The sequence below is a fragment of the Rissa tridactyla genome, chromosome 1 (genome assembly GCF_028500815.1).
Source record: "Rissa tridactyla isolate bRisTri1 chromosome 1, bRisTri1.patW.cur.20221130, whole genome shotgun sequence".
Classification (NCBI taxonomy): Eukaryota; Metazoa; Chordata; class Aves; order Charadriiformes; family Laridae; genus Rissa; species Rissa tridactyla.
The window spans coordinates 4774112-5787729 of NC_071466.1; the positions used below are offsets into that span (position 1 = coordinate 4774112).

The window sequence follows — 1013618 nt, forward strand, 5'->3', positions numbered from 1 at the left end:
GATATGGTGATGTGACTGTAATAGACTTGGTTCAGTAAAGCTTCTGCTGTTAATTAAGAAACTTTCATCTTTGAAGTGCAGTAAAAAAAAATTCTTATTAACAAAGGTATGTTAGGTCAGTAATAAAGGAGATTTCCCTTTGAACATTGTATCTAATCAATCCAGAGAGAATTAAAACAATTATATTTTATCAGAAACATGTAGAGGCAAGGATCAACAAGGGGGATGGAGTGAGACTTTGGTATTAATTACAAAACTGTTTTAGGAAATAATCAATCCTTTGTTAATCAGGGCAGGTATATGAAATGACAAAGAAATTATTTCTCAAGCCACAAGGGTGAAAATCATAGACCAGGGATTATGGGGATAAGTCTCTGAATTGTAAAGCAATCATATGGGCCTTTCTTTGCATTTGAGGTTGTATTTCTAATTGTATTCTATTCCAAATACCACTAATTGGCTTAGAAGGGAAACACTAAATGTTATAAACCGTAAGAGACACATGAATTAGACCATTTCATTTTTTGGTGTTCCAGTTAGACTCTTGGAACACATGATTATTATTTTTGCAGTCTTAATTTCTGAATATATTTAACTTGATTTGAGGGACAGAATACATTTCGTCTCCTCAATGGTTTTTGTAGTAAATCCAAACAACATTGTTGAAACCAGAGCCACCTGAAAATTTATTGTAAATATCATCAAAAATAGAACAAACCAACCAGATCGTGTACTAAAATAAATCTGAATTACAGTATTTGTTCACAGTCATTTGAATAATTTATTTTTATTTCAGTGGATTTTGATGATATCCTCAGTTCACTGACCACACTACCCAACAGAAAGAAAGCATAATGATAAAAAAATGTAAGAATCGGGGATAGTACTAAACATATCAGTTATTTCTTCTTACACAGGACACTCTCATTTCCAAATCTGACAAATTCCTTAGACACACCTCTGCTTCCTAACATATGATTCAAGTAAATCGTGAAATAGGAAATAAATCTCACTTGAGCTAGATCTTTGGAAATAGCTAAGCAGCAAATTAGGCACCATCCCTATAGTGCTGTTACAAGAACGTCTGAGAGAGGATGTGTTTGTCCTGTTGTCTGTTGTATTGTGTCTGGGCTGCCCAGGGAAGTGGTGGAGTCACCAACCCTGGAGGTATTTAAAAGACGTGTAGACGTGGTGCTGAGGGACGTGGTTTAGCGGTGGACTTGTCAGTGCTAGTTAACGGCTGGACTTGATGATCTTGATATCTTTTCCAACCAAAATGACTCTATGATTCTATGATTCTATGTCATAATATTTAGCACCTAATTTTGATGCTTATTTAAGTTTCTTAGGAAAAGATTCCAGAGGTGTTAGAAGCACTTTCCTACGTATTTTCAAGTAGTTCTCTGACTTTTTCTTTGATGTTTTTCTGCTAGTGCTTGGTGGGTGCATCACAATCTGCATATGTGTGATAGTTGAAGTGCTAATATGAATTCACCCCTTTTTCTATTTTATGCCAGTTTACAATTTTGTAGCTGTCCACATCCCTCGGAATTTGCATGTCCTTGCTAGTCTGTGTGAGCTGCTTATTTCACTGTCTCTGATATGTGGTAGCTCAGTGACTAATCTTTCCATTATGGTACAGCCCAGAGATGCCAGGTGCTATATTACCCACCAAACACACATGTAACGAGAACTTTTGTTACAAGGAGCTTTCAGTATATGTAAATGCAACACTCAAGGCAGAAGACTGTGGAGAGGAAAATGTTATGCAAAAATCATAGAAGTCTCTAACCAGCTGCAGTTTCTTTCCAAATCCCTCAAGACTCAACATCCTGTGGTTGCTTTTCTGTAGTTGCCTTTTTTTTTCTTTTTTTTTTTTTTTTTATTTTATTCAGACTGTAAGCTCCTGGCAGCAAGGTATTGCTGTTTTGCTCAGTCTCTGTCCATGTCTGTATGGCAGGAGTCTTTGTGCTGTCCCAGAGAACAAATAACAGCAGCTAGGACCCCAGTGCTTCGGTCCCCAAGTGAAGGATTCAGTGGTGGATAAAGTGAATCTGCCCATTTAATCTGTTATGCAAAATGGAAATTTATTTGACTGACCAAGCAAGAAGGAGGAAGTTGACAGATGGGGACTGTATGAAATCAAAGACCAGTTGATCAAAGATTTTTTTTCCTAGGAATCTTCAAATTAAGGAAATGGTCTTCAAACCACCCGTTCTTCCCAGTTCAGTTCTTCCACTCTTGTTAATACCCATCACAATGCTGGTTTTCATTGGAAAAACACCTCCAAGTGTATTAGCTTATCAGAGATCTGCATAAGCGTGGCTTTTAACTAGTAACTCATGGAAGAAAAAAGAGGATGCAATATTATTCTTCTGTGAAAAAAAGGTATCTTTTTCTGTCTTTTCTGGTCACATAATTGTTCAACATTGGTTTTGCTTTTTCCACATTCTGTTTTCATTAACTAAATACCTGTCCATTTAAAAAAAGACTTTTCCCTCATTTACCCTCTTTCCTCTGACAGAGATATATCTCTGACATGTTATTTTCTCACCCGTTGCAAGCACTTGCTGGATTTCTTAGACTGATCTCCAAGTGTCAGCTACACAATGCCAATGTGAATTGGCACTCAGGCAATTTTCACAGCTGAGCCAAAGTCTTAACAGCTAAACACGGCTTTTCTTCATGCAGATCCTCCCAACATCATCTCTCACCATATTCTGACATATTGTCCGTAGAAAGGGGGGCTGATTTTGAAAGCTAGCAATAACCTCTGACAGCTATACCTGAAGTTAACTGAGTACCTTTCCATTATTCAAAATATACCTGCTTTTTTCCCCCTCAAGACCTTCATTCACCAGAATGTCTCTAGGCTATTTCTGTTAAGGTTTGAAAAATGGCTTAGTGTGTTTTTTGATGCAAGTTAATACAGTGATAAGCACAGTAAAGTCTCCAGGAATAACAAATCATTAATTTACTTCAGAAAATAAGACTTCAGTGATGAATAAACCCCATAAGGATTCTATAGTTTTAAGCAGTTTCACTGGCAATGAACATCTGAACTGCCTGAAAGAAAAGTAAAACACATTACTAAACCAGTAATTATTTTACACAGTTGATCAGCAATAAGCTTTAGGATGGAGGTTGCTTGACAAAGTAGTTTGAGATGAGACTTCACTAAAATGGATGATCTTTGTTTTAAACACATTATACCCCATAATTATAGGAGCAGATAACTAGAAGAAGCAGTTAAGAGGAGCGGAGAAGAAGGTTTTAGGCAAAATAAATCATTTTGCACTGTCATTGAAATGTAGGCAATATCATGAGTCAGGGCCCAGTTTCATAGTTATTAATAAACTGAGTGAGCCCTGCTGATGGAAATGCTCACAGTGAAATAATCTGAGTTGTTCTGACATTTCTGGTCTGGACTTCTTCGGACCACACTTGCTGCCTCTGTCATACCAGAAGCAAGACAAAGGCAACCTTCCACCTTATCTTCATTTTGCTCATTACGCCTGAGGTCATTTTCCCAAATCTACCAATCATCATTTAAATTCTCTCTCATATAAGTTATTCTTCAAAGACTATTTGAACTGATAAGAGCTAAATGTCACCAAGGCAAATAACTAATGCAAGATCCTAAACTCACTAAAAGCCCAGAGTATTACCCTTGTAAGACTGTGGGCCAGACACTCTGATGTTGAGAGAGATCCTTAGAAAACTGCCAAGTTTTCCATTATATGAAATTTTAATTACCAAAACCAAGATATGAGGTGCTCTTCATCCAGGAATTGTGAAGAATACATCTATAACAATGTGTAAGGAACAGTAATGTGTGAAGCAAGGCTATTCGTTACTTCTAACCAAGGGAAAACTCCTAAATGGCCAAATAACTATTTTTTATCACAACTCCAGGTTATTTGTCAATATATCCACATGATACCTCTAAGGAAGAAAATTTAAAACAACTCTTTCTAAAGTACGGCGATTCAATTTTACTCTCAAGTCGCAGTTGCACTTCTGGTGGTTAACTTCACTTCTACAATCAAATTCATCCTGGATTTATGGATCCAGTTCTAAGTGCCATGACATTATTTGGGCCCTGGTCCCAGTTTAGGTGCCAGTGCTGCACAAGGAGTTTGACAGCTTTGCTTCTACTCTCTTTGTGCAAACTTGCCCGAAGAATGAAATAACAGAATTATGCAGAAAAAAATTAAATTATATCATCCTTTAGTAGCTGGGGTTATGTTAGGCTTGTGTACTGAGTAGAATTAGACTTTTTTTTTATTCTTCTATGAGTTCTAACATTTGAATTTCAAAACTGATAGAGCATGCAGATCAGGAATGTGACATTTCTGAGGTATTTATAAAATAAAATGAGAAAATCAGCACTATTTATCCTGGTTGTTCTTCAAGTCATGTTATTCTGGAAAAAAAAATCAAGGTTCTGTGCTTAGTTATCTGAAGAAAAACCATAAATTTCCAGACAAATGATAAATCCTTATGGATTTTTATTTACACCGAACTGGTAATCACCCTGACATCAAGTGGAGGGGATTAAGATTACAGGTACAAGATGATGTGTAATAATAATACTGTTCCTCTGCACAAATGCTCAGCCTGAATGGTCTCCTCAGGGACTCTACCACCCCTTGAAATTCAAGAAAGGCACTGATTCAAAGAACTTTATGGTTCTGGCAGTTAAAAAGAGAGTTAAACTCCACATAAATGTTAGTACGGTGCTCATACATGCCCTGAATGCATTGTGCATACAGCCTCATGCAAAGGAAGACAGATTTTTTTAGAACTCCTTCTTAAAAACCGGTTTGATTTACAAAGGCAAGAATCCTCTATGCAGAACGATGCATCTTTCCCAGCAGCCTGTTTTAAAGGATGAAAAGATTAATTCATCCTTCTCTTGAAAACAACAAATGGAAGGTAAATAACCACGTCAGCGAAGGAGAACTGGTCTGCCCAATGGGGACATTCCCTCGTGCACTACTGTAAGGATATGAAACTCAGAATTTCGCTGCTGATCAATAAAATAGATCATTTCCTTTGTGTGAAGGTTGTCTGGAGTGAGATGGCTACAGAAAACCCCTATCCTTCTTTTCTTATCCTTATTTATTTCCTATAGTAGGTCCAGAGGAGCAAGGTGCAAGAAGAAAAAATTAACCCTGACATTTTATTTTTTTCATGCACAATTAAAAAATACTTTAGAAAATAAAACTTAAGTGAAAGCCCCCAGAGCAGAACTTAGAATTTCAGTGGTGGGTTTATTAACAAAGAGTTGGTTGGCAATTAATTAATTGCAGTAATAATTTTCTGCATTCGAAATCACTCACATCTTAACCAGAGGGTCTCAAAGGAACAGGAACACTGAAATGTCTTGGCCATGATACAAATAAGAAAATCTAGCCAGGCAAACTGTAATACATAACAGATTGTGTGAACCTTGTTCCATGAATGAATCAGAGCCATGACATCCTTTTGGAGATAACCTGCTGGCTCTAAGATGGTGAATTTAGTCCTGCTCTTCACAGCTTAATGTCAACCTTACAAACAAGCTTTGACAATTTAAAAAATAACATGGAAACCACTTGTACACATGGAATATGATCCATATCTCACTAAGTTTAATGGAAAATCTCACTCCCATTGATGCCAGTGATCTTTGAATGCAAGTTCTCTAAGGGATCTTCTGAAAATAGTAATGTGGAATGTTTTATTAATAATTTAAAATTAATTCCTCCATAATCAATCTATTCAGGCTATAAGTACAAAATATTCACAAAATAACAAGAAATCAGCAGACTTTTGTGCAAAAACGTGCAGTTTGTTTCTTTCTTACCGTTCCCAACAGGGGACTTTTTAGACATGAGATTCTTCCGTAAATCTTCAGGGAATACACACAAATACAACTACATCTCTTGTAGCTGTCAGAGTTTGCCCAGCAACTGGGTAATCTGGCCAAAAATTTGACCCATTGAATGTATTTGTTGGTTAAGATGCAAGAGAAATAGAAAAAATGTTCTTGCTTTCCAAGTCTTACATTTTTTTCAGGCTTCTGAAAGCAATTATTTTTACTGATAAATTGAATGATTTTGATACAAAATAATTTATTTTTTAGACTGTGGAACACTGGGATATGACATGACACCCATTCAAATCAGATCTCAGCCATCACCAGGGCCTTAATCTTAGACGGCACTTTGGTATCTCTTGCTGTGTGCCTACTCACTCCTAGTCCACGAGAACAGGATCTCCAGGCTGCACATGTGCCAGACTGCTGGAATGCCTGAGCCATCTCCAGAAATAGGACTGCAGCCATACACCGAATTTTTTGCTGGCTGACTTTTCTCTTTGGCTTCACCTTCAGTTCACTGCATGCACACGGGCTTTGTGACCCACCTTCGTATGTCTGCTTTGTGGTGCACCCCATGTCACAGCCACGCTAATTCACTTAAAATTTGCTGGGGGCTCTCCATGCCATCCCATGTTTCCTGACATTGACATCCTTCTCTGTAGTGAGAGTCTCTGGATCTTTGAGTGAGACTCAATGAGTTTTAATTTACCAAAGGAGTGACTTTGTGACCTAATGACCTGAAATACTATGGAATGATTAGGCAATTATTCTGCATGTTTAATTTATGCATATTCTGCATACTATAAAATTAATAGTGTTCATAGCAACAGAGATGCAAAGCAATCATAAATGCATTAGATTTAAAGGACTATTCAAGATTTCTTGTCTTCGTAATAGTTAGTAGGGAGCCAATACAGAATGAATGTGAATTCAAGACCAGCCAGTGCACTTGGAGATTATTTCCAGGTTTCTCTGGCGCTAATAATTCTTTCTACTTACTCTTTACTTAACTTTTACTATAATGTTAATTATGCAAATTAACATGTTCAGATAGCAGGGAGACCCTCTGCAAAACAAAAATAAGTTTGAGGCTGTTTTCTTCTTTTCAGATCAAGACCACAGCTTAAAAACAAGGTACCTTCACCTTTGTACAAGGCAATTCACACCTTTTCTTGGTGTTACGCTGCAGATAATTATATTTGAATCATTAACAGCAGAGAAAGAGAAGTCTTAATATTGAAGAAATTTGGGGGGGGGGAGGCAAGGACAAAGAAAATGAAAGTCAAATTGAAGGAAGCGTGTACAGAAGTGGACAAAAAGGGTGGTGAAGGAAAATAACCTGATTTTTCATTTGGATAACTGAGAGAGGCTGTCAAACATTTTCACCTCCAGGGCTTTTTTTGAATTAGCACTAGTTTGACAGTTGCTGCTGTGAGGTGCCTCAGGATTAAAAGTGTGGAGAATAGAGATGTCATTCTGACTCCAAGAGAAGATGACATTCAGTAGATTTGTATTGGATTGCATCTTTATCACAGTAAAAAGCATGTCTCACTTGTTCTACTAAGTGTCTTGCTTGCTTTTCATTTTCTGGACACCAAAAAATGCAGGCTGACAGTCTGATTAGCTCTCATAACTTCCGTTAATGATTCTTCATTCAACCACATTTTAAGGGATATTTATTCTTTAAGATCAAGGATATAAAGGACAAGGCAATAATGCTATACCAATTATTGTCTTCTTTCAGCTGTCCCCATGAAATACAGAAATTATTGTTATTAGATCAAAATGTGAAAATATTTATCGGCATCATCACTGAGTGTACGTGTTGTATCCCATGACAGTTCTGCCTGCAATTGAACCATTTGGAAAACAGCAAGGGTAATTATATTATCTATGTCACATTTCAAAATAAGTCTGAGGATTCATTAAAATAGAAAACAGTGTCCCGATACGTTTTTTTGGTAACTACTCCTAATGTTTCACTAAGGAAAACAAACTAAAGGAATGTCCTCCCCTGGATTTTAGAAAGACTAGGAGGGGAAGGAACGGATTAACTTGCAGGCAAATCTCTACACCTCAACTCCTCCTTCTTACAAATACAAAAATGATAACATCCCCATAAGAATAATATTTGCAGCGATTTTCAAAAAAGATACTAATTTTGAAAATTTGCCCAGGATACATCTGAAAAGACTAAGTCACAGGATAGCATGCTTAGCATTTCTTAAATGTAAGATTTTTAACATGCCTGATATTTTGCAGCTAAAAATAGGATCATCTTAGCGTGGTTAGTCCCTTGTGAAAGTATGGCATCCCAAATTTTTCTGAGCTTTTTATTTTTTTTCTAAAATTTAGGATTCAATATTAATATGCATAAAATATTAGTAAACTAGGAGTCTCTTTAAATTAGGTGTTTTAATTAAGTGGCATCTAGATAGTGGGAAATAAAGAGAGTCTTAAAACATGATGAATATGCAGTTCAGAGGCAGAAATAGCAACAGAATTTATACCTGCTGCAGTGTTAGTGTTAAAACTTGCACTTAGTAGTGTCCTTTCGGTAAGTATTATCAAATCAGCGTAGAAATTTAAGTATATTAAAAAACAAAACAAAACAAAACAAAACAAAAAAGCAACTCACTCAACTTTATGGGAAATTTATACTTTAATTCTTTAGCCCACCTCACTCTTCAGCTGAGATAATTATTTTCACTTATGACAACCTTACAAAAAGCAATAATATTCCCTACTCAGGTTTTACTTAGCCTGATAAAATAAGACAAGCATTTTTAGATGCCTGTGGTAAAACAAGCTGTTCTTTTTGTTAAACCTTTCTATTTTCCCTGAATTTACTTTCTGATTTCTACTGAAAATGTGTTGCTTCGTGCACTTTTGTTTCACATTTGCTTTTTCTGTGAGGGCCTTATAGTGATGTCTTTCAGACATCCTATGAGGGACTAAGGTCTTTCTTGCCATTTCTGAGCAAAAATCTTCTAACTCATTTGAGAAATTTTGATTACTTACCCCTGACTAAATTTCTTTTCATTTCTATTCTTTTCCTCCTTTAATCTAATAGTTCTTCCATGATACTTAGATTTTGTGCCTGCAGGGCTGTCCAGATTTGAATCATCAGTAACTTCTCTGAACTCACATTTAACCTCTTGTGCCAAGAATATTAACAAAGCTTTCACAAGACTCTTATCCAGATCACTTCTTGAGATTCTTTCCTTTTTTTCTGTTCCGCATTCAATTTATAAAGCCCTTTGCTTACCTGTAAAAATTTTTTAGCAATCCTAATTTTTTCCTATTTCTACATTAATTACACATATGACAGTTTATGAGGTACATCACCGAAGCCTCGATTAGATCTATTGCACTTCCTTTGTTAAGAGAAACAGCTGTCTTGAAAAGGACAGATCAGACTAGACATTTTGTGGTTTATCAACCTTTCTATTAATTATCTTTGCGTAAAACCAACTAAGCTAACCAAACTACATAACTTAGGTAAATAACACAAATATTTTGATTGTGATGTTACCTCCATAGAAGTTGTAACCCTCAGTTTGTCATTAATGCCTTAATCTAGTGAGAGAATTATGATTGATGGAAATATTAATGTCCCCAGTCCATGTGTATATCCTGTACATGTAAATTGAACTGTGATCAAAGGAGAAGGAAAAAGCAAGATTGTTGTCCAAAGGAAAGTAAGTTTTTTTTAGATTGTTTTTTTACCATGATCTTCTGATGGTGATTTGAGAAAGTCTCCCAGAAAAGTATTTATACCATGTTCTGATCACCACAAAGTCAAGCTGTCATCTTAAAGTTGTTGGGTTTGTGGGGTTTTTTTAAGTGTATTTAATTTCAACTAGGAATAAACTCAACCTGTAATCCAAGATACAAACACTTGTTAGGCTTTTGGAATTTCAGTCCCATGGTTGAACTTTTTGCTTGGGACTTGTCTCAAATGTCCATGTACAAAGACAAAATTGAGCAATCTACAAAGATATGGCTTTTTCAAAAAGTAAAATGGAGTAACACTTCATGGATTGGTTTACCTGTTATTTTCCTTCTGGTTTCTTTTCCTTGTAAAATGCTGAAGTTGTCACATCTATAGGACTGAAAACTGAGCTCCTCCACAGAGGAGTTTAAGCACAGGCGGACAAGAGGCATGTCTCTCCCTCTTCTCCATACCTTGCCCCACAACTGGAGAGCTTTCTCAAGAAAGTGAAGGAATAACTCATTCCTCATGTTAGTCCTTTCAGACTTCTGTCTCCTGAGATTGACAGCAGGGATGTTCACTGTATTTATATGGCCACTCAACTGATCAGAACTGCCTTGGGACCACTGGCTCATTTCATTTAGTCCAGAGCTATTAGAACACAATGACCACATTCTGTCATTATTGACCTCAACTGCATTTGAACGGGTGTAACAGAGAGGAAAGGCTGCTAATCCCATTATGATAATGCATCTCTTGGGATAGTCCATCTGCAAACTTGCTGCAGAATTTGGAGGAATGGTAGAATGGAAAACTGGAGGAGACATAAATTACCAATGCAATGAGGGAAAAAAAAGTGGATACAGACATGAAAATTTCACTTGTGAGTGCATCAGAGCACTTATTCTTTTGCAGTTGTCCTATTGCTTACCATTAATGTGTATCTTTCCAAAGCATTTCCCTTACCAAAAACCCAGCTATCCTTATTTTCAGGATGGGAATTATAATTCTACAAGGAAGAAAGGATTTTTCATATATAGAAACTTTGTTTTAAAAAATCTAGATAAAATTACTGTTAATTAACCTTCTCTAGGCAATGACAAAATGGTGTAGAGCATTGTTATTATTTATTATAATCTTTACAACAGAGTAACTTCTGGAGCAACCGGATATACATATACCTCTCCTGTCCTCAGCACTGGGAAGACAGAATGATTTACAGTTATGCCCTAAATTGCTTACAGGCTAAATAGAAGAGAAGGCAAACTATTAATGGAAAATATGGAATATTACATGCCATATATCTGTAAAAATGGTTAGGAAACTACTGCATTAATTCTACAGTTATTTGGGAAAGACATTCACAAAATGGAACACAAAAGGAATGATGGCGTTAAAAAGACAGCCAGGAAACAGGACAAAAGAGCAGGGATAGAAAGATAAGGGCAGCCAGTGAGAAGATGACTGGAAAATTTTGGAAACTGTGAAGAAAAGATCAGTAGGAGGATAAACTTCCAGGACAGGCAATCCTACTAACAGGTCTAATATAATCAAAGTGTACTATTTTTCCCATATGTTCATAAAATCAAGTTAAAATGGTGAGTTAAATTTTAAAAGCTTGGTGAGAGACAACTAGACGTGGCCAAAGAACAGATTTCTGTTCACTAGAAAAATGTTATGGTGTCCAAATACTTTCATCTGATATTAGATTAAAATTCCCTCTACAGCTTTATTAGATTGGTTTAATAATTTCATTTATATATTTTACCATTGTAATATTTCTTCATTTGTTATGTAATATTCATTTTGAAACAAAAATGTTTCAAAATCATGAAAGTTTTTGTTCCAAGAAATCAAAAAGTCATGTTATAACATTTTCAAAGGGTTTTACTTTCTGTACAATACCATACAATACAATTTTGACCAAGATGATATCATTTCACAAAAAAAATAAATAAAATAAAATGGAACTGGTTTTCTCTGAATACCACTGAATGAGAGAAAACTATTTGCATGGAATTTTTCCAGCCAGCTCTCTTATTAACATCTTCAATTTCCTGTGCTAGAGTTATAACTTTAATTAATTTTATAAATGGAACTTTAATACAAAAATTCAAGCCATGCTGTGAATATGGCAGGAGAGGGACTGGTCAATTCTCCATCCTGCAAGCCAGAATTTGTATTGGCTATAAGGAGTGGCACTAATGTAGATGCTACAGCTCCAATTGTCCCTGAGCAACTTACTGACCATAGACAACAATTTGATGCATGAAAATAATTTCAGAGGGCACAGAGTTGGGTAAAAATATATGAATTCTGAAATGTTCTGAAAAGTTGGGGTTGTTCAGCCTGGGGAAGAGAAAGCTCTGGGGAGACCTTATAGTAGCCTTCCAGTACCTAAACGGGGTCTACAGGAAAGATGGGGAGGGACTCTTTGTCAGGGAGTGGAGTGACAGGATGAGGGGGAATGGTTTCAAACTGAAAGAAGGGAGATTAGGAAGAAATTCTTTACTGTGAGGGTGGTGAGGCACTGTCCCAGGTTGCCCAGAGAAGCTGTGGCTGCCCCATCCCTGGAGGGGTTCAAGGCCAGGTTGGACGCGTCTTGAGCAGCCTGGTCTGGTAGGAGGTGTCCCTGCCCAGGGCAGGGGGTTGGAACTGGATGATCTTTAAGGTCCCTTCCAACCCAAACCATTCTGTGATTCTATGATTCTATAAATGGAGGAGAACTGTGAAGAAATAGCATGCAATCTATCAGCTTTACCTCTGCAATTGAAGGACAAAGCCCGCACTTGCTCTTTTAATTGAAGATTTACTTCATTTGTATGCGCTCCATTTCTATGGGCATGAGATGACTCATGTGCACACCCCCACCCCAGAAGTGTCAGGTTGGCTTTAGCTTAGTAGGTAGAAAAAGACTTTCTCTCTCCTTCAGGAAAAGGCAACTCAGATCTACATTTTTTTTGTTTGATCTTGCCCCTTACATTTACTTTTGGTCAGGGGAAGTGAAGAAAATTGGCAGATTTTTGCTCAGTTTCACTGGGATGGGAAAAAACAGAGAGAGAAGGAAAAATTCCCTGTGGTATGTATAGCTAAACCATTGCCATAATTTGTTTCTCTGTGATTCTCAGAGGATGTAAATCAACAAAATTTGCTTCACTTGCATTATTTAGCATTTTTCTTCCTGTGAAAACTTAACTTCAATGAAGATCTGATGATTTATAGCAACTTCTTCACATTTTAAGATGCTTGATTTTTGTAAAGGACACTAATCTTTTGCAATGTAGAATTTTATGCAACACCTTATTAGAGCAACATAGAAGAGATTCTGCCTTTGAGACACATGTTCCTTTTTGTTTTCTCCCTTTGCTGAGCCTCAGCTACATGACACGCACAGTAAGAGCACACTACAGCTTTAGCAAATGAAGAATGTAACTCCTAGTAAATCATTCTTTCAAATGCAGAAAACACTTCCATAACAGAGAACATATGAGATATTGAATGATATAGCTTTATTCCCTCTAACAGTTTTATTCTATCTTTTGTCTCATGTAATAACATTTTATTTCCATTAAACTCTGTCCAGCTCTGTGTACAGTAATCATATAGTTAAAAAAAAGACATATCCACCCATACGTAGACTGAATTTGAATGACAGCTGATCTTGACTGAGACCAGAGTCATTAAATTTAGAAGGTATTTCAGGTAGGAAAGTTTGATTAATATCAAACAAAGCCCATTTAATGCTACACCCTTTTCAGAATGGAGTGGCACATTTAATAATTATATGAAATGGCTTTAATTTCCAACACCTATTCCACATCTTTTTCATTTCCATAAGATTGACAGGATAAGAATACTTAATGCCCAAACAAGAAATGCTAATACTCATAACCATCAAACTTTTCGTATTTTCTCAGTGTAACTCCATGATCGAAACAAAAATTGTTTCCTACATTATTTCCTCCATTATGTTCCTTTCAGTATGGAAAAGAACAAAAAACCACATTCTTTAAAACTGTAGATTTACTAGACCTACAACCGAATTATTAATACAAAATATACCAAAAAAGATGTATTGAAGATGTAAAATCCCATCTCGACAGAACTATTTTAAGATTAAATTGGTTTGTATATTTCTTTTATTCATATTTATTCAGCTATCTTTTGCAGTCATGAATAATAAATGTATATATATAACAAATCTCCATATGTCAAATAGATGTCAACACACTGAACAAAAATTATTATTCCATGCTACACTATAAATGGGTGTCTGAAACTGAATATGTTATTTAGTTTTCCTCTTATTTAGCATCCCAAATTGTAGACAACATCCCTTGAATTGGCTGAGATGGCCCAGACATACTGTCTTGTAACATAAGAAATGCACGCATTTTGGTGATCACTCCTCCCACTGCATGCTGTGATGTTTCTTCTGTAATCTTTGCCCTTAGACACATTGCACTAAAAATCATTAAGGGATGTTATGGACTGTCTATGCCTTTGACATGGGATTGAGTGCCACAAAGCCAGCTGGGCTGAAGGATGGATGCAGGACTTCTCCCAGCGTTTAGTTTCCTATACGTAACCCTGAGAAAATCAAGACTTCTGTCTCCCTTCTTGGTGATCCCCTTATTTGCTCAGAGTCCTTTCAAACCTATTTTTGGCGGAGGGCAGAATAATAAGAACAGAATAGAAGGGAAGAAAACAAAATGAGTTAAAGGAGTAAGGCAAACTCTCTTGTTCTAGCTCAGGTGTCCCAGGACATTTCCCAGCACAGCATTCTGGCTGTGTACTGAACTAAGGTCTATGCCATGCAAGATGATGAAGTGATGTCTTTGGGGCAACTCCCTGAACTTTCCATACCCATCAGCTCCAATATTCACTCATTCTCATTTGCAAGAAGGAGAAGAACTCATTTCTAACTCCCCTTCCCTACAACCTTTTCTGTTCTTTGGGGGATAAATATGGGTGACATTCTTACTGGCAAAAATGAAAAAAATGAGCAGGATTAAACTCAGTAGCTGTGATGTCAATGGGTAGTTTCCATCTCTGGATTTCCAGAATGATTTTCTAATTTGCCTCTTTTTGAAAAATTGTCTACTTTGTATCTCTCTGACTTAAGCTATGTGTTGTGTGAAGTATTCTTGACTAACAGCAGTGCAGAGCACAAACTCAGTAGTTAATAATGTTATAATCAATTGGAATAATTATATTATAAGTAATGCATTATTTTAAATAAGTAACACTACTAACATGCAGAAATGGACCTATTGGACATGGACCTGTTGGAAAGGGTTCAGCAGAGGGCCATGAAGATGATCAGAGAGGTGGAACACCTATCCTATGAGGACAGGCTGAGAGAGTTGGGGTTGTTCAGCCCGGAGAAGAGAAGGCTCCGTGGGAATCTTATAGCCCCTTCCAGTACCTAAAGGGGGCCTACAGGAAAGATGGGGAGGGACTCTTTATCAGAGAGTGTAACAATAAGGCGAGTGGGAATGGTTTTAAACTCAAAGAGGGGAGATTTAGATTGGATATCAGGAAGAAATCCTTTACTGTGAGGGTGGTGAGGCAGTGGAACAGGTTGCCCAGGGAGCATGTGGATGCCCCATCCCTGAAAGTGTTCAAGACTAGGCTGGATGGGGCTTTAAGCAAGCCGGTCTGGTGGGACCTAGGTGATCTTTAAGGTCCCTCCCAACCTGAACAATTCTATGATTCTATGAAACGTCTTGTTTTCTGCATTAAATCACCTTACTTTGGTGTCCGTTGTCTCCTTCTCAAGATAAATATGAAGTATACCTGATGAAGACATGCTCTGTTCTGTGATTTGGTCATACTTTTCTTTGCACATCAAGTTAGATTCTATGGCTGTTGTGTAAAGAATTCTACATGTCATAAAGCATGAAAAAATAATTGTCTTTTCATTGCATATGAGCATGTAGAGGAAGACTCTGGAGACAATAAAAATGCTGCTCCTACTTGATGAACAAGGAGGGTTGACCATCAGAAGTATCACCTCTCCAAACACCCATTAGGTTTAAATTTGAGAGTTCAGAAAGATTAGGAAAGGAGAAAGAATCCCAAGTTTCATTTTTTCTCTATCCCTTTATGACCTTAAAATACTTTGTAAAGCAATGCAATATTTAAGAAGTTACTAGTTATGGAGTAAGTCCTTATCATTATTTTATTTCATGACTACCAAACAATGAAAACCAGAATTAGAAATACAAACCAGTACTTACAGGTATCCTAAGCCTAACCTTCAGATTTATTCACACCACATACCTGAAACAGTACTGATCCAGATTTTATTGAAATCCCTTTGGTTTGCAAATCTGAAGGAAAAATTCTTTCTTTCATTAAGTACTAGAAGCAAAGAAATAAGACAAAAAGGGGATTTATTTTTTATGCTTTTAATATGTTTCTCACTTTTTCTTATCTGATGTTTCTCACCGCATCATTTTATATAATAAGGCAGTGTTCGTCCTTTAGCAGTTTTATTTTCAATGTAGCAGACCCTGAAATGTTTACATGCTTTAAAAATAACTCCACAAACTGAGACAGATTTTTAATTTTATTTTAGTTATTCCATTTCTCTACTCTTAGAAAATGTCTTTAAATGTAAACATTTTAAAAGGTCTTTTCAGTCATCAGTTTCATTCTCCATTTTGAGGATACACATTCAGGTCTGTGATTTTTTCTTTTTTTTTCTTTTTTTTCTTTGACACCTTTTACGCTAAAAGAAGCAAAACACAACAACCTATAGATTTTTATTGCAAAACTCTTCTGTGTCAGTACATACCCAGAAAATATACATATTTTTAGTTTCTTGTTTTGTTTGGGTTTTCCACTGTTCCTGCTCCAAAAGTGCAGTGTACCTTTCTAAAACTTTTAAAATCAATATTTATTGTATATGTGCTGGTCTGGAACATGCAGTTGTGATTAAAATTGCCCCTTTTTTGCATTGTTAAAAATTTTGCCATCTTTCAACATAGAGCAAGAGTTGTATTAAGTATCTCATTTCTGTCACTTGTGCTAAGGGAAATGTGTGCTGTAAAGGTTAGTGAATTAGTCCTCTTGGGTCCCCTTCCTGCTAAATAAAATCTGAATTCTGTTATGCGGGGGTTTTCACACACTTTAGTTGGAGAAAATGCTGAGCCCACTTTCTCTTTCATGAATAAACTTCAGTGAACTATATTAATCCATTAAACACACAGAAACACTGATGGAACTAACCCTGGAGTAGCAGGGAACAGACTGGGTGACTTAATAAATCATCCCCCATTCATCATCTTTGAGATTTGGTAAACTGCATTACAGAATTGTCTTCAATTACGTTACTGGGGTCCTATGCAGAGATGCTGCCTCCGCCAGGTTATATGTTCATTGGCCCACATGAGCAAGACCTCTAAAATAAAAGAGGGAGGGAGAATCAGAAAAGAAGGAAAAACACCTTTCTTATTTCTTCACTCACAGACATCCCCCTGATTCAAGAATATCTGCTTCTGCCTTCTTAAAACATGAGAAATATTCTAGTTATTTACAATTGCACAGGTTTTTATGTCCCTATCATCGCCATAGCTAGTGTGTAGGTCTCTTCATTGGTACTCTTCTGGATCAGAATAGCCCGCTTTTGGCTTCAAAAGTCTTTTGGGTACTGGAAGCAGACAGTGGGTGGCAATAATCATAAAATGAGACTTATCTCCTGATTGAGTTTGAAGGACATCTCAAATAAAGTGCTAATCGTAGAACTACTCCAGGCTGATGGTATCATTTCCAGGATGGAGGAAAGCAATTTCTTTCTGTCCCATTCTCTCTTCCCTTACCCTTTTCTTTCAGATTGGCAAATTCTCCCTTCCCTAGCCCGTTCCTTTCAGAAAAATGGGCAGGGAGGAGCACTCACGTAAACTTGCCTTCCATACGTGGTTGTGAAGTTTCTGATTTGTTCAGGATTTTAAGGACTGTATAAATTCATTAGTTGCGTGGAAAAACAAGGTGACAAATGTATCTGCTCTTTCCAGTGTATTGCATGGAACAACATCCCTGCAGTTAAAAAGCCTACCCATAAATAAAGTCTTTTTTACAGGTCCTACTAGGAAGCTCCAGGCCAAAGTCGGCCTGTGGTACAACACAAGAGTGAATTCTGAAGTCAGCTGTGAAGTTGGCTGTAAAAAAATCTTCATAAGCACGTTGGAAGATGATCCATGATGAACATCTTCCCTGAAAGGACCCAGCCACTAATTGCCAAGGTAGAACCCAGTTACTAAAAAATTAGTCCATATTACTACATGAGGTTAAATAATAAGGAATTTCCATTCAGCAACCTAGGAATAAACAAATAAGTATCTTTTCTTATTTATATATATATAAAACACATATAAAGATTTCCATACAGTTTTTTCTAATGCTAAAACTCAAGCAAACCAGAAAACTTCATCTTGATCCAAACCAATATGACAAACAACAGACATGTATTTGTAGTTTACAACTAACATGTCATAACTTTAGTATTTTTTTTATTATTATTTTTTCTTTTTAATAATGGTTTTAAACCTTCTAAAGCAGGTCTAGCAAGTGAAACAGAAATAAATGAAGTTGAATAGAAAAAAAGTATAAAAATAATATTTTTCATTACATTAATCCTTTCTCTGGCCCATATTACCTTATAGGATCCACTGGTATATTTGTTAGTGCAACAGAGGAGGGTGAACATTGGCTGAGGGCAGAGGTATATTACCACAGACGAAACAAGAAGGATATTTCTCAAACTTGCTTTCCTATATGAAAAAAATATACTGGTGAACTACTTACTTTGCATTAATTAGTCTCAAATATATAGTGTACGTACCAGTTGCCAACTTGCTATATTCTGACTGGTACCAATCCAGTCTTATGAAGCAATTACATACATGTCTTCCTCATCAATACGCATATCTACTCCCTGTGAAAGTCAAGGAAGAAGGGAAAGAGTTCTTAACTGCAATCAGACAATTAAAGCAGAAATGAAAAATTGAAATTATTTCATTTCTGTGACATGAGGTCAATAATCCTATTAGTCGCTAATGCATTTATACTCCCTAGGTGGTCACGCTGATAGCATTACACCTGCATACTTGCAGCACTGGGCTAGTGTTCCTGGATAAGTGTATTGAACCTCTATTGTAATGGTGATTTACTTGTGCAGTAGAATTATTTTTATTGTGTAACTAGTAGATAAAGTTCCATCCCATTTTGTACTGATGCACTGCTCTTGTATGGAGTGCCACATCAGCAAGAAGGGGCCATGAAGGTGCTTCAAGGAGAGAAGGAAGGAGATTAATGGACAGAAATTATATGTCCACTAAAAATTAAACCCATCATTTGCAAAGACTCCTGAGTTTTCCAAGACTTCTGCCACCATCTCTACATTCAAAGTGAAAATTTTTATATTTTTTTTATAGTTATTCTGATAGCTTGTATCTGGGATAACCTAAGGACATATATTTGACAGTGTGGATGCAGAGACTTGAAGAAGTTTGTAAACCTTAACACTTGATTTTTCCAGCTATGTTACTTTGTCTAAAACCTTATGGTCAGTGCATGAATGTTGCTAAAGCTAGATCAGGTTAGCAGTGACTGTTTAACAACATCTGGAAAACCTCTAAGAGTGGGGATTCCACAGCATCCCTTACTCCTGTTCCGGTGTTGTGCAACCCTTTTAGTGAAAAGCATCTTTCTAATGTCTAGTCTGAACCTTCCAAGCCACACCTTCTTTCCATTCCACTTTGTTTTACCATCTGCCACTAGTAAGAATTGGACACCATCATCTTTATAACTCCTATTGAAGTAATTGCAGGGTGTCATTCTGCTCCTTCTTTCACACATCTTAGTCACAAGAAGCACACCCATCTCACTGGAACTCTCTACGTTCTGTACTCAAGGCCCTTTATGACATTGGTCACTCTTTGCTGACTTGTTTCTCCACATGGTTCTTGAATTTGAGGGGTCCAAGACTGAACACTGTTCCAGGTGTAACTTCACTGGCGTTGGTGAGGAGAATAGTACCAACTCTTAGTCTTCTGGCCATGCTTCTCCTACTGTATACAAATATGGAGCATGCTTTATTCACAGTCAGAGTGCTCCTGGCTCCTGCAAAACTCAGTGTCCACCCACTGTGCCCAGGTCCTTTTCAGCAGAACTCCTGTTCAGCCTGTTGGTTACCAGCTGTACTGAAAAATGCCTTTATTCTGCTCATGTGCAGGACTTTTCTCTTTGGCAAACTCCATGCAGTTTCTGCTCACTCAACCTTACAGTTCATCAAAGTCCCTATAGAATGAAGCTTTTTTTATTTGTTTTGTCACTCACTCAATAGTGTAGTATTGACTTTGCTCATTTAATATCTAATTTGTCTTGTCTAATTTGTCTGCCTAATTTCTCTAATCCTTTCTGACCCTCCTGATACTCTGTGTCTTCACAGTCTCCTCTGGCAACAAGCTCCAGCATGTTATTGCTTCCCTCCTATGTGTTTCTACCCTCAACAAAATCCAGGGATTTTAATATTCATGGCAAAGTCTGAACCCTTCTAGGGATTATGGACATTTGGAAAGTTACAACATATATTGCAGTTTCCTCAAAATCTATTTATCTTTTTATTTTGGGTTTTGCTTTGTTTTTTTTTTCCCCCCTTACAATATCCATATATGCCGGTCATTAACATTTGAGGTCCATGGGGACATGGTTCTCCAAATATGAGCTGTTCAGCTCTACCGCTTGTCTTTTGTAATTAAGTCCTTAATTCAACATAACACCTAAGCACATCCATCAGCACGTTCTTTGCATGTTTTCTTGAATAATGATGATGCATGCATTTTAGAGCACTGCTGAATTAGGTCCTAAATGGGGAAACTGCTCATTTACTGGCTTTTTGGTTTTTTTGTTTTTTTTTTATTTAAAGTTCCTCAGTGTGCATAATGAACCATGTTTACAACAGGTACACAGACTGTGTTGGAACAAGGTCCGATACCACAACTACAGAAACACTCATCTGTTAAGTCAACCTTGTTGGCAAATTGAGGAAAGAGAAGGGTGTCAGTGCAGGCAAATACGTCCCTTCCTTCTGTGCTACAGAGAGAGAGAGCAGGAAAATCATTAGGCCCTTTTAGAAGAGAAAACAAAGAAAAAACCTTTACTTCTTTAGAAATTTTTCAGAAGAACCTCTACACTACGGGGAAGAGAGAATGCTTTGAGTCACTTACCCAAGTTGTCAGAGAAGATGTTATTTCAACATCAAGTGATTCGTCAGGGAAGGAAAATGTAACAAGTCAGAAATCTTTCCAGAAGGACTGGAAGTGAGAGCTGTAACTTTTATTCTCCAGATTCTATCATCATAAGTGTTTCTGTATGATAGAAGGAAGTTTTGATTAAATACTCTCCAATCTGATCTTTTTTTTTCTTTTCTTTTTTTTTTTTCCCCTCCAAGAGTGCTTCTAAGTTCTAACATTCTAAGGGGCAGTTCAGGTGAAAAAAAGGCACAAAACACAGCAAAGAAATGAGGTGAAGGGGAATAGAAAGGTGGAAGCCAGTGTGACTTTGACTCCACTGTCATTTCCCAATATTGTCCTTTGAAAGAAGCCAGAAAGGGCAATTTTTTCCCCTGTTTAAACCATTGACATCCTTGGAGGGTTCTGAGATGTCAGTACAGAGTGAAGCACAAAGAATGGAAATAAAACAAATACATGTTTAATTATGCTTAGTAGCTAAACCTGACAGTCCTGGTCTGTTCTTCCGACAGTGACAAACCACTCATGTAAATAGAGTATCTAAAATAAAATGAGTATAGATAATTTAAGATCCACTTTAAAAAAGACTTCTAATATTCCATCAACTAAAGGGATATGATAGACTACCTCAACCTTGCTGTAACCAATACATGCATTTATGTCGATTTTGTGAAATTTCTAGCCAATATTTAAGGCTGAAACTCTCAAAAGCACAGGGTGAAATTATATGCTACTGAAAGTCAATAGCTATGTAGTCACAGACTCTTAGAGCAATTCAGGTTACAAGGGACCTTTGGAGGTCATGTAGTCTAATCTTCTGACCAGATCAGATTGCTAAAGACCTTATTCCCAAGGACAGAGACCCCACATTTTCTTTGGGTACCTTTTCCAGTGTTTTTCTAGTCTCCTAGTGGGAAGATTTTGCCTTACATCTAATCAAATTTTCTCTCGTTGCATCTTCCCCTTGTCCTTCTGCAAGCATCTGAGAAGGTCCTGGTTACATCTTCTCTAACCCCCCCCATTAGGTAGCTGAAGACCACAATAAAATCTCCCTTCACTTTCTGTTTTTAAGGCTGTCCGAAAACAATTCTTTCAGCCTCTGCTTGTACACCACGCATGCTCCAGCCCTGCACCATCTGCATAGCCTACCGCTGGACTTGCTTCTGTATATCAATAGCTCTGCACAACTGAGCAAGTATTGCAGATGAGCTCATGGCAATTTCAGTAAATTTCAGGTAGAACATGAAGAATTAAAATCACAACAAAAAATGTGCAAGTTTGTTTGTTTTGTTTGTTTTTTTTTACTGAAAACAGATGTGTGCCATGAAGCCCCGTTCAAGAAACATGACAGTTTAACTTCATACTTAAATACGTGCTTGAGCTAGCAGTATCCTTAATAGCTTTTTGAATGGAGGCCTTGGTTAGTAATTTGAACTTTTATCCACAGAAATAGTCAGAAGTTAAACTACTAGACCTCAGTGTTTATTACATTTAAATGATTGAGTCTTTATTTGTTTTTAACCTGGGGAAACAAAAAACAGGTAATAAAACTAAAGCCACCTGAAATATTGCTGGTTTACATTTTCTTACTCCATTTTCTCCATGCAAAGTCAAAAGTGCATTAAAAAGTAATATTGTGCTGAGCTCACAAATATGCAAACGCCTTTAGATATCTTGTCTCAATAAAGTTTATAGAATGCATTCCCAAAGGTCTGACAACAAAACAGAATAAATCGCAAGGCTCATAAAAAGATAATGCATGCCATTTTTTTGCTTACATAAACACAAACAAATGCAGTGAGAGGCAGGAGTGACTCTGAGAGGCCTCTTCTATTCAAACTAATTTCTCTTATCATCTCATATATTTGTAACGAATTACCACTAACTAAAGCAAAACTAAATAGCCGATTGTGTGAAGCACATGGACACTTAAAAAAAATAAAATAAAATCCTGCATTCTTGCAGATTCTGTGAGAAATAGTTTTTTCCTTTCTTTTCTCAGTTATTCAGATTAGCTGTTGAGGATCATATCCTGTGGGGACCCCACTCTCAGTACAAAATTAAAAAAAAGCAAGAGAAAAAATGTCAGATGTTACAGCACAACAGAAAACCCCCAGCAAAGTCCGTTGTTAATTCGTAAAGAAATGAAAATACGTAGACTTTATGTATTCAGAGCACAAATATCGCAGGGAAACCCTGTTCTACATCAGAAACTGGGAAAGTTTCTTTCCTCTTCTGTGAGCAGGAGCTTTATTGAAGCCAAGAAAGAAGTCAGGGTTTTCTTTGCAGGTACAATCCTGGTTGAAAGTAAATCCAGCAAAAAATGTATACAGTATCTAACCCTTATTAGCTTAGTTATAGAAGTCTGACAGGAGTTGCTAGCGTGTGATTATAGTTTACCTATAATTACCTACATCCTGGCTAAGGATTTATGTGTTCTAATTATAGACATTTTTTTAATGACAGGAACACCTAATTAGAGAGTAGAAACACAGATTTATTTACATACAAACACTCACATACACACAGACACATTTATTTTATATTTTCAAGCTGGATAGCATCACCGTGTGTTTCTATGGCTCTTAGGATAGCACTTCAAAATCTAGAAATTTTGGGCAGATTCAGACTTTGAGTAAACGTTGTCCACAGTTAAATTGTTTCTAAACCATTCATAGTGGGTCAAGATCCCTTGTATGTACCTGCATCAGCAACGTACAATACTAACAACAAGAGGGAACTCATTGCACCTAACAGCAGCTGTCAGAAACTAGGCATTTAGTCTGAGCTCCTCCGCAGGATTCATTGAACTTCCCTTAATTACCTGGTTTGGGATCAGATGAGTAACCTCTTTCTCTGAACAGAGGGGGAATCTATTTAGATGGCTTAGACAACATGCCTAACTTTTAGACACCTAAAATAAAGCGAGAGGAATTCAACTTCCGTGGCAGATTCATCGCATTTTAGCAGGAATCCCTGAAGCAGTGTATGTCGCAGAACGGCATAAGTGTAAAGGTATCTGCATTAGCAATGAGAGTAACCTATCAGCAATGAGAGTTAATACATTAAAAATTTAAGTAACCTAACACTTAAACCAATCAAAATTTGCTCCTGATTTCTTCACAAATTCACAGTTGCCATCTAGGCAATGTTTGCATATTTTGGGCCACCAATATTGAATGTAACCAAATTTCTTAGTAGCATTGTTGTGTTTGTGATATTCTAAGGTTATGAGACGAGGCTTCTAGTGAGAAATTACATTTTTGATTAGATTAACTGATAGTATCTTGGGTGAGAAGGCACAGGGAGGGAGAGATTACTTTTTACATACATTAATCCTTTTTGGGATCTGAAATAGCTGCAGAAAACTGAAACTTAGTAGTTTATTGTGTTCATATCACATGTAAGAGGGGATGACCATGAAAAGGCACTGTGGCTATGGAGGTGTTTTAAAACTTCCAAAAGCCACCAATGTGGAAAAAAGTGTTGGAACTGCCTGATTTAAAATTAATTTTTTTTTTTTACTTGACTAATCTGATCTCCTTTTATGATATGACCTGTTTATGATCGAGGGAAAGGCTGTAGATGCTGTTCACCTGGACTTTAGTAAAGCCTTTTACAGTGTTTCCCAGCCTTCTGGCATTCTGACGGCAATCTCCTGGACAAACTACTCATGGCTTGGAAGAATGTACTCTCCACTGGTTAAAAAACTGGCTGGATGGCCGCATTGAAAGAGCTGTGGTGAATGGAGTTAAATCCAGTTGGTGGGCGGTCACAAGTGGTGTTCCCCAAGGCTTGGTATTGGGGTCATTTCTCTTTGATACCTTTATCAACAACCTGGATGAGTGGATCGAGTGCACCCACAGTAAATTTACAGATGACACCAAGTTGGGTGGGAGTGTCGATCTGCTTGAGGGTTGAAAGGGTCTGCAGAGGGATCTGGACAGGCTGGATCAATGGCCCGAGGCCAATGGTATGATGTTCAACAAGGCCAAATGCCGTGTCCTGCACTTGGGTCACAACAGACCTGTGCAGCGTTACAAGCTTGGGGAAGAGTGGCTTGCAAAAGTGGCTTGCCAGGCTGGAAAGCTGCCTGGCAGAAAAGGACTTGAGGGCATTGGTTGACAGCCAGCTGAATATAAACCAGCAGTGTGCCCAGTCGGCCAAGGCGGCCAACAGCATCCGGGCCTGTATCAGGAACACTGTGGCCAGCAGGACTAGGGCAGTGATTGTCCCCCTGTACTGGGCACTGGTGAGGCCCCACCTCAAATACCGTGTTCAATTTTGGGCCCCTGACTACAAGAATGACATTGAGGTGCTGGAGTGTGTCCAGAGAAGGGCAACGAAGCTGGTGAGGGATCTGGAGCACACGTCTTGTGAGGAGCAACTGGTATTGTTCAGCCTGGAGAAAAGGAGGCTGAGGGGAGACCTTCTCAGTCTCCACAACTACCTGAAAGGAAGTTGTAGCAAGGTGGACGTCAGTCTCTTTTCCCAAGTAACAGGCAACAACCTCAAGTTACACCAGGACAGGTTTAGATTAGATATTAGGAGAAATTTCTTCACTGAAAGAGTTATCAAACATTGGAACAGGCTGCCCAGGGAAGTAGTGGAATCACCACCCCTGGAGCTATTTAAAAGATTCGTAGTGGTGCTTAGGGATGTGGTTTAGCAGTGGTGACGTTAGGTTTACGGTTGGACTTGATGATCTTAAAGGCTTTTCCAACCAAAATGATTCGATTGTATGATTCTATGAAAATAACATCTTCATCTTATATACAAATATTAACTATGAGTCTTCGAGACACACAGAAATCAAAGGAATTGGTTGAGAACATGATGGAATCATTCTTTGAGTCATCATACAGAGTGGGTCATCCTCCAAAGGTTAAACTCATCATCACATGTCACTTGAATACAGAAACCAAGATATTTCGGCTTTATTAATTTCTGCCTGGCCCTCAAATAATAAAGTTGTGAATACAAATATCATGTGGATGCAATGAAATGCTTCTATTGTGTTTCACACACCTTAAAAATAAAATTTAGCTTCAAACTTATCAAATTAAAACAAGAAATTCTGAACTATTGTATCTTTGCTTCTACTTTCTCTTGAGTATGCATCCTGTTAAACTAGAGTAAAACTCTTTTCCCTTGATGTGTGTTAACAACTTTATAAGTCAAATGTGTATCTTTGCTGTTTCTTCTGAACTAATTTTTCACTTATTTCTTGATTGGTAAACCAGAATGCAAAATATTTTGCCTATTTTTGGTCTATCTGTAACGTTATTGAACAGCCTTACATTTACTGAGGGGAAGGAAGGGGAGCAAAATGGTGGAAGAAAGAGCAAAGAGAGAAAGAGAAAGCAAAAAAATTCCATTCCATGAATCATTTTGTCCGAGATTAATGTAGGCAGCACTGTCAGAACTAGTTAGACCTAGATTAGATGTAATTTTTTTCCCCCATCACTATTTTCCATGGCTTCATTGCTATTAAGTATGAATTTTCATCATATAAACCACATCCTTAGTATTTTAATATTTACTATTATATTTGTAGTTGTAGTCATGAAGTCATGATCAGATGGGGTGCGTTTTTTTTGTTTTGTTTTTTTTTTTCCTAGCAATAAACCTCTGAGAAATATCACTATCTCAAGGATACTTTTCAATATCTTACAATATGGCTGGGGTGTTATGATTCTTCCATTCACATTGTAATAACTGCTGCAAAATCAAAGCAATAACAGCCTATTTTGCAGAGTTCCTGCCTAATAAGAATAAGTACTCGTGGACATGCAACTTCCATTATCATCAGTAATGGAACAATTACAATGTAAATCGATGTGATGTTTCAGAGTACCTATAATTTGCATATTATGCATGAGTTTAAACTTCCTGAAGGTATTTAAAATTGAATTATAAAGGAAGGAATGAACATTCTGTATGGCAAGTTGAGGTTCTTTCAGCAGCTGGATTACAAACAAGGAACCATATCATTCAATTTTTAAGACCTCAAGGTATCATATAATGAAGCATGTCTTATCCGTCTATTTAATACCGGTTTGACTTGTGAATATGTGCAGATGAAAAGAGATGTCTATTTTTTGTTCCTTTTTAATTCCTATCCCGCTGGTCAGCAGAAGCAACAGAGCCGATTAAAATCTTTCCACTCACTTGGGTTTTGTGGTTTCATGTTCAAACATGCCCAAACCACGACACTAGTATTTTTGGCTTGGTCCTACAGCACCTGAGATTCTCACGTGGTCCCCAGATAGTTATCAGAAAGGTTCAGGAGCCTCTGTGTTGGATGCATTCAGTACGGAGTGGCTGTGGGCAGAGGTATCTATAAATACTAGACTAAAGTTTTCTATGTATCCTGATTGAACTACTTTAACTATCCTATATAGTCGAAAACCTTCAGTCACATGGGTGAGATCATGCTTATAGTGGTATAAGTCATACTTATACTGGTATAAATGTGCCTGTACCAAAATGACCCCTTCCCTTACAAAGAATGTAAGATACACCAATACAAAGTACTTCTGTAGCTCCATAACTTGCCTATTGCAGGGGTAGCATGAATTTATCGATCAAGAATCACACTCGTCAGTGATAAGGTTATACTCAAAGTAACTATGTTTAAGTGGAGGGAGCTGAGGTCAGATTTCTGATTCTGTGTGTTCTGATTTGTCTTTTGGGCCATTTAAAGTGTTTATGCTGTCCAAATCCTGAATCTCTGGATCTCCTAAAATTTTGGCTCCGAAGAACGGATGTCCTCCAAAAAAGCCATGCAAATTCCGTGCAAATTACTTATTTTGTTTAAGTCATGGTACAGGTCTCTGATAACTGCCTCTTCCTCTTAAACATTCAAATGGGATTGTGTGTGAGGCCTAAATTAATAGAGAAGACCCACTGAAGGGCACTGAAATAGTCTGAAAGACAAGCCAATTCTTGCAACCTGTCTTTAGCCCATCTACGACATGAATGTCTTCTTTAATGGACCATGCACCAATTAATTCAAGTATCATATAATTATGGAGAAAGGAAAGTCTTTGACTCATTTCTTCAATAACATTTTTTGCGACAACAGGTGACTGATACTAGAGTCCTCAAAACACCTTCCCCTTGATTCTTCTTATCTCAGGGTTTATTGTTCCTGTCCCTTCCCTAAAGGACACTCAGTCCACAGCTGACAATGAACATGTGCATCTGCTGGGGGATGGGAACTACTGGATTATTTTCTCCGCTCTTTGTTACAATTTCCTTTCACTTTCTGGAGTTATACGAATGCAGGACCATGCCTCCCGTTGACTGATTACTGGCAGGTTTGATTATATAAATAGCACTCTACAATTCAACAGCGTTGCAGGTAACAATGAAGGATTTCCTGGAGATGTATTCTTCCTTTGCAGTCTCATTTATCAATGTACAGTTTCTCACATGCCATTTATCATCTGCTTTTCTGTGCTTCCCTCGACATCTGGAGGATTTGTAGTCTGCTAAGTGGAGCAAGGCCTTGTCTTGAATACCTTACCATCCCTGGCCAGGCAACACACTCCTGATTTTTCCCGAGTTTAACTTTCTTTAAATAAACTTGACAGGTTCAATATATCCTCGCTGCAAAGGATATATTTAGAGGAATCAAAAGTAATAGAGAACAAACTGAAAAGCTACAGCTGAAGGAAAAAGAGTGAGACAGAGAGAAATGCACCTCTAATGCGTGTATGAACTTATAATAACAAGCAGTTGTGATAATTGCATGTCTTTTAACTCAAGAGGGCCATAAAATAGCGTGATGGAATATACGCATGAGTGCCAGGTGGGAAGCAGGTCTTCCGTTTTGCAAGTACTTTCAGGATTTAGAGATGTAGGATGTAAAGAAGCTCCTTGCTCTCATTAGTTATGAAAGCAGTTATGCATTCGTGCATTTGGAAAGTCTACAGGATGGTTAAATATGTCTCTGCCTTACAGATCTTCCAGTACTGAATATCTGGGAAACAAGGAGGAGAGAAAAAAAAAAAAAACAAACAAGAGGGAAAAAAAGAATAAAAAAGGTCCTTTTAGAAGAAATCAAGTTAAGAATTCACTTTAAAATTTGAAAGCATTTTGCTTTTATAGTGACCTTTCAAAGTTTTATTTTCATTTTCAAATGTCAAAACAGGGCATTTTGACAATTGCAAACCATGATTATTTTCTTTAAAACTGAAATGTGGTATTTTTCACAACCAGTCCCTTTCTGCAAATGGTTTCACTTTTGAAGAATATCATTATTTTCAGGGCTGGGGAAGGAAAGCAAAAGATAAAAAATTTCTGGAAGACGATGACATTGTGTATCAACAAAGCACATGCCTGGACGAATGGGGGCTACCTATGCACTTCCAGAAACCAAAAGGTTCAGCCCCCAGGTGAATAATAACTTTTTGAGCTTTACCTGGTTGCCCAGCCTAATTGCAAATAGCACCTTAAGCAAGAAGGGCAAGTATGACTGAACTGGGAACTGGCCTGCCCTGTGTCCATTACCTGGACTAGCCAAATCCCTGACCTGACCACCAGGTGGAGGAATTATACAGAAGAATATGTTTTCCCTTTGTAATAGCTGTTGTCTGCATTGACGTTTATCTGTACAGATTTTAGCATTCCTGACTGTAGTCAGCATACCAAAAGTTGGCAAAGGTCCAATAGCTTATCTTGAAAAGCATCGTCATGGAGGGGGTATCTGACACTGTTGGTTGAAGTGTTGGGATGAGACTTAGGAGACATGAGTTGACTTTGTGGTTGTTACAGACTTCTATCATCTTGTGGGAACGTCTTCGGACAGTTTCACAGAGGGTCTTGCTGTGTTGCTGATGCTGCATCTGAGCAGCACCCTCAGCTCAGTAGGGCTTCCACAAAGTTCATGTTGCTAAACCACAATGAGGAATGGGCTGACTCCCTTCTAGGCTCCCTTCCAGGCTCCCTTCCATGATTCTCTTTTATCATAGGTCCTTCTCTGTTTGTTTTGGATCTCCAGCCTTTTTAAGATACTTTTCACAAAGGTTTTCAGATGTCCCACCTATTCTTCCTTAGAACACATCCCCATTCTGTACTTCCATGCCCACAAAATCTCACATACAATCAACACAGGAGTGCAGCAACATTAAACGCATGGATAGGACTCAGGTATTATTAAGTCTTCTTGCAGTTGATGAGTTTTAACTAAACTGACTGCCTTGCCTATTAGCTGCTTTCTTCTTCCAATTCGCCAATATAAATCAAAAGTAGGTAATATTTTGAGATCTCTGTTCATCACTCAAGCTCTCTATTTAGGGTTTTGTGATGCTGCCTGTCATAGTAGTGTTTGATCTCATTACACACCAAATCAATTAACAAAAGCCAATGTCCCAGTGGACTGTGAGGAAGAACAACATGACAGAGAAGATTCTTAAATGGTGTCAATTATGACAATTCCACCCAAGCAGATGGAAATGTGAAGGTTTTCCCCAGATGTTGCATCCAAGATTTCCACCCCCCCAGAATAAAATCCCAGATCTGTCATCCCACTACCATCTCTTCAGAGAGTTCATACATCTTCTCAATGTATGTATTATGCTAAAACTTATATGTATCTAAAAGTATATGCAAATTCTTTCAAAATCTTCTAGAGAGGCAGAAGTACTGAATTAAAAAGCAGGAAAAAAGTGTAATAGCAACAAAAGCCCCAGCAATGGTTAAGGCTGAAAAATTTCTTGCCTCCATAATACCACTTAACACGTTTGTCAATCTCTTAAAAGGAGTTTTTATCAGTGGACAGTGGATTAGTCTCAAAGAAACTTGGCAAGGTTGTCTTTGAAATATCGCCATTCAAGGTTTCTGATAAGAAAATTAGCAAAGGGCAAATAAAATAAACACAGATAGTTTTAGTGGAAAGCTTTCTGTGAGCTGCTTCTGTCTTTCTTAATCAACTAAGAATAGGCTGTGATTACAGTAATCATTATGCAATTAATCACTATAATTACTTTTTATTGGAATAATAGTTTAAAAAGCAACTAACATATTTTCTGTTCTTGCTTGACTGGAAGACATTAAGTGCTTGTCAAGAAGTTACTAAAATTATGTCTTTGTAATTTATTTTTCTTTTTGTCATCTTATTATGTGGTGTTTTTTTAATGTAAAAGTAACAGTGCAAGTTTATGCCTGTCGTATACACAGACAATATTCACACAAAGCAGGGGATGTGCAGTTCTCCAGTGGTAATAGGATGCTATTTTTGTGTACTTGGCATGCCGCGTGTTTCTATATGGCGTGTACTTACATGTAGGTGTCTATAGTATGGTTACAATTATAGATGGCTTTGCATCAATGGAAAAAAATCCCAACAAATTAACAGTTAAAAACCACTTCTTATTGTGAAACTGAAGTTTTATCCTTCCTGGACTTTTTTTTATTGTGACTTTAGGCTGAAATTAGGTCTTAGCATCTGAAGGCTGGGCTATGTTTGTGGCGTTTCCTAAGCTCGACTAGGGGACTCAGTCCCTCCAATTACTTCTTACTTTAAGTTTCAATGTAATGAAGACAAGGAAAGATGAGAGTTTGCCTCAGATAGGACTGCAGTTAGTAAAGTTTTATACGTATATCCTTATTTCCATACAAAGGCTGTCATGGGTGGCTTACAGACTGGGTTAGGCTGGGATTTGGTGTTCCTTCTTCACCTCTTCTCTCTCTGGAACCACTCATAGTCCTGAAGGCCACAGTGTCCCACTCCTTCTGCCACAATGGCCTCTAATCCCTAGAAATCTCCCAGAAGATTCATCCAGGAACATGCTGTCTAATCCAGCCCTTCAGCCTTCGTGCCTTACACTGACCTAGCTCACAGACAAGGATGCCTTTACTATTAAAAGGTGTTTAATAAGATGTTCCTTACAGAGTCTTTGCACGGCGGTGAAAAGGTACAATCCTTTTCTGTCTAGTTACGCTGCTGTTTTATACCACCCTTACTGTTAACGTGAATAAACCATGATATATCCTCACAGACAACTACGTGCACACTGAGGGGACTGATTTGCTTCATAGAACTCCATGAAATACAGCCAGGACAATATGGTATATACATGGAGCTGTATAATTAAGGAAGAATACTTTTTCTAGAAGGCAACCAGCAAGCCGTGCACGACTGAATCCACTGATAAACGATTTAAAACTAGACCCACCTAGACAATGTCGAGGCTTCCAAAATGCTGAGACATTCCCGTAAGTACGTCATTTTATGTTCCTTTGAAGAATGACCCCCAGAACCCCAACTCCTGGACTATGTGCCGCCCTACCAGGGCAGCCAAGCAAGCTGTGGACCTAAACTCACACATGCCTCTGCATTATCACAAGTGCACAATGAAAATCTCCAAATTTATGCCTAATCCTGGATTTTTAGGATGCATAAAGTTGTGCAGGCAACAGTTAATATGCCAGACTTGACCATCCCTTCCATATCTACAATTGTGTATCCCAGTAAACATGTGTACAGCTATGTATGCCTATATATCTCAGTGAATTTCAAGCACACATTCTATCCAAAGATTTTCAAATACCGAAGAGGTAAAAAATGTAGAAAGTATTTTGCACTGACACTTACTTATAAAAAAGTTAGTCTGAAATACTGGTGCAGAGCATGGATTTAGTTGCTACGAAATTATGCTTTTTAAAAGCACTTTCACTCCACCCACCTTTTTGAGGTGGATCAGCAATGGGTATTTCTGTATTTCCCCAGGCAGGGGGTAAAAATGCTTTTAAATAGCACCCTCTGATTCCCCTCTAATGTTGGACTCTGACAGCCTACTACTCACGGGTGAACACAGTGAAATGGTTGTTAAATAGCAATTCCTCCCCACGCTCCCATCTTTCCGAGCGCGTCCCCGATTGGCAGCCCAGGAAAAATGCTCTTAAATAGCATTTCCTGCCAGTGTGGGACCCTGATGGTACATTTCAAACAAGAAGTGAACCAACGTAACTCGAGTTTACCCTGGAATAGATTTTTACAGGTGATTGCTGGAGCATTTAGGCAGTTAGGGGAATTAAACTTGGAGCGAAGCTACTCGCGCAGACACAGACACATTCTTAAAGAACATTTTTATTTGGACAGATTAACATTTTCTGACCTCTGGAAAAATTCTGACTCTCCTAAGGGGAATATAAATGCATTGTCTACATTAGGGTTTTAATAGACACAAGTTAACATGTCTTCGTAGCAGAACTTTTCTCTGTGGATGACAGTGACACAGCTGGTCATAGAAGAACTTTGGGTAAAGACATGTCAGAAACTTTTTTTTTTTTTTCTTTTTCTTTTGGTAATGGAGAATCCTGTTACACTGTTGACAGGGAATCCTGTTACAGTGTTCATCACTGAGGTTTGGGAAGTTCTTTGTTCTTTTGACGAATGAAGGCAAGCTCAGCAGTTTCATATGTGAGTGACCTTATGTATGAGTTTGAGGCTATTTTGGACCCTTTTTTAAAGTCTGTTTGATTTCTTTCAAAATGAATATAAGCTTTGTTTTTTTGTTTTTGTTTTGTTTTGTTGTTTATTATTACAAAATAAAATAAATGTTTGTGAAATGTCTACCTTTTTATCATCTGTATCTATTAATAAAGTATTGCATGAATTCACAAAGAATTTAAATTGCTCTAAACCTAGTATTTTCAACAATATGTTTGGCAAAAAATGTGGGGCAGTTTTAGCCAAGTATGATGACTAATTTCCTTCTCTGGGCTTGAAGCTGTTTCCTAAGCAGTTGCAATGACACACGGTTCCAGGGATGTTTGATACGTAAAAAAAAAAAAAAAAAAAAAGTGTCTCCATTTTGTTTTCTACCTGTTATATTGCTGACTTTTAAAACTAGTCGTGTCTGTAGAGGGGCATTTTTCATAGTCCTTGATATCAGTTTCATTAACTTGTCATATGTAATTTGTCTTAAAATTTAGAGGGAAAAACAGGGAAGTTTATGTCAAATTGTCACTAATCTTGTTCCAGTTTCATATAAGGTTATGATGCAAGTTTTACACGTTTTGGCAGGAAGCATTACATCTCCACATTACCTTTGCTATAACGTATTTTGGGTGAAGTGAGCAAAATAGCACGTGTTGGTTTCACTGAAGCCAAGAACTCACTCTTGGCTACACTAGCAACAGGATTTTGGGCACAAAGTTTTTGGGATTTGTCAGCACTGTAGCACCCCTTTTACTCATGTCGTAGAATCCAGATTTGACAAATTTGGTGGATTACCACTCCCTGCCCCTAAGGCATTGCCCCCTCACTCCCCACCGCTGGCCACCTGTACCCCTGCAAAGGCTCGTGTGGAAAATTAATGCTCTTTTTCGGCAGAAGTGGGAGTGGAGCCCTATTTTCAGAGCAAAGCATAGGACAGCTGTCCCCATTGCTACACCTTAGTGAAGCCCTTTGTTACCCAATGCCCCTCACTGTGTGTGGAAGCTGTTTCTGGAATGAATCAGGAGTCAAAGACCACATTTTCCATTGAAAAATACAGCAGATATGCCTTGCCAGCAGGGAAGTGCCAGTTCTGTTTCTGTCTCTGTTTTGTGTTTCACAAGAGCAAAGATCTGAGATTTACCACTCCAGCGCTGTAAAATTCAGGAATTTATCTTCATTGTGACAAAGCAAGAATGTATTTTGCCTTTGAGTCATGTAGGTGAACACCTGTTAACTTTGGGTTTTGGCTTTGAACCAATGACAAACTTCATAATACTCTCAGTCAAAAAGCACCCAGTTCCACCTGGTTTGGACATAAAACCCAGAAGCTTGTCTCAGCATAAGCTAAAATAAAGGCTCAAGTTTACTTGAAATACTTGCAGAGCTTTTGTTTCCTTTTTGGTGAGCTTGGGTTGATCCATGACAGAACCCAGTCCCATGAAGTTTGCCTGGCTTCTGGCTGCCTCCAGGGAATTTTTCGAAAGTGAAGTAATAATATTTTTCTGATCTCTAATATGTTTTTTAAAATCATATTTTAATAGCTATTTCTGTCTCTTCTTTTTTTTCTTCTTTTAAAAAAAAAATTAATTATGGCAACTTAATAATGCCTTGCAAAGCACCAAAGTAAACCGAGTCCTTTAAAAATGCTTTAGGGTATGGTTCAGTCATTATGAGCTGGTATTTAGGAAGAGAATTATCATGTCTGGGAATTACAGACACAAGGCCCTGCACGTCAACAAGATAAGAGGAAATATGTCATATTATCTCTGGATACAACTTTTTACACAAATAAGCACCCAGGATTTTTGAAGGTTTTCTGTAGCAATTCATTTCTGCTCTCTTGGCACCTGCTGATGAAAGGGGTGTCTGAGTGACGGTCTCAGATTTCTTTAGATCAGAACAAAACTGATACTCAGTCTTTCAGTGTAGGGCAGAGAAAAGAGAGTTTTTCTTCAAAGCTGAGCCACATGGAAGGACGACTTTGTCAAAAAGAAATAGGGAAAACAGGAAAATTAGGAAGGGCTGAGCATGGCCTGTTTGCAGTGCTATAAAGTCACTAAAACCTTGAAGGTACCTAAAATATTTGATATTCATGCCACTATATCAAAAGGTTTGGACTGCCATTAGGTATTAAAATTTGTCATTTTAAATTGCTTTTTTGCCAGCACTAGCAATATAGATATTGAAATTTCCTCAGAAAGTGCTTATCTCATCAAGAGTAAAATTATAGTATATGAAATACTAATTACAGTATTATGAAGAAAGGTGAACTTTCCGGTGACATTTTATCTATTAGTGGAATAGTAATGTTCTTCTTTCTTAAAGCAGAAGCCACCGATAGTGGTTTCTGTTATTTTCTTATCAGAATCTTTTTTACGTATATGTATATAAAACATGATTTTTTAAACCTTCTTAAGAATCCATGATTCCTCAGAAGCAGTTGAGTCTTAATCACACCTCAATCACAGTTCATCGGTATGCACCAAGAAATTCTTCCTAATGTCTAGCCAGGAGGATAATATAAGAGGCTCTTCCTAGAGCTATGTAGTATCATGCTACTGAAAAATTAGCTGTTATTTAATTTTGAAAGACATGTTATGAAGTTCTGTTAGAATAGAATAGGGAATTCTTATTATTATTTTTGGTGTGGTTTATTTCTATTATCAAGGAACCAACTGATTTAGGTGATATGCAAACTTATTTCAATCTTTGTTAAGAACAGGTACCATCGTCCTTTGAAACATGATTAAGTTGGGGTGATGTCTTCATTTAAATATTCATCTTCATTTAAATATTCGTCTTCCTTTCTATGTGTTCAAACAAAATCATTTAAGAGGAAAGCTACGCTATTTTTACTTCCAGAACATTTTCTGGTTTCTTTAGTGCATTTTTTGTTTGGTCTGTGTTTGTTCTTGCAGTGTGCTCAATACTGTCAAAGGCAGTCAGTCTGATCTCATGAAATGTCATACTGGGACTATAAAATATTAAATAAGTTTGTATAAGTTTTGGATATCTAACAAAATCCACTTCATTATGTTTCAGCTCTACACAGTTCAGTTGTGATTTCCTTTGGCCAGACTGAAAATAACATTTTTTAAAAAGTCTCAATAAATATTTTATCTGACAAATTTATCTTCTCTTTCCATTCATATAATAGTATCCTCCAATAGATAAGCTTACTCACATGTTTTTTTCACATACAGTTAGGGGTTTTTTTCCTCTCCATATGCAAAGGCAAGCCTCAAATATCCTGTGTTCACTGTGTTAAACTCCAGCTAGATGCCTAGCAGAGATTTATTAAATCAGTCACAGGTTTTGCTTTCCTGGTTGACAGCAAAAAGGCACAATCTATTCAACCACAAATACATTTACATGAGTGTTTATCACTATGGTTCCACGTACAATTTTAACATTTATTTTTGGTAAATATTTGAACACTTATTCTACACACAGTGCAAATAGAAACATGTAGACAGAAAACAAAACAAAACAAAACACAAATACAGAATCAATGCATTGGAAAACCACATGTTTTTTTCACACCCAAAATCTTTTCTTCTCTCAAACAAATTATTCTGAAATTTTCCAATAGATTTTAGTCTTTGTTTTTTGATATATACTAGTCTCCAAAATTTTAGTCTGTGTTCAGTCATTCCTGGAGCTGAGTAGACAAATATTTTGGGTACAGACCTCTCACTTGTGGAATTGATTTGATTGCATATCCCATGAATGCTAGAGTTTTGTTGCTTCTGATCACGATTGAGCTGTTCAATGTGGCTTTCAGCTGGGCCAATGGATCTACTGCCAAGGAGTTTAGTGACACACAGAATTAGAGTAAGAATCTATTAATTGATTAGAGCTTTTGTCAGGAGAGTTAAACTATTTTAATGGCTATAATGGGGAGTACTTGCCTTTATCTATTTATTTATTTTAAAGCTGTGGCCAATTCTCTATGAGAACCAACCCAATCAAGTAAGAAACACCCATAAAAAACAATTTATAGGTACTGTTCCTGCAAACCTGATATGTTACGTTCATACCGATTTCAGTGGGTGGGCTGTGCTTGTTGCATCTGCAAGCCTCAACTCGCGGACAAATCAGACACTGTAAATTCCTCTTCTGACGGGGAAGAATAGGAATCGTGAGCTGTGTGAATGAGCTGCAATCTGCCAACCATCATTCCACTGTATTTCATCTCCACTTTTAGCATCTTTTATGTAAAAAGGGAATATGTTGCGCTGAAAGATGAGTTTCATCGACAGGAGCGGGAGAACGAAAGATCATGAACCCATTGTCTTTCCAGGGTTTGACCACACCACCATCCTCCGAGTCACTACACCATCATTATGACCATTATTAGCTCCCTCTGATCGATGGCAGGCAGGCGAAGCAGGTCCTTGTGCTGCAAGAGGGCCTGCTGCTAAATACAGAACCACTTCTAATAGCTCTGTAAATCAAATGCACTAAGATAATAGTTTTCATCTACAGGTCTGAAGGTTGTTTATGGAAGATGAAGTACTCAAAAAGATACATCATCTTATTTCTCAGAGTAACCTGTAGCAGGCAGTTAAATCCTAAGGAGGCATTTTCCCAGAATCCATTTGCTGTAAAGAAATGGCTATCTCAAACAATAAATACAGGCCTTGAATTCTTCACCAGCTCAGCAGAGTGGTAAAGGAATAACGCATATTCTCTGTTGTTGTAATGAATGATCATTTTGTATACATGTAAGTAAAAAAGCAATATTATTGACTCTTACATTTAAGTCTTTCTGCTGAAATTTGAACCTGCAGACAACACACTAGGTGATGTTTTCATACATCAGATAGCCATTTATCCAGATATTGAACACATTATTATTACACAATTTGTCTTACTGTGACTTGGAATTGTGTCCATCTGCACATATTTAAAATGAAATGTGGTCAGTTGATTAAGTGGAGGAGAGATTGATTTTTAGACTAAAGCATGATGACAATAAGTTATTTGACTTTCAAAAATGTCAGCCTCAAGTATGCTTGACACTCCCAGCTTCCACAGAGCTTCAAGAAATCTGTATACATTTTAAGGTTAAACTATTCTATGACTATTATTTGTAAAAATAAGATTTTCTTCAATCATGTTTTGTTTCCTCCATTTATCCTGTCTCTCTGCCTGCCTGGATGTCTTTGGGTTGTGAGATCTCAGTGTAGAGTTGGGAGGGATTGGAGACTATTATTCCATATAAGATTCTTCTTCTGAAAATATGCCTTAACAGTAGAATTTTCCTTTGACCAAAATGTGTCCTTTTTCTGCTTGGTTTCCATTTCTACTCAGTATGTGGAGTAGTTTGAAAAATGCTGTTTTCTTTACTTTGTTAATAGTCTCTGTAAAACAATTCAAAAGAAAACATAAAATGGCTAAAATACTATTTCATATAAAACAAGAACTGATGCTTTCAGACATGAATATATTACCTGATAATCCTTCCTCCTTATCTGCTTACATTACCCCCAAGCTGTCTTCTTTTTTCCAATGAAAATTTATTTTTAATAGATCAGGACATTGTGAAATCCAGGGGTTTTTTCCTTAGAGATGTTGAACCTTTTGCTTTTATCAAAGACTTTTTTAACAGACAGGTACATTAAGTAACATCATTTTGTGAATATTATAGTAAGAATTATTCCTGCATAGCACTCTAGAAGTACATGTTAAAAGCTGTAAAAAAATAAAAAGCATGTGCAGCTGTAATTGTTTTCAGTTTGTGTTAAGAAGACTCACGTACTATGACAGTATATAGAAGAGAGAGCTCCTATTTAAAAGACAGTTCTTATTATCTGTCCTATATAAAAAACACAATAAAAGAGAATTCCCTACTACAAAAAAAGTGTAAAGAAAACACAGCTGAAAAGTATAAGGGAAAGAAATTAGACAAATAGTCTTTCAGACATTCAGATTATATTTTGGATTTTAAGCTGTGAATAAATGGCCAGGCTTTGGTTTTGTTTTTTTTTAGAAATCTTTCTGTATTATGAGGGTTGTACAAGACTTTTATAAGCACTTTGATCCTCAGAGAACAAACATTAAGGGTAATAGGAGAGCTCTTTCTCTCTGGGTCTCTGAACAGAGTCAGATTTCCCAAGGGGTAATTCTCTCAGGAATTAGAAAGCAGTTTGAGGTCAAGTTTCCTGAAACAAGGATTGTGTTGTCTGACTACATTTTTCAATGCCTCAGGTGTGTTTGTGTGCAGAACACTTCAGATATACACAGACTGCGTTACTGACCTCGCTGTTCTTTGAAACCATCATCCAAAGCATCCTCTGTTTGAAAAAAACAAGTGTGAAAAGCAGAGAAAAGCACCGTTTTGATACCGTTTTGCACTTCACTGTGTAGAAACCTTTCTGCAAGGTGCATTGCACATTGAGGATAACGCCTGAACAACAGCTAAGGCTGCGATCCTGCAGCTGAGGGCTGGTCCATGCTCTCTGGCAATGAGCGTTCACTTGGAGCTGTGTGAGGGAAAACATTTGCAAGCAGGCAAACAGGACATTTTACACCTCAGCAAAGAAAGAGAGGAGAGAAAGACCCTAGCAGGATGGCTGTTTAACGGAGGATTTACGAAAACACACACCATTAAGTCACAAAACACAACAAGGTCCTGGGGTAACCTTGGACTGTGCAGGAATCAGGAAGACAAGTCCGTGATATTTTTTTTTTAGCTCTGAATGAGCAATTTAAGTGTGAGCCTAGCTCTAAGTACACAGTCCCATTTACCTCAGTGGGAGTATTCATATGCTTAAATTTAAGCATATGCTAAATATCATGTACAATTGGGACCCATTTACATCTTTAAGTAGGAGAAGCAGCGTGGGTGATGGAGTAAGTCATTTCTGGAGCGCAGGCAGGGATATACATAAAATTAAAAATATGAAGAACAAATGAGTAAGTGGTGTATTAGAGTGGTAAGTGTCTGCCTGTAAATTGTTAGCAAACACAAGCCATTAACACGAAGTCACATGTTTCCAAAAAGGCAGTGTGGAGAGTTACTGTTAATGCATGTCATAAACATCTCTAATTATCAACAGACAAAAATGCCCTCAATATTAATAAAAAAAAAAACAAAAAACAAAAAAAAAAACAACAACGGAATGAGTACGTGGTTGTGCATGTGTAGTTTTCTCATGTCTCACTGTTCGCAGATATTTTCTTCCTTTGATCCCTGCACAGCAGGCTTGTGTGTGGGTGTCAGGGTGCAGGGATGGTGGGTGGGAGGGAGGAAAAACAAGACGAGGATGCTTCTTGCAGCATTGTGCTGCTGCCCGTGCTCCCTGTGCACAGCTCCCTTCGTGGTCCCATCCCCTGGCAATACTGATGCTACTGTAGCATCTTCTACTGCCATATTCTCTGAGAGACAACAGGTAGAGACAAGACAGTCTGTGAGACCAAGATGGCAGGGGAACAGCGAGGTTCATATGATTAGCCCAGACAATTTGCCCAAGTTGTAGTGAAGCACCAACTCAAACGGTTTGTAGTATCTTCCATGTGCCTTTGATCTTACTCATTCCACTTTTCAAGCAGCTCGACTACAAGGCGTCTGACAGCACAAGAAAGTATACTTCACCCCATCTTTCTGAGCTGGACCAATATTTTCCAGTAGCTTTTGATTTTTCTGCTCTTGAAGCACCAAAAGGGCGTGCCTCATCCAGATATGTTTTCAAAAATTAGTTATCACCCAGGCCTGTTTGGGCAGCTAAAAAGGAGAAATCAGTGGCCATTTCCACTAGCCAAACTCTTCCCAGTCCTCTCCCCCAAATAAATCTGAGTTGCAAGAGTTTGAACTGATCTCCTCTGAAGTGAAGTATCAAATAAGCAGCCTGTGCTAAGCGCAGATGGAGGCACAAGGCACCATCCCTCAGCAAGGACTTAATCTATCAGCATGGTTCATTCCTCCTGCAGTAAATTTGACCCAGATTCAATTATTTATGAGCAAACAGCCTCATGCCTACAGTTAACAGGAGAAACTGAGTATTAACATTGGGGACACATATGCAGTTCATTGTCTGTGTGTAGATTTCCAGTTGTAATTTAGTAGACTTTTTGTGAATATTTGGCCTATCAATCAGCTTTGAAAGCTAATTTTGGATTTAGGTTAGCATTGCTCAAATATAATGCTGTTATTTCTTCTTTCCACTGCTTCACGGAAAAGCCACTGATAAAATTTATATTCGTAAGTTCTGTGTCTTAAGGAACTGGAAGGAAAATTAAGTACATGCTGGGACACTTACCTAGACATAATCACTGAAGGTACATTTCTTCCAATTCTTCCCCTGATCTTGAACTCTCACAGCACAATCATTTCTCTGTGTACAAGCACACAGTTGGACACAGCAACCAGGAATGATAATACCGAACGTATAGGTTTTGTGTATACATTTTTTATCTCTGCATGCCACAAGTAATTCAGTGATGAAACCACTCACGAATGCACATATGTAATTGTATTTATTTCTCTGTGAAATCCGTGACATTTCGTTCTGGAGAGCAAGTTCTATTCCATGTTTAATTACAAAAAAAAAAAAAAGGCAGAAAGGAAAAAAAAAAAAGGAAGATATCAGATAAATAACAGATCCCTTTTTTCTAGATGCTGGAGTATTAGGAATTTCTTTGATTTAAAGGCTGCCTCATTGACCAAACACAGCACAGGCGGACATATAAAAAATAAAAAAGTTGCAACAAAAGGCATTCTGAATCTATCACTTTTATGTTACGCTCATCAGCATGGTATGAGAGTGCCAAGTCTGCACACAGTCTGGGTGAAGGCACAAATAGGTAGTGTAAGCAATATCCTGTAGGAAAACCATTCTCCTCAAACTACTGCCTGAGCGACTGTAAAAAAATATGCCCTTGTGTTTCTGGGTAGTAATAGAAGTGCCAGAATCAATTATCTCTGAGAGCTCTCGGGCAGTAGGGAGAGACACGTCTGACGAAGCAAGGTGCGCTTGCCACGCAGTTAATTGGGTCTAAGATATGTAGCACAGACAGCAGCTCCCTCTGTTATTGCAGGATCCACTTTTCCTCTGGTCCTTTAACGGGCAACCCCATTACTAGAGCTGAAGAGCCAGGAGTTACACGCCCAAACAGAATGTTCCATACTTAGAGGGCAAGTTAGGACCCTCTTGGGTTATTTTTATTTACAAATATCACACGTAGACGTGCACTTGGGACACACAATGACAGACAACCAGTAGGACATGGCGTAGAGCTGCTGCTGCTGAGAAATAGCAGAGCTCAGGGTGATGAGGTCATTTTGAGGGCTGGCTGTATGTATCCACACCGAGCGTGCTAAGCAACACATCTGCTTATTGAAGCATTCATAAGCTGCCTGTTAACATCATTTATAGTGTGTAGGATGCCTTGAACTCCTGCTGGCTTTCCTGAACAGAGATCTCCATCAGTAGCACCTCAACGAGGCAGACAGATATGGTACCCCAGAACCCTAAGAGTTTCTAGCCTAACTCATACACTCCACAAGAATAGATTATGGAGAGAGGAAGAAAACCTTTCCATAACAAGAGCTGCTGTGTTTGATGCTTTTTTTTTTTTAATATAAACTACCTTATTAAAGAAGCCTCATAATATAACAAAGAAATTTAAACTATAGAAGGAGAAAGACGTCTATTTACAGTTCTATAAATAGACTAATGAGGTATTTTTTCAAACTTAAATCTCTTTTCCTTCCTCCTTGTGTTATTAATTGATGTTCAAATAAAATGAATTAGCCTTATGACTCAGAAGAATACTCCGATCTGACAAATTAGCAGCTAAATTGTTTTGGTGCAGTATTTCAGTGATTATCAAGAGGACCATTAGTCATTGATCAACTTGCTCAAGAAAGATGACAAACCATCTTGTCAATCATTTTGCCGACAGTTGAAGCAACAAGAAAAACAATCCTGCTTAAGGCACCTCAGCACAGCTTTGAGGATGGAGTGGGTGTCTTTGTTTTGCTGTAGTACCTGATTGACCTCATACCTGATGTAGAAAGTGAGTATGCACCCACATCAGCAGAACCGATCTTGCTCTGAAATTTTAGCATCTGACTGTTTAGCAAAACTAGAGCTTCCAACAGGGTATGAAAACCTATTAATTTCTGTTGGAATCCAATGGAAATCAAAACTTGTCACCAAAATGGGACCTGAGGACACATTTATACACATAAAAAGAATAAAAAGAATTTTAAAAAACAGAAAGAAAGGAAGCCCTGCCCTACATCAGGTACTACACTCTATAGGCAACTGCTATATGCCACAGGGGCACAGCACAGCTCACTTTGATGCTGATCATCTTGTCTCTTCTACGCCGTAGGCTTGCAATACACAGTTGAGGCAGGGAGGCACCAAAACTCACTGAAGAGGTGGCTAAACCAAATGGAAATAACATTTAGTCTAGAACAAGCAACAGCTTGCTTTTATTCAGAAATATTATCTCTTTTTTGCACAATAATGTAGAGGAGAAAAGAGTTACCCAGGAGGCTTGGTGACTTGTGTTAGCTACTTTTCTGAGATGGAAGTAATTCATGCCAAAAGCTTCAATTTCAGGTGCCTGTTGTGGCAAGCTGAAGTTGGGTGGGAAGTCTGTTTCATTCCTGATCAAACTGGACCTTAGGCAATCATGAAAAAATTTCTTCACCTAAAGGGTTTTCAAGCATTAGAACAGGCTGCTCAGGGAAGTGATGGAGTTGCCATTCTGGAGGTATTTAAAAGACATATAGATGTGGTGCTGAGGGACATGGTTTAGTGGTAACTTGGCAGTGCTGGGTTAATGGTTGGACTCGATGATCTTAGAATCATAGAATCATAGAATTGTTAGGGTTGGAAGGGACCTTAAAGATCATTTAGTTCCAACCCCCCTGCCATGGGCAGGGACACCTCCCACTAGATCAGGTTGCTCAGAGCCCCATCTAGCCTGGCCTTAAAAACTTCCAGGGATGGGGCTTCCATCACCTCTCTGGGCAACCTGTTCCAGTGTCTCACCACCCTCATGGTGAAGAACTTCTTCCTAACGTCCAGTCTGAATTGTCCCGTCTCTAGTTTTAATCCATTCCCTCTTGTCCTACCATTACCCGACATCCTGAAAAGTCCCTCCCCAGCTTTCTTGTAGGCCCCCTTAAGATACTGGTAGGCCACTATAAGGTCTTCTAGGAGCCTTCTTTTCTCCAGGCTGAACAACACCAACTAACACTATTAACAATCTGAGAGGTGGTAGCCAGGATAAATTAAGCTCATGACAAGTTTAAATTTCCACAATGAATCAAGTGTAAGTCATAACATCAAGTTATGCAGTAGCTAAACAAAGTTTCAGACAGAAGCTGGTTTTCAGAAGACTTCTATTTTCATATAACAAAAATGGCTTTACCTATGTTATAGCTGGACAGATTTGAAAAAATAAATAAATATGGGAATGATTAAATGTTGAATTTGAAAGCCAAAGTTCTTATGTATCTGAAGTAACCTTCCAAGAGACCCATACTTAAACAAGCCTTAAAATCACATTAAAAAATGGAGAAATACAGTGTTTTGATAACTACTACAGTATTCTCCTATTACTATTATTGTTTATTTAATGGCAAATTACAGAACTGAACTGAAATTATGGCTCTACTGTGCCAGATGCTTTATGTGTATAAGGCTGTATGCATTGCTGTGTCATCAAAACACAAAATTCAAAACTGTTAATGTGGCTAAACATCAAACATTTTTAGTTTAGTAGGAAGAAGATCCACAGGCTCAGTGCTTAAAGAAACTTAAATCTAACTGTGTAACCCCATCCTAGCATGTCAGCTGTAGCTAAAAACCTAGCATAAATAAGCCCACTTCTGACATGTTTTCTATTTGTGTGAATCTTCTATAGTCACTTCCTGTATCCTTAATGTCTTCTCTGTCTTTCCTTCAATTTTGTCAGAAGATCTGATTGGCAAGTGTTCTTTGCTACTGGTTATTGTTTGCTTCAGAAATCTCTTAAGGGAATTGGTGACATTATGTCACATGTAGAGGGGCATAGGTGGTCCTGGAAATATTGTATTCACTGTGCAAACATTGAAGAGTCTCTCTATAACATTCACAATTCAGCATGGCTCAACATGCATGGTAAGGGTGACATATCCTAGACTCACTAAATTCCTGTCCTTTTTGGAAACCAGAAATGTAAGCAGATATGCAAAGTCCTTTAATGCTTTTCTTTCTGAGACTGGCAGTCAGAAAAAAGTATTATATGAAATCCAATTTATTTTAAATATTAGCCAGATGTATCAGGCCCTTTTTTTTTTTATTTTATGATATTATTTCTACTGATGACTCATATCTAAATCTACAAGTTATTTGAAGTTTTATTTTAAAAAAAAGTAGTTCATGCCTGCTATTTTCTTTGGAAGCTAAATACTTGCTTAAGTGTTTCATAAATCTTCTTGATCTTGACTGTTAACTCGGAGTTGAGAATGGTTTTAAACTCTCTGGACATAAGATTGTCTTCAGTATTTAAGCCATAGATGCGAACTGACACATTTAAGAAATTCTGGTGTATGTATTAGAAATACTGGTCCTGGGATGGGCACATAAAGACCTTATTAAGAGTCCTAAAAGTAAAATAAAAAAAAATAAAATAAATTTTAAAAAACCGAGCCAAAACCCAACAGATGTGTTATTTAGCCTGAGAATGGAATTTAAAATATGTCAGATGACTTTGAAAATCTCAATGTATTTGCAGTTACCCTTTTCATAAATGCCTTTTCTATCTAGTTCGATAGGATTCCACTGATGAGACTCTTTGCTGGAAAACTGTTTCCTAAGCTAAAATCCCTTAGAGTTATTGAACATGAAAGGCTATCTTAGGGCCAGTATTTATAAAAAAAGTTCTCCCATGGCATAAGATTCAACATTTTACGTGTAAGAGTTTGTGTGTGTAATATATTTATTTATACTTATCTAAACTTAACATCTTTTCACAACATGTAGAATAAATCTCCCTTTGCTCATGAACTTCTCAGTACTCCTACTTGGACTACATATGCTTAGAGAAAATATTTATATTTTTCTGAAAACCACTGTGATCATATTGAGATACCAACCAGCTAATGAAGTCGATGAGGATATGCAAATGAATTCCGATTGGGCTCCTGCTATCTGTATCTGGTGTGTCCCCTCACATTACCATTAACGTGACCTACAGTGTAATATGATGTGACAACTCTTAATATCAAATGAAATGACACAATGTAATATGACAACAATGTAAAAGAATACGCTGCATTCAGACTGGGTTTTTACCCTTCATTTCCAATGGGCTGTACACAACCTAAAATAACCCAAAGTGATGAGATGACAGTATGCAGCAACTGCTCTACATACTTAGGGAAAAATACAGTCTACCATCTTACCAATGTGTTTTCAGGCAACTCAGATTAAATATTGCTTTTGTAAATAAGACTTGTGTAATCTAATTATTGCATTAAGTTGCATATGGCTCCAATGTAGCTTGAGGGCACTGACCTCATTATGGACCTTAAATTGGAGGGATTTTTTTGAGTTTGAGTAAAAGTTGCAGGACCTGGGACGCTCTTCATTCAAATTTTCTCGATCGACAGACACCGTCACTACTAAATGTGTTACTGTCATTTAGTCAGCCATTTGTACCTCCTACCTGTATCACAAGCCTTCCTTTTCTTATTTTGGCATTAGAAGGGGTTATGCAAGAGGGTTGGTCTCTGTCCCAGAGCTAATAAACAATACACTCTCACATGACCCTCTGGGACCTTTTTTTAAATTCCCCATCTAAAAAAGTCAAAACTGGTTAGCACAAAGAGTAAAGTTATCGTGTGCATGAAGGGGGGCTGCTCGTGAATAACAACATCTTATTAAACTGCAAATAGAGGTCTTCAAAACACCCAAGATGCATCCAGGCGTATCTACAGTCTAAACAACAGCACTTGAACGTGACTGCATGGCTCCTTTTTTTTAAACATATATACACTTTTGTGTTCATTCCATCTTTTCTGGTGGTTTGACAGACCAGGGTGTCTTTCTCCAGGGAATAAAGTGGACCTCACTGAGAGCAGAAACACCTTTAGATCTGAGCTTACTCTATTGAATTGCCTTGGAGGGATGACATAGAGACATGCATAGCCTTGCGACAAAGCATGAGTTGGAATAAGAAATGCTTTGGAAACAAAAAATGCATGATTTTAATTCACATAAAGATGTATCAAGTTATCTACCACAGGTTACAGCCCTTTGCCATAAGTGTGGAAGGATATTTGTCTCTCCTCAGGACTAATGCATGTACTGGAACAAACCTCTGTTTTTTCACATTATAAAATCTCTGTTTCCTCTTGGAAGAGCAAGAGTTTGACCTCTTCGGTAAATAGGATTAAAGTTCTTAGAACCTTCCAGGCATTTGTTAGTTATTACTCACAGCATCCTACTAGGAAGATAAGAAATTGCTGTTGCTCCATTTTATATGTTGGGAAAAAATAGAAGCACAGAAAAGCTAAGGTATTTACCAAGTCTTTTGTCTGTGTCTCACTTAACACCAGGGACTCTGGACTATGTGATTACATCGTACTTGAAATGAATACAGGAAAACATTATCTTTAAAAGACCAAAAATGGTGAAGCGTTTTTTCTTCTTAAATAAGAACAATTATATTCATATTTTTAATATTCATTCCATTGTATTACTTCTGGGAGTAAATAGGTGCATATTTTATGAAGTCTTAGGAAAATCTGAAGCTAAACCTCTGAGAATAAACCTCACAATTTTGTACAGCCTTTCAATGTTTTGAGCAGTGCTTAAGCTGCTAAATATTAACAGCAGTGTTAATGGTTTTCTGCCATTGCACACAAGCTGAAAGTCTCTGTTGTAATTTTCTATTAGGAATTTTTCAGATGATTCTTGCTGCCTGAGGTGTTACTTGGGTTTCTGCAGTCATTCATAAAACTCAATCTTCTACTTTGATATTGACCAAACATACCCCTCACTGCTGCATGCTGACACCGGTTTTGAATTCCAATCAGATTGCCTTCATCACTGAGATTCTTCCTTCTTTGCCATTTGCTAGTACCTGAATACGGCATCAAACATCCAATGAGAAACATGAGATTCTGAAGACGGGATATGAAAGCATAAAAAGAGTAACAACACAGAAACTTTCTTTCTCTTGTGATATGGAACATCTTTTTCTCCCTGTCAGATGCTTCACATCTGTCATAGACTATTTGATACCCGTGCATTCATCACATGCTGTGTCTTAGATCAAAGGTCAGGCAGTTCATATCATCCCAGTTCATCACAAAGCCAAATATGTGTCTTTGCAACGGGGCCAAGGAAATATAGGCTAACAAACCCAACAAAATATAGTGAAGTCTTTGACACTGCTGTTGGTTTGTGGTCCAGGAGCAGACAGGGGCTTCACAAGTTTCTTGGTGTGGAAATCATTCAAAGGAAACTTGACCCAACTACTTAAAAGACAGAAAATCCTGATATTTGTGGTCACTTGAGGATGCTTTCCCCTTTTGATTCACTTATTCTTTCTTTTCCGTGAAGTTTGCTTGTAGGTCTGGGACAAACAGTAACTTTCCTCCTAAGTTCTGTTGGAATTCCACATTGGTGGGATTCCCTGGAGCCTCTGAGTCTGCAGTTTAGACAGGCAAGACAGAGCTTCCAGGTACTCTCACTTTGATCATTTTTTAACCATTATACATGTATTTTATATTGTTGTTTTTTTTTTCTTTGAATTACATAGTCATTGGCAGCAGAAGAAAAGAATTCAGCTTTTGTTTTCTTCAAAAATGCGGCAAATGCTCAACAAATTCTGAACTACGTCAATTACTAGATGAGATTAGGGCAATAGTATTCCAAAGGTCAATATTATTCATTTAAAGGCTCTTTACCGGATGTCTTTTTTCCTTAGTGCTAGCTGTGTGCTCTAGGAGAGATGAAACACTGAGAGCTGTGGGAAGGGTCAGGCTTTGGGAACCAGCCAAAAAGCATCAAATGCTCCCTAAACTTAACCTGAGATGGTGTACCCGTCTTCTTCTCTCCCACAAAGAGAAAGGAGCATCTATGGACCTCTGGCCTTGAGGGGATTGTGTGGAGTTTATTAGAGGTTATTACATGCCACAAAGACAGATACTGTTTGATAATAAGCAAGGGGAAAGGGAGAAGACAACACAGTGAGCAGGGAAGAGACTTGTATTCAAACTCCTTCTATTTTATGGACTATCTGAATTTCTCTGTTTCTAAACCTCACTGTTCTACTAGCTTTTCAAATGAAAAGAATATGCTTCAGAATACCAAAGTCTTTGTGGTGCTTTTTGAATGTTCATTTTAAGGAAAACATGTAGCAGATCCTTCTCAGAGCTCTTTTTGACTCTAGGTCTTAACATTTCTTTGTCTCACGTGTAATTCATGGAAATCTGCACACTTCTGGGTAATGTGGACCCGTAGATGTTGCCATTGGATTCAGTTTATTTCTTCCAATGAGCCTGAACATTAAAAAAAAAATAATAAAAAATCAACAAAACAATAAAAAAGACAGACCAAAATAAAAAACTCAACAACTGTTAGATGTTTTCAAGTGGTCCAAAAAATGTGAAGTATGTAAATACCACTGTTATTACTAACATCTCATGTTTATGTCTCAGCCTTTGTATAACAAAATGTGCATAGGTTTTAAAAATTGCCTGTGCTGGGAGCCATTCATGTGCAAGGTCATTCTATCATCACATCATCTAATTTTATCCATATGAAAGTTAGTCATCAAAGGTAATTATCTACAGCCAACGCAGAGAATGTAGTACCTCCACAGGCAATTCATCCTACGTATGGCAGACATCTACCCTTGAAAGGAATGAATTGCTTGGTACCGATGCCTGTATCTCTTCGTTGCATTCAGGGGGAATTTCAGTAATTCAATTATATTATCTGCCTAAATTTTTTTATGGCCAAATTTAAGCAGAATAAATGGCAGTTGAGGCAGATCCCTCTCAAGAAGAGACTGAGATTCCAGCTTCAGCTATGTGAGGTCTAGTGATTTTCAGAAGACCTTAGCATCTGCTGAGGGATTTGCCTCATAAAAAGCCCCGTTCAATTGGGCTGTTGAAGGGCTATAAGCTTCAGAAGGAGCCTTGGTGAAAATAGCCTTCAGAATCTACAAGGAGGGAGGGATGGATTCATGCATGAATGCATGGATGCTAAAGGCTGGTATAAAATGAAACAGCTAATTGATCCTTGAGGCTTTGAGTGTTTAATGGTAATAAACAACACCCTGAAATAGTGCAGTAATTTGAACATGCCAAATTTTGGAGGTTTCTTTGAAGTGTGATAGAAAGCAATTTGAATCAGCATGAGAGTCTGAATCAAGCAGTGTAAGCCCTACCAGAACCCGCAGGGGCTGGCGTTCTTCTGACTTGATAAAAGGTTTCTCGAGGCATTAAGTAAAGTCCGTGGGGGGTGGGAACACAAACACAGACAGAAGCCACTGAAACGTAAACTCCAGTTTTCCCTTCCCTCTCAGCTCTCTTCCTTCTCCCCAGTATCAGTTTGTCATGAGGTGCTTAGTATCATAATGTGTGGTAGAAAAAAGAAGAAATATATTCGGGACTTCTTGGAGAGAAAGTTTCTATGATGGAGTACTTCTTAAGGTAATACTCCATCTACTTGTAGCAAGCTCGGACACAAACAATTTCAAATGGGACCAAACCCCTATTTGAATCCCGTGGTTTTGGCCACATCAGTGTAACTCAGGTTCATCAGTCTCTGACAAAGCAAAGCCTGTAGCTCATCTCTGGCAGGTTGGAGCTGAGATGGAGGGAAGTCCTTCCGCCTCCCTGCACAGACCTGGTGCATTCAGCCAGATCAATACATGCCATTGCCAAGAAGCATCTTTTGGGGTGGTTCTTCCTTCCAGAAGTGCAGCTTTTGTCACAGAAAAGGGCGAGTTCTCTCAGGTGCAGCTGAAACTCTGCACGTAACGACAGCTCAAGTGGAAAGCTTTAGCTGCCGAACGCAGCATCAGAACAGCTCGGCTTTAAAGCCCTGAGATTATGTAGAGCCACAGTATTTAGGGCCTTTAGGGAAAGAATACCAGACAAGTTAGATCACTATGAAAAATGATCACTAGAGACTACAATACAAAATAAGGTATATAAATAAGTGTCACACAAAACCGCCGTAGAAAAATAAGAAACAAAGCCTGCAACATTCTTCTACATAATGGCTTTATAGAAACATTACAACATTACACAAAGCTTGGAGTACAATATGAACCCCTGCAGACTCTGAAATGTGGTAAGCTGTAGGGTACAGGAACCCACAGAGCAGCAAAAGCAAAGGTTTAATGGTATTTTAAATGTTATGACTATACAGAAGGAGAAATCTGCAATATAATCCTTTTCAGAATTCTTTGCGCGCAGCAGAATAGGCGTGAGCTCTGATGCTGTCCTCTAAATCCGGCTGTGACCCACCGAAGAACAAATGCTGGTAAGGGCAGCAGTTAAGGGAAATAGTTTGCAAAGGCAGAGCTTAGGACATCATCGAGGTCTGTGCTGCTTTTGTTCTCAGCGCTCCTCTTATTGCCGTGCACCATTGACACGCACATACATTTCCATTTTGAACATGCACTCCCCTTGCCATGAAATATTTGGCTTCCAAAGGGAGAAAGTTGCATGGTCGGACTCCATCGCATTTGTCCTGAACTGAAATTCACTCCCATCAGAGGATCCTGGAAACCCGAAGGAAAGGGTTTGTGTTTCTAAAGTAGGGTGCTGCTACATTAAAAAAAAAAAAAAAAAAAAAGGTTTCCGTGGAGTTTCATCAGCTGGAATTCAGACAGTGCTAATACAAGGAAAATACTTTAGCGATGGATATTGTCTTCTCTTCTGCCAGACAGATCTGCCTGCCTGGCCCTGTAACCCCCAGGCTTTCCTTGGCATGAGTCAGATGGGAAAACAGGAGAGGGCTCGTCACATGAGAGTGACATGAAAATGCATCGAATGTGCTAACATTCTCTTTCAACATACTTGTCCTTTTACAACTGAATATGATAACCGAAAATGTTCTTGTTTTAATTTACATGGCCGTGTGATTATTTTTTTCCACATCTAAGATTTGTTGCAAATTTCTTCTTGAACACACAAATCTCAAGATTGAAGAGGGAAAATTCAGATTAATGTAAGCTGTTCAACAAGCAAGAAAAGGAAAACAAGAAAAAAATGGAAAATAAAACATACTTCTGAGAAGACATTTATTTTATTGTCTTGAAAAGAAACTTTGTCTGTCACAAGTCCTGTTATTAGCCAGCTGTTTAGTTAACAGAAATATTGATCAAGCCTGTCACGCTTTCTTTGTCTGTCAGGAACAGGAGAAGGTGCTGACCCCTTGCAGGAAACCATAGTGACAGATCTGTGATTTGATAATCGCTTGTTCAGGAAAGATTTCACTTTGTTCCTTGATGTGAACTCTGGCTACTTGTTTTCCTTTGTTTGTTTTGGTTTTTTGGTTTGGGTTTGTTGTTTTGTTGGTTTTTTGTTGTTTTTTTTGGTTTGGGTTGGGTTTTTTTAATAATTTCAAGTTTAGCTTGTTAAAAGCTTCAGAGTTAGATAAAGAAACATAATATGATTATCAGTCTTGGAGAGTACACTTTCTAGATTTTGTCTCTGTTTAGTTCAGGTGACTATGCCTATTAGGGAGAAGTTATTTGGTTTTTCTCTCCTATTTCTCATGGAATCACGGAATCACAGAATGGTTAGAGTTGGAAGGGACCTTAAAGATCATCTAGTTTCGACCACTCTGCCCTGGGCAGGGACACCTCCCACTAGACCAGGCTGCTCAAAGCCTCATCCAGCCTGGCCTTGAACACCTCCAGGGATGGGGCAGCCACAGCTTCTCTGGGCAACCAGTTCCACTGCCTCATCACCCTCACAGGAAAGAATTTCTTCCTAATATCTAATCTAAATTTCCCCTCTTTCAGTTTAAAACCATTACACCTTGTACTATCGCTACGCTCTCATAAAGCGTCCTTCCCCATCTCTTCTATAGGCCTTCTTTAGGTACTGGAAGGCTGCTATAAGGTCTTCCTGGAGCCTTCTCTTCTCCAGACCAAACAATCCCAGCTCTCTCAGCCTGTATTCACAGAAGAAGTGCTCCAGCTCTCTGATCATCTTTGTGGCCCTCCTCTGGACCCTTTTTAACAGGTCCATGTCCTTCCTATACTGAGGACTCCAGAGCTGGACACAGTACTCCAGGCGGGGTCTCATGAGAACAGCTTTTGAGAAGATTGCCTACAGAAAAATCTTGTTGAATTGCTTTTTTCAGACCGGAGCTGTAACTCAGCAGCCATTTCCTACAGCCCTTCTTACTGTTGGATCTCAACACAATGTTTTTTGGAATTGGGCATTTCCCATCCTGTAGTGGTTGGGAAGCTCAAAAAGTACCTCCCATGTTTTTTTAGCTAGGCACAAGGCCTGATTCAGGAGAACTTTCCTGTTTCTCAAGTACCTTAGGAAAACCAAACCTCCAGTTAGTTCAGCTTCATTTGCACCACTTGGAAATCCATGGGAGCAAGACGGTGCACCGTGTAGAGCAGAAAAGATTCTTTCTTAAAATTGCGAATAATCAAATAACTAAATTAGGCAATCCTCCTGTAATTATTTTGTTCCATTAAATGTTCTATCCATCAGAAATTAATTGTTGTAATTAACAATAGAAGTATTCTCTCTGTTCTTTCTATGTCACTGAAATGATCCTCTGCATGCCATTACTTGGCATCGTTAACTGAAATGAAGACTGTGTGTCTTCGTTTGATGAACAAGGCTGTCACCTTCTCTGGATTTTTCTGTATTTTTAGTCTGATCAAAAGTAGTCAAATATTTTTCCCCACAGCTAAACTACAGCAGTTGTGCTCAGAGGTTATGCACTCTTGAAACTGAACCGATACTTCTACGGCAAACTTCAGTTGCCTTTGAGATAGATAAACTACATTTAAACCAATTGGCTGAAAACAGTTATGATGCTGAAACGTATTATTAATGTAGGCCAAAACTGAAAGAGAGATTAGTTTGCCATTCTATGGTTTGGTATCTGATTGTGATTAATTCTTGAGGATGTTTGTGAATTGTCTTGAAGGAAAATTTTCAAAAGAGTCTAAGAAAACACTTTACCCAAATCCTTTCCCATTTTGGGAAAGGGAGGTTCAGTTTTTTAGAATCCTGCATTAATGTTGAGATGCTGTTATTTTTCAATACATTAGATGTTTTAGTCTGGAGTTCCCATCCGATTACTAATGAGTGGATTGCGTCCTCATATGGATTATCTGAGACCCAAGGAAATCCATTTTTCTGTATTCTAGCCTTCAGTGGTTAAGCACCTACAACACAATTAATTCCCTCCTAAAATAAGGTGAAACGTGAAATCCATTTGACTGAAATTTAGACTATGAAAAATTAGGTATGTAGACTAAACTGGGGTTCCTTCTGTACTCAGTGGAGAGAGATAGAATCATAGAATCATAGAATTGCTGAGGTTGGAAGGGAACTTTAAGATCATCGAGTCCAACCTTTAGCCTACCCTGACAAGAGCCACTTCTAAACCATGTCCCTAAGTGCCCCATCTACCCTTTTTTTAAACACCTCCAGGGATGGTGAATCCACCACCTCCCTGGGCAGCCTATTCCAATGTTTAATAACCCTTTCAGTGAAAAAATGTTTCCTAATATCTAATCTAAACCTCCCCTGACGTAACTTGAACCCGTTTCCCCTCGTCCTATCCAAACAATCCTAACCCAAGTATTCACAATAACGAGCATGACCGTACCCTCTGAGGATGCCTCTGTTTTCTTACTGACCATAGATAGGACCTGAATAACGCCTAACTTGAGAGAGCTAAACCTTGATGAGGTAAATCCCAGCCTTACTGACAAATATTTCCTTATCCAATTCAAGAGACATCAAAATAACATTTTTCACATCTAGGAAGTATCTACGATTCCATGGCAACCTCCTCTGCCAGTATCTGTGGATTGACATCTCGTCTGTCTGTCTGACGTAGACCCCGTTGCAGGAGTTTGTTATTGCTTCTGTAGTATCCTGAGAAGCAGTTTAAAACTCCTTTCATTCACACCAAAGCAAAGCAGGTGTAATTCAGTGAACCAAGAAATAACTCTTTGTGCAAGAGCAGAATTAGGACTTTTTTAAAGGAAACAGCTACTGCAACAGGTATATTAGGCATGTCATGTATACATCCTCCTAAAGACATGAAAGAAAAGGCTAAGGAGAAAAAGAAAAATCAGAAAAAAGAGTGTCACATAGGAAGGAGCTGGCCAAGAATATTATCTGCATGTTTCAGTAACTGTTGCTTTTTAATTTTATTTTTCAGATACATAAAATAGTGCTTTGGTCTCACTATTTTTGAGCTTATTGCATATTAATAGCCTTTCTTCTAAGAAGCTAATGGTCATGCTGAAACCTCCAAAAATGTAGAGGATCTCTGCTCAAAGCTACGGGTTGCAAGGCTTGCTGAAGATGATCTTTTTTTAAGGTGACGCAGTGAAATGATATCTTGACTCCCAATCATTTTTGTAGCTACCAGACTGCTCATGCTGTTATTGCCTTCGCTCTTTTCCCTGTGTCAGTGAAATATTTTCCTCCTCCTTTTCTTTAAATAAACTGCACTTGGTTACACATTTTGCGAAGTTCTATCTCACCTTCCTGGAATGTGGCCCCAATAACATCAAAGAATAATTTTGTAACCCAAGTTTAACACAGGACACCCCTCCACCCATTACTGTTGCTTCAGCTCTTCTTTGATATGTTTTAAATAACAGCCTGTTTTCTGCTGAGCACAGCCCAGTGCCTCTAATGCTGTGGTTCTGAGGAGTTTTAGCAACCATAGATGGTGCTGTGCTGTAATTCTTTGATTTTTTTTTTTTTTAAGTAGCTAAAAGAGGCATAGAGACCAGCAGGAAAGAATCAGTGGTTTTAGTTTTCAGACCAAAAGGATAAAAAAAAAATAAAAATAAAAATGGATTGGATTAGTTCAAAACAAACCCAGTGGGTGTTCTGGTGTACTTCTGAATTCTCAGCTTCTTTTACTCGCTCTCTCTCTCCAATATATATATTTTTGTACTTCTGCTTATTTCTTTCCCACAGCTCTCCTCTGACAGCACCACCACCTCTGGCTGTCCTTTTCATACTGGTACTTACTGAGTAGTCCATTTTGTGGGTATCTCACAGCTTGCCACCCTCATTTATTTTGTTTATGTGAAGAAACATATCATTGCAGGAGCTTTTGTTCCTATTTAAGTTTTTCGGTGTCTGTCTTTTTGTTGTTCTCTACTAATTATTCTTCGTGCAACAGATGTTTCTGAAGTTCAACTGGAGATAAACTTAAGATCATGAAATGCAGTATTGATCCAGAATGTGGTCTGAGTTTCTCCAACTAGGAGGCCAGGTTTTTTTTACCAAACAAAAAGTGTAGAAGCTTACCTGAAAGCCCTTTGAAATTCGGAGTTGTCTTTAAGATACCAAGCTAGAAATGCCCTGGGAAAGCCACTTCTGAGACACTTTCTGTTTCAGTTCAGCTGAAAAGGTCTAGAAGCACCCTGTCATAAGATATAACTCCGAAAATTACTGCAATGACTATAAATCATAATTTTTAAAAGAAATTTATATTTTTACAAATATCTCCCCAAAAGTTCCATTTAGCTCTGTTTTTTGGCCCAAGACTGTAACTTATTACTGTGCCTTAAAACCAGTGCTCCATTCCTAGGTGTTACGGGGAAAAAAACCTGCTCAATTCATGTGGTTTAAATCAAATCAGTATCAAGGAGGTCTGTCGATTCACTAACGACACATCATTATCTTGCAATCAGCGAGCTATACAGTCAGGATCAATCCAGCAATAAAACAAATAAACCACAACACGAGACACTTGCAAAATGCTAATGAACGCCTACGCATTTCGAGACACCCTCCTGTAACTTATCCCCAAAAGCTGTAATCGCGCCCACACGCACCCACGCGGACGCACCGTGTTGAACGCGCACAACTCCCTTCCCCCAGGATGTGGGGGTTACAAGCACGCATCCCTCTTCTCAGAGCTATTTTCACACCCTTCCTGTTGGAGACGTGATGGTCGTACCCCTGTGGGTACTCACACCAGGACCTACAGCCCCTTAATCCTGCATCGAAGCCTGCACACACCAGGTATGGGTCTCTCCTGGCTGCGCCTGCACTACGGGGTAGAAAGGGAACTGTATTGCCTTTATCCTGCAATTATTTTGTTAGGTTGTAGGCAGCGTGTTCCTCTTCTAGCACCCATTCTTGCAAACATACGTGCACGCTAGTTGATTCTTCTACCGCTGTACATCACAACGCAGTGCCTGTCCTTGGGAATCCTGCTAAGTGCTCAGGTGGACTATTTTGTGGCAGTGAGCGCCACGTGATCATTAGTGATTAGTTATTTACTTTTTCATCTTTTGTTAACTATAATCAAAGAAAGATATGCAGCACTTTCTTAAAAATTCCCTGAAATACCACCCTGGGAGACCTCAGTTTACAGGAAAATTCTTGGGTTAATAAAAAGGGAAAAATCTTTCAAAAAACATATTTTCTTTAATACGAGGATTTCTGAATTGTTTTTTTCTTTGCTTCCTGCTTGGCTAAGTATCTTCATTCTTTTTCATCTTGCAAACACAAGAAAAGGTCCAAGTAATTTTTTTAAAGGAAGAGCTTAGTAAACACCAACTGGACTCCAGAGAAGCTTTATTTTGATTTTAATAAATATCCATGTTGTACAGCCCTACAAATGTCATGGGCTACAATAATATTCACATTCTTTCGGACTGAGAAATAAAATGTATTGATCTGAAAAACAGAAATACTGCGATTTGCTTGCAGTGAGTAAAATCTATATTATACTTCTATGGTCTTTGTTTTGGTTACCATCATTAGAATATTTGAGTGTTTAGCTGATAACAGGTAGGCAAAGTTCTGCTCAGGCTAAGATCATTTTTATATGGGGATAGTTGTCGCAAATTTCATTCTCTTTATTATGGAAAGATCTGATCAAACAGGGGAATTCTGATGCAGACAACAAGTGGTTCGATTCAGTGCGGATGTTTTCTGGAAGCTTAGTCAACCTGTTCATCTCCAATGAAATGATTCTTTTTCTGTCTGCTGTATGACTTATGCTTAAATAGTTAAAAATTATTCTGGCAGTTGCTGAGGCACCTAGAAGGAGAATCTCTAAGGTATTTGCAGCCTTATTTATGAATTGCTTCGATGAGCAGAGTTCACCGACAGCCAAGGGAGCAACAGGTACGTTTATGGCTCATCTTGATACATGGGGGAGGTCAGTAACCAGCTGAGACTGTACATTATTTTCTTCCATTCAGCAATATATGCAGTGAAAAACAGCAGTGCAGTGTAGAGGTGAAAAACGCACATGTCACCATAACTACATTCTTCTGTGGGAGAGAGAGGAAAAGATTCTCAGGTGCTGGAGGTACAAGAAGATAGGATGAATAATATGATACTTAAAGAAAGGTATGTGTTGTAACGGTAAGAAAGTGTCTGTGCTACAGAAAAAAAAAAAACCTTTAAAAGACCTTACCTGCAAATATGAACTCCAGCAGGAGCATGTGCTTAGTCTGATGCACAAGAGGTCTACTTAGAAAGTCTAGAAAAAAAGAAGATTTTGTTAAGGCGAGACACCAGTTTATGATTGCTCTTTATAAATACACTGGTCAGGGAAGCATCAGAAAAGAAGAAAAAAACCTAGAACCACAAGGTGCAGTGGGTAATAAACTGGTCATAAATGTGTTTTAATTAGGAACTATGATGAAAACGTATGCACTAAAGCAATCTGGATCCAGAAGAGTAGGAGCGAAATAACCTCTGAGCTAGTTTCAAGATGTAGCTTATATTCACAAAAGGGATCCTGTGACACAGAGAGTGTGCAGAGGACTGGATGCACTGACCAAAGAGATTCCCCTCCATTACATATCCCTAAACATCCAAATTTACACTGAATGAAAGCCTAACATTTCAGATGATTTCTTTCTGGCAACTTCCACTGCAGGAAGGTGGTGTGGAGGACAGGTTGGTATGTGTCCTTCATGTGCGTGACAGATTTCAGAGAAGAGTGTTTGCCTTCCTTGAATTCTTTGGGACCTGCTGGGGTCAAAAATGTATAAATTATCACAGCCTCACAGCTTAGACACTGTCCTGCTCGCAATCATAGAATCATAGAATCATTTATGTTGGAAAAGACCCTTGGGATCATTGAGTCCAACCATCAGTCTTTTGAATTTCCAGGTGCTAGATACCAAGACATGTAAACATATCAGTGGAGTGAAGGGAAATATAAGGGAAGGACTTACAGATCTAAAGTCTCATCCTTTACCCATCTTTTGACAATTTTCTGACCTATTGAGGTGTGCAGAACATTAGAAACTCACAGTCCCAAGTCTTCCACTTTTTTCCATAAACCTTTTTGTATCTCACTGTTTTCTACTGAATGGGTGGCTACTCTCCCTACTTTCAAATGCCTTCTTCAGAGCTGTAATTTTTAACACTCAACTCGAGCTACTCCTCTTTTTCTCTCTGTCCTAATTCTAAGTTTAAATGCTGAAATCTATATGCAATTACCACCCAATTACCTTTACTTGTGATAAATCTGCTTCCTCCCACCCACTTTCCACCATCTCTTGTTATGATTCTTGTTTCTCTACTTTGAGCCAGAGATCATGTCTTTTTCATCATTTCTGAAGAGAACCTCACAAATATAGGATGCTACATAAATAGTTATTAGTGAGGATGAAGAGGTCAAGTTCTCCTAAATAATTCTACATTTTAGAGCATGCTGTGATTCGCTCAGCTTTCTCAATCCTTATCTCAGCCTCTTATCCTCCATGGACCTTTCTGGAGAAACAGAAGAAAAATGGGCATTAGATCTGCTCCTTTCGAATAACAAGTTCCAGATTCTGCTTATTGCTTTGTTTACTGCGTTACTTACTTGGACACATCATAGCATATTTATCTACCTAGGGGGTTATTTGTCTAATAGAAAAACACAGCAGCTCTAGGACTTTTTTTTTTCCACATTTATATGATAAATATTTACATACGTATTAAAAATTAAATCTCTAAATCATGCAAAACATGTAGAAATAATTTCTGATCTGTTTATGTAGTCGGCCAGGATACTGCAAATAACATAATCAGGTTGAATAGCATGTCTAAGCCTCCCTGAAGTTCAGCTTATGGAAGGGAAAGTGTACTAATAGATAGTTTTTATTTCCAGATTCATTCAATATAGGTCAAAGAAATACATAATTAATAGAAATCCTTTTTTAGGGGTTAGAGGATTCTTCTATATATCTGGGAATTTTACCATAAGGAAAGAATTTGTACAAAGATGAGACCTTACCAGGGAATTATTTATATTTTTTTTAATATCTTCGGGTTTCAGTGGTTCTCTGAATTTTTATTATTAGGGAATATCGTGTTTTGTGCTGGACTGGCCACTGAAGCAAATGACAGAATTTTATTTAACTTTTGGTTTGTTTTGTTGAGTTACATCTACTTATACCAACATTTCTCAAATGTTCAGCTAGCAACCGTTTTCAGTCATAGAATAATATAATCATAGATTCGTAGATTCTATGATTATATGATTAACAGTTTTCAGTCACAAACCATTATAGTTATATGACTATATGTTTTCTATATTAGTTGATAGGTACTGTTTTGTATATTAGTTGATAGGTATTATCCGATAACCCTATATTCTATTGATAGTCTTTCAGTTTAGGACTATTTAATGCTTTTTTCCCCCTATATTATGCAGGACATGAATAATTTCTGAAAAAGAAGCACAATTCTTCTGCATTTCAAATTTTGGAAACCCTTATTAGGAAATATATGTTAAACTTACCTTGGGGTCTTCCTCCAAGCACCTCTAACACTGCTGCATCAGTTCACAGAGGTTATGGGAACAAGATCTAATCCTTTCTATGCTGAGCTGCTCTACGCATTACCAGCAGAATCAGACATCGAATTGAAAAAAGTCTTATTCTTAGTTTCCCCATTTCACCTGTCAATTATTTCTTGTAATGTATTGAGAAGAACACAATTCTCATGTTTATCAACAACAGCAGTTAGTTTTGGACACCGCTATTAAAATGTAAACTTTTCCTCAAACACATCATCTGCCACTATTTACAAAACTCTGCCAGCCTCTTTGCCGACAACTCAAGAGATATGCACAAAGAAGTTCAATGGATGATGCATAATAGATTTATTATTCCTATATTTAGAGCAAGTTTAAGGAAAAACATGCTATTAGTTTTACTTCAAAGAGAGGCACTCACCCAAAGAGGCTGAAAAACACTATTTTTTTTTTTTTTCAAATAGATGAGAAAGAAAAACAGAGGAAGAAAGGGCACAGAGCAGAACTATAGTGCTCTTAAGTTTACTTAAAATTCTCTGCTAGAAATCCTCTGCTGTTTTTCAGCCGTTCTGAAAGCACAGCGCGTACCCAATCACTCAAGCCCAGCGCCTCAGGACCCCCATCACTCCACAGCTGCAGAACTACTGAACTGCCACAGGTTCACAGCAAAGCGAGCCAGCACTTCAAGCCCTTGAAGCTCACTTGTGTCTCCTTAGACCAATATTCACGAAGTGTTCAATTAATTACTGTGACCAATCAGGTACCACTGTGGCATCTTATACCCCGGGAAAATAGAAACACACAGGTCCCACACGGGGAGGACGGGAGTTTGAAAGGTAGGGCTACTGAGAAATGTAACATAATTGAATACCCTTGAAAAGACAAAACTCCTTATAACATTACTTAGGCAGTAATTTTGATCCAAATAATGTCATTAAAATTATTTAAAATCCTTTTAGATAAGAACACCCACCCCCGCACTCATCTCATCTTCAACTGACACCTGTCAAGAAGAAACTGTGGGGGGAAGGACTGCTCTTTAAAAGGAATTTAAATAATGTTAATACATTGCTCAACAATATTTGGCAGACACTTTTCTTCCTAACAGCTCTCTTCTTTGACCCCCATGTGCTTATGCAATACCCTTGCAGAAGAACCAAGAAAATATAATAATACTTCAGTTGGAGTTAATAATTTCATTTTGTTTATTTTGAGGGAAAGAGCACAAGTGGTAAAATAATGCTAAACTATTTAACTCTTCCTGTAAAAACTAAAACTGTATGAATAATACAATATACTAGCTATTGTAAAAATATTGCATTTGTCAACACCAAAGTCAGTAACAGTATATACTGGATACAGCGGAGGTGTCAAACAACCTTCTCAAACAGCGTGTCGGTATTTTAATTAATATGTTCATTAATGATGATGAACAGGGATTAAATTCACACAAATTGAAGAAAGTTGTGGAAAAAAAAAAACAAACCCAAAAAGAAATAGAAAGAAAAAAGGACCAACAGGGGTTAGAAGCATAAGCAGAAATCAGCAAACAATGAGATTCACGTTTTGGGAGGAGAAGTAATTTGTGTACAGGAAATAGTCCATGAAAGAAAGGAGTAAGAGGAAATATTAAAGTACAGAAAAATTATGTAATTTTTCTATGTCATGGGGTTCATACTACAAGATTTACAAAAAATTTATATTAATAAATCTTTCTTGCAATAATTAGTAAAAAATGTGGCCTTCCATATTCACTATTTCACATAGAGTAAGAGCAAATCAAGAACAGCAAATACGAACAGACAGAGAAATGCGAGGGCTAGGGGGAACAGTTTGTGGGGAAAAATTAATGGGATTACGTTCTGATTTAAACTGAGGGACAGAGACACTCCTGAACACTAACACCTCTCAGAGATGACTTCAGTTTATTTATCTTTGGTAATCCAAGCCAGTCCTTAGCTAGTCCTCTACTTTCCTTCAATAATCTGTGGAAGAAGTCAGGGCTGTTCATGCTAGCCTAAAACTGGCAGAAAGAATCACTGAGGTGATAATTTCATTATTAGGAGGGGATTACGTCCAGAATCCGTGGCAGTAATCGTGCAAAGGGAGGTATTACCTTCAGCAAAGGACCCAGATGGCAAGGCGGGAACAGAGGCCTGACCTTTGGTCAGATAAGATCAGGTGCAATGAATTCCCACCACCAAAGTCACCATCAGTTTTGTAGAGCTGCAATCTGTGGTGCACACTGTGCTCATTATGAATTTAGGATGGTTGCAGCAAAGTGAATATTTTAAGGAGATCAGTTTTGCATTGGTGGAGAGGCGTCATGGAGGACCAAAGACTCATAAGGCCTTCTTCTACTATTAGCTTCTAGCTACCAAATGACTGGTTCTGTTCTACCCTCTTGGACTCTTTGGGAATATGTGTAGATGAGTTACGGGTGGATTGGTGACATTGGCAGCGATTGATGGCCAGCACTGAGACAACCGCGGGCACCAGGCAACAGCAGGTGGAAAGAGAAGCCAACAGTAGCAATCAGCATGTGTCTCTCTCCCACCTCCCGGTGCCTTCAGTTGTGAATCTCTTACTGTCATTTTAGGCAGTAGTATTAAGGCCATAGTCAGAATAGAGATGCTTCATTTAATAAGAGATAACCAAAGAACAGCTACAAGGTCTTGTGATCTAAATACTCTAGGTTCTTCGTATCTTCCCTTGTGTTTTTTGTATCCCTTTTTTGAATACTCATCCCATTGGGAAACTCAGGAGAACACTACTTAGGTGGGTTTTCTTCTCATCGAGCAAAAGGATATTTCTTTGACTTGGTCTTAGCAAATCAGGTCAGCAGGTGGTTACCTAGGTCAGGCCTAGAAATGCCACACAACTCAGGTACAGAAGTTGGTTTTTTTTCTGTGTGTATGTGTGTGTAAAACAAGAAAGAAAAAAAAATAGTTGCAGAAAAAATTCATCTGTATTTGAAAGTACCTTAAAATTTTCAGATTAGCGGTCCAGTAAGCCTCGTATACTATTTTGTTATTGTGACATCACATTTAATTACAGAGTTTTGAACTGGTTCCAATTTTCCTTTCTTTAAAAAAGTCTTAAAAATAGAAAAATAAAATAAAATAAATAAAATAAAATAAAATAAAATAAAATAAAATAAAATAAAATAAAATAAAATAAAATAAAATAAAATAATAAAATATATATATATATGTATTGAGTGCATTTTGGGGTTTCAGATTAACTAGAACATACAGACAGATGTTATGTGAGCTTCCAGATGCTGTCTGGCACGCTGCCTGCGCTATGTGAGTTACAATACACCTCTGTCCTGTTCCACGTGTTTGGCGACAGCCATACCACATTCAGCTCCTGGCTCTCTATAGAGCAGAGGCTGCCAATGTAGCAGAAATGTGCCAGGGGTATGGGTATGTGATGTAGAGAAGAATGGTTTACATTTGTACTGCTTTCCTTTCTCATTACCATCTCTTATGGCAATGAATTTATGAGTGGCCATTTCCTATTCCATCAATCTTTACCAGGACACTGAAGTATCAAAATTGTAATGACTCATTCAGACTGGGAAAGATAACGTGAACATACACCACTTTGACTTTATCACTGTTCTGTAATTCAATTGCCTGTGTTTTTTTCATTCTCTTTGTTTTTTGACCTTCCTGATCTCATAGAAATATAAGCTTACATTGTCCAAATGCACGTGTCTGAAGTTCTTTCAGTCAGAAAAGATAAGGAAGCTGTTTTTCAGTACTCCTGAGTGACCAGAATTGTTTAGTTTTATGTTCCAATGATTACAGTCCCCTGTGGTGAATAAAGACCCCTGTGCTTGCATCTGTATAAGCACTTAGAGTAAGGTTGTCCCTGACTCTTGGTGTAAATGTACAAAACAGAAGGGAAATGTGTGCTAAATATTTAGAATTTGGGACTCGACAAAGAGAAACGTTGGCATACAAAGAAACTGCCACCACCCAAGAACTAACTGGGATCATGGCTTTTCTCCTCAATTATTTTACTGTAGGATTCCCACACAATCAAGGGAGAAAAGGGGGCCTGTCTAGAGGGAGACGGATATCATGGTGCAATATATTCCTGAGGTTGTTCAAGCGAGCAGTCTTGTAGCTCTACAGCAATTGGAAGTGGATTCTAAATAAGTCACTGTAGACATAAGTATCTACTCTACAGACATCTGGAGTTAGGTGAGATAAACTCCTTCCATGGACATCAGCAACTTACTGGTAGCTCTCCAAGGATGTGCACTTACACCATAGAAAATATGTATAATTCAATTATACTGGCAATGACATGAATCCATGACGTTGTTCTCTGAGGTGGAGGTAGATATGTGCATGAGCAGGTAGCTCCGAGCCCTGCAAATCTTTGCACGGTGTTTGATTATGAAAGAGGGAAAAATGTTTAAACCAAGCACAGCTACACAGCAGAGTAAGAACATTTGAACTGCTTTGTACCACTACTCTTAAAGAGATAAAATTGATATTGTCATCATTAATAGAAGCAAAACCCAAGGAAAAAGGGTGGCAACCACTGAAGTAGGGCAATCTTTTTACAGTGGAATCAATTAAATACATGCTGCTCTCTTAAAATGCACCACTTCATTTTAAGGAGCTTAAGGTATGAATAACAAGGCCATAAAATGTTAATAACTATAATAACTGTAGCTTCTACAATATTTTTTAACTGTGCGGAACTGTAATGTGACCAGTAACAATAAAAAGAACTTGCAGAAATCACTTGGGTTAGGGAAGGTTGAGAGATTTTACTGAGAAAGCTCTGTTCTCTCACCTCTTTGACCTTGAACGAGCAAAGGTCCAGGCAAGTGAAGTGACCAGGTAGATTTTTCAAGCCACGCTTTAGGAATAGCCATTGTATTTATTTTGTTACTGCTGTTTGTATCACTGTAATGCCCAGAGGCCTCGTCATGAACTATTGTGGTGAGCACTGAAATACACAGATTAGAATGACAGTCTCTGTCTCTGAGAGCTTGTATGTAAAGTGTAAGGCAAGAGAAAACAGCCTCATGCAAAGAGACAAGACAACACAAGGAAACATTTTCTTTCTTGGTTGGTCTGATAAGCATTGTCTGATTTCTTGAGGTTTTTGTTGGTTTTTTTCCTCAGCAGGCTCAATGGTAAAGAAAGAGCTTCATAAGGGATTTGCAGGAAAGTAAAGCTTTGCAGAAGATTTGAAGGGCTCTCATCGGCCAAGGAAGCTGTGTGGTAGGGGTCCCAAAAATGTCTTTTACATGTCTGGAAGGGGGCTGATGGAGACTGGACACTAGGCAGTAGATCTGAGCTGATGGAATGAGGAACGTTCTTTGGAGGATATATGGGAGAGAGAGAACAAAGGGAACTGGGAATCATCAAAGCCAATGAGGGGTAAAAAAATCTTCAGATGTGCTGAAAATGGATAGCAGGCCAAGGAGAACCAAATGAGGTACTCAAGCCAGTTTCTGACAGCTTGGAAAATGTTTAGCATTCCCTCCCTGCTTTGCTGCCTGCAAGGGCACAGCTGTAAGGAGAGAGAGGCATCTTAGAAACATCACCACTGCTTCAAATTCATAGAAAATACCGTGGACTCATTCTGCCTTTGAGAACTGCCTGTCCATCACAAGGGAGAAGCACCTGAAAAGAACACTCTGGGTGGCCTCTTTCACCCAACTTTACATGCATGCTGTCAGGGGTTGCTGAGATCCATAAGCCAATAGAGGTGGGACAGCTGTAGCTCCTCACCAGGAGACTGGTCCCCTGCTCCAGCCAGAAGTGAGTCTGGGCACGTGTTCCCAATAGGCACAAGCCTGGCCACATGAAATAACACAGTCAGGCAGACTCAGCATTCGCATGAACACAAAGAGTACCAATGGCCTCATCCTGTTCTCTAGCTAAGAAAAAGGCCATTAGTCAGAAAAAATACAGACACATAGATGTGTACAATGTGGATGCATCCATAGAATCATAGAATGGTTCAGGTTGGAAGGGACATTAAAGATCACCTAGTTCCAAGGCTCTGCCCTGGGCAGGTACACCTCCCACTAGACCAGGCTGCTCAAAGCCCCGTCCAACCTGGCCTTGAACACTTCCAGGGATGGGTCATCTACAGCTTCTCTGGGCAACCTGTCCAGTAAGTGACCTCAGTCTGCCTGGTAGCTGCCCCTGGACCACCAATCTCACACCTGCCCCATTTAGAGACACACACACACAAAAGCTGTTACCTCAATCAACTCCCAAACCCTACAGTCTCCCCAGCAGTTGCCTTGGACCTCCAGTCCTGCCAGTAGCCAAATCTGCCAGCTGTATCACTCCCAGTTAAACACACACCCCACTGGCTCCTGATCGCTTCACCCTACTCACCAGCTAGTCTGGCTTGATATTTACCGGTGATGACACACTGCCACATGCACTTGCACTTGCTCCAGTTGCTAGTACCGTAGACCCAAGGACCTCCAAAATTAAATGATGTTTCTGATGATCCTATACCTTGTTCTGTTCTGGGCTGCTCCAAATCAATACTTACATACATCTTTGCAGAGACAATCTTAGAAAAGCAATCCATTGATTTCATTCTTCTCGGCAGCCAGGAAAGTATATAACCTATTATGGCAAAATAAGTGTATTGCACATTTTGCCTGAGAAACTATGACACGGGAGAAAGAAAGCGGTTCTTGCTGCTTGCCCTCAGAAGCCTCAAGACTGACTCTTCCTTCAGAAAGAAGAACAAATGGTAGCACAGAATGCAATTTACCAACACAATCATCCTCCATTCAGAGAACACAAGATGAGTAGTTAAAATGTTGCTTGCGCCACCCTCTCTGAAATGCTGCGTTGCTCTCACAGCTTGTGAGGCATGGCTGTGCAGAGGAACAGGGTAGTGGTGCCCTGCCTTCCGTGGACAGATGTCTCTTCTGGGAAGTAAAGTAAAATGCAAGATATTATTATACTTTACCACTAAGCAATGCTGTTTCCTTTGTCACCTCCAGTATTTAATTCTTATTGGGCAAGGAAGTGGTCATAGGAAAAATGGTACATCAGCAAAGCCAGGTGATTTCCACTGCTTATATTCAGTTTTGTGATTTTAATAGAGGTTGAGTCCACATGTGGAATGTTTCCAAATGGAAACATGCAGAAAGTCCAAATGTTTCCTGTAGAACAGGGAAGGAAGGAAGGAAGGAAGGAAGGAAGGAAGGAAGGAAGGAAGGAAGGAAGGAAGGAAGGAAGGAAGGGTGGGTTTCATTTGAAAAAAAAAAAAAAAAGCCTTTAATTCGCCTTCTTTTAGCATTGACCTTCCTATCAAACGTTCAAGCCCTAAGCATTGTTCAGACCTGTCTTTCCCATGCTCCAGCATGATCGTACAGGTTTTCGTCATCTCTCACTTCAGCTCTTGCATTTCCCACTTCGCTGCCCTTCTGCCTTCTCTTGCACCGTGCCTAGGGCTGTAATTCACACCTGTTCAGGTTTCTTGTCTTCCTTTCAAGTCTCTGACCAACTCTGCTTCGCCTGTGACCTGTTGGCCATTTGCCATTTAGCTGCAGTTGTCCCTTGCTTCAATCCCCTGCTTGTGTGTGTTTCGCAACACACTGAATGCAGCAGAAAACACACACTGCTTATTTACAGGCAGACCAAAAACTTCGTGGCCAAGTGGAGATGGCTCCAAATTCAATTTAATATAGTGTGTCTGCTGCTAGACAAGAATAAATTGCCTCCGCTCACTGTCTGTGGGAAAGTGAACTGCGTCTAGGCTAGGATCTGTTTTGACCTTACTAAGAAGAGTAAAAACTCTGGACAAACTTAGTGTAGGACAGACCCCGGGACAGTGCCTCTAAATGACCTGCTTTGCAGCTTAGAGCGTAGGCAGTGATGACCCTTGACCACACCACCTCTCTGTAGGACTTAGCAGTGCTTATTGTACTGTGGCAAGCACCAGAATATTACTTTTATGTAGACCACAGGTAGATAAAACTCATATCTTTACTGCTTTTGTCCATGTATCTTTTCAAATATTTTAATCTGCCACGAATGAGTTCATGCTAAATATCGAGGCAGAGAGATTATCTACATGCCAACCAGAAGAGGAGCAATCACCTCTTTCTGTAAGAATTTGTTTGCACAGGAGATCATGGGAAATTAACTCCAAATTAATTTTTAATGGTTTAATGAAGCAATGTAAATACATACTATTAGGAAACCAATGTAGATATAATTTAGGTTGCTTTAAATCATTTTGCATCCATATAGTTACATAATTTGTCTAAGTTTTCCTGACTTTTGCTGTAGACATGACCTCTGAGCCTTCCAGAATTCACAGTTCTCTTTGGTACCATGAAAAGCCACGCCCAAAAATCTTAAGAATAGATGTAGTCAGAGGTGTTTCCATTGAAAATTCCAGTCTGTATGTAAAGAGCAAAATCTCTAAAAGCTATTTTGGGATGAAAAATCTAACCACAGAAAATTTCCATTTTTCAACAAAAAGTTGCCAATTTGAGGAAGTTTAGGAACTTATTTTTTCTGTTCAACCCCTTAAAAGAAAGTTTCTTTTTTTTCTTTTTTTTTCCCCTGATTTTTATTTATCTCAAATTTATATAGCAAGAGAACCTTCAATTGAAATAAAAGATGGGCATTTTTTGTCACAGTATTTATAAATCAGAATAAAATTAATTAAAAAACAAACCTCTTTTTACTGTCATTCTACCATCACTAGCATTGTTGGGACAACTTACGTCAATGGCTCTGACCATTTAGAGTGGATTTGAGCTTCGATTCCAAGAACTGTACACAGACAAATTGCAGTATTCAAGCAGCATTGCCTCCAGGTTTCTGCTTTTTTTTTGTTGTTTCTCATGTGCTTATTGCAGAACCAAGTGAAACGGGCACATCTCCTTCCACTGTGCTGAAATACCCTTCAGGCAAAAGGAAGCCTGCAGGATATGAATCCACATTCTGATGAATCCACTCTGAGTCCATAACTTTATCATTAAGAAAGTGCAATTTCAAACAATCTGTAGATTCAGTTAGTAAATGTATTTTTGAAAACTTCAGCTCAAATTTTGTTGTCAGGTGACAATGGAAAGGACAGCCGCTGCCTCTGAAGACATCAGGGGAAAACAAAGGGGAAACACTGAGAGGACATGTGTTGATAAATGATCAGGACGAGGAAAAATGTGTTGATAAATGATCAGGACGAGGAAATAAGAGAAGAGCTGGTCCCTTTTAGCACCAGAGAAGTCTAGCTGTTATGGTAGTTTCAGGTCATCTGGGTCACTAGAGACCCCGCAGCAGATTTAGGAACAGGGCTACCAGCAAATTAAGTTATTGCAAAGGGAGGGATTCACATGACTAATGCAGACACTCAGTGTGTGGGTGTCTGCACCTGTACAGGTCACATTAGACTCATTTCACAGCATATGGACACTCCAAAGGTTCAGTTCATCTCATCACAGACATCCAAGAAAGGTCAGATGAATCACAGCATAGAAATATCTCTCTCCAGTGACAAAAAAAAGGAGCTTTGAAAACCAGCTAAGGTGCAGACACACCCCAGATGGTTGCAGATAAAGGACAGTAGTCTCAGCCTGTCATCTTCGATCACCCGAACTGAACTTTTCAGTATGTCTGAAGTCTAATTCTATATTTTTACAGTGCTTTCTGTCTTCCTTATAGAAATGAACACCCTGCAATTGTGGTCTGTAAAACATCTCATTAAGCTCCAAGCATAGTGATTTCTTATTCAGAAGTAATGAAGTGGGTTTACACTGTGGAAAAGTTACAGATGGGCATTCAGTATTTCTGCAACGGGAACAAAATTAGGAACAAGGAATTGTCTCCAGTTTCTGATCAGGATGGACTTTGGGAGAGACCATAGAAAAGTCTCATGCTGTGGGGTCTTCTATTCAAACTTTGCTTAGCACAGGCAAGCTGTTGCTAAGTATGGGCTAAAATAAAATTGTTTACCATTACTTTTTGGTTCTTCATGTCTCTGTAGCAAAGCAGCCACCCCACTGCTGACTGGGTTGCTCGCCACCCTTCACAGGCCACTGTTTTCTTCTGCCCATAAATTAAATGATGATGAAATAGCTTGCTGTTGCACCTTGCCCTATGACATGTGCGTTACAGAAGAGAAGTCTCTAAGAAACGCTACGTTAAGTCTCTGTACTATAACTGTAGAGCACTCTTACAACAGATCATATTTTGCATCTGGGAGAACTGGGAAAATCCCATGTCTGACACATTAAGATAGCAATGGATTTACTGTGCAGACAGTGGTCACCTGCACGGCATCTATGCAGTAATTCTGCTGTAACATCGATACTTTGGTCATTCTGTGTATTGCAAACCATATCCAAAACTATGTAAGAAGTTCTTTGGTCTTTCTTAGGTGCTAAGTAACACTAAAAAAAAAAAAAACCAAAAAAACCCAACAACAACAAAAAAACCCCAACAAACAAACAAAAACTCAGTAACAGTGACGGATACAAGTGAGGAAATCACTGTCAGTTTTGAGAAGCTTTTGTATGCCCTACGTGATACTTAAGTACTACCAGACATTTAGAAGTTTCTTTTAAGGTCATATCTTTTTTTAGATTTACCACTGGGAAAAAGAATTAGAAGGGGAAAAAAAAATAAAATTGAACTTTCTGCCGTCAGTACCTTGGGTTGACAGTGAAAGGTAAGTAGAGAGGAGAAGGGTAAAAAGACGCTCTTCTGATTGTGTTATTTTTTACCAAAATATAATTAATCAAGTTGCAAATTGAAGATGAGATTTCTGTCTGAAACATCGACTTCTACCAGGATTTATATATTCACAGAGTATAATTTTAAAAAGACACTTCAACAACAATAAAATCTTTAATACAACTGTCAGCAGTCTATCAATTAATGGCTTGTTGTTGTGCCTAAGGGGGAACATTGTGCTCAGGTGGTGTGTGATTCTTACCGTTTACCAGGCAAACTGTGTAGTTACCACCAATTTCAGAAAAGTTCTGTTTAGCCATGTAATCAATTTTCATAGATTTGCTTTTTAATATCAGTGAAGCACTCCTGCCCCCATACTTTAGTTTCTACTGTGTTTCAGAAAAAATATCTGCCTGGGAGACATGGCAATTACTGATATATTCCTGGGGCACATTTAAAGAATGGAGGGAGGAGAGAGTGACCAAAATTAATTCCTTCAATCAAAAGAGATGGCAACCTTGTCTGAAATGCACAAAAGCATCAATGAATGATGTACTCCAGCCCTGCACCGATGTCCTTTTTTCTCTCAATGTGTCTTTACTCTGAGAAGAAGAAATGCGTGCTTTAGCCTGCTAAATCAAATCCTATTTTTTAATTGAAATTTGGTGAAACATTAAGTCTTGAATTCACACAACTTCAGTGTTGGCATTGCCTGCAGAATTTAGTTTGGTAATATTGTTAACCTTGACTCCCTTTGGAGGACAAATTATATCTTAAAGGTACTGACTCACCTCCTGGAGGAGACCGTCTCATTCCACAAAGGATATATTTCACCCAACATTTTCCAGACATGATTATTGAAAATAAAATGAAAAGAATTCTTATCTCTTTTCAGTATCAAATATCTTCCAAAAAATGTGTTAAGTTCCTGCTTGTGCTATAGAGAGTTTTGCAGCCAGTCAAAGCTGGTGCAGCATTTGAGGTGAGTGTGACAAAGCATTCTGTACCTTTCTCACCCATGTCCCACAAGACGGGATTCAGTTTCTTAAACTTAGTTGTCTAGTATTACTGAAAATTCCTGGGGATATCCCATTTGATCTAGAGTTGCTGTTCCAGAAGATGCCTACTCATACCTACCAGCTCCAGGGAGATGTTTTGGATAACCCGGCACATCTAAAGTGTTATTTCAGTATTTAGGTAACTGAATCCTTTCCCCTCTTTCCAATCCAGCAGTGTAACAGCATCCTTATCAACAAGACAATTTATGAACTGAGTAATGAGAAGCACATATTTACAGAGGGTGGGAAGAAGAAACTCTAAGACGTGATAATCTTGGTATTTATATACAAGCCCTGAACTCTGGGCAGCTACAGTTCCTCTGTCCACCTCTGAGCTATTTCAGAGCTTGGAGCACGCCCCATGAATGTGAAATGAACTGATGCTTTTCTAATTGTTTTTACACAGTTTATCCGTGTGACATGAAACTGGGTGTTGTTGCTGATGTCTTTTCTTTTGAGGAGAGGCATGAAGTGAGAAAAAATTATCTGATAAGGATTTTGTACCACCATACGAGCAACTTGCAGTCATACTTTACTGGTCAAATAAGGTTCGCTCTCACTTTTGTCCTTGTCTTACAGCCAGTTTCACGTTCAAAGTTTCTGAGAGAGGCATTTGAGAGGTTTCACATATATATTTATATGCTATTGTGTGCAGAGAAATGTAGGCTTTCAGAGCATCCTGAGTGATTACTGTTTAAGAGTTGGGTTTAAGCAGGAAGTTCTGTCCTTGTCATTTTTATGATACTTGCAGTATTTCAAGAGTATTATCACATGCTTTGGACCTCAGCTAGGGATCAGGAAGATAAAATTGTCCTTCTCTCCCCATATGCCATGGGTTATATTTGTATCACATTTGCTCTAAACATATTGATTACCTGATGACTGACCATAAGATCAGTTTAGAAGTACATTAGGTGACGTTTCATGGGCTGTGATAGATAGGAAGTCCATCCCAGTAACAATGAATTTAGCAGTTCCTTCTGGCTGAGGCATATTCAAAGCAATGAATGCTTTGAATACGCCCATGGATGTTTTTTTTTTTCCATGGATGGGAAGGGATGAAAAGCTTTTATGATAATGTTAATTTGTATCAAAATTTGGACAAACAACCAAACTGTCTCTCATGGTTCAGCGCTGATAGGATTTTCTCCTGTGGTAAGAGACCTCTTGGTGCTGGAGAGCCAGCACTGACAAATACTTTATGCCAGGAAGTGGAAATTCCAACCTTTTCCTTTTGTTCCACTGCATGAGATGATGCAGGAAACAATAACAAAGACTTCATGTGCATGTGGTCTTGTAAATTATTTGCGCTTAATGTTTCCAGAGCACTTTTGTTTTTAACGGATGTCTTCTAAAACAAAGCATTGGTTTTTACATATACAGTTTCTTCTCTTCAAATCACTGGCCTATCCTAACTGTGGATGCAGAGTATACAACTGGAGAAGTCCTTCTTGCCTTGCAAACTCTTAATTTAAAATACACAGACATGCTCACACCTTTGGAAAAGTTCTGCAACAGCAGTTTCTCATAATGCATGAACACTGCAGAAAATCGTATGCAAAGGACCAAGAACATAAAACCCACAGGCTGAAACTCATTTTGTGCAGCTGTAATCAACTGGGTATGGCAAATGCAGGGAAAGAAAATGTTGTACTCATATTACTTAATCATAGACAGAAGGACAGGATTTCGGTACCTGGATATATGTGTCTGGTGATATGTTAGCTGTGCAACGTATCCCAGCTGGACTCCAGCCCCTGCTCTACAGGGCTCAGGGTTTCCCATGTCTTATCTTCTGTGGGACTATATAGGGAGGTACTCCCTGCCCAGCACCCTGCCAGGGGTCCCTGCATCCCAGGACGTTGGGGTCAGTGTTTGTCTGTTGTGTCCTGTCACTGAATGTGGCTGAGAAGCAGGACAGGAGGATGCTGCGCCCCAGGCTGGGGAGAGATAACCAGGAGAGCAGGATGGAGCAAACTGGGAGGGAGGTGGGCTGCTGCAAGCACTGGGAGCCAGTGGGCAAACACACAAACAGGGGCCAGAGTGATGGAAAGAAAAGGAAGGTTCTCCACCCAGTGCTTGTAGAGGGAAGGTGGGAAGAAAGGGACTTCTTTTATGAGGGAGACTGGGTGGGGAGGGGATTTGTTTCAAACCCTTTTACTTTTTTACTAAACAAGTGCTGTGGCTTCTCTGTTTTGCAAAGTTTGAGGATCTCCTTTATATCCTTATAAAACTTAGCTTTAGGTTTGTCAAGCCCTTTTGGTGTTTTGGGGGGCCCTCTGTTTAAGGACGAGGTGCAGACAGACCCAGCTCTAAGCCCTGGCCGACTCTGGGACTTACCAGAGACACTTTCCAGACCCACAGAGAAAATTGGCCCCTGAAGCAGGAGGCCATAGAGTCACTATAAATATCTCCATTTGCCAGTCCACCGTTTCTTTTCCCTGCCTCCCTTTCCTTTGCCTGTCAGCTCTTGGTATCCTTTGCCTTCCCATTGCTGCTTCTCCTCTATCCCAGATTCAGGTCTATCTGTGAATTAAGATATCAGCAATAAAGTTTTTTTATCATATTTATTCTATAGTCCCCCTCATAGCCTTACTTCTCGCACCACCCCGAGAGGCAGTGAAGGATTGCATAGAAAGAGGGGTTGTTTCAAGTGAGTCTCTGGGGAGCCACGGGTACTCCTGAACCCGGGGCGGTTGCCATAGAGAATCACTAACCTGTCGCTAGATAATAAATAACATGAGAGTCAGGAGAAGGTCATACCAATCCTCTCTCTTTTTGTAAACTATCTTTAAAGTGTCTGGTCAATGTCATGTCTCACCTGTTCACCTAAAAAGCCGTTTGCATTTCTCCTCTATCTGCTTCTGATGTGGTGCAGTAAATCTGCAAGGCGATGCCGTCTCCATCACACAGCTGTAGCATTGCCCTGTACCCTCGCTGCCTCCCCAGGCAACAATTCTGTGTAAGAAAAGTCTTCATTATTTCTACTCTAAAGTAGTTCACATTTGAAGAAGAATTATGTTATCTTTATTATTTAAATTCTTTATTCCCCCCCTTTCAATACAAACAAATGGTCTGAGCTAGGACAATTTCAACAGGATATTTAGCCAAAGAAAATGCACATCTTCAATAAGGAAAGATATTTCTCCCATTCCTGATCACTGCAATTTCCTTTCAGATTTTCCAATCTGTCGTGTTTGTGTTTCAGCATTTTATAACTAATATCACTGTCAAAGTTGCAAAGCACTTGCATTTAAAATTATCTCTGCTGGCAGATGCACCTGAAACAGCCGCAAACTGTTCCTGAAAAGAACTAAATAACTTGGTCTTTACCCTTTATTTACAAAGGGGAATTGACTTTCTCCAGCCCTGTCTGGCAAAAAGGTTATTTTATCCTTTACTCTCACAAGCCGTATTTGTATGAAACCAAAGCAGTCCCTTAGGATGAAGAGAAGCAGCGGTTCCTGCCTGTCTAAACCTGGTCATTGAACAGAAATATCAGCCTAAGAAGCTGATGTAGTTTAGAAACCTGACCAGTTTGAACAACAAAAGGTTGGGTTTAATTACAGCTGGACCAAGTTTAGCGGTTGGGCTGGGGAGTAAAATTTCATTGTTATTTATAAAAAACCTCAAAGCGCAGTATGTCGTGCATCCATCTGATGTCAAATGATCTCTCCAACACTTGTGGAAGTTTTGGTCTTTGTTCCCCTGAAGATAAATGCAGATAATCAGACGGTACAGAAGCTGTCTTTTTGAAGTTAGAGGGAGATTTTGGTGTGGGCAGGGATAATTTGTGAGGGACTGAGACTGTATTCTTGAGATTCACTATTTGAGAGAATAACCATAGTAAAAAACAGGAAAAGGAAAACCTTTAAAAGTTCCAAAGATTGACATTCATTACAAGTCTTTTAATTCTTTTGTTTTCAATTGGAATTCTGTTTCAGAAATTAAGAATTTCAAAACAGTGATGGAATTTCAAATGAAGAAACAAAGTTAAAATGAGCAGTATTATTTTCAGTTAATTCAAATGTTTTTTATTGGCCTGAATGCTCTTTCAAAGGAAATGTATATTACTTGACAAGAGATTGTTTGCTTTGGCTTGACTTCAAAAGAATATATTTTGGTTTTATATATATAAAAATGTTACATACATAAAAAAAAAAATCACTTTTATTTATTTTAATCTGGGTACCAAGACCAAGTCTCTTGTTTCTAGGCTGTGAGTTAATGCAAATGTCATGAGCACATGAGATGTGAGAAGGGACTGGGGAATCCAATTTGATTGTGTCAGCTTTGGGAAAGCATGAGCTACATTCAGAACAATACCCACTTCTAACCTCTGGATGCAGAGAAATCTACAGAGCCAACTTGTTGAATCCATCACAACAATGCTTCCATTTATCCTTTTGATGGGAAATTGTGACTGAAATAGATGCTTTGACTAAATAGTTATGTACAGCTGGTAACTAATGCATGGTTGTCTGTAGAAGCCTGAACAAGGTTTAATGAAGCTTTATTGCTTTTCATAGAGCTCTATTGTTTTCAGCTCTTCTGGCCTATATTATCCACTAAGATTATTTTAAATACTTCTGACACTTTTGTTAAAGGAAAGACACATCTGCTGGTCTTTGAGACCTGAGGATTCCTACTCTCTTGCTCTGCTAGATGTGAGCCTGCTGCTTTTCCCATTTTGGGGTCCAGCCCTCAGCGAGGCTGAATGTGTAATCCCATTGCACACAAGGGGTATGAACGCAGCTGGTGGTTCACTTCAGTGCAAACAGGGAACCACACCTTTACTGACACCTGCAGAAGCAGAAGCCACAAAATATCTCATGGACTTCAATAGCACTGATGGCCCCATCTTGTGCTTTCCTCTCCAGCTTCAGGCTCCAGGTCAGGTTTCAACTTTATCCCCATTTTGTATCCCACTGCCTCTCCATTTCCCTGTTTGTTCTTCCTCCGTCCACCCTTTCTCTGCCCTTGTTTCTTCACAAATAAACAATCCGCACCTAATTGTTTCTCCCTATTGGCTCCAGTTTTGCCAAATCTGCACCCAAATACCATATTTCTAGTATGGTTACTCGTATAATCTCAGCCCTATCTGCTCTTACTGCTGCTGTTGTGTGGGTACTCTGCTCCACAAAAGGCCCTCAGCACCCATGTCCATGTATTTGTGGGGTTTGGCTGCCTCTCATCTAACTCATCCTTAACCACCTAGGAAATCCACCCATCCATCCCTGCAAGCTTTGGCCAACTTCTCACACCGTAGTTTTTTATGTCCCGTGGTTTCTTGTGTCATGTCCAGTGTTTTTTCTTGCTCAACCTTTGAGCAGAGCCTAGTCACCCAGCTTGCATACCTTTACAACTTCTTGTCCCTAAGTTTTTACCGCCTACCTTTAAGGCTTGATCCAAAACCTATCAATCTCAATAGCTACCTTCCGTGAGCCTGGGATCAAATCTTTAATGCTGCTGCCTAACTTTGAAAGATAAGTGGGAACCTTTAATCCTAAAAGAGCAGAGCGGGCAACTTTTTGCTACCATCTGGGAACAAATCATTTTCTCTGATCAGTGGAAGTAACCTTCCACCTGAAGCAACTTTAGTAATTGGGAATCAGATACCACGTCCATCTGCTTAATGTGTTGCTTCTTTGGTTCTACCATCTGGCACTCAGGTAGAGGTGGATTAAAAGCATGATCTTTACAATAAAATTGATTCCCCTTGGGTTGAATTTCCCAAGTAACTATACTATCATTATCTTTACAGTGCCTGTGTTTGACTTTCAGACTAGAAAAGCCTGATTTAAAGCTGTGTAAGCTATATATGTGTTACACTTGTTTTTAATTCCTAACTAGAAACCATCAGAAATGCTTATTTCTGACATTCCATGCCTCTCAAAATCATTGCAAGAATTCCACTGATTTCTGAGGCAACAAGAAAGATATCAAGATATCAGGACGTCTTCAGAAATCAGAAATAATGGAATAACATTTCATATTGACAGGACTGATTCCTTTTTAGTAGACATTATGTATCTGTAAGGGTACTATGTAATTAACTCATTAATTCAGCCATAAGTATACTACCTAATTAGGTACACATCATAGTCCCAGAAAATTTTTAGAAAAATGTTTACATTCAGGAGTCCCATTTTATACAACAACTATTCATTCAAAACCACTTAAATTATTTTACTTTGTGGGTAAGGGTAGTGTTTCCAGGACCAGGGTTCAGCTGAGATCAGAATCTACTTCTGGTGTCCACAAGAAAAATTGGAAATGACGATGCATTGGGTGAACACTGACATATTGATTTTACTTAATCTCTTGGCGTTGATGACATTACACAGCCCTATGCTTTCTAAATGCAGTCCCCCTCTTGCCCTCCAAAATTGGTAATGTAGTCTTTAATATATTAACAAGGAAGAGAAGCACTACATCATTAAAAGCAAAGTTATTCTTTCTCTTTTGTGATATGTTATTCTCTGACATTTCTGACAATTCTCTCTTTAAACAAAGTTCGCAAATGCATTTCTTTGCTTGTATATGTATCAAGTTCCACAGCTTTGTAATGATTGGCTTCTTGCCATAAAAAATAAAAGCCTATAAAATAATTAGGAAGTACACAAGCTAATAATAAACATTAGATTTTTAAATGGGCTTTAATTAAATTATTGTAATCTGATTATATATGTTCAAACTAACTTTTTAGGAGTCAGCTTTTTCCTAGATATGTCTGTCCATAGCCAAAAAAAAAAAATAAAAGGCACCATCTTTTGTTTATTGTGAAGGACTAAGTACTGCAGAAGAAAAATTTTCTCTCCCTTAAAAAAATATTAACAGAATGCACAAAACTAAATAGCCTCTGGTGATAAGTCAAGTCCTTCTCAGACTGTTGGTGAAACACAAGTTTAATCAAGCAGTGAAAAACATGTGTTAGGTTCTGGAGTCCTGCTACTCAGCACTGAAACACGGCTATCTTGATTACAGAGGGAGGGTTATGATGAGTCCAAGAAAATACAGACAGGAAGAGATCAAATTTGAGATTGAGAGCTGTGCAGCTTGTCCAGACTGGGATAAATCAATCTCAGTTAGCTTGTGTTTCTAAGTCTAGACAAAGCCTCTGTGCAAGGCAGTAGGGGGTGAAAGAAATGCTCAACTAGATGACCTCAAGCAAGGATGTGAGCTTTTGTAAGCTCTGTAGCAAAAGGGACCAGTTTGCTCATAAATGAGATGGTCAGAGAAGGAACACTAAAGAAAAACGTGCTGATAAATAAACAGCAAGTGGCACACAGGAAATCTGAATGTTAATTAAATTTTCAATGTAAACATTGGACATTTGCAATGGTCTACATTATCCCGAGTTCAGCCAGAAGAAGAAGAGTTAATTTTCTCCTGCCATATGTCATATACAGGAGTACCAGCTTCACCATTGACTTATAGTAGATGGTGAAAATCAAGAGAAGTCTAGTTGAACTCTACGGAAAATCTGGAATTTAAATTTATAATGAAAAGTGTTTAAGAAAGAATTTCAGACCAGGTTTTACCAACTCAAACACAGCCTACATAGAGCTTTTGCTGGGTGGACATTGAACAGCTGTCCAGATGTGTTTGAATAGTAGATCACTAGACATGGGCACTCACAAGCCTAGCATGCTCCAGCAAGGTTAGGACACTGTCCACTCCTTGCTGGGTTTCGTACCCTTACGTGTTGTGCTCCAAAGAGCATGATCCCAGTTGTCCATGGCTCTTAAGACTTCTACAGAACTCAGTGGAAGTCCTATTAGTTTAAGCATGCTTTTTGTAGGAGGAAGTGTGCAGCTTCACAATGGAACCTGAAAAAAGTTCACTTGATAGTAAACAACTCTCCCTCCAGCCTTCATAGGCCTTTCTGAGCAGATAAGAAAATAAATAATCCATGAATAAGTGACATAAAAAGCCCATTTATGTGCATATCTCTGACTGTTTACTTTCTTGAGTGTTCCTCGGTGGTAGGTCTGGGAATGGCCAATGTGGCCAGTATGGCCCAGTAGGCTGATATGCCCCTGCAAGTACATCCATCTTCTCCTCCAAGCTGCGTGTTTTCTCTGCCCTGCTCACACCTCAATCTCCCTTCTTCATAGCTTCTCTCTTGCTTCCTTGCATTTCCCCTTAGATAAACCAAATTGTCCAAAGTTTGACACTTCCTGGTGCCTTCTTCCTTCTCACTTTACAGTCTTGCATCTTCTAGTTCCCCCCACTACCCAGACACACACATACTTTCATAGCTTTTGCATTCACCAAGGGCTGTACTGATATTGTAGTTTGTTCTACCACTGTTGAAATTTCGGGGTTCAGATTCAGCCTTCTTCTCCCACAGTCCTCACCCATCTCACTGTTCAGTCTATTCCCATGCAAACAAGAGTCATCCAGGCTCAACAACATTTTTCTTCACCCTGGAGACAGACGGCACAGCCCTGACAGCCTCCAGCACCTTTCCCACGCAGCAAAGTCTTCATCTCCAAATACACATCTAGAATTCCTAAGTTATTAAGAGTCAAGTTATCCAACTCATTGCACTCTTAAACACTCAAAAGAATTCTGTAAAATGAACGAGGCTTGCAGTGTACATGATGGGGCAATGAACTGTCAAGTTTTATCAGTGCGTCTTTACAGAGAATTGTGTAACTCGCCACTTCGCTATTCCCGAGTATGCCCTTCTCCTAAATCCATGCCACTGAAATCTACGCTGTACAACACCATGCTTTTGTGTAACTCCCCCTATCAATAGGTGTAATGGCTTACTTCTTCAGGTCCTGTAAATCTGTGCTGGCTCATTTAATTCCGTGGAGCATCTGAACTACCTCAAACCAGCACTTAAAACATGAGTGTACATTTTTAAATGTATACAAAAAATAGCCGCTGCAAATTAATTCAGTTCCCTGAGGGGTCCCTTCTAGACCAATGTTCCTAAATAGAATTCATTATTTGCAAAATATTTCCCAGATCTACACAGACGAACTGTTCTAGTTCGCAGTCTAAGATTAATGATTATGACTGTTGTTTTAACTTTTAACTGAGTATGTGTGAACTACAAAACTCACACACCTTCTCATTCCAATAAAGAAAAATGAGAAAAGTGCTAAGCATGCAAATGAAGATTTTTTTTTTAAATCACCTCTCTTTCCCTTTCAATACAATAACATTGGATTTTTTAAGAAAATCAAAGATTATCATTTTAATGTAACTCTTAAACTAAACTACTTTTAAAAAAAAAAAAAAACCAACTCTTCTTAATACTCCTAATAATCCTATTCATGTTCTCAGATGGAATAATAAAGGCTGCTAATTTTTTTCACAATGTTCATTTTGTAATCAAAATTCTGCTCTGAGGAATTATCACAGAGATGCTGCCATGTTTGTGAAATGTAGGCTTCATTGTATTAAGATAAAGGAGGTTCCTATTCATGCCACAGATTGCTTGTCTTTTGAGATATATTTTGTCGTCCATTTAGTCCATTTCCATAGCATGAAAAGAACAGAGAATTGTAATTAAGTGCAGTAACGTATACAACACTGTAATCATAATTGCTAGAATTATATTCACAATTTTCCTCACATGTTTTGCAGATGCTTTCTCTTTTATCCACATGCCATGTAGTTCATGTTCTCATTTTGTAGAAGTTGCCATCAATTTGTTGCCACATGTTTTATGTGTCACCGTGGTTTTTTTCCTCCTCCTTTGTGGAGGAGAACAAGGGCCTGATTCACTAGAAATGTCCCGCAGATTCCATTGTTTCTCCGGTTCTCCGAGCCCTGAGGGGTACCTTTCATTCTGCATCTGGTTTGTCATTTGCTCAGCCATGCACTGGATTATCCACTTGAAAAGAAACTGCACCAATTGTGGGCTCAGCCCATCAGCCTGAAAGTTCAAAAAGTGCGAAGTACTTCTCCCCAGGAACAAACTGCGAAATGTATTTGAGATCGGAGGTTTTATTAATTACAAGTGGCATTTGTAAGCCTCCTGCTGAAGCCTGCCATAGCGCTATAAGTGGCATCATTTGTGCCAATTTATAATGTAAAATGCAAGGTCTCCATCCAGCTTTAGTATTAGTTACAGAGTCCTAGGTGGGATTTTGTTATTTCAAAATTCATAATATCTCAGGATCAGGATTTTTTTCTTCCCTTGCTAAAACAAATTAGAAATGATGCCATGACTCTTGGTTGTTATCACTGGCAGCTCACCTTCTAGAGGAGGACATATAGCAGACTTTAACATCTGTGAAATGATGGAGGGAAGACATGCAATAGGCAGAGTAAAGCATCAGATGGCATTAACATCTCACACTGGCACTAGACCTGAACTAGCAGTCTGGCTCTATCACACCTCCAAAGAACTGTAAGTTTTCCCCCAGATGGCCAAGAGCCTTTGTTCCATCACAGGAAATGAAAAGACCAGGCTACAGGGACCTTTCTGCATCATTTCTCTGTTTCCTCACTTCCACCCAGTATGTCAAGTGTTCTCGATATTTTCTGCAGGTTTTATTTTCCCAATTATTTATTATTATTATTTTTAATATTTGCAGAATCTGTCTTCCAAGAAATGCGACACTACCGGGATTTCCTCTTGCATCCAGAAAAATCTTTATATATATCAGTGGTTACTATTTTGAAACCTTTTTAATGGATGAGGTTTACTACATTCAGAGCACTTGAAACATCTTGGACAAGAAATAAGAAAAGTGTTTTCAGCGACTGACTTCTCCCCCAGTCCCTGTATGGTTGATGTAATCCCATTTTCTTAACATCTTCTTCCTATCATCTCAAAGTCCTCTGCAAAAAAGAAATCAAAGGTTACATGTGCATCTTTCAATGGACACATACCAGTCTTACTTTTACTTCCCCAAGGTATCTTTTGTACAAAGTTAGTTAGATCTTTAAAGCTTTACATGTTTTCTTGCTCTGTTTTTCATTTAAACTTTTGACTGGCAGGCATTTCCTTAGGTACACCTTTTAGTCTCTTAAAAAATAATTTGTCGAAATCAAAGGAAAATTGGGTTTTCATAGTGCTATTTTATCCTTCAGGAATGCATTCATGTTCCATGTTTATATTCTTTATTTATCATAGTTAAACGCATAAAATATTAACACTGAAACAGAATCCTTGAGGGACAGCGAGCTGAAAGAATAGTTTGGGATAGAGAGAGGGAAAGCATCCAAGAACAGAGATTTGATTTACTTAGTTACTATAACAGCTGAAACACAGCAAACATTTTACAAGGAGCCACAGTGTTTTTACGCTGGAGTCAGCAGAGCCCCTGACAGAAGATTAGCGGAACTGGTGTTCACCAGGGCCTTGTGCTTCAAATGCTTGCCAGAAACAGAGTCCATGGTTGGGTTCACTGGAAAAGATCCTGGTGGGGTCCTGAGGTCCGAGAGTTGCTCCTCCTGGTCACTGGGAGTCCACTGTGCATGCAAATCTTAGCATTTCTTAACACTGTTTCGTGTGAAATGCAACCCGTGTTGAGATATGCACTTAGAAATGATTACCTTAGAAAAGGTAATTTGCAAACCTATAAAGAGTGGAATAGGATGCCTGAAGCAGGATAGTGATATTTCGTCTTACCATATCTTCAGTCTCAGCTTTTCAGTCTTTAGTCTTCGGTCTTAACCCTCATATCTGTCCTCTAAAGCAGAAAAAACATTTTCATGCTCATTTTACAAATAAGAATAACTAAGGCAGAAAAAGAAATTTGTTTCCTGCCTTAAGCATCAAGGAAATCAGCAAAAAGCCAGCCTTGCTGACTCCGGCTAACTCCCAATTAGGGAGTTAATAAACAGGCTTACTCCCAGTCTTATACACAGGTCGCCTCACTCCCCTCCTTAACAGGGTATAAAAAACCAAGTGCTCCTGCACTGCCAGTTCCATCCTTGTGCTCCATCCTTAGTGTTTTCTATGATGGAAACCATGATAAAATATCCATCATAACAGCTTGGAAGTAACTCCATTTAAAATACATTTGCTTCTGTGTCTGTGTTGGTGGTAGAGATGAAATAGGAATTTATGTGCGGCAATTTTCTGCATCACAATGCTGCTCCTTTAGAGGTTGAAGATAAACTTTTCTGAAATTACCCAGGTATTTTGTGCTGCCACTACAAACTTTTGTCTAATTTGCTCTTCATAATCTGGAAATGTGTTTCAAATGGAAGGAAGGAAGGAAGGAAGGAAGGAAGGAAGGAAGGAAGGAAGGAAGGAAGGAAGGAAGGAAGGAGGGAAGGAAGGGAGGGAGGAAGGAAGGAGGGAAGGAAGGAGGGAAGGAGGGAAGGAAGGAGGGAAGGAAGGAAGGGAGGAAGGAAGGGAGGAAGAGAGGAAGGGAGGAAGGGAGGAAGGGAGGAAGGAAGGAAGGGAGGAAGGAAGGAAGGAAGGAAGGAAGGAAGGAAGGAAGGAAGGAAGGAAGGAAGGAAGGAAGGAAGGAAGGAAGGAAGGAAGGAAGGAAGGAAGGAAGGAGGGAGGGAAGGAGGGAGGGAAGGAGGGAGGGAGGGAAAGAAAGGTGAATAGACTAGTTGAAAATTTGGAAAACTGTATACTGAGTACTCTAAGTACTGACAGATAAATAAAGTGTTTTCCGGGGGCGGGGCATTGGGGGAGAGGGGGAAACAACAACAACAAAAAAACACTCCTTTTTTTTTCTTTATGTCCTGGAGCTTCTTTTCTCTAAAAACAAGTCATACATGGATTAAAATCTGTCTGGTAAGAAGCCTCTTCCCTAGGAACATACTTGCTTCTTGACAGGTTTTTGGGTGGGGATTTTTTGGATCCCAGAATCTAAGGTTAGCCAATCATTAGACTACATTAAATAAAAAAAGTGCTTCAGTTGCATTTTGCACTCAGTCAAAACAGAGAGGAAAGAGGCTGCATTTTCTCTGTGAAAATTCACTAAGCTATTTTTTATCCCACAGTACAGGATTGTAAACAAAATAGTTTTGTAGTATCCATTTCATTTATGAATGCTGAAAAATTTCAAAGCTAAACCCATAAAGTTTTGGATTTGCTTCATTTAAGTGACCTGTATTTTGACATCACATCAAGCAAAAAAAATCCACTTTAACTGGCAGTGTGTAGAGAGACTGTCTAATGGGAAGCGGGTTCAGAAGGGCTTCAGAAGATCTCTATTCATTTTCCCCTTCATCTACAGACTTGGTGTGATTTCATCTAGCAAATACACCAAAAGATAGCACAAAGGTAGAAATACACAGAGAGTTCATAGAATCAAAGCAGAATTTGCAAGCGATACATAGACAGTTCCCAACGGACTGGCAAAATATATATTTAAATAAAAAAAGCCTCTTCAAGGGTGTTTAAGACTTACAGCTATTCCTAGTTTCCAATAGAAAGTTTTTAATTTCATTTTCACTCTCAGACTCCATCAGGACTATAAATGTATTACTTGTATTACTGGAAGCCGAAATTCACACGATTGTCAGGAATTTCACTTTCTCCTGAGATTTCTGCAGACTTGGGAGGTTTGGATGTGCTCCACTGGAGAGGCTCAGCTCTTGGAAGCCTATCTGAATAACACTGATTATTTGTCTACATGGTGAGAAAGAGACCTTCATGAGATGCCTAATAATTATTACTGACTCTAAGTCTTTGGGTACCCTTTCTTTCTTTGGGGCATGAGTATGCAAGTACATACCAAGACTTGGTCAAAACACATGCCTGAAAGTTACATGTAACTTAAAACGAGTAATTTCAAACGATTCTTTGAAGAGCCAAGCATTTTCCTCAGGTGTCTCGCTGCTGACCACCATTCCCTGGGCTGATGTGATGTAGCTCACCCTCCACTGAATGAAGAAAGCAAATCTGAACATGATGATTCAGTGATGTGTTGGGGAAATCTAAGCCAGTTCTGAGTTAGGTGGAGAGAAAATGAGTGTTGGAAAGAGTAGTTATACTGAGACAAAGCAGAGGCTTACGGTGGTCACCCTCCATATCATCACCTTGCTGATGCTGTCATACTGCTTTCAGTTCTAGAGTCAGCCTGAGGAGTTCATCATGCCCAGGCATAGTCTGAATTTCCACAGCCCTTGAGGTATAAACTACGTAATCCTCTAAGAACATATCTATGTTTCCCTAGCCTGGTATGATGCAGGCTCTGAAATCAAAAGTGAAAAAGTTCCTTTGGTCTCTACTGATCATCAAGCTGGAAAGAAGGAAGAAGCATACATTTGATTTAAAACCAGTTTGAAAAGAGGACAACGTAGGGAGTAGAAGCACAAAGACAGAGCAGTTGCCCTGGAAATGGGAGCTTGAGAGTATAGACTGAGAGTGGGTACAGGGAGGTAAGGGAGCCGGGTGCTCTGTGTGCATTGCAGATACGTGGGACACAGGAGAAGGGTATAATGCCACCATGGGACCAGGGGTCAGTGAGGAAACCGAGGTCACATAACAAACAAGAGGCAACAAGATGGACCGTGAGAACAAAATCGGTTGGATGGGATTAGGACTACTGGGAAGCGTGTGAAAGCAGATCTGTGGGGGGAAAAGAGGATCCAAGAGTAGATACTGTAATTGGATAAGAAAGGAGGGAAGTGGAAGGCTGAGAATAGGAGGGAGGAAAGAGACTGTCTGGGCAAGAAGTCTGGGAGCAGCACTAGGAAAGACTGGAATAAGATCCTTTCATTGGCAGAGTCATAATAAATAAGGAAAAAATGAACAGCAGTTCAGAATCACTGACATTTTTGGTCATCCAGCCAAGCCACTCACCCTGGTGGTGTTAGAATGGGGACTCAGTCAGTGCTTGGTACAACCAACACATGCTGATAGTCTGCACACCCATGAGCAGTTGGTTTACTGGCATGGTGCTCCTTCCTTTTCACATCCTGCAGAGGCTGCACCGGTGGGAACTCTGCAAGCCACATTTGCAGCACAGAGCCTCCTGGGACCTGCAAAACATGTGCCAACCACCCCTTAAGAGGAGCTTCTCTGCTATTGTCATTATCCCTCATTTTAGTGACAAGAGTCTGTGAAATGTAACTCAAGTTTCCAATCCTACCAATGAATCATGTAGGTTTTAATACTATGCCAAGGAATGAGATTTTGTTTTTTATTAATTTAATTCCTGAAAATCTAGTAAACTACATGCGAAAATCCTCCCTAAAACCATAATTATAGTAAGATTGCAAAAATCAGGCACGCAATAGTTAAATGCACAAGAAACCTTAAATCATCTTACTCTTTTCTGATCCTCCACCCTGCACTGGAATACAGCTGGAGTGCATTAATATTTTTGAAGCACTTAGAATGACAGAAAATCCCATATGGAAATGAAGAGAAACGTTTGGCTAGATAGTGTTCAGGAAAAAAAGACAAAAAAACCAAACAACCCAAACCAACCCACACACTGCATAAGAAAGAGGAAAACATGCTTTATCATTGCATTTCTGGACCAAGTGAGACCGGGTCATTCAGAAAAATACTATATGATCACATAGTTAAAGACCTGTGTATATATGTTTATTTAAGGGGACACAAGCAATTAATATTCTCTGGGGAACTTGACTTTCTGTTTGCTAATATTATTAATATTAATACAACGCAATCAGTTAAGGACATGGCTGAAGGATGTTAATCTACAAAGCAAGAATTACTGCAAAAACTACATAAATTTTTGCCAGTATCTTTACTATTCATTTATATGAATGCATATATTTAAAAAACCCACAAATAATAACTTCATATGCAATATAAAAACCTCTACTGAGGAAATGTTCCACTTTCTAATATTTCTTCCTCTGAGGTCAAAACAAGAAAATAGAGCACCCATGACAGATGTTTCTTGTAATGCTTAGTTTTACAGTACAAAGGTACTCAGCCCCTGGACTGTAAGGCCCTCTACAGAATAGATCTGCCACCTGAACAAATTAACTATAGGGTTGGTCTTTTTTCAAAAGGTATTTCTGATTAATGTTGACAGATCACTGTGGCACTGATGATCAATTAGTTAATGTTTGTACAGTACTTTGGAGATGTAAAGCTCTATAAGTACTGAGCATTGCTATTATGACGAGTACACTTCAAGATCCTTAGGTAACTGTTGGGAGTACAGTAGACACGATCTTAATCTATTAATAGCCCTTTATAAGTGCAGTTGTTCACAGACTGCCAAAACATCGCTATTGTAGTATAATTCTTTTTTCTTTTTTTTTTTTTCCCAGATAGCATGGGTGTTATGAATGTTAATAGCAAGGAAGCAAAATTGCTCCTGTCATCTTCTTCCCATTTTTGTATATACAGTATATGAAAGAGTCTGTCTCCTTAAAATGACAGGAGAGAACCACATCCCCCTAAGACTCCAATCATCTGCATAAGGTCTTTAATTTGGGATTTGAGTGCCAGATAATTAGTAGTTGAGGTAGAATCACACTGCTTTGTGAGTCCCATGGCCCAATTAGTAAATCAGATTGTAAAAGGTTACTAGAATGGGCCTTTAATCTTACCAGCATTTTACTGTTATTGCATGCGGTAGAACAGAGCATCCTGTATCACGGAGAGGAGGAAGGAGAAATTTAGTGTCATCGCAGATAATCTGCTGGTGTAAATTATTACAGCTCCTTATTTACATCTGCTGGGAACTTGGCTTCTGGCCTTAGAGACACTGTACACGGTGTCTGCAAATTGGTCTCAAGTAGCCAGTGAGAGTAACTGAAAATGTACCCAGTGAGGATGTGTGCAATGAAAGGCAAAAAACTAATAATCCAAAAGCTGGTCATACTTCAAGCAGGTGCTCTTAGAAGCACAGGTGAAGGCCATCCCCATGTCCCGAAAGACGAGCCGACGGGGAAGAAGACCAGCCTGGCTAAATAGAGAGCTTTGGCTGGACCTCAGGAAAAAAAGGAAGGCTTACATTCTCTGGAAAAGGGGCTTAGCAACTTATGAGGATTATCAAGATATAACAAAGCTATGCAGGGGGAAGATTAGAAGGGCCAAAGCTCAATCAGAACTCAGCTTGGCCACTGCAGTTAAAGACAACAAGAAGAGATTTTTCCAGTGTATCAACAGAAAAAGGAAAACTAGGGAAAATATAGGTCCACTGATGAATGAGACGGGTGCCCTAGTGGTGGAAGACACAGAGAAGGCAGAGTTACTGAATGCCTTCTTTTCTTCGGTCTTCACTGATAAAGCCGTCCCTCACACATCCCATACCCTGGAGGCAAGGGGGAAGGTCTGGAGAGAGGAAGATTTTCCCTTAGTTGAGGAGGACCGGGTCAGAGACCACTTGGCCAAGCTGGACATTCATAAATCCATGGGCCCTGACGGGATGCACCCGCGAGTGCTGAGAGAGCTGGCAGATGTTATCGCCAGACCACTCTCCATCGTCTTTGAAAAGTCATGGGGAACAGGAGAGGTCCCTGAGGACTGGAGGAAGGCTAACGTCACTCCAATCTTCAAAAAAGGCAAGAAGGAGGACCCAGGGAACTACAGGCCGGTTAGTCTCACCTCTGTCCCTGGGAAGGTAATGGAGCGACTCATTCTGGATGTCGTCTCCAAACACATAGAGGAACAGGAAGTTATTGGAAGTGGTCAGCATGGATTTACCAAGGGCAAATCATGCCTGACCAATCTGATAGCTTTCTATGATGTTATAACGGGTTGGCTGGATGAGGGGAGAGCCGTAGATGTCATCTACCTTGACCTTAGCAAGGCTTTTGACACTGTCTCCCATAACATCCTCATTAGGAAGCTGAGGAAGTATGGGCTAGACGAGGTGACAGTGAGGTGGATCGAGAGCTGGCTGAGTGACAGAACCCAGAGGGTTGTGATCAGCGGCACAGAGTCCAGTTGGAGGCCTGTAACCAGTGGTGTCCCTCAGGGGTCAATACTTGGACCAATTTTGTTCAATATATTCATTAATGACCTAGATGAGGGGACAGAGTGTATCCTCAGCAAGTTTGCTGATGATACCAAGCTGGGAGGGGTGGCCGACACTCCAGAGGGCCGTGCTGCCATCCAGCGTGACCTGGACAGGCTGGAGAGCTGGGCAGAGAAGAACCTAATGAGGTTCAACAAAAGCAAGTGTAGGGTCCTGCACCTGGGAAGGAAGAATGCCAAACACCAGTATATGTTAGGGGCGGACATGCTGGGAAGCAGCTCTGAGGAGAAGGACCTGGGGGTCCTGGTAGACAGCAAATTATCCATGAGCCAGCAGTGTGCCCTTGTCGCCAAGAAGGCCAATGGCATCCTGGGCTGCATAGGGAAGACTGTGGCCAGTAGGTCGAGGGAGGTCATTCTGTGTCCAGTTCTGGGCTCCCCAGTTCAAGAGGGACAGGGAACTACTGGAGCGAGTCCAGCGAAGGGCAACCAAGATGATTATGGGACTGGAGCACCTCCCTTATGAGGAAAGGCTGAAAGAGCTGGGACTCTTTAGCCTGGAGAAGAGAAGGTTGAGGGGGGACCTGATTAATGTTTACAAGTACCTAAAGGGTGGGTTTAAGGAGGACGGAGGCAGGCTCTTTTCAATGGTTCCCAGCGACAGGACGAGGGGCAATGGGCACAAGCTAGAACATAGGAAGTTCCGTTCAAATACACGGAAAAACTTCTTTACAGTGAGGGTGACAGAGCACTGGAACAGGCTGCCCAGGGAGGTTGTGGAGTCCCCTTCTCTGGAGATTTTCAAGACCTGCCTGGATGCAGCCCTGAGGGATGTGCTTTAGGCAACCCTGCTCTAGCAGGGGAGTTGGACTAGATGATCTCTAGAGGTCCCTTCCAACTCTGAAGATTCCGTGATTCCGTGATTCCGTGAAAATCAAACAAGCTTTCCAAGAAAAAGAAGTCAGTGTAAACTCAATTAAGGTCAGTGAAAAAAGAGCAAGAAGACAATTAGGGCAATAAAAATGTATATTTGGGTCATTCTCCTGTCTCTTCACACACAGACATGCACAATCACACTCTCACACCTCCAAGCATGTACCCGCGTTGGTAATTTCTGAGAGAGGGCTTGTCAAAGGGGCGCATTCAGAGCCAAAGTGAAGCTGCAGGTAAAGGTCGTCGCACGCCTGATTTGGAGCTCCCTGTGTCCAACCTGCCCTAAGAAGACCCCACACCTGAAATGGGGCCAGCAGGAGCTGGAGGGACTTGCTGCCAGTCTGCACTGATGGGAGGGAAAGTGACTGTCAGAGACACCCAGAGTGTCACCCAGGAGGACAGGAGAGCGGGAGCAGCGTGGGTCAGGAGAAGGGCACCCCATCAGCCCTTCCAGATGTGCAAGGTCTGAGGGGAGGGGAGAAGACATGCTGGCAGAGGTGGTCCAACAGCCTTTACCTAGCACATCGCTGCATGGTTCTGGGCAACCAGTTCGTCTCTGCTCCCTGCTTGCTCCTTCTGCAAAATGAAGGTGCCACCTCTGCGAAATGCTGTGGGAATACGAAGTGTTAGCAATACTAATTCTGTTTACAGGAATATTTGTTCCTCTTAGTGCTACAGAAGCCTGCTATTAGTCTCCAGCTCTCATTTATTTTTGCTCAACAGTGTCCACACAATCACCAGTTCTCATTATGAAAATAATTGCTGCCTGTATCACTGTGTTTTTGTTTGATAATATATTTCATGTTCAGGAGGGCCTATTAAAATTATCTAGTCTGACCTCCCACATAGTGCAAGCGTTATATTCTCACCGAGCATTCTTACAACAAATCTCACTTGGAGCTATTAAAAATATCATAATATGTTCATGGGCCAGGGTGCCATTGTACCAGACACATAACAAGGGATCACCCCTTCCCCAAAGGGTTTAAAATTTAACCGGGTCCTGCAGTAGGGTGGGAGGGAAGAAATGTGTCTCTCCTTAAGATTATTAAGAGAATCTGTGGAAAGCCCAGAGAATAAATCTTCTAACTCCCAGTGTATTGTTTTACCCCCACAGCCATCCTTTTCGTGATGAATAAAAGAAAAACTTCTTTTGTTATGGTAATTCTCTGTCACCTCTTTTTTTTAATCAGTGTAATTTTTCAAGATAATATTCAATTTATTTCCTGAGAAAGAAGTCAGACTTCAAGTCCTCTTCATAGAATCAAAGCGTCGTAGCATCGTCTAGGTTGGAAGGGACCCTTAAGATCATTGAGTCCAACCGTGAACCTAACACTGACAAAAACACCATTACCCCATGTCCCTCAGCACCATGTCTACCCGGCTTTTAAATACCTCCAAGGATGGTGACTCCACCACTGCCCTGGGCAGCCTGTTCCACTGTTAGATAGCCCTTTCAGTGAAGAAATCCATCCTAAACCTCCCTTGGGGCAACTTGAGGCCATTTCCTCTTGTCCTATCACTTCTTACTTGGGAGAAGAGACTGATCCCCACTTCGCTGCAACCTCCTTTCAGGCAGTTGTAGAGAGCGAGAAGGTCTCCCCTCCTCTCCTTTCCTCCAGGCTGAACACTTACAGATCCCTCAGCTGCTGCCCACATGACTTCTTCTCCAGACCCCTCACCAGCTCCGGTGCCCTCCTCTGGACATGCTCCAACACCTCAATGTCTTTCTTGTAGTGAGGGGCCCAAAACTGGACACAGCATTTGAGGTGGGGCCTCACCAGTACCCAGTACAGGGGGACAATCACTTCCCTAGTCCTGCTGGCCACACTGTTCCTGATACAGGCCAGGATGATTAGCCTTCTTGGCCACCTGGGCACACTGCTGGCTCCTATTCAGCTTGTTGTCCACCAACACCCTCAAGTCCTTTTCTGCCAGACAGCTCTCCAGTCACTCTCCCCCAAGCTTGTAGCGCTGCATGGGGTTGTTGTGACCCAAATGCAGGACCCGGCACTTGGCCTTGTTGAACATCATGCCACTGGCCTCAGCCCATCGATCCAGCCTGTCCAGATCCCTCTCAACAGCTGAGGTCCTTAAGAACCTCAACATTGGTGTCACAGGATTTCTGCCCGTGCCATGGTCTGATCTTTCCCTATATTACACACCACCCATCACTGTCATTGCCAGCAAAGTAGCCTTATGAAGATGGAAAGCCTCCCATGTTAATTTTCAAAGCCGTGCTCTCAACTGGCTGCACAGGGCATTAGCCTCACAACTCCCATTAGCCCCCATTGTGGTAAGTCAAAATTCAAGTGCCTAAAGGACGTCAGGCCATTGTACGCTCGCGGTAATCAGGTTTGCTGGTCACTTAGCCCCAGCTGCACTTAAAAATGTGTGTTTAGAATAAAAATGTTGGATAGTAGCAAAGCTGAAATACTTGACAGCAGGGGGGTTTTTAGGCCACATAAAATACACTTTAGATGCCAACATACAAGGAGAATTGTCCCAGATTGCTAATGCAATGTCAGAATTTAAGTAGGCTTTTACCAGCACAGATGTTGGTACTGTCACAGCAATTAAACTTTCCAGCTAGGCTTTCCTGCGTATGCAGAGTTATTTATATGATTGTTTGCACTGTCCTGAGGCCACAGTCTCTCTCAAGCCTCCGTTGCACTGAGTGCGGGATGAGTACAAATAAAGAGACAGTCCCTGCCCTGTCGAGCTTCCACTCTGCAAAATAATGTCATTACTTCTCGGCTCGGGGTCACAGTTCAAGGAGAAGCACCCTGGCTGGAGGGGAAATGGCAGGAGTTGCTCCGTCTTCCCCCTTTCACAGAGGAACATTACACGTAATAAAAGCCGGCTCTTTTCTCTTCACCCCGTGCTCCCGGCTGTCAAACTCTGCTCACTGCCATGGCATCTGACAAGCAAACTTTTCCTTCAGCCTCACCTTGTTTGTTTCGGTTTTGTTTTTTTGTTTTTTCGTTTTGGTTTTTTTTACAGGAACGCATTATTAGCAACATAAATTATGGTCTGAGGTCAGTCTTACCGAGCACACAGGATTAAAATTGCATGCTTTAAAATAAAAATGTCAGTCTGGCAGGTGCACGTGGCCAGCTCTGGGGAATATTTTTGACAAATGTGAGATTTCTTTGAAAATAGAAGCTTGGAAGGGAGAAGTATTTGCAAATTTGGTGCAAGTTTGATTAAGTAAGAAGTTACTAGGAATATTTTTTCCTGGCTATTCCCTCATTTCTTTAAAAAGACCTATGCTGCCAAAAAAAGGGTACATGAAAATTTTAAATGACAAACATTATGGCAATAAAATAGAGCATTCCACCTGAATGAAAAATGAAATATATGAAGTTTACCCAAAACAAAGCAAAATATCTTTTGGGAAAAAATAGAGATGGAAAATAGTATTCTTTAAACTCTACTCCCATCTTAGTTTTTTGTTTCTTTCAGTGACCAGGCCTCAGAAATGCAGCAGTCACACAGCTCTGTTTATTACTTGAATTTTAGGGCCATTCTTATTTAAATGACTGAGAAAAGAGTTTCGAGGAAAGGTCATTTGTATTTGGAATTGTCCAGACACAAATTCCTAACTCCAAAATAAAATTACAGAAGGGTTAAGGTCTGAGGTCAGGTTTGCGTTCCTCTCCAGATGCAATTCAAACCCCATGGGCTTGTGCAGTATGTTTAGATTTGCAAATACAACAGACAGAGAGCAGCTATTTAGATTATTTCAGGCTGGCAGTGGGGCTGAAATGAATTTTTCCTATCCAGGTTTGAAGGTACAGCACATGTAATAATTAGAGCTGTAAAAAAAAGTGAAGGTCTTCATCTCTTGCAACTGACATGGCAGATCTGCTTGTTAGCCTTTTATTAGCTGTGAAGTTGCCATTAAAAATTTGCATTGCCCGAGACCATATGGAAACTTCAAAGTTCAAATGACAGTACAGAACTCTTGTTTAGCCCTGGTACACTGCCCAGCAAAAAGAGATATTTTTCTTTCCCCAGTGTTTGAACTAAACTTTTGTACTGTTATATTGACACCTGATGGACTGGGGAATTAAGCACATCAGCAGAACACCATGAAGTGCTCAAGGGGTAGCAGGGACATTCTTCAATCCTTTTTTTAGGGAGTGATGCCACTGATGGTCATAGGTCACTCTGCTTGCAAAGTTCCTCGCCCTACTTCCCCTGGCCCTTAGATGGCCAAAGCAAAAATGGCAAACTAAAACAAACCTCTCAAAATTCTCGTAAGAAGGTTTAATTCTACTGTTTCCGCTCATGATGTCTTTTTGGTAATCCAGAAAAGAACAGCAAGTGTTATTCTATGGTGAGGGGCTCATCTCAGGCAGCAGGGGTAGAAATTTCTCTTTTGATCAGTGATATTTCTACTTTAATTTGCACATGCACAGACTGGAGTAGATCACATCTGGACTCACTCGAGAGGTCTGACAGCTCTGCAGGGTGTCAGCTCCTGGATGCTCTCAGTGAGTCTTGTTAGATTATTTCTGCTAAATATTTTGCAGCCTTGAACTACTTCTTTCTTACCTTAGACCTGAGGATCAGCCCTGAAGTACATTATTTTTCCCTAGATCTGTTGTTTGATGCTGGCACAAACAGGTGAGTTACAGAAGCAAGACATCAGAACAACATAAAATTGCAGGCATCTATTCACTGAGGTTTGAATGTTCAGCAGAACAGCTATCTGCAGCTCTCTTAGTCTTCTGCTATTTCTTCAACAAATTTAGGGAATACAAATTTTGGCTGAACATCAGGTCTATTTTCTGTATCAGAAATACATTGCACACCAACAGTAAAGTGGAATACCAGACAACTAGTTACAGCTAGAGTCCTTTAGCGTAACTTCATGAAAAAGGCATACTTGGTAGGACAGAGGGCCCCCAAGGCTGTGCAAAAGCAGTCATAAACATTAGCCATAGATGAGAACAGCGGAGAAATTCCAGACAAACATTCTGGCTATGATCAGACCACACATGTATTTTCTGATAGTGCAAGAGACTATTTCTGAGAAGCTGTGATTGCAAGATTACAGCTGGATTTTGCTGACAGCATCTTTGGCTTTTTTCTTCCTTCTACGATCATTGCTAAATATGAACAAAAATTTGCTCCACTGTCCATAATTTGAGGCATATGAAAGGGGAGTATAACACACTAAGCAAAAGACAATGCTGTAGGGGTTGGAGTCCCTGCTCCAGTAGCAGGCTGTTCATTTTCTCCATGTATAAACACCTTCCTACTCCATCTCCGAAGTAATCATCTATTTTCTCCATGTTCCCCAATATTTATATCAAAAAATTCCAACTGACCAGTCAACATCCCAGGGCCCTAAGTCATTGGTAGTCTGTGCAAGTAGGACTTCTACAGGCATGTCAGCAAGACCTCAAGACCGACAACTGTGTGACAGTTCCTCCTGTGGTCCAAGGCAGCCCAGAAACTGTTCGAACATATTGACTTAGGTCTGTGACTCTCTAATGAGTCCCACTGTGGTCTCACTGTTGTTTTTAATGTTTTCAGAGGACTTGCCTGTCGAAGCATATTCTGTAATTACACACCTAAGCCAAACCCAGTCTTGTGCTGGCTCACGTTCCAGCATTGGAGAGTGCTGCACTTATGTGATTGACCCCACTGGGGCAGGCAGTTTCCTTCCCAGACATATAGTTGGGACCAGCTTTCACTCAGTCATCAGAGTTTTGTTACAGGAAGCAATGCAAAAATAAATAAATGGTCATTGCTTCATCTTACAGGGCTGCAAGACCACTTGAATACACCATCTTGCTTTTCTGAAGCTCCTGGCAAAGCACGCAACCACATGTTGTGTTAGTTAAGGTGAAATGCAAGCTTGGTTCGCTGGGTGTGGGCTATCCATGTAAGGCTTTGCCTTCCGATAAGCCCAGTGAGCATAACTTCAGTGAGGCTTGTGCTTTGTTCTAGCATGGGAATGGACTCAGTACATTGGATATGGTGTCAGTCTTATCACCAAACTCTACTGGGCCATGACGTCAATTTTCGTATGCGGTCTGCCACATGTTCAGCGATTTTCAGAGGCAAAACACAGCTATTTTCTCTCCCTCTGCAAGTCTGGTGATAATTTCTATTCTTACGTTGCTAGGGTATCCCACAGCAGTGACTGTGATGAAGTAGTGAGGTTTGCAAGCTGTAGTTTTCTACCCCCAGATAGTGGAGTGACTGAAGATATACAAGTGGAGACACCAGTCAAACGCCACATCAGCTGGTGCAAGTAAGCCTGTTCTAGAATTTGGGGGTTTTATTGTGTTCTTTCTTTTTGATACAGACTCACATGATGTCTCATCATTTTTAATACAGGCTTCTGGGCAGTGCGAAACAAAGGAAAATTCTACTAATATGCAATTATCTTCACTGAGAAAAATATTCAAGAGTTTAAATACTCTCTTTTGTAAGATATTCTTTAGAAAATTTACCTTTGTGGATATGTAATAAAATGGGTAGGCAATATCTTTGAGAAAGCTGAGTTTGCCTTTAGGGAAGAATTAGACAATCTAAAAATTCCTCTCTGAAATGTCTCTTTTGTTGAGCAATTGAAGCTGCCATAATTAAGCAGTGTTTTGTTCTCGCACAGGTTTGTTTACATTTGAGAAAATGCAATGGAACAATTAAAATTTAATAATATGGTAAATAAGATCTGAATAATTTATTCAGAGCAAATAAAATGAATGTTGATGATCACATTTTTTGAGACTAGAAGAAAAATCTGACTTCTAAGACTGTATAGAAATGTTTTTCTTTTATTTTGAACAAACATGTTTATATTGGATCCATCATCAAAGAAGAAAATACAAGTATTTCTATTTAGGGATAGAAGTACATGTAAAGCATAAGCTCATTCAAAATTAGATAAACTTGAATAATATATAAATTATGATATAAATTATGAAATAGCAAATACTGATTTTGAAATATCATATGCCAATTTTTTGCTAAAAGTAATTTTATATATGTGTACTCTGTTGTGTAGTTATGCATTTCTTTATACTTTTGCAGCGGAAATAGTAGAGTCTGCTTTTTTTGCTATTAACAGTAATAGGATCTGTACCATTAGCTTCAATAGCGCATGACCAAGACTATTATTATCATTATTTGTTACAAAGGCCTCTAGAAGCTCTAAATAAATAAGTAAATCAGAATCACATTGTACCTATGTATAAAGGCTTACAAGTTAACAGCATGCTTTGTTATACAAACTCTACCACTTCTGATGAGAGCCTTTTTTCAACAATGTGTATTTAGCTTTTTCTCTGAAATAGACTTAAATAAGTCAAATGATGCATCTTCTATTCACTTCATAAAATATTTTCTATCTTGTAATTACTTACTTACAAAATAAATAAAGAAAGTCTTGTTTATTTTCCTCCAAATTCATTGTTTTTAAATGCAGAGGAATATTTTAAATCCAGAGGAATACTTTCATGGGATTTGCGGCTCAAATTAGTACATTCAGCAAACATGTTCATGGATGGCTGCTTAACTCTGTAATTCCTGGCTTCTGGTGATTCATGGGCCAAAAACATGAAATAAAAATTGTTTGGTCATTTTTCATACAAAAAATAGCAGCAGAGTGCCTCAGTGAAAAGCAACAGGAAAAATCCTTCAGAACTTTGCCTTACTCTGCCTTCAACATCCAACAGCCCAATGCTTTAAATTTAAAGCACAGCCATGGGTGTGAGAAGATGTCTAGTCCAGCAGAGTAGAATTATTGCTGCAACTCTAGGGAATGCAATAGTAACAACGGCTAAACTCATAAAATGTTGAGTTGAAGACATATGTGGACCATCTGAGGTTTAACGTTTCCTGCAACCTATGGAGAAGGCAAGGCAGTGCATAACCAAGTCCTGTGTCGAGGCTGTACTGAACTGAAAAGCAGCTTTCAAACAGCACATCAGAACCCCAAGAAAATTAAAAAATGGCTTAGTGCACGCGGCACTTTTTAATTGAAAGGCTGAGTCTGTCTTCCGTACAACCTGAATGTTGTATTGCTTATTTTTGTAGATTCATACGTAATAAGAAAGAAGAAAAGCTGAGGCCAATAGCATTATTTCAAGCTACCGATAAAAACAGTGAGCCTGTCAGACATCTGTTCAAATTTCAGGGTTATTTTCTGTCCTTGCAATAGGCTGTAATATATACTATGCGACATCCACAGCAACTGACAGTTATTCATGTAAATAATGAAAGAGAAAATAAAAGAGTCAGTCTGATGATACAAAATGATAAAAATGAATAATCAAGATGAATACCCAGGATCAAGATACAAAAGGATGACAGGAAAAAGGGGCAGGGAAAAGAAGACTCCGATCAGATTTTACACCACCACGAGTACCGTTTGGTGACATCTTTAGCCTGCTGAAGAAGTGTCCATTTTGAGTCTACAGCCTTTCCTGTGAGAGTGACATATTTTACTGGATGGCCTGCATGTGTGATTTGATCCTGTAGTCACTCAACTAGGTCATTCCAGTGGTGTGTTATAAATTAATAATCATGTTAAAATAGAGAAACCAGCACTGCTATTGAAATAGGCAAGATGCTTCTTTCCATGTCCTGTGTCTTCTTCCTTTCTGTTCTGGCACAGTCCTCTAACCTGACATTAACCTGGAGACAAAATAAATTAAAAAAAAAAAAGAAAAAAAAAAAAAAAGAAAAAAAGACTTATCCTGCTCCTGATTGCCCAACTGCACAAAGCTTAATGTTGAATACCGTGGTGTAAGTTTTATCTTTTTAGTCTGATAAATGAAACCCTAGAGCTTGGGCCTGCTAATCCCTCCTCAGTGTATTACTGGTGCAATGTCTTGGAAGGGTGTGAAGGAGAAGGATCACAGAATCACAGAATCACAGAATCTTAGTGGTTGGAAGGGACCTTTGAGATCATCGAGTCCAACCACATAAAAAAAAAAAAAAAAAGAAAAAAAAAACCACACAAAAAAAAAGCACCCACCAACTAAACTCCACACCCACAACCCCACACACAACACCCCACCACAAACCAATAATCTTGGGCACTAGAGCATGCCCTGAAGAGCCATGTCTACACGTTTCTTAAATACCTCCAGGGATGGTGACTCCACCACCTCCCTGGGCAGGCTGTTCCAGTGCCTGACCACTCTTGCAGTAAAGTAATTCTTCCTATATCTAGTCTAAATCTCCCTTGCTGCAGCTTCAGACCATTTCCTCTGGTCCTGTCGTTATTCCCTTGGGAGAAGAGGCCAACCCCTGCCTCTCTCCAGCCTCCTTTCAGGTAGTTGTAGAGAGCAATGAGGTCTCCCCTCAGCCTCCTCTTCTCCAAACTAAACATGCCCAGTTCCCTCAGCCTCTCCTCATAGGACTTGTTCTCCAGACCCCTCACCAGCTTGGTGGCTCTCCTCTGGACATGCTCCAGCACTTCAATGTCTTTCCTGTAGTGAGGGGCCCAAAACTGAACACAGTACTCGAGGTGAGGCCTCACCAGTGCCGAGTACAGAGGCACGATGACTTCCCTACTCCTGCTGGCCACGCTATTCCTGATACAAGCCAGAATGCTGTTGGCCTTCTTGGCCACCTGGGCACACTGCTGGCTCATGTTAAGCCGGCTGTCCACTAACACTCCCAGGTCCTTTTCTGCCGGGCAGCTTTCCAGCCACTCAGCCCCAAGCCTGTAGCGTTGCCCGGGGTTGTTGTGACCCAAATGCAGGACCCGGCTCTTGGCCTTATTAAACCTCATCCCATTGGCCTTGGCCCATTGATCCAACCTGTCTAGATCCCTCTGTAAAGCCTTCCGACCCTCAAGCAGATCAACACTCCCACCTAGTTTGGTGTCATCTGCAAACTTACTGAGGGTGCATTCAATACCCTTGTCTAGATCATCAATAAAGATATTGAACAAGACTGGCCCCAAAACTGAGCCCTGAGGGACACCACTGATGACCGGCCGCCAACCAGATTTTGCTCCATTAATCACAACTCGCTGGGCACGGCCATCCAGCCAGTTTTTTATCCAGCGGAGGGTACACTTGTCTATGCCATGATTCTCCAGTTTCTCCAGGAGAATGCTATGGGGGACGGTGTCGAAGGCCTTACCAAAGTCCAGGTAGACAACATCCACAGCCTTCCCCTCATCGAGAAAGCGGGTCACATGGTCATAGAAAGAGATCATGTTGGTTAAGCAGGACCTCCCTTTCCTAAACCCATGCTGGCTGGCCCTGATCCCTTGGCTGCCCTGCACTTGCCTTTAGAGCTCACTCAGGATGATCCTCTCCATGATCTTTCCCAGTACCGAGGTCAGGCTGACAGGCCTGTAGTTTCCGGGATCCTCCTTCCGGCCCTTCTTGTAGATGGGCATCACATTGGCCACCCTCCAGTCATCCGGCACCTCTCCTGTTGACCAGGATTGTTGATAGATAATGGTGAGAGGCTTGGTGAGCTCTCCTGCCAGCTCCCTGAGAACATTTGGGCCCCATAGACTTATGCGTGTCCAGGTGCATAAGTAAATCATTAACTACTTCCTCCTGGATTACAGGGGAGTTGTTCTGTTCTCCATTCTTATCTTCCAGCCCAAGAAGCTGAACACCCTGGGGGTAGCTGGTCTGACTATTAAAGACAGAGGCAAAGAAGGCATTAAGTATCTCAGCCTTCTCCTCATCCTTGGTTGCAAGGTTTCCCCCCGCATCCAGTAAGGGATGGACATTCTCTGTCACTCTCTTTTTGTTGATGTATTTGTAGAAACTTTTTTTGTTGTCCCTTATATTAATTGCCAGGTTGAGTTCCAGCTGGGCTTTTGCCTTCCTGATTTTTTCTCTGTATGACCTAACATGATCTCTGTACTCCTCCTGAGTTGCCTGTCCCCTCTTCCAAAGGTGGTAAACCTTCCTTTTTTCCTTAAGTCCCATCAAGAGCTCTTTGTTCATCCAGGCCGGCCATTTTCCCCGCCCTTTAATTTTGCGCCTCATGGGGACAGCCTGCTCCTGGGCCTTTAGGATTTCCCTCTTGAAGAGGGATATCAGGGCAGATCTCAGAGAACTTGAACAAACCACCGACCTGCTGAAAAAAACCGAGGTCTGCAAGTCTCCTCTGGTCAGTGTTGAACGAGATGTCCATCACTTTTGTAGTAAGTGAAAAGAGCCTTTGACTGCGCATTATCTATTTATGGCCAATGACATTTAGCTAGCACATTGTGCCCAGAGAAGAGCAAAAACAGAGTCTTTTTTGGCTTTGGTTGGAGAATATGGGTTAAAGACTTGTTCTCCACAAATGTGGCTTAAGTAGTTTGAAGAACAGAGCAAGCAAGGGGGTCTCCACTCCACAGTTCCTTTGGGCATAGTGTGACCTATCTGCTGCTGAGCAGGAAATCAAGTATCATAAACCTGTACACCCTGATAGGAGAGGTGTGAGGGATGATTTGCCTTCTTCGGCCAGGCTGGAAGAGTTCCTTGCTGTGGTCACCCAAAAGCATAGCTTTGAAGCTTGAAAGCATAAAATTGGTCTTCAGGCTTAATAAACTGCATGGTAAATAAGCCACCATGACACTGGCTGGAGTGAGCTCATTGCGGCCACTTGTGTTTCACTGCAGAATCACGGAATCACGGAATCTTCAGAGTTGGAAGGGACCTCTAGAGATCATCTAGTCCAACTCCCCTGCTAGAGCAGGATTACCTAAAGCACATCCCTCAGGGCTGCATCCAGGCGGGTCTTGAAAATCTCCAGAGAAGGGGACTCCACAACCTCCCTGGGCAGCCTGTTCCAGTGCTCTGTCACCCTCACCGTAAAGAAGTTTTTCCGTGTATTTGAACGGAACTTCCTATGTTCTAGCTTGTGCCCATTGCCCCTCGTCCTGTCACTGGGAACCATTGAAAAGAGCCTGGCTCCGTCCTCCTTAAACCCACCCTTTAGATACTTGTAAACATTAATCAGGTCCCCCCTCAACCTTCTCTTCTCCAGGCTAAAGAGTCCCAGCTCTTTCAGCCTTTCCTCATAAGGGAGGCGCTCCAGTCCCATAATCATCTTGGTTAACTCATCTTGGTTAACTCAAGGCTTAACCTACGGTACCAAATTTAAGAATGTTGGACACACAGTGTTAACTGTCTGAGGCTACTAAAGCCCATTAGCTAGCTGTTGTTTTATTAATTGCTGTAAAGTCCACAAATAAAAAGCTCCAGTCACACATTAAGTATACAGTGTAAATCATTTGTACCTGCAGATCCTTTCTTTTGTAAAGCAAGAAGTCATGTGTACCAATAATAAACAGCAAAGTCCCAACAAAATCTCACTAAGAAACTGGTCCTGTCAGTAGGTTTTATTCTTGCTCATCCGTCACCACTAACTCTTGTGCTTTATTCTACAAAAGTTTCCCTTTTTTAGCTCTTTGCTATCAGTGAGCACAAATGCTTCCTACAGATGAGGAGATATCTTTCTTTCTCCGTCTGTTGAGGCATTTTCTTTGCTGTGCTCTGGAAATTTGCCAAAAGGAAAGGAGATAACACTTCTGAACACAGGGTGGATGGCAGACGTAAATCTGACAGAGAGATGGACTGCAGCAGCTGACTGATGATGCAGAGAGTTTATTCTTACTGAATACGAGATTTTCTTCTTCCCTTTGTGTCAGTGAGAACAAGGATAGTTCAAATCACTCACCGAAGGAAGCGCAGGGTTTTTTTAATTATGTGACTTTTGTCCTTTTTGTTTTGGCACTCCAATTTAATGAAGCCTGACCCTACCACTGCAGGTGAGAATTCACCAGGGAGCTAAGAAAGTGCTGCACAAGGTGTCTGCCGCGTCTGCCTATACTTGCTAGCAATAGCCACTTGCATCTTTACTTTCCAATGCGTTTAGATGACACAGTTAAAGAGAGGTGGTCTTTGAAAGCTGCATGGTGTTTACTGGTTTAATGGCTTTTGAAAAAAACAGGTTCCTTTGTTCAGGGTAACTTGTAAGGTTGAAGTTCTGGGTCATCAATTGCCTTGCTTATAAGATATGGGAATAGTGGAAGACAAATTAATGATTTGAAACCATGTAGTATTTTTTCATGGAAGACTCAGTTTATCCCTTCCAAATCAAGCATGTTTGAGGTCACTAAACCCAGACTGGTGGTTGACTCTTTCACGTAAAATATCCGTTCCAGCAGCAATCAGGTTTTGGCCCAAGAGAGGGTTTGATGCGTGCATCAGTATTTAGTGGGGAATTTCTTGTTAATTGTGATACATTTGCTTTAAAGAGCAAATACAGATACTAGTCTGACAGGATGGGATTCATTGAGTGGTGGCTACTGTGGATGGATGATGCTCTTGAATTCACTGACTTGAGAACCAGATCCACCTTCCGATGCCTTGTGGAAGTCAATGGAAAGGTTCCCACTCTATCAGAGGTTTCTGGATTAGGTGCCTCCTGCAGAATTAGAAGTAGCTCCTTCTCAAAGAAAGACAAGTAAGAAAACAAGCTCTAAAAACAGTTAAGGATGCTCTTCTTTATTTTTTTTCTGAGGGCTGCTTTAGGCATTGTGTTGAACAAGTATATAAAAACAGCCTCTTGTGAATTACAATTGTTATATATTTCCTTTTAAATAAAGACTTGGCTCTTTGCCCTAAATAGCACAAAGGATTTTTTTTTCTTTTATTTTATTTATGATTTTCCATTAAATTACTAGCAGAACATTAAGCTTAAACATCGGCTTTCTTCCCTAGGGAGAAGACTGATATATTCATGTCTGGGGTGGTGTGTTTCAGTCAGGCTTTTTTTTTTTCCCATTTATGCTGTGTTTAATCAAGCTGCTTTTTTTTTTTTTTTTAATAGTGCTTAGATTGGACAAATAGCTATTTCTTATAGCTAACTCTTACTTAGCAATTTATGAGAAGAGGCCCTTCTTTTACTGTCCACTTGCAAGTGTTCAGTGAAGTTACTTTTCATTTTGCAGTTATCTTTGCCCTCTATGGTCCTGTTATATATACCATTGAAATATCTTCCTAGCTTACATGTGTTGTTTCAACAGAGATCATATAATTAAATAGAAGAATGACAGCATGAATATACATTAGTCTAACTAGGTCAGTAACAATGATGCTTTACTGGCACAAGCTGTAAAACCAGGTCCTCTGACAGTAGGGACATCATGGAGTTGCATTAATAGACCTTGCAGACATAGCCTTGAAAGCTCAAGAAGTCAGATCCTTCTTTCAAGCACTTCCCACTTTATTACAGTAGCTGCAGTGACTGCAGTGATTCAACAAATGCCAAACTGGCCACTAAGAAAGAGCAAGGACAAATATCTGGGTAACAGATGTCATGTCCTTCTCCCAGATCTGCTGTGAAGTTCCTATCCTGTGCATCCCTTTGTCTCCCAACACCACTATTGATCACATGAGGTCTTGTCCTGCTGAAGGCTGGATCCAGCTGAGCCCAGAAGACCATCTCCAAAGACCCAAGTCCTTGCTTGGTTTAGGTGTTGGTTGCTCTTACCTGTTTTAATTGCATGACCTTCAATATGCTTTATATTTTTGCTATGAGGCTCGCAACACTTTCAAATGTCTCTTCCATATATCTTAAAAGTTCTGTGGAAACAGCTCTGAATGGTCTGCCAAAAGCAGGTGAGGATGAAATAAGAGCAGTCATGGGAATTATAGAATTGGAACCCAAACCTTAGAAATCTACTGCTAGCTGGAAAAGTAAGCAACAAGGAAAAAAGCAGGCAGGATCATTTATTTATTTTTTTTTAGAGCATGTGATAGAACTGTACACTGTGGGAATTAGCTCAAAAATGTCACGGTCTAGTATAGTCTCAATAGGACAAGGAGCAGGTAGATTAGTGGCAAAAAAATAACACAGTGTGTATACACCTTTCGTACAACAGGTATGTGAAATTTGTAGTTCTTGAAGGTACGTGTGCCCTGGGATATGTCAAGTCTCCGCCTTGCTTGTAACTCATGAACTGCTGGCTGGTCTTTTGATTTACCTAACTCCAGATAGAAGATTTAGGTAAATATTCTATTTGAAAATATATATAAAAAAAAAAAATCCTTTATCCAAAAACAAAACAAAAAACCAAACCAAACCAAAACACAACAAACACAAACCAAAAAAAAAAAACCTAACAAAATCATATATTAATAAAAGAAACCACAAGAGTTGTTAAATATTAGCATTCTGATTTTAGATTTTATTGTCCTGCCTATAACAGAGAAACAAATATTACTGAAGGAACTCGGGTAGATGAGTTAATGAACTGCAGCTACAGGGATCATGTCCTGTAAGCCCACTCAGCTCTCACTGTGGGATGAATCTGACTTTCCTGTCATGGCAGAAAGTGGCCTCCTCACCTCTCTGAGCCTGTATTTTACTAATTACACACTGATTTTTACTCCAGCAATACTGGAGACCCCGTTGAATTTGGGACCTCACTTTGCTGGGAAGCTTAGATGGGGGAGACAGCTCTGCTGTGCCACGGAGCTGACAGCAGAAATAGATAAGAGAAAAAAAAGTATGGATGAGAGGGAAGGTTAACTTAATCCTATTTGAAGTGATATTTTTATTAACTGGTATGTCGTTCTGAGTAAATGATTTCCTAGAAATGGTAAACTGAGAACTGCGCTTCCTTTGCAGCAGTATCCTTGAAGAATCACCTATTAATAAGGTACTTTTATGAAACTCTGCATTAGCAGAGGCCCACAGCTGGACTGAGAAATCTCTCCTGAGCTGGATGATCCCAAACCAAGCTGAAATCTGGGAGGAATCCGGTCTGAGAAGTGTTTTTTTGGTAGTCTTGTAAAACAACAGAAAGGCTAAGTGTTATCACTTGGGGTATACAACCAACTCCTTCAAGAAATTGTATTATAATCCACCAAACTAGCCACAGAATTAGGCTGTGCTCAAGATTAGTTTGAGCCTTAGATATGCATGAAAGCATATGCAAGTGTTAACTTAAGCTCTTTAACTGTTGATTTTTCCCTCCTCAGACGTGCTTTTGCAAAAGTTGATGTGAATCCACCCTTTTATAGTGGGATTCATTCACTGGAAAAAAAAATAAGCACCAAGTAAAAACATCCACAAAAGGTTTTTCACCTTGATCTGCTGCTAATCAGAATCATTGCTTTCCTTATAGTTTCTAAAGGAAATCGCTAAGCTAGTTTCAGATACCCTGACGGGGTAGTGAAAGTGGTTTGATTCTAATTATAAACAATACTTCTTGCTCCAATCAATGTATGGTCCACTCCTGATTTTGCTAGATACGATGGTAAGATGACCCCAGCAACTGAGAAGGAGTAAATTTGGCAAGGAAATTGTCTCCGGATTGTTGGTGGGGTTTTTTTTCTGATTTTTTTTTTCTCCTCAACTCAAGTAAGTCTCAGTCTGGCCAGGGAAGGGGGAGGAAGAACTGGTGGCAGCATACCATAGCCGTATCAATGGGCATTTCCATTTCACTTAAAGAACAAGAGAGACATAATGACAGGGATAAAACGGTGTTTACATTTCCCCGGGTGACCAAGGCAGCTACCTCTTGGGAGCTTTAGGTTTCATGTTGTGAAGCTAATACGCTTTGTCGCAAAGCAGAGCATGTACGATAGTCCCAGCTCACCAGGGTTTCCCCCACTTCACAAAAACAATCAAGATGCTTTGTTCCAAACTTCACTTGAGAGAAGCCTATTTATTTTGCACTGGGGAAAATGAGATATGCATCTCATTTAGGAGAATGTCCTAGAGACACCAGCTTGGCCAAATTGATCTTGTGCAGAGCTGGGAGTAATAATAATACCCATAAGCTAAACCTTGGTACATAAAATCGAGGCAGATTTTGTTACTGAGGCAGTGTCTACATATTTTAAGAAAATAGAGTTACTAAGGTGTATCAAGGTTTATTTTAGTGAGAAGTTTGTAAAGACTAGTATATAGCTGAGTCCTCGATGACACAGCAGTTATACCATCACTCTGAATTGGGATGCTATGGCTGAAGGTAGGTTAGATAACTGAGGTAGGAGAAGGGATTATGATATGGAATCATAGAATCATTTAGGTTGGAAAAGACCCTAAAGATCATTGAGTCCATATGTCACCATCCAGCCTAATTATGGAATTATTAAGAGTGCTTTGTAGTAAGGATTTAAAGATGCGTCGCTTTTCAAGTCACTCTCTGCCCCAGGACTCCTGTGGTCACTCTGTTTTTCAGGGTTCAGCATTTTCCTTCCTTAAGTCACTTCCCCAAAAGCCAGACTTATCCCACCTTCTCGACAAGCTGTAATCAGCACCAGGTCAAAGCAATTAATTCACTTCAAAGTGAATGTAGCTGCACAGACCCATATGGCTGCTTCCCATGTGACTCTGTAAGCTAATTAGACTTGACTTTATTTTGCCCTCTTCCATTTTCTTCTACCTGAGGACCCAGTTCTCCAGTGCCTCAAACTCTACACCCATGTGCAACCCCTCTGAAGTCAGCTTCTTGCCAGTAGGAAGTTTTCCCGTGTATTCAACCTATTTTTTTCCTATATTTAATTCAATTACATTGTTTTAACTGTGCCTTTGTACATCTCCTTAAACAGCAAGGTTTGGCATGGGTACAAGAAGTTTATAGCTGAGTAGATTTAAAGGGACTACGGTGACCATCTTTGTAGAGCAATGGTCTATATTTATTAATGCCATGTTAGGGCAGAGAAACCAGGGCAGTTCTCCAGGATCCAAAGCACTTGGGGTCAGCAGGTCAAGTTAGATGGCAAGGGGGATTATCCAACATAGAAACAGCTTCTGCTTGGGGCAATTATGCACATAATGCATGTATTTCTACATTGCAAGTCAGTCATGAGCTTCAGACTTCTACCACAGTTGTACAAGTGTTGGGGTTTTGGCCAAATTGGCCAATGGCCGGAGACAGATGCTTTCCCCCCAGCCTCTCATACACGGAGAGGAGGAGGAGAGGTAAAGAGATTTACAAGTTTAGAAGAAACTAAACTACTTTAATGAAATATTAATAATAAAAATAAAAAGGAAAATAATAAAATAGATACAGTATATACAAAACCGCATTAAGCTCCCAGGATGACGCCACCGGCAGGCACCGGGGAAGTCCCAGGCTGGACTCAGCAATGGGTGGGAACTGGATTCTACAGATGGAGTCAGGAACACAGGGATTGGGATCAAAGGCAGGTGAACAGACAGGGTCCTCCTCGTATGTCAACCTCTGAAGGAAGAGAGTTGCCCCTTTGATCCCTCAGCTCTTATACTGAGCATGGGGCAGATGGGATGAATACCCCTGTTGGTCAATTTTGGGTCACCTGTCCTGTCCGCTCCTCCCTGCAGGTGAGACCCTTCTATGCTTTTCCGCTTCCGACCTTCCAAAGGGGCAAATAACGAAATTAGCTGACCTTGGTTGTTATAGCAATAAGCATAAGCAAGAGCCTCTGCGTACCATTCTTTGGCACTAACTGTAAACATTGGTCTTATCACTCTGAAAACGAACTGTTTTTAGCACAACATGCTGTTAATTTCAGAGAGTTAGAAGAGGCCTAGCTAAGAAATAAAACTACTGAACAGAAAATTGGTTCTGTTTTACCTCAAACCAGGACAGTCAGATAAGGGTGTACAACTGTTCAACCCCTGATTGACATAACTGCAACACCAGAAGAACCGCCAGCTTCAGCCACAGGTTTTGCTCGCGAAAGTATCCTTTCTGCAGGTATATCTTGTTTTATCCAGAGGAAGACAATTTTATTTTATCAGCACAGGGTACAACACTGTTGATTAAACATAGCTGGAATGTTTTAAATGGTCAGTATACCAATTTTGCTAACTTGCAAAACATTCCTAAGGTTGACATGTATTAATACGACAAAGTGATACTTCATGTTGACTTCACCTGAGTAAATTACATCAATACAGTTAGCAATAAAAGGCACATTTCATTGGGTTTCTACATTTCATTGGAAGAATTGTCTCATGAAAGTGCTGATTCCTTCTACAAGGGTTGACTTTAGGGTCACTAGCCTAGAGACACATATTTGTCTAATCTCTGTATTTCTTGGGGACACATACAATCTATGATTCAATTCTATCTTATGTAGACATCATGAATCCCAGAATTTTTATTTAATGCCATGACAAAATTAAGAAGCCAGTCCTATTATTGTTTTATTCTTGGATGGTGCTCAATTTTATAGTGACAGGAACAACTACAGAAATAGGATGGAAATGAATGCTTTGTTTAATTTGTGTTTGGTACACAGCGCTAGAAAACAAAACAGCGCTAGAAAACACAAAAGTTGTGTTTGGTACACAGCAAAGCTAGAAAAGCCTTTTATTTCATCCTCATGACCTCCTACTGCAGGACTGATCCCTATATTATATTTTTCCAGTCCTTTGTACATTTTAGTTTTAAATGCCATGGTGAAAGGTCACAGTCTGAGAGATTTCTCACAATATGAAGTTCTCCCTCAGGTCAGTTAAAAAAAAATAAATAAATCTCTTTCTATGTGTGACCTTCTCCCCAAACAATTTCTCTCCTCCAGTGGGACACTGAGTGCTGCCAAATTCCACTGAAGTCAATGGGCTATTACATGCCTTCTGAAACTTGCCAGAAGCAGCCCTTTGACATTTACAGACTATGCATTTTGTAGAGTAGATTTGGGTATAAAAAATGCAGATTTGGTTCAATGGTGTTTCCAGCAACTTGAAAAAAAGTATTTCAGACAGAAAAAAATCTTTTTGTTTGACCTGTCGCATCACCTTTCATTTCAAGTTCTCTTAACCCTTTTTTAAACTCTCTTTAAAAAATCGAACTGAATTTTGGCAAGAAGCATCTTTTGGAACTGGAAAGTCAGAACATATTGTTTTAATGTTGAACAAGAGCATGCAAAAAAAATTCTTTTTAAGAGCTTCTTAGATTCGGTGAGGTTAGGTTTTAGCAGAAATGGATAAGTTAATTTGGAAATGTTCTGACCAACCTGAATCTGCACATTTCAGACAAAAATATTGCCTGCCACTTTTGTAGGTAGCTTTTGGGCTCTAATCCCTTAATAGCATTATAATCTTGGAGGACCTGATATTAAATTTTGAATATAAGCTGGTACCTGTAGCACTATCCTTCCTGTATTCAGAAATACAGGCTGCAGGAGACAGATCCAACAGGATCAATGCTTTCGGTTGTACCTCTTCTCACTATCTATTCATTCAAAGCTCCAGGATCAATGTTTTTGGTTTTAACTGTTCTCACTATCTATTCATTCAAAGCTCTTCCCCCCCAAAAAACCCCATCCATCTAAGAACCTGTATATCCACCTATTGTTTTCTGTAACAGAGACAGTGGGAAGTGAAGCAATATAGTCTTTGTATTAGGTATGAAATAGTTAACACTCTGAAGCCAAGATCGTCATTTGAATCCCAATATACCTCCTATTTAATCCATCTGCTGAAGAGGGATGCAATTTCGTCAGTCATCAGGCAGGAGGATTTTAGCTATGCCCATAAAAATACTTGCACGAGTTCCCTTAGCTAAATGTTAATTAAAACACAGGCTTTGCAAGAAGTGGCCTGGGAACTCCAGTGGTTTCTCTAGCTTTGCTATGTCAGGAAAACGGCTCTCCTTAAATGAAATATTTAGAAAAGATTGCTATGCCTTCGAGCCACAGGATAGGTGGTCGCTAGACCTGATTGCCATCTTGTCTGTGCCATGGAGAACTCGTCTGATTTATCTTCCTTCTGATTCGGTTCCCTCAAGCACAAAACTCCTCTGATAGCACCTGCCTGTTCACCCATGAGCACTCACTGTGAGGCTTAATTAAGAGACGCATGTAAAGTCTTCTTGAAATCCTTGGGTGAACAATAGATACAACAATTGAGTTTATACTGAATATAAATATAGTAACATAAATGGTATGTCAAAAATACCATTTTAGACAACTCCTTCTCAGGGATGTTGTTGACTAAAAATGGTTCATGATTGTTTTCCCTCAGCTGACATAAACTGAATCCAACAAAACTATTGCATACACCCTCTATAAACCAGCAAACAAGCAAATAAACTAGAGTGTTTGGTGCCAGAAAGCATGCAGCAATCAAAATAGGAGTTTTTATTTCTCAAAAACCTTTTAAATCTGAAAGATTTACCTGGAAACTTTCAAGAATTATAGCTGAGGGTTTTTTTTTTTTCCCTGAGTTTCCATGAGTTTTTATTTCTTCTGTTTATTACTGCAAGAATCCAGAAAGAAGCAAATCTCCTTATAAGTTTCCGTAATGGGTTTAATTTGTTTTCATTTAGTGAGTTAACAAGGTGATTTCAAACAGAATGCTTTCAGGGTATGCGTGTAATAGCTGGCAGTTTTCTTCTTTTATACTTTCACATATAGACAGTGCTATGGAAGCCATAATGTGTACAGTACAATAGTAACACTGTGAAAACAGCCTGCAAGCCCCAGAACTTACAGTATTTCCTTGTCCCACAATTATTGAAAAAGCAAATGATTTTCTCAATCTTCTAGCGACTCAAAGCCCAATTTAGAAAAGTGTATCCTATCTTATTAAATGTACACAGTTAATTATCCCATGCAGAATTTACATAACAGAACAGTGTCACCACAGCAGATCAAGCCAAATTAGTGAAAAGGAACAGTACCAAACCTTCTGGCTTAATGAGTTTTACTCACGACAATAACAAGTGCTAAGACTTCCCCCCGACTCGCCCCCATGTATATAATTGACCATAACATCGCATGGTTAATTATTTGAACATTTAATCTCAACATGAAAAAATGCAGAATACATTACCACTTTCTTTTGTGAACAGCTTCTGTAATTAATTTTGAAGGATTAAAATAACTGATCATAGCTTATACTGCCATAGAGCTGTTGATACAAACTGTGAAATTATTAGTTTGAGTCACTCAAGTCCCCACATATGTGATTCCTTCTTACAATTCTTAGTATGTTCTGATAGCTCATATGTCTTTTTACATGGAGAAAAAAATTTCCTCTCCTGTTTTTAGCAAATTTAACACTTGCAGTTCTTAGTTTCAGATCCCCATAGAGTTTAAGCAGAAGGTGTATCCTGGGAGATGAAATGTCTGCCTCAGGTTTAGGAGGCTGTGAGGTGAAACCTGAAAGGGTTTTCCTTATTAAATGTTCTGTGTGCCTGTTTTCTTCTCACCGTAATATGAACGGCAACATTCGCACCACATAATTATCTCTATTGCCTGTAAAGAGGCTGTATCTGACTTGAACATTTCAGCTTTTTCTTTTTTTTTTTTTTTTTTTTGTCTGCCAAAGAAGCAAAACCTATAGTAAATTAAGTCCGATTTACATGAAGTTCTGTGAACATTTAAAGCTTGGTATGTGTTTTGTTTGAACTCTATAATCCTGGAATAAAATGCTTAATTAACCTCTTTTGGAACATCCATAATGTTTCCATTAATTTCATGAGTCTGTGTGGGCACCAACTGCTGGCTAATTTACAAGAAATTGTTTGCTGCCACCTTCCAAAATGTTCTGTGTAAGCTAGTGGATGTTCCTAGATGCAGATGATGTCATTGTTAGTCTTGTTATTGGTGTTTACGTTAAAAAAAAAAAATAAATCTTTTCTTTCCTTTGCATTTATTCAGCTCAGGGATATATCCTTTACTGCTTGTTTTTCATTTTTGGTGGGTTTTTTTTAGAATCATAGAATCATAGAATTGCTGAGGTTGGAAAGGACCTTTAAGATCATCGAGTCCAACCTTTAACCTACCCTGACAAGAGCCACTTCTAAACCATGTCCCTAAGTGCCCCATCTACCCGTTTTTTTAAACACCTCCAGGGATGGTGAATCCACCACCTCCCTGGGCAGCCTATTCCAATGTTTAATAACCCTTTCAGTGAAAAAATGTTTCCTAATATCCAATCTAAACCTCCCCTGACGTAACTTGAACCTGTTTCCTCTCGTCCTATCACTTGTCACCAGGGAGAAGAGGTCAGCCCCCATCTCTCTACAACCTCCTTTCAGGTAGTTGTAGAGGGTGATAAGGTCTCCCCTCAGCCTCCTCTTCTCCAGGCTAAACAACCACAGCTCCCTCAGTCGTTCTTCATAAGGTTTGTCCTCCAGAGCCCTCACCAGCTTTGTAGCCCTTCTCTGGACACGCTCCAACACCTCAATGTCCCTCTTGTAGCGAGGGGCCCAAAACTGAACGCGGTACTCGAGGTGGGGCCTCACCAGTGCTGAGTACAGGGGGATGATCACTTCCCTAGTCCGGCTCACCACACTATTCCTGATACAGGCTAGGATGCTGTTGGCCTTCTTGGCCACCTGGGCACACTGCTGGCTCATATTCAGCCAGCTGTCAACCAACACCCCCAGGTCCTTTTCTGCCGGGCTGCTTTCGAGCCACTCTTTTCATGCAATACAATGGTTAACAACATTAAACACTTCTGCTGTTAGCAGACTGGATGTTTCTTCTGCATTAAACCCTTTAATGGTTATCCTTGCTGTGCCTTGATGGCTAGCACACAGCCGGAAGCACTTGGAAGTGCTTCCTTATGAGGTACCTCCAGTGGGACAGGCTCAAACCACCTTCTCCAATGTGCTCCACCAAGCCTTGGCTCCTGCATTTTCCCATCATGTGTGGCTGTGTAAGGAGCCACAAGAAAAATGCCCTTTCCTTTTACCGTGTTAAGAGAGGAAGGAATTACCAGGGAGGTATTTATAAAGAAAAATGTGTACTTATTTAGAAATTACGGGCAATCAAGAAAGGCAAAGACTGAACATAAAAAGAGGGGAACAGATGCTGTGAAGAAGGTCTGTGTGCAGGTCGAGCTGTGTTAACTGGGTACAGGGAAAGTAAGAAAAGGAGTAATGGACGTGGGATGGCTAAGGAGAGTTTTCATAAAGTGGTGACCGGTTTCCAACTGGAAACAAAGACTAGCCATGTTTGGGCCTTTTTGTGGAATATGTTGCCTCAAGGTTTTCCCTCCCCCAGGAAGTGATAAACTCATAAAACTCTAAATCATAGTGATTAACTCTGCTTGTTGAATGGGAAAGGAGATTGGGTGGAGTGAAAAAGAATAAAAAATCAGTGCACAAACTCGTAAAAAACAGTTAGAAGGGGGATAAAAACCTGCAATTCAAGTGACACCAAAAAATCCAAAATCATGTCTCAGCTTTTTCAATTTTCCCCTCATCCCTGAACCTCTGATCTGTACTACTCTGCTCCAGGAAGATCTTCCCTTGTCTTCTGGATACGATTTAAAACTGAGAGACCAAGCTTTTGACACTCTGCTGCAAGAAAAGGGCTTTGTGTTATGGCCAACATCCAAAATACCTAACATTTCAACTGCTATTTTTATTGGCTCCAGCTTATTGGCTAGAATAGGGGGGAAGACGAAGACACAACGGTTGTGTGCATCCTTTGACCTCTCCACGAGAGAGAGGATATGTTGCTGGGGATTAAGGCTAGCTGTAACAGGGTGCAAGGACATCATCTGTTTTCTGGCAAATTGGCAGCTATAGCCAGTATGAGTTTCTCATGTTCTTACTGGGCAAAGTTTAAAATGGCTGAATGTGAAGGTAAATCTTGGCAGCACATGCCTCAGGGAGGGTCTGAGCAGCGGAGAACCTTTTGTGAATTACACTAACTTTAATGTTTCCTTTTAGAGATATGATTATAGGCAATCTGTTACTCCAGAGATACTTCTGTCTGTTTATTCTCTCACATGTATCAACCACTGTGGAATAGGGATAACCTATTTTCTTGATAATATACTACTAAAACATCATAAAAACAGGCACAAATACTCCTATGGTACGAAATTGCAGCGTGATAGCCACAGACAAAGCAGCCAACCACTGCTCAGTGGTCATCAGTGTAGCAACGCGCCAGTAATTCTTACAAGTTACTTCGACAGGTGAAAGGGAGAGGAGGAAAAAAAGGGACTGATATGACAGTGCCTTTTGAGACATTTCATTAAGAGCAATGTTGGATGCACTACGGTCATCTTCTTTCAACCCCAGAAGGCTCCGGCTTCACTTTATATGACTCACTCCCCCCCAGTGCTCAGAGCGTCGTCTTTCTTGGACTTTCTCCCATTATCAGGAAGCTATTTCACCTGAAATTTCCCCAGCTTGCTACACACCTGTCATCACGGCAATTTTTATCTATCTATCTATCTATCTATCTATCTATCTATCTATCTATCTGTCAAATTACTCTTTTTTTAATATATTTGATTCCTTGCAACCACGTGTAAATTCCCTGACTTCTACCACCAGCAAGCAGTGGTGGAGAGGAATGCTGCAGCACTGGCTTTGGACCTGAGATGCTGCTGTGTTACGCAGCATTTGCAAAGCTATTTTGCCTCCCTTCCCCATGCCTGCGAGCTGCCAGAAGACATATTCTGATAATACTTGTGAGAGGCTTAGTCTGGGACCAGCTGCAGATTGTCGCTTGCTGCTTCTGAGTACAAGGCAAAACAGGAGAGGATTATGCAGCTGAATGAGCAGCAGTGATAAGGGAAATTCAGGATGAAATATGCCTTATTCCTGGAAAACCGGGCAACATCTGAGGCTGCAGACAGACCATTGGTATGAGAATCTCATTGAGCAGAGAGAAACAAGTGACAGTAACTATCTCAAAGCTGTCTGCTGCCCCTAACTGCTAATGCACTCTTCCATGTCAATTTGGCACAGAAAAATCTTTAGCTACAGTGCTGTGCATGAATATATACTAGTGTGAAAAAGATACTAGTATGGGTATCTTTGCCTGCAGTCTGAAGAGGAGCAACTCAGAGTTCATTCATGCACCCTGGTGAAGGCTAGTCCAAAAAGCAGTGGGGTGTAAGGACTCTTTGCAACTTGATTTCACTTGTCTTTTTGAAGAAAAATGAGTACACTGTCAACAGGAGATGGATGAGGTGAGCCTTCCGCCAAGAACACCCCTCACCCTGCCTACCGCTTGCTCATAAAGCCTCAGCTGATCTCTCTGACCATAGGAATGAGCTCTTCAACCATCTGCTGAGCATCTGCAGGATGGTGTTCGAGTGTGTGTTTCAGCACCTTGCGGCCCGTAGCATACACTTAATATTTGGCTTGAGAGACAGCATGCTTGTACCTTTCCTGTATTGGGGTTGACTGCTGCTTCTATAAAACTTCCTGTGCAACCGAGGCAGTGAAGTGATTTAATCATCTAGGGACACACTCAGCAACAGGCAGGGACAATACATGCAGAGGCCTTGACCAGCCCTTTGGAAAAACATATGGACCTCAGACCCTCAAGGAAACTGTCTGAATCCTGTCCACCTTGAAAAACCCTTGAAAGATTTCTTAGCTCTCTTTCCTTTTCTTGTGAGCTTTGGCCAGCAATTCCATTTGTATAGGATGGCTCAGAGACTTCTGAATAAATAAGGGAATATTTACTTCTTTCCTTCTCTCTTTTACTTGGAGATATCATTATCTGTTCAAGGTTCTGTTGTATTGCAAAGAATCAAGGTGGGTTTTGATGTTCCTGGTTTGCAGACAGTGGCTAAAACATGGGAAAAATCATCAAATGAATAGCATGTAAAATGAAAAAGAAATCTGGCAGAAAATCTATAGAAGTGAAGTACCAAACCATCCAGATTCAGGCAGGAATTTAGGACTTAGTCATAAGAAAAGTGCAATGCAGGTGGGACATTAAAATTCAGTACCTGGGAAATTTCAGTGAGTGTCACATGAAACATAGGCTACTATTATTTTGATGTGAAAGAATATTTGATCTAGAGAGCACATTGGTGCTGTTCTTAGGCCTTACATGTGATGCATCTCATCTAAAGCATGTGTTACTGGTGTTATAACTGTCCGTTCTGCATGGGAGATAGGCTAGCTGGCAGCAGACAGAGCTGATATTTCAGGCCTAAAAGGCACTTGTATTCACTTCATTACGTCCAAACCCTTGGTAGTTAGCAAACAAACCCTGTCTCTGAGGCACTTGATGGTACTTTCATCGCTGCGATCCTTAAACTATATCGCAGCTATGCAGAAAGCAAGCACTGTGTTCTGGTAAGCCTTATTTTTTTAGGACCTATTTTACCTTTGTCTCTCCTCAAAATGCAAGCAATTGAGACCATCATTCCAGCCTGATTTTGTATCACTGGTGAGCACTACACATTTTGATCATGGAGGTGTTAGTGCAAGACACTCGGGGAGGGTCCCAGAGTCCACCACTCCAAAGCTCTGTTGGAGAACGTGGTGGGTGACAATGGATGTTCCCAGCAGGGAGCTCAGAAAGGAGGTTGAGGGATCCTGGCACTGTCTATAAACCAGTGCCAAAAGGCTTTGAAGGGTCTCAGTTGCCCAAAGCAATGTCCTTAGGAGCCATAAGCAAAACCCAAAATGCAGCACTTGAAAGCAAGTCAGCTTTAGCCTGCATTCCCCCAGGAATGAATTCCTGGTAGCCTGTCTTTGCAAGGCTTTTGAAATGGAATTGATTTTCTTCTTATGATACAAACCATACTTTTGTCCGAGATTTCAGTTACTGACTTACTCACATGCTGGTTGTGTGTGATAAAACAGAAGCAGACAGCCTGCTTTGTCTTGTCCAACTTCCTTCGATACATTTTATTCATATATGTATTTATCAATTTATTTTAAAAAATCATGCTGAATAAGAAGGTATGCATTTGGGGTTTCTGCTGAATCTTTCTTTTTAGCACCCTTACAAGATTTATTTGAGGCTGGCACTTGTCTTTCCCATGTCTTGCACACATGCCTGCCTGTGGCCCTCAAGGCACTGCTGCTTGGGCAGTCCCATGGTTGACCACGCAAGTTATTCCCGTGCACAATGGTGGCTTTGTAAGATGATCGCTGTCTTTCCATGTTTTATGTTCCTTGCCTGTTGGCTTCTGCTCACAAGTCCTCCAGCTTCACGGCTGCCAAAACAGAATATTTTCAGCTTTTCGTTGCTATCTTTTCCCATTCTGTAGTTCAAATAGAATTACTTTTGGAAGGATTTCTTAAACACCACTTATCAGTTTTACTCAAGTAAGCATAATAGATAATCCATCAAATGCCAGACATAGATTGTGTGACTCTGACTCTCACAAACTCACGTTTCTCTGTGGTCTTTTTCTTTGAAAAGAAGCACAGACACACTGCATGGTTATGTTTAATTATTTCCAAGAGGTGATTTCTTATTATTTCCTATGCTTCATGGAAGCTTTCACTCACCTCATCTGGCTTGTGATTTAAAAGCACAGTATAAGCAAATTTTAACTTTTTGACTTGGATGTGAAAACTCTAAGACTCATGAAATGTCAAGGCTTGGTAGGATACGTTTTCAGAGATGTACAGTATAGGCTGCAAAACAATGAATGGCACAGGGAAGGTAAAACACATTTCAAAGTGTCTTATCACATAAAAAAGAAATAAGAGAGCAAACTTTGAAATGAAAAGGAGGTGGAGGGCATATGGTATAAGGAGGATATGTAGCCTAGGAAACACCTTGCCAGAAAAACCCATTTGGGGCTGGGTGTAAAGCCTGGCTCGCTGGCTGGGTGCATGCCTTAGCCACCTTCTGAGCGTGTTCTGGGACAGACCAAGCTGCGTGCACACCTCCCTTCTTTCTGGATGCTAAACTTCTGCTGTAGGGCATAAGCTTATGCATTAGCTGTTAGAATAAAGGGAGTTATACTGGCAGAGACCTCTTATATTTTCCTCAAAAGCAGTGTGTGTCTGCTATTGCCAGAGACTGAATTCTGGATATAATGAGTCACTGGTCTGACCCAGAGCAGAAACTCCTTTGAACCAAAAATGATGTATTTATGTATGATTTCATAATTATGTCTCTTGCTCACCCCACAGATCCTTCCCTTGTTTTGACTGTTTCTCTTGAGGTATGCATACAGCCAGGCTTATCCTGACTTGTGGCTCCTCTCACCAGATAACGACATGAGGAATTTCAGGACCGAACAGATAACAAAGAGAGAGTAATATATATGCAGATGGGTAGCCAGTTCAAGCCTCCTCTCAGACTAATCTCCAATCTTTAGTTGCGTCTTTCACAATCTAAGTTAGGTTCTGTCTGTCACAGAAAGTAGATGGCACCCGACAAGTCCTCTACTGCCCGTTATAAACTTTTCAGGACCACAGGCTGAAATCATTGGGGAGGCTTGTCAAGTCCCAGCAGACCTCTTATGTTCTGGCTTAAAAGTTTATTCCATGCTGCTCATTCGCTGCAAACAAGAGGAAGAGTCTTCTGTCGACATTCCTTTCCATTATTTTATTCAGTAATTGTCTCTGAAGTATTGCACTCACTCGCCATTGTTCATGTTCTCGCCTTTCAGGTGACCATGTGTTGTAAAATTATTTTGAATCTTTTTGTGGAGATTGTAGTATGTAAATATACAATGCTGTGCCAACACTGAATTAAGGCTTAGGTCATTAAGAGGCAAATGCCTCTTAATGTTTTTGATTAACCCTCTTTAATTTTTTGTTCATTAGCTTATTTGTCCTTCTGGAAAGTGCTATTAAGTCAAAGCATTCAGTGTATATTTGTGCTGAAGGTGTGTGCAAGGCAAATGGTTTACCCAAGGATTCAAAAGTAAACCATGGTCAGAGCTCAAGAGTGTTTCTTGCAGGTGGAGGAATGAAATAAGAAAAACAAAGGAAGGCTTTGACAAAAGACATAACCACAATAAAAGCACAGATATGTAATGAAAGAGAAATTGATAAAGAGGGGGTTTTTTTAATAGTTTTTAAAAAGACTACTGCTGTTTCAATGAATAATACAAATAGCTTGTTCAAGAGATTTGATATTTTAATGGTGATTAGGCTGGTAGAAGCAGATTTGGGTACATTGCTGGATATTTAACACTTTGTTGAATATTGAATAGTATTTGCCCAAAGCCATTGTTTATTCCTAAGATAATAAGTGTGTACGGAATTTGAAAAAACAAACAGGAGAAGACAAGGTCCATGCCCTGAAGAGTTTATGGTCTCAGGGTCTGCAGAGTACAGAGAACACAGCACAGAACTAGACAGCTCTCAACATCTCTAGCATTATTAGCTAGCACACCATGGTGCTATCTTTAAATAGATTTATTCAGAGGATAAGGCCTGAATTAGAGTACTAAGGCAGACACTGTTGTGATTTTATTTTTTAAAAAAAACTAACAACAACCAAAACCACAAAAGCTACAGAATTACCAGCTACAGCTGCCAAAACCCACTGGCAAAATAAGGTTAATCCGTGAGTTCAAAGAGTGGCAGGTTGAATTTCAGAAAAAACAAGCCCTCCTGTGTTCTTTGGCAAAAAAACCCCGCAATGATGTTCAGAATAAACATTCACAGCAATGCTAAGTGCACGTTCCCTACCCATGCTAAGTCAGTGAAGCTGCCAGGCAGGCATGTATGGATTCAGCTGAGCATGGAAAATGGACACTGTCATGGTGATGGCTCGGTGTCTGAAAAAAGAACTTTTTCCATTTAAAAGTTAGCCTTTTCATATTGATTTCAGCAGATCTAAGGAATAAATCAGATGAGTTTTGTTGAGGGAAATGAGTGACTTTTGAATGTATTCTCTTGCTAAGTTTCAGCCAAAAACACCTTGTTGCCTTATGTCATTTCTTACATCCATGCGGAGAGTGCACAGGGAGTGTAAAACGCTCACAGATAGTAACAATAGCTTTTTACGCTTGTTTTGCACCTTTTTAAAATACCTCTACAATGACAAGGTAACAAAGAACAAGTTTCAAACTCCACAGGCTGAATTTTTCCACCAATTCCACGATAACTCATCTTTGAAAAAACAGCCAGGGGACTTACAGAAGGTAATAGCCAATGGTTCTGCAAATGCACACACCTCTATTTTATTGCAGGAAGAGGGAAAGTACTGAGCGGCAATTAATGCATCTGGAGAAAGGGGAGTCTGTGGCTTATATTCACACATGCACCAGCAGTGTGTGGAGTCCAGCATGTGATTTTATTTCACAGCGTTCTAAAGCATAATGGTACAAAGACAGTGTTTTGCATATCTGAAAGCTTAAACTCAGGTCCTCTCACAGTCTTTGTAGAGTTCAGTCAACCCATGTGTGCAGTAATGCTTAGCTACTTGACAGAGCGATAGGTACGCTGGGAAGCTTTGAAGATATTGAAGTTTGTTGGTGGCCGGGGATCAGAGGAGCTGCCTGGCCCCCGTTGCCTGATGTGCCCAGAGACCATTGGGCACAGAAGGTGGAGGAAATGGGGTGGCTCAGGGAGTCAGCTCGCTGATTTTCAAGCTGTCTTTGGCATGCGTTAAAGCAGCCTGAGGGACTGTTTTAAACAACTCCAGTTGGGAATAAGCCAAACACAGTAGTATTCTGGCCAAGTCCCGGCACTCTCCTTTCTCCAGGGCCAGACAGGATTGATGGTATATTAGCAGGGTTCATTGACTGTGTGCCAGTGAGGGATGTTATAATGCCAAGAGAAATCTCAGCTAGTGAGATCTGAAGAGCTTCCAGGCTTTAGGCACTGCTATATGAAGTTTATCTGAAAAACAAGTCCTGAAAGTGTGAGGTTCTGGGTATCATGTTAAAAATTAGAAAGAAGCAGCAGAAGCAAAAGAGACCAAAGGGGAAGGAGTTGGAAAGTTCAGTAATAACAAGCATTGCCACTTGGAAAAAATATTTCCTGAATGAACTAGCAGAGCTTGTGAAGAGCTATGAAGTCGCTTTGGAATGGCACTGGCTTGGAAAGAAGACCAGTAAGGTCATCCAACAGCCATCCAAGGGACAGAAGATAACACAATAGCAGAGCTAAGCCTATCCAGGTTCTGCAGGTCCCCGTAGTCTCTTTGCTGCTCGCTGGTGTTATGTTTAAAACTAGATCCTCTCCCTGCTCTACGTCAACCCTGAACCAGCACACGTGAAGCAGAAAAGCTAATTCCTCGTAGATCTCAGGATTTAACAATATTTTGGCAGAATGCAAAAATGGATATCTTGTCACAGTAATCAAGTTCCATTCTAAGGCTGCCTTGGATTCTGCAGTATGCTAGCTCCTAGAGATCTTAGTTCCCTTGCTAGTCTCTGTTCCCTTCCTTACTCTTTTTATTGGAGAGCTATTATGTCACCTTGCTCCTGAACTAATAATATCTGACTAATATCCACTCCAAAGGTGTTGCTGACCAGTTTATTTGCGTTAGGTTTGTATTTTGCTTAAATGATTATAAAGAGCAAGAAGGGGAAAGGACATTTTGTATAAGCAGCAATCATATCCTATATCTACTTTCATCTTGTTAAGCAAATATACTATTTTAGTCCCTTCTCATGTAATCAATTCTCTGTTCTATGGCTATCTATCCTGATTTTTTGATTTTTTTTTTTTTTTTGCACAGGTGCCTATCTTTATGGAACTATAAGATTTCAGCAACTAAACTTACTATTATCTACCTCTGCAGGCATTTCCAGACCCATGGGTTACTAATATCTGAGCACTTGTAACTTTACAGCAATAGGCTGTTATGCAGTTTAAATAATAAATGTACAGAAGTCGAGGGCACAAAACCACAAATATAGACTGTAAATGTTCATGTATTGATGGGCAGATTCTCTTCTACTACCTAGATAAATTTTGAACCTGAAAGAACATCACAATTTTTACATGTGTTGAGGCTTGGAAAGCATCTGGCAATCCACTGAATTTCTGGCTAAGCCGCCAGGCAGGCAAAAGTTTATCTCTTACTGTGTAGAGGTCAACCGTATGGTTGGTGAGCACACAGCAAGTGTGGTGCTTCCTGGAGGCATCTCACTTATTGTGTAGGTTTTAGCGAAGTTAGGTTGCCACATCCAAGAAGTGTAGGAGAAATTTTTGCTTGTGTGCAGAGTTCAGTAACACAAGTACTGCAAATCTCACTCATCCCTGAAGCATCAAATTCACCAAACATTACCATCACTTCTCTGAACACAAATACAGCACCTATAGGCACTGGCAAGGAACATGCCCATCTTTCCACTGAGGCCAGTGGTCGTCTGCATGAAGAAATGGTTCAAGACTGAGAAACCTTTCCTGAAGTCTAAATTTGACAAAGTAGGTAACGTAAATGTTTTTGCCACCCCAATTAGTTCCTATAGTTCTCTTCAGTTTTTTTTATTATTGCTTTGACAGATCTCTCTAATTTTTTTCTGTAGTTTAGTACATTTCTTATCACCACCATCATCACCACTGTAGTTGCTATTATTACTCTTGTTATTATTTCAAAAGGCTGTTCCTTACCTCTTATCAACCTTTAATTAATTGCTACAGAGACATTGCACCTATATGAGCTGTTGCTCTAACTCTTCCTGGCAATGCCAGCACTGAACAGAGGGTGGATGTTTAAAAAATCTGCACCATGAAAAAGGAAAGGCTTTGAATCACATTGGCATGTTACATCATCTTCTTCAAGGAACAGATTTTTAAGGATTATTAATTGGCAATTAACATTGACAACCGGCATTAGAGGTAAATTATTCCATTTAATTCTGGATGAGAGCTGTCCTTAAAGAGTATGTTTTGGTGAAGTGAAGACCATTATTACCATTGGCACAATTTCATATATTCTTGTCCATTAATGGACCTCTTTTCCTAACACCAGGCAACATTTCAAATAGATGTCCACTGCTTTCCCAGATTCTCTTTTAATTATCAGTTTCTTCCTCCCTATACCCAGTGGGCGTTAAACTGGGCCTTGGCTCAGCCCTGGGGGATTTAGTAGCTTTGTGATATCTTACTGAATTGTTTCTGGATGCTTGGTGCAAATTGAAACCTGTGCCTCTGGGAAAAGAGATGTCTGAGAGGCCATCATGCTCTTTGGGTAATGCGGAAAGCCAAACTTCAACTTTTTTTATGTCAGAGGATTGTTCTCACATTTTTGAGGTTTCATTTTCAAGTTCTGTGCTCCACTTTTTCCCTTTCTTCGTGTATTGTTTGTCACTGCATGGGACTAGCAGCCAGATCTTGAATTGGGGTGCATGGCTAACTGATGCTGTACGTTTTATTAGATATGCCCCTAATAGTTTTGCACGCACATAAGCCCTGAAGGAATCATCATACCCTATAAGATGTCCTTTTGTATAACCCTCCTGTCTATTTGCCCTTGTAAATATGTCACGAACAGAGTGTTTCATTAGTATCTCCCACAAAGATGTTCAATCATGTTTTAAAACTCCCAGACATAAAAAATCGACTTCTTCATTGCTTGCTCTTATGATTATTCAATCGCCCAAACTTCCACTGAGTTCCCTGAGCTGGTGTTTCGCAGTTTTCTGGCATTTTAAACTTGTGCAGGAACACATATGGTCTTCTCTTTGCATTCGATCGGTAGGTGTTACTCCTAACAGAACTGGTCAGGAATTCTTAGTAATCAGGTGGGTACCATTGCCCTCAGAAGCCCATGCACTTTCTCTGTTCTTGATCCGTACCTGAGAGGCAATTCAATAGTAATGTTACCGTGGGACCTTGCAGCACAGCAGTAACATACCTTTTTAACACATGAATGCTTTGTGACAAAGTGATGCTTAGAATCTTTCAATAAACACCAGTCCTATGGGTTTTGTAATTTTTAGCCCTTACTTAGAACTGTTCTTGCACATAGACGTCCAGGTCAGACAGCTTGCTCTGGAAAAGATGAACCACTGGCAGTAAAATAGCTACTGCTCTGTCTTCCTAGAAATGCTGGTTGAAGGAGACCTCTGGAGGTCATTGGTCGAACTTCCCACCCATACCGGATCTATCATCAACACCAGATCAAGTCGGTCATGACTTTAGACAAGTCTAGAAAATCTCCAGGGATTGTGATTCCATATCCACGCTGAATGACTACTTTTTTTTTCCCCCATCCCTTTTAAAATGCTGTAGGCTGCTATCGAATCTCTCTTTTGCCTCCTCTCTGCCAAACGAAACAATCCCAGTTCTCTCAAACTCTCCACATAAGTCACTTGCCCTGGCCAGTGATCACCTTGGAAACTCTCTGCAGCATCCCCTCCAATTTCTCCCCTGAATTACGGAGGTCCAAAACTGGACCCATTATTCCAGGTGCAGCCTTACTGGGTCGAAGTAAAGAGAGGTACTAATTGCTTTTAATTTGCTGTCCTAATAGGGCCCATTATGCAGTTTTGGAGTATTCCTGGTGCAAATACACTGACCTGTGCTCAGCCTGGTGTCCACAACAACCCCTAGGCCTTTTTCAGCATCTTCCATTCACATCAGTTGAATTCTGCCTGCTGTGGTCAGGCCACAGCTCAATTATTTAATATCCACTTGTTTTGGTCTTGTGAAGTACGATCTGGTAACTTTTGCTTTCATTAAGGATGTTGCTTCCCATAGCCTTCTCCTGAATTTATTATTTTTTTTTATAACCTCAGTTCTCTTAAAGACACTTGTCATTTGCTCCTGCATAGCATTAAACAAAGCCATCGGTCTTCAGATTCAAGGATCTTCGTGACCTCTCACCTATCCACCATTTCTTATTTACTAGCCAGAAGTGTCCACCCTCAGCAGCTACCTGCCATGCCTTCAAAAAGACACTTTTGCACTTTTCAAATGGTGCTTTTCATGAGTAGAAAGAGCTTCTTGCAAACCTCTGTGAAATTGTTGAATACTTATCTTTGTGTGCATATACCCCCATCTATGAAGATATAAATATATTTAATATAATAGGAATCTCAGATGGATTGCACAAATCGCTCATAAAATTTCTGTGATGCCTGTTGAGGATGCTGGATTGGAAATGTCGTGTGGCTCTGGGTCTCACTCCTCTGCAGCCCCTCAGTCTGTCCATATCTCAGTTTGGTTTCTTGTTTCATCCTGCGATGATAAGCACTGTAGTCAGAAGCTGATTTTCTTTTCTGTGTATATTTAGACACTGACTAATACAATTTAACCTGCTGCTTGAGCAGGTGTCCAGTCATTATCATCATAATAATGATAATGATAATAATAAACCTAAACAAGGCTAATTTTAGCAGACACCTGAGCTCGGCTTTCTGAAAATTAGTCATTCAAAATTCTAAATATCTAGCTTACAGTCTGTCTGTTTTTTCTTTTGCCATATGTAAAAAAGGGATAAAGTACTTATCTCCTTCCCTGGAGAGTAAATATATGAAATAGTGCTTTTATATACCACAGTGACAAGTTCTTATAACTAAAAATGCAAATGAGAGAGCCCCATTCACATCAAGATATGAAAGCTAGTCCTTTCTTCTTTAGCATTAACAGAGAAACCTTGAACTGCTTCCAGCTCTTCCTGCAGCTGGGGTGGAGATGCAAAAATTTACACTTCGCTTAGGGAAGATAAAAAACAAAAAAATCAACACAGAGCATACCAGGCAGAAGACTGCAGATTTTTTTTTTTTACTTATTTTAGATATCTGCAAACAAGCCAAACGCAGCATGTGTTGCGTTAGGTTTTCCCGCTCTATTAGCTTGCATTCCCTGCAGAAATATCCCGTTTCTCCGCTCTGCAGCGATGCCGGGCTGCAGCCCTGCAGCACGCCGGAGGCTGGGGCAGACACAGCGCTGGAATAGCAGCGCGCTGCGGGAGAGACACAACCACAGCCCTGCTCAAAGGCTGAAGTGCACCTCCTACCTCGACTGCCGTTTTCTCCAGAAAAGCCAAATTTCCCATCACAATACATAGAACACTTCTGAAGCAAGCATGCAGCCTAAAGGGGATAGAAACATGCTAGAAATAGGTCCCATGAGCAGTCAAGAAAGCTAGAAGGGTGAGGGTAAGTGGTATTTAGTGGAGGTTGCAATAAAATACAGGCTTAACTATTCTTAAGTTCTTTTTACCCAAAGATTTCTTAATCTTTTTAGAACTAAATTGAGCCTCTGAACACCTCTGTAAAGTAAATAAGGACTAGAGATGGAAATAAAATAAAACAATTTTGCCTTGAGGAAAATTTTGATATTTCAGTAGTTGTTCTCATCTTGAAATGTGAGCTGAAACAAACAAACAAACAAAAAATTCTCAAGGAACTGAAAATTCGAAAAAATTCACGATTTGTAGTTATGAGATTTCCTGACACATTTCCTTGCCTGCTTTCAGAAGAAAAGTCTTGTGCAGTCAGAAAATCAGTCTGGTCCTCTATCCACAATTCCTTCCTCCTCCCCAAAGCAGTCTTGAATCGTTTAGCTAATACAGCCAAAGATTTCAGAGACTTCAAGTTCCTATAGATTTAATTCAGATTTACAGAAAGAATTTAAATTAATGTCCCAGTGGAAACATGAACTGCAACAAGGACTCAGCAGTCATCTGCTTCTTTGGCATCCCCTGGTTAATCAGACACTGGTCCTCACTGGCCAGGCAGCACGAGCCTGTTTCAAAAGCGACGGCATTTTACAATATAGACATTAAATTAATAATCATAGAATCACAGAATGGTTCAGGTTGGAAGGGACCTTAAAGATCATCTAGTTCCACCCCCTGCCCTGGGCAGGGACACCTCCCACCAGACCAGGCTGCTCAAAGCCCCATCCAGTCTGACCTTGAACACCTCCAGGGATGGGGCAGCCACAGCTTCTCTGGGAAACCTGTTCCATAATCACTGGTGTAAGGTGAGACTGTGTGTATTTGAGGAAATTATGAATTACGGAGCAAGGAAAGTGTTAAGGATTTTTTTAAGCAGTGCATTTAAGAAACAAATCTCTAGAAAACGGCACTTTCTTTGTTCTGTGTCCCATAAGCAGCTTGTTTTCTATTGTCTTTTGCAGGCTGCAGAGCTGAATTCGTATTTAAAGGCAATAACTTGGCATTACTGAATTAAAACATTAAATTTGTGTTTAACTGATCCAAAATATTTTTTTTCGGCTGCATTGGCATTTAATTTGGGTGGCCTGTTGACCCTGTCCTCTATGCAAGATTAACATAGCAGCTACTCAAGGTGTTGCCATGCTCCTCTGTAGGCAGTGTGATGGGGGACAGTGCCGTGTCGCCTGAGACCATTTAGCTTTGCATCTGAGAGGTAACCCATCCAACCTACCAGGCCCACAGCATTGCAACGGGGCCCAAATTAAGCGTAGGCAGTTACATGGTATCCAGTTTGAAGATTCATGGTCCAAAAATGATGTGTTTTGTTAGTCCAAGAGTCCAACACATTCCTTTTTAAGTCACGTCCTTTCAGGTAACAGCAATGTCATGTCTCCTACCAATTTTTTAATTACAAAAAGCTATATAAATAAAAATTCCAGCTCTCAGCTCTCCACTAGTCCTAATCGATAGACTGAATCTACTTGGTCGGTGAGTTAGCTGAGACTGTAATCATATCCCGATTTCACTTTCATTGACGTAAAGTGAAAGTGACTCCATTAGAATCAATTGAGTTACATCAGCATAAAGCACCTTTAAAAGATGTTGGAATTGGGCCCAATAAGAGCTTACTTGCTGCTAACCTAGAAGCTGCTGATAGATCAGGATTACAATCGAGGAATCCAGGCTATTACTTTAACCGCTGATCCACAGCAGAACTCTCCAGGTCTATTTCCTTTATTATAATTATGAAGTATATATATCTAAGCATCTGCCTCCTGTGTAAAGAAGATAATGCCTTCTCAATCACACTGTTTAAAGTCCTCCTCTACTTTCTTGCAGAAACCTGTTTCACAGATTTTTTTCTTAAACCACCAACCGAAGGACACAAATGTTCTTTCGTATTATTCGGCAAGTAACATTTGGGAAAGCAGAAGCAGAGTGACAATGTTTTGTACGTGCCCAGGAAGTAAGAGGTGATATTATAAAGTAAGGTTTTGGAAAGCTAAAAATGAGCAGTGTAAAGCATGAGAAAGCAGCTGTAACTGTCAGTTTAACAACAGTGACCATATTGTAGGATTTACTGTCAAGGTGGATTAGTTCAGCAGTGATATTTAAAGGTTTTAAAGGAGAAAATTCTTATCTGAAGATAGTGTTAATTGTTTGTTTCCAGACTGCCCACTGAGACTATGGCCATCCACAGTAGGAGTTGGGGAAAAGAGGGTCGGGGGCTCCTGGAGTGCCAGAAGACACAGAGATACACTCAGGGACAGCAGAGCAGGGTCTCAACAGCCAGGGCTCATCCCATCACCCCCAGCCATGCTCAGACTCAGCCCTGTGATGTCCAGGAATGTCTCCTAAGCCCTGAAAAAAGGCTATTGGTACCCAAACTGCCTATCAGGAATGATCCTTGGACTGTCCTTGACCATGAACAATGCCTAGTTGTTGCCTGGGAAGATTGCATGAGGACCATGCTGAGCACAGAAGAGATCATTGCATGCCAGGGCTCAAGCCTGGATGTGGTGGAACAGCTGTACATGTGCGACCGTGGTTTTTGCTGCCAGTCAGGGAAGGGTTTAGGATTAAGCTTGACCAGGGAACATTCACTACCTTCATAGATGTTGATACCTCATTCCCAGGCTCGGCTCTGGGCCATTCCAATTCATGCTCTTCAGGATAAGTCCTCTTGCGATTACACTCACCGTGGGCAGATGGTCTTGAGGCAGCATCAATGGTGTAAATACAGCCCTGGCTTTGTCTGTACCTGTGCACTTGTCCTGTGTGTTCCTCTATCCCAGCAGTTAGAGATAAAAACGGCAAGATCTCCACTCTGATCTCTTCTCCAAAAAGTTGTGTTGTCACCAATGACTAGTGTGTAATGTACAGCATGAGAGCAACGAATGCCCAGGGTGTATCCAGCCATGTGTTTCCTCTTTTAAGAACTGCAAGTAAAACCAATTAGAACTGCAAAGCAATATTGACATGCTTAGTGCTGCTTTATTTCAGGATTATTTATTGAACTAATATGACTATGATTTTTTTTCTCTTAAGGAACTGATGCTATAATTTGGCTAGCCCAGAACCGGTCCAGAAATAAACCTTCAAAGCTCATTTTTATGAGCGACTGGAAAAATTGAAGTGTACTAGGAATAAATTATCAGTTTCTGGCAGTCATTGTCAACCCTGGATAAAGGAGAACCTGTGTTAAACATGTTTCCGATAGATGAGGGCTTACATAAAGTATCCAGAACCGTAAAACAGAATTCTACTTCGTTAAAAACTAAATAGTGTGCTCTTCTATGCAGTGTACTTGTGGTTAAGCAGGTTGTTTGGCATCTATTGATGTGTTCCTTCTTCCCTGCTGTAGAAAACTACATCAACTTCTTTAGGACTGGATGGGAAAGCATTAGGAGCAGATCCCCAAGTGCAGCATTTTCCTCTCTGAAGGTGCAAAGCTGGCTGACTGAAGCAGCTACACCGTAGTCACAGGAGGCCCTTAAACTGGGTCCCCGTAACCACAGGCAGATAATTTTGTCATGCATCCCTCTTCATCCTTCCTAAAAAGGTAACAATCATCCACAAGAAATCATTTGGAGTTTTGAGGAGCTTTAAAATACTACATTCCACACCGAGTCTGTTATTATTTCTTCTCATCTGGCTTCAAGGTTTATATGCAGTTAAAACAACCTTTGTCCTTTGCAAGCAACCTATTTTTGCCAGTAATTCACTCTGCTACTCTGACCTTATTTGCTGATGGCATAATTTGTCTTGCAACCCTACATAAATACACTACATCAATAACATTTTCTCAAGGCTATTTTCCCCTGAACCACACAAGAGTAAATTGGTTATTTTTCTTTTCAGCAGAGCAACAGATAACATTATAACTTTCCTTGTAAGGTTCTAATGTAAAGCAGGCATGCAGACAAGGTTTGTTTTGTTTTTATAGCTATTTTTAAGATGAGGACAAGGTGGTAAACTAAAGCTAAAGTTCAGGGGTTTTTTTAAATCTACAATTGAACATAACCTTTTCCATTCTCATTCAGTTTGCACAGAGGAATAATTTCCAAAGTCGTGTGGGAAGGAACAATTAAAGTTAAATGTTAATTTTCAAAAATAAGACCCAGTTTGCCTTCTATTTTCTGAATTGCCCCTGGAATACAACTCAGGCTCAGCCTCCTAGGGGAAGGCATTGGAAACAAACCACTGATGTGGCGAGTAAGTAGAAAAATATCTCATAAAATCAGACTGGTCTTTCTAAATGCTTGTGGCTTAAGGTAGCAGTATTCCTCTTCAAAGCTGCATTTGCTATCATTTTCTTTCTTGTGGACTGTGGACTCCTACAAAGGGGCCAGATTCTGCACCCCAGTTGGCAAGAGCAGAAGACATTCGAGTCTCTCTTAGTTAAAAGTACTGTTACCCAATGCCTTTATAGACTAAGGGGAACCAGGTGACAGTTTTCTGAGCAAAGTCACCAGCCTTAGTGACTAGATGTCCTGGTTTGAGGTAAAACAGAACCAACTTTCTGTTCGGTAATTTTACTTCTTAGCTAGGCTTCTTCTAACTCTCTGAAATTAACAGCATGTTGTGCCAAAAATGGTTCGTTCTCAGAGTGATAAGACCAATGTTTACTGTTTGTGCCAAGAAATGGTACACAGAGAGGCTCTTGCTTATGCTTATTGCTATAACAACCAAGGTCAGCTAGTTTCATTATTTGCTATGATGGAGGGTCGGAAATGGAAAAGCGTGGAAGGGTCCCACCTGCAGGGAGGAGCAGACAGGACAGATGACCCAAAATTGACCAACAGGGGTATTCATCCCATCTGCCCCATGCTCAGTATAAAAGCTGAGGGATCAAAGGGTCAGCTCTCTTTTTTCTTCAATGACCGATGTCCGAGGAGGACCCAGACTGTTCATCTGCCTTTGATCCCGATCACTGTGTTCCTGACTCCATTTGTGGAATGCAGTTCCCACCCATTGCTGAGTCCAGCCTGGGACTTCCCCGGTGCCTGCCAGTGACGTCATCCTGGGGGCTTAATATGGTTTTGTATATACTGTATCTATTTTATTATTTCCTTTTTATTTTATTATTAGTATTTCCTAAAGGTAGTTTAGTTTCTTCTAAACTCATAAATCTCTTAATCTCTCCTCGTCTTCTCCCTGTGCAAGAGGTGGGGGGAGAGCATCTGTCGCCGGCCATTGGCCAATTTGGCCAAATTCACAACACTAGACTGTTGAGGTCTGTGCCAGAACCCGCCCATTGGCTATACCACACAGCACTTTCCACATGAGTATTCTTGTTTAAAAAGTCCATAGGCAGAGTTTCCTCCCAGTGTGAGCACAGGGCATGAGGCTGCTGAAATTTTGCACCCTCCAAGGGGAGAGCGTGTGTGGATCTATCATGCTCCCAGTTTCATGTGTGCATCCATGTGTGCAGCATCTGTAAGATCAAGCCATGCCCAAGATCTACTGCCTGCAGCAGAGAGACCTTGACCTCCAGGTAATCACAGTATCTTAAGTTAAGCATATATAAGCTGTAAACCGAAGTCTTTAATAAAAGTTCAAAGGATTCTTTTGTTCCCAATGGGATGCAATTTTCCAAATTAAATCTGGAAGAGCCAGCTAATTTTCTCTGTATCAATAAACACCATTCATAGATTTCAGTGGGCTTAAGGGAACACTCTGATTTTATGTCCAGTTCAAACCGTAGGAGTGGCACACACTAGTTCCTGCCTAAAGTGCAATAGCCAAAGTCGCAGTAAAGTGTGGGGTGTCTTACGAAACAAACATCCAGTCCTGGCTCTGTAGTTTCTAACGATGAAAAATTCACTGCAAAAGTTTGAAAGTGGTTCCACTGGTTAATCCTCTTCATTAATTTTTTTTTTTCCCTGCTGAATTTAAGTCATATTGGTTTTGTTCTGCCTTAGTATTCCAGATTGAAAGGACTTCTATTGAATTCCTGCAGTCCACATGGATACTTAGAGACACCATCTAGTCACCCTGTAGTTTTCTCCTTGAAAAGACAGAGCACCTCCCGTCCCCGAGGACACCACACTGCAGTCTAGGTTTTAGTCATTCCCCCTGCTCCCCTCTCAGTCCTTTCCAGGTTTTTAGCATCTCTCTTAATGCACTTTTACCTGAAATGGATAAATTATTCCAGGAATGGTTTAATTATTGTCAAAGGCAGATGCGTTATAATCTCACAACTCCTACTCACTATTCCATATTTCTATCCATTATTCCTTTTGACTGCAGTGTCACCTGGGATTTCATAATTAGTTGATTATCCGCCATGTCCCTAAGTACTTTTTAGAGCCACTATTACCCAGGTTAGCAAACCCATACCATTATTGTAGCTTACATTCTCTATTTCTATATACATGGCCTTTGGCCATATTGAAATAGATATTGTTTCACTGAAATCAGACTCTTTATATCGTTTCTCATTAACCACTCTCCCTCCTCTCATGTCACCAACAGATTTTTCTCAGTGATAATAAAATTTCACTGTGCTTCTTAAAAATTCCAAATAGCATAGAGCAAGAAGGTTCTCTGATGAACCCAGGGGAAACACAGGTACTCACATACAAGTCCATATTAGTAATGATGTTTTCAGACTTGTATTTCAAGCAATATGTTTTTAATATAATGTGCATATTATAGGTCATGGGGGTTTTATTGTTTTCAGAATTTTTGTCATTTGAATTTATGAAACAGGATCTCTCATGATACCAGGTCAAATGTCTTGTGGAAGTCCAATATATTATGTCCAATATATCACATTAACAATATTCCTCTATCAGTCAAACTCATCAAAAACATCTAAGTATGATAAAAATACCCATTTTGTATAACACATGACAAATAGTTGTTTGTTTGGGGTTATGGGGGTTTTTTTTATAATTTTTATATTAGTTTAGTTCTGTGTCTGTCATTCAGTTACTTTGTATAGGTTCACTGCAGTATAGTACTATTTTCTGATTTTGGATTTACATCTTTCCCTTTTATAAAGAAAGATTTAATTACAAGATCTGTTCCATTTCAAGTGATATTTTGCTTCTTTTTTTACTCCAATTCTAAGCTAATGTGTTGGTTGGTTTTAAGTACATCTTACTCTAAATATATCTAATCCAGGTATTCTACTGATCCTGTGAGAAAAAGTATTTTCTTTATCTTTTTCATTGTTTAGTCTTGGAAAAAATACCTTAAAACCTAGTTGCACAAATTAACTCTGAGAAACGACTCCTAAAGTGAAAATGAAATATTGAAAGAACTAAAAATCAAATCAAAACAAACAAACAAAAACAAAATAAAACAAACTATAAATTCTGTAAGATTTTGATACAAGACATTTGTATCTAGGAAATTGTTTGTACCTATGAAAACAGATTTTCTGCAAGAAAACAGTGATTAAAGCAAATTACTTTCAGAATCCTAAATACCTAGGTATTTCATCCATATTCATACCCCATTAACTGATTCTAATTATTGCTAATGCTAAAGGAATCCCAAATAAAGAAAAAAATACTTATTAGTGAGTTGATCATATTTTTAATAATTCTGATAATTCCATACAATTTCACCTAGAAAAAAATATTTTTTACAACATCTAGTCATGTTAGCATCTTGGCCCCTTATGGCATTATGAATTCCCTGTCCAAACACTGAGATGCCCTATTACCTCCACCAAGAGCTGTTGAGAAACTGGGAATTTCATTTGTGTCCTCAAGTATCTCTTGATTAAACATCCTTGTTCTCCACACAAGAAATGCTTTCGGGATTTTGGTATATTTTTTTCTAAACCAATCTTTCTCTTCAAAGCAGTACAGTGAGGGTGGAATTAATTTGACGCAACTATGCATCCCCTCTATAGATGTCTCCATCTGAGATTGCTGCCCTGGCTTCCATTTATAGTCGATGGAGGTGCTTTTAGGGCACAATTCTTCTGACTGAGTTCAGATGTCTATTTTAGGAGAGATGAATTGCACTTTAGCAGGGTCTCGTTGTCTCACTGCTGGGAAAGGCAGGTTGGGGTTACTGGCTCAGATGTAGCTGTATCCACTGCACATATCTCACATTAGGTGAGGTGTTTTTGCAGAATGACTTATACCAAGACCTACAATTACACGCAGTGCTGTTTTTCTGGATCTCCTTAGCCTGGGAATGTCTCTCTGGCATACAGGAGAAGGAAGGTTGAGCTTACTTACTAAAATCCACTAGGAGTTCAATTAACATGGAAAAACAGTATTTCTTGTTAATTTTCTCTAAGTCTACCTAGATAATAAACATATTCTTTGGATGGGGGGGATCATAAGGATAATCATTACCCTTAAAATCCCTTTGTGCTGCCCAGCTGTTGAAAAAGAGATATAACACAATTAAGAATCAGCCTTAAGGTGGAAAAGAAGCTGATTTACACCAAGCCATCTCCCTTTAGCAAATATTTTCTAGAGAATATTAAAAGACAGTAACTGAGGTGTAAGACTGTGGAAGGTTTCTCATGGCAGAAGAGTATTACAGGTGGATCAAGTGCCTGGAAGTTGAAAGCACGCAAATTCAAAGTAGAAACAAATAAAATATATTTAACATGGAATTATATTTAACATGGAATTAAATTTCTAATTCTAGCAATGCTATGCCCAAATTGGCTTTAAAGGTTATACTCCAGTAAAATGAGAAGTGACTCAATGAAGATATCACTAGATTGATTTCTATGGCGTGTTTATGCAGATTATAGTGGGTGACCGCACAATGGTGTCTTTCTTATGCAAAGTCCTCTTCTTACAGAAGTCATTGACGGAACGCCCGTAGTGTTCATTAGGAGCAGAACTGCAGTCTTAGTCTCTATTATGCTATACCTCAATGTCTCATAATATCTGGTTTCTCAGCCTCTGTGAGTTTTTCCAGGGTGTGTTTAGTTTATAGATGGATTTATTTTATTTTTTGAGCTAATTTTGTACGCTGATACCTGGAGAGGGTGCTAGAATGTGAATACATAGAAATTGCTAATATCACAGAAATTCAGTTGAAGGGAAAAACAGGAACTACTGAGCATTATACACTGCTTATTGCATTCAGTAAACTTACAGCACTATACAAAAAGGTACAGACTGCATGTAATCTGAGCAACTTAAAATTCATCGTTTAATTTTCTATCCGTTTACTAAAGGCACAAGTGGCCGAAGTGCAAACTTCTGGAATAACCTAAGACCTATGCTCATAATAAAAAAAAACAGCATAGATTTCTGCAATTTTTTGAATATCCGTCATTTTAGATGAAGAGGGAATTAGGACACATTAGCATACAGCATAGCATGTGTTTGTTTCTGCCTGTCATGTTGATTGGTATTTGTCTTCAAGCCCACATGGAGATGGCTTCTCTTTTTGAGCAGAACACAAATGTTTTCTGTTATATTAAATATCATCAGGTGTCCAGGGCTGCACTGAATAGTCAGTTTTATAACAGTCTGTGAGGAACAGGTTTTGGAAGAAAAGCAAAGGAATTTCTATTTTCTTTATGTAAGTTTCTTTGAAAAAATAAAAAGTTTTTGTGTTCTTTTGCTTTCCTTTTCTTTTTTTTTTTTTTTTTTTTCTTTTCAGTATATATATTTGAAATTCTACCATAAGGGAAATGTCAGGATTTTCTGAATCAAGATAGAATAACAATAAGCTCCATCCGTTTCTAATGAAGGCAGCTGGTTTATTTCCGTGTAGGCATGGAAAGTGGATTCTCTATTAGCGCAGTATTCATAATACCATTTGAACAGACTTTTTCTAAGTTCTCATTATACCATATATTGCAAGTCTTCCTTATGGGGAAAGAGGGAGGAGGGGAGAAAAAAACCCCACAACAGTTCTCTTTTCAGTTCAGTGTAGTATTCACAATGCCATTTGAACAGACTCTCTCTGAGTTGTGCATTGCTTACGTAGGTTGCAAGCTTTCCTACTGATGAAAAGAAAAACAGATTTCTTTTTTTTACCTTGGTTTTCAAAGTAGTGGGGAGTGTCCTTGAAATGCAGGCTCAACTCCTCTTCTTAGAATCATAGAATTGTTAGGGTTGGAAGGGACCTTAAAGATCATCTGGTTCCAACCCCCCTGCCATGGGCAGGGACACCTCCCACTAGATCAGGTTGCTCAGAGCCCCGTCCAGCCTGGCCTTAAAAGCTTCCAGGGATGGGGCTTCTATCACTTCTCTGGGCAACCTGTTCCAGTGTCTCACCACCCTCATGGTGAAGAACTTCTTCCTAACGTCCAGTCTGAATCGTCCCATCTCTAGTTTTAATCCATTCCCTCTAGTCCTGCCATTACCCGACATCCTAAAAAGTCCCAGCTTTCTTGTAGGCCCCCTTAAGATACTGGTAGGCCACTAAAAGGTCTCCCCGGAGCCTTCTTTGTTTATGGATTATTGTACCACATGGGAGCAATTTAACCAAGTCATGATTGGACTGTAATCCAGAAAGAATTAAACAATTACTCTTACCCTGGCTTATGTAGTATCAGGAAGAAGTGAAAAAAATAAAAGGAAAAGAACTCAAAATAGCCAACCTGCTTTTTAGTTGACTGCATTTTTAACAAATTAATTGCTTTTTGTTCTCACATGGGAGAAGCCATGCAGAAAAGGTATTGCATTTGCACACTGGGAGAACTGACACAAGGTTCTCTGGTAGGTGATAACTGATGGGTAATAGCAGCAAAGAGACTGAGAGGGCATTATAAAATAAATTAAAAAAAAAGACAAATCAATGCAAAACCAGTTGCATAAAACCCAAGATTTTAAATATGGGCCATTCCCACACTTGTTGCAGCATCATGGGATCATAAGAGGGACAATTGGAAGGGACCTGTGGAAATCATCTCCAAGCTCAGAGAGGGCACGGCCAGTACTAGACAAGGGCAGCCAGGGATTTGCTTAACCATCTTACTTCAGCCCAGTTCAGTCATGGCAAATATTCTGGGCTCCAGGATGGTCATGCTGCCTTCTTTACTCTGGCTGATTAAATATCAATTAAAAAAAAAAAAAAAATTAAAAGCCCCCACCAGTGACATTTACCAGGTTGTGATACGTAGGGGAAAAAAAGAAAAAGAAAAAGAAAAAGAAGAAAGAACTACCGAATTTCTAAGTAATAGAAAGGATTGTAGTGGCTGCTTCGTCTGATATCTAATTCATCTGGTTTATTAATCTCTGCGCTATGCTGGTGACTGAGAAGAATCTAGCTCTTATTCAGCACTCCATTAGTAATGATTATATTTTTTCTGCATAATGGTTTATAAACTTCGTTGTTATATAGGTAGGTATTTTAAGTCAGCGTCATCTAACCAGCTATAAAATGATGAGGTGTACTGCATAGAATCTATTCCAATTTTCTGTTAACTACTGTGTAATAAGAAAATGAAAAATGACCTTTTAAAATATTTAGAGTGTTGTCTACAATAATCAACAGTATTTCCATTCAGATCCCACTTATTAGACTGCTTTCCCTAAAATCTAAGATATAAAGTTAAGCTCTTCTGACATGTATCCTTGATTCAATATAATTAATTATGGAAGATCTTGGAAGTGGTTGAAACTGAGTGCTAAAGAGCATAATGCAAAACACAGAGTATTTCAGAGTTCATTTCAAGAGGACCTCCTCATAAAGCCTTACATATACAGAGAATTGCCTGTATCCCTTTGCCTTTCACCCCCCAGTCATAAATCTGAGGCTGTGCAAATTTGAATCCAGTTTTACAATTTTAAAAAAATATTTTAATGAGGAATAGCAGAGCCAAATGAATTTGCAATGAAGGTGGGTTTTGCATGAATGCAAAAATGTCATGTTATTGCTGATGAAAATGCCATTTTATTACTGATAATTTACTGGTTTTCTTTCGAAACAGCTTATATGCTTGGTGCAGAGCAGACCTTGCGGATGTTTCGCCAGCAGTTCCAATTTTCTTGGTGCATGTCTCAGGGAGAAATACTAACTGTGTGGTTCAAGTCAACTGTGGAAAAATACAGTCTAAGAACATTTTAAGAACCCCAGCTGGGGCAAAAGTGGCTATCGTGGGGACTGTGAAAGGCACTAAGGTTGTGTTTATTAACACAATTAACACCTTACTTCTAACACAATTCAGTGAGCCACGGATACAACTTGTGCAAAAAAACCTGCTCCTTCAGTAATTTGCAAATCCCACCAGACTATCATTCTGTCAGCCACGGCTGCTCTGTTAAACAACCTTCCAAGTAATCAGCTGCAGGAAACCTGAAAGATATATTATGATGCTATGTATTAATTTACCAAGTTCCTTAATAAGCTTTAAATAAACAAAGTTATCAAGCTAATTAGCATTTAGGGGAAAATGATGTTCTTTGAATCTCTGAAGTTCTGAGACTGGTTAAAATTCACTCAGACAAAGAAAAACAAGCACATTCAAACAATCACAGAATCATAGAATTGCCTAGCTTGGAAGGGACTTTAAGATCATCGAGTCCAGCCATCAACCCAATGCTGCCAAAACCATCACTAACCCATGTCCCTCAGCACCACGTCTGCCCGGCTTTTAAATACCTCCAGGGATGCTGATTCCACCACTTCCCTGGGCAGCCTGTTCCAATGCTTGACAACCCTTTTGGTGAAGAAATTTTTCCTAATATCCAATCTAAACCTCCTCTGGTGCAACTTGAGGCCATTTCCTCTCGTCCTGTCACTTGTTACTTGGGACAAAAGACAGACCTCCACCTCACTACAACCTTCTTTCAGGGATTTGTAGAGAGCGATAAGGTCTACTACTGAACAGCAGTCTAGAAAGCAGAAAACCAGTCTTAAGTGTTTGACCTAAGATTTCTGCAACAGTCTAAAAAAAGCCAAAAAGGGCTCGATTTTTCTAAAGTTGTTTGAAATTGGAGCTACAGAGGGAGCCTTGCTGGGCATTTTTTAAACAGTCCTGGTCTCCAAAATTGATGGTCATCACCAATTTAAACTAGCATGGTAGTTTGTAAAAAATCCTTCAAGGTCCGGGATGCATAGTCTGCTGGTCAGATTCATAGAATCATCGAATCATGGAATCATAGGGTTGGAAGGGACCTCTGGAGATCATCTAGTCCAACTCCCCAGCCAGAGCAGGGTCACCCAGAGCAGGTTGCATAAGAACATGTCCAGGCGGGTTTTGAATGTGTCCAGAGATGGAGACTCCACCACCTCTCTGGGCAGCCTGTGCCAGTGCCACCCTCACAGGAAAGAAGTTCCTCCTCATGTTTAGGTGGAACTTCCTATGTTCAAGTTTGTGCCCATTACCTCTTGTCCTGTCCCTGGGCACCACTGAAAAGAGCCTGGCCCCATCCTCCTGACATGCACCTTTTAAGTATGTATAAGTGTTGATAAGGTCCCTCCTCAGCTGTCTTTTTTACAGACTGAAGAGACCCAAATCCTTCAGCCTTTCTTCATAAGAGAGGTGTTCCAGTCCCCTTATCATCTTTGTAGACCTTTGCTGCACCCTCTCCAGCAGTTCCCACTTCTTCTTGAACTGGGGAGCCCAGAACAGGACACAGTACTCCAGGCCTCACAGTACTCAGTACTCAGTACACAGTACTCCCAGCCTGCCTCACCAAGGCAGAGTAGAGGGGGAAAATGACCTCCCTCGACCTGCTGGCCTCACTCTTCTTGATGCACCCCAGGATGCCATTGGCCTTTTTGGCCACAAGGGCACATTGCTGGCTCATGGTCATCCTGTTGTCCCCCAGGACTCCCAGGTCTTTTTCCAGCGAACTGCTCTCCAGCAGGTCAGTCCCCAACCTGTACTGGTACATGGGGTTATTCCTCCCCAGGTGCAGCACCTTACACTTGCTTTTTTTGAATTTCATACGGTTCCTCTTTGCCCAAATCTCCAACCTGTCCAGGTCTCTTTGTATGATGGAACAGCGTTCCGGTGTGTCAGCCACCCCCCCCAGCTTTGTGTCATTGGCAAACTTGCCAATGAAAACATCAGCCTTCACTTGCTTTTCTAGATCCTTACAGGTGTAGAAGTACAGAATTGCAACTGAGATGTAGATATCTATGTCGGAGGATCTGATTTCTCTGAGCTTCTGATCCTCCTTTGTTAGCTAAGTATGATAGCATTATTGTTTTCTTCTCCACTCTTACCAAGATTATTATTTCAAAGGATTTTAAGGCCCTGAGGTATTACAGAAGTTGTGTAAATACATAAAATAGATAAAAAATATGAGTGTAAACAGTAAACTTGTTTTTAAAGTACACTGTAATCTCTAAATACTCTGCATAAATATTTGATAAATACAAAATTATTTATTACATCTATATATTATGTCGCTTTATGTAGCAGCGTAGAAGCTGAGTTCAACATTTCCACTAAACTAAAAAAAAAAAAATAAATAGGACTATAATAATTTTCTACATTAACATATAAACATGAAAAATGAAAAAAAAATTAGTTGTTTCATGCAGATAAAAGCTGTGTCTGCTAAGGAAGGATGCACCTCTTAATGTGGGTAGTGGATATGGGGAGGAATCAGCACAGGAGGAGCAAGAGAGAAGGGCAGATAGAGCTCCTTGGGAGAGATACCCTCACTTAAGAGCTAATAGTCATGGAATTACTTTCTTGCACTGAGTAGCAGTGTAACAGTATTAAGAAACTGTAAGTGTGGTGTAATCTTTCTTGGATTTCTTATATGGAATATTTGGTCTGAGTATCACCTGTGGGCAGGCAGTACTACCTCAGTGCTCTTCATCCTGTGCTCTTGGGGGGTCTCCTGGGATCTCTGCACTCCTATTAAAGCCTCTGTGAAAGGCAATTAAAAAGCAAGCCTATTGGCACCAGGCTTTACTTTACTATAAGGGGACCCATATCTCTGTTGGAAGAATGAGCAAGGTGCTGAAAACTGAAAGGTGTGGAAGATCATTTCTCTGGAGAGAAGGGAGTCATCAATAACCTTCTCATTTATTTTCTGCTTAAACACTCTTTTGTCTCTAGGCACGCGTTAGTTGCATTACGACATGGATCACATTCCTGCAAGGCTCTTATTTATTTGTATTAATGATGGCTTAGGATGCTCTGCTTGGTCAGGCTCTCAAAACAGTCTTACAAAGAGAGCTTAAGAAGTTTTATCCTGACCCTGCACTGACAAGCGGCTTCCCTACTAATCCACATTTGTGTGTGTGTGTTATGTCCCCTTGAGCAGTCTGTAATGGGCAGTCATTCTCAAAACTAACTGGATTCCCAGCTTTGCTTCAGAGGTGCCCCATTCAATCCCTGGTTGTAACTTAAAGATTGTTGCACCGGTTCATTCCCTTCCCTTCCCTTCCCTTCCCTTCCCTTCCCTTCCCTTCCCTTCCCTTCCCTTCCCTTCCCTTCCCTTCCCTTCCCTTCCCTTCCCTTCCCTTCCCTTCCCTTCCCTTCCCTTCCCTTCCCTTCCCTTCCCTTCCCTTCCCTTCCCTTTCCCCTTCCCCTTCCCCTTCCCCTTCCCTTCCCTTCCCTTCCCTTTTGCTGTTCTATGCAAATGACATAGTAATAAATGTTGCTCATGTACTGAAATCCCTAGAGAACATATTTCAGGAAAAAAGGCTGCATTAACAGGGCTATGTTGTAGATTAAATATAACTGACATTATAAAAGGAGGGGAAAAAAAGAGAAATTATTTGTTTTCAACACTTTGCAAATCATTAAACTAATTCTTCTGCATGTGCCTTTCCAAAAGTGACTAGACCTCTTCTCATGTTGTCTTGCTCCCTAAATCAAGCAATACTTAGTAAATAGGACTAGGTTTCTTTGTGCATTCCTCACGTGAGAACTCTTTGAAGATTTTTATGCTGTTGCCTGAAGTCAACTAAATTCTGTTTCTTCATGATTCCTAAAGGAAATCAAATCTGGTGGAACAATTTCTCAGATTATAACATCATTTCTGTGGAATTACAGAGGGGAGACATTCCTCGAGGTGTCTGAATAGCACTGTCTGAGGTGCTCAACGTGCTCCGCACTGCTGATGTGTCCTCAGATCTTGCACCTTGTCAAGTACCAGTGATGCCCAGAGAGATGAGAATAAACCCATCAAAATTTAGATGTGCCATTGACAAGATTCCCTGACTCTATCATCCTGCAAGCAGATGTAAAGGGAGGGGTGGAAGCATGTAAATCACATATATGTTTGCTAAGAATTCAAGAATTGTTTTTCCAGGCAAAAACAATTCCCCAAAATTATATGTAAAGGTCCGGATTCTTCTTTGCCTTGACATTTGTTGTCCTTCAGAGCAATCTGTACCACTTAGGAAACATCAGTAACTCCATTTAATGTTTGTGACATCTCATTTAGCGGTGGAGATTCCTGGCCGTGAAATGGACATCAGTCATGCAGCAGTTAGAGGGTAGATGTAAAAAAAAAAAAAAATAATAATAAATCTGCTTGTAATGAACATCAAAGAGAGGGCCAGAGTGATGTACAGGGATATGAGGGGTAGAAGCTGTTTTCTGAGATGGCTGCCGTAAGGACCAAGTTCCATCACTTCTGTTGAGCTGGATCCATAATATGGGCTGCTTTTTTGGGGATCGTATCCCTCCAGAAAAGCCGTATCACAGAAATTAAAAGCAGAGGCTTATACACAGACTATTTTTAAAGCAGTAATAGCAGATCAATCCAGGACTTCATTTCTGCATTTCAAAACCAGCCACACTGGCAGTGTCAAAATGACACAGCACAATGTAGAGCTGGTAATAGACCAGATGCTTCTACTTCTTACCCTTCAGCTATGCTTCTTTAAATTTTATTAGAACATAATAAGCTCAGCTAAAAATATGCTTTAATATGTCTGCATTAGTTAACAGCCTGGTAGGAATTCTAATTATTATTGAGTTTATCACGGAGTACTAAAATATGCTCTTCCTTTAAATTTCTAGAGACCACTTAAGCTGCAGATTGTTAGCTGTATAAATATTTGTTGATATTTCAGATGCATAATTCATTTGTTTCCCCAAAAAAGCTGCGTCGCCATTTTTGAAATACTATTCAAATGCTGCTATTTAGTGAAAGCTATGCCACTTAGCCAGTTAGGGCTGTTGCAATTCCAGTGGGAAGATGAAGAGATGGGAATTTGGAGTTTGAAAGATAGCTGTGATAATGCATTTAAAATTATTCCGGGATATTCACTTAAGTGCTGTGGCTTTATTTCTTTTTTTTTTTTTCCTAAAAAAAAAACCCAAATGCAACTCGTTGTAAAATATAAGACATAGGATTTATAACTGACTAAACAATGTAAAAGTATCAGTTGCAATGATTGCTCGTACATTTTTTTTTCCTCATAAGACACAGTGTTACTCCTGATATTTTCACTTGTTTTCTATGCAGATGCTATAGGAAACCAGTGAGCTATTATTGATCAGGATTAGATTAGGAACAGACACATCATCCCAGTTTACATCTGGCTGACAAGGCAGGCACTCTTTTTGTCTTGTGTAGTTCAACACATTCCACAGAAAAAATGTGGTCACTAAGTACTATTTAATTATAAATAATATTTCAATTAAAAATCATAAACAGATTAACATAACAGCAAACACTCTTAGTGTCTTTTCCCTGTAATGCTTGTGGAGTTTTTCTTTTTCTTTCAGCCTGGATTTATCATTCTGTACTCAACTTGTAGAGATTAATTCAAAATATTGTATTTAAATTGATTTTAATTTTTTTCAATTCATACCACCTTTGACTAGTGCTACTTCCTTATTCTCCTAACCTTTACATTAGCTGCTGAGTTCCACTCTTAAGTGTGATCAGAGTCACTGTGCGGATGCCAGGATTTCTCATAGGGTCTTCTGTGTGTCACCTTTCTCTCTTGTACCTAGAAATGTGTGAGATAAACATGGAGAGATGAGAGAGGGAAAAAGACCCATACCCAAACAACCAAAAAAGTCCCCTCCAAAATCCCCACAATATAATATGCTGTTTTAATATAAATATTGCTTGCAGATATGAGTCTTTAATGCAGAAATAATAGTAGTCTAGCTCTGACTTAGCTTATTTGCTATATTATCATATGTTCAATCTCTGATCGTTGACCCCAGTCTCCATTTCCAGCTCAAAAGTTATATTTTCACTTCTTTTACATTTTGTCTGCAAAAATATCAAACAACGTTCTTTTAAAAAAATATATTTTAGCATACACGCCCTCTGCAAATAAGAAGCTTTGCAAAAAAAACCCAAAACCAAACCAAAACCCTAAACTGAGTAGAATTCCTGCTTATTATATGCTAATTCTAATCCTAGATGTTTTCCCCCTCCTGGACTCTCTTCTTTTTTGAGTGAAATTTCATGTACTCTTTCTTACTCTTCCCCTCCATAGTAGCAAAATTTTCTCCCTCCACTTCCACCCTATCAACTTTCTTCTGTTAGCAAGACCTGATGTCCTGCTGCTTTTCAGATAAGCAGGAAAATTCACCAAAGACAAAAATGGATTGTGACATGAGTGGGGCTGAATTACCAAAGGGAGGGAGAGAAGAAAAATATCAGCAAATATTCCTCTAATGACACTTGTCATTTCCAAATGAAAGGAGCTGAAGGAATTTCTCATTAAAAAATGTTTCCTGTATGAATGCCCATATGAGCTATTATTTAGGGGCAAAAGCTTCTCCTCTGAAAACCCCTTTTTATACTCAATATTTAATTGCAATGTGTTCAGCTTCCTTACTGTGATCTACCACCACTTACTTGTTTCTTCTCTTCTTTTGATGTTCAGTTTTAATTCCCCCCTCACCAAAGCATTCATTCGCTTGATTGGTCTTTAGCTAATGTTTTCACCACATTCCTGAGCTCTTTCTTTTTCCTTCCCAACTGGTTTGTTTTAGTTTTTCTTTTCTTCTCCTTCTAGTCATCTGCAAGGCTCTATTTTTCATCCCGTCTTTTCATCTACATCTTCTTCTAGGAAATATCATTAAATATAAGTTTGCCTCCCACTGTACTGAGAAATTACAGACTCAGACTTATCCCTCTTTGTCCAGATAAAATCCCACCTTGACTCTCCAGCTTGTCCTGTGGTCGTGCCTGTAATGGCCACTTCAAGATCAACGTGACTAGACCAGGGTTCTCCATGTTTCCTCAAAATCTGTCTTGATACTTTCTTTCTTAACTGCTGGAGATTATTTAAAGTAACTTTATGTAGTTCTTATCACCAACTACGTGACAAATGATCATTCACAGCACCCCAGCCAAAGGGACTAAATTTCTCAAAATATGTCAACTCAATAGTTTAAGTCAGCGAGATATTCACAATGGACTCCTGAAAGAAATCCAGATACTGGTCTGGAGTAGGTAACCACAGTTTGACCCAAGTGATAAAATAAGTGGAGGTGGAAGAGCAAAGGAGAGCTCTGTTTTTTTGTAGTTTTGATTTTTTTTTAATTGATGTGAGTTTCAGTGAAACAAGACGATATTTTCTTCCATAAATAATTTCAAGTGCTTTGCTGCTACAATACTGTGTGCTGATTTATTACTATGTGGAAATGAACACCTAATTATAAAGGCAAATGGCAGTTTACAACTTGGGTATGAAGTCTTCCTTAGACAGTTCTCAATGAATAGAAATTGTGCATACAGATATATGGTAAAATTTTGCACTGAGTGCTTAATTCCCTTTCCTTCTATGAGAGTCTGGATATAAAATCAACAGAGATGTTATGTTACACTTTCTTGCCTCCTGGCGTTTTCCAGGAAAACCAATGTAAAGTTTGAGTTGACCTTGTTTTAATACATTGCAAAAGTATATGCTTGTCAAAGAAATATGACATTGTACTAATAGTCTCTTCCGTTAAATTGCAGCCTATGTAGTATTGTGCCTTCATGCAAAACAATTGTGAACTATTTTGTGTAATCTGTAGAAAAAATAAATTTATTAAACATAAATTAATATTTTACTTATGTACATACCGATATAAATGTATAAAATTCATAGTAACAGCCTCTAATCTGCCTTTAAAAAACCCACTAAGAAATTTTAGACTTATTTTTCTAACCCATGAGCAATTTCAGAGGGGAGCAAGATAACAGGGCTTCATGCTTTCTGTTCTCAAGGGATTTTCTTTTTTCTCTGATATCGCAGTGGTCTGAGTCTGGTAATCTCACTTTCAAAACCCAGGCTGAACCCTCTTCACATGCATCATGCTGTATAGGCACAGCAGCTCAGGTGTCTCTACTTCCTGGATATCTGCATTGCATTCCTTACTTTGGTGAGCCTTGCGAGTTTGTGGAGCTCAACAGGAGTATTGGACCTTGGGGTATTAACCCAGCAAAAGTAGTTGTAGTTACCAAGCCCACGGTCAAGCAATTGTGATTATTTTACTTGGCAGTCTCCCAAAAAATCTTTCATACAAATCTATGAACTGCAGAGAACAAACCATTAAGATAAATGCAATTTGATTCAATTGATAGAGTTGTTGGGATGTCAAAGTCTATGCAATATAGTCTACGTAGCAAACGTGTTCTAGCTGGAGGTGTGACCAGCCCTAAGGAGCTCACATGCAGCAAATGTAATTTAACTGGTGTTGATTGGGACTCAAAGATTCTTGGAAATCCAAACTAATGCATAAGATATTAAGACTTATACCCTGTCCCTTTCTTCATGAAATAGATTCCTAATAATATTAATAGAAAGATAAGGATAGTAGTCTAGGAGAAATTAACATACTGGAGACCAGAACAGAATAGCCAGAGAATAACACTTCCCATCTAGCCTGGAAACAAGATCATCACTAAAGCCCAAGCAATCAAAATCATATTTTGTATTCATACATCTTCATACTAACCAGCATGAACCCTCAGTTAGCAGACACTATGCAGTGGGTTTGCACACTGTTTCTCAGACAGGAATTATTTCCACAGGAACGTGATGCTATTTTTCCTGTAGGTAACAGATGCACCTTGCAATTGAGGTCTTTTTTTTGTCCTTCTTTTTTTTTTTCTTTTCTTATTGTCTGTTATCCCTAATGGAAGTCTCAACTCTCAGGAATCCAGCCTTAATATATTTTATTTATGCATAGCATATTTATGCATAACACCTTTTGCTGAAGGTTCAGCAGCTGTTAGAAACCAAAAAAAATCTTGAATAAATAAGGAAAGGAATGGACAACAACATGGCATAGGTTATGCCATTCTACAAACAGTGCTGTCCCATCTTAAATGTCGTGTAGACCACCAGTCTCATACTGCACATGGCAGAAACAGAGATTTAGAAGAAATGAACATGGAAAAACTCAAACAAAAAAGTAGAATTTCTATGTCACTGGGCAGAAAATTCAAACAAAACAAATAGCCATCTGAATGTGTAATGGGATATCAGCTTCATCAGATTAAACATCCAAGTGAAAACTTGTTCTTGACATAAGTAGGATTCTGTTATCAAGAAGAATTGAGCTGCGTTTACCACCACCAAGGATATCCATAAATGATAGTGAAAGCAGAAGAATAATTTATAAGAATATAAAATGACAGCATTTTTTTAGGCTTTAAAATCACTAAAACATAATGTCATAGAGTAATCTAAGTTGGAACGCATCTCTGAAGACCATTTTGTCCAGTCTGTACCTCAAAGAAGGGCCAACCTAAATCATATTTCTTGGAGTCTTTTCCAGTTGGATTTTTAATGTATCAATGATGGAGATTGTACAACCTCATCACGCTGCCCTCTCCAATGTTTCATTACCTTTCTTATGATTGTTTCTCCTAATATATAATCAGAACTTCACATGCTGCAGCTCATCCTTTGCCATTTGTTGTTCTGCTCTATATCTCTAAGTGTCTGGTTTCATCCAATTTATGCTCTCTGATTAGATAGTTATAAACAACAGTAAGGTCTCCCTTTAGCTTTCTTTTCTCCAGCTTGAGGAAATCCAGTTGTCTCAGTCTCTCCTCACATATGGGTATGTGATTGGCTTTCAACACAAGGAAACGCTGCTGGCTCACATTCAACTTCTTGTCCACCAGGATTCCCAGGTCCTTTTCTGCAAAGTCCCACTGCCCAGATCATTAACACTGATTTTAAGCCAAATTGGCTTCTGGACTGACCCCTGAGGAACATCACTGGCTATCAGAAGTTTGCTGGGCTTCATGCAGTTGAGCACAACTCTTTGACCCTGCAATACCCATTATCTTGAGGTTTACACATTCTTCTGTTTCATCTGGTGCTGACGAGTTCTACAGAAGTCTCTGAACACACAAGCATTATCCAGTGATCCAGTATGATCTTCTAAGAAATTCTTCTCCATTTGTCATATGATTTAATGGACTATTCAATAGACTTTGATCTCTGGAACAATATGTTTTCTCATCAATAGAACATGCAGAACTATTAAAAAAAAAAAAAAAACTAGAGTAAAATGCTAGAGTAAAAAGCATTCAGCTCTCTCAAGTTGCAGCAGTGTTCAGATTTGGTTTCTTCTTGCAGAATTCTGTGAATCTTATTTTCACCATGAAGTTTCAATTTGTGAAAGTCTTTTCTTTTTTTTTTTTTTTTTCAAAATACTACAAGCAGTTTCTGTCACAATTGAATTAGTGTGATTTGCTGCTCTGCCCCTGCTTGCTACCTGCTGTACTGCTGTGCAGTTAGCTCTTGACAAATCAAAGATCAGGGTATGAGTATTGCAAATCAGATTTGGAAAGTGTACAATTAGTTTTGTATATTATATTACTTCATTCTAAATAATGATGATTCATTCACTGTTCTTAAAATAATGAGAAAAAAACGAAGGTAAGGGTGATATTTTGATATACTACAATAAAAATACAAACACTCTAAAGAAAAAATCATTATCTTTATTGCTTCATGTAAGAAACGGAAAGACTGATAGGTGATTTTTTCTTACTCTCTAGTAATATAACAGCAGGAAGTAGGGTGTTGTCTCAAGTGTGCCATGATGGAGTGGGTATTTCTTCCTATAGCATCTGCTGCAGAACCACATGAGATGGGATTTTTGGTGTTTGGGGTGGTTTGGTTTTTTTGTCATTTTTTTTTATTTTTTTTTAATGCCAAGTAAGCAGATCATTAGTATTTGAAGTGAATTCAAATTTGTTTTGCATCTTTGGCATGAATTTTTTTCCTGCCATCAAAGTTCCTCTTCAGTTTCATTTAGTAATCTTTGTTGTTTTTTATTATCATGCCTAGGATAGTGGGAGCAGAGAGTATAAGAACTCTTAGCTGGAGTGTCAAATAAGGGAGATTCTACATTGAGAACAGCTTTTCCAAGATAATGGAGGCCAGATGGTAGCTTTGGGACTTAGAAGCTGAGAGAAGTAGCTGGAGCTGTGTCAAGATAAATAGTTAAAAAAAAAGAAAATACTAGAAAAAAGAAAGCAAGAGAGATTGTCAAGTCAAATCAGCAGGAGTAACTATTTGTGCTACCATTCTTATGTCTGAGTGAATAGAGGTATTACTCACATAATAACCTGGCAAACAAATCTAAAGCCAGGATGAGGGACAAGGTGAACATACTAAATATTTGGATACCCCTATATAAATATAATTCACTCCATTTAGCTGTGAGATGTTGACAACTCACAACATCATAACACAACTTTTGAAATTTCCATCAAGTTGGAAGGGGGAGTTGAAGCTGTTACCTATCCAAACCCATGGGATAGGAACTATGTGTATATCAAAATGACAAGACAGCGTGACACATTGAAAGGCAAGTTATTTTCTACCTGTGGACCTTATATCCTGATACAACTGCACCAGTCTGAAACCTGCACTGTGCCACCGCCACTCTGGAACCAAGGCAGGGGCTAGTGCAATTCCAGCTTCCTATTTCAGAGCCATCTTAAAACATATTGAGGGATAATAAAATGATCTAAAATGAAAATAACTTCCAGATTATGGAACTCTCCCTTTTTTTCAGACCTGACATACTCAACCCCACCCACAGAAGTTAGCCAGGATTGCCCATAATTAAGTTTCATGCCCAGATGTACAGCTTTAACCATAGAGTTATGGGTTTGTCATCTTCCGCGGCAGCTAACAGCAGTCAAACCATGACTGTTGTAAGTCAGCTGTCATTGTGCTATACCATCACAAAGGAGAAAGATATATTGATCCCCTCTTTTCTTACGGGAAGTGACACAAAATACTGCTATAGATATATATGAAAGAATTTTACGGTCCAAACCAGATCGATCCAAATCAGGTGTATAGAAAACACTTTTAGTAGCAGGCATTGGAAGCAAGGGTTAGCCTCTGCTGAACACCATTCAAAGCTGGAATATGTTGTTGATACCATGAATTGATCTCAAAAACTAGTGACAACTGTTTTTCATTCTTGAAGCATGTTCTTGCTGGAGAGACATTCCAGAATAACAAGCTTTACAACAATTTATGGATTGAGAGAGAGATGAAAGAGACTTTAGGGCTTATTGAAGCTAACTGTAGCTCTTAGCTAATTGTTTAACACCAACGTTCTGCCCAAGTTTATAAGAGAAAAGAACAGCAAAATTTTATATATCTGACTTGCTTTGGATAGCAGGAGAGGATAACAATTTGCGGAGTGAGGGAGTTGGATTCTTTTCATATACAGGTGTGTAAAACCTTTAGTACTTAGATGATATGTTTCCTATCTATAAAACTAGAAGGGGAAGTTCCTTTATTAACAGAAGATTGAACATTACTAGCTGGAAGGGAGGCACAGAATGGATTTTCTGAGCATGCTTTTCAAAACTCTTTGAGAGGGCCTAACTGCTTCCATTCTCAAAAGACAAGAACTGGTGCATTTGGGAGCTTTTGGAAAACAAACCGTTAGACTCAGGAGGCAGAAAGAGAGGAAGGATTTTACAGCTGAAAAATGCAAAAACGTGCCTCTCTCTTCTGAAATATGTTGCAGGCTGAGGAAGTCCCTGTGTACACTGACAAGGTGTGTGAGAAAGAATTTCAGTGCACATTTTTGTTTTCACTCTGTGTTATCCCGTGTTTCAAGAAAGAACTACCATTCATGAATATTGGGTTTATGACGCACTAGAGAGGTTATGAAAGTCTTTAGAGAACATACTGGTATATTTGCTACCTAATAACTTCAACAAGCAGTTAATGTATTTTAAGTAGATATAGTAAAAATTCTCAATCAATTTATTTTATAATGAAGTTTAAGAGGTGATTTCATCACGGTCTACAAGCACTTAAGTGAGTAAAGCCATCTGATGGTAATGGCTTTTTAATTTACTGGAAAGTCATAATGAGTTTCAGTGGGTAGAAGCTGATGCTAGATAAACCCAGACTAGCAACAAGGTGCATATACTAAGTAAAGATAATTATGCATTAGAAAATCTTCCCTAGGTGTATGATGGATTCCTCACCACCTGAAGTCTAAAAGTTGAGACTGGACATCCATCAATGAAGCTTGTGACAGTTCAAACAAAAGCCATAAATTTGATACAGGAATTAGGGAGTGAAGTTCTTTGCAATGTGCTTGCCTAGAGATCAGACAGGTATTGCCCAGAGATCAGACTGCAGGAAGTTCAACCGGGCCAAATGCAAGGTCCTGCACCTGGGTCATGGCAATCCCAGGCACAACTACAGGTTGGACGGAGAATGACTTGAGAGCAGCCCTGAGGAGAAGGACTTGGGGGTGCTGGTGGACAGGAAGCTCAACATGAGCTGGCAATGGGCACTCGCCGCCCAGAAAGCCAACCGCATCCTGGGCTGCATCAAAAGAAGCGTGGCCAGCAGGTGGAGGGAGGGGATTCTGCCCCTCTACTCCGCTCTGGTGAGACCCCACCTGGAGTCCCGCGTCCAGCTCTGGAGTCCTCAGCACAAGAAGGACATGGACCTGTTGGAAAGGGTCCAGACGAGGGCCACAAAGATGATCAGAGGGCTGGAGCACCTCTGCTATGAGGACAGGCTGAGAGAGTTGGGGCTGTTCAGTCTGGAGAAGACAAGGGTCCCAGGAGACCTTATAGCGGCCTTCCAGTCCCTAAAGGCAGCCTACAGGAAGGATGGAGAGGGACCATTTATTAGGGATTGTTATGATAGGACACGGGGTAAAGCCCTCAAAGAGAAAAAGGGTAGATTTAAATTGGATATTAGGAAGAAATTCTTTCCTGTGAGGGTGGTGAGGCACTGGAAAAGGTTGCCCAGGGAAGCTGTCAATGCCCCATCCCTAGAGGTGTTCAAGGCCAGGCTGGATGAGGCTTTGAGCAGCCTGGTCTAGTGGGAGGTGTCCCTGCCCAGGGCAGGGGGGTGGAAACTAGATGATCTTCAAGGTCCCTTCTAACCTGAACCATTCTGTGATTTTGTGATTCTGTGTGATTTTAATGGTTTGTTCTGACTTTAAATCTACGAAGACTAGGCAAATGTTGAATACGTTCTTTTACATTACCCAAAACCTCCAGATTTTTACACATAATGAAATTGCAGAAACAGTTTTGTGTAAGATCACCAATGTAAGACAAAGTGTACCAGACAAGAGGTGACACAATGACACATTTCTATCCTCCTGAGCTTGGTTTCTAACATGGGTTTCAAGGTGGCTATCTGGAACACAAGAATTAAGTCTGTTCTTGTAATGACTCTCTAGAGCGTAAGACAGATATACGAGTCTTCGCAATACTGAGGATGAATGGAGGAAAACATCAACATTCGTTTCCCACTGCCACTTGATTCATTGCTGAATTTAGCTCTGGACACCTTTGCTATATCTTAGACAGTAATCCCTACCATGTTTTCCTTTTTTCCAATTGAGAAAAAAGAATGTTGTGATCAGAAACTGTAGATTTGATATAGAAAGTAATGACTAAGGTTTTTATTACAAGGCCAGTATCAGTAAGTCTGTATTTTTTCTTCTTCCTTTTTTCTAGTCTATTTTAAATAAAATAAAATAAAATAAAATAAAATAAAATAAAATAAAATAAAATAAAATAAAATAAAAAAGACTTGTGAGGTTAGTGTTGGAAATGTTGGATGAATACATAGTTTCAGACTGAAGACTGAATCAATGGAATTAGAAATCAGAAGTCTTCCTTGCTTTTTGTTTACGGTGTCTGTTTGGATGACAGAGTAAAAGAGATGGTAGGTCTTTTCTTCCTACAAGAATACCCACCAGAATCTATTCTAATCTTTCTGTTTAAGAGTACAGTACAATATTTTTTTTGGTTTAGCTCAATCAATACACAATCATTCTGCCCACTTAATTTACTGGCTCCTAATTTCTCTCAGAAAAGACAGAGAGTTTAGATACTCACCCGCACCTAGAAACAAGCAATCTTCTCTATGTGCATTTTGTAGATGCAGGAACTGATGCATCTAACTCAGGTTTTAGAGATACTATATAAAACGTTCAAGGACTTAGCCTTTCCTAATAATTGAATGCTAATTAACGTTATTGATTCCACTTAATGAGTCACAAACACTGAAAAAAGTGTCAGACCTGAACTGGGCTATGTCGAAATATATAGAACTTCCAATATTTTTATTTCATTGCTATTTAAGTATGCACCTGAAGAACATCTGAAGCAGTGTTAGAGAGCAAAGAATAATGTTTTCCAGCTGTGTGCATCAGTTGGATTAGAGCTGACACGAGCGCTCTGTGTTAGTTGGTCACCATTTCACATAGTACGTCTTCAGCTTTTCAATTTATGTTAAGAAGGGCTAGGCTAGTGGAGCACCTGGGCCCACCTGGAACAGTGCCCCTTCTCCAGCAGCGGCTGGAAGCAGACCATGGGAGAAAAGGATGAACTGAACATGTGTATTTGATACTTCCACCTGATACTTTCCCAGCCTTTAACCATCTTCAGCTGAAGGGATTTCCTGAATCTGTTTAGTTTAGTTACCATCTAGTTAATCACAAAAGATCCTTTTTCCAAATGCTTCTTCAAGCAAAATTTTTCTTATTTCTTGAAGCTATGCGCAGAAGACATGATCTTTTTTGTCATATCTTGGTTTGGATATAAAATAGCATTTCTTAAAAATAAATATAATTGTGAGCAGTCTAGCTGGAGAATAAGGGTATGCATAAGGCGTAATAAGAAGACATATTTTAAGAACTTGCATGTGTTCAAAAGGGTTGAACCACTAAGGTCATGCAAAGCAGGGAGAGGGAAAATCTCCCCACCGTCAGTTGAGATATGAAGGTAGTCACTGGGGAATAAACATTAGGAGTCTTGACATATACCTCGTACATAATAATAGGTATTTTTCTGGTCCATTATTTAAGCTCTCAAAAAAAAAAACAACGTAAAAGATCAAGACCCTTAAGTGTCTTATTCATCAGAACAGTTGGTAAATGCGACAAGAAAAACAAATTTCATTTATTTGGCTAAGTATTATTATTAAGCAGGCAGTTCCATTGAACTCAACCTCTTTGCTTTTCTTAAATGTGAGAAAATTCAACTTCAGTGATACATTACTGTATGCTCAGCGTGAAGGCTGATACTGAGCAATGTAGCCCACGTTCACATGTACACCATGCCCACTCTGGAAGTGTTTGGACGTAGCAGAGGTAGGATTACCATATCTGATTTTAAACATCTGCTATCAGAGATAGTTATCTACTATCTGAGATAGTTATCCAAACTCCAGTTATCTTGAAAGAAGAGAAACAGTGTATTTTAGGGTGAAAAACATGTCATCTTAAAGAAGAGGTCTAAAAGAGACAGATGTCTCGTACTGTAACGGTGCTACTCACTCTTGTTGACTAGAAAGAGAGCCTAGGGTGACTTGCTCAGATGCAGATGTCTAACTTAGGTGTGATGAATCTCTCCCTAGGGTCGTTGGTGTCCCTCCTTGTTAACTGTAGAAATAAACCTTCTTCAGATTGAAAACTTTTAGAAATAAGCCTTGTTAGGGAGCCTGATATCTTTATGGCTTTAAACCACTATAAAACTTTTGTCATTCCAAGCATTTGTGAGCAGCAATGAAAGAACTTTTGAGCTGGAAATCACATTGCTGTAGACTTTTGCACCATTGCCCTCCTCAGGAATCCTGAGCTTTCTTTCATGAGTTGGACATAATCTCATTTTGTAATAACACTCATCTGTTCTTTTCCCACTTTCAATGTTTGAGACGCTATAAAATACAAAGATGCCCAGAGAGGGATGTAAAAATGCTGAGATTTTCTCAAGTCACAAAAAGCTTCAGTTCAGTTCTGTTTCCACTGCGTTCATAGGCATTCTTCTTCTTCTACTAGTATGTTAAAATACTTAAAATCCTTATGTTGCCATTTCTTTCAAGCTAAAACTTGTCCTGTTGGATTAATTTTGGTACAAACAGAAAACACAGAGCTTTAGTCTTTATACAGGGAAATAATACAGAAAACAACAACAAAAAATATGTTTATGAACTGAAGAAAGATAGGACTTTGGATTTCATTTTGCAAATATGTAGCACCTAAGTTGAGAAAGTTGCTTTCCTTTTCTTTGCAGCATGAGTGACAGATTTCTAACTATTGTAAACCAGAGACTAGTTGCCAGTAAATACGTTTTATGAATGGATTGGTGTTAACTGACACTGGCAGTGCCAGCTAGTAATACGTAACTGGGTCATTACAGTGACCGGATACATCACCACATGCAGTTTGTCAGTCCCTCTCTTCCCATAAAATCTATACAGCATTCACAAGAAGATCTGAGCTGCTGACAAGGAGCTCAAGACTTTATGTTTAAAGCACAGATGAACCCTGGAAATGAATAAGTGATTCTTCACATTACTAGATAACAGGTTTTGAGCTGTCGTAGAAGAGGTGGTTTCATGAGCATTTTACCATGCTATATGAAACTCCAAGGAGAAAACTTCTTTTTTCACATAAAGGAATAGCAACAACATGGTGAAGAGTTGTTCTTTGCCCTCTCAAGGATCATTCTTCTTTCGACCTCCATGTGGATGTCTGAATGCAAATAAGTGCCTATTTTTCAGAGTTGTCCAGTTCCCTTTTTTCTATAGTTTTTTTAAGATCTTGTCTTCCATGTAGTGTTAGCTCAGGAAGCATCATCTTTAAGCTGGCCTTTGATCAGGCATAGAGATCTCTAAATGTGGGCCACCCAGACAAGTAGGTGGAGCGTGGTTTGACGTTTCAATGTAGTGATGCTGAAAAAAAATGATGCAATGATGAGTCAAGTGCTGAGTGCTGCTTAATACAGCGACCCTGCTGTTAAAGTGGTATTTTGCAATATAATTGTAATAACTTGAAAGGAATGGATGCTACTGTGAAAGAGCACTGAGAATGCCAGCAAGAGACCAATTTTATCTGGTCTGTATGTTTGAGGTAGGTGTTTGTTTGCAAGAGGATTGACTGAGGATGTCAATTAGCCATAAAATGATACTCTTTGGGGGACAGTCAGAAAAACTAACAGAAGTTAGTTTCCTTGTCTGAATTGCTCTCTGGAGGATCCCTTCCCTGAACTGACTGTTATGGAAGCCTGGGGAAATTAGTTGTCCAAGGCTTAAGTTAGCCTTTGTGAATATCTGTCTGTGAGGTATATCAAAGTAATATGTGTAAATACCTATTGTTAGGGTCTGTAAACAGTGTCTGCTCCTTCATATCACACTTAATAATATACATAGTAATATACAAACAAAATGGATGTAAACATAAATTCATTCTGAAGTACATAGAGTTGTAATACTTCCTTTGTCAGCAAAAAAAATCTGAGGAGGAATCAAAGCGCAGGTGACCTGAGGCCTTAGAGTAACTTGAATTACGATAGATAGTTGTGTGGCTGAAGAGAATTCAAGGCCAGATTTTCATTTCATTCCATCTACTTTAAAGCTCTAACATCTTTCCTGCTGTGCTCCTCGTCTATTTTATTTTTTTTCCATCTTCCGCGTGTGTGATTTAATAACAAAATGGATAGGAGAAATTAGGTTCCTAAGTGAGAAGGTGCAGGAGAATGATCTATATATATACGCATGTTGATTTGCCAGGTAATTATTTCAACAGCCTTTCAGTTTCATCAGAGATTCTGGTACAAGTCAGAATGTCACTTATTTTTATTTAAAGGTTACAAGAAGGAAAATGAGAACTGACATCTTCTGCAAGCAGGCCTGATTTATCAAGTATCAGCTGTATCTCCAATGTTGCTCAAAGCTACATTAGCTTGGGTTTTGTCATAGATGAGATCTTTCCAGCTTACTGAGGGGCGATGACCACACATTTTGCCTTGATCTGTTCTGCTTACAAGATTTTTCTGATTTCCAATCATACCTCTCTAATTAACCACTGTGAATATGTATATGTTTAAAATATTTTAATATTTATATATTTTAAAGTGTTATACATTGCAACAGTACCTGTAAATCCTGAGTCTTCTTGATGCCTGAGATTGTTAACCCCATCCTAGATAAACACTATGAAGGTCTGATATGTCTTAAAAACTGATGATAAATTACAGTACAGGCCTCAAAGATAGCACGGGCATCAAATCCAGCATACTCCTCCAAACTAAGGCTCCCCGGGAAAGCCTTTCACCAAGTTGCAAACTCAGCACAACCAGGAGTTTCTCCATACTTTGAGGCAATAGATTTCTGATCAGCATCGTCTCGTTTCTTTTTAATGCAGCATCTTCAACGTCCTGCTCGTTTTCTTCCATCAAGTTGTTTGTTGTTTTTTTTTCCCTTGGTTCCTTGGAGAAATAACATTTTTTCATTTCAATGAAAAGCAGGCCAATTCCTCTTTGAAAAATGCTTCGAATCTGAAAAAAAAAGGTGTCTTTTTAGCAAGCACTGTAATTGAATCCTTCTGGGAAAGTATATGAGTTGCTTCTCTTTGTCTTTTCAGCTCCAATAAAGACTATTTCAAAGTGTGGAAATAATCTCTTTTGGCTTAAGGTACATCTTTGATGTAAAAGTGAAAGTTTGATGTCATTGTCTAAAGATGCACCAACTGTGTAAGATGTCTTGGCCCTCAGCTGCCTTGCCAAAAGAATGTTTTTCTATAGGTCCTGCGCTGTATCTGCCACATCTGTAGGTCTACTAGATACTCTAAAATCTCTCAATTGATTCTAGTGATTTTATTTAGGAAAACTTGAGTCAAGCTCTCCAAGCAGGATTTAGTTTCATGTTTGGATACCTATATATCAGATGCATGTGCCTACTTGTGAGTATCTACTTGTGAGCTACACATCCAAGCTCCCAACACAGAGATCAACGGTTTGGTTCAGTTGCCTAAATCCAGTATTCTAATTCCATTTGACTCATTTAACTGTATCCAGAAAATTCTCATAAGGCCTACAGCCTTCTGAAACAGCATCTGGAAGCCAAGCAGAATATGCTTGGTTGGACTCGATGATCCCAAGGGTCTTTTCCAACCTAAATGATTCTATGATTCTATGCTTGGACATCTCATACCTACCTGTAGCTGGGCATCTGGATCCCACCAATGCAGTCACGTGTTTCTCAACAGCTATACAGTTCTCCCTAAAATAGGCATTTAGGGCATGATATAGAGGCTTGAACAATGGAGCATACCGTCATTCCAGAGGTACTGCAGGTACATCCAGACCTTTTATACGATGCTGGGAGATGTGATGCAGGACCTCTGAGAGATACGTTCTTTAGGAACAGGACCTGAAGACCAAGTGGGTTACTCTATTACCTTTTAGTGATAGAGGAACAGTATGCCAAGGTAACTGGGCTGAGTCTCTACTGGCCAGTCAACTGGACTGCCTTTTAGACCCTCTGAAGTCACATTGATGACTTTTTAATTTTAGAAAAATCTCCATAGAATTTACATCATCTAACTCTAAGCTGAGTTCCAGTCTAAATCACATTTCCAAGCAGCCAGTTATCATGGGAAACACTTCTTTTAGCAATGATATCAAGATGCGGAGTTATCTATCCATCTTCCCAACCCTGCTCTACCTTCTGTTCTTGTCCACATGGCAAAATAAGACACTGTCTGTAAGTCCTGAGAATTCAGTGCAAAACAATCAATAAACACATTCCATACAACAAATCTTAAGGTTTCTTGTAGTTATGTTCCTGTAACTATTAACATTCAGCGTGAAGTTATGATTTTATTTCTTAGTTATGACTCAAAACCCCTTCTTGGACTGCAGTTGGCTATATTAGTTTTCACTTCAAGCTGTTGATGCAAATGTCCACTTTCTCTGAAAGTCAGAGGTACTATTTTGGGAGGGTGGCTTTCTATTCTTTTGTGAATGATTGTCATAGATAATGGAAAATGGCAGCTGGTTTTGTTCTCAGTAGAATGTATCTGTAAGTAATTATTAAGGAAGACTAGAGCTTGGTATGGTTGATTGTCTCTTCCTTTAAACCTATAAATAAAAACTGAGACCAATTAGGGCTAAAGGACAATCTGGATATAATTTTGTGTGCAATGCCTAACACAGCAGGACTCTAATTCAAATGGTGTTATATGCAATGATATGATATTTCCACAGTTCTGTAATTCCCAGATTTGAGCAAGCCTGAAAAAGCTCAAATGCTATAAAAAGTTATTTCTAACCAAAATGGATATCTGGGAATGCTTGGATTGCATGAATCTATTATTTTGTGATGTGTGGCACAGGTTCCCGCATACAAGGATTACGCAAAGCTCTGGAAAACATGTTTTTGACATATCTTTACTCCAAGTAAAAACCTATCTACTTTAAGACTGGCCCAAGTATAAAATAGTCACCAATGCAAGGTCTAAGGGACAAAAATGATATATTCAGAAGTTAATTCTCTTGAATAAAGCTGTTAGGCAAGAAAAATAGAATATAAAGAGGTAGGAAACCCTCCAGCAACAGTGGAAACACTAACAAGAATTGTTTAACATAAATAAAAGACATTCAAGACGACATGTCAAAGCACAAGGGCCACTAGTTTTGCAGGGACTAGGCTACCCAATTATGCAATTCATGTTGGAAACAAATGGCATCTTATAATGCTCATGACACGTTAGATTCTTAATTCTGAACTGCAAAATGCCTAACTTTTTAAATTTGAAATGCAGCTGTGTCAATTAGATGCAGCATATAGTATTTACACTTTTTAGTAGTACAACTGAGGAAAAAAAAAATCGAACTGCAATAAAAAAGATCTTCTGTATGAAAATGTAAACCAGTTGGTAGAAAACTTTTGTACAATTGTGGCCTGCAATTTGTCTTCAATTTAAAAGGTAGAATTAAGAAAAACAACAACAACAACGACAACAACAACAAAACCTTACAGACATACTTGCATCTTTAACTGCTCTGCTCTCTTGTTTCACTCAGGATTCAGATGAGTTATTAGTCTTCATAGCTTGTTTAGCTCATTTTTAAACATATAAAGCAAACCGTAACATTTGGAGGTTGGTGGACGTGGATTTGTTATTTTGGTCCAGTAATGAAACTGTGCATTTAGATCTTTGTTCAAACTCTCACTTTCTCACCAGAAAGACAAAGGCTTTCAATAAGTAACGTTAGGTTGACAAAATTTGTGCTTCTTGTGATTAAATTCTGGAAACACAGAGGCAGGTCGGTTAGCTCAGCTGCCTCAGCAAAGCTTCAGGTGTTCTAATGTACAGTATGAGGTATATCCCTAATGTCCCGTTTCATTCCATAATGCCTGTCACAGACTGCACATCCCAAAAAAGCCTTAGTGTGTCTTATTCCTTTGGGTTTGTGCTTGATGCACTTCTTACCCTACAGTCTCAGGGAGGAGAGGAGCCAGTTATTCTCATTCATTTGAAATCTTTCTTGCTTTGTTTTGTTTTTATCTTCCTTTCCTCTCCTCCATCTAAACCTGACTGTGAATCTGCTCCACGACTTGCGGTTGTAACTCTTTTCCCTCCTTCCTTTTTTATCTGTCTTCCACATTCCAGCCAAAGTAAAGCATACCTGTTTTATGGCAGGTTTGTGAGACTTTTTGCCCTTTTCAGCCAGCATAGGAGGCATTTTTTATTTTTTTTTAATCTGAAAGAAATTCCTCAAATTTTTTAGTACTTATAATTTACTTGTTATGACCTCTCATATTTTCTCAAGTAAGGGAATAAGGGTCATGTCTAAAGTGTAATCGAGGCAGTATCTCAGGGAAGGCAGAACTGAACCCTTTACTCAGTTCAAGAAGCTGATTCAATATGTATTTTGAAAGATTACATACATCTACTCATTCATTTGAATTCAGTCATGAGCAAGGCCTAAATACTACTCACCTCCTTTGTTCAAAGTTCCTGAACTAGTTTTCTTGGATGTGACTTCAAATACCAGTCTGCTCTGCTTTTTCCAGGTTCCTCCAAGCAGTCTCTCTCATTCCGGTGAAATAATCCTGTAGAGGATTTATTGGTACTGAGAATGATTTTAGTGTTTGAGCCTTTTATTCCTGTTGTACAAGAAATTTTGCCCCTCTCCCGTTACCCACCCAACTCCTCTGCCCCAGTGTCACCAGGTGTGCAGTCCTTGATGCTGTGTTACAGTCATAGCATCACAGAATAGTTTGGGTTAGAAGGGATCTTTAGAGGTCATCTAGTGCAACCTCAGTCTAGGATTACTGTCCCTTACTGACAACACCATGGAGGAGCTGGAGCCATCACCATAAAAAACAAACAAACAAACCAACAAAAAATCCAAACAAACCAACCAAAATTACTCTCACTAGGACTCATTCTGATGACTAGCACAGATGTCATGTTAGACATCAATCCAAATGCTGAAAGCTAGGTTTCCAGTCTACCTGGCACAGAGTGTTCAGAGATGGACAACTACAAGGTATGACTGATCCTGTTGTGTCAATAAGTTATTGTGTAGCAGATGTTCTTTCTGTGCAGTTGTTTCTGATTTCCCCCAAGCCATTTCACCAGTTTCTGCCAAGCAACTATACAAGATGTTCTGCTTTCTTTCATCAGACCTAGGAAACCTGATAGCGTTAGGTCTTCTAGTGCCTGGTGATGGCTGGATTTTTTCAGCGATGTATATGGGGAAAACATTTGCGTAAGGCCTCCATACCATGCAACCGTAATTAGTGTAGGGAATGAAAGCCCTTCTCTTCACTGGAAGTTTGAAGCGTTTGTAGTGTTTGCAATATCAAGGAATCAAAATACTATCTGCAAGTTTTTTGGACTTCATGTATCCTTGGCCAGACTTCTGCTTTCTTCATCTTTGCTAACTGAGTGTTCCGTCAGCTGCAATGCCTCTCCAATTTTGTTCCGGAAAGGGATGGAGGAAAAAAAAATACATATACTTCTTTTCCTAGCTACTGACTGGCTGGTGCTTCTGCTTAGATTTGCCAATGGTGGTGATCTGAGGCAGGGCTGGTATACCATCTCTAATTTATTTTGACCATCTGCTTTTACTACTTCTAATTGGTGCGTGTTAAGAGAGAGAATATTCTTAAAGAGCGTTTAGGCTGAGGATGCTCCTGAACTCACTAAAAGCAGATTGAAATGCAATATTTGTTCTTTGTTGGGCAGACCGGGTGGTATCTCAGCAACCGTCTCGTATTTGGCAAGATTATTGCTTTTGCATAAAGTAGTTACACGTGCTAGGGTTGTTATTGGTACGAAGGATGCATTAGTAAAAGCGAAAGATCTCTTTTAGCAGGTTCTGCACACTTGTAAAATATTTACATAGTACCCTGCATATACTGAAGTTTCTTTGTAAACATTGAGCTTTATGTGTCCTACTAATGCTTAAAATATGGAAAGCGTATCCAAATAGGGGTCTTGAATAGGGGTTTGTGCACTCTGATCCCTCACCCTGAAACAACAGCCTTGAGCGTGGTCAATTTGCTTCTCTCGTCATCTCAGTGGAGACCTTGATAAAGGTGTCCGAAGTCTAATCTGACATACTCTTCTGATCCTAAAGCCGTGTTTTTGCTCAGGGACAGTTGTTGTATTAAAGCCTGAACTCTCATCTGAGAGCCGAACTTCACAACCATGCAGGAATTTACCTTCTGAACCACTGCCACGTGGCAGATTGCAGGAATGGGAGGCAGCTAAACGGAGTTGAAACAAAAATTTTTAAATAATTTATATTTTTTTGTTGTTCTTGTTTCCCCTACACTTTCTGTGTGGGACTCTAAGTAAACTAGCTGGCGGTCCAGTCCCAAACAGACCATCTACACAACCTGTATGAAGAGAGAGGCATCCCCACGGGTGACCTGATTTGCTCTCAGAAATGCCTCTCTTTCTCTACCAGCTTCAGAGCAGTCTAATAACTAGCTTAGACCAAACTTTAAGGAGGTAAAGCAGAGCAACAAAAATCATCCTTTTTTTTTTCAAATAATTTTGAGTTTTCTGGTGAGATTGGATTTTCAGGCAGCACCAGAAAAATCTCTACAATCAAGTAGATGGACACAATGCAGTTTATATCCATTTCATAGGACTAATATGTTTTTTTTTTTTTAATACTACAGATTAAACAACCCTTTTTGACGAAGAAAAACCTACTCACCTGTCAGCAATTTGCTGTGTTATTTTCAAACGTAATTTGCCCCAACAGTTAACTTAATTAAAATGCCTTATAATAACAGCTACGCTCTTCTAGCAGATACTATATGAAAATTTGGTAACATATAGTATTTCTTACTAATACTGTACTTGAATTTCTTATTTGCAATATTCCTCAAAGAATTATAGGGGTTTTTTTGTCTTTTTCATTTTATAGGACGCTGGTAATAGTATATGGATTCTTTGGAGATAGAGTATTGTACAAGTTTTGGATGAAATATCTACCTAGCAAACAGCCTTGCTGGTAAGCAGTTTGTATATTCTTTCTTCTCTTTTGGAATATTTCATGTCAAGCTATGCAAAGGAAGGTTTATATCATGTTCAATTAGATGTTTACTAAAAACAAAGGATGTTTTAAGTATTTACTGCTCCCTTTCTCTTTAACAAATAACTTCAGAATTACTAGATTATGTTTCTGCCTTCCCTTGAGAGAAATATTTTTGATTTCCATTTTGTGTCATTGTGCATCATGAGGCCTTGTGGGCTGTTTTATCTACAGGTGTTTCCTCATAAGAAATGTGCAAAGTTCAGTTTCATGGACTTGTGTAAAAGTCAGAAAGCTTCTTTCTACTTCCCCCCGCCCCCCCCTTTTTTTCTGTTTTTTATTTTTGGAGTGTTCTGGTTGTATTTATTGTAAGCGTTGTGGTTTTGGCTTGTTGTTGATGCTAAAGCGTGCTTATGGGGCTATAAACATCAGTGCAGTTTTTATTTGTAGCTGATTATTGCATGTCCGATATTAAAATTATTTAAATAGAGATTATCAAGAAAATCACACATCATTTAAAAGATTAGTTGTAAGGTCAGTAGCCGGGAACACCTCGGTTCTAGTCCTGTTACTACCTATGGTTTATTGTATGACCTTGAGTGAGTCATTTCTGAAGGGGGGAACTGTGTTTCTGTGAGGAGATACAGTAATGTATGAATTGAATTACTCTTCTTTACATAATTGGAGAGCTCATTAGGTAGCTGTTAAGAATGACTAAAACCCATTAAGCCTGATAAGACTTATTTCTTCCAAAAAACTTAACAAAAATGAAATAAGAGAAAATATAACTTCAGTTCCTGATGGAGATGCTTTAACTCTTGCATTTCCAATACTGTCCTCACTGCTGATTACTGCTTCCATCAATTGGGTGTAAAATCTGCACTTGAAATGTTGTTAGGGATTTTGTACCTGACAATGAAGCAAAGATTTATGGATTTGAATTAAAGAAGCCCAAGGTGAAATCACCAGATTTGACTTGCCAGATTGCTGTATGAGATACATGTTCTAGAGACTGATGAAACACAAAGGACACTTTATTTGATGCTAGCTGCAGTGGCTGAAATACTTGCCTCTTTGAATTGTCACTAATTAAAACCAAATGGGTCTTCTTTGTTAAGCCTTTATGGGGAAGAGAGAAAATGTCTGGGAAATGTATTTGCGCTGTATTTTCACATATTACCCGGATATGTACCAGGAGGAAGAGATGAAAACCTTTACTTGGCAAAAGGGCACTTATTTCCACAGACAGTGCTCAAAACTCAACTGGACGAGTCCCACAGCAACCTCATTCAGTCAGGCTTGCTCTTGAGCAAGGGTTGGAGTAGACATCCATCTTCCAACCAAGCTTACTCTAGGGTCTGTGAGTGTGTGTATTTAGTTGATATGTACGATGATCAGAGAACTTTTGTATTATGTACACACACCAAGGTACTTTACTTAATCTTCAAGACAAATTACATGATTTAATATCCAATGGATGCGACCAACGGCATTCTAAAGATGCTGAGGGAAGATGGGGAGCCAGAAAAAAGGAAGAGGGATTTCTTTAGTAAGGTTAGCATCCAACTGTGGGAGATAATTAGGTACCTAATACCATAGGTGTGCATATAATTTGTTCTGTGGTTTTCAGATATGCTTTTAAATACTTTTGGTTTAGAATATGACTTGCTCTCAGAAGTCTGTGTGATCGCTGGCTGCTTTGATCACTGGAGGGCACAGATTTCTACATGCTGGGCAAAACTTAAGCTCACTTGGGGAATCATGACTGATTTTACAGGGGGAACTCTGTGTCCAGTCTCCTTAGTAGGGGGTTATAAACCCCACAGGTGAATATGAGTGAAGAATACTATGTTGCTGTAAAAAGGACAAATGTCATTTTACAGTGTGAATAAAAGTCCAGCCTGCAAAATGCGAAATAATCCTTCTGCTCTGCTCTAGTATTGGTACAACCTCAGGGAACATCCATCCTGGGATGTTTCAAGAAAGCTATGGACCAACTGGACATAGATCTCAGAGGAGAAACAAGGATGAGCTATGAACGGTTCATGAGTGAGACCTAAAAGAAAGGTGGCAGTGCTTGAGATGGTTTATGGTGAAAGGGCCTTCATGAGCTTCAAATACATGATAGGCTGTTAGAAAAAGAAATAGAAATTTTCTTCTCTCCACTGTATTCATACTGGAGAGGGCAAAAGGCAGGGAATTTAAACTGAAGCTAATTCAAGGCAGGTAGCAGCAGAAATCTTGGACACGTTGGGAAAACAAAGTGCTTGAATAAACTGCTTGGATGTGTTGTGGAGAAGGCACTGGAGGGCTTTCAGGTAGAAGAAACTTCTGCAAATTCATCTTCCTTGGGATAAAGGTGTGGGTTAAGTCATCTCCTGGGGACCCTCCCCTGCTCATCTCTAATTGGCTGCCCTTCACTCTAGAGCACAAATTATCAGATGCAAAATTGTTATTCTTAAAGGAAACAGTTGTGTAGAAAGGGGGACAGAGAGGGGGAAGGGAAACTGTGGATAAATTCACCTCTATAATGTACATTATAGTGGGCAATTAACGCAATTTGCAGCAAGTAAAATCCGTACTGCCTAAATTAGGAGTAAACAACATCAACTTGTGTTCAGTGGAAGCTGAATCTCTGACAGGATTCTCTCATTTACAATCATAAATATTTCTCAAACTACACTCTCAATCTGTTGAAAATATGAAGACAATATCTGGCTACCCTGTTTACTTCAAAATGGTGTGGTTTAGATACCCCATCTGAAATCAACAGCCCCTATATTCCGTACATTATCAGACTTGACGTGTCTACTGATTTAGGTTATAGATCAATGCTTTTAGCAGCAAATCAATGTCATATTGGGGATCTCAAGACTTCTGAATTGACAAAATAATTGTGATGAACATACACAGCAACTGTACTACATATGTGGGCATAATATTATTTGGGATATACAAGGAGCTAGTTCTGCGGCTGGAAACAAAATTATGATGAACTCAATCGATCAATTGCAAGAAGTAGCAGATCTGTTTCCAAAGACTAAGAATCATAATCTGTTTAGCAAATAATCATGTTGTTTATATGCCTCACTGCTGCGTGTATGAATTGACAGATGACACACTTCTCTGTATACCTCAACTGTATAGAAATATAAGTAGTTATAATAGTCCTTTTCTGTGTTACTAGTAGAGTCTGAAACCTCTTTGAAAAGGGCTCTTTAGAACCGAGCTCTGGTTTTTCATTTTTCTGCTCTTTATCTGTACTTCGCCAGCTTGAATAATGCCAATTAGAGCTGCTGCTGTACAGTCACCTTTTAATTTTCTGCTTCTCATGCCTTAACATACTCACAAATCTGGGTGTTGACTGTTCTGCTGGATTGTTTGACTGGAAAAAAAAAATCAATTTAAAATAAAAATAAGTGTTCTTTTTGTCTGAGAAATTTCTGGTCTTAATACCCTTGATGCTCATCCAGCACAGGTGCTCTACTATGTAATTACTGGAAACAGCTTGAAAAAAAACCACTGAAATAGGACTGGTAACCTTGAAAATACTACCATTACATTAGGTAACGGCAGTTACAAGATTGCATATGTATCGTGTTCTGGTCTTTCACTGCCTGATGACTGAAACTATACCACTAGTACCGACCAAAAAAATAAAAATTCAAATATCCTTTCAGAAAACATTTTCTTGAGTTGCAAATGATTGGAGAGTGGAGTTAAAAGTAGAGATTCGCTCTGCAGAAATCACAGCCAGCCACACCTGAAAGCCTTTCAAGATTGAATCCATTGATCAAAAATGCTTTTAACATTCCCATTTCCTTATGGGTTAAACAATAATAAATATTGAACAGCTGCAGTTGGAGCATTTTCAATAAATAAGGAGTTAAACGCAACCCAGGGCAGAGTCTGGGAGCTCTCACCAATACTTGAATACTGCAAGCTGGTTCCTATTTTATAGCAGATCCCAGGTCACGAGGAAGTGATTAATCCTGCTTTTGCTGGAGCAAAAGGTATAGTTTTCCTCAGGAAAGGTTTAAAAATGCAGTTTTACCTTAGAAAAGTTACATTCATCATCATCGCTGCCTTTCTGACATGGCTGTATGGACATTTGATGCCTGTTGATGAACAGTCTCTTTCTCCAGTCCAGAATCACCCATAGAAGTCCGTTTTACATGAAAATTTGCTTGGAATTTGACTCTTCACAGCTCCCTTGCAGTACCATTGCAGTTGTTTAAATCAAGCTGGGAAGGTTTTTTCTGGCTTTAGCACTGCACATCCTCACTTAAAGGTGGCTTTTAAGAGAGAAGGGGACAAACTTGGTGGCCCCCAGTGATAGGGGTCAAGGGGCGGTAGTTTTAAACTAAAAGAGGGTAGATTTAGATTAGATATAAGGAAGAAATTTTTTACCATGGGGGTGGTGAGACACTGGCACAGGTTGCCCAGAGAGGTGGGAGATGCCCCATTCCTGGAAACATTTAAAGTCGGGTTAGACAGGGCTCTGAGCAACCTGATCTAGTTGAAGATGTCCCTGCTCACTCCAGGGGGGTTGGACTAGGTGGTCCTTAAAGGTCCCTTCCAACATTCTATGATTCTGTGATTCTGTATTGCCAATGGGTGAAGGATTCTGCTTGCTGTACATCAACATTAGGTGCAAGTAGTGTTTCTTTAGTTGGGATTAGTGGGGAAGATAACAGATGCCAGTTAAAGTAAGACTGCATGGCCCTGTGGAATATTTCAGTACAAAAGTGAATACAAATTGTCTTCAGGTAGGCAAAGAGGGCTGACAGGATCAATGCTGGGTTCTAAACTGAGCAGTAACATGGTTTCGCCTATTTTTCAAAGAAACAGTTCTTGTACCCTCTGCCTTTTACCAGCTTCATGTTTAATCACACAAATCCAGCTCATCAAAGAGTTTTAATTCAACTTGAAGAAAATTGGACTTTTGTATATTTCTGTGGAAAATTTTTGCCAAGTGATAGTGAAGCTAACTGTTCTTGGACATGTGTTATGTATTCAAAAAAACCCCAACTGTTGTCAGTCTAAGATGATGGGTGTATGGTACAACGCCAGAATGCTCTTTTTTTTGAAGGTGTGTTTGGATTTGTGTTTGGATCTTCTTGAAAAGCAATAGTTCATTCAGCTCAAAGCATTACAGTGATTAACCAAATATTTTCCAACAGAGTCTGGGAAGCTACAGGTAAGGTGATAGTCTGTAGATTTCCTGACTCTCTTAAAAGTAAAATAGGTTCTCTTTTGCCAGAATTGCAAGAAATTGAAGCACTCCTTTAGGAGTAAGTGAAATAACCCAGTTTGGGGTCATTATCTATTCAGTGTTTTGCCCATTGCAACCCTGTAGGAAGAAAAGGTGAACAAAGGAGAGGTGATTGTGTTACACACTGGTTCACATCTATGTACACGCTTAGAAGAAATTATTTGGCCGCTCAAGATTCATGTAAGATTGTGGTGATTCAAGTACCACCATTTAGCTTGGTAACCTGAGAAGTAGAAGATTTTATACAATAAACTCTCTTTTTCCAACTTCTCCTGAAGATTCCTCAACGAGAAGGGGGAGGTGGGTGGGGAGAGGAAAAGCCACTTTAGATTAGATCTAATCCACCTGGGAAAAAAGGGTATGTTCTAAGGTGGTGAATTTAACACAGAAAGCCAGAAGAATGTGAAGAAAATCATGAAAGAAAGTGAAGTGGGTTAGCAGTATGTTGTTTTTCTACATTATTTCAGAAGTCTGAAGATATTAGCTGAGATTTTAGATTAGTTCGTAAGCAAGGATGCCTCAATCTCACAAGACATCTGTTTCTGAAATTAAAAAGCCAACAACTTCAGGATTATACACTGTTAGCAATCTTCGCTTAATAGAGATCCATGATTCAAAGAGATATGTGACTTAAAATCTACTAGGGAGCACGAAGCAATTAATAGTTGGAACTTTTTATAGCACCTTTTATCCAAAGATCTCAAAACTCTTTACTGGCTTTAATTAGGCCTCACTCCATGCAATATCCGCCTGGAATAGAGAAATGTTATATTTTTTCTTCTGTATATAGAAGAACTTGAGACACAGAGGTTAAATGACTTGACAATGATCATGTAAAAGCAAATAGTAATGATAGGAATAAATCCCAAGCCTCCTGCCTTCCAGTCCCATGTTCTATCCACTAGCCAAGTTTCTTTCCTCTACATTAAACTCAAGGCTTTTTCTTATCTGTCCTGTAACACACGCGATTTTGATTACAGGATCAAAACCCAGGCAATTAGAAAGACTTTCATCCTTTCCAGAAAGAAAAAAAAAAAGAAAAAGGATATTGAAAAAAATCAGTTAAATACCACTTTTTGCTCTCAGGTAGAGGAGGAATGGTTCCTGTTTACTGCAGTGAGAGCTGTGAAAGATATGGAAAAGCAGACTCTAGAGCTAAACATGCTGACTTTCGAGGTAATGAATAAGGGTTTGTGTTTCTGCCTACCAGGAAGAATAGATTTTGGGGGAGGGTGCGGTTTGCAAATAGTATAAAATGCAAGGAACGATGCCTACAGTATGCTCAGGAATTCAACCTGACAAAAAAATCTTAAGGCTGTGACGGAGATAGTCTCCTGGGAAAAGACAATAGGGAATCATCTCATCTAGGTATAGCCCCTGAAGCTATGAGAGACACAGGCATCTATCTACTTATGCAAACTCAACGTCAGAGTCCTTGGCAAGAAGCAGGGGGAAAGGAGGTCAATGTGATTAAATTAGCAGATAATGGAGATAATTCTGTTGTTGCGTCTCTAATAGCAACTTGACTGAGGATATTGGATCAGATAACATGATTTGTTTCTTGTAGCTTAAGGTACGTTTTGAAAATGGTAGGAAAAGGGAAATAAGCAAAAGAACTAGGTTAACACTGGTAGTCTGGATAAAAGCTGTGTTGCTTCCATCTCTCAGCAACCTAATTTGAAAGAGCCTGAACTTTTTATGTCTAGAATTGGTTGCTGATAATGATTATTGACAAGAGAGAACCGAGTTCAGACCTTACACACAGAAAACCAGGTGGTTCGTGAAAACTTGATTCATTGGCCTTACTACAGATACCTTCATGTTTAACTTTATGTCAAACCCCGGAACCGTGAATCCATTGTTTTTCTCCCTTTTTTCACTAATTTCACTCTAACAACACACATCGAATACTGGCCAACCAGTGCAAATAGTTTTTACATTTTTTCAGCACTCAGAGAACATAACAAGTTCTGTGTTGAGGTATTATGGGAAGCAATGTTCAGTCAAATAGTATGTTTAGAATAAATATTTAAACACTTGCACTGATTGAAGTATTCACCATCCAAGTGATCCTGAGCACCGTTATACAGTCAGGGTGTAACAGCTTTACCCAGACAAAATAAGCCAGCACATTTTCATTTCAGAGGCGATGCTGTGAATTAATTCACAAGGGTTTGTTACGGAAACGTACTCGCCAAATGTTCTTTGTGAATAAGCTAAAATACCAACAGTACAGGTTAGGAAATTAGAAACCGTTTGCATTCCACTTAGACACAGAAAAAGAAGATGGCACTAGAGTGATTCCACTGTTCACACTTCACAAAATCTGCTGAACGTAGACTTGACTTCTAAATAAATAACCGGTCTTTGCAGATCTCATCACGGGTTCTAAAAAGGCAGATGCAGCCATTGCAAATGATTTTGCTCGGTGTTACATTTGTCAAAAGCTGTCAGAATGTAGTAAAAAGGTGTTTATATAGAGTAATATGCTGCTTGAACTCCTGTACGTCTCCTAGACTGGAGATTTTAGATTGCTGATTTCTAAGAACAAAAGAGTTCCAAGTAGGCCTGATATTTTTCTGGCTTTACCATTTGTATATGGTGCACTTCTACTTATTTACACACCTATGAATTACAGCCAACACTCAAGGACTGAAAAGGGATTCTAATCAGATAGAAAAAGACCAATCTGCTCCACACTGAAATATGGTTGTGTAGTTAGATGTTAGGTATTGCATGCAAAATAATCATTATTTTACCCTTTAGGCATGTTCAGAAATGAAGTTTGTAGACAATCAGGGTTGGGGAGGAAGGGGAGGATTTTGGCATGTGCTAAACCAGCAAGGTTTGCAAGAATTTTTCATACAAATGTGTGTGCCTACTATCTTCTACGTCGTGTCTCTGATCCACTCATCAAGCTTACCTGATCTTCAGAAAAAAACAAAACCAAATCAAAGTTGTTGAGTTCGATGTAATATGCCAATTTAAAGTGACCATTTCAGAAAACAGTATATTACAGTATTTTCATATGTAGCAGGAAATATTGTCTTCATCTGGAAAACAAATAAGAAAGACACATGCTACTTGTGAACAGGCGCCTGCTGTTTGGTCTGGTTGCTGACTAAATGAATACCATAACCAGTATAGCAATACAAATTTTATTTGCTCTATTTCTTTGTGAATATCATTAACTGAAAATTATTTAAGAAATCCATAAGCTACTTGCAGGCAAACATGGAAAGCAGAAAGAAATTGTCATGAAGAGAGTATTTAATACTATATTTTGCCAGCAGGTCTAGTTACGTTCATAAGCATGCTAAATAGGGAATGAACTGGTGACAGAAAATGATACCTTCAAGACCATGTGTGAACCAGTCTTATTTAGTGTGAAAATTATTAAAGATGTACCAATGCTTGGAAACTGAGCTTTCCTATATTTTATGGGACAAATTATAAAAATGAAGATATTTTTAAAAAATTACGAGAACACAAACCTGCAAACACTGGGTTTTCTCTTTCAAAATTTGGAGCACAAGGAAAAAATTACATTTATCTTTTGATAACCTCTGCAGACACTACTTGATTGTCCTAATTTTTCTGAGACATCCTCAGCCATGTTGCGGGGGCAGAAAGGTCTCAGAAATCCCTGAACTGCAAATTGCTAGAGATTAGGAGTTTATTGGGGAATAAGTTGGAAAAATCATGATGGATCTTCTCTATTTTTATACATCTATCTGCTATAACCATTGTATGATAGACGCTCATTCTCCATTGTAGAAATTAAGACTGCCTTTCTTCTGAAACACTCAGCATTTTCTTCATTTCCTGCTGCATTAGAACATGTTGGCAAAGATCGCATTCTCCAAAGTCTTCTATTTAAAAATAAATTTCAGAGGGAGAATTATTTTCTACCACAAGCACAGGTCAGAATTCCATAACTAAGCTTGATTTGAATTTTGCACTTTGAAATTCAAACACTGTGTAAGATATGAAAAATGTAGTGTATCTCCCCAAAATTACAAATCTTATTTCATATACACAATAAACCTTCTGAAATTCTGCAAGTTAATCTTTACAAAGCACAGCCATGTTGCATATTTTGTCTTCTATCATTATAATAACCTGGGCCCTTTCAATTTCCCATATGGCTAAAATAAACTACTTTGTGTGGTGATTGCATATAAATAAATTGTTTTAAGGTTGATGGTATTTTTTTGCCATTACTCTAGGTCCTTTGACAGAGGGTGATGAATAATATTCTTAAGGAGAATTTCATGATGAACGACCTCTTCAGAATTTCTGTTATTTTTTCTTATCTTTAATGGCTGCATGGCTGTTCATAGCCTAACTCCCTGTAGGGATGGGACCTGGATACACAATTTTTTCTATATTCCTACCTTCCTTTGCAAGCAAATTTGAGTGTACAGCTAGGGAATAAATTTAAGTGTGATCTATAGACTGGAGGTCATGGGACCAAGACTGCAAATTATAGTGTAGATGAAGCGCACCTTCAAGATGACCACTGCCCAATAAAAATGATTTTTAAAAATGTGAAAGTCCTAAAATTCAATGCAATCTTCCAACCTGGACTGTTTTTATTTCACTGGGATCATCCAAGCCAATCTGGACAAGTTCTAATCTCTTTCATAGTCTTGCTGAATGCTCAATTAAATCTGTCATTGGGGAATCACTTACACTTTACATGCTAACAATTACTGTATTGTTGTGAAGAAACATCACTTCTAGTATCAGGTTAAGTATTCACACACTCCCCCTAAAGCAGGAGCAAGAAGTTGTTTCCATGTTTTAAACAGTTAAAAGCATTTCCATGTTTTTAAAATAACGGGATTTAGCTTTGCTTTAATTTTGGGCACCAAAATTCAGAACCTTTTTTAAGCTACACCCACAAAAATATTTAGGTTCCCAGTTCCAACCGAAGGACTTGAAATCCTAATGCCAGAGAGGGCTCTAGAACTTCTTCAATGCAAGAAAAGAAATTGTGAGTTGTAGATCAAATTTAATTTAATTCCATCATCTGGAATAACCAAAATGTATAGCCAATCGCTGTATAATTCTGATTCAATGGCAAGCTTTAAGTAGAATCTGTTTCATGCCTGGGATTGGCTTGGTTGATTTAGAGAGATTCATACCCAACTGCACTTTGAGAAAGGAAAGAAATGTCGATACAGAGATATACAGACGTGCATGTGCATGCACACACACACACACACACACACAAATTAGAGTCAGAAGAGAAAACAACACCCTTGTTGTTTGTGACTGACAGTTTCTGCATTACCTCTTTAATCAGGCTTTTATTTCTATCAAGAATACCTTATACTTTCATCACATTTCAAACACATGTTAGAGTTGAATGTGCTACTGAATCTTCAAAGGAATGAATAAACAGAGGGTTTGTGTAGAACTAAATGGACTGATATATTTAGTGATTTCATCTACACTATAGTTTGCAGTCTTGGTCCCCATGACCTCCAGTCTACAGATCACACTTACATGAATTAAAATTTAATTTTTCCTTTTTTCAAAGGAAAAAAACTTTTTAAAAACCTCAAGAACACAGGAAAACATTTCTTAAATAATAGTGACAATTTAAAAAAAAAAAAGGGTGGAAAAGCTATTCAGTCTGAGCATTTCCTTGAACTGATGAAAAGGATATGAACGTAAACCCACGTGGTTAAAATTAAATCAGCTGTGTTCAATTCACTGCCTTGAACTGCGGGAGCTGTACCAGTTCCCTAGGTCAGCCTAGGGATGTTAATGTCTCCCTGGTCCCGCCAGCCTTTGATACAGAGTTACATGTCTATGGATGCTGCCTTAGTAAGGGGTAACGGCCAAACTTTAGCTACAGGCCAGTGACTGCAAAAGCTGCACACAAAATCATATCTATTTAAACAGGGGCTGCTAACAAGAAGTCTGTATTTTACTACCTCTTGATGTTCAAACTGTCTTAGATTCTACCAACATCATCCAAAAGTGGGGTAGAAAAGTCTTTTCACTCTTCCCATAGGAGAAGATGTGTCTAGAATACAGAATTTATCCATCTGCATTTTTCTGAGAGGACTGCAGAGTGAGAAGTAATCATATTTTACATGTCAATCTCTTACAAATTTCAAGCCTCCACAAATAGTTGCTCAAAATGACAACACTCAATAAATGTCTTATGGCTAGTAAGCTAGAATCACTTGCAGTATAAAGCGAAAGGGAGAACTTCACTGTTACCCTGGTGAATAACACTCTGCCAGGAAAATTCCTCTCTCAACAACTCAAGTATGAATTATTTGAATGACAAAATTATGAATCACAGAATTGTTGAGGTTGGGAGGAACCTTTGGAGGTGATATCATACAACCTTTCTGCTCAAAGCAGGGACAGCCAGAGCAAGTTGCTCAGGGTCTGTGTGAAGTCCAGGTTTGAATATGTCCAAGGGTGGACATTCACAAATTCTCTGTGCAACTTCTTCCAGTGTTCAACCACTGTTACAATAAAAATAGTGTTTTCTTGTGTTTAAATGGAACTGTGCATATTTCAGTTCTGCCTCTCCTCCTGTAACTAGAAGCTAATAAGAAGAGCCTGGGTCCATATTCTTTACTCCCCTCCTCACCCTGGTCAGGTATTTGTACACATTGCTAAGATTCTCCTGAGCCGCCTCTATTCCAGACTGAAAAGTCCCAGCTCATTCAGCCTCTCCTCCTAAGTCAAACTGTCCAATACCTTAATTACCTTCATTGTCCTTTTCTGGACTTGCTCCAGTATGTCCATATCTCTCTTGTGCTGAGAGACCCAGACTTGCATGGGTACTCAAGATGTGGCTTCATCAGTGCTGAGCAGAGGGGAAGGATCACCTCACTCAACCTGCTGGTGACACTACTAATGCAGTCCAGGAGGCTAGTAGGACACATTGCTAGCTCACGTTCAGCTTAACATGTCCATTATGACACCCAGGTCCTTTTCTGCAGACCTGCTTTCCAGATGATTGGTCCTAGCCTGCCCTGGTGCATAGACTTAGTCACCTTCAGAGGCCTTATTAGACATTTCCCTGTGTTGAATTTCCCATCAGACCATTTTTCCAGCCTTTCCAGATCCCTCTAGATGGCAGGAAGAACCTCTGGTGTATCAGCTATTCTTCCTAGTTTTGTATCACCTGAAAACTCTCTGAGGGTGCACGTTGCCTCATCTAGGTCACTGATGAAGATGTTGAACAGTGTTAGTGCCAGTATCTACCCCTGGGATACACCACTAGTGACTGGCCTCCAACTAGACTTTGTGTCACTGATCACAACCCTTTGAGCCTGGACATTCAGACAGTTTTTGATCCACCTCAGTGTCCACTTATCTAGCCCATACTTCATTAGCTTTTCCATGAGGTTTTTACAGGATATAGTGCCCCAAATCCTTGCTAAAGTCAAGAGAAACAACAACCACTGGTCTCCACTAAACCAATCAATCCTCATGAAAAACTGTCAAGCTAGTTAAGCAGGATTTCCCTTTCATACATTGATGTAGACTACCCCGATCTCATTCTTATCCTGGAAATGGAAGCCAGTCATCTCAGCCAACAGTTTAAATTTCTTGGCCTAGACTATCAATAAAGGATTTGGTGTTCAAAATTCTGAAAGCCATTACACATGCTTAAACACAAGTGTCTTGCTTTGAAGGCAGTGTATTCAGCATCCAAGAGAGTGCAGGATCTATAAAAAGAATTCAAAAACTGGCAATTAACATGATCACAAGTGGAGATAATGAAACAAGTTCTATTTCCCAGTTTGGAGCTGAGATGACTTTAGTTGGGGCACATCACATGAATGGTTCAGAATGTAAATCAAAGGATTATTACTTTCTCTTTCAAAAAAAAAAAGATTAAAATTTTATTAATGTTTATCTAATGCAGGTTGAGTTCAAAAAACTTTGAGGTCAGTGTAAGTACTGAGGTGGGTAAGGAACCGTCTGCTGAGATATTATAAAAGGTGTGCTGGAAAAGGGACTATAGGCCCAGAGGGAAGATATTCATGGAGTTGGTACGGTTTAGGGCGTTGTTTTCATTTCATGAATAAATTTAATGACCAGTGAGGTGGTGAAATGTCATTATCAATTCAGTGGATGGACTGAAGGTGCAGGGCAAATTGGATCATTTTGAGGATGGGAAAAGGAGAAGTGGGAGGACATTTAATAGTAAAAATTAAGATTCCAGCTTTTAGGAACTTGTAACATGAAGTAACACTTTGAACTGTACATTTTTATCTGATTGGGATAGGGACAGTTGTGTTTCTGCCAGTCAGTCACAGAATACCTTTCAGTAAGTTGTGTAATATGACCAAATATGATTCTATGATCCAAGGAAGGAAAGTATTTACACTACCATCATTTGAAAATATGAACACATTTGCAACAGGTATTCCTCTCCTAGAATATCATGCATAGATCACAGTTAGGATATTCACATTTAATAATCTCCAATACAAATTGGAATTGATGCAGAAACAACTATGCAAACAATATGAGGAACAGAGAAAACAGTTTGATCCATTTGGTCTGAAAAAATGAAAGCTGACAGAGGGCATGGATTCTACCTACAAATACGTTAAAAGTACCAGGAAAAGATAAGAGAAGACAAATATCTTCTGCTTATGAATTAACTTTGACTAAACTTTCAGAAAAAAAATATAGCTTTTGAAGAGCTTCCAGGCAGAGTAGCAAAAACAAAATACTTAACTCGGTCTTCACTGGCAATGTCTCTTCCCACACCTCTCGAGTGAATGGACCACAAGGCAGTGATTGGGGAGCAAAGTCCCTCCCATTGTAAGAGAAGATCAGGTTCATCACCACCTGCATAACATGAACATACAGAAGTCTATGGTACCTGACAAGAGGCATCCCAGAGCCCTGAGGGAATTGGCTGATGTAGCTGCCAAGCCACTCTCCCTGATATTTAAAAAGTCATGGCAGTCAGGTGAAGTCCTCGGTGACTGGAAAAAGGGGAACATTTCATCCATTTTTAAAAAGGGTAGAAAGGAGGACCCTGGGAACTACTGACCTGTCAGCCTCACCTCTGTGCCTGGGAAGATCATGGAACAGATCCTCACAGTAGCTATGCTAAGGCACATGGAGAACAGGGAGGTTTTCAAGACAGCCAGCACGGCTTAACCAAGGGCAAGTCCTGCCTGACCAACATAGTGGCCTTCTATGATGGAGTGCCTACTTCAGTGGACAAGGGAAGAGCTACAGATGTCATCTATCTGGACTTCTGTAAGGCCTTTGACACAGTCCCCAACAACGTTCTTCTCTCTAAATTAGAGAGATATGGATTTGATGAATGGACTATTCAGTCCATGAGGAATTGGTTGGATGCATCCAGGGGGTAGCGGTCAACAGCTCAATATCCAGATGGAGGGCAGTGATAAGTGGCGTCCCTCAGGGGTCAGTATTGGGACCAGTACTATTCAATATCCTCATCAATGACATAGACAGTGGGATCAAGTGCACCTTCAGCAAGTCTGCAGGGGACAACCAGCTGAGTGGTGTGGTTTAGACATTTGAGGGACATCCAGAGCGACCTGGACGAGCTCGAGAAGTGGTACCAAATAAACCTCATGAAGTTCAACAAGGTCGAGTGCAAGGTACTGCACCCGGGTCGAGGCAACCCCTGGTATCAATACAGTGTTGGGGATGAAAGGATTGAAAGCAGCCCTGCTGAGAAGGACTTGAGAAGGACTTGGGGATGTTGGTGGATGAGAAACTCAACATGAGCTGGTAATGTGTGCTTGCAGCCCAGAAAGCCAACCGTATCCTGGGCTAAATCAAAAGAAGCATGGTCAGCAGGTCAAGGAAGGTGATTCTGCCCTTCTACTCCACTCTGGTACAACCCCACTCAGCTCTGGAGCCCTCAGCACAGGAAAGACATGGACCTGTTGGAACGGGTCCAGAGGAGGCCATGAAGATGACCAGAGCGCTGGAGCACCTTTCCTGTGAGGACAGACTGAGAGTTGGGGCTGTTCAGCCTGGAGAAGAGAAGGCTCAGGGGACACCTTATAGCGGACTTGCAATTCTTAAAGGGGGCTAATAGGAAAGGTGAGAACAGACTTTTGATCGGGGACTGTTGTGATAGGACAAAGGATAATGGCTTTTAAACTAAAAGAGGGTCAATTCAGACTAGATAGAAGGAAGAAATTTTTTACCACGAGGGTGGTGAGACACTGGCCCAGGTTGCCCAGAGAGGTGGAAAATGCCCCATCCCTGGAAACATTGAAAGTCAGGTTGGATGGGGCTCTGAGCAACCTGATCTAGTTGAAGATGTCCCTGCTCATTGCAGGGGGGTTGGACAAGATGGCCTTTAAAGGTCCCTCCTGACCCAAACCATTCTATGATTCTATGAACTGTTTGATCTAAGAGGTTTGGGCGGTTTGTGAAAGGAATTCTACAGCAGCCTGATAGAGCAGAAAAAAAAAGAAAAAAAAATATATAATCCCGTCCCATTTCCGATGCTTTTGAGGAAAAATAGATCAAATACTTCACTGAAGATAATGTTACTCTCACCAGTTGAATGAAGAGTTTGGCTTCCTTCTTGTAAGGTGTTCTGTCAGCTGAGCTAAGGCATATAGCATGAATGGACCATATGCTAAACTCATATGATAATTCTTGTGAGATAAATATATTTAGAAAGACTTTATTAATACAGTCATCAAGGTTGCTTTACAATCTGCAGGGTCTCTTATAGTCCTGAGCTCTGGGTATGATTTTGAGATCCACCAGAGGAATGGTTGATGCTGTTGACTCCCCAGGGTTGTGGGCTCCTGTTTTCTACCCCTGATGCATTGTGATGCAGCTCGTCACACAGCAGACACTGCTGTGGTAGAGGAAAGAGAGTGGTTGGAGAAGGGAACTGGGGAAAGGTTAGAATATTTTTCATTAAAATGACAGGTCTATACCTCTGATCAGAGATAAGAAAAGTCCTAACTGTCCTATATTTGCAGTGAAAGAGATCTTTATATAAGCATTTATTGGCATATATCAATGGACAGTCACTCAGGCAGCAAAGCTCTATTAGATCACTTCGTTAATCTCTTTGATAATGCAGTATTGTTCCCTGACGTACATTTATTCACCTTTTGTTCAGTCTACTTTTAAATGTCAAGAAATGGGGTTTATATTATTCCCCTTTGGAGATTACTCTACAGATTAATAGGTCTCACTCTCTTTCTTCCTCTTCTTTTCCCACTTCTCTCAACACTCAGCCATTATTTCCCATTTCTCAATTTTATCCCATAACTCATAGCCATACCCATTATTAGACTAAATTAATTCTTACCCTTTTTTTAAACTAAAACCTTTCAAATAGCTGTAGGCAGTTATGATTTTCCTCTCCACATCTCTAGGCATGTTACTATTCTTAAAAACAGTGAATAGAACAGGAGTGGAAAGCAGCCATTTGGTGACTACAGATCTTGGGTATTAGATTACTTTTTGGGTTACCACACACAAACTAGCATTGCAAACAAGAGATCACTTATACAAAATGTGAGAATAGAGATAATTAATTGCTTACAAAGGTGATTTATATGGTAACAATATGAAAAATTGCATTTTGCACGTCTTCTGCATAGAAATTGCACATCTCATAGAAACCAGCTAATGCCTCTCAGCAATTGTGTCCTGACTTAATCTTCACACATTGCCTCAAATGAAGACTTCCTGAACTTTTGCCACCCCTCTTACTACCTGGTAATTATAGCATTTAAATTGCTTTGCTTCAAAATCTACAGCTGTCACAAATTTCTTATTTCCCTGGAAAGAAATTAAAATCATTCTGTCTTAGTAAGTAAAATTCAAAAGTGAACAAGCAGAGACAACAAATGGCTGTAATTTTTCCTAAAGTGTAGGCAGTTTCTAAATACTCTGCAGACACATTGCATTAGAACCTAGCCTTCTTTTCTTTCAAATACAGAATGGGATGTATCAATGGGTGAAATCAATGGGAGAGTATTTATTTTTGTTGTTTAGTGGGAATGAATTTATAATATAATCTAGTATCTGATAAGCAGAGAATGCCTATTACTGCCTTTCACAACTATCTTATAAAAGGCTGTAGAGTTTCTTCTTTTTTTTTCTACAGAAATCCATGCTAATGTTCAGGGCCTCAGGTGATATAAAGCATTAACAGGGATACCATATTTCATTCTTTCTGGGGGGGAATTAAGGGATTTGTCTTTTTGTCTTAACTGTCTTCTGTAGAAAGATGATCAGAAGAGCCGAAAGAGCAGAACCAGACTGTTCGTCTATATATACATTTATACACAAATATAGCTGTGTATGTGCTTGTGCATGCATATATATACATATATATAATGTAATATAATATGCATTTTTAAAGTCTGATTCTGTTGATTGTACAGGCCAAATCAGCCTCCTCATTAAATCAATTTCAAAGGGAAATGAATATATTTAAAGAGTGAGACATGTCTAGCATTTCTCCTGATGAGCTAAATCCATTCTAAGTACACTAAAGTCATCAGAGTTGCTGCGGGGAGTCAGTCATCTTGGTGTTGGCATAGGATTAGGAATGTGTGGGGCATTTGCTTATTGTTCCTACTAATTACACTCACTACTTTTCACTTGCAAATGCTGCAACACTAAACTGTGCTCCAGCTCACAGAGATAACACTAGCACCAGGCTGGACTGGGATTCTGTGGATCTGTGTGCACAAATAGTGGTGCAACGTAAGAAAATGTATGTGTAGGAACTGAAACAAGCTTTGAACACTAGGCTTTGATGGGCGTATATACCAGGAGCAAGATTTTCTTCCTCCAAAATTCTTATTCGAGTAGGTAGGGATGCAAGAGTCTTTTTTCCTTTACATGCTTTTTCTTCCCTTTACCAACACAGTCAGAAAAAGGCAAAAAGATTACGTTGTACCAGGACCATATAATCATGCTTGCAGTTTGGTGGAGAATGAGTGAAGCCCTTAGTTTGTCAGCTGTTATGTGTCAGGCACTTTATTGAAATGGGTGTGACATCTACTGACATTTGCACTTGGATAAAAGTTCCTAGAAAATTCTGGTTTGGTCTCAGATATTTGGTCTTGGTATTTCTTTCCTGTAAAATTGCCTTCACCTTGAGAAAACTGCACAGTCTCCTGAAACAGGGATAACACAATGGTTAGGACTGAGGCATCCTTTCCAGGAATTCTCATACCATTTAGGAGCAATGTGGCCTAACATTTGAAGGGAGGATTCAGTGTTCAGCATAAGTAGTACTTTGTCCAGTATCGCAGAAAATCAGAAACGGTGTCTGCCTGCCTCCCATGAAGAGCTTACAGTTTCAAGGTAAGAGATATGACAGAGAGAGCAAACAAAGCATGACACAAATATTTTTTTGTCTAGGTCAATGGATATGGCTTCTATGTTTAAGTAGAAGTTTAAGTGGTTCGTGTTAGGAGAAAAAAAAAACAAACAACAAAATGGAAACATTTTTTATTTTATTTTATCAATTAACAATTTATCAAATTAACAACTGTTGATTTTTTTTAATTATTTTTTTTTTCTAAGGGAGATGATAGAGCTTAAAAGCATTTCAGCGTGGTTACTTAGAGGAATACTTTTTATTGTGTTCCCCTACTTGTATCTCCCGTCACACCCAACCTCCCCAGGCTAATTCCAAGCATAGTGATCAATATAAACAGGATCTACAGAGAAGGAGAAATAGATGCCAAGTCCTAAATTTTAGTGAAAACTGGTGGCTGGGTATAGAAAGGAAACTTTAAAAAGGTCCTTATCAAAGAAAGGCTCTGGGATCACTTCAGTGAATGTCTGTTACATGGCCAGTGGGGACACCCATCCATGAACACATATCTGAACTAGTCACAGCCCCTGCTTCCTGCCCCATCAGCCATGGAAGGGGGAGGGAGCTTTGATCATGATGAGAAGATACCAAGGACTCTGCAAGGGAACTGAAACTCTACATCCCGCAATACTTCTCTGGAAATATAGGGAAGGCAGCTGAGGAGCTGGCATATTGAGAGTTACTGGACACATGTTTTTAGGAATACAAGCTTCATTACCCCCATTGTCCGTGGACCAACTGTGTAAATCATCACACAGGAGTTAGCACGAGAAGAGCACAAGAATTCTTGTGGCTGGGATCTGATTCTCAACAAAAAGAGACAGAGATTTATTTTAGTAATCTTCAGAATACTAAACTGAGAAAAATAGTTAATAATCTTCTGAGAAAGCATAACAAAAAGCAATGTCAGCTACTGGGGTTTATGGGAAGTGATGCAGGGGAACTGTACCTCATTCTGAACTCGGCTTTATTTCAGATATGCAAACTGAAAGCTTTCTCTGGTGTTTCTCACTGCATTTTCATTTGGAAACTAAGATAATATAAGGGTGGATGAACAGACGGTAAGGTGGAAAAAAAGTGGCTGGATCACCAAATTCAAAGAATGGTAATTAATGGCTCACCATCGAGCTGGCTGACAGTATTGCGTAGAGTATCCCAAAGTCCAGTGCTGGGACCCATACTGTTCAATATCTTCATCAAAGGCCTAGACACAATCAAGGGTACTTTCAACAAGTTTTCAATATCTGGGCTTGTTTAGTCTAGCAAGCAGAGACAAACAGACAGATCTAGTACCAGGCAGAAACTATGTGGAGGGGATTTTCAGAGAAGATCAAACCAAACTCAAGAATCTTGGAAGTAAAAGATGGTGAAACAGAGAATCATGGCCACGCACAGTGGCTTAAGAGGTTTGGATCGGTTGTTAGTTTTAAAAAAAAAATCACTGGGAAGGTAGTACAGCACTGGAACAGGTTACCCACAGTGGCTGTGGAGTCTCCATCCTTGGAGAGTTTCAAGACCCCTAGATGAAGTTAAGGGGTGGGCCACAGCTGGTGATGGGGACGCTGGCACAGCTTCAAGCAGGAAAGCAAACCAGAGAACTCCAGAAGTCTCCTCCAGATGCTCTTTTCGTGAATCTATTGAAGTCATGTTTCTCCAGTGAATACAGTAAACCTCAGTAGAAAAATTAGCCAAGCCAATAATTCCTTTTAAACTGGACTTTTCCTGCTGTGAAATTAGATCTTTGCCATTGTTAATGCATATAAATTATGTTATATCTTTGGGTAAGGAATGGAAAGCAAACCACAAAGCTTGTTTTAAAGACTTACCAGTGAATATATTGGAACATAAACTACCTCAGCTAAGGTGCAAAATGGAAATAAAAAGGACAAGGAAATGGTAGGGGCTTCATTAAGGAGAGAGCAGTACAATACTTGGAGAATAAGGTCATAAGCTCTTCAAAGGAAAATAGTGCACCTCTGACCTGTTCAGATTCCTTGAAAAAGTTAATAAAACAGTACATAAAGGTGACTCAATGGACATAACTTATTTTTGTATTTCTTTATAAGGAACTCTCAAAGAGAATAAATCTCCACGGGGTAGGAGCATAGTCTTGCAGTGAATCAAAAACAACTTATAGTGAAATAAAACAATGAATGGTTGTAAGGAGAAGGATTCTTGTGTTTCAGTCACTCTGGATCACTTTCATAGGTCCAGGTGATGTGAGGGATGGAACAAAATTAAGAGTGGAATATTAGCCTTTGACACTAGGCTGTCTTGATTAGTAAAAAGAGAATCATATGGTGCCCTTAAGAAATACAAGTTCATTAGCACTCATTATCTATATTACAGCAGACTGTAGTAGCCTTCATTGTTACCTTTCTGAGTTAGACCCTGTGCAATACAATATACATACAGTGTTTTCCCCAGTTGTCCCCCAACAGAGGAGTGGCTTCATGACAGTGTGTGAAACTCAGCTTAGAGCTAGCAAACATGGTCAACGTGCATTACAGTTGCTCCTGGGCTTTAAGCTGTTTGGGTTTCCATAAAGAAAATAGATGTGATTCTTCATTGTTTGGACTGTATGTTGTTTAGTAGCTGGGAACAACAGAAAATGGAATTGACTTGCTACAACCATGATTTGAATGTATTTCACTACCACTTCAAATTGTCCGTGTAAGACCAGGGCAGGAAGAGCACAATCTCAGAAACATCAGTATTATTGGTTGTACAAGTTATTGGTCTTCATGCTCACTGAAGGAACGCTCAGGAGAGAATACTTGTTCAAAATACTCAGGTCTTAAGAATAATGCTGCTTTTACTGAGTAAACATCGTATTTGGTGAGTATTCAGGCAGAACCAAAACCTTACTTTGCCTGTTTTTACATAATACAAAGAAGTCTTTTCTCCCCCTTTTCTATATGTCTATGGGTATACAAACAAAGACAATTTAAGTCAATCTTCCCAAGGTCAGAGGACATCATCCTGCTGACTCTAACAGGGGTCCGATTCAGCACACAGCATGTAAAAACACATCAGCCAGAGACATAAATTTGGACTTCAGTAAGATCGAGATGTGAAAAAGAGTCTGATGCTCATCATTGAAAGACAGATAATGTATTTTCCAATACAGGTATATCCAAAGCTTTACTACTTCTGAGAGATTTTATTTACCCCAATAGTGCTCATAAATAGAGGGAGAAGAAAATGCAAGTCTGTTTCAGTGCAGTTGTATTTGACAATGCTCCCAGTTTCAGACATCTCTTTGGTAGGTAGTGGGCAGCGGGAGGCTGGCCATAACAGATGCACAGTGGCAGAGGGCTTTCTTGAAGGGCAACAGGCAAGAGGTAAGACAGTTGTTAGACACTGCCAATATTATACCAAGCTGCACTTTGTGGCCCAAGTCTGAGATGACGGAGTTGTCCATGTGTTTGAGAGATGGCACAGAAATACATTTAGACCATTCTCATCCAAGATACGGGGGGGTGGAGAAAAGCGAGAGCAGATTACAAAATTTATATTCAAGCTAATATAGTTATCGAAGAACTTTAGATTTAACCAATGGTAGGGTGACATAAAACGCTTTGCTTGAGCCTAATGTCTAATAAGTGCTTAAGGTGAAATGGAATGACAAGGCAGTTTTAATAAAATTAACCTGGATCTTGTCTTCACTTCTGCGTTCTCCTCTGTTTTCATTTTGTCTGTTCTTCATCCCTTCTGTTTTCTCCTTCTTTAGGAGGCCAACATCTGCAGATTTCCTCCAGAGCTACTCTCTTACTTGGCTTAATTTTTCAAGGTGCAAGTAGTCCTGTTGACTTAAATGCATAAGTCCACGTGTCTGTTCTGTTGTTATTCAGCACTGCTGAAGATCAAGCACTTGTTTCTTCTCTGATCTTTTGCTTCTTGATTTCTGTCATCCCATACAGAAAGATCTAAGTCACACTGAGCTTTGCTTTGACTTTAGCTGAACAGTCTTAGATACAGCTTAATAACCAACCTGGTTCTACAGCTATTGACTTCCCGGTTAAGTAGAGCAATGACTTGCCAAGCAATTTTATAATTTATTTACTCCTCTTTCCTGCTTAAGGTAGTTGCAAGACACATTCTCTATGTTCCTGCTTCTTGCATCTCTCCTCTTCTACTCTTTTCCCTTATCAAGTAAAGATTCACAGCTTTAGCAGAACTTTAGGTAACTCCTACGCAAATTAAGCAGCAATTGAGTCTTTCTGCAGGGGTTAACTACTCTGCAAAGTCAATGGAAACTAATACATACTTCTGAAATCTTCCATTTGCACTGGGCATCTGAAGCATTATGTGCTTCAACAAGGCCAAGTGCCAGGTCCTGCACTTGGGCCACAACAACCCCATGCATCGCTACAGGCTTGGGGAAGTGTGGCTGGAGAGCTGCCTGGCAGAAAAGGACCTGGGGGCTCTAATTGACAAGCAGCTGAACATGAGCCAGCAGTGTGCCCAGGTGGCCAAGAGGGCCAATGACATCCTGGCTTGTATTAGAAATAGTGTGACCAGCAGAAGGAGGGAGGTGATTGACCCCCTGTACTCAGCACTGGTGAGGCCACACCTTGAGTATTGTGTCCAGTTTTGGGCACCTCAATACGAGAGAGACATCGAGGTGCTGGAGCGAGTGCAGAGGAGGGCAACGAAGCTGGTGAAGGGCCTGGAGAATAAATCTTATGAGGAGCGACTGAAGGAGCTGGGACTGTTTAGTTTAAGGAAGAGGAGGCTGAGGGGAGACCTCATCACTCTCTACAACTACTTGAAAGGACACTGTAGAGAGGTTGGTGCTGGTCTCTTCTCACAGGTAATTAGCGATAGAACAAGAGGGAATGGGTTCAAGCTGCAGCAGGGTAGGTTCAGGCTGGACATTAGGAAAAAATTCTTCCCAGAAAGAGTGGTCAGACACTGGAATAGGCTGCCCAGGGAGGTGGTGGAGTCACCATCCCTGAATGTGTTTAAGACTCGTTTAGATGTGGTGTTAGGGGATATGGTGTAAGGGAGAACTTTGTAGAGTGGAGCTGATGGTTGGACTCGATGATCCCAAGGGTCTTTTCCAACCTAAATGATTCTATGATTCTATCTCCCTCATTTAATTTTCTGGAGATTTTTCCATTTGTGTACACTGAAGGGACACTGCTGTGAAAACCTTGCTGTAAATTGGTACCTGTAGAACACGATAAAGGTAAGGGAAAATCTGTCTGTGTTTATCTGAAGCTTTTGATATTTTACAGTGATGGTGTGCACTGCTCTTTTTATGGGGAAACTGTCCATCCAGAAGGAACAAAGGTGGGAACGTGCACTCCCAAGACCTCAGTTTTCATCCATGGCAGAGGAATGTCCAGCTGCACTATCAGGTGCTTTCCTCAATATATGATAAACATGGAAAACAAACACTAAATTGCTCCAGCTTTTTAAAAATCTTATTTTGAGAAAATACAAAGAGGCAGGGCACTTTCCTGATGTCGATGACTAAGAAGTCCAGTTGAACACAATTCGAGTTATCCGCAGTTATTGATCTGTAGATCTTGCAATTCACAAAACATTTTCAGGTATGCAGAGTTTCCTATTCCCTTTCCCTAAAACTTCTCAGTCCATTGAAGCAACAAAAAATATTAAATGTAGCACATAACTGATAAATTTAATCCATCTTCTAAGTAAGAGGAGTAATTTAGGCCATCTCCTAAGTAAGGTTAAGTAAAGAGGCAAACAAACACAGGGTCAGATTCACCAATAAAAAAAGTTTCATGGAACTTGAATCAGGATGAATTTATGTGAGTGTTCCTGCTTTCGTTTCAATTATTTTCAGCGAAGAATCTTAAACATCAATAAAAATTATAATTTAAATTGTAGGGACACTTTAGACTAAGTGAACCCATCAGACATTGGGGAGAAAATTTTACTTTTCATGGTTAAACTGGTTACTCATATAGAAGTTTATCCCTTTGTGCTGATATAAAAATAGTTCTGTTTGGCTGAAAGATATTTATTTATAATGTTAGCCAGGAAGAGGCAGTTCTAGGTAATGCTGTAAATTATCTATGGATTCTTTTTTCTTTTTTGTTTGTTTTTTTTTTCTTTTCAAATATACATTTTTTTCTCACTTCTTTTTACAAAATTAAACTACAAAGGAAGCAGAGATGGCATATACCTCATCAGAGGAACATTAAAGTTTATTTCAAGGCTGTAGAGTTTCACTTTCCAGCATGAATATTCTCAGAAATATTTCAGCATTCAATAGCTGAAGGGGAAATTTTTTATTTCAGCTGTAGGTACAGTTGCAACAAATCAGGCAGTTAAAAAAGGTTTTTTTGTTTGTTCACAATCAAGAAAACTTGCTGAAAAAATGAACAAACCTTTATAGCAAGGCACTGCTGCATGACACTTCTTTTCAGTGTAGGATGATAGCGGCTTTCACAAGAGGCTTCCTGATTGACGTTTGAGTGGGTGCAACATAAAAAAAGCCTTGCTTTTAACTTATGGGTTGCAGTGTTGTGACAGACTTTGGATGTCTTCACCTCAGAAAGTATGTGGGAAGGGAGGTATCTTGTTATGTCTCTGGCCTGAAACTCGGGCCAAGATCTAATTCTGCTCTTCAGCACAACATTCCCACCACATTCAACTCAGATCCTCCATGGGATTTAGGTGCATAATTTTCATTTGTATTCATAGGTCCAGTGGAAACAGATTTTTTGAAGATTCCTAGGTCTATAAATTGTTTAATGACTACAAGCTTGGCTACTGGCTCCAGCAAGTTGATTTGAAGTGCCCATGATGCCTTTTGAAGTGAAAATCTGGAATTCCAATGAAATTTAGTAGCTATCTAGAGTTACACTGTAAGGAGTCCTAGGACCACAGATTTGTGTAAATATATGAAGTTTAGATGGTATAACAGCTTTCTTCAGCCACTCCAAATTGATAACACCAGGTTTTCTAGTAATTTAGACAAATGAACAAAAAATTTTTAGTAGTAGTAGTCATTAGTGTCACTGTCATTGGTGGCAGTAGTGGCAGTAGGGTGAGAACAAGAAGAGGAGGTGTTTCTCATCTTTCTTATCGTGGTTCAGCTAGTTCCTTTCCAAAATAAATCTCAGGTCCTTACTGTCCAAGAGGGGGCATTAATTTTAGGTTAGAGATAAAACTGAGCTTGGGACTGAGGTGAGGAACGTCTTCTATCTATCTGTGACGTTTAATCTGTACCACAGGGCAATCAGGAATGCGACAGGTCAAATAAGAGAAGACAAGATGAAGCATAGTTTTGCACCCCAAAGACAGGAAATACTTGCCTGGGAAATGTCAGTCTTGAGTTTTGGTGTCTGCTCTTGGAATAGCTTCTATGTTTTACCTTCAGGAGTCACTGGACGAAACGCAGAATTTGTATATTTAGCGTGCTGCTAAAAATGTCCTTACCACAATCCAGAAACTAAAAATGCCCTTGCCTCAAGCTGTATCTCTCTCATATCTGTATGGCTCACAATCAGCTATAAAACCTTTTTTTGGACATAATGGGACATAGTAACTAGAGCCTGAAATCTCTAAGCCCCTCATCTGCCTGAAGGCCTGAAGTCAACTTTTCAAGATGGAGCATGACCTTCATTCTCTATAGACTTTCATCTTTACGTAGCATCTTTACATAGCAGTGGCAATTCTTCGCCATGATATTCACTGTGGAGCAAGTACAGAAGGGAATATATAGTGTATACTGAAAAGGACCTTCACTCGCATTGCCATCCTGCCCATTTTATGGAATAGAGCACAAACAGGGCCAACAACAGTGCTAAAATCAATAAGGACATAACACCCACTGTTGTCACAATTTAAACAGCCACAGGACAATCTGTTTTAAATTAGTACATGACAAATATTATAGTAAGTCTAAAATTCAGTGACTGACTCATGGAAACGGGCTCAAGCCAGTTTTAAGACAATCCAGGCTTCAGGGTAGCAATGGCATCGTGAAGCCTACTGTGAGTAACCATCACAGTATCTGGACCTTGGCTGGATTTCCCAGTCTGTGCTGTACTGAAGTCCCATTGCTATAGCCTGGAAGGTAACTCAGCTAGTTAGTTGGGTATATCTAGCCTTTCTAAGGTGCACTGTATATTAAAAAGCTTTGAATTCTCCCAGAAATCCTCACTTCAATGAACTCGACCAAGAGAAAAGTGCAACTGAGAAACCTTTCCACCAGGTGGCAGGAAGTATCAGACACTGAGATGGCATCAGGCATTGTTATTTTTAACTCTCATATTTTCAACTTGCAGAAGACTTTTGTTGTGGTTTTAAACTGTGGTATATACATTCGAACTGAAAATGGCTTTTAGCAGGATGAAGGGACCCATACTGGTTAAGAGCCGGTGATCTCCAAGACAATTGACTTGTGGATAAGATAGAAACTTATAGTTACGAAGTAGTTATGGACTCTGAAGTCTTAAAGTCCACTAGTTTAGTATTTGATCAAAAAGTTCCTTCCATTTCCTCTGTTTAACACTTGTGTCTGGTTCCTGCATTCCAGTCAGTGGACAGTCTGGTTATTGTATGACAGCAAGAGGGTGGCTATAAGATCATGGGGATCACACTGATGGCGCTTATGGATTGGAAATGGATATTCTTTGACAGTAGCTTCGCATCACCCTATAAAATGCATGTAGAAGAAATTAAGGGGGATTATAAATGATTGAATTGCAATTGGCATATGAGTAAGGGTTTTGGCAACTACAGGAGGGTGATGGGATAAAGATAACTTCTGGCAACACTCCAGAGAAAGCTCTATGCATGGAAGCGGGATGAAAAGCTGTGAGAGGAAAAAGTAACCTCAGAGGCAAGGGCAAATCTTGGAATTTTCATCCCTGAAAGCAAAGCGAAGGATGACAATCACAGAGCTAGAGACATTGGACAGCAATAACTCTTGATCCATATTATGCCTTCAGGCTTTGAAGGATTCAGTAGGAAAAAGTTATGGTGTAGCCAAGACATGACAGAGCTGAGACAGGCAGATAAATGGGAAACTGAAGGATAGAAGAGTAAGTCAAAGAAGATATAGAAATGTGTGTCATCTAAGGAAAAGTGATTGCCTATATAAGCCATCTGTGGCCAGAAGCCTATGAGATACTTTCACAAAATTTTCAGAATATATTATCTGGAGCCTTTTCAATAGTTCAATCAAATACCAAACCAAGATCTTAATATTTCCCATTTTTATGAAGGCTTAAATATGACTGAAGTCTCAAAATCATTACAGGTAGTAGTCACCAGAATTCAGTTTGGCATATATTCTACACTTAGGCCAAAGTGTGACATTGGGCCAAGACATTCCTTGCTGTAACCAGGTTCACTTAGCAAAGTTATAGACAGGGTGTCATCGACCCTACTTAAAATAACAAAAGATAATTGTACATAACCCTTACAAAGGATTCTTATCTTCAAAGAGCTTTGTTGTAAGGACTTAATCTTTACAAACACCCATAAAGAGAGAAACTGAGTCTGAGACTTGTCAGAGGTTAGAGTCACACAGTATTGGTGAAAGTATTGGTAAAGCTAAAGTATTGGTGTCACACAGAGGATTCAAGTCTGTAATTCTCCATGTCTTGATCTGAGATCAGTAGGTAATACCTTGCTCAAATATGACATAGAAAATCCTATAAGGATATGGAAAACCATGTAGATGGTTGGTTTGGAGCCAATACAATACACGTTTTCAAAAGTTGTCTAATGATCAAGAGTTGCCTTGCACTAGGGCCGATAGTGATAGCCACATGTATACCAATAAACCGTAAAGGAGAAACATTCCTGGGGACTGGAATTCAGCTGTTCTATTGTACAACAGTTAGATTGGGATCTAAGCACACTATTGTCCCCCCAAACTGTTTATGGGCATGGTTCAGATTTATTACACATCTGAGACCACAGGCAGTTTGCATACAGCTATTCTTTTCTGGAGACTGAGAAAACCTAACAACACAAACATGAGCTCTTATGTTCCAGTTGGCTTCCAAATCAAGGATCAGTTTTGGGCAGATCTAGATGAGTCCTGATGTCCATCTGTGGCAGTGCATGTATCTCCACAGCCTTTTTTTTTTTTTGGCAATGACCATTAGGCTTGAATCGGTACAAGTACTCAGTTTCACAGGAGTCACTGTTGCACACTAATGTACACCTATTCTCTCCCTAAACAAGTCTTTGTGCTTTCCTTAGGTCTCACTCTAGACCAGCCACCCCTTTTGTCCATCTTGTTCTCCAGAGATTCTCCATCTCCATCATAAGGACCACAATAAGAAGCAGCTCACTGGAGATGACCATTCAGGATCCTCTGACTCTAAAAAAGTCATGAACATACACATATGTCACTATTTCTACAGCTGTGGTCTGATGATCCTTGTTTTCTTTCTGTATAACAAGATTCATGGCACTAGAGTGTACTCAAAATAATTTTTTTTTTTTTTGCTATGAAATGACCCAGCTTCACTTCAATCATTGACGTACTTCACGTACAATCACGTACAATCATTGACAAAAAAAAAAATCTCTTATTCTTCTTTTCTTCTTTAAAATGTCACTAAGAGGTAGGATATAACCTGCAAAATTCACCACCACCACCACCAAAAGTCAAAAAAATAATTCAAAAGTAAAGAAAACACATCATAGAGCTGCCAGAGGCTCCTGCACAGGCTTTGTCTCACACTTCCAGCTTCTCCACTCCCTCTTTCACCCAGACTTGTCATCTCTGGTAGACCTGGTTTCTCCTCTGTCACCAGGAGCAACCACTCTGCCTTGTCCTGTCTGATTCAGCAGCAGGCTTCAAATCTCTGCTTATGCCTCAGTTCTCTCTCCCCTATTCCTTATTCATGATTGAAGCGTGTGATTGTATTATTTACAGTAAGTCTGTAAAACGCTTGTGGAAACATTTTCCTGGACAGAATATCTGAACCAAATAATTGCATTTTAAGTACCTCTCAGATTCCTTGTGGGAGATGGAAATGAACATAAATATGCAATTTACCTCATCTTCTTATTTCCTTACCTTTGTAATCTTAGACAGGAAAAAAAAAAGAAGTCAGGCTTTTTCTGACTGCAAAACCAGAGGTCACACACCTCTGAATATTAACCATGTTTTTGCAGGGATCATTTCTGTGGCATTCAACAAGACTTTCAAACTCGGTGCCCTAAGTTCATCATTCACTGGTACTACGATGCTTTTCTGCCTTGGAGGATTGAGCCCAAAACACTGAGATGAATGCCAATCTCTCTAACTGAAGCCCTATTAGCAATAGAAACTATTTTGAGTACCTAATAAGGATGAGCCTCCTGGAAAATACAGCTGAATAGTGAGAACAATAAGAAGGGGAGAAATGATGTATTGTGGTTATTAACAATAAGGCAGTCTGTGAATGAACACTTGAAGGTAGCAGTGAACGCCCTCATACACACCATTTTAGACTCAAAATGTAAAGGCAGCAAGGTTTCCAAAGGAATATTAGCTCCCGAGGAAAGTACCTACAGGGAAACAAAAAGAAATGGAAAATTTCAGAAGGAAAACAGCAAGGAAATTGTGAGTATGGGTCAGTCAAATGAGAAGGACGGACAGAAAAGTTGCTCCAAGACATGATGTGTAACACAGCCTGTGAAAGCATCTCTGTGGGTACAGCAATTCCTTGTGAGATGCAGGGTAACAAATTGTAATACTCTGAATCTCGCTGGCTGATGCAATACCCTGTTAGGGAGAGAATCCAGCATAAGTTGTCCATCAAATTTACTGTATGTGTGTGAGATTAAATTCTGCAGGGAAATGAAGGGGAACTCTAGGAGTGGGTGGTTGAAAATGTATCGCTGAGCATGTAAAAGGCAGGTTCAATATCTGCGAACAGTATTTTGTTAATCTGTTAAAGTAACTCTGGCACGTCAGCACGTTAGAGCAGGGGCAAAGAAAGCACGCTTTTTCTTTTTTTTTTCCTTCTTCTTCTTCTTTTTAAAAATTCAGTGGTCCTGGCACTGTCACTGCTCCTTGCAAATAAAACCCCTCCCCAACTCATTTACTGCTACTTGTGCAGTGCATGTGGCAGGGGGAGTAGCTGGCCCCGGCAAATTATAAAACCAGGCTTGCCAAAAATCCCTGTTGAGATGGTGGACAAAGTCTGATTCTGTTGTTTTCAAAAAACTGCCAAGTGCATCTGAGCCATTTCCTCTATAAAAATGAGTTATCTCGCGAAAGACCTCCCTTTTGTCTTAATTCCCATACATAAAGTTAGATTTGTTTCTAAATGAGTTTGTATGATGTATACTCTACCACAGCTGTCTGTATTATTTCTAGGTGCAGTTATTAATGCAGAGCATAAAAAAGCAAGGGTTTATTTTTATATCACAGAGAGTTTCTTCAGGAAAAACATATAATCCTGTGCTTTCAAATTTAGCCATTTCTTACAAAGAAGCCATATTTCTAATATATTTGTTATCATTACTGAAATAAAAAAGATTTAAGCATTATTTATAATTTCCGGAGGTTGGTTTTACATTTGAAATATGAATATTCAGTAACTTCTACTTGGTTAATAATAAAACTGACATAATTATAACTAAATTTGCTCTTCATCGTGGCCAAGAAACACAATAAAAGAGAAAAAATAATAAAAGACTAATATTCCTAAAAGTCATTACTGATTTGAACTGATGATTTGAATGTAACTTGTTATCGACGCGCAAGAAAAAAATTTAAAATCCTGAAAGATCTTTTTTTAACTGAAAAAAACCAATCAGATAATGCCAGTCTTTGTAAAGCAAGGGTCCTCATTTGGGTAACCAAACTGAATTGATATTAGTTTTAAGAAAAAAATCCCATCAAATTTCTGACTATATCTGTGTGTAAAACCAGTGGCTTTGTAGCTAGCCATCGCATGCGGAAAAATAAGTACAACCCTTTCCCAGCCTCAAAAAATAGTGAAAAAGTTAAAAAATAGTGGTAGCATATCATTGGCTAGTGCATACAGTTGCATAATCAATGTGTAATTAATTACTGTGATCCCCCCATATGCACCAATCACACACTACAGATTGCACTGGCTGAGGGTGACTTTAATCTTCATTTCTTCTTGAAGTCACAGCCCTGTTGCTATTCAAAGACCTTTCTAGGACCGAGTAAAACTACAAAATGTAGTGCTAAGGGTTGATAATTCACATTTTGTTCCATGTTATTAGTCAAAAGGGTAGAAAAAAAGTGAATTTGAGTGCTTTCATGAATCTTCTAAACTGAAGATTATGCTAGCAACTTTTTTTATTAACACAATATAAACTGGGCAGCTAAATTCTTGAGCACACTTTTCTTAATCTTTTTTTTCAGTCATAGCGTAGCATTTATTCCACACAGATTCTTTTGTACTACATCAATGTCTGCTTATCGTCACTCTGTACCAAGTTCTCCTGTCCCAAAAGAAGATCTAAATAGGTCATTCTGTAAGGTTTTTTTGTCTGGGTGATTTTCCTGTCTTTATGTCTTTGCAGAACTGAGTCCTAAAATAACAAATAGAAAAGAGTGAATGGAATACAAGCTGAAAGGACCATTAAAAAATAGTATGTGATGCTTGCTGTACTTACAGCTATGTGAAAATACTCTTGCACACCTGCTAGTCATTTTCTACAAGTATCGTCATGGAACGATCCTAAATTTCTACAAACACCTGAATTAATAAAACTTCATACGTCAAATGGTTGGATATTTTGATCTTATCATCAGTGTCGGTGAAGAAACACAGGTTCCAGAAAGTGAAGAAACCTGACAAATAATGACTTGGAGTAATAGTCCTAAGTCACCAGTCCAAAATCTTACCTTGAAGCACAGGGTCAAATAACCTAATAGCGCATGGTACCCTATGATACCTTTCCACAGCTGTCAACACTTCCCAACGTTGCAGGCTGGGCTTTTAGCTCCAGTCAGTCTTGAGTGTGTTTGCCATGAGGGCATCTGTCATACTGAAGTCCCACTGATGCCTCAGTGGTGACAAGATACTAGATTGGTGTTAATCACGAGGCAAAGGCAGAAACCGAGGGAGAAGGGGAGGCAACATTAATCATATGCGTAGAGAGCCTGCTGAATACAAATGGATGCAAAACACTCTTAAATTCTCTCCCATACGCTGGCTGCAGTCAGAAAATTTCCCCACCCTTCTACCTGTAACCATCAGACCAAAATTCCTCACTTCTGTAGTGCCTTCTGTGAGTCTTTCCACATCGTAGGATTAAGATGGAATCATGTCATGCTTTGGCATTATATTATTCTGCACAAATATTTCAATAAAATAAAAGCTGACTGTAATAGAAACTCTGGTAGTCACTGACAAGCACCTGCAACACATCAAAATGAGATAAAACATGAAATCAGCATGCACCTCAAATGTTTAGGAAGATATGCAAATGGCAGAGAAGCTACAATCAGAGCCATTGCAAAATCACAAGCGGCAGAATGAAAGGACGGGGGTTGTAATCTAGTCATCATGCAATGATTTTCTTCCTGCTGCATAGCTTGTTAATTACAAATCTATCAATTACGGTGCTTGAAAAGCCCTACCTCCCCAGTACTCAACGAACATTTTCAGAGGCCAAATGCCACTCTTATCTCTTAGCAGAATGAAGAAAATCGCCATTGCAGGTTGGAAGTTTAATACCACTCACCAGCACCATTTTTGGTGCCCTGATAGGGAAGGGGAATCTTCTTCATAGTGGACTTTGACCTGTGTCGGCTGTTGATGCTGCCATGAGGTCTCTATATAGATTTAATCTAGTTTCATAATCTCCCTGGGAGAAATCCTGAGCCTGGGGAGATTAATGGCAACCTCACTGCCTTAGTTCCCAGCCTGAGATATGGAGATGGCACACGAGGGTATTGTAAAAAGGAATTTGGGCTACACATGTACCTTAATTAACAGATGCAGAGCTCCACTGCAGAGATTGCTACATTTAGTCATAAGTGAAACGGCTCCTGTATATGTTGCAGAGCTCATAAAGTGCTTTGGGGTTTGGGAAGTAAAAGTTTGCATAAATCAATGTATTTTTATTTTGTGATACAGCCGAAATTACATACTTGCTCTCCGAGTCTGGAACCAGGGAAAATTTGTGTAGGGTCATTTCTTAATTCTCTTATTAAAGCAGTGCTCACTTGCTTGTAGCAAGATATTTATGGGATGCTTTGACAAAGCAGATCACTACTTTATATCCCTGTGTCAAGGACCCCATCATCGTCTTGAGCATCCTCATATTCAGCAAGCAGATGTGCACTTCCCATGAGCTGAGCTCTGAGGTTTGACAGACTACAGTAAACATCCACTCAGTATGTGCATGGGAATCTTTTTGATAGATGGATGAAGAAAATGGGTATTCAAAAGGGACAGGAAATAACAATTCCGCAAAGCACTGTAGAGACTCTTTGAGTGTTCCTCCAGCAAGCATACAGTTTATAGCAGGATTTTACTAATGATTCTCTGTCTAATTACTGTCTGCAGTAAAATAATTTGTTTTATTCATAACACTGAGGTCAGGAAGAATTCTCTATATGTACAGTGCTTCTGAGTGAAATTTATATTAAGGAGAAAAAGGAAATACTTTAAAAGCTCTGTGTAAGTAACTCAGTATCAGCCAGTTTGCACTCAGGGGTTTACTGCCTAACAATTTTTCCCTTGACTTGATTTTACCTGTGTTCTAGGATGGACCTACCAAAGTGGTTATTGACTATGTTGTGGATTAATATTTTTTTTCTTTTGTCATTTTGAATTACTATGAATTGGCCTATCGACGTCAGATTTTGCTGAAATACTCGTATGAAACGTAAATTCTTCCGCTTCCTCTGTGATGCCCTCCCAAGTCTGTGCTTGTGCGTGTGTGGTTTTGTGTGCATAAGCAATACAAAGGAAAAAAAAGCAAACTGTAGTTTCTCCTTCACATACACAACACCCTTCTCCTCAGCTGTCCTCTGCTTTTGACATATTGCTGGGACGATTCCAAGGAGGCTTGTTTTCTTGTTTTATATTTAAGCAGGATTTGCAGCAACAGATTTCATGACACTTCCACATAAGGTGTGTAAGAGTATGGTGCCTCATTTCTTAAATAACAAATAAACCAAGGTGAAACACACTGAAATACTTTCACGAGAAAATGTAGTAAATCAGCGACAAAGGCTGGGAACAGGAGAGCATGATTCCACTCCTAACTGTAATTAGGAATAGAAGAAATGTCATTTCTAACACAGGAAGAATGATTCAAATCCTTTGGGTTTTTTGTCAATTCAGGTATGGGAGTGAGAAGGCTAATTATCTGCCCAAGGTTAAATAAAAAAAAAATGGTACCTGAAGTATACTCTTTCCTTGCCGTGTGCTGCAACTATATGTTCGTTTAATAACTTCTGAAGTCAATGGCAGCTCTTTCATAGACTTCAGTCAATGCAAGATCAGGCGCTTGCTATCAAAGAGAGGATTTACAATTAATGTCTAGTGTGGATAAAGTGGAACATGGACATCCACAATCAGTCCTTCTCATTGCAAGTCCTTTGTTTTTTTCATCTTTTTATTCAAGGGTGCTGAAGAAAGCAGGCTGACCCTTAAAAGCCACTCCTAACTTAGAATCTCTTGATCCATTTCTACAGTTGGAAGGACATGCCTGAAACCACATTAAATGATTTCAAAGAAAAATGAATATGACCCTTTCTCTTGCTCTTTATTTTGCTTTTTTCTCTTACAGGAGAAGTAATTTGGGGGGGGTGGGTTGTGGTTTTATTTTTCCGTAAACTGTTTTCCACAAAAAGAAAAAAAAAAGCTAAACACTGAAAACACTATACCTTGCTACATACCTGACCAAAGCATACAGCATTCAGGGTTGTATAACAAACCCATTGAAGAAGAAAGGTCTCTTTACTGAGAACACAGAACTGCATGATAAGATGTCAAACACAACTCTCTTTATCACAGTTGCTAGCCAGCATAAACTTAATGGCTAAAACAGAACTTAAAGCAACCCCAAATAAGTTTCCTGATAAGAAACAGCATTGCTTTGTTACTTCAAATCTTGTTAATGGATCCTTACTATTTTAAATTGGCTGGGTGCAGAATTTGCAACCTACTCATCAGGTAGAAGCCAAAAAGAAAAATAGCTCCTTTTGCATGACGAAAGTAAAATCTCATTTAGTTTCTCCTAATGATAATGATTTGGACAACAGCCATACTCAAGAATTTCTCTTCCCTCTGGGGTAAACTGGTCTCCAGTCAGTAAATGAAGAATTGAACTGCTTTGTTCTTTTTATATGTAAATTTGTACTTGGAAAATCATCAACTAATTTTAGTCTGTTTGGGTTAAAGTGGTCTGTGTGCCAAAAGTTACATTTGCATTCTAGTTTGGCTTCCTTTTGTCTATCAAAAAACTGATATACATATATATATATATATGTGTGTGCGTGTGTCTGTGTGTTTGTATATAAAAATATATGTCTGTATTTAACTCTATGCTAACTAGTTTTCTCTGGGGTATGCAGATTCCCACCACACAGAATTCATGCACAAAGTACTGTAAAATGGGGATTTCACTAACAGGTCTCTAATCTTACTACATCAGGATTAAAACACTTCATTGTTTATAGCTGTGCTCTGCTTCAGGCAAAATCCTTAGTGTCCATGTAATCAACAATACCATTAAGCTTTGCTTCCTTTCAAAGATAACTAATGAACTTCTCCAAATGTGGAAATTCTGTGTTATATCACTTATAGGTGGACCTGGATTTGACACAAAGACACTGACATAAACCCTGGAAAAACTGTTGCGAACAGCCCTTTGCTCTTTGGTAGCATACAATAAACACAAGCCTTCTCCTTACTGGCTCAAAACTTTCAGGTCTCACTTCAGATCTTCAGAAATATTTTAGCCTCCATCCACTCTCTGTACCTCATTGCTATCTTAAATATTTCTATGAAATCGTGCCTCTATTATTTGATCATTTATTTATAGCAAAATCATCAGAGAAGATTTCTCTTTCTAGCTTTTCTGAAGATCTTAAAACAAGTAAGCAAAAATAAATTAAAAAGAAAACCCACACCTAAAGGATTTTGGAACTAAACTTGATTCATTGTCAGTAGGATTGATGTCCTTTTGAAAAAAGAAATCTCCTGTCTGAGAGTTCAGAGCAAGTGATCATAGTGTTTCCTAATTGTCTACACAGTCTATAATTATTCTTTATCCCAATACCCAACAACCAAGCACCGAAAAGGCATGCCTGGCTTGAGGGTTTTTTTAACTATTATTCTCAATTACATTTTTCCTTCCAGTGATTAGCCTTTTCCAGTGATTTGAAAGACAATGGTGAAGAACTGACTGCTGAAGAGGTGACTGGTGTCATTGCAGAAAGCTGTTGAATATTTTGAGAGCTATGGCAAAAACAGCACTGAGAAAAGAATTTGATTGGGCTAGATAGCTGTGTTGGATTTTTCATTTAATTTGTTTTGATTTGCTTTTTTAATCTCAAACAGACCATTTGCAGCATTCTTTGGCAAAACACACCGTTTTAAAGACACAATGCTGAGAATAATGTTTTCCATGAAACACGAGCTCAACTGACTACCACGTTTCAGATATAATTACAAACTGGTATCTCAGCTGCACATCCTCTGAAAGCTGACAAATCTTTTTAATTTCATGAAACCCAGGTCATCTTATGAAAATATATGCTGAATGCAGAATTCTACATGGGTTTGACATGAAGCCAGGCAAAACAAAGGCTTTGACAAGCTTTCTTATTTTCAGTTCCAAAACTCAAACAAAACAGAGGGAAAGGATCACGGACCCATGCAGATTAAAACCCTGCAAAATATTCACATGTACTCCTGAAACCAGAAATTTCTGAGCTGTCTAAAACCAACCCCCTGGAGATGATTGAATCAATGTAGTGAAACCAAATAGAGAAATAAAACTATCAACCCTGAGAACATCTTTACTGTGCTCTTAAGGCAGCATGTTCTAACTTTAATGTGTTTTATCAGGTACTGTACAGTGTCTTCTTTGCCACAAGCAGAGAACAGCACAGTTCCTAATGAAGAAACTCATTGGTAGGGCTTGTCAGCACCTGCAGGATTCAGATTTCTTGATTTTTGTATCCCAATTATATAAAAAAATTACTGTAGACCAACAGAGCTTTAGCCTGTCACTGAAAACTCGAGGAAGATGCTACCACACAAATCACAGAATGGCTGTGGTTGAAAGGGACCACTAGAGGATGTTTTGTCCAGTCCCCGAAATGAGTCATATTTTGGGTTTTCTAATAATCTTTTGGGAATATAGAAAGGAGTTTTCTGTTAAATTCCATACACAGACTAGGTAATATTCAAATATCCCCATTTGTGATTATTAGTTTTGTAGCTTCCCATTTTTACCTTGTAACCCACAATGACTGTCACAGGAGACATCACAGGAGAGGAGGCAGAAAGAGGAAAACTAATAATATGTTTAAATGTCTATTTGCTCCAGCATTTTAGTGCTCTTTGTACATGTTTTTTAATGATGGTTCATGTATACATACTGTAATCAGAGCTGGTTGGCCCACGGATAGCAGCAGTGTATTGCATTTTATGTATTCCAGATATGTGAGACAGGGAGAGAGATTCATTGATTGAGACTCTGTATTTTAAGTGTTACTATATTTACTAGATAACAAATTAGAGATTTGTTAGACAGCAGGCTAAGTAGCTGTCTGTGAATCATGTATTTATTATGCATGACTCTTTCAGAGTCGTTGGAAGTCGAAAAGAAAGACTCAACTAGGATATGAAGGGGCATTCAGTTTGGAGTTGCTCGGGGACCACAGCGACGTGTCTAAGCAACAGCCGCTGTTAATAACGGTCCCCAGGTTACAGTCCCGGGGCTTGCATAGGAAGTTTTCAGAGATATTTGCAAACACTAGTAATATTATACAAATGGATAGACCAGGGCAGAGAGTGTCTTAACAAAGTCCCCATCAATATCTTCAACATCAGTGGCTACTGGAAACAGCAGAGAACACCATAAATCTGATTTCCATTCCTGTTCCTCACCTGCTAGATAGTACATTACATTCACTGTGTGAAACTTCTTGAATGTAAAGTAATGTTGCCTAGACGCAAAACTGTAGACCATTTCATTTCCTTCCCTTCCCATTTCGACATAACAGGGAGTCTCATTTCCTGTCTTGAATAATTCTGGGGATCCTGCTCACAACGGTGGTGCTCGGCTCCAAAGATGGCAGCTAGGTACAGGCCTGCAGTGATGCTGCCATAAAAGTTAAGGAGAAATAGGAAAGGATATTGTAAGTCCAAGAGAATATAGTTTTCGCTAAAAGGTAATTACTGCCACTGGAACAGTGCCAGAATACTGAAGAAAAATACAAGAAAGAGCACAGTTTAATCTCCTTTCTTAAAGCAGAAGCAATTCAAACAAAACAATAGCTCACGGTGAATAGGAGAATACAGTAGCCATGCTGCACATCTAGCTTATTTTTCCTAACCTGAAGCCATCGAGCATCTCATTAATGAACCACTTGGAGGCCAAATCATCTGGTATGATCCTTGACTGAAAGTTTTATATGGACAGATCTTAACACTGACCTTGTCCTTCTCATCACTGAAGTTATTGTATTTAGGAGGAGCCAGATCTAATACTAAGACTTTACAGTGTCAGTATCTCATGAGGAATAATAAATATAAGCAAAATGAGAAAACTGTGATGGCTTCCTTCAGTGTTCTCTGACCCACACTGATCCTGAAGCTAAGGGCAATTACAGTAAATCTCAGTAATTCATTCTGACCATGGATATATTTCAGGCTAGTCCTTTTTCTGTACAAATTCCTTTAAAGTAACCCATGAAAACCAAGATAGAACAGCTGACTGTAACAAGACGCTTGTCCTTTGGCAATAAGGTTCCAGCTTGTCTGATGATGCTGTTATGGAAGTCAAATAGGTCGAGCAGACCATGTACAAACTGACTGACAGATTCCATCCACCGTCATTACCAGAAGGGAGTGTACAAAGCATGGCAGAGCTTGAAATGTAACCTAGTTTGAATGTCAACCAATAATTGCTTAAATTTAGGAAGGTGAATGGATAGAATCATAGAATCATTTAGGTTGGAAAAGACCTTTAAGACAATCAAGTCCAACTACAGAGTGAGCTAAGATATGGCTGTCCAGTGGCTGATAGAAAAAATGGTCTTGTACGGACAGTTTTTGGAGCAAAATCATAGACTCATAGGGTTAGAAGGGACCTTTGGAGATCATGTAGTCCAACCTGCCAGAGCAGGGTCACCTAGAGCAGGTTACACACAGGTGCACACAATAAAGAGGTGATTATAGTCTTTAAATTGTCTTTACTGTCTAAAATGATACTTCAGTAGTTGAGAGGTCAGATTGAGGCAGGTTAGGGAAAGGACAGCAGAAAAACCGCACTGGGCAAGGTCTGGCAATGATACGAAGATCTGTGTTTTACCTGTGAAAAGACGTACCTACAGATTGTGGTGGCTTCCAGTCCAGAAAATAAGAAATTGAGAGTGACAATTCAAAGTTTACAAAAGGAAGGAGTGACATGTTTTTTCCATAAAATTTTAAAAGAATATACTCATTCAAAAAAAACCTTCATCACATGCTAGAATAAGAATGGTTGTATCGCGTTAGAACGAAGGTCCCTCTATCCCAGTATCCTGGCTCTGAAAGTGGCCTGGAGCAGATGCCTGGGGAAGGGTGTAGGAACAGTGCAAGCTGATTCTCTTTCTAGGACACTCTGCCAGGCTCCAGCTCTTCACGGGGGATTTTATTTCCCTCTGGATAACTTTGTCAGATCTGGAAGCTAAAATTGCCAATTCAAGCGTAAAATGGGGATTTTAAGGTTAAAGGCAAATCTAGCTGTGGAATCTCTAAAGAAGCCTCTGCAATACTGCTGCTCCCGTAAAAGCAACCAAATATGCACTCACAGTTCCTATTGAAATCAATTTGATTTATGCATGAGTGTCTGAGGGCAAAATATGCCCCTGTGAAATTTCTCATCAATATATAAAAGCAGGTGCTTTCCCAGAAAAACAACTTTATTTATATCTCTAGGATCCTAGTATAGTCATTTTGGGTTTAATCTTTTCCGGAACACTGTTATATTAAAAACCTTTTCGGTGGCATCTATGGGATTAATAATATCTGTCTTCTACAAAGACCTTACTTTCATTACAGTGATAAAATATATAGTATTTTCTTGTATGCATATATTACATTTAATTCAAGGTACCCAAGACATTTTTTAAATAAAACTTAAATGAAAGAATTGCTTCACCCATCAATGAAATGATCTTTTAGGGGTGAAACACAACAGCTGTTTAACATCACAAAGCAGTATCATTGAATAATTTAGTTCACAAATTTGAGAAGAAAGGAATATTTATTCAGAGGAAACTCCAGATGGAATTTAGGAAGGCAGATTGTCATTCCAAGCCAGTGTTACAATTTTAACCAAAAAAAAAAAAAACAAAAACCAAAAAAAAAGCACCCAATAATTCCTGCAATACTTTTACTCTTTCATAATGTTCTGTAAAATGTTAGATAGCAACAAGATTTTGTCTATTATAAAATATATCACTATAAGTCTACCATTATAAGACTTGGCAACCCCATCCCTTCTAACACGACTCAGAAGGCTGCCACAATTTATGTCAGAAGATATAAGGATGTAAGGTTAAATACACTGGATCAGATCATTAATCTGTTTAACCCAGCATTTATTTTTTTCCTGCAGCAATGGCTAGTGTCAGCTGTTTTCATAGCCAATATTAGACATTAAATATATCAACAACCTATAATCTGCAATTATGGAATAAACTACTAAACAAATTTAATCCCACCAATTAGCTGTTGACTTACATTTAGTGTATATCCCTTGTCTAGGTTAAAGCTCTCTAACGTAACTGTGAAAATTTTCATAAACAGTAAAGTTCACTTGAATATGAATGTTTGCAGCCATCGAGCATATTCCATATAATCTTTATTTATATTACTGATGACCCTGTAGATACGTGCAACATGGTCTGATGAGAACTTCAGTAAGCAATTTCCTTGCGTGCAGAATTTGATCCTAGTACGGCATACTTCAACTTGATAAAACTAAAATGAACTTTGACTGTGTCTGAAATTCAAATGGAAACATGCTCTGGAAAATCTGATGGTATATTAGAGCATCAATTAGTGAAACCAGTCTTAGAGCACTAAGAGCTTCAGTTAGTTGTACCTAACCTTGCTGCTCTGACAGGAAAGTGCATCTTTTTAATTCCAGAGCTTCCAGTAACGAAGTCCCTCACCAGAAAGTTATTTAAATAGAAGTCTTAAAAGCCTTGAGGCATAGAAAGTTATTGTGCATTATGGATTCTTACAAGAGATGAGAGTAGCAAAGGAGCTCTAAATCAGAAAGAGAAAAAGACAATTTTAGGAAAATGACATGTAAAGTTTCCGAAGTAGGGGTCCAAAATAATGCCCAGAAAATTTTAAGGGACTTTAAGTATGTGTGTGTAATGGAAAGGAAGAGGAAGGGAAAGAAGTTCATAGTCCAAGAATGAAAGGAAAATGGAAACGCAAGCTGAGTATTTAGAAAAGTGCACTCAAAGATATGTCATAGAAATTCTTGTCATGTTTTGAAATCTTCACTTTTGAAAGTGGTCTACATGTGAATGCACTTGAGATTTTATGTGTTATGCAGTGTTGCACCTCATTAGAAAGAATTGGTTTGGGATTCTCTGAATTCCTTGGGCTCCTCCCTTCTTTAAACTTGTTGGGAGCTGTGTTGGGCTCTTGGGCCATTCCACTTCAACCTGTTACACTTGTGCTCTGGAGCTTCTGAGGGACTTTGTAAGATCGGGGTCTTGCTCTCTGCAAGATCCAAGCTGATTTTAAAACATGCTTTCAGGAGAAAAGTCCTTTGGTAATTAGTAAAAGTACATTTAGATTTTGAGGACAACTAACATGCAATGATAGGTGCTGATATGATCATTCTGCTACATTAACAGAGAGTACAACTTGTAACACAGATTGGTTCCACATTATACAGCAGTACCTGAAAGGTACTTCATGCCCCAAAGAGCTTACAGTCTAAGATGAGCAGCTACCAGTGACCACAACAGCTAGGGAAGCAGAAGGTAGTAGTGAAATTATAATCAGTGAGATAAGCTGATGAGTCATAGCTCATCAGCTCGTAATCCAAAATATAAGATACTAACACTGTCGGTATCAGGCAATTCATCATGTATGCTCTGCATTGTGCTTAAAGTCTTGCAAATATGGACAATTGTGGGCTGTGGGAATTTTCATCTACTCCTATTGTTGAGTGAAATTTTAGTCATCAAAGGAAAAGCAAAAGAGAAGATCTTAAAAGCTCTCCCAAGACACAGTGGGGGTAGGGGAACCTATCCTGGTTGGAGCCCAGACCATTTTGTGTTTATGATCAGAACAGAGCGTGGCACACTGTTACCAAGTAATTGCAAGAGGTGATATGATGTACTCTGCACTATTGAGGCTCTGAGCAACCTGATCTAGTTCAAGATGTCCCTGCTTACTGCAGGGGGGTTGGACTAGATGACCTTTAAAGGTCCTTTCCAACCCAACACCTTCTATGATTCTATGATTCTATTTTGATGTTTCTGAGAGTTACCCCCAGACAGATGACATCACTTGCTTCTGGACTATTGCTAACAAGTCATAAAATGTGAAAAATGTCCATATCCCGGTAGAGGTGTTGTGGTTTCCTGGATATCACTAAATAGAAAAAACCAAAAGAGACTCCTTTCTATTAGAGAAGCTAATACAGCTGCTGAGGAGGTGTCTCATTGTACCACAAACTCTTAAACTGCTAAATAGATGTAGATTTAGGTATGGAAACGAGCTGGTAGTTTATGTTGACAAAGTCGTGGAAGAGGGCCAAGAAGGGTGTGCTGAATTGCCAGAGGTGGTGACATGTCACAGGGAATGGTCCAACTGCCCCAGCACCTTGCAGGGTCTCAGTCTTGTAGGTGGGAGATGGGCTGTGGTTGAGGCACTGAGATGCCAGGTAAAAGGGCTGTTGGAGGAGGTGATCAGAGCAGGCTGTGCAGTATCAAGGAGGACAAAAAAAAAAGAATAACAGATTGTTTACAAAGTCCTTGGAGAAGCAGAATCCAAATCACATATTGCTTGGAAAGAGGGATAGTTAGAGGCTATGTCTAAATAAGAGGAGAATTGATACAGCCAGATTGAAGGATGGAAGTTTGTGGCTTTTAGTAATGGAAAGAAGGCTTTCTTTTTGCCTGCAGATGTCAGATGTGCACTTACAGGTATGCTTGTAACAAGTGAAGAGGATCAAATTTCCTCAGGGGAGGTGTCCGGGCCAGCAAACACTGATCCACATGTTGGCATTCAAAGGAAAGAGCGGATGGTCATGGCTACAGGTGTCTGCAGAAGACAGAAATGCTCATCTGCCAACCAGACTTCTTGTCTCAGGAGGTTCATCACCTGCTGAGGCTTGCTGAAATCTATCCATACTTTAGACGATTACCCGTTGCTGTCATCCTCTTGAGCTTATACTTCTAAGCATCAAATGACCTTGCATGCATAAAGAGCAGCTACAAGCCTCTAGGAGAGACCCAGGGTTGTTCTTTTTAGTCACATCAGTCAAGAGGAAAGACTTAGGTAGGAGTGAATGTTATCTTTCAGAACAATACCTGGTTGCACAGATGGTGTTTCAGGCATGACCTTAGCTCTAATTACTGTGGAATCCTCCCAGAGGATAAAGGACTTCTGGGGAGAGATGGGATCCATCTGACGAAGTCAAGCAAAAGCATCTTTGCAAGTCAGCTTGCTGACCCAGTGAGGAGGGTTTCAAGAGAAATCTATGAGGGACGATGACAGAGACTCATGACAAGTAGAGGTATAGGGAAACTCAAAGGCCAGCGTGATGGCAGGGGTCATGGGTCTCGCATTTCACTTGAAATAGACACATGATGGATCTACCTTAAATGTCTGTACATGGACACATGCAGCATGGGAAATAACAGGAATTACTAGGCTGCAGGCTACAGGGCTATGATCTCACAAACATGGACAGACAGGTCTTATGGCTGCACAACTGAAATGGGTGAGTAATGCCTTTCTAAAAGAAAGGCAAGAAAAAGGTGTCACATCCCCCCTCAACGTGAAAAGCAGCTTGAATACATGGGGTTTTGCCTTAAAATTTATAACAAGATAATTAGGAGTTTATGTGTAAGGATCAGTGGGGAGACCAACAATAGTAATATGGAGGATATTACCTGGACCTGCTCCAGATCACATGACGAAGAAGAGGGAGCAGATACGGCTTTACTTAGAAAGATGGAAGAAGCACCACTAGTCCTAGCCAACCGTCCTGACATTGCCTAGAAGGATAACCTGAGGCCATTTGCAATGTAAGAGGTTTTCAGAGAGCATCAAGGACACCTTTTTGACATGGAAGAGCAGTGACCTGACTAGGGGCTACACTCTGCTGGGCATGCTTTTCACCAAAAATAAAGAATTCATGCAGGATATGAAAGCTGATATCAGCTTTTGCTGAAACAATCACTTTCAGATAAGTGAACAAGACAAATGCAAATGGTAGAATTACAGCTCTGGACTTCAAGACAATATATTTGACCTTGTTGAGGAACTAGTTAACAGGATGCCATGGCAGATTGGCTTGAATTTCAGAGGGGACCAGGAGACACTGGGGGCTCACTGGATAGAAAACAATTTTGCAGAAAAGGACTTGGGGGTACTGGTAGACAACCCATGGAGTGTGAGTCAATGGTGTGATCTTGTAGTGAAGAAAATCTATAGTATATTGAGCTGTGTTAGCAATAGTGTTGTCAGCACGCTGAGGGAGGTTCCTTCTATTCAACACCCATAGGACTGCTTTTGGAGTTGTGTGTCCAATTTGGGCTCTGCAGTACAAGAAAGACATAGACATGCTGAAGTGATTCCAGTGAAGGCCACATAGATGTTTAGAGGGCAGGAGGACATGAAATACAAGAAGATCTTGAGACAACTGAGTTTGTTCAGCCTTAAAAAGAGGAAATAGGGATATCTAGAAGTTTTTATTAGGAAAGCGTACAGGAGACAGAGAAAGAGACTCTCTCAGACATGTGTAGCAATAGGATCAAAGCCCATGGAAGCAAGTTGCCACATGAGAAATTATGATTAGATATAAGGAAAAAAATTCGCATCATGAAGATAGTGAAATATTGGAAAAGATCCTAATTTGGAGATTGTGGAATCTCCAACCTTTGAGATATTTAAGGCTCAGTAAGATCTGAGCAAACTGACCTAACTTCAAAGTCTTTTATAATTGCATAAATCTGAACTGAAACTGTCTAGAAATATGGAAACTTATGAAAATATGTGAAATTTTTAGTCTGCAAACATTGGCTGCAAGCAATCACTGGCTACAGTAAAAGCAATTCAAAAGGTTTTGTTTTTCCAAATTGAGTTTTCTGTCATTCTTCTTACTCAACTATTGACTATGAAAATATGCTTCAGAAATAAAAAGGATGCATCATAGTCTACGTAAGCATGAAATATTTTCAAAGGATTTAAATAGGAATGTGAGTTTACTTAAATAAACCTGTTAAAGATGAAGCTGAAGAGCCTGTCTTGCAGTTTTTTGATTGGTCTCTGATAAGAGATTGGATGTTGGCTGGAACAAAAACACTCAGAAACTGTTATAGAGTCTGAGTTAATTTTCCAAGAAAAAGAAGTGACTCAGTTCTGAAGGAAGCATATGGAGGTTATTGACAATAGTAGCATAAACGTGGATGAGAATCCGTATTGCTGAGAGCTGGAAAATCTTGGGAAATTTAGAGACAAACAAGAACAGCACATGGAGCAAATGCCGAGGACCAGCACAAGCTAAGACAATGTCAGGTGTATTGGGAAAATGGAATAAGCTACAATAGATTTTGCAATTTTTCAGAAGTTTCAAGCACCATCATTGCATTTGGCTGTGGATAGCACAATGCTAAGGTAGTGCCCTGTAAGGAGGTAGATAGAGTTGTGACAAAAGTTAAGTCAACTAACAGAAATTAAATGGGATATTTAAACTTTTAGGATGGATGTTACTGTATAAGCCATTCTGTTGACAGATGCATTCTGCAAACTTTAATAGAAGAGCTACAGATATTAGAAGGGTAAAGAAGTAAAATGTGAGTGAAAGCTTGTATTGCGTAAGGGCATATGTGTCTTAGCTGTATGTGTAAATAAAAAACAGAAAAGATGCAATCTGTAATAGTACTAGCATAGAGGAAAATCTTTCTGGGTTGAAAGTGCGTCTTATTGATGTTCTCAATAAAACTACCTTTGTTGAAGAGGAGAGTTGAAAAGAGTTTTAAAAGGTGTATTCCTGGGAATAGGTAGGCTGTTAACGTGATAAATGTAGATAAAGAAGCCTAATCTTTGTGCTGTGTGGAGAGTTGTCCTTATATAAAAAGTGAAAGGTAGAAGAGGAGATACACAGGCTTGTTTGCACTAAGAACGGCAGGGCAAAGCTGAAAAGGAAAAGTGCACCTGTTATTGTAAAGGGAGGAAAACCTGCACCTCACTAAAAGAATTAAATATTAAAAGTATTGTTCCTGGTTTTGACACATTATGTTTAGTAAGACTCTTGGCAGGTGCTCTTAGAAAGAGACTGTGTAAATTCAACACTTTCTATGGGACACATGCTTTCCCCAAAATGCATCTGGGTTTACTGAGGTACTCAAGGCATTTATCGTCATGAAGTGTGATCTTCTGAAAAGTTGTACTTTATCAACAAGGGCTCCAAGGTGCTTTGGCACGAGTCAGACACATGAACAGAAAGGATAAGCCACGTAACTTCGTACATTTGTGGCCACCACTTCTATGTCAGCCCTACAGACAAAAAGAAAACACATGTATTCCTTGAAGTAGTGAACATTATAATAGAAATTCACAGCTAATCTGAAAACTTTTGGTCAACAGACTAGTGCGTGTATCTATTCATTGCACTGGATACCATCTTAGATTTTGACAAAAGCCCAAAATTAAAGATACACCAGCCATGAGGTATTGACGTGAGACCAAACTAAGCCGTCTATGAATACCTCCAAAGATAATCTTCTCAAGATGCAGTCATTAGCATGTTTTCTTCATTACAGGAAGTCACAAAGCCTGTGTGTCAATGCCAACAAATAACAAAGGAGTCTTGGGCCTTATGTCATGAGAGTAAAGATGCTCTCAAGGCTTGCTGAATAGGCTGGAAACACAGGCTGTGTTATGGAAAAGACCCTGACAGAGCAGGAGAAAGTGGTAATTGGGAGAAAAAATTGCCTGAATTTGCAGCAGAAGAAAAAAACATTATTCTGTACTAACTGTCCCAAGACCATTGAACCCAGAAGATCCCACAGCAAAGCACAAGACTGAAGTCTAGTCCTGCTAGATGTGACGTACTTCACAAAGTACCAGCCAGACACAAGTTAGTGGGCATTGCCTGGTGCAGCGTGAGCTGTAGATCACGCTACGTTGGAGCAGTTGTGTCACTGCTTCTTCCTCTCAGCATGTCAGTACTGCAGTGGGTTAGAAGCTGCTGGAGATCCGCACTAGTGCCTTTCACTGTGCATTGAGATAAAAATGGAGTTAAGATCTGGAAACTCTGTTTTGAACAGACAGCTTCTTTGGTGAGAAGCTGAAGGAGGGAGACTGGTGGAATCCATATTTTATTGCTTTCTAACTAAAACACCAAAAGAATGAGTCCAGTTGAGTCACTGAGAGCTAGTCGCAGAGCAGTTCCTGAATACAGCTCCCAATTCCTCTGTCTCATGTAGTCAGCTTTCTACCGGAGGAGAGCAGCTGGGTGGACATGTTGTGGCCAGGAACAAAGTGCCATCTCCTGGCATCTTGACGGTCTGTGAGAAAGCATGGTGGCCTCTCACATTCTCTTCAGAGATGGGCTTTGAACTCTGGGGCAGACAGCCCAGGCAAACTCATGACCTGACACCTTCGATTTCTCATGTGACATGTAAAGACAGCTATTAGTGCAGAAACTATCCAAACAGGCGATTCTGGGCTCCTAAAGCAGGAAAGAAACATGGATCAGGGAAAAGGGCAGCAAAATCTGCCTGTGGTGCTCACTTCTTGTACCCCTTGTTCATTCTTTATTTAACTGCTTTTTGAGGCAGGAGTTGAGTCTTTGTGTACAGCATCTCATCTCATCTGCACGGCAGATCTTCCAACATTGCATCAAGGTAGGAACAGTCAGATACGGTACAACTTGTGGCCACACACTGCTTGCGCTGCGCAAAAGAAGGTCATCTTTTCTTCCTAGGTCATAAAGATTGTCTTTCCCTAATTCTCTGATTCATTTTCCAGCCTAATATCCTGGCTTTTAGTCAGCTTTGTTATGCATGGTCTATTGCTGTTTTAATTAGCTGCATTCACTGCCATAAGCAGATGAGACATATTTTGGATGCAATGGAAAACTAAGCTTATTCAGCTACTCTTATCTTAGGAGTAAACTAGCCATCTAGTTTTTTGAGGATTGCGTGACTAGGAAAAAATACTGTTTGAACCAGTAAGGTATAAAAAATCTCTAGACCGCAATCCTCAAGACAGTAAATCAAACTCATAAACCACAAGGAATCTGATGCATACCCTTGATCCAAAACAGTAATTTGAGTATTGGTGCTTCGATATTGCTCCTGGAGCAACCATTTTACTGGGATTTTGCTAAAAATATTACAAAGATAGTAGGGAAACTGTAAACTACGTTTCTCAATGTCACCGTATGTAATCCTTCAAGTGCTCATGTTAGGAGTTTGTTCATCCACTACAAGTCCTCCCCATCCATGCAGGAAAAGGAAGAATCACATACAAAATGCATAAATAAAACAGAAAAAAATGCCAACTTTTGCTATCAGAAACCTAGATGTCTCCCACTGTGCCTGAATCCATTCCTGTCCCCATTTGCACACACACAAGAAGAGGTCTGTGGTTAGGGCGGGTAACTGGGTCAATTGCCCCAAAACAGAATTCAGAGAAAAGAAGCAGTTGGTTAACTCTTGCACAACCAGAAGCATTATTACTGGTGGATCCTTTGTATACGATCCATCCCCTTCCTTCTCCAACCACTGCTCGGCCCCAACTTCTTGTATACGAGCTCTTCATTTTGTGCAATGTCTGAAATTAGACTCAGCTTTAGTAAGGCCATGTCTTACTAAACGAAGCGCCCAGTGTGCTTTTGCAAAATGCTTTATCAATTGAAATACACTTGAGTATTTGAGGTGTTCAGATATTAACCAAATGCTTTGGAGTTTACAGAGCATGATAGCTATCACGAAATGCAAAACAGATCTGACAATTCACATCTGACATTCAGCCTGGGATATATCTTAAAGACTGTCCTTCTTTCCAAACACAATAGAGCATCCACCCATCCTCTCAATTGTGGATCCTTTTTTAAGTGTGTCAAGTTGGACACTCAAAATAGCCTTTTTTTTCTCAGTGTTTTGGCCAGGGGTTTATATTCTGTATCCAGTTTACTGCAGCTGCAGTAAAAGAGGTCTAATACGTTGGCTTGTCTGAATAGGGCTTGGTTATATAAAACCATGGATATTGTGCTAGCAAAAGATTTCCTGATTGCATGAAGAATAGAGTGGCCAAAGAACAGAATGTTTAAATAATAGGTACTAAGAAATGACTCAAGTGCAATGATGATTATACTAGAGCTTTTATGTGTGAGGAGGGAGTAATGTTGAGCCTGTTCTGTTTTAAAAACTGTGATATCATGGCTAAAGTATTTAGACCAGAACAAAAAATGTTTTGAAAAAAGCTTCATAATAGATTTGTGTTGCTGGGCCAGACAGAAATGAGAGAAGATGTCTTTAGATTGTGCTAATTCCACTTTTAAAAGCTGCAGAAATTTGTCATTGATCTTAGTGGAATGGAATATGACTGTGTGAAAGAGAATGGCTGTGGACTGCTTTTAAGGAGGTATATTTTTTCGGGAGCAGTGAACAAAAAAGACATCCTTTATAAGGATTTTAAGTCAGTTCTTATTGTCTAGGAACAGCAAAGAATCTTAGTGCTTAAGAAGCAGCTCTTCACTGATGGAGCTTTCCTCCTTCTGATTTGACTGCTTAACTCCATACAAGAGCTAGAAAAACATTAAGTCACAAACAATATTAAGTCACATTTGAAATCCCTGATTCAAAGTTTTCAGTGGGATGAGATAGTAGTGCACAGGCCTTTTTCTGGCTCTGTGCATAGGAAATAACTTTCACCCTTCTTGCAGAGGAAGGGTTTTGATCTGCTTCCGACACCACATAAAAATATAAAAATAGTCACAAGTTTACCAAACTTAGAAAAATTCTGAGATAAATTCAATATCACGTATGAAATAGAATGTGTCTGTACTTTGAGTATGACCTAGTTTTCAGCCTGGAGCTTCACCTTGGTGAAGTCTACTGGCATGTTGTCTCTGTGTTTTGAAGTTAGGACCTAGACAAATCTCAGTGCATGCTCTATTTCATACATAGATATTTCCCTTGCAGACATCTCGGATGTGACTCAGCTCCAGCTTAAAACAAATATACTTGTATCGCTGCTTGTAGGTATCTATGTGTACATTAGAGGCGTCATTCAGCTCCCTCTGTACAACTCTCACACTGTCTGTGACATCCTATATCCTTGGGACTCTCATGGGGCTTCCAGCTATTCCAGCAGATACAACTCTTCCACAAGGTCTCTGTTGCGTCCACCAGTCCTCTGTGAACACTTTGGATGCCCTAAGACATGTGAAGTGGCATAAGAAATCTTGAGCAACCTAATTCAACTCTATGTCTTCACTGAGTACAGTGACCTTAAACACCCAGTACAACAGTAAAAACTTAGTCAAGTGTTCCACTCTGCTATTGAATTCTAGTCCTAAAGTTGGATGAGGTGAATTCCCTGCTTTCTTTCCAAAGCTGTGCTTGTAGGTAAGGTCTGAACTCAAACAGAGTACATACAAGCCAAAAGATTGTAGCTCTGCTAACAGATGTTATCAGCGTACCGTCACAGAATAACTGAAAGATGCCAGATGCTCCTTTACTTTTTGCTCTTCAGTTAACTGTGGTGATCACAGGCTGATGCCTGAATGCAAAGAGCCAGTCTCTATGAAGTCAGAAGTTGGAGGGACAAGGCAGTTATCAAGTAAAATTTATCTAGCCTTTTTAGTAATCAGACACATATGATTTTCCATTATCTTTTATAGAGATAGACATGACTCCTACTCAACTGAAACAGAAATTCTTGGGCCTCTTCCATGAATTGGAAATCTTCTGACATCTTGTAAAGCAGCTGGTGAATGTGGTTTTGGTTGCAGAAGTAAATGGGGTTGTTCGAGGGTGGATGTACATGGCAGGAGCCATGATTTCGCCATGGAAAGGATTTTGTCTCAGTATGGGCTCAAAATGTTCCCCATGTACTCAGTGAAGCATGTCGTCCCCTCAGCTGTGCCAAAACCACTGTGGGGCTGCTCGAAGTGGGAACCCAACCATACTTTCCATTTAGCACGAAAAAAGAAAAAAAAGCCCAGGAAAAAATGGTTTTCATTGGTTTGTTTTCTAAAAGCTGAAACTAAAGTTTCATTTATTACACATCCCAGTTACCATCACAGCTGGTGATGTATGGGAGAGAAGTGCTTTGATGGACGTAGGCTACAATTTTTTGGCCATGAAGAATTTTGTATGATGAAGCCATGGCTTAATGTTGAAGGTACATGAGATATTGTCACCAGGACCACAAAAAGGTTAGAACGTTTCTGTAGCCTCACACCCTAACAGCTTCCTCTTCTTCCCTTTGTCACTGCTTATCCACCTCCCACCCTGCTGCTTCCGAGGATACAGCTGCATCAGGGGAGCACTACAAACCACATCCTTCACATGACCCAAGTTAAAAGTAAGCCTCCTTTACCCAGAATGGTTTACTGAATAAGTTTTCAGCCAAGTTATATCATTATAAGAATCAACATATAGGATCAAACCACTTGTCCCTTTAGCCCTGTATCCTGTCTCTGGCAAGACAGAGTAGGCAACAGCTCAGGAACCTCTGGTGCAAGCAAAAATAGTGTTCATTTCCCCTAGCAGTCCTTTAAGCAGAGCTGTGGGAATGGTAAAACACAGTTTACAGGTGGAAACAGGACCATGCAGAAAGAAGGGGGCAAAACCACCAATCTCTCTATCACAGCTTTAGCTATTTGGCAATTTTGGACATACGTAACATGAAGAAAACAGTCGTGTAAATTGTCTACTATTACTACTATTTATTCCAGATTATTTTCTTATTTCTAAAAAAATGTTGTTTATGAATATCAGGGATTATGAAAGTTAAAGGCATCCACATGACTTTCTCTTCAGCTACACAGAGCCTAGACACTAAATCATACCTATTCTGCAGAAACCCTAGCCAAAATTCCTTCAATTTTTTATGCAAATGTGCTTTGCTCCCTGAAAAAGTGTTAAAGACCTTCATAGGTGGGAATGGTATCATTCTTTGAGACATAACAGCTTCTTTGATTGAAACGTCTCTAACATTTTTCATCAACCTTGACTTTGAACGCCTTGTGTTTCTGCATGTTAGAGCAGAAGTTGCCGAAGAACAGAGACGGGAAGAGTTAGGAATACAATTTTGAAGGTAACTTCTTCTCAAGGTCATGGGTCAAAGAAGAAGCCAGAGCAATGTGAACATTATTAAATCTTCTGTACTGCAAGTATCTTCTAAATATGTATATATACATGCACAGGCTGGCTGCAACTTGAGTGCATTATCATTCATTACCCGCCCATTGGGGACCATTGGGATAGTATCAGAGAAAAGAAGAACAAGAATTGTAATAAGACTTCATGACTGCGATTCCAGGAGAACAGTACAAGCCTTGCTGAAAGTGCAAATAACAATTAGCTCTTCAATCTCCAGGGAGCCAGGGGGTAAAACTGATGGAACACCTGAGAAATGATTCCTGAAGAGATAAAATCATTCAAAAACCTTAAGGAAATTTGCAAGAATGAGGCATTTATGCTGTTGGTTCCATTTTTAGGAACTTAGAGAAAAGGTTACATTCAGATCCTGGAATGAACGCTTTATTAATTTAAGCTGGTAGCGTTGCTTTCTTAAAGGCGACACTATTCAAGGTCAAAGCTTTGACTCCTTGGTTGTGTCTGTGAATCCTTCCACATACTTCCTTTATAAGAGAATAAGCAAGGGAAAGAAGAGATAAACAAGGAAATACTTTTTCAGCTTTGAAAAGTGAAGTCTATTTTGGATTTCCCGTCATTAAGAAGTCAGTGAGTCCATGAAAAAGCAATATTTCAAATGTGATTTGTCAAAAACATGCAATACTTTCATCCAGCTCCAGCAATTACTATCTGCTGAGACAAGTAACTTGCAAATGCTGTTCTGAGAATTAATACCTGGGGTGTGTTTCCATTTCTGCCATTGCATGAAACAGTATGTAAAAATTAACACTCTCTGCCTTTGCCACAAAAAGAATGTGTTCCACACACTGCAAGGAGTAGTCCAGATGGAAAGGGGCCTTGCTGTCTCTCCAAAGCAAGAGTTCCGAGCATGATATCTTAAATTCATTTCCTAGTGAAGTGAATAAATTCATGCCACTGGAAATTACTGCCATGGAAAATTAAAAAGGAATGCACGTAAACTCAAAAAAAAAATCATGCAAGTAAATAATAGAAATCACTGAAAAATACATTGTTAGGAACAAGCATGAATATAGATAAGCAGACATCACTGACTGTCATTTCAAAATCATGTAGAAAAATGTTATCTTTTCTCTTCTGGTGGTTGATACTGAACACCAGAGTAACAAGTCTCTGCTTGCCATGAATAATGCAACTAATATATTTCCTAAGTGTGCAGAAATATGAATTTGTTCAATAAATAACATAAGTACCAGTGAGAGACAAATTAAGAGTTAAGCTTCGGAAATGTAAAACAGCACAGGGACAGCACCTGTTACTAAACTAGCTAACATTTTCTTCCATAGCTCTTCATTATCACGTGTTTGAAACATTGCTGTTTTCACTTGCTTTTGCCTATGCTTGGCATTTGCCTTAAGTGCTTATAGATGTAGATTTGAACAGATTGGTAGCAACGAGAGGATGATACGGTCTGCACTTGGTGTTTTCTTCCAGGCTAAGGCTTTTTTATCAGCAGGCATGAGTTTCGAAACTTAACTTTGTGAGACTAACTTCAGTACCACGTTGCCAGTGCACGAACCAGCACTTTACGCAGTGTGTTTTGTTATTAAATTTGAAAAATTAAAGCCATGATAAGGGAGGAGACGGGGAGAAGGGAAAGGGCAGGAGAATGAAGAATGATCTAGATTAATTCATTTACCTGCATCCAGGAAAATTAAAAAAAAAAAAAACAAACACAACAAACCACCAACATATAAAAGATATTTACTTACCATACAAATGAAAAATGGCTTATAAAACCTATTTTCTTTACCTGATGCTTTCCTCCATTAAAAATCACAATAGGATAGCTGAGTTAATGTAGTTATCTCCTGCTGTAAATAGAAAGAAATGCTCCATTATTCTAATCTTGCTGCGTTGGCCAGTGTTGACTCTTTAAATGCTGAGTGCAATTTGTCTGTTGTTTGATAGAATCCAACACCTCTTAAGTACTTAGCCCAGTGTGTCAAGATTCAGACTAGAATTGATTTCCTTACAGCTGTGTTATAAAATCCTGCAAATAAGTTTTTTCTGGAAGAAATGTTGACAGGTCCTTAACTAGATAGTGCTATTGAATGCCAGTATAATTAGCTGGGCAAATCACACAAAGTATGCAGACTGTCATTCATTTCTGGCACTACGCGTGTTATCAGGCCTTACTAATTTTGCACCTGTCTCTTCTGTCTTCTCAGCTGGAGACTAATATCGGAGATATTTTGACTTAGACAGCTGAGAAGTCCGATTGCCACGACTTGGTATGAAGTCCATTCAGAAAAAAGCCACATTGCCATGGCGATGGCTACTTCTGCTAATATTTCTTTTTCCTATCAGTGTTTTCAAACTCCTACTATTTTTGGTAGGAATTACAACTACAAAGTCTGTAAATTGTTGGTATCCACTTGTTTTGTTTTGCTGCTTTTTCTCCTTATGGGTGGCTCTAGTTAGCAATAAGCAGTATTCCTACAGCTGAACAAATTCCCTTTCAGATTCAAAGAATTTCAAGCAGAAGACATTTAATGATTTAAATGCTCATTATGGGTTATTCAACTTGTAGAAAATGGATGAACCTAAAAAAAAGCAAATGTGACATCCTCTGAAACAGAGAAGCTACTCATATTACATCCAGGGAAATAAAGATACTAACTACGATGTAAGGAAAGAGACTTGGTGTCTCCTGAATTATTTTGATTTCCTAATTCAATAATTCTACACTTTAAGAATGATTGGAACAAAGGAGAGAATACAAACAGTTTCCCTAAGAATATTTTTTTATTATCATAAAAATGTTGGGCTTTTTTTCCCCATCCTTCCTTCCTGCAGTTGGACAAAAATTTTGGAAAGCCAACACACATGATGAAAAAAAAAAAAAAAAAAAAGATTACCAAATAGCCAGCCAATGAGATGCAGGAGAGATGCAGCGGAGCTTATTTATCCTGTTTAATGAAATAGGTGACTGCAACAATATGCATCCCATTTAAGCTTACAACCTTCCCTGTCTAATTTCCTCACCAGCCAAGACTTTGACTTTTTTCTGTTTACTGTAGTTATCTGTGTTTGCCTGGTAGGGTGCTAAAGGCATAGAATGCAATTTTGGTTTCTCTCTGTGTGTTCTGTCAATGCTGTATATGCAAGGCTTTGCTTACACCATGTAACTCCGTTGTATATGTGAGCTACATCTAATCACTTTGCAAAGCCAAACAATTACATTTCAGTGATTTTAACAATTGTGTTCTCTTAACCCCTCTGGAAATGCAGCATGGACTATAACAAGAGAATGTTAACTTTCTTATAGAAAATTAAGCTTCCTTACAGAAATCTTTCTTGAAGTATGTAATCTTTATTAAATTCCTTTGCCCAACTTAAAATTGCACAGAGAGGATCTCACTCATTAAGTATTTCATGCTAAGGAGATTATTCCATCTTTTTGTCTTAAAGTCTTCTGTCTTAATTTTGCCTTAATCTCTTCTAGAGATTTCTATTCGTTCTAGCCCTATTAAATTTTATGGGACTCTTTTTTCATGGCAGAATGAGCTGTATAGACAGTTAGCTGCTCGTTGCCCAAATTTTCTTCTGACGAAATGTTGCTCAGTAGGATGCCACTTTCCAGATTCTATCTCTTCCTTTAATTTCATATTGTTCTCCAAAACCGCCCCACATTAGTAAGGTTCACCAAGCACTTCCCATTCTTTTCCTCTCTGCACAGTCGCTCACATCCAAATTTGGATCATCAGTCAGATACATTGTCTTTTTCTTATCCATCGCAGGAGTGAGGCGCAGAACTGCAGCATTAATGAATCCTGATTAACTTTGTCTTCGTTGATTTGGAAATGTCTAGTAACAGGGGTTCTTTTTTTCTTTCTTTCTATTTTTTCTATAGATATAGTTAGTATAATTAGGTAGAAGACAGTTACTTTATCTTTCAATGCGCATATTTAGATGCTAAGTTTTGAATATACAAGTTATATAATGAATATATGAGTTATATATGAATATATAAGTTTTGATGATCGTGTTCTGTTCATTATGTTTTACAGTGAAATGTCTTTGCAGTGTCCTCAGTAAATTCTTCCACACATCTGGATTTTTTTTTTTTTAATAAAACACTGCAAACTTCAAAAATTTTGACTGTATCTGGTCTATATGGATTAGGCACACCTCTTTTTAGCCAGTAAAACATCAGTTGAATGGTTATGACATAAACTGGTCATTTAATAAATAGGGGTGTTTGTAAGGAGGGGGAAAGGTATGTGGGAAGATTCACTCCGAGAACAATCCATCTGAGCAAATCTAAACTATTCCCATACCGAAACTGAATCTCTCAACAGTCCACCTAGACAATGACTATCCTCCCATGAAGATTTTAGCTGTGTCTGCAACCCTCTGAATCCAGCATAGACGCTTTGAGAGCTTAAAAAAATGAATGGTGAAGGGAGTGAATTAGGGTCTATTCGCGTTCAGAGTATATTTGCCTCCTTCATGTTCCAAGGTGACTTTCCATTTAGAAAAACAGAAAAAAAAAGAAAGCGCTAAAGATCATCTTACACTATATAGAGTCCTTTGGCTATAGAAAGTGTGACTTTAATCTGTAAAAAAGGTTGGGTGGAAGTAAGACTGTACAGTCTCAGTAACATGTATATTCAATTAGTTAAGAGCTTGTGAAGCTCAGAAAACTTGCTTCAATTTAACTGAATCAATTTGCAACTGAATTAGCCTGATAGTGTGGACCCGATGCATTTAGGTACATTTTAACCCTTGCTTGAATTGCTTTGCAAAGGTATGCAAAAACCTCAACGGAGCAAAACCAGATGCTAATGGCAGTTAAATCAGCTGAAGTGCATCTACATTAGGAGCTCGTGCTGCCTATGCAAGAATGCTTTAAAAACCGGCTCCTGCTGCACAAAATACCTCAATCATCCGTAAAAAAAAATAAAAATAAAAGGGTAGAGCTGTGGCATTGGCAAACCATTGCTGTTCACCCTGTTGTTCTACTGTCCCTTTCCCTTTACATTGTCTGTTTGGAGGCTTTGCTGCTGGAAGGAACTGTTAGATCCCAGGCTGAGGACTTGTGGCTCCACAGCTGCATTACCATGGTCTAACAAATTTAACAAATTATTCACCGACAGGGAGCCACAGGAACAGTTGTGGGGCATGCTCTTGGCCCACCCTAGAAGTGATGTAATGCACTGAAGCTTAAAATTCATTGAAGGAGCTTTAAGCTAAGTCACATTACTTCGCATTTGGGACACATTAGAAGCATGCACATGGGCCGTTACCATCCAAAAATACACCCCATCTAAGAGACAGTAACCTATTAGGCTCCCATAGCTCCTTCATGTGCTGAAGCCATAAGTCTTGTCTCCTTTATAATATAAGCCATAAAATTTCAACTAGTTGCTCTTGTACTGGGCCCCCGGTAATCTCTCTGGGGCAGGAAGCACCATCTCAGTGTCATTGCATCCCACACACTAATGAGCTAATTCAGAGCATCGTGATGTAAACCAGACAGCGTCTGCAAGTTAGGGGGGAGTTTTAGTCTGGCTTTTCAGGAAAGGGCCTGCTGTAGTCCCACTGCGTGTGAGCTCCATCCTTCAATCTGCTTTCTTGTAGCCTCTGAACAGACTGGCTTAACTGAGACAAGTTTGGCACAGAGATAAAGGATAAACTGTATATTTTTTTTTATAAGATTCATGCAAATAAACAGCTATATAATGGAGTGATGCCCTAAAAGTCCCCCTGCTGAGAGGAAGGCTGTGCTTTTCGGTCAAGCCCATATTAGAAACTAGAAAATCCACTTGGGAGAATATGTTACAAATGACCTGATAGGGAAAGACTTAGCAGAATTTGCATCTTATTACTTCTCAATGAATCTACGGAATCTTATCTCATGCCTGAGGAGGCACAAAAATATGAGTGAAACTTTGTGGTAGTCAGACCTCCACAATGTCTTTCTCCCATTTAGGCTGTTTAATAGCTAATGTGATGGCTGGTGTCAAGTTGTGTCTTGGTGTGGTTTGCTGGCTCTCCCTGACTTAGTTGTCCCAGTAGCATCAACAGCATCAACACTTTGACCATATTGTGCATGACAGTGTAAAAAGTTTGAAATGTCTGCATCACCAGGAGTGTAGTCTTGATGCATGATGTCCAACAGAATTTTCAGATTTTTCCGGCTAAGATTTTGTTACCAGTGATGCTCTCTAACCTGAGCTACAGCCCTGCTGCATCACAGCCCTGCCTGTGCCTGGCTGCTAAAGCTGGATGGGTTGCTCCTCCGTCAGAGTGCCCTGGTTTTCTCTGACTTTGCAAAGCTCCAGTTGCAGGGTGCTGCCCGGCGATGAATTTGTCATTCATCACAGATACTGGAAACATCCCCCAATTAAAAAAAAACAGCCTCCACAATTACAGGGTACTCCACAAAACATGAGTAGGCATTACAGGTTTTGGCTGGATTGTATCTTAAAAAAGTCTGTATAGGTAATATTCTTAGAGGAACTTTAATTTCTCCCTCAATGAAATACACATACATTTCTTCATGCATGTATTAATTTGGAAAAGACTGATACATTGGAATTCTGTATCCCATCTTTTATTTTTAATAATTGGAACATTCTTATTTGTATTGTTTAATATTTTAATACAACCATCCCCCCAGCACGAACTAGAAGTACAAATGTTGCACGTGACCTCCGAGATGGGTGTCATGACCCTACTAAAGAAGAGCTCAGGGGTTGCTTGTTCCTTACCTTTTTGTTTGCATTATTTTCAGATGCAGGGTTAAAATATGGCTGTTTGTAAGGGAAAAGCACGGCTTTAAGAAGACGTGATCGTACAGAGAGGAGCATAAGGTCAGGTGGAAACTGCTGCTAGGAGCCTTCAAAATTCAAGTTACTTTAAGTAGGTGATTCTTATTGTATATGTTAACCTCAAGGGACAATTGTTGTGGAATACAAGTGAACTCAGTAGCATACAATAGGAAAAATGTGGTTAGCAAACAGTATGTATCTGAGAAATGAGAGGGTCCTTATATGACCTTCAGACATCCTCTGTGTGAGTGGGTAGAAAATAAAAGATCCAAGTGCACGCATAGATGTATTAGCACAGATTTAATCCAAGTCTGTGGAGTAAGGGAAAAAAAAAACTTTCATGTATTACTTGCTTGTGTCTCCAAAATGTACCAAGTGTCCGATCTATTAAAGGAGGGGAAGGAAACTGCCTTGTGGAATTGGTGATTTTGAAATATTGCCATTTAAAGCGCATTTGAGCACCTCTTCAAAAGCAGAGGAAGAATCCGCCAGGCATCATTAGAATGAACAAACCCTTATACACTTGATGGTGTCGAGTTTTGCATGTCACATCTGCTTCCAGGCCTCTGGTAGCAATTTTTAGATTGATTTAGAGAGGTCCCGTTTGTAATAAATTGTTTCATTCCGTATTCACACCGGGGGGGGCAGCTGCTGCTGGCTTTCACAGCATGAGGGACTGTGTATTTCAATGGTGATGTTAGCAGATATGAGGTTTCTAGCTTTCTTGAGATTTGCTGCCAATCTGGGCCTTGTCTTTCAGAAGGTTTTATTACTGCTCCTTTTCCTCCTCCTGACCCAATAGTCATACCATGGCATGGTACATAAAAGGTCATCAAACGGCTGAGCAAATGGGTTTGTACTGAATTTTCAGTGAACTGGACTAAGTTTTGAAGATGGTCTAAGTCTGCAGGTCACTATTTTCAGCGTCCGTTTACATCTGCGTCTTTCCTTGATATTTATGGTAAACTTTATAGCCAGTACAGCAATGCAGGTAGCAAGAAGTCTGTGAAGAAACACTGCTTCAGCGACGTGGAAATTGAAGATAACTGGAGGCACATTTCTCCAAGGGTTCAGGGAAATTTGAATTTCAGAGAGCACAGATTTTTCATCCCAAACACTGTAACAGCAAGAAAACTAGATGCCTTTGAGGTTACCTTGGCCTGGTCAGAAGATAATTTCACCAGAAGACAACATAACTGCTAAAACCATCATTTTTGCTACATTAAAAAGCAAATCTTGCAGGTGCCTGGTGACCATGGGGAATACATCTTATAGCTGTAGTTCCTGAGCCTTTGAGGGTTTCTACGATTTTCTGCTCAGCAGCACAAGGTACTATCCACACAGCAGCTCCATTGCCAGGTGCCAAAATTCAGTTTAGATGCACTTTCCACTAAAAACAGGTTCATGAGACTTACACTCTCTTTCCAAGAGAGACCAAGTTTGGTGCATAAACTGGTATACCTCTATCCATGCTAAAAGAAAAAAAAACAAAACAGTCATGCAGAGAAGAAGACAAAGGTTCTTCTTTACAGCCTTGCAACTAGCAGCTGTGCTGGGATAAGCGTCACAAGCGTGGGGACCTTGAAAAGGGCTCTTTGCATCTTGTGGAATTAAACCTGGTCAGATCCTGACTGCTACGTGCTGCGAGCAGCTAGATTTGTAAGGAAGGTATTCGAGGCTGTGAAAATTGGCAGCCTGTGGGCAGGTGATGGAAAGCTAAGGCAGGTTGGGGCGTTTAAAAACGTCTTTCCATTCAGTCTGCAGTTTCCCCATGTATCACACAGATCACACCCGTAACAGTGAGGACTTAGAGACCCTTTTTTGGCTCACCTCTTGTAAGCTGGTTTTGCAGAGTAAACTCTTTCTGAACCTTGCAAGGAAGAGGTGGTGGGCATGCAGCAACAGGGAGGAGCAGGGCTCTGGGCCGAGTCACTGTCATGTCCCCAGGAAACTCTCCTGTAAGAGCTGCTCCACCGCCTGGCACTTTAACGAAGCTCTTAGGTAGGAAGTGAAGGGCTTTTAACGCATTTCATTGCTGCACATGCTCATTTCCAACAAAAATAAACTTCGTAAGACTTTTTCCCAAAGATCACAGCACACGGAGATGACTTGTGGCTCGGCTCTGTATTTACCTATTCCCCTGCCCTTCTAATTGCCAAACAAGCCTGTGCAGGCACTGAGGGGAAAGAATGATCTTCATATTCTTCATTACTCACTTGTAGCTTCACCTCCCATGAGTTATGACTCATTTTCTCACTCCTGGGACATCTCTCATATAAACCGATCATACAATAATTCACCAGAGGGGTGAAAAATTAACTTGTCTTCTTAATACAGAAGTTAAGAAAATAGGCTAATATTTCATTTCCCTAGAAGAAACCAATGTAATAGGAGCAGGCAGGTCATACTCTGGAGTGCAGACCAAGTGAAAACATACCTCAACTAAACCGAGGGACTGGTGATAGAAAACTAGCCCGAGTTTGCTGCGTACTCCTGAGTTACCGCCACGTTTATTTTTCAGCCTATGTTATTCCTTCCTCCCTTCTTTCCCCATACCTTTAGAAGTTACTCGGCTGTGGCAGGACTGTAAACTGAAGCCTCTTTCCAAGTATGTGCGTATGGAAAATGTAGTCATTTGGCACTGAAAACGTCCCACAAGAGACATCATTTCTGCAGTGGAGACAGGTGCTCCATATTCCTTTTATTTTTTCTTTCTCTAATGTCTTGCATCATTCACCATGGGAGGGAGATATTCAATTGACCTGCTGTTGGTTTAGATGACAAATTAATTTCATGTCAGCCTCCAAACAGCCCGTTAACGGTAATCACCTGGGACCGCCTCAACCAGCGTAGAAGAGACATTTAACTCTTGACAGAAAGGTAAATGTTCCTGGATCCTGTTGCTGAGCCATCCAAGCCCCGTGGCTCCGCGCTCCACGTTGCCAGGGGGCACGCCTGGCATTTGAACTCAGCCCTACCAAAAGTTTAGATTAGCTTCCGAGTCGGTATTTTCCACAAAGGGGAAATTAAATAATGAGCCTTTATTGTGAAGGCATACAACCCTCTCTCTTCCTATTTATTATACGCTCTCCCTGGCGCGATTACGCACAGCGAGAAAAGTCTTGCTGCTTCCCACCGAGGATTGCTGTGACAGAGAAACACCACTCACCAGCACAAGCCCATTAAGTTTTCATCAGACCCCCTTGCTCTCTTTTTCATCTTTCTTGTCTCCTGCCTTCCCCGCTCTCTTTTATATTCTCGCTTATTCCTACCTGGTAATGCTTCATTGCTCTCAAGCCACTACAAGTACCTCGCTTCACCTTTGTCTTGGCAATCAGTTTGTTGCCCATTTCAAACCACTTTCCCAGGCAATGACCACTGGGGGTTATGGTCTGTCACGTCAAACCCGAGCTGCTGGGCTGGCTTGAAGGGTAGCAAAGTGTAACAGTGAGCTGATGTTGCAAGATGTTTGTGCCTTTGTTTACCTGTGTAGAAAATATGGGTGAAATTACTCCTTTTGCAAACAAAATGGTCACCCTGAGGTGTTTTGTTTTGTTTTTTTTTTTGATAAGTGCAGGAATTGTTATACAAAATAAATTATAGAAAACGATACAGGCTCTTCCCACTGTAATTTTAAATGTGTCAGTAATAGGATCGTCCCCATAACGCAGTGTCCCAGCAGGACCTGGAGACACTTACATGGATTTTGGCCACATCGTGCTGTACAAACATAACAAAAGACATGGTGGCTGAGAAAGGTGCAGAGTCACAAATTCAACCCCCATTGTTCCGGGGTTTATTGTATAGCCATCACAGCTATTGTACGGTATGCGTGCTGCACATTCATCTCCCGGGTAAAGCATAACATCTGTTTGTCAACACACAGCAATAATGAACGGTCACAGAGACACAAACGGAAAGAAAAGCCTCATTCAGCTCACACTGCAAGGGAAATGTAGGTCAGTGGAATATCATTACTGAAATTGGAACTTATCTGGGACACCAGGACTAATAAAACTCTTCTCCGACAAGTGCTGTGCCATCATTAATGACCACGACAGTCTCTCCTGCCTCTCTTCTGAGAAGTTGCCTTTCAGCACTGGAAGGCCCCCGTTCAATACTGGGTTACATTGTTTGATTCATTTTCAGTCTCATTACCAAATTACAGGTTTCTTCAACCCTCTGGCTGTCTTCCATGCATATGCTGCCCGGACCTGAGCCGCCTTAGCTGTATGTTATCTAACAGGATCACAACCCTGCTAGGAATGACCTATATTTGGCTTGTTCTCCAGCGTTTAATTTTGAGCAGTAAAAGCTAATTTTCTTTTGTGTTGAAAGAACATATGGGTTCATTGTGAGGGAGAAGAATTGTTTGAGCGCTCTATTGAAGTCGGATATTTTTAGGTGCGTGTAAGATCAAAGCTCTGATATCTCTTGGTGCAGTAATACATGTACCAATATGTAACAGCAAAAGAATCTTTTTCCATGTCTCCATTCAGAGCATTTTCATTACATTTTAGAGCTGCCTTTGACATTTTTGTGCCATATACAGCTCTTTAATGCAGCATTAGCTGATGTGAAGTGTGCCAAGCCCATTTAAGCACAGAAAGTGTAGATACAGAATGAAACAAGTTTTATCAAGAGACAGAGAACTTCAAAGTTTCCAGAGGTTGAGCTTAGATAAACCTTATTAAAACATGATAACTGTTGAAATAAGGTTCAGACTTTCTCGAGCAGTTTTTGGTAAAACTTGTTTCTCAGAATTCTGAAATACTGGTTAAGGGTATTTCACACATTAATTTGTTCTGTCTGCTTCAAGTCCTGGCTTCAAGTCAATAGAAATGCATCCAAGCTGTCAAGTTTACATCTAGGCTTTACCAGAGTGTGAAGTTGTTTATATCTAGAGTTCTGGAGCCAGCTGACATCTACACACTTAGGAAAATTAATTCAAATTAATTGGAGGTGTGAACTTAGAGCATCGCAGTTCAAGTATCTTAAAACCCCATGTGGAAACTCTTATTCAGATGTAAAGTGTCCTCAGTTCTGAATATAATCTTCCTCCGAGATGAGCTATATCTAAATTCACAACTAAGATCTAGTATCATCTTTTAAAGCAGAACTGTTGACAAGGAAATTTCACAGGTGCACCAAATAAGTGATAAACAAACTACTTCAGATTTAGGACTGGTTTGGTTGTCATAAAGTCATAAAAAACATCTCAGCCTTTATCCAATCAAGGAGTTTTCAGCTACTCCAAGGGAGATAAAATAAAGGTCATGTTTTATGACTCATTAACAGCCATACTTTTAATCTGAAATGGATTGAAATAGCAGAGTGATGGTTTGTGTCTAATAGATCCGAAATCAATTGATTTTCAGTAGCAAGTTTGGATTTTTCCATCTGAATTACTAAAAGATCCAAAACTACGATAAGCAAATAATAATACCACCATTACTTCAGTCCAACTGTTATTTCTTTCATATCATAGTCTAGCAGGCTGACTAGTTTATCACCAATTCTGTTGTTTTCCTCATGTCATAAATTCCGGAGGTGAACCTTCTTGTGTACTTTGTTTTGAACGCTCTCTAGATTGCACATTTGCTGGTAACCATAAACTTTTAGCCTGGAGCCCCAGCGTTGTCCCTGGGTTGGACTCCCAGGGATGTTTTACGGTGCAGATTTCCTGCCTAGTACAGCAGCTCTCAATGATTCTCTGGGAAAAGGGAGGGAAACAGCAGCTTTTCACCTTTATTCTATCTTTTTTTTTTTTTTTCTCTCTTTCCCCTATTCCATATATCTCTGTCCCACTGAGAGTGTTCCCCCTGTCACCCACATAAAGAAACAAACACATGCATTAAATCAATGAGGAAAAGGGAGGCATCTTCTACCAGTAGCTCTTCATGGAGTAGCAGATCTCTTGAGTGCACTCCTGGGACTGGCTGGTTGGGGAGAGACTGCAGTTTAACAACACATTTTGTATGATGTCCTGTATATCTTGAAGTATTAAGCATTCCATATTTTCCTACTTTCTCCACAATACTCCATAATTTACAGACTTCTACACCATTCTTTCATCTCAATGGCCTCTCTTCCCACATCCATCTTCCAGCTGACGACCAAAGTACACCACCTCCCTTTACAAGTGACTACTGTGAGAGCTGACTGCCAAGTTGGAAGCATAGCACCCATCTATACAAACAGCTTTAGAGGTGATCCTGGAAACTATGGGCTGATAAGCCTGACCGCTGTCCCTAGTAAGATGCTAATATATAATAAAGAATAAAATCAGTGAGCATACAGATAAGCATCACCTGTTGTGAAAGAATTAGCTCGGAAGGGAAATTCTGTTTTACTACCTGCTCGAGTTTTACCATGAATTTGTAAGCACCTCAGTAAAAAGCATAGAGTAGTCATAATGTATTCATATTTGGAAAAAAAAAAAAAACCAAACCCTCTGGTAAGTCTTTGAGACAAACATTATTAAAGAAAGTAAGTTGCTATGGGAATGGAGGAAAGAATTTCTGAAAGCTAAGTAAAGGATAGGAAGGAAAGGGTTATTAGTTGCTTTTCAGGATGGAGAAGACCCAGCACCGAGACGCTCCCAGGACTGGCGTAAGCAACAGTATTATTTGACGTTGTCATCAATGCTTGAGAAAGCAAAGAACAGTGAAATCTTTCACTTTGAAATGATATTAAGCTCTATCAGGTAGCCAAATACAGCAGCTTTAATGAGGAAACATAGAAGAACCTAACAAAACCAAGTAAAGGCGCCAAAAGTTGGCAGATGAGCTCCTATGTAGAAAAATACAAGGTAATGAATGAATCTAGAGAAAATAGTCTGAAACACAGAGGCATGATGCTGAACTCAGAAAAGACAGTTGCAAGAAGGAGATCTTGGAGTCACTATTAATGTTTCCCCAAAACAATATTTTCAACATGTTGTGACACCCAAAAAAGTCAATAAAATTTTTTGTGTCATCAAGGAGAGAAGACAGAGGGCATTACTTAGCTGCTTTATAAAGCAGATGCGTACCCACATTGTGAATACTGTGTGCAGGTCTCATTTCCCCACTTCAAGAAGAGTACAGTGGATGTGGGCTGGAAATAGAAAAGGGCAGCTAAAATGATCACGGGAACCAAGGGACTTCTTGAAGTCATGAAGACAGTGGGTAAAGTGAATTTAGAAGTGCTGTGATCTAGTAATACAGGAACGTGGGGACACTTAACCAGGGCATTCAGAAGATGGGGTTAGCACAGATAAAAGCACTTTTTGAGCCCCCCAGGCAACTGCAGCTTTCTTCATGAGATGTTGTAGAGGCAGAGAGCAACATCAGGATCAAAGAGGGGCTGGAAAAATTGACACAAAGTCCATGAACAGATATTAACGGGAACAAGTAGAGCTTCCAGCTTCCGTAGTTCAGCGATTGCAGGCGCTTGGTAAGCATAGGGGAAATGAACTGCCATGGCTGGCCAAGCTTGTGTGCTCTCTTTATTCAGAATCACCTGCACTCATCAAGTTTCCTCATCAAAGACCTTTTAAAAAATTGTAATCAGAGTATTAAAAGCAGTAAGTGTAATTATATGCCCACAGAGTACATAGTCGTACAAGAAAGAAAAGATTGCTGGCTCCTCGCCTGTACCAGCACATAACCTGTCTAGATACCTCATAAAGTCCACTACCTTTGCATCTCTCAGGCAAGTTATGAAGGTCTTCTTGGAGATCACACAGCTACCTACAAGTGTGGACAATAACAAAACCTCACTCTGTCACTGCCTGCTTCTTCCTACCCTGGAAAGTCTCCAATGTCCTCTTTCCTGCAGATGTATATCCTCTTCAGAAGATTACTCTTCTCTCATTGTCCTCTACCTTTATTAAGATAGTTAGCAGGAGACAAAATATAATTAAAAATGTGTTTTAAAAACCCTTAGAAAACTACAAGAGCTCTAACAGATTTGGGAGGCACAACTTCCCCTGAAAAAAAAAAAACATTTGTCCTTTTCCATTGTCTCCCATTTGTCCATCTGTCTTGTGTTTCTATCAAATTGACCAGCATGATTTTATTGATCTGTGGTTTCCAACACCTCCTTTTCTTTTCTTTTCTTTTCTTTTCTTTTCTTTTCTTTTCTTTTCTTTTCTTTTCTTTTCTTTTCTTTTCTTTTCTTTTCTTTTCTTTTCTTGTTTTTTTTTTGTTTTTGTTTTTGTTTTTTTTTCACATTGGTGTCCCATTCTTGTAGTGGTCACTCTGTTTTAAGCAAAAGATTACTCAGCATAATTAATAGCAATTTCATACCTGAGTTGTTCTGGAACTCTTGGGTGAACACCATCTGTTCCTGGTGATGCGATACTGTTAATTTCATTGATTCACTCTTAAAACTTTTCGACTGATACTCTAATTTGAAACAGACCTTCAAATTCACCTCTTTTTAAGGAAAATTTCTGGTGTAAGAATCTCCCTAAACACATCAACATTGATCATGGAGAAAATTTCCTTTTTTCTATAGCTCTGTCTTCTCTGTATGATCTTTTTCCTTCTTGATCATCTCTCAATCCTACAAACTGTCTGGCAGATTTCCTTTTTCTGGGACTGGGGAAAAAAGTTTTCATTTTTATGGTTTTAGCAATATGTTCTTCAAAATGATTCTTTTTTTTTCCCTTTTGTCCTGCTGTGTTATCCTTTTATATTTAACTAGTTCTCTTCTGTTTCCCTTTTTTGGAAGGTTTCATCAGCTTTCTGAGGGATATCTTTTCCGTTCAAATAGGTTTTTTCGCCTTGCTTGTTTAACCATATCAGCTTCGGGGGGTTGGTCTTTTTTTTCTTTTTTTCTTTTTCTTTTTCTTTTTCTTTTTTCTTTTTCTTATCTTTATAGTCTTTTTGATGGGTTAGCCCTTTCACAACAGTCTCTACAATTCACCCCCAGCCACGATGTGAAAGGACAAAAAATTCCACATCCAAAATAGTGTCTGCAGTCTGACACAGATACATATAAATAGCCCCCAATTTCAAACAGAACTCATAGGCTGCACAGAAATTCCCTGCTGAGCTTTTAAAATGATTCTCACACTTGCCTTACTATGGAAATCATCTTCTTCCAAGGACCAAAATTAAACAGTAATAGGTTCCCTTTTTAGTTGTTTATATATTTGATGGAGGTGCTGTTTCTATAAATACACACAGCAATTGCTTAAAATTGATTCCATTGCTTATTTAACAACTTTAATTTTCACTGAGTGCAGGGCTTAAAATGCTAGCACATGTCGTGTTCGCCTGGGTCAATTTTAAGAATAACTTGATCTGCTATATTTGCTTCCTTTTTAGTTTAGCTTTCCTGGTGTAGGTTGAAACCTGCCCTTGAAAGTGTGGATGGCTCCCATTAATATCAATGGGAGCCATGTGTGTGCACTGAACGACTAAATACTAAATTTACCCCCTAAGCACTTCCCCCATAATGACTGAGTGTCCTATTACAAAGTCATTTTTTAATTACCTTTTTTTGCACAAACTTTTTCTTTTAATATATTCTAACTGATGATACAATTAATTCTCTGAAGTAAGTGTCATTGCATAGTAATTGGAAATACCATTAGTGTTTTCATGCACTTTCCACAGTGAAACTGCTTTACAAATATTTGCTTACTTTTTCTCATAGCATTTTTGGACTACTGTGATGTAGCTATATGAACATTTCCCAATTTTATATTTCAATACTTGCCTCCAGCTAGTGCTGCAGAAGTATGGCAGAATACATACTTTTACATTGCCTGTAACTTTTTCCTGATTGAACTTCGTTTTGCCTCTTTGTGTTTTACAAAGCTATGCCACAGCCACATCTGTGTTTTCATTCTGAATTGGATTCCTCCATAGTCGTAGACACTGCTTGCAATTAAATGCATAGAACCTGCTGCTTTAATTGAGTTCAGTCCAATTTGTCACTTCAAACTTCGGAAAATTATGTGTAAGGAAAGATTTACTTGCCAGTTTGATTCAGCTAAAGTTGATGGAAAACCTTTTGATCACTCAGCCATTAAACACATTTCAGAGTTGTGCCAAGCTAATTGCTTGAGCTTGCTCGAGTTTATTTGTATTTAAAACAATCTCAGTTGATATTTTCCAGGGCTGTGCAAACCATTATCTTTGCATGCACTTGTGTTTCCTGCCTTAAGAGTTTTGGGGGTCTGATTCTGCTCTTACACACCCACTGCTGTAGATCAAGTAAAACTCTGTTGTCTTTGGGAAAACCAGGGGGGAAATGGTACAGTAGCGGGTGCCAACCCAAATTTGTATGTCCATCTGTTAACTGGTGCAATCAGAAAGTGACAGAGCCACAGCGATGTTTATTCATTGCAGAGCACCTGCTTCTGGTTATGACAATAAATCTAATGGTGCCTCAGCAGCTGAAGTGCAGACATGCCCTTTGGGATCTTGCTGGACCAGGGTGGAAGCGTCCACTGGGAGCACAGCTGTAGATCACCAATAACGAGGCCTCCAGCTTTAGGGGGTCATGATCAGCTTTGTTGCTGCCTTGCTTCTAAGCATTACAGTGGGGTTTTTTTAATCCCTTCATTCCTGGGTAAAAACAGTAATAGGAACTGCAAATTGGTTTTGCTCATTACTTGAAGTAAAGGAAAAGCCTATGTTGAATTCAAAGTGCAGGGCACAGAGTCTTCATCTTTAAGACATTGTTATAGGTCAAGTAATGCCAATTTAGGGATATTTCATTAAATAGTATAAAACAGATTTATGTTGTCAGACCAGTTCCTTAAAGAAAGATAGCCACAAAAGAAAACTTTAATACTTAAGCTGTGCAGATCCTACAAGCAGGCTCGATCGTCTGGGTACTACAGAAATACATGTGATAATTTTCCAGGTTGAGATATGGAAGTGTGAAATGTGCATGCCAGAGGAGGAGGTGGAGGGGACGGTCATTACTGTTCTCCAAATTTCCATTGGATACATTTCTGAAAATAAAGACTAGTAACTACCATCACTTGCCTTAATTTCAAGAACAGGGATCTGGTCTGCTTCTTACCTGGTGGTGGGCCACAATTCTTAAAGGAATTAGGACAATTAAACTCTCACTGGATTCCCTTAGAATAACTGACTTGCACATGCAGAGACTGAGAAAAACATCCGTCTAGTGCCATAGGAAATACAGGCCCAGTTCTACTCTTCCTGGAAACACAGGTCCAGTTCTACTCTTCCTAATCATGCTTGTGTGGTTTTTAGCTGATCACTGGGTTTCTTTGCCATATAGCTCTCCTATTTGTAGAAGGGAAATACCAATGCTTCCTTACCTTGGAGGTTTGTTCATAGGCTATCAACAGGTCATGGACAATTTCTCGGTTATCTTGATAATGCATAAGGTGATTCAGACTGGTCATGTAAGCATTTTTCACCTCAAAACTCACTTCTCCCGTAGAACTGACAGATTAAGGCTCTGAACTTTAAGAGGAGACGTTGTCTCAACCTGCTTCACTGGCGAAGTTGTTCACTTTCTAGTAAAGGATAGGCCATCTTATTGTCTTGTTGGTCCCCAGCTGACATGAAAGCACATTGATAGACACATCAGATCTCAGTAAGTCAGCAACTGAGCTGGCGGTCCTCCCCCTGACCCTTAAAAATTCAGCATAGAGATATCATGCAAAGAGAAAGATAATTCTTGACAGTGACATTTCGGTGGTTCCCTTCTCCCTTGATGAAGTATGAAGAAGTTTCATTAGAATTGCAAGTAGTCACCCTTTGGCATGAATATTCTCCAGAGCAATGCTTTCTGTTTGGGGATCAGTGTAGTGGAACAGGCTGATAAGAGTGGCACAGAAACACCAGTTCTAGTCAGAGTTCCTTACATTTGTTAAGAAATTTGGAATAGTTTTTGGATTGGACCTGCATACCCAGAAATCTGTACAGACATCTCCTTTCACTGTTTTTTATGGGTGTAAAAGTACAAATAACACAAGAATGAATTTTGTATATTGTTTCAGGTTGGCATTTACACTGTGTTCTCATTAAGGTTCTCTCTATATTATTTTAGATTACAGTATTTATATTTATAGTCTTGATTTCCTGGACACGATCTCTTAGGATACACTTGACCTAGAGCATACCACTTGGAAGTGAAGTTTTGAGCATTTACCTACTATCACATAGGTTGTCTAAATTACCAGAAGCAGAATAAAAAGCCCAAATGCAATCTCCAAAGGCAATTGTGTTTTGAACCCAGGGAAGCATCTGGTAAAATGTTCTTAACAATATTTGCATTTTAACTAAATAAGCAAGTGTTTACTAGGCACAAGAGAAGGAAAATAAAATTCTGGCTGCATCCCAGATTAGCAGACAGCTCAAAATGGTGAAGATAAATAAAAATATCTTGGTCTGGAAGACTCGCAGAAAACAGCCTCTCATAGTATTTTTTGCATTCCTCTGAATATCTCAGAATCTCAAAACTGTCTTTGTCAGGATTTCTTGATGTCCTGCTTGCCTTTTTTCTGTTCTTAAAGCTTCATCTTCTGTTATCGCTTATTTAAAATCCACAGCAACAAACTAGGAAATGTCTTTTGCTACCGTGATAGTGCATTTACATGCACCTACATACCTGGACTGCCATCATTTTCTTTTAGGTTATCCTTGGTGCAGCTCTGTTCTTAGCCACCACAGCAAGTTTGCTTTGGTGGGAGAGTTGGTGTCTCATCTACTCAGAGCAGGTCTACACAGTCCAATGGTTAAAGTGTTGATGTGTCTGCACAATAATCCTACTCTTAAAACTGTAATGGTATCTTGCACCTAGGAAGGTTACAACAGGAAGCTTGAATAAAATGGTAGTTTGGAAAATATCAAATGAGCTCTATGGAGTCTCGGTGCTTGGTCAGATGAGCGTTTACTGTGTGCTTTACTGGTACATCAGCCAAAGTGCATATTCTGGAGAGTCCTCTGTCTATAAGCAGAACGACCTTCTCATGGAAGGTCTTGCTAGAGGAGCAGGCACTGACTTTGGGACATGGCTTGATCGTCTTCTCCAGCAGCAAAAGTAGCTCAAAAATAAATAAGATGTCTCTGTAACTACATAGTCCCTACACGATGATGCAAGAGCCTGTCCCTCACTGCCCACTGTTGGTGGGAATGTTCCCCAGCTTCCTCATTACTTCCTTTAAGACTGTATTCGATTTTTATGAGGTACTATAGGTTTATTTGTGTGTGTGTGTTTAGTAGAAAGTATTTCATTGTGTATTGAAGTGCAAGGAAGAATTCTTCATTTAGATTAGTGTTGTTTTAATCATAGAGTCATTGAATGGTTAGAATTGCAAGGGACCTTGAAGATCACCTAGTTCCAACCCCCTGACATGGGCAGGGACATCTTAAACTAGACCAGGTTGCTCAAAGTCCTGTCCAACCTGGCCTTGAACCCCTGCAGGGATGGGGCATCCAAAAATTCGCTGGGCAACCTGGGACAGTGCCTCACCGCCCTCAGAGTGAAAAATTTCTTCCTGATATCTAATCTAAATTTCCCCTCTTTCAGTTTAAAACCATTACTCCTTGTCCTCCCTGATAAAGAGTCCCTCCCCATCTTTCCTGTAGCCCCATTTAGGGACTGGAAGGCTGCTCTAAGGTCTCGCCAGAGCCTTCTCTTCTTCAGGCTGAACAACCTCCACTCTCTCAGCCTGTCTTCATAGCAAATGTGCTCATGTAATGGGCCTCCATAGCAGAGTGCTACCTTCTACAAGAACAACCGACACTTTCCTATACAAAGAAAAAGAAAATACAGGCTGAGAGAGCCAGACTAGGGATCTGATACAAAGAATTAGCTCACTTCTCTGGAAAACTTAGCAGGTGTAGGTGCATGTGCACATGTGTGCATAATTGTATGCAGGAGCGATCATGATCGATTTAGCAGAATGTTCTTCTCTGATTTTGTGTTTAAGAAGAAGCAAAAATTAAAAATTGCCATTGTCTCCAGGCAGTTGGCTCCATTGGCATACTGCCTGAAAGACAAACAGGGAATGTGTTGTTCTATAATTACCCATTTCTGAGCTCTCCCATGAGGCTGGAATCCCATCAGCTATCCAGAAAGTTTTATCTCTTTCCTGTTATCCTGGAATTACTGAGCCTACCCTTGTGCAGTTTCCTCACTCCTGGCTTCCTTACAGAATGAAGGTAGCTTTCACAGGAGCTTTCCTACCAGTGAGAAAAGCTTCATGACCACATCAGTTAGTAGTATTCATATTAATAAATATTTTTGTGGAGTCTGTGCCTCATACAGACTTCAGTGCATCCCAAATACCCCTGGGTGGAGAGCAAAGTCCCTATTGCAAGCTGTGAATATGCAAATGAAAGTTTCCTTCTTCCAGCTCCAAAAAAAGCTTCCTTCTTTCTGCTGGAAAAGCAGTTTTCGTGGCTTCTAGGCAAGTTTTTCTTGGAGATCCTATGACACAGACGACAACTGCAACACTATAAAAAGATGTCAAGATAGCAGCCTTTCAAAATGAAACGTCACTAATCCTAAGGCTAGGTGTATGGACAAGGAAAATCCTGACTTCCGCACGCTGCTCCCTTAGCTCCAGTAATCCACAATAGAACAGGTAGTCCATGCTCTCCATAATGCATACAGTTTTATCTACTGAAAATTATAGCATGGATGAAATTGTTAACAGCATAGAAGGCGATATGGAGAAAGAAAAGTTAATAAGTCAGCAGTAACATCATGTGTTTTTTTCTTCTTGGGATTATGTTGGTTAGTGGCATTCATGTTTTCAAGGTTCTATTAATTTATATATATACATACATTATTTTATATGTATATGCAAAGAAGTTTGATGCATATATATGCATCATGATGGAGGTATGAAAGGCCTAATTCCACAGCACAGTTAAAGCTGCAAAATTATTCCACGATCCATCAAGAATGACAGGAATAGAGTTAAAAACACTAAGTTACATCTGGGACTTTCTTATAGCCACCCTGAAATGCATGTTAACCTACCTTGTTAATTCACATTTTAAGGTTTCTCTGTGGTAGTGCTTCCACAACAGCATCATTTAGATTTTCCATTTAGCTTCCTCAGAGGGGGAGTTGATAGCATATATCTCCTTCCCAAATTATTCTTTTTCATAAGAAGGCCATGGGCAGTCAGAGTATATAATGGGAGTTGTGTAATGGGAGTTATGAGGGCTATAAAGCACCTCTAAACAAATTAGACCTCTAAAAAAAAAAAAAAAAAACAGGAAAAAAATCAAAGAAACAAAAACCATTAGCCTCATTAATTTCATAGCATTCCTGAAATAACTGACAGTAGCAAGGGGACCAGCACTGATGAAGTATTACCCTGATAAGGAGCTTAAAAAGCATGTTGCAGAGAGACCTGCAAACTGAATTTATCACTTTCTTATTTGCAGTAGGAAGTATGAAGCTGCTCTCTTTGCACCTGTGGCTAATTATTATAGCCCTAAATTGAGGTTACATGGAATAAGGAAAAATATGCCCAAGAGGAGAATCTGGACTGCAGAAAATAGGGGATAGATAGATAGATCGAGAAATACACCTCCTGAATGCCAAATCCAGGGGAAGACATGGATGGAAATTCTGGCCCTAATGAAATGCATTGGGTTTAAATGGCAAAGTTTTGTTAGCGGTGGGGGCTGCAGGGGTGGCTTCTGTGGGAAGACACCAGGATCAGCGAGCAACTGATCAATACTGGCGGTGTCTCTGTGATAACATATGGAAGAAAGGGTAAAAAATGCTGTTCAGTGGCTGTGAAAGAGAGGAGTGAGAAGAATGTGAGAGAAAGAACTCTGCAGACACCAAAGTCAGTGAAGAAGGAAGAGGAGGAGGTGCTCCAGGTACTGGAGCAGAGATTCCCTTACATCCCATGGAGAATATCACGGTGAAGCAAGTTGTCCTCCTGCAGCCCATGGAGGACCACTCTGGAGCAGATATCCACACTGCAGCCTGTGGAAAGCCCACAGGAAAGCCTGTGGAAAACAGTTTCCTGGAAGGAACTGCAACCTATGAAGAGCAGCCCAGCAGGAACAAGTTTTCTGGCAGGACCTGTGGCCCGTGGGAGACCCATGCAGGAGCCATGCATTCCTGAAGAACTGTACCCCATGGAAAGGACCCGTGCTGGATCACTTCTGCAGCCCATGGCAAGTACCTACATTGGAAAAGTTCATGGAGAACCATATCCCATGGGAGGGACCTCACACTGGAGCAGGGGTACAGCATGAGGAAGAAGGAACAGCAGAGATGAAGTGTTATGGACTGACCACAACTCTCATCCCACTGCACTTTTCACAGGTGAGGAAGTGGAAGAGTCGTGAGTGAAGTTGAGCCTGGGAAGAAAGGATGAGTGGGAGGAAGGTGTTTTTAAATTTGTTCTTATTTCTCACTATCCTAGTCTGCAATTAATTAGCAATAAATTAAATTAATTTCCCCAAGCTGAGTTTTTTTTAGTGAGTAAATGGTGAGTGATCTCCCTGTCTTTATCTTGACCTATGACCTTTTCATTGTATTTTCTCCCCCAGTCTTGCTGAGGAGGGGGAGTGAGGGGGAGCAGCTTGGTGGCCACCTGGTGGCAAACCCAGGTCATCCCACCACATGAAGTCTAAAAATCTTGCCATTTGGTTCCCAGAGGCTTCATCCTGGTCCCCAGAGAAGAAACAATCTGAAGGGTAAATCGTTTATTTAAGTTAGCCCATAGGCAAAGCCAGGCAGGTAGGAAGCCCCAGCCTTCCTGCCCCTCTGAAGAGAACCTTCATGAAGACAGGACTGCGTGCTCGTTCAGTCCCTGCTTCCCACATACACAAAGTGATCACAGGGGATGTCTGCACTGCTACACATCAAGACTATGTCCTAAGAGCAGGCTCTCAACCCTCCCTCCTGCCCTGCAAGGGTTATTGCTTACTGCCTTACCTGGACTTCCAGAGCTACCCAAAGAAGAAGAATCTGAACATGTTTGAAAACCTTTTTGCAGTTCCTCCCCTGTAGCAGGTGTCACGGATAGAGGCAAGGCTGAGAGTGCTCCAGAAGTTTTGCAGAATTTGATGAAACCTGAATTTCACTGAAAGACCGTTTGGCCCATAACCAGCAGTAGATGCCGGGTGCTGAGGGAGAAGCAAAAGGACAAAGCAAGCATGGAGCCGTCTTTCCTCCAGCTACCAACGATCTGCAGCTCAGGAAATACCTAAGCCAGAGGCAGTTTCTGTATGTCTAGCAATCTTCAAGGCTCCCTTTATAGTCAACAGAAATAATTAGGCTTTTCTAAAGCCTAATTATCTCACCATAAGGTACCTATTTGAAATCAGTCAAATGAATCATTCCCTAGGAAGACTTACTTCTTTCCAGCGACTGTAAGGAGGAGAAAGTGAAAACTAGCTTGCATGCAGATATCTACCCTGCAGATGAAGTGAAGTGAGGTGAGATGACTGCTAGACCTGCAGGTGGCCAGCCAGCAGGGTGGAGGTAAACCTTCTTGGGACCTGAAATGTTTAAAACAGAGCAGAACTTGCAGTATAGCAATTGCCAATGGCCTCCCTACACAAGAGCAAAATGTCAAGGATTATTTTATAGCCCTCTTTGCCCTGAGCACATTGGAGGAAAATTGGTAAAAATAAGTGCGTATTGTCTAAAGAAAATATATAAAATATCTCTTTCTGTAAAGTAGGTGCAGAATAAGTAACAGATTGGCAGAGTACCCAGTGAAGAGTACACAACTGTGCTATTCCTTGAACTTTCAGGGGGGTATGATGGGGCTGTGTGTTTCATAATTCATCTGAGAGTTTGTCTGCAGTCAAGGCAGAGAAGAGATCAGACATCTTCAAACTCTTCTGTTCCATTAGTCGTTCCTCTGATCAGCACTAGTTTCCCCGCGCTCCCTCCCTCCCTCCCTCTGTATACTTCATGTGATTTAAAGAGTAAAATTCCTGCTTCCTTAGCTCTGAGCTGCAGGGGGGCTCACTTTCCCAGCCAAAGGATGCACAGTATGGGGGTATGCTTTGCCGATCTTTTTCTTTTGAATGGGTTTTGAAAACTGATGATGTGATTTTAGCAGATTTTCACTATAGGACCTTTCAGGGTCTGCTGTCTGGTGGGTTTTGTATTTGGGTGATTTGAAAACAAATATTTGGAGCCAGGTGGCTTGTTGCAGAAAAAATGTTGATATAAAGGAGGAAAAGGAGCAATTATTTTAAAGTTTGCTTTCTCTCCTGTGGCTAATTCACCCAATTATAAGCTGATGACTGTTTGCTTGGTTCAGGAAATGGGTCAATGAAAGGTTTCCTACAGGCACAAAGAAAAACTTGCACTTACTTTAGATAAAGAAAAACAAGCAAAAAAAAAAAAAAAGTAGTTACAGACTGTTCCGCCAGCAAAGTCTCAACAGAGACAAATCCAGAAAGATCAGCATTGCTGTCCTCCAGAGATCTCACTTGTAAAATAAGCTCTTGAAGACAGAAACTATCCTTTTATTTTGTGTTTGGGAAATGCCTAGGATTCTGGATCTGCAACCTGCATATGAACTTTTCAGTAATTGCAATATAGGAAAAATATGATAACAAATCAAGTGTCTGCATTCTTGTTGGACAGCGTAAGTGGGGCTCAATTAAATGAAGTGAGACTTTTGTTTGCCTTCAGCTTCAATTGGCAAAGCAGGACTAACTCGATTAGTCCAGAGGCAAATGCCACACTGGGGTGTGTGAATAGGATGAGTGGCTTTGAGTTGAATGCTTGTTCATATTTTCTTGGCTTCATTCAAACCTAAAACTCCAAAGCCATAAGAAAGAGCAAAAAAATGAAAAGAATATTTCTCTGGCAAGATTTAAAAAGCTTGGCCTCTTTTCAAATGAATGCAAGAAAACAATAATTTAAGCCAATACAGAACTGAGCGGAGAAGGGACCAAATGTGAAAAGGCTGAGAAAAAATGTGCTCCCTCACCAGGATTTCATCTGCCACCTTTGCTCTCCCCTGCACGACCTCTCACTCTGTAGACTCACAGGTCACTCTTAAGTTTGTCTCAAGTCTGTTCACCTCTGTAAAAGTCATGTGTACAGAATTAAACTCTTGTAGTTCATTAAAGCACACCAAGGTGAAGGTAACTGTAATTGTACATAATTAACTTTTTTTTCCTGTTCCTTAATAGTTGAGATTATGGATATTGTTTCCACAGTTTGCAGTAATGAGCCCTGAACTCCCACTTTCTTAAAAAAAAATAGAGTATAATAAGGCAGCTGCTCAATGGTTTGTAAAAAAAGCCCACTTTCTTCTAGATGTCTGTGTCTCGGCAGAAAATTCCACCTTGCAGTGGAGGTGGGAGGATTTCTTCTCCATGGCTATGCTTTGCAGACCCAAGTTGATCATGATGTTGTCATCACAATTAAAGAAGAAGTGATCAGTGACCTGCTAAGCCACTTGGATGCGCACAAGTCTATGGGACCGAATGGGTTACATCCAAGAATGCTGAAAGAGTTGGCAGACATGCTCGCCAAGCCACTTTCCATTATCTACCTGAAGTCATGGCTAATTGGGGAGGTCCCAATGGACTGGAGGGTAGCAAATGTACCACCCATCTACAAAAAAGGCAGAAAGGAGGATCCGGGAAACTATAGGCCTGTCAGTCTGACCTCGGTAGCAGGGAAGGTCATGGAGCAGATCATCTTGAGTGCCATTACAACTCATATAATGGACAAGCAGGGGATCAGGCCTAGTCAGCATGGGTTTAGGAAAGGCAGGTCCTGCCTGACGAACCTGATCTCCTTCTATGACAAGATGACCCAATTATTGGATGAGGGAAAGGCTGTGGACATTGTCTACCTAGACTTTCAAAAAGCATTTGACACTGTCCCCCATAGAATTCTCATGTTAAAACTGGCAGCACATGGCCTGGATGAGCATACGATCTGCTGGATCAAGCCCTGGCTGGCTGGGCGGTCCCAAAGAGTGGTGGTCAATGGAGTTAAATCCAGCTGGCAGCCGGTCACAAGTGGTGTCCCTCAGGGCTCGGTGTTGGGACCATTTCTGTTTAACATCTTTATTGATGACCTTGATAAGGACATAGAGTGTATCATCAGCAAGTTTGCAGGTGACACGAAGCTAAGCGGGAGTGCTGATCTACATGGGGATAGGGAGGCTCTACAGAGAAACTTGGATAGATTGGATTGATGGGCCAACACTAATGGAATGATCTTCAACAAGGCCAAGTGCCAGGTCCTGCACTTGGGCCACAACAACCCCACGCATCGCTACAGGCTTGGGGCAGTGTGGCTGGAGAGCTGCCTGGCAGAAAAGGACCTGGGGGCTCTAATTGACAAGCGGCTGAACATGAGCCAGCAGTGTGCCCAGGTGGCCAAGAGGGCCAATGACATCCTGGCTTGTATTAGAAATAGTGTGACCAGCAGAAGGAGGGAGGTGATTGTCCCCCCGTACTCAGCACTGGTGAGGCCACACCTTGAGTATTGTGTCCAGTTTTGGGCACCTCAATATGAGAGAGACATCGAGGTGCTGGAGCGAGTGCAGAGGAGGGCAACGAAGCTGATGAAGGGCCTGGAGAATAAATCTTATGAGGAGTGACTGAAGGAGCTGGGACTGTTTAGTTTAAGGAAGAGGAGGCTGAGGGGAGACCTCATCACTCTCTACAACTACTTGAAAGGACATTGCAGAGAGGTTGGTGCTGGTCTCTTCTCACAGGTAATTAGCGATAGAACAAGAGGGAATGGGTTCAAGCTGCAGCAGGGTAGGTTCAGGCTGGACATGAGGAAAAAATTCTTCCCAGAAAGAGTGGTTAGGCACTGGAATAGGCTGCCCAGGGAGGTGGTGGAGTCACCATCCCTGGATGTGTTTAAGACTCGTTTAGATGTGGTGTTAAGGGATATGGTGTAGGGGAGAACTTTGCAGAGTGGAGCTGACGGTTGGACTCGATGATCCCAAGGGTCTTTTCCAACCTAACTGATTCTATGATTCTATGATGAAGCATCATAGAAATGGGTAGTTCAAGCAGGTCAATTTATTTAAAATTACTTAAAATCTACTGCGCATACCTCAATGTGTCAAGGAGTCATAAGGAAAGCCTGTAGCTACGACAAAAAAGAAACCACAGAAGGTGTTAGCCAGTTGCTGCATCATTATTTCGTTGTCCACCTAGACTAGGCCTCTTGGGATGGCCCAAAGCACAGATATTTGTGTTGCCTCTAAGTGTAGGCACGCCCTACATCACTGTGCCCATCTCTTTTCATTCATCCACCATTGCTGTCACAGGGTACCTGCTCCAGAGCAACAGAAGTTGTGGGAGATGTTCCTCTGAGCTCAACAACTGGTCAATTTAGGTAGCTTGGCTTCTTCCTGATCCTTCTCAAGGTCTTTTAAGCGTAAACAAGATCGTTAAACATTTAATTTGACATTTATTGTTTTTAAATATTCATAAGCAATTGAATATTAAGGACACACCTACTGCAGAATTCAAGCCTGACCGAACCTCTCATTGTGTGCCTGTGAAAGCCGAGGCGTGAGCACCAGGCAGATCTGTGGTATATGTTGTACAAATCCCTTTTGTGACTAAAAGAAACAGACTTTACCTAACAAGATTCTCTTGTGGGATCCAGTTAAGAGGCCTCTCTGACCTAAAGAGTTAATTTAAATACTAATGAAACCATTACACACTTTGCTACGTCGTTGATGGATTTCCGATGCACAGGAGTCTTTTGGCCAGGACAGAACCTAAACCACAACATAGTCTGGAATCTGGGCATAGGAAGCTAAGTATAAACTGGAGCAGCCCTAAGGCCGCTCTAATTTATGCTGGCAACGAAATGAATTGCTGGAGTACGAATACAGCATAAAGCCTAATTTGCCTTCAACCTGTCCCCAAGCAAGCTATGCCAAACGCCTTGAAGAAATAAGGATGTAATCAAGGTCTCACTGTTGAAAGGATCTCTCTGACTTTATTGCAACATTTTCCATGTAATAATATTTCTCTACTATGTTTTCTTATTATCACTCTTTTAGTGCTCTCATATTATCTATCTGCTTAGAAAGTGTTTTGCCTTCATTGTAAAACCAGCACTCACATGCCCAATAGCTTTTTCATTAAAAAAAAAAATGCAAAAAGCTTTATTTCCCTTGTGTAGTTGGAAAAAATACATGAAATGATATCACCTAACTTTTTTTTTCCCCTGACGGGCAGGAGACTCTTTAAATGAGTGGGCTAATATTCTACAGATTAGGAAATGTAGGTTCTTAGTGGTGGAGAAGAGGCTGGATGCGCACTAGAGTGGGCATGTAAACTGAAAATGATTAATCCTGAAAGCTGAATCCAGCAACAACATAAATCCAAAAATATTCCACTTTAGAGAGTTGTTTGCTATAATCAGATTACAGGATTCTCTGTAAGATTTCAAAACCTTTCAAAGAAGCACTTCTGCAAATGAAGCTCTATAGAATGCTGGTAGGGAGGATCTTACAGGCAGCTATTTTGTTTTAGCACATAATTACATGTAATTTGTCTAAATATTTTGTTAATTGTTTAAGTTCTTAACATATTGCAGTGTGTGCGTTCCTTTTCAGTGCTTTCCCATTCACTTCTTAAATAAGACAGAAAATGTCATGTCTGGGTTCCTCTTTTAAATGTACTCCTTTTGTACATGATAACTCGATTCCCTTGGCTTAAAACACCTCAAATTACAAAGCACGTGCATTCTTCAGGAAACACATGCACACCCCCCACACAGAGTATATCAGATGAAATTGCTTTAAAATAATCCTGTAATTTTTCCTGAGCAATGACAGATACTTTTTTTAAAGAAAAACTGTTCCCAGGAGACATTTTGATAAGAGCTTTAAGTTGATTACTTTTTATATCCTGTGTCCTGTTTGGCTGATAAGCTCCCAATCTCCATCCTTTCACATTGTTTTTATCTTCCTGTGCTGAACCCATCTACTCAATGTCATCTTGCAGTTGGCGGCATGAAGGTGGCGGTGGAGGGGAGGGGGAGAGGAAACATGAGAGTGGCACGGTCCAGCACCAAGTCAGAGATTAGGGGTCAGTCTGCCCACACAGATAACTGCTACACTCTCAGGAATTAAATTTGTTAATCTTTGGAATGCTGTTCATCTTTCATTAATCATATAAGCTATAACAGAGCCTTTGATCTAAATGCAGCATAGCCAGAAACATCCTGCTTCTTTTTTGCCTGTGATCTATGAAATCTGAGTTGTTGGGAGGAATGTCCTGCCCCCGTTCTTTTCAACCTGTCTCCTAACCCTCTCCTACACGATTTACAGAGAAACGGGGTGGTTTCATGCCGAAGTCATTGTGCCGGAGTTTCAGCAGTCTGGATTTGGCCCTTGGCAAATGCTGTCCGCCACTGTCAGCAGAAGGGTGATTCTCTTGATCCACAGGTGTCTTTTCACTGCTGATCTCCATGGATGGTATTCAAACAACTGTGTTTGGTAGTCACCACCATCAGCTTGGCTCTTCCAAATGCACAGTCTTCCCAAAAGAGGATAGAAGTCCTGTCCTGGATTACACCAATCTCAATATGCTTTCATGCAGTCAGTGACTTGCTTCTTTACTGTTAAAGGACACTCAGATGTTTAGAAGGACCATGTTCCATGAGTACTTTACTAATTTCATCAAGATTGTTCTTTTTCTAACTAGTAAAAAAAGGGTGGAAAAAAGATGTTGATAGACTATGAGGTTTTACTATTTAATCTTTTGTAGATTAGTACACCATCCGGCATGGCTTCCTTGCAGCAAAATCAAAATTGTTTGCTGGTCTATATTTTCTAAACGTATGATATGAAAGCACTGTGAAATTGAATCACAGAATCTCAAACACCACTGGCATTCTGAGATTCAGTCATTATGCTGTTATGAATTGGGCGTGGATTATTGACACAACGAAAATACAGTCAATTTAGGTAGTTAGTAAAAAAAAAAAAAAGAAAATGAAAACAACCAACCTCATCTTATGTGCAGCTATGCCACAAAATCCCTTCAGGTAGCAACTTGGTGGAGCTTCACTGACTTCTGAGGGACTCAGAATTTCTTTCAAGGGATCATGCTCCGGATTCCAGCCCCAAGGCTGGTTCTGCTTCCTGGAAATGTGCAGTTCACAATATGTACGTTAGGATTATAGGGTCAAGGAGATGTAGTGATAGGGAGGGGAGAAAAAGTAGCACAGAAACTTGAGGGAGAGGAAACGTAGTACAGAAAATTTGTGGCAGCACCAAATGACCTGAGCTGGTGTCTTTCAACATAGATGCTGAAATGGAAAATGATACAAGACTGACAACTCATCAGCTTCTGGCACCCATAAGACCCTCTACTCCCTCTTGTGCACTGTGTATCTTCCTGAAAATTCAGTCTTGTCCCCATCCAAGCTACCTCATTAGTCTTGTTCCGGTGGATCCCTCACAATGGGTTTTATTCCCTTCCTTTTCCTGCTATGTTGCCTGGTCCTCCCCAGTGTGAGAATGGTCAAGTCTATACCTTTAGCTCAAATTTATTCAGTAAATTGTCACCGCCTCCCTCTGAAGTAAAGATGTATTGTGAGACACTACTTGCATTTGTCTAACTGAGAAGCAGAAAGACTGTAATTTGGCCAGACTTACACAATTAGCAAAGAATTAAATCTTCTACGCCATGTTCCAAACTGTCCCCTTAACTGTGAGCTATTCTTACCAAAGATTTTCCCTCTGCTCTGCCGTACAGATAGGAGTGCTGTTCCTCTAGGAAGAATGAATCTCAATATTTAATTTCATACTTTGTACTATTTACTTTAAAGAGTCACTTCTTTCATCATATTCAGCAGCTATAATAAATAGAGGTCCTTGCTAGAACACTGATTCACGGAAAATATATATGTGCGGTCTCTTACATTTTCAAGTAATATAATCGATATTAATTGTTGTACTGTAAAGTAAGATTCATTCTTCACTATGAATGGGATGGAATATGAGTTTCATTAAATCTTCTCTATTTCAGTGCAATACAACAAAAGCCAAGTTAAACTGCAGCTTTGAGAATTTCTGCAGATGGTACAAATGGAATATATAAGAACTTAGTAAAAAAAGTCATGTTTCAAAAGTGTCAAAACATAATTCAACATGTTTAGTGTGTCCTTGTAGAATGACAGAGAGAGAGAAAATATAATCAATTGATTCATGATTGAGACAGAGTTGAGACCATCAGGTTTACACTTGGCTCTGCCACTGTTTTCTCTGAGTGACTTCTGGCCAAGCCATTTAGTTTCACCATGACTCAGTTTCCCAGTTGTAAAACAAGGAGCACTTGTGTGCCTACAGCACCCAGCTGTTGTGAAGATCATTTCTGCAAAATGCTTGGTTAAACGCAGATGCATAAGAGTCCTGTAAGGTTGGCAGAGAGCTTTTTGCAGTTTGCCTGAATCGAGGAGAGACAAGATGATATGAAGAACAGAGGTGTTAAACATCCTTCCTGAGGGCTGAATCCATTCTGCTTCGTATGTTTATGGCACATTCAGATTTGGCAGAATCTAAGGGATGGGGGGTTTTTAACATATCTGAAGTATATTCTTTAGTTGGGAAGAAAAGCTTCCCAAATGTACGGAGCCACTGACTCAGTGTTTATTTTATTGAATCAACAGCCAAAACCCATGTCTTTGGGATGTGCATATTTCTCACCTCTGTTTTATTTGGGAAGCTGTGCTAGAGTCTAAGACTTTCTCATGCAATCATTCACGATGAAATTATTGGTCATTTTATGAGACAAAGGTAAACCCCAAGATGGAAAACTGGGAGTTGCTATAATAGAGAAATGTGAAACAACAAAAATAGGAGAGAGTTGAATGAAGAGAAGGTATCAAAAGAAAGATGAAGAATATAAAAGCTGTGATTGTGAAGGTGAAAATGCCTTTGAAAATGGGGATAGTTGGTAGGATACAGTTCTTATTTATTTGGATAATGCTTTATTTTGGTCTTTACATAAGCCTTTCATTGGCAACAGGGGATGACTGACCCTCAGTGCCATCATGGTTAGTGTTAATGCTAAGGCACCCTGGTTCACACAACCCCAGTACAGAAATATTATTCAGCCTTCGCTAGCAATCAGTTTGAAATTGCTGACAAAGAATAGTAAGTTCCCTGAGTCAATGAAATGTATTGAATTCCACTGCTGTTTCCACTTTGGAAGAATGGATTCAAGCATTCCTGATTAAGATAACATTTTGAATGCTATGAATAGGAAAAAAATCTCCACTGTGAATATTTTGGAATGATAAAAAAGCCATCAGCCTAGGTTGAGATCTGAAGTACCCACAAACCAGGGCAATGCATCTGAATATATTAATCTATTCCTTACATTTACGATATCTTGTTAATCTTTTCTCCATATTTACATATGCAAGAGAAAAACTGAAAGCATTCATATTTTGTAGCACAGTAGGCATACTTTTATTATAATTTTTGTTTTGAAACAAAAATTAGCATTTTTTGCTTTCCAAATTTTCCATTTGCCCTTTTTGCGTACCACCTAGGTGGCTATCCTGTCATTTTCAACTTCATGAAGAGGTAGAGCTCAGTACTTTATTCATGGAAATGACAGACAGCAACGCCTAAATCTCTTCCTCCAGCAGCCTCCTTGTTAGGCACTGGGAAATTCACTCACTCTCTCTTTCAGTATGTTATAATACATTGGATGATCAGAGGTGAAGCCTGGAGGATTACATCCAGAAAAGATTCAGGCACCTAATACCTACCTTACACTGAATTTTAGTGCTGACATCCCTTTGAGCCATCCAGAAATTAAATCAAATGACAAGCTGTCTACGCCACACAAAGGAGAGTGGCACGGGGAAGCCTGACTTGAGAAACTGCACCAAATCCGAGATTTCTCTAGCTGTGTCAGCACTGTGCCACACCCACAGTAATAACTCTGTTTTACACACATAACACAGACAGAAATGCATCCATGTGGCTCATAAAACCACAGCAGAAACTGGTACTGAGGGCTCATCTCTCCCACAAGGTGCTTATGTCACTGAGTGATGATCAAACCCTTCTTGCTTTATCTTGGCCACCCAAAACTTGCTTTCTTCCTACCTGTTGGTCTACCTTCAGCAGGGAGATGTAGCACACCTTCAACAGCCCTGTGTGTACTCAGGGCACTCTGCAGACCTATGAATTGTATCTCCCATGAGCTGAGAAGGTCATTTAACCCAAGTTTCTCACTTGCTGAACCAGCCCTAAGTTGGACATCACCCTTGCTCATCCACTTGTCTACAGCAAAAGAAATGACGGAGGTGTTAAAGTGTTGGAGACAGTTTTGGCACCAAATCTTAGTCTCATAGTGGCTCAGGCCAGCAGTGACATGCCTAAGAGGCAGGATTTGAAACCTTCCATCAGTCTTTCTTTTAGCCTCATGCTAAAAGAAAGAGGCTTTGAGCCTCTTCTGGCTCAAAGTTGTGAATTGTGTTATCATGGGCTGAACTCTGCCTGGCATTGTTTGACCTTTTTTTTTTTTTTCCTGTAAGATTTTTAAGATAGGTAGAAGCTCTGAAAAGCGAACAGCCAAAAAATAGCACAGTTAGTTGTTAATTCTTAGAAACTTATTAGTGGTACTTGGGTTTTAATGCTTCTTCTTATGTGGATTATTATTTTTACTTCAGTCCCAGTAGTCACTGAGATGAAGTACCGAATGAAACACAAAACAAATTCTGGTGGAAAAAAGAGTATATTAAACAGGGGAAAAAAGGGAGTCAGAAGTTGGTCTTTCCACATGTTGGATGCACTCCAGATTTACCATTGGAAGCAGAATGGGTCACTTCCATTAAGCCTACTGACAATGGAGCTAGAGAAGTGCCTGACTAAATACGGTTATGTGTCAAGCTGTGTTGTATGGAGACTGAGCAAACACAAAAACAAAGCAAAGCTCCAGGAGGTCATCTTAGAAAAATCCAGTGATTAAGGAAACGATTATCGGGAATGAAATACTGACATTACCTTGCTCTTGAAAGCTGGATCAGAAAGGGAGATAGGAGATGTGTTCCTCATATATCAAAAGTATTAAAAGGGATTACCGTTGTGACCTGTAGCTGAATACCGTCTTGTCCTCTAACAAAAATGCGCAGACTCCTGGAAGTTAAACTGAAATGGTAGCAGGCCTGTTATTACTTAAATGAGTAAAGAGTCTTCATGATACTGCCCTTAAAAGAGCATGGTATATAAAGGAACACATGGCAAAGATTTGCTCTGAGCTGTATTGGAGTGAGTGGCACTAATCTGTTGTGATATAACAGCTGACTTAGGGACATTCACTGATCATCTCCACTGCATGACTCTGTAGAGTCTGAATCTGATCTCAGCTGTTTAACAGACACATTAAAATTGGAGTGGGCACCAATCACTGCCTGTTCATTGCAGAATGCTTTCATTGCTTACCTGTAGCAAGACAAATGCAGCTTCATTTGCTTGGCTTGCAATGGATTTATGTTCACAAGAGAAGTATCTGAAGACGACACAACTAAGAGACCAAAGGTCTAAATTCTTTCTTGGATCAAGATCCATCTGGCAGAGGTGAAAGCAGGCTGAGAAGGAAGTGTAAGGGCAGTAGGGAATCTTTTGAATCACTGTCTGCAAGATTAATATAAGGATTAATGTTTATGACAGCTAGTGATGGCCTCTCAGGAGCATTTTTTGGAGCGTGGTCCTATTTTACCCCATTTGCCCTCACACGTTCACATGGGTTTTGTCCCATGTGGAATACCAGATTTCTTATGCTGATTTTATGATAACTGAAAATATTTCCCTCTCCTGCCTGTTCTGAGAATATTTTTATAGAAGTTAAACATACTTAGAAAGAAGTGTGTCTTTAATGAAGTCAGGATACAGACATCAGTCTGAAAATTGAATCATTTTAAGATATTGACATGCAACAGATATAATGGAAGTGTTAAAATGTTTACATGGGCTTGTGCGTTTTATTGTTACTGATACTAGGGACTGCATTTCCAAAGCAACTAGCTATTTTGAGTGCTCAGACCAAAATACTTCATAATGCCACTATATTATTAGAGGGCCAAAAAGGCTTTCTGAAAATCACCCTCTTCAGGTGTCTAAGCCTGACCCCTGAAAATTGAGCCATCCAAGTTCACCAATGTTTTGAAAATATAACCTCAAGTAATGCAGTCCTACTTTTAAAGTCCCACTCTTTTATCACTCGTTGAGATGCATCCTTTGTAAGAGAGGCAGGGTGTAGCAAGGATAAAGCTAAACTGTTCCACACTCCTCGAAACATTGTGGGATAGAATTAAACTGAAATCAGTTGTTGGTTCACTGAACCGTAGGAAGACATTCAGCCTTGGGTTTGTTTTTTTTTTCCCCGTCTGCAGCCACATGAAATTTAAGTATTTTATCTAGTCAGAGGAGATAGAGAGAGAAATGTAACTCCACAGGATGGTATCTCAGGCTGGACTGAGTAGTTGTCTGTATGTAGCTACCTCTCTCCATTGGCCAGTTTGGAGTAGACTATTTCTCTGATAAGTATTTTCAAAGACTTTGGGTCTGCTGCTTTGAGATGCTGCTGGGGAAGTATCATAAACTACCAGACATAAGATTCGCCTCCCCTAACTTTAGATATCTACGGTGTAGGTGACTGGACGTAAGCCGGTTGACTGGACTCCCGCCAGAGTGAGTCCAGAAAAACAAGATAAGATTCATCTAACTTATTTCAGAAGTTTGTTTTAAGATGAAGTGATTTGGCTTCTAGAGGTGTATTTTCTCTGCATGAAGTCAGAGAAGCAGAAAGGAAGCCCAGGTTGTCTAACTCAGATGGAGACATCTACACATTGCAGAAATTTGTGTTTGGGTAAATATTCCTCCTCCGTAACCACATCTATGTTCTTCAGATAACACACGACAATAGCTTCCTTAGCTTTAAATGCAAAACTTAAATAACTTGTAAACTGTGCTTGTTTTGGTAGATCAATAAAGCTGTTATCCCTTGTGCATTTCTGTGCTTTATCATGTAATTTTTAAATTCATGCCATTTGTTCAATAGATTGTAACATACCCTTGTACTGTCATTACAACCCGAGTCTATATTGAAGTGTATGTAAGCACACCATACCCAACATGTAGGCCCAGATCCAATTTAACATACAAACAATGTGAATTCTGTATGTCACCACTTTGTAAAATATGACTTAAATGAGGCATTTTTTAAGAAATGAGAAATATTCCTAACAAACACCTGGAGCATGTGTCTCAGATATTTCTTCACTGTTTTCATGTCAATATGAAGGAAGAAGAGTTACGGTTTTCCTTGTATGTGGCACCAAGTGTAGAACAAGGAAATAGAGTTGATTACATCTTCATTCAAAACTATTTTTCCTAATTTTTCCTTTTGCTGTACCAAATATGGTTGGGATGGTTGAATCACCATCCCTAGAGGTGTTTAAGAAACTTCTAGATGTGGCACTTCAGGGCATGCTCTAGAGGCAGAGATTGTAGGTTGTTTGGTTGGACTGGATGATCTCAAAGGTCCTTTCCAACCATGAAGATTCTATGATTCTATGATTCTATATCTAGAACATTTATAAATGTTCTCTAAATGTTCTGCTTTACAAAGTGTCCATGGCACTCACTACAGCCAGCATAACAATGCCAGGAAACCACAGGAATGCTTTTTAGATGAGCTGCTTTCAGTGTAGTCTGTAGAAAACCACTTTGGGGTGAAGTTCTGTCTTCACAAAAGTGATCTAACCATTACTGAGGTCAATGGGACCAAGACTTCACCTTCTTCCCCTCTTTCCCTGTCTCTGACATTGGAAGACTATTAATGAATGTGTTAATTAGTGTTTGCTTAGGGCTTTGGAGAGGCAATGCACCACCAAAGTGCTCATTAGCAGTGGCAAACATCAGAGTTTGTGTCCCCACTCCTTGCCACGGGAAGCAAAGCTGCTCTCACTGTTCGTCCATCAACTGTAATCTCTGCACCATCCTCCGGGTCATCCGGGTTGTCCAGCAGCAGCACTTCCATCTAACAATATTAATTTTCCTGTGGTAGATATTAATCAAAATCCTCCTGTCAACCTCATTTCAAACTTCAAATACATTTTAATCTGTTTTTTGCTTCTTATGCTGTGATGGGAGGGAGGGAAAAGATCAAAGAAAAAAACGGTGCAGAAAAGGGGCACAAGCAAATCAAATTCTGTGTCAGTGGACAATAATCCCTGGAAACGTTCAAGTTCAGGTTGGACGTGGCTCTGAGCAACCTGATCTAGTTGAAGGTGTCCCTGCTAACTGCAGGGGGGTTGGACTAGATGGCCTTTAAAGGTCCCTTCCAACCCAAACTCTTCTATGATTCTATGAATTATGATAATAAAACGTATTTCTAGATGAACTGTGTGTTTAAATATTAGTCTTCGGAATGAGTATATGCCTCTGCAGTTATGTTTCCAAACTCCTGAGAACAAAGCTCATCGAAGGTGCTCAGGGCGCCCTTGGCTGGAGCAACGCTAGCGGGAGCTCTGCGGTGTGCCAGCATTTCCCCCAGCACCTCCATCTCCTTCCACACCACGTAGGATCTCGTGAGGTATTTGAGTGAAAAGTGCTGGGATGGAGATGACACAGTAAAACTGAAAGAGGGAGAGAGAGTGAGTGCCAAGCTCTAGGGACTATATAAATATATTATAAAGCTCTGGAACACTCAATAATTAATCCTGAGCAAGAAGTCTCTCTCACTTTCTCTCTTATTTTCTCTTTTTTTTTTTTTTTTCACTGTGGAAGGAACAACAAAACAAAGGCTTAGGAATTCCCTCCCCCCACTAAACTCAGTCACTAAAGCAAAAACCAGTTTAGTTTAACCCTTCATATACACAAAGTTATCCTATCTGCTATTTGCTCACGTATCTTTTCCCTCTGTTCCCAAACTCCTTCTCCTTTCCTTTGCAGCTTTTTTTAACCCAGGACAGTGGGACCAACTTGCCTCTTCCTTTCTGTTTGCCCTCACACTTCTTTTAATCACAATTTCTGGACCAATCCCAAATGTCGCTTGTCCTTGTTTCTTTGTGTAGTTCAACCTTCGGCGGCGGCTCTTGCTTTCAGCATTGCGTGCTGCAGGTGATGTCTACATCAGCCCTTTTCGCTGCCGAACAGTCCGGGTTGTCTCATTTTCTGGTCTCCACCTTGGACTTTGCCCTCTTAATTTAACTGCGAGGCAATAAGGCTGCAGGATGTGTCTTAATGTCGCTGCTCGTGCGGCAGACCCAGATGGGCCGATGCGGTTATGTGACACTGGGAGGTTTGTCAACCGCGATGCGGCGGCGAGATAATGGTATTAACGGCATTCGGTGTCCCCAGGCTGGCGCTGGCTCGTCTTGGTCTGGTCCATGCTGGCTAACAGGAGACGTAGACTTGGGAATTTGGTTGGGTTTATCTAGAGATTTGTCTCTTGTGCCAAAATATAGTCACCCTTTCCCAGGAACCACTGCTTGGGCTTCCTAATTTCACTCCTATGTTGTTTCTCAAGTAGCATGTTTGCACACACGTGCGCCTGCAGAAAGAGTTGCTGATAGTTTAATCAAAAGTACTGATAACAGAGCAGATCTACTAACTGCCAGAGCTTCCTCCTGAAAATAAGCTTCTTTTAATATCATCAGTGTTTATCGTTTCCTTTATGTTAGAAAAATGCCCTGAATTGGGTCCCTCTTATGTCAGGCAACAAGAATAAAACACAGTCCTTGACCTGAAAAAAACCCATCTTTGCAGGCTGAATAAATAAAAGGCAAAAGAGGCAGGAGGAATTCCTGCAGAAATGAGCAGAAAGAGGAATGTTTACAAATGTCATGTTGGATTTACAACGCTGGTACCTCTCATTTTTGCTCAGTCTTTGTTGAATCTGACTTTCTTTTGTCTGTTGGTGGGTATATTCTACTGTTGGTGGGTATATTCTACTGTGTGCTCGCGGCTGATTCAGGCTTTGGAGGGAAGGCTGAAATCCATGGAGTTATTTTAAGGCAGAAATTCAATTCATGATGGTTAATGGAAAAGGGGAACTGGGCTTCAGCTTATTACTCCATTTCATCTGGAAGATGGTCCTGTGGTATGACTATGTCAATGTTACTTTTGCTAAATAAAAGCCTGTGCATCTGAAGTGGTTTAAATACAATAACATACACCAAAAAAAAAAAAAAAAGGAAAAAAAAAAGAAACAAAGCAAAACAAAACCCCTAAACCAGATTAAAATGACATGAATAAAATAAAATAAAATAAAATAAAATAAAATAAAATAAAATAGAAAAAATAAAATAAAATAAAGTAAAAAAAAATCCAGAGCAACCTACTATTACTACACATCACTTGGAGCAGGAGTTACCACCCTTCTCTTCCATCTCAAATCATCATATCCCATTAGCGACACTGAAATGAATGCCTCTTTATTTTTGCCACATCACACACATTTATACATAAAGCCTGGTAATAAAAAAAGATTTTCTTCCTTTTAGTGATGCTAACATTGAGTAGAAACATTACTTTCATTGTCAAGCAATGGAAAAGTTGAGAATTAGCTGATGCCTTAGTTTATTCAAATGTAATCATAGCATAATGGTATTTATTATTACCTGAGGTATTTCCATAGCTAATTTTTCTGAAAGAGCATGTCGTGTAATGATCCTAGGTTTTACATGGTTCAAACCTTTTGCCTCATCTTCCCCATCCATAAAACATCTCTAATGACTCAGATTTTTTTTTTTTGTGAAGTACTTGGAGATTTAGAGATGAAAAGCAATGACAAAAAAGGGGTAGTAGGAACAGAGCATAGGATTTAAATTCAAAGAAATTCAGAGACGAACAAAAAATACTGCCATTGATTGACTTACAACAAGTCCTTCAGTAAGTAAATGCAGCGTAGAAGAAATTTAAATCACTGAGTTGAAAATTCAACCTTATCGAAAACAGTTATGTCTGACTGAGAGTGTTGTTTTTTTTTCTCGCAGGGATAGTATGGCCAGCCCTGTAAATTGTACACCATCGTCTAAAAAAGTTTTCGTTAAACCATTTAATGATGCAATTAATGTTGCAAGTGGCACCTTGGCTCCACTAATTATTCAGGACATGGCAAGAGACAGAAAAACAGGGAACTGTCGTAAGTCAGAAGGAGAGCTAGAGCAATGTGTAATCCTTGTTTTTACCAACATAAGCTCTTTAGGGATTAGGGATTGTTATTATATTTGTGTCTTGTTAAACTGAGTACCTTGACTGTGCTGAATAAATACTAAAATAACTAAGAACAGCGAGCATCTGAAACATGACAGAGAGCAGAAAGAGTGCAGAAAGTAGAGGTGAGATTGGTTTGTTATTCAGTCGCAGCTATAGCCTCACAGGAATTGTGAGCTTTTAGGGTTTTCGCATATGCAAACTAAAGCGCAAATGTTTGATTTGGGCCACCCAGGATGATTTCCCTAGTCCTGTGTATTCAGCTGAGCGAATGAATGAAATCAATAAGTGTGAATGTTTATCAAATTACATTTGGACCTAATGAGAGAGAAAGCTGATCATCATGCTCGAGAGAGAGCAAAGGATGTAGACTCCAAAAGAGGATGGAAAAAGAAAGAATTAGGTTCTGCTCTGCTTCATACCCAGCCTTTATCACCGCACGATCTGAGTGCTTTCCCGTAGCGCATTAAGCAGTATGACTAACATCTGTCACATCAAGACCTGTTCTCCCTGTCACTTTTTTCATCACCACCACTCCCCTTGAAAAGTGGGAGAATTTGATGTGCAAGAGACAGCTTCATTTTGGAAGGTTTTGGGAGGGTGGGAGGGAGTTTTGTGTGCCTTTTTTTTTTTTTTTTTTTTTTTAAATGCACAGGCAGCTCTCTCTTTATGTCGGGGAGTGCAGCAGAGTCAGATTTGAAATAGAGATGATAAGGTCTACAATAGTCCTGCAGAGGTTTGTTGACCTCTCACACACTCACCAGTTCCTAAAGGCAGAAGGTTTCTCTGAGAACTTTCAGAGAAAAAGGCAGATTTTGAGTCTGATCCAGGACTCAGTGGGAGGGTGATATCCACAGATTGAATCACAGAAGTGTTACAAACCTGAAAATCCCATTGGTCGGGTTGTATAAGGACTCTGGGGAGACTCCAAGTCCGGGTCAAATCTTGAGGTTCAAACTCAGCTCCTAAGTCCCACACAAGTCAGGAAGAGTTTTGCTGCAGAAGAAACAGACTGAGGATTTCACAATTTGGTCTTGCTAATGATAACACTGATAAAACTCCAAGGATTGTAGATATTGATTCTGTTATACTCTCTTCTCCACAGATGATAGTGCTGATGCTGATTTGAACTGCATTGGCATTCATGAAGTTATTTCTCCCTTTAACACTCAGATAACTGGAAGCACGACCAGGATATCTGTGTTTCAGATTTTCCCTGAAATGTGGTTGCTGGGATTTGTGTTGTTTTTTAAAGAGAACAAAATATATTCAGTCAGACTGTAAAAGAGAAAATAATCCATTCCAGTGATTTTTTAATCTTTTTTTTTTTTTTTTCAGAATCATTAACGTCTTCACTTGGAGATATTCCTCTCTAAGAGATGTCACCTATTTACATTTCACTTGCTTTCTCTCAGTTTTCTTTTGCAGATATGTTAGAACTTGTCTACAAATCCCATTGTGGTGTTGAAAATCATTGATCTGTCTAAATTAAGACTTGTATAGAGATTTCACAGGCAAGAGATTCACTGTAACCGTCATGACTTTATTGAAAATTTTGCTTTTTTTGATCTTTCTTTTTTTGTAATTTGCACCTTCAGAAATGATGGCTTCTTGTGAAGACGTGAGCTTTCAGCTAAGTATAAAAGGAAAATTTGGAAATATGACCCCAGTGCAGGCTTTTGATAACTTGCTGATATTTTCAGGACAGTAATTAATGATTTTAGAATATTCAGGGTTAACCATACTGCAGGTATTCAGAGCAGTTATAAGAAGAATGAATCAGCTTCCCCTCTCCCTTCCAGGACTACCAGAAGTAAGGCAGAAAGTATAGCTGATGGTATTGTCACAGAAAAAGAGGCGTGAGTTGGAAGCATCCAGGAGCCCGGAGCTTATCCTATGGTTCTGATCCTCAAACTCCTTCCAGGGTACATGAGTTAACTCCTCATTATTACTGATATGGGGCTTGAAACTGGGAATGTGTTAAGAGGAAGGATGGAAAATTAATTAACATAGTGAATTAAAAATGCTCAGAGGCCTGTAGCACCTCTGCTGTGAGGACAGGCTGAGAGAGTTGGGGGTGTTCAGCCTGGAGAAGAGAAGGCTCCAAGGAGACCCTATAGCAGCCTTCCAGTACCTGAAGGGGGGTTTATAAGAAAGATGGGGACAAACTTTTTAGTAGGGCTTGTTGCAATAGGACAAGGGGTAATGGGTTTAAACTAAAAGAGGGGAGATTCAGACTAGATAGAAGGAAGAAATATTTTATGATGAGAATGGTGAAACACTGGCCCAGGTTGTCCAGGGAGGTGGAAGGTGTCCCATCCCTGGAAACATTCCAGGTCGGGTTGGACAGGACTCTGAGCAACCAGATGTAGTTGAAGACATCCCTGCCCACGGCAGGGGGGTTGGACTAGATGACCTTTAAAGATCCTTCCCAACCCAAACCATTCTATGATTCTATGCAGACTCAAACTGGAATTGCGGAGGGAAGAGGGATATATTGCGAGCTGCTGCAATATTAAGGGTCTGGCAGATAGTAGGTTAGAGAAGCACATAATTATTTCTCATTGGGTATTTTGGTTGGAGGGGGAAAGGTGTCTACACCATCTGGCAGCTTCTTTGTGATTCAGTCCCAGCTGGTTCTTCTAGTGAGGGCTCCCAAAGAGACTAGAAAGCTGGCCTTGCTCGCTAGAAACAAGTTGGCTCGTATGCTCAAAGTCAGAAGAGGCTGTTCAAAAATCAAAATTCTGGAGGCTCACACAGAAAATTTTAATAACTTTCAGACCAAATCTCATGACTTTGACAGTTCATTTCATCAGTTCTGGAGTTCCTGTGATTGCACGGGAGTTTCAGGGCAGTCCTCCTGCCCTAGAAAGGCTTAAACACACGCTTACTGCTACCTGCTGAACAAAGCCCTACAAACACCATGCCATGTATAGACTTAAACATGTCTGTGAGTCTTTGCAAAACTGATGTCTTTAACACAGATGCCAAAAGTTCAAATGAAATCATTTATTTATATGTTTATATGGATGGAATATTAAAAAAAAAAGCATTGTAAAGCATATGTTTCCATTATTTCAGTTGTTATTTTTTATGTAGGTTTTTTCTATTCGTGGTTCCATCTGATTCTTGACATTTCAATGTGGTGCAATAAGGGCTGATACTCCTTTGAAAAAGTAATAACGAAGTTTCATTGTCTGTGTGGTTAGGACTCCACTACCACCTTTCCAGTTCAACTCTTGTAACTTCCATTCCACTTTTAGCACACACCCTCCCTGAACTCTGCTTGAGCTGCTGCAAATAAAGCAATCGTCATTGCTTCCTGGGACGGACTGTCCCCTTTCTTCTCCCTTTTCTTTTCATCTTTAAAATCATCTGCAGGATGCGGTTGCTTTGCATCAATTTGAAGCACATTGTTCAGGAGCCCGCGTAGCCCACCCTGGCAGCATCTCTTTCCAGCTCGTGCCATTTCATGTGCGCTGCCTCTTGCACCTAGTTTCACTCTCATCTCAGAGCAAGCTCCAAGCATTGCATCCCCCTCTCCTCTTTCATTTGCCTCCTTTCAGGCTCGCTGCTCCTGAGAAGTGATCACCCTCCCTCTTAGCGATCCTCCCTCAGTCACTCTCGATGTGGTAATAATTCACTAGTGCAAAAGCTGAATATAAAAATTGAGGATTATAAAAGATTAAGGAGAGCGACGTAATTAAATCAAACCTGTGATCTCTTGTTTCTCTGACTCTCTCCTCTCCCATTTCTCCAAGAAACACTCAGACCCTTACTCTTGCATTGCGAGGCAAAATTCAGTACGGGAGCAACAGGGGTGTGTATGTATGTGTGTGTACGTGTTGCAGGGGGACAATCAGAAACACAACACCAAGCCCTAAGATCTAGAACCTGGAAATGGATCTATACGGACACTCCTTTTTACATCCTAGGAAAATTATGACAGTGTCTTCTCACTCAGAGCACCCAAATTCCTGTTGAATAAGAGTCACTGCTTGTCCATCTGTTTGCTTTTTTTTAATTAGTTAGACTGACAAGAAGCTGCCTGCCACATTTTGTGTTGAATTCATTCTATTTAGCATGGGCTGGCTGCAAAACAACTCCCTGCTTCAGTCAGATGGAGAGACCTGACAGATGGGACAAATTTCAAGGTCATTTTTGCATGTGTCTGTGGGTATATGTGGCCAGAATAACCTTCACTGTGTCACTTTTATTTAAACACTTCCCCACCCCCTGTCCCTTGTCTGTAATATATTGAAAACACTACAACTTAAAAGTATTCTGCAAATACAAACTCATTTTCATAGCCTTGACATCTTTTAAATATGTCACCAAAGTTTATTTTGCTAGCAATAAAACCATAAAATGTGATAATTTATGGAACCAGCGGTGTCAGTGTATGAAATTAAGGAACAAGTGGTGAGTGGAATCAACAAGAGAACCAAGTAGTAGCAAAGACCCCAATTTTTATCATTTGGAGTCCCATCAGGCCCTGCCCTTGGGCTTGAACACAGCAGCGGTAGCTATTCTGTAAAGCCAGGACATCAGATGGCTTGAGAACGGCCAAAGGCTTTCATCTTAGATTCCCCTCTATTGATACAATTCTTCCTTTATGCAAGATGATGGTCAGAGTGAAGTTTTCCACTTGAGTCTATCAAGTTTTATGTCCTTGGTGAAGAACACTGGGTGGTTTACAGCCTGGGATCCTTCACCATCCTCCAGACTTCTTAAAACTACACCGTGTCCTTTCAGGGAGTCAGCAGAAGAATCCTTTGGACACCTACAAAATACATGACTGTGACAGTGCACATATGTACACGTCTACTCACAGTCCCCTAGGATGTCTGTACGCACATGCACTACAAAAAGGTAAAAAGAGGGTAATTACTTGTAAAATATATGGCAGGTACAGGAGCAGAACACCTTTTCCATTCAGAGCCAACCGTAAAAGAATGCAAACCCCATTCAGTTTATGTGACTGAGCAGAAAGCTGAGAGATCAGCATTTTTTTTGAAGTGCAGATGTAGATAAAAGTTATAAAGATAAAGATTGTATCATCTTCAGTCTCTCAGAGGGAGTCAGTTGCAGCTGAGCTGGACATCCCAGGGTGATTCTGCGTGTCCCCTGGAAGGTCAAAATCTTTTGTGCTATTTTCTTCTTGTAAAAAAATACAGTATTTCATTTTAATGTGGTGGCTTATGTCTGAAACAAAAAGCGTTAACGTCTTTGTTCATTCTTAAAAGTGTTTCCAACGAAACTACTCAAAGCTTGTTTGCGGTATTTGAAAGTACTATAGCAGGTTCTATATATACAACGTCAGCTCTTTTTTGCTATACTGCTTTTAAAACATACCCATCGTGGTTGAATCTGGTTTTAACACATCAAAACAAGAAAACACAAATCTAATCAAATGGATTACTGAGGATTAACTAAAGTGGATAAGGACCTTTTTGCGGGTTCATAATCATAATCACTTCTAGTTGCATAATATACCTATCATGCCATACCAAAATAATTTATTCATACTTAAAGAGTTGTATAAGCTTTTGTCTGAGCATTTTCCTTCTATCCAACAATAAAAAAGGATCACACATTACTACTCAGTAAAAATTGTTTTTGTCACAACGGATGAATGAATAGAGTAATGGATTATTTTAACATTACTAATAGTCAGTTGCAGGCTTGAAAAAAGAACTGTGTAGGAGAGAGATCATTTTAGGACTTATAAGAAGTAAAAAATGAAATTATAAAAGTGTACACATATATATTCATACACACATATACACACACATGTGTACACACATCAGATAAATCTTTTTTCCTTTTTGTCTTCCAAACAAATAGTGTAGACAAAAATGTTTACATTTGAAATATTTGTGATAATACTGAAAACTCCATAACTACAAACATCCAAAATTGTTGAGTGTAGCTATGTTCTTCAAATAAAATTTTAGCTACAGTTGGACTTGTTTTGGATGCCTCAGCCTATAAGAATAATGGTGATGTAAAATCTGACATAATCTCTATGCTCTAAAATTCATTCTGTAAATGTAGCCTGAGATGGGCTTTCTTCTAGTCTACAAAATCAAGCTGTGTGTAGCAGATAATTAATGTATTTCTAATCACCACTTTTTACTGACTAAAGGTGAAAATTGTATTATTTGAAAATGTGTTATCTGCTATGGGTGAACAATACATTTTCAAGATTTACTAATCCTTGTCAATGCTAAAAGGATGATGAGGAAAAAAAGTGAGCATCAACACATCAGGGTAGTTTTCTGAATAGATGTGTTTTTCTACTCTGGGCTGAATCATTAAGTACAAACCACTCAGTATCTAAGTAAAAGAAAAAGAAACTGAACTGTAATTTTTAAACATGCAAAATAGTTGTGAATGAGAATCAGTATGATCCTCTGCTGTGACTTTCCAACAAGGGAATGTGAAGGCAAGGGACAATCATCCACCGTGTGGGTGGTGGGAGAGCTGAGCATCTCCTCCCCGAGCCTTGTGTGACACGGCAGGACCCCAGGCAAGGCGTTGGGACAGGCAACTGCCACTGCACACACTCAGACAGCAGAGGGGGGGTTGCAAAGAGGCACAAGTCCCTTGGCTTTCTAAAGTGCAGAGGCTCTCACCTGCTGCAGGAACCCACGGGTTGGGGCTAGCTATTTTCTGGGATGATTAGCTGAGTCTGGAGCTCCGGGTCAAACACTTGGAGGGAGTCCACAGTCTTGTGTTGGGGGAATGGATGGGCTGCCAGAGCTTCAACAACAGTAGGGACACCCTCAGTTCCTCCCTGCCACAACTTCAGTGATGCAGTTGTCCACAGGGGACCTGACACTCTGGTAGATCTCCTCTAGTTTTGTGCTATCCCATAGCATAGCACTTAGTAATTTCTGTGCCAATTCTACAGCCTCTGCCTGTGCGTCTTTTGTTTTTCATATGGGTATGCTGTAGCTCAGTCTTAAATTAAACAGTTTAACTGATGAAGAGCTAACATGAAATGTAGATACATACTTTGAGGAGCTAGTCACGCTAATGGTTTAGCCTGAATTTATCTAGTTTCATCTTCCAAACATTGGCTGGTACACTTTGTTTGTTTTTACTTCTTCTAAATTAAAGATCAGTTTACAGTCAGAAAGCTCTTCCTTCTCTAAGTGCACATAACCCATGACCAGGTCAAGTCTCGGTCATCTACAAGTGTACTAAATAGATTGGGAAACTATGATTTCCCCTTAAAAGCATATTTCCCTATCCTAGATTATCCTTTTAAGATAATTTCCAAAATCTTTCTCAATTAATATATTTTTGGAAGTGTGATTGCTGGAAACAGGCAAGGAAAAACCTCACAAGTCCTGTCACTAATAACATTTCTGTACTCTAACTTGATGCATAAGCACCCAAAGATTTTATTTGCGTTTTTTGTTACAGCGTGACATGTTTTTTACTTTCTTCTTTTTTTTCAGTTGGTTATCCAAGAAGAAGCCTTAGATCTTGTTTCAGCGTAGCATATCCCTGCCTTTTAAGTATGGCCTGTACTCCTCATTCCTAGATGCATTGCATTTGTCTGAATTGAAATGCATTTTTTATTAAATGTGTCGCTCCTCACAAGGGTCAGGGTATCTAAGACCGTCCTTCTCTCCCAGTCTGCTGATTTTTATCCATAATGAAACTGAATGAGTGGGAGATGAGGTTTAATGGTTTTTTTAGTAACTTCTTAAATTCATTTCACTATGTTTAAACAAGCGCTAAACTTCATTTCCTCTCCCTAAAATGATGTAATCAGACTGTCGAGTCTCGACTTGTTTTGATGGTAGATAGTCCTTGATTATTATTAATGCAAATGGTTTAATATCCCCCCAAGCCACAGCCAACCTGCATGAAAAGAAATGTTCCCTGGCTACAATATCAGGAAAGCAAACCGAGCTGGCCTCCTCATTGCTAATTTGGAAAAGAAAACAAAAAGACTTGCAGCTGGCCACAAATTTCTCGCTTGTACCCCAAGCAAAGTTTGAATGTTGCATTACTTTTCTTTTTATGAAAGTGTGAGTGAGATCTGCTAAAACTCCATTCAAGCTTCCTTTGAAACATATTTATCTTTTGAGGGAGGCTTTTTTTGGTAATAAAAATATTATCCAGGGGAAGCAGAGTTACATGCATTCAACAAATTTACAAGGTGATATTGTTAACATAGATTTTACTGCCAGAGGCCTTGCCAAGGGCCATACCTTTTCTCCCTGATTATGTGATTTCCTCTTGGTTTGTTCAGCACACTCCAGTCCGTTCTTCCTTCTGGTCTCTCCGCAGCCCATTTCTCATGCTGTTTCTCTGCTGCGTGAGCTCCCATTTCAGGCAATATAAAGCCTGCCACAGGCCATGTGCTCAGTGCTTTCATGCTCTATGAAGTGACTGCTCATGCTGGCACCTGAGTCTAGAAGGATGTAGGTCTTCCTTTTTTCTCCTCAGCTCATTCAGTTTCTGCAAGATTAGCATTTTCAGAATAAAATCCCATCTTTGCTCACGTTCCTTGCCCTAAGGCACAAAGCAAAGTGCTTAGGATGATGCACAAGAGTTTCCAGAAGGGAAATAAGTAAGGGTAAGTGATGAGCAGCCACGGTGTCTGTCCTGGTGTTGTTCATTTAGTCCAACACATAGACACCATGGCTGGTCATCACTTACAGAGTCTTCCCTTACTAATTGTGTGGCAGAAGATTTCACCAGCACATTCAGGATTTTTTTCTGGGAGGTGCTTGGAGAGAGTGTAGATGCTGTTATGGATCTAGTAGGACATCTAGGAAGTGTACAGTAGGGTTAAGGGCTTGCTCGTTTTAGAGAATGCTAGAGAAGACCACCACAGGCTTAGAGTAGAGAGGCTGGTGCATCACTGGTGTAAAGGTGCCAACAAGTCTTTGCTGTTTGGCTGACATGAAACAGAGAGGTCTACAGCAGCTCTGCTAACTTGGCATAGGGGCTGTTACCTTACCAGACTTTAATTGCTTAATCATCACTCCTTGTTTAGGGGCCGCTTCCATGCAACCCAAACAGATGGACTGCTTTGATATCAGTGTGGAGATGACTACATTTTTTTTCTCCTATAAAATATTTTTAGAAGACTCTTGCAATTTATTTTTCAGTTCTCACTTGCCAGTTTTCCGTGCCTCACCATTTTTCTCTTTCCTTCCTCATGCATTCTGCTTCATGTCTGTCTTTGGAAAGAACAGCTTTAATACGCTACATGCATTATCCAGCACCTCCACAAAGAACAAAAGGAAGGCTAAGTGCTAAAAGAGGGAGGATGCATACAAAAGGAGCTCAATGTATTTATATATTATAATTAAAGCTATTAAAATATTTCTGTATCCAACACTGACATTCTGTATCTTTGCAGCAGCTGCAGGGTCAGAAGAAAACTTGAGGCTTTACTTACAGGCCTCCAGGGAACAGCAGCTTCTCAAGGCCATAAATGCCTTATTGCCGTCAACATGGCTTCTCCGCTTTCAGGGTTTTTCTGAATTGCATAATAAGGATCAGTGCTGAGAAAGGCTGTGTATCTTCAGTAATCATTGACTCTTGTTGAACCGAGAGGCCTTGGGTCCTTGAAGGATCCAGTTACTCACTGATCATTAAACTGATAACAACTGCCTCCTCTTAGAGTTGGTCATTTTTCTTGTAGTGCTGACCCTCCAGACAAAAGGAAACAAAACAATCAACCACCAACCCTGTCCCTGCCTCCCCACCGAAAACAAACCCAAAAACCAACCAAAAAAAAAACCTCTGAGAAAAATAAGGATAATTAATCTCAATTGAAAGAAATAATGGATTAAATTTCCTTCCTCTGACTCCTCATTATTCATAATTTAAATATTTAGAGTGTTTTGGGTAGGAATATATAAACCGTGGATAATAAGGAGGCAAAAGATGAGAACTGGCATGGCACTTTTTCACTGAACAGGTCAGAAGTTCAGGTAATGTGCAGCTCACTGTTCATCAGATGCCGAATTCATCTCCACACGTAAAAGACAGATTTTCCCATAATGGCCAGTAAGACACAAGCCTCTAAAAGCTGATCTGCAACTATATATATTTATTTCTTTCTATATTGAGGGATCTTATCAAAAAGTAATCCCCCTTTTCTTCTGAATGCGGTAGCAAAGTGGCCCCTAGCTACATGTTTTTGAGGTGAAAGCATTTTCGCCTTTCACCATTTGCTCTGAAAATTTGATAGGGAAAGATTGGGAAAGAAGTCCGTTTGTTTCTGAAGACCTCTTGTTTTGGATATACTCAGGTCAGAAGGCTTTGACTTGTAAAAGAGATAACAAAGTGGAATCTGGACTTGGACCCCCACAATCAACTGAAAATTTCTCAGAGCCTTATCCAGGCTCATCTCCCAGGAATTGGAAATCTCAATTTCCAGGCTATGTCACGTCCATACTCCTAATACTTTTTCCATGAGCGAAGTTAGTTTAAAATCATCAGACAGCATATTCTGTTCCATGGGATCGTTCCATCCATTCTCTCATCTCTCCATTATTTTCTGTTCATCATTTGCCTTTTATGAATTCTGACTTTTTAGGAAAGTTTGCTTCTATTTTTTCCCTTCTAATTCCACCTCATTTCTACTCTGTGCCGTGGCTAAATTTTCCTTTTCCTCCTCTTTTTCACACATTTTGTACATTTGCCATCGATTAGCATATCTTTGTCCTTCATCAAGATCCCATTGAAATCTCTGCAAAACCTCCCATAAAAGTCACAAAGAGCCAACACAGTGCCTTAGTCGTCACTTTCCCAAGTTATTCAGAGGCTGTTTCCTCCCAGATCAGTCCTCCTACCTCTTTAATTGGTTGAGTCGTTACCTCTGAAGTGCCTCCAGCTCTTTCTGATAATGAGGTGTTTCAGCTGAACACCTTTCCAGATGTGTAACTGGCACTGGGCACAAAGGAGAGGCTGTTACCACCTTACACAGAAACATGGTGGCAACTCTGTTTATGCACTCTGGAATAAAGTTTTAATAGTTTTTTGGGGGGATTGGGTTCTGTTTGATCTTCCCCCCCCCCCCCCCCCCGTTATGTATCGGTTGCAAATTTATGTCTAATTTACAGGTTAGAAATGAGCAAATGACTTGAGCACATTTTCAGCAGCTGTAACCTGCCATCTGAGGTGATGATATTTCATTCCAGTGTTGATTGTTTCCCTTCAAATTGTCACTTGAGCTGCTGTTTTAGAACTGTAGGTTGCCCTCAGCTTTCTGGTCATCATTTTGAGGATCTGGCTGAAGCACTTAACAGGGTGAAGATTGCCCATTTCTGCCCCATGGTGATGCTTGTATCTGCTTGTCTGGTTTTTCACAAATGCTTGACCTATTATTTGACCTAGGTGACTAGTACAGATCAACTCTGAAACAAATACTTCAGAAATTTTAAGGCCAGAAGGGAACATGCTCATCTAATCTGACATTCTACAAGCAAAAGGCCACGGAGTTTGACAGGTAGCTCCCATCTTCTGGCTTAGCTGAAATATGTATTTTAGAAAGTCTTTTCTCAGAGATTTGCAATGATAGGCAGTCTGCCTTATCTCCCAATGACTAATTGCCCTAACTGTACCAAAAAAAAAAAAATAAAAAATTATGCAGTATATCCAGAGTCAATTAATCCAGCCTCGGAGTCCAGTCATTAGATCTTGTTGTTTCTTGATCTTTTAGATTGCTATAATAAATCTTTTACCCATGTAAGCAATTGCACTTGCAAAGAAAATGACAAACTCGGGGGCTTAGATATATTGTCTACAGATGTGTGTTAAGCAATAAAAAGAAGATTTAAACTGAGGAAAAAATAAATATTAAATTGTTGATCTGTTTGTGGAAAATACATTTTCCCCATAAGAGTATTAAAAAGAGTGGATAAATTGCTCATCATAAATAATTGGAGAAGGCTGACTAATGGCCCAAATTTCCTTTGGCATTTCTGTTTTCCCCCTCCTCTTGGAAGATACTACCTCAAAACTTAGGAGGGCTGTTGTTTGGTGTTTTGGTTTTTTTTTTTTATTTTCCCCCAGATATAATTTGATTCAGTGATGACTTCCCAATAAAAGTGGTTTTGTTCTGAAAAGAAATTGTGAAAGAGAAAAAGAAATCAAATGTTAATTTCTGTTCACGTAAACTAATGGCATCAATGAGAAGTAAATTTGAATAGAAAGTAATTCATAATACAGCAGGGGTCTGGTTTTCTGTCACCATGGAATGTAATTAAAATGGAGCTTTCATAGATATAAATTTGGAGTAATCAGAATTTTCCATCTGTTACTGCATCCACTTGTGAGTGGTTCCAGGTCTGGGGGATCTAGCTTCTTCCAAGGCAACTGTTTCTTGACTAAAGCAAGCTGCCCAAGCAGTGGCCATTTCACTTCAATTGCAAGCTGCACAAAAATTATCGCTTACCTGGAGATGGATGATCAAGGTAGGCCTTTTCTGCAATAAATGGGGTGAGTGTGTGCTGAGTGTGTTTACTTATGGTATACAGTTTCATAGCTTGTTCTGGCTCTGTAGAGCCCCTAGTATTTTGGCAAGCAGCAGAGATATCAGCCTCCGAACTCCATGCCAGCATCCTGTGCACCATCTGCCAAAAGGCAAATGATGGCTTGAAGACCAGGAAAGCGATGGAGAGCTGCTCCAACTTCATGATTCCTTTGGGCAGCAGGGAAGATTGCTTTGGGTTCTCGTTTGTAACAGCTCAAACACATACCCTAAAGCCCTGAGTGGAAACATAAATATGTGCTCCACTAATCAGAATGGTTAATTAGTTCCGAGCCTCCTTTCATTTGTGCATTGGGCAAAGGGGGCTATGGTAAACACCCTGTCCTAAAGAACCCACAACAGACGTTAAAATATGAACAATGAGCAGAAGACAAACCCATCATGAACTCAGGGAGAGGATGAGGACTGCTGGAGAGGCCAGTGGTACAAAAGGTACCGAGATCATCCACAGCACATAAAGACACAGCTCTGGTGCTATAATTAGATTAGGTGTCTGTGGTTTAGATATACCTGAAATGAGTCATTAACAATCCTTAGATAAAGCAACATTAATGTGATCCCATCACGTCTGCCACCTTTCACTAGACCGTGAGATTAGCCCGGGACAAAACACCTGGAAAGAGACTTTAATGAAGGCGTCTTTTGAAAATTCTTAATGGGTGGGATTTAAAACCAATGGATTATAAGCCTTTATTAACAGCTCACCTGTAAATCCTGATAATTTTCCTTTCTGCATGTTTCCAGTGTAATATTTGCACACCCTGATTATAAATTTTGAGGAAATAGCTTATAACTGTGCTTAAAATGCAGCATTAAAGCAGTTAAACAGCCTCCTTATTAGCATTAGAACTATAGTCAAAACACATTATACTTGGCTAATAAATTTATTTTTTATGTAATGGAAATGCCATCAAAGCATAGTTAATCTGAATTGAATTAGATTATAATTGGAGCTCTTGTGCACAAGGAATGAAAATGATTCTTTATTGTTGCAGACTGACAATGCAGCATTTGTTACTCCCTCCTCACTACCCTTCTAAGTGGCAGCTGTAATGTCAGTGTGCGCATCTCGTAAGCCGTGCATATAATATTACTGTGTCTCTGAGCACGGAGCGCAGCGGTAAGACAGAGGGGAATGTATTGCTTGGGGTGTAATTCATCACACTTTCACCCCGTTCATTCAGAGGGGCATGTACTTGAGAATCAGTCTTGTGCGTAAGCGTCCTCACTTTTTGCCCACACTTCTGGCTACGTATGTTAGTGGGGGTGGTGGGAGTGTGAGTTCCCAGGACTCACAGGAAAGTCTCAAATCGTTTTTTACCACGTTAAAGGCTGAGTGGTAAATATGCACCCCAAGACTGAACCACACTCATCAGACTTACTGACTGCTCACCCAAGTCGCTGAAGTAATTTCCCCAAGACTTTATACGTGCAACTTACCTCTCCAGTGAACAATGCATGGTAACAGCAGCAGCAAGCGATGGGAAAAGAGGAAATGGCCTCAAGTTGCACCAAGGGAGGTGTAGATTGGATATTAGAAAAAATTTCTACACTGAAAGGGTTATCAAGCATTGGACCAGGCTGCCCAGGAAAGTTGTTGACTCACCATCCCTGGAGGTATTTAAAAGCCGGGCAGACGTGGTGCTGAGGGACACGGTTTAGTGGTGGTTTTGGCAGTGTTAGGTTGGTGGTTGAACTTGATGATCTGAAAGGTCCCTTCCAACCTAGACAGTTCTATGATTTTATAAAGGGATGCTCATATCATGGAGTTTCTGGTGTCTTTTCATCATCTGCAGGGCACCAGAGAAGGATCCACACGCTATTGTAGTGTGCACAGATTCACTCTTAACTGGTAGACCCACTGCAAAGCGGTGATGGAGCGAGGGCAGGATGTGCGGTGCCCCGCTAACAGGGAATTTTTTGCCTAAGAGCATGTGTGTATGGTGAGGACAGATACATCCCTGCTATGGGAGGAGAACTGGTGGCAGCAGCAAGAGGAAATCCAAAGCAAAAAGCAAAGGGTAGATGTCCCCATTCAGGACACTACCACGCTCATCACCATGGTACCTAGGCACGTCGTCAAGGAAACAATGTTAGGACCTTTCTAGCAGCAACTATGTTTAGTGACACTTACACTGTCATTAATATAACTCTTCCCCTGATGTGGGCATGAGGTCTGGGAAGAAGAGGAAAGCAGCAGGGAGTGATTCTCTTTTTTTTTTGTTTCCCTATGCTAAACCAAAACAAATGAGCAAAATGCACTTTACCCACTCATAAAACCAGTTGGTGCTGTAAACAAAGAGAAAGCAGGATATTAATAAAGTGTAACTCAGCTGAGAGTGAAGGGAATATCCCCTGTAAGCCTGTCTCATTTCTATGTCGTCTATCCCAAATTTACAATGTGGCAATTTCTCGTTGCTTGTAAACCATTAAAATTTGCAGCACAGTAAGCAGCTAATGTAATTTTGCCTGCGAGTGGTATCATATCTTGGATCCGCAGGGAGATGAGCATACTCGTGTCTTATCATTGCCTTCTGCGGTAGGTAAAAGTGCCCAGTGCTGTTGGGCGCAGGCCCAGTGTGAGTTAGTTGAAGTTCATTACTGACAACCTGGGGCTCAGTTCCACTTATCTGCAAGTTCTCATTTAGCTTGAATCATCACGGTATCAGAGCATCTTCCAAAAAAACACGTTAAACAATCAGATTAGTACCCAGCACCTCTGGTTTTATCTCTCTTTTCTCTTTTTCTCCCCAAGAGTAGCACAGGGCAAAGAGGCACTTTACTTAGAAAGATGACATTGCACCAAAACCCAGAATACATCCCAAGCCAGCCTCATAGAATGTTGTTAATGCTTCAGTCAAACACTGAAAAACATAGAAAATCCAAAATGAAGGTTGCCTGTGAGACGTTTATTGCCTCTTTTATTTACTATTAATTAAATACACGTTTTGTTGGTAGGGGATTTATTTTTTTGACTCCTTATTTCCTGCAGTACCAGAGGTGGAGAGTGCTTAGATGTTTTTCTTTATGATTTGGGTTTTTTTTTTATATGTATAAATAATTATAATAAACATATCATACACACATATATAATTTTCACCTTTTTGTGGCTTATTGACTAGAAACAAAGAAATTCATTTGCCTATGTTATTTTCCGAGGCGTCCAGCACTTTTGTCCCCTTGTCCTTGAGGAAAGATAATTAACTGATATTTATATTTTTCTATAAGGTAAGGGTAAAGTGTTAGCTCCCATTTTCCCTTCCAGCGCCTGGTGTCTCAAAGCATAATGCCATATAGCATGGCCCATATTCACCCTGTCTACCTCTGCCAGTCCCTGTTTGCTCTCCTCACCACCACTCCCAGCCCCATCAGATCCCTGTTACCATTTTCTGCTTCACTTCTTTCCGGTTTGTTTTTTTTTTTCCCAATCTGCATTTCAGCCTTACGGCTTTTGTGGTGGAATGGGATCAAGATCAACATAGTTCCTGACCCCAACCTGGGGCAACTGAGAATAACCATCACAACAGAAAGTCTGGCTTTACCCTCTAGACCTGTTTTGAAAATACTTGGCCATTTTACCCCAATGGTGTGTTGAAAACCTAATCGGCGCTCAGAGCTGTGAAAGGAAAGGACGTGTTTAGCAGAGGTGGATTTTTTCGAGCAGGACGTGGTTTGTTATAAACCAGAGCGATATGCAGACACCAGCAGCACTGGATCTGAATACCTTCTAGAAGTTGCTGAATGCCTTGGGTTACTGCTCTTGACTTCAGTTAATGCAGGATTAAGCTTTGATTGTCTTCAGCTCCCACCGACATGCGTGAGAAGTGAATTTGCTCAGCATCTTGCAGGCTCTCGCCATAGAGAATCCATTTTGAAATGCTGTATGTTGTTTTCTAGAAATGATTTTACAGTGTGTTTAAACACCTCTATTAAATTATTTTCTTCCCAAGAAAATACTTGCTGCTCATTCAGTGGCTGGAATTGATTGCCAAACCAGTTTTGGTTGGTTTTGTTTCATTTTGTTTTCTTAGCAGCTCAACCTACAGAGGAATAAAAACTAGTCTGTTACAGAAAAAGTAAGATTAAAACAAGGGTCAAATCTTCCCTTTCCTGGTAAGGCCAAAAAAAATTACATGGACTTTAACCAAAGCAGAATGAATCTATGGAAAACTATACCATGTGAACCCTACCTCCAGCTTGTTCATATATCCACAAGACGCATAGCTGCCCAAAGCAAGAGGATGGCTTGAAAACTCATGAAAGCCAGTGATCCACACTCTATCGCCCCATTCCCAGCAGTTGTCCTGTGTCTGCACCTCTTGCTGTAGGGCTGAAAACTATTCAGCAAGAAAGTCAGTGCTGTCAGAGATAGCTTAAATATACTCAAAAATGATTAAAGTTCAATTAGATGTCTAAAATACATTTCAAATCCTTCCTCCTGTTGGAAGGAGTTGGAGTGAAGGAGTCTTAAGAAAACCTGGGTGGCCACCCTGGAGAGTGTGAGAGGAAAAGTGGACCAGCTCTAGCGCTGGCAAGGAGACATGCAGAACTTCATATTGTACATTCGTTTTGGTCCTCAGAGATAATTTTACCCTTGCCTGGTTTCTACTGCTGTTGAACACTAACAGCAGAGAAACCCAACCACTGGAGAGCTGCACATTGTTACTGAGGGTTGCTGAACCATGGTTTGGTCTGGGCCACAACCATGAACTATGTCTGTGCCTGGGAGAATCTTTGGCAGGAAGCTTCATCTCAGCCGTGCTCTTGCCCCTGGTGCCTCCTGCAGCATGGAACCCATCCAACGCATGCTTCTGCTGAAATATGTTTAAGCTCCTGTTGGATACGGGTCAGACAGAGCTGGTCACGTGTCAGCAGCCCGGCACCTGCAGCCGTGTGGGGTCGCAGCAAGAAGGATGCTGAGATGGAGTCGTGCAGTGGGTATCAGCAAATCTAGTCTCATACATCACTTTGATAAGCTAGTGGGGGTGGGAATTTCTGGGAAACCTCAAATCTCTTTGTGGCCTTCACTTTTCAGTGTCTCCATTTAACAGCCCCCACACACTACTACTGTCTGTCTTGTCTAATTTAGAGTGTAAATTCTTCAGGGCAGGGACTGTCTCTCACTGTGTGTTTGTGTGGTGAGGCCCTGATCCTGATTGGCAGCTCCGACTACACTACAAATCTATTTTAATATAACCCCAAATTGAAAATTCTGTATCTCTGAGCCTTAAGGGATGTGGGACTATATTCAGGAAAGCAGAAGCTCTGAAAAAATACCGAAAGGTCATTGCAGAAAATGTACTGAATATGAACTGTGAATGTGGAGCTAATGGCTGAGAGACAAGGCTAATTTCGCTCTTGGTCACATGCAGACAAGTTGAACAGGGTGATGGAGGCATCGCTAACCACGTTAGGATACTGGGGGAAGCTGGGGCTGACGTGTGTCTCCATTTCTCACGCCTACCATTCCAAAAAGTTGTTGAGAAAATAGAAAGGATTTCAGAAAGAGATAAAAGATGATTTAAAGGCTGGAGATATCACCAAGATTCAATTAAATGAGGCATCCAAGTGAAGGTCATAGTTGCCATAGGAGAGTTAAATAGTTACCGGAGAGAGACAGACACCTTCAGGGGATATTCATGTTTGAGGTTAGTTAAACTGCCTTCTGGAGGAGGCTCCACAGATTACAGAGGGATGCTCAGGCAAGTAGGCACAGGTAGTCGCCTGAATTTGCTACCATCAATCTTCCCACCCCAAGAAAGTATAATTTTGACACTGAGTGTATTTAGCTTTTTGGAAAGAAGGTTAAGAGGAGACTTGCTGACACTGTGTAAGTACCTACACAGGAAGACAGTTTTCAATAGGATAGGGCTCTTTCATCTCTCAGACAAAGGTATAACAAGATCCAGTGACTGGAAGTCAAAGCCAGACAGATCCAAACTCAAGATAAGGTGCAAATTTTAGCAGCAAGAGTAATGAACCTTGGGAACAATTTACAATGGAGGTGTTAGATTTTCCATGAGTTGAAGGCTCTAAATCAAGATGTGATGTCTCTCTAAAAGATACGCTGTAGCTTAGCCATTAGTTATGAAGCTGCATAAATTGCTAGGCGATATGTAGAAGGTTACATTAGATGGTCATAAAAGCCCCGTCTAGTGATAAAATGCACTAATCTAAATAATGATACTAAATATTCGATCATAACAAATTGATTTTGCATATACTGAACTAGCTCAGTGTTACTCAGTTAAAATTGCCTGCACTTTTACGACCTGATGCAAGCGGACAAAGTACACGGCTTCCTCGGCACCCCAACACTGGGCATGTATTCATCCCTCCCTGCAGACCCTACATTCATCCCTTCCTACAGACTGTTTACAGTCTAATGCGTCTTCTCCTGAACTCACCATTTCTCTGTGTAAAGGCTGTAATATTGCTCATTCACACATATATATCTACACACAAACACACACACACACACATATATACATCAAGGGTGCCTTATGGAGTTTGTTAAGAACCTCCTTTAGGCTCCTGAGAATGGTTTTCAGTGCTGAGGTCCCTCTGGTCTGGAGGAATTGCCTATTTCCCAGAGATGCTGTAATTCTCCTGGACTGCACTCTCCACTCTTGATGGAGTATATGAAGACAAATAGCTTAGAGAGCCCGAGTCAGTGAAACAGTAAGGGTGAAGAACATGGTTTCCTGAGCTTTTTTAGTTGATTCAGCTAAAGGAGAAGCATAACCACAGGAATTACTTGCACTATAACCCACTCCTCCACTGCTCAAGACCAATAGCTATAGGTGGTTTTCATCGCCCAGGTGGCTGCAGATGAACCTGAAATGTCCACTGGAGTTGAGATAAGTTGGTGTTTGCTCTAGAGGGTTCCTGTTCTGGGCAGATGGCATGGTGTGCTGCTCAGCACTGAAGCTATCAAAGTAAATTTTGCTGTGGTATGGGAGATTAAACTTTGTTTTGCTATGCATGCAGGACAGCTGTCTATCATACGTGCCTGAAAGGTGTGCGAGGTGTTCAGATAGGAGGAAGCCACAGCCAGCTACCAAATGAGAGCAGGATTTCAAGTGCCAGGATACTCTGAATATTCATTACTGCGGTTTTGGGTTTGGTTTTGTTTTTTAAGAAAATGATGAATTTGAGGAAAATTGAACAAATAATTGCTGTCTGTGACAGCTGCAATTAATGTGCTAATAAGGTAAGGTTTCTGAAGCCCTTCTTTTCCAGCAACTAAGAAATTTCAGATACTTACCCTACTACTGCATGTTGTCAGTGATCATTCTGTAGGAAAAAACAGTTATTTGGGGAGCGTGAATACTCTGAAAATGAAAACTAAGCCACAAAGAAAAGTTTCCTGGCAATGTCTATTATGAATCCAGAAGGACATTAAGGCAGACAGGAGGGAAGTTCTTGTGGCTAATTCACTAACCTGGAGGCCAGGAGATATGGGCTTCATCGCAGCTTCTTAAACATATCCTTCTGACCTTATTGAGGCAACTCAACCTCTTCTTGTCCTCAGCTCCTGTGAATAGCACTTGTTTTCCAGTACCCTGCTAAGACATCTCTGTACTGTAAGCTTTGCTATGCTTTCTGAGGCTAGATAATACCCAGACCCCGAGAGTCTCAATCTCAGATGTTGCACATCATCTTTATGAAAAATTAGAGGAAAGGGTGCCACCATCAATGCGAATGAAAATTTAAACACTGCAACCAGCAGGAAAATGTGCACGGGTTTGCATTCCTGGAAGGGAAGAAGCTTCTCTCCATGGAGAGGGTGAAAACAATTAGCAGTCACCATAATTTTCATCCCCACACCACAAAAGTACTTTACGAAGGCTGATAAGTACCATTAACCCCATTTTACAGATGGGTGGGAAACAGCATCATGGAGCAGCAAAGTGAGTTGCTCAAGGCCATATAGTAACTCAGCAGAAGCTATGCAAATAGAAACCAGGTCTCCTGATGCCAAGCCTTATTCCTTGGCCCACACAGCTTCTACACAGGAGACCTGACCTAATTCCAACATCCGTGAAAGCGGCATCCTCCTTTGCAACAAGCCTAAGCAGGTATATGGAATGAATGAATGAGCCCGCTTCTCCACTGCTCACCATTCCTGTGCAATAATTGCTCTGCAGACGTTTTTGTGAGCTTGATAAATGTTTTATTTACATGGAAATGTCTCGGCTAACACCCACAGTAAACACCAGGCGGTAGTCAAAACGTTACTACATCTATTATCACAGAGAGTGGGCTGAAAGATATGTCCGCGTCTGCTGTGAGCAGGCCCTATTTTATTAGTACTGCGGTACTTCAGTTGTTGTATGGGAGATGAGCCATCCACTTTCACATGGTGGTGACCATGATTTAAGGGTTCCCACCCCCTGAGGCTAGTTATTTCTCTATTGTATATTTGAAACCATTTTTAAATGACATTTGCGACTAAGGGGGATGCTAATTGGTAGGGCTAGTGCGTAGTAAATCAGGTGTCCGGGCTTGGCAGTGGTTTGGGAAGTGCTGCAAGTACCTGGCGTGTGGGTCCCTCATGCAGGCTTTGCTCTGCAGGAGACACGGTATGATCATGACAACAGCGGGCAGGGAGCCGAGAGGCTGTTTCTAGTCCTGGCTTTGCTACCGTGTCTGCGTGAGTCATGTAAGGCTGGATCCACCCTTGCTTAACTCCAGGTGTTTCACCAAGCAGCCTGATTTTAGAGTCTCAGGGCTCTTCTGTCGTTGATGGATTCGTAAGATCTCAGTCTCCCGTTGGAGCTGCCTGTCTACGTTGACTGACAAAAAAAAAGCCTTTACACTCATGGTTAGTCTCTTCCTTACAACTACATGATTTTGTGCAATTCCAGTCTTCAATGCTTCATTCTTTGACTGCATGATGTCAGATTACTAAGCGTCTTTCATTAAATGTAAGGGTCATCAGCCTCAAAGTTTCACAAACTGAATGCTGACAAACTGAGGTGACTGGGATTTTATTTCTTTAGGGTTTCCTCTGTGTTTTGCATACGTAAAATGGGTATAATGACATTCTATTTAATTCAGTGGAGATGTGCATCACAGAGGAACTGAAGCCTGCATTACTGATGCATTTGTTCTAACCCAGATTTTATAGCCTGATTCATATTAGCAGCAGATCTGTAGGATAAAAGTAATACCTTATTTAATAATGACCGATACCGCACGCTCCAGGAGACCAAAGAACACTTAAGGTGTTTGGGATTAAAGGCATAGTGGTGTCCTGCATTGGAAAATACCAGCAAGAAGAAACATTGATGCACAGAAAGCTGCCGCCAAAATACAAGTCCATGATGGATGGAAAGTGCTATGGAAATGCTAAGTAAAATATTATCATTTGTTATTACAGCTGCAGTGTAATGTGGCCATTTTTTATAGCTGAACATGTCATCTTTTTTCTTCTTTTGTCTCATTGTAACTTTCAGGAAGCCATAGGTGATGTGCTGGCTGTGTAGCCCTGTGCCTGCATACGTACACGCATAAGTACAGGTGCTGATTTGCATGAAAGAAAGCAATGGAACTCTTTTATGTTTCATGTTGGAAATATAGGGAGAGGTTGCTTTGTCAGCAGTCTGAAGTCCTTTGGAATTTGGCTATTCAAGACAATTTATAAACATATTCTCCAAGACACACCAAAAAAAAACCCTATTCCTGAAAAAAAAAGTACCTAGTGTTGTGATAGCCTGGGGTAGGGATAAGTGTGGGGATGGTCTAACATGATTTGGAAAAAATCTCTATTAATGAGAAATCTTCTATATGACTCATTCCTAGTCTGTCTGATTTTTATTTGTGGATTAACTTTTTACCACTGACTAATACCTATCCATCTCACTCATTCTTCTTTAGCATTATTAACACACCCAGTAGCTGTGCTGCTATTTCACAGAAAATATCTTCCGTTGCAAAATTCAAGTGCTTAAGAATGTTTTAATATTTTAATAGTGCAATATTTGAGTACTATTATTTACCTCAATACCGATACGTCTGACCCTGGTATTTTGCTTACTAGTTATAAATGTGGATCATACAGATGAACTTAAATTTGTCAGAAACAGGAGAGTATAAACATTAAGGGGCAAAGGGGAGATGAAAAGAAAACCACTGGGTCGATCTTCTGAACATTTTAAATGGTTGTACACTAATGTAAGATGTAGGGGGAATAAGCCAGAGGAACTGGGAATCTTAATACATAATTAGAATTATGTCTTAATTGGCTTAGCAGAGGTTTGCTAGGCTAGTTCACATGACTGGAATATTGATGTAAAAAGTTACGGCTTGTTCAGAGAGGACAGCGGAAAAGAGAGAAGATGTGGTTTATAGATCAAGGACATATCATTGGCTCTGAGAGCCAGAATTCAGCATGAGATGGACTTGCTGAAACCGTCTTGCTGAAATAGGATGGCAGCCATCAGAGCGGTGGGATGGGTTGGTAGTGACCATCAAAGCAGGCAAGTGAGACGAATGTCTTGAATAGATACCAGACTGTTTCAGACCCCAGGGACTGTTGTCAGTAAGGGACATTGACACCAAACATCAACCAGGATAGAAACACAGCAGGAATAGTAAATTTCCCAGGTTGCTTTGGAAGACGCTTTTTATCCCCCAAAATTGGGATGGTTGAAGTGAGAAAAAGCTCTTGTAGCTTCTCTTCTGACCCATAGATAGGAATTGGTTGAGAAAATAAAATAGAAAGATGCTGAGAAGAGGGTGAGATGAGAGAGAACCAGAAAGAAAAAAGAAAAGAGGCTTTAAGAAAGGAGAAGTCAATAAATTCAGCTAATTGGTAGAGGAGATTTCATGGGAAGGATATCTAAGGGCAAAGAGTTCCAAAAAGCTGACTGAGACAACTCTGGGGCTCGAATTATCATGTGGAAGGTGTAGGAAGGTTAATAAGAGCTTGTCTGATGCATGGTCATCTCCTTTCTATGAAATTTAGGAAAGAAAATACAGAGAAAGTGGAAGATAGGTCAAATCATTGGGAAATAATATAAGCACGAGCACATAGGGACAAGATCAGAAAGGACAAAATGTTATGCAAAGGACTTACAGCGATATAAAAGCATATTGGGTAGGTGCATTAGTAATAATAAGAAGAGGAAGGAAAGAGCATGAAGAAATAACCCAGCAAAACATGTTTATTTTTAACTTGAATTAGTTAATTTGTTCACCATGCAGTCCTGCAAACTGTCGTACTGGCACCAACGAGTGGTAATGCAAGGGAAAGAGGGATGGCAAAGGGAAAGAAGGAGGAGGGGCTGGGAGCTGCCAAAACCAGTTCTGTCACTAAAAGAAACATAAGTGCAGGACCATTACTCAGTGGACAAAGAAAGAAAATAACTGATGATGGGGGCCGAAGCATTTAATGCCTTTTTGCTTTAGTCTTCCCTAGAAAGATTAGCTGCGACTGGGTGACTAACAAAATGAATACCAGAGTTGAAGGAGTGAGAACCGTCAGCAAAATAAGGAAGGTATGGTAAGAAATTGTTTGGACTAGTTAGATGTTTTCAATCTATTTCAATATTCTGAGTCTGATGTAGTTCCTCGCAGACTATTTAGGAAATCAGCAGAAGTGCTCTGTTAATAGTTACCTTTGATAATTCTGGCACCATGATAAATTCCCAGTGTAAAACCTATTCCTTAACTTCAGTAAGTTTTTTGAAAGGCTCTGAAACATCAGCCTTTTTACCAAAGCTAGGCTTAGATGAAGCCATTAGAAGTGGATGCGCTAGAAGGATATTTTTTTTTAGTGAAAAGAGGTTCCACACGAGAATTGGCAGTGGTCACATCTTGGTCTGATTCTGTTCAGTATTTCGTCAATGACTGGGAGGATGAAATAAACCCCATTTCCTAGTATTGCAGATCACACCAAGCAAGGAGAGCCTGCAAACATGTAGAAAAAAATTATAGATACATTGAATTCAAACTGATTTTTGTAGATACTCTGAAATAAGGAAGGCAAGTATGAAGAGCCCCCTGAGGAGTGATCAGCTGCACTATTACAGGGAGCAATTCTGCCCATCTGTGTCTGAAGATGGGGAGAACTTTGGGCCTAAGTTGAAGTTTGGGCCTAAGCTTGTAACAATATACTGCAGGGAAAAAAATATCATACCGGGACATGTAACCAGACGGATGTGCATATCAGAAGCATTCATTACTCCTGATTAATAATTTAGCAGGAGTACCATGGCCAATTTGGCACACCACACTTTTGTGTGAGCAACAAAAATTTCCAATGAAAGGAGCTGAAAATTATCAAAGATCTCAAAAATGTGTCCACAAAAGAAAAATTGAAGAAGTGGGACTTGTTCAGCCAAGAGAAGTGAGGGCTGAGGGACAGTCTTAAGGTTTAGGGTACGAAAATAATGCTGCAAAAAAGGACGTGAACACATACTGTACATGATCACCACAGACAATACAAGAAAAAAAATATCCAGATGAAACAATTTAGTTTAAGAAAACTTTCTACAGCTAAATGTAGATAAACACTGCATAATTTTCCTAGAGTTAAAGTGCACTTCCAAGAACAGGCTAAATAAACATCTGGGTGGAATGATATAGGCATGGCTTAGGCAAGGGATGGATTAGGTGGCATCTTAGGGTCCCTGCCACTTCAGTCCTCTATGATACCTTCTGAGTTTAGAAAAAGGGTTCAACCCAATACATGTAGTTCAAAAGAACGATGAAAGGTTGCATACTACACTGTATTTTTCGCCTGTTCATCTCCAAGCCCTTTGCAAAAGAATCACAGAATCATTTAAGTTGGCAAAGAACTTTAAGATCATCAAGTCTAACTGTAAACCTAGCACTGACAAGTCCACCACTAAACCATGTCCCTAAGAGAAAAGTATTACTGGGTACAGGCAGAACAGAGAAGCTGTACCCTCTCAAACAAGGAAAACAGGATTAAAGTCTGGACCAAAATGCAAGTCCCTTGAATCCTCAGTTACTTAAAGCCACCACTGCGTCTGCCAGGATAAAATATATCTCAGAATAATTGCTTGTTGGATTTATCTCAGAGTGGAAAGGCTCATCTAATACATCCTGAGTCTGCAAAACTGACTAGGATGTGGAATGTGTTTTCTGGTACATGCTGCTTTCAGGAGGATCCCTGAATAAAGTCCAAACCATCCTTCACGAGATATTTGGCAATCATGGTCCTAAACCTGACAAGAAGCCAAAAAAATCTCATAAATGAAGATTGGTTTTTTTTTTCCTTTTTTTTTCTTTTTAACAACATGGTGTACTCTGCTGATTTGAGCCAAATCACTTGATCTGGTTTTTGATGATAAAGTCTTCCTATGTCTCTTAGTAGCAGGACAGGATGTTTTTCCTGCGGGGGGAGGGGAGGGAGGGACTGTAAAGGTGAATGCAACCTCTGCGTTGCACAACAGCAAAGCTAGGTTGAAACCCAGAATCATTTGAGCTAGGAAGCAAGGGACTCTCCTGGCAAATGCATTATGGCACGGAGACCCTTGTTGCCAGCAAGCACATATGCAGCCGTTCTCAGCAGGTTAACAGGCAGGCATCCTCAGGGCTACCTATCACCAGAGCAACGCTGTGAACTCCACCTTCCTCAAGCCAAACTGGTTTGCCACCACCTAGACAAATGGCACTGCTGAAAGGGCCTTTCCTCTCTGGGTCCATATACAGCCCATCTGTCCCGTCTGAAAAAGCCAAGACTTTTTCAAGGAGAATATTTATACCTGCAAGGATAACCACTGAGAGTCTCGGTAGGGGCCGTGGGAAAAAATAAACTGTTGAAAGTCAGGAGAGATTCGTTTAAAGGCAACTAGAGTTGGGAAAAGATGAGAATTTCCCCAAGCGTATACCTGCCATATCTTTGTGTATTTGTGTGTGCACGCGTGATAGCTTTCATCATGAGGAAAAGAGGAGCAGCAAGCGGAGATGTGTGAGAAGACATCTTCAATAGAAGACTAGGGACAGAAAGACCTGGCAAACTGTAAAACAATCCACCCCCGGGGAATTTCTACCCCTGCTTTACCAAAGGCAAAAAAAAGCCTGAGTCTCAGTTAATTTGCATGTATTTGAGACAGGTATGACCCTCTAAATGGTAACACTATTGGCCCTGTTTAAAACTCTGATTTTGACGTAGCTGTTGCAGAAGCAGAGTAACACGCTGGTCCTGTGAGACTCCTGCAAATCCCAGAAGCTGGCAGCATTCACAGCACACTGTAAGACTCCAGGTTTTTTTCCGAAGTTTTTGGCCTATGATTAATTGGTTTAATTTTGCTTAGCAAAGTTCAATTTGTGCTTTACAGGCACCATTAGTATTTGAGTGTCTGCTTCTGTGGTGATGGATGCCATGTAGAGTTGGGTAGGAAATGGTTTTCCTGTCCCCACAAAACTCTTCAGGATTTAAAAAAAAAATCATACTGAAGTCAAACCAAGCCCTCCTAAGAAGGGGATGGAAAAAAGCATGCACATGTTTTGCCATTAGTAATGATTTGATTTTCAGAAAAGCCACTTCAGACACCAAGATCCTCCTGTGGGTCCCTGAGGCAAGTCCCTCTCTCTCACCCTCCAGTGCCCAAGCTCTTTATGTGAATAAATACGTGTTTATTGAAGCAAGGACTTTGGTGTGCGGATTTCTCACGTCCCAAATTAGTTTTTAACCATGGGACTAAAGAGCTTGTCTCTTTTATGGCCAAATGAATATTTCATTATTTATACAGCTGCAAGAAGACCTCACTGGTCACCAAGCAGCCAGGTCTTTTGGGGTGAGTGACTTTCTGCTTCACAGCTACATATCTGCAGCCAGAAAGCTTTTTTTCTGACAAAAAGTTTAGGCTGAAGCTGATGTGCTGTTTGTGACTGGCGCCAGTTTTAACAAATTTATATTTTTACATGAAGGAAAGAAAAGGAGATTTTATCAAAAATTGCAGGCCAGCAGCTGTGTTCAGCAGCAGGTCCCATGCAAATCCATGGCAACCATGGCTTGGATTATCGAAGTGCTATAACGTGGATTATGTGGAAGTAAAATGGACATACACAAAGCTCCCAATAGCCAAATAAAGTCGTTCTGCGGCATTTGAGACTTGCTGTTCTAGGAAAACCTGGTTTCTAGAAAAAGTGGGTTGGATGTGGCAAGCTCCTTGTTCAGCCTGAGCCAGCTCTGTGAGCTAAATTCGGTTTACAGTGGAGTAGAGTGCTTGCCCTTTAATTGAGAAAGTTAGTTAGGAGATTATCACATCTCATAAATGGCTAGAATCCTCAAGTGGCAAGATGGTCGGGTGAAAATACATTTTATTTTTAGTACATTGTTGCTGTGCTCTAGTAATAAAATGCAAAGTGCAGGAAGGCAGCAATTTAAAGGGGAGATTTTAGAAAGGAGGACTGAGGGCTGCTATTCACACCATTACTAAATTCTTCTCCCTGTCCAAAACAACGTGATCTGAAATGTGGCGGGTTGCTCATTATTTATCTATTTACTTACTTGTCATGGGATTCTCAAAGCTTTTGTTTTGCACAAAATGATTGACAGCACAGTTGACTGCAAACTTCTGATTGCAGAGTCTTGGCATTGCATTAGCACCTAGAGACGTCAGTTGAGATCAGGACCGTATGTGCATACATGGCTATAGTGACAGGCAAGGCTTGTCTGATCAGCTAATGATTGATTTCAGCCAAAAATGCAAGAAGATGTTTTGATACTACTTTTTAAGTAGTATCAAAACTACTAGTTTTGATGGCTAGTCCAAGGTGACAGAAAAAGTCACTATGACACAGAGGAACTGAATCCAGGTACCTGTAGCTAATCTGTGAGATTATTTTTTTTTTCATCTCTGATTCATTGATGAGCAGCGAAACAATTTGATAGAAAAGCAGAGATTAAATTACCCTTCCCTTCCCCTTCCCTTCCCTTCCCTTCCCTTCCCTTCCCTTCCCTTCCCTTCCCTTCCCTTCCCTTCCCTTCCCTTCCCTTCCCTTCCCTTCCCTTCCCTTCCATCTTCCCTTTGAACTGTCTTTGAAAACAATGTCACATTTTCTCACTTCTTTTTTTTTCTAGTAGGCAAACCTACATTTGAGGAATAAAGAAAATACACGTTCAAAATATTTGTGGCTTATTAAAATGATCTGAGATGGTCCCAAGGCTATCTTTTTCTCAGGACATGATAATAAGGAAAACCTAGCAGCCACTTTAATTTGATTAAAAATAATTAGACTCATAAGCATAAACATGTTTCATATCATGAGGTGTAGGAAGATCTAAGCACTGTGGTTTAAAACACCAATAGCTGTGCAAATCACAGAGTCTTTCATGGGATTCACTGAGTCCTTAATCATACAAACTCCCAGTGTTTTAAGAGCCATTCAGTCTGGGAAAACAAAGCTGAGTCTGAAGGACAGAGATTTCCCTGGTAAATGTCTCGAACCAACCTCTCTTTATGAGGTGTGTGAGGAGGTCACCAAACCAAATCAGGAGATAGAGACCAGGGGATAGGGTCATACCCAAGGAGTTTAAAGAATTGTAAGATGGCTGTTGTGAAAAAAATACACAATAAATACAGGGAAACTCAGCTGAGACCAAAGCCTTTAAGAACAAGTGGTGAAACTCCAGTCAACAAGAATCATGGGATTATGGGAGAAAGAGCTGAAGAATAAAGTTTTTGTGGTTCACTTCGCTGAGATGCAGAATTTCATACTAGGGCTCCTGAGGTTTATTGCCTTTTCAGCCAATTCACGTGTGCCTTGGAGGGTATCCTTCAGCGGGGACTGTCATCTGCTTTAAGGAGAGGAAAGGGCTAACAGAGAGGGCTTGATGGAGAGCATCTGAACTTGAGAGGAGGCAGTGCAAAGACAGTCTCAGTAGCAACCCTAGTCGTAGAAGAAAGTTGGGCAAGGTCAGTACTAATGCAAGAGAAGCCCCGAGGAGAGAAGAAAGGATCTGAGCCTTGGACGCACGGCAGGATCTGATGATGAGCTGCTGAGAACACACAGGGCAAATGTGAAGAGCCAAGGGCTCACAAGATGGGCATCAGGGATAGAAAATTTTACCTACAGAAATCTAGCGAGTCTGCAAGTGTCATCTCTGTCCCTTATCCCTTTCTGTCCCTCTCCCCACACAGGGAGTATGGCTCAGGTAACAGGATCCACTGCTTGTAAGAAGGATGGGTCAAGGATCCAGTAATTCAGGACATGTCAGCCATACCAAAATGTTCTCCGTGGTTTGCAGCTTTATTCCTAGTCCTACTTCATGGCAAAGCCACACCTCTACTAAGGACCCAATTAAGTACAGCGGCTTTGATGCTACAGTACAGGCCAGTTAAGAAAATATACCTATCCCTGCCACAAACTTGGTCTAGGACCTTGAGAAGTCTCTTAACCTCTTCATGCCTCTGTTGACCCATTTATAAATTAAGAACAATAATATTTTTCTCTCTGATGAGATGACGTCATGAAGTACAATTCGTAGAATAGGTAGAATTGATGGAATCATAGACTGGTTTGGGTTGGAAGGGACCTTAAAGATCATCCAGTTCCAACCCCCTGCCCTGGGCAGGGACACCTCCCACCAGACCAGGCTGCTCAAAGCCCCGTCCAACCTGGCCTTGAACCCCTCCAGCGATGGGACAGCCACAGCTTCTCTGGGCAACCTGTTCCAGTGTCTCACCACTGTCACAGTAAAGAATTTTTTCCTAATACCTAGTCTAAATCTCCCCTCTTTCAGTTTAAAACCGTTCCCCCTCATCCTATCACTACACTCCCTGATAAAGAGTCCCTCCCCATCTTCCCTGTAGGCCCCCTTTAGGGACTGAAAGGGGATATAATGCATCCCCGGAGCCTTCTCTTCTCCAGGCTGAACAACCCCGGCTCTCTCAGCCTGTCTTCATAAGAGAGGTGCTCCAGCCCTCTGATCATCTTTGTGGCGCTCTGCTGGACTTGTGAATAGATACCAAGTCTCCTGAGCTCCTTAGAGTACAAGATTCATGACAGATTTTTACTCTGGGTTCCTGAAGCCTTATGCAGTTGTTCTGTCTGCCCATTTGTTTATCAGTACCCTTACTAAAAACTGAAATCATTGTTGAATTAATCGTGTTGGACAAGGGCTAGAAGTCTCCAAGAAAATATAATGAGCTACTGATAAGTTTCATGAAAATTAATGGGAGAGTAGGAGGAAAAGACTAAAATTAATACCCTCTGAGTCTGGGAGCAAACCTCAGCTGGTGTGACACTGCCCAATCAGCCTGTATGTAGTGACCAGCCAGTTAGCACATGTATATTTTGGAACCAGCCACAGCATGTGGTACCTTTCGCTAGCTGGTAATTGCTAGACTTAGAAGAGAGCCTGGAGGCATGGAGGGTACCGAGGGGAAATTATTATCTACAGGATATCTGCAGGCTTTGGAAGTGGAGGCTGAGATCATAGGGAAGTCAGAAAGGAAGGGAAAAAAATGGGGCTGTTGTGGTGGAGGGGGATTGTAGATAGAGAAGAACAGAAACCCGTAGGGTTGCAGGCACTGTTACTTCCCCTACTTGCAGAAATACTTGTTAATTATTATCAGAACATCTGTTTACTATTTTGACTGGCTGATTTCAAAAGAGTTTACAAAGTGACAGGAAGTGGAACAGAAATGCAAAACACTTTTTTTGTGACACCCAATATTTATTTCTGAAAACACTCATTAGTAAGGGAAGCCTCAGAAACACATTTCAAAAATGTATATTTAACTCAAAAGCCCAAAATATAGGAATAAAATCAGCTTCATCTTTGATACTGACATTCAACAGACAACTTTGAAACCCTGTTATAGAATAAATTTGAAAAACACAATAGCTGCTAGGAGTTTTTCAAGGAATGAAGCCATTGTAGCTGTGGGATCAGGTACTGCTCCTGCTTTGACAAGGAAAGATTTGGGATGTCAAACATTCAGCTTGCTGCAATGCATATCACATGTTCAAGTGATGTTCAGTCAGTAAGGAAAGGTAATTGCCAGCAGCTTTATAACTCTGTACCTCCCTCTATATGGTGCTAAAAAAGATCAGCATTGATGTTGGCTTCAAAGAAGTCTACATGCTCACTACTTTATGATAAGGGGATAAGAAGTGTTTGGCATGAAAGCTGAACAGTAGAAGAGGTGAAGCTTGATGGTGGTGGTGGTTGGATCGGTAAGGCTTAGTTTTCATGAACATAAATGATGTTTTATGTCCAGGATCACAATTGGAAAAGGATTTGTGTCTGTGTGTGTGGTCTCATTATTTATAAAAAAAATATTATTACAAGAATGTCTAACTGATTTCTAAATGTGTATAATAGTCATATACCAAATCTGGCAAAGAGGTGATGACAAGTCAAAACTGGCAAACCAACTGAGCTACTAGGAAGTTTGCTATGAGGGTCAGGTGTCACAGACTGAATTTGAATAATCTCAAGGTCTGTGAAAAACTGTCTTCTATGATTTGTTCAGACACATCTCTATTCAGGTGTAAATCCAAGCTAACCTTATCTTTTGTACGCCCCTAAGTAAAGAGAAAAGGGAGGGAGAAAGTTGTACAAATGCTATTTGTCCATCTTTGGTTTCACTTTGAGAATGTGAGGAAACTGTCCTCCAGAATATGCACTTTGTGCGTGTTTAGCTTAATGTCATGTCATTGACTACTACTCATGCAGCACATAAATGTTTATTTCCAGGACAAAGGCAACTCCTAGTATTAGGAATTGGTGTTTGGCCAAAACATATTTACTTTTTTTTTTTTTCCTTAATGAAGTAAATCAACCAACTCATTACCTATGTGGAGAGGTGGGCATAGTTGTAACTTATTTTACGCTGCCAAATCGGCAGACTATCAGATTCCTAAATGCTGGTAACCTGTTTGTTTTCTATGAATCAAGGTGTCCTATCCATACCATTTCCAATGACAAGAGTCAAGTTATAGAAGCAGCAGAGAAAAAACGAGTCTACTACTGATGCATGGGAGAAAAGGAAAGTTTTATGATTCAAACTCAACAGGAATAGGTGGAATATTTTTATGTTTTGAATGTTCTGATATTTTGGAGACCTGAGCTACTTGCAAAGTTTTGGTTTAATGGATATGAAGGGAAACCAGAATTTAGCCTGTAAGAGAAGTACTGTGTTCTGTTCCAAAAGAAGAATTGCTACTACTCATTTTGTGTCTGAAATCTTTTATAGATTCATAGAATGTGTTGGGTTGGAAGGGATCTTTAAAGATCATCAAGTCCAACCCCCCCTGCAATAAGCAGGGTCATCTTTAACTAGATCAGGTTGCTCAGAGCCCCGTCCAACCTGACTTTGAACACTTCCAGGGATGGGGCATCCACCACCTCTCTGGGCAAACTGTTTCAGTGTCTCACCACCCTCACTGTAAAAAAGCTCCTCCTTAAATTCAATCTAAATTTACCCTCTTCTAGTTTAAAAATGTTATCCATTGTCCCATCACTACCGGCCCCAGCTTTCTCGTAGGCCCCCTTCAGGTACTGGCAGGGGCTCTAAGGTCTCCCCAGAGCCTTCTCTTCTCCAGGCTGAACAACCCCCAACTCTCTCAGCCTGTCCTCACAGCAGAGGGGCTCCAGCCCTCTGAACATTTTCGTGTCCCTTCTCTAACAGGTCCATGTCTTTCTTATACTGGGGCCTTTAGCCTTCCACTAAAACTTTTCAGGCTGGATTTTTGGTTTTGGTTTTGGTTTTTTTTTGGTAGCCTACCAAATACCCTGTGGTTTTATAAGAGACACAATGCTTCTAGTGCTCCAGATGCCTCTTCCTATGAAGTTCACAGACCTTCCCATATCTTTAAGGTTCTTCATCCTTGTGTTTGCCCGATTCTTAGACTATTTCTCAACTTCTTTTACCCTTTCACTCAATTTTTCCCAGGCTCTCCCTACTAAAGAAAATTTATCTGAAAATGCTACCAAAAGAACAGAGAGGTCCTCTTTCAAGAATCTCTCCTCTTCAAACCTTTCTACGCTCTCCACACATTCAGGGAGCAATAACATCTAAAATACCTATGTCTTGGTCAAGAACAGGCTCTGCCTTCCAGATCTTCACACAGTGAAGTTCTACACAAGCCCTCTATTTGCATGAACAAATGCAAGGGCAGCTTTTTGCACAGATTTTTCCATTCATCCCTGCCAAGCAATTCAGCGCTGCCATGCTCCAGAGGGATCTACATAGGAACTTTTGTGTCATCAGGTCTTTCACATCTGTAAGCATTACCCTGCAGAAAAAGGCTGAGGTGTACTGTTGGAGTAGTCCGGAGGAGTTTCCTCTCCCAGTGCTTATATACTATTTCTTTTGAAGAGACAGCTTCCAGGACTATCATTCTAAGAAGTTTTCAACATCTACTTTTATTTTAAATTTTAATTAAAAGGGAAGTTGGAAAACCAGGCAACTCAGTTAGAAATATAATCCAATGAGGCAAATTGGAAAAACAGACTTTATTCTTTAGGAGTGTTTAAAATTGGCCAGTGAGTTTAACTTGAAATCCTGTGTGCATAAGGTGCAAGTGTGTATATGTGTGTGTGTATGGATGAATGCATATATAAGTACAAATACATAAGAATCCTCAGGAGCTTATACACTATTTTTACATTATCCATCAAGGCTGGTTTTTGCTTTCTGTAGTTAAGCTGAGTTTTTTAAGTTCGTGAATCCAAGGCATCCTCAGAAGTATCTGTATATGAACTTGAGCCAAGTCCTAAGGGAGACTTGCATGGCATTTGCACACCCTGTTGACATTTAGAACAAAAGTCAAGCCCTGAAAACATAACAAAATTATGGGTTAGCTCTCTTTTCAGTGCCTGCATAAATTAGCAATACTGTCATCCTTGTCATTTAACACTATGGCTGCATCAGCGTAGAAATTCATATTAACAGCTCTGACCCACTGGTCGTTGAACCTTAAGAATGGGGAATAGATTTCGCAATGGGCTGCAGTGACTTTGCTTTAGAAATCTGTGCAGTGCTTCAGCAGCTACCGTGCATCATGGACTTTTTAACCAGAAATCAGTGGTGATGGAAAGAATGAAAAATTGCTGGGCTGTTTTTCTGTGTAGGAACACATATTTACTCTTAATTGTATTAGCGGCCCAAAATCCTTGTTCAAGTTCTGGATCTCTGCTAGATGAAGAATGTAGTCTTCTAACAATCTTAACTTTAATATAATACTTAATATCGATCCTGCTGATTTTAGTGGCCAAAGAGAGCTTGCCCAAGGCCACCTGCCTTCTTGACAGTACTCCTTTCCTTCTTGAATTGTTTCGCTGAATTCAATGCGGATGATCTGGCAAGCTTTGAAAGCATTCTACCTTAGATAGAGAGCCTGAGATTTTCAGCATCTTTGGTTTAAAAATATGCTTCTGAAAGAACTTGGCTCCAGCCCCTTTAGCTGCCCAAATTATATTTAGAGTCCCACTTGGCATCTACCTGACACAGATCTCAAGGCAGTTTTACAAATCACTGCTCTCCTCACCTCACAAAGAAGTGAAGAAGACTTGAGTGCACAGTTGTTCAGTTGTTGAGTAGCAGTTGTCCAGGCTCCCGGTCTGAAGAGTTATGCTCTGAACCACAGTGTCCCTGAGATGTTAGAAAGTATATAGTCTGGAATAAAACTAAACAAAGGTATCTTGATTCGGTATGAACGCTACTGTGGTAGGTCTAAAGAAAAAAACCAAATGTATAAATACAAAAGCAAGCTACTGGTTAGCATGTCAGTAAAGAAACTTCAATACTAAATATAGAGAAAGCGTATACATAGTATTAAGGAGACGGGTGTATTTTATCTTCCATCAATGCATAAAGCTGTCTGAGTATAATAATTCTCAGCTGGGCCTACCTCTGCATACATTGCTTATGAATTGTCACAAACAGTTGTACAGAGCAAAGCACAAGACAGAAGAACAGAAAAAAGCTGCAGGAAAAGCCCAGTCCTAAGCAAGGACACCTCTGGAGAGACTCTTACACATCTTACTGTGTAAATCCACAAGAAAAGAGAAGTGATATTTAGCTCTGTAATATTTCTTGCAGTTCTCAGGTCTGATAGAGCTCTACAAAGGTGATCGTCAAACGCTGCAGCTCTTCTGAAAACTCTCTTCTCCTGTGGATGGGAAAACATTTGCTATAAAATATTTTAGCAGAATTAGCCTTCTTTCTAGCAGACCATATCAAAGATCTGTGAAAGATTCAGAAAATACATAGTATTTAATAGGCCAAGAGAAACCGAGGCTTTGAAATGCCTTGTCTAAGGTCTGAAACTTCACGGTGGTATCTATCCCCTGTTCAAACCTCTGTGAGCATCGTGACTCCTCTTAGGGCCATGGATGCTACAGTACCTCTCTATTTGCACCCCTGCTCTGCATTAATGTATACAGACTAAAACAGTTTCCTCTTGTGGATGAACATTGTTATATTATTTTGTATTTCACTTCTACAAAAAACATTGCATCTTTGGGGTTTTTTTTAATATTCTTTTTTTTTTTTTTTTTTTTTTAAAATCAACTTAAGGACGGAATAGCATCTTTGTAAACAAAATTAAGGTCAATGTTTCCTCCCTAATCAGTCTGTCGGCCTCGTTCTTTCTCCAGCAGGATGATGGACTGGTTGTAGCCCTGCCAAAATTCTCTGTCCTCAGCCAAATGTGACAGTCCCTGGGGAGCTCCTGGTCCAGTTCTTGCTTTGCCTCAGGTCTCTCCCTCCATCACCACCCCTGCTCAGGCTCACTGTGTTGCAGGCAGTCACTCTAATGAGATGAAGAATATTTTCTTTTTCATTCCCTCTGCAAGGGAAGTCACCATTGAACTGTATTCCCTTGACGATTTTATTTATATTCCTCTTATTTTTCCTGGTTAAGGGAGAGTAGTAATGACAGGGAATGCTTGGAAAATAGGATGGAAACCATTTTAAAAGTTATTTAGAGAGATTTAACTGTTAGTGTTCTTTCCAGTACAGTTCCCTAACTGCAGGCACATTCATTGCCAGATTAATGCATACAGGGTTATCAGGCATGGACCAAATGCTATTGCAAATAAAGTGTCTGTGCTGTGATCAGTGTGCTCTATCATTTAGTTAGCTTTCCTTGCTGGAAGTAAGAAAATCAGAATTTCTTTATCAGGAAGAAGGAAGAAAGAAGACAATCTGTTGTTTACTATTCATTCAGAGACCATTCCTTTTAATATACATCATAAAACATTCTGGCTAACTTTTAATCTTTTTTTTTTTCTCTTTTTTAATTTTTTCTTTCCTTTTCCTTTTCCTTTTCCTTTTCCTTTTCCTTTTCCTTTTCCTTTTTTTCTCCTTTTTCTTCTTTTTTGCCTTCTTCTTTATTTCATTTTTTCTTTTCTTTTTTAATATGAATAAAGAAGTGCCTATGGAGGTTGTCATCAATTTGACACAATAAGTGGAAGCCTAATTTTCCACACTTCCAATGAGATTTAAATCTCAAAGGCATGAATGGCCACTGCAGACTAACCTCATTTCTGTAATTTGTTTGGCTTTAGCGCAGTTGTACATTAGAAAAATTTAGTCATTATTTTCAAACGTGAGCTAATAACCCATATTTTCTGTTTTGTACAACTGCCATTGTGCGATTTCTTGAAATTCAGGTGCAAAGCATTTAGCTGGGGGGGACAGTGCTTAGATAGATCATCATCTTCTTACCCTAAATTTTCCACTTTGATTCAATAGCTTTTCTACAACAACTTCTGCCTGTGTCATAGATCATCAGTAGGAATTCTGCCTTAATATCTAGGAATATATTGATATATCGCGGTTTTAGTCTCTTTCAGCTGTCTTCTTCCATCAGCATAACAAGACCTATCCTACTAGTTTATCCCTCTAATCTCTGTAGAAATGCCAGCGTGGACATAGCCTGGGATGCCTTGGGCTGACCTTGGCTGGATCGCCTTTCATATGTCCCTCAGGCTGTCATTTGGGTTTTTATCACATGGCTTTCTTCCTACTTGCACTTGGGTGAAGAAGAGCACTTTGACTTATCATATCAGAGAATTAGACTGGTTCGGGTTGGCAGGGACCTTAAAGATCATTTAGTTCCAACTGAGCTACAGCTACATGAGCAACATAGTACAGCATAGCAGGAGCAGATTCATACACTGAAGGAGTTTATTCTGAAGACCTGACATCCCTGTTATAATCTTTCTGGTGTGTTGCTTCAAGCTAGGTCTACTCTAGTCCCATGGAATAAATGCTAATTAGTGGCTGGAACATGTTAAGTGAACTTCTGAAGACCGTCTCCTCCTTCACTTCTATCTGAAAGGGATCCAGGTTGCTCCAAGGCAACTCTGAGATGCAAACCCATTAACAGCGAGTGGGGTCCATCAACAATTTGCCTCAATAGCACCCTCCTGATGCAAAGTAAAATGTCGATGTAGGTGCAAATATGTGAGGAACAGAAAATGCGTTCCTTTTTATTTCCAGCTGCTTATTTAACAAAGAAACTGGCCAATTTTATTCCTCCTGTTTGCAACAAGCATCTCTGCTGGTTTAAATCAGTGTCATAATTCAGTTTGTGAGGCAAATGCCACCCTTCCCGCCTCCCCCCAAGAATAACTAAATATGTAGTGACATGATGGAATCTCTCCACATATTTCTTCACTCCCCATTTTTCATACAAAAGGGACATTTGGTGATGTTTTACTGAAGCTGGGTTTACAATTGAAGCACAGAACAGGCCTTGTTTCACAGAGGTGTGGGTAAACGTGACAGGAGGAGCACGGTCGGCTGGTCTACAGCCACTGAGATTGCAGGAAAACTAGGGAGAATACACATCCTTTACAGAATCAGGTTATTTGAAGAAACATGTAGGTAAACAAGAAAGGCTTGTGAACAAAACAGAAGCTTGACTTTTTCTGTTTTGTTTTGTTTTTTTTTTTTTTTTGCATTTTCTAATGGATAATATGTTTGTAATAAATGTAGAGCTTTCCTCTCCAACTGCGCATCCTGTTGTGAAACCTGCTTGTGCCTCCCTGCAATGGCTCTCTGGCTCTTAAAAAATAAAAATCTTTATAGGGTTTAGTGAATTGATGGTAAAGTGCTACCAGCTTACAGCTCCTCTTACAAGAACACTCATGAGAGTGCAATGACAAGGATGATATCAGCAAAATGGCAGAGTTACCAGGAGGCCACCCATGGGAGATGCAGAGGCTGCTGCCCAGCCCTGGGTGTTCAGGACTTTCCCACTAGCTGTACTCTTAAAACCTGTGGCGGTCAGTGGGCTGGCAAGCGTGATGGTCCAGTCGGGTCTGGTCCCACAGGGCTAATGGAGAAAGTCATGAGTATTTATCTAAGGGGAAATATAGCACATTAAATATTAGGAGACGTTCTGCACATCTGAAAGAGAAAAAAAAATAATCAATTTCCACCTGGGCTATGCATTTCTACTGCCAATAGCTGGCCTTGGTCATAAACCCACTGATGTTTACAATCTATAAGTAAGGGGTAGGTGGGGAAAGTTATCAGTTATACAATATCACACTCAGTATTTTAATGCCTGAAGATGATGCAAGAGGGGAGCAGGGAAGGTGGCTTGCAGACAGATGATTCTTCTCTCCACTGATTTACTCTGTCCCCCACATGCCCTTGACCTGTGATCCTGCACAAACCCCAGAACAAGCCTGATCAGTGCGTGGTTTTATGGATGTCAGCACACAAAAAAAACCCCAAAGCACTCCCTGACTGGTGGTGCAGAGAATGTTGGTGGCAGGGGGGGATGTGCGTGGCTGTGCAAAGCTGAGAGCAATCAGACAGTTCACTCTTCTTTTAAGAAGTGTTACATGTCCAGGCTGTGGTATTCCGGCTCCTTTCAAAACCTGTCAGCTTAAACAATCCCTGCGGCACACATCCCTTTCCTCCAGTCCTATTTTTCCTGCGTGCCGTAAGAGCTGTTCTGTTCCACCCCACAGTCAGCACCGAGATTTTTATATAAATGGAAGTTACTGAAATGATTCGTGACCACTTCATTATCGCTGCTGTGCCGGATGATAGGGGTTGGAGCGTTTTTGGTACCTATAGAAATCTCTTTGGATGGAGGGAGGCAGGTAACAGTCTGGGCTGCCTCCAGCAGAGGGAAGTGGTACACACGCACTTCCCAGCGTGCTCTGTCCTGCCGCTGTGCAGAGCAGCCGGGAAAAATGTCACGTCTTGTGTTTGCAGAGCTGAAATTTCCCCCCCCGCCCCACCAACACGAACGCCTAATTTAATCCCTTTTGGTTCCTCGCCACAACGGTCCTACCCTCCCTTTCCCTCAGACCAAGAAGTGAGGTGTCTCCCAGCTGACTCTCACGTACACCCCTCTGCAATAAGGCTTAGGTAGAGAGTGGGTTTTAAGTCCCAAACACAGTTTTGCTTTTAATGTAAGGTTTTAATATTGTATTCCGGAGGCTGCTTTACACCGGGTTGTCTCTTCTCTGAAACTCATCAGCTGGGATGATGGAGGGACACACTTGAAAGGTCTTGGGCTCGTAGAGGTGGTCCCAGCGCCACCTACAAGTGAGTCCGTGTGAGGATGCACACTCATATTCCCGCACACCAACACACAGGAACAGGTTGGAACAGGTTGCCCAGGGAAGTTGTCAATGCCCCATCCATGGAGGTGTTCAAGGCCAGGTTGGATGAGGCTTTGAGCAACCTGGGCTGGTGGTCGGTGTCCCTGCCCAGGGCAGGGGGTGGACTAGATGATCTTTAAAGTCCCTTCCAACGCAAACCTTTCTGTGGTTCTGTGATTCTGTGAGCTGAAGGCTGCCCAGACACATAGTTGTGGGGGGGTTTCCCTCTCCTTTTGCTTGTCACACACACTCACATCTCACTGTCACAGGGTCCCTTTTGGGTGTACACACACACACACACGCGCCTACACAAACTGAACAAAAACGCACTCACGTCTCACATGGAAGAAATCCCTTGACCACTTCTCCTTGGCAGTTATACACTTTTAAAATACATTTGACTCTCCCCTTAGCTTCTCTGCCTTTAGAAAGAGTGGAAGCCTGCTGGAGATTAATTTATGGGGAAGATAATGTCCTTAACCTACACTTCCCTGAACTGCCTTAATACTGTTTGCAAGGCAGCCAGATGACTTTGTCTCTCCCTCACCCGATCTAGAGCTGCAGGGAGGCAAGTTTTGCCTCAAGCTTTCAACCTTTTGATGCACGGATTTTCCACGCTGAGCTACAGTAGGTGGGTAACAAGAAGATCCTATTAAGGTGAAATCAAGTAGCAAAAGGATTGTCAGCTCAGCAAATCAGAAACATATAGTACCTATCCTTCCTTCACCGCATTCCTTCCTGCTCACTACAAGAAAGAAAGAAGGGGGAAAAAAAGAGGTGAAGAGGGAGAAAAGAGCAACAGAGAGCAGTAGCAGCACTGGCAACGTCTTGATTTCATATGTAGGGAATTAATCTTTGTGCTAAAGACACAGCCTCTTTAATGAAGAGGCTGCTGCAATATCATCGCAACAACTAGCAACCCACATGTTCGATTACAACAGGTTGAGCCAGTGCACGCTCCCCTGTGCCACACTCAGAAAAAAATAAATCAAATGTCTGTACCTGAGGCTCCTTCATTTCCTACGCAGAGATCTACTTTAATGCAGGCTTTTCACGGTACCTTTCTTTGCCAAGAAGGGGCTGGTGACGGCTTATTTACCTACTTACCTGTCCTTGAGCTATGTGGCTTTTATTTGAATAAATTAAACCGGCTGTTTCAAGTGATGCTTTTAGCCTCTTGAGTCTGGATCTAATTCTCAAAAGAGTTTTTGCTTAAAACCTGTTTTTCAAGTTTTCAACCAAATATCGACAGTCTGCAGGATGCAGTTCTCTTAAAGGACCTTGTTGCCTATGGGTAAGAAAGAACGTCATCCTATCTGGCTACCTTGCCTGCTTTTAGATTTCCTATATATTTATGACACTCTAAAAGTGGAATGAGGGCTTGCTAAAACAAGGAAACTTGTCTTCTTCTGTTAAGTTGCTTTGCTTGTTTGCTGCGCGTGACTATGATTTTCAGCTGCTGGGAGATACTTTAAATCCACTGCTAGCAGATATGTTTATTTTTTTAATGCTGTAATAGAACTTCTAATATTCCTGAGTGGGTACACACATTTGCTTTGCTTTGTGTGACTGATTCCCTCTTCTAGGACATTGGTGGCAAATACTTGAAACATTCATATATTTAGGAAGTTTGATTTTAGTATCTAAAGCAGAGGAAAATCTGCGTATCTGGTTTTGGCGAGGGGGGGCTGTTTGTCCTTTATTTTCCAGGATCTCAGCAGCAGCAAAATTTCAGAGGCCAAATGCTCATCTGTGTGAGCTGACTTTTCTTTCACGCAAAGAAACCTATGGTTCATCAGAAAAGCTGGCTGTTGTTATGGATATGGGGCGATTTATTTTTTCCCCATGTGTGCCTAGGAGAAGAAATACAAAAACTCATTGCACAATAGAAAAATATTCCCTAAAAATATGTGCAGGAAGATGTCTTTTCTTTTTAATACGCTGTAGAAAGTTTTAAGGATGTTGACCCAAGCACATTAAATCAACACGTATTAAATCCGACACGCTGCTATAGTGAACTGTTCTTTATCTGTAGTTTAATGTTTGGTTTTTTCCCCATGGTATGCATTATCACTGTGTTTTTACATACGCACACACATTTTGGGGGGGGGGGGGGGCAAGAGGAAAGCATAAGGATGGTAGAGAGCAAAAAAACAGAGGTCCCTTTCATTGCTGGAGTTGCCACACGTTCATGGGGAACAGGGTGCAATAGATGCCATCAGAGCTCTCAGCGATGCTCGGGACAGAAGTAAAGAGAAATATCCCAGCTCAGGCCCTGCTTCAGAACTGTTTGGTCACTATTGACTACTGTGGGTATGTAGAGCTCATCGTACACCACGCTGGGCTCTCCAGCGACTGCAAAATGATCCCTGACTAGAGATCTGCATGCTCCACCCCGAGTAAATTCAGGATAGTTCTGTTGCAGACAAGGGGTTTATTCCAGATCTGGTCTGATGCACCTGAAATCAGAATTTGGACTTAAATAGAATAGTTATTATTAATATTATCATCACTGCTATTATCTCTATGTAAACAAAATACCGCATACCATGACGAAACTTCTGCTTTTATCTCTCTTTGTAATGCCCCAAATCCTGTAATCTAATTGTTACACATCCTTGCTCAAAAGAAAGGCTCAAATATTAGCTTAAGATTGTAATAGCAATTAGCACTGCAGAAGCTTAAGCTATCTGTGTAGATCACAGGGTTTGCTTACCACATATTTTATCAGTAGGTTATCTTGGGCACCTTATCATCTGACGCTGGAAATCCTCAATTCGGCTGATTTTTTAGGTGTCTGTCTGTCCTCAATGTTTGCCCTGTATGTTTTATGCTATGGGTGAATATGCGTTAAACACAGAAGGGAACGTAAGGGATAAGGGAGTTGGGGGAAGGGGAAAACAAAGTGTTCTGGGAGTGGAATGGTACTAAATAGTGACAAAATGTATTTGAAAGAGGAATGGCAGTGGGATTTGCTTAACTGATAGTAGGACCGAGCCAGAAGTAGGTTTTCATTCTCTGCTGTCGGACCAAGGGTAATAATTCACTCCCGAGCACGGCGCCTGCCAGCTGGATGCGGAGGTGAGCAGAGCAGCTCCGCTGCCACTTACAGCAGGGAAATTCCCGCACCAGAGATTTGGAGACTGGATGCTCTGACTTTGACACTGTGGCAAATTTACTGCATGCCTTTTAAATTGAACTTTTGAAATGTAATCCAATTTGTCTTCTGCTGCCTCTGTTTGTTGGCTGTGGAGAGGGAATAATAGGGCTCCTTCCATAGGTTGTTCTCTGCTTGTATCTGTTTTTTCTGCTCTTTCCTTAATGATTCTCTATTGATAACCATCTGAAACAAGGTATTATGGGGACTTTCCTTTTAACTTGAGTGGTTGTTCTTAGTCTCTGAAGATAAAGGAGAAGGAAAGTCCTCACTGGAGAACCACAGAATGGTTTGGATTGGAAAGGACCTTAAAAATCATCTAGTTCCAAACCCCCTGCCCTGGTCAGGGACACGTCCCACTAGACCAGGCTGCTCAAAGCCCCATCCAGCCTGGCCTTGAACACCTCCAGGGATGGGGCAGCCACAGCTTCTCTGGGCAACCTGGGCCAGGGGCTCACCACCCTCACAGCAAAGAATTTCTTCCTAATATCTAATCTAAATTTCCCCTCCTTCAGTTTAAAACTGTTACCCCTCGCCTACCACTGCACTCCCTGATAAAGAGTCCCTCCCTGTCTTTCCTGTCGGCCCCCTTTAGGTACTGGAAGGGGCTATAATGTGTCCCCAGAGACTTCTCTTCTCCAGGCGGAACCCCCCCAACTCTCTCAGCCTGTCCTCACAGCAGAGGTGCTCCAGCCCTCTGATGATTTTTGTGGTCCTCCTCTGGACCTGTTCCAACAGGTCCATGTCCTTCTTACGTTGGAGCTAAGTCCATCCATGTCCTCCAACACAGGAGGAACAAAGTTGCTCTGTTAGCAATTTCAATCACAAGTCCCTCCTCCACAACATCATACCCTCCATCCTTTCTTTGCTCTTTGCTTCCCCACTTCAATAACATGGTTGTCTCTTTGACCTCAGCCCTCGACGCATCTTCATTTCCATTTTTTGTCTACCCTTGTACACACATATTCCCTCTACAAGGGGCTCCTCTCCTCCTTTGCTGTCTGGCCAGATGAGTTGTGTGAAGACCCAAGAAGTCACTAGCAGGTAGCTGGGCTGGCCGGTTTGCACGTGCTGACTGGCCAGCTGGCAGCCTGAGCCCAGCAATTAGCTAACGAGCTTATACTGCCGCCTTTCACTCAAACGAGCTGTGCTTTGTCGTTCTCTCCCGCACCACTGATTTTCATAAAACATGTGGGATATTTATATCTTTTAAGCTTTTGCCCCTCCAGAGAACAGGGTGAAATTAGCCACCAGGTTCAGAATATATTGCTGGGTGCAGGATTGACAGATGGGGAGCCAGATGGACAGACAACACTCCTATAAAAGCCTTATTTCCTTAGGAAAAGAGGCCGTGGGATCTAAGCACTACTAGTATGGGGTTATAGGATGGGGGGATTATGACCCTCATTAACAGATGTCATGTGTCAGGCACTTCTGCAGAGAGATGTACAGGAAAAGTAAGTGAAGTACCTTATTTTGTTTTGCAGGTGTGAGTTTAAGTCCTGTTCTGTCTTCAGTAGATTCACAGCAAACTGGGGTAGCTACTCCTTCAAAAGGGAAAGGAAAAGGAAGGGAGATTTGTCACTTGCTCCATTACTCCTTTGTGTATTGTCATTTAAAGGCATTCATGTGGCTTTTCTTAATCCGACCCAATAGGCTCATGAAACCTTTTCTGATGGTTTTCTTTACCCAGCTCAATAGGATAAATTAAATAGCATATTAAGACTGTAGTCTCTCATCCTGCAAATGACTGAACCCATGCTCTGACCCAGTTGCACTCCGAAAATGGCTGGATCAGACATGATCAATCCTAACAGGCAACATAGCCTGTATCTGGGGATTTCAAACAAGAAAAAAGACCATTTTAAAATCTACTGTCTACTGAATCCTAAACCCACAACTTAAGCATCACTCTCTAAAGCTGCAGTCTCTAAATGTGAAAATGTAACAGCAAAAATTCAACCTCTGGGGTTTAGCAGTAGTGGTGTACAGTAGAAGTTCAGGTTTTGGACTGTTTGGTTCTTGTTAGACTCATGATTGAGTACCAATCTACAGGATCAACTCCTTATTTTATTTAGCCTCTTAGATACAGATGGCAAATTTGGTAGCATCCCTCCTCTGTACCATCCTCTGGCCCCTTATGAGAGGGGAGGTGGGGATGTGAGGTGGGGAGTGTAAAGGAAGCGAAAGGTGAAATGCTATAGTTGGGCAGATTGTCACGTGCAGAGTTGATGCGAGAGCAAAATCAAGCTCCGGTGTTTATCAGCTTCCCCCCAGGAAAGCGGGGGGAACCCTTGGTTGAACCCGATTTCATGCTTGAAGAACTGTTGATCAGCAAGGATGCTTTGAGTTGTCCTCCCTGCTGTGTTTATCTGAAGTCTGGATGCTTGTTTGTAGACGTTGACCGCAGTGTCAGGGGGCAGCCCTGACATGGAGAGAGTAAAAAGTTTCAGAAAGTAATGTCACTCGCTGCATTACTTACAATTTTATTCCAATTTGCAGGATAGCTATGAAAACATCTCATGCTCTTGATGCTGTGCATAAAGTCATCACATCTAAGGGTATGCAGTACAATAAAATAAGCACAGATGCCACTGGAGCATTTCAGAACAACTTTCACTCCACATTTTCCAGTAATCTGATGCGCCTTCGATATCGAAAGCTTTGTAATCATTCTTCTTTCTTTTCTTCCACTGAAAAAGTTCCTCTCTAAAAAACATCAGGTCCAATCTTCAAAAATATTCACTGACTTCTGAGGGATGTTCTCATGTCTCTGAGTTCTTAGTGTAGAAAATGTACTTATGTAGGACAGCAATCCAAATAATCTTATTTTATCTGAAAGTATATAAAGGTCATATCAAAATTTCATTGGAGCTCCATCCTGGGAAAAAGAAGTTGCTTGCTTATGAAATTCTGTTATAAATGAATTTTGCATCTGGTCCTGCAAATGTACATGATTGTTTCTTTGTGACCCCTTGCAATGAATAAAGGCAAGCGACGTGAGTAGAGATGTGCAGGATTAGATCCGTTGCTTCTTATATTTTTTTTTTTTTCCCATGGCATTTGAATGATAAAAAGACCAATTTCTGCCCTTGCTTAACCTCCAGCAACCCCACTGATTTCCCTGTTCATTCCAAATTGTAATGAATGACTTTACACACTGGAGCCCTTTTATTCTCTCTCTTCCAGATTGAGTGTCTCAGCCCAGACAATGGGCTCCTGCCTACACGAGTGTACGACTGGGATAAAACCACTGACTCTACCAGACGTGCTCCATCGTGACTGAGAGCCGAAGACCGTCTGTGATACATAAACTTTAATGGAGTGTAAGCCAGGGAAAAGCATGCAAGTAAGCACCATTTTTAACTCCTTAGCAGAGTTTGTGTTCGTTATCAGCCCTGACTCATGGTTTTACATCGGGTATGTATTAAATATCGTTGTACTTGCACTACATGTATCTATCTGAGATAATTATGGCTATTGTAGTCCTGGTGGGGCTTACAGTCTTTAATGCATTTATCCTCACGACATCTGATAACGTGAGGAAGTACTTTTATCTGTATATTATATAGGGGAAACTTAAGCCTAGATAATTTTCTGCTACACTGGGGAACTGAACCTGGATTTTCTGAGGTGAAAGCTAGAACTCAAACTGTTGGTCTGTCTTGATGTAAGCAGTACAAATAGGCACAGAGAATAGCACTTCTTGTAAACTGGGGATACTGAACTATTTGGTCGTGATACAGCAGACATGATAAATTGCTTACCGTTAAATTAAGTGTTTGGGAATTGTCACGTAGCTACGGAGAGGCTATGCTATTATTAATGATGCACAAAGCATATATTTCAGCTTATTCTTCCATATCCATATTGACTCTGAAGTGTAAACAATAGTACAAACTAGATTTTGCCAGTAAACTAACACAATTTATCTGGAGGACAGAGCAGAAAGCGGGAGGAGAGCCCGATTGCTCCCTGTTCGTGTGCGGTGGCGTGTCTGCTGATGGAGGCGGTCCAGGCGGGGGACAGAGGGAACATTGATGCTATTTACTTGTCTGGTGAGGATTCACTGAGACAGGCTCTTGCTTGAGCCCTACGAGATTAACAAGTGATGAAAATGTGTATCAGTGCCAGTAATAGTACTCAGATCTGTTGTGCCATTACAAGCTCACCTTTTCTTTGTAATCATACAATAATGTACTTACTTTGCCATCTCAGAGGTCAACGATTGGTTCAATGCGTGGAAAGGAGATGCCTGAAGTGAAGGTGTTGGGGAAGTGGGGGGTCTATTCTGCTGTCTCAAGGGTCATTCTTTAAAGGGGGAAGGAGGTGTCTCCAGTTCAGACTGTTCTTTTAGTAAGACCAGGGCTGTCTAAGAGTGAAATAACTGGCTTTTCATTTCCCGAGAGCATCTAGCATTTGAATGGGACAAATTCATATGAATTTTGCTATTGCACACGCATAGATCTGGAGCGAGTCATTTAAAGTTAGTCAAGATAGGTGGCCTTATTGGAGAATAAGGAGATACTACACAGTTGTCTAAAACAGCAGATTTCATCAGAAAAAGTCTCCTTCACAATGAGATTATGGCTTGAATATGAGTGCCTTCCAAGTTTTATTTGATTTCAAATATTGTTTGATATGCTATAGTATTTCATTGCAATTTAACAGCAATTCCCATTCACATAGCTATTCTAAATAGGTTCTTATATGTACCTATTACCTTGGTAGCCAGGTTTCTATATCAAATCCTGAACATTTCATTATTATTAAAAATATAAAAGTCATCTACTCCATCCATTTTGTACGGTGAGGTGGGCAAAATTGGATGTGAAGTCACAGTGCAGTAATAGGGTAATTATTGTTTGGAAGTTCTTCTAATACACTTATGGCCAGTTGTATTGAAGATGTATTGTATTACAGTTGTTCATGGCCATTTTATCATGTACTGTGGATTAAGAAATATTCTAACCTATCCCATGGATTTAAAAAAAACATACTTTAAATTTTTTGAGAGGAAAATATGTCTATGAAAAGGCGTAATTTGATCCTCCGGGCAATTTATACTCTTCTTGATATGATCTGCACTGTCTTGATGAAGCTCTTCTTCCTCTTTCATAAGACATCAGTGGAATTTCCGGAGACAAAAGAGTCTTCATTCTATTTCATCAGAATGAATTAACTAGTCTCTCATTTGAAGTTGGCCACATATGGTATATGCAGCATGTTTACACAATACCAGAGCACTTACTTGAAGAACAAGCGTCTTCCATGAAAGTGGCCTCCTGAAATGCTTTCCATAGTTTGTTGTTTTGTTTTTTTTTTTTAAAAAAAAAGGAAAGGACACACTGACAGAGTTGAAATATAAATAATTCATAGGGAAAAAGAAAATAATAGGCTTAGGAAAGGGGCAAGAGAGACCTATACACTTACAGGACCTTCCATCTAATTGCCTATAAATAATTGTCTTGTACATATTACCCACAACAAAGCATGGTCCCTGACAGTGTGATAAGCCTGGATGTCAGCTGCAGAGCTCAGCTGCTGTTTGTAAATGGTCTTAACTGTGCTCTTGATTTTTCTGTGCTTACTGTATATAGTTTTGTTTTATTGGCACTGTACTGTAAGCATATTCTGCACTATGCAAATATAAGAGCTGAGAAGCATATGGGCCGAATCCTGCAACACTCGCTCAGGCAAATGTCCAATTCACTTGATGGGAACTTTCCCTGAGTAAGCAGTAGGAGCAGACTCTCAACGCCATCGTATGCCTCCCTCGATTTCCCAGGTATGACAACAGACACTGGTACTTTGCAAACAGGGAAAGGAAAGGCATAAGAGCCGGTACCGCAGGTAGATGCTCAGTTCTGTCTTCCTGAAGCCCTGAGATCCACTGAGATGTTACAAAAGGCACAGTCAAGATAGAATGACCCTCTCCAGCCTTTAGCATCCTGCTAGAAATCAGTTAGTAAAAGGAAAGGCCCTGTAAGTGAGAACGCTTCTCTGTCCCCGCTCGAGTCCACCTCATGGTACCAGCAGTGGAGACATCTCTCTGAGTCAACGCAGACTGAGTTAAGCTGCATATATCCTCGGACTGAGGAGGAAGAGGAGGGAAATCCTGCTTTTTATAAAGAGCCCCTGTGATTTCTGCTCCACCACCCTGCTCAAGAGCTTTGGCAGAGAGACATAACATAACTCGTAGTGGAAACTTCAAGATTCATCTCTGCATCTAGTTCTGGTTCAACCCTGCCATCCATCACACAGCAATGAGGTTTCAACCCTCAACTGTGCAGGTGGCTAAAAGCTCTGTCCCATATCCTGATCTCTGTATTACATGGCCCATTCTGCAGTGACGAGGAACGTGTTGTGGACTTCAGGTCCAAGTCCTACAAAAGCTCACGCATGCTTAACTTCTTGTTTAACACCAGTTTTGTCTACGCTGCCCATGACAGCCTGATATATTTTGGAGAAGCTGGATTTCTTCAATCTAGCTACCATGGGAACCAGTGCACCAATGATGCCGTAGTACAGACTTCAGCACAAGCCCAACAGGGACCATGGCTACACACCTGGGGCTGCTAAAGTGTGCTGAAGACTGGGCTGTGTGTTTTCACTGCTAATGTCATCCCTAATAGCTAGATTAATGTTAGTAGTGGCACCCGTATCTTCCTTTGTCCTGCAGCCATATCTTTTCAGCAGCGCCTGATTGGAAACTTAAGCTGCAGCCCTTACTCATGTGCCTCATCCTCATCCACCTTTAAACCAAAAATGACTAATTCAAATACAGCCTTAAAGGTCAAACCCTCCGGACCTGGTTTTGCAAACCCTTTTGTACATGGCTTTTCCCCTTGCCTACAAAAAAAAAAAAAAAAAAAAAAAAAAAGGCAATTCTCATCAGGAAATGTTGGCAAAAAGGGTTTAATTACAGAAATCATTTTGCTCCCTATGGAGAAAGCATGAAGAATGGCATATTTCCACATTTGAATTGCACATTCATCAAGAAAAGAGTGATTTCCCCTTAAGAATGTGCTGGAGGAGTAGAAAAGAGCATTGAACCCTGGGGTGTGTATTATTTTATAGTCTCTGATAGGCAAATGGTTTCACTTCCATTGATTAAAATATGTGAGGTTTTCCCTCTGGATTACTCTCCTGGAAGTGTGAAAAAACCCCTACAAAACAATCTTTAGCAGTGGCTGTCAACTGGTGCAGCATCTCTTGGTCAAGGGCTCGCCTGACCAACCAATGACACTTCTGCTGCTGAACTTCTTCAGCAAGAAACCTTTGACCACAGCAGATGTTGCTACTTTTTGGCTTGATGAATGGTGACTTGACGATAGGTGTTTTCATTGCCTTGTTGGAGCAAATGTCAATATGGAAACACAACCCGACATCAGGACTATTAAGTGCTAATTTGAGCGGCAGCTCCAGGACTTGCTCTCCTTGTGTCCTAGCACACAAGGTCTAATAGGCTCATGCATTAGTCTTTTCAATCACCTTGTTCCGCGGATGTAGCTTCTTTACAAATTCGGCAAAAACACTATTTGGAAGGGAGTTTGACTCTAATAGGCTCTGCTCTCAAGGAGCCTTTCCGCTGTGCAAAGCTACTGTGGTGCAGGACACTATGGCAGGCTGGTGAACATTGACATTTGGAAATTTATATCTTCCTAAAATATGTTCCAAATTGGTATGCAGCACACTTCTGCAACCACAGTAATTCCCTGTGAATTGAAACAGGGGGATTTTCCTAAGCAAAGTTGTTTTTTCCCATTAAATTACTATTGTGGGTTGTTTTCTTTTTTCTCTTGTTCCAAGAGCATCATTGTCTAGTTCAGTTAACAGGGAAAGGCCAATTACACAAACAGTGCTGATCTGTTACACTCGGATTTACCAACCGGAATTCAAACAAACACCATTCTACTCCTCACTTGGGTTTACTGGTTTTCGTTTAACAAAGTTGTTGGAGTTTAAAAAATGAATAAATGGCTGGAGTGAACAGGCTGCTCAAATGGAAGAATTTCAAAACTGCGGAAAAGTACCGCAAACAAGTAAGAACACTAAGAACAAGAAAAAGCAAAAGTTATATGCGATTGGGAGAGAAGATGTTCCATTTCCTTTCTAAAATCAAATGCAAACTGCTCATGTGACTGATTTAGTATTGAACAAGAGAGGGAAAATTGCCTCTTGGCATTTAAATGGAAATGTTTCTTGTTCAGAAATTTTGGAAGCTTGCATACTGTATGATTTTTGAAAGGCTTATACAATTACCATTGAATTTGGATGTGGTCTATTCCTAACAATATATATATTTCTCAATTAAACTTTGCCCTTCCAGAGACCTAAATTACCTTTATCTAGAGTCTAGATTCCTGATGTGGAATATATTCCAGAGGCAATAAGGCCAATGCAAATGCATTTTTATTTTTAATACGTATATCTGAAAAAAAAACAACAGTGAAGAGCGGCAGCTATTGTGCAAAGCAGACCTTTATGTCAACTCTGCTGCTTAAGATTACGTTCTGATTTGCTGCGCACCTTTTTACCCTGATTTCTGGGTTTGGATTAAAACACAGTCTTACCTCTTGCTTTCCACAAAAGCTGGAAATTTGAGGACAAGGGAAAAAAAAAAGAAAGGCTGATTTAAAGGGCTGCCATGAGAAGGACAATTCCCACGTAGCTCAAAGCACTGCTTGAAGTACTGCAGTCCATTATGTTCAGCACTCTTCTTACAATGCGGCTTTAGGGCCTAATCCAGTATTGCTCCAAGATTTCTGATGCCAACATAAGCCCTGTAGAGACTGTTGCTGAAAAGATTTGCAGGAGTAAATTTTGAGGAGGGACTTGAAACAGAGAAGTGTGATTATTTGGTGAATGAGAAAATGACGGGCTGAGTGTAAATGGCAACAGGTGATGAATCCTGGCAGGGACATGTTACCTGGGACTTGCCCAATGTCGGGCAGGGAAGCAGGACCTGCCACTTAACACCACCACAACCCTTTCTCCCTTCAGACCGTGTTGAATAGCATCTTTAAATAGCCCTAATTTCCTGTCGCTACAGTTTACAAACAAAACAAAACAAAACAAAACAAAAAAAAACAAACCCAACCCCCACAAATATTTAAAGGCAGAAATTTATATTCCTCACAAAGAAGTAGCCTTAAATTATACAACTGAAATTCTTCAGGCCTTCTTCCTGAGAATTTCATTTTAATTATTAAACAAAATTATGTCATAGTAATAATGATGAAATCTCCTGACACCACTGTGGATGGTGCTCCCTTACCCCAAAAGCAAGACATCATGCAAGTTGCCTAACTAACGTCAGGGAAGGAACAGAAGTTTCCCCCTCCTCATCACATGTGCTGAAGTTGGAGCCCACCTGACCCCAGGAAGAGCGACTGAGGCTCACCAGGGGCAGGACATGAAGGCACCACCGGAGGCAGCTCTCCATCCCATCCTTGTCCTGATGTCCCTCTCATTCACCAATGCCCATCCCGTCTCATCCCCGAGCCTATTCCATGCCTACGCTCAACTCACACCCAAGCCCAACCCATGCCTATCACATGCCCAAGCACAGCCACTCCCCTCACTATTACCTTCTAATGCTTATGTTCACACCCAGCCCATCTCATCACCACACCCATATCCATGCCCATGCCCATGTCTGTCCCCTTCCCATGCCCCTGTCCATCCCCTCTACAAGCCATGTCCATCCCCACCCCACCCCACGTACACATCCACCTCCTCTCCATGCCATGCCTATGTCCATCCCCTCCCCATGCCTAGGCCATGCCCAGCCCTTCCCCAGGCCCATGTTATAGCCATGCCTTCCTTATGACCCTCCATTCCCCATGCCCATGTTATAACCATGCATTCCCTAAGCCCATCCTCTCCCCATGCCCATGCTATGCCCAGGTCCATACCCATGTGCCTGCCCAGCTCTGCCTCATGCCATGCCATGCCCATGCCTCAGTCCTTCTCTGTCCCATGCCTATGCCATGCCATGCCATGCCAAGCCCATGCCCCATGCCCATATCCACCCCCCCATGCCACATCCATGTCTATATCTACCCCTGCCCATGCCTATGGCATGCTCATGCCCATGCCTACGTCCTCCCTTGCCCCAGTAACCAGCTCCTCCCCGTGTCCATGCCATGCCCATGTCTATTTTCTCCCCTGCTCCATGCCTATGCCATGACTGAGTCACACCCATGTCCATGCTTGTGTCATGTCCATGACCATGACCATGCCCACCTCCTGCCCATGTCCATGCCATGCCCTGGCCTATGTCCACAGCTGCCCTATGCCTCTGCCATGACTATGGCAGCCCATGCCTACGTGTCCGTTCCCCCCTCCCATACCTTTGCCATGCTCATGCCATGCCCATGTCCACCCCGTGTCCATGACCATGTCTATGTCCCCCCTGCCCCACGTCTTTGCCTATGCCATGCCCATAAGCATACCTAGCTCTTCCCCATGTCCATGCCATGCCCATGCCCATGTCCATGCCCATGCCCATGTCCATGCCCATGCCCATACCTAGTTCTTCCCCATGTCCATGTCCATGTCCATGCCCATGCCATGCCCATGCCATGCCCATGCCCATACCTAGCTCTTCCCCATGTCCATGCCATACCCATGTCCATGCCCATGCCATGCCCATGCCCATACCTAGCTCTTCCCCGTGTCCATATCATGCCCATGTCCATGCTCATGCCATGCCCATGCCCATGCCTAGCTTTTCCCCATGTCCATGCCATACCCATGTCCATGCCCATGCCATGCCCATGCCCATACCTAGCTCTTCCCCATGTCCATGCCATACTCATGTCCATGTCCATGCCATGCCCATAACTAGCTCTTCCCCATGTCCATGCCATACTCATGTCCATGCCCCTGCCATGCCCATGAGCATACCTAGCTCTTCCCCATGTCCATGCCATACCCATGTCCATGCCCACGCCATGCCCATGCCCATACCTAGCTCTTCCCTGTGTCCATGCCATACCCATGTCCATGCCCATGCCTATGTCCCTCCCTGCCCCATGCCTATACCATAACCATACCATACCGGTGCCCATGCCCATTCCCATCTCATACTGATGACCATCTCCCCTCCACGCCCACGCCACCCCATGCCCCTTCCCACCCAAACCCTATATCCTTGCCATCCCCATGCCCGTGCAGGAGCCCCCCCCATCCCCTCCCGGCGGTGCGCAGCCCCCGGCCGCATGTGTGCCTGTCATTCCCAGCCCGGGAGCGCCGGCTCCTGCCTCCCATTCATGTAACCTGTGTGTGTCTCTCTTTCTCTCTGTGTGTAACAGCGAGAGGGAGAGAGAGAGCGAGGCAAGGAGAGGAGGAGGAGGAGGGGGGAAGCTTTAAATAAAGCCTTTGGATTGCAGCTGCTTATTTTGGGCAGTCCTACCAGGGACGATTCCTGCCAGGAAAGAAGCTTGGACCGGTCCTTTTTTTTTTTTTTTTTTTTTTTTTAATTATTTATTTTGATTTTGATTTTTTTTGGGGGTGGCGGTGGTGTATTGCCGAGCTGCCTGCTGAGATGAGCGCCGGTGCCTGGCTGTAGTTGCCCACTTTGGGATCGCTGGACACATAAGTGGCATTTCGGTTGGGGGGGGAAGCCTGCAGACATGGTAAGCTTTGCTTTTTGCTCTGAAAAGTGCATTTGTGCGATCGCCTCCCTCCAGTTTTCCCTTCCCCCTTTCCTCTTCCCACCGAGCAGGCAGGCACACGGGTTGGGGCTGGGGAGAGGATCCCTGAATCCCTGGGTTTTTTTTTTCCTCCCCACCATCCCTCCTTCTGCCCAGCTTGCTTTTTTTCTGCCCCCCCCCCGCCTACCCCCCCCTCCTTCTCGCATCCCAGCCCTTGCTGCTCCCTCCGCGGACAGTTTGCAGCAATTCAGCAGGAGGCGAAGATGCTGCCGGAGGCTCCCGGCTGGGGCGGTGGGGACCAGGCACCCTCAGCCTGGCAAGACCTTGCTCCAGGGTGTCTTTGGGGTGGCTTTTCCCACCCAACACCCCCTAACCACCCCCTCCCACCCCCCCCCCCCCGCGAAAAACCCTTCCCTCTGCGCCCCGAGCGGTGCGGCTGTGCTTGGGGGGGTGGGGGGGAAGGCAGCAGTGCAGATTTGGAGGCACCGGAGCAAGGATGCAGCTTTAAGCTCAATCGGTGTTATTTATGTAATAGTGAAAGCGGGGGGGAGAAAGAAGAAAAGGGGAGGTGGGGGGGGAATAAAGTGGCTTGGTATTTCTGAGCTGCACAAAGCTCCTTTGGCTCTGCCTGAACCCCATGTCCTGCTGCAGGGTGGTGCGTGGTGGGAGTGCGTGTGTCTGTGTGTGCCTGTGTGTGTATGTTTACATTCGGATCTGTGCTAGAGTCAGGGATGGGGAAGGGGTCTCCCATTTTCCACGGGAGGGTGGGTTCGCCTCCAACAGAAAAATAAGAAAAATAAAAAAAAAAAAAAACGCGCTCGACTGCAACTTGAGTGACAATTCGGTTTCTTAGGCATTAAATGTTAAAGCCCTGCTTCCAGCCGTGCCCGGCCGATATTAAAAGCTCCCCTCAAATAGTGGGGCATTTGAGAAAAGATGCTAGAGTGCCTGGGAGAAATGCAGTGGTTCAGACTCGTGCCCACATTCTCAGCAATTTGCATTTTGAAATACAAATTTTGGCAGTTGAACAGAAAACCAGGCTGCTACCAAAGGGCATTTTTTTCTTGGTAATTGTTTTGCTTAAAAATAGATGTATTTTCTTGGTCTAATATATCTAGGATATTTGACTTTGAAAGAAGTGGTAGATAAGGTATGCCAAATCTTTAAAAAATAATAATAATAAAAAATACTTAAAGTATTTACTCTTTCTTACCATGACCATGCTTAGACACTTGCAGTGGTTACAACCATGTAAGCACATGATTTGAAAAAAAATATAAATAAAATACATATTCATGCCACACTCTTCCTTGTCTTATGGGATACGCACTCTGAAATACATTTTTTATACAATCAAAACAGAGCTGGCTAAACACTTATTGACTAGATAGACAAGACCTTTCTGCGTCTTGAATGCATTTGCTTATGGCTCTTCCAGGAAAGTTCAATTCTGTATGATTAAAAAAAAAAAAAACAACAAGCAAAACACCAAAACCCTGAATCAAACTATAAAATAATCTCTCCACCTCCACCCCGTCTTCCTTCTCAACTTTTTGCAGTGAAGTTTCGTCTTGAAGGTATAGCTGTGTTATTGTCTGTATTATTTTTTTTCTCGGAGAAAAGTCCCATGTGAAGGGAGGGACATAAAATGAGAGCAAAAGCTTTGAAGTTGGAAGTTGTCTGTGTGGGGTTTTTTTTGTTGTTGTTGTTTTTTGGTTTTTTTTAATAGGTAAACTTCTGCTGGAGCCTGGCGAGTTGTTAGTGTGCTGCTCCCTGCTCTGGGGGCGCAGGAGTTGGGCAGGGGAACTTGGCAGCTCCCAGCCTATCCCAACCCGATTTCTTTCTCCTTCCCTCACCCTAATAAAATCGCTTACTGGTAGGGTGGCCCCTCCCCTCCTATGGAAAGTGCTCTGCTCCCAACATGTGCACCATATGTGCCTGCAATACCCACGATTTACCATTTACGCCTATACCACACCGGTACCCCGCCATGTGCCCGCCGCATGCCGGGTCTGGCAAGGGCAGGGTATCGGCCATCGGAAACCCCACCGTCTCCCCGCTTCGCTGGGGGAGGCTGAGGCTGAGCCAGTGATTTATATTTAATTTATTTCATTGGCCTCTTCAGAGACAGGCGCCTCCCACTTTGTGTCTCAGCCTGTAGTACTTTTATACGCTTGGGTGGAAAAAACAAGGAGTGTGTATATATATATATATATATGTATGTATTTAGTACAGTGTGTGTGTGATGGGGGGGTAATAAAGGTAGGAAGATGCATCTCCGTTGCACTGTTTTGCAGTGAGACGAGCCTTCAAAGCAGCAGCTCGCTTGGCTCTGCCTGCTCTACGAGGCTGTAGGAATTTGCTGTTTGTGGCCATTGCGAGCTGCCCTTCCCTGTTAAATTCCCAGCTCCCAGCCCATGCCACGCTGCTGGGATCACTCCTTGCTGGTTTGTGGGCTGGTTCGTGGCCACGAGGATACCTCGCTGCCATGATCCCTTAGGCACGCGGCTCCCAAGCCAGCGTATGGGCAAGGAAAATTAGGGTCTGTGCTGGTTTCCAGCAGGTTTAGGGATGGGGAGGGGAGCGGGAGGTCGCGGTGTGTGGCCAGGCATTTCCCAGGCACAGGAAAATGTTAGGGATCACCGCTCCGCACCGGACCACCCTGGGAAAGGGGTTGGCACCCACAGCTGGGGCAGGGAAAAGAGAGGAGGTGCCTTTGCAGACAACCTGTTTCAGTTTATCCCCCTTTCCCCCCAAAAAAGAAAAAAAAAGTCACCAGAATTGGGAATTGCTGCCACTGCACTGAGATGTACTGTATTCCTGCAGGGACTCCTGCCTCTGCGCCTCACCCTTCCCATACATACGTGGGTGCGCATCTTTACAAGGGGAGATTTTCAATTTATCTGTCATTTATTTGCATGATCCAGAGAAAAAAAACATCATGTTTTAGTGGAGAAAGAGGGTCTTTGGTGTGGAAAGAGGTTCTCAGGCTGGTCTTTGGCAGGGGAAGGGGGAAAAGGCAAAAAGAGGTGCACGAGTAAACTTCACAGTTTCCTTTTTTATTAGCATGGTCTCCTAGTTTGGAAAGGCTTTTCTGGGGAGAATTTGCTTTCTCTGATTTTAAAGGATAGGGAAAAATCATTGAGAGAAGAGAGTAAAACTGTTCGTTTGGTTTTGGCTGGGGAGGGAGGGGAGATTCCCCCCCCTCCCCCCCCCCCCCCCCCCCCCGATGATTTATTTTACTACATGGATGGAAAAAGGGAGACATTGCTCTGGTTTTGGTGGGTCTGGGGAAGGAGCGAGATTTGCACGGAGAAGTCTGTGGGTTTTTGAAGTCCTTGTTGCTTAATTATTTTCCTTGACTCATTTAAATTAGATGCTTTCCTTTTGTTTTGGTGAGCAGATAGTAGGCTGGCAAGAGAAAATGTTGTTCTCTTTTGTTTTACAAAGTGAGGAATTTTTTTTGCTTTTATTTCATTTGATTGGTTTCCTGGAGTGCCTAATAACTAAAATGTTATTTCATTCCCTCTACAACATGTACACTATTCCAATTAAGAGCTCGCTCTGATTATTTTTTAACCTGGTAGTTTACCATTTCTCCGCTCAGGAGAGTAAAATGTTGAGTCCTTGCACTTTAAAATAGCTGAGATGCTTAAGCAAAACTACCTTTTCCCTGGGAAAGTCATTTCCAGTTCTGTTCAAGTTCCCGCTTGACTGGTTCATTTTCTGACAGAATCACATCCTTGCAAGGAGCAGAACGATGATCTTACGTAACTTGATGTTTCCAGATCAAAAGTTACAAATATTGCAGTAATAGCACGAGGAGAGAGATTTGGCAGGATGAATGTTGCATGACATACGTGACTTCTTATTAGGATTTCAAATCCAAGCGGCTTTAAAAATTCATGGAGGGAAAAAGAAGAACTAAAAAAGATGAATAAACAAAAACTTACTCATCTGATATCTTCTTAAACATCACATTCTCTTTTCATTTCATCTCTGTAGACACTTGAGGCTTTATTTTTGCTTTTTCAAGCAAACTCCTCTGCGTTTAAGAAACGTGTAATTGTAATATCAAAAAGTGAAGCAGCTTGAAACTCTCTCTCTCTCTCAGATTTAATTCAAAGAGATGAAACTCTGTAAATCAATGTCAATTCAGATTTAAAGACTGGCTGTTACCTGCCCTGTTACAAGGTCTATCAGCATAGCTTATTGTAACTAAAAGCTAAAATATTCTGTTTCTGCTTTGAACTGACAGATTGGCATTGCCAGGCACTTTGACAGAGTAACACATACCACTTGCCAGTGAATTGAGTATTCGTGGATCCCTGACCGTTATGTTTCCGAGGAAAAGTCTTGTAATGAAATATTTTGAAATATATATATATCCTCTTTTCTGTAGATTAAAAGGAAAAAGAATAATGGAGGAATTTTATATCTTAACTATATCAGTATCGCTTGAGGAGTGGTGCTGTAGTGTGGCTATAGGACATATTTCTACTTAGAAATATATAACTTCCATTCTTCTGTGCCATTTCACCATCGCAGTGCTGATAGCCAAATAATTTTCCTAGAAATATATATATATTTTTTTTTTTTTGGCCAGTTGTCCTGAATCACTCTTTCTGGAGAATCTTTAAAGTCAGAGGCAAAATCTAAATAAGATTTTGCTTGGCTACGTGGAGTGACAAACACTTCTTAGAGAAAGTTCAAATTTCTTGGGAAGTTTGAGCCTTACTCACGAAAAACCTTATGCCTTTGTACCAAATTGCTGGGAACGGAGCTGTTTGTGCTGTAGGGGGAATTCAAACTTCATCGCATATTGTCCTGCTGGGTATCTGCAGAGGTGATCTTTTGAATGTAAAGATGTCCGTGAAAGCAGCAGGCACGGAAATCTGTGTTCTTCCAGCGTGTTGGCAGCCAGCAGGAGAAAAATGCACTATGGAATGGAGTAGGGCTGGCAGTTAAGTTTCCTATTCCAAGTAAGACTTGCTTTCTAGGATGCGACACATCCTTATTGTTTTTAAAGAGGGAGTAAAGAGAAAGAGAGGAGTTGCTGATGGTTGATTTAGATGGAGGAGCTTGCTGAATCACATTTATCAGTACATTTAAATGGGGATGATTCAATTAGATTTCACTGATATCTCCTCAGGCTTTAGTGAAGTAGTGTTTGCTACAGTCTAGGAAAACCACTGCAGTCCTGAATCCTGCTTTGCCACCGTAACGACCACTAAGGCACCGATGGCAGATGTGCTACCCAGGCAGCGTTAGCAAATGTGAAAGCAGGAGATGTCTCGCTGCCCATTGGTTTAGGTTTTAGGTGATTATTCAGTGCAGTTTTCTCTTTAAACACAGAGTAGAAGCTGTATCGCTTGCCTGCTCATGTGTTTGCACACACTGAGTCTTCAAAGTATTCTGGAGGTTGATCAGTTAAACAATCAGAAGTTAGAAAACAGAAGGATTAAATCTTATGTTACTCTTTTTAATTCAACCCTGTGTTATGTACACAATTAGGGCTCACAGGCTTTGCCTTCTCCCCCTCAAATTCCAATAAGTCCACTGAAAATCTTAAGGCCGCTTAAAACTTTCAGTCTAGGGCTGTGCCTTCTGGGGAATATTGGTTCCATGCAGTCTTTGTCTTCTATACCAAGCTGTACGGAGAGAAAGAAGAGCCAGGATTCAGTCCCTGAGCAGGATGGTCTTCAAGTACAATCTGTCCACAGGAAAGCACAGTCTCAGAGGCCACCAAGTCCTAAACCATCTCATCCACTGGGTCCCCTGGACTTAAATCGCCCAATCTTATAAATGAATTGAACTTCTAAGTTAGATAATGGAAATTCTTCAGTATTCTGCCAGTTCCTTTTGAACTGCCTCTGTGTCTTTGGATGCTGAAAACCATTTCGTCCTCACCTACGTAACGTAATGAAGAATAGGAAGGGAGACTTTGGTTAGTCAAAAAGCCTTTAGAAGGAACTGCCAGAAGTGTCTGGAAAAACTGATGGAGCATGAGAGAGGCCAGAATTTGCTTTCTGTTTGTTGATACACATGGTGTTGGCTGGTTGGGCTTGGTGCAGCACAGATCCCATCAGCCGGGAGCAAGAAAATGCTGCTATTTCTAGAAAATTGCCCTTTGTGCAGCTGGGTTTAAGGTGTGATCAGATTTTTGGCATTGGCACAGATTTTTGTGCTAGAAAGCAAAGAACAATCTCAAGAGCCGATCTCACGATGCGTTGCTGCAGACAGAGCCGTGATCGGGGGTTACTTACGGTGCTAAAGCAAAGCAAAGTTCATGCGGCCTTTAATTGCTGTTGTGGGCGTTCGACACGTAAGCAGATCAGACTCTGAGCTATCCAGAGGATCATCCAGAGGTTGCAACACACCTAGCTTCGACACAGTTATGAAATGTTGGGTTGAGATGACTTGCCCGGCATTGCCCACAGTCTTGGGGCATCGTTAGGCTGCCTTAAGCTGAAAGACATTCATCCTCGTTCCTCCATCCTCTGCTTAGTCACTACAAACCTTCCAGCTCTGCAACAGGCGAGACAGGGATTGTAAACCTCATCTTCTCCTCCCCATTCTCACTACTTCATCTCCAGGCTGGCTTGGATAAAACACGGCCTTGTGAATAGTGACTGCACCATAATGAAGGCAGACAGGGCATTTAAGGCAAAGTTCATCGTGTTTTTTCTTAAATTCTGGGTCTCCAATATATACTTTTAAATCTTATTATTGATCTGCTGGTCTGGTTTTGTTAGAATTTACTTTTTTTTTTTTAAATCTTGCAAAAACTAGTAGCTTTGTCACGTTGCATCATTTTGATATTTGTATGTGTCAATGGCTTAAATTAAGTTGGCTAATCATTTCTCGGTTTCACAGAGTATTCTGCTTCCCTAAAGAGATCCCTCCCAGCCCATCCCTCTCAGTCTGGTCCTCACCTCATCTTCTGCCTTTTCCGTCTCTCTCCTGCGATCTCATTTTCGCCCCTCTAATCCCTGCGCTGCCCCAGCCTCCTTCAGCTCCTTCTGGCTGGGAATCGTGCCGAGCACTGGAGAGCGTCACCCATTTCAGTTCTGATACTTGGATGCTGACCTGGCACGTACCACAGCACAAAGCATCTTGTTTAGTCCCACACAGGTAGAAATGTAAGTGATGGAAGCTGGCAAATGTGTACAAATGCACCCAGAAGCATGTAGCAACAGTGTTTTTATCAAAGATGTCTAAACTTGGCTGAATTCACACAGATTCACACAAAATTCACTTAAAGAAAAACAGGCAAATTTCAAGTCCTTCCTCTAAAGTCCTGGAGATCCCAGAGGAAGTTATAGAGAGAAAGCTAAAGGCATTTTTTTTTAACATGGGTAAAACAACATATTTTCCCCCAGCCTTGTTCTCAGAATCTGCTGAACTGTTTTGACTGAAATTTTCCAAAAAACTTCAGCCCGAGGCAGACAGCTGGCATGGAAATTTTCAGCCCAAACAATTTGCTTAGTATAGTTATGAGAAACTGCGAATGCTGTTTTATTATTAAAGCTGCCTCACTCTTCCCATAATTGACAGCACTACCAACTTTGCCTTTCCCTAATAAACAGATAACTCGAGATTCTGTTACAAACTAATTTTGTGTTTCTGTGTTCTATAGATATTTTTATATATTGGAAATTTATTATAAAACTGACACATGCATTTCAGCATATGTTAGCAGATGATGCAATCTCAAGCTTCCTGGAAACAAAAGTGAATACAATTAATGAGAATCCCACAAAGCCGCATCAAAGTGATACAACATTGCAGGATTTGTAGAATGGGATTAAAACCAAAGAAATCTCAGGAGATGTTGCATCGATAGAGCAAGCACACAAATTCCCCTGTATCCCACCTTCGGGTTCATGGTCCTTCTGTCAGATGAATTCTGATTTAATAGAACAACATTCTCTCGTAACACTAACCGTTGCTGCAAATCACAGCCAAAAAACAAGGGGGTGGGGGGTGGGGGGGAAGAAAGGGAGGAAACCCTCAAAACTGAAACAGCAGATAGTTGTATTTTTTGTGTGATCAGCTTTTTTCTTTTTTCATCATCATCACGGGTGACTGCTGAGGCTGTAGTTTCACATCAGAGCCAACTTCAGGACCCATTGCTATGGAAGGAGAGGGCTCCTGCTCTCCTTTTCTCCTCCCCTCCCAGTGTCCTCTCTCTCCATCTCCTGTCCTTCCACTCCTTCTGAATATATCTGATGATTTAATTCATCAACCCAGGAGAAAACTACCCCTGTCTTTTGCTCGAGATTTGGTTTTGGTTTTGTTTTTTTTTTCTGCTGAGTTAGTGACTTACACTGAGTCAATGTGGTGGGATCACATGGTGAGGAGAAGGGAGAAAGAAGAGGGTACAAAGAGCTTTTTGGAGATGATGAGTTTTTATGTTAGTCTCATGACCCAGAAGATTATTCCTGGGTTGCCAACTGTTTACAGCTGTTGTATGGTGCTGTTATGAAGCCTAATTTTATTCATATTAAAATACAGACTGCACTTTTTCATTATACTCTTCTATCTTCAGGGCAGTCTTTTGTATCATCCTGTTCAGCTGGCACTGAAGCATTTGTCCGCTAACAATTTGCTGTATTCTTTTTGAACCCAGTGTATAGTTGTGATGGCCACAACAAAGTTTCAAAATTTAAAATCACTGAATCACAGAATGGTTTGGGTTGGAAGGGACCTTAAAGATCACCTAGTTCCAACCCCCCTGCCCTGGACAGGGACACCTCCCACCAGACCAGGATGCTCAAAGCCCCGTCCAGCCTGGCCTTGAACCCCTCCAGGGATGGGGCAGCCACAGCTTCTCTGGGCAACCTGGGCCAGGGGCTCACCACCCTCACAGCAAAGAATTTCCTCCTGATACCCAATCTAAATCTACCCTCTTTCAGTTTGAAGCCGTTACCCCTCGTCCTGTCATTACACTCCCTGATAAAGAGTCCCTCCCCACCCTTCCTGTAGGCCCCCTTTAGGTACTGGAAGGGGCTCTAAGGTCTCCCCGGAGCCTTCTCTCCTCCAGGCTGAACAACCCCAACTCTCTCAGCCTGTCCTCACAGCAGAGGTGCTCCAGCCCTCTGATCACCTTCGTGGCCTCCTCTGGACCCGTTCCAACAGGTCCGTGTGCTGAGGGCTCCAGAGCTGGACGCAGTGCTCCAGGCGGGGTCTCACCAGAGTAGAGCAGAGGGGCAGAATCACCTCCCTCGACCTGCCAGCCACGCTTCTTTTGATGCAGCCCAGGATGCAGTTGGCATCCTGTGATGAGTGAAAAATTCTTCCTTTTGTTCTGCTTCAGACTCACAATTTGGTAATTTCATTAGGTGACTCCTACTTTGTGGGTTATAGGCATCCTGACTTAATAGAGGTCTGTTTCTCCCACTTTTTGTTGCTCTTTTCCAAGTTGAAAATCCCTACTTCACCTCTCCTGCAAAAGTCTTTTTATATTCCTGATAATCTTTGCAGCCCTTTTCTCTGTCTTTGTTGATTCTACTATATATTTTAGAGATGGATTGACCACAAAAGAATGTGGCATTCAGATAGGAATGCATCATTAGCTTGTACAGCATCATCCTGTTATATTTTTCTCCTCTTGTTGTATATTTTTTTCCTAACATATCCCAAGATTTTTCCAGCATGTTTGACTGGCACGAGCAGAGAGACAGTATTTGTAGAGGGCATCCCACGGTGATTCCCCAGCCACCTTCCTGTGTGGTAACCGTTAATTTAGAGCCCACATTGTGTATGTATTGTTAGAATTGGTTTTCCCTTTATGCATTGCTTTGCTTTTATTGATACTGAATTTCATCTGATGTTTTTATCACCCAGCTAGTTACTCAGTGCTGTGAGAGCAGGTTGTGGTGTAATGATCGGAGGCCTTGGGAGAGAATCAGAACGCCCAGCAATGAAAAAGGCTCTCGTTTTGACTTTTATTCTTGTCCTGGGGGTAATCTGAACAAAAATATAACCAACAAAATACACTTAATATCAAGTAAAAACAACCAGCCTGCCTGTCTTGTGACATCTGACTGTGAAGTTGTCTGTGGCTCAAATGTTTTTGCTTCTCATTGACAGCCTTTAACTGAGTCTTTTTTCTTAGGCTTCTTTCTAGCAAGCATTTGCTCTTCCCTCAAACAGCAAATTATGCCCCTCGCTTCATCCACGGTGGAGCACCTGAGTCCTGAACCAAGGGACAACTTAATGACCATCTTCTCACAGCCTGACATGTTTCCCCTGCCTCTCCATCTCCTCAATGTCTCTCATTCCTATCCTAAAATCTGCCTTGTGTTCGTGATGCCCTGCAAAGACGCCCAGGATTTGGAAGCATTCGATACTTGCCTGTTTATGCTTTTATCTCGCAAGAAAGTGTGAGCAGACAAAGCCACCTGTCTGTCACTGAGAGCTCTGTTTGTTTGATGGGCATTTGTGTCTACCTGAACAGTGCTTTCTTTAGGGCTTGGGTTTTATAGCTTATTATTGCTGGTGCTGTTCACAATATTACTTGGGATCGGGGGGATGCACAAATGACTCGTATAGAACCTACAAACCATTACTTACATCCCTGCATACCCCCCCTTTGCTTTGAAACGTCATCTGTTTGTGGTTCTCCGTGCCAAACACTGCTGATCATGGGCTCCGGGGAGCCACGTTATTGTACACCTGCATCACTTAGTTTTGCATTCTTTTATACCTTCTGCATAATTAATGTTTTGTTGAATTTTATATATTTATTTATTTTGGCTTTTTATGTGTTCTCCTGAGATTATCAGACGGCAAGTGTCTAGTTGAGAAGACGGTAACAGGAAAGAAGGGGATGTTAGAAGCTGATACTAGGAATGAAAACGGGGTCTTTTTGGGAGGCGGCGTTGGGGGTGAGGAAAAGTGGGAATACCAGGGACAGGGGGACCTGTGGCAGCTCTTTCGGTTCTAGAACTGGATTGCTGCAGTCAGTGCTCTGCTGTGCTCTGTGCACTGAGGATGCTTTGACTTTCTTTTTTTATTCTTTTGGGTTTTTTTTAACTTCTTTTCAGAGCATCGTAGGCTAAAAATGCTGTAATATCTCTGCTATGCGTGAAATAAATAATAAAAAAATCAGGATACTTTTTACTTGTCAGTTACTATCTCATATCCCCGCACCCAACCCCAGCAAAGCTGCTGATCAAACGTGTGTGTGTGGGCACATACTCTTCATCTGTGAATACTCCTGTTTGTTTCTCTCTCCTTCCCTCTGCTCAAATGAAAATACCTTGAGTTAACTTTACACAGACTATATGGTCGCTCACCTTGCATCATGTTTCCTTGAATATTTCATGAAGGCCTTTTTTTAAAACACGCACTGCTCTCGCAGACTGAGTGTTTGGAAGTGGACATTCCCAGCGACAGAGATTTTTTGAGATAACAAAAGCCACTCACATCTAATCTTGCTTGAATCCCCAGAGCACCGCAACCCGTTAACCTAAACCAGGGCCAGATCCAAGGATCATTACTGTTAATTCAAAGGCTCCCGTTGGTTTTAATGGGCTCTGGATCAGACTTTTTCACTCCTGCTGTGGAACTGTGCTGGCTCCCCCAGTGCAGAAATAAGAAATGGCCATGAAAATTGAAGGTTGGTTTGGAAATGTATGTCGTTTCGACTGCCGGACTAATTGAGCGTACGAGGCTGGGAGGGTGATAGGTTTGGGGTTTTCTTGATGTTTCCAAGTAAGTCAAAGTTCCTATAATGAAAACATGTAGAGTGGTGTTTTGTAACTATTTTTATACCTACATCAGACTTGATGTTAGGGGCTTTGAATTATTTAACGTTTTTCTTCCTCAGCTGTCCTCTCCAGTGAGTTTCCATTGCGGGGCTGCAGGAGTTGCGTAAGGAACAATGCAGCAGCCTGGCTTTGTCTGCTGGGGGGGGATGTTGCCTGGGTTTTGTTTTGTTTCATTTCTTTAATCCTATTTTATCCTTTCCCTTGCTGGTGAGAGGGACATCAGGCGAAGGTATTAAATCATACTGACCAGCGTGGGCTGAAAATGAAGTACATGCCAGCTAAAGACACAAATGGGGAGTTTTCTGCTTAAACCACTGAGCGCTAATGTCTGTCACATAGGAGGAGCCAACTATTTAACATTCAGTCCATTCAAAATACATTATTATGTCCCAACGGTAATTTAAAACCACATCTGTTAGAACCATATGTGGGAGAAGTGTACTGGTTTGGTTTTTTTTACCTTTTTTTTTAAAGTCCCAAGTTATCCTGTTTATAGGGTTATCTTCGATGTGGGCCTCTTCCAAAATTTCAGACTGACAGCCATGAAATGCCTGGAACAAAAGAACTAAATGATTTGAACTCTTATCTCTTTTCCTTTGTAATTAATGTGTGGGCTTTTACTGGATATCTGCAAGTAGGCATCCAGCTTAGAAAGGAAACCTTCTATAGATTGGGATCGTGCCTCATGCTTCGGTTGTCTATAACCTAATATTTGTTTTTCTATCTAGGATAGTGGATATTTTACAGTTTTCTCATTGCCGTTATTCCATTAACAATGTATGTGACCTTTGAAAACTTTTCTTTTGGGCAGTCGAAGCATCTAATTTTTACTTTGTGGAATTGCCATCGGATTATTCTGTCCTTAAAAACAGAAGATAAAGTTTAGTTTTAAAAGCATCCTGTCATCATTATCTGACCAGTACAAACTGGGGTAATCTTGAGATCCTTAAACCTAAACAATGCCAATAACATATCTGACATGGCTAGTGGAAGATGACTCCTCAGAACCCTCAGATCAAAATATCTGCTATAGATCTGTCATTATATGGTGAGGAAAGTGCTCTGTGTCACCTCTCCATTGAGTGCAACATATTTTGGTGTGTCGCTACGTATTCAAGCCCTGATTCATCCCCATAAGCACCTGAGTGAGTTGCTTTGAGAGAGGGTAATTGGTGGCAAAGAGTGGTACCTCCAGACTTCAAGCACAGAAATTACAGGAGCTCCTTATTCCTTCATCCATGTCACTGGCTCCCTCTGTCAGAGAAGGGTCTTCAATAAAATCTGGACAAAGACTAAATCCTGAGTGTCTGGCAAGTACTGTCTTTCTCGCTGTGCTTGTTGAGACTACGCACTGTGTAGTGGTAGGGAACATTTCTATTACGTTGCTCCTCTTCTCAGAAGTCCAGTTTTGGATGGTGATGGGAGGAAGAGTTGTACTTCAGTTATAATGGTCAGACCGTACCATCAAATGTAAGTGTTCAAGCTGAGATCCCCTGCTGTTAACTAAAATTGTGCATGTTACGTGATGAATTTAGAGCACTCTCAGACCTCAAGCTAACGCTCCAAATTTCCCCCCATAATAAACAACAAATAACAGCCCTGCTGAGCCTTTTATATTAGTGCCAAATGCTTAGTCTTGTGTAGAGTTCCACAGAAATCTTGGCCCTTACTTGAAGTGATGGATTTCCCCATTAAGTGCCTCCACATCTGTTTGCAGCATCAGGCTTTCTACTGCTTGTCCGTCACAAGTAGGCAGAGTATCTCAAAGAGAAATAATCAGAAAGTAAATAGATAAGCGAGCGAGTTGTATTCCTGAAACCACTGTTTATGAGCTACGCATCTTTCCAGTGGCATTTACAGCATGGCATATTGTGCATCTCCCTCCGTCTGCGTTTTAAGCACTGAGTGATGAATTTCTTAGCGAAATAGGGTGTTAGTGATCCCGATGTACAGAGCACCTGACTGCTGAAGAGTTAAATGTGTGGCTATAAATAGCATGCCTACTTTGATGGGATGCATTGTATTGTAATTTTAGCTCTAATTAAAGTTTGGTTGTAGGCATGAAATATCTCAGTCTTTCAGGAACATGTGTAAATCTCTGAAATTAAGCTGGTTTTTGTTGTCTGAATGTTTTGGCACAGTTGTGCCATTGCATATGAAGTTTTATGAGTAGCAATATAATAGAGATGGTTTTGCATGCCAATGAACAGCATTTTTTGATTCATTTTGGGTTAATCAAGTGCTGAAGTTAAATCAGAATGCGTTAATTTGTTCTTGGTTTAAAATGAAACTCCACTGTGTCCTGAAAAACTTGCGCCTTCCTGTAGTGAGTTTGATGTTGAAAAGGTTTTGTGGGGTTGATTGCTTCCAGATAAGTGGGAAAGTAGCTATGCTGAAAAAAAAACCTTTAATTTGAATGATGTGCATGGAAAATGTGGGAAAAAAAATGAAGACAGCTACAAGAGAAACAACACGTTTCATGTTTTTGGCATAGCGTATTTCATATTCCTATTCCCTGTCCTTGTGTGATCCCTGAGCACTTGATGGATGAGAAAGATAATTGTTGATCATTTCATGAAGCTCTGCCAGTAACACATACCAAATATAATTAATCCTCCAATTTTATGCTTTTAAATACATTTTTCACCAAATATGGCAATTAACCACTTCTCTGTCAGAGCAGGAGGAGACAAGGCGTTTTGGGTCCTATTTTCTAGCCACGCTTAGTATGACACATAGCGTTTCTCTTTTTCAAAACAGTTCCCCATTTCTGTTAGATCATTTCACCTTCAAGGTTTCATGGGGGTCATCCTGGAACTTCAGGAAAATTGCCACAAAGAATGCTTTTGCTTGTTAGACTTCTTTGCATGGTGGAGTTGGGCCAGCTCCAGTAATTCCTGTCTCACTGGGTAACTCACTGCGAGATTTCTGCAGCTGGAATGACAAACAAGCAACGTTTAATGTCGTTCATCTCTGGTTTTAACCCTAGGTGTAGATTTCAGGCTAATTTCTTGGGGTAAGGCTTTTTAAAATATCTGTTGTTAAGCTGATTCGTTCCATCCAAGGTTACCATTCTTCTGTATACAATATAAGCAAAAAATTTGATCATGGTCAACTGGTGCAGCTGTGATCTTACTCAAAAGGAGAGTAGACATTATCCTTTTCTCTAAAAAGTGAGAATACCCAAGAAAGTATCATTTTGGAATGACAAACTTTAACCAGAAGGACCACCTTTAAGGGAAAACAAGGGGGAACGAAAGTCAACACCTGGTGGACGCTCTCAGAACAACCTGTCCGCGGCTGTCCAGACCCCAATTCCACTGGGACACGCGGCATGATGCGCTTTGCTCTCTCCTTGAGCATGAGGGCACGCTCCATTAGCTAACACTTGTTTTTACAGCATATGTGCTAGACAGCTTGGGCGGGAGCTGAACAACCCCTAGCCTACAGATCGTGTCCCACAGGGCAAGTTAGCTGATCCCTTTTCTGTCACTGTTTCTTGGCCGTTGTATAGACATCTCTTCCCAGCTGCTTCATTAAAGGACAGAATCCCCAGTTTTCCTTTTCCAGTTCCTTGTGCTTTAGTGCTGGGTGGACCTTGAATTTGAAATATAAATATAATGCAGTTGTAGTTACACTGACAAGTCATTAAGGGGACAGTTTGACCTTAATAAGTAGGTTAAAGGAAGGGACACGGGGACTTCTGATCTGTTTGCAGCTCTGTTTTGTGACCCAGGAGAAGTCACTTGCATTTTTGTCTCTTAACTTATCTGTCCACAGAAAAGGTTTTCTAATAACTTCCTAGTTATTTCCTCTTTGCCAAATCATTTTGGTGTCCTGGCAGCACTGTGTCTCATTCTCCCTTCCTTTAATATATCACTGCAGTGTCCTGGCAGCACTCGTTTCAGGCTACAGAAATTCAGTCCATCATTCTTCATACAAAATTATTGAATGGGAATCACATTTGCAGTCAAGCTGGGAAGTGGAAAGCTAGTTGACCTGTCTTTTGGGGCATTTGGTTTTATTACATTCCTACATGTGTTTACTCTGATTCCTTCAATGCTATCCTAGAAGACGATTCCGTGCCAGATTGTAAAAATGTCAGTTTCTTCAGACACGTGCACAAAATCCTTTCTAAATTTGTCAGATCTTCTCAATTACAAATCCATTGTTTGGTATGAGACAGGGCATTGTTACTTCCACTTGGTAAAGATTAGCCATTTAGCTGTCAGGAGCTCTCAGGATCCAGCACTGTCTATAACGCGTTGTGTTTAGTATAGATGCATTCCTAAATCTACATCGTCTCAAATGTCAGATTTAGAAATGAGCTGAATTCTATGCTCCACCAAAAGAGCTGAGCCCTGGGACATTCTGACAATACATGGATATTTCCTTTCTGCAGATCCCGTATTCATTAGAGACTGCTAATATCAGAACGTTCACTTGACCTATACTACAATATACTGTGGGCAGGTCCTTTCCTGGTTGGAGTGTCATGTCTTCTAGGAAAGGGAAAAAAGGATTAGAATCATAGAATCATAGAATGGGTTGGGTTGTAAGGGACCTTTAAAGGTCATCTAGTCCAACCCCACTGCCATGGGCAGGGACATCTTCAACTAGATCAGGTTGCTCAGAGCCCCGTCCAACCTGACCTGGAATGTTTCCATGGAGGGGCATCTACCACCTCTCTGGGCAACGTGGGCCAGGATTTCACCACCCTCATTGCAAAAAATTTCTTCCTTATATCTAGTCTGAATCTATGCTCTTTTAGTTTAAAACTGTTACCGCTTGCAGACTCTGTCCCAATCTTTCTTATAAGCCCCCTTTAAGTACTGAAATTTCGCCCCATAGCCATCTCTTCTCCAGGCTGAACAACACCAACACTCAGGCCTTCCTTATAGGAGAGGTGTTCAACAAAAGTAAAGTGGACTTGGGTGCAAAATCACCCCGTGCTACTGCCCTTGGCTCTTGAATTTTCAACTTTCTTAAGAAGTATAGTCTTAAAAGAGGAATGATGTTTCAAAACTATCCCAGACCCAACATTAGCAGAGTGTTAGGAGTCTACCCCATTAAGTCAGTTTAGATATAGTGTCCTCATGTAAGATGTAGGAAAGACATGGACCTGTTGGAGGGGGTCCAGAGGAGGGCCACAGAAATGATCGGGGGGATGGAGCACCTCTCCTATGAGGAAAGGTGGAGACTTTATGATTATGATTTTACGATGTTGATAGTTGGTAACAATATAGTTAACTTTCCAGCTAACTTTCCAGCTTCTTTTATCAGCAATGACTCAGTGTTTTCTACGTATAAAAACAGAGGTGGAGACAGAAAATGCCAAATGAAGCAGACTAGTTGGAGCACAAATACAGAAAAGATCTGCATTTCCAGATGAAAGCAAGTCCCTTTATTGCTTTAATTTATCCTCATTGTTTGACAAAAGGACCATGTGAAGGACAAAATCAAAACATAACAGTTATGTTAACTGTTTGGTCAAGTACCATTCATGCCCAGGCTGCTTTCTGTCTTTCTGAATGAAGGTGTTGGGAGAAGTATGCGACTGGAGGTGGAGGTAGACTCGCCAAATAGAAGAGTTTTCTTTAACTTCATATTGGTTCTAGCGACTGACTCACTAAAGCCACACAAATCAAGTAACATATAAAAGGGCCATGCAGGATGACATAGATTCATTCATACGGAAAGAAGATCAGCTCTTCAAACTGAAACAGAGGGAAGCATAGGGAAGGGAGGATCCCAAAATAAGCTGATAAAGCCTAAATATTTTCAAACCATGCTCATAGCAATTACTGTTAGTTCAGGCCTCCTTTTAGGGAGTCATCCAGGGAAGAGGAAAAGAGTAGGAAAACATTTTTTAAAAAGGTTAAAACAAGAAACTTCCATCTTTTCTTACAAGCTGCACCGGGAGATATGATGAAGAGAGATTACGAAACCCCCCTGAGGCAAATATGCCGAAATATTTTTCCGTATCTGTTCAGTTAAAGCATCTATTTAGTGAGCCTATCCAAAGCAGATGCAGTTTTTCTCTTTGATAAAGGACATCACAGCAGCTGTTGATGGGGACTGTTGCCTTGTGGTCACCAAGGAGCTGCTTACTAATAGAAATTAAAGTAACCGCCGCAGCCCAATGGGTATCAAATCCCCTTTCTCCTCCTCCTATTTAGTTTAGGGTGAATGTGGTGAGGGAAAGTTCCTTGTCAAAACTCACCGTGCTAAGAGTCAGAAAATCCTGTGGGTTAGGTTCCTTTCTTCTTCAGATCTCCTTGGCAGGGAGCTTGCATTGGCCGAGGCCCAGGGATTTCTAGCTAATAAATTATTAGTTGGAGGGACTGCTCACCCTGTAGCCATGCTAATTAGGTTCTTACCAGCAATTCAGGTCAGTTTATATTCTTGACATTAATGTAGGACAGGCAGGTGGGACCACATGTTGTAGCTTTTTTCTTTCTTTGCAAAATAAGGCAGTCATAGTTTGCAAGGAAACCCATGTCAAATTCTAGGTTTTAAAAGTCCCTTTGCGGCAAAACTGGAATACAAGGAGCTCCCTGTCATTTCTTGTTATTGGCTCTGTATCTTGATAGCCCTAATTAGAAATACTTTATGACTGATAAGATAGCTAATAGCTAGGTAGGAAGGTATCAGAATGACATGGATGTCCTTGGTTTATATTCTTCACACCCCAACTACTCTTTGAAAAATTTCCATATGATTATTAATAACTTCAAGGCATATTATTTCCCACTTGAGAAACAGTGACTGAAAGTCAGAGATAGATACTGCCAAATAATATTTTGCAGGAGGACATCGAGTATATTTCAACTAAAAAAAGAAAAAGAAAAAAAAAGTCCACAAAAATGTTTTACGGTAAAGGGTGTAGTTTTTAGAGTTGCCACAGTATCCAGTATTGCCAAGGACTTATGATGACAGGAAAACTGCTTTAGTAATCAAACTATGTAAGAATAAAACTAGGAGGTTAAAGACCCCTCTGTGAGATGAGTAAGTGTGTAATGGTTTCAGTATTGCTGTTACTTGTCTTTAGTTATCTGCAGGTGTCAGATGACTCTTAATAACCCCAACACATTAATTCAAAATGTTTCTTATCCTTCATAAAGTATACTGGATATAGCAACAGAGATTAACTAATCCCTATCTGTGTTAGAAGGGCTATTTATGACTAAAGTTTTATTCATAAAGGCAATTATTCCAGTACAGTATGCAAGTCTCTCTCCATAAGTTATTACTGATATTTTTAATTTCTTATGTGTCTTTCCAACTAACTTTTTACAAGATTATGAATCACTATCTCCTAGACTTCCGTTGATGACCGTGTTTGTCAATGACCTGGTATAAAAAATATGGCCATTGCCAGTAGTCTGCAGGTGATCTAGAAGTTGGGGGAGTTAGAAACGAAAGAGTAGGACATGCCAATGGAGATCTAAGTAGATTGGTAAGCTACGTACAGACAAGCAATCTCTTCTTTAATATAGTGAAACATAAACTCATACATCAAAGAAAACAAAAAGCAAGGCATAGTTGGCATTGGGGACACTCTATCCAAGCACTCCGAGACTGCAAAACACTTCCCTGGCATGATGGATAATTAGGTAAAAAAGGAGCTTTCAGTTTAACCCTGTGGCCAAAGGGCTAATGTGAACCTTTACTTGTGTGCATCAACAGCAGACTCTCACAGAAGCACAGAGAAATCACCTCAGTATTTGGCATGGATTAAATGCTGTTGAAATACTTCTTTAGTTTGGTACCCAAGGTAGAGAAAGGATGTTGATAAACTACTAGAGAAACTTTAGAAAACAGATATGAGAATGATTAAATGCTTGATAAGAGATCAACAGTGAACAACAGGAAAAAAGACTCCAATTGCTTAGCTCCCCAAAGTTACGGACCGATGCAATCATTTTGACTGCTTACAGAGGCAACAGAAATTCACTGGCAGAGGGCTCTTCTGAATGCATGAGACAAAGATGCCGCAGTAAGAAACGTCAGGAAGCTGAAGCTAGGCAGAGAGACCTGAAGCGAGCCACGGACTATTCACTATCAAGGGAACAACTTGAGGAGATGATTCTCTAGACATGGAATATGTTTTGTTTTGTTGGTGTTTTTAGTATATACTTGTGTTCAAGCTGGAATTAACTCAGCTACACGCTCCACCCTGTGTTACATGAAGGGTCTGGCTCCCTCTTATCTGTATAACTTCTGATTACACAATAGACATATATTTTGACATTCAGCACCTCATCCTTACAATCTCCCATGTGGATAGCAGTGGTCTTCTTTGCCCTGTACGTGTTTTACAAATAGTGACAACTGCATTTCCTTTGATTTCCAAAACCATCCAGTTGGGGTTTTTTTTTTGTCGTTTTTTTTCTGCTTATCAAGAGCTTGATCAGAGGTACTCACATGTTCTAAATCTGAATATAATGAAACTGAACATGTAAGAAAGCAGGTTTGCTTATAATCATCTGAATCGTTTGCCATTCTTCACCCTTTGTGCTAATCTGCACCTCTACGAAATGAATGCAAGTAACTTATAATTTGATAGCACTTTGCATCCCTATATACCCCATATGTGACAAGAGACAGGGAATGCAAAGCAACAGAGATTCAAGTGTCTGCTACTGGGTCTAGATTGAATTGGAATTTATGAATAGATAGAAAAGTGAAATAAATCTTCTAAAAATAGTCAATTCTGGAAATAAAAAAAAAGGTTCTTTTCTGGTTTTGAGGGTTATGGAGTGGAAAAAAATATGAATATGAACACACAGCATTCATTTAATTTGAAATTTGTTATCTGTTGCTAATCCAGAGAAATCTCAGTACGAGCAGTCGGGTCCCATTGTGCACCAGATTTGTTTTTTGCAGCCTCAAGTCCCCTCTTAGTTTTCTGTCTGGGCCCAGCCTGCAACACTTCCTTCACATTGTAACAGAAATGTATTTTGTTTTAAGAAGAACAAGACAACAAATACATTGATCTTATTACCAAGCAAAGGAGGAAGTAAGGAAAAGGGAAAACTGTGTTCTCTCCTTTCTTTAATGCTACTGAAATGGAAGCTGAGCCTCTGATCTGCTCCTAGCATCAGTCCATACCATCTATTTATCTCCTAGTGTAACTCTTTATGATTACAGCAAAGTTAAAACAAGGATCACTGAGACATAAGCGCTTGGGAATGGCTGTGAGCAAACATGTGGACAGGTCTGGAGGCAGAGATGGGTGCTGGCTTCTTAAAACTACTGTCCCTTGATTGGAGTTGCTCATTTATTCACTCCCTCAAACCATCAGCCAAAATAAGACAACATCGAACTGAAATGTCTTGGTCCACCAAAGGGTTTCATTAACTCAGATTGTTTTAAACAGACGCAAACCTGATTAGTGTGGCCTCTGGATGGAGGAGATCCTTGTTCTTCATTGGTCTTGCCTTTTGCAGACAGTTACACCAGTGCAAAATAAATCATAGGAGAGAATACTTGGTCAAGATCACTTCATAAGGCTCTGAACTATATGGAGTCAGCGTCCTTTTTCTACATAAGGTTTAATAGCTTTATGAAGAGCAAACCAAATTAGAAGATAGTTTGTGGATTGTGGCATCCATCTGTGCCTTGATGATTTTGGCCCATGGCTTTTCATACTTTAAGGTCAAACAAGAAGTAGAGCAAACCCTAATAGGCTAGAATATAGTGTTCTCATTTCAGTCCTCCCGATTAGGGCAGAGATCAGCAATGTTTTGTCTTCTGTCAGAGGAGGGGAGAAAGTGGGACAACGGCTTTGTCTTTATGGGAATGGATGGGTTTGTTGGGAACGGAGTTGGCAAGGGCAAACTCGGTGTTATGTGACCACATTATTTCACTTCCAGAAAATTGTTGTGGTCTGCAAAATTTAGCAGACCATTGGTTCGTGAGCATGACTACAGGTAATGGTAACTCACAAGTGCAGCAGTGTTCAAGACCTTATTCCTTTTTCTTTATTTAGTGTTTGGTTTGGCAAGCGATAATTTTCATTGCAGCTTGAAACCCCTGACTATCAATTATTGAACCAATAATTGTGGCATCGTAAAATACGTACTCCTTGCACAAAGCTTTTCTTATCACACTCCGGGCCTTGCTGACATGGGGCCAACATTATGAGCTTACGCACATTCTTTTAGTTTTTCTTCACTGCATTCCTGCTTTAACAGATAACTCCCAAAGCATTTAAGGAAGTGGAGAATTAATGAAGAATGATACAAAAGTTTCTTGCCTTTCTAAGGGACTCTTATAAATTGGGACCCAAAATGCCTAATATATTGATTTTAGAAACACCCTATTTTTTATAACAGAGTGCCTCTGGCAATTTAAAAGGGGGTTGGTTAATCTGAAAAGCAATTGTTTCTCTATGATACCTTCAGCCATATTTGTCATTGCTTTTATCTTTGTCATTTTCCTTTGTCCCAAGAATTGATTCTTCCACATGAAATTTAGCCTCTCCTCCCTGTGTAAAATTTCCCATGAGTAAAGCTAATAGTAAAGGCTATTACCCAACATATTACCCAAGGCTGAGGTAGTTATTCTGACTGTCTATTTTTATTTAATACTATATATCTTTTTATCTTTACCCATGGGATAGGTTTTCATTCCCATTAGTCCAGTTATAGGCTAGTGTGACTCCACTGGCATCGCTGGAATTATATGGTCACTATCAGTGGTATTATCGAGTGGCGAATTCCTATACCCTGGAAATTTAGTTTTGATCCACACAGACCCTTCCATGTTAAGCAGTGCAATACAGTCTCTCATGCAGTCACATATGAGTCTGCTATAGCAAATGAGAAACAGGCTTCGGATTCTTAGGCTCTCTTTTCATTTCTCAAGGATGATCAAAAAGAGAGTTTCATTGAGCACTTGTTATCAAATTACTGACCATCACTGTTCTCTGCAGTGTCTCTGTGGGCAGATTTGTGAGAAACACAAATGTGCCACAATTTCTTTGCAGAGTGGCTCTGCCCCATGAAAACAGAAGACCATTTCGTGGACTGGTATTGACGTTTGGTTAAAGGGACTCCTTAGATTAGCTCAATATTTGTTCTATAATGACCATAAGGGTTAAGGTTAGACAGAAATGTTTTGTAATGTGTGGTAGGTCTGTAGGACCTTCTTACACAGGAAAAATAATTTTATCTATCAAGCTGTTGTGTAGGCTAGCCCAGTAGGCAACTAGCCCACACACAGCAGATTTCTCACCCACCCTGGTGGGATGAGGGAGAGAATCGGAAGGGTAGAAGTGCAAAAATTTGTGGGTTGAGATAAGGACAGTTTAATAGGTAAAGCAAAAGCTGCGCACACAAGCAAAGCAAAACAAGGAATTTGTTCATCTTCCATCAGCAGGCAAGTGTTCAGACATCTCTAGGAAAGCAGGGCTCCATCATGTGTAGTGGTTACTCGGGAAGACAAATGCCATAACTCTGAATGTCCTCCTTTCCTCCTTCTTCCCCCAGCTTTTATTTCAAAGCACAACGCCCAGCCTACTCGCTGGTGGGACAGAGTGAAAAGCAGAAAAGGCCTTGTCGGTGTATAAGCAGTGCTCAGCAATAACTAAACACTCTTTATCAACAGTGTTATCAACACTGTTTTGGTCACCAATCTCAAACTACTATGAAGAAAATTGACGCTATCCCAGCCAAAACCAGTACACAAACCCAGAGATGAAATGAGAAGAGAAAAGAAAGGAGGAAGAGATTGGGGGCTGTCCTAAAACCTGGTTCTCAAGTAGTTTGGACCATAACCTCTTCCATGCTTCTGCAAACTTTCATTGACTTTATAACAGTTATCAGATTTATGTCCAGCTGATTGTTGTTATCTTGAATAGTGTGCTTGTGAGGACACCTGTGAACTTCCATTATATGGTAGTTCAAGGAGCAGAGCAGCACAGTCCTGCAGCACACGCTGTTGTAAAGTCACAAAACCACTTTATTACCTTAGAAAATGGGAACTGAATTCTGCTATCGTGACATAGAATCATAGAATCGCCTAGGTTGCAAGCAACCTTTCCGATCACCTAATCCAACCATCAACCTAACTCTGACAAAAACAATCGCTAAACCATATCTCTAAGCACTGTCTGCCCATCTTGCAAATACCTCCAAGGATGGTGCCTCAACCACTTCCCTGGGCAGCCTGTTCCAATGCTTGATAACATTTTAAGCCCAGAGGCGACACTGACGTTAGCAGGGTTTCACCCAGTTTGTGCCAAGAAGAGTATATCCCCAAACATTTGTCTTATTCAGCTCACTTCCAAAACATCTTGAATACAATGTTGGATCTACAAAGAAAGGTGCTGGGGCTCGTATCCTTCTTAAGGAGCAGTGCGCATCAGAGAGCTGCAAGCAGCAGCCATTGATCCAGAAGCTTGTGCAATATATGCATGTGTGTATGTCACATCAACAGTGGAAGGTCACATTTAATTTTCTCCCAGAAGAGCACCCTCTGAGCTGACACACAGAGATAAAGATACTACTCATTATAGTGGTTGTGATTTTTCTACCCAAATAGGTTATGTGGGAAGAAGATCAGACTTCAGTCCCTCGAGTGCAAAACAATCTATACGGCAGCCCCTCAGCTTGCTGAGCCAGCAGAGCAGCTCCTGTTTGCTTCCTAATTTCAGATACGAGTTAAACATAAATAATAATAATAATAATAATACAAAAAAGTCTGATTATGTCGCAAGACGGTTTAAGTGCTGCATATAATCTTTTTTTTGGGGGGGAGGGGGGAAGAAAAAAAAAAGTTAAAACTCTAAACTGAGTTTTTAGTTCCCTGGTACTGAAGTATTCAGAATTTAGTGCTCTTTATATCTAAATTAAAGATGTAAAATGCAAACCAGGGCATTTTGAAAATACGTGGGATGATGTTGACTTTTTCGGTTATATTCAGCATTTCTATCTCAGGGACAGATCCTGGAGTGGCAGATCCTTGACTATCTTCTGAAAGCAATGATACTATTTTATACCAGTGGAGGAGCTCATCTCGTTAGAAAGCATCTCCTGTGATTTTCCTAAGTGAGTCAGGCAGTTATCTCAACGGTTTGCCGTCAGGACTTACCCAATGGCTGCTCATTCAGGCCACTTCCACTTTGTCTGCAGGCTTGGCAATAAATAATTACCTCTCAAATTCCCAGCATGAATTCTGGAAGGGTTTTGAAAGGGGGATGTAGGTGGGAAGAAGAGAAGAGGGGGTAATTACTACAGAATTATTGGGGAAAAGAGAGATGATATAGAAAAGTAGGCAACAGGATCAAGTAAAAGAGGGTAGGAGAGATGCTTCCATAAGTGGGGAACAAATTAGGAGATTTCCAGGATGGGAAGATTGTTTCCTTAATTAGCAGCAGAAGCTGGGGGAGAAGAGGTAAGAAGATGGCGAGTGAAAGAGGAGGAAGAGAAGAGGAAGGTTCCTGAGGGCAGCAAGGAAAACACTCAGCACCCAGAGAAGGTGACAGAAAGACATCTGAGAAGAATGACAGGCACCCAAAACTAGCGGGGAGGGACTGAAAATTGCAGTTCTAAGAAAGCTGGTGGGCAGAGGAGCCTCGAAGTTTCAATTCCCCATCATGCAAGTGCTAGGAGGTGGCACTATTTCCAGCTTTTACTGAGACCCTGTACATGGTGTGTCACAAGGCACAATGTTAAAAGGACAGCTGACTAACTGCTTGAAAAAAATGCAATAATTCCCTGAAATGAGCTGCCTGGGGAATGTCATTGCCTTTATAAAATAGAATTTGTACATAAAAGACAAGGAAGAATCACCAGACCCTACATGTGTGGGCCAGAGCTGCTGAGGGCATAGTCAATGAGAAATGGACTGGTAGGTTCAAGCTGCCATCTGTGTCTGAAATACCAGGAAAAGAAAATCTTTATCTTTTTCTTCCATTTCTTTTCTGAAGGAAAAAAACACAGTGTTTTGGGAGACACTGAAGTTTCGCTCCATCGTGCTCTGTTTCTTGGTCCCCCTTTGGCAAACTTTCATTTGCTCCTCAGGTCTGGAGACCTAAACAAGAATGAAGGAACTCCAGGACGCATCTTGGAGATGATCTTCTACTGGGAAGGAGCCAAAACTTTGGCCTTTCTTTCCCTAGAAGGCAAAGCAAGTTTTCAGTGGGAATGATGCCAGCTTGGGTGCCAGTGGCGTGGTGGCGCTGTGGCTGTGGCCCTGCGACAGCCTCCTCCTCCATTGCCAGCACGTGAAAGCCTGCAGTGCCAGGAGGCTTCACCACCCACTGCTGCGGTTTTGTTAGTTAAGTGCTTAAATACAGAATTGTTTATGGACCCAGCACCACACTCTCACAAGGCATGCATGTGGAAAGCAGAACTGTATTTTTTTACATACTGCCTCTCTTTTTCACAGCTCCTAGGAAGAGGCTTAGGAATGGGAATGAACAAGTGAAGAGAATTTTTTCTCTTTCATTGCTATATGTGGGGATGATTCCATAAAGCATCGTAAAGCATTTTGGATTCAGAGCAGTATGAGAGCAGGTTTCAGTGCAATATCTTTGTTTCCTTATTCCTCTTGCCTTTGTTCCCTTTCAAATTGAAATGCATATTTTTTGTTTTATTTTTAAATGTTTTTTCAAGGCGCAGTTTTATTTGAGTTATATATGTGCTATGCTTATGGTAGCAATCATCTGGTTTGCATTTGCGCATTTAGTATGGATAGTTCTGTGTGTACTTTCCTTTTCTATTTGCACATATGTAGAATAGTGCTTAAAATGGTAAATTCAATAGATTTGCACTGAGGAGACTTCAGGAAACGAAAACATTATCATGTAGAAAAATTCTGCTTTAAGCTGTTCTCTACAGTCTGACATCTCATAGTCTGGAATTGACGATCATGTTCACTGTATGCGTGATTAAAGAATAAGCAGTGAAGCCTGGAAAGCAAACACAAAGGAAAAAAGATATTTTTTTTTTGTCTGCTAATGTCCAAAGCAATGGGGAGAGAAGGATTTTTTTTCGAACCAGAATGTTTCTCAGAGTTTTTCTATGAGATGGCACAAGGACTAGGGAAGAGAATGTTAGTTGAAGAAATGAGAAGCCTGGAAGGTGAGAAAAAACAAATTAAAAGCACCTTCAGTTTGTTTCTGAGGATCATGGAGACAAGAGATGCTGATCTAAAAGACAGTGAGGGCATTGCTAAGCAGGGAGAAAAGCCAGCACAAAAGCATCCATTCCAAGATGAAGCAAATGCATGTTGCCTTCCTACTGCAAAAGAGCAATTGAAAGGTATTGTTTCTCTTCTAAGAGTTTCTGATCATAATGCCTCAACTCTCTGAATATAAAACATTTAGGAAAAAGAACAAGTACAGCAAGTCAAAGCAGGGGGAGAACGGGCTCTTTCATTGTGATTAATATCCTGCTGCTGCTTACATATGGTCCACACTGAGTGAATGGGCAAAGGTAGTCAACCTTGAAATCAGTATGCAAACGTAGCCTTAATTAGATGCTTCGAAGGTCCAATTTGCCTGCCCAGGCACCTCTTTTTTTTTGATTGAACTTTCCTAGAAAGCCAAGGGATAATACTAGCAATGTCATGTATTTATGCCCCACAGAGATATCCTAGAAGTGCTGGGTGGATTTTAACCAGAAAGCAAATAAACCCAAAGCAAAAAAGATGGGTCTATCTGTTGGCTTACTCAGTAAGAGTGATAATGTTTTATTTCTGAGAAACAAAGGAAGGAAGGTAATCCTTATTGGTGCTTGCCACCCACAGCATATCTGAGGTCCCTGTCTGTTGCTCCTGATTAGCTCTCTCCACAGATTTCCCACGAGGAATGATGCTGAAAGCCAAAGGGGAGGGACCGGGGCAGGGAGGGCAATACTGGGCAGTGTCGCCAGCCTGCTTGAAAGAAAATTCTATCATATGTGTGTCTGTAGGGGACAGATGGGATTTAATTGTGATTGTTTTGTGTGCACTTCATGTTTATCATAAATCCTAATGCTTCCCTTCATCACTGAGCTCTGCTAAACCCAGAGATCCACCAACCTTTCTCTCAAATGCTTACCTATGTTTAAGGGTATCACTGCAGCTCCTTTTCTCACCTTCCTTTCCAAGCCCTGTACCCACACTTGTGTGGGGAGGGCACCATAAGCTTATTTCTCTTCTTTCTCTCTCTTTGCGTGCTAAAAAATGAGGCCTGAGGAAAGAACTTGAAAAGAAGAGGAAAATTACTATATTCCTTCAGTTGAAGCCATGGTGGAAATCAAATCACACAAACTGTGCTTAAAATCATTGACATATAACTTTGTTCTGTCTGGTACCTTCTGTCTTCTCATTTATAGGAAGAAGAACTATTCCCTGTAGTCCCCAATACTTTTCAAACAGCACTAAGACGATAGGCATTGCTTTCCCTTGGTTTGCTAGCCTATCTTCTATAAGGCTTTTTGTCTGACTAATTTTGTTAAAATAACAAAACAACCCAGAATGCCCTTTTTTAGGGATGAGGATAGTTTTTTCAAATGTTGTACCAAGCACTTATCTTGTGTTTCCGCACGAAAAAAGAGTAGAAATAAAATTCACACAGTTATGCCCTCCACTCTTTAAAAAATAAAATAAAATTAAATAATAAAATAAAATAAAATAAAATAAAATAAAATAAAATAAAATAAAATAAAATGTTACTGGCTCAGCTATTGAATTCAGAATTGGAGCAACCCCCTAGTCTGACTCTATGCCTTCTGCAGAGCATGTTCTCTGCAGCACAATGATGTGAAATAAATGGTTTTCTTAAAGAATTTGAGGTCACCAGAGAAAAAGCACCACATGAATGTCATATTGTGAGGCAGGGGAATATTCATGAATGGCTGAAATTAGTTGGGAAAAAGAATACCTTAGCAGCCAGACGAGTAAGAAACAGGCAGATCTTTGGCTCCACTGACTTGGGTGCCTCTTTCATATTGAGTGGTGGAAGTTGATATAGACACAATGAAACGTAAAACACTCATCCCACGGCTTCTTTTGTTTGGGTAGCAATGCCTTTCAGATGCAGTTAATGGCAGAGGCTTGGAAATTGTGTGCTTGCACTGTGTTTTCATGGGCATGGAGTTTCATGTCTCTAGTATACCTCCCTCCACTTAATGAAGTATTCTTAAAAAATACCGTAGAGGTGCCTTTTTCATTTTTGTTTTAAAGTAGTCACAAAAAAAAATGGACTCTCCGGTACATTATTGCTATTATTAATTCACCTCTAATCACATGTATTACAAGGCAAAGCCTGAGAGGAGATTGAAACATGATATAAAAGGTGCTAATTTGATAATGAACAGCAATCCACAGTATGACTTCTGTGCATTTTTCTCATGTAATTCCTCTTGATCCCTTGGAATATCACATTCCAAGTGAAGCAGCTGATTGATTTTAATTCCCCCTGTCCTTTTCTTGTGAGATTTTTCTTTTGGTCTTCTCAGACATCTTAACTGTGGCTGGTTTTGATTCTCTAACAGCAAATGTTTCTTGATGTAAGGTGTGGATCAGAATGGCAGTTGTGGCTGCGTTTATTGTCCAGCCCATCACAAGAAATGCTGGGCCCTGGAGCTTTCGGTGCTGTTTGAGAAAATCATGTAGACTATGTACCTCAGGAGGCAACATTTCCACTCTATTCAACTTCACAAGTTAAAGATGAAGGTGGCTGTCAGATGGGGGTACTGAAATGCAGTGTCTCCAGCAAATCACCCCTGTATGTTTCAGAAGCACAGAATACTCTGTCCTGCTTTTTCTGTCACTATCTGGCTTCTGGCAAAATGTCAGCACCGTCCACATTCGGGTAAAATTCAGAGTCTGTAGAATAGCTAAAACTCTATAATAACCAGCTACTATAAAGTGTAAGCGGAGGCAGTCCCAGGAAAAGGTTTTCTCCACTGCAATGAAGGCTTTATGTTCCTTTCCAGGTTACTTGCAACCTTATAAATGACTGACATGGGGGAATCTCCAAAAATGCGTATGGCCTCTAGGTCCTACCTTGTGGAGAGATCTTGAATCAAAAGGTATCAAAAACATGGTGGATCTATGTCTTAGTGTGGCAAGATCTTCTTAGGACATCTCCTGTCCAAGTAGTATTTTCTTGAGAAGAATATTTGAGCTCCTGTAAGACCACACAAAATTTAGAAGTATTGGGGAAGGTGATAATTTCTTTATCATTAGAATTACAATCTATTATTACATACTAAGTTGACAACTATAACACTGTGATTCTTCATCCAAGAATACGCCTCAACATCATTATCAGGGCATTGTGGATCTCGGAAAGATCTAATCAACTGCATAGAACTCAGGCATCTGAACTTATGGATGTTTTATTCAAGCCAGTCAATGGGTCCCCTTAAAGGTTCACAATCTCTCTGTGTGAACACAATCTTTCGAATGCGTTCTTTGTAACAAATCGATGGCAAATGAAAGAAGGGCTAAGATGAAGCAGGATGCATGGTGTGGTCTGAGGAGGTGGCAGCAAAGAGTGGGAAGTACCATCCTTTGTTCCTGATAGCACTTCTTAGTTGTGTAGCAAAGCAACTGTAACGAGAAGTCTTACAAAACAGCCTTGGCATCAAATTCAATGATTGCGTTTCCGTTCCAAGGAATGAAACTCCAGGATGTCACTAACCCACTGAACATACATGGTAGGCACTGCAAAACAAAGTATCGTAGCAATTTTATTTTGTAGAGCTGCTACCATTTGGCGATATGTGTGAGCTATACCTTCTCCCTGAAATGTTGAACATGCTACAACTTGTTAAAATCCTGGCCTAAGTGGAAAGTCAGACCAAAGATCCCTTTGCCCTCAGGAATGACAAGACTTTATTTATCCAGAACCTTGATTTACATATTTTTCCCCACGGAGCAGCAAGACTTGATCAGGAGTCAAGTTCAAACATCAATAAAGGAGTCGCAACATGGTCTCAATGCAAAACGGACAATAATTGTTGCCTGTTATCAAGCAAATGTTTACAGAACTGTGCCAACACCTCAAGGAACTCTGGCCTGGCTGAATAGGTATTGCCCAAACTTTGGTTCTAACCCATACAAACATTTCGATTTCAAATTCTTGTACATCTTGAAGCTTCTCTTATTACCTATTTCACATAGAATGAAGACTAACAACAGACCTGAAGACACAAGAGCCTATCATGCATCAGTGTAGTGTATGTGTTCTTGACTGTAAGAAGGATAACATCAAAAAAAGATTTCACCTGCATAAGCTATTCCCATATCTATGTGCAAAGATATTCCCAAAGTCTATGTGCAAAGTGTGCTAATTTGTTTCAAAACCAAATATAAACCCAAATTATTGGTTTAGGATAGAAAGGGCGGCACAAGAAAGCACTGAATTACATTCTGGAGAATCTATCCCTCCATGGCTATTCAGAAGGTGGAAGCAAAGGGAAAATATGGGTATGACCTTGCCCACTTTTCACCTAATACTTTATTCTTTACGCTAGAAAGAACAGATCAACAGATTATAATTCTGACTAGTCTGACATCCTTTTCCATCCTTCACAGTCTTCAAAATCTTTTTGTTTGTTTTCCAAAAATCCATCTTAACTGCTGAAATATTTTGGCCTGTGCTCAGGTTGTCCTGTATTTCAGTAACTACCACTTTTCTCTCCACCTTTTAGCCCTTCCATCTTCCAAAAAGTCTCTGCTGAAGTTATCGTAGAATCAGAGGGTTTGTTCCATGCAGGTTGGAAGGGATCTCAGGAGGTGTCTAGGTCAACCTCCCGCTCCCAGCTGGGTCAGCACTGAATTCAGACCAGATTGCTCAGGGCTTTTTCCAGCTGGGCCTTCAAAAACTCAAAGGATGGAGGCCCTGCAATTTATCCAGGCTTGAATATCTCATACTGGACTTTTTTTTTTTTTAACTTTTATCCAGATGGATCCTTCCCTGTCATGCACCTCAGCTTGGCTCCATCTTCTTAATAACTTGCTCAGAGGTGCTGTAAGGCTGCTACAAAGTCCCTGCCGAGTATCCAGGCTGAACAAACCCAGGTCTCTCAGCCTTTCCTTGTATATCACGTGCTCCAACCTCCTGACCACCTCGGTGGCCTATGCTGGACTCCCCGAAGTTTGTCAACAATCTTCCTTTGTTGGGGGCTCATCTGGATGCAGTATTCCAGATGTGGCCGGATAAGCGCCAAGTAATGGAAAAAAAGTACTTCTCCCGAAATGTTAGTGTTCTCTTATTCCAATCACTTTTTTATTCCTGGCTTCAAATCTCTTTTTTTAAGAAAAAAAAAACCAAAAAACATCTAGTAGGCATTTCTCCTACTTTGCATATTTGCTGTTAGTTACCTTATTCACATTTTCCATTCATTTTCTCTGAATTCTCTTGCCATTATTTCTCTACCCTTTTGGATTTTCCCTTGTTTTCTTCACTGTTTGTCAGATATTTTCTTCTGGTTTTTTGCTATGTTTCCAGGGCATTTCTGTATCAACCTTTGTACCTCTAAAATAGCTATCTTCAGAGTAGTTACAGGAGCTGTTAAAGCATGAAATGTACTCTGCCTTCCAATAATATTCTTTATTTCTGAGTATTTACCCTCTAAGTTTAAATATTCTCAGCATCCGTCAACAACCAGCATCCAATTCACAACATTCTCAATATGTTGAGAATATAAATACCCATTTGTATTTTCCTCTTCAAATCCCTGGGTCTCAATGGTATCTTGCGGAAGGAGTTCCTTGTGGAGCTGGCTACGGAAAATGTCAAGTTTTTTGATGAAAGCAGGAGGCTGTCCAGTTGAGAACAGAGAATTCCAGCTTTCTACTCAGCAGAAGGCTTGGGGATTGCAGTTCCTAAGCAAACATGGGGGTTTGAAGTACTATGATTTCTCTCCCCCGAAACACTGCCGAAGCAGGCAGGAAACTAATTAGGCCTAGCATGCTTTAATTACTTTTTCCATTTTTTAATTTTTCTGAACTTCAGGGGTGCTGGCATCCAGTGTAATGAAAGAAAGTAACTTGTTCAGTAACAGATCTTCTTCCATGTGTCCCCTCATGGTATACAGATGAGGAGGTAACCAAATACTTGCTGACATAGTGCTCATTATTTTGTTCTTAGCTAAATTAAGCGCAAAATATATTTCCAAAGTTTAGATGAGCATGATTGTGGTAACGGCCTCGGGGTCAGAAGAATATCTCAGTAGACAAGGAGATTCTTGTATTTGTTATCATCTTTATAGATAAATTTTTAAAAATGCATCATCTTAGTGAAAGAAACATCTGCAGATACGAGCTGTATTTTGGTGGTAAAATTGAATTTTGACCTGTCTTTTCCATGATTTGTTTGATCTCCAGAAGCTTAGCTCAACAGGAGTCAGTGCGAACACATCAGGCAGCCACTCAGTGCTGAGTTTTGGTTTCTGTTTTTTAAGTGAACTTTGCTGTTGTACATCAATTCAGCTCTGACAGAGGGAGGCTGAAGACACTTTCAGTGGCTACCTTCTGGTTCTCTGAAATCAAGTCCCATGTCTATTATTATCATATCAAATCTACTATTGTTAGTTGCCTTTTGAGTTCAGTGAAGGACACAGCCCGGAAGGATTCTGTTTACCAGTTTATTATTCTGCCACCGTATGTTCTCAAATTCCCTGTCCCTTTGCTTTCCCATTTAGAAAACAACAATGAAGAAGCTTGCCAAACCTCGAGATCTGCAGCTGAAAATCTCTGAATATTGGTTTGATTTTTGCCTGTCCTGCCCTGCTGCCAAGGGAATGATCTAAGAAGAGAGGCAGCACCTTTGCATACGCTCTGAGTATGCTTTTCTTGAAAAGATTCCCAGTTACTGGTAGTTTATCCCTCTGCCATTTTGTCTCATCTTCCACCATTTCGTCTCACAAAAGACAGAATTGGGAAAGAGAGCACTAAAGGGAAATGTAGAGAGGGAAAGAAAAAAAAAAAGGTTAATTAGGGAGTTGGAGAAGTGAGTGGATATTTTTGTTCCTTTTTCAAAGTAGGACACTTGTTGAGCTGTGAAGCTTAACAAGGAGCAAGTGGGGAAAAAAAAAAAAGCCTCCCTTCTTTCATACCGGTCCTTTCAGTATCCTATTCGAAGTTCGAGTGACTGCTGGAGAGAAGCACTTCACTCTGTTCTTCCCTATTTCTTTGTGCCCCCATTTGTCATCACCAGGGAAAGGGAGGATAAAGACTGAAAGGAAGGATGAAAAGCAATTGGCGGTCACAGAGATGAAACTTTCAGACTGCACCTGCAAGACCAGATTGTAAACACTGGTTTCATCTTCCTCTCCAGTTTAGGATAACAAAACACATACACACAGATGGAGTCAGGTGTCTGCAAACCCTTTGATTAAGTTTCTAGCCTTGTCTAGCCTGAAAACTGGGTCTTCCCTTTCCCTCCTGCTGTTTCAGCACCTCTGGTTCGCAGTGAACGAAATTGCTGCCAACAGTCCTGCGTTTTACTTATTTCCAAAAAAAAAAAAAAAAATACCTATGAGGAACTTCCCTTTTGTATTCTTAGGAGAGGAGCTTGGCAGAGATTACAAAAAAAATGAAGAGAGAGAAGGGAAAAAATTTGGTGAAGACATGTTCTGGAAAAAAGTTTTGAAAAGCCTTTTAGTGATAGTAAGGGCAGTAAACACCTTGAGGCTTAGGCACATGTGGGAACAGGAGCTGTGCATTCATTTCTTCCAGACCTTGCTCCTCTTCACCTGTTCAACCTCCCGCATACGCATATCCGATTTTCCCCTATTGCTGCAGGAGGATAAGAGAGAGCTGAATTTCCAGGATCTGAGCATAGTGCTTGGTTTTTGCAACAGCAGTAGAAATTCTTTTCCACCTCCATTATGTCTTATTATTAGTAAAGGGATTCAATCATTACACATATTAATGCTACACAAAAGCACCTGGGAACCTGTGAAGCTAAGAAATACAAGATCCCCCCAAAAGGCAGCTCAATGTCATCACAAATTGTTGGTTTTGCAAAGGCTTCAGGGAGCAAGAGAGATCTTCATTACAAGCAAACTGTATTAATGTCATCCCTCTTCTGTAACCTCACCCTCTTTTTATAGTCTGTCCCAAGCTTTCTGACCAGACAGATTAGATAATAGTTCAGATTTTTTTTAAAAAAAAAGCCTGTTTTCTTTGCAAACTATTTCACCCAGCTGTTTTTCCGAAGTTTTAGCCCAACCGACTTATTGCCAAAAAATTGATCCCAACCCAAGTTCTTCTGTAAACTTGGGTAGCATGTGTAAATTACTGGGCAAACTTCTCTGTTTTCAAGCTGTCCTAGTCATGAAGCAGCCAATCGTCCTGTGGCCTCTGCTTAATAGATGTATATTGAGAACAGTGTGTTATGTGCTGCATTTATTAGTATTTTGCTCTGCTCTGTGGAGACAACCTAGTTTATCTCCATTCTTTGTAAATATTCTGCATCAGACTCCAGTTGGGCTGCAAGTAGAGAGGGGCTGTATGCTGAAGGTCCCTGGACTGAACACATTAAAGACAGAGCGATGAAATTCAAGGGCCCTCTTCTTTCCCCATCAGTTTTACATCACTGAAATTTCACCGGTTTCTGTGAAACTGTTCATGATTTATGCTATTTAATTGAGATAAAGATGGGGACAGTAATTTCTCCCTGTTCTGTACAAAGCAGAGACTCCAATAAAGTGCCCTGAATAGTAAAATAACGTATAGATAGGTACTTGTGGGTAGATAATTTATAGGCAGATACCGTTATGCCTTCCTTGTAACTATTCAAAACCTAATACTACTGATAAAATATGCAAATATCCATTCCCCTCTGAGAAAAGCTTAGCTAAGAGATATGGTCCCTCTTAGCTCATTGACCAGATCATCTGGTGGCCCCTGAAGTTCTTGTAATAAGGACATGATTCAGCGAGACACACCAGCATGTGCTTCTCAGCCGTAATCTCAGCTGAATTGCTAAGTAGCTCAACTGCTTTGTAGGCTCGAGCAAGATAAATCAAACCATCAGGTGAGGGATTCTGCTAAATCTAAATGTTCAAGATTACATAAGACTTTGAGGAGATAAAAAAGAAAAAGATGTAGCAGCAGCCTCCATCTCTGCATCTCTGCAGCTCAGTTTGAAACTGGCTGTAGCCTTGTTTTCAGTGGAGTTAATTTCTAGTTTTCTGTAGTGTTAACAAGAGGACAGAAAATCCTGCTGACTGTGTCCCACGTAGCCCAGTCTTAAACCAGACATAAGTGGCAGCCAAGATACCAATAAAAGATGCTCAGTGGGATGGTGTGAGCAAAGGAACTATAATAGTCTAAGAATGTATACTGCTGTCTGTATACGGCCTAGATAGTATGTTGTACTGAACTCAAAAATATCCAAGCACTACTCAAGCCTCAATAAAGGCTTAAAACTTCCGTGTGATCAAGGCATTATTTCTACTTTACAGATGCAGCACATAGACTAATTGATTTTTCCAGCAGGGAGGAGCACAACCCAGGTGACCGTATTTCCGTCCTATAAATATATGGACACTACATATATTCCAATTAGATTAGACAATATGCAAAACAGGCCCCTTTACAACATTCTTCAGCTATGTTAGCTTCTCAGTGCTGCTCTGCCAATAGTGTAGGGATACCTTCTTTCACAATCGCCAAAACACCCTCCTCCCCTCCCCCCCCCCCAAAAAAAAAAATCTGCCACAGTTTAAATATTCAAAATAAATCATGAGCTTCTGTCATGTGGAAACAAAAAACTAATGATACAGTGAAAGGCTACATTTCCATAACTCTGACTCACATCTACATATTTCCCATTTGAAAGTCAATGGGAACCGTGTGGCTAAGTGCCATGCGATTCTGAAAAACACAAAGGCAGCCTGCCTCCTCCTTGGCAGCCACAGCTCTGTCCTCCCGCAGAGGAATCACCTATGTGATTTGCATCTGATTTCCTTGCTAACCTGCAAGAGAGCTCGAGCCAAACAGTAGGAGATGCACCAACGGGATCTGAATATTTAGCAGCACGGGAACGAGGGGTAATTGATTCTCGTCTTGGGCACGCTGATGCAGCTCCTCTTTGCATAGTCAGGAGGGGAAGGGAGTTGAGTTGAGCTGATATATTCATCACCTGTTAGCTTTTCCCCAGAACAAGACTTTTAACCCCATATATATCTTCTCCTGAGGAGCTTCGGGTCAACCCTTCACATATGGAAATCCATCTATAACAGGCTGGCCAAAAGCACACCTGGATGGTGGGACAATGTTCTCTAAAAATGGATGGTTAAATAATAACTTGACTGCTTGGATGCATTTCTAGTGAATATAGTTGGTTTTGTCCCACTGGAGTTCCTTCACGTCTATAAGGTGTGAAGAACATGAGCAAATGGTCAACACTTAGATAACCAAACTAAAGCCAGAATTTGGTCCTACTCTCTGCAGTATATTTTTAGGCAATGTCAAGCTGGTTCCTTGAAGGCGCACTCTCAACCCGTTTATTTTTTTATTCTTTAAGGGAAAATTAATTTCCGACTGTGCACACTTTGTCCTGATTTCTTTAGTACCATTGGATTATAAAAAAATAAAGGAAGTGTTTAAAGCTTTCTTCAGTTCTTTTGAAAGCTCTGTACAGCAAGGGAGAAATACATTAAAGCTCTGTTGCCACAGTGAAGTCTAACCAGCCACAGACTTTCCCAATCACAAGAGTCCATTGGCAAGGACCACACTCTAGTCTTGCAGTCTATCTGGTTGCACGAGGAGAAAATAGAAAAAGAAAAAATGCCAAAGTTTGTGAAATGCACGAATAGAAAGCAAAAATTCTGGTTTTAGCTTCGTGTCTTAAGAAATGAGGTTTACGTGATCCCACAGCTCTTCTCATACGGGTTCTATTTCTCTTTTTGTCTGTGGCCCTGCTACCACTTCTCAGTCAAATAATCCCAAAGGTTGTTCAGGTCCTGCAACAAAGGTGACCCTCTGGACAACCTAAGCCAGGGGGTCTCAGGAGGAACTCACCACTTGCAAGACAGCAGAGTGTAATCTCAAGAGAGACCTGAAACAGTGACTCCAGCTGGAGTTTGCACCTTTCTAGACACACGGGTAATTAATCGCAAGACACAGCTCCATAGAAAAATGTGTTTCTATCAGTTTCTACTGAAATCAGCTTTTCTGGCCTCAAACCTGCCTCATGCTGCAGTGGACCCGGTGGCAAGGTAAAAGCCATCAGGTTTGGGTTAATGCTGTGGTTTTAAGTTCTGCAAAACACAATGGTCTGATTACTTCCCAGGGTGTTCTGAGCAATGGTGAATTAATTTTTATTTAAATGTTTTGAGATCCCAGGAGCTACACAGATGGGAAACGTTTTTCATTCATAATGTAGAGCCCCTGACTCAGAAAACCATTCTGCCCCATCCATTTACTAATTCAGCATCATTACAATTTCAAAATCAACATGCATTTATAAAATAACCTGAGTGACAGTCAGCAATCAGGACTGTTATGGACTTTCAGGTTAGCAATTAGGGAATTATTAGCAATGCGGATTTAGTCATTTAAGTTGTTTGCGGTTACTGTTTGGTTGGGTTTTTTTCCTATGGTTAATTCAGCAGATGTAAAAACAACAAGTGTTTAGCCATCAAAAAGGGAATTTGAGGTTCCTGCTTGAAAATCTGCATAGTGGCTTCAGCTCTTACTGACTGATTAAGCCTAGCTGCTGGAGGACTGCTGGATTAGCATGTCACAGGGCCTCCTCTTCTAAGGCCTCTTGTAGGGCCACAAAAGATTAAAAGAAAGCTGAGGAGAGGGCAATTTCACTGCATTTAAACCAGTCTGCTTTATTCATTATTCAAGTGGCTGTGTTGTCCGTGAAAATTTTCAAGTAGTGATTTCCTGGGGAAAAAGAAAATAAATCATCCCTTTTAGCCTTACGACGTTATTTTTCATTTTAACCTCCTATCCTTATTTCCCTTGATTTTAAAGCATAAATACATGCTTCCTTGCTTCTTTGCGAGTGAAGTGCACCTTACTCTAAAACACTCCTTTAGTGCATTTATGGATTATCAGAGTTACTGTTAATGCTTGCATTATTAATTTTATTTTAGCACCGAAGCCCTTTGCTGGCGAACAAGGGATGTTAAGCAAGCAAGGAAGCTTGCCTTGAGGAGCACTGGATCTGTCTTCTAAGCCGAGGAGGGAGTCCCCAGAGCAGCAAGGACAATATTAATTGCAGCCTTGGGATCTGGGTGGGCATAAGTTGGTAGCTTTTGTGGCGAGTACTTCATTATTAATTAAACCTGCAGCTGGCAGTATTGTCCATGAAGGTGCCGTGCTGCACTCGGGTCCTGCCATGGGACAGGAGATTACCCAGCACCAGTGAGAAAGATCTGGGGGGGGGTTGGTTCCCTTGTGCACAGCTGAGGTCTTGTAAGATTTGCCATTGCATGAACGCTGCTTACATAGTCTTTTGGCAGTAAAAGAAAAGCTTTGCCTTTTGGCGGTGTGTTCAGAGTGCCAGAGAGTTTGTCTTTCTGATTAGTGCCACATATTTCACCATCAGAATGCCCTCCTGAGGCTCAGCGAAGAAGGCGCACTGGGAACTCTAACGCGGAGCTGTGTGTGTCTCTCTCGCGCTCCCTTTGAGCTCTGACGGCTCATTTCGCTTCTCGCTGGGCTGGCGGCAAGCAGTGGGAAGAGGCTGGCTTCCCCCATCACCTTTTCCTTTGATGAATTTCTTTCAGCCTTGAAAGACGTCACCTACAGGTGAAATGGCCAGTAAAAGCATGGAAAGATATTTCCACGCTCAGGCCTCATTACAGTCCAACAGTTCACCTCTGCATTTAATTAAATTGAATTTCAACTTAAAATTCACGAGCAAAAAAAATAGTTGGAGGAAAAGCTACAGGAACACCATTGATTCAGAAATCATTGTCGTTCTACAGACCGTATGTAAAGAAAAGGCAAAGGTTGTTGGCTAATGCATGGATTTGAGGTCCATGCAGGTGGAGATGCCCATGGAGGGCTTCAGAGGGGTTGTTCCCCATGAGCCCCGTTGCTCACGAGCCTCATCTCCCAACACAGCTGAGGATCATGAACTCATGAGGTTTCCAAAGTGGTTCCTACTCTAATTTGGTAATAACACACACATCTCTGCCTAAATCTCAGGCAAAGACAGGGAGGAAAGAATAAAATGGGAAAGCACATCCTGAGGTCTGCAAGAATTGAAGACGTTCTGAAAGACATAATTGGGCTGTTGGGCCCACTTTAGAAAGGATGTGTAAGCACATGATTAACTTTAAATACGTGCTGAGATCCCACTGAAATCTCTAAAAAATACCTTAACACTGAGAGATTTCCTTTGAAATCGGTATGACTGCTTACATCTTCCTGAATCAGGACTCAGATTCTTTCTTGTATGCAAGTCTAAAGCCGCAAGGTCAAACATGGCTATTTGCACCTTCCTGTTAAAAGCCAGACATTTAAGGGAGAATATTTACTAGGGAAACCCAAAATATTAAGTAGACTTTGTGATTTGGGTCCCTCGTGCATTTTCTGGTTTTGCAGACCTCAGGGATGACAGGGTGGTGCTTACTCCACTCTGGTCTTCAGGCTGCAGCCCTAATGAGGATGATTCCACACACCCCTATTTTTATCTATATAGGCAACATGCTGTAATAGAAAATATAAGTTTGGATATGGTAATTTCCTTATTTAACATTTGAATATGGGAAGCATTTTGTTCCATTTAGGATATTTGTTATCTCTCTCTGCAACTACCTGAAAGGAGTTTGTAGCAAGGTGGGGGTTGGTCTCTTCTCCCACGTAACAGGTAAGAGGATGAGAGGACATGGCCTCAAGTTGCACCAGGGGAGGTTTAGACTGGATATTAGGAGAAATCGCTTCACTGAATGGGTTGTCAAGCGTTGGAACAGGCTGCCCAGGGAAGTGGTGGAGTCACCATCCCTGGGGGTATTTAAAAGGTGTTTAGATGTGGTGCTGAGGGACATGGGTTAGTGGTGAACTTGGCAGTGCTGGGTTAATGATTGGACCTGGTGATCTTAAAGGTCTTTTCTAACCTAAACAATTCCATGATTCTATGATTCTGCTACCAACCACAGGGTGCTATCACTGATCTCCTTAGACAGTCCAGGAACCATGTATCTAAAAAGTACAATATTTATCTCAAAAATAAATGTCTACTTAAACCCATGAGCACCACAGAGGTTCTCACAAGCTGATGACATGGCTTCCAGGCTATGAAAAGATGGGGAAAAAAATATTTCAGCAGGTTTGCAGAAGGTTACTTTTTGAACACGAATGCATATAGGCCATTATTCCAGCTGCTTTTGAAGGAGCACAGCCAACTAAAATTATGCTGTAAGCAAGTATTTTTCTCAACTTTCTTTAAAAGTAACCATGAGGGTTATTAAAACTTAAATTAAAAAATGCCAGTTTACGTGTTTACTTTCTCTGATTTTGATTGAACTTGGAAAAGAAAGATGTAATAAATAAACAAAGGCAACCAAAGAACCTTTTATTTGTGTTTCATAGTCAACTTATTTTTCAAATTTTTAGAATTGAGAAGTCTGGCTTTCCTATATTACAGGGAAAGACTGCTTAAATAACTTCTGTGGATATTTTAATGGGGACTTTTGTTCTTTTTATATTTGAAAAATTTATTAATATTACTAAATATGTCAATGAAAGTTTATTGAAACTGAAAGTTTCCATTTAGCAGACCTTCACAGCACTGTACAGTGCAAACTGTGTTTAACAGTGTCTCCTCTTTTCACTTTCCCCTTTTCACAGGGTGCCCTATTACAGGAAATTGAAATGAAATTTTGTTATGTATAATTTTTTTCAGTGTAGGCATGTTATAAGATGCAAGAAGAGATACGTTCTTTGCTATCTTATTCTCCAGATCTTGTTTACAAGATGGAAACAAAATAATTAGGTGATGAGTCTATCCGTAAGCTTTGAAGGGAGAAAATAGAAAAGGTATAAAACCTCTCAGCAATTCTGTGGCTTGGGAAGAAAAAAAAAAAATCACACACAAACAAGGCTGAAGCTAAATTCCTTTTAAATCTTTAAAGACATCCTGAGAAGCATTTCAAACTACAGCCAGAAATGCTGCAGACCAAAGCTTCATTGGGCTCGTCTTCATAAAACTCAAGATTGAATACAATTCCCTGGGAAGCTCAGGAGACAAGGGCAAAGCAATTCAACAGCGGCACGTACATTTTTAGAAGCTTTTTACAGCCCTGGCTATTCTGACCTCTGCAGTGGTCTCGCTGTTGTTTAGGATAGAGGAGGTTTCTCTTTTTCCGTTTCAGAAAGTTGTTTATGCGACATGCTGCTTTCCTCTGTTCTGGCTCATCTTGTTCGAAAGCATTTCCTCTGCCCTGCAGAAACCATGGGGCTGCGAAGGAAACATGCTTGCCAAAAGCAAGGCCAGCCGCTTTCACAGGTCAGTTAAGTGTATACCATCAGCTCACAGGGCACAGATGAGCCCACATGCTTCTTGCAAGGACACAGAAATACTTTGCTGCTGTTATTTCTCACAGATTTAATCCAGTTCAGATTCCAGTCAATGCCAGAGCCTCCAACACGAGCTCCTTTGCGCAAGGGTGAAGGGAGCCGTTTGCTGTCCCCAACACTTTGTGAGCTGGGAGAGAAAAATGGCCCAGAGATGAAGTGACATGGCAGAGGTTCTATTTGACATCAGTGGCAGAGCATGAAGCAAACCCTGCGTCTCAAAGCGTGGGCTGCTCAGCACCTTTCCTGCTACACCTGGTGATGGTCACTGCAAGGGGGATGATAGAGCTCATGGGACGAGCCCAGCTCTTCCACCTGTGGCCTGAGACTTGCCGTAACCACTCTGCCTTGCTTGACTTCTCTTTGCTGTTCTTAAGGATATGCGTCTAACAGTAGGTGCAAGCACCCAGAGGCAAGGAACCTGTTGTTTTGTGTGGTAGGACTGTAAAGTAGCCTGCGTGCTTGGGGGTACTGTAGCTGAGGCTTTGAATGATGCCTGTGGCAATTAGTTGTCCAGATGCCACTGAAAGTCAATGAGAACTGGGTGAAATCCCGAGAATGGGTGAGCAGCCAAATGCTACCATATGCTCATAAGCTTTTCTTCCGTCTAGCACAGTGATCGGCACAAAATGGCAGCCGGGGTAAGGCTTAAGACTGTGAATAGCAATTGAGATAAGCATAATAAATACAAAAGCAAGTGCCTTTCTCTAATTCACGTTTAGCAGGCTAATGACATGATTTTCGGTTCAGAAAGTTATGCGTTAACCCTACATTGGAGCACAGGAATTACTGGCGTTACTTTCTTCCATTCCTGGCTTTGGTGGCAGAAAAGGGAAAAAAAAAATCAAGGCAGGCAACCAAGAACTTGGTTTGTGGCTTCATCTTCTTCCTCCTTGGGATCAAGAACCAAATCAAAGCAGAACAGAAGCAGACAATTAATTTCTCTCACTGTCTCCCGTTTCCTCCTCAGGTGCAAAATTTGGCTTCCACTTAAATGATCCCAGCATTTATTCTGTGAAACAAGTAAAAGCACGGAAAATTAAAACATATTTCATGAAAAAAAAAAAAAGGCAGGTAAATCGTGGATTTTCCATGCATATACAACGTAGTCCTTCCTATCCTGTTCATTCAGGGAGCGCTTTGGAAAAACCCAGATGAGTTTAAGATGCAGAGGGACTCCAAGAGATCTTTTTTCTCCTTTCTCCTTGCACATATGTCCCACAGCAGGGGAGGGACGCTTCAGTGCTCCATAAACACCTTGCTTTTGTCTTGCCTTGTTCCTGTGAAGGGTTGCATCATGCCTCGTAAAAGTGACACCGCTGGAATTGTGCTGTGCAAGTACAAGGGAAAACAAAAACACAACCCCGAGCTTTAACCGCACATGTCTGACAGCAGCTTATTAAACTCAGAGCAGGCATCGGAAAAGAGAGAGCAAGCATGTGGATGACAAAAAAAAAAAAAAAAAAAAAAGGTTGTTTCTCACAGCGTGAAGGAAAAATTGTTTTCTACTAAGTGAAAGAAAACAAGGCAGTGGAAACAATTCCTGGGTTGCGGGGAGGTTCTTTTATATGGAACTCAAGTTTGGGATGTCACTTGGTAATATGGTCTCTACAATTTAAATCTCCATCAAGCTGATCAGCCCAAATATTTGCACGTGCTAATTTGTTCAGCTGAGGCCTCTTGATCTGTCATATTCCTGTGAATCGTGTTTTCTGTTGGCCCATTCTTTGGGACAGCTTGCCTCCTTTTGGATTTGTTATTAAAAGATAATATTGACTTAGTTTCTTTTACACTGAACAACAGCCTCATCTCCTAAAGTCTGCCCTGGCTTGTGCGTGAGTGCATGCGTGCATATATGTGTGTGAGACGAGCGGCTCCTAAGACGTATCTCCTGCTGCTCTTAATGACAAGAATAATTAGCATCATCTTCCCAGGACTACCTGGTGTCCTGTGTCCCGCCGACATGTCGTGTCTGCCAGGACTTCAGCCTAGATTCGAGCATCTGCATGAACTTCAGGACCTCAAGGAGGAGCTTGCTTGAACTTGCTTCTCCTGATACCAGCTTCTGCTGGATGCCACCGAGGGTGGCAGGACCCCCGGTGCTCAACCTCATTGCACCCCTGACCCTCAGCAGGGTAAACCCCATCAACCACTATCCCACAACCTTCTGCATGCAAGGGTCTGCCTTTATGTCCACCACCATCTGCTCCCAGAAACCACAGCTCCAGGGAATGCTTCAGCCAGCTCTTCCTGATTGCAATCTCTCCCTGACCACCAAAATTGCTGCTGGCATTGCTCAGCCGATCTCCGGGGCCAAGTGCTGCTTGGGCAGCACCCCAAGAAATGAGTAGCAGGATCTTTCCCTGGCCTTCTTCCCATCATCTGACCACCCAGGGCTGGGCAGACAGTGAGGGTCGTGCCTTAGCTGAGAACCAGCAACATCTGCTACTGCCTGTGCTCAGCTCCCACCCTCGCTGCAGACCCTGAAGGCTGTAAATCGTAAGGACTGACAAGTCATGGTATTTTTTTTTTTTCCATTTCTATGTTTGTGCTGCTGCACTTAGCACCCTTTCTTTCTCTCTCTCTCTCTCTCTCTCTCTCTCTCTGAGATTTCTCGTGGAAAGCATCGTAGAGGAAAGATTTAGGATTGCCTCTCCCTCTGGAGCTGTGATGATGGACAGTGAGCCCTCCCTCTACATAAAATACATGCATGCACAGCATACTCCTCTCTACCATGCCCCATTACTGCTGCCATGTGCTCATCTATGGGACCAGCAATACGCAGACGGGGTGCAGATGGGGATGTTGAGAATCTCAGGGACGGTGAGAAGAGTCTTACTTACCTTTATTTTAAATTTCTCCACTTGTTTTACCAATGACTTTAGACAACATGAGTCTTGAATTTCCGTGATTTTTTTATCATATTTAATTTTTTTTTTCATTTCATCCAGTTTTGACCATAGCTTTTAGCTCAGTTAATTTCAATTCTATTTATTATTGCCTCCTGCTTATATCTGGGAAAATAAAGTGAGATTCTCATCTAGAGAATAGTATGTGAAGGCAATTTTCAGAAATAACATAGGTCTGGAGAGTCAGGAGCTTTTTATTTTTTTGCCTTTTTTTTTCTTTTTTTCTTTTTTTTTTCTTTTTTTTCTTTCTTTTTTCTTTTTTATTTTTTTTTCCCCATTAGCTTTTTCTTGGGCACTGAGGAAAGCACTTAGTTCATTTGGAGAGTGGTCTCAGCATCCACATAACCACATGGAGGACTTCAGTTATCTCATGGGCTCACTCCTCTTCACACCCTCCCTTCTTCTCCTGGGGAAACCAGTCGTGCCCGTTGACTTAAAAGGCAATTCAGAAGAATTGCACAACTTCATTCAGTTATCAAAGAAATGTGATGAAGTTCACACTCCCTTCTCTTCTAAAGCACAAATTCTGAAATTGAGTTGCTGGGGCTGTGTAGGAGTGAATTTCATTAGACAAGACGGCACAGAAATTCCTCAATAACAGCAGGACCTATCCTCTTCCTTCAGCTAAAAAACACAGATTCAGACAGAGAGCTCAGAGAGGTCATATTTACATCTTGCCTGGCAGCTTGCTTTTCCTGGGATACTGCAATTTGCTTCCTGTTTTGTAGAAATCATCCTCATTCTTCAGCTTCTTTTCCCTTACTCCCAGACTCCGACGGAAAACCAGCCCACAGAACACGAGTGCGATTGCTGTGCTTCACTGGATGCAGCAAATAAATAACTTGTCTCCCGCACCCATTACTTATCCTTGCTGCGTGTTTTTAGCCTACCTCCTATAAAAAGAAGAAGCTAATTTATAATCACGTTGTTTGTCGGGAGTGTTTGTTCGCATCTGTCTGTCGGGAAGTTTTATAAATCAATTAGCCCCAGACAGACACACTCTGTAGCTTTCTGTGTTCCCACAGATGTCACTAACTCATCAGCAGAAAAAACACTAGCCTTCGCTGTCTCCTAATTTGGGTGCACGTGAAAAACAATTAAGTATGTCTTCTGCACATGTGTATCAAAAGTGTTCCAGTTACCTGGCAACCAACCGAAAAAAACTCTGCTGGAAAGCCAAACACCTGAGTACAATACCATACCCATTTGCATATATGTGCATATATATGCCTGAAGAGATATATGTGGAGTTATTTTAGTGTTAAAGAATAAGGACTTGGGGAATTTCTTAAAATAACTGAGTTGGTTCATTACCATTTCTGCAAATGTGAACTTAGTAGTAAGGCAGGGGAAAATAAAGCTGTGTGTGAGATGGGGGGATGTTTCGGGAAGCCACGGGGTGTGCGTGGCAGCTGCGGTGGTGTACTGCAGTCGGAGGGATTTACGGGGAGCGTTGAAGTGACAGGTAAAGTTTACAAGCATTGTGCAGGAGATAATTGCACTCAGCTGGTGTTTTACAGTCCTACTAACTTCTCTAGTTTGCTTGAAGACTCGTAGCAATATATTCTGTTATTGCTCGGTACATATGGCCTCGGATTGATCTCTCTCTCTGGTTGCAAAGCATTTGCTATGAAAAGCTGAGGCTGGTCAGCCCTTCAGCTCCATCTTCTCCTGGAAACAAGAGATGACAGGAGTGGGCAAGGTATGGACAAAGATCTCCATGCGATGTAGAAGGAAGAGGATTGGATTAAAACACTGGTTTTCTTGAAAGTGGGTGAGTGTGTGGTTTGAGGGAATGGCAGAGTGGGATGTGTGATGAAGAGGAGGATGCAGTGCAGGTGAGAGACAGCGGAGAGCAGGTATGGCGAGACATGACGAGAGGAGAGGCTGCCCACTGGTAGGTCCACAACTTCAGCTTTTGCAATTTTTGCCCACAGACAGGGTTAAAAAAGAGGAAATGGGTACAATGTGGGATGAATCATAGAATCATAGAATGTGTTGGGTTGGAAGGGACCTTTAAAGGTCATCTAGTCCCACCCCCCTGCAGTGAGCAGGGACATCTTCAACTAGATCAGGTTGCTCAGAGCCTCATCCAGCCTGGCCTTGAATGTCTCCAGGGATGGGGCCTCCACCACCTCTCTGGGCAACCTAGAGGTACACAGGTAGATATCTCCAGACCAAGCAATACAACCAGATTGTGACCCTCAGGCAATTACAGCAAATTGTGTGATGGGAAGAAACAGACGAAGTGGTCATTCCTGTGCGTTCTTTTCTCTGGTTTTGTAAACCTTCTATTTCCTCACCTTGACTTTACTACTTTATTTCCCATAGACCAGTGGAGGGGTTAATCTTTAATGCCTTGCAGTAATAAAACTGTTTTAATTAGCATTAGCTTGGAATGACAAGACTACAAGTAATTAAGTTACACTGGGATCTAGTTGGAATGAAATTGATACCAGGGGATAGCATAAACATAAATCAGCATTTAAATAAACTGAAATCAGATTGCTGTAATTAAAAGGAAAATCCATTGGCATTAAGACATAAAAATAACAGATACAGATTTAATAAACATAGCGAAGGAGGGGGAGAGAGCCTGGAAAAATGTAAAGTGTTCCTCCCTGCATACCCACCATGAAAAAAAGAAAAGAAGATAAGAGATCACTGTTTGGTTAGTATTAAGGAAATACAATTACATTGGGATGGGAGAGAAGTTAGGAAACAGAAGATTATGAGTGCCTGTGCAGAATGCCATTAACATTAACCTGATGCATTGCAAGTGAGTTCTAGTTATAAAAGTAATTACTGGCTACCGAACCCATCTGGAATCTGCAATCAGAGGACAAAGAGAGAAGAACGAGTCGAGGAGAAAGTGATTACTTCTCCGAAGTTAAGAAAGGCACGTGCAGTCGGGAGCCAGCAGCAGGCTGATACATTTTTTTCATGCTATGGAAAGAGCAAGCCAGCATATGCCTACCAACTCCTACTGTTTTCTTTAGGCTGCTTACCACTATATGACATGGCATTTTTGTATGATTAAAAATGATTCATTAGCCTTTTGGATTAAGGGAATCGTGTGTCTTCTTTAAATGTTATGGTAATTAAGATATACTAGATGAAGTGCCCTATGTTTTTTTGCAAGACAATAATCTCCTTTCGAAGAATATAAAGGATTTGGAGGAACTGATGTAGGAAGGAAGATTAAGAGACCTCTGCATGAAGAGATTCCTGTTCAGTTGTGACCTCTCAGGTAAGAAAACCCTACCTGAGCTGTGAATAACTCACTGAAAGCGCCCAGGCAGGTTATGGTGACAGTCACAACACAGTAAACATTGCTTTATGCTCTGGGTCCTTGCCTCATCTGCAGACAGGTCTTACCTTCATCTGCAGGGTCATCCAAGATGAAGTTGTAAAGGCCAGCGTGGATCAATGCGGACAGGGAATAGAAGCACAACATTATTTATCCACTATGCAACACAAGTGTCAGGCAAGCTTTATAGACAGAGCAAAAGTGTATTTAGAGCTGTGCTGGTTAGTGTGTTCTGGGGTATTTCTAGGCTGCCCACGACGTGGAGACCCAATCTATCCCACTCGTTTCATACACTTACTGGTCTTACCTGGTGGACATGGGAAGTCCGTATGTCATGGGACTGAAGTATTTGGAATGCCAAGATCTACCACACTCGTGCTGTACCACCGATGCGTAGATATGTGCAGCAAGTCTGCTATCTCCTGTATAGACTTACCGTTTACACATGCATATGTTACCCAAGATACATAAACAACCACAGGAGCATCCCAGTTGAGTTAGATTCTTTGTGCATCCACCAAAGAGTTGACCTGCACTTGTGCAGAAGACATTCAGTTTAGATTTCCAGATATTTTATAGACATAGGCTGTCTTGGGTTGAAAGGGACCTGTGGAGGTGATTTTATCTAACCCTTTTTTTCTAGTCAGACCTCTTTTTCCAGTCACAGTATTGACCCAAACTGAAGAAGTCTGCAAACTATATCTATTAAAAATTCAATCTTGATTAGAAAAAGAAGGCATGTGTGGCAAATTTTTGAGGTTAAGGTAAACAGATTGATTCAAGCTGATGTAAAAAGGATGTGTGCATCATTGTCTGGGGCAGTGTTGGCTTAATTTATTTATGATATTTAAGAACAGTATAAAGTTAAAGAAGCAGGAACAATTTCTGACCCAGCGTAAGAACCTGAAGCAGAGTTTGTGTCATTTAAGTAACGTGGCGCATGTATGTTGTGGGCAGCACCATGGGCTGATGATGGTAAGATGGGGTGAAAAAGACAGAGATCTGATTTTTAAAATTGAGGTCAGAGAAGACAGGAATTAGAGAAAAGGGGAAATAAACTGTTTGGCAGTGGCACTACCTCATTTCCTTTTGCTTACTCAAATGTAAAAAATGGTGAAATTAGTGTATTTTTATAAAAGTGAACAATACTCATCCCATTGTAGTTACTGGGAGTTTTGCCATTAACTTAATGGGTCTGAGGCTCCAGTTCCTGTATTTAATCATCAGAAATATAATTTTATTGAGTAGTAACAGAGCAATTTTACACCACATATTAGATGTCACTTGCATACATCAAAGCTGTTCCTTCCATGATGATCATATTACTTAGCCTAGAATAATTACCATTAATAATAGTGTTGTCATTTGCAGGGAAAGAGTCAGGATCAAACAGAAAAATTAACAGAATAACTTTTTGACATAAATCAAGCAGGCATTATTCAACCTTACTTGACCACACATTCACCTCCTCAAACTAAATGACTGCTTGTAATACAGAGCTGCTAGTTTAATACCAGAGCATCAGGCCTAAATTGCTCTCTGCAGATCAGTGGATTTTTCTAGACATGTTTGTGCCCTTGGGTGGAAGGGAGTGGAGGAATAGTTTGATGAGGGTCCTTCACTTGTTTTTAAAATGACAACCCGTGGAGCCATCAGCTGGCAAATGCTAAGCAGGATGGGGAACCGAATGATCTTACCCTGGTTATGATGACTGTGATCTTGCATCTGCACAACCCCGTCTGGAACCTGTCGTGTTGCACAGACGTCGCCGGCTATGAATGTATAATGTGCCACGCTCTGTAGTGCAGTCACCTTATGGGTGAAACTCAGCAACCGACTTGACAGCATCCTGCCTCATTACGTGAGGAATTTGGAGACAGAATGAGAAATTCTTCTGCCAAGCGACAATACAGGGAGAACTTACCTAGGTCAGCTGTAATCGCCCAATGTAACATGGGACCCAGACAACTAAATGAATATCATTACACACAGCAAAAGAATGAAGGAGACAAAACTAGTTTCCCGCTCTCTTTTCTTTTAAATGGCGCTTGTTTACAGTATGAAGTTGTCTCCATCAGAAGGAACCAGAAATGACAGAGGACAGATCTTCAGTTTCTTCCTTCCCCTTCTGTTCCTTGCTCACCCGGTGTGAACCAAGGGATTGACTCTTGTGTATTACTCGCAGCATCTCCGTTCCTCTTAAACAAACTTTGTTAAACCAACCATTGTTTTCTTGGGGAAATTCACAGAATCACAGCTTGCAAAGATAAAGTTGCAAAACGGATGGAGGTATCACTTGCTGTGTTTTTCTAGCAGGGAAAGTCAGACGAAAGCTTTCTGCTAGGCTACTCCTGCACAAAAGCACCAGAGAATCGTTTACTGCAGCACTACCACGTCATCTGGGCAGAGCCGCTATCTTTCCCCTTGTGTCAGGGGGTAGTAGCACAAGCTTATCATGATCCACATGAAGAAGTTCAAGGGAAGAGGCAAGAAGCCAGATTTCATAGCAGAAGACACAGAGTCACTAGAAAGCTGGGAACCCAGTTCCTTCCTGATGCTGCTCTTTTCGCAGTATCAACTCTCGGTTCGCCAAATGTCTCTTGCTCTTCATTTTTTAAAAAAATAGTATCTTGAATCTATCAAAAAAAATAGAACAAAGCCTCCTACTGAAACCAGTTACATTGACAAAGTGTCAACAATCCTGAAATAGTGTTTTCATCCCCTACCGTGCCAAACAACAGAGTATGTCTAAATACGCTGGCAGATCCTCAAGTATACCCTGATGGGTAATAAGGACTTATTGCATGGAAAAGAGAATTTTTTGCTAAAGTCAAGACTTGCTTGTCTGAAAATGCCATGCCTTATAATACATAAATCTAGAAGTTATCAACAGAGCATAACTTTTTGAGCAATAATAAAAGTAGGCAAGTGATCTTGTCTGTCACCAGAGCACAAACCATAACTCTAAGCAGCACGAAAAAATGCATCGAAACCTGTCCATGGAGCAGTGGTTTATCTTGATAGATACATAAAATACTGCTAAGGAAGGTGACCGTTAGACTTCAAGATCAGATGAAGTTTCTTGGCAAACTTTGGGTTTAGACCAAAATGGAGTGCAATGCAGAAATCTAGTCTGAAGGCCAAAAAAGATAAAAATCTTCTTCACGGAAGGAATAGCACCATCAACACACATATAGTAGAGCTGGTTGGTCATTCAATAAAACTGGAGAACAGCTATGTGTCCGTGCTCTTGCAGATCCTCCAGTTTGCTTTCTTCTTACTTGAGCTTCTTAGATGATCTTAGATGATCTTTAAGGTCCCTTCCAACCTAAACCATTCTATGATTCTATGATTCCTCAGTCAGTGGGGCATCTCCTCCCCTCTCCCCATTCTCTGTTCTCAGCTTAAGGAATGATTGCTCCATCCAGGTCTAGCGAAATAAGCAATGGTGTTTCACTGCACCACATCCCATATCTTTAAATAACTTTCTATGCATATTGGAGAGAGCAAAGGAACCTCAAAATATCCTGTCTGTGTCACAGCTATGTTGTGAACAACAGCATTACGTGAACATCCAGTTGTTGATGTCAACAAGGCGACTTGATGGCTTCTGAGTGGGAGGTATTTCTCAAAGCTGCTGGCCATTCCCAGTTTTGCTATTGCTGCATGATGAACCCACTTCACTTCAGCATGCATCAGCTGGTCAATGTGTTATGTGGGGATAGACATACTTAAAAGCCTTTTTAAGTTTCCTGATGTTCATGGAGGACAAGTGCAATAGGCAAGCTGGATGTTATTTATGGCTGCTTATCTCAGGATGCTGTATGGATAAAGCATGATATAGGTCCTGTTTACCTCCGTTCCCTGTTGTAAATGAGGTATGCATGGTCGTCACTGGGGTTTGGCCTGTGGCATCTTCTTGGGGACAGCAGAGTTGTCTCTGTTGTCACAGGGTTTTGCTGGAGGGTTACCAGAGCTTTTGGAGAAAACTATGACAAGAGCACATCTTTCTCTCTCCTTCCTGCTGCCTTGCCCACACCGTGAGTTTGACCACAGGGCACAATGTTTTCTTCCTTGCACCTCTCTGATATGTGAGAAGTGAGTGCCTCGTTGGAAAACAACTGAGCAGGCATCAGGTTCACTGTCATCGCTGCTGTAGAGTGCACACATGCCAGGGAGAGAGGGAAAAGGAGACTCCACACCTTTTGGGAAATAAAATTAAGATTGCATTGATATGTGCAAGCTGTTCATTGAAACAGTCTGATTCGGGGGGGTTGGAGGAGAGATGGTGGGAGGGATGGAGGGCAGGAACAAGCAAGAATTAAGAAATGACGTGTCAGAAAACCCATTTCAGTTAGACTATGGAATTCCTTTGCCAGAATGGAAAAATATGAAACTTGGCCTTGCTCTGCTCTTGTAAATCTCCGGCTGCGGAGGGTGTGATGGAGGATGGAGTGTTTTGCAGTGCCGGCTCAGAGTTGAATCAATTTCGCCACGTGGACTTTTATGTCCCGCTATGTGAAATTGAAATATTATTTCTTTCAGATTTCAGTTTTCTGGCTTCTTCTCTCGGGCTTATTTAGGAAAAAAACAGCACCTCCCCCACCTCCCTTAGCAAGTCCCACCATCAGGTGGATCTGGCTCTGCTCCAACTCTCAAGAAGCAAATCTCCCCAGCCAGGCCTGCTGACTAGCTCTTGGTTTCTTTTCTGCTTGTTGTTGTTTGCTTGTTGATCCATGCCGTGGGACGGAGCACAATTAAATGAAGAAAAATGAAAACGTGGTGCTATGCCAGACATTTTTGCTGCTGTCTTGCTGATTATGAAAGATGAGCGTGGTTCTGGGCAAACAGACAAGAAGGGATAATGCCGTGTGCTTGATGTACTCCACGTTAGGCAGCTTCTTTGGAGCTCTGGTCCTTCCCCAGGACCTGTGAGAAGAGTGGCAGTACTGATGTAAGCAGGAGCTGCCCTTGTTCTGGGCTTGTTTCTTCCAGACTTTGTCAAAACCTAAAGTGCATGATGGTTTGGTAGTCTTAGATAGGCATTATTTTGAGATACATCTTTGTGTAGGATGTAAACCTAACCTGTGCAGAAAAAAAAAAGCCTGCTGTTACTTTGCACAAAGATTTTCTTGTCATAAACCAGCCCATCTTCTTCTACTGAGCCTAAAGTTTCTGATTCCCTCAGCGAAAACACAAGATCTCACATAAGATCTTAGTACTATTATTATCCATTACTATTTGCACATTGGCTTAAAATTAATTCCCACACCTTTCATTCTTCAGGGCCTCTGTTTTCTTCCTCTCTCCTCCTCACTCCTATTTCTACCCCTACATCTGTCTCTTGTTTTCCCACCGTGTCAGTTCAGGAGGACTTTTTATCCCTCAGATGCTCCTGTATTAATCCTCATTAGTCCATCCTTTGAGATCACCTGCCCTCCCTTCAGCAGCTGCCTTCCTCTGAAAATTTCCTCTTCCAGGTCTCTGATCTTCCACAACCATGTTGCCTCCTTAATTCTCTATTCCAAACTCGCCACCCATTCACCCATGTACCCTTGAAGCCATACACTGATGTCCTGAACTCCTGTTTGCCCAAAACTCCCTCTCTGACTTGGGCTTCTGATCTCTGAAACCAATATCACTTATTTCTCAGCCTGTCTCTGACACCCATCTTCTTCTGGATGGCTCGTTAGGGAGTATGAACATAAGATAATAAAACCTTAGTGGAGTTATCCGTGACTGACTCATTACAGTGTTCTCCTAACATCATTCAAGGTAGAGGGCTCCCACAGTGCAACCAGGTTCTGGCAGGTCTGCCCTCCCAGGAATATTTGATGCAATACTCAACACCTTAATATTAAAGGGGAGGCTTTGTACAGACCAGACTGGGAGAACTGTTTGGCCACCACATTATCTCATGGGGGCTGGATACGGCCTCTGGGCTGCCCGTTGAGAAACAGTGCTGTAGAGCACCCATGTGGACTGGGTGCAATGTGTAAAGCTCTTTGGCGTGCAGTACTATCAGATTTGGAACTAGGTCTGCTGGATACCACGGTAGGACCTCCAATTCTGAAGTATTTTGGCAAAATTATTTTCTTTATTTGTAAAATGGTGACGCTTCCCTCATCAGAAAACAAGCAAAGAAGGCTTTGAAACTTTGGACAAAAAAGGGAAAGTGTTTGGTAGCAAAGATCTGCAGTATTCTGGGGATTGCTCATCTTATGTCACACTTTGTGTTGTGCTTTTTTTTTTTTCTCCATCTCACTCAAAATTAGCATTACTGCCACTAAATCTCTTACTTTCAGCTCTAGAAAAAAAAAGATAAATACATCAGACGTAATAGAAAATACCAAGAAATTCAGATTATTTCTTGTTGTAGTAAAGTGGACTTCCGATCAATATTGGGACACATTTTAGCTAACAAGGCAATTCCTTACTAGTCTGAAAGACTGTCTGCAACCCAACCTGCTGAAATTAATAGTACTTTTAACCATTGTGTTCCTGTGGACAAAACACAAACTTGTACTGAGGGTGCTTCAGCTGTATTCTCTGTTCGGGTTTTTGGGCACCCCAATTGTTTTCTCTGAACTTGTATTTCCCACCTGTAAATGATGATACCATCGCTGGTGGCATGCACAACACTTGGAAATCAGGTGGTGGCTGTAGCTACACATTCTATTTATTTGGTGGTGTTGTTAAATGCTGGTGGGGACAGGACAGGGCAAAGGAGGAATAGCAAGAAAACGTATGTTTCTTCAAAAAATGCATGATTTTACAACTGAAAATATTGTAGTAAAGCTTGATGCGACACCTTTGAGAACAAACCCTCCACTGTTATTACTTTATCCAGCAATAAACACACAAAAAAACCAGATCCAGAACTCACCAAGCAAAAATTAGGGGAAGGGGAGAATTCAGCAACCCAACAGACCGCACCTTGATGTTATAATTGTAGCTGTGGCAGAGGAAAAGGAGGCAGGAACAGCTGTATTCGCACTGCCGTCGGAGGTATGCTGTGGTAGACCATTACAGTGTGTAATTGTATTATCATGCTGCCAGGGAAGTCAAGTGCTTTGCAGAAACCCCTGAGTATGTTTGCCTCATATCCTCCGTTGCTGCGACCAAAAGGAAAGGCAGAGGATTTCTTTTCAAAACAAGACGGGTGAGGAGAGGGTGAGTCTTAGGAGAAAAAGGAGGTGAAGAAAATCTCATTAATTTTCCTGGTGAATCATTTCCTACTTCTTCGGGCTCGCTCAGACCCTGCTGCCATTTTGACTGTGCAGGAGAAGGTGTTTGTATTTTCCTTCAAAATGCTACCTCCCACAACAGATGATTAATCCTTAAATAACATTCTCTAATGCTTAAACCTGGCTTTGAAGCTTTCATCTCCGTGTGATTTCAGCTGCAGTCACAGCCGTGCCACATCTAGGATTACCTGCCACCCGCCAGTCAACATTCTTAGAAATGATAATAGGGAAATTGGGTGAATTTACTGATGATGAAAGATATTAGTTAGAAAGCTGCTGTGACTGGAGTCCTTTGTGCACCAAGCAGGTACAAGGTGATTAACACAACTTCCCTTTGCTCCCCACCCTTGTGCTTCGGTGCCAACCTGGGCACTGGCGAACAGGGATGGTGGAACAGACTAAGGCTGTGTTTAATGAGAACTGGGTGCAAATCTTTGGCAACTGCTTTTGGATATTGGCAAGTCACGTAGGGCTGGATGGAAGACACAATGTAATCACCAAAGTAGAAGGCTGAGCTGAGACCATCCAACATATAGTGCAGCACAGTGCAGCCTCACCAGATCCCATAAAAGTAGGGCACCATCCGTCTCGCTTACTGGAAATGCCTACGCTTGGGTGGGATCACTGGTGCCCCAGAAGCTTCCTTTTCTCTGCAGTGACTATAAAAAGAGCTGGGTGACTACCGTGAATGCAGACACCTACGCTGGGGGTGGGTGACAGAAAGTCTGAGGAAACCCAACCCAGACAGGGGCCCTCACTCGGGGTTTCAACTCTGCTACAGAGAGCGTCTTGCTTGGCTGCTATGCCCAAATAACAGTGCTTGCTCCCTGTGCTCTGTAATTTGGAGAGAAAAAAAGGCTCCTGTCATCTGGGTAGGGTCATAATTGTGACTTTGCTTGTCGTTGTCTACCCCAATGAGTGTTTTGTGACTCCTTGGTCAGAAACTCCCCAAAGCAGCTTGGCTTCTGTGCCTTTCTGTTGTAGCGTGAAGGACTCTCAGCAAAGATACACTGGGCTAGAGGGGCTAAAAAAGTGAGTTGTTTTTTTCCCCTAGTTTGCTCACAATCTCTGACCTGGATAGAGTGCAACCAGTGGATGAAATGGAGAAACAGATAAATCATCGCACAGCAAATAGAGTTTAGAATAAAAGCAAATTTCTCATTTCAGCTCTGCTTAAGCAGGTTTGTATTCACTCGTGGGTGTTAGTTCAGGCATTAGTGGGAAGTCTTTGGAAATCCTATATAACTGTTTGTTGAATGTCTCTTCTATTTATTTAGCATTAATTTTATTTATGCTATTTAATGCTTTCCAGCCTCATGCGTACATCTGAGTGTCATCATGAACGTATGTACATAAGAAACACACACAGTTAGCTTCCAGCCAAAGCCCTACTTGTTCAGGCATAAATTACAAACCCAAAACTAATGTGATTACAAACCCACCTATTTTTATAATTACTTGGAGTCAGGGAGACTTGCAGGCACAAGTCAAGTTTTAAAAATGTGCTTGTAAGTGCTGTCTAAAGCTACGTGACAGTTTTTACTCAGAGTCTGTTATCTGGGAGATCAAGTCCTTTCCAGCTTTGAAATCTGTGAATTCTTTTGATACACCAGTTCAAAAACGTAAGGCCTCTGAATAGGGTTATTTCTTCCGCCTCTCCTCCAATACATACACAGTTTTATTAATTTTAAAATAACACTTGGGCACTGAGCCTTCCTTCTAGAAACCTAAATTATTTAACCCAGAGAATTATTCAAGCCCCAACTCATTTCCTGAAAAGTAGGCAATAACCCCCTCAGAGATGGAGAATTGAGGATTCTCAAATGATAGCAAAGAGGGTAGGCATTAAGCTGGTAGTAAATGGGAAAAGGATCTTGGATACCTGTCTTAAGAACATTGTCTCAATCCAAAGACCATCTTTCCTGTCCTTGCAACCCCAAAAAGCCCACCTCCAGCAGCAAACTACAGCCTGTGTGTAATTGCCAGCCCAGGTAGTGATTTCAGCCAGATTTCTCTCATGCTTGAAGACAGGTTGCTGTTGATCCCTGTGCTGACTTGGGGTCTGACCAGAATAAAAACACATACTTTTCCTCTTCCTCTTCCCTGAATCTTCACCTGAGATTTGCATGGAAGCAGAGTATTTACTGAAACACAGAGTAGACTGGTCACTGTTCTTCTTTCTCCAGATTGTAATTTTTTGATTAATGTTGCTTCTAGGTCCTGGTGCTCCACTGTGTCCTATGGCCTGAAAGGCTTTTTGGACTAGAAAGGTCTATAGAAATGAGCACATCCTAAAATATGTTCAAGAGGAGCTTATAAATTCTGTTCCTAGCTTGGGATTTAGTTTGAATGGAATAAAACACCAGTGGAGGACCAGGTATGGAGCAGTTTTCTCGTGTGGGGTGGCAGCAAGGCTTGCAACATGCAGCCAGCCATCGGCCACGCATCGGCGGGATGCTGTACACACCCAGCACCTGCCAGGCCTAAGTCTTCTGGAAATATACTTACAAAAGTCAGTTTTACTTTTTTCACGAGAGGCATAGAGATGGTTTTCCCCAGCTCTGGGGGGATTAAAAGCCAGTTGGGCTGACTCGATAACGTGGAGCGAACAGGGTCAAAAAAACCCGACTTCAGCTTTCAAGTGATGGGTTTGCATCGGCGTGAACAAATTCTCCATTGTATTCACCACAAACAGGCTTTTCTTCCCATATAAGCCTGCAAGGGCTTTTTGTTGCAAGGGTTTTTTTTTTTTCCCCACTGTAGAACAAACATATTTATTGTCAACACTGCAAGAAAACCCTGCTTACCTTATGTCTGAGTTCCCATGTGTCTCTCTTACACTATCCCAGGGCATTGATAGACTGTAGGATCTTGTTCCAGGGCCTTATCTGGTTTTCATTTCAGTAGTCCTTTTTGAGTCTTCTCCCATACAGCAACTTACCCGTCTATCTGTCTGACCTTCTGCACCAAAAGCCACTCCGTCCTTTAAGCACTGAAATAGATTTCCCTCCTTTCATCAGCCTGGCATGTGAAGCCCCAGACTTTGCCCCTAGCCCCAGCCCTGTGGAGTTTGTATCAACATCGCCAGCAAAGGATGTCAAGGCAATGGCTTTCCAGGCCTCAGCAGTGATATTATCAGACCATTAACCTGAGTAAGCTGTATCGCTATACCTGCATATTTTGACACCTCCGAGTTACTTTGCACTGTCTCTTGCAGTAGGCAGCTTCTTCTTTGTAGCTCAGTAGCCACTCCACACACTGGTTCCACATTTGCCTTTTAGGATGTGTAAAGCTTATCTGCTTCCCCTGTGCACATATTTTTCTTTTCTTTTTTTTTCCTTTTTTTTTGGTTTTTTTTTTTGTTGTTGTTGTTTGGAAAGCCAGATCTTCAGTCAGTATAAATGCAGTGAGTGGAACTGCAGTGATTTACAGGAGCTAGCCCCACAGCCCCTGTTCAGAGAGCTGTTAACCATTTGCTATTCTTCAGAAACAATTAAGTATTCCCGGTAAAATGCAATAGCAGAACACTTAGAGCAAACCATGCATTTAACAGAGTGCGCTCCTAGTAATGGGTGAATTTTAATAGAATTAAGAAAAAACATTTCTTCACGTGTCTGGGCATCTTAATTACTGTTTGTAGGTAGGTGGGAAGATTGTCCCCGTGTCTGAGATATCGCTCTGTAACTGATTTGCTGTGTGTCCCTAGGTTAACCACTTGAGTCTATTATATATTTGAGTCTAATGTATCATTCTAAATGGTCTCAATTTTTGGAGTTAAAGGTGACCCATATGAAACTTTTAACAAAGCTACGTGGTTAGGTATTTGTTGGTTGTTTTTGCTTTTTTCTTTTATAGCTTAAACAAGAATATGCTAATTCTTCCTCACAAATCAGTAAGCCATTTTAAATCATGTAAACCTTACTTATTTGTATCAGATCAGACAGCTTACTATCCACGTTTTATCTGGGTGTCACGATTTCTTTTCTTCTCTCAGTGGATAGGATGGGTTATGTTCTGGATGCCTTGAGTAGTGATGACCTGAATTGCTTACCACTAAGGCATCGTAGTAGTTACAATATGGAATAGACATATTTAGAGTAGTTGCTGTGTGTACTTTGGCCTCATGAAACTTTCCTTCTCTCTACTGGAGGCTATAGGCTCATCAGTGTACAGCTTGTGTCTTTGTGGGCATTTGTGGAGTGTGGAATAGTGCTGGGCTCCCCACGGGCTGGATAACAGAGATTTTGGTACATAGTGTGAAGGTGTCTTCAAATCCCTCATCACTAGAGACACAAGTTGTTTTTGTCGCACCAAGAGGGATGCTGGATACATGATGTTAGATCTGAAAGGTGACTCTGCTGTTTGATCTCAGCAGATACACAGTCGATCTGAAAAACATGGTCTCCCTGCTTAGGCAAGCGGCACTCGTCATTTGATGATCAAAAGCAGGGGAGCTGCTCAATCACCAGGTGAAGTTGCCGAGAGCTACAGAGTCATTGCAGAAAGACATCTCGCTGTGATCCAGCATCTTTCACTACTGATGCAACGTCGTGATGAAAACATTGCAGCACACATTGGGATGCCAGTTCTGATAATGTTGTGGTTCCGGCACCCTTCATCTTATAGACCATCCCTCTTCTTCCAGCTGCAAGGATGCAGGGAAGGATCATGCCCATCACCACTAGCTGATGAACACAAATAAGCCAGCTGCTGATCAGTTCACTTTAGCTATTATTCTTCTTCCCCGCCTGTGCTTAAACTTTATGGGGTTGCAATGCTTCATCTACCCTAAAGGCAGTCGCTTGCTTTTTAATGTCGCTAAATGTTTAAAAACGTGTTGATTGAATTTACAAAGGTTGTGTTTCACAACTGTGGAGCAATTGTATTCTTTTAAATGAGGCAGGATTTGCTTATATTAAATCGGTTACAACTGCTATAATTCTGGGATACGTGTTTTGTCACACAAATAGTTCTTTAAAAGCAGAGAGGCAATTTTTCTCCTGGCTCCAGTTGCAGGCAGAGGTTAGAACAGCCTGTGTTCTTCTATAACATATGTCCATTCATCCTGACATTCGGATCTGCCAGCTGAAGACAGCTTTTTCCAGCCACCCCCCGCTCTGAATTTATCAGCTAGCTCAACCAGGTTGCTGATGAACACCTGGGAGGCTGGGCTCACATCCTTCTTTTGTATTTTAATGTGTCCCAAGTGGAACAGAGAATGTCTGAATCTCTGAGTCCAAACCTTCGGATACTGAGAAAGTGGGAGGGTCTCTCTGTATTGATCTCCAATATGAGGTGTCGTCTGGCTCTCAAATGGCTTTTGGAAGACTTTTAAATATCATGAATGCGATGCTAATGGCAGATCTCCCTAAAAGGGCATCTGTTATAGACACTTTGGAGTATCCCTAAAATTCCCAGTACAGTTACACTGGGCTGCTAAAAAACAACTCGGTGTAAAAAGATCATTTTTTTGCCAGTCCCCAGGGAAAACCTTCAAGATAAATTTTGCTTCCTACTGCATGCTGTGGCGGTCCAGATGTTTTCTTTCAGACAGATGTTGCTTTGCCCAACACCAGGCATCGTCGCTCCTGAGCTGCTATTTTGTGTGTACACAGCGTCTGTTCCTGGAGCTGCAGAAGCTGCAAGTCAATGATTTTTTTTCTCTCACTTTTTGTCATTTATACTTCCTGCACAATCCAAATAACCAAATGGTTTCCTATTTAGGAAGCACAGTAGTTAAATGATGAGATTTGTTTAAAAAACTTCTGGAGGACTGAAGCCTTAGATAATAAATGCTCCTTATTTTATTTTAATAGACTTCAGAGTTCCACGCCATAACTGCATGCTGTGCAGCATAGCTCTGTGCACACAAATCCCCTCCCTCTGGTTTCAACCTGCCACCTGGCTTCATTTGCTGTTTACTAACTCCAGTATTGAAAGGGACCACGAAAACATTCAGAATGTGTCTCAACCATAGTCCCTCTCAGCTGTCTGTGGCAAGCTGAAGAACCTCAGTATATTTAGTTGTTCCTAATGTGCAAGTATAACTATACCTTTGACCATCTTATAATTTCTATTTTTTCTATTTGGCATAGAAAATTCTGCTGTTTGTCAATCTGCATTTTATCTATGAGGATTAGACACATTGTGAGTTTATTCAATGACATAATAATACTTTTCTTTTTTGTTTTATATTTGTTTCCTAATTTCTCTGATGTTCTTTTGTTTTTGCCTTGTGAGTAGCCCCAGAGTCATAGACGTGGTCATTAAAACTCCCATGCCTTTTTCACAAGTCTAAGGCCATCCTTGTGTATGCGAAGAGGATTTCTTCACAGGATAGCTCATATCCTGGCCTCATTTGCCCTCCTGAGGGGTTATTTCTTTCCATAGCCTCTAGTCCACAAAGGGTCAAAGATGGGCATTTGATTGAGTGCCTTATGTTATATAGAATTATAGAATAGTCTAAGTTGGATGGGACCTTTCAGATCATCAAGTCCAACCATCAACCTAACACTGCCAAAACCACCACTAACCCATGGCCCTCAGCACCACGTCTGCCCGGCTTTTAAATACCTCCAGGGATGGCGATTCCACCACTTCCCTGGGCAGCCTGTTCCAATGCTTGACAATGAATCCATATCTACATGGATTAGCCAGACTGAATTTCTGAAATTAATATGGTGTAATGTTTAAATGTAATGGCTCGCGACATACGTGCACTCAGACAAAATGATCTAGCAATCTCTTCTGGCTTTATATTATGTGTATATGTGATTACCACAGTAATTTTTAGACTGTGTTTTCAGACCCTGCTTCTGAAAGGGTAGGCAGATATCTAAACCAGCTAGCGTCAGTGAAAAGAAGAGCAGTGCCTGAATCAGTGCCAGTCAAAACATACACTGAACAGCCACTCTTGGATAACAAAGACTGTTTCTCAGAGGATAAAACTAAAGGGACTGAAAATACTGTCAAGAAGCTGACAGCCATCCCCTGTCAAGTCAACACATGACTTGTGGATCTCCTTGAAGGGGTATAAAATTTTCATCCAAGAAAGTTGCAGGAAAGGTTCACAAATCTACTGCATCAGCTGCTAGGAGGAAATAAATTAAAAATAGAGGGAGCCTATCAACATGAAATTCCATGCCAAGAAATAGTCTCTACACCTGTCTCATGCTTCTCAGATTAAAGATGCAGAGCTGTGTTCAGTTGTTGTCATGCAAAGGATCAAACCTCAAGAGCACAAAACTTTCCCTCTACGAAATATTTAAAGGAATGTTATTTTCCTGATAAGTTAGCATTGTTACACAATAGAAATAGCAGCGCTGTTTCAAAAATATGAGAAATGTAAATACTTCCTTTTTTCTTATTAGACATATGCATATGTACAGCTTTAATGATTACATCTATTTAACAAAGAACATTTTCTCTAGCTTTTCTGTAAAAAAATAATCCTTGAGGAACATTTATATATCAATATCACATATCTTCAGTTTCTACTTCAGTTATTCACCAATTTTCCAATCTTTATACTGACTATTTCTTTATCGTTAGGGTGCCTGTAGTCCTCTTTTAAAAAGTGGGTTAGCAACATTATCTCTAATATTTATTTAAATAATAACTGTGAAAATTCTATTTTGTAGAAGAAGTATCTGTTGATATACAGAAGCCATAAGAACATAATGGCAAGAGTCTTTAATACCTCATTCCAAAATTTTTGAATCCTCTTTTATAATATACTTGTTTTTTTCTGTGGCTCAAAGACTTTAAATACTTGAGTTCATGAATGGTTTCTTTCTTCAGATTATGTATGATAAGCAGGTATGTTTCCAAGAACCAGAAACCTAAGTGGTGGGTTAGCTGTCATACAAGCAGAAAAAAAATTGATTTGCTCTTTCATAGAATATACCCAGCACTGTTTTGAAATTAAAGATCATCAGCTTGATAAAAAAGTTAATTATGTGTAGAGAATGCAAATGGTTGTTATATATGGATACTTTAGACAAGCACTTTAAATGACTGGTTCTGTAGATAAGAAATCAAAACAGAAGATGACAACTAAACCTCACATATATATAATGCATTCAAAAGTGAAAGATAAAAGAAAAAAAAAATCAGTTGCTTTTTTTTTTGAAGAACCTTAAACTTCCAGAAGTTACAGAAGAATAAAATTATGAAGCAATACCAGAATAATAAATAATAATAAAAATAATGAATAATAATAACAAGCAATAAAGAATAAAATTATGAAGCAATAACATCTACTTAAGCTCCAGGAAACCTTCTAATAACAAATTTCCAAGACTGGGCAGCTTGAGCATTGACTTGTATAAATCTTCCTAGTAGCCTCTGGTGCCTCAAATATTTCAAATCTTTTAACACTCCATTGAGCAGGGAAGACTGCCCGATTCCCTCCTGGAAGCCAATAGATTATCATTCTCTTAACCATTATCATTAATTAATCCAGGCAATAAAACACTGCAAACATCTTAGCAGACCAGCTATCTCTTGGCTTGCAACTACTAATTTACACTGAACCACTATGGCTTTATTCCAAGTTTGAGCCACAAATTCTTGTCTTTTGTAAACATTAAGTATCATTCATCATATTAAGTGAGGCAGACATTTCCTACTGTTTATTTATATCCAACATACAAGTATATATATGTATGTATGTATACATAAACACATACATAAGCACATAAATTCTAAGTGGTTTTTGGAGATGGTGTTTTGAAGATATACAATTTGAGCTGTGATCTCCAACAAACTGTTTAACAGTTTTTAAAGTGCATTTCTTTAAGTAGCTTTTGATCAAGTATTTTCTTGTTAAGGATTAATACGGCACATTTTTTCTCACCTCTTTCATTCTTTTCAGTCCTCTTACAGATCCACAGCACCTCATACATCTTCTAGAACAAGAGCTGTGAGATCACAGTTCACAGCCAAAAATATAATGTTGCATCAGCTGTGGACATCATGCAGAAATGGCATTCATTTAAGAAAGACATGGACCTGTTGGGATGGGTCTAGAGGAGGGTCACAGAGATGCTGTGAGGACAGGCTGAGAGGGTTGGGGTTCTTCAGCCTGGAGAAGAGAAGGCTCTGGGGAAACCTTAGAGCCCCTTCCAGTCCCTAAAGGGGCTCCAGGAAAGCTGGGGAGGGACTCTGGAGCAGGGAGTAGAGCCATAGGACGAGGGATAATGGTTTTAAACCGAAAGAGGGGAGATTTATATTAGATATTAGGAAGAAATTCTTTACTGTGAGGGTGGTGAGCCCCTGGCCCAGGTTGCCCAGAGAGCTGTGGCTGCCCCATCCCTGGAGGGGTTCAAGGCCAGGTTGGACAGGACTTTGAGCAACCTGGTCTAGTTGAAGATGTCCCTGCTCATTGCAGGGGGCTGGACTAGATGGCCTTTAAAGGTCCCTCACAACCCAAGCCATTCTATGATTCTATGATTATGGTAGCTTTGTCACAATTCTGCGCAGTTTTTACAGTAGCCCATGCTATAATACAGGAATGTGTTGCTTTCATGTGAGGGCAGAAGCAAAGTGTCTTTCTCTTCTTGCTACCATGCTTTTAATAAGCAATGTGATATTGCCGACGCACGCGTTGTCCTACCAGGGTGGGCTGAACAGTCTTAGATCACCTTTTTGCAGTTCTGCCAGGAAGATCTCTTTCTCTGAAGTCCCACAGACCTCAGCCTCTGGGACTTTTTTATTTTTTTGTCCACATAAACTGCTTGCTGAAAGCTAAGAGACAGTAGAGGTTGATGTCAAGCATTGGTTCCTTTCTTCATACAAGTAACAGTTTAGGTTGTTTTCATTTCCTCTAATGGTGGGCATTTAAAAGTTTAACTTTGCGAGTTATTGTTGATTATGCTGTCTTTTACTCATGTTCTGTTCTTGTCCTACGATTTATGAAGTTGGCCACATTCCAGTGAGTGTCCTTTTCTTAGTCTCTCAGGCATTAATAATGACCAAGGCACTGCACTTCCTCTTGGAGTCTGATTTGTTTTTTTATTTTTCTCTTGTGTTGACTAAATCAAAGGATACACTCAAAAGCGATACTTCAGCTAACTTGTAGTATTTAGGAATTTATTTCTAAATTCTCTTTCCTTCAGATAGAATTGAACGTGGACACAATCCTCTTAGGAATGTTCCCTTGCCCATACAACCCTGAAATATTCCCCAAAATTAGTTGTACGTGCTGGACCAAAACTCTGCCAGGGGCCATATCAGCAATTTTACAGTGGGGAGAGTCACAGCTTAATGCTCGTACTTTTGGCACTCTTTAATTTAACCGGAGAAGCTGTAGCTTCTGATGACCAAATCTATGAAGCTACTATCTCAATAGAGTTTTGCTGACTTAGAGAAAACCTTCTGGGCTCAGTGAGTACCCTTTGCGCCAGAACTGCGTTCAGTGACTGCATGCCAATATATACGCCACCTTTGGCCTTTTAAGTCAGAAATAGATTTTCATCTTGCAGTGGCTCCGAGCAATAAACTGATGGGTCTTCTAGCTCAGCTACATCACCCAGAAGTCAGACTTTCAGCCCTGTTTGCAAATCCTTCGCCAAAAAGCATTTCTGATTCTTGCAGGAATATTGCATCACTTTCCAAATGGTCACTTATAAAAATGTTTGACATGAAAGGTCAGATCCTAGACCTTACTCTGTTGCTTTTGTCCTCATTTATTTGCTTCTTCAATGGTAGATATTCCCAGTAGTATACATAGGAAGTATGGAATTGGCCAGGGAAGAATATACCACCACCTTTCTACTTGGCCCAGTAAAAGGATGTGGCCAGTACGTGCACTGTCAGGATAGAAAATTTCCGAAAGAACAATTATAAACTGTTTCACTTTTTATTGTAGGTATTTGCAGATCACTTTTTTTAAAAAGAAATGTATGATTACCCCTGTTTTTACAGAGAATAAGACCTTAAAAAATAGATTCATGGACACCAGAGGCAAAAAAAAAGTAGTTAACTGAGCTATCATCACCACATCAGCTGTGTTTATCTCTGGAGATACCTGGACTTCTGCACTTCTCATCAGACACTTCATGGAGGTGCTCAGAATTCAGGATGAATCTGTGACTACCTGTCTCGTCCAGGCATGTGGGAAATAAGCAGATCAGAGGGTCATCACTGGGTTGCTGGAGTGCTTAAAAGAGCAGCAGCCCGAACCCTGGACCATCTTTGCCGGGTGGCTTCGTCCTTAGAAGTTCTTTGGCCAGGAGCAGAGCTCCTCACGCAGCCACAGCATTATATGTTGGTCACACAGCGAGGGAGCAGTACAGATGCAGTTTGTGTTTTGGTAACCTGTGTTGTGGGGACAGTCATGATTAACAGCCTTTTGTGACGGCATAAGAAAAATGACAGTTGGATGATACGCTTCTCTCAACTAATCTTCATTTTTTATTTGCCAATCTGTTCCCACTATTTTGCTATTTCAGCATTTCAAAGTCTATTGTGCAGCCTGCTTTTTCGTTTTTTCTCCCCAGTTTGAGCAGTAAAGCACTGTGAGGGAAACCTGCTTGGTAGACACCGTATTCTGTAGGCGATTAAATGACTTTAATGTGCGCTGAGCTTTTCCCGCTCCTCTTTTTGCTTGTCACAAGTTGTGAATTTATCACTATTACCTGCGACTAAGGAGAGTCATCAAAGGCAAACAAATTACAAGTTGTTTTCCGCACCAGACGGGTTTCGAGTTTCCTGAGGGCTCTCAGTGTTTGTTTATTTCCCAGAAAGAATTAGGTAGTTAATTCCCCAGCATTTCTTGCTGGGCTTTTACATCAGCTTCTTTGATAAATCATTTGGGACATCACATAATCAAATATTGCCGTAAAACCTTTATACAGATCTATAAACTAGATTACATTGTGTGGGAAATCATTAACCTCCTCTACCTGTATTGTACTGTTTGCACTATAAAGGTGCAGCTACAGGACAGTAGTTTTCACATTTGTCCTCTGGCTCAAGAGTTAAAATCACTCGACAGCATCATCAGAGACAACATCTGGAAAGAAACACCTGGTGATTCCAAATTCCCTGTTGGTTCCGCTGATGGTGCTGGTGGTGGGTTTTTAGTCTCGATTTTCTCTGCCAAGCCCTTGTCTTTCATCTGTGACAATGGCAGAGTTGCTCTGAATAATTAAAAATGGTGCATTACTGGTTGGCAACTACTTTAATTTAATATTCCCAGGCCATCCTGCACTGACATAGTCAGGGCATGTATTGAATAATTTTTTGCTCTACAGTAGATGTTAAAGCTCATCTCACTGATGGGAACATTAAGACTACCTCCAACAAGTAAATTAAACAGTGTCTGGGAACAGTCCCAGGCACTAGAATACAATCATCTCTCTGCTGCACTGTTAGACATGGTGTCTGCCTGCATCAAATAATGCTCTCCCAAATAATTCCCAGCTCTGGATCAGGAACTAGAAAAAAAACCCACAGAGATCGTTCCCACCAGGCTCTTTTTACGCATCTCTCCTGTTTTGGAGGCTAAGAGAGGTTACTAGACTTACTAACTAGCCACCTACTGCTCCATGCCAGTTGGCCTCAGTGTTCATGAATGATTTTTCTACATTTAAATTACCTTTGTAGGCGTAGCTTGATTTAGAACAGCATCCTTGGGGCCAGTCTTCACAACTGTGATAAGCAGAGTTCAGATGTCACCCTTCTCCCTCAGCACAGACAGGGCAAAACCTTGGGCGTATCTTCCCAACCTCATAGCATAGAGTAGTACTGAGTGAGTGACCAAATAGGGGTTAGATTCGGCTATTTTACGCCTGATTTAAAGCATTGTTTCCAGTAGAATTCTTTGTAATCTGTTCCATCTAATTTGTTTGATAAATAATGTCTCCATCTTTGGGTTTTGCTCTGCTATTGATAACTGTAAGAGCTTCCCCATCGTACCGATGCAAAGTCTTGACTCATGGAAAACTACAGTTGCATGAGTGTTATAAATGTCTAGTGCTCACTCAGGAAAAAACTCCTTCCAACATAACAAGAAGTTTGTTCAGAACATGGACGTGCCCTCTACCCCTCACAACTGTGACTTCAGTAAATCAAATAATGGCAAAATAAAATCAGTTACACAGTAAAATCAATCAACCATCAAAACCACAAATCAAAGCAGGAGCAAAAATGGAAAATTCTCCTTTCTAAAACCTAAGAATTATTACCGGAGAGAAGCCATAGCAGCACCATGAAGTCCCAGAACTTTTCTATCATTCTTGGTTGTTCATGACATACTATGTGGGATTTTTTTTTTTTTTTTTTTTCCGTTCAGATGCTGTGATGATGGAGAACAGTATAATGCCTTAAAGAAAGACAGATTATTGCTACATTGAATCAAGCCGTTAATATTTATGTTCTTCATGAATAATTTCATGTACTCTCTTGAAAACTTTACAAATATTTGCCACCCTGTGGAAGAAACAGCTGTTTTCCTCATTTTTATAGCAGGGAAATGGGCAAAGAGAATATATGCCTTGCTCTTTGTCTCAAGATTAGAGGGGAAGGAGCTATCTCCCAGTTGTGCATGCTGAAGGACACTGGTTGAGCTTCTTGATAGATGATATAATAACGATGTAGCATAGCACCCCTTTTGGTGTCAGATCTACATAGAAATACCGGCCCATATAAAGTGAAACATTGTTTTGTTTATATAATAAAATATTTCACGGGTATGACATATTGGTAAGCGCAGAGCAAGGCTGGCAATTTATATCCACATGTGGAATATAAAGATAGGATTGTGCGTTCATAACTGCAAACAACTGCTGCTGGAATTGTGTTTCCAAGCAGATTGGTTGTTTTTCCCCATTCTTGTGCAGCACACGTTGGGAAAACATCATTCTTTTGCCTGGAGGTTCTCCTGTAGCCCACCCTCGTGCAGGACCTAACACAAAAAAAAACTCTTGGACTGCTAAATCTCATTTTTCATAGTGATTTTAACAGAGATCTGAAATTTAAATAAAAAGCTGTCAACTCTTTATTTGATTTATCATTTCTTAATAAAAAGGAAGAGTGAAAAATCAGTTGTCTCCTTCCCAAATAACTCTTGGGCCCCCATTGAGAAAATTTCATTGGCACTGATATCTGCTCCCCTAGATCATATGGCTTCTGCTGAACTGGGAAATGATTAATTTGAACATTCAGTTCATTTTTACTCATGAGTATTTTCATTTTTAAAAAAGTAGGATATTTTGTGTCTGTTTTTCTGATTTCATGATTATAGCATGAGGGAGACCAGGTGAGGGTACTAATTGTTTATAAGAGAAGGTTTTAGGAGTACAGTGGTTGATATCTTAGAGGAAATCTTGTCTTGCAAGGGGAAGAATCCTGTCTAATTTTCAGCTTCTAACTGTGGCAATTATGTTAAAAGTTTAGTTGTTCAGGAGTGCCTTTTCAGCCAGTGGACAGAAGCACCTTCATCTGGCAATGGGTTATTTCCACTCCCCGAAAGGATTACGCTTTTAATTTAGCAGCTCAGTTTAACTGTTTAAGGTCAGGGTGAGAGGAATCTGTCCCCCAAAATCCTCAGATGCCAAGCTCTAGCTGGATGCTGAGCTATTCATTTTGGTAAATCATGTGGAACCACCTGGAAAGGTCTTCAAACGTGCAGAAAGCCTCAGGAGAATGTTAACCTCATCCTTGGGCTGGAAGAGTTCCACAGCGTTTGAGTTTATTTTGAGCTCAGCTCATGTAGACGGTGAGGCTGGAACATTTTCAGGGGACGGAAGAGAATGTTTGTGTACCATCACATACATCAATCTTCTTTTTTCTAGTGGGTCATAAAGCATTATGGGGACTATTCCCACCTGGAAGCTGCTCTGTTGTTTCCACTGGGATGCTGGCACCACTTTGTTCCTGGGATTTGTCAATGCAAATTTGTCCCTTCATACTTGAGCAGGATAGGCTATTCCCCACTCTGCCCAAAGTACCAGTTTTCCCAGTAATGATGCTTTCACTGTTACATCCCTTTTACACACAGGCATTTGCAGTTTGGGGAGTACGGGAAGGAGTGGATAAAAACTCATAACGCCACCATCTCTCCGGTCTTACAAAGGTGATTATATTCTCCACAAGGCATAATGCTCTTGCCTTTTTCAGTTTTTCTCTGGTGTGCTGAATTGTCAGCAGGGTAAATATTCACCTTTCTTCATAAATAAGTAGTGGCTTTGTATCAGACATCAGTCCAGCCGCAGACCAGTAAAGCTTTGAATAGCACTGGAACAAACCAGCTGCACAAATGTGAGAAGCTCATGCAATTTCTTCTGGTTAGGATTCACTTTGAGGTTGTTTACCCACCCTTAAATACAAACAGGGAAGGTCTATTATTTGATCAGACCTGACTCTCAAACAGAGATCTCATTATAGTGGCTTTCAACAGCGCAGTTGTGTTTTCAAGCTTTGAGAGGTGCAGCAGCAGCTCTTCATTATTACCGAAATGGGGAGAAAAAAAAAAAAGGATGCTTATCTCTTTAACGGCTGTTGAGAGACGAATCTCCCTTTCTTTGTCATGCCTGGCCAAAGACTGATCCAAAAAGATGCCTCATATCCCACCATGCTCCAGGATATGGGAGAGTGGTTTCAGATATTCGGGCTGAACCCCATTTTTCATGAAAATAAGTACCAGGATTCTCATCAGAATTAATGAAGAGGGAGGACACCTGGCACGTTAGCTAGCACAGAGAAGATAACAGTCACAAACACCAGCAATGCTTCCCTGGTACTACCTTAATTTTGTAATCGGTGCCCTCCCAATATTTCTTTCCTTTCCACCCTTTTCTTTTCCTCCATTCCTAATTCACCTTTGCAGATGAGATCGGGGTCTTTGGGAATAAAATCTCATTTGAATTCAGAAACCAACTTTTAAAAGCAACTCAGTACATCTAGTGAGACAACATCTGATCTGTCCAACCTCTAATCGATTTAATAGGGGCAAAGGCGTAGGCAGGCAGGACTTAGGATTTTTCTTCTTATTTCCACGGAGCCCTTCTGGGTATTTCACAAAGCTGCTAAAGTTCACGTTCTAGGACAAGGTAAAATGTCTTTGAGGCATCGAGTAGCACACATTTAATGAAGATAGAAAGCCAATCACTTAACATCAGATGAGGAACAGCAATTTCCTTCAGTCTGGCACTTTGTGTATTGAACAAAATTGCATGAGAGCTTTGAGCACTAGGAGAGCTGTCAAGCGACCGTTTGTCTGGGAGCTGGAGCAGTCCCCTTGGAAACAGCTTAAACCTTTTAAATGAAAGCATTACAAAATGTACATCCGTGTGTAATATATTGTCCATAGCCTCAACTGTCAAGGGCCAGGCAACACAATGTTTATTTTTTTTCCTGGTAGTCATTTTCATGCTTTCACATGTAAACAGAACCTCCTGTAAGACTGCAGAGCACTTGGCTACTCAATAAGCAAGCATCATAGAAAATCTGCCCTCAAAACTGGTTCAGCTGGGTTATCTGACCTTATAACATTTACCTCAAAATTTGTGATATTCCCTGGGCCTCTACGGCAAATACAGATAGATTTCTTGTTAGATAAGGCAAAATGAGAAATTCGACAGTCACCCTCTGTACGTTGTGGTGAGAATTAGTGGTTTTGGTGGGGGGAAACTGTTAATAGACATACATGTTGCAATATGCTTATATATAACACTGGTCCAAATTCAGAAGGCTGTATGGTACCGCTGTAAGTGATCTGTGAATGTGAACTCTGGGGAAATGTCATTTGTTTTATTTTTCTATCTTTTTATAAAGCAACATGTTTACTGTTTACTTTACTCATTGTATTTTTTTCTGGCAACTGTGAAAAGGGCTAACAAAAAAGCCATAAGAAATAATATAAGGATGGTACATATTATAAAATATATTCTCATGGAACACATTTTGTCTCATTGTTCATACCGTTGTAAATGTGGGGCAGCTCTTCTGAAATCAGCTGAGTTTTAACAAGTAAAACTGCTTTAAGTGAGAGGAAAATCAGGCCTGTTTTTTTCTACTCCTCTCTCTCCCTCTCTCTGAGATTTCCTTGATCCTCTCCCCGCTCATCTTCTCCTCCAAAGCCTGCTTGCAACTTGTACTCCCAGCAGCCACTTTCTTTAATGAAAAGTAATGCTGAGCACTGAGAAGATTCCACTTGAGCTTTGACACTAGGAAGTGGATTTAAAGTATCTGACAGCCGCAAACTACAGCTGATTGAGCATTTTGGCAGTTTAAAACTATTGCGTTTCTTTCTTTTTCTTGCCTTTGGCGTCTCACTTTTTTCCCCTCATTATTCCCATCCATTGCTTTTGGTCCCCACAGTATATGCCTTGTCCTTGACCCCATCGCCAGCTTCCCCAAGAAGTATGCAGTAGCAGATATTCTTGGTCTTTAGCACTAAGACCACGCCCTGCTCAAAACTCATCCCACCAAGTAGGTATTCACCCAAAGGGATCATAAATCTATGCAACAAGATCGTCATCAACTGGTGTTTCAACACAAGGTCCTTCTAGATGTCTTTTGTGCAAGGACTGCGTCCAGCTGGAGAGTCCCCAACATAAGAAGGACATGGACCTGTTGGAGCGGGGACAGAGGAGGCCATGGAGATGATCCAAGGGCTGGAGCACCTCTGCTATGAGGACAGGCTGAGAGAGTTGGGGGTGTTCAGCCTGGAGAAGAGAAGGCTTCAGGGAGACCTTATTGTGGATGTTCAGTACTTAAAGGGGGCCTACAGAAAAGGTGGAGAGGGAGTCTTTATCAGGGATAAAGACTGATAGGATGAGGGGTAACAGTTTTAAACTGAAAGACTAGAAATTCAGATTAGATATTAGGAAGAAATTTTTCAGTATGAGCGTGATGAGATGCTGGCAGAGGTTGCCCAGAGAGGTGGGAGATGCCCCATCCCTGGAGGTGTTCAACACCAAGTTGGACGGGGCTTTGAGCAACCTGGTCTAGTGGGAGGTGCCCCTGCCCATGGCAAGGGATTGGAACTAGATGGTCTTTGATGTCCCTTCCAACTCTAACCATTCTGTGAGTTTATGATTCTATGACTGCAGGGGTTGGTCCACCCCAGAGCATGACATTGGCTATCCCCTTGCAGATATTTACAAATGAGAAAACTGATAGCTGATCAAGCAATTTGGTGAAGTGTGTACAGTGGAGATCTCATCTTCTGTTACAAGCAGGACATATTTTCTGTTAATTTATATTGAACTTGATGTGAAATAGTAAAGGAAAATAAAGTTTCTTAAAGAAAATTCCGTTCCATCTCTCTCCTCCAGAATAACTGTAGGAAGTGCATGGGCTGGTTACACAGTTGTGGTCTTCATTATGAAATTTTGAGTGCTTATTGTCATTAAAAATCCAAAGTGATGCTGAATTTGGGAGAAAATACAATGAGAATTGGTCCAGTAGTTCACAGAGGAACAGGAGAGCTGTACTACTGTTTTCCGAGAGTTTTTGTGATGATAGATGGGATTGTGGTCGCGGTTTTGGAGATATTATTCATGCCATGACAGTGATCCATTGGGATCAAAATAAATCCACAGCAGCAAAATAAACAAGCGTAAAACAGGCCTATTGTAAGCAAGTGTGGGAGAAAATAGTAGGTATATGACAACCGAGTAGATTTTAGAAGTTGAAAATTGGGAAAGCCTCCAACCCATGATTTAAAAGACAGCTACTGCGTGGAGTAGGAGTTTATAGATCAGCAGAACAAGCTATCAATTTTCAATAAAATATTGGGAGTAGTTTAATGATATTAACCTCCGGAGAAGTGTGGTGGACCAAGTTCAGAGGTGCACTTGGAACAGAGTCCTGGCTCCAAGCCACACCTGGAAAGTAAGGTTGTTTGCTGCGTAGAAAGGAACTACATCTTTTTTTCACTCTCCCCGATCCTTCAGTTCTTCCTCCAGCCTTTAATCTTCAGTTACTCTGCTCTACCAGCAAGTCATCTGACCACTTGATCCAGTCTCTCCCAGGGAGATATCCCATCCTTCTGCCTCCCAGAGGGCATTGAATAGTATTCAGGCTGATGGTTCTTGTGGCATCATGGCTTTCTTCTCCTGCAAAAAAAGAGGGGACAATCCAATGCTGCTAGGAGTAAAAAAACAAAATTACTGTAGAACAGCGACAAAATACAGGGGTCACAGAGTGAGCTGCTACTTGCTAACTTTAGCTATCTAAAAATTAGTTATCTAGCTGCTTGTGGATGTTTTAAGCAACTTCATGGAGAAACATCCTTTGAAAGCTATTAAACACAGCATCTCTTTCCCTGACTGAAGGGGCGCCTGAGTCACAATTTATTGGGGTCCTGGCAGACTTAACTCTTGGTATGCTTGCCTGTTTCTAGAAGTCCATGTTGGTTACTTGACTTGATGACTCACTGGTCCAACCCAGTGCAGCCATTCCCAGGAGAATCACTTGAGCCTCCTGTCTGATAATCATTTTCTGGAGGTCGTTCTCAAGCCTCAGTTATAGAAGAAGCCTATGACTAACAGAGCGGGAACACCTATCTCTGAGAAAGTTATGTCTGTTACTGGCCATGTGTCATAAAAAAGAGCTGATAAGTGGTGGATCTCTTCAGATGTTGGATGCTGGTAGCTGAGGGAGGGGCTAGGGCAGAAGACATGAGGGAGGAGTTTCTGAGACTTGTGATCCTTTTGCTTGTAGATTGTAAACTCCTTTTGACAACAAGAGTTTTCTAGGGGTGTTAAACTCTGGGAAGTGATTGCATTCCTTTAGACCCTGCCACACTTCAATGGGGAAAAAAAAAGAAAGAAAGAAATAGAAGGTGGTACAAGATGTAGAGTGTGATCACTGCTATAAAATGTACCATTTGTTTATCATTTGCATTGCAGAAGATAAAAATTATGTTGCATTGGAGCAATGACAATTCCCAGTTAGAGTTAAACCTTGCTTTGAGAGACTTAAGACACTGCAAGAGATTGAAGAGAAAGTGCAATTGCTGAGGTGAGCCAATCAAGGTTACAGAGGCAGTTGGTGGCAGGGCTGGGAAAAAGTCTTCTGACTCCCAGGCCACTGCTCACGGCAGGAGAACGTTGTGATACTGTGTCAAAAAAGACCATGGTTTATTGAGCAGCTGTTGTCAGTCCACTCAGTCTATTTGAAAAAATCTGAAGGAAGGAAAGATCTAGTTCTTCCCTGGGAAATGGTTTACAGTTTTCTGTATGTGATTGGATTAGCTGTCTATACTTCTTCCTTTTCTAATTTCGCCCCATCACAGTTAATTCTCCACCCTCAAGCAACCCTAAATAATTCCTACATGAACTACTGTTCAGTAATCTAATAAGACAGTTAAGTGTGCCTTGACATCATAACCAAGATAGTAAATATTTAATATAATGCACTCTATGAGGAGCAAAGTAAAATTAAATGAAAAGTCAGATAAAATGAGCCTAAATGCAATAAATACCAGTTACTATTCAGTGCCGAGAAGTTGCATGTGTATTTGTTTCCTCTCAGTTAGCAGTATTGGCAGCCTACTTTTTTTGTGGTTTTGAAATGGCAACAGACACCCACTTGCAAGTCTGCTTCATCATGTCTGTTAAAATAATTACTGACATTATTGGCTTTATTGTTTGGCATCCCAATTTATTTAATTTTTTTGCAGTTAGCTGCAGGAGGTCCAAAAATCTGTGTTGCTGGGTTAGTTTCTCGTTTGTTTTTTTTTTAATTCTTTCTTTTTTTGGTTTGCTTGAAAAAAGCCATAGAAAAATTGCAATAAATATTGAAAAATTATTCAGTTTTATAAAATATATTTGGAAAACAGAAAAAACAGAAAGCAGTTTTAATCCAATTCTATTTTCAACCTGCGAGGTGGAAACATTCAAACGTAAGCAAAAACTACCCTTATGTTTCCATACCAACTTTCAATTGGGCGTAGTATTCTTTATTTATTGTCCCATACCATTATGTACTCCTCGCCAGATGCTGTGCTTCAACAAGAACCACCTATGTTTTGCCACTTTGCCATTTTCTTTTATGAAAGTAAATAATTTTTGTCAACTCATCATCTAAAACCTGAGAAAACATTTCTTGGAAAAGGAAGTTTCTTAGTATACAAAGCAACAATGGTAGTTATGATCTAAACTCATCCAAATTAAGGACTGTACAGTCATGGCTTCAGTATTCAAGAATTTTCTGTAATCTTGAATATTCAAGATCAACTACATTTATATTTTGTAACTGAGAGAAAATAGTGTCTACAGATATATGCATTTTTTTAACCAGAGTCTACAAATAGTGAGGACATCCTGCTGTCCTATAAAAAAATACATTAGTTGGTTTAAATATTCTAATTTTAAAATCACTGAAACATCCCTGTCTTTTATGCTTTCTTCTGAAACACTCGCTGGAAAACTTGGCCTCTTGTATCAGAAATTTAATCCAAATGGTATTTTTCTGTGGGATAATATCTCATGTATCACAGTGATGTTGTTGGGTGTTTCAGTCACACAAGGCCAGGTTATAAACATGCTCCCCGACTTGTATCCTTTCCATCGATCCAGCCAATGACTTAGTCCCAGTGGACATTACAGCCTCTTTTCTGGTCTCCAGTGATGTTCACTCCTTGAGAAAGAGTCAAAGTCTGGAAAAACTTGTCCCTTTAATATAATTCTCATAAGGCTGACTGGCTGCCCACACCACACAAAGTACACTGTTAATGGAGAGGTTCTGGGATTCGTTCTCACACAGAACATTTTGAACTATTAAAGTAGTTTCCTACAGAGGGGTCAATTCCAGTAATAAAATCATTGTTTCTAAGATACTATCAGTAATTCAACTGTTAATTAATTCAAGAAGATGTTCTGACCCAACTTCGGATACCTTGCTCTGTCATTAATTTTGCTTTGCAGGTACAATTAAATATACAAAATGGACATCACTGCCTCCACTTGGTTCTATACCTTTCATTTTGAAGGTCAGTCTAGTACAGACTCATACTGGTCCATATCAGGGATTTTTTTCAAACATAGAATCATAGAATCACAGAATAGTTTGGGTTGGAAGGGACCTTAAAGATCACTTAGTTCCAAACCCCCTGTGATGGGCAGGGACACCTTCCACTAGACCAGGCTGCTTAAAGCCTCATCCAGCCTGGCCTTGAACACCTCCAGGGATGGGGCAGCCACAGCTTCTCTGGGCAACCTGTTCCAGTGTCTCACCACCCTCACAGGAAAGGATTTCTTCCTGATATCCAATCTAAATCTACCCTTTTTCAGTTTGAAACCGTTTCCCCGTGTCCTATTGCTCCACTCCCTGATCAAGAGCCCCTCCCCATCTTTCCTGTAGGTACTGGAGTAGTACTGTAGTACTGTAGGTACTTCCCTTTAGGTACTGGAAGACCTCTATAAGGTTTCCCCGGAGCCTTCTCTTCTCCAGGCTGAAGAACCCCAACCCACTCGGCCTGTCCTCATAGCAGAGGTGCTCCAGCCCTCTGGGTGTCTAAGAATCAAACAGGATTCTTCCAACCTTGCTGAATGAGACATGGTTTAAAAGGATAATTTTTCACTGATTATCCCTGGGTAAATACTTCCTCTTGAAATGATGTACTCATTGATAGATATTCAACCCCCTGCACTGCAGACTGGATTATATCAGTACAATTATTCAGAGCATAATTAACAGTTACTTTGAAGAGGCATGCACAGGAATGGAGTCTTGTTTGCATCCATGTTGGAACTGCAAAGACAGCTATACAATAAAGATTATCACTGAAATCGACAGGAACACGGTGGAAGAGGAGGGAAGAAACCTGCTGAATAAGACATTGTTTCTGCATAGTCATTGTTCATTTTAGCACCACATATTAATAAGTTATTTGTTGCTGTCACCGCAACTTCTCCAAATCATTTCAGATATTAAAAAAATTTGCAGCTTTCCTAGTAAACATAGATTTTTGAGATCAGTGAGAAAACGGTTTCCCACTGGCTTGTAGAGCTCCTTGTAGAGCAATCCAGTACATTGGATTTGATTCCTTCTAAAAAGCACGGGTGGAAAATGTTAATGGATAACAGAAGAGCCATGTCTAGAACCAGAAAAAAAAAAGGTTTAAAATGCCATTCCAATGAATTCCCTGGAGGATTAGGTAGAGAAATGTAATTAAATTTTTTGATTTTTATAGAATGTTCCATGTTGTTAAACAAACAATAAAATTCATAGTTATTCCTATAATAACACTTAAAGAGACTTCTCTTGTTGAAATAAAATTAACGTACAGTATCATATGGTGGGCAGGTATCTTCATATTTGGCAGGTTTAATGGGGTTCAGGGATTATGCCATGGCAGTGTTTGAGAAGCCAGCTTGTAATCAGAATTTCACCTTCAACTCTTAAGTTTGTAGTAGATTAATGAAGTTGAAAATTTGTGGAACTGTTGGATGCTGCAGTTATAGTTGTGGTAACCTATTTGAACTTTTCTTGATGAAGTAACGCAGGAAACACTTGGAGACCATTGTGTATACCATAGAGAGAAATATGTCCTTCATAACAGACTTTTTAAGGCAGTAAATGTATGAGAAGGCTGGTTTATTTATTTGTGTTTCTTCTTTTTTTTTTTTTCATACCACTGTTCAGTGAAATCATGAATAGTTTTATGTGTTTGCAATGCCATTGAGATACAATTTGATAACAAATAGCAGAATAGTGGAATACTTTGGATTAAATTACAAAGGATGAAAGACATCAATAGGCATCTGTTGCAGTCCTTGAAATGAAAGAAAATATAAATTCCTTAGACCAGTTATTCAAAAGCTGGAAAAAGGATATAGTATTCGTCTAGTACTTTAACTGCCTAGACATCTGCTGGGTAAAACCCACTGTTAAACACAGGTCATCAAAACCATTCCTAAGGTACACAAAGGAAAACCTTTATGACTTGGAAAAAAGAGAACTGAATCTAAAGCTGTTAGGCTTTTACATTTTAGTAGTTAGAAAAAAATTGAAGTGTAAATCATGAATCCAGTCAAAGAAGATGTCTACAATGGTCAGTTTTCTATAGCTGTATCTACATCTAGGTCTACAGGGCTCTCTCCATGGCCATTAAAAAGAAACAAACACTTCCAGGGTGTAGCTTGTTAAACTTAGTTTTGATGCTTGTTTCAGGATGAAACTAGTTGTAGCCTGAACATATCCATTTTTTCATTCCATTAACTATACGAGAGTTTAGACTGGTTCAGATGTGGATTGTCTGCACTGTAGATACCAAAAGTTGGGTAGGATGGTTTCATTTTTCTTTCTGGCCAGCATGCAAAGAGAAGAGAAAGTTCTAGGGCTGCCTTTTGTCATCTGTACAGTCAGACGTAGTGATAAAAAAATGAGTGTCCTAGCAACGAACAAGGGTGTAGCACTCAGTAGCATCAGGGCAAGACCTAAAAGGATAAAAGGACTGAAGTACACTGAAGGCCTTCCAACTTCTGCCTCAAGATAATAAGCTACATCTAATTACCAGCAAATAGTGCAAGGAGAAAGGGAGATGTCAGAAATACGTGCTTCAAGTAACAAAATGAGATTTGACCTAGAAAAATGTAGGCTAATAAATCTGAGAGGGAAATAATCTGAAGCACAGTTATTAAGTCAGACAAAGATACCTGGAAAGCAGAAATGTCAAAGGAGACCTTGGGGTTTTAGTAGACAGCAAATAATATATATGCATGCTGGAATGCTAGAAGATGACAAAAAGGGATGGTGTGATTTGGGTCTGTACATGCGGAGTCTTCATTCCTTTGTCCACAGGGAGGTGATTTTCTTGCTATACGGCAGTGATGAGATTGCACCTTGAATCTAGTGATGGATGTTGACAAATTGAAGGGAATTCCGAGAACAGCAGCAAAAATCATTAAGGGGCTGAACAACCTGACTTGGTAGGAAAAAGAAAGTCATGCACTTAGAGGATAAAGGGAAAAGATTGTTTTTGTTGTCCCAAGGTGGCAAAGACAGGCATGATGGGATTATGTTAAACAAAAGAAAATCTGAGCTGCAAAGCAGGAAGAAATTCCTGCTGCAGTGTGATTTAAAGAATTTTCTGAAGTATATGGTGGAAGACATTTACGTAATTAAAAGGGGATGTCGGCATGAAAAAGTTAATCAGAACTTAATTTGTTCTGGCATTTGTTACAAGTAACTTTAGTCGTTATGAAAATTAAATGAGATTCGGTAGCCCATGTTTTCAGATTGTGCATTTGATGACGTGTGCTATCCTGCAAGCGTCACTGGTTCATTCCTAGTTGTATTACACATAACATGATGACCTTACATGAAGTTATTTTTCTGAATTACATTGGTGAATAAACATTAATATTAACCCCTTGTGATTTTCTGCCGCCTTCTACTGGTGGATCAAGACAGATGTTTATGAATTGACTACAGCCTTTTAGCTGATGCACTACACGTATATGCTTTTCTATTCAGTGGAATAGGTTATTTATCCTGCCACTGCATAGTCTTTTTCATTGGCACCCACACTGTTGGAAGCCCAGCATCATTGTTATCTTGTTGATGACATAGTTGTGATATAGCTTCCGAAAAGAGCTTTAGATATGCAAAGCACTTTGTGAATACCAGAACTCATTTCTTGTGTCATCAAGATCAGGGTAGAAATGACTGATTTAGATTGCTTCCTGTACAGGTCTATCAGACCCCAAAACTCCATAAATAGTCAATGGAGAAAAGTATTCAAGATGCCTAAGCCAGATATCTAAAGAAGGTGGTTTGAACAAGCTCCTCAGTATTCACTGAATAAAAGAGCATCTACGCTAAAAACGGGAAGGAAGCAGTGATCTGTTTGTATTGAAAAGAAAGGATAAGCTCTGTCACTTGCACTGACCTCAAATGTCTTTCTAATACATAATATATTTCTAACTATGTATGTGTATGTAGCATACAGTACTTATAGACTACTTACTGAAAGGTTTCAGTAAAAAAATAATTTAGTCAATTAACAGTAAAAAATTCTAAATCACCATGTCACTTTTAATCCTTGTTTAAGTGGGGTACTTTATCAGATACTCCATAGCAGAAAAGAATTTGCAGGTGGCAAGGGTATGGATTAATAAACCTTTTCCAGCCGTAATTTCGATTATTTTGTGATGAGCCTTTTTCATCAGTTTACATTGGACTTCCTTCACAGCTAGAGTGTATGGCCGATAATACAGGGATCTCATTTCTTCCACTATTTAGCTATGAAAAATTAATGGCAATTAACTTATAATGAGTTGACAGGAAATAGAACCTTAATGCTATTAGAACCTTAAACTATGGAAGCTCCATTTGCTTTTTTATCTCATAATCTGTTAATCTGCTTTAATATTTATGGGTAATGATCGTTGTATTAATTTCTCATTATTTTCACTGCTTCCCCCCTTCTCCCTCCTTCCCCTTGTTAACGGAATCTGTTTCTTAAAGAATAAACAAACTCATTTCTGTAGGCCGTTCCCAAATGTGTGTTTGACAGAATTGTCAGGTGAATATCTGCCACACCATAAATTTCGTGTGGGAGCATCTCAGGAATTTCTTTATCCTACTCTCATATGCAGGGCTGGGATCAGATATCATCTGGATGGGAAGAAGGACAAGGATGAGGACCTGCTCCACGGCTGCTCTGCAGTCACACAAGCAAGAACTAGGGCTGCACTGGACAATTCTCAGAAATGCTTGCCCACCTCTTACACCTCGTAGTAAATCTGCTCTTTTACAAAGAGATCTCACAGTAAAAGGACTTTGAGTCAAGTTCATCAAGTTGTGTCAGTTTTCATGTAAATCTAGTCTACACTTTCCAATGTAGGAAAGGACTTTTCCAGTCCTTATTACCAAAAAGATTTACTGTAAAAGGATGTCTCTCACATTCATTAGCTTATATTTTAAGTGAAAACTTTTTACTTATCCTAAGAGAGGGAACATGGGTTGTGTGTAGAACGTGCAAAGTGGCTCTGCAGTCAAGCTGACTAGGACAAATTTAGCGGACCTCTTTCATTAGTTGCGAAAGTCTTATCCCACTGACTTCTGTGGCACTGCACCAACATAATTCAAAGCACAATTTGTTCCAGTAAAGTTGGACTTGATCTCCAGTTGCAGTTGTTCTGGCTTTTGAACCATTTAGTAGTGTGAAGTGAGTATAAAAATTTTGCTGGGGTGATTGGTTGTGATTTAAGATTCTTTATGTATTTACTTTCTGGTTCATAAATGACTATTCAAGGAAGGCAACAGTGGAAAGGCTCTTTAATTTCATTCATTTGATCATCACTTTATTCCATGCCATATTAATTTCTGGAGGAATGTTCTCACACATTCTACATGTCTGAAATTATTTACCTTAAAAACGTTTCCCCAGTTTTACAGTTTGAAAGGTGTTTGAATCTACACCTTGGTTTGCTAGGCTCCCTCTGGATTCTAGTTAAGTTTAGCTCAGAAGCTACCTTTCAGATGTAAGACAAACACCTTCAAGTGGAATACAGGAGCAACATGGTTTTTCATAAGTTTGGCCCAGTTTATCTAATTTTGGATAACTATATCAAAACCAATCTCCCATAGTATGGTCTACCATAAGTGGGAGGATAGTTCTTTAATCCAAAAAAGACCAGTTTATGCTGATAGAAGGAATCCATCTAATAATAAGAAGGGCAGTTTGGTGCTCTGTACTCCTGTCTCCCAGGGCAAACCTCTCCCTCATGTCTCTTTACTGTAGAACTGTAGGAATGCCAGCACCTTGTGCACTTATATTCAAATGTCATATGGGATATCCTAATGTTAATTGAAAAGCTAATTGATAGATTTTTTTTTTTTATGATACATTAATTCATCCCAATTGTCTTTGCTAGTCATTGCTGAAGAACTATAAGGCTTTGACGCACACTTGATAGTCTAAAAAAATCTAGTAATGGTGAGTTCAAACCACTTTGTTGATACCCAGTGACAGAAAAGCGGTGTCACCTGTTATATTCAGATACAGACAGATTGGATTCTTGCAGCTGAACAAGTACCATGTGGTTCATCCCCCTTGTTTAAGAGGTAGACCAGCTCCTTTTTGTTGTTGTTGTTGCTGCTACATGAACCTCCAGGAGGTTTTGTTTTGTTGCTGGCCTATTCCCCGGATGACTCTTTTCAAGTGGAAGGGGAGGTAAATCTGACAAGAACGCAATAATTCATAGAGAAAATGACGGTTATAATGAAGTGCAGCAGTGGCGGAGAGATTTCCCCAGTAGAAACATGCAGCCCAGCTCACCTGCTGGAGGTTCGTTGACTTCAGTGTGTCTCCTCCAGAGTTGACTTTGGCCCAATGTATTTTCTTAAGCATGAGGCCAGTTTGCTATTTCAGAGCTCTTGCTCATTGGTAAAGTTGACCCAAATCTTAACAATTGTTACGTGAATCAAATTGTAATACCATGTTACCCAAGTGCTCTTGTATGAATGTGTTGGCTGATGAATTGCATTGTGTATGGCAAGAGGCAGCGGCCTTCAAATAAAACGCATGAGTGTGAATTGCTTGTTTGCATGAGCTGATCTGTTGGCAAAGTTACAGAGAAATAATAAGAGCACCCTCCTTAACAAGGACCAAGGACTTAAAAAAACTTGCCTTTCCCCGTCAGGCCATTCATTCTAAGGAAAGAGGCAGAGGGCCATAATTCTTCCATGAAACCAAGTAACAACCTTTTAATAAGCATCATTAAGTCTTTAGATTGAAATAAGAGGCTATCTACCCTTTTATCCCATATTATATTGCCCAAATTCCTCTTTGCCATCCTCACTGTGGTTAGATGAAAGCCCCCTGTTTTCATATTGATCACTAAAAGCACTTTCCCCTTGTACCAGTTCACTGCATCACTTCTAAATGCAGTTCATCCGATCTCTCTTACTCTGGCTGCCGCTTATTCAGGGCTACAAAAACCATAATTTCAGGCAGGTCTTGGAACCAAATGATCATGTTTCTTACCTCATTCCAGGGGATAACATTAGGATCTTTGTTTAGGTGGGATTCAGAGTAAAAATAAAGCTTACTTTGCTTTCCCATGCATGCCCACACACGTGCATACCCATATATATACACCCTTCTTTCTCCACAAGGGTTATTTGAAGCCAGAACAGTAGACATCTGTGTGTGTTTGTGCCTATTTCTTTTCAGTAACACACTTTCCAAATGCTAGATGCTGGGGAAGTGTAACTGCACGGAAATGTTACCCTAGGTACAAACTAAGCTCTTCAGAGCTGTGGGGTTGAGTGGTTCTCAGAATTATTCTTTTCCACTGGCAAAGAGAAAGTTGCACTTTGACAAGGAAATTAAGTGATATAGGCAACAAACTTATGGGTTATCAAGGATTTATTTGTTAACAGGTCTTAGCTTGACCCTACAGTCGCTTGCGTGTGGCTGTAGTTCTTATTTCCGCTTGCATGTTTTGTGTGCATGGAATTTTACCAGTGTGAGACTCAATGTCGTGCTTCCGTGTTTGTTTTCCCCTTTTCTCTTTTATCCATACCAGACCAGCACAAAAAAAACCCATATTCTAGCTTGAAGGAAAACCATCCACAGTGATAAGAACCAACCTCACATGACAGATAGGTTGGAGACCCAGAGCAGCATTTTAGGTGGCTCTTCCTGGACTAAAGTGAAGTGACAAGCATCAACCCACATAGCACGCTGTATTTTCTGAACATACGTCAGCAGGGTATCTGCTCTGTTCAAAGCAGTCCACAAGCTGCAAACAAAACAAAACAAAACAAAACAAAACAAAAAAAAAAAAAAGAAACCACACACGGATTTTTTTTTTTTAAATAATTCAACATTTCCATACTGCAAATTTTACCAGTCTTAGGCAGTGCATGTACCCATCTTGTTTACATTAGCATTCCACACTTTAATGTTCCCCTGCTTCATTTTATAATGACACAGCCAGCACTTTCTTTCCTGTGTTCCTTGTGGTCAAGCAAATTTCTGTATGTGTCTGATACCCTGGATTAGGTTGTCAACAAATGAGAACGTTAACTCCTGGCCAGGCTTCACCCTCCCTTCTCTTCCCACAAGATTTAATTGATCGGTTTCATCATATGCAGCTTAACCTTATGCAAGAACGTGAAATGGCATATGGTTTCCATCCCAGAAAGATAATTGACCCCCCGGTGATTTCAGTGAAATATGAAGAAAAAAAAAAATATAGTGGGATTGTTTTTGGAAGGGACAAGAAAAGGAGGAAGGAGGGGAATGATTTCACCTCCAGTAGCTTTTTGAACTTTGAGCCCTAAAATCTCAGCTTTGATGAATGCACTCAATCCACTCATTAGGGGAAAGCTGAAGCAGGTCTCAGGGTCTCCTGATCGTGAAATCGATGCCCTAGGGCATTGGTGTGCACAGTGCTTCCTACACCAGCAAGACCAGTCACTTACTCAGCAAAGAGCTCTCTTGTTCTTGCTGGCCTCATCGCAGAAGCACTGTCTCTCTCAAATAGTGTTTGTGTTTAGAGAGATAATATTGTCCCTGGCTTCCCTTGCCTCCTCTAGGGAGACTAACTCCACAGTACTCCATTGGACCTTCAGTATAAATTGCGTTACTTGGGCTTCTCTTCCCCATTTCCAAGTTGTAAGCTAGGTTTTATATTTGTTCTCTTTACTTTATGCTTTTCTTACTGTGACATTGCATCTGTGCTGTACTGGCTGATGTATGATAGGAGAAGAGCAGTTACATTTGTACATCAAATCCTGTATCTGTAGTCTGCCCTACACAGTCAAAACATATTTGTAGGCTTTACATCTGATAAAGGTCATCTTCTGAAATGCAGAGGTGCAGAAGAATCTTCCTGAGTCTGAAGACAGATTAGCTGCAGTGATCTTTGCTACAGTTCGTTTCTTCTGTAGAAGGAGGAGGCTCAACATATTCTGGACAGGTTCACCATTGCTTAACAAGAAATGTGAATCATGTCAGTACGTTGCCATTGCAGCATGGGGAAATTTTAAACAGGAGCAGGGGCAGTTACTGGAAAAGATCCAGGGAAAGAGGATTTAAGAAAATAAATTAACAGTGTGGCACAAAGACCTGTATCCTTCCTCTTCTGTCTTCCACCAACTTGAAGAAGGCAAGATGCAGAAAACATTTTTCTTTAACAACTTCAGATGAGAGACAGAACTCCAAGGATGTCACTTGCCTTCTTCGGGTAGGATGACATGAAATGTGAAGCTGTCAAGCATGGAGCAGGACTGATCCAGATCTGACAAGTCTAACGTACTGAGCTCAACAATCTTGACTCCCTCTTCCCCAACCCCATCAGCAAGGGTTACATCTCATGTGTTTATGCAGCATTGCACCACAAAAAAATGGTCCCTGGCACCAAATGCAGTGGCGTGGCAGATGCTGTGGTCCTGGGGACTTGTGCTCAAAGGAGACCTGCTGGGTAGCACATCTCCTCTTTGAGCTGTCACTTCATTTGGCGTTGTGCATTCTCATTGCTTCCCCTCGTTCTCACAGGCTGTCCTGCTTTGAGTCCTGGAAGGGACAATGCTGGAGAGGTCTGTCCTCTTGCTCTCAAAAAGTAACAGAGCCAAGGGTGTAAATCCTGTCCTACACCAGGCGGCTGCCCTTAGATCTCTTTGTAAGAGCATCCCACACTTATTTGCTGGATTTACTTCTGGCTTGGAGAGTAAGCCCTTTTGAGTCAGCGAATCCTGGCAAACGTTTCAAGCACCTGCCTTGCTTCTGGCTGAATGCTGCTGAGCAGTGCTACAGTTGAGCTGTTGCACAATGTCTTTCAGGCTCTGAAATCCTGGATCTGTTGAGACAGTTCTCCTGCAGCTCCATGGGATGCTCCTTTTGTCACCAACCATCTGCCAGTTCCTTTGGCTGCGCAGGTATAAAGCACGCGTGCCAGCCTGACATAGTGTCAGCACTGAAAATTCCCCAGTAGTGTGTGTTGTGTGCAAATAAAATGCTTCCTTCCAAGTATGGAGGAAATTTTCTAACATTATGAGAAAAAAGTCCCCAAGCCTCCTGGGGGGAGAGAAAAAAACAGTAATTCTCTTTCTTGCCAATACCGAAAGATCAGATGATAAAGGGAGGGATAAAATGTAATTTATTATAAGATCAACACAGAATTAATCAACAAGCTATATGAAGCGGGGTTGATAACATCAAAACCTACATGTATCTAGTGCAGCCATGGTAGCAACACATGGCCACCAGGTAGAAATTGTGTGACAGTGGAAATCTTCATTGGCATTGGCAAAATGGACTTGCCCCAGCTGGTCCTTTCAGAGTCCCAGGAAATATTAGAGTATTACTTTCGAGCTCTTCTTCTAATGAAATGGGTCACAACCATTTATTTTTAACTGAAGTAAAAGTAGGTGAAAGCCACATTTGAAAGAAACAGTTTATTTCTACTACTTGGAATGTGTAGTCAATACGTCAGTAAAATTATCAGTGTTTTGCTTTTGCCATCCTGATACAGAGCTATCAGATTGTATCGCTGCACCTGGACTAACCAAGGTGACAAAGATGACACACAAAACCATTACTCTAGTGTGCCTGGAATAATAACTGGTGTTTATATAGAAGCTGTGCCTGACAGGGTTGGGTAGTTTCCATTTTACAGACAACTTCACTTAACTTCTGGGAAATCTGTACCTAAACTATTAAGCAATAGCCAGTTTTTCCTTTTTGACATGCCTAGGGGGTGAATACGCAAGAAAATTAGTATAAAAATGTCTCACCATGAGATTCCTCTTACCATGGTGAGGCAGCTGGCAACAGTGGCCAACTACGAGTATTTTGGCTTTTGTGTGAGTACATGGAAGAGCCAGGGACAGAAAGCAGGGAATCTGCTTGTGTGGCTTCATCTTATGGACTCAGAACCACAAAATATCAAAGAGGCAAGAAGGGACGTTGGAGATCATCTAGTTATAGAATCATAGAATGGTTTGGGTTGCAAGAGACTTTAAAGATCATCTAGCTCCAACCCCCTGCCAGGGGCAGGGACACCTTCCACTAGACCAGGTTGCTCCAAGCCCCGTCCAGCCTGGTCTTGAACACCTCCAGGGATGGGGCAGCCACAGCTTCTCTGGGCAACCTGGGCCAGGGGCTCACCACCCTCACAGTAAAGAATTTCTTCCTGATATCCAATCTAAATCTTTCAGTTTAAAATCCAACCCACACAGCTCAAAGCAGGGTCAGCTACAACAGCTCAGGGTTCTGTCCAGTCAGGTTTTGAGTATCTTCGAGGTGGAGACTCCACAACCTCTCTGGGCAGCCTGTTCCAATGTTCAACCACCCTCCCTCACTCCCGCAGCTTTACAGGACTGAAATGTTTTCATTTGTCGGTTGTTGATTCCCTGATACAGAATGTGTGTCTGTGTAGAATAATAACCTTTATTCAGTAGACCAAAAATCTCTCTTTACAAGGCTTGGCAACCTGTTGGTGCCTTAATGAGTGAAGTATCCATAAATAATTGAGCTTTTTCAGCTGAAGCAGGGTGACCCTTGGCCTCAGTATTATTCATCTTATTTAATAAAGGATGTTCTGGTGGTACATTCAGGATCAAGAAGAGTTTTGTTAATGCTGGAGGACGGTACTGATATCGTAGCCAATTAATGTGCCTGTTCTACTAATGATAAATGGGTCTGTCATCATTTCATCTGGCATCGTGCCTCTAGCCTTACATAATCGTTTGTAGATATACCCAAGGGTTTTGATAGCTAACATTTCAGCTTTTACAGGTCATCAGAATTTTTCAAGGAACATGGTTTTTGGTAAATAGCAGTCTGTAGAAGAAAACTAGAGGTGAAGGAAAAAAAAAAAAAGTATTCAGGTGATGACGAGCTGTGTAAAACAGGCCAAAACCTGTCTGAGGAAGAATCTTTTTTGGTTCTATTTCAACTGAAGTTCAGGCAGAGGAGAAAAGAAAAATGCATCTAAGGAAAACTGGTGGATCCAGGCTGGTTCGGCCTTCATGGGTTAACAGCTCATTTGAAACTGATGTTTTTGGTGGTTCTGAGATTGCAGGAAGTGGTCTGCGGCCAAGTGGGAATAATGACTCAAGGAGACATAATTTCTAGGGAGGAACTGAGGTCCTGCAGTTCTGTTTTGGAGGAAACACAAGCCACAGAATGAAATTCTCCGCAGTTTCAAGGTTAGCAGAGAAGATGGTGGCTGGAGGGGAGAAATCTGAGAAGGAAAGCAGAAAATATGAAGTGATCTCTGTGTGTCTGTGTGCATGCAATGTTGTGCCACATAGACAACGCCTTTTGTCCTTTAGCTGGGAATCTGAGCTGAAAATCTGTTTTGCAAGGTCCTTGAAAGATGCATAGCAGCTCTCCGATTCAGGGTAGTTCATGTTAAATAGCAATTTCATGTTAATTCAACATGGAAACACTGGGATCTGGGTTTTGAATTGTTTTAATGGTTACCATCCTCAGAAAACGGGCAGGCAGAAGAGAGGGGTAGGCAGAGGTGGTGGGTGGTTCTGCTCTGCTTGATGTTGCATCAGATGAGAGGACAGTGATGGCCATGCCCAGCTTGCACCACTCTCGTTGTTACTTCTCATGGTTTTTTTTTTATCAATACACTCCTATCTGGGAATTATGGACCAGCTGTTCACAAAGAGCAAAGCACACCATTACAAATCAATCCCACCGAATCGGCAGAGGCACAAAAGTTAGCTCTAGCCTAAATTTAATGGGTAAATCTCACTGGAGTCAGTGGAAAGAGGCACCTCTGGAGGGCAATTTGGAGCAGGAATCTGACTGCAAGGGCAGCATTAACCTTTATGACTATTCTCCCTTTGCCAAGAGTCAATGGGATCAATTGATAGCTGAGCAGAGAAGACTTGTACTGGCTAAAGAGCAGTCCCAGCATCAATAAAGTTACCACAGTGTGCTCTCTGTGTGACAGAACTGCCATATGTCTCCACTTAGGGGGATTGGGCATGGGGGCCATGGAGGGAATTGCTTTCCTGGGCAGGTTAATGTAACAAAAAGTGAGCAGCTCTGCAGCCCTTAATCTCCCTAAAGCCCATAGTCTCAACTTTCCTATGCTTTACTCTGTGCTATGCTTCATTATGGAGTCTTTAGACACCTAAGCTAAAGATAGAGAAAGTAATTCAAAAAGAAAACACAACTTTGGCTCATTTAGTTGGATTTTTGGAGAAGAAGTAAGGTTCCTCTTGGGTTGAATTTATTAGATTTTTGTAATTTTGTTTATATAGGATTAAAAAGTCCAAGCACTATGGAGTAGACACCCAAAATTAATATCCAACTCTAGAATATTTAATAACTCAAGATAAATTAAGATATTTAGAGTTGTGAGTTTTAAATATTAGAACATTTTTGTTCTTTTTATTTTTCTTCCAAATAGGGAGCTCCTATTTCTAATTTAATAACAAGATCTGACAGTTCTGGTCTTATTTTTGATAATAATCTTACTTACTCACACTACTGCAGGAGCTATAGCTTCAAGAAGAGAACATAGATGAATGTTTGGAGTGTATAAAAATACTTACATTTAATGCCATTTAATACCTTTAATATTATTTTTTTTTTATCATCAAGAGATACCCAATATCAATTTTCTTTATTTTAAGTATGTCTGGAATATACTGCTCCTTGTAAACAAAACATATAGTTATTTAACATGCAGATTTTAGCTCAAGGATTTGAAGCAGGCTACTGGGCTAAGAGACTCCATATTTCCACTCATTTGCTCATAGAATTTTGTCGGGAATCACCAGATCCCTTTGAATAATCTCAGCTTTCCTTTGTATTGTGATTTTTCTTTTCCTTATTGAATTAATATTATATATACATTAACTGGTGGTGGAGGGAAGATACACTGTTTCAGTTCCTTCGCTGCTGTAAATCAGCATAGCGCCACTTACATCAGCAAAGCTACTATTTACCCCAGCTGAACATCTCCTCCCTCAGTTCTAATATTAACCCAGTTAAAAATAGGAGATTTATATTTAAACCTCTGCTTCCTGAAGTGACAGTAGGTGGGCCAACTTGTAACGTGATCAACATTTACAGCATTATCTCTACTGGAGTCCATTTATGTCAGCGCCTAACAATCAGAACATAATGGCTTTTTCGAGTTGCTATTGCTTTAATTTTTTACCAAAAAAAGCAAGAACATTAATTGGGAAAAAAAAAAAAAAAAAAAAAAGAGCCCTGATACAGCATTCATGCGTGTGCATGAATAGCATATAACATGAAAGTGTTGTCATCCTGGTATGCAACCCATTCCCTGAAGCAGTACTTGTGGAAAGGGGTGGTGTGTTGTTGTTATATATGGGGAGCAGCAACTAGTGAGGTGAGGGGAACTGAGAGTCCTCTTGTCAGTAATGCATAACTTGTGATTTAGTGCCTGATTTAGTTTTATAATAAACTTAGAGACATTTGAGGTGCCCAGAGCCATTTGAGATGCCCAAACTGATTTAAGAGGCTGGCAGATAAGATGCAGGATCTGCAGGAAACCCACGTCTTCCTGGATGGCAGCTGAAGGGCAATCAGAATAACTAGGGCATCTCTAGTGTCACTGGGCAGTTTTGCGTGGACAGCTGAGCTGGGCTCTGTCTTACATCTGCAGTCCCAATTTTTCAAGTTATTTTTGATAAGACTAGGGGGTATGATAATCGTGACCTATCAGAAGCTGTTGGCCTTTAGCAAGATCATATACTGGCTGATTTTCACTGCTGTGCCACATATTACACCTGTGAGTGTTGTCACTAAACTGAGTGACATTACCCAAACATCCTTCACAGTAAACTTATATATAGATTTAAGTGCCTACAAAATCAAACTTGTGTTAAAGTCTCCATTAAATATTGAGCTGATAAAAATATGCTCAGGACATAACCAAATAAAATTTAAAGTATCTGAACAATATGGACTGAGACAGTCGTTTTTTGATGTATGTTGAAATAATTGGACTTATCCAGGTTTCTGACAGACTTCTCTCTCCTCTAATTTCTTAAAAACAACCAATGTTTTAGTGATATCTTAAAATAAGCAAATAAGCCTTATTACCAGCATGAAGTATGAAGTTAAGGAAGAAAAGAAAAACAATTGTTGTTAGAAGGTTTGTACCATAGAAAGCATATTTTCTCTTTCTCCAGATTTAAATATGCGTGCATAATAACTTAAGTCCAATTTCATTCGACTCTGCTTGAAGCACCTCACATTTGCAGTACAGTTGCTCACTGCTCACTACTCAACCTTTGAGACCACATCTAAACTGTGAAACCACCCATGGGCGGTGGCACACCCTTTTTACCTTGGGTAGGAAGAAGGCTGGAAGATGTCATCACTCTTTTCTGGCTGCCCAAGTTTTCTTCCTGTGGAAATCAAAGCATGGGAAGGCAGCTTGGGCATGACTGTCCCTTGTAGACATGAAGGAAGATATCCGTTTCTCCATATCAATACAGACATAAAGACAGATACCAGTTGCTATCTGATGAGATGGTAGCCTGGGGAGAACATGCTTCTCATGTAGGTACTTTAGTTAAGTGCTCACAGATAGGGGGAATCTGGGTCTTTGAACTTGTGAAGGATGCTACATGGACAATCTTGACCGCTGCTGTGCAAACAACCTTTACAAATCCATGCCAGTCTTTTCTGACACCAAACACCTGGCTCCTTTTCTGTAGTGAGAATGGCTGGACCATTGCAGTGGCGCACTGATTTTTGTGGATGGTGAACACAAAAAGGGGATTGAGAAGAGACCACCCGAGTTATTCTGACACGAGTGCTTTCTATTCTTAGACAAATGAGGATCTGAAATATGTAAGTACACTCTCATTGGTTTTTTTTAGATTTATTTGTAAAAAAGAGAGAAAGAAATAAAACTCTTAATCTATCATTTTCTTTCAATCTGTGTTTGTACTTAAGTGGAGTTGATAAATCAAGCTATTTCTTGTGATATTTTAGAGCATCATTATTTGTCTCTTGATTCCATCCTTCTTTTTCTTTAAAGAAATGAAAAGAGCAAAACCCATGAAATTATATTTAGAGTGTCATTTTAAATTTATTGTCTAATAAATAGTGATCACTTGGAAAATCCATTTTTTCTGTATTGTTAACAAGAGATTTAACCAAAGTGATTGAATCAAGATGAGAAATGATCCCGGGTTCCTGAAGCTTGAACAAATGACATTGTCAATGCTAATATGCTGTTCTGGAAGTTCATTTGAAGTATAAGAAAGAACCTAAATATAATTTCATGACAGCTTGTATACTACTTAGCATAATTTATTCTTGACTACAGAGCTTCCGTTCTCTGTGTTTCACCAACATTTCCAACTCAACAAATACTCACCAACACTCACCTTTTTACTCTTCCACACTCCCAGTACCAGCGAAGATAACACTTATTTTTCCCCAACAAATATAAACTGGACATTGATTTCCGAATTGACAATTTTATCTTGCCTTCTACCAACCTGTTTGCTGAATGAGTGTAACGACCACTGATTTTACAATATTATGTGGATCTACTGCTTCTGACTCATCTAATGATGTTGCATAAGATGCCTTTTAGAACCGTTTCATCCCCCATAAAGCATTATTTTTGTTTAACAAATAATAAATAGAACTTGTCAGCCACAGAATACTGTATCTCAGTTTTCCAAATGAGTGCACATCCCAAAATATTTCAAAAAGGACAAAAGAAAATCAAAAGAAATTTGAAATGTTCTTAAAGTGCTACATATACCTAGGCTTTAACTAGCCATAGATAAAGACATAGAAACACAATTAAGTTAATTTCCACAACTTCAAGTCAGGAATTCTATACTTCAAAGTACAGAAACAAATCAACAAGAGCTGTAATGGCCTGACTTGTAAGGGTGAGACTCAGTCCTACGATATTTCTTGGTTTGAAATCCAGCACAGGACAATGTCTTTAACAGATAGGGTTCAAAATATAGCTTTGTATTTCAAGGATGTACTGATTCTCCTTTGGTTTTAAACAATAAGCATATGCTTGTTTTCTTCCCTCGGTCCAGGTTATAATTATGTATTTCAGATTATAGTGTTTATATAGTAATAAGACTAGCCTGAATTCTTGCAGCTTTGGGCAAGTTCTTGAAAATACACATTGTAACAGTGACAGGCAGATTGTTTGTGATATGTCTTTATTAAAATAAATGTGTTTTAAGGAATGTTTAGATTTCTGACTCTAGCTGACTGATTTGGTAGAGATTGGTATAGCAATAATGTCATTATATCAAGCCTCTTTTCTTTTTATTTTGGGGATTCCCAGAGATATTTCAATAAAAGAAGCTGTAGGCTAGACATCTCCACTGTGTTAGAGGGAGAAAACAAGGTTTTTCAGGACAAATGAAAAATGTGGTGAGGCAATAGTGGAGCACTTGGATTTCCTTTCAGAAAAGAAAACAAATAAAAAGCTTCTGAGTGGTAAAGCGAAGCCGATGGACGTTTTCTTAGACATGCAGATATGCAAAGGACATTGATGATGCCACAAAATATCTGCATATCTCCAGATAGGAACTTTCATATCATAATTTCTTCATCAGCTATTAAAATATGTTATTCCTGGAAGGAAAAGCCCTCATAAGTATCAGGACTTCCTTAAAAAGAGGAACAAAAACTCAATTGCCACAAAATGTACGTTTTAAGAGACCTATCAACCTAACCTAGGCTTTTTTGACAGCTATGGAAACAAGCCAAGATTATATTAAAAATTGGTGTTATGCTGGGGATAACCATTCCCTGCCAGATGTATTGCATATACTGCAGTGTGCATGGATATTTATGGATATGTCTATACAACAGATCCAGTCAAGAAAAAAGAAAAAAAAATTATGAGAAGGTGTGCTAATATCTGGTTGTCCATGGCTAAAACATACAGTGTTAATACATTGACCTAGCCAATGAAAACGAAGGACATAAATGAAGGGTTATTCCCATAGTGATTCAGCAGTTCAAAGACGTTAATCAGTACTGCATATCTGCTGGAAAAGGGTGAATGGAGGATCCATTCATCTTAGTTCCCTGTGGTTATTATCTGATAGTAAATCGCATCCACCACTACTTGTATGGGGAACCCTGAGAACTGGGGGGAATTTGAGTTATCTGAACTGTGCATCTCCCTATGTGTCACCAGGATGGGGATTTGCATTTGAAATAAGAATTGGTTTATAACCTTGCGGAAATGCACAAGAGTCATAAAGGGATCTTATCAGTACGTCTGGCCAGTTTTGAGTTCAAGCAGAAATGTTGCCATATAAGAATCTCCTCTGAGGTACTCAGATATCAGTGCGCTTAGCCTGGTAGACAGACCTCTGTATTGGGGAAGCAAGGTCAATGCTCCTGGGACAGTAGGAGACATAAAGATTCAATAATAATATCATATTATTCTATCAAATGATGTCTGCAGAACACTTTAAAATCATTATGTGAAGGAAAAAGAATACTATATAGAGAGAGGGGTAAAGGCTGACTTTTCTACAGTGCATTTAATTAACAGAATTCCACAGAAGCCTGGCCTTTGGAAGAAAAATAATCTTTGGTTGCACACTGGTCATGTTGAGCTTCCATAATAAACACACAGGGAACCCCTGTAAGGCATCAACTGAATCAAGGCTATTGTTTTGCTGGTGCTATGTCCTCAAAGACCCCGAGGTTGAAAGACCTTCTGTAAAAGTGAAATCTGTTTTGCTCACTACAAGTAGGGGGCTGATGGAGACAGCAGCAGTAAATGATAATTTTTATTAACGGTGTTTCTCAAGCTGTTGGAACTCTTGACGTAGCTGAGGAAACAGAATATGTCTAGATAGGAATATTTTCACCAAGGCAGTACAAGCGCTGTTCATTGGAAGTGTTGTGGTTCCTTTTGCTAAGAAGTGGTCAAATGAGCACTAGTTAGCACATTTTTTTATTAGTAACTACTTTTTCTTCTTCTGTAGGCAGTGCTTCAAGGTACCCAGACTGCAAAACTAATGCATCAGAAAATAGAGCCATTTGCTGCTCTGTGTCAGGGTTCACCCCTATTGTTATGGAAAAGGGACACAGGAGATGATCAGAAATGATCATCCGACTGTGCCCTTAGCTCACACATTGTATCCCACATGGTTCGTTCTCTCTATGATCACATTTCAGTTTTGGATCCTGGTCTGCATCAGAAAATTCAGGATGGTGGCATGACCTAATGTGGAGACTAGAAGGCTGAGATGTGGATCTTACATCTACTCTGGATTTACAAGGGTTTGATAGATTGTACCAGTCTATCTTGCCCATTTATACAATTAAATTAATGAGATTGACTGATATTCATAAAGGACACTGAGATAAATAGAATAAAAATACTCCTTAGTAGTTGCAAGGTTTTCATTGTCTTTTTTTTTTTTTTTTCCTTAATGGTACACTCTTTCCTGAAAATGGGCCCAGGATGTGAATAGGTGATATATTCAGACCCTTGCAGCCTCCACTATATAAATTGATTTCCAGCACCCTGTCCTTTAGTTGAAAATATTAAAGTACACTACCTGTTTCATTAGACACGGATCATTTCTATAGTGCATGCTTGGCATTGCTGTGTGATAATTTATCAGAAGGATTTGGGAAAGGCATAGAATGCCACAAAACTGGCAAATAAAGCCAATTCTGTTTTTAGAGGTGGGACAAGGAAAAACATATTTTCTAATGTGCACGGTAACTCTTTTCCTCAGATATAAACCTGTCAGGATAACTACATTATGTGGAGTGAGGCATAGAGCTCTCCTAGAAACCAAAGATATCTTTAGAAATTGAGTATTTATAATGGAATTAACAAGATTGCCACTGTGGTAACTTCAGGTTCGAAGTCATTATCATTGCCAGTCTATGAAAGAATAAATTGCATAATAGGTGCGAAGTGGTTAAAAAATGAAAAATGCCAAAGAAATTATTTTTTAACTTTTTCCATATGAAGGTGATTAGGTGTTTGAGCAGATTGTCCAGGGAAGTTGAGTAATCTCCATCCTTGGTGACTTTCAAATAGTGGGACAAGTTCTTGAACCACCTAATCTAACTGGACATGCTTTTGAGACGGAGGTTTGACTACAGATCTCCAGATGTCCTTGTCAAACTTGAATTAGTTTGTGATTCTAGCAAAGGAGACCATCAAAGAAGAAAGTTCAAAGAAAAATCTGGAAAGCGCATCTTTGTCATTATCCAAAGGCATCTCTATAGCTACAGATGTCTTCATGGGACAAGGAGTTTTTCTGTTTATCTGCTTCTCAGAGGGAAGGACAAGTCCACCTTCTCTGACAGCTCTTGGAAACGGTGTGAGGAGAGGTTGGCTGGATTTGCTGACACCCACATTTAACTTCAGCTAAATGTTAGCTGAAGTTTCCTTTCTTCATGTCATCACCTTTATAGTGAGGATTTAGCACTGCCTATTCTGCACTAGATATCCCATGCGAAGAAGTGGGATGGGATTCCAGGCTAGAGGCTTTTCCATCCTTGTAAGTTCCCTTCATATGTAATGCAATTGCAGTTGCTATATGTGAACAGTAAAGTGAACTGTTATCAGCCACTTCAGAATATCCTGGCTAAGGAGGAGGTTAATCCTTCTGGGTCCTCGGCTCAGGTTGCTCATAACAGCAATATGACGGACACCATAGCCAAATCCAGACTGCCTGAGGGGTGAAGATATGGGCCAAGTGGCTTGTCCCATTTTTCAATTTTCGTGCTCAAAGTTCGCTGTGATTTGCTTCAACGTGAAGCCAGACTGCCAGCCAACAGATAGACCATATGGACAACATTGACAAAGCTATTGGGATTCTCCCACCATCCACTCCCACCTTTCGCATCTCCACTCATTCCCATTTCTTTATCCTTGCTTGCTTTTCCTACCTGCGGCATGAGGGGCGGAAGAAAATTTTTCTGCTTGTCTCCTTGTTTCTGTACTACAAGAAGGCAGGATTGCAGGTAGAAAATCAACAGCGTGTGCATCATAGCTGAGGTTTGAGAAGGTGGCTCCCTACTGTCCATTCTATGTGTCCTGTCCTCACAGGTAACTCTGCATTGAGCCAGAATAGTGATTTCAGGCTCTTTAACCCTCACAACAGTAGAATTCCTACATTGTATACATTGTATTTTATCCTCAGGTTTTGGTGAAGTTGGATCTAGGTAGACAGACTGGTCTCTTGGCCACTGCTCTGAAGAGAATTGCACACTGTGTCGTCCTAATCTGTGCCATTTTTGGTGGCTCCAACTATTATGGCTGTGTGAGATCCTCCTTGAAAAGTTTTCTTCTGCCTCTCCAAATCCATGCCTGCCGCATGAGTCACAGGTCACCGTATTTTACTAAAATGCCCGCAAGCTTGGGGTGAAGGGTGTTTGTGGCAAAGGGATTGTCTGAGCCACAATCTCCTGCTGTGTCCGCTGCCGTTGCACTTCGGTGGCCTTCAGCTGATAGGAAAGGTTTGAAGTTTCATGCCGTTAGAAATAGTTAAGTTTCCACAGGCCCACTGTGGAGCTTGCAAAACAGATTTTTAAGCAGTTTTCTGAGCACTCTTTTTCCCCACCTGTGTGGCTTAGATAGCATGATCCTCAGCATATCAGCAGATAAAGCAATTATGTATTTTAAGCTGTCCCTTAAAAATGCACCCAGCCCTATACAAATACCTTCACTCTTTGCATATAATAAGGATGCAAGACCTTTCCACGTGCCTCTTATCTTCCTATTGCAGATAGGGCAAGAGGGAAAGAGGCCTCCTGCCACGAGAAAGTGAACTCTGAATTTGGTACGTGATCTGCAGGGCAGAAACAGTTAATTCCTCTGAATGCATTCCTTTCAATAGAGATGGCTTTTGAAAACAGAATATAATGAAATCCAGTGTCCTTTTCATAAAATATTTGGAGGAAGTCTTGTTCGATAGCACTTGTCAATCAATCTTTTGCTATTGTTACTTTTTTTTTTCCTTTTTCTCCCCCCTTTTTTTTTTTTAATTGGCATCTGTCTGGAAGGACACAAACAAATCCCAAGCTGGTATCTTAACTAGGATATTGTGGAGCTGTTCTCCTTCAATCCTTGAATTTCTCTGCTGATAAAGATAAATAAATTGCAAAGTCTATATTAACAGGTGCAAGGGGCAAAAGAATAAGAAAAGCTTCAAAAAGCATATAAAAAAAAATCCTTGATTATATTGAAAGTTTTTTGAAATCATATTTACCCTATCACTAATAAGCTGTCAAAATATATGCAAGATTCTGCAAGCCCTAAAATCCTCAGACAATTAATTTGCCTTTTCTCTGCTATAAGTCAAACTCAAAATAAGCAGATATTTAACCTTTGGGCATTTGATGATGTTCCCTTTCTGTTAAATAGTTATGGTACTACTAGTGGTTTCCAAGGACTTAGTAGAAATGTTTTCGTTATGTGCTTATTACTTTTAAAAAAAACAGGCTTAGAACATGCATAAAAGTCTGTAGCAATATTTCCTACTGACTTTGACATTCATTTCCAATTCACCGCATGGTGAAATACTGAACTATTTTACATTTGTTGGTGTTCTTGTAAACAAGTGTGCTGCATTTATGGTTTAATTATCTGGGATTCTTATACTTCGTCACACTCGGCTAACCTCACACTACTCCATACCCGGCTGTAGCTCCTATTTAAAACCGTTGGTACACAACTTACGCAGGAGTTCATAGAGGTTCAGCAGGTACATCAAGTACATCAGGCAGGCTGCTGTAGCAATAGGTGAAATTGTGTGTATGTCCAAAGGATTGCTGAGCATCTTCTCTAGCAGAGTAATTATTATGCACAAGATGACAATTTTCTTACCAGCCTGTGCAACGGTATTTTTTCATGATGTCATTTTCTATCAATAGTCACGCAAGATAGAAGGACTCATTTTAAATTCAAACATTGCTGCCTGCCGGATTAATAAACCGTATTTATGAAATAATAATAACAACTCCCTGAAAGTTTTTTTTTAACTCAGGAGATTGAACACTGATATCGAACAGGTGTCTTTCTTCAGGATCTGTCTAGTGATACATGGCGCGCTGTTTGCTGTGATATTGATGTACAGGGAGCCAGACTGAAGGATGGGGTCGGCACACGTAAAGCCTGCATGTTTCTCCTGCAATGTAAAGTTGCGTATCGCAGCACGGACAGATGTCTTGCTGACAGGTTCTTAGGTTCTTACATCCATGTTTTCTTTTCTGTTTGTTAGTGAATTGAGATGTGAATGAGTGTGAAGTTTTCAGGTGTTTAAAAGGTCTTTAAGAGCTCACGCAGACACACACAAGCGCACAAAAATCAGGAACATGGAAAAGCTTAAAAACTCATCAATTTAAGCATAAGCAGGGATGGATAACTAGGCGTCATCGGGCTCTAGTTTACTCAAGAGGGTCAAGACAGTAGAAATTTCTGCAGGAAAAAAGCCTGTTAAATCAAAGTTTGTGACAAAATATTAAGAAAAACATATTTGGTTTCAGAGTGAAAACTAGAACACCTTTTTTTTCTACTTGCTCACATGTTCAACTTCTCAATACCAACATGGAATGGAGACGAGTGTGCTCATGGTGGCCTTAAAAGTTTCTGCTGATTTTTAGACTTTGTTGGAAAATAGACTATTCCTTTGTGGTTTAAGCAGGAAAACTTCTAGGTGTGACCAAGGTTAGTGCATCTTGACTGAGGGCTCCTCTGCACTTCAAAGGTGTGATGCTTTTGTTGTACCCCGTAGTTGTCAACACATGTCTCTTCCTAGTCAGAATAATTATCTACTGGCATAAATATGCCTTATGCCACTGCTATTGTTCTTCCCCTGTTGCAAACGGAGTAAGGTGCAGTGTTGTGACAATTTTAAATGGGTTTAATTGAAAACTGGGGATAACTAACTGCCCTCAATATGGACCAAAGTACATAGGCAAAGAAATGTGGTCTTGAATTGTAAAAGCCTGAAATGATGGTTCTACATGATGCAGGAAAGCAATGATGGGAGTACACAGCCCTATCATCTCACCAGGGAGCTTCAGCTCCGCATCCATTTTATAATAATTTAAAACCACAGCTGTCTAATTGTTTTAGGAAAAAAAAAAAAAAAAACCCACAAGAAAAGTTCTAGGTCTTTCAGGATTCAGGAGGATTCAGGATGAATATTTGCACTGCAGTGGAACACCATTGTCTCCAGAGGTCTCCTAGCAGACCCCCCGAGAGACTAAGATGCTTTTAGCAAGGCAACATATCTTTCATCATGGAAATACATATAGCCACATTTCTTTTCTGCCGTTGTTAAGGAAAGCACTACATAACTTTGTCTAAAGGACAAAGTGTCCTTGGGATTTGATTGATTGTAAACCATCACAAATCTGAATCTGAATTAGTATTTAATTGCATCAAACCAGTGCCTGGCAAGGCCTATCAGCAGGTTTGTTTTTATTTTGTCAAGCTTCATACGTTCGTGCTGCTGAAAGGCAGGGAACAAAGTGAAAGGCACCAGATCCCCAGCACTGCTGGCCACCAGAAAATGAAGAAGGGAGACCTGAGATAGCCAAATGTATAAAATAAAAGATGAAAATATACATTTGAGCAGGAGGAACAGCAGAGAAAATAAGGCTAGAAGAGAAGGCAGTGAGCCAACAAAAAGGAAGGAAACAGCCAGGAGAGCAAGACCAGCGCTGAAATGAGGGAGATCGTAAGGAGAAGATAGGTACCAGGAGACCTTGGCTGTAAGAGCCAAAGGAAAAGAGCAGCTGAATTTATTCCCACATTCTACAGCTGCTTTTTAATTAATATACACATGGATTATGCCAAAATAAAGCAATGGAACACCTACTTCCACCTTCTGTGTAACAGGATCTCGTTGGTTAAACCCGTGTTAAGCCTGGCAGTTCACGTTGCTGACCTTTTCTCCCAGCCACTGCCTAATCCCTGCTCTTTGGAGCCAATATCTTGCTCCTTTGGTTGCCCACGGCCCTTCCTTTAGGAAGGTGTGGAACCAGTACAGCAGCACTGGTGGTTTCTATTACTGCCTCTTCATTCTCAAATAGCTGGACACGAGCCGTCAATGTGCGCTGGCAGCCCAGGAACCCCCCCGCAGCCTGGGCTGCATCCCCAGCAGCGTGGGCAGCGGGGCAAGGGGGGGATTCTGCCCCTCTGCTCCGCTCGGGGGAGACCCCCCTGCAGTGCTGCCTCCAGCTCTGGGGCCTCAGCACAGGAGAGACACGGAGCTGTTGGAGCGGGGCCAGAGGAGGCCCCGGAGATGCTGGGAGGGCTGGAGCCCCTCTGCTGGGAGGACAGGCTGAGAGAGTTGGGGGGTTCAGCCTGGAGAAGAGAAGGCTCCGGGGAGACCTTATAGCAGGCTTTCAGTACCTAAAGGGGCCTACAGGAAAGATGGGGACAAACTTTTTAGCAGGGTCTGTTGCTATAGGACAAAGGGTAATGGCTTTAAACTAAAAGAGGGTCAATTCAAACTAGATAGAAGGAAGAAATCTTTTATGCTGAGGGTGGTGAGACACTGGCCCAGGTTGCCCAGAGAGGTGGGAGATGCCCCATCCCTGGAGACATCCCACACCAGGTTGGACGGGGCTGTGAGCAGCCTGGTCTAGTTGAAGATGTCCCTGCTTATGGCAGGGGGGTTGGACTAGATGACCTTTAAAGGTCCTTCCCAACCCAAGCCATTCTGTGATTCTATGATTCTGTAAGTAAGAGCAATTTTATCGGTCTTCTCCAACTTTCTGTTTTACATGTGTACTAAAATGAGCAACAGGCCAGTACAAGAAGAGAATATTGACAAATCAGGTGCTGCTCCATCAGAGAGCAGAACCAAGCCAACCCTTTACTTGATCTCATTATTTCAATCACGCCTTCATTTCACACTAACAAATCAATTCTCAAAGGTGAACTGGCCTGGACAATCATGAAAATCAGGGTGGTTTGGGTTGTTTTTCAGTGGAAAAGCTGAGGTACAATCAGATTTGCTCTAAAGTTTTGGTAGATCTATGAATATAATCTCATGTCAATTCTGTCCAACATTTCTTAAAAAGTTGTTGTAGTTTAGTTTTTTCCTTTGTTGTCATGAAACATTTATCCTCGAACCTGATCATTAAAGAATTTTGAATCATTGCATTCACTGGGTTAGGCCACAGGGCATATCTCCGCAAGAGCGCTTCACTTTTCCTGCATCTGTAAAACCCTTGGTGACAAAACAAGGAGCAAGATTTTTGCTGGATGGATTGCAGAGGAGGAATTTAGCTTTAAAAAGGCAAATAAAATTAAACTTACAGCTCTGGGAAGAATGCCAATCTTTAGTATTAATAATAATTCCATTGTTTTTAATTCACTTATAATTACATAAGTTGATTTTTCTTTATTGCTGTTAATTAACAAATATTTAATTGATTTAGCAATTCACTAATGTTCTTGATGACAAAATATTTAAAAGAATATGCAGTGTAGAGAATGGCTTTAAAGGATTTCAAAGGGTTTTTTTCACACTGTAGTTACTGAATGCCAACCAGCACTTACGATCTACAAAGCCTCCTTGTTTTTAGAGAAGCTATGTCTTGAAAAATAACTAAAGGTTAATTATTGTGTATATCCCAACTATAGTAAGTCATGAGCAATATATTAAATTAAAAAGCCTATATAAAAATATCCACAACTGCAAGTGACCCAGACAATTAGATCAGCAACCTAATCTAATGGTTTCATAATTTCAAAGATTTTTGAGGTCAGAGAAACCATTAGCTCTTCCACCTTGACCTCCCATTTAATGGGGGTGATGGAATTTCATTCATTCCCGGTTGGAACTTGGCAATTTCTGTTCAGACAACTCTTATCTTCCAGAGGCGCACTCAGCACACTCAGAGATAGAGATCCCACCACACCTATCGCAACTGTGCTTAAGTGGTTAAGTGCATTCACTGTTAAGCATCTATACCTTTTTTCTGGTGTGAATTTTTTAGCTTTACCTTTCGATCCTTGGTTTGTGCCTTTCAACACTAAATAGAACATGCTCCGGTGTTTGTCTCCTCCTCTTGGATTTATTTGTGCACCCAAATAAATTTTTATCTTCACTGTCTTTCCCAGTGCTTTTACTTTTCTTTGCATTTCATTTACCTGGGACAGGGAAAGTTAATTGATCAATTCCTCTATTGATTTCAGTCTGCTTCTCATTTTCTGAGGACTTTATTTTTTCTTAACATTTTTCTTTTTTCTAACATGGGAAAACCATTTCAGTTTCTCCCAGCACCGCTCTTTTCTTTACTAACAGCTGTGATTTAATTATGAACTCCTGGACAATATCTCTATAAAGTTACAATGAAACCCTTCATTGTGACACAGTCACAAACAAAAGCCTGTCATTTAAAAAAAAATATATTTATGGGTCACCTGCCTTGCTCCTACAACTGCTGATAACAAGCAGATGGGAAGGAGCTCACTTCAGCCAACTTTTACCTTCAGCCCAAGTGTTTCCCATTATTGTCTAGCTACTGATCCTATGTGAAAAGAATTCTTTTCTGGTATTTCTGTGTTAGAACCACAAGAGCCATGATTTAATAGACGTGCTTATAGCACATTATACGTTACAGGCGTCTTTTCAAAGATTTCAAAGCCACATCTTGACAGTTTCATTTTTTTAAGAGATGCCTTTAATAACCATTTCTTGCTGACTTAAGAAATGAGGGGGGAAAGTGTAACTTCAAAGTGTTGGCAAAATAATATGAATTATCCAAATGTACTTGTAAAGTTGCTTCCAGTTACAGTAGTAGTAACTCGAGACTGATAGCTGATTTCCCCTTTCCCAACTGTTTCCAATTTAAACTGGTATCTTTTGGAGTTGTTCCATACTACAGTGCTACTCTAGAACAAATCAGTTCATTCAACTGTATTTTCAACAAAAATTGGAAGCAAAACAAGAAACAATACACAGAAAGCACTAATTAGCATAGTAAGTAGGTATGATACTTCCAGTTGTTCCAGCTAAAGAGCTGAAAGACATAATTAACACAAGTGGAATTAAAGAGATTTATAAAAAATTAAATCAGAACATAAAGACCTATGTGTCTTCCAATACACTGCTGAAAATCTACCAGTAACTTTTGCATGTAAGCTATTATAGGCAGAGATGATGGTTTTGCCTTCTGTGCAATATGGCAAAATAAGAGAAAGTAATAAAAGATATTAATATTTAAATAGTTAATTATACATTATTAATAGCATTATAAGTGGCATTAATTAAGATCCTTACATACCTTTTCCCATCCGCTCTCTATGTTGCCATCCAGACTAATCATGTAACCTTATTACACCATTGACCTTTGACCAGATGCATAATTATTATTAATTATTATTCTTACTGCTGGCACCGGGACGACTAAACTTTCCCCTTCAGTGCTGCTTTCAGAGTTGCAAAATTTTGAGCTATTGCGGATCAACCTATGGACCTTCGTAGGTCTTTTCTTTTATTCCCCTTTTTCTCACTTGGGTATTAAATTCTCTCCCCCCCACCCCGCTTCCCCCCATACATTTTCCTGCTGTTGCTCTTCCCTGTTTCTTGTCTTAGAACAGCAAAGGTGGATTTATAACGCTGGGAAGGAAAGATTTCTAGCGATGAGGACACTAAAGACCAGGCACAGATTATCTGCGGTGGTTGTGGAGTTTCCATCATTATGAGAGCAAGTTAAACAAACATCTGTCAGGCATGACCTCCCTGTAGTTAAGCCTGCCTCAGGGCAAGGGGATGGGCTGGATGACCTCTGAGTTCTTTCATGGCCCTAAGTTTCTACGAGGGGAGTAAAGCAGGCTGGGTGCACCCCCATGCATGGTTATGACCTGGTCTGTCCTGTGCACATTCTCACGTGCCTTGCACTGTTGTAGAAGCCCAGGGAGCATCCTGATCCTGCCTAAAGTACAGCACACGTCTGACTAGGTCGTGAAGGTATATTTGTCTTGACAAAAAGAGGACCAAACAATGATTTTAAGTGATCTTCTGAGACATTTTGACAGGTTTATTTTTCCTCTTGGTCATCTGCAGTAGAATTTATAAAGAGAAATGGTTTGCTGGCATTCAGACTGGTGGACTACAAATAGAAACACACCAGTCTCCTCAGAGTGTTGTAAGTACTCTAAAAGATGTGTTCCTTTTCACGGTGAAAGATGTGCATAATCCTATGCACAGAAGAAGATGCTATAACAAGGCCTATTTGTTAGTGCTTTGGGGCTAGCAAATATTTTGCGTATTTAAACCATTCCCCTTCCTGTCTCCAGCAGCAACACCTGATCCTGTTACATGACATGAGAATTTGTGTGTTCCTCATCTTTACCCATTCTGCGACAAGTCATAGCCCTGATAAGCAACGAAAATAAAATCACTCCAAGTTCTCTATTGAAAGGTGACTTTTCCCTTATTCTCCCCTTTTGCTGCTTCCATCCTCTGCCCTACAAGAAAACCTAATGAAGAGACTGAAGAAGAGGCCAAGTTAAGCTCCCCATCCCTGGGCTCTCAGGACAGAAGCAGGTGTTGCATTATGCAAGGGGAGTGTGTTCCTCAGTAATATTATCCTGGGAATTATCTTAGAGAGATTGACCTGTGATAATAGCCAAGCCTCAGGGTTAGCCTAGCAGTAATTATCTGCTAGACGTTTTCACTAGCCGTATCCTTTCAGGTCAAGAGGCAAACATGAGGACTCACATCCATGCTTCATGGCAAATTATCATTCAATTACAGTGATTTTTGAACCCTACCAAATGTAAATTGAATTGTCCTTTCTTTATGATACTTATTTATGAAAAAATTCCAGGGAATTTAAAATGCAAGATGCATAAGCAGTCTAGTGGGAAATGTATACAGAGTCTGGGACTGTAATAATATACTTTAGAAGTTTTCCATCCAAGCAGTTTTGGAGGGATCTGTGATTCACAGATATAGGCTGTGTCTTCATGGCAACTTGAGTTGTTCAGAGTTAGCAGTTTTTCAGCAAGCCAATTAATGAGAAAGGAGTCACCTCAATACAAGCATCTTCTTGCAGAGAGAGGATATATTAGGAGCACAAGACAGTCATATTGCAGCAACTCATGAGCTGTATTAGCTTGGCTCTATCCTAAGATGCAGTCCTAGGCAGGGGTTCATCCCCGCTGGAGAGAGCCAATAGAAGAAGTTTATTTCCATCAACAATAAAAGGACTTGAGGGTGGCTAGCTCACGTGAAGGTGTCGTCAACAGCCAAAGCTTAATGAGGGATGAATCTTACCCTATGCATGGAGTAGTTCATAGTGCCTCCTTGTCTACCCTGACATGCCCACAGTTTTTGCCAAAACTTGCTAATTGTGAATCAAATCTTGGAGTCAGAGCCCTGGTGTGGTGGGGTACCAAAGCTCAGTAAGCTGGAAATGTGTATACAAAGCTCAGGGAAAAGGGGTTAGGTGTCGGAGTGAGAATAAGAGCCTCAGGGTAGTTCTTTTTCCATGACAGAAAACATTTTACCATTACAATACACAGACAATAGAGAACTGTACCCGATTAACGGCTTTCGAGTAATATAACTTCCTTTATTCTATTGATGTCATCAGCATGAAAACATATTGAAATGAATCCTTAAATGGACATAATCCACTTCAAATCATAACTTGCAGGTATCTTTCTTAATCTGACTTATTGCAGGAATGCCTTAGACCATGGAGAGGGAATTCATTTGAAAATGCACTTGACTTGTTGTTAGTTATTGATATTCTGTGTTTGATTTTGATTTTGCATGCGGCTTAGCCTGCATGGGGAAAAATCAATAAAATCTGTTTCAGTTTTGTTTATAGTCTGTTTCTCCCTCTGGCTGCCCAAATAGCGGTGGGTAGATTTCAGGGTCTATTCTGGGACATGAATGTCTAAAACCAGGAGGTTTTAATTTGATTTTTTTTTTTAATCCTGGATTTTATAGAAGTTTTGCTTTCAGATAGTATGAAAGAGGTTTCTTAACGAAATGTAAGTTTTGTTTGGAAAAGAAGATGACAAAGTATACAGAAAAACAGCCTGGATTAGGTGCATCTGATCAAATGTAAATATTCACAGCTGAGACAGTCACCACAGACTGTTTTTTTAGTCAGTGGAGAGAAATAAGCACATGCAGGGTGCAATCTTTTCATTTTAAAAGACACAGCTAAAGTAAAAACACATAATATAGGCCCTAAAATCATCTGCTATGTTCTGGGGATTAAAAAAGGAGCCCAGGGTGACACGTTTGGATGGACCATGGAGATGACTAAAATTATGAGAGTTTCCTTCCTATCTGCATGGGCTCTCTCTCTATCACTTATGCTGGCATTGCTCCGCTGTGCAGGAAAAAACACCATTCCTTGCGTGAGAAATCATGTCTGTAGATCAGTCTTCTAACTACTAGGCTACAAAGCGATGGTCCCATTCTTCCAGGTAGCTTGGCTGTCTGGCATTCTTGCCTGCAAAGGTGAAAAACTTCAAGAAGAAGGAAAAAGAGCATCCCCTTCTACACAGCCTTTAAACTGGTCCTGAAATCTCTCAATAAACAGCTCCTATGTTAGCTGAAACCCTTCCTCACCCCTGCTTGCAGAAGCAAGTTTTGAACCTAGATCTTCTATTTCTTTGTGAAAGTCCAGGTCAATATGTTACTGCATGAAAGAGTAGGGAAGAGGACGATGCACCATTGTCCACGTCTTGGAAGAACAGAGAGTTACTGAAAGGTTATAGGTACTCAGGTTGAGGAGGGCTGGCCAACCTATGAACCTCAAGTTGAGATGAACCAAATCATTTCAGTTCTTAAGCCACAAATGTGGGCAGAGCCTGTGACATACTCTCTTCAGTGACATCCTCCACTCTCTTTCTGGAGACAACTGTGACTCTGTACATTCTGTGCATGAACTCAAAAGGTAACAAAGAAAAAATATAAATACATTTTTAGTGGACTTTTAGACATGACACAGAGGTCCTTGCTGCAGTGGAAAATCCATGGGAGGTCGCAGAAGAGTAAAGGTTGAAAATGAGTGTTGCAGAGGAAGCGTAAGGAGATGACGCTCTTCCTGTAAGTTCATCCTTTCTCTGCCAAAAGATAGACAGGATGAATTTGTACTGAGACTGTGTGAGTCTTAATTCCTTGCTGCTGATGATGGTATGTCCTGATCTTATGGTTAAATGGCCATATAAATAGAATTGGGGGTATTTCGGAGTAGTTTGTTTGCTGTATAGTGTGGTGTGACATCCACATATTTTAGCATCTGTGTCTCCCAGAGAAGAAAAAAATGAAAATTAGAAAAAAATTGACAGAACAGATTTCAGTGGCTTAGTAGAAACTGTTGGTTCCGGCCTGTTGGCCTAAAGAAATAAAACTGTAAAAGAAAGAAGGAAAACTCCAACCTTCACAAAGGAAAACATGATATTTCAGCCCAAGTAAAATGTTTCAGTTGATCCCACTCCTTTTTTTTTTTTTTTTCTGTTCAGTTTTGCAGCTGCTTTGTTAGTGAAAATAAAAACAGTAAGAAAGATCATTCAAATCAGTCTAAGATATAGTTGCTCCTTTTTGATTTTTTGGGATTCAGATTGTGAATCAAAAAGGGAAACAAAGCCAGGGTTTTGCAAAACTCCTTTAGTAGCATAAACCAATGGCTGTAACATGCATTGCTGAAGTAAGATCAAACACCAATGACAAGTGATTGGTATTTGTTTTAATTTTGCAGCGAAATACATTCCTACGTTATTTTAAACTAGAGCCAAAGTCTGTCCTCATGCACAAACTTACGCCGGTTGGAGTGATTGCTTGAATGAGGTTCTCTGTATGGGAATGCTGAAAATATATAGGGAAAACTGGGAAATGAAAAGACAATGAAGACAGCAATAACAAAAAGCCAGTGGAGCAGAAGTCAATAAGGTGTCCACTGTGGAATAAAGTTTGATTCTTAAATTCAACTAAGTGGTGTAAGACTATATCTTATTACACATAGATATTGAGAATGCTTGCTGCAGTAGAGTTGGAGGAGTAATAACAGTAATTCCCATCAGGAATTTTGTATTCTACTATAGCATAAATATTTTCTCCTAACAATAATAATTAAAAATGCAGCCATCAGACACATATACTGGATAGAATTTTGTGAAGTGAGGTGATTTATTCAAATTCCCATTGGAGTGATGTGTAGTTGAGATTTTGAATCAACACTTACCATTATGATTTAAAAAACAATTAAAAAAATGTTTTGGCTTTCAAGGGAAAAGAGAGTAAAACTATTTATAATATTTAGCCTTCAGGTAACTTGATTGTTTCTTTGAGTATATAAAAAATAAACAAATTCTGAGTATTTCCATGAGGAAAAAAGTAAATGAAAGGTTAAACCTTACAAAGTAGTATGTGAAAGCTAGGAAGAAGACGTGATAGCTCGGAGGTTAAAAAAAGCCTCATTGTAAGCTTCACTGGTTAAAAAAATTGAATTTTTATAATTCTTTGGCTATGTTATCAGACAAGGCTTATAGTAATCTTCCCAGAAGGTAGATGATCTATAGGTATTTAATGTATTCATGAAAGTTGTGCAGGGTATTGGCAGAATTCAGAGCCTGGAGTGGGGAGTTCCCAAGTGAGCATTGCTGGGCCAGGGCCCCTGTTGACTTACAAATCCAGTGTGCAGAACTACGTGGAAAGCAGCATCTGTGCTAGGCAACTGCGCTATGTATATCAACACATGTCAAAAACAGGCCTCTCATTAGTTCCCACCTCAGGCTGTGTTGGATACGCATGGAAATGTGTGTTCAAAAGTTGGACATGACTCACAAGGAAACAGGTGAGCAACCCTGACACTATCGCTGCCAAGGCTGGCAGGAACTTTATTCTGCATGACATTTCTTCTGGCTGGACTCAAACTCCTTTTGCCCCCTACAGCAGAGTGAAGGCAGCTCTTCCACCCCGCCATGCCGTTACAGCCAGCCTCGCAGCAACGTTGCCTAAATTTGCCAACTAATGAGATGGCATCTGTTTCTGTTTCTCTGCTCTCAAGCTTTTTGCCTTCCTGCCTTTTCTGTGACTAGGAGGGATGGGATGCTGCATCCAGAGGCCTGGACCCAGGGCTGAGAGTCAAGAGATGGAAGAACTGCTTTTCTTGATTGTAATGCAGGTCTTTCCAATCCCGTGACCTGTTTGACACCCACCAGTCCCTGATTATTCAAAGGCTCTGAGAACTTATATATTTGATCTTTCCCTTATTTCTAAATTGCTATTTAATTGCTTTATTTGTAAGCCAAGAAGCTCAATACCTCTTCCATATTCTCAATGAGTAACTAATTAGAGAAGCTGTGAGGTATTCCAGCCAGAAGTTTATCGAGATAACTATGCTGAGATCCGTAATTGCGATACAAGTAAATGGCCCTTCTTCCATTGATACCAAGAGTGGTGAAGCTGATTCAAACCAGCTGGACCTAGTCTTACAGTTTATTTAACAGTAAATTATCTAAAAATATTGATTTGCACTGTCTGTGCTTCTGCTCTCTGCCTCTGACCCGTGGCCTTCTCTTGTGTAAACACACATTCTTTGGTTGGTGAGAGACATAATGATGGTCTGGTTCCATAAGCTGAAATCAGGTTTGTTTAAAAAGCCTCTCCAAGGACACTTCACCCACTGATGGTCCTTATAAATCTGATGCTAATAACAGCATTGTGACCTGCCCGGCAATGTGGCAGTGCTGACCGAAAAAGCACAGGCTCAAACAACACAAAGATCATTTCAAGACACTAGCGCTTATACACCAAGAGATTTTAAGGTTGAGATTGCAACACATAACCTCTTCCATGCCGCAGACCCGCAGTGGAAGGGGGTGGCTCAGTGTGGGGCACCAACACTTACCTTGGCCATGTTGTGTCTCCTGTGGTGGCATTGACGTGCCAAAGGTGTTGACTGAATTTTGAGAGGCCTGTTCCTCTTCATCTAAAAAAAGTCAAGACTGGAGTGACTGGCCCTTTGGTGCCTCGGATCCAGGATGTCAGTACTGCCAAGAGGCACAGACCAGGACAGAATAAATGAGTGCCATACGGGCAGAAGCACTAATGTATGTCCTGGGGTGAAGATACGTAGGAATATTTAGGATTTATTTATATATTTGCTGCAAAGGTTAATCTAGGTCTTGGTGAGAGAGCGTGCAATGGACTGAGTTTGGTGTTGGGGATACACAACACTGCTGTCAGAGGAAGGGAAGGAGGGAGATCCTTCCTCACAGAGGGTGATTTCTGTGCTCAGATGATCCCTTCCCAGCTAGCTCCCTCAAAATCTCCAGTTTCCCTTTCCTTCTACAAAGAAGTGGCACTTGCTTTTGTTGGACAAAGCCAGAAGGACATTACAGGATGGGTGAGGACTAGACATTGGTCTGATTCTGTCTCGCCCTTCAGCCTGGTACCTCTGTAGAAGGGATGTAAATCATTTCAGTCCACCTTGTTTGCATTTCAGCCCAGGCTGTGCACACCTTTCAATGCTTGCAGAAATAACCGGTCCATCCAGATTTTATTAACGAAGGACTGTATATCAACCTCTTGCTGGAGCTGGTTAATATAGGCTGCATGTCCTTTTCTACCCATGAGCCTGTATCTGCAGTGAGTTGTCAGAGTCACTCCACAGCTTCTTGGTCAAAGGCACCATGTGATTCGTTTGGGCACGTGGAGCCTGACACGTTGGGTAGGAGTCACTGCACAAACCCAGGCACTTAGAAGAGATGCATCTTGGGACAGATCTGAACAATTGACTTCTGGAGGTGCCTATTTCCACTGGTTACAAAGAAAAGCCAAGGAAGACTAGCTTATACTCAGATATCTAATGTGGGGTGATCATCAGCCTACCAAAAAAACACAACATGAATATATGTTGCAATCATACCTTTTTTTCAAGACATGTATTCAGGGTTTAATGCCTGAAACCGTTGCACCTTTCTAAAAAGATCAGCTGGATTAAAAGATAAGTGAAAGTAATACCTAAAATTCCTGGAAGCGAAGCAAGTTTAAGGGAAATGGCCAAATTCTTGGGTTTAAGTCTTTTATTAGAAAAGCAGCGAAACTCTGCAACACTAGATGGAAATACAGGTGGTTTCATATGTGAATTTTAAGCCAACCAGTTAAAAGCAGAGCTAACATCCTTGTAGCCTGCTACAGAGACACTAAGATCCTTGTCACTTATTAAAGTTTTATTTTGTTCCCCCACGAACAAGGCAATTAATTATTTAGAATACCAATCAATCAGGGGTTAGGTGTACTAATCAAACACATTCCAGCTGCTAAGTATTGCTCGCTTAAGACATTGATCAGCTGTAGGATGCTCTGTAGACCATTTAGATGAGTATTTTCTGACAATGTGCTTTAAAACCCCTTGAGGTCAAATCTTTGACACCGTCTGCTGGACCATGTGGAAGGTTGAATGCCAGACTGTCTGACAGACTGTAATTATTTTCTGTCCTGATGCCCTTTCTGTAGTCATTAGGGGATCAAATTTCTGAGAAAGCCAGAAAAGTTCCTTGTACTGCAAGCAGCTAATGGCCTGAAAATGAGTCTCTTTTGTTATGTTGATGATTTGCCACTGGATGTTGTTTGAAGCCCAGGATCGATTATTTAGGGCTAGTTCCACCGGTATCATCTATTCTTGGTCTCGTGCAGCTCTATGCTTTCTTGCCATTTCCCCGGTGCTGAAAGATGTATGGCCGGTATTGAAACGCCTTTGGTCTGCTGGTGGTACCTTCAGTTGCTCTGGTAAGGATAGATGTCAAGGGGGAACCCAATGCTAGTGCTGATCCAGGACTCTCCAGCTAGATGCTGACTAAGCATGAGGAAGTCTAGATTTTCTGCCTTTCAGGACAATGCCCTGACTGTTCACAGAAATGTCTAAGAGAAATTAAGATGGCATTTCCCAATAAATAATTGAAGAATGAGACACATTGTTTGCAGTCCTAACATGACTGCAAATTTAGGCTATTGCCTAGCAAGTTACTATATGAATTCCCCTTACGTTGACCCCTGTGGTAATTGGAATTTCAATTATTCATTTTCAATTACAAGCATGGCATGATGATCACAAATGTCATTAAGTATTAAATTACATCTAATGATAGATGGATGGAGGGATAGATAGATGCCTCTCCAGATCTGTTCTTTATTTAATGCCAGTAAATCAAGCCCCATGTTTTTCATGGAAGAACTTTTTAAAATACTAGAAAGATGGTAAAATGCCATTTATTTGCGGCAGATAAAACCCCTTTAATGCACATTACCTGAGTGCCGCATAAGTTTTCATTGTCTGTGTCATTAAGAGGAGTGGTGCCCGGTGTGTGTGTACACAGAGGCGGGTACTTCGCCCTGCAGTGAGTGGCAAGGCAAAGGGAGCCCATTTGCTTCCTGCCTTATTAGAGATGATATCCTGGTGCTCATAATTGGGATCTTTGTTTAACAGCCTGCTCAGTGTCTTTCTACCGTGCATTTGCATGTGGAGTGAGCTCAATCACACACTGTATTTTAGCAACCTGGAAATCTGGGTGGGGAAATTACCAGCGAGAGGTGATGCCATAAATACACTTGACCCGTGTTAGGTGACCTGCGTTCACCTGTGCTAATCCTCGTGGGCAATTTTTACGTACATGAGCAAAAAAGAGGTTGAGGACAGGGTTTTTAGGCCAGGTTTGACCCTGAACCAGCTCTAGAGTTGCGGGGAGTAGTGGGAGGTGGAAAACCACAGGGGTGCTCTTGCTTTGAAGCACATGCAAAGGGGCACTTACCTCCTGCCTTAGGTACGTTTTGCTATTCTGCTTGTGATATTCAGTCCACCCCAGCAGGAAAAATCTATGAAAAGACTCCAGGCAGATGAGAGAGCCCAGAACTGCTCACAGGAGGGTCAGGATGCTGGTCGCAGTAAGGTTGAGTTCGTGCTGGCTTGGCTGGGAAACGCGGACATGAAGTGCTGGCTTTTGGGGTCACTGCAGCCAGGGAGATTTGGGAGTGCTGGAGAGAGTCTTGCAGCTGCAATCCAACCTGGTTTAGCTTCTGCCGGAGGTGATGGGTATCGATGGCGCTAAGAACGATGTAGTGTCAGACTACAATCACTTGCATTAGAACTACTATTTGACATTCTCTGCATTTTTTAAAGTACGGCAGGAATCCCACTTTAGGGAAATCCAGTTTCCATACTATTGCAATGAACTGCTGAACAATCAGGTACTCAGTCTAAATTAAGCCTTAAACTATTGATTTTAACATGTGCACGTGTGCCAAATTTCTGATCTTACATTCCTTGTGCCTTACTTTCCCTGTTTCTAAAAACAATGATACAGTTTATTCCCAGTGCTGTTGGGATGCCTAGTTATCCCATAACTGTAAGGTACTTTCACAATGATACTGTGTGGACATAAGTAATCTCTATGAACCGCTTGGTGTGCCTGACACTGTAATCTTTTATGCAAAACAGAAATGAGACTCACAGTATTAAAATAGCTTGCCCACGGCTGCGTATTGGCAGAGGCATCGCCAGAGTAAAGACAGAACCTTGATTTTTTTCTGAAGTATCTCTTTTCCACCAGCCTTTAATTTCTTATTTGTCCAATGGGAATGAGACTATTCCTACCAAATTTAGATATTCAGATTTTGCATTTACAACTTTTACTGTTTACCCATCACCTTTCTGCAGTGGTCTCCTTTTTTCATAAACACCACTCTTTGTGCTGTCCTGGTATTTATTTCTGATTATTTTTTTTTTCATTTCCACTGCCATCTTAGTCTTTTCACTCTTTCCTTTTACAAAGAGGGGTAATTTTGTACACAGATGTCTATTCATGTCATGACTTGGAAGCATTCTTTTGCCAGTTACAACCTGTAGCCCCACTTGGTTCTCAGTCCCTCAGCCTGCCTTCCTCGGGTTTTATTTATCTATTTATCCACTGTCTTCTTTTTCATCCCTCCCCTCCCCAGAATCTCTTTCCTGCCTTTCCAAAGCCCCTCTTCCAGTGCCTGTAGCAGCAGTTGGGGAGTCATCCATCACTGCAATTGCGGCGTTGCTCCTGCCAGGCACGGCTTTCGCCGCGCTGCCCACGGCATCGGGAAGTTGATTAGAGCTGCAGGCCCCCAGTCAGGTTTGTCTTGCTGCCAGCGCTTCCCGGGAATTGCTACTGTGCAGATTTTGCAGATGCAATCTCGCCTGACCCGATGAATAATTCTTCAGGAATTTCATTTTTCTTTTCCTTTTTTCCTCCCAACCTTGCTCAGGTGAGTGGCAAAAATATTGTGATGGGCACACCCTTCTTATGCAAAAACCTGCCTTCTTATCGAAAAACATTATAGAATCATAGAATGGTTTGGGTTGGAAGGGACTTTTAAATGTCATCTAGTCCAACCCCCCTGCCATAAGCAGGGACATCTTCAACTACATCAGGTTGCTCAGAGCCCCGTCCAACCTGGCCTGGGATGTCTCCAGGGATGTGGCATCGACCACCTCTCTGGGCAACCTGGGCCAGTGTCTCACCACCCTCAGCATAAAAAATTTCTTCCTTCTATCTAGTCTCCCCTCTTTTAGTTTAAAGCCATTACCCTTTGTCCTATAGCAACAGGCCCTGCTAAAAAGTTTGTCCCCATCTTTCCTGTAGGCCCCTTTAGGTACTGAAAGGCCTCAATAAGGTCTCCCCGGAGCCTTCTCTTCTCCAGGCTGAACCCCCCAACTCTCTCAGCCTGTCCTCCCAGCAGAGGGGCTCCAGCCCTCCCAGCATCTCCGTGGCTTCCTCTGGACCCGCTCCAACAGCTCCATGTCCTTCTTATGTTTGGGGCTCCAGAGCTGGACGCAGTGCTCCAGGTCGGGTCTCACCAGAGTGGAGCAGAGGGGCAGCACGTATCAATATTCATAGTGGGATGCATCATTTCTACAGCCCTGCTGCCACCAGATTTCATAATTTTAGTTGCAACCAAGGCTAAACTTCAAAGCTCTTAAACAACTTGAATCTGAGAAAGCTGATTGCAGGGTTTTTTTCTGAGTTTTCCTGATATGTCACCTGATTGCTGAGTGCCCACAAACCTGCACCCCCAGTAAAAAAAAGTTGATTCCAGTTGCACAGAGTGAAAACTTTATACATAATAGATCAATAGCACTCAAAAGGCAGGCAAAATATTACATTGTATGTTCGCCAGTTATAAAAATAATATTTAAAATATTGGTCTAATTTTGCATGTGTTCCGTATTAACTTCAGACAGATGGAACAGAAGTAGCAAAATAATGATGAAATTGGCTGTAGTTGAGGAGAGACTTTCTACATAAGAGGAAGAAGATTGAAACAATAATTCAGAGAGAAAAGGCGTATGATTAGTTAAACTTCTGTAGAAAAACTTTTGTACTGACGAAATGAATTAGGTTTTTCCATTTAATCTGTCAGGAACCATATTAACAAAGCAAAACAAATAAGTTATCCAGTGAAAGTGCATGGCAGTAAATTTAAGCCTGAAAAAGAGATATTTTTTTTTTAAACCGTACAATATAACAATTAACCTCTGGATCTCAGGAGGGGAGAAATAAGTAAATGCAGTTAAAATCTGAGAAAGAGGCAGTGAAAAAACAGAGATTTATATGGAGAGCATATAATCTACCCTAAAATAGACAGAAATGAGTGATTCAACTAAAGAAAGGCAGGCCCTGATGAGGCTTGGATGGAGATGGAGGAGAGTTGTTAAGACAGCAAGTGAAACTCAACAACCAAATTTAATTCCCACTCTGCGTGTTGAGGGTCAAACACTATGAGACCCACATGATCCCCCACCTGCGTCCCAAGCCCAGGGTGCCCTGCAGTCATCCTGTCTTTTCTCTCCTCCACCAAGTTGGAAAGCAATGAAGGAGAGCTTCAGAGAATTGAGAGGAAGCTCAAAAACAAGACCCAGGGAGACAGCCTACGCGATGTGGAGCTTAAGGAGTTCACTATCAAAATGCAGATTGACAGGGACTTGGCTTCAGTATACAGACACCAAAGCCTAGATAAACTTTTAGCCAGGGAGGTCTTTTTGGTCTTGCAAACTAAGGCACAAAAAAGATTCATTGGCTGAAAGATGAAGTTAAACAAATTCAACCTTGAAGGAATGTGCGAGCAGTGGGGGTAATTAAGCATTGCAATGCCTTATCAGGAAAGGTGGCAGATTCATCATCTTTCTGGTTCTTTAAAACAAGATTAGCTATCTTTCAAAAAGGCTTAATCCACCTCCTGGGAATAGCTGTTTTGTCTGTGTGTTGAGAAGGTTGGTGAGACATCCCTCTGGCCTTAGAGCTTGTGCATCTCTGAATTATTTTGCAGATGATGAGCTGAGGCACCGAGGCTGAAATCCACCCTGCTGGAGAGTGATACAGCTACATTCGTATACTGCTTAAATCCCTTTCTGTCCTCAAACTAGAAGTGATGTTGCACTCATGGAATGTAGATGTCCTGTTTGGTACTTATCCCAGGAGAAGTTGTTCAAATCCCAAGTGTCTGCCCTGTCCTTGGAGACTGCTTGAAAGGCAGGTTCCAAATGGCTATAGGTTACACCTTGGTATGCAAAACTGGTAGCAGGTTGGTTTAATAAGCTGAGCAATAAGAAGCAATTCAAACAATGCTTTACGTGGTTTTAGTTATCCCTGCTCATGAAGCTGCGACCACTGAGGGAGAAGTCATAGTCTGGGACAGTTTGGCTATCAAACTGACCCAGCTGGTGCATATGTAGTGCATCCTTCCACCCACCTTCCTGGGTGGGCCACATCTTATGTGGCCTTCATTCTCAAAGGCTGGGATTCATCTTGCTCAAACTTAGATGTCTTCATCTAAACTGAGCACCTCGGGCTCTATTTATGTTTGGTGCTAAGGAAGTGGCACTATTAAAGGAGTGGTTGGTCACAGCTATTGCAGATGTCGCCTTTAAGATGTGATGAATCTTGCCCTAGCAGTGCCTCTGTTTCTCCAAAGGTTAAAGAGTGAATCTAAGGTAGAAGCTTGGTGGTCTTAATTTGGTCATATGAACCTATCAATAATATCTCAACACCTCTGGAAATTTAACCTTTATTTCATGTTTGGTTAGCTCGTTGTTATAGATTAATGATAATAATCAACTGTGACCCACGTTATTTATTCATTCTCCTGCTACGCTGCCTGCAACTAATTCCTGCCTGGAAAATGAAGCATTTAGATGCTTAAGATTCTCTGCAAATACTTTGGTTTGGCTTTTGGGAAGGGTCCTAGTGAAGTACAGCTGGGCCAAAACCAGGTCTTCATCTTGGCTGTCTCTATGTTTTGCATCATTGAGTGGCACACAACCAGTTATTTCCTGGACTTTAAAGGGAATCTGTCATTCATTGTTACCAATTAGATGCCTTTACAATATGACCTGGAAACTGTTTTCCCGACAACTTGGTGTTATTAATAACATGCACTACAGCTGGGGCGTGCCAGTAGTTCAGGAGTCACAGAGCAGCATGACAGTTTAATTTGGTACCTTGATGAGATTTCTGCTTGCAAAGTTGCACAGAATATAAAAGACTCTGCCAGCACGACATTGGTGGGAGCAATTTAAGGGATTTCCAGACTGTTTTTACTTATCTGAAAGCTTTCACACTCAGTGACTTAGAAAAGCATGCATTGTAGATTAGAAAACTGGAAGGGACAATTTTGATCACCCTAATAATTAATAATATGATTTAAGTTTTTTGATTACTAAACAGACATTGGATGGCTAGTCAAAACACTTCCATCAAGGCAAGTAGGAACCATTATTTCATGTGGTGAAATGTCACGCATCCCAGCACTGATGGAGTTCTCTTCATGAAGCTGTAGACTTACAGGCATGTCTTCAGCTTATCAAGTCTAGTAGGACTTATCAAGTCTATGTAGACTGAAGTCTATGTAGGGCTGAAGAGCCATAGGTATACCAAAGCACTGGCTAAAGCGCATCACTGGAGAAAAACATGTTTCAAATACTGCTATAAGTCACTGTATAAAACACATCCCAAATTCGGCAGACAAATCACAGGTTTGCTCTTGCCACGCCAGGCTGCCTGTTGCTCTGGTGCCAAACCACATTAATCTCACAGCGAGCAGTGGCTTTGCTGTGGGGAGCCCCATGGCTGGGATCTTTACCGTGGCTGTGCGCTGGGACTGCAGACCCGCTGTGAGGAGCAGTGAGCAAAGCAGAAAGCAAATCTCCGCTTCATCTAAGTCATTTGGCAACTTTGTAAAAGCTGCACCAAAAAAAAAAAAAACAAACCCTTATACAAAACTCCCAACACTGCTGTTTGGGTAATGAAATATAATTTCAATTCAGTTAACAACAAAATGAAAGTCTGTCTGGCCTGAACCATTTATGAGGAAACTGGGAAAAGCTGGACTGTTGCCAGATTTTTGTTTAACTGTTCACTACAGAATATGTTTTAAGCTCAAGTCTGCAAGAAACTCTGAAAGACTGTGAGTTGCTCTCACTTCATTGCAATGTATGCAAAATCTGAAAACTAATTCAGCGTGGGACTTCTTCAAAAGCTTGAGGAGACACAAGCGCCCAACTCCGTACATCAATGTTATTAACTGTATCACTACTAGGCAGAGTAGCAGAAACACAGTAGTGCAATGCCTATTATCTCTGGATATTATCTAGACATTTCCTACAGCATTACAAGATAACCGAGCACCCTAAGAGCTTACAAAGTGTCAAGGAAAGTACTGACGGTAGAGGAAAGTGTCATCGTGTATCGGATTAGAAAGTTTTCTGAAAGTTTGCAACTTGCAGTACGTCAAGGTAAACACAGGAAACCAGTGAACAAATGAATCAATGGGCAGATGAGTTCTCCTTTTTCCTCTCTTTTCTGAATGAAAGCAAGTACTGTACTTATTTTCCAGCTGAGAAGTGAAATTAAATTGTCTGGGTACTTGATGGCCCACTGTTTTTAGAAAGCTATTAAGATGCTGCTATCAAGTAGAGGACAGCCTTCTTGACCCTCTTTAGCTAGCTTATCTAGTGGCCCCCTGACGACTTCATCACTGTGCAGAAGGCGGATCACCAGAGGTGACCATGTTTAACAGTGTCTTCCTCTAAGTGGCAATTTAGTGAGCAGGGCAACACACTGGAATGGCTCCTCGGTCCAGTGGGGGGGACCTGAGGGAGGAAGGGAACATTTTGTGCCGATTATCTTGTCTCTAAGGAGCACAGCGATACAACAGCTTTTCAGTTACTCCAGCTCGTACTTTGTCTGAGACTCTGAATTAGAAAAGCTAATGCTAAGAAGTCTATCTGTGATCAGAATATCAAGTAGAAAGGTCCAACTCTTTGTTATAGGGGTTCTGTAGTGAACATATGATTTTACATAATACTGGCTCTTTATGAAACATATAGCTCCTAGATCACCATTCTTAGCTGATCCCTGCAATGCTGATAGTGGACAAAACTTGATGTTGATAGTGAGGTCAGCCAACTGGACCCATTAGGCCGAGTCCTCATTACTTTGCTTGTCTCTCTATTAGCCTTCAGTCAAGGGAAACCTCATTGATTTTTTTTTTCTTTGACTGAGAAAGGACCTTAGGTATGAAAAACAAACCAGATTTAATGCTCAAAGCTTTTTTTCTTTCAATCACATCTTTGACAACAACATTTTGACCTGGCCTCACTGTGGTCTGAGCCCTCTCACATCCACGCTACCCTTCTGCCAGGGGCAGCATTTCCCATCAAGGTGTTGGAGCAAGGGAGAGAAGCCAAGTGGGCACAGGGTCACAGACAGCATCTTACTTTTTGGGTCAGCAACCAGGATGCTCAGATGTAGTGTGAGGTCTCTGCTCACACAAAGACTTGGTATCTGGAGATAGCTGCTTCTTGGTTCCCAAATGCATCCCTGCAAGGCAGCAACTACTCTGGCACCTTCCTCCATGTGTAAGTTAGGCAGAGATTAAATGTGATGCTTCAGGGATGTTTAAGGGCATGGTCCTGTGTTTTCAGTAACTGGTCAATGAATGATACCCAGGTTTGTTCTGCTGGACATCCAACACTTCCTCCCAGAGGTGTTTTCCATCTTCTTACTTTTATTTTACTTTCTGGTCTTTAGTCAATGCTGTTGAAAGGGCATAAATGTTCCTCTTAAGGGGAACAGTGGCAGATAGCAATCATTCATCAAAAAGAATCCCTTTGAGAGACAGAGGGAAGCAGAAAAGACAAATGGCAACAAGACCCTCCAGGCAAATTTCTGGTTAAATACTTCTGGGGGCCCAAGTTCAGACACTTGTTCTAGGACCAAGCAGCCAGTCTCACACCCCGGCTTTCAGCGTAGCTGTTTGCTCACAAGCCACACAGGAGCCCAAATTTTGTGATCGTGGAACGGATGAATGATCATCTTCTCCGTCCAGAGCTGAACCTTTCACTCAGGATTTCTGAACCGTTATTTGCAAAGAGCAAAGCTGCCCACCGGACAATGTCAGCAAATGAACCAAAAGGAGAACTGGTTTCACTCTGAAGCGAACCCATTGTGTGGGCACTTTAGAGCGCAGTGACAGCGGCTTAAGATGCTCCTTTATTTTTCCTTCTGTAGATTGTTCGTTTTAGAAAGCTAACCCTGCATCCGATTATTTTTTATGATCTGAGAAAAGGCTATGGGAACTGTTTATCTTTTTGTGTTTATATAAGTTCTCTAATCTAAATCTAACCACTCATCCATTCAAAAGCAAAAGAGACTTTTATGGTACTCTGAGAAAGATCCTCCACTTGTATATCAGCATATTGCCATTGAATTTCAATTAATTTCACCCTTGGCTAAGTAGACTGCAAGAGATCTAGGTATCTGAGTGATCTGGCCTTTTGGTTTAGTGGATTGTAATATACAAACTTGTAGGAAATAAAGGAATGGATATAATTATAGGGCATTACTCTGAGATAACATAGCTGTATATTTTATTTGAGCTCTCCAAGTATATTGCTCTACAGTACAAATTCTTCTTTCTACCTCTCTCTTTTTTTTTGGTAAAAGTCATTACAGATCCAATTTAAGGAAGGTAATAAAAATGAAGAAGAAGAAAATTCTTTCCCTATAATTTTATAGGAATGCAGCCTTTGGAGCAGCAGTACTCTTCAAACTCAGATGACTAGCTTGCATTGACACGAGTTGCTTTCACAGAGGAAATATTCTTCAAATGCTTGGCTGCAAAAGAAAATAACCATCAACTTGTTGAAACCATGCCTCTGTTGCTGCACAAAATCTAACCACGAGGAGCTTTAATTACCCAGAAGTAAAGAGAGGAAGCTTCTTAATCTGGGCACTCAAACATAGTTTCCAGTTCTGCTTGGGTTTCCATTCATGGATCAGTTATAGGTTCAGGCTTGAGAATAAGTCTGTGAGCTCTGCAGCTGAGTACCAACAGAAATATTAATAAGAGGAGGAAAAAAGACTAAGGAAGATGATAAAAAAGAGTCTTGGTCCTATTTGGCACTGGCAAATACAGCTCTTACGGGTGTGTGTAAGGGAACAGTGTCTGCAGGATGTACTGACTTTAGATGACTGACATTATATTTGGAGGGACATTTTTGGGGAGGAGGCCAGTCCCCTTTGGTCTCTGTCATGGTCCTTATATCTGCTGCCCTAGTTACCCAATCCAAGCATCTGTGTGAGGGATCATGGTTATACACTGAAATTTCCACTGAAAGGAAGGACCCCATGGACTCTCTAGTGTGATGTGGCACTTAACCCTGGCCAAACTCCATCCCAGAATCCTCTCCTGGCTGGAAACAACAACTTTTTTGTCCTTTCCCCTTGGCAGAAATAAACTCGAGGGGAAAAAGGTCACATTATAACTGAAGTCAAGGGGAAAATTGGTCTTTCCATTCTGCATAGCATCCACACATACAGGTGCATTAGTCAGAGTCTACTTATAAAAATTATTAGTATTAATAACAACAACAACAATAATAATGTGCAAGTGGGTTGATCACATTCAGCTGAAAACTGAGTAGTTTCCATGGCAGTTAATGGTGTTTAGTGTGGCTCATCATCCAAATAGTCACAAGTTCAACACAGGAAGAAGAAGAAAGAGAAATATAAGGAAGGCTTTAAGACAATGCATACTGAGAGGATCTCAGGAGTGGTCCTTCTGTATCAACCCTGACCACAAAAGAAGAAGTCCAGCTGTAGTTGTCAATACCAGCAGCATTTTCCAATAAATTCACAAATGTGTCAGTAGTTTGAAGTATCTCCCCCACACACGTACCCACCTCACCGGGGACAATTTACAACCCAACATCCCAACCCAACTGAAGTCAAGCAGAGTTTTCTCCATGACTTAAGGGAAAGCAAGATTTTTTCTCTGCTGTTCTGACTCCAGCCCTAGACCTGGCCAGGAGGCTGGGCTCTGCCGGCCACCAACATGCCACATTCAGGACACATTTGCTGAAGTCAGGATGACCATAAGCAGTTCCCAGGTATATTTTCCCCACCCAAATATAATTTTCCAGCAGTTGGGAGTCTCCTGTTACTGTATTAGGGAAGCTCTGTTTTGTGTCTACGTCCACCTTGCTATCAGCTTGAAAAAGAGATAGAGAATGGCAAACCATTTAATCAGCTTTAAAACATTTTTTTAACTCCAAGTTCCCTCTCCTTCTCCCAGTAAGTCTCCTAAACTGTTCCTTGCTAACTCTTCTCCATTAGTTTATTTACAGCCAAGCCCACAGTTTCTGACTTTTCCTTTTTCACTCTTTTTTTTTTGATCAGATGTCCAAGGACCTTCTCGCTGTTTTTGCTGCCTGGCAAGCGCTGCCAGAAACAAGAGTAAGGCAGGCACAAGCAGGAGGATTAGGGCAGGAACTTGGAATCTGGGAACTTTAGTTCAATTCCCCTCTCCATGCTTTCCCACTGCAACTTTAAACACATTCTTTTCTTTCTCAACACCTTTTTGTGCTGCTTCGAAGCAAGGAATATCAGGGATTCCTCTATACACTGGAGTTGAGAGGCAGCTAGCTTGTCTAGGAGCAGGGGAGGGAGAAAATGAGAGATGTTTACATGCTATCACATTTGATAAGGTAAATCATACTTTTCTGCTGCTACTGGAGGATGAAAAGAAATGCATTCCTGTTTTGTAATGAATAATCAAAGCCAGTTCACTCGGGGTCTCTTTCCGGCTAACTGTTGAAGCCACGGCACAGTGGATTTTTAATGACGCAGAGAGGAGGCCAATGACCACAAATGCGGGTTGGGACCACAGCCTTATTGTCTTTTTTTAATTTCAGCCTCCTTAAACTCCCTTTTTTTTAAATCCTTTGTTCTCTGCCTTTCTGTTGTGCGGTTATAAATAACTTTACGGGCTGTTTTTACTTACACACACACACACTACATTCTGCGAAGTGAATGGCAACACTGAAATCAAGAACCATGCTTCTCCAGCTCCAAACAAAGGCGCTGCTACTTCTCGGCAGCACCAGGATTTGACCTGGGGGTCCTCTGGAGCAAAGACTACAAAAGATTAACATTTCAGTCTGCTGAGCCCACCAGTGCGGTCTTGCCTTATCTCATAAGCTCTGCCGGAGGAATGAATTACCCTAGTTCATTAAGACTCGTTTTGAATTGTGGTGAGAGGTCACCACATAAGTCACCTCCAGTCTATTTTGCGAATAATATGGATTATGATAAAAGGCGGCTGAGAGGTTGAAGCCCAAGGATTTTGTTTTCTTTATTCTTCAAGGTGGTTAGAATACAGGGTGGGGAAACCCTGATCTGGACATTTCCTAACACTGCATAGTAGACTATAGAAAAGTCCTTTTTGTTCTTTTTTTTTACACCATGAATGGGTGACCTCTTGATCTCCCTGACCCCTTTATTTTTGCCATGAAAGAACTAAAACTAGCTGTGCCCATACAAAATCTTCTTTCGCTTCAGTTTTCTCATGATTAAATTCCCTGCTGTGTTTTTGTTTAAGTGCTCTGATGCTGCCCTTTGGAATTGGGCAGATGTTTGACTCTTTGAAATGGCTTTTTTTTTTTTTTTTTAATTTAGCAGTGGTCTACAGTTAAGGCATGTTCATCCACATCAGGAATAAATGAGAAACATTTCTGTAGTGGCATTCATGTCTCACCATCTAAAAGTACTTTGCAAGTGATACACTGGGATACAGTAATTGATAATTTGCACCAAAACATACTTCACTGCACAGAATGCTGTACGTAAAACAAAGGCTGTCTCCATGTTGCATAGATTACTGGGAATACATTAATTACAGTTGTAGACCTCTTCAAACCTAACCATGTCAAACATAGGTAATGGAAGGTAAGGTTGAGGCAGATGGCATATGATCTACTTTAATAACTTATGTAAAAATGAGTGCAAGCCAGTCATCAGGGAAAAGATGTGAAAATAATGTTGACGAAAATGGATGTGCTTCAAATATTATCAGTTAGTTCTGTACATGCATAATCCCACTGGATTTGAGGGAGCTGTGTTAATTCATTACTGTTGAAAGCATGGTCCTTAGGAGCGGAAAGGTAAACTTGGATAATATTTAGACCTAGTATTGGAAACACAGTTTTATCAGGATTGAACTAAATCCAGATTCTCTTTTACCTTACCCTTTGTCAGGCCTCCATAGAATATGGTTATTAAAGATGAGCATTCATATAACATTAGCAACTAATTGAGTTCAAGGCATCGTTTTGCTACTTGCTATACAAATAGACTGAATTTTGTCCCAGAGGAAAGATAGGCTTACAATTTACCAGAAGTCAGTAATATACTGGCTGAGCTCCAGCGCTCAGGTTTTGCAATGCCGGGCTCCAAAATTTCCTCCAAAATGATGAATGAATGTGGGCAAAACTTCCCACATTCCTCACAGAAGTGAACCAAGGCCTGTGGCAGACCTCTCTTGGCTGCATTTTAGAGGTCCTCTGCATCACACTACTGGACCTAACGTCCAGGTGCAACACTTGGCTGGATTTGGGGATCCAGGACTGTCCCATCATTCTCACCCATGTGAGCAATCCAAGTCCGTATAACTTTAGGTAATGCCTATTACCCAATTTACTTTCAATTCCATGCACTCAAATACAAGCCAAATAAACCTGAAAGAAATAACACACAATCTATTAAATAGACATGTACTGGCAACCAACTTGCACTAAAGGCCACCCCCTTTGGGGACAGTCTGGTTTAATTATCCACTTGAAAACATGTCTAAGGTTTCCAGCACAATTTTTTCAATCTTTGCTTGAAAAACAAATTCCACCGAAGGACTGATCTTGCTCTGATCCCTCAGGAGGGTGCTCAGGATAGGTTTCAAAATGTAAATATAGTCCAAATATTTTAACCAAGAAAAAGGAGATTTCATATTAAAAAAAAAACAAAAAACCTCTCAAGCTCCAGTGTTGGAATGACTTGCATTCAGGCTCGTCTTCCCATGGGTTGCCATTACTGCCGATACTGAGTGTAGGCAAAGTGGACCACAAGGAGGGTTCAGATCTCGGCATACAAGGCAAGGACAGCTCCTGTTCACCTTATGCCTAGGAAATAATGTCAGTGAGCCGTGGCTGTGGGTGAGTTAAACAGACCAGTAATCTCCTTCCTTCTGCCCATACTTTTTAAAAGAAGGATCATTGTCCTTTCCCCAGCGCTAGCTTACAGAAGGACGGATGTGAGGGAGGGCGAGAGAGAGTGAAAGAGACTTAAAATGTGTCAGCTTTATCCTGGGAATGGCTGCACTGAAGTAAATTATTGCCTAGCAGTGAATTATCATTTTTGTGAGATCTTAAAAACCAACAGCTGTGAAATTGACTTCTAACCGATTTTAATTGAGATGGGCCAAAACTTAAAATATCAGAAATAAAACGTCTCGTTGCTTATTCCCCTAGCTGATGTGTGAATTTCTTTATAGCATTTACTGTATGCCTGTTTCTTCCAGATATACAGAGGACATGCAGTTTGTTATGAAGTAGTACTTCAGACATCCTGGAACTGTGATGAAGTTTAGCAACATTCTGGCCACATTCTATATAGCATTATATCAAGATATTTCTTTCTTCTTATCTGAATCCTGCATTGTTTTCTTATGTATTTTTATCTGCTTGCTTGGAAGTGTCATATCTCAAAAAAGAGTTCGTGAAATACCTGACCAACCAAAAATTTTAGAAATGGTCACATACATAATTTACATTGTTTTTTCCTCCCTCATCTACCAGACATTCAAGCTCGAAATTAAATCAGTCCCTTAATTATACAGAATCATAGAATCATAGAAAGGTTTGGATTGGAAGGGACCTTCAAAGATCATCTAGTCCAATCCCCCTACCATGGGTAGGCACATCTCTCACTAAATTGCATTGGAACAGGCTGCCCAGGGAAGTGGTTGAGTCACCATCCCTGGAGATGTTCAAAAGGTGCGTAGATGTAGTGCTTAGAGATATGGTTTAGTGATGGTTTCTGTCAGCGTTAGGTTGGTGGTTGGACTCGGTGATCGGAAAGGTCCCTTCCAACCTAGGCAATTCTGTGATTCTATAAATCAGGTTGCTTGAAGCCCCGTCCAAGCTGACCTTGAACACTTCCAGGGATGGGGCATCCATAACTTCTCTGGGCAATCTGTGTTGGTGTCCCACCATGCTCATTGTCAAAAGTTTCTTCCAATCTAAACCCATCCTCTTTCAGTTTAAAACCTTTGCCCTTTGTCCTGTCACTACAGGCCCTGGTAAAAAGGCTCTTTCTGTCTTTCTTATAAGCGTCCTTTAAGTACTGAACAGCCACAATAAGATCTCCACGGAGCCTTCTCTTCTCCAGCCTGAACAACCACAACTCTCTCAGCCTTTCTTCATAGGAGAGGTGCTTCAGCCCTCTGACAATTTCTGTGACCCTCCTGTGGACCAGCTCTAACAGGGCAATGCCTTTCTTGACCCCAGAATTTACAGGACAAAAAAATCAAAAAGTAGCTGACATCCCCAAAATTCTTGTTAGAAAAAGTCTTGTTAGGAAAAGTCTTGTTAGCTTGTCTTGTTAGAAAAAAATCACAGAGATTCTATCAAAAACATCGGTAATCATGAACTATGACAGATAACTATGGCTTTGCAGATCCTTGGAGGTGACCACTGGCTATGCTGGACATTGTTGGGGCTGTTACAGCTGATGTGATCCCAGCAGAAGTGCGACCTGCCTGTAAGTGTCCATTTAGAGTGAGCTACCACTGGTCTGAGCTGCAGCTAAAGCTGTAGCTAAAGGCTGGATGTTAAATGCTCTCTTTCAGGCAATTTACGACTCCTTGTACTTTCTATGTAGGTATGTATTTGTTGCAGCAAGTGCTTACGTGTGAAAAGCAGGACCCATTTCACTTTGGTGAGCTTTCAGGTGTTTCACTATTTACCTCTTCCATACTCATAGTTGCTCAGTCCCCTTTCAAGTGGCAGAATTGCTAGGTCAGGCTCAACCCATCTTGTTCCACATCTTGGGACATGCGCCTTTACTAAATCCTTCTTTGGAAATTCCGGCATTATTATTGTAGATGATTATAGATTACATTCTATATAGGGGGGATTATTTTCAAACCTGAGGCTGTTAAAGGAGGTATTATCTTCACTAACATCCCAAATAAAGCTTTTTTTTTGGTGCCAAGTTTGTGAATATAAAAACATATTATTTTTTTAAAACCTGTACAATTTGAGAGCAGATACTTAATCTTAGCGTAGTTGTTAGGACATCTGCATGGTAGTTATCATCAAGTGCAAATATAAAATAAGAATGATAAAAGCAGGGTAGTAAGTATCACAGGTTAATGACACAATATGCTTTCTTTTAGAAAACGTATTCCAATTAATCTGTTTACTATTGTCTCCTCAGAAGGCTTAGCTTTGAAAATCAGGTTTTCATAAAATTCTAAGTCGTTTGTTTTTCCTTCCAGTCTCTTTTTTTTTTAACACCACAAAAAAACCTCACTATCTCAGAAGGAGACAAAGTTGATCGTGCAGAAAGACACCTGGATTGCATTGTTCAGGAGTGAGGAAATTGAACCGAAATCCGGATGGCATCCTCCATGGAGCTCTAGGCTTCCACACAATAGCTTTAGGTTTGTCATTGCATTCAAACTGAGTTGGCCATTCTTTCTACCAAAACAGCTCCCACGGGGATCCAGATGGCTACTGCCACTCTCCGTGAGACACTTTCTGTTTTGGTTTCATAACCAGAACAAATGACGAGAGTGTAACAGAACACAGACGGCGATTCAGAAATTACGAGCAATCTATTAATCTTTGGGGGCTAATATCACAAAGTAAGGAGTGTAACACTACTCCCAATTTAATTGAAAACTCTCTGCATAAAGGACAATTAATGAGAAATGAACAATTTGGTGTTTCAGGAGGGATGAAATGATGGAACCTCAGGGTATATCAGAGATTTAAGCAGTGGGTTTGACTCTCTCCTGTGACAGGTGGGAAATTACTTAGTCATACAGACGTGTGCAGTATCTTATACTCTGTGGTGCTGTTCTGAAAAACAGGCCCAACTTTGCCCACTTGTGCTCTCCCCCCCCCTCCCCCGGCATGGACTGATGTCAGTGGAAAAACAACAAGGTTGTTAAAAACATTGGAACGGATGCCATGAAGAAAGCTGGGGTTTGCAAGTTGATTACTAGAGCTAACAATGTCCTTGCTGTTGTTTTACAACTCGCCAGGTTTAATGGGCTCCATCTCATACCAAAAGGGGTGTATTTGACCTCTTTTGTGAAGGTGTCTTGTAAGAAATAAGACATAAAAGCGATCGGCTGGGGAAGTTTTTTAGTGATTTGAATGCAGATTTGAACGCACGAGCTCCTGAGATTTCATCTCTCTCTCTTAATGACTATATTTTCTCCCAGCCTATGTAACGATAGGATGGAGTAGGTAGGAGCTGCTTTTAATGAAACGGAATGGTGCGGTGCTTCAGTTTTGACAGCTGCAAAGAGTTTGGGACACCTTGCGATTTTAAATGTCAATACGATCACCAGTTTTGGCCCAAGTTTTGGCCTTTTTTGTCTTCAGTGAAAATGCTGCCTTTGATTCTATGCAATCAGTGACAAAATGCATTGGACTTTACAGAAACAAACCATTTCATTGAGCATAATGCTTCCTGGCTAGCACTTTGTTCAAGGACAGCATAAGCTTTTATGAAAACTAAAGACAATTTCCGTTCATTTCCTCCTGGTGTACTGTTCTAGAGGAGGTCAAGCAATCTGTTTGGACATCATACGCTCTCACTTGAAATTTTCTGATTCAAGGTGAGGAAAGATGAAAAGCTGTGAGTGCAGGTTATTTTGAGTAACGTCTGTTTGGCAGCCGTTGCTGCTTTTTGTCTTTTACAAAGAGATTTCGGGGGGGGGGGAGGAAAAAGGCAACCAAATAAAATAACCCTTAACGTACAATAACAAGTGTTTAGATTGTTGTAAGGTGGGTTTTATTGATTGTGTTACATGTTTGCTACAAGGGTTGGAGAGGTACTTGTGTTTCAGTACTGCACTTTCATTGCACTGGCCTTGGTTTACTATCTCAGATCTATATATTTGTAAGTGTGCATGGGAGGAATTTCATTAAAGTGTGATAAGCAGGAAGATGAGTTTGAAGGAGAGAGTGAGCATTGTCAGAACGAGGGGAATGTAGAAACTGGGGGGAAATGTTTTTCAGTTCGGGAAAAATGTGCGGCTCATTATCTTCCTGAAAACCTGCGGTCGCACAGCAATCGAGGCAGCGCGCGGTTTTTGGCTGCCTTGTAATATCGACAGAGGCACCTGTAATATCACCGTGAGAATGCTGCTTTGGGGAAATGTCTCAGGCGTGCTGTGCCTGAGCCGTTTCATTGCTTCATCTTAACACACACATGCACTCAGATGACCTGGGAATTGCCATATCAAAATAAATAAAGACATTTAAAAAAAAAAAAAAAAGCTGGGCAGGATTCATCTGCATGTTCAACCACAGGAATTTTAGTGTCTTGTGAATGGGATTGTGAGCTAGGTGGTGAAGCTGCCTTTAAACTTGATCTATTCGATGTAGGCAACGGAGTCCAGAGAGCTATTTATCTGACCCTGAGGTAGACACCTGCATTTGACCAGCCAAATGGCTTTCTAGACTCCACTGACTGTGCTGATTAGGTCTCCTCTGACTGTAATTGAAGTGTAGACAGACACCTGCCTCTCGTGTAGAGGTCTAATTTCAGGTGTCTGAATCTGGACCTTAACCCACCTTTGCTCTGCCAGAGCTGAAACAACAAAAAGCTACACACTTCAGAAGAAAATAAAATGATTTATACTTCATGACGGCCCCACTAGTTTTTCCTCACTCCACCTGGTGGTCAGCGTACCACCCAAATCGCGAAGATCTGTGATTTTTAGCACTGTTCTAGTTGCTGGTTTATCTGAAAATTAGCCTTCCGTGCTGTTAACCCTTCCTTACTGACTTTGCTCACATTCAGATCACCTGAGAGGTACGAGGCTTCTCTACAGCATTAGCAGGTTGGGCAAGAGGACTACCGCACCAGCTGGGACTGGTCCAGCAATTAGCAGCTAAAATACATGATCAAACTTTGATCATTGGGGGTGTTTGTCATTGTTAGCTCTATCAGGGGCGGTTTTACAACAGACCCAACTATTTTGCTTCATTTCTTTGTGTTTCTGTGTGCATTTGTGCACGTATATATGTGTCTTCATCATTATCCAGGTTTTTACACGGTGAGGAGAATAGATTGTGAATCATGTTTAGAACCATTAGGCTGTTTCTTAAAAACCCCATTTCTTTCTCCTGTCCTTTTTACTTGCGGTCTCAAACCCTACCTACAACTTATTATATTAAGGAAAAAACATTCCTGTCTGTTGCTTTTGCAGTGCATCTGTTCACTACATCATTAATCCTAGATTTGCACAGGAAGACAATTGACATTTTTCTTATGGCAAGATAGAGTTACTAAAAGACAAGAAACACGGAAACCCTACAGACAACAGGATTTCAGAATGCTGTTACTTTTAAACTAGTGTAGAGTTGTTATTTGCATTTCTTGCTTGACAGCTGCAGTCAGGAACTTTCGAAAACCTGGCTGTTAATGCAGACTGCATATTGTTTTACAAAGAAAAAAAAAAATCCTATTTGTTCCATACCCTTCTGCAACTCCGTGCACAGATTAGATAATTTCTTACATTATTGTGGCAAGGATATACCAGCCAAAAAAAAAGTATTTACTGGGCTGACCTAAGCTCACTCCCATAACTTCTTCCCCAGATCAAGGCCTAAATTCACCTCACTTGTTTTGAACCACCTTAAAATGCGATAACAGTTTTCAGACAGGTATTTGACTAGTTGATAAAAGGTTTAGTATTGCCATGTTGGACTCATGATTTATGTATCCATAGGTCCCCATGCCACAACATGGTCAAAAATTAGGTCATCTAGTTAAGTAAAACTCAGAAGATTTTGATTAGTGCCTCTCTGCCACCCCAATACAGTGCAACAAACTTAGGGGAATAGTACAGAAGACTTTTAATAAAGGATATTGAGCTCTTTTTGCTCTGGCAAGGAAGCAGATTGATGTTCACGCAGCCAGTCTCCGAACTCTTCCAAAAGCAAAATGGGAGATTGCATCCCAGAAGCCACAAAAAGGTTTTATCTTCGTAACATGATTGCTTGTTTTCAGCTAACTGAGCAGTTAGATGGAGACAGGAAATTTATAAGAGCCAGCTTGGAAAGAGAAGTGAGGAGTCTATTTTAAGAGCTGTTCATGGTATAGCATAGGCCCCCTTCCCCAGGTATATACGGATTTTTCTGAGGGTTATATATATTAGATAGTCATTTATTGGATATTAATATCAACAAACGTGACTTATCTCCTTAAAAAGGGGATGGAAATGCTCATATGAGCTGTGTTGATGTCGTGGGTTGAAGTTTGCTGTAGTCTGTGGATATCTGTATTGGATGCTATTGAGCTGTCGGCAGAGCTTGCAGCAGGATCCAGGTTTATTTGCATGCGCTACTTAACGAAGTTGAGCCTGTTAGCTCCGAGTGAGCTCTCATTACCTCAAATGTATTCTTAGTCATCAAGAACCTTCCCCTTTTAGGAATCTTAACATATAAAAGTTAACCAAATGCTCACGGCTGATGCACTCTTGGCTGTGAATACTGGTGTATAAAGCTTTTAGCTGTAACCTGATTCACATCTGCTCTCAGCACTTAAGCTGATGAAAAGTGACAAGCCTGAACCACTGCCACTGACCCAGCCTCTTTCTCTCTTTTTTTTTTTTCTAAGTAAATGGAAAAAAATCATACTAATTATCGATAACAATCTGTAATTTCCCAACTCTTTGCAGCATTATGCAGACCATTTTCTGTGTGTTTCTAAACACAAAGTACTGGCTCCAAGGGTCACAGTCCAGTTAGTCAAGAAAAAGCACTAGGACTCATTATGGGGATGTATGCCAGTTCAGAGAAAGTAATATTTGTTCTCTCCTGGCAGCCAAAAAAAGCCAAAAATGACCCCTAACCTTCTCCTCAGGCTTGAAACCGCTATCTGTATGATTTACTGTCTGATGTTTGAAAAAGTTTGGGTTACTTGAAATAAGCACACAAACAGCCTTCCAACTGCACGGATAAAAATCTTGCAATGAAATCTGTGTGTCCTGCAGCCAACACACGTGCTCGGTGCTCAGAGACGTGCCAGTTGGACGTGCTGCAATGTAGCAGGTCATTTAAACCCCCCAGCAAGTGGATAAAAACAGACATATTCACCTGGACGGTGAATCTGCATGATCCTCTTTGCTTTTGCTCTTCTCTTAATGGTTTTTCTTGGGTATCTGATGATTTTGGAAACAATTCTTATTTTCTTTTCCAAAGGGATAAGTAGCAATCATTGTGTGTTACCGTGTGTGTCCTGGTGTTCTCTGCATGTAGAAGAGATGACTCCTCCTTTACTGCCGTTTGGGGAGCTTAAAGCTTCCATATACTCTGGCGCCAGCTCTACTCACAGGTGGAGAAGGCTGTAATTCCTTCTGCGTTATGGTGTGTTCTGGGTTGACGTGTGCTCCTGGGATCTGCATTTCCAAGCCAAGCAGAAGCTGTGTCACCAGGTAGCATGGGGCCAAACCCATACTAATAGGTATTAATGGGACAGATTAGCTCAGAGTTGTAACTTTGCCAACATAGTCACACTTTTTGACCTGGAGCTGAGCTGAGTCCTGTAGACAGGGAAATATCATATCTGCTTACAATATATTGCCCAGTCCTATAAACACTATAGAAGCTACTGACCAACGGGTGAAAAAGGATCCCCTTTTACCTGGATTCTCCCTTTTCCCAACATATATGTATGTGCAAAAAATTGGAAAAATTGAAAAAAAAATAAATATTGGAGAACATTGAGGAACAATTTACAAAGTTAATCCCTTTAACTACCCTGGACTCTACAAGTGAAAAGAACAAGATGCTTCAAAGGAAACCCAAACCAGTCAGTTGGCATGACTTAGACAGCCAAAAATTCATTGTCACTGTCAGTTCTAATAGAAAGATTATGCTACTGGGCCATGAAAACATGGCCTGTGTTCAGATGAAATGATTAAAAATCCAGACTGTCAACAAAGATTTTTAAGCCACTCAGGATATTTGAGGACCTAGATGCTTGGACTGAGGAAGATGATGGTGTTTTTGTTAGCAACCAGTTTCAGGTAGAGTCGAGAAAAGTTGCCAACAGTTTCAAATCTTCCGGATTCCTGCAACAGTGAGTTCCACCAGGGAGTCAAGGCTCCTGGGTTCAAACAACATCTGGGATGAACACTGAAAATCGGTCTGATGCCCTTTGCTTGGCTGCTAGGTCATATCTTTCTAAAATCCCTACTGACCATTAAAGCGAACGGGGTGGGAAGTGTAGGAATGTTGTTTATGGAGTCTGTGACATATCGTTAGCACTAGCGAGGGAGTGTTTAACTACTGCCATGTGGGTGCGCATCCAGCTCTCTGCACTGCTGCTGCCAGCACAGACAGCAAATAAATATAAACAAAGTGGGGGGACAAAAAAGGAAATCTTTGTTAACCCGGTTGGATGCTGTAGCTGAATTACATTCTTTATGATTTAAAGGCAGAAGGACAAGCTTCCTTAACAAAGACAGTAACTTTCTAGTCTCTGTCAATTCCCGAGCAGCTGAATCTACTGACAAAGCGCATATTTTGGATAAACCATTTTATCATCAGTATTTTGATGGTTTCCTCCCCTAATAACCCTAGTATTTCCATTTCTTAAATACATCCCCATGCTCCAAGTGTTTTGTACCATTTTAAATAGCTCCCTCGTCTCAAAGATGCTGACATCCCCCAAAGTCTGTGTGCTCTTTAGACACCTTCTTTGTCATCATCTAACCGTATTCTGTATATTTACCTTCGGAAGTCATTCCTCATTAGTGACTGCTTATACATTCCTGTGAATAAAGTGCTACCACAGTGACCACATTTAATGAACCCCTGCTGTTTTGACATATCTTAGGCTTCATGAGACTTGTGGTTATGAATGCAGCAATAGCCCCAGAAAGCTGTGTTCCTCACGATCTTCAGTGGATCATCAGAGCGGGATTGAAAACGGACAATGAAACTTTGAACAAATATAGTCTTGGGAGAAGAGACTCCCTTCTTGCAGGAAATCTTCGGAGTTTTTCATCTCTTACTCATTCAGATGTCAAGGATGAATGAATTCCTGCCGTAGCTTGAACCAATTATTCACTGATCCAGAAGATCAAGATGCACAATCAGTAAACTATCACACTCATAGTATGTAAAACACTTTAATCTTAGATAAGGAGCATTTTCAGGATAATCCCAACATGTTTATCATTTCAATTAAAAAATAATGGCAACTTTCATCATGATTAGGGTTTTCCAAATAATCTTTTTTTATTATTGTCATTATTTCTGAAGTCTTTTTGTGAGTGCCTAATAGGCAAAGTTTTCCACTGTGGTCTGCCCATCATCCTGCAGTTCTCAGATCTCTGTGGCACACAGTGGTCTGTTTGCAGGGGCAGCACCGGGAAAGCTGTGAGTGAAACAGAATATTTGCAAGAGAAAAGCATGCTGCAGAAAAGGGGAGGGGGAGAGGTGAGCAGTGAAAGCACATTTCACAAGAAATAATATTACATCAAACCTAAAAATAATATAAAGCGCTTTATTTACCTACTGCTGTGACTCGGTCAATGCTGCTACATACATCTCTTGCACTCGGACTGTATCTAAGTAAAGGGTCTCAAAGTGCTTTATATATAAATAGGCAATAGTAGTCCATTTCGTATGAGGGGAAGGAGGTGATGTTACGCTAAAATAAGTAGAAAAGTAAGTAAGTGAGTGGCAGAGAATGCACAGCTGAGCTCAGCGTACAGCTTTGTCCTCCAATACCCTAAATATAGTTTTGGACCATGTAAAGGTGGTTTGGGAGGAGAAATAAAGCTCTGCCCCTTTTCATAGAATATCTGGGGTGGGGCTTTTTGATATCACTGCATTTACAGTAGGCAAAATGTTGAGTTTGTAGCTGTGAATACTCTCATGGTTCTGCACGATATTCGAGATTGAATTCTTTTCTCTTAGTGGCTACGTTGGCCAGGAAAGAGAAGTCTTCATTTTCCTTATAAAGGGAGGACAGAATCTATCAGATCTTTACACTCTTTAAAATAAAAGCCTTAAAAATGTGAGTTTCATTACGGCTTGTTCGTAGGACCTCAAAGTCAGAGATAAAGAAAGCATTGCTAAGTATGTAAGGCAAGAAAGAAAGTGTTCTGGTTGTTTCTGTCTGCCTATGGATAAGTCTTTGGACTGTCTTTGGATCAGTCATACTGGATTGTTATATATTTCTTTCTCTGAACAGCCTTTCTTTCTCTGTTCAGAATTTCTATGAATTTCTGAAACAATGCTATGTTCAGCAATCAGAATTTCTTTCTCTGATTGCTTCCAAGCACTGCAGCCTACCTGTTAATTGCTTCCTTTTGCTTCTTGTCTCTGTAAATTCTTGACACCCTCTGGCTGAATGAGACCCGTGACTATATGGCAAATGTCTTTCTCCTGTAAGTGCAGAATCACTTCAGAATTATTTTACTTTACTCCATTAGTGCCAGACTTACACCACTGTAGGAAAGAAGAACTGAGTCCATAGTCGGTCCCATGACAAGGTATTGGTAAGAGCAGCAACACCTTTGCAGTGCAGTCCGGCTCTTAAAACCAAGTCTGTAATGGTTATCTTTCTCTTCATGCACAATCGCATGGGGCTGCATCCTCATATCTATTTATAATTTAAGCACCCACGTGTAGACCTTGATATTTGATTATGATTCATCCTAACAGTAAAAGCAAATAAAGCCCCATGAGGGAGAAAATCTTGGGGTACAAAGTACGGTGCTGGAGATCTCTCAGTAGACCTCCCCACATGTGATTCAGTGAGCTCCAGATAACTCATCTTTGGATGAAAATTAGGACCAAGTCTCTCTAATGTTATTGCTTTTTCCATAGGCATTTACATCATGAGTGTGATACAAGACAAAGACCAATTATGAAGTAGGTGCATTTGAGGGTGGAAATGTGACATCATGCTTTTTTCACAGTAATGGTTTCAGTGTTGAAAATGCTAGAAATCTTATTGCAAGTCCAACCATATTTGGGATTCTTGAAGTCTTGGAGCCAGATAATTAGACAAAAATCTCACCCTTCATTTAAAAAGGAAAAGGTTCTCAGATTTTCTAGTCACAAGAAACTAGCTTGAAAACATGCACTAATTCTGGAACAAATTGTTAAGATCCCAGGGAAAAATTTCACACGTTTTTGGGGTTGTGTTTTTTTTTTTTCCTTTTTAATGAAACTGCTAATGACATATGAAGATGTATGGATTTAGGAAGGCTGTGTTGTGTAAGAAAAGATGGCATTTGTTTGGCCCATAATTGAGATTACAGAAAGTGTCAAGCCTATTGGATGGCAACACCACCACAAATGGTCTCTTCATCTCCTCTTTAGGTTTTCTCACCCTTTCTTCTCAGCTCTCCTGTCCCTTTGTCTGAGAAGAAAATTACAGCAGGTCATCCTAAATGGATAACAACGAAGGAGCGTTGCCTGCTGGATTTCAAACTGGCGTGGCAGCCAAGCTTCTTTGCTGGCTATTTAGAAAGTTACTTCCCTCTCTCTGATTCAGTTTCTTCATCTGTAAAATGGCCTCCTTCCTAAAACACTTTTGAGTTCCACTGATTGCTGAAAAAGCTGAATATGAAGAGTGGAGCTGACATGTTAGGGAGGGAGGGCAGCCACTTTGGTGAGAAAAAAAGGGGAAGGTGGGAGTTCTTAAATGTAGCATTAGAAAAAAATGAGCGAGCAACAAGCTAGGGAAGAAAGGAAGTTGAAAGCAAAGAAAATGGATGAATGTGAGAGATCAGTTTAATGTGGGGACATCTAGAGGGTGGTAGCTAAGTAACAGAGGAATCCGTATTGATCAGCTCTGAGGCTACAGAGGGCACATCCACGTTGGCAGTTAATAATAAAGGAATCATAGGATCATAAGTCTGGAAGCGACTCAGAAGACCCCAAGGCAGGATCAGCTGTATCTCTGTCATTTCTGGCGCATGTTTCCATAATTTGTTTTGAAGACTTCCTTTGATGGAGACTTCACAGCCTCCCTACACCATCTATCTCGGTGTTTTCCTTACCCTTAGAAAGTTCCTCTTAATGTCACATCTGAATCTTCCTTTCTTTATTTTAAAGTAGTTACTTATTCTCCTGGCCTCAGTGGATATAAAAGAGAAATTACTCTTTTCCTCTTTGTGGCAGGTTTGTATGCATTTCGCCACAGTTACAATGCATTCACTTCTTCTGGCAGTTTTCTGAGTCTTTCCTCAAAATGCAATCTTCTGGAATCTTTACAGTTGATCCACACCTTCTCTGAAGTAAAGTGCTCAGAACTGAGCAAGGGGTTTTTCAAACCTGCTCCCATGTTGAGACTTGTCTACCACCCAGTTTACTCATATACCAGAAGATGGTCAGATGGTATTTTGGAGTCAGCTTTTTAGGAGGACGTCTTGAATATATCAACATCTTCCTTAGCTGGACCTAGGTTCTCATACCTACTGCTGTTTGGATAGAGACCAAGAGCCAACCACAGAGCTCAATCCACCAGCAGGGTCCCAGGTAGATCTTCTCCTGTGCAAGGATTCGTTACTCACCGTGCAATATATAATGTATATCTAGGCTACTGGAACTAGACGTGTAGGCAGGAAATGAATGTCACTTAGGACTGAAGGAATTTAAACCTCCTGGCGCCCTGCATATCGACACATGGTAGGTCAGGGAGCAGAATTAACATATATCATCCTCAAAGATGGACTTGTAGAAAAAAAAAAAAGCAAACCAAATGCCTGGAGAGTTTTGGGTTTTGTTCATTCTTTCTTTCTTTCTTTTTGGACTTTGTGAGCACTTTACAAGAAAAGAAGTGCAGGATGCTGTTGTGCTGCTTTCTATTCTTATGATGCTTACGCAGGACTGCACAGAACCCTCAACAACAGGCATGTCCAGAGGAGACCGACTCATCCATCCTGCTCATCCATCCCTTTCTTTTTCCAGCCACTGAATTGTGATGTTTTAAGTCATCAATACAAACCAAGTGCCATCGGTACCAGCATCTACTGCAGAGCAATCTCACCTGCACTCACTGTGGCTTTAAAGTACTGCATGCTTCATGATAGCAGGCTCTAACCACAAAGGACCAGTAAAAAAGCTCTTTCTGTCCGACATGAATTAGGACGCTCAGTTAAAAATTCATAGGAAGATTACATAAAACCATATGCTGCCTTTATTTTTCCCCTTTTGCATTAAAAATGTACAGCTGCTCTGCATTAGACATTCCATTAGCCTGTGAGTCTCACAATCTGGACTTTGTAGTTAACAATGGGGGGAGGACTAACAGAGAGGGGAGAAGGGGGAGAATTAAAGTGTTTTAGGCACAATATTGAAGGCTTCCTTAAAAAAGGCGGCTTATAAGGTGGATGGAGAGTTTAAGTGTGGGAGTAGAAGGTCTGCTGAGGAGGAACTGCATGTTAGAAGGGACCTGTTTTCGGAATTATTGGCTTGCCCTCAGAACCTCTAAGCAGCATCAGCAATAATTAAAATGATATAACCTGTTTCCTGTGGTCATTTGGGAAGAAAATAAAAAATCTATATTCCAAATGGACTCAGGAAATGTTTAGACTCCTCTAACAGTGTTAAGTCGCAGAGAGTTTTATGGCCACTCTGTTTCTTCTGCAGGAGACCCTTTAATTTAGTCGGAAGACTTGAAGGGTCCAGTTTTATTATTAGATAATTGACTGTGTTGGGCAGTTAATTGCCTGCGATTGAATATGTGGCCACTTAATGTACTGACAAAGTGAATAATTTCACAAAAATCTTTCTATATTTTATAATGAGATGCATTCCAAAGAATCTTCTTGGTGATACTGTGTCAATAAGTGTCCTAGGGGGCTTTACACGCAAGCTTGTGAAGATGCTGCTAGGTGTAGGTGTGCAGGGTGTGATGACAAGCTCAGCACTGGGGTAAGCTAGCTACAGAACATTAAAGTCCACTTATTTACACGTACCTGGCCTGAACCTGTCTTTGTTCATGGGGCGGATGCAAAGGGGAAAATTGGGAGCTTCTGGATCTGCCAGAAGTGATGGGTCTTATTTACATTATGAACTCAGCTACATGTATTCAGTTATTCCAGGTGGCATGTGCCATCCCTATACAAAACAAAAATAAAACCAAAAAAAACCCCCCAAACACAGCAGATAATCCAAACAGTATTTAAAACGTCCTCAGGAGACAAAGAAAAGAAGTATTTACCATAATTTATGAATTCATAACTTATGAATTATGAAGGGGCTGTTTTATTTCTATCATAGACATATTTCAACATTCTTTCTTTATTTATTTATTTTACATTAAATACAAAAATGAGATATAGCACCAGAGTCTATTCCCTTCCTACACGGTCGATCCCCAAAGAGCCGTCTTATATTTTCTGCATACGCTTATTTCTTCTTGGTCTTATCCAGTTTTAAAAATCATAAACATTGCACCTTCTTGGGTTGATTATAGTTCTTCACACTTACACGAGATGAGAAAACTGAACAAATAATTTTTTTCGGTTGGAGTCACAAATAAAATTTTAATACAAGGCATTGTGAAATGTGTGATGCAGTCACCATTGCTAAGCTGCATGTTTAATTAACCACTGCCTGAGTGCAGGTACTAGGCAACAAGAACACAGGAGCACATTAAAGTGTCTTAATTAAATTATATGCAGTACGGCCATATTTAATTGTACGCAGGACATGCTTTCTCCTTGTTTTTATTCCTACTTGTCTTTCTTTTCTACATCATCAAGTAGATGGAGTACTTTCGAGATACATTTTATTCACAAGAAAATACAGTTTTTTCCCCACATTTTGGTGGGTTGGATAAAATTTATCACGGCGCTTTGTTTCTCTGAGCGTGCTGCAGGATGAACGCACTGATATGGGGAGCACCACAGTGAGTAGCATGAATGAATCCTCACTTCAGACTACACTTGCTTGAAACTGCGTATCATGAGCCAAATACAGCTCTGAATTGTTGCCTCGGTCTAGGAAATAATTTTATACATGGATGCATGTGATGTCTATGAATTTGTGGCTGATGACCAGTTCTTTTGTAGATTTATAGAGTCTGGTAGGTTTCTAATAGGTTAATCAAGTATTTTTTTTTAAATAAGTAGTGCTGGAATTGACCACTGAAATAAACACTGTGGATAAAACAGATATTAACAAAGAAGATATTTCAAAGTCTACACTAATACGAGAGGAGAATAAAAAGAACTGATGTGGAAAGCTGAGACCGTGGTTACAGCCCAGAGCAGATGTCAAGGCCAGACGTAATCTCTGCTCTCCTAGGGAGCACAGCTGATGTGCTGCAAAACCTCCAGCTACAAGAGCTGCGAAAAAGGACCTGTTTCTGCAGGTTTTAAGGAAGCATCTTGACTTTTGTGTCTCGGGAACACAGCTTTATGTGACTGTGACTGAGCGAGCTGCTGTGTGCCAGAGAGGTGCCGCGCAGCTGCCCTCCTCCAGGTCAGTGCGTTGAATGGGAGAAATGCTGACGTGCGCGTTGGGTAAACTGAGGTGATGCAGTAGTGCCTGTTTCCATCAAGCATGAACTTGGCCACAGTCTTAAAACTGAACCTGATACAGCTGAATTTGGTAACACTGCTTCAGGGAAACCTGTCCTTTGCTGCCAAGGCTGGTTCCTCCCAACAGGGACGTAGTCGTCTGCACCTCAGCCTTGCGTTTCTAGAAGCATCTGAGTCCCTTTGGAGAAACAGAAAAGATAAACAAAAAAACCCCTCAATTCTTCACTGCAAATTAAATTTTGAATGTTGCTCACAGGGCTTCTTAGAAGGTCATCTAGCAGAGCGGTCTGAGAAATATGTTGAATTGGCCCTTCTCTGTGCTACCTCAGGCCAGGCTTCCCTCCAGCTAACATCTCCCATGCTGAAGCTTGGCTTAACCAGTTATGGTTTGACTGGCCTTATTCAGAGGCAAGACAATGCAGGGCTGGAGGCTTCTCTTCACTGGTGACTTCACACACAGCTAGCTCATGGCTCGTGGCCCAGCCAGGAATGTTTGGGGCCAGGGAGTGTGGGAGAGGACCACACAGTGAGCCATGGATGCCTGCAGGGACACAGTGATGGGAACATGTGTGGTAGTATCAGATCAACATCATTCTCACTGCATGAGATTTCATATCTCCTCGTGCTCCTGCACTTCTCCTTATACAGACTTACTTAGGCTGGAGTTTTGGAGAGTAATGTTGACCTTTTAGTCTTTGCAAGCACGGAAGATCTGAAGTACTAATTATTGTAATGGGAACTTCGCCCATAGAGACATCAGTCTCTGCCATGGCCCTGAGATGTCAAAATGGGCAGGGATGATGTGAAAACTCCCCTGAAACCCTCAATCCTTAGCAAAGCTTAAAGAAACCTAACATTGTACCAATGATTTAAAAGGGTAAATGGAACAACCCAGGTAATTATAGTCTTGTCAGACTGACATTGATCCCAGGCAAAATAATGGAATGGCTGATGCAGGGCTCAAATAGTAAAGACATACAGGACGGTAATGTAATTAATGCCAATCAATGTAGTTTTCTGAAAAAAACTATATATCTTGTCAAATCATGCTGATGTCTTTTTTATGAGATTACTAGTTTGGTAGAGAAAGGTAATAGTTTTGATGTAATAGACTTAGAGTTCTGCAGGGCTTGACTTTGTGCTGCATGACATGTTGATTAAGAAACCAGAATGATACAAGCTTAAACCAGAACTTATTAAAAGGATAAAACCTCGCTGAATATTAGGTCTTAAAATGCGTTCACAGGTGGGAACATCTAGCAGGGCTGTTTCTAGTGGGCCAAGCACATATGATTTGCTGAGCCTCAGCTGTTTGATATTTCTAGGAACAACATAGAAGAAGATGTACTCATTACTGATAAAGTTTTCGGATTTCACAGTTTGAGGGAGTGATAAATCATGAATAGGACTGATCACTAATACAGAACAATCTGGACTGCTTGATAGCAGGGTATGAGACAAAAGTAAAGTCAAATGTGTAGGAACAAAGGCCACAGATTGATTCTATTTTCAGAGGCAGTGATTCAGAGATATGTTTGAGGGGTCCTGGTTTATGACTCCCTGAAAATTAGTGCCAAAAATAAGTAACGTAGCTTTTGGAAGATCTTGAGTTAAACTAGCTGTACCACCTTTGTGTTTTGTGCTGATGACATTGCTATCAGAATATTGCATGTGGTATCGACAGGGATGTTAAAAAACTGGGGATGGTTCAGGCAAAATTCCCAAGAATGATTAAGCAATTAAGAAACATGCAGATAATGGAAGATTTCAGAACACCATAAATATGGCTTGAGTTAAAGGAGTAGAAAGAGACTTGATTAAGTCCTTTCGTATACTTTTGAAGAAAACAAACATTGCAAAAGGTTCTTCAATCTGTTGAAAAAAGCTGAGAAGATCTAGATGCAGCCTGAACCTAGACAATCTCATCCTTGAAATTAGGCACCAATTTTTCAAGGGTTTTATTTAATCCTGCAAATAACTGGGGATTTTAAAATCAAGATAGGATATCTTCTTAAAAGGCAGGATCTAGTTCAAAGCAGTTATGCAGGAATGCAATGGTGATTGTGAAGGTCCTTTAAAATCCACGAGTACCAGTTTATAGCAATTTTGTGTATTCTTGCCAGTCTATGGCAAAATTCAAATTAGCTTCACTGATGAAAAATCTATGCCCTCCTGTATATGATGCCCTCCTATATATGTTGTTATATTAGCTCATCTCACTCCTCACACTGAGATCTCTTCCATGGCCACCTATACAGTAACACATCACTGCCTCCTTTTCTACTGGGGGAAAGATTGACCTGTTCATGAAGGTAGACCTTCCTGAAGGTAGACTCATTTTCCAGAAAGACTGGGAATTAAAAAGCACTAAAAAAACCCACTGTTGGATGCTTTTTGCTTTGGGCAAGAGCCTTGCCTTTGACTGATGTAGCTTCATTTTAGCCTGTGGTAAAAGCAGAGCATCCCTTTGGACCCTCCTTTATTCCCGCCTTTATGGCCCAGCTTCCATCGCATTTGAGCTGAACTCCCAGTCTTCTGACTGTACCATATAGAAAAGCAAGAGTGGTCAGAGCTTGTGTCTATTTGGCCATATTTTACAGTGTTTCTTTAGCTGTCTACCAAAGACTGCTCTTCAGAGCATACAGAGATAGAACACCCTAACCCTGCATAGTGATGCGTACACCCAATGAATCAGTTAACTGCACATACACTCCTACTAATAATGAGACCTGTTTTGGAGAACATTGCAGCTCAAATCATATCCCTAAACCCTGATACAGTCCTGGGCTTTAGCAGAAAGGCTTTTAACCCTATACCTGGAGGAAAACAATCACATGGCTGTTGGGAGAATGAGTTACATTGAGTATTTTTCTATAAGAGCATTCTTTGCTTCCCACCATTGATGCTTCTCTTTCTGGGAGCCCCTGCCCTTACGTAGGAATTTGAGTTCAGTAACAATATTTAGCTCTCATGACATCTAGAGTTGCACACTTAATCTCCAACGCACTTTCTGAGCATTAATTAATTAAGTCTCTCCTTCCTGACATGTGGCAAGGATTTGCTATAGTCGTCTTCTCACTTAGCAGACATTGAAAGGTTGTGATTTGCCAAGGTCTCCTCCGTAACCAGTGTCAGAGCCATAATTAATATTGTGGGTTCTGGTTCACTATCCTTTGCTCTGTGATCCTTTAATGTTTCAATAGTGTCATTTAGAAAAAGAGGTTTGGAAGGAACAAGGATCAAGGTAGTTAGCTGATTATGAGAAAGTGAAGTCAAGCTCGCCGTAGGTCTGCTATGCATTTTGTCATCTCCTTACGTTACCACTGTCTTTATTTGCCTGGTTCATTTATGTCTGGGCTTTGTCTAGGAGATTGCTTGTTATTGTGGGCCAAACCCAAACCAGAGAGGGTGCTGAAATTAAACAATGTGGGCAGTCACGCTCAAGTTCTCAACCTCAAACCCCGTCCCTGTTTAATTTAGTGGAATAGTTGTAGCTTTTGTGTCTGACTTCACCATTTATTAACTTGAGGCATATTTTGGGCCCCATGTGATTTGATACCATAAGAAAATAAGGATCATGACACTAAATAAGCTGGATGGTGGATATAAGAAAGGATGTGCTTTTTTTTCTTTTTTTTTTGTCTGCGTGTGCTCTCATGAACCAGGTCGTCCCCCCTTGGTGCCACACTGCTTGCCCCTGTTATGACTTTGAGGCCGGATAGCAGCAGTGTGCACGATAGTATCAAAACCCAGGGACAGGGCTGGTAATTTGAGACTCATTTTCCTTTGTCTGTGAACAGGAGCAGGCTATTATCAGCTTGACCCGGGGCTGTCTGTGTGCGCCGTGCTGCCCATCGGCGGCAGGAGGGGATTCCATGTGGATCTTTCTCTTCATTTCTGGTTTGACTATCACAAGCACTTGTTTTGGGTGCTAGTCACCCTCGAAGAGAGCAAAGCTGCCTCTGTCAGCTGATCCCAGGGGGTTTTCACTAAGCAAGAAGGTCATGACTCAAATTTCCTTTTAGCTTATCTTTTGTAGACGGGGAAGTCTGGGAAAGGGAGAGGAACATTTCTAATTCTGGTCCTCGTGTCTCTTTCCTGTTGCTAGAGATGATACAGCAGATTCGATGACCTTTTTCATGAAAGAGAAGCTGAGGCTGACAGCAAGTGGTGTGGGCTGACAGAGCCTGCTTGCTTGTTTCCTGCAATGGTGGATGAGAAGAGTTGTCCCACTGCCTCTGCCACATCTCTTTATCTTTACCAACACTGCACGAAACAAGGCAGTTCAACACCTTGGTGCTGAGCTCTCACTGCTCTCATCACTGCTTTTATCCCCCAGGGTTCAAGCTCCTGTCCCTCCCATGTTGCTGTTAAATTTCCTTGGAAGCAGAGCCTGGTGGGGAGGGGCAAGGGAGAAGAGGCAACGTTACGCAGACAATGAAAAGCTCATTGTGTGTCCATACACTTCCACAAGCTCCTTCTGGCCTTTGAGTTGAGTTGTTATTCTTAAATCTGCTTGTATCCAGGAGCTTGGAGAAGGGGTAAGAGTGAAAGACGCAGCCAATAAAGGTCTCTTCCATTGTCTGTGGGGGCCAAAAGGCCATCATCTGGACTAAAGGCTTGACTCTTGTGCTCAAAGATACAGGATGTTATTTTTTCTGGACAAACAAATGATCTTTATGCTTTCTTTTACCTACTTTCCACGTGAGGGACATATGATAGATGTATCTAACCACTTGGACTCGTGGAGACCATCAATCCATATTGTGGACAGCAGAGAGTGGGAAGCAGATAATAAAAACTTCTGGTTATAGTGATCCTGGGATGGATTTGACCTCCACATTGCCTCAAACCCCAGACTACCATGGTTCCCTCCTGCAGTTATTCTAATGAGCTGAAAAAATGGTTTTGGACATACTTTCAGAGTGTTGTTGAGACATAAATACACTCTAAGTGAGGACTACATAATGTTTTCCTGTTTGTGCATTAAAAATAATGGAGCAGTAAGCCAATGACCCAGAGGTGAAAGCCTGTGCATTCTATATTGCCAATTTATTACACATGCAAAATTTAAGTCTATAACTTAATTCCAGTGCAGTTATAGAGCTTCAGAGTCGTTCCTCTAGTCTGTTTTTCAGTAATTTAGATTCTAAGCACTCCCCTTTCAGCTCAGGGGTCTGCCATAGAACAACTACCCGTGTTTGTTACTATTGTGGGGACCTTTTTGCTCTATAATCACTGATGAAAGGTCATTCCCACCTGTGTGTCCTAGCAGAGATGGTGGATTGAGTCTACCCTGGTGGTTGGACACTCCAGAGATGTTTCTGCAGATCTGGATCACACATACCCTGACCGAGGCCAAACTCAGGGATTTTGCAGCGCTTGAGTCCCTGAGCTATTGCTCCAGACATCAGTCATCAGCTTTAAGGGCCAGGTGGAAATCAGTCAGTGATTTAGTTTTATTTGGATCAGGGGGTAAAGGAAAGCAGAAATTAAGCTGCAGTATTTCTTCCTGCCATTGTCCAAGCATGAATGTCTGTGCATAGCTGTAAAGAAAACACACAACAAGCCTAATGCTTACCAAACACGTTGGACTTGCAGTGCGCACGCTGGACCCCTTCCCAGGCGGGTCCTGTGTGTGCCTGGTGTTTGCTGCAGGAACTGGGTGTTCTGCTTTTGCAGCTTGAAACTGTGGAACATGTGCAAGTCTGGCATTTCCAGGGGGAAAAGTTTGCTTTCCATGCCTGCGCGGATCTGCTCAAGTAACATGGAATCATAAAATCATAGAATCACCTAGGCTGGAAGGGACCTTTCAGATCATCGAGTCCAACCATCAACCTAACTCTGACAAAAACCATCACTAATCTAAACTATGTCTCTAAGCACTACGTCTACCCATCTTTTAAATACCTCCAGGGATGGTGATTCCACCACTTCCCTGGGCAGCTCTCTCCAATGCTTGACAACCCTTTCAGTTAAGAAATTTTTTCCTAATATCCAGTCTAAACCTCCCCTGGAGCAACTTGAGGCCGTTTCCTCTTGTTCTATCACCTGTTACTTGGGAGAAGCGAGCAACACCCACCTCTCTACCCCCTCCTTTCAGGGAGTTGTAGAGAGCGAGAAGGTCTCCCCTCAGCCTCCTTTTCTCCAGGCTGAACACCCCCAGCTCCCTCAGCCGCTCCTCATACATCTGTAATTTCGAGACTTGATGCAAGCGACTGGATCCCACATCTGACTGGGGCTGACACACATCAGAAATCTAGGAGAAATTAAAAATCCTTAATATTTTCTTTTTTTTTTTTTTTCCCCCCAGTAGAAAAAACAAATTACTCCAGACAGACTGTAGCCCTAGCAGAGACAAGAGATATGAGGCTCTGGCCATTACTTTGCTCCCAATCAGCAACAAGTTTTTCCTGTGACCCTGGGAATGAGGGGCCATACAGCTTTCTCTAAGCCACTGGTCCTTGCTTTTCTCCTCTGCTCCCTGAAAAATTTGTCACACTGCAGACTGGGAAACGTAGACTTCATGGCATAGTAAGTAAAATTACGCTGCAGGCTTTGGATTGAGGCAACTTTGCCTTCGAGGTCTAGGAAAGAGCATCACAGACGGACTTGAGAGTGGGTTCACTGGACTAACAGAGAACTGGGTCACCTTGCAGTGGAGGTAAGATATCAGATTTAACACACCAGTGGTCTGTTTCTGCATGACAAATAGCCCCTGTTCTTGAACCACAGCAGTAGAACCAAGTTCAAAACTCTGAGAATGAGAACCACCTCAAATGAAAATAAAAATATCCTCAATAACCCATGGTTTGGGAGATATTTCAAACTATGCTATGTGTCCAGGATAAATATTGCATTTATTCATCCAAATTCCATTGGATTTCCAATCTTTTGTAACCCTTTCTTCCTCGAAAAATGGAAGGATAATAGTTGGGGAAAGAAGCCAGATCTCTCGTGGATTAACTAGCTACTAGTTTCGTCTGTGTGGGTTTGCAAGTGGTAGACTCTGTAATCATTGACTCTGTTAGGTATCCTCTCCTTGTGGTTGATAGGGCAAGAGCGTGTGTACCTCAGTGAAAATGATGGCTCGGAGATATTCAAATTTCAGTTTTATATCATCCAAACACCATTGCTGTAAACAGTATTACTTTAGCTGACATTAATAAAACACTCTAATGTAATCATTATTTACCTGTCCCATGTCCTCCCAGCAGCAGCTCTGGGCAGACATGTCTATGCAATTTGAATTAACGCAAACCACTTAAAACTTGAATGCTTAGTTTATTTTCAAATGGGAAGGTCAGCATCATTATCCTTGGTGGATTCAATTACCAAATCCTGCATAATCACAAAGCGTGCTTCCTGTCTGCTAATCATGACTTGCTCTGCATACATTATGTGCAAATATAACCAAAACAAGGGATGGCATTTCCATATGTTTTGTGCCTGTAATTACTTCTTACAGGTTGCATTTAACTTTCTTAGTATAATGTAAATTCAGTTTATTAGCTTTGGTTTTTTTTTAAAAAAAAACACAAAAGAATAATAAAAACTGTTGGGAAGCAAAAATAGGAAAGCATCTGTATGCAATTAATCCTTCTGCTTCATTTAGACCCCACAGAATCTGTGAACGTAAGTCAAAACAGTAGAACAAAGTTGTTAGAGACATTGCATTTGGAAACGCCTCTCACAAACAACAGCATGAGTAATTAATGACTTTGGAATTACTTTGTTGGTTTTGGTTTAGTTTTGCTTAAGGAAGAGAATTCTAATAAACTTATATTCAACATTTTTTTTTTATTATTGAAGTGTTCACCGCTATTGTAAACAAAAATCCTAATGACGAGAACAGGGAGAATTAACACACAATAAAAAATACAGTCACCTAATTATATGTAAACATCTTCTAATGAGAGAAACGGCATTCTTGGATAATGCTTCATCTATGAGCAGTGTGAAATCAACAGGTGTCTTTCCCAGAGCTCAGTCAGTTTTGAGTCAAAGTTGTTAAATATTTGGTTTCTCTGTGCTATATTTAGTGCTCTGGAGGGTTAGAAGCCAGTTAATTTTTAATATTCTTGAAAATATCATTTCCCCCATCCACCTTCTTTGGGCACTTTTGTACGTGTACATGCACACACAGGCACAGGCACACCTTGTTGAGCTTGTGACTCTGAAGTATAGAAGTTTGCTTCATTTTCTGTCTTAGATTCTTGTTCCTCTGACACCCTCAGGGCATGTGAACATCCTCCCTTTTGTAACACCATGGTAATATGCCAACTGGATTGAAAGTATCATATGTTAATATTAGGGCACAGCAGAGCTCCAGTTTCTACCTTGCCATGACAGCTATGGTGAAGCTGCTATCACAGCTGGTTTTATTCTTCATTCATGTGTGATTTATCATCCCACAAACAGCTCCTGTGCTTGACCATCAGGGAGAGGTGCTGTATCACCACACTCCACTCGTCCTCTCTCCCCAAAAGGATCCTGTTCTTCGGGGGTTGCTCTGAAGCCACCCAAGAGATCAGGCTCTCGGCCTTTATGAGATCCACCAAAGCAGTCGAGATGCAATGATCCCACATACTACCCAACGTGTGAGGGCACATATAAGCGTGTCCAGAGAAGGGCAACGGAGCTGGTGAGGGGTCTGGAGCACAAATCTGATGAGGAGCAGCTGAGGGAGCTGGGGGTGTTCAGCCTGGAGAAAAGGAGGCTGAGGGGAGACCTTCTCGCTCTCTGCAACTCCCTGAAAGGAGGGTGTAGAGAGGTGGGTGTCAGTCTCTTCTCCCAAGTAACAGGTGATAGGACAAGAAGAAACGGCCTCAAGTTGCTCCAGGGGAGGTTTAGACTGGATATTAGGAAAAAATTTCTTAACCGAAAGGGTTGTCAAGCATTGGAGAGGGCTGCCCAGGGAAGTGGTGGAGTCACCATCCCTGGAGGTATTTAGAAGGTGTGTAGATGTGGTGCTGAGGGACATGGTTTAGTGGTAACTTGGCAGTGCTGGGTTAACATTTGGACTCGATGATCTTAAAGGTCTCTTCCAACCAAAATGATTCTATGTTTCTGTGATTCTTGGAGCTTCCTACAAGAAATCCACTCACTGTCGTGATGTAGCCACACATCAGGAAGGCTGAGAACAGGCTGTGCTCAGGGTTGCTGCTCTGATTGCCCATCATAGACAAAGAAACTCTGATGTAAGGGCTGAAATGCAGAACCAGAGGGCTTGGAAATGCTCTTACTGACTTGCATCATGGAAGAGCAAGGAAATGGTGATGACACTGTTATGGATTACAAATTGCAGGCAATGCATCTGTTACGTGTAAAAAAAAAAAACAGTAATTTTCTGAGAAATTACGTTTGGGAATTCTTATAAACAGGTTTAGATTTTTTACCTTTTGAAATGCTTAATAGACCTATGTTCTTAGGCCTAAAATTTCAAGCCTGCTAAAAGGACAAAAATCCTTCAATCAAGCAAGACAAAGGATTTTTATTAGAAGTATTAAAAATTTTTAAACATTTGCATTCACTATAGTTTTTATTAAATTCTCTCTCTGCATTATCTAAACAATTTTATTTATCTTTTCCTGAGATAAGGTTGTGAGCCCAAGATAGCAACGATGATTGAATCTTTGGCAAGAGAATTTCACTAGAGGGGAACTGAATACGTTTTAAATGTACAAATGAGAGGCAGAGGGTACCAAGTCACAATTAGCAGAATTAAAAGAACATCAAAGATGACATTTTATAGGACTTTGCCCCTGCATGCCATCAATATTTGAATCGTTTTGAGAGCTGAACACAGGGAAAACTTAAAAATCAATGTGGAATGGAATAGGCCTGATTCTGGGCTTACTTTCTCTCAGGTTTAGAGCAATATAACTGTATAGCTCTTGGTGGTACCACTTATTGCATTAGGGTAATTCAGGTGAGAATCAGACTCATTAGCTGTGGGATTTTGCATATTGGAGAATGGGACCATGTTTATCGGCAAGCAACAGGTCTTGTTCTTTTTTCCTTTAAGCAGGAATCATGTGAAACTCCCAGCGGGTCGTATCACTACAGTGTGCAAAGGCTTTCACTGAAGCTGAGTTTCCAATATGTCAATAACTTTTCAAGCCCGCTGTAAGAGACCCCCCAAAGCTTTGCAGTCTAAATAATTCCCAGCCTCAAAGAGTTTCAGTGAAGAGCTTTGGCAGCTCTTGGGAGAGATTAATTCTAGGGTGGGATTTGCCTCCTTCAGCTTCAGATGTTTCAGAGTAGTTTTCTACATGTGGGCTCCTCAACTACACTCCTGCAGTCAATGGAGGGCAAAATAGATACTTTTCAGGTGTGATTTCTCTGACCTGTTTCAGATGTCTACCTTGGGATGGGATGAATCGTGCCCCAGAAGCACCTTCCTTTGCTCTAAAGTGAATATCAAAGGACCAGCTCAAACGTGGAGAGGTACTTTGTAGATGTCTAAAGATAGATGAGATGAATCTCGTACAAACCCACAAAACTTGTAGTCTTCTGAGCATTAAGACTAAATCGAGATGGATAATGTCCTTTAAAACCTATGCTTTAAAATCGTCAAAAAGCCCCTCTAAGGAGGGTGGTGTGAGTTCCTATAGCAAATGAAAGCAAAACAGGGCTTCGCTGCTGGATGACACCTGGGCTGTGATTTTACAAGCTGGAGTGACATGTTGGCAGGTAACAAATTTGTCATTGTGCTTTTTTTCCCCCTAACATCTGAACTCGCCAGGAGGGCTCTTCTCAGGGTCTGTGGTCCCGTTTTTGTGACCCTTGTCTGAAGACAGCTCCTGCTTTGTTCAAGATCATTTATCTTGTCAGTGTTTAGGAACGTTTCTGACCCTCCCTGTCCCACTCCTCCTCACCTTGCAGTGCCAGATACTGCTTCTGGCTGCTTTCACACTGACTCCTGACGGGGCCATCTAATTCAGTCATGACTGCAAAGCTGCTGTATTAATATCAGTGACAAACAGATGTTGGTGCAGTGCATTGAGAAGGTGAAAAATTCCCTGCAGTTGCTTCATGGTGAGATCAGCAAAGCCCTCTTCCTTCTGGTGCCCTTGCTCCCTCCAGCCCTTGGTGCTCAACGTGGTGTTGGGTATCCATCTGGCCTCGTTCGTCTCTCTTTCACAGTGGGGTCAGGCCATTTCTTCTCGGCAGGGAGTTACTCTTGATCCTACACTGTTGTGAAAGGAAGGCAGGATGGGGCTTGCTTACAGCATAATATGTTTTTCTACCGGTAAGCATACGGCTAAAGAGAATGAGATCGTTGTGGGAAGGCCGGATCACCCAACTTCCCTTGATGGGGTGAAAAAAGAGCAATTCAGCTGCTTTTACAGAGCAGCTTATGAATTAATTACAATCTGTACTTTGGATTGTAATTAATGCTGCATATAATGTTTTATTATATATAAACCCAAGAGTCAGGGCCCCTCTGCAGATTCTAGATACCTACCTGTACCATTGCCCAGTCAAGGACATATTCCAGTAAGTCACTCAGTTTCACCCCCAGGGTTTGCTGGTTGTGGGTAGATTAATGACACATGTCCCTTCACCACAGAAACCTCTTGGGGTGCTAACCCTCAGTTTCCATATATCTTTACAAGCAGCCTTACACCTGCGCCTCTTCTCTTTAAATCAAGGCTTTGCACATGATTTCCTTTTTATATGCACGCTTTGGTGAAATGCTGGATATTGATAGGTGACAACAAAAAAAGCTGTTGACCAAATCATACTGAAATTTCAGAATTAATTTCTCACCCTCTGCCTACTTTAAATCCCAGCTATGTCATTTATTTAAATATACTGAACCAGTCTAATGTACTACAGGACTATGTTGATTGTCGCTTGCTACCGAACTTAGGGAGATTGGTTCTCCATATGTTTATTGACCTGCAGGGTTTACCTGTTTCTCTGGCTTTAAGTTCTGGGGCACTTACGATGTGTTTTAAGCTACACAGTGCACAGAGGAATTGTTCTACTAGAAATGCACCTGCACCACAGCATCCGCTCCATCCCCTCGTAACCTCTTTGATCGCAGGCAGGAGTTGATGGCCTTACTGCTGGTCCCATACATGATCAGAAATAGTCAGGATACTAGCCCTTGAAGTCTTCTGAGAGATTGTGTCTTCACCAGCACGGTGGCCACAATCATTGTGCTTGGACTTTTGGTTCAGATTCCGTAGGGAGGAAAGATTCTACTGGCTAGATAAACCTGCAGGCATAATGCATCAGCTTTCCTTGCAAAGCTTTGCTTTTGCCAGTATTTGGGCTACTTTGAGTTGTTTTTTGCCTCTTTTCCCTGGTGATAGATTCCAGATTTTGAGCTGTTTTCTTGACATACATTCCTGGGAGGGAGCAGGGGGGGGTGGATGAGGAGAACAGAAGCATGGGTTAGTTTTGCTTCATTTGATTTTCGGCTTGTATACAACTTTCTTACTTTTGTAATTGAGCCATCTTTACCAGTTCTGCTGCTCTCACGACACTACAGGGAAGCTGTTGAATTCCCTTAACGTTAATTTGCTCCTGCAAGGGAAAAAAAGCAAAAAGATTTCCTGGTTTTTTATGCAAACTGTGCTGTCTTTCTGGTCTGCACCAATTGGAAAGCATTTGCAAATGCTCCTGTCTCAGTTGCTGAAAACTGCCTCCCCATATGTTTTCCTGATTAAGAAATTCAGTCCACCAAATGGCAGAGTTTGCTCAGCTGGAGTTGAGTGTTTGGTTGGGATTAATAAGCAGCGCTCTTCTTCCCATACATCTTCCTGTTTAGCATAAAAGAAAACAAATTACTTTTGGGGCTTTCCTGCTTATTTGTTCTTACACAAAAAGTATATTCTGGGAGCTTTTGCAGTGCGTCTGCCACCTAGAAACACAACACGAAAGCAACTTGCAGGCTGTCTCCATCGGCCGCCGGTGCCTAACACGGCCCATGCCCAGGCAGCGCGAGAGCCAGCTGGTTAAGCCGTGAATGCTGAGGGAGAGAGAAATAACTGACTGATTTGGGTTACACAAACTCTTACGGGGATTTATTGGTAGATTTTCTTTAACAAAGACAAGACGCGGCAAATTTAGTGCTTGGATTGATTGCTGGGGGAGCTGGAAATCCTTCGAGGAGAGGACAAGCACTGCCCAGGCCAAGCAAAGCCATCATTTCTCAAGCTGTCTGATATGTGTGCCTGTTTCTTTTTTAAGTTTTCCCATATGGCAGCCGCTTTATGGACTCTAAAAGTCTGTTGTTCTGACTCTATTCAACTTTGAAAGCGTCACTGAGTTTGACAAAAGGGTTACGGAAGTTTCTAAAAAATAATAAATGGTCAGAGCTTTTAGGCACTGACACCTGCAGTTGGGCATTAAAAGAGCTTACAGCTCTTGAGTGTCCCAAATCCAGCCAAAACCCAGCAGGATTGGGGTCCCTAACACCAATAGTCATCCTGTCAGGTTACGAACTTCCCAAAACTCTGTCTTTTGGGACTGCTGGCCTGACCAGGTCCACAATGAAAGGTACTTGATGAAAGTTTTAAAAGATGATGGTTATATGATAGCTTGATAAATATTTCTGGTTCTTTTCCCCCACTATTTTATTCTAAAGGTCCTTTTCATCTTTATGTGTTGATCTTTTTATTTTCTGAATAACTTTGGCTCGTTATTACATACATGTGTGTATGTGCATGTGCAAATATATAAGCCATATTTTTCTGTCGGGGCCCACTGTTACATTTCAGGTTACAGATGATTCTTCTTTATAATTCTTTACTTTTTCCTGCTGATAAAGTTTCTGAAAAGATCGTTGCATCAAGCGAAACTTTCTGATGTTGGCCTCTGCTCTAAGGCGGAGTTTTTCACTCCCAGGCTGGAAAGCAAATTCTTCTCAGGCTTTTTCTCACATGTGGAAGAACAAGGAAAGAAAATAGTGTTCTGTTGTCTAAATAAGCTAGATCTGCTTTATTTTCTTTTATTTTCTGAACAGACTACAGGGACTTGGCTAAACGCTTGGTTAAGTGTGGGGCTTGAGATGAGAACTGAGCCCTGAATCCTCACAGCAAAGCAGGTGGGTAACTTTTAAACCTGAAAGAGCTTCTCTTCCTGGCATCTAAATACCTTTGCACTTTAAAAGGCAATATTTTAGGATCTGGTTTTTTTCAGTGAGATACAGCCTCAGGCTGTATAACCAGTTCGATGGGGATTTAGGGTGGTACGGAGACAGCAGCCTGTAAGCTCTTGCAAAGGGTAGATTTCACTGAATGTGGAGGTGCCTTTTTCTGAAAGCCACTTTAATGGGTCCAAATCATTCATGCAGGCATCTTCGTAAAACATCTGTTTCAAAACGTGCCTAGTGAATGCAACATTACAAAACGCTTATTTAATGCCAGAGCATACAAAAAGCTGTAGTGGGGAAAGGCAGAAGCTGCCAGCGCGGTACCCGGCCTGGGTCGTACGGAGATGCGGGAGCAGGATGGACACACGGTGCAATTCCCCTGGACCGCCTCCCAGAGCTCCCAGCAATCTGCTATTCTGGGACTACTCGTGCCAGAGGTGGTATCTCTGTGTTTAATAGCCCTTGATGGATTTTTCTGCAGCTGTCTGCTCCTATTTCTGGCATGTATTTATGCAAAATAACAGCAAGAGAGAGCAGCCATAGTGTGTCATTATACACCGGCCAGGAGAAACAGAAAATAACTCTCCACCTCCAAAGTTAGAAGGCTTCCAGACTTTTCCATTTCCAGTTCCCATTATAATTCTAGCGTTTAACCAGCCACTTTAGAGTACTCATATTCCCTGCCAAGCAGCAGTGCAAAGCTGCCAGGTTTCATTCTTTTAACTTGAGAAAAACTTATGTTTTGTTGTGGCTCTTTATTGAAGGTAGTGTTACATGGGTGTTTCCTAATATCAGCTGCGTTCAGGAATCTCTGTTGTACAATCAAAGGATAATTTCCCCTTAAGAGTTACACTGGTCTTTTGAAAGGCTATAATATTTCCTGTTTCATCTGTCTGTAGCCTGTGGCGTTCTACAGGGGGAGAAAAAGCAGCAGCAGCGGAGCCAGGTAAATTCTGATATATGGGCTGTTTGGCAGACAGCGCGGGTTTCATGCTGTTGCCCATATGTAGAAGTGAGCAGCGAAGCCCTGCTGATGCACTGGTGAATGACCTGGAACTATCTTCTGAAGGATATTTCAATACAGGACACAGGTGAACAATATGAATATTTTCAATGAAGTGCAATACAATCCTCAGACTAGTGCCTTGGTTAGCTAATTGAATCCCTGCTTCTCTTCTAGCCAGGCAAATCATCTCCCTTTTGGCCAGCAGCTCCCTCTGCTCAAAAGACATTAGCAATCTTTTTTCTCTCGAATTTTCTAATTGAGTAACACGGATTAATTAAACTCAAGTGGGTAATAACCCAGCATGTTGCCTTTGGCACTAAAGCCACTTAAGAAATTCTTATCGCCATCTTCTCGTTTCTTCCGCAGAGTCCACTGCCCCGATTTGTTATGCTGTTTATAGGCCATGTTGTGTATACAGTCACTCAAATAATTCAGGTTAAAAGAAAAAGAAACAACGCTTTTAAATCGACATCATTTAATACACTTTAAATCACAATCACACAGACGATGATGTTGGCCCAACTGAGTGGACGGAGAGTAGCAGGGATCCAGCAGGACCGAGTGCCTGGGAGCTCAAAGTCTTACACCAACTTTTTTACCAAAGACAAAGCATTGTAGAATGACAGCTTTGGAGCAATTATTCTCAGTTTTGATTTGGCTTGAATTTTCCTGCTTCTGCGTCAAGCCTGAGCATGTTCCTGAGCTCATTCATTTTCTCCAAGTTTATCTGTTGGATTAATAAAGGATAAAATCTCTCCCCACAAATGTTGCCCCTTTCAAAGCATATTTTCACTTTATTTCAGTGTTTGGTTTTTTTTTTTCCTCATAATAACTAGAAAAACCTGACGGCAACGTGACAGTGAACTATTTATGCGTACAGTTTTAAGAGCCAGGAGTGAGCACCATTAGCACTGGATGAAGATTAATTTGTGGAAGTCTAAACTTAGGTTACTTTAGAAGTGTAAGAAAGATCTTCAGTTCCTGGTGTTATAAGGGACTAACTTGAGGCAGGCTCGAATCCTGCTTTATGGCAATGAATGCTTTGCATTATCAACCCCCTTTGGAAGCATCTCAGCTGGAGCAGCTGAACCCTGAGGCCCTATAAACAACCAAACACTTTTGCAAATCTTGGCTTTCCTTTGGATCCTTCCTCATGACAGCTTTTTCCTTTCTGCTGTATTCTGTACCACAGATGCATCTTTTCCCTGTTTCTATTCGCCTTCAGGGAAAAAGCTGTCATTTATCTAGGTTCGTATGGTAGGCACCAATAATGCTGTTTAGAATCTCTAGACACTACTGGAATGTGCATAAATAAAATCAGGAACTACAGATTTACAAAACAAAAACATTTCAGGAATGAGACAAGTTGGGGAAAGAGGACAGCTATCTAATCCAGCTGGAGATTTTTAAAATCATCTATTATAGCATAAATAAGTGCATTTCCAAGGTCTTCTTTAGAGTACTGTTTACTTTCGTAGTTAGACACTTTGCTGTTGTTTCTTTGCAGGACTTTTTTTTTTATTTTCTTTGCCCCAGAGTTATAGAAATAGAAGTCGAAAGACCTACATTTAAAAAAAAAAACATTTGCAATGCATTCTGCCTAATCTGTGAACGCCTCATAGCAGTGCAGCAGGCACCTCCATACTTTCTTCCACTGCTGACAGTGATGCTTAGGGGAGAATTTGCCCCTTAATACAAGTATAGCTGCATCACAGTCCTACCCGAGATACCTTTTACACCTTTTGAAGCCATTCTTCAATGGATGCTAAAGAAGTCCCAACCATCGTCCAGCTGTGATAGGAGCACCGTGCTAGAACTTCGTAATTTTCTTGTGGACACCCCTCTGCCTGCCTGTGTTCATCTCTTAGCTCTTGACCAACAATTGGCCAGTGGCAGGGTTCCTCGCTGGAAGGGATCTCTTGTTTTTGCAGATGTACTAGGAGGCTTTCAGGCGCATAAACACGGGTATCATCTCCTGCCTTTGTGGAAGTCCAGCAGTATCTGAGCTTTCCACCTTGGAATGATAGCTATGACATAGGATCAGTAAGACACCCACCACCCTCTGGGGTGGCAGATGGAAAACAAGCAGGATAACACCCAGGTGACTGAAATCCACCTGGAAGGTCTTACCTAAGCACCCCAAGAACGCAAGTGATATAAGTAATAGTTAATAATCGTATCATGGGAATATTGGTAAGAACCTGTTTATAATTAACATTCGTCGTATTTCTACACAGCTTTTTGGCAGTCCCACCGTATGTATCATAGCACTTGCTTCCTTCCCCACATGAAGCTGTGCTATCTGGAGCAGTCTTTTTTGTTTATGGTAGTGATTACACTTTGATAGGCGATTCCAGACATTTAGACTTGCCCAGGGGGCACGAGCTCTCAAAGGAAGTGTCCTTGTCTTCTTTGTTTGAATAAACGGCTATGATTTTTTACCAAATGGCTTGCTCTGTGGGGGGTCTGACAAGAGAATGGAGCAGTGTTTGATGCCCTGTAAGGAGAGGTGACCTGAGCAAAAATCCCAGAGGCAAATATCTGTGAGCATCAGGAGGAATTCCAGGTGGGACCTGTATTTTGCATGGGGGCATGGCAATTTGTACTTGGACAAAAGTTCGCCAGTATTAAGGCCCTCAGGCTCATAAGTGAGGGGGTTGTGGAGAAAAAAAAAACACGACAAACCCAAGCTCAATTTTTTTTTTTTTTTGTTGTATGTGAAGGTTTTCTAAAAGAGGCTTGAGAATGGACAGGGAAGGTGAAGGCACTGCAGATGAATGCAAAGTGGATCCTACCATCAGAGCGGCTGCATAGCAGAAGATACAGCTTTCAGCTCTGCTCCTAGCTCAGCAGCCGCTGGGTGCATTGATTCAATTTGCAGTGGAAAATGATGCAATTGTTTTACTAGTTCCACAAAGATAAATGTCTGTATTTCATCAGAACAAACACATAAATGAGCAGCAGCTCTACAATCTATCCTTCTTGATGGCACTGGAACTGAACACATTTGGCTCTGAAGTTATTGGCTTAGCTAAACTGGCAAGTCTCTCATTTGAACAGAAACAACTTTAAAAAGGAGAATTTAATAAGCCAATGGAAAGTTTCACATTCTTCTTCCTACCCTCACTTCATACTAAATCAAATCCATATTTTAACTCCATTTTGCTTTCTGGAATATGCTGCATTTCTTTAGGTTGAGGATGAGCATTGTAAGCTTCCTTGGAGCCAAACACATCTGCATGAGTTGGCTTTAGGATGGTCCTTTGTCGTAACACAATTCCAGATGTTGCCATTCCTGCAGTTCACAGTGTGGTGCGCACTCTTCGCTTCAGATGTGGCTTTGGTGGCTCTTTTTTCTTAATGCTTCTTGTTAACTATAGGCCAGCGGGCTGACAGCCAGCCATCCAGAGAGTTTTAGGAAGCTGAGGTTGGTTTATAAAAAGATGTGTTTTAGTACGTGACGTAAAGCAGGGTGGACATTAATATTTTTCATGCATCAATACTCAGCAACTGTTTGTTCTCAAAAAAGGATGATCGGTATCTTACCTTTGCACAATGAGAAAACTTTCAGCCAGATGAGTACCAAACTTCGCGTGGCCCAACAATCTCCACCAAGGTGAGGTCGTGCCAGACAAACAGCTCCAAGGAAATCAGGGTTTGCAGGGAAAATTTTGAGCAAGCACTTCCCTCCAGAAATGGGTATCTTGAAGAGGACAGTTTATCAAATCAGAGTTACGCGATTGCAGAGGAAAAGAGAGGGGCAGGACACGTCTCCCCTCATGAAAAGTGAACCAGACAATGCTATCGGAGGTCTGCAGCCCCTTTTGCTCCCCAGATAAGTCTGCCCAGTCTCTGCATGCTCAGCATGTCTTCTTCGTAACTTGTATGCTTACTGAATGACAACAGATTTTTATCAAACAAGGCTTGCATGAGAAACAGAGACTATATTTTACTTCTCTCTTATTGCTGCCACTTTTATTAAAGTCCTCAGACAATCACAGTGTCTCTGGCTGCGTAGGCAGCTGTCTCACTTCTCTGACATGCCGTGTCTTTTGCAGAAGAGGACTAGGATTAAAATAAGAGCAAACCTCTCCGTTAGGTATGTGTACATAGCAATTAGGGGACCATAAAAGGGTTCACTGTGTTTTGAGACAGAGGCCATTGAACAATGCTGCGTGAGTCACTGATACAATATGAAATGGTTGGTAAGCTGCTTATTTACAACGGCTGTAGTATATTTAAAGACAGGTAGTAATCCACTGCAGTAGAATTTCTCCATTAAACGGCTAGATTTGCCCAGGAATAAGCGCAAGTGCAGCAGTGACCTGACCTAAGCTGGCTTTGGTGCCCAGTAACTCCACGCAATACCACACACCATCTCCTGAAAGACTGTTGTGACAGATGGAGCCCAAAGTCATGGACTAAGTGAACTCAATGGACATTTTTGGACATTTATGGACATTTTACAGACATTTCACAGGGGTGGTTCATAGAGTAAGGGAATGATGTCTGTGTATTATATCAAAGAATACGAAGCGGGGGTGGGGGTGGTTAATGAGGATGTATTGGATAGAGTGGGACCTGAACATGACATAAATAGTATGGAATAAGGGATGGAGAATGTCTTGGTTTCTGCTGGGATGGAGTTAACTTTCTTGCTAGCAGCTGGTGTGGGTCTATGTTTTGGATTCGGGATGAAAGCAGTGTTGATAGTGCACTGATGTTTTTGATTGTTGCTGAGCAGTCAAGGCCATTTCTGCTCCTCACACCGCCCCACCAGCGAGTAGTCTGGGGGTGCACAAGAATATGGGAGGAGGCATGACCGGGACAGCTGACCCTGACTGACCAAAGGGATATTTCATGCCATGCGATATCATGCTCAGTATATAAAGCTGGGGGAAGCAGAAGGAAGGGGGGAATGTTCAAAGTTATGGCATTTTGTCTTCCCAAGTAGCCGTTACGCATGATGGAGCCCTGATTTCCTGGAGATGGCTGAACACCTGCCTGCCAATGGGGAGCAGTGAATTAATTCCTTGTTTTGCTTTTCTTGCGTGTGTGGCTTTTGCTTTACCTATTAAACTGTCTTTATCTCAACCCACAAGTTTTCTCACTTTCACTCTTCCAATTCTCTCCCCCAACCTGGTGGGGGGAAGCAAGCAAGGAGTGGATGGGGTTAAACCACGACAGTGGCAATAGCTGAGGCAGGGAGAGCAAGGAAGGATTACTCATAAAGCAAGCTTCCTTATGAAGATGCGCAAGGGAAAGCTCTGAGAAGACAAAGTCTCTGGGCAAGGCCACCAGGTCTGCACAAACGCGAGTGCATGTAACACAGAAATCCATGTACATGCCAGATGTCTGCTTTGTCACTAGTCTTAGCAGGAAAGCCAAGGACTTTGTGAAAAATGACTCTTCCCTGGAGCTATATTTTGAAGTGTTCGGCTCCCCTTGGTTTCCGAATCAATCCCACATCAGTGCCTAAATAGAAACACACTGACCATAATGTTCAAAGTCACCGATTTCCAGTCTGAAGCTCATAGCAAGATTTTCAAAGGAGTTAAAGAGCAGTGGGAATTTCTGGCCTGTATTTGTTGGTATATAGTAGCATGTATTTTCAAGCTTAAGCGGAATCAAGTTGGTTTTGAAATCCAGTCCCAAGCAGGTCACTGCTTCAGGATGAAATTTTCAAAAAGGGGGAAAAAAAAAAAAAAGGAAAAAAGCTAAGAACTGATCAGCTAAATTGTATAAGAACCCTGAGAATAGTCTCTAGTGCTGGAGTTTTAAATGCAGGAAATGCTGGGAAAGCTCCAGCCGGCAGCACCTCCATCCTCATCCATCCTGTTAGATAAGTAGGGCCCATCCATCCCCAAACCTTTCACACTGCAGTCTTTCATTCGATTTTTCATTCATTTGGGATGAAAGCCGGGCTGTCATTTCCTATCCCGTTAGATGCCACCTCGCGCAGCATGGCCTGCAGACAGTGAGGCAGTGTGGGTGCCAAGCGCTAAAAACACTCCGGGAGAAAAGAGCAAGTAAAATGGGGAGAGCGGAGAGGGCGGCATGAAGGGTAAATATCTGTACAGCAGTTAAGGTTAAATATTGGGGTCATCATGGGAGAATTCTGAGCCCCGAGTCACTTATTAAATGAATACAGAATATTTCCTTCTTTTATAAGCGAGGATGGAGGTCTTTTCACTCCAGAGATCTGGAAGAAACACGCCTTGACCTTAACTGACAGCATCTGCTTCTGTTTTGACTGTATTGATGAATAAGACAACAGCAACGTGGTGGTGTGTAGAGCCCCCGGGAATATTTATAAGGCACATAAGTACGGCAATGCAAACTAAAACAGCTATTGACAAGCATGAAGTTCAGAAGCTGTGATTTTGCCCGTAGCCATGACTGCTCCCCCCGCCTTGAAAACCCTTGTCAAGACTGATCATTACAACATAAGGAGGCAAGAAGAAGGTGCCATTTCCATGAAATGAACCCAGCAGTATGGGGAAGGACAGAAAAGGGCTTTGGTAACCTTAATGCTAATTCATTGGGAACATATGCAAGAGGGAAGAGATGTTTCATGTCTAGATCCCTTCTCATGGGACAGTTTAGGAAAGCGATCTCCTAGATTTTTGGCAATCCATCACATGTAGGAAATTGACGCTGAATTTAATAAGATGTTACTTGCTTTCTGTGCTTTCACTTTTGTAGTTTTGAACAAATGCTTTTCTGGCATATATAGAGAGTATGGAATCTTATAGGGTCATTTTAAAAGTCATGTAGTAAGGCTCTCTTTATTAAAATAGTGGTTAGCATAATTTCTGTAGAAAACAAATTAGCCTTCAGTAGACTTTCAACAGGGGAGTGTTAGATTTTTAATCACGACCAAAATACTATAATTGGTCCTTGTATTTAGGAATCTTTTGTCAGACACACTACAGTCACATACCCTACTTTTTAAAATTGTCTAGGGTGCAAAACTCAAGAGTTTTGTTTATAGATTCGAATATCTCCATTTTTTTCCTTAAATAAGGGTTAACAGTTATTTTTTCTATTCCTCAGTTTCCCCATCTGTAAAACGAAGATAACACTTAACTACACCACAGGAATGTATTCTCAGTCACATTTAATTACTTCTCCAGTGATTCAGATGAAATTTTACTTTGTTGAAGCAAAAACCTGGGTGAGAAATAACACAGCAGATTACAGCGAATCTTTATTTGCATTGTACAAATTTTGCGAGTTAGCAAGTGACCACATAGGCCTAAAAGAGTCCCCCTGCTCTGCAAAATGCAGAGTGTCAATTGTTTTGATAAGTACGACTGACTTTTAATTGTTTAGGGTAATTCCCCACGGGCTGTTTGTATATTTTCTCTGGTATTTTTTAAAGATGATCTCATAATATAAAGAATAAGCTTGAGGGTAAGGCACTTGCATTCTGCTTTCACCAACAAGTTCCCTCTGTGACCCTGACTACATCACTTAATCTTTGCATTTTCTTCTTATATAGTAAAAAAAAGGTTTTAGTCTTTGAGCACAGTAATGCAATTTACATTACAAAAATATTAACTCCAAAGCAAATGAAACCAGGAGTGTCCTTACACTTGGAGATTCACTCAGGTTTCTCGCTTTTCAGATTGAAGGTACTAACTGCACTCCTGAATGAAGCAATGTGACAAACTATCAGAGCAGAGATTTTTGTGATTGTTAATAACATCTTTTCACATTAATGCACTGAAAAGTAAATTGAAACTCATTGTGCCAGATAATTTTCTCATTTTGTGATCTCACTCCCTCATTTTCGTCCCCTTCTTCCTGTGTTTATCAATCTCTTCTCCATTCCAGACAGCACACACTGTTTGCAGAACATTATTTTTAAAATATTTGTCTGTCCAGCATATACAGTAAGAAAATCTTGATTCCAGATTGCTCTTCCTGGTAGCTACTGGAAGATGGAAAATAAAAAATAAGAACAACTAAATCTTAGAATTTGAAAAAATGTGAGAGATGACTTTTAAAATTTCATATCAGAAAATATTTGCTAACAGCCCAGGGAGAAAAACAGGTTAGAAAAGGAAATTAAATTTACCAAATTATGAGTTCTCATAGAATTTCTATTTCTCTCTAACAAAAAAAAAATGGTGTATCCAAGGGTCAGCTTTATCGTTCTTATAACAAAGTGTATGAATCTTTTACTATACCTGGACATCCCGTGTACCAGCTATACAAACCTGATAGTATAGAACAATTTTTGATAGAATTTATCCAGCTACTCCAGAACAGCACCGTCGCACACAGCAGTACATTACGAAGCACACAGCCACTATGCACAATTGTTTCATTAATCCTCTAGAAGTTACCAAGCAGCTTGGTCTGTTCATTTCTCTGAAATTCTGTTTGGCAGGATTTTTTTACTTTTTTACTCCATATTCAAACACTGCCTGTGCATCGCAGACATAAGTTCAGGTCCTTTTTGAGTCAAATTCCCGTTGGTTTCAGTAGAAACTGATCAGGCCACAGGTGAGGAAGGATTAACAAAGGATTTGTCAGAGATTAGTAATAGATCAGTCCATGTTGGCTAGTGGTTTTGAAAGGTTTAAGTTAGCAAGAATGAGGGAGGGTGGTGGAGAGTGACATTGATAACATGGGCAGCATGCTGTCTGAGCATATCAACAGTAGCAGATAGTGTAATCTCATTTGCTGCATTAACTAACGTAGGGAAAGTTGCTGAGAGATACCACTGAGAAGAGGAACAGGGGAAAAAAAAAGAGGTGTTACGAATGGATTCTACTGAAATTACAGCAATGCTTAGATACACCGCTCCACACTGAGGCGTAGACGCGTATACAGACATAGTGTCCCCAGAAGAATCCTCAACCCAAGACAGGTTAAGAGACGGAAGGGAGCAGTCACATAAAGGTTGTCTCAAGGTCTAACAAACAGTGAGCGTGAACAGGAGCTCTCTGCATGGTAGACATGCTCAAGCTAAAGGACTCATAGTCAAAAACCCGGAAGAGCGCACCACTGGCATTTATTTTGTCACAAGGACTACAGCATTTCCCTGAGCAGCTTCATTTCTGAACCACAACACACTACGTACTCATGTGGCAGAGAATTTCTCATCCAGTGGAAAAAATTGGCATTATTGATTACTCCACTGGAACTTTTGGCAAGTTCTTAACCATTCTCACTGTTCCACGAGTTTAATAATTTTAGGCTGAATTGATCCAGCTTCTGCTTTCAGACAGTAAATTTTGCTGTCTCTTCTTTTGATAATTCCTTTGCTAGCAGATGTATTTCACCCCATACTGTGGATATTTTTTTGTGATAGAAGTTAACCCTGAAATGAAGGAACAGACCTTTGAAGTTGGCATGGAAACAGGAACTGCTTACCAAGAACCCTTCCAGTGCTCAGCTCTTTTCTTTGATGCTGGAAGGAATTTGTTGATTTAAGTGGTTCTGACAAATATGACAAAGAATAAGGTCTTCTTTAGCCTGCCGTGTGCAGTTTCTTCAGTAATTCAGATTGCCATACCTATTGCTTCCTGAAGGAATCAATAATTTTGTAGGTCCAGATTCTTCTAAACTAACTTGTAATTAAGCTTCTGTGTTTGGTGTTCATTTTGGCTAAATCCTCTGGAGCACGTAGCTAATAAGCGTATATTATGCTGGATGCCAGTGTGGGTCCAAGTGTCCACATGTTAAGTCAGAGACGTGATGCTCAAAAGGTGGTTATGGAAGATGCAGAAGATGGAGTTTCTTCAGCAGTGCTCAAAACCTTAATCCTATTTTTTCCTTCCATGGTCAAGTTCTTTCAGCTGAGTTGCTTTTTATTAAAGTACCTTCACTTTAGTAAAGTGCCTTGGGAACTTTCGATACAAACATGCCAAACAGTCCCTCATCTCGTGGTTCTGTAGATGGTGAAAGCTTGTGGACTCTGCCAAATGAAAACAAATAGATTGATTTAGTGCATTTGAACACCTAGAAGAAGTTGCCTTTCCTAGAGGTGATTTACATTTGCATTTGTTTTTCTTCTCAGAGCTATGGAACGTGTTTGACAGACTTTATATGAACCCCCTAAGAAATTGTTTGGTTTGGCTATTATGATGCTTAATCCTTCCCACATTGGGAGTCTGTGAATTCTTTACTAGAGGGTATGTGTTCAAGTTTTTTGTATTCTGTGAGGATAATGCAAGCTGACAAGTGCACAGGGAGATGATAAATCTAGACTTGAGGTCTTTTTCATGGTAGGTGAAGAATGAGCTAGAACTGTTTTCATGGAGAGGATTAAATCTCAGTGGTAATTTTTTCAAGTATAGAGCAGCGTTGTAGTCCTGTGGTTGCCATGAAAAACAGTAAGAAAGAGTCACTCCTACACTATAGCTCTTCAAAAATGTACCTGTGGTTCAGTGGTTTAAAGATACGGGTTTATATTAACTGAAAAGGTTTAGGGCCTGCATTTCTTATACTTGTGCCTAATTTCAGGGCTTAAGGAGAATTCAGAGCATCCAGAAGCACGCAACTGAGGTAAAATCCTAACAAAAGGGTATTACCAAATTTTCATTCAACCATATGCTCAGAATTAGCTTTTTGTGGTCTTGATACTTTTAAGAAAGTTGCCATGAAGCTTCAGTATCTCCTTTCTCGATTACAGCAACTTCTTCCCTGCCATATCATATACCTGTGTTTTCTGCCTGCTCTAGAAATTTCTCTTTACTGTTGTTTGGCTGTAAAACATCTCCCTCCCATTCTCCTTCATCCACCTTTTATCTCTTTTGACAGCTCCCTTTCACACCACCTGATGTTCAAACCTCTTGTGGTGTTCAAAGCCTCCGCCTGCCTCCCCCAAATACCTCAAATATCTGTCCTTCTCCAGCCTCTCCCTGAAGACCCACTTCTATCACTGTGCCCATAAGAAACGGATTGAGATCAGCCAGGGAGATGGCAAATAGGACCTGCTGATATTTCTGAAGTTGAAGTGACTGACATGCTGAGATTTAGCTTAGATAAACCCCTGCTTTTATGACTGTGACCTTCTCCACAAAGCTCCCTTGTATTATCTGCTTGAAAAAGTTATGCTTCTGTTTTTCCTATGCAAAAAGTCTCTGAAACTGAGCCACAGGTTTCTGTACATTTCTCTACCCTGGGGGAAAAAACTTTTTTTTCACCCCATCAGAATGTGTCCTTGTGAATATCAGAAGCTGAAGCATTTCAGCTTTGAGCCTTAGCGTCTCCTTCTTGATTGTGACACCAAATGCACAACCTTGATATATATGAACAACATATATACTGTATCAGCCTCAAAAGCCATTGATTTTTTCCTTTTACGTTTCCTGTCTGTGTACCATGTCCCTGAGACCTCATTGTGCTTGCAGAGCCACACTTGGGAGACTCCACCAGCTATTGTGCTTTCACACCCCGAGTGGAGCTCCCGTTGATCTCGATGGGAGTTCGGTGTGGGATTCCAGCACAGGATGCACAGGAGGAGAGATAAGAGGGCGCCTGATAAGAGTTCACATATCTGATAAGAGTTCTGCAGCGTAGACACGAGAGCAGCATTTTCACCTTAATTATCAGTCACCTTCTTTTGTGGTTCAATGAAGGATGCTCCATTTTAATAGAACATCAACCCAGGCACCTAGGAACTGCCTGAAGTCCCACAGAAAATGGCACTGATACCATCTCTAAAGTATGCATCTCCCTTCCGCTGTGAATTTTAAGTAAAGCACTGCGCATCCTGAGCAGCGCTCAGCAAGCACGGGAGCATTGAAAAACCCAATGATCAAACACAGTCCTTGGTGATAATCTCCGGCAAACTAGTTCAGTGCTGAGCAACAAACCAAGGAGAGTCTTTGGAAAGGATTTACTTTTCTAGTACATGCCTTAAAAATAAATTCCAATATTTCAGTCTGTATGACAGAAACATGGTGTTTTTTTTCGAAAGGCAGTGGTGATAACAATAGGCTTATTAATACTAAAAACCGAGCTATATAATTATAATAAAACCGTTGAGTCTCATTTCTTTTATATAGATGGCAGTATGCAAATAGGGAGCCATCCGCCTTGATAACTGCAGAAGCTATGAAATCCTTATTTGAAGAATTTCAATCTGGTTTTCCTATAGCATTCAGTACTCAAAGTTAGAAAAGAAGCTTCCCCCCTCCTCCCCTTTTCTTTCTCAATATAACAATGCATTTTAAACTGCTCCAAAATTGCAAAGCTATTTCACAGCTTCGTAGAGAGGAAATGGCTTGAGGGAACCATTTGCTTTTTTATGCCTGGAACATCAAAATAAAATACCAAATGGGAAAATGAATTCTGTTGTATAAAGGGTGGGAGCAAGACAGAAAGGGCTTTGTGGTAGAGGATGAGTCAGCTGGGGAGCCCGAGTGGGATGGCAGAGCCTAGCGAGGGACCTCGGACGTTGGCTTAGATATGTTGAGACTGCTTGAGCAGGGCAGGAGACCTTACAGGAACCCACAGCTCTTTGTTCCCTGTTCATCTAGCGACTTGTCCTGCATGGTCCCCATTACAAGAGGAAGGCAAGGTGTGTGGGTTGTTAGAGATCCCAATGATGCGAAAATCAGGAGGTTTAGGTGGTCTCTCTGTCTCTACTGTTGGAAAAGAGGGGATCCTAGGCAAATCCTTTCACTTCTTTATGGCTTCGTTACCACTTTGTTTTTCTTGTGAGCAATGAGCTCTGCTTACAGCAACAAACCATCAGGAAACGCTAAACTTCATTGAGAACCTTAAGAGGTTCATTGTTCCAAATTAAAAAGTAGATAATAAGCTTTTCTCTTTCTGGCTCCATTGGAAATAAGGATATGTTTAGAGGTCTCAAGAATGGGGGTGTCCTCAAGAAAGAGAAAATGAAATAAAAGTGGAAATTAATTTCAGGATTAATGAAAACATTGATGAAGCATTCACTGGTGACCTGTTAATCATACATACAGTCGGAAAGGGTCAGAGCTTGGCTGCATCTTTGAACTCAACTGTTGCACATTAGCCAGGTTGAGTTTTTAACTGGAAACTAAGCTGTTCTTGTGTTCTCTTGCTTAGCCAGAAGCTTCAGTGAAATTTGAATGCTGTTCTTCTCCAGGGTACAGTGCGTGTAGTTTAGCACTCTAATTTTGAGTCTCAAACTTAGGGTGACCTTGGGCAAAGTATTTTGTCTCTCTACTTTTGCTTGCTCTTCTGTGCAGATTGCAGGAGAACCCTCCTGCCTCTGAGCACCAAGAATCGTAGTCAAGGGCAATACATGACATCGAGTACCATGAACGACATGTGCCCTCTCCTGGGCCAGCTGGAGAGAGTTGCTCAAAAGTCTTATGTGATTCTCCTGGTGATCTTCACGTCTTGATAACCAAAGCCATCCTGGTCAAGAGAAAGAAGTGTTCCCCCTCAGGTGCGGTGCCTTTTACCTGCAGGTTGTTTCGCTACATTTCCAAAGGTCTCGAAATGCCGCTCCTCGGGTTTATCATTCATCCTAAGGGATAAGACTGATTTATTTTATCACAATCTCACGGTGCTTTGGGAATGCAGGATAGAATGCTAGAGGTAAAATCTGAATGGCCGCTAAAGTGAAAGGGAATTGGGTATTTACACCCTCTTAAGTAGCTCTGAAAAATTGTGACTGATTTTTTTTTTTCCGTGTGGTTCCTCATCTGCTAGGGAAAGAAAATACACTTGTACATGACACAAATTCAGAGACATCCATGGGGCCTGTTTTTCCTTTGAGGGCATAAGCATGGTCTACACGAGGACAGATTTGCTAGTGTAGCTGTAACTACAAACCTGTTTTATGAAGACATATGTTTATACTGGCAAGTGATTTTGACCATTCACATTAGCACTAGCTCCCTGAATGCTTTTTTTTATGCTAGTGACAAAAGCTATTTGAGGTGTTGTAACTACCTCATGGCAACAGGTGTTGGTGGTATAGATTAATAACATCAAATCATGGCCTATTTGTATATATATAAATACATATTTTGTGCATATTTCTGTACATGTACAACTGTGGTACATTCAGCATTATATATAAAGCTTATTTATATACAAAGCTTATTTATATACATATAATTCTATATGTGTGAATACATATTTATATAAATCTATGGCAACATGCATTAGAGAACGACATACCCAGCGTTCAGCGTCTTCCCTTGCCATCGCAACTCCCTGCTCGATATCCATGTTTTATAAAAAAGTTCAGTTAGAAAGAAAGTGGCTTTTTTTCACTCATGCATCCAGAAAAGTCCTTCAAACGTGCTTGAATTTAGGCCACCAGATCTTCAAAAGCACCAGGCAGCAGCACTATGTCCCAGAACAAAATGATTGTCACAGTTTGGTTCCCCTAAACGGAACAGACCTTCTCACACCATGTAGCTCTAGAAGAAAAAGGACACATGAAAACAGACAAATTGTAACTGTGTCCCTGCAACAGGTGACATCCTGTCGAAAGAAATAGGGTTTTCTTTCTAAGTAAATGAAAAAATCATGACAAAACCCCCAAGTAATACACTTAAATTAAACAGATATTGTTTTAAAGAATCGCATAGATGTAATATGTTATTTAAGCTTTCTGTGAAAGTTTTTTTTTGGAGTACCAGTGAACAGGACAAAAAGAATCTGGAAGTCCATGAAACTTGTTGTTTGTTTTTTTTTTTTCCCAGTGCGCTCTACATTTCGTAAGGCAGGTCAAATTAGGTTGTGCAACTCCTCTTCTTAATGGCTTTTTGAGGAACCTCTTCAGAAACCTTGACTTAGTTTGCCGTTTTTCCATACTAAAACATATCAATAACTGAAAAGATTAAGATAGGTATATACAGTGGCTAATACAAATATGGCTCTGCTCTCGATTCCACGGGTAAAAGTATATTTTCCTAATTTTGGGCTGCAGCAGTAAGAAGGAACCTTTCCCAGTGGTGGATTGAACCTGAATTCCAAAAACTTGATTAGTTGTGGCAGAAATGTTACTAAGGGCTGTGGGTTTGGGTGAGGGAAATCCTGAGCTTAAAAGAGAAGATACTGGGAAGAGAAACAGATAAACGGAGACAGGACATTTTCAAGAGGGAAGAGATCAAGGGAGAAAGCGGTTGAGTTTCAGGACTGTGGTATATGAATTGCTTGGGAAAAAGGGAATTGCCAAGATACAGCTCATACATATTTTGCTCCAGATAAATGAGGAAAAATGGAAAGAAAAGACTGGCACTGCAGTATCTATCCTGGCTCCACGTTGCCAGTGAGAGACTGACCTTGCAATCTGCTACCACATGGTAAAGGGGATCAATACTGATTCTTGCATTCAAGGTGAAAGGATGTTTTTCAGTTTGGCATTGTGATTTCAAAAAGCTGTAGTTCTTCACAGGCATTTAGGGGTACCTAATTCCGAGAAGACAGGTGTGATGGAGTTAAATAAAGGATCATAACCCACTTCTAGATACTTTTCAATTTTTTTCTCCACACACAGGCATTCACATGCAGTCCTTCTAAACTACATTCAGATGATCAAGTTCAGCTGTGTCCCAACAGTGAACTATTTTACAGACATATTTTCACTGGCTTGTAGAAGACATGACTATTATTTATAATTTCATGGTCTAGTTCAGAACTGAAACTGGCTGGAGACATTTTTCTACATCCACCAGCTTGCTTTGGTGAAACTCAGTTTAGTAATAGCAAATTAGAATAATAAAACCTATTGCTCTGGGATTCATCACAAATTCAGCATCCCAAATGAGTTACCAGATAAAAATCAGTGTTAGTTCATCATTCATGTTAAAGAAACCAAAGACGAACAAGGGAAAATGTGTCCATACATCTAGTGGATTTTAGCATTTTTAAATGTAGATTTTGCTAAATCTTCCCATCCCTTTTCTCTGCCCCGTCCTTCTCTACTCTCCAAAACAAAACACATCTAGTTGCCTTAGGAAGAGATGATGTATCAAATTTACAAAACAAACCAGAGCCAAATTACCTGCTAGGTATGGCTGGGGAAACTCTATTGAAAACCAGATATCATCAAAACTTTCAAGTCTGTATCCAAAATATACACACTAAGCCAGGTGAGGATTACGGCGCAAACTGGGAATCACAGGTGGGAGACACCCTTCATCAAGGCAGCAAAGGGAGAGTAAAGCCAAGGTTTTATCTGTTCTTGTAATTCTGAAGCTGAGTAATGCCTCTGGCTCGTGTTCCTACACCCGTGATGCTTTCCTCCAGGCTCGCAGGGAGCAGTACAGAAATGCCCGGCTGTATTTTGTCTTCTCAGCCTGCCTTGGCGGTACTCCTTCCCTGCTTAAATCTGGAGGAGTCTGTAGAGGAGCAGTTCGCGGGCTGTGCTGATTCCAGCAGCGATGCCTTCAAGGCTGTCTCATCACACGGAAGGTGAATATCAAACTCCACAAGCGGGATGTAACTGGAATACATATGTGAAGGTATCACTGCTTGCTCTGAGCAGGTACACGCAGACGGGTTCGTTATCCGTGTTAACCAGGCTGGCTTTTGCAGCTACTCCTGCCACTCGACAACATCAAATGTGTAGAAGCAGCGATGCAAGCAGCCCAGGAAATGTCTGTGTCAGTGCTCCTGCCTCAGTCTGGAAATCCTTTCTTTAAAAAAGCGGATACAAGTCTTATTAGGCTGTCTGCAGAGCACGGGGAGGAGGAGGAGAAGACCCGGCTGGATGCAAGGCAGCAGCTCCCAGCCTGGGCTCCAGGTTGCAACCCCTGGACTCTCTGCCCTCTTCGGTTGTTGACCTGGCTCTGGCCAAATCCCTCGAGTCCTCAGTGCACGGATTTCCTCTGGCTACTCTTAACACTCAGACCAGGCAAATCAAAGGTCCATCCAGCCTCCTATCTGCCTCTGACTGTAGCCACTTGTCAGCGCTCAGGGAGGTGTTTGAAAACAGGGCGCAAATGTCGTGGCATTTCCCAAATACCCTTCCAGCCCTTTGCCTGATCAGATTATAAATTCTTCAGGGCAGAGACAATATCTTACACTGTGCTCCTACACAATTTTGAGGCCAGATAGTGCTCGTATCATATAAAAGAATGATAATTAGCGGCCTGTGACTGGCAATTGGAGTTGGGTTCACAGCTACGTGGCTGTTGCTGATGCTTTTGGCCAGGACGGGACAGTCATTTCCATGCTAGGGACAGTTTACTGCTCTGTCCCTATCGCAGGGATTAACACACACACTGCTAGCAAGGACCCACTGAGGGTCTAAAAGTGTTACAGATGATAAGTGTATAACAGGAAAGTCAATTATCAGCTAGTAGATCCCGGTGTTACCTTCCAAGGGGCAGAATTATAGCCTGCCACTTGCCTTTTGCAGGTCATCTTTCACAGTGTTACAGACCCACATTAAAATGACTTGTGACTAACGACAGAGCAGGGCTTAGTGCCTCTTTATCACTCTGCCGTGAAAGGAAGGTCTTCTCTTTAACATCCCGGAAAAAGCTTTGCGACTGAGACTTCAGACCGGCTATGAAAGATTTGCATGGCTAAAAAGAATTGCTTGGTTTATGTTTTGACACAATTCGCTCGCTGTTTGCCTTATTCATGGGCCAGACAAAATCTATATATTCTTTTTATCTTTCCATTTTACACACACTACAGTAAATGTTTGCTTTGGTCCGTTACCTGCTTGGACTAACCTTTGCAGTATAACTTCTATATTAAAACGTTTGAAGAACCAGGGGTTTCTATGATGCATTTTAAAAAGTAGGTCAGTGGTACAGCTTCGGTAGGATATGCATTTAAAAAAGGTAAAGAAAAAATAAATATGATCGCAAAAAAAAGGAAGACACTGAGAAATGTACACTTGGGGAAATCTCCCTAGAAGAAGATGTCTCGTCTGTAATCTCTACTGTAGTCTATGTTGTTTAAAAAAAGAAAAAAAGAAAAAAGAGGGCTAGGGACTTAGCAATAGCCTAAAGGACAAGTGACAAGAAGCTCCCATACTCATTGCTACCCCAGCAGCTGATTTGTTTTGGTGACATCCAGTAGGAATGGTCCAAAACATGGCTATGGAGCGCCAGCAGCCAAGCAGCGGTAGCAGTCAGGGAGCCAGTGCTGGAGCTCAGTCCCTGGCTCCTGTCGCTGTAAGACTCTAGGTGTGTCCTGCGATACCTGGGACAAGGCTTGCATTCATCTGGCAGACGAGGGTTAGAGCCTGGGCCACTCTCCGCCTTGGTGCAAGTCAGCATCACCCTGTCGACTCATCGACTCAGGGGCTTTGTACTGACATCCACCACGAGTGAAAGAGTCACCCAATTTAGTGTACAGCCCTCAGCCAGGGCTGCACATCATGAGTCGGTTACACGAGCCCTGAAGAAGCCCAGAAGCATTACAAACTGTTCATCTCTGAGTCACAGTTTCCTCCGCGCCTGGCTCTTTTCCTACAGCTAAAGCAACATAATAATCAACATTTCATGTGCCACCTGTACGTACCAAGAAGTGTTGAAGGAGAGCTCAGGCTCTGTGCAGGCATGCTCTCCCCAGCCTCAAGCAAGAAGGAATGAAACAGTGCAGCTGTGTATAAGTTTGGGATTCACCTAATGTTCCAAAAATAGAGGGTAGAAGCAGTGTGTCAAGAAGAACCTAAAGCAGACACATAAAAGACTGCTTAGTGAAAAAAAACAAGCGCATGTATTTGGGGACAATTAAAATGCCTCCATCCTTTTAGAGTTTTTAAGCATTTTGAAAAAGAATATTGTGAATAACCTAGAGCAAATTAATAATCTAGGACTTTATTTTCAAGGAAAGTTTGAAATCTTTTTGTTTAGAAATAAGAACAACCAACTTATAGAGCTGGTGACCATATATCATCAGCTTTGGTTGCTGCTTTTTCATTTGATTGTCAGTTACACAGTAATGGATCACTATTGAAATGAGGAAACTGTCAAGATTTGGCAAATCTACAAAAAATTGTAAAGAACAATCAATTCTGATCCACTGAAGAATTGAAAATTTCTTCATTGGACAAAAGAATGTTTCACCTATCATACATGCATTAAAAAAAATTGAATTAATTTTGAGATACTGGGTATATTTCAGTCACCTTACAGTGTACATGAACAGGGCCTTTTTATAGGATCGTAGAATGGTTAGAGTTGGAAAGGACCTTAAAGATCAGCTGGTTCCAAACAATCTTTTTCACAGAATTCACTGTCTTGTTGCTAAGTGTTCGTACAGAGTTGCCAAAGTTAGTCAGATTGCTGTATGACACTTCTCCACAAATTTCAATTTGCAAAGATCTTCAGGATATTCTGAAACGAAAGGCACTCCAGCTATGTAAACTGTTACTACCATTGCTTTCACAAAACTAAAATTGTGATCTTAAACTGCTTAACAGTGTTCTTTTAATCCCTCAGAGGTATTACTCTTGCTCCTCAATTGAGTACCAAAATAAGAATGATTTCCTTCTCTTTTTTTTTTTCTGAAATGCGTTTATTGTTTTATATCATCTGGGAAGAATGGAAAGAAAATAAAAAAACCCAATCAGTGCAAAGCCAAATCAATTGCATGGTACAGCATTTACAGGCTGGTCTTAATTCAGTTCAGTATTGGCAATATGTTATTTAGGAAGTACTTTCTGGACTCACTGGCCTGGGGGATTAAATTTTAAAATCCTATCAGTGGGCCATGTAAAAGGAATCATGAAGAGAGTGTAGCCATAACAGAATTGAATACATGCATGTAATCTGTCTACAATCTGGAGGTATTTTATTTATGTGCCTGCTCTTAAATGTCCAATTAGTGAGTCCCTAGTGATCAAGATTACTGTAATACATGCCCAGCACGTAGTTTACAGTGCAATCATTGGAAACCCCATCCTGCTTGTTAGAGTTCCCAACCCATGAAGGTATCTTCCCCTTCCCTCAGACTGGTATTCAAAATATGTGCCCATCTACTTTGATCTGGGAAATGTTGCTCTCCTCATTATAACACTCTGTTGGCATGAATTACCTTCTGATGTGAAGAAAAACGCCATCATTATCAATTAAGCCTATTAACAATGGATTGATAATGAATTTAACCAAGCCTATAGCCTTCCCTTCCTTCCATTTTGCCTAACTAAACGCCAGCGTGCAGTGGGCCCTCTGGTTACAAGTAAGCCGTGGATGGAGACCATCCCTTCCTTAGCCCTGAAAGACCCATCCATCTCTGAACCAACCCTGCCGTGAATAATCAGAATATTTTATGAAAGAGGAAGCTTCTTTAAAATGAGCCCAAAGCCAGTTGCCTTTCGTCCCAATTTTTCTCTTCATCTCATATCAGACAAGTATCTCTCTAGACTTCAAGGGGGAACAGATGGGACTATCCAACTGCTTCTTTGTTTTCTCAAAGCAGCACATTTGCAACCATTTACTTCCAAGCCCAATAAGATTTAATGACAAGTCTAGCTTAGGCCGATGCTTCCCTCCAAGCAGGACAGGAAAAGGAGGAAACTCCACCTCCTACCTGGGCGGTGTTAGAGGAAAGTGGAGGAGGAGCTAATGCTGCACACAGCCGTGAGCAGCTGCTGAGATCTGCATGTGCTCACAAGGGTTCAAAAGCAAGGTTCTGGATCCCTTGTGCACAAGAGAGGGAGGAAGAAGATCATCTGCCACAGCCTGATGAAGGAGGATGAGTGAGCCTTCAACTCAGGAATGGTAGAACGGTGAACGGGGCTTTCAGACACTTCAGGAATAGGAGTGGATCCAGTCATCTGGTGCAATGACTTAAATATCTAAGGAAGCAAAGAGGGCAGAGAACTGTATTTTGGTATGAGCAAAGTTTGCCATGGGCTGCACCCTGTTCTGGGATGGAGGTGGCGCCAGAAAATAGGAACAGAAGTTCTTCTATCATCTTTCTCTTGTGAAAGCAGTTGAGCGACCTTTAGGAAAAGCCCATGGAAAGACCTGGATCAGGGTTAGACTGAATCCTTTTACATTTTTCTGGCTCCTTTCTGAAGCTGCCATTTGTATTTCTGCAGCACAGCCCAGGTGCCACATCCATCACACCTGTCCTTCTGCACTGAGTGTTGGCCAAAGACAGGAAAACAGTGTCAAGTAACCCTCTGCTGTTAATCCAGACTTATTATAATCATTTTCTTGGGTAATGTGCAAAATAAACAGACTAAATTACTATCCACTGTCTTTACACTGGTCATATGGCAGCTTCCTTCTCCCTAGAAAGCACTCTCTGGTAAGTGGTAAGCCCTCATAATGACAAAAATAGAGAAATAAGTTTTTTCATATGTATTGAGACTTGCATTGTGAAAAGACAGGAGAGATGATTTGCCTTCAGTCACATTATAGCATAACTCATTGCAGCACTGAAGTGGGTCAGCTAACGTTATCGCTGAGCACTGTGATGGGGAGGAAAGTTAGTGCCGTCTTTGTGTCCCACAGGCTTTTAGGAGACAAAAGCAAATCAGCTGAAGAAATAAAATAATATGCTGATGAAAACCTTTTCTTTTTTTTTCTTTTTTTTTTCTTTTTTTTTTTTTTTAGCTGAGGGTCACTACATCTGGCAGATATTGTGAGGGCATTTTTTTTTTTTTCTTTCTTGAGCACTACAGTGAATTTTGCTTGGAGGAAGCCAACTGAATCCAGGTCAATCTGATTAGAACAAATAAAACAGGCTTTGGGTATGCTGGAAAAGAAATTTGCCCTGGTCCTTAGTTGCAAAGGGTACAAAATCTCTCAAGCTTGTGTAGGTTAAAGCCTGAAGAGCAAGGCTGCAGCCACCTCCGAGTTATTTAAATCCCCCAAATTATTTAAAGTTATTTTGGTCTCCATTTCTGTGGTAGAACTCTGAAGCCTTCACTGGAGTCACTCAGTATTCACAACAGCGTAACAAGGATCCATAACCTGTCGTGTCTGCAGCACGACGGGATGTAAAACATCATTGCCTGTCCAGCTAAAGCAAGGTCAGATTATTAAAATACAAATCAATCTGTTATTGTTTAATGTGCTGTTCACTGTGACTCACACACATGGCTGACCAAGAGACGCACATCGTATAAAAGCAGGTGTTGTGTGTAAGTCGTTTTAGGTAAAGGCAGCCAATCAGGGACGATATTGTTAAGGGATCTGCACTTTTGGGGGCAGGTGGAAGAAAAATCAAATTTGATTGACCTTCCTGGGAAGAACTGAAGTCAAAAACATAATGAAGTAATGAGCTATTTATTAAAAAAATTCCTTCGCACTTTCATGGCTCTGTTTATATGATAAATAATAGCTAATCCTCCTATGCACTTTGCGAACTGATTGTGTAAGTACTGTCCCCTTTTTTTAGGTGGGGAAACAAAGGCAGAAAAAAACCCACATTCTCATGGCAACAGAGGGAATTGGCGCAAGAACTGGAGTCCGACGGCAGGAATTTCACTTCTCCCTTTGCGTTACTCTTACATGTGCAGGATGTTCCCGTAGTCTTGATTTCTGAGCTCCGCTTTTGTTTCATTCTCTCTTCTCTCTGTCTTAAGTGACCTGATTTTATCTTTCTTAACATGAAGAGAGAGGCACAGCAGCGTCTCTTGTTTGTGTGCATAGGAGGCTTAGAGAAGCACTGCAAATGTGGGGCATCTGTGGTTGTAACCCTTCCCTGCCCATGATGCCTCCTTCCAAAAAATACCCAGATCCATCTGCCTGGTAAATCCATCTAAGGGGTCTGGCAGACGGGGAAAATAGAAGGAAGGGCAAACGTATCATGTGTAAACTCGTCCTACACCAGGGATTTTCCTAGAGGCTTGGCAGTTTTGTAAATCCTCATAGATTAACTCCATAAATTCAAGAAAAATCATAGTATCTTTTTCTATCACAGCTACAGTCAACCTGTTTTCTCTCGCCGAAGAAGGTTTTCATGATCAAACCCCTGCTGCTCGCTGCTCCTTGCAGCAAGGTGTAAACACCACGCTGGCAGCTTTACAGGTTTTGGGAATCTTTATTCTGCAAGTGTGAGGAAGAGCAAAGGAGGCTGTTAAACACTCTTGTCCTGGTGCAAATGAAGAATTTTGACCCAGCCCGTATGTATTTAATTCTCCATACTGCCTTTCAGAGAGGGGTTGCACTTTGTGCAGGGATTCACTTACCTATTTGCATGCGCTTCACCACCTTTTTAGATTACCCGTCACATAAGGAATCATCTAGCTTGATGAAATGTAAGCTCACAGGAGTTTTCTGGACAAAGTGTGCATTAGCAAGCAGTTCTTTAGCAGGCCATTTTTCATAGAATCATAGAATAGTTTGGGTTGGAAGGGACCTTTAAAGACCATCTAGTCCAAAATCTCCTGTAATAAGCAGGGACATCTTCAATTAGATGAAGTTGCTCAAAGCCCCGTCCAACCTGACCTTGAATGTTTCCAGGAACGGGGACAGATTTTTGCCAGATAGTTTCCCGAATCCCTTCTGTTTTACCAAATGTCCTATCAAAGACTGCGGTTTAGCTTAGGAGTCTACTTGGAGAAGCATCACGGAAGGGAAAGGTGTCAGATATGCGTTCTCTGCCAGAGTGCTTTTGAACTTATCTGTCCTGCGGAGCTAATGGGACAGAGCTCTGGGTTGCTTCAATTTTAAAGATAGCAGTGGATCTCTTTTCTTAGAACAAGCATATGAGTCCTTGGGAAGTTGCCATGAGTCTCACCAAGTATGGGAGTCAAGTGACTCCCAGGTGGCTGTGCTTGGAGCTCGATGTGAAGAAAGCCCTGAGCAGAACCTGCCAGCCCAGCCTCCACGCAAAGCACAGAAAGCTCACTTTTTTCCCCTTGTGTTAGTTTGCTGTTGAAAGAAAAACATTAAACAGGTAGTTTGGGCTTTCCATGTCTTAATCAAGGATTTGGATGGATCTTCAAAAGTTCTCAGTCTTGAAACTGCCTCTCTGCAGCTAGGTTTAATACTTGCAATGAAATTAATGTAGAGTTGGTGCCCCAGTGGTGCAAATGTGGAAGCTCACCCTATCATGCGGGTGTAGAGCCGTTATTAGAGCAGAACTCAGTGGCTTTATATGAGGCATTAGTCAAATCCCTATTTAAGAGGTTACAGTTTTGAATCTTCAGATTACAAATAAGAAAAATCTTAAAGACCTGACATCCACACCTAAGTTTTTTTCTTCTAACATTTGCTTTGTGTTGAAATGCCCAATCTGCTCCCTATGCTGCAAGCCAGAGAGGGTAAACGAGCTCTATGCTAGTCACACATTTTCATCCTGCCTCTGCAGTGTTTTGTTCTCCAAGGGCTGACTGCTCTTGTGATCCAGGCAAGAAAAGGAAGTTTTTGCAAACACTGCTATCTCATCCCAAATTAGCCTTAGGGTGAAGTTGTAGCCCAGTGTAGACCGAAGAGCAATTCAGGTACCTAGACATAGCCATTCTGTATGAGATGCCACAAGGTATTCCAACAATGTGTATGAGATGAGCAAGAAACTGTGGGATACCCCAGGAGATCTCAAACAGGACCACGTGCCCCTACCTAGGCGAGTCTGTGAGTCTTTTGGAATTTCACTGTTGAACTCATCAAAGCTAAGATTTTTTTCTCTCCATGTCAATCCTGTAGAAAATATATGGCATAAAACCTGACTTTCAGATAGAAGCAGAATTGTTTCAGATTTTTTAATAGTTTTGGAATAACTTCCTCATTATCCTCAGCCACTGTGGGAAAGACAGGGTGGAGTCTGGGCGCGAGCAGTGATGGTTTTGTGAAGCTGATGGAGGGTGTTGAGTTAACACCCCCAGCCTTCCCAGACTGCTGTCTGGCACCTCATTCATCTGAAGACCTCTGGGCGTATAAGGTCTCTGATAAACAAAGGGGGTCTGTATTGTGCCTCTAGGTTTCCAGTGGCTTATTAAAGATTGGATTGTTTAATGTTATCCTTTAACAGAGAGATATTTCTGCGGATAGGGAGACTCCTGTGTCGTTGGACAAGAAAGAACAAGGCTTTCATGTTACTTGTTTAAACCATTAAGCAGTGATGTTTTGCTGTTTGACGTGCCATTGTTTCTTGCTCTTTCAAACCGGTCCTGTTTCTCCATTCCTTGTGGTTAATTATTGCTCTCCTCATTCTCTTTCCGGCACGTCTTCTCCTGCTCTGTTACTGGATCCGTAGGGGGAAAGTGACTGAGGGAACTAAGCGCGGGACCAAGGAGCAGAGGATTAACTGTCCCCGTGGGAAGCTTGAGTTACTAGCTGCCACATAAGCACATTTTCATTGCTAACAGTGAAGGAAAAGTTAACAAAGAGCCTGTCACCTAGAGCAGAATACAGGGGAGGAGGAAAAATTTCCGCAAGTAATTTATATTGCCTGCCCATGACAGCACAGTGCATGCAGTTCATGTCCAATTATTACTTTTTACTAGTCATTATTTGCATCACAGTAACAGCCACAGGTACCGGTCAGGATTGCAGCAGCATTGTGAGAGATTCTGCTCCAGCACAGACTGGGTCAGCACTGGAATTTTTTAGCAGTATTTCAGCTGAGAATATAAATGTCCCACTAAAATAGCTGCACTGTTACGAGCCATAGTATTGCACCACAGCAGACCTGCCTTCTACTTTTGCAGCTTATTCCCCGTCCCACACAGGAAAGATCTGATGCGGGTGCAATCATTTCTCTGTCATTTTGAGTATTTATATTTGAATGCAGCTGCGGCAGTATAAAGCTGCTATAGTTTCAGGCAACATCAGTCCACAGGTAGATGCGTGTAAGACGGACCCTTCCCCAGAAGGCGTCACGTCGCAGTAGGAAAGAAGTGGGAAAGGAATCAGAGGCATAAATGCGTCATAAACCTGTGGAATGGCGGCGCTGGACAAGGTGCATGTCTCATCCCTGGATCTGGGCTGGCATTTGCCGGCTATAGGAGGAGACAAACTAGCCTTCGCTCTAATTCCACTTCAGAGTCAATGTATCTCTACCAAAGTTAATGAAAAGTCGGGGTAATTAGGCCCCGCTTGTCTAAAGGTCTGGTTTGTTATCTTCACCTCTGGGGAGTTAATGTGCCAGGGGCTTCTCAAAGAGTAGCTGCCTGACACCTCAGTTTGGCAGCCTGAAAGAGCACTTATAGCCTGATCCGTCTTGAGGGGTGTCTTGGGCATCTTCTTCCCAATCACTAACTAAAACAGAAATAAGAAAGAAATCAGCTCCTCTTAGAGTTTGATGTAGTTTCTGCCACATTCTGCCAACAGGCAAGTTGGCTTCAACTTCTGACAAGAGGTTGCTCAAGAAAGCGTGAGAATAAACACTCCTGCAGAATTTTCTTCAAGGCTCGGAGTGACAAATAATAAAGCAGTCAACTTCTGTTGACTTTTTCGCAAGGATTTTAATGCAGTGGTTCTGAGGCTGACTGATGGGCAGCCCTGGAGCTTGCCGATCCTGCAACTGGGACGGCAACTTTTTTTGTAGAACAGATTAGTGACTCAAGACTGGTAGCCTGATCCGTGCAGCGTGTGGGCTCTGTTAGCGCTTCATATATCCACAAAGCTTTGTGCTGGAGACAAATTCTGTTACTATCAACTGTGTTCTCAGGATATTCTCTTTTAGGTCGGCACCGATGGCATAGCACTTGTTCGCAGTAGGTGTAGAAGCATCAGGAAAGACTGAACAAATCAAATAACCCTATCAGTTCCCAGGAAAAAAATGCCAGGTTGGAACAGCGACCTTTAAGTCTTGCTGCGTCTCTGGGATGTTTTGTTCAAAATCAGTTATGAAAGCAGCAAAAGCAGACCTATAAAATTTTGGTGGCTATGTGAAATATTGTTATGGATCTGTTTTTAAACAACGCATCTGTACATATAGATGTATCGAAGCATATGGATTAGCTTGCTTTATCAGTTCCTGGTTGATTATGATCTCTATAGTCTTAATCAATAAACTGTGTAGATTTAGGGAGCTATCTGATCCAGATTGTAGTCTAAAGCAGAGATATACAAGTCAGAGCTAAAGTGATATGCTGGCTTGGTGGCTGACAATGGGTGACAAATATAAGTGAAAAAATTTCTGCTAGGGATTTGAAGCTGAGAAAGCAAGGGGTTGAACTATTAAATGCATGGTATGGCATGGCATTGAGATAAACTGCTTGTGTGGTGAGGTGCTTGCATGTGGTGCTTCAAAATAGGTCAGGTATGCATGATAAAGACATGCTGCTGAAGTAAAAGTGGCTACAGGACACAAAGAAAAACAAATCATCAGTGGGAGAACGATTGTCACGATGTCATAAAAATAAACAAATGACTGCAAAAGGAAACTGGGATCACAAACTTCAGGTTGGACTGCTGAAGCACTAGAAACCTCCTGAGATGCCAGTATGACAGTGCTGGCCAGTACTGTAGCTCAGGAAAGTCTAACTTATCTAGAAACTTCTCAGCATCAGATTCATCACAAAAGTGTCCCTGGTCGTGGGAAAAGAGAGAAGTGCTGGAACAACTGTTTGTGATTAGGAGATGGGCAACAGCATCCTTTATTAGCTGAACTGGAGTCCCAGCAAAGTAGGACTGGAAAACTGTGGGCTAATATCCCTGGAAAGATTAACATATGGAGGTCATTCAATATAGGTAGGAAACAAATCCATGTACCCTGCTTCACAGTTACTGCTCTGTCTCTAGGCAAGACTGAGTCTTATTACCTTCTTGTTGATTTTGTCAGCAAAGTGGATAATTACTGGTGCATTCACGCCATCTGATTTTAAATGTTAGTTAAATGTTAGTTAAATGTTAGTTTTAAACGTACTTTATCTAGAAATGTCTCCATTAACTAGGCAGAGGATTTAGGTTCCCCACTTCAGGTGTTTTGTGTTGCATGTAATTAGGTGCCTAAAATCTTCTGAAGTGTATTATATGAATTCTAACTTACCGCATCTGTTATGGTCACCTTCTGTGTGTGGCCATCTAGCCAGGAAAAAGTTGTCTGAAACCTCCACTTACTACACATTAAATGGCCCTGTTATGGCGTGAGTAACTCGTAGCCTGTTTGCAAAGGTCCTTGGTTGGTGTTTTCTCACTAATGCTCTGATAACCGTCACTGTGGACACTGGAAGCTTTCGGGTCTATGACTCTACAGAAACCGGCACAGCTGGCGAGAAGGGAAATGCTGTGTGAAAATCATTATTTGTCTGTGGGAAACACACCCAAACAGCTGGACATTTGCAGAGACCCACCGACTGTTGTGCAAGATTACTTTAAAACACAACATATTGCCTTTTTCCTGGCTCCCCATAGCTGTGGGCTGTGGTGGGACCACAAGCAGTTGTTGATTGCTCTTTCCCGGAACACATGATAAGAAAGTGTCAGCAGGACAGCACGAAACTTGCTACCCAGATCCAGACCCTTTCAGGGGTGACCATCTCCCGTAAGAAAAGGGGAATAAAAAGACTGGAGATGGGCCACTGTTGCGTTAAACTGAAGGTAGTAACCGATCACTTTACAAAATTTCACCTGTGTTTAATGTCATCTATCAAGTCTGTACTTGGCACAACTGAGTTTTGAATTGATGTGTACCAACTGGTGTCACTCTAGAATCACTAAAGTGCGTAAAAGCCCAAATCAAGTACCAGGGTGCTAGACCAAAGGACTTCTTACTTCAGATTTGTTTCTAATATTAGCAGTAACTATGCCATCTTTATCTTCCTTAGATAGTCCATGATGTATACCAGATCAGAGCTGATTTTCATCTCACGCTGATTTAACTCAGAAGTTTTGCTGCCGGGTTAGGTGAGGTACAAAGCATGTGAGGGGAGAGGTCCAGTATCTCCGAGTGCTACTGTTAAGAAATATTTCCTGATTTCAGACTGATTTGGGGGCCGCGTCATTTCCAAAATCAGCTTCTCAGCTTCTCCGTACATAATCTGCATACTCTACAGGCAGACAGGGATCAGCTATTCACTGCAGAGCCTGAAATGCCTGAGGCTCTTGCCTCTGCTTATATCCATTAGAGGTAAACCAGGGCTGATTATAGGGAACACTGTACTTCTGATCATGTCAACGAGCACAGCTAGCAAGTGTTCTGGGGGCCGATTCTCATCTCATTTGCATTGGTGCAAATCGAGAGTAATTGAGTTATTCCAGATTGAGAGCAGGCGAACTGCCCTAATAGGATTTTCTGTCTCAATACAGATATTATTGAATTCAGCCAGTGACTCTGTTTTGTCACTGTTTTCCTTTGATTTTATGCTGATACGCCGTGTTTAGCTTTGGTTCAGAGCGAAGCTCACAGCGCGTGCGAAGAGAAGGTCACCGAGGAAGGAAACAGGGTTGAGTCCCCAGTTCTGGGACCATTTATTTGCGAATAGGGTTTGCAGCAGTTGCTCCTAAACCAGATTGTTTCTAGCAAGTCACGTACCTGTCTGCTATCCCTAATCAAACCCAAACTCAGGGGAAACCAGTAGCCCTCGTGCGCCATGATCACTCATCGCAGAAATAGGTGGGGGGAAAAGCAACCCATGCAGCAGAATGACATTAAGCTGAGATAAAAGGTGCTGTTTGGTTTTTTTGGTTTTTTTTTAAAAAAAGGACCATCTTGAAAGATGATTTAAAAACAGAAAATTCTTCACATGACCCTTTAAGACAACATAAGCCCCTTTTTCTTCCCTGCCTGTTTCAGCCTGTTCCTGGTCAGGAACGCCACAGCTAATAATTGTGTCAGAAAACCTTCCTGTCTGAAAATGATCTCTTCCTAATGGATAGATGATTCCATATGGTTTCATATGTCATAGATGGAGAGAGAACATATTGGACGACTGGCCACAGCTGGCAGTTCGTGTTAGTGCCATATGGATAAATGTGCGAGCTCTACTGCATTGTGTTTTTCAAGTAAACCATTTATCTAAACAGGTGCTGACCCACTAGGAATGTGTTTTTATGGTCAGACTTGCAGCACGCAGTGATACCAACCCCTCTGCTCTCCCCTCCTTTTTCTGCAGTGCAAGCACAGGACACAACGGGATCATTTGACGCCATTCAGCGTGGCACTGTGTAACTCCCCTGACGTCCATAAAAGCCCACCTGGGCAGACCCTTTGTAAACGAGACCAGAATCTGGCTTTCTGGACTGCATGGATATTAGAAGACTAGTCTCCAAAGCCCTCTTTGGGAACTAGTCTGTGATATTGACTTCCAATCGATATCGCTTTATCACATTCAGGAGGTTAAAATCACCCCATTTATGAGGCTCTATAAATACAGAATCAGACTTTCCACCTCCTTGCGCTACTGTGCTCCTTCCCTGGTTCCAGCTGAAATTTTTGCGCTCCTTTTCTCTCCGTGCCATAATCGCCTCTTTGTCTAAACATGCTTCGTTTTGGAATTCCTCTCGCTTGCATTCCTAATACGTGCGGTTCAAGGTACTTGCTGACTGATTTACGCCGGGCTTGTGTGGCTCCCTTGGAAATGGAGCGGAGCACATTCCATCCACCTGCGTAATAAAACCAGCCGGTGCAGGGTGGGAGCACTCAAACCACAGCAGAAATAGTCTTCACCTAAATTTTGACTCAGTTATCTGTCTCCCCATCAGCTCTTCTGGTTGTCTGTGGTATTAAAGTCATGCCTAGGGAGCAAACCTTCATTTAAAAAAAAAAAAAAAAGTCTCTAATTATGCTGTTTATTGTAGAGCTGTGTCACTGCCAGCACCAAAAGAGGGAAAATGCCTTGTCTGCATTTCCGAGCAAGTATTTTGATAAGAGCGCAGCCCTCCGTTAATTTAGTCTTAACATCCAGAAAGTTGTAATATCAATTAAACTCTCTGGGCTCCTTCATCTCTTCCCATCTGTTTTACGAGGAGTGTAACTCTCTTGCCTTTATCACAGGAGGTAACATTTTACACGAGAGTAAATTAGGTCAGTTTGGGGTTAAACCAATCTACAGTCCAAAACTCAGATTGGTAATTTCACTAATGAGATATGAGCTGGATTCTCCGTTTGCAACTGTACCGACCCCCTGGGGTGCAAAGGGGCAGAGAGCTGTTTTGGGTAGGAAAATCAGGAATTCTGCAGTGTTTGGAGGAATAAAGCTGACAGCCACCTCATGCTTTTTCCTGCTTAGCAGTTTCACATCACTAATTGTTCGCTCCTGGCTCCTGGAGAGGTGAGAAAACAGAGGCAGCTTCAACCCGCCAGAAAGAGGATGGTGACACTAATTCTTATCTCCCATCATCTACATAACTGTACCCACATCCGAGCTGCGTGTTCCCTCGCTTCAGTTTATTTGTGCTCATGTATTCTAAACATTAGTTAAGCTTTCATAGCGTAACAGTAATAAGGCAGCTTAAATAGCAAGTTCTCAGCTGTGTTTGGTGCGCACTGTGCTGAGGGAGATTAAAAAGAGAATCAGAAAGTGCGTGACGGAGATTAAGATGATTCTGAATTGCTATGTATAAGACTGAGTCCCCTTTGTGCCTCTTATCTGCTCTTTGAAGTACCGTTACTTAAACTCGGTGTTGGGAGGGGGGGGGAAATAATAAAGTCTTTCTGTGAGGATGTGAGAAGCCATTTCAAAAGACGACGCCTCTCCAGTAAATAAAGCACAGAAGTTTCAGGTCAGCACCGAAATGGTGGATGAGATGGAGTTGCACCCGAAAGAAAGCTGGTTCATCCAGGAGGCTTTCAAATCGCGTCGCTGAGATAAAGAAGATCAAAGTGTTTAAACACGTTGATCCACTACCGAGGGAAATTTAGTGCTGGCAACAGAGAGCAGCTGCAGTATAGCTGGCGTGTCGAAACTCACAGCGGGGGACTAATTGCTCCTATGGATATAGGTTCACTTTACAAAAACAGGTCTGAAGGAATGTCATTCTCATTCACAGAATGATGGAGATGTATTGATAAGGGGTAAAATGCTGATCTACAGTACCCAGCACTGTCAGGAGGGACCGAGCTGCTGGGAGCAGAGCTGCAGCGTGGGCAAAGGCGGGGGCATGAGGACCCTCTGCTTTTATTCAGCTTCTATTGTGCAGTGAAAGATCCCATCAGTTTGCTCAAGATGACAGCATTACCTTCAAGCCTTGCTTGAGATGCATTAAATAATGAAATGAGGAAGAGCAGCGCAAAGTCGAACCTTAATGGTATTTGTACAACATATTGCCCTGGGGGGCAGCCTGGAGAGTGGGGAGGGGGGCTATTGCCATCCGAGAATTCCAAATTTTCTATAAAAATGGAAATGTTATTTTTATAGAAATTATTAATTAGGCAGGACGGTGGAGAATAATGGGGCTGGTTGTACTTTAAAAAAACAATCCACTGAACTATTCCTGGTACAATCGCAGCTGTAAAGATACTTGTGGCAAGTCTGGTGGAGGGGATGTTACGGCATCTCATTAGACAGATTCCTCCTTGTAGTCCCGGCACGCAACAGGAGGCGTGTTCCTGTTTTATTAAGGGACCATTATTGAGGTGCTGGAGCGTGTCCAGAGAAGGGCACCGGAGCTGGTGAGGGGTGTGGAGCACAAGTCTGGTGAGGAGCAGCTGAGGGAGCTGGGGGTGTTCAGCCTGGAGAAGAGGAGGCTGAGGGGAGACCTTCTCGCTCTCTGCAACTCCCTGAAAGGAGGGAGTAGCCGGGGGGGTTGGTTGCTTCTCCCAAGGAATAGGCAATAGAACAAGAGGAAACGGCCTCAAGTTGCTCCAGGGGAGGTTTAGGATGGATATTAGGAAAATTTTTTACACTGAAAGGGTTATTAAGCATTGGAACAGGCTGCCCAGGGAGGTGGTTGAGGCACCATCCCTGGAGGTATTTAAAAGATGGGTAGACATAGTGTTTAGAGATATGGTTTAGGGATGGGTTTTGTCAGAGTTAGGTTGATGGTTCGACTAGATGATCTGAAAGGTCCCTTCCAACCGAGGCGATTCTATGATTCTGTGACCAAGTAGAAAGAAGGTCTGAAGCAAAAGTTAGTGATGGGGCTTTTCCCGTGGCACAGAAGTTGTTTCTGGCAGAGGTAGGAACTGAATGCGATTTTGGCATTTGAATATTGAGAGGTCTGAGTTCTTCTGTATAGCTAATACACGAATGCCTGGTTTTTTCTTATTCTAAGGGAAATTAAGAAAAACACTGCAATTCTGACCCAAAGCATCTTCCTCACAAAAGTAGAGCCCTTAGTACCATTATCACCTTAGTAACAAGCGAAGGCAGCTCAGCCACCCCAGCCTTTACAGTCGAGGAGAGACATTTTGCCTCTGGGAGGAAATTAAATACTCCTGTGCTGTGTCATCGCAGTACAGTACAATATGCCAATCTAGCTCCAGCTGTTCAGCCCTCATTTGGTATTTGTAGTTCTTTTGATAACAGCAGATTTGACTATGTGTGTCTATGCATGTGCACATATATACATGTAGTTACATTTGTGTGTGTGTGTGTCCAGCCACATAAGTAAAGTGTGTGCTTTGACCTTTTTTAATGCTGCCTTATTCTTGAGACTTTCCAGAAGTATCGAAATTATTCACTCTGGGCTTCCAGGACAGGCAACGGAGGGAGGGAAGGGCATTTAGAGGCCACAGACCTCTTCTGTTACCATAAATGACAACCTTTTCATAGCTCTACCCCTGATTGCTCCTTTGCAGTAGGGACCCTCATTAAAGCCATTCAAATGTCAATACGCCACCTAAATGCAGGAAGTAAATTCTTCCATGGTTTCCAGAGAGGGCATCACAGCATGCCTACATTTGCCTCAGCATGATGGCCAGCAGGACAGCCTACCAAGCACGCAGCAATGGAGTAGATGTAGCATGTGACAGGCTGCAGAGAAAGAATACAGTTATGAATGTATTCTCTGATGGATTAAAGGTTTGATTTATTTGGGTTATCCTAGGACATCTGACCTGGCTTCTCCTTGCTGATTTGGAAAGGTGCGGGTTTTTCTCAAATGCTGCTTCAGACCTGCCAGCCCAGAAGATGCCTCGGAGAGTGGTGGTGTCTCTCAGGATCAGTAGCACCCTTGGTTAGTCCCAGGAGAACCACTACCTGTTCCTCTCTGGATCTGTCATATGTTGGAGTATGATCACATTGAGCTGCAGGAGAAAGGCTGTGCCACAGGCACAGGGGATGATATGTGAAGAAGTCCCTCCATGGTCCACGTTGAGCGCACCCCTTTCTCGACACCCTCCCCAGCAGTGTTACACCCCAGGAGGCAAGGAAACAAGGGTGAGGAGCACATCCTCCCAACCCAGAGCACTGAGTTTCAGGAGCAGTGTCCTTGCCCTCTGTTCACATGGCACTGGCCTCAGTAATGCAACAACCAGTTGATTTACACCAGTAAATCAACTACAAATTAAGGAACAGTTTCAGCAACACATTTCAGGCACGACGTGCCCGCAAGCAGCGCAGAACTATCTAACACAATGTACTTGTCGGTCCACGCCAGCAGCTACATGTTTTCATTTCTGAGAAAACAGCTTCTAAAAATGTGTTAAAAGATTATTTAATATCCATTTCATGTACCATTAATTTGTTATAATGGTTATACTGGGAGCTTTTGCTTTGAACACCTTGTTAATCACTGGTGTCTGGCATTTTTTTGTGCTTATTCTGCTGTTAAGAAATTTCCAAACACAGATGTTTCAGTGGAATTTTTGTGGAGAATGTGGCAAGTGGGAAAAAACATTGCAAGGAAATTGCAATTTTCCTCAAGTCAGATATTTTCAAGCCAGACTATGTCAAAGTTCAGATGTACAAATAACCTACAAAACGACCAGATAGCATGTATAAGGTGATATGCAGGAGTGGTTACAGTCTAGAAGAAACATGGCCTCCGCATCGCTTAGTCCACAATTGCCAGCCTTTATTAGGGTCAAGTTCTCCATCCTTGAGCTCAATAGCTGTGCTCCTGTAAACTTCTCAATGTCAGCTTACCTACCCACTGGCAAAAAAAAAACCAGGGGCAGCAATTACCCTTCCTTGGCAAAGCGTTTGAAGGGTTTGGGATTATAGATCGCCATTGGATAAAAGGAAAGATTACTGCTTCCATTTAACAGCTTTAACGAACAGTGTATTGATGGTGAGATTATGTTTTATTGTTGGTCAAGTCTGTGCTGAAAGACCTGAAGCCGTTACAGGACAATCGAGCAACAACTATAGAAACATCTGTTGTGAACTGGGAAACATACTGTGATACTTTTCTAGGCAACACAGAAATTCTTTCTTCTACAATGACGTTTTTAATGTACAGTTCAACTAGGCCAGGGGAAATGTTTTTAGTTATGGAATAAACCCGACAGAAAAAAATTTTTTTCCCACTGAAAAAGTGGTAGCTGAAAAAAAAGATCCAGAAGCCAAAGAAGACTTTTTTTTTTTTCCCCCCCCACAGAAGACCAGGAAAATATTTATTTTGGAGATACCATTACACAAAAGACAGATTTTAATGCTTTGAATTTAGCGATATGGACTATAAGCATTTCAAAGCAAATTTTGCAGTAAACTCTAAAGAAAGGTTTTATATGTTTATGAAAGTTGGCTTTCTAAACTGCTTTACAAGCCTCGATCAGATAGGTATGTTAATTTTAAACTCTGCAACTACAGGGCTAACTTCACTATGACAGGGAAGCTGTTGCAATTTGGTACAATTGCTTAACCTACCTGAAATCTAAGTTCAACGAATCAAATTCCCACAGCAGAAGCAACTCAATTAATGTCACTACACTTCAGACTAATGAAAATGCCAAATTTCTCTGTTATAGTTGGACAAAACTGAGTATTCTGTCCTCAAGTTTTCCTGGCTCGGTAAAATAAGTTTTCACTGGGCTTATTATCGTGGTCAACTGTAATGTTTTGAACTGTGGTTTTGTTGAAATGCTGCTTACCCTTTGTCAAGCCAATATCCGATATTACAATTATTGGCTGAAGAGGTAGGTACTCATTTGGACTGAGAAAACATAGCTTGGGGTGAGACTCATTGGCTATTAATTTATGCAACTAAAAATTAGACATCATCTAGTTTGATAGCTCTTCAACATCTAATATGTAGATGTCTAAAGTTAGCTGAGATAGATAAATCTGTGATGACCAAAGCATATGCAAGCAAATGAGACTTAGATATAGCACAATTGAAAATAGAACATGAAAGCCAACTTTTTGCACAAAGCATATCTGGTGATCTTGCAACAAGTGAGGAAGAGAGCTTCGTACACAAAGGGCACAGGACAGTAATTCTTTGATGAACATTAAAATGTAATTCAGCCGAAGCTCAACAGGACACATTCCACATCCTTTACTTCTGGTACCATTTCCCAGAAATCCAATTTTTCACATCAAATTATTACACACTGAGAAAATTATCTTAATTCTGAGAAGCCTCCACTGTGTAGTCTTTTCCAACCTGCTCTATAAATGTAGTCCTCCAACTGCTTAAAAACCAACATCACCCTTCCTAAAAAAAAAAAAAAAAAAAAAAAAACCAGCAGAGATAAAGCACTGTGAAATGGCCCCTACAACACAATTGGAACAGATTGGGATGTGCAAAACACTCACTCCACCAGGAGCCATCCTGGCTGATGAGGTTCAAAATTGTCTTGACCTGTGGGCTAAAAAGAAGAGGTGCTTCTGGAAAGAGCAGCTCTCCAGGCTTAACTGCCTCTGCAGTTCCTCCCCCAGGATGGCTCAGCCTGCACTGTCTATCCAACTTCTAATGGTTTTCCATTTTTCCTTTTCATCCAAAAAGAGGGATGGATAAAAAGGCTTAACTCTTTCCCAGCTGAATCAGTGCCGGGGGGTGATGGGGATGATTGTCCCTGCCCATGGCAGGGGGGTTGGAACTAGATGATCTTTAAGGTTCCTTCCAACTCTAACCGTTCAATGATTCTGTGGTCCCTCCGGGCAAATCTTATCACTTGTTATGGGTTCATTATGAAGGACCTCCTGCTAGATTTCTAAGCCCTGCTGTCCCCATGTATTTCCCGCCAAGGGATGATTGTGCGGATGATGATCATGATCATGATTATAATAATTTGTTTTTTCTGATTACAAGCTGTCAGTGTATGGCAATGAAATGTTAGGCCAAAGCCAATAAATGTTGCTACCTGGGGTGTTGATCTGGTGCGAAAACAGAGGATGTGCAGGTCTGGAGCATGCTCATAGAATCATAGAATTATAGAATCATAGAATCGTTTAGGCTGGAAAAGACATTTAAGATGATCGAGTCCAACTGTTAACCTAGCACTACCAAGTCCACCACTAAACCATGTCCCTCAGCACCACATGTACACGTCTTTTAAGTATCTCCAGCAATGGTGACTCAACCTCTTCCCTGGGCAGCCTGTTCCAATGCTTGACAACCCTTTCAGTGAAGAAATTTTTCCTAATATCCAGTCTAGATCTCCCCTGGCGCAACTTGAGGCCATTTCCTCTTGTCCTATCACTTCTTACTTGGGAGAAGAGACCGGCACCCACCTCCCTACAACCTCCTCCCAGGTAGTCGTAGAGAGAGATAAGGTTATGGTGGTGGTGGGCTTCAGTCACCAAAGGAATACACTGCCTTAAAGAAAGATGTCCTTTGACTCTGCTGAACCCAGCAAGACTCACTTCTGCTTTTATTTGCTGACTTTTGGAACATGCCTATGATCTCTGAATACATCAGCCGTGCCTTTCTGTTCTCCTTGGGGGAACAAAATAATGAGAAGTTGTCCTGGTTGTAAGTGTCTCCAACTCATCAGGCTGTCCCTGCTCAGTCACTGTGCTCTGAGGGAATGCTTGACTTCAGGCACATGTTGAAGCTCTGCTGACTCCAGCAAGACTTAAATTTGTGCTTAATAGTAAACACCTGCTAACAGCATGATTTGGGAATGGAGAGGACTAACATGTCCAACTGCTTTGCAGGATCCTCAGATCAGGCCCAGAGATGGGGACTAAAGTATTCCTGGCCAGAAGTTCATAGTTAGTCTTAATGTCCTTGGTGAGGGCATATCCATGATCTACCTCCTTCCCTCAGCCTCCCAGCAGCAACCAGGCTATCTACGACCATTTCTTGTGCTGTTGAGGATGGCACTAGTTGCTGCCATCTCAGGGGGGTGTTTTCTTGCAGAGCGGACGCTGTCATTAGGAATTCAGTTGGAACCGTAGTAATTTGGGGACATCTCACCTACTGTGAGTTAATCAAGGATGGACCAAAGCAGCCCACTAGTCAGGAAAACCTCTGCTATTTCTAGGGCTGAACACTGCTTAGACCCCTTCAGTTGCTTTTTGATTATATGATGCATTTGGAAATAACACATCTGAAAAGCTCACAAGAAAGCAAACCCCAAAACAATCCAACCATCAAAAGTCTGGATTAAAGAGCACAGGTGGCAAGAAATTGTTCTCTCCTTGTATGTGGTCCCTGATGCTGATGCCTTGTTTTCACAACACTGATAATGAAAGCATTTGTATTTTTGGATGTTCTTTACATCAAAATAGGTCGTTGTATTGTACTCTTGTTACGAATGAAAGCTGATGCACCAAATGTCAAGGTTGCTCATTTGGATGAATTGATGAATATTGCCAATTTTGCTAGCAGTGTTGAGGAAAGAAATGGTAGTGAATGGGGAAACATTGACTTGATACAAAGATAAAAATATATAGATGAAGATTCAATAAGTTGGTATAGATTTAGAGATTCTACTGCTTCGAGTTAGGAGAAATTTCCCTGGTATATCTGTTGTGAGGTAGATCCTCATGTGCTAAAGGAAAAAATAAGACTTTTTTTTAGTACAAAGTCAGTTGGATCTGTGGTGTAGTAGAGAAACTGTATACCATTTTTCCCCCTATTTTCACTTATTAAATGAATTCGAGAATCATCATATTTGAAAAGGCATTAATTTCAACTGCTGTGGAGAAAACTTCTGATCAAATCAAGAGCATTAGCTTCAAGGCCACCCTTCTTCCTATGAGACAGGAAGTATCTGTGTGATAAATTAACTATGGGTGAATGCTAACTCTTTAATGAGAAAACCATGCTCTGTTGAATTCAGCCTTTCATGTGAAAGCTGTTTGGGACCTTACTGAAAAGAATGTGTTAATCAAGAGAAAAAGCATAATTACTGTCTTGTCAACAGACACAAATGGGAAAGCCTGGTGAAAATGAGGTTGAAATTAACTCCAAAAAACACACACAAAAAAAAGAGGTTTTCTATAAGGTTTTCGGAGAGCTTGCTTTACACTGCACAGTGATTTATGACAATAGGAATCTCACTATTTCTGCAATTAATATTGCTGGATGCTTCCTATTCTGAGAAATGTTAATCATAATAATGCAAATAGAAGTATTATTGCAGCTCTGCCTCAGAGTTCGTATTTCATATTGAGCCAAAGGTCCAATATTCAGCATCCTTTTCAATGGACCATTCGCATTGTATGGATAGATAAATGTGCACCAAAGGTAAAATAACTGAATTAATATAAACCAGAATAATATGTCTCTGGCACATAGCTTCCCATTTTCTCATTTTGCTGTAAGGTCCTGATTGTTCAGGCTTTTTAAACCAATAATAAATTATTGCAATGCACTGCTAATTACACCTCACTGAAGTTGTGTATAGTATAAATTGCACTGGCAATGGACTTTGAGTCTAAGTTTCTTATACTTATTTTTAGCAAGTCAAAGGCAATTCATTTCCAGCTAGGCCACATTTAAAAGTTTGGAGTGAAAAAAAAGGTGTAATTATTTCCTAATATAAGGAGAATATTGGTTGCAAACATTTTGTCCTGCATGTCTTTTGGCACTAGATATATTAATGAGAAAGGCAGAATCAAGAACACATATTAATTTTGACATCTGTTTAAAAAATAAAATGAGTATTTATAAATTTTGCTCCTGCAAATGTTTTCTAAATTGTCTTCTTCATGTTTTTACCTCCCTCTGCGCTTCTTTAGATTGTTTCTTAGCTCATTATTAGTTTCTTTATGACTGATGACGGTCCTGGAAATATTTGGTAATTTTCCTTTATCCTTCTTTTTCTTTTCTTTTTCATTTTTCCCCCATGAGTTTTGATTGGTGAGGGGGGTGGGAGAGAAGAGAAGATAATCGTAATTTTTTTAAATCCTGCTGGCTTTTATTAAAAAACACATAAACTTGAAGTTTCTTAGAATATTTCAGAGCTGATTCAGAAACATCAATTAATATTTCAGAAAATACATAACACACGTAAAGTAAGTCCATACTACAAATGCTTTTCTTAACCTTTTTTTTCTGTAGTAAAATGGTGCTTTTGATTTTCATCTAAAAGGAAGGTAACGGTCGCATGAAAACTGTTTGTCGGGAGGTCACAGTGGAGGAAGTTGTGCATGTGGACAGGGTGAGACCCTACTTCTTGGGTAACAGGAAAGTGCAGTCACAGAGGTGTGACTGGAGCTTAAATGTCCATCACATGACATTATTGTCATCTTCATAGGAAAGGAGAGATGTCCTTAGGTGGGCATTTTAAACTTTGTAGAACTGGGTTCAAATCCAGTCCAAACTTTCTCTATAACATCAAGGAAAGAACTTTGGTCCAGGTCTTCAGAAATATCTGAACATCCAGCTGAGTGAGGAGGAGGTGCCCAAATAAGTTTCCAGGCCAGATCCAACAGATATCGCTGTATGTCTTGTTCTATATCCTGTGGTATTGGATTAAGCAGTTACATGCTCTGGGTACCTGATGCTCACTTTTTCTGGCATCACTTTACATCTAGTTGGGCTCAGTCTTTCAAAATGGCATTTAGATTATGATATAGATATGTATGTACTGACATATAAACATAGATTTTTTTAAATTTATTTTAGCAATAAGACAAGAGGAAACAGCCTCAAGTTACACCAGGGGAGGTTTAGATTGGATCTTAGGAAAAATTTCTTCACTGAACGGGTTATCAAACATTGGAACAGGCTGCCCAGGGAAGTGGTAGAATTGCCATCCCTGGAGGTATTTAACAGATGTGTAGACATGGTGCTGAGGGACATGGTTTAATGGTGGTTTTGGCAGTATTAGCTTGATGGTTGGACTTGGTGATCTGAAAGGTCCCTTCAAACCTAGGTAATTCTATGATTCTATGATTTGACAGGTCATCTCAGAGATACACAGACAGGCATGGCACAGTAACTTCCCGGAGAAAGGTATAAATGCAAAAGCGACCATAATCTCTCAAGCTTTAAACATGACTGCTAAAGAAGCAGAGCTGACCACCTCCTTATTCTCTCTGTGCTGGAGCCTGTTCACAAAAATAGGAATAATAGCACTTCCCTACCTTGACAAGTAGTTTAAAAATACATATATTAAAAATTAGGTGAAGTATAGATATTATGGCAGTGGGGGACCATAAGAGTATCAAAGTCCTGAGAGAGGAGAATGAACAATTTCTTCTCACCTCCTCCTCGTTTCCAGAACTCCCAGAAAAGCATTCTGATGAGCGATAGCCTCTTCTGCTTTTGTTTTTCCTCTCATTGAAGTGAACACCAGCGAGAGAAGAGACTCACAAAATTAATTCAGATTGGCTTAGATAAGGACCCTGTGATCTTGATTAAAAACCATCCACAGGGCCATTAGCAAAGTGAGATAATAAATGAAAATGCGTCCAATCACATGAGTTTTCTAGTGGGGGAACATCAAGCAGCAGTCTTGAGTCCAGTCTTTAAACATCTTCATTCATTAGCCAAAAGACAGGAAAAGAATGCATGTTAATTAAAATCACAGATGATCCAAATTGTGAGGCACTGCATAAATCAGTGAAGATAGAGAGATTAGAAACCTTAAGCAGGAAATGACAAAACGAGATGCGGCTTTGAAAGACGCATGTGAGGGAGAAATAATCTGTATGAGGACACAATCAGCAGGAAAGAGGGCTGTTCAAGAAGCAGAATTAATGGGAGGAAGCCAAAGGATGTGGACCATGGTGTAAAGGGCAATGTAGCAGTGCAGCTATTTAAAAGTGACCTTTGTACCTTTTCAGTGGACAGCTTGGATTCAAAATTAATTTACAATTGGCAAGATTAAAAGGTCAATGTAGTTTCGGACCACATATGCAGAAACAGGTTGCCAAGGAAAGACGTGGAAGCCCACCTCTATAATAGCCTGCTACCACATCATTCAGACTTACTGATTTTTTTTTCCAATTCTGCAAGACCTTGTGCACCAGACTGTATGTAAAATAGATGCATATCAAGCAAAACGGGTAGCCTGGGAGAGTTGCTGGCCCTGGCAAGTGAGGCTTTCAATGAAACTATGCACACCCAGTTGCTACGGTTGCTTCTGAACCTCCACAGTCTCTACGGGACTTTGTCTCCCCAAGACAAGGAAAGGAGCTAAGAGAGGGGACTTGAGGCTAATCAGCTAACGAGAGGCAGAAGCGAAGAGTGCTACACCTTTTCGAACCTCCTGCTTGTGTCATGGAAGGTTTGTCACACAAGCATCGTTACTTTTAAACTGAGGCTCTTTGATACCAAAAGCAACTCGGGTAAGACAGAATTTACTGATGTGAGTGGAAAATATGAGAAGCATCTGTGTAAGACCTTAGACATTTCTCTCTAGCAAAGGTCTAAGATTTAAGAAAGGAAATATTTGGGACAACCACATAAATAGGAAAAAATTATTTCACCTTTTGAGGATGGTAAAATCACACAACAGGAAAGGAACAACTACCATGTTACTCAGAAACCCTTGAAACTACAATAGAGGAATTGCTAAATTAGTCTTTCGGCAAAAGGACGGATGTTTGCATGGTTAGCCAAGGACAGGCATTTAATTTTAAGTGCTGTACAGAAAACCTTAGTTTGTATTTAACAGATACATTTATTGCCATGGGACGAATGAGCATACCTTAGTACAGTGCTGATGTGACATTACACTAGGAACCACGTGTGCATTGATGACTGTTTCATGTGCCCTATCTAACTGTTAGCCATTGTTTTTAATTCATTTAGAATAACAAGTAAGTTAAAAATCACTAAACAAAACACTATTTTTTTTGTCTGTGTCTTTTTACAGGTAGACTGAGAACAGCACATGTCCAGGTTAAAACTGTATCCTACAAGACGTATTTGATGGATTATTCCTAGATATTTCTAAGAAGGTGAATACAAAAAGTGAGTACTAATTCCAGTGCCTGGGATGTTTTAGTTACGTTTTGTTGTTTAAAATCAAATTCTAACGGCTGCAATGTTTCTTGTGCAGATTTCTCTAATTGGAGTTGTGAGGAATTTCACTAATTTCTTTACAACATGTCTGCTACTGATTTGTGTTTATTTTTCCTATCTGACAATAATAATTTGCATTAAAGTCCCAGTCAAGGACTCTTTTTTACTGTGCCAGGCGCTCTAGAAACATAAACATTCTCTGCATGACATGACTTACATCTAAGTACAAATCAAGAAGCCATGGATAGTGACAGACAGATGGAGACCCGTGGATGTAATAAGAAAGTGCTGGTCAGTATGACAGGCGATGCTAATAGAGCATCTGCAGCCTAATGCCGCTCGGTGCTTTCTAGATATTACGGCAGAGAAAGGAAGAGAATAACAAGGTTATTTTATAGATATTTATGGGGAGCAGCATGAAAGAAAATACAAAAGCACTCATTTGAAAATCCAGCACGTGGACTTTGGAAAATGGTTGTGTGGGTTGATTGGATGCAGACAGCCTAGCTTTGATGTAAATGGAGAAGGAAATCAGCACTATATCTGCTGGACTATAGGGACAGCTGCTGAGTACTGGGGGACGATCACTTCCCTAGTCCTGCTGGCCACAGTATTTCTGATATCATCCAGGATGCTGTTGGCCTTCTTGGCCACCTGGGCACACTGCTGGCTCATATTCAGCCAGCTGTCGACCAACACCCCCAGGTCCTTTTCTGCCAGTCAGCTCTCCAGCCGCTCTTCCCAAACCTGTAGCGCTGCATGGGGTTATTGTGACCCATGTGCAGGATCCGGCAATTGGCCTTGTTGAACCTCACACCATTGGCCTTGGCCCATCAATCCAGCCAGTCTTGATCCTTCTGTAGAACCTTCCTACCTTCAAGCAGATCAATACTCCCACCCAACTTAGTGTCATCTGTGAACTTACTGACGGTGCACTTGATTACCTCGTCCATGTCATTGGTAAAGATATTAAACAGAACTGGCCACAATATTGAGCCCTGAGGAACACCACTTGTGATCGGCCACCAACTGGATTTAACTCCATCCACCACAACACTTCGGGCCCAGCCATCCAGCCAGATTTTTACCCATTGAAGAGTAGTGTAGTATTTTACCCAGTAGTGAGAGAAGAGAAAGGAACCAAAGCATTCAGAGCTGGAAGGAGGAATAAGGCAGATTTATCAAAGGAGAAAATGGCAAACAAGATAACCTGGAGAAGAACTGAGGTAGCCAAAGGAGGGCAAAACATCAAAAATGAGAGACTGAATAATTGGCTATTTCGGGCAGCTGATAAAATAGGGAGGAAATGTATGAAAAGCAAGTTCTTAAGATCTGGCAAAGGACACTCACTCGTTAGAGATATTGGAGAGTGGATTCAGTGAGATGTGAGGTATGGAAGGCAAATGGAGAAGGTCAAAAATGGAGCTGGATGTTGAAGTCTTCAGTAGCTGTAAAGAATATGTTGGTTTCAGTTAGACATGAAGGAGAGGAGAGGAGAGGAGAGGAGAGGAGAGGAGAGGAGAGGAGAGGAGAGGAGAGGAGAGGAGAGGAGAGGAGAGGAGAGGAGAGGAGAGGAGAGGAGAGGAGAGGAAGTTTGTTAACCAATGTTTTTGGAATTGCTGTCTTTAGCTGGAAAGTCTGGTGGTTTTCTATTTTGAAAGGACAAGTGGAGAATGAGAAGTTTTGGAAGGGATGGGACAAAATGGGGCAAATGGAAGGTCCAAGAAGGGAGCAAGAAGAAGGTGCTGGATCTCAGATGAAATAGTAAAGATGAGGCAATCAGAGGAAAGGATTGGAAAGTGATACATAATGGAAGTATTGTTATATTAGGCAGTTTTCTCATGAAGGAAACTGGTAAGATCTTGTATGTAGAGAGAGGTGGAGACAGCCAGAATGGGAGGCCCCACAGACAGACTCAAAATGGTACAAAGTTTTCAGAAGTTTGCATTTAGGCTAGAAAGCTAAGGTAGATTTTAAGTGGGTAATAGGCAGAACTGAAGAGAATGATTTAGCAGTTGGGAAAGATGATCTGATCAGATTTCCCCCCAGAGGTACTTCAACAGGTGAGAGAAATAGCTGGTTGTGCAGATATTTTGAAAATGGATACTGAGACCTAAATTAAGAGCTGAGTAATCTGGTCTTTCTGTTCAGGCAGTGGGAGAATGTTGTATCTCTCTAAAATATTTAGTCCATACAGCACATGAACTGCTTGTGGAGAAGTCTGTCTCTCTCTTCCTCTCTCTTGCCTTGCAGACTACTCTCTAGGGCAACTAGACACCTGAGTTATGCATGGCCATTGCCCAAAGCTAGATGGGATGAATGCAGGAATTAATGTCCCTTAAGCCCTTATTTCTCATCTGTGACATGGGGTCAAAGTCCCCCTTTGATATTTATCTTCTCTATTCAGATTTTAAAAGCTTTTCACCTGGAAGGTGTGCATACAGCACTTAGCACTACAAACGAAAGCTAGGGCACCTACAGGCTCCTGCGGCGTAAAGAAGCAGGAAATGTTCATCTCAACATTGAAAGTCTTGACATTACCGATGAATGGAGAGACTGAAATGGCTTTTAGTGAAAAAAACCTACAAGTATGGTAGGGGGAGTCCTAAAACTCAGCCCTGAATATAAAGTGATATTTAAATGAAATTGATGCAGAATTATGTTGACTTGCAAGATTAGAATGGAAGTGGCTAGTGAACACCAGTGCTTTAATCGACAATGCTGTACAGATACTGGCATAAATAATAGGAGGCAGTTTCCAAAGCATGATAACTCTGCCTGTAGGTTATGTCCAGGAGTTTGTACTTTAATCTTTGGGGAGGAAAAGCTTCCTGCTGTATGGAATTAAATTGATCACCATGAATTCATTGGGAATTGACCCTGTCTCATATACATACATACATACATACATACATATATATATACACATATATATATATGTGTGTGACATAGATATATGCATATCTAGCCTACTCAAACGAAATAAACAGTGTGTTGGGGTTCGGGTAGCTTGGAAGTATTAGGGCTGGTGTGAGCTGAAATGTTGTGTCTGCAGCCAGGATTCAAAAAGTTGAGCCCTGAGAAAGATCTCACTTCCAGATAAAGACTATGCATCAAAGAAAAAGAAAAAAAAAAAAAGAAGGAAAAAAAAAAAGAGAAAAATTGTCAGAAAAATAAGTGTTTTGAAAGTCAGGGTTTCATGGTAAGTGGTAACAGTATAATGAGGTGACAGCCTACAGCAGTCTGAGAGGAGTGAGGAAAAGGAGAGGAAATCTCTAAAATAAAACTCCCCAAATTGCTGGGAGTTACTGAACATGACAAGCTTTGTTTACTAAGAGATGGGTTAGTTCACAAGAGATATCTAGATGGCTTTTTACTGAAGGTGAATTCTTATTTGTCAACATAATCTGAAGATTATTTTTTAAAAAAATATGTTGCTACTCAGTTCTTAACTTTGATGCATTTAATAACCTTTTTGCTGCCAGGTGATCTGATTAGTGACAAAAGCTCAGAGGGTTAATAATAGACCCCAAATAAGTTATTTTCTGTGGAATCATGGCATTTTTCCCCAGTTATATCCAACTGGTCAGTGTAGTCAGCGATGCCAGCTGTGTGGCAATCGCATCTCCACTTCAAGAGGCTGGTCCACAGCCAGCTCCCAGGTACGCCATGCTGGTCCAGTGCTGTCTGGCAAATGGAGCTGGCAAAAGGCAACATGCACGGAAAATGGCTATGAACAGTACAAATAATAGAGGCTGTTATTTTACTGTCTTGTTAAAAGGAACAAAATGCCTGAGGGTACCTAGGGTACTTCTCAGAGTGCTTTTCAGCCAACATCTTTGCTTTGGAGCCGCCACAACTGATCTGGAAACGGGCTGATTTTCAGAGCTGCTGCTCACTTGCAACCCTCAGTGGAAACTGTGGTTCATTGCTGATCAGACTATTTTTACTCAGGTGAGGAAAGATAGCATTAGCTGGCTGGCATTAGGTTCCCCAGCTTGAAAATGCTGGCGGTTGTTGGCTTTCATGCCATTCTGCTGCAACCTGTGCACTCTTTTCCTGTCTATTTTCCTGTTAAACCACATAAGGCATCTCCTATGTATTTTGGGATGTTTACAAACACTTTATATGAATAAGCTTTTGGGGATAAGTTTTTGTAAAAAATCCCCTTTGTCTGGCTAATGAGAAACTGCTAGATAATGTGTACATCCTTTCAAATTTCCTTAAGTCCGCTGTTTTCTTAGCCTTGATCTACCTGTCACAGGATCTACACGGCATATCTTCTTGTTTACACTACAAATCCAAGATAAGCATCTTTACCAACTGTATATTTATACAGCATCTAACACGTTGGGCTAGGGATGCACTTAAAGCCTCCAGGTGCTACAGTTATAAAGATGGTATATAATAACAGTAGGCTGCTCATTCCCCCAGAAGGCATCTTGTTTCAACCCACAATATAGAGAGACATTCATTTAAAAGGTTCTATTTAGTCAAATCAATCTGTCATGCAATGTTAATTAAGCATTAATTGATATTTATTTCTCTGAGGCACCAGATCATCATTTTTCTTGAATAACCCTTGAAGTTTGGCTCAAGATACTGGAGGAAGGATGAAACAGGCTTGTCTTTGCGACTACTAGAGGCATTATTTATTTATTTATGTATTCATTTGCTTATTTATTTTTCCTGTCAAGTGCATCATTCTCCATAATCCTCTCCCCTCCCATTATTTGTCAGAGGAGGAATTGGCAAAACAATAGGAAGGATGTAATTAGCAACTTGGCTGTGGAGTTCACGGCGGGGAAACCGGTACGAAATCAGAAGTTTAATACGAGATCTGTTTGTATGTTGTCAGTCAATCATTTTCTCCCTGTTCAGTTTTGCGAGTGAATTGCAGATGTGTTTCTTGGACACATCGGATTTCATTTTTCTTTTGCTTTGCTGCAGAGAGCTATTTTCAGCCTAGGTTTTGTTCCTCCTGTTGTGACATGCAGGAGATGTGATCTCACACCCTCCAAAGAACAGCAATGCCATAACAAAGACCCCATCATTACATGGTTTGGAAAAAGAGGTAACTTCATAGCAGTGGAACCACCTTGAGCTGTGGATATGGAGTATCTCGGAGAAATCTTGCCCTGGGGATACTTATTGCTCATCGCCTTGTAGCTTAATAATACACCAGAATATTGTAGCATCTTCCTTCTGAAAACCTATGCTATTTGGAGAGCGTGAATGACATAGGCTTAACCCACAGCCTGCAAAATGCAACACCGTGTCCACACACACACATACCACTCACCTCCACGAACAGGATGACTTGTCTAGACGCTCCAGCACATTTTTTGCTGCTTTCAGGATCCTACTGAGTTTCTTTCAGTGTTTCCGTATGAACCTCTGCATGATCTCGCAGTGTGCATTATAGACAGATCTAACAGTGCCACGCATGAGGCTGACACAACCCGTACATCACAGAATGGTCAGGGTTGGAAGGGACCTCTGGAGATCACCCAGTCCAACCCCCTGCCAGAGCAGGGTCACCCAGAGCAGGTGGCACAGGAATGCCTCCAGGCAGGTTTGGAATGTCTCCAGAGACGGAGACTCCACCACCTCTCTGGGCAGCCTGTGCCAGGGCTCTGCCACCCTGAAAATGAAGAAGTTCCTCCTCATGTTGAGATGGAACTTCCTATGTTCAAGTTTGTGCCCGTTACCTCTTGTCCTGTCACTGGGCACCACTGAGAAGAGCCTGGCCCCATCGAAAGTGCTACAGTCATGGCCTGTGACACCGGACAGTTCAGATGCCACTGCAGCATCCTCTGTTCCCTCTCCATCGCTGATTACCTTTCCCCCTTGCAGCAGTTGTGTAGCTCCTATGAGCACTGTCCCAGACAAGCCTGAACGCCACTGTAACGTGGCCAAAGCTCTTCAACACTCCTCACTTTGCAGCTCTGATTGAGCAGCATGGCCCATGGTGCCACCCCTGGAGACTCTGTGCAAGCCCTGGCTTGTACCCACACCCGTGATACAGACAGACGACTTCACTGCGGGCTCCAGTGGGAACTACGCATCCAGGGATTTTCATCCTAGTTTGCGTTTTCCACATCCATGTTGGCTAAGGTAAACTAATTTTGTTCATGGTAAAGCTTTCAAACACTCTGGTTGTCCCAGGCTAGACTTGTTTTAATTTACAGATTCTAATTAGACGTTGACTGATAGGGTGGAGAGGACGGTGGGAAGAGGGAACGAAATTTGCTTTGGGGCGCATAAGCATCCGTTTCCATTCCGCAGGAGAGCACAAAATGTTTCTGTATGAAAAAGCAGCTTTTTCATCCAATTTTAATGCTAATTTTTCAACTGTGTGTGACTCTATCCTCGACTTCGCTGCTGGGGAAGTTTGGGTTTTGCATGCTTTCTCACTGGGGTTAAGAAGCCACTGCGCATCATAAGGCAAAACCAACAGGAAGGTGAGTAAGAGGCATTCATCTCTCATGGAACAGGATAACCCAAAACACAGAAGTATGGAAAAATAAATGAAAGTGAGTTATAAGATCTGTCTGCACCTGGTACAAGAAAGCACCCTTGAGTACTGTTGCCACAAAACTGTTCAGCATGTGTTCAGCTCCTGCGAGGAGTCCTATTAAGTCCTAACATGAAGGACAGGCTTAAATAAGGAAGGCAATTTAAAATGTTCTTCAACAGGTGAGATCCTTCCCCTGACTCCATTTTATAATAACAGCATAGTATTACCAGTGATAATAATGGATACTCATAAATTTGGTAAGGTTTATGTGCCTTTGAAGTGGAGCAATCACCTTTTTTGCTGCATTGCTAAATTAAGTCTAGTTTATTTTTCTGCAATGGATGCCAAGCAGACATGACTCTTATCTGGTCTAGGCAAAGCAGCAAGTTCTTTATTTTAACACATTTAACCTGATAGCAGGAATGGACAGTCTGACTCAGCTGAAAGTACTATCCTGAACACTTACTATTAGCAGTATATTAACCTAATGTGGCCTTGTTGGGAAAGATAAGTGTATTAGACTTTAATACAGAGATCAGCACCTCTGAATTACAGCTCAGCTCAGAAAAGACAAGTAACAGCACCTGGCAGCCTTCGCAAGGATCTTCCAAATCTAGCCGAAACAAGAAGTACTAGTGCCTGTGAGAACAGCATCCCAGGCATAGAGAATCCAAAGGCTGGAGAAATGTTTTTCTGAGCTGGACATCTGGCTCAAGGAGGTTTCATAGAATCATAGAATCATAGGGTTGGCAGGGACCTCTGGAGATCATCTAGTCCAACCCCCTGCCAGAGCAGGGTCACCCAGAGCAGGTGGCACAGGAACGTGTCCAGGTGGGTTTGGAATGTCTCCAGAGACGGAGACTCCACCACCTCTCTGGGCAGCCTGTTCCAGTGCTCTGGCACCCTCACAGGAAAGAAGTTCCTCCTCATGTTTAGGTGGAACTTCCTATGCTCAAGTTTGTGCCCGTTACCTCTTGTCCTGTTGCTGGGCACCACTGAAAAGAGCCTGGCCCCATCCTCCTGACACCCACCTTTTAAGTATTTATAAGCATTGATAAGGTCACCCCTCAGCCGTCTTTTTTCCAGACTGAAGAGACCCAAATCCCTCAGCCTTTCTTCATGAGAGGTGTTCCAGTCCCCTCATCATCTTGGTATCCCTTTGCTGTCCCCTCTTCAGCAGTTCCCTGTCGCTCTTGAACCGGGGAGCCCAGAACTGGACCCAGTACTGCAGATGCGGCCTCACCAAGGCAGAGTAGAGGGGGAGGATGACCTCCCTCGAACTGCTGGCCACACTCTTCTTGATGCACCCCAGGATGCCATTGGCCTTTTTGGCCACCAGGTTTGTTCATCCCGGCATGATGGAAAGAAATTATTTGTTTTCCCCAAGGACTGCCAAATGTAAGGTGCTTGTGGGGAGGGGAAGGCGGTTGCACGCCTAAGGCACGCACTCAGATCTACCAAGCGTTTGGTCCTTTTTGGGAAAATAAAAATTAGGTTGGCCAGCCTCGTGCAGAGCTGCTGCCCTGTTCAAGGCAAGCAGACAACCCACCTGCAGTCCTTAATTCTCACCCTCGGGGCTGGGGATCTGGCGCTTTTAAATGTAATTACCAGGCACAAGTAGTCGCTCTTCTGGCAGTCCCATCAAGGACAGAACAAGAGAGGCTCCCTAAGAAACTTAGTCAACAGGCAAACGCAACATATTCTGCTTATATTTGCAGGATCTTAATTCACCCATATTAGACCACGTGTGAAAAACTGCAGCTGTGTTGGGCAGTGCTCAACTGCAGAATTTGCTCCAAGTGACGTTCCCAGTTAGAGTCAGCCACACTGCGAAGGATGCTGGCGAAAGGTCCTTGCTCTCCGTAAAGCGCGTGCTCTGCAGTCGTAGGTGGTGGCCGTGATGAGGCGAAAGGACTGTTTAGCACTTCTCCTGAACACTTGCTTACAAAGGAGGCCATCCATGACCCTGAGAGTCTGAGTTTCAAGCTGTCATTTATTTGGACGGTGTTTCTGAGTTTTGCTTTATTTTCTTAATTCTATTGGGGCTTTTTTTTTTTTTTTTTGCATTTTAATGGTGTGACATTTGCCAGGGAAAACATTTGCAGCAGTAAATCTCATCAAAATCTCAACCAAAATCTCATCTATTGCTTGACATTAATTTCAATCTTTTCCACCGCAGCTGTCTCCCTGCAGGTTTCATCTTTGTGCTGGGAGACAGGGATTTGCTCATCCTACTCCATTGCTCTCGGAGCAGCCCCTGGCTGTTACATGATGGGAGGGCGCAGAGGAAATTCTGTATTTTTGTAGTTAAATGCAGTGGCACAATTTCCACGTCGCTCCCCCTCGTTTGATCCTCTCTGACCTCTTTAACCAATTCCTTACCAGGTCCTTGGTGACCTGTTAGCACGCTTACCCCACTATCAGAAGCTCCAAAAAAATTGAGAATAAATCAACTGACGAGTGTACAAGTGGGACTGTTTTCCCTGTTTGCAATCGCCCTGCCTATTTAGTCAGTCTGCAGCAGCCACCTCTGTTCCAGGTGGCTCTTGGAGAGAGGACATTGCCCTTCTCCCTCCCAATGCACTGGCCAGCTGTGGCAAAAGCAAAAAAGCGTGTGTGCAATGACAAAAGCAAAAAGCACATATGCAGTGACATTGTTTTCTGTTTCGGCAGGAAAATTGCATAGCTGCAGCATCAAGCTCTGCGGGGAAGGAAGCAGGCAGGAGATCTGCTGTGTGAGGTCAAAGAGCTGATGGCATCCCAAAAACAATCCTACCAGGCTTTATTTTGTTAACTTGTTTTGGAAATGAGCTCAATTAGCAATCCCATGCCATGAGTGTAAAACTGAACATCTCAAAAATATTAACATTGAGATTTGCTGATTCACCTTGGGTCAGCAGACAGGAACTTCTAGGGCACCTCCAAGAGGTGTATCCTGCTCTCTGCACTGGCACACTGGATTCCTCTTCACCAAAGCATGTTAGCTGGACCTGCCACGTGTGAAAACAAGGCATTGGAATATCCTAGGGAGTGAAAAAAAAAATAAAAATAAAAAATAGGGAGTTTATTAGTTTGTTTCCTTGCTCAGTTTTGTAAAGCCTGTAGCTACATCCAGGGTGAAAATTGAGGGATACAACTGGGGCACGCACTGCTTCGTGATGGCATGACTTGCTGAAGCGATAAAATGCATGACGTTTCTTGACACATGCATATTCTTAGTAGCTGCTGATGAGACAGGATGAGTGGTAGTGCAAATGTTTGCTAACTTGGGGATGGCTTCTGATACGGAAGGTATGCAGAGCTATCTTTGAAGTCTGGAATAGCCAGGCACGTATGTAACTGGGATCAGCAGTGGGTGTTCTTTCTCCAAGGACACCTCAAAGATTGCATCAAAAAAAAAAAAAAGCAGGAAGACAAGCCAAAGGGCGATGTCATTGGAAGCCTCTCCACGTCATGGCCATCTTGGAGTGCTGAAGGTCCAGGCGGGTGTAGGGGTTGCAGGAACTGATGTGTTGCCTGTAGCTTAGTAATATTCAGCAGCAGGATATGGGTTTGAGAGTCGATTCTGGGCCCCAATTTGAAAAGGGGTCTTTTTGCTTCCCCTGAGATATTTTTCCATTGTCATGCCACAGGAACCATAGTGGAGTTGTCAAGTTTGTGGCTTTCTGAGACAGCTTGGGCTTTCTGGGAAGACACCTGTGTCCTTTTTTCCTCTTCTTCTTTGGCCATCTCCTTTATTTTTCCAGGCTTGCATCCAAACTCCACAAATGCAATTTGAGTCTTAGGTCAGTTACTCCCCAGTGAAAAGAAATGTATTTAGAAAATCATCCAGAGATGCAGATCAAATATTTTAAAAAAACACTGCACTTCAGCTCACCGAGCCTGGACAGCTTGTGCCTCCTTTATTTTCTTTATGATCTTTACAAGAATTTTGATAAGAAAAGGTAGCTGCTCTTGGACTAATAATGTTTCTCCTCTCCATGTCTATCTGTTAGATGAGGCTTCTAATAGCAAAAGAGAGGTAATTGTGCTTTAATTGGGTTCTGCTTGTTCAAAGAAGGAGGGGCAAGGGATGCCTTTTGGTTCCCATGGCCTTCTAGATAAGTTTCCACATAATGGCAATTAAGAGCAAAATAAAGAGTATGCAAAACAGATGACAACTGCTGCTCACCAGGAATCATTCTTTTGTGACTAAAACAATGGGGCCTTCAACCCAGGGTGCGCTTTTTGCTGCTGTACTTTCCCTTGATTTTTTATGGCATTTTGCGTAAGATTTGCTGCCGAATGGACCAAGCCTAGAAAAGTTTAAGATGAATGCGACAGTGGGAGCCTTCTGATTGTATATGTGTCTGTATGTGTGTGTGGACATTTGCCAAAAGCAGAAGGGAAAGTCAAATTAAGTTATTTTTTTCCCCTACAAGTCATTTTTATTTTGTTTTTATTTCAAAGGGAGGTATTGTGTACAGGGCGGGGTCAAGGGGTTTTTTTTCTTCTCTTTTTCGCTTTTTTTTTTTTTCTTTCTCCTTGTTTGTTAGTTTTAAGGGTAATTATTCACCAGGGCCTTTTCAACTGTCAAATGCAACAAAAGGTAATCCGGCCTCTTCTCTTCCCTGCCCCCACACCCGCCTTTTCCTGCAACAAAAGGAGCCTTTGTTGGGGAGGGTCATCATTTCACAAGGATCCCTCGTCCCACAAGTTAGAAATGCTTTCTACTTTATATCAAGGCGACCTCTCATGAAAGCTGGGAGGCTCGGGATGTTGCCACTGAAGCTCTGCCCTGGGTGATGTTACCCATGGACAATTGCCAGCTTGACAAATTAGGCTCTGATAGATACTCTGAATGCTTTATTTTCCTTCAAGCAGGATTTCTGACTTGCTACATGAGCTGGTTATCAATTTATCTACAATACATACCCCAGCATTAATCAGTCTCCGTCTAAAGGGTGGTCCTTAGCCACTGGCTTGAGTTCGCAGCTCCATTTGACTGGGATGAGCCCTCTGACTTCCCAAATTGTGTTTTGTTTTTTCTTCATGACTTGCAGCTCCTTGCTGTTGAGGAAGCGCATAGTGGAAAGAGCGCTGCTCAATGCCAATGCATTTTGCAGACAGAATTATGCTCCTTATAAACGGATCGATATATGCCAATCTCCAGCGTCATATAAATATTTGCTTAGATCCTAAATTGATCTTGTCCTAGATTTGCCATAATTTAAGTCTATGAAGCTATAATCAAGACTCCTTGATAATAAAAAGAACCCATCAGCAATTAGACTCATTCACTTCCCCATATTCAAGGCTATTTCAGCATTACACTGATAAACTCCTGTTTTCAATCAAATTTACAGTGTGAAAATCAACATTGCACACCAGTTAATGATGCTGGAGTGCTTCGTGTGTGGCATTTTGAAGTTATATCAGCGTGGAGACAAGAGTGATTTCTGAGGGGCTTTTATCTGATACGGAAAATACGTTTTACTAAAATTGTACCCAAAACCTCTCAAAACTCAAAATGAGTATTGTCCTTGCAGATTTGAATGTACTTTTAAATTTCTGGAGGTTTCCAACAGCCACATCTCTTGGAAACAGAAGCACATAGAGATGTTTCTCTCATATATTTCTCATCGCCATGACCACTTAGCATTTTCAGTATAGAATTATCTGGTAGTGTGAGCTATATCAGAGACCCTTTGCACTAAATGCTGGACTTCCCATCCCCAAATACTTTTGTTCTATATAGAGGAAATAGACAGAAAAGTGCATCTGTTAAGGAATGTTATTTCTGTTTTGCAAGTGGGGAATGTGGTCTGAGGGAGATCTGTGACTCTCGCAGTGTCATAGAGGGAGCCTTTTAAGGAAATAAATTGAAGCCTCCCAGGTTTCGTTCTGGTCCAGGGAAATTTTGTTTAGAGATTAGGAAAATAATTTTCACAGTGAGTTTAGTCAAACACTGGCACAGGAAGAAACTCCATCCGTGGAGATATTTAAAACTGGTCCCTGAGTCACCTGACCTAATTCCCCAATTAGATACAATTTCAAATTTGGCCCTGCTGTGAGCGGGAGGTTGTACTAGACGGCCTCCAAAGATTCCCTGCAACCTAAATTACTCTGCGATACTCTTGAATTTTGGAAGTTTCCCTTCCTCTCAGAAGATATGTATGTGCATGTATATATATAATGGAAACCCAAAGGAAGGCATAAGTTAGTAAGCAATGATAGGAACAGGTTTGTAGATAGATGCTGGTAAGCCCATCAGAGGACAAGTGTCCTGAGTTATGCTAAGTAGAGAAAAGAGCTAAAATCCCTTCACTTGCCCAGTGACTATGTGCCTGACCATAAGACAAAATTCTGTGCCCTTATGGGCTTTCAAGATTGAAATCACTGTTAATTTCAACCGTGGTATTTTCCAGGTCAACACATTGTGATGGTTTAACCCCAGTAGGCAGCTAACCCTTATACAAGTGCTCGCTCACTCCCCTCCAGTGGGATGGAGGCGAGAACTGGAAGGGTACAACTGCAAAAACTCATGACTTGAGCTCAAGACAGTTTAACAGGCAAAGCAAAAACCATGTGTGCAAGGAAAGTGAAATTAGCAATTCATTCACTACTTCTCATTGGCAGGCAGATGTTTAGCCGTCTTCAGAAAGCAGGGCTTCGTCACACATAATGGTTACTTGGGAAGACAAGCATAGCACCATACCAGCCACTATGGAGAAATTTAGCTCTTTCCCAGACAAAATCAGTACACCCTTCTCTGGCTCGTTTTATTTTTCTGAGGTTGAGTTGACTTCATGGGTCATATCCAAGAGTCAGGAACACCTGCCCTCATCCATAACCATTTAAAAAGCCTGAGAATGCTTTGCAAACAGATGTGTTAGGTGATCTTCTGAGTCCATCCCAATATCTCAACATGTGTGGCTGCACCCATTATTAAAACAGACCTGCGCTGGGAGTGCTGTGCGACACACACACAGAAGAAAATCACCTTTTTAAGTGAAGAACCATGTCCACACGAAAGCTTTGAGTAGGTCAGAATATCACATAAATAATGAACACATTTATAATAAAGTCAAGGGATGGCCTCAACACTTTCACTCTCATGAAATATTCCTTGGGAATTTAATAACCAAACCAAATAAAATTTGGTTTGATGCCTCATTTGAAATTCTTTCAAACTCCACTACACCCTCATAGTCCTTCCTAATTCAGAAAAAAAAATCTGTTCAGGACTTACTTTTCCTCTCTGAACTGGCATTAGCATCTGATATGGATTGGATGCATAGTGTATACTGCAGGGCGCGCCTGTGCTCACAGCGCTTCCGTCACTGCTTGAGTATTTCATACTTCCTAAGGAGGCTGACGCACCCAAAACCATTAGTAAACTAAATGCATTGTGCTCCCCTGGAGGAAGACAAATAGAATTAGACCTATTTTACAGATAAGAAAACTGAGGTCATTTTCCAGCCGATGCATGAAGTTCAGCACCTTTCTCACCGCTTTCAGGAGTAAAACGATCTAGCCACTGATGGCCCCACAGTGCCAGTTCTTTACCTTCACTTTTGATACTCAAATGTTCAGCTCAGTCCCCAGTGGCAGCTGTCACAATATTTCAGGCTTAATTGTCAGGAGAGCAGAGGCCCCTAGTAACCATCAAACACAGTGGATGTGCAGCACCTTCTGAGTCCATTTAATGCCTGGCTTTGTGCATAAGCTGAAGGTGACTTTTCTCAGGCTTGTCACCCAAATGTGCTGCGGACAAATGAGCTCTGGCCAGAAAAATAAGAATTGCAGGGGGCTCTGGAAGCATTTGCTTGCTTGGTCTCCGAAAGGACTTGCAAACTGTTTTGCTGATAATGTGAACAAATTGGTATTTAGGGCCTGAAATCTAAATCAAAGAAAACACATGGAAAAGCACCTAATAATTAGCACTCATTATCAGATTATCACTGGCTCCACTGCCTGCCGGGCAGGATCATATTCTGTTTCCTTTATCAGTCCCACCAATAGCTGGAGCCAACACTGACATGTGGAGTTATCCCTTGGGATTAGTTGCCACCTCCTTATGGCTGATGATAAAAAAAAATAAAATAAAAATCCCTGACCACGTATTTCCATAGAAAAATCAAGTGAAATAATTTTCACTCAAGTTTCTATAACCAAGCATGCTGAAAGCAGTCCAGACATGCTGCCCATGGGAGAACTGATGAATTTTGCCCACCAATTAATGAAGTTGTGGATCCCTGGACGTTTTCAAGGCCGGGCTGGATGGGGCTTTGAGCAACCTGGTCTGGTGGGAGGTGTCCCTGCCCAGGGCAGGGGATTGGAACTGGATGATCTTTAAGGTCCCTTCTAACCCGAACCATTCTATGATTCTGTGATTAACAACTGGGGCTATCTCTACTGGTGCTGTAGACATGTGCATGTGTTGCATCACATCAGCACGGCCGTCCTGCCCCATACGTGCCTGACCCTGCTTTCTCTTGCTTCAGGGTTGGCTCCCAGCTGGCACCAGAGATTAGACACTCAGCTGCACAATAGCAGGTGGAGGGTTTTATTCTTTGATGATGTTAAAAAAAAAATACAATAATAAATGCAATTCTTTTCTGAGTGTTGCACCCTTCATGGTCAGCAGTTGTCAGGGTGGAGAGGTGGAAGTGCTACGGGATTGTCATCCCTTGCATGGAGGGTGGTGTCTTCTTTCTTAGAGCAGCTGCAAAACCCTTGGAAACTGAACAAGAGGAGAGGGACGTGTCCTGGAGAAGGGATGTAGTGCATAGGAGAGTAAAATCAGAGCAGTCCTCCCTTCCAGCAAAACTGTCCCGTGTTTCTTTTATTCATAGAAATTTTATAACACTTTTTTTCATAGGATTTTAATAACCCTTTTCTGATTAGAAGAAACAATGAATTTCCATTTTCACAACGCAGTAAAATAATGAATAGAAGACTTACAGCCTGGAATCACCCTGCTTAATCCTATTTGAGGTAGTATTCATCTCACCTAAAAAAATTTAAGTGTCTCATATAAGCTTCAGAAAGAAAAAGGCATTTTAAATGGCCAGTTCCTCTTACCTTCAGTGAACATATAAAACAGGCTAAATTGAGCACAAAAGTGTAACTTTCTGGCTATTTTCTATACATAAGTGGAGTCTAGAAAACTAGCAAGGGGCAGATGTCTCATGAGATGAATCCCATTTCCTACGTCCCTTGGGCTTCCTCCATATATAGACACCTCCAGAGGAGATTCACAGGTCTTAATGAGGAAACCACCCTCAGGAGCTTCCATTCTGTCTGCACTGGTTAATGGAGGAAAATCCAGGCCAAACAATCTCAAACTATCTTCCTACCTAGACTCATCAGCTAGGTTGGGTGAGATAAAGCCGAACCCTCTATTGGCCAAAGGCAATGCAGGTGTGAACAACGCCGTAGCATTTTCTTTGCCTTCCCCAAGACAAAGTTCACCTCACAGTGTGCAGCCACACAGACTTCACTTCAGGAACACCGTCTCTTGGTTACCATATGGAAAAATCTTTTAAAATTAACCTCAAGGCTTCTTGATGAGTGTTGCACATTGATTGACTGAAAAAAACTACAAGTAAGCAAGGGCTAACGGGTGTATTAATCATAGTAGGACACACAACTTGAGAATATTTAGATAAAGGCCCTATTTCAAATATAGAGAAGGTGAGATCAAAGCTGACTTGTTGTCCTTTCATACTGATGACTTTAAGGGAATGTTATCCAAAGAGCAGAGAATTGGCACAACTCAGCATAGATTATCTTAAAAAGGAGACTGCAAACAAACAAAAAGCAGTAAAAATACTAGAATGTGATGATACGAAAACCTTTAAAATCACAGAGGAATTAAACTTGGTTTTAAAGTCTTGACATTTGTATCCTCATCCCAGGGAAACACATGATCTGGAGGTGTTAAACTGAATATGTTTTTTTTCAGTTTAATCAAATAATAGAATACTGGCACATGGATCTTCCCAGACTTTGAATAACTCCTGTGGGCTTGTTGAATGCTTACAAGACCAATCAAACTTTTGGGACGGGAGGAATTTAGCAAATTTCAAAAAGCACTTAGCAATTCATAGAGGTAGAATTTGCCTTGCCTTATTTTTTAGCTCTCTGCAGTGCAAACATCTGCATTTTGCCTTGTTACCCTGGACTTCATCTACAGTCAATGAAGGGAAAGACATTTCAGCAGAGCTCTTTAGCTGGTGTATTTTATATGTGTACATTAGGATAAGATTAATTGCACTTGTAAAACTCATGTGCTCACATGTAGATAGCTGTACGACAGACATTTTAATGTGGGTGGAAAATTTGCACCCTTTTCATTATTTGAACTGAGGTCTGATGTTATCATTGTGTCCCCTGTTTTTCTGGGCTCTGTAGTCTACCTTTCTTATGTTGCTTACGCATCTTTTAACCAAAATAAATAAAAGTGTTAATCTTTGATATCCAACTACATTGAAGAGTAAAGCCTGTGCCTTTGCTCTTTATCTCAGCATTGCTCTTTAACCTCACAGGAGGCTTAATACTAATAATCACCCCTGTTCCCCATAAATTTAAGCCACAATGACTCCTATTTAAATTTCAGGTTATTCTTTGCTTCCCATGGGTAGGCTATGGGGAAGGAAAGGGCTTGAGGAGTTGGAGAGTTTAAGGGACATATTCTGATGGTCTGAATAAGAAGAGCTGAGAATATGATGGCAAACTGCCTATTTCCTGAGGAGGTGGGAGAAAATTTTCCTGAAAAGTTGCCACTTACAAACCATTTTCCTCTCCACAAGATTTAAAAAGAGGCATTTTTAAATAACATAGCACACCTCCTCTTCAGTTGGGAAGCTGAGACGCAGTGTGGGTAAGTGGTTTTGAGAAAGCATTTTCCTGAATCAGTGTTGAAGCTGCAGATAGTACTGAAAAAAAAGTCTAACCCCCAACAACAAAATTGCTCTTTTTCTGTTGATTCCTGTGACCAGTCACAAAACCAACGCACATTAAGATTTCCAAAACTCTGTGTTAAAAAAAAGATAAATGCAGCTAGCTGAGCTTCTGTAATTCCTTGTGGGTAGTGAAAATTGGATGTGAATTTAAATACCCATTTTGAGGAGTTAGACAGAAGGATGGTGAGGGTGGTGAGACACTGGAACACGTTGCCCAGAGAAGCTGTGGCTGCCCCATCCCTGGAGGGGTTCAAGGCCAGGTTGGACGGGGCTTGGAGCAACCTGGTCTGGTGGGAGGTGTCCCTGCCCAGGGCAGGGGGTTGGAACTAGATGATCTTTAAAGTCCCTTCCAACCCGAACCATTCTATGATTCTATGGTTCTATCTTTAAAGTCCCTTCCAACTCAAACGATCCTATGATTCTATGATGGATGCCAGAGTGGATGTGATGATCTGAACCGCATGGTGTTGCGTGTTTGTGTTTAAAGGATGGGCTGAGCGTTGCATGCTGGGGGCTGAATGCCAGCTTGAGGACGCCTCTGCCCCACAAGCCCAGTATGGATATGATGGCTAGTCCTCCACGCCTTGCTATCAAATGGTTTAGGACGAAGATTCCTCCATGGGCTTTACTACTGGACACTGTATGACTCCTCTGTGGCGACAGCAGAAAATGTGGCAGATGAGACACGATCCCATGGGCCACATCCAAACGCTGGGCTATCTTGATCTAATACATTACATCATTGTCAAGTCATAGCTTTGTTAAACATTTACATATACATATATCTATATGGAGTAGAGTCTTAAAAATACACACGCACACCAAAAAACACAAACCTTTTTGGCATTTATACAGATAAGGCCATTTTTATCGGCAAATATTTTGCTTGGCACCGATTCAGCATGTACTAATAGCTTAATAATTTTGGCAGACACACCAACGAAAAATGTTACTGAACCAGACCCAATTATGTGTATAAAATGTAAACAGTTGTGTCTGCTGGGGATAACTGCAGTATGTTGTCAAGCCACGGCTGTAAATTACATATGGTAGATTGCTTTAAATTTGTTTTTGACAAACGACCGTCTGATGAGGTTGTTTCAGGGCCACACAACTGATGGAAGGACATTATCAGCAGAGCGTAATACCAGCATGGCTTTTGTTTCAGCTCTCGGTCCAGCTTTCCAAAGTTTGGCAGCTCTGACATAAGTTTCGGGCCGGTTCTCTGCTGTTCGCTTTCAGTAGACCCTGCACAATATCCTCATGCTGAAGTTATAATGCTTTCGTTCCTTATAATAATTTCTTGTTCTCTGTATTAGCCATCAGTGGAGCAGCTATTTAGGCTATTTCTTGCTCTGGAAAAATTCCTGTGGCACTGGCAGAAGCTGAAGTTTTATAGCGAAGCTTTGAAAGCACAGCAAAGACCTTTCTTACCTCCTTTATGCACCCGTTTTGCTAAGCTGGATATACGTATGCCGCTGAAGCTACCATTCAGCCCTCATAACTGAAAAGCAGCTCTGGAACTGGCTAAAAATGCTTTCAGGAAGAATTTGAGTTAAGCCTGAGCTGCAATTAAAGAATCGCCATGCCGAAGGTGGGGGAGGGGGGGTGGGCATTGGAAAAAGGGGAAAAAATAATGAAGCTTTTCAGACCATGGCAATGAGGAGACCCCTCCAGCCCAGCACCTGGTGAAACCATCGAGTGTGCCCTCCCGCCAGCTTAAATTAGAGTAACACTGCCACGCAGCAGGCTCCTGCTAAAAGCAGGCAGGGAGGGAAAAGTCTTAAAAAGAGCCTTTTCTGATGCATTCAGGTAGAAGAGTGTAAAGTAAATAACGAAGCCGAAGGGCAGCGCACAAGAGCGTGACTTTGCATTCCTTTCGCGCCTGCTGCCGCGTCGCTGAAGGAGAGCGCGGAAAACGAACCGCTGAAGGATGCAGAGCGCTCCGCTCCGGCCTCGCTGAAAGCCGGCGTTGGTGGGGAAAGGAAGTTTGAGCACCAGCCGTTTGGAGCGTAGCCCGCCACCAATCACCGCCCTTATCAGACTTTTCCAGAGAGCCTATAAACATGCACACTTCAGTAAATGGCATGTTATAAATATGGGTGAGTAACGGCATTGCGGTGGAAAATAAAACAGGCTATTATTTATCACCACCTTTCTATGATCATGATATTCTCATAGAAGTAGGTAGTTATTAGGAGAGGTTATTGACAGGGCTTTGTCAAGCTTCACATAAGTAAGCTTAACTTTTAAATAACAACGGCTAATTTATTTAGTAGTTCCTAAAATCTTATTTTCACCAAAAATTCCCCGGCTTTGGAAGTCAATTTACTTCTTTAGTTCCACGGCGACATTGCATTAATAGTTTTTTCAGGTATTCACTGACATAGGTAGATAAATCAAAGGAGAATTATTGGTATGGTTAACTGGAAAATATGTTTCTGGTATTGATCCAATTGGATTGTTATTTGTAGATAATTACACACATTGTAAAATACATCTGTAATAAGGATGAAAAATTGAACGCAGAATAATAATTATATGATACAGAAAATATGGAATTGGCTCACTTTGTGTCGAGTTCAATGTTTTTTTGAGCCAGATGAGATAAGAAAAAATAAATAGAGCTATAGGTTTGGACAAACATGTTCTGACTCCTTGAGTGTTACTGATACAGAATGAGTAATTGAGATAGGGCATGATTAAACTTCAGGCAGAGAATCATTAGAGGAGACAAGACCACAATTCTTCAAATGTAGGAAGTTGTTTGGTTAGTGAGGTTGACTTCGGTGCAATCTACCTCCTCCTCCATGAAATGACATACGATGACTTCAAATGTGCTTTAAATGAGCATCTTTCTTGCCTTGATGCACTTTTGCTTCTGAATTAGGCTAATGAAAAATGAAAAGTAATCATACTACAGGACTTATCTGAGGTCACATTCTCTGTTCTGTGTTCTGAACACTCTTCTGTGTTCTGAATCTTTACAACATTGGCCAAGAAATCAACCCCAAATGGGTTTGGTTTCCATAGGTCCATAGGTCAGGACTCCTAAATCTGATTTCAGGGCACAGAACAGGAAACTGGGCAGTTATTGCAGCTGAAGAACAGGTCTCACAGGACCTCACCCAAAGACAGATGCAGAACTGCCTTGAATGCTTCACAGTCTGCATGCAGAGTTGGCATCTAAAGCAGGCATCCTGGGAAATCCCTCTCTCCGCGGGATTTCAATGAATAAGAATGAACAAGTCCTTTTGTGGTTGCCTTATTGTCACTTACAGAAATCTGAAAATTGCAGTGTGATTTTTTTATTTTATTTTATTTTACGTTTGGAAATAAGAGAAAGAGTTTCATTAAATTGAATTGAAACTTCCTTGCACGCTCATCAGTGTTGGTTAGCACCATCCTGGGACCTGCATTGTTTCATCTATTGTATCCCAGAGGTGCAAAGATGTTGTTCCCACTTACAATGGAGAACTGTTGAAATGAGCAGGAGTTGTAAAATTATACACGGTACCAAACCTCATTGATTATAGTATGAGTTGTATTGGCTGGACCAGAGCGATGTGTAACTATCAGTAGGGTGGGAGACAGGGAAGGGAAGAAGCCAGTGTCACCATAATCATGTTCAGCTGATACTTCAGCTATCAGTGATAAATAGATCTTATTTGGATAATCCTTGGCATCTTGACTAGACTGGCTTTTGGATTTCTTTATCACTCCTGTTATTTAATTTCATCTCTCCTGCCTTTGCAGAATGGCCTTCACATAAATGCTAGCTGGTTTGGGTTTTTTTAATTGCTTCTTATCAGTAGATAGGGAAGTCCCCCTCACAATTAAATTCAGCCCTGTTGTCTTCACCTTCAAAACTCTGTACAACTTTGCAGCTTCCTTGTACTTCAAAATTTATTCCTTTCCTTTCTCTTTCCCTGTGCAATTCCTGTCCTTCCAATTGCCCAACTTTCATTGTAGTACTGAGTTACGCTGAATTTAGATGTCCACTTCCATTGGGCACACCCTTCTTTCCTTCCCCACTACTTATGTAGCTTTATATGGAGCTATAGGTTCATGAGGAGACATTAATAAAATTTCTAAAAGGCAAGAGAAACCTCAATATTCTTAAACTGGGGAACTAGACTATCATATTATACTTTCCTAGGTAACAACACCAGAATATAAATCAGATATATTTCAATTTAACACATGCAAGGAATTTATGTTATGTTTTAGTTTTAAATTGTTGAGTAGGACTAGCTGGAGGTTAGGACTAGGTGGAGGTTACTGGCTAGTTGATTTAATATTAAAAATAATATTTATGTATATGTGGGTATAAAATATACAGATTAAAAGGGGGAAAATCCAGTGGAGAAAAGTATTGGAAGTAATAAGTGTTACTCCTTACTTGACAGGCAACCTAATTCATTTCTCTGGGTTTCATACATGACGCAGAGATCGTTACAGTACTTGTTATTTTCTGGCCTTACTTATACATACTTATACTATACTAGCTTATAAATTGTATTGCTTTCCATCTGTGCCATCACGGCATATTCCAGTGGTTATAACTTGCTAGCCTGAGCCAGCTAACTGGGGAAGAGTGGCAAAGTCCACCAGGGATTTGCAAATAGCGAGGAGTGTTTGATTGCATGGTGACCTGGTAGCACAACGCAAACATCAATAGACTGATCAGCAGCAGCAATGATTAACGATAAGGCGGAATCCTGTCGCTTTGAAGAAGCTGATATTGTTGGCTAGACCGACAGCCTTAAGGATTGTTATTTACTAGACTGGCTTTTATTTAAAAAGAACCTTAGAGATTTTTCATATGAACCGCTCACGTGTCGTTGACCTACCACTGTTTGGGGCGAGCAGGTTTACAAGTAAAAAAGAAATGGTTAGAGACAGGAATTTTTACCAAACATTGGAAAAATTATTTTTAACAGAAGAATTCTTATGGTTCTTTAAAGTTCGCAAAACCCAGACAAATTTAGTGACACTTCAATCCTCATCTGGAAAAGAACAAAAACACACATCCAAGGAGCTGCAGGCAACTGAGTTGGTATCAGAAAGATGGAGGGCTGTCTCAGGAAACGGAGATCTGCCAGTATCTTCACCCATCATACCCAAAAGTTCAGCTCCTCTAATTATAAACAGTTAAAACTTACTTGTCTAAGTCTGACTTGAGCTGCCTGTTTCATGATGAAATTATTCATCTGCTGGAAGTTCTTGTTCCACTCTAAACAGAGTCTCAAGTCTGAGCGTACCTCAAACATAAACACACAACTTCTTGATGTGTGAACTAGGGGATCTGAATCCCACCCAACTACCCAGGAAATGAAGCACACTCAAAAATTTTAAGACATTCTCTGACACATCCATGATGGGTATTACACTTTAGAAATATTCTTATTAGTATTTGGTGACCTGCTGCGGGATCTGAGGTGTTCCCTTTCTTCCTCCTTCAGATTTTAGTACGAACCAGGAGGTCCTAAAGAGCAATTCTGTGGCACGGTTGTCTGCTCAAGTCAGTGGGAATTTTTACTAAAAACCTAGCAAATATGCATTACAGTTGCACCAAAGCCTGGTCGTGCTCAGCACTGTACAAACTTAGCGTAAGATACATATTTGGCCTTGAAGAATATGTAAGATAAATAGGAAAATGTTTGGATTCAGACACAAAGGCTGTGCAAAGCTATAGACAGTAGCAGCCCAGGGAGAAAAGCAAGTCCTCTGAGCTCTCTGGAAGATCCTATCCTTAAATTTGCAGTGATACTTAAGTAATCATTCATTAACTGGATTAACTGATTGACTGGAGACTGCATCTTTGGCAGAGCAGGCTGATGTGCCTGGGACACTGAGAGTCACCCAGACTCGGGGCTGGGAGAGAATTTTCCCTGGGTGATATTAGCAGGGATTACAAAGCTTTTCTGAAAAGGGGGGTGGTCCATTGAGGCATTTTCATGATGGCCCCTTATTCCTCACCCTTACGGGGGATTGACAACACTGGCCGTGCCTGTAGTCTGCCCTGCTTTTTATCTGTAGCCCAGTGTAGATTTTACCTCTTGTGGTTATAGATACTGAAGGTTTTACTATTGTTATACTGCCCAGAGGAGTGATTTACGACTTGTTTGGTGTGTGCGAGTGGATGTTGTGTGGGCAAGGGCTCAGCGTTGTTGCTGAATAACTCGGTGTTTGCATTTGGAGCCTTCCTGCCCCCAAATGAGGCATCGTCGGAGTGGGCTCGCTGCGTCTGATGTGGGCTACGCTGATCCCTGGGGGAAAGATGCATCAACAGAGCACCTTAATTTAGGTGGGTCTTAGCCTTTGACATAATTGCCTGTGATTGTAGGGGCCTAAACATGAAGGCAGTACCTCCTGGTACTCAGGGTGATAATCATGACTTATGAATGGTGCTGCAGCTCTTTTTTTTTACCCAATTATTTCTGCGTTTGCTAAAGAATAAAACAATAAAGTGTGGAGTTTCAGCTCTCTCGTGAGTTTAACCAATTACTGTTTTCCTTCAAGCTATATAAACTGTGCGCATTTAATATTTAGTTATCTCCAGACTGTTTACACTAATTTTCATTTATACAATGCATCTACTAACAGAGGTAGAGTGCATTTCTTTCGCTATTTCTCTTTTGAATGAAAGCCTTGAGGGAAGCCTGCAGTTTTTGATCGTGCTCCACTTTGATGTAAGCAAATGTTTAAGTTAGGCTCTGGCAGAACGTCTGAGACTCATGTTCATGAATGATGCAGGGTTTGTCCTCCTTCCTCGGTGGCTCTATTTATAGCCACGACTGTTTTTATTTTCTATGCAGTCATGAGTGAGAAGGTGAGAAGGAAGTAACCACAAGTCCTTTGTCTAAGCACAGCTAAGTTTCTTTGTGTGTTTTGCTGTATTTTATATTCTTCCATTCTGTGTTCCATCCATCTATCTATAGACCAGACAAAGGTCCTTTCCCAGCCCTGGGCTCCAGGGACCCAAATCTCTACTGCTCTCTACTCCACGGGATCACGCACTCTACAGTGATGTGGCTGCAAAGTGCTGCCAGAGGAAAACAAAAAAACCCCAACTATTTCTGTGTTCCCTTATGTCACGTTTGCTCCTCTCACCTATGCGTTGCTGCTGGTTTTGCCAGTCTGTAAATCCAAACCAGCCTACATCTATACACAGGAGAGACCCAATCACAAATTCTCTTTTTTTTTCCAGTGTGCTTTTTTAATGTTTGTTATTCCCTTCCAGAGCTGCTCTTTGTCCTGTTAGACAGCAACCCAAGGCTGTGTTTGGATCAGGAAGGTCTGCAGTGTTAAGGGCTGGGATGTTGCGATAAGGTTGTGCAGGGTGGTAGCAATGGGCAGGCGTTCTCCGGGGGAGGACATGCAGCTGTGAGCAGCTGCAGGGTAGTAAAAAAGGAGGCAGGATTGCTCCCGAAGTGCACATCTTTGCTGGGTTCAGTGTGTTGTTTTTCCAGCATTTGGTGGTGAAGCTTCCACTTAGCTCCCAAGGGGAATGAAAACTGCCTATCTTTGGCAGAAACCATGAAATATGGTAGTGTACTTGTAGGGAATTAGCTCCAGTGCACCTGGCTCCTTTGTCAAATAAAACCTCTGTTTTTCCATATCTTTCTGTGAACAAAGATTGCTATAAATGTCTGTGATGACGGTATATTGAACCCTAGGAGGCTGGGATCTGGCCAAGAGATACCTTTAAATATGTGTGAGACCTTTAGAAAGTGATATATAATGACAAAAGGAGACAAAATGGGTTGTGCTCAGTTCACACTCAACAGTCAGTTCCCCTAATCAAAGCAGAAAGAGGTAGAGTCGGATACATCCACAACACGGCTTTTTTCTTCAGGATAAGAACAGTAGGAAGTAAACTCTGAACATAGATGGTGTTTTCAGTGACACAATAGCAAGATCCAAGAAAATGTGGCAATTAGAGACTTAATTAAAAACAAGTGACTCAGAAAGGCAAGTTAGAGAAGAACCCAACAATTAAGTTGTATGTAACAGAACAAAAGCTTTGCAAACCCTGCAGAGTTTGTTTTGCCAGGATGCTGTCCTTTTTCTCCAAAGGAGCCCATGATTCTGTGAGTGATCAAATCTGTGCCTGGAGTTTATAAGTAAATTTATTTTCCAACTCCTTTATATTTCACCATTTCCCCTGCTTTTTGCTTTGGGAATCTGAGTTCCACTAAGGCCAATTCTCAGATCACATTCTGCAGCCAGGGAAACAGTATCTCAGATGGATGGGAACTGGAGAGAGCCTCAGCATCTCACAAAGCTTGATGTCTCATGGTCGACTTTAGAGAACCCTCAGTGGGGATCCAGCTGCTAAGAAGATATTTTGCAGTCTCACATCTCGGGAGTTTGCTACACTAAAAAAAATATGACACATTTCCTGAGCACAGTGTATTCTAGCTCTTCACTTTGTTGGCTGTGTTTTAGTACTCGGCATGGTAGTTTGACAGTTGAAGTCTCTCAGTTATCCTATTTCCAAATAAAAACTTCTGGCTTGAGTTACTCTTTCCCAAACTTTTGGAGGTTGTCCTTCATTAAAATTGAACCATTTAACTTCTGTTGCAACTTTTTGAGATTGATTCCTGTCTCGATTGTTTCCCGATTGCCTCCCCCCCCCGCTTTTTTTTTTTCTTTTTCCCTTTCTTTTTGTGCTATTCTTCAAACTTTGGAAAGTTCTTGTCCACTCTATTATTACTGCTTGGATATAGTTTAAACAGACTATTGCCGTGACAGTGAGCAGAAGTTGTAGTGACATTTAAAATAACATGCACTATTAAATACTGGCAAATACAGATTTTTAGTGATACCCATTTGCTATTGACTTGCCCAAGGGTAGTGGTAGAGTGCCATAGGTCACCTACCTGGGAGCCCATGTCTTTGAAACCCTTCCTCAAAGCTCTGGCTGACAAGCTAAGTCAGGTAACAAAAGAATTCATAAAAGCACACAGTGAGTGTAGGGTCAGGGAAAGGATTTGAATAGGACCTTCTTTAGGAAGAACTGATGACAGACACCTGCTGTAGGAAAAGATTAGAGACAGGCCTTGAGAAGGACCAAGAAGCAGATCTTGGTTTTCAGAAGAGGGGTAGTTTGCAAATGACTGGTGACTATAGTGAATTGCTTCTTTGCGTAAAGAAGTACCACCAAGAAGTTATTGCATTTCCGCTACGACGGGACTTGCTATTTAAGATACTGTAGAGCGAGCCAGCCCAATGTACAACTTCCTTCTTCTTTTCTATTCCCAAAGGCAATACTGAAGAGTGCTCATCAAGAAATAATAGAGACCAGTAAGCTAAAAGACACAGGCTTCCCAGCAAGTGCAGTACTGCCTTTGAGCCTTGACCACCTCTGAGATTTGTCTTGCCACGTTGCAGCTCTGCGAGAGTCAAGTTCTGTGTTTTCCCTCCCCTCTCCCTTGTAATAAAATAAAATACAATAAGAAAAAATAGTGATGAGAAGAAACCATGAGAGAAACCATGAGGAGAGAAAAAGGGAGAACATTATATGGGCACTAGAGACATCAAGGCTGTGTATGTCTGTGAAACACAGCGCTCTCAGCCTCGCGATTGTAGCTGCCACACCATGAGTGTACTCAACAGGGTTCTACTTGAGTTTCAGTTAATATAATTTTAGAAGCACTTTAAAGTGCTGAAACCCATTGGAAATAAATCTGAAGTAACCCAGTGGACTGATTTTTCTTCCACCGGCTTCCACTTAAAAAATAATATACACAAACATCCTAAACCAGGGAGCTAGATGCTGTTTCCATTTACACTGGTGGAATGAATGCCACATAAGTCTATCAGTAAATAGCATTAAAATATTCACAGAATCATAGAATCATATAATTGTTAGGGTTGGAAGGGACCTTAAAGACCATCTAGTTCCACCCCCCCTGCCATGGGCAGGGACACCTCCCACTAGATCAGGTTGCTCAGAGCCCCGTCCAGCCTGGCCTTAAAAACTTCCAGGGATGGGGAATATTCAAGAGTGTCACTCAGAGAACTAGATCACAAAAAAGTTTATTGTTTTTATTTTTTATCGTACATGTTTGGATTTTTTAAATTACTGTTTCATTGCAGTAAAATACCGTGATGAAAGCAACATAAATACCAAATGAAATTATTAACATTCCCACCCTTCCTAAAGCACCGACATTTAATTGCATAAACACAGGACTAACACAAAGGTGAATGAGGGTGTTTGGTATACTTTGTTTTTCAGATATATTCCTGGGGAAATCACCGATCCTCTAATCCTTCTGTTCATTTCCATGTCTTGGCATTAATACCTGGTGGTAGTTCAATACAGAAGTCTAATGATACTTCGTTAATGTTTTGAAGAAGGCACACAGAGTTAGAGATTATTATATTAAATTTTGCAAGACTCATGTAACATGTCTGCTTATCTTTCATTTACTTCACATTAGCTGAACAAATTACCACTCTCTACAGTTTAATCAACTGCTGTGGATCACACTATCAAGCTAAAAATAAACGAGAGTGGATTAATGAAATAGTCAAGGAATATGTCCAAACACTCAGCTGGTGATTTCTTTTTTCAGTGGTTTTCTTTCTATATTGTTGAAAGAGCAGTGCTGTACTATTGAACTTCTACTGTAAAATACTATTGACCCTTTTTCACCACTTTCCCTTTCCTGTGCTTATTTACTTTTGTAAAATTATATAAAAAATCTATCAGATGGGAATGGTAGGCAACAGCTTTCCATTTGCTTTTGCCGTCACCAGCGGCATGGCTTTGCTCTCCTCCCTGCTCTCCCCTGCTCCTGGACAGATCCTTCCCAGCCCTTTCCAATCACTGGAGACATCTCAAATATGGAATGAAACTAGTTTGATCATCAGGACTGGCCTTCATTGTCCTCTCTTTTTACCAGTTTAGAGGGCAATCTCTGTTACATCCTTCTTTTCTTCAAATGCTCTCCAGGTCTTCCCAGTAGCACACTAGCGAGCTTGTCAAGGGCTGTCTTTAATAGCTCCCACAAACCTGCGCATGCAAAATTTCCATGCCACATTGAGATTTTCCACATGCAAACTCCGACTTTAGCCAAGTGTGGAGGATCTGGTTGCCATCACTGTGTCACTGGAAATGATTGTGAATCTTTTCGGCGGCTGGCTCGCATCTGAGGAATTGTGTCTTCAACTCGTGTGGCAGAGGCCAGTACATCTGATGCTGAACTGGGCGTCTCTATGACTGTCTGTAGTCCACCGTGAGAGTTTTCATGCCCGTACAGAACCACTTTGAATATTCGCTTCTGCATTCTTCTCCTTGAGACACAACGTATAGTCGTGGTCATTTTAAACAACATCTCATCATAAATCACATAGTTACCTGATATGAACAATTGATTGCATCCCATTTTGGCATGGAATGTGTAATAAAAGCACAAATTGGAATATAAGGATGTGATTGTCAACTCTGTGTTGACCTCACTCACACCAATCAGTGGAAAGATTTTTAGTTCAGATGCAGTGCAGAGATGCCTAGAGATGAAACACTTCAAAAGATAGTGATTAAACAAGATAAACTTTCATTTTGTTGTAAATATTTCAGCAGATTGCATGTTGTGGTCATCTGAATAACTTGTCTCAGAGGTGGGTTTATTTAAAAGCAAGTATTTGTAGCTGTGCAACACTGAAATCCATCGGAAGATGGAGTCCACTGAGTACCAGCTGCAGGATAAAGCCGTCTCCTCTTTTCCTGGCCAAAGATTGTTAAAAAAAATTAACAACCATGAGCAAATGTCTTCTCTTGCTAAGCTGGGAATAGAGTTTCAACACATTTACACTCCCATAAATGAGATCAAATTTGGCCCTTCTTAATTAATCCTGGGTCATAGTGAGAATTCACAGTTCTTTACTCTGGAAAGCTTGAAATAACTTCAAAGAACATATTTTAATTGACAAGTGTATTCATTGCCAGAGAGGGGTATAACATGAAAAGGGGATTTACACCCAGCTGTGTTCTAGAGGAAATTTAAGGCACAGACATACTGAAGATCAGATAAAGTCTGCATTAATGCTCACGAATGTGAAATTTCATTGTCTTCACTAAAGCTAAGCAGTGCACATCTGCCAATTAAAAGTCTCTCCGTTCTGTTGTCCTCTCTGTAGTGGTAGGTCTGCTCGCCCTGACTCACTGTTACCATCGAATTACTGCAGTTATAGCTGCACGTCTTCATAGTCAGCAGAGTATTTGCTTCCTCCCTGAGGGTACTACAAAGCTGGAACAAGCTGACAATTTCCAGATCTCCGACAAATATGCCTCACAAACGCAAGAACACTGGGATATTTCGAAGCTTAGTGATGTTACTTGGTGGCTCTGATTCTCCTCGCCGTCAAAGCTGCTATGAGAAGCATCTCCTGCCTTCAGTCGAGCTATCATCTCAACCGCCCTCCTGGGACACCTTCCAACAGCTGCTGCGATAAGTTAAGGATTATTTAGGGCCCATTACAAACTGCTGGGGATTGCCACGGAGTAAGGAATCTAGCCCACGCTCCAGACAAATAACAAGCAGATGTTTGAAGGGGGGTGAGGAGGCTTGTACAGCAGTTCTGCAGCTCCAGAGGTTTTCCTTACAGAGGATCAATCCTTCTAATGCCAAGGCTATGAATTCAGGCTAGCTTTGGGTCAATGAATTGCATTCTGGTTGTGTGGAGTGTACCAAAGCATTGTGATATGCGTATGGGTCTCCATTGAATGGAAACAGCTTGCTTTCTTTTTCCCTTACAATACTGGGTGGTGGCAAAGTGGTTAGGAGCTTGGCCCACATCTGCCCAGTTTGCGTACTGAGAAACAGAAACAGGCTTTTGCAATCATTGGTACAGATTTATCTTCCTCCACTGTGAATTAACCAGTATAGAAAGCCTAAGACGTGAAAGAGAATCTACCAGGCTATTCCATCCCCAATCCAATATAAGGCTGCTCATTTACATATGTGTTTCTATAGCGCTTTGGGAAGTCCAGTTTCAGATGTTTGATTTTTACTTTTTAATAATTCCACTTCCCTAAGGGATCTGATCATTAGGAAAATATTTCGTAAGATTAATCAGACATTTGTGCAGCAGGATACATCACGGAGACGTGGTGGGATGACTGTCATGACTGGAATGCTGCGATGAATGGCTCTTCAGAAGGGATAGGCAAGGAAGGAGAGGCGGAGGTGTGGCTCTGTACATTAGGGAGTGTTTTGATTGTATAGAGCTAGATTCCAGTGATGATAAAGTCAAGTGTTTATGGGTAAGGTTGAAGGGGAAGGGAAATAAGGGAGATGTTGTGGTGGGAGTATATGCTACAGACCACCCGACCAGGATGAGGAGACAGATGAAGTATTCTATAAGCGGCTGGCTGAAGTCTCGTAATCGCCAGCCCTTGTTCTGGTTGGGGACTTCATCCTGCCGGGTATCTGCCGGAAATATAACACAGCAGAGAGCAGGCAGGCTAGGAGGTTCCTCGAGTGCATGGAAGATAACTTCCTGACACAACTGGTAGGGCAGCCTACCAGGGGAGGTGTCTTGCTAGACCTACTGCTCACAAACAGAGAAGGACTAGTGGGAGATGTGGTGGTCAGAAGCTGTCTTGGGTTTAGTGATCATGAAATGGTCAAGTTTTCAATATGTAGCGATGCAAGGAGGGGGGTTAGCAAAACCTCCACCTTGGACTTCCGGAGGGTGGACTTTGGCTTGCTCAGGACACTGGTTGAGAGAGTCCCTTGGGAAATAGTACTGAAGGGCAAACGGGTCCAGGAAGGCTGGAGGCTCTTAGAATCATAGAATCATAAATCTTCAAGAAGGAAATCTTAACGGCCCAGGAGCAGGCTGTCCCCAGGTGTCGCAAGTCTAAAGGGCAGGGAAAATGGCCAGTCTGGATGAACAAGGAAATTCTGATGGGACTTAGGAATAAAAGGAGGGTTTACTGCCTTTGGAAGAAGGGCCAGGCAACTCAGGAGGAGTACAGAGATCTCATTATGTTATACAGAGAGAAAATTAGGAAGGCAAAATCCCATCTGGAGCTCAACTTGGCCACTAACATTAAGGACAACAAAAAAGGGTTTTATAAATACATCAACAAAAAGAAAGCCAGGGAGAATCTCTATCCCTTACTGGATGCTGGGGGGAAAGTTGCAACCAATGACGAGGAGAAGGCTGAGATACTTAATGCCTTCTTTGCCTCCGTCTTCAATAGTCAGACCAGCTATTCCCAGGGTGCTCAGCCTCCTGAGCTGGGAGATAAGGACGGAGAGCAGAACAACCCACCCATAATCCAGGAGGAAGTAGTCAATGATCTGCTTCTGCACCTAGACGCACATAAGTCTATGGGGCCAGATGGGATTCACCCAAGTACTCAGGGAGCTGGCGAGAGAGCCAGCAGGAGTAGGGAAGTGATGGTGCCTCTGGACTCGGCACTGGTGAGGCCTCACCTCGAGTCCTGTGTTCAGTTCTGGGCCCCTCTGTACAAGAGGGACATTGAGGTGCTGGAGCGTGTCCAGAGGAGAGCTACCAGGCTGGTGAGGGGTCTGGAGAGCAGGGCATATGAGGAGAGGCTGAGGGAGCTGGGCACGTTGAGCTTGGAGAAGAGGAGGCTGAGGGGAGACCTCATTGCCCTCCACAACTCCCTGAAAGGAGGTTGGAGAGAGGTGGGTGTTGGCCTCTTCTCCCAGGTGAATAACGACAGGACCAGAGGAAATGGTCTGAAGTTGCGGCAGGGGAGGTTCAGATTAGATATTAGGAAGAATTACTTTACTGCAAGAGTGGTCAGGCGCTGGAACAGCCTGCCCAGGGAGGGGGTTGAGTCACCGTCCCTAGAGGTGTTTAAGAAACATCTAGATGTGGCACTTCAGGGCATGCTCTAGTGGCAGAGATTGTAGGTTGTTTGGTTGGACTTGATGATCTCAAAGGTCCTTTCCAACCATGAAGATTCTATTCTATGATTCTATTCTATTCTATTCTATGATTTCCTATTTCTTAATCAAATCTTCTTTGAATTAAACAGTAGCAGTGATATCCATTTCTTTTTTTGCTTGATGCTTGAATCCTTCAGATTTCTGTGGATTTTTATAACTCCTTTGTCTCTACTGCTTGCCAATCGGCGTGCATTTATTGCAGATGTTTAATAGATCAGTTCTTACCCATTCCCTTTATGCTTTCCTCCACACACACTCTCTTCAGCATATTGATATATTTTTGGTAACCACCTAGGGATATATGACACACTCCAAGCCTGCTTGTAGTAGAATCATATAGAGAGACACACACACATCCCTGCTGTAGGAGGTATTAATGAAACTGTAAAGAATTTGTGATGCCACCAGGTCTGTGACTTGAATAGAGGAGGACACTCTGCCTTCCCCATCTGCCCCTCCATGAACACCTTACATCAAATGTAGGAAGCAACACCACCCCTGTTACAATTCCTCACGTCCTGTAGCCTGACTGTGATGCGGGAGTGTAATACAGGGAGTGAACCCCTCTCGCTGTGCCATCCCCATTTGTTTTCCAAATGCTGGAGAGCAGCGGAGCAGCTGGGACATGTGCTGAGAAGCAGGAGACCTTGGTGTACACTCCCTTTCAGCCTGAAGGGATTAAAACTCACATTTCCCGGAACAGAAATCATACCCATCAACAAGCAACAGTGCAGGAAATCTAGGGGTGGGATTGTCTCTGGGAGAGACAAAGACAGGGAATGATTAATAGAGAAAGAGAAAAAGAATAACCACAACCTGTGCTCTGCACTGTGGAGCACATATAGAGGAATGAGCAGTCCTTGGTTCTGGTCTGCTTTTAAGATTACCTCCTTTTTTACAGGTGTGGAAGGTAAAAGCAGAATTTCAGGCAGGCCTTTGCAGTTATTGGGCTACACAAAGATAATAAAACCATTTTAATTGTATTCATTCGTAATAGGGCCTGGATTTACATGCCCTGCACTGGAATCACTGGAACTCAATTGAACTGGATTAGGTCAATGTTTATGATCTGGGACAAGGTAACAAACCTTTCTGGATGGATTAAGTCAACTTCCCCTGACCTCAGAGCTTCTAATGTGCCATGACAACTTCACAGTTTCCTCCACCTGTTTCTTCTATTCCCAAAACAAATTCTGCAATATGTGCACCCTTCTTCCCACCTTAAGCTAACAGATAGAGACTAGTTTTGTTGCTGCTGCTGTTGTTTTAAGGTAATAGGAAAGCACCTATAATATTTCTGTTATAATTGAGAAGATAATATCATTACATTAGTACCCTGCTATCGCTCTTTGACATGCATTTCAGTGGCTGAGGTCATAAAGTAAGGGAAGTTTGAAGAACATCGCATAGCAGCCGGCATTGATGGATTATTTCCACTGCAGAGTCTTTTCCAGGCTCTTCTTCAAGGTCCTATTTCTTATCTTCAGCAATGACTCACAAAGCAGTGACACAAACAGCATGGGCTACATGGACCTTCTACTCCACGTAAACCCCCCTCTCTGTTTCATGGCCAGCATCCCCAGCCAAGCATGACAGAACGCATCTGACCCATTTATCAGCCAGCTCGCAAGTGGTTATCAGGGCTTGCCAGCCTCAAGCTGCTTAAGCCTTAAAGAAACAAATGGTCCTGATACACATCTCACAATTCTGCTGGGTAGCTCTTCCACCACGCCAGTCTCTTCCTTCGTTTGAGCAACCTTAACTCCCTCTTACAGCTCCAACATCAAATTTTTCTCCCGCTTACGTTTCAGATCCTGGAGCGCACTCAATTTTTTATAAACTCCTATGCACCTTCAAGTTCTGTTTGCTCCTTTCAGTGTTCTGGAGGCTGATTCTCTTGATTTGGAAAGGTAAACTCCATGGTCGCTATAAAGAGTCCACACGCATTGAAGGTTTCTCCTTAGCTTCCCCTCGCTAGTGTGTGTCTTATTATATCTCTGTGCCTGCCAAATGAGCAAAGTCCTTCAGCCTCTGCATAAACTTCTCTCATTAGATGATATGAAAATGTTTTCTGCTAAGATTTGAGTCCTGCAGGCGGGACCTTCAGATGTTGTCCTAGGATCACAATGTCCTCCAAGAGAAACTGTGGAACATGACCACACCCTTGGTACCAGGGAAGGTCATGTAGCAGATCATCTTGAGTGCCATTACAACTCATATAATGGACAAGCAGGGGATCAGGCCTAGTCAGCATGGGTTTATGAAAGGCAGGTCCTGCCTGATGAACATGATCTCCTTCTATGACAAGATGACCCAATTATTGGATGAGGGAAAGGCTGTGGATATTGTCTACCTAGACTTTTGAAAACTATTTGACACTGTTCCCCATAGAATTCTCATGGAAAAACTGGCAGCTCATGGCCTGGATGAGCATACGATCTGCTGGATCAAGCACTGGCTGGATGGGCGGTCCCAAAGAGTGGTGGTCAATGGAGTTAAATCCAGCTGGCAGCCGGTCACAAGTGGTGTTCCTCAGGGCTCAGTGTTGGGACGATTTCTGTTTAACGTCTTTATTGATGACCTTGATAAGGACATAGAGTGTATCATCAGTAAGTTTGCAAATGACACGAAGCTAAGCAGGAGTGTTGATCTATGTGAGGATAGGGAGGCTCTACAGAGAGACTTGGATAGATTGGATTGATGGGCCAACACTCATGGAATGATCTTCAACAAGGCCAAGTGCCAGGTCCTGCACTTGGGCCACAACAACCCCATGCATCGCTACAGGCTTGGGGCAGTGTGGCTGGAGAGCTGACTGGCAGAAAAGGACCTGGGGTCTCTAATTGACAAGCGGCTGAACATGAGCCAGCAGTGTGCCCAGGTGGCCAAGAAAGCCAATGGCATCCTGGCTTGTATTAGAAATAGTGTGACCAGCAGAAGGAGGGAGGTGATTGTCCCCCTGTACTCAGCACTGGTGAGGCCACACCTTGAGTATTGTGTCCAGTTTTGGGCACCTCTATACGAGAGAGACATCGAGGTGCTGGAGCGAGTGCAGAGGAGGGCAACGAAGCTGGTGAAGGGCCTGGAGAATAAATCTTATGAGGAGCGACTGAAGGAGCTGGGACTGTTTAGTTTAAGGAAGAGGAGGCTGAGGGGAGACCTCATCACTCTCTACAACTACTTGAAAGGACACTGTAGAGAGGTTGGTGCTGGTCTCTTCTCACAGGTAATTAGCGATAGAACAAGAGGGAATGGGTTCAAGCTGCAGCAGGGTAGGTTTAGGCTGGACATGAGGAAAAACTTCTTCACAGAAAGAGTGGTCAGACACTGGAATAGGCTGCCCAGGGAGGTGGTGGAGTCACCATCCCTGGATGTGTTTAAGACTCGTTTAGGTGTGGTGTTAGGGGATATGGTGTAGGGGAGAACTTTGTAGAGTGGAGCTGATGGTTGGACTCGATGATCCCAAGGGTCTTTTCCAACCTAAATGATTCTATGATTCTACGGAGGATGCCTACAACCAAGGCACCATGTGCAGGTGCCTGCCAGAGACAAGATTTGTCTTTGGATGGTCTTTAGAGCTAATCTGATCTGAAATAGCAGCAGTTATTTTACTGTGTAAATCAGGCTGCTTCCAACCTACGAAGTTGCACAGTCCCCTGCTGTCAAATTGGTGTCTTTCTAGAGAGGTAAAACATATGTCTGAAAATTGCTGTCTGGAGTCTACATATTAAATGAGGCCTAAAAAGCAATAGAGATAAAAAGAAATGTCCAACAATCCAGCTCTGTTTTATTTAAAAGACAGTTAAAGAAAGAAAATGGCTTAATAGTCAAATTCAGAAGGAACATGTGAAGTCACCACTGAAATATCCACTCTTGAGTTCATTGAAGCATCTGCATATTTGAATACACTTAACTAGGAAGGAAAAAAGCCAAGACATGTGGCAAGGGGAGGGAGGAAGGGATTTTAGCTGTTAAGCCTATAAGACTGGGATGAAAATGTGCTCTCCAGTGGATAACGCTTCCCCCATAGTGACAGAAAAGCATAAACATCTCAAAGTTGAGACTAGTCTAACTGCAAGACTTAGACTAGATCTGGATGGGGAATCAGAAAATCCCCATTCAGTTCCTGGTTCTGCTGCCAGCGGAGGCATTGAGTGATTCACCACATGGGATTGTCCCTCAATTTCCACAGAATCACAGAATGGCAGGGGTTGGAAGGGACCTCTGGAGATCATCTAGTCCAACCCCCTGCCAGAGCAGGGTCACCCAGAGCAGGTTGCACAGAAACACGTCCATGTGGGTTTGGAATGTCTCCAGAGACGGAGACTCCACCACCTCTCTGGGCAGCCTGTGCCAGGGCTCTGCCACCCTCAAATGAAAGAAGTTCCTCCTCACGTTGAGGTGGAACTTCCTATGTTCAATTTTGTGCCTGTTACCTCTTGTCCTGTCAAAATTTTCTTCCTCTTTGCCTCTGCTTCCCCAGCTGTACCTGGAGCTCTGCATCCCAACACACCATCTGTGGTCACAGACTTCTTTACTGAGAACACATTTTTATTTCTAATACAGACAAGGAAACTTCTACTAATACTGAGTGCACAGTCCTTTAATTATTCTACCTTTCTGTTTACCTTGGTGTGATATCCATAGCCAAGAACCACAAAATTGATAAAAACAAACAGAACCTCATACATAGAAAGGGCTTGGACAGAAAACAAGCCAGTCCTTTTCATGTTGATGGATAGGCAGGAGCATGGGTCGTTGCTAGGAATAGCACTGCTTTGCTACCTGCTCTTTGGCCAGGGCCAGAGCATTTGACCTTCCTTGCCCACACTTTCTATCATCTTGTGATTCACAATTAATTCACTTGATGGATGGCACTTTACGGATGTCAAGCAAAGTCAAAACCCTGGCCTTCAGGGAGAGCCCACCTCTATGTCAACCATCCCGAAGATAAACAGCAGCATAAATACTGCTGAGGTAGATAGCCTTGATCCTGTTAGGGCTCTGCTAAGTGTTTGTTCATCGAAAAATGTACAAAGAACCCAGGCTTTCATTCATTCATTGGTATGCCCCTCCAATACTTGCTTATTTGGCTTTCATTCAAAAAAGAGAGTTATGGGTAATGTATAGGTAATTTAAGATGATGTTGGGAATTCGGCTTGGAGACAGGCTTTCAGAATCAGGTCGCCAAGCTGCTCTGAACAATTGTGGCTCTGCATTTCTGTCTTATGGCTCTGAGGGAAAGGCATTTTTGGTTTCTGTTTGGTTTTTGTTTGTTTTTTCCTCTGAGAAGTTTCTTATACTCATGGCTGGCCAGCGTTAACGAAAAGGCCAATTCTGCAAACATGGCAGGATTAAAGTGCTCTGTCTCCTGGTGGATTCCACATGCTTCAAAATCAATTGTCTATAATGCACCTTATTAAGGTGAAAACTTGAAGTTGAAGGTAGAGAGGGAAAGGAGGGAGAGAGAGAAAGACATCTGTTTTCAGCGCATAATGAAATCATAGCTGCACATGGACATGGGTGAGATCAAGGGATGCTTTTAAAATATTAACAAAATTGCAAAACAATCCCTAGGAGTGCTTTAGGAATATTTGATTTGACAACAATGCAATTCCAATTCGCTCTTTGCCAAGAGCCGGGAGAGATAGCATTCACATCCAGTAATCCCCCCAAATGGCATCTTTCTTTCTTAAACACCCCTTCATTATTGTTCGCATTGTTTGTTGATTTGCAGGGTTTCATGTAATAGCTTGAAATCAGAGATTAGAGTCAGGAGGGCAAACTGGCAACATTTCCTCCTCTGGCTGGTATTGCCTTCACTTCTAGACAACCTGCTCTAAATGATATCTGCTCCATCGATGGACTTCTAATGAAAGATCAGTTCCATTACATTTGCTCTTTTTACTCTTTAAAAAAAAAAAAAAGGAAAGAAAGAAAGAAAGAAAGAAAGAAAGAAAGAAAGAAAGAAAGAAAGAAAGAAAGAAAGAAAGAAAGAAAGAAAGAAAGAAAGAAAGAAAGAAAGAAAGAAAGAAAGAAAGAAAGAAAGAAAGAAAGAAAGAAAGAAAGAAAGAAAGAAAGAAAGAAAGAAAGAAAGAAAGAAAAAGAAAGAAAGAAAGAAAGAAAGAAAGAAAGAAAGAAAGAAAGAAAGAAAGAAAGAAAAAATTAAATTGAATACTGAGAAAAATTACACTGCTCAACAATCTTGGGATGAAAGGGAAGAAGCAGAAATTTCTAAAAACAGAAATCCAAGGTCCTAATTATTGTTAAATTCGAGCCTGTCAGCTGTGAGACCACCACTACCTGGCTCTTCCAAGGTCTCTGCAATGCATGTAAGGTGATGCTAGCATGGGTTAAAGAGCAGGATATCACACTGATTTAATGACTTGCATCATTAATTTATAATCACAACAAGGAGCACATTTTCTTTTACAAAAGAATCCAAAGACTACTGTAAATATGGACATACCTATTTCCTTACAGTTTGGCCACCTGCAGATTTGGCTCTGGCTGTGTTAGTAAATTAAGCAGTACCAGCGAGTTATTGTTAATATTGTTAAATAACAGCTAAAAAAACAATTAATAGAGGTTCCTGGCAATGTTTTGACCTGGGCCAAACAATTTCTGATCATGGTTCAGGCATCAGCATAGGCCAGGGACCAGTCCCAAAAGGCAGAAGACTATAACCACCATATTTTGGATACTAGGAGGGTTTATTACATAGATGAAGGCTTCTCCATGCCAGTTGGCCTCAGTAGCAGGGAACAGTCCCAGACTGTTATTTACTGTAATAAAATATTTCATTTACTAGTGTAGATACCTCCTTTGTGTCTCCGATTTCAGTACAGCTGTTCCCAGATTAGATTGGTGAAAAATCTGGTTGAGGACCAGTATTTCTCTTTAGCAATAAATGTAACCATCAAAGACATTTACAGCTTTTGTTGCTGTTTGCTTGCTTGTTTGTTTGTTTGCTTGTTTAAAAAAAAACCACAAAACAACTTTAAATCCATTTGTTTCCAAACTTACAAATTACTGAGGCCATTTCTTATGTCTTAGTGAAATGCTTTAATTTCAGCCTTAGCCTATATAAAACCCTGGGCCAACTGGAAAGCTGCTGTAGTTCTCATACCATGTTATAAAATGCAAACACAGGACAGAAAAGGGTTGTGAGGTGTCAGCTAAGAAAGGGACACAGAGAGGCTAGCTACTAATATTGACATAATTAACACACTGCTTAAGCACTCTCCCGGAGTGTTTCTCCCTCTGCGGTCCTATAGGAGAAAGGGCTGGACAGACCCTGAGCCCAGCGCTGGGATCCCAACCGCTGCCTCTGCCCCTTCCCCATCACATTTACCTTGCTTCCAAAATCCTGGAGTCAGATACATGGTCTACACTTTCTCTCCTCCTTCCCCCATGAAACACCTGCCCACTCCGATACGGATCAGCTAATCTGAGCTGAAAAGCATGAAGCAAGAGAGCCACAGGCGTGTTTGCCTTAGGCCAGGGTCTCGACGGTGTCTGTCTGTGATCCTAACACCCCCTTCCCTGCACAGTTATGCAGAACCCTGCTGTCGAGGGCAGCTTTGCACAGCAGCATAAAATTAGAGGCTCAAAATATTACCAAGCCCAGCTCTCTGCCCGCTCTCCTGCCATTGCCGCAGCAGAGATGATGGAAGGGGAGGTGGACGGAGGCCCATGCCTGCCATCCTCATGTCAACCTGGCTTATGCAGGGTAAATAAATTGAATTATAGTGCTGGGCTTTACACTAATGAGCCTCTGGGGTAGGCAAATGTATTTATTGCTGCTGCCCTTATAGGACCATTAACCTGTAGAAGAAAGGGTGATGTGGGAAACCGGACTGGGAGGGAAATTCTCCATGTTATTGCAAGACTGTCCAGATCACCTCTGTCACCACCCTGGTCTCTGCTTTTGGCATCGATGCCACCGGGTGCTTTCAGAGCTGCAGCTGGCAGGCCCTCAGCAGGGCAAGATGACCACTTGGTGCAACTTCTTGCTCTTCATTTACCATCTGAGGAGGTGCCGTAGCATCCACTGGCTGCTGTTAGTGCAGGCTGGGGAGCAGAGCAGAGCCCCTAGACCATGTGCTCGCACCGCGACTGGTGCCTTTCCAAAGTCACTTTATGCCCTTGGCTTCTGCATGTTCCCCCCTCCCCTCTTCCTCAGAGGCAACTACTTAAGAAACAATCCTCTCCAAAGCTAGGCCATGGAGACCTCTGCTTGTTTCCATTAAGCATATAATTACACGGAGAATGTTGTTTGACTCATTGGCTTCAGTCCAAGCCAACGCACAGACACTAAACAATGCCAGGGTAGGAGGTAAAACACATGTGAATAAGATTTCCATTTACAGCTCCTCGCTTTGATGCTGTACTCATCCCCCCTTACACACATCCTTCCCTGAATTACAATTTGTAGCCTAACACAAGCTCAGCTCAGCTACGGGCTTCTCCTCCACATTCCTGGACAAGCTGAGGTGCGAGGGAGGCAAAAAGACGCTTAAGATCCTCCAGTCTGGCTAAAATCTTCACACCCTCTCCATCCAGATGTTGCAACATCTGGGGATGTAAAGCAGACTGGAGTTATGGTGCCATCCTGACCAGCACAGCAGGGCGATGGGACGTGGGACCTGTCTTTACCCTAAACGCAGCATTATTGTCTCTCATAAATCCTCCCTCAGCCCATAGCTTTGGCCAACAGCAGATCCTGGCTGCCCTACGCCCTGTCCCACTGTGCAGAGGTGAAACAAATTGGATGCCTGCTCTGCAAAAATGCATTTATTTTCATTTCTGCAATCATTTTACATCAGATGAGAGTGACACAGATGCTTGTGTTATCTCAAGGAAGGAGACAAGCATAGGCAAAAATGACTAGCCAGGGTGAGACAGGGAAGGGTCTTCGCTTTAACATTTTGTCTACGCAAATACTTCTGTATCTTGGAAGGCTGTGAGGTGCACAAACTCTACGGTACCCAGGGCCACTCAGAAGCTTAAATCAGCAATCACAGGAAAAGAAAGTAAAATTTGGAGTTTCCTATCACAGGGAAAATAGGAGAAGAAGATTTGAGAAGGAACATCATAGAGATGGGGGGAGGGGGTGGTGGAAGTCTGTTACTTAATTAGATTAATCCTCAGACTAGGGCCCAATCAAATGACCTACTGATTTGGCTTTTTATAAGATTGCCATCACTAGGATCGCTAGATGTCTCGCTATTGTCCCTTGGCAGAGGAAATAATTGCATGCTCTGCAGTTTGTGTCACAGCACCGCGTCCCCAGTACGCCTGGGACCGAGCGGCTGGAGATCCTGAACCCACCCTCAGATGAGGGAAGAAGCCAAGGAGCACGGGTCAGCCTCTGTGCTTACTCAAGAGCAAAACAGATTTTTAAAAGAATAGCATATTCCCCCTCCTTTTGCTTTTCATCACCGTTGGCGCATCTGCCAGCAGCAGGACTTGGTGTGCATGCCCGCGCAGAGGGGCAAGGGTCGTATTTACACATCCACACGCTTCAAGAAAGATGCAAACACATCCCGACCATTGGCCTTGGCAGGGCTGAAACAATTTCCCCGGCTTTGGGGATGCATTAATTGCCATTGCGGCAGCTGCGAAGCGTCTGCTGTATGTTCCCCACCTTTAGCATCATTGCGGGTGTTTGCCTCCAGCCTGCTGTGCCTATCGAGGTTGGGGAGAGGCGTTTTCTCTTTCATTTCCATTCACATTAATACAGTTGTATTTTGTGAGGTATTTGTTTACACGAGTCTTCTCCGTTCGCTCCTCTCAGGGGAACCATTAATTTATCTGCTTTGCTTTCCGTCAACAGGAGTTGACAGAGGGAGTTATGGGTTAACTGCTCTGTTTAGAGCAAGTGGCAGGTGCTGGTATCACTCAAGCTAAATGAAAATATAAATATCTCTTTTACCTACCCAAGAAATCAGCTTAAATGCACAGGCCCCAGGGTTGAGGTTCAACCTGTTTATAAGCCTAATGACCCAACGCGGCATTGAACGTGTTTAGTGACAGCTTGAACGCGAGGTTGCCCCAGACCCCAGCTACATATAATTATGGAATGAAATTTTCAAAAATGCCTTAATTGTAGTAGGCATTATGCTTATAATGCCAGAAAGGAGCCTAATTTTGGAGAAATACCTGCTCCATCAAACCCAGGCTCCTTTGAAGGTCCCTGGGGGGATCCTTGAAAATCGGTATCTCCCAAGGTCACAGGCTGAAAAAATTGCCAATGTGCTCTCTTATGTGTTTCTTCATAGGCTCATTTTGGCTCGCTCTGGGAAGGAGATTTCCGAAAGACTCCAATTTCTTAATTTTATTCCTTTTCATCCTCAGCGCTGACATTTTTGAAGGCTGAAATATGATGCAGTGCAGCCCATACCATAAATGCAAACGTTAAAAGGTTTTGTACGGGGAGCTGAGCTTATAAAGCCCCATTTTACTCCCCAAGCAAAATGAATGGAAAATACTTCCATGCAATTTAATGGGCTTTGGATCAGATGCACAGTTCACAAAAGCTATTGCTGGTGTAAAATCCAATGCCCGTCAGGAGATGACCCAACAAATTCCCTCTTTATTGGTCAGAAATACAGTGAAAAAATAATGTTTTCTTTTTTCTTAAAATATAGCTTACACGCAGCGTGATTTACAAAACAAAAAGCTCCAAGGAAGCAGGGAAGGTCTAATCTTTTTTTTTTTTACTTTAATTTCTCCTATATGGGATACCAATAATTGCTATTGAAATTAAAGGGAAGAAAAAGAGGAAGAAAATGCTGACTGCATCTGACTGTTTTGCTTTCAACAGTTTTCAGCTTTTCTGGGAAACAGTGTGGTAAAGACATTGCAGAGAGAATAAAGTATCAACCGAAATTTCTATTAAAGACAGAGAAACTTTGGTGTGTAAGCAAGCAGAAACGGATGAAGTGTGGACATGAAGCAGAGAGGTTTCAGCAAGGCAGGTTCCACGAAGCAGCAGCAGCTCTCTTGGCAGAAATGGAGCGATATTATCGCTCAGAGTTACAAAATGTACATCTGATCACGGGTGGTAGGGGCTAGAGCTGGAAAAGACGTATTAGGAGGGCTGTTCGAAACCCCCTGTTCTACTGCTTGAAAACATGTTAGAAATACAGGTTTTAGATCAGGTGAGATACTGCATGCCATGACCTGAAATAGATATGGGTCCGTTTTCCAGTTTAGATGGTAGAAAATAGTTTCCCAATCTGTTTTCCTCCCCCTCACAGAGTATTGCCCTCTTGCCTGAGCCAGTGCAAATACATGTGAAACCCCACTATAAAACCAGATTGGTTTTAATCTAGCCAAATTAAAGTTGGGGTAGGGTAAAAAAAATAAAAAGGTAAGGGTTTGGCAGATAAGGGCTTTTTTTTTTCTTTTTATTTCCAGACCGTTTCCCTGATCTGCGTATGGTGTGGTTTTACAAACAGCTGCATCCGCATCCCCAGGGAGGCAGCAAGCAGCAGGGTGGCTGAGCCCTAGCAGGAGGGAACAACTCAAGCCGCGTTTGTCATCCGAAACATTGAAACGTGGAACCGTTCCTTCACTGCAGTTGACATTTTCAAACCCAGGAGCCTGAACTTTGGTAAAAACAAACTTAGGTTTAAAGGGTTCTTGGCAATTGGATTTCCTGCAGATTTCTGCATCCAACAGATGTAAGCATTGATCCAGCTCCACTTGGGCGATGATATGTACAATGAGACATTTGGCTTCAGGAGCTTATGACTGAGGATGTTGCTGTCTCCTCTGTCTCCATCTGTACCACTTCCTTCTTTACAGATATCTTCTTTACAGATATAATGGTTAGCTAATAAATTAACATTTGTATAGCGCTTCGAAAACCGTGAGCACTAAATATAGGTTTTTATTAGCTCATATCCTGGCAAAATATTTCTTCCATACAAATTACTTTTTAAATTGAATTATCCTTTGTGATTTTAAAAACATACAAAGCGGTTGGACCTCTGCTATTTATCATTCTTCTCTGCAAGGGTTCGCCAAGGTAGGAAGGAAATTGGGTCAAGAATTTATTGCAAAAAAGCAGATAAGCATTTTACTTTAGGGTTCTTTTATGTCCATGATTCCGACAAGCCTAATAATCTTTGCAAATCATTAGCATGTCATGGCCCAGAATCCATCCTGAAACTGTATGATCTCACCTAATAAGTTTCTTGTTAGACTCCTAGACTCTCTCGGTCATCTTCTTAATAGTGATACATGTCTCATAGATTATTTACTGAAATGGCATGCTTAAAAGCATCAAACAAGACCCTTTGCTTGGCTGTGAAACAGCTAAGAATGGTTATATCTGTTTTTCATAAAATGGGCCCAAAAGGTTAAATGCCTTGTCCAGGATCACACAATAAATTAGTGGTACAGCTAGGCGTAAGAGAAGCTAGTGCTGTTTCCCAGACTTGCTTCTCAGCAGTAGACATGACTATCTCTTCATCTCAGGAATGATTGCATGGTCCAAAATGAAGATGGTTTACTCGCTGCTTAAACCCATGTTTACATGGGTTACATTCTCTTGCCTTTTGACCTTGTGCAAGGTCAGAAATGCACACAGTCCGCGGCAGAGAGAGTGGCCTCACGTTAAGCATCTAGCCTTGGTGTTTTGGGTGTGTTTTGTTTTTTTTTATTTTTGAGAAGACAGGTTTTCCAGAGACAGAAAGTCACCTTATGACTTCCAATGAAATGCTCACAATTCAGAGATATCCACTGAAAAAGATTCTGTGTTTTTTCCCGAAAATGCTCTGATAGGTCTCAGTGAAATGGTGGAGCCTGTAACTGAGTTTTGCTTTTTTGTCTTCTACCTCCTAAAACACATAGAAGATTGTGTGTGTTGCATCTATTTGAAACAAATAGTAATAATTAACATTTATAAAGCACTTTCTGCTTTCTAAGCACTGCACAAACACTAACTAATTACTCTTGGTTTAGTGTAAATTAATGTAATCCTACTCTGCTTTACAATCTATTTGCATCTTTTGTTGACTGAGAGCTAGTTCAATTACTTCTAATCTTTGGTCTAACTAGTCATTAAAAGTATGGCTAAGAAGAGCCGTTTACATCTTCAATTGCCTTCTCCTCTCATTCGTTTTTGCCATTTCTCCCCACAATGTCTTTTTGCTGACTATTCCTCAAACTGGATTCCCAAGCATGGTAGCAAAGCTCTCCTTCAGCAGACCAGGGAGCCTATCCACTCATTTTGTTAAATGATATAAAAACTTTTTCTTTATTGTAAGAACGATTTAATAAGTCATTCTGTTTTGCCCCAGAAAGTCATATACAAAATGTTTTCCTATGGCAAACCGAACAATTTATCACTTAGTCACTAAATTAGCAATCTTAGTAACAATAATCCAGAATTTAGTTTCCAGTTTGGATTTGGATAAACCACTTAATCTCTCACCTAGCATTTTATCTACTGAAAAATGTGAAAATATATTTGGCTTTCATGAATACTGGCACAGAATCCCAGAACTCCATCAAACAGGCTTCTGAAGGGCAAATAGGAACTGGGGTTTGTGCAATCTCTGCTGCTGGCATCGTGCCTGGCCGTGTTCTGGTCATCTCTCTTCTGCTTGTAACATAGGAGAGATGCAAACGCACCTCCTTGAATGGCTAAATCATTAAGAAATTACAATCATGCAACAACATGAATGAAGAACTCTACAGTGTGGTTAATCCAACTGAATTTTGACTCCTACTCTTGAACGAGTCAACCTAGAGTCTCTTTGGAGTCAATAGAGAGAATCACTTCTAGGGAATCATTTATCTATGTCTGTAATAGATGTCTAAAATATATTTTTTTAAATGAATATTGCCCTAGAAATTACTTTTTTTCTTCACTGATTGCAGAATGAATCAAGCACGACTAGTGTGGCTGCAGGTGTTTCCATGATTGATATTAAAAGTTAGGTGAGACAAATTCTACTTTTATGGGCAGCCTGTTCACCCCACCATGTAGATTTACAATTGAAGCATAAAATCAGATTCTAAATTTTACCTTCTGAGTTTTTACCATGGTGGTAAAAAAAAAAAAGAAAAAAAGTAAATAAAAATAAACCCTGCTGTTATTCCGATATCTTTGGGCAAGTAGAAAGGCAGAATTTTGCAAGGATAGTACAAATGCAATGTTTTATCTTTTCACCTGAGCTACAGTATCACTTATGATTACCTTATTAAGTGCCCTCCTTAACACATCTTGGAGTCCTGCAGCATTCGTACATCTGGAAGAGTGCAGCGAGGTCATTTTTGGCGGTTCGCTGGCAGTACATGTATGTGCTGAGCTGCCACCCAGCAATCAGGTGTCAGTCCCCTTGCCAGAGCATAGTCTGTGTCAAGCAGACAGCAATTTGTGGAGATGTCGGATGGAGTTCTCGCTTTGTATGAGGGATTGCATCTGCTTAAAATCCTTTGTTAGGGGTGATACCTTTCCTTGTTATTCCAATGAGGGAGCCCTTTGTTTGGGAAAAAAACAAATAGCAATTATTTTCTATTTCTAATTTACTATTTCTATCTCTCCATTTTCCCCCCATAGGCATTTTACCTAAGAAAAATATACTGCCTACTGTATAAGCTTGATGCGTAATTGAAAGTGAAGCTTTAGACACAGTGGGAGTTATACTGATTAATCAATCTCTAACATCTTTCAATGCGCTCTGATTATCTCACAGAGAAGTCCTAAAATAAGTCCATAGAAAATCAGGAATCAATTCATGGGCCTTTGCAGTCCTTTTGCAGATAATTCATATTTTAATAAACTTAGTTTGAAGTCGGACTCTTTGGGGGATTTTATCAGAACAAGAAAACAGGCTTGTTTCTTTCCCTGCTGAAGGAAAGCAAGGACAGACTAGCCGGTACCACAGCATCTGAGACACGAGCAGGGACAATTTTACACACGATACCGTAGTAAGACAAGGACAGGTTGGCCTTGTAACTAATCCTGCAGGAGTTTTGGGTGTTAGTTACTTGAAGCCTGGGACCTGGGCAAGATACTTGCTTTTACCTGCAAAAGAGGGCTGGTAATACTCTTTTCCCTGTGCTGTTTGTCCTGCCTGTTTAGGTGAGAGCTTCCCCCTGCCACAGGAAGTTCTCGGTCAAAGAGGTCTGCAGAGTGTCTATACAAACAGTGTTAATAAATAGGCAGGTATAAAATGAATCTGTTCCTAGCTATGATTTTTGAGCATATTCCTCCAAATCCAGCTCAGCCTATGACATCCCCGGTCATTCAATAGCAGGAGTGAAAGCTAATGCACACATAAACCACTATTCTATTATTTTCACAGCCAAGCCAAAAAAAAAAAAATAAAAAAATTATGATATTGTAAGTTTTACATTAGACCTTTCCTTCAGTTCAAGCTGCCACCCTGTGAGCAGCTCAGACACCGGGCTGCATCCAAAGGATGTAGAACAGGAGATGGGCTCTGAGCTGTTTCACGAGGTGCACACCGTCGTGATACTTTTACGAAAGGATACAGACACGTGACAAGGTTTATGCTTTAAACTTTATCTACCAATGGTTTTATCTTTCTAAGTTTTCCTGCAGCAAACCCAACCACTCCTGATAGTGTCAATGTTTTTAGAGGCAGGATTAGATCCTGCAGTGGGGACTGCAGGGAGGAAAGGCAGACATGCCTTCTTTCCCAAAAGAGTCCCAGCCTTCATTCAGTTCTCTTCTGTGACAGCAGGAATAATGCACAATAGTGATAAGGTACATCTGAGAGTGGGTATCAGTTTAAAGCTTTGTTCTTATGGAAAGGGCTGTGAGTTCATCAAGATCCCCATGGAAGAGACAAGACCTGTACATGGCAGGCAGCGAGTTTAAAGGAGGCAAGTGCTTTTTCACACAACACAAAATCACATTCTAGGACCACCCACAAGACGTTGCAAAGGCCAAAAATATTTAAATTTTAAATCTTATTAAACAAACTCTCAGAACACAGGTCCACGAAGGACTATCAAACACAGTGGTCCAACTAAAATATTTACTGAACCCCATTTTTCTGGAAATGTATCGAGGGGAAGGACAAACCTGATTCCTTAAACCACTGTTCCCAACCACTTTCCCCTTCTGCTCTTTCCAAGCACCCACCACTGGGAGAGAGGATACAGGGCTTGATGGTCCTTTCTTCTGACCCAGTACAATGATTCTCCTGTGCATGATTTCAGGAGCTCTTCACAGGATGGGCAACTCCTAGACACAACTGCATGACACACAACCAGCATGAGCTGTTGAGTATAGTCAGCTGTTTGAGCGCTTAGTGCACAACCCTATAAAAAGCTTTCCTGTGTAAACGACAGTTCCACTGGCCTCTGATGCCTTACCAAGATTGCTAGTTCTGCTTTGTGCAGCCATACACAGAGCCTTTGTTTCTTCCTGTTTTTCCTAGAACTGAAACTGAAAGCGGATAGATTCCGACTAGATAGAAGGAAGAAATTTTTTACCATGAGGGTGGTGAGACAGTGGCCCAGGTTGCCCAGAAAGGTGATAGATGCCCCATCCCTGGGAACATTCAAGGCCAGGTTGGACGGGGCTCTGAGCAACCTGATCTAGTTAAAATTGTCCCTGCTTATGGCAGGAAGGTAGGACTAGATGGCCTTTAAATGTCCTTTCCAGCCCAAGCCATTCTATGATTCTATGACACAAGGTGTACATGCAGACTATCTCGGGATTCTTGCTACATTTTCGTATGGGCCACCGTTTTATAATAAAGGTTCCCTGTAGCCACAGCAGACCACTAAGAATTAAATCCAAAGCTCACCCAAGAGTAGGCACTAAGCTTACCACCCTGAGTGAGCCTCGTACCAGTCTTTTCTTATTGTCTAGGGGATGACTAGAGATTATCAAATACATTTTGTTGGTTTTCAGAAGAAAAAACGGGTTCTCTTTTTCTTTTCTGGAGGAAAAAGAAGTCCGGGACTTGCTGATACACAGGCTGGTTTCACACAGTTTGTGGCTCTCTGGCACATCACACACCCAAACCTTGAGTCTGACATAACGAGACAGGAAAAATTTGCAGGCTGAACCTAAATAAGTCTACGTTGTCAGGCTGGCTTTTCTGGCATTTATTGTTTAAATACCTTTTATGCATTATCTATTAAATTGAGGTTCTGAAAAAAAACTCACTTCCTCCAAGAATGACTAAATAGACTAATAAAGAGTATTTCAATATAAAACTAAGATTGTTTCCAAAGAAATTTCCATTCTGCGGGAAGCCAGAGCAGGGTTCTGATGACTGCAGCTGCAAACTGCTTATACTAGTCAAAAACTATTTGAAAGCTTTTTTAACTTCTGGACCCAAAATCTTCCCCTAGCAGAGGCTAAAGGCTGCAGCCCATGAGGGAAGACTTAGGGGTTTGCAAACCAGAAATAATTGAGATAATTGCATGCCAGCCCCCTTCATGCTTTCCCAGCGTGCTTCAAATCTCAACTACTGTTTCCAGCTTCTCTGGGCCTCCAGCTCATTGCAGTTTTAGATTTATTTACGAAAAGGTCACAAACCACATCTTTTGGACAGGACGTTACCAATTGCCTTGCAAGTCTCTTACCAGTAGAAGAAAGGCTTAGTGGTTGAGACCAGAAAAGGGAGTTTTTGTTACTTTCTTCCAGCACTGGGTTGAAGCCAAGCAGTGTTAACTCGACTCTTCATTCTTCTCTCTTGTGCCTGCTTCTTTCCAAAGCCCTTGCCAAAAACCTGAGAGGATGTTATACCTACAGCTTAATTTATTTCCTACAAAGACCTCCTGGGATTTGAACCTCTGTTATAAATCTGAAGCTTAAAATTTAATAAAAAACACAGGGGTCTTTTATGTTATAGAAGAATCTCCCAGAAACCTGGTAAATAGCATCACACTCTTTAAGCCATGGTTGTATATTTGCTAAAATAAGATAGTTGCAACCTCTGATCACCTGGCAATACAAATTTGATTTGAATCACCCCTAAGTACATGCCTAAATATCTGTTGAATACATCAGAACATTCAATACTACATTTACGCTGGCTTTGTGCTTTAGACTAGGTGTGTATCACAGATTTTCTGGACAAATGGAAATGGCCAAATAAGATTTCCCAGGTTCAACATTTTGTGTAATGAAACCAGAATATGGAACCTCAAACCAGGCATTCGCATCATCATGGAAGTGTGGTGGGACTGTCACGGTGCACTGCGTTGCTTCAAATAAAATGTTAAATGTCGAGTGATGACTTAACTTGGTGTAGGATATTAATAACCGCAGCCACAAAGTCATTTAAGCATCTGAACTCACAACATCTTTGGTTGCAGCTTAGGATCCTGAGTTGAAGCTAACTTCCCAAACAACATTGCTGGCCTGACCCCAATATCTGTTGGTGTTTTGGAGAAGACTAACGTAAAATGTGGCGTAAAACTGCCTCTCTTTTGACTCTGAGTGGAGTCTTCATCATTCACCATGGGATTTCACTGGTCAGACACAACTGCAATTGTACGTGCCCCACAGTCTTTCTGACTGAAGGGCACTGTCAAAACATGAAAGAGCATCTTGTTAATAATACCTGAGGTTCATACTACTCTTCTCACACAAAGATTTCAAACATGCGTTGGCCAAGATTTTTTAAATTAAGTATTCTGCTGTGCGTAGGTGACTTGATCCTCAAAAAATCCAGGGCTCAGTACCAGACTCTGCCCTGGAGATCAAGAGTCTGCTCTCAGTTGTGTTGCTTTCTTCTTGTACCACCTTAAGCAAGTCACTTTGACTTCCCGTGCCTCATCTCTCCCTCTAGAAAGTGAAGAAAAGGATACTTGCTCACTACTTACCAGCATTAGGTCTTAGTTAACGATTCGATTTGTGGAGCCCAAAGGACTGCAAATAAAATCCAGCTTGCTGCTCGGTATTCTGTGGCTGTGCTCATTCTATAAAGGGCAGCAGCAATAAAAAATAGAGGAAAAAATTGCCCTGAGCAGCGGAATGAGAAGATCTGCTTTAAGAAGACAAAAAGCAGGCCCTGCCAAGTAAGACGACGCCATTTTTGCATAGGCAGTTTTGCAGAGGAAAACAAACGACTACGGGAAATAGCTTTGCTTCCCCCAGCACAAAGGTGGACGGATTCAACCCACCAGGATTCATGCTCACGCTTTCATGGAGACAAGGTACTTCACTCTTCCAGCTTTCTCAATCCCCCTGTTGCCATAACTATATAGGAAACACATAAAGCTATCTCCACCATTTAAACCCTCACGTTTTGACAGAAAATTGGATGATATGACATGCTGCCTTCCAGAACAGGCGTTGTCTATCACCTTGCTGCTAATCTCTGTGATTAGTGACCTGCAATGTAAGTCAGCTATCAAAGACCACCTGTCCCTTTTGCTGTAAGCGCCTCCTAGCATATCGCTTTGTGGTGTCACACTCTCTTGTCTGGGTTTTGATTGATGGAAGTTTGTCTTTTGAGCGGTGACTCAGAAAATAAATCATTCCCCTTGCCATTCATTGAGTGCGATTCTGCAGCACAAAGCCGGTGTGGTTAATCAAAGCTCCAAAGAGCAACAAAAAGCAACAGAACCGAGAATGAGAGGGATAGATATAAAGGATAAAACATAATAAAAAGGATTATTTGGAAGCCAACCAAAGCAAAAGCAAAATAAAAAGAGCTGCAAATAAGCATCGCGTTTACTGCACTACTGCACCAGCACTAGAAAGCTGCTTTTTTGTTCCGCTTCTTGACATATATGCAAGGATGCGAGAAGAGTCCCACACCTCTGAAAAATATGGCTATGTCAAGGAGTCTGGTTTTACAGGCTTTAGCATGGTGAGTAACCCTTTCTGGGGTCAGTGGGATTTTTCTGAGTTGAATAAGTAAAGCCTGAAGGACGCTTCTGTTGTGAATCGTGCTCCAAAGCAGCTTGTGGTCCAGCTGGGATTGTACACTCACAAAAGTGAGAATGGCTATTGCCATTAAGTGGCCTGGAAAAAAAATTGAAAAAAGTGAAATTTGATATGTTACGCAGACAGCAATATGATGAAAGAATCAAAGCGAGCCAGAAACACTGCATTATAGGACAAGAAAATCCTTTTCAAATAGAAATGGTACAGAGCAGAAGGCTTTTGTGCTTTTATGGAGGGAGAAGGAACGAAGGGATGGAAAGGACAATATTTAGAAGCCTTGTTTTTTAATATCAGGTCCAGCAAGTTTATGGAAGCTTTTAAAATTATGAGGAGCAAACATGAGCTAGAGGCAGAAAGAAACTGGTGGTTGAGTATGTAACTGAGACGAGCGTGATTCTTTGTATTCACCGTGTGCCAGAGAAGTCAGGAAAAATGTGAGGTGTTGATGGCAACGGTGAAATTGTAGCAGAGGTGAAATCAAGACACAAGGAGTAGCAGATAAAAACTAATAATCTATCACAGAAACACTATGAAGCAAATCCCCTGACGACACAACTCCATTGAAGGCAAGGTATCTAAACCATCTGGGAATTGGGCCATAAAAATGAGACGACAAGAACTGCATGTCCATGGAGAGGTGCTGGAAATTTACTTCAGTCAGTTAAATGCAACAGTTCCTTCTTTAAAACTAATAAAAATAAAAAAAAAAATCTTCATTATGTGTTTTGGGGGTGACCTTTCTAGTTGAAAAGTTTCTCCTTATAAGCGGCAAGAGAGAGAGAAAGAAAGGGCTGAGGAGAGCTAAATTTATAAAGACATGAATGAATTGGGAATTGAAGCACTGTTATAGAGGAATGCGCATGTGAATGGTGCAAATTTACAGGGCTATTTTTGATGAACTGTAGGAGGAATTTCAGTTTTTCAGCACCTTTCTTTGCGAAAAGAAAAACCTTCATCTGGTGGGAATTCAGTCAATTTCCTGATGTTTTTTTGGCCATTTCCTAAGTTGCAAGGTTACTAATGGTAATTACAGACCCTGTTTGTACCTCGTGGCTCTAACTGTGCAGAAGGGTTTTCTTGGCACGTGTGCCTCTCCCGCTAGAGGGTTTTTAAATGACTGGCCTTGGTAGGAATTGCTGCAATACTCATGAGCAGAGAGAAGCCACCTTCCCTCTTCTCTTTCTTATAGAGTATAGTAACCGCTTCTCACCCACATTTTGCTATCTCTGTCCCCCATGACAATAAACCTCAATTTCAGTGTTCATTATAACAGCTCTTACTACAGCGCCGTTGCGAAGGAACCTGTTTTAAGGTGTTTTATTAAAAGGTATAACAAACCTGCTCCTTTTGAGGATTTCACACAAACAGAGAAGGTATAAAGGAGAGAAAGCAATTCAATAACAATTGCCAAAAAAAGTCACAATTTTTCAAGCCAAAAAAAGCTTTGGTTTGTTTTTTTTTTTTTTTAAGGGAGGAAGAAAGCGCACTGAAAAGCAATCAGATGGTCAGTTCCTGATACTACTCTCCAGTGTGAAAGTACCAATATGTTTGATTCGTGTGAAAGTACCAATATGTTTGATTCGACACAGTAAATTATCTACCAATATTTGGTAGATCTCTTACACACTATTACTATGTTAAATTGTCCCTTTAGCATGACACCATTTCCTTCCCTATTGCCTCTACATTCAGGCCTTAGTTTTTGCACCTTCCAGACCCTTATTCTGCAAAACATTTAACGTGTGTAAATTTTGGCCGGTGACTAATCCCATTTGCATTCACCGTATTGTACTTACATAGTTCATGAATGAATTTAAGTCAGTGAGTTCCGAGGGTTTAAACACATGTTTGAAATCAAAGTGGTGCTCGAATCTCTGCGGATGACTTAAGTAAAGCTCGATTATAAGACACTCTCCTCTTCCCTCCCATCTTCCCATTTGTGTTCAATAGTTTCTATGCGTTTTGCTGACAAATAAGAAGTGTGAACTTGGTCTGCTGCCATCACTGGAATAGATTGGGAGAGAATTAAGTGGATTTTTTTTTTTTTTTTTTTTAAGTAGTGTCTTAATTTCCGGGAAGAGTGCCACAGAAACCGTACAAGCCCTCGGAATCAGTTTCTGTCATTGCAAAGCTCATTTTGGAGGTTAAAGGGACAAAACCCTGAGACCAGTCTTAGCAAAGTCAGAATTGCAGAAATAGGAGTGGGACTCTCTCTTTCTTTGCCCAGCTGCAGGTGTTTCTCACAGCCTTGCTCCCTCCTGCAGCCTCCCTTCAGTTCAAGAATTCGCTTAGCTATGCTTGTGCCAGATAGCTCAGCGAGTGAGGAATTCATAATAAAATGTTGTCTTCAAGCTTCTGCATTAGTATTACGATTTGTGGGCTACCAGGACCTGTGCTTCGGGTCTTCCATCCCTCACAGGCTCATAGTTTTGAGAGCCACAAACGCTACGTTCCACCACATCCCTTTAAGGTGACCTGCAAAGCTCACAGCGCATCCATCCTCCGCTATTGCGCCGTAGCTGCGTTGTGCTGCTCCACAAACCCAGGGCACAGTGTCTGCAGCCAGGCTGGGGTCTAAGAGTCACGGAGGAGTAAGATTTCATCAGGATGTTCAGGATTTAGCCTTTCAAGAGAGAAATGCCAACGGCATGTGATTCAGTCCTTGCCAATGCATCTTTATAGAGATTTGCTATGAAAAAGACGAAGAACTGATGGGTGTTTTCTGATTCTCTTCCTTTCTGAAGTACTGTTAGTAAACAACACTATTTTGGTACGGCATTTAGAGGCTCAGCGTCTGTTCTTTAGCGGTCAGGAAGACTCAATTCCTGAGAAACTCAGCCTGTAATTACAGGTTTCAGTGTTTGGTTTGTGGGTTCTATCAGTATTTTTCCTCATAAGCCAGTTTAGGTATTCAAAAACATATTTTATCATCTTGCTGCAAGTCATTGACTTTTTTTCCCCTGTGCCTTCTGTTGCATTTAATAAACTTAAAGTGAAAATACAATTTATTAATTATTTTGACAAAAACACTTTTAATACGTGTTTTACTTCTGATATCAATTTTCTCTGTGTGCAGGTATATATGCTTGTACACCGGTGCGTATATACATTGTTTTTCCCACAGGCATAAATCCCAGGCCATGCTGTTACGTGAAGCAGAGCACTATCATTTATTTACACTTTCTCAACTCTGCTAAGTTCTAATACATTTCCATCTGAGTAAAGACAAACCCTCTGAATAGGAAGATATTTTTTATACAATTTCCATCCATATGCCACCCTTTTATTCTTCTTTCCTCCCTCTCCCTTCCCACTTTCCTCTTACATTGTCTCTTATTCTTTTGTTCATTGCTTCTAAACCCACAATCTATCAAAACACTTTGAAAACTATAGGACAGCATTTTTCCAAAGTCCTCCGGCTGAGACATTTCAGCATGGCCTGATTTCCCAGAGATTAGGTGACTGATGTACCAAATACGTGCCTCCTGGAGGTGTCTGAATCACTTCCCGTGGAAAGAAGACACAGAAAATCACAATCAGTTTGAAATCCCCAAGTGCGTGCCCAGTTCAGACAGATGCAGGCTGCTGCCTGTATGTGTCCCGCTAGCTGTGGCAATTATTAAATGACTCACACATAATTGAGACTTGCTTTCCATCAGTAATTGTTCTAAGAGGGTTTTCCTGCAGTCCATTAAGTAACCTCTCTTTTGTTCGGTGCAAGAATGCATAAAGAAGGCAAATTAACCTTCAGGTGCCCAAAGGCATGAACCTAGATGCTATTTTTCTTCTCTCTTTCAGGTTATTCCAATCTGATCACCACAGGGACGTCATTATTTTAATGTTGAATACTCAGACAAGGGTGCCATGGATGTAAAAGAAAGGAAACCGTATCGATCTCTGACTCGGCGCCGCGACACTGAGCGCCGCTACACCAGCTCTTCCGCCGAGAGTGAGGACAGCAAGGTACCCCAGAAGTCCTACAGCTCCAGCGAGACCCTGAAGGCTTATGATCAAGACTCCAGGCTGACCTACAGCAATCGGGTCAAAGACATGGTGCACCAGGAGGCCGATGAATTCTGCCGAGCAGGTGAGCACATTTCAGCAGATGCTGTGGTAAGCAGCAAGCGTCAATCAGCTGAGAGTTGGGGCTGGGTGGGAGGCTACCTTTGAAAGACTCTGAGGCCAAAAGAAAGATATGTGGAAAAAGAGCAGGAAGGAACAGATGAGATGCACAGATGTGGGATGCGTGCAAACCAATGCCCTTAAGTGGGATACCACTAGCCTGTGTTCGTTAGCATCTACGTAGACACATTTTCTGTGTCTTAGTCTTTCTGTTTCCAACAGCCCTTTGCCACTTCCCACCATGAGACCAGACCCCCTTGTGCACACGCTACACGGTACTGACATGGCGTGGGAAGTCCCTGCCTGCTCAGCAGACCTTTTCACTATGTGTCATGGTTTCAGATGGGACAGAGCTGAATTTCTTACTAGCAGCTGATATATTGCTATGTTTTGGATTTGGGATGAACACAGTTTTGGTAAAACACTCATGTTTTTATTTTTTCCTAAGCACTCAAAGCCTTTTTTGCTGCTCACACCGCCCCGCCAGTGAGCAGGCTGGAGGGGCACAAGAAGTTGGGAGTAGACACAGCCGGGACAGCTGACCCCACCTGACCAAAGGGATATTCCGTGCCATGTGATGTCATCCTCAGCAATAAAAGCTTGGGGAAGAAGGAAGGGGGGGACATTTGGAGTTATGGCATTTGTTTGTCTTCCCAAGTAACCATTACACATAGAATCATAGAATCATAGAATCATAGGGTTGGAAGGGACCTCTGGAGATAATCTAGTCCAACCCCCCGCCAGAGCAGGGTCACCCACAGCAGGTTACACAGGAACACGTCCAGGTGGGTTTGGAATGTCTCCAGAGACGGAGACTCCACCACCTCTCTGGGCAGCCTGTGCCAGGGCTCTGCCACCCTCAAAGGAAAGAAGTTCCTCCTCATGTTGAGGTGGAACTTCCTATGTTAAATGTTGTGCCCGTTGTCCCTTGTCCTGTCCCCGGGCACCACTGAGAAGAGCCTGGCCCCATCCTCCTGACACCCACCCTTTAAGTATTTATAAGCATTGATAAGATCCCCCCTCAGTCTTCTTTTTTCCAGACTGAAAAGACCCAAATCCCTCAGCCTTTCTTTATAAGAGAGATGTTCTAGTCCCCTCCATCTTGGTAGCCTTTTGCTGTCCCCTCTCCATCAGTTCCCTCTCCTTCTTGAACCGGGGAGCCCAGAACTGGACACAGCACTCCAGGTGCAGCCTCACCAAGGCCGAGTAGAGGGGGAGAATGATGTCCCTCGACCTGCTTGCCACGCTCTTCTTGATGCACCCCAGGATGCCATTGGCCTTCTTGGCCACGAGGGCACATTGCTGGCTCATGGTCATCCTGTTGCCCACCAGGACTCCCAGGTCTCTTTCCACAGAGCTGCTCTCCAGCAGGTCACCCCCAACCTGTACTGGTGCATGGGGTTATTCCTCCCCAGGTGCAGCACCCTACATTTGCCCTTATTGAATTTCATAAGGTTCCTTTTTGCCCAGATCTCCAGCCTGTCCAGGTCTCTCTGTATGGCAGCACAGCCTTCCGGTGTGTCAGCCACTCCCCCCAGCTTTGTGTCATCAGCAAACCTGCTGAGGGTGCACTCTATCCCCTCGTCCAGGTCATTGATGAATATATTGAAGAGAACTGGGCCCAGTACTGACCCCTGGGGAACACCACTCATCACCGACCTCCAACTAGACTCTGTGCCCCTAATCACGACCCTCTGAGCTCTGTCTTTCAAGCAGTTATCTATCCACGTTACTGTCCATTCATCAAGCCCACTCTTCCTAAGCTTCCCTATGAGGATGCTGTGGGAGACCATGTCGAACGCCTTGCTTAAGTCAAGGCAGACCACATCTACCACCCTCCCCTCATCTATCCATCCAGTCATGCCATCATAGAAGGCTATCAGATTAGTCAGACATGATTTGCCCTTGGTGAATCCATGTTGAGTACTTCTAATAGCTTTCTTTTCCTCCACATGCCTTGAGATGACGCCCAGAACGAGCTGTTCCATCATCTTTCCAGGGATGGAGGTGAGGCTGACTGGCCTGTAGTTCCCCGGCTCCTCCTTCTTGCCTTTTTTGAAGACTGGAGTGACATTGGCTTCCCTCCAGTCCTGAGGCACCTCGCCTGTTCTCCAGGACCTTTCAAAGATGATGGAGAGCGGCCCAGCAGTGACTTCCACCAGCTCCCTCAGCACTCTCAGGTGCATCCCATCGGGGCCCATGGACTTGTGAATATCTAATTGATCTAATTGATCCCTCACTCAATCCTCCTCAACCCAAGGGAAGTCGTCTTCTTTCCCCGTTACTTCCCCCAATGCCTGGGACTCCTGAGGGCTGGGCCGAGCAGTAAAGACCGAAGCAAAGAAGGCATTCAGTAACTCCGCCTTCTCCGCATCCTCCGTCACCATGGCTCCTGTCTCATTCAACAGTGGGCCCGCAACTTCTTTGGTCTTCCTTTTGCTTCCAATATTCTTGTAGAAGCCCTTCCTGTTGAGCTTGACATCCCTGGCCAGGTTTAATTCCAAGGCAGCCTTGGCTTTCCTTGTTTCATCCCTGCACGCTCTGGCAGCATTCTTGTAATCCTCCCAAGGGGTCAGTCCCTTCTTCCACTTATTGTAGACTTCCTTCTTCCACTTGAGCTTTTTCAGAAGCTCCCTGCTCAACCATGCAGGTCTCCTGCATCCCTTAGCCAATTTCTTTCTCTTAGGGATGCACCGATCCTGAGCTTGGAGGAAGTGGTCTTTGAATACCAACCAGCTTTCTTGAGCCCCTTTGCCTTCCAGAGCCCTAGCCCATGGGATCTCTCCAAGCAGTTTCTGCATGATGGAGCCCTGCTTTCCTGGAGATGGCTGAAGGCCTGCCTGCCAATGGGAAGCAGTGAATGAATTCTTTATTTTGCTTTGGTGCATGCACAGCTTTTGCTTTACCTAATTAACTGTCTTTATCTCAACCCACAAGTTTTCTCACCTTTACTCTTCTGATTCCCTCCCCCATCACAACTGGTGGGAGTGAGTGAGAGGCTGCATGGTTCTAGCTGCCGGCTGGGGTTAAACCATGACACTATGTCATGTGCCTGCTCCGTGATGAAGGAAGTCAACAGGGATGCCGAGGCAGAAGACAATGAGGGGACAGTGACACTCTTTGCACTATCCATCTGGGCTACAGCAAAACCCAAGAAGCCTGGAAGGAGGGAAGCAATTGAGCTGCAGATGGGATAAACAACCCTTGGCATTGTACGTGGCCTGCAGGCTGTAGGGCTGAGATGGATATGAGAGGTTAGGCAAAGAATCACTTTCAGAATTTACAGGAGTTGATTTGGTGAATATGGGTGACCGTAGTTGTGAACATGTTGGGATTTTAGGGTTAGCACGGGCTCCAGAGTCCTAATAGAGATTCCAGATCTTCTCCCTTTTATTGCTAGCCTGAAGTCAGGGTAGTTACATTTTCACTGCTGCTGCTGTCTACGTGAGGTAGATTTCTGGCCCCTGCTACAGTCTCATCTTCATTTTTCTGTAGAGACACAAGTGTCTTAGTTCAGAAATCAAGCAGGGCTTCACATAAATTATTTTTAGAAGTCCATCAAGAAAGGCATAAAATGGCAAAGCAAGTCAAATGGAGTAGGCAGCATTCCAGACTATGAACATAAAATAGCTGACCCAGGCTGCTCCAAGCACACCCTCTGCAGTCTGGAGAAGCTGATTCCTCAAAGGGGATGCATTTAATGCACTCATTTAACTTGGGGGCTGCTTAATTTCGCTCTTCAAACACCCTGCACTTGTGGTTTTGGTGCAAGACTCATCTTTAAGGCATGCACAAGCAAAATGACTCGCAGAAGTAGCTTTGGTGTTTGTATTTCAGGATAACCGCAACAGGCAATAATTAACAAAAGGGCCAGTAGGTGTTGTAAGTAATACTTTGCAATCATAAAAGGAGTTTCCTTCTTAGCAACTCTGAAGTACTTCATCTTCTCTAAGGAATCTACGAAGTTATAAAGAGAAGAGAACCTTTTAGGTCATTGAGTTTGCTCACTTCAGACACTATATTCACCATGCAGGATAGATGTGAATTAGTACAGGTCAGCGGTTCTCAACCTGAGGGTCTATGAGGCCATGCAGGTCCACGGCCTTCTCCTAAGAAGCCCACAAAAGATAAATAAGAAAAGCCAGTCTATTGACAGGGAGTATGAATTTCTTATGCACCAGTTCATACTTCCCTAGCAAAATTTTTTAGGTTATACTGAGAAATAGTAACAACCACTGGTCTAAGTAGCTGAAATTAATTGAGAAGAAGCTAAGATTAACCGTGCCAGGGTGCCAGTTCTACTTCTGCTATATCACCCACAGATTTTTCAATTTATAATTTTCTCCAAGTTTATCCTGAGAGTCCCAAAAATGGCCTGAAGAGTGTTAACAATAACCCCAGACTTTCTGTGCCACATTTTCCACTGGCAGAAAGCCATGAATGGACCTCACTTTGTGGTGCTGCTTGGCCTCATGCCAACTGAAACCAAGCCTTATTAGCCTGCTCAACATCAACACGGCAAAGTGGATTTCTCTCCTGCATTGGTTTGGAAGGCAGAGGAGGGAAACATTTCAAAATGACCAAATAAATTCAGTAAATAAACAAGTCAGCATTTAAATGGTTTTAGCTAGAGTGAGAGTGCCAGCAAACGTGCAAGTCAGCACAGGAAAAAATAGACCAGATCTGAATTAAAAAGTCTCAGATATTTATTATCTTCCTTCTATTGACTTGAGTTCTTCCAGCTTAAAAGGCAACAGTGAGCATAGAATATGAAAATCGATGCATCTCCTGCTGTTTATTGCAAATAAATTTGATTTTCAGTTAATTGTAGTAGTCATTTTTCATAATTTATGAGCTGCTGTTACTGGAGAGCATCAGTCATACTGCACATTGATGTGTCTGATGATGTTGAGTGTGGCTTGTTTCAGGGGAAGGTGGAACTTGCCACCAGTGCGCGAGCAAAACCAAAAGATGGCATTTTCCAGTACTCCATGGAGGATGGTTTAAAAATTATCCTGGCCTTGCACAAAAGTCAAAACTGGAAGAGAAGAGCAAGGTCTCTGGGGAGATACTGCTTCCTGGTGTTTATAACTTAGGTCAAGTTCATTTGCCGCCTCACGCCATGGAGTAGTAGAGGACGCTCTCTCAGACCGCTTCGCGATCAAGTTAAATGGATTAATTTGCCACAAGCTTGCATGCTGCTCCCCGAGCAAGGCGCTAGGATCTGACAGAGGTGTGAGCCCCAAGCAACCTTATCTGTCCACTCTGTCTGAAAGCTTTAGTCTTGTTCTGTCAATTAAAAAGGTGTGAAGTTCATGAGTGCTTTATATGCTTTATGTAGTTTGAGCTGTAGATCCATAACCAGCTGAGCCATGCTTATTTCCTTTAAACAGTTAAACATTAAACAGTTCCTTCTCTGAGCTTTACGTGGAAATGTTGTCCACTCCCGTTATTCACCTTGCATTCAAACATCTTCTCTCTGTTCACTATGAGCTGCAAAGTCAACTGAATGAAAAGGTGTAGTAAAACAGCATCTCCTTGGGGCCAGCTGACCATTCGATGCATGTGTGCTATGACACGAGACCTTCCCTGTGCAGCAGGGCTCAGGGACAAGCCAGGGTGTTTCCCCAAGCGTGAAACCAGACTCTGGAAAAGTAGAAATCTGACGGTTCCATGTTTGCACCATGACATATTTAACATCGACAAATGTAAACATGAAGAGAGCCACACACTTTTGGGGTTTTGAGCTGGGAGAGAATCATAACTGACTTTTGGGTACAACCTTGAGGTCCAGACCTGATGTTAATGAGTAGGTATGAACTTCACTGTTCAAAGGTAGGTTTGGGCCTGAACTTTCCTGGAGATCACGCATTCAGATTTATCTTGTCGAAACATGCCTGAGCTGCAAACACTGCTCTAAAACTGAGTCTGCGGCCTGTGCATAGACTTGGCAGGTTCCACCTCTCTTTTTATTGCAGGGGATTTACTTATTGAAATAACGGGAAGAAGCCAGCTAGACTGAATTTGATCACCGGTGTTGGTATTTGGACACCATCCAGGGCCTGATGCCTCCTACCGGTTGTAGATAAAGTTCCTTAATCTGCCCCATCAAGGCGTAGCGTAACAGGAGCAGGGGTGCACTGTGCCGTGTAAATGCACAGTGCAGCTAAAGGCATTCATGGCTGGCCAAAAATCTTTTAAAGACATTCAGGGCTGAAAAAGAAAAGCACGCATTCATAAATACATGTGGATTAAAATGGAGCCACTAATTGCTCTCCCCAGCTTTCCCGTGCAACTTTCCGAACAAAGTGTGCTAATATTTGAATACACATTCCTATCGATTTGGTCTCATTTTGAAGCTCTGCAGGTAACTAGACATGAACTCAAAAGTAATTTTTCAGGTTATATTTTTAGCCAGCTAAACAATTGCATCTATTTGCAGCCAAATAACCTCTGCTGTGACTGTATCAGAATGAATAGCTAAACTGAGTCAAGGTGTGAGTGGTCAGCAAGGGGAAAGTGAGATCGCCAAAGGAAATTTAAATCCCCAGTATGTAATTTCAGGGATTTCAACGAGCAGAACTCACTCAAATTTCCTATTGTAGTAGAGTTGCCAGGTGTACGGTAGGACTTTTAATCATTGCATGCCTCATTTTGCTTTCCTCCCAAGAAGATTACTTTTTGCCTCTCCTAAAGAATTCCACCGTTTCTCCATCTGTCTTTGCTTTAAAATTTGATGATTTCATTGAACACGTTGAGTTTTTGTCAGTTTCCATAAGTAGGAATCCAGCTGCTTTTTGGTCTTGGCATGGTCACTTGGCCTCCCGCTAACTAAGGACACAAAACAGGGGAATTTTTGGTATGACATCAGGACTTGAGAGCTGCTGTCCCCCACAGGACGAATGGTTCTGCCACTGATTTGTGCTAGATGAAAGCATCCCCTATTAAAGAATAACCAGGCTGCTGTGTTTTCTCCCAGGAGCCAACTTCTCTTTGCGAGAGCTGGGTCTTGAAGACGTGACGCCCACACACGGGACTTTGTACCGGACTGATATCGGACTGCCCCACTGTGGCTACTCCATCAGCGCCGGCTCGGATGCTGACACGGAGGCAGACGTGGTCATGTCGCCCGAGCACCCCGTGAGGCTCTGGGGACGCAACACCAAGTCCGGACGCAGCTCCTGCTTGTCGAGCCGGGCCAACTCCAACCTCACCCTCACCGACACGGAGCACGAGAACACCGAAACCGGTAAGTGGTGACCGCGCATGCAATGTCAGCTCTACCAGGAATGCCTTTTCTTACCACTCCACCTTAATCTTCTGTAGGTTTTGTGTTGGTTTTGGTTATTTTTTTTATCAGACCCAGTGAAAACACTCTTCTAATAGCCCCATGTCGTGGCCTTTTGTACTGTCCTACAGAGTGTTTGTTAATAAACTGCTGGAGAGGCTCCTACTTATTTATCACAGCGACAGAGATCATTAAGTGGCTGTAATACTCTCTCTGCTTTTTGTAGCGACCTTTCAGACAAGAAAGCATTTAAATCTCCCCTCCCCTGGCTGATGCTGCTCTTATCTTTGCTACAGATTTTCGGGGCAGATAGATAATTTTCTTCTTTTCCTCACCGGTTCCTTGACAGGAGCCGTTTCATTTATGTAAATCGGCTGGCTGCTCTCTGAAGGCAAACGGTGGTGAAATATTTTTAGAAGCCTTTTTCTTCGTGCGAAATAGAAGCTGAAGGTCACAGGATTTTTATCTCTGTAACTGTGCGTCCCCAGCTGCGGGGGGACTCCTGCGTGCGTTTTGTAGGTCTGCGAACCTTTTGGTCAGCAGTTCTGCCAAGCAGTGTAGGAAGGAGAGAGGATTTTGATTCAATTGCAGCTTGACCCGGGGGGTTCACGCAGCCCTATATGCCTTTGCACCTTTAATTCAATTATGGCACAGCCTGCTTCTTAATATAGCCACTGCGTACAAGTCATCGGGAGCTCGAGCTCAGCACAGAAAGCTGATGTGAAATGACTGTATTGCTTGTTCTCTTTATGCTTTTTGCCACCGTATTATAGTGACAAATGATGATAACTTTTCCTTGGGAAGCCATGACACGGTGAGACATACACCACCCACATGATTTCATGTTTAACTCCAACAAAATTACAGCCGAAGCTTATTAAGTTTCTGCTCAGAGATAATGATATATTAAGCAAAGCTCAAAGATAAACGGCCTTGTGTTTAAAGGATGTACAGAAGAATCTTTTGAAATTATCTTTACAACATTTTTTTCAGTTTCTTAGCGTAGTATCTTACCGGGTTGCGCCCGCCAGGACAGGCAGACACGCAGTGCCAGATTATACTGTTTTCCTTCCAAGTCTTGTGTTTTGATCAAAAAACAGAGGGGTCATCGGGGCCAATTGGAGTTTTGAACATTCCCAAGAAATTGTCAGAAAACAATCGAAAGCAAACACCTCGCACTTCCATCCCATTCTCCCGTATCCGAAGCGCTCTCTTGTGCTTTCCATGCTGGTGTCTGGGCAGCTGTGACCCTATCCCATACATTTGTCTTTCCACACCTACTAAGAAAAGCAAAGTCCTGAATTTTAGTCCGTTTATTTATTTTTTTTTTTTCTTAAGAGAAAAGAATTGCATTAGCTGCTGGATTCTTTTTCACCAGTTTCCGTAATGCTATCTCTATGTGTGCAAATGCAACTTTGTACCTACAGATCACTTACAAATGAAATTATATTAGCAACAACACATTAGCAACAGCACATGCCTTGAAAGGCTTTACTGAAAGTAATAACAGAGGCAGTAGTGCTCATGTCAAGACTGAGACAACCTCTAATTCCTCTTCCCTTAAATTTAATGACACACTAACCATTTGTTGAACCACCATTTCATTGCAATTAGAAAAGGGAAGACAGAAAGGTAGAGAACATACCTGCGGGGTTTTTTAAGTGCTGTACAAATGCAAAAGGAGTTTCTTAGGACCCTAGGTATTTGCAGTCTTAAATGTTGAGTGTTTTGAATGAGAAAGGCTGTATCATACTCAAAAATACAAAGTCTGTGTAGCATAAATAAAATTTAGAGAGCGGTGCTGGCTAGTATGTCATTGTATTGTTCATATTGACAAAAAAGAAGTGGTGGAACTTGAAGGAAAATGTTACGATCCAAACTGTGCTGTTAGGGAGCTTCATCTGCTGCTTAGACTTCCCTGGGAAGACGGGAGAGACATCAGCCAGGTTCAGGTCAGGAAAACTGGTCCACAGCTGAAAGACAATATCATTTCAGTGTAGGGACTGCAGTTGAATTGATGGTATAAACGTATCCAAACAAAGGTTGCAGGGGAAGAAGAGATGAAGGACTAAGGACAAGCCTTAACTGTACAAAAAACGTTCACTTTGTAATTGCACGGCACCCATAAAGGTGTAAGAAACTTTTGCACACAAACCCCTTGCAACCTGAAACCTGCTGTTGGAGAAAATGAAGCCCGAGATCCTCTTTGTGTAGCGAAGGTTGCTCTGTGTTTTCTCCCTCTGCACAGAAGCAGCGTTACTCAGGGCCCTCCACTGCTAGCTGTCACACAGGCTATTTTGAGAAATCACAGATTTATAGGAGAAATGTTTTCAAGAAGACATGAAATTTTGCTAATGGCAGCATAAAGTAACATAATGCTATGACTCAGTTTACAGGATACCTTTATTAGTCAATATTAATTGTTGACAGTATTGATAGAAGTTATAGCCTTTAGCTGAAGTCAATATGGAGCTTTATGAACCTGCCATCAATAGAAGATTTTATGGGACCCATTAAACCAACTTTTCCAACGAAGGTTAACGTCAGCGATTTTTATGCTGTTCATTATTTATCCAAAATAAATAATCAAAATTTGCTTCTCATGTTTGTAAATCCAAAGCTGTCGAAGCACAATTCTACCAAGACATTTATTGTGTTCTTAGAAAATGAGAGGTCTGGCTCTCTCGAAAAGGAGGTTTGCATTTATTTGAGGTGTGGTGATGCCTTGAAGGAACAGATACACTGCTCTGTAAGTGCAGCCGCAATCCACCCCTCTGTCTTTAAGGAAACCGATGAAGTGGTCTGGTTCCATGGCATATTACAGTCCATAAATCACTTCCACAGGCAGCTGGCATGAAAAGCCGTGCATTGCTTTATCTAAACTGTTCCCAGGCTGTCCAGGAGGCTGAATACTTTTACTAGGTTAAGAGTTTGTTTTCACTGAAGAGTTAGCTTGAGTTATAATTCCAGCATTGCCCTGAGCTCTGATCCTCCACACCCAAACAGCCCCAGTGGGTTCCCCTCCATTGGGCACAGGACAGTCACTTTGCAGAGTATGGGGGCAGAGGGGACACCTCATCCAGGGATAACGCAATCACTCTCTGCCGCTAACATAGCAGGCACTTCACGTACGGTTATTCCACAGCGTGACCATCTAATCTAAGATGAAATTGTGAGCTCCCATTAACAGTTCAGATCCGTGCAGTGGGAGGAGTTTGGCTCCTGGAAGTCTAGCAATGAAGTTAGGAGAAGCTCTTTCCTACACTAGTTCGCACTGTTTCTCAGCGAGACTGATTCAGGCAAAAATTCCTGAAATGGTCATTTGGAGCAGAGCCTGGAGTTAACGGGCGTTACCTCAGATAACCCGGCATGGGCTTTCCACTGAGCCAGCAATTGTTTAATATAGAGAAGAGCACAATGAAGGAGAGCAAAGTAACAGTCTTCCAGAAATTGACTTATTTTGCAGCAAGTCAGTCACATACTAAAAGCAAAATACTTCTAATCATAAAGATGTCATCATAAAAATACAGTACCACGGAATAATTTATGTTGGAAGCCATCACTGAAGGTCTCTGGTCCAGTCTCCTGCTTAAAGAAGGGATAACTTTGAGGTCAGATCAGGTTGCTTAGTTACACTTTGAGTATCTCGCAGGATGGAGAGATCACAACCTCTATGTCCCGGTTCTGCTGCTGACCATGCTTGTTGTGAACGACTCTTCTCCTAAGAGCCAGTTAAAATTTCCACTGCCACAACACGTGTATATTGCCCATCCACTCACCGAGCATCTCCAGGAACAGTCTGACTCCATCTTCTATATATCACCACTATAAAATAGTTAAAAGACAGCAGCTAGATCTCCCTTTAGCCATCTCTTCTCTCAGTTGAACAAAGCCACCCAGATCCTCCTCTCCTTGTAAACGCTTTGTAGGCATTTAGGCACTGGGAGAGATGGTCAGAGGAGTGTGGGGAACTCCAGTGCCAAAAAGTTTTTAAGTGTAAACGACACAAATAGCTGCTGAGAACGGTCTATATTGGATGCTGCCTCAGTCAGACTGGCTGTACATGCTGGCCTCTTGAGCATCCCTCTTTCTCCAGTTTCAATAGTTTGTAGCATTGCTGAGATTTCTTTGACTTCAGGGCCATGCAGAACTGTTCAGACTGAGCTTTGAGCACCTCAGGCTTTTGTACTGCCCAGCGTGCTCCTATCAGATGTAGGGATGGACAGTGTTTGTGTGTAAGCACCCAACAAACCAAACCAAACCAAACCAAACCAAACCAAACCAAACCAAACCACAACACGTTTATCTCTGCCTTCAATGTGATGAAGAGCTTACAGCTTTATTCAGTGGAATCGCTGCAGGATTGCTTTAGACCTGGGTCAACTCCATTTTTAAAAATTTATCTTTGTGAAACTGTAGTTGAAGCCCTTTTCTAAAAAGAAAAAAACAAACAAACAAACAAAAACAAAAAAAACAAACAAAAAAACCAAAACAGCAACAACAACAACAACAACAAAAAAACCAACAAAAAAAAACAAGTACAGTTTAACTTTCACCTGTTCCAAAGAAGTTGAGGCAACCTAAGGATTCACCTTGGTTTAAATCTGGGGTCAGCGTTAAGATCCACCAAGGCATGTAGTTGGTTAAATGTGAGAAGGAGCAGGAGCGAGGGGGAGCGGTTTTCTGCGTTAGCAGGACAAGTCAGCAGTGATTAATGCTGTGTACATGTGGAGAGTGGAGCTGATGTTTCTCCCTGTCGTCATCTCCTCTTGGGAAGAATGTGGGCAGTATCAAGAGGCCAGAAGGATCTCACAGGCAGGATGAGTAACATCAGATGGCTCGAGACAGTTCAACCGTGCTGGAGATGCTCAATTGTGATATATTGTGTAAAGAAATTCTTGCAGCAGAAGTGCTGCTGAAGTGCGGCATTTTCTTATCTAGCGGACCGAGAGATTAGTAGACGTGAAGTAAAATTTCAGATCTAACCACCCTGGAAGCCAAAATTCAGGCTGCAGGACCATTGCTGTTAAATTGCGCTGTGCTGCTTCTTTCCATCTTCACAATTTCAAAAATACACAGGAAATGTCATCCTGCAAACAATTCTGCATGCAGAAGGGATGAGAACGGCACTGCCAGACTCGAATCTCCCACTGAACAATGAACTGGACACAGGTACGATGAGCCCCATCACTTCCACCATGCATCTCTTGGTCACCTCTGCTCAGGAAGAGCAGTTTAATCACAAGGTTCATTTGTCTTGGGCTTCACCTCTGAAATCACCAGTCAGTGCCAGAAGTGGTATGGTGACTACAGCAATACAGACACTTAGTCACTGGTGACAAGATTAAGAGCACCAATTCATTTTTCATTGCTGGACCCACATCCTACAGAGAGGAGGACTTTTTCTTTTAGTCACTACTGTTCTGGGATGCATTTAAATGAGCTTTAAAACTGCCAAGCAAACAGCCAGCCCAATACCCAAATCACAGAATCACAGAATCACAGAATGGTAGGGGATGGAAGGGACCTCTGGAGATCATCTAGTCCAACCCCCTGCCAGAGCAGGGTCACCCAGAGCAGGTGGCACAGGAACGCGTCCAGGCGGGTTTGGAATGTCTCCAGAGACAGAGACTCCACCACCTCTCTGGGCAGCCTGTGCCAGGGCTCTGCCACCCTCACAGCAAAGAAGTTCCTCCTTATGTTGGGATGGAACTTCCTATGTTCAATGTTGTGCCCATTACCTCTTGTCCTGTCCCCGGGCACCACTGAGAAGAGCCTGGCCCCATCCTCCTGACACTCACCCTTTAAGTATTTATAAGCATTGATAAGGTCCCCCCTCAGTCTTCTTTTTTCCAGACTGAAAAGACCCAAGTCCCTCAGCCTTTTCTTCATAAGAGAGGTGTCCAGTCCCCTCATCATCTTGCTAGCTCTCTGCTGCACCCTCTCCAGCAGTTCCCTCTCCTTCTTGAACCGGGGAGCCCAGAACTGGACACAGCACTCCAGGTGCGGCCTCACCAAGGCCGAGTAGAGGGGGAGGATGACCTCCCTCCACCTGCTGGCCACACTCTTCTTGATGCACCCCAGGATGCCATTGGCCTTCTTGGCCACAAAGGCACATTGCTGTCTCATGGTCATCCTGTTGCCCACCAGAACTCCCAGGTCTCTTTCCACTGAGCTGCTCTCCAGCAGGTCAGCCCCAACCTGGACTGGTGCATGGGGTTATTCCTGCTCTCCAAGCCTTACCAACTTGACCAGAAAGGTAGTGGGTATGTTACGGTTAACTTTTGCTTTCCCATCAAATAAATTGCCTTTCTCATAGTCCTTTGTAAAACTGAAGCATATCAGGAGCCGGGAAGCTCACACAATGGCTCTGCCTGCTCTACCATCACAGACCCAATTCTTAGCCATTTCAATTGATATAATACATGATTTAAATGGCATTTCTTGCAGTAACTGCCACACTTTCTGCTTCCCCCGGGTCCTGCATTTTGATCACAACAACCCCAAGCAACGCTACGGGCTTGGGGAAGAGTGGCTGGAAAGCTGCCCAGCAGAAAAGGACCTGGGGGTGCTGGTGGATGGCCAGCTTAACATGAGCCAGCAGCATGCCCAGGTGGCCAAGAGGGCCAACAGCATCCTGGCTTGTATCAGGAATAGCGTGGCCAGCAGGAGCAGGGAAGTGATCGTACCTCTGGACTCGGCACTGGTGAGGCCTCACCTCGAGTGCTGTGTTCAGTTCTGGGCCCCTCTGTACAAGAGGGACATTGAGGTGCTGGAGCGTGTCCAGAGCAGAGCTACCAGGCTGGTGAGGGGTCTGGAGACCAGGGCATATGAGGAGAGGCTGAGGGAGCTGGGCATGTTTAGCTTGGAGAAGAGGAGGCTGAGGGGAGACCTCATTGCCCTCTGCAACTCCCTGAAAGGAGGCTGGAGAGAGGTGGGTGTTGGCCTCTTCTCCCAGGTGAATAATGACAGGACCAGAGGAAATGGTCTGAAGCTGCGGCAGGGGAGGTTTAGATTAGATATTAGGAAGAATTACTTTACTGCAAGAGTGGTCAGGTGCTGGAACAGCCTGCCCAGGGAGGTGGTTGAGTCACCATCCCTAGAGGTGTTTAAGAAACGTCTAGATGTGTCACTTCAGGGCATGCTCTAGTGGCAGAGATTGTAGGTTGTTTGGTTGGACTCGATGATCTTAAGGGTCCTTTCCAACCATGAAGATTCTATGATACTATGATTCTACACTGTTTAAGCCATTACTGCTGCTGGAAGGAGTGCTTGAGAAACTGCATAGGAAATTAGGGCTCGATAGAATTGAATGCTTATAGAAGACATGTAGAAACACAGAGGTACATTACAGACGGAAATAATTAAAGACAAGTCTTTCAAACAAGGAACACCAAAGAAATGATATAATTTTCTATCTCCTGGGTAGTTAAGAAATCTAACTAAGGCTTTCAGTGGTGTCTGCTACAGACCTCACTGAAGCCTTTGAATACTCCCGTTGCCGTCGGCAGTGTTAGAACATGTCCTTGCTATATAGTGGTAACTATCTGTTGTTGCAAAATAGTCAGCATGCCAGAGTGGTATAAATCCCAGTGCTCTTGGTTAAATACACCGCAACATGCTGTTCACCGCTAGCTTTCTTGTTCTTATTTCGTCTTCTTATTAAATCAGAAAGCCGTCCCAATGATCAAGCCACATGGTCCAGAATTTCATCAGCTTTTTACAAATATTTTGTCTTCGGAGCTGTTTTACAATAGCTGGGGGAGCTCTAGGCAAACAGTAATTATTTCTGTGTGCTTTTCTTGTTCACTTTGGTTGTCGAGAGCTCATCTCCTAATATTGTCTATACTTGCTACCAGAGGCCGTGCAAGGTTCTCCTAAATAGCTCTGAACTTCTGCAGAGGAAGGATTTTTACTCAGTCTTCTTTCACCTTCCTGTTTGCCAAATTGTGTTGACCCAAATCACTGGCCCAAAATACAATTCAATATATCAGTGCAATTAGCAGTGCCAGAATTACTGTGTAATCTCAGCATTACAAATTATTTGTTAATACCCCAGTTGATAATCCATGGTGACTTTTCTTTTTATTACCATGTTTTGCTGAGTAATTTCCTTTCAGGCTCATACACACTACTGTTAATATTGTTACCGTGGTTGCAGCAATATCATCTTTTTTTTTTTTTCTTTTTTTTCTCCTTTGAATTAAATAGTGCATTATAAAGTACTTCCAGTAATGAGTGTGTACTTCAGACAGGCGGCTTCTGCAAACCATGTAGGTAAAAATGTGATACTCAGACTCTGGAGAATTCATAAAAGGGATCTTAAAAAAACCCACCATTTTTTACAATAAATAAATAAATAAATAAATGAAAAAGGAATGTGCTATGAGCTATACTTTATTAAGCTTCCCTTATGCCTTTTGAGCAGGGGAAGACAAGAATAAATTAGAATTACCCGGTCAAGATCAGGCATCTGCTGTCTGTCATCTTTCACTTGCCTCCTATCAGTTGTAACCTTAATATTAACAAGATGTTTCAACTTGAAATGAAAATTAGCCAGAACCCTTACCACTAAAGATCCATCATCAATTGCAGAAGTTAGTGAAGAACTACAAAAACAAGTAGCAGATCCAGAAGGGAATTTTCACTAATCCCCTTCCCTGTTTCAGCTCCTCAAAATCCTTACCCTGCTCCTTCCCAGGTAGGATTTGCAAGAAATTCCCCATTTTAACAGTACATGGAAATTGCTTGGATATTGCAGCCCACTGAAGCTGCCTTATGGAGATATTCAGAGACTTGGGGATCACTTGAAATGTGAAGGTCAGGGAAAGGAATGCACCTTCAGGCTCTCCAACCGTAAAGATACTAATATTCCTATGAAGAATATTAGTCCTAAAAGGGAGACTTTAGCTACATGACCATCCCAAACGCTACATTCTCCACTGAAAAATGGCTCCCTTGAAGGCTGTTACATCTTCCTTACTTGTGATCCAACTTCCTAACCACTGACATTCTTGATGATGGATTCCTTCTATTTTCTGTCCTCTTGCCTTTTTTGTGCTTTTTAGACATTAGCCCTGAGAAGGTTCTTGGAAGCGAGAAGTTGAGGCACCACCTCACTTCTTCATAACAGTCTCAGGGAAAGTTTTACCCTGATGGGGCAATAAGTTGATGGGGTTTAGGGCAACAGACCCTTAATCTCCCTCCACATTCAACCGATCCCCTGTCCTCTGGGTGTCAAACAGCCTTTCAAATGAGGAATCCAGTGGATGCCACTGTCTCTCAGGCAGGATTCAACCCACCCAAGGGCTGATTGTCCCCTTGGTATCACCTAGCTCACCCCAGGGACTACAGAGGGAGCCAGCAGCATTCCCGCTCCCAGTTTAGGAGGTGAAGGTACACGGGATTAATCTCAATTTAATAATTCAGTTGCTGCATTAGTGATCAGTACCTTGATTTTGTTCCACAGTGAAAGAATTCCCACTGATTTCCAGGGCTGATCTATCTCATCACTGGCGTGTTTGCCTCTAGAGGAAAAGAAGTCTTTCCATTGTCCTTTTTTATTATTTTTATTCCCATACGGTATGTCCCATAGAGAATGTATTTTCTGTATTACTGTAATCTGTGTCTGAAAGGATGCTGACATTAAAACCCTTCACAATGTTATTCTGCTGTAATGAACTGCAGTTCAATATAGGTTAGTGTGTAGGTTTCACGTTATTATTATTATGATGATGATGGTGAAGCCATTATGCAGGAAAAAAAGGCCCAAACTCTAGAAACTCATTAATAGCCTGAATACTGGGAGAGAGGGCATGTAGAAACAACATTAACAGGTAAGAATTTACTGTTCTTTTCAATTATGCTGTTAATTTTTGTCCTTTCCTTCGCCACTTTAAATTGCCTTGTCATGAAGATTTTTTTTTTTTTGGAGGAAAATAATTGTGTTTAGTAATATTACAGGCAAGCTGCCAAGTATTCTGGAAGTAAATCTGTGCATTTTTTACACTATTTCCAAGTGCCATAAATAGCTTCTTTCGGTGTGAAACCTCCAAGGGGGAACACAACTGGGTTCAGGGACAAAAGACCTATTGCTCTTTTAACACCAATACTTTGATTCCAGCCTGCTTTTAGGGTGGGATTTGTGTGCAATGCCAATGAGGAATGGCTGATGCCATGGAGTGAGGGCCATCAGAGCTGGCGTGGATATCAGCACTTGGGTCATGATGGACCTGCAGCTCGATGGGCCTTTGGAGAGGGATTTTGCTTTTAGGGCCAGACATGAGCTCCACCCTAAGAAAAGGATGGAGCCCTCCTGGGATGGATGACAGAGAAGCAATGTGGAGAAAAGCAAAGGATTATAGAGAACAATAAATCCAAACGAGGAAGAGGTGATGGATGAAGGCTCAAAATGGTCTGATATCTATATTTGCAGTGGAAGGAATTCTGCCCTGCAGAGTTAAGCCTGCGGGTTAAGCATGGACCAGGGAACCAAAGCTTGTTTTCCCTTTGCCTTTCCCTCTTTTTCTGCTTCATCCTGCCCGTGGAGGGGTCACACCAAGCTGCAACAGGCAGGACATGTCAATACACCATCCCACCTATCCCATCCCATCTATCAAAGAGGTACAGGACTATTTTGTGCACAGGAGAAATATGCACCACCCCTGGAGGTATTTAAAAGCCGGGCAGACATAGTGCTTGGAGATATGGTTTAGTGATGGTTTTCGTCAGAGTTAAGTTGATGGTTGGACTCGATGATCTGAAAGGTCCCTTCCAACCTAGGCGATTCTATGATTCTATGCTCATGTCTGTATTTCTGAATTCCCACGTGGACCACTGCATCTGCTTCCAGATCCAGCCCACTGAGACTTAGTCCACATCTGGTCCATTCCCCTCCAGTGCCCCTCGAGGTATCTGGCTTCGCTTTCTCCAGTGAAGATGCGTCTCCACCCATAAGCAGAACAAAGGGAGAGGAAAGAGAACGTTATTTTTGTTTTACCCATGCCCAGAGGTGTGCACTGAGCTCCAAATAAAGAAATGCACAGCTTCTGCCGTGAGAATTCGTTCATTAAAATCTCATTGCTTTATTTCTCAGAGGCTTTTGATTAACTTTTAGGCAAAAATGCCATTTTATTCTATCCAGGGCAGTGATTAAAAATGCAGCACTGCCCTAATTCTGCAGAGTTTTCAGTGTTCCTTTGAACTGCCCCTAAAAACCCTAATTATACGCTCTAAGGCAGGTTGTTGTTTTGTTTTGTCCATCGCAGCACAGACCATTTCGAAACACGTATGAAAATAATAATTCCTATCTGGTATTCATGTAGAGTAAACATTTTACGATTGTAACTTTGTTATGGCTCAATCAAAAATGAGTCTTTGCCACATGTCTAAATTATACAGAGACATTTGGGGAGCAGACACTTTATGGGACTCAGAGAAGGGCCGCTTTTGGACGGGCACTAGACTCCAGTTCAAGAGATTTAATACGTGGCTTTGCTACAGCCAGTACTTAACCTTGACTGTATCGTTTAATTTCTCTTTCTTTCTTTATCTCAGTTCCATGTTAGAAAATAAGGATGTTCTTTCTTTTTTTTTTTTCCCCACTCCCTTTTAAATTGTGAACCCCAATATTAGCTCATCAAAGAAATGGATATGAATAGCAACAAATAAAGCAAATGTACTCCAGTTCTATCTGGTAAGGCATTAAGTGAGTTTTCAGCGCTGAAATGTTTAAAATACTGGCTTAGGCAGCCCTTCAAACACACACAGAATATCTTTGGGGCGTGAAAAAAACAAAAAAACAAAAACAATCTGCTTTTTGTTGTTACTATTGCTGCATTTATTTACAAGCCGTGGGTTGAGTGACTGTGAGATGAAGAGTGTCATACAAACCATGCATCACAAGCCATTATACAAAAAGCTCTCCTGGAGATCACAAGAGCTTCCCGGGTCCTCTAATGGCCACAGGCGCCCAGGGCCCTCACTGAAAACAGCACAAAAGGCTCTGAAATGTGCCATCTCTCCCTCACCGCAGCACCCAGGCGGTGGCTGTTTTCTCCCCTTGTTTTCTCTCCGTAGGCGAGACCTTTTCACGACAAGCAGCGCAAACTGGCAGCCAGAGCAGCCCTCTTCTCCCTGCTGTATTTAATGACCCTCCCCAAAGCACTACAGGGCTTCCAGAACCAACTTCAGAGGTGGCAAAGTCAGAAATGAACTGCTTCATCATAACGACAGCTTTCTGCCGTATTCAGAAACACACACTTTGATTTCTGCCCCGGTTTGGTCGCTTTGTAGTGGGGGAGATAGAAACGTGGGGCTTTTTTAGACTTAAGTTAAATGCATATTTCTTCTTTTAATAGTTAAACTGTTTAAAAAAATGGGAAATTATGGCAGCCTCAACTAAAGCTTAAATTCAGAATAATCTGTTAAAGACTTGTAAATAATTTTCAGATCATTTCCAAGCCGCTATGTCTTAACTGCCAAAGTTTTAAGGAAAGTCCAAACAGTGAATTGTCTGCAGTCGCTGGGCGAGCACCTAGAGCTGGGCCATGGAGGTGCCGGATCAGCTCCTGACAGCAGCTGCTTCTTCTGCAGGTAGAAAAGCAGATTTTTTTCACATCGAGTCCTATAAGCGTGACTGAAGCTGAGAGAGGTGGCGGTGTTCAGCCTGGAGAGGAGAAGGCTCCAGGGAGACCTTAGAGCCCCTTCCAGTCCCTCAAGGGGCTCCAGGAAAGCTGGAGAGGGACTCTGGAGCAGGCAGGGGAGCCATAGGATGAGCGGGAATGGTTTTAAACTGAAAGAGGGGAGATTTAGATTGGATATCAGGAAGAAATTTTTCACTATGAGGGTGGTGAGCCCCTGGCCCAGGTTGCCCAGAGAAGCTGTGGCTGCCCCATCCCTGGAGGGGTTCAAGGCCAGGTTGGACGGGGCTTGGAGCAACCTGGGCTGGTGGGAGGTGTCCCTGCCCAGGGCAGGGGGTTGGAACCAGGTGGTCTTTAAGATCCTTTCCAACTCTAGCCATTCTATGACTCTATGAAGTAAATCAATGAGCGTGTACAGAAATGAGAAATCCACCAGCAGTTGACAAGGAGGGGAGGGGAAGATCTGCACAAATAAAACTAGACATGAGATGTATTATAGGAACTTCCAGGACACATTAAAACTGGGGAGACAACTGGTTTAAGAGGTTGCCACCCCATGTACCCGTTCCCATGCTCTTGCAGGGGCTCTTCATCCCCGTGGTCATGCTGCTCCAACTGCTCATGCAGTCCAACTCTGATTTACCCCTCAAAAAGAGTGATTTAAAGCCTTTCCTCAAGGACAGGGTGTCAGCGCACAGAGCTATGATTTCACAACTCCTGTGGGACCACCACCATCCCACATCAGTTCAACCCCGGGGTAGAGCAGCAGAAATCCCACCCAACAGAAAACTTTCCCAATTTGGGTCAAATAAAGGCCAGCGGCTGAGGGTGGGGTAGCGAAAACACCTGGGAGCTATTTAAGCCAGAATTGCCAGCCAGGAAGACGCATTGCTGACCTCTCTTGGAAATACACCTCTGCTCCAGTTCCCCAGCGACAGCTAGCGCTGTCTTTGTTAATGCCAACTCATTTTCTGTGCAAGACTTATTTTTCTTCTCGTATCTCCAGCAGGTTCAAGTACTTTTATTACACTCGGTTTGGGAGGAGGGGAGTGAAATTATGACTGAATTCCTGTTTCCATTTAAATGCAGCTTGACGTGAATTCCAAATAAATGAAAAACAACAAAAAAAAAATCCAGCAATCATCTACTGAATAAGAAATCTGTTGTTCGCCATTTTCCCTTCATAAAAAATGTAAAAAGTAGGAATCTGAATAAATGCATGCTAAACTATATAATTGCTGAAATAAATATGTATAGATATAGGATATTCTTTGATTTAGCATAAAGGAGCAGCAAATTATACCAATCAGTGAGAATCAACTAGTTTTAAAAGAAAATAACTGAAAAGCACACATGCAAAACAAGATTAAAACTGATTATTTAAATCAAGATTCTCTGTTTGCTCGTTTAAACCATGATTACAATTTAAATCAAGCCACCCTGCCACGAATAGTTTAAGGACAATGATTTCTCCCTCTTATAAAATGTGCGGGTTTTACAGGCGGCGGAGCCTCATGCTGCTTGTAAGGAACGTGGATGTACTGAGCCTCCATCTCCTTCTTCGTTTGGTTCTAGTTTGGTTTGGGTGTTTGGAAAAGGCAAACGGCAATCCTCGGCTGAAAGAGCGGGAATCTGGAAACCCACAAAAAAATCTCCAAGATGCTTTTTCTTCTGGAAGCTTTTCTTTTGGGATGGAAATTAAATAGAGATTCAACCGCAACCCCGGAGCCAGGCTGCGATGCCGATTCCCCAGTAACATGCTGGAAAAGCAGCCATAGCCCAATATTAGAGTATTAAGGGAAACATCTCCCTCTCTCCTAGGTACTACTGCTTTGGATAATTACATTCCACTTAACAAAATTCCCTCTACACCTGCAGTTGGACGGGGTGTTTCTCCTCCATTAAATTGCTCTGTTTTGCTGCTGTGCTCTACCAAGCAGCTGTTAATGTTCCACCCCAGAGGTGTCTGCAGTTCAGTGATGGGTGAAATGATTAAGGCTAGCAAGGCACTTGCTCATTTGGAATGAAAGGTGCTACATAAACATACCCCATTATTTTTATTAATGCTCAACAAAGCAAACTTTTCATGTAGCTGGTTCTACTCCTCCTCGGCATTTAATACACAATGTTCCCTCTGGGAGAGGTGGCAGGTAAATGCAGCACACGCGCCGTTTGCTGGATGCATTCTTCAGCTTTCCTTAAAAAAGCCTGTTTCCCAGACTGATGATTTGACCCATCGTATGTCTGGGGACTGGCATGAAATGAGCGCTATGTTTGTAAGAAGTCGGAAGGAGCGTTAATCTTGGGCCGCTTCTCAGGAAAAAGAAGGTGATGACCTTGGGCATTGCAAACGCTTACCCTGGCATCAGGAGAGTAGAAAACTTGGCATGGGATCAGTCTACAAACTAACGAATAGGGAAAAGGGTTTAAGAGGAATGCCATCTGATGGAGTTATAGAGAAAACAAACCTTTTCAGGCAAATCAGGCTTCAGTCTTTAAACATAAGTTTGGTTGATAAAGAGAGGGGTACTTACATGTTTGCTAAGTGTTGAGTTCTGCATGGCATTGGCTCAGGCATCTAGCTAAAGGTTGACCTAGACATTTATGCAAAGAGAGTATAGATGTATATATTTGTAAATTATATTCCTAAACCAGACTTCTTGTGATACACAGCAGAAGGAGAAGTGTGCTCTCCTTGTCCCTTCCCAAGTCTCAGTGTCCCTCGGCCACACCTGAATATTTTTGGCTGTTGACTGTCCATCAAGTGTGGTTCCCCCTGAGGAGAGTCCTTGACATTCTGTCTGCACTGGGTCCCTTCCACTGGTATGCTGTCCGCTCCCAAATCATGACAAATTTGCTTTCTTTGGTCATTTTCCTTCTGCTGAAGCTGTCAATGGAGAAAGCAGAAAGCAGACATCAACTCCCAAAAACTCCATGGCTCCTATTAAGGCTGAACGGGTTATTTTCATAACTCCCTTTGATGGGGGTCATGCCTGTTTGTGGAGGGTTATCTTCTTTCATGTGAGCTGGTAGCGAGTAGGCTGGATTCCATATGGATTTTTGATTATTAACCCTCTTCCTGCTCCTGTTAGACCTTGGTATTTGTGTGAATTGAAGCAGAGCCCTGGTGAAACATCAGTGGACAGTCCTACCCCTTTAGTGTAAACGGATGAACCAAGTCCTTATTTGGTCAAAGACTAGTACTGTTTTGACAAAAAAAAAAAAAAAAAAAAGAGAGATTGATACATTAATTGTTGGATAGAGAGTTTCTGGGGCCAAAAGGGTAGGTATTGGATAGAGAGTTTCTGGGGCCAAAAGGGGAGGTATTGGGGCCATAGGTATTGGAGCTCAGTATGACACTTTCCAACATTTTAGTGATTATCTAGTGAAAAACTTAAACCCATGGCTGATAATGTGCGTGGACATTAAAACTAGATAGAGTAGTAAAACAATACAAATAAAAAACTATAAGGACAAGGCCGAAACAGGCACAGTACAATGCAGGCAGATGCAATGATCTACAGCTGTACTGGAGTGGAAAGCTATTGTGTGCAGCAGGGTCACAGCCCGGAGGTCTTGGCTCTGTAGAGCGTCATGGGGTCAGAGTAAGCAGCCTCCCAGCAGCATCTCTCTGCGATGCTCTTGGTGTCTTTCAACTCAAGCCTGGATGTCTTGCTGGAAGGCAAAGAAAATGAACAGGACAACTGGGTGAAAGCAGCTGCGATACAGAAGAGTTCAGAGTAACTTCTCTCTGTAAGCCACCTGGCTATGGAAAAGATCATTTTCCAAAGGTATATTTGAGCGGGGATTAGTGCTTTTTCCTAGGGAGGTATTTTACCACCTAAGAACAGAAGGTTTTTTGGGAAACTTTTAGGAAGAGCCGCAGTCTGGACTCTGAAGGAAACGCAGCCCCCAATCTTTTTTATCTCAGTTCAGTGGCACCGGAGGTTTGCATTCTCAGCATCAGATTATGGTTGGTCCCACATGAGCACAAAAGGTAAGAGAAGATATTCAGGAAGTGTTGTCAAAGACATCCTAGACACTCTAGCATCTATTATTGCCCCTGAGCAGTACCCCAATAGATTCATGTCCCCATAGACAGTGACGAACTGAGTCCTTAACCTTCTGCTAGTTCTTTTCTTCTGAAGTGTCTCACTGCAAGTAAAGTTTTCCAAACCTTTAATGTTCTCATAAGCCATGCCCTGTTTATCACTGTCCTCCCTGAATTGGATTTGGTTAATTCATTCTTGGCTTTGACTAAAGTTCTTGCAAATACATTTGCGTCCTTCAAGAGAAGAATGTCCAGACCATGGTAGAGACTGGAAGATGTCAATAGCCCCTTTCCCCAGCAGACACAAAGAGCAGATAGATTCTGCACAGGAATCACTCGGATGCTTTCCTGGAGAAACTACTAAAAAAATCTCTCCCAGAGCTGCTTCACAGATTGATGTCTTATCAATGGTGGCATGTGGGGGTTGAGAGGATAGGAGGGACAGATGGTCCATAAGGTTCCTTTGAGCTACAGCCAGACTCAAAGAAGAAAAAGGAAGATTGGTGAATTTCTGGAAGAGCTTATTTCCTCCTTGGACTTGAACAGGGTGTTGAAATTCATCCAACAGACTCTGTAAAGCCTTTTGGATTCTAAGAAGAAGACATAGATCTACAGCCTCATTATTGCTTATTCGGCTGTAAAACAAGGGCTGGAAGGAAAGAGGGAGACAATCGTGTTTGCTTCCTTCCTGTGTACACGAGATCCTCTCCAATTGGAAATTTACTGATATGGCTGTTATGAAATTATTTCAGCATCGTTTCTTTTGGCACAAGTATCTGTCTGATCATTCTGATTCCACGTAGAGAGTTACTTCAAAATGAGTATTTCCAAATAATTTTCCAGGAATAATTATATTGGTACATTTCCAAGTCTAGATAAGCCTATGAATAGGATTCCAGAATAGGATGAAAAAATATATTAAAAATTAACAGATTCTTTACTTGCATGTTTTCTGAAGTATGCAGACATACCTTCCACTTGCAAAAATACTGTCTGAAAACTGGTTAGTGACTCTGTTTTCTAATATTCTGAAGTAAGAGTGTTAGGAATTACAGGGAATTCAGAAGGTCAGCAGCAGGGAGTATTTCAAAAATATCCCTGTGTCAGGAAAGCTAGTATGGGAAGACCAGGAGTTAGGATTTGTCGAGGTCCTACGCAGCCTGCAGGGAGTTTAGGAAGAAGTCAGTAATTATTGTCATGACATGCCATAAAACCTGCGAGATGTCACTCGAACACATTGAGATCACAACCCACTTGGCCAAGAGAGAGAAGAGCAGAAGAGCCTGGCTTTATCCATCTGTTACTGAAGGGTAGTTGTTGGTGGAGAGATTTCCGTTGCCCCCACGAAAATGGCATCACCTATTCTTCCACACTAGCCCTTATGCCAGGCCCTGCAAAAAAAGGCATGACCTTGCCCCCGGGTCATTTTTCCTATAGCTGTTGCATGAAAGGTTTCCAAGGTGGGTTGTTCCAGCGTCTGTTTTACACAGCTCAGAAAAACAAATAATTTGCATGCCTCAGACTCATCCAGCTTATCCTTAGCATTTACTGTTTCTTCAACTCAGATTTTGCGTTCAGTATCCTTACTCAAACAACTCTATTTCCTCCCTCCCTTTCTTCACCTTTATTTCTTCCTGATGAGCAATTCAGACAGACAGCAAACTGTTCCTCTCCTTCATTCCCATCAGTGACTCCATTCAAAGTCCTGCCCATGTTCTTATTTTCTTGGCAGAGCTATATTCAGTGAACGCATTTGTTTCTCTAGCTAGAGAACAAAAATATCTGCAAGCAAACTCATTTGCCTTCCGAACTGCTTAGGAGAGTAGTGCTGGGAAGGGGGAGGAAAGTGCTTTGTCAAGTGTTAGAGGAACAAGAGAGACATCTTCACCCCCTTACATCCCCCCCTGTATTATTATTGGGAGGACTCTGTTAGTCTCACTTCCTCGGGGACTGGAAACATCTTGAAAAGATCTTTCATGCAGGCAGATAACAAACTCACTGCAGAGCTGCATCAGAAAGGGAAAAATTACTTGCTAGTAATGATGTTTATCACAACCCTTCCTCCTTTCCCAATCCGACAAAGGAAGCTATCTCTCACATAAAGGCCAAGTCTTGTGCTGGTTTTTTCCCTGGCAAACTACCCATTGTGCAAATTCAGTGCATGTAAGCTTGGCTGATGGAAGTTTCACCCAAAAAGCGGGTTGAAGGAGGCGACACCGTGGGCCGGTGTGATTTATTTAAGATAGGTTTGATCTGACAATACACACCCCAAAAAAGGCCAGGTCGCTTCCGCTCAATGAATTGGAGGGAGGGCTGTTCCCACAGCAGAGCAGAATGGGTGAAGCCTGGGCCAGACGTCGGAGGGACTCACACTTCCACTGGACTGAACTCGTCAGCGGAGTCTGCTCGGCTTTTCATCCCACCAGGACAGGAAAACACAGTTACGTGGCACTGTCAGTCGCTGCTTTGAAGGAGACTTTGATTTCATCTGCTCTGCATGGATGTTAAAAAATCTCACAGTGCTTTAATGGGAAGGCTGACCCAGGTGTTTTGTCCTAAGGTGTCTTTCTCAGCAGCAGCGTGTAGTTAGCACTGAACCAACTGGATCCCGTCCTCCACACTGCAGGCATCCACATCCTAGAGTAGTCAAAACTGCCTGTTGCTAAAAGTTAAGAGAAGTAAATCTCAAGAAACTGTTGCAAAGTGGCAATGTGCAAGACTGCAAAGTGAGGATGTGCAAGCCTTCAGTGTGCACGTGCATGGGCAGCTGCAAGCCGAGGTGCTTTGCTGGGACGCACTTCCAGCCCTACTGGTTTGGGTTGGAAGGGACCTTAAAGATCATCCAGTTCCAACCCCCCTGCCCTGGGCAGGGACACCTCCCACCAGACCAGGTTGCTCCAAGCCCCGTCCAGCCTGGCCTTGAACACCTCCAGGGATGGGGCAGCCACAGCTTCTCTGGGCAACCTGGGCCAGGGGCTCATCACCCTCACAGTGAAAAATTTCTTCCTGATATCCAATCTAAATCTCCCCTCTTCCAGTTCGAAGCCATCACCCCTCGTTCTATCACTATGTGCCCCTGTAAAAAGTCCCTCTCCAGCTTTCTTGTAGTGGTTCTTTAATTACTGGAAGGCTGCTCTAAGGTCTCCCCGCAGCCTTCTCTTCTCCAGGCTGAACAACCCAAACCTCTCAGCCTGTTAATTCTATCTGCCTGATGTTGCACGTTCTGTCATTGGTAAGACTGGAACTAGAGTCCAGGGATCTGACACCCAGTCCCCTGAATCTACCCAAAGCGCTACTGAGATCCTCAGTGAACAAGAATTGATCCCGCGCTACTGACTCCAACCCTCTGAAACACTCAAGAAATGACGGTGTACACGCCTAACACGGTCAGTCCACTGAATTTATGAGACTGAAAAAAAGGTTTCTGCTTCTGGTAGATGGTGAATCTGATTTATTAAATTCAGGGGAAAAGCACCTGTATATCAGCTGTCTTTTTTACCAACAGGAAGAGAAAACATACTCCAAAGTAGCTGTTAATGAAAATAGAAGTACCATGTTAGTTGCTTAAGGCCCAAGTAAGTGACAGCCTTGAAGAACGTGTCCACCAAATAATATTTCACTTAATGTTTTATTACATGATGATTGAAATATCAAGATCAGCCAGCTTTAAGATGCTGAAGATTTTGTCAGCATAGTGAGAATGAAATGAAATTTTCCTGCAGATGTTCTCAAGAACAAATAAAATTATTTTGATAAAGCTATATGAAAAAAAAAAAAAAACCAAAACCAAAACCAGCTAACCAACTGCAGAGAGCAAATTTCCAAAGGATCACAATTCAGTCTTTAGTATCTCCCTCTCTGGACTTCTTAATAAACACCAGAGAGCAACGGCTGAAAAGAAGGAGCAGGTATACAGCAGACAAATCCAAGGAGGTCAACTTTTCTGTTTTTAACAGAGAGCTTCCTTTTTCAAGAGAAAGATGTTTCTGCTAGTAATGTACATAAATATCTGACTTTTTAATAAGGGCATGTAGCTCATTACCCTCTGCAAATTAACCATATCTAATCATATATTTCCTAAAAAATAAAATAGCACATTGCATCTGTTAGTCCGCGTTCAAATACAAACCAAATATGCATGAGTACCGTAGTATAAACTGTTCCATCTGTTTCCATGAATGTATAGTCACGCTGGTCACCCCCACATGCACAACAGAAGGGTCTTTCGCTCTTAGCATCTGTCTTTGCTGAAAAACTGCATTTCAACTGCGAGTAGCCAGGCTGGAGGAAGAGCAGCACTACCGTAAAATAACTCGTGAATCCCGGTGCCCATGCTGCCACGGTCAACTTACGTGCATGGCTTTAGGACTACTGGGGGCAAGTCTTTTGGTTTTTAGCACTGAGCTTCACCCTAAATTCTTAAAGAAATGGTAAAAGAATTTGTTTGTATTTTCTGGGGATGTGGAGGGAATTGTGGGAAGGTATTGGAGGACAGGCATTACTGGAGAGGCACGCTAGACAACGGTCAGTGTTAGCAGTTGATGTGTCATGCTGCTCTCTTTCATCTTATATATACTTCTGGGCAGCTCACTTCAAATTTATTGCATTGCCACGTTTGAATCAAGTGGTTTCGTGTGTGACCGAGAGGAGATTTACAAGCAAACCCGAAGCTGCAGCGCAAGTTAGTGTCATGGGAAAGACAAGATACTATTTTTAGAAAACACGAATTTGCCACTCAGCATGTGACAAGGTCACCACCGTTCTCACTTTCTCTTGCTCTTTCCCCCTGGCCTGCACGTCTCAGCCACTCACACCTGAATCACTGCAAAATCATAACAGGCAATGGCTCTCCAAGAATCAGTTCCTACTAATGGATCAAAAGCAGTGAAATATAGCCCATTCCTGTACGGGAAGGGGAAATCACAGTCCATGGAGACCGTTGTGTCCATACCAGGGTCTGTACTGGTACAGTTTCAGCACTTGAAAAAAGCCGACCTCCTTCCTAGTGTAGTTGGTCACAGTTGTCACAGTTTCACCTGAACTCTCCTTCTGGCTCATCAGGCTTCAGGATCTGTCTTCCAGCACAACAACTTGCATTTTGGGTACGAAAATACTTCTGGGGGCTTTGGCCCTGGGCTAGTGAGAGCTGCAGCATCCCGCACCCATGAGATGACTCTGGTGCGACCAGAGCCGTTCAGCAGAGTAAGTCACAACTATTGCCCAGACCAGTTAGCTTTGCTTTGAAAAGCTCAGATAATACCTTGGGAGGACACTGTGCTACATCATTTATATGTGTGTTGGCCCGGTAGTCAGGGGTGTCCCAAGTTCAGCTGTGCTGAGCAAAGCAGATACGTCCAGAGAGTCTCTGGACACTTCTCTGAGACAATTTTCTACCCTCCAAAAGCACAGTCATTTGCAGATAAATGTGATCACCCCTCTTTGCTCCAGTTACCAACTTCTCTTAGGTTTCCAGTAACATGGCTATTGCATTCATCAATTTATGACTTTTTTCTGGGCAAACAGAATCATTCTTCCCATGGGCTGGTCTTGGTTCACTGACAGTACATCAAAGCGAATGGAGAAATGGCAACTTCATGAAACACAGCAAAATTCCCAAGTTGTGTGTGGACAGATGCCCTCAGTGTTCACAAGACTGCAAAAATCACATCCTGAAACGTCAGCGATGGTGGGTGCACCTCAGGGACTGGTGACCAGCTGGGGGATCGGGGGCTGATGAAGAAAGGTGGCGTGGAAAGAGATCTGCCCCAGCTGGCCACTGGTGCCAGCGCTGTCATTTTAATTAGCCGTGTGTATGTATACACATATATAATACACACTGTACCTCTTTATCAGCAGGATGGGTTCACTAAATATATGTCAACTGAAATTACTTTAGAAAGAGCCTCAGCACTCGGCTTCCCACCTGCTTCTCTACAACAGCTGCCCAGATTCTGTAAAACACATCAGATGAAAGGCACCGTAGAGCTACAGCACGATACTATTATTACATCTAACAGATGAGCAATCAGATCCGAACTGACCGGGGACTGAGCATCTGAGGCAAGAGGAGAATCCTTTGGGGAGACCGTTACCGTGAAAGTAATACAATTCAGCATTTGTACCAGCGACTCTGAAATTCAACAGCAGTCAAGCTAGTACGAGCATCCTTTTAAATATCATCTTTCATTCCTTAGCAAACAGCAATATCCTATAACAACATTAGGACAGGAAAAGGAGGGGAGCTGCACGTCAACCAAACACACAGGCAGGAGGCAATGCGGGCAGGTAGGAGCATAGAAAGCAAAGTGTCGGTGAATTTATGGGTTTTCCAAAAAACAGGGGCTGTGATGTATCAGGCTGAGGTGAATCTTAAGTAAAGGACAAGTAACAGAGACCACCAGGGAGATGGTCGGGGGAGGCAGCCCTCAGCCAGAGGTCACAGCCCTGCTGATACCATGATGCTGTTTCCATACTTGGGACCCAGCGAGCTGGAAGACACTCTAGAAATATGCATGGAACAAATCCAAGTGGGAGAGCTATCTGAATACTATCTGAATATCTGTACAGTGGGCATTTGTTTCATATTCAGGAGAAAAGGAAAAAAAAAAAAAAAAAAGGAAAGAACGAAACCTGCTTTGACCATTAAAGATAGCTTTAGGGAAAAGACAGCATAGAAATAAATGAAAACAGCTGCCCAAGAGTTTGTAAAGCTTTGACTTGGTAGTGGAAAGACATTGAAGCTCTCTTTTAAAAATTTATTTTACTCTATAAGGTTATCTTTTTAATATGCAAAAAGAGCAGCAAGCTATTGATTACCCTTACGTTGCGCTGCACTGATTTCCTGGACAAGCTCAATATCAATAACTCAAAATCTGGGAATAAACCAATAAACATGGACTGCGGTTGACCTTAACCGTAACCTTCACACTACACCAGTGGCAAAAGGGAAAAGCAAGCATTGAAGACGATAATGAAAGCTCTTGTTTTAGCGCGTATTAATATGCACAGCCATCAAACACTTCCTGCTAGATTTTCATTTCATGAGCAAATTGGATGAGACTTGGAAGATCACAGGGTGAAATGCTGGTTTTGACATCCAAGTGTCTCACACCTTAATAACCTTTTGCTATGACGGAGGTACGCCACGAATAAAAGTGTTTAAAGGTAGTGGGCTTGGCATCAGGGGAATCAAATTCTCCTCTTGCTTCAGCCACTTCTTGTGCCACCGTGCACAAATCTCTTTTTCTCTCTGGACTTTCATTTCCTTCAAGGCAATACTGACTCTAACCCTTTTTTCTTCCCCCCACCCATCTACTGACAAGCATGTTCAAGAAAGAGGAATTAAAACTGAAACCATTGCCAAAAAAATGGCAATTTGGATGGCTGTGGCACCGGGGAACCTGGGGTTACTACAAAGCCTGTCTGGGTTTCATCTCTCACAGCCAGGGCTGGAGGAGGAAGGCAGGGAAGGGGTACGACTGCAGACTCTAAATACATCAGCCAGGTAAACACCAGGGAGGGAGCAGAGGTCTTTAAGCTGAAAGATGATGTTGGCACACGAACAGCCGACTATAAATAGGCCAAAAATAAATTTAGACAGGAAACTAGAAAATTTCTAACTGTTTAGAGAATTAATTCTGGAATTCTTTCCCAGTCAGATTAGACAAGGAAATAACTTAGTTTTAAGACAGGTGTGAGCAGGCTTATATGGGACGCTGCCTCTTATATTTGAGGGATAGAGTTGGTGACCTTGAACGTCCCTCTTAATCCCACATTTCTCTTTCATTTCTGTGTCATCCAACGCCTGCAGTGTCCTGTATAACGTGCCAGGGAGAGCTGTGTCACACAGGTCACTTCTTCATCCTGCAGCCCCTGTTTTAATACACTGCCAGTTCACAGGGCTGAGAGCCACCGCGGTGGGTATGGATCAAAGACGACCCGTATTTGAAGGCTTTCTTCCCATGTAGGAGACCGGAGAGATTTTTTTTAATTGCAAACTATCCCAGACAGAAAGGATGTCTCTGCATTCAGCACAGATATACAAGAACAAGGGAAATTCGAGAGTAGCTTGAAATTCATCTACCCAAGTACTGCTTCCCTTTCAGTTTATGTGTTTTCGCGTCGTTGCAAATTCGAGGCATTCAATGAAAAGCCAGAGCCCTGCTGGGCGAAGCACTGCTCATTTCAGGATAAGGAACAATCTTCGTCCTAAAGGAATTACAAAGCTTGCCAGAGAAAGAGGTTATTGTCCCCACCTCACACGTGGGGAACTGCAACAGGGCTTCATTAGGGCTTTATATTTCTAAAAATGGCCTCAACTTGGGCCCTTACAGGCTCAATCTTACTTTCAGCTTCTCCGAAAATACGAGCAATTGAGTATAAAGCCTGACACCAAAAAATGGTAGCTTATTTTTTTTTTCAGTAAACGTGTTGCTGTTCTGCTTCTTAAACCTTTTGACTCCCAGACCCAACCTACCACCCTGGCTGCAGTGTGTTTCTCCTCCTGTTTGGTGGCCATCTAAGCCACTTCCCACCCACCCCAGGACAGAGCAAACCAAAGGATTTCAACATGCCTCCATTAGGCAGAGCTGCCTGGCCATGCACTATGTAGTTTAAGAACTAAGGCAAAAACTTGGTGCTCAGTTTTCCCATCTAATAAGACTTTAATCTCAACGCTTACTATTTCGTATTTTTTCTCTACTATTTCAAGCTATCCAGTCTCCATATTTTTATCTTCCGCCCTTCATCACTGATGCTCCCCGCTTAACAGAATTATCATCACCCCCGACGACCATTTTCTTCAGTAGTGATGGCTTAGTATTTATACCTAGCATTTGCCCTCAAAACTTTTGACACAGGATAAGAGAGCAAAACAATTAAAACATAATATTCTGCTACATGATGATAATTTTCCCTCATTGGTGAACATTAGGAAATGGCATTATTCTAAAGACCCAATTACCTTTTTTATGAGCATTGTATATTTGGAAAGTAATAAAACAGAGTTATAAAACTCAGATGATTAGGAATCTCAGAGATGCTCTGCATTTTAAGAGTGGGGGTGGAATATTCTTTTAATTGCATCTGAACACAGCCCAACCAACGATTAGTTACTTTCAAAGCAATAAACATTACCTGGGAAGCAATAAAAGGAAATGCAGGGAAGTTATTTGATGGATGATTCCCAGAAGACATAAGGCAAAAGAAAGGAATGTGGTTTAGTGGTTAAAATAACAGCCTAGTAGTCAGGACTCCCACCGTCTCATCCAAGCTGTGAAGCTGACTTACTAGGTGCTCTGGGGTTGAACTTTTCATTTTATTCAGTGTTAAATTGGGTCTAATAATACCCAAAGAACTGATGTGAAACTAAATATGCAAGTGTTTGTTAAGGCTTTGAAAGTTAGGAAGAAAGAAGTCATTATAAATACAAAGTGTAAGTGGCTGAAAAGTATGGAAGATATTTTGCTGAAGTCTGACTATGTAAAATGCCAGCTCAAGTGATAATGGACTAGGCAAGCTCCTGTCATCTACAGGGCAGAGATCAGCTGCTTAATTTTATCAGGGGAAACACAAACATCTTTAATTTCAGTTCTTGCAGAATTTAGTGAAGCCTCATCTCACTTCCAGTGGTTTCCACAATGCCAGCTTTGGCCTTACAACCTGAACCTGTTTAAGGCAATCCCATGCCCTCCGCGCCCTACAAATTCCAATTTCTCCTTTGCTAACATGAGCTCTCAGGGTACAGGCAGATCAAGAGTGCAGAAAGCACAAAAGAGGGATATGCACAAGTTCCTAAGACAGAGTATCCTTGCAAAGCATCCTAGAAAGCCGAAATGAGAACAAGAACCACCCATGATCCCTGATGGCCCAGGAATTGCACCACAACAATTCTCAAGTCCCAGTTAAAACAACCAGAACAAAAACCATCAGAAAGGGGGGAAAAAAAAAAAAAAGAAAAAGAAAAAACCCAACCAACCAAACAAAAAACCTGGTGTTTTTACATACCTTTGAAAATTATTCTGTTGCCTTATCCATCAAGGTTAAGGGAGGATGCGACACAGTGGTTGTTACCCCATTTGTCATCTCCATTCCTAGAAATGTTTTGGAAGCACTGAGTAGCACAAATAAGGAAATGAGGATTTAGATGCATTAATTGAGTGATAAAGATGAATCTATTGAGAAATATGAAAGAGAGCGAGACGCAGAAGCAGCCAGAGACGAGTCCACCCTTTATGTTGGGTTCTCATGTTCTTGTCAAACTTCAAGTCTGCTTCTTCCAACACAACTAGAAAAATGTGGCCTCTGGCTGCCCTTTTTGAGCACATGGAGGCCATTTAAAAGCACAGAACTGAGTTGCTGGGTCCCCCCAAGAATACACATCCAAAAAGAGGTTTGTCTTATCATTTGCTGTATACCAAAAAAAGGGCTGTAGGGGACTAGTTACTTTTCTGTCCATACAAGTCCCTATGCAAACTTGGAAACAAAACTATTTTTAGAGTCTTTTGAACTGATTGCCCTCATTTCCTCCACCATAGCCAGGTTTTGGGTGGATATCAGATTTTGTAAGCATTATTTTTACTTTGCATAACTCACTTCACAGATACCAGAACTCACTTAGCATATGAAAAACATGAGCTGCTTCAGATGAACTTTTTTTCCCCCAAGTCCAGGCTGTGATCTTCAGGGACAAACACTGTCCATAAACTAATTAGATCATTTCCTTCCACTGATACGAACAGCCTGCAAGAAAATGAGATTGCATGCATGCTTGGTTTTCTTGTTTTTCTGTTTCTGTGCCAAAACATTTCTTCTCCTTAATTATAAAGAATTTTGACCAGGTTTATGCCAGAATTATACCATCTCTTTTTATGTTGCATCTTGATATAGCAGTGTTTTATTCTGTGATCCAGCTTTCTGAGTACTTGGCATAACAGTGTCTGCACACGCTTTGGGATGTAATGCATGTACAACAGTAGAGGGAGGAAAGTTCTGTTCAAGGCCCCTGAGATGTTGTTTGAGATCATCTGGGCTTGCCCTTTTAGTGTCATCGTTTTTCATAAGTATTCACACCGCGTAAAGCGCTTCCAACAGTTTTAATGCGAAACACAGAAAACATCCTGGAGCTGCCTGTCCTTCTCCAGTGAAGCCAAGGACCACTGCTCCTGTCTTCTCTGCTTCAGTTAAGTGCCTGTAGTCAGATGGCACGAATCTGGAGCAAAAGCCTGTTGATCTCCTTGGGATATAAGCAAGAGCTTAAAATTAGGCATAGCTGAAGTCCTCTGCAAGATCAGGACCTCAAAGCATAATGCTGCAAGATGCCAAAAACCTTTATGGTTCATTTAATCATCAGGAGCGTAGGATATTCAGCATTTTGCCAAGCTGGCCTCTCCAGCTGTGTTATATTGGTTTTGATTGCTCTTAGTTCACTCATGTTCATACCCCGTTTCAATTTGATTTGAACGAAAACCAAGCCTCCAAAGGCGCTCTGCTGAGAGCTCCACAACCTGCCCAGTTCTGCCTGGAAACGTGGAAAAATATTTCAGCTGCAATTTTAAAGCACAGAATCGCGACGGTTCCTATTCAACTGCTGGTTTTGCGTGTGGGGCATTGACGGCAGAAATCTTGACGGGAAAGGAAGTACCGAAAATCAGGGAAAAGGCATTTGAAGAAGGATTACAGGAAACTTAGAAGCAGAGTGGAGGGGAGAGAAGAAGGCATATAGTTTGATGGTGTGCTCATTACAGTCAATGATAAAAATCCTATTGACTTTAATAGCACATGATCAGGCTTCCCATGTGTAAAGTTAATATTGAATGGGAAGCAGCCTAGCTTCTGAAGGATTCTTCTGGTGCTACCAGCTGGAACCTAAAAAACCCATATAGAAGCAGACTTTTCATTGCCTTGTACTTTAACTAGCTGTATATTAGTAAAATTCAGGTTCAGAGTCGGTATTAAAAGTTCAGTTTGATACAGGAGCGTTTTAGTTCAATTTTAACTCGCTTTGCACCAATATAAATGATTTCTCATTTGCAAAAACCAGAGAATCACGTCTGAACCTTTTTTATTTTTAAGTCAACGGCTCTCAGGATACCTTGTGCTCTGCCAAATTAGCTGAGGATCTGGCCCGAGGAGTGCAGATTACAGGGGAAAAAAAGGAAGGATTCATAAATCCAGTCTCATTTTGCAGACACGGGATGGTGGGGAAGGAAAAATCACGTAGCAGATTTGCAGCCATTCAGCTTCCAGGAGGTTAAACTACCTTTTGTTGAAACAAGACGAAAACACCACGTTTGAATTATTTGCCTCCACAGTCATAGATACTGTGACTTAGTCCAGATTCAGTCTGCATTCTTAAACCTCTGAGCAATTGTTGGCAAACCCCATCTGAGTGCTGGGTTTGCAACTAAACGTTTTCACAAACATCTGCTAGGGCTGCCTGATAATCACCTTTTTTCCTTTTTTTTCCTTTTTTTTTTTTTTTAGTTTGTGTGCGGCTTTTAGAGTCAGAAATCTATTTTAAAAGTGCCAGAACAATAACATTCAAGCCATGCCATCCTCTATAGGAGCTGGTAACCCTCATTGCTTAATTGCAAGGAGCATTTGAGTCTTGGACATCGTCCCGGTTCATACTGTTATTAAGTTGATAGGGGAGCTGTAAACTAGGCTTATTATATCTACATTCTGTGATCCTCTGCATCTGACATTCCTAGATACAACTTGGGAACAAAAATGCTGGATATTTCTCGTTTTCTCCAGTAAAGTCCAGACGACAATAGATGGAATAAGTTAATGAGAATGTAGATGACATTTCCCTGCGTTGTTTCAGTGTTTCTGCATTTCTTTTCCACTGAGCATATATTGCTCTTGACTTTTTATCCTAATCTCAAGCACTGTTTGTTCTAGACACTCTGCCCAACTCCAGAAGTAGCTGCATTTTGATAGATAACGATTTGTCTCAGACGCTCTTATGTCTCTTTAAAGAGGTTCTTTCAGAGCATTCAATCACATGCGAAGGGATTTAATGACCCTGTCTTACACCTGCCCAGGCTCAAACATGAGTCGGTCTTTGACAAGAAATTAAAAAAAATTACTTCTGCAAAAGACCTAAAAGATTGTTGGATTAATTCAGTTAATATAAATAATTTTCCTGTGTCTGTGTGAATGTAATTTCCAGTGTGCAACCATAAACAGAAGAGAGGTTATTGACAATATGTGGAATAGAGTCTGTATGCTCTCAAGATTATCAAGTAATAATGGTTATTATGAACAAGGTTATGAATTTTTATACACACACACACTCACAGACAAATACTCAAAATCCTTCAAAAAGCATGAATATTTCTAACTCATCAGAGGCTCTTCCCTCATCATTTAGAGTTTTCTGGACTGTTAATTTTAATTTTCTCATTCATTTTGTTTAAATTGTTCATTATCTCATCACTGCCAGAGTAAGTTGAGGCTTGTTGAAAGCACTCACTATGAAGTTGTCTAACATCCAGGGCTTTGAAAAGCTGAAGGCACTTCCAAAACTATTAAGAATTCCATTTTCTAAGTTATTTGACATGGCCAAGAAAACCCCACATCCAAAAGCTATTGTCAAGATGGCGAAGAAATACAGAGAAAAAATTAGCTTCAGGTCTGTGCTGGTTTCTCACAGTTAGTAAACGCTGTGCTTCAAATGTCCTGGCATTTGCATAACTCTATGCAACATGACCGATAAGAAGAGTGAAGTAGAATTTATTTATGGCCTTTTTTCATTATTACAAGGAAAGTGATTTTACCATGTCATTGAAAATGGATTAATTTATTTTTTTTTGTATTACAAAACTCGCCTCATCTAGACCATGTTGAGAATTCATCTTATTAGCATATGTAAACCGATAAGTTTGCAAGGCATTTTTCAGTTGCGCCAGAGCTAGGTCCAGACAAGGAAAGAAGTTAGTTTCACGCCCCAAGACAAAATAAAACGAAGCCTTATTTTAAGTCAAAAAATGTCACAGTGACAGCAAGATTGATGTTTTCTGCTGAGCGGATTTGAGCTGCCTCTGAAGGAGAGCGGAGACACGCGCCGGTCCCAGCCCTCTGCTGATGCAGCAGCGCTGAGTCACCTCTGAAAACCCACGCTCGCGCACAGACAAACCTCCCTCACCGCTACGAGACCCATTTCGCTCCATCTCCAGCTTCCAGGTTCCTACATTAAACCTTGCCACCCTTCAGGTAGGGAAATCCCACATTGGTGTCCCACCTCCAATACCCTTTCCCCTCCTTACTGCGTACAGAGGACTGCACTGGTGATACTGGTTTTACCCCCCTTATTTCTCATTAGCCCATCGTTCAACAACCCTGTCTCATTGTGCATTATCTTCTCCTTCTCCCTAGGTATAAAGAGGAACTTAGCTCCCCTTTGCCCTTTCCCAGGCAGTGAGGGGATTTATTTCTAGCTAGGTCATGAAATCCCTATCAGGAATTTCCTTGCTTTGCCCCTGCGTCGCAGCATGACCCTGGAAAAATCATTTGCATCCCCATTTAAATGCACTAAAGCTGCACAGAGTGTGGGTGAGGGGCGGTAGAGCTGCTCCTACCTGACATGACCCGTGCGGCAATAGGAAAAGGAGAGGAGCGAAGCAAAAGCAACCCTTAAATTTCTCCTTTCGCAGCAAGTCTCTCCCTGCGCATCTCTCCAGGCTTGGTAAAAGACGCCACAAAGTGCTTTGAGATATGCTCGGCCATGCAAATTGATGTGGTTGCTAGTGGCCCTTTTATAGGAATATTTCCCTGCTCTGGCTCCTTTGAGCTATGATTTTTGGAGGGAAAAAAGGAAAAAAAGGTCAAAATGCAATTCAGAGGAGGGGAAATAAATAAATTGCTTTTCCCTGCGCCCAGGCAAGGTGAGGCAGGCGTCTGGGTGATGGCCATGCGAGGCAGGTCCTCTTAGCAAACTGGGATTGCAGGTAGTCGATGGAGCACCTGAACGCAGGCTTTGGCGCTTTGTCCACCTCCGACCACGCAACCCAAGGCACAGAGTTAATGGCAATTACCACGCCTTAGAGGCAAACTCCCGGCTGTCCCAGCAACCACAGAAGGGCTCCATTTCCCATCATTTTGCTTTCCCATTTCATCCTACCGGGAGTTCATTTGTACAGCTGGGAGGCAATCAGGTTTTCTCGCCGGTCCCACTGAGAGCAGATTGTGTTCACATTTCAGTTGCTGCTCTTCTCTTCCAAACTTGCAGAGTTTCTCCTTTCTCCCCCGTCCCGAGGTACTTTTTGTTGTTGTGTCGCAAACCAGTAGTTGAGGCTTTAGGGCAGTTTTGGTTAGGGCAGGAGAAGGTAACTTGGGCAGAGAAAGGCTCTCCGAATACAGAAGCAGATGGGAGCATTACGTGAGACCCTGCTTGCGTACCAGCATCAAACCAGCTTCATTTGGGATGCAAATACTCAAAAGCCTTTGAGGTAATTTGGCAGCCCGCGATTGGCAATAGGGGAATGCTCATTGCTCTTGACTGGAGAGTTGACTAAAAGGCAAGGAAACATTATAAAAATCAATCCATTGATTGTATTATTCCCATAAACACATTTTTAATGCATGGCCAATACAGAATATTGGGTCTGAACCTGCTTCCACGCACACAGTTCTCATAAAAGCGCGGCGGACAAACCATTGTCGTCTATGGGCTTCCTTTATATTTCCTCCCATTTATTTGTGAGAGCCTTTCCAGCCTTAAATCTCTGTCTGTGCACTATCCATGACCTCCTCTTGTCTTCAGTTATCCTAAATGGGATTTACAGTGGGGAGGAGGAGTGGGTGAAGAGAGTAAGTGAGAATTGGTAGGGATAGATAAGCAGATATATGCGTAAACAGACATCATGCAAACTTCTGGTCTTTTTATGCTCTTAATGAAGTCTGCTGGTCAACGGTATATCAAACAGGGCACCCCTGGCTTTCTGCAAATGCACAGGGAAGCTCTGCTCCCTCTTACAGCACCCTCCAGAGAGCAGCATCCCCTCTCCCTGCAAATTAGGCTGCGTTTGCTGGGGCTCCAACCCCATCAATTAGATGCAACCCTAGAAAGAGGCCTCCCAGAGCTCCCACTGGAGACCTCCGCAAAGGTTCATGCCTCATGGGATCAGCCCACGGTCTCCTCTAGGAATGAGGTGGGTGGGTCCAACAGATTCTGTGTCAGATGAAGGACCTCTGGAAGAATGGGAGCTGTGAAAAAGGAGGTTCTACCTTGGCAATGCAAAGACCTCCCCCTCTTTCCCCTCTCAGCTTGGTGGGTCTGGCACACTGCAGGCACCATCAGAAACAAATAAACATACACCACTCAGATCAGAAATACCTATGGTTGCATTTTTGACAGCGACAACGTGGCCAGATGGCAAGCTGGTAGGAGATGCTTGGTGGAACAGCTTTCTTGTGCCAACAACGATATCATGGAAGTCTGGCAAAGCAGCCATTTGATTCATGCACCCCTTCCCATCTCCCGGTAAATGCAAGGTTGTTTATTCTTGTTTCACAACTGGCCACATAAGGTTTCTGACGACTTTAGGGTTTTAAAATGGGCTGCATACATTTCAGAGGATTCCTGGGGAGCAGCTGACACGTACTAACTCCTTACCCAGGACTAACTTTCCTGTACTTCAAAGCCTTTCTCAGCAGCTCCAGACAGGGATTATTATTGCTGCATATTCAAATTTTGGAACTTTATATTAAGCATCCAAGCCTGTCAGGACAATTATCCCATAAGGGATCTAAGTGCTGAATCAGATACCTTAATATAGAGCCCCATCCTTAACAAGATATTCTGCTTTGAAGCTGGATTCATCTCTGCAGGGATAATTCAACCCCTTCTGCAACCTTGTTTGCCTTTCCAGCTCTTGCTGTGGTGATCCAGGCCTTGAACCTGAGGCAGTGGGGCATCTTTCCCACTATCCTTCTCTCTCGTTTTTAGTCAGTGGCAACTTAAGTGCCAGTGCTGCTTACACGGGCAAAACCTGCTGGTTAAAGCCTGGGTTCTGCCTCTTTACCAGAAATCCAGCTGTGATTTCCTGCCCCATGGCTGGTCAGGGATGGGGATGAACAAAACGGGGACGGGAAAAGCAAGACAGATCACTGCTCAAGTTGTTCAGGCACATTTGGGTCAGGATGGCTCCCGTATGGAACATCAACAGAGTTCTGAAACCTTAGGGGGAAAAAAAGCAAAACCAAACCAAACAAAAAAGCAATACATTTAGATCTCTTTTTCTTTTTTTTACACAGACATCAACTAGTTAGTGTTTGTTAATTAAGAAACGATCCCAGCGAAAGCTGCTGCCGCCACTCTAATAAATCATTCATTAACAGGCCATTTCAGTGGGGTTGCTCTTTCCAAGCACTGTATTTAGCTGTTTGAAACAACCTTCATATACTGAAGGGGGGGAAGCAGTTACGGCTTGGTCATTACCTGATGGCTAATGATGCAGGGCTCTATGAGCTGAGCTGGGAAGGGATGGTTGTGCTCTTTGGGGTTTTTTTTTCAGATCTGGATAGTTTCAAGGGAGTGGTAGGGGATTTCTGGGGTTACTATGGTGATTGGTCCTGATCAGACCACAGATGGGTGATGGATGTGTGTGGATGTGATGGATGGATACAGACATAGAGACCCTTCTTCCCTCTATACTTTTAATACTCAAAAGATTGCAATATCGCTAGACTATCAATTAGGGTGAAAATACCACTTGTGCCGCTCCCTCGGATTAACAGCCCTTGAAATGTAAACAGCTGAATGCTTTTCACTGCACAATTACCCTGCACCGCAATTATTTTTTTTTTATTTTTTTTTTATTTTTTTTTTGCCGCATTACATTTTGTTTGTTAGGATTTTAAAAACGGCAACACACCACTTCGATTACAAATTTGTTGGACTTTCCTTCTGTGCCTGCCTTGGCTCTTTTGCTTGCAGTTTTGTCTTTTTGCTCAGAAATCGGAGGCTGGGCACAGAGACGCTGGATCAAGGCTTTCAGCCCGTGGGATAGAGGGATTGTCTCTGCTCTCATTGCAGGGAGAGGCTGTATCATTTCCTGCCTTAACGGTGGTGATGTGACCCTAAATGCCAAGCCCTAATTTCCTTGAGTATTAAGTGCATTTCTAATTTGAATCCCCATTTCGGCTCACATGGGAACCTATTCCACGGATGCGGCGTTTCAACTTCCAAAGAGCTATATTTAAGAATTTAATACCAAGGAGATTATAAGCGTATGGACGGACATATATGGATAGCCCACCTGTAGTCTGTAAATGATTCAAATGTTAATTGTTGTGCTTGGCACTTCAGTGATGGCCTTTCCTTCAGTAGCACCTCAAGCCCTCAAGCAATTATCAGGATCCTGCTGTGCAGAGTGTGATACACTTCGTTAGAAAGGGCAACCCATAGCCCAGACACTTTGCCGTCTAGTTGCAAAATCCAGCCTTCAGAGAACGTATCATCAAACAGAAAAATAGCAAGATTCTTTTATTCCTGTTTATCAAGTCAGTTAGCCATGATCTACTACTTCTGATTACCAGAGTTGCATTCAGGATGTTGCTGGGCCAACAGAGAAGTGCTCAATGTCTTGCGCCACAAAGGTAAGTTTCCAAAAATGCCCATATCATTAAAAATGTTGTGGCAAATGAGGATGCTGCCCTTAACTGTTGCTCCAGCTCACAGCATTTCTGGGAGTGGGGAAGATCAATCTGGGCCATAAAAGTTTAAGATCCATGAGGCTCACCCTAGCTTCACTGCTGGTTTTGGGGTGGGTTGGTTTTTTTTTTTTTTTTATCTTTAGCCATTGATGTGATTAAATGCCTTGTAAAAATGTAGTATCTCCCCTTGTCTGTGCAAGAGGAAAGAAAATAAGGTCTTGCGATCAAAACCCCGGACAACTGGTTCATGGTTCTGCCATTACCTTCATGGCTGTCCCTCGCTGAAGACTTTTAGTGGCATTGTGCCTGGGTTTCCTATCGGGTTTTAAGGTCAGTGTGCAGGCTCTTACCAGCTGCAGTAGATGCTACACAAGCACAATTATACAGATAAAACACATCAGACGCTGCGGGGATGAGTTCTTAGAGATCCTCCAGCGTTAGAGCTTTTTCTTCTCTTTCAGTCAAGTCTAACATAAAGGCGAAAGAGCCACCACTGGCCTTCACCATATTTTCTTTGTTTACTCATCAGCCTTTCAGGGTCCTTGTTATACCTTGAAAAAACGCCACTGGAATGTGTTCCCCTTTGTCTCGTGTGCGGCTCAGGAGCTCTTCTCATCTAACGCGTCTTTATTCCAAGAGGCCAGATTTCCTGGGCTGTATTCTGGGATTTCTAAATAAAACATGCGGGGTCTCTGCAGAGCCTTTTACAGTCTTTTCTAGCCTCGTGAAACACACACAGAGGCACTCCCTCTTGTTAGCACCACTGTTACTATCGTATAAAACCTTCATGCCCACATTTACCAAGGCTATCACTGAATTCTCTAATCAACTTTCCCCTGTAACGCCACAGCCTTTCTCTGCAGCAGTAAATTATTTATACCTTGGTGTGGGGTGTGGGGGGTTTGTTTTTTTTTCATGCTGGACTACACTGTGGTACTTTCTTAATTCATGAGTGGTTTGCCGCTCAAAAAAAAAAAAAAAGACTTAAAAGCATGGCATTGTTACAAAGAGAGGATCAAAGTCTTATCCCGACATCCTGGTTGGTTTGCCCCTTTCAAAACACTTGAAAACAGAGACAATATGCTGTCTGTGATTTGATCCTACCTACTCTGGGGCTTTGTGTACTTTTCTTCTTCGCATATCATATTTTAATGATGCCAGCCCAAGTTTTATTCTATTCAGCCACCTTTCTTTAAAGTGTGTATTTTAATAGGTGCCAACATCAGACGAGCTGAGCCCAGGCATCCTGGTGATGCCAACAAGCGCAGAAAGAAATAAAAAGTAGGTCTTGGTTTAAACATACATTAAACTATACTATATTTGAGTTCCGTATGAACATTAAGAGAAGTTTTGTCATTGACCTCAGAGGGACCAGTTTAGGGTCTTTGGGTCACCACATCTCCTTCCCTGTTTGTCCATTCAAGACACGTGGGAGGTTTGGTGCAGAGAACTTGCTTTTCTTAAAGGCGTGCAGTCTCTTTCAAACCATATGTTGCTAACTTTTCTGAGTCAGAAGAATTAATTTATATTCCACCTCGGAATATTTATTGCACTTCCCAAATTACCTCAGAATCTGTAGATCAATGCTCATACATATATATGTATACATATATATATATATGTATGGTTGAGAATATCTCACTGTTAAAAGGTTGCAGTAAGTCGGAGGGGGGGGAAGCAGACAAACACAGAACGGTAACACACAGCGATGGTAACACACACAACGGTAACACATGGTGACATAAAACACATCCACCTCCTCTTTATACCAGGTCGATAGACCTCCCAACAAGGAGATTTTCCCCTTAGTTTCCATCCTGTCCTGGGATTTTGAGCCACCTTCTCATGGAAGGTTTCTCATTGTGTTTTCCCGCCTCCTCCCTCCCATCCTAGAGGCCTTTGCATCCTCAGCAGCCAAAATTCAGAGTTCATCATTGCCTGACTCCACCTGTGCACTTAACAAGGAATCAAGCACTTGTCTGCGTTTCTTTGTTTCTATGGATTCCAGATCAAGAGGATGTTTCCATTCTGGTTTCCTTTTCAAATGGAAATCTGCTCTGTCAACATCAAAATCAGGTTTTACATGGATTTTGGTCGTTCAGTCTTGATTGTTGCAACACCACAAAGGAGAAAAGTGGTTGAAAAGCCAGAAATCATCACTTAGACACTGGGCATTTAATAGCTCTGTCCTGACCCACCAACCCATCCTGCAGCTGAACCCCTTGTTAGGGGTGGCAGTTCCCAAATCCCGTGAGCAATTACTCTGAGGAGTCACTATGTAGCAGGGAAGTTTAACTCAAGATAAAGAAATTTTGGTGAAATTCTCATTTAAGGATGAAAAGGGGAGGAAGGTGAGACCTAACCAATATCAAAGACAGTAGGACATGTGGCCACGTCCTCACCTGATGCTGGTCTCTGTGGCTCCACTTCCAGTGAGCCAACAGCAGTTTGTGCCATTGGAAAACAAATTGGCTACCCCAAAGAAAAGGCTCATTGCATCATTTCTGATCCATGCTTTGTTCCCAAAAGTCACTGCCAGCTGACCAGAGGTAGGTGAGGAGAACTGCCGGGGTCATTTTTCTCCCTCCATCCCAGACAGCGCATATAGCATCTTTGGGAGCACAGCCCTTGGCTCTTAGGGAAGAAAAACTGCAGCTTCATGCCTCGGAAGAAAACTTGTTGTAGCATCGCAGAAAAATAAATAAAAACAGTGTCATGAACCTGGCAAGGGAAAAAAAATATACTTCTTTCAGCCTTCACAATATGATATAACTGCCATCCAACAGCGCACTTTCCTGGCATGCCAGATTACATCCTATAGGAGATGGAGCTTTATGTTAAATTATGCGCTGCAAGGGAAAAGGATCAGAGCACTGAAGACAGCAGTAGGCGTTATTGGATTTACATTATTGCCTATTGTATAGATTGGAAGTAACTTAAAAGCTCATAACTCCTCAAACAGAGGAAATTTTGCAACCCACAGGTTGAAAATTCTGGTGGGAAACTTGCTTTCATTTCACAAACAAGTGGTTAAAATGACTGCTGTCTTCATTGCCAAAGACCAGCATTCAAAGACCCCAAATCTGCTTTAAAAAGTCATGAAATTCACTATACAATCATGAGACTTTAACATAATGAGAATACAGGTTGCCTCTTTCTCTTTACCTTCTGATTTTTGAGCTTGCCAAGCATGTATTTTCTGGCTTTCTCCTGTAAACCAACAAAAAAGCCCTACAAAGTCCGGTGACTGAGGGAAGTGCCAAAGTTTTAAGAAATTGTTGCCTAGACCAAGATTTTCAGCACAACTGTGAAGTTTACAGCACTGTCTTATCTCATGCACAGGGAGCTGGCCTGGAGCAGGAGGAGAGGGACAGGGACGTATAAGAGAGATGCTTTAACTGCCAGAAATGACTCTTTTGTGTTCCAGCTAGCAAATATTGACACGGTGCTAGTTATAAGGTACCCAGCAAAGCAGAGAAATGAATCTTTTTAATACTGGTCCATTAGGAAACTGATGGGAGAGGAAGGGAGAAAGTTAACCTGCCTACCTTAAAAGCGTGAGCTAAAGCCAGTGTTTTATATGAAATAGCAAATAAGGTTAAAAAGCTCAAATTCCCTTAGTAGGTAAAAACATGTGTTTGTGTGTACACATGCAAGCACGCACTTTTTTTAAAGTGTCTGATTGGAAAAGGTATATATTGATTTACATCAGGTGTAGGTTTGGCTCAGTGGCTGAGGTTCCACGCGCCCAACTCTCCTCCATGTCAGGCCCTCTGAATCCCAATTGCTCTTTTTGATGATATTTCATATTTGTTATTACCAGTTTCTCAGTGGCCAGCAGGACTAGGGAAGTGATTGTCCCCCCTGTACTCGGCACTGGTGAGGCCCCACTGGTGAGTGCTGTGTCCAGTTTTGGGCCCCTCACCACAAAAAAGACATTGAGGTGCTGGAGAGGGTCCAGAAAAGGGCAACGAAGACAGTGAGGTGTCTGGAGCACAAGCCTTGTGAGGAGCGGCTGAGGGAGCTGGGGGTGTTGAGCCTCGAGAAAAGGAGGCTGAGGGGAGACCTTCTCGCTCTCTACAACTCCCTGAAAGGAGAGTGTAGCGAGGTGGGGGTCAGTCTCTTCTCCCAAGTACCAAGAAATAGGACAAGAGTAAATGGCCTCAAATTGCACCAGGGGAGGTTTAGGATGGATATTAGGAAAAATTTCTTCACTGAAAGGTTTGTCAAGCATTGGAACAGGCTGCCCAGGGAAGTGGTGGAATCGCCATCCCTGGAGGTATTTAAAATCTGGGTAGATGTGGTGCTGAGGGACATGCGTTAGTGGTGGACTTGGCAGTGTTAGGTTAATGGTTGGACTTGATGATCTCAAAGGTCCCTTCCAACCTCAACGATTCTGTGATTCTATGATTAGTGAGGCCAAACTGAGCAGCACCATTATCTTGTTCTTACATACCGGGGCCCAATCCTGCTTTCCATAACACGAAACCTACTGATGCCAGGAGGCTCAGAGCAGGACCCTGCATGGGGCTGCTGTGCTTCTGCTCTGCAGCTCATGCTGCCAGGACATCACACTGTGTGTATGTTTACAGCTAAAGATAGATATAAAATTGCACCTTGACACATACATGAAAACCTCTCTGTTTCTGTTAGTTTTGAAGCTTGCCGTTTGTATCATGTTCTATTATTACAAAAAGTTAAGTCTCTCAGACAAGGTATTTACTCAGTCCTTGATAGTTTGCCTTAGCAGTTCAGGCAACGCAGGTAGCTCGTACACCGAAGGCACTGCGAAGCCTTGAAGAGAAGACAACCCAACTGCCAAGCACAGAGCCAGACTGCTGATGTTTGGTTTCCCCTCATCAGATAACTCGCTTTTATATTTGATTGTGACTTTGTATGGATTTTGCGAACAAGAAGAGAAGGAAACTACAAGTGTGTGCTAGATGGTTTGGTAAACTCCCAGTTCTGTCACTGTGGTCCACCTGTTTGCTGCACGGCATTTTGCTCCTTGAGCCAATCTCAAACCAAAGATGCTGAGAGAGAATAATTCAGCTTAATTCTGATAGTTTTCAGGAACTTTCCTCTCCATTACTTGTTTGTTTTGCCCAGGAAAACACACTGCTTTTCCCACGCTTTCAAGGTGAAATATATTGATCACGCCCACGTGATTCCTGACCCGGACTGCAACGTACAGGCGAAACCCAAGTGCCTGGTAACGATGACCTGTGCATTAAACTAGAACGTGAAAACAAAACAACAAAAACCCCACCAGAAACTCCGCTCGACAACAGAGAGTCTTAGAGGCTCACGCTGCTTTTGCCATTTAATTTGCTGCAGGATAATTAGAGCCTCCTACGACGATTTTCACTTTGCGGAGAGGGAGCTGGAGACCCTTCAGCTCACTCTCCCTTAGTGCATATGGGGTTTCTCTCCCGTAGCTGTTTTCTTGCCAGCATGGGGTGCAGGGGCTGGCAATTGACCACAGCAGATTGCAAGAGCACTTTTACCACAGATATAGCAGTGTTTATGCCTTTTATTTTTTTCCATGTGAGATAAGCTTATTAGTTTTGTTAGTATGTTAGAAAAATACATTAAATAGATTTGAAGTGGTTGGAGCAGGGAGAAAAGAAAGTTTGTATTGTTTGTGGCCCTGTGAGATTTTATACCCAGTGCATATACCCATATATGCCGTGAAGGCTCATTTTCTTCCATGGACTTCTACAGGTCTTGAATTTAGCCCTTTAATTTTTCTGTGGGCTCATGACATCTCTGAATGAAAACAAGTGTATTTTCCTCTATTGTGACATGTTACATAGATTGTTCTTTTTCCCTTAGGATTTTGTCTTTTTACTCTGGTGAGTGGCAGGTTTAATTTAAAAAAAAAAAAAAAAATCCTATTTCTGAGTTACAATGAAGGACATACATACACCTGATCACCTAGACATGAATATAGACATGGATCAGAGCAATGCCACCAGCTTCTATGCCTCTGCATATAGAAATGACTCTTTGCAATAAGAGTTATATTTTTTTTTTTAACCTACTTTGTGTTGGACACAAGCAAGAGATCTCTGAAGAAAAATCTGTGCATCTAGTACACTGAACTATCCTTGCCCTTAGCTTGTGCTTATTTTAATCCACCTGATGAGATTTCTTTCCAATCCTATTTAATATATTACATCAAACACTCCATTTGCTTCTGTTTACTTAATGAACTGTTAACATTATTATTGTTAAAGAAAGTCCTTACATTGCACGAGTGTCTGGTGCTATTATACACTTCATATTGGACTCAATTTGCCTATATGTATTCCTGTTTTATGCTAGCATTTACACTACAAAATAAAAATTGCAAATCCAGCCTCACAGCCACTGTACATCTTGCCTTGCGTGTTACAATACGGTAATCCTTCCTGGTGACTCTGAATTTCTCTATGGATGCAAATGAAAACTAGCTCCTAAGTAGCAACACTAATTTTAAGAAGAAGTTCCTTTTAAATCCCAAAAGATGCGTGGAGATGCTGATTGCATTTTTGTGGTAGATAAACCTCTGCATTTTTCTGTAGCTTCCAGTAAGTCTCAAATACACCGCACTTACAAAGTGGAATAATCTGTGTGCATGTGTTGGAGGTACGACAATACAGAAAGTGTAACGCTGTTTTTAAGTCTATGCCAGTAATGGATTAAACCTAGTTTTTATACTTAAATCTGAGAATTAGATTTCTCTGTAAAACTTGGCACAGACATCTTATGATTTCTCAAAACCATGTTTTAGTCTAGTCACGGCATTTCCAAATCCTGGCTCTGGTCGGATGTGGATAAAAGATTCTGGGACCCCGGGCTCCTCGCAGACAAACTCGGTGAAGAAATCTGCACTATATTAGATACTGAGAAAGGAGCTTTTATTTCAAATATTTCTTTGAAAGCAACTTTCTGCCTGCTGGAGAGAGAAGCTTTTCCAGGCTACTTAACATAAAAGGCGCAGCCTGTGGATTTGATGTGAATTTGGGAGCCAGGAGAGCCAAGTACTCTTCTTGTCTCTGAAAATGCCTCATGGGGTGGGTCTATGGTGTTGGATTGAGGATTGTTTTACCGCAGGGTCTGCACAGACAGCACACAGGAGAACGTTTGGAGTAAAGCATCCAAAGACTTTTGATGGCTAGACTGGTTCAAGGACAGGTCCGGTAGGAATATCGATAGGACGGTCCATATATTCATCATCAATGATATGCTGGCTACGGGGCAGCCTTCTTGGGCATGCTATAAAGAGATATTCATTCTTTAATGACTTGAACAAACCTGTTCAACTGTCCAAGGCCCAAGGAAAAACCACAAGGAGCTAGGAGGAAATGTGGACCCTTGTAGCAATGTACCTTGAGCTATCCCAGATGTATGGAGAAGGGAGGAATTCACACTCCTGGCCACCTACGTGAGGGATTCAAACACTCCCTAGCAGTGCTGCCTGCCCTTTTTAAGATGTTAAGAGCAGTAAGAGTGAGACAAAATCATGATGAGATTTGGCAGGCATGGCAAGGAGGTGCAAAGGTGTGGGTAGACTCCATGCATGGCTTCAGGTCCTCCCTGGGGTGGCCAAGCTGTCTGTCCCAGCTGGGCACAAGGAGCAAAGATATGGGCCAGTCCACATCAGTAGGCAGCAGGATGCAGGTGTCCTTCCCTGGAGCGTAACACAGAGACAAGCCAGTCACTGTGGGGTGTCGTCTGAAACAGATATGGTTTTGCTCAGGAGTCCAGACATCAGAAATTCTGGATGCTGGTCCTGTCCCCCAGAGTAGGAGCTGGAAGCTGTCCACGTCTCTGACAAGCTTCTGTAACATGGGCACTCACCCAAGCATCCAAATACCAGCATTCAACAGCTCGCTCTGTCTCACCTGCTTTGCCTGTGCATCATGTTTTATTTTTATAACTAGAATTTACAGTTTCACCCTGCAGCACCCACAAAACTGCACAAACATCTAAGAAGGAATCACGTTTACTGCAGCGGTACTAGCTTCAGTAAATGGAGACGACAACTGCCCTTCCTCCCCCTGGCTGTCCATCTCCTACAACGAAAGGAAAGACAGCCCGGCTAAAAGAGAAAGTCGCATGAACCAACACAAATAGCAGCATCTCGCACAAAGAACAGACTCGATCAGCAGGGCAAGGGACCTGGTGGGAGTGACATACCCACTGTGCTGACAACTACAACATCACCGAACTGCATTGTGATGGAAAATACACTTTTCCTTTTTTTTTTTTTTTTTCTCTTCCTTAGAGCTACTTTGGTAATAGGCAATTTCTCTTAATAACAGTGTGAAAGAAAATACTGTAGTGGAAGTGGTGTACAGCAATTGAGTGTGTCCCCATCGCTCTGTCTCAGCTGTTGATAAGGTTAGCAAAAGGATTTGATTGCTGTAAGCATCATTTAAAACAGCAATGTCGCATTCATTTGAGGAGACAGGAGCGTGGTGCAGCCCCAACAAGAGACAGAGGCAGAAAGCAATGCAGAAAATAAACTTTTGCTGGGGCTGCCATGGCTCTTGTGAACTTCACAATATTTCCTTAAAAAAAAACCAAAAGGGAGTATCTTTTTTATCTTCCTCTCTGTTTGCCCTCCCCAGGCCCTAGTGCTACTGCCTTGGCACCTAATGCAGAAATTCAGATGGCTGAATCTTACCAACAATTGTTGCACCTCCATTTGCAGCACCATGGCGGCAGCTCCAAACCCACTAGCGCCCAGTAGACCGCATCTGTCTCCCTTGATCTGCAACTCCTCTGGTGATTTCTGTGTGCTGTTTTGCTCTGCGATGGGATCCTCAGGAATATTCTGGCCTTAGAGAGTATTTTCACTATTTGACCTGCCTAATCAGAACCAGTTTTCAAACTCCGTTTTTATTAACTTGAAAAAAAAAGAAAAGTTTCAGACAAAGCTGATGGTAAACAGATGCTATTCAGCTAATAGTGCTTGGTTCTCTAGGTACTCAAACACAGGGATGGGTCTGAAAAGAACAAAACCCTCCCCGTACTTGTTTTAATGAGTAGGCTTTCTTGCATTTGATCATCTGTTTTCTCAGAGGAAAATGTTAAGAAGGCTTGTGATTAGCCAGAGGCAATTCAATACCCAATATAATACAGGCATGGGGGAGTGAAGGGCTGATGCTCCCTGTCAAACAGTCCCATTCCCCCTCCCTCCCTCTCCTCAACTCCTGTTCCAGCTGCAGCCAGCCACTGGCTGTACAACCTGGAATCATGAGATCAAAATAACAGAGAAACAATAACTTCTGTAGCTAAGCAAACCAGGGCAGCTTGCGGAGACTGTCAATCTCCACGCTTACAAGCCCCAATCTATTTTCACCACTCTAGGCTGCCAGGTTAATTAAATGGGACTCCTCGTGGTGTCAGGAAGCAAGTCAAGCAGCAAGTGTTCGTAGAAACGGGCTTTAAAGTGAACAGCGCACGAGGAAAGGAAGAAATTTCCTGGGCACACATGTTTTTGTACATTTCTTGGGTGATGTGCTGCGCCTCAGCGGCTGCAGACATACAGTCCCTTCCTAAGTGGTGTCCTAGTTAGCCCTGCTGCAGCAACTCCTCTGTTGCTCACATCTAGGGATGCCGGGACAAATCCTCAACTCAAAGTGTTTTGTCATCACCGCTACTCCCCGTGACAAAATGCCTGATCCAGAGAACTGCTGAACACCTTCAGCTTCCACGTCATTCAGGATAAGCCCTAAAAGTCTTCACATCCTTTTTTTTTTTACAGCCCTTGAGCTACCATTACTGTGTTTCCTCCTCTTTTATGACTCATAAAACTCACTCTCCCTTTAATGTAGAAGCAGCAGCATCCTTCTTCTTTTGCCTCGAAAAAAAAAAAAGCATGATTAACACAATTAAGACAGCAGTATGACATCTGACCGCTTTATTCTTCACATTATGGTGAGAATGCTGCAGGGTTTTCCTAGACTTGGTATCAGGAAAAGAAAAACGGCCATTTTCAGGAGTTCCCATTTCCTTATCCAGCGTCTCCTCACCTTGGCTCCTGTGGGAACTCAGAGAGCTCAAGATCCACAGTCACACAAGCAGTTTTCTATTGTTATTATTAATCACATCAATTTTGTTAACTGCTTGGTTCAGTGCAACTGTTAGCACTTCTTTAGCTCGTGTCACCCATTGATGATATTTCCCCCAAATTAGACTCATCCTTCCATGAGTACTTTTCACACCAGGCTCCCGTGGTCAGAAAAAGCAAATGAATACAAGGTTATTTAGGACATCTTTCAAGTCACATCACCCATTTTGTATATTTAACCTGCAAAGCTATGGAAAGGGGAGGTGGATTACCTGTTGCACCACTAAAATTGCCCAGTAAATTCAGAATGGTGATAGGGAAAAGGCACAGCTAGATGTTCCAACTCGAGGTTAAGCTGCGGGAGTGTCTTGCTTGAGGTGGGAGGTAAATCTGCTGGCTGAATTGAGCAGATCAGGTGTGAATGAGTCTAATCCACTTCTGTTCATCTTTAATACAGAGTAATTCTGGTTGAGTTTCTGTTGGACAGACATCTTTGCACTGCAGAACCCAACAATAAATCATGATCCCTACACCATCCTTTAATGGTCACTTGTCCATAAAGTAAACAAGTTCTGAGGGCACATCTCAAAGGGTCATCTTGATTCTTACCATGTTTAAGGTGGATTCCCTGTACTCTCCCACAAACCCATCTCTGATTTCCCTAGAATAATCTCTTTTCTATATTCTTAATATTTAGACTATTTGTCTGGATATGAATATCCACTCTTCTCATTTGCTGTGCAGAACAACTTTCTACTACTAAGTAGACAGTAAACAAAATCTATCCTTTCTTCTCATATAGAAAAATAAAGAATGTAATAGAAAATAACACCTTCTCTACAGGTTTCTGAGAAGTCTGACTGAATTTAGAACTAAAAAAAAGATCTAATTCTCTGTCATGTTTTATGTGAGTTCAGAGTTATTCCTTTGAAACCCTTTGGCATAATTCCTGTTCAGTCATTTTACACTTTCCATAAGAGCTGTAATACTCTATATGTGCAAGAAAGAAAATGTTGGCTGTTTTTAATGCTTCATTCCTTTCAAAATAAGTATAGAGGCTGAGCAAAAATGGCCATCAGGCCTCAAGTATCAATGACCATTCTTTATGCTAATCTTTCCATTTCCTGCTATTACCAGTTCCAGGGTCAGCAGTTAAAAAAAAATAATCCTGAACTATTGTAAAATCATCTGTCATTTTATTTTCTCCCCCAAGTCTCTTAAAGAGTGTCTGCAATGAATTACCTCCGTGTCTGAAATGAATTACTACTCCATCCCACACAAACACACCATCATTACCTGCCCCAAGCAAGGTCTGGAACTATATTGCTCTTGTATGTTAAACAATAGTCAAGCAATGGTGAGATGCAATTGATTATGTGAAACGTTAGAAAGCTTTAGTAAATCAGCTTCTCTGAAGTCATCTGGGCTTTAGGTGTAGCTGGTTTTGGTTTAAAAGGTTATTACACTTTTCTTTTTTCTTTTCTTTCTTTCTTTTCTTTCTTTCTTTCTTTCTTTCTTTCTTTCTTTCTTTCTTTCTTTCTTTCTTTCTTTCTTTCTTTCTTTCTTTCTTTCTTTCTCTTTCTTTTTCTCTCTTTCTCTTTCTTTCTCTTTCTTTCTTCCTTTCTTTCTTTCCTTTCTTTCTTTCTTTCTTTCTCTTTCTTTTTCTTTTTCTTTCTTTTCTTTCTTTCTTTCTTTCTTTCTTTCTTTCTTTCTTTCTTTCTTTCTTTCTTTCTTTCTTTTCTTTCTTTCCTTTCCTTTCCTTTCCTTTCCCTGCTTGCTTCCTTCCTTCATTCATTCTTTTTTCTTTTTGCTTTCCCTCTTTCCTTCTTTCTTCTTTCTTTCCTCTCATTCTTTCATTTTAATTTTCGTTTTTCTTTTTCTTTTACTTTTCTTTTTTACTCTTTCTTTCCTTTTCTTCCTTCTTTCCTTCCCCTTTCCTCTAATTCTTTCATTTTAATTTTTATTTTCATTTTACTTCTTTTTCTTTCTTTTTTTACTCTTTCGTTCCTATTCTCCCTTCCTTCCTTTCTTTCTTCCTCTTTCTTTCTATCTTTCTATCTTTCTTTCTATCTTTCTTCTTTCTTTCTTTCTCTTTTCTTTTCTTTTCTTTTCTTTTCTTTTCTTTTCTTTTCTTTTCTTTTCTTTTTTCTTTTTTCTTTTCTTTTTTCTTTTCTTTTCTTTTCTTTTCTTTTCTTTTCTTTTCTTTTCTTTTCTTTTCTTTTCTTTTCTTTTTTCTTTTCTTTTCTTTTCTTTTCTTTTCTTTTTTCTTTTCTTTTTTCTTTTCTTTTCTTTTCTTCCTTCCATCCTCCCTCTCTCCCTTCTCTGTCTCACACTCTCTCCTTCTCTTTCCTCTCCTTCCTCCTTCCCTTCTTTTTTTTTTTCCCTCTTTGAAAATTATCTTGATGATGACACTGCAGAAGGGAAATTGACCAAACCTTTGCGAACTGTGCCCTGTCATTCCTGACACCCAAAGACACCGACTGTTTCACCAAACCCAGACTCACACTGTAGACAGGAATAAACTCTTTGTCTTGGAGCTGAATCAATGCCTCACTCCCATCGCTTTCACTGGAAACAGTTGATTCATTCTTTGGATGCACAAAAACATTCATCTCATTTTGAGCCTCACATTATTCATACCATTTTATACTAATTTACTCTGGTGCCAAAAATCTCTTTTAGCTCAGTTGTTTTTCTCTCTTGCCAGTGTTTACCCACTTGAAATATTGCATGTTCCTCTCAGCCTTCGTTTTCCTATATTGGCCAAAGCAAGTTAGCTTAACAGGTAGTTCTTTTCCTTGGGTTTTTTGTTGGTTTGTTTGTTTACAAGTGCTGTATTGTCATTTAACTTCATTTGTTTAGGAGAAAATTTACCTAAATCAGAATAAGACACCTGTCGTGGCTTGACATTCAAGTAACATCACACTGATGAAACTCTATTCCTGACGTAGTGCTCCCCACTACTTTGCAATTAAAACATCCCTAAACTACTACTTGCAATTAAAATACCCTTTCCTCTAACAACAGGCAGCCTAGCCAGTGTTAAAAAGGAGCTTGGAAGGAAGACAGACTGGCACATCTCTTCAATTGCTAGCACGTAGCTGACTAATAAGGCTAGGTTCAGGTTTACGTCCCATTTCAAACCAACCTTCAGTCCCACCAGATTCCCAGCATCATTATACAAGCTGTAAACATCACCCATCCATTTCCATTTTTTTATCAAAAACCAGGTATAGGTCGCAATGCGATCCTGCAGGCAGAGTGTTTGCACCCTTAACAGACACCACAGCAGAAACGGGCTTAGTGTGGGATTTTCTTTTAATGCAGTGGTGCCGGGCACTTCGTTTCCCACTGTTTCAACTCTCGTTTCATTTCTCTGCTCTGGTGTTGCTTCTATTTCGAGGTATCCGAGTTAGTTTGAGGAGAAACCGTGCTGGAGCATAGTATAAATAAGAATAATCTCTCCTAGAGCTGCTGTATGAGGCACATAAATCATCCCAAGAAGAGGTGAAGGCTGAACTGTGCTGGTGTTATTTCCACTCCGGTATCAGCCAGGGAATGCATAGAAATGAAAGAGGAATGCATAGCGGGGCCGCGTTTCGTACCGCAGCACCTTTCTGGACAACACAAATGAGGAAGTCGGGAGAGCTGCTGCAGTGTATCGGTATAATGGAGGTCAGGATCCAGAGCAGCAGCACATTATTGGGAAATAACAGGTACACAGAAAGGAGTAACCAGGCTGGGCTTTGCCCTGCAGATCTCTTACTGGTTTCAGTGTGCATTTGGATGAAACAGCAAAGGGCAAAACCTGCTTTTCAAGTGGTGTCCAGGTAAATGTGCTGGGTTAGAGATGTGGGTCTGATGTGCAGCGAGATGTCTACGGCAGGTTTCAAGAGCCTGTATGATGGCTGCTGCAGGCGTGGGGAAAAAAAAATATTTGCAGTGTGGTCCTTTTCCCTATTCTGTGATGTTTCCAGGTTCTAGTTGCACACCCAGTGCAGCTCAAAAGAGAGTTTGCAGAGTTGTTTGTGCCATTGGCTGTTATTTGAGCATCTGAAAAGCAAATGGGTGGAGAATGTAGTTCAAACGCAGGTCCAGAATTCTTTTGAATGCTTCAAAATGTTTCATGGGCTTTATACTCAGCCCACACCTCCAAGAAAAGGAAGCCACCACCATCTCCATATCTGAAGCATAATGTAGAGTGAGTGAGATGAGGGGACTTGCCAAGGTTTTGCATTGGAAAGGGTGAAAATTCACTGCTTTTGGGTCATCGTTTGAACTACAAATGGAAAGGACCCCTGAAATATCAGAAGACAGTAACCTCTGCATCATCCAGCCACTGATCTATTTCATGGAAAGGCGGCAATGGCACCAGCGGTATTGAAAACGCAAAATGCTTCCATTAAAACCAAGGTTTAGCTGCTGAGTTTAACTGCCTTGTGGTGTGCACAAAGGAGCGGAGAGCTGGTGAAGGACAGGGTGAGGCTGGTCGTGCATGGTATGACTGTACAGATCTTTTCTATCATTAGCCAGAAACAATAATTATGCCTTAAGAACAAAAGCCTGAAACAAGGACTGAACGGTGCAGAGGTTGTGCAGGGTTATCATATTAAGTATCTTCTCCAGTGTATTTCTAAGCCAGGGGAAAGCCTTTTATACAGCTGTGGCTGAGCCCTCACTTCATAACTGAACTTTAGATTTCATCAGTGATTTATCAGTGATAAATCGAGTGTCTCCCGAAGAGTTCTGTTAAACCACTAAGCACTAGGAATTGCATCAGATCAGCAAACACGAACAAGAAGCAGAGTCTGTCCACACAGCGGTGAATTACTTGGCAAGGGCTCAATCGCTTGGGGGGATTCCAGTGTTTTGAGCAGCAGGAAGAGCGGCGATGCTCTCCACTTCCAGTCTGCATACCCCGTGCAATGCTTAGCACCTTTCTCCTCCTGATCAGCCCCCGACGCTGCTTCAGTGCCCTTCTACCCTGCTACAAAACCTGCCTTCATTATTTATTGTTTGCAAGAGAAAAACAGCTCTCCGTAAAGTAGCCATTGGGGAGTGGGAATTTTTACAGCTGGCTGCAGATTATATTTTTTTTTAATGCTCTTTATCATCCCTATTTATTGTCACCTCTTCACACCGCTCCAGAGTCTGTCTGTTTGTCTCTCTGTTTACCTTAGGTATATTAATCTTGCACCGAATAAATGTGCGTTCACCGAGGGGCTAGTCGCAAACCGGTTTCCTTGGCTGGATTTTACGGTGATCTGGCCCCTGGCCAAAACATCCGTCCTGGCCCATTTACAGCATTGTGTGGCCGGCGTTCAGACGCGCTGCAGGGCCCTTAATGCCGTTGGCCATGGCTCTCAGCAGCTCTCATCTCAATAATGCAGCAGAGCGGCGAGTCAAGAGGCCGCCGACACGGTCTGTGCCGATCATGAGGGGTTTTTTTTGGAGGACACAGTCACAGAGTCAAAGCTCCCTGAATCGCTATAGCTTGACACGTTGCCACCGTGCAGCTGGGGCAGCGTTATATTAGCTCACTCTCTGTAAAACAGAGGAATTTCACATAAGGAAAGAATTGCAAAGCAACATGTTCCATCTCACAACTAGGAGCGTGCCTCCAGACGGGAGCAGATTTACCGAGCAGGCAGATATCACGAGTGCATTTCTGTCCCTCTCAGCATCAGCCAATGTGCAATGCACTTCTGCATCATCCAACATTGTCCCCTCCAGACACACAGGACCTGCACCCACCCTTTTGAGTTACAACCGATGACGTGCTATTAGGCCTCCATAACTCAGCTGCATTTGACTATGTGTCCTTTCCTAGAGACAGTCCCACGGTCACTGCGGATTTGTTCCCCAAAGCAGTCATCTTTTCTTGATGGATGGCACAAGTCATTAGGGCTGCTGTCCCTCAAGGGGACTCTTGTCCTCATTCCCCCGTGCAAACTTCTGAGGGATGCTAAGGAGGGGAACAGGATGGTTAAGGAAGTCTTTGAGAAGGACAAAGGAGGGTTTGCACTGAAGAAAAAAGCAAAATTGGGGGGGGGCGAAAAGAGGAGCATCTCAGAGAAGGTGACAGGGAAGCTTCTTTCAAGCTCAACAAATCACCTTCTCACTGAAGCAAAGGGCTGTGGTTACTCCGGTGGCAGTTCTGCGGATATGAGTTTGGGGCATCCTCACTAAATCTACTTGAGTACAGTAAGGCGATGGTACTTCCAATTGTTTCCTACAACAGCAGCATCCTCTGAATTGTCTGCTGTTTCTGCCTTAATCAATAAGGCCATTAGAAGCTCACTTTTCTGCTAATACCACTCTGAATACATCTTCTTGGGAGGTATTTTTTATGACATTAAAAGACACAGTGCATTGATTTCTCCTGAGACATACAGCTTAGGGTTTTTTCTCATCCCATCACATAACACAATTTCCTTGCTATGTGTCTAACTACTTCCTTGCTATGTGTCTAACTACTGGGACTTAATATTCACAGTCAATGAAACACTCTCCTAAGTTTTTTATTTACACACACACGCACACATAATTATATATATAAATATAAAAAACACCATTAGCCAATTGTTATTCTTTAAAGTAAATGCATCCTAAATGTTCTCCTGAAAAGCATCCAGCAGAGACTCCTGGAGTGAAGTTCTGTGACTGACTATATATTGTGTACAGTAGAGCACGGTACTTTTAAAACCTTTGTCCTTCCATTACAAGTCGGGCAGCATTTCTGGGAGGATGGTTTGCAGCTCTCAGGACTCTAACAACCGTTGCCAACAAGGTTCTGAGATATGGAGCTATGCTGGCAGGTTCTTAAGTCCTTTCTTTTTACTGAGAGATTTACAAACTAGGCAACCAACCAATTTAATGTGCTCAGGCCATCCCAAACAGAGTTTAATTCAAAATCACAGAATCACAGAATGGTTGAGGTTGGAAGGGACCTCTGCAGATCACCTAGTCCAACTCCCCAACCCAAGCAGGGCTACCCAGAGCCAGTTGCCCAGGATGGTGACCAGATGGCTTTTGAATATCTCCACAAACTTTCTGGGCAATCTGTTCCAGCACTTGGTCAATCTCCCAGTAAAAATGTGTTTCCTTTCTTAACAGCTTCCACAGCCTATTGTCAGTCTTCTGAGCCCTGCAATTCCTCACGCATTTAATAATAACATCAGAGTTGAATTTGAATGCCAGAAAAGACTGTAAAAAAGGCATTATGTTAAAAATTCTCAAGTCACTTAGAGCAGGAACCATCTCAGGCAACTTTATTCAGGCAGAACTGAGTCATTAGATCCAAGCTGGTCCTCTAGGCAGTCCTGGTATTCAACAGAAAGAGATCAGTATCTCCAGAGGGTGATTTCTGTCACCCAAACAAGTGCCTCGGGGAACAACTCACACTCCAAAGGTGCTACAGTATTTCTGTTCTTATTGTTACAGACAGTGCCTTGCTGGTGTGGCTAGACAGCTAAAATCAAGTGCACTGGATGTCTCTCCTAACAGAGAGGTGCTCACCCTCTGACTGATACTGGAAATGGGGCCGATGTCGGTCACGGAAAGGGAAGCTTCTTCCTTGAGCTTAGGGGACTGGAGGGATGAACATCTTCTTCTTGCTTCTTTAAAAAAGAAACTCCTAACTCTGAAGGATGGACTAATGAACCTTATTCAGTTTTCTAGAACAGTAAATGGTGTTATAACAGTGTTATAAAAGATTACAAATAAGTCATATGTACACGATGGAACAGATGTAAACCTGGGCTCCGCTTGTCTTTTCCACTCTATTTCGAACATAACAAAAAAATGGATAAAAAGACAGTTGATTATATTTAACATGAACTACTAAAAAAAAGCCTTTGACAGAAGATACTGAGGAAAAGGAGTATGAATGGACACTATTTAATATGCCCTTTACTGACGTGGAAGACCAGCGAAGGGGGAAGGGGCAACACTGGCAGAAGGCACAGAAGTCAGAATTAGAGAGGGGCTAGAGGAGGTTGAGGAGGAAATCCAGAGCCATCTCCCAGCGCAAGGGAACAACCACCCCATCGTCCGAGGAAACGCAGTTGGGAAAATCTCAGAGATGAAAATACACGGGTTGGAGGGTCAAGCACATTGCTCGATTCTGGCGGATTTTAGGGGAGAATCAATTGGTCCCCATGAAGTAGGGAAATCCTGCACTCAGTGCAGAACTGCGTTTATGAAAGCAAATACGTTGTTAGAATATTAAAACTGTATTTAAGAATAACACCACAAATGGCCAGACAGCACACCTGGCTGTGGGGGCAGGTCCTTGGTAGGAATACAGTGACTGGCACAAAGCATTTTGAATTAGACCTTCAGAAATCAGATTTCAGCACCAAAGACATAACAGTTTCTAAATAAAATAGAGAAGAATAAACCAGATCTAAATAAATAACTTATTTTATGTTTAAAGAAATAGGATTTCAGGGTGGAAGAAGCCTCCCACAGCCCAGAAAGTGTTTGGAAGAATGCAAAGGCGAGAGAGAGAGAGAAGAGCAGGAGCAGTCAGTTGAAAGAAAAGGCGATTAAAAAGGTGTTTCATGGGAGTATATTACATCCTGAGTACTACAGAGAAGGTAAATTGGCAGCCTTATTTACTCCCACTCATAAAATCAAAACAAGAATCATCCAGTGCAACCGAAGGGCAGTAAGTTTAGAAGTGATAAAAGGCATACTTCTAAAGACAATTTAACCTGTAAAATTCACTGCAACACAATATCTTTAGCTAAAACTTAATCAGATTTGAAAGAGGAAGAGGTATTTATATGAACAGTGAATATAATCAAGGTCAGGTTAGACAGGAGCTAATAGAAATCCTTCCGGCTTTAAGCAAAAAAGCTTTATTTTCTGCCAGAGGTTAGGATGAGCCTTCTTCTATGGGAAGGTTGTTCCATAATTGGTCATGAAAGGTTTCTTACATTTTCCTGTGATGTACCAAAACATATAGTATTAGTCACTGTCAGAGAAAGAATACTGGATTATATGGACCATTGATCTGACCCAGCATGGCAATTTTTATGGTCCTGTGAGCAAAATCCAATGGATTTGCAAGGAGACCTTACAGAATAACAGCTTTAGTTTGAATTTTTCTTACTGCTACAGAGGGCATAGAAAGAGCAACTAAATTTCTGGCAATGACATATCTCTGCAGGCAGGCGTAGTGGCAGTGCAGGTATCTAATGCTTTTATGCCATTTGCTAAGGATTATACGGCGGTAATCTTTCCCATTAACACTTTGTCTCGTTCTGCGTTGAAGATCCCGTAATCTTCTCCCTCCCTCCACTCCCTCAAAACGTACCAAAACAAAAATTAAATACTGGGTGCATGGACCAAAACTTAATAACTGAGATTAATTATCAAAGTACAGACCTACTTCTGATTAATTTCACATAACTTTTCAAATCAGCCTATCCTCCCAGAAGCTGAATTACATCAACTGTGGTTTTCTTTTCTTTTTCTTTCTTTTTCTTTCTTATTTCCTTTGCTGCCTTGTTTTCCAGCCATTATTGATTCTCTGCTCCAAGGAAACGCATGTCTCTGTCACTTCCAAGTCCCCCTCTTGCCCTGCTGGTCAGTGCCCATCTGTAGCGTTAGTGGGGTGTGAGATGAAATACATATCAATCCATTTTTCCTTCCATCTCAAGGAGACACTTGTTTGTCAGAACAGCATTTCTGAATGCATCCCTACAAGAGGTAATAACTGGCAGGTTTTAATTTTTCCTCTGATTCTAAACTAAGCAAAACCGAGTACTGTACTCTGTTCCCCGGCACAATCAAGCAGTTTTGTGAAAATTGCTTTAGGGATGGTGCAGAGTTGCCTTTTGTTAACAAGATACTGGCTACCAACTTTCGGAAAAATGTTGCCTATCTGCAGGTGTTATTTCAATGAGATGGGTCAGAACCAACAAGTATTTTTACTTCACGTGAATTGGAGCTTGCACCCTCTTGTACTTTCCGTGTGAGCACAGCCACAATGTGCTTATACTGAAACTTGGTATAGATTCCTTGAAATTATAAGTATTGGAGGTGAACTTAATCCAGCCAATATATTGCTTGCAGCATTTCATTTTTTTCTAAGTACCAGCTTTCCTTTTACAGGATCTCATAAAACCAAAACAATATGTTGCTCTCTTACAGATAACCTAAGAGCAGCAGTTGGTGAAGTAGCCTCGGTGTCCAGAGCTATATTATATCTTTGATGTCTGGGTCTGCAGCAAAAATACTTCGGCTGAGCAAGACATAATGAAAGTTTAAGGGCTTGTTAAGGAACTGACTATTACAAACAGCCATGCTCATTTTGACTCTATTAGAAACACAAGAAAAATAATTTGTCACTTTCCCGTGACTAGGAGGATCTCGGGGGGAATCTCAGATAAGACATCAACGTTGTTGGTGATTACTCAGCCTTTTTTCATTACAGTTTATAAAGCCCTGAATAAGAAACCGGTTTATACTGGCGTTCCAATCCTGCAAATGTGTCTTTACAAGACCCAGCTGTGGGAAGGACATTTATTTCCACTTTATAGACGAGGCAAGTGAATCATAGGCGACTGGTGACTTGCACAAGTTCACGCTAAAAGGGTTTTGGAGCACTGTGGATGATACTGTAACAATACCAATAATAATTCTAGTAAATAGAAAATTCTAGTAAATAGAAATCCTGGGTTCCCCTTCTGGGTCATAGCATGGAGATTTTTCCCATTCTTTCACAGCTGTTTCCATTTGGTTTCTATTTTATTTTCCTAAACTGAGCATAAAGTAGGTGAAAAAAGTCTTCTTTCCTTGGGATCTAAAAACTTCTCAGAAATAGACAGCTACCGGATGATGTTCCTATCTGAATGATATTTAATACATTTGTTCTGCTGTAATTGAGAACATAGTCACGCTGGAGGATAAATTCCAGCGATAACAGCGCAACAGTTTGAGTGTTTTCTCCGTTATGTGTCTTTACAACAGAGATAACCTTTTGCTTATTGAAATATAATTGCATAGGGAGATAGTTGTTTTAAAACAGAATTAACACTACTAGCTGAACATTTTGTAGGAACTTTCCATAATAACCTGTTTTTATGTCGGCTTCTCTAGAGCACAGCATCACTTGCAGTATAAAATTAATTGAAAATCGAAAACTGAACAACAGGAGATTTTTACTTTTCTTATAGCACATTCCTGGAATTATCTGCAGTACAGAAACTCCATTTAAATGTCAGTGATTTCTTTGTCAGCAATTACCCCCCAGCAATATTCGAAAAGGATTCTCCCACAATTCCCTCACCCAATATATTGATATAGGAAGATATTGATATAGATGTCGCAACTGTGTATCGACAGATGTGTTATTGTCTATCGATAATTTTTCAGAATGATCTTAATATAGGCAGGGGGTGCCACTGCAATTATTTATTTTCAAATCTTCAACCAATCCTTTCCACAGCTTATTATTGACTTAATTAAAGTATTAATATGTTATTATTATTACATTTAAATGCTGATCATCTAGTCCAACTCCCCTGCTAGAGCAGGATTACCTAAAGCACATCCCTCAGGGCTGCATCCAGGCGGGTCTTGAAAATCTCCAGAGAAGGGGACTCCACAACCTCCCTGGGCAGCCTGTTCCAGTGCTCTGTCACCCTCACCATAAAGAAGTTTTTCCGTGTATTTGAACGGAACTTCCTATGTTCTAACTTGTGCCCATTGCCCCTTGTCCTGTCGCTGGGAACCATTGAAAAGAGCCTGGCTCCGTCCTCCTTAAACCCACCCTTTAGGTACTTGTAAACATTAATCAGGTCCCCCCTCAACCTTCTCTTCTCCAGGCTAAAGAGTCCCAGCTCTTTCAGCCTTTCCTCATAAGGGAGGTGCTCCAGTCCCACAATCATCTTGGTTGTCCTACGCTGGACTCGCTCCAGTAGTTCCCTGTCCCTCTTGAACTGGGGAGCCCAAAACTGGACACAGTACTCCAGTTGTGGCCTCACCAGTGCAGAGTAGACGGGGAGAATGACCTCCCCTGATGTAGACTTGTTTTACTTTACTATATTGGAGAAGCAGAACATGACCCTCCATATTCCTCTTCCCCAAGTAAGTTTGCATTCTGCTACTGCTAAGTTTCTGCAAAAATATATTCAGAGCTGGAAATGAAATACCTCTGAACCCTGAGGCTGCTCTCAAGAGTAATCCTACGTGCTGCACCCGGCACAAACCTGCGAGCACAGCCATGAGCCTGGCCATGGTCAACCTTTTGGGTTTGCAGGATGCTGGCATGTCCTCTGCCTTTCGTTCACCAGTGGTTAAGTTGCAGTATAGACACACGCGTTTGAGTTTGGTCCATGTGAAGAACCTCCCTGCAGAGCGTACTCACGGGATCAGAACAGCATGATCCAAGGGAACGGTGCAGCTGCGCACAGGAGAGACTTTCTGTCTGCACCCACCTGCCTTCTGCTGTGTGTTAGCTGTGATAGCCAGAGAGACAAGGCCAACGCCATTGACTGTACCACTGCATGACTGAGTTGTAACAGCACCCACAAGGTCCACTTCTAAGTGGACCCTGGACTGCAGGCAGCCCAGTTCCCCAAAAAGGTCAGGTCCTGGTGTCTGGCCTCCTGAATCACAGAATCACACAGAATCTTCAGAGTTGGAAGGGACCTCTAGAGATCATCTAGTCCCACTCCCCTGCTAGAGCAGGATTGCCTAAAGCACATCCCTCAGGGCTGCATCCAGGCGGGTCTTGAAAATCTCCAGAGAAGGGGACTCCACAACCTCCCTGGGCAGCCTGTTCCAGTGCTCTGTCACCCTCACCATAAAGAAGTTTTTCCGTGTATTTGAACGGAACTTCCTATGTTCTAACTTGTGCCCATTGCCCCTTGTCCTGTCACTGGCAAGCATTGAAAAGAGCCTGGCTCTGTCCTCCTTAAACCCACCCTTTAGGTACTTGTAAACATTAATCAGGTCCCCCCTCAACCTTCTCTTCTCCAGGCTAAAGAGTCCCAGCTCTTTCAGCCTTTAGAAGACCCTTCGTTTCATGGGGAGACCCTTCTCTTTCTAGCATGCATTCTCCGTCATCATTTACCCCAGGCTCTTCTCCAGCCATCCCTTCAGACAAGGTTCCAGCCATTGCCCTCTTCATGAACTACTGTCCTTGCACTTTGTCCTGCCCTTTCTGTTCGTGGAGGTGTTGCCAGGCCCTGCCTACCAGGCCAGCAGCAATTCCTCCTCTTCCTCTGCTCATGGGCTTTAGCAGAGATCTCTCTGCTGAGGGCAGCAATGCTGCTGCTCTGTTCCCTTCAGTAGAAAAGATCCTAAGGGACAGAATAATAGTTAAATTGTTATTTTTTGCCTGATTTTGAGCTGACCTATTTCAGGAATGCAGTGAGCAGCACCGTCCCACAGAGAGCATCCCCATTGCAGCTAACAGAGACAGTGAACCGTGACGCAGAAACAGGACCCAGGGAGAGCTCGGCCACAGCTTGGCACAGCCTCTTCTGCTACCGGAACCGTACTGTGCAGCTTCACCTTATAAATCATAGAATTGTTTAGGTTGGAAAAGACCTTTAAGATCATGAAGTCCAACCATTAACCTAACACTGCCAAGTCTGCCACTAAACCATGTCCCTCAGCACCACGTCTGCACGTCTTTTAAATACCCTCAGGGATGGTGACTCCACCATTTCCCTGGGCAGCCTGTTCCAATGCTTGACAACCTTTTCAGTGAAAACCTCCAGGCTGCTCATGTGAGCCATCAGTCATCCCATGAGTAAGAGGTTTCCTACATGGTCCCTGTTCCGAGGGTTGGACGGTGATAAGTCCCGATCCTTTGTGGTGCTGGTTTCCTCTCCCAGCCCGCCCCCATTCAGCATTATTCAGGATTGGAGCTTAGCTGTCAGTAGGCTGTTGAGGGAGTTTATTTTCCTTTGAGTCAGGCATCACTAATCAGACCTAGCACTTCCTCCCAGGCTTTATTAAACAGAAATCTCTAATCCAGAAAACATTTCCAATATTAAGACTAATTGAGTGTCATAATGTCAGCCAAGGTAAATAAGGCACAAAAGGAAAGAAATAAGCTCTGGGAGAGGAACGTGCTTTATTGAACACACATCTGCTACTCAGACCCACGGCTGTCACTCAGGCAGACATCCTCCAGTAAACCTGATCAAACAAATCCCCACTGAACTGATAAAGCAGAGCAACTCTTCAGGTGGCTTAGCTGTCGCTTGAAACCCAGCTTGCAAGCCCGTGGGCTGACACTTGTGCTGGAAGGCAGCGAGGGTTTGAAGCTCAGAGATACAGTCTCCTCTGGACTTCAGAAGGAGCAAGGTCAGGTCCTGAGAGCTCTCTCCCGCTCCCTTCTTTTCCCTTGCAAAGGAAAAGAAGTCTCTTTAGATTTATTTCTTCACTTTTTAAAGGGTTGCGTAAAATTCAGGCAAAGTGAGTGATTTCCATCGCAGGTACGGCTGTGTCATTTCAGTCACTGCCCAGCTGGAGTTTTAAAACTCTGCTAATACAAGCGTTGACTTGTAGTGAGTACAAAATACCCTGTTTATTACGTTCCATTTGCTTTTGGCTACCTGTAGTATTAAAAAAGAAAAGAAAACTTTCAAGATGTAAATTGCTTGAGAAACATTATTTAGTCATTCTTAAAGAAATTATAGCTACATGTATCTTCAATCTGGCTTCTTCTGCCCCTCCTTATCTTAAAAATATCTTATGCCATACTATAAATAACTAGCAGAAGGGAAAGCGATGCTTCATGCGGGAGGGGAAAAACAGCAGTGGTTGTCCTTAATCATGTTCAAACACAAATCTCGAGACTGAATGAATGTCCCTCCATGCATTTCCAGGCTCAACAGGACAGACTGAGTCCACAGGGATTTGCGTTTCAGACCACGGTGTCAATGTGCATTACTGCGGGCTTTGAAAGATGCTCTTAAAATATTTCTAAATAATGAAATGGAGCAACTCTCTCCAGCGTGATAATCTGTGCTGTTACTTCCGCAAGGTCTGGGGGCAGGGACAGAGGTGAAGGAGCAGAGCTCTCTTCCAGCTGTGCCCCAGAAATCCTCTGCAACGGTAAGCAATTAACAACAGGTTTGATTTTTCGCAGTCTCAGGAAGGTAGATCACGGTGTAACGTCTGCACCCGGTTTGGATGTGCGGTGCCTGCACGTTTTGCATCCAAACAAGAGGGGCAACTGCTTTTGAAGTCAGTGGCCAAAACAAATGGCATTAAGGCATTATGCAGGATTTCTCCGTGTGGATGCCATGGTGGAAAGTCTCTCTGACATAGCTCAGTGGCTAAAGAATGAGGTCAGGTTTTGTTTAAGCAACATAGGAAGACCAGTATATATTTTTCTTCGCTGTAATGAACATGAAGCATTAAGCACATGGCACCAGACTCTGCCACTATTGTGCAAAAGACACAACTCTTGGGAGAAAAATATAATCACAAAGATGCAGCACGAGGTGTGATGTAAACTTTAATAAACTCTTCAGAAATCTCCATTTTGCCTGCCTGCCTTTCAGTGACTGCATTTAAACGAATGTTCTAGGGCCCTTTTATGCAAAAAAGCCTCATTCCTAGGGTGGCTCTTGCAAAATTCATGGCTGGTACTATTCCATGCCCTTATGACATGACAGTAACATCCATTTGTATCAGTTTGGCACTGTGCAAGTAGGTCACACGATTATGATGAAGTTAAAATGAATTTTGCCTTCCTTTAAACGGCAGTGGAACAGTTACCAACTGATTAAGGAAAACATTAGCAAGTACCATTTTAATTGATTTGAATGCATGTGTGTTTTGTATTGGTTTAGTTTGAGGGCATTTTTAAACAAATAGCACTGTCATTGTGAGCCTTAATTAGATAATAAATTAATAGATAAATGGATTAGAAAGTTCAGTATGGCTTTCACAATCACTGCTAGCGGCATAAAAATGAGGTGCTTGGTATTAGCAATGCTAATAAATGGCATAAGGAATGCACTTGGGGAGAATGATGATGTGGCAGCTGAGTGACCGGTGAGGACCACGGTCCTTCCCTTGCCCACTCGTATTTTGGAAAACAAAGGTGCTCCTGTGCTTCCTGAGGAAAGATAACGGCGGTGCTGATCTGGAAGGGTAAATATGTCAGCTCCCCAGTGCACCTCAAAGCCTGCAGATTTAATGTGGTATTCATGAAAAATTCAGCAAGCACATAGGACATATTCTAGGGGTTAGGCTGCACGGGGATCAGCTCAGAGATCTGCCACGGAAAAAGGCTCGGTACGTGCAGGATATATTCAGTAATGGGAAAACTGCTTAGTGGGGAGGGAAGTCTGGATCAGTCGGACTGGATAGGAAGCGCATGAGAATCATTAGGACCTTTCTGAAAAGCAGCGATTTTTGTGGATGTTGTGCTGCTTATTTAATTCTGTCAAGCAGTAAATCCGGCCATATGGGTCTCGGTGCTCTTCACAGAGGTAGTGACAGTAACTCAGGTAGCAGTCACAGAGTGCTGCAGGTTGGAAAGCGATGCAAATAATCACTGGCACGAGTTCAGGCAGAGTGTCAAATACCTGAAATCAGAAAGTTGGAAGAGCACTTCCAATGCTATGGACTGAATATTATGCAGTTTGCCTGAAGACACAGGGTAACTTGGATTTCTTTTTTTGGGTTGATTCCCCTTCAGATATAAATGCCTGCTTCATGGAAGGCATTAGCCTGCAGCAGTTGGTCACCAGAATTAGAGCACGTTCTCAGAAAAGGTTTGAAGCCTGAATTATCTTAAAGTCACTTTTACGATTCTCATCAGAGTATCAAAGAACAGCAACCGTCTGCAAAAATCTCTGCTGGATGGCCAGTATGGCTGAAATGTGACTACTATTGAAATATCTTTAGCACATAGAAGAGAATAGTTGGCTAGACCATGTTCCTATTTTTTTAATACTTTTGATGCAATCTCTTCTGCTGCTCCCCTGAAGGTTGACTTTTTGTGCAGATAGTTTTCAAGGCGAGGTGAACTTCTTCAGCAATCAGTCCAGTCTTTGCTAGAAATAAACCGTGGTGACAGAAACATCTTTTGGGATACATTTCAGGAGCATTTGGATAGATGCTTTCTTTTGTGGCAGTATTTAAGTACCTTGTGTACAGCATTCTGTTGCTTTTGTTAATGACAATTACAGTTCCATCCGACTAAAGGCCAGCCTGATAAAAAGTGAGCAGTGTTCTACCCCCTCAGCTACATCGCTAACAGTCTTATTATCAGGCTATCTAGAATATAAATGTTCATTCAAAAAATACTGTAATTACCGTACAGCATATTGCACGGTGTATAGACCTTATCACTTGAGTAATTTAAAGCCTATCACAGTAAAGCACATGAAAATATATGAGGATAGAGTCACAGCCGATCTCAGGTAGGAAGAGGTAAACAAGATGCAAATGGTCTTTTTCACCTCTAGTTTTCAATGCTGGAGACATTTGTCATCTGTTAGGTTGTTTGGCAAGTTTCTCTTTAGTATCTCTTCCAAGGCTCTCTCCCACTCAAAGGCCTCCCATCCAAAGAAACTCTAAACAGGTTCAGAGATAGTAAACACATTACAGTGGCTTGTTGCGTAACCTCGTGCAACCCCAGCTCTTTGCCAGCCTCATGCACATCTTTTGTAAACCTTAAAGCCATGCAGCCATGTACCACAGTGCTGAGGCCAACCAGTTCAATCATGGTAAAAGAGACGTCCATGAATAAACTGCTTCTGGTGGGTTTGGTGCATGGGCAGACCAAGCCCAGGTCTTATTGCAAAGACTATGTCAAAATAGGTATTGACATATTTAGCCTGAGACTCTGAGAATCACAGAATCACAGAATGGCAGGGATTGGAAGGGACTTCTGGAGATCATCCAGTCCAACCCCCTGCCAGAGCAGGGTCACCCAGAGCAGGTTGCACAGGAACACGTCCAGGTGGGTTTTGAATATCTCCAGAGAAGGAGACTCCATGAGCTCTCTGGGCAGCCTGTGCCAGGGCTCTGCCACCCTCAAAGGAAAGAGGTTTTCCTCATGTTGAAATGGAATTTCCTGTGTTCCAGCTTGTGCCCATCGCCCCTTGTCCTGACACTGGGCACCACTGAAAAGAGCCTGGCCCCATCCTCCTGACACCCACCCTTTAGATATTGATCAGCATTGGTGAGATCCCCTCTCAGTCTTCTCTTCTCCAGGCTAAACAGACCCAGGTCCCTCAGCCTTTCCTCATAAGAGAGGTGCTCCAGTCGCTTGACCATCTTTGTAGCCTCCGCTGGATTCTCTCCAGCAGTTCCCTGTCCTTGAACTGGGGAGCCCAGAACTAGACCCAGCACTCCAGATGTGGCCTTACCAGGGCAGAGCAGAGGGGGAGGATGACCTCCCTCGACCTGCTGGCCACACTCTTTTTAATGCACCCTAGCAGACCATTGGCCTTTGCCACAAGAAGAACAAGGAGATTACTCAGCCTTAGGATTCACTAGACAAATCAATCTGCTTTGGAAGCAATTCAGGTTTAAGCTAGGCTAAGAAGGAAAGTGAGCACACTCGTCAGGAAGAATGCAACTACCGTAACACAGTCAGGGTCTTGAGAAATGTGGAAATCATAGAATCATAGAATAGTTTGGGTTGGAAGGGACCTTTAAAGGCCACCTAGTCCAACTCCCCCTGCCATAAGGAGGGACATCTTCAACTAGATCAGGTTGCCCAGAGCATGGTCCAACCTGACCTTGAATGTTTCTCAGCATGGGGCATCCACCACCTCTCTGGGAAGCCTGTGCCAGTGTTTCACCACCCTCAGTGTAAAAAATTTCTGTGTTCTGTTTTTGGATTTTATTTCATTTCTTTCTACTTCAAGGGTGCAGCTAGGACAGCTATTAATTTAGGCAGACTCTCCGGCATTGTACTTGTGCTCCTATCTTGTGCCTTCATTTTCTACAGTCTCGAACTGTTGCCAGACAAGAGGGCTGCAGCTTGCCTTCGTCCTGCTGTCTGCAAACTTTTACATAAAGTAACAGACTTGGAAGAAAGGCTGAAGCCCAGCACGTGAAGACAGGGTGCTTGTCAAAAAGGAGAAAAGCTGAGGGAAACTTTGATCAGAGGTCGGTCTCCAGAATCAAAATGATAGCTCGCTTCATGGGGTTTCTGAAAGGCAATAAAACACTGGACCTCTTGAGAATAAATGGCTAGCACTGTTTCACGTATAGCGATGGCTCTTATGACTTCTCTTGAAATTTCCCTCTAATTTTGCAAGTTGGTTGCCTTGAAATGTCATACAAGAAAATGCTGGGATAGGTATTGTTCTCCTACTCTGTTTCAGACATAAGTTCTCCTGCAGGTTGTGTAAATCAGCGCATATGATATAGCCACATATTGAGCTTATCAGTGCCACACATGGCCACTAGCTGAAATTTCTCAGAAATGTTCTTCACGTGCTCCTGCACTTCCTTCCTCCCCTCTGTCCCTGATTCCAAAAGGATGACTTGGAGCAATTTCCTGTTCTTGTAAAATCTCACCTTTTTTTTTACATACCTCGCTATTTCTACCACTAAAGATCATGTCCCGGGGTAAAGGATCTGCACTCTGCATTCAGCTGGTGAAACAACTAGTTTAGCAGTTTTTTGTTCGGTGTGAATCACTGCATTGTACATACCTGTTTCAAACACCATGGAAAGAAAATGTTTCCCTTCCAGAAGAGAGTATTTGTTTGGCCTTGCAGATAGATTAATACATGCTGGTGTTCAAAAGCTATTAAAAAGAAAAAAAATAAAAGAGGAAAGGGTAGGTAAGGCAAGGCACCGGGAAACAAACAAAAAAAACCCAGACCAAACCCCCCTGTTCATGCTTTGCAGTTTAATATTGCCTCTACAAAAGATTGACTCAGGACCCTAAATCAAACTGATTGTACAAGACAGATATTAAAATCTACATTTGGGTCACAGAAGTCCGTGTCCAGTTTGAAGCACAGGACAGAGCACTGAAGCAGAATAATCACAGTTCACCCTGTAGGTCTTTCCCATTCCTCATGCCTCTGATTCTGTGAACCATCAACTAAGTACTCATGTTTGGGCCATTCATATAGTTGTTGCTCTTTCAAACCTTTCCTCTTTGCTCCAGGGATCAACAACATTGTCCAACTCACTGATCTTAAAGCACTTTTTGTGCTTCAGGACTTGGCTTATGCTGAAGTTCACATATTCCCCACCATGCCAATAGAGCAGTTTCCCTGACACATGCTTTTTAACCATTTCTCTAGACAACCCCACTCCTTCAATGGGCCACCACTGTGTATTTTGGTAGCTTTGGATGAGGACTAAAATATCACATTCTGTGACATAATTGAATCGGAAAACCCTGAGTGCTGGGAATAAACTGGTTTGACGTATTTGAATTGGTCCTTTCATATTTGGAGACCTGACCCAAGCTCTGGATGCATTAGATGTGCACACTCACATCCCTGGGAGCTGTTTGGTTTTGTTGCTTCATCATGACCAAAACAAACAAGAAGTCTGTATGAGAAAATTCAGAAGTGACCACACTCTTAAGAAAGTAGGAAACTTGCTTCACTCCATACTTATACTCAAAAAACCGAACAATTGCTTGAGAAAGCAATTGTTAAAAGGGGTTAAAGCTGCACCTAAACCCGGCCAAGCAATTAACTTTCCAGCATCCTTTATCCACCTCTGTTACAGTGCTTACGAGGAATCTGCACTCACTGAACCAAACTATTTAAACATTTTGCTTCAAACATCCCATTCTCTCATTTAACCCGAATAGCAGACCTCACCTGTTCTGCAAATAAACACAGGTCTCAGTTCTCCAAGGGAACCTTTACACCTAATATTTACCATGTGGACATTTGACTCGGGTTTGAATACGCTGGATGTTGGGAGAGAAGCAGGACGGGCTTTCTCTGTGCAGTAAATGCAGGCAACCGGTGCTGAGCTGACAACCCTGAAAACTGATGATTTGCATTCATTCGCAAAACAGGACAGGGTATGATGAGGTAATGATGGACTAGGGGAGAACATCTTTGTCTTCTGAGTCCCCATGGAGAGGTGATCATTTCTGGTCATCTTCCCTAGGCACAGGCTTTCAGATGGGGATTTGGAGGGGGTTCAGGTCCTACCAGGCTGCTTTCTCTCCCATCATGCTACGTTAGCATTTGGTTGTCCCAACCAGCCCAGAAAACCTCCTAGGCACCCCAGGGATGTAGCATGGGCACCCAGAACCCCGCTCCCAAAAAGAGCCCTGGGAACACGGGTGTCCTGCCCTGCATATCTCACACTATGTTCTTCCAGAAGGATTAGCTGCCATATTATTTTGATAAATGAGGCAGAGCACGGTGATGGCATGGGCTTCTTCGAGTTGGGATGTGGCTAGAAAGGAGAAAGATAAACTTGTAGCTCTTATGGATTAACTTCTGGTGTCTAAGAATAACATAGATAAGGCAGTCTCAATTAGACAGAGCTTAAAATCACATATAACGAATCTGAGACGGAAGAGATTGCTGTATCTGAAAAAGAAGTCGCCGTTGTTCTTTAGATAAGCTCCTAGATTTTCAGATGAGAAAAAATAAATATTGCAAAAAAGGGTTTTCCCTACTTAACTTTCCCAGCCAGACTCACCAGGCCCCTGTTCTTTGCCGTGTTTACTTGCCCAAATTGCCTACCACCAAAAAAACAAGGCAGCTCAGACACAGGGATGGTTTTACCAGAAATCATTTTGTTTATTCTGCTATGTCTTTTTAAAAAAACTATGTTAACAGGTTGCCCTTCTCCACACATTTGTGACAGTTTCAGAACGGTCTCTCCCTTCCTTTTTAACAAAAGGAACGGTCCAAGCCAAAAATCTGCAAGTAAGACAATCACACAAACAGGCAGAGATGTCTCACCTGAAATAGTCTGCACAAAATCTGCACAAAAACGATGTCTGTTTCTTATCTGTCATGGTAGTCGTTTATTTTTATGAATGCTAGCATTCACTCACAAAAATAAAGCAGGGCAGCATTTCATCATGACTGTGTTTCCTCAAAGGCATTTCCTACAAGGTGCTGGATTCACTTTCTATATGATCAACAGCTATCGCTATGTAATTACCAGTGAGCAGGTACCAGTTCTGAAGGTCACACTGACAGCGTCCATGTCCCCAGCACAGCTGCTTCTGTTTAGCGTTCCTAATAAAGGGAGGGAGACATTTGATTTTGATCAAGGTTTTAAGAAACACCCTATCTACAGAGGCCGGACATTTTCTTTCTCACTTCATCAGGAAACTTTTCAAGATGGAAATGCAGGACTGAGCAGTTTATCACAGAGATGACCTGGCTTTGGCAAGCCTTGGATAGGTCACAGGCTTCCCACTGCCATTACGGGAAAGTTTTTTATCCTCAAATACAGCAGAACTGGGTTAGCGTACATCTTCTGGGTTATATTTTGAGTCTGTTGTATTATTATTTTTTTTGGAGTCTTTTTGTAGTTCTTACTGCAAGTTTAAGACAAAAGCATATTTGCTTTTGGAGGGATGGTTCACTTCTTCCCCTCTTCTTTTTTTTTTTTTTTAATTTAAACTGCTTCTTTATAAAGGTCATTCAAGTCCGGAGCAAAAGAGGATTAATTACTAACAGCCATAATTTAGAGACAAATTATCCTCCTGATATTTTGGCCGTCTAGGATACACCATGGAAAAGCCATTTATCTGACAGAATGACATGGGTGATTGTAACCTATAGTTGTGTCGAGCACCGGTGTGCTTCGTCTCTCCAGAAGAATGATGGGGGGTTTAATATATTAATAAGAAAGTATAAAAATAAGGCTGTACTTCTTTGCAACTTTTCTCATCTGAAGAAGACTTTTTCTTTTTTTTCTCTCAATCAGACTGGGCAAAATGTTATTCTACAGGGATGCACATTGATTTCAGTGGGGTTTTCCACAGAATAAACGCACCTCTGCATGAACACAGCCAACATGATCTGGGACACAGTGATTTCCAACCCTCTCTTTCCCTGGGTCTCATTAAATAGTGCCTTATGCTATTAGTAATTCAATTAAAATCAATAAGATTGGTCCATGTGGAAAATGACCCTAGGTAACCAGCTCTGTCGAGGCATGATACACATTTTGCAGAAGAGAAGCAAAGCTCAGATGCTCAAACTTGTCAGTGGTGGACCTCAAACCGAGAATTTCACAAATCCACCTCCTTCCCAAGCCCTTATCCAGCAAAGTATGTAGGCACACCTTGAAAGATCTCAATCTCAGCCTGGTCTGTACTTCTCTAGAGACCTGAAAAGCCCGAGGGTTTATATCTGTCACTCAACAGCGCATCAGGTTTTTGTGATGGCACTAAGTCTGTGCCGCTGAGTCCCGTTAGTCCTTGGCAATCGTACAGAGCCAAGGCTTGCTTTTTAGCTCAGGGACACACCATGGGAAGGTAGCTACGAGGCAGCATCCTGTTTTTATCTATGTGGCTTTTTCATTTCCAGAGCTGACCTGTCTGAAGCCAGCTGTGTGCGTCTCCATCTTCTTCTGAGTGTCTCGCAGACCATTTCTAAGCCTACTCGGTCAATCTTACATTGTAGCTACACATTTCTGTCATGGTGCTTATAAAGACATATGCATTTCTTGTAGTGAACGTTTCTACCTGCAAGTCTTTTCAGAAAGGCCAGAATCTTTTTTACCGCTGTTACCAGATAATATCTTTTTTCAAAGGTCGATCATAAATGCACTCATTCCACTTTATTATTCATAGCGGCTTCTACTTGATTTCTGGCAAGTTCAGGCTCTGGGACAATCTCAGAGGCTCACTGTGCTATTGCCAAGTTGTGGTCTTTTAGGAAAGGACAAAAATGGCTATTGAGAAAGTTCACAGGAGCCTTACATAAAAAGGCAAAATAATGGGAAAAAAGTTGTCAGACAGGAAGAGTCTGGATATACAAAACGCCTGGCTTAGACATTAATCAGTGGTGTCTTCTTTAACACTTTCCATGCTCTTTCATTTGGGAATAATGCACAATTCTGCTTGACATTGTGAGACAGTTAATTAGCATCCATAGGCTTATAAATAGGACTTTACAGAATAGTCGATAAGCTGGTATTATTAGTGCTCATTTCACTCAAGTTCTAGTCCCTTTTGAGACGAAGGCAGGTTTTATTAGAACAGACCTTTCACAAACCACATCTATTCATTACAGCTTCCCATTACACATCAAGGTGTGAGGGGTAGGTTGGTTTCATTTGCTTTCTTTTCAGTCTCGATGCCACTCTTTCTAATAATACTAAGGTTTCTTAAGCAAATGGGACGATCAAGTGGACAAAGCCCTGTGGTGGGAATCGAGGGATGTGTTGTGCTCTTATCTGATCCACTGGAAGATTTTGGCCTGGTAGCTTTACTGCCCATCCGTTTTCTCCTCTAAGCAGCAAACTTCCTTCTGTTGAACAGTTTGTCAGATAAAATGTGACGTGTAAACACTAAGCATTGTTCTGCTAGGACAGCTTTGGAATTTGAGTTTGGAATTTTGAGTTTTTTCCATTGACTCCTAAGGCCTTGGTGAACAGGTGGCAGAAGAAGATGATGTTATTCAGAAAATGTTCGAATCAGTTCTACAGATTTGCATAATGCAACAGGGATTTGCAAAAAAACTCACGCTCAAGGGCATGTGCTTATCACCTGCCAGGGATCTGAAGGGAGTAATTCCTGCCTGTACAGCAATCTGCAATTTGCTAGATGGATCACTTCTGTATGGATTTTAGTACTGCCCTGGTGAAAGAGACTACTGAATTAATGAACAAATGAGATTGGGAAAATGTAATGGTTTGAGAAGCATGCTCCAAGAACTATAATTCCAGTTCCATCAGTGATCAGCCAGAAATCACTCTTCCAGTCCACTTTTCCATTACATGGTTTAACAGCCACCTTGTTCCGTTGGGAAGGATAAAATGGGAAGCGCAAAGAAGATATTCATGATCCATCTCTTGGCTGACTCCACAGCATCACAGCAACAGCAAGTAAGAAAGGAGAATGGAATACATCGCAAAACCTTTCCTGTTCCTCCAACTGCCCTTTGCCCACAGCAAATGCAGTCCTTGAATTATTTTTATTTTACTAAAATCAGCAATAGTTTTAACAATGGCTGGCCATGTAGGTTTGAAATTATTTTAAATATACCTATTTCTTGAGGAACCACATAAGTTAATGACTTAAAGAGTTGTTTTCAGAGTCAGGGAAAATCCATGCCTGTTTGAGTTTTAAACTAGTATTACTGTATAACCAGACACAACTGCGTTCTCTAAACAAAATGTCGCCCCTTCCATTTTCCAACTAGAATTTAAAAAAGCAGCAGATACACCTGTTGCTGTGGAGATTTTGGGCCACAGACCAACCTGTATTCTTCTACCTGACTTAGCTCACAGGTTACAGCAGCTGAAGGTTTTTTCCCCATGACGCATTTTCTGAACATACATATGTTTCACGAAGAAAACCAGAGAGAAAATCATTTGCAGATGCTACACCTTCCCATCCTGTGAGTCTGATGGCCCAGTTCATCACCATTCTTTCACCAGTTCCCCTCCTGTACATCATATTTTGCAATGCATAAAAAACTCTCCCATCTTTTTGTCTCTTCCCCGTAGCCTGTGAGCTTTCTCTAGCAGCTCCTGGTGGTCTCTCCTGCTCTGTTTGCTGTAGATTTAGCCTCTAGAGCCACTGTGCTTGTTGTGTTTTCATCTTTCAGCTCTCCATTTGTTCAAAGTAGTCCAAATGGCCTTTGCTTCTGCTGCCTATGTTTACGCGGTGACGTAGATGGCATCAGTGATACAGTACAACAAAGGTCGGAAATGAAATCTGTGTACAAAGTATAGATCGTTCCATAAATGGACACATTCAGGTTGCTGACCTTCGCTTTTGATCTGTGCTGTTTGAGACCTGCGGGAGATTTTCTTATATTTTAAATAATAGGGTTATTTCATGTCATTCAAGTCAGATTTTCACATCCTTTTATTACTCGATGTGCGTGTTCCCCCAATCAAAAATGGGTGGATGTAGAGAAATCTGTTTGGTGCTTTACTACCTGAAGAGCTTTAAATGATTGTAACTCTTACCAATACAGTTATAAACCCAATATTGTAGCAGAAAACTATTTCTTAAAATGAGCTAGCATCTGTATGCCATTTGAGACCTTGAAATATCAGCCTATTGGAATATCTTTGTAGGTGTGATAATCTGAGGAGTTAGTCAAGAAAACACTTATAGGCACGGGTAGTATCTTTTATTACAAGTGATATACTCAGAAAATGTAGACAAGCTTTCTTCAAACCTGAAACAGAAGCAGCAGACTTCACAGCTAAGTGCAAGCTTAGAGAAATTGCTTAGAGTTTATAAGAGAGCTTGTACAAGTGTATATATTTTTGCAGGGTAAATGGCATGGAATAATGGCTACCAGAACCCTTTTTTGTGCGTGTGTCAGGACTTTTACTGTTCACACCAGAATGACCACTTTGATTATGAAGTAGCTCTACTGCTGCCAGACTCCAGAGCCTCCGCTTTCTTTGACTGGAAGACCAGAATACTCAAACAGTGCCAGGTGCTGGTTTAGCTACCTCAGGGACATGCATAATAAACATCACAAGCGTGTAACAAAAAGGAAATGTCATGCCTTTTCACATCTATCTTTGCATCAGCTTCAGCATAAAAGAAAATGAAAAGAAAAAAAAAAAGAAAAAACAGAAGATAGCACAGTTATTGTGCAAGAGCAGACAGGTCCAACCAGAGCTGCCTTTGAAATAGCCTTAGACAAGCAACTCTGGAAAGCTTCAGATGCAAAAAAAGTTTGTCAACAGCACCTTTACCTGCCCATTGCTAGAATCCCAAGCGTAAACGAGTTTTACTGTAGCTTCTGCATACGCTGAGCCTATGACAGGGAGCAATGAGCGTTTGTCTTCCTTAAAACATCTCCAAATGCGTGTTGTTTTCCCACGGGCGTGTGGTGGGTTAGTTTATGCCCAAAGGCACAGGGACAGACAGCAGCTTTTCTCAGCCAATGGCACTAAAAATACAACTCATTCTTTCTGTACAAAGTCTGTGTGCAGGTGACTCTTGACCATTTAAGACACATTTGGAAATAACCCACGTTTATCATTATGTGTGTTAATAATTTCAAGCATTGGCTCTTAAGCATAATTTTGTTTGTTTGATTGATTATATAAACAGCCACACACCAAAATCCTCTTACTGTCTTCACCATGAGCTCTGGGTTCTCTGCACCTACAAAAAAATCAAGTTCCAACATAACCAAAAAATCCCGATCTGCTTGCTGTCAGGGCCTCAACACTCAGTGACTTCAGCATTTCCATTTAAGTAAAGAAAGGTGAATTTTGGTTCTTTGGTCTAAGGACCAAGCTCTGCAAACCAGGACTTTTACACACACTCCATCACACATAACTTAGAAGCCTAAGAAACCTGGTGAAATCTGGGATATTCGGTCCCAAACAGATTAGGACCAGTCCAGTCTACATGGGAAAGCCATTTAAATTTTGCTTTTTATGCTTCCTCTATAGCAGAATTTGAAGGAGGCAGATGGCCCTGAAGATAAGCAGAGGGAATTCCAGTCAACCCACCATATGGAATCCCTTCCCATCTTGATGGCACAGGAAACTTGGGTGTCTCCTATGTGTTTTCCCACATGAATATCCTAAGTCTTCCAGTGAAACTAGTAGGAAGCCTTTGAATGTCAGTTTTTATAGCCATCTTCTGAGGATGGGTGTGTGACAACACCACCCATCCCTTCTGAAATAATTTCGGAATTGGAGCCTTTCCCCAAGAAATGGGAAAACTTGATTCTAGGCTCCATTCAGTTTGGGTGGGATCAGCTACTTCTAGGCCTTTTGAGGATTTAAGAGGGGTCTTCATCTCAGTGTGCACTCCAGCAAGGTTGCACAAGAGACAGGTTTCTCTCTCTTATAGTACTTATTTTAATGTTAAAAAATCAGGGAAGCAGCAGGTTAAGTAGCAAGACACTTAATGAGCACAGAAACCTACACAACTGGGTAGTCCCTGGAAGTGATCAAGTTTGCTGACCATCTGGAACTTCAGGAATCTCCCCAGCACCACTTACATTCATTTTGCTGTCTCCTGTGACTTTTAACACTTTACAAACAAAAGACAATTGATCATACCGGAGAAGCTGACGAATCATGGCATAGACAAGTGTACTCTTGGCTGGGTTAAAAACCAGCTGGACAGCCATGCCCAGAGAGTTGTGATTAATGGGGTGAAATCCTCTTGGCGGCCAGTCACCAGTGGTGTCCCTCAGGGCTAAGTTTTGGGGCCAGTTTTGTTCTAATATCTTTATCAATGATCTGGATGAGGGGACTGAGTGCACCCTCAGTAAGTTTGCAGACGACACCAAACTAGGTGGGAGTGTTGATCTGCTTGAGGGTAGGAAGGCTCTACAGAGGGACCTGGACAGGCTGGATGGATGGGCCAAGGCCAATTGTATGAGGTTTAATAAGGCCAAGGGCCGGGTCCTGCATTTTGGTCACAACAACCCCAAGCAACGCTACAGGCTTGGGGAAGAGTGGCTGGAAAGCTGCCCAGCAGAAAAGGACCTGGGGGTGCTGGTGGACGGCCAGCTTAACATGAGCCAGCAGTGTGCCCAGGTGGCCAAGAGGGCCAACAGCATTCTGGCTTGTATCAGGAACAGCGTGGCCAGCAGGAGCAGGGAAGTGATCGTGCCTCTGTACTGGGCACTGGTGAGGCCTCACCTCGAGTGCTGTGTTCAGTTCTGGGCCCCTCTGTACAAGAGGGACATTGAGGTGCTGGAGCGTGTCCAGAGCAGAGCTACCAGGCTGGTGAGGGGTCTGGAGAGCAGGTCATCTGAGGAGAGGCTGAGGGAGCTGGGCATGTTTAGCTTGGAGAAGAGGAGGCTGAGGGGAGACCTCATTGCCCTCTACAACTCCCTGAAAGGAGGCTGGAGAGAGGTGGCTGTTGGCCTCTTCTCCCAGGTGAATAATGACAGGACCAGAGGAAATGGTGTGAAGTTGCGTCAGGGTAGGTTTAGATTAGATATTCGGAAGAATTCCTTTACTGCAAGAGTGGTCAGGCACTGGAACAGCCTGCCCAGGGAGGGGGTTGAGTCACCATCCCTAGAGGCATTTAAGAAATGTCTAGATTTGGCACTTCAGGGCGTGCTCTAGTGGCAGAGATTGTAGGGGTTTGGTTTTTTTTTTTTTGGTGTGTATGGTTGGACTCCATGATCTCAAAGGTCCTTTCCAACCATGAAGATTCTATGATTCTATACATAGAGCAAAAAAGTCATACATTTTGAAAAGCTTTTTCCACTTCTAGACTTTTCAAGTTCGTTTTAGTTATTCTTTCCTATCTTGTTCTAATATCTTTTTACTTTACACATCAAGGTCAGTTCTTAGAGGATACTGAGCAATTAAATGGCTTGATTGCAGTGCCTAAATAAATATACCAAGTAAGGAAATTAAAGGTCTGGATAATTATCCTAACACAAAAATCCTTGCTTATTTCATCCTTCTTCTTGCTGATAAGCAGTAGCTGCTATGCTTGTTTAAATTTCTCCAAATAATTCTTAGCATTTCTTTCCAGACAGCCTTTGAATTTTTCCAGGTAATTCAGTGAAATGCTTCAGAACTGGCTGGTAAATGTATTTTCCAAGCGTTTTCATAAGGATGTGACAAAGGGACACTTTAGGAGTTCAAGTAGGGGCTAAGTTTATAATACTGTCTTCACTAATAGGATCACTGTACCGGATGTGACATCAGGAAGAAACAGCTCAGAGAAATAACATGGCTACTGGATTTTTCTGTATGTAGGACCAGAAAACACTTTAATACAAGATTGCATGCAATTCTCCCATGAGAATTATAATAGCCTTGTGGAAAACTGGGCTCTAGATTGACCTGTTTTACCTGTTTTTTGGGTTTGTTTGGGCTTGGGTTTTTTTTTTGGGGGGGGGTGTTGTTTTGGTGTTTTTTTTAAAGGAAATACATCACTCAAAAAAATGTCCAGCAGAGAAAAAGAGCCTCTCCTCTGTGCGTGCCGGTGCCGCACAATCAAACTTTAAAAGAGCATGGGGAAAACAGCCCATAAGAATGTGTGCAGAGATAGCCAAAAGGTAAAAATTAGGGCAAAGCTGAAGCCAGAGTTGCTCATTAAAGTGTGGTTGAACCGCTGTAACGTCTGCAGAAATGCCTCGAGGGCTGTTTAGTAAGAGCTTCTCCACTCCAGTCATTTGGCCGACACACATGTGGACTGCAGAGCAACCTGATGAAAGGCAGCTGGGTCTGCACGGTGCTTGCAGATCGGGGCCTTCAGTTTGAAAAGAATTTTAAGAAAGAAAATAGCTGGATAAAATATTGAATAGTGTACAGAAGGTCAAACCTGTCAGAGAGGTCAGGCAGGTAATCATCAAAATTAGAGATAAAAGAGACCACTATGTTACTTAGTCTGCTCCCCAGCCTACCGAAGAGTGTTCAGTGGAGGATAACATAAGCACATCTGAGAGTGGGTGGTGTTAGACCTCTTGAAACCCTGGAACAGGTTGCCCAGCCTAATTGATCAGGAATTTAAAATTAGACTTGTTACAGAAAGGACTTCTATGCTGTAGTGAATAACTACCTCAAGAAAACCAACAAGGGCTGTTTGTCACACAAAACACAAAGATTCTCTGCTCCCGTTAGCATTATATCACAAAAAAACCCGTTACATTTAAAAAAAAAAAAAGAAAGCAGGAAATATTTCATCACTAGTTACATGTTAATTTGGGGGTAAACACCTTAGGCTGAGAAAAATAATTACCTATGAGTTGTAATACACATAGCACATACTGTTTCAGCACTCAGGAAAAAAAATAAGGACTGTCAGTCATCTCACTTTCTCACATAACTTTGATTACTATGTAGCATCAGAAAGAGATTTCTCCCTCTACCATAGGGTGTAATTAATTGCCTTATGGGAGCACTGCAGGGCTGGAATTATCCGGTGATGGGGAAAGGTTGGTAGATCAGGTGGACTGGAAGTTTGTTGTGTTCTGGCAAAACCTGTAGCACATTTTCACATGGGTTCAGGTGCTGTATTTCCAAGCACTGAATTCTTTTTTAACACTGCCCTCATCTTTCTAAAATGGCTTTTTCTTCAAGATAACCAATTCCTTTAACTATCCCTCAGAAAAACAGACAGAGGCTGGGAGAATGAGAGACTGTTGAGTGAATCAGACCATGGGTATACTTTCCCCTGTATTTAGCTCTACTGATTATAGCCCACGTTGCTGTGAATCTTTGTCCGAACGACTGGGATTTATTTTTTCTTACAAATAATTCTCATGTGCCTTTTATGTGTTTTGAATTACCATTACCTTCCCTCTATCCAGAAAATCGCTTTTACTTGAGACCTTTCTTTGCATAGTGACTTGAAAAATTTCACATTTTTCACTGAGCAGGGAACTGAACAAAAGTCAAGGTAAAGATTTTTTTCTTATGAGGCAGAAGTCAGTAAAGCAATGATTAAGGTATTCAAATTGCAGCTTTAAAGATCTTAATCAAGGCTTTGGAGAAAAAAACAATAACATCAATGATGTCTCTGAAAGTTTCTGAAGTTTTGCTATTGCATTTGCAAGTTGGTTTGTTGTCTGTTGAAAGACATACAGTCACTTTGGAGGAAAAATAATTGTTCCCATTTTAGGACTGGAAATACCATTCAATACCCTGAAACTTTGTCTCTACCAAATTACTTTTTGCTTGCAGGTGACTGTTGTTCTTTACTTGCTAATGTTGTTATAAGCCTGAAAAAAATATAAAGCAAATCACAGTTTTTGGTGCAATATCAGTTTTTTTCTAGGATAATATTGTCATATTCCTCCATTACCTTCTCGGGCAATACCACTGACTGGCAATCCTTCCTAGGAGAGCACAGCATCCCCTACAGAAGCATAGCGATATTCTGGCTCTTCGCCTTAGCAAGAATTCAGGAAGTTTTCTGGGAAAACAAAGCTGAAGTGCAGGTTTATAAGGGACAATTTTAGATTAGAGCAATGAGGGTTGTGCATCTTTGCAGGTTTTTCAGTAAGCGTGTGGTCTTCACTTCAACCTCCCTGGAAGCGTAGCCTTCAGCTCGTAGCAAAGGGACACTCTCAGCCTCTCACTGCCTGCAGAACATTGTGAACAGCTCTCCTCCACAATAATTACAGCTACTCGAGCACAAACAACCTCCCTACTCTTACAGCTTGCGTTGCAAGAACACCTAATGGCCAAACACAAGATCAAGGTCCTGCTGTTTCTCTAGCTTCACATGCACAAGAGGACAAGCAGCCCATGTCTTGAAAAGCTTGCAGAATAAATAGACAAAAAAGATCGAAATTACTGTAATATGCAGGATAGGTCTGATTTTTTAATGAGCTGTGCCAGGCACAGGGTATGTGCAAGACTCAAATGGGTTCCTGGGGGAGCATAAGGTGGAAGTCAAATGAGAGTCCAATGCATAAGGATCAGACGAGACAGGTCTGAAGAGTTCTTCCCCGGGTTACACAGCAGGTCTCTCTCAGAGTTGAAGGGAAAGGAATTACACCCACCATCAACCTGGGCGCAGAGAGACAGACGGAGGGGTCCTGCAGGCTGGCCCGTCCACAGCAGAGCGCTGTGCAGAGGTGCAGCCCCGTTAGCACGGCACCATGCCCTGCTGCTTGTGTCTAGAGCACATTAATTCAGGCTCAGCATTGTTCTGGCACAGCCCTGCTGCTTCCCGTTCTGCTGGAGACTCACACTTTCTACTGTTTTCAAGTCCAGAGACCCAGGGCGAGCTCACAGAAAGAAGCTGCTATGGAAAATAACCTTTCTTCTTAATCAGATCCCTTTAGAAGCCCATCGAAGAAGAGTCTTTTAGCACTAGATTGCCTTGATCTTTTTTCTCAGCTGAAGAAAGAGAATGATCTTCTGAACTGTGACTCTTAGATGTTGAAGGGAGGCTGTTTGCTTTGTTTGAAATCATGCACTGGAAATAAGGTCTTCCCAAAATTAAGGGAGATTGGCTAGAATGTAAGAAATAACAGTCACCGGAAAATGACTTCCATACAATTTTAGGGATGTAAGCATCCAACCCTAATGGGGATAAAGAGGGGGATCAGGAGGAAATTGTCCCAGTAAGTGTAAGAGGCTAACCGAGTACGTTCATTAGCTTTATGCAGCACAGAAATCCAAAGCCAACAGTAATTTTAACAAAAATAGGAACAGATACAATCTCTTTATTCAGGCAACATCCCTCTCACCCCAAATTTCCTCCCCAGAGAGTTTACGGATAGACGGGTTGGATTCTCACTGCAGTATAACTTCGATACCCCTTTGTCACGCTCCAGAGATCTGCAGCCGAATGTTTTCCTTGGACTGTACTTACTCAGGCAGACCATGTTTCTTCCCAAGAGAAGCATAAAATATCATTGCTTCAAAGTTCTCCTTCACTGCAACTTTTATGTCCAGCTGCCTATGCATTTAGTTTCCACTTCCATCGCTACTATAGAGCACCTTTGTCTGTGAGCGTGGAAGGGAAGCGTTAAGTCTGCACGTGTGATGGAGCTTTAGGTATTATGAAGCAAACTGAAATATCACTGCCAAAAATGTGCCAGTGAGATTGCCTTATCTTCAGGCAGGTTCTAGACATGAAGCCCAGGGTTCATGCCACTTTCACTTAGGCACCTGAGTTAGGATCACCCAAGGCTCCCTGCGTAATCAATGAAGAGAAATAAGACACTCCAATGCAAACTGTGGATAAGTGGCCTCTGAGAGATACGGCTGCACTTCCCTGATACCCTACAGTGACTATGCTGCACGATGTCACATTATCCTTTTGTTTCCCCAAACAAGTCCTGGATTTCTCTTAACAACTGCAACTTTCATTCCTTTCTAGAGATGCTCCTTTGTGATTGTCTAGTTAACAGGGGGAAATACAGATTTTATTCCTTAACAGCACAGTTTGCTTCATTATTTTACATACAATGTATGTAAACCCCATCCCCACTGGCCAGTAAGGTCCCAAAGTCTACCACTGATCATGAGCTGAACTTGTGGATTTTTTGGTGCTTTGGCTATAGGATGATTTAGTTTTGCTCCCTATAGGATCTAATGTCAAGCAATTTTGGTTGGTTTCTAGCATTTCACCGTTTCAACTCCTCTGGCATTACTTCAGAAGTTAATTTTAAAAAATCAGGGCAAATCACCGCAGAAGATATTTGTGTAAACGTTATTTGCTGGGGCAGGTGAAAAAGTCTTGCAGTGGCCCATGTATAATTACACTTCCTTGCTAGGGAAACAGGAATATGAGAGGGTGCTTTGCCTTCCCCAAGCATATCAGGAAAGTTTTGCAAGGCTAGTGTAAACCTTTTTATTAGCATTAAGCTTAGCGAAAGCAATTTCTACAAAGCCTACAGTTTGGTGTTCAAATAAAGGAAAACGGACCTTTTAGGAGATTTGCATGTAATCATTCACACAGAACTTCATACTTTCTATTGGGTGTTTTGGATCAGGTAGAGCATTAGTGTCAGATTGAGAGAGGCCATTTCACAGGCAGCTCATCAGCCTTCCTCCTGATTACATTATTCTTTTACAAGTTGGGTCTGAATAAAGCTGCACAAGCTTTTGTAATGCTGATCCCTAATTAGGGGCTCACGTTTCCCTTAAAACTTTAGATGATGTGAATTACTTGCGTAAATATTTCACAAGGAATGATATAAATATTCTGTGGTGATTAGGATTGTTTATACCGCCTCTATCGGAAGAGAGTCTTTCTTGATCCTTGGTTCTTTGATTTTGAAAGAGATACAAGCAATCTCCCATATAGTTGGAAATTACATTACCTGTTTGTGCTTTTGAATAACAGCACAATCTCAGCCTTGGAGACTGATGTTTTAGAAAATTGTGTAGCTAACTTACACAATGTTTCCACTGTTGTGCCTAAAAATGAGCAAGCTGACTTTCTGGCTCAGGCAATTGCCCACGTAATTTTCTGAAAATCTGCCGAATTATTTTCTTGTGTTGGCAAAAAATTCTAAGCGCTGCTCCCGGAGCACCCCAAGCCCCGGAGGAACTGTGTTTCAGAGGGGAACGATTTCCTCCCTGCTCCTCTCCATCTTGCTCAATCGATAATTGTTTTCTGCTGGTTTGGGTCAGGTCAGTAACTTCAGGAGCTGGGGGGAAAGGAGATCTGAGGTCTGGGTTATTTCTTGTCCCTTTCTTCCTTCTGCTTCATTTGGGGAATAACTGCAGAAGGCCCAAACGCTCAGTCCATGGTCTGTGCTGGGACAGAGGCAGATAAGAGACATACAGTTGTGTTGCTTTTATATATCCCAGCATCACACCGTCCCTCACAGAGACACCACCCCTCTAGACGTTTTCCACCCAAAGGAAGATCTTCCTGCAGTGTGTCCTGCACGAACAAGAATGTTCCCGAGTTCCTGCTGACAGTGACTTTGTGACTTCCTTGATAAGAAAATACACCATCCTGGCAAATGGATAAAGAAAATCATTGCATATCTGCGTAGCATAAGGGAGGGAAAAACACAATTTGGAAGAGTAAGACAAATCACCCACAAGGCAGGTGAAGTCCACATAACATATGTTCTTCATACTCCACTTCAGTCCAAGTGAATTTATTCATTCCTTCTTAACCTTGCACGGCCCTTTTCCCCCAATATGCCAGTCTTGAGACAGGGCATGTGATTATTTCTCATTTTCGAGGCCCAACTACTCATTTCTTAATTTTGGTGACATGGCAGCTGCCCAGGTTTTTCTTGTTAAGATGATATTCATTTGCCCCCTTTATTTCATTTATTTTCCCCTCTGGCTCCATAGCTATAAATCAAATACACAAAATTAAATTAAATAAAATAAACATAAGTGCAGGTGGAAATTCAGGAAATATAAATAACTAAGAGTATTTTTCCAAGGCTGCTTTTTTAATCAATTCTAAACACAAGATATATATTCCCTGTTAAACTAAGAATGTTGTGACCACCTATTGTTAAAGAACAGCAATAAATCTGTGCAACAATTCCTTACTCCTATGATTCACTGACATGTTTTGCCAGAGAGCTAGTTGAGCTTGCTCTTTTTGCAGAGGTGTTTTACGCTGTCCACAGGAAAGGCATGATATGCTGCCATGAGAGGCGTGAATGCTGTTTGTCCCTTAGGAAAATTCCTTCTTTCTCCTTTCACCTCTGAGGGAGTGAGGCTCTTGGATGCTAAGAAAGCAGTCTTTTACCATGTGATAATCAGGGCTCGTCTTCAAATAATATGTTCCCCTTCACGTTGAAAAGCAAAATGCCAGATATTCTCCCACTCCCCTCCTCGACCCAGCAGGACTGTGACGCCCTGAAATACTAGTGGAGCAAATCACTGCGTTTTATATTCTGCGGGGAATGGAACACTGCCAAGCAGGCAGGGCACTGCCCTTCCCACCTCATCCCGTGCGTTGTCAGCAATCCATCTCAGAGGCGCTGCTTGGGGATGTCCCCATGCCCACTCTGTCTGTCACCTTTCAAATATGGCCCTCTCGCATAAGAAGATCTCAGGCCTGCAGCGCTGCTTCATGCTTGTGGCGTCTTCATCACTCAGATGTGGTGCGGGATGAAATTGCTTGAGTTTTAGATTTATGTATTAATTAATTTCTTTTATCAGACAGAGGTAGCTAAGTGTTTCCGTTGTATAAGCAGGTCATGGTTTTCTCCAGCGCCAGGACTAGCTACAGTTTTAATATAGATCAATAAGATTTAGTTTCGATGTCAATAAAAATCACTCAAAACCACTGTGCAAAGTGAGGGGTAGACAAAAACAGAAGTGCATCTGTTTACACTCTCTGTCTTTTGACAGGATAATACACCCAGCCAGCACACTACAGAGTACACTCTGCTATCACTGAACCCACAGTGCACGCTGGTGCCCTACATTTTAAAGGCCAGAGCTGTGTTGTGATGTACTTTGTGCGTAGCAGTGCCTGCCATCACTGGTGCACCGATACCGCTGTTACAAACTTTCATATTTTAAGGTTGTATAAAGGCCAAGCATTTTCCAGCGGCATGACTTAATGCTAAAGTTCTTACGTGAGAACTGCTGTAGTTGCTGGACTGAGGTCATCGTGATGACAGTACTTCTGCTCGCCTTCCCCTGTCCTTCTTCCATGGTGGGAATTCTGCTAATTCAAAATATTTTGAGTGTGCCAAATAGCATTTTAGACTCTTTCGGTGGCTAAAGATACAGTATGCAGATACAGGAAACATTAGCATTTTGAAGCAAATTATTTCTCTTCTCTGTGCCTCATTTTCCTTAGCTGTCAGATCTGTAAGTCTGCTCCCCAGACAACTTATCAGTCAATCTGATAAAAGATCCCAACAGATCCCACAACAGTATTTCAAAGCTTACACACTCAATGCTTGTAAAGCTTCTAAAGATTCTTGGCTGAAGCTTGACAGAAGAAAGTACGATGGGATAAAAGCTGATATTAATGATTCATTGATTGCAGATAATAGCATTCTGGGTATATTGAACACTATTAAATCCCATTGCCTGGTGGTATTGGTTCTGTGAAAAGTCAGCATTAGTATATCTACTCTTTTTCACCTCTTTTGAGACAAATTGTAAACATATGAGTATAATCCGCTAAATATAGTCTATGAAACAATTTACTGTCCTTCATCTAAAAGTATCTCGAGTGTTCTGTATTCCTGGCAGCCCTTCTATTCACACTAGCATGAATATACCCGTTTTAAATCAGCTCTTGATCTGTGAAGGCCACCAAATCCTGCAAGAGACAGAGTAATTCTAGAAACACAGTATTCTGAGATATTACAGCCAAATGTGTAGCATAAAACAAAGGCACGTTTATTGTTTGTCTTTCTTTCCCCTATTTCGAGTCTGCTCTGGTCTGTCTCTTCCCTAAATTTGAAGTGGTTGCCTGAATTTTGCAGAGTTCCTTAGTTAAGCTGGGAAACAGATTCTTTGTGTTAACCTATTTCCAAAGTTTGTGTTTCCTAAGTACTTTCATAAATCTACCAGAGACGGTAACGTATCTTCCCCTGATTTTTTTTTTTTTAATCTTAATCTGAAATACTGCCACATAGATAAAATAGAAGTTTAGGTTCTGTTTTCCTCTGAATATGTGCAAGTAACGTATCATTCATACAGAGACATTCAACTTGTATTATTCCTGCCTCAAGTCCAAAGAACATAATTTTGACTGTTCACTGCAAGCGGATACGTAAGATTGTTACAAATTGATGCCAAGGGGCCCATACTTGGAATGCGCTTTATTTTTCTTTGAGTTAGCTTCCAAATTGCAAGAGTGTGCATAATGAATGTGTTATCTAGTCCTTCTGTTTTGTGTTTTTGAAGGAGAAACAGCACATACCACAAAGTGACTTGGCCTACTTGCCCAGGTTCCATAGCAACCCGGTATTGCTGCGAATTCATTTTGTACTAATCAATTAGAAATTTTGCTCTGGCAGCTGGAATGAAAGCTTATGGGCCGAATCCTCCTTGTTTTACTTGGACCTGCAGTCGCAGTAAATTCAATGAGATACTTGTCTGAGAAGGATATGGACTTGTATCTTTCATCTCTCTCTTGGCTTATTTTTTTGTGAAAAGCTCAGATCCAATTTTTGCTTTTCTGTCCAAGCAGAGAAAAAGAGGCAATTCTCTTAAAGGATCCGCAACTTAAGACACCCTTGTCTTACAGAGTTGCTGACAGGTTAAAAAGGAAGGTATCGCTTTGCTCCCCATGTAATTTAACTGGTTGTTGTCAGCACAGCTGACCAGAGCACACTTTCCATCCAGCAGCTTGTAAAATCTCCTGTTGCGTCCACTCCAATATCGCGTGCCCAAAAGGGAATTTTCCAGGGAACACGGTGGTATGTGCCAGTGCCCTCCACAGCACTACAGCCCTCAGGAACGTGGTTAGTATGAGCGATTCCTAGGGAACCCTCCCTTGTAAAGGTCAGCTCCTGCAGCACTGGAAGTGTGTGTAATGACCGTGAAAGTCCACGGGAACTTCTCACATGCACTCTGCAAGGGTGCAATTGATTAAAACCCAAAGTTTTCATTGAAGAGGTTTTAGGGTTTTTTCTCATTTATTTTCTTTTTTCCAAAATTGCAATACCGGGAGATGGGGAAAGGCTATAGCAAAAATCTTGACCTGCAGCCATATGGAAATGGCGGGAAGTTTCTGATGCGGGCTGACAGAAGCACTGACATTTTGCTTTTAGGTTTACCAATCTAAATTCAGCTCATTCTGCTTTTGGTCTTTATGTCCAGACTACAGTGCTCATGCCAAGCATGCTGTCTGACCAAAACACAGGCAGAGCACTGAAGGTCTACTGTCATTTACCACACAAATTTTTTTTGTCAGGGGCAGTCACACCATCAACCTCCTTTTTATGTTTTTTTGGGTAAACAAGTCAGAGGCTTGAAATAATTTTTTAAATCTAGTTTAATCCCTCAATGGCTGGAAAAATGTGTCCTCAAGTTACAAAGTACACTGAAAAACTGTATGGGTCTATAGGAAGACATAGGTTTAACACTTTCTTTCCATTTCACTCATTGTCACGCTGGAATTCAGGCTCTGACTACACAGTATTAGAAATACATGTCATCCTGTTCTGTGACAAACACAGAGCAAATCAAAGTTATGATTTAAACTTTACTACATGTTAGGGCTCATCAAATCTCCACTGCAATGAGGATGATGCAGAGTAGACTGTCCTCCTCCTACAGCACATCAGAGTCAGAGCTGAACCTCCATTTGCGTGTCAGGGTCTGCGTCAGGGAAAGCAGTTTTCATCCACTTGCACATGCTCCCCCCTTTTTTTTTTTTTTTTTTTTTTTTTGCTGTCTCTCTCCAGCTCCTACGGGTAGTTAACACAATGGGAAGGTTACAGCCTTGGCACCATAAAAAGGGTCAGGGACTGTGAAGCAGGCTGCAGATTCCTTAAAAGCTGCATTCCTAAAGGAGGAACTTCTCTGTCTGGAGGGTTGTCAGAAGGAGCGAGACCCAGACAACTCCAGTGCTGATCATAAGAAAACACAGAGGGCTCACATCTTTACAGCTCACATGCTTTAACGACTGCAGCTCATGCCAGAAAGCGTAGGCTCTCCACCAAGGCTGTCTTCTCCTTTGGGTGGCCACGGTCAATTGAGTGCCTCTGAGGACAGGTACAGCCCTGTACTGTCCCCGGTTCCCAGGCTTTGCCTCCAATGCCACAATTTCTACCTCTGACTACAATCAGCAATTTATAAGATCTGCATACGCCAGGGAGGTGACATCCAAGGGCTTATCACAAGAAAAAAAAACAACTGATGACCAAGGTGGAAAGAAACTTAGCAGAACAAGCTTTGGGGGATTTAAATGTTGAACCCGCTTTATTGTTTTGGGTTTGTGTCTTTTTCTCAAGTGTTCATGTTGTGTTTACTAAGAAATATTGTACAGCTATGTCCTGTGCTATGTTATGTTTAAAATGTGTTTTTTTAGAAACTGATCATTTTTTAAGTTTGCTAGTTTTCTTGTGCTGACTGTTATTGTTTTGATGGATTTTGCATGGTAACATTTCAGTACTTGGGAAAATGCGGGAGATTAATCATTATGACTTTCAGATCAAACGTATCAAGGGGAAAAGCTCATGTTTAAATGCATTGTCCTGTATTTTAGCCTATTACATGTCTGCGTTCATATTCCCCCTGTTTTTATTGATGTACTGCACATATCTGACCTCCACGTTTGCCTGATAGTTTTTTCACCAGTTTGGGGTTTCTGATTTCCTAGTTTTGTTTAAAAATCTGATTGGAATAAGGCCCCGATAACCATTAATTATTTACGGTATGCTTTTTGAATTGGATCTACTTAACCTCCACGTACTTGATCCAATTTCCTCGCAGTCAGTAGAAGCTCCTCCTTGATCAGGCGCAGCTTTATGTAAGAAACTCATCTGCGGCATTTCTCAAGATCTGAGCAACTAAATGACGCTGTCTGCCCTGATCTTTGCTTCTGCCCTGTATCAGCTCGCCGACATCCTTCAACACCACACAGCGATGACTGGCCCTCTCCTCCACCTCCCGCCCGCCTGCGGCAGGATTCAGGCTGTTTGCCTCATAAACCCGATAACGGCATGATTAAACCCAATCTCCACAAGACCTTTACCCTTTCCACGTGAAATCTGAAATAATTTACCTCACAACACGCTGGGCAAAACTTCTCCGTTAGTACAACGCAGCCCGGCATCGGCGCTTGGCGTCGCTGACCGTGTGTGCCCACGGTGTGGCACGAAACATTATCGGGGCTCCCTCCCATGCCAAAAACTTAAAAAAAAAAACAAACAAAAAACCAAAACGATGGATATGAGTTTTAGGGGACTGTTACCCTCAGAGCAGCCGGCGGGCAGATACGTGCAGCCGGCCGCCCCTCAGGCATTGCGGGGGGGGGGGGGGGGGGGGGGGGGTTGATGGCGGGGGGCGGCCTTCCCTAGTACCCCGGCTCAACTTTTTTTTGTCTCTCTGTCTGTGTTTTGTCGCTTTTTGTTCATTTTATTTATTTTTTGTGTTGTTTTGTTGTTTGTTCCCCCCCCCCCCCCCCCCGCCCCTTTTCTCTCTCTGTGTCCGTCCGTGTGTGCTTGTGGCCCGCAGGTCCCCCCCTGCGCTGTTCGTCCGCCTCCTCCACCCCCCCCGAGCAGTCCCCCTCCCCCCCCCCCCTCGCCGCCGGCCAATGAGGGCCCGGGGCGGTTGCTGGGCAACGGCGCGGCCCAGCCGGCCGCCGACTCTGACTCTGAGGAAGAGTTTGTCCCTAATTCATTCTTAGTTAAAAGTGGCTCTGGAAACCTCTGTGTCGCCGCCAACGGTGAGTGACTCCTCTCTCTCTACCTACTTTACTTCCTCGGTCTGACAGCGGGGGTGGAGGTTGGCTGGCGATGTGCCCCTTGGGTTGATTTGGGGGTATTATTTTGTTTAAAAATAACAAAAATAAATAAATTGGGGAAGGGGGATAAAAGCGGGGGGGGGGGGAATCACCTCATAAAGGTTGAAAAATACCTCATAAAAGTTGTAAAAATGCAGCAATGGGAAGGTTCGTGCTGGCCGCTGGGTGCATTGCTGTGGTAAGAGATGAGCTCAAAAACTTCACCTGAGTTGAAGGCTGGAGCCCCCTCCCTTCTTTTTTTTTTTTTTAGGGGAGAGGGATTTTGTGTTTGTTTGGGGCTTTGTTTTTTTCCCTCTGGCTGAAAAACTCACTCAAGAACCCCCTTTCTCTGTGAGGGGCTGGCGGGGCGCAGGGCTGAGGGGAGGGTGGCCAGGTGGGCTGAGAGCGGCCTGGAGGCTCCCGCCGCTGTCAGAAACCTGTCACTGAAGGGGAACATGGATGGAAAAGGGAGTGCCGAAACCCAAGAGTTTCCTTGTGAGTTGTGACAGTGGCATCAGCGCCGTGTGCTCAGCCTCAGAGGCCAAAGGAGGGTGTCTGCGTCCGAATCTCCCTTAGAGGGGCTGAGCGATGCCCTCAGGGGTAAGTATTTGAGGCAGCAGCACAACCCTGGGTTTCTGGGATGCTCTGAGGCTCCCGGATCGGGAGGTGAGGGTGCTCCAGACCATGCTGCTTAAACAAATTTCAAGAGGAGGAATGAGATTCACAGTACTCTGCTGCAAAGACAATGAGTTGTAAACGGAGAGGTAACGCTCATTGGCAAAGAAACGTGAAATTTCATCAAGGGTAGTGTAACCTGACGAAGTGCAGATTACAGCAGTGGAATAGCAGTGGCCACTCAGGCCGCTGCCATCCGGCTTGAGTGATAATTGCTCACAGGTCTGATTTATGATGAAGGAGAAGGCATTCAAAGATATCTTGAAAGAGAGAAAGAAAGGTGAGAGAGAGGTTTACTGCAGCTGGCAACAGCTTAACTCCATTTATGTTAAGCTTCTAAGAAGGTTTCCTAGTATGCTGTTATCTACAAGTAAGGAGAGAAAGTTTGACATTTAATTTGTCCCCCCTTCCACCACCACCCCTTTCCCAGCTTCCCTCTTCTTTTCTTTTGTTGCATTTGTTATGGTAAAAACAAACTTTTCCTTCAGGGTTTTTCAAAGGAGAAGGTTATCTCCTCTGAATTGTCATCCTAAGGAGAGTAGGGGGAAATACAGTGTCGTATTCATTCAGAAAACTGTTTAAAATTCATATCCTCTGTTCAGCTTCCCCCCTCCCCTCCCACCCTGTAACACACACACACACACACACACACATATACATCTGACTCCTTGCAGTTGCAGTACATTGAAATCTGAAATCATGTAGATGACCCTCTTGTTGGAAATAAAGCCAAACTCACACTCCACCTTAGGTTTTCAACATCATAATGTATGTACTTTCTCTTTGTTCATTTAGGGAATATATATGCACACATACATGCACGCCCTCCAGGTAAAAAGAGGGAAGAAAGAGAAAACAAGTGAGATTAAAGACCTTAATCTCTTCTTTTACTAATTAGCTGAACAACAGAAAATGCGTTGTTCAGAGTCCACAGTGGGCTGATGACATTATTGTATTATTGATGTACTAGTGAGTGAGTTAGACTCTAGGCTTTTCAGCTGCCTTGTTATTTATCCTCTTTTTTCTCAGTGCTTTTTGCATCGGCTTGTAGACATACTGCATTCCCTGAGGCCTTCTTTGTGTGTAGGATTCAGCAGGTTGGTAATAAATATGTCCCACACAAAGACAGGGCATCTGGGGTCTCATTTGCGTGCTTATTCTAGTTGTTCAGTAATCAGAAGTGCAGGTAATGCCAGCACACTGGTGAGCTGTTAGGATCCGCTCAGCATCACTCTGCTATCAGGAGGAAAACAAAGGTGACTTATTATGCCACCTATCAACCCATAATCTGAGAGTTCACATGAATAAGAAGCACAGGCCATACAAATCCATCATGTCGAAAACCCAGAGACTCTTCTGACCTCTGTAAATGGATTTAATTGCTTTAGTTCCTTAACTGTTCTGTTTCTATGAGGCTTAGTCAGTTTAAACTTTAAATGACAAAGGCAGGTCTTTATGTTCCTTAAATGGTGAAAATTAGTAAAAGCTTATTTTGGTTAGGACTAAGTTTAATACAGTTAGAGCACTCATTCTTGGAGAATAGTAGCTGTCTCAACAGCAGGACAGCCTGAGAATGCTGTCCAAAGGATTTGTGTTGCACTTTTTAATTGATTGTGGCTAGGTTTTCTTTCCACAGCTGTGTAAACTCAGCCTTAGAGAAGTCCATCCAAAGTAAGTAACACCCAGGGAGCAGCACCGCTGTTACAAATCCCCATGTAAATTGCAAATATAATGCACATGGAACTTAAGAAACATGCTACTTTTTGAAGATACAGTAGGCTATTCTTTATCTAAGTTCCTTTCATTCCAGAAAGGTAATAATGCCCATAATATTATTTCTACACTTCCAGGAAAATGTCCAACTAAACTTTCAAATGAAGGCTGAAACAAACTAATAAGTATATAAATATGCAGGCATCTGTTACGTCTTTTAATTTTGTATTGGATATATTATAAGGCATTGTTTGGGTTTTTTTACTTGTAAAATTAATTTAGAACATCAAGAATCCCCAATTTTTATTGTACCTATACTATCAGTAGGTACTTAATTTGAAGGAAAAAAAAGACTTTTCAGGTTTGGACCTTTGTGCTTTTATTTTTATATATGTCAACACCAGAAGACTTTTTATTTTACCTATATTTACCCAAAGCAACTAGAACATGAATGTCTCCATTTCATAGAATGACGGAATGGTTCGGGTTGGAAGGAACCTTTAAACATCATCTACTCCAAGCCCCTGCTGTGGGCCGGGATATCTTCCACCAGATCAGGTTGCTCAAAGTCCTGTCAAACCAGACTTTTAATGTTTCCAGGGATGGGGCATCCACAGCTTCTCTGAGCAACCTGTTGCAGTGTCTCACCGCTCTCATAGTAAATAATTTCTTCCTTGTAACAAATCTAAATCTATCCCCTTTGAGTTTAAAACTGTTAACCCTTGTGCTATCACTACAAGTCCTGGTAAAAAGTTTCTCTCCATCTTCCTTATAAGCCTCTTTAAAGTATTTAAAGGGTGCACGAGCCTTCCCTTGTCCAGGCTAAATAACCCCAACTCTCTCAAACATGTTAGGATGTTTCCTTTCAGAAACCTTAAAATTTCCTGATTTGAGGATTTCAGCATTATTTGAAAAGTAGGCTGCCTTGGGAGTATCTTGGTGGGCATTCAGAAACACTAATTAGTTCTTCAGGTTTCTCATCAATCAGTATATGTATCTACTGGTGTGTAGGTATGTATGTATATGATGAGAAGCCAGAAGGGCCTGAAAGCATTCAATCTTTAATCTGATTGTTTTAAGAAACTAACAAATGCTGTGTTGGATCATAACATCAGTCCGTGTAAGTCTCTGACAGTGGTATGGGAGGAGAAGCATGCGCCAGTGGTGTTGTAGGGAGGATGCTGACTGGCTGAGAAAGGTTGAGGCACCAGTCAAGGAGAGGGATGGGGAGATTGGTGATTGGCTTGGAGGCAGCAGCTCTCTTCCATTTGAACCAGTAAATAACATGAAAAATAAATTAAAAAATAAAAAATCAAACTGCTTTAGGGAAGGGTGTTTAGGAAGAGCACATCAGCCTGACCATTGCTGTCCACTTCCCTCATCATCCGCAGCTGTAACACTGGGGACGTTAGCAGGTACATCTCTGCTTAGCACAGCTGTGAGGTAGGGAAGTGGCTGTTATCCCCTGAGGAGTTGATGTGCAGAGTGACAAAGAACAGATTTTGAAAAATATATGAAATCTGTGGAAAGCTGACATCTAAATTCCTTTGAGAACGCTGACCGTGTTGCCTTGTAGTCAAAGCCGAAGTGCATGACTTCTTCCAGCTCTTTCATCAGCGAACAGGCATTCAACATGAAGTGTGCTTTTGTCATTTTGTGGGGTCTGGTGTGTTTCTCTGAATTGCTCGTATCAGGCAGACGGGAAGGCTGGATGTAGACATTTGAAACAAGCTCTGCGGATGAGAGCCACAAAATCCAAAATCACCTCTCGTTTTGGGCATTTTAATACTCTCAAACCAATTTCAGAGACTAGGACGTGGATTTTATTTCATTCTATCAGAAGGAGATATGAGAAAGTTGTAAGAATATCTAAAACTGACTCTTCAGTCCTAGAAATTACTTTACTTAGGTGACACTGGAGGTAACATTTACTAAAGTCTCTGGAGGAAGGAACTAATACAGTTTGGAGTCTTATCACCCACTTCTGAATATGTGTACCCCAATTTCTTTAGATTCTCCCTCAAGTACATCCCTATTCCAACAACTTCCATTGCTCCCCACTGATTGAACCAATCCTGTTCCTTTGCTACCACTAAGGGCGTTTATACACAAAAAAAGCAGCAGTGGAAGGTCACTCTGCCAGTCACCCAAAGTGACATTGCAGCTGGAGAGAGAGAGAGAGAGAGATGGGAGGCAGGCATGATTCCCTGTGTTATTAGACTTTGAATTCCAGGAGGAGTGTTCAGTGTTGTGTGAAGCATGGACAATGCAGCCCTCACCTCAGGCACAGATTGCCTTGTCAGTGGATGGGAGGAGGGAAAATCGTGTTGAGTACGTACATAAATATCCAGGGTCAGATCCTAGGAGATGAGTGTGACTTCCATAGGATCCTTGATTTCAGTGGAAAATAGGCCAAAACAGGACCAGTTTGACCCCAGAAGTCAAAAAAACCACAATGTGCTGCTTCCCCTTAGTGAGATCTGCATGAACTTGGCCAAAGAAAGTCAGCAGTCAGGGAGTTAATGCAGAGTTGTATACTTGCCTTTGCCACTTTTTCTTTGTTTAGAGTGCTGGACAATTTGAAGCAGTAGGTTTCCCTAAGATCTTCTTTCTCATTTCTAACTGAACTGTACCAGCCTGGACCTCCTGGTTTGTAAACTAAAGGATGTGTCCTGTTTTCTGTTTAGGAAACAGAAAGTTAGGGTTAAAAACCTAAGTTTTTATCTTTAATGATCAGCCTTGAGCTGTTGAAGATAATCACCGTTTCTAATCTTCCTTTCCTATTCTTCGGAAAGAACTTTCCACCTTTTTATTAAATGGTTTGACCCAGATTTATGCAGATAAATCCTTCACAAAAAGGCTGAGGAGGACTACTACAGCTTTATTTGTGTTTTGTCAAATAATTTAATTTGATATAAATTGTGGATTGCTGGTAGTTTGCAGCGAGTAACCGACCAGATCATCTGCCGCTACTGCCGCTGTGGCTGGATTCCTTCAGTATCTAGAAGGAAGTCATCTTCCAGAAATACAGGGGATTTCCTACTGAAAGTTTTTAATTTATGTGTGTGCTCAGCGTTTATTTCTTTAGTATCTTTAGTATCCTTGCTGTGTTTGGTGCTGCATACTCTGCTACACAGACACTGCTGTTTTCAGACTCATTCTGCAGCCTCGTGTGACTAACTGAAAGGCTGAACTTCTCATCAGCCTGCTTTGCATCAGGCATCACTCCTCTGATCTTCAGTTCCAACTTCAGACACATGAGTTGTCCTGTAGGAGTCCTGCTCAAGCACAGGATTAGGTGTTTACAGCACTGGGATGGAAGAGACAGTCACACAGAAATCAAACTGCAGCAGGGAGCCCAAAAGATACAGAATGTTAAAGCATTTCAAAGAAAGAATGGTACCATGTAACGCCTCTTAGAAGTGGAGAATTTTCAGGGATCTGACTGAGGAGAGCAAAAGAACCTTTGATAATGTAATCTTAATAATTGATATTTTGCTCATGTAATAATTAATAATAAATCCCAATTAAATTCAATTTTCTTTTATGTAAGGCTTTTTTTTTCTCTTTTCCAAAAAGGCTTGTGGATGGAAGGTCTGTTCTCTCTCTGTGTTTCGTCCTTGCACAGTGCTTTCTGTTGCTTCTTTCTTTACTACTCGAGTAAGCGTGTTAAGTAAGAATAACAATTAATCTCTGCATCCTTTATCAGAGATTTGCAGAGTCCATTAGCAGTCAGTGTTACTCATAATGGTAATTCATAATTACAGAAGGGAAACAGAGGAATATAGCCAATCATTTTCCAGGTGGCTTTTAAAAAATGAAAAATGTTCTTTGGATTATCGTTTTCCCTATTAAAACTTTTTTAACACTACCACCTCCCCCCAACATTTCAGAAGTTCGGGGAAAAAAACATCTTAAGGAGAGGAAAGGCTTAAAAAGATGTCTAGTTTAGCAATAGTTTTAAAATATTCTTTAATAAAGGAACATTTTTTTTAACAGTGGCAATTAAAAAAAAAAGGTGGTTGGAGAGGTCTTTTGAAAGTCTTTTGAAAAGCAGCTTTACGCAATTTTTCACTGAATTTATCCTCTAATTTGGGAACATCTTCAGAGTTCAGCCTGGGACGCCGTGATGTAAATTCCTCCCTTTTAATTTTACTCAGAATACTAAACAAGAGACATATTAATCATAAGCTTTCAATTTAGTTTGAAGCATTTCAGGCTATCAGGGTCTGAATCATCCTGAGGAGATTCCCCTTTTTCCACTTATTGTGGAAAGAGCTGTGGCTGACTATGAGTCCACAGGAGCATGAGAAGTTAGTTGGGAGCCTGAATCTGGTCATTTTGGCTTGATTTGCACAGTTGTCATCTACTTGAAATCACTGAAACCATCCAGAAATTGACTGGCATATTTTAAATTTGTCCTTAAATCATTCCTCCAAATTTATTCTGTTGTAAACATGACAATAAGATTCAAGTTTTGAATTCCCAAGCATCAACCATTGTCTCTTAGACGTGGGAAGACAAAGTAAGAAATTGTAAACTGGCAGATGTGGTCAGGAAGATGAGATCACGAATTATTCCTGCTCCTACTCACTGAGCGGTGGAGCCATCCTGTTGAGTTCTCATTCCTCCAGTTTCATTCTTCCTACCAGGAGGAAAGATCAGAAAGATTTTCAGTGTGCAAGCTGCAGATCTTTTGGAGGACATGAAGCTCTAGAAGTGACCACTTAAGCTCCTGCCCCGTGAATTCACTTTGCATCCTGAGAGTGTTTGTTTAACCTGGCAGTTGTTTGGCTTCAGGATGAGCCAAAGGTGAGAAGCAAATCATTTGCCATAGGACTAGATTCTTATCGCTGATATCAGTGGGAGGCATTTGGATTAGATTCCTAGCATAACGAGGGTCAAATCCTGACCCAGCTAAAATCCTTTTGGCTCAAGCAGGCGGAGGTTTGTTCAGGAGTGGATAATATGAATACACACAAGTCAGGGCTGAGGTTTTTGGGTTTTTTTTGCAAAGAATAAATATCCCAAAGAGAACAAAGCAAAGTTATGATTGTCACATTCAGTGAAGGGCAGCAATGAAATGAGTCACCTTTCCAGGCCAGTAGGGAACACACTGAATCAGTTAAAGCAGATTTATAGCTTTTTAGCTGTGATAAAACCGTATCAGTGTGTATATGAATTTACATAGGAGTAGGGTTTTTTTTCTTTCTTTTAATGCAAGCCACATTGGAAAGTGTGCACAAAGGAGCCCCACTCTGAGGAAAGACAACTGGAACAAATTATATGCATTCAGACTTGTTAAACTGAATTGGCAGCAGAAATATTCCTGGTAACCTGAGCATTACAGCAGCATTGGTATAGTTAAGGTTATGTCAGCATTTCCATTAGAAACCCCTACTTTCAGAGGTTTATATCTGCAGTAAAAATTCACTGTGGGTTGAAACTTGACAAGCTGTGTAAGGTCTCATCTGAGATGGATGTTTTTTACCTTTTTCTTTACAAAATTGGGGAGAAAAATCTGTTTGAAGAGTCAAGCTACAAGAGCACAAACAAAAATAGGAGCATTTTGGCTTTGATCCTTTTCGATGTTAAAAAACCCCATTTCTTTCTTTATAGCGTGACTATCAAATGTGCAACAAAATCTTGCTCTGAAGAAGGAATTAATCATTACACTATTAAAGGAAATGAAACATTAATTTATGGCCCATTAGATGCTTTTTCACTGCAGGACTGCCAGTGTTTTGGTCTACTTCATGTTATACTGAGAGATTTGTGACTAACATGAAACAAAACCCCCAAAGGAGCAGATTCTGTGTGGAAAAAATGCTTCTGGTCAGCTTTAGAAGAACAAAACATTGAAGACAGAGTTGTCCAGAGATTGGAAAGAGTACTATGAATTCAGCATTCCGGTTTCTGCCACAAGCTTCTCAGCAACAAAACTTAACCTCAGTGTTCTCCATTGTAAATGGAGGATATAGCAAGCTGTTGGCTTCAGTATCCTTCCAAACTATTTCCTCATCTGTATGATATTACTGCAGCTAGCCGTGGTTTACACTACAGTGAACGAGTAGACAGAAAGGGAGCCATGGCTCCATACTCGCAGACATCAGGTTTCAGAGAATAAGCTAATTTTTTTTCTAAATCTTTTCAGATTTCTGGGTGCACAGCATAGAACATGTAATTTCTGGGTATGTATCCCCTCTGAGCCGATGCCTGTATGGCTAAGGATCTTGTGGAGGCAGTGTGTGCTCTCAGTTCCTGCAGGGTTCTGTCTTCTAGACTTGAAAAGTCATAGCTGAGGTTCATCAGAACTTTATCCATTCACCAGATAAAAGCCAGTGTGGAAGTGCAAAGTATTATAAAATACAGGAAGGAAGTCTGATGTTCGTGTGCTCATGGCTGAGTTGTGTTATTACTGTGAAATGGATCTCTCAGTTGGGAATGAGCTCAAACTTTGGGAAGGCTTGTTCCATTAGCTGTTTTCAAGCCATATGTCTCCATTCTAAAATGAGGACCTGGGGGCTTTGAACTTTATTTATAAGCTGAAATTTGCTGGCCACTGTGAACCAGTGATTAATTTGTAAGGGAGAAGATGCCAGAACTCTCACTCTGACCTGTGTGTTCGTTCAAACTAAACATCCAATAACTGCACAGCCTCGGAAGATGTCTACCCCCCTTCCTCCTCCATCGTTTCTGTGCTTTGCATTATTCACTGTGTTTATTGTAACACGCTATTAATCACAACCACAGCTTTCAAACCATTATATGACCCCAACAAATTCTTCAACTAAAGCAGTGATAGCTTTAGGTATTCTGGGGGGAAGCTTTGAGGTTCTGAGTAGAAGGGAAAGGATCGGGTTAAAATGGTTGAGGCAGTAACTCAGAGAAGAAAGTGCTTTCTGTGGATACAGTGCAAGTTTTTCTGAAAAATGATATTTGGAACATGACATGAGGGGATAGTGCAGCTTCTTGCTGTGTGTGTATGAACCACGGTGTATCCTTTGAAGTTACTTCCCATGTGTACCTGGGTGCAAAGCAGTAGGGTTGTTTTGTTCAAGAGAGGGCAATCCTTAACCGTGTGTCTATAACAGCAGGACCAGGCCCTTAGTGCCCATGCTTGGTAGTAAAGCTGATGTGATAGACAGTTATGGCACAGGAGAAGCCTTTGATCTTGGAGGGATTTATATGAAAGACTGTCACAGTTCCTTAAGAGTCAATTGGGTTAAGCCTTTGAGGACTACAAGCCCTAGTATATGCATCCCACATAAGAATTAGTTTTGCTGGCAGTTAGGAAAACACCAGAATTTGAAGGGTTAAAAGTTTTGTTTGTTTTTAGTTCCTGCCATGTGAATTAAGACAAAAGCCCCAAATAAAGAGGGAATAGTGGTATAATGTTTTGAATGCATGATTGGCATTAGCTCAAAGTCTACGACTACAAGGTCAATATTTTGTAGTAAGTAATACTTGGAAATGGGAGTCAGAAAACTGGTGGCAGTTTGTGACCTTGGTCAAGTGACCTCAGTGCTGCTGCCTGATTCTTCCATTAATAAAGTGGGGGATAACGATGATTGTTCAATGCTTGCAGGCTTTGGAAATTTTGACATTCTTGAGTGAAAATGAAAAGTACTGTTGTTGTGCTCCCACTCCATTCTGCTGATATATCCACAACACTGCAGGGCTTTATTGCCAGCTTTTAACATGTGCTCACATCTCCATAGGTAAGGGATGGTGATGCCGCAAAGTTTAGGCACCCTTTTTGTGACATGTCTTTTGACAGGGAAGATTTAATAGATCTTTTTTCTCTTTCTGTGTAATAATTAGGCCTATTAAGGGAAGCCTACTTAATTAAAGCCTTTTCCATATAAAGCAGACGTGTAGCAAAAAGACAAAGTGGTTCAAATCATAAGAGTGTAAGACAGAAGCTGATAAAATTCAGACATATGGTATATCACATTTCTGCTTACAGGACGTCATCTGATGTTGACATGTGAAAATAGCATGGAAATATACAACCATTCACTAAGGGCAGCAATGGTGGGGCAAAAAACCAGTGACTCCACGTTACTTGAACTACCGGAGCCCTCATCTGCCTCCTTTACTCATCAGCTGTCTCAACGAGCAAGTAGTCTTATTGGTGAGAGTGTTCAAAATAAGAAGGCCAGACTCACCCTCATTAATCGCCTCCTAATTATTCCTAACTTTTCACTTCTTAGGACAGCAGCTTTACTCAGAAATTAACCCCACAAAATATAGCAAGGGCATTTGGGATGCCTTTCAGAGTAGCCAAAAAAATTACTATTGTCACTTCTTGTCTTTCTTACCTGTCCTAACTCAAGATGCTCTGGCAGGGCATTAAATTACTGGCAATTTTTACCTGTTGTCTTAAAATATATTGCACCTTTCTAGATGAGCTGGGCCTTTTTCCTTTATGTTAAATTTCTGTAGGTTTTCAGGGTATTTCTAGATGTCCTGCCAATTTAGTCTCTTAATCTTGCTGCGTTTCATTTTCTTTCCTGTCTAAATGAGACCTGTATTGTCGAGACCGAAATCTGCCTCTCAGAATTATTGAGGTTAGGCAGGTTATAATTTCAGCATTTTGGACACCTCAGGATAATAGGCGTTCAATAAGTACAACATGCTGCAAATAGGCAAAAGCATTCCGAAACCGTAAGTGGCCGTATTTCTTTTCAGCATTTGGGGGGAAGGGGTGTTGTGGTGGCCAGGCCAGTAATAGGAGAGTCTTGTGTCATCATATGCACTATTCAAAATCAGCCAGCCATGACAGCTCAGGAATTGGACTCCAGGCTCTCCCGCATGAGGGGAGAATTGAGCTTTGTGACCCGCTTCAGAAAAATTAAAGTAGCGACACATGCCTCATTAGCATGACAGCTATGGGAGTGGGCTTGGGATATAATAAAGTGCTGCAAGACCTCGGAGTGCTTCAGTAGGAAAGCTCACAAGTGTAAAATCGATGCTTTTGATACATTAGGTGGTAATGGAAGAAGCACAGCACAGAAGTGGTATGATCAGATGATTTAGTTATAGCTATAAATCTAGTGGCAGTATCGTGGCAACGTGATAGGACACAGCATTTCATAAGGAGCACGGCATAAAGATTCATGCATTAGTCAAGCCCGGTGTTGAAGCACGTGGGTGGGGGTTGCATTACTGATATAAATGACAGAGTGGTTCATCCTGGCAAACACACTGAGCTGGTAAAACAAGGATACTTTGTAGTAAATGAGCGCTTTACACAGAGGTGACGATATTTCAATTCTGTATAGGTATTTCTGGTATAAAATTGTTGTGGTGAAACGAAAATCAGCATGGATTACTGCAGGTTAAAACTAATGCTTATGCACTGACCCCTTCCTTGCCTTACCCTGCCTGGCCAAATGTGGAGATTTTGTAAAAATCCTCCGGAGTCTCGTTTCAACAGTAAAACTACTACCACTTGATAGTTGTTTGTGCTATGTTTCAATGTAAATCATCTCTTTTCCTTGCTACTCAGTTCACATAACTCCTGCCCAAAGCACCTTAAACAACTTCTGTCCCTAAAACTGAATGGCTACATGAGACCATCACAAGGATCTACCTCAAGCCATATAGTTCCTCATCCGGGGATCTTGTTTTTAAATTCATTCCCTCTCTTAAATTACCATAATTTTTGCTCCCCTTGTCAGTTTTTCTACAGCTCTCTAATAGCGTGGGACAACTGAGGTTGGTATAGCTTCACATATGCAATGAATACCCAAAGAAAGAAAGGTCAGGTAAAAACAGAAGGGAGTGATATTGCTTCCTGCCATTAACATATGTTTGATTAGGAAAAATATCATTAGGGTTAGTACGGAGGCGTAGCAAGTCAGAGGAGACAAAGCAGATTTTAGTGTTTTTGTAGAATGAGTTACAGGAATTCTTACTGTTGCTGCCTGTAACTTTTCTGATACACCAATGAAACTTGAAACAAGAGGTCGTCTCAAAGGGTAATAGCTTCCAGCCAAAATGTCCTTCAGTCTACCAGACCACCCATCCTTTCTTTATCAATGAGGTCAAAATAATAGCAGTGCTTGATGCTTTTACACAGATGGGTAAAATCTATTGTGTCACCAGTAGATATTTCCAGAAACCTAACCCATGTAACTGTTTTTAATAGCAGAAGTAGTTATACTGTGCCTATCCTGTGTATATCTCTAAGCAATTAGGTAATAGTAGGTCTCCTGGTACCTCCTTGAATCAGATAAGTGTGATTATCTCCATTTTACAGAGGTCACAAGTGACTAGCCCGAGGTCACCCAGGCATTCTGCGATACCATCACGGCAGGATTCATCTCCCCTTATTCTCCCGTTTCTGTAACAACCACTACACTATGTTCTCTCCCAAAAGCTACACAGAGACACTTAACACAATTGAGTTGAGCGCTTCGGTTCAATTGATTTCTAACAGTCTGCGAGCCACTTCCCAGACCTGATTTCACCTGCTGAAAATGGCTTAGTGTGATCAGGAGTTTTCCCCCGTTTACAGACAACCACAATGTTCGTGCATGGAACTCATATAAAATGCACAAATATGGACAGACATCCAAGTACTACATCTAGAGATCTGCATGAAATATCCTGTTTGCTAAAGGAATGAGAAAGAAATTATTTTTAAACATAGTTGTGAAATTTGCAAAGGCACCTTAACTACCTATTTGAGAATTGTGTCTTAGTTTTTAGTCACATGAACTTCTGAACAGGGAATTTAGGCTTTAGCTGAATGTTATGGTAGCTTCTATTTAAAACAGTTTGCTTTGTTTTCCATTTCTTCTCAGTAAAAACTCTTGAGCGGTTTATATCAGTGTCAGCCCATGCCAGAAGTTCCTCCAATCCATCTTGGGATAAATCACAAACAGTTCTCCTCTAACTGAGCTGCGGGTTGGTTGCTGTCACATGGAAAGCTGGCTAAAGCCCCTTAATTTATGAAATGCTACGTAGTCCTCAAAAGATCACCTAAATATTTTACTGCATGTCACTTTTTGTTGGAAACCAGAACCCATATTCGCTGTGCCGTCCATTAAGTTGAACCTCTTCAAATTACTTCTGCTTCTAAATGGGAGTTTGTATGTGCTAACTTTTATCTGACAACTTCAAACACATCTCAGGGCTCTTGCATCTTTTTCATTATTTGTCTTCATCTTTGCTTAGCGTAATATTTATGTGCAGGATTTAGAGGTGGTCTTAAAGCTTTCATTTTTATTTTTTTTTTTCCAAATTGTTCTTTGCAGGGCAGTGGGAGGGGATAATATTTAAGGTCCCTTTAAAAAGTGTGGATTATTTTCATCTGCTCAGGGAGATGGATGTTTGCATGCTACAATGATTGATAAGTTATTGTGTACAAGAAGCAATGATGACATTTGAAGTTTTACAGAACTAGTTTCCTTCAAGTTTTTCAGCAGAGTAGGCATGGAAAGCTTATTTCAGATAGACTGAGGAACTGAAGGAAAGAGAAAGGAAAGAGATTGGCGTAAGTGACTTGCGTGGCAGAAAGATAATCCCCGAACACACCTGTGCAGTAGAAACACAACACGTGGATTAGTTTTGTACTTTATCTGTCACTCTGGCATTCCCTCCGTGAACCGCCTGAGTGGTTTCTGCTGGCCCAGCTCAAGTGTCACTGCAGCTTCAGCAGCAGCCGCGGGAGCGCCGGTGGATTTTGATACCGAACAATGCATGTTTGTTTGTTCATTTTGAGTTTGGTGTCTGAGGTGGAATTTTAATGGCGTGAAAAATGAGGGGAGGAAAGAGAAAATAAGAAACCGAGCACTGAAACACAATGCTCCGTACAATTTCTGAAACTTTGCATTCACATTTGCTGCCCTTTTCACAGGCAGCTCTTTGCCCTGTTCCTTATCCCAGTAAAGTATAATTCTGCTGTTAGAGTTATTCTGCCAGAGAGCAGAGCATAAGGGGAGTCTTAAGTGCCTAGTCCAGCAGTTTTAATCCGTCCAGCTAGCCTTTGCACTTACTGAACCGTAGTTTCTCCTATATTGTAAGTTTCCTTGTGTTTTCCATTTTGCACTTTGAGAATCCAAACTCTGGCCTTGAGTGACTGCATGTCTATAAAAACATGAGTTTTGTAATTTCAGGAAGATTCTTCTTGACTTTCAGAGTGCTCCATATAAAAGGTGGCAAGTGAGAAAAAGGGAAAAGGATATGGATCTGTCTGTGATTTCTGCCACCGCTGTGCATTTTGGAGGAAATGGCTCACCTGGATGAAGTCCTTATTGCAAAAGCCAAACTTCTGGCAGAAAAAAGAGCATTAAATTCCAACCTGCAAACATTAAAGAGGGGAGGAAGAAGAGGGTAGAGAAAGACCTAAGAGCACTGAAGAAAGCTTTGTTTCAAATATATTTGAGTTTCAGATTGGCCTGCTGTACTTCCTGTGGTGTTGGAGTGCTGTAAATTGGAAGCGCTCAGGTTGGAAACAGGTCTGAAGCAGTGATTTCTGAGCCCAAACAGAGTTTGCACTTACTGCCAGAATGGTTTATTCAGCTTGCTGGACGGGAGCCAAAGGAACTGACCGCCCTGTGAGCTGAAACCAGTGCCAGCCAGCCAAAGAATAACATTGCTTTGGCTGAAATGGCAACTGTTTGTTTGTTCTTCCAGCAAAAGGGGGGAAAAAAGCAGCTTTTAGTGCTGTTGGTGACAGAGAAGGTTAAAAATCGAAGAGAAAAAAATAAGATTATTGTGAAAGAGAATGAAAGGTTAGGGGCAAATTTTTCTCCTTGGTTACACTTCTCTGGTCGCTTGGTCTTCACTGGTTTGTAATTAAAAGAAAAGCCTGCTCTTCATTAGTTTTAACATACAGGGTTTTTTCCTTCTTCTGCTAAATGAATGGTAAATGGTAAATTTTTCAACATGATAATTTAGTAATGGTTACTGGTAATGGTTATAATGTACCAAACATACTAGGCAGCGTAGGCAATGTCACAGCAGCATGTGATAGTTGTGGAGGTTACAAGTCATAGGTTTTTATGTGTTAACAGGAGAATACTTCACAGAGTAAATCAGCACTTGAATGTGACTTAGGGCTGGATCTCAATGACTTTAGCAAGAGTTTAAGGTGAGCAAAATACGCAAACTCCAGCATTTTCAGCTCTTTTTTTAAGTAACTCATGGAAAGGCTAGCTTTCCTTCTGATGATTTTGTGGGCAGTCACATTGTGAGTCTGGGATGGATTACTTCTTGCTCTCAGTCTGTAGCATCCAGCAGCTCCTTACATGCCGTACCGCAGAGCTGTTCCAGTGATAAAACTGCCTCAGCTGGAGAACTTCTTGCTTGACGCTGCCATTTCACACGTACTGTTTGACTTGGTCTTCTTGCTTATTTATTCTGAGAGTTTTCATCCCATTTGGATGCTAATGGCTGGCCCCGTCGCATGCAAGAGGCAGTGGCAGAGAGCTGGCAGGGAGTTGCTGCCTGCTGGATTGTAGCTGGTCTAAGGTCAGGTTGGCACCACCCAAAAAACCTCAGCTGGAGCCAAGTTACTGTCTGCCCCCTGTTTGTGCCACACTCATCCTCTGGGAATGTCCACCTTGCCTTTTTCTGGTTGCTATGCAACTGTCAAAACTGCTTTTTTTCCCCCAGCTTGTTAGTGTTTCTGGTAAGACACATAGTTCCAGTTAGGCGATATTACTGACGATATTAGTAGCATTTTTTTCTGCATGTCTCAGGGCAAATCCTGCATTTGATTTTGCTAGCTCTAGACATGTTTGGTGCTTATTTTGGTATGCCAGCCCCTGGAATTTTCCAATAACACAATAGCTTCAGTCCAACTAAAGGAAGAGTAAAATGAAGTTTCTAGTGCTCTTCATTGTGGAAAACAGGTTTAAACATGGGACTCAGCTACAGACATTGAAACGGAAAAGGAATAAACAACATCCAAAATAGGTTATTAAAATATATCTTAATAGTAACTTAAATAATGAAAAACATTGAAATATTAACAACTATAATTACATTTTTAAACTTCAGAAATATGAATTTTTAAGAGTTCATGTCAATCACATGTCTTTTGGGGGCCCACCTCTTTTGGAGAAGGTCTACTCAACTCTTTTGGGTTGGGTAGATAAGGTAAGGGACAAGAGCTGGTAAGGGCAGGGCAGTTATTCTGATTATTTGAATGAAACCCGCAAAAAAGAACATGGAAGATGCTATCTTTCATTTCCATTTTCCAGATGCTTCTGGAGAGAAACAGCTGCTTGTGCAGATATTATAATACTTAGTGGTGATTTCAGAAATGAGAGATGGAGTAGGGAAGCAAGAAAGGAGAATAAGTCATCTTCTCATTCCTTTTTTGTCTTTAAATACCTTGGAAGACCTTTATCTTCCCTCTGTATTCCAGGACTACCACCTGGGTGCAGTCTAAACTTGCCTGGTCCTTACAGCCATCCCATACTGTCAGCTTTCCTTCTGTCTCCCAGTGGGGCTTTGGGCCATCTATCACCGTATGTGACATTCCAAGGTTAAATCCAAGTTACAGGTTGTCTGTTGGGAGGTGGTTTGTTTGTCAGCTGCATACTCTTCCTCCCTGGAAAGCATGAACTTGCTCCTGCAATGCCACACTTTGCACTCCACTAAATCATATATTTCTGCAGTGATGAACTCCATAACACTATGAAGCATAGCTCAGCTCTACTCCAGATGAGTGGAAGGTCAAAGATTTGGCCCGTTGAATTTATAATGCTCCTTTTTATTGATGTGCCAGAAGAAGGGATTCCTCCTTGTGCCAGATGTGCTCTGCTTTAGAATTACCATTCTGGGCATTTAGCGGGGAGGCAAAATGACAGGAAAAGCACTAGCATTGCTAATACCTCAAACAAATGTTTTTCTGATTAATTAAAATAAATTGGCGTAACAAGAAACACAGTGTGCCATCCTTAAAAGTGCAAAGTTGTTTTCTAAAGGAGCTTCCTGTTAGAGCTAGTACTTTAATTATCTCTGTTTGTGCTCGAAAGCAAATTTGGATTTTTTTTTTTTTTTCCTTAGAAATCAGCATTGCTTGATTCCCATTGCTGCTTAAAAGGCAGCAGTGTGAAAGGCAGTTGTCCTTAACCACGAAGTGTGTTTTCCCCTATGCACACAGGCTGTTCCCTTCAGCCTCCCTTAGGAGTGACCTACGCACAGCTCTAGGTAAAGAACTTTAATCTGTGTTTGTACAGAATCACTCCCTTGCTTTGCATTATTTTATTATTTAAACGTAATGAGCTTCAGTAGTTCATGAACAGCACACTGAGCGACAAAGAGTTGTGATAGTCGGAAAAGCAGCAGGTTTTCCTCATTCAATATAAAGCCTAAAAAAAGTATGAAAAGACTCACTGCGCTTGTCAGTCATAAAATTGTCCCATCAGTATCAGTAGGAATGGGAAGAGTCATATCGTAACTGGCCAATGCCTTAGACAAAATAAAACAAGATATCAATACTGAAGTATATTTCTTATCATTTCTAGATTCCAGATTGGGTTGTAAATTAATTTGCTAATTGTTTTTCTGTGTGTAGAGTGCTTAGCAAATTACATGCTACCTCCTTCACCTTACGCAGCACCGGTTACATATTTTTTGAGTTAGATCAGGTTGTCCTAATAAACTGGTCATGTATTATCTTCTTTGATGCTATCAGATGTTGGACTGGATCCATCTTTGAATGGGAAACCTCTCAGGAATGCTTGCCGATCTTGCTTGAATTGTTGCTGGTACTTCCTGAACGATCGGTTTTCATTACCAGTCAGCGCTGAGCCAATACTCCGGGCCAGTATCAGGTGTTCTCTTTAACTGAGACATGAAACCAAAATCTTGACCACTTTTTTGTGGTTGCTTAAAGATCTCTTGTCATCTTTGTAATACATAGGTATCAACTCGTCTGTCCTAGTTACATTCTAATTTCAGTAATTCTATTCCACCCCTCCAGATTTTCCCTCTCTTTGCAATTGGTGGAAGTAGGGGTTTTGGGTTTTTTGTTTTTGTTTTTTTTTTTTTCCGATTTGTATTCGAAACTTTTGGTTTACTGTTCAGTGGAGGGAAACATAGTGGACTGGGTTACCCAGGAGATAAGACTAGAAAATCAGGTGGTTCTTTTTATCTTTAGACCAACAAATCTATGCAGTGCTGTTTCACGGTCTTCTGCAGCTGCAATGTGTTTCACTGCAAACGCACTCAAATGCTAGTGATGTGTCTCCAGTGTCTCTACCTGCTACAGAACAGGGTGGGGAAGGGCAGTAAATTAAATTGTCACAAAACAGTATAAGATACTGTCTCTAACCAAATGCAAAGTAGTGTTATCTTAATGGTTCAAAAGTACCTGGCCACTATATTCCCATAATTGCCTTTCACACATCCCCGAAAACCTTTCTCACTCCAGCTAGGCTGCCTTTAAAATCTATGCAGATTTTTGGTAGGAGTTAGTGGTTGTACTGTATATTGAGAGAGCAAATGCCAGAATAGGAAAGTTTCTGTTGTATAAAATAAAATCTTTCTAATGCTCTTGATTATGCATCCCAGCTGTCCTTGTTTTGCAAGTCCAATGATTTGAGTTTTTGTAAAAATGTTTGTTTATTGTTTTTTTTTCCCTCTCCCTGCCTCATACACACACCAGGAATTCTTTTTGTATCATAGCTCAGCTTTTATTTCCAGCAAAATAAAAGAAAACAAACCACAGCTAATTGGCTCTTTGTTCTCAATTTTTTGACAAGTGACAAACACTGAGATCAGATTGTAGCGCGTATCCTGCAGCGGTCATATGGAGCCTGAGTTAGTGAATCACAAATTCTCTATAATAGGCTCCCACTTATTATCACACTGCCTGTATTTGGGGTATTTGTGTTTATATGTGCTATGTCCCAAATGCTTCCTCTCACAGTTAACAGGGTAACCTATAGCATATCAATATTAGGTGGAAAACAGCATTCAGCATTTAGACTTAGCTCCTATTTTGTGATTTTATTTTTTTTTGCTTTATTTCATAGCTTTTGAGGCATGAAGGGTTTGAACCTTGTTGCTATGAAATTGTGAGGATTTGGGTAGTACTGCTAAGGCTGCACTTAGCCCAGGATGCCCACCCATGAGACCTGGTGTTGTCTGACGTCTGTATATAACTATATCAAAATTTGTCCTGTGCTTGCTGTTCTGGAGGGTCTGGTCTACTCAAGTTTACATCAAAAGCAGAATTCCTATTGTCTTTGTTAAGAATGGAGAAGGCTCAAAGTTTGGGTATTCAGAGAAGAAAGGCATTTCCCTCCGTGAGTTAGGGCAGAGTTATTGCCATAATTTTGTCTCTGTCCAACTATACCTTGTAAAAGTCAATGGACATTGCGTCTGATAGACCATGTAATTAAGAAATTACTCATTGCATTCTGTTTTCATTCTCCTTTGTGCAGGACAATATGCCCCAGCTATGTTGTTAAACTGGAAGCTCCAATGGAACTAGAGATTAAAGTCCACAAGGGTTTAGTGGAAGTCCTGCCCCACCATGTCATCGACTTTACCATACATAGTCTTCATCAGCAAAATTTATTTTTACTAAGATGGCATGATTTTCTCCTTTGAATTTACAAACACCCTGCTTTGTGCCAGTGGGCAGCTTACATAACCATGTGAATGAACAAGAGTGGATCATGTGAATTTAATTTAGAGATCCTTTCCCCTCCACGCTTAGAACTGGAGCCACCACCAGCTATTCCATAAAAACCCACGATGATTATTTTCAATAATCATTTTTCTGCCCTTGTAATTCTCTCTTTCTTGCGCCCTACTATGTCTGTGTAAGTAAAGGGGAGCTTGTGATGACTGAATGGCGCTTCCCGGGCACAGCCAACTCTGGCTTTGCCCCGCACACTCACTTATGCTGTTTGTTTAATGAGTACCAGGGAAACAGAGGAGGTTGGGACTTTGCTTGTCAGTTTTGAGCAAACATCATGCTGCAATTTTAGACTGCAACTCATCTCAGGGGAGTTTTTTTTACTTTCACATTTGCTGCTTGAAGCCACATACTTAGTGTCAGATAACCCAGAAAAAGACCCAGGGGCCAACAAGGCTTTAGCTGGGTACTTTTTCTTTTAAGGGAGAACTGATAGCGCATGTTTGGGGTTTTTCCCCCCTCCTTTATCTACTCCGTTCTCTCTAGACTATGCAGAGACTGTAAATCTTCATTTGCTGAAGAAATAGCAAGCGTGGCCAGCTGGTATGTAGTTGGCAAGTGGTAAGCAAAGAATTTTCCTGAGCTGTTGAATCTTAACATTTCATTTTCAGTGTTCAGAACTTTATTCCATTCTCTTTAGGAAGATTTAGTGTAGAGGCAAAAGTCCTGTGTTCAAACAGCGGCCGTCACAATCTGATTTAAAGAGGAAGGAGGTTTCTGTCCAGTTCATTGTGACTGTAAAGGAATGGAAATCTCAGCAAGACCGAGTGGCACAGGGGTTTTGTCATGGTGGGGATGCCAGTACCAGAGAAATGCTGTCCTCATGGTGCCTTTACTTCTCCAGCTCAGAGCCCAGGAAAGTACATCGTCAGACCTCCTTAGGCACCAAGAGCAACAATTAGTGCTTGTGCCCTTATTCACTGTGCATTCATTGAACATCAAGAGGAATATGGTCATTGCAATGGCGAGAGCCATCAGGCTGGCCAGATGTGTCTCTGTTAGCAGAACTCTTCTCATCTTTGCAGATCACCTTCTAGATGTCTGTGTCCTGTGCTTTAACACTTGTAGGTCGAATCGGGCTGCTGAGGCTGGGAGGCTGCGTTGGAGCTGGCATTGCTCCAGCCTTAGCAGCAAGTCCATATCAGTAATCACTAGGAGATTTGATTATCAGGGATTTATCGATACTCACACAGTGGCCTCGGATGAGTTGTCCTGTTGCTTTAAAGGACACTAGAGGACTAGGTGAGATTTATTTACACACATAAAATGCAGAAAGATTCCCAGGGGGTTTATAAAAAGGGCCTAGCAGGCAAGCAGCCTCGCTCTCCTGACACTTAAAGAGAGGTATCTTGCTGGTACAGACACTTTTATACATTTTACTAAAGGTATGCTTTTCAGAAGTGTCAAAGTGATGTACGAGCCTAAGTCACAGTAACTTTTGGGAACACTTAGACTCTGAAATGCATGGACTACTTTTAAAAATGAAGCCTATCTTGGGCCTAAAGCTTTCAAGAAAATACATCTCCAATGCTATAGAAGTATTAACCTCATCATTTATCTCTTGCACTTTCACATGCCTAAATATCTTTGTAAACCCAGCCCTGCACCCCATTAAACCTGATAATTTACCACCGTGACAATAACTAGCTTCAGCACTTTGTACACACAAACTACCAAGTGCTGCTTAAAAGCAAATGAAAAAGAATGAGGAGCTGTGTCCCTACAAGTGTACCTTGTGTCACAAATCACAGCCATAGGGGAGCTGCTGCTAATTTAGAGGGAGCTGTTTCTGTCAATTCTGTAACACTGACTGTATGCCATTGAGAGGGAAGGTTAGCCCACAGGAGAGGCTTGCTTGAAGCTATCACAATGATGAAGTGAAATTTAAAATTACATTAGATGTTTGCTTAAGAAACAGCAGATGAGGCCCTGCGGATTCTCAAATCCTCCTTGCTACACTGTAAAATGAAACCATAACCATTTGTTATTCTTCCACTGGCGTCTAGGAAGCTGAAGCAGAAAGGGATGACCTTTTAATGATGCTTTCCGGCTTTTTAAGGGTTTGAATGTGTTACTATTTTTGATTCCATCCAAGGTCTGGTCATACAACTACATGAAACAGCCTTTTCTTCACTTGAAAGTTTGAAGTATTTTTGGTATTGCATCAGTGAGATATTAAAGGCGTTTCAGCCCTCCTTGCCAGATTTTGCATGAATATATGAAGTCATTTGAAGTAATATGGTGAGAGCTTAAATTCAAGTCACTCATAGTGGCAAGGGAATTAGCAAATGAATTTGGAAATAGGAGCTCCGATAGCTCTGAAACTCTTAGCTGATGTGCTGAGCAAGGAGGCCTTCCTTCTTTGAAGGAATATCACTGTTGACATAGCTTACCTTGTAAAATATAAATTAGGGCTCTAAAGGCTTTAAATGGTTTAAATACAGGTTTGCGATTCCCCCAATGATTGCAGCATAATTTTTCCCATCACCAGGCTAATTTTAATTAGGCTTGGAAATGGAGACTTCTCAGTAAAATAGGATCCCATGAAGGGCCTTTGTGTTCTCAGTGTTGTGACTAAAAATGGCACATTTTGCTCTAAGGTGATGTATAGCCAGCCAGCGTTTTCTAGGTTGTGAACTTTTGACACCACTGAGAATAATTCCTGCCAAACAAAAATCTTTTGCTGTTAGATTCCTTGCATGACTGTATTCATGCAAACGTTCCTCCTAGTCCAACACGAAGTAGTGTATTATACACGATTATAACACAGTCATCCTTTTCTCTCCTTTCAGATCATTAGCATAGGTCCAACAGGATAGAGGACCAATTTCCATGATAAAGAAAGTCCTCTCCCATTTAATCACTTACCACCAAATGAACCATTTAATGCCACATTCAGACCTATTGTTTGAGGATTTCCCAAGGCTCCCCTTGATCCACTTACACTCCCTTATCTGCCTTTTGTCTCTTGTTAACCTGCTTGCTTTTTGTAGGGGTGGGGGGGAAGGAAAAATCAAATCAATTGCAAGAGCCCTGCAGCTGTTTAATTAAACTCCCCCCCCCCCCCCCCCCCCCGCCCCGCTTCAAAAGTTGCTTGAGATTTCTTGAAGCTTGTTCTTAGCAGCGTCTAATCACTATAATTTAACAGATTCTGTAATTACCTGCCTCACATGGAAATGGCTTGATTGCTGCTTCTTTGTCCGATCTAGTTCAACTTTAAATGACAGCTGAATTTATTCTAGATGAATGGCTTATGCAGTGGGAGCCATGTCGGGGTGGTCTAGATTTATTTGCAGCCTTAAAAGCTTCTAAAACAAGAGCAAAACATAGTTCTAAGTTCACAGAAGAGTGGAATGCAAGGCTTCTGTATTTATATACTGAGGACCAGCTCCTCTAACCTTTGCTTTGAGTAGAACGTTTGGGGGTATATGGGAAGTAAATGCTATTCAACGAGAATAAAAAGTTGTGGAATATGCCGCAGAAAGTGTATGGAAACCACCGGCACTTTGAATAATGATTCCACACTCTCTGACAAATGCAGGGATATGGTAACAGTGTTGTTTAAGCCAGGAAACTGAGCATTTGACTCCAACTGTATTTAACTTAGTTCTGGCCATGCCTAAATAGTGGTGTCTGTGTTCTGAGAGCCACAGCTGCCATCGGTATGTTCGTGCAGCCCTCTCCAGAGGTTCCAGTCTGATTATGTCTGTACTCGGAACTGAAAATTTCCTGGGCACTGAGGCCAGGTGTCGAGGAACTACCTGCATCCATGCAAGTAAATCTGCTAGCCTAGAAAACGGTGTGCACAGGCCATTAGGCATTGCTCCTGGACTGTGATATCTCTTGAATCATCTGTGGCCAAAGCTATAGCAGAAAATGCTGGTGATATCGTCCGCCCCACTAACAGAAGCGGTGTGCCAGTGGGTGTGCAGTCAGACGTCAGGGTGATGGGTTTCTAACATGTGCTTCTTTCAGTGATATCAAAAGAATAGGAAATGCTTTTGTGAATGCGTAAGTGAGCGAGAACGTTGTTTTCTCCACTGTGTATTAATTGTATGTAAGGTAGGAATGGTACAGCAGAGAATAGAAATTCACAAAAGAAAAAATGAAATAGAACAATCAGTCCCTTCAGCTCCCGTTGCAGCATTATTTCCTGCAGTTCCATTTCTATATATTTTGTACTCTTTTGTTTTTAATGTTCAAAGCAATGAAGTTTCCTTTAAACATAATGTGGAATTAGATAACATTAAAAACACATCTGAAGATGCAGAAAAACAACAGTCCATGCTTATAAACTAATACATAAAATAATATTTATTTAAAAATTGTGCTCCCCAGGACAGCCTCATTTCCTAAGGGTCTCAAGGGGAGAGCAATCATACAGTATAATCTTGTTAATTTAATATATGTCAATGCAATGCAAACAATAAATACAGAACATTCAGACTAGAAATTGCAGTAACTATATTAAGCAATCACAATTTCAGTTCATTATGCACTGACAAGGTTCTTAAGATAAAGATATACGTTTTTCTTTAACTCAAACAATATGTCACATTTTTAGTAATAATAATATTTAGCAATCACGTAGCATGATTCATCTTTGAAGTACTTTAAAAATAATAGTGTTTTAATCCCAAAGACGTGCATAGGTAAATATTATTAACCTATTGCACAGATGGAAAGATTTATATGGGTTAAATAGCTTGCCTTGGACTACAAGGATAGTCACAGTCAATGGTGAGAGAAGGACTCATGCTGCCCTGGTTTATGTTTAGACCTTTTTCGACTAGTAATTTGCTGGAGGAATCTCTGGGGCCATTCAGCCTCTTCCATGATTTGTCCCCAAACTCTATACGTTTCTGAAGCTGTCCCCATTCTTCGCTGTTGTTGGGTTTTTTTTTTTTCAGCTGAGTAGGCCTGTATATCTCCCTTTTTATGCAAACGTAAGTCTTCCTGGAAGGCCAGTTATTTCTTGACTTTGCATTAAAGTAGCTGTTTAGATAAGAGGAGAGATAATTCCTCTGATTAGTATCTTTGGATTTATTTTTCTTATAACCTTGTAAGAAAATCTGGCCAGTTCTCTGTCTGTCTCTCTCCCTTTCACCCTTGCATGTCTTGAGATACAAATTCAGGATTAACATTTCTCTTCATCTTTCCTTTCTCAAATGTTTATTCAAGCAAGGGAAACAAAGAGGCATGGTTGTAAGCTCTAGGACACCTACTGAACCTTAGACCTACTCCTGCAGACTTGCAGAAATGATGATGTGGGAGATTATTCTTTATTTGGAGCTCTCTCTGAGTGAATTTTACTTTCTTAATAGCCCCACATCCAGTTTTCAGGCACTGCCTAGAATAAGAACATAGTAAAAGTAGCTGCCTCTTGGTATTCCCGGGAATCCTTTTGACAAAAGGATTAGGCGAAATACTATAATGGATTTACATGGTAAGAAGGGTGATTGCTCAAGGACCAAAGTTTTTAAAATTCAAGCAGAGATGATGCCAGTCTTGCAGTTTTGAAATCAGCATGGAAAAAGGAAGGCTACATTTAAGACCAGCTAGAATACATTTCAGGATTGCTTATCTGTATTTACTATGCAGATACTGAGTAAGCAGTGAACGAGGAGTATGAAAACAACATTTTAGGTCAAGAAATGCTATTAAAAATGCCTCATAAGCATGCTTTATGTCTTTTTTCTGTTTTGTACTTGAACGCAAATCATGTCCCATCAAGATTTTTTGACACAGAAAGCCTGATTTTCAGAGTTGATCAACACCCCCATTTCTCAAAAATCTCAAAAGGACCTGACTTGTCCTGTGTTTCGTTGTAGGAGACCCAATCTGCAAGAGGCTCAGTCATGTAATTAAACTTGGGTGGTACATGAATTTGTGATCTTATGCTGCTGAACTTTAATAAATATAATAAATATTTCCTTCACTCAAAAGCAAACTATACAGGCACACACAGAAAATCTTTTGATGGCACTCTTCTCGTTCTAGTTATTCTTGAAGCATTAAGAGAGTTACATACATCAAAAATATGAAATAAGAATGGTGATTTAGGTTGATGGCTACAAAGCATTGAAAGCCTGCTCAGAATGCCCTGTACAGCGAGGCTTTTTCACTCTATTCATCCTTGCGTTGGCATTGAGAGCTGCTGGGGACAATTATAGAAATATTACCACTCACCTATAGAACTGGACATTTATAGATGGGTTCAAAGACAGCAGAATTAGAGGACTATGAAATACTGAATTTAGGAGTGTTTGTTAGCAGGTAATAGGATAGAGGAACATTGTGTCTGGCATATGATAGAAAGATGATACATAAGGTAAAGTTGATGAAATACAGCTGAGGAATAAGACCGTGATTTACAGCAATATCTATACTATTATTTGAAGTGTTCCCTTCAAAATAAGTTATTTATCTTCCAAAAGTGTAGGAATATGGCAATGCAGATGTCAGAGCTGATGGTTGCCTGCGGTTACGAGTGCACAGCTTTCATGAACTCTTCAATGCCTGTGACCAAATGCAGTATCTGGGCTTTCCTGTCTATGCTGCTTTGCTTTACTCACATTTCTTTATTCCTTTTCTGTTTTCTTCTAGCCTTCTCTTTTTGGGGGGGCTCCTCAGCCCACAGAGAATTCCCTTCTGCCTACTCAGAGCTTTGTGGCTAATACTGTTTATTGCCGGTTCTTCGTTAGCTTCTTCCAATGGCTTTCCATTACTTGCTTTTCAAGCCCCAGAGTATTGTTCAGACCCTTATCCTTGACCTGTAAGCCTTCCAGTCTGCCAGTAATGCCGGCTGCAGTGCCACCTTCTCCTGCAGGCGCTCCTATCCTTCTGATGGCTTCAGGATATCTGCCCAGGTTAGCCATGTTTACTAACCCGCCTCCTTCACATCCTTGCTGAAAAAACATTTCAGCCATCTGTCCACAAGAAGCTAATTTATCCTCTTGTCCAAGTAAAATCACATAAATGCCAAGTTTATGGGTTGCAAGTCCTTTATGTAGTCAAAACCCACAAGTTAAGGTGGTTCATGCCATTTTATAAAAGCATCTGATAATGTTTGGGTCTCTCCGTCATCTGTAGAAGCCTAGAGAACTGGCTGAGAGTAGAGGGCTAGTCTGTAAGTGGCTAACACCAACATAATCATTTGACTGTCATAGTATCATAGAATCGCCTAGGTTGGAAGGGACCTTTCAGATCATCAAGTCCAACCATCAACCTAACTCTGACAAAAACCATCACTAAACCATATCTCTAAGCACCACATCTGCCCATCTTTTAACTACCTCCAGGGATGGTGCCTCAACCACTTCCCTGGGCAGCCTGTTCCAATGCTTAATAACCCTTTCAGTGTAGAATTTTTTCCTAATATCCAGTCTAAACCTCCTCTGGCGCAACTTGAGGTCGTTTCCTCTTGTCCTATATAAATGGGACTGTATAATTCTCACCAGTGCTGTTCCTTGGATTTTCGATTAGCAATCCTAACTTTTACTTAAAATTTAACTAGAAGTTCTGTAGGACCTCAGCTATGATTTTTCTGTGACTTGCAGTAGCCCTTGAGGAAGTCCAGCCTGCGAACTTTCTCAGCGCTTTGCAAGCAAGGGGAAACTGGAGCAAGGGGAAACGAAAGAGCATCACATCAACCCGAGGGACACGGTCTTTAGGGACTGAGCAACTGCGATTGACTGTAACCACTATGTGCTTGAGATACTGGGCGAGTAAAGCCCAGTGTCACCAGTATGGCTGAGCCTCTTGCTTGCTACTGGGTAGTTCTGCGGTCTCTGTCAGCAAAGTAGTATCTACGCACTTCACATGAACGTGTTTATCTTCCCACTCACTGTCTGGGACAGGACAGTGCTGGCAATAGGACTGGTACCGGTGTAGGCTCTGCGACACGTAATGAGCAGGTCTGATTCCCTCCAGCAGATAGCGGTTTTATGAATACCCAGTGTGGATCTAACTCGCATCTGAATTATACCAGCGCCAGTCTGCTGAAGTTAACAGATTTATTCTAGACTAACGTTAAGTGTGCCACAGATCAGATTCTCTCTCACACAGAATTCATTATACCATCAAGCTCTCCTCTGGTCAGACCCAGTAATAACTATGCAAGTTACTATAAAATATGATGCAGTATGTGAAATAGCTCCACAGTGAAAATTGCTACAGTAAAGTACAATTAGTCTGTGCATTGACACTGAATAGCAAAAGGATGTTGAAACAAAACCCAAACTCTGCAGGAACGGAGACATTTAACATCTCTGAGAAATACCTTGCAGCAGCACTTGTCAAATTCCTTTTCAGCTGTAGTTTCCCCTGCGCGTGCATGTTGTACTAGTTTTTAAGAAATACTGTTGCTCAAGGGCCTACCTTTAAAAATGTCTTTCTGTGGATGCTAAAAATACTTCTGTCATTGTCGTTAGAGACATGGTGTGCTGGATCAAAACTTGATTAAAATATTTAGCGCCATAGAGATAATTTTCTATGTTCTAAAATTGCTGATAAATGTAGAAGTCCTCATTATTGAAACTTTTCAAACATTGATACATTCTCAAACACTTTGTCTTAGTTTAGATGGAAATCTAAATTTTCTTCTCACTTATTTCACTGCAAACAGGTACCTCCCACAGAGGCAGCAGTAGGATTTTGACATTCTGACAGCAGCTTCAATGCTGTGATGTAGGTGCCTCAGGGCCACCACCAGCTGGTGGAAGAAAATGTGAAAGAGAAGATCAGGAGGGAAGGAATAGCATCTGGAGGCTCCTGCAGACTCTATTCTGTCTTGGGCTGCCTTGGTAGAATAATTAACCACATTCCAATCACATACACTTGAGTAGACCCAGTAAAATCAATAAATCGTCTTTACATCAGTTTGGCTTCAGATGTTCTATTGGTGATGGTATGTTCAAACAAGTCAGTTTAGCTCTTGCTGTCCAGGTTATGTCAGGTGGTTTGTAAAGTTAAACTTGTAAACTGGGCATGCTTGATGTGAAACTATAAACAGTGTTATTTTCTACCTGAATGCTGTTGCAAGTATTCCAAAATACCAATTTAAAGCAATTCTATGAAAGCATTTCTAATTCCAAGAGAACACAAATGTATGTAATAGTGTATAATGCCATACATTTTAACTTTCTTGACTATGTATTGTATACTTCTGTTTTCTACACCAAATGCATCTGTCCTTGAAACTGGTGAAAAATAAAATACTTCCACTTGTGCTAGTGATATAAAGTCGTGGCACATCCATGCACTCATTCTGTAAAAGTTCTTGCATTTTCTCAGACGAGGAGTCTTCACAGAAAGAGCTGGTAATTACACTTGTCACCCTCTCACTTGGCTACAGCTGCAAAGTTATAATACAGTAGCAGACTCATGTTTAAAGTGGCATTGACTCAACTGTAACTCCCAAAGGTCACCATCATTAAAATCTAGGGCATGAGTTTTACACATGTCACTAAGATCACCCAGATGAAGAAAATAATCTACAGGGAAAGAGATTTCAGGAGCCTGTAATTCTGCCAGCTTTCAAAGCACTGATTATATAATGCTTAAGCTAGTGGGGGCTGCAGAAAATAGAAATATATGAAAAAGAAAGCAAAAAGTATGCATGAGGTCAGTCAAGGCAAATAGAACTTTGTTATAAGGTCAAGGCTGTCCCTGATTTTCAGTGCCTGGACTTTCTCATGTTTTCTTTCATCCCATAGGGCAATATTGAGCATTATTATTCATATGATAATGACTTACAGATAACAGGGAACTGGCAGATGTAGTCACTGAGCCTCTCTCCATCATATTGGAAACGTCATGGCAGTCAGGCAAAGTCCCCAGTGACTAGAAAAAGGGAAACATCACACCCATTTTTAAAAAGGGTAAAAAGGAGGACCCGGGGAACTGTTGACCAGTCAGATAGTTATGTGCCCAGGAAGATCATGGAACAGATCCTCCTGGAAGCTATGTCAAGGCATATAGATGACAGGGAGGTGATTAGAGGCAGCCAGCATGGGTTCACAAATCGTGCCTGACTAATCTGGTGGCCTTCTATGGTGGAGTGTCTGCGTTGGTGGATAAGAGAAGAGCAAATCATACAATCATAGAATTGCCTAGGTTGGAAGGGACCTTTCAGATCATTGAGTCCAACCATCAACCTAACTCTGACAAAAACCATCACTAATCTAAACTATATCTCTAAGTGCTATGTCTACCTGTCTTTTAAATACCTCCAGGGATGGTGATTCCAGCACTTCCCTGGGCAGCCTGTTCCAATGTTTAATAACCCTGTCAGTGTAAAAATTTTTCCTAATATCCAGTCTAAACCTCCCCTGATGCAACTTGAGGCCATTTCCTCTTGTCCTATCGCCTGTTACTTGTGAGAAGAGACTGACCCCCAGCTCTCCACAACCTCCTTTCAGGTAGTACAACCTGAAAGGAGGTTGTAGAGAGTGAGAAGGTCTCCCCTCAGCCTCCTTTTCTCCAGGCTGAACACCCCCAGCTCCCTCAGCTGCTCCTCGTAAGACTTGTGCCCAGACCCCTCACCAGCTCCGCTGCCCTTCTCTGGACACACTCCAGCACCTCAGTGTTTTTTCTTGTAGTGAGGGGCCCAAAACTTGTCATCTATTTTGACTTCTGTACGTCCTTTGACATGATCCCACACAACATCCTTGTCGCGAAATTGGAGAGATGTGGGTTTGATGGTGTGGTGGGCTGACCTTGGCTGGCCACCAGGTGCCCACTAAGCCACACTGTCACTCCCCCTCCTTAACAGGACAGGGGGAGAAAATACGATGAAAAGCTCGTGGGTCGAGATAAGGACAGGGATGTCACTCAGCCATTACCACCACAGGCAAAATAGATTCAGCTTGGGGAAATGAATTTAATTTATTGCCAATTTAACAGAGCAGGATAAAGGGAAAAAAAAAGAAAAAAAAATCTAAAAATACATTCTATGATACTATGATGACACGGAAAAAAAAAGCACTTGAATGTGCGTTTATCCAGGCAATGACATTAGCTCCACACCAGCCTGAGGTTAATGTGTGCGCTTGTCTAACTACATGTGGGATTCAGCACTCTTTGGCATTTCAGAGTTAACAGTTGTTTGTTTCCTTGTTTGTTCCTCCTTTGGCATATATTGATTCCTGTGCTATGTATTGACTATCAGATCTCTTACTTGTCATTTCGTATATGTTCTATGCAATATCCAGATAAGCTTTTGTAGTGTCTTCCATCCCCTTGTCCCCCCAAATCCTTCAATACGCTGCTGACACCTCTGAGACTGCCCGTTTTGTGTCAGGTTACAATATAAGGCCCAACTGAATCAGTGGCGTTAAATGCATATTGGACTATTTGTTGTAGTGTCCTTGTTTTTCATGGGATTTTTGATTGCGTCTGCACCAACACTATAACTGAATGAGCAGCTGTAATGTTTTCACATTTTAATGGATTAATAGTAGCTATTACATGGGAAAGTATGCACTATAACTGTCTGAGCAAAGAATATAGAGCCAGGAAATAAGAAGTATTTTGTCATTGATTACAAAATGGCAAAGGTGGCACAGAATGATCTGTGAATACCTAGGGAGAGGGTATGAGGAGGAGGGGGATGGAAAACGAAAGTTGTAATTGCTGTAATAGCCTGTAAGTGATGAAGAACATAATAGTCAGGAAATTTTCTTTCAAGATCCATCTCTCAGCTTGACCTCACAACAGCTGGGTCAGACAAAAGTCCCAGACTGGCAGGAAAGATACAATCTTGTATGAGTACAGGGAGACTGTTAAGAAGAACCCGATAGAAATTTTGCCACTGATTTGATTATGATCAAGTTTGGGCGTAATATGTTACCATGGCAATTGTCTCTTAATTAGTGAGTTCTCACAGGGATAGTACAAATGAAAAACAAATGAAAAATCAGCAGAAATGTTTGATCTTTTCTATCACAACTGCAAATGACTGGGTTTGATGTAGAAATGATTGGGAGGTATTCTATGACCCACAGCATATGAGTTTCATTTAGATGATCCTCATGGTCCTGGCAGCTAAACTGGGAGTCTGTAAGGGGAAAAGGAGGAGACAGATAAGAAGAGTATGCCTAAGAATGTAATCATTTACAATTTAATGAACTAGATTCTGATCTAAGTAATACCTTGGCTTCAGTGCAATTTATTTTGGATTTACATTGGTGTAAACAGGACCATATCTGATCCAGATCTGGATCACTGAACCTTATCTAGCCACGAGAAATATATCTGGCATTTCCTGTAATGTGTGGTATATTATGTCGCTGTAGTATTTGCTAAATCTCATCACTTGAAACTTACTCAGCCTGTTTTGGAAGGGCAGTTAATAGGAAAAAAGCATTTTTTTTAATGTCATGTTTGATGTCTTTCTTTCAAGGGTAACTTCCAACCTTCATCAGATTCCTCCTCCATCAGATTGCAGTTTCATTCTAATTTAAATCATTAGATTCGGGGGAGGACAAGGTAATCCATCCTGAAGAAAAAAAAAAATCAATGCAAGTAGGTGTAATTAGTAGTACTTTCCTGTGGTAAGTCAATGATGTAGAAAGAACTGAGAAACCACTGCAGACTACATTTGTTCTTCCTAATGTATTGTGACTCCCTCACAGGTTTTATAATGAAGTTGTTTAGATCTCCTTGAGGAATGATACATCTTTTTTTCTGGTTAAACATACTGACAGGCTCTAATATACCATGAACAATTTTATCTATCAAGAAAGATACAGACACACAGACTCATGTGGGCAGCAGGAGTTTTAATTTTCCTATTTGTTGAAAACCAAAATAAGCCTTTGATGAAGTGCTTACTTCACACTTCATGTTTTTACCAAGTTTATTACATATATTTATAGGTGTAAATCCCTGGGGATATTCTGTCTAAATCTGAACTTGCTTCCAGTCCCTGGGAGGCTAGGTGCAAAGATTTGTGTGCTATAGATGTTGTCGATTGCTCCTTTGCATTCATTCGTATTTGCCAAGAGAGTACTCTTTTCTTGACAACTTAGTAACATAAATTAGAAAAAGGAAATAGTAGTAGCCAAAAGATGAGAACATGACTGCTCCATGTGTTTCAGTTGCTCCACCAGTCAGCTTATTTGTTTCATAAACTGGAGCTGGTGGGAGTAGGTGTAGCATAAATCAGCATCTGAAATGAAAAAAAATCACTAAACCCCACAATTCTTTTTGGAATTCTCCTAAGCTGCATCTTTGCTCGACGTTGATGTAGAAGCAGGTGTTTGACCAATAGTATCTTAACACAATTTTGCACAGATTTTGTCTGATGATTTCACGTGTTTGTATGAGTTCAGAATACTTTGCTCTGGATGCCTGACAGTTCTGGAGTACTCCACCCACTTCCTTTTCCTCCCCCTTCGCATCTTGCTGGAGTCCTCTTTCCAGTCTTATCTTAACTTGTCTAGCCTTGGGTATTACCTCTATAAATCGTGTCACAGCAGTATCTAAACAGGTCTTCAGAAATGCCCAAGGACCAAACGCTTAAGGAAAAGCATAAGAATAAGGTATGCAGATCTATAGAGTAGCCTTTGCAGCTACAAGGAAAAAAAAAAAGGCAAGTGCCCCCCCTGGGATTTTTCCATATAAAGAGGCACAATTCTCCTTCCTGCTGCTGATCAAAGGTCCCTGTGGCTCAAGCTATGTTTTACTAGAGCTGGGAGGAATCACGTTGGCGTAATTCTGACCCTGTCTCAGAGCTAAAACCCAATTGCTTCTGGTACTGAGATCTGAGGGGTAGATACCAGCCTGGTATCATACCCCATCATCAAACACTTCTATGCCAACTGCTGCAGCCCTCACTCCTTCGGTAGCAATCTCTTTTCCCCAGGTGAGTGCATTAAGCATCAGGCAGATGGGGCAGGCTCTACACTTGCACACCACGTCCCAGAGCACTGTATGTCTGTATCAGACACTTACAGCATATGAAAGCTTATGAAAAGTTGTTCACATCACTAGTGCACTGGAGTCTTTGCTAGTTTTCCCCCAGAAAACCACTCTGTTCTCTTCGTTTTGCCAGACGCTGAGTTTCTGGATAGCCTTCCACAGCTCCTACAGCTCCAACGGCTAAGTTGCCTTCATCTGCAGATAAGCTGTTTGACCCACAACGCTGTTCCATGTCAACCAGAGCTTTCCTTTTGCTTCTGTACCTGTTCATTCGGCATGCTTTGTAGGTAGAAACCCTTTTGGAGTCACCAGAATGTTTATCAGTAAATCCAAGCCAGCTGAGAGACAGAAATACTATTGATACTTGTGCATGGATCCTTGCTTGATTTGCTAGAGATAGTGGTCTCTAGTAAAGGATGCCTGTAGTGACAGCCAGAGACAGCTTCGGGAGAGGATGAATCAAAGTTTCTTGATTTATTTGGATACAAGTGTTATTCATCTGCCAGCCTTCAATTCTAAATGGCTAATTATCAGACATCTGTGGGGTGATACAAACTTTTAATTAATGTAAATTCTCAGAATCCGTTGATTCCCACTGGACTGCAGAGGGAAGTTTAGAATTACTACAAACTTTGGTGGCTGTAGTATGCATATAGAGAATACACCCCCTCCCTATGTTTCTATGAATCTCAGTGTTTCATTCACAATTTTGGCACCTTTCATCATTATGAGGAGGCCATTTGACTGAAGTCCCTCATCATAAAGTCTATGCTATCTTCTGTGGATGATCTCAGGGAGATCCTAAGTCTTTTAGAGGGAGAAAGAAAAAGAAGGTTCTTTTTGCACTGAAAAACATTCAGGTGAAGGACACATCAGCTAAGTGTCCTAAAAAAAAATGGAGCTTCCTCCAAGACAGAAAGAGATTGTCACCACTTTCTTTTTCTCACCATAAAATATTGAACTCATCAAGATGGAGGCAGCATTTTACCCAAAGATGACCATACACTGTCTGCATAAGTAGTGACTAAAGAAAAGCAATAATTTTGGCAGGTTTGTTAAGGAATGTTTCAGAAATCATCTAACAACCTGTATTTGCCCTCCTGATGAAATCACCTTAATTTTCAAATGTATTTCCTAAGAAATTAAGGCCTAAATAATTGTGTTGCCCGTCTCCCTGACACCCTGCACATATTTTTTTAAGCTGTTGGCCAGTTTTGTCTGCTTAATGGGAGAACAGAGATCTCTAAGAGACCAAATTCCTACAAGTTTTCCAGAAATTGGAAACTGGGTTAGAGCAGCATGATCTAAATTAGGGAATCTGTGGAAGAAAGGACAAGGAGAATTACACTGATGCCCGTTTTTTTTGTCAGCATCCTGCAGGTCAGCCAAAACATGTGTGCTACCAACCAGCCATTCGGAAAGCCACACATTATCATTTCTGCTGGTTTGGAAATAACTTTTTTCTAAGAGTCATGATAAAAATACCTCCAGAAAGTTGGGTTCCAGCCATAATCTCAGACAGGTATTCTCTGTAATTCTGTGCTTTCTCTCCTCTCTGCATTTGAAGGACTCTTGACCACTGTGGAAAGCTGTCTCTTGGACAGCCTTCTTACCCTGCCACAGCAGCACCATGTTGTATTTGGATTCGGCAGCTGCAGAGGGACCATGGAACTGCTGGTCCACACTGCCCATTGTGCCTCACACATGGGAATAAAAGCTTATTCAAGATGCATCCTTGGTCTCAGGAAATGTATCTGTCCAAAAGATAATGATCCTGAATGCATGCAATGTATGTCCACCAATACTGGAAACAAAATGGACAACAGATCTTGAAGAATTCCTGTTACTGCCATCCAAACCAGTTCCTTTGGAAAGCCTGAAATATTTGAGCTCAGTCATCCAATCTGAATTGCCACCACAGAACCCTGCGTGCCTTACTGGTCTCGGTTTTTTGCTGCTCTTTTGGTGTACCACCACAAAGCTTTTACCAAATCTTTCGGATCTCCCACACATATTCCTAGCTAGAGGCAGGATTGGCCCGGAAATGAAGTTCATGTGTATTTAGTCACAAATCTTTGTGCTCGACTTTGTTTTTGTTACTTCAGAGTTCACTATTTTAATGTACAAATTGAGCACAGGTCCTTTCATCATTTCATTACCTTTAATTATAGTAATAATCATCTTAATATGGAGTCCTGTTATCAGATGCTCTTAACTAATTAATGCTGTAAATTACTTGGATAATCGAGGGTGAAAGTTGCTATGGAATAAAAAATATTATTTATGTTTCTGGCTCTCAGTGTATAACACATAGATTATTGTAAAAGCATCATGTCCCAAATAGAGAGAATGTCACTTTACTCCTCCACTAGACACTGTGCAATTACACAGAAGCTTTTGGGTTTGAAACTGGCGGCTTTACTACTGTGAGTTTAAAGAAACGGGGAGTGTAAATTCCCTGCTGCCCAGAGTTTTTCTGTGAGGTCAGGCCATCTCTTGTCCCAGAAGATCCCATCAGAGTTGGGTCCCTGGGTTCACTTCAGGGAGCAGTGTGGTGCTTTGCCTATGAATCTTCCAGGGGGTAACAGACTGGATTGGGTAGGAGGGACGTGCAGGGAAATTTGAGCATCCACTTCCAACCCCCCTGGTTTGTACGGCTTATAAGATATGGCTTTAAGGAGGGTTTGGCAGGGCTTGGGGAGTTCAGATTTGGCTGATGGGGGAAGATCAGGGATGTTCCAGAAGCAAATTGGTATTTCAGAAGAAAAACTGTGGAAGAGATTAAGACAGTCTGGTTCCTCTGTCAGTGATCCTTTCTTCAAGGCTAACCTTCCCCTGCCTCACTCTTGCTCCTCTTCTCTGGCTTCATTTGTATTTTTCAGTGTGATGGCTTGTGGTTTTTTTTCTGGCTGCAGTTGAATGTTCCTCACTGACTGTATCCACAAACCCCGCTCATTTGTTTTTCTCCAGTGAGGCATCAAATGCTGATTAATCTCAATGCATCCCCAGCTTCTAAACCTTTCCTTGGGAGCCCTATAGTGCCCACCCTGTGCACAAAACTGCCGCTGACATCAAGAGTTACCTTGCAGATCAAGGCAAGTATTGACAATACAGGAGTTTTGCTGCAGATCAAGGGCAGTATATCTCTGTGGGAGTTTCTGCACATTTCTTTCCAAATGGTTACACTGACAGGGAGCTAAGCTGCTAGTTTCGTAACAGCAAACGCAGATCTGTCCCTGTCATGGTTTGATCACTGGAACTGAAGAATAAAGTCCTGTCTCTTTTCCACTATTAAAGTTCCCCTCAAGTATTAAGATTGGGTTTTTTTTTTTTCAGAAAACGAGTTGTAAAATTCCAACCTTACTAAAGTCTTTCAGAGTTTTGCAGTTGTCTTCAGTGGAGCCAGGGGTTCATCCTTCATGCAGCAGCTCTCTTGTTCTTGAACAGACGTGATGGCCTTCCAGTGATGAGTTAAATGATTCTCTCCTGTAATTTGGATATCAATTTGCTAAATATGTGAAGTGCTTTAGGAACCTTTAGGGTAAAAGTGAGTAATCCAGAGTTCTATGCATAAACATATTCCGTGAAATTTAAGCCATATAGCTTAAAATATCCAGTCATTATTAGTTTAAATTATGTTATTAAGTAATTGTACTTCTACTTCAGAAGTGTATTTTTTGAAAGAAGTTCCCTCACAGTAGACTGAATAACATGTGTTATGTTAGCATTCCTGAAACCCTCCAGCCTGTTATTCATCCCACTGTTTAATTTACAGCCTGCGGTTTATGATGGGTCCATTCCAGACCATACATCATTCAGCTAGGGGGCAGGGGAGGCTCTGCAACTATGAAGAGGACAAAAAAACCCAAACCTTTATCACACGTAGTTCTTGAGTTACAGATAGTAAAATATATCTTTATGATCATCTCTTTAATTAAACCAAAAAATGTTGTCACCCTCACAGAGTTGTGCCAGTTTTTGCCTGTGGCAGATAGTAAACTAGTTTTAACATGATTGTCCCTAAAAAAGCAAGGCAGTATTTTAATACGACTCCATAATGAACTTGATTTGTTCTGTTTAAAAAGAGTTAGGAGGGGTATAAATTTTATAGCAAATGCTTCCAGTACGAAGCCAGTATAAATTGTTTTGCTCCGTGAATAACTACCAGTGTTTGAAATGGAAGTTTCCTATATAGTTGAAATGTATATTGTCGGGATACTTGAAGGTCATATAAAATCCCCTTTCTACACCGACGACCAGTTGTTCTAGTCCTTTGACAATGCACATATGAAATTATTGTTTATTGTTTTGATCACACTGAAGCCCTCGATAATATATAGGTGTGTGCATGTGTGCACCGTCTTCATAAGTTGCTGATCTTCATTGCTAAATCACGCCGTGCTCACATTTTGTTGAACAATATTATAAGAAAATTATTACTTTATTTTGACATTTTTCCTAGGAAGCTCCTAAACTGCTTCAGAGAATGTCAAGAGCACTTACAGAAAGTAATGAAAAGAACCTTAGAAAATTCATCTTTCACGATAATCTGACTGAGCTTTAAAGTCGCACGCTTCATGCCAAAGTGTTATCTGAGTGCATGGTCACTCTCCTCAACAGCCACATGCTGGGGGAATCTTCAGCTAATATTGGACTTCAGTTAATGCTAGGACTAGCTATTTCCAAAGCACGTTATTAAACAAGCTCAGCAAAGTCTTCAGGAGTCTGCACTAATATTGTTAATTCAGGGCTTGATTTTAAAATTTTCTTGGTGAATTTTTCAAGGTCGCAGATGTCACCGAGTGGCACAGTGCCACAGGCATAAATGGGAGATGGTACCTAACTTCTGTTTGGGCATCTGAAAATCTCCCTACTGGCATACTTGGAGCCATCAGTAATCCAGTGGCAGTTTCACACATGGACAGTTTGTAGCCTTGTGTCTACAAAGTATGGCTTGCAGAAATAGTTAGGCCTCTTTTAAACTTTTTTCTGTCTTCTGCACTTGACAATAACTGCTGTATAGCCTGGTACAGTGGTTTTTCTCAGTTTCTTCTGTACGGAAGAATACCTCAATAAGCACTAGGATAATAAAGAATAATTTTGAAACAACTTTTTTTGCAATTTTTTTCCAGAAAAGCTAAGGCAGTCTTTTTGTTCTACCAGAAACCTTTTTATTTATTCATTTTAAATTAGCCCATTTTCCCAGATGAAAGTTGATGGGCAGCAAGCATCACTTTAATGTATGATGCCAATAAAGGCAGTAGCTCCTGGTAGGGGAACAAAAAAGAGCAGGAATTAAGAAGAGATCAAAATCTTTTAACTATAACATGCTTTTTCTGTCTCTGTAGCACCGTATACATTTGTACACATCTGTCTGTCTGTAACAAGGCAGATAGATATACAAAGGTACATTCAGAGACACAGGGTAAAAAATTAACATCAGAACATATAGAAATGTCTTGATGATCTATTAATATTTAGGTGTATGTGTATTTATAGTTTTGTTGATATTTGTTACATGCTAGAGATTTATATGATAAAAACGTAGAAGCAAAAATAACGAATGTGATAAATGAGACTAACCGTAAATGACACTCATTGTGAATATTTCCTCTCAGAAGTGTGTTGCCAGAGGGACTGTATTAATTAGTACTGAGATATTTAGGGGTGGAGGCGTTACGAATAGACAGACAAACATACGCACTGGATAAACTACATCATTGCCCTTCCATCATGGTACTTTTGTGAACAAAGTGCAGCATTGCTGAGAGGTGTCTTGACAGATTCATAGTTTTGATTTTCTTTTAGTGGCCTCTTCAAGTGTTAATAAAAATATAAAAGTTTTATGTCTGTTTCAGAATTATTTGGAGCGCAGCCTTCTGCCATCGTGCTTCCGAGAATGTCAAATAGAACCTGAAGGGAAAGGTCATGGAGCCCAGCTCTCACAAATCAGATTCCTGTGCCAAAGGGAAGAAGGTTTTCCACCTGTGCAGAGAGATTTTACACTTAACTGCACCCATGGTTTTCACCAAAGGAAATCAGTCAGCTTTTGTATACGCAGTGGATGGGGCAGGGGACGTAGGTATTAATCAGTGTGACAGACGTCATGTCAGTCACAGCTGTCAGATAGAATTGTCACCAGTTTATGTTGGGCTTTGGAGGTATTTAACAGACAAGTCTTTGTTAAAACTTTAAAGGCAGGAAAAAAAATAAATAAATAAAAGGAGGATGGTGTAAGGAAGGGGTAACAAAAGAAAAACTGGCGAACCAGTTCTGTGCTGTGCAGTAGCTCTGCTTGGTGGCATCTTAGTGGCAGTATGTACAGAAGTTGATCCAAAGTAATGAAAAAATATGCGTTTGCCAGCAAAGACTTGAAACAGTTTATTTCAGTTGCTGCCAATGTGAAATTTCCCTATTTCTTGCTCTAGAGTAAATAACTAAAATCATTGGTGCTTGTTGGCATTGTGCTACACCACATCATGTCACATTCCATAAGCACTTTGCTGTGAAATAATGGAATTGTGTGTTTCCAGAGACTGATTATTCACAAGCCCTGGGACAAGTGCAAACAAAAAGGAAGGGGACAAACCCCTCCTTCAGATGTCTGTGCTGTGCAACTCCCTGGTGGCTCTGGGAATTACATGCCCCTTGGAGATCAGGATCAAGACCCAAAGCTTGCAAGTTAACACTGAATACAGTAAATTTTTTAAGTGTTTTTGCAGCATAATAATCTTTCACCCTGGCCACTAAGAGTGCATACCCGGTCCTGTCACCCAGTCGAACTGCATGGAAGTTGTATCACTTCATAATTGCAAAAGGATGGTCTCTGGATCTAAAAATTATATAAAACAGACTATTTCCTCAGCTACTGTAAACAGTCAACTTTGCTGATGGAGCTGGGGATCTGTCAGTCCTGTTTGTTTGTGTACAGCTAAGTCACAACAGCACTGCAGTTTAGATAAGATTTTTGAAGGGCATAAGCAAAATACAGACTGTTCATTTTATTTTTAGGGAGAAACAGGCAAAGATCGGGTCTATATTTCAAAGCTTTTCCAATATAGATATAAAAAAAACCCAAAAAAGCCAATAATATTTGACAGAGCTGTGCTGGCAAAATCCTAAGTTTATTCGCTATTACAGCAGCCAAAGGCACCCTTTGTGGATGTGCTTTAGTTTGGGGAACTGCTTTACACAAACAATTCAGAAATTTGCCAGTGTAACTATACCAGCTAATCATGTCTGGTTTGGACAAGGCTGAACTGTGGGGTTTTCTGTTTGTTTATATATTTGTCACCATATGTTACTGTAGGAAATTTTTAGGCTGTCGGCATTTTTAGGCATTTTTTAGGGTGTTGGGTAATGGTAGGACTAGAGGGAATGGATTAAAACTAAAGATGGGATGATTCAGACTGGACGTTAGGAAGAAGTTCTTCACCATGAGGGTGGCGAGACACCGGAACAGGTTGCCCAGAGAGGTGGTGGAAGCCCCATCCCTGGAGGTGTTCAAGGCCACGCTGGACGGGGCTCTGAGCAACCTGATCTAGTGGGAGGTGTCCCTGAGAGTTATTTCCATTTCTCCAGGCTTTTTATGCATGAGGAGTGGCACCCAGCAGCTTGTGCTGAGCCTGTGCAAGTTGGACACTACTGAAAGGAGACTCATGAGGGGTAATTGTCCAAGTGGCATAGGCATTGCCTAATCCTCAGCCACTGGGCTATCCTGGCTGACTGCAGATGGGTTTTAGGGTTGATATAGCATACTTTGCAACGTTTAAAATGTGGGGAACTGAATACATCTTTTGACACTTCAAAAAAGGCACACATTTGCAGAAGTACTGACTTGCTACATCTCTTTCTTAGAAAAGAGGGCGCTACAGGCTCCCAGTCCTTCAGCAGGTAGGTTGCAGTTTTAGGCACACGTGTTTAGAAACATTCCATGAGTGTGATTTGTAGCAACTCAAAATCAGAGCATGGATGCGCCATCTTTCACTCAAGCCAATGGATTTTCTCACCGCACATTAGGATGCTGTCCCTCATTAAGATGCAGTGGAGAGGGGTTATCCTCGGTCACTTAGCTGGAAGGGAGCTCATGGAAGCCATGAGTGCTGTCAAAATGGCACAGCAAAGTGATCTGAGCATCCTCCTGAAAATTAAAGAGTTGTAACTATGGGTTTCCAGACATGAGAACCCACACCTGAGGGGCTGAGGGCACAACGTGGGTGACGGCAGCATCTCATCAGAGTGGTGAGGCTCATGGTCAGTTTTTGTGTTTGGGGCATTTCTGAGAGAGAAGGAGCTATCATGATGCATTGTTATATATAGAAATATATGTTTATTTGTTTGTTCATATGCCTAGACCAAAAAGGCCATCAGTTCAACAACGTGAGCCTTCAAAGGCGACTGTTGCCTCCAGCGTATAGTGTCAGGGTAGTAAAAGGTTTTCCTTTTCAGTAAGCCCAGCAGAAAATCCAGTCTCCAGGGTTGCAATAAAATTTGCTTAGTAGAGCAGCATAGAGGCTATTTTCCCATTTTTCCAGTTACTCATTTAAGAACTTAAATATGTTATTTAAATTTAAGTAACTTATTTACACTCTGCTAGATATTCTGGGATTTTGTCCACTTTCCTCCAAGACAATGATTCTTCATAAACTGTCAGAGTCTAAATACTAATTCTCTGCCTTAATTTTATTACTTTGTGATTCCCTTTTATTAAATTAAATAATGAACACCATGGGTTAAAAGTCTGCATATCATCCTTTGATAGTGACCAGGACCTTTTTAAAAGCATTACTTATAGAGTCTTCAATTCAGTCAGATGCGCACTGATGAAAAAACAACCACCCAGAGCTCTCCTTGATTATGTACAGCCAAGGCTTGACAGCCTAGCATCAAACAAAAAATTGATTTAAAACCCAAAAGTCAATATTTTGCTTTTGCAAAGGCACTTTGGCACTTGGGGGGAAAGTTTGCATGTAATGTACACATTTGATGAGAAAAATGCAGAGGAGATGGCTTGTTTGGACTTGATGCGGTGCACCTGTTGATTTCTAGGAGCAGTAAAACCAATGAAGTGCTAATCTGTGCAGCTGGAGAGGAGCTGCAACTAGTTTTACATGTGCACACATACCATCCAGGTGGGCCTGACTTTCGCTGTAATTCATCTAAACAAGTGAAGTTACTTAAGTATTGGTGTAACTGGAAATGTTTCAAAATGAAGTCCTCATAGTTTCCAAAGCCTAGACTTGTCAATCAGCAACAAGGTGCCATTTTATCTGCTGCCTGGTTTTGAGGTCCTCCATTTCCACTTGCTGCAGGTTACAGTCTGTTTGCAAGAGGAAGAATGATTGCATTTTTTATACATTGTACACTGCTGGAGTTCAAGTTTAGATTTTTATAGTTACAGAGTCCTTTTTTCACTGGTCCTGGGATATGTAGCTGTACCAACAGTGTCTGAAATAGCTGTGGGTAGTGGCTGGAGACATTCACAGGGACACTGCAGGTAGTGTTGTCATGCAAATTCACTGTGGTTTTTATGTTCTGCAGCTTTTTTGATATCCACTTATTGTAGCACTGGTTATGTCAAATCCAGTGTCCAACTTGCACATTTAGAAAAACACTCAAAACTATTTACATCTGTGTAGATGTTTTCTTCCATTAAATAGTCTCCAATGCTTGTGAGATTTTTCTAGATAAAAGACTGCACAAATTTTATAATACAGGTGTGCACAGGAAGATTTTTCTTTGGCCTTAATCATCCATGAAACATGGTGAGTTGTGCGTCTATGCATATAGCATGACAAAGTACCAGTGAGATACAAGGCTGTAAAGATTGGGATTCAAAGAGGTCAACTTTGAGAAGACCCGTTGAACCAGAATACTCTCTAGAACCAGGACATACATGCTGCTGATTTTAACTGCATGGTGAGGACTACGCTTTTCTGTAGTGAGAGTCCTTGATGGAACAGCAGCTCCCTATTATGCTGTTACTTAAAATAAAATAGAGAGAAAACATCAAGGTAGCTTTCATATTGTTGTTTTGTGACTTAATGGAGATTATATATCAGTTCTCTGTTTTCTTTTACGATTTGCTCTCGTTTTGTGGCTTAGCTTTTTGAAAACCAGCAGCACAAGATGTTGCTACATTGAAAGATGTATTTCACACTCCTCTTGAGGGTAGGAGAAGCTAGTCTTAAGTCAAATTCAGTGGATATGCTTCTTAAGGAGAGATTCAGTCACTCAAATTGTATCATTAATTCCAGTTTTTAAGTGCTAGTGAGGGAAAACAGAAATCTCTTTGCAGCTAAATCATCTGAATATTGAGTGACCTGTTTCTCTCCATCTCTGTCACCATCCTGCAGCGTGGCTTCCTCATCAGACTGTCTCACTGTGCCATGTAGGCAGAGCCTGTTGTTGGACATTTCTTGAAGGAGGAAATTCTTCTCTAGATTGCAGAATGTCAGTAACAGCCCTGAGATGGACCTGCTTGGTACAAGAGGTGCCACCTTTGCACATGGCTTCAGCTCAGTCCATATGGTGTATATTCAGCTGGATTCTACGCAAATGGGAGAAAAGCTTGGTCTGCAGTTGAGTTCATAGAATCATAGAATTGCCTAGGTTGGAAGGAACCTTTCAGATCATATAGTCCATGTAGTTGATCCTGGCTGTCACCAGAAGCCACCAAGGTACCCTCTGAGCAGACAACATCTCCCGTTATGATCTTTATCCTCATATTTTTCCATTATCTGCCAACTTGGAGGTTAAATATTCTGCTTGCTTTTCATTTTACAGATGCCATCATTGGCTTGCCATGTGTCTGACAGGGAACCTGTTTCTGACAAGCTGTCTTACTTTTAACAACAAACTCTCTGTGCCCCCCTACAAGGGTGCTGAGGAAGACCCAGTTCACTCTTTCATGGTCCACCTGACCTTAGGTGCCTCATCAGATTAATTAGGGAAGGCACCCCAGGTCCCATAACCAATGTCACCCAAAGGGACAGGGAGCCTCTGAAGGTAATTTCAGCTGGCTGGGGGTGTGAGTGCTGTGAGTGTACATCTGCAGCAGGCTGAAACATGGTCCTGGAGCTAAGCAAAGCTCTTAGCTGCTCTGTCAGTTGAATGCAGAGTTCATCATTTTAAAAAAGATTGTTTTCTCTGCAACAGGGGGTGGAGGGAGGATTTTTCCCTGTGTGTGGGTACAAGCACAATTGCCCAAAGTCACACTACCAAGTTAGTCATCACGGCTACTGTGGAGTTTAAGTTCAAGGGAGCAATGAGTGATTCATTCCACCTGGCACTATATGCAGTGAGTAAAGAGAAATATTTCCTGTACCTAACCCAGACACCAGTCAGGCATCAGGCTGTCTGAATATGAGCAGACATACAAATGACAAATGTGCGGAGGAACAGGAGAAGCTGGGAAAAAAAAGATGAGAATGTATTTTTCACGCTGAGGTTAGCACACTTGCCCTGAACACAATCCCAAAACCTAATGAATCAGAAAGTGTAATTGTTACATAGACTAATTTCAAAACAGTACTACTCATTAAAGATTAAGGGAAAGAAAAGGAACATGGGGTTCAGACCTTTTATTCAAATTTTGTCATATTAGCTCCTCATTGGTAATCATTTTATGGTTCACATTTATTCAATACTTCATTCACAGGATTCTGTCAAGGCTCTCTACTATGTGCCAAGTACAAGCTTCATTAACTGAGTTATCTTTCAGCTCTGCGTTATCTGTGGTTACCAAGCCAATGTTAGTCAATGACATTTTAATGTTAAAAAGCAAAACAAAAAAGCAACACAAAGGCAACTACATGTCTATTGGTGTTTTTTGCAATCAGATTTCCAATGTTTCATTACATTTGAATACTTACATATTTCATGTTTGACACGCTTTGGAGCCCCATTAGAGAAAATGAGGCTTACAGGGGTGTTTATTAAGTTCTGAGCTATTTAGACTTCCATGGTGCCAGCCTGTCTTCTAGAAATGTTGGACTTTATCTCTGGAACTCTGTTCCATTGGCACCTGGTGTCCAAGGCTGAGAGGACTCCTTTGCTGTGATAGATCTCTTTTGCTGTCCCTTCAAAGCAGAAATCATCCCATAGGCTCGACGCTGGAGGCTATTGGAAATTTGGAGGGGGTGGTTGTTTTACAAGGTGTTTGTTTTATTCCTCGGTGCTTTGTTAGCTTAGCTGGCCCTTCTGAATAGCATTTCTTGGGTTTTTCGTTCTGACAAGAAGTAGAGAGGGAATGATAAACTGCATGTCTTTTTGGAAATCAAAGAGGAAAACTGCGAGGAGGAAAATTTTGAAAAATACCTCTTTTGGAGTAAGCCAAGATAACTTCCAAATAGTCACAGTTAGTCATCTTATAGCTGCTTAAGGAAGGTCTTGGGGAACCTAGTACAATTTGTGCAGAAGCCATGATGTCCTGCTCCTCTATAAAGGATTCTGAATTCCTGTGGTGCTGTTGCCCCAATAAAGGCTTGCTGTTAGATGTAGAAAGCTGCATCTGACTTCCCATGTATCCTACTGATGCGGTGGGATCTGCAAAAATTCAGTGCTGCCTACAAATATAAATATTTATATAAATATTTAGCATTGAAATATAATATATAGCAGGATAATCAGTGCATCTTCCCACTGTATAAGACTCACGCGCATACACGATGTAAGAGAGCCACTGCAGCCCGCATTAAGGTTCTCCTTCCTGTGGGGAAATATAACCACACACTTTATATCACTCAAACATTATGGAACAAGTTAAAAAGAACATGTTCAAATAAGGGGACAGTTGCAATTTTAGGAAATGAAGAAGTAAATCACTTTGTGGGATTCCCTTATCTTTTGCAAATCCCATAAGATCTTTGGTGACTGCAGAGGGTAAGAACCTCAGTAGTTTTGTCGCGTCAAGAAAATCCTGCACAGCTGCAGTAATTTTCCGTAGGAAGATTTCATAGCTTGTGCTTTCATCTACACCTTTTTTTCTAATGTTCCTTAACTTGAGAAGAAGAAAAAAAAGGGATTGTAAGGCAAGGGAAATAGTTGCTAATCCTAGTCAAGGTATATTAAATTCAGTGATGCTCAGACATAACGTTCAGAATTTGTATATGAATGAAATTAAAAATATTCTGGGAGGAAAAGCTACCTAAATGTCAGAAAAAAAAGAAATACAAGCTATAAAATCCTGTGAAAAATCACATAGACCAGAGTAAAATAGATGTGCTGTCTGTACTTAGCAAAGAAATCACAGAGGGTATGCAAATAGAGAATGAAAATGACACATTTTTACTTGATTCAAAAGCATTATCCATAATAGCATCTGCAATGTGTCTGCAATAATAGGGTGTAAATTGGAATTTACATAACAGATCTTTGGAAACAGGCTCTGAGTCACAGTCTGAAATTGGTATCTCCAGTAGCGAAAGTCAACCGATAGCAGGAGAACTTCACAAACCACCTATTGCATATTCCAGGATTCACCCATCGCCCCCCCTTCCTGTCTGCGCAGAGTATTCATCTCTGGCATCAGTTGTAATAAAAACTCAAATAACTGGTCTTGGAAACGTTTGGTGTGTTGGTCCTGATTAGACAAGTCATTTTCTCTGGGATGAATTAAGTTCTTGTGAACGGTGATAGATTGATAGCCCTAAAAATTGGAAATCCTCTATTTATGTTCATTTCTCTCAGACTGGAATTAATACACTGTTCCTGTCTTCCTTTGTCTGCAACCAGCACATTCCCGAGACTGCAGTTTTTGGTGCGTTCCTTGACTATCTTCCCGTGTTCCTCTGCCTCTCAGCAAAGAGGACTTAGCCAAGCAGTCATGGCTGCTGCATGTTGAGTGGGAAATGAGTCACCAAATCAGCTAAGCCAGCAGTAGGATTCTTCCACTGTTGTTTTTATTACCTCCATGGTCAGGGCTTCAGTTAAGCGACAGTCCCCAGTAATATTCAGTCCAAGGATGGTTGGATGCCTTGATTCACATGGTGCTGCAGAGCTGAGGTCAGAACTGGTTTTGTTCTGATATTCCTTGTCCGTACAGTCCATGGTCATTGCTCTGTCCTTCCCTTTAGTTTGCTGGCTGATGTACAGAATTTTTCAGGGCTAACAAGTATTAAATCCGAATCCAGTATGGCATTATTAATTTCGGGTGAGCTTTCCTAGGTCAGACTTATGAATACTCCATTAGATTCCTGGGAATAATCTGTCTGTCCAAATGTAGGTGACCAGTATGGACCTCTTTTTTTGAGCTGCTTGTTCTCTATTGTATTCATATACAGGAGACAGAACAGCACTTTTAAGGTGTTCCTCTGACCTTTTTCAGGGTATAGGGTAAAATGAATTGGAACCCTAAAACCACTCAGTTCTCCCGTGGAATATACACCCTAGTCCCATGTCTAACCTCACAAAGCCAGAGGTGGATACAAGTTCAAGCAGAGTAATGGCACCTTTGTAATTAACACCTTCTTTTTTTGGCTAGATCCCCTCAGCCACCCTAAGGTTTTGGTATAACCAGCCATAGTTAATGGCAAGGTAGTGTGAGTCAATACCAGGTGAGGAGGGAAGGGATGGGATGTAGCTCACACATCTTTGTATTTTATGTGTCTAAATATCCAAGAGGCTACAGCGGTATCGTAAATGTTCCTCTCCTGAATCCAAGTCCTAATCCAGATTTCAGAAGTGTCATTAAATGTCATGGTAATTTTTGATACCATTTATTGTAATTTAGGACTGTGTACAGTTTGTTCACTTCTGAGATCTCTAATTAGTACATGAATGTTAGTTTTTCATGGTACAGAAGTCTGTCTGGTAAGTATTAGATTGATACCATATACTTTTTTTTAGATAAGGCATCAGATAAGTGTTGTGCATTAATGACTTACAAGCATAAACCTACTAAAATCAGAGAGGAATAAGTTTCCTGTATCCCACATCCAGTGTGCTGAACTGTCAGTCTCCCTCCAGTTCCATCAAATATTTTAGTTTTTCTTGGTTTACAGAAAGCATGTGAAAAAATACCCTTGGTAGTTAATAAAAAACCCTAAAATACTAATATAATCAGCACTAGGTTGGTCTTTCCTAAATGTTTGCCTTCCCCAATTTACCTCCCTCAGACTCTTGGCTAACAAATACTTTGAGTTTGAGATCTCTGATCTTTACATCTTTCTTCACCATATGTTGTTTCAATTTCCTGGCACCCCAGTTTTTATGCCTCATACATTTTTTACTCAGTTTGAGTACGTCTCTAACAATACAAACCATTGGATTTTGTTAAATTGTATAACCCTGACACAGTTTTATGGCTTTACCTAAACTCAGTCTATGATTAAATGTATTCTCAGTCTTCTTGTTGACTTAACTATTGAAAGTTGTCTGGCAAAACAGGCAGAATAAACTTCACTGGGAGCTGTATATCCATCATAAAATTGCTCTAAAGTGTTATCTATCCAGGGTGGTTGTATTTTTCATGCTTTATCACAACTCAGCGTCACAGACAGATTGCAGTTTGCAACCTGCAGTTGTTCATCGGAGTTAACTTGGCTGTCAGGACAGCTTTTTTGCAGTGCTTTAAGCTTTCAAAACTTTTGTGCATGAAACTGAACTATTCTTTTCTAACCAGCTGGGGGATCAATGCATGTGTCATTAGAGCATATGGAACAAGGCTTTGTTACCCTTTTGAGTTTGATTTAGGATATGTAGCATCCCAGCCTTCACACTTTTTAGGAGTGCCTCGACAGAAATGTGTGGAACAACTCAAATCATGAACCTTAAAAATATTTTACTTCTGTTTTAGATCATCCTCCAAACCTTCAAAATCATTCAAGACTTAGAACTCCACCACCTCCAATATCACATGCTCACACCCCAAATCAACATCATGCGGCCTCCATCAATTCCCTAAACAGAGGGAACTTCACTCCACGCAGCAACCCCAGTCCAGCTCCTACGGACCACTCTCTTTCTGGAGAACAACCAGCCAGCACTCAAGAGCCAGCCCATGCTCAGGACAACTGGTTACTTAACAGCAACATCCCACTGGAGACTAGGTAGGTCATTTTCTTTAATACTTTAAAATATTCTGACTGTGCGTGCTGAGGATGTTATGGAAAATAACATCTGTATTTCTACATCTGTACAGCTAGCCATTCAGTCTGCGAACTGGTGTTTGGCTTAAGTATTTTATGTTGTATTTATTATTCCTTCTGTCTTTTTATTTGGACTAGGAGAAGAGGAAATTGCTCTTCTTTCGTAAACTAAAAATATTGTCTTTAACAGCTGCTCATAAGGTTATTTTCCTCATTTAGAATTGGAATTGGGATCATAGATTAAAATGTTCTTGGTTTTCTTTCTTTTATTTTCCTTTAATGTCTTTCTTCCTATGTGGTAGGATAAATCAATATCCTATTTAAGAAACTGAAATCAGTCAATATATTGAAAAAATTTAGCCTTCTCTCTGTGCCTCATCAAGCAGATACTTTTGTAGTACATCATTGAGGAAAGGCTGATCTTGTTTTACCTAATGAGGAGAGGTCAGCTGCAGCATTTTACTATCCTACAACATTGCTCCAGGAAGCATGAAACACTGGATAGCAGGGCATCAGTCAATTAATGATGCTTCCCTTTAGCATTTAAATTAATTTACAGCTATGCAACACACAAAGAATGTGGCAAAGGTGCACTGAGTTGCTCTAGTTTGTAGCTTTGTTTAAGTTCTATGTAGGTTCTGGAAAAGGCACTTGTCATACTCCTCAGCCTCAGTCCTCCCATCCAACGGTGAGTGCATCTACTTCTTGCTGTCCCACTTGAAATTCAGTTTTTGCATTTTCCCGAGGTTTTGTTTCACCATTTCCTTTGCTTATGAGAAACCACTGGAGATGCTGGAGGCATTAGCCCCCATAAATGGTATCTTTTTCAGCCTGGAGAGAAGTCTGCCAGGCCTAACACTGTGCACTTAGCTGCCTTTTTTCCCCTCGTTTGTCTTACCTTTTCAAAACAACAAGAAAGATTTTAGACAGCAAAAAATATATACTAACTTAAAACTGAGACAGGGGCCAAATTTGTCACGTCAATGCCTGCGGGAATCTCACTGAGATCAGTGGTAGCTGTGTCTGTATCCTGGGACAAAATGTACCCAGTTTTGCCAGCTTCTGCTAAGAAAATAGTTTTTAAAAATGAACGTGTCTGTCGATCTTTTTTGAGAATGAGCTATGTCTGCTGGCCCTCTGAAACTTCCAAAACAGACCTCAATCTAACATTTGATGGCATTTAAGGATAATTAATTTCTCTGCGACTGCTTGATTAAAAAGACCCAACTAAGAAGCTGTATCCAAAAGATTAAGACAAAATTACAAGCAAGTACTGCAAGTGTGATTTGGCAACAGTTTCAGTAATTATATTGTGTTTCTAATTCTTGAGCATATATACCCAAGCAGTGACTTTTATGTGTTATTTCTTTTGAAAAAAAACCCAACAACAAAAAAAAGGAATTACATTAAAAAGTACTTAGGCCCCACTCCTGCAGCCCTTTTGTGAATAATCAACTATAATTCTGGAGGAAGCCTCGTGCCTTTTCCAAAACCAGGTTGTGAATTCTTTGGAGAAGAGATAATATACAGTTCTAATAGTGCCTCATCCTCACATGTGACTGGAGTCTCTCAGAACCTACCACCTTCCAATTGAGAGGGAGCATCCTTGCTGCTGAATCAGTTGAGGAATGTCAGAGATAAAAGATCTTTACTGAAAACATCCTGCCCCCATTTGTCCAATCCTGTTGGCAATCAGAGAGGGACAACCCTACCACATGGTAATAAACACAGGAGTTCATAGACAGAACACTTACCTGCTAGTCCTGGACTGCTCCTGTTGGACTGTAAATGAGTACATCCCTAAAGGCTCTCTCATTTCTTCTCCATGAAATCATTGTGGCTGAAATGTTTTCAAGATCTGAAGCAGACCATTCTTGCTGTGAGTTGGGTTGGTCACATTATTGCTGTTAACCAGACTGAACATTGGAGTTCTACCTGCATGAAGAGATCCTTCTGCATCATTTGATGATTTCACTTGCCTCACAAATCAGTCACATTTGTAACTGATCCTTAGTTCAACCATTTTATTAATTAGGCACATTAACAGGTCATCTCAAGACTGATGTTTTGGCTTTTGACACATTAGTGGGAATGGTGTAATTTTGCCCAGTGTCCCTTCAGATAACGAAGATGTTGGAAAAGAATGTGTAATTTTATGCCAAGCAACAAATGAACACATTTACAGAGCACAACTGACAGGCTTTTGTTGCTTCACTAAACAGCATCAAGAAAATAAAACGTGTTATAATGGTGTCATAATGCAAAGAGGCTGTGCTGCATAGATGATCAGTAAATCTGTGACAAATCTCCACTCTAGCAGTCTGCTCTTCCGACGTGCAGAGATTTTTCCGTTTCTTTTGGTGGGAATTCTGTAGGCATAAAAGACCAGGCTGCAGAGCTGTTTAGCAAAGTTGGATGCCCCATTCCACCTCTTCCAGGAAGTCGACCTTCCCCACTGCGAAGATTTTTAGAACCAAAAAAAGACCTCCACCTAAGAGAACAACATGCCCAATATGTAAAAAAATAAATCCTGGCCAAGAGACATTAATCCAAGAATTAAGGCCTTTGAAGTAAAGCAATAGGAGATTATAGTAATCTCATGTCAAAAATGGAATTGTATTTCTGTTGAATATCCGATTTTTAAAAATCCCGTATTAGTCAACAGAGAGAGAAAACACCAAGAAAAAGCTACGTCTTTTAAACAGGGATTGTCACAGGCTGTGAAACGTGCCTGCAGTTATAGATTTCAAGCACCCCAGAGTCTGAAGAGGCTCGATTTTGACTGCTGTGGACTCCAGGCAGTGTTCAGGACTGGGAATTTAGGATGGTTTGTCATTGCCTGGAAATTTCCATCCTTGCAAAGGCAAGCAGAGATGTGTAGCACGAGTCTACAACACAATAAGCATGTCCTTTGTCTGAGAACTTTATATGTTGCAAGAGGAAGAGCCCCCTCCTCTTCTCTCCCTTCTTTCCACTAGTTTCCCTTTACTCCCTTTTCTCCCTTTCTCCTTCCTCTTTCTTTTCCTGTCTGCTCTCTTTTTTGTTGCTTTAAAAGCAATATGTTATCAAGGGTGTGACGAGAAGATCTTTGCTCAGCAGTCACTCTGACAGGTAAGTCAGTTCCCCCCATATTTATTCCTCACTATTCCTTCTTCTGCGGCCTGTTCCTTTACATTTTAACCTTGCAGGAACAAATAAATGCCGACTAGATGGACATTTAGTTGACAAACCAACAGCTTTCAGGAGACTTCCATTCCCAGGAAATTTCATGTGGTAATCACGTAAGGTCAGACTCTGCCACCACAACTCATAACGGGAAGGGAGAGTGGTTTGTAACGAGACAGCTCTTCACAGGTAATCTCCAGGGGAGCAGCCTCTGGCCAGCCTTCAGTGAGGAGGACGGTCATGCATTAGTCACCTCAGTGACCCAGCGACCTCTCTGTTACAAATACATATATTTTAAAATTATATAACCCTCCCCTCTTCTGTTTTATTGACAACCCGCAACTGAAATTCATGGAACCAATTTGACATGGATTTTAACTACTGATGAACTTTTATTGATTGGTGTGTTGCTAGATGCCTTGCCTCTTACCCATTAAATGCTCAGCGCATGCACATATGTTACTTCTTTTTGCATTGAATTCAACATCCAACCTTTCCTGCATTCCCAGGGAATGTGAGGAAGCCGCAAACACTTGGGGATGGATTGATGTCTCAAGTGCCATGGCACACAGCTCATGCATGTCGACCCACTTGACTCCAAAGCTATGAATAGGAGTCACTTTACTTTCATTCAGAGGGAGGAGTAGATCTGTTCTGTCGAAGCAGACCAGAGGCCTCCAAAAGCAGGGAGTTGAGCTAAACAAGCGCTGGCATTACCAGCAGGAAGAGGAGGAAGTAGAAATGAAAATTAAGGTTGAGGACATTTTAGAAGAGACGGTATCGAGGTTTGCATAATGTGAGAGGGCTCGTTTCTCGTGGTAGGGCATGTTACCTGGATCCAGTTTTTTTGTCAGAGGAGTTCTTCTTTGAGCTCACATCATGTCCCTTACATCCTGTAAGCGCTTAATCCTGTGTAAGTGATTGAGTGTCACAATGCTGTTACGTTCCTTTTGCTAGTTTTGGCCAGGGAATTTAATGCTGAAAACAGACATGGGCCAAATCAGGACTGGTTTTTTTGTTTTGTTTTGTTTTAAAAAAAGATGGGAAGAATATTTTTTTGCCAGGTCTTGAGAAACAAGCCTGAAGGTGAGAAAGACACAGTCTGTTCCCAGCTGTGCCTCTGACTTAATTCTTTATGTTCCTGCTATTCTCCTCAAAAGGTACAAAACAGTTTAGCATATATGGGTCAAAATGTGACTCATCAAAGTACATGCTGGGGAGGCAAGATATTGCGGAATTCCACTATTGTGTGCAAAAGTCAAAACCAGGCTTTTTCACATACAATCTTTCTTATTGCCTCTATTACCCAGATTACAGCCAATTCTCTGGCATTGGAATTTGGGTTACCACAGAACTTTTTCCAGCTTCTATCTGCTTATCACCGAGGGACTTTTATTTGGAATACTCATTTTGAGTAAAATTTGCATTTTGAAACTTCTAAATAACACATTATTGTTCCACAAAGGAAAACAAATTAATCAAATTGGCAATTAAAAAGTTCTCGAATGCAAAACTGAAACGTAAGCAAAGGAGTGACAGATTTTTGCTGGAAATCCATGAGGATGTTAGATGGAACTGTGCTACCAAGGTATTGGCCACAGTGGGGTATAGATTCTGTGCTGTGCCTTTTCAGAGTAACAGTAACACGGACGCAGGAGTCTAACGAGGTTACAGCTGTGCTGGATTGAAATCTGGTCTTTTGAATCCAGCAATTCAGAAGGTTTCACGTGTCACTGGCAATAAATAGTGTGAAATGAACAAAGACATCAACTTTTTTTTATACATGCACATGGGCGTGTGTGCTTATATGTGTGTATATGCATATATATAGTGTATAGAGAGAGAAGTGAACATTCTTAAAAGCTATATATGTATATGTGTAGCATCTTATACATATAAATATATGGTCCATCCTTCTAATTCCATGCACAACTGCACTGTAACCATTGTGGTTTATAAGATCACACTTCATATATGCATGACTCACTGGCTTCATTCATGTTTCCATATGTATGTAGAAACATAGCAAAGCAGACATTCCTAGAGACATTGCAGGACAACCTCATTGAGATGGACATTCTCACCTCCTCCCGACATGATGGTGCTTACAATGATGGGTATGTGACACTTACGTGGTCTTCCTGTTTACTGTACAGTCATTATGATCCTTGCATGAAAGCATTTGGTCACATCAATGATGTTTAAGGGCAACACCATTGCTGGCCTCTTCCAAGATGGCTTTAAAAAACATGAGGTTCTGGAGCTTGGAGCACTGTGTCCTGTACATATTAATGGCAGACTCGTTAATATGCTAGTGAGCCACAGCATGCCATTTGCTTTTTTCCCTTGTTGTTTTGAAAGTCATTTCATTAGTAAGAAGTACCTACAGCAATTTTGAGTCCCATATAAACTAAGATTAATTTAATTTTTGCAAAAATCTTAAACCATTATTGTACCGGCAGCCTGATAGTTCATTGTTAAACTGAATTTCCACATACACTATCTTACAAGTGTCCACGAGTGGTGTATGCAAGCCAAACCTTTGATTTTGACTTAACCACCCTTTCTGGCATCTTTATCTAATTTTTGATCACTTAAATTTTAAGTTATAAGCAGGTTTTAACTTGACATTTAATGCCAATAGTGTTGGCCTTACATTCGCAGTTTCTAATCTGGTAGCCATCATTAACTGAAGATCTAATTGGTGTATGTGAACACTGCAGGTACATCTTTGCTCAGAACAGATACATCTGTGTCTAAATAAGTACTTTCCAAAACACGATAGTATCTGACTCTTGTAAAAATGAATGTTTTGATGTAGAGCGTTAGTAGAAATAATGAATCTTTCTCTAATGCTCAGCAGTCATGCTTAGAGTACCAATAAAACCATGGCTGTAATACTACAAACACCTATTTTGGAGAATTATGTGTTACTTTATACTGCATGAATCAGTGGCTTTTCTGCATGGTGATGTTTCTGCATGTGTCGTTTCCCCCCCGTGACTGCACAAGTGGCTTCAAGGGGAAAATAGAGTCACGTCTTCATCTGATATAACCCACTGGCTTGACTGACTCCCATGGACCCATGCTGATGGCATTTATGCTGGCTGCAAATCTGTCCCCATAAACCATGGGAGAAGGTGCAAACTGCTCTGGGGCTGTTTCTCAGTCCTCACAAGCTTCATTTTTATGTGATATCAGCATGGTGATAGACGAGTCAGATCTGTTTCCCAATTTCATTCCCGGAATTTGAATGCCTCGTACTTCATGATGTCCCACCAAAATTAGGTTTTTCATTTAGGATTCCCGTGGAGAGAACTCTCATTGGGACATTTCATTTCAGGAGCTCATGGTCTGCAGTGGATTCTTTTTGTGCTGACTTTCATGAGTCTCATACAAAGTCCTCATAGGCTGGCTCTCAGGCTGCGTTTGTAGTAACGGGTAAAATGCAGTGCCTCCCAATGTGTCACTGGACAGGAAACGCTGTTGCCTTTGACAGTAATTCACACTTTTTAAAGGTAGGCATCAAACTGTGGTGCTCTGGACTGCTTTCTGGAAGCAGGTGCCTCTCCCCACTAGCGATACGCAAGACTTGAATTCTGGACTTTGATGCTTTAACAGTGCCATTGTCCGTCACTTAAATTTGCTGGGCGGGGACAGTGTGAATATTCCCCTCTGTGACAATTTGGGTGCTATGGAATGGCTCAAGCTCTATTTCCCCATCTCCATTCACCGACGCCATACAAAAAAAGCTCTCATGCAGTGATCAATGAATTGGTAAACGCCCTCCCCTCTTTAATCCGATCCATGCTCCTCTTCAGTCTCTGTAGGGCATTTCTGTGGGAGCGTGAGCAGGCCCCCGGTGCTGCCCGTGCCACCAGTCTGTCGTAGCTGTGCTTGGGGTATTCATCTCGCTCTAACGCCAGCTCTTCCACAGAGGGGACTCCTGCCCTTGAGGAGTTCTCTGTGGCATTGTTGGCACTGTGATTTTTTCGTTTTGTTTTCCTTTACTCTGTGTGACTTGCCTTTGATTTTTATTCTTCTCTTTCGTGCATGCCGTCCATGTCCGTAGCCAGCATTGTGTGGAGCTGCTTTCCTCGTCCCGGCAGCAGTCACCATCCTCCTACCCCACATCTCCCTCGACTTCGATGTGTGTGAGGAATCACTTGCTGTTGGTCTTTCTTCCCTCAGGCACTTCCTGTTCAAACCTGGAGGCACCTCTCCCCTTTTTTGTACAACGTCGCCGGGATATCCCTTGACGTCCAGCACTGTGTACTCACCTCCCCCTAGGCCCCTTCCCAGAAGTACCTTCTCTAGGCCTGCCTTTAACCTGAAGAAACCCTATAAGTACTGTAACTGGAAGTGCGCTGCTCTGAGTGCCATTGTCATCTCGGTCACGCTGGTGATCCTGCTGGCATATTTCATAGGTAAGCTTATTTCTGGATTTTATTTCTCTGCTTTTCTGTTGTTTCTCTACAAACCCACCCATAATGCTAAAATTTGGGAACTGGAGAGTCCATATTGTGGTACAAAGTAACAGGGAAATAAGGCCTCTGTTGACTTAATTGAGGTTGCAGTGGTATGGCAGGGAGCCTAACACGTGTCCTAGAGCCAGGAGAGCTTAGTAAAACATGAACTTGGAACAGGTTGCCCAGAGAAGCTGTGACTGCCCCATCCCTGGAGGTGTTCAAGGCCAGGTTGGACGGGGCTTGGAGCATCCTGGTCTAGTGGGAGGTGTCCGGGCCCAGGGCAGGGGGTTGGAAGTAGATATCTTTAATGTCCCTTCCAATCCAAACCATTCTATGATTCTATGAGTCATACATTGCCCTCCCTTTAATGGCATGGACTGTTTACTTTCTGCAGAGGAAAGTGTACCTGGCACAGGACAAACCCACCAGGTTTTCTGAAAGCAACCCATTAAAACAGGCAGTGAGCTCCATGTCCCAGTCACAGTCGCATCCAGGTCCGTGGGAATTCTCTGACGTTGACTTTGACAGGAGCAGGGTCCTGACACCTAAAAATATGGTTTTATTCTGTCTTTTGGTGGCACATCATAGCCATTTAATCAATGATATTGAAGTTCACAGGGTGATCTAGAAGACGGGGAAGGACTGAGTTTAGATCGTGGTCCAACAGAACCTTCACTGAGTACGGGAGTTGTGGAAATTTGCTACTTGGGTGGAGCAGCAGTGGATTTTTCTTGTGCTGTGCATAATCTAAATTTCTTTGGTTTATAAGGGTTGTCATTGTTCACTGCAAAAAAGTGGTCTCAGTGTTTGTGGCAAAAGTAATTGAAATGTTACAAGTGAAAATTACATTTTTTTGGCCTGTAAAGTTGGGGTGTTACCATTACTTTTTCTTCAGTTGGGTTTGATATTTGTGTTACAAATGTCTTACAAAGGCCCAGTCCTAGACTGCTATTTTAAACTGTCAGTGGTGCAAACTGTAGTTGTCAGACACTTACAGATGTGATCATAGGTAAAAAAGCCCATTTCTCATAGCACAAATGAGTCTTTTTGATTTCGCTGTGACTTCCTGTACAGTAATGATCTATAAAAGGTTGTGGTTAGAATTACAAATCTTCGCCTGGATCGAAAGATTTTTGCTTTCATTTCACATGAGTATAATTAGCACTACCACAAAGGATTGCTTTTACTGCGTTCCTTTTATGTACACTTCTTTAATGACTGATACTTTTCCACTTCTGCCTTGCATCATGCTCTGGTCACTTTTATGCCTCCTGTAAGAGGAGCAGGAATGATTAATTAACCCACATTAAATCAGCAGCAGTTTGATGAAATATGCAGTCAATTTTCATCATTTACTACGTATATTTGGACTCGCCTTTCTCATTTGTCTGGTATTCTCCTTATGCCCTGAACATCGTTCCTTTGGACATTATCTCAGTGTGTGAGAGGAGTATCGTTATAACTCAGAATAGCGCTGCCTGTTAATTCTGACGGAGGAGGTGTGTGATAGATTAAGAAGACTTTGGTATGCCGTTCGGTATTTTCCAATTCAAACCCCTTTTTCAGAGTTCTGAAAAGATGAGGCTCCTGTTTAAAATCGCGGTTAATGTGGTTAAAAGGTGGGTTCACTGAGTGCTCTCCCGTTCTTTCTTCCACATTCAGATGAATTCTGTGGCATTTGCCAGGCTCCACGGATGGCTGGCAAGGTGCCAGAAATGCTGATCAGGTTGAACTGCTGTAATTATGGGTCATAATTACTAATTTCTAAAGGAACTATCAATTATTAAAAATCAAATTCGATGGTTCAGTTCAGCATAAACATATTTAGCAAAGATTGTCTCTACCAGACCCAGTGTTCTAATCAACAAGCAAAAAGGCAGATATTTAATTAGATTTTGATGAAAAATTGTGTTTAATTTCAAGTATAATCAATTATTAATTACTGTAATGAGTGACTCTGGCGGGGTTTACTAATTAACTCATTTAAAAATTATGAATAACCTTTTCATTTGTAATTATTTTCTACATCCTGTCAAGTTGCAGATGAGAATTGTATCACCTAACCCAAAAGAAAAAAAAAAGGAATCAGGGAGTCAAAATGTTTGTATTTTCACTAAGTTAAGCTGAGACATTTTGCGTTCCCATAAAAACTAGGCAGTTCTTAACAGGAGCTTGTGTATTCTTTTCAATAACCTGGTCTGTTTGCAAAACAAATTACTGTTTTTCCTCCAGGTTTTTTTTTTTTCCCCCAATATTTGCGTAGTTGCATTTTCTTACAGATACCTTTCCTCATTTAAGCGGTGTCTTGCTCTTTTCGATGCTATGGGGACTATTTGAGTGGTAAGGTATAACTTAATCATGAGTAAGAAGGTCTAATCTATATATAACAGCTCACGAGCATTGGGAACTTGGCTGCTTTCCACCTGCTTTTGTTAGTTAAAACAACCATAGAAATTATCTTTTTAATGGTCATTTTCATCCTCTAAAGCAAACCGAGGTCATTGGACAGACTCCCATTTAAGTGAATGGACTTTGGATGGGGTCCCGTAGCAGTGGCTTGGCATTTACTCTATATTTTTATACACTGATTGGTTAATGGAAATACTTCAGAATAATGTTCAGGGCTTCAGGATGCTCTTCACAGCATCAGGCATGTCACAGTCAGCCCTAGAAGTGTTCAGGGCCAGCCTGGATGGAGCTTTGAGCAACCTGGTCTAGTGGGAGGTGTCCCTGCCCAGGGCAGGGGGGTTGGAACTAGAACATCTTTAGGGTTCCTTCCAACCTAAAACCATTCTATGATTTAAATATCAAAAACTACCCATCGCAAGCCTTACCTACCTGTACAAGTGTGTGGAGCTGGAGACATCAGGGGATCCAGGAAAGACTCTGCTGTTGGCGATGCGTTTTGTGTGAGAGATGCTCAGACACACCTGTGATGGACGGCCGTGTGAGGCAGGCAGAGCTGCGTGGAAACCACAAGGCATTGGGTTATTTCTGAAGGTCTTTGCTGAAGCCACTTCATTTTTTTTAATTCATCTGAAGCATTGGCAAAATAGCTTGTTTAACGGTAAAAGGCAGAGTTTTTATTATTTTATGAAAGTCTTTATGCTATTTAATAGTCACGTTCATTTATCTTGCTGGGCTTTTTCAAAGAAGAGGAGAGGAGGCATAAATAGAAGTCCATGGAAGCTGAACGGCTGGTATCATGTGTCAACACTGTGATCAAGCGGAAGGCTTTACAGGGCTGAATCACTGGTCTGGAGAGATAATGACAAACAAAATATAACAGGGTGTATTAAGCACCAGAAGCTGGTTTTCATTTGAATTAACCAGCTTTTGATTGACTTTTGCCACCTTTTCAAATATTCCGAGACACACACTAAGGCAGTGGCGACAATGCACATCAAAGTTTTGCACACACAGAGCTTATGCAAATCTCGTGAGCTCCACAGAAGCTTGTCTCCGTGGAGCGAGAAGACCAAAGAGAAAAGCAGTGGCAGATCGGGGCTGTAACATTAAAATGGCAGGAACGGCTGGAACCACTGAAATAAAAGGCCTTTTTAAGCAGCTTATAACTGACCTGCGAATTTGCAGTTCCAGGAGGTCGTGGAGAGACACCACTTTAAAATTATATTTCCCATTTTAGGACTGTCCATTCAATTGACAGCTAGACAAGGAAAATTTTCATGACTTTTGCTGGGATGTGAAGGGGTCCGTATGCCATGGAGTGCTGCCTTGAAGGGCTGATTTATAGCCAGATTCTTGTGGCAGAGATAATACCACGTGGTGTGTTGCTATCCAAAATACTTTTGCCAGCTTTTCTGTACCTGGTAGATGCCAGGCCTGCTAGCATAGCACTGTAAGGAATCTCTGACATTGCTGTACTGCTCGGGAGGAAGATTTGTGAGTTTAGAAACAGAAAAGACCTGTTTGATTGTTCAGATCTCCATGCCCAGCAGCTGCTTGGCTCAATGCGTGGAACAGTTTCTAAATGAGTTAGTGATGGAGAATAGTTTCTTTCTTCTGAAACAGAAGGTATTATCCTCTGCCTGATGTAGATTCCAGACTAGATGGAAGTACAATTTGATGTAGTTAGGCACTTGCAATTTTCCTATACTTAAGCATGTGCTGCGGTTGCATTGCATGAACAGCAAGAAAGATGGGCATTTGATTTAGATTAAAGTTAGGGTTGGAAAACATATTATGCAGCCAAAACAGTCATTCGTTTGATTGGAGTCAGAGCTCTCTCTACTTTTCAGCTCTGTGTTCATTTGAACTCTGTACAGATGCAGCTTCACTTAAAGAACAGTGTTGCTTGCTACAGGCAAAATGCTTTGACAGTAAAACTGTGCTAGGACTATGATGTGTTTATAAAGTGTCTTTCTTTTTATTGTCTAAAAATCACCCTGAAAGCTAAATTTAGCTCAGTTTGTCCATGGGTCTTTGATGCTATGTTATAAACCCAATTTAAAGCAGCTCTCCAAAGCTCTTAGCTATCTAACTAGTTAGCTGTGGATGTATAGCATACCAATTACCATGGTGTTTACATGCCACTTGAGATCAATAGGAAAAGTTGATAATGCTTAATTATTAAACTTGAGCTATATCTATTAATCCTACATGTATACCTTGATATTAAGGGTTTTGTTCAAGTTAAAATATAAACCAATTTATTACCCTGCCAACAAGTTTCTTTCATTTTCTGCTTTAATATTTCTTTTCTGATCCCAGATTAAGTTCTATTTTGCTAGTGTTGCCGTTTGTTCTTTTGATTTACAGGGATCTTTCAATGTTTTCTATTTCCATCTTATCTCAGATAAAATGCAGAAATGGTAGCTAAACAATCTGTTCTAGCAAAGCCTTTACATTATGAAGTCAATCTGTCACCTAAAGAGGAGCTTCCGGGTCTTTTCCTGGTACTTTCACATCTTCACAAAATTACTGCACACAGTTCACTCGGTAACTTTGGGTCTCATTTACTTCATTTTACCCTTAATCTATAAAACTGTGAGATCCAGTCTGAAAGGTGCGATAGTATTATCAGTAATATCTTTATATACTATATATGTTTGGGAAACACAACATTTCAGGGTACTGGTTAAGAGAGACCATCATCACAACCCAACACTACCATTTCTATCTTGAATATGTGGTTTTTTTCTGTTAAAGCTGGTTCTCATTGTACCAAATGCATACAAGCATGGTTAGTGCCACTCCCTCACTAACTCGTACAGTTTAAATGACATCTAGCTCTTTCTTTCATACCCAGTGACATTTGGGAAATACGGGCTTTATTCTTCTCTCGCACAAGCTCTTCTTAAACTGGAGCTACTCCATTTACTTTAGCGCTTGTTCAAATACGGTCAGAGTCGACGGCCTTGGTCCCAGTGTCTGCAACTGGAGCTGGACCAACCCTGGAAAAGTCTGCGTATATTTTTATGTATTCCCGATTCTGGAGATTGACCTGACTAAATACCTAATATACGTCAAGACAGACATTGACCCTGCCATCCAGTTTGGAATGATTTTCTTCTCTTTTTGGTTGTTGAGCTCCGGATTTTGCCCCTGTAAATTATCTCAGGAAAGCTAAAACATTAAAATAGTCTCAGCCCTGTGGATGCCATCAACGTGAGCTTCCAGCTGATCATTCAAAAGTGCATGATTTCAGACAAGTTTCAGGAATCTTTTTGCATCTCCCCCCCCCCCCAGAGAGATGGGAAGATCGCAGTGCTTTGTGTTAGTCTCAGTCACGCTTCACTCTTGTTGAGGAACGCGTGTGGGCAGCTGCTGCGTGTAAAGTTTACAAGAGGCTGGTGGAGTGGCGCTGAGCTCAGGAAAGCTGCCTGGGGGAGTCTGGCAAAAGAAACTTTCCCCGGCCAGATTCAGAAAGAGTTAGTGAATCGTTCAAATGTTTCAGCCCCAGTCACTTTACTGACATTCCCCCTTCCTCCTCTCCCCATGCACGCACACACAGTGTTGTATAAAACACAGATAGATCACAGAATCACAGAGTGGCAGGGGTTGGAAGGGCCCTCTGGAGATCACCCAGTCCCACCCCCTGCCAGAGCAGGGTCACCCAGAGCAGGTGGCACAGGAACGCGTCCAGGCGGGTTTGGAATGTCTCCAGAGACAGAGACTCCACCACCTCTCTGGGCAGCCCATTCCAGTGCTCTGGCACCCTCACAGGAAAGAAGCTCCTCCTCGTGTTTAGATAGATCCCCAAAGTACAGCTCAGGATAGCTACATTAAGGATTGTTATGTATAGATTTCGCCTGACATGACCAAGAAATTGCATTTGGTTGTTAGCACTGTGCCTGTACATAAATAATTGTCAGAGAGATGAGAAAGACACAAAATTAAAACCAAGACGAGCTGTATTTGGTCCTATATTTCCCCCAGTTTTGTTGTCTTTAGTTGCAGCTTTAGGTACATGGTGGTATGAATTTTAACTCAGATCTTATTTTCCATTATCTGCAAAGTCAGAAAGAGCTGTTTGTATTATTAGAGGATTGTCTGCATCTTTTTTGATTTGGATTTTGTACTGTATGTTTGGATAGCAGCTACTGTTAGCTTTATAGTGTAGAATAAAGGAAGTACAAGTGATTTAACCGCAGCTTTAAAATAAAGGTGATGAAGGTACAAGATCCCACTTTAAAGCTATTCTTGTGAAGATCAATTCATTCAGGTGGGTGCTAAAAAACTCACCGTAGAAACTCCATTAAAGAACATTCACTGTTTCGACCTAAATAAGATCTGTAACCTGACATTAAACGTGTTAGGATAGGAGAAATATACGATGATGTATACACTATTGAAAGAGAGACACTGACAGAAAATATTACTGGAAAAGGATAGTAGAAGATAATATAAACCCACTAATTTTGTTAGAGTTGCCCAGTGCGGGTAAACTGGGAAGTATTAAAATTTAGGTATTCTGTTTGATAGCAACATGTTCTGAAACTCAGTGGCAAAGAGGTTAACACTTCTTCAAAGTCTACACTGATAAAGAGCCTGGTCAAGTACTGCGTCTTTTAGGAACTAATTTGGTGTTTATTGGAAGCCAGAAGAAGTAGAAAGATTCCCATAATTTTTATTTAAATCTTTTTCTTAATTTTCAACGTTAAAAGCCGTAAACACTGTCAGATCATGTAGGCTGACCTCTTAGGACACTGAAGGCTCGTAAACTCTGGCTACTTTCTCTACCATTTTACATACCTATTTCAGTTCACTTTTTACCAACTTACACATGTAAGGATCTCATTAGCTCTTTTTGGCCATAGAAATTACATTAGGATTTTGTTATACGGCATCTTCTTGTGCCTACTCCTTAAGTCATTTGCAGTCTCTGCTTTCTAGAAGCCAGTGTCCCATTCCACGGACATCTCTGCTGTGAGGACAGGCTGAGAGAGTTGGGGTTGTTGAGCCTGGAGAAGAGAAGGCTCCAGGGAGACCTTATAATGGTCTTCCAGTACCTAACAGGGGCCTACAGGAAAGATGGGGACAGACTTTTTAGCAGGGCCTGTAGCAATAGGACAAGGGGTAATGGCTTTAAACTAAAAGAGGGGAGATTTAGACTAGACAGAAGGAAGAGTTTTTTACTCTGAGGGTGGTGAGACACTGGCCCAGGTTGCCTAGAGAGGTGGGAGATGCCCCATCCCCGGAGACATCCCAGGCCAGGTTGGCCGGGGCTCTGAGCAGCCTGGTCTAGTTGAAGATGTCGCTGCTTATGGCAGGGGGGTTGGGCTAGGTGGCTTTGAAAGGTCCCTTCCAACACGAACCATTCTATGATTCTATGATTCCATGAACTTGAGATCCATTGTCTGGCCTTTGACGCATTTTGTTTGAAAATGAAGCACGTTTTGTTTGAATCATTCAACTTTAAGTAGCTGTCCAGCTCTTCTATTTATCTGTTCGTCCTTGTCATTGTATTTGTCACTTGAATAGTCTTTGAGTCATCTGCACGTTTAGTCATCCATGTTTTTATATTTACTTATGTAACATTGATGTAAATGGTGGATAACTTCAGGCTGACTATAAATCGTTGAATTTCACAAGGAATTTTAACATTTGATGGTTATTCACCAGTGAGGATGACTTTAAGGTCTTTAAGTTAATTTTTAAGCACACATATACATTGCTTTTTGCCATTGGAAAGAGCTTGTTTCTTTAATCAAAAAAGTCATACCAAATTAAATCATATGTCTCACTAAACTGTAATCTTGTCAAAAAATGAGTAACTGTTTATTTCTTAAGATCTATTTTTCAGAAAAGCAATGGTTGGCCTGAGTTACCACACATTCACTTTCTTTATTCGTCGTCAGTTGAATTCTGTGTTATTTTTTCCATTGTTTTGTCTGTAGTAGATGTCAGACTGCCTGATCTAAGTGACTTGCATCCTCTCTTTTTCCCTCCTTAAATATTTGTACATCACTAACCCTCTTCTAATCTCTTGGTAGCTGGTTCAGTATTAATCGGTGAGTGAGATTCCTCTTCTGCTAGCTCGTCTCATTTACTGGGTACACGTTAAATGAGCCTGCAGATTTGAAAATATTTGTCCTTGAATAGATGTAGTTTAATATAATTCTTGGTTATTAATGGCCTGGAAAAAAAACTTATTTCCTGTGAAATAATTGCGTTATAATAGTTATTTCCAAAAACCAGAACAAAAATTCTTACTGAACATCTTAGACTTTACTATAACATTATTAACAATTTCCCCATCTCCATCAAGTAAATAGCTGTATTGTTGCTCAGTTTACTAGCTTTCAACGCGCTTTAAAAATGTTCTATTGTTCTTTGTTTTTTTCAAGCTGTGTATTTTTTTCTTCATGTCTTCAGCTTCCTTATCTATGCATGGTCTTAGATTTATATAGATTACTCTCTGTTTCCCTATTGTTCTTTGGTTTTATAGATATATTTTTTTTTATTTCTGCTTATTGTTTTATTTTGACACTGAATGAAGAGCTGCTTTTGTCAACGCCTTATCCTCTTTCATCATTGTGAGATCTCTGGAAGAATGGCGTCCATTTAGAAGCAGACCACCAATACGACTGATGCCTTCACTGGCCGAAAGCAGGTCGAGGCTGTATATCCAGAGGGCTCCAGCTGATCCTGGAGTTTGCATCAGTGCGCCCTGAAACCACACATCAGTCACATTACATCACAATTTAGCCCTTTAGTCGCCTGATCCTTTCTTAAATTTAAGAAACTTTAATAACAAGGAGGAACGAGTTTAATTTTATCTGTTTTTATTAAATGGTAAGGTAAGGGCTCTCAGCTTTATAAGCTTTTATCAGTTGCTTTTAGTGAGTTTTTATATTTGTTATAAGCCCCCAGCAAAGAAAATAACAGCATTCTCACAGCGAATGTGCTGCCCTTGCCTTTATGACAGTGACACAGATGTGCTGCTATAATCTTCATTTCACGGCTTAGATTGACCTTTGCACACAGACGCTGAAAAGGAATCAATTTTATAGATCTTAATATCTACTGGAAAGAGTTCTCCTCGAGTCCGTGTTGTTTTATTTCATACTAATGAGTGTGAAATAACATAATTTAATTGCAGTTAAGTAGAGACAGAAAGAAATGTTTCCTGTAATGGGCTTTCTTTCAGTGTTTTTTAATACCATACATTTTTGTGGGTAACTGGTCATAAGAGTAAGCTCGGTTAGGGATGTCACTGGCAGCGAACAATATTCCTCAGTTATAGTTCAGCGTTTCTCTCCCATCCTTTTCTAGCATAAATTAGAAGATGGCTTCAAAGCCTGATTTGCAGCCGGGTCATACATTTCTATTGGATATGTGCAGCGATGCATTCTCTAAGGTTTTTTACCTGTAGTTAAAGTTGAGCTATGTGGTAGATATACATCTTTATAGTGTTAAGTGAAGTGGTGTTGTTAAGTATACTGCCTAGGTAACATACCAGATGACCTGTAAAATAACGAACAAAAAGTGCAATCCACTCTTTCCCTCTGTGACAAGATTTCACCACCACTGTTTATGCTGAAACTTAAACGCTTCAAAAGAACCACTTGTGCAGTTCGCCGTGAGATATCAGAATCTGATGCTCAATAAATAGGTATTTAGAGGTTGTTGAATCTCTGTGTTTAAGTGAAAAACTAATAAACTGTCCCACCATCACCAGCTTTTCCTATCTTCCACTTTATTTGATTTTATTGTACCTTAACTTACAAGCCTGCCCTTATTGCAGTCAGAAGCTTTTGCCTAGAAAGATGATGAGAACAGCATATGTTAGCTGTTTTCAAATATGGTAGCGCATAACACAGCAGCAACATTGCACCTTGCTTGCCTTGGACAACTGTAGCAGCACTTCATTATGCAAAGAGACTCTTTAAAAAGCAAAGCAGGACAAGGCAGTTAGCAGAGATGATGGCTATGCTTACACTAAGTATTTCGAAAGAAACTAATTGGACTATCAGTGGAGCAGAATCTTGTTTAATTATGGCAGAAATTATAATGAAATATTATTTCATTATAATGAAAAGGACTTCCTGATGCTTTTGGTGAAAAAAAAAAAAAAATACCACAATCTAAGCATAATGATATTCCAAATGCTGGTCAGTAAGAGTTCATTTGTATTAGTGTACCTTCTCCGGTTAAGCTGGATCGTGGGCTACTCCGGGTTGTGAAACATGTACGTGGGACCATTCTGGGCATCCAGGTGGTCCAGAACGGGTGCATTTCTCTAACTCTTATGGATGGTCACACCCAAACTATCTATTGAGAGTGAGCTCTCGTCCTTGCTGGCTGAACTGCGCACAGGAATTCAGAAGGTGTTGGCTGACCAGGGCTAAAATCATTGTCAGCTCCTTTCTAACAAATTAGTGTTATAGACTGTCAAGTTCCTTTGCTGTGTACTGTTTAATTCACTACTATCAACATAGTCTTTGGGGATGATGGAACAAGGCAGTGTACTATGTCCCAGAGCAAGAACTTTGATAAATCCATATTTAACGATGAGACAAAATGATCATGGCCTAAGTGATCTCAAGGGAACCAAGGAAGAGGTGGGGTCTGGATTACTACTGCCAGTGTGGTCTTGTGCAAAATGCTACTCTTGGATCTACTGTTATTTTTTATTCATATTGCAGAAGCGTGGAGGTAAGGAAGAATCATGACACCTCTTTTCTATTAGGAAGAACAAGCAATGGTGTGTGCTTTATCATATCCCTGATCCACCCAGGGTTGGCTGACACAGAACTAGAAAATCGGAGTTCACGCATGCTCGGTAGGGACCTATTTAGAGTGCAGTAGCAAAAATTGTCTGCACTGAGTGTATTCCTTCCCTTTCCAACCCCCTCCTACTGCTACCAACCAGGCTGCACATATGGCATCCCTAGAAAGCAATTGAACGTGCTTCAATGCTGGAGTTGCCAGGGTTGAGTGGCAATTTCTGTGCAATTGTTCTGCTCAGCGTTGGGCCAGTGGAAAAAAATAGCCTGTGATGAGGGAATTAAAGGCTATTACAGAGTACATATGCATACAGGGGCTGATCTAAAATCACACAAGCAATCTTAATTCTGTTCTTTGCTCACTTTTGAGTGCTTGACTTGGCGAACTTTGAGTTTCTTTAGCAAATGCTTTTTTTAGGTGTAATTAAACATAAAGATGGCTGTGGGCCTTTTAAGAGAACACTGTGGGTTGCACTTGCCAGCTCTTGCCTCAATCTATGTGCTGGATTTAGCTCTAAGTCCAAGGGAACAAATCATCAGGTTGTGCTAAGTTTCGTTATTGAGAGAGCTTTTCACACTGATCTGAACCATTCGCTTAGATTTATAGTACCAGAAAGTACTGTGCTGGATTTTGCCCGTGGTCTCTGGACAGAAAAAAAATTTCTAGTGTCATTAATTGTGGTGTGTCACCCACTTTATCAGCTTTCCCAGACTCTACATTTGTATCCATTTGCCGAGCTTTTATACAGGGAAAAAAAAAAATTCCCTCTCCATATGAAATGTTGGAACAAGTTTATGTAAAGAAAAATTAGAAAATAAATGAAAAGATTCTTAGCCTGCTTTAAACATATCCGTGTATTTGTCATCCAAAGCATTTAAAACAATGAGATGCTCCTGAACACATGCAGGTTAAATTTTTTCAGATCTCTTCAAAAAGTCACCAAGCCGGTAGGGTTTTGCTTTAGAGCTCAGTTTTGACGATGCTGATGAGCCCTCTGGCCCTGATCTCCAAAATGTGTAAATTCGTACTGAATTTGAAGCACCTCCATCACGCTCTTGAAGTTGCAAGATGTACTCAGGCTAAGTAAAGCTCAAGTTAAACCTGTGCTTTGGACATCAAGGGATTCAGAGACTGTCGTTTTGTTAATTTTTATTACATCAACTAGCACAGCCCAACTGGGGCTCTGGTGCTCTTAGAACATGCATGGTGACTAATAACACTAATGCAGTTTTCAGCTGATTTTAGGATTAAGTCACGAGCAGCACTCTGAAATCATGTACTTGTCTTTATAATAAAATCATGTCCGTGTTCAGAAGGACAGACGAGCAGACGGCTATCTGGGGACCAGCTCAAGCATCAAATTCTACAACAATATTTAGATCTTAACCCTTAAACTGGGATACTAGATATAAACTCTGATCCCACCTCTCTTGTGCTGGGGTGATAGAAGATGACAGGTGTCGTTGGTGACTTTTAAACAGCAAACTGTATTTTTTAGACTTCAAGCAGCCTCTTGTATTAATTTTGGAAAGCAGGTTTTATGACAATATCTGGCAGAGATAATAAGGAAGGAAGCATGTGAGAGGTTGTTGATTTACCTATGTAAATTACACCCTTTTTAATTAGGGTCTCACAGTTTATATGTGTGTAATGAAATGGCATTCGTAAAATTATAGTGTCCACAACAGCCTAGCCCAGAATTTTAGTAATTGCAAAGCAAGGTAGGAGGCCCTCTGGTAGGGCTGCCTGTCCTCATTTCTCTAATTGAAGTGAGTACCCAAATGGGAAAACCATTATTTCTAGTATTATATACACAAATTAAAACTCCATTTAGAGGTACAGTGGGACTGTCTTATAATTGACTTTGATCTTGAAGAAATATCTCAGTAATATTTATAGTAATACGGTCTCTGCCAGAAAGGGTATCTAGAAGGGAAAATATTATTTTACTGAGAAAGGCCTGAGCGTGTGTAACACCAAATTTAGTAGAGCTGTGGGGGCTGAAATCAGCTTCTTCAGTGCAGTAAGCTGCCTTATAGCAGCAAAGCGTTGCTGGGGTCAATCTTCCAACTTCCTATTCTACTTTCACAGTGATGTAGAAGGTGAAGGAAATTACAGATTGTATTTAAGCAGAGGGCTCCTTGGATAAGCTACACCACCTTTATATCTTTTTTTTTTTTTTTTTCCTACAGGTTTACACTTTAAAAAATCCTCCTAAAAATACCCATAAAAATATTTAAATATACCCATTTAAAACTGCATTTTCCTTTTCCTGCCACAAGCTGCTGTAGCACTGGAGGGGCCAGTGATCATTTATTAGTGGTGTGAATGGACAATCACTTGAAAGTCTTTGATCCCTGGGGGTAATTAGGAAGACATTGGATAGGAAGCGCTGACTCTTTGCATTGAACAAACATTGGGTTTAACTGCTTCGTTTTATAACACGCCTTTCTAGTCTCTTCCTTGAAGATTTCAAAGAAAGTGATGCTTCTGCTGGAAGCTTTTTTTTTCTTCTCTATTAAGAGCAATTGGCAACTAAATTAAAATGTAAAGTGTTCTCCTAAGAAGCAACTAATACTATTCGGTAGACCATCTGCTTCTATCTTGGAAATCTTTGATACAGCTCTTCAGTCAGGAGGGGTCAAAGAATAACTGGGTTATGTCAAATCCAAGCAAGTAAAAGCATTTACAGCCGGGATTTGGGGTGATTACCACAGTGCTTGGTTTTCCTTAGAGGCAGTTCCCAGTCTGGTGGCAAAATTTTAAGAGGTAGGAAGCTCTCCATCATTTGAATTTCTCCTTTGCACATGGTGATTCTGATTGAGGGAAGGAAGAAACCTGAATTATCTCTGGAAGAACCACTTCTGGTACTTGCACAGTTTGAGCTCTGAACGTGAAGGAGTGGTCAGGCAGGATCCCAGGAATCTGGCTGTATCCCATAGCTTGTGTCTGTACTGGGCTGGCTGTGAAAGCACCTACCACTTACTGTAGGACATCTGAGGTCCTCAAAAACCCCGCAAACAAACACGATGCAGGTATCTCTCTCTTTTATCATCTAAATGCTTCATCCTAATCCCTTCACTCAGGGATGGGGGGATACAGATTCTCCAGTTCTCAGCATGAAGAACTCACAGCCCAGCCTGGCACAGTGTCTTTATCCCCAGCCTGTGAAGAAGGCTTGTAAAGCCTTTTTTCTCGTTGAAGGTGGATCACCGAGCAGTCAGGAAAGGGGCCAGATGGGGAATTTACAATAGTGAGCATTACCCTAAATGTCCCTCCCTGTGCCTTTTTTTTGTATTTCTAAACTATTGTCTTGTGTCAAATAAATCAGCAGGCCAGGAAGCAGAGCCATGGGACCTCCCAGCCACAAGCTGAGAGCCTTCACTTAAACAACATGTAATCAAGCTGCCTTTTGGGCTCCGTTCCTTTGTGACCTATTAATTTTACATGTCTAGCTGCACAGCGGCCCCGATCCAGCTGGGTTGCGCCGAGTGCTGTGTGTTTGTTCGTTCAGGCAGAGGACGATTTCAGAAATCAGGTTTTTCATTCCTCAAGTAAGAGCTTCACGCCATGGAAGGAGAGTATTTACTCATAGGAAATAATTTTAGATGCTAGAAACACAGAGCGCTGTGCAGAGTTTTCGGTCACCAGGTAACTGCAGAAGTCCAGGCAAGAACTGGCCGTGCAGGAATCCCTCTCTCCTTGCCCCACAGCCTCTGGCTCAGTGACGCTGTATGTATGTGTAAATGGTGTGAATTCACAATATTACAGGCCATTGGGATCTTTGGGCAGGATCCTAGATTTCAATTCCAGACCTGAGAAACTGTTAGGCACTTGGATGTTAAATTACTCCAACACTGAAAATGTCCCATGCCCTTAGATCAACGCTAGCTTGGGTCTGTCTGGTCCCGGACTTGATCTTACAGACAAGGAGATGGGGTACAATATACAGCACCCAGACTTGCTGCTGGTACCCTCTTCTGACACCAGTAGAGCCATAAAGCCACTTCAATCCTTGACCCTTGCTGCATTGGTATGCCCTGCCACCCTGGGACACAGGACCCTCGTCCAGCACTGAAATGGAACAGAGCTGTAAGAGAAAAACAAACAGGTTGATTTCTTTTTTTATTGTTTGTTTTACTCTTTCTATTCTCCTTAATCTTGCGTGCCTCTTCCTTGATTTATTGAAGATTGACAAACCAGTGATTATTTCATGCTGAAAGGCTCCTTTTCATAACATTGAATGCCACAAAAATATGATTAATTCTGCAACAGTCAATTCTCCCACTTTACAGAAATCATATAATTTCAGTGTAGAGAGAGACAGTTATCCAGATAATTACAGTCAAGTTTATTTCAGAGACAGGAGTGAAAGCAATACATTTACTTGAGTCAAAATGAGCCCTGAGTAATTCAGTGGTGGAATTCAGCTTTTTTTCAATTAGGAGAAAAAGCAAAACCTCAGGTCTCATTTTAGAGAGTGTGTTATTGTAAGTCCGACTGTCGAACCTGAAGGTTAAAGAGGAAAATGCAACCACCATGTATCTTATGTTTGATTCCACAAAAAGAGGGGAGAGCAAAGAAACAAGCCATATAAATGTCTTCCCAACCACTGACTGAGCTTCAGCTGTTTTTCCTATTCCAAGCCCCTTTTACTTTTTTTCTTAGCTTTCCTTTGTTCTTTCCTAACCTCCTCCTTTTTCTCAGTTTCTCGTTCCGTATTTTTCTCACCTTCTTCCCCTTTCTCATTTTTATCCTTGATCATTCCAGCTCTTTCTTCTCAAGCTGTCTTTTCCCATGTTCTCCTTTGCCCCATGCCGCACCAGGGGGGAGCTTTGGAAAACCATTCTCCCTACCAGGAGTGGTCCTTTGGCTTGTGTTGGCTTTGGCTTTGCTGTCACCAGTGCAGTGAGGTGCTTGCAGAAACCAGTGCTTGTAGAACCAAACTCTTCTCTGGGTCGAGCCCAATGTTATTTCAGCTGAGCTGAGGAGGGTGGAGTGGTTGTGCAGAGAAGCCTGGCTTTCCTAAAGCTTGTGCACTCCCCTGTGTTATTTATGCAAAATATACTGACATCCTTAGATAAATATGGATTCAAAATGTGGAGCATTCTTAGTGTAAAAAGACTGACTTGGTTTTTCAAAGGAGAAGCCCAAAAGACTTTCTTGCCTGCGTGCCATTTACTCCATGGGTTCGCTGTAAATCCAGGCTGTGCACCAGCCTCATGGTGGTGATGATTAACTTGGTGTTTTTGTTGAGTTTCCATTCTGAGAAACTCTTTATTCATCGTTCGGGGCAAGATCAGTTGGTAACTGTAAAACAGTTGTCATTTTATTCGTTCCTTAGCTTCTTTAGGAGCTTCGCCTGGGTGAGGGATCACCAGGCCAGCAGCCCTACCTGCGGGACGTAGCTCTGAGAGGCAGAAGGCAGCATCAGCGCCTGTGAGCTGCTGTGAGAATGGATTTAACAACACTGTCGAAGCAGCTGGTGGCTTCAGCCATAGCCTTAATTTCAAACATCGCAATTGATTGGTTTGGTTATTTATTACACTTAGCTTGCTGCTGTGGGCAAAGCAACAAGCTAATAAAGGGCCAGCAGTGTGTTTTTCAATTTTTTTGCTGACTGGTGTGGTTTCTGGGGGTCTCATATGCTTCAGTAAGCATGTCTCGTCTTTTCTTCTCCCTGTGATCTATCACAATCATCTGCCTCTCTCTGCTAACTCCTTCGCTCCATCAGCCTGTCCCAAGAGATGTCCATTTTGTTGACCATGTGAATTATTATCTTTGTTTGTCCTTTTTCATTCTAAATGCTGTAGCAGTTTCTTTGTTCTCTACTCTGCTGAGTAAGTTATTTTGACTTTGGTGTTTTGCTGTGTCATAAGCAAGTGGCGATAATACAAAGATACCAAAAAGCCTGGATATCTTCAAAACAAAGTTGGAAACAATGTTCCTCTTTATTTGGCTTAATAGCATCAGATAATGTTGCTTATGGCCTCCACAAACAGCTATGGGGTAGGAATAACGCAGTACAGGATGAGATAATGTGTTAAAACCTAAGGAATCATGATCCTGAATACTTGGTTCCACCACTATGAACTTGGATTTATTTGAATGGTTAAATAGCTCCACTGATGCTAAAGTATTTGTAAATTTGCTTTGCTAAAGTGAATCTGAGTCCAGCAAAGGAATAGCCACATCACGTTGCTGTGGTTGAAATGCTGAACTCAGCGAAGTAACCAGACCCTGAAAGGACTGGAGTTCGGCTTCCTTCTTTTCCCCACCAACAAGAAGGCCTGAGGTGACTTAGGACTGAGGATAATTCTGTTACCCACTCAGCAAGTTTCAGGGCACTTTTTGCTAGCACTTAGCTACCATTAAAAGGTTGTGCAAGCCGAAGATTTGATGTCAAACATGAGCCCCAGATGCCTTTGTATCATCTAAGTTGTTGGTGCTGAAACAGCCGCGAGAGGACACAGGCAGGGTTTCCCCTAAGTATTGTTTCCATTCCAAGAGAAGGCAGACAAAAGAGTTTTATTAGCCATGGGAAATATAATGAAAGCTTCTGCAAAGAGCGTGTCATGAGGCTTCCTAGGCAGTGAAAGCTACGTGGTATTTTACAAAAGGGTACACTTTAATGATCGTTAATTGCAGTGTGCTCTTTTAATACATGGGGAGCCTTCAATATCTGAGTATCTACTGAGAATCATGTTGAGGAGGGAGTGGGAGAAGGACATGGGGGCTTTTAGGAGGGCATTTGCTCTTTGTGAGCCACATCTCACATCTGGCTGAGCCGAGGAGAAAGCAAAAAAAGCCAGAGAAAATGTCAACAGTGGGTTCAATCGACCTGGAAACTGAGAACATCAGGAATCTCAAACTATTTTTACAGCTTCACTTTACTTTTAGGAACATTAACACTTCAAAGTACATGATTGTGCCTCTTATCCATGGTTCCAGGGTTTTTCCCTGCTTATGGCCTTCTTTTTTTTTTTTCTACAAGAAAGGACTTTTCATCAATTTAGCAAAGAACCAGGTTGATTTGTGCCTCTCCTAAAACCTTTAAACAACTGTGTGCATCAACAGTTTTACACATCGCACTGAGATGTAGAGACCCAAAACATCCGCTGCTGTTACCGTTTGACTTTTTAGCATGACTATGGCAGCTGGGAGGAGCAAGCAGAAGAAATCTTCCACCCCCTTGCCAATCAGACACTACTGGTATTCCGTAGAATCATAGAAATACTAGTGAAAAACACTTAATTAGGTGATTTCCTATTAACATACCTGCTACAAGAGTGTGTTTCCAAAGTAAATCAGACTCTTTGTTCTGGTTTCAGGAAGGCTTTTGTGGTTATTTCCTACCTGCAGCAGAAATTGCGTGATGTCTGTTTGCCTTATGGGTGGGAATATTTAGAGGCTTTTATTTTGTGCTTAGAAACATCAAATCAGAAACCCCAAATAGTGCATTAGCTCCAAACTTCTGCACTCAGTTTTCTGGATTAGTTTTAAGCCACTTTTAGTAATCAAAATGCTCTTCAAATAATTCTCTGTGTTTCTCAGATTTTTGCGCTTTCGTATGCATGCTGTGTATAGATCTCATTCTCATGGGTCATCACTGGAGACCTTCTTACAGCCTTTCAATACTTAAAGGGGGCTTATGAGAAAGGTGGAGAGAGAACTTTTTTCCAGGGGCTGTAGTTACAGGACAAGGGATAATGGTTTTAAACGAAAAGAGGGGAGCTTCAGATTTGATATAAGGAATTCTTTACTATGAAGGTGGTGAAACACTAAAACAGATTGCCCAGAGAAGTTGTGGATACCCCATCCCTGGAAGTCTTCAAGGTCAGGTTGCATGGGCTTTGAGGAACCTGATCTAGTGCAAAATGTCCCTGCCCACGGCAGGGGAGTTGGACTACATGACCTTTAAAGGTCCCTTCCAACCTAAACTATTCTATGATTCTTTGATTCTATAATCTGTGTGATGATGGGATCAATGTACCCAAGAAACTTTTTGCTTTAGACAAAATCTTTTAGTCAAAGACAAAAGTTAACATATTAATGCAGGCCTTTTATCTCTGTGTGATAAAGCAGTACCTATGGTACAGAAATTTCTGTCATATTTTCTATGTTGGGACATTGTAAGACGCTTTGCAAACATTTAGGAATGAATGGTGACATGGAATGGTTGATTCACTTGCTCAAGGGGATGGATAATGTGCAGAAAAGCTGTAGCTTCCAGGCTACCAGTTCTGTCGTTACACTGAAGCAAGATGTTCCCTTCATAAGACATGTCCTCTCAGGTGTTTTTAAATGCATTTTGCATGCCTGGAAGAAATGCTCACAGCTTTCCCACTACACCTGAAACAATGCTGAGTTCTTCACCTTCACTTTCTTGCAGTAAATAATGATGTACAAGCAACAACTTCCTCCTAAGGAGAGGAGGGAAAACAATGTCCTTTCGGGGAAACAATGGCCTCTCAGTTCCTAAGAGAGTGTATGTGGCACTTATACTATGATATCCAAAGGGTAGAGCAATTCAAATGATCTAGTGGGAAAAAAAAAACACTGGCTCAATTCCTGCCTGAACCAGTGATGCCCAGTATAAGCTCACGCAAGTTGTAATGTGAAGACATCTGTTAAGTGGAGTTGGGATTAAGCACTTAGGGCCAGCAGAGGAGGAGTGAACAGTACAGTTTTCGTTCTGCTTGGAACTACAAACGTCCCTGTGGCTAAACATGAGAACTTGTGCGTGCTCAGAGCACGTAAGCCCCTGAGCTCTGTAGCTGCTCAGCAGCACTCTGGTCCATGGAGAGGTCCAGCCTGGATGGCATTCCCAGGCAGCATCCAGTACTGAGCTTAGCACAAAAACTGCTGGCGGAGGGGAGCATGAAATGCCTGTTGGGGCTTGTGGGCCTGTGAGCGTAGAGTAAGTTAAGTGAATTAACATACAATCACATTTTGATGCCCAAACAAGTGAACTGAGTCAGTCCTTTAATCTGCTGTACTTCTCTTTTTCCTTTCTGTGAAGTAGAAATAGCAGATTCCTACCTGATGAGGTTTTATGAGGTTAATAGCTACGAAGTGCCCAGGCACTCTGATGATGCGGGCTGTATAAGCACAAAGATATTATGCAAGCAGAGCAATGCCAAATACTTGATGCAAATTCCTTGCTCCCAGCCTGATTTCCTCTCTTCCATTGCACAGTTTCTCTGCCAAGTAAATATACTCCTTTGAGACAAAAATACTGGCCCCCCTGCCTAAAGTATCCTGGTTGAATTACCAGTTGTGTTTGTGGCATTCCTTCTTGGTATGTGTACACGTATAAATATGTTCGAGTTTTAGGCAGGTCCTCGGGAGACTCTCCTCTTACATGGTAAAAGGAGAGTGTTGCTCTCCTGTTTTGTGATGTCGTAGTAGTGCAAAGACAAGCTTATTCATGTTAGTCAATGATAGGTGACCTAATTGAGACTGAAGTGGAAAAAAATCACTGATTTTGCTAAATTGCCTAAACATGCTGGTTTTGGAAAACTGCTCAGATTACCTTTCAGTCCTCTTGAAAAGATTGTTCCTGATGCACAGGTTTAAATACACTAACCACTTGTCCCTGACAATGTTTGCCAAGCTCAGATGTATCTTTGTGAATAAAATGAGAACTACAGGCAATGGAAATGCTCTATTTTTTACTCTTTTTGTTTATGCTAAATGGCAATGATGCTAGTGTCATTGTAGAGTTTCTTGGAGAAATTATAGTGTAAAATATCAAGGCGTTCCCTTAAAAAAGAAATGTCATTACAAGTGTAGCAAATATCGGATCATTTAGTTGTGTAGAGCCTGAAGCTAAACTGGATGCTGATTGAGTATGAAATGTTTATGTTGGGGACGGAAGAACTGATATGGGAAGCCACGTTCTTTTGCTTTATATTTTCAAGGGGCAAGTATTAGTTGTATAAGCATATGATTTTCCATACTCCTCATACATGTGTTTGCTTTTTAAGTATTCTGTCTTGTTCCTTAATGTCACTTGTCTTTACTGAATGCCTTGAAATAGATCCAGATGTGCGCTGGATGACTTTGCATGGCCCAGAAACCTACAGAGAGCTATGCCCTGGTATCACACAGCTCTAAATGGTGCTGCTTGTTTTCCAACGTTGAGGCTGTAGCTTTGATCTGAATAGGAGAGTTGTGCCAAGGAATGCTCAGTCATAGTCGCTCGCTTTTGTGGTGCTGAACACAAAGGCACGTGTGCAAGATGGATTTTAAATTGCCTTAGTTTTCACTTGGTCTTATTCAGGAAAAACTGACAGAGATGTCTGTAAGAGCTTCTGTGCATAATTGGTGGGGAAGAAAAATAATGCTATGAATACAGCAAAACAAACCAAAGTGCAGTTTCCTGGGATGTATTGGTATGTTGATAAATAATACTCCTTGTATTTCTGTGTTCACTGCATTGTCACCCCAGGATTGGGAGCTTTCTGAAACACTGTGCCTGGTTATTCTCTCACGTAGGCCATGAGTCAGGAGTGGTTCTACTGGAAGAAGCAGAGTGGATTGGTACAGCTGATCTAAAATGAGTTTAAGTGGGTGGAGAGACCTGGGGAGTTGGTATGGTAAAAGCAGCAGGGGCTGTCTAATTACATTAATCCCATTCTTATCCTGAAGCATTGACCGCTAATAAGGCAGTGGAGCCGGGGTTTAGAAAGTGCCCCTGTAGTTCTGAAACTCTCCCAAACAGAAAAAGATGACTTTTCTCATTACTCACCACAGCCATGCACCTGTTTGGCCTAAACTGGCACCTGCAGCCGATGGAAGGGCAGATGTATGAAATCACGGAAGACACAGCCAGCAGTTGGCCAGTGCCAACGGACGTCTCCTTATATCCTTCGGGGGGCACAGGGTTAGAGTTACCTGACAGGAAAGGCAAAGGAGCCAGTGAAGGTATGGTTGGTGTGTGTCCATGTTGTGAGTCTTCTGTCTGCCTCTGAACTCCAGCCATCCAATCTCATGTTCCATTACCCTCAATGCTGACATCATCAGGTGCTTTTTCCAGTCTTTCACATCTAGAACTAGTAGTCGTCGGTCGTGTTTCCATATGTTTCTAAGTTTCATACTCTTCTGATGTCAACTAATGTGATAAAACTGTGTGCAACCCTCACCACACATCTAAGGCATTCTCAAGGTGGAACCGTTTGCACCATATCTCACAGGCTACAGAAGGCCATCATGAAAACCCTGCCTCAGGTGGCTGTTTTCATGGGAAAAAAACATGTAATGAAAATTAAATGATTCCATGAGCATTGGATCAAGCTTTCTCTACAACAGTACAAAAGTGTTTGGGTTTGCCTACTCATTGCCACCTAATACCAAATGTTTTGAGGACCAAAATATTTACTAAGAGCTATTACACTGTGAGTTTTGTCACTCCAGAGTTGGACATGGTTTTGCAAAAGTGGCCAGATAAAAGGAGTCTGTCACAATGTTGACAGCTTGCAATTTTAACTCAAATTAGCAGCAACTGCTGGTTTGTCAATTCAGCAGTGCATTATCCAGCAGCTTTACATCTTACTGGGCTTTCTATAGAGGCAGCACTGCCAAAACCACCTGCAAGCTCTGCAAAGGAGAGGTGTTTTATCATTCCCAAGACTTAGCTGGAGAAATGAGAAATTCAAATTTTCAGAAAGCTCTTTTGTTTGTATGTCACGCTTCTTTATATGAGGCTAACAGATTCCAGTAAAATCGAAGTCATTGGCTATTTTTGGTAGTTATTTTGGGAGAGGAAGTTTTGTAGGTAAGAGATAAGAATTGTGCTACTGTTCTGGCAACTCATTGAACTCAAAAGTTTCCACAGAGTTCCCTAGACTTTGGCTGAAAGCCTGTGTTTACATGTTTAATTTAAATTAATTGTAGTATTTTTTTTTCTTTAAGAGCTTATCTGTCTTTATTAGTCCAAACAAAGGCCATAATTATGTGTGTTCCTTAAAACAGTGTATTTACTGTCAACTGATGGCTGACATCAAGTTGCTACAAGGAAAAATCAGCTACGTGGGATATTCTCAGCAAACCTTACCAGACACTCCAGCAAGCTGCAGATGTCCCTGCTGGTGTATTCAAAAATACTTCACGACAGATCCTTTTTTTTTTCCCCTCCAACTTGCCTTATGTTTTATTTTTGAAACATCTAGTTTTGATCTGTCTATTTCCTTTTAAAAGTCCAAATGAAAATAAATGGATGTATCCCAAACTGCCGTCCAAGTCAAAGACCTCCACTTGATTTCTTTTTCAGCCACGCTTACCGTCACAGCAGTAGAAGTTTCAATTGCTGCCAAAAAGCTCTGCTAAAAGAGAAATCTGGGAAATACCCTAGTTATGTCATTAGAAGACCCCTTAAGATAGTACTTTGTACAGATCTTAGGGAATCTGTGGGTTTTAGAGGAGAATAACTTGTCCTGACTAAAAAACACATTAGGAGAAGGTCTTTCTTGCAGGAGTATCCTGTCCAGCCTTCAAATGCAGTGCTCTCCCCATCAGATGACCATATAACTAATTCTGGACTAGCAGTGTTGCATGGCTGCTATTCTAAAGCAGAATGCTGAAATTTATATAAAAAAAAAATGCATTGAAATATATTTGAAAGTCTCCTTGATCACAGTGAGATCGGCTGGAATGTGTTAGAATTTCCGTACAGCTGATGGGAATGAATCATTGCCGATGTCTTGCCAGTTCTCCACATTCAGTCTCATCTGTGGCTCCGCTCCAGCACTGCGTTTACCTGTGTTTAAACCCATCCCTATTTACCAAAGCACTTAATCACATGCTTATACTTAAGCATGTAATTAACTGCAATTGAAGTCAGAGAAATGGAAGCCAGTTCTTAAGTGTTTTGATGAGTCAGGGTACCTTGCTGTCAAAAACACAAGCAGATCCATCAAAATGAAATAGTTCATTTTGATATCCAAATAAATTAGGAATAGTTGCTACAGCAACTAGAAAGTTCAAGGTGAATGTGTGGAAAGAGCAAAGTAATTGGCAGCCCAATTAAGAATTCAGACCTGAAGTTAATTTTAGGGAGTCAGATATTCTGATTAAAACCTAATTTCTGGTTAGGAGCTGAAATGGCTTTCTTATTGTACTTTCTTTATGAAGTATCCGGTCCATAGGGCCTGATGTTACTCTAGGCTAAACCTGATGAAAGAGGGATGGATTTCAGGGGCTGAATTCAGCCTGGTGAAGAGAGCCTTCCTTTGGGCTTCTATTTCGGGATAAATGTCACCCGCTGGCAACATGATATAACAGCTCTTAGGATATCAGCTTCTCAGGCGTACAGCTGGCCACCAAGAGGAGACATGAACTTTGTAATTGCGTGTACAAACAATTATTTCTGTGCAATTGAATCAATCGCAGAAGCATTTTTGCTCGCCGGAGCAAGTGCCGCTCTCTGTACAGGCAGAATACGTGCTGTGCTCACTTTCTGCAGGCTACCCCTTGCATAGCAACGTCTATCGTATTCACTTCTCACCTTCCCTGATTCACTCCGCTGTACGGTCTTTATTAATGGGCAATCATATCAAATGCTTTAGGTTTTCATCTGAATTTCTAAGAATCTATAAAGCATGTCAGTGGTAATCAGAAAAATATATCCTTCATTTGAACCAAAACATAGGGTGTCTTTAGCTCTTTCTTAATAGAATCCTGAATCTTTCCATCTTACAATAATGGAATAACAAACTTTGCATGAAGGCATGGGAACTTTCCTTTAATCCTGCCAGCGTGAAAAGTAATTTTAGTACGCCAAATAAATATTAACAGTCCAGTTGATAAAATAATCCCCTTCGGAATCAAGCTAGTTGATTTTCATTGGACAATTGAACTCTGTCAGCACAAAATGATTTGGAAGGAATGTCTGTTTACCTAAGCTGCTTCTGATTATTAATATACACTTTGACTAAAAAAGGTTAAAGAGTCAGCACATTTCCCCCCTGTATTTATTTGAATGCGATATAGGAAGATAAGTGAGGATCTTATAAAATTATCAGTAGCATTTTTCCTGTGAACACATGTACACCCTTTGCTTTCTGGACTGTGCTGGTATGTGTAATACTTCTGCCACAAGATAGCACAGAAATTAAACAGGCCATCAGGCCCCTCTCCCACAGTGCACTTAAGCAGTTGCTAACTTTAAATAAGGGCTTAGTCTTATGTGGACCAAAAGTTCTGCTAAAAAGTTTTACATAAGTAAAAACAAAACAAAAAAAAGAAAAAAAAAGAGAGAAAAATTCTCCATCCTACGAAGAAACATCTTCAGGGGCTTCTTTTGTTAATAGTTAATATGCATATAATTTCTATAGGGATTTTACAGAAACAATTTGTGTCTGTTTCTCCTGGAGAGTTTATATTGGGGTGAAATATAGAGAAGTTTAAGGAAATACTATTACATAATAGTATATTACATAATAGTATATGTAGTATATGTAATAGTATATTACATAATTAATATTACATAATATTAAAGGAAATATTATAATTTGAAACAATAAAATGAAAGGTTGTTCTACCAATCACCTTTTCAACACGACAAGTAAATTCTAAGATTATTTGACTCGAATTCATGATGGATGGGAAAAGATATTTTTGTTTCCCATTTCCCAAATGTCAGTTCTGGAAGAAAAAAAATCTGACAATGTGATTTTTCTACAAAAGCTTGTGTGTTTCTGAAAGTTCCCTTCTCATTTTGTTAGAATCGCTTGATCTGTGAAACAGAGAGTAGTTTGCTGTAACGGCAGGGAGATAAGACAACAAAATCATTTGAATTTCTAAAATGAATAATTAGTCCTTGTTGGTGACATGATGCTGTCCTTACTAAAGCCAAAATATTTCAGGTGACACTACTGCATACTTTTTAACTAGAAGTGTCCTTAAATAAAGGCTGTTTGCTAAGCAGTTGCCTTTGTCATGGTGTTTATGCACTGCAGGTAAAGCCGTGGCCACTGCTTATAGCGAAGGCTGAAAAGGCATTTAGTTTTCATTCCCTGGACTTCCTTTGGGTCCTGATTTTTGAAGCGGTCACCAGTTTGGAGAACTGTGAGTGTATGAATTTCTAACCTGGAATTTCTCAGACGTGTTTTTCAGGGATGCTGAGCTCCTTGCTGACTCCCTTGGACGTTATGGCATGTACCGATTGCCATCCGGATACCCCGGCTCTCCAGCCTGGTGGTCGCTTTAAGAAACAGATGCCTCCATTTGTTCATCTTCTGAAAGAAGATGGATAATCGTAACACACTTTACGGATTGTACTGAAACCCAATTAAAACCTCTCATGTTTCTTAGCAGATATTACTCAAGTGCAGGGTACGATTTACTTCATTTCTCTCAGTCCTTTTTTTTCTTTAGCTTTTTATGGACTGTTGAACAAATTTCAAATACTGTTACCACTGTCAAGAACTGAGTTAATAGAGAAACATTTTCCTTTCCGCACTTAGGCATCGTTCATGCTGCTGTCCTCCACACTACCATTCCATTCTGTGACACGCGTCTACCTCACTATTACTACACTTCTCTTTGCTAATTTAGTAATGACTTCTCCATCCGTGAGCCTGTATTCACTTAGGATATAATGTCAGATGATTTATTCTTATCTCCACAATGTAATTACACGCTCTCTGATGTTGCAATTTAAACAAAAGGCCATTTCTCTCCAGGTTGCTCTTCCCACATTCATGTTTTCAAACAAAACAGTTACTGAAGCCAGGAATAACCTAGCCAGTTTTTCCTCCCATAATCATATGGATTGTCTATACGAAGTACTCTGAAGACCTGAGGACACTAATAGGCTGTTTCTCAGAAATACCAGTATGATTGGATTACTTTTAGGATCTCAGGCTAATCCAAGATTTTTGTTCCTGTGTTTTGGCAGGAAAGCCCAGTAGTTTCTTTCCAGACGACAGTTTTATAGACTCTGGAGAAATTGATGTTGGCAGACGAGCCACACAGAAGATCCCTCCTGGTATCTTTTGGAGATCTCAGGTGTTCATCGACCACCCAGTGCATCTGAAATTCAACGTGTCTTTAGGAAAGGCTGCTCTGGTTGGCATCTATGGCAGAAAAGGCCTCCCACCGTCACATACACAGGTAATGGGACCTCATTTCGATTAAATACTAGTTGTCTTAAATTGCATGTTTTTTTTATGGCTTATTGTTTTATTTCTGCTATTTCTTTCAAGAATTTGTTGCTTTCTTGCAAGATGTTAAAGGTCATCCACCTGGAGAAAGATAAACAAATGACAGTTGCAAAATTTACAGACATTAACCTGGTGGGCTGTAGGCACAGGCAGAGCAGGCGGTTGCCTAAGGCAGCAAGCTGCCAGGGGAGGAAAAGGGTTTTGTGGGCTGTTGGTCACTGAGGGTAGCAGCCGGTTGCTCCTAGCGGCATGAGATACCACCTTCTCCATCCAGTGCCCCTTGCAGCAGCAAGCCACACTGCAACTGCATCAAAAAGAATCATCTATTAAGCAGTCTTGAAGAATGAGGGTGGTGAGACACTGGCCCCGGTTGCCCAGAGAGGTGGTGGAGGCCCCATCCCTGGAGACATTCAAGGCCAGGCTTGATGAGGCTCTGAGCAACCTGATCTAGTTGAAGATGTCCCTGCTTACCGCAGGGGGGTTGGACTACATGGCCTTTAAAGGTCCCTTCCAACCCAACACATTCTATGATTCTATGATCTCGGGTCTGTCTCCCTCTTTCAGCCTCTGCCTTTCCCCCTGCACGGTAAGAGCAGCAGGACCCCAGTCACTTACCCTCACGGGAGCAAGATTCACTTGTGTCTTCTGTACTGAAATGCCTTGAGCCAACTCTTCACATCATGCATGTTGACTGTCAGGTTAGATCGAGATTGGTCAGGGCCCAGTAACTGGTGTGTAACCAACAAAATCTTAGGCAGAAATCAAAATTTAGTTATTATTCTGTAGGACTAAAATGAAAGCAGTTGCTTTTCTTGACACACCTTGTCAAAAACCATGTCAAGAAATCACTTTCTGGGAAAAACTCCGAAGATCCCTTAAATAAGGATTTTGTATATTATATTCTCTACTTTCCATTTCAATTTCTAAGCTGCTCTTAACCAGATTGATTAATACATTAGAGCATAACTTTCATTGGCAATGCAAAGCATCTTACTCCCACTTGCATCGGCAAGTTATCAAAGTATTACCAGGTTTATATTAATTTCATAACATACCCTTGCCTCCATTATTAACTGAAAAGCCTAGCAACCAACACAACTATTTCAGATTTATAGAAATACCCTGCCTTTTTTCCTTTCTTTTTGAACAAACAAATATATTTATTACAATCTTTCTGGGTAATATGGTATTTCCTACATATTAACACACCTGCAACTTATTTATGTCAAAGAGGTGTCATAAATCTACACTTCCTCTGCCTATTTTTCTGCACAATTAAAATATTTCAATAGGATCAGCAGGTCGTAAATTCAGTGACACAGTAGTGCTGTTCTTGCCCATTTTTAATCAGTCTCTTTTTACAGGGAGTTTCAAACGTTTAAAACTTAAAGCTCCTGTATTATTTAAATAAAAACTCAAGTCATGGTTGCATAATACTAACTGTAGATCAGAAGTCGGTATTGATTTTACTTGTTTTTTATCATTATTAATTTCTGTTATGGATCAGGAGTTATTACATTAATAGTTTCAGTTGTTTAAATAACAAATGTAAAATTTAACACCTAAACCTCAAGTCTATTGACCTTAAAACAAAATCTTTATTTTTAGCAGGACACTATACCCAACCATAGTAATGCCATCAGCAATTAAGAAGCCCACACGACTTCACCATTGCTGTTGGTTTTTTTTCTTTCACCTCATTTTTGCTGGGATATTCTGAGCGATTTGTCAGAGTCAGGACCTTTCCCATTTAAAACAGCGTGGTTGTGTATCAGTGGTTGTGTTTAAGTTGACGCCTCAGTTGAGAATGAGATGTTCAATGTGGGATGTGGCACTTGTTTGTCAATATTACATTCTGGAGGAGGCGATGCGCTTGTTCAGAATCCTCGTAAGTGCTGTTTTTTCTGTAGCCACTAATTGAGAGTTGCCAAGTCTATTAAAAAATCATCCTCTCAACCAAAATATCACCAAAAATAACCAGAGGGAGAGTTTATTCAAACAATAAAAATCATAGTACACTGATAGGTCATAAAACTGGTCCTGCTCTGAAGAAATAACTCAATGAAGCTGCAGATATTGAACCAATGTTGATTTATTACTTGTTAATATTTAATTTTGGTTTTAAATTATCCCTTTTTGTAGACTTATTATTTTATAAACCTGCTGTCAATAAAAAACATTGTTCTCCTTCTGTATATTTTTATATGATGTTCAATCTCACCATAGTTTATTAGTCTTAGGAGTCTTAGGAGTCATTAAATAGGTAACCTGTTTTCTGTGCTGAAATTGTAAACTTGTCTGTCATAGTTAATACATATTACACAAATCTCATCTTTTCTTTTGCATAATCCAGAGTATCTCCTGCACCCCATAAATGTACTCAATGAGTTTTATATTTCCAAATTTTGTAAGGAATTTCGTAAACAAGACTTTGGCAAAATGTCTGCTTAGATCAGTGATACAGTCTCCCTTGTATGAATTTAATAAAGGGTCAATTATTTTTCCCCAACCTATCTAGTTGATGGCAGTAGTAAAATTCTAGCTGATAATGAGGTTTTCTTCTGTGTTAATCAGGTATTTCTTCCATTTAGAAAATCCATCTTCTGTAGTGTGAGCCTTAGTATATATTCCTGGATTTGGTAAAATGTTAAAAGCCATATTTACCCATGCTAAAACAACAAACTATTCCACATTCTAGTTGAGAAACTTTCTCTGCCTGTGGTGATCTATCTTCTAGTCAAGGTTGCCAACAACCATGGACCCCAATAAGTAGGAAGAAATTGCGAGCTCCAAATTTCCGTAGTCTTAGAAATAGATCCTGCAGAAGCCTAAAATAGTTTACTGTTAACTAAAGGCATTTCTTCTCATTCTTCTCAACAAATCATAATAAAAGTTACACAATTTGATTATAGTCTATTAGATTTAATATTCCTAGATCAAATAATTTTTTAAACTCTTTTTAACCTAGGCCAAATTTTGTTAATCATAAATTTTAGGGATTGGCCATCACAGCGTGTGGGAGGCATTTTTCCATTTGTACGATTTGAATTGATTAATGTGATATTTTATCTACAATTTCCTTGCTTGCAATAACTCTAATTGCATATTACAAATCTCTGAATATATTAAAATGCAATAAAGCACAATCCATGTGTGGTTCAATTAATATTTACAGCTAGTAACTAGTAACTTTGCAAAGTCATCAACATCCACAGCAGCATCCTGCAAATATTTATAAAAATAAATTTTCACTTTTGGTAGGAAATCCTAAGCAAGCATAACCCAAATTGGACTGTAACAGCAGCAGCTCACCGTAGCTGGGTACAAGCTTATTTGACCAACTGGATGAAAGAAGCAAAACCCAGTGGAGTCAGGGAACAGAAAAATCTAAGCTGTGCCCCAGCTGCTGGGTTCTGCTCGCAGGATGTCCTGTTCACCTACACACACGATAAAAGTCGTGCTAGAGAAGGTTCACTTAACATCGGTGGTGTCTGCTAGCTTTCTATCTGACTCGTCCCATTGATATATTACCAGACAAAATACAATTATTGCAGAAAGTCGGTGGAAAGTTATTTAAATAGGGAACTAAATGTAGTTGCAATACGAGTAGCAAAACCATAGTAGTTGTTCAGCTGAAGTTACCCTGGTGAAAAATAAATATGTCCTTTTGAGGAAAACAAAAGCCACCCCCTAAATGGGACTTTTATATATCACTTTATCGCTTTTCCATCTTCATCTTCTATGATCTTTAAACCACTTTTGCTATTGCTAACCCTTGCTGGCTAAGCAAGATACTTCTGGAAAACCTCTACCAGAATTTATTTACAAATACCTCTTCTCTTTTTCTTGGACACCCATAGCAATTCTGGCAAACAACCCGGGCTAGGCTAGATACATTTTGCTGTCTATTTTCCTTATTATCCACGACACAAAGAAGCTAAAAAAGAAGCTTCTTGTCATCATACTTACAGTGCAATTTAGGCATGGTACCTGGACCTCATGTTTCCCTGCCTAAGTGAGAACACATCAGTAGGGTCAATATGCCCTAAGTCACATTCTAAATAAAGATCATTTTTCAATTCGTATAATTACAGAAACATACATTCATATACGAGCTATTTCCAAAATGGTTACTTTCAGGAGATCCATCATCATGCTTGAGTTTTACCAGAGAAAATCCTGTTTATGATGCTTCTGTAGATGTATGTTTCTAATAGTTGATGTGAAGTGTGTCTGTCTCCTTCACAAGACAGACCCAGACCAAGAGACTAAGCGTGAGGAAGCCTGAAACAGATACAACCATCACTCTTTTTTATGTTTCAGTTTGACTTTGTCGAGCTCCTTGATGGAAGACGTCTACTGACACAGGAGGCGAGAAGCTTAGAAGGACCTCAACGGCAACACCGAGCTTTTGTGCCCTTGTCCAGCCATGAGACAGGCTTTATCCAGTATTTAGATTCAGGAATATGGCATTTAGCCTTCTACAATGATGGCAAGGAATCGGAAGTGGTTTCTTTTCTTACTACTGCTATTGGTAAGGATTTCCTGTATTATTCCTAAGCGCCTAAATATGCCTTGAGGCCAGGTATTAACGCACATACTCAAATTGCAGGGTAGCTTTGTGTGGTTTCAGAGAGAATGCTTGTAGGGGATGTATTTAGCAACAGGCTGAATACCGTTAGGCCATAAATATCTCGTAATTATTTTGTAGGCCTTTTTAGTAACTATATCCGTAACGAGATTCTACCCAGTGCCAAAGATGGATTACAAGCTTGAAATTCTCTGCTTCCTTTTATTCCTTTGATCTTCCTTTTTATTTAGGTTTTTTATTTGGTTGGTCGGGCTTTTTCTCTTTCTGGAGCAGAGGTGTAGGAATGATTGAAGAGCACACAGCAGCACCATGCAACAGTTTTGTGTGACAGACAGTCCTGCCGTTGAGCGCTGTCAAAACTACTCAAGCTGGAGTTCAGGCAGATTACTGGCTTTGAAACTCCAATAAAGAGCACTGCAAGGCTTGATAATAGGAGCCACTATAACAGGAATCTTTGTTTCTCCTTGCTAACAGAAAGAAGCTGAGATTTCTTAAGAAGAACAAATGAACTAAACAGGTCTCTCGGTTTCCCTGGCAGTGAAGTGCGCTGCCAGTTCAGCGCAAAGGCACCGATGTGTTGCTGTTCGAGGAGGAAAGGATGCTGCCTGTGGGCTGCCTGACAGCTGAGCACACTGGGTCTTCTTCTTCTGTTTCTGATGCAATAATATTTCATTTTAAATTTGACTGACCTGCTGAAACTTCATATACCCAAATTCGTTCGGTTCTAATTTAAGGATTGCTCCATAAAGCTAGCACTCAGCTTTCTTCTAGCCGCGGTGATTGTTTAATGGACTTTTTTTCTTTGCTGAAAAAAGCAGACTCATTCCAAAGCTGCCATTAATCCCTCTCCCAGAAGAGGCATTGGTGCTGAGTCTCAGCTGTCTGCAATAGTTACCTAAGAGCTATGGGCTGTAATTTGTCTTGGCAGGTTAATTAAAAGTTTAAGTCTTATTAAAGCAAAGTCATTAAGATCCCAATATTCCGTTTTAGCACTAAAGTTTATTTAATGCAGAAGTGGAAACACTGCTGTAATACTCAGTGTTAAATTTAAAACCTGGAAATGCACATGTTCAATCCTGTTCACAGTTAAGCAACACCAGAAACAGTTGCATGTTAGCTTATGACATTGAAGTCTTGCTCTATAGAATGCAGATTTACTTTCATTTAGTTTGCCTTAGCAATTTGAGTTTTTGCTTACACTGACCACCTTCTGCCCAAAAGAACCTCGAGGTATTCTTCTGAAAGTGACTTTTTTTTTCCTTGTCTAAGAATGTCTGCAGTTTAAAATTTCTCATCACAGGAAAATCAGTAAGGCTGTCACAGCAGAAAACACTTTCGAAGCACAGTCACTAGTTCTTGTTTTCAAAGTGATGCTAAGTGATGTTCTAGCCAGACTTTTCTCTTGGCCTCGTTGCACTAACATGAGGTGATGAGGAAAGGACAAAACATTCATAATTTGCCTTTCAACAGTAGGGGAATTGTGTGGGTGAGCAGCGCGTCAGACTGTCTTTAAGACAATCCTATTTTTTTTTTGCTTACACTCCACTGTACCTTCATGACCATATGATAAGCAGAACAATCCATGTTTGACCTTGAATCATTCTGTCTTTCATTACAAGGAAGTTTTCTTTTGCTATACAAGAGAGAGCTTGGCCCTCGCAGCAGTGAGAGACTGGCCCAGGTTGCCCAGAGAGGTGGTGGAGGCCCCATCCCTGGAGACATTCAAGGCCAGGCTGGATGAGGCTCTGAGCAACCTGATCTAGTTAAAGATGTCCCTGCTCACCGCAGGGGGGTTGGACTAGATGGCCTTTAAAGGTCCCTTCCAACCCAACACATTCTATGATTCTATATGTGAGGGCGGTGAGGCACTGGAACAGGTTGCCCAGAGAAGCTGTGGCTGCTCCATCCCTGGAGGTGTTCGAGGCCAGGTTGGACGGAGCTTGGAGCAACCTGGTCTGGTGGGAGGTGTCCCTGCCCAGGGCAGGGCGTTGGAACTGGATGATCTTTAATGTCCCTTCCAACCCAAACCATTCTGTGATTCTATGTGTGGGAATCACGTTGCCCACTGGCAGCTGTATAGCAACACAAAGCTCTAGTGTACAGGAAACTGTTTAGGTACAAGCTGTATACTTTGAAACTCACTTGAGATAAGTAAAAATTTTAGATAGGAAGATGTGGTTTCTTGGTTAGAATTTGGCCAGAGAAGTGCAGCACTTTTATAAGTACCATAAAAAAATGTAATAGCCTTAACAACTTGGTACTTTTCTTAGCCTATATTTCAACAGCTTATTTAAAAAAAACAAAAAAGATAAATCAAGGCAGGTGTTCTGTGTAAATGTACTGTAATGCTTCAGAACCTTTCTAGTGTATTCATGAGGTCTGGCAAGACATGGTTGCTAGATTTTAAGTCTATAAATACTATAGTACTGTAGTGTTATAATTTTTGTCGGTGCCAGAGTAAAGAGGATACAGCAACCTGACACAGTGTTTATGAAACAGGGTGTAAAATTGCAATGCCAAACAAATAAATCAAGTCACACGTGATGTGAGCCTTAGATCTTTCTGTGTGGGGTGAGGAACCTGCAGAGGAGTTGTGTTGACTGTCAGAGGCAAGCTGCCATTTTAATTTGATTTTTGTGGCAGGAGTATATAGAAAAATCTCCCTTTATTATTGCACAGACATAGTGCTTACAGTGAGAGTGTGTTTGAAAAGTATAGCTGCAGGAAGAAGTAGGATCCCGTGATCTGAGAAGAGGACCAGCAGCCTGGAACTCCTGAATTCTGATTGATGTGCTAATTCCAACCCAGCCCAGGCTCACGCTTCAGCTGCCCACCATGGAAAACTGAGGAGAATGACATTTCCCCAGAGATGCTGCGAAGTTGATAGAACTGCTGGGAAACTGCATTAAGCATTAATTAATAATCACGGATAATAGTCGAAAGCACAAAATTGATAATGGTGATCATAACGATAAGTTCATAAAGCCAAACCATGCAGTCATTCCTCGGGGAACCCCCGCTGTGAGTGAGGACTCACCTGAGAAAAGGACCATCGCTTTTATTCCAGCCGTAAAAATGTTGAATGGAAAGGGTGCTGATTTTCCCAGTATATCTGCTATGTTCCAAGAGGCTGAACTTTTCAGAGCCAACAAAATCATTGCAGGCTCTGTATGACGATATCTGCTGCAATTACTGTGCAGCGCTTGTCTGGAATGATTTAGCCTCCATTATTCTAGAGAAAACTGGAGGAAAATGGGAAAAAAGCATCTGTATTCCCGGTTTGATAACAGACAGTTAATTTCCTAAATTGTAAGGCTGTCCATCATACAATTTTGGAACCTGGATATAGCTATAACTAAATCCACTCAGGAATATTAGCGCTGATTTTGAGGGCAGGAGATGGCAGTTTAGCCTGTTTTCTAAAAGGATGTGGAATCATCCTGACTAAAGAGTTAGGTAGTGTCAAATCGTGTGCCTGTTACATTCCACTGCACGTAAACCTGGGGAAAATACAGCATCGTTACGCCTGTCAGAGCTTATACTTCTGCATAATACAGGCAATTCATGTGGAGGGGAAAATAAAAGATTATTCTGGGAAAGTTTTCATCTTTTAATAGCATCTTTATATCCCATTCCTCTGAATTACAATGCAAGACGTTATAAATGAATGGACAATCAAGGTCTCTCAATAATAAATTAACCTTTTTGTAAATTACATTGGTGGCACTCTCTGCAATTTCTAATAGAAACACTTCTCTGAAAAGTGCCGTGTGGATTCACCTCTGCTTGATAGTGGTGATTTATTCAGGGCAATCTTGTGTAAGTGGAGCAAAATAGTAGGCTGAGGAGTCAGCTGGAATGAGCACATCTGAGACAGAGATGTTGGCCAAAAATCTGCTCAGTGGAAGGAAGATACATCTGAAAGCCTGAAAACAGCATCCACAGTCAGAGAGAACGTGTCTTCCAGCAGCTGTTACTGCTGAGCTCAGGCAAGCTTGGCTGCGCAGGGCCACTGAGTAATCAAAAGGAAAAGCAAAATCAGCTGTCTGTGAGAGGAGAGCATCTCTGTTTACCAGCATGTCACCCAACAAGCAACAGGGAACACACGTAGAACACCCATGGTAGGATGCCAGGTTTTATCTCGCTTTCATCTTCTGCAAGACACAAGGCTTAAGTTTAAGAAAAGGACCATTGTTCCTCCTGCCCCCTCCACTCCCCATAAAGAAAACTACTGTAAGTACTTTTCCTCCATCAAAGCGCAAAGCGAGCTGGAGGTGTTATTTATAAGGGGCCGCCGGCACATACAGCACTTCGCAATATACGTCAAAAGGCAAGTTCCCTTCCTGCAATAGCCTAAAATATAACCCACCCCCATCCAGTCCCCGGGACAGCAGTTCACGCACAAGGAGGATACCAACAGAGGAGCACTTTGCAGTAGACTGAGCTTAGAGAGAAAAGGAGAAATTACGGGTCACAGAGGCAAGTGTGGGACTGGGAACTCCTTGTGTGAGAGGTGACAAGAATGACTCTTCCTTAGCTCTAAGTGGAAATGCTTGTTCTTAGCAAAGGGAGAAAGAATAGCCTGAATAGCTCAGATTTGCTCCTCTTACTTTTGCTGCTTGTATGTAGGCTAACTTAAATTCTATCTACTTCCAATTTAGGGGGGATGCATAAGTGTGATCCACTTACGGTCTCGAAGCCATTCACGTTATTTACACTTGCTTTGCTAATGTCTGGAAAAGTCTAAATTGGTTTCATGTAAATATTGAGGAGGCAGGATAGTGTGCAGACTAACACGGGGTGTCATCTTTTCTGGCTTGCACTTTCATTTAGCTCCTTAATGCCTGAGTTGCTTGACTTAAAACTCCCCCATGTATGATTAGATCTTCAGGACTCTGAGTGAGGAAAAGGGATTTTAATGTCCCAACTACCCTTTTCTGCACTTCTCCTTAGGCTATATCCAGCAAAAGAGGCTGAAAGTTTAACAAGTATTTTGCTAAACTTTAACTGTCCCTTTAACTGTAAATGGGACTCCAGCTGCTCCATGGAAGTGCTCAGTTATTACAAGTGTAGTTCTCCCGTATGAATATGGTCATCTTTGCCCTTCCCCTGCTTCACAGAGGGACTTCTGAGCACTTCCACCTTGTGGTAATGCTCTACAGATAATTAATTAGTAGCCTTTTCCTTCCCAGACTCACAACTTTTTTCTTGCTCTGCACAGAAAAAGAAATATAGCAGCATATGAGAACCATGGCAGGGGAGGAAAATCGCAACTCCGCTTTTGATGTTATTGATCTCTCTCCTGCAAAATAACAGCAGAGCTTTGCATGCTCTGCAAATAGTTTTTTGCCTCCAGCTCTGTGTGTCCCATTACAAGCCCTTGCTTGACAGACACTCTATCAGATGGTCAGTGCCTTTTTTGATTACCCTCTTGTTGCTGCTCCCTTTTTTTGATGCTTTGTTTCCTGTTTTCTGCTCTTACCCAGCTTCTCTGAGTGCGTTAAAGGTTGTAGGTCTCAGTCAGGTAGTATTTAGAAAAGATACAGTCACTCAATTCAGGTTGGAGGCAAAAAGGGCATTTATGAGTCCCTGCTAGGCTGTGTTAGGGGGTTTTTTATGCCTTGTGAATTTGGTCTCATGGATAACATTAGGTTGATGGGTCTGCTTGATTGAAAACTTACACTTATCCACAGAGAAAGTCCAGGTTTAGCTGCAGCACTACAAGGTGTCTTCCACTAAACATCCAGCTAGCCACAGGAGTTAAGGTCCTTCGGTGAGAATTGAATTAGTCCATGCAGAATGATGGCAAGACGACAACAGATTGCCACCCCACAGAATCACAGAATCACAGAATGGTAGGGGTCGGAAGGGACCTCTGGAGATCACCCAGTCCAACCCCCTGCCAGAGCAGGGTCACCCAGAGCAGGTGGCACAGGAACGCGTCCAGGCAGGTTTGGAATGTCTCCAGAGACAGAGACTCCACCACTTCTGTGGGCAGCCTGTGCCAGGGCTCTGCCACTCTCACAGGAAAGAAGTTCCTCCTCATGTTGAGATGGAATTTCCTATGTTCAAGTTTGTGCCCGTTACCTCTTGTCCTGTCCCCGGGCACCACTGAGAAGAGCCTGGCCCCATCCTCCTGACACGCACCCTTTCAGTATTTCTAAGCATTGATAAGGTCCCCCCTCAGTCATCTGTTTTCCAGACTGAAGAGACCAAATCCCTCAGCCTTTCTTCCTAAGAGAGCTGTTCCAGTCCCCTCATCATCCTGGTATCCCTTTGCTGTCCCCTCTCCAGCAGTTCCCTGTCCCTCTTGAACCAGGGAGCCCAGAACTGGACACAGCACTCCAGATGCGGCCTCACCGGGGCAGAGTAGAGTGATCTCCATCCTAGCCAAATCCAGCCCAGTCACGTAGGTGGGGTATCACCTGGGGAGACAGAAATGTGGGGTGAACTCCCTCTGCCTGAGCTTTCTGTGAGATGCAAGAATCCCCCTCTCCAAGCAGGTGTAGTCGTGTGCTTGGTGAGATTTCACTTTTTCATCCAGCCTATGCGTAAATCTAATCTGGTTGCTTTATAGGGCTTAATAAAAAGCAAACATAGCCTGAGCCTTCATCTGGAAATGGAAGGAGGGTTGTGCAGAGGTGAAACTTTTCATATTACTTTGCACCCCCCGCGCCCAAAGGTTTTCTGTTTGCTATTCTTGGTGAAACAGTGATGATGTTTTTAGACAGATAGTGATACAGCCCGTAACACTTCAGCACCTAGGAATCAACAATACCTTTATCAGTGCCTCCTTAATCTTTTCACCTTTTTCCTCAAAACTGATGAACAGTCTCATTTCCCAGTGAAGTGAGCCAAGGGGATGAGCGTGTCTCCCTGTCTGCCTTTTCGGATGACTCCTAACAGATGAACTGTTGCTCCTGGTTCTTCAATCCCCTTCAGCTTTAGTCAGTAATGTTTGTACGTGATCCTACGGCACACCGTTCACCGTTCCCTAAATGCTGCCTGCAGCTCTCTGCCTGCTTCTGCTGGAGCTGCAGCACTTCCAAAAAACCTGAAGTCAGACCAATCGTTTCAAATCTACGTGTTATTTGTGATGACCTTTTTTCTCTCTGCAAGCGTCTGCAACAATTCTTACATAAAAACCCTGCTTCCCAAGCCTTAATGGCAGGCAAAATTATTATTTCAGGATTTTTCTTTTGAAGATGCAAGGCATCTCTAATAAAGGGGAAATTAGGGACACATCTCAAAGATAATTAAATAATAAAAAGCCTCTAAAGGTCGGATACTTGGCTGTAAAATCTTCCACAGCTGCTCTTTCCATACAGAGTGTGTCTCTTCATCGACGCTCCGTGAGTAAAAACTAGCAGTAGGAAATTACAGTGTGTAAAGCTAGCTTAGTTTTAAAACAGAGATGAAATAGTTTATTTAATGTTACGCTTGAGCTTTTCCTTGGTTTGTTTATTTTTATTTTTTTTTTTTGGTTTGTATATGTGCAGTCCTCTTTCAGTAGCTCTTACGATTACAAGTGATAATTTGGGTGGGGAAAATAGACAAGCAGATACATATTTTCATTTATATTGTTGCGCAAAAGAAAGTAAGCGTGTTTGTGAAGTTTGCTTGGATGCCAACAAGTATTCATCTCAGTAGAAATTAGATGTCTGAATGTCTTTAATGATCCAGATTTTGTCTGGTTTCGATCGTGCTTTAAAGTGGTAGAAAAATGAAGGTAGATTTGTCTTTTTGGAAACCTTTGCCTCCATCTGTACTTGCATGGGCTGGTAGCCTTGAACTTGCCTGTCAGCGTGCTGGTTGCAGGCAGGCAAGTTCTCTTGATCTGACAGAGCTTGTACAAAAGGTTTATTGATTGGGGTAATTACTTTAGTTTTAGGGTCAAGAAAAGGTTTATTTAATACTGAAGTTAAAGCCTTTTTCTTTCTTTCTGTTATTTCGGTCCTGTTTTTTTCAGTTCTTTTTTTTTTTTTTTTTTCAGAACAGCAGAATTCTGCCTTAATAACATGGCACATAGTGCTGTCGGAGGGTTTCTGGAGAAATGTGTAAAACAGTGCATATGGTTTTCGTTTTTACACTTTTGTATATAGCTTTTTCTGTGCACCCCAGACTGCAGGCTAATGTAAGCACAGCTTGTTTTATTCCCGTGTCGTATTACCGAGCTGCTGGAGCAGCTCTGGGCAGGCTTTTCATTCTGTGAATGCTCCCCTGCTAAAGCACAGAAATAAGGTTGTGGGAGTTACTCGTCCACTTTGGCAAACAAAAGGAGAACCCTTTCTCTACTAGAACAACAGAATTTTTAAGACTTCATTTTCTAAGGCTGCATTAAAGTGTATGTACTTGCATGTAAGACCACAAAAGGGAACTGAAGCCAAGAACATCAGCACCTCAAGAGTTACTGGACCAATCCCCACTGTCGCATGGGGTGGGATGAGAAGGGCATCGTCTGTACAATAACTCCTGGCGTATGTTGTCTTTTTAAATTATAGTGGCTGGTCTGTGTATTTCTTTATCTAAGTGCTACAACTGTCTCAGAAGAAGAGTTAAATGAATTCTGGTAATGTGATTTCTAGAGGGCTTACTGTTGGCTCTGAGAAGGAACCTGATTTGACCAAGTTTGTGCAACGAGTCTGCTAGAGGCAGAAACGGAGCCATGAGTTCTGCTTTTTCTCTGGCCCTGATCAAAGGCCACCGAGAGCTCAATGCCGTTGCCTGAGCACAAGCATCTATGAGCACCTGAAATGCCCCAGGGCACTGAGAGCATCTCTAGAGGGGGGCAGATCTGACGTAAAACCTAGAGGAGACTCAGGTCCTTCTGTAGCAGTGGCTGCAGACCAGGCATCATACTTGAGAGCATGTCCCCAGCACCAGGCACCTACCTACTGCACCTCAGACATCAGTCATTCCAGCTGGTACGTCCTTATTTATCCAGCTGGATATATTTGCTAAAGAATTTATGTAAAATGAAACTTAATCTTTAACGCACCCAAAATTAGAACATGACCAAGGTTTCATGGCATTTGTTTGACCAAATGAGATCACATTTGAGGCCCTTCCCATGTGTGTATGCAAGAATGGTTTGGGGTTTTTTCCCCTAGAATACACCAACTTACAACATCATTTAAAATGAAAGTCAAGGCCAGCTTTAGCCTTGCCCTGAGCTACAAGAGCAGAAATTGTCATGTACTGAACGTGAAGTAACTTCCCGCTTGCTAGTGCAGCTCCACAAGTTGAACCCTGAAGGCTGAATAATTGTTGTTTCCTGTATTAGTTTGTAACAATTTATGAGAGTGGGAAGGAACAAAAAAAAAAAAATAATTTCTTTGCAATCCCTTGGGCAAATTTGGGATATGAGAGGTTCATTTACTGGAGCAAAATTCAGATTTAAAAATATTCCACCTGCAAAAAAGGAAAACTAGGAAGAAAAGAAATGTTCGCAAGGTGTCTTTCTAGATCTCCACAGCCTTGTCATGTGTATGTTCCAAGCATGGGATTAAAGTGTTATTGTGCTTAGAAGCTGCATTGTTGAAGGAAGAAGAAGTCTTCAGCCCACAGCTACTCTTTGTTTAAAATCATTCACCGATTTTATTTTTTTTTCCCAGCTAGCTTCTAACCTGTGATCACATTTCAAGTGATTTAGAACAGAGGGGTTTTTCAGATGGTCAATGTACGATTCCTTAAGAACTGTATTTCATAGACCCTTTCATGCTTTTAGCATTGCTCACATTCTCAGGGCAGAAAACAGCATTCCCTGTATATCCTGATGAACAGCAGAAATACATTAGCAGGATTTTCTAAATGTTGCCTTCATTCTGGTCCCAGTGAAGTCAAAGGAGATTTTACCATTAACTTAAATGGTGGTATACATAGACGAGTGCCCAAGTGCTTTTGAAATCCCATTATACCTTATGCTTTCAACCATTTGATAGCTTTAGATTATAAGGCATTCTGCACTGAAAAAATTTCTTCTTAAAAAGGATGAAGTAAGAGAAAGGAATAAATCAAGGAGATACAGCTCGCTCTCAAAGGGCAAACCAAATTCAGACCAAATGTGGCATAAACTTCTGAAATCGTTGGGCTTGTTCTCTTCCTTATTTACTCCCCAAACTATTCCCACTTGGTCCCTGTTTCTGTAGCACAGAAGTTCAAAAATAGGGCACCAAAAAGCTGGGTTTGTAGTGTTTCCAGCTGGGCTTGGAGTTGAATGTGCTTGAAATAGTTTGAGAGAGACTGACATTATTGCGGTGAGAGCCACCGGAGTACCTCGAGAGGTATCTCAAGCCAGGCATAGAAGCAAAAGTACAGACATCTCAAGGGAAAATGTGCTCACATGATGTACTGTCAAATTTGGCAAATTCAGCAGCTCTTGATGGTTTCAATAAACAACCCAAAGTGATCCTGAACGCCAAACCTTGTATGCTTCACCATCACCTTTTAAAACCCTCCAGCCTCTAGAGTCACCGCTGGCTTGAGCAAGTATTTGCAGTCTCCACTGATGGAGATGTGGGGGATCTGCCACTCCAAATGGCTTTGGTTTTGAAAGCTCTTACAGAAAAAGAGTTGGGGGAGAATAACACGCCGTTGGATACTGTGATTGCTGTACTTCACTCTGACTTTGCAGAATCAGGAGAGACTTAAGCAGTTGTTTAAAGGACCGCCTGCCTGTTGCCCTTCTCCTAATTTAGCATCCTAATACCTGCATGTGAAGGTTAGAGCTCCACTGGGGATATGGGAGCAAAGAGGGTTATAGGCATGGGTCTTTAATTAAAACAGACCTCCCAGCCTTCAGAAAAAGAGAAAAAAAATCAAAATCTGGCACAACATCAAGTGGCATTAGCAGTATCAGCATCACACTAGGTGCCCTACAGAAGAGGAAGCTGTGAAAGAGCACTCAGAAATAATGACTGAGTTTCCACGATGCTGTCAAGACTTTCACATCCCTGGCTGCCAGGTGTGGATTACTTGAGCTAGAAATGTAAAAGCCTTATAAAACACAAATGAAGCAGCAAAATTGAAATCTCAGCAGGTGAGGATGTACCATAAGAAGGAATCAGTGGTTTCGAACTTCAGCTGAGGAAGGAAGAGGAGGAGCAAGAGAATACCAGACCCAGCGTTTCCACGTTTCCTTTGTTTCCAGGGCTTTTTTTTTTTTTTCCCCTTTTCTTTTTTTGTGGCTCATAATGTCAAGTCTGATATTTTGAGAAATCTGAAACCTGTTTTATCCCCTCTCACCTCTGCGTCTCCCTTGGCATTGTTATCACAATTACAAGGGCAGGTGACAGTTCTCTAGGCTTAGAATCCAACCTGCCCTGCAGTGAAATTCAATCGAGTAGCATCATTTCTTTGAAAAATAAACAAGACTGCAAGCTCTGCAACTGGGAAGTAAATTAAATGTGTTCACAGAGCTTCAGAATCTTCTTTGCCTTTCATGTTATACTGCCTGACTTCCTATTAAAGTTATTGCTAGCGTAGTCGGGGCAGTGACAGGAGCTTTTTTGTGAAAGAGAGACGTTATTGCAATGAGCTTGTAGGTGACAGCTTTATCCAGGACCAGCAGGTCTAGGAGAAAGAATATGTGGCTTGCTGTGGTTGCTCTGGTGCAGCAGCAGAGAATAAGGTGAAATAATGTGGTGTCCCATCCCTCTCCCATGGGACGTAATTCATCGTAGCGTGAGAGGGGTGCTGTGCGCTCCTTTTACATGGATGTGGCTCCCACAGAGGATTTCAAGGTTAGATATAAACCATGGAATCTACCTACCTGCTGCCCCGCTCCATGTGTGCTCCCTCCCTCCCACCAAAGCATCTTCTTTACCCAGGGGAATGTGACTAGGAAGAAAATAAGTCAGTGGGCAGTCAGGAACAATTTCTTTCTGTGTGACATTAAATGTATATATTCCTTTGATACATTAAGCAATTCCCCTCTAAGTACTTTTTTTTAACCTCCAGTATTTTTTTTAATTCACTTACCTTTTTAAAATTAATGCAACTGTGTCTATAGAGGGTTGACATTTATAAGGAAAGGGTAAAACCTTTTATGACACCCAGCAGTATGTATACTGTATCTCCCTGGGTTGGTAGGTTGGAAGATGTGGCAATTTACTGCAGGCTCAGCCGCTTCATGCATCTGCTCACCAGCCCAGAGCAAAAGATTCTGAGGCCATTTCTTGTGCGGAGGCAAAGTAGACTACTAGTTGAAGAGGTCAAACAGTGAGGTTACCTGAAAAACCCTGCTTTTTTCTTAGCATTTCACTTCTAATATTTAATATTCTCATTGGTAAAACAAGTTTCATTTTCTTTGAACCTTCATTTCAGAAACTGAGATCAGCATTGATTCATTAAAGCGTAATTCTTCCACTGCGGTGCTGTTCCCACACGTTTCTGATACCAAACACTGACAGTTCCAGAACAACTCTTTGAGTTTATTGAAGGAAATAGTTACATTTGAATTCATACAACAACACTGCACTGCATGGCGTTTAATCAGTTCTTAGAAAGCAGTCCTGGTACTTATTAACTCCCAGGAAAGCTACTGCCTTCAATTGCCAGCGAGATAACTATTTTTTCTTTGCCAATAGATAGTTGCCTCTAAAGGCCTAGGGAACGATGATGCTTGGTGGCAAGTGTAGGCTATAAAATATTTATCTTTAACACACAATTGTGTTACTGCAGCCTCTAATAGGATTTGGTGTCAGGCAAACATCTGCCTTGGCCTCTGGCCCAAAGATATAGAAACAAGCTATTAAGTTGGATGTTGCATAGTAAATAAATAAGGCGGAAATTCTGTTAAAGTAGCTATACTGCTGACCAACAAACGTGGTGAGTATATGAAAAAGAAGTCCATCAAGAGTCTAACAATTTGTCTGCCTCCTTAATATGTTTATTGTATTTCATCTGGATAAAGGTAATTCATGTAGGTAATTGTAAGCCAGGCTGACAGATCTTTATAGAGCTCACCACAGCAGAGTTGGCTTTCACAGGGCTTTTTGTCAGCAGCAAAGTGGTCCCTTGAGCAGACCGTTAGCCTGGGAGCTTTGTCACTGTCACATGAGTCAGTTTATGATATGAAATGTATTTGTCTGTGCCTCAGGTTACCCGCCTAAAAAAATGGGAATGGTAACAATTAGCAATTTCCTATTGAACTTGGTGATCCCAAGCACAAATACAGCCTGGGAGGAGAATGGATGGAGAGCAGCCCTGAGGAGAAGGACTTGGGGTGTTGGTGGGTGAGAAGCTCAACATGAGCCGTCAATGTGCGCTGGCAGCCCAGAAACCCCCCGCAGCCTCGGCTGCATCCCCAGCAGCGTGGGCAGCAGGGCGAGGGGGGGGATTCTGCCCCTCTGCTCTGCTCAGGGGAGACCCCCCTGCAGTGCTGCCTCCAGCTCTGAGACCCCCAACATAAGAATGATGTGGACCTGTTGGAGTGGGTCCAGAGGAGGCCATGAAGGTGGTGCTGGAACCCCTCTGCTGTGAGGACAGGCTGAGAGAGCTGGGGGTGTTCAGCCTGGAGAAGAGAAGGCTGCAGGGAGACCTTAGAGCCCCTTCCAGTACCTAAAGGGGGCTACAGGAGAGCTGGGGAGGGACTCTTGATCAGGGAGTAGACCGATAGACCAAGGGGGAAGGGTTTTACACTGAAAGAGGGGAGATTTAGATGAGATATCAGGCAGAAATTCTTTGCTGTGGGGGTGGTGAGGCACTGGAACAGGTTTCCCAGAGAAGCTGTGGCTGCCCCATCCCTGGAGGGGTTCAAGGCCAGGTTGGACGGGGCTTTGAGCAACCTGGTCTGGTGGGAGGCGTCCCTGCCCAGGGCAGGGGTTGGCACTGGGTGATCTTTAAGGTGCCTTCCAACCCAAACTATTCTGTGATTCCATGATTCTATGATATCCTTAAATGATAGTGTAGTGTGAAGTCTTATTATGGGTATGGGCAGGATCGTGCTGGTTTGTAGCTTCTCTCAGGATAAGGAGTGACTGCAGTGGGAATGCAAGCAATGAGAGAAAGGTTTCAGCCAAATTTCCCTCAAAGTCTACCAGCTGTGAGATTACTCATACTGAAAAAAGTCCCCTGAGACAAATGGCAAAAATCCCAAAGTATCCTCAGCAGCTGCAAGTCAACATGGTGCATGAAGTAAAGCTGTTTTGTCTCCAGACCATGATATGTTTCTTTCTCTGCTTTGATAATTAAAGCTCTTGAGCGGGAAGGACCTTAAAGAGTACTTCAGAAGAAGAGTTTTGCTCTTGGAGAAGTCTAGGCTTTCACACTTAATAGATGTTTTCCATCTCTCATTTTTATTAATATAGAAGCATTTTTGTACATCCTCCTTTTCCTGAGTGAGGTGGGCTGGACTTGGGTCGGGAATACCTCTCTGTCAGACAGGGCATTTGCTGTACCATTGTCCAAAAGGAGACAGCGTGGGTCTGAAGACTGTGTCTCGTGATGTCATTTACTCCTTCTCTCAGAGGAGATCTGGATGTTTACCATATTTATTCAGGAAACGACTTGTTTTTTCAGTTGGTAATTAGATTTTGAAGCTGACAGGACAATCACTTCCATACGCAAGCTTCTGCAGTCCCCACCAGAAGCCACACAACCTCAAGCTTTGCAGGTCTGGCCCCAGTGCGAGTTGTTTGCTTTCAGGAGGTTTGCTCCTGCGGCCGGTGGTTGTCGAAAGGTGGCATGGGAGCTGAATTTTCAATGGTCTCTTTGGACATGACAGCAAAGCCCTGTGAAAGCATCATGCATCATCCATTGGCTGACCCTCCAATTAATAATCTTTGCCTTTACCAGCTGGTGTCAATCAGATCACTTCAGAGATCTGGGAGCCAAGGGAAAGCTGTGGGAGTCAGACTGAAAACAGAGAACATATATCTCTTTCTAAAAAACAGTTGTCCATGGTCTCACAGTGAACTTTGACAATTAAATAAAACAAAACAAAACAAAACAAAACATTGACATGATTCTCTAAAGCAGTTCCCATGGCACTATTCATAAAACACCATATGGAATTCTGTATATATTGTAAAATATTCTTATAATTATACGAACAGCTTACAGATGGAGACTAGAACCTAGCCATAACTGCAGTGACCTGTTTTTATTTATTGATTGACAGTTTGTCACCTCTGTAGCAATGTTGACCATGGACATACTTAAAGGACAGACAGTTACTTTGTGCCACTAACTTAGGGGCTCCCTGAATGTTAAAGAGTTTGCTCTCTTCTATCTAAGCACCATTAGATAGGGCCACGAAGATGATCAAAGGGCTGGAGCACCTCTCCCATGAAGACAGGCTGAGAGAGTTGGGGTTGTTCAGCCTGGAGAGGAGAAGACTCCGAGGAGACCTTATAGCGGCCTTCCAGTCCCTAAAGGGGCCTACAGGAAGGGTGGGGAGTTTACTAGGGCATGTACCACATGAGTCTTCATTGCTTTTCGGAGTTGGTTCTCAGTAGTGAAGAACTTTGGGGAGTGTGCAGAGACCTTAATTGCCCGGAGTCCCACCAGACAAGTTTGTATCCTTAATTGCTGAAAAATGGTAAGTGGCACCAGACACTGGGGGGAAGTTTCTTTTCACTTCATCTTGTCTCTATCAGGCGGGTTATTCCAGGGCAACATGAGGCTAGTATAAAATGAGAGCACCTTAGAAATGTTACTTTTGGCTATATTAGAAAAATAAGGAGCATCAGAGGAAGCAATGAAGTAGAATGAAGGGATTTTTAAGAGCCTACTCTATTATTAACAGTGTAGGGTGTCCAGGCCACAATTAAGAGTTACTGAGGTGCTTTAGTGAAAAAGGTACAATGGGTTTAAATCGCCTGTTTTCTTTATTCCTTTTATGTTGGCCACAGTATGGTATGATGCAGTTAGGGCACACTTGCAAAGAAGAGTCTGGGAAATCAAGAATTGAGGAGATAGAGTGATAAACAAAGTGATAACTGTGCATATTACTGCATTTTTGGAAAGCAAAATGCCAGATCTGTAGATGAACCCCAAAATATACAGTAATATTTTTTTGACATTCCTTATTGTTAGTCAGTGTGGATGGGATCTGACCAATTATAGGTGTCTTTAATCATAGAATTCATAGAATCATAGAATCGCCTAGGTTGGAAGGGACCTTTCAGATCATCAAGTCCAACCATCAACCTAACTCTCACAAAAACCATCACTAAACCATATCTCTAAACACTGTGTCTACCCATCTTTTAAATACCTCCAGGGATGGTGCCTCAACCTCTTCCCTGGGCAGCCTGTTCCAATGCTTGATAACCCTTTCGGTGTAAAAAATTTTCCTAATATCCAGTCTAAACCTCCCCTGGCGCAACTTGAGGCCGTTTCCTCTTGTCCTAACAATATCTACATGATATCTAATGACAATATCTACATCTGAACGAGTCAGAGGAGGAAAGGAAGCACTACTGGAGTAAAGTTCATTACATGGATTCACCCTAAGAATCTGGAAAGTTTGGTTACCTAAACACAGGTGTGCAGCATTTCTGTGGTCAGTCTGAATTTCTAGATCTCGTCATACCTAGTCAGTATAGTGGACGAGAGTCTTTCAGTTTAACCTACAGTAGACATCTAGTTGGTGTACTGAGTATTGCCGATCTTCTCCTAGGCATCACAAGTGCATCAGCTGAACCATGCTATACATGGAAAATATTATTTCCGGTAACACAGATTACCTTTTAGCTGATGTGGTGCATTGTTACACTTTGGAACAGCTGCCAGGCCTGATGCTACACTGCTTTTTTGATGTTGCTTTGATTTTTTTCTTATTTTGCAGAAATATTACTTAGTATATTACATAAGCATACCGAGAAAGTTGTATGGATATTTTACTCCTTTTCAAGGACTCAATTTAGTGCTTTGAAGCAAAAGCTTGAGAAAAGCTTTTAAAAAAAAAAAGTTTTAATATACTAGAGGTGTTGCCATAACACTAGGAGCGTGTCTTGCATCAAGCACGGACACAGCCTTTCCCATTGACTTCAAAGGCCGTGCACGTGTAACCTCTCCGCAGTGTCGTACAGCTTGCAAACCCCCATCCAAGTGACAGTGTGGTGGTGGGGCTTCACAAGACCAGTTTTCAGGCAGTAGAAAACGGTTCACTTGTTTTTTCTCTCTGCTGCATTAATATTTTTGCCACCTTTTGAGCTCAACCAACTCATTGAAGGGTCAACCAAGTCATTGAAGGGTCTGCACAAGAAGAGGGAGCTTAGACTTGTGCCTAGGATGAGAGGATTAGAGGAAAAGGACTGACCCCTTCAGCAACAGGAGCCGTTAAATCTCCTTACCCATCTCATTATCTTGTTTCACAGTACTTACTCTATGTTCTTCATATGTGCATGTGCATCAGTTAATAACTTTTTTTCCTAAATTTCTGCATATATTTCTTGAAGACAAGAAGGATATAAAGACTGTAAAAAAAAAAGGCATAAGGAAAAAATACATAAAGTAAAATTATTTTCTTTATTTTCAGTGGTGAAATTAAAAAATGACAAAGTTCTGACGATTGCATACATACCGGCTAATATTAACTTTTCATTTACAGGATAGATTTGTGTTTATACCTGCTACGAAGTGAGAGTTTGTATACTTAAATATCAGTATAAACACACAAGGCCGGAGTTGCTATTCCTTTATTTTAGGAAGCGTGGCTGCTGTTTGATGGGAATGAAGATGGCAGCTGAAGCTCAAAGTGTTGACTGCATGCTGTGAATGTATTTCCATGCACCATAAAGTGAATATCTGCTTAACCAGAGACCTTAAGTGTCAGAAAACTGACAGTACTTCTTTGTACCTTCCTTGCTGCATGGAGCGATCTGATTATGAGATACCTGATGCCGAGACTTAAAACATAAATATTTGAAACTGTTTTTATTATTTACGACTGCTGTTGCCCTTTATGAATGATGAAATTACACCACGTCCTTTAAAATGTCCTTCAGAAACCTCTGTTGTTTGGAGAACGCCCGTCCAGAGACAGGCTTCCTTTCGTTTGTGATTAGAAACTAATCTGCACAATCTCTGCTGCAGCTGCTTCTCTTCCCTTTCACCGATAGGGAGTTTACAAATGTCTTTGCCACCATAAAGCCTCGTGAAGTTATGTCTGTGAAAACGCAGTGATTATTCACGTGGCTGAGTTTTCCACCCCACTCCATGACAGATGCACCACCAGAGCCCCTCCCGCGTAACTGAATCCAGTTTTAATCTGATACACATCTCTGAGAAAATGTGAAATAATAGTGTGGAATGAACCATGGTATTCCATTGTCTTTCCAAGCCCTACTCGTGTTTACTCACTCTTCACTCACAGTTTAGTCAAGTAAATAAAATTATTTTCGTTCTCTTTTTGATATGTAAGGTTTACCATCTTGTGTTCTCCTTTTATGAAAGAATTTTTAGCCCCAATATTCTGCACTATCCTCAAAATAAAAGTGCTAGATAACATTTTGCTTACCTGTTAACTTTCTTTGAAAGATGAATATCCAGTGTTTTTGCCAAGGTCAGGGAATTTAAGATGATAACTAGAAACAGAAGAAAGTGTGAATAGTCCCATTGCTGTTCCACCAAGATACGGTATTAGCCCCGCTGCTTTGGGGTATTTGTATAATATTGCGGAACAAACCAGAAGGCATTGGGTTAGAAATAATCCTTCAAGAGGCAGAGAGGGTGACCCAAGAGTCTGTATTCAGTGAACTTCATAGAGGATCATTTCTATTATAGCTCAGCTCTGTTCGGCACAAATAAACCCCCCAAATTCACTTACATGAGTCAACAAAATGGACCAAAGGTGTATGTTCCGCCACGAGAACGGTGCGTGTTGCTCCTCTCCAGCAAATTCAAAGAGGGAAGATGGCTGGAAAAATAAGCAGAAAGAAAAGACATTTGGAAGTTTTCAGGTCCTGAGTGAGGACAAAGCCTGGCGGGTGCTGAGCAGCTGCGATTTAATCACAGGCTTTGCCGTCGCTCCGCACTGATGTGTTAGGGTTGAGCCGCCCGTTGGTGTAAAGGGCTGAGCACTGTTTAGTGGAGCTCAGACTGATGCTTTCAGCCCCACGTGCCGCGATTGCTGTGAGGTTTCAGCTGTCCTGCCATCCAGAGCCCTCTCAAATTCAGAGGTGTTTTCTGGCCTAAAGAAGTATCTGAATTCTCTTTTGTCTTCCAGAATCAGTGGATAATTGTCCCAGTAATTGCTATGGGAATGGAGACTGCGTGTCTGGGACTTGCCATTGCTTCCTTGGCTTTCTGGGCCCTGACTGTGGCAGAGGTAGGAATTTATACTTGATTAACTTTTCCCCTCTCCCCTTCGGTTAACATTTTTCCTGTGAAAATTATATTCATGCCCGTGCGTTTTTCAAAGTGCACCTCACCCAGCTTGGGGATGCTGCGGTAGAATGGAAATGAGTGGGATCTGTGGATTTGTTTGCTACTAGTCATGATTGCTGTGGCCTTCGCAACAGCACAAGCCCTGAGCTGCGTAAGGACAGACAAAATGTCACGCTGGGAATTTTCTATCTGGGAGCGACGTTAGAAACCATCACTTAAAAACGTGGCATTACTGTTTGTTTAGCAGAGCACTCTGTCATTGTGTGGTGCAACCCCATAATGATACTGTCTTTTAAGATATAAAAAAAATTAAGTACCTTTTCCATTGCTGCGAGCTTTGCAAGTCTGCCTGAGCTCTAAGTGATGGCTGAGAGCCTGGCTGTGGGGAGCAGGGCAGGGTTAGAGTAAGGCTGAGAGTGGAGTAATGGCAGCAAGAACTGGATACTCTGGCCAAAAATGAAAACATTGGGACGACTGGGAAGGAGGCTTACCCCAGCAAACAATATAATACATTTTTATGCTCAGGTGAAAAGTATTTTTAATAAATGGTTTTGGAAGGGTTTTCGTTTGACCTGAAATTTTTAGGTTATTTAAACATTTAAAAAACAAACTGAAGTACTTTTAGTAAAAACATGTTTCAGAGCGAGAAATGAAAACGTTGCATGTGGGAAATGCCAGAATGCCGTGCATCAACCTTTTCGAGGCCTTTTTTGGCTCAAACAGTCCAACAAACTGAATGCAGATTTATACATCTGGGGAGGGAGATGATAGCGCAAAAAGTTAGTGCCCACACAAGGAGCTTTTGCTAAGGCAACAGGTCAGGCCTTCACCCCAGCCCATTCATTGCTTCTCCGGAAAGCAGGCTGGCTCCTTCCCAAGAGAGAGAGCTCAACTCTCTCCAACCCCACGTCCTCTCCCCCTCCAGCTGAGCTTGGGTCACATCACTGTAGCCCAGCCAAGAGATAAGGACGGCCGCACACCCCGCAGGCGGGGAGCTCGCTGCTCAGGCGGTGTGGTCCGGGCTAAAACCCCAGAGGTGTCTGAGAGTTCACAGCCCAGTAAGATGGATGTGGCAGTCTGCATCCCCGAGAGCTGTTATGTCAAACTTCTTGCTGACTCAGGTTACACTTGGTTTGCATTTCCTTACACTTGGTTTGCATTTCCAAGCTCCTTTTCAAATCCAAAGGGCTGGAGACAAAAGGAGTTTTCTTTCCATCTCCCACAGCATATTCCTACTCACACCTCCTAACTTTAGGTAGGGGCAGAAGTTCAGGCTTTGTTCCCCGCAAGGCTCCCAGTAGAGTCAGTGGAGAAGGAGAATCTCCTTCGCTGTGAGTCAGAATATTTAAACTTTTGTTCTGAATCCACTTTCAGAGGAGCTTACCTCCCTTCGTGGGTTATAAACCGAGCTTTCTCAGGCACTTCAGTTGAGCCACGTGAGTATCTTCCACTTCACCAGGGAGCTTCCTCTGGCTGATATGAGCACCTGCTATTCGAGTCAGTCTTTCGGTTCAGAGGCTTTAGATCACAGATTACTGCCCATCTTTAGGAGGACGCATTAATACCTGGAGTGTCAAAATGCTAATTGTGCATGCATTTCCAGTGGGCTTGTTAAATGGATCATCTTGCCATGAGCATGAGGTACAAGGGCCCCAGCGTTGGCTTCCTGTTGGTTTTCAAGGGAATCTAAGATGCTGCTTTTGACCTACAAATCCCTCAGAGGGCAGCAACTGCGCCACGTGTAAGGCTGCTACAGTATCCATCTGCAGCCGTATATTGGTCCCTGTACCGAGCAGTAATCCATAAATAAGCAGGTCTCTGCCCACGTGAAGACTTCTAGGTTATAGATTTCCTGGGTGTGCCTTTGTTTCAGCTCAACCTTGTAATTCACCGTACAAATGAGTGGGAACCGCAGAGCAGAAAGCCCTTCTGTTTTTAATAATAGCTAATTATTAATGTATTATTAGCCAATTATTTTAAACCAAGTAAATGAGAGCAAATCACCAGAGATGTATCGAAGGCCTCCATGAACATGGGAGATGGTGTTTTAAAGTCCTGTATAAAGTAAACAAACGAATGGTCTTACTCTCTGATACTAAACTTTAGAAGAAAAGTGGTGTGCATTTGTGTTGTTGCTATCATAACCACACTAAAGGATTACTATAATTTTGGCATCTCAGATATTGTTTCTTGGCATCTGAGTGATCAAACAATAATTACATAGAATCATAGAATCATAGGTTCTATATAATTATTGTTTGACCATTCGGATGCCAAAAAAAATAAAGGAAAAGAGTTGCACAAGTAGCAGTGGAAAAAAACCAGAAACCTCTTTTGTCTTTATTCATTATGGTATGCTACAAAGGAGGTCTTGTTCTTGCCATTGCTTTGACATTTGCAGCAGCGCTTCCCAGGTTATGCTGAAGATGTTCTCCACAGAGGGCTCTGTAGCGTACCAGTCTCATTGCAGATGGCCGGTAATTTATCTGATCTTGTTCTGAGTGATCAGCTGCCTTCTCAGAAAACATGTAAGTCTTTCTCAGCCACCTCTCACCGGTTAAAGGCAATTATTCTTTCTTCTTGTTGAAAAGAGCGGCAGACTATCCTCTTCCAGTGCCTTGAAAGGACAGGCTCCGTTACCGAGCATTTGAAATTTGAGACAGGGGGGCGGAAAATTCCATCAGCCTAGCTGAAAAGTGAAATTACAGAGTGAGTTTGCTGTGAACCATGCACACAACACAGTGTATCTTAAACAATTTGTGTCTCGTACTGTATAGGTAGATATCTCCTTGCAAATGATGCACTTGAAACGCGCCGCTGCAGTCTGCTTCCTTTAAAGTGAACAGGGGGCTCCTTAGTAATAACAGTTGCCAAATTCCTTTCTTTTCTAGACCTCTTTTATCTTGGTCAGGCAAATATAGTTCGCTGCACATCAAACTGGCTTAACAGCCAGAGCTGGCAATGCTTTGTATTGTATTGAGGTTGCTAAAATTCTGTAACGCTCAGACAGACTTGACTATAATGACACATGGAAACAACACAGGATGGGCATTACACGATTGCTATCCGGAAAGGTGGAGAAAGGGGAGGAATGTTGCCCTTAACCATGTTAATACCTCTTCCCGCGGATACTCAGAGTCAGGAATGAAGCTAAAGAGGTACCTTGTATTCATCACGCACCTAACGCAGTTGAATTAAGCAGCAGACTGGAGTATTCCTTTCACGTTTGTCCTGCAGAAAAATTGTTCATAAATTGCCTTTCTGAGGGGCAGATGAGAAGCCCAGCTGCTCTCACCTGAGGATGATGTGCAACAGTGAACAAGAGAAGTCTGTGTTGAATATGTGTCCTTGCAGCTCAGTTTCAGCAAAATGGAATTGAAGAGAGCAGGGCTTAAGCAAGAAGAAATTTCAAGAGATAGTGAACAGGGGAAGGCTATTGTTTCTGAGGAACAGAAATCATCAGCTTCCCTGGAAAAATCAGAACAGAGGACAAAAGGAGCATAAGGTGGCAGGTGTGGAGAATGGAAAAGGGAGAAGACGTAATCGGAGAGGAGCTGAAGGAAGCTTAGAGAGCAGCAAAAGCTTTGGTCATGGAGGCTGTGGTCTGGTCCTTGATGATCTCTCCTTCCTTCGGGACCCTGCTCTGTATCCTTCAGTTCACCCCATCCCACTCTGCCTGATATTTTCCAAATTCAGCTCAGAAAATGTTTAATCCCGGGATCCATCATGCCACAGCTTGAGCTTGTCGTCTTCCTCTTTTCCCCTTTGTCACAGGGGAGAAATCCTGTAGCTGGTTGGCCTTGAGAATCAGCCAACTTTGCCAGAAACAAGGATAGTTAAAAAATCCTTTATAAACTGATACAAAGGTCAGAGGTTAGATTTGGATAACTTTTATTACAGGGAGCTTGGAAAGACTAAAGGCCAGTTTTACATTATGTCTGATGGCGAATGGAATCCAGTGCTGGTGATAACCAAAAAAAAAAAGGGGGGGGGGGGCGCTGCAGATTCAAGTGATGGCATGAAATGAGCTAAATCGGGGAAATAGTCTCAACGTGGCATTCTGGACTCTGAGCAAAGCAACTGAAACCCGTAAAGCTGAGAATCACGGCAGACGAACAGGGGAGTGATTTGTAGCCAGCTGAGATCCAGCACGGAGGCAGTGCCAAGGAAAGTACGAAGTCTGGCAGAGGGTCGGGGATAGGGATAAGCAATGTAAGGTCAGTGGCGCTGCTGAAAGAAGACACCGGTACACTGAGAAGTCAGAATACAAGAAAATTCTGAATTCGTAGTATCAGAGACACAAAGCAAGGAGATATTGTAACTCAAGAGCACTGTTTGTTTGTTTTAAACGCTCGTAGGAGAATACAGCTAACAGCTGGGTGTCATCCACGTAAAAGAATTGGTTTTGGCAAAGAAAAGAACAACATATCCCACTGAAGACTGTGCATGGAGAATATAAATCCCATGCTGGTCTCTTGTGCTCTTTTTTGAAGCGAGAGCCGCGTACGCTTGGGTTTTAATGTGATTTCTATTATCTTTCCCCAGCCTCCTGCCCAGTGCTGTGCAGTGGAAATGGGCAGTACATGAAGGGGAGGTGCTTGTGCCATAGCGGCTGGAAAGGAGCAGAATGCGATGTCCCCACGAACCAGTGCATCGACGTCTCCTGCAGCAACCATGGCACGTGCATCATGGGCACCTGTATCTGCAACCCGGGATACAAGGGCGAGAGCTGTGAAGAAGGTATTTGCAAGATACATTCACTTAGCCTTTTGCTTTGATTGCCGTTGTATAATTACGTGGATGGAGGCCATTCAGAATAGGACTGACACTTAAACAGAACAGTAATAGGCACCTTAGAGATACAATAGACAGAAGCAACATAAAAATGATAAGTTGTAACAACTTGTCGTTAGCTATCATATTTGTTCAATAATTGGATGAAAAGCCATCAAATGCTTCAGATAGACAAATCCAGTTGAAAGACCAGAACATCTAATCATATGTTCAAATGTTCTTATTAAAGCATCGCTTCCATTTACACATCTAAACGTATAATTACTTTTACAGTGCTTTCTTCTCTGCCGTGCTATGCCAGACGGTTTCAGTTGCTTACATACACAAAATGGTGGCGTGTGAGAGAAAGTCCCTGATTCTTGTCAGCTTTAAAAGCTTAGAAATGCTCAGCACTTGAATTAAATTTGGCTTCAAAATCAGATATTATTTTAATGGCTCTTCCATAGCTTTTTTCTCACATTAGCCCCTAAACATTTTTCATTTACATTTGGATTTGTGACTCAGAAATACGGTGCCTTTTAGCACTTATCTTTAATCTTTTTGTGTAGGAAGTCACCTGCCACCATAAACCTTTATCTTGCTGAGTCTGTGACTGCTTCATATTGCCAAATGAAAAAGTGAACAGTTTTGTAAGCGTACAAATCATTTGGGCAGTTATAAAAACGCATCCAAAAAGTGCCTGATTTAGAGAATAATGTTCAGCACTTCTGAAAATTATTCGCAAAATCCTATGCAGATGACCTGAAAAATAATTACGTTTATATTATGCTTCTACAAATACATATATATAAGGCCTCTGCACAACCTGATAGTTTAAGACATCCATTTGATACATGAATAAGAATCACAATGGCTTGAATTAATTTACGGTTGTCTTCATGTATGTGGGATGAAGATTTATCTGAAATGGCTTTATTTTACGGACAATGAAAATAGGCTGAATTGGATTCAGACGTTCAAATGGCATCTAATCTAGCAATTCTTTTGATGCGTTAAAACGTATTGGAGTGGGACATCTCTGATGCAACACGGCTTCAGTGTCAGTAAATGTTAGGGCTGAAGACAGTATCAGCTCTGTGACAATAAGCCATCTCTTGAGGCAGCTTCATTTGGACTTAAGAAAGCACAATTCAATGAAGCCGTGGGGCGTTTGAAACCCAAAGATGGTGACTACTGAAGTATCTTTAAAGCATCTCCGTAGACCTCGTATTTACTAGATCATATCTTTACTGGATAAACAGAAATGAAAAGATCCTGATTTTGCCTGCAGCCAGACGTGTTTAATGTGTGTAAATCACAGTAAGATTTGCCCTTTTTCTAACAGGAACCTTTTTTTCCCCTGGTCACGTTTAAAGCAGAAAAGCCAGACACTACTCAGTTATGTTATGCTATCAATGTAGCGGGGGACAGTGTCAGTCCCACTAGGTAAAAGCTTGAAAAAAGAATGAAGAATAAAGAGAACATGATTTTTCTTATGAACTGTTTAGTATTTTTCCAAGTATGCATTTGTTTTTCATATTCAAGGCATAATTTGTATTGTGTTGTGAGGGGGGGAAGTAACTCAGAAATATGCCATGTGGGAAATCTGCAGGACATACATATATATATTTAGATCTAGTAAAAAAGTTGATTTATACTGTTTTTTAAATTGCTTTTACTTTTTAATTTCTCTTCTAAGAAGGACCATCTGGTATTGATTACTTTTTATTATTTCTCAGTTCTTGTAGCTTCACTGTTTAGTCCATGTTTAAAATGGGTTTTCATTCCAGGGTTTCTTCTGTCTTTTCTTTTCCCCCCGTAGAAGTTCAGCAATGTTTATAAAACATCAGCCAACAATCTTACATGAGTTTTTCTTTTCTCCTTGCTTCGTTTATTGGCCCATATTTTATAAGGCACGGGCTAAGCCAGCGAGACGTTAAAGGGAGGGGAGCAAATTTAAGCAGTGAAAAATGAGAAGTTACTCTTTGGGTACCAAATAAGCCTAATAACTTGTGTGACCAATGAAGCATGAAGCATATTGGGGAAAAGTGTAGAAGAGGCGCTAGCTTTGCTTGCTGCATGATTTATCTCCCTGGCAAAGGTTCTGCACAAGGCTGAACTATAAATGGGGCATTTTCCAACCAGGAATCAGACCACTTGGGACAGTTTCCAAGCAGCAACACAGATATATATGCAAAATTCTTTTTTTTATTTTTCTTTTCCCAACTATACTAGATTTTGTCAGCTCTGCCCTCCTGCCCCACTCCCCATCTCCGCTTCTCCCAGAGCTGAGCAGCTAAATTTCTCAAGCAGAACTCCCTAAAAATATACCATTGTGCTCCAAATCCACTAAGCAATTGATTAAGAAGAAAGCAGAAGCCCGTAATCCTGTCCCAGGGCCCTTCCGATGGTGCAGAAAGCCTAAAGAGATATAGCTAGTGAGGCTGAGATTAAAGTAGCCATTGTGTGTGACATTTTCTGAAAGGGCTCGTTTCAACATGAAAAATGGCCTTGGGATTATGATAAATGGGGGGTTCTGACATGCACATTCCCCTCCTATAATCGTCTGTGTTAGAGCTGAGATAGCAGATTGTCTGCCTCCTGTGATGGAGCCCCCCGTAAAACTCACCTTTTTCCCAATTGACCTTCAGAGGGGATGATTAATTGCCTGGAGGTAGCCTCTTGTCAGTTAGCCTGTGATCTTTGTTCTCTATGTTCAAACCATCTGCTGAGAACCTACGAGGCTGCTGGTCCGTTTCTTAGTCCTTTTTCCTACTTATTACTGCTGAGAAAGAACAGGGCCAGGGCTCCAAGGGTCTCATGCTAAAATTGGCACCCCAGCTCCCAGCTCGCTAGCAGTAAAGGAGATTTATAGACTCATCCTTTCCAGCCTCTTACAATTTTCGAGGATTGTTCCAGCTATGAGCAGAGCTCCAGGAATCAAACAAAACAGAAAATGCTCTCACATGCCTTGGGATAGTAATTGCTGAGCCATTACTTGTCAGGCTGAGATGGTTTTGAGAATCCAGGGAATTATCAGAGCAGCTGTTGCGTTTCCTTTTAAGGTTTCTGGATCTTAAACAGGTCATTGGGATTCTTATTAGCTTTTTACGGGGGGGGGAAGAAGTGAACTGCAAGCCTGCTGCGTGTGCGGTGGCCGCGTTCTGCTCTTCTGTAGGAGAGTCGGGAGCTGGGCAGCTTTTCTCGTGCTGCTCAGCCAGGCTGACACTTGTCACCGCTCCCCAGGGCACTGCCACACGCCGTTTCAAGAGACGGGAAGAATTTCTCTGTATTGTCCTGTATGCTTTTATATATAAATAGGTGATCGACTCCTCCAGACTGTTTTTTGGGAAGGTGTCCAGTGCGTTTCATATTTTTCAACCACTGGGTGAAATTCCCCCACGGGCAAAGGAGCTGATGGTTGCCTACAAAACACGTAACTCAGGAATAAGGCAGCAGATTTGGTCTTTTGGTGCACATTGCTATACCATACACCTAACCAAACAGTCTCCAATCTTGTTAGGAACGTGCCTCTTTGGGGAAAAAAACCACCAACACCCACAAACATTTAAAAAAGAGTATTAGCTGATCAAAAATAAAACCAGAAAAACCCCAATATCCAAAAATACGTGATTTTATTTTAATCCTTACTCCAGAAGACTGACTAAGGCTATGTTTAACATGAAATTTATCTGTCTGTGAGACCTGTATAGATTTCAGCACATTCTTCAATTTAAGCATGTGTTTTGCTGAATAAGGACATCAACTTCTGCTGAATTTTTATGCAAAATTCTCTCTCAGAAAACTAGAGCTCAGCTTTGAATTCATTAGTAATAGCAATTTAGGTTATTCTAATGGAATAAATGGGGGTGCAATATGCGTGCAAAAGAATATTATTCTTATTTCTTTCTTAATTGATATTAGCCTGTTCTTACTAGAAAGATCATTCGTTAGTGTAGGCCTGGATAAAAGGATGGATTTCACCGTTACATTTTTCTCTGTTTTTCATGTGAGTGTTTTCGGTCTCACTGCCCTTTTGGGACACTATTTTCTTGCATGAAGCACCTGTTTTGTGCACAACGGGGCTCTGATTCCTAATTGGAGCCTGGAGATACTATCTAAATAAGTTAGTGTAGATGGCACAATGTCTGACAGCTTTTTTTCTGAAATTCCCATTTCTTTTCCCTGTTTACTTCCTCTTCCTTCTGGCATCTAGTGGACTGCATGGATCCTACCTGCTCGGGACGAGGCGTGTGCGTGCGAGGAGAATGTCACTGTTCGGTCGGCTGGGGAGGAACAAACTGTGAGACCCCAAGAGCCACTTGTCTGGACCAATGCTCCGGTCACGGGACCTTCCTCCCGGACACTGGACTCTGCAGCTGCGATCCCAACTGGACCGGGCATGATTGCTCAATAGGTAATGTCAGCAGTGACTTATTGCTGTTTTTTATTTTCTTTAAACTTTGTAAAATATTCAGACTCAGATCTGCAAACGCGTTCCAGTAAAGCACATGTTGGGCATGACTGGAAGCAGAAATGCCAGAGCTCAACTACATAAATAATTTTGCTTCCATTACTGAGCGTAGAGTAATATAATAAATAACCCCATTAAAGCCACCCAGGCTTGCTATCGTTCATTATATTGCTATGAATGTAATTGATGGTCTACATATAACTGCGTGTTCTGGTGTTAGGTCTTGATGAATCCCAGTGGCCACCACAGGGTCTGTTTTGATTTTTAGGAGATGACTAAATATTCTTTAGGTGGCTGTAAACAAGAAGGAAGAGGTGGCAATCCTGCAGGTCTCGTTTCCCTTCAGAGTTTCGGCGCTGTGATTTTCTAGGCTCAACTAGAGGAGGATGAGTGTCGCATGCGGTTCATATTAAAAGACTGTAAGCACTGTCCTCTATCAAGTAAAAAATAAGTTTACTGAGTAGAAGTCTTTAATAGTACAAGCACCTACCAAGAAGACAGATTTTTATGGGCAGTTTTGTGTAGAGTTGTGGAACTTTGGTGACCTTCCTTCATTCCTCAGCTGAATGGGCATCTTGCAAAAAATCTACATCAGGTATCTGAAATGAAGGCTAAAGAAGAACTATTCAGGAGCCTTTTCTTTTCTTCCAAATGCAGTTAGCTTTTAGATGCCGCACCGAGAAATGCTATAGTACATTAAATAGGCAGAACCTATGGAACATTAGTTGGCTTTTGTGCTGTATATTGTGCTCACAAACAAGAGAGCACAGCACTAACGGCTTCTTTCCCGTACACAGCTGGGGTGGAACTAGGCCAAGTATCCAGGGCAGCTCAGTATAGGCAATGAAATGAAATGAAATGAATTTTCGGCAAAGCGACAAAAAAAAAAAAATATTAGGAGAGTGCATATAGTAGAAAAATCACATAAACAACATTTTTACTGAGGAATTACTATTATGTGTAAAGAAAACCAGGTTAACTGCTTGCAAGTATTTTAAGAGACTGACTTCCAAGGATGGGGCAAGCTGAATAAACTGGTACAGAGGATATAAAAAGAAAACCTTTTCGACAGTCATCATTGAGGTTAGATGTTAGGGAGCTTGTCATAAAGTAAAATTGACTGGGCTGAAGGATAAGCTGAAGAGGAGGCCTGCTTGCCCGGGGCTAAAACTAGGTTGAGCAAAACTTTTGCAGATGCGGGGAGGGAAGCTATCCTGCATTGACAGGAGGATAAATTCGGTGTCAAGCTTTTCCTTTCCCCATATTAACATCTTCAATTCCACACTCTATGAGTTCATTTATAAGACCACCGTAAGGGGAAAGGTAGTGGTGTATTTCTAGTGATTTTGCAGCATAGTTCGTAATTGACTCATTATTCTGAGTTTATATGGAGGCTTGAGGATTGCAGGGATGGATTTGGAACAATGTTCATTTCTACACGCAAACAGAATTCACTTTCCCTTTGTTAACCTGCAGGGTCATGTGCGGATGATTTATAAGCTTTCCTTATACTGCTTTTATAAATCCATCTAGTGCAAACTTTCTTTGGCAGTGTGAGGTTATTTGAGACAAACTTGAGCATCATTCCAAGACCTTTTTCCTCACCGAGCTGCTTGTAACATTCGGGTTATTGTGCCTCACAGCTAAAATCACAGCTAAGGTGATTTGTAAACTTCCATTTCTAACCAGGACCTTTCCGCTGAATTGATGGCTTGATTTGAAAGACAGATTTACTCACAGGGTGCGCGGTACTCCTCTTGCATGATTAAAATAGAGTGAGCAAGCACGTTAGTACACATAACAACAGACTGACTGACCTAGTGGGGTGGAGGTTCTGTAGAAGGGCCTAAAGGGGACAGATTTTTATTGTCCTATGAAACAGGACACGCAGAACAGAAAAAAATATTAAGTGACAGAATTAAGCGCTTGCCTAAATCAACCTCAGGTCGGCAAAGCAGGCAGGACTGTGTTCAGTCCCAGTGAAATCTATAGGGCTGTGCCTACGTGTGCTAACGCCAAGGGCAGCCCCCTTCATAAACCACATTGAGAAGCCGACCCTGAGAACAGGCTAATCATCTGGAAAAACAAAATAATATACAAGGAGGCAGAGTAGGTTTTACAGCCTTTAACACCCTGAAGTCAAGACTAACGCCTGTCTGAAATGCTATGTTCATCTAGAAGGTGTCAGTCAGTATGGAAGCAGCTGGGTGAAAGTCTGTGGATTGTCATGTAGAAAATAAGATTAGATTATGTTTTAACCTTAGACTCAGTCTTTCAGCTACGTAGGTAGATTTCACCTGCCTTGAGTGGGAAACTTAGAGGAACACAGATTGCTGGATAAACCCTTAGTTTTTCACAAGATAATAATATTACAGTGATTCCTGCTTCCTGTTTATAGTATCTTTTTTTATCCCACTTAGCCTATGTCTTCATAGGCAAGCTGTGCAATTCAATTTCTTGTGAATTCCTGTCTGCACTGCATTGTAGGAAGATGTAATGACGTGGGGGTTTTTGCTTTATGTGTGTGCCCCCTGCCAGTGTATTGTGAGATTGGGCTGCTGCCGTGCTACCTCAGAGTTTTCACTCTGGAAAAATGCTTCTTAAACACGCCTTGGCCTTTCATACAAGGGATAGTTTCTTAGGATCTCCTTTCCCTCAGTATGCACTTCTTTTTTGGTGGATTCCCAAATGCAGTCTTTTAGTGAAAGTTGCAGAGATAAGTCCAGAGATAACCCATACTGAGCAGCAAAAGGGGCATTTTGATTTCTCCATGGGAGAATTAAATCCCTTTGCTTTTGCATCTTAGTACTGTTGCACAAGCATATACAAAAAGGTCCTTTATAACCCAGTTCAGCTAAAATGTCCAAAGCAATGCTTAGTACAAGAACGATAATTAAGGAAACACTCATCCTAACACCTTTTCTCCAGGGTCTGCCATCACAGATCCTCTGTATCCCAGGCTTTTGGCGTGCTATCTCCCTTCACCTCTTAATGATCCCTAGCAAAGGACTTCATTCTCCAAGCATGGCAACTAACGAAGCCATTATAGGGCAGCTCTCTTAACCTTTTATTGTCCGAGTATAGCGGGAAGAAGGAAATGGCCTGTGCTGCAGCATAAAACAGAACTTAATATGTGATGGAGTCTCACTCTTGACCTATTTGAACTGGACCAAGTATTTCTGGCTAATGAACAGGCAACAAAACACGTACCGTAAGACATACTTGCTGAGTGCAGTGCGATGAATAGGTGAGTCAGGTTATCTGCATTTGGGGAATGTACTGTTTCCCAGAGGGATCTCACTGATACATCGATGCAATCCCAGGCCCATCAAAACAGTGTCATACTTGGATCCAAAATCATTCTTAAAGGATTTAAGTTATCTGGTGGTCTCCTTCACTCTCCTTAAATTTAAATCACTGATTTTTCACACTGTTCTCTGTTTGGTATTTGACATCTTGACATGCATGATATTCACCAGAATCATCGGAAAGATGATTATACAAAGCAGCAATAGAGATTATGTTCTCTGTGTAACAAGCATACTGACTTTTCCTGGGCCGTTGACAGTGGTTGTACATTGACCTGCATAGAGATGAGGATTCCTTCTCAATCACTCGTTCGTAATGACTCGTTTTATGCACGGTTGACATCCAGTGCAGTACTTTGAGATCCTTAGAAGTACGCTGGAGAAGGGTAGTAATAGGAATAGTACTTTGTATATGGTGGTCCTAAATTGGCAGTGGAGGTGGAAAATCATGGGCTGTAAATTTAATGATAAGAGTTGGGAACTGGAAGCTGGGATGCAGTAAAGAAATTGTAAGTTATGATGTTTTACTTCACATTTTGAAAAGGCTAAGAGAGCATGCCTGGCCAGAGACTGAGGCGAAACTTGCATGACCGTATCTCATGAAATCAAGTAGTTTGATCCTATTCGTAGCTTCTCCCATCACTTCTGCTGCTAACAGTGTTTCCTGAGGATATGTAATTTGATTTTGTGACTACCTTTTTACCACTCTGTGACAGGGAGGAAATACTGCTTCCCAGTGACTTGTTGCCAAAGTTTTTTACTAAGGTCTATGATGACAAAGACATTTAGGCATTTACAATTTACCTTAAGCAAATGCAGATTATCTAAATTTACTAGAATTTTGCAGAGAACCTCTTCTCAGCTTCTGAGACATCCTGCTGTCTACAGCTCTCTACTGGAAATCTACCTTAAGTTCCTAAATTTCTGCAGTGGCACCCACGGCAGGTGTCTCCTCAGGCTGAGAAATCATTGGAGATGCTCTCTCACTTCTTGGGACAGTATCCCACCTACCACGTCAGTGCAGATGCTACAAGAAGCCATCTCAAAAAGAAGAATGAACTGGCTGGGCCAATCCAAAGGGATACCAAACTTCAGGAAGGGGATTCATGCCCTAAATCTTAACGTCAAATGGGCACTGTTCTAAAGCACAGAGTGCCTGTCATTTGGGACAGGAAGAGAGTTCCAGACTGTCCATCTCCGCAGGATTTCCGGCACTGCAGCCCTCATCCTGGCCACGCTTAATCTGGCTAGAAATGTTACAAAAGTCTTTAGTGGACAGTAAAAAAAAATGGGTTTGGATTCCTGCCAGTTCCGTGCCATCCCCTCCTGCTTTTAGGCTTTCCATCACATTACCAATTTACAGAATCACAGAATCCTCATGGTTGGAAAGGACCTTTGAGATCATCGAATCCAACCAAACAACATAAAATCTCTGCCACTAGAGCATGCCCTGAAGTGCCACATCTAGACGTTTCTTAAACACCTCTAGGGACGGTGACTCAACCCCCTCCCTGGGCAGGCTGTTCCAGTGCCTGACCACTCTTGCAGTAAAGTAATTCTTCCTAATATCTAATCTAAACCTCCCCTGCCGCAACTTCAGACCATTTCCTCTGGTCCTGTCATTATTCACCTGGGAGAAGAGGCCAACACCCACCTCTCTACACCCTCCTTTCAGGGAGTTGTGGAGGGCAATGAGGTCTCCCCTCAGCCTCCTCTTCTCCAAGCTAAACATGCCCAGCTCCCTCAGCCTCTCCTCATATGACCTGCTCTCCAGACCCCTCACCAGCCTGGTAGCTCTCCTCTGGACACGCTCCAGCACCTCAATGTCCCTCTTGTACGGAGGGGCCCAGAACTGAACACAGCACTCGAGGTGAGGCCTCACCAGTGCCGAGTCCAGAGGCACCATCACTTCCCTGCTCCTGCTGGCCACGCTATTGCTGATACAAGCCAGAAGGCTGTTGGCCTTCTTGGCCACCTGGGCACACTGCTGGCTCATGTCATGGCCCATTTAGTGGGATAGCTGTCTAGAGACACCTCTAGAGAAGAGAAGAGAAACCTCTGTAGAGGGCTGTTCAGATTTTAGTTAAGTGGAAATCCTTGAAAGAGAGCTTAACTGATTTCTCATCAATTCGACTGCCTTCTTGTTTGGTTGCTTCTGGTTACTTTAGAGCAGTCTGGGTTTCAGCTTTTGAGAGATGCTCAGTTCCACCAAATAACTGTAGAAGGCTCAGCAGGCGTCACGATCACAAATTCCTCAAGAGAGAGGCAATTACAGGACTGTGCATTTAACATAAAGAAGTAGAAAACGCCCTTTTAGCCTGTGTGATCAGTTAAAAACAGCTTAGGAGGGGCGTCAGACTGCCATGTAGTGATCGTGGTCCTTGCAGATATGCCTAGATAAATCCATCCTCCAAGCACAGTGGGAAAATAGAGTGGGTATGCATAGGGCTGGCAAAAGACCAGGTATTTACCCACCAGTTGTACAACAGTCCTCCATGGCTTTACTGCATTTGGTAGGTCGAGAAGCTGGATTTAAGATAAAACTAGCATGGTGTGTGTATCCACGTCTCTGATTGCAGGGAAGCCATATTCTTATAAATTATTGTACCGCACACTGAAGTCAATGGAAAAGCTCCTGTTTACTTTGCAGGAGTATGGGTCAATTCAAGCCCATGCACAAACAATGATTAGGTTTAAGATTCTGTATCAGCCAATGGTAATGACTGAAATTTTTAATACCAATTTAGTTGTATAAATTAACAATGGAGAAAGTCTTTTAGATAGCGCCCAACAGAGTTCCTCACCACAAGGTTGTACAGTTCATTGAAACAGGCGTATTTTCTGTATTCCAATTCGTAGATAAGGAGACCAAGAAGAATGAACTTTTAAAGAGAAAAGCTAGAGCAAATGCACCTTTACCTTCCGCTGTATTTTTTCATTAGGGATTGATGGCATCCTGGGGTGTATTAAGAAGAGCGTGGCAAGCAGGTGGGGGGAGGTCATCCTCCCCCTCTACTCTGCCCTGCTGAGGCCGCACCTGGAGTGCAGTGTCCAGTTCTGGGCTCCCCGGTTCCAGAGGGACAGGGAACTGCTGGAGAGGGAACAGCAAAGGGATACCAAGATGCTGAGGGGACTGGAACACCTCTCTTAGGAAGAAAGGCTGAGGGATTTGGGTCTCTTCAGTCTGGAAAAAAGAAGACTGAGGGGGGATCTTATCAATGCTTAGAAATACTTAAAGGGTGGGTGTCAGGAGGATGGGGCCAGGCTCTTTTCAGTGGTGCCCAGTGACAGGACAAGAGGTAATGGGCACAAGCTTGAACATGGGAAATTCCATCCCAACACGAGGAGGAACTTCTTTGCTGTGAGGGTGGCAGAGCCCTGGCACAGGCTGCCCAGAGAGGTGGTGGAGTCTCCATCTCTGGAGACATTCCAAACCCACCTGGACACGTTCCTGTGCCACCTGCTCTGGGTGACCCTGCTCTGGCAGGGGATTGGACTAGATGATCTCCAGAGGTCCCTTCCAACCCCTGCCATTCTGTGATTCTGTAATTCTGTGAATTGTGCAGATTATTGCACATACACACATACAGACACACAGAAACACAGTTCTCATACACCTTGCCAGACAACTTCATATCCTATTGGTCGAATAGCAACAGGGTTAACGCAACACGTGGATAAAAATTGATTTCCTTGGGCTTATTGGTGTTAAGCTTACAAAGCAAAATCTCATGTTAAATTCATGTCATGCCCAAGGCTACCAAGCTAAAAATCCATCGTTGGAAAATGTTCATATAATTCCTCCTTTAAGTCATAATTTTCTTCATTAAGGGGTAAAAATTTCTCTGTAAAAGGTGGGTATTACATCAGCCATCACATGATACAGGCTTGTACCTTACTTCAGACTAGAGCCCCCATTAATGCCTGAGAAATCACTGGTTTGTCTTTTTCTTAGCTTTAAAACACGTGGGGAAGAACATGAAAACTAAACCTCAGGATAGAACAGCTGAAATTGATAAACATCCATATATTTTAGATCTTAGTGAGTTAAGGAAAAGTTATCAGGCACAGCTTTGTAATCAAACACCACTTCGAATTATCCTTCTTCAGCCTGTAACTTGTTCATCTCGCTACCCCTGCAGTGTAGTAAGAAACATTAGTCTGAGGCAATTGAAATTATGGGAGTACAGGGTTCTCAAAGCTGGGCTTCAGAACATACCATCAAAATCTGTTCTGGCCCAATACTAAAATTGCAAAGCCACTCCTGAAGTCCTTAACTTGGTCTTTAACAGTCGTCGAAGGCCAGGAAGTGTTTTGTACCAGCAGGGATTTCATCCTCAACCTTGCAGAACCATAACATGCTGATTTGTGAACTTGTGATCTTCCCCATTTTATTTGCGTGGAGAGAAGTTTTCTCTCTGAGGGAATAAAGTATGCGCAGCCCAGTGCTGTTACACAAGGCTATCACAGGCTCTGCCGGGTGGGTATCTGCTTTGTGAATTGTTAAGGAATAAGTGAATCCAGAAAATGAACAGTGTTAACAAGAACTATCACTGTACAAAACATAAAGTTTTTGATGTAGATTGGATTGTGAGTACAGATTTTAGCCTACCCATTGCCAAGATGAACTTATCCTTTAAAGTCTTCTAAGCTTTTTATTAAAAATGCAATAAAAGACTAAAACCAGCCAAAATATTTGAAATAAAAGTATTCAGGAAGGCTTTCATTTGAATGCCCTTTTACTGCCTTTCCCTTTGCGCATTGAAAATGTGTATAAGGAGACCCTGGTGCGGTGATAAAAAAAGGTAGTAGTTGAGCCGTAGTTATTTTTGTGGGGAGTGCAATTCTTCAAAAGTCCAAATATCATCGTGGTCAGCAGATGAAAAGGACGTACTAAAGGGAGGGAGAAAACTCTCAATAAGATAGAAAATACAACTTATGTTTCAAATACGGATTCCTACTTACAATCTGAGGTTCAACAAGGCCAAGTGCCGGGTCCCGCACGTGGGTCACAACAACCCCATGCAGCACTATAGGCTTGGGGAGGAGTGGCTGGAGAGCTGCCTGGCAGAAAAGGACCTGGGGGTGTTGGTTGACTGACCGCTGAATATGAGCCAGCAGTGTGCCCAGGTGGCCAAGGTGGCCAACAGCATCCTGGCCTGTGTCAGGAATAATGTAGTGAGCAGGACTAGGGAAGTGATTGTACCTCTGTACTCAGCACTGGTGAGGCCCCACCTCAAGTGCCATGTCCAGTTTTGGGCCCCTCACTACAAGAAAGACACTGAGGTGCTGGAGCGTGTCCAGAGAAGGGCACCAGAGCTGGTGAAGGGTCTGGAGCGCAGGTCTTGTGAGAAGCGGCTGAGGGAGCTGGGGGTGTTGAGCCTGGAGAAAAGGAGGCTGAGGGGAGACCTTCTCGCTCTCTGCAACTCCCTGAAAGGAGGGTGTAGCGAGGTGGGAGTCCATCTCTTCTCCCAAGTAACAAGCGATAGGACAAGAGGAAACGGCCTCAAGTTGCATCAGGGGAGGTTTAGATTGGATCTTAGGAAAAATTTCTTCACTGAAAGGGTTACCAAACATTCTAACAGGCTGCCCAGGGAAGTGGTGGAATCGTCATCCCTGGAGGTATTTAAAAGATCAGGTAGACATAGTGCTAAGCAATATGGTTTAGTGATGGGTTTTGTCAGTGTTAGGTTGATGGTTGGGCTAGAAGATCTGAAAGGTCCCTTCCAATCTAGACAATTCTATGATTCTATGTTTCTATCTGATAGTTGAGAAATTGTCTTAGCACATTTCCCTGGTCAAACAGAGATCTATCAAACTTCTGTCAGCTTCAGGATGTGTTTAGGATCTTAGTTTTAGCCACTTCTCTGTTTGCAGCAGTCCATGCAGTCTTGGTCAGATACAATGACCAAGGGAGAGATTAAAGGAACTGAAAACTTGCGTTCTAGCTGTCATTTCAAACTTGGCCAATACCAATGGAAATGATGATATCATCAGTCTGGCTCTGACCATTAGGTCACAAAACATTTGGTCCGATTAGGTCATGTCTCAGACTGAGAATAGTGTATGTCCAGTGGTGTAACAAGCAATCCCTGGTCTTCTCTGACCTTAGGCATACTACGATGAGTAAAGCTTCTATATCTCCTATCAGCTGTTCCAGCGTCAGTGCCAATTTACAGACCACCTCAAAGGGCAATGGGTAGACTATTCCATTCCCTATTTGTTTTCTAGAACAATTAGGTCTAATTCCCAGCATGCCAATTTTAGTTCAGCATTCTTCCCCATCTCCAAATGTGACCTCAGCAGTCACACCATGAGCTCAAAAGTTCTTTTTGTTTGTATCAATTATGCTTTGTGTTGCGGACTTTTCAGACTGAAAACAGCAGCGATGTACCAGACTCCGTGGGGTTCATGTTAACTTGGCTAATTTGAAGAATAGATGTTTCACAGCACCACAATAAGCTGTTAAATTCCACAGTTAAAACAGGCCACCATTAAAATAGCGTGTTTTGAGGATGGCTGAGCAATTAGCATGTTTGCTTGTATCACTGAAAAATTGTAAGTCTCAGATGACAAATATTGGCTTATTGTCTGACTTTGCTTTTGAAAGGAAGAGCCTTAGAGTCCTCACATTTTCTGGACTTACATCATGCCAACATGGGGGCTGGTCATAATTTAGCCCCTTCTCTACAATAGAATATCTGTCATGAAGTTGCTGCTTTTTTAAACAATATTAAATCAGTCCTTTGACACTGTAAGTGTAATCCAGCTGTCACTGAGGACAAAATGACTGTCCTGCAAGAGTGATGTGAACTGGTTCTACAAGTTCTCTTGGAGATAAAACCAAGCTGATCAAGCCAGCTGAGAATCTGAAACATTATAGTCACTGCATGGAATAGCTCATGCTCGTAAACTAGGAATGAGTGTGTATTTCTGGAGGCTTAGAATAATTGCCCTATGGCAGTTGTGCAGCTTTTGAACTGGAGATACATGACGTTCAATAAGGTTGGCCAATTAATTTGTAACCAACTCACAGAAGACTGTGTAGACATCCTCTTAGTTTTGTGAGTCTAGACCTCTGCTTCTGACTCTTCCCTCTTTTAACCAGAATGCTGCTGGAATATCAGCAGGGTGGATAATTGTGTGTAGTCAGGCTCTGCCTTCGATCTACCTTGATTAGGCTGGATCAAGACTGTCCTCTCATACCTCACTCGTTTGGCTCAGTGAGGATGGCTGTAGGTTCCACGTCATGCCTTCTCCACTTGCATTCAGTCAATTTCACACTGTTGTTGGTGGATATTTCCCGTGACTTTGGCCTTACACTCCGACCCAACTGGAGCTCATCATGATCACAGTTTCCGCAAAGGTTTATTGGATGCTTTCAGCTTCATCAAATCATGTTTCATTCCAATTTGGAATGGCCGAGATTAAATAATAGGGACAATAATCTAGGAGCCAGTAAAACAGAATAACATAAAAAATGAGCAAGGGACAATAATGTAAGACCAGTGATTGTCGTACAGTGGATCGGTGGCTACTGAAGGCCAAAAAACCCATGATTTTGTAAGCTGTCTGAAGTGGATGCGCTGGATTTAGTATAGCCTCTCTGCCCCCTTCCAAGTTGCAAGGTGTTCATACTCTAAAACCGATCATCACAATTTGCACTAATGAGAACCTTTATAATGATCTTGACAGATGAAATTTTGAAAGGGCTGTGGAGAGAGCTTTGATTCTTTCCTGTGAAGGTGATCCTTCCGCACCGGCGTTGAGGCATCTGGACAGCACAGCAGACACAAAGCTTTTGGAGCAGCTGCCACTGCATCCCATTTGTGTGGGTAGACAGACATCTAGGTTCTGGATATGTCGGCCCAGCACATTTCATACATGTTCTGTGTCTCCTTTTGAACAAGATTAATAACAATAAAAATTCCTAAATTCCTTGGTGAAATGTTGTCTGAAGCAAAAGGAAACCGTGTTGGGACTGTCTGTGTAGTAGTGCCAAGTTCTGAATAAGGGAATCCCAAGCAAATCTAGCTTGTGATTACTTCAGCACACACATTTGTACATGCTCTGTTGAACTTATTTTAGACAAAACCAAACTACAGAATTAGAAAAGAAATTAGTGCTTTTTAATGACTGTGAGCATGAGCAAAAGGCTTTCCTACGGTCAAATTATGTCCTCCTTATGGACACAGAGAGGAAACTCAAATTGGTACAGAGAAGAATCCTTATTAGAAACTTCATTTAATACATTAGGAATTGTTTCTTTTCTGGGAAGCTTTAACTCACATCCCAGAAAGCAGAGACATCCAATTAAGCATCAGAGGAAAACAATCCTGCACTTTGGGATATTTATTTTTATTCAGCAAATCTCAGCTCCAAGATTCAAGTCCATCAATACCTGGCATTTCATGTCCTGCTATTCAACAGCAAGAGACAGTTTAAAATAAAGTTCAGAATAATAAATAAAGGGAAGATTGACACAAGTACAAAAGTAAATCACAGCTATAGAGGAGATGCTTTAGACACAATGTGATGGTCAGTCCCTAGCATTTGAGGCGAGACTGAAAATAGGGTATAAATATTGTAGAAACCAGGGGCTGATAAAAGGCAGCAGATCAGTTTAATGGAATTTCATCTCACAGTTATAGCTTTTCAGACAGGAGCTGGAAAACCTTTATGCAAATATGAAGCAAGCTGAAATGGCACTTAGAAGTGAGACTTTTTTTAACAGACATCCCAGCTGGTACCACTGCACGTTGCACAGCTGCACAGGTTGGGCAAGAGCTGTAATCCATTAGCACAGGGACTGCTAATTGTAGAATCGTAGAATGGTTTGGGTTGGAAGGGACCTCAAAGATCACCTAGTTCCAAGCCCCTGCCCTGGGCAGGGACACCTCCCACCAGACCAGGTTGCTCCAAGCCCCGTCCAACCTGGCCTTGAACCCCTCCAGGGATGGGGCAGCCACAGCTTCTCTGGGCAACCTGGGCCAGGGTCTCACCACCCTCACAGCAAAGAACTTCTTCCTGAGATCTAATGTAAATCTCCCCTCTTTCAGTTTAAAACCTATGCACCTCTGTGGGAAATATGTGGAAAACGCTCATCTAAATCTCCCCTCTTTTAGTTTAAAACTGTTACCCCTCATCCTATCGCTCCACTCCCTCATAGAGTCCCTCCTCATCTCTCCTATATGCCCCCTTTAAGTGCTGGAAGGGGCTCTAAGATCTCCCCAGAGCCTTCTCTCCTCCAGGCTGAACAACCCCAACTCTCTCAGCCTGTCCTCACAGCAGAGGGGCTCCAGCCCTCTGATCATCTTCGTGGCCTCCTCTGGACCCATTCCAACAGGTCCCTGTCCTTCTTGTGCTGAGGACTCCAGAGCTGGACGCAGTACTGCAGGTGGGGCCTCACCAGAGCGGAGCAGAGGGGCAGAATCCCCCCCCTTGCCCTGCTGCCCACGCTGCTGGGGATGCAGCCCAGGCTGCGGGGGGGTTTCTGGGCTGCCAGCGCACATTGACAGCTCGTGTTGAGCTTCTCATCCGCCAACACCCCCAAGTCCTTCTCCTCAGGGTTGTTCTCAAGCCATTCTCCACCCAGACTGTATTTGTGCTTGGGACTACTGTGACCCAGATGCAGGACCTTGCACCTTGGCTGCTCCTGTTACTATTTCTAGCAAGAACTCCCAAGATTCCCATAGTGGTAGGTGCTGTATGTTTACAGAGTAAGAGGCTCAGTCTTAGAGGACAGACAGACATCAGCTGAAATCTATTACTTATGCCAAGCTCATTCATTACTCATTTTAGAGGCGGAAGGTGGGTTTCAGGGCAGTTATGGGATCTCCTGGATCTGCTCAGCACCAGGTGAGCAGCTACTCTGTGGAATCTTCATCTCCAAGTTAGGCAGCTTGGAGCCACCTAGATTCCTGATTTAAATCTCCAGAGAGAGATGAGACCGAGAAGAGGATTTGCAGAAGCCTTTCAGTTAAACTCAAAGCTGCTTATGCAAGCAAAAAACTAAAAAGCAGGAGGAAAACAGGGGAAGAGGCTGAAGTGGGGTTAATCTGTTGTGTCTAGGTGAGGGCCAGAGATGGGTACTTTCTTTTATTAGGGATTTCCAGCAACCCTTCTCCTAGAGATAGACAGCAAAGCCAGCTCAACCGCTTAGCGTAAAAACTCTCTCCTCTTCTGTCATGCACATGTTTTAGACCTCCTTTGTGCATACCCGGCCTTTTCTGCAAGTGCAGAGTTGTCCCTTCTGCACGTGTATTGAAGACCTGTGCTCAGTCCTCCTCCTGCAGAGCCTGGCAAGACTCAGCATTTAGGCCATCTCGGGTATCCTCGTTAGGGTCACCTGTAACGCTGCATACGCGTTCCCCAGTGCAGGCACTTCAGGGCGCTCCTCAGGGCTTCAGGTTCAGGAGGGGAAAACTCTGGTGTCCTGAGTCACGTTTCAAAACCATTGCTGAAGGTCAGTGTTCTTCCTGATGAGGGATGATAGCAAAGCTGATGGATTCATTTTTGGTCTCTGGAGACCATCCTTTAATTTATTCATCCCTGGAAAGAAACTTCCTCATCCTCATCCATGGAAAGAAAAGAAATAACTTTTACTTTTCATGTGTGTTCAGTTTTCCGAGCTATGTAAAATGCGTTGAGATCCTTGAGCAGAGTGGACAGTCATCTCAGCACCAGAAGTTTAATTATACTCATAAAAGTAAACAGGGTTTATATTTATTGACATAAATAATAATTATTTTTTCTACATTAGTAATACTTACATAATTGATGTATGTTTTAAAAATAGGTAAACAGATTGTTCATATAAAGGCATTAAATTGTGCAGAACTTGCTTTTAAGACATGATCTCTGAAAAACACATGACCTTCAATTAGTGACATTAACACAAGTTGCACAGCGTTCCCCAGTCGCTACAGAAACAAGATGGTTTTCAGAGGATTTCATGCTGCAGATTTGTTACTGGCGAGGACAGAAAATTTAGATCTCTCCTTTCAGGTTTTGACTTGCTCCATTGTTTGAACTTTTCCTCATAACATTTGTAAAAAGGACAGTTTTAAAAGCTAACGAGCTTTATATCTTCTTCAGTTCCAACAGAGGAGTTGATATGTCACTACAGGGTTATCAAATCACATAAATGAGAGTTTCATAACACCACAAAATGCGTTTCATTGTGAACGACATATTTAGCACTTCACTGCTAACTAAGTCATGCCTACCATGAACCTTCTGGTTTTTCCATCCATATCTTTATATTAGATGCTTTTCCCAGATATTGCCCATAACTTGCCTTCTAAAGCAAATGCAGGTTGCGAAAACAAGGCTTAGCTCCTCACCAGGCTCAGCCTTTTAGCTCTGTGCAGTGCCTCTCTCCTCGGCTTCTTTCCTGCAAAGATCTGTCTCCAGCTGGAAATTGCTTCAGATGAGCCAACTTGAAACGGGAAAATCCCAGTTAAGACAGATTTTTAATTATTAAATTTTCTATTAATGTGTTGAAGGTCAGTGGAACTGCCCCAGTTTTCAAGAAGCTCTGAGCAATTTCACCTGATCGTATATTTTAGCACTAAATCCATATTTATTAAAGGATTTAGCAGGCAGGTCAGAAGCAGCTAAATCTCCGATTCTGCATCACGGAATCACGGAATCTTCAGAGTTGGAAGGGACCTCTAGAGATCATCTAGTCCAACTCCCCTGCTAGAGCAGGATTGCCCAGAGCACATCCCTCAGGGCTGCATCCAGGCGGGTCTTGAAAATCTCCAGAGAAGGGGACTCCACAACCTCCCTGGGCAACCTCCCTCACATCACACGAATGCTAAAGAAAAATTTTCATCTGCATTGCTCTTCTCTAAGCTGGAGAGCTTTAAACTGTTGTCAAGCCAATTTTACGATTTTGGGGGATAGGGGTAAACATGTAAAAATGGATTTGCCATAAATGAAGCACAAATTGACATCATTATCCCTTTCCCAACCCAATTCTTTAATGTACTGTGAAAATAATACGAAATTCTGGATTATGCCACTTCCTGTGTTGGAAGCAACCGTGTCTGTTATATCAATTAAAAAGGGCCATGAACAAAGCATTACACTGGTGGCTAGTGTGTGATAGGTATCTTTTCCCACTTTTCCTCTGAAATATCAAAGGCAACACAGCAGACTTTTTATTCTTAAGGGGACAGATTTGGGTTAGTTTTTAGCAGGATATGCAAAAAGCAAAAAAAAAAAAAAAGAAAGACTCAGGTACAAGGTTTTTATTTGTATGAGTAATTGCTTTAGTATTCTTACTTCTGAAGTGCTGTTAATAGACTGTGACCTCATTACACCTGGCACGGCGCAAACGCAGAACAAAAAAGGATAATCTTGGCCTCAGATAGCTGAGATTTTTAAGCATTAACTGAACAACAACAGACAGAGATGTGCTGAGGGAGGTAGAATAAAATTACAAGACAGTTTTTGTCAACGCAATATGGAGAAGTTAAGGCACATCAGTAGCCATTGTCAAGATTTTGGGTAGGTTTCGAGGCATATTAGGATTTTTAAGAGAGCCTTGGGGAATTCTGAAAGCCTTTACGGACCAGAGGGAAATCCCTCACCCAATGATAAGGGGATAATGAGAAAAAAAGTGACATTTGTCTAAAAACTAGCCATCAGGCAATGGAGGCTGGCTTCATGGACTCGTTCCCGGTGGGGATGAGCAGTGATGGAACAGAGCAGGTCCTGAAACTGAAGATGAGTCATTTCTTTTTTGATTATTTGCATGAAAAAGAATCAGAATCCTGTTGGAATGGCATTATCCTTTTCTAAGGATAATGCTTACAATGAACCTGAGACCCCTGGGTGAACCACCCAAAACTCAAAGGTGCCTTGAGCACAGTCTGCTCCAGAAGTTCTCCATGAAAGAGCTTTCAGGTGAATCATCCTCTGGAGCTACCTGTCTTTCCTCCTTGACCCACAGAGGGCAACTAAGGCTCAGTGCAGTTCTTCTCGTAAGAGTGTGACATGATTCTATGATTCTATGACATCAGGTGAGGTGGAATCCAGGCCATGGAAGACACCAATCCTAGACAGTAACATGGCAAAAAACCAGATGGTAGAATAGAAATGAACTTGATTCTGTAGATAGAACCCTGAGCCCATGAATCAATTAATGTCCATCAGTACCCTCTGTTAAGTGCAAGTGTTGGGGAGCAAAATATAGGGTATTACTCAAAGTCTACATATTTCCCACAGGGGTGCATAGGTTTTAAACTGAAAGAGGGTAAATTTACATTAGATCTCAGGAAGAAATTCTTTACTGTGAGGGTGGTGAGACCCTGGCCCAGGTTGCCCAGAGAAGCTGTGGATGCCCCATCCCTGGAGGGGTTCAAGGCCAGGTTGGACGGGGCTTGGAGCAACCTGGTCTGGTGGGAGGTGTCCCTGCCCAGGGCAGGGGGTTGGAACTAGATGATCTTTAAGGTCCCTTCTAACCTAAACCATTCTATGATTCTATGATTGTACCTTTTGAGGACAGTAAGCCTCATATTTGCTCTTAGAACTGGGCACCAGATTTGCTCAGAAGGTCCCCTTCCTTCAAGGAACTACAGGCGGCTTTGAGAGCTGCACGGCAAGATGAAGTAAAGCACAATGCACCTCTAGGAAAGGATAAGGAATGGCTAAGCTGTTCATACAAACAGTGGATGAGATTAAAGATGAAAGGAAATATTTAGTCACCTTTTGGAAACAGCTGGTGTGAAAATATTTAACAGGCAGGTCTTTTATGCACAAGCACAACGTTCTAACTAAGCTTGAACAGGCAGGAGCGATATAGTGCAGCTGGCCAGTCTATGAATACTGTAATAGGAGAATTAAAAGCTTTCCTTCTCATTTGCGCACGCAGCTCAGATGGTAGCTAATCATGTCCTCTAATTTTAACAACAGAATTGGGAAATGTACCAAAAAAAAAAAAAAAACAGCTTGTAATAAGAACAGAGGTGGCAAATTCTGTCCCTGGGACCGAATGATGAAGGAACAATTCACCTGCCCTTTTCTGTAAATCAGCCTTAGTCATCTTGAGCTGCCCGAAAAGACCTGTATTTAAGTGGAAACTTAATCTGAAATCCATTTTGATCATTTCTTTGAGTGCCACCAGAAAAGTAAAAGCTACTCTGACTATTTAATCACCCATTAGAAACCTGTGAGCGTTTAAGAGCTCCATGTTATAAAGGGCCAGGGCATACAGCAGGATGTGTGTTGTAAAGCTATTTAAATTCTATGGTCCCCATCTATCTTTAAACTGGCAGCTAAATGGAAGATTTAGATTTGAGAGTTCCCGGCTCCTGGTTCCCTGTCAGAAATAATTAAACTACATTTTAGGGAGACTGTCGGAAGCAGTTTGCTTCACAAGTGTTTTTCACAGCTGAGGGTCGTCTTTGTTACAGCTCTTGGGGCCTGGGAATCCAAACCACCTTATGTATATCCATTATATATGAATTATACATTCCGAACCTGGAGCCTGCACCCTCTGGCACGCGTGGGTGGTGGTATGGCTGGGGTCTCACCTGGGTGGGAGATGGAACCCAAAATGTTCCCAGCCTTCCCGTCCTGGGTTAGCCTAAGATCTGTTTGGTTTAAATCATGCAATCCCTGGCCCACCTGTGCAAAACTGTTCCTTGGCAGCACGTTGTCTGGGAAATATTTCAATCAAGATGTAAATGTCCCAGTGGGTTTTCCATCCCTTTTCATAGGAATGGCTCCACAGAGATTCTGCCTTTCAGAAAGTGGTGGGGTTTTTCTCTCTTCACCATTTTTGAATGTCACTCCATTATCCTAGTTTCACACCTTTAAATAACTCCAGGAAGGCTTCTGACTATCACTCAAAATAGATTCCTTTTGTCCCTGTTTTTTTCTCCTGCACCACCAAACCATAGATGTCTGACCTACGGACATTTCCCTGACTTCTCTACAGGGCACGAGGCTGGATATCAGGACATCTGGGAGGTCCTGTGCCTGTCTCAGAGTTCACATATACCTGTAGACCGTTCTTACTTCTTTATGCCTTGTTTACTTTATCTGTCAAAACAGAAATAACATCTTAACATCAAAAAAATAACCCCTGGTACTCAGCCGGACTCATTAATATTCTCCAACCAAGATAAAATATTAAGTAAATTATAGTAAAGTCCTTAACATGTTCACATGGACTTTGGAGTCACAAGGGGCCAAGTCCTTCAAGATGCCAGTTTTCCTGTCCATTGCTGGAGACGTTTGTCACTTTGGAATTTCAGAGCTTCACAGTCAGCAGTGGAGGTTATTCACAGTGCACGTCACTGGGCTTGAGGATACCAGTGCTGTCCTCCATTTGGAGATGGGACCCTGAAGGTCACAGCTGGGGAACGGGACAAAATGAAGACGTGAAGTAACTAAGCTGGTGTTCTTTGGATTGCTCGGTGAACTGGGAGCAGGAAAAATTACATTTTATTTAGTGTTCTGAGGTGCAAAGTTCAACACGTATGAATAAAGAATGTAAACCAATAACCACAGGAGCTGTTTCAGTCCAACGCTAGAGTAGCCCTATGGTGAAAAACTGCTGGGAAGCACCAGGGACTGCAACAATACTTTTCTAGTTTGGTTTTAAATACCAGCACTCTCAGACTTTGTACTTTCTCAGTGTGTTTCTTCTCAGCTTGCTGAAATTTTAGTACCATAAATCTAGCTTTTTATTTTTCATCTGCTGTTTCCTTTATCCTCCCCCAGACTTTGTTCATCGGGTCAGCCAGAGAGATCTAATTTTTTTTATTTTATTTTATTAGTGCAGCTTTATTGCTACGTTAGCTAACTTGCAGGTCCTAAGTGTTCACATACCATCCTGACCGGCCCACGCTCCATTGCAGTGCTGTCTGGCAGTTGGGGAAACACACGGCTGAGCTCCAACCCTTCAGCAAGTCGATAATTGCCCATCCCTTATGCTCATAACGGGCATTGTAGTATGGTATTACCTCCCTCACATCTAGGAGCTGTGAAAATCTGTGTCTCAGTGCCAGATGCAAAGTAAAAACTTTTGACAGCAGCTCAAGAGGCCTTCCTCAGTCGTGTCTTAAGTGATGAGGTAAATTCTACCAACTTCCAATAAAGCTTACGTTAGATTCTGTGACATTTAGGCAACAGATATGTGCACATCTTGCCCATACTCACCACCTGTGTGGTGAGTAGGACTGGGGCAATGACCGTCCCCCTGTACTTGGCACTGGTGAGGCACCGCCTCGAGGGCTGTGTCCAGTTTTGGGCCCCTCACCACAAAAGCGATGAGTCCAGAGAACGGCAACGGGGCTGGTGAGGGGTCTGGAGCACAAGTCTTGTGAGGAGCGGCTGAGGGAGCTGGGGGTGTTGAGCCTGGAGAAGAGGAGGCTGAGGGGAGACCTTCTCACTCTATACAACTGCCTGAAAGGAGGAGGTAGCCAGGGGGATCAGTCTCTTCTCCCAAGTACCAAGCGATAGGACAAGAGGAAACAGCCTCAAGTTGTACCAGGGGAGGTGTAGGATGGGTCTTAGGAAAAATTTCTTCACTGAAAGGGTTATCAAACATTCTAACAGGCTGCCCAGGGAAGTGGTGGAATCACCATCCCTGGAGATATTTAAAATGTGGGTGGACATATTGCTGAGGGTCATGGTTTAGTGGTGGTTTTGTCAGAGTTAGGTTGATTGTTGGACTCGATGATCTGAAAGGTGTCTTCCAACCTGGACAATTCTATGATTCTGTGATTCTATGATCATCAGTTTAAGCACCCAAGCTGCCCAAATACTTTTGAAAGCTTGACTCTAAATGGGACAGACAAGTTCCTGAGTGTCTTAAGAACATTTGAACTCCAAAGTTCTTCCATTAGAAATTTAGATAGATAAGCCTAAATGTGTGAGAGGGTTTGGAGACATCCGAGACACTGCAACAAAAGGAGTTTGACAGGAAACTGCTTCACCACCTTGAGTTGTAGTAACCAGGAGCTAAATATTGTGTTGATGTCGCACTTGGAAAATGAGGTGTTTTCTAGACATGCAAAGCATTACTGTTATTACTGTCATAGTTGCCACTGTCTAAAGAGCTCTCTGATTCTTGGAGAGAAGAGTCCATTTCAGCGTAAAGGGCTGAAGACCTTCCAGCTCTCCCCTGTGACGCAAAACCTTCCTCCTGGAGTTGAAGTGGATGTTCCAGCCCCACATCAGGAGCGTGTCAAAAGCCCCCGAGCAGCCTAAGCTTCCTGTTACTGGCGGTATTAATTAGCAAAAGACTAAAGGCAACTTTACTAAGGCTGAATTTCAGTCAGGTGTGATGTTAATGCAGGCTGAGTGGTTTTGAATATTTTATGTGCAGCCAGTGACCTGAAGTAAATGTCTTGTATAATACCAGTCGCCCCTCCACCACAAGCCTCGAGGCCAGAATCTTGCTCTTAATATGCTCAGAAGCACAGAGAGAGGCAGCGGAGATGGGTTGGTGTCTGAGATATTAATTTTGGGGGTACATATCTGGGGGAAGAGTGAGAAAATGTGCTCTGCAGAGTACTCTGGTACCCCTCTGTGGGCTTCCAGCCCAGCCTTACTCAGCATTTCTTCCGTAGGGAAGAACTGTGTCCCTACCCTGTAAAATCTATAAAATGGCTCAGTCAAGCAGAAGGCTTGAGTCCAAAGCATTTGTGAAAGTTTGATGCAATTTAGATGCACCAGGCAGAAGTCAGAGACCTGATAGCCTGAAATATAGTCTGAACTGCCTCTCCTCCGAATGAGGAGATCGCGGTCATGGTTTATGAGAGATTGAAAGTGAGCAGTCAGGTGATGAGCCTGAAGAAGAAATAGATTCATTTCATTTCATCTGCAGTGTAACACCACATCTGTATTTGGTTTTGGTTTTTTTCCTTGAAATCAGTCCTGCATAGTAATGGCGGTAACAGGCACTTTAACACCTGACTCTTGGGTACCTGTTATCCACCAAGCCTTGATTTTTCCAGACAAATACAGTGCAGATGAAAACATGAAGTCTCCCAAATTCATGCCAAGGCCGTGCCAAGTTTTAGCCAGAAGTCTAGTGCTGGGTAAAAATATTATGTATATTTGTGTCCTTATGCCCACTGGGGCTCATGGAGGGTGGAAAGGGCAGCACCTCTGAAAAGCCAATGTCCTTTAGCTCTTCTCTTTTTTGGAGGTAAGTACCGAAATAGCCAGCTGCGACTCCGTGTTTCCGTTAACTCCAATAAGACCTGGGAACAAGCACCATCCTATAAACTCCAGCTCACGTAGCTCACAGAAAGAGCATGGTGGTACCGTCGAATGCCTGAGAGGGGATTTTTAATGGGATGGTAGGGGAACAGAGACATAACAGATGCACAGACTCAGTAAAAATAGAAATATTCTGTATTAGTTTTAAAGAGAGAAGTGTTTTAATAAATCCTGTCCCCAGAACCGTAGGTCAACAAGCCATAAACCAGCGCTTAACTTTAGCATCAGTAGTTTATCAGCACATTGTTTCCACGCTTAACCAGATTTTAATTAAATGTGACTTTTGTTCTGTTTATTGGAAGAGCCTTCCCCTTCGGATTTGGTGATCACAAAAGCTCAAGGAGTGCAAGCGAATTAGAAAGCAAATAGGAGGATCAATCACAGCAGACCTCTGCAATCCATGTCCGTCTCTTTTTTGAAATATACTTATTAGATTCTTATTGTCAGGAAGGATTAGTGTTATGAGCTCCAGGAATTCCTTTCATTGCTCCGTAAGGCGAGGTAGTGAAGTGTGGCTGCTTTTCTTAACAATAACACTCTGGATTTTTTTTCCCTCCCCTCTCCCTTCTCTCCACCCATATCCCCTCCTCTCTCTTCTCTCCTCTCCCACAGAGATTTGTGCAGCCGACTGCGGAGGACACGGCATTTGTGTCGGAGGCACCTGCCGCTGCGAGGAGGGATGGATGGGCACAGCCTGTGATCAGCGAGCGTGTCACCCACGCTGCAATGAGCACGGGACATGCCGGGATGGCAAGTGTGAATGCAGCCCGGGCTGGAACGGAGAGCACTGCACTATTGGTAGGGAGAAAGAAAAAACGACTACTTTTAAAAGAATTATTGATGATCAGGGAGGAGAAAAGGTGCATGCTTAATTGAATATGTGTGACTTAGTGTAGCATGAGCACCTTTGTTCTTGGATTTCAAGTTCTGACATCATACATTTTCATGTGGGAACAAGAAAAAATGTCCTTTCATTTGTTGATGACATGGCTATATATATATATTTTATTATCTGACATGAAGTACACCTATGTGGTGTTTGATCTCATAGAGACAAGGCGTCAAATGTCAGGTGGATGCTTTTAAAAACATCCCACTTCACCTCTCTCGAAAGGTCCTTCTGTGGCCTCCAAGATTTCTCTCTCCCATGGCAGGAGCATTTTCAGAAATATGCATCTGATTTCAAGTTTTCTTTCCTTTTATTTGCTCCATTATTTGCACTGCCACTGTGCTTGCCAGTATAAAAGAGGAAAGTGCAGTCAGATGATTTCTGGCTGGTATTTAACTCTGTCTTGCTTATCCCTTGTCCGCTCCGCTACCCTTCTAACCATTGCATTTCCCTCTCTCTTTGGTTCTGTTTTCCTGGCACTTGAACTCTCAGTGTCAAGTCTATTATTATTATTATTATTATTATTATTATTATTATTATTAAGGTGCCACTAATATGCCAAAATCATGCAAAGAGGTGCAGCTCTCAGGTTAAGCAATTTGCAGCATCATTAATGAACTCCTTGGCTTTACCTTCCTCCTTCCTCCTTCATTTCACTTAACTCCTTGATAGATCTTCCCTTTCTTCTGACTGTCATGCATTCAACCACTTTAGTCTCCATTTCGTAGTCATGTTATAAAATCAGTAGCATTCAAACTCCCCAGATACCATTTATTATACACTAATGGAAAACTAAATTAGCGAATCCAGTTCTGCTCTCAATAACGACTGGGTGGACCTGAAAAAAATCAGTCAACTTTAGAAGGGTTATTCCAGAGTGAGAATTCTCCTCCAGTCATTTTGTTTTAATTGGCTTCTTTTAAAGATAAGAAAATTTACCTCTATGTTGCTTTCATTGTGGCATGATACATATAAATCACACTATATCAAAATTAACCACTAGCAATACCTGGGAAAGTGTCGGCATAGTTATCCATGTGGATTATCAACTTAGTTATCTGTAGACATCACTTTTTTTGCTTGAACACCAGGTAAGTTTGCCCACACAAAGACAGGCAGGAAATGAAGCCTGATCACAATATTTTAATTCTGGCATTAGGGTAATGGTACAAACCATGTCTGTGGCTCAATTCTACTTATCATTTATGTATGCTAATGTCACCCTACCACATTATGATCTCCACATGCATCCCTTAATGAAAAATATCTCGCTCTTAAAACTTCCTCTGTCTCATTAGATGTTGCATTCTGCTTTCTTTTCTATGTCCCCAGCAGCTTTCATTTCTTTTCATGAGGAAGGGATTAAAAAAAAAACCCTCTCTCAAATGACTCTAAAATAAAAAGAGAGCAGTCCTCTGTTAATTGGAATCCTGTGTTTCTACAATATTATTTTATAGCCTTTTGTTCAAGTACTTTGATTTAGAAAGCAACACAGGTTCATGAAAGGGTTTTAAAAGAAAAAAAAATGTTTAGCAAAAAGCCCCAAATCCCGGGGACAATTTTATATGAAAGTCATTCATGCACGAAAAAAGCCTGATTCATACTCAGTGCCATTTTATTCGTTCTGCTGCAAAACCAAAGTGCCGCTAGTTCGGTATATGATATTTCTCCACACAGCTGATATGCCCAGACTGTTTTCGAACAACAAGCTTTTGTCTTTCATGGTAATTAAATTTACCCCGTTATTTGTGGTATTCCTCACTCTGTGTATAAAGAGTGCACGTTATCATGGGAAAGGCCAGCACCGCAGTGCAGTCAGCATCGAGATTTTCTTGGTGCGTGCTATCGTTTCGCGTGGTGCTGACTTCCTGTTGCAGCGCCACCTTGGTTTAGGAATAATTCTTTAATACTTTGAGCGCTGGAGCAATTCTGTTTCTTTTCGCTTCCACCACACACCCCCCCACACACACCTGATCTTCTTGCATGGTGATTTAGCAACAAATTTGTACGTGGTCTCACGCCTCTGAAGCTGTAAATTGTATTTCCTACAGAATATTTCATTGATAAATGTGTAGAATGTAAAGGAGATTTGGCAAAGTCATAAATATCCAAGAAAATTGAATGGCTTTAGAAGGAGTAATAAGCTAGTTACATTGGCACAGATGAAAGGACATTGACTTGGAATTACATTAAGTACGTGGAAAGCATTCCCCTTGTCCTTGTGTAATTTCCCTGCATGGCAACTTGTTCTGTTGACAGTAATTCCTTATCTGTCTGTGTCATGGCCCGGTTTGCTTTAGCACTGACAAGCATAAAACCCCATCGCTGCAGTGATGCTTTAACAGTCTTGCCATGTGTGCAGGTGACATGGTAGAAATGGGTGGTACAAGTAAAGGACACTTCTTCTATTTCCTGTTGAGCATGTTTGAGAGTAAGAAACCCTTTTGTTTTGTAGGTCGTAGGAGGCTCTTTCTTACGGTGTTCGAGGGAACTCTGATCCCAGTGGGTTAATTTGGTTTGCTCATACAAAGAGTGGTGTTACCAAATATACTAGCTTGATTGCTCACATTCAGGGATTTCATTAGAGGAACCCCAGATAATTCCCAACCATTCATCATCCTAATTCAGCGAACTTAGCGCATCCAGGCAAAGGAGTAGAACAGAAAGTTGATGATATAACCGCAGGAATCCTGAAACCCAGCAGAAAGGTTCTACCGATTTACTCTAATTTCTTAAAGGAGAAAAACCACGTGACAGCAGCCACAATGCTCCTATGATGGGCTCTCCAGCGTATTCCAAATTTGCCCCCAGTTAGAGGCATTGCAAGAATTCAGCTTTCTTCTATTCTAGCCCAAACCACATCCAGGGATCATGGTGGGTTTTAGGAGTGTTGAGTTTAAAGGTGACACAAAGCCTCTCACTGTGGGCTCTAAAAGGCCAAATTACAGCTCACCTCTGTGGTGGGCTCCTCTATGGGATTGCTTCACAGGTGGCACCACTGAAAATTTCCTGGGTTTAATAAACAACTCCAGAAATTTCCCAGGGCTGTAACAGCCTGGCCTCAAATTTGATGCAGTTGGTGATGTGGCCTGGATGGTGCCCCAGGTGCTGTGTGTCCCACCTCAGAGAAGCAAAAGGAGACTTCACTCTTCGCAGGTGGGCTGTGCACTGAGATTGTTACCCGGTATGTGAAGCTCTCTGTATGTTTTACTAGCAAGGAGCCTTAATCCTTTGATTCATATTGAGATGATTTAGAAATATAATGGCAGAGAGGGCTTCCCTGTGTGGTGGGGTTGGGATGTTCATCATCCTTGAACAGCCTGGACACAAGACCAAAGCCATCCCTTGAAATTCACTTGCTGCACCCAAATACTACAGGTCTCAAGAGCACTGAGGGACCAGCAATTAGCTCCCCAAACACCCAACGATCTACCTAGAAGGATTTTCAAAGCACCTCTGTGCCTAATTCCCATTGATCTCTTGCAAAAGCTGCGTGCTTAACTCCTTTTGGAAATCTGGTCCTGGCACGCACTGGTGATGTGTGCGATAACAAGTGCCCAGACAGACAGGCAGACAGCCCGTCCCACAGGAGCTTCTGCTTATGGCGCCATCCGGATGGTTTTTGGTTTACTTAGCAAAATTCTGATTTTTTTTTTTTTTTTCGGAAATCTGCCCCTTTAAGTTTGCCTTTCATCAGCCTTCTTGCATAAATAATCACACATGTTCTGAATAGCCAGGGTTGTAATCAGTGCCTCCCGGTTTCTGCTGGAGCAGCTGGAATCCAGACAAGGCACGTTACAGGTGGAACCTGGTCTCTTTTCCCCGTCTTTCCAACAAGTCACTTGTGCCATTTAAATCCATAAAGCAGCTCGGGCCACGTGCAGCCCAACCTGAAATAAGCCCACCAGTGTCTGGTGAAGGTTCTTGCTACCACCCTCAGCCCAACAGAGGAGACAGTCAGCTCTCTGCCACGCTCAGCCTTCTCCGCAGCGGAAGCTGAGCTGTGTTTGCCCCTCTGGCACCCACGCTGCCCCGTGGGGATGGGTATCTTGGGGCAAGACAAGGCCATGGTTACAGCAGTCAGTGGAAAATATGTGCATGCTGCTTTGTTCCGACATGTTTTTGCATCAAGCTGAAGGTAATCTGGCCTTAAGTACTTTGGCAGAATATTTGACAGTAAATGCTAAGCGCAGATGAACTTCAAAGACAGTCTTTTTCCCTGCCCCTGTGGCATAAACTTGTGCCGTCACTGGTTCAACAACGAACGGCCGCTTTCTCCTCTCCTTCAAATTTGTGTGATCTCAGTTTAACTCCAGTCTTTTCACTCTGTCCACTTCTCCCTATGGGGAAGATAAAAGGAAAAAGAATATTTGGAAAATGAAGGAGAGTGTGCTGGGGAAGAAGTCCTACCTGAAGACCTGCTCCTAGCATCTCTTACTTCTCTCTTTCCTCTCTATGGGCCAAGAGAAATGCTCATGTGATCTTTCCCAACGTGTTTTGGACAAAACAAACCAAGTTAGCTCAGACTGGTGAAATGAGAGGATTTTCGGACTAAAAAATTCTCACATGAGCTCCCCCCATAGCAGGTATGAAGGGACAGTGGCTTTCCAGGAACGGGGATGGTGCCATGGAGCTGAGTGCCGTGCAAAGGACACCTTAGAAAAGTAGCCCTGTATAGTTCCTCAGCACGTCCCACATGCCTGCAGGGCTTGCAAAGGAGTATCTGTAGATAATAAGATGATATTTTAATGCCAGAAGTATGGCATGGGAATGAGACTATATAGGTCTAGAGAAGAAAGATTCATGCTACCATGGAATATTCCCATAGGGGGCCTCCATTATTTTTCAAATTACAAGAAAACGTTGACACAGAACTGGCATACGGTTGGCATTGGCAACTACCTCCACTGCCATCATCTGCACAGCGCCTGCTGCTCAGGTTTACTGGTTGGGCTGCTCCGGATGTCAAGATTCAAGAGACCCGTTCCCAGGCTTTAGCCACCGTCCAAGCAGATGGCGATGCCCTGCTTCCCACATCGCTACTGCTACACCGGGGTGATTAGTTAATCTCATTCCCAAGCTTCATAACTGCCCTGCACTAGGTTAGCTCTGATCTTCCCAGCCCTCTCCACGTACTTAGAGTAGTGCTTCAAGGGATGCATTAGATTCACAGCATGGAAAAATGATTCCTGCGACAGCTGTGAACTCCCGGGTGGGCGGTCTGCGTGAACGAACCTGAAACAAAAACCTCTTCAAAAGGGTACCAGGACACAACTGAGGGAGAGATTGCAGGGAGCAGACAAGAGAACAAGGGAAATAACGTTTAAGCAGGTAATGAAAGACAGAAATGCACAACTCAGCGCCTCTTATTTATTCATAAAGACCAGAGAGTGCCGCCTGCTGGCACGCACAAGGGCTCTCTGAGGCAGGACTCCTGCCTTCTGCATGTGTCTTTGCCACCAACTTTCTGTTTGACCCCAGAAAATCAATTAGAAGGTGGTTTTCGAAATTAGTGTTCCATGGGAATTGGGCACATGACTGCTCCCTCTAGATCTATAACTTTCTTTTTTTTTCTTTAGCCCTCCTTGGAATGAGTATATTAATACTGACCTATCTGGTAGAGCTGCCATGAGGTTAATTTAATATTTGTAAAGTAATTTGATCTGGGGCTAGAGGATGCTGTATAAATGCGATGTATTACCATTAAGAAGATCCAGGGAAAAGCCTCTCCCAGTCTGGTAAGGTCACAGAACTGTGCCTCTTTGTGCGGAAAAATGTAAGACAATCAGGTGAGGTGGAGCACCTTCAAATGAATCTGGTTTTCCTGATGAAAAGAAAAGCAGTCAGTAAAACAGAGGTAGACTGTTGCAAATGAGCAGAGAATTACAATATTCTGCCATATATATATATATTTATACATATATATACCTATATATATAAAAAATCACAGAAATATATATATATAAAAAACTTTCCTGTTTCTCTTCCTGATCCTAATGAGCAAAGATGACTGGATGCCTACACACAGCCTTCTTGAGCTCTTTGACTGAGGAGGGCTGTGCTCCACCCTTCTTCCTTTTTTTCTCTCCTCATAATCAAGGTTTTTCTTTTCATATCACAGCGAACTCTCCTTTGCCTTTCTAGCACCTGCACAGTCTCGTAGTAAGCCGCAATGCACTTATTCAATCCTACCTTAAATGTCCTGTCTTTTATCTCCCAAGCTCACTATCTGGATAAGGTAGTGAAAGGTATGCTCTTCCTTCCTATTTTTCCTATTGTCTTTGTGTTTCTTTTTTAAAAAATGCACCGTGAACATGCTGTGTTGAGGTTGCATCTCTTCCTCATTGTCACCAAAGTGCTCCCTAATGTCTGGAAGGGGGAACTTTCCAGTCATTTAGGTAGGAAATACCTCCGTAAGTGCCGTGACCCTGTGTTAACATCATGTGAGTGTTCCTACCCGTCCCCCTGTCTCTGCCCTCCCCTCCAAATCATCTCTCATCCTCACCCCTCCTACCCAGGTAAGGCAAGTCAGGAGGAAACGAAAGTGTCTGTGAAGTGTCTGTACAGCAGGAGCCCTGTGCAGTGATGTATTTTAATTAAATGTCTATGATCCGTTTTGTAACAAGCAGGTGAGTGCACTTTCTGTGTGGAGTCTTCATGTTTTTGAGCCATGGCTGCAAAGTCTTACATGGGAACTTTGAGTAACGGTTTATTGGTTTTTTTCTTAATACAAAAATGTTATGACTTCCAAGCCTCTGGTGGTATAAATCCGCAAAATCTATTGAAATCACTGACGTTGCATTAACGTACACTGCCACAAAATCCAACCCTATGTTCCTATTTGTAAAATTAAAGCAAGTCTAGGACCCAGGTCTTTCTTCAGCAAAGAAGAAAAGGAATTGAACAGTTACAGAATAGAGGTAGTCTGCTATCTTAAAAAAAATCTCAGTTATTTATTGATCAGAGCAATGATCTACATTAATTTAGGACTTTTGAGTAGAAATAGACAGTTCCACAATGCACTTAGCTTTCTAAAAATATTGAAATAGCACACATCTAGTTAAATACAACAACCTGACAATAAATATGATTGAGTTGGACGCAAATATCTTTCTACACGGCTGATTTGACGCTAACAGCAGCACAGTGCTGACACCACACAGCATCATATGTTTGCTGGTTAAACAAACCAAAAAATCAGGTTGAACAAATCAGTTTCTTCCATAGCATTACCCTCCTTTACAGGTTGTGAGCAATCAGAAATAGCAGCTGTGAGAGGCTGATGAAGAAGGACAGACATGCCAAAATATTTGTCCGGTTAAAATGAAGTCTCTGCCATATAGGGCTCTTGTGGTGTGACAAGAAACACGGTTGCCCTGCTGACTTCCCTTCTCTGGATAAATTTACAATTACAATCTAATGTTTCTCCCTTGTTCCCATGGAGGCTTAAAGGCAGGTTTGGGTACAAATGCAAATAGGGACAAACTTTGAACAGGCAAACAAATATTAATGATAAGGAAATGGACAGTTTAAATAAGGAGACTTTCATCTTCAGTTTAATGCAGCAACTGGTAGCTGTCCTTGGGCTCCTGTTGATAGATCAGTGGATTGTTCAGTGGTAGTGGTACTTCAGTTAGTTTTCTCTCATTGCTTAGCATCAGTAAAACATGCTTCACTTTATTGAAATTAAGAGAAAAAACTATATTCCTCTTAGATCAAGGAAAGAGGGTCAATTGTTGTACCCTTATGAAGTAATAGTGGTTGGCATCCTTAGAGGGAGATCTGGGCCATCACTAGGGAGTGCGATCAGAACCTCCTGTTCATCTTCCACATCCCAGTGTTTTACATCGCAAAACCCCAGGACTCCTTTTTCATCTCCACAGGTATTGGGGAAGGTTGGACCAAAAGGTAGCAGATAAGCACCACGGGGATAGAAAAGATGAGAAATCAACCTGCAGAGGCTGGGTCCAGGGATCTTCGGTACTGATTTGCCCATTCAGTGGCCCAATTTTTTTTACTAAGTCTTCTGTAGCTGTCGTTTTTCCTCTGGATAGCCTTTATGCCCAAGAATAAAGACACATTATATTTACTGAGTATTTCAGTGGGTAACAGGTTAAGCAACACGCTAAGAATAAAAGATTGTCTCTTACCATGCGTGGCCTCTTTTGGAAGATTAGCAATAGCTGAAACATTAAAAGTACATGTTTTTTACTTGGCTAACTGCATGGTGTGCATTTTTCAAAACTAAATTACTCATGCCCTTTTGGCTTTCTTAATTATTAACATCTTTCTGGTTGAAATCTCTTCCCAGTAATCCTGGGTTGTCAAGGGTGAGCCTGATTTACTGCTGAATCTTTCCGACAGCTTTACAAGAAACCAGTAAGTCAGTGAAGATGCGGAACTGTTTCTAAATTGGAGGGCAAGTTTCAATAGCAAACATCTGCATGATTAAAACAAGAAGCTCTAACTGGAATTGGAGTGGAGTCTTCTAAACTAAGGCCTAATTAACACTGGTAATGCTTAAAATGGAAAGAGGTGCCGGCTATTAAAGAGGTGCTGATCTTAGAGAGTGTTTCTCCATCCAGAATACCAGTGGAGCTGACGGTACCTCCATGTTATTAATTTCTATTGTTGGTTATCAATTCTCACTCTTAAAAAGTAGCCACATTGACGCTGTAGTGAGGTGTACAAACAGCTAGACTAAAATGCAAAGATGCTGAAAAACATTTGAATTCAAGGATGGCTGCAAGGTTTGAGCTGCTCCTGAGAAGCAGCGAGAACCCAAGGTCTGACCACAGCTCATTCCCTCCTTTGTAGAGTTATGAGCAATAGGAGCTCTGGCAAGTAACTTTTTTAATCTTCATTTTACAGAATGCATCTGATTAAGTGTTTCTGGATTCCCAGCATCGCAAAACATCATGGCGGTTGTTTGAGTTGAGTGTTTTTCAGGACGCTTTACCAGGTTTCTCATAATTTGCAGGGATCAGATGATGCTTTGTTCCTCCCTTTCAGTCCTGCAGAACTTCTGCGGGTCCCTTACTGATTGTTCTCTCAAGCTCCGGGTGTTTGCATCCTCACATGTTGCCTTCAGCCGTGTCCTACTCGCTTCAGAGCTCAAGCGCTGTATGTTGGGACTCGCTAGAACATCCATCAGTGCTTTCCTGCTGACAATGGAGGAAAGATAATAGCCTTATCTTGTAAGTCCAATTTCAAGTGGCAATGAGGCTTGGCCTGAAGAAAAATCCCGTTGAACATGGTTTATAATTGGACTAATTAGAGGAGGCCTTAACTGTAGAGATCATTAAGGGCAGATTATTTTACCAACAGACTTAAAATGGCAGGATAATTTCTTACACTGGTGGCAACGTCCTTTGACTCTTAATACTCTTTTCTTGTCTAGTTCAAAATTAGTCCCATTTTTATATTGCTTCCCTGGTCTGTACTGTCTCTTGCATGGCAGACCTGACACCTTTGTGAATGTCCCACAGCATCATCATCTTTCAGCAGCGCTTTTATGTCCTTCAGTTGGTAACTCACATAAAGGGTTTCCCTCCTCCCCCGCCTCAAAAAGCCCTATTCATATATTTAATTCTCTGAGTCACCCAAATACAGTTAACAAACACAGCCAGGAATAATGGATCATGAGTGACTCTAGCTATGAGAAATGAGAGCTGCAAGATTATGGTGGGGTAAATCTGTGAGGATTAAGAAGCTATCCCGCTGTGCTGATATTCAGAAGCACTTTGGAGACAAGATGATTTTTTTGCTTTATTCCCCAGCGTGGGGGCAAGGAGAGGATAAAGTTTATTTGTATCGTGTTTTTGTCGAGTGCTTTGAAGTGCACTGTTTGTGGAATGGGGAATACTGTGTGTTCCTATCTCTGTAGTGTTAGCGATGGTCCAGTCTTTATGCAGTGAACCAGTTCAGAAATGGTAGTACTTATAGGTCCATTCTCCTATATATATTGGCCTACATGTCCATGTTATCTTCTAACTTTCTGAAGGTACGAGTTCGCTAACAGCTGCTGTTTAATTATGATATTTTCTATTAATGGTTCCCTTTCTCATTACTTTCGAAAGCTGTCTACTCTTCTACCAAACCCATGACACCGGAAAGGTACGATTTAATACTCACAGCACTGACATTTTACCATACCTTGTAACGTAATGGTTAATATCTGAAAACTTTTATGTTCATGGATCTGTGAAGAAGAGTTTATCTCATTAGGAAACAGTTCTCTCTGACACCTTGGAAGAGGTTTATCTCACTAGGAACCAGAGATGACACTCTCCTTGGTGGGAAGGGGTAAACTTGCTTTCTAGACTTGAAAGATGCCAAGAGAGTGGAGTATGACATTACAGCTGGGAGTTATCCCACTTTAGGTATCTACAGCCTCGATACTTGTATCTCATCTGGTCGCGCTGGATTCCCTTAATAGTTAAGAAGAGGAAGAGACAGTTTGGGAATGCATAACCTCGTGAGAGTCTCTGTTCTGTCTTTCCTCTCTTGACCGATGCTTTTCCTCTGTCTGTCTGTCTGCCTTCTGAGATGCTTGCCTTAGTTTCTCTGGGTCCAGATCAATGAGATTCAAAGGAAATCACAAAAGTCCACTTGGATAATCTCAAATACATTTCATAAAGACAGTGAATTGCACACAAAATTGAAAGGGATAGGACTGAAAGAGGTCTCCTCAGTTAGAGTCCAGTCTTCTACTGTCAAGGTCAGACACATTGTGTAAAACTTTATATAAATTTAGCAAGCTCTATGGACAGATCAGTGATGCTTCTTCTCCTTAATACTCCTGCTGGGAGGCTACTCCAAAACTTTCTTCCTTTGATCCTGGCAAATGCTTTTTATTTTTTTCCCCTTCAAATTTCCAGCCAAAATTTATTCATGCTTGGTTTACGTCCATTTGTTCTTATGCCAGCAATATTCTCTTTAGCTTAAATAGCTGTTTTCCCTTCTCACTGTTTATCTGTTTCATGAATTTGTGGAAAACAATCATAGTCTTTTCAGCCTTTGCTGTGCTAGAGTAGAGAAATCGAGGTCTTCTCATTTCCTCGGGTGCAGAAGGTGTTCCCATCCTAATTATATCCACCATTTTCTGCCACTCCAAATTCCCCCTTTCCTAGGCCTGGGAGAGTAGAGCACGTGCAGTTCCACATGAGCTCCTAATTTTCACCGTTATATTAATGGTTCCTTGTACCTGCTGGACACTCCTCATATGAGACTTTTGAAGATCATTTGCTTTTTTTCAGTCTCAGGCCAAGCGATCAATCACTATGGTATCTTTTCTGTCTAATAATGTTAGATCTTTGCTTTTGAGATCTTTGTTCCAAAGATTATAAAATGCAAAATATAATCCAAACAAAAACAACAAAATGGAATCCCTCTTTTCCCTCTGAATTTTCATCACGTGAAACCTCATCAGCCTAACTTGAACTGTTTCCAGGTTCGAACCCTGTTCCTATATGGCTTGGAACCAAACCCAGGAGGCTTTTTTGTCTTTATCATAGAATCATAGAATGTGTTGGGTTGAAGGGACCTTTAAAGGCCATCTAGTCCAACGCCCCTGCAGTGAGCAGGGACATCTTTCACTAGATCAGGTTGCTCAGAGCCTCATCAAGCCTGGCCTTGAATGTTTCCAGGGACGGGGCCTCCGCCACCTCTCTGAGCAACCTGGGCCAGTGTCTCACCACCCTCATTGTGAAGAACTTCATCCTAATGTCTGATCTAAACCTGCCCTGCTCTAGTTTAAAACCATTGCCTCTCGTCCTATCGCTACATGCCCTTGCAAACAGCCCCTCCCTGGCTTTCTTGTAGGCCCCCTTCAGGGACTGGAAGGCCGCTATAAGGTCTCTCCTGAGCCTTCTCTTCTCCAGGCTGAACAAACCCAGCTCTCTCAGCTCCCAGCAAAAACTTCTAAAACCTATCTTCTTCCCATTGCAGAAAATAAGTGTCTGATCCACTACTTGATGGGTTAAAAATCTAGTGGTATCCAACCCTTCTTCTCTCATCCTTCTACAGTGGGGTCTTCAACTTCTCATCACCCAACTCTTTTTGGTTCTCACGGTGATCCTGTCCAGGTCAACGCTGCAGCACCTTTGCAAGGAGTTTCCTGTTCAGCCTCTGCAACTGCAGGATAAAAAAAGAACTTTTTAGGATGGGTTATAAAGAGTCCAAGCAGTAAAACCTGAGGTGTGCGCAGTGGTGATGCACCAGCCAAGCTCTAATGGAGCCCTGCAGAATACACATAAAGTGAGATTTCTTCAGAGGTTTTTCAGCTAGACAAATTCAGGCAGATTTATAAAGAAGGAAAAAAAAAAGTCCTATCTCTGACATCAGGATGGTCCCATCCAAACTGAATTTATCTACTCCAAAGTGGGTTTTCCTGCCCTACCTAGCTAAGTAATTTTAGCAGGTTATTTAACAAGAAACACACTTCTTCCTCTTTCATTCTCCAAAACAGCTGAATGCTTTCAGCTTGTACTGAAAGTACGTAAAGGGAACAAACACATAAATCAGCTCTAGCATGGAAAAAAAATCAGATTAAATGGTTAAAAGTTTGGCAATGTTGTAAGTAACTGAAGGCAGGATATTAAAATGGAGAATTTCAAGTAGCCTTGCATATAAATAGTTCTTCTGTAGTATATAAATACTAATATGGTATATAAATACCAAAATACACACACACACAAGCACGCTCACACATACACACACGCCTTACATGTCCCCCCTCCGAAAATACACATTTTAAAAGACTGAAATACAACGAATATCTTTGTCAGTGAAAAATTTATTGAAGATCCTTTTCCTGAAAACTTTCATTCCTTTTCCCGTTTGGTCCCTGTAAACCCGTCCCTTGCTAGAAAAACAATGCTAGAAAAGATGTGAATTTCACCCTGAAAGAATTCTTTAGTTAAAAGGCATTTCTGAACGACTTCTTTCTGGCGCAGGACACACGATGGCGTGGTGTCTCACCTCTTCTTGGGCAGACCCTCCTGCACCATGCCAGATGTTGCACACATACCTGTCAGTCCTCTTCACCATCCTGTTGTTACCCTTTAGGACAGGATCAGCCTGTGTTGTTTGCAGAGCATCACAAACCTGTCTTGCGAAGCTGAGGGCCTGGAGAACCTCAGACTACGCAGTGGGATTGCACAACACACGTATAAATAGAGAGGGCCTTAAAACAGGGTTTAGGAAGACTGAATTGCGTTCCTGGTATAATCAGTCCTGCTGAATGACCTTGACAGTCGCTTCAGCTCCTTGCACTTCAGTTTCCTAAGCAGTAAAATGTGGCTTACGTTTCTGACTGCTTCTCGGTAAAGATGTTTTGAGCTCTGCAGGTAAAAAGCCCCCAGAACTGTATAAGCTGAGCAGCCTCCCTGACACCACTGCTTACTGTGGAAATCACTCTGCTGTTTTCTTGGGGAGGGATAAAAAAGGGCTGAAAGCTCGACGAGAGGTCATCAGATGAGAGAATCAAACCCTAGTGAGCAGACTGGGAGCTTGGTCTTCATCCTCCCTAAGTCTTATTGCTGAAAAAAGAAATGCCTGCCTCTGGGCTGGGCTCTCTCCCTAGTCAGTGGGGAGAAATGAGTGTTTCCAGAGCGGGCTTCTGCTCATCACTACGGGCGTCCAACATCTAACCAGGGGATTTATGCCATGGGACAGTCTTTTCCTCTGCTGACTACAGAGAGGGTTGAAGGTATCTCCATTATGGGTGAATTGGAACCAAATGAGATGAATCCCACCCAAAATGACAACAGTAGAGAAATTGGGCGTTCTCCAAATATTTTCTAACGTAGGAAGTGCCTTCCTTTTCTAGCCAGCTTTGACTGCTTACCAGTCTCAGTATTGCTGAAAGCCAGCTGCTTTATCCCGATGGGCATTGGGAACTTTAACACCCCAAGTAATTTAGGTAACCCCAAATCCTCGTCTTACAAAGCAAATGCTTTGAGAGACTCAGAGGGCAGGAAGATCTAATTGCCTCCCGGAAGCTCACCGTTCCCTCGATCCAATTAGTGAGGCTGTGCTGTGATGACCTCCTGGGAGACAGCAGCCCATTGAGTGGTCACCACCATTCCAACACCAAACTGGGACAGTTTGCTTCAGGTGGGAAGCCAGCAAGCAAGAGTGGAGAAATAAGCTGAAGGCAAAGGGAAAAAGCTGTCTAACTGGCCTCTTTCAAGGCTGCGTTGCTTTGTCTTTCCAGTGCATTTCAATGTGTGGCTGTTTGCCTTGCAGAGGGATGCCCTGGCTTGTGTAACGGCAACGGCAGATGCACTCTGGACATGAACGGCTGGCACTGCGTCTGCCAGCTGGGCTGGAGGGGAGCAGGCTGCGATACTTCCATGGAGACGGCATGCGGCGATGGGAAAGACAACGACGGAGGTAGGACATGAGCACATGCGAGATGTCAGGCTTCGCAGAGCCTGTAAACCTTGCACAGTGAACAGTCAGCTGGGCTTGATTCTGCAGGGCAGATGATTGTTTTTTGACAGCTGGTGGAGAACAGACAGCGAAATCTGCCAGGCTGACTCAGCCAGAGTGGATTTGAATTCAAATGAAATGGATTTGGACTTGGGCTGCCAGGGCTGAAGAGGGAGGTTTTTGTTTATCCTCAAATCAAGTCCATGTACCAGAGAGCAGGCAGAGGCGATGCTCTCGTCCTGTCGTTCCACCCTGGCCGGGTGGCTCAGCAGTGACACGATGGGACCACCTCAGACAGCAAATGCCCCTGACTGTTCGAACTCTGGCCTCACCGCCTGTGGTTTTCATCAAGGCTCTCTGGTAGGTCACTGCTGACTTGGGATGGATGTTTTGCAGAAACTTAGAGGCTTCGGTGACTGATCCTCATGCCCACAAGCCATCCAATCTCTCTCGAACCATGTTTTATTGATTATGGTTCCATATGTAATGATGTCAGGCATGTGAATAATAGCTCTGCATAATGCAAGCTTAATATTCAGAGTTATCTCATTACAAAGGAAACCCTGGTGCAGTGTGAAGGTTTGAATTAGAGGGCAGGAGATGAGATATTAAATTTAAGGCATAAGGGAGACTGCATAATTTGTTTTGTTGTCACTCAGCGAAAGGCTTTGTAAACCACAAGTCTGGGCCAGGACCCAGACTGTGAAGTGGAGACTGCATTTTGCAAGCCTCTGTTTTATCATATTCACAAGAACAGTACATTTAAAAAAAAAAAATAGCCAAGCCAAGACTGTGATTATCTGCTTCACAGCAACTGGGATTCTGATTGAATATTTAAAATACTTCTGCACATCTGGCATGGCAAATGGACCAAATTATCCCTGTAGAAAAGATGGAAAAAATTGGAGAACCATACAAAGAGTACACACTATAAAACAAAGGTCGCTTTTTGCCTCACGTGAAACAATATCACTATACTCTTCTTTCCTATTTATAGCTGGCACAGGGCAGCAATAAAGTTCATCACATCAGATGTGTAAAAATATGGTAAATAGAGCCAAGGATAATCCCAGTTTCCATGGAAAAAAATAACCCAACAAAAACCCTGTGAAGTTTTTAGGAAGAGAGGGAAGAAGGAGTAATCCAGCCTAACGTACAATGTAGACCACATCTGTATAACATCAAAAAGAGTTGATGGAACCCCATCTCCTCGTACCTCCTGGTTCAAGGTGCTAACCTTGTAACTGGGTTACCCTCACCTTGAAACAAGCCGTTTGTCACCTTGCTAGCCTGCAGGACAGCAGATGTAGACAGGAGACAAAAGGCATCGACATGTTTACAAGTTGGCGCACATCAGCTGCTAACTTGCATTTGGTGAACGTGTGTGGAGCAGTGGTGTACACAGCGAGAGCAAAGCAACTCATAGGTTGTAACATATTGCCTTGTGACGGCTTATTCATGTGTCAGAGCCCACAAATGAGTGTTGACTTTATTCTTGGTACACAAAAAAACCCAATACATGTACGTGGTGTGCATTACAGTTTACAAATAATCCATGTCATACACTATGCTATTCCTTTGATTTTGCTGTGTTATTGCTAAGGACTCTCCTCAGCTGAAAAGTGGAACGGTGGAATACCTTTACCTTCTTGACTTCATTTTTATACATTTTCATGGATCATTTGTATTTGTGGGCTCAAATCTAGAATTTCAACCCCTGAGTTGTAGGGGCATCAGCAGTGGTGGGGCACTTCTGGTTTGAAGCCCGAGTTCTTTCTTTAGCACAAGGATTCAAATTTAGTTACATGGATTCTTGAAGAAAGGCTGATTTTGGACCTGTTTCTTAGTTTTTATGCTGATTTCTGTAGCTAGACAGCTGGAGATTTTTGTAGAATATCCACAGAATAATTTAGGTTGGAAGGGACCTCCAGCAGTTTATCTAGTTCAACCCCCTGCTCAACCAGGTCTAATTACAACCAGGTCTAATTACATGAAATTGCTCAAGGCTGTGTCCAGTCAACTCTTGAACACCTCCAAGGATGGAGATTCCACCTCTCTGGGCAACCTGCTCCAATATATGACCATCCTTATAGTAAATGTTTTTCTCCTAATACCTAATCATAATTTTCCATATTCAAACTTAATGTCTGTTGCCTTTTTTCCAGCACTGTCTGAGACATCCTAGAGTACCCCAGTTGGCTTCTAGCTTCCCCTTCAAAATAGCTTGGACATCTAGTAGAGCATATATATATGTTTCGCGTGTGACAGCTGCCTTTGGATTTCTCAGATATCCAAAGGCAAGTCACATAACACTAGGCGTCTGTGTTTAGGAAGCAGAATTGAGCCCATATTTGAGGCAGCCACTTTGTCACCACAGACATTATACCTTGGGAAACTGCTGTGCTTTGAAGAGCACTGGAGAGATGTAGGCCTGAACAGCCTCTTGAAAGAGCATGTAGTATGTGTATGAGCACTATGGCTTCTCCCTCTTCTGGGGTCGTATCACTCTCTCTGGAGTGATGCCTTCTCAGAGCTGGAAAAGGTGGTTTATTTGACTGTTCACCATGAAGGATTTCAGGGCCACTTGCTGAATTTGTCTTCATACGCACAGGAAAGTAGACAATGGAAATGAGAGTCATTTCATAAAGCTTTAGAAGTCAAGTATCTGAGGTAGTCACTGTGGGTGCCACCAGTGGAGAGAAATAGGTTTAGGGCAGCATCTCTCTGAGCTGTTTCAGATATTGCCTCGTAAGTGCCTACTTTTGGTTGGTGACCACTGCCCTTCAAGTAATTTTCTGCTCAGAGCAGCATCTCTTGAGGCTGAGACACCACGCTGGGGCCGTTCACACTATGGGGGGGGGGGTGTGTGTGGGGTGGTTCCTTCTGCCTGAGCTCATCGGAAGCCGGTTCCCACACTGTAGTATCATATGTCTACTAATCAAGATCCTTGCAGCCGGAAATTCCTCGGGATAATGGGAGCTGAAGTCAGAATCTTTTTCATCAGATCCCGGCCTAATCATACCCTGAGGGAGACGGGTACCAAATTACAGGGCATGTTTGCCTCGTACATCTGGAGGCCGTTCGGATAAACAAAAACAAGCTAAGCAAGAAGTCACTCAGAGAGCGACTCGGTGAAATGCAATCCCGGTTCAGCTTAGAAAAAAGGTGTCTGGGAGAGCAATGCCCTCTCCACCTACATGTGTCATTTGTCAAAGCTAGCACTTAGGTTTCACACCGTGGTCCACTTTATTTACACTTTTAAACACAAAGCCCGTCAACTTGAAAGGAGTTGTAGCAAGTAACTACGAGCAGGTGATCATCCAGTATCAGTCAAGGGGAAACACTGCAGTGACAGAGCTTTAACAATCTGGGTAACAGGCTAGGATTTTGCACGTTTGACCTAAGAGGCCACCTGTATTACAACAAATGGGAGGCGTTTCCTTAGAAGAAGCTGAGAAAAGTGGTTCTTGCCTCTCTTTGGCAGAAAATAGCCTCTCGAAGTCATGGCTGCAAACACTCACTACCTGAGAGTAGTCCTTTCTCACCCCACACTGAGTGCGCTGTCATGTGCTTGAAGAATAAGAAGTTTGAAGGTTTTAAAGACCAAGGAAATTATCTTCTGTGACAAGTCCTAGAAGTGGAGTTAATGGCATTTGACAAAGCCTTGAGAAGAGGCTGATATTCCATAGGCTAAATATGAGCTCGGTTGCATTTGTTAGGAACAGAGCGTACAGGAAAAATGGAGAGGAAGAGGAGAGGATATTCTTCACAGTCTCACACATATGCTACTGGGCAGTAAAGCTGTGTTAACCATCTTTGCTCCAGAGAAATCATCTAACTGTATGACTCCCTCCATATTGAGAGCCAGAGAGTTGGCCAATTCACCATATTATTGCCTGGATACACCCCACTGTCCTCATACCGTAGGAGAATTACAGATATTAAACTAAATTACTCTTTTGGTCTAAAAGTTCTGTCTGATCAACACGGTAACTTCACTTCAGGTCCTTTGTCCTTGTTTTGGGTTTTTCCGGAGTAGCCAAGTTTTCCAGATAGGGCAAAGCTTGCTGGTTCTCCAGGCAACGGATCTTGCTGCATCTTCCTTTTCCTGCTTGGAACAATTCTATTTGTTAAACATCTGCTGAACTCTCCCCAAACAAAGTGGATCGACTTTACTTTCGAAAGGCAAGAGTCTTTCCCAGATGAAAAATATGTCTGGACTATAAATGTTCCTAGTATTATCTAACCCTCCACATTCATTAGAGGTCGATGTTCAGTTGTCTGCTGCTCTCTGCTGCCTCTTCCCAATTTAAACAGTCCAAGGGCTTGTGCTAGTGATTGCTGCAGGATAATTTAAATAGATAGATAGATGGATAGACAGACAGACGGATAGATAATCTTCCCAGTCAAATAATGCTGGCCTATCCTCACATATATTGCACACTATTGCATAGAAGTAGAGCAACTTGTTTTTTCTTACATGTCACCTGGTCAATGACCTTCCTTCGGGAGTGAAGAAGATAAACCATCCTGTTCTCTTTTTCTGCAAGAATTGCAGTGACGAAGTGTCTGCCCCTCAGTTTATGTCTTATTCATGACAGGTACACGCAATGCATTTAGCCTAGCACAAACACAGGGTCCCAATGTAGATGTGGCCCCGTTTTGCCTTTGCAAGTTCAGTCCGTGCTCCACCAGACACTGCCCAAGAGCTAGCAGGTGGAGCAATCCTTATGCTGTCCTTCCCTCTATCCTCCTGGGCCAGAATAACTAAAAGTTGCCTTAGTCTTCAGACCCTGGAGCAGTGAGCAAGTCAGAGCCGCCAAGGCACTGCACATGAGATTTTTGCCTTTCCTTGCAGCCCTGAGTATTTGTTACTGCTGCCCCTGGAAACCAACTCGCGCGTCAGAGGCCATGTAATTCAGGAATGCGTTCTCTGGGGCAAATCAAGATGATCGAGGGAATGGAGCACCTCTCTTCTGAGGAAAGGCTAAGAAAGCTGGGTCTGTATAGGCTGGAGAAGACTGAGAGGGGATCTCATCAGTGCTTATCAATATCTAAAGAGTGGTTGTCAAGAGGATGGGGCCAGACTTTTCAGTGCCCAGCAACAGGACAAGGGGCAATGAGCACAAACTGGAACACAGGAAATTCCATCTAAACATGAGGAGAAACTTCTTTCCTGTGAGGGTGGCAGAGCCCTGGCACAGGCTGCCCAGAGAGGTGGTGGAGTCTCCGTCTCTGGAGACATTCCAAACCCGCCTGGACGCGTTCCTGTGCCACCTGCTCTGGGTGACCCTGCTCTGGCAGGGGGTTGGACTAGGTGATCTCCAGAGGTCCCTTCCAACCCCTGCCTTTCTGTGATTCTGTGAAATCAATGCTATTTGTTTAACTGTACCGTAGCCCACTGCTGCAACTCCACAGAGTAATGCTTCGTGTCTTGCTTGCCCCATTCAAGGATCAGGTAGTGCTTGCAGGAAGGTGGAGACTTGCATAATGCTTTGGGACAGCATCATTTCAAATTCTTTGGCAAGAGAAATTTTGGCTCTGCACAATGGCCTTCTTAACACCCATGTGTCCACCATCTGTCCGCCACATGCCAAAGAACGCGTTAGAGAGCTGGCAGGAGTCCGCACTGCTCTCTGCCAGTATGTAGGGTTACACCTGAAGGTAGCATCAGGGCTGTAAAGGGAATTGTAAAGAATCCAGGAGAACCCCAGAACGCAAACCTTAGTCTTTGCAAATGCTCGAGCTGCAGACCAGGTGGTGAGGTGCTTTCAGATGTTTTCTTTTTGGTTTTGCACACTGTTATGAACCTTTACTTCATGCCTGCAAGGCTTTTATAGCACGAGAAGATTGTCTCCTGGGCATGGTATGGGAGCTGTCTGCTTCCTCGAAACCATAAAAAATGATGCATTAATGTGCTTGCTACATTTAGGAAGGGAAGTGTTGAGATCTGAACGCACCTGGGAGAACAGCCGTCATAAATTAGCATTTACCGTCACAGACAGATCCAGTCAAACAACAGGGCCATCTTGGAGGAACCACAAAGCACTGCTAAAAAGATGAGAAAGTCGGCTGTAGCTGAAAAGATTGGCTAGCTGGTATGATTTGTTATAAATCACCCAGCTTCACTTCCTCTGTTTATAGGATAATCCACCTTTCGTCAAGTAAGAGAACAAAATGAGTAGTTCACGTTTCCAGGTTTCAGCTCTTTGCTGATTCTGTGTCGGACAGTAACACTTGGGTATCACCCGCGGCCGGCTGTTAGCACCGGGGCTGTCAGGAGGGCGGTGTGAACCCGGTGGATGTATTACAGCACCCAGAGGCAGGTGTTGGTTGTGCCATTACTGAGGATGATGCGTTGTGAACCGAGGGTCTAGCAGAGATTGTGGGTTGTCGTGGCAGCTTAGGAGAGTCCCTGGTACTTTTGACTAGTCCTTAATGAAATGCCTTTGATTAATAGATTCAGAAAGAAACCATTAAAGTTGTCCTCTGTGTCTCAAGAAACATACCATTGTCTGCTGAGATGAGGGAAGTTACTGATGGGAAGGAGGCACTGCTGCTGTATAAGATGTAACAAAAGGTGACACGAACCATCTTCAGAAAAGACAGGCTTGGACACGCATTTCACAAAGCATTTCTGCACCAGAAAAGATGCTTAAAGAGAGTTTGGGCACCAATGCTAAATTCAGGAAAGCTCTGCCAGACTTGCTTTACCACCTGAGGCAAACTCTTGCCTCCCCTTTCGGGCAGACGGTCCCCTTAGAAACCTTAAGTTTTGCCCCTGGGTGTGCTCAGGGTGCATAGAGTGCACGGCCACTTTCCTCTTGACCAGGCTTTGAGAAACATGCCTATGTCTGAGTTATCTGAGACCGCTTTCCAAGCTGTGCTCAGATGATTGGTCGAATTGCCTTGGATTCAGTCAACAGAATATGTTGAGGTGAACTTTGCAGCAGCAGCTTAACACTTACAACACTTGCCAGGAAAGCGAGAGACCTTGGTGACGAGGATATCTCAGCTGCTGAGGGTGTGAACCTGTTGCTCCCACAAAAAAATTCTAAGCTCTGAGACCTTTTATCTCAGAAGAATCGCTTTTGAGAGGTGCTTTGGCTCCTGAAGGAGGGAGTTTCAGGTACGGTGTTGCATGACCATGGTCAAGTTAAGCAACCTGGACTTACTGCCCTGCCTAAATGCCAGTCCCTCCTCTGCGGAGAAGGGCCCTCACGTGCCTTGCTCAGCTTCATGAATTTCACTCCAAACATAGATTGCCTGGTTTCTGCGCTGTTTGCTGGTCGTGCAATGCGTAAATCCCTTTGTTAAAAGCCTGCCTGGAGAAAGGAGGAATCCCGTGCAGCTGCATCAACTGTATCCTCCAAAGCAATGATGAGTTGGGGGATGCTGTGAACTTGTAGACTCTAAACAAATTATTATAGCTCTGGTTCATGCCCAGCGAGTGGTGATTATCATGTGTTTTCTGCCATTTCCTCCTTCTTCTTCCCATCTTTTTGTTTTCAGATGTTTTGTGAAACAAGGGTGTAGGTCTGGATTAGGATGGACTTTTTCACAAAGTGTGTTTGTAGTGACTAGCACTGCAGAGCTCTGCTTCGCGCTGGCGCCCAAGGAGGCCTGCAATTCAAATATGTGATTACTATTCCTTATGGCTGTATAATTTTGAACTTGCAAACATGCACTGAGCACTTGGAGAAAGATGTGAGGGCGAACCTTTTCCCAGGCAGCCAGCAATCTAATTGAGCCAGGATACAACCAGTGAGAACCTTATTCAGGCAAAATCAAAACAGAGCAAGTGGGACAGAGAAGATTAATAGATAACATCATCACAGGGCATTGACAGTCACATTGCTATTGTCCCTTACTTTTGTGGGTTTTTTCCCTTTGTTTCCTGACGGCGGGGCCAAAAAGCTACGACTCTTTTGTTGAATAGGTAAAATTGTTCTCTGCAAAACGCAGGAGTAAAACCTACTTGTTTCCCAAATTCAGTTGAAGTAAATTGAGCGTTGGTCCTCAGCTCAGGGCGGAACATCATTTCTCCTGTAAACCTTCTTCATCACAAGCCTTCACAGGAACAATGATTTGTGTTTTGTGCAAAAGTACTGAGCCATTCCTTTAAAGTCTTCCTTCACCAGAGCTGAGACTGGAGCTGGAAGGGGAAAATCTGATTTGCTCAAGGGTGAGACTAACACTTTGTTAGCTTTGCCTTTGAGCATCTGTATTTTAAGCCCTCCCCATCCAAACTCTCCCAGCCATACAAGACAGACAGTGTCCCCACAAAAAGTGATAATGTTGCCCGGTGAATGGCACAGGAAGAAAAGTGAAAGGTAAGAACTGGATGAGGAGAGACACACAATTATTTGTGTCATCGGTGCATTTTATGCTTTCATTGGCAATGAAAATACTCCTGAAAGACAATCATAGGATCACAGAATGGGGGGAGTGAAGCTCTGGAGATCATCTAGTCCAACCCCCTGCCAGAGCAGGGTCACACGGAGCAGGCTGGACAGGAACATGTCCAGGTGGGGTTTGAATATCTCCAGAGACGGAGATTCCACGAGCTCTCTGGGCAGCCTGTTCCACGGGTTTTATTGTTATTTTTCTTCCTAGTTTTGCTTTGCCTAGAGCTCACAGAGGCTCTTCCCGCTGCAGTCAGTTGCAAAAATTCACATCATCTTCAGCAGGAGCAATCCTTAGGTTTGTCATGTACTATCTCCCAGATTTACCCTAATAAGGCTGCTTAGGCTCACCTCCTCCTGCCTGCCTGTGTGTCCGGGGTTCCCAGTGCATGTCACGGTCCACGGGATGCTCTCTGTGTACAAACAGGTCTGTCCCTACCTGTGGCCTGCCTGTTCCAGCCCGACACTTGACACGCAGCACCTGTCAGAGTCTGCTTAAACACATAATAACGCCTCTGGCTGAAGGGTATTTGCATTCCGTTGTTGACGTTAGCGTGACGGATTTTTGTTGCAGCATCCATAACTCTGTAGAAATGTTCAATTATTCAATCTCAGCGAGCTAAGACGCTGCCCATTAAATCAGCCAACACAATTGTGGGGCCATGAAAAGTCACAGCTAATTTGAAATTTTATTAGCTCTCGGCTGATCTTGTTTACTGCAGAAGCAGTCTCTCAAAACCAGCCCTTTGCTTCTGTACGAAACTCTGATCTGTGACACCTTGTTGGTGCTGCGTGGTGGTGGGCGAGTGACTTGGAAGCTAGACCGCATGGGACTTGAAAGAGGAATGAGAGGAACGAGACTGATTGGGATTTGTGAGCACTTTGCAGCCAGCGAGTGCAGCAGCAACTGCAGGAATGCAGGGACAGTAGCCCCATTGCTGCTGGATAGTAATTATTTTGCAGGATAGTGGTGGCTGTCAACGTGACAATTAGATTTTGTTCTGGGGAGGGAATATGTCACGCTCATCTCATCATAGTTTAGTAGTAAGGCAAAAGATCTGCCTCTCCTAATAAGCAGTGGTGTTCAATAGGCACAATGTTTTTCCTATCAGTTTGTGGCTGGTTGTGTGCCTTAAGATCTAAATCCATTCCTAGCAAAGGAGGCTTTCAGAGGAGCCAGGGAGTCTGGACATGAAGGTTTACAGACAAGGAGGACAGTCACAAAACCCCTTTAGTTACTCAGCACCTGCCCCATCTTGCATGCTTGGGTGGGAAGGAGCATGTCTCATTTAACCGACCACTTGGCAGATGTGGTGGTCTTGTTTCTGTCATAAACTCCTGGAACAGGTTCAGTTTATTTGTTGGTTCTTTTGAGAAGAAAATTCTTTTGAGAAGAAAATTCTTTTGAGAAGAAAATTAAGCGTGGCCAGCAGATCGAGAGAGGTGATTCTGCCCCTCTACTCTGCTCTCATGAGACCCCACCTGGAGTACTGCATCCAGCTCTGGAGCCCTCAGCACAAGAAGGACGTGTGCTTCTTGTAGAGGAGGGCTATGAAGGTGATCAGAGGGCCGGAGCACCTCTGCTGTGAGGACAGTCTGAGAGATTTGGGGTTGTTCAGCCTGGAGAAGAAAAGGCTCAGGAGAGACCTTATAGCGGCCTTCCAGTCCCTGAAGGGGGCCTACAAGAAATCTGGGGAGGGGCTCTTCACAAGGGCATGTAGCGATAGGACGAGGGGCAACGGTTTTAAACTAGAGCAGGGCAGGTTTAGATCAGACATTAGGAAGAAGTTCTTCACGATGAGGGTGGTGAGACACTGGCACAGGTTGCCCAGAGAGGGGGTGGAGGCCCCATCCCTGGAGACATTCAAGGCCAGGCTTGATGAGGCTCTGACCAACCTGATCTATTTGAAGATGTCCCTGCTCACTGCAGGGGGGTTGGACTAGATGACATTTAAAGGCTCCTTCCAGCCCAACACATTCTATGATACTATGATTCCACTTTTGGCTTGGATCCTGCAAATCTTTGTGTGGTAAATACTGAAGCTCTGGTGGGCAGAGTAAGCAAGACACAGCCCTGAGACCTCCACACTGACCCCAGTAGCTCCAGCTTTTCAAAATTTCTGGTTGGTTTGGGTGGCTGTATTTTTTTGCATGCTGTTTAAACATCAAAAGGGGCACGATTTGCAGAAAATGATGGGTCACAAGCAGTGTTTGAAAGCCAAGTAATTTTAGGTCATCTTAAGTACAGCATCCAAGTGACTATCGAAGGCCACTATGACATTGACTATTTTGTGAAACTCCTTCTGAATAAGGTCAGCATTCAGATCTATTGTCACTGTCTAAGGTAGTTGAGTTTCTACAGTGAGAGTTTTTAAAGTCATTTAATACCAGCTGATTTACAGCTGGTATTAAGCAAGTGTCATGCTTGTTAGGCTAAGGTCCTACTCCTTAGCTTCAGAGTCTAGTCGCTTGCCTGAAGCAATACTTGCGTGGAGAACAGGCTGAAGATACACTACAGATACAGATCTTTAATGAGAATTGTGGTTATTTCATTGGGCTGTGCTGGCACGTCAGAGCCCTGTGGGACTGGAACAGGTGTTTTGTGAACAGAAAATAAAAAGGCAGTCTCTGCTCCCAAAGAGTTTAGAGTTTAAGGTAGTGTTTGGAAGAGCTCACTAAAGAGATCGGTGGATTTGCAATCTTTAATATGAGATAGAACATCTTTCTAAAAACAGTATTCCAACTCCACCTACAAGAAATGAGCTAGATGCAGTGATCCCAAAGTAAAACTGGCTGTCTGGTGCTGTACAGAGGGCAGATTATGTGATCAAAGTAGACTTGGTCCCCTAAAAAATAATGTTAACTGAATAAATTGGAGCTGCTTAATCCTATATGGCAGAAAAGGAACATTTTCTGCTGATCCCATTCATTCTCCTTCATGTCTGTCCCTCTCTGAACGGAAGGAGACAGGCCTCACAAGATGACCTTAGTGGTCCCATCCAGTCTTACTTATTCTATGATTACATGATTGGTAGTTGAAGATGCTGCCCATTGATCGTATTATTTACCAGATGTTTGGTATTATCAGCAATCTTGCTAATGGTGCATTCAACTCCCACATACAGATCGTTGATAAATGTATTGAACAGGAGTGGCCCTAGTATTGGACCCAAAGGATGCCAGTGGTGACTGGTCACCAGCCAGGTGTAGTCCCATTCACTACAACCCTTTGAGCTCTGCCCTTCAGCCAGTTCTTCACCCAACTCACCATAAACCCGCCCATCCCGCAGCTGGACAACTTGTCCAGAAAGATGCTGTGAGGGACAGTATCAAAAGCCTCACTAAAATCCAGAAAAACTGCATCTACTTTCTCCCCTTCATCTGCTGAGCAGGTGACCATACCGTAGAAGGATATCAAATTAGTTGAACAGGACTTTCCCTGTGTGCACCCATGTTGACTGTCCCCAATGATTCCATTATTCTTTAAATGCCTTCCAGTAGTTCTCAGTATAATCTTCTCTGTAATTTTTCCAGGAACTGAGGTTAGACTAACTGGTCTGTAGTTCCCTGGGTCTTCCCTCATGGCCTTTATGTAGGTTGGAATAACATTGGCTAGCTTCCAGTCAGCAGGGACCTTATTTCATGGTTTTACACAAAGAAGTCGTAGAAAAGAGTTTTATTTTTGGCAGTAATGCCAGCCTGGGTGTTAAGGACATGTGTGTCTATACAGAAGGCATAAAGTGTCTCAAAGATGTTAAAAGTCTTATTACATGGAAATAATAAGGAAAACAAGAGATGGCTTAAAATCTGGCTCAGTGTCAGATCTCCAAATTAATTTGTTAATTGAAAGGCAACCATGACTGAAGCTGTTTCTGAAAGGATCCCTTGGAACTGGTTGCTGTATCCAACCCTATTCAGCATTTTCATCATTGTCTTAGAATGTAGTTTAAATCTCTCCTGGTAAAATCTTCAGGGCACCTAAAGCTTGGTATGGTGGTAAATAACGTACCCAGATCATTCTGATACCGAGTGGTCTGACTCACATTGCCACAAGGTCACAATCAAACAAAATGTGTCTTAATGCAGCAAAATGCAAGATAATACCCCTGGGAACAAAGAAAGCATGTTATACGTACGGGGTGGGAGACGCTTGAAAAGCAATGACTCAGAACAGGATTTAGAGGTCACTGGAGATAATTGTCTCAACATGAGTTCTCAGTGCAAGGCTGCTGTTAAAAGGCTACTGTGAACCCTAGAAGTATAAAAAAAACCCCAAAAGTTGGGAAGTGGTCTCTCTTCTGTACCTAGTATTGCTGCCACAGTTCCATGTCCAGTGTTGGTGCCCACACATAACAAAAGATGTGAAATTAATGGAAAGAGATCAAAGGATGCCACACACCAAAAAAAATCCAGCATCCGGAAAACGAACCTTACGATGGGAAGTTTAATCTTCCTCGGCTGTTCAGAGAATAGGTTTGGAATGGATTGTTGCTCTGTGTGGAGGGACGTGCACTTGGACAAGACATCTGAGGGCAGAAGGAAGCACTGGTAACCTTTCAGACAAAGGCAAAACAATTTCCAGTGGTGGGATATTGAAGTTAGACAAATTCAACCTTGAAATTAGATGCAGTTTCCTAGAAGTAATTAAGCATTTCAGTAGCTTACCAGAGGAAGTGGTGGACTCACTGTAACCAGCTGTCTTTGATATAAGAGATATCTTTCTAAACGACAGGCTTTAATCCAGCTCTGGGGGAAAAAAATGAACATCCTTTGTATATGAGAGGTCAGACAAGCTGATCGTAGTAGCGTCTTTGACCTTAAAGCATATTAAGTACCGTAATCCATCTACACAGGACTTTCAACCTTGCATGGAGATAATTCAGCAACACACTTGTCCTCTGGTCTGAAGTGCCATGGTCATATTATGGCTATATGTAGAATAAGGGAACAGCCACTTTTTAAAACCGAGAGCTGTATAAACATGGCCGTAACTGAGAAATTACTGTGCTGCTTATCTGCGCGCTGGGACCTACTGGAGTTGGGAATCCACACACAGATCATGGTTCTCTGTGGCTTTGCTGCTGCAAAACTTGGGGTGCAGAATCCACTGATCCCGTGTTCACCTCCTTCTGTTACCTCTCTCCGAAAATTTTGTGATGTGTTCTGAGGAGGATTCACCTTGATGCTTTATAAATTTCAAAGGTGTTTTGTATTATGACTTCATGTTGTTCTGTGGGGTCATACCTTGTTGTAGTTTCCTTAGCTGCTGGGGCTGGCTTCCCACATTTAGTTTTGTCTCTTTGGACCATTAAAGCGTGAGTTTTATTTTGCTCTCGTTTTATTTTCTATTAATCCATGCAGGTCCCTGAACGCCTCGCTCTTCATGGGTAGGGAGCTTCTTGACAATGTCACTTTATCCTTACTCTTCTGATGGATCCAGTGAGAGATCTCAGGGCATAGATGTGTACAATTTCATTATATTTCCTTAAAATTTGCTGTAGGGCGCCACTTGGATCGCTTGTGGACCACACAATAAAAAAAAAGACAAGAAAACAATATTCAGATGGTGACATCACTATTTATGATCTGTTTTTTAACTTAACTCTTGCTGTTCTCCACGTCTCAGATAAAAATGGCCTTTACATTTTCTAAGCTGAAGACGTGCTTTGCCCTGAAATTGCTGTTGATATTAGAGGGAGTTGAGTAGCTAAACCCCATTCCAGCTCTTGAGGACCTTAATGGCTTTAGGATGTCAGTGACAAACCTCTCTGGTGTAATTACCCCCAACTTATTCCATACAGGCCTGAAACACATTAGTTGAAAGGCTTATCTGCAGATGAGTCCTCGGCATTCCCACCTGTACAAAACATTGTCCTGTGCATCTGTTTTTCAAACATTTATCTACTGTTTCCTGCAAAGGCAACATTTCCTTGCTGTCTTGCAGCTTCAGGTCCCAAAAAGCGTTTCTGATGCCTGGAATAAAGGCAGGGTAATGAAGAGGTATGGTCCAGCTGGTTTTCCATCCTCTCAGCAGAGTGTCTGTAGCCTTAGAAAACATTATTAATGTGTGGGAGAAAATGACAACATTTTATCTTGCTTGAAACTACAGTCGATATAGTAACAGGGCTGGTTTGTTGTTTCTTTTCCGTCTCTTTTGTTTTCTATCAGGTAGCTATGGATAAGCGTATCACATCTGTGCAGGTCTTTATTCTGTGAACGATCTCTCAAACTCCATCTGAGATTTGACCTTCCAGAATCCTACTGGCCTAATCGTCTGCAGCAAGTCATTTTTTTAATAGGCAAATAAAATGTAATTAGTTCTTTTTCATTATCACTAGTCATCAAGAGAAAAGGCAGATGGGTAGGTTTTGTGCCCGAGCTGATAAATTTTTGTGGCGATTTTGCAAGGAGTTATAAAGATGTAGAGATATCAGAACAGACAGAGGTAAGGATAATGGATGGGATTTTTCTAAAGCCCTTTTGCTAATCTAACACTGCTGCCATTATCGTTAATGGCAGGTGCAGGGCACTTGTGAAAATGACTCAGTGTGAGTGTGTGCGTCTACGTGGGGCAGATATTCATTGCACTTTGACCCACACGTAGACTGGAAGCTCTGGGAACGCTGGACAGGCTTTTTGTTCAGTTTTCCGTGTATGGGAAACCACTTGAAATGATGTTGCCAGTGATGTTTTATGGCACTAAAATCTTCCAAGAAGGGCACAGGTATATCTCAACAGAATCCTGGACGATGACACGTAAGCCGTCGTTAAGTGCTACAGCAATAATAACAGATCAGATTCTCATCCTATTTATATTACAGTAAATTCAAAGTGATGGGAACAACATTAGTGAACGGACTTCTAATTCATACTAGTATAAGTGGGATGAAACTGAAGCTCATGATCTGTAATAATAACAAATGAGCTTGTTTTAATTTACCGTTTCTTTGAAATAAAAAATACATTATCCTGACAACTCCAAATCTCATCCCGCTTCAGGAGAGACCCACCTCTCAGGACAGTTTTGCTCTCCACGCACATTCATTTCTTGCCTTTATGCTGAAACCGTCAGAAGGATGCTGACTGTAAAGGTGGTGGCTTCTCTGATGTGTAGAGCTCCCAGCAACTACACTGAGACCAGCTGCTCATTTCACGTAGGTCTTTGAACAGCCCTCACATGGTAACAATTTTCATTCCCTATCAAAGCGTTGTGCTTAAACTGATGAGTTGGAAGTGAAGGGCTCCATATCCCATTACCCCGGAACAAAAACATCCAGTTCCCTTATCTGATTCAAAAATCCATCTCTCCTACATGCTAACAACTTTGATTTCTAAATGTGATGCTTCATCAAAACTCTTCTGAGCTTTTTTTTGGATTTCCTTTCCCGTCACCGCTTTTTACTAAGCTGTTTGCAATGAGCAGTGGCATCTCAGAATGAACTGAGGAACGCTGCTGAGGCTGTGGGAGGGGAAATCGGACTGGCTTTGTGTTTGGTGACTTGACAGATAAGCAAATACTCATTTTACTAGAGTACACTCGGCAAGCTTTTCTCATGCATGTCCGCCGCTATTCTTCTTGTTGTTATTATTAATTTAGTGGTGCTGAAAGTATAAGATTTGTATCCTGAGAGTTGGAGGTCATCTGTTACTCTGTGTCTGTGTGGAATAAAGGTGACAAAAGCCGAAAGAGACCAAACCTTCCCAGCAAAATCTCCCTTCTCATCTGTCTAGCCAGAATCTTCAGTGGGTCACATGCATGGATCTCTCTGAAACCATGGCTTTCTTTACTATTTAGTCCTGCTAAAAGTGACCCTAATAGATTTGATATGATGCAATGTGCCTGTGGTTTGTAGAGGAAACATGATGAATGTACAAAAGCCATTAGTATATGCACAGAAAAAAACCCACCATCTGGGGCTCTGGAGTTGTCTGAGAGATTGAGATGTGAAATGGCTTATCCCAGAACCAACCTCAAACATGTTTTTTTTTAGCTTCTAATCTCATGTGTTTGTGTATGGTTTTATATATACACATATTAATGCATATTTGAGGTTCTTTATTGGGGCTTTAAGGAAACATGCGTTATTCTATGTGCATTGCTCCATTGCAAAAAGTTCTTTCACTCTGAAGTCTGCAACACTCTGTGTTACCATAGCTCTAAATCTTCCTTACCCTTCTGCAGATGGCCTGGTGGATTGCATGGACCCAGACTGCTGCTTGCAGCCACTGTGCCACGTCAACGCGCTGTGCCTGGGCTCCCCGGACCCCCTGGATATCATCCAGGAGACACAAGCCCCTGTCTCCCAGCAGAGCTTGCATTCGTTCTACGACAGGATCAAGTTCCTGATTGGCAAGGACAGCACTCACGTCATCCCAGGAGACAATCCCTTTGAAGGAGGGTAAGTGAATTTTGGTTCTCATTCAGTAAGAGGTGAAGCATGAGCCACTTGGCCATGGCAAGATGTGGAATGGCAGCAAGATGCAGAACATGGAAACTGTCTAAGGGAAGTGGGTATCTGAAGAATTTTGTGGCTGATGTAATTCTACTGACTGTCTCTTCATCTGCAACGTCCTACCAGCCAGTAAGACAAGATGCTTCCCTCCCAATGCGCATGGGCAATTGCCTTCTCTTATTTCAAGGAGTGAAAGCCATCCGTTCATCAGGGCTCTTCCAGTTCAAGTGATTGTGATTTCCAGAAGTATCTAGTAAACACCAATGGCAGAACTTCTTCCACTGACAGAGCCAAAAGGGAGGGAAACTAGAATGATATTTACAATCTATAGTATGACTGTTACAGGTCTCAAAAGAGCTGAAGATATTAATGGGGGTTGTCCAGGGGGCAGGAATCTGCGACTGCTGCTCAGGACGGGCTGGGCAATTGGTCACTGGGTGGTGCGCAATTGCATTGTGTCACAATTTTATATATTCTTTTACCATTTTTTTTTCTTTTCCATTACTGTTCTGTTAAACTGTCTTTATCTCAATCCACAAGTTGGTTGTTTTTTTTTCTGTTTCTCCCTCTTCTCCCTGCCCCACTCAGGGGGAGGGAAGTGAGTGAGCAACTGCATGGTCCTAGTTGCCGGCTGGAGTTAAACCACGACACGCTCATTATGTCGCAAACTCTTGTACTTCGTCAGCATTCTGAAGATTGCAGGTTCTGGATACTGAACAATCCAGGCTCTGGTCTAAGTGTTAGCACAGTGAATTCTCTGCTGTCAGTAGTTGTGATTTGTAGATGTAAAATCAGGCCTCAAAATATAAAATAGATTACACTCACAGTTTCGTTTTTCTGATACATTTAGGGTTGCAATTCCTCAGCTTTCCACAGAGGACTCTGCTGTCAGATCCATGTGTGTCTGTTCTGACAGGTAGAGAGTTTTGGTAGACGCAAGTCCGTGTTTAGTGAACTTTTCCATATAACTGAAGAACTATAAGAGTCTTCACACATGTATGATAAAAAAAAAAAATTACAACTTCTCTTTAAAGGTTGCTTGCATTCAGCAGCACACAGAGGTGGGGGAAAATAATGGGAAATTCTAATTTATACAGTGAATTTGTTTCTGGGAGTGCCAGCAGAGGACCAGCGAAAGCCTGTGTCATTTAGGGCCAGATAAACTCCTACAGGAGTTACACGTGTTTCAGAGGTCTGATGGTATATCTCTATGTAGGAAGGAGTCACTAACCATCTGTAGATGTCCTGCTGAAGGAAGATTCGTGATTCAAAAGGAGCACCTGCTAGCAGAAATGTTTATCTGGCATATAGATTACTAGAGTGAGGGGAATGTGAAGATTCAAATCAATAGGAAGGGTTTTAATGATTGCTCTTCATTAACTGCAGTGGAATTAATAAATGGGGCTCCTTGTTCCATTTAAGTTAACACAAAGAATTATACAGAGATAGGGATGATTTATGAGGTTGCCAGAGGGTGTGTATCACTAAGTGTGGTCTACAGATACGTCACCTCAAGCTGTGACTGTATGGCATCTCTCAAGGTAAATATCTTGACTCATCACAAGAGCGGTTACAAATAACAGTGAAGGACCTCAGCAGAAGGTATGTTTTCCCCTGAGACAGCATCACAGCACGCAGTCCCGGCTCATCGGTCTGTTAGGTTGCTAAAAATGCCATTACTCTTTTGGGATGTTAAAAGACATCACACGTTCCCGTTAGCTCTTAAAGATCCTATAGATCTGGATAAAATCAACCATTGCAAGTGTTTTCTGCTTACTTGTCTTCTCTTTGTAGTTTCAATTGTCTGTTTCCACCACCTTGGAAGCTGAACCTTTAAAAACAGCTCTTTTGTCACCCTGGAAATGGCAGCGCATCAGCAGTGGTCAGACAGCAACAGCTCCATGGAGGAGCATGGGCTGGGACCATCTGGGACCCAATTAGTCTGGGCAAATGAGACTGACTGTATTTGCACGTGTGGATATGCCGTGTCCTCAGTAGTGTGCTCACTGGTCAGTCTCCTCCGGTTGCTTTTACAACAGACAGGTGATAATATCCCTCTTATCCGAGGAACTGCTCGGTGTCTCCATGAAGATCAGAGCAGCAGCTGGGGGCAAGATGAGCCGTTTTCATCTCTCCTTCCAGCTGCTGGCTTAATAGCTTGTCCAACAGGAGAGGGCAGGAGATCTTCAAGGCCAGGTTGGACGGGGCTTTGAGCAGCCTGGTCTAGTGTGAGATGTCCCTGCCTGTGGCAGGGGGTTGGAACTAGATGATCTTTAGGGTCTCTTCCAACCTGAACTGTTCTGTGATTCTGTGATCTTTTTGTTCTGATGGAGGGCTCCAACATCCTGCCTTAGGACAGCCCTCTCCCTTCCGTTGCTGCTGCTGTGATTCATGAAGCTGCCTCCTTCTCAACGTAGATCAAGACTGTAGATTGCTGGCCACGGGACGTCCTACCTCTTTCTGTCCCAGCATCATCATCCTCGTGGGGTAGGATTGGGGTTGGATCCATGCCACTTGCTGTGGGCAGTCCCCCATAAGCAGGCAACACAGAGGTGACGTGGACCTCTGTGTCCTGCGTGTCTGTTGTCCTGCAGAGACACCTGTGGCACAGGCACACTCATCATTCAGGCCAGGGATTTCTGGAACCACAACGTACTCCTCGGAACTTTACCAGGTCGTGGCTGGCTGATTATCACCCCTGGGGGTGCCACAGCCGAGTTGCGTTCCTGCGCGACCTCTGCAGAAGTGGCAGCAGTGTGAAGGAGATGACTGAATATCTGTGCAATATATTTCCTGGGCTTCAGAAACGCAGCCTAGCTACCCTTTAGAGAGAACAGCAGTGCAGATCACCTAATGGATACAAATAAGTGAATGCCTCATGACAGCTAGCCTTTGAGTGAATTTATTATTGAATTACGCTCCAGCTTTTTAAGAACAAGCTGAGCTGACAAGCTCTCTCACCACTGCAGAAGAAAAAGAAAGACAATGATAAATTACCCTGATGGATAAAGGTAAAGACCTTGTCTCCTCCAAAATACCAGCAATTATATATTATTCATGTTTGGGAAGAAAAAATAATCATTGTCCATATTGAAATGAGTGTTTATGATGATAAAGCAAGTAGCTAAATTAAATTCTGAATGCACAGAATGTCTTTTCACATCATTTTGATGAACAGATAACAAGTACTCTTCTGCTACTCGATCGTTCTTGTATTGATTTTGAAACCACTTACTCTTGCTGTTTGCTTTGTATTTTTAAGCCATTCCTAGTTGTCCATCACTGTAAGGAGCAGCACAAGATGCAGTGGTGTCAAGTTGTTGACTTTCAAGTAGGACACCTGATATATTTGTTCTTTCTTGAGGGACAGTGTCAGAAAATTGCAAGAACAGGAAAAGTCCTGATGCACGGGGTCTTTCATGTTAAATCTTGGCATAGGATTAAAGTACCTCAGAAAACCATGTGCAGAATTGGCATTTTTGTCAGGAATATTCAAAAAGAAATCAGGCGATTTTTAAGTAGGTGTGTTTTATACCCCTTCTTTTTTGGGACAGGTTGCATATATTTACTTGCTGCCAGCAATATTAACCCATCCCAATTACATGGGCAGCTAGAAATAACCAGCTGAGTTATAAAGACACATCAGAGAGCAGCAAGACTATCAGCTGCAAGACTAGTCCCTTATTGCCCCCAGGTCAGTAGTCTAAGTACAAACAGTAGTAAGTTTTCATGGTTTAAAATTATGATCAGAATTAAATTTGCACGTTTCTTTTTCCACCACTGAGTGACAAGGTATCTGTAAACAAGTCGCTTCATCTCTTTGTGTGCCGGGCTGTACAACGTACCTTCCTGATCCAGCTGGGGGAGATACACAAGCACTGTTAGATGCTAAGATAGACAGGTATGCTATAAATCCATTTTGCTATAAATCCATTTTACTATAAATAAATAAAGGGATGGTTTTTATTGTCACAGTTAAACTGCATCGATCCCAGGCCCCATCAAAACCAAAATTGTGAGTATTGACCATGGCCAAAGAACAAGTAAGAGAATAGGGGAGGATCAAATTGCCTTTCAAAATGCTTTGGTAGTCTATTTGGCTCAATTCTGAGTGATTTTGAAGAATATTATGATGATATCTTAGTATCATTGAAGGAAGACATTCAAAGCACATTCTCTTTTCCTTTCACCCATTTCTTCCCACATCTGGAGGGCTGCAGGTTCACCCCCGCAGATCTTCCTGAGCTTCCTTCACAGAGAAACCAAAGTGCTCTGTCGTTTCTGTACTTTTCCCTCAAGACTCCTGGTGTCATTTGGGTACAGCGAATTAAGAAACGCTTCTTCTCTAGCTGAAGACAAAGCTAGAAGTCAAAAAACGCAAACTCGCCAGGTGTGGCTTTCTGCTGATGATTTCTCACGAGTTGGCTGGTCCAGCCTATGGCTCTGGCCCAGCTCCAGCAGGATACGGCTCCGTTGGGTTGGATGCACCTACTGAAGTGCAGGTTACCCCGGAGGTGATGCAGGAGCTCCTGGAGCACAGCAGCTCCACAGGTTAGGACAGCTTTGGAAGATAAATGCTGCATCTGTTTAAGACTGTGGCATAGATATTAGACACCATCCGGCATTCCTGCGAGTGAGCACTCCTGGCACAGCACAGTACCTACCTCGATGAGAACAAGGTCATATTTTTCCATATTTTAAACCAAGATAACATAGCACCTCTTCAAACTCTCTCCTTCCCAGAGTTACTGTCTTCCAAAGGCATAGTTCTGCTTTTGTTGCTTTCTTCTTCAATGAACTACTTATTAGCTACAAATCAGAGCTATTTGAAATATAGAAGAATAATGAGGAATTTTCAAAGACGTAGCATTTTTTATTTTGGTAATTATTTCTTTTAAACACAAGAAAGCATACTTTTAAAACTTACCTTTTCAGTGTACAGGACATATATAAAAATATGCCTTTTCAATGTTTGCCCTTTTCTTTTGATTTTAAATTATATGCTGTAGCATTATTTCAGCTTCAAGTGATTTTTTGAGTTGAGTATGGCTTTATTTCCGTATAATGAACTAGCACAATATATGCAGCTACTTACATCCACTTTGTGGAGTTTGTACCCACAGGAGTCTGTGAAAGCAAAGCTCTTACCCATTTTCCTGTTTCTTTCCATAACATAGATAGTGTAATCGTAACGTAATTAAATTCCCCTTTCACACGTGGCAGTAGAAGGAAGTCCTGTGTGCAGTCATTAGAGAAACTGGGGTTGCAGGTTTTAGCAAATATTAAAAAAAACGTTGGATATTTATTACCCAGCACAAACCCTTGAGTAGGATCTTCCTAGTGTGATTTGGGCTTGCTTCCAGGATCAGGCGCGGCAGCTGATATAAATGCTGCACCATCCTGTACCTGGGAGTAAAAGGTCTCGGGGGATACCTGCATACCCAGGAGCTCTTGGAGGGTGCAGAAAGCAAAACTCAAGCCTTGGAAACTCCCAAGCAGAAAAACAAAACCAACGAGTTAAGTACCTCCCGGGTTACGCAGGTGCTGACGTGCACATTTGGTTTTAGGGGTCTAAACTACGGTATAGATGCTGATGTATTCTCTTGGATCTGGCACATAGATATTTCATTAACATTTATTCAATATCCAAGGTACATTCCTCTGAAAGAAGGAGCAGCCCACGTGCCCGTTGTTTTACATTACTCGTTGATGGTCGCGTCTGGCGTGATAACTCTGAGCTGAGTCAGTAGCCTCATTCAGTATAATAACGTCGCTGGAAACAGCACATCCCATTTAGTAGAGAGATTTCATTATTGCATTACTGCATAAGGCTTCTTCAAATTAAATACTGGCTCACTGTTGTAATGATTCTCACGTGAGACTCTAGCATGTTCATTCTCCAAAAAGCTGGAGCTTTCTGCCCCAAGCTCTTTGCTGCCTCGCCTCTGAGGAGATTTGCTGACCCCAGACCAGAGTGGAGAGCTTGAGCACCCCTTGTCCACCTCAGTGCAAAATCTCCTTTCCCACTGAAACCTGCAGGGGAAACTGGTGTGGGCTCATCCTGTTGGCTTGGCACTGGTGGGGTGAGGTTCTGCCTTGCCAGATCAGCTTTGGGGCACTCGCCTCCAGCCATCGGATGCCAACAGCTGAGTCCACACACGGTTTTCAACCCTTTGCAATATATCAGGAAGCGTCTGTCCTTTGAATGTGACATTTACTTGCTAAATTGGTCGAAACCTCCCACATAAAAAAGCAATTTCAAAATCCCAATCATAAAATCTTATGTATTTTATTGAACCATTTTTTTTGCCTAATTCCTTCGGATCGTTACAAAGCTATCAGACAGCTTATATGTAGTTAAAGAACTTTCCCTATGATCATCAAAAAGAGAGCTCCTTTTATAATTAACCTGGAAATAATGTATTTTTCCTTCTGTTCTGCTCAATTTTGGTGCCTCAAATTCATTGGTAGGAATTGTTTTTATTTTGGGTCTTCTGCAGAGCTGACTACCTGGCCACAGCTTACAAAATAAATACCAGACGTAAAATACTGGGATAATACAGAACTGGTACATTCTGCAGACATTTTTTGTGAAGACTTGACAAGAATACATTATTCATCTCTGAAAGTTATTACATCATAAAGTCCGTACCTCTCATAGAAATAATGGTTATAGGATCACTTCCGAAAAATTATGAAATGAGCATAATTCAGTATTAGGTGGAAAAATTGTCTTGTGCCTTATGAGCTACTGAACGCTTGGCTTGGATTTTACAGACCTGAAAAACCAGGAGTGTGATTTTGTTTCTTTGAGAACTCGCGCAAAGCAAGAGAGTGTTTCTTTGGTTGTACTGGAGTAAAGGAGAGAGTCATCAACTTTTAAAGCACGACTTAGTGAACCACATTGTGAATAAAAGAATTTTTCACTGAAAATTTGTAGTACAGCGCAGCACAACTCTATTATGCATTGCAGTTGCTATAAAACTCTGTTCTAAAATACTTTCACTTAAATATTATAGTTGGAGCCAGTCTTCACAGAGCAGCATCAGCAGGTTTTCCTCTTTATTTCCTATTTGCTAAGCAGCCTTCCCTTATCCTCCCACCTTCCTGTTATAGCTCAACTGAGAAATCTTGGGATGCAAAAACCGTGAGTCAATGAGGCATAGAGACCCAAGATGTTTTGGACGGCAGAAGTGGCATCTCTTTCCAACAGTGGCCAGATTGCTTGGCAGAACAGAGAGGAAGATTGTGCTTTCATAAGGAGGAAAAAAGACATATATCAAGTAGGCGAATGAGGTTCAGATCTTGGGAGAAGTTTTCAAAGCAATAAGGGCCTGAGTCTTTCAGGAATGGAGCCAGCAGGGAAGTGTTTTGAGACCAATGATCATTCGATCGTGGGGTTTCTAGAAGTGGTAGGTCATGCTAAAATGATGCTGCATGTTTTTACTGAACTGTCGCACAATAAAAATGCCTTCTTTTCCCTTTTGAGGAGCTACAACTAGCAGTCACTAATATCACTATCAAAGATGATGCCAAAGGAGGCTTCTGAACTATCAGTTTGTAAGTCTTCATGGAGAAGAGTTCAGGCAGATGCATGCAGGGGGGAGCTCAAGAAACTGGACGGCAGCTGGTCAGAAAACCAATCTTGCCGATGAATACTAAAAATATCAGGTGAAGAAGACCCACTGTTTTGATACTGTGAGGTTAGTCTCTGAAGAGACAACAGGAATAAAAATCTGCATCTAGAAGTATTATTGTAAATCTTGATTAATAAGCTCTTTCCTCTGTACTTCAAATACCAACTTCATTAGTCACATCCTTCTTAGGACAATTTAAGTAATGGGTTTTCACTGGAGCATTTCATTCCATTGGCTTTACTGTGTGTTTTGAAGAATATCTAAAAGACTGTAGAAGGTTTCCTGCAAAAGGTTAACAGTTAAGGGCCATACCCACAGGAAGAATCATCAGCATCTCCTGACCCTTCAGTGATGAGACCTTATAAACTGCTTCACTGAGTAGGTTAAACAAACAGAGCAGATACTGTTTCTTGCTGCAGACAACTTAGAATTGACTTTCTCTTATTGAACCCGGTCAGAGCTTCTATAAACTTTGCACTTCATCATCCACTCTTTTTCTCCTGGGTCTCCCACTCCATCAGCTGCTCAGAAGGTTGAGTGGCAGGATCTGTGGCAAACCACATCTGCCAGTGCTAGTTTAGCAAGTCCCCGTTTGGGACTTGGTCGAATGTCAGCGCATTTAGTCCTTTTGTCAGATTGACCCTGGCATTCTGGTGCTCCCCTTATTGGAGAGCTTCTCTGCTCAGACTAATTAACGATTGGTATCCCAGCTGCCCAACATGTGCCAAACCCTTTCAGAAACTCACTTGTGCTATCCGTGGTGGTGTGGGGGATCTTCCTGGATGACTACTCTTTAATTTCCATTTTTTTAATTTGTGTGCCTTTCTTGTTTAACAAGGAACTCTTCAGCAGGATCTTTTCCATTCTTTTTCCTAACTTTAATTCCTTAATTCAGATGGCAGCTAAGATCAGTAGGTAGGTTTCAAGTTTAAGCTTTTCCTACAGCTAAACTGAACGAAAGAAGCCAGGCAGGGACTGACTCAGATCAAGAAAAGAATATTAGGACTTTTTTCTGTGCAGTTAAGAGGCAAGTGGGCAGGTCTTTTTTCTTACAGACAGCCTTTGAGGGAAATACTGCCACGAGCAATGTACTTGAAGGTCTGTATTTTCTGCTGTTTCCTCTTCTTCTTTTGTCCTTCATCTGTCAACTCAGGCATTTTCTCTGTGTCCATGTGTTTGATCACGATGCCCTTAGCTTTTACCTGGCATTCTACCAATTTTTCTATCTATCCTAGTACTTGACTGCCCTGGGGGTGTCTAACATGAGACAGGTGCATTCAACCCAGAATGGACGAGGTACATTTTGCTTCATCCTGTGTTATTATCAAGAAAAAAGGTCACAGCAGCTAAAGCCGTTGAGATTGTGTTTGTAACAAATGACTGTATTTATAGGCACTTACGAGCAAGGTCTGAGCATATCACAGATGAAGTGCCATGAGAATTAAAAATCCCTATGCAAAGGATTAGCAGATTACTACAATTATCTTTCTAATGTCTCTGTAAGGAGGGGACGTGCCTCAAGTGTTATTTTGCAGGTGGAGTACAAAGACCCAGACTAGCCATGACCAGTGTCACACACCAGTCTGTAGCAGAGGAAGAAATGGAACTGAGATCACCTAATTTCATTAATAACGCTCTTCCCAATGAGTAATAACTTTCTAGATTTTCAGTCTATGAGGCTCTGTTGAAGTTTTGCCCAGAGAAGAAGGATAAATCCCGTATATATATATATATTTATAGATATATATTTATCTATATACACACAGACATACATATACACATATGTGTTATGTAAGTACACATATACCAATAAAATATGGAAGTGGTATGTCCAAAGAGATGAAGAGATTTATAGTGTCAAATTAAAATACTTATTAATAATAATTTGACTGAGGAAGGCTAAGCAGTCATGATAACCACCTCCACACATCTGAAACCTTCAGAGGAAAAGGCACAATGACTTACGGTGGAAATATTTTGAGGAGCTGCAGAAATTCATTGGAGTGAGGTTTCCCATGACGCCTATCCTCAGTCAAGGAAAGAATATACATTTCTTGTGGCAAAAGCGGGGTTAGGATGCATGGAATTTTCTTTTCCCAATGAAAATGTTTAGCAGAAGCAGTATTTTTGTCTATTTCCCGGTGCCAAGTGCAGCATCAGCAGAAAACATCTATGAATAAGAAGTATTGGAAGGGCCAATGTCGAAGTTATGAGCCATTGGATAAGAATCAGTATTAAAGAAAAATCTTTAATGTACTCCCATAAAGTGAAATGGCTTCTTGGGAATTTCCTTTTCTGGCTTCTGTTTTAAAGCTGGTTTTGTCTGCTTGAATTTTTTGTCAAACTTTCTTTATATCTGAGCAATGGGAAAGTGAAGCCATCGGTGCATCCCTGTCTGTTTTGCCACTGTGGCCCAGATCTTACCAGGAAGGCTTAATTTAATTTCTTAGGAAATAAAGAATGACTTCAGAAAGCGGTGGTCTAAAATTGTCTGATATGCTATCTGGCATTCTAGATAGCATTTTTACAATGATTTGGTCTTTCAGGGAAGCTTTTATGGACAATTTTTTTTTTTTTTAAAAGAGGAAGAAAAGAAAGGAAAAGTCTAATTGAAGAAGAAAAGAGCAGACTGCTTTTCACTGTAAAACAAGAATCCATGCAGCCTCATGTAAAAGTAGTGAAGGAAACAAACCTAACAAAAATAAGCCAGAAAACAGAGGCAATAGGTGGAATCTTTTAATAATTCAATGGGAAGATGAGGCTCTGGCTATGAGAAATTCAATTGTGTTCAACTGCGGAAAACACTCTGAACTGGCAGGCCTAGACTGATGGAATAAATCTCTTCTATTAACATGAGAGATAATTTTATGTAACTATATTGGGAGACCTTCTAGCGGAGCTGAGCGTCTTAGCAGTACCACTTAACTTGTTTGCAGTGTAATTGCATTTAGACCAAGGTCTTCTGAAGGAAATGGCTGACTAAATTAGCATTAACCAGGTTCCTGGGGGGCTCGATGTGTTGTGGGTAGTCGATCTTGCCTCCAGAAAGGACATCTTGACACTAGAGAAGCCAGCTGCTTCCAACGCACTGTATTAACTGTTTTTCCCAAGCGGAGCAAATTTTGTCACCCAGGGAAGGAGAAGATTTGAGACTGTAATCAGGCAGAGTCTGGGCTTTGGTTTTCCTCCAGTGTCCATCCCCCCTGGTTTTAACCGAATTCAGGTTTCTGTGTGTTGCTCCAGCTTCTTTTTATCGCTGTGGTTTGGGAAAGATGTCCCCTTTGTGGGAACATCTTTCCTTATAGCATGCGAATAAAGCTATTGTTATAGTCCTCGGGAGGATGGTGGATGCAGCTGGCCTTGCTGACGAGCTGCTTCTCTGAGACGAGGTGCCGGCGTGATCCGAGTTAGTCAGCACGTAGATGGAGTGCAGTGCTGCAAAGCATCGTCTAGAATGGGAACCGAGTCTCTTCCTGGAAGGTGGGAGTTCAAATGCATTTGTTACAGCTGCCAAGGCGAGAGGAAGCTCTTTCTTGGTCCATGTTGTGCTGGTGCTTGTTATTGAAAAAATACTTGTCAGTGATATGTAATGGACCAGATGCTTGCTGATATAAAGCACATCCCCCCATTAAGATGAGCTGAGGATTGAGGCCAAAGTGCTTGCAATATTACTTAGAAGTTTGCAACTGCTTGGACGTGTGTTTTATGTAGGACAGCGGGAGAGACACCTGCAACATGTTGTGTTTTGTCCTTTGGTTGCTTTTAACTCTTGGAAAGAAGAAGCAACAGGCGGAAGTATTCTTTTTAGGTTCACAAAAATGTATGATCTTATCTCTCAAGAATTTTAAAACATTCCTAGTCCCAGTGTTGGCTTCAGTATGTTATCAGTAATTCAGAATACCGGGTCCCTCACACTCAGGTCTTAGTCTTCCTGCAGCAGTCTGTGGTGATTCCTCGCCTTTCACAAAATGTGCAGCCATTTGGTGAGAAGCTGAGGGAAAACAGTTTCAAACCCTTTGTCAGTTCTCTCTAAAGGATGGAAAAGGAGATGGGGCAGGTGGAGGGGATCATGGAAAAATCTGGGAAGAGAAGGCCTTGCTTCTGCTCTTAGCTCAGACACATGGTTAGACACGCTCACCTTGTGCAAAATTTCACTCCAGTTGGTGACCTGTTGACTTCAATGGGGTTATTCCAAGCATTGACATCTTGCCAAGCATCTTCCATGGCATCGTCACCCTTTGAGTTATGCTTTGCCTGCCTGTTAGAGTGTGATGTGCATAATGCCGTACCAGAATATTATCTTAGATTTGTAGCGTATGGAAAGCTGAATTAGAGCCTTCAATGGAAGAAGCAATAAAAGTATGAAGAGCATTATTAGCTCCAGAGCTGGGCTCAAGTCTTTTCCAACATGACTTCTAACAAGTCAGTGATGATATATCAGAGGATACTCAGTGACAGAAAAATAATTTCCATTATCTCATTTTCTTGTGGCCCATTCTAAAATTGTATATGAATGCAGTCACATTTTAGATTGCCGACACATTCTGGTAACGCTTCGGCAATTTTTGTTAATATTGGAGCTCTCCATTTAGATCAGTAGGAGTTTTATTTAAGACTCCCTGACAAATGGTCTGTTTTCTGTACTGTGGAATATACAAATAGTGCACCCCTTTTTAAATAGAAGTTATACTTTATCTCGTTGCATTATACAATATCAGATTTTTAGGTGGACTGTAAGAAAATAACTTCATCTTTCCCTGATGATCCGTGTTTATGAAATCGTCTTCACAAAACACTGCAGATCTCATCCTTTGCCTCAGTGAACCAGTAAAGCAACATTTCTCACTTGAAGTGGGTAGGTAGCGAGTGCAGCTGGGATGATTTAGTCTAGCTGAGATCTGGTCCTGCACCTGTAGAAACGTTGCCTTTCAATCTCTGCTCTGCAGCAGGACAGCAGTTAGGAAAATCACTCACTGGGTGACGTTAGCACGCTGACACCACAATTTGCTCTTGCAGCTCAGAAAAATAGTTACCTTCAGCCAAAAATTGGGTTCAGACACTCTTAGAGACTTGTGATGCTTTGTCTTTATAGGAAGCTCCTAAGGTAGCAATGTAGTAATGACTTAGAGGTCTGGAAACAGACTTTGGAGTAAGAACCTAGAAAATCTGTCTTTGGCTTTACTGCAGATTTTCTGACTGACCTTGGACAACTGAGAATCACTCTGTGCTTTATTTCCTCTCTCTGTAAAATACCTATCTTGCGGTATTAATCAATGTTTGTGAAGATCCTTGAAATCCTTAGATAAAAGAGCACATTACAGAGCATAGAGTAATTGGAATAGATGTAGCCTATAAAATAGTGCAATCTACCAAACTCTGAAAGAAGACAGGAAGAAAAAGCCTGTCCTTTTAGCGTGCTCAGTTCCCCGAGCACTTTGTAGGGGAGCTATCTGAACCTAGCAAATTATCTGTCGTGGTTTTCCCAAGCGTGGAAGAAATGAGCCGTCAAGCCTTGGTCAGGGTGTTTCTGTGGCTTTTCTGCCTTAAGCATGTCCATGCGGTGCTTGGTGGGTTTGTGCTCCATTTGATTCTAAAATTTGCTTTGCCCTTAATTAGGGCAATATTGTGAAGACACTGTGAGACTCGGTTATAGCAAATTCCAAAGTGATGTGGCGAACACTAGAGAAGTACACAGTTAATGAAGTAGATGCTGCAGCGGTTGCTTTTCAAGAGTAGGATAAAAGTAAACCTTATTCTAGGTATTGAATCTTCTTACACAACTCCTGAGAAAGTCTTCAAGAGCAGCATCCCACCATCAAGACACACAACATGGCCCCCAGCTTTCCAGAACATAAGGGCCTGGGCTTTCTAATCCATAGGATTCCCAGCCACAGAAGTAGAGGAAAAACCTGAATTTGTCAACAGATTTACTATGTCTTACCATTTTTCTCCTTGCAGGCACGCATGTGTGATTCGAGGCCAGGTGATGACAGCAGATGGGACCCCTCTAGTTGGAGTGAACATCAGCTTTGTCAACAATCCTCTTTTTGGATACACAATCAGCCGACAAGACGGCAGGTAGGGTGTCTTTATAGGATTTACAGTGTTCAAGCAGCACTTACGGCATTATTACCATCAACACTAAAGAGAAACTCCTTCCAAGAGCATATTTATTGTTGATGCATTTTGAAGGTGTTGATGCATTACTGTTAATTGTTATGGGGATGCATTTGGCTGGTGACCAGTGATCAGAGGTGCTCTTCAGGGTTCAGTCTTAGGGCCAGTCCTGTTCAATATATTTATCAGTGGTCTGGATGCAGGAGTTGAATGCACCATTAGCAAGTTTGCTGATAATACCAAACTGGGAGGTGCTGTTGACTCTCTTGGGGGACAAGAGGCCTTGCAGAGGGATCTAGATAGACTGGAACATTGGGCTATGATTAGTGGGATGAAATTTAACAAGTCCAAATGCCGGATTCTACATCTAGGATGGAGTAACGCCAGGCACAAGTATAAACGGGGAGAGGAGCGGCTGGAGAGCAGCCCGGCAGAAAGGGGTCTGGGGTGCTGGTGGGCAGCAGCTCAACATGAGCCAGCAGTGAGCCCTGGCAGCCGAGAGGGCAAACCCCATCCCAGGGTGCATCAAACACAGCACGGCCAGTCAAGAGAGGAGATTGTCCTGCTGCAGTCAGCGTTGGTGCGGCCTCATCTCGAGCACTGTGTGCAGTGCTGGGCCCCACCATTGAAGAAGGTCCTTGAATGCGTCCAGAGGAGGGCAACGCAGCTGGTGACAGGGCTGGAAGGCAGGTCCTCTGAGGAGCGGCTGAGGGCTCTTCTAGTTTGGAGAACTGAGACTGAGGGGTGACCTCATTGCTCCCTACAGCCCCCTGAGGAGGGGACGTGGAGAGGGAGATGCTGAGCTCTTCTCCCTTGGATCCAGTGATAGGACGTGTGGGAATGGCTCAAAGCTGCACCAGGGGATGTTCAAACTGGAAATGAGAAGGATTTCTTTTCCCAGAGGGTGGTCAAACACTGGAACAGGCTTCCTAGAGAGGTGGTCGATGCCCCAAGCCTGGCAGTGTTTAAGAGGCATTTGGACAATGCCCTTAATAACATGCTTTAGCTTTTGGTCAGCCCTGAAGTGGTCAGGCAGCTGGATTAGATGGTCATTGTAGGTCCCTTCCAGCTGAAATAGTCTAGTCTAGTCTAGTCAGTCTAGTCTTATTTTTATTATTAATTGTTATTAACATCGCAATATCACCTAGAATCTTTAGCCAACAATTGTGCAATGTAGTGCCCACGCACGTAGAGAAAAGATGTCTCCTGCTCCCAACAGCTCTGTTCTTGCTAATTCATGTTGAAATGATTATGAAGAAGTCATTAAGATTACGGTTGTGTTAGAGACAAGTGCTTAAAATCTGAGCAATCACGCTCAACCAAAACAAAAGCATTGCAAATTGGGAATGTCTTTCATCTTATCTTTTGTCTGTCAGTGCTAATTGGCTCCCTTTCTTGTAAGAACAAAAAAATGAAACATAAGGGGTTCCAGCTGCACATGCTCTATGTATTGACTACTAACCACTAGCACTTGGGAGAGGATTTATAGATTTTAGCACCTCTCCAATCCACAACTTTCATTAAAGGTTTGACTTGGCCAGAGAGGCTGATAGAATTATAATGAAAGAGAGTAACGTGCTGGCAACGTGTGCTTAGTGCTGCCTTGTTCATGCTTGGGGGTTCATTGCACCTTCTGTAACACTGGTGGTGACTAGGAGGCTTTCAGAGTGATGCTCCACCTCTTGGATGCTATGACATTAAAATCCAAGTAATAAAGTGGCATTCCTGGAAAAGTAGTGATCTCCTTTGGAAAAGGATGTCTCTGAAGCTGGTGCCTTTGTATTGCCAGTAGCTTAGGTGTTACCGGAAAAAGGAGAAAGTCTTGCACATTTACGCTCTTGAGTATCTCTGTCAGACTTTTCAAATCTACTTTGCGTCAAAGTGAGATCCAAACTGCACTCTCAAGATCACATTGCTGTGTGTAGACCAGCACAAAATCTCTGTCTGTTAGAACACATAAATTTGCCTGCAAAATTCCTGGACAATAATGACTGCTATAAAGTTTTTTTCATCTCTTCCCTTGTCATATATACAACACCCAACTACGGTGTGTAATCTTTCATTTAGATTACAAGTACTTTGAGGAAGGGACCATCTCTTTGTTTTGTAATTGTGCTGTACCTAGAACAGAGGGGCTTTATCTTAAACTTCACCTCTAGGCAGCAAACGTACCAGTAAGCTAAACAGAATCACAGAATCACAGAATGGCAGGGGTTGGAAGGGACCTCTGGAGATCATCCAGTCCAACCCCCTGCCAGAGCAGGGTCACCCAGAGCAGGTGGCACAGGAACGCGTCCAGGCGGGTTTGGAATGTCTCCAGAGACAGAGACTCCACCACCTCTCTGGGCAGCCTGTGCCAGGGCTCTGCCACCCTCACAGGAAAGAAGTGCCTTCTCATGTTGAGGTGGAACTTCCTGTGTTCAAGTTTGTGCCCGTTACCTCTTGTCCTGTCACTGGGCACCACTGAGAAGAGCCTGGCCCCATCCTCCTGACACCCACCCTTTAAGTATTTCTAAGCATTGATAAGATCCCCCCTCAGTCTTCTTTTTTCCAGACTGAAGAGACCAAATCCCTCAGCCTTTCTTCCTAAGAGAGGTGTTCCAGTCCCCTCATCATCTTGGTAGCCCTTTGCTGTCTCCTCTCCAGCAGTCCCCTGTCCTTCTTGAACCGGGGAGCCCAGAACTGGACACAGCGCTCCAGGTGCGGCCTCAGCAGGGCAGAGTAGAGGGGGAGGATGACCTCCCTCGACCTGCTTGCCACGCTCTTCTTGATGCACCCCAGGATGCCATTGGCTTTCCTGGTCACAAGGGCACATGGCTGGCTCATGGTCATCCTGTTGCCCACCAGGACTCCCAGGTCTCTCTCTGCAGAGCTGCTCTCCAGCAGGTCACCCCCCAACCTGTCCTGGTGCATGGGGTTATTCCTCCCCAGGTGCGGCACCCTACACTTGCCCTTATTGAATTTCATAAGGTTTCTCTTTCCAGCCTGTCCAGCTCTTGCTGAAACAGGACCACATCACAGAGGTGAGCACTGCTATCCAAGCTCCAGACCTCTGTAATATTTGAATAACTTTTTCTTTCCAGTTCCTGGGTGGTGAAAGGCAAATCCCCCCCATGATGTAAACCAACTTCTGTTGGCATCTGAAGCCAGGGATGTTCCTTCCACATCACGTCCTCCCCAACCTCCAGCCAAGCAGGGGACCCAGGGCCGAAAGCAATGCGGCTGGAGCATCAGTATGCTCCACCAGTCTGCAGAGGGCCGCTGGTTCCTCGTGGCCGGCTGCCAGCCTTCAGAACTCAAATTAGTTTCAAGGAGCTCAGTGCTGCGGTTTGCTGACTCAGCCCCTGACAGATCCTCAGCTCCAAGGGATAAAAAATGAGAGAGATCCGCTGTCTCGGACACGGGAATGTGTGACCGAGTGGGATTCATCTGGAAGCTGGGATTTCTGTCGGCAGCTGCTGGTGGTCACTCTAAGCCCAGACTGCCTGGTGTCAGCTCTTCTGATTTCTCTGTCTTCGCCTTCCCCTCAAATCAATCTGCTGAAACCTTGTGCAGGTCTGGCGCACGACTGACATTCAGTAAATTGTCCAGTTGCACCTCTGAGTCTCTTGAGTCATAAAAATACCTTCCGAAATTGCCTGAGCCACACATGCAGATATTTTCTCAAATGAATGGGCACAGCAGTGCTTCTGTGTGCTCTGGAGGTAACAAATGGACAAGTGAAAGCCCGTCTCTTAAAGAGCATTGGAATCCAGCAACTTCCTCAGGGGTGAGGTCTTCTAAAAATTACCTTGGAGTCTTTAAGAGCATTCAAACTTTAATTGTCAGGGCATAAAACACTTCCCCTTATTTCTAATCCTAGTCTGGCTGCTGATTTAGCATGTAGCATTAGATGCATCTCTTAACCTTCCTGGGCCAGCCAACCAGCCTGTGAAAGGGAGATAACATTTACTTGCCTTCTTTACTGATTGTTATAGCATTTATTAAATACTATGTGTAAAGCACTTTCAAAATCACATAAGGAATTATCGCTATTATAATTTCTATTCTGTGTTTTGATGGTTCTCGGTAATTTTCTGAAGAGAGCGTGACTCTCATCAGCTTTTTCACAGTGCAGTTTTCATGTGATTGAGGCACTTTGTTTTAAGATGTTGATGCTCTTAAGCAAGAAGTGACTCCTCCTGAACTGCAGTCGCAGACTGCACGCATTCCCAGTCCGTGGCAGGGCGCAGTCGTATTGGGTCACTGGACCATCTTTGGTGTCACTCTGGTTTGGATGAAAAATGGGAACGCGCATGCAAGAATTACCTTGTTCCAAGGGTTATGAGATAGCGGCATAAAACTCACTGCCTTTATTATTTGGCATATTCACCATAGGAATATCTGTTCTTGAAAAGGTGCACTGAGTTGCCTTAAACTGATTTAGCAAATCAGTTTATTGATAGCAGGGCAATAACTGTGTTTTTAAAGTAAGGGAGATTAAAGACAGAATTGCATCAGTTTAGCTAGATTGGTTCCTAAGCTGATTTTGTTGCTTCAGGTTTGGGTTTTGTGGGGTTTTTTGGCGTGACCAAGTTTCAAAATGAGTATTTTAAGTAAAATTTCAGTTTCAGAATGGCAGTACGCTGAATATTCCACCCCTGTAAGTGGGTTCACAAGTCTCTGCAAGTAGGTTTCACTCCTATTACAGTACTCAGATACAGCCTCTAATGGTGAAATCCTGATCCTACGTTGAGCAAAACTTTGATAACTTCAAGGCTTGCGTGTGCTTTTAGCCTAATTATAGGGACACAAACTTTTTTCAGGTAACAAGGCATGGAGAGAAAATGACAGATCTAAAACCACTCTCTTGCACGTATGGTTTCTCTGTAAAGCAAAGTTAATAGATGGATCAAAGTATTGGTGCAAACCACATTTTAAAATACAGAATTAAATTTGATTAAACTGGTAGTTTATAAAGGCTGCAAGTCCTCAGTATTCCGTTGTTGTAAGCATAGTGTTAATAAAACAGCGGGAAAGTCTCCAGACTTTCAGTATTGTGTACCTGCCATCACATTTAGCAACTTTGACATGGCTCTCTCAGAAAGACCAAATATATGGACTTCCAGAGCGAAGAGATGAGAAAGCGTTACACTTTTCTCGGTTTTTGGGGTTTTTTTTTTAAGCTTGTTTTGTGGATAAATAGAGAATTTCCTTCTTCGGCCTGTCTCTCCAGAGTCTTTTGAGACAAACAGAAGAATAAGACTGTACAACAAGTATGATTTTTTAGAGTGATAAAAAAGACATCAGAGATCAGCAGCAAAACCAGAAATAAAATTATCTCATTCCTTCAATCCCAAGACGTTTTTGCTCTTGCTAAATCTAATTTCACTAAGGGAAGCTGGGAGGAAGGTGTTTTCAGTTTGGGTTTTTCTGTTTGGTTTTGGTTTTAGCTTTTGTTCAGTTCATCAAGGTGACTTCAAAGCTGCACCCTGTGACTCTGGCAAAAACAGCTCGTGAGCAGCAGCGCCTGCTAAAAAGATGCTGCCTGTCCCTGTTTTCACAGCTGCCGGAGCCTGACGTGGAGGGGATGCTTTCCCTCCCGCGTCCTGTTTTGGGGATGCAGGAGAGGCAAGGATGCTTCCCCTCAGCAGGTTACCATCCCTGACCCAGGCTCAATGAAACCAAGGATTGTTCGCAGAGGAGTGAAACGGAGGCGTTTCCAAATAAAATCTCTTTCCCACTTGCCTAAAAACTTGTTGAGCGTCATCTGCAATGTTTGTTTCTTTCCTCCCGTTGCCCCTTTCAGCGCCTGGATTCATGCAGGGCAAGCTTCTCCCTCCCAGCTGAAGGACTTTGCCAAATGCTAATTGACTGTTAAAAATGTTCTCACATCAAAGCGCAAACGCTGCGTAGCGTTGCTGGCAAGGACCAGCAAGTTACTCGTCAGGCTGTTGGGAGCCAAGCTCCGTAGGTCTGGGAAGCTGATGCCCCGACTTGAGTGGTAGAACAAACATGTCTTTAGCTTTTTAAAATGCTTTCCACTCCCTCCCGTGGACTCAATTTAACATTGTTTCCTGAATATCTTTCTTTTCATAACTATATTTACTAAATGGCACCTCAATCTATCAGCCATAAAAAAAAAAAAAAAGGTTCTCCTGAACGATTGCTTGCCAAAGAATTATTATTTTTTTTTTAGAAATAGTTCTTACCCAGTTTTGCTCCTTGGGGATTTTTTCAGCCAATCTGAAAGCCCTCATAATTAATTTTAAAAATAATTTTAAATACTTTTTTCAGCTTCTTTCTTACCTCGTGACTACAAGGTGCATCAAGTCTGGCTGTGGGCTGTCAGAGTGCTGTTTCTCATGCACAGGGAAGTACTTAAGCACGTGGCTCTTAAGCACATTAGCAGCTCCCCTGAAGCCAGCGAGCTTATTCTCATGCTTAAAATCCATGTCATACACTACTGCCAAGCACTGAAAGCGAGAAGCAGGGATGAGAAAACTGTCTTCCTCTGAAACACACATTTGTCAACACAACTGAATAGATACTGAGGAAAAAAAAACAACAAAGAAGTAAAAACGAGAGGTCTTCAAATTGTGCTGAAATCTCTTCCTTTCACAGTTAACACCTCTTTTTTGAGTCTATACATAGTAGATACATCCTGTGGTACTTCATAAACTCTCCATCTCTGACAAGATGTGAAATGTAAGTGCAAATCTAAGAGTAACACCAAACCCTATTCCAACATCTTTATGTTAAGGGGAGGAATATTTTCCTTATGGAGGCAACGTCCTTTCATACAGCTCTGGAGGGCTGTCTGTTAGCCCGACATAATATTATCCAACATTAACGCAGGCAGAAAAGCCACTTGTCTGGAGGTAGCGTAGGACAAAGTTGCAGACCATAGGCAGTAAGTTATCTATCTGCCCTGCTCTGGAGGATTAAGAGTCAAAAAAGACTATGTGCGGGGTGCTGTGGTAGAGACGCTGCCTGCGTGGTGTCCATTTCTTCCCACCTGCCTAGCATGGTGCATCCATGACTGGGCTCCACGTCTTCCCTGGGCTGCATTAGGTATTAGTCGGGTTAGCAGCGATGCCAAGGCGATTTATATGGTGGTGTGTCGGAGAAACCACTTTCCAAATCGTTTATTTCATCGTGTGAATTGATCCAATCTGTGACTGCGTTTGGGTGATAAACACTTTTTTTTTTTAAAAAAAAGTGAGTATGTATGGTCAAATAACACTAGAAAATCACTAACAAAGATAAACTTTTGTCTCAAAAAAAGGGATGGGTGTGTTTTTAATATAAATGAGGACAACATGTAAAGAAGCTGAGTTTGTGCTCCTGCCTCTGCCACTTGCTCTTACCCAAACAAAGCCTCTTTGGGCCGTAGGTTTTACACTCGTAAAATGTGGCTGATAATATTTCTTGCAGTTGTTTTTCTGGGGGTCCTTGCTAGGGAGTTGTTACAAACAGGCGGGGTGGTGCTTGCACTAACTTTGTATCCCATCTCTTAAAACAGCTTCGATCTCGTAACCATTGGTGGGATCTCCATTATCCTGCACTTTGAGCGGGCTCCCTTCATCACCCAGGAGCATACGCTGTGGCTGCCGTGGGACCGCTTCTTCGTGATGGAAACCATAGTCATGAGGCACGAGGAGAACGAGATCCCGAGCTGTGACCTCAGTAACTTTGCCCGGCCCAACCCCGTGGTCTCTCCATCCCCGCTGACAGCTTTTGCAAGTTCCTGCTCAGAGAAAGGTCCTATCGTTCCTGAAATCCAGGTATGAATCATCTGAGCCGAGGAGAAAATAATCCATCTTCTTTCTGTGCTTCTTTTGCCTGCTTTGAGACACGTGAATGCAATTGTTCTGTGTCTTTCCCTATTCCCCTGCTTTGCTAAAATCACAGAATCACAGAATCACAGAATGGCAGGGGTTGGAAGGGACCTCTGGAGATCATCTAGTCCAACCCCCTGCCAGAGCAGGGTCACCCAGAGCAGGTGGCACAGGAACGCGTCCAGGCGGGTTTGGAATGTCTCCAGAGAAGGAGACTCCACCACCTCTCTGGGCAGCCCGTTCCAGTGCTCTGTCACCCTCAGGGTAAAGAAGTTCCTCCTCATGCTGAGATGGCACTTCCTATGCTCAAGTTTGTGCCTGTTACCTCTTATTCTGTCACTGGGAACCACTGAGAAGAGCCTGGCCCCATCCTCCTGACACCCACCCTTTAAGTATTTATAAGTGTTGATAAGATTCCCCCTCAGTCATCTGTTTTCCAGACTGAAGAGACCCAAATCCCTCGGCCTTTCTTCCTAAGAGAGCTGTTCCAGTGCCCTCATCATCTTGGTAGCCCTTAAATGAATGATTCTGTGCTTGTTGCACCATTTTTCAGCCGTTTGCCAGGAGCTCTGTCTCACAAGCACGCAGCCAGAAGGTTTCTTTTCCCTTATGCCTGAGAGATGGAGGCAAAGCGCTCATGGCCGACAGCAAAATCCTACGTTGGCTCTGCTTTGCTTTCACTTCCCATCCGCAGGAGGTGGGCTGGGACCCCCATCTGGCCCACAACAAGCCTTCGGGCAGCCCTTTGGCATTCAACATGCCCAACGCGAAGCCAATGGACCTCTTAACGCTCTGATGCCTTTCTCCTGTTCACGAGCAAATTTCACCCACCAGGCGTGATGGACCTGGGTGGTGGAGCATCAGGTGTGAAGTTTCTCAGGGTTTGAAGGCATACACCTCTCTCTACAAAGCTGCTGAGATGTGCAGTCAGCCAGCAGACAGCTGGCAAGTGGCCAGGCTGCTGAGCAGCTGGGGTTTGTTGCATTTCATGACATTTGGGGTAGGTGAGGAAAGTGAGAGGGTTACTTTGAATTTCTCATCCCCGTTTTCCTTTTTTTTTTATGGAAGATCGAGTCGGATAAAGTAGTTTAACAACCTGCTGTGGATTGGAAATATTTTGCCAAAAGGAAAGATGGGTTTTAAACTGAATTGTCCAAGCAACTGAATTGTCCATCTTCCTTAAAAATACTCACTGTGGTAAAATACATGGATGTAGCAGCATTCAAGCTTTCCGTTCCTTCTGGGTTTTACATGCCAGCATTTGGCATTATTAGTGACAAATAATAGTCTGCCAAGGCAGAAATAATAACAAGCGTAGCAAGAAATTATCTGCTTCCTACTTGACTCCATTGGAGTTGCAGTAGCATGAATGAGGAACGAAGGCACTTTCTATCTTCTAATTTTGATACACCAGGTACTGAACCCAGAAACAAATAAAGCTAGTAGCGTCTTTACCTTTCCCTCTGGACTAAAGCCTGTGATCCTTTTTCACGCTAATTTCCAATTACAGTCACCATGTTTGTCCCAGCATAATTACTAATGAAGTCCCATCTCTTGTAATGCCCATCAGATTGCAAGTTCTTGGTTCAGTTTTCACATCTCTTGTTTCCTAAACCAACAACCACCATGAAAGGTAATGTTCAGCGCTGCCTAGGAAAAAAGCAAATATCTGATACAGTGAAACTATAATCATAACCTCACTCGTTGTGTAAGATACTTGTTAGATTGTGTTAATTATATTTATTTGAACTAAAACATTCTAAAACTCCTCTTCAACGAGAGGGCGTGTCTGTCTGTCGACTGTGAAAGCAGACAGGGATGTAGATCATCAGCAATAGTTTGATAGAGTTTCTTGATGACAGATCATAGAATCATAGAATGGTTTGGGTTGGAAGGGACCTTAAAGATCGTCTAGTCCAACCCCCCTGCCATGGGGAGGGACATCTTCAACTAGGTCAGGTTGCTCAGAGCCCTGTCCAACCTGACCTTGAATGTCTCCAGGGATGGGGCATCTACCATCTCTCTGGGCAATCTGTTCCAGTGTCTCACCACCCTCAGCGTAGATGTTTAGTGCCATTTGAAATATCCTGCAGATATTCTGTTTGGCCTTCAACTGCCAATGATCCCCTTGTCAGTGTCCTGCATTATATCTGCCAGCCCTTTGTGAATGTCACAGGTAACTTGAACATCCCAAATCACACTAGACACCTGTAGTTATGGAATCTAATTGAGATCTAAGTGGGAATCATTTTAAGATTATGGCACCTAAATAAGCTGTTCGCACGGAGTCATCTGGATGTGTGCTAGATGTCTGAGCTCCCATTAAATCTGGCAGAAACCTAATCAATATCATCAGCGGAGCCTACAGACCAATTAAGCTGGCCATCTTGAAGGTATCTAGTTCCCACTGACAGTATCAGTTAGATCTCCACTGACTACGATTGATGCTTATGTGTCTACCTCACATGCACACACTTACATGTCGACCTTTGGATTTAGATGCCTTAAACTGGAATTGAATCCCACTCTTAAGTTTACGTGGCAGCACCAACCTTCTAAAGAGCCTGTCTCTGCCCATTGGCCATGAAGACACCTAGAGGAGTAGTTCAGAGGAGACTCCTAATTTTTAGGTTCCTAAGTTTAGATAAGATGAATCCTGTACATCGTGAGCAGTACTTTTCCCACGTGCCAAATGATGGAGCTAAAACCTGTAAAACAGTATTCCAGCTCAAATATTGACAGTTGAAGATTAATGAAGTTTGTGGTACAGGAATATACAAGAGAATCTGATTTTATGGCAGAGTCCTGACTGTACTTCAGTACATAAATGGACTACTTTTCATTCCTATACTGGATATATATACAATAAAAAATAACCTGACTGTCAGTTTCTGCGGCTGCATTTTATAATGCGCAGTTTTCAGTAGAGAAATGCTAAATATAAAAGGTGTGAGCACATAGCCAGGAGGAGGTGACAAGTGGATGGCAGGGCTGGGAAAGGGATTTTAACAAGTGGGCAGATAGGAACCACATGAGCTTCAACAAATAAATGCAGTGTCCTCTAACTGGATTAATTCCAAAGAGCAAATAATACATTTTAAGTGTTTGATTCAGGTGCCTAAAGACAAATTTGGTGCCATTTAAGATGCCCCGAAGTGTCCCTTCAGGCCTCCGTCTGTAGCTTCAGAAAGGCAGAGATCTCAAGAAGGTCCACATCAGATCTGCCGTCCCTTTGCAGAGGTTTTGGATACCATCGAACATCTCAAAAGCACTAGGTGCCTATGTTAAGGCCCCTGATTCAGGCCCTAAATGCCTTTCTTTCTCAATATTCCTTCTGACCATCAGATTAAAAAAAAAAAAAAAAAAAAAAAAAGATTGATTGTTCCTTGCCTTCTCTGCTAGCAGAGTGAAGAGTAGCTGTAAGAGAAACGTGTTACCCAGCACACAGAAACAAGATTTTCCACATTGTCTCATGCAAAGAGTGGAAGAATTGCTACTAACACAAGCGTAGATCAACACCCAGGACCGAATGGAACACGGCAGTGAAAATTGCTAAATTGTGCAAATCCCTAGTAAGACTGAAGGACCAGATCTTCAGCCCGACCAGCCTGGTGGCTGGACCACTTTCAAAGAGCAGATTATATCGGTTAGGCTGTGATAAACTCTTAAGAGCACTAGACCTTCACAAGGGCCCCAGACACGGCATATGAATTTATTCAGTCCAAACAGCAATTATCGAGTAGAAATAAGGGCACAATTCAGCTGTCATTACTTTTGGTGCATTCAGAGTATTTTAAAGCTTATTTTTTCCCTCTTCTCCCACCAGTGTCCTACTGGGTTATATTCCTCCCATCAATGCCCTGCCGTGTTGCCAGTTCGGCACTACTGACAAACTCCAAATGCATTTCGGATAATCTGAATTACCATTTGAACCTGCTCTTCCAGCAGGCGCCTTTAAACACGGCCCCTCGTGCTGCTCAGCGCCTCGGTACTGCTGTGCTGACCCTTTCTCCGGAATGGCAGACAGCAGAGACAGATCATGACAGAGGGAAATAATTATTTCTGACAGGGATTTGAACCAGACATTGCAAATAGTACCTCCGTGACAATTATTTCTGCCTGGCTTTTTCCTAGCGGGGGTTCCATCTGAAGACAGATCTGATACAAGGGACCACCTTTACTCCAGCTGGTCTCTGGTTGAGCCTGGTCCCAGCCCAGCTTGTTGCTGAGCTCATAAAATATATTCTAAAAATCATGGGTTTTCCCAGTTCTGTCATTTTTCAGCCTCCTAAGCACTGAGATATGTAAATTGAAAAGGCTGCGTTAGAGAAAGTAAATATTTATGAGCACGGTGGAACGGTGCTTTAACTTCTGGATGTGTCCGTTTGTCAAGCGCTGCAACGCTCAGAGGCTGTAAGTTATCACTTGAAGAAGCGGTGGGCCTCGGATAATAGCTTAGAAGAGGTCTTTTCAGGGGGCAGATTACAAGATTTGTCGTTATTTATAACGCTAGCTGGAAAACTTGTAAGAGATGAGCAACGTGTCATGCCAGGGAAATTTTGCTGCTCCCACAGAGGAGGAGTTGAGTAAAGGAGCCAGGAGGCCTGGAGGACACCAGGGTGGCTGTGATCCCTTCCTGAGGGGTGGATCTCTTGACCCACCTGCCTTCGAGCCTCCGTGCCTTTAGTATTACGAAAGCCGATTATTGCTGGGGAAGTGTTTTCACAGCTCATTTAGGGTCCAGCACACCAAAGTGGTGTCAGAAGTGGTGCAGAAGAGAACGGTGCCAGCTGTGACCTTCTGACACATCCCATTATCAGGCCAATTTTTCCAGCTCACTGCTAAGCTTCTACCTTCGTCTTTCAAACTTTGCCAAAGGCTGCCGGCTTGTGCTGAAAATGTCCATGTCGAGTCCTTACCTAAGAGTGAAATTTTCTGGAAAGTAACAACTCTTCTTATTTTTCTCCTAAGATTTAAGAAAGAAATGCCCTTTTGTAGCAGTATTTTGCATGGGAGAACCAGCATGGTGTCGGGGACACACTTTGTAGAACTTTACAGAAAATTTCCCTGCATTTCTCCAACTAAAAACAAAGACATTTCAAGATCTGGTTATAATTTAGCAGGTAAATTAGCTGCAAATATCATCTTTACTGAGACTTCTCTATTCTCAAAGCAGAACAGGGGCAGGCAAAACTTTCCCTGCTCTTTCTCCAGTCTTTTGTGAAATTTCGTACTGGAATGGAGACCCGTGAGATAGAGGTGGATCAGGCAAAGAGGGTCAGAGCTGAGGTAGGAGAGGAGCAGTTTCAAAGGAGGAGAGATAGGTAAGTCATCATCGAGGGAGGGTGGAAGCAGGATTCACTAATGACTTGGAGAGAATGGCAGGTTTTGATCAGGGCCAGGGAACGTCCATAAGGATACAGGCCAAGTAGGGCTTGATATTTTACTGGGAAAAAGAAGCCAGGGTACAAAAATTAGCAGCCATCGAAACCAACCAAATAGAAAACAGAAGCTAAACTGATGGGATGGAATAATCTCAGACCCCAGGCTCCTTTCACCATGGGTCCTGTGAGTCCCACTGTAAACACTGACTCCTGGGACTCCTTTTAACAGTGAGTCCCACTGTAAACACTGACTTTAATGTGATACTTCAGTCTCCCGTTCTCCCATGTAACAGAGATGGAGAGAGGGGGGCATTCCTTGGCTTCCACAACTAACCCTATAAATTACATATATGATTTCATACTTGATGCCTAGTAGGTGTGCTTTTTTAGACGTGTCTCCCAGAGCTTTTATAAAGGTGTGTTTGATAAATTACAGCTTCGCTGCCTTTTCCTGTCTGCTCGCTGCTGATTTAACACCTCCTGGATTGCTTTTCCACAGGCTCTACAGGAGGAGATCAACGTTTCCGGTAGTAAAATAAAAGTAAGTTACCTGAGCAGTCGCACAGCTGGCTACAAATCAGTCCTGAGGATCAGCATGACCCACCCCACCATCCCCTTCAACCTCATGAAAGTCCACCTCATGGTGGCCGTCGAGGGACGCCTCTTCAGAAAGTGGTTTGCAGCTGCTCCAGACCTGTCCTATTATTTCATCTGGGATAAGACAGATGTCTACAGCCAGAAGGTGTATGGGCTCTCAGAAGCTTTTGGTAAGTGACCCCGGGGCTTGTGTCTCTTTTTAGAAGCAGCTAAGAGGCAACCCACAGACCTTGTCCTGGATCGGTATGGTCCAACTCCTAACGCATAAAATGGTCCCTGATGGTTCCCTGCTGTTTCCTTGGAGAGGATTGGGCCCAGCTGTTCAGACAGCACACATTTCCCCAACAGATGAATATTTGTCTGTTCTCTGGCTCATGGCCCAGCACATACACCCTGAGCTGCTACCATCATATTCATAGAGAAGGAATGAACTGGGACTAGAGGTGTTTGGCCGCCTCTCACCCATAGCCAAAAGCTGTCAGCACTGCTTTGAAAGAAATCCCTAGAACTGAGCCCTGATCTCCGCTTCTCCTTCTGCCTGACCTTCAGGATTGCTCTAGTCTTAGTTTCCCCTTCGTTACCCATTCAAGAAAGCCATCCCAAACTGGGGCATGATGGTCTTCTCCTACTTTGTACGTTCATTTACATCTGCAAAAGACTTAGAAGCTGCAAGGCAGAGAAAGGGAAGGGTCTGCGTACTCAACGTGCCACGTCCCCAGCAACAAGCATTATGGCCCGTGCCACCCACTCTACAGGGGCAGAAGCTAAAGCCCGTGGTGGGGCAGGATGTGCTGTGGACGTGCGCAAAGAGACACTTCATTCCTCTTCCTGCTGCCATCTCAGGCCTCACCCAGTGAGCCCTGTGTGATGGTGCCAGAGGGAAGGGGGAACTTTGAGTGTATACTGAGCAGAGGTGGTGCAGCTCTGCGGTGATTGCTTCCCATCCGATCAACAACCAGAGGACAGTAGTTACAGGTGTTCAATAGAATCTAGACTAGACCCCTCAGGCTGCCAAGGAAATGGAACTCTTGTTGACAGAAGGGTGGTTCGCTGATGCCTCGTAGCCCAGCTGAAGATAAGTCTCTCTAGAGGAGCTGTAGGGTGCCTTGTTTTCTAAGAGGAAGAATGGGTGCCTTCCTCTCACTCAGGCTCAGCTGCCTCGAGTAGACTGGATGATAGAACCTGCTGAGCCTTACCCAGTTTGGAGACCATACTGAGGAACGTGTCCTGGTAGTGCGTCCTGAAAGACTACGTTTACATGCTCTTTAAGATGCTAGATTAGCGGTGGGGTCCCAGAGTGCTCCATGGTGCAGCTCTGCAGCCCCAGAGTAGCAGCTCTGAGGACATCAGCATTCAGGTTTTCAATATTCCCCACCTCTAGAACAGTGGGAAATATCAAGCCTTCATTTCCTAAATTACATCTTCCTCTGATACTGTCTGTTTCTGCAAAAGGCTATATTTGATGGGGGATCCTGAGTTCGCTCAGTGCTCAGCACTTTTCAAGGAGGCTGGGAAACTTGTAAGATCAGACCTTTATTTTTATCTAGTGGGAAAAAAAAAAGAGAGCTATGTAATTGCTTTTCATTTGTGTAGAACTTGCAGTTCTGCTCTGCTTCAGCTGTTAGCACTGAAAAGATCACGTAATGCAGAAGAAAAGCAGCCCAATGAAACCGGTCCTGCTTCTTCTGAGAAAATCATAAAGGACACATTATGCTGTCAAAAACACGATTTTCCTTCTACGGACATCATTTTACTCTTAAGCTACTCCAATGTGTTCCGCAGAGTTACTCTTGAAGGGCGCTGATTAGACATCATGGCAAGCAAACCCTTTTGAGATTAACAATGACCACAAGTCAAACTGGTCCAGGACGGCTGCCTCCGAGGGAATTGCTGCCCCATGCCTCATTTGAATAAGTCTTTAACTTCCAGGAAAGGCCATGATTTTTAGCAAGTTCCTGACGTGCAGTCTTTGATCAAAAATAGTAGATAGGAGTAAAATGCTCCCATTTAGTAGTCCAGCAGTGGCTTACGCTCTTGAATACCCATTGTTTTAAGATATGTCTTTATAACAGTGCCTTTTAAATATTTAGCACATTTGCCCAACATCTACAACTGTGTTGACCTTTTTAAATGCAGGATGGCCTTTAAAGAGAAAAATATTAGGACCCTGCATTACAATGATGGCATTTTAAATGACATTGGCAGTTGCCTGTAGAAATGCTCTTACCCCTGCTCAGTTGAAACTCTGTGTGTGCTGACTGTGCGTTTCTGGGTTACTAATCTTGGGGGGGTCTTTTGTTTCTCTCTTGTTCATAGTTTCAGTAGGTTATGAGTATGAATCCTGTCCTGACTTGATCCTGTGGGAGAAGAGGACAGCTGTGCTTCAGGGTTATGAAATAGATGCTTCTAAACTTGGAGGATGGTCCCTGGACAAACACCATGCCCTCAACATTCAAAGTGGTAGGTTTTCTGTAACACATGACAGGAAGAATGCGGTGTTGCAAGCCACAGTTGCTTCTTATCGCTAAGAATTCAAGAAAACGAAAGGAAAGAAACCCGATCAACACATATATTCTCTCATGTATTTTACTAACTAGTTATTTCTAGTAATCTACATTTAGAAGCAGTTTGGTGTGTGTAAATGCAAAAGAAGCTGGCCATCATGAAGCAGTTGAATGTTGGCGTGTCTAATTTTGTAATGTCTTAAAAGAAGGGTATTAACAAGGAAAATATTCCTAAAACAACAAGGGGGAGCCTATTCAGGTTGGACCTACTGAGCATAAATCCACCCAGACACATCCTCCAATGTGAAGTGTACTGCGGGAACGAGAGTCCTCATGGGTCATAAGGGAAAATGGAAGGTGCCGGAGTCCTTGAAGGCTGCTCAAGACTGCAGCAGGGAGGCCTGAAAGCCGATCAGAACACGTTCAAAAGGTGGAAGCACTGTGTCCCTCTGGATGAGAGCAGGGGTATGGGAGCAAACGTCTAATTCAGGCCACAGCACTGCTGAAAACACTGCACTTACAGGGAACAGAAGAGGAGCTCCTCTAAAGCTTTGCAGATGAAACGTTTCTCCAGAGAATGCACCGTGGTCTTTCTGTCCCTTACCTTTCCATGAGCTATTTCATTTCTTTTTTTACCTGGTATGCTGCAAATTACAGGGCAAGGAGGGACAGAAAGGGCAGGTAAAAATTCATGAGATGCTGAAAAGTGTATTTCATTCAAAGGTAAAAAAAGCCTTGTTCTCCCTACATACTTTTATTCTGCAGGAAATGTAATGGGTCTATAGAGAATAATTACTTCAGATAACAGGCTCCTCATTTGAGCCCATCACAAAAAAATATTATGGAAGGTGATAAACCTCCTTGCTACTTGAAAAATTCCCCAGCTGGCATCCAGCATTGCCAGCTTGGGCTCCCTTTGGTCTCAGTTTCCCTGTCTCTCTTTAATTTCCTTATTACTGTTTTCTCTCTCTAGGCATCTTGCATAAAGGAAATGGGGAAAACCAGTTTATTTCCCAGCAGCCGCCTGTAATTGGAAGCATTATGGGCAACGGCCGCAGGCGTAGCATTTCCTGTCCAAGCTGCAATGGTCTTGCAGATGGGAACAAACTCCTGGCTCCGGTTGCCCTAACATGTGGGTCTGATGGAAGTCTTTATGTTGGAGATTTCAACTACATCCGAAGGATCTTTCCCTCTGGCAATGTCACCAACATCCTGGAGCTGAGGTACACTGTGCTGAGTGTGGCCATTATAATTATGCCCTTAAATTCTGCAGAAATCCTATGTACCCAAAAGGAATATGAGCAACTCTTAAAAAAAACCCACAGCAAAACAGAAAAAAAAAAAAAGCCGTCCAGATTTGCCTCCTCTGCAACTCTGCTGACTTTGATTTACACCAGAGAAACACAGGCCTAACAAGTTCTTCCAGAATTGAATCACACACAAAAGATATTGACACGTTTCTGTGCTGCTAAATCAAACTGTGTTGAGGCCTGCCTTTTGGTGTAGATAGGCACCAGTGGGAATTCTTAAAATTAATAATGAGCCTCTGAGATAACCTAAACTTGGAAGGACACAGCACTGATGATGATATGTAGAGGTTAATCAGGACAGATGATCATTCATAATTAAGACAGGGTGATCACCTAGGGAGTCACAAACTGGGTTTTTGTAGTTGTTTTTTTAGAGACAAACCTATCGACCCCTCTCAGTTCCCAAATGAACAGCAGCGTCAGGGTGAACTTGTAGATGGATCATCTGAAAGTAAGTGAAGTGTTTCTGTAACCCCAAATAACAAAGGAAAAAAATATATTAGGAGAAATAGGGAGGATTGTGAAGGAATTAAAAACATCCATTAAAAACAAAGAAGGGGAGGGAAAAGTATAGATTTGTCACAAGTTCTGGGGAAAAGACATAGATTGTGACTGAATCAAAATTTCGAATTGACCTCACTGGGGATATTTTTCCTACCTAAAATTTCCACAACAAATACAATTACCCATTTCAAAGCACCAGGGCCCGATTCTGAAGTCTGCGACCACATGAGACTCACTCCAGGAAAGTCAATAGAGTTAAAGCAGTGTTTGTGAATGAGGCTTCTCTGCTTGAAGGACCTGACCTAAAGTCCTGAGAGGTCAATATGAGGTTAGCATGGTAGGAAGGTTCACATTCCCATTTACCTCTCAGGATCTGGACTTGAAAGTGAGAATCTTCCGGAAAGAACCTCCCTACTCTGCTCAGATTTAGTGTCCTGGCTCCTGAGGACAAAAGTAAGGCTCCATTTCTGCAAGGACTCCATGTGGAAGGTTACTAGACAGCTTACTAGAGGAGCAGGGTCCCCTGTAGCATTGCTTTCTATTCCTATTTGCCCCACAAGGCCACAGGTAAAAATGAATGAGCTGATCTACAGCAAAATTGGTGCAAGATCCCGTTAGTCCCTTGTTACAAACACACCACAGTCATTAGACCTTGCTGAAGGTCCTATTTAGCACAACGAACCATTGTTGTAGATCATGGTGTATGAGAAAAGTAACCCAGAAAGCCACAACAAGGCTGGCACTTACAGAATAACTATCTTGGCATGCTCAGAGGGCAACAAGGAAATCAGGAGGAATCATTGAATTTGGAAGCCCACGGTGAGATATTTACAGTCACATCTCAGAGGGCTGGGGGACCTTTTGAGTAAATAAGCAAGAACCTGATTCTTGCTGTTCTATTACATGAGATAACGTCTCTCACATTTGTAAAGTGGGAAGCTGGGATAAATCTTGAGACCTGGTCCACGTTAAAGAATGTAATGTTCTTCCAGTGCCAGAAAGTTATTTTAACGACCAAAGGTGAGATTTCCAGAAGAGCCTAGGTGATTTGGGGCCCAAATCCCACTGCAACTGAGTGGGATTAATATCTCATTCCCAGAAGTACAATTTTGAAAACCCGATCCCTGTTTCATTGTCAGTGTAAATACCAGACCCAATGGAGGTTTTGCAGAGTATTTCCTGATTGGAAAAGGGAAAATTGGAAGCCTTGACAGAGTAGCCTTGCTGGCTTTTGTGTAGAGCCACAGGGTTAAATTTACTCCAGAGTTAAATCTGCCGGAACGATTGCTGCTTCATCTGTGCAAACACTTAGGTTACTGGATCTAATAAACATTTCTTCACTCTGGTGTGCTATAAAGTAAGTGGGTTCAGATGCCGGCTGACTAAAAGCTATGGAGGAAAGCCGTTGCTTTTGGACTAAATGGAGTTTGCTTGTGTCTTCTCAAATCAGCATCTCCTTGGAGATAAACACCCTTGCTATTTGGCTTTTGGGGTTTTGTTTTGGGGAGGAGGGGGTTGAGCGTAGTGTTCTATTGCAGAGAGAAAAGCAAATGCATTGTGGGTCGCAGATAACTGCAGCTGAGTATGTAACTAGACCCATGAAAAATGTCCAGCTCGGCATAATTTCAGTCCTCTGGGCTGGAGTTCAAGAGGTTGTGGCAATGAACTGCCACCCATAACTGTGCAACTGTTAAGTTACCTTTGTAAATCACAAGGTATTGCTTTCCCTGAGAGCGGAAAAAGACTGTAAAGATATTTGCATCTATATATATTTAGCTCAGTACTGCTCTGAATGATAAAGTCTGCCTGGTCCTATCTCCTGCATAAGAGAATAACTCCAAGCAGGTGAGATCACACTTCCTTTGTGATATGCAGCGGTACATAAGTGAGCTCACTGCCAAGTAATATCTAATACAAAATATATCAGTGTCATTCCAGCTAAGTCTTTATTTATTATTGCATTGTATGATACAGTTACTGTCAAGTTTTCAATCTGCTAATAATGCATCGAACTGAGCTGCTAACACCTCATTCTTTCTTCTATTCCCTGCTTTCCTGTCTTCTGTCAGAAATAAAGATTTCAGACATAGGTAAGCCAACCAGTGGAGAATTCTTATGCCGCTCCCTGTCTTGTTGCATGTTGTTACACAGTGAGCCACAAGTGCCATTTCCAGATGATTCAATAGCAAATGAAGCCGGCGTGATTAAAACTGGCGGAGGCAATCAGTCATCAGAACTGGGAGCCATTAATCATGGAGCAGAGTCGCAGAGACTTCCGCGTGAGCTATTATAGCTGTAGACAGGGGAAGTATAGACACGAGAAGGAGGGTAACAAGAGGAGGAGGGTGGACGGAAAAACGGGTGGGAATTACCAAAAAAAGTAAAATGGGGACAACGTCAGGATACAGGTCACTGGAATAGCTATGATGGAAAAATAATTCTCATGTGGTGAAATGTCTTCTTGTTGAGTTTGGGGAGCATAAGAGGCATAACGAAGGGCCAGACGTACCCCAGCATTGCCCATGTAGGGAGGTAAGTTTTTGTAACTCAGGCTGAGCTCTTCACAGAGAGCCTTCGCATTATGTGAAAGTATGTCAGGCTCAGGTAGGAGGTAGTGTGACTCAGAACGTTAGCCAGGAAATGCAATAAAAAAGAGAAAGAGTAGTGACAAGAAAACAAGATGAAAGAGAGACTCCTAAATTGGAGCTTTGTCACTAAGAATATTTGTCATTTGGGTTGACTGGAGTTTCAGTGGGTTTGATCCAATCAGTTGCATTCAGGAAGATGTCAACCTCCTGTCACTGTCTGTGTTTGCAAGGACTTCTCTGGCTCTGACAAGTTCCCCATCCTTCTCCCCAGTTGCTCGCCAAATTAGAAGCTTAGACTGTGGAGTTGGGATAGGTTTTTTTGTTTGGGTATTTTTTTTGCATTTGGGATTGGTGATTTTTCTGCTACATGCTTTTTATTTACTGTTTCTTTGACTTCATAGAGGCTGTGCGAAACCAGAAATGTTCATTTTATCCGCATGCCTGGAAATGCAGTAGAGTAGAAACTGTTTTTTTGTCTTATTGCCAGAACATTAATGAAAGGCTGAGCTTCAACGGCATAATGGACTGGCCCAAAGCATCTATTAGCAGGGCTGGGAGGTTGGTACACGAGACCTCTGCACTGACTGTCTTCATCAGGCCGAGTTCCAGCCCCCCAGCTCCTCTTTCACATCATTTTAAGGCAATAGAAAAACTCATTTCTCTTTAGAACAGCCAGGTTGTATCGTTAATGCCCGAGAAATACGCAGCCACTAAAGTGCACCTGCTTTGACAGCGAAGGGCAGCAGCTGAATACCTGTTACAAGAAGAGCTTTTATATATGAAGGCAATAACTGAGTGAAGATATATGGACTGGCCACGAATGCTGCAGATGCCACCAGAGCCTTACAGAGTTGGCAGGGCTTCAGCCTTTAGGCAATTCCTAAAATCTAAGGAATGAAATGAAAGCAAGCCAAGACATGCCTGCTGCAGTGCAGTCCAAAGGGGACGAGTGAGGGAGGAAGGAGGTGAGGAGCTCCAGATCAACTACTCCCATCTGTGACTACATTAAGGGAGTCATCCATGTGAGCTAGCAGCTGTTCTGTGGCATTTGCCATAATTCTTCTTGTTAGGAAGCCTCTTCGTTCCTGAGCCACAGGGAAATGAGTGGGTGTAGTCTTAGCTAAATCTCCAGTGCTTCGAGTTCCAGAAGGTCCTAAGCTTGACACCGTTGGCAGGCAACAGTTGCAAAGGACTGAATCTTAGTGGTTTGGAAAAGCTGCAATCCATATGCAGAAGCTTCCTCTCTTCAGGGGAAAAGATTCCTCCCTACTACGTAGCCTGTGGTGAGCAGAGGTTCTGGAGCTACCAACTAAGAGGCTTGGCTCTACAGCACAGTGTAGGTAGCCAAGGTCTAACTCTGCAACAGCCAAAATGGCTGTGTGTCAACATGGGGGATGTCAGCTAAGCTAAAAAGCATCACCGATTTTAGACCCTCCCAATTTTAGACCCATCTGTCATTCGGTAATAGATTAATAGGAGCTTACTCCAGTATGTCTGTGTATGGCCTTGTCTTGATGGGCTTATAGAAGCTAATGACTTTTTTCCAGGCACGGAAATAATAATTTGCAGTTAATGATCTTTTCTCTGCAAGAACAGAGGACAGCGTGGACAGCAGTGAGGCACTTCTTTCTTGCAAATATGCAAAAAGTGGCCAAACTTGAATATATTCTTCCTTTCTTTTTTCCATTCATACCTTAGAGAGACAAATCTATAAGTAGTGGGAAAGAGAGGTGTCTTAGAAAACTGCCAGATGAAAAGTCCTTTGCAGTCCCTGGGTTGGCTTATGGCATTGCTGTGAAGTTTTATTATCCAGCCTGTGACACTAGAAGAGCTTTGGGCATCGCACACAAACTGAAAACACTAAAAGGCCAAGTGTAAATTCAGCTCACTGCGCTGTGTGGCCTCCTTATGTATTAATCTATTGAATGTCACCCAGGGTAAAAAAAAGACCAGTACCTCACACAAGCTATAATAAAATCCTCTGTTTGTGAGCTGCAGGGTGCTTAGCATGGAGCCATGGAAACACAGACCCGACGAACAAAAAACGCTTGGCTGCAAGAATTCGGTTGTTCTTTAGTCACCAGCAAAAGCATGTGGCCAGCAAGGGGAAGAGGGGAAGAGGGCAGCCAGCACAGAAAGTTTTACGGAGGTGGTTTCATGTCCTTAAACAGAGACATCAGATCCAAAGAAGCCCCAGGGATTTATTCAGATTGGCTGTTATGGGTAACTAACTTTGGTGCTGTGACTGCTCCTGTCTGTTGACCACCGTGGGAGCCAGAGCCACGCTGTTACCATTAACAGGAGTTGTCCTTTAGAGGAGATGGTAGATGCCCTTGCGTTTGAGAAACTGAGATGCAGTTCATCTTATAAGATAAAAGTTGAAAATAAGTCAGACAAATCATACCCCCAAAGATGCTGTTTCTCTCCACTGCCTATGAAGGGAGTTAAGGCGGCCAGTTCAGATGTAAGGATCCACCTTGCAACCATCTGAAGCTTGGTGAGATGAGTCCCCTGGCTTTGAACAGAATCCGATGACAAGGTGCAGTCTGCCATACTGACGCATTGTAGGTAACCCGCTGAAACCAGGGACCATCTCCCTTTTCTTATCTTTATTCCTTAGGGTCTGGCTTCCTACTCTGGAGTAGGAGGTTCCTTCCTCAGACTCCTACAAAACATGGGCTCTGGGCCCAAGAGGATAATCAACCTTTGCTTAAAGCTCGTTCATCTATTATAGTACTACATAGAATCATAGAATCATCAGAGTTGGAAGCGACCTTTAAGGTCGAGTCCAACCATTAACCTAACACTGCCAAAACCACCACTAACCCACGTCCCTCAGCACCACGTCTGCCCGGCTTTTAAATACCTCCAGGGATGGCGATTCCACCACTTCCCTGGGCAGCCTGTTCCAATGCTTAATAACCCTTTCAGTGAAGAAATTTTTCCTAGTATCTGTCCTAAACCTCCCATGGCGCAACCTGAAGCTGTTTCCTCTTGTCCTATCACTTGTTATTTGGGAGACCGACCCCCCCTGGCTACCCCCTCCTTTCAGGGAGTTGCAGAGAGCGAGAAGGTCTCCCCTCAGCCTCCTTTTCTCCAGGCTCAACACCCCCAGCTCCCTCAGCCGCTCCTCACCAGACTTGTGCTCCACACCCCTCACCATCTCCGTTGTCCTTCTCTGGACACCTCCAGCACCTCAGTGTCTGAAGCAATCCACATGAGCACCACTTATTTGCCTATTCGCCCAGCTTCTTATCACTTTCCTTCCTCATGCCTGTGTGTAAGGAGTCACGTAAAGCATAAGCACTTTAAAATGGAGTTTGAATCTCTTAACATATCTGCAGAGCTCTCCGGAAGGCGCTGGCGCTATCCTGTCCGAATAATGAGAACGAAGAAAGGAAAGGGACAGGGCAGATGTATGGGAGAGCCTATATGCTACCTCAAACATCTGGGGTCACTGTGGACTTTGAAGGTTTCCCTGTGCTTTCCCAGCGCGTCACTGTATCACAAGTGTACAAGGAAGCCATCTCACCTCCATTTCACTTTGGCCTGCAGAACTTATGCTTATGAAGCTGTCCTTATCCCCATTGACTACACCATCATGCCCACTAAAACCCACTTAAGTGTCTGTTCCTGGCTAGGGACCAGCCCACCCCATCCCTGCAACTTTGGTTGGTTGCTTCAGGGAATTAAGTATCAGTGCAGCGCTCAGGGTTTCTTCTAAAAATCCTTAATAGCAAAAGGAACACACGGAATGGGAAGTCAGCTTTTCACCCGCAGCCCTTTTCTGGTGGTGGCAGGTCAATATGGGGGATAAATATTCTAAGACTACAAATACTGTAACTGATTAAGTCCTCTGAATAGTAAAAAGTCCCGTCTTTTGTTTTGGTTCATTATCTAACTGAGCAATGAGACAGGATGAAAGGGAAAAAAAAAAATCTTCTCTGCTTCGCCCCAGGCAGATTTATTTCAGTTGCTGTTCAGTTCAGTCCAATTTGCCACTTGGATTTGCCTATTGATTGTGGCTTTAAATAAAAAGCAAAGCCTCAGTGTTCCTGGCTCCAGTGCTCATGCATTATCGCAGATGAAGGGAAGCAGTTTGGGAACTTTTACATTACTAATGTATGTTTATTTAGCAACTCTCCTCCTGAAGTATCTCAAAGTGTTAAACAAAAGCTCCAGTGTATAATGCTACGTGATTCGTGCAAGGGCAGAGCGTGACACCTTCCCGGTGAAAACTGTCGGCAGAGGCCAACGAATTTAAGCTTTTTTGCAGTTTGTGTTTTACCATCCTTGCTCCGAAGCGGTCCAGGTTAAATACTCCATCGCCTAAGCCACCCCAGGGGCCCTTCCATCCACAAAAGCCCTCTGCATGGCGCGGTGTGTAAGAGACCACGATAAGCCATGTTGATAAAAATAAAAAGTCTAATCGATAAAAACGAACCAGCACTTCCTATCACTCACACAGAGCCATGCAGCAGAAAAGATGGAGTTTGTGTTGGGGTTGACGATACTATTAATAACATTATGTTTAGAAAAGTAATTGGATGTCTTAGGAGACTTTTGCAATCATCTCAGCAGGTGAAATCCAGAACAGGTTTTAAGTGACCCAAGATTATTACCATACCACGGGTAGATTCGCAGAATCACAGAATGATAGGGGTTGGAAGGGACCTCCGGAGATCATCTAGTCCAACCCCAACATAAGTTTAACCAACATAAATTTCTACCTCTACCTCTTCCAAAGCACGTTTGGTGGTAAAGGTACGTGTGCCTCTGTGGCATCAGGCTATGCAAAAGATTAAAAATTTAACCAGTCAGAGCTAATTTTTTAATGATTTTGCACTTTGAACTCATGCCTACTTTTTTGCGGCATCTATATTTAGGACATCATTAATAAAACTAAACTCGGGTTACCAGCAGCTACTCAAAGTGTTACCTTAGTATGACAGGTTTTTTTACTTAGTAAATTTAGGTGGAAGTACCATTCAGCTTTTCTGGTGGGTGAATGTTTTGCTTTTACCTGGTTCTCTGGTCTGTGGTTAAAAGAGACCAGCATTGGTTTCAGTGTCCAGTCTACACAGGAGGTGGGATTAGAATATAGTTTTAAGACCACTCTCTTCCACAGAAGGTTGTAATCAAAAATAAAATCCATCAGAGTGAGGCTACAAAATCCAGAAAATAAATCACAATGATAGTGCTGGGAAAGGGGAGCAGGAACCTCCGGTTCTGGCACCATTTTTCTCCATCTTTGGGAAAGTCATTTGCCTTTGCCCATCTGCAAACGGCCTGCTGTAAGACTCTGAAAGCTATGAGTGCTTTCCAGGCAAAGATGTTAAAGAATTGCAAAGTGCCATTAAAAAAGTCCTCCTCTTGTCCACCTCCCATGTAAAATAGAGATTATGAACAGCTCAAAAGCTGACTGACATTCAGCTGGGCTTTGTTTGGACAGTCAGCAGAAAATGCAAGGCCCTGATCAAAATGGATGATGGATTCCCACAGGGAACCTCTTCCACCAGGGTTGAAGCCACTTGCTTAGTGTGAGTGACGTGCAGGTAAATGAAATAATGCCCTCCCAGCCTGCTGTCATTGGAAAGGAATACAGATGGAGACTGAACTGTCAGGCTGGAGCTGTCTTGAAGGTCAGAGCATTTTATTTAGCAAGAATCAGTGTCATTTGTGGAGATGAAATCTGTTCAGACTTTAATAGGATAAATCACAAGGGATATTCCAGAATAAATCAGAAAGGCTTTTTTTTTTCCAAAAAAAGTATTAAGTAATTTGAATGAAGAACCAACTTAGAGCTTTTTTAAGCAGAGAACAATTCAGGAGTTTTTATGTGTCTGAAGAGGGGTTAATTTTCCTAACATAAAGATTTAAAGAGAGAGGAAATTTCTTATTATGAGGGATAGAGTCAACTGTGATCGACACTCAAGTTTCTAACCAGCTTCTCCTGGAACAATTCCACTAAGTGCAAAATCGTGAACTATGGCCTATACGTTTATTATGAATTCTTGGGACCTGATGAGTTTGGACAGCTTGAAGGTGTTCTGGAGAAAAGTAGAGGCTTTTTCCTACTTGGCCTAATTACTACTTAGCCTTTCTTAGGAGGAAGGAGACCTGTGTTAAGGCAGCAGGTGTTACAAGTTAAATCTCTTGGTTTCAGGCTTAGAAGAGGTGCAGCTCAATACACACTAGTAGTAAACACTTAATCTTAATAAAGAAGTTAACAAGTTTAATATCTATAGATAGAATCCTTGAAAGACAATTTTTTAAATTGTGTCTAAACTCATCTGATATTGTTTTTTCTGGCCAGTACCATCGAAAGCTGTCCGTGAAGTGGATGCTAGTTTATTCATTTCTTCAGGCTTGGGCTCATTTAATGTTGTAGTCATGGAGCTAAAAACATTATCTTTCTGTCTGCTCACCCCATTTTCTCAGCCACCCTTCCTGGTTTTCAAGGAAGCAGTGAGTGAGTGGGGTTTAGCAGGGGACTGACATTCGGGATCCTCAGCCCTCCTCCTAGTTCATGTTTTACTTGGGGCAAAATGTGACACTCCAAGGATCGTTTCGTTTCTCTCTTCATTGAGACCCGGCTGAATTCAGTGGCAGGACTTCCCCTAGTCTCCATGAGGGCAGGACAGGACTCTAGGGTCTTTGCTGGAATCAGCAAGAGCACCAGACAAGCCGTGATCTTCAAGAGCGTATCTTCAAGTGCTTTACACTCGGGAGTCTGCTTTTGGGTGTACAATGCTTTCCCTTCACTTTCTGGCACGGCACTAACACCAGTTTCAGGATAATGTCTATATTAAGTAAATTAGGCGAACTCAGGCAGCGGGACTCAAACTGTCGTAGTTCCTGGTGTGATTTGGGCTCAGGCCAGTGAGCCTTTTCCCTCGGTAACTGCTCTTCATGCCATAGAGCACCCCAGGCACAGCGATTGGGAACAGATATAGCTCCGGATCCTGTGCTGTAACGCACCGTGTACTAACATTGTCCAATACAGCACTGCTTCACTTTCCCAGTTTGTCTGCCCTGTGCATTTTTATCCTCTAAAGTGTTTGCATTGCCTCTTGACTTAAGGAAACAAACCATCCAAAAAAATAATAACTTCATACCCTTGTTTTTCAGCCACAGCCCAGCTCATAAGTATTACTTGACCACAGATCCAATCACCGGCTCCATCTACCTCTCCGACACCAACAGCCGACGCATCTATAAAATCAAGTCAACCACATCAGTGAAGGACATTGTGAAGAATTCAGAGGTCTTGGCTGGAACCGGGGATCAGTGCCTCCCGTTCGATGATACCCGCTGCGGCGATGGAGGCAAAGGCACTGATGCTACCCTTACAAATCCCAGGGGTGAGACTGCTTCTTCTCCACAGGCTTTTTTAAAGGGGTCTTTTTTCAAAGGGGCTTGTTTAGGCATGCTGGAGACTGATCTCCTCTCCAATTCACAAAATGCCTTCGGATTTTGCAAGCCCTCCCCAGTCAGCCCACAAACACATCCTGAAGGCTTGCCTCTGGAAATAAGTGGGTCTGTCTCACCCTCATCCAGTCCTGGTTCTTCTTATTGAGGTGGCTGGGAGGAGTGCCAGACCAGAGGGCTGTAGTTACGGGCACACCGAAGGGCAGTAGAATAAAACCACCCATCAATTTTATACCCACTTAGGCACTACTCCTCCGTAGCCACTAACTGTGTTTGGTCCTTCCCAATCTGGACTGGATTCACTTAACGTTCAGTGCACTGAGGCTTTCTTGGCATTAAAAAGATCAAAAAGCTGTGTAAGCATTGCTATATATATAAAATAGCAACAAAACCAGCATACAGCTCAGAGATAAGTAAATTGAGGTTTATACACTGACATTATACATCATGGCATCCAGCTTAAATCCTATAGGGGGATGGATACTAATTCAATACAGGAATGGCCTAATTCAGCACGACTTCACCTGGCTCCTGATTAGCTTACTTAATGTGATAAAAGCGCAGTCAAATGAGAATAAAAGCACCACACAGCCTTCATGACTGTGAACGAAACTGTTCGAAACAGGTTTAGCCAAACATATGCAGTCCTGTGTGCAGCCAAGACTTCAGTCTGGCAGTCTCAAGGTAACAAGCTCTGCATATGGAGGATGTCGCTCCTCCCAGCTGTCCACAGCTCCTCGGGAAAAAAAAAACCACACGGAGGGGGTAGAGATGAAGTGGAAGATACTGCCGGTGTACGCGCCTTCTGCAGTGTTTGTGAAGAAGGGCAAGAAGGACACCCATGCAGGAATGCTTTTAGAAATGTGGCATTTTTGCCTGTTGTATGTCGTCTTGCCCAGTTGTTAGGATTGCAAGGAGTTATTTATAAGTTCTTGGCTTCGGCATCAATGTGCTGCCGGTTTCCTTTTTCCTTCCATCTGGGAGTGGTGGGTCCCTCCTTCCTCACCACAGCAATTTCCAAGCCTATCCCAGCTCTTTGTAAATCAACCCCTCAGCAAAACCTGGGGATCCTTTCACGAGTTATTTCACAAATTGCAGGCAAGATGAAGACAGCTGAGCTGCTGTTTCTCTTCTTGGCTAGACTTCTCAGGAAGTTATTTTTCTTGACACAGAGATGATATTACTGTTACTGATTCCAAGAAACCCAAACTGATTTAGCGACCTTTTGTGTCAGCTCTAGTTGTGATTTTTTTTTTTTGTTATGTGTGGTCTAGTTGTTTCCTGGCAGGATGCAGAAAAATATACCTTGGGAGACTTGCTTTTTGGCAAAAAGCTCCGAAAGCCAAACCGCTACCCTCATAACATTCAAGGGGCTCAGTGTTGTTTCCAAGCACTCCAGAGTCCCATGCGGTGACCATTATATTGGGATAAAGTATTGCCAAAGGCATAGATATAGAAAGGGAACAGCTACCAGTGGTCAGGTTGCGGTGTAGAAATTGTCTCACCGAAACGAGAGGGCTGAGCGAAAAGAAAATTAAGTGACTTGGGCAGAGAGATTCAGGCAGTCCAGCCGATGAGTCATGAGATCAGGGAATCCAGAAATCTGTAATCCAATTTTCTGCACCACTTTGATGTTCAACCAATGCAAAAAAAAAAAAAAAAAAAAGCCTACAACTTTTATTGGACCTCTGTTCTCCCTTGTACAAGATAAGAGGAATATTATTCATTTCCCTACATGGGTGGATGTTGCAAGGTTTAGATGACTTATGTTTCTGCCTTGCTATGGGAAACAGAGCTCTGGAGTTCAAAGCTTTCAGCACTGAAATCCTTCTTGCTGGCAATTCAAGCTCTCATGAGGTCGTTCTTCCACCTCAATCATATAACGGCAAAATGCATGCATTCATTCCTCACAGCTCTGAAATTTCACAAAACAGAAGTAAATTGAGGGTGAAAGAGGAAATGACACGGAGCAAAATGGCAACAAGAAAATAATAATCCAGAAAGCCCACACTGCCAATGGAAAGTTCGTAAACAGCGTTCCCTGATCTCGTTCTAGCCTGAGTTTGCAAAATCTGTTGAGACAAAAGCTTTGGCAGGTGTGACTCACTTCCCATTCACCTCAATAAATGATGAACAGTGAAAAGTCTCACTGACAATGTAATGTCAGCATTGTTTATACCTTCACGGCAGTTCATCCTAGCAGAAAAATCCAGCAAATGCTCTTCGTTCATGAGACTGTATTTCATAATAGCTCAAAATAAAAATGATTTATGGTACAAGTAACCAGAAGTCCTCAGGTTACCCTCTGCTTCCCTATCTTGGCAGGGGAATAAAGACTCATAAGTGAATGGTCAGAGGAAATTAGAAAACGATTCTGTGACTATAGAGATGTCAGCTGGCCAGGGAAGGACTGGGAAAGTTCAGTTCTTCAAGAATCACCACTCTTCACAGGACTCTACTTTTTAAGGATAAAGATATGTTTTTTTGACCGAGGATAATTACTTCATGCAAAGTAGGATTTCTGTATTTTAAGGACATCTTCACACTTGTTTGAAAATTGTAAGGAAAAAAGGTGTCGCCTCCATTTTCAGGATGTTTTAATTAGCTGATAATTGCAACTTGCTGGAAAATACTGAGTCAATACACTCCTACTAGATGAAAAACAGTAATTCTTAAAGGCTGGAGAATCAGTCACGAGGTGTATTTTTGCATCTACCTTTAGCCTCTTGGATCAGTCAAGCATCTGGTCTAAGTAGATTTTTTGGCTCTCTTCTCAGTTGCAAGAAACTGGTACGTTGAAGGTGGTTCATTCTATGCATGTGTCCAGGGTGGGTTGAACCATGTTCTGGGAGTGCTGATCTCCTCCTGGAGACAATAGCCAGAAGGATGAGGTCCCTGCCCCAGCTAACACCATTCAGAATGGTTCTCCACTTTTTGAGCAGCATCCTTTTCTCCACGGTTTTTGATCATTTCTGCGAGGTCCCAGCTCACCTCCCATGAGTTCAGAATGGATAATTTCATAGAATCATAGAGCCATGGGATGGTTTGTGTTTGTTTAAGGGACCTTAAAGATGTGATTGTTTAAGGGACCTTAAAGATCATCTAGTCCAACCTCTCTGCCATGGGCAGGGACATCTTTCACTAGATCAGGTTGCTCAAAGACCCATCCAACCTGGCTTTGAACACCTCCAGGGATGGGGCAGCCACAGCTTCTCTGGGCAACCTGGGCCAGGGTCTCACCACCCTTGTCACAAAAGAATTCTTCCTCATAACCAATCTAAATCTACCTTCTTGCAGTTCAAAAGCGTTAGTCCTTGTCCTATCAATAAATTTATCTGAAATACCTTCTGGATAGAAGTTCTTGTCTCTCTCCATTGAAGGAGAGAGAACTCCCTTTAGAGGATCAGCTTAGACAAGATATTAGGAGGATAAAACCTACCCCAGGAATTTCACCCTTGCCCTGTATTTGGCTTCTCTGATAAAGGTAGGCTAAAAAAATACAGGACAGGTGGATCAACAGATGCAACAGTGGTGGCAGTTGGTTGGTCAGGGTATTTATCATAGCTATTAGGAACCAGTCTGATTCTTCCAATTCATTTGCCACAGAGCACAGCAAAGCTTTCAGATGCTAATGAATTTCAATATATCCTTGCAAATTAAAGTGTTACCACTTTCTAATTATCATCTGCTAATAATGATCCCCTTCTACAAGCAATCTAAAGAAAAATTAAAACTCCAGCTTGTCAGACCATTTGTTTTCATCTGAGTACTCACCAGTGGTTCTCCTCGGGAAAATGTTGTGGCACAGAAATTACCAAGGAGCCTGCAATTAAGAGAGACTGCAGTGACAAGTCTGACACAATAGGAAGAAGGGACATGGAGGGGAGGAGGCATCTCATTCCTTTAGCACCACAAAAACAATGCAAAATGAAGTAATTAATTTGGGGACAGATTGCTTCCTTCACTCTGGCCGGCTGAATGTGTAAACAAAATCTCCGTTGTTCAATAAGTATTCATGAGTCTGACAGAATTAAAAGAAGAAACTCACCCTTCGACAATCTGTTAACATTTTTATTGTCAAATAATAATGTAAAGGCCATTTCAGGGAAGACCAGAGGCTGACCAAGCAAAATAACGTCTCTTTTTGTGGCCAGAGAAGACACATAGGGAAAGGGGCAATGACAGAATGGCCTTTCCCTGCTAACACACCAAATTCTAGTCATAGACATTCAAGGCACTTTCTGAAGAGGTTGCACCTGGACCTGTGCTTAGATGCCACCATCAATTTATCCAGAAACCTCCCTGAACACTTAATAAACTCATAATTTCTACATTTTTTAGCTACGGGCTGCAGAAGTGTGGTCTTTTTGAGGCCAGATAGTTGTTTTCTGTTTTCTCTGTGCCTTTCCTAATCCATTCCTGTCTCTGCCTCCCTCCTTGACCACTGCTGAGGACAAAGCTGATCTTTGCAGAAAACTTTTCACAGGAATTCCGAAATCTTTTTCCTGCGAGCTATTTTACAGCTTGTCATTGCATATGGGTAGTTAGACTTACACCTTCTCCTGTGAATTCCTCTGTACTTATTGACTTTGATTTTCATCTGCCATTTGAATCACTCACTCATTCAGCATCCAGCCAGACAAGAAAGCTCCAAATTTGGATTCCTTTAGCCCCTATTTTTTTCACTTAGAATCATAGAATCATGGAATCTTCATGGTTGGAAAGGACCTTTGAGATCATCGAGTCCAACCATACACACCAAAAAAAAAAAAAAAACAAACCCCAAAACCCACAAACAAACAACCTACAATCTCTGCCACTAGAGCATGCCCTGAAGTGCCACATCTAGACGTTTCTTAAACACCTCTAGGGACGGTGACTCAACCCCCTCCCTGGGCAGGCTGTTCCAGTGCCTGACCACTCTTGCAGTGAAGTAATTCTTCATAATATCTAATCTAAACCTCCCCTGCCGCAACTTCAGACCATTTCCTTTGGTCCTGTCATTATTCACCTGGGAGAAGAGGCCAACAGCCACCTCTCTCCAACCTCCTTTCAGGGAGTTGTGGAGGGCAATGAGGTCTCCCCTCAGCCTCCTCTCCTCCAAGCTAAACATGCCCAGCTCCCTCAGCCTCTCCTCAGATGACTTGGAAGGAAACTTAAAAGAGTTTCCTCCCCCCCTTTTTTTTTCCTCAGTAGAGCTACGTGTGCAATGCAATCACTTTTAGTGGTTCATCTTCTAGAATAAACCCACCGTGTCCCAGTAGCTATTTGCAGCGTAATGTTGTGCCGTCACCTCCTCACACTACGAGGTCCTGACATTCCGAGCAAATGTCATCGCGGCACAGCTCTCTGTTGGCACAGCTCACTGGTGCGATGCACGTGGTGCTGCAAGTTCTTGTTTCTTATGGGATCTCCGACCATCCAAGAGGTGCCAGCGTGATTTCATAACGTATGTATTTCATATCTCAGAGCTTAAAGCTTGGATCTGCAACACTACCTGGGTAGCGGCAGCAGATGTTTTCTCTCAGTAACTGTGAGATTGAACTTCGAGCTGTATGCGGAAAATCTTTAATTCCCTTATGTTCCTATGGAAACATGAGAGGAGCCTCCTGCCAAAGCAAGCCAAGGCCTTTGGCTTTACATGCGTAACATGCGAATTACCCATTTCTGTGCCCATTTGCAGGAGCCAGCTCCCAGCGCCGGAACTGTGCCATCATCAGAAAGCAAACACAGCAAAGTCCAATCTAACCTCTGCGATCTGCTGCAAAGAAACCGTGAGATGCTTCTTTCCCTCTCCGCAGAAGTCATCCATCCAAAGACACTTTGTGGGAGACCAGGGCTCCTTTTCGTAATTAGGTTTGATTCCAAGACAATCGGCTAAAGGCAGGAAGGGATTGGAGCAGTTGCTCTGTGAGGGGCATGTGCAAATGGGAATTTATGGCTTTGACAGACTGAAAACTGTGTTCCCCTGCAGAACATCCTAGGAAATGCCAGGCAATTGAGATTGCTTAGCCTCTGCGAAAGAGGGATAAGCAAAGTGCTCTGTGATAAGAACACATGCACATGCCATTACCCTGGAGCAGGATGATAAGTGGTAACTTTGCTATCCTGCTTCAACTTATTCGGGTGTGCGATCTCTTTGTCTAAGCTGGAATGCAAAATAAAGTTGTGCTCTATCAACTCATCAGAGCTGGCTCGAGAGCCAAAGTACCTACAGGTTCTTATTACTGTAACTGGTTAATCAGACCAGACATCAGACCTCGGCACGGAGCACCGTGAGCGACTGTCACCACACACTGCTGATAAATCCAATCCAATACATATGGAACTAGCTAAGAGAGAACATTCTGCCTCATTTAAAATCACATTATCCAGCCTGCCACCCTTCACTGGCTTTCGGCCTGTCACACAGACTAATGGACAGGCGCCCTGAAAAATACTCGTTGTGAACCTAGGAATGGGTAAGAGCCCCTTGTGTTTGACAAAAGCCAATTAAAATCAACTAAACCTTCTATTGTGCCTCTTCCGAAAAAGCACGTCTACCAACCACATTGCTTAAAGAGCTCAATTGTGTCCCCGGCTGTCAAGCAAACACCAACAAACACTAAAGAACTTGCCATTTGGTGGGCAAAATAATTAGAGGAGCAGTAACCTTCAACAGCAGATGCCAGTGACAGGGGACATGTGCCAGTATCCTGGATGACTCATTGAACGTTGTGCCACCAACTGGGGCAAAATGCTGACAAGATCTCACGGCAGGTAAAGACAGCTTCCTGAAAGCCGTGGGTGCCAGTGAGAGATTGATGCTTATGCCGCCCGATCCCTCTGCAAGCTTTTGACAAAGTGCTAAGATACGACTGATGTGTTTATATTGTATAGCGAGAGTAAACGGCCACCACTGCTGTGTCTTCTCCCATAGCATTCAGATATGCAACAGGTACCCACCGCTCCTCTTCAAGGTCCTTGTTTCATGGTCCCGCAAAGATCAGTCCTGTCTTGGCATGAATTAAACACAGGTACTGGAATGTAGGACTAGAAGCAGTCTTTTGGGTCATTTAGTTCTGTCATCCATTATCTCAGCAATCCTGTCATATAATCCCCTCCAAAATTAATGAACTTCATCTTAAAAGCAGCAAGTAATTTTTTTCCTCGCTGCCCTAGAGGCTGTTCTGAAACCTCGCTGCTCCGATGGTCGAATACCCAATCCAGGTCAAAATGATGCCCTTCAGACAGGGAGATGCTGCGAAGGACTGAGGAAAATGCTGTTTTTACCTCCTAGCAAAAATACACCGCTCCCATTCAGCTCAGTGAGCTGAAACACCAGTTCCCTGACTCCTAATCAACTTTGAATCAACAGTTTGCAGCCCTGCCTGAATCCCTTCCTTTACCTCAGCTCAACGGAGAAATTTGTTCTTTCTCTCAAACAATGACTTAGTCCTGAGGTTTTGCTGCCGTTACTTGCAGGCCAGATTGTCTTCTGTGGATTTCTGTACGACCAAATATCATATGTTTTTCCACATATCATCCACCTCCGTGGCTTCCAGCCCATGCAATAGTTACAGTGCTGGCCAGAGGCCATGATTTTAATTGCCAAAGCAGTCAGGGGATTAGTCCCTGCTACGTGAAAGCCTAAAATTTCTGATCTGTGAACTGCTGCATCTGTGCTTCACAGCATAGCTCACAGTGGATGAAGACTGAAGGTAAATGTTTCAAACGAGGGGATCTGGCTGTAAAACAGCGAAACACAAGATCTGATCACTTCTCGGAAACATTCACAAAGCTTTCTATCCGAAAGAGATTTTCCATCATTTCTGTCACCATGATGACAGCCAAAAAAACATTGTAGTGAGGATTCATCTCACTAACTTAATGTCTACAGTATAAATGTTTGCTTTGGAGATACTTGCTCTAGTCTCTTTTTATAGCCAATGGGGAGGAAAAGGTGTTTCTTGAAGGACTCGTGTAATCTCTTATGGATATCTGCTTTAGGGTGATATGAACTGCACCCTAGGAGAAGGTATTTCTCTCCTCTGTTTGGAAAAGCTCCAGATACTTGCTTGGATGCACAATGCAGATATCTGCTTTTTGCCAAGTGATTGCTACCCTGCTAGTGAAAGAAACCAAACAGGAAGATCCCGATATTCGTATATTCCAAGTAGAATTTTGCATAGAAAATGGTGTTACAGGCTACTACATTCTTTTGCTGTTCCTTTACATTGTTTTAGTGTCTTTAAGACACTCAAATATTATGCTGAGAGGCATTCTGCCACTGTAGGGCAGAAGAGATGGATGACTCTATTAGTATCTGTGGAGTTATTTTTAATTTATACTAGCATAAAAGAGAGGTGAATGGGGCCCTTAACGTCTTATTCCTGCCTTAGTCATGGACTTTCTCCGTGACCTTGTGAAAATTGCTTTATCTGTTATTTTCCTGATATGTAAAATTAGGATGATCACACTCACAGACTGCTGTGAGGTCTAATTAGTAAGTGTAAAGCGCTATGAAATCCTCTGATGGAAGATGCAGAGTATAGCTAGGCTGGGATAAAGAGGATTAAAGGAGGTTATGCTAACATAACAAATACTTGAGAAATGATGCTTAGGGGGAAGTGAAATGGCACATGTCTGCAGGTGAGGAAACGGGAATCGGCACTCTCTAACTGTTGTCATCAGACCTCAAACCCACCGACAGGAGTATGCCTACAAAGGACGTTTGGACAATGAAAGGAATCACCTAGCAGAGTTCAGAAACAGGTGAAATACTCTAGATTAGTAGGATGATCCTAGGAAAAACCCTTCCACATTTATCCATCTGGACTTTGGTTGACCTGATGGATCTTACGCAGCCTTTATCATTGCCATTTATGAAAGATTCACAGTGTCACATTTTCATGGGCATGGCTTAATATTCATACCATGAGCAGTAACACCATGTTTCCGAACATGCCAGACACGTAGTTATTAGAAAATCTTTTCCTTTCAGTGGTTCACCGAATGCCATGCCCTTTTCCAGAAGCGAGCAGGGATTTTTGTATGCCGGTTGGAAGTGCCTTCCATGGAATGGTGCCAATTCAAAGCTCCTGATAACCAGGACTCCCACATGTCCAGTCTCATCTCATCCCTTTTGACTGACGTGAAATATATTGCTCCCAACCAAACCAGCAGTCTTACTCTTGTATGAGCATCAAACCAGACATCATCTTCTATTCATCTCAAAATTGTCAGGTTGCCGTTCCTTTCTGACTGTCTTGCTTTTTCCCTCCCCAGGCATCACCGTGGACAAGTTTGGGCTGATTTACTTTGTGGATGGCACTATGATCAGGCGGATTGATCAGAATGGGATCATCTCAACTGTGTTGGGTTCCAATGATTTGACGTCTGCTCGGCCTCTCAGCTGTGACTCTGTCATGGACATTTCTCAGGTAAGACAATGTTTTGGTTGGGTTTCTACAGAATGGAAGCCTATGCCTGCACCCTATCTGCATGTCCGTGTGCCTCCCCAGGTTTGATAAAGAGGTAAGGCCTCAAGGAGAATTAAATCTCTACATACTTTGTGGTATGAAAATGACTGGGTCAAAAAGAAAGATCCTATAAAGACTGAAGGAAAGACAAAACTGACCTAACTTGGAGACCTCTGGGGAGAGAGATGTTCAAGATGTCCCAGCCACAGAAGAGACTTCTTTCAGAGCTCCTGATCAGCTGGGAGACACAGATTCCTGGGAAGGCAGGTTTTGTTAGGCTCATTTCTCAAAAAATCAGTTGTTTTAAACGAAAAAGACCAGACAGCAGTACTCTTTTTAGTAGGGCTATATGGCATGCCCTGTTATAACAGCTTAGATAAAAGTGTATTTTTTTCCTTTGCTTCCCCCCATCCTAATTTGGCCCAACACAGTTTTAGACCTGAATCAAATTAACATCTAGGAAATACTGATTGGAGGCTGTGGTGCCAAAATTAGCAACAGCAGGAAAACACGAATCTTGAATTGCATCAGATTGCAAATTGGTTGCAGCTACCGTCATGCTGGGCTTTTAAGTCCTGCTGCTTAAAGGTGGAGAGAGGGAAAAAGAAAAGAAAAAAAAAGAGAAAAAGAAATCTCAATCTGATGATTGCTTTGCTTCTGGATGGCGCAGAAGAGAAATCTGTTGCAGCCCAGCACTCAATTTTGTGGGGCACTGGCCAACCTGTCAAATTGTGCCAGTTTAGAGATGGTGTCCTTTGAAACCTTTGTGCCACTTGTTGTTTGCCTGGCTGCAAGAATGTTGCCCTTCCCCTGTGAAAATATAGTTCATAGCTGGAGGGCTAAGTACTGTTATTCAGCCACAATAGATGTCAATGGGGTTTCCTTTTTGTAACTACCTAGATAATTTCCGTGCTCCCATATGGAATCTGTTCTTCTTGTTTTTCCCTCTGATTTGAAAAGATTGTTCTTGCTTCTTTGCAACTGGTTCCCACTGTCCTCAATTTGTGAAAAAGCTGAAATTATGAGTTTAAAAGCTCTCCTGCCTTCTATAGAAGCAAATTTTGCTGGTTAAAGGCCGTCTTGTAGTATGTTTCTCATCTTACAGGCATAGTTCTTTCTTTATCTGAATTTCAGGGGCAATTACAACAAGACCATTGTGAATTCAGGCTTTAAAAATTATTTTCTTGCAGGTTATGTGGGTTATATGCGTACCAATGTCATGTTTAAACACTTCTGAGATGAGCTAAAGTGTATCAGCTGAAGACTCTTTCCCTTCATAAAATGACAGGAGCCGTTTTTAGATTAACCTGTACTGTGATGGGCAGATTAACCACTACTGTTCTGGACAAACGTACTGAAGACAAGTTTAATTTCAAAAAAAAAAGGCAAAACAATCCAAAACAAGCAAAAAATCCAAACACCAGCCTTGGAAGTAGCTTTTCATCATTTACAGTGGCTAGAAGGGCCTTTTCTGTCAGGTCCCTGAGGCTCCCTGGGACATGAGGACATGAAATATTTAGCTACCGATGTTGACGAGGAATGGTTTTTAAGAAATTGAAAATTCCCTTGTCAGTTCAGAATAAACTCTGCTCTTGATGCTAACTCAAGGCTGCAGAGCTTAAAGACCACTGGAAGGGATGGAAGCATGCATTATTAAAGAGAAAACCACAGACTATAATGTTTTACTACAGGAAGGGTTAAAATAGGCCAGGAGCTGAGAAAAGGAATGAAATTTTGCAGAGAACAGGACTAGGCAGAGCTCAGCATACTGCTTAGCCATGAAAATTCAGTTTCACAAGCCCAGCCATTAGAAGGCACAATAAACTAAATACCTTGTATCTGGTTCTTTAAAAAAAAAAGTCAAAAAGGGATTTAAATATGAATAGAAGCATCAAAAGTGAAGCGTGGCTGTGACAGAGGTGTTCAACTACAGGCTTTAAAAACAGGAATCTCCTGTGTGCCTCTAGAGCTTTCCTGGTCTCTTCTTGGTTTTAAATAAAACTAAAGTGAGAGATGGTTTGCTGGACTTGAGCCTCCTCCTCCCAATAGGGTTGCCACCTTATAGATGCAAAATACCCCCCCAAACTTAGCCACCAAACTTAGCAGATGAGAAGCAGCAGCAACTGAGACGATGGATGGTGGAAGAGGACGGTTTGAAACAAAGAAACAGGGAGATCCTGGAATTGCACAGCCTTGAGTGTGCCCAAATCCCAGAGCTCTCAGTCACAGCACATCATGCATTTGGGTACAGAATAAAAAACCACACGGGTGCAGGGAGAGTGGCACAGAGTTTCTCATCTAACTGCTAGATATCAAGTCCATCTGCTCTAGCTTAGAGTTGCCTGGCTGACTGAAAGGGAATATCCAACCAGAATAGCTATTCTTTCCAAGTAGTTTAAAATTTATTTAAAAGCCTGGCTGGAGGTGACCAAGAGCATTCTTCACAGCTGTTCATTTCCAGTCACCCTTCACACCTCTACTATGGGGAAGATACACCATTAGGAAAACATTTAAGCATGGGTTGGTTCCCATCAGCACAACGTTGACTTTTTTTTTCCTATATAAACATGAAGTAAACTATAATAACCAAAAAAGTGCACACCTTACAGTTCCTTATTAAAAAAATCAAATTACCCTCAATTCTGTTGGCAAACGTTTTTTAGGTTTGGCAACTAAAAGAGTAGACTCGCTTGAAAAGACAATGTATTGCACAAGTAGAGCTAGAAATCATAGAATCATAGAATCTTCATGGTTGGAAAGGACCTTTGAGATCATCGAGTCCAACCATACACACACAAAAAAAAAATAAAAAATAGAGACCTCCTCATGTTCAGTCACTTATGGTGTTACCAGTCACTTTTTCAGATTATTTGTGTGTATGAATTATCAGTATAGAGCTGTGATGTGTCACTATTATTTAAGTCCTTTCTTCCATTATACTAAAAAAAATGCGTGAAAACCACTGTGAAGACACGAGTATTTTATTCCATGAACTGAAATTGCCTGAATTTCTCATGAATTCCTATTTTGCATTTTTGCAGCCTCAAGCAGAAAATAGGTGGTTATAACTTAGACATATACACATGCTGACACATCTGCCAGTTTTGTGTCTAACCTTCCTCGTAATTTACCCAGAGGAGCTGGGCCACTTGTCTGGAAAATCCTTTAGTGAAAGGATTATTGTTTTCTTTGACTGATTTCACAGCACTTCACACAACAAAATTCCCAGTCCCTGGAATCAGGCCCAGGCCCTATCGATTCAAAGAGCGTAGCATGGTTTGGAGACGGCAAATCCCACTTGAATCTTTGGGTCTTCGTGTTTACTGCTGCATTCCCTGGGCATTGATGCCCCTTCCCACAGCCCCTGACACCTCACACCGAGGTGGAGAAGCAGAGAGAACCATGGAGCAGAGCAAAAGCTGAGGAGGGTCTACCTCTGCCTATCACCTTGGCTCCCAACACTGCTACGATGCAGAGCGTGGGTGTCCATGTGTGTCCCCCCTCACGTGACGGGGATCTAAGCCCCCTCACTCACACCAGAGTTGTGTCCTCTATGGCCACCATATCAATCAGTAATAATTAGCTGTGTTTCTTTTACCCTTTCTCCCTTTAATCTACATTGAAACATCCTCGTTGCAATTGATTTACAGCAATCATGCAGTGAATAAAGGTCTTGCTATAATAATTTCCTTGTGTTGTTTTACCATTAAGGTTCGTCTAGAATGGCCCACGGATCTGGCAGTCAATCCGATGGATAATTCACTCTATGTGCTCGACAATAATGTTGTGTTACAGATATCTGAGAACCACCAAGTACGCATCGTGGCGGGGAGGCCCATGCATTGCCAGGTGCCAGGCATGGATCACTTTCTCCTTAGCAAGGTGGCAATCCATGCCACCCTGGAGTCTGCTACTGCCCTGGCCGTCTCGCATAATGGGGTCTTGTATATTGCCGAGACGGATGAGAAAAAGATCAACCGCATCAGGCAGGTCACCACCAATGGAGAGATTTCCCTCGTTGCTGGTGCGCCAAGCAGCTGTGACTGCAAGAACGATGCTAACTGTGACTGCTTCTCGGGGGATGATGGCTATGCCAAGGATGCCAAACTCAATGCGCCATCCTCCCTTGCGGTGTGTGCAGATGGGGAGCTGTATGTTGCTGATCTTGGAAATATCCGAATCCGCTTCATTCGGAAAAACAAGCCATTCCTCAACACACAAAATCTATATGAGCTATCCTCACCCATAGACCAGGAACTCTACTTGTTTGACACCAGTGGTAAGCACCTTTATACTCAGAGCCTTACCACTGGAGATTATCTTTACAATTTTACTTATTCCGGAGATGGAGATATAACCCTGATCACTGATAATAATGGCAACTTAGTCAATATCCGAAGAGATTCCACAGGGATGCCCCTCTGGCTGGTGGTCCCCGATGGCCAAGTCTACTGGGTGACAATTGGTACCAACAGCGCACTCAAGAGCGTAACAACACAGGGACATGAAGTGGCCATGATGACGTACCACGGCAACTCCGGTCTCCTCGCCACCAAAAGCAATGAAAATGGTTGGACAACGTTTTACGAGTAAGTGTATTATGAATATTGTGCTGCTGACTTCATTCGGTATTCTCTGAGCCATGCAGGATTGACACAATTTAATACCCCAAGAGAATTATTGTCCAAATAAAATGGCCAGAACAGAGAATATTAGATCTCACGCAAACGCTTCTTACTAGACGCAAACGCGTTAGAGTTTGAATAAGCTCACTCTACCACGTCAAAAGTCAGACAGAGTTTCTGCTGAGTTGGTCTAAATCAGCTCAGTAATTTGGACACCTGGTTCTCCTTAACTGTAGTTGGGACCGGGGATTTAGGCTGCATGTCAGAGAATTTTGCTTGGCTTTGAAAACCTTGGAAGTGTGAAAGTTCCACCAGAGCCTCTTTTTTTGCGGCTTTTCACCTACTTCCTGTGCTGCGGTGTCTTTTTTGAGCTTGTTTGAAATGTCTGATGTAGAATGACAACTGGCAATGACTAATGACAGCTTGCTCAGAAAACGGTTCTGTAATTAATGGACTGCTCGATTTCTATTGTTGAAATTGGCCTCACTAAGCTTTAAAAATAGCCTCAGAACTGTTCAAGACCATCCCTGCCCCAAAGAGTTTTTAAGCTGAGAGAAGACAGGTTGCATTGAAAAACCCAGAAATGGAAGTTTTTTTACTTCTTTTTTGTATGACTGTTAGCAAGCCCCTGCTCATAAGTACCATGAAGACAGCACACTTCTGATATCAAATAGGAAAAAGGTAGATAACTGAATGAAGGGCATCTAGAAGGATGGTCTGCAAATTCATCCTGCTGTTGAGAACCCTTTCCCCTCCCTCTTCCTTAGTTTCATCTTCATTTTCAAGTCTAGCCTCTTTGAAACGCTCCTTTTAGTGCATAATTTCCCGTATGATTTGAATGGTTACATGGAAGTGTTCAGCTACCATAATAATAGACCCATTGTAAGAGTCCAGTTTGGCTAGAATAGACAGTTCCCAAGATTACAAAGAAAAAGAATTTTTTTAAAAAAAAAGAGACTCGGGGAAGGAGAGCAGGCTAAACCCACATATTTGTGTGTTACCCATGCAGTTGCTTTGTTTCTTTCTTTAAAATATTCCAGGCCCAGTTTCAAATTTCTTTGCTTTAATACTCACTGTTACTCCTCCTGCCTCAAAAAGAACCGATGGAAACTCTGTGATGAATCTTTTGAAAGGTTATTTGCATTCCGTCAATGTTCTGCTTGCAATTACTATAGCAATATTCCTCCGCGAATCAAAGTTAATGCCCTTCCATCTCTTACACTGAATTTGCTTGAGGGAGGCTTGAGGGAGGAAAGATAGGGGGGTTTTTCTCTATAGGAGTGGGAGCCTGCTATATTGTCAGGACCATTGTGCTAAATCAAGGAGATATTTTCTTTTTGCAAAGAACCCAATAGTTCCTGTGCTTCAAAACAGATGTAGCCGCGGACAGTGATGCAAACTAAACATTACAGCTAATAATGGTCAGATTTATACCTCAAACATAATCTTTTATTTAAAAGTGTGACTGAAAATATAAAGGAGATAAAACGAGACAGAAGCTAAAATCCAACTTGCTCTGTGGATATATTTATAGCAGTGATCCATTATTTCTTGCTATCCAACAAAATAGAGCATTTGTGAAAGTCATCATTCTGGTCCTTTTATGCACTTCAGAAGAGTCATAAGAAAGCTTTTTAGAGCTAAATGGATGACAGTATTCTCCAGTGGTTAGACTATGGAAATCTGGACTTGAGCTAGTCAGCACTATGTGATAGCACAGCATCACTGAAAATAGAATTAGGACTGTGTCTTCAGAGATAGCTCATCCAAACCTGTGATCAGTTATCCCTATTTAACTGTTCTTGACAGATTCTGATGCAACTTTATAGAACTACAGGGTAAAAGGCTGTATCTGAATTTGTTACCTCAGCCTCCCTTTATAGGCAATGGAGAGAAACAGGCACTTTCAAGGTGAGCTTCTTGTGAGTTATGTCAGGTTTAGGGTGAGATGAGACGAGCTGTATTCTTAAAGTTTCTCTCCACAAAGGTAGTCCAGAATGATTAGCCCACATACGGATGTTTACATTGCAGATGTCTACACTTTGGTCTACAAAATGGATGCTATCAAAGTCATCTAAGCTATTCATAAATATTGCTAGTGATAACAATGTATTCACCTATCTTATTGTTATCGTTAGAAAGCTTTTTATATGCTCAATCTAAATCTTCTTTGCTTGAATCGGAGACTGGCACTTTTCATGCGACCCGATCTGATACAATCCAATCCCATCAGATCCTGTCCTAACCCATCCACTGGGGACTTGGAAAGCAGATGGGTCTGTTCTTCTCAGCAGCGAAACGTGCTTATCAAATGGCTCAAGAACTTGCTCTGTGGTAGCCCTCAAAAGGTAATCAGCAATAGGGAATGGTCCAAGGGGGTTGTTTCAGGTGAATTGGCAGGGATTGATTCTACCCAGGTTTTGCATGCATCATCTGGAAAAATAAAATCTGAGATGATAAAATTAGAAGGTTAGTAAATAAAGGTGAGATACGCATTCGCGGGCAGAAAGTGGTTTATGCTGGAGAACTAAGTCTTGATCTCTTTATCTTAACATGAAGAAGACTGGGACATATCTAGATCACAGCATGTCAGCCCAAAACTATCACCTACAGAGGGACTCAATCTAGCAGAGACAGGGTTGAGAAGGGTAAGAGGCTGCAAAGCAAAGCTTGAGACATTCAAGTTGACAGGAAGGCATGACTTTTTAAGGCTGAGATTACCTAACCAGTAGAGCAACCAACCATGAGAAGCAATATATTCTCCATTTCTTGGTATCTCAGATCATGACTCTGGATGCCTTTCATAAAATATATTCTCACCAGATTTGCATGAGTCAAACTCAATGCAGGGATGACGGCAGGCCATGGCAGGATGAAATCTAAGTTCGCTGATATCCAAGAAGCCAAAGAAGATGGTGTAAACGAAATCAGCATTCGATACCTTCAGGTTATTGCTTTGTGTATCAGAACATCAGGAAGCTTACGTTGGGGAAGTTTAAGTGATTAGAGAAACAGCTGGAAGGTGCTGTGAGTAGTTTTCAGTCCTGGCTGAGGGGGAAGGTGAAGCTCGTATTTCTGTTTTACTTGTGGCCAAGGAAATAAAGACATCAAATCTGACTCTGAGGAAAAGCTTCATGTTTCTCACAGCACAAAAAAGTTGTTTATGGGCTAGGGCAGGCTGGGCACCACTGTTTAAAAAGTTAAGAGTAAACGTAAATCCAGCTGGCAAGTTTACACTGCACCAGTGGGCCCGTGAAGAACATCTTTATAAGATTTACCTTTACCTGACTGTCTACAGAGGACCATAAACCAGACACCCAACATGAAAGAGCAATGGTGTTGCAAGAGTGGCAACACGACATGTGTCCATGTCCAGCATCTCTGGTTCTCCCTCAGTTGCTGCTCTCACCCGGGCATTTCTCAGCCTTTATCATAAGGCTGCGAAGAGCCGTGACACATGGGCACGTTGGTGGGACTCTGGAGAGCAGATAAGGAGGTGGGATACACTGAGGCAGTACTGGGGGTCTACCTCCAGGGCACATCTGGGTCCTCCAAGGCTTCAGGCTGGGCTGACACATTGTCCCTTCACTTCTGTAGGGGGAGGAGACAGGTGGTGTCTTCAGGTGGTGGCAGACTTGCTCACAGCACTTACAGCTCTTCCTTTCACACAGCCCACACGAAAGCCTGCTGTAACAGTCCTGCTCTGTTGGGTTCGGCACTGAGTAAGGTTCAGTGTATAATGGTGTGTAGTTTCTCTTTCTTTTGAGAGTGAAACTTAGCTCCCTGCAGTAATTAGCCTGTCCCCAAAGGCCTATCTATGACTTCTTTGAGGGTTTTAGCATCATATAGGCCTTCTCTGCCTCTGCAGAGGGCTTGACGTTCGCTGTCAATTAATTCAGTGCAGCTCAGCTTGTCCAGTAACTGGGTTAAAGACTTGCCTTCCCATCAAACCTGTGACAGTGATAATCAGCAGCAAAGGAAGTTGATCTGGAAACTCTGCCAGGGGAACAGCTTCTTGTTGTTCAACTCCTCGAGTCAAAGACAAAGGATGCTGTGTGACTACTTGCTTCTTTGTTATTGCTGCTTTTTCACTTGACCTAAAAAGATTGCTACCAGCCTCTACAAAGTTTCTTAGCAGTTGCTGTTTATCTACTTCAGAATCCGGAAATTCTTATTAATATATTTGTTTAAATCAAGAATACAGCAATTATCTTGATTAGCTCATTGAGATGGTATCACTGTACGTTAACTCAATTTCCCTTTGAGACAAAGTCAAATCTTCTATGCATTATTTAGCCCAAATGAGGCTCTTTCTCTTAGGTCTTTTGTGTGCCCAGTTAGTTTCGAAGGTCACCTCCTCCCATACAGAATGAAATACTTACACATCACTGCAGCCAAGCCCAAAAATTCAAAACCTTTTCATGGACTGACCAAGAAGTGGCTCGTGGTTGCCTGGAGGGCGAAGGGTCTTGAGGGGCCAGATCTTCATCTGGGCGGTAAGGGGAGCTTTGACCCATAACGTAGAATGTTGTTTTACAGAGAACCAACTCTGCCAAACCTCACATGCTGTAGGAGCCAGCCGGACTGAGCATGCAGGAGGACCTTGGATGGCTTCCCAGTGACCCTCAGGACTCAGCAGAGGTCCAACCCCAGCACCAGCAGTGTTTGGTGCCCCAGCCAATGCCCTGGTCTGGTCAACTGAGGTACCAGAACTGGGCATCATGGTCAGCATCTACCCCACGGTGAGATGCAGACTCAGTCTGCCTTGTAGTTGGCGTAAAGGCTTTGCAATTTTTTCTCTCTGAGTAAAAAACAGAGATAAATAACTCTTATTAGCTTTAGAGGAGCAGCCACCTCTTGACTCAGAGAAAAGCTAGCTTACTGCATTAATAACATCACTTTATCACCTGATGATATCTCAGGTCATACACTGAGTTTTATGGGATTTGGCGACGTCCTTGGTTTAGAGTAGTTCAAGTGAGGCTCTTTCTGCTCCAGCAGAGTACGAGAAACACAAGCCACCTTTGGCTTTTGCTCTCCCTCCTCTTTTAGCAAGATTTCTTTGCTCCACAATTTCTTCATGATAAAATAATTAGATTCTCTTCATCGTTCCTCTGAAGAAGTTACAGTGAAACTCTGGTAAGTGCCACATAAAGTAGTACTTCTGCAGTACTCTCACTAAGTTGTGAGGTTGTGTTTTAAGCCATTGGCCTGGCCTGAAATGAATGTCTGGTGTCAGAGTTTAGTTGAGAACCAAGGGAATTATGAGTATCATAAAAGATAGAGGAGAGAGAGATCTTCCTCTTCTCATTTGGGCGGTCGGAAAATTCTGCAGGTACTGGCTGTAACCTGGCCTGGTGTCACTGGGGAGCGGGCTTGCCTTCATACATATTTGAGTAGTATCGGTTTCTCTCTTACAGATTTATTTTTAATGTTGTGTTTAATGTTGGTTGAAAAATTGTGAAGAGTCGGCGGGTGCATGTCTGTATAATCGCACACAAAATATAGTTTGCAAAGTACATTAGGACGCTTTGGCACTAAATGCAATATTATTATAGTGATTTTTTTTTCCAATCTATTTGACTTGTAGTTTTAAAAGGCTGATGAAATGTGAAAAAGCTAAAATGAGGAAACCGAGAGACTCGGGCAAGGAATTGATTTCTGAATAGACGGTACTTAGGATGCTCTCTGTAATTCCCAAGGGCCAGGTCTCTACACAATGGTAATGTGATAAATGAAAGCTCTGAATGTTTACAAGCTAACAATTAGGCCTCATAAGCACCAAATACCATTTTAATTCTGTGCATTGAACCTTAGCTAAATACGTTTCCAATTGGGAATGGATGGCAACGGCTTCCTTTGCTGGCCTAATAATTGTCACTGTAATTGTAAGTGCGGAGTCTTTGCGGCAGGTTTGAATGGGAGGCAGCAGCTGTGTTAGCAGGTGATGAATTCATTGCTCCGAGTGGCTGCTGTGTGCGCTCCTGTGTTTCAGCATTGCCTTAATTCTGGTGCTTTCAGAGCATTTGGAGAACACAGGAGTCTTAGGCTGCGATGAAAACTGGCCCACCCCTAAATCCCGAGGCTGTGGAAACAGGCCTAGGCAGCTTAGCTGCAAAATGAGGTGACTAGGAGAGATTTATCTTACTGCAAATACCAGGGCGCGCCTGCAGCTACGTGAGAGCCTGGCCTTCCTCTCCCAGCTGAGGATGTGCCCTATAAGCACCTTTATAGGGCTGAAAGCAGAGGTAGAAGGAACCGACTCGTTTAACTCATTAAGCACATTATCTGCTTGGCATGTGGCAGCCTTCGAGCCGATGCGTCCTGGGAGACTGTGGGTATGTGACAGATGATCTCAGGTATGTGCTGCGTGATTTCTATCAAGGGAAAAAGGGAAAACGCTCCAGTCCTGAGCAAAAACAGAAAAGAGAAAAGGAACTGCTTGCCAAGAGGAGAGTGCTCTGTGTGTCCGTGCTAACTGGCTTCCCGCACCTCCTTGTGCATTGCCACCACCGTGCTAAAAGGAGCTTCTGTCTGGACGGGAGTGTTTTACACTTCATCTGCCACCAATTAAAAATAATAATAACAAAAATGGGAACAGGCTAATTGTGCTACCTTCTCGCATTTCTCCCTTTGTAAGGCATGGCCTCCTTCCAGCTGCAAGTAGGTGAGCTGTCACCCCAAAAGCGAGTGCTTGGAAGGTCCCCTCCTCGTTCCTGGGCAGAATCGCAGCAACTCTTGCAAATGCAGAAAACACAGATGGTCCCAGGTTACTTCTGACAGAGGCTGATGGGGTGACTAAGGAGGTGCCAAAATTCTAATGTACACTTGCAAACATCTTAAACCAATTCCAGCACGCCCTTCCAGACTGTTCTGGCCCAAAAAGAGCCTTGACTTCTCAGGACCCAAAGTCCCAGATGGAAATCCTTGCCCTTGGTGAAGTTGTCCCCTGTAGTGTGAGTTTTGTACAGCTGTAAAAACGTAACCGTGAAAATTATGCATATGTACTTCGTCATTTTGACTTAAAAAGAAAAATATGTGCACGAAGGTCTAGGCACCGTCACACTCTTTCGTGGTCTTTTTTCTTGCCTTTTTTACCCATTTTGCACAGGAGGAGGTTAATGGCATATTTGCCTATTTGCATATTTGCAAATGTTGCGTATTTGCCCAACGGAGAGGCGGAGACTGATTTGTGAGGGTGCTGGGAGCTGGATGTCCAGGAACAGAGTTTACAGAGCTTGGTGTCTGCTGATGCTTCTTGGGGCCCTTAAACTGAGTATCTACAGGGGTTTTAGGCTTTCTTTGGAGCATGTAAGGTTTTGTGGTGACTCTCAGCGTGGTGCTGTGTGTTGTTCAATTAGGATAAAACGTATGACTTAGAGGACATTGACTCGACACTTAAATGTGAAATAGCAGCCATGTCCATCACATGAACAAGCTCTCTGCCTCCGTCCTGGCTTTTGCTGTCCTTCTTTCCCTGATCCGCAGACCTGCTTCCTTTCACACACCCGTATTACACCAAACTCACCCCGCAGACTTCAGTGCAGGACATCTAGAGTTGTGCCATTATTTTTAGGAGGTGAATCAGGCTCTGTTTCAGGAGCAGCTCATTTCTTAAAATTTAAATAGAGCAATACAAACAGATCCCTTACAGTTGCTAATACCACCAAAACAGAAGTCATAGAATCATAGAATGTGTTGGGTTGGAAGGGACCTTTAAAGGCCATCTAGTCCAACCCCCCTGCAGTGAGCAGGGACATCTTCAACTAGATCAGGTTGCTCAGAGCCTCATCAAGCCTGGCCTTGAATGTCTCCAGGGATGGGGCCTCCACCCCCTCTCTGGGCAACCTGTGCCAGTGTCTCACCACCCTCATTGTGAAGAACTTCATCCTAACGTCTGATCTAAACCTGCCCTGCTCTAGTTTAAAGCCATTGTCCCTTGTCCTATCGCTACATGCCCTTGCAAACAGCCCCTCCCCAGCTTTCCTGTAGGCCCCCTTCAGGGACTGGAAGGCCACTAGAAGGTCTCCCTGGAGCCTTCTCTTCTCCAGGCTGAACACCCACAACTCTCTCAGCCTGTCCTCGTAGCAGAGGTGCTCCAGCCCTCTGATCATCTTCGTGGCCCTCCTCTAGACCGTGGTGTTAAATTCAGATCCATCTTCCTTAAATTTTGGAGTTTTGGGGATCTGAGTCTACCCTTACGGTTCAGACTGCTTTATATATAGAACTATTGATGTCGTGGTAGAAAGAATCTGAGGTGTCACACAATGCACCTTTAGCAATAGCAGCATTTTCTCTGCTCAAGGGAGAGACTAAATCATGTCCCTCGTGCCCTGTCTGAGCAGATGAGGTAAAGTTGTCTCCTGTGATGTTTTCAGTTTAAGACTCACGTACGGGTTTAGGAGGAGACGTGCAGATGATTGTGCAGAAAGCACAACCAAAACACGTACCTGAGTGCAAACAGGGCAGCCACAGCCACGGAGCAAAGAGCTCGGTGCTGAGAGCGCTTCAGTCCTGGCTTCTGCAAGATTCCATTTAGATCCAAGCTGTGTGCTGCTAGCTGCTTGGAAAAGCTTTAACTGGTCCCTGCCAAACTCCTGCAATGCAGTCCTGAATTCATCCCTTTCTTTTTTTTTTTTCCTTTTTCCTTCTTCTTTTCCATTTCACAAGTGGCTGACTGATCGCCAAGATCGTGGAGGGAAAGGGCAAGGCTGCTCCGTCCTCCATGCATGGATAATCCCATGAGTGATGGGCTGACACTGCGGAGGGCCAAATGCTTTCTTCTACCTTCCTGCCTCCCCCTTTGCCCAGTGGGCAAGAAAAGCCTCACATGATGGTGTCTCCAAACCCAAGGGCTGGAGAGACTTGCAATGAGTTCACCCACTTAGTCGCTACACACTAAATGTTAAACTTGGGCAAAAGTTACCTTTTCAACCAGCCCTTCCTCACACTAAGTCACTGCCAGCTTATTGTCACAAGCGAGGTATCAGCACTGTGTACAAATCTGGAAAAAAGACAATGGAAGAGGAGACGAATTTCTCTCTGCCTGTACAATGGCTGCTCCTGGGTCTCTTATGGGTTGTACCTTCCCTTCCCCTTCCCTTCCCTTCCGCTTCCCTTTCCCTTTCCCTTCCCCTTTCCCTTTCCCTTCCCTTCCCCTCTCCTTTTCCCTTCCCTTCCCCTCTCCTTTCCCCTTCCCCTTCCCTTTTTTCTTTTCTTTTTGTTTGGTTTGGGGTTTTTTTTGTTATTAGATGGGGGTTTTTTGTCTTATTCCCCAGCTCAGAGTAATCCTGAAGAGGAGGATCAAGAGCTCCTCAACCATCTGCTCCCTCAAAGGTCTGATCAACTGTATCCAGACCCTCTCTAACACATTTCTCTCACCTATTCTGAAAAACATCGTGCAGTGGGGTTTCCAGCACTCCAGAGTGCTGGTCCGCTGCTTGGAGCAACCATGGGCCTGGAGAATGTTCTCCATCTTCTGACCTGAACCTTCCTTGTTTCCATTCAAGCTGGTTACTTTTTGTCACATCCTCAGTAGACATGACAAACAATTAATTATAATCCTCTTCAGAACAGCCATTGTCAGGTTGGCATCTTCCCACTTCCCACTTCCTTGTTTCCCCTCTTCTAAATCAACTAATTTCTTTTGGCTTTTGCTCTTAGATCATATTTTCTAAGCTTCTTATTCTTAATGTATTATTTACATTACCTTATCATTCTGAGGAGCGGTGCGTTTCACTGGACGCTGTGCTCCACCAAAGGCTTACCACTGGCTATTGCAGGAGAACGAGTCCTCTCTGCTCACCCACCATTCGCTTTGCATCCCCGAGTGATATGTTTTCTTGATATGATCTTCTTATATATCATATAAATCATTCTTAAATGATATGCGGGCAGCACTTGAAAAAAGTCAAACTTTTGTCACTGATTGCTTTTGCTGGAATTTTTCTACTGTTTCTCCCTAACTATTTAAATATCCTTTCCCTGAAGGTCCATCTCATCAGAAGGTCCAACAGCTCTCCGGAGATAAGCCAGTAGAGCTTCCTGCTGCTCTCCATTTCAGTCTACACCACAAAGGTCCCTTGCCAACCCTCTGCTCTTAGCTCAGTCTCTGACCCAAGGGCACCCTTTTTGCAACGCTGCAAATGGGAGGCAGGACGGTGTGTTTGCTCTGTCAACTCGGGAGGCTGCTTGACACAGATGTCTGCTTCTCCTTTGATTGAAAAATAACCGCCCAGATTGTTAACTGCTGTGGGACCTGCATGTATGTAGCTTATTTCATCTGGGTCCTGGTACACAGGTGTCCACATCAGAGAATTCTTCCCAGATGGTGGTTATGTTGGCTCCCTCATTGGAAAAGCCAAGGACACAGTAGGGGTGAAAACTGGACTGCTTTGTTACGCTTTTAAATCGGTCTTTCCAGATGGTCCTGGGAACAGTAAATGGTAGGCATGGGAGTCTCAGCTGTGCTCAGGGCTCTACACCATGTTCGCAATAGACAGTTCTCTACCTGATGTGACCAATCTGACAGGTCCTTGCTTCTACCTTAACATTCGCTTTTAAAATAAGATAGGGAAAAAAAAATATATTAGAAAAAAATTGCTGAAGAGCTCAGGACACAAGCAGACAAAACAGTTGGTGGCCTTCAGAAACTCCTGGTTCAGGTAGACAGGACGCACGGGCCAGTGCTTTTCCATAAGTCAGAGCACAGTGGATGGGAAAAAAAGTTACTCTTGTAAACAAGAAGCACAGCGCAGGTGATAAGTATCAGAAAAATGTTGTTAAAATACTTATTTAGTAATTTTCTGTTCCTTACTTGATTTTCTTCAGCTAAAAGCTGTGATTTTCTTCTCATGAGGCCAAAAAAGTCAAGACAGCGTGACAGCCTGACAATACTTTTTCCTCTGGGAATAATTTGGGTGAAGACTTCAAGACTTGGTCTGTGCTTTGTTGGATGATTCCTCTATGCCACCCTGTTGATGCTGTTGACTTCACTCCATCCTCCCTTTCAGGTATGACAGCTTTGGGCGCCTGACCAACGTGACCTTCCCTACTGGCCAAGTGAGCAGCTTCCGCAGCGATACCGACAGCTCCGTGCATGTCCAGGTGGAAACCTCCAGCAAGGATGATGTTACGATAACAACCAATTTGTCGGCATCGGGAGCCTTCTACACCCTGCTCCAAGGTGAGTTGGGCCACCGTCCTTCTCCCGGCCAACCTGCACACTATGGATTATCCATCAGGAAACAGGCATCATCTTGATAATCCCAGCACCAAAAATCACCTGCATTCTCAGCACCCCAGAGCTCCCCACATGCTGGTGCAGATGCACACTCACACCTACTTAGCCGTATTCCCTAGTGCCGTGGTTGCTCTGCAGCTGTTTTCTGCTTCATTCTCAACCAGTCTCCTTGCCGTGCAGCCCTCATGACGTACAGCCCTCCATCATCATTACCATTATTGTTATAACAAAAAGGGTTGCATAAATCTAGCCGCGCTTCCAGCTGACCCCTTTGCTTCATACTCTTAATGGCTTCTAACTTCACAGTTACTCTCCTTGTGGAACAGGCTTCCAGCTGGTTGCTGGAGATCTCTCTGATTCTTTGTTCACTGGCTGTTCAAACATTCACAAGACAACATCCAGAAAAACGACGATCCCTGTCCCCAGGCGGCCTGCATTTAAGTAGAGGGATGGTATGAAGAGGCACAAAGGAGGATGGAGAGGTGGGCAGCCAGGGTAGGCCTGGTGGGACCAGTTTGTGGCTCTTGGAAATGAGCACAGTTCTGCCAGTGATGTAGAGGATTGATGAGTTGGAAGAAAAGGGGATGAAGTGGGAAAGAAAAGAGGAATAAATAGCAGGGGAGCGCTGTGCTGACATACTGGTAGGGGCAGAAGTTGTAGGGCACAAGCCATGACAACCTGGATCTCCAAGTTCTGAAGGCTGAAGCCTTAAGGTCAGGGTGAGCCTTCCCTCCTGCTCCCTGGGGCTTGGAGGAAGGAAAAGGACCATCAGACTTTGCTTTCTTCACTCCCCAGCTCTTATCCACTTGTAGTCTGTGCCTGACGGCGATGGGGTGCCACGCATCATTCGTCGTTGTGAGGAACAAAGTGCTCCAAGTGAGAGCAACATGTTCCAGAGTCACATTTGTTCCCACATCTCTGGGACACACATTTCCCTCCCCCTCCCTATAATAGCAGCAAGGTTTCCTAAAAGAAAGCGTCTGCTATGCCTGAACACTGCCTTTCCTGCCTCTGGAGAGGGTGGCTGAGAGGGTGCCAGCCCCTCCAAGCCATACTCACTGTTCCTGGAGGGGTACACAATGACTTTCTTATTCTTTACTTCAGCCCGCAAAGCAGATCCAACCTACCCCGCCCCATCCCATCCACTCACATTAAAACGTCTGGCAACCGCACAGACACGAGGTTGGCTTCACCTCAAGAGCCTAATTAAGCAATAGAGCCCGCTGTTGGGGGCCCGTTAGTGAGATAATTGACTGCAATGTGATTTATGCACCCAGAGCTGAAGGCACAGTTAGATAATGGTGCCACGGTCAATTATCTCATTGTACTGCCCTCCAGCACAGGGGCATTCTTGCCATCGGGACATGCAGTATTACAAACAGCTTAACCATCTTCGGAAGCATAAAATTACGAAAGCTGTTTGGGTCTGAAGAAACTCACTTGTCTTAAAATGAAGATCTAGATACCGTTGCAGCAGAGGTGGCCTGCGACCTGCTGAGGGTGGCTTTCCCACAGGCCTTAGGGACTGTGAATTCCCAAACTGAGGTAGCGCTTTGTTCACGGCAGCACTGCACAAACTGGCCACTGGAGTTGCCCAGGGACGTATTGAGCACAGCTGAAATGTAATTTGCCTTCCAAGTGCCTCTCCAGTGGATGGAGCTGGAGCTGTCCTCAAGGTCTGTGAGTGTCTTGCTCACTCTTGTTCTCCAGGGAAAACGCATGTTGCAGATTCCCTTTGCATGAGAGGTGCTCCTGCATTTTCCTTCTGGACTCACAGCTCTGGCCAGCTTTCACAAATCCTTGGCGAACCTTTTAGGAAACCTGGATCACACCGTGATCACAGGTGAGATCTGAGAAGGCATTTTCAGAAGGTTACAGATTCCTGTAGGGTGGATTTGGGAGCCTCTACGACTAACAGGCACCTCAGCACCTCTGTGGGATTTTGTCCTCTGGACTAATGACAAAGTGAGCATTTGTTCAAGGCCAAAATTGGGCACTAGTGCCCTATTGCCAAAGCAGCATAAAATACAGCATCCAATGGCACCTGGATTTCACGTAGCTCTCAAAAAAAGCATTCCAAAGCCCGGCAGGAGCCTTCTCTTGGGAAAATGTTGAAGGTAGAGGATTTACGTTCCCCACACTGTAGCACGCTGCTGGTGACAATCCACCGTAACCCTCTGCAGTGCTTATGTGGCACAAAGGGAACATCACATGTCCAGACGCTCAAGCTTTCCCCTGCTTCCTGGTGAAGGATGAAGGAGAGAGGAATATATGAGCTGTGCAGAGGTATTTCACTGATGTGATTTAAAGCGCATCTCCTACCACTTTCTCACCAGACCAAGCATCTAAGAACAAAAGTGTGACAAACAGCTGACTGTCCCCCTTCTCTCCATTTGCAGAATGAGGTGTGGAGTGGGTTTGATCCTGCTGGAGTCTATGTCAAAAGACCATCAACTTAAGTACTCAGTGCTACAGCTAAAATAACTTGGATTTACACTGTGGACCACTGCTGTATGTTTATAGTGGCAAAATCCAGTGCCATAGCAGTTCCACGCCATCACTACTGTGTACAGTAGGTTGAGTTGTGGCCCTGCTGAGATCAGTGTGGCAAGACTCCAGCTGGCTCCAACACCAGCAGGATCAGACTCACAATAAAAAAGACCCAACTGGTGTCAGATTTCCTTTCCTAATTATACCAAACTGTGCTCTTTGCTGATCTATTTCATCCAGACGAGAGATGATAATTTCGCTGTGACCTTGTTTCCTGCTGAGCTATGGCAGAGCAACTAGTGAACAAAACCCAACTTGCTTTAGAACAGAAAAACAATTGACATGAATTTTTAACAGGGTGTTTTTATTCACAATTAGGTATTTATCGCAGCCTGGGAGACAAAAATGGTAATATTTTCCAGCTTTTGAGGAGCTTTAGATAAGGCAGTCTTTGTATAATGTGCTTTTAAAGTCATTCTGCACTGAGCAAGTCTCATGCTTTCTTATTCTTCATGAGCTCCTCTGTGCAGAGAGCAATGCCAGCTGGAGGTTCAAAGGACAGGGTTGCAGCCTGCCTAGTTCCTGAAGGATAAGGAAGGGATATTGTACTTCTCTTCCACTCCTGAACTCCCAAATCCTGGCCTCAAAACCTGCTGATCTTTCAGGAGCTAGTGGAGGCCAGATGTACGGAGCTGTGTGGGAGCTTAGTGCCTCTGCTTTCTCTCCAAACACGAGGACTTGGGTTGCCTCCTGAAAGCTTTCCCGAGTGAGAGGGTTTGGCTGTTGTCTGGGGAACTGGTTAGCATTAACTCGCGGTGCAATTTCCTGTCACTTGTGAGATGGTGAATAAGCTGGGGAAAGTAGGTGGCCCCGCTTTTTCATATATTGTAGTGAAATTGGGATCTTTAGGATATAAAAGCGTGGAAGGTTTTCAGCCAGGCTGTGATTTAAAACAAATATCTCACCACCCAGCGTTTTAGCCTAGAGGAAGAGGTTTGAATCATGTCCTTGGCAAGGGTATTACACGGCTCTGCCACTGGTGCCTTTTTTAACCTGTGTAAGACTTTTCTGCAAGAATTTGAGGTGCAGAACCTCATCAGAATGAAAAAGACGTTGTCCATCTTTACTTTCACAGGTGAAACAAATGTTTTACTCACTGTGAGTGGGATGGGTGAGTGACTGTGTTTGGTTACAACCATCAGAAACGCTGAAAAAGCCTTGGGTGAGGGAGCAAACGAAAGGCTGGAGCTGTATCATTGGGCAACCATTTGAAAAGATCTCTTTTCTCTCTTCAGACCAAGTCCGAAACAGCTACTACATTGGTGCTGATGGCTCTCTCAGACTGATGCTCGCTAACGGCATGGAGGTGGCCCTGCAAACCGAGCCGCATCTGCTGGCTGGCACCGTCAACCCCACGGTGGGGAAGAGGAATGTCACCCTGCCCATTGACAACGGCCTCAACCTCGTGGAGTGGAGGCAGAGGAAGGAGCAAGCGAGAGGGCAGGTCACCGTCTTTGGACGTCGGCTGAGGGTAAGTGAACAGCGTGAGCAGTTTGGGACTCCATCAGTCCCCAGTCTCATGACAGAAAGGGACGAGGATGATTCGTGTCATCTGCAATAGGGATGAGGCTGCGGGACGGAGAACCAGCTGTGTTCATCCTCAGTGACCCAACCTTTATGACTTGACTATATCCTCATGCCTCCTTATGTGCTGACATTCTCCTACCCATCACGGGCAGCATTGCTGATTTGCCTACAAGTCCTCTGCGTCACTGGGAATGTGTGACCTCCCGTCAGACACCGCGGGTTTAACCATCAGGTCAGGCTGTTTAAGCAAGCAAGGAATGATCATAACTGTAACATACTGCACCAATTAGTGTAGGTATTTTCTACCTGTGCTGCTGACAGTAATAGACCTGAGCATCAAAAGTTTTGTTAGCATATAAGGACAGGCTGAGAGAGTTGGGGGTGTTCAGCCTGGAGAAGAGAAGGCTCCAGGGAGACCTTAGAGCTCCTTCCAGCCCTTAAAGGGGCTCCAGGAGACATGGGGAGGGACTTTGGATCAGGGAGGGGAGCCATAGGATGAGGGGGAATGGTTTTAAACTGAAAAAGGGGAGATTTAGATTAGAAATTAGGAAGACATTCTTTACTCTGAGGGTGGTGAGCCCCTGGCCCAGGTTGCCCAGAGAAGCTGTGGCTGCCCCATCCCTGGAGGGGTTCAAGGCCAGGCTGGAGGGGGCTTGGAGCAACTTGGTCTAGTGGAGGTGTCCCTGCCCAGGGCAGGGGGGTTGGAACTGGGTGATCCTTAAGGTCTCTTCCAACTCTAACCATTCTAAAATTTATGACTACTGTTCACTAGGCAGACTCAGAAAAATCTCTACGTTCCTGAAACTTGCCAATCTGTTGAGCCTGTTGTAGAGCTGGACTCACAGGACACAGCATCAAAATTGCCGTTTTTCCCCAAAAGTGTTATAAACGGCTCCAGCCTGATGGTACTCTCTCCTCCAGGAGCGCAGGGTCCTTTCTGTGCTTGAGACTGAGGTGTTTTGAAAACATTGTTCCGCACAGCGCACCGCAGACTTATCAGGGCTGTTTAAAGTTCTTGCCCGATAAGCCTGTAATTCCTCTGCTAACTGCTGGCAAGGCTGATGACTTGTAATAGCAAGTCCTGCACCGTCACCCTGTACCTTGCTAGTCTCAGAGTCACGGGCTGATGAGCGGTTCCTGGGAAGCTGCTCAGCACCTGGCAAATTCAGACCCTCTGAGAAAAAACGCTTAGTGCTGTCTAATGCCACCACAGCAAAAGGTCTGCAGCTATTTATTCGCACTTAAGCTTTGCAGGAAATATTAATGCTCTGGTTTTGGAATATGTGTTTCCCAGTCCTTGCTCCTCACCTCTCCCTATTCCCCGCGGTGTGACCCCTGCCACCACGGTGTGATTTCTTCCGTCTCTCCTCGCTCACACTTGTCAAGTATTGCTCTTCACCCTCTCCAGCCCAGCCTCTGCTCTTTTCCCTTTGCATTAATAACCTCATATTTTGTTACCAGGAGAAAAACCACAAACAGTAGTGAAAGCTGAAGCTGCTTCCTCAGTGGGAACTGCTGTACATCTGCAGATCAGTTGCCATCAGCCTTCTTGTTTGGTTTGTCTTGGGTATTTTATTTTATTTTATTTTATTTTATTTTATTTTATTTTATTTTAATAACTAATGAAATTACCAGACAGGCCTTCTTCTGAAAGAAGAGAGCCTCCTGAAATCTGCAGCTGTGTCACAGCTATTTGGTGTTCAAAGCGGTTTCCACTCATTTAGCCGCAGCTCAGCTGCCCGTGTCAGTTTTATCTTCCAAAATTTTCACAGTAGATTCAAACACGCAATGCGTCTTTGTTTTAGATTGTACTGCAGTTGGAAAAACACTTGCAAAATGAGTTTTTAGGCTGGTTACTTGTGTCTATATCTGTGTATACTTGTGCCTATAAATCTGCCAGTGTTTATTCACATTTTGAGCCTATCAGGGCCCTTGTAGTGTAGCAGAAGAGCGTCTTACACGCTTGAAGGACTCAGTTATGGCTCTCTTCAGGGGTTCAAAGTAGCTGTACGAGAAGTTTTAAGCTGCCGGTTCGTACCTGCATGGCAGCATCTGCACCCCGGAGACATAAACCTGCAAGGTGCTAATTGCCTCCCTGGGGACTGCCCGACATTTAACATATTCTGTGTGTCATGTTCTCCTCTTCCCTCGTACCGGTAATTGCTGCTTAGGGAAGTTAAGTTCAACACAGTTTTGTTCATTTTGGGAAATGTTACCATTTTCTGCCATATGTGAGTAGATCACCACTTTCCCTCTCCCCTCACCCCACTGCTCCCGTGAGGCAGCAGTAAAGACACGGTGCTCCGTGGGGAAAGACCATGCCCAAAGAGGCTGCTGCATCGCTCCGTGAAGCCTTTAAGATGAGGAGAACAGGATCTGACCACTGTAAAAGAGGGAGTTGCCCCGAAACCAACATCCTTTCTGCTGCCATTACATGAATCCACATTTTATGAGTTGTGGCCCTTCCTCCCATGATTGCAGGGTGTCCTTGGGGACTGGTGACCTGTTGCCATGAGCTCGACCAGCTCCCAGCATGATGAGGCCAGTTTCACAGCTGCTTCCTTGACCCTCCTGAAGAAATAGTACAATGCACGTGTTCCTTTATTGCAGGGATAAGGCACAGGGCAGGGACTTCTGCATGGATGAAGGGGAAGGAGCCAACCCTAATGCCTTTTTCCCCGTCCCATCAATGCTGACCTGGCTCTGCACTCGGCCAGGCAACAGTAAAGCAACACAAATATATTAAAGCAGCCCCTTTTCCTTCTCATATCCCAAACACCCCACGGAAAGTTGCGATGCTCTGATCCAGCCACCCAGCAGTGAGATATCTCTGCAAATTGGCTGGCTACCAATGAACCCATCGCTGGCCAACGGCAACACAGTCTCCATCTGCAGTGAGAGCGTTTGGTAAACTCTGCTCCAAGGAACTGAGCTCTCTCCTTTTTTTTTTTTTAAAACAAACTTGAGTTTTTCAATAAAGGATGTAAAATTATCTCTGACAGTAGAACAAATAGGACAGCCAAAAGAGACAGAGCTGCTGGCTCAGCTCTTTTATTTATTTAACCATGGAAACTCCTGTTGTAATTCACTTTGTTTTTCCCAAGACCGTGGCAGCAGGTTAATGGTGGCATCAAGACCTGGTGTCCCAGACATCCCCACTACCAGCGTGACCGGCGAGGTCTCCTGGGATATTCTGCTGACCATTCCTGGTGTGTTGACTAACGGGGACAGTCCAGCATCACCTTCACGATTTCTGCGAGGTGTCGAGGTCTGGATATGGCCACCCCGACGGTTTCAGCAATTCACTGGGGAAATTGCTTTGTAGGCGGCTGTTTATCACAGGGATGTTGTTGGCTCATGGAGTTCTCATTGCAGATGTATTGTTTGCCCTCCTCTGCTGAAGGTTGCCAGAGTGTTTTCATGAGAAATCTTCCTTTTTTGTGCTCTTGTGCTCCCAGGGAGATCAATGTATGTTGTTTAATTATAATTTAAGAGCTCCATAAGAAGCATTGGAGAAATCAGAGATGGTGGCATGTTTATCCTCTTGCTTTTACAAAGCGAGCTAAGGGATTGAACAGAGTTCTGTGGAATTTGAGTTTGGGGCTAAATTTTGTTTCTCACACATTACAGAGGAGAGGTCAATTACACTATGAACTATGGATTTAATTTTAACCTGTCTCAGTCCTGTGCTTGTCAAACACTCTGAGAGGCAAAAGCTTTTTGCAGGAGTTTTTCAGACCCTGTTCCAGGATAAGGACTCTGGGATGTAGGATGGCACCTTATTTAGCTGCACACCATAAAACACAGTTATTGGACTGAAGCCCGCAGCCCTGTCAGTGCTGCTGCAGAAAATTCACTTCTATTCAAGGCATGCCCTTGAACAAGGATGAAAAAGATTTAGCCCCTGTTCAGAGGCTGTCTGGCAGGGTAGGGTTCACTTTGCCCGTCACCTTGAGGGGCAGTTGTTGGCACTGCAGCACTTCTCGGGGAAAACAGAGATTGCATGGAGAGGGCAGGAGAAAACAAATCATTAGGAAAAAAAAAATCATGAAAAGGGAGACTGGTTCCAACTAGACCTGCAGAAATTGCTTGCCAGAGCATGGGGAGGGTGGAATGACTTAGGGCACCAGTAATGGGATGCAGAGATTTGGACTGAGTTTAAGAGCTATCCTGGGACCTGTTATTTGGTTCTTCCAGCACGGTGAATGGCACCGCTGCTGGCGTACGGATCAGGGAGGCCACTTTCAGCCCTGGAAGAGCTCTTTCCAGCTCTCTTGGCAGAGACCAGGAGCAGAAGCAGCTGCAGCTGCCGGGCTGGAGCTGCTCTGTGCATAGGCGGAAGGCAGAGATGCTATTCCTTCCTGCTTTGCTATTTTTTTTTTTTTTTTTTTTTTGGCAAGCATTTGCCACTTCTGTTTCTCCGTTTATAGCAGCAAGCACCTACGAGAGATCAAATTGCTCTGTTAGTTACATATGTGCATCTGTACTTAGAGTTTTGATACCTTTTTAATTGATACCTTTTTAATTATTTCCCAGCTTGCCTGTTACAGTGGGCTTCTGGCTGATTTGCTCTTTCTCCCATCGCCCATTTACATTCTATTTTACACATACTTAATTGGGCCATTATCTTCTTTTCCACAATGTTCCTTTCCTCAAGTCATACCCGCCTTCTACAATTGTTATTCATAAATTGAAAATCATTGTTGCCATTGCCTCCTCTTACATCATCTTCACACTTACACCGTAGCACCGATTCCTTCTCTCTCTTCTGGCCACGCGCACCCTCAGCTCGCTTCCACATTTTCTCAGCTGTGCTTTTGCCTCTTCCAACCCCAGTTCCTGACATGCCGCCTTTTGAATTCTGATTTCTCGGTGTCCCCGTTCTCCAGGTTTCAGCACAGACGTCTTCCCACGCAGCAGTCCTGCCTTTCCCTCTCCTGTTCCGCCAGGGCTGAGGAACCCCTTCTCCCTTGGTTCCACCCCATCCTTTCTCTCACTGTTTAGCTCTCAGATACTCCCACGTCCCTCAAAACATAGTGGGAATTCAGTCATACACTCAAAAGTAATGGCCAAGATCAAAGCTGGACCAGGGCTGAGAACAATACTCAGATCAGGGGTGTTGGCTTTACCCAGAGCAGGATAAGGCGTTGTTTTTAACTTGATCTAAAGACCTTGCAGCAAACAGAAGTTTATTGACTGCAGCCGAAGGGCTGCAAAGGGAACTGAAAACCAAGTCAGCCGTTTGGAGTTTGAATTTCATCCGATAAGAATCTTCACCATTCTACAAAAGAGGGGTTCGCCAGCTGAAAGAGGTTTGAAAGTGGTGGGATGAAGAAAGAGCTGTCCTCACTGGCAAGCTCATACTGGGATTGTGAGTTTTTGGTCCTTGCGGAGTACTTCGCTGCTGTGGTGATGTGGCTTTGTAAGGCTCCTTGCACATGCGGCTAAACATGAGTTGTATTATCAATCAGCTCCTTTTTGTATTGCTGCACGCTACAGTCCCTGAATCAAAATGTATTCCTGCTCTTACCTTTGAAGTAGATACCTTTGATCTTTGGAAACGCAGAGGCAGTGGAGGTAACAGGAGTGTAATTATGCAACACCGAATAACCCCAGGACAATGGAGCTAAAACTCCATCTCTCACAGAAAAGTTCCTGCTCTGTGTAACACCTACAGTGGTCAAGGCTTCCATATTTCATCTCAGGGGAAAGGCTTAATCTCCAGTGCATGCAGCATATTCAGTAAACTCAGAGAAAAGCTCTGATTTCCACGATGTTGACACAACACCCATCTTTTTTTCTACAAGTGTTATTTTTTGATGTGCATGAAAGCAAAAGACTATATATCCTGGATTTCTCGAAGGCTTTCAACACAGTTCCCCACAGCCTCCTGCTAGAGAAACTGATAGGTTACGGTCTAGACAAGTGGTCTATGTGGTGGGTGGGGAACTGGCTGATGGGTCACAACCAGAGGGTGGTGGTCAATAGCTCCTTTTCAAATTGGCAGCCTGTCACAAGTGGGGTCTCCCAGGGATCGATACTGGGCCCGATGCTGTTTAATATCTTCATAAGTGATTTGGATGATGGGACCAAGTGTACCCCGATGAATTTTGCTGATGACACAAAAATGAGTGGGGAGGTGGACACTTTAGAAGGGAGAGACACCCTGCAGGAAGATCTGGAATGCCTGGAAGAGTGGGCTAACAAGAACCTTATGAAGTTCTACAAGGACAAGTGCAAGGTCTCACACCTGGGAAAACATAATCCAAGAGTGCAGCACAGACTGGGATCTACCTGACTGGGGAGCAGCTCTGCGGAAAGAGAGATGGACAACAAGGTCAATATGAGTGAGCAGTGTGCTACTACAGCAAAGAAAGCCAGCAGGATGCTAGGTTGCATCAACAAGAGCATCACTGGCAGAGATAAAGAAGTCGTTATCCTACCCTACGCAGTGCTGGTCAGGCCACACCTGGAATACGGTGTTCAGTTTTGGTCCCTACTATACAAAAATTATGTGGACAAGTGGGAGAGGGTCCAGAGAAGGGCCACCAAGATGATCCAAGGACTGGGAAGCCTGACACATGAGGGAAGGCTGAGAGAATTGGGTTTGGTCAGCCTTAAAAAAAGAAGGCTTAGGGGAGACCTTATCACCACGTTCCAGTATTTAAAGGGTGGCTACAAAGAAAACGGAGACTCCCCTTTTACAAGGAGCCACATGGAAAAGACAAGGGGTAATGGGTACAAGTTACTCCTGGGGAGATTCCCATTGGACACGAGGGAAGTTTTTCACAATGGGAACAATCAGCCTTTGGAATAATCTGCCCAGGGAAGTGGTGGGTTCCCCAACATTGGACACTTTTAAGATTTAGCTGAACAGGGTGCTGGGCCATCTTGTCTAGACCGTGCTTTTGCCAAGAAAGGTTGGACCAGGTGATCCTTGAAATTCCTTCCGCCCTGGTAACCTATGATTCTATGATACTCCAGGTTTGATAAGCAGAGTACCTCACAAATATTCCCCACAACATCTTCTGTAGGCTATAATAACATCTCCTGTAGCAGTCCTAAGGCTAGACTTGGCTTTTACTAGGTTTTCCTTCACCACGCTGATGTTTCAAAAGTACCCTCTGTTTTTCTGCTTCTCTCCTCAGAGAAGTCAACAGATGCAATGTTAGGACAACTCCTTGCTTTGAAAATTGCTCTTATCCAGAGGCAATGAACAGCTGGATACTCTCCAGTGTGGTCTAAAGAGGTGTTTGGTGAAACAAGGCTAGTCTTTGTAACTTAAACTGTTTCCAAGTTTCCTAATTCTTTGTCTCTTTCCTGTAGGTTCACAACAGAAACCTGCTGTCCCTCGACTTTGATCGTGTAACAAGGACAGAGAAAATCTATGATGACCACCGCAAGTTCACGCTCCGCATCCTCTACGACCAGGCAGGGAGGCCCAGTCTCTGGTCGCCCAGCAGCAGATTGAATGGGGTCAATGTCACCTACTCTCCAGGAGGACACATTGCAGGGATTCAGAGGGGCACAATGTCAGAAAGGATGGAGTATGATCAGTCTGGCAGAATTACATCCAGGATCTTTGCTGATGGCAAATCATGGAGCTACACTTACTTGGAGAAGGTAAGAATCCCCTAATTGCCCAGAGATGGTGCATTTGGTGCAAATGGGCTTTACTCCTTTGACTTCAGTACAGCTGCACTTCTTCACATCAGCTGACTGATGGTCCTTGTGGTCCAATACTCCTCTCCTGCCTACACTGAGGTGCACATAGTAACTTTAATGCCAGACCACAATAAAGCAGCTGAAAATAGCCTGAGAAGTTTCTTCCTAGTCACACTGAGAGCATGTCTTAACGCTGAGAAGCTTTGGCATTTGACTTTTTTAAGTACAACATTCCTCTGCTGAGCTAGCTGTAATAGAAAATATCTTCAGGTAAAGTCAGGGGAGTGAAAAGTAGGAATTTCCAGTAGGATTTTCTGTGTGAAAACAACCCATGCAGCTTGCCTTCTTCGAGTGGCCCATTCCTGCTTTGTAGGAAATAAATGTAATTAAAAAATGCAAGGCATGAATCCAGCCAGACTGTTGTAGCACACTTTGCAGTGTTTTCCATAGCCTACACTCTGTAGATTGGCATGGGACTTAAATTCTTCTGGGTATTAACATCCATCATTCCACTGCCCTGTGTCCTGTAGATCCATATACTGCATACCTGGGGCTGGAATTTTCTCTTTCTGACTTTTGCACAGAGACTATCCCTACAGCAGTTTAAGGAAACTACAGTAATATAGCTTTTAAAAAGCAAAAAGTATTGACTTGCCCCGCATATTATACAATATGTGTGAATTGTTTGTTACATGCAAAAAAAAATCCCAGAACAAATAAGCATGCAGGCAGAAAATTGCAGGAAGGGAGTAATGGAAGATACGCAGACACAGTGAATTAATTAGGCATTGGAAGGTGTCAGGGGGTACTTTTTCAAGCGTTGTTTAAGTAGCTCTACCAATTTTATTTATTTAGTCTGTAAAAGCTATTGGCACAGGGAATTTGTATAGAGACAGCTAGCTACAGGGTATCGATTCGAACAACCGAGCATTCTGAACTTAGACCTTCCTCACTGCATTAACTGCTTCTTCCTCTGACCCACTCCTGCTTGGAGATACTCGATATGCTGTGCAGCTGCATGCCTCTCACCATTTAATCCGATGAGTGCAGAGATTTATTTCACTTGCCCTGCTCTTTGGATTGGAGAATCGTGCGGGGTTTACGAGAGTAGAGTATAATTTTGCCTGAAAACCAGGAATATAATCTATACTTTTCTCCTTCCCATCCAGTCCATGGTGCTGCTCCTTCACAGCCAGAGACAGTACATCTTTGAGTTTGATAAGAACGACCGGTTGTCATCGGTGACCATGCCCAACGTTGCCCGTCAGACTTTAGAAACCATTCGTTCCATTGGTTACTACAGGAACATCTACCGGCCACCGGAAGGCAACGCCTCGGTAATTCAGGATTTCACAGAGGATGAGCAGCTCCTCCACACTTTGTACTTGGGGACAGGGAGACGTGTCATCTACAAGTATGGAAAGTTGTCCAAGTTAGCCGAGATGCTTTACGACACCACAAAGATCAGTTTCACCTATGACGAAACTGCTGGCATGCTGAAGACAATAAACTTGCAGAACGAAGGGTTCACATGTACAATCAGATACAGGCAGATAGGACCCCTCATTGATCGACAGATTTTCCGCTTCACTGAGGAAGGCATGGTGAATGCACGCTTTGACTATAATTATGACAACAGCTTTCGGGTCACCAGCATGCAAGCAGTCATCAATGAGACGCCTTTACCCATTGACCTCTACAGGTACGATGATGTGTCAGGCAAAACTGAGCAATTTGGTAAATTCGGAGTCATTTACTACGATATCAACCAGATTATCACCACTGCTGTCATGACTCACACTAAACATTTTGATGCCTATGGTAGGATGAAGGAGGTCCAGTACGAGATATTCCGGTCGCTGATGTACTGGATGACTGTGCAGTATGACAACATGGGGAGAGTGGTTAAGAAAGAGCTGAAGGTTGGCCCTTATGCAAACACAACTAGGTATTCATATGAGTACGATGCTGATGGCCAGTTGCAGACAGTGTCTATCAATGACAAACCACTCTGGCGTTACAGCTATGACCTAAACGGAAACCTCCATTTGTTGAGTCCAGGGAATAGTGCCCGCCTTACACCCCTCAGGTACGACCTCAGGGATAGGATTACTAGACTGGGGGATGTGCAGTACAAAATGGATGAAGACGGCTTCTTGAAGCAAAGGGGCAATGATATTTTTGAGTACAATTCAGCTGGCCTGCTCATCAAAGCCTACAATAAAGCTAGTGGGTGGAGCGTCAAATACCGCTATGATGGCCTAGGAAGGAGAGTCTCTAGCAAAACCAGCCATGGCCATCACTTGCAGTTCTTCTACGCAGACCTGACCAACCCAACCAAGGTCACCCATTTATACAACCACTCAAGCTCTGAGATCACCTCCCTCTACTATGACCTCCAAGGCCACCTCTTTGCGATGGAGCTCAGCAGCGGTGATGAATTCTACATAGCCTGCGATAACATTGGCACTCCTTTGGCTGTCTTCAGTGGGACTGGCTTAATGATTAAGCAGATACTGTACACGGCATATGGGGAGATCTATATGGACACCAATCCCAACTTCCAGATCATCATCGGCTACCACGGAGGACTGTATGATCCCCTCACAAAGCTTATCCACATGGGACGGAGAGACTATGACGTGCTAGCGGGCCGGTGGACAAGTCCAGACCACGATATGTGGAAGCATCTGAGTAGCAATAACATAATGCCTTTCAACCTGTATATGTTCAAAAACAACAACCCCATTAGCAACTCTCAGGATATCAAATGTTACATGACAGGTAAGACATTTAAATTAATTAACATATTCACAAGCTTGCCACCAATGACCACTTCTTTCTCAGTATCCTGGTCATCATGAGTTTTCCCAGTGTTTAATATAATGGACACAAGCCTTTTTTGCCAGTTGACCCCTATGTCCAGGGTATGTTTAATTCCTTAGTGTAGATGGAGATTGTAATTCTCAAAGCTCTTTCCTTTTCTCTTCCTTGGTGTTTGTTCTCTTTATTTTACTTCTAGTTTTTCGTTCCCGCCGCTATCCCAAGTTTAGCTACGAATTAATGTCCTGATAACCTTTCTCTTTGTAGAGGGGCAGCTGTTTACACAGCTTTGCCTCGAGATTTATTTGCAACTAAACAAATGACATGCAGATTTGTTTTAGCAGAATGGCAACAGCACCTTAAACCTTTAATTACAGTCAGCCGTTTACAAGCACACTACACTAACCATGTAGTTCAAAGTTAATCCGCCCCACAGAATTAACAGTTTCCACTAAAAGTCAATAAAAGCAGGTGCGTTAGACTCAAAGGCCAGATTTTAGGGCATACCTACCCCACAGCTCGGCGTCACCTCTGAACTGCTTCCCCTGGGACTTTGTGAAGTGGCAATAACATGAGCTCTATGTATTGTTTTTTATACAGCAAATCATTCTGTAGGTTAAATGTCCTTCCTGTATTCATACTTTGTGCAATGTTGGTAGTGATGTTTGAGAGGACTCTTTTGGTGAGGCTCTTTTCTATATTCTTCCCATTGGAAAACCAGGTGAAACAATCACAAATTAAACGTACGTACTTCTTAAGGCGATATAATTAATTTTTAAATGCCCCTGCTGCATCTATCACACCTTTCTCATATCCAACAATATTTGCATTCCCCTAAGTTAGGAGATTGGCTTAATAGCAAAAAAAAAATGTTACAAAATAAAAATCCTGGGTTGTTCTATTCCGCTTGTTTTTCTAGCCATTAGGATTCGTGCTTTTAGGTTCTTCTGCAATAATCCTAACGATTAGATTGTATTTTTTTTTAATGAAAAGCTGTTTTCTCCAGAGCTGAGAAGATGATGCCATGAGGGAAGTAAACTATGCCAAAAGACGTGGACTAAAATTCTGTGTGTTGGCCTCACTCTGATAATTAAGGCTGGCAGGGAATTCTTTGAGATAACTTTTCCTATCAGAAAATGCTCATTTGTCAAAACTGAATTTGTTTATGGGAGAAGGTTGAGCTTGAGAGATTTCTCTGCAGAAATGCTGTAAACAGCTCTCAAAATTGTCTAAATGACAAATTCCAAAACAGCCTAAAAGAAAAATTCCTTTTTTTGGTTTTCAACCTTTTCAAGTTCAGTGTAAACTAATGCTTGAAAACTGGAAAAGAAAAATTAAGGAGTCAAAATCAAAATGGAAGATCTTAATTCAAAATCGTTGTCTTGAACTGATCTAGTTTTTGAAGAGTGGCTTCATGACATATTAACGGATTTTTATTTTCACGCTCAAGTTAAGACAGGACAAAAATTCCCATCCTGGCTTGGAACAGGTGAACAGTTTCCCACCCAGCTCTGATGATTACATCAAGATGTCCAAATCTGATACTTTAATTTTTTATATGCACCGAATAACTGTTTCCACTGTCTTAAAAGTTCTGGTTTTAGTCTTTTAAGAATACAGAGCCCAAATACATTTTTTTAAGTTCCTCCTCTCCCAGTGCATGGAAGAAACAGGTCACGTAGCGGGATGAGTGCCGTCGCGCAAGGCTGCTGCTTGGGCATTTCTTTCTGCTGAAGCTTTCAGGCACACCATGGACGGGACCCGCGATGAGCGTGTCCTTGTCATCATAACCAAATCAGCCCAGATTCGGGCAGAGGGAACTGCTCTCTGTCCCTCCTTCCCTCCCTCCCTCCCTGCCCCGGGACGTGTTGTCCTCAAAAGAGCTCAGCGCCCAGGACACAGGCAAACGACGCACGCTTCGGTCTCCACCGATGAGGTTTCTGAGCTCGTGAGTACAAATTGGAGGCGTGCGGAGGGGAGAGCAGAAGCAGGCATTTACGTTTTGAGAGGCCCATTGTCAAACATGAATATTTTAGCGATTGTACACTTCATGGCGCAGAGTTCTGCTGCCAGCTTCAGCTATCCTGATGGATTGAACTGACATTTCCATTACATGTGTCTGCATTAAGCACTCTTTTTCTTTGCCCTCAAATGAATTTACTGCGAAATGTGTTGGCAGGGTTACTGTAGCTGAAAAAAACCTCTGTGATGTGAAATGTACTTTTCTGTCAAAAAAGTTGTCACTGCCTCTTGGCAAATTAGTATTTTCCCCTCTGTTTTCTCAGCTCCACACCTTCCTCCCATGTTTTTTGGGTTTGTTTTTTTTTTTTGTTCTGGGTATTCCAACACCTCTTCCCAAAAAGAACAAACTCCTGTTTGCAAATGTTTTGAAAGTCGATTTTCTGAGAAGTAGCAAAAAAAAGCCTCTCTTGAGTCTTTCCAGACACGTTACACATTTTTCGGCTGTTCAGCATCCCTGTTCTGTATCCTTTTTAGCATTTGTGAAGTGCTTGGAAAATGCGTCCCGCACCAATGACGACCTTCACCGTTTTACTTTGTTCTCCTGACCACCTGGTCCACAATATGTACATCAAAGGTCTTCATTTCACGTGAGAAGGATTGGGAAGCAGGCTGGCTTAGCGCTAGGCAAAAAACAATAATCAAATGAGCCTTTTAATTTCTTTCCCACCCCCCAGCCTCTCTGTTTCAAAGACACTCCAAAAACAATCTGTACATTGAGTGAACAGAAGTGTTTTTATTACAGAAATCCTCCCCCTTCCACATGGATTGTCGTAAGGGCTTTTTGGCCATCTGCCCAATCTCAACATTTTGGCCTGCAAGAAAACAAGCAACAGATAGTGTGTTTGTTTGGCTCCTGGTTCTCCAGTCATCTGGAAGTGCCTTATTTGCCGCTTGCATCCATAATTTCTTTTCCGACCAGCTCTTCAAAACACTCATTTAGGTCTCATGGGGAATGGAGAAAAAATATTCAAAGATGCATATTTGATTATTTAAATTGGTCCCTTTTTCAGATTGTTTCAGCAGCTTTTATTGAGTTTAGCAAAATGAAAATCAAGCCCCTTTTACGTCTGGCTTGAAGCAGAGCAATCACCAACACAATCCCAGTAACATTCAAAATACTTTAGACCGTTGGGAGCTGATATGAGTTAAACTTTACCTTCATACTTTTCTTTTTCTTGCAATTGTGTCCCAAATGCGCACCATATTGCTTGAGGACTGTAGCAGGTGTGTCCTTCTCTAGAGTTCAGTGAAGGCAAACAAGGTGAGATCATCAAGGGATGCTGATTCTGAGCAGATCTAGGAGTTAGCCAGGCTCATTATTTCCTCCAGCGGATTAACCTTCAGCTGCTATTCCTAATAGCTGTGCGATCAAAAATCAGGGAAGACTTCGCAGTCTGTACCGTCAAGTGAATGCAGGAATGATGTCCCAAATGGCTGGGTTTCCCTTCAGTGCCAGTGGTCCCCCTTTTGCATAGGACAATAGTTAATCTCTTGAAGCCAGCAGTTTTCTCACCATCCGTGGATTTTTTTCTAAGGGGTTTGTGAAAAGTACCCAAGCAAAGTAGTCTTGTATCATTACGCTTATTGGCACTATAATATACCTTGCAGGCAGTGTGGAGGCTGATTTAAATGGCGCTGTAAAAGATGACATGTGACTTTTCACTGGTTTAATACTCAAATTACACCTTCTTATGAAAAATGCCAAGAAACTCAGGACTGAGGTGGAAATGCCATGGAACAAGCAGAGGATACATCCAGAGCCTCTTCCATGAGCACCTGCTGAATGACCATGCTGTTTTTCCTGGATATCCTGGTATTCTGGCTCACGTAGCTCTAAATTTAGTCTTCAGCCTGCAGTCCCTTTGAGACACCTCAGGAAGAGAAGTAGTGAGGCTGAGATGTCCAGGGCCGACTATAGGACTGGACAACACTTCCCATTTGGCTGGAGCATCTCAGCTTCCATTAATGTGGTGTTGTTCCTGTGCTTCTCCTGCATCACCTTAGAGCAGCGCCCGGTTCCTGCTTGACAAAGGGCAGATGTGGAGTTGGCTTTGATTTGGACCATGTGGTCACTGCCAATGCTTCTAATTCAGAACTGGGAAACTGCAGAACTGGACTGTGGTTGGAGGTGGAAAGCCCAGCTTTGGCACATGGTTCTTTCAAGGACCATTAAGCTTTGTGCTCTTCACACAAAGCAGAACCTCATCATTTTGGCCAGACTGCTACAGTGTCGGGCACCATAGGGTCCTCCTCTGTGCCATTCTCTTGGGCAACCCTGCTTGGGAGATCAGATAACCTGATTTATGCTTCTCTTCCCTTCCAGATGTCAACAGTTGGCTGCTCACTTTTGGGTTCCAGCTGCACAACGTCATCCCCGGCTACCCCAAGCCAGACATGGATGCAATGGAGCCGTCCTATGAGCTAATCCACACACAGATGAAAACCCAAGAATGGGACAATAGCAAGGTGATCCATGCAACTCCATACTGTATCTCACACACTTAGCAGCAAACTATCCAGTTGAAATCTTTATTAAAAAAACCTCTCTTAGCGTGTTCTCCCAGATACGCTGGGAGATTAAGACAATCAGTCCCCAGTGAAATCTGCCTGAATAATCACATCTTAAGATCCTTACTGTCATGGTGGAAGAAGTTCTTTACACTGAGCGTGGTGAGACACTGGCACAGGTTGCCCAGAGAGGTGGTGGAGGCCCCATCCCTGGAGACATTCAAGGCCAGGCTGGATGAGGCTCTGAGCAACCTGATCTAGTTGAAGATGTCCCTGCTCACTGCAGGGGGGTTGGACTAGATGGCCTTTAAAGGTCCCTTCCAACACAACACGTTCTATGATTCTATGGTGCTTTTCTCTATGATGTTTTCTGCTGGTTGCGCAATGAAATGGTGTGTTACTGTTTCTTTCTCCCGCAAGAGGCCAAGTTATCACATATTGTAGGCTAAGTTCACGGCCTTTGCACCAAAAATTCTTGGGAGTGAAAAAAAGCAAATCTTGATACAGGAGCATTTTCTCCAGAGTTGGGTTTTTTTTCTAGAAACTTAGTCAGTCTGGTTTAAAATGTCTTAAACAACAAGTCCCAGTACTTCCCTAGGAAACTGTTCTGCATTGCAGTGGGTGTCACCAGAAAGAAGTTTTAGCTGATAGTTAACTTTCATTTTTCCCTGAGTTTAATTCCAAGTCACCGTGTCCTGCTTTTAAAAACAGGCCTGCATCACAAGCCATTTTGGTAAGTGCTGGCACAAAAGTCAATGAGGAAATTGGCAAGAAAAAAGCTTTTACAGCCCAATCGTTTCCCCCTCTCTTCCTGTTGGGAATTATTCAGCTGAAAGATGCAGGCAGCGCTGTTAAAGGTCAGCACACGGCCAGGATCTGAGAGCCCTGGGTTACTCCCAGCCCTACTGCTTATTGGTTATATGACCTTGAAAAAGTCATTTACCTCTCAGGATACTCTTTTATCGCCTAGCCTGATTTTATCCTGGGGTTGCTTTCATCTGTTTAGTCTGAATCCTCTTTAGTCTGAATTCCCACTTGCTATTGCTGTGTATTCGAACATCGCGAGAGCAGTGCGGCACCATTTGTCTGGGGAGATCAGGGTATGCTCTTAACATTTCTGCTAATGAAATGATAATGGTAGGAAGTGGAATTGATCCCAGCTGCCCTCCTAGCCTCTTTATCTACGAGCTCACTGAAATCTTGAGGTCCTGTACACGTATTAAACCAGGAGGTAAAATACAATGCCGCATCTCCCCAGCCACAAAAGTTATCACTCAGAAGTACGAACAAGGTACTGTGGGTTAATAAAATAGTCATATGTCAGCCCACCCTTGATACTCAGCCTCATAGCTATGGTGAACACAAGCTAAAATGTACCAGCTTCAACTTCAACGAGAGATTTCTATTAAGACATATCACTTCATAATAGAGGGGGACCAAATGAACTATGCGTTTTGCTACCATGGCTGAGTTGACTCTTGAAAACCATTACACTGCAGTCACTCGGTTGTGTTTTGGAGCTCAAAGGCTCCTTTTTTGTTTCTCTCTGCCTTGGATTGAACAATAAGATGCTAATAGAGACGATTTCTCTGATGAGAAATAGCCTCAGGATTTTTCCTCCTCTCTGATGTGACACAGTCTCCCCAGACAAAGCTGTACAGGAGAAGGCAAACAGGGAAGGCTCGTTCAGAGACTGCACAAAAGATTGTCTCTAAAGTGTTTTGTGCTGTAAATAATAACTCTTGCAGAACTGCAACAGGAATTATTATTATTGGTGGTGGTGGTGTTATTATATCATTATTTTATCATTTGTTCATTATTATTATTAGGCTTATTGAATAGCCAAGTAGCTTGAGTGACAGCTTGAGATGAAGACTGACACTGGCTCATACAGGCAGCTGAGCTGAAAATAAAACCAACCAGCCCTCCCTTCCGTCCACCCACTTTAGGTGAATCTGCCTGAATGAGCAATAAGAAGGAATGAAAATCTCCATGTCCCTTTCAGGTTTTTAAAGCAAGGAGCTGCAGTGAGGACTGTGCAGGGACCTGCTTGGTAAAAGAGGGCTTTATGCAGCCACTGCTCTTCCAGATGAGTCACTTTACACTCACGTGTTGAAAGTGGAATTTAACCGTTGCAGGTTGTTTCATATTCTTCCCCTGTGTTATGACAGCAACAAAACAGGAGCATTTTTATTTCAGTCTGCAGTTGCAGGATCATGCTGTGATAGCAAGTGGCTCTCAAGTGCTGTAGAGCAGGATTCCCTTCCTTTCTGTCACATCCAGCATATTATAGGCATATATTTGCATAAAATAAATTCAGTCCCATATGGTACCTGAACACATTTTCTCCTAAGCCTGTCCGTGCATTCAACACTGATGTTTCACATGTAGTTCTGTTCGCTCCCAAACCTTCCAGGCACACATACGCGCTCCCAGACACGATCCAGCCCTCCTTCCTACTGCTTGTCTCTGTATTTATTGATGAAGCATGTGGAAGAAAATATAAACTCTTGAAAGTTTCACATAGCAAATGACAGAATTAAACAAAGTTAAATGAAAGCACAGGAAATATTTTCAGACAATGAAACATTTTTTCAGACAATATTTTCAGATCAAACTGGGAAGTGATCTTCCAGAGCATATAGAGGAAGCTCCAGATCTTTTGTCATTGAAAAGTAGCCTGGACAAGACACTGGACAGTGCCTATCCTGCTGGAAATCCAGGGATATTCTCTGAGTGATGAACCACAGCTTTCTTATCTCTCTGTCATCCTATCCCTGGTTTCTCTGGGTCCCATATCTCCTTGCGATAGACCCAAGTAAATTTGAGTTACTCCACTGACTTCGCTGATCAAAGCTGTGGCCCAGCAGATTGAGTCAGTTCTTTTATCAGAGAGGAATGAACAACAGGAGCACATCAGCAAAGCAACTTACTCCCCATAAATGGCTGCTTCGTATCTCTTCAGAGTGCATAACCACAGGGCTCTAGCATCTCCTTCCAAAACATTGTTGGTACTTGCCTCGCAGGGCTGGAAGATGGGAGAGATAATTCTGATTTTGAGCATCCACCAGCTTAGAAACAGCCAGCATGTCATAAACCTTGCGCTAACCCCCTGCAGCTCTGGAGTGACATTTAAAATCCAATACTCTGTCGTGCAGCACTTTCCCCCACCACCACCCTCCTCCCTACGACCGTGGGGCTGTCAGTAAATTGTTTGTTGAACAAGTTCAGTGTTATTGGCCACCAGGGGACTCTGGGTGACCTCTGGCATATTGTGGAGCTGCTGCATCTGAATCCAATTTCTCTTTTTGGGTTGGTTTTTGTGTTTGTTTTTTTTTTCTTCTCTTTTGTCTTGTTGAACTGTCAGGTAATTGCTGGAGCCAGAACAACTCTATTTGCAGGGAGGGGTGTTTTGGAGTCAGTGCTTATATCCTTAACTACATCATATTTCTAAATACCATTCTCTCCATCCCATGAGCACTGTGCCTCCAGAAGGGTCCTTTTTTCTGCAGTGCCCATTGCATGCTGGGCTGGAGGAGCAGCTTTTGGCATCCCTTATGGAGCAGCGTTTTGGAGGCATGGGCTGCTCTGGGGTGCTCAGCCAGGGAGTGAGTGGAGGGCTGTGCTTTCTGGCAGAGCTTCTCCCAAGGACAATCTGTTGGAGGGAATGGCTCTGCCAGTGTTCATCATTCAGGGAGGACATCCTCACATTGCGGGTGCTTTGTCCTGGGCTCGGGCCATCATGCTGTCTGTATGCCTGTCCATCAGCGCCTAGTTATGTTTTGCAAAAGTAGTGGCAAATTTCCACTGGATCTGATTTGGGGAAGGGAGCTGAAGCCTCAAAGACATTAATCATAGAATCATAGAATGGTTTGGGTTAGAAGGGACATTAAAACCACTCAGTTCCACCCCCCTGCCCTAGGCAGGGACACCTCCCACTAGACCCGGTTGCTCCAAGCCCCGTCCAACCTGGCCTTGAACCCCTCCAGGGATGGAGCAGCCACAGCTTCTCTGGGCAACCTGGGCCAGGGGCTCACCACCTTCAGAGTAAAGAATTTCTTCCTGATATCTCATCTAAATCTCCCCTCTTCTAGTTTAGAACAGTTACCCTCGTCGTACCACTGCACTCCCTGACAAAGAATCCCTCCCCATCTTTCCTGTAGGCCCCCTTTAGGTACTGGAAGGGACTATAAGGTCTCCCCGGAGCCTTCTCTTCTCTAGGCTGAACAACCCCAAACTCGCTCAGCTCCGTCATCCCACTTGAATTCATGGTTGGCAGGTCACTAAGCAGGCACATTGCCTCCCAGCCCACCCGTGTGCAGTGTAACCATGCTGATGGGTAGGGGCTTGATAAGCTGTGGTGGTTGAAGGTCTCTTCCTGCTCCTCCGCCAGTTGCGAGTTGGTGGGGAACATCCGAATGGGGACTCATCTTCAGGCGATGGCCAGGTGGAATGGAGGGAAGAAGCTGATTTCTAAAGAGTGGTTTTGTTAACAGAGAGCTAGGGGGTAAATAAGAAGGAGTTAATGATGAAGAACATTTCAAAGTCATAACTTCCAAGCCTTTCAGAAGAAGTAGCTTTCTGTGTTGTAAGCCATATGGTGGTAAGAGAAACACCTATCTGTGTATAATGGCACAAGGATATAGAGAAACTTGGAAACATGTTCACGTATTTCACATCTTGGATCCGTGATGGGAAATTAAAGCTTTCAGTCTCACGCTGGAAGGCAGTATTTAAAAACAACAGATGATAGTATCTGGCTATGGTATTTCGAATCCTCAAGAGGGGCCGGCAAAATGCAAGAGGCTATTCAGAGATCTCTGTAATGTGCCATTCTCTGGAGCTCTGTGCAGCAGCGAACAAATGATGAAGGTCGTTCTCTTCTCTCTGATGGGTTGTTACTAGATAAAGTGAAATGTCACCTAAGGACATCTGATTAAAAAAGACTGTGAGGAAAAACAAACCCAGCATATTTGTCACTCGCATCTAGCAACGAATATTGAAATAAAATAAGTTATGAATTCCCTTCTTTCTTCCGTAAAACTGGTGTTATGGATACCTTGGTTTACAGTTGCTAAAAGCAGCGGCATTTTTTAGAGAATACCACATGCCACTGCAGCCTTGGATGGAAATTTTCTGTTTCTCTTCCTTGCCAGTTCATTAAAATGAGTTCTAAGATGAAACAGAAATGGTAATTTCAAAGTCAGGGATACACTGCCTCTTTGAACTGCATATAATCTGTTTGCCTCCACCCCCTTTATATTCCCAGCAGCACATACGAGCTAGCTGTACTCTGGTTTGCCTGAATTTGTTGGTTTTTGTTTTTTCTTCTGTTGGATGCGTTTTCTTTTCCTTTAAAAAAGTGCTGTTCCGAAATACACTCTTCTATCAAAGAAATGCACTCAAAAAGTCATTTCAAAGCCATCTTGGGCTCATTTTCAAGGTAACAGAGATGTGTTTAGTTGTTGTAATAGTTTAGTGATGACGATGTTCAGTATTACAGCTTTGCACATATCTGGTCTCCCACTTCCCTATGTGACAAAAGATGGGGAGAGCCCAGAAGGCCTTGTAAGCAGTCCCCAGTGAAAAACCCTTTGGATGTGAATTTGTTCTTGAGTAAGACACCTAAATGTAGGTCCCTGTCTGTGAATTTGGTATCCAAGCTTCCATAATAGCCAGCAGAGACCTACAATGAACTCACTCGCTGGTGCCATTTGAGATACCCTAGTGTTTCCTGAACTTCCTCATGGAAGCATGTCCACAGCATGGATTACCTGCACCCTTCTAGAGCAACACCTGGTGGCCCAGCAGGGCTCCCTGTAGTGTCAAAAATGATGTTCAACACCACCCATTTGGGTGATTTGTCAGTGGAGGCCAAAGGACAGTTCAGATGATCAGATGCTAGGAGCTAGGACTGAATTCAAGACTAAGGTGTCTCCATGACTAGGTGTCTCCATGAGTGCTAGAAATGTGCACCCACTGTAGTCTGTCAATGTCTAGTTCATAGAGGCAGTGGAGCTCACTTAAAGGGCTGCCCACCTGCTAGGCATTAATTTTAGACCAAGCTGAACACGCTGTAGGATCCATTGACTGTGTAGGATCCATTGACCCTAAAGTAGGGGTTTGATTCAGTTGCCCATAGAGGGACCAGGTAAGGAAAGTGGTCTCCAGGAAGGCAAACATCTCCCAGATCTTCTTTGGTTTCTGACTGCCCTGTGCGGATGCTGAAGGCATTCTGGGGCATCTCAGACCACACTGGGCATCCATGTATGGGCAATTGAAACGGTCCTGCAGTCAACACTGACTACGCTGTGCATGAGAAGCAGCACGGAAGGCTGGGAGAGACACAGATTAACAGGTCTCATTTTCTTTGCCAACGAAGGTGGTTCAAGCCCCTAACTTCACAAACCTCCCACCTACAGTGTCTCTAAGCGGGCACACAACTCGGTGTCAAGAGATTCCTAATTCTGTGGCTTGAGTCACACATTTTATCTGTGTTTCAGCCACCAGGAACGGTGCCAGTGACAGTCCTGCAGTTGCACATGCAACATGAGAAATGCTTTCCCATTATAGAGGAGGAGCTGTCCTGGATGCAGACCAAGAGGACAACAACAAGGCAGTTGGCCTGGTACCCTAGGTGTCCTTAGGCAGGAAATGACAGTGACATTGCTGTTACATCATGTGTAATCCCTTAAATTTCCAAGTCCTGCCAGTAGCAGGGTGGGTGCTGCTTATTTTCTTTCTAAATGGCATCCAGATGAACAGTGGAGCTGTGGAAATTGTATGACTTCATATAATATCATGAAGGCAGTATGTAACTAGATCAAGGAAAGGTCCAGTGTTCTATTATTGGGTCATAAATACTAAAAAAAACACAAAAAAAACCAAAAAAACCAAACTTTAAAAATCAGGTTTTCCTTTTATATCGGGCAATTACTGATCTGAAATGCAAAGCTATGGAGAATTTGACCATAAAATGGAAAATTGAAAATTACCTCAGGCCAGAATGTCCCAGGTACTGAACTATGGACCTTGAGGATGGTAGATCATGGCACGGCTGTTGGCTGTGATACCTGTTGTATCACAGCTGGTGCCAACTAGGTTACAATCCTTACTGAATTAATGGCAAACCCAAGGACACCATCCACGCTTGAAACTTGTTGTCCTCACAAGGCTCCCTAACCCCATTTTAGAGTATGCCTCTACAGCTAACTAAAAGAAGTCCAAGACCAATCTCTGGCCCTGAGGCTAGGTAGAAGTGACCTGTAGAGTTAGGAAACATGTCTTGGAGAAAGCAGTTGGAGTCCAAAACCAAACCAGGAGTTAAAGTAAAAATTACCCAGTGTGAATGATAAGAGGTGCAAATACAACATCTCACTCTCTTTGGCAGTATTTGCTTTTAAAATTTTATAAAATTATATTATTTATAAAATATTTATTTTATATTTAGCAGTATAAACATGTGGTTACAAACCATATGTCCCACTTTTCCAAAGCACAGTAGATTGTCATATCACGGTGTCTTTCAGCATCAGCAGGTTTTCAGAGCTTGTTGCAAACTCACTGTTCATTTGGGATCGGAAGAAAACACAAGGGAGTGGTGTCCAGTCCTACTGGTTTGTTGGGACAACCTAATTTGGCGGTACTCACAGGGGAGCTGTACCTAATAATTTGCTCAGAAATGAAAAGGCGATGGAGTTCCCGCAGCTCATCAAGAATAAGGCGATGAAGACAAAATAGAAGGGGAATGGGGGAGATTTCTGATAGGACTAACTCTCCCATGCCCAGTGCTGTCTGACCTCCCAGAGCTCCCTTCCCCAAGGTGACAATCGGCAGATGGTGCAGTTAATTTCAGGGACCCCTTATCACTCAACTGTTGGTAAACGTGGTGATGTATACATAGATGGAGATATATAAATGAGCACAGGACATACCAATGTAGTGCAGAAGACCTGATTTACATCCTTGAATGAAGGAGCTCGCACCCAACGGTGATTCAACATGAATAATGAGAAATGCCCTTTCCTATCTGAGGAATGCGGCGTGTTGGATGGTGGGGGGGGACCACCTAGAGTCAATCCACATGAGATGCACCTGTGAAGAATACCTGCCCATTTAAACCTCTCTGAAGAGGGAATATCTAACGAAGCCTGTGCAGGATACACTTATTTAGAACAGTGTTTCACAGAGCTTAGAAACCTAATTGCTTCATGTCCATCATCAGTGACATCTACATTAATTATGTCCAGTTTTTGCATAATTAGAGCACTTGTGCAGTTGGCGGGGGAGCTGGGTTTGGCTCCCTATCGGTTTGTTAATTATATCGTTCTCTAGGCTGTGTGCGAGATCCCCCACAGGCAGTATGGGGAGAACCAGAAAGAGCTCCTCTTCCATAGGTTACTGGTTCCTGCTCCAACTACTCTGCTGTTAATCAAAAGGGGGAAAGGCGGAGCTACGCCAGCCTGCTTGGCACTTCGAATAAAAGTCAGTCCTGGGCATTTCAGTGCTTTGCAACCCAAAACATGCTCTTGAACTTGTGTACCTCTGTTCCTTTATTTTTTTCTCCTTTATAGAGCAAAGCTGCTCATAACCTCTCAGCAAGTTGCAATGCTAAATCCTTTATTTTATTTCTTTAATGCCTTGAGACTCTTCCCTGGAAAGGGCCGCTATGGGAATGAGGGTTTATTTCCCTTCCCTCGCCATGTTACAAGTCTTAGTTGAGAGGTCCGCGCTGAAATGCCTGCATCATCTGAATTGTGTTCTGGCACCCAGGGAAGGATGTGAGCCTTTAGCTTGTGGATGGGTTTAAGGCAATATCCTTCATGGATGTTAAATTTCCTCGAAATAATTGGAGTGAAGCAAACTTTTCTTTGTAGCCTATTTTTAATCCTGGATGTCATTACATTATTGAACTGAGCCGTTGGCAGTGCCAGGAGAGTTTTGTCGTAGCGTCCTCTTGCTTTTGTGAAATTTGAGCAAATAATTGTTCGTGAACAGGGGTCTGTAAGAAGGCTGCGTTGCCATGAATTGATGAGAGCGTTTCCAAAGACATTTTGCAGTAATGATGAGCTGCTGACTTGCTGTGTGCTTGCTCCATTATACGCTAACAGCAAAAGTGACTTTGTATTGTACCTGCCTGCAAATGATCCAGGCTGTTGTCTCTCAGCACTTTTGCTTCAGTATAAGCAAAAACTCAACCATCAGGTGGGGCTGGCCTTAGCTCAGGGAGCATGAACCATTGTAGAAGGTTTGCAGGAAACTGGAGTTGGATTTAGGGCCTTCCTTGAGTTTTGAACAACCTGCTTTGGCCAGGTTGAAATGGGCTATAGACAGGCTATGGCCTCTTTGAGGGTCGTACCTGTGATGCAGGGCTTTTGAAGACAGCACGAGGAGTTACAACGTGAAGTTATAATGGAGGGAACTTTTACAAATACTTCCACACTTCTTCACAGAAAATCTGAAAGCATTTTATAAAGCATCACGGCCACAAGGTGAGTGATTTCTTATGTGCAGATGAAGAACACTGAAGCACAAAATAATTGCATGTCCAAACTAGACCCTCACACCACTGAGGCACAAAATCCTTTTCTACCTCTACATCCTTTAGTCTGTGAGATTAAATAGAGTTCAGTTTATTGAAACGATGAGCATTAGGGGGAATAACTTATGAACACGCCTCTTCTACTAAAAAGAATTAAAAATCTGAAAAAAGTTGATAAAAGTTGATAAGATCTCCTCATTAGATGTTTCCAAGATGTTCTGCTGGCCTCCGGCATGCTAATAATGCCTTTGGATCAGACTTCTCTTTCTAACACATCTTTCTCTTCTTTCTCTCCGTGCTCAGTCAATTTTGGGGGTCCAATGTGAAGTGCAGAAGCAGCTGAAGGCCTTTGTCACTCTCGAGCGCTTCGAACGGATCTACAGCTCCAGCATCGCCGGGTGCCGGCAGGTCAGGAAGAACAAGAACTTTGCCTCTGGAGGCTCTATCTTTGGCAAAGGCGTCAAGTTTGCCATGAAGGATGGGCGTGTGGCCACTGACATCATCAGTGTGGCCAACGAGGATGGGCGGAGGATCGCAGCCATCCTGAACAATGCCCATTACCTGGAGAACTTGCACTTCACCATCGACGGGGTGGACACGCACTATTTCATTAAGCAAGGGCCATCGGAGGGCGACCTCTCCATCTTGGGCCTCAGCGGTGGGCGGAGGACCCTGGAGAACGGCGTGAATGTGACGGTGTCCCAGATCAACACAGTGCTAAGTGGAAGGACTAGACGTTACACGGACATCCAGCTCCAGTACGGCGCACTGTGTCTAAACACTCGCTACGGGACCACCTTGGACGAGGAGAAGGCCCGCGTCCTGGAGCTGGCCCGACAGCGCGCTGTCGCCCAAGCTTGGTCCCGGGAACAGCAGAGACTGCGGGATGGGGAGGAGGGGATTCGTTCGTGGACAGAAGGGGAGAAGCAGCAAGTGCTAAACACGGGCCGGGTACAGGGCTACGACGGCTATTTTGTGATCTCAGTGGAGCAGTATCCCGAACTCTCAGACAGCGCCAACAACATCCACTTCATGAGACAGAGCGAAATGGGCAGAAGGTGACAGAGAGGGTCGATGCGGTGACTTCTTGCCAAAGACAGCTACTCTTTTGTGGCCACTTACCTGACTGTGTTGTACTCAATCCTTTTTCTAAACTGAACAAGGCAGGGGGGGAGGAAAATAGAAAGAGAAGGAATTATACGGTTGCACTGTAACTCATGCAACATACTGGTTTTGGTTTTTTTTTCCTCTTTAATTTGGCCTTCACGCGTTTTTTGCAATGAACAGAAGGTATGTTTTGCCGTAGTGTGATCACAGTGAAATTTACTGTCTCTTGTCCTTTTTTGATTTTGGGTTGATTTTTCCCCCCACCACCCTTTGTGAGGAATTTGAAGTGGGGAGTCGTCAACGTACGTCCTTAGGTGTGAAGTGCGAAATGGGTGTCTGTGCTAACTTGTGTCATCCTAACCCTTTCTGATTTGGGGCAGGGACAGATAGCCTTCCACCCGAAAGATGGGAAGCGTGCGGCATGCCGGAGAGCTCTTCCCAAGAAGAAAGGAGATGGAAGATGACGCTGATTCCGATACTCCAAAAGTGACCATCCGAACCATGTGCCTCAAAAGAGACCTTACAAGTAGTTTTCTCGTTTCACTTGGGACATAAAGTGTTTTTTGGGGGGCTCCTGCTGAGCAGAAGTAGATTATAGAGGCAAAGGAGCTGATTATATTAACTTGCAAGATGATTCTCTTCCTTCCTGAACTGGAATAAAAAAAGAAAAAAAATCAGTCTTTTTTCATTATGAGAGTAGATACTTTGGGGGTTTTTTTGTGAATGCGCAAATCCTGGGTTTAGTTAAAAAACCTAGCAAAAGCCAAGAAAGGGACTCCTGCTCTATTGAGAAAAGCTAAAATAAATCCTCTCTCTCATACGTAGAGCTGTTCTATAGGTGGATTTAATGCACCCATGTTGTACATTTGCTAATGGCATAACTTCATTAAATGTATAGTGTTTCAGTACACGAGGCTACGTGTTTAACAGTCCACTGTGCTGTATCTGATAAAACCAGTTAATTTTTAGGAAGCTGATTTGAATTTAAAAGTAGTTATAGTATCCCAGTGACATACCACTGAAAATTAGAGCAAGCCAAACCCTGCTTTTCCTGATTCTGGAGCTTGTATTTGTTGGCTGGGAAACGCAGTTTTGAGTAGCACGCTGGCAAGTCGTTTATGACTGTGGCAGATAAATGTCTCCCGGGGACTTTGGCAGCAGGGATTTTAAAATGTTTAATAAGTAGCAACAGCTTGTGCGTGGTGGGACAAGAAGGGGAATGTTGGAATCAACCCTCTCACTGTTTCTTACACGAGCTCGAGTTAAAGGGAGAGCCCAGTTGACTATTAGCAGTGAAGAAGGGGGAGGCTGAATGGAAATGCCCACTGCGGAGGGGACCAGGTGCTTTAACAAGAAACTGCTGACAAAGTTGCTCGGCATGCTAATGTAATTTGTATTCACATAACCTCTGTGCTCTGGTATTTGCAAGAGTCCTTGAAAGTCAAGGGAACACGGGGATGAGCTTAGCATCCGCTTCCCTGCCTGAAACAGTCCGGGGGTAGCAAGGGCCATTCCCGCGGGCAGAGGTGTTACCCCACCTCTGGAGCTCCGGCTGGAGATGGCCAACCCTGCTCCCAAACAGACGTCTCTATCCCACTGACGCCTGCACGTATCCTGACTCTAAGAGCCCTCACCGTGTCTCTCTGGGAACAATCTCTGTCTTGATTTTTTTTTTTTTTTTTTTTATCCCATCCGCTTTGATTTTTGCTTCCTGGTTCTGCAGAGAGATAACCCGAGACGTGCAAATCCGTGCCAAGGCTGTTTCCTTACTCGGAGCCCTGCAATGCACCCGTGTCCCCAGAGACAGCTCTTCTGCGCTCCCGCTACCACCACTGACATCCTCCAACACAGCCTGATCCCGCTCTGCAGGCTCCAGCCCCCAGGATAAAGCAGGGGCGTGCGTTGGGCACGCACCCCTCCAGCAGAAAAACGTTGGCAGCCCCCAGGCTACGGCGGTTTCCCCGTACATGCCGGCTGCCAGCTCCGGCTGCCTCGCCTGTCTGTTCCCAAGTGCTTGCCAGGAGGAAGGTGATGGGATGGAAAATCCCCCAACAGACTCTTCCTCCTCCAGTTCCCAATCCTTAATACCTTTGGCCAGACTTTTGGCGGCTGTAGAGCCCCAGGGCTGACCCACGTTGGGGTCACCTGCTGGTACGGTCCTGATTTTCTGGTGGTCCCACCTGCTTGCAGCAAGGGTGACATTGCTGGTGCTGTAGCCCAGGTCCCGTACTTTGAACCTCCCCTTGCAGCACTCAACCTTTATTACTTTGGCAGGAGTGAATCGCAGGCAGCTGGGCTAGGAAGGGTATCCAGCTCCGGCAGAGCTGGCTGGGAGGAGACGCGTTGGCCAGGCCAGCTCTAGGCTTTGGCGAGGGAGCGGTTGCTTTGGGCAGCTGCCTGCCAGGGGTGGTTAACAGGCCGTGGCATCACCGCCTGCGTTGCCGGTATCAAACTGTTGGCAAGCCTTGGTTGCCCTGAGGACGCGCTGGTGGGGATTAGGGGCAGCATTAGCCAAACCAACATTTGCCACCTACTTGAAGGGGGCAGCACCCTCTTCCCAGGGCTCCCCAGCTCCCTGCTTCCCCCTTCCCGAGTCACACCAGGGAAAAATCCCTCCAGAACCTCAACTTTGTGATGGCTTTCAGTGTCTAAAACAGCATGCACGGAGCAAAACAGAGCCCTAGGACACTGGGTCGAAAGGCATAAACCCCGGTGAAGACCTGCGGTGTGGGGAGTGCTCAACGTGTATCCCATTTACACTGCTCCCACCCGAGCGGCTCCGAAGAGAAGTGGTGCTTCTATATCCATCCCCGTCCATGTGTTACAATGCTAAGAGGAGTAGTGCAAGAGTACATGGGCCACCTTTCCACGCAGCCAAGGAAAGGGATCCGAGTGTGAAATGTTCCTACTGGAACCCTGCCAGCCCGAGACGGCACCTCGACAGCCTTACACAGACTCTTCAGGTTATTACACGAGCTAATGACTTTGAGGAGTTCACCCGTTTTTCAAGAGTCTTATGGTCCCGCCGCACACGTATGGCATGGCTAGACCCGGGAGCCATCCCGCTCTGCGCCATGGCAAAGACAGCCCGGGTTGCATTTCTCAGCGTCCTCCAGCCGTGGTGGGATGTGACTGTGCCTGGCTGCCCACCAGGGCCAGGGGGGTCTTCTCCTGGCATGAGAACTACGGACATTGTGTCAAAAAAAGAGGGGGGAAAAATATATATGTAAAAGTATATATATGTATGTGTTGCTCTTCTCTTTATCAAAAGCCTTTAACCAAAAAAAAATTAAAAGGGATGGCTGTCTAGTGCTGGGGACAAACCTGTCCAAAGACAGTTTGTGAATCCTCAGCCTTTGTGAAATCTTCACCCTTTCCACTTTACCTAGATAGCAAAACCAGAAACAAGCATTTTCAGTCCCGAAGCTCTAAATTTTCCCTTTCATTATTGAAAAATGCTTTTTCTGCAAGATCTCAAGTGTGTCCCCATGGAAGCTGCAGGAAAGGGCTGTGAACACCAAGAGCCGTGCCCTCCCCGAGGGACCGCACTCTGCTATCCACAAGCATTTTCACTCAACTGGTGGCCCCACAGCCCCTTCCCAGCCCTTGCCTTGCCCGATTTGCCACGCCACAGTGCCAGGCCGTGGCTGCCTGACCCTTCTTGCTTTGCTCATAGGCAGCGGGGTAGCAGATCCTCGCTTCTGTAAGACTGGGAGGTCCTGGGTGCGAACCCCATGTCGCTAACCCCAGTGTCCCATTTCTCTAGATGCTCTTTCAAAGGCTGGTTGCAAGCCAGACCATCTCCAAGGGAAAATGTCACCGTGAATTCATGTGCTTTTATGGCTTGACTTTGAGAAGTCGCTATTTTCTTGATGCCCAAAAAGAGGGACACGCTCCTCCGACAAAAGGAGTTCCCCTTCAAAATGCAAAGGCGTAGCTTGAGTCACTTTGAACTCCTGAGCTTGTCTCCAGTCCGAAGGGTGGTGGGAAGGATCATGGTCAAATCTCACAGCTTGAAGGAGAAAGTCCAACAGTCTGGAGCAGGGGCTGTGGCTCCAGGGGTGAGCGGTGGGTAAGGACCAATGGCTCAAGCCCTCAGTAGCTGGTGCTGGTACCAAAACATCCTCTGTTTGAAGGAACAACGGTGATGGGACCAACTTGCTGTGGCATCCAGGCATGAGTCCGTGCCATGAGGGCTCTGCAGCTGAGAAACATCCTGCGTGCTCAGCCCGAGGGGAGAGGAGCAAGACTAATTTGGCATCGCGAGAAATGCTGCAATGTTTGTTTCCTCCGTGCTCTTTTTTTTTTTTTTCCCCCCCCCCTTTCCACTGAAGATTGGAGCTTGGAAAAATCATTAAGCAGCGGTGACCGGAGGGAATCATGCAGCTCATCATATCTTTGTCATCACAGCTATTGATCAGAGCCGCGATGAAAATGGGCCAACAGCTCTAAACAATGCCAGGCGAGAGCCGATGAGACGAAGGTCGTTAAGAGCCCCGACGCTTGATTCGGGTTTCAAAGACACAGATGATTGGGAGCAGTCCCTGAGACACCATTTGGCCGTAACTGAGAAACAGTGAGGGATTTCTGTAATATATCTGTAGATGCTTTATTGAGCGCAGGGATCGGCATGAGATTCTGCTCAGTCTATTATACAGACAGCGTAACCAGAATAAATCAAAATTGTTTAAAAAAAAAAAAAGAAAGAATCTAATAAAGTACTTTTTCAGCTGCGACTTGTAAGTGTCACCGTGATAGATGGCAGTGCAATCCATTATGCAAAGACAAGGCTCTTAACATGAAATTTTAGAATTCAATTTTACGACTTACAGCGAGGGCCCCCCTCGTATTTACGGCACAGCAGTCTGTTTTGATTCAATCTCTGCGTAATTGAAACCAGGGCCAGGGATCTCGGTTAGTCCTACGGCTGCTTTTTAAACGGGGAGGAGAAATAAGCGCCCATCACATTAATAATGGAGCTAAAAAAATTGCTGTGCTCGTTAAATCTTATTCCGTTTATCTCCTCGCTCCGACGGCGCTGACGAACCTAGGAAATACAGCTGCCGTGCCGGGGCTGGGGTTCGGTGGGATAAAATCGAGCTCCCATTTGGCCGGCGGCGTCCTCCATCCCATAGCAAGCGCGGCCCCAGGGCGTTTTTGCTCCTGTTGTTACAGTCCTCCACAGGACAGCAAGTTTTTCAGCATCTCTTTTTAATATAATCACTCTTTTTTTATTACGATTACTAAATAGTTAGATATTTGAATCCCCTCGTTATGCGGATGAATTTTCATGAGTTTTGTAAAAAAAAAAAAAAAACCAAAAAAAACCCAAACAGCTTTTTTGTGGTTGGTTTGTTTTTTTTTTTTCCATCTCTAGGGTACATTTAAATAAAATTACTCGCGGCTGTAGAGCAAACTTTACACAGAGACCGCAGGGACGCCCATGTCGCTCCTGGATGAAGGGACATCGCGTGTCCCGGGGGGCCGTTCCTGGCGGCGTTTTTCCACCCCCTGCTACCCGCACTGGAAACAACCTGGCCTGCCCACGGGAAACCTTTTGTGTCTTTTGCCTGCTTTCCTTTAATTACCACAAAACCTTGTGTTCCTGACAAAATGTTACATGGCTCAACTGTTAACTCCCATCCCAGAGGTCAATGCTTTCTGGGCAGGGCAGTGTAGAATACCACAAGTGAAAATTAACTAAATATATATATACATATATATATATATATATATAAAAAATCTTTTTTTCCTCAGAGCTGGAAACTGTTCAAGCAAACAATAGAACTTTCCAAAAAGAGAATTAAAACCTTTGGACCGTTTGCGGATGTTGTTGAAACAACCAATCAAAGAATCACACTTTTATATTAAAAAAAAAAAAAAAAAAGTTTATTTTGTGTGAGGACTTCCCATGCAGCTCCAGCCGAGAAGAGGACTTTGTATCAGAGCTGCGCCTGTAAGCCCAGCACTGGAGACTCTTGTCATTACCCTGCGTAATAATTTTCCTGAAGTCTGGAACTAATTTTTTGAGAAATTTTTTTTCTCAACACTTTGTGTTTCTAATACTGTATTCTTGACTGTGTAAATACAACCAGGCTGTAAATAAGTGCAGATGTAGATACCTTCTAGAAAAAAGAAAAGCGAACAGACAGAAGTGACCGTGTGTAGCCTTCGGTGACAAATAAAAGAATATTTTGTGTTTAAATAACTCTGCTTTTTTTTTTTTATTTTATTCCTGTGATAATGCTGAATTTCTTCACCTCAGCTGTTTGGTCCTTTCATGGGAGATGGACCTGGCGCAGGAGTTGACCAAAATGTCCCCCCACTTCTTCAATTTGCACTTTCGGGAGAATTCCCCACCTCTACGGGGGGTGCAGGGTCCATCCAGGAGGTAATTTGCCCATCCGGGAGGTAATGCCAGGGATTCGGAGCATCCCTGGGGCACCGGGGAAGCCCCCATCCTAGCACAAAGGTAAGCAAACTGGGAAAACTCTATTGCGCACAAGCAAAATCAAGTTATCACCCCCCTTCCAAAAATTAAAAAAAAAAAAAAAAAAGAGTAAAAAAATCAAGATATCATTAGATTTTATGATACCTCCAGTAGAGACGTGCATCTGACCCTCGTTCATCCAGAGGGAGAAGAAAAGCCACTGCAGCACTTGCCACAGTGATCCAGGAAAACCCTTGTGTGATCCTTAATACCTCCTGGTCCAGCCCAGCCGGTGGCTTCTTCTGATGCTGCAGGAAAATATTAAGGATAACTTCAGAAAACATGGCTAGATGCGTATTGAGGAAAATATTCCTACGTGGTCCTTGGGGATGACCTAATGGGAAAGTGAAGCACCGGGCTGGGTGGCAGTCACTGGAGGAGGAGGGGGAGTCCCTCCATGGTCATGCAGATTTATTGCTTTGGCACGGCTCTGCTTTCCAAAACCAGGTGAAATTGGGTCTTTTAGGATGAAAAGTCAAGTCAAGCAAATTGCTGGGTGTAATTTCCCTCCTTGATTGTAGGTGACTGTGGTAGGGCTAATAAATGGCATCTCTCTCTCTCCTTTGGGGCCAAACAGAGCCAGAGGGGCCAGTTCAGACCTCTCCCTGTGGGTGTCTTAAGTTAAGTGAGAGTTAAATTATCCAACTGCTGGTGGATATTAGCACGCAGGAGGTTTCCCTTAGGTTTCTACCCATTTTTGGCCATTCCTGGTGGGATGTTATCCTCTCCACCACCAATGTATGCTTTGTCTCAGGGCCAAGTTTCTCAGCCTTCAGCTTCCAGCCACCAAACCTGGTGCAGCTTCTCCAGCCATCCCGCAAAGCAAATGTCCCCCTGACACCAACCAAGTCCCCTCTTTGCTGTCCCGCGCAAGATAAACTCCTTCATCCTCACGGCACGAAGTCTACTTTCCCTTTCCAGATGTGGGATATTTTTAATTTTTCCACCCTCTGGCGTGTTTGGCCACCTTTCCTTCAGCGTGGGGGTTGCACTTACCTTGCACACGAAGACAGGGTCTTGCTCCTGCGCTTGTGAGAGATTTTTACCTTCAAGGAAGGGGTTAGTCCCTTCCTTCTTGCCATAGAAAGTGCCTATTGAGACAATTGTATGGTGACCTTGACGTCATCCCCGGAGCCTCTGGTTTCCCCTGGGTCTGATTTGCAGCCTTTGCTCTGAGGCAGATGCATTGGTTTGCACCGGCCTGTTATTCACGGGCATTTTCTCGGGCTGTGCTTAGCCAGGGGATTCAGATCACCCTGAGACAGTGACCTGCCCTCCCCGGTACCCGACGTCCATCACTCGTCATGCCACCTGCGGTTTATCATCGCAAAAGACCCTGCTTTAAATCATTGATAACTATATTGAAGTGCATTGGACCAAGGACTAATCCCCGAGGGCAGCCAAGGAAACAGCAACGTTTTAAGTTGCCGGTGAACCAGGTTTGGCTCTGTCTCTTGCGGTCGTGCCAGATAAGACCAATGTTTTAATCAAAATATTATGGGTAGTAAATCGAGTGCTTTCGGGAGAGCCGCCCTGCCATGCCAGTTCAATAGGCCAGAGTAGACTTATCACATCGTGTCTTTAATAGGGGCCATAGCCAGGGGCCTCTGGCTTATCTTTCAGGAGGCTGCTAGGAGACTCTCCTTGCGCTTAAGCTCAGAGCAAAGAAAAATTTGTCCTCTTCTACATTCCTCATAGAAAACAACTAAAGCCTGAACCACAAACCACATCTCATACATATTTGAAAAGCGCTGAAAACAAAGAATGGTGGTTATATCCAGATGGGAGAAATGGGCACATGGAGAACACAAGTGATGTGCCTTCAGGTGGGTCATCCCTGTAGGTGCAAATGCTCCAGCCTGGAGCTGGTGAAACTGGTGGCTCTTCGCAGGGCCAAAACCAGGGCCGCTGCCTGGCACAGTGCTTCACATAACCCGGGTGAAATACTGGTCCCTCCAGGACTTTTTAGCTTGCGTGATGGGTTATGCACCCATGGAGCGATGCAGCCCAACAGCCCAGGCAGGTAGTTACCAGCTGCAGCAGCCTCCCATCCCTCCACCACACAACGAGGACAGGAAAATGCTGCACCTGGAGGCTGGGGGAAAGTCCAGGGTTGCAACCTAATGCTCCCAATGCCTTCAGCTCCCCGACGGAAAGATGCAGGTTCAAGACACAGAAACGTTGAGCCGCTGCTGAGAGCAGGGATGGAGACTCTTTTGCAAAGAGTGACCTGGTTTAAAAAATAATCTGGTTGTTAGTTCGTCCTTTGAGGCAACTGAGCTCAGTCTTTGTCAAAACATGAAAGTTCTGGTCTGGAACAGTCATTGTCACACGGCGATCGTTGGTAGAGAAATTTCCAGGGTGAGAGGAGTTCCCTTGAGTGCAGCCTGCTGAAACGGCAGCAGCCCGGGCAAGGAAATAGTGTGAATTATGGTGATTTTGGATATTTTAAAAGCTGTATTTCTTGGGTTCTACCTGGAAAACTGCTCCGACCATCAGCCCACTTCATAAACCACAAGCCTAAGCACCTCCTTCTCCTCCAGCATACTGTTTGTAAAAACATGAGCCTTCCTAAGCCCTGCCAGCACATCCTTGTCAGGATTTACTCGGCAAAGGATGGGGAGGAATACAGGAACAGGGCAAGCACTGTGTCCTTGCGTTTAATGACCCAGCATGCTTGGGCTTAAAACCAGCTCATGTCCCACTCTCTGAATTAAATAAAACAGAATCAGAGCTAAAGAAAAAGCTGTGTTGCTCAGGTTGGTCGAGCGGCTCTGAGTCCACCTCTTGCGTCACAGGGCAGACTTTTTTAACCACAAGTTCGGAAAATGTTTTCTTACCCCAGGGGTTTCTCGGGGAAGAAAGAAGGCGAAGGGGAAGTCGGCGGCCAGATCATTACAGCGAGCTTGTTCAGCAAAGCCGGTCCCGCAAGTGAGATGCTGCGAGCCAGCGGGACCACGCGACGGCTTTGATTTCTGCCTCCAAGAGCAGGAGATGAGAGGGCTCCGTTAGCCCATCGTTACGCTGTTATTTTCCATCCGGGAGATACTCGTGACCTCCGGGAGTTTTGCATAACCAGACCTCATCATCCACCATCAGTCTGAGCTCCAAAACCCTCAAGGCTTAAATTTGAAGCCGGAGTGTGACAAGCCTGGCAGAAAAGCATCCGTAACAAGCAGGACTGTTCATCAGCGGTACGGAGATAATCAAGGCAGCGGGTTAATAAGCCACGGCGGGTCACAGGCTGGTGGAAGGTTGTACGAATACCCTCTGTGATGCAGCCAGAAAGACATTCATGAAATCGCTTCAACAAATCTTCCTCCGTGTGGTCGTAGATTTTCATGAAAAAATGGACTAAAACTGATTTTTAAATGAAGCATATAAAGAAATAAGGGCTTTGCAGCCATTTGCAATAGCTGCATTTCGTACCTGTGCTGTGTTTCCCGTCAGAAATCTCCTTCCAGCTACAGAAAATATTACCTCCATTTTACAAGTGGGACAAATAGGGCACTGAGGTTAAATGTTTGGCCTGAGATCACACAGTTGGGGGATAAATAATGAAAAGGCCATGACTCAGCGGCCCTGTGCCATTCGCTCACTGGCGTGACTTCTTCTGGGCTGAGTTTTCTTCCCATCGTATCTCATTCCTTTGCTATCTGAGTCATGGCATTTTTAATTAGAGCTACCCCCACACCCCTGTAATAAAGTAGCATTTGAAAGGGGCTGATTTCAGACTGCAAGGATTAAAGAGCACAGCCCCGCTGCCCGCCGTTGGGCTGGGCAGGTCTCCCATCGCTGGAGGTGAGCAGGGTCCTCTTCGCACCAGGATGGGACTGAAACCCAGGGTTTGCTGCATTTCAGCCTCCAGTTGTTGGAAAAGAACTGTCTGCTTTTGGTTTCCTGTGTGTAATCTTCACTGTGGAATGGAGCTTGTCTATAAATGGGAGAAAAATGTTCATCAACAGCAACAATCTGGAGTTCCTGATTTTCCAAATTCAGAAGCAACTTCCTTATTAGATGTCCAAACCCAGCACATGGCAGTCACAGTCAGCATGTAGACATGAACCAGCTCATGGCAGGAGACACTGGAGTAAAGCCATAAGGGGCAGTCAGGACTTACCTGTTTCTATAACTAAAAAGCTTCTCTATTTATGCTGCCGAGGATAAGCATTCCTGGGGCAGGAAGAAAAAAACACCAAACCTTGACAACAGTCAAGGAGCACGTCCCAGGTGTGGCCCATAGGTCTACCTACCCTGAGGATCTCACCAACTTGCCACTGAGACCTTCAGGGGCTAGCGGGTGGGTGGCACCAAGACACAGAAGAATTTTTTTCCACCGGTGTAAATACAACCCCTAGCGTTCGATGCTAGCTGGTGGATCTCAGTGATGACTGGGTTTAGGTCTAGGGGCCTAAAATAGCAGCTGTAAGAAGTTATACCCTTTGAGAGTGACTTTTCTGTCATTCTGGACATGTTCTGCACTAGGGTCCTCTTCTGTTCACAGCTTGTCCCGTTCTGTTGCTTGTGCCAGCTCTGCTTTGGGGCAAATAGTTGGAGCAAGAGGATACTGCACATCAGCATCACTCTGCCTCTCCTCCACACCCTCATGCTGCCCCCCCAAGTCTCCACATGCCTCTGGATGTCACACCAGAAAAAGCCACCTCCAGCAGGTGTCCTGCTGTCTCCAGGTGAGACAGCACCAAGGATGCTCACCTGCATGCCCACAGCTTCGGGAAACTCAGGGCTTCACACCTAGACGGCACACAGCTCAGTGGGCTGCTCACAGCCCACAACTGAGAGAGTTCTATATTCACATAGAAATATATGTACATATATAAATATATGTGTATGTCTAAGAGGAGCAGCCACAAGATGGATTTTCAGGTATTTGTAAGCGTTTAGGAGAATCTTCCACCTCTTCCTGCTCTCCCCCCACACCCACAAAGACACATACCCGCTCCCCCATCCCTCCTCTCCTCCCTGCAGGTGTGCTTTGAGCAAGCAAAGCACCGTGTGATTGCTCGGTGCCCTACATCCCCAGGTCTCGTCATCTGGCAGCTTTTCTAAACACGGCTTTCTTCCTCTCAGCAATTCTGTGGGGACCTTGAGAAATGACTGCAGCAAACATGCCCTGCCACTTCAAAGTTGGAGGCTGACGACTCTTGAAATGCACTTTTCTTCTTGTCTTTTTTTTTTTCTTTCTTTAATTTATTCCCCTCACATGTCTAACACCATCTGTGCTGGCACAAGCTCTGTCTCTGGCCGTGAACCTGTGCAAGAGAGTGATCCAGGTCCAAGGATGTTTTCTATGATCAAGTAGGGAAAAGCAGACTCTACCATGAAAACCCTTGGGAAGGCATAAAAAGCAGTCCTGTTTTTTACATTTTGCAACATAAAACTACTTAGAGATGGCCAAACTCATCCTCCTAAATTTATACTTCCAGCTGAAGTGCGCAGAGGAAGAGCTCACTGCCACACACTCCTCTACAACCAACAGAGAACAAGTGATTGAGGTCTTAGGTGGCTGGTTGTGTCTTCTGGCCATCTCTCTGCCCATGGGACCATTCTCTTCAGGCAGGCACCTCAGATAAGTAGATGAACCAGCTCTACAGTAAAACGAAGTCAGCTGAACTTGACGGAGAAAACCCAACCCAACCTTTTGAACTCAGACATTTCATCTTTATCTTTTATTATCCCTTCTTGGAATAAGAAGTTAAATGCTCCTCAGTCTCATAGCAAGAAACACTCAGTGAGGAACTCAGCTCCTAAACTACCAACGGGATAAAATTGCAAAGCCAAAAACATCTTTCGTGAACGTCCTCATTCAAGAATGGGCTGAAGCATCCATTTCAGCTGGGGCTGCAATGAGCATCAGAGTCCCACCAGTACTCGCTCAGATGCTTTTATCTCACTTACTCTTACCTGGATCTTTTCTCCATCTCTGGCTGCTGTCTACCTCCTCCTCATCATCCCAGTGTCGGTGAGCTTCCAGTGCCCCATTAACACTCATTTCACACCTGTCTGTGGATTTCTCAAAGACGGGTGCCCATGAAATAGCATGCCACCCTGTCATGGTTTCAGCTGGGATGGAGTTAACTTCTTTGCTAGTGCTGGTGTAGTGCTGTTTTGGATTTGGGGCGGGAATAGTGTTGGTAGCGCACTGGTGGTTTTGGTTGTTGCCTTTTCTCAAGGCCCTTTCCGCTCCTCACACCGCCCCACCAGCGAGCGGGCTGGGAGCACACAAGAAGTTGGGAGGAGACACAACCAGGACAGCTGACCCCAACTGTCCAAACGGATATTCCATACCATATGAATCCATTCTCAGCATTTAAGCTGGGGGAAGAAGGCAGCAGGGGGGGACACTCAGAGTTACGGCATTTTGTCTTCCCAAGTAACTGTTAGGCATGATGGAGCCCTGCTTTCCTGGAGATGGCTGAACACCTGCCTGACGATGGGAAGCGGTGAATGAATTCCTTGTTTTGCTTTGCTTGTGCGTGTGGCTTTTGCTCTCCCTATTAAACTGTCTTTATCTCAATCCATGAGTTTTCTCACTTTTAGTCTTCTGATTCTCTCCCCCATCCCACCAGGGGAAAATGAGCGAGTGGATGCGTGGTCCAAGCTGCAGCCGGGGTTAAACCACGACACATCACCTTGTTTAGAAATACTTATTTTCTTTCCTTACAAGACCTTCCCCCTTGTGTTTTCACACCTCATTCTTGTTTGTTTTGCTCCTTTTCCCAGCCTCCAGTGGATTTACATCTTTCTAGGCACGCAGCGGACCGCAGTCCAGCTGTGACATTAGTGGACTGGTCAGGCTCCATGGTCTTACAGACACAACCGGCACCTGAATTAACCACAGCAGCCGCACTCAAAATACCCTCGGAAAAGCCGACTTGCAGTGCAGCCAGTATTGCTTTTAGACGGCTACTGTGCGAGCTGCCATCCAAATCCCTTAACTGATGAAACGTTAATGCTTGGTAATTTCTAAGGCTTACAGTAGAAGAAAGAGGCTGGACGAGGTGACCTCCCATGTCTATGTTGATGAGCTGAATTTTAGCCTCGTGGTGGCAGAGCTTTTCTGGCGCAGTTCTTGCCCTGCTGAAAAAAGTGGAGGAGGAAGGAGGTCAGGTAGAACTGGAAGGGAGATTTGGACTGGTTCTTGGGGAACGATGACAAAAAACTCACTCCAAACCTTTAGTTTTGTACAGAATGACTGGACCATGTTCTAAAAAAATATCATCTTTTACCATAAGTCAATCTTTGTAACCAAAAGGCTGTTATGGACTGAGGATTTCTTTAAATATCACTTTAAAATGCAAAATACTCACTTTCAGCAATCCATAAAGGAAAAAAAAAAGTAATGTTTTGACATTTCCAAAGGTTTCCTGGCATCTTTTACTGAAACAAATCAAACATAACTCACATTCACAAGTCATTTTGGTTGCCATGCATGTCACTTTGACAAGCACGTTCTTGGTCCAAACACCGTGGTTGCTATCTCTCTGCTTCAGCCAATTACCTGCAAAGCTGGCAGAGCGCCCTGGCTCTTGCGGGTCCACCTTCGGGACCAGCTCTTCTCCTGGCCTTGGTTCACCACCTCGTGCAGTGAAGCTGGGGAACTTGCTGGGGTATCTCTGATTGCCGAGTCTGGCGCGACGTCTGCGCTCTCTATACTCAATGACACATGCACAAAACAAATGTTGAACCCCAGTGGGCTCTACTTCAAACCTAACAGATTAATGTTTTATAGAATCACAGAATGGTTTGGGTTGGAAAGGACGTTACAGATCACCTAGTTCCAACCCCCTGCCCTGGGCAGGGACACCTCCCACCACACCAGGTTGCTCCAAGCCCCATCCAACCTGGCCTTGAACCCCTCCAGGGATGGGGCAGCCACTTTCCATTTTCTTCTAATATAATTTCCTTGGCTCTCTGTGGGTGCTCCACACCATGCCCAAAGACTCAACAGTGGATGCGCTGGTGCTAAGAGACGGACAACCACCCACACCAGCACAGATGGGCTGTGCTTCACGGCAAGATCCGATGGAGAGACCTTGTACCACTATGCAGCATCTAGCCACAACCTGGGTCCTCAGGCCCTGCTTCAATACCAAAGACAAGGGGAATTGCTCGACCTCAGCTGGGAATGTCTCCCCAGCAACAAACTCCATACAAATCACCTGTGGGGGCACGAACCTCTCCCCAGTATTTATTCCCAAAGTTTGGAAGGGGCATAAAATAGCAGTTATTGAGCAATAATCACTCCATTCATAACTTCTCTTAAAATCTTTCAGTGTTTGTCAGTTTAACTTTTTATATATTTGCTATGCCAATGGATCAAAGTGCCCGGATAATAAAAAAGAAATAAAATCAAAAATGTACGAAGGCTCTGGATAAATCTCCTTTTTGAAAATAATTTAAATGCAAAAAATATCATAGCTGAAGCCTGTAGAAAATGTCCAGTAGTCCAATTATTGGAGATAGTTTCTACATAGCCTCTTCATTTTTTTGGAATATGAGTTTATTTTGACATGATCTCTGCATTTTCAGCTGCCGGGAAGGAGGAAAAAAATCCTTCCCAGGGCCATTCAAGATAAGCCGTGTTTTCCTATCTCTTTTGACTGAAAATACCAATGAAACTTCTTCCAGTACTATTCCCCATCTTCCTTTGGTCTCTTCTTATTAGTCTTATCATTTTAGTGCCTCCTTTGATATATAATCCCTTTATGTTGTGCAATGATAAATCAAAATAAAGTGCACCGCTGAGTGATTTCATTGTTATTAAAAGGTCAGCTGTAAGAGGGTCGCATCCTGTCACATATCCTAGAGAATTCATGGGAGGTGCATTAAAAAAGGAGGCACCGTGCTTTTTGAATGTATTTAAACACTACAACATCCCTTCAGCTGAGCTCCACGGTGGATTGCAATGCAGCGTGGCCCAGGCAGGGCTGCAAAGGCTGGGAGAAACACATCCCTGTCCTTTGGAGGGGGCTGCAAATGTCATTTCTTGCTAACAGGAATGCTGAATTAGTAACGAGGTCCGCTCATTAGGAAGGCGTGTCTCCAAGTCCCTCAAAAGCGATCAGGTTCATTACACAGAACAAGAGTCTCCGCTATCCCCACCACTGCTCCCTGCTGCCCTGTCCTACTGCCTTGGCAGCAAGGGGATGCTGGGGACTGCTCAGGGAGGTTGTTTTAGGGACAATCATAGAATTGTTTGGGTTAGAAGGGACCTTAAAGATCATCTAGTTCCAACCCCCTGCCCTGGGCAGGGACACCTCCCACCAGCCCAGGTTGCTCCAAGCCCCGTCCAACCTGGCCTTGAACCCCTCCAGGGATGGGGCAGCCACAGCTTCTCTGGGCAACCTGGGCCAGGGACTCACCACCCTCACAGCCAAGAATAAAATAAACAATAAAAAATAAACAATAAAAAAATAAAATAAACAATAAAAATAAAATAAAATAAAATAAAATAAAATGAAATAAAATAAAATAAAATAAAATAAAATAAAATAAACAATAAAACCTCCTGCAGAAGCCTTATCACCCTCTCTCTCACAGGGCACTGAAATGTGCTTGGAGCATTTATTAACGACCTGTCAATAAGCTCTTCCTGAAAGTTTTTAAAATACATCACCGCGCCTTTTCCCATCGCTTGCGTGAGTGCAACAGCCTGATCCTGCAGCAACTTGGTTAGCGTGATGCCCAGGAGCAGATTCCTCTGGAGTTTCAGATTTTATTCTTCTCTGTATTTCAGGAGAACTAACCCAAAGCACTGCCAGGTCAGGGCAGAAGGTGCCAGCCAGCAGCCAAAGACAAAAACAAGGGAAGGTAAGAAAATGTAACACATTTTATGTAGTTTCTTATTCCCTTCTCACCCTCTTGCTCCTTTTCAGCAAACCCACCTGAACTGGAGACCTCACAAGAGGCAATGTGGAAGGGAAGTTGGAAAATAGATTTTTCACGACTACTGGGGAAAAAAAAGGTGATGAAACGCTCACTCATAGTTAGAATTGTCAAAAAAGGGGTGGATTTCTCCCCCTGCATTTGGAACTTGCCCATTTTGCCAAAAAAAAAAAAGAAAGAATGAAGTTGCCCTTAAATGCAAATCTTCCTTTTTTATCCAGTTCAATTAATTCACTGACGTCATTTTAAAACCAAAACAAAAACAATCAAACAAACAAAAAGCAACAAACAAACAAACAAAACAACAGGAAACTTTGCTCTCAGTCTGGATGGACAAACACACCAGAAATCAATAACCAGAAGCAAACACACTGACAGAATTAACTGCCAGAGGACAGGCGGTAACAGGTGAGTCAAAATCCCCAAATCCCTGAACACGCTGAAGAGCGCAACACAGGCTCAGACCTCCAGCCCCACCAATTTGGACAGCAAGAGGGAATCACAGGGGTTGGAAGGGACCTCTGGAGATCATCTAGTCCATCTAACCCAGATCCATCCCTGCCAGAGCAGGGTCACCCAGAGCAGGTGGCACAGGAACGCGTCCAGGTGGGTTTGGAATGTCTCCAGAGACGGAGACTCCACCACCTCTCTGGGCAGCCTGTGCCAGGGCTCTGCCACCCTCACAGGAAAGAAGTTCCTCCTCATGCTGAGATGGAATTTCCTGTGTTCAAGTTTGTGCCCGTTGTCCCTTGTCCTGTCACTGGGCACCACTGAAAAGATCCTGGCCCCTTCCTCCTGACACACACCCTTTCAGTATTTATAAGCATTGATAAGATCCCCCCTCAGTCGTCTTTCTTCCGGACTGAAGAGACCCAAATCCCTCAGCCTTTCTTCCCAAGAGAGGTGTTCCAGTCCCCTCATCATCTTCAAATCCACCACCCTCGCTCCTCCAGGCAATGCTCTACCCCATGGTAGATGGCAAGCCATCTGCCAGATGTGTGCAAATTTAGTAGATCTCTTGCTTTGGACCAGCCTCCAGAAACTGCCCAATTTTCAATGACTTTGCCTCATTCTCCTGGCCTCTACCACCAGCCGTGGTGCTCAGAGCTTCAGGATTCTCGTTTGCTGCAGAGAGGTCCACATTGACCCCTAAAGGGCTGGGACGTTGTTTGCAAGCAAAGCAAGCAATGGAAGAAGAAATTAGCAGTAAGGTGGCGTATGCCATGTCCCCACTGGTCATATGTTAGCAAAGCACACGGGTTGTTTGCACAAAACAAACGCATCACGTGGTATTTGCTCAAAAATGGCATGGGTGAGCTATTAACACTTCATTAATACGTGATGAAAGGCAAATTTAGAGAGCTCCCCAAAGTGATTGAGAGCTCCAAAGGGCCCATAAATGAAATGATAATGTAGTGTAAATAAGGCCACGTAATACAAAGATTGGGAATTAGCCTATGATCTAATAAAAGCAGCTAGATATTACCAGAAATGCATTCCCCCACCTTCCCCAGTTTTGTGCAAAGGTAATATTGCAAGATTATAAATTGCAAGGACAAAATTTTCCGCCTCCAGAAAAAAGAAGGGGGAGCTGGAAAAAAATAAATGCAGGGTTTACGTAGATCCATCAAATCCTCCTGCTTTTGGCTTTAGAGGCTTTAGAGGTTCGTTCTTTTCTTTCTTTCTTTCTTTCTTTCTTTCTTTCTTTCTTTCTTTCTTTCTTTCTTTCTTTCTTTCTTTCTTTCTTTCTTTCTTTCTTTCTTTCTTTCTTTCTTTTTCTCTTTCTTTCTTTCTTTCTTTCTTTCTTTCTTTTTCTTTTTCTTTCTTTCTTTCTTTCTTTCTTTCTTTCTTTCTTTCTTTCTTTCTTTCTTTTTCTTTCTTTCTTTCTTTCTTTCTTTCTTTCTTTCTTTCTTTCTTTCTTTCTTTCTTTCTTTCTATTTCTTCCTTTCTTTCTCTCTCTCTCTCTCTTTCTTTCTTTCTCTCTTTCTTTCTCTCTTTCTTTCTCTCTCTCTTTCTCTCTTTCTCTCTATCTCTCTTTTTTTCTTTCTTTCTTCCCTTTTTTTTTTTTTATCTCTAGGGCTATTTCTGTAGGAAAAAAAAAGGGGGCAGAAAATACACCAGTACACCAATATGCAGGGGACATAGTTCTGGCATTTCAAAAATTGGTTTTGATGTGTTGCTCTGGACTATTTTGAAACAGTATCAGTCCTTATCTCACGAAATATTGTACAGCTCTGCCACCTGAAATCTCTAGAGGAGTGCCCATGTTGCCCATTAATTCACTCCGACAGAATTAGCCTAGGCAATATTGTCTGACTTTGGCCAATGACGCCAACAAAATCTTAGGTGGAGAGTGGACAGTGGGCAGAGAAGTCCATTAACGATAATATCTTTCCAAGCGTTGAAGAGACCATTAGTGTTTGTGCTTATTTTTAGCATATTTGAAAAGGACTGAATGAATCCACTCTCAGCCCCCTAAGTACCTCCCTGTCCATTTTCAGGTATTTATTTTGCATCGGGATTTTGTTCCAGCCTTGATGTCACTGTGCCACCAGCCATCCAGGAGCATAGATAAAGTTTCATGCACACTTGAACCCAAAGCTCTCACCGATCCTTTTCAGACCTGTTACATACAGTAGTTATAGCTCCTTCTCCAATGGAAGTGATCAAAGGAGGTGTCCATCCTGGCCACCATTAGGCTTCTGAAGTATCACCATTCATTCACCTCATTGCCCTACTCTCTCGTTACCGTCAGTCAAGAGAAATTGGGCCGTGATCCATCTCATTCTAAGACAGATGGCTACTTCAGGGCAGATGCCTCACACTCTGGAAGTGACTATTTCTCTTCACTGGCTATAACGGGAGGTGAAGCTGAGCTCAGATGGTGGTTGCTGTTGGCTGCCATGAGTCTCACCCTCACCGACAGCTCCTGGAGATGAACCTTGGCCATGTGCTCTTATCCCACCCAAGTGAACAGACTGGTGCCTGGCCTTGCGGAAAATGAGTGCATGGAAGGAAAAACCTGAATTATTCTTCAGCAGTAAATCTATTCCCTAAAAATAGTTTTTAGTAAGTAGCTGGGAGAGATTTTCTTGGAGGGTCTGTGAAGAGTCAAAGCAGCATGGAAACTTATGCATCTTTGGGGGGAAAAGAAATTCCTGGCTTTCTAAAGGGATATTAATGACTAGCAGATGGTTAAGAGACTGGGAAAAATGGATATTTTGAGGATGCCATAAAATGGAACAGGCTACATCAGGCTATCCATTGAATTAAAATATTAGGTATTCCTTTTCTTGGTGAATGGCATTCACCAGCATCGATCTGTTCAGGCCAAGACAAGCAGGTTTATATCCCTTCCCCAGTCAAGCCCCTGGCTGCCACTCATGTGGGTCTTTACTGGTCAGGTCAGTGGGCCCATTTCTCCCACCACCACACTCTTGCAGGTGATTTTTCACAGAAATGCAATGAGAAGTATGTTTTTCATCACTTCTGGCCCTTTATGCGCTCATTCCGCATCCCTCTGTGTGTTGGCTAATGTGAGAATGGTAGATACCACCTGTTTCCAAACCTGGGATGAAAGTCTGGGGATTTTTTCATTTTTCCATGAGCCAGTTTGGTTATTGCTATTGTCACATACACCAATAGTTATCAATAGCCAAATGCATAGCACAGCTTCTCTGGGTGGCAAGTCCTAGCAACAACAGCCTGCTCTTTATTGTGTCAAACGCACTCAGTTTTATTTCAATTGACAGATGTCTGGATATTTGGCAGAAAAACGTGAATTGTATTCCCATGGATGCACAATTGTGTTGAAATATATGTTCGTCAAAAATCTAGTTACCTTCACATAAATGCAAACGTCTCCTTCTTTCGTGATGAACAGCAGCTCGTCACGGCCTCATCTGAATTAAGTCCATTCATTTCACAGACTCGGGGAGAAAAAAAAAAGAAAGAGGGAAAAAAAAAAAGTCCAGAATCATGTCCAAAGCTCAGGGAGGCCAATTGCTGACTAGCAAACATCTGTCCCGTACCCACGCAAACCCCGCCAGGGAAGTGCAGTCTTCCGAAGTTTTGGAAAGGAGGAAGGCAGCGCTGCTGGATCCCCGGCTGGAAGCGGTCCATGCTGTACACATGGCTTGGACGCGGAGAGCTGCAGGAATGCCACCGCAGCTTAACACCAACCAGCAGCTCGTGTTTTCATCCATTTTCTGTGCACACACTGCAGGGTTTATAAATCTCCACTTTACATCCCGAATATTCCTGGAAAACAGATTGCTTCTGACAAGGGTTTCTTTTTTTATTATTTTATTTTTGAAATATAGATTTTTTTAATACAACAGGCTTCCATTGTGTTATATATTGCAGATGACAAACTTCCCAGCTGGTAATTTCCAATCATTTATAACACTGTCGTGAGAGTCCATATTTTTATATCATACCATATATCTGAAATACGCTGGAAAATATAAAATTATATGAAACTGATAATAAATACATCTCAACAGACAGACACACGCATGAGAAAACTTTCAGATTTTCTTCTCTGCCGTATTATGTCTTTTATCTATTCTCCACATATCACTCTCGGAGGCCCTTGCTGGGAGTTTGCCACTGGGAAGCCAGCAAAAGTGAACAGCCTGTGCCGAACAGCCTCTGTTAGGTTACAGAAGCTATTTGGTCTTCGGCTCAGAAAATCTCAGGCTTTCATGAAGCAAGTCATAAAAAAAAACCACCTCTGATCTTCAGCTGACATTGTCCAGGAAAGAGTAATAGACCCAACACGCCCTGGTTAGAGGGGCAGCAAGGATTGGAGCACAAGGCGATATTGGAGCACCTCTAGCAGCTGGGGTAAATTAACCGTGCCCTTGTGGACAAGATTTGTGACCCACTGATGAGCCCATGACCAGGCTATGCATCTTCCGAAGGTAATCTTGTTCTCTAAAAGTGGCATCATTAGATGGCCATATCTACCCGCTCTTAAAAAAAATATTGCAACCAAGCCGGGCTGAACAGCAAGTTCGCTAGCGAGGTATGTGCTTGGAGAAAGAAAAGGGAGAAGCATCTTGCTGAGAGCTGTTTATAGCCAAGTCATGTTGCATCCATCTCCCCCATGATCTCCTAGGCCCTCACAAACAATAAGGATCGTGTCCTTAAGGTAAGGGAAGCCTTAATATTCCCACAGGAAAATGAAACACTGAGATCAAGTAACTGGACCAAGAAAATCTGTGTCAGAGCATGGCAACGGAACACCAAGTTCTTGCAATTTCACACACTGACTACAAAAACTTCCACCCCTAAAAATAAGAGGGGGTCAGGTGAGAGATCGACCTCCTCCTGAACAGCCTGGGAGAGGCAGCACAGTCCCAGGATCTCACTGCATCTCCAGTTTTAAGGGCCACTTGCCCATGGCAGAGATTTGGATATACAAGGGGGTGAATCCATCTATCAGACACACCAAAGTGATCCTTACCATCGGTTCAGCAGGTTGCTGTCCCCTTTGCAAACTGGCCATGGTCAGGTATCACCAACACCTGAACATCACAGAAATGGCAGCCCAATGAATGGATGAAATTCGCAAGTGAAAACCTGGGGGGTTCCCTCCACTGCCAACCTGCCACCCAAGTGGGAATCATCCCCCATCACTAGAGGTTCAGCAGCCCAAGCTTAGCTCTTCACCAGGTTGTCCCCATTGCAAAAGGCGCCAGGACAGCTGGAAACAAACCCTGTGTGATCCATCAGAGATGCTCAGGTTCAGTGGCATGGCATTCACAGCAGAATATACCGGCATCACCACGGGGCGCCCGCTGGTCCCCGACATCCAGCCCTTGTTTCTTCCACCTGCTGCCATCCCACCCATGAAAATGTCCTAGCTGAGTTTCTTCCCCTCACATTTTTTCTCGGCTTTTTGGATGCTGTAAAGCATTCGCAGCAGGAGCCACCAGTCTCTGCTTGGGGTGGGAAATATTTCCAGATGCTCTTGGAAGCACCTTTTATTCACAGCATGCTCCTTGTTACAGTCAAACAGGGAGCAGAGAAAAGCACCTCCCTTCCATGACTGTTTTTGTGGGATGGAAAAACTATTCAGGCTCCAGGGCGGAGAGAAAATCTACCAGAGCTTCACTGTTTTCTTGGATTTTACCCTTTTCCATCTGCTCGAATTCCTCTGCCATCAGTTATCACTGCCTTGTCCTCTTCTGCTTCCAAGGGTGAAAATAATAATGTTTAAGTATGAAGTGCCAAAAAGACACTGTGGTGTGTGTCTTGGTTTAATTCCACCCTGAAATACCTGAAACAGAAGGTGGGCGTTCTATAACCCTGTATTATGCATTTACAAAGAGAAGCACGCAGCAAGATCTTCCAGTCACTGGAAAACTGTAGAGGTCTTTGTGTGAGCAACCGGACACATGCCAATGGGACCACAGCACAGGCTTTTGGTCCATGAGGAGATCACAAGTCAGGTACCCAAAACTAGAAATACCCCAAACAAGTTTGGAAAATCCTGGCTCTAGTTAGATTTGGTGCTTTATTTGACTTGACTCAAAATATGCCTTCAAACTACTTAAGCAATCATTTCATAGAATCATAGAATGGTTTGGGTTGGAAGGGTCCTTCCATCAGAAAGGCCATCTAGTCCAACCTCCCCTGCAATGAGTGGGGACATCTTCAACTAGATCAGGTTGCTCAGATTTCTTCATTTTGTGCTGAGAAAGAGAGATACCAGGGATGCAGAAGCCACTTTGGGTGGCTTTTCTAAAGCAGCCAACTTTTATTCCCATTTTATGGCACTAGCTTAGGGCTCAGAAAGGGTTTCCAGCAGCCGCTGATGGTGGGCAGCTGCAGGAGCAGGAGGTGCCATCAGGCACTGCAGCGTGCATGGGACACAACACCCCATTAGCAGCATGTGACCACATTAAGGAGTAAAACATCAAGTTTTTATCTAAATTACTGCCTAATTTACAGGTCAAACCCTTCTGCACAGCAATCCGAGATAATTTAGGACAGGACTGGGTTGCTCAGGAGGTTTTTCCTTTTTTTTTTTTTTTTACAACAGATACTACATAGGTCAAATCCTGAACTGGAGGTGCCATTGGCACTTCCAGGATTAACCATGGCAGCCAGAACCTGCCGAGCTCCTTGCAGCCCTCCATGTGCCAGTGGCATGAACTAACTGTTTAAGGAGCAGCAGCCTGGGACCGGGATGGTTCAGAGGTAACAACATGGGTACCGGATCCTTAATCCCAAACCTGTGATGTGTGGGGATTTTTCTCCAGCTCCTGCTTCTGGAGTCACACTGTCAAGTGGGCATCACAACTTGGAGATGTTGGGGGGGTGGGGGGAAGAATTTCCTAACCTTGGGGGAGAATTAAACACACTCTAAGGATGCTGGGACAAGATTTTAGACCCACATACACACACAAGCCAATAATGTTTGTGATTTCCAAGCCAGCCTACATGACTGGAGACGGCAGGGTCACAATTGCTTCCATGAAAACCCAGCGCTGCATCTACTTCTTCCCTGGAAATAGGCCTCCTCATACCCTTTCTACTTAATTCATTATCCCATGAAGTTCAGCCACATTCTTTCCCTGAACAGTTGTCATGAGCACCCACGGGATTTTGGAGGTTGACTCGTAATAACTTTCCATACAGCTTAAACCCAAACCACTCAGGCTTTTCCAAAAAAATACCATCATGAATCTTGTGCCTTCACTGTGATGCAGTTAAGGATGGAAGTATGTTCCTATAAGACTTTATAGTTTGTAAATAAAGCAGACGTTATGGTTGCGAGAGCATGTTAATATAAAATAAACCATATATGTTAATATAAGGCATTTTTCAAGCATTGGAACAGGCTGCCCAGGGAAGTGGTTGAGGCACCATCCCTGGAGGTATTTAAAAGATGGGCAGATGTGGTGCTTAGAGATATGGTTTAGTGATGGTTTTGGTCACAGTTAGGTTGATGGTTGGACTAGATGATCTGAAAGGTCCCTTCCAAGCTAGAAAATTCTATGATTCTGTGATAAAATAAATCATATAATATTACTATTGTTTTGTAGTTGGCACACAGTGAAAAAGTCCAGTTCTAAGACAAGTGCAGGTGATCATGGTAATACCTACACAGATGCAGCCCCTGGGCCAAATCCCAGACTCAACTCTGCTGGTAGCAAGCCAAGGCAACTTAATGAATTTGATTGAATTTACTGTATGTAACAGAAAAAATTGCCCCACCAAATCTTTTTTAAACATATGTGCATGTGTATGTGTATGTGCATTTTAGATGGCTTGATAAATCCACAGCTATCTGGATTTGGAACTAATCTTACCCTGTGTGTAACCAACATGCTGGAAATATTACTTTATGGGCAGCAAGAATAATTCTTCTTAGTCGTAAATTAAAGCTCTTTAGGAGGGAAAGATGCATCATGGAATTTTTTTGATTCCTCTTACCAGAAAGTCTTACATGCATGGCCACATTAAAAGAGGTTTTCAAATAAAAACTGAAAATAGTTTCAGAAAATAAGGCAGCAGAAAGCACATGGGGCTTGGTTTGATACTAAGGAAATATAGGCTGAAGGAGAATATTACCAGCTGTGATTCATCTGATGCAAGAGACTTTGCTTTCAAAAATAAGCTCAGTACGGCAGAAGGGTCAAAATCGTACCTCGGATTTAGGATTATGTTATCTGCCGTTCTGCAACATGGTGGCAGAGAGAAAAGTCTCGCTGATAGTGCTGATAACGGGAATTGGAGACTGAGGATTAACCAACAGCACAGATAGCAACCAGCTTTCTTCTGTTAGCCTTTCATAGATTGCAAAAAAAAAAAGGGTGCCTGGCCACGTGAAGCAGACACAAGCTCTGTGCCCTGTTGACGAGGTGCTGGGTAGGAGGCAGATAACTACCAAAAAGGTCGCATTATTATTTAAACTGAGGGCTAAGGAATGGCTGAGGGCTTCTAAGAGGGGTATGGGTTGAGGAAAGTTTCAAAAGCCCAGGAAACACAGATCTGAAGAAGAGGACAAAGACCTGCCCCAACCCTCTCAGCCTAGGCTGTCCAAGAGGTCCCTCTCAAATCAAGGGCACACCTCAACGGGTCTCATTGTGAGATAAGGCCTGAGTTGCGTTGAAGACCTGGATGTCATGGGCAGATTTATGACTGTTGGAGTTACCTCCTCCAGCTGCTCACCTCTGCCTGCCTGACAGGACGGCAGAGCCGCCGGGGGTCCATCTGCCCAACCAAGGGCTGTTGATAGCACAGGTTTTCACGGCAAAGCCAAACGGGTGGCATCTGCTCCAGTTTAGGAGCTGGCCCTCGCGTGGCTCAGCCATCTCTATGCATGCAGTGCCATCTTCCCTCACGCACCAGAGCCCTCAGATATAAACCATGTCCCTCTTTGAGGACCCACAGGCTTGAAATCTGCTCTGAATCAGGCTATTTTCCAGGCATTTGTCCATGGAGCAGAGGGAGTGCAGAGGAAAGGCTCCACTCTGCAGTTTGGCACAATTTAGCCCAAGCAGCTCTCTCGAACTCAGGAGATAGGCAGACCAGACAAGCAACGGAAAGAATTTTGCATGGAAACAATATCCAAAAATTCAGAATTCACTTAACTGCGCACAACCAGTAAAGAATATGCTGCAAGCTAGCAGTACAACATGCAAGCATTACCCTGCTTTGAGTGTCAGGGGCTGGACAGATGACGTCCAGAGGTCCCTTTCCACCTCAATTACTCTACGAATTAGGGTTATAATAATGCTTTGCCTTTCCGAAGGCTCCTTTCACCAATAAACCAGCCTTACATTTCTTTCCAAATGCTAAGCTGCACCACACCCCGTCGGTATCATTTTGTGCACTTTAAGAACCAGAGGAAGAACTTAAGGCTCTGTTGGGCTGAAGCAACAAACTCAAATCACACAAGTGAGCGACACAGACACAGTGGAAGAGCTCAGCTCTTGCGACACTCAACCCCATGCCATAACCTCACTCGTTAAACGCCGCTCCCTCCCCAGCTGCAATCCCAGGCGCCACTGTGCACTGCGGGTGCAATGTGCTCCTGGATTTCTGAGCTTGCTCTTCTCACAGACAGCCAAAAAATCCCAGCCAGACCCCGTGATGGGAGACAGATGCGGAGCCACTCCCAACATCCTGCTCTGCCTCACGCGCTGTCTACCACATCACCACCTAAATTGGTTCCAGCATCATCCTCGCCGCTGATGAGGTGCAAAGCAGACTCAACACAGCCAGATCTCCCCGTGCCAGCTGGAAGAGGTGAGCTTTGGTGTTGAGCGACATGCTTGATTCAAACGGGTGCCATCAGTTAAATCTAACGCCAGAAGTCCAAAATACCTCTTTACGACACGGAATCATTTGGGCCTTGAATTTATCCTCAATGCTGCATAACATTACCCATTGCCTTTACAGCAGTATATTGGAATTTCCAGGTTGAGCAAGAAATTGCTTGAACAGATGCCAACACATCCCAGAGTAACTGGGTAAGAAAGCTGATGTCCGTCCACCCTGTTTGCTGCGTGCCAGGTGTCAATCCATGTACCGTCTGCTCTGCTGCACCAAGGCCAACAGGAAGGTGTGTGCTGGCCATCAGAAACAAACAAAAAAAAATTACGAGTTTGGGGCACACATTCAAAAACTCAAGTGGGAGAAAGAAGGCCGTGGGCTCTTCTTCCGAGGAAAAGCAACAGGAGGTACTTTGGAACTGATGCGAGTTGGTGAACAGGGCTGGCACTGGCTCCTGGATTAATGGTGGGATGGCAGGGAGGCAGTAGGTGAAGGTCTGCTCCAAATGAGGAACATCACATGCAGAGATAGATAGGAAACAGGCACGGGAGACAGCAGGGAACCAGAGAGGCAGATTTTGGCTGCTTGCAATGGGGCTGCAATGCAGAGGAGGGGCTGGGCCAGAGCCAGGACTCTCTGCAACCTTTGGTACCCAGGGTAAATAAGGTTGACAACCTCCCCATCTAAGCTGTGCGACAGGGTTGAAGGCCCGTTGGGAAGTCATGGGATTTTCTAATTCTTCTGGCACCGAACTGCAGCAGGAGGAAGCTGAGCTGCAAGAAGACACCATCGTCCAGTGTGGTGCTCAGCCCCGAGAGGAGTCAGGGGTGGTGTGCTAAGAACCGTGGTGGCACTCTGCACATCCAGCCACCAGGCACAGGACCTTATGGAAGAGCATGTCTGACGTTGAGATCAGCCAACAGGAATTTGCATGCCTTAAGAGCAGTCTGCAGAAGGTGCAGTACCTGCACTGGACTGAACACCTGGATGAAGTTGGATGAAGTTTTCCAAGAGGAGGTGGTAGAAAAGCATAGAGTACACACGATGTGATTTTAGTGCTGTTTGTAAGGACTTGGCCACCTGCGTGGAGGCTGGATTTCTGTTCCAGTCCAGTCCCATGTGTCCATCTGTTTTCTCTGAACTGATTAGTTCATTATCTGCTCAAGCATCAGCTACTTCAGCTGCTGCACCCAGCTGTGCTGGGTGAAAGCTTGTATACCTTCCAAAATGGGGCTTGGCTGATCAGGACTATGAAGAGACAGAAAGGGATTTACAATTAGTTAAGCCCACATGTCTGTTCTGGGGTGCTCAGGAAGAGGACAATGGTGTAAGTGACTTTGGAGCTCTGTGCTGAGAGCCAGTACGTACCCCTGTACTGTTTCTTCTGTGCCATCCTCGCGGCTGGAAAACCATAAAGTGGTACCCGTGGCTTAGCCGGATGTCAATGCAGAACAAAGCAAATGCCCACACGCCCACTTATTTATCGTGTTATCTGAATTTCTGAAAACACACACACCCTTCCCCCACAAGCAATAATGCAAGGCACGGATTATCTATAAGCCACTGACAGCTATTGATCCATGAGGCTATCAACAAACCAGAACGATACACATGTCTTGTTCAATGTGCAAACACTTGGCCATGATAGCATTGGCAGCAAGAAGACCCAGATAAATTTTGGGAATAACACAGTACTCTAAATAAGACAACACAGTACTTACTCTTTCTATACATCCTGAAACTGAATTACTGAGGAACAAGGTATTTTCTCTGGAAATTTCTCGCTGTTATAATTCATGGATAAAGAAAAAAAGAAGCCTGCCGTTTGAGAGCAATAATGGCCAAATCTTTTCCTCTGAGGTGTCCCTAGATAGAGTCCTCCAGAGCATCAGGAGAGCTGTTCTGCTGCTAAGCAATAGGCAGACTCCCAGAGAGCCGATGATTTTACCAAATAGAAGAGTGCCAAAGGTAAAATATGGGCAAATGTAGCAGTAGATTTCTTCTCCTCCACTTTTTTTCCACCCACGGGACGTTCATTCAGATTTGACAGTCAGAAGGTTGTTGTTTCAGATTTTCATCCACGTCCCCAGGCAAATGGAAACAGAAATCCAATGTATTCATTCCCATGCCACTAGCACCTAGACCTAAGGAGAGCTTCTCCGCTTGCTGGGACTGAGATGTCTCTTTGCATGCCAAAGTTCAAAATTAGAAGGCAGCCTTGCCAGCTTGCTTGGAGCTGGCATGCTCCAAGGAAGCTTTTAAGTCTTTATGTCGGGTTAGGTTTTCCTTCCCTTGCCAGCCGATATTTTTTACAGACAGACACAGCCTTGTGCGTGAAGAATGAACTATGGTGGGAGAGCAACAAAACAAGCTGACTGTGAGTGTGCATTCACACATGCTTCTGCGTGTCTCCTTTGCAGCCACCTCACACGCCAAGGAAGAAGGCTTTAATCCAGGGGATAAAGCATGGTCACAATCCGTAGAAGTCCATATTCATGAGTGGCACAGATGAAGGTTTTGTAGCCACTTTAACTCGGCACTTTTCCCTTCCAAAGTGCAGGAGAAATGCAACTTTCCAGAGAGCACTACGAAATCAATATTCTTCTAGAGCCACATCACAGAAAACTCACACTCCATGAATATAAAATGTCCATGAGGAGTATAAAATATTCCTTGAGCATAAGATCAGGTACAGGGCTGAGCATCAGAGCTTCCATCAGTACCTTTGGAAAATGGGATCTTTCCAGAGTCCTTTGGGAAGTGAAGGCTTTTTTTTTTTATTCCATGCAAGCCATGACATATCTATTTGTCTAATTCAGAGAAGAGCCAGCTCTTTGGGACATCACTTCCAATAAGTGGGTAGTCCACAGGCTTAAGCTGAAGCTGGTGGCTGTGCTGTGAGTCCTTCATGACAGTGCAAGCCACATCTCCCCGCTTCCTCTGCTGCTCGGCTTATAGAGTCATTGCAATGCAAGAGCTCCATTTTCTTGAGATCAGCTAATATTTTTTGATCAAGTTCAGAATCCACCTGAAACATGAAAATTAGTCTCTTTCTCGACACTTTTTTCAAGTTAAAGTTTCCTTTTGCATGGTGGCTTAAATGCTCAAGAATGGTACCAGTGTGAAATAAACGCTAAGCCTGATTCCTCACTCTTGATGCCCACAGAGTTTGGCTCTACCTTAACCATGGATGTGGTACACATACGTTACTGTTGGACAGACAGTGTGGACACGAGAGAAAAAGAGGACACCTTCTAAGGGCCTAAACCAGAACTGCTATTGAAATAGCAAACCAGTCAATGCTACTTCATGTTGTTTTTCAGTGCTGTGCTATACCCATCAGAAAGTTGGTTCGTTGGCTGTCATCAGTTGAGAAGGAAATCCATCACCCATTTTTGGTCATGTGGCTTCCCTTTGTATGAGGCAAAAGTTCATTATCATACATAAAAGAAAGCATCTTATCAGGAAGTCAAAAACAGTACATCATGATCTCAGAGGTTGTGCATTTACTGTCCACCTGTAAAAAACTCAAGTGCACAAGGCAACCATCAAACCCTTCCTGAACCAGGACAGAAATTTCCACAGGGTAACCTGTGGGTAACCACAGGGCTTATCGCGTTCCCAACTTTGCACACCCTTCTTTTGGTAAAGAAAGAAGTGTCAGCTCTTCAAAATGAAGGCATTGTGATAATGCTCCCATCTCACACTGATAACTCAGGAAAAGGAATCTAAAGAAACAGTTAATGAAATTTTGGCATATCTGAAGCCACAGCCAATGGCGAGAAGGTTTGAATTTTGTAATTTAGAGAATCTGACAGGAAGGCCATTAGGTCTTCTGTATTACTCAAGTTTCAGACCCAAACATCTCAAATCTGTATTGAGCTTCCTGCCCGACAGCACAGGTCTGGAAGGAGTGCCACTTGCTGGTGAAATTTCTGTTGCGTTCTCTTTGTTCGAAGTTATTAGCACGAATGAACAGCGATCTGTAGGGCTACTCAGACAGACTGTTGATATCTTTGCCTTCAGCAGCAATTTCTTCTGACTCTGAAAGAAATGCTGTACTTGATCCCCTCTGCTCAAGACTTCTGGCTAGGAAGAGTTCCTCCACAGTACGCGGGATATTTTCTTCCTACTAAATCTCTGTTTCACTTACCCCAAAATATTGCTGGGCTTTTCTAACTGGGATTTACTAAACTTTTTCATAAACAGCCTCTTTGGATTCTCTCCTCCTGTTTAGCTGCTTAGCTCCTACAGTCTTTGCATTTTTGATTTACCTGCAGATAAATTTGATATAATCTCTGCTGAGCTTTCATAGCTTTTCAGAAAGTGACACTGAATGTCTTGAGACACCCAGAAACACCCTTGTAAGCTCACACCATTGCAGAGTCCATCTCTTAAAAATAAGTGAGACACAGTAAAAGTTAAGTCTGTAAAAGCTTGCCGTCCTGAGCTGGAATTTTGCCTGAATGAGGGACTTTGTGTGATTCAGTAAATGGTCGTCGATGACACCAAAGTCAGCCTGGAAAGTCCTCCTCCACTTCTAAATCTGTAATTGTACATCCCTAACAAATCCACCACCACCTCCTCACATGAGAAGCACGCAGAGGACCAGACGGAGCTTAGCAACCCTATCATCTCCTGCCTGACCAGAGGAATGGATGAAAGTCAACAGAGAAAGAGGGACACAAAGGACCCAAATACCCATGTTCTTCGTGCGGCATCTAAACCAGTTCATTCCCCAGGGCAAAAAACCTTCCCCACCTGTAACGCTGCAGAAAAGAAAGCAGCCAAGGTGGTGTCGAGCTGCAATGGGAAGAGTGTGTAAATCAGGGGCAAGAAGAGGTTTTGCTTTGCAAAGGAATGTCTACATCTCACCTAGAGAACTGTATATGTGATTCGTGACCTTGTCCCAGACACTCTGCAATTACCCTGGAGGGACAGAGCTTTGGAGAATGACCCAAAGCGTTCAAAGCATTCAGAAATTCCTGGGTATTGGTATGAGGGAGAGTAAAGGAAATGGGAGTTTATTTTCACTGCAAGAGGCAGTTGGGAGGCAGTGATCTAATTGCCACCTTTGGAAATTATGAAAAGGCTTGAAATTCCTCCTGGCAAACCGCTGCATGCCGGGAAAACACTGCAAGGTAGTAATGTGTGATGGGATCACTGGTGTCGCTTTCACTGGAAGGATAGTAAACATATGGACCATATTACTGAGGAGATCTAAGCACAGAAAAAAGAAAGGGAAAAAAAAAGAAAAAGTAAAGGCATGAACAAGATCAAGAGGGAACAGGTGAAAAAAACCCACCATGTTGGGACACCAGTAGTTCTCCTTTCTCCAGGGGCGGGCCACACAGCCTTACATAAATGTTTTGCTCAGCCTTTCAAAGGCATTTCAGAGCTTTCCTGCCAGCTTGAATTTTAAGCATGATTTGCAACGGTGCTCCCCCCACCCGCACGTAAAGGAAGAAAAACTCTTGCCAGTGGGTTTTGCATTTTGTGCCAGATGAAAAGAGTGGCTCTTTACAGGCTGAGGCTGGAGCTGCCCAGAAGATGATCTGAAGACCAGGTTAGACCCTGCTGACTCTGACTTAGCATTGAAAATTTGGCTCCAGAGATGAAAGGGTAGACAGCTCTTTAGATGTTTGCTTCACAAAGGAGAGCACCATCCAACACAACACACAGGATTACAGACAGCTCTCCGGGGGACCAAGCAGCCAAGAAGAGCTTATTCTGCATCAAGACACGTGGGAATTTGGAGAGCAGAGGACAGACGAGAAGAAAAGTAGCTGGTGGAGAAACGCCTCCCCGTGAGCCTGCATCAACAGTGGAGTCTGGCACGGAGCTCCTGGGACCCTCCAGTTTGCAACTCCACTCAAGTGGGATCCCTGGGGAGAAGAAGAGCTGGGACCAATGTCATGGGACGCGTGTGAAATGCATCTCTCCAACAGCACCAGCGCCTGCTGCGGGGGACCGAGCCCCACGCGGCTGACGGCTGGCTCGCCTCCAGAAACTGGTTGGCCAATTCAGAGCCTGCTAACAGCCTGCTGACATGGGAATAAGAAACTAATGAGGCCTTAACTCCTGTATAACTACAGGCCAGGGTTTGGCTCAGAGCACAGCTTGGAGCCTGGCCAGGCTACGTGGGAAATCACCGCCTGAGTGAGGAGGAGGAGGAGGAGGAGGAGGAGGAGGGTGGTAGTGGTCGCATGGCACAGCGAGACTGCTCCGTTTAACAGCAGAGAAGTCCTCATCGCCAGCTTCAGGCATCGGGGCATCACTGTCACCCCCTTGAGCATCTCTTTACTGTGCCTCCATTAAAACTGCAAGCCCAGTAGTGACATTTCATATGTTTTCTCTGCATTTCTCTCCATTCCTGTCAATTTACAGCATGGCAATGAAGCAGCAGCAATTTTTGTTTTGAAAGAGGCAAAGGAAAAGCAGTTACTGTAGAAAGACCAGCAAAGCCCCACTTTTGCACAGAAAGCAAAGCAAAAGGCCTGATTTTGTCCACGAAGCAGCGCTTGGCTTGTTCTGCTGAGTGCAAGGAAAGAGCCGGTGCGGTGTGACTGTAATCTGCTGTATCTTTACCATCAATCACATTTTAATGAGAGTAAATTGAAATTCCAGGCACACATTAATAATGAATGGATGAATTAACTCTGAGGAACCATCTGATGATGCTTTCATTGGGCTATGGTATCTACAGGCTAACATCACATGAGGTTACTTTCTGGACATGTATACAGAAAACTTTGAACTGAAACATTTGTGCCAAGGCAAGGGACAAATCTGCGAAGGGACTTACATGCCTGCATTTCAGTTGAGCTGGAATTTCAGAAGTCCCAAAATCTCATAAGGTTTTTGAGAGTTCTCATGTGACCCCACCTGCAGTGCTGCATCCAGCTCTGGAGCCCCCAGCATAAGAAGGACATGGACCTGTTGGAGTGGGTCCAGAGGAGGCCACGAAGATGACTGGGAAGACATTCTTTACTGTGAGGGTGGTGAGACATTGGAACAGTTTGCCCAGAGAAGTTGTGGATGCCCCATCTCTGGAGACATTCAAGGCCAGGCTTGATGACGCTCTGAGCAACCTGATCTGTTAAAGGTGTCCCTGCTTACTGCAGGGGGTTGGACTAGATGACCTTTAAAAGCCCCTTCCAACCCAACGCATTCTATGATTCTACGATTCTGTGACCAGAGGGTTGGAGCACCTCTGCAGTGAGGACGGGCTGAGAGTTCAGCCTGGAGACGAGAAGGCTCCAGGGAGACCTTAGAGCCCCTTCCAGTACTTAAAGGGGGTCTACAGGAAAAATGGGAAGGGACTCCTTATCAGGGAGGGTATTGATAGGACGAGGGGTAATGGTTTTAAACTGAAAGAGGGGAGATTTAGACTGGATATCAGGAAGAAATTCTCTGCTGTGAGGGTGGTGAGACCCTGGAACAGGTTGCCCAGAGAAGCTGTGGCTGCCCCATCCCTGGAAGTGTTCAAGCCCTGGCTGGACGGGGCTTTGAGCAACCTGGTCTGGTGGGAGGTGTCCGTGCCCAGGGCAGGGGGTTGGAACTAGATGGTCTTTAAGGTCTCTTCTAACTCTAACAATTCTATGATTCTAAAATACGGTGGCTAACAAAACCCAGACCTACTTGCCCAGGCATCTCAGCATTCACAGGTACCAGAGTCATTGCCATCAATGTTCCTTCAATGCCTCAATTTTCACCAGCAAGTTTCACCAGAGACATGTTGCTCCTTAGGTCACACTGTTCAGATTGTAGGTAATAGTATTTGCAATAGCATCCCAAAACGGGGCTTTCTTTTGCCTAAAAACTCAGAAAGGCCTGGTATGGCCAAGGTGGGGAGAGAAGTCCCAACCCAGCTGATGAAAAGAGACATTATTGGCTTTGCAAGATAGACGGATCTCCATAGTGTTCTCTTGGGTAGCAAGAGAGCTTCATTTTCAAAGAAAGCAATGCAGGGGATCTAATGTCTCCTTTCTGTTGTGAATGATGCCAGGCTCCAGGCAGTCAGAGCAGACACTGAGAGTTTGTTGTCAGGACAAGCATCAGAAATCCCCTAAAGCCCATCAGCTGCATTCCCTGTAAGTGCAACCCACCACTAACATGACTTAACATCCTGGTTTAACAAACCTTGGCTTCTCACTCTGGAGATTCCCAGCTCGTTTCCCACCATGGCAGACAAAATAGTGGCTGCTATAGCCGATAAAATCAGTTTGACTGGATCTGTAAGTATCACAGCATAGGCTGTTTTCTGCATTTGGCCAGGGGATGCTTGTCCACGTGAGGATTTTAGAAACATCTTCCTTTGCAAAGCTCAGGACGCATCTCCTGCTTGATTTAAGTGCTGGGATTTTCCAGTGCGGAGTTATTCAAGAGGTCTGTTAGCCAGCAAAAAAAGATTACTTAATATCCTGGAGACTGGTGGCTTTGGTGGACTTTGGCCACGCTTTAGTTCCTTAAGAGCTGGTTGGCCAAGGCAACCAAACAACATCTGCTACACCAAGCGGTCTACTTGAATTCATCTCTCCCTTCTCCCCAAGCCTGTTGACCACGTATCCCTCTAAACAGAGAGAAATGAACATTATTGGGGTCTGAGGGAGGAGTCAGCTCTGATCTGTCTCACGCAAGTGTTGCACCTCCATGTTTCTACCAGTCCTCAGGCACCACTGCAGTGATGCTCCTCTCCCAACATGAGACCTCGCTCCATCACAACATGACTTCTTCACGCTTCATTTGCCACTGCTCCTCCCCAAGGTGCTCCCCAGAGCCGAGGTCCTTCCCTGTGTGCCCTCATCCCCTCCCCTCTCAGCAGGATGCCGTGCAGGAGACATCCCCACCTTGCAGATGGATTTCATACAAGCCTCCAAACCCACACATCCACACCCACACATCCACACCTTAGAGCAGCTCCAAAACCAGAGGCACGTAACACCCAATTTCTTACACCACGCTGCTGATTCTCTGCAACACCCTCCAATTTTACGGGCAAAACCTGCCTCCTGCTGAACGGACCGATCACTGCTGGTTCAAACGCATCGGTCAGAAACGGCTCTCTCCTCTGACTCACAGCACAGCTGGAACAAGGAGACACCAGACTGCTTCTCCATCTTATTTTCCCTTTATCATAAGCTTGCCTTTTGGGTCCCTCCACCCCCATCTAATATCCTCAATCCCTTCCTCCCCGCCGGCTGTTTTTTTCCCCCAGCAGCCTGTCAACATGCCTCTTGAACTTATTTATAGTCTTATTTATAGCGCGGCTTCAGCCACCTCACTTGTTAACCTATTCCATATGTTTATTCCCCTTTGTGTGAAACAGCGCTGCGCGAGCTCTCCTTTATCCCTGGGGCCCTTTATTTTCAGATGGTGGCCACAGCTGCCCTGCCCCTCACATGAGACCTCTTTTTTTTTGCTCCAGCGAACAAAAGAGCAGCTCAGAAAGGGTCCAGGGTGATGAGAGAGACGTGCCAGCTCCGTACCAGCCCGTACAAAGATGGATACCCAGCAGAAAGCTGGCACATCATCCACAAGCTGCACAGCAGGTTTTGCTCCTAAGAGCATCCCAATGGGATGCACGTGGACTAGGTTCTCCTGTATCCACAGGGACACAGAGACTGGGAAGTAGCTCTCACTGGGGATTTATCCTTGGATTTTCCTTCCCTGAGTCCCCAACACTGTTTTCAAACTCTGTTCTTAACTTTTCCCATCCTCTGGGGTAGACGTGATCCAACCTTCTAAAACACTTTGAAGCCACTGCTTATTTCTGGTGTCCCACAGCTGACCAGTGCCCCCAGCACACTTTCTCCCACCCCAAATCTCAGGAACCAGCTTGCCAAAAGCAGCCAGGTTTGGGTGGCATTTCCTACAGCTGCAGCTGCAAGTGCCTGAAACTCCAGGTCCATCCGAACTGAAAGATGAGCAACCTCCAGGCACCACCATCCAAACAGCCAGCAGCAATTCATGCAATAAGTCAGGCTATTATTTTAAGGAAGAAATTTTTTACACTGAGGGTGGTGAGACACTGTCACAGGTTGCCCAGAGAGGTGATAAATGCCCCATCCCTGGAAACGTTCAAGGCCAGGCTGGACGGGGCTTGGAGCAACCTGATGTAGTTGAAGATGTCCCTGCTCACTGCAGGGGGGTTGGACTAGATGGCCTTTAAAGGTCCCTTCCAACCCAAACCATTCTATGATTCTGTGATTTGCCCAGCTCCCCATTTCACTTGTCAACAGAGATGGTGCCAAACCTCTCACGTTTCTTCTGCATGGTTGGGGGGGGTCGGTGGCTGTGTGGTAGGATTAAATTGCACACAGGGCCCCACTAAAAGGCCACTGTGGAGGCACACCTGCCTTCTCACCTTGTCTGCAAGCCCAGCTGCAGCCAGGCAGAGCTCTGCTCCACCGAGCAGCCCCTGATGTGCCATAAATGTGTGAAATAAGGGCTTTCCTGGGGTACCGCTGGTGATCACAGCCAACAGTGCAAGCCCAAGGTGCAACACCAGAGGCACAACAGGTCCACGTTCAGCACCGGGGCAGCTTTAGAGCCAAGCAAGCCAATGCAGTGTTGGGTGTCTCCTTATTGACTTCTGCTCTTCATGCTCAGTTCTCTCCTCTCCCCGGCTAGCAGCAATAACTTATCCTGGAAAACCCCAGCCAGACCCTGCCAGCACCTGCTTTCCTTCTTAGCAGCTTTTTCCAGCCGTCTGCACGGGGCACTTTGGTTTTCCTCCTCCTGACTCACAAGGAATATGTCGGTGGGACTTTTCCTAGCACCTCCTGGGCATTTGCATTCCTCATGCCCTAAAGCCGCCCTGTTGCAAGCCCCAGCACCTCACAGACAGCCTCTCCTCCCGCAAACGCTCCAGCAGCTGCTCTCTTTTTCTTTATCATTCCAGCTTTTGTTCCCTTCAATGCACAAGTGTGAAACATCCTGCGCTTTTCCAGCCTCGTAGCATCCTTTCCCCACCGATTTCAGAGGCCCTCAGAGCGGGCTGTGAGCAATCCCCTGCTTCTCTTCTCTCATTTTCCAAAGAGAAAGGCTTTCGATAGTGAACTCCATAATCGTGGTGTTTCTTACACAAAGTGAACCAACAAACAACTCCTGCCCACCCCACCCCACCCCACCCCCCCCCGCCCCCCGAAAAAATAAACAATAAAAGTCTTTTTTGCCGACCAGAAGGCATCAAAACAGGCACAGGTTCCCTCTGCTTTTTTCTTCGCCCCTTTTTCAGGTCAGCTTTAGACAGGAAAAAACCTCAGGCTGACAGTGATATCTCTAAGGCAATTCAAGAGTCTCCCCTGGGAAGCAGCAGGAGTCTCATTATTTTATATTCTCTCAGACAGAATACTAAATTTGGGGAAAAGCCTGCCCCGGCCTTAGCAATAAGAAAGGAAAGTTCCCAAATTGCTCTCCAGAGCCCTCGGATTCCTGTTTCATTACCTTGGCGTGAGCAGTCCCAGGCGTCTTTTTTAATCCCTGTTGATCAACAGGGGCAAGGCTCGGCACGTCTCTGGCCAAAAGGCTCATTCAATATTATGAGAAAGCCTTAATATGAGCACGGGGAAGGGAAAATACGCACTCTGCAAGTTCACTTCACCTTTTCTGTTGTAAAACATGCTGGATTTTAATGATTTCTATTTAATGGGTACCTCAGATTAGCTTTAAAGCATTTAACAGTAATTTATTTTCTCTTTTTTTTTTTTTCCCCACACTGTGAAACAACAAAAAACCCCACAACCCTGCAGGCTTTAAGTGAGAAAGTAGACAAGATTGCAAGGTCTCATTTTTCTGAAAAACCGCTGTGCCGGCAAGGCTAGAAAGAGATCGTTCAGATACAAAGAGGTGGTGGGGGAAGAAAAAAAAAAAATCAGATCCAAATATATCTGCAGATAAATATTTTACGCTCCTTCCAAATAGCTGGGTGGGATCAGCTGAGCACCCGAGAGCCCTGCGCTGTGCAAGGCTGCCACCTCCCGGGGTGGGCAGCCCCGATGCCAGGGCATCCACCAGAGATCGGCTTGGGTTTGATATTTTAACCCCAGAAATAATCATCTCGCGGGGAAGGTGAATTGATGGCTCCATCTCCAGCTTTTACGGAGACTGGAGAGGTTTTCTAAGAAGTGAGTTTGGAGTTTAAACGTGCAGGTGGAAAGCAGAGAGGGTGGACGTGACCATTAGCACTTGGAGGAGTGATGTGGGGGAACCAGGGTACACTGCATTTCATCAGGAAAGCTACACGTTTCCCCATGTATTGCAGTTGCTGCTCTTTTATTGTGACGGCATTTCCTGCCATTATGGCTCCACCAGACCATTTTCAGTGACGTCTGCTTTGTCCCTTCCACCAGAGTCTCCAGAGGGCACTGCAGAGGTGGATATTGAGCGTATGGCAGATTTTACTGGGTGAGCAACGGTCTATGGGAGGGAAGAGATGACAGGCGATGCCCCATTACCTGCCATGACTACGTAGCTTGTGGTGTCCTCTGGGCGCCTTGGCTCCACCTACATGGGTCAGAACATCTCTGTGAGGTAGGAGGAGGTTGGCTGCAGCCATTGCTCACAGGGATGGGACCATTCTGGAGCCTCTTGCCATGGTCCTGCGCAATGGGCAAGCTTTGGGTGTGGGGATGGTGGCACTACCCTTGCCAGGGGACAGCCTGGATGCTCATCTGTTTTAGGAGCATAGGGGCATTGGTTCAGCACAGGAGCACATGGACAAATATTAAAGGATGAAGATCTTCCCTTCGCCTTGGTAGTGGAGAATACCCAAGTTCAAGACCAGAAAAAGCATATTTGGTCAACTAGGCCCCTCTCCCATATGTCACAGGCTCATCGCCTTCCCACATGTTGCCTATATTAAATTGGATGACTTTAATTAGAGCAAAGCATTTAGCCCTACAATGTGCTACAGAGGGAGGACGGGCTAGATGAAGGTGCTGAAAGCCTGTGTTAGGAGGTCAAAAGCCACCAGATCCCTTGCTGCAAAGGACAGAAAAGCTCATAGGCCCCAAATGTCCTAATAAAGTGGGGAAAAGTCTGACTTGCTCACTTGAAGACTGTTGGCTGCTGCCAAACTCTCTTGCACAGGCACAACCTGAATGGGATGCTGCAAGGGGTCAACTTGGAAGTGGTAGCATGAAATGCCCCCCATATCCTGCAAATAAGCTTCTGCCTCCTTCCAAGGAGTTTTACTTACTGGGAGCAGACCCCTATAATCACTCTGAGACTGTTAGCAGCTCTCTGGGTTTCAGAGAGAAGAATTAAAAACAAATTAGAGGTAATGAGCTCTTAAATTGCTTCTGAATCCACTCTGTGGCTGAGAGTTTTGGTGGATTTGGATAATCAAATCAAGCAGGGCCCAGGGCATGCAGAAGGGTGATATGGAGTTTAAGAATATTTTCAAGCTTCCCATTGAATATTAGATGTGATGCAACTGTCCTTTCTCATTGAAAACAGTAGTAAGAAATTCACTGAAAGGCAAAGCCAAGAACCAGACTCAGCCTGAAGAAATGCTGTTTCCCTCCATATGAACTGTGCCAGCGCAGCGTTAATTGACTTCTGTTATTAGTTACTTCTTCTATTCTTCTAGAATAGTTATATATAGTTATTCTTCTATTATTAGTCACTCCAGACCTAAACGGTTGCAGAGGATCTCCAGAAAGAGAGACGAGGCCATGGGAACTATGGAGCTGTTCAGTTCTCTCCGTCCTTTTCTGCAGAGTAGTCCTACTTTGTTGTGAAGGCTTATGAGAATGAGGTGTATGACTTGGGACAGATTTTTGGAGCAGGGAAATATGCTACACACTCTCATACAATGGATGGGGTGCCCAGGGATGGGGCTGTGTTTGGCCGTTAAGATACGCATCAGTGTGGACACCGTGCACCAAAACCACTGAAGTTCAGTTCTGAATGTCAAAGGACGAGGTGGTGGGGCACGTCTTGCTTGTTAGCAGATGGCTAAAGCTTATCTGTATAAATTCATTTACTAATCAAAATCAACAGTTTATGTGCTTTGGAAGGTGAAAACAGCAGAAATCAGTATTTAGAAGTGGGACAGGATGAACCCTAAGCCACTTAGCACAAACTTGTTTGCAATGCGCTACTAATCCCCTCCTATCCTGTCTTCATTAACCTCATGTACACTGTACCTGTGCAACTGATAATAGAGTGGTGTTTGGGAAGCAGATTTCAGACAGCCCCTGTTCCCCACTGAGGGAGCCCATCCAACAATGTTTTAAAGCAGTTTTTCTATCTCATTTGCAGTTTTTTTGCCTTAAACTTTTAGGGAAATAAAGTAAGCCACCCCCTTGGGAAACACAGTCTTTGCCAACATCTCCAGCGGTCACCTCTGTGCAGCAGCTGGAACGTCCTGCTCGCAGCCAAGTCTTGTCCTCATGCATGGTGGTCACCCTCATCAGCTTTCCCGGGTCAACCCTGACAGCAGCTCTGGATGGACACTTCCATGAGTGGATTTACCCTCCTGAAAAAGGTTTCATGAACAGAGGAGCCAGGAGAAGGCTGGGAGCAGGGAAGGATGCTCATGTGTTCAGGTTTCCTAGAGAGATGCCCCAAGCCTGGCAGTGTTTCAGTGTTTAAGAGGCATTTGGGCAATGCCCTTAATAACACGCTTAAAGTTTAACAGATCAGCCCTGAAGTGGTCAGGCAGTGGGACTAGATGATCATTGTACGTCTCTCTTCCAACAGAAATTTCTATTCTATTCTATTCTATTCTATCCCAAGGGTGCCTGGGGAGTACAGCTACAGCGTTGTGCCCACAAAGACCTTTTGAAGCCCAAGGCCACCTTGAACCTCAACCTGCCACACAGGCATTCAGCTCAGACACATGTTTCTGTGCAGGATCAGACCTGTGGGTGAACCCCGGGGCAAGTAAAGGGGAACGGTGACTCCACGCTGACCCTTGCTTTGCTGGTCCCGTTTGCCCAGCTGGGGTGGGAACAAACATGCCCCTAACAGTTTCTCATATGAAAAGGAGGGCTTCAGCATCTCCTTACATTCCCACTATTCTCCCTCTTCCATTAACAAAAGCAATCACATTTTTCAGGCGTTCTTTTAACGAAGAATCGGTAACAACCATAAAAACATGTTTCTGCCTTTGCATGGGAAACAACTTGGGAAAACCCCACCTGACTCAAGCCCCTCCAACCTGCCTTGTCAAGCATTCAGAAACAGTTTAAAATATCATGTTACAACAAAGAAGAAGCAACATGATTTGGTCATTGGACTACTTGTCTCCTAGGGGCTCTTCAAAGCCCTCTTGGGCCAAACACTGCACCAGACCTTGCTCCAGACCAGTGTGCTCCATTCCTGCTGCAGCCTGCTAGGTTTGGATCACCATCCCAAGGAAAATGTGTACAAGGCTGCTTTAACAATGCCAGAACAAAGAAAAAGAAAATTGACTCCAGGACTTAATCTTCCTACTTCCTATTTCCCTCTTTTGAAACTAATCTTCCCACTCACTGGAACCAGGGCACCAGGCCTTTATGCTCCCCGCAGTCTGGGCAAGGATTTTCTGCATCCAGTCCTCTGGCAGAAGTATGGCACTTTCCCTTCGCGGGCCAGGATTAATGTAAAGCGGTTAACTTAACTAGCAACATATGTCTGCATCTTTTTTCCCACTGCCATTTAATCTCTCTTATCCACTGACCATGCAAGTCTCCCACAATCACTGCAGAGTAATTACGTGATTATTCCAGCCCTCTAAATTACAGCTGCAGCTCGGACCCTAGCAATTGCAGGTGACACAGCAAGGCTGACTTTCTCAACTGTTAGTTAATTACAATTAGACAGAAGCAAAAAAAAACCCACCCAAAACAACCGCACAATAATAGTAATAAAACAACCTGCCAGAAAATGCAACTTCTGCTGAGAATTTTCACCCCAATCTTTCTCATCACAAGGAAGATTAGAGCGGGAGCCATTAATAAGATGGCAATTTATGTTAATTTATCAGCACCTAAGCCCAAGAGCGTTAATAAAACTAGCTAAAAGAAAATTTATGATAAACAAAGGCAATTACATTGTTCCTGTTATTACAGTGGCCTTTCAAAACCTATTGTGCTGGGTATTACTGTCTAACTGGCTTGGGCAAGGAGGAGGAGGATGGGGTGTGCAGCAGGAGGTCTCGCAGAAGGTCAAGGACAACGTCAGATGGAGTCTGCAGGTCCTCATCGCACCCTCTCCTGCAATGCCTGCACACCCAACAAACCACAAGATTTAAAAAGTAATGACATCAGTAGAAACGAGGCTTTTACAAGGGAGGGGATGAGCTGTGAGAAGACCAACTTGCAGTCCCTCTCTTTGCCTTTATGACCCTTTCCTGAGTCTGGCTTTCCTCCAGCATCAGGGTCTCTCCCATGTCATTGAGTTGCGGCTGAGATCTCCCCTTGATGCAGGGAGGGAAACAAAGATCTCAGGACAACAAGAGGTACAGAGGTAGGAGAACATTCCCTAAAAGTCACAGGCCCTTTTTTTTTTATTTGCCTTTTTTCATAGCATTTGGAATTTCTGATGAGTATTCCCAAACCGTAAGTGGCTTCACAACTGGGGAGAAAATGGTAAATCATTAAACATCTGCAGGGTTGGGGTTTTTTTATTGTTTCACTGCTTGTGGCTTGAGTCAGAATGTCCATAAACATTCTTTCTGAATCTGGCAAGTTTCAGCCAACTCTATGGCAGATGAAGTGCCCTGAGCTCCCTTTCCCCAGCCTTAGGGAAGAGGAGTAGGGCAGAAAGGGCAGGAATGAAAATGAAAGGGGAGGGAAGATATCTCCTCTGAGAAGCACGTTAGGAGGCTACAGGTGAGCTCCATCAGAAGTGGAGAGGATGCAACTTTAATCCCATGATGATCTAAAATCCACTGAAATCAGTGGAGAAACCCCCAAAGACCCCAGGTGACGTCTTGGCTCTGATGGAGAACAAGGACTCCTCTGCCTGCATTGAGCTGGGCACACAACAGCTGTAAATCTTCTGTGGATGTAAATCCTCATCACCTGCACAATGCGATCCAGCATTTCTGTCTGGTCTCTGCTCTCCTCCTTTCCATTCAAGCTCATCGCCCTGTGCCGCAGTGTTACTGACCACAGGTCCTCCATCACACTTAGATTTATCTACCTGGCACATCGCACTGTCCAGTCGCTATTGGGTTCTTTAAGGGCTCACAAAGGGACCATGAACTGGAAGTGTGGCCCCATCTGTAACTGTAATTGATGTCATCAGCAAATTCAGAGCCACGTTTGAGGCTGAAATACTGTAAGAGGCCATTTTAAGAAAGAAATGGTGTTGGGTCAAATGCTTTATGGTGGTAACAAGCAGAGCCCTGCAGAATAGCAAACATGTCTCTACGTACAAATACCCATGGGTCGCTTAGATTCTCCCCACAGTGACTCAAAGAGACAATGTTATGGTTTTGCAGCGTGCCATCACAGGACGATAAAAATAAAAGGAAAAGGAGAAAAAAAAAGATCTCGTGATGAATTGCAAAATAAACTGGCTTTCCAGCAACCCAATAAAGGGAGAAGAATATCCTCCATTTCCAGAGGGAAGATGGAGAACAGCAAAGATGCACTTTACAGCCCATTCTGCTGGTAGAGACGAGGGGTCTGCTGACATTAATTTTACGCATCCCCTTCTCTTCCCTCAAAAGAAAATCGAGCAAACCACTATGATTTAAGAAATTATAGCCCAACAGACTTTCACTGCAGGCAACCTTCATCAAACATTAGCCTCTTGGCTGCACTGCAGAGCAGTCAGTTTTCAGTCTGCTTTAGAAGATCCTTATTTTATCCCGTGCTGTTTATGATCAGGATATTTCATCTATTTTCACAAAAAAAACTTCTGCCAAACTCGTTCAAGTGAAAATAGCAGGAGTCTCCCAGCAATATTTGGGAAATACTCGTTAAAGTTCAGAAGGACTTTGCTATCGGCATGATGTTTTAAAAAGAGATTAGAATTGATTTTGCTAAACCACACTTCAAAAAAAGGAGAGAGGAAAAGCTTCAGCTGTTCTTTTAATCCGGCTTTGTTTGTTCTGTACTAATTTGTAAAGTGTTTATGTCTGAATTCATGTTAAGGACAAGCAACCACGGCAGTTAATAATTTCATGTATATACCACATTTGGGCTATTGAGTTCAAGGACCTGAGGAAATGGAGAAACATCAAAGTGATCCAACCAGCCAAAGATAATATGACTCACTGGTGTAAATGGGAATGAAAGGCATGTCTACCGGTTTGCCAAGACTCCTGTGAGCTATTGGCAGTGTCTTCACTGGAGGTTACAGCCAGAGTGCTATGTATTCACGAGATGATCAAGTGGTTCAGAAATGCTCCTGGCCTTATAATAGGATGAGAAGGGAGCATGGAAACACCAAACATCTCTAAGGCTTTGCCTATACCAAGGAATTAAACATTCCCAGGACAGCCCCCAAGCTCTGTTTGTGTTTACAGTCTGGGAGGATGCCGTGTCCCTCTTACAGCCGTGACACAGCAGTGGGGGTGTTCATCCAAGCTGTGGGTAACCCAGCTTCTGATTTGCCTCTGTCCGAATCTGGGCACCTCAATGGCTTTTCTAGACACCTCGGTTTTGGATGTTTTGTAGTGGAACTAATCTCACTTCTCCCAATTTCACCTGGTGAAGAATGACTAGACTACATCAGCTGAAACACAGAAAGCCAGAAGTTAGCAAGAATCCAGAATCACCTTGAGATGGATGACCCAGTTATGGTCTCTTCTGTGAAGACAATGATACACAAAAGAGAAACGTGTGCTGAAGCAGAGCCCACGCTCTGGGCTCCTTCTGCCCCCGGCAGCTCCCTCGGTGCAGGGCTACAAACTGACCCCCATTTTTGCTCAGGCCAGATGACATGATGCCCCCACATGTCATGGGACAATATCAGTGAGAGGCGCTGAGAGCACTAACCCTGGAAAAATGGACGATGACAGCCATGAATCCAAATGCAAAGCCCTCTGGAAGAGGAACCAAATGTGTGTCTCCCTCTGGAGGGGTGCCCCAACCACCACACGGTGGAGGTAGGGATCACCCACTCCTCCAGCTCTGCTCAGTGTGGAGCAAAACAGCACAAGCCAAATAGTCAAGGTCCACATCATTTCTCAACCTCAGCTCACACTCACTGCTCCTAATACTGGGGATCTTTAGACCAGGAACAAATTTGGGGTGTTAAGGGAGGTTAATTAGTAAAAAATACATCTGTGAAGAACATGGCTACCTGGAGAAAGAGAAGCTACCACACAGGACAGTAGGAGGATCTCAATTTTGCATCCCGTTGCCTGCAGGGCAGTTACATCCTTCAGTAAACACAGCCTGTGGTATTTCAAGAACCTCCAGAAAATGAAGTCTCCACTTAAGTGATTTGTTTAATCAGGCCCAAGTGCTGCCAGACCTTGTCCTAAGGGCAGGGCCAAGGGTGCTGCTGGGGGCTCCATTATCTTTTCATGCTCAGCTCACGCCGTTCTGTTTAAAAGATAAATGAGACATATATTCTCAATCAAGAAGCTATTTCAGAAGCTCTTACTTCCAATCAGTTGTACAGTTCACTTCGTAGCATCATCTGCCCTTATTTTGATTGGGAGTTTTAGCAAAATGAGTTACGGATGTTTATTTCCCAGCGTACCATTTGCACATTGATGGACTGAATATTGACGGTGCTAAAGCCAGATAATCAATGCTCGTCTAATGGTGCATGGAGTGTGGTAAACGGCCAGGCAGTAACTTGGGGTGGGAAGGTGCATAGATGAGGATACCTGGGCTCCTTCCTTGAGTGATGCGTGTGTTTTTGCAGTTGAAGAGCACTTTGCCAAGAGGTGAATAACGATGAGGTGAAAAACATCTGAGCATCCTACCACCTAAGCCTGTAGATAAGTGAAGATCCACAGATGGTGGGTCTCAGACAGGCTGAGCTCACTCAGCTGGGCTGAAGAGGACTTCGCCCACTTAACAAGATATTACCCGATTTCAAGAATTCATAATCCGTGTCTTGTGGGTCTGATCTTGATCATACCAGTGCTCGTTCCCCCACGTTACGTCTGGCTCCGGCACAAATCCTTGGGAAATCTTCTTGTTGCCATTCAGCTCCGCATCAAGCCATGGCAGAAAAATGTGCAAGGGGACACCACCAGAGCGGCATATTTCTGTCCTCTGATTGTAGAGGTAAGCTAAAACAACCGGTAACACTTCCACTCTAGACATCAAAAGTTGGGTTACATGACTGGCAGACAGAAGACAGGAAGCCAGAGGCCATGTCCTGCTCTGTCACCAGCCTGGGATGCTCAAAGGGAACGTTTTGGGCAGTGGTTTTGATGGAGAAAGAACCAAGGCACCACCAAGAACGGGTCCCATCAGGAAGGCAGCCTGATGCTGAACTTGCTGTAGAACAGTCAAGTTATAGTTAAAACATTTACCTGATGCCAGAAGCCTCCCAGCTGCTTTCTGGGCATCTCTGGCCAGGATCACCTTGTTTCTTGTACTGGAAATAGTCAATATCCTCATAACACAACTCCCCGTTTTTCAGCAGCAAATTAGCTCACATTGTAATTTGTATTACAGCACTTAGAAAAAAAACACATTCAGCTCCACTTTAACTGTTTTAACAGCACTCAGTAAGTCTCTCAGGAGCTCCCAGAAGCACTGTGTGTTCTGGCTGCTCTTCTAAGAGGCCCATCCATCTCTGTCCCTCTGCTTATTCCTTTACAGCTCTGCAACGTTCTAATTTTTTCCTTTACTTTTAGGGCTATTTCTGCGGGTTTCATAACCCTATTCCTCTTACTCGGGATAGCTTGCAAGTGCGCTCTGATTCTTCCACAAATCTTCCTCAGGAGTTTGTATCTCCCGAATCCTCTGCAACCATCTGAGCCTCTGCAGTACCAACGTGTAGGCCAACTGCAGGGACTGGAACCCCTGGGTTCTTCTCGCCTGATTTTGGGGTCCATAGTGCAGACATCTACCTTTGCAGATCTCCTCCGCCAGGATTTCTGCATGGTTTTGGACAGAGAAGAACTCAAAACCATGAGCAATTGCAAACTGTTTGAAGTCTTGTCCACTGAACCAGCAGGTTGTTATTGCTTGCAATTATTGCTGCAATCCAATGTCTGGCGAATGTCAGACTAACATGAGTGATGATAGTTTTAGTGTTATATTTTTCACTAAAGCAATCCTAGGACAGAGTGAATAAGCCAAAACTAAGCAATAGTCACTGTAGTATCATGCACACGTGGACCGTGGCTTCAACAACTCCTGATTTATCAGCACACGTTCTTGTCTGCACTGCAGTTTTCAGCAGATTTCACAATTTTCTCTACATCCGCTTTGCATTTTTGGGCCTGAATAGTTCATTTTAGATTCTGTTGAGGGACAAGAGGCCTTGCGGAGGGATCTAGATAGATTGGAGCGTTGGGCTACGATTAATGGGATGAAATTTAACAAGTCCAAATGCCGGATTCTACATCTAGGATGGAGTAACGCCAGGCACAAGTATAAACGGGGAGAGGAGCGGCTGGAGAGCAGCCCGGCAGAAAGGGGTCTGGGGTGCTGGTGGGCAGCAGCTCAACGGGAGCCAGCAGTGAGCCCTGGCAGCCGAGAGGGCAAACCTGATCCCAGGGTGCATCAAACACAGCACGGCCAGTCAAGAGAGGAGATTGTCCTGCTGCAGTCAGCGTTGGTGCGGCCTCATCTCGAGCACTGTGTGCAGTGCTGGGCCCCACCATTGAAGAAGGTCCTTGAATGCGTCCAGAGGAGGGCAACGCAGCTGGTGACAGGGCTGGAAGGCAGGTCCTCTGAGGAGCGGCTGAGGGCTCTTCTAGTTTGGAGAACTGAGACTGAGGGGTGACCTCATTGCTCCCTACAGCCCCCTGAGGAGGGGACGTGGAGAGGGAGATGCTGAGCTCTTCTCCCTTGGATCCAGTGATAGGACGTGTGGGAATGGCTCAAAGCTGCACCAGGGGAGGTTTAGACTGGACATAACGAAATGGCTTTTCCCAGAGGGTGGTCAAACACTGGAACAGGCTTCCTAGAGAGGTGGTCGATGCCCCAAGCCTGGCAGTGTTTAAGAGGCATTTGGACAATGCCCTTAATAACATGCTTTAGCTTTTGGTCAGCCCTGAAGTGGTCAGGCAGCTGGACTAGGTGGTCATTGTTGTTCCATTCCAACTGAACTAGTCTTGTCCTCCTCCCTTCCCTTCCCTTCCCTTCCCTTCCCTTCCCTTCCCTTCCCTTCCCTTCCCTTCCTTTCCCTTTACTTTTCTCAGTACATCCACCTATCCTTTCTGTATTTTTCTGAAGCATTTCAAAGAATAGAGAACCTCTGAAATCAATGTGGTTTTCTTCAGATACATTGCCATGAATTGCTTCATTTGGGAATGGAAATATCCGTTAGGTATGTGATTCCCTGGCCAGTGCACAATCACAACCCTGATGGCTTCTGGCGATGCCTTACCCTCTGCTGCACCTTCTGTAAAATTATTCCACGTTGGTTTTGAAACTCGATAATTCTTTTTGATCAAACGTGCATGTATGACGCTGTTCCCCATATCAGTTTCAAGTACAGCCTGATCAAATACTCTCAGGAGTATATCTACTATCAATAGTTGTTTTCTTGGTTTATTCTCTACTTCAAACCCTACAACTGACATTGGAACCACAAACGCTGCATTATGGCAGAGTTCTATCAGTCAGTCCTTTCGATGCTATGGATTTATGGTATCCAAAGTCAGGTTTTTGCCGCAACCTGTCGCCTGTGAACTGATAAATAAAATGTCTCATCTGAAGACCCAGTACCAGACATGCTTGCATAGTGACATTCCAGTCCAGCATGACCAAATAAATAAGAATTTTTCACCAAATCCCAATGGTTGCATAAGAAATGCCGTATCAGAGCAGACCAAAGGTCTAACTGGACCACACCCTTTTGAACTCCAAACTTTTTGCACCGATAGTGTTTTGCAGCAGACACTTGAGCACTTCACCTGCTTGCTGGGGGGAGAAATAAATCCTTGTACGTGTTGGGAACGTGGCTCCTTGTAATTTCATTTTAAATGGTGAAATATTCCCATTATTCCAGTGTAATGATTCCTGCACTGGAAACCACAATTAGCTATTCCCTATTTCGCTTCTCCTTGTCACTCGTGATTTTATAGACTCCTGTCTCCTCCTCACTTGTTCATACAAAAACCATGCCATATCTTTCATTATCCTCGCTGCTCTTCTCCCTGCCTTTTCCACTTCGATTAAATCAGTCTTGAGACAAGGGAAGCAGAAACGCACATGGCATTTCAGAGGGTTTTGCACAACAGCACGATGCTATCTTCTGGTTTGATCTGTATTGTTTTCCTAACAGTTCCTAAGATTCAATTTGCTTTTTTTCTTTCTTCTTTTTTTTTTTCTTTGACAGCTTTTGTGCATTGAGGTGGTGCTTTCTCTAGAAATTTTTATTACCATTTCAGCCCTGAGAGGTGACGGTCAGCTCAGAGCCGATCGCTGTATATGTACAATTAGGATGTACAATTAGGATATGTACAATTAGGATGGGTTTTTCTGAGTGCATCCCTTCACAATCTCACATTATCGTACCGTGCAAGCCGGCGAGGCCTCCTCGAGACACGCATGAGACACAGTATAAGAGGAGCTGCAAAAACGCCTCTGCTCTCCAAGCAATGAGATATGCAAAGAGATGTTGCAATATGCAAACCCTTTCCTGGTATCACTGATGTTCCGGTGGGTCTGCCACCACGGGGATCCCGGGGAGAGGCCGGTATTCCTCAGCCGTCCCGTGTTTTCACTTTGGGAGATCCCATAGCATGAGGTTATGCTCTGAAAGGTAAATTCTTAGCAGCTGCAGAAGGAGATCTACCCAGGAACGTGACCGCATATGTCTTGGGTTTTGTGTCTTCTGCAACAAGTGTCTAAAGAAACGGGGACCAAGCCCTTTCTATCCTCCCGTTTTCCCTGTTTTCTCCTTTTGCAGCTCACTGTTTGTACTTTAGTCCTTTCTCTAATGCCCCTTTTAATCCTTCCTTAGCCTACACTTAGCTCCTGGTGTTTTCCATCACCTTGTGGCAAATCGCTGCACAGTTTTTTAGCCCATGATTGCAGCAGGAAATTTGAACAAAAATTTCGATTCCAAATATCCATTCATTTATTTTTTAAATATTCCCTTGAAATTTCAAATAAATAAATCTGCATTGGTATTAACTTTATTGAAACTGTTCTTAATTAATTTCTTTTCTAATAAACAATATATCCTTTATCATTATATATCACGTAAAAATTTTGATGGAGCTATTCAATTCAATTCTTTACTTCCCAATAATGACAAATACAACTGACACATACAGCAGTGCTGCACACTAGAGTGCTTGTATAGGTTTTGTCTATATAAATACTGATAAAACAGTAGGGAAATAACAAACTTGAAAATAAAAAGCATCAATATTGTTGACTTGCAAAAATGAAAGATTACATCCTCTTACATTGTCATGCAAATGGAGAATAAAGTTATTTAAGAGGAAAGCTTGGGAAAAATGGCATCGTTATATATATTCAGTATAATTCAGTATAACAAAGCACAGTGAAATATCAGTAGTAAAGTCTAAAATCTGTGGAAATCATTGCTATTAATACTATACATTTTTATATACAGTGACATCATTGGGAATATTTATTAGTAAAAGGCAGAAGTGCAGTAGCAGTAATATCATAATAGTTACTTTAAAAATTTCAAGGTTTTATTCTGAAGGTTATATTTCACATAAAGTGCTTTTCCGGCATTTCCACAAATTTTCAAGTTTTCTACATTAGATTCCAGAAGGGGGAAAAAAGGCAGGCAGAGGAGAAACAGCAGAAGTCAGTCTTTTTACAGGTTTTTCTCTCTCTACTAGCATACCCATCCAGGCTCCTTGGCTTGTTCAGTCCTGGCTTTCCAAGGACATTCGGACTTATAAAAGCCTTGCTGCTTTTATGCCTAGAATGCTCACGTGGCTTTGCCCACCTTGCATTTGCCTTGGTTTTAGCCGCAGATGGACTAGCTGTGCTGTGTAGGGTGTATCTATTTAGGTAATGATGTCAGCCATAAGGAATATGGTTTCCCTCATGTAATTTTAACCATCAAAAAAATTAGACAGGTGGTCACAATTAGCTACTTGGGCAACTTCCACAGTGACTGGAGAAGAATCGTTTAGAGGGAGGGATTGGTCCAGTCTCAAATACCCACAGAGCCCTCTTTTGCCAAGCTAGATCATGAGTATCCTGGTGAACCAGTTGAAGGCATTTCATTTAGCTTCCAGCAGCACAGCACGGAGATACCCTTTGAGCGCAGAAGCAAATCCAGAAGAGCCAAAGTGTGCAGCATTTCAAGACGAGATAGGCAATGCTGTGCCGTATCATCTGTGGTTTGGCACTGGTTTCACTGGTAGTCTGTTGAGAGCTGATGCATGTGCTGTAGAAAGGTCTAAGGCTGCCTTCACACAGACCACCCAGCAACCCATAGATAGAAAGGACCTGCTGACCCAAAATGGTGGCCAGCAGACGAGTCACTCCCTAATACTGTGAAAAGAAATACTCATCTCTCCATGCAGCTTCCTTAATGTAACAAAAAGATATTTAAAGCAGTTGTACTTTTACAGCACAGTTCATTCGTCATCTTGAGCCAACTGCGCAAGGTTTCGTGGCACAGTCAGTGAATTCAAACCTATCTGAAGTAATGCCTCTGAATAATTTAGCAAGCCAACTGATTTTTGACTGTATATCCTTTAGACCTCCATTACTATTTTATTAACACATCTTAAATTAAATATATAATTAATTACAGATAAAACCATGGCTCTTTGTAACTGGTTTATTGCAAATCAAATTAAAATGTCATGCATCCTTAAACTGTTTAAAAAAAAGGACTTGAAAAGCTTTTAATTACTTTTATGCTTTCCTCAAACTCATTAAGTAAGTATTCGCTCCACTCTCCAAGGTGTAACGCCATTACTTGATGTGCTCCTACCAAGATTAAGTGTCTTTCAGGAAAATATGCTTTAGTCAACACCAGGCTTTGGGCTCAAAAGAGGAGTAACGGGGTGGAATTCACCAGTCTGTTACACATCCAGTCACATCTAACGGTTCTTTTGGCCTTAAAATCTACAAATGTAAAATTACCCCTTCTCTTTCCCCTCCCTTCTCCAAATCAGTAGTTAAAAGATGGCAATCCACACGAGCTAAATCTTGTACTCTAATTACTAGTCTTATGTTTACATAGGAACCAAGTAGTTCAAAGTTGAACGTGCAGTAATTAAAGTATTTCCAGATGTCTTCAGTGATCCTACTCTGTTTTTACAGCCTCCAGTTGTCACAATTTTCCTTCAGCTGCTGTATTAGACACGCAAGTTAACAATTTTATTTGAAATTGTGTTTTTTGAATAAGAAATATTCCTGGATGTGAGGGCTAGTGTGACCAGTATCTTGATAATGAAAGCTCTGATCCAGCAAAATACTTCAAGATGTTCCTAACTTTCAATATTTGAATCACTCCCTATTGACTGAAATCTCTAAAAACCCAACAAACAGAGCAGATAATTCCACAGATAATGTGAACCACATTGTAGAATTAAAAATGGAGGGAAAAAAAACCAAAAACCTTTTCCACTAAAATCTTGTAAAGGAAAAGTTCTAATTTTTCTTTTAAAATTGTGCTGGTTTCCCCTTTTTTCCCTAACAGGCTATATAATATGATTATTTATCATGCCTGTGTTTTACACCACTAAATGAATACCAAGCACTGTTGACTTCCAAACTTACTTTGCAGATGAAACAGAAATCATGGCATTATCAGCACACGAGTAAAATGCTCTTAGCACCAGAAAAAAAGTGCAAAGTGAAAAATCTAATCTCCACCCTGGCAACGCCTGAGTGCTCCTGCCCATCCCAGCTGGAAAATTACCAATTGAGCAAGCGGCAAAGATGATAGAAGAGGTTTCTCATGCAGAGAGATGCGCTGTAAGCAAGGCAGCACAGCTGTAAAATCGTTAGGATGAATAAATTTGTGCACAACGCAAAAAAAAAAAACAAAACCAAACACCACAACCTGCAAACTCTAAAAAGCTTAGCAGCAGCTAACAACCTGACAAACCTTTTTCTTTTCCTGATTGGTTTTGATAGGCCCTAATTAAAGTCCTATCTGGCAAGTTTCCGTGAAATCAGAAGAGCTTAAGAGAGTCATCTCTCATGTTTTCAGGCTTCTGAGCCGTTCCCCTCCACACATACCTACCTCCCCCACTCAGGAGATTAAATATAACAGTCCAGACAAGATGAAATGCAGTGCTCCTACAGTTTTATTTGATTTATTAAAAGGAGAGAAGTAACCAAGTGGGAGGAAAATAGGTCAAACGTTCTAGATCCTTATGAAAAGCTAAAAGCATCACTCTTGATTTTCAACATTTCTTTCAAATTGGTGCCGTGTGTTTTCAAGAAGACATTAAGGTACGGGAGGGGGCTGGAGCCGAGGGAGGAAGCCTGGGTCGCGTAAGGATGCTGATGAGTGGAGGAAAAAGCAAAGAGATGACTTTTTGATTGCCAAGTGAGCATCCCGCAGCCCAGAGGCACAGCAAAGGTGCCACATTCTTGGCCAAGAGACAGGAGAGCAGAGCGAGCCACTTCTAGAGTCTACGAGACAAGGTTGTGGCCATCTCAGGTTCCTCCATGAAGTTGTGTAAAACACATTCCCACAAGGAACATTTTCTGCTGGGCATTAAAAGGCATGTAGGGAACTACTGAACAAGAAAAAGCTATTTCCCCTCTCCTCTGCCTCTCTGGTTTCTGTGGGCCTCAGCCTCACCTCTCTGATTTGTCACCGTGTCCCTTAATTCCATTTTTCTCCATAAAAACGTCCAGCTGTCTCATAAACCTCTCTTTGCTCTTTGCTTCAGTGGCCTTATTGGTTTTATTATTCCACCTGTTACCCTGCACTGGTCCTCCAAGGAGTATGTCCTTTTTCATCCAGGTGTAGACCTCGCTATTATCAGTCCTGGGATGTCCTGTGGGTAATATTGTCCTCTAATTGACAACCGGTGGAAAATACCTGGGGACCACGAGCAGCTACTGAGTTTGTATTTTGTGATGCGAGTTAGCAGAGTGCCCCTGTTTGACCATGTTCAAGTCAGGTTTCGTGCCTGGGAGAATGGAGCAATGACATCTGGTGGTTAGATGCTGAAGTCAAGCCAGAAAAAAAGTTCAGATGGAAATAGGGAGTGATTTTCCTAGGGGGTTCCTGGGAAATGACCTACCTACGAATACAACTGCTTCTCCAAAACTTGGAGTCTTTAAATGATGGTTTGGTGTGTGTTGGTGGCTTCAGGAAGATCACCAAAAGTAGATACAAAAACAAGCTGCTTCAAAAATTATTTTAAGTCTTTTCAGAGAACCTTTGGTCTGGATTTGAGCTGGTCCACCTGGCTCTGGGTTCCTGGGGCAGATGCTCAGGAACAGCCCTTTCATCTCAGCCTTTCCTCCAGGCATAGTGCTCTGCATTCAGCCTCCACGCCTTCCCCCTGACTCCCACTCCCCTCAGCCTATCTGCTCCTGGTTTCACTCTTTAGAAGACACAATGATCACCAAGTAAAAGAAAAAAAAACACATTTGGCATAGGAATCTTTTTGACTGTGTCACATCACTTTTAGAAAGCACTAGAGTTCTACAACCTTCACCAAATAACTGAAGGTTTACAAGGATGCTGTCCTCCTGGGCCAGACCTCGTTGGCATTTCAGAGGTCAACCAGCATCTGTGTCTTCAGATCAGCTTTCTTGATTATGACAAGGGATAAACTTCTTTTCAGAGCCCTACATCTCTCACAGCTAGTCACAGGTCCATTTTCTCCACGTGCCCTGCCAGGAAGCACATCCCTTCCTCCCACGTAGAGTAGGGGAGCAAGAAGCCCTCAAATTTGTGACAGTGATCTCACATCCAATAGAATAAAAAAAACGTGGGGGGACAGCACGGTACTGCCTGTCACTGCCAAGCAACAAAACCGACCCTCCTTTGAAACATGGCGGGTTAAACTGATTTCTCAAAATAACAAGTCTTTCACTGCGTGCAAATCATTTTAATTCAAGAGACAGCTCTTTCACCAAGTATATTCTTATTGTCTGTTGAACTGGACTCACAGCGGTGTGGGCGTACCTTTCCTATAAATTTGATTTTGTCCCCTCCATACACCTTCCTACCAAGAGATCCCGGCCAGTATTACACTCATGCATGAGGTCATCACATTAAGATTATCTTCACTTTCTTGGGAACAATACAAAGTCAAACCTTTGTCCTTTTTAATTTGGTACAGGAACATAAAGCAAATGATGTATGAGATAGGCTAAACCCATAGACCCATCCAGTTGCAAAGAGTAATAGTTCCTGATGTCATTCACAGCCCAAGGAAGAACATTTTCTGCCACATCGCTCTGCTGTGCCGGGGCTATACACGGTTATATCCACAATTTCTCTGTGATGATCTCTCAGGGATGTGGCAGAGTCGTTCTTTGATCAGGGCACTGACTGGGTGACATTACTCCGACCTTGCAGTGAGCAGGATGTAAGCATAAAATCAACAGATAACAGAAAATAGGTATTTTACTCGCAAGCTGAATTTATAAATGGAAATTACAATGCTGTGTGTAAGTCAACAAAGAAAATGGGGTTCATAACTTGACATGCATATATTCAGATTTATCACATGGATATCTTTCTAAGACGTGCTACAAACTCAAGCAAAAAATGACTGAACTCGACACAGACGTTAATGGCTGATGTTCTTTGCGCTTTGTTATGCAGAAGGTGGGACTACATAATCATAGTGGTGTCTTTAAAATCTATAAATACAGAGCTCCCCTTGTGATTAAATCGTCACACACCTCCATGAGGAAAGGGAGTTATTGTCTCCCCTTTATGGAGTGGGAAATTAGGCACAGCTTTACACCAGTCATAATTATCTTCTCCACCTATGGGTTCATAATGGCTCACTGTGTGGAAAAACTCCGCTGTGCCAGTAATTCATGAAAATGACCATGACTCATTTTTAACCTATCCCCATGACAAAATAGCCCAAAATGTGTCGCTGTAGACGTGCCCTTTCAGATGTCAGCAGGAAGGCTCCAGAGATGGGGACAGAAAGACACAGATGCGGTCCCGGGGTGTTTCCAGGGAGCTGGAGAAAGCAAGAGGGTGGTTCTGCATGTGGACCTTCCACGGCGCTCTGAACGATGTAGGAAACGGGCTCTCCCCTGAGCCAGGAGGACCATGGGAAGGAGAGGCAGCTCCTGGGCTACAAGCCTCGCAGGCCTTCAGCCCAAGGCACGCTGAGAGGAGCAGTCTGAACATAAGGAGCTGCCTCTCATCACCAGAGGGAATTGCAAAGGGATTTTGTGCTTCACACAGCCACTTCTAAAGAGGGGGATGCTAGCTATATAATTTGGATTTCGTATGCCAGGCCTCTGCAGAGACTCTGGATTCTCATCAGAATTGCCTCATAGAAAGAATGCCTGTGGGGAAGGGCTATTTTACTTGCTTTTGAATTTTAATGGCAGACTATTTTGTACTGCTACCAGGCGCCTGGAAAGCATCTGGATTCTCTAGAGAAAAATATCCCTGGGAGATGTGTTGCATTTCTTGTGTTTTGTATGGGGATGGTGGTCTATAAATGTCAACATGTTCTAGTCCAGGAGTGACCAAAAGTCATTGCAACTGCATTTGACTCTACCCATGTTAAACAAGATTGGTGACTGCAGTCTATTTATTGTGCTACAGCCGTCATTATCAATGTGTTATGGCAAAAAGAAGAGTAGAGAGTTGGTACGGGACAAGACGTCTTGGGATATCTGGAACACAGGCCTTGAGTTTCTCTGTTAGATTTGGGATGGAGGGGACTTCAGGGAGAAAGAGAAGAAATCTAGGTAATTAGAGTGCTGTGGGCAGGAGGGCTTGGGCATCCCCTAATCCTCCCGACCTGGAAAGTCTCAAACGTGAATCTATCTGGGGGCAAGAACAAATCCCTTGAGAACCTTTCTCCTACCTCCTTTTGCTAAGGGAAAAACGGTCAGTTCCCAGAGTGGATCTCTCTTTTCTTCTGTGGAGGATCTCAGCATTGCTGCTGGAGTTGAATTAGAAGGAACCTAGAGGTTTGTTTCAGCTCCATATATAGGTATCTATGTGCAGATGTCTACATTAGCCACATGTATGAGTTCCTGCTGAGGTACATGAAGAGCTAATCAGGGCACTCATGGAATCAGGAGAGTAACTGAGCCATGAAGATGCAGGTGTCTGCTTCCATTGACTAGGAACTTTATTTAGCTGTGCATCCATGTGTTCAGGGCATTTGAGATGCTCTGGTGTCCTAGCTGGACACCAGTTGCTCATCCAGAAGTGTACAAGTGTCCCACAGATTCTGTGTCTGACCTATTAGTCCCCTTTCAGATATCCCAGGTACCCCACAACCTCTGTATTGCACTAAGAGCTTCCACCCAGGCAACGCAATGAGCCTTAGACCTCCGTTGCCTTAACACAGACCATCTAGTAGTGGACATCTAGTCTAAGCCAGCCCCCTGGGCTTCCTCCATCATCACTGGAGGGAACAATGAGATGTTCATCCCATTTTTCAGTCACACCAATTTCTGCATTGCATCTTCCCCACCACAGCCACCACAGCATCCTCTCTACTATGGCCTGTGGTGGCCTCTACCCAGCCTTCACGCTGTCTGTCCACGCTTGTCACCCATCAGACCCAAACGAATAACCTGTCCCAGGGACTTCTATCTCAGTGTGCATTGTTGAATGACTGCTCTCCTGTTGGAACGTGCCCCACGGGAGTGAGATAGCTGCTGGACTTCTGATGTACCATTTCCTTTTCCCACCAACACCTGCAAAGCAGCAAAAAGCATCAGTCCTTATATGAATGGGAGTACAAATAGTGAATATTAACAGTAATATTGTAGTCAAACTCTGCACTGCAATACTGACTCCCAGGAATGCAAGTGAGCTGGCCTAGCAAAGGGCAAACCCGAGTCTTTAACAATTGCAAAGCTTTGTGGTCTCCACTACACAGCCTTATCTAATCGTAGAATCATAGAATGTTTTGGGTTGGAAGGGATCTTAAAGATCATCTAGTTCCAACCCCCCTGCCCTGGGCAGAGACACCTCCCACCAGCCCAGGTTGCTCCAAGCCACGTCCAACCTGGCCTTGAACACCTCCAGGGATGGGGCAGCCACAGCTTCTCTGGGCAACCTCATCTTCCCCCACGGGGGAAAAATATTATGGACCAGGAAATAGGAGCACAAAAAGGTTAAGTATAATGCTTCAATCCACATGGAAAACGATGATCAGACTCAGGACTAGATCTCTGGACCACTTGACTCCAGGCCAGTTCCTAATTCAACCTTAGCTGCAAGTCTTTTGCCTGCTGGTACAGGAAAAATTGCACTGCTTCTGGGCTTATGTGAGTTTTGCTGCCAGCTAGAGGACCGCAGCCTCCAGGGTTGTCTAAGCACCTTTTGCCAAAACTGAATTGTAATGTGGCTTATGCAGTTTTGCTTGATTTACTTTGTTCCTTTGATGTGCAAGGATTTAGTGACATGCTCAGCAATACGGTAGCATGAGACACATTGCATAAAATCAAATCACTGCTGGGGCAGATGCTTCCAGATTTAAAAGCTCAATTGGTACCACAGACACATAGTTGCCTAACTGCAGGCTGTTTCTGCTGAGACTCTGCCTGTGGGGGCTTCTGGGGACCACTTTTAGTCCCAAACCTGCAGTAACAAGGCTTAGAAGTCATCCATTGAACCTCAAGGTGAATGTTTTAGGTCAGCAGTGGCTGATCTGTAACATTCAGGCTGTACCAGTCTCTCTAAAGGTCTTCTTTCAGCTCCAATTCATCAGCGAGTGTCACCCTTCTCCCCTCTCTTCGCCACTCTGCCAGCTGTGGACATGGCCAGGGTGACCTAGATACTTGTCACCTCGAGGCTGGATTTTACCTTGATTCACAGTTTCTAAAAAAGGACGTGAAACAGATGGACAGATCCCAGCTGGTTCACATGGGAACTGCTTCATGCCCTGGGACATGTCAAGCGATGTTCAAGGTCCTCCACTGGTGATGGGTCAGTTCCCAAATACAGCCAGGCTCTCCCCATGATCCATCAGCCACCACCTGAGCCATGTGTCCTCAGGATAGGGCAGCTCCTAAATCTGAGGATGAAGCATGTGACATTGGGGAAAAAGCATAATCACTGACTTCAGTGGGAATGAGGTATCTGCGTGGTTGTTCATGAATATTCCGCCTACCTATAGCTGCAGGCTCTTAAATATCTTTCTCAGTCTGTCTGTGCCATCCCATCTCTTTTCATCCCATCCCATCCCAACCCATCCCATCCTCTGCTCTCCTACCCTACCCTACCCTGACCTATGCCATGGGACTCGGGTGGACACACACTGGGCTGCTCAGGACACACAGCAAACGATCTCTGAGCTCCTCCTTCCCAGGGATGGGATTCATCTCACCTGAGCATCAGGATTTATTCTAAGTGACTCATCTAAGCTTTCCCTTCATGGCCAACTGAGAGTCACAAGCTTCTCTTGACGCCTCCTAACTCCTATTTTAGACACTCATCTTGGGAAGGGCAGAAGCATTTTGGGGAGTTATCTACCCGGCTACTTTGTCATATGGGGATCCTATACCGTGAGCTTAGTTTGACTGCCTAATATCTAGATGGCTACAATGAACTCAGGGGCATAACTCCCTAGAGACCTCCATCTCCACCACCAGGAACAATCGGAGCATGACACCAAAGAAACAATATCTCTCTCCCTCATCCAGCTGTGGGCTGGAGACAGAGTCATCAGAAATGAAAATGCTGTTTTAGTTTTCCATCATAATGCACTACAAGAGCTCTTTAGGGCTGTGATCCTGCACAGTTCAAGTCAATAGGAGCAGAGGGCCAACGACTGATTGGTTTTGAGAGTAAAAATTATACTGCAGGGAAAACAAAGGCAACAACCACAATCTCTACAGGAAACAACGTGGAAGCATCTTCTAGTCGCTGACAAGAATGCTGAAATACGTTTTCTGGTTTTGCAATATCTGAAAGATTCAAACGGTCTTAGTATCTCCCCTGCTCTGGTTTTGACAAGGACAAAATCCTGGACCATGCCCAAGAGCTGCAGGCACTGAAGATTGCTGTTGGGGATTTAGGTTTGAGAATTTTGTAATGAAAATCCTCCTTGTGAAATATTGTCCCAGAATCTCCTATGAAACTACGGACAAATCACACAGAATGTCTCCTAAAGTGTCCTGGCCTCTCCTAAGAGCATAGATCATACCCTCCCCCACAGAATACCTTTATATGGATCAGAGACATGGTTCAGTTAATCATCAGACAAGGTCCGTGCACTCACGCAGAGCTCTCTGCTCGACCATGGCCTGAATCAGCCCCCTCCATAGTATCCCAGGTATAGACATCACTTGTTCGATTGACTCATGTTTCAAAAACCTAGCCTTTTGTTCCTTGTTATCTGCACTTGGTAAAGGCATTCCTGATAACCAAATCATTTAGAATGAAATAATTCTTTTTTAAAATTCCCCGTTCCACCCCTTATCTAACTCTCTCAATTATCCGGTCTATATTCCACTGAGAAGTAATTAGAATCATAGAATCATAGAATCATAGAATTGTTAGGGTTGGAAGGGACCTTAAAGATCATCTAGTTCCAACCCCCCTGCCATGGGCAGGGACACCTCCCACTAGATCAGGTTGCTCCAAGCCCCGTCCAGCCTGGCCTTAAAAACTTACAGGAATGGGGCTTCCACCACCTCTCTGGGCAACCTGTTCCAGTGTCTCACCACCCTTGTGGTGAAGAACTTCTTCCTAACGTCCAGTCTGAATCATCCCATCTCTAGTTTTAATCCATTCCCTCTAGTCCTACCATTACCCGACATCCTAAAAAGTCCCTCTCCAGCTTTCTTGTAGGACCCCTTAAGATACTGGTAGGCCACTATAAGGTCTCCTCGGAGCCTTCTTTTCTCCAGACTGAACAACCCCAACTCTCTCAGTCTGTCCTCACAGGAGAGGTGCTCCAGCCCTCTGATCATCCTCGTGGTCCTTCTTTGGACACGTTCCAGCATGTCCATATCTTTTTTGTAGTAGGGGCTCCAGAATTGGATGCAGTACTCCAGGTGGGATCTCACAAGAGTGGAGTAGAGGGGGAGAATCACCTCCCTCCACCTGCTGGCCACGCTTCTCCTGATGCAGCCCAGGCTTTCTGGGCTGCTAGTGCACACTGACGGCTCATGTTGAGCCTCTCGTCCACCAGCACCCCCAAGTCCTTTTCTTCAGGGCTGCTGAACACCAGTCACTGCCCAGCCTATATCAGTGCTTGGGATTGCCCTGACCCAGATGGAGGACCTTGCACTTGCTCTTGTTGAACTTCATGAGGTTGGCATGGGCCCACCTCTCCAGCCTCTCAAGGTCCCTCTGGATGGCATCCCTTCCCTCCAGTGTGTCAGCTGCCCCACACAGCTTGGTGTCGTCTTGCTGAGGGTGCACTCTATGCCACTGTCCATGTCGCTGACGAAGATGTTAAACAAGACCGGTCCCAGTACTGATCCTTGAGGGACTCCACTTGTCACTGGCCTCCACTTGGACATGGACCCATTGAAAGCCACTCTTTGAGTGCGGCCGTCAAGCCAGTTCTTTATCCACTGAGTTGTCAGTCCATCAAAGCCATATTTTATCAGCTTGGAGACCAGGATGTCATGCGGGACAGTTGTCTAAGGCTTTGCTCAGGTCCAGGTAAATGACGTCAGTTGCTCTCCCTGTCTATTGATGTTGTGACCTTCTCATAGAAGGCCACCAGGTTTTTCAGGCACGATTTGCCCTTGGTGAAGCCGCGTTGATTGTACCCAATCACCTCTTTGTTATTCTTCTGCCTCAGCAGTGCCTCCAGGAGGATCTGCTCCATAATCTTACCAGGCACAGAGGTGAGACTGACTGGCCTATAGTTCCCTGGTTCATCCTTCTTTCCCTTTTTGAAAATGGGGATTATGTTTCCCCTTTTTGAAAATGGGGATTATGTTTCCTCTTTTCCAGTCAGTGGGGACTTCCCCAGACTGACATGACTTTTGGAATATAATAGAGAGCGGTTTAGCAACCTCATCCACCAGTTCCCTCAGTACCCATGGGTGTATCCTATTGGGTCCTATGGACTTGTGCTTTTATTTATTACAATTACAATTGCATTTATTTATTACAATTACTGCACGCACTAAAATCCATCCATCCATCCATCCATCCATCCATCCATCCATCCATCCTATCTGAAATATTTATGCTCATATTTAGGTGCCAATTCCCAATTACCACAGAAATCCTCGCCCCAGGAGCCACCTATTCCTTGGGAGCTCATCTCTGTGTCTGTAGGTGTTGTATAGGAGCAGGCTGTACAGGGCTGGAGGGTGTCCCAATTTCCAGCTCTGATTGCCCTGTGAGCACTCCTTTAAATTAAATGAGGTGAATAGTGTCCATCTTTGGAAAACACAATTCTAGTTTAAAACAAAATGCATCCAGTAGGTGTGAGCGAAATTCTTAAAAATAGGACAGGGATGACAGAGGTGATGAGGCAGGAAAATGGATTCAAGTAGCTCCACAAAAAAGGTGGCATTTTTGGCTTAAATAGTGTATTTGTACATAATCTGCCAGATAAATAAGTAGATAAAGAGTTGTTAAAAGTCATCAGGACGATTTCGGACACACAGCAGGCTGTCCCAGACATGAACAGCCTGGTACAGAAGTGGTACCAGCCCAGGGTTCAGAGTGCTCCTTGGTGTGCTGTTATGAGACCTCTGCTGTCATCTAGTGACAAAAAGGAAGAAGTAACCCAAAAAGAAAGGAAAATCTTCGGATGAAAGAAATGTCAGCACACGTTATCACAGAATCACAGAACGGTTTGCTTTGGAAGGGACCTTAAAGATCATCTTGTTCCAGCCCCCCTGCCATGGGCAGAAACACCTCCCACTAGAATTATGATGGGGGAAGCAGAAAACAGTGTACTTTGAACACCTGGAGCTCACTAGCAGCAGTGAGGTCTCACCTGTACACGCAGAGCCATTTGAGATGTTCTGTAAGATACGAACTAACTTACATCTCTCCCAACCATGGAGGCTTCACCACCTGAGACTGCCATCCAGTGATCATGCATCTACGCTATATTAGATGTCAACTTCTGGATGGGACATCTTGCTCCTTAGAGGAGCCTATCTGTCTCCATCAGCTGTAAAGAGAGTGTGCCCAACAGCTCAGATGTAGACACCTGCACGGCAGCGCTCTAGAGTTAGGTGAGATGGCTGCTGTCCCTTATGACTACTGGGAGATGACACTCACCTGGAGAACAGGTCAGAATGTCTCCAGAAACCTTGTTATCCCTTAATCTCACCTTTGCTGATTTTGCAGGGGGAAAACTCAAACTGGCTATCCCACAGAGCAGCTGACCACGAGTCGGCTTCTTCCTTCACGTGGAGCAAGGATGTCCTCCAGCCCTTTGTGGACACATCCTCTATGGGGACATGTCCCCTGTGGGGACACGCTGGAGGCAGCAAAGAGCATGACTAGCAGCTGGGAGAGGTTGAAGGCAGAAGAAGCTATCTGGAGTGAAATGAGGCATGAGAAAAACAAGAGCTGATGGTGCGTGCACAGAACGAGACATCAGAAGGTCGTAGTTCAAATCCCATGCATGACCTTGACCTTTTGTGTGATTTAGGACAAGTTGTTTCACCAGTGTAGCCCCGTAGCACAACAGGATACTGGTTTCCCATGGGAAATCTCCAAAGGCATTAAAGTTTGGTGGCTTAAAACACCACAGTGATGCTGGGCACAGTAGCCTGCAGATACTCCAGTTTCAAAGAAAATTTGTGTTTTACCAACAAAGAGCTGGTTTCCTCTCCCTACTTTTTAAATACTATGGGTGCACAGTGGTTAGAAAGGCTTAGTTTTCTTCTTGTCTGCAGGGATGAAGCAACTGAATCTCAATTTTGTCTTTGTTTGCCTTTCCCCCACAGTATTCTTCAGCTGTGCTGCAAAAGTGGGCATGAAACGCTACCAACGCTGACCTGCTCTGCTGGTAACGGGCCCTCGGTTCCTTCTGTATCTCCATGAATCACTTCATTAGGTTCACAGACCTGACAAAGGATATTTCAGAGATTTCCTTTTAAGTCCTGAAAATAAAATATTAAGCACAATCAATCATGTCTTGTGACAGCTTCTTTGTCTGTGTCCAACTATTTCCATTCATTAGAAACCATCTACTTAAAGGCCACAGTGTGTGGGAGAGGGGTGGGTATTTAAAAAAAAAACAAAAAAAAAGAGAGAAAAAAAGCTACTGCTTGATCCTAACACCAAAGCGTGGTCCAATTTTCTTTGTTTTCCTGCTAGAGTTACATATTCGAGGCACGGCCATGCCTTGAATAAGGCAGGAACATTACGGATGCTCAACAAGGTCCCAGCATCTAGGATACCATGCTAAGGGCAAAGACTCAGATTTCACAGTGGGTAATTTTTCGCTCACACGATCATCAAGTGAAACTCAACAAGAAGCCCTGAAATGATTAAGTAACACCTTTCTGTGCCTGCCAAGGTCCCGACGTGAGCTCTGAAAGGACAAGCTCATGCCAGGTGCTTAAACCTGAAGGGGTCTGAAGAGCATGAAGCTCCTCGAGACCAGCCAACGCTGGGGACCACATTGAGCATCAGCAGTGACAGAGGTTCATGCATCCAAACAAAGTCCTCCTTCTACCCCAGAAAGTAGCAGAAAATCAGCTGCCATCTCTATATTTTCAGGTCAAGTGGGATATTTCTGAGCAGGATTAAGGGCTCTTATGTTGTCCAGCTGGTAAAGGCAGCTTGAGGGTGAGGGCAGGGCCAAGTTCTCAGCTTGCCCTGCTCTTTATGCTCCTCTGCAGCAAGGAGAAACAACATCTCTTCGCCAAGAAGGGGTTTTCTTATGGTTTTCTTACAGCCAAACGGACGCTGCAAGAGTCGGCAATGCACCCCACATCACCTTGAAAGGGGCTGCAGGACCCCACAGCCCAAAATGGTCGATATCTGCAGGGGGAAGTGGAAAGATGTAGTACGCGGTAAACAAAGGCAACGCTTCACAGCAGCACATGGTACAGGCAGCTCACCTCAGGTAAATATGCCACGGATGAATAATAAAAAGCACCCCGGTTGCTTGAAGCAGAGGCTGTCATGGAAACCCTGGCAGTGAGCAGCATCGTTTAAGGGAATCGCTTAGGAGTGACAGAAAAAAGGGCATGGCTTCCTGTGAGGTGGCAGGATTCAGAGATTAAACATGCCGAGCAAGGCTGAGGTTTGGGCTTGTGAACTCTTCAGCAGGTTGCCCATCCAGCCTGGGACATATCACAGTTTTTCTGTACTTTCCCTGCAAACTGGGGTGGATTTTTGCCTGCTAGATCTGTTGAAAGGGTATAAATCCTTCGGGACAATAAACCTCCCTGTGTGTTATTACTTAGGCTACCATGGGGGAGACACTTTGCAACCAGAAAAGGTCATTGTTGTGGGTATCTACCATGAGGCTTGACAGCAGAGCCTGAAAGAAAAGTGGTGGAAGGGCTCTGTGTGCACCACTCTCCCTACGAAACGTGGTCCAGGAGGTCATGGCCGGCACTGCACCCTCTCCAGACCAGCATCGCTCAGTGCTGAACGCTCGGAGCAGCTCCATGTGATCTGAATTAACACGAACCCAAATTTTCCAAACCTGGTTTTATATCCCCTCCTCACTAAAAGCAGATCGAGAGAGGCGATTCTCCCCCTCTACTCTGCTCTCATGAGACCCCTCCTGGAGTACTGTGTCCTGCTTTGGAGTCCTCAGCACGAGAAGGAAATGGACCTGTTGGAGCGGGTCCAGAGGAGGGCCACGAAGATGATCAAAGGGCTGGAGCACGCCTCCTATGAAGACAGACTGAGAGAGTTGGGGTTGTTCAGCCTGGAGAAGAGAAGGCTCCGGGGAGACCTTACAGCGGCCTTCCAGTACCTGAAGGGGCCCTACAAGAAAGCTGGGGAGGGGCTGTTTGCAAGGGCATGTAGCGATAGGATGAGGGACAATGGTCTTAAACTAGAGCAGGGCAGGTTTATATTAGACATTAGGAAGAAGTTCTTTACACTGGGGGTGGTGAGACACTGGCCCAGGTTGCCCAGAGTGGTGGTGGAGGCCCCATCTCCGGAGACATTCAAGGCCAGCCTTGATGAGGCTCTGAGCAACCTGATCTAGTTAAAGATGTCCCTGATGACTGCAGGGGGTTGGACTAGATGACCTTTAAAGGCTCCTTCCAACCCAACACATTCTATGATTCTATGCTCCTTTTGCTCCACTGGCTCACCAATGTGCAAGCATCCTCCTCCTGGCATTCGGTGCCGGGGTTTATGTCTTAATTGGCATCCCGCAAACCGCTCCAGCATGAGGGCGGACAACCCGATAAACGTACGAAACTGCCCTCCCTTCGGTGCCTTCTCCACCGCGCTTCCCCTTCCAGCCAGCCTGAGCTGTTTTATCACTTTCTCAAAAGGAAAGCGCTGCCGAGTCCCCAAACCTCACAGCAGCAGGGCGCTGGAGATAAGGCAAGGAAAATATTTCACTCGCAAGGAAGCTGTGCTCATCTCGCGCTAACGTCCCCATCCTCTGGAATCCAAGGCAATAATTACAGCAATTTGTAGATAATTATTTGTTAATTAAAAACAGGCTTGCTGGGTACAGTTACCAATTTCCTCCGCTGGCTGCATAGGGCTGCGCAAGGAGACACTGGGGGATTGCCGGTTTTGTAAAATCGTTTGCTTGTTCAGTTCAGAAAAAAAGCCCCCGGTGGGTCGTCTCCCCCCTCTCCCCACATCCTGGCAGGTCTGATTCATTCTCCTAAGACATCCTGGAGATATCCGTGCCTGGCTTTCCCTTGGAGATTTCCAATGAAGGTGACTACCTCATTCCCCCACAGCAGCCTGTTTCCCTGGCTAATTTAATGACCCCATGCTCATGCAGACTCATTTCCAACCATATTTGAATTAGTAGCTCCTAAAGAAGGAGTAATGACCCCAAGTTGAGGTCATGAGCCTGAGAGAAGCTCACCTCCACCCCATGTTTATGTTAACAGTAATAAATGAACGGTGTGGAGACAGAGTTACAGCCGGGAGCAAACTGAAGCCACTGGCTTAAATAGTGCTGTTGGGGGCAATTATTCTGCCCTAGGTTGGGCAGACTGTGGTTCTTGGTAACTTCTCAGGAACAGTTTCCATGACAGCTATGAGAAGAAGAAATGACAAGATTTCAGATGTCCCCCACTAAATATTGCACCCACAAGGAGCGGGTGATGCCCTTCATGATGTGCCAGGATTTTGGACCTTGTGAGTCCTCCGTCTCTGTTTCTCCTGTGGAGAACACCTTCCCTGGGCTCACCATGATCCACCAACCAACCAACCAACCAACCTGCTCCAGGGTCCCCAACAGCTCCAGAGCCAGGAGGAATTATTTAACCCTGGAAGCAGGAAAGTCACATTGCTCCTGATCTACTGCTGGATTGAGCTGGTTCTGGGTGGTCACTTCAGATGTCCCTCCTTCTGTAGCACTGAGGAAACAGCTCATGGAGATCTAAGAGTTGGATGTGTGGGTTGTACACCAAAATAGTACCAGTAGCACCAGTATAAACCCTCACAGAAAACCAAGCCCATGGGGAAGCGTGGTAAGAAGAGAAAGCCAGCAGCCTCCTACCCCTGGTTGTATCAGAGCTGCTTGGAGCCACAGTGACAAGGATGGGACCACAGAATAATACGGCCATTTGTCATCAGGTGCCCAGAAGCAGATTGTTCCCATCCCCCTTAACAAAACAGTGGCGTCAACGAGAACAAACCAGTGACAATGGAGAGGGGAAACAAATTAGACTGTCAATATCCTCTTCATGGAAATAATCTCACAGGTTGTTAGTCACACAGGGCTGGCTTCACCCCTCTAATTTTCTCCTGTACGTGGGCTTTCGTGTTCCTCTCATCACCTTAGCGGCTGAGCGCCTGCACCATGTGCAGAGGAATCACAATTAAGCAAAGTGGCTGGATGTCATGATATATGGGACTACGCCTCTGCTTCAGCAGCAGAGAAAGCTAGCGAAGAGCTGAGATTAAACACCGGGTTAATTAGTACATTTAATTAGCTCTCAGTTATTAAATCCTTTCAGTCCCTTAGATAAATCGCTCAAAGTACAAAACATTCCTCAGAAATGCTATTATTTATTCCCCTCTTCTCTCTCCAGGTGTGTGCAGGGCTGGGAAGCTCTTAGCTTTCCTCCTGCAGCTTCATGCAGGAGCAGAGTCCATCCTCGCCTCAATGGCCCGGCATTGGTCCCTGAGATTACCCTTGAAGTTGCAAGCCTGCCAATTTGCAAATTCGCCGTTCTTTTGGGAGGGGAAGAGGCAGTACCCCGCTAACGTGGGCAACAGTAGGAGGAAAGGGAATAGTGTTGGAAGAAAGCAGGGAGCAACAGCTCCTCTTAACTCTGAGAGACAGAAACAGATTCACAGAGGTTTGATGTAGACTTAGTCACCCAGCAGTGTGTCCCTTTCTGTGTCACAGAATCACAGAATCGCCGAGGTTGGAAGAGATTGTTCACATCATCGAGTCCAACCATCAACCTAACACTGACAAAAATCATCATTAAACCGTATCTCTAAGCACAATGTCTACCCATCTTTTAAATACTTCCAGGGACGGTGACTCAACCACTTCCCTGGGCAGCCTGTTCCAATGCTTAATAACCCTTTCAGTGTCAAAATTTTTCCTAATATCCAGTCTAAACCTACCCTGGCGCAACTTGAGGCCATTTCCTCTTGTCCTATCGCCCGTTACTTGGGAGAGGAGACCGACCTCCACCTCAGTGTCACCTCCCTCTGTGGCTGCAGCAGACAGGCATGGCAGTTCTGCAGGAAAAAAGAGCAGAAATGGGTGGAGGAACTTCTCACACAGGCTTTGGAGCATTGCCTGTCATGGTGCCAGCTAGACTGAGGGACAGGGCAAGCTCCTCCAGGCTCCTGTTGGCAGACTCTCCCATGTTCACCCCCTAGATGATTTTCCTGGGGTTTCCATGTTCATCCTAACAGTCCGTGGATGCATCTCTGCTCTGAAGTCCTGGAGCAGCTACCAGCCTGCTGCTTCTCCCCATCATCTCCAATTGCGCAGCAGTCCTGTGCTAACCCACCGCACAGAGCTGCTAAGATCCATGGGGTCAGCCGAGCTTCAGAGAGCCCACGGCAGCCCTGCCAGAGGCTGTTCCGGTAGATGATTTATTTATGGCAGGGGAATCCAGTTTCTGAGATGACCTTGGAGACCGACTCAAAGCATTTATCACCTGGATAATGCCGGGCCCTGAAAAACACAGGTCCAACAAGCCCAGGCTCTGGGTAGGCTGGAAAACTGATTCCTATAGAGCCAAAATCTATACACCGTTCTCACCATAGTTCACTGGGAAACTGATGTTTGGGTCTAAGGAAGGAGGTTTCAGCATTTTTAGCACCAAGCCTTTTCTTCCCTAGTTATTAACAGGTGTAGTGGTGGGCAGGGCATTCAGGTCCTCCTGATGCTGGTGACCTAAACCCATAGGCTGAGAATTTATGGGAGCAAAGGGCTACACAGCAGTTTGCTTAGGAAAAAATAACAGTACAGGATTAAGCTGAGGGATATTCCTTGTTGCACTATGAAAGAAGATTACACAACAATGACTTTACCCACTACTTGGTTGTGATTCTAATAACCTTAAATTATTAGAAAGCAGAAAGCAAAGGCTAGGATAAGATGCTGTTACTCAGCAAACCAACATTTTGAGAACAAGAAGGCAGCTTTCTGGAAGATAATGGTTTTTTTCCCCTGCACAGTTTCAAAAGAAAGGTATTTAATCCTTCTATAAATAAGTATGAATGTATTTGCTTCTGGAGGTTACAAAATATGTCTGCAACAAAGCAATGTGGAGACATTTGGGAATGAAGCAGCTAATTTGATACTCATAAGAAACCATAACCGTAGCCTAGGACTGTATCTCAGAGGACTGGACTGACCTTTCAGCAGCTGGTGATAGTTCTAAAATGGTTTCTCATCACTGAAAGCCCAATCTAACATCAGTTAAAATAAATTAAAAGCTATCATTGGCTTCTGCGGATATTGCATTAGACCATATAAAACCCACTTGAATGCTGGGAACCCACGGAAATTATCATGGTAAATCTAAATTCTAGTGAAGCCTTACAGGCTTTAAAACATCTCTCTGCAGCGTCATTAAGAATGGGTTTCTACATAGCTCATGAATAATTCACCTTTCTTTTTCCTCTGATAGATGATGAGTACTACTCACAGCAGATCCAGAGTATGTTTCTGTTGGAAGAGCAGTCCAGGGAGCAGAGGGCCAGGCTAGACATTGCTTTTCCCAAAAATATCTTTCCTAGTTTCCTGCTGTCCCCATAGAGCTAGAAGCGACTCTCCTCAAGACTTTCTGATCTCCTCATTTCCAGTCGCTTACCCCGGGCCATGGTGATGGGCATGGGCAGGCTGACATACTCCACCTGGTGAGCATAGACATCCCCTTGCTTAGGCATGACTTCCAAAGTGACCAGGATCTGGAAAGACTAACCTCCATTTAGGAGGAGGTCCTCGAACACAACTTTGTCCATCTCCTCCTGCCCATTTTTGAACCACTTGATCTTCATTTCAGAAGGATAAAACCTTGTTGAAGAACAAACCAGCTGGTTGGGATAGCCCCACAGCTCCGTTTGCATGGGAGAAATTTTCACTCTGTGTTTAACTGAAAAAGAGAGAGAGATGGAGAGCGCTGGCCCATCCTCCTCAGGAATCATTCCTAAGAAGAGGACGAATGGACATCATAGAGATTTGTCCTCCAAACACATTTGTCAAAGCATCCTTTCATCCAGACCCACTGCCTTCAGCATGACCTTGCATCACGTCTTCCAGCCACATTCACCTTTTATCCTCTTTCTTTCTTACCTCAGTGAAGGACCATCACAGAAGATGAACTCTGCTTCCACAAGAAACATCTAGTAGGAGCATTTCATGTCTTCTCCCACATCTCAGGTGGGTCCATTGCTCCAGGAATAGGCAGAAGAGGAGGGGCATTTGTTAGGCTCGGGAGTCCTGTCCCACGCTTTTCTGCAGGGCTCCTGCAAGTCATTTTCTTCAGTCTTTGACTCATAATAAAGATGCTAACTGCTCCAGTCCATGGCACTTACTCTCCTCCTGCCCCACCGATCTTGGACCTATCTCCCACCATCCACTAAGCTCCTTTGAAATCCAGTGGCTGTCAAACACAGAGCTGACGGAGGCAGGTAAATGTAGTCCCAAGCCGGGGAAGCCAAGTTTCCCCACACCACTCCCCTCTTCTGCTCCCCTCCAAAGACTCACTTCTGTCCATCACATCTGAGTCCTCCTCCAGTTATAGCTGTGGGATTTCTCCCTTGAAGCCCGCAGGTAGCTAAGCCACTGCAGCCTGTTCCAGTACTCAGCAATTGCCTGTCCTCGCTCTATGTGGGCTCCATAGAAGCCCACCTCACTATCGTGGGAACAGATCTCCTGCCTGTCCCAGATGAACCTGTCCAGTTACCTCACCTGTTGAGTGCCATTCATGTAGGACACATGGGACAAGGTCAGGATGGACATCTTGCTGCTGCCATCCCTTGTCCCAGAATATCCAGGATCTCTGCTCACCTGGAGGGTCTGTATGAAGAGCCATGTTGCTCCTTATCCCCATCATCCTATCAGAGCCACAAACCAGGAGGATCTGAACCTAGGAATCCCCAGAGAGGGGGAGGAGGCAAAAAAAAAAAGCTTGAGAGAGCCAGACTGCTAACAAACACATCGCAGGTCAAAATAGGAACTTCTCAGCAATGCTCTGACTGAAGGAAACTTGAAGAAGTTCCCATACACTGAGAGGACTGGACAGCCCCTCAGATCCACTCAGATGGATCCACTCAGTAGTGGGTCTACGGATCCACTCAGTACCAGTATTGGCCAACATCACTGGTAACCAGACAGGAAAGGATTCCATTCCCGCCTTTCACTAGAATCTTTTCTGGAGGAAGGCAAAATAAGGCTTTCACCAGCAGACACCACAAATGAGTGCTATCAGAGCAGAACAGTCAACAAAGCAGCTCAGATAGTGCTGTACAACTCACGGGGCCCCAGCCTTGGGCTGTTACCCCTAGGCTGGCTCCTTCCCGGGAGCCAGGGGTGCTCTCAGAGGACTGTGAATACAGCCTAGCCCCAGCAGAGCAAGATTAGAGCCTCTCTGAGCATGGGGTTTACTCGCCCACTAACCTGGGCAAAGACTGGCACCACGAAGCTGGCTCTGTCGAGAAACCTAAAGTCAGCCAGGCCAAGTCATGTGTTACCCTCTGACAGAAGGACAAGGTCTCCCTTTTTCTTCACCTGCTGGGAAATATAAAGAAAATTTTGAAGGTCACGGTGAAAAGCAAGGCATGGTAAGAAGCAATTTTTGCATCTGCTTTGGTTTTGTTTTCAGCAAAGAGTTCAGAAAAAACCCTGGAAGTTGAGACAGAAAGAATGAAGTATCTAAACTAGTGGTTTGCTTGGGGAAAATCAACTTTATTTATTGGAAGGAATGTGTTACATATTGTATCTCATTTCACTGGAAAGTTACTGCTGTGAAACAAAGAAATACAAATTCTTTACTTTGGAATAAAGAGAAATGTGCTTCATTTCGTGTTACCAAGATATCACTGAAAAAAAAAGCACTTTCTAATCACAGTGTTCCCATTCCTATATCGTAGGCACAGCAGGATGTTGACTATCTTGTGCATCTAAGTTTCAAACTAGGACCTTTAAGGACACCAAAGGGCATCCACTGATACAGTGAGAAGACTTCAGAACTGTGGGGAGACTGGCAGATCGAAGAACTGCATGTTATCCGCAGGTTAACAAGGATTTATCTGCCTTACTCTTCTTCCTTTTGGGAGGACGTACTCGTGCCCTGCAGTCCTTTATCTGCCCAGAAGGCACTATGTTGAGCTTCAAGTTGAAGGCACAAGTTGATCTCCTGGCAATGTAGTCAAAAGGGTGCTGGACTTTCTGGAGATGCTGAGGACTTCAGAGCAGAGGTCCATGAACAGTGGACACCACTGCTAATAAAAGCCCTCACTGAAAGAGCCCTCCAAATCAGAAAGAGATGCCATTGCTGGGAAATGTACCAGTACCTAAAATTATCAGTACCAGGGAAATTCCAGTACCTAACGGGGGCCTACAGGAAAGCTGGGGAGGGACTCTTGGTCAGTGAGTGGAGCGATAGGACGAGGGGCAACAGTTTTAAACTGAAAGAGGGGAGATTTAGATTAGCTATTAGGAAGACATTCTTTGCTGTGAGGGTGGTGAGCCCCTGGCCCAGGTTGCCCAGAGAAGCTGTGGCTGCCCCATCCCTGGAGGGGTTCAAGGCCAGGTTGGACGGAGCTTGGAGCAACCTGGTCTGGTGGGAGGTGTCCCTGCCCAGGGCAGGGGGTTGGAACTGGATGATCTTTAAGGTCCCTTCCAACCCAAACTATTCTGTGATTCTATGATTCTATAAATACACCTTCAGGGCTCTCTGAAGGAGAGACAGAAAAGATTTTCTCATGCCCAGCCCTGAGGGGAGAGTTTTTCTGTAACAGCGCCTCCATTTCTGAACTATGTGGACAAACCAGGCTCATCTCATCAGGCACCAGACAGATGACAGTCATCTTGGGGAGGCAAAATTTGATTTCTTGCTTCATACCACTCCCACCCTGTTCCTTGCCTTTCTTAGGAGTCCCACTCCCTGGCCAGATCTGGAGGATCTGAGGGTAAAAGCCTCAGAATCAGAAGGGAACAAGGACAGATTCACTTCAAAGGCAGAACTGGGTGGAGCCTTTCCTCCTCCCCCTGCTAAAAAGACAAAGTGAAGGAAGAGAAAGATATAGAGGGTATGGGTGAGGAGGCTCCATGCAGAGACAGTCCGGAGTTAAAGCCCCAGGCTGAAACATCCACAGAGGAGGCATTTCAGAGCACTTCTCCTGCCAGGTGAAGGCTGGACATCGCTACATGGATGATGCCAAGGAGGTGGTGCCCTACAAGAATAAGGCTGATTCTCTGCTCCCACCCAAAAACTGACACTGCCTGTTTGGAAGCCCTTTCCCACCACTGCTCCGTGCTTTCTCCACAGTCCCTGCACCCAGCTGGGAGTACAGGAGAATCATTATTTCTCACCATCCCTTAAACCTCCCTCCCTGCAAACACCCTGACAACCAGTTTCCTGCCTCCCAGCCCAGACTTTCATTACTAATCTGATCCACAAACAGCACTGGTGCCCTCTGGAGAGCTTTTAGAAGAGCTCTGCTCCGCAGGGAAGGAAACAAAATATACATTCAGACACCATTGTGTCATTTGCAGATACCCAAACTGCCTCTGAAACACCCAGCTCACGTCTGAGAGAGGGAACAGAGTTAGCTCCAGTACTGCATGGATCCATATGGAAGTACTGAAAGAAACTGATATCTGGGGTCATCACTGGGGCTACGGTTCATGGTACTGACATTGCCAAATTGCTGGCCAGTGAGGACAGCATCCAGCAGTGAAAAGAGGATGGTCAGATCTGTCGGGAACAAATCGATGTTTGTTGGAGAGCTCTGGGAATACAGTAACCCCTGTCCGTCCCCATCATCTTAAAAAACACTTGCTGGAGACTGTGCCTGGCAGCACATGAGCACTGTCTGCAGTCCAGGAGTCTGGAAGGGCTCACAGCAACGTAAGTAAATCCCGGCAGCATCAGCCTGTCCGTCTCCCACTCCAACACCAGCCCCAGGTGAGGAAAGGGAGTACGGAGCAGATCAGGGTGTATGAAGCAGCAGCTGATGTAGAGCTGAGCTCCAAGGGTAGAAAAGCCACCTGAGAGGCCATCAGCTTTGCACTCCGCTAGTGCTTCATCCTCATTTTCTTGTGAGTACCGATGGACCAAAGTAATACCATTTGGTCTTTCAAAGGAAGGATATTCAGCCAGCTGGGAAAAGTTCAAGTCCAGTCCTAGAAACCTGAGGCCAGACTTCCCTGTGTTACCCGCTTCCCTCCAAAGACCCACAGGTGGCCCTGGAGCAGACGGGTCTGAGGGGAAGGATGTTACCCATTTCCTGGTGTATTTAGACACTGTCATTGGTGTTACTCCCTAATTATTCCCTAAAGTAATTGTTTATCTGGCCTGGAGAGTGTTTTATGAGTCAAATAACCCTGGAAAGAAATATTCTGGGCAGTACAAGCGGAACAAGAGCGGAAAAACCTATATCTGAGAGCAGTAACAAATGCACCATCTGTGACCGGGCAGAGAGAACACGTAACGTGCGCTGAACAGTCATTACACACTCATTTAATTGTCACATTAAGCCAGGAGTTTCCTGAACGATAGAGCCCTAATTTCCTAGCAATTTA

The 1013618-nt window shown here is 42.0% G+C and overlaps 1 protein-coding gene across 5 annotated transcripts; it reads left to right on the plus strand.

Moving 5' to 3' along the window:
* The first annotated feature begins 315288 nt into the window (after nt 1-315288).
* TENM4 (teneurin transmembrane protein 4) lies at nt 315289-941033 on the plus strand. 5 transcript variants are annotated; one of them, XM_054222439.1, is made up of 32 exons: nt 315289-315405; nt 408797-408932; nt 517219-517316; nt 573483-573771; nt 580786-581055; nt 718229-718481; nt 723704-723802; nt 725877-726112; nt 748106-748276; nt 753249-753463; nt 757837-758047; nt 777279-777380; nt 781985-782179; nt 786429-786629; nt 808853-809038; nt 823380-823526; nt 840153-840369; nt 854019-854138; nt 861682-861943; nt 867881-868148; nt 870295-870438; nt 871456-871705; nt 874366-874386; nt 882016-882248; nt 891583-891737; nt 895488-896365; nt 907414-907586; nt 911429-911664; nt 919047-919343; nt 920555-922169; nt 926554-926696; nt 936583-941033. In XM_054222439.1, the coding sequence occupies exons 4-32, from the start codon at nt 573549-573551 to the stop codon at nt 937339-937341; spliced, it is 8280 nt and encodes a 2759-aa protein (XP_054078414.1). In that variant the 5' UTR covers nt 315289-315405; nt 408797-408932; nt 517219-517316; nt 573483-573548; the 3' UTR covers nt 937342-941033. The 5 variants fall into 5 exon arrangements, with proteins under 5 accessions (XP_054078414.1, XP_054078433.1, XP_054078442.1 ...); XM_054222458.1 differs by lacking the exon at nt 874366-874386; XM_054222467.1 differs by lacking the exon at nt 748106-748276.
* The last annotated feature ends 72585 nt before the right edge of the window (nt 941034-1013618 follow it).

Coding starts and splice junctions, on each gene's coding strand:
- TENM4 (XM_054222439.1), top strand. CDS start 573,549: ATGGATGTAAAAGAAAGGAAACCGTATCGATCTCTGACTCGGCGCCGC. Junction 870,439..871,455: donor TGCCCTCAACATTCAAAGTG/GTAGGTTTTCTG, acceptor TTCTCTCTCTAG/GCATCTTGCATAAAGGAAAT. Junction 919,344..920,554: donor GCTACACTTACTTGGAGAAG/GTAAGAATCCCC, acceptor CTTCCCATCCAG/TCCATGGTGCTGCTCCTTCA.